Here is a 1153433-nt window from a genome sequence, read left to right as displayed (position 1 = left end):
GGAATGGAAAAAGAAAGTCGACTACGCCAACAGGGTCATATAGTCACCATTGTGCATACCACATTATCCAAGAATCAGTTCTGACATGGCCATAATCACCTTTTAATGTAACCTGAATCCTGTCATAGTAGATTCATCTCATCCTCTAGACTTTTAACGGTTTTCTTGTCCTCTAAATAACACAAATTAACATGGGCAATTAATTATTTATAGTATAGCCATGATGCCCAATCCTAATATCCTCACCACATTATGTCCAAACCTAAAAACAACACTATCCCAAATTGGGAGATAGCATTAGAAATCATCTCTCTCTAGACTCACCAATTGTAAATATCACCATCATTTCCCATAAGTCATCAGGAATTTAGCATATGAAATGGCTCCCAACTGTATGTGGAGAAGTAAGTATTTATGATAAGAGATTAATAGGGTTGACCATCAGATTCAATACTGATTCGTAAGGTATTGCAATTATTGTACTCTTTATTGTACAACCTTACCAATTTATTATCCTAAAGTATGTTGGACGTCACGTAACACAGTAATTAGAATTCCTAAGATATCTGTAAACAATAAAATAAATGAAAGGAGGGGCAAGTAATATAACGCAAATGATTAACCAAATGCTCGCACCAGAGTCAACTGACTATAAATAGCCAACTTACCTCAGGCTCCAAGATTGATCATAAGAGCCCTGAGGATTAATAAATATAGGGAGAGATATCAATTTAACCCTAAAAGAATTTTCGAATGTCATTGCTATCTAAATAAATAATAATTTGGAAACACGACTCACCCACTATTCCCGTATACGTAGTCACTCTGTCAAATTATCGTCAAGTAAACAAAATAAGGAGTGGGGAAGACAAAAAGCACAGCGTACATTAGTACGTATATAAAGTTGTTTAAAGATCGCAAGTATAGTCATATCGATGGTCCTCACTCACCAATTTAACGTGAAGTCTCTTCTATATCAATTCCGGCGTGCTGCACCGTCGCCATGTTGAAATGTCTTTATATACCGGTATATGTGTGGGCGCCATATTGTAGTGTGCAAATAACTCCGTGAAAATAAAATTCTTACCTCAACTGATTTCCTATTTGATTATGAGATTAGAGATCTGCTATATTAGCAAACCGGTCTGTACAGAAGCGATATTAAACAGAAAAAACCCTCCTCTGTTCTGCTCGTAATCAACCCAATCTCTTCTACTCAACCTAAAAATTATAACTTGAGTACGGGGACTTGACCAAATATCAATGTTATCAATTATTCTTTAACGATCGGTGTTACAACTTACTTATAGTATAAAGAATATTTTTCTACATTAAAAATATAATGGATAAATCTAGTCTCGAACCATGTTTCAAAAACGTTGGTTTAACAGGCTCTTAGACCGAGTGCTACCGATAGTTACATCAGATGATACAGAATATTAACCATATTCATTTCTCCTATCGAGTTAACATTACTAGTGCAATAATGTGATGAGGAATGGGACAGACAATTTAGGTTAGAGTCAAGAAAATACGAAATATGTTAATAATCCTTAGAGTAAGAGAAAAATGTTGCGTCTTATATCCTGTGTCAACCCTCAGAACCAGACAGAAAAGAGAGTATTGCCAAAGAGAGAGGAAGAGTATTCACAGATAGACATAATTTGTCCCTAGTTATACACAATAAGTACAGTATCTATATTGAAGTGATACAATTGTACATCAATACAATCATGTTCTTATTCTCAAAATTCACTGTATGAATATCCACAGTTACCAATATCAACTGGACCACAGATTACTTACAATATGGGCTTAAGTACATCCAAAGTTAATTGTTTCATTCGTATACAATAAATGTCTTAAGATATCCTTTACATATGTATATAACTATCTTCATCTCTTAGACCACAGAAAACATACAATACAGATCCAATATACATATAACTGCAATAACCATTGTGTATATATATCCATATTATGGTATAATACATCGCCTAACATATTCAATGGCCCAAGTAGTATTGTAACTCAGAATCTAAATTTAGGCCATCTTCGACGGCTCTAAGTTTCATGATCCACAGACATTCCCTTCATCGTAACCGTAGGGTTCTGTCCCCATCTCTCTTGTCTGCATTCACTACATCAATGCCATGGTAAAGGAACTGATGTTTGATCTTGTCATTCTGGGTCCTGATAAAATGTGCTGCTATAGGATATCTTGTATCTCCATTTTTTAATGCTCTAAAGTGTTCCACCATCCTATCTCGTAAACTTCCAGTAGTACTACCGACATAGATCTTTGCACATGAACATACAATCACATAAACCACATGTGTGGTTTCACAGGTAATGAAGGAGTTAATTTTAAAAGTCCCCATTTGGTTATAATTGAACTCCTTAATCTTGCCAACGGCCCATCTGCAAGAGCTGCAGTTCCCGCAGTGAAAAAAACCTGATGGTTGGCGTGTAAGCCAATTCGATTTATCAGGTACACTGTAGTAACTGGGGCAAAGTTTGTTAGATAGTGTCGTCCCTTTCTTATATGTGATGTTAGGTCTATCATTTAGCATCACCTTAATATCAGACTCACTCAATAATAGATGCCAGTATTTCTTAAGGATCCCATATAACCAATGGGATCCTTCCCCGTAACTGGTCACCAGTCTCACCAACTCTTTGGTATCTTTCGCATTTCTAGGACTCGATTTGGCTCTCAGTGTATCTGATCGTTTAATACTCTTCACTCTTCTAGTAGCCATATTAATCACTTTATCTGAGTAACCTCGAGCTTTAAACCTCTTATTCATATCAGTCAAATTAGTTTCAAAATCTACATCCTCTGAGCAATTTTTACGTGCTCTCAACATTTCTCCATATGGGATGGAATTAACTTGACATGAGGGGTGGCAACTGTCCGCTGACAGTATTGAGTTACAACTTGTAGTTTTGCGAAACATCCTGCTGCACAACTTGCCATCTTTAATAAATAGTTCTACGTCAAGAAAAGTCAACCTCTCATAGCTGTATTCTGTTGTAAATTTCATAAATACATGATTGTTGTTAAGATGTTCAAAGAATTCATGTAACTCTTCTATGGTACCTCTCCATATCATCAAACAATCATATATGAACCGACCCCAATAGTACAGGTGGTCGATCCATTTGCTACCCCTTGGGCCCCAGATCCACTCCACCTCGAACCAACCCATAAATAGGTTGGCAAAAGACGGAGCGGACCTGGAACCCATCGCCGTACCAAGTCTCTGTTTGTACCATTTATCTTTAAATAAAAAATAGTTATTCTCAAGAACTAGTCTCGTCATGTCTAGTAACATCATGGTGTGATCATATTGTTCAGTTGGACGTTTTCTCAGGAAGGTTTCAATATCTGCTATCCCCAAATTATGGTCGATATTGCTATATAAAGAGACAACATCTAGTGTCACTAAAATCATACCACTTTCCCACATAACGTCATTCATAAGATTAAGGACATGTCTAGTGTCCTCAATGTGTGAGGGTAAATTGTGCACAAAAGGACGTAAGTAAATATCTATGTATTGTGATAGTTTCTCAGTTGGTCCATCAATACCTGAGATAATAGGCCTCCCAGGTGGTTTCTCTCTGTTCTTATGAATTTTGGGTAGGCAATATAAACAGGGGGAACGTGGTGTGTAATTTTCAAATACATATATTCATTATAATCCAGCAAAGATCTATCATACCAGAATTTCAGTTTGTCATTAATCAAGGGTACTATTATTTGTAGCGGATTAGAAGCCACCTTCTCATAGTACTGTATATCATTAAGTTGGGAAAAACGTCATTTTCATAGTCTACAGTATTCTGAATAACTATATTTCCTCCTTTATCAGCCATTTTTATGACTATATCAGGATTTGAAATTAAAGTTTTCAGCGCTAAGCGTTCTTGGCTAGTCAAGTTGTTGGATTTGGGGTACCTCTTGTTATGTCTAATGTCTTTATTGATTTGTCTGTCTATATCCAGATTAACTGCTTTAAAAAAAGCATCTATTACATTTCCCGAGGATAACTGTGGAGTCCAACGTGACTTATTCTTCAAACCACTCTCTACAGTGGTTTGATTAATCACTAAATCCATAAGAAGCTGTGACATGGTAAGTGGATCTTCTTCGCTCTTTGTAAGAGACAAAAGAAGTTTAGTCTCTTGTACCTCTTGAATTGACAGGTTACTCACTTCTGGCCTGATCACAGTACTAGGTAGCTTAGGGTGGTTTGCAAAGTACTTCTTTATTTTCAACATCCTAGTAAATTTATACACATCAATTTTAGCTAAATTCCAATCAAGTTTGTTAGATGGACAAAAATTCAGACCTTGTTTGAGCAAAGATACCATGTCAACAGTTAAGTTCAATGAAGAAAGTTTCACAATTTCAATTGCATTCATGTCATGTACATTTTCTACTGATTCTTCCAGGACCGAGTCCTCATGCCATGCCTTATCCTTGTTTCTCCCTTTGCCTCTGGTTCCTCTCCTTGTCTTACAGTTCCTATATCTCGTCTGTTTCCAATCCTTCTCCGACGTACCTCTTCTAAAAAACTATTACCAACTGTTGTTGCACCTGTAGTGTCTACAGAGTCTTCATTCTCACTTGTTGAGATATTGCTGGAAGAGGAATAGGGGTCACTAGTGCTCGAGGTCTCTCCTTTTTTTTTTTTCTTGGACATTGGTGGCTTATTCATTAAATAATCAAATCGCCGTGCAAAGGTAAATACACGGCCTGTGCGGTAATCATTCTCATCCCTTTTAAGTTTTTTAGCTTTCCTTCTCTTAATATCAGTTTGCATTTCAATCAGAATTTCATCAAGGATCGCATAATTTTTCATGGTAGCTTCCGGAATATTAAGTACCTTTATCTCATCTTCTATAGTTTCTATTTCCATAAGTAGTTTCTTGATTTTTCTTTCGGCATTTTCTATTAAGATGTTAATGAGATTCCTCGAGCTACTGGTCAACTCCTTTTCCCAAGTATCAAGTAAATCTGGCTCAAGATCATCATAGGTAGGCATAATTTGTGACCGAAGTCCCCTAGGGATTCTGTTTAATACTAAATGCTGTTTCAAGGTGGCAGCATCCCACCATTTGTTTAATTCAGCTGTTGTCAATAGGGCAGTGATATCTGGGACATCAGGAAATTGGGGTACAACAATCTTGTTAATTTCCCGAAGATCGATCACAAAGCAATAAACGGGGGGTTGGAAAGAATCAGTACGTTTAAGAATAGGTATAACAGGACTATTGCATATATTCCCTCTAGTCTCTTCAATCATACCTTTCTGAATCAAATCATGAATAATAGCTAAAAGAGCTTTTTCACCTTCACTGGAAATCTTGTACTGGGGAATGCGTGGTAACTTAATATTGGGTTTGTGGATGACAACGTAAGGCGGAATTTGCAAGAGGTCAACATCATTAGGACCTGTAGCCCAAAGAGTAGTAGGAAGAGAATGTAATTCGCGGGGAAGTTTGTCTTTAGACAGATACACTGGGGAAATCAATTCCCTACCTAAAGTGAGGTGTACACCAGAAGGAGAACAATGTAGGGTTGCATATAATCTTTTTAGTAAATCCAGACCCAACAAATTTTCACCACAACCAGGTTTTAAAATAAGTGAAGCCGCTAGGTCGTAAGGACCTATAAAGATGGGCAAAGGTTGAGAAATTGGGGTTTTAACTGGGGCGCCAGAAAATCCTACGGAAATATTCGTTAAGCCAGAAAAAGGTGCCCCAGGGAGTTTAGAGTGAATGATAGAACTCTTAGTTGAACCAGTGTCCAATAAAAATGGCTCTGAAACACCTAGTGCAATGACTTTAACATAAGGCCCATTTTAGTCCACTGGTATTGATATGAGTCCCTCACTTTGTCTATGGCTGTCCTAGCTAGTATGAAAACCTTGACTCTCATTTTCAGTATAATAATCATCATTGTAATAATGGGCAAACTGAGCATTCTGCTAATCAAAATAATTCATGGAGTTTTGTGGGAGAAAGGGACGCTGGTCACGAGATGATGTACCTCGCCCCCTACCCCTGGGTGCTAAAAGGTAGCCACCTCGGCCTCGCGGCCCAGGCATACCACCAGTACGCTGCAACAAAACCGGGCAACTATTCTTGAAGTGACCTTCCTTCTTACAATAAGCGCATTGATTTGGAACTAACGGAGGCCGGGGAACAAAGGGCTCAGGTTTCTGAAACACCTTCTGAAACTGGGGAGTCAGCTGAAACTGGCGCTGAGCAAGACGAGGAGGATAAGCCTGTTGCAAAAGAACTTTCGTCTTTAAATCTTTAGTCTTTTTATCCAATTTGTCCTTCTCCTCCCTATCCCTATTTTCGTAATATTGGGCAGTAGCCTCTTCTTTATACTTTATTCGGTTTTTGTGATGCAAAAAATCCATAAAAGTTCATAAAATATACAATTCACATTCCAGATTATATTAAAAACACTTCAAGAGACCAAGGGCCAGATGTAGGAGCCCTAATACCGGTCGTGAATGGCCGATTTCGGCTGTTTCCGACCGGTATTAGGGTTTTCAGATGTAGGGGGCTGAAAATGACAGAATCGGTATATTTACCGATTCGGTAAAATTGCCGATTCGGTAAATTACCGAATCGGTAAATATACCGATTCTGTAATTACAAATGTATGTGGCACACTTTACAGTGCCACAGGCCCTTAAGAGTCGGTATTTTACCACACAATCCTATTGTGTGGTAAAATACCGAATTCAGGTGTGCATGCACATCTGTGCATACACACCTGTGCAATGTGACACACAGACATGCCCTTAGGGCATGTATGTGTGCCACATGTCACACAAGCCTGTACTTGGGGTGCTAGAGGGTGTCAAAGTGACACCCCCTGCACCCTTGCAAGATTCGGTATTTACAGATTCTGTAAATACAGAATCGGTATTTCCCATTGATTCCTATGGGCTTCAAAGCCCATAGGAATCAATGGGAAATACTGATTCTGTATTTACAGAATCGGTAAATACCGAATTTTACAGATTCGGTAATTCAGATTTTAAAATGACCTAAATCTGCCCCCTTCCCATTTACAGACTCTTAAATACCGAATCGGTAAAATTCGGTATTTAAGAGTCTGTAAATGGGAATTACCTACATCTAGCCCCAAGATACAGTATGGTAGGTTCCCAATCATAAAAATTCTTTTTCACTCCAAGGTTGAGACAGGATCATAGGGGTTCATGGTTAGTCATTGTTACATGTGCAGATGTTTTCCCAAAAAGTCATGGTGTATTTTATAAATCCTGCCACATAGGGTATGATTTCGGAAGAGGAGGAAAACACAGGATATTTGGATAGAAGTCATATAAATCCGAAATGGATATTGAGCCGTCTCTTATTTCAGACGGCCAAGTTTTCAAGTACGGGACAATATTTCTGTCTCTAAATCGTACAAGTACTAAGTCCCCAGGAACATCTTTGGGAAGGGAGCCCAACCAGTCCACCCTTCTGACACTCCTTATTGCTCCGTATAGATAACGAGGCAGTGGCCTATTTTTTGACAGCCAGAATTTGGTTTTATTGACTAAATCGTGTTGTCTCTCAGTTTTTCCAGGTGGGAGAGCAGGTACACCCGCAAGAATGCACACGTATGGGGCCGCTTCCGGCAGTAAATGAATAGAATTAGCTTTGTTGTGACCTACTCTAGGTGCGGTCAGCCGGGGAAGGTAAATTTTAGCGGGGTATTTAGCTATTTTTTGCCCTGATACACTAGGGCCAGCAGGTTGTGTTTGTCACCTTTTATCCTGCACGAAAGGTTTAGAGCCTAGGTGAGTAGGAGATGGCTTATGGCGGTTGGGTGTGTCACTACATTTGTCAACCATCGGGTTTGACTTGAAGGCTTTCTCTATACCAGAGAGCCTATCCCCTAACATGTTAATTTTTTCTAACAACGGAGCTAACATGGAGCTAACCAGTTGTTCGATAAGGGGTAGTATGTGCAAGTGGGGAGGAGGTGTTATGGCCTCTGGATTCTCAACAGTCGGTGGAATCATAGAGGAATTAACAGTGGATGGACTTAGACACAAATTTTGGGTTTTGGGGTCGTTTCCTCCTTGATTGACACCGTTATATTTCCTTTACACAGATGAGACCTGGGGGGGTTCAATACTTTGAGTTTTCGGACTGCAGGTTTTATCAGACAGTATGGAGGGATCTAGGCGTATAGCCTTGTCTGATAGTATACTAACGCTTTTGGGCGGAGGGGGAGTTACCGATGTGGCATAATTAGTTTTACATAGGAGATTTAACTCGTCTAACAAAGAGAACATTTGCCCATTACCTGCTACGCTAGTTAAATGGCCCCCCTTGGAGGTCATGGTGATATGGGGCGGCGATATATGATAAAGCCCACAAATATGGAGACAAATCGATAAGAGAGGGTCTTAACCTTTGTGATAGTTGACCTTCAGTGTGGCAGCCAAGGGAGGTGGCCCGTCCCGTCCTTATCCGGCCATTGAGGGCCGTAGAGGGCCCGCCCTTAGCCCGGGCTTCGCCTGGCTAGTCCCGCGCGCGTCCCGCAACGCGGAGGGAGCGTCTCAACTTTTGTAGCGCCTCCGGGCGCGATCCGTTCAGGAACCGGAAGTCCCCGCAAAGCTCTCTGGGAGCTGTAGTCTCTGGCCGCAAGATGGTGGGGGAAAACGGTGTGGAGACTACAGCGTCTGGGACCCAGGAGCTACCCCCGCAGGACAGCGTCTCTCAGGGCAGCAGCAGGTAGGGATTCCGCTCCAACAATGCCCCCCCGCTCCACCGAGGGAGCGTCTCAACTTTTGTAGCGCCTCCGGGCGCGATCCGTTCAGGAACCGGAAGTCCCCGCAAAGCTCTCTGGGAGCTGTAGTCTCTGGCCGCAAGATGGTGGGGGAAAACGGCATGGAGACTACAGCGTCTGGGACTCAGGAGCTACCCCCGCAGGACAGCGTCTCTCAGGGCAGCAGCAGGTAGGGATTCCGCTCCAACAATGCCCCCCCAATATCTGGGCTGAAGAAGAAACGGCCCATGAACTTTCAGAATTCTTCAATTTATTGCAAAGTTCAGGGAGCAAATTAAACACAAATTTATCTACAAACAATTGTTGGCCACCTTCCGTGCTCATATCCTGACCACTGTGATCAAGAAACGTTTCCTCAAATCGAGTAAAGAAGTCGGAAACGCTTTCATCTTTCTTTTGCTACAGGCAGCTAACTTATCCCAATTAACTCGCAGAGGGGGCATCATAGTTTTCATTAAGGTGATTATTTTACCAGGATGTTCTGCAACTAAATTATCGGGTTTAGCACCACCCACTTGGAGTCTATCAGCAGCAAGGATAGCAGCCCAATCACCTCCTAATTCTTGGGCGTGGTCCTCTTTCCGAATCCTAGCCCATAATGGTTGTGGGACAACATTTCCCATCAACATGTCTATATCCTCTAGATTCATAATGCATGCATCTACAGTTTGGGACAATTCTTTGTAATAACCAGCAGGATTTTTACGGGGTCTGGTAAGGATTGTTTTAGCGCCAGAACTTCAAATCTCTTCCAAGGTACATGTACCCATACATGTTGAAAATGAGCGGGTATAGCAGGATTAGCGCCCTGGACTGGAACCGCATCTCTCCAAACTGAGGGAACCTCTCTCATAGGATAGTGTTTTAGTTTTCTTCGAACAGAAGAATCGTGTTCAGGTAGAGACCGACAAGTCAACATTGTTCTAAAGGTGACAAGCGTCTGTTTTTATGGGATATGAATTCTATAATCACATATTATTGGCCTAATATATACAATATAACTGTATAACTGTATGATTAGCATTGCATCGCTTCATTGTATTAATGTAGTATGAAATGATTCACTTTAGTTTGCCTAGGCCTATTGATATGACCGAAGCCATTTTGTTTTGTTTCTCTGTGTGCAAATACTGTTTCCCTGAAATCACGTGATTAAGCTTTCCGCATGAAACCATGATGGCTGGCTTAGCTGTCTGCTTCACTTGCTAACTTGTAGCTCAGGGAAACTCAAGGTCACACCTGCCCTTCTTGTGGGATGCGCACATTCTAGCAGAGACCGTTCCTGTACTCCCCGGGCTACAGATAGACAGGGAGGCATCTTGCTGACCTGCCCCCGGAATAACTTAGGCCTAGGCTATTTGCAATCAATTGTGCCTTATATGGGTATTCCTGCTGGCTCACTGACAAGTTGTATCTTTCCTAGTAAGGCGAGTTTGTGGAGTGTGAAAACATATATATGCCTTGTATCATCTGTATGTATTCAGTCTCCTCTGTGCACCTCCGAGGGTCGTGTAGACTGAGGCTCCCCTGTCAGGGCTTGTGTTTGTTGAATAAACGATTGAACTTTCTCCATTGCCGACTGATTTCTTATTAACGACATTGGTATATGGGCTATTGGTGAGTATGGTCCATTAGAGTTAATATGTAATCCTTCAGTTGGCGACTCCGCCGGGACTCCGCGATAGGGTCGTCCCCTCCTGTAAACAGGAGTGAAGGGACAAGGAGGAGTTCTGGCCGAGTGGGTAGACGGAAAGAGGATCCTGATTTGAAACACCCGTTTGTGGTACGAAAACAAACGACTCTACTCTCGAGCCCAGTATCTCTCCCAGCTGCTGAAGACCCTACGCCGGAGTCCTACGGGCTTAACCCGAGAGAAGAACAGACTGTGTTGGTCTGTCTAGGTGTCGGCAGTGGAAAATTCGCAATCGACCTGAGTGCACCAGATGAGTGATTTTGAGATTGGATTGGATTGGATAAGGAACACTCGGAAGGAGTGTTTTCTTTAGTAACGAGGGAATTTGGGGGTCTGACGTTGCAGCGAAGTGGCTGTACGGGTAGATACCTCACGGACTTGTTTGGTGAAACTTTGAGATTACACCTGGTGCAGAAGAGGTGTGGCGCCGCGTCCAGGGCGACTGACTCCGGAAGCTGGGGATCACGGTTCGATCCCTGGCACCGGCGGCAGGTTAGCCCAGCACCATGTGACTCTGGGCAATACCTTGCTAAATCTTCCCGACGGCCGCCAGCGCCTAGAGACCCTAACGGGTGATTGTGCGCTTTACAAATGTGTATTATTATTATTATTATTAGCGGTGTATGGAGTTACTCGCTTGGCTGAATCCTCTCCGGGAAAGCCCTGGGAGCAACTGGGTGAGCTAGGGTTCTGGAGCTACGTGCTCAGACGCCCGGCCCAACCAGAACAGGGCCATGGGATGGCCTGTAAGAGGGTTAGACAGTTTCGTCTAGAAACAGATAAAAGTTATGTAGCTCGACCAGAGACAGGAGACGAGTTAGAAGATTTATTGGAAGCTCGACCACCTCACTCTTATGCCCCGCAGGGATTGTACCCAGCGGTGCCCTTGATACGAGCTGACCAATTGGGAGCCGCATCGGCCGTTAAAGCGCCGTTGGGAACAGTTGCCACGGCCCCAACAGACGGATCAGGACATAACACTTTACTTTCCCCTCCCTCTCTCCGACAAACTACCTCACCCTTGATATCCCTTCAGCCGGACGCGGCTGTCCCTTCTCCTTTGCACCCTGTATTTCTCTCCCCTCTGCTTCAGACTGCTTTAGATCTTCGAAATGCAGTTGGTTTAGACACCACACCCAAACGACCTTTATCTGACTTGAGTGATCACGAGTTTATATTCTGTCGTTGTTGGAGGGCCATAATAGTTCAGGCATCTCAGTGGATGCGGAACGCTATTTACACTTTAGAGGACATTTGGAGCACCATGAAAGATTTCGAACCAGTTGCCCAACAGCTGGCTTTAGAGAGCATGGCGATCCGACTAATTTCGCTATGGGAACAGTGTTTTGAGGAAAGACTCACTCCTCAAATACTGCCTGATATAAGGGATCGGGCTCATAAATTTTACTTGCAAACTGACGAAGTATATCAAAATGTAACTATGCTTTTGCATTATCGGGAACGGATGCACTGAAAGAGCGCTGAGTGGGGAGCACAGCACCCCATGAGAGAGGTGAATCCCCTCTTTTTCCCTGAAGTACCTGAAATAAAGGATGCTAATAATGTAGTAACTAGGGCTCGTGTGGATGCTAGGCTTCAGGAACAATGGGCTTATACCCCTTGAAAACAAAGCGATGTCCTCACTCTAAAAGCTCAGCTCCCCGACCCTCGTAAAAATCCTACTGCCTACTATAAAGAATTGACTGAGGCCGCCAATTCCGCTATTATGACCATAGCTGATATCGAATTATTTTTTGGTCTTTTGATCCCTGTAGACATCTGGAGACAGATACACAACACGGACCATGTTCCTGAATTAGGAGGAACATGCGACCAGTTGAAGAATTGGGATAAGGAAGGGAAGCCTGGTGAGAAACCTAGGGATGAAGTCTTAGCAGTACCAGATAAAATTGTTACGTTCATGAAGACTCTTCTCCCTCCTAGAAAAGTTGATTGGGATAAATTAACAGCGTGTAAACAAAAGAAAGATGAAAGTGTGTCCGATTTATTTACTAGGTTTGAAAAAGTTTTTATAGATTTTAGTGGACAGGACCTCTCCACGGAAGGGGGAATACGGTTATTTGTGAATAGATTTGTTACAAATTTGCTATCTGAAATTATGTCCCGTCTCTAATCAGCTGAGAGTACAAGGACTACGGCTGCCCCGTCTGTAATTCTCAGCATGGCCTAATATTATGAACATCGAGAAAATGAGAGCAAAGAAAAGTCACAGAAAAAGACTAAGAACTTAAAAACTAGAGTACTACTGCAGCAAGTTAGTAGAGGACAAAATTCAGGACGAGGAGCGCGAGGCTCGTATCAGAGGGGTACAGTAGCAGGAAGAGGTAGAGGAGGTCCCCCACATGTTGGGATAAATGAATGTTCCTATTGTAAGCAGGAAGGACATTGGCGGGCGGATTGCCCTCTGTTGCTGGCACGGAATGGTCCTAGTAGAGGACAGGGAAGGGGTCGGGGGAACATAGACCGAAATAGTATGAGAAGAGAGGATGCACAACACGAGGGTTCTCGGAAGAATTATTTTGATGACCCCCAGAATAGACAGTACTACAATGAGACCTATAGGGATGATGGGTATGATGGACAGGATTATGCATGAGACAGCCATGGACAGAGCGGGGGCCATATTACAGTACTAGTTGACCAGGAGGGACCTTATGTACAATGAGAGTTGTTGGGTACATCGGGCAAATTTCTAGTGGATACTGGGGTAATGAATAGTTCAGTTGCCCATACATTGGTCCCGGGGGCTGCTCTGTCTGGCCAAAATAACGTATCAGTAGGATTCTCTGGAATACCGGTGGTAAGCCCCGTTTCGAAACCCCTGCCTTTTACCATAGGCCCCATTTCCATGCATACACCTTTTCTCTTGACTTCTAACTGTGGCGAAAACTTCTTGGGTTTAGACATTCTGAAAAAGTTAAATGCACATATTTATTGTTCCCCTGATGGTATCTATTTAACTATGCAGAAACCACCTGTAACAGCAGCTCAATACTTTGCTAAAAATGAGACCCTCCCCTCTGAGTTCTCTACAATTCCCCGGACACTGGGCTACAGGAGTGTTGGAACTGGGGTCACCAGCTCCCCGAGGGTAGCATGGCACAAGCGGGTAGGCATCCGAAAGCTTACGTGTAAAGCGACCATACAGCACACGCAACCACTGAGACGGTAAAAATGGGCACGCAATGAGTGACACCACTCCAGTTAGTTTGTATAAAAATTAGATAACTTTTATATAGAGCAGAATCAGAGTAATCAAAAATGACAGTATCAATTACTTATTAGTTTTCCTTCAGAATACATATGTTTCAACACTTTGTAATAAATACTCAGAGGAATAAATATAAAATAACAGATAAATATTGAATATTAGATAATATTAAGTATAGATAACCACAGGCCTGACCGTAGCCTTGCTTCTTGTCAGCACCTGTAAGAAATACATTAAGGAGACAACCAAACGACATTGCATCTCATTGGTTCTGCAGGCATTTAACCCACTTCTCCCCAAACAAGGGTGAGCGTTTTACAGCAGAAAACATGTAAATAAATAACTGTAGGCTTCCCGTAAATACAGCACTAAGTGGGAGAAAAACATTTCATTAAGAATAAACAACCCCTTATACAGGTATAACCATCTCCTTAATCAGGAATAACCACTTTAGGAATCACTCCCAGTAGGAATAAGCCTTTCCTAGATTAGGACTACACATTTCATTAGTTATAATACATTTCTGTAGGCCAGATAGAACATTTCATCAGGTAGGAGTAAACATTTCCTTTAACCAGGGTAGCCTCTCTTCAGATAAAGATAAACAGTTCCATAGGCAGAAGTTAGGACATTCCATCAAGAATCAGGCCAGCTTTATGGAAAATAGTAACAGACCCCTATGCAGGGCTAAACATTTCAACAGGTAAGTATGAGCATAACGAGCTTGGCTTACGCATATGAAACATTTCCTCAAAGGTTGGGAACAGCTCATTATACAGAACTAACATCTTATCAGACAAGCCAACCCTTCTTTAGGTAAAAATAACCATCTCATTTAGTGAGGCAACCAGTTCATTAAGGAACAATAAACAGATCATGAAAAATCAGGCAGGGATTAACTCAGAGCCCAACTATGGCACCTCCTCAACCTGGCATTAGGCTGAAGTACAGCTCTCTGACAGTAAGGCAACTTTAGACATTTCCTTAAATAACTGAGGGCATTTCTAAAGTCATTGCACTAGGTAGGATTAAACATTTAACTTCTACATTGAGCCTATAGAACCCTTGTGCCTAGGGTTCAATAACGAGGTGGCACCTTATCATTAACCCATGAAGACCTGCCTAGGGCAGGTTGGAATTAAAAACAGTCCCCCCAATTCAGGGGTGAACTTAGCTCAAGACAATGTTCTGGCCCGGGGTAATTGGAACCTACGCAATATTACTCGATAGGGAGTAGCTCACTCTTTATTATAAACCTCTCCCTGGTAGACACGGCATCCTGTAATAGAATTGGCCCCATTCAGGACCCAACAGGCCTACAGTCACTTCCACAATCCACTCGGGCCACTGGGCCCACATACAGTTTTGTCCCCCAGGGAAGGGGTGAACTCGGGCCCTATCTGGCCTTCCACCCTCCTCCCCGGTGTTACCTTCTTCTCTTCGGCCTCTCGGGGCCCTTGCGTAGGCTTAGGGGGCTGGGGGAGGGCTCCGGCTCCTCGTGGAGCCCTATAGTGACGTCTGGCAACCGCAGGGGTTAACCAGGGTTCTTCGGCTCCTTGGGGAGCCCTTGCGGAGGTTTCAGCTGGCCTCGGGAGGGAGGGGGCCCTTCTAGGGAAGCCCGCTCTCTCCTCCTGAGGCTGGTGGGGGCTCTTGCACTCTCGCTACGCCCTCCGGCGAGGACAGGCTGTTCCCGGGCCTTCCGTAGTGCTCACGGCCCGGGAACCAATCTGGATTCGGCTCATTAGGGGCCCGGCCACAGCGGCCAATAGCGGAGCGGCTCCCGGGGGTGTGACAGCGGCAGCCATTGGCTGCGCGGCTTCAGGCGGGGGCGCGGCCTATGACGTGCCGAGCACCCCCGTCACGTGAAGCAAGTGCTTGCTTCCAAGGCCTAGCGAGGCCTGACTGAAATACGCGGCGGCCTTTTTCAAGCTCCAGGGCCGCCGCGGGAACTCTTCACCCTCAGGCAGGGCCACGGGGGTGATTCCGGCCTTTTCAGCACAGCGGCGGCCCTCTCCTGGCACCGAGGGCCGCCGGGGGTAGCCAACGGCGCTCCGGACCCAGCGCTTCCCAGGCAGTCTCCCCTGAGGTGAGTGGGGGTTTGACGTAGCACTCTGTGGGGGACACACCGTGCTCCCGCTGCACAGCGCCAGGAGCGGGGGCAAGCCCGGACAGTCCGACGCTCGGGGCACATAGGTGGCAGGCAGGCTGGCATGGAAGATTTACGGCCCTCCCAGGTTCAGGGGTCACGGAGCATAGCGCTTCTCAGGGGCACATATTAGTGCCCGGCAATTCCAGCGCTGGGTCAGTTTCAGCAATAGCGCTTCTCAGGCCATTAAAGTCTCCAGCACCTCAGCGCTTCAAAAGGGGGCACAGTAGGGGAGCGCTGGGTAGGCAGGGCCGGCACTCTTCAGGTCAAATATTTAAATCAGAGCAGATCAGACAGTGTAGGCAGTGCCAGCAGGACAGGTAGTTCAGGGTGCTAGCACTAGGGAATAAGAGCGCTTAGCCAGCAGTCAGTTTATGGAAGGTGGAATCAGATCAGCAGGTTCCACAGGACAGATCACACAACAGTGGCAAACCAGCAAAAGGGATCCCAGGTGGCGTCAGGGAGCGCGGGGAGCGACACAGCGCCAATACCTGGTTGATTTCTCAATAGTCCTGTGGTGATCTGGTTTCTTCTCGTCGCTTTGTTTCTTGCGCCCTTGTAAATAGCAGTCTCTGGGTTCTTTGAAGGGGGGGATGTTGGAGTTGATGGCTGATATCAAATCTCCTCAGCCAGTCACTTCTGGTGGACTCTGGGTTCCCCTCCCGCCGGGCCAGATCAGGGGGGTAAGTTCAGGATACCTCAACACTTGGAAGGCAACACCTAAGCCCTGTCACTCCCAGTATCATAGGTCCCTGACTAGGCCCCACTGCCTAAAACTCCTGCGTAGGTTCTCCCCCAGGTCAGTGTTCCCTCAGTCTGACAGGAAAGTTTCCCTCCCTTTCCTTATATAGTGCCAGTTGACAGTTGGCAGTGGCAGTTGGTGCCACCTCACCTGTTCCAGAAGGTTCCAGGAGGTTCTAGGAGGTTCCACCACTCTGGCTATGGGCAGGCTGGCCGGCTAGTATTGATACATTGTTTGAGGGTTCCAGCCAGCTCCTGGCCACTAGAATGCGCCTGAAAGGACCACGCTGCAGTAGCAGGGGTCAGGGGCAGCCATGTTAGGGGAAGAGGGCACCTGCACCTTATCATTAGTTTAACATTACACAGGGCATCTCCACTACACAAGGCCTATATACTTTTGTTACAATGGGGGACATCCTAAATTAAGGGGAGAAAAAAGCAAAACATTTCGGGGAAAAGGGCCAAGTCCCACACGAGACACTGATGTCGGTTTGTTAAGAATAGCCCCTGTGTCAATAACCTTGAAACCTAATGTCCAGCTGCCCCTCTTTCCTCATTATAAGATTTCACCGGAAGGTGAACAGGCCTTGTTGCACATTATTCGTGACCTCATTAACCCCTTCCACGCTCATGACGAGCTAGGCTCGTCATGGGTTGCGCCGCTCGCATGCTCATGACGAGCTCAGCTCGTCATGTAACGCGGCTTTTAGAAAAAAGCCGCACAGCGCAAAAATAACCGCCGCACGCATGCGGTTAAAAGAGGTGTAGTGGAAGAAACAGCTGCTAACGTTTGTAACAGCCCAATTTTACCGATTCTGAAACAGACCCCGATTGATGGCGCTCCAGATTATAAAGATACATATCGTTTTGTAATTAACCTTCAAGAGGTCAATAAAATAGTGGTCCCACAATACCCAGTGGTACCAGATATTACTGCTATTCTTACAATGATTCCCCCTACGGCTAAATATTTTTCAGTAATTGACTTAAAGAATGCTTTCTTTAGCATTCCGATTCATCCTGATAGCAGACATATCTTCGGATTCTCATTAGCTGGCTGAAGCTTTAGATTTACACGCACACCTCAAGGCTATACAGAAAGCCCTAGCATTTATAGCCAGGCCTAGAAGGCAGTTCTTGATTAATTCATTTTGCCAGCAGGGAATGCAATCATCCAGTATATGGATGACATTTTGGTGGCCTCCGATACAGAGGAAGGCTGTAAAGGAGCAACGGTGAAATTGTTGAAACATTTGGCTGATAAAGGAAATAAAGTCTCCCTTTCCAAATTTCAATATTGTCGACAGGAAGTGACCTACCTCGGCCACTTACTGTCGAAAGCGGGGAGACGTTTGACTCCTGAACGAATATCTGTGATTACTAACATGTCTGTACCCCGTACTCAATGTGATGTTCGTGCTTCTCATGGCATAACCTCTTACTGTCACCAATGGATCCCTAACTATTCACTCCTCTCTAAACCCTTGTTGTATTTGACGACCAAAGATGTGCATGAACCCCTACCCTGGACGGATGAATGTCAAGAAGCCTTTGATTCTTTGAAGTCTGCTCTTTGTTCTGCACCTGTTTTGGGTACTCCAGATTACCGGAAGCCTTTTTCACTCTATGTGCACGAGGTGGACGGTTGTTCGCTCTCAGTGTTAACACAGGGTTTCGGCGGAAAGCAGAGGCCCTGTGCATTCTTTTAATCAGTTTTGGATATTGTTGCACGAGCTCTCCCGAGTTGTCTGAGGGCCACTGCTGCAGTAGTGGTGGCCATCCGACAATCTGAGGGGAGAGTCCTGAACACAGACCTCACAGTCATGGTACCGCATGCTGTGGATATTCTTTTGAATAGAACTAAGACCCAGCACCTTACCAGTGCTCGACTAACGGGATATGAGTTAACCTTGTTTGCACCCCATATCACGATTAAAAGATGTGCTACTTTGAACCCAGCTACATTCTTGCCTCTCCCTTCAAATGATGGAAAGGACGATACCCATGATTGTATATTTAGAATTGAAGAAGAAACAAAAGGGCATGTAGATCTCACTGATACCCCTTTATCAGTACCCCAAGGAGAGCTCTATGTAGATGGTTCTTGTTTTAAGTTGCCAGATGGTACTGCAACAGCTGCATATGCTATTACGACATTGAAATCGGTGGTGGAAACTGCAAGGATTTCTCATCACTCAGCTCAGGCAGCTGAACTAATAGCCCTGTTAAGAGCATGCGAGTTGAGTGAGGGGTTGAAGGTGAAAATTTTTACAGACAGCCAGTACGCCTTTGGCATGGCCCATAGCTTTGGGAGACTGTCGAGGGAGAGGGGTTTCTTTACCACACATGGCCAGAAAATTCAACATGGTCCTTTAATTGATCGATTGTTATTTGCTTTGACACTCCCAGAAAAAGTAGCCATCATTAAATGTAGCGCCGATAAAAAAGTCATTGATTCTATTGGAAAGGGAAATGCTTTTGCAGATTCAGTAGCTAAAGAAACGGCTCAAACTAGAATGACTCCTACGTTTCCCAGTGCTTCGGCTCGATGGGTTGCGTAAACATCAGTGTTTGATAATACCATTGAAAGTGTGAGAGAACTACAAAAGGAGGCCACTATAGATGAGGTACGGAGATGGGAACAGGAAGTAGAAATATTAGATAAAAATTAATGTTGGATTGATCGAACTGAGAAGCAGCGATGGTTACTTCCCAATGTATTGGTATATGCTGTAGTGACCATGGCTCATGGCCCAGCTCACATAGGAGCGAAAGGTATTTGTGCCGTGTTGGACCCAGTCTGGAATAACCCAAACATTCCCAAGACTGCTGCACACGTAGTAAAATATTGTCCTGTGTGTTTACGCTACAATCCCGGGGGTAGAGAATCTGTCCTGAGTGGACATTTTGCACCGCCATCCCTGCCATTTGAAGTAATACCAATTGATTACATACAGATGGAACGAGTGAATAATTTAAAATATGTGTTGGTGGTGGTTTGCGCTTTTAGTAAATGGGTTGAAGCCTACCCCACCAAAGAAGCCACTGCAGTTGCAACTGCTAAAGCTCTAGTTAAGGAATATTTCCCCCGCTATTGTTTGCCCCGGATTATCTGGTCCGACAATGGGACACACTTCAATTCTTTGTTGGTTCAAAGTGTCTGTGATGGTCTACAGATCAAACAAAAGTTCAATGCCGCTAGACATCCCCAGTAGACTGGTCTGGTTGAAAAATATAACGGCACGTTAAAATTAAAGATGGCCAAAATGTGTGCAACTAATGGCCTGATGCACTCCCCTTAGCATTATTGTCATTAAGAACAACTCCCCACACTAGGACTGGTTTATCACCTTATGAAGTAATCTTTGGCTGTCCCGCCAATGTGTGGGGAGTCCCTTGACCCCGATTTTTAGGGATATTGATTATCCTTTGATGACAGACTATTTGTATGCTTTGACTAAAGATTTGCGTTCTATTCATCAACAGGTATCGGACACACTGCAGCCACTACCAGAGGGTCCTGGACATCGGTTGGAACCAGGCCAGTGGGTCTTGGTGAGGAACTATCAATGGAAATCGAGTTTGGAACCAAAGTGGTCCGACCCTTATCAAATAATCCTGACAATGAGGTCGGCGGTGAAAGTGCATGGGAAAAAACACTGGATCCACGTCAGTCATCGAAAACGTCTGCCGCTACCTTTGCCCTTTGATTTGCAAAACCGCGAAGGAATTCCGAGCCAAGAAGGAGAGTTGCTTAAAAGCTTCGTGCCCTTTTCAGACGCCCAGGAAAAGGGGCAGCCGAGTGAAGTGTTGCCCCCAGGTGAAAGGGCGGCGGTTCAACCAGCGGAGGTTGTTATTTCTGGTGCATCACAGGGTTCGAATGCATCAGATGCCCTTGCAGCAGAGTTATTTTCTGACCAGGAGCAGCCTGATCGCTGTAAATACGACCTGCGGCCCCGAAAACAGCACGGTACCCCAGAGTCCAATGGTAGGAGTAAGACAAAGACTTGAGTTAATGAACATCGGATAGACTTACTGGGGTACTGAGCAAGACACTGGAAACTCGTTGAGAGCTTGGAACACTGTGCTAAATAGCTCTGTTCAGAAAGAAAGACTGAGTTAAGGGCCGCGGTCGTTCCACTGGAGAATGAAAGTTGTTTTCCTTTTTATGAACGATAGAAGTCTACCTGTGAGGCTCTGAACGGACACAGGGAGAAGATCCCTTAGTGGGAAGAAGAACCCCTCTGGTGGTGTGCATGCTTTGTGGATACAAGATTAGTTTTGGACTTTTAGAGAGAGACCGAGTTAGATTTTTGGACTTTTAGAGAGTATGTTTCCTTTTGCTCGATTTGCAATGGAGGATGAAAGGCCACTTGCCCCTCGGCGGTATATTGATCATATGCAGTTATTTTCCGGATGGCCCACCAGAGTGAAGGTGGCATTCGTTGTTTTTATTGCTATAATCACAGTAATTATGATGTGTGTATTTGTGTACCTAGAATTCCATCACCCTGTACAGAAACTGCTAGGAACCACCCCTGCTCCAGAGGAACACCTCTTTTATTCCTTACCTCCACACAAGGCTAGGCATAGAGAAACATATGTGAAAACATTTTTCATTGAAATGTTGCATCAGACCCACAGCACGACAAATAGAACGAATTGTTGGGTTTGTGGGTTACTCCCGTCAGTAATGCACCAGCATGAATTGTTTATTTCCTTGCCTATGTCTCACTTGGCTAGCTGCGAAGCTTGGTTCCAATTATTGTCATTAATGTATTCCCATTATGTAGCCAATCCCAGGATATATACTGAAAAGGATTGTGAGGCGATTCTAAAGTACATAGAGCAGCATCAGGGATTTGATGCCGAAGGGAATGGAGGAGTGGGATCCTTAGACCCGAATGCATATATGAATGTATATACTGAATATAAAAATGTTTCCTGGTTAGAAGAAGAAATGCAGGATTTTGAACTGTTTAATTCCACCATGTATTTCCAACATTTTAAGGAACGGAACGTCACGGATGACGAGGCTTTGCCTATCCCCATTATAAACACTACTTCCCCCTTTCGCATCCAGGGACAAGGCCATGTTAAGGTAGGGAGCAGTAAGTGTAACTATACTTACACCCTGCAGACATATAGTACTCCCCCCGTGATCACTCCTCCTAATGTGTATTTTGTATGTGGGGAAAATGCATATACTTGGCTTCCTCGGGGATTGGCCGGACGGTGTTACCTTTCATTCCTATATCCCCCAGTTTACATCGCCCCCATCAGATTATCACAAGACACATCAGCTAGTTAAAAGAGAGATAGAATCCAACGGAAGCATTCGGAGCTTTGATACTGATAGCACTGATCAAACTGATACTTCCTTACAGCAGTTTGAAGATTTTGCCAAAGGTCTTACCCCTTTTTGGGGACCAATCTTTAATAGTCATAGTATAAGACGCCTGTCAAGAATAGTGGAAAATGTAGTGCAGACCACGACCGGGATTCTGACTAATCTTACTGTAGAGCTTCAGGCGATGAGGCTTGTTTCGCTTCAGAACCGGATGGTTCTTGACGTCATCCTCGCCGATAGGGTAGGAGCCTGTCTTGTGATCGGCAGCTCTTGCTGTGTATATATTTCTGATTCGGCCCCGACCATACATCTAGCCATTCAGAAATTACATCGGTTAGCTAGTGAAGCCCATGTCGATAATGGTACCTGGTCCCTTAGCGGATGGTTCTGGGGTCTTCTAGCTACCTGGGGTTGGAAAATATTTATGGTGCTTGCAGGAGCCTTTGGAGTCATATTTAACTGTTGCCTGTGTCTCCAATGTGGCCCAGCTTGCTGCTCTTTCTGTGCAACAAAGATAACATCTGCTCTGAACTTTTCTCGTCAAGTTAAGGTCGAAAAGCAAATGATTCAGAAGGAGGTTTCAGATCTTATGCAGATCGATGAGGGTGTATTCATAGAATAAAATCTAGTTATATTGGCTATAATAGACCAAAAGGGCCGTCTGATGGGATATGAATTCTATAATCACATATTATTGGCCTAATATATACAATATAACTGTATAACTGTATGATTAGCATTGCATCGCTTCATTGTATTAATGTAGTATGATTCACTTTTTTTTTAAATGTCTTTATTAAAGAATGCTTATCAGATCATAGCAGTGACATCACGTCATCATATTTCAACATCAAGGAGTGAAAGCATTACACGTTCTGCTATTACATCTTAAGAAAGGATAAAAATGTTTTGTAAACAACTGCCAAAACAGGCTAACGTCAGCACGAGCATGCGGTACATCTTACAAATAAGGCGGTTACAAAGAAGAATTGGTTCACTGCAACAAAGATACATGGTATACATGGTCTATACAGCCTGCAATAGAGAATGAGTACAGTTCTATGTTTGGACACGAGTGAGTGTCAATTACATGTATTAACAGTAATGGGCATGCACAGATACAACAATTGTACTTAGTGTATTGCACAGGTATCAGCGCGAAGCTAACTGCAACATGGCACACCACAGTTATACCAAGATGTCATCAGTCTCAGACGAGGGAGTCTCAGCTCTGTCTCGTGACCACTGCAAGAACGGCTTCCAAATATCACGAGGCCACGAGGCAGTGGGCATTAGGTCCCAATACGTACTCAGCTGCGTGCGGCCATAGGTCACGTCAGACAGCCAGTCAGTAAATTTAGGTTTCGTTTTGCGCCCCCACTTCATAGCCACCTGTCGCTTGGCATATAATAACAGCAAAGCATGCAATTTCCCGCCTTTAGGTTCCGTATTCGCCACCCATCCCAGTACACCAAGGAGCGGGGAGGGACGTTCCTCCCTATGTAGAATTTGATTTATAGCCGTAAATAATTCTGCCCAGTATTCAGATACAGCAGAGCAGCTCCAAGCAAAATGCAGAAAAGTAGCACCGTCAGCTCCACATTTCCAGCATTTATCATCCTCCCTGATACCCATGCGATGAAGAGCTATCGGGGTGCGATAGAACCTGTGTAGAAATTTAAAGTGGATTAACCGGAGTCTGTAATTCGGAGAGAGCTCTAGTAGCTGCCTGCAACAGAAGGACCACTGGTCATCATCCAAGGATGTCTCCAGTTCTGCATTCCATAGCTGTAAAGATTTAGGCACCACAACAGGGGACTGCTCCTGCATGGAGTTGTAAAGTCGAGAGACCAGTTTTTTCCTGGACGCCCTAGCTAGTATATTCTGGAGCGCGTCCAGGTGCGGTGGTTCCTCTGGGAAACGGTCTCCCAGTTTCTTGCATGCAGACTTAAGCTTGTGATATGTGAATGCCTCTCCAAATGACAAGGGTTGTAGTCCCTCCGCAGCCCGCCGCCCAAGAAATCTACCCCCGGATACAAATCAGCGAATGTGTGCAATTTGGACCCCGCGATGGTCACATCCCCACCGCTAGCCTCTAGGCAAGGAAGCAAGGGGTTCTGCCGGAGGGGAATCGCAGGAGCATATAGCAAGGGCAGGGCTGCGCGCCGCTGCAGCTCACGCCATGCCCAGCGAAGCATGTTAGCTGAGTCAACGTCTCCAGTTGGCCTAGGAGTTTTGCGGTATAAAGCAACACTTAAGGGCAGCGGGGCCACCAAATCCAGCTCCACCGCCACGTGCGGTTAGTATGGCGTTGGGTAAGCCCAAAAATGCAGATATTGGGCCTTTGCGCATAGCGCGTAGAGCTGCATGTCCGGAGCGCCCATGCCCCCCTGTCTCAGCGGCAGTGTCAACAGAGCCCAAGAGAGCCTAGCCTGGCTCCCAGCCCACACCAAGGACAACAAATGGGGACGTAGACAGGTGAAGAAGCATTGTGTCAGTGGAATGGGGATATTTGCGAATAGGTAAAGGAATTTTAGCAAGACAATCATCTTCGCAAGCGCAATTCTGCCAGCCAGTGATAGAGGGAGTTTCGACCAAAGTGCCACCTTACCCTCGAGCCAGGACACCGTCCTACCAAAATTCAGGGTCCAGAGATCTTGGAGATTGCGGCTGATCCAAATGCCTAAATATTTTACCTCATCAGCCTCCCATCGTAGGGGGTAGTCTGAATGCACTTCAGTAGTGTTGTCGGTCAGCGGGAACATTACCGACTTGGACCAATTTATGGTAACCCCCGATAGTCCCCCGAATCGAACAAATTCCCTCAGGAGTGGATTCAGGTTGGCAGCTGGATCGTGCACATATAGAGTAACATCGTCAGCGTATAATGAGATCAGCAGGCTGCGAGTGCTGAAACTGATACCTCTAGCTGTATGATGCTGTCTGATTCTGGCAGCTAGGGGCTCCATTGCGATAGCAAACAGTAAGGGGGACAGAGGGCACCCCTGCCTGGTACCTCTGGATATCGCGAAAGGGTCTGATAGCATTCCATTCACCCTCACCCCGGCCCTTGGAGCTGTATAAAGGAGACGGATTTGATTTATAAACAGCGGACTGAAGCCCATGCGCTCTAAAATAGTAAAGAGATAGGGCCATTCAAGAGAGTCAAATGCCTTAGTGCAATCAAGGAATATGACCGCAGCCTGTACATCAGGGTGCAAGTAGTGCAACACCGAAAAGACAGTTCTCAAGTTATGTGTTGTTGCACGGCCAGGTATGAACCCTGATTGATCCGGAAGCGCCACCATGGGGAGCAAAGGCTGTAAGCGGTCTGCTATTATTTTCGCGTAAATCTTCACGTCTATGATAATCAAGGACAAAGGTCTATATGAGTCATGGTGTGTGTCGTCCTTGTCTGGTTTGAGCAGTGTAACGACCAGAGCTTCCCGCATAGAGTCAGGCAGGGAACCCACCTCCAGTGCCTCAGCAAAGACTCCATGCAACCGTGGGGCAAGCTCCTCAACATAAGTCTTATAGAAAGCCGCCGTAAGGCCATCCGGCCCGGGGCCTTGTTGAGTGGTAGTGCTTTAATAGTTTTGGCGATGTCCTGAACTGTGACTGGGAGGTCCATGTATTGCCTATGTGCGTTATTGAACCACACCAGAGCTATGGATTCCAAATAGGATGCCATGGCGTTATGTGGGGCTGTGTGTGAAGATTGGTATAGTTTGGAGTAATAGGTAGTGAAAGCCTTTAGTATCTCACCCTGCCCTGTCATCTTGCCTCGGTCAGTGTCGATGATGGTATGTACAGTAGTGGGTGGTGTCGAAAAGTTAATCATTCTAGCTAAAGTGCGACTGGACCTGTCACCTTCCCCATAACGTCGAGCCTCAGCGTGTTTACCAAGGAACTTCAGTTCCCGCTGAGCCTCCTCAGCAAAATCTAATAGTTTAGCTTTAATCTTGGAGGCGGTGGCTGGCGTAGGGTCGGTACAGAATGCTTGTTCCAGCTGCCGGAGTTCGCCTTCTATCTCAGCTATGGTATGTCGAATGGCCTTTAGAACTCCAGCCTTACGTGCTATACACTGACCCCGAATGACCACCTTAAAGGCATCCCAAAGTGTCGCTTCAGTAGTCACAGACCCGGTGTTATTAGTAAAATAGTCTGTTATGTCTTGTCGTATCTCCTCAGTAAAAGCTGAATCTTGCAATGCGTGTGGTGGAAGTCGCCAGGTAAAGGCCTTAGTGGGGGCCCCAGGAATATCAAGTGTCAAGAGGCAAGGAGCGTGATCCGAAAGGGAGCGGGCCAAAATGGTAGCATCAGCCGTCCAGATGGCCACATCTGGAGATACTAACCAAAAATCTAATCTAGACCATGCAGCATGATGGGCAGATACGCACGTACCCATTGTAGTGTGGGCGTTGCGAGACCTCCATATATCTAGCAAGGAGCCTTCGTGTAGTATGTCCCTTAACGCCTTGCTTGCATGTGGGTGTAGCAATTGTGACGTGCCTTTTCTGTCTAGCGAATCATTTAGGACTACATTGAAGTCCCCACCCCAAATGACCGTTTGGCAATCTAGAATTGTTATCTGAGCCCACACCTCCCTGAAGAATACCGGGTCGTCCACATTGGGTCCGTACACAGCAGCGAGTATTACGTTCTTGCCCATTAGGATACCCTTCAGTATTATATATCTGCCGCCTGAATCACTCATCATCTCGTGCTCCCTCCAGTCTACACCCCTGCGAATTAATATCGTCACACCTCTCGCATAGTTAGAAAATATAGCTGAGTATGTGTGTCCCCATCTGGAATGCCTGAGTCTAGGTGAGGTAGTGGAATTGATGTGTGTTTCTTGTAGGAAACAGATGTCAATATTATGTCTCAACAGATAACTGCATCAATCTGGATTTCCTGTTGTCGTTCAAACCTCTAATGTTCCACGTCAATACCTTTGTCACACCCATCGTAGAACCTCAAGTACAGTGTATATAGACAATGATGGAACCATATTACATTGACCCACTCGTAGATAGATACATCCGATCATGTCGTGCCAACAACTCGCCAACAAACCCTGTAACCCCAACCACCCGCCACCCACAACAACCCCCCAATCAGGTTGTGTCTTGACCCCCCTAATACGCCAAAGGCGTTAAAACATTCAAAATTCTGAATTTTGGGAGACACCCCTGGGAGGCGCGGCGTCTCGAGCATACACCCCTGCTTACACAGGGTGGCTGCACTGTTTAAAGCTGTAAAAAACAAAGTATTGGTTAAAGGTATGACCCGCCCGCTAGGACCATGGCCGTCTACAACCCCACGGATAAAAAAGCAGAAACATAGGTAATTAACTTAGGCAAACGCCCGCAGAATCAACAGCAAAGTATTTAGTTTCGTAGGTGAGGTATCAGAGATGGTGGGTACAGATTATCATATCTCGGAGAGGGCGACTTTACCCAGATGGGGTGGTACGTTAGTGCACCCTAGCTTCAGTCATTGTCACTCATTGGGTGATCCCCACGTGCCTCAACAGGAGGCCCCCTCTTGGATCTAGGTCCACAAATGTGTTTCGCAAATTTAGGAGCAGACTTTGCATCAAGGAAGTGGTGGGCCGCGCCCTCATGCTGAACTCTCAGCTTAGCTGGGTATAGAAGGGAGTATGGGATCTCGGCCTGCAACAGCATACGTTTGGCTGGTAGAAACTCCTTGCGGGCCGCTTGCACCAGTGGCGTGAAATCTGGATAGAAGGAAATAGAATTACCTTTGTGAGTTATTTTCCCTTTTTCCCCTTGCCAGACGCAAAATCAGGTCTCTATCCTGGTAGTTGAGTAGTTTCACCAGGATTGGTCTCGGTGGGGCTCCTACCGGGGGCTTCTTCCCCAGTGATCTATGCGCACGTTCCACAGTGAACACCGGAGACAGGTTAGGATCGAAGAGATCATGTAGCAGCTCAGTAATGAAGACCTCCATCTTCCCCATCGCTGTAGTCTCCGGGATTCCGGTGATGCGAACGTTGCTCCTTCGGGAGCGCGCTTCCAACTCGTCCACCTTCGCACATAAACCTTCGATTTTTTTCTCCATGTTGGACATGTGTGCCTTTGTCTCTTGCTGGAATTCACTGCACTCCGTGTGCCGGTTCTCAAGACTGTCCAGCCGAGTTTCATGTGTGGCAACCTGGGAGCGCACAGTGTCCAGCTGTGCTGCCATGGCATCAAGCTTGGTGTCTATACTTTTTAAGCTAGAACGCACCTCGAGAAGAAGCGCAGCGACATCTATATCAGGAGGAGTTTCTGGCGGCGACCCCCCAGCAGTCATGAGATGTTGCTCAGCTGATTTGGGTTGCTTCTTTTGCTCGAAAGTGAGCCTCGGCTGGCGGGGGTCCCCCTTGCCCATGATACAGCCGGTAGGCACTACTCAGCCCCCTCACACTCAGCAAAGTGGACAGCGTCTAAGGACCTGAACGTGCAGAGCAGGCACTAAGTAGTGTGGGGGTCACTAAGGGGGCACCCCGTTGTAACCTCGGCGACCTCCTCTCATGTGCAAAGGGGTATACAGCACCAAGGCGGTAGCGCAGTGACAGTCTCCGCCAGCGACACCCCAGAGCATGCAAACGGGTAGATGTGTGGAAGGGGGATCCACGTGCTCGGGTAAGTGCACCTGGCCCGGTCAGTGCCAACCTGCGATAGCGGGCCTCCGACCATACAGTCCGCCTGTTGCGTGTGCCCCAGCCGCCAGCGATCACTGGGCCCGTCGAGCTGGAGGCACGACGTAGAATTATAAGGATCCCCACCAGGCTTGGGCAGCGGCAGCCGCCGTGTGTAGCGGCGGGACCCAGACAGCACGGCTCTTCGCCCAGAGGTGTCCTCGCCGCGCTCCTGCATGGATCGCGAGCACGTACCTGGAGCCCCAGTGGCGGTAGGATCAGCAGCGGTGTCAGTTTAGCCACGCTCGTCGCAGCGGCTGAGGCAAAATGGCGGCCAGTCACGTCGTCGCTCACCGCCCGTGTAGTTGTGTCATCAAAGAGAGGGACGGTGGAGAGACGTCTCCCCGCAGGGCCGCCTTAGCATATGTGGCATCCGCTCCCACCTCTCAGCACGCTGGCCCAGCCCCGTGTTTCTCCGCTCCGCCTCGCGGCCAGCAAGGCCCACTGATCCGCGGCCTCCAGTGAGTCCCGGCGGCCGGGTGCGTCCTCCAGCGTCACCGCGACCCTGCACCGGCCCAGACAATCGAAGGCTGTATCTCCTGCCACCAACGCCTCCAAGCCTCAAAACTTGGGTCGATCAGGCCACAGTCCCTGCGGAGTCAGCAGGAGTCCCCATCGGGCTTGCAGCGCCCGAAACAGCTAGGATTTAGGTAGGATTAATACAGCCGCCGGCGGAGCTCGCGAGTTAGGCGGCCATTTCACAGCTCGTTCGGCCACGCCCCGTAGTATGATTCACTTTAGTTTGCCTAGGCCTATTGATATGACCGAAGCCATTTTGTTTCCTTTCTCTGTGTGCAAATACTGTTTCCCTGAAATCACGTGATTAAGCTTTCAGCATGAAACCATGATGGCTGGCTTAGCTGTCTGCGTCACTTGCTAACTTGTAGCTCAGGGAAACTCAAGGTCACACTGCCCTTCTTGTGGGATGCGCACATTCTAGCAGAGCCCGTTCCTGTACTCCCTGGGCTACAGATAGACAGGGAGGCATCTTGCTGACCTGCCCCCGGAATAACTTAGGCCTAGGCTATTTGCAATCAATTGTGCCTTATATGGGTATACCTGCTGGCTCCCTGACAAGTTGTATCTTTCTTAGTAAGGCGACTTTGTGGGGTGTGAAAACGTATATATGCCTTGTATGATCTGTATGTATTCAGTCTCCTCTGTGCACCTCCGAGGGTCGTGTAGACGAAGGCTCCCCTGTCAGGGCATGTGTTTGTTGAATAAACGATTGAACTTTCTCCATTGCCAACTAATTTCTTATTAACGACATTGGTATATGGGCTATTGGTGAGTATGGTCCATTAGAATTCATATTAGATCCTTCAGTACAGCATCCTCAACCTCAGCACCCACAATTGTCCCTTTACCAAATTCAACCTGAACGTCTAGCAGACCCTGTGGGGCTAGTCCTAATCCTGTATCCTCCCACTCCTGAATAAGAACAACACACATGACATTAAAAACATATCTTTGTGTTGGCGCATCCCATTGCTGAAAAGTATCCATGATGTCTTGCACATCATACTGGGAACCATTCGTAATCCACCTGCGGGCAAGGAGGTCTAGTTTCTCTTGTTCTTCGGGGCCAGGAAGCTGACTACGGGTTTGCCTACAAGGAAGATCAGGAGACTTGTTGAACGACCCAAAGAAAGGGGACAAAAAAACAGAAACGGTGACAACCATCCGCTTACGAACTGAGGGGTAATTCGACATCAGGACAGGGGACAAGGTATTAGGCGGGACAGAAAAGGGGGTAGAAGAGGTGGTGACAGAAATAAAGGGAGTCTGAGGCAAAGGAGGTGGCAGGATTGGTATTACAGGAAGAGGCAAGGGCAGAGGTGCAGGGACCGGCTGGGGAATAACAAGTGGCTGAGCGGGTTGCAATAGTAGGGGTGCATTAGCACCCGGTGCATAGGGCAGGGGTAACCTCAAAAGGTGAGAAATTAGAGGATCCTTTTCGGGGTCAACATCTTTGTCTGCAGGGAAAGTTGGTAACACCGGATAACACTTATCTATTGCCATACTATGTTGTCTATCTAAAACCTCAATCGCACGATCAGTTTCATTGTCTTTAAATTGCTGGGCAGCCTGTATAACAGACATTTCTTTTTCTTTTCTATCTCTTTTCGCTTGTTTAATATCTTTCTGTTTTGATTCCTTTCGCCAAATGCGAAATGAGTCAAACATTGCCTGCCGGGCTTTTCTCCTAAATAGTCTTTCCTCTAAATTATCCAACACACAGGGCTCGAAACTTCCATCCTTCGGCCATTGTAAAATACTGTCTTTCTTAGTGTATTTTTCCCAAAGGTCGACAAAGACGATAGGACCAGTTCCATGTTTGGAATAAACTTCATATTTTTGAGTCCCTACTGAAGGCACTGGACAAGTGTCTTCTGGTTGGGAATCTCTTGAACAACAACAACAACACCATCTCTTGAACTTACTGAAACTAGGCATTGTTATTTCACTGGTCTCTTACTGACATCAAGGGGTTAACCAATTTAACACAGTACAAACATACTCACCCCTTGGCTTTGGTTATTGCAACAATCGAATCAAAGTAAAATCAAAAACAAAGATGTGGGAGCTACCCACAATTACTTACCTAAGTATTCTCTCACACCAACAGAGGCCCGTCTATCGTCTCGAGATGCCAGTCATCACTTTAATGTGAACCAAAGCAGGGCGGCGGTCAGGGCAGCAGTCATCAGCAGCCGTCGGGAAGGAGAAGCCGCGTTGTAAAGAACTTCGGTCCACGTCTGACGTGCAGGGGTCACTTATGTGGTGCGCATCCTCCGGAATTTCCTCACGTAGCTCCTCACGACCCTCGGGCTTGACCACGACCTTTGACACCGCCCTACGTTGGGCGCCACTTGAAGAACCAGGCCTTTAAGGGCCTAGCGGCGCAGGGCACGCCTAAATCTCAGAGTTCACCTAGTTCAGTTTATACATAGACACGGGACACTCTGTTAAGCGTAGACAACAGGATTTATTAGCTGCAGCTATGCACAGTGATCCTAGAAGTACACCAATGGTATGTTCTCAGGAGACTGCCCCTTTACTCCGGGGCTCACAGTCTTTTATATTCTTTTACACCTACATAAGAACACTCCCAATGCGCAAAATTTAAACCAATGAAAAAGGTATGTTTTTGAGAAAAACAAGACGTCCCATGATTAAATTATTACCTCCTAGGTCATGTTTTGACTAACCCCCAGGTGATTCAATACTGGTGTCCCTGAGTTAATTAACAGTGGTAGACATGTTTGTATATTGTGAAAAAGGCCAATTTATAAGGTAGGATAAGGCAGGAAGAATGACAGTGAAAACTAACAGATGAATTGAAACAAGGATTAGTGTGTCGAGACAAGAATACTGAAGGCCAACAGGTAGTTTGGGTAAGGATTAGTGAGTCGGACTGATTCCTGGAATCTACTTCACCTCACGGGTAGAGGGGTTATTCGATACGTGGCAGTACGAAGGGCAAGAGTTTTCTGTTTGCCGCGCTGCCTGAGTGAGGGCAACACAAAATGGCGGAGAAACACAAAATGGAGTCGGAACCGAATTTCCTCAGGGGCAGGAGAGAGTGAGACAGAAATAGAGAAAGAGTGGGAGGCCAAGACAGTGAAGGGGCAGGAGAGAGTGAGACAGAAATAGAGGAAGAGTGGAGAGGCTAAGACCGTGAAGGGGCAGGAGAGAGTGAGACAGAAATAGAGGAAGAGTGGAGAGGCCAAGACAGTGAAGGGGCAGGAGAGAGTGAGGCGGAACCTGAGGAAGAGTGGAGAGGCCAAGACAGTGAAGGGGCAGGAGAGAGCGACAGAAATAGAGGAAGAGTGGAGAGGCCAAGACAGTGAAGGGGCAGGAGAGAGTGAGACAGAAATAGAGGAAGAGTGGAGAGGCCAAGACAGTGAAGGGGCAGGAGAGAGCGACAGAAATAGAGGAAGAGTGGAGAGGCCAAGACAGTGAAGGGGCAGGAGAGAGTGAGACGAATAGAGGAAGAGTGGAGAGCCCAGGACAGTGAAGGGGCAGGAGAGAGTGAGACAGAAACAGAGAAAGAGTGGAGAGACCAAGACAGTGAAGGGGCAGGAGAGAGTGAGACAGAAATAGAGGAAGAGTGGAGAGGCCAAGACAGTGAAGGGGCAGGAGAGAGAGACAGAAATAGAGGAAGAGTGGAGAGGCCAAGACAGTGAAGGGGCAGGCGAGAGTGAGGCGAAAACTGAGGAAGAGTGGAGAGGCCAAGACAAAGAAGGGGCAGGAGAGAGTGAGACGGAAACAGAGGAAGAGTGGAGAGGCCAGGACAGGGAAGGGGCAGGAGAGAGTGAGACAGAAATAGAGGAAGAGCGGAGAGGCCAAGACAGTGAAGGGGCAGGAGAGAGTGAGACAGTGGCATATCAAGTGGCTTCTTCCCGAGTGGACAACAGGGAGGCAGAGGTCACCAGGGTGAATGTGAGAGATGAGTGGGTTGTTGGAGCAGATGAAACAAGAGAGAAGACAATGTCAATTTGGAGATTGGAGTAATAGGGAATGGAATATCAGACCATGGGTAGTTGGTGTCGAATTGCTGTGGGAAAGTCGGATGCTTTTGATACGAGAAGGGTCTTGAAGGTTTTAAAAGAAAAAAAAACAAATTTCACTGGCACAGAGATGGTTCAAGAATCTGAAATGTTTGACAAGAATATAAAGTAGAGTGCCCAGTCAGAAGGAAGAACGTCTGAAGTTAACACAGATTAGCAGAATAACAACTGCACTTAATTCCAGAGGTACAGACAAAGGCAAGAGAGAAGGACCTCCTTACAAACCCTTAGGCTATCAATAGTAGTACAGGACAAATTCAAAAGCTTAGCTCCAATGGAGGTGCAGGGGTGTAGAAATCAAGCACAATTACCGTTCAGTGGCAGCTCTCAATTTAATGGCTAGGAAAGGTAAAAGTGTCATCTAAAACAGGCAAAAACTTTTAGAAACGAAAACTGGAGCAACACAATGAAGCAGCCCTTAACCTTTTTCACTGAGGTCAGTGGCAGCTCTCAATAACATCGCAGACTATGCGGGGAGGGTGGGGTGGTAAGTAATAGAAAAACATCTACCACAAATTGGAGCAGGTCCAGAAAAAAAGGTTGGGTGAAAAGTTATCGGTGGACTATAGCGAATGCATGGGCTCAAGATTGTGATTGTAAACTGTGTTTACTCTTAAGACTCTTTTACAATGTAATATCAGGTTTCTGTCTTGAACACCCAGAATGGGAGATAATCCTGACGGGCGATTTCAACGTTAATCTTATACAGCTCCCAGAAGAGGAAGACAATATTATGGCTTCCAACGAATTCTGGGAGGTTGAAACACAGGAGATCCCGCCAGCCAAGAAGACCGACCTAGTCGGAAAACAGTTGTTGTGGGCCCTGGAAAATCAGGGGTTGCGTGTACTAAACGGAAGAGTCAAACAGGATAAACCCCCTCAATCACCCACATAGGCCCAAGCACAAGTACAATTCTGGACTATACCATCGTCTCGCTTCCTCTGTTGGGATTAATCAAAAACTTCCAAATCCAATGTTCAGTGGATAGTGACCACTCAATGCAGCATATTGAGATTAATTTGGCACAGATTAAACATCCAAAAGCCCGAGCAACAGCTGGGGAAACAACAATCTATCTGAAGCGTTTAAGATGGACGACTAATTCATTACCACAAATAGCCAAAGATGCTAAAAACTTACTTCAAACCATAACCAACGAAAGTAACCTGTGTGCAGAAACATGGACTGCCTTTTTGAAGAAACTACCAAAAACTGGAGCCAACTTGAGCAAGAAATCCAGCCAAAAGAAATATGGTCAGTCCAGCAAGACCATAATATCCTTAAGAATACGTCTGCGGAAGTCCATGAGGCAAGCCAAGGGTCGCAGTTCACACTCACCCGTTTGGCAAACAGTCAGATTAATCAGGAAACAATATAAAAAACAAATCTGGATTGAAGAAAAAACCCAAGTGACTGACTTTTGGACCAAGTTATTACATAACATTAAAAAAAAACGACTCCAGAGCATTTTGGTCACAAGTAAATTCACTAAGCAGATCAGTTCAAACAATAAACATGACTTGTGTTACGGAAAAGGCATGGACTCAACATCTACTTGATACTTTTTCAGTAAACTCATCGGTGCCATCTACAACCACAGCTCACAACACATTAAAAACAGTGGAACTGAAGACCTCTGTCCCTGTAAAATTTAACAACTGGAGTATCAATCAGCTACGTGGAGATCAGACATCCACTTCACATGCGGAATTTGATACATTGCAAATAATTAGGAAAAGCAGACAAGACTGTGCACCGGGACCAAATGGTGTCCCCCAGGCTATTTACAAGGAGGACCCTCAATTTTGGGCACGCAAGTTAAACATCCTATTCAGGTCAATAAATAACACGAGTCGTCTCCCAGAAAGCTGGAGAGGGGCGATTATAAATCCTATCTACAAAGGAGGAGACCGCAAAAACCCATGTAATTACCGTCTGATAGCACTCATCGATGCAGAAGCAAAATACTATGCATCTTTGGTGCTAATTGACCTTCTAAAATGGTCTGAGGATAATAGGAAAATTCCGGTAAACCAGACTGGGTTTCATAGGGGTACAGGCACCATGGCCAATGCCATGGCATTGAGTTTAATCGCTGAAAAAAGTATGCAAAACCATCAAGCATTGTACTCCTGCTTTGTCGACTTCAAGGCGGCTTTTGACCGCGTTAGCCATCAGTTACTCTGGAGCAAGTTAAAACAGCAGGGCCTGCCGGATACAATTTTAAATCCCATAATGGAATTATACACAGACACCTGGATGCAGGTAAAAATTGCTAATCGGATCGTCTAACACGGAGGATTAATACATATGACGAATTAAAGCAGGGTTGCGTCCTGGCCCCCCACCTTTTTAATCTGTTCATGCAGACCTAACCACAAGGTTGGATGGGATTAACGCCCACCCGCCGCGGCTAGGTACATTAAGGCTGACACATCTCTCCTATGCCGACGACGTGGTGCTCCTAAGTCAGACAAAAATAGGTCTGCAACGCCTCCTTCATGAACCGGCAGAATACACAAAATGCAATCTTCTTGAAATAAATAGCCAGAAAACAAAGATCATGATACTGATTCGTTGGCGTAAATCGCTGCCAGTCTTTGTCATAGACAATAAGAAACTGGAAGTTGTGGACAATTATAAGTATTTGGGAATACAACTGGACAGACGCCTTAACTTTTCTTTGCACTTCGATGTCATCGACAAAAAGGGAATAGCCCTGTTACATGCATTCAACAGTATTTCCAAGCAGCTAAAAGGCCCTTTTTTGAATCCCCTTCTGAGAGTCATTAAGGCTAAGTTACTCCCTACAATAGGCTACGGCAGTGTGCTGCATTATAGCAGAAGTGCACAGCTTCTTGACAAGATTCAAATTAGAGTCTATAAGCGGGTATTCAGTTCACCGTCCAATGGCTCACCTGCGCAGGTCCGACTGGAGTTTGGCCTACAATCTCAAGAACTGCAAAAAAAGTATGAGACCATCAAATTCTGGTATGACATATGGATGAACAGGGAAACAGAAATCAATCTTGCCACGTGGGAAGCAATGCTAAATAATCCCAACTCTCAGTATGCCAAGTATCTAAAACTGTCCCTCGAGACTACTGAACTTGCATGTTTGTGGCAAACTAAGCTACCGGTACCATCATTTAAGCTAGTTGTTAAAAAAGCTGCAAATAGGCACTCGCTGGTCAACGATAAGTCGATCTTCAGTCACTGAGCACATGCCTGGATGCTAATACAATCATACAGCGTGCTCAAACCCGCAGCATATCTTGGGTTTTCCTTCTCTTCATATGTCAAATCGTAATACCTCAGCTTAAGAATGGGTAATATGCCGACAAACGCAGATAAACCGGACTGGAGGAAACCTGACACCAAGGAGTGTGATCTATGTGGCAATGCAAAACAAGACTGTAGCCATCTACTTTGCATCTGTCCTGCACTGGATCAGGAACGACGGCACTGGCTTAAGGCAAGGTTTATTGAACATGGAATAACTACCTGTCGTTCCGCCGTTATGCAAGTCCTGTGTGCAACAGGTCCACAATTTATCTGCAGATCAGTTAAATTTGTCATGGAGTTTGAGAGCAAAAGGGGTGTCACTGCATAAAGCTGAAAATTAAGATCATGCCGCTAATCTGAGAGTACATAACTCCTACTTTTCACTGTCATGCAAGAAGTTGCACCCGCCATTCTTCCTTGCCAGTCAATGGATACAGTGGAGGAAGATGAGTCAAACTCACCGTTCCACAACTAGTTAATGGACATCATAAAATCAAATTGTCTAGGCACTGGACGTTCTTTGATAACATTTTGTTTATTAATGTTGCTAAGTCTAAACTATGAAAGCATATTGACTAGTTCTAAGCCGATGCTATTAATATATATATATTTTTTTAATTTTGTAATGGTTTTTACTAACTATACAATAACGTTTTTTTACGACTCTTTTATAGACACAAAGTTCTCAAGCTGGTGCATGTTACAGACATAGGCCATATGGGGTTGCGTGACCTCAGATAGCTGCATGAAATCCATTAAATGCTAGAGTCTGGTATGTGGTTACTGCTTAATATAGAAACACAAATTCCTGCCGAAATGTATGCTAAACAACCGATGGGAGTCACAGGGGAGCTAATATTCTTAATCAGTGAGGATTTATGCCATACAGAGCTACAAGATTGAATCTCAGGTAGCTGCATCATTTTCTGTATATTGCCTTATGTTAGATGCCGAAAAGACGTCCTCTGTCAAATGGTTGTTTGTGGTACTGGAAAGACTAGGATTAGACCCAAAATCGAAAGCAGGAATTTAGTTGCTGTAATTTTCACCAAAGGCTAAGGGTAAACTGAATGGAATGTTATCAAACTCTTTCCAAATAAACAAGCCGGGGTGCCAACCTTCGTGTAGCGCTGTGAGGAGGAGGGAGGGGGGAGAGAGTGCGCTGTGCATTCCAATGGCGAGGGAGGGCAGGTCCAGCGGAGACTACAGAGCAAGAGGCTGAAGGTGGGAGGGCGGGGGAGATAGCGAAAAGGTGAGAGAAGAGGCAATGCGCAGAGGGGGGCGGGGGAGAGCATTCCTTTGAAGCCTGGTGGGGGGGGGCGGGATGCGAGCGAGCGGGAGGGAACGGGCCAAGCGCGCGCTGGAGAAGTGTCACGGTTGAAAAGTTAACATGCATTGTAGGAAATCCGGCTGGTTCATGAGACTTTGATTCAGATGTAATAGGTTTCGAGTAATTAAAATTACTCGACCCACAAAGTAAAATGCTGCATTCACAAACAATGCACACAGTCCCCTGAGGTCAGGGCTCTACTATTTTATATGGGGGTTTCTGAGTCCAGCTCCCCTGTGGCTAGAGGTAGTGGTTATTCCCCAATCACAATAGGCGACATTCAGGTTAAGCCCCAACCACGGGTCTGAGTGTCAGGAGTCCCACTCCCACTCTTTATTAAAGTCAAAAGTGTTCCAGCGCCATAGCCATATATGGTAGGCAAGTTTCTCAGGGGATATCAGGGCCTTAAATTAGTCTTATGAGCACCTGCAGGACATTAACGACCAGAGGCTCTAGGTGCGCGCCCTTCGGAGGCGCTCGAGCTGCAGTATCTGCCTCTGGTAAGTTTGTCATGTAGAAGTGTAGTCACAAGTTCCTTGCATGCAGTCCTAGGGAGGCAGCAGTTAGAGGGTTCTCAATGCTCCTCTGATGCTGGTACGTTTCTTGTGAACTCCCCCACAGGAGTGGGGTGCAGCACTCCTGGTATTAGTCCTCAGTCAGGGCTTGGGGCTGCTCAGGTCACCACAGTGGTCTCCTCCTCACCATGACCAGATCATGCTCATTGCCTCGTCCCGGTGCCCCCTACCCCGGCATACGGGATCACACCTCCAGTCTCTACACGGGCTATGGCCCAATAGGTACAGTAGCAATCTTCACTGGCTCCCCACATGGCACAAGGGATCGCCAACTTCACTCCATGATTGGGCTATGTACCGATCGCTTGGCATCAATCTTCACGGCTGCCCTACCTGGCATACAGGATTACCGACTTAGCTCTCAACATGGGCTGCAGCTTCATCGGCACAGCAGCATTCTTCATGGTGGCTCCACCCAGCATACAGAGTCGCTGACATCCAACATAAACACGGGCAATAACCTGATTGATGCTGCAAGGTTCACCACTCACTTCATGGCAGCAGTGGTCACCGACTTTCCCCTGCACATGGGCAACGACCCCATTGGAGAAGTAGCCGTCTTCTCTCACCTCTCTACAAGGATTCAATCACCAGCATCTGCTTCTGGCGCTTGCGCCCTCCAAGACTCCTCCTCCTCACAGGGATCACTGGTCTTGGCAAGCAGGCAGGCACTGGTGCTTCAGGCTCCAGGGGCAGGTGGTCTCGGATTCACTGAGTTATGCCCCTCTTACCTAGCTGGGATATTGGTGGGCCTTGGCCCCCTGTCCTGGTCACAGGCAGAAGTCTTGCAGAGCTTCTCTCCTCGCGTAGCCCAACTGGCTACTTGGTTCATGACACTTTTGGGCCTCGTGCTCAACCTTCTAACGGTCCATTTCCAGACACCAGATGTGATATAGAGTCTGAGTCGTTGAAGTTTATGTTAGGGGCTGCTTCCTTTTGAAGTGCCCTCTCATCTGGCCTGCCCTTTTTCCGGAAAGCAGTCTGTCACAGCAGGAGCAACTCCAAATCTGATAGCCCCATAACACAGGCTATTGGAGTAACTAGAGGTTCACACCTGGATGTCAGCCACTGTGATACGTGTATCAAAAGATTACCCAAAACCTCAACCTACTCTTTATGATTTTTTTATGAGCCCCATCTCCTTCCTGAGATGTGTCCCATCCCAGTGACCTCTCTCTGAATCAAAGAGCACCTTTTGCAGGGTACTGAAGAGCCCTGCTCTACCTTCCTCCAGTGTGTCCCACCAAGCTCACAGGAATCCAGCAATCCTTAATTTTGTCTGTGGTGATTCCTAAACTTCCTCCTGTTCCTCCAGTTAGCTCTTGGTTTTCCAAAATGGAACCCAGAGTCTTCCATGTATGGTTCCATTCACAGGCTCACATACAACCAGCACATGCCTATAGCATACATGCATTATGTTATATCCTACATAATTATAACATGTATTCTAGCCCTGCTGCCTCTAGCTGCTCAGCCAGAGTGTGTCTTGGTTTTAGAATGTTGGTGTGCCTGTGATGCGTGGAATGCCTGGGTGTCTGAGTGGGGTGAATGTGGCAGTTGGAGATGGGCTGAGCAGCTAGGGAGGCTGCTCCTGGTGGGGCTGGTACCACACTAGGCTGGCTGGAGTCATCTAATATATAACCTGATTTGAAGACTGAATAAACTAGTCTTGAACATACTACCTGGCTCCTGGTATCTTTCCACTAAGGATACAACATAATTTCACAGCACTACTTCACTCATGCATTGTACATATCTAATCAGAGAATTTAGGCACAACGTGTGGCCAAGTGAAACTATTAATATCATATCATAGAGATTATACCAAATAATTTGCAGCATTTGCTCTACGCCATTTTCTATTGAGAAATAAAACAAAGGAGCTCTACATTTCAGGAATCAAAAAAGAAAAATTCAGGAGTCCAACATTTTTTCATTTTTTTAGTTCATTAACTAAGTTCATAGATTCAAAACTCTTCTTCTTTAGTCAGATTCTTAGATTTAAAAAACTAAAATCTACTGCTTTTTGCTTAGTTGAAATTCTTAGTTCCAAAAATTCAAAATCATCAAGATTTTAGCAAACCTTCAAGCTCGCTCTTCTTCTTCTGGCTTGTTCTTTTAAGGACACGGAGGCGAGGATTATGCTTTTCTTCCTTCGCTTTAATCCTTATATAAAACTCAAAGCAGCCAGAAAAGCAATAAAATGATTTTTTCTTACAACCATAGAAAAATACATTATTTGTTACACAAAACCAGCAAAATCAGTCCATAAACATCAACTCCCATGAGTCCCAGGTCTGACATCGTAACAGAGTCCTTCCACTCTGTCCATGACCCATAGAAAGCTCCAACATCCTGAGCAAACCTTCTCTTTCTTCGTGCACGTCACGCCTGAACGTTATTGGTCCTGCTTGGCTCCATCGTGTCCTGCAACATAAGAGAACCTCATGAGCCTACTGTATATCACTGTCACCCTAAAGACACCACAAGTTGTAACAACCTTAAGCAGGGTAACAAGGCTTGAGTCAGAAAACATTAAAACAGGTTACTTACGTAAGTACGGGTGGGTTCACACCAACGGTGCAACGGGGGGGGGGGGATAATCCTCGCCTCTGTGTCCTTAATAGAATCGAAACTCACTGTTACTAAGCTAGGCAAATTTCGATTCTATGTCCGGACCGGAGGCTCTGATTGTGCTAGTTCAAAGCTTACTAACCACTAACTGAGCAACCTCCACCACTGGTTTAAAATAAAACCTCTTGAAGGTGGAATCGGAGGACCAATCTGCAGCACGCATAAGGTCCTCCAACCAAGATCCTAAAGAAAAGCCTTGGAGGCCATGGCATCCCTAGCTGAATGTGCTCCAAACTGCTTTGTATCAATACCCGCCTCCTGCATGACCAATCTCACCCACCTAGATATCGTGGGGGAAGAGACAGCATGGTGCGGTTTCCGTAAGGCAATCAGGAGTTGCCGTTCACCCTGAGGGAGTGAAATTCAAGTGTCATTTCCTCATAGGATTTCAGACAGTTCACCACACATAGTTTGGGCACATCCGCAAAGGCCGGATACCAGATTGTCCTGGAATCTGACTTGGAAAACAGCGACCCAGAGTAAACGTCACCCCTTCTGGGGAAAAAACCCTTGCTGTTATGTCCAAGGCCCGGACGTCCGAAACCCTGCGGCAGGACACTAGACACAAAAGCATGGCCAATTTGGCCAAAAGCTCCCACAGAGTAAGGTATTTATTAGGCTGCTAGGACAAAAAGAGATTCAGGACCAAATTAACGTCCTAAAGGACTGAGTACCGAGGTTCCGGGGGCAAAGACAAACGGATCCCACGCAAGTACCTACATACGAATGGATGTTCCCCTGTTGGGGCACAGTCTACCGGACAATGAGCTGCCGAGATTGCCGATCTTATTGCATCGATAGATCTATAAGCCAAACCATCCCGTAGCCAATTCTGCTAGGAAATTCACCACCGGAATGACGCCTGCGACCACGGGATCCAAATTCTGTCGTAGACACCAACGCACTTTAGGAAAAAATTAGCATATGGCAGCGGGTTTTGTGCATATTTAACAAGGAAGAAATTAGACGTTGTACCAGTGAACTAATTAACACCATATGTATTCATGATATATTCTTCTATTTTTTTTTTTTGACAATGTTGTATTCAATTGTTATTTCATCTTTTTATCTTTTTTCTTTTTACAAACATGGAAATAAATGACTTTGCATACAAGTGTGATTATATAAATCAATAATACAATAGTGCAAACAGATTACAAAATTATATAAAACCATTCATTGAATACAGAACCGAAATCCCATTCAACGCGTTTCGGCGTATGCCTTCCTCAGGAATTCTGTATTTTTTTCCGCAATAGTAGTTACTTTAATGGAGTACAGGTGGACTAACTTTGCTGCACGGATAATGTCGAATCTATGGTTTCCGCGGCCTCTCATGCGTGGAGCTCCCAGAGGATAAGTACGTGGTAAGATAATTTGACGGACTTTTTTTTATTTCCTTCCAGTTAAAGAATGAATAGATTAGGAAAGGTACTGTAGAGGATATTCTATGCCCGCTGGTACCAAAACAGAGGGACACTGGGCTCAGTTAATTGTCGCGTTATGATGTGTGCAAGAAGTTCTTCTGAATCTCTATGAATTCGGTCATTATCCGTATGCTGATGTGTCTTCTTTTGTCACGATCTTGAGCATAAATGGGACGCCTTCCAAATGGATAAAATAGAAGAATATATCATGAATACATATGGTGTTAATTAGTTCACTGGTACAACGTCTAATTTCTTCCTTGTTAAATATGCACAAAACCCGGTGCCATATGCTCATTTTTTCCTAAAGTATAGTTTCCTTGCTAGGGTTCATCCTTTTAGGCAGGGGCCCCTTTCTTCCATATATAGTGGACACCAACGCATCCACTTAGTCCATACGGACCGGTAGCGTTTAGACGTACTGTCTGCCCAGGCCTTTGCCAAGAGGCCTTGAGCCGATCCTGAAAGGCCTGGGAGCGACCAGCCTCTCCTGAAAGCCTCCATGCCATGAGGCGGAGGGACCCCTGGAGAATGAGGTGGTGATGCTCCCCGTCCTGATTCAGCAGAAGATGCGGGAGCGGGGAGGGGGTGGGGGGGGGAGTAGGATTGGAAAATCCCAGGAAAGTTCCAGAAGAACTTGAAACCAGACTTGAGACCACCAATACGGCGTCACCACCACCACATCCCCCTTCAACAGACGGATCCGGGCCGCCGTTCGAACCACCATCGCAAACGGTGGGAATGTGTAACCCTTCTCTCGACTCCAGTCTTGGAGAAATGAGTCTGTGGCTTCCGCCAGAGGTTCAGGCCTCCAGCTAAAAAAGCGCGGAAGCTGATGATCCAGATGGGACGCAAAGAAATCCGTTGAGAACAAACCCAGAGGTTGTCCAACCACTTGAAGACCTGAAAATCCAGTTTCCACAGGCTGGAATCCCTCAGATGTCTGGAATGCCAATCCGCCACTTGATTGGCCTGGCCCGGGAGATACTCTGCCGTTACCGAGACTTGGTGTGCCAAACAGTACTCCCAAAACTCTTTCGCTAGGTCCGCCATGGCACGGGAACGAGGGCCGCCCAGACGATTGACATAACGTACTGCTGATACGTTGTCCATTTTCAACGGAACACACAAGTTCGCCTGGCGTCTGGTCCAACAACCGACGGCGAATCATCCAGCAAGAAGTTCCAAGCAATTTATATGCAACTTCTGCTCTTCTGAAGAGCAAACCCCGCCGGTGGAGAACTCTCTGCAGCGGCAGCGGGCACCCCAGCCGGACCTGCTGGCATCCGATTCTATTACCAAGTCCGGGGTCGACCCGAAGATTGCCCGACCATTCCAGGCCTCCATGTGCATCAGCCACCATGACATTTCCTCTCTGGCTTCCTTTGACAAGGGAACTGACTGATCGTATGACAGCCCCTTCCTGAGATGGTGCGCCTTCAGGTGCTGTAGAGCCTGATAATGGAGGGGGCCCAGGAAGATCGCCTGGAAGGAGGAGGAAAGGAGACCTACCACCCAAGCGATCTGGCGGAGTGACTTCTGGGGCCTGGAGATGGTCTGCCTCAAGGTGTGACGGATCTTGGCCATCTTGTGGGAAGGTAGACTCAATGAAGAATTCACGGAATCTACGACGAACATGAGAAAGAATGGACTTTGAGACGGAAATAGGATAGATTTGTCTTTGTTGATGACAAAGCCCAAGCTCTCTAAAAGGGAGACCGTCTGTTGCAGCTGGGAAATTAATTTCTGTGGGCACTGTGCTATAAGAAGGATGTCATCTAGATACACAATCATCCTCACGCCTTGGCCCCACAGAAATTCAAACACCAGGTGAAGCACCTTTGTGAAACACCATGGCGCCGAAGACAGTCCGAACGGAAGGCGGTGAATTCGTATACCTGACCCCGCCACAGAAACTGGAGGAAACGCCGATGAGGAGGATGGACCGGGACTACCAGGTATGCATTCTTGAAGTCCAACCGGACCATCCAATCTTGTGGTAAGAGGACGTCCCGTAAAAGATGGATCCCCTCCATTTTGAAATGACGGTAGATCAACCACCCGTTGAAGTCCTTGAGGTTGATCACCGGTCGGCGCCCCCTTCTGTCTTTTCCACCAGGAAGATGTTCCTGAGGAAACCGTTGGGGTGCAGAGCTGATCGACAGATGGCTCCTTTCTTGAGTAGAGCGGATACCTCCTCGTCGATCAGCTGAGCGTCGGGAACGGAGAAGGAGATGGGGCGTGTCCATTCCACCTGACGTGACTGGTCGTAAAAATCTATATGAAACCCCTTCAAAGTCTGTAGGACCCAGGCATCAGCCGTGAGAAGCGACCACGCCTCCTGAAAGTCCGCTAATCGGCCCCCAATACGCACGTGCTCTGCAGGGATAACACTTACCTCCTGACTGACCACCGCCGGTGTTATTCCTGAAGCCGCCACAGCCCCGAAAGCGTTGCCCTCTGGTGGAGTAGAAGTTGTTGAAGTTGGCAGAGGTGTTGTACTGCCCTCGCCCGGAGCCTTGTCCCCTATTATTGGTCTGTTGACCGCCAAGGCCGGGCACGCGGACCCTCCCGCGACCGGCCCCTTGGGAAAAACGAGTCTGAAATACTCTTAATGTTGGACTGTGCCTCATCTAACGAAGTAAAAGTGGCAACAAATGTTCCCAATTCTTTCACAAAGGGTTCCCCAAAGAGGCCCCCTGTGCCACAGCACCTGCTTTGGAAGACACCAGGTCGCCCAATTTTGGGTCGAGCTTAATAAGCAAAGAGCATCGGCGTTCTGTCGACAGGGAGCAGTTGATGTTCTCCATAAAGGCTATTGCCCTCTGTGACCAGTTATACAGCACGTCAGGGGAGATGACCGAGCCTGTCACCTTTGCCTCTTCAGCCATGTCCAAAATCTTTGTCATTGGGCCAATGGCGTCCAAAATGTTATCCTGACAGGAGCGGTCTATTCCCTTGCGAGGGTGTTTAATATATTTTGCAAGGAAGGTAGCCATTTTGGAATCCAATTCGGGAGTAAGGGCCACTTTCCCTTCTAATGTGGGCCGCGGACACTCCGCCCTGAGGCATCCCCTAGCTTCCTTCTCTAGAGGCTTGCGGAGACGACCCACAACAAACTTGGCCACCTTGTCCCCGGGAGCCCAGGCCGCACAACGTGGATGAATGATTTCATCCGGATCTAGCATCCCCAAGGCGTCCTGGGGCAAGGTGCCCGCAGAACTGGACGGGCGCCAAGAACGCGAAGACCCTTCATCATCGTTCGTATCAGTAGGGAAACCCCATCTTGAGACGGGGAAGGAGGCGCCATAGAGACTGCGGGTTCCTGTGGCGGGGGGGGGGGGGGAGTGGCGCAGAAGGAGGTAAATGTAAATGTATACTTGTAAAGTGCAATGTTACTCCATCACGCAGTGTCCTGGCGCTGTATACAGCTGAGGAACCCGTCCTGGCTTTCCCTGTGAGATGGTCCCTCCTGGGCACCCCCAAGGTGAAGCCAGGCATCCCCGGCGCTGATAAGGCCGTTGTGGAGATTAAGGAAGCTATTGCCCAGAGTTGCAGAGTGGGACCCATGGTTAGCTAAGGCACCCTAGGCGAGAATTATCGAGTCCGCGGACATTGACCCAAGACCCTGCCGCGATGGGAATTGAACCCTGGTCCCGGGCCGACCTCTGCTTCAGGGTCTGCCGCTTCTAACCAATGAGCCACACTTCTCCATCGGATTTGGCGCGGATTTGGCCAAAAAAGCACTCTTCAAGCGCTCAAAAGCATCCTTGTCCACCCCCTGCGCCTCCTCCGCGCCACCCTCACCACACACCTTCTTGGGCAGCGGGGCGCCCTCCTCTGGAAAGGAGGGGCAACGCATCTCTATGGGCCTGAGCCAATTTTGCGCACTCTGCCACAATGCGGTAGGTTAAGCGCTCCTCCATGGGGGCTACCACCTCATTAACACACCTGAGGATGGAGCTATCAACAGCCTCGAAGAATTCGTCATCTAATGGCATGTACTGCGTAGACTCCTCCTCCTAATAATAGCTCCCCTGCTCCATTTTACTAGATCAGTGGAATGACAACAACCAGCTCAGGCTGCCCTCAGCAGTGACAGAGGCAAAGCCTGAACACACAGTCCCAAAGACTGGCCAAGCCTGACTCAAGAATGGTAAACAGCTAAAGGAATGACCAAGAGAAAATAAAAACCTAAACAGGAAACAACCTCCCAACTTTAACCCCTTCCGTGCTCAAGGCGAGCTGAGCTCGTCATGAGTTGCGCCGCTCGCATGCTCATGACGAGCTCAGCTCGTCATGTAACGCGGTTTTTTTAAAAATGCAGCACAGCGCGTAAATAGCCGCCGCACGCATGCGGTTAAAGAGACCAGCAGAGCCTGGGTCGGGTTTTAGGGCAGAGCCAAGCTTCAGGATTTCGATGCGGGAAGAACCGCTAAGGGCGGCACACGTGCAACCCGAGCGCGCAGGCCGTCAAAGCAACTGACACGGCCAAAACCTCCACCCAGCGCGCTCACCACACGTTCGTGTACTATCTCGCCGTCGGTGAGTATGCAGGGGAGAACACCTTATACTGACCCCAGAGGGCATTCAAATATGGGAAAAGGGCACAATACCGACCCCGAAGGGCATTCTGGGATTGGTGGTAGGGGGGAAAAGCTCCGGCGGGCCCGTTTCTCTCTCAGCGCGGCTTCGCTCTGAAGTTACCGCGCTGAGGGAGCAACGAGACGTGCAAGCTCCCTCTGGCGGGCTGCGGAGCTCGCCGCAAAGGGCCGGCTGTGTCAGGAGCGATTAGCGCTCCCGCGGTCAAAACATGAAAGATAAATGGGGAATCTGCAAGAAAACAATTAAATAGGCAGTACAAACAACGCGATTCCCCTCATAGCGGCCCAAAGCCCTGAAAATAATGCAAAACAGTAAAACGAAATTGGCAGTATAGAAAACCACTTAGCTTGGCTGCGCAGCAGTGAAGAAAGAGGAGGTTTTCTCAGGATGTTGGAACTTTCTATGGCAAAACACACAAGATGATGGACGCAATGTTGCACAATGGCAAAACATTCACCCCTAGTCACAGATCTGGGTTTAATCCATCGTTATTTTACTCACCAAGCCACCCCAGGTTCCGACATGGCCATATGCAAATCAGTCTTGAACCTGTGCCTCATGGGAACAGTCCAGACCAAACTACCAAGCCATGTCTTCCCTGGAACGGACTCAAGCATCCTAGGACCGGTTTCTGGCTATCAGCCTTCATCAGCCAGGATAGCTTGACTCCAGTGGCGTAGTAAGCACGGGACCCACTTCTGGGCATACCCTTCCCACACAGGGTGAACAGCAAAACACACAAGATGATGGACGGAATGTTGCACAATGGCAAAACATTCACCCCCAGTCACAGATCTGGGTTTAATCCATCGTTATTTTACACACCAAGCCACCCCAGGTTCCGACATGGCCATATGCAAATCAGTCTTGAACCTGTGCCTCATGGGAACAGTCCAGACCAAACTACCAAGCCATGTCTTCCCTGGTCGGACTCAAGCATCCTAGGACCGGTTTCTGGCTATCAGCCTTCATCAGCCAGGATAGCTTGAATCCAGTGGCTAAGTGAGCATGGGACCCACGTCTGGGCATACCCTTCCCACTTAGGGTGAACAGCAAAACACACGAGATGATGGAAGGAATGTTGCACAAGGCAAAATCTTTCACCCCCAGTCACAGATCTGGGTTTAATCCATCATTATTTTGCTCACCAAGCCACTCCAATTCAGACATGGCCATATGTAAATCAGTCTTGACCCTGTGCCACCTTTGGGTGGCTTGGTGAGCAAAAGAACGATGGATTAAACCCAGATCTGTGATGGGGGTGAATGTTTTGCCATTGTGCAACATTCCGTCCCTCATCTTCTGTGTTTTGCTGTTCACCCTATGTGGGAAGGGTATGCCCAGACGTGGATCCCGTGCTCACTACGCAACTGGAGTCAAGCTATCCTGGCTGAAGACTGCTGATAGCCAGAAACCGGTCCTAGGATGCTTGATTCCGGTCCAGGGAAGACATGGCTTGGTAGTTCGGTCTGGACTGTTCCCATGAGGCACAGGGTCGACTGATTTGCATATGGCCATGTCTGAACTGGGGTTGCTTGGTGAGCAAAATAACTATGGATTAAACCCAGATTTGTGACTGGGGGTGAATGTTTTGCCATTGTGCAACATTCTGTCCATCATCTTATGTGTTTTGGAGCTTTCTATGGGTCATGGACAGAGTGGAAGGACTCCGTTACGATGTCAGACCTGGGACTCATGGGAGTTGATGTTTATGGACTGATTTTGCTCGTTTTGTCTAACAAATAATGTATTTTTCTATGGTTGTAAGAAAAAAACATTTTATTGCTTTTCTGGCTGCTGTGAGTTTTACATAAGGATTAAAGCGAAGTAAGAAAAGCTTAATCAGAGCCTCCGGTCCCGACATAGAATTGGCAGCAGTTTGTAGATTGTACATTTCTACAACTGACTCCTCTTTTTCTTTGGACAGACATGTTACATAGGTCCACTCAGTTGACTCAGTGTTTACTTCTTCCGGTTATTTTGACAGCTTCTGGACACTTATCTCATTGATGCCCTCTCTCGACTTATGTTTCTTCACTTTTCCTGAGCGCCCAGAATTCAAAATTGTCCAGCAATTTGAATTATCCACAATACACTGCAATCGTTCTTTTTCTTTTTTTATTCTGTTCCCAGCAATTATTCATATATAAGTATGCTCTTAGATGTAGCCTTCACACATATATTGCAACAAATAAAAATGAGTTTGATACCTACCCAGCTAGAGATTAGGAAGTAGAAATGATCATAATCCTTGTGGCAAATGTGTCTTGCAACCCACAGGGTGTTTTAAAAGAACCCTCGCTCACCAATCTAGTTGGTGACATGTTTCATCATTAAGTTTCCCCCTGGTTGCTGAATGCTTCCAGGGTGTGCTACAGTGCCTGATTACAGCAGAGCTGGTTTCTCGTGATTGTGACAGTGTATGTGGTGAATACCTCCCAGTGGTGCTCCGGATGGAGCGCCAAGAGAGGTGCTTCAGGAAAAATTTGAAAACACTTCTTTTTCCTTAGGTTGTATTAGTTTCGGTCTGGGCTGAGGTCACTGGCTGATCTTACTGCAGCGCGGGGACACACTGGCATTAGTGTAACCACAGCGCTTTATAAATGGACATATTATTATTATTATTATTATTATTCTTATAATATGTGATTTCAAAATTGGCTCAGGAACTCCGTCCACATATAGTGCTTTTAATAATGGAGCTCCTGCTCATTCATTTAAATTTTGTACATCGCACCTATATGACCCCGGTCTCCTTGCGCCGTATCTCTGACGACAGGTGGGACAACTGCCCTAGGTGTGGACTGGATGGAGCGGGATTTCTACATCTGGCCTGGGAGTGCCCGCCAGTCGCAGACTTCTGGCAACAGGTGGTGGAGCACATTCGGAATGTCACGGGTCTCCGGATCGACTTGGTCCCTCTTCATTGTTTGTTGGCCCTGGTCCCCAAGCCTAAAAAGAGAAACCTCTCCTATAAGATGTTCCAGATGCTCCTGGTGTTAGCAAGGCACAGGGTGGCGATCACTTGGATGGGATGTAGAGCCCCTGAGGTGTCGCTATGGCTTAAGGACGTCAGGGAATGGTCATTGGCGGAGGAAACACATATGCAACACGCACGCAGGGATGAGAAGCTGCAGGAGGACCTGCTTGCATGGAGGGTGATGTGTGCTGTTGGGACTTCAGGTAGCGACTCGGACGCCACCAGTGCTGAACTGTTTACCCCGGAGGGGTCGGAGTCCGAGGGAGAGGGTGGAGGGAGCGGGGATGGGGGGACTGTACTGGAATAGTGTCCTGCTAGTAACGCATGCATAATCCCTGTAGTCACTGTAATTTGCTCTGTTTCCCAAACGGATCTGCTTCTGACTTTGATACCTGTGCCCGGATAGGCCCTGTTGAGATGAACGGACTATCTACGCCTGTGTTCTTATTGATGCCAAGTTTATGGGGGGACTGTTTTGCTGTTCGTATATTACATTGAAGTTTTCATTCGATACCAATGTCAAAATGCGATGATATAATTTCGCCTCGCTGTTAAAACGGCATACATGTCGCTTCACCATGACCACGGAGTCCATGCATCTGTTACCATGCTGCCGCCCGGCCCCCGGGATGTGGGCTGAATGGCTGTGTTCTTTCTGAGTAATGTTCAGGTCCTCGAATCGAGGATGCATTGAGTTATGGTTTAATCCGATGTCTGTCTTGTCATCACAATAAAAACAAATTATATAAAAAAAAATAATGGAGCTCCTGGTCAGACTTTAAAAGCAGTGGTGGATCTTTTTGAGATATTCATTGATGCAAAATATCCTCAATGTGGTCAAAATGTTTCAGCCATCTACCTTAGTGCCTCCATGGGTCAATATGGCTTTTGTCAGAACCAAGTATCATAAACGTGTGCACACTACGGCATGCAAAATAAGGGTTTGTACTTACAGACCTTTCAGTCTTGGGGAAAGTCACTTCTTGTAACAATTCCTGTGAAAAGGAGATCATGAGAAAAACATACAATTATGTAGGTAGACATTTTCTGGGGCTGTGTTTGACCATTTGAGCCATGCAACAACTTGTGATTGTGCCGGAGACTATGTTATCAATAGATCACTATCAATTGTGCAATCTTGTTTGGTTATCTCAACTTCTAAATGTTAAGCTTAAAATTCCAGAAGATGATGTATAATTTTGCCAATAGTATATGTGTTCATAGACAAGTTTGACACACAGCATATATATAACAAGCATTTCCATAGCCAATAGGTCTCGCTTTTGGGACCTTATAAGTATTTAGTTATGCAGCACAATATCCTTAGTGCAATAACATCAACTGCGAGTCTGCTGCATTTTTTATGTCTTTGCTGGCACAAATTGTGTCTGTTCTATCTATCTATCTATCTATAAAGGAATATGGAGACAGATAGATAGATAGATAGATAGATAGATAGATAGATAGATAGATAGATAGATAGATAGATAGATAGATAGATAGATAGATAGATAGATAGATAGATAGATAGATAGATAGATAGATAGATAGATAGATAGATGGATTGATTGTTTATTGCTATGGCAAAGTGAGGAAAGGGGCCAATATTCGGGGCAGGCAAAACCTCGAGTTGATCATGGTGCCCCTCCTCGTCTCGCTTCAAAACTGTAATAAATCACATATTAGCCACTGCTCATCCGTAGGTTTGTCCTATGCCATGCGTTTTTCCCATGCAGTAGTTATAACCAAATGTATATGAAAATAACCAGAGCACAAGGTGTAAAATCCATGCTATGCATTCCAGTTGCTTTCTTGTTAAGATATTTTAGAATGGGACCCGTGGGACAATAAGCATTTTCTTCTTAAGCCGCTTACGCTGTTCTGTGTAACAAAATCGGAATTTTATCATTGCGCTATAGTAAAATAAAAGTGTTGGTATTGAACCTTTGTTTATTAGTACACTTTTCCCCAAAAGCTTGACTTACTGGGCAACATTTATATTCAATGCCATAGGTGTGCTTGCCTGTGTGTTAGAAGCAATAACTGTACACTTTCTAGCTATAGTCCATCAATACTGAAGACTCTCTGGAATGTTGACTTAGCTATAATTACCGCTCCAAGTTGATTACTAAAACATGTAGTACACGGTGTGACTCATTTACAGTCAAACCACATTGCGTCATTACCTGTGATCTTTTCTGTGATTTTTAAGCAATGTTCACCAAGCTAGGTGCCTATTTGTGTTGGGTTTTGCCATAGGTTTCACATAAAAAAAAAACCCTGGTGAGTCACATAGCGCTTCAGACAAACTTGACTTTCACACCACGGAAAAAGCCTGCTGCGCTGGAAATGTTTATTCTAGCATGATGCACAGATGTGTTGTATTTATCAGAATATAGTTTGGAGATGGAAAACCTCTCAAAACGTTAGAGTTGAAGAGATTGTCAAAATGCCTCCTAACAGCTATTATGAATCAAGGTAATAAAATATATTTGGAAGCCAGGCGAACATTTGTCATTTTATTGATCTAGTATTTTATACTTTCTCTAGATCTATTTTAAATATTCCACATGTATTATTTGTAAGGCATGGAGCAGCGTGTGCTTTGCATACCTTAAAATGTAAGCTGCTTTTGCCTTTGCCACTCTGTTACTGATTACCACCCCCGGTTCCCGCGGGGGCAAACATGTCTGTGCGCAGAATCCCATCCAATAACATAGGCTGCACCAAGCCTTGACGCAGCAGTATGCTCACCCCGGGTTCCGTTGTCATAAATCACCCAGTCACTCAAGCAGTCAATGCTCGAGGTGTTCCTAGTTGCCAAGATATATGCGGCTGAAAAAGCAACACCGGATTGTCGAATGCAATTCGGTAAAATTGCAATACGAGTGCTGAAGGCAGCCTTCCTGCAAGCCCTCAACGCCGGTGACCAAAGCATGCATGCGTCGAGGGCATTTCTCTGGAATGGGTTCGGTTCTGAAAGGGTTTGGTGCTCGCCTCCGGAGTTCGAGAAATAGCAATGCGTTAATTAATAAGTAAGTAAGTAAATTCTTTATTGTTCAGTTAATTAAAACCATTACAATATAAAGCATTCAGCGACATATAAGACAAAACTTTTGGGGCTGTGATAAGGAATAATAAATAGAAGAAGAAAGAGGGAAGGAGGTATAAAAAGCATAAAAACTATGTAGCAAAGGGTCTGTCACCAAGTTCATTAAACTATTCCAGAGCACAAGTTAATCTTACAGCAGTATTCTTAAGTCTCAATAAGGGTCGAGCCTATGGCAGCAGGCCTCGTTTTTTCACAAAACTGTCCAGAAATGTTACTGATCTACAGATCAGTTGGGGGTCCGCTGAGCATAGGATCGCGACTATCGCAGATCGGCAGGTGCGGACTCCTTGCTCGTTAAGCTTGTCCTTAAGCCAGTGCCGCCGACCCTGATACATGGCTGGACAGATGCAGACTATGTGTATCATGTCTTGTTTACCTGCACCGCAAAGGTCGCATTCCGTTGTGTCTTGTGGTCTCCATTTTGGTTGGTCTAATCTTGAGGGCAGGGTGCCCAGCCTTAGATGGAGGAACTTTTGTTTAAGTATCAACGAGAATGGAGTATCTAGGTAGGGTGCTGGGGCGGGCCTTGTATATGATTTGATAGTCATCCAGCCGTGGGTTCGGGTACTAAAGCTTATTTTGTCGTTAAGGAACGAGTGTCCTTTTAACCACCTGGTTAAACGAAGAAACTGGCAGTTTTGTTTCCCACAGTGTTCCCATCTCGGTTGCCACTAGTGAGAGCTTTAGGTACTTTGAGTACTCGGAGTTCGGGCTTGTCTGGATCGCTTCCCAGAGTGCACCGTTCATTTTATTCTCCTGTTTCCTCCAGATGTTGTGACAGAATTTAATGGCCTCGTATTTTTTCAGTAAAACTTGAGATTGTAATCCAAATTCAAGTCTGACTTGCGCTGGAGAGGAACTCTTCGATAACAAGAAAACCCGTTTATAGACTTTAGTTTGAATTTTGTCCAGGAGGGTGGCGCTTTTCCCATGGTGCAAAACGCTCCCATATGCTATTGTGGGCAGTAGTTTTGATTTCATTGCGATTAGCAAAGGGGAGACGAGAGGACCCTTTAGCTCGACTGCCAACCTGGCGAAGGCGTGCAATAAGGTGGCCCCCTTTCGTTCTATGTCTTTGAAGTGCACTAGGAAGTTTAAGCGCTTGTCTAAGTGTACCCCTAGATATTTATAGCTGTTTACGGCTTCCAGCTGATCGTTGTTTATTCGGAAGGTTGGCGGATTTTTGCGTCGACGTGTTATGAGCATTGTCTTTGTTTTCCTGATGTTTATTGTTAGGAGGTTCCTTTTTGTATAGCTGGACAGGTCATGTAGCAGGCGTTGAAGGCCAATTCTTGTCTGGCCCAACAGTACCACATCGTCCGCGTACGATAAGTGCGTTAGACGAAGGGTGCCTAACCTGGGAGGATGCGCGTTAACCTTGTCTAGGCTTTCTGCCAAATCGCTCAAAAACAAGTTAAATAGGTGTGGGGCCAAAATGCAGCCTTGCTTTAATCCATCAGCGGTGTAAATCTTCCTGGTCAGGCGGCGCCCATTATCAATTTTTACCTGCATCCAGGTTTCAGTGTGAAGATTAATAATAGGCAAGAGGATTGAGTCCGGTAGGCCGAGGTGTTTTAGTTTGGCCCACATCATTTGCCTGTTGACGCGATCAAATGCCGCTTTGAAGTCCACAAAACAGGTATAAAGGTCCTGGGAATTCTGTAGGCTTTTCTCGGCGATCAAACATAGGGCCATAGCATTCGTCATGGTTCCCATACCGTGGCGAAATCCGGTCTGGTTCAGTAGTATTTTACTGTTCGTTTCAGATCAACTAGTATCAGTGACGCATAGTATTTTGCTTCGGCGTCGAGGAGGGCGATCAGACGGTAGTTGTTCGGATCCTTGCGGTCTCCGCCTTTGTAGATTGGAGTTACGATCGCCCCTCTCCAACTCTCAGGAATGCCACCTGTTTTGTTTACCGTTCAAAACAGTAGGTTAAGTTTACTAGCCCAGTACTGTGGGTCCTCCTTGTAGATGGCTTGCGGAATGCCGTTTGGACCTGGGGCGCTGTCTTGCCTACTTTTTCCAATTATTTTTAGGATGCTTTGTTCAACATCTTGCCTGAGGCATAGTGCCGTAGTTCCATAAAGTTTCGCGCGATTCGCTTTGGGAGCTGGGTCAGTGTCTTCCCGCTCAGGGTTGACTTTTGCTTCGGTGACCAAGGTTGTAGCTGTGCTCAAGTTGTTAATTGAGAATGTGTCCGTTAAGTGTTGGAACCATTCCGACTCAGTTATACAGGCCATGCTAATTGGTTGGTCTGTCCGATTTACGGAGTTGACTTGTAACCAAAAGGCCCGCGAATCGGCTTTCTTTATGTTGTGTAGTAGTTTAGACCAGAACTCGTTTTGAAGATTTTGTTTTTCGGTCATATTAGTTTCTTGTATTGAGTCGTGGCCTTGCGTACTGCTGCCCAAGTGCTGGCGTTTTGGGTTCGCCCACGTGCTCGATGTAATAATTTTTTCAACTGCCTCTTTAATAGTAATACAGATCTATTAAAATTTGATGTTAAATTTGAAAGAGGTTCTTGAATTGTTGCTTAGATTAGACCTTTGGAGTTGCTTCAGGTAGTTATTCCAGGTGTCTGGGCTCAGGGCATTCTCTGTCAGGAACTCTTCTAGTAGATTTTTGGCGTTGTTCGCTATTCGCGGAAGGGATTCACTTGACCCGTTTCAGGTTGATGGTCGTGACATTTCCTGGTAGCGTCGGGGCTGGTGAGCATTTAGGTATATCTATCGTGATCTCAAAATGCTGTTTAGCATGGTCGCTATCCAGAGAACAGATGATGTGGAAGTCTTGTATTTGACTAAGCAGTGGTAGAGTGACAAATGTGTAGTCCAGTATGGAGCAGGAATTATGGCCTATGTAGGTCAAGGAGGGAGGGATGTCTTGATTGGATCTTCCGTTTAACGCTCTTAGACCGAGATTTTCAAGATCCCACATGAGTTGTTTACCCTTCTTATCGTTCTTCCTAACCTGAGGGACCACCTGCGGCAAGACATTCCAAGTTTCATTTTGCAGGGTAGATGTTAGCTTCGTCCTCCGGTTGGTGTAGGAGGTTTGAGTTGAAGTCGCCCGTAAGAATTATCTCCCAGTCAGAATGTTCCAAATGCATGTTTGAGACCACAGAGATGATGCATTGGAAAAGTGTTTTTTTGAGAGATTTTTTTGGGTTTGCGTATATGTTTATTAAGATTAAGGTTCTGGTTGTGGCCATTAGTGTACTCACCAATTTTAAGATTTGCATGTCCGCCGTCATTTCGGGCAGTTAAGTTATTCTGATCTTTAGGGCTGTTGAAATGTAGACGGAAAGGCCCCCACGGGCTCGCCCAAAGCGCTGTAGGCGAGTCGCACTTACATGGTAACACAAACGGCCAGGAATGTCAATTGGGTCGTTAGACCCGTTTCCTGTAAGGCTATTATCGCATACGGGTCCCAAGTGGCACCTTTGCCGTTTTTGTTCACAATGTCTTTAGCACCCGCAATGTTTCAGGAGAGGATTTTTATAACGTGGCTTACAGTGTTAATTGACTTAGCAAGCGTTCAATTAAGAAGTGGCAATTGCGGTTGGTCACAGCCTGCTGCTTCGGCTCCCCTGGCTCCTTGAAGGACCGAGCGCGTTGGTCGATTCCTTAGTGCTTGGTTTGTGCTCTTGGAGTGCCTTCTTAGAAGCGGGGACGGATACGCTGCCTTGACCATTTCCTTCAAAAGAATTCCCCATTCCTTAAATTTGGCCATTTCAGAGAGAATGTGGGTCACTATTCCTGCCTCCCTCCATATCGTGACTGTACACGTTTTGGCTCATCGTTCGTTGTTGTAAACTCGACTGACAGGAGGTCTGCTGAAGTAAGGTAGCCAAGATTAGGGATAGCTGAAGTTAGAAGAAGTATGTTCCCACGGTTTAAGTAGTCCTGCGGGCCTTGCTGCTCGTATTCAGGGATAAAAAGAAGCTTCCCCGCGTTGGGGACTTCCTCTTTTGTCAGTGGTGGGTTATCACAAATTTTGATAGTTTGGCGTTGGTTCATGTAGTTGTGGCTCCCAGAGTCTTTCACCTTGACGGTGTGGCTGTTTCCGAGGGGGAGATGAACCCCGTTCAGGGATTGCTTATATGAGGTGCTTAATGGCTTCTCTTCTTGTTCTACGCTTGTCACGTACCTCGTTGCTACTAAGCACTCATTTGCGTCAGCTAAGTTGTCCCAGCGACGTCTTCCCCTTGTTTCTCTAATTGTTTCAGAATTAACGTCCTTTCTGTCGGTTGGGAAGGTGACTTTGATGAGATTAAGTTTATCCCTGCTCACGTTTGTTGCTGGTTGTCTGCCAGGTTCTGAGGCCATACTTGAAATAGTAATTAAAATTGGGGATACTATGTCGTTGGTAGCTGTCTTTACAACAGCCTGACTGTTGGGCCTATCTTTACCAGACTTATCGTTGTTTAATTCTTTCTCAGTTGGTATGAGCTGCTTATTAGTGTTCTGCGAACTTGAGGTCTGTTTGGGGGGTAGTTCGGGTGTTCCTGATACGAGCCGGTTAATTACTAGTGGCTTGTTTGACTGACTGACGATAGTATCTTCCTGATCAGTGGTGACGTATGATCCCAATGTGTCACAGAGCTCTATGCCCGGAGAGTTCACTGTACCCAAGGCTTTTGGGGGGATAACTCCAGCTATATGAGGTGATCGGTTTGATGGGTTTTCCTGTTGTCGCTTGTTAGGGAGTTCTGTTCTCGTAGCATGTGCCTCAGTTATTACGGGCATCTTCTGACTCTTGATTTTTATGTCGTTGGCTATCGTCATCTGTGGTGAGTCGTTGGTTGCGACACTCTTGCTTTTTATTTAGCTTGTTCAAAAATGGGAAAGTTTAATGGCGGCTGCTTGCATTCAGGTTTGCTCCTAGGGCGTTGACTTCTATTTTTCCTGGCCCTTTTTTTCTGACGTTTGGTGAGTCTTATCCCACAGACAACTTCAGGGGGTCGGTCAGTGGTGAGAGGTTTAATGCTAGTCTGCAAGATCGTCGAGACTGTGTCAAGTTTTAAGTTTAACTTTTCTGGTCGATTCACAGTGGTAGTACTCGGATTGTTATGTTTATCATTTCCTTCCGCCGACTGTTGGTGCTGAGCCACCATAATGACTGCCTCTAAATTCTTAGGCTTATTTGCATTTTTTGCTTGAGTCACTTTGTGATCAAAAGAGATCAAGTCATCACTCAGTTGAGTACTGGTGGCGGTTAGGTTAGTCAGCTTACATTCCTGCAAGATGTCCTTCAATATAAATGGCAGGTCCTGGAGTTTTTCAAGTATTGGATGACAAGTGCAGGGGTGAGTTACCTTACTTGAGCAGACTTGTTCTGTTAGGATGTTAAAAGTACCAGCCATTACGTCAAGTTTGTTGTTTATGCCAGCTATATGTTCAGCTATTGAGCCCATTAGGTATATTTGTACGTCAAGTTTGTCCAACTGCATGTTTAGGGTTTTTATCGATGTATCCAATATGCATCCCAGTGCCTTGTGTAGGGTGAATATGGACTGTAAGTTGCTTTTTACATCCAGTTCAGCTTCTGGTTGTGTGCTATGGTCTTTGCTATAAGAAGTGTCCGGGTCCGGGTCAGTCTGACCGCTTGGCAGTTTTGTATGTTTGAGTTCTTGGGTTGGATTTTGTTTAATGTTGGAGTTTCTTACGGTGGGTGCGATATCTAATGTCAGGGAACTTGAGATTTCTAATACAGATACTTTCTTTAGGTTGTCCTTGCCACGGTTACTTGCATATGTAAGTAGTTCATTTTCTAGTACTGGTTTCATTCCACTGAGGCTCTTAGCCTGATTTGTGCTCGGTGGGCCTATGATTGGTGAGATGGGTAAGATTTCTGACTGTGAGTCGTGAATCGTTATTGCTAGATCCTCTAGCGCGGCAAGCAGTAATTTATCGCTTGTGTTGGGTTGTTCCATGTCACTTCCAGTTGTATTGGTGGACGGGCAATCCCTGAGCCTTGTGGTCTTATTATTATTTGTTATTGATGTTTCGGGTTCCCTAGCCAGATGTACCCACCAAGTAAAAAAGGGCCACCTGCAAATTGATGGGAGGGCCACTTTGCTGAACATGAACACCCAGCCCATTACGGGTGACAAACAGGTGGTGGTTCAATTATGATAGAGACATAATTAAGTAGTAACGTGCAGACATTATCCACCTCGGTTGAAGGGTGTTCCCACGGGCCAGATGAGAAAAACTCAAACAGATATCAGGTCAGGCTCTTGTTTACGTTCCTCAGTGGTGCTAGTGTTTTTGGACTGTGCCCCAAGGGATGTCATCGTTTAAACCCTGTTTGTGAGTCCCTAAGCTGTAGACCCACCGTTGTTTCTTTTCAAACAGTGTCTGCGGGATGTTTTTCCCAGTGCAGACTTGCTCGATGATGGTCCATTTCAGATCGTTGGTAGTGTGGTTATTTTGTAGGAAGTGGTCGCTTAACTTCGTAGTGACTTTCCTACACCTGATGTTGCTTCTATGTTCACATTTTCTCTGTTTGATTTTGCAAGTGGTCATGCCTTCATACCGCAACTGGCAGGGGCATGTGATGAAATAGACCACGTTAGTGGAATTGCAGTTCGTGTGAGTACGTTGTGTCCAGGTTTTTCCAAATTCAAGACTTAGGACCTTGGTGTTTGATGTCAGGTGGCAAACGCTGCAGTTGGAACAAGGGAAGTGGCCCGCCACTCTTGGAAGACCCCAGGTGTCAGTGACTGACCTCTAGTTTCTTCTAGGCTTCTCCTTTTAGGCTCTGACCTTTTTTGAAGGAGAACAATGATTTTGTCGAGTTTGTTGTTACTGGTGATTATCTTGCTGTTCTTGTTGATGGATTTCTTCAAGGTATTCGACAAACTACTGTAAGTTGTAACACGGGTGAGCGGGGTCTCATGGGGCTCCCGGTGTTGTCTTCTAGTAGAGCCTCCCTAGGTTGATTTCGGGCTCTTTTGTAGCTTTTGTTCAGAACTCTTGCAGGGTAGCCTCTTGCTTGAAGTTTCGAGGTGAGGTCAGAGGCTTGATCACGGAAGTCTGTCAGGTTGCTGCAGTTTCTCCTGACCCTCAGGTACTGGCCATATGGTAGATTTTCCCTGAGTGGCCTCGGATGGAAACTTGAGAATTACAATAAATTGTTTTTAGCCGTGGGTTTGTAGTGTGTTCTGGTGGTGAAATTGTTGTTGGTTATCGTTATGACCACGTCCAGGAAAACCACTTCCTGTTTACTGCTCATGTGCATGAATTTTAGGTTCCTGTCTAGGGTGTTCATCCAGTTCAGGAACTCACTCAGCAGTTCATCACTGCCCCTCTAAATGTGAAGGACGTCGTCAATATAGCTCCTCCACAGGCCTATGGAGGAGGCATATTGGCTGTCTGTGGCAGGATGTACTTTACCTCAAAGTCCTAGAAGTACAGTCCCGCCACACTGGGGGCAAAAGTGCTGCCCATGCAAGTGCCCGTGCATTGGAAAAACAAGTCTCCCTTGTATTCAAAGAAATTTTCTTTGAGGGCCTGGGTTGCACAGGTTATATTGAATTATTTGGGTGTCTGAAAGTAGTCACAAAAACGAGACCGTGGTTCCAGGAGTGAACCGATCCCCGACACAATAGGTCGTCCAAGAGGAGGAGTTTTATTTTTATGGGTCTTTGGTAGTGTGTAAAAGTATGGTATCACACCATCTCCTGCAGTCAGAAAGGCTGCGTCATGTTTCGTTATGTAGTCGTTCTCTTCTGCCTCCTTGACCAAGTCAGCAATTCGTGTTTTTAGCTCTTGAGAGGGGTCAAGTCATGAGGCAGCATCTGAGTGTCATTACAAAATGAGTATTTGGAGGCGAGGGGTTAGTGTCATGAGGCCGGGCCCGAGTGTCATTATATAATGAGTATTTGGAGATATGGAGTGAGTGTCATAAGCCACAGCCCGAGTGTCATTACATAATGAGTATTTGGAGACAAGGGGTGAGTGTCATGAGCCACGGCCCGAGTGACATTAATTAATGAGTATTTGGAGACGAGGGGTGAGTGTCATGAGCCACGGCCCGAGTGTCATTATATAATGAGTATTTGGAGACAAGGGGTGAGTGTCATCATGCAGGGCTTGAGTGTCATTACATAATGAGTATTTGGAGACAAGGGGTGAGTGTCATGAGCCACGGCCCGAGTGTCATTACATAATGAGTATTTGGAGACGATGGGTGAGTCATGAGCCACGGTCCGAGTGTCATTACAAAATGAGTATTTGGAGACGGGGAGTGAGTGTCATGAGCCACAGCCCAAGTGTCATTATATGAGTATTTGGAGGCGAGGCGTGAGTGTCATGATGCAGGGCCTGAGTGTCATTACAAAATGAGTATTTGGAGCAAAGGGGTGAGTGTCATCATGCAGGGCTTGAGTGTCATTACATAATGAGTATTTGGAGACAAGGGGTGAGTGTCATGAGCCACGGCCCGAGTGTCATTACATAATGAGTATTTGGAGACGATGGGTGAGTCATGAGCCACGGTCCGAGTGTCATTACAAAATGAGTATTTGGAGACGGGGAGTGAGTGTCATGAGCCACAGCCCAAGTGTCATTATATGAGTATTTGGAGGCGAGGCGTGAGTGTCATGATACAGGGCCTGAGTGTCATTATAAAATAAGTCATTGGAGGCGAGGGGTGAGTGTCATGAGGCCGGGCCCGAGTGTCATTGCATAATGAGTATTTGGAGACATGGAGTGAGTGTCATGAGCCATGGAGTGAGTGTCATGAGCCATGGCCCGAGTGTCATTGCATAATGAGTATTTGGAGACATGGAGTGAGTGTCATGAGCCATGGCCTGAGTGCCAATATATAATGAGGCGAGGGGTGTGTGTTAAGAGCCACTAGGCAACTGTCATTACATAATGAGTATTTGGAGACGAGGTCTGAGTGTCATGATGCAGAGCCTGAGTGTCATTACATAATGAGTATTTGGAGACAAGGGGTGAGTGTCATGAGCCACGGCCCGAGTGTCATTACAAAATGAGTATATGGAGGTGAGTGTCATGAGCAACGGCCCGAGTGTCATTACATAATGAGTATTTTGAGGCGAGGGGTGAGTGTCATGAGCCATGGCCCGAGTGTCATTATATTACATTACCTGTGTTGTGTTTTAAATGTGTGGTTTTCCCTGCCCATGATTGCCTTCATTTAGTGTGTTGAATTGTGGGATTTGCAGTCCAACCTCTGTAGTTTGTCCCTCTCATTCCTTGGTGACAAATCTTTTTTCCCTCCAAATTTCTCATTTGCTCTGTGCTTAGGCATGTGTGCTCAAACAGGGCACTCCCAGCCTCCATTTTGTGTTCACAAGCCGGTGAGGCCAGCCCCCCTGCCTCCCCCCCCCCTAACCCCCCCTCTCCCTTCCCCCCCCAGCAACAGGGATTTTCTACATCAGAGGGTGCTTCTGTGAGCTGTTGAAACTGTATTTACTGGGGCCTGTGCACTTCATTTTTCGGCCAGCAGGGGGAGTACAGCTTTATTCAAACAGTATTATTAGATTTCGAGTTAGTGAAGCCTTTACCTGCTGAAGTCCAAAGTTGTGGATTGAGCCTGTCTGTCTCCTAGGAGATTCTGAACAGGAGCAAGCAGCTTCCAACTCCCTGGCCAGCAAACCTTGTCTGAGGTTGCTGGGACCTTATATGGTGTGCTAGTGGTTGGCACATGTGTACACGGATTGGTCTTTGTATCTGGTGTTTCTATTGGGTTAGGGTTAATGTCCTCATTGGTTGGGTATTTGAGGGTTCTGATTGGTTTCTCAGTCTGTGAATCAATCATTGAGGGGTTGGGACTAGGACTAGGGTTAGGATTTCTATTGGAAGTAGGAACTAGGGCTTCCTATGTTATTGGTTGTTGGGAGTAGGGTGGGACTAGGGCTAGGGTTAGAGCTTTAATTGGAAGTAGTGGTTAGGGCTTCTGGTGTGATTGGTTGTTGGACCAGTTGTGGGACTAAGAGTAGGGTTAGGCTTTCTATTGGAAGTAGGGACTAGGGCTACCTGTACCATTGGCTGCTTTGACTTGGGTTGGAACTAGTGGTAGGGCTAAGGCCTTTATTGGACGTAGAGATCAGGGTTTTTGAACTGATTGGGTGCTTGGACTAGGGTTAAGATTGGGTGCAAGGTCCTGGTCTCCTATTGGTTCTAGATGTTAGGGCTAGTGTTGTGATTGGATAGTGTTAGGGCTGGGGTTCCCATTGGCTGAAGGGGTCACCTGATTACTAGGGCTATAAAAAAGGCCAGGCTTAGGGCGTCTCAGCTAAGGGTGTAGAGGACAAGGGTAGTTGCCTGTCTGGGCCTGTTCGAGACTGGTCGGGACTAGGGCCAGAAATGCTGCCCTTTTTCTCATTTAACAATACCCAGCCCACACCATCCACAACCACAAACAGAGCAATACACTCACACCAAATATACACCACGCACAACACTATGCACAGATTGATGTACCAGCCTGCACTTCAAACCCAACCAAACCACATCTACACACCCTACTATCCCAACTACCACACATATCCACCATCACCCACAAACAGTACACAACTCTATCCTATACCACTAACCAATACACTCATCACTAACACAACGCCAATCAACACCATAAATAACTACATCCCACTCAGACACACTCTCCCTGCTGTAATTACACCTAACAGTCCACCTTTTATCACTAACAAATATATAATGATTCTTCCATCAGTTGTCCAACAAACACCCTCCTCTCCCTTCTACCATAATAACACTAACACACAACACACACACTGCACACCACCACACTTTGTAACTCTTGAAACAAACCAGTCTAAGATAAACACTCTCACCTCTACGTCATTCCCTCCTACACACAACATACACTTTACACATAAACACATCACCACCCCCTCTACGTCACACCCTCCTCTCACAAACAATACTACACAACCAAATCAGGTGCATGAAACATATACATCAGCACCCCTTTTCACCACACCTCAAAAGCAAAACATATCGCACACACCAGCACAACCAGATCTTCAGAGCGCAACACCTCATAATACTTACCATCACAAAATACATACATATACCCACCTTTCAAAGCACACAAAGGAACAAAATCCAATGCCAAGCTTTCACTCTTCCACCACACCTAACACAGATACAGCAATACAGCACCTCTCTTCTAACCGCCTCTCATCCATTGGACAATTTAAAACATTACGACATGACCCACATGCTGCACCACCTATATATAATATAAGCAACATGCCACACCTCACAACTTTGCTTCCCCAAGTCTACCACACAACAATATTACACCACAAAAGCAACAGAGCACTCCAATTCATTCTCAAACACCATATCCAACACATACACATGCAGACCCATCAAAATGCCTTCTTAGCATGCTGGATGAGGAACACGATACAGAACAGCTACACGATTGCTATCCTAATACAGCTAATAACACACCTGCTACACACCCACACAATACTGATCACTCTTCTACAAAACAAAGTCCCACTATCACCAAAGGCCACTATCTACACTGTCTACTAATAAATGCTCGATCCCTCTCTGAAAACAAGCATCACATCTACGACCTTCTCACCGATGCAAAACCAGACATACTATTCATAACCGAATCATGGTTGGGAGAGGATATGGCTCCAGTCCTGCATGAAGCCATTCCTCTAGGCTATCAAATTATCACCCAAAATCGTATTGCCAAAAAAGGAGGTGGTCTAGCTGTTGTATTCAGGCAAACAATACATATCACTAAAGTTGACAACATCTCCATAAAGAATTGTGAGGCTCTTCTAACAAGATGCAATCCTACACCGTCTTCCACCTGTAACTTCCTGCTCCTTTACAGACCTCCACCTAGCAAGGCAACATTCCCAGACGCACTTCTAGACACAGTTTCTAATCTGATAACAATACACTCCAACCTGTCTATTCTGGGTGACCTTAACACTTGGTTTGATAAAACCAATATGACCCATCCAAAAACAATAATCACTGGCCTAGATGCATTGAACCTGCATCAGATTGTCCCCAATCCGACACACATCGCTGGACATATCCTAGATGTCATTTTTGCTAATACTGAACTAGTTACCTTTCAAACTATAACTCCAGTCACATGGTCAGACCACCACTTGCTTGCCAACATAAAACACTAAGCGACTCACCTAAAACTACCTTACATCCATCCACCTATCGGCCGTGGAACAAACTCAATTTGGAACACTTGGAAACACAACTAACATCCAGTATAAATCTGGAAACCATAAATTCTGTTCAGAATCTATATGAGTGGCTACAGGAAGCTTTTGACATCCTGATACCACTCAAAACCACACAACAGAACAAAAGGAAAAAAGCGCCTCTGAGAAACATAGAAATAAAAAACATAAAACAACAAATTAGAAAGCTGCAACGTACCTGGCTCAAAACAAATGCCAAACAAGACAAACTTCACCTACAAAAAATTAACAGATTATATAAATCGGCTATCAAAAAAGCTAAGAAAAGGTACTATTCAGACAGTATTCAAAACGCTAAATGTGCAAATTAAGAATTCTATAAAATACTCAATGAATTTCGAAAACCAAATTGCCTAGAAGGAACTCATCCTGTTACTCAAGATTTCACAGACAAACTGGCAAATCATTACAAGGACAAAGCAGACACGTTGGACTCGTACTTATAACAGAAACAAAGCACCAGCACTAACATTTGTACAAAACAACTATCCAAGAATGCTCTAATCAAGCCTCTCCGTTCCTTCCAACACATCTCACACGATAAATTTATGGATCTGGTCAAAGCAAGCAGGCCTGCCGGCAGCCCTTCTGACCCCTGTCCGCCACAAACTTACAAGACAATTCTTTTAACAACCTCTGCTGCCATTACAGTAAGAAGAATCATCAACGATTCTTTAACTACTGGAATATTTCCAGAAGAACTCAAAAAGTCATACATACGCCCTTTACTGAAGAAAACAAACTTGGACCCGCTGAACCCCGACAACTACAGACCCATTACAAATGGACCTTTCCTGGGCAAACTGATAGAAAGAGCAGCGTTCGCCCAGATGTCGCAATTCATTGAAGAGAATAACATACTTTCAGATTTCCAAACAGGATTCCGTCCGGGAAGAGGCACTGAATCTTCCCTCCTTGCCATCTGGGATGACCTAAAGAAGACAGTTGACCGCAACGGGGTTGCTGCACTACTCCTCTTGGACCTCTCAGCTGCCTTTGGCACGGTTGACCATGACACTCTGAAACAAAGACTTTATGAAGCCAGCATAGAGGGAACTGCTCTAGACTGGATCGCGTCCTACCTTCGAAACAGAACTATTGTCATCCACACCCCACCTTTCTCGTCCAAACCGTACTCCACAAAAGCAGGGGTCCCTCAAGGTTCTATCATCTCGCCCATACTTTTCAACATCTACATGAAGTCTTTACCAGTACTGATCAATAAATTTCACCTCACGTGCTACAACTATGCAGATGACACGCAAATACTCCTTCAACTGGAATGCCCTAAAGACATTGGAAAATCACCAATTTTCAGCTGACTCAGAGCCGTGGATCAGTGGATGACTTGGAGCCATCTCAAATTGAATGCTTCAAAAACTGAAATACTCACGTGTGGCGATTGGAAAAATTACAACCCGCTTGCCGCATGGCCTGATGAACTGTGATCATTGCCTAAAGTATCGAAGGAAGTAAGAAACCTCGGAATGACCATGGACTCCAAGCTGTCGATGAATGTCCAAGTAAATAAACTAGCAAGATCAAGCTTTGCTACTATAAAAACGCTGCGACGAATTTTCCCTCATTTGGGATTTCCACACAAGGTCCAAGCTACCATCTCCCTTGTTCTATCCAAACTCGATTACGCCAGCAGCCTCTACCATGGATCACCTTTAACGACCATGAAAAGACTACAACGGATTAAAAACTCGGCTGCTAGACTACTCTTGCATATCAAACCACAAGACCACATCTCCCCTGCCTTGAAAGCCCTGCATTGGTTACCGGTTGCCAGAAGATCCATGTTCAAGCTGCTTTGTATTACCCACAAAGCAATACATGGAATAGGACCACTCTTCATCAGGAATAAAATCACCAAACACATTCAACAAAGGAACCTACGCTCTAAAGGAGCCCCTCGCCTCAAAATCCCACCATACAAGAAAAAAACAATGGGTGGCACATCCTTCTCTGTTCAAGCAGCCAAACTATGGAACTCTTTACCCCCCAACATAAGATCCACCGACAACCACCTTATCTTCAGGAAACTACTCAAGATCTGGCTCTTCCCCACATAAGCACAATACGGAAATAGAAATTTACAGCATATCCCTCTGTATATAAACATTTGTTTTCACTATAGATATGTACCTATCTTTGTGTATTACTTGATAAAACATGTAAAACAATTATGTTAAGAGAAGAAAAAAATAATAATAATCATCAATAAATAAAAATCATTTTTGGTCTACATGTACATACTTCCATTGTACATCTATGTACCTTCCATGTACTTGGATCTGTGTGTCTGTTACTTTTCTCCTGAAAAAGCATATCCAATGCACTACCCTCTCTCTCATCCTGTGCCTCTATCAATATTTTTAATCTAAATATACTTAATTTTTTATGTATCTATATACTTTTAATGTACTTATGGATCTATATACCTATCTCTTTCTTCTAATGTAGCATTTCCAATGCACTAGCCTATTTCTCAGCCTATACTTCACTCAATATATCTTCTAGCCCAACCTTCTGACTCCTCTCAAACTTCTTTCTACTACTCCTTCTAATGCACTACCCTATCTCTCATCCTATAGATCTATCAATATATCCTCTACATCCACTCTCTCATTTATCCCAAACCCCATACCACTACTATGATCGCCAAAATAACCTTTTCTAGACTCTCTCCTGCTCTACCCCTCCTTGCATCATCTGACACCTCTTTTTACTACACCGATCCCCTAAAACAAACATTTCTAAACTCTCCCCTCTGATTCCTTCCCTCCAAAACTCCTTTTTACTCATCCAAAAGCCTCTTCCTACTGCTAAGAGTTTAAAAAAAAGAAAAAAAAAATCCTTCACTCTTTTATCCCTCCACTATCCTTTTTCAATAAAAATTAACAGACTAACATGTTTCACTTCTCAAATTCCATATTCCATATTCAACTATACTAATATACTGCCTAAATAACTGAATAACGTATCTACTACTCAAAATTACTTCATATTTATACTATACTAATTTTCAACACTAATCCTTCATGGGTTCCGGAGTGGCGTGCTACTCGTGCTTCAACGCCCATCAGGGGTAACAAGTGCTATATGAATGCAAATCTTGCTTCCCCTTTTATCCGTCCGCTATCCTTCTCACTCCAAGTAACAGACTAATATCCACCACTGAAATTACCTCATATTTCACCTTATTAATTCACCACTAATCCTCTATAGGCTCCCTGAATAGCATGCGTCAACAAGCGAGCGATAAATAAATACAAACCTTTGTCCTACTCTATCCTTCTGCTATCATTCCAAATCCAAATAACTGATTAACCTATCCACCACTTAAAATGTACTTGCATGTTTCACTATACTAATTCAACACTAATCCTCTGTGGGTCCCGGAGTAGCGTGCTACCCGCCGAAAAAGCGCTTCGACGCCTCGTCAGGGGTAGTAAGCGCTATATAAATGCAATTACAATACAATTACAATACAATACATAATGAGTATTTGGAGACGATGGGTGAGTGCCATGAGCCACGACGCGAGTGTCATTACAAAATGAGTATTTGGAGGCGAGGGGTGAGCGTCATGAGGCCGGGCCAGAGTGTCATTATAGGAGTATTTGGAGATATGGAGTGAGTGTCATAAGCCACAGCCCGAGTGTCATTACATAATGAGTATTTGGAGACAAGGGGTGAGTGTCATGAGCTACGGCCCGAGTGACATTAATTAATGAATATTTTGGAGATGAGGGGTGAGTGTCATGAGCCACGACCAGAGTGTCATTATATAATGAGTATTTGGAGCCAAGGGGTGAGTCATCATGCAGGGCTTGAGTGTCATTACATAATGAGTATTTGGAGACTATGGGTGAGTCATGAGCCACGGTCCGAGTGTCATTACAAAATGAGTATTTGGAGACGAGGAGTGAGTGTCATGAGGCAGCGCCTGTGTGTCATTACATAATGAGTATTTTGGAGGAGAGGGGTGAGTGTCATGAGCCACGGCTTGAGTGTCTTTACATAATGAGTATTTGGAGACGAGGAGTGAGTGTCATAAGCCACAGCCCGAGTGTCATTACATAATGAGTATTTTGGAGGAGAGGGGTGAGTGTCATGAGCCACGGCCCAAGTGTCATTATATGAGTATTTGGAGACAAGGGGTGAGTGTCATGAGCCATGGCCCGTGTGTCATTACATAATGAGTATTTGGAGACGAGGAGTGAGTGTCATGAGGCAGCGCCTGTGTGTCATTACATAATGAGTATTTGGAGGCGAGGGGTGAGTGTCATGAGCCATGGCCCGAGTGTCATTACATAATGAGTATTTGGAGACGGTGAGTGTCATGAGCCACGGCTTGAGTGTCATTACATAAGTATTTGGAGACGATGGGTGAGTGTCATGAAGTAGGGCCTGAGTGTCATTATATGAGCATTTGGAGACATGGAGTGAGTGTCATGAGGCAGCGCCCGAGTGTCATTACATAATGAGTATTTGGAGACGGTGAGTGTCATGAGCCACGGCTTGAGTGTCATTACATAAGTATTTGGAGACGATGGGTGAGTGTCATGAAGTAGGGCCTGAGTGTCAATATATGAGCATTTGGAGACATGGAGTGAGTGTCATGAGGCAGCGCCCGAGTGTCATTACATAATGAGTATTTGGAGACGAGGGGTGAGTGTCATGAGCCACGGCCCGAGAGTCATTACATAATGAGTATTTGGAGACTATGGGTGAGTCATGAGCCACGGTCCGAGTGTCATTACAAAATGAGTATTTGGAGACGAGGAGTGAGTGTCATGAGGCAGTGCCTGTGTGTCATTATATGAGTATTTGGAGGCGAGGGGTGAGTGTCATGAGCCATGGCCCGAGTATCATTACATAATGAGTATTTGGAGACGGTGAGTGTCATGAGCCACGGCTTGAGTGTCATTACATAAGTATTTGGAGACGATGGGTGAGTCATGAGCCACGGTCCGAGTGTCATTACATAATGAGTATTTGGAGACATGGAGTGAGTGTCATGATGCAGGGCCTACGTGTCATTACATAATGAGTATTTGGAGACGAGGAGTGAGTGTCATGAGGCAGCGCCTGTGTGTCATTACATAATGAGTATTTTGGAGGAGAGGGGTGAGTGTCATGAGCCACGGCTTGAGTGTCTTTACATAATGAGTATTTGGAGACGAGGAGTGAGTGTCATAAGCCACAGCCCGAGTGTCATTACATAATGAGTATTTTGGAGGAGAGGGGTGAGTGTCAAGAGCCACGGCCCAAGTGTCATTATATGAGTATTTGGAGACAAGGGGTGAGTGTCATGAGCCATGGCCCGTGTGTCATTACATAATGAGTATTTGGAGACGAGGAGTGAGTGTCATGAGGCAGCGCCTGTGTGTCATTACATAATGAGTATTTGGAGGCGAGGGGTGAGTGTCATGAGCCATGGCCCGAGTGTCATTACATAATGAGTATTTGGAGACGGTGAGTGTCATGAGCCACGGCTTGAGTGTCATTACATAAGTATTTGGAGACGATGGGTGAGTGTCATGAAGTAGGGCCTGAGTGTCATTATATGAGCATTTGGAGACATGGAGTGAGTGTCATGAGGCAGCGCCCGAGTGTCATTACATAATGAGTATTTGGAGACGGTGAGTGTCATGAGCCACGGCTTGAGTGTCATTACATAAGTATTTGGAGACGATGGGTGAGTGTCATGAAGTAGGGCCTGAGTGTCAATATATGAGCATTTGGAGACATGGAGTGAGTGTCATGAGGCAGCGCCCGAGTGTCATTACATAATGAGTATTTGGAGACGAGGGGTGAGTGTCATGAGCCACGGCCCGAGAGTCATTACATAATGAGTATTTGGAGACTATGGGTGAGTCATGAGCCACGGTCCGAGTGTCATTACAAAATGAGTATTTGGAGACGAGGAGTGAGTGTCATGAGGCAGCGCCTGTGTGTCATTATATGAGTATTTGGAGGCGAGGGGTGAGTGTCATGAGCCATGGCCCGAGTATCATTACATAATGAGTATTTGGAGACGGTGAGTGTCATGAGCCACGGCTTGAGTGTCATTACATAAGTATTTGGAGACGATGGGTGAGTGTCATGAAGTAGGGCCTGAGTGTCAATATATGAGCATTTGGAGACATGGAGTGAGTGTCATGAGGCAGCGCCCGAGTGTCATTACATAATGAGTATTTGGAGACGAGGGGTGAGTGTCATGAGCCACGGCCCGAGAGTCATTACATAATGAGTATTTGGAGACTATGGGTGAGTCATGAGCCACGGTCCGAGTGTCATTACAAAATGAGTATTTGGAGACGAGGAGTGAGTGTCATGAGGCAGTGCCTGTGTGTCATTATATGAGTATTTGGAGGCGAGGGGTGAGTGTCATGAGCCATGGCCCGAGTATCATTACATAATGAGTATTTGGAGACGGTGAGTGTCATGAGCCACGGCTTGAGTGTCATTACATAAGTATTTGGAGACGATGGGTGAGTCATGAGCCACGGTCCGAGTGTCATTACATAATGAGTATTTGGAGACATGGAGTGAGTGTCATGATGCAGGGCCTACGTGTCATTACATAATGAGTATTTGGAGACGAGGAGTGAGTGTCATGAGGCAGCGCCTGTGTGTCATTACATAATGAGTATTTTGGAGGAGAGGGGTGAGTGTCATGAGCCACGGCTTGAGTGTCTTTACATAATGAGTATTTGGAGACGAGGAGTGAGTGTCATAAGCCACAGCCCGAGTGTCATTACATAATGAGTATTTTGGAGGAGAGGGGTGAGTGTCATGAGCCACGGCCCAAGTGTCATTATATGAGTATTTGGAGACAAGGGGTGAGTGTCATGAGCCATGGCCCGTGTGTCATTACATAATGAGTATTTGGAGACGAGGAGTGAGTGTCATGAGGCAGCGCCTGTGTGTCATTACATAATGAGTATTTGGAGGCGAGGGGTGAGTGTCATGAGCCATGGCCCGAGTGTCATTACATAATGAGTATTTGGAGACGGTGAGTGTCATGAGCCACGGCTTGAGTGTCATTACATAAGTATTTGGAGACGATGGGTGAGTGTCATGAAGTAGGGCCTGAGTGTCATTATATGAGCATTTGGAGACATGGAGTGAGTGTCATGAGGCAGCGCCCGAGTGTCATTACATAATGAGTATTTGGAGACGGTGAGTGTCATGAGCCACGGCTTGAGTGTCATTACATAAGTATTTGGAGACGATGGGTGAGTGTCATGAAGTAGGGCCTGAGTGTCAATATATGAGCATTTGGAGACATGGAGTGAGTGTCATGAGGCAGCGCCCGAGTGTCATTACATAATGAGTATTTGGAGACGAGGGGTGAGTGTCATGAGCCACGGCCCGAGAGTCATTACATAATGAGTATTTGGAGACATGGAGTGAGTGTCATGAGGCAGCGCCCGAGTGTCATTACAAAATGAGTATTTGGAGACGAGGAGTGAGTGTCATGAGGCAGCGCCTGTGTGTCATTACATAATGAGTATTTGGAGGCGAGGGGTGAGTGTCATGAGCCATGGCCCGAGTGTCATTACATAATGAGTATTTGGAGACGGTGAGTGTCATGAGCCACGGCTTGAGTGTCATTACATAAGTATTTGGAGACGATGGGTGAGTGTCATGAAGTAGGGCCTGAGTGTCATTATATGAGCATTTGGAGACATGGAGTGAGTGTCATGAGGCAGCGCCCGAGTGTCATTACATAATGAGTATTTGGAGACGGTGAGTGTCATGAGCCACGGCTTGAGTGTCATTACATAAGTATTTGGAGACGATGGGTGAGTGTCATGAGGCCGGGCCTGAGTGTCAATATATGAGCATTTGGAGACATGGAGTGAGTGTCATGAGGCAGCGCCCGAGTGTCATTACATAATGAGTATTTGGAGACGAGGGGTGAGTGTCATGAGCCACGGCCCGAGAGTCATTACATAATGAGTATTTGGAGACTATGGGTGAGTCATGAGCCACGGTCCGAGTGTCATTACAAAATGAGTATTTGGAGACGAGGAGTGAGTGTCATGAGGCAGTGCCTGTGTGTCATTATATGAGTATTTGGAGGCGAGGGGTGAGTGTCATGAGCCATGGCCCGAGTATCATTACATAATGAGTATTTGGAGACGGTGAGTGTCATGAGCCACGGCTTGAGTGTCATTACATAAGTATTTGGAGACGATGGGTGAGTGTCATGAAGTAGGGCCTGAGTGTCAATATATGAGCATTTGGAGACATGGAGTGAGTGTCATGAGGCAGCGCCCGAGTGTCATTACATAATGAGTATTTGGAGACGAGGGGTGAGTGTCATGAGCCACGGCCCGAGAGTCATTACATAATGAGTATTTGGAGACATGGAGTGAGTGTCATGAGGCAGCGCCCGAGTGTCATTACAAAATGAGTATTTGGAGACGAGGAGTGAGTGTCATGAGGCAGTGCCTGTGTGTCATTATATGAGTATTTGGAGGCGAGGGGTGAGTGTCATGAGCCATGGCCCGAGTATCATTACATAATGAGTATTTGGAGACGGTGAGTGTCATGAGCCACGGCTTGAGTGTCATTACATAAGTATTTGGAGACGATGGGTGAGTCATGAGCCACGGTCCGAGTGTCATTACATAATGAGTATTTGGAGACATGGAGTGAGTGTCATGATGCAGGGCCTACGTGTCATTACATAATGAGTATTTGGAGACGAGGAGTGAGTGTCATGATGCAGGGCCTGAGTGTCATTACATAATGAGTATTTGGAGACGATGGGTGAGTGTCATGAGCCACAGCCAGAGTGTCATTATATGAGTAAATACCATTATACCTCATGAGTGCTGAGAGATGTGGATTCAGTATCTCAAGACATGGACTGGAGCGGTCAATCCTCCTGAATTGTGTAGGGGCAATTCCTTTGTTTCTGGAGATGAGAATCCCCAGTGCCAGGAGGTAGGAGAAGAAATAAAAGCCTCACTATAAGGATGGAAAGAATCCATGCTACACCAGGAGTAAAGAGCGCCCCACCATGAAGAGGTAATACCTCTACCAGGAGAAGGGAGACTGGCAGCAAAGCACAGCAGCAGCAGTAGGGCCTGAGCGAAGGTGAGCTGGTGCATGTGCATGTCTGAAGCAACAGAAGAGTGCTCCCTCGGCGCTGACATGAGAAGCAGAGGAGGCAGCATGCACATTCATCCGACCAGCTCATAGCTTTGTTAATCCAGGCTCGGATTGTACCAGAAATGCTTCCTAGGGCTTTGTTTCTTGTGTACGGCTGCAGGTGAGCTGCCCTTCAAGCAGCAGCTGCTGCAGAGGAGCATTGGAGCCCATCCTTCCTGAGGCTTCAAGCCAGTGATGCAAGGTCATATATGGCACTGCTTAACAGGATGCAGCCTAATTATCTGACCCTCGTGAGACTGAAACAGAATAGATGATCAGTGCCAGGGGAGCGGGCACCCAGTGCGCTTTAGTTCTGATGAGCCGGTGTCTCAGTACCTCTTCAGGGATGTGAGATGCAATATAAACACAACTACAGTCAGCCAGGAGAGGCCTCTGGTTACCTTGACTCACCAGCTCTCTTCCTTGCCAGCCCTGGTGAGGCGCCCAAGGTGCAGTGAAGAACTGGGCTCGCTGTCTTGTCATGGCAAAATACATCTCAAAACTCCAGCTTCAGTCAGCAACAAAGCAGCGTTTTACAATGTTTGTTGTAGAGGATTCTTAGGTGATGAAAGCCCGTGAAAAGACTGAGAACAGCCACTTTTCTATTTACTGAATGGCCCCTTTAAATTAGAAGCTGGGCGAAGAGAACAAAAATGTGTTTAGTCCTTGATCCTTTTACCAAGGGAAGTAAGATATACAAGGACCCAGAAGCACGCCCGGCCCCCCTCTGGCTGCCTTTGATGTACTGCTATCTACAGCCTGTGCACACGTGTCTGTCTGTACCTTGGCATGAAACAGATTTATATATCCCACTAAATATACAAGGTGATCCCGGAGCAGCCGTGAAATAAACGTGCACAAAAACGGTGGCAAGTGAACGCTGAACATTCTCCAACAGAAGCTCCTTGTTTGAGCCTCGAGGTCTCTGTTGGCACTATGAGGAGTGGTGGACTTGGCGCTTTTGGCAGGTTCGCCCCTGAACTTTTTTGCTTTTTAATATGACCTGATACTAGTAGTTTGTGGCCTCTGCGCACTTTAGCACTGGGGTCCAGTGTAAAGTGCGTGCGCTCTCTGAGTGTGTGTGGTGAGATTGGCCTGCCCTCCCATAGGAATGCATGGGGGATACGAGTGTCCATAGTAATTCCTGATGTGAGAGGAGTGCAGGGGAGAGTTTGGTATGTGCAAACTCGTGAGAATAAATGCTGCTCAATGGTGTGCGCAGATTTATTGTGACTAGTGGAGAAGTGCCACTTTTAGAAGTTGGCATCTCTGTGTGCAGTGTCTGCGGTATACAACGGTAACCACGCATTTTTTACAACGCGGTACCGTTACCACGCTACTTTTACCACGCAAGTCGTTTCCACGACTTGCGCTGGGGGGCGCTCCAGGATAGTAAATAGTTTAATTTACTATCCAACTCCTTTCCCTAGAGTCCACGGGGACTGGAGTTGGAATAGTAAATTAAAAAATGTACTATCCAGCGCCCCTCCACGCAAGTCGTTGTAACGACTTGCGTGGTAAAAGTAGCGTTGTAACGGTACGCGTTGTAAAAATCTAGTTTTCTTATCACACACTTATCCCTCTGGTTTTCTTATCACACACTTTGATAGGCCTGTGGGGAGGGGAGGAGGAATTGCCATCCTTTACAGGGACTCGCTAGTTTGTAAGGTTCAGGATGGAGGGATAAGAGACTGCGAGAGCTGTCAGTTCTCTCTTCGCCTGTCACCCACTGCGTCTCTGACGGGCCTTCTGATCTATCGTCCACCCGGGACCTTGGGAAATTTTCTTACCTCCTTCCTAGAATCAGCCGCGCTTCTTGCCTCTTCCACTGGCAACTTTGTAGCTTTGGGGGATCTTAACATCCACTTCGATGACCCTTCCAACTCCCTGGGAGTAGACCTGCAAGGCGATCTCAAAGCCTTTGGGATCAACTTGGCTAATTCGGGTGCTACACATAGGATGGGCCATTTGTTGGATCCTATATTTTCAAACTCTGTTTGCCTTAAAGCACTCCCAGCGCTGGCTCTGCCTTGGACAGACCACTTTATGGTGCCTGCCCAGTGGCAGTTTGATGTCCCAGTTGCATCGGCCCCCAGGGTATACACCGTGGAAAGAGCCTGGTCCAGGCTCCCAGTGGATACCTGGGCGGTACATCTGGAGGCGTCTCGGCCTCCCCTTGGGTCCAATCCGTTAGCTGCCGATGAGAAATTAAACATCTGGCTCACCAATTTGCTTGATGCTCTCCTCCCCAAGAAGAAACAACTTACCAGGGGTAAGAGAGTGGGATCTGCGCCCTGGTGCACATTGGAGCTGAGAACTTTGAGGAAGGGCTGCAAGAGGTTGGAGCGGACCTGGAGGAACGATTGGACCGAAACGAGCCGGAGAGAATATCGGGCGGCTCCTAGTACCTACAAATCTGCTATTCGGGTAGCTAAATCTGTGTTCTTTGAGGAGAGAATAGGCTCTGCGGCCAACTCTTTAAAAGAATCATTTAGGGTCATCAAAGAACTCCTTAAAACTCCCGAACCTCAGGTCATCCACGATGACCCCCGTGAGAAATGCTCCGAACTTGCCTCCTTCTTCAAAACCAAAATAGATAACATCTTGGCATCTCTCCCTCGGCTAGCCGAGGAGACCCCCTCTGGTGGTAACCCAGAGTCTCAGCCCAGGGTGCGGCCAGCGGGGTTGGTTTCCTTAGGCCCTGTCACTGTGGAAGAAGTTCTCACAGTTCTGATGACCATGAAAAGTGGTTCCCCTAAAGACCCTGCACCTATGAAATATCTTAAGCAGGTAGCCCCCACCATCGGTGGCCCAGTGACGGATTTGATAAATTTATCTTTTATCCAAGGAGTGGTGCCCCCTAGTTGGAAGGGAGCGGTTGTCAAGGCTCTATTGAAGAAGCCTAACTTGGACCCCGCTGACCTTGCCAACTTTAGGCCTATTTCCCTGCTCCCCGGCCTTAGCAAGGTGGCGGAGAAGTTGGTGAATCGTCGCCTCTCGGGCTTCCTGGAGTCCAATTCCCTTCTGGGTGACTCCCAAACGGGTTTTCGCCCCGGTCAGGGGACTGATACTGCCCTGCTGGCAGTCGTGGAGAATGCCAGGAGCATTTTGGATTCAGGGGGATCGGTGGCAGTGATCCTCCTGGACCTCAGTGCGGCATTTGACACCGTAGACCGTCAGGTGCTTCTCCAACGGCTGGCGGGGGTGGGGGTCTCTGGGACGGCCCTGAAGTGGTTTGCGTCCTTTTTGGATGGCCGGACGTTTGAGGTGTGGGAAGGCCACGAGAAATCATCATCGGTCCCTCTCCAGTGTGGTGTGCCACAGGGCTCATCGTTGAGCCCTACCTTATTTAACATTTATATGGCCCCCCTGGAGAGTGTGATACTGCCCCTGGGTATCAAGATTATCAGCTATGCTGATGATACCCAGCTGGTGGTAGGGCTTCCCCAGTCGGCTTACCATTAAGCATGGGCGTAAAATCCGCTCCGCTCGCGGATTTTTCGGATTTTCGGCAAATCCGCAATCCGCGAACGCTCGCGAATTTGTCGAAAATCCGTGAATCCGCTCGCGGCGGATTTTTTGCTTGGTTGCGGCGCGCGGCGTGGTGCACGGCGTTCACTTTCCGTCATTTTAGCGTTTGCCGAGTTGTTTTTCTTTGCGAGTGACGCGCCATTTTAGATCTTGCTGCGTGTTCCCGCGGGAGTTTGTCGCCCGCGAATACGTACTCGCGGCTTGCCACCTTGCACAGCACACCTCGCGAGAGTTCGCAATTGCGAACATGTAGTTGCGGCGGAAAGGAACAATCTCGCACTTGCGAAATAGAGATTTTGCAATTTCGCACAAGAAAATCACCAGCAAACAGGATAAACCTTCAGAAAATTATGATTTTTGTCAGAATCACTCCTCAGGTTGACATTTGCATGGCCTTTTTTTTTGCAAGGAGTCCATTTTGGGGGGGGGGGGAGGAAGGAAGTGCCCCACAGTCTCCAACTTCCTGTTCCTGTCCAGCAGGCTCCTCCCAGTGCTTTGTCCATCTCCTGGTCACTTTCATTTGGATCTGGAGCTGGAAGGATTACTTTTTGTGGGTGCTGCTGGATATTTGGATTTGAGGCCTTTTTGACTGTCTTTGGATCACTTTTGGATTAGAAATCAACTTTCACAAGTAAGTTTGTTTGGGGCATTACAGTTGCTGCAAGTACAATTTTGGAACTTTTTCAGAAAATTAAATAAATTATATTGTGGGTAGCCACAGTATCCAGTAGGACCAGGGTTGGTTATGGGTGCATGATACAACTGTTTTGTTGAATTTAAACACCATTGAGGCCATGGATGGGCTGGGATTGTGCAGATTTTATTGTTTTTTGTCGTTTTTTTGGGCCTGCTGGTGTGGCCCTTTGCCCAGGGGTGGTGAGTGTTGCATGGGCCTAGTCTTTCTGTGGGGTGTCTTCTTGAATTTAAACATAATTGAGGCCATGGATGGGCTGGGATTGTGCTTATTTTATTGTTTTTTGTCGTTTTTGGGGGGCTGCTGGTGTGGCCTTTTGCTTGCCCAGGGGTGGTGGTGGTGCATGGACTGAGTGTGCCTGTGGTGTTGTCTCACTCTCTTTGATGTAAACATCATGGATGGCATTGGATTGTGGTGATTTCTGGCTGTTTTTCTGTTTTTTGGGGGTGTACTGTTGATGTGGTCTGGCCATGTGGGTGGTGGTGGTGGCCATCTTGAGTGCTGGCTGGTACAGGCAACATGTGCTTGGGGTGTAAGGGGGCCATTTTGAGGAGAGGCAGTGTCTGAGGCCTGCACTTATTTTGCCTACTTTTCATCCCTTATGCCCAGGGGTAGTGAGTGTTGCATGGGCCTAGTGTTTCTGTGGGGTGTCTTCTTGAATTTAAACATAATTGAGGCCATGGATGGGCTGGGATTGTGCTTATTTTATTGTTTTTTGTCGTTTTTGGGGGGCTGCTGGTGTGGCCTTTTGCTTGCCCAGGGGTGGTGGTGGTGCATGGACTGAGTGTGCCTGTGGTGTTGTCTCACTCTCTTTGATGTAAACATCATGGATGGCATTGGATTGTGGTGATTTCTGGCTGTTTTTCTGTTTTTTGGGGGTGTACTGTTGATGTGGACTGGCCATGTGGGTGGTGGTGGTGGCCATCTTGAGTGCTGGCTGGTACAGGCAACATGTGCTTGGGGTGTAAGGGGGCCATTTTGAGGAGAGGCAGTGTCTGAGGCCTGCACTTATTTTGCCTACTTTTCATCCCTTATGCCCAGGGGTAGTGAGTGTTGCATGGGCCTAGTGTTTCTGTGGGGTGTCTTCTTGAATTTAAACATAATTGAGGCCATGGATGGGCTGGGATTGTGCTTATTTTATTGTTTTTTGTCGTTTTTGGGGGGCTGCTGGTGTGGCCTTTTGCTTGCCCAGGGGTGGTGGTGGTGCATGGACTGAGTGTGCCTGTGGTGTTGTCTCACTCTCTTTGATGTAAACATCATGGATGGCATTGGATTGTGGTGATTTCTGGCTGTTTTTCTGTTTTTTGGGGGTGTACTGTTGATGTGGACTGGCCATGTGGGTGGTGGTGGTGGCCATCTTGAGTGCTGGCTGGTACAGGCAGCAACATGTGCTTGGGGTGTAAGGGGGCCATTTTGAGGAGAGGCAGTGTCTGAGGCCTGCACTTATTTTGCCTACTTTTCATCCCTTATGCCCAGGGGTAGTGAGTGTTGCATGTGCCTAGTGTTTCTGAGGGGTGTCTTCTTGAATTTAAACACCATTGAGGCCATGGATGGGCTGGGATTGTGCAGATTTTATTGTTTTTTGTCGTTTTTTTGGGCCTGCTGGTGTGGCCCTTTGCCCAGGGGTGGTGAGTGTTGCATGGGCCTAGTCTTTCTGTGGGGTGTCTTCTTGAATTTAAACACCATTGAGGCCATGGATGGGCTGGGATTGTGCAGATTTTATTGTTTTTTGTCGTTTTTTTGGGCCTGCTGGTGTGGCCCTTTGCCCAGGGGTGGTGAGTGTTGCATGGGCCTAGTCTTTCTGTGGGGTGTCTTCTTGAATTTAAACATAATTGAGGCCATGGATGGGCTGGGATTGTGCTTATTTTATTGTTTTTTGTCGTTTTTGGGGGGCTGCTGGTGTGGCCTTTTGCTTGCCCAGGGGTGGTGGTGGTGCATGGACTGAGTGTGCCTGTGGTGTTGTCTCACTCTCTTTGATGTAAACATCATGGATGGCATTGGATTGTGGTGATTTCTGGCTGTTTTTCTGTTTTTTGGGGGTGTACTGTTGATGTGGACTGGCCATGTGGGTGGTGGTGGTGGCCATCTTGAGTGCTGGCTGGTACAGGCAGCAACATGTGCTTGGGGTGTAAGGGGGCCATTTTGAGGAGAGGCAGTGTCTGAGGCCTGCACTTATTTTGCCTACTTTTCATCCCTTATGCCCAGGGGTAGTGAGTGTTGCATGGGCCTAGTGTTTCTGAGGGGTGTCTTCTTGAATTTAAACACCATTGAGGCCATGGATGGGCTGGGATTGTGCAGATTTTATTGTTTTTTGTCGTTTTTTTGGGCCTGCTGGTGTGGCCCTTTGCCCAGGGGTGGTGAGTGTTGCATGGGCCTAGTCTTTCTGTGGGGTGTCTTCTTGAATTTAAACATAATTGAGGCCATGGATGGGCTGGGATTGTGCTTATTTTATTGTTTTTTGTCGTTTTTGGGGGGCTGCTGGTGTGGCCTTTTGCTTGCCCAGGGGTGGTGGTGGTGCATGGACTGAGTGTGCCTGTGGTGTTGTCTCACTCTTTTTGATGTAAACATCATGGATGGCATTGGATTGTGGTGATTTCTGGCTGTTTTTCTGTTTTTTGGGGGTGTACTGTTGATGTGGACTGGCCATGTGGGTGGTGGTGGTGGCCATCTTGAGTGCTGGCTGGTACAGGCAGCAACATGTGCTTGGGGTGTAAGGGGGCCATTTTGAGGAGAGGCAGTGTCTGAGGCCTGCACTTATTTTGCCTACTTTTCATCCCTTATGCCCAGGGGTAGTGAGTGTTGCATACTTGCATGTCCCTAGTCTTTCTGTGGGGTGTCTTCAATGTAAACATCATGGATGGCATGGGATTGTGCTCATTTTTCTGTGTTTTGTCGATTTTTTGGGGTGTATAACTGAACTGATGTTCCTCTGTCTTCCATTGCTTTTAGGTGCACAAGAAGACTCAATAGAACCACCAGTGCCAGGAAGAAGTCCTGCAGCGGTGTGTGCAGCATAACGTCACGCGACGTCACGTCTGGACACAGAACCCTCTGCAACTCGTGCAACTGCTGCCTGCTGACCTGCTCTGAAGAAGATGGCCCCAAAAAAAGTAACCCGTAGCTCCTCTAGCAAGAAAGGTGCCAGTAAGGAGCAGAAGAAGCAAGTTACCAAGGACACTGGTGTGCCGCCCGCCCCTTTTTTTGTGAGTAAAAAAAAAAGTATGCCTGCAGCAGCTGCAGCGGGATCTGCTGGGGACCAAGCTGGCAGCAGCACCCCCGCTCCATTGGGCTCAGTGCCACCACCACCACCACGCCAACTTAAGTCCAAGCCCTTGAGTGCTGCAGAGGCAGCCAGTATACTTCTTCAATCACCATCGACCAGTGATGTTGGCTCATCGCAAGAAAGCAGCAGCAATGTCCCTCAATCAACACAGGTTGTTGTAGCTCATCTGACGAGTGTTGAACAACCACAGCGGCAACAACAATCACATGTGCAAGTACAAGCCCAAGTACATGTGGAAGGAGAGGCAGCGCAAGGAGATGCGCATGCAGAGGTGCATGGAGGGTCACAACAAGTGCCCACAATAGTTGTTCCTCCCGAAGTAGGGGCACATCAGGAAATCGACAATCAAGGCGAGGTATCATTTGAGGAAGCCACTCCTCCTGATGATCCTTCATTGTCTTCCACAACCCTAGCAAGGAAGAGATCAAGGGTGGTGTCTACATCCTCTTCAAGCACACCTCCTTCTGATGATACGGATCAAACTTGGGAACCAGCACCACAGCCGTCTGAGAGTGAGGCACACCATGATCCAACAAAGGTACTTAAGCGTAAAAGGAAGCTCGTCCAAAGTCTCAGACTTATGGAGTGTGATGAGGCTCAACAAGAAGTGGCGGATACTGCTGCTGATGAAGACTCTGCCAACGACGACCCAGTCATCATAAAGGTCACTGCAGCCCCAGCGGGCATGCAGCAAACAGACATTTTGACCCTAGCCCGAAGAGCTGCTGAGCGTGATGATGATGATGATGTTGTCGATGAGGAGGCAGTGGAAACACCACAATCATTGGAGTTAAGTAGTACACCAACTCGTCCCGCTTCCATATTTCTTTCTGGCAAGAAGAGACCTCCGTCAACCTCGACCTTAATTAGTGGCGGTGAAAGTGCAAAACGTACAAAAGTTGGGCAATCCAGATCCTCCACTTCATCTGGCATTAGCTTCATGACCACCACCACCAGTATCGCCGCCTCCTCCATGTCCCACAGACACTTCAAGTCCCCCGTTTGGGACTTCTTTACTGTTTGTCCAAAAAATCCAAAGTTTGCCATTTGTACCATTTGTAAGCAAGCAGTTAGTCGTGGTAAGCCAGGTACCAACTATGGTACCGGAGGCCAGAGAGGTCATCTTAGGAGACAGCACACTGTCAAATGGTTTGCGCACCTAGATGCGATCAAGAAAGGCCAAATTCAAGGAAACGTTGATGTTTCATCTGATGATGACGAGCAGGAGGAAGACGTGTCAAACACTTCCCTTACACCCAGTACCCCTGTCAGCAGCACACCCAATGTGAGGCACACTAAGAGTGTTGGAGCGAGTGAGACACCAACGCACAAAAGTTCACCAGCGAGCAAAATTGGGTCAACGAAGTCATTATCAGCCCGTAAATGCTTGGTCCAGGGCAACATTAGAACAATGCTTACTTCAGACGTGCCATATGAACGCAACCACCCACTGACGCGTCTGTATAACACTAAGCTGGCTAAAATGCTAGCTGTGGACCTTCTACCTTTTTCTTTTGTAGAAGCGGTAGGTTTTCTTGAATTAGTTGCAACGCTCTGCCCTAAATGGAAGGTTCCGAGCCGGTTCTATTTTGCCAGAGTTGCGGTTCCAGCACTACATGAAGATGTGCTGCAGGCGATTGGGGCAGCTTTGCAGAAGAGTGCTGTTCACACAATACATCTGACAACAGACATGTGGACCAGTGGCCCAGGCGATGATTACATGTGCATCACTGCACACTGGGTCTCTTTTTCAGGTGTTATAGCAAAGCTAAACGCAGGTGTTGACCCGGACCAAGTTTTCAAAGCTGCTCGGAAACATGCAACACTAGCCATGTTTGCCTTGGAGAAAAGTCACACAGCAGAAAACCTTTTGGAAGAGTTTGACAAAAAGGTGTTGTCAATGCTATCCCCCCTAAAACGCAAGATTGGTTATGTTTCCACGGATAATGGCGCCAATGTAGTTAAGGCCATGTCACAGGGTCACCATGTTAGAGTGCCGTGTTTGGCGCACTGTATCAACCTGGTAGTTCAAAAATTCTTGAGTGATAAAGAGAGTCCAGCGTTCGAGGTAATGGCCACCTGCCGCAAAATGTGCAACCATTTCAGCCATTCTTTTAAGGCCCGGAAGCATCTGCGGAGACTGCTACTTCAACGTGGAATGCCAGTGAAAGCACTCATCCAGGAGGTGGCAACACGTTGGAACTCAACCTTCTACATGCTTGAGCGTCTGCATGAGCAGTATACGGTACTCGATCACTATTTCTTGACAGAGGCTACATCTCAGAAGGAGGACCTGCGGATGAGTAAGGCGCAATGGGCCATAGTTAAAAGCCTGACAGACATGCTTCGTCCTTTTGAGTTCTTCACGCGTGCAGTCAGCCAGGAGGACTGTAATTTGGGAAAAGCTATCCCATTGTTGTGCATACTGGAGCACCAACTGATGGCGGTTTCTTCTGAGTTTGAAAAAGATGAAAAAAAAAAAAACCATTTCATTTTGTCTGAGAAATTATTACATCGCCTACGTGGTGATGAACGTCTTAAAAACATCAACTCAGATCAGCATTACATTTGTGCTACTATTCTGGATCCACGCTACAAAAAGGCGCTGGCAGACAACGCATTCTTTCCTTTCGGTGATGCAGATGTTCAAAAGTACAAACATTGGTTAGCCTGGTCAGCCAAGAGGTTTGAAAAAGAACGGCAGGTTATTGAAGGAGAAGCCAGTACATCAGCATCAGCATCAGCAGGCCATCCGCAGTCACAAGAATCCACTTCTGCACCTGTGGCTGGGGCACAAGTGACCTCTCAGCCGTTAAAGACACCGGCAACTGGATCATCTGCACCACACACAATGACAACACTAACAGTGGCTGGGGAGGAGGATTGGCTAAGTTTGATGGGGTATGGTTCTCTAAAAAATGTCACAGGCACAGCAAAAAGTAAGCAAAGTGGAGGAACAGTTGATGACCTTGAGTCGATGGTGCAGGACTATCTGAATGACTCAACAGTGGTCTTTCTTAATGAGGAGCCATTGCAGTATTGGCATGGCAAAAAACAATTGTGGCCACAGCTCTACAACCTGGCTATAAACTATTTGTCTTGCCCACTCGCAAGTGTGTCTTCTGAACGTGTTTTCAGTGCTGCTGGTGGCATTGTAACTGCCAAACGGAGCCGCCTATCGCCCAAAAATGTGGAGCGGCTGACAATGATCAAGATGAATCAGCACCTCATACCACCAGATTACAAAGTGCGAGAAAGCACGCCACATGAAGACGATGAGGACAGCAACGTAGATGAGGGGATTTTTTCTCTGTTTGGTGCCACTGACCTCATCCAGCCTGAATTCGCAGAGTATGATGACGAAATCTTGTTCTTATTCCCTGACACCGAGCCCTGAAAATGAGACAATCAATCAAGAACTTTCTTTTTCGTCCTTATTCACTTTTATTCCTGTGTGCTTTGTGTCTCTCTTTCTTTGTTTTGCACAGTTAATTTAATTCAAACTTTAATCACCTAATCCCAAAAAGAAGACCATCATCAGTACTGTCTTCACTTGTTTGCTTATTGATTTGAAGGTGCCGCAGTCTACATTCCTCAGGTTCACAAGTTCTGAAGAACATGCTCCTCTATCCTCCTCCTCCAGACTGCGATTTCCCTCCAAGCAGAGTGCTGGATTACGCACAATGAAGAAAGACTCAGCACTTGTGGGGGTGTTGTACTTCTTTGCGGGTGAGTTGACGGTTTTGGGCCCATTGCTGTGAAGCTCTAATAATGGACAAAAGTGTTTTGGACCAAATATGAGGTGAAAATTTCTTGCCGTTTTTGCTGACTTGCTTGCCTTTGAGGTGCTCTTTGGCGGGGTTCCGGGGGTTTGTGTGTAATTTTTGGTGTCTGTCGAAGCACTGCTGCGACAGTCTAATCTTGATTGCATTTGCTTTTCAGGAAATCCGTGGTGGAAAACAGGAGTTATGATGATTGATGATGACCTAGCTGCACAGCGCGTTACTTTGGACCGAAGGCCGAGAGATATTGTAAGTATGAGATTTAGCTTTTTCGCTGTTTGGGGGTGTTGTCGGGTGTTTTTTTGCGGGTGGGTTGGCGCCGGCGGGTCTTGCCTGGGGCATTCCTGGGAAGGTCTAATACCGGATACAAGTGTTTTGGACAAAATCCATAAGGAACAGCCTTTTTTTTGCCATTTCTTCAGACATCTTGCTCAATGTAGCATTTTGGGGGGCTTCCTGCTGTTCGTGGGTGGGTTGCGGCCGGGGTCTCTGTCGAAGCACTGCTGCGACAGTCTAATCTTGATTGCATTTGCTTTTCAGGAAATCCGTGGTGGAAAACAGGAGTTATGATGATTGATGATGATGACGACCTAGCTGCACAGCGCCGCGTTTGGACCGAAGGCCGAGAGACATTGTAAGTATGAGATTTAGCTTTTTCGCTGTTTGGTGGTGTTGTGTCGCGTGTTTTTTTGCGGGTGGGTTGGCGCCGGCGGGTCTTGCCTGGGGCTTTCCTGGGAAGGTCTAATACCGGATACAAGTGTTTTGGACAAAATCCATAAGGAACAGCCTTTTTTTTGCCATTTCTTCAGACATCTTGCTCAATGTAGCATTTTGGGGGGCTTCCTGCTGTTCGTGGGTGGGTTGCGGCCGGGGTCTCTGTCGAAGCACTGCTGCGACAGTCTAATCTTGATTGCATTTGCTTTTCAGGAAATCCGTGGTGGAAAACAGGAGTTATGATGATTGATGATGATGACGACCTAGCTGCACAGCGCCGCGTTTGGACCGAAGGCCGAGAGACATTGTAAGTATGAGATTTAGCTTTTTCGCTGTTTGGTGGTGTTGTGTCGCGTGTTTTTTTGCGGGTGGGTTGGCGCCGGCGGGTCTTGCCTGGGGCTTTCCTGGGAAGGTCTAATACCGGATACAAGTGTTTTGGACAAAATCCATAAGGAACAGCCTTTTTTTTGCCATTTCTTCAGACATCTTGCTCAATGTAGCATTTTGGGGGGCTTCCTGCTGTTCGTGGGTGGGTTGCGGCCGGGGTCTCTGTCGAAGCACTGCTGCGACAGTCTAATCTTGATTGCATTTGCTTTTCAGGAAATCCGTGGTGGAAAACAGGAGTTATGATGATTGATGATGATGACGACCTAGCTGCACAGCGCCGCGTTTGGACCGAAGGCCGAGAGACATTGTAAGTATGAGATTTAGCTTTTTCGCTGTTTGGTGGTGTTGTGTCGGGTGTTTTTTTGCGGGTGGGTTGGCGGGTCTTGCCTGGGGCATTCCTGGGAAGGTCTAATACCGGCTAGAAGTTAGTTGGACAAAATCCATAAGGAAACACCAGTTTTGGCACTTTGTAAGTTAGGGTTCGTTAGGGTTAGCCCTAGCAGCAGGATTGCATGTGTTTAGGGGGGTTCTATTGCAACGCGGTTCTGTTGTTGTAGAGCACTGTTGGAGCGATGCTGGCTATGGATACTTTTGCTTGCAGGCAAGTGGTTTGAATACAATCCACGGTCTGTATTTGGGTCTACTGTTACTTTCAAAGTACGTTTTGTAACCATTTTTCTGCTAGGCATCATCAAAGTGTGACTTTTTGAACCACACAGCGTACATACCTTTTATTTATTTATCAGTGGTATTGTAATAGCACTTCCTGTTTTCCGTTCAATAATTACAGGCCGGGTTTCAGTCAACATCCGCCAGGCAGGCAGTGGACAGGGTGTCTCTTCTGTCAGTGGTCACCACCACATTGATGGACGAAGCGTCAGCTGGAATGGAGGAGTGCCGCCAATAAGAGGAATTGTTTGCTGCATGCAACTTACTTACCAATTTCAACAGGACAACTCCAACAACATACGCAATACAGATACAGTATCCATTGTTGTCTTTTATTCTATGAGTGTGACTGCATGTGCTTACCTTTACTTTGTAACCAAAGATTGTCTGTAAACTCTGTATCTTCAATTATTGTTTGTCCATGCTCTGCTTTTTTTTTCTTCTCTCAACAAAACCTACCCAAAAAGAAACCCCCATTCCCATCCATTTTACAAACCCTAACCCTCTTCCCCCGGGCTGTGTTGTTTTGCTTGATGTCTGACTAAAATGACATCAATAATTCCACACACTTGCTGGGGAGGATAAGGTGATAGCAGCAACAGGCTGGTGAAGGAATACGAGGATATCTTCTAGACTTACTCAGCTTCAGTACTATATCTTCTAGTAGTAGTAGCCAATGTCAAATAAATTCAACGCAAGTACTAGTTATACTTGCAATACTTTACCATTTGTTAGGCTACATTATGGCACTGTTCTAGTGTACTGTCACCTGCTATTTTCTCGATCGTACCGTAACCGTTGTAATGCTACAGTAAGGAGTACAAACAAGGTTTCGTTTTCTTTTTTTCCATAGGCATGCAACTGCCACTGTGTCACACCACTAGTAACACCGCAATGAGGAAATGTCACCCGCCCAGGAATGACAACGTTAATCCCCATTTCACCTGGAGCCAGCCCTGGGCCTAGCCCTAATTTCTAACACAAATTACAGGTAAGATAAGCGTTTGGTGGGAGGTAGTATAATGGAGTATTATTTCGGAGTAGACAAGAGTTTGACGGTTGTACTACTAAAGTCCTACGACTGTTCGGGAAAACAAAGTTACTGTTACACCCCCGCCCCCCACCCACCAGACTGAAAAGCAGTAAAAAACAGGTATGGTCAGATAAAGTAGTTGAAAAATATATTTATTTATCCCTAACAAAATAATCTCCCTCACCCACCCTAACCCCAACGATTGTCTCTGAAACGTCCCAAAACGATCCCAACTCCCAAATCCCACCCCCCAAAAGTCTATAAAAAAAGGGCAAGGGACACTCCACTACTGGAGGGTGCTGGTGCTGGTGCATGATGCGGCATGGGCATCATACTCCTTGCGGAGGGTGGCAAGCTCGGAGCGGAGGCCCTTAACCAAGGTCTTATACCTCAGGACCTCCTGCTCCAGGTTGGACATGCGGACTCGGAGGCGGTGTTGGCGTTCCTTGCAGCTCCTGTGGGGGGCAGCTGGTGTTTCCGGTGCTTGGCGGTGGCGGTCGGCTTTCTTAGCCCGGCTCGGTCCCGCTGGTTTAGTCACGGAGGAGGATGCAGTCGAAGATGTTGCCCCGCTCGACTGCGTGTCCTCCTCCTCCTCCAGGGCCACCAGCCGCCGATACTCGGCGACTGTGGCCTCCAGCCTCCGTTGCCGGGCCAATCTAGCCTGCTCCCTCCTTGTTGTTGATTTGGAAGAAGGAGCAACTATATGAAGAAAGAAAGACATAGTCTGTAACCAATGCTCCTTATTAATAACACAAAGTGATTGAGCCGAAAGTTGGGTCACAGAGTACAAGTAGCAAATTGAAAGCACAGTACATAACTATTGAGGACAGTATCTATGTAACCCTCCCACTTCTGCATCCTTGCTCTAACAGTAGTGGTAGTTTAATGAACTAATTCTACGACCACTATGGACTTCCATTACAGTCGACTATGACAGTACACCAGTCTTATTCTTCTTCTTCTCTCTTGTTTAGGGAAATGGGTACGTTATCTTATGCAAGCCGGCAGAATGACATGGACACAGCACAGTGAAGTTGCACCCGAGAAAAAAAGTTGCACACCATGATGATGGAGACAGACTTGCGTTACTGTACCGGTCCAGTACATGCAGGTGGTGAAGCTATTACTTTTCTATTACGGGTGGCACTGAGAATACTCTGTTACAAGGGCTACTGCTTAATTAATTTACCTTTCACCCTACAGTGCAAATGAGTACTAGAAAAGGAAACTGAAGAAGCTAACTAATTTGATTATCTATCACTTCACATGGGACGTATTTAATGACAGATGAGATGACTTTAGGTGCTTTGCTTAATATTGAGTGAACACAGTGATACACCCACACATGAATGACGTACTACAAGTAAACTAAAGTTATTAAGAGAGGTACGGAGTGTCCACCGTAATAACCAGATATATGCTGTGAATGCAAACGCAATACAAAGTACTGCTACTATTCATGGAAGTATTGGACACATTTACAATTTCTTTTCCTTGCCTTCCCTGCACTGGGACGGACGTGCGGGTGCGGTGGTACATGCTCTTCAAGGTAACACTTACTTCACCTGGCGACCATCTACTCTCTCTAGATACACATTTGCTATGTAAGAGTCAGAGAATACCATGCTCCAGGCATCCATTCATTCAAAGTATACGCACACATACAGTTTCTGTTTCACCCACCCAGGCTGCTGTCCTTCCACCCATCCTTGCTTCATCATTGACCCAGCCATGCACCATACCATATTCTTTCCTTCCCAGCCACCTCTGGGTCCAAGCAAACACATATAGTTCTTCTTTGCCAGCCATCATACAAGTTCGCGTCCCACTTACTTACACCCTTCTTTCGCTTTTCGTTCATCCCATCCATCACGTTCGTCTAAGAACTTATTGGGATTCTTCTCACCAAAAACTTCACAGCTAAGTCGAAGTACATTTCGAGGAGGCTACTACCTGGTTGATTTGTAATTGTAATACACCCGTGCAGAAAGCACACTATGCAGTCTTCAATCTCAATAAGTAAGGAATATATAGCTTACCTGTTTCCGCCACCACCGTTTGATCCCCCACAGGAACGGCCACCAGCTCTTCTACCGCCGCATCCTCCCCAGAGGCCTCCGAGTCCAAGTCCAACACATCAGCCACCTCCGCGCTGGCCCCGTCACCAGATGTTACACCTACAAAGTACATTTAAGAAAGTTAGAATACACCACTCACTACTATATAATATTTGGTCTAGGAGAAATGTTAAAAAAACAGAATACAATGTAATAATTTGTGACTGTCTACTCCATAGTAAAAATGTCCCATTTTCCAGGGAAGGCTGTTGTCTTGCTGCACTTTTATGCACAACTGATGAATGCTTGCTTTTGATTTTTAACACGCACCACTTTTTCTCCTAACAGACAGAAGCTTGACTCCTGAGTCCTAAGAACACGACCAGGATCAAGTTCAAAGTAGGTGAGAGTTCGGCTCGACCACAAGAAATGTGTCCAATTAATCGTCAGCACTAACCACTTTTCCGTTTACAGTTAAATAGTTTTATGACAAAGTAGATTTCAATAAATGTGTTTACTTTTAATAAAGCTTTTACACTTAAATAGACTCTGTGGTTTTTGTTCCTCTAGACTAGAGTGGATGAGCTAAAGGTTTTGGAATTTTTGCAAGCATGAGTGCCTCTGACACTTCTTGACTGTGCTGTGACTCCGTACTACTCTCTTGTCCTGCGTACGATAATCTAGAGATCATTGGGGATCTATAATCAGTGACTTCGGGAGCTGAATGACTCTGCCACACTATCTAGTCAGTAAGGAGACAGTGCATAGAGGTATTGCTGAATATAATGGGAGTCCAATGGAATTGCCAAATGTCCAATCTTAGTTAGCTACACAGACAGACTAATAAAAATAGTCTAGTAATACCACAGGGAGTCATCATATTCGAGGCAGGATAAGAATTTATATTCAGTCTACAAGAAGATCAAAGACGATTTAGAAAAAATCGAATGAGGAACGCTAGGAAAAAATAGGTACTGTTTAGTAAAATGTAAACTTACTGGGGCCAGCAAAGGAGCCCTCGCCTGCCCGATCCTGGCCTGCATCCTCAGCACCCTCCTCCTGTGTCCTCTTGCCCTTGGGGGGAGCTGATGTACAACATGAAAGAAAGAAAAACCATAAAACATGGATGAGATTTTTCAACCAAATCAAACATTTCAAAAGAACAATAACAACATATTTTGGAAAAATAGCAAATAGATAGACAACTATTCCACGGGATCTATCTCATGTGGTATACTACGTTATTCGTATTGCCTGATTTGCGGAACGTTGACTTAGAAAGTTCCTATGTAACTCAATAAACAGACTACTAAAGAGGTTTGCCTAGGCCTGGCACTGCAGGCAGTAGTGCACAACACGTGACAGACAAAGTCCATCCTGCTTGCAGATCAGTGAATACTCAAACTATCAATCCACCCGCCACCACCGCCACTATTTCTTCTGATAGCCATGTGACTGTCTAAAGGAAGGACACTGGACTTCAGTCTGTTGGGGCTGATTTATAAGTCCCTTGCGGAAGTTGCGGCTGATTTTCCTCCATTGTTGCGTGCCTTTTCTGACGCAGCGGCAGAACAAAAGACTCGCCATGGTGTTGGTGCGGCGTATATATTAAAAAAAAAACACATATGGGCATATGGGCGATGCATCACGTTGTAAAGCCCTGCGCCATCAGGGGGCGTTCCGGCGCAAGGGAGGGCGTACCTGCGCAGGAACGAATCCTAAAAGTGGCTGAGGGAAATCTACAAGATGTCAATCAGTCATTTTTATGACAATGATGCATGACTCAAACCCTGCGCGCTTGAAGCCGACGTACGGCTTGATGCAGCATTGGGGAGATAGGGTACCCCAGAGCATTGCTGGAGCTGCGCCATCGTTGGCACGCAACTCCAGCAATGCGCTGCCTTTACGGCACAGATGCGTAAGGCTTCTGTGACGTTTTGGGCCAATGGGTGGTGGTGGCATGGCACACAATTACTGCCGCATCCCTGCTACTTTGCAGGGATGCGCCGGTAATTGAAAATATGACCCTTACTGTCTAGCATTACGCAGTTCTTTTCTTTACAGTACACTGATACATAATTTCTCAGGCCAATGAAATGCTTCTGAACACAACATACAAAACAAAGAAGCATAGTAGCAAGCAAGGCTACTGAGAAGGAGAGCAGTGCACCTGAAAATGAAATGCATAGAAGATTTTGAAATATAATTTACCTCAATGTAATCGGCAGCATTATTGCTCTTGGTAAAGAACAAAGATTTGCAAATAACAGAGCCGGATAAAACAGAGTAGTAAATGTACTACTACTACTACTCACCAAGCCCGGGGACCTCTACGCCGAGCGCGTCCAGCAAGTCCCGCTCCCGGTCCATGACATCGGTCCAGCGGTGGGTGGCCTGATTATACGTGCGCCGGACCCCAGAGATCTTGTACATGGCCCGGCACACCTTCTCCCACCGCTGGCGGCGCTCCCGGATGCCATAGCCGGTCGCGATCTTGCCGCCTCCCAGGATCGTCTTGGGGAGGCGGCGCTGGACATGGAAGATCAGTGCCGCCACTTCCTCCGCGCTAAAGATCTCCCTCGGGACCACTTGCTCCCCCCTTAAACGCCCGCACGGGAGCCGGGCACGGGGTGCGGGACCCTTCCCCTTCTCAGGGTGCTTCCCGGCTCCCTTTACCATGGTCTGGGCAGAAATAAACTTAAATGATAAAGAAGAAATAGAATAGTGAAGAAGAAAATAAAAGAGTTTAAAAAAGTAGTTTAAAAGTAACTAAAAGCTGCAGAAAACACAAAAATATAGAGCTAGAAAAATAGAGGGTTAGATAATAAGTAAAATTAGATCAAAAAAACTTCAAACAAGCAAAGGATGGCAGAGATTGAGAGAGGATAGAGAAAGCATGCCCAGAACCATAGCAATGAATGAGAAACAAGATGGCCGCGCCCGTTCACGACCGCGTGGGTAAGTTCGCGCGAGATTTTCCTTGCGAGTACGCGCGAACTTGTACTCGCGAGCAGCACACTTTGCGAGATTACACATAGCGGGCGGAAACGGAATTACGTCACGCCAACAAGATGGCCGCGCCCGTGTACGACCGATAGGGTAACTTGGCAAACGAATAGCTAGAAGCGCCTCGCGAACACGCGCAAGATCACGCGAACATACACGTCGCAACAAAAACAATTTTGTATTCGCACGTATTCGCGGCTTCCGAAATCGATCTCGCACGGATTCGCGCCCCAAATAACGCGCGAAATTGCAAAAAAAACGATTTTAGCTAAAATGAAAGCAATGAGCAGGTGCAAAAGTTCAAACTTAACATTAGTAACATTCAAGGTAGTGCTTCCTGATGGGCCCCTCCAGAGTTTGCAACAATTCTATGACCCTGCTATGACCCAAACAGCAGGCTCATAGAATAGCACCATAAAGGTCCTGTAAAAAAAAAAAATCACTGCAACAAATAGCAAATTACAGATAAGGAAGGAAGCAGGTGCCAGCCAGACTGGAACTTTCAAAATTACTGACACATTAATGAAACACAAATTAATTGATGGCAGTTGAAGAAGGGCAGGTGTGCTAGCTTTTTTCAACCACCATAATCTACAGTAATAAATAAACCTAATAGGTGCCTGTGAGGATGTACTAGAGGGTGGCATGGGTGTCCCAGAGGGTGGCAGTGGTGAAACAGAGGGTGCTGTGAACCTGTGATGATAAACCAGACGTAGAAACAACATAGTCGCGGCCGTTGCAAGCCGAAAAGTAAGTTCGCAATTGCGAACTTGTCCCAAAATCGGCGCGAACACGCGCCAACACAAAAAACGGAAAAATCCGCAAGTCCGCTAGAGTTCGCGGATCTTCGCGGATTGCGAATCCGTAAATACGCAAGTTCGCGGATTGCCAATCCGCAAAATCCGCCCATGCTTACTTACCATCCAGACCGGCTGCACACGTGTTTGGATAAGATCTTCACGTGGATGTGTAGCTCAGCACTCAAGCTTAACGGCTCCAAAACGGAGCTGATGATGTTGGGGAATTCCCCTCCCTCCTTATCTCCGAGCAGCTGGCCTAGCTGCCTGGGAGCGGCTCCCACCCCCAAACAGGAGATCAAGGGCTTGGGGGTGTGGTTGGAGCAGGACCTTTCTTTTAAGACACACGCTAAAAAGACCGCAGGCGTGTGCTTTGGGCTGCTCCGATCAGCCCGGAAGATCCTACCTCTCCTCCCAGTGGCCTCTAGGAGGTTACTCATCCAGGGGCTTATCATCTCTTGGCTGGACTTTAGTAACGCGTTGTTTCTGGGGGCTCCAGAGTCCACCCTAAATAAATTGCAGCAAGTGCAGAATGCGGCCGCTAGGCTCCTGATGGATCTTCCCAGGCGTCAGTCTGCCCGACCTGCGCTGAAGGCGCTGCACTGGCTCCCTGTTAGGGAGAGGGTGAAATTCAAGGCACTCTGCATGGCCCATAAAATCTTGCAGGAGAAAGGTCCACCTATCCTACGGGACATGGTTCAATCATATAAGGCTTCCCGTTCCCTCCGCTCAGACCATCAACATCTGCTGCAGGTCATGAGGGTAAGGAAGGTAAGAACTAGTGGCAGAAGATTTTCCATCAACGTGGCCATCTTGTGGAACTCCCTTCCTCTGCACTTGCGCTCGGAATCAAGCTTCTTACGCTTTCGCAAGCTGTTAAAAACCCATCTGTTTCCTGCTTAATTCCTGTGTTGCGTGTCATGGCGTCTCTTTCTGGATAAGCGCGGGGATGCCCAAGGGTAACCAGGCGCGGTATAAAACTCCTTAATAATAATAATAATAATAATAATAATAATAATAATAATAATAAAAGTACGCGTGGTACCGTCATACATCCAGTGTCTGCCTGCCTGATGTGAATTGGATGTCTGGCTTGTGATTGACAGGGGCTGGCTGGTGTGCTTGGCTCCAGGAGCCAGGATGGGTCTGCCCGGTGGTGAATAGGGAGATCTGCATGTAGATGGGAGGGAGGAGTTGCACCTGGGACCTGAATAGGGCTGTGCCTTCCCTCCACAATGCTTGATACACCTCCTGTGGTGCGTCTGATGTCACTGGCCTTTCTTGTTAAAGGGGAGAGGAGCTGGGCAAAACAAAGTGCTCCTGAACCAGTTGTATCTGGTTCTCCCCTTGCCTGCACCTCTGGGACAAAGGATTTGGTGGTATAAGAAGGGGTTGTGACCCCATGTAAAATGTTCTTGTTTGTGGACTTGAATCTACCAGGGGCGTGCTGCTGCTGGGGCCTAGGGGAAGGCTTCCCTTCCTGGGCCCTGCCCTGCCCTGCCCCTGGATGCCTGGCGGACTTCTTTTTCTGGGAGCCTTTTGCCTTGCTTGCTATTTCCAGGACCTTGGAAAGACTTTGACAGCCCTTTTGCGCCCTGGAAGCGCTGTGCTGTCTTTCTTTTATTTTTCACCCAGGAAAGCGTGTTGGCTGCGCAGCGCTGATGCTGCAGCCCTTTTGGAGGGAATCCCCAGCGTAAGGATACCCCCCTCCTTGTGAGCCTAGCGGGTGCCCACCCCTTTTTGTTTATATTTAGTTGCAGGTGCCCACCCTGCATGATGGCTGCTTATTTGATGATTTCCAGTGCGCAGGTGCCCACCCTGCGTATTCGTTTTCTTTAATAAATTAATGCGGGTGTCCACCCTGCTTACGTGAGCACTAACGGGTGCCCACCCCGCATGCTACATTTATTTTTGCTCTCGAGGGAGCCTACCCCTCGTTGTGCCCTCAGAAGGTGCTGCTGCTGCCCAGCCGCGGCCACCCGGAAGTCAGGCAAGGCTGCCTCCGACGTGGGCGGGGCCTGCCGCTGGGCCGGAGAAAGCCGAAAGCAGCACGAAAAGAGCGAAGCCGCTCGGAGTCAGGAAGCTGGTGCTTGCCTGTGCGGGGCTCCCATGGCTGAGGGAGAGCCCCGCGGGCACCAGCAAGTGCAGCTTGAAGGTGGAGAGGGCTCGAGGCACAATACCAGTGCCTGCCCCCACCACGTGGAAAGAGGAGCAACCGTCCGGAGAGAGAGCCTCCCCTGCGCAGAGCCGGTAAGTGAAGAAGGCTGGGGGAGGGTAGAATTGAGGCACCACACCGGTGCCTCTCTTCAGGGCAGCCCCGCTTGAGAGAGGGTAGCCCCAGTGGTTTGTCCCTCATTTTCGGAGCCCCAATGAGTGGGGGCTCCATGTTGCCTGGTGCCCTTTGAGGCACAGTGCCATTATCCAATGTTGGGAGGCCTAGTCTTGCAGCGGGTCGCTCCACCGATCTTGGGACATCAGTTGTTTGCAGAGCCCCGTGGGGCTACCCCACTTGCCTGAGCATTTTAAGAGCCTAGGCGGCTCCCACAATTGGCTATACTTGTTTAAAGGGCCTGGGGGCCCATGTCCTTTCCCCAGTGCTTGGGGACATGCTTCTTTCTAGAGCCAGATGGCTCCGACATGGGGCATATTTGTTTAAGGGCCAGTGAGAGCCCATGCCTCATTTGGTTATGTATAGATGCTCAGCAAGTAGTGGGCAGCTGCACCGTTTAGGTTGCTCTTTCTTTTAGGGGACATGTTTTTAACTCAGGAGTGAGACTCACTCCTACGCCCCCATCTTGACCTACACAGCTGCGCAGCACTTAGTGCCAGCTGCTACGTTTAGGCCATGCATTTAAGATTCACAGCTGCCCAGCAAGTAGTGGGCAGCAGCAAAGTTTAGGTCTGCGCAGTGGTGCACCCTTGAACTTCGCTGCCTAGGCAGCAGCCCTGACTCTTTGGACATAGGGCATTTGAGCCCCCTTTTGAGATGGCCAGTTAGCCAGGGGGATGGTTACATTTATAGGGTGCCAAGCCCTAATGTGATTTATGTGCTGAATGGGATTTTGGTGCTAGGAAATGTACTGTGTGTAGTATGTTTTACGCACCCTGTTTTATACCTCTAAACTGTGGTCGTTTATGATTATGGGGTTGGTTGGTATATTATGGTTTATGCTAGTGAGATCATGTTCTCTGTGATTTATGCCCCTAATGTGAGTTATCCTTAGGAGGTTAGGGTCTAATTTATTTAGACTGGTGTGAAACTGTGCATAATGTAGTTTATGTCACAGGCTGATGCAAAGTACAATGATTATCAGTGTTTACTGGTTGTACGTCTATGATTTGTTTTACTTTTACCAAGTTCGCTTTGTGATGGTTCTGACAGTGGTCCATGTGGCCCTGTCAGGTGTGCATAATCCCTTGTAAATATTGCCCAGTGCCAGTTGGCACAGTGTACATGATGTGATTACTATTCTAATGTGTTTTGAGAATACAAAGGCTATTTTTGATATAACCTTGTGTGGAGTTCCTTTTGTAGTGTGCCTGGGATGATTTTGTTGCTGTTGTGTGAATGCGCAAATGCTTTACACATGGCCTCCGAGATAAGCCTGACTGCTCGTGCCAAGCTACCAAGGGGGTGAGCAGGGGTTATCTTTGGCGTGCAACTCCCAAGCCCTGACTAGAGTGGTGGTCTCTGCCTGGCTTAGGCACAAGCCTTAGCCAACCAGAGATCCCATTTGTAACAAAGAGTAAGGAAGCTGTTCTGTAGGCTCATTCTTACTTCAAGTTTAGTCATTGCTACCCTAGTAACATTGAGGAAAGACTATCCTGTTGGCAATGGCAGCCATATTTTGGGAAGAAGTGCAGTAAAAGTGTTCACATTGCGAGTTTTCTTTTCCAGTTACGGAACTCTGGAGAATGAGAAAAGCAGGGTAGGATTGGTAGCACGGGGACTCGAGAAATGGCGGAAGGGCCGGTAGCCGAGTTATAGCTGGGACTGTTTTTTTGGGCAGCCTGGGCTGTTAGGATGCTGCCAGCGGCCCAGTGGGTGCCTGTGTGGCCTTTCTAGAGGCAGATGGCTGGAGGTATCACTTCCTTTCTCTTGCTGGACCGGCCCATTAATGTTTGCTGATTGAGCAGGGGGCGGGAGGCCTGAGCAGTAGTGCCCTCACTTGCATTCATGTGTGGTTCAGCAGTGTGCACTAATCTGTGCATTTTTTTTTCTAAGGGAAGTTAACCTCTTCCGTGCTCGTGATGGAACCACGCCGCCATGAGACACGGGCAGCGTGTGCTCATGACGGCGTGGTTCCGTCATGCTGAGACCGCTCCACCCACGCGGCACCGATTCCCCACCTGTGCGGGCGAATTGATGAGCGGCTGTGGTCATGACAGAACCACGGCGTCATGAGCACACGCCGCCCGTGTCTCATGACGGCGCGGTTCAGTCACGAGCACGGAAGCGCCGCGCTCACCCCCACCCCCCCATGCCGCGGTGAAAGTCGTGCTGCGGCGAAGGGGTTAATAAAACATGTCCCCCACCCCATTTCTTTTCATAAAACTTCGCTGAAGCACTGTTTTGCGGAAAGGCAATACGCAAATGTGGGTAACTTTTTTGGGGTGTGCCCGGGCCGATTTTTAATCCCAATCCAACCGTGAGAAGAGGGCTCTGTATCTGGCTTGCAACATGGCTATCATTCAGTTATCTGTCAACAAAGGACTTTTGGACAGAATGTTTTTGTTCGGGTTCACTTTATTAGTGACTGTGGATCGTTGATAATTTCATTTCTATTAGCGCTTTTTCTTCTGCAAATTCTGCGGCCCATAAAGAGCTTTTTGATGAACCTGATGAATCAAACTTCAACACTGGAGTTATTTGACAAATCAATATATTCAAATGTTGTAAACCACATTTGGGTTCACAATAAAGACAGAGAATGATTAAGCTTTTAAACCATAAAGATTTTATTGAAAGTGTTATCATTTACAGAAGGCAAAATCAATCAAATTAGGGGCAATTAATCAATATATGAATCAATTCAATAAAAGTCTTTATTGCGATTGTTCATCTTAAAAGACATATATAAAATACACATTTTATCTAACACACCATAAAACATTGAATTAAGTTACATATTTGTAATAAAATATATAAATACCTATAATTACATTTTAAAAACACTCAATAAGACCGGATTAAATATATCGCGTACAAAGACTTTCCATGTAATAAGTAAGTTAAAAGGCAGAAGCTATCAATTCATAGCATGCCAATATCAGGAGTGATACTGAGCATCTAACAAAGTCCCCTTGTTTTTCTCCCGTATGGCCGAGGACCAGCTCAAGTTCAAATCAATTCAAAGTGATAACAGAAGACGGCAAACTAGCATAGAATTGCTTCAAAAGGAAAATTTAAGGAAAGGCAGTTCTCCTATTACAAGAGTCCCCTAAAATCTCCTACTCTGATCCAAACTGTTTCGGAAAGCCGACAAAATCATTCTGTAGTTTTCTGAACTGTAATCTATCCTGCACTGGCTTACACTACACAATTCTAACATTTACTACACCTCATAAAAATATCCCATCAGGTTGAAGTAAAAAGATAGAATCTTGAGCTGATTCAGTGGCTAATTTGTAAAAAAATAAGTGCTGGGACAGTCATCAGGCAACATTTCTTCAGTTAGCGATGCCTAAAACAGTGCCAATTACTAACCATGAAAGTGGGGAGAGGATGTGGCATAATGTCCATAGCTGCTGTCTCTGAAGCTAGGGCACCAGGTTCTAATCTCAGCGTCAGCTCAACATCCTGTGATTCTTGGCAAATCTCCCCATAATTTTGTATTTTTTTTATAATTTTTTTTATTGAACATAGCAATGGATAATCAATGGTACAGAACATCTTTTCATTTTGCATTTTCAATAATCATTTCAATAGTTAAAAAGGCTTGAGAAAAAAAAATATATATATATATATATCAGACATGAGACACAAAGATTAGGAAGAGGCGAAGAAATTCATCAAGCACAGAAAGGGAATACAAACAACAATTGTATCAAGAAGGGTCTGTGCAAAATCCGCAATCTATAAAGTGACACTGCAAAAAAGTGCAAAAACCTGCAATAAAGTGCTACTGCAAGTGCAAAAAGCTATAATAAAGTGAAATCTAGAAAAGTGCTAGTGCAGTCGAATGTATAAACCCTTTCCTTATCTCCATCCTTCTTTTTCAGCTCATCCCTCCTTTAATTGTTCCAAATCCCCAAAATACTTCCAATTCCTTTCAAACCTCCTAATAGAACCTACTCTGCCCGCGTATGATTTTTCAAAGAGACAGGTTCTCCTCATCTTGTTGAACCATTTTATCAGTGATGGAATTTCCCTTGATTTCCAATTTTGTAGTATTAAAGAGCGAGCGACCGCACATGATATAAATACCTCTTCAGATTTGTTAAACCTACTCCTATCCTTGCTTATGCCAAACAAGGCCGCTTCTACCATAGGCAAAAATGATTTTCCAATGGCCAATTCAATTTCCGCAAATATCTCTTTCCAGAAAGACTCCAACATCGGGCAGGCAAAAAAGATATGATACCATCCTCCCTGACCATGTGCTAGGCATCTAAAACACTTATTTTCTGTTCCAGGAAACATTCTTTCCATAGCCTCAGGCGTATAATAAGCTAGCCAACGGGACAAGAAGGCCATCCTCTTATAGTTGGCAGCGCGCAAAGATTTGTTTCCCTGTAAACAGAGAGCCTCCCAATCTTTCAAGGAGAAAAAGCACTGGGTCGAGAGACTTACTTTATTCAAATGTTTATCGATCAGTGGGGATTGACCAGAGCAGTGGAGCAATTTATACCACTGCCCTATCCCGCTGCTCTTCCTTCCGTAAAGGGTATTTAGTAAGTTATTAGGGGCATTCAACAGGCCACTTACATCCTTTTTAATAAAAATAAATAACCTGTAGATATTAAAAAAAAGACGGTCGCCTTAGAATGTTCGTTCTAGTTATCACCTCTTGCCAGCTAATAACCCTATTTTGGACTAGCAAGTCTCTCAACTCCCGAAACCCACACAATTCCCATTTTTTAATCTTAGACAAACTTAATGGAAGGCCTATTTCACTACATTCGGACAAACTTAGATACTGGGAACCATCAGAACCATGTTTTTTAAAAAGCCGCAGCAAGCGCGTTGTATATTCCTTCAACGTCTTATACCTCGATTTTTTAGGAAGCTTTGCGGTCTTTAAAAAAATTGGGATTTGGGAACCTGCTTCTTGTACCATTTTCTCCCAAAAAAATTATCTCTTGTCTGATTAACCCTCAAAAGACCTGCCACTATATCAAAAAAAGCAGCTTCGTAATATGTCTTTAGGTGGGGTAACGCTAACCCTCCCTGATCTATTGAGAGTTGTACCGCCGGGAGCTTAATTCTAGGAGTTTTATTGCCCCAGATAAATCCTCTTAACATTGTTTCTAATTCTTTAAAAAAAGACAAATACATTTTTATCGGTACATTAGTAAACAAAAATATAAGTAAAGGCAGAACTGACATTTTAACCATTGACACCCTACCAATCACTGACAATGGGAGCAAAAACCATTTATCTAACAGGTGCTTGATTTTATTTTTCATTCTGATGTAGTTCAGGTCATAAAGCCTATCATACTCTGCAGTTACAAAAATACCCAGATATCTTATTGGGTCTCTTCTTGCAGCTTGGACTTGCAAGAAACTAGGGAGAAACCCTATATCTGTATTTAAAGCAAGGACTTCAGTTTTTTTAGCATTTATCTTATATCCCCCGATCTTTTCATAAGCTTTAAACTCTTTCAATAAATTCTCAACTACCTTCTTTTCGGGAGCTAGATAAAGGATAATGTCGTCGGCAAATAATTTTAGTTTAGACATGCCGATGATAGGGGGCAAAATAGCCGCATTATCCCTAATCCTTGCCACCAAGGGCTCAATAAAAAAGGTAAAAAGCAAGGGAGATAGGGGACAGCCCTGCCTAGTGCCCCTGGTTACATTAATCCTCCCGGCCTGTTTCGCATTAATTATTACCTGAGCAGATGCTCCAGTATATATATTATGTAGCATCTTAACTATTTGCGCCGGGAATCCAAATTGGCCGAGAGAATAGAATAGGGCTTCCCAATTCACCAAGTCGAATGCCTTTTCGGCATCGACCATTAAAATGCAAGCTGGCACCAAATTGGCATTCAGATAGTCCAATGCCTGAATTAGATATTCCGTATTTGTGGCCATATAGCGTCCTGCAATAAACCCAGTCTGATCATGATGGATTACTTCCTGGGCTGCCAGAACAAATCTTTCTGCCCATATCTTCATGAAAATTTTGTAGTCTGAGTTCAAAAGGCTGATTGGCCTGTATGAATTTACATCATCCTTATTTTTATCTTTTTTTATAAAGCATATAATTGTTGATTCTTTGAAAACCCCAGGAACGTGGCCACCTAACTTAATATGATTAAATAATTTTTTTAGGGGTTGTTCTAATTCTGCAAGAAATACCTTATAAAATTCAATAGGGTACCCTTCCTGGCCACAGGCCTTGGCCCTAGCAGTTGCCTTGACGCTTTTACGAATTTCTGAAACAGTTAATTCACTACCTATTTGAGTCTTCCGAAGTTCTGAGATTTTAGGAATCTCTATATTCGCGAAATACTCGTGAATCCTTTCTTCCTCTACCTGATAGTTTGTGGAATAAATTCTCTTAAAGTGGTCCAGGAAAATCCCGGAGATCTTCTCACTTTCTACCTATTCAATCGACTCAGAGGGTCCTGAATTTTCACTATATGTGAAGATTCCTGTTTTTTTCTTGCAGAGTTGGCAAGTAATTTCCCAACCAACTGACTGTCTTCGTAAATTTTCTGCTGGAAAGTTTTCGAACTATTTATTTCTTCGAGAACAAAAAAATTCCTTAAACATGCTTTTGCTTGTTCCAATTGATTTGGCTGAAACTGAAGCTGTAATACATACTGCTCCACGACAGCAGATTGTAACTTAGCTATTTTTAGCTTCCTCTCCTTCGCCTGGGCGCTTGTGAAAGCAATTATCTTGCCCCGTGCTGCTGCTTTAAACCCGCCCCAGACTGAGAAGGGTTCAGCTGAATCTTCATTTATTTCAAAATATTCCACAATCCATGATCTAAATCCTGATACCCAGGTTTGATCTTGAAGCAAAGTACGATCCAGCTGCCATCTTGGGCGCTCCCTATCGACCCCTCCCAAAACAAGATCTAATTCGATTCTGCCATGATCGGAAAAAGGATTGCATCCAATCTGATTTTTTGAGATCTGCAGAGATCTTGATATCAAGAAAAAATCTATTCTGGATGCAGTCCGGAATCGATGAGAATAACAAGTAAACAGCTCCCTCTCTACATCCCTGGAGCGCCAAGGATCCTGTAGTTGGTATTCACATACGAATGCTTCGAGAGAGCCTTTAGTTCTGGGCTTCAACTGTTTTTTATTTTTATTTGAAGTGTCCCTTTTCAGATCTTGGATAACATTAAAATCCCCATCACAAATAATCTGTCCTGGGACACCTCTTAAAGCCTCATGAATTTCTTTCAGAGCAGAAACATCATCAAGAATAGGGCCGTAATAGTTCACAAAATTTAGAGCTTTCCCATGAAGTTTAACTGAAACCCAAAGCCACCTCCCTTTGGAGTCCCTTTTGATCTGGATAAACTCCCAGGGTAGATTCCTAGAGAACTAAATTGCTACCCCTCCCTGGGCAACCCCTGCAGATGAAAAAACACCTTGACTAAAATATCTCGGAATAAACAAATTAGGGTCGTTCGTTTTCAGATGTGGCTCTTGAAAGTAGACCACTTGAGGATTCAGTGAGATTACCCACTTCAAGAGAGCCCCATACTTTTGTTTGTTCAACATACCATTAGCATTAATTGACAGGATCTTACATACATCAAGATTCATCTTGAGAGAAATTTCTTGTCCTTGTTGAGTACCTAATGCTAAAAAAACAACTGTTACATCCATTGCCTATGTACCTTTTTACTGCATTTCCCTCCCCCTTGGCCCACCCACCCCAGGAATGTGGTAACACCCTGAACTTCCACGCAGACTACATTCCTCCCTCCCTTCCTTCTCAACTGGGTGTCTTCTTCCTACACCCTTAGTGACCCGTCTAACTGGACCCACCCTGTTTTTCACAATATTTCTTATAAAGCGCTAGTTCACCCTATACCTTTGCTCACCTTTTTTTTTTTCCTTTCCCTTCCCTCTCTCCTTTTTTTCCCCCCTTTCCTCCTTCCCTCCTCCTCTCCGCAAGATACCAAGAGAAGACATAAAAACATTGCAAAGAGAAGGGGAAAAAAGGCGAAAACACAAGGAAAAAAGTAAATTTCTTCCCCACCTTTTCACTCCCTACCCCCTGTGGAAAAGTAAATTTTGCCATGTTCTGTGTCCCTACGTGTCATCCATCATATGTTATGTGTGCATGACCAATATGCATATGTTATTCCCCATGTCTGATTAATGACGCAATTACAGTTGTGTCCACCTCTAGTATGCCAGTTTCCAGGCCTCGTGAATACTACGAATATCAGGCCTATGTAAAGCTACGTTGCCACGTTTCTCAGTGTGCACGTTATTCCATTATAAAGTCCCCGTTTCTAGGCCTCAAAAGGGCCCGGACATCAGATTCAGCTCCTGTCTCCTGAAGCCTCGCTGAGGAGCGATACAGCCCCCACCTGTATCCTCGACCTTTCACTTACTTCCTGCCTCGCAGTGCCCGGTGCAGCTTGGCTCTGCCTCTGAGTCTGCCAAAAGTATGTTATAGTTCCAGCTATCAGTTCAGTCCTCCTTCCCTGCATTCCTAAGCTACTGAACTGCATCAATAGTTTCCGTCATTGTCTAGCCTTCTCGTCTCCACGTTAGAGAAATACTGTATTCAATGGTCATTTAATATTCTTCATCACGCACTACATGTAGAATAATGCATGGTCCAGTCTTAGAATCAAGGTAGCTTTTCCCCTCATGACTTCTAGTTTATATCAACATGTTCCCTAAACATCAGATACTAGATAGGGTTTAGGTACATGTCGCTCCAACCCTCCAGACTTTAGTCTCTGCTCCTAGCACAGAGTTCATAGCCCCCAGCTTCTCCTAGTAATACATCATTGTCAGTTTGCGCGCACTACCAGGTTAGAGGTCCCGGCTCCTTAGGTAGCCTCCTCCTATGTTTCCGCCCATTCATGACATATTCTGTTACGTTTGCACCACATGTCTATGTATACGCCCAGTTACACCTACTTTTACTCTTATCTTTCGCGACTGCTACGCGTCACGCCTTCTGCTCCACCCACTGCTACGCCTACTGCAATGTAATGCTATGTGTTTGCGTTTTGTATATAAGCTCATGTATTGTTATTAAAAGTTAGCGCGCTCATCCCAGACCCAGCCCCGGCAGCTGCCGGGCCCTGTCATCCCTGTTCCTATGCAGGTCGTCCTGTTCCTGTCCTTATGCTGTAATAAACCTGCAAACTCCTACTACCTCGAATCTTGACTCTTATTTATTGAGCTATCTGTTATGATATATGCCTAGTCAAAAATAGGGTATTATTTATTTATTTACCACATAATGGCGCCCGAATAGGGACTTGCCCTTTCCCCACGCGTCGGTGAAGCCACGCCGACCCCCTGACCCTCTGCAGTCGTGACGGAACTCTTCCGTGCACTGGCAGATATTTCTGCTTCAAGTATCCCTCAGGCCCACGGAGGAGACGGAGGAGGCGGTCCAGCATCCAAACGAGACGGTGGAGGAACGCGGCGAGTCCCGACCAGAGCCCAAGCCAAGAGTCCGAGGTCCGAGGTATCCGGAGGCCCACCCGTAACTGAAGTCCGAAGTTCGTCGTCCGTCCAGTCCAGTCCGAGGCCTCCCGTTCTTGCTGCCCGGTGAGTACCATTACTGGGGTAGTATCTAGACAGGGTCAGTCTAAATTGACTCCTGGTCCGTGGGCTGGTGGTACCCAGGCCCACTAACGAAGTGTTCACCTAGGTGGATACGGGTCTTGATGCGTCCTTTTATGGGACCGGTATGTTCCGTACTGTTTCAGCAGTGCATCCAGTAACTCTAGTCTGTTACGTTCTCGAGAAATTCTGTTCTGTTTCCGTTCTTAGTATTCCAGGTAATATTCTGTCCGAACTGTTATGTTCTGATGTTGTTCAATGTATTTCCAATGTCGTGGTATGCCTGAATTGTTTTCCCAATTGTTATTGTTTTTCGTGTATTGTATTGTGTTCCGATTCAAGTTTACAATGTCTCTCTTTTCGAGACTACGTCAGTTAAAAACTAGAAAGGGTTTGTTAGAAGAAGCAGTTCCTGTTCCGCCTAGGGACAGTCCAGGTCATTTTATGTATCAGAAACATGGCATAAGCGCCATATTGTATCTAGATTTATGGGTAGATTATACCAAACAGTTAGAAGAAAAGTATAGATGGCCTGTATCGGGTACATGGGATCCCGAATGCATCATGCGAGTAGAAGAAGCATTATGGAAAAAGAAAGCCAGACAGTCACAGAAAGATGCCATCGAGTTATGGCGCAAAGAAGCTCATAAAAGAACCGAAAAAGAAATCAGAAAGTCAGAGTTAAGTAGAGAATCCCAAGAACGAGCCCAAGAAAGAGAATTAATCGAGATAGGTGAACGAGTCAAAGCCGAACAGTCAGATAGACAGAGGCATGCCCTCATTAAGGGTATGTATCCTCTTCTTGCTGAGGGCTTGCCAAAAGCGACCCCAGAGGCATCCAGTAATTTCCCGCCGCCATTAGTTCCGACCAAGCTACGTCACAAACCGACCGCAGCTGATATTTTTATTTCGTCCTATCTGGACGACACAGTCCCCGAATATGCAAATCCTGTTCGCGCTCCGCCAGTCCCTGTAAGTCAGGTAATTCCTGCTCCTCCAGACACCGGGGTGCCCTTAACAGCTCCCCCGGGTCAGCCCGCCATACAAGTCCAGCCCACGTTACAATTACCGACCCTGCCAGGTCGGAAAGCATCAGTTGATGATTCTAGTTTAGGGGCCGCAGGGGGAGGTCTTCCTCAAACCCCGCCGCCACACAAGCGTTTATCAGCACTCGAATTACATGCTCAAGCATCACAGCGTACTCCTAAAAGTAATAAGTCTGTTACAGAAATCAGGCAAACCCTTGGCGAATGTGCCTATGACCCAGTTCCAGGCGAGTTTAATATGGTTTTATACTCAGTACGCGTAAGGAGGGTGACCGAGTATCTAGTCACCTTGCCAAATATGAAAGAAGATCTAGACAGAATATATCGTTTCATCCGTACAGGGGATGATCCAGAAAGTATTAGTGATGCCATGTCTCAAAGGAAAGCCGAGATTCAGCGCATGATATTAAAGTTCTTAATTAACTGTCTAATAAGAGAACAAGATAACCCGTCTAAAGATCCAGCCGAAATGAAAACTCTGACAAAGTGGAGTGATAATATAGCCGAAGGAAAGCACAATACTATTAGTGCCATGGAAAGTATGTACAAGAAAATCCGTAGAGAGATAATAAAGATACACGAACAGCGTAAAGCAGCACAAGTAAGCGAGAAAGAAAGTACCTCTGATCCTGAAGAGGAAGACGACGAGAATCCCGCCAGAATAGCGTATGTAGGAAAATCTAGATTTCCAGATCGCCATTTACGCCTAGAACACAAGTCTATTTTCCATCATCCAGCACCAGAACAAGGTTCCCTAGAACAAGTATTTCAAGCTACCGATCACATTCTGAAATCACGAATCGGTTACAGTGAATTAAGTACCATGCACGAACAAGAAATAGCCCGATCAGCAGTCAGATGGATTACTGATTCTACCACTTTTCCAGACGAAATAGTGGCACAAATGTTTCTGAAAATGCCCCCAGCCGAGCAACGACTGGTGGGTATGTATATGATTCAGCACCTCATTACTCTGTACGAGGGTCAGCACTCTGATCCAGGTCCGTTACATGATATCCTGAACGAGTTACTCCAGTATAGATGGAGAGGTCTAGGTACCGATTTAATTAGTGTCATTCTAGAACAGCGCCACAAATATAGAACGTTTCTGAACCCGCATTTTGTTCATGTCTCACCCCCAGAAAGTAAACCATTCTACATAGACAGACAGAATCCGTTACGAGAAGTCCACCCAGTTAAAGGAACGGGTGGCGAAATGCAGCGAGTGTTTGTTTACACTCCAATTACAAAGATGGAACTCCTTGAAATGAAGAAATTAATTCCCTGTCATGACAAAGATCCAGCAGGGTTCCATAGAGAATTAAAAGACATGCTCCGTATGGGAGAATACACTTACCCAGATATCATTAAAATGTTAAAGGTCCTGTTGCCCGCAGGGGTGTATGAAAAGCTAAAGGAAAAAGAATGGGAGGTGGGAGAGAAAAAGATCGATTGGACAGTTCTAGAAACTGAAGACAAGGCACGAGTACCAGGTACCGGTCTTGGAGATAAATGTAAAGAATTACCAGAATTATTGATTCAAGTTTTACCCAGATTATTAACAACGAGAAAAGAAGACTGGGATGCAATCTCAGCCTGTAAACAGAAACAAGACGAAGATATTAGTGATTTTTATTCTAGATTTGAAAAATGTTTCAGTATCAACAGTGGTCTCAAGACAAGTAGTGAGTCATACCCTCACCTTTTCGTTACGAAATTAGTCGAGAATTCAAGTCCACCAATTAAAAATCGAGTTTTGAAAGTCGAAAGCACCTGGCAAGCTAATACTCCGTCCCAGATGTTGCAGATGCTCCAGTACCACCAGAATAGAATCAGGGAAGAGCAAGAACACGAGAGAAAACGTATGAAAGACACGAAAATGAAAGTGCTAGTTGCACAATCTGTTCCTCAAGACAGTCAGAAGAGGGGTCCGAATCAGGCCAGTCATCCTGCAGCTCCCGTTAAAGGGAACTGCAATTATTGTAAACAGCCAGGTCATTTTATAAATGAGTGTGCAGTCCTGAAACACAACATAGCTACTGGTAAGACTAAAGAAAGACCACGTCCGCCTAGACAAGAACAAGTTTCACAGACTCCTCAGCCACAGAATGCACCACAGACAGTTACAGTACCGCAGCCTATCGCTGCAACACAGCATGTTACATCGCAGATGTACCAGTATGCACAGTCTGAGTATCCAGAGTACCAGCCATATTCATGAAACAGCCTAGAGAGGGAGGTAGGCTTGCCTCTCATCGAGATACCTGTAGATCAAGAAGGTCCCTATGTTCATAGTCAAGTATTAGGGAAAGACAGAAAGTTCTTGATTGATACAGGGGCAAGTAGGACCACAATTAGTCATGCCGAAGTTCCAGGGGCTCCGCTCTCAGGCTCAAGAAATGTTTCCCTTGGATTTTCAGGAAAGCCAATAGTTAACGAGATTTCCAAGCCAGTTACTCTAGAAGTAGGTCCATTGTCCCGTACTACTGATCTGTTACTTACTAAATCATGTCCAGAAAACCTATTAGGCATTAAAACACTGAAAGAATTAGGTGCAGTTATATGCTGTTCCCCAGAGGGAATACGTCTGTTCCTACGTGACTTTAAGGGTCACTATGTATTACGAGATTTTGATTCCAGACTGTCTAATGTTCCGCAGCACTTATGGGCGCAAGGTCCAACTGATGTAGGTTACATGCAAATCACACCCTATCGTGTGACTCTCAAACCAGGTGTAGTGTTACCACGAATCAGACAGTACAGATTGCCACCCGAGGCTGTAGCAGCCTTATCCAAAATTATTGACGAGCTCATCGCTCAAGGAGTAGTTGTAGAAACAGACTCCAATGTATGTAATTCTCCGATCATTCCAGTCATGAAACGTACTGATCCTAATGCACCCCCAGTATATCGATTAGTGATTGACTTACGAGAACTTAATAAATGTATTATTCCGCAGTACCCAGTTGTCCCAGACATCTCTTCCCTATTGACAGCCATTGATTCCGAAGCCATGTTCTTCACTGTCATCGACCTCAAGAACGCATTTTTCAGTGTTCCAATTCATCCAGACAGCCAGTTTCTTTTCGGATTTTGTTTAAATGGAAGGAGCTATATGTTTACACGCGCTCCTCAAGGTTTCACAGAAAGTCCTAGTATTTACAGTCAAGCACTCAAGAGACAACTAGACAATATTCACATGCCTACTGACACTGCCCTGCTCCAGTATGTCGATGATCTACTGATCACAGCCCGTTCTGAACGTGCTTGCGAGCGGGCATCCCTTACAGTTCTGTATTTCCTAGCCGAGATGGGGCACAAGGTGTCACCTTCGAAGCTTCAATTCTGTGTCCAGCAAGTGGTATACTTAGGACACTTGCTGTCCAAGAGGGGTAGGCAGTTGACACCAGACCGTATCCAGTTAATAGCGAGTCTCCCCCAGCCTAGAACCCAGAAGGAGGTACGTGCCTTTATCGGCCTTACTTCTTATTGTAGACAATGGATTCCCCAGTATGCATTTCTAGCCAAGCCACTGATACAGTTAACGACACAGGAGGCAGCCGTATCGACTGTTCTCCCTTGGACATCTGAACATACACTTAGTTTCAACGAGTTAAAGAAAGCCTTATGCCAAGCTCCAGTTCTAGCTACACCGAACTACAGTAAGCCTTTTACACTTTTCGTTACTGAACGTGAAGGTACAGCATTATCTGTTCTTACACAAGATCAAGCAGGACAATACAAGCCCTGTGCTTATTTTTCGAGCACACTAGATCCAGTCGCCCAGGCCCTGCCTGCGTGCCTCAAGTCAGTTGCAGCCACAGCATTAGCTATTAGACAAAGTGATTCCATAGTTTTAGGACACTCCTTGACAGTACAAGTCCCACATTCAGTAGAAGTTCTTTTAAACCGAACACAAACTCAGCACTTGACAATTGCACGTTTAACAGGTTATGAATTGACACTGTTCCAGCCACACATAGATATTAGACGCTGCAACGTCCTGAATCCTGCTACACTGTTACCATCAGTTAGTTCAAATCCTGACCCACACGACTGTGTGGAAGTAGTCAACATTACGACAAAGCCAAGACAAGATTTGACAGACATTCCGTTACCAGATCCAGACCTGACACTTTATGTGGATGGTTCATGTATGAGAACTAGTACAGGAGAACTAGTCGCCGCGTATGCAGTGACTACTGACACCGAAGTTATTGAAACACACCGTATTGATACCCTGTCCGCTCAAGCAGCAGAGCTAGTTGCTCTGACACAAGCCTGTATACACGCCAAGAACCTGAAAGTTAATGTTTACACAGATTCACGTTACGCATTCGGAGTTGTACACGACTTCGGAGTGCTCTGGCAGGAGAGAGGTTTTATGACTTCTCATGGAACCAAGATTCAGCATGGTCTCCTTATTCAAGCTCTGTTAGATGCCATACATTTACCGACATCTATTGCTATCATGAAGTGCAAAGCACATACGAAAGTTACTGACATTATTTCCCAAGGTAACGATCTAGCAGATCGCACAGCCAAGCTTACAGCACAGACTCCAGACATTCCAGTTAACATGACACACACTCCAGATCCGATTACATGTATGACAGTTAAGGACCCTACACAAGATGTCATAGATATCCAGTTACACGCTACTCCCGATGAAATCAAGAAATGGTCTGAACAAGGAGGGGTCCAGACAGATCAAGGATGGTTAACAAAGGGTAGAGCCACATGGTTTCTCCCCGACTCTATGGTTCAAGTCATTATTAATACCGCACATAGTCCAGCACATTTAGGAGAAAAAGCTATGTTAGACAGTATCCAGAACATTTGGTTCAACAAGCATTTACGAGCTGCAGCCAAGCAGAAAGTCCGTACCTGTATGATATGTTGTCAGTTTAATCCAGGTAAAAGTGTCCCGGTGGAACAAGGTGGTTTCCAGCCCCCTGACCACCCTTTTGAAGTCCTCCAGATGGATTATATTCAGATGGAGCGATGTCGAGGTTTCAAGTATGTCCTTGTAGTTGTATGCGCTTTGTCCAGGTGGACAGAAGCCTATCCAGTCCCAGATTACACAGCCGCGACCACTGCCAAGCAGTTGGTTCGTGAATTCTTCCCTCGATATGGACTCCCTAGAGTCGTATATTCTGATAACGGTCAGCCATTCTCATCTGAATTAATGAAGCACGTTTCCCTGTTGTTAGGGTACCAGTGGAAGTTCCATTGTGTACGCCATCCTGAAGCAGCCGGTCTAGTCGAGAGACATAATCAGACTCTGAAAATCCGAATCGCCAAGATATGTAAAGATAAGGGTGTGGACTGGCTAGTAGCTCTGCCAGTCGCTTTGTTTTATATGCGCATGGTCGCACATTCCAGATCAGGTCTGTCCCCGTATGAGGTCGTTTTCGGCCGCCCCCCTAACATGTGGGGTACTCCTAGACCCCGAAGTATTACCGATGTTTCATGTAATATGCTGACAGATTACCTAGCTTCCTTGATGTCTGCCCTCAACTCATGTCGTTCACAGGTTGCTGCCGCATTTCCAGACAATACCGAGGTGGCACCGCACGAGATCGTTCCAGGTTCTATGGTGATGGTCCGAAATTTTGACAGATCAAGTCCACTGGAGCCACGTTGGAAGGAGCCCCGTCAGGTCCTCCTCACCACCCGTACAGCCGTGAAGTTGGAAGGCCGAAAAGGATGGATACACCTTTCTCACGTTAAACTTTTTAAAGGACTGAAACCCGTCTTTAAGAACATTTCCCAGGATTCGAAGGACTGCCAAAACATTGTTCCTAAGGACTGTCCCGCAAAAGACATTGATACAACCCCTCCCTTGGTAGAGAAAACTCCGCAGCAGGAGTATAAGTTAAAGCTCCGGTCTAGTAAAATAAGTCAGTCAGTTTGATTGTATAAGTCCTCCCCTAGGTGAAACGGTTAGACTGTTTCTGACATGTATAAAATAGACCCCCATAGTGAGAGAGTCAGTCAAAACTCAATTCAATGTATCGTTTTTCTGAGTTTCATATTATTCATCAGCATAATGATTTCCTGCACTAGTTACGCATTTTTCCTATATTTCCCAGTTCTTCATGTAAATAAGTCTGCTAATGCTACAGCAGAACACACGTTTAGTGATCTGCCTCCTCACGAATATTCATACCGCCTCGCTATGCGTAACAATTCATTCATCCGCATGTTACATTACTCACACCAGACCAGCAATGCCACTAATTGTTGGGTGTGTGGTCGACTCCCCCCTTTCCAGACACCGAAGGGAGTCCTGCCACTCTTTCCTTATCCATTCTCACATAATGGTTCGTGTGGAGCATGGTCCACGTTAACGTCATCCTCAACAGATATGTCTTTTCTTAACAGCACATGTTTTCCAGACAAGCAAGGTTTCCCCCATAGAACAGGTTTAGATCTAGAAAATGAAGTGTATAATTTAGGTAATTATTCGTCGAATTTCATGGTCCTGAATGTTCAGTCTGATACTACTCCAGACTCACCTGCTATTTCAGTACTACCAGTCAAAGGCGAATTATGTGTCCGAAATTATGGTTCCGTACATGTAGGACATAGTGAATGTACTACTATCGTCAAGTATAGTGACAGTGGGAAATCTATTTTCAAAGCTTCACGTCATTCTTATTTTGTTTGTGGTCAAACTGCATATATTCGTCTGCCCCTCGATTGGGAGGGAACCTGTTACATTGCCTTCCTACTGCCACCTGTTTTTCTAGCCCCACCTGACTACCATAGGAATTCCTTCCTAGTACATACTAGACACAAGAGAAACCTCCCGATTGTCGACTATACTGAAACCGCTGCAGAGCAATTCATTGATATAGATAAAGGTGTGTTCCCTTATTTAGGTACAGTTGTAAATAGTAAGTTAATCCGTAGGTTAACAAGAACCCTTGAAGCTGTAGTAGATGAGACTGCCTCTGCTCTAGGTAACTTAACCGAAGAGCAATCCTTTATGAGAATTGTCGTTTTACAGAATCGTCTCGTCCTTGACGTCATACTGGCCGATAGGGGCGGGGCCTGTAGAGCCATCGGATCTAGTTGCTGCATTTTCATTCCAAATAACGCGCCGTCTGTTTATTCAGCTATAACCAGACTTCATAAAATTGCCCATCTGTTACACCAAGATCCAGGCACCTGGACATGGTCCGGTTGGTTCTGGAATATAATTTCCGCCTGGGGATGGAAAGTCCTGTCCTTTCTAGGTATTGCAGTAGCGATCATATTCAGCTGCTGCCTCTGTATACAATGTGGCCCTGCGATTTGCGGCATTTGTGCTACCTCTTGTATTCCTAGTCCCAAGCCCCGTTCTAAATCTCGTTCCAAGATAATTCGAGACGAGCAAATGATACTGTATGAAATGATAGATGGTATCATGAAAATTGATGTTTCCTGATGGAAACGTAGTGACAAGGAGGGAATGTGGAAAAGTAAATTTTGCCATGTTCTGTGTCCCTACGTGTCATCCATCATATGTTATGTGTGCATGACCAATATGCATATGTTATTCCCCATGTCTGATTAATGACGCAATTACAGTTGTGTCCACCTCTAGTATGCCAGTTTCCAGGCCTCGTGAATACTACGAATATCAGGCCTATGTAAAGCTACGTTGCCACGTTTCTCAGTGTGCACGTTATTCCATTATAAAGTCCCCGTTTCTAGGCCTCAAAAGGGCCCGGACATCAGATTCAGCTCCTGTCTCCTGAAGCCTCGCTGAGGAGCGATACAGCCCCCACCTGTATCCTCGACCTTTCACTTACTTCCTGCCTCGCAGTGCCCGGTGCAGCTTGGCTCTGCCTCTGAGTCTGCCAAAAGTATGTTATAGTTCCAGCTATCAGTTCAGTCCTCCTTCCCTGCATTCCTAAGCTACTGAACTGCATCAATAGTTTCCGTCATTGTCTAGCCTTCTCGTCTCCACGTTAGAGAAATACTGTATTCAATGGTCATTTAATATTCTTCATCACGCACTACATGTAGAATAATGCATGGTCCAGTCTTAGAATCAAGGTAGCTTTTCCCCTCATGACTTCTAGTTTATATCAACATGTTCCCTAAACATCAGATACTAGATAGGGTTTAGGTACATGTCGCTCCAACCCTCCAGACTTTAGTCTCTGCTCCTAGCACAGAGTTCATAGCCCCCAGCTTCTCCTAGTAATACATCATTGTCAGTTTGCGCGCACTACCAGGTTAGAGGTCCCGGCTCCTTAGGTAGCCTCCTCCTATGTTTCCGCCCATTCATGACATATTCTGTTACGTTTGCACCACATGTCTATGTATACGCCCAGTTACACCTACTTTTACTCTTATCTTTCGCGACTGCTACGCGTCACGCCTTCTGCTCCACCCACTGCTACGCCTACTGCAATGTAATGCTATGTGTTTGCGTTTTGTATATAAGCTCATGTATTGTTATTAAAAGTTAGCGCGCTCATCCCAGACCCAGCCCCGGCAGCTGCCGGGCCCTGTCATCCCTGTTCCTATGCAGGTCGTCCTGTTCCTGTCCTTATGCTGTAATAAACCTGCAAACTCCTACTACCTCGAATCTTGACTCTTATTTATTGAGCTATCTGTTATGATATATGCCTAGTCAAAAATAGGGTATTATTTATTTATTTAATCTCCTTCAAAAGAGACTGCGCCTCATCTAGATCCGAAAATAAAAAAAACGTTCCCCTGACCAGGACTTTCAGCTTCGATTGCTGAGCTATCGAGGCTTGAGCACCGTTTGCTTTGAATAACTGCAGAAGTTTTACAAATTCTTTCCTTCTTTTTGCTGCTGCCGCGGTCATATCGGAAAAGATCCTACATTTTATAGTTTCAGTCACAGCAAATTGGCGTTGCTGATAGGCTTTTGAAAGAATCCTCTCCTTGATCCTGTAGTCTGCAAAGTTCAGTAAAATAGTTCTCGGGAATGTTGAATTTGCGAACCTCTGTGCCGGGACTCGATGGGCCCTAGTTATAGTCAGGTCTCCTTCAAACTCAGGTAGAACTGCTTTCTGGATGAAGGAGTTGACCCACTGGACAGTATCAGAGCCTTCTGTTCCTTCCGGAACCCCCACAATCCTTAAGTTCGATCTTCGTGAGTAGTTTTCAAACTCCTCCAGCTTGTTCTCCATAAAGATCCTCTTCTTTGCTGCTTCCTTAGCCTCCCCCATAGCTAGATTCATACGATCCTCGAGGACAGAGATCCTCCCCTCTGCCTCTTGAACTCTGATCGGGAGCGCCATGTATAACTCTTCCAATTTATCCATCCTGGCATGGAGAGCAGCTATCTCGGTTTGCTGGTTGTTCTTTATTTCCCGGATTTCGTTCAGGATCAGGTTTAACATCTCGCGAATATCTAACTGATATCTTACTTCTGAACTGGGTAGACTAGAATCTTCTGTCTCTTCTGCTCCAGATACTTCATTTTGTCGAGTCTCCCCTTCCATAGTTATCTCCTTTGTTGCTATGTGGGGGGTTTGCGGTGCAGATATCAATAAAGCCTCAGATCTTTGATCATCACCCTCCATTAGAGCAGAGTCTCTGAGGTCAACAATGTCCATGGAGACAACAGAAGATTGTGGAGAAGGTGGCGGGAGAGATTTCGGGGAGTTTTTTTTAGCAAATAGAGGGAAGTTCCTCAGTTCCTTTCCTCCACTATCACTCTTCCTCTTTTCCTCTGTTGCCTGAGATGGAGCTGAGACCGAGACCTGGGTAGGGGTAGGAGTGGGATTCTGCGCTTGAGCCCCTGCCTCAGGTTGATCCACAGAATCCAAACTTTTACACCCCTCTATGGCTATTTTCCTGTGCCCTTCGTCTTGCAGGGAGGGAGAGGGGGAGAAAATTCATCCTCCGAGGATGCCGGCGTAGTGTCTTCAGCTGAGTTCTCCTCTCTAATCCTGTCTTTGCTTTTCTCTTCTTTGGCTGCCTTACGTGCAGCTTTTTTGGCTTGAGCAAGTCGAGTCATTGCCTTTGAACGAGCGGCCATTTCGACTTTACTTAATTTTACTACGTCATCTCCCTCCTTCATGGGCTTACCCATTGTGGCCTCTCCTTTTTTTTTACTCTTTCACCCCCTTCTCTCCTTCACCCCCAGATTCCAAAGTTATTTCAGCTTTTATAAAAAAAAACTTTTTAAAAAAAATATCCGCACCGGGTTTTGACAAGTTCCGGGTGGCGCACCCTGGTCCTGGTCCAGCGATCTGTTGCTATAGCAGGCTCAGGGGGCGGCTAATGTCCATAACAATCCACAGTCTGCAGTCCGCAAGTAGCTGTCACCCCAAACAGCCCAAACAGCCGCTCACCTCAAGGCAAAAGAAATACGCTCGAGCTCCCCAACAGCGCGCCTGGTAGCTGATATTGCAGGCACCTCCTGTAAAACACACACTCCACTCCACAATCCGTCCACAATCCGTCCAGATACACGTGGTGACAGAAACTGCAGCAGCAGCAGCTTTCTCTGCGTTTATTCTTAACCTCCACCCGATATCCGATGCCTTTTTCCGAAGGATTACTCTGCTTAGCCTTCAGGCAGGGAGCTCCGGTCCAGAGCAGCTAGCGTCCCGCCGTCACCATTACGAGGGTGGAGTCCAGGTTCCGGGTCACGGGAGACTACGCAGAGGCGTGGTTCTCAAAATCTCCCCATAATTAATGTGTACTTAACTGGTGCTCAGGAAAAGCGCTGGTGTTATTAAGTGCCGGTGCTGAGCAACGGAAACCATCAGCCCAAATTAAGCACTGAGCTGATTAGCTTCTCAGGATCCTCTACATGACTGCCTTTCTATTCTCAGTGTCCTTCAAACTTACATTTATCTGCAACAAAACGGGATACATTGGAGCAGCCTGTACTCTAGACGTGTCGTCTTGGACTCAATACCAATTAAAGCATGGGAATGAAAGCACAAAACCAACAAAAACAACTTTAGCCATTTGAAATGCAGGCCTACATTAGCTATGGTCAATCTAAAAGTAAATTATACACAGTTTATAATGTTAATGTTGATTTATTGCAAAAATATTTAATATAAAAAAATCCCTTCGATCAGACGGATCACATCTTAAAAAAAAATACCTGTCTGTGGCCCCTTCAGATGCAGAACTGATGGAGCAAGGTGGAGAAAATAAATTTTGTGTACCCCTTGTGAAGTCACACTTCAATAACGTGTAGTCTGAACTAATGGAGGGCTGCATGGACTAATCAACTTAGAATTTTTTGTGTGTGTTAAGAGGGCCTGTTTGATCTGCATCAAGACGTAAGACTGTCTGGCATGGTGAGCACAAACTGCAGAATTCACAGCTCTCTTGCAGGGGTTTAAAATATGAGAGCGCTTAGACAGTCAACCCTAAAACAGTCTGGCGTAAACCTGACTTCAAAGCACGTAATATGTTCTCTAAAAATCCCTTTGTGTATTCTGGAGAACTTGAGTGTAGGGAGCCCTGTAGTGAGACTCTTTTCCCTCAAATTTTTTAGGTTTGACTAAGAGACAGTTTTAGCTTTCTTGCTAGCCTCATGTAATACGGCAAATTAAATAACATACATATGTACATACAAAGGGTGTCTGGGTCAATCCACATCTTCCTTTGGGCTGTTGTTCACATTTTCCTTTTGCTCACAAAGTCATACAGCATAGGGCATGGGTCAGCCTGCTTCAGTCACCGGCCCTTTTACACAGCAAACAAAAACGTTTTTTCCAGATCAAAGGCGCACATCTGCCCAAAAAGAAGTGTACTGCACGGTCAAAACTGGTGGTCAATACTCTGCTTTGCTAAGGTTGTGTCCTTCCATTTTTTAAAAATCTTTTTGAAAAAAATATATTTTGAACATCATCTATGACTTTAGGTTACAGTAAATCAAAGACACTAGGTACCTTTTCTGTGCTATTATTTGCATTAAAACTAAGATTTTCTGTACCTGTTCTAAAAATACCTGCCTGCTAGGATGTACATGTAGTGTCCTATTAAATTTATATGCTATTGTTATTGCAAGTATATGGCCTACATATTTAGGTGAAAGCATACATTTCTCTTATTTTTTTTCTTTTCTTTTTATTGAATTTTCAGACAGTTAAACGTAGGAAACATTTCGGACCTTTAAACTACTGCATTCGTCATCCCATTATGCAAAACATAGTATAATTGAAACTCATACACCACAATACCTAGAATGCATATAGAGGGTACAGCAATCATGGTTAACTTTACTTGTCAGAAGGATGTTCATTTAAATAAGTCGTGAGATATTGCCAATAGTCTTTAAGACGGGACCGCGCTGGCAACTTTTCTCCATACGTCTGCAATGTATCGCGACAATAAGCCATGTCACAAATCCATTGTTTACTGGTTGGCACCAGTTTGCTGTCCCAACATAAGGAAACTCTCTGCTGGGCAAGTAGCAGTGCTATCATACAGAATTTCCGCTTCATAGCTCGCACATTCCCTATTATACCCAATAAGCAGGTTCGAGCACCACATATAATGTCAACCCCCACCATTTCTGTCAAGAAAGAGGTGACCTCTACCCAATAAACTTGTATTTTCAAACATCTCCATGCAAGGTGCAGGAAGTACGCCATATCGGCACCACAACGCCTACAGCACGCCTAATTTCGAAGACCAAATTTATACAGTTTCACAGGCGTATAATATGTTTGGTGTAGATATTTAAAGTGCAGGATTCGGAGATTGATGTTGGGGGTTAGCATTGGAGTCAGGGCACAGGTGGTTCGCCATTCGTCCTCCGTGAGCGGGTCATCAAGGATTTTATCCCATCTTTCACGTGCCCTATCAGTCGTGTACTTCATCTCATTCTGCGCCGTAGTGTAGAGCCTTGATACCAAATGTGTAGTATTTGGTGAGGTCACAATTAGTTGCAGCGTGTCTAGTTGAGGTGGTTCAGCAGGGAAACAAGGGTAGACTTTCTTAATTGCCCCCTGCAACCTGTGGTAGGTGAATTGAAACAGCAGTGTTTGGTTTGTAATATATGTCATATCCTGCGCAGTCTTAAACATCCCATTGCTATAGAGGTTCCCCATGGTGTCTATCCCAACCTGGCGTAACCAGTTCATACCCACCTTCTCAATGGTAACAGAGTTCAGGATGATGACTTAGCGGCAAGGCCAGTGCATATAAGGTAAATTTATCTGCCAGGTGTCCCAGTTTTTGCCACGCCTTATTGGTGGCGTCTATCATGTTAATGTCTTTGGCATGTAAAGGAGGGTGGGTATGTGTTATTATAGATGACAAAGGAATTGGTAAGGCGTCTCCTTCCTCTACTGCCGTGTGTGTCAGGTATTGGATGGGATGATACCAGTATGTAGCGTATTGGGCCTGGGCAAAAAGATAATAAAGGAGAAAGTCAGGTACACACAGCCCCCCTTTGGAGTACGGTAAAGCTAAAGTACGCAGCTCTACACGGGCCTGCTTTCCCGCCCAAATCAACCGTAATACTGCCGCCGTTATTCGTTTGAACACCTGTCTTGAAGGTGGTATCGGGATATTGTTAAAATGATAGAGGAGCTTAGGAAACATTACCATCTTAACAATAGCAATCCTGTCAGCAAGTGAGAGTGGTAATTGTATCCAGCGATTGATTTTGTCATCCAGGGAAGACAATACTCTTCCATAATTCGTTCGTATAACAATTTCAGGATCTCTGCGATACCATACCCCTAAATATTTGATGTGGTCTTCTTGCCATTCGAGAGGGAATTCTGTGGTGTGTGGCAAGGTGGTGTCTGTCAGGGGGAGGATAGATGATTTTGACCAGTTTATCTGGAGTCCAGAATGCCTTCCAAATTTGATATATTCACAAAGAAGTGGGTCTAGGTTTTGTTCGGGTTCTCGCACGTAGAGCAGCAGATCGGCAGCATATAACGAGATATGTAGTGGTCTGTTAGGGAATTGTAAGGCTGAATGTTTATACTTTTGTCTGACCTTGCAGGCTAGGGGTTCCAAAGGACATTCCACCAAAGAAGTCTCGTCCTTATCAGTTAAAGCTGCTTCGAAAAGAGGTGAAAGCTCTTCTCTAAAAGCAGACTATAGAAGAGGTTCCACCCTCTCAAAGAGGAAGAGGAGTTTACTCCAGATATTTTCTTGTCCCCAAAAAAGATCAGGAGGGCAAGTTTCGACCAATCCTTGACCTTCGACTTCTGAACAAAGTCATAATCAAGGAGAAGTTTCGCATGGTGGCCCTTCACCAAATATGTCCACATCTTCAAGTAGGGGATTGGATGTGTTCGGTGGACCTCCAAGATGCGTACTTCCACATCTCCATCGCAAAACGTCATTGGAAGTACCTACGGTTTGTGGTTGGCCACAAACATTAACAGTACAAGGTCCTACCCTTTGTGCTGAAGCCCGCTCCGTAGGTCTTCACCAAATGCATGGCAGTGGTGGCATCACAGAGCCATGCAATGGCTACATCCTCTAGATATTCCATTACCTCCACCGATGTCACTGTGGTCTGCGATTTATACCACGCGCCATGTGTGTACAAACCCGTCTAAGATACCCTGCGCGTCTGAGCATATACTACCATCCTCCTTCCGTATTTGCAATACCGTTTGGGGGCTACAATTTTCGCATATTTTAGATCCCAATACTCTCCCCGCTCTACCACCCTCCCCGAAAGCTCTAGCTGTAGGTCGTTTATTATTATATTTAAGCTCGTCTGTGGCAAAAGACTGGTATTCAGTTAAAACCAGTCTGATCTCCCCCAATACAGACTGATTCAGTATATGTTCATATCGTTTCTCAAGTGACTTCAGCTGCGATTTGCAACGTGTCAGTTGCGCACGGATATCCCTGAGTATCCCAGCATTTGTGCTAAGGCACACTCCCCTTATGGTAGCTTTAAATGCCTCCCAAAGGAGACACGGATCTTGTGTAGTTGGTGCATTCAGTTGGAAGTAGTCAGTGATAGCCTTGGCTATCGTATCTGTATAGACCGTGTCAGTAAGGGTTTTAGCGATGAATCGCCAACTATATAGGGATGGGGTGTAGTGTGGTATTTGGAGGGTCAATAGTATAGGATTATGATCTGAGAGGGTCTTAGGCATATGTTTGATCGCCTCGGCCCAGAGTAGGATTTTGTCCGAGCCAATCCAATAATCGATACGGGACCAGCTGCTAAATGCAGCCGAGGAGTGTGCTGCCTCTCTAGAGGCTGGGTATTTTATCCTCCATATGTCATGTAAGTTCATGTCAGTTATGATGTCCAGCACTTTAGCTCTTGCTCTTCTATGTGGCTTTGTTGTCGGTCCTGACCGGTCTAATTTATCATTCAGCGTTAGATTTAGATCGCCCCCCCCCAAATCAATGTGCTATCTCGCACAGCATGTAGATGTTGCCACACCTCATGGTAGAAGTCCGGTGCATCCATGTTGGCGCCATACGTATTTATGATTGTTACACTCTGAGCTTCCCCGTTAAGATGAGGTATCTGCCCTGATTTTCCATTATCAAACATTCTTTGGTGAAGTTAGTGTCTTTTTTTCCCTAAATCGTGACCCCCCGTGAGTAGGAAGAATATGTGGAGTGGTATATAGACTCGGCCCATCGTTTGCCTATGTTACACTGTGTGGATGGACTTATGTGAGTTTCCAGCAATAGCGCGATGTCTATCTGCCATCTATCCAAACAAGCAAATATCTGTCTAACTTTCCTTGGGTTCGCGAAACCCCGTATGTTCCATGTTATCAGATTCAAATGTACCCTTCTAGGTACGCTATGTGGTCTAGCCATCAGTCGTAAGCAAATATGCGCACAGTAGACTTATGTTGATCCCTGCCCTCCCCAGTATTAATACAAGACACCGCAGTGCGAGAGTCTCAATTCCGTTAATGTAAATCCATTGGGTTTCAGCAATGCATCTCAAGTGATCAGGCCCTGTGAACTTAAATAACCCCCGTTCAAACTCCCCCCACCCATTTTAGCAACCCAATTTTTCCAAAGCCATACCCCAGTAAGGACAGTTTTCAAATTCAAGAACATTTTGGGGAACACCCACATGAAGGTCCGCCTAGGGCACACTACACCATCCAATCTAATGGATGTGGACAGACCATAATAACATATGTAGAACGTATCTTCTTGAACAGTACAATCAATATTGGTAGCACCATCCGTATCAGAAGCATCAACCCGGCAACCCATCCAACATTTAACAGTTACAGAGTATGTATCATCTTGCATGTGGTTTAAGATCCATGTCTCTAAAAGGAAATAGCAGTGATTCATTACTTTGAGTTCGCAGACAGCATGAGAGATTCGCCGCGCACAATACTACTATTATCGCCGTCTATGGCTCACTCTGTGCATCAAAGGATAGGAGGGATGTGGCAGGCAGTACATATAAAGTCCCTGAGATACAAAAGTCAGACTGACAAGTTTGATGGGGTAGCAATTTAACTCCAGGCCTTCTTTCTGCCGTGTGCTTGAAACTGTACCTCGAACCTGTAGCAGTGCCTTTAAGTCCTTGCATTACCACATTATGCATCACCACAGTTTGTCGCACTTACCACCCACACTTTCTCAGGTGTTCAGCCAGTGTGATCAGTGTAGTTCAGATGTTGCAAGAAAGGCACTGTATATCACCCAACTTGACATTATCAAGAGGGTCAACGTCGCACATGCCGAATATGGAATCAGTCAGAGTCTTGCTGTTGTGAAGCACGTGTCTGCTCTTTACATTTATTAACAATCTTTTTGAGGAAATCATGAGCTGCTTTAGGCGTGGATAAGATGGTTGGTTTACCCTACCAGACAGGGAAACAACCTTTACAACGCAACTATTACAACAAAATGCTATTACAACGCATTTTCAGACAGGGAAACGACCTTTACAACGCAACTATTACAACGAAATGCTATTACAACGCATTTTTTACAATGCAAAAACTATTACAACGCATGTTATTACAACGCACGTTATTACAACGCAAAAACTATTACAACGCATGTTTTTACAACGTAAAATTATTAACTTTAAAATATTAAATTATTTTATATAAATTATTAAATAATTATATATTTTTTAATAATATAATAATATAATAATATAAATTATTTTATTATTTATTTGATAAATGTATTGAGAATAAATTACAAAATATTAATACTCAGGTATTAATTGTTTTCTATATATAATATATTATAATTATTTTATTATTTATTTGATAAATGTATTGAGAATAAATTATAAAATATTAATACTCAGGTATTAATTGTTTTCTATAATAATTAAAAAAAAAAATAATAAATTATTTATTTTGTATTATATATAAAAAATAATATTATTAAATAATTATATAAATAAATATTAATGTTTTCAGAATAAATGACAAAATATTAATACTCAGGTATTAATTGTTTTCCATATATTTAATATAATATAATTAAATTATTTTATTATTTATTTGAAAAATGTTTTCAGAATAAATTACAAAAAAATAATACTAAGGTCTTAATTGTTTTTTATATATTAAATATAATATAATTTAATTATTTTATTATTTATTTGATATTAATACTCAGGTATTACAAAATATTAATACTCAGGTATTAATTGTTTTATAAAAATAATATAATATAATATAATTATTTTAATATTTATTTGATAAATGTTTTCAGAATAAATTACAAAATATTAATAATAATCAGGTATTAATTGTTTTTTATTTATTAAATATAATATAATTTAATTATTTCATTATTAATTTTTTTTTAATTATTTATAATACTGAGGTATATATTTTAATTATTAATTATTTTATTACTAAAATTTAATGTTGGTTTTGGTGTAAATGTTTACATAAATGTTAATACAATTTTAATTTACTTTATATGTATTAAATAAGTACAAAATTATTATTTAAAAGATTATTTATTTATAAAATAATTTTAGAAAATATATAGATTTTTTTTTCTTAATACACATATAAGTAATACAATGTAAACACTTTTTCCCACGGTTTTACATTGATTTCAATGGGAGGTTTAGTCCTTCGTTTATTGCAATGATCGCTCCATAGTAACCTAACGGAATGGATTAGTAAGCAAGAAAAAGAATAGAAGGAGGAGAGAGAAAAAGAAAACAAGACCAGCATACAGGTAAGTGAAGAAAAACATTATTTTTCATAGTGAATAAATCATTTAAAGAGTAAAATTAACAAAGTAAAAAAATGTAAAGACAATGACGTTTATTTCAAACTTGTTTTATTTTTACAAAAAATTTATATAAAAATTATTTCAATTTTTATTAATTTATTACATATTTTCACATTTTTATAACAACGATTAATAATTTAAAAAAAACAATATAATTTATTTAATAATGTATAAATAAATAGTCCTTTGTTTATCTTGTTACATTTTGATGACGTTTTCACGTTGACGTCGACGTTAGCGGCCATTTTGGATAGCATCGATTGCTGGAAGCAGCTGGAAGCTGATCTGCGCTCAGGTAGGAAAGTTTATAAAGTTATTTTCTAAATAAAAAATAGTATACGGACATATATATTGTAATGAAAGATTAAGGAGAGGTTGCGATAGTTATTTAATGATGTTTACAGTTTATTTTTTGCATGTCGACGAACATATTAATTGCATATGTCTACGTCGGGTTCTGTTACAAAAAATGTTATGGATACAGAGTGAAGAAAAGTATATATTTGTGTAATGTATTGAAAACATTTTGAACGTTTCATAGTTTGAATAAAGTTTGAAATCTTTATCGATTGAGATTTTGAAGCGGAAAAATAGAAAAGTTTATTTGTTTGTTTTTACCAAAATGATTGATTTGTACAAAGTGTTTGAGAAATGAAACTGTTTACATCGGGTTGTCCGAAAAAAAAGGGTCTTTTTTTTGGATTTGTGGTTTATTTTCTAACAACAGAAGGTGTTTAAGAAAAAATAATGTATATTTCAATTTGTACGAAAAAAACCGTCTTCTTTTTGGATTTGTCGTTTATTTCCCTTGAACGCAAGGTGTTTGAGAACAAAAACTGTTTATTTTGATTTGTACGAAAAAAATTCGAGTTATGTTTTTGGGATTTGTGTTTTTTTTCCTTACAACGCTTTACATATTGGAATACTGCTTTTTTCGTTTCGAGGCGGTCATTTGCTGTATTGCTTTAAAGACATTATTTGGGATTTTTTGGGGAAAATATAAGTTTTGCAATGTGATACTAGTAATTTAGATAGTGAGAAGAATAAGAGTTAGGATGTGATATATGATTAAAAGAAAATATTTGCTTTCTGATTGTGAACTATTAGAAAAATATAGTTCATCGAAAAATGTTTAAGGTTTAAGGATATGTGTAACAAAGACATAAATCTTTAGAAATACGTCATTTTTGGGTTAACATTTAAAAAAATATTATTCCATATATGTAAAACGTTAGCAAATAGAATCGAATTGTATGGGATTCGAATATTTAGATAATTATGAGATCTAAACTAATAATGCAAATTACTAAAATAAGGTAAGGTCATGATATTTACAAATATGACAAATAAAGTCATATTACTAATTAATTGATCACAGTTTGTAGGATATCAAACAATTGAATCGAAAACAATCACTTTGGAAAAAAATAAGTGGTGAGAAAGGATAGAAAATTTGAAGATTTACGTTCAAAATGTTTTCACAACATATTTGTATGACTTACAGTGCAATGAATATTATCAAAAGTTGGCGAAAATAAGGAGATAAATTATTATTAAAGAAATTAAAGGTTCTTTTGAATATGAGACATATTCAAGTTAAATTATCTTGGAACCCGAGAAATAATTTATAAAAATTTTTAAAAAATAAAGCCAATTTCATTAAAATTGAAAAAATAATTTAGGTCAAAGCAGGAAAGTACAAATGTGGAAAATGATTAGAAATGTAATATGTTAGCTACATTTTCCAGGTAGTCTAATGCCACAGTCAACGAAAATTGTTGAAGTACTCCCAATAGTCTCTCAGACATTTCCTTAGCTTGCTTAGAAGGTCGTGGATTTAGGCTACCTGTTAATGCTTGAGCAAGTCTCATTTCTTGAAAACTTTGCTCCTTCTTCAAAGTTTTCAAAAAAGAGTTGAAATTTGGATGATGTTTTCCAATTGTATGACTGAAGGAGTTATGCCATCCCTCTATGGCATTGTTTGTTTTAGCACCTCCTTCTAAGCAGGTTGAGTAGCAGTTCCACCACTCCACATGGAAACGTGGCTTCCTCCTGCGACCCGATCGGCTTAGATGCCCAATCCATGTGTCCTCAAAGTAATTTAACAAGGGAGCCAATTTTTCTTCATTTTCGACATAATATTCTGATTCAGAAATTGCAGTGTAGTACTCGTCTACACTTTCAGGAGGTACAAAACAAAGTGCTGTTAATTTTTTTAATTCAAATTGCAGTTTACTATCTGAGCAGTAATCTGTAACCAGGGATGTTTTTTGTAACTTACGCCAATATGTCTGGGAAAAATGAAAAAAACACCCCTGAATTTGGGTATCCACGTACAATTTGTTGATCACATTGATCATAGTCAATTCGAAATCAATGATGATTTTCCGAGGACTTTTGCCAGAAGTTTTGTCTTTAATCACTGTTAAAAATTCAGTGTAGGTTGCAGATTGCTTATCTGGTAGTAAACTGTATACTAAGGGTACTACATTTGAGTTAATTTGAGCATGAATGCTGTAAATTTGAGTGAATGGATGGGGTGTACATTTAAACGTTCCATCCATCATCCAAATTTCAGTATTCTCTAACTTAAAAAGGTTGCGGGGAGTACTAAAAATTAAAATACGTTTAAGAGGGTTTTCATTGTCATAGAGTAAGAAAGGTTCATTAGAGAAAGACAGAGTAAGGTCATGAGGAATAGTTATGTCAGCAAAAGTTTGAGGAGTAACTGTGTGTGTGTTACTTGCCTGCTTTTTACGTTGAATAATTCTACGCAAATTGGGTATCATAGGCATGTTACAAGCAATATGTCCAGGGACATGCTGTGCAACCTCTCTTAATATTGAACCAGGAGTTTCATTGGAGGTGGATGCAATATCTTTCATCTCATTAATTGTTTGACGTACTTCAATCTCCATTGCAGAGGCAGAGTGGTTATGGTCAGTGGTATTTACTACGATATCACCAATAGTAACCGCTCTGCCGCTGCAACGGGAAGAATAATATTTCACACACCTCCAATGTTTCCTTGGTTCACTTAATCTTTCATTACAATATATATATCCACAATGCTGCAGAAGTCTGTTTCCTTTCCTTGATTTAATATAGGATGCTGTGGCTTGGCTTGACATTATCTGTTGAAAAAAAAAAAATTTTTTTTAAAGTTTTATATATATATATATGTTTGATTTCATAGAAAAGGATACATTTGTTGTGTTTAAATGAAATTTCAGAGTTAATTTAGTAATTGGCACCCCTATAGTATCCAGCAATTATCTTACTGATGCACTTTCCTGGAGTTGGAATAGTAATTGGAACCCCTACACTATCCAGCACTTACCCTACTCATGCACTTTCCTGGAGTTAGATTATTAAGTGACACCCCTACACTATCCAGCAATTGCCCTACTGATGCACTTTCCTGGAGTTGGAATAGTAATTGGAACCCCTACACTATCCAGCACTTACCCTACTCATGCACTTTCCTGGAGTTAGATTATTAAGTGACACCCCTACACTATCCAACAATTGCCCTACTGATGCACTTTCCTGGAGTTGGAATAGTAATTGGAACCCCTACACTATCCAGCATTTATCCTACTCATGCACTTTCCTGGAGTTAGATTAGTAAGTGACACCCCTACACTATCCAGCACTTGCCCTACTGATGCACTTTCCTGGAGTTGGAATAGTAATTGGAACCCCTACACTATCCAGCACTTACCCTACTCATGCACTTTCCTGGAGTTAGATTATTAAGTGACACCCCTACACTATCCAGCACTTGCCCTACTGATGCACTTTCCTGGAGTTGGAATAGTAATTGGAACCCCTACACTATCCAGCACTTATCCTACTCATGCACTTTCCTGGAGTTAGATTATTAAGTGACACCCCTACACTATCCACCACTTGCCCTACTGATGCACTTTCCTGGAGTTGGAATAGTAATTTGAACCCCTACACTATCCAGCACTTATCCTACTCATGCATTTTACTGGAGTTAGATTATTAAGTGGCACCTCTACACTATCCAGCACTTGCCCTACTGATGCACTTTCCTAGAGTTGGAATAGTAATTGGAACCCCTACACTATCCAACACTTACTCTACTCATGCACTTTCCTGGAGTTAGATTATTAAGTGGCATCTCTACAGTATCCAGCACTTACTCTACTGATGCACTTTCCTGGAGTTGTAATAGTAAGTGGAGCCCCTACACTATCCAGAACTTACCATACTGATGCACTTTCCTGGAGTTGGAATAGTAATTGGAACCCCTATAAAATCAAGCACTTATCCTACTGATGCACTTTTATAGAGTTAGAATAGTAAGTGGCACTTTAACACTATTCAGCACTTACTAGAATCTAGCACTTTTTCTGTGTTTAATTAAAAATGTATATATCTATTTTTTGGTTATAATTATGTGATTTACAGGTGACTTTTCTGATAAATTACCTTGGGTTTTTGCTGTTTGCTTCTTGCTGCTCTTCCTGGTCTTCTACTTGTTGTTCCTTTTACTTCTTGGTTGATTTGTTTGTGTGGTTTGGATGTTCTAGGTGAATTCTAAAATACAAAATCGAGATTGTATCAAATGTTTTACACATGTTTCATGTAATTTATTATTTTTTACATTTAATGCACTTTACTGGAGTTACATTATTAAGTGGCACCTCTACACTATCCAGCACTTGCCCTACTGATGCACTTTCCTGGAGTTGGAATAGTAATTGGAACCCCTACACTATCCAGCACTTACCATACTGATGCACTTTTCTGGAGTTGGAATAGTAATTGGAACCCCTACACTATCCAGCACTTACCCTACTCATGCACTTTCCTGGAGTTAGATTATTAAGTGACACCTCTACAGTATCAAACAATTACTTTACTGATGCACTTTCCTGGAGTTGTAATAGTAAGTGGAACCCCTACACTATCCAGCACTTACCATACTGATGCACTTTTCTGGAGTTGGAATAGTAATTGGAAACCCTACACTATCCAGCACTTACCATACTGATGCACTTTCCTGGAGTTGGAATAGTAACTGACACCTCTATACTATCCAACACTTAATCTACTGATGCACTTTCCTGTACTTAGATTAATAAGTGGCACCTCTACAGTATCCAGCACTTACTCTACTGATGCACTTTCCTGGAGTTGGAATAGTAAGAGGAACCCCTATACTATCCAGCACTTACCATACTGATGCACTTTCCTGGAGTTGGAATAGTAATTGGAACCCCTACACTATCCAGCACTTACTCTACTAATGCACTTTTATTGACTTAGAATAATAAATGGCACTTCTACACTATTCAGCACTTACCAGAATTTAGCACTTTTTCTCTGTTTAATTAAAAATGTATATATATATTTTTTTGGTTCTAATTATGTGTTTAACAGGTAACTTTTATGATAAATTACCTTGGGTTTTTGCTGTTTGCTTCTTGCTGCTCTTCCTGGTCTTCTACTGTTTGTTCCTTAAACTTCTTGGTTGATTGCTTTGTGTGGTTTGGATGTTCTAGGTGAAATCTAAAATACAAATTGGAGATTGTATGAAATGTTTTCAACATGTTTATGTAATTTGATTACTTATTAAATTTAATGCAGTTTCTTAGAGTTAGAATAGTAAGTGGAATTTCTACACTTTTCAGCACTTGCACTACTGATGCACTTTCCTGGAGTTATAATAGTAACTGACACCCCTACACTATCCAGCACTTGCCCTACTGATGCACTTTCCTGGAGTTGGAATAGTAATTGGAACCCCTACACTATCCAGCATTTATCCTACTTATGCACTTTCCTGGAGTTACATTATTAAGTGACACCCCTACACTATCCAGCACTTGCCCTACTGATGCACTTTCCTGGAGTTGGAATAGTAACTGACACCCCTACACTATCCAGCACTTACTCTACTGATGCACTTTCCTGGAGTTGGAATAGTAAATAAAACCCCTACACAAAACAACACTTACCATACTGATGCACTTTCCTGGAGTTACAATAGTAAATGACACCTCTATACTATACAGCACTTACACTACTCATGCATTTTCTTCAAGTTGTAATATTAATTGGCACTCTTACACTATCAAGCACTTATCCCACATATGCACTTTCCTGGAGTTAGAATAATAAGAGGTACTGCTACACTATTCATAATTTATTAAATACATATATTTAATTGGAGTTACTATAGTAAGTGACTCACCTACACTATCTAATACTTAGCCTTGTAATGCACTTTTATAGAGTTACAATAGATTATTTAGTCTATCATGGCCTTACCTTAGTAATAATAGAAATAATTTGGATATTTCTTTGTTGGTATTGTATGTTGAGGTATATTTTCAGTTTGACTCTTTTTTCGAGGGTCTCAAAAGATAATTTTCAGTTCCTAAAATAAATGTAATATTTGTTTACTTATAAATCAGAAATATTTCAAAGATACTGAGAAGTTCATAATCGGTTTTTGCTTCCTGAAATAAATTTATATATCAAATAATTTTTAATAATTTACCTTTCAAAAATATTTGATTTTTTGTAGAAACTGGAAACGATATTTTTCGTAAACCTAGTTGGTTTATCTATGTGAAGAAAATAAAATTATAGTATTGAATTATTTTTTACAAAGGTTTGTGAAATATTTATTCTCGTTTTTAGTTACATTGTTGAAATAAATACCTTAATATCAGACGCTTTCACATATGTTCATTACTTGACAACAAGCTTTTAATGAGAAGAAGCTTATGTATGAGTGTCACTTCTTTGGAGAACTGTTAGAAAAAATAAATTAACTTTGCTTAAAAATACGTTTTCAGAATTTTTGCAAAACATTACTAGCACATGAAAATCAAATATCGTTTGTATAAAAAATTCATTTATAGTTTCATTGGTATATTGAGAGATTTTTGTTAAGAAAAACAGGTATTTTATAAAATAATGGCTAATATGGTAATATTAATCGTGTTATTAAAATTATAATTTTTAAAAGAAGGTGATTAAATGTTCTACATAAATATTCATTTATTGTATAAAAGTACTTACATGAACATTCGTGAATAAACGCTATAAAGTTGGCTACTGCTGCTATGTAGTTCAAGAGATCAGACAGTCACCAGTTCACGTCTGTTTACTCTGGGAGTTGATAATCAACTGAAAGTAAAATGGTGTCTTGCTTCTATTTATATGTTTCATAGAATAGCATCATTAATTTTTTTATTTACACCGTTACACTTCTAATTTTATACTAAGTTTTATAATGTGGAAACGTTAAATTTAAAATGATTGTTTATGAAGTGTTCTTTTCAGAATTTCGTTCCGTTCTTGGCATCCATTTTGAGAGTTGTGTTTATCTTTAAGGTTATGGAAATAGATGATGGACTTCTTTCTTGAAATAACTCATTAAAATGGCGGATGTATACAAATAATATATTAGCGTTGATATGTAATGTTTATTTGTCATTTTCATAATTAACTTTCTGTGTTTCAAGGACCGTTGTAAAAAAAAGAGAGTATTTTGTTTAGTAAAATTGGCGAATATTTATAAATGCGAGGAGTAATGTTGGCACTTGAGTATTAATTTTGTTACTCGAGTATTAATTTTTTAAGAAAGCGATATATCCTGACTATTTACGTGCACTTTACCTCTACATTGTAAAATACTTCCCCACCCAAAACCCCTAATTTCCCTGCATCCCGTGACAGATTCAATGCGTTGTTACTCGAGTATTAAAAATGTTACTCGAGTATTAATTTTAAAAAAATCGGTATTTTCTGCTCATTTCCGTGCAGTTTATCTCCACATTTTAAAACACTTCCCCACCCAAAACCCCTAATTCCCTGCATCCCGTGACATATTTTATATATGAAAAAAAATGTTTTTTTGCATTGTAAAAGTATGCGTTGTAACAGTATTCGTTGTAAAAGTACTTTTCTATTAATATATATATATTGCGCTGTAATAGTAGTCGTTGTAAAATATTGCGTTGTAGTATACATAGCGTTGTAAAAAATGCGTTGTAATAGCATGCGTTGTAATAGTATGCGTTGTAACGTCATACATCCTACCAGACAACGTTTAGCCGCGCTGGATACAACATGGCGTATTCTATCTGCACAGTCCTCAATTTCGCCTTGACATTAGTAAACTCTTTACGGGCCTGTTGTACTGTCATAGTATAGTCTGGGTAAAATTCCAGTTGATTTCCCTGGTACGTGACTTGTTTCTTCTCCTGTGCCATCCTCGGCATGTTATCGCGATCACGGTAGTTTAAAATACGAGCCACTATTGGTCTAGGAGCTGCTCCTGGTGGAGGTCATGGTGCCAGCGATCTATGCACACATTCGACTATGAAAATCGACGATAGCTGTTCCCCACCAAATGTCGCCCGACACAGTTCCTCCACATAGGTTTCCATGCGGCCTGTGTTGGTTGTTTCTGGCACACCCGCTATACGTACATTGTTTCGACGTGATCTGGCCTCCAAATCCTCCGCCTTGGCTTTGATCATCTCTAGGACTTTGTCCATACCTTTACATTTGTCAGCAGTGGTGTGTGCTTCATCTTCGACCGCCGATATACAGATTTCAGCAGCATATATTCGCTGTCCTTGCTTGTCAGTTTTGCCGCCATATTGTCCACTCTGCATGTTAGATCAAGTTTGCCATTTATATCCTGCAGGCTGGTCTGTATGGCCTTCAGAATAGCTTTCATGCTGCTCGTCGCGGCTGCGTCCCCCTCTGTTTCCGTATTTGAGCGCACTATGTTTCCGCGGTTGGTTCTGCGCGATTCAAAGGTCAGCTTCGGCTGTTTGTCAGGTTTTCCCATCATTGGTGAGTATCTGTGTGTTGTGCGAGTCAGTTCTGGGCACCATACTCCGTGGTGGTATCCGCCCCGCGGTATGAAGGGCAATTTGCCCAGGCAGGCGATCGTGGCCAACCTCCGGTGTTCACCTTCCCTTAAGCTACTCACTGTAAGTGGACTGTTGTGCAAAGTGGTGATGATGGACCATACCTGGGGTGCAGGCGAAATGTATGCGGACTTGTTGGCTCCAGTGGTGTAGTAGCCCCTGGCTCAAAGGACGATTGCAGGGCGGTAGAACTGTGGTGCGACCGCAGTGTGTGTGCCTAGGTGTATCCTGGTGGCTATCCCACCTCAGAAGTGCGGCGTCTGGCAGCCCACCAAGTCACTGCGGTCAATCTGGGTGGCAGTCGCTGAAAGAGCTGTTCCACAATATAATTACTGTGTACAATATCAGCTCCAAACGATATGGTTGCGTCCTGGGTTTGCGTTTCTCATTGCTTTCGTTTTAGCCCCGCATTCCGTCCGCGCTTGCCGTTTACAGCGCGCTCATCTTGTTCAGTACTTGTCAAGTGCACACGACCTCACATTCGTGGTTATCGTATCCTCACGGCAACGTGCTAGCACAGCTTTAGTAGTGGCGCGCCGTCCAGTATCAGCCCAGTGAGCTCCCAAGTCGTTACAGCATAGTGCGCTAGTGACAGCCCCACATGTGCTCCAGTACTGTTTACGTTAGTGCACAGCGGCGCTCTGTTTACAAGTTGGTACTCCTGCAATGTCTGCCTGCTGTCGCTACCTTCAAGAGTCACTTTATGCCCCCAGGTTGTGCAGTGCCAGCGAAATCTTCGATAATCGAGGAGCAGTTCTAATCGTAATAGCGCTTCTCGCCATATCCTTCTGTGGAGGTCGCCGTTTTAGATTATCAACAGCGCTGTGTTATGCGCTAATGTTTGTTCCCTGCATAGTGATAGCGTCTTGTTAGTGTTACACAGACCACATTCACTGTCAGTTGATGTTCCGCTGACGGGGAATCTGCGCATATCCCTCATTAGCGCCGCTGTACCTGGGTAAACGAGCCGGTCCGAGTCTGTCTCGTGGGCGCCATTTTAGGTTCAGTCAGCCGCCGCAACCCAGAGAGGTTTTCCGTCAGTATTCCGTCCGCCACCGCTTTTCTGCTTTGCACCTTGGTTGCCTGCTGCCGTCCGATGTACATTTCCGTCCTTTTACCGCATCCTGCGGTCTGCGAAATGGTAAATGATGTGCTCATTTGAGGTCTGTCCGGCAGAGCTGTCGTATTAGGCAGCCATCCCGCTGTGCGCCTTCTAGCGCCCCCCCATACATTCCTCTTATTGTTTGAAATGTTGCACCATTTACTTGTAATACAAAAATAACAAAACGTAACCATTGCACCAGGTTGCTAAGGCAAGACCAATTTGCTTTGTCAATGCTTGTTTTTACAAGTGATTCCAAGATCACACAAGTGGTGAGAGGTGGTCATTTGCTTTTCGAGTTCTTTCCATTCAATATTTTTCACTCTGGGTACACTCAGTCTGTCAAAGGCACACGGTTACAGGTTCAGGTGGACAGTGGTCTCAATATAATTGGCTAAACCTACTTTGATTTTCTGCAAACATAAGAATATCAATTTGCAGGCACCTTGCTAATCACAAAAAGTGATAAACAGCCTACCCTAACAGGTGTTCTTGAAGTAAAAGGTAACTTTCATTGTGATATCTACTATGCTTGCCAAACTGCTTGGAAAACTAAGTCCTTTGTGTTTCAAGGGAACAAAATTGATTGTCATAGTTGTATAAATCGTTGTACTAGTGCTATAATTTACTTAATGCTGTACCCATGTGAAACATGGCTAAATAGGAAAGACAGTTAGAGAGATGCGAGCATGTTTCACTGTACATAAGTCAGCCTTAAGAAAGGAGAGAATAACCTCTTTAGTTAAGCACTGCAATGAGAAAAAAACGAGCAAGATATGAGTCACTATAAAAAAAAAGATGCACACAGCAGCAGCATAACAAAGAAACGCCATGCTAGAGAGGTTTTAGATCTTTATTTTACAGACCAACATTGTAGGCCTATATAAAAAGGTCCTGTGGGAAAATGTAATACAAGTCTAATCCTTTGTCTGTAATCAGGGAAGGCCTAAGACCTTACAAGTTTGAAAACCTTTTCTGTCGGTAAATCAGAGGGTTTGAAAAATTCCCAAACCCCTTTTCAAATGTAATAAATCAATTTAACAACTTGGAAAAGGTTTTCCAAATTGCTGAATGGGTTTAGGAAGCATTAAGGAATGACTATTTGGAAGAGGGAGTTTTAAGGATGCCCCTTGCAAACACGGATTTCTTAAGGTATATATTAATGTTTTACAACCAAAATCCAGTCACAAATCAATAACAATTTACCACAACTCAAAGAGGTGTTAACCCATTCAACAAGCATTTGCAATGCAATAGGTCTCGCATTTGTGAGAGTTAGAGCTATTGGTGGTGTAAATGACAATGTTTTTTACCTATGTGTTTTCGTTTGTAGTGTACTGGATGTAAGTGGTGTGGAGTGAAATTATGTGGGTTGTATTGGAAGTGTTAGTTGTGGAATTGTGTGTTGCATAGTGTATTTTTGTGTAGTGCAGTTATGTAACATGGTGAAGAGATGGGGTGAGACCTGCAGAGAATAGGTAGAAAAGAAGACAGAAAGGGAAGGGTAGTCTGTGCACAAAATGGTGAATGAACTTGAGACAGAGGAGCATAAACAGTGTGTGAGAAAGAGAGAAGGAATGGTGGAGCAGGCCACAGATTCATAAAGAGGGAGCTTTTGTGTATGCAGAAGATACCCTAGGAAAAGAAGAAGAGCGTGAGTTTTAGAGACGGAAACTTTGAAAAGGTACGGGAAAGGAAACTGTGTTTGAATACCTGAAGTGAACCAATATGAGAGAGATGTGAAGAGTGTGTGAGAGCGAGGGAGAGGGTATGAGAGAGAAGGACGAGTGGGAGGGTCACACAGAAGGGAGAGGGAGGCGAGAGATGAACCAGTGTACATCGTGAGGAGGTATAGTTAGGTGGTATGTGTGAGTAGACAGTACAGAGAGGAGGGAGGGATAAGAGGAGCCAGTGGCATTACAAGATAAAGGTGTAGTGGTAGTGTGAGAGACATGAGAGGGGTAGTGGGTGTGGGGAAGAGATGACAGGTTTGGTAGACGTGTAAGGGAGAGATATGGTGTATTGAAATTGTTTGTTGTGAAATTGTGTGGTGTGTAATTATGTGGAAAGTAGTTAAATGGTACTTAGTTTTTTGGAATTATATAGAGTGTGAATGTGTGTTATGGACTTAAATATATATATATAATTATATTGTGTGTCGTGGAGTGACTTTTTGAGTTACTATATGTGGTGTGGTGTTACATTTTGGAGCATGATGTGGAAATCTGTGGTGTGTATCACAGGTACGTGGGGTTTTGTGGAATTGTGTTGTGTATTTGAAATGTGTGCTTTAGTGTGAAATTATGTGGTGTGCATTGTAAATGTGTGTGGTTGAATTGTGAGGTGTGGAATTGAGTGGCATTGACTGAAATTATGCCTATTTAAATTGTGTATCATGGTGTGCAGTGCATTTATATGAATTGCTGGCATGTGCCATACAGTGTGTTTATGTGAGGTGTATTTGTGTTGTATTTAGCTGTATTATGTTGAGTGTAATTATGTCGTGTGATGCAGACATGTGTGGCATTGAATTGTGTTAAATTATGTGGCATGGTTTGTAGTGGTAATATGTGGCATGGTGTGGGGTTGTATTATATGGTGTAAAATTATGTGGCATGTTGTGAAGTGGAATTTTTTTGTGAAGTGGAATTATGTGTTTTGAAATTGAGTGGATATATGTGCAGCATAAATATGTTGCATGAAAAGTAGGTTGGAGTCCAATGACGGAAGTGGGTGTTAGTAACTAGTGACGATCGACTATCAGCGAATGCACATATCTATAGAGTTTTCAAAGCTTCACCATCACCAAGGCGGCCCATCTATACCTTCTTCAAAACTAGAACTAGAACTAAAGTGCCTGGTGTAAAAAATAAACAATAAACTATATACGAACCAAAGGGATGGGCGAGCAGCACCAGTAGGAGATGTTCCATGTATTCCATGCTTGCAGCTATCTCCAAATGAAGTATATAAATTATAAAACAAACACTTTCAGCCAAAGCTAAAGGCCACCCAAACATTCCGGAGTGTTTACCTCAGAACGTTATGACCCAGGAAATCAAGGGGGTGTGCACAGGGTAGTTTTATGTGTCTGCACATGGAACAATGAAGGAAGTAGTTATTAGTAACTGGTGACGAACGACTGTCACCAACTGCACACATCCATAGCCCCTTCAAAGCTTCACCTCACCAAAGCTGCACCTTTAGAGCACCATCGAAAATGGACATAAAGCGCCTGGTGTGAAAAATAAAGACTAACCTATATAGAGACCCAAACAACGGTGGCGAGCACAGGTGGAAGATGTACAATGTATTAGATACTTCCAGCTAGCTGTAAAGCGATGCAGTATTCAAATAATCAAGCAAACACTTTCAGGCCAAAGATTAAGCCTGCCCAAACATTCCGTTGTTTTGCCTCATAACGTTATGACATCAGGGTTTCAAGGGGGTGTCTGGAGGGTACTATTATGAGTTCGCACATGGCAAAATGAAGAAAGTGGGTTTTAGCAACTGGTAACTAACGACTGACCCCGAAGCTATATACTCATAGCGCCTTCGAAGCTTCACCTAACTAATACAGCCCATCTATAGTGCCTTCAAAATTATAATAAAGTGCCTGGAGTGAAAAATCAAATTAGTTATATAAGGGCTGAAACCATTTTTGGGGTAGCACCAGTGGGAGAAGTTAAATGTATGCAATGCTTCCAGCTAGCTCTAAAACAATGCACTATATAGATTACTAGCAGCCTGTCCCGACGTTGTCCGGGTATGAATTGCTGCCGGCCGATTGTCGCGCCCATTGGCCACGCCCCCAGAACACAAAATATTGCCCAATAAAAATGACCATAACAAATGCCTAAATCCTAGTATGTGAGCGCCCTCCATAGAACGTCTGGCGGGAGGTGTGTCTAAAAGTGTATCTCGGTGCTGGCCATCAATGAGAGAGACGTGTGCATTTTTCAAATGGGTGGTGAAACAATATGAGTATGTTGCTGGAGATGTGACCCGCCGTGCTAGCAATGTCCTTACCGGGGGAGGGATAGGCCCTTTCTTGCTATTTCTGTGGAGGCGGGCCTTGTTTCCGGGTGTGCGTCGCACGAGGCCTGTGCGCAACAGAAGTGGTAAATCTCCAGTGTGCCCATCAGACGTCACCGTACGATAAGGCGAGATTAGATTTCCTGCACAATGGCCCCTGTTTGCGCTCCTTCCGGCCCTTGGGAATAGTGCCATGCCTGACCTACATACAGTAAAGCAGATGCACGGCACTGGGAGCGCGGGGCAAGCACACCCGGAGCTGGAATGTACGCTCGCTTTTTTATTTTGTAATGTTGCGCCCCGCACATGCCCACGCCCCCAGCACAGGATATGAGACATGGCATGAAGGGTGGAACGTACCACATGTTTTTGTAATGCCGTGCCCCCAGCACACGCCCACAGCACACGATATGAGACATGGCATGAAGGGCGAAACGTACCACACGCCCCCAGTGTTTTTCACACCCCCAGCACACGCCCACAGCACAACGCAGACACACCCACAAGGGACTACTTTGCTGGCACGGTTCTTTTACCTTTTAAATGTATATGGTGGGCGTCTGCATAGCCTATGTCCTTCTGCTGCAACTGCCCTTTCCAACGCTGTACAGAGCAGCACCCATGGATCACTGACATAATATCGACGTCACAAATATCGAGATACACAAATATCGAGTGAAAAATATCGAGTGACAAAATATCGACTCCCTATCTACAAACAGGTAAGTACCAAAATATCTACTCCAAAATATCGACTTACAAAAATATAGACTGTCAAAATATCGATTTTTTTAAATGTCTTAAAATTAAGTTAAAACTAATATAGTAATAAATATATTTAATATAAACTTAAAAATAATTATTTTAAAAATTGTATTTTAATAAATAATTTCTATAATTAAAAAAATTATATCACCAAAAATAATACATATATATATATATATATATATATATATATATATATATATAAAACATATTATTAAATAAACATATATAACATTTTTAGCGTAGCATAGAAAATGGTTAAAATTTATTGTAACAACTATAGTGAGTTCAAAATTAGCAAAAGTGTTGAATAGCGTAGAGGTAAAATTTACTATTCCCACTCCAGTGGGTGCAACAGTAGGGAAAGCGCTGGATAGCGTAGGGGTTAAAATTACTATTCCCACTCCAGGGATGTATGACGTTACAACGCATACTTTTACAACACCTACCATTACATCAAAACTTTTACAACACAAAAACTTTTACAACTCATACATTTACAACGCAAGATTTTACAACGCATATACCTTTACAACGCATACCATTACAACGTAAGTATTGGTAAGTATATAATATTTTTTTAAATATAAATTAATTTAAAATATTATAATATAATTTAATTTTATTTAATTTTATTTAATTAATGTAATTTAAATGTAATTTTACTTTATTTTTACAAAGTACCCCTGTACCCCAAAAACCCTAAACTGACCCTGAACCCTAAAAATACCCCTTTACCCAAAAACTGAAAACTGACCCTGAACCCTAAAAATACCCCTTTACCCAAAAACTGAAAACTGACCCTGAACCCTAAAAATACCCCTTTACCCCAAAAACTGAAAACTAACCCTGAACCCTAAAAATACCCCTTTACCCAAAAACTGAATACTGACACTGAACCCTAAAAATACCCCTTTACCCAAAAACTGAAAACGGACCCTGAACCCTAAAAATACCCCTTAACCCAAAAACTGAAAACTGACCCTGAACCCTACAAATACCCCTTTACCCAAAAACTGAAAACTGACCCTGAACCCTAAAAATACCCCTTTAACCAAAAACCGAAAACTGACCCTGAACCCTAAAAATACCCCTTTACCCCAAAAACTGAAAACTGACCCTGAACCCTAAAAATACCCCTTTACCCAAAAACTGAAAACTGACCCTGAACCCTAAAAATACCCCTTTACCCCAGAAACAGAAAACTGACCCTGAACCCTAAAAATACCCCTTTACCCAAAAACTGAAAACTGACCATGAACTCTAAAAATACCCCTTTACCCAAAAACTGAAAACTGTCCCTGAACCCTAAAAATACCCCTTTACCCAAAAACTGAAAACTGACCCTGAACCCTAAAAATACCCCTTTACCCAAAAACCCAAACATATAACACTTAAAAAATAATTATATACTTAGCAATACTTACGTTGTAATCGTATGCGTTGTAAAGGTATCTGCGTTGTAAAAACATGCTTTGTAAATGTATGCGTTGTAAAAGTTTTTGCGTTGTAAAAGTTTCGTTGTAATGGTAGTGCATAGTAAAAGTTGCGTTGTAAACGTTGCATACCCACTCCAGTGGGTGCAACAGTAGGGAAAGTGTTGTATAGCGTAGGGGTTAAAATTACTATTCCAACTTCAGAGAGTGCAATAATAGGGAAAGTAAATACTTCACAAATAGATATATATAACATAAATAGTAATACGAATTACAAATAAATAAAATATTTTACTTGTGTATAAAAAATATTAAATATTTATTTATAAATACAAAATAAAATTATTTAATTTTAAAAATTGCCTACTCATACTAATTAATTACCTATTAACAATAAATTAATTTACAATTTAAAAATTAATAAATTATTTTTAATTACCAATTATATTTTAATTAATTACCTATTAAAAATTAATTTAATGAGAATTAAATTATTTCCCACCCTATTCCCCTATAAACCCACAACCCGCTACACAAAATAAATGAATGAAATTAACATATTTATCAATTAATCAATTACAATTATTTACCAATCATATTTTTATTAATTACCAATTAATATTTAATTAACAATGTATTCCAAATAATTAAGAATAAATTAACATATTTAATTAATTATAATTAAATTACTTCCCACCCTATTCCCCTATAAACCCACAACCCGCTACAGAAAATAATTTAATAAAATTAACATATTTATCAATTAATCAATTATAATTAATTACCAATTATATTTTAATTAATTACCAATTAATACATAATTAACAATTAATTATAAATAAATATCAATAAATAATTAAAAAAAAATAATTAATTATAATTAAATTACTTCCCAAACTATTCCCCTATAAACCCACAACCCGCTACAGAAAATAAATTACTAAAATTTAAATATTTATCAATTAATCAATTATAATTATTTACCAATTATATTTTAATTAATTACCAATTAATAAATAATTAACAATTAATTCTAAATAAATATCAATAAATAAATTAACATATTTAATTAATTATAATTAAATTACTTCCCACCCTATTTCCCTATAAACCCACAACCCGCTACAGACTTATATTACACAAAAAATAAAAATTATTATTAACTTACCTTAAATTCGATATTTTTGTTGGCTATATTATGTCTAGTCGATATTATGTCCATTCTATATTTTTGATTCGATATTATGTCCATTCTATTCGATATTAATTTTCTCTAGTCGATATTTTTGTTGTCTATATTATGTCTAGTCGATATTATGTCCATTCTATATTTTTTACTCGATATTCTGTCCAGTCGAAATAAAAGACTCGATATTATGACTGCACGCCAGCACCCATGCAAGACACTATTAGTATGTGCAACTGTTACAGTGTCTTTATATTACATATGCAATAGGTTACTTGAGTCATATTATAAATATATCGTACATTTTAATAATTGCATAGTTTATAACATATCACACAGTGTCTACAAGTAGCAGCGCTATTTAAAAAACTTGCTCACTGAGCGGCAACATGGATATATGTGTTTTGCTTTTGTGTAGACATGAACTAGATAAACTTCATGCGCTACATATTGAAAATAAAAAAAACTTTTTTAAAGTAAACGAAAAACATAAAAAGCCATGTTGCCTATATAATAACGAAAGGAGTACACAACAAAGGTTACTTTTTTAAACAAGCAGGATGAGGGGCGGGAAGGGAGTCTGCAGCATACTTAAAAAGAGTAAAATGAATTTTTTCAATTTCCCGCAGCTTCGGAGCTCTCTATCGGGCCTGTTCTAAACACGTCGAAGTGACTGAATTCAAAGTATATGCACCTCACAACATAATATGTTACATAAAAAAATATTTAAACTGATCATCCTTTAAATAGCCAACACGCTTAGGGAGTACAAAATTGAGTAGAACGTGAAATATAAACAGGAACTGAACTGAAGAACGGACACAGATTCCCTTTACCTTTTTAATATTATTTGTTCAGAAATTGTGTTTCACAAATGACGTTAAGGAGATGAATATAGGGGCCGATATAGACCCGTTTCAATGGGTTTTACATTTTCACTGGGTCTGAGACACGGAGGGACCCGGGACACTGAAAGCGCTGGGTACTCAAGCAGAAAATCCACGCGCCTACTCGTCTAAGATTACTTCTGAGACATTCAGGCACTACAATCGCTATCACTCCCTGCGAGGCCTTAGCAAGTGTCATATTAAACCTTCATTTAGCTAACCTCGTGGACCCTGGTGGTGCCAGGTTACCAGCGGGCGCCAGCAGATGGAGTGCAGCAAGGCGCAAAGGCTTCTGGGAGTATACAATGCTACCAGATGAACTCCTGGGCATGACACATCATGTACTGCTGTGGGACGAGACGACCATTCTGAAGAAAGGGGAAGGGGGAGGGGGGATTTAAATCACAGTTGGAAGTGTTGTAAAAGGTTCTGAAAAAAAACCCATAACAAATGCCATAAAAATTAACATTTCCAAAAAAGCACATAAATTCACCAATATAACCCATTTTGTGCACTGATTTTTCGAAGTTGGGAAGCAATGCTGTGCACTTCTGGTAAATTCCTGCGTGGGGTGCTGCTGCAAATAATTTAATAGACACTTCTTACACATTTTTTTTGTTTGTTTCTTGAAATACCCACTTCTATTTTCTGTGCACCGACGTGGGTTCAGGGCGTCATTGTTTTATGTGTTTTTGTGAGCAGTGCGGGAGGGAGTCTTCATCTGGACCCTCGGCCCCAGTTGAGGGGCTGAATAGACAGGGGCTGGGAGAGCGGGCCGCTTCATCTTCAGAGGCCCTGCACTCGCTCGGTCTCCAGTAGCAGCAGATCAGAGGCAGAAAAACAAGTAAAGCAAACGGTGCGTTGAGGTGGCTCAACAAATAAGACATCTGACTTTAGGAGAAGGAAAACAGGGTTCAAGCCTCCATGTGGGCTGCGTGATTTAATTATGACTAAATTAAACATAAAGAAATAAACAGGGTGGGGTAAGTGTAGGAAGCTGCCAGATGTGGAAATGCCAGCAGAAAAGAAAAAAAGTAGTCCCTAAATAAAAAGCTAACAGCCAGCAGCATAAGTTAACTGTAGTTGGTCCATGCTGCTTCCTCCAGAAACTGGAGAAAAAGGAAGTGATGTTTCGGACCACAAGCGAACAATGAGCTAGATAAGAACAGCAATGCCAGATTCCACCAATGGCAAGGGACAAAACAAAGACAAATGCAATAGGTGGAGTTTAAGTAGTAATACTGATTACTTGATGCCTCGCAGAGGCAGCGCATGCGCTGCTCTATACAAGACCTAAAAAAGGGACACGTTCTCCTCTGTGAATGGTGGAACACTGTTTTACAAGTAGGCAACGGTTCCATTTAATCTTAAATATCGTTTGTGAACATTTTCATTTTCTTTTTTTAAATGCATACCGTTTTCCTTCTAAGAGAAAGAGCTGTATAAAAAAGTTTGCTTTATTTAAAGGCAATCATAGAGATGGTGCTCTGCTGACCCCAGCAGTCCACGGTGCCTCTGATTGTAGCCGAATTGCGACCCACTACAATTCTGTAATTTGTGCATCTACCTATTAAAACATAGGATGGTTTGCAAAATAAGAATGAATTCACTAAAAGTTGGCACACAAATTGTGTTTTTTTTCCCACCTTTAGCTTGATCCTATTGCACTGAGTTGCTGCACTGTTAGGTTCCCCATGACTTGTACAGCTTCCTCTTCAGCAGTCTTTCCTATGGTAGGCATCAATGCTGGCATAGATTTGCATGCCATTACGGCCCACTACACTGTCTCAGCCTCATATTTGATGGTTTAGTGCTACCATCTGCCACTGTTGAGATGACATCATTATGTTTGGCATTCTAACAAATGACCGGAGATTAGTATTTATAACCCCAGCTCTGGTAGTGGTCTATTTGCCTTCCAGTTCCCTCGAGGCACTGCCATACAATGGATTCAGTGACTGAAGTCACACTATCTATGTTCTGATTTATTTATTGACAATGTTGAGTCCAAGAAGAGCCTTGGATCTATTTCAGTGAAACTCCCAGGACTGTCATTGAACTGTTTCATTTCAGTTTTTACAAGACTGTTAGATTTATACTTTGGCATCGATTTGTTATTCATCTTAAAATCAATCAATCCATCAATCAATCATGGCATTTGTAAAGCGCACTACTCACCCGTGAGGGTCTCAAGGCGCTAGGGGGAGGGGGAAGCTGCTACTGTTCGAAAAGCCAGGTCTTGAGGAGTTTTCTGAAGGTCAGTAGGTCTTGCATCTGCCGTAGGTGGATGGGGAGGGTGTTCCATGTCTTGGCAGCAAGGTGGGAGAATGATCTGCCTCCGCCTGTCACTCTTTGGATGCGGGGGACGGTGGCGAAGGCGCGGTCGGCGGAGTGTTGCTGGCAGGTGGGGGTGTAGAAGCTGAGTCGGCTGTTTAGGTACACTTGTCTGGTGTTGTGCCTTGTGTGCGTGGGTGAGGAGCTTGAAGGTTATCCTCTGGTTGACGTGGAGCCAGTGCAGGTGTCTCAGGTGGGGTGTGATGTGGCTGCGGCGAGGGATGTCAAGGATCAGGGGTGTGGAGGCGTTCTGGATGTGCTGGAGCAGTTTCAGGAGTTTGGCCGAGGCTCCCGTGTAGAGGGCGTTTCCGTAGTTCAGTCTGCTGCGGACGAGGGCCTGGGTGACTATCCTTCTCGTTTCGGTGGGGATCCACTTGTAGATCCTTCGGAGCATGCGGTGGGTGTTGAAGCAGGAGGAAGAGACGGGTTGACCTGCTTTGTCATGGAGAGGTTGGAGTCCAGGATGACTCCTAGGTTGCGCGCGTGGTCGGTGGGTGTTGGAGCTGTTCCTACTGCGGTCGGCCACCAGGAGTCGTCCAAGGCAGAGGAGGTGGATCCGAGGATGAGGACCTCCGTCGTGTCAGAGTTCAGCTTCAATTGGCTGTTCCTCATCCATTCTGCGACGGCCTTCATTCCTTCGTGGAGGTTGGTTGTGGCTGCGTGGGGGTCCTTGGTGAGGGAGAGGATCAGCTGGGTGTCATCGACGGGGGAGATGATGTTGAGGTCATGCAGTCGGGGAGCGGTGACATGTAGATGTTGAACAGCGCTGGGCTGAGCCCTGGGGTACGCCACAGATGATCTTGGTGGCTTCGGAGCAGAAGGGGGGGAGGCGGACACTGTGTTCTGCCGGAGAGGAAGGAGGTGGTCCATTCCAGGGCCTTCTCTTGGAACCCGGCGTCGTGGAGGCGTGTTCGTAGTGTGCTGTGGCAGACCGTGTCGAAGGCAGCTGATAGGTTCAGGAGGATGAGGGCCACGGTTTCTCCGTTGTCTAGCAGGGCCCTGATGTAATCGGTTGCGTTGTTTGTTGACGGCCTTCTCGATGACCTTCACTAGGAACGGGAGCACGGAGATGGGTCGGAAGTTCTTGAGGTCCGTGGGGTCCGCCTTGGTTTTCTTGACTAAGGCACTGATCTCAGCGTGCTTCTAGCTCTCCGGGAAGGTTGCGGTTTCGAAGGAGATGTTGATGGCTTTCCGGAGATGGGGTGCGATGGTGGTGCTGGCTTTGTCGAAGATGTGGTGTGGGCATGGGTCTGACGGGGATCCGGAGTGGACGGTGTTCATGATCTTGATGGTGTCGTTGTTGTTCATGTTGGTCCAGGCAAGCAGGCGGTCGGTGCAGATGGTGGTCATGGGGGCGGAAGTCTCAGTGGTTGCCGGGGTGGTCGTGGTGTTGAAGCTGTCGTGGATGTCTGCGATCTAGCGATGGAAGAAGGTGGTCAGCTAGTCTCACAGGTCTTGCGAAGATGGGATGTCGTTGGTGTTGGAGCTGGGGGTGGAGACTTCCTTCACGATGCTGAAGAGCTCTTTGCTGTTATGTGTGTTGTTGTCTAGGCGGTCTTTGAAGGAGGCTCTTCTGGCGGATCTTCTGAGGTGGTGGTGTCTGCGGGTGGCGTTCTTGTGGGCTGCGTAGCTTTCCAGAGATAGTTCCTGGAGCCAGATCTTCTCTAGTTTTCAGCTGGTTTGCTTGGAGGCCTGGAGGTCTTCAGTGAACCAGCTGGCTTTCTGCTGGTGTGGCTGTTGGAGGGTTTCTTGAGTGGGGTGATGGTGTTGGCGCAGTCGATGATCCACTGTCTGAGGTTCCGGGTGTCGGGGTTGGTCGGGTCTGCGGGTGGGCTCAGGGAAAGTGAGCTGGAGAGCTGGTCTTTGGTGACTTTGCTCCAGCAGCAGCGCGGCATCTGTTGGGTGCGGTGGTGCGTGGTGGGTTTCTGGAAGGTGGAGTGGATGCAATGGTGGTCGGTCCAGTGGAGCTCGGAGGTGTGGGTAAAGGAGATGTGGGGGCTTGCGGAGATGATGAGGTCAAGCGGGTGGCCGGCGGAGTGGGTGGGTGTCGGGATGAGTCAAACAGGGTGGTGGAGTTGGTGGTGTTGTTGTTGTTCTCGAGGTTGAAGTTCAGGCCCCTGAGGAGGATATAGTCCGTGGAGGCGAGGGCGTGTGTGTTGATGAGGTCGGTGATGGAATTGATTAATTGTGGTCGGGGTCTGGGAGGTCTGTAGACGAGGGTTACTCTGAGGGTGGTGTTGGGATCGATGTGAATCTGGAAGTGCAGGTGTTCGGCAGTGCTGAGGGTGTTGTCGGTGTTTGTCGAGGCTTTGGGGGTGTTCCTGTGGGCAATGGTGATTCCTCCACCTACTCTGTCCTTGCGGGTGATCTCCCCGTTCTTGCGGGTGATCTTGTAGCCTTCCGGGATGGCTATGGCGATGTCAGGTGCTGAGGAGGGGTTCAGCCAGGTCTCCGTCAGGAAGGCGACGTCTGGGGTGTTGAAGTCCAGTAGGTCGCAGAGTTCTATGGCGTGTTTGCATGCAGAGCGGGTGTTGAGGAGGATGCATCTGAGGTGGTTGGGATCTTTGGATGGTGGTTTGGCAGACCGGATGCTGGTGAAGCTGCAGTTCCGTCAGGAGAAGGGTCCATGGGTGCGCTTCGGGGTGGCTAGGCAGCAGGTGTGTGATCGTCCAGCGTGGACTGCGGGGAGGTGGTATCTAGGGAAAAGTCCCTTGAACATCCAATAAAATATAATCATAGTCAAGGGATAAGGTTAAAATGAGATATGATTGACCATAAGGTATTGGAGGAAATGATTTTTAAAGCTAATTTATCGCAAGTGATGATTTGTCTGACAGTTACCTCCGAGCCAGAACTGATACTACAGAACTTTGAAGTTCTTTGTAAGAGTGTGGCTACAAATTTGCTAAACCCGGCCAGGAAGGGTAGCCCACCTGATATCAAATGGTTCAACACCGAATGTTCTTCAGCCCAAACAACTTTGAAGAAGGCTTTACATGTAGTCCCACGGGATAAAATAATGGTTACGAAAACAAGGCAAATCTATAAAAAGGCCATTGAAAAAAGGAAAGTAGAACTGAAAAAGCAGGCTTGGGATGACCTTGAGAAAGCTAGTGACTTGAGAGATAATAGGATATTTTGGGAGGTTTTAAATTGCCCGCTTTTCAGTAACGAAAATAGGACCATGGTCACGCACATAACTGGGGAGGTCTGGGAGGCCCATTACTCTAAGATATTTAACCCTAAGGGCATTTCTTTATCAAATGAGCGTGAGGACGATGTTCCTTTTAATATCCAGACTGCACAACAGCTTTGTTTATCGCTTTCGTTGGGTGAAGTGGAGGAGGCTTTGAGAAAAGGTATCTCCCTCAAGGAAACAGGGCCTGATGCTGTACCCCTGGATCTATTTAAAAATAATCCCCAAGTCTGGGCAGCCCTGCTGCTTAATGTTTTTAAGGCGACAATTGTGGGACGCATTCCATCCTCATGGAAAGAGGCGGTAGTTGTGCCTATTTTCAAAAAAGGAAATAGAAGCGACCCCTGTTGTTATAGGCCAATCTCTCTAATAGATGCTTCATGTAAACTATTGGGGAGAGTAATACTAGTACGCCTGGAGACATGGGCGAATGCCTCAGGCATTATTGTGGATAGCCAATATGCCTTTAGGAGAGGCAGGGGGACTACGGAACAGTGCCTCAACCTGGCCATGATCATGGGTAAGTACATACCGGCCAAGGGTGTCCATATCCACTTGGCCTTTATGGACTTATCCAGTGCATTTGACACTGTGTGCCGGGGAAAACTGTGGTCACTGATGGTGTCTATGGGATTTGAGGAGTCGCTTGTCACTTTGTTGCGCAGACTACATGATGCTACATCTGTAGCCATTCGATATGGTCCAGGTGGTGAAAAAACTAACCCTGGGCGAAGAACTACGCTCCGTTCGCGGAGCTTGCGGAGTTTCGGCAACTCCGCGTTCCGCGGAGAACGCGTAGCTGTCGATTATTCCGCGATCCGGTGCGTAGCGTAGTTCTCGCGCGCTGAATAACATGATCGAGTGCGCGGCAATGGCTTACCTTGGTTCTGCGTTCGCTTTTTCCCGGTCACGTGTGCCACCATGTTTGTAAACCCTCCCGCACAATCCCGTGCGACTGTGCGAACGCGATAACATCATTTGGATGCGCGATAGCGTCATAAGGACGCGCGAGGATGCTTGACGAGAAGATGAGTTCCCGAACATGTCTTGCAAAACCCGAACACGTTACTTGTGACCCGGAACAGGAAATAAGGGAACGCAAGCGGGCGGGACAAACCTCTTGGGTAACTTAGCGCGCTAGCCAGCCCGAGCATGCATGCAGCGCCCCGAACATGCGCACCGCGCTCCCGAAGACGAAAAACGGCGCGCGAACGGGTCTAGCAAGCAACTACGCATGTCCGCGGAGCTACGCGTAGGTCGCGGAGTGCAAGTGCGTCTTCGAGTAGCTCCGCGGAGTGCGGCTCCGCGAACTACGCCCGGGCCCATCGCCTCAACTGAAGGTGTCCGTCAGGGCTGTATTCTGGCCCCTTCTTTGTTTTTAGTATACACAAATGGTTTGGAACATTTTTTATTGCAACAAGGTTTAGATTTTCCTAAAATAAATGGCAAATACATACCCTTATTGTATTACGCGGACGAGACTGTGTTGATGACCTTAACAGTATGCAAAAATATCTGAATGCTTTTAACGGGTTCAGGTTAGGATTAGATCTTAAGGTTAATTTTAGTAAATCATTCACAATGGCTTATGGCTCAAATAGATCTAAAACTCGTAAATATATTGTTGATAACATGGTCATCGAGAAAGTCCCAAATTTGAGCTATTTAGGAAATCTTTTTGATAAAACACTGAATTGGGACCATTTGATAATAACCCGCCTCCAAAAGACAAGTAGATCGATAGAGGGCCTTTTCCGCTTCGCCAGTAAACTGGGTCAAAAACCAATAGCGGAGCTCAAGACCTTGTATAAATCCGAATGTTTGCCAGTAGCGACCTACGGGGCAGGGGTATGGGGATACCACAAAAGTGCACAAATACAAATTATGGAGAACTCATTTTTAAAACGTCCTATTGTTTCCAAATAGTTCTCCAAATATTGTCTGTCATTCCGAGGTGGGTTTAGACTTCGTGAGTGATAGAATCCATGTGTCTCCCCTTTTTCTATGGGGAAAAATGTGGACCTCAGAAGATTTGCTGTTTTCAAAAGAAATCTTAAAAGATTGTATGAATCTCGATGAGGCTAAGATGATACCACGGTTACATTATGTGAAGGAAACCTTTTTATAATATAGGCCTGGAAATATTTTATGAAAACCCTGATTCTAATAAACCGGACATGAAGATGGTCATCAAGAACGTATATTTTACTGCCCTAGGTTTGTCCAGACAAGATAAACACGCGTCAGACCAAGTAGTTATACTACAGCAACAGTTTTATTTGTCTTTTACAACACGTACACAATGGCGTTTTTATTTGACGAGACTTTGGTTGAATGCACTGCACTTTTTAGTGGCCTTCCCTAAGCAAGGGGGTTATTGCGAGAGGCCACCCCCTTGCCCATGCAATAATGTAGCTCAACAAGGCACAGTGCACTTTGTGATTTTTTGTTCGCTCTATAAAGTCCCAAGAGATCGCTTTATTAAACCTCTCTTAAATGATATTCCACCATGCACATATAAGGAAGGTTTTGAGTATTTGAGATCGTTATCAACTGCTGCTATATGTAGTTCTATGCTCAGTTTTATCAGATCTGCTTTTTTAATTAGGAATTGCTATGAACTCTGACTAAGTTTTACTGATTTTATGCTTTTGACATTATATATTGCGCTTTGCCTCTATACCATTGAATATGAAATACCATTTGTGATTTGTATGTATGAATTTTTTAAATTGTATACTTTTAGGATTCTTTTTTTAATCTAATAAAGTTATTTGAACTAAACTGAGTGCGTGGAGGGTGCGGGCATCGTGGCATTCACGGGGGCCAGGGGTCCTGGCACTGGGCACGGTCCAGGCGCAGACGGGCACGGACGGGCTTGCCTTAGGCGTGCCTTTGGTGCGCCAGCGGTGCGCGGTCGCTGCGTGCCCGCTGCGTGGCCTCCATATGAGGGGATGTGAGAGGGCGGAGCAGCTGGGAGGCAGGAGCGGGGCGGCAAATGGGTTTGCGTGGGCGGGGCTGCAGGGGACGCAGAGGCGGGAAAAGCGAGGCAGGGGTTTAACAAAAGGAAAACGGGGCAAAAGGGACAATAACGACAAAACAACAACGCAACTATGGAATTACAAAAACGGGCAAGACAGCAATACAAACAGTATAAATGTGATAAAAAAAGGACAAGACACAGTGAGACAGACAATATTACAGGCAGTAATGTAGCAGAATGAGCGGGGCATGAGCCAGCTTGTGATGGGCAGCAGCGGGTTCAGGACACACATGTGGGGCTGTGTGGTGGCGAGGGGAGCGACCTGCCTGGTGACAGGGTCATAGGTCCTCAATCTTTGGACCAAGCTCTGCCGTGAAGTCCATGTATATATGGGGAATGGATTTGATCCCGCTAGTTCCTGATCCCTATGCCAAGCTCTCTGAGTCTGGATTGTCTGCTAATTTAACACTGCATAAAAATATACGGCCCTCATGAAGGGGGAGCAGTTAACAAGGAGTTTCACTGAAAGGTGTGTCAACGTTTTAATTGGCCTCTGTTGATTGCCTTCAGAGGAGGGGTCGAAGACATGTTTCATTCCTCCTTTGCCATGGGGACTTTGGCTGCAAAATAGGCACCTTGTTTTCAATAACTAATGGACTATTTGGGTGATTGCTTACTCAGATTTTGGAACTTTTTGTACCAAATTTAGAACTCACAAAACTTTTATTTAACACTTATTCAATTGAATAAAGAGATTTTGTCATGCTATAACTGAATGGGGTAATGCATTTTTTGCTTCAGAATCTGTATTGAATTGTTTAATCAATGCGAGGAAGGGTTAATAACTGTGAGGAGAGTAACAAGTTAGAGCAGAAAAGGTAACCATGGCCTTCCTACAGCAATTGTGGTCCTGAGTTTCTCTGGTGGTTGATGACATGACATTTGTTCTGTAAGGGGTATCCTCAATAGTAACATATTAGCTCATCCCTCTAGAATTAGTCATAATACCGAGGACTAAGGTGTATTTCCAGGGGAGAGGAGTTGGCCTAATGGCTAGGGCAGTTGACCTCTAATCTGGGAAACCGGGTTCGAGTCTCGACAATGTTGATGAACATCTTGTGATTCTGGGTAAATCACTTAATCTCCCCGTGCCTAACAAAAATGAATGTGTCCTCATGTAAAGCAACGGGTGCTACCCAATTCGAGTCAAGTTTACGCTATATAAAACTCTGCAAAAAAAAAAGTAATCTGACCAATATTAAAATGTTCAACTGTAACACTGACATAATAACACATTGACATGACACAAATAAATCTCCAAAACAGTGGTAACTGAGTCTTCTTTCCATATGATAGTATTAAAAAAGAAATCTTCACCCTTTTTACAGCCTGCAATTTATTGTTCTGTTAGAAAAAAACATATTTGCGTAATCAACACAAAAAAGCTATTGCATTATTATTTGATATAAATTTATCAAGTGATTAGTGTAAGCATGTTCTTCAAAACAACTTATTTAAATTCCCCTAGAACAACCTAACCAGAGAATTACTAGTGTGGTAACTCAATGGGTCAAAAAGATTCCTTGATATTACCATGGAGGGAGTGTGTCCTCTTTAATAAAATAGCATAGCAGAATTCAGCTCCAAATGGTGTCCACTTTTTGCCTACCTCTAGTGATCAGACAGGCCCACCGATTGAGTTTTGACTTCCCAATGGATATTTTAACACTGAAGGGTCAGAAGTCATCCACTGGAGGGAAGCCCCTGAGGGCATTTGTTTACACTGACGTGATGTTCAAATCTGAAATCCTTTTTGTGTCTCATTTACTTGAAGAAAGATAATGGAGTTTGAGCTGTTTACTCACCCAGCATCAGCAGGTCCATCTTTTAACCGATGAAACATGCAGTGATTAACGTTGAGACTTTGCAGCAGCTTGGTTGTTCTAAGCCATTACAGGATGAGGCATCATCAACTCTACACGTAAGATTCCTGATTGGAAGTGCTTCAAGGGGATTGTCAATCAGAGTGTGACCTTCTGATGGGTGTTTCTAAGCAGTGCAAACCTCTCCTCTTCCACCAGGCTGTGTCTTAGTCCCTCCCAGGCAGGAGTTGTTCTTATGGCCACTCCTCTCACCTCAGTGTCACATCTACAATGCTTTTTAGGTATTGACTGCGCGTGTCTACAATACTGGCATTGCATCCACAATGACTGCCTGTCTGCCTCATGATGAGACATGTAAATGCCCTTGGTGGAGACCATCAGCGAGAGAGCCCAAGAGCACATCTATAAATGTCGATGAGCTAAGCCCTGATACAACATGACTGAAGGGAGCCTGGTCTGAGTTTGAAGTGTCACAACATAATCATGGGGCAGTAACAAACTCATCAACAGTGATTTGAAAAGTACAGATCGCAGACATCAGCACCTACTTTCCAGGAAGTGTTTGTGCTTTGAAAGATATTGTTAAGAATTAGGGTAGAACTCTAAGACCACGACCCAATGTACACCGAAAGACCTTGAAGAGCTGCCGGATACATAGAAGGCGGAAGTCCTCCCCTGTGGGAGCCTCTGAAGCATACCAAGTTCAGTAGTGTGCATCGAGCTTCCTTGCTACCTTCTGCATGATATCCTTCATGTTTGCGAAGAGGGGGATCTTCTGGTCCACAATCTGCCAGCGGATGGAATTAGTGGATTTGAGATCAGGAAGATTCTGCAAGACATAGAAAGAACTTTACAGTATAGAACACTGGACCCGCTCCACCCAGAACACACTTTCAACATTGTGCCAATTTTCACAAGGTATTAGATACCCACTTAAAGCAGCCAGATGCATCTATACACAATATAAAGTCAAGTGAATCAAGCCCAGCGTTCGAAACTGTCAAGATCCACCCATTGACCATACTCGCAGTCAACACATGTTAATAAATCTTTGGTGCAATCAACAACACTCTGAAGTCTACGTATGCAAAACTTTGAATTGTGGTCAACGTATGCAAAACTTTGAATTGTGGTCAACTATCAATGAGACACCCCACCAGACCAGGACAAGATCCTCTTCATTCAACCCGGAACACCGCAATCACAAGGCCATCCCATATCATCTTTTATTAAAAGAAACACAATTTTTCCTTTCAAACCTTTAGACTGGGGTCACCAATTAAATGGACATAGAACACACCAAGGGCCAGGCTCCTCCATTCAACCGACAAATTTAATAAGAGCAACCTTCTTCTCAGTGGTGGAAACCAGTGCACCATGCAAGTTCTTCTCTACAATTCACTACGGGCGATAGGAACACTCTGGATGACCCGCTATTGACAGCCCGTTAAAACCATTAATTGTGCCCTGCTATGCCAAATAGCTGTCTAAAAATGGGGGTTTCTTATCACTCTGAACAGGCATGAGTTACCATACTAGCACAAAAAACTCTTAAATTAATGGATAGATAAAAATATTAAGACGGAAATACAATGCATGGGGATTAGTCCACATTGGATAGGAAAAGGAATGGAAGTTCTCTTTCAATACTGTAAATCACTGCACTTTATCACTTTGTGCTAGCAATTAAAAAAAACTATGTTTTTGTAAATTTCCATATCGCTTTTGGGCACACTTGTTTAAATAAACAAGTGACTTCCCTTTTGCAGTCCCCTTTTTGATAGGTAATCAAACTAACAATAGATTTCTCACCTTCAAAATACATCCAGGGTCCAGATTTGATCTGGAGATTTTTTTATCAGCAATTCCTACGAGCGTCAGTAGCTGCTGTTGTGCTGCTCCGCATCAGCTTTATCCCACGACGGAAGTGACATAAGGTCACAATATAACCGTTGCTTCCACATGACAGCGTCAGTTTCTTTCTGGTATCTGTTCACGCCGTCAGACACAAAGCCCTTAGGAATCAGATCTTGCCAGTGGGTAGGTGTCTAAGTTGGAAGCTTTTTAGTATGCACAAGAGTACATTCCATAGGATGGGGAGGAGGGTGGATCAGTGAGGAATCTGTAGATAGAGATTCCATCACAAAAATGTGTTACCGAAAGTAAATAAGTTGTTCTTCTGATGGAACCACAGATTCTTTGCCTTGCGAATAGATAACAAAGCAGCACCTCCCCAGGTGGTGGGTCTGTGGAATGGCTCAGGTCAAAATGCGCCCTCTCACTGGAGTAGGCTATCCAGGCAGCAGTGTTTCGTGAACTTGGGCACGGATGCCCATGTTGCAGCCTAGCACATGTCCAAAGCAGGCATTCTGCATGATTGCGCAGTGGTAGCAGCTTTATCTCTGGTGGAATGAGCACACAGGCCTTATTGAGACTGTTTCTTGGCAATGTAATAGCAGAACATTATACAAACAACAATCCATCTGACGATCGCCCATGTCAGCACATCCCTTGCTTTCTGAGTCCCAGAGAAAGCCAGAAAGAGGTTACTGTCCACCCCGTGATCTTTAGTGTGATCAATGTAGAGAGGAAGGGCTGTCATAGGGTCTAAGCGATGGAGTCTCTCTTCCTCCTTGGATGGATGAGGAGGAGCGAAAAACGTTGGCAGGGTAACAGACTGCCCAATGTGAAAGTGTGTTAAAAATTTTGAAACAAATGCTGCCATGGTACTTAGCCCCAATTTGTCTGGGAAGATTGTGGTGTATGGTTGGTGGATAGAAAGCGCTTGCAGCTCACTAATGTGATGAGCTGACTTAATCGCAACGAGGAACACTGCCTTCAATGTGAGCAAACTCAAGCAGCAGCTGTGCATAGGCTTGAATGGAGTGCACAATAGGAATTTAAGAACCAGACCGAGGCTCCACTGGGGCATCACAAAGGGCTTTGGCTGGAACATATCGCCCAGCCCTTTCTACAATCACATCACAACAGCCGATGTGAATCAAGATAGCTGATCAAGCAACCACAGGCAAGCAGATAAACCTTTTACGGTTACCACAGCAAGGCTTTGCTGGGCTAAAGTCTAGAAAAAAAGAACAACTGGGCCTATAAGGTGTTGAATATGGCTCGAGGAACACCAAACAACAAATTTCTCTCTGTGTCCTGCATAGAGGGTTTTGGTGGAAGGACACATGGATCCCGGAATGACCTTTACCACTTTGGGAGGTATGTCAAAAGCAGTCAACTGTTGCTGTTCGATTTCCAATCATGGATGTGTAACAGGAGATCCTCCCAAAGAGGCAGCTGAATCAGAGAAAAGATGGTAATTGCCAGAAGTTCTGGGTACCACACTCCCCTGGCCCCATCAAGGAGTCACTAGGATGACTTGTGCCATGTCGTTCCTGATCTTCTTCAGAGCGTTTGGCAAGAGAGGTAGAGGGGTGAATGCGTACAAGAGTCCCAAACTCCAGTCCAACTGAAAGGCATCTCTGAGTAAGACCTTTATTGTGCAAAAGCTTGAACGCTGTGTGTTCTCGGCAGATGTGAAAAGATGAAGACACCCATTTCTGGAAGGCGTCCTGTGCCACCCCAGAATGTAGTTGTCATTTGTGATTTTCTAGACAATGCACTGTCATTTAAAGACCCTGCCAGGAGTTGTACAACCAGACAGACTCCCTGACTATTCATTCTTGGCACAGGACCCACAACCTCAACTCCCCCTGTTTGCTGCAGTACTACATTGCGATGGTGTTAGCTGTAAGAAACTGTACCTGCACCTCCTTTATGGACTGGAGGAAAGCCTGCAAGCAAATCGCCTGCAACCTCCAACAAGTTACGTGAAGGTGGGTTTCAGACAGAGACCAGAGTCCTCAGACTTCCCCCTCTACCAGATGGCTTCCACAACCTAGCAATGGTTCATCCATCATGACTGCAGTTAGTCCTGGGTGGCGTAGGGGGATGGTCTGCATCCAGACCAGTTGTGGTCCAGTACTCACTACTCCGGAGATTGTGCAGTCTCTCCAACACTTGGATAGAATTTCCCTTGGTGCTCAGCCCACTGAGACTTCAGATCCCATTGCAGAGCCTGCATATGCCATCTGGCATAATTCACTGAAGCCTCAGAGCCACTTTCACAGAGACCCAAATCAAGGATTGAAATATCAGGATTATAACTTAAATATCCTGGACTCGTTGAGGTAAAGGGAAGGCTTGAAACATCACCATGTCCAGTATGGCTCCAAAGAAAATGAGTCTCTGTGAAGGAGTCAGGTGTGACTTTGGCACATTGCTGGAAATTTTCAGAGATCTCAACTGGTCGACTGTTGTCTGCAATGGTTTACAATTATTTGAGGTGAGAACACCTTTAACAAAAAGTTGTTTAGGTGTGGGAGGACTGGTATTCACAACCTCCTCAGATGTGCAGCTATCACCATCCTTAACTTTTGTGAACATTCAAAGGGCATAAGTGAGGAAAAAGGGGGAGCACAGAGGACTGAAAGTGCTTGTGGCCTACCTGAAACAGCAGTTACCATCTGCAGGTTTTGAGGTCCGGGATGTGGAAATATGCTACGCAAACAAATGATTAACGGAATGCTGAATAAATCATACTTTCACCCTCAGTCAAGAGATTTGTGTTAAATTCATCGTTCGTTTGCTCATCATGCCATCCAGTTTAGGCCCAGCCATATGCAAATCAGTCTGGAGCCTGTGCCTCATGGGAACAATCCAGACCAAACTGCCAAGCCAGGTCCTCCCCAGACCAGAAACAAGCATCCTGGGATCGGGGTTTCTGGGTATTACCCTTCATCAGCCAGGCTAGCTTGAATCCAGTGGCACAGTGAGCAAGGGACCCATGTCTGGGCAAACCCAGCCCACTTAGGGTGAGAAATGCTACGCAAACAAATGATGGACGGAATGCTGAATAAATCAAACGTTCACCCCATTCAAGAGATCTGGGTTAAATCCATTATTCTTTTTCTCACCATGCCACCCCAATTTAGACCCAGTCATATGCAAATCAGTCTTGCCCCTGTGCCTCATGGAAACAGTCCAGACCGAACTGCCAAGCTAGATCCTCCCTGGACCAAAAACAAGCATCCTGGGAAATAGGCATCTTGCAAATCCAGTGCTACCGTTCAGGTGCCTGGATCTAGGGCAGACAGACCTTGGGTCAAGGTGAGAATCTTGAACTTGCCATTCTTGATAAAGATGATCAGGGGCAGAGGTCCTTCTTTGGCACCAGAAGGTAGTAGGAGTAGCAGCCAGTCACTATCTCTGATGGTGTTACCCTCTCTATGGCTCTCTTCTCCAGGAAAATGTTAACTTCTTGACAGAGAATAGACCAGTAGGTTGCTGGAAGCCTTTATGATATAGGCCACATGCCTGAAGGAGTGGAGAAGTAGCATGGCATTACTGATTTTAATGATTCGTCAGATGTGATGCTTTGCCACCAGTAGAGGTAAAACGTATCTGGCCTCCTATTGGGTGGGCGACAGTGTGTCACTGAGGGTAAATTAATGGTGTTTTGCAGCAGGGATATAAGGGAGTGGATAGTTTGTCGGGAGCCTGGACACTGGCAGTCATATCCCTGACCTCTTCCTTGAAAGGACTGGGAGGTCTGTGGCTGCAGAGGCAAGGTATGACATGGCATTTCTGCAACTCTCTTTCAAAGTGCTTAAAGGTGCAATATTGTTGGGTAAACAGACATAACAGGTGATTCAAAGTAAGTAGAGCATGCTATTGCTTTGCTTTCTTTGAGCACTCTAGTGAGGAGTCTTCCTTTTCTCCAAAGAGATGAGTGCCATCAGATGGTATGTCATGAGGGGCTGTCCATCGTGTCCATGTGCGATGCCGATGCACCATGCTGGTACCAGATGCCCTACGCAGACAGTCAGTAATGATGCACTTTGCTGTGTCTTGACCGTCCTGAATTATTTACTCGAGGTTGGTGCAGAGGTTGTCTGGGACTGCGTGCAAAATCTGGATCACCATGTTCTGCAGCCCATGGGAATAATGCCCAAGGAGGCAACTTGAGTTGATTTTGATGGACAAAAGGGCAATCTGGCAGAGGAGAACATTCTTTTCCTGAATGTCTTTATATATTTTCGACTCAACTAGATTCAGGTTGAGTGAGCTGGTGCAAGCCAGAATAATGCTCTCTGGTGTTAGGTGCTGCAGAAGCAAAGATGTGTCCCTTAGAGTTGGGCGGTGTCACCAGGCTGTTTGCCTGTTGGCAGGATCGCCCAAGTGCCAAAGAGGGTGTTTTCACTAAATGGGAATATTGTTTGTCAATGTCTACCCTGGCTGCATGGCCTTACTAATCACATTCATCACATTAATTTTAATCTCAACTGAGGCATCTGGAAATCGAGTACTTCTGATATTCTTCTAAATATCATGGTGAAAGAAGCATATTGCTCCATAGAGGAGCCAGGTAGGGAATTAAGTCCAGTGTCTGGAGAAGTATCAATGCCACTGACCCCCTGGAGGTTCAGAATCAGAAATAAATTCTTGTAATCATAGAGGTGTGAGTCACCATCACCAATGTTGTGCTGTGGCTCTGGGGTAGAAATTCTATGTGGCAAAGAAAGTTTGTTACAATCAAAATGCTGTGGCATGGGTGAAGGTGGGTGTGACTTTGATCAATGTCACAGTAGATTCGCTTCTGCACACAAAAGGACTATTCATTAACCTCTGGTGTCAGTTACGTTGCTGCCAGAGAGGATGCATGGGGGACTCTTTTGGTAGTCTGGGGCGGGAGAGGGGTCGGAGTAGGCAGTGTTTCCAAAGTCAAGACGGGCCTTGGAGTGGGGTTGAGAGGCACAGTCAGCTTCTGCGATGACTCTGTTGGCGTTAACCCCATTAGAGGCCCCCTTGAAACAATGGGGCTTAACGGCGCACCAGTGGAATCCAGAAGGGTACCAAAAATTAGCTGCATAACCTTTTTGAATAATTTTCTAAACTTGCTGTGATATCGCCAATGGACCGAGGAACTCATCCTAGATCAGTACTAGTGCGGGAGTCGGTTCAATAGTGACTTGAGGTACCCTGGTATCCATGCAATGGCTTCTGATGAGAGTGGCAGGAAAAAGGGAAGACATGTTTTTATGTCTTGTGTTTCTTCTTCTTTGACTTACTTAGAATGGGATAAAGATCTCTCTTGGGAGTGGCCTCAGCATCAAGAATGGATCTGTGACTTAGATTGGGACCGAGCCTTCTTACAGTGCTCAGCAACGTAAAGTTCGGCATTGTGGTTCCAGATGGTCTTCGGGATCATCTGAGATCATCTGTCACATAACGTTGAGACGTGCAAGGAACTGAGACACTGGAAACAGACCATGTGCAGGTCTGTCACTGAAATCTGGTTGTGGGAATCCCTAAAGGGTTTGAACCCAGTTGTTTTAAGGGAAGATGTGTCGCTTGCATACTGGTAAAAGTTTGTAAAATGTTTTCTGTTAAGTGACAGAAATCAATGGAACAAGTTTGGGATCCACACCATAAGGTGCAGAAAGAAAGGGACTGATGTCGTGCAGAGGTACAGTAATAGTGTGGCACTGACTTCACATTCAGGGCAGGACAGAGCTGATGAAGACGGCATGACACCACCTACCTGCATGCAGTGGAATATCTGAGAAATAAATCTGCAGATCCAGTCTGGAGATATTCACAAGGTGAGGAATCTACTGTTAGAAGCATCCAGTGGCATGAGTCGATGTCTGGTTAAACAGCAGAATGGAGAGACCAGATCCTACATATGGTAATCCAGGTGGCGAGGATGGAAGACAGCCGCCTATTGTTTTTCCTTCACCTTCTACTGGCACTTTCAATAGAAAAAGATCCCTTCTTGGAGGGTTTTACTTTGGTGAGATACTAATACTTAACCAAGATTTATCTTCGGGTGTGCCCTGTGAGAAATTGGGGCTGATAGATTCCTATATGACGCGGCCCAACCAGAGTTGCTTTGGAGAGAACAGTGTTGGGAACCCTAGTAAACTGTGGCAATTTCTAAAGATACATTTTTTGGGGGATGTTCTTTTTGCTCTGATGGGAGAAGTAGTGACTTTTGTTTCTTCTCTAGAATATATTAAACTGAAAAATTTGTGTTTTGATGTTTTTCTATTTTGAATAGTTCATCGTAATGGAAATAAATGTCAGAATTTTGGTCATTAAAGTTCTTTTGTATCCCAAAAGTTTGTTTTGCAACTGACAGATGAACAAATTACTTACCTTTGGTAGTGATCTTTCTGGTGGATACACTGTTTCACTGCAGATTTCTCTCCTTGTGAATGATCCCCAGATGTCAGTCTACTCTGGAAACCTTTAGAGCAGTTCTTCTCGATAGTATCATTCTCCTTCGCGCCCACGTCATCCAGCCACAGAAGTGAGTAGCAGAGTAGTATATAATTTGCTTTATGGGATGTAAGCATCCTGCAGGTACAATGCCACCAGCTAGTCTCAAGGGTCTATGTACCTGGGCTAGCATAAGCATCCTGAATTTGTCCTTCCACAGGAAGGCATTAAGAGGGCACAAATCTAAGATAGGATGAAGGCATCCATCCCTCTTCAAGACGTGGAATTAGCGAGAGTGACACCCAGTTCCTAACTCCGAGGCCGGAACCTTTTCAGTGGCTCCTTTGACCAAAAAAGCCTGCCCTTCCAGCAGTAAGACGGACAGATAGTCCTCTATCAATGACCCAGGGGGTCCTGGATTGTTTATGTTCTGGTTCAGTGAGGACCTGACGTGGCACTTCTGCCCAGACTGTTTCCCTTGGAGCAGGGTCAAGACTGATTTGCATACAGCTGGGTCAAACTGAGATGGCATGGTATGCAAAATATCAATGGACTTGGATGTGGACCGAGTAATTACCATGGCTGGTATTAATTCAAGTGTTCCAGCAATCACTTTTGTATTCTTTAGTTTGTCGCCCGTAGTGAGATGGGTATTCCCAGACGTGGGTCCCATGCACACTGTGTCCTGTGACCAAGCTATATCCGACTGACGAGCTCATATCAAGGATGAAACCGGTCCTGAATTGATTGTGTTCTGGTTCAGAGCGGACCTTGCTTGGCAGTTCAGGCTGGATTGTTCGTATTGGAGCAGGGTCACGACTGATGTGCATATAGCTGGGTCCAAACTGAGGTGGCACAGGGTGTAAAATAACAATTAACTGGGATGCGGCCCCAAGTAATTACCAGTGGCTGAGATTAATTCAAGCATTCCATCCGTCACTTTTGTAGATTTAGCACCTCACCCTGAGGGCAGTGGACAGTGTGGTGGGATAGAAAGGAATGGCAGGGCAGAGCCCCGGTGGATAATTTGGAGGGGCCATCTGTCTTTCGTGATGGACTATCACTGCAGCAGAAAATATCGGATTCTGCCACTGACAGGGTGTCGGTATGATGACAAGGACACACTACAGGGTGTTTGGGGATTGCGGCTGCTGGAGAGGCGGGGAACTGAGCTGTACATTGTCCCTGCTGTTGATAGAGTCACTGACAGTTTTGGCCTTTACGAAAAAAGGGCTGAAAAGCCTGATGGAGTGGAGGAGCAGTCTGGTGTTGCAAAATTAGGACACCCCTGTTGTAGCCACAGAGATTTCAAAACTGTTTCTGGCATTCCCATGGGGGATCAGAAAGAATTTAAAGACGGTCTGTGGCTCTGCCCTCGGTGAAATGGTTCAAGCACAAGCCTGCTTTGTTGCCATAAAGCAGAGAGCCATCAAACATATCCATTAAAGATGCCTGGATGTCCCCAGAGAAGCCAGTAGACTTCATCCAGGTGTGGTGCTGAAGACCACACTGGTGGTACCCATGGTACGTCCAAAGCAGTCAGTCGTGTCCAGTCCTGATCGTATCACGAATTTAGCAACATTGCGGCCTTCCTGATTTACATATTAAGGGATGCCCGGAGGTTGTCCCTAACAGCTGGTAAAACTTGAGCCACCGTGTCCTGAAGGGAATGGGAGTAACCACAGAGGAGACAGCTAGCATTTACTGATCTTAGAACAAGGAAAGCTCTTGAAGGAGAAATTTCCTTTTGACGTTACAAGGAAGGGTAAACCCAATTAATGTCGCTGAGACCTGGGTGTATACAGGTACATTAGGGAAGGGGTCCCAGTACACATTCATTCAGAATAGAGAGAATAGTAGGTGCAAATAAATAAGGAAAACAAAGAAATTAAAAAAGTCAGAAAGGTACACTGTTGTTTAATCACAATGTGCCTTTGGAAATTGCTTAATCACAAAAACATTGCATCATTTATACAATAAACATTTGTGCCCCAATAGGTGAAAGCGAGGGTATAAGTGAGGGTGTAAGTGAAATTTAGTGCAAGGAATGGGAAAAAATGCAGTGTAGGCCATGAGACCCATATCAACATAAAATGCTAGTCAATAGCTTCAACATAGAGCCGCAGTACAATGCAGCAAATGTCCACAACTTTTACAGAACCATGCTTAGATCGCCTCAGTAAGTTGCTCTTTGGGACTGCAATGCATTTGGTCAAATCCTTCAAAGTCCTGGTGAAGCTGGCCAGCTGGTTTCTTCTTGGCGGCGGTGCAGCTCTTTGAACCTGTTGCTTTCATGGAGTCCACTCCTCAAACTTTCAGAGCAAGAAAAAGTCCTTCTTTTGTTGAATCCCAAAGTGTGCAGCAGATGCAGTCTTTAAGATGTCAGTCCTCTTGGAGCAGAACAGGCGCTCAACGGGGGAGTTCTTCTTCTTGTTCCTTCCAGTCAGGGATCTGAGTTGCTTGGCACCTCTACCATATTTACCAGGTTTCTGAGTTGGCAAGAAGGGGGGTACCCCTGACTAATGACGCGCATGGTGCCCACCCTGTGTTATGACTACTTCCCCTGAAGTATGGCATTTTCTTGTCCCAGAAATGTTCAGAAAAATCTAAAATGGAGAACTCTCTCTTGGCGGGTCAGGTTTCGCTGATACAACCTACAGGTGTGGCTAACTTTCGCTAAAACTTCCCTTCCAGTCCCTCTGCCAATTCAATTACAGGGACTGCCATCTGACTGGGAGTGCAGGAAGTGGGGGTGGGCCTGGTCCTGTCCTTACTGTACTTCTTCCTTTGAAGACCAGTTTAGCTACACAACCGCCTTGCTGACTTTTGCTCTGCAGCTGCAGATCTCCTCCCACCAAATGTCTGTTTCCTTTCAAGCAACTTCACACCTCATCAGAGCAGTTTGGTTCAGCCTGTCAAAGTCTAGCCAATCAGGAGAGGCTGCTCCAGAGCTGGATTTAGGCACATCAGAAAATCAAGTTCTATAACTTCTTTTCAGTCATAGTTATAATAAATCCAACCTTGGCAAGTTGTTGGATTTATTTTATCATTTTAACACTGTTTAGCTCAAGCCTGTTAATAGTTACACTTTATTGATGTTAAAGAAAGCCTTCCCAGGTTAGCCTATGGAGCTACACTGGGGAAAAATGAATTTGGTAGCTGCAATTCCACTGTAATATTTTACAATCTATGTAATATTGTAACTTTACTATAAGGATGCTGTTCACCAGGTAATCAAGCATTATATTGATTATCACTAATGCACAAAGAATGAAGCAGGTTACATCAGCATGGCAACACACTTTTCATATTTAGATATCAATTTCTGCATTATGGGAGTGTCACTATAACATACCAAATATGAGTAAGGCCTATCTGGCTCTATGTTTTAGGTCATGGCTTGCTGCTTGTATAGTGTCAGTCTACTTAACAAGAAGGCCACTTTTTTCCCTATTTCCAAGGACGGTTGTTCTAGCGCCAACCTGATTTGTTCATCCTGGCTTAACGCTGTTCTTGCAAGCATGCACAGCTACTGTCCCATTCTTTGCTTCTAACCATATCCTTAATCTCTGCGGGTACCACTGCTCTCCTGCTCTGCCTCACATTACAAAGGCCATTCTATGAGCACAGTAGTTTTCCTATGCAAGGGCTTGTAACAGTGTATTGTGATTTTCCACTAAAACTGCACTAAGCAAAAATGGCCCAAATGGATGAAAACAAGGTTATCATACTGAAGTAAAAGGTTTCCAATTTACAGATTATCATGAGATTCAAACAAGAAAGTTCTTACCGATGTTAGTAGATCCAAATCTTCTCGGGATTCAAGGTGCACATTCACTGTGTGTATCTCAACCCATGCATTATCTGTGTTTCTGGGGTCATCCAGGTAACCTTTATACACCTGCAAGGGTCAACACAACACATAGTCTGGGGTTACATTGGCAATAACAGACTTAGGGACTGGTTCATCTGGGACCCCATCTTGTTTCCCCCCTCAACTGGCTCTTCCCACTTAATCGTCTTCTCTTCCTTCTAGTGTCAGCACAGGCTTTGCTCCATCCAGTCTACTCAAATCACCTTCTTTGCTCTCATCGCTGCATCCTGTCTGCTTAGATCACCTTTTGTGCTCTCATTGCTGCATCCGGTCTACTTAAATCACCTTCTTTGCTCTCATCGCTGCATCCTGCCTGCTTAGATCACCTTCTGTGCTCTCATTGCTGCATCCAGTCTACCTAAATCACCTTTGCTTTGCCAGCATTGTGAGGAGAACGCTTGATTCTTGGTGGAAACTGCAAGTCCCAGGGGGCGCGAGGAGAGAGCCCGCACCTGAGCCTACTTGTCTGATCTTCCTGGCGCTAAAAAGGTGCCTCGCCGCTCCCGCATTGCGGGAGCTGCTTCGCCAGCATTGTGAGGAGGACGCTTGATTCTTGGTGGAATAGGCAAGTCCCAGGGGGGGCGAGGAGAGAGCCCGCACCTGAGCCTCCTTGTCCGATCTTCCTGGCGCCTACTTAGCACCTCGCCGCTCCCACTTCGCAGGACGCACGCAGGCACACGCCGGGCAAAGCCCGGGCCAAGGGCGGGCCCGTCTGAGCCTGTCGGAGACCGGAAGAGGCCGGGCCGGGCCCCCCTCCCCTTCTAAGCCAGCTCAGCACGCAAGGTCAGTCCATTTAACCTCGTAAATCTCTGGGAGACCTCTATTGTGCTAATTCTTTATTTGGGACTAGTGATTTCACCGCTACAACAAGATGAGAAAACGTGAAGGGCAGAGATTAGGTACCGCCCAGGGGGCAGTATGACGGGGATGCTCTATCAGTTCGTATTAAGGGCCACCTCTGTCCTGGAAAAAGAGATCCAGATAACCGAGCGTCAGTTATCTTTAGACCCGCAGTTAAGCAAATGATCGTCCTTAGGATCATTAGCTTCAGTCATCTCCCCTGTTTATTCAGCAGTAAATCTGATTATATTGCCGTCTGAGAATCTGGAGAGCAACAATGCACCTTCACTCTCTGTGTCAATTGAGGACCCTGCTACTTCACCATTAATTCAAACAAACACTGTCGCCAGTATGTCCACACGAGCAACAACCAGGTCTCCGGTCAGAAATACCAGTATGTATCAACCAACTCAAGACCTGGCTGTGAAAAGGAAGCGGGGAGGTGGCCGCCAAAGACCTTGCACGGCATAAGTGCCTAGGCCAAACAAAACTTGTGGCCGTGCTTTAGCTGACGAGGGCAGTACATCCAACATCGCTCAGGTAGTCCCCGACTGTTATGGGTGGAAGCATCCCGAACTACGATCAGGAAATATGGAAGAGACTCGAGGGCACACTGAAAACCCAGCTAACTCCAATTTCGCACAGACTGAGCAGAATAGAGGAGAGACTGACCAACTATGAAACCCTGGCCAAGACTGGATTTGCTACTCTTGAGGGTCTCTTTGCACATCAAAAGCAAATTGGCTTGAATACAAAAAGCAATCAGGGGAGCTTGGTTCCCGCCTTGGATTTATCCAATACACAGTTTCCAAATACAACAAATACGAAACCAAATGTGCTAGGGATTGCAACTAATGCATCTGTAGCAGCCGCCAAAAAGTCAGACCGGGTACTTCGGTTTGACGAAGATCCAGGGAACCAATCAATCGAGTTTGCCCAAGCCATAGTGACTACCCCGCGTGATAGCAGAGACTTGACAGCATCGGCACCAAAGGGGGACATTAATTTTGAACAACGCCTAATGGACCCACAAACTATTATCTCTAATGGAACAGAGTGAACCAGAATTTGGGTTACAACTTTGCTCAAACCAATTCTCCTGTTTTTAACTAGGGGGGTAGCTGCCCCCGGCAGCTACCCCCCTAGTGGTAGTCCTAAAAAATGTTCCTCCTCTGCGGGAAACTCAGTCTGAAACTACAGTCCAATTATTATGTAAAGTATTACATTGGCTGAATAATCGTTTGGGGGAGGAGGGGTTTTGGGATGAGGATATGGACAAATATATGATCATGGCTAGATGCATACCATGGATTGGACCCACAAGGAAGGAAGGGAATGGTGACTGTGTTGTTGTTAATTTTAATAATGTGCATGTAACAAAAATTCTGCTGGATAAACTGGGCGGGGTGATGAGTAGTCATATGGACAAGGTGACTATGTTGCTATTAGAGTACTGTTATAAACCAGGGTACAACCCTACCAACGCTTCAAATCGCCTGGAGATGGGCAGGCGACCCCGGGTACCTTATGTTTATGCAAACCAACTACAGGAGGTTCCCTTGTCCACCAGATTCCCCCCACTGCCAGACCTAGACTTATGCGACTGACTACGATCATCTACCCCGTCACTGGTAGCATGTTGTTCACACCCCACCACTGAAGACCTAGATCTAGATAACGGAACCCTTCGCGTGGATGCTATGACTCAACTTGTGATTGTGCCATTAGCTCGAGCTGATTCTGGGAGCCCACTTTCTCCTGCAATTTCCGTGATTTTCTGGAATATTGCAGGCTTACTCCACAAAACTAAGTCCTCTGATTGGTCGTGTTTTATAGAGGGGTTCAATTTTATTGCCTTCCAGGAGACCTGGTCATTAGATACAATTTGTCACCCTGGGTACCTGCCCTACACTAAGGCTGCAATCGCTAATAGGAAGGGGAGACCTAGTGGGGGATTGACAAATTGGGTAAAACAACAGTCATCCGTCCAAACAAAGGAATTACCCATAGACAGCCCGGATTTCCTTCCCATAAAGATCAGCTCCGAGGGTGAGCAGGACTTGATACTAATTAATGTCTATTCAAGAGGGATACAGGGTGGGAAAACCTCACCAACCATAGCCCTCTTAGACATGTTTATGGATAGACTATCTAGCACAGGTGTTGTGGTTATAGTGGGTGACTAACTGTACATTTGAGCCCCTGGGTCTGGATGATGGTAGCCTTAGTATGGAGGAGGCTCAAAATTGGGGGATACCGTCTCTTTCATTGGCACCAATTAGCAAATGAACGGAGGCAGCGCTCCAATTGAAAAGCCTATCCCTAGGACGGGGGTTTAGAGCTACCAATGGGAGAACTCCCTCAGACATGGAAGGTCGTGCCACATTTTCTAATGGGATCAGGAGTAGTAGGATCGATTATATATTTATAAGCTTGGAGCTCTGGTCTAGATTAGAGGATATGGTGGTACTACAGAGAGGGATCATGACCCTAACTATGACTGGTTTAGATTCCCCAACGGTTGAAATTGCCTCCTCGATAGGAGAGGTTACCTTGTCCCAAGACCGCTGCCGGTTAAGATGGGCAGTGGTCTTAGAGGATGAAGATCTTTTAAAGCCGATTAGGCCAACCACGAAAGAGATTCTAGCACTGATGGGGCTGTTTATTTTATTTTATTTATTTTGAAAGTTTTATATAGCGCGAACAAGATCTTTGCAGATATCAGAGCGCTTTACAAAGCCGTGAATACCAACAGGAGAGTGAAATTAAAACATAATAAGTGGGAAGGGTAGGAACGTGAGGGAGCAAATTAATACAGGTACATCAATAATATACATATTACAGATAAATGTGTGCATAGATAGTCAGTAACGTCAATAATACAGGTGGAATACATAGTCATAGAGTTCGAGCAGAATAAAACAGATCGGTGTAGAGTCTTTACAGATCCACGCTAATAGGTCAAGTGTATTTGGCCATAAAGATAGCTTTTACTTCTTTCTTAAAAAGTGTGGTGGAGGAGATGAGCCTGGTTTCAGGAGGGAGTGAGTTCCAAATCCTGGGTGCCATTCCTGAAAAAGAGCGTTTATAGGTTTTTTCCTTCCGGAATCTTCGAGGTTTTAACAGAAGATTGTTTGTGCCTCTAGTGTTTCTAGAGCCGCCAGAAATTGACAGTTTCTGAGTGAGGTATCGGGGAGAGCCCAGGTGTAGAGCCTTGTGTGTCATGCAGGCGATTTTCAGATGTATTCTGGCTTCAAAAGGCAACCAGTCCAGTGATTTCAAGTCAGGGGAGATATGCGAGTATTTTTTTGATCCAGTGATGAGTCTCGCTGCAGCGTTTAGAGAGGCTCTTAGGGGTGCAGTAGTGGTTAACGGGAGACCGCAGAGGGCGGTGCTGCCGTATTCAATTCGCGGGATTACTAGTGCTTGTACTGCAGTTTGGAAGTCTTTGGCTGGTAGGAAGGGTTTGAGTTTCCTCAGGGTATTGATTTGGAAGTTCGCTCCCTTAGTCGCCTTGCTGATATGATGCTGCATGTTGAGATTGGAGTCGAGAGTTATACCTAGGGATTTCGCTGAATCCACTATGGTGGGTTGGACATTGAGTGCAGTTAGCTGTTTAAGCCAGGTTTGAGTGGTAGAGATCTTAGCGGGAGGCGAGATCAACAGGAATTCTGTTTTCAGAGCCTTGAGTTTGAGGTGATTGTCAGCAAGCCAGGATTGGGTGCTTCTGATCGTTGAGTTCAGGAGTAAGATGTCATTGGGGGATTGTATTTTAAGATATAGTTGAGTGTCATCTGCGTACATGTGAAAAAGTACATTGGATGCTTGTAGCAAGGTGGTGAGAGGTTCCATAACTAGGTTGAACAGAGTTGGTGATAGGGAGGATCCTTGGGGGACGCCTAACGAAACAGGTATTGGAGAGGACAACAGGTTGTTACTCTTGAATTTCTGCGACCTGTTGTGTAAAAAGGAGGTGAACCATTTGAGAACAGTCCCAGAAAGACCCATTCTTGTGTTCAAAAGATCGAGTAACTTTTCATGTTTAACAGTGTCGAATGCTGAAGAGAGATCAAGAAGGATGAGGAGGCAGGTATCACCCTGATCTAGGATTTGCAGGGCGTCGTCAATTATGTGAGTCATAGCCGTTTCAGTGCTGTGTCCTGCTCGGAAGCCTGATTGATGGGGGTTGAGGAGATCAAACCGATCAATGTGTTTAGACAGTTGTAGTTGTGCGCATTTTTCCAATAATTTGGCGAGAGTGTTTGCGACAAATGGCAATGGTCCACTAGATCTTATGAAGGCCCATGATGTTCACTATGCTGAACTTAAGCTACTACTTACAAAAGGTAGGAAGCAGTACAAGCCACCTCTTAAAAAATCAGCCAAGTGGTATAATGAGGAATGTGGAGCTGCGTTCCGGCATCTCTCAAATGTAATTAGGCTGGGAGTTCCCCAAGTTGTGAAATTAGCAAGGGCTAGCTACACGAAAGTCCAAAAAAAGGCGAAAAAAGATTTGGCGAAGATAGATGGGCTAGCCTAGCTAAAGCCAGTAATGAGAAGAACTGGACCAAATGTTGGCAGCTGGTTAAATGGGGTAATAGTCCGACTGGATCTTCACCAGTTAATAACATTCCTCCAGAACTCTGGGTCCAGCATTTTCAAGGTCAATTTGCTTGCCCCTTAGCACATGTAATGAGTATCCCGAGGTTAACGCCGAGGCAGTTTTATTATTTAGCAAAGGAGAGATTGACAGAGTGTTAGACAGGGTCTCTGCAGGGAGTGCACCTGGTCCGGACGGCATTCCGGCCGACCTCTACAAAAAGGAAAGGAAGATCTGGATAGAATATATCTTTATCATCGTAAATGCCATAGCCAGTGGGGCGCCAATACCCAAAACTTGGCGTGGGGCTGAAATGATGGAGTAGTTTCTGTTCTGTAACTCCAGTTCTGTAGTAGGGGTATCTCTGTTATAGTCATAATCTAGTGAATAGTCCCGCCCATGTGCGTGGACCCCGGCAATCAAAAATAATCTCTTAAGTTGTCAAAAAAATGCAGAACTGCAAAGACACTTAAGAGAAAATTTAAAGACAAATAATGCAGCCTATATCCACAGGCTACACTGTCCAGTACTTCAACTAGAAATTCCACCAAAAATCCACAAACAGCAAAGCCTGTCCAGATTTCCCTTGCTTTTACTGCAAAAACCCCTCAGAAATGATAGAGAGGAAGGCCTGGACAGACATGCCCCATAGGCTGCCATTATTTGGCTTAAACAGGATACTGTGCCTTTAAGGAAACCTTCTAGAACCTTCTCCCAGTATCCCAGAATGCATAGCAGGTCCCACTGACTTCAGTTCTTTTTGAAGGCGTAAAAACGCCAGACCTGTAGCATTACTTACATGAACAATTCTCCACCGGGGAGGAGGGCGGGCGCTTATGACTATAACAGAGATACCCCTACTACAGAACTGGAGTTACAGAACAGAAACTACTCCTTCTGTAGTAGGGGATCTCTGTGTATAGTCATAATCTAGTGAATAGAATGGCAAGCCCATCCCCACACCAAAGCGGCGGTGGAGAAAGAACATAACGCCACTACTGTGCGAACAAATTCCGCAGCGAAGCCTGCCCAACCTGAGCGTCTGCCCTGGCATCAGAGTCCAGGCAGTAATGCTTAGCAAAGGTATGAACCGACCTCCAAGTGGCGGCCTTGCAGATTTCTGCAATCGGCACATTACGGAGCAAGGCTGTCGTGGCAGCTTTGCCCCTGGTGGAATGAGCCTTAGGCATACCTCCTAAGGTCTTATTAGCTTTTTGGTAACACAATTGAATGCAGGACACAATCCACCTAGAAATGGACTGCTTAGAGGTAGCAAGACCCGTCCTGACTGATCCATAATTGACAAACAATTGGTCTGACCTACGAATATCTTTGGTCTTATCCAGATAAAATTTCAACACCCTCCTAACATCCAGGGAATGCAAAGATCGTTCCGCCGGAGAGGAAGGATTCTGAAAAAACGTAGGTAAAGTTATGGTCTGGTTGACATGAAAATCAGAAATAACCTTGGGAAGAAATTTAGGGTGAGTACGCATCACAACCTTAGCAGCATGAAAAACAGTATAAGGTTCAGTACAACACAACGCCTGAATTTCACTCACCCTGCGGGCCGATGTAATGGCCACGAGGAACGCCGCCTTCCAGGACAGGTGCTGCAACGAAGCCTTGTGAATGGGTTCAAAAGGCTCCTTCATCAAACTGGACAGCACCACCTTCAATTCCCATGAAGGCGAGGGAAGCCTGACAGGAGGGAACACCTTCTTCAATCCTTCCAGAAAGTCTGTGATCACAGGGATCTGGAAAAAAGAAGTCTGTGAAGGGCATTGCCTGTAGGCAGTCAATGCAGCAAGATGAACCCTAATGGAATGAACATTAAGGCCAGACTGCGCCAAATGTAAAAGGTAAGGAAGGATGACATCTTCCTTGCAGGTTGTAGGGTCATGGTTCCTAGACTGGCACCAGATACAAAACCTCTTCCACTTATAAGCATATGAAGTCCTAGTGGAAGGTCTCTTAGACTCCTTCAGTATGTCCATGCAATCGTCTGGCAGATTCAGATGCCCATACTGCACTATCTCAGGAGCCATGCCGCCAAACTCAAAGACGAGAGGCTGGGGTGTAACATCCGCCCCCCGAATTTCGTGAGAAGGTCCGGCCTGCACGGCAACCGAATGTGAGGAAGGAGCGATCGGTGAAGCAGGTCCGTGAACCACCACTGCCTGGGCCACTCCGGGGCAATGAGAATCATCCGAGCCCTGGACCGGGCCAGCTTGATGAGTACCGCCGGAATCAGGGGAATGGGTGGAAAAGCGTACCGAAAGCTGTTCGACCAGCTGATCCATAGCGCATTCCCCAGCGACCCCGGCTGGTAGTACCTGGAGGCGAAGTCTCGGCATTTGCTGTTTTCGGCGGTGGCGAACAGATCCACGTCTGGAGTTCCCCACCTTGCGAAGACCTCTCCCAGTACTTCGTCGTTTATGACCCATTCGTGGTTTTCCTGAATGAGTCTGCTGAGTTCGTCCGCCTGAACATTCTGCACACCTGGCAGATGGGTAGCCGTTATCGTCAGTCCTCTGGCCAGGAGCCAGTGCCAGATCGCCTGCGCCTCCTGTGACAGAGTGCGAGATCTCGAGCCCCCCTGCTTGTTGAGGTAGTACATCGTGGTAGTGTTGTCCGTTTGCACAAGCAGGGAGCTGGTCTGGAAGGACGGAAGAAAAGCCTTCAGTGCCAAGTGAACAGCTCTGAGTTCCAGGAAGTTGATGTGATAAGTGGCCTCCACCGGAGACCACGTTCCCTGAATCTGCAGAGTCCCGGAGTGCGCTCCCCATCCCAGGAGAGAAGCATCCGTCACGACAGTCTGCGTGGGAATGTCCTTGTGAAAGGGAACCCCTCTGAGGAGATTCTCCGCCGAACACCACCACTTCAGAGACTGAAGAGCATGCAGAGACAGTCGTATCCTGTCGTCCCAGGATCCTTTCCTCTGATCCCACTGGTCCTCCAAGCACTCCTGCAGCGGTCTCATGTGCAGACGTGCGTGCGGCGTCAGGAAGATACAAGAGGCCATCGAACCCAGTAGAGAAGACACCGTCCTCACTGTTGTAGATGGAGTCGACATAAGAGCCTGAGCCTTCCGAAGGAGAGATAATCGTCGCTCTTCCGAAGGAGACACGCTTGCTGACAGCGTATCGATGGAGGCTCCCAAGTACTGTATGCATTGGACCGGAGTCGGGACCGACTTGGCCATGTTGACGTGCAACCCCAGCTTGTCCAAGAGAACGCACGTCTTCTGGAAGTGTGCTCGCGCTTCCGAGAAGGAGGATGCCTTGATCAACCAATCGTCCAGGTACGGGTAGACAAACACCTTGTTCTTCCGCAGGTGCGCTGCCACCACCGCCATGCACTTCGAGAATGTTCTCGGCGCAGACTTCAGTCCGAATGAGAGTACTGTGTATTGATAATGATTGGTGCCGACTTGGAACCGCAGGAACTTCCTGTGTTTGCGTGCAATGGGCACATGGAAGTATGCATCCTGTAGGTCTATAGCACAGAGCCAGTCCCCCTGAGGATAAATCTGATGCAACGACAGCATGCGAAACTTTTCCCTGCGAATCCACTTGTTTGCCTGTCGCAAGTCCAGAATGGGCCTGAACTCGTTCTTGTCCTTCTTGCGAACCAGGAAGAACCGGGAGTACAGGCCTCTTCCTCTCTGGGACAGAGGCACGTCTTCTATCGCCCTTTTCCTTAACAGGGTATCGGCCTCCACCTGGAGCTCTAGCAGCTGAAACCGCGAGCTGACCGGAGGAATCGATGGAGGCGGGCTGGTGAACCGAAGACTGTATCCATTGCAAACAATATTCAGCACCCACTTGTCCTGAGTAATTTTTCTCCACTCTGCCGGAAAAAATTGGATGCTTCCCCCTACCGGAGTGGGTAACGGATCCGGGGGAAGTAAGTTCCTAGGGCCTAGACCCAGCCTGGCCCTTGGGCGCCGGAGCCGACTGCTGGCCTCCCCTGCCCCTCTGGCGCTTCTGGAACGGCTTACGAAACTGCTGTTGCTGTTGCGAATGTCCCGAAGCCTGGCCACGTCCACGGCCTTGTCCACCGGACCGCCGTTGGAAAGAGCGGTACGGCTTCTTCGTCTCCTTAGGCTTCTTGAGGCCCACCGCCGTGAGCGTCTCGGCCTCCGCTTTCATGCGGGCCATCTCGTCGTCCGCATGCTGTCCAAAAAGAGACTTGCCGGAGAACGGCAGGTTGGCCACCCTCTGCTGTGCGTACGGTTTCAGGGACGTAAGACGGAGCCAGGCGTGACGCCTCTGGTTGACCCCATGGCAAAACCCATGAGCAGCCAACAGGGAAGAGTCCGCTGCCGCACTGATGATCTGGTTGGCCACCAGCATCCCTTCACTCAGCACTTCCTGAAAATCCTCACGCTGTTCACGAGGCAAGTGCTCCGCAAAACGCTCAAGGGAGTCCCAGAGGGCGCGGGCATACCGACCCAACAGCGCCGTGGCACTCGCAGCCTTCATGGAGGTGGCGGCAGTTCCACAGACCTTTCTCCCTGCCGAATCCATCCACCTGGACTCCTTATCCGGGGGAACCATGGATGACGGAGCGGAGGCATGTTGTTTGCGTGCCGCCGTCACAATGACGGAGTCCGGAGGTGGTTCCGCTCTCAGAAAAGCCGGATCCGAATCCGGGGCCCGGTACTTCCTCAGCAACCTAGATGGCGCCGCCTTTGTCACCGCTGGGGTGAGGAAAAGGTCCATAGCTGGTTCCTCCAGGCCCGGTACCAGAGGAAGGAGAGGGCGAGACGAGTGTTTTTGGTGCAACGTCTCAAAGATCACGGACGTCTTCGGCGTGGGCACTGTCAGGGGTATGCCCAGCTTCGCATCGCCCCTCAAGAGGACATCCTGGAACGCCACCAGGTCATCAATTGGGGACACCCTCATATCCGGTGATCCCGACAGGGTAGGAGAACGATCCCTGGAGCCAGAGGATCCCGTGCGGGAGCGAGACTCGCGCCTCCTATGGCGGCGTCTCGACCGCGAGGACGATCTGTGTCGCGACCTGTCCCGTCTCCCAGAGCGAGAGCGAGAGCGAGACCTGCCAGTCCGTGGCCTCCCCACCGGTTTCCGTGGTGGAGTCCTCCTCGGAGCCTCCTTGGGCGCAGGTTTAGGGGTCCCCTTAGGAGGTACAGGCAAAAACGGCAGCGAAGTGGACCTCGGCGGAGGGACCTCCGGCTGCGGTGCCGGCCCACGCGGATGGACCGGTGGCGGCGGGTCGTCCGCTGGAAGTGGAGGCAGTGTCGGAGGATCCTCTTGAGGCAGAGGAGGAGGAGGAGTGACCGCCTTCGGAACAGGTGTATGCGTCGACCGAGGCCGAGAAGGAGTGTACACCGCAGAGTACACCGTGCCCTGTGATCCTTTAGGCGAAGAGGGCTGAGAGCCCGCCCCTTCAGCCGTAGACCGCTTCCTCTTGCGTCCCCCACTGGAAGCAGTGTGACTCCTGGGACTAGAATCCCTCTTGCGACGCTTTGGAGAGCCTGACCGACTCCTAGACGTCGACCTCCGTCTGCTCGACGTCGAGCGTCGCTTTTCCGGCGTCGAAGGGCGTTTCCTTGACTCCGGCGTCGAACGCCGCCTCCGCGACGTCGACCTCTTCTTCCTCGGCGTCGAACGCCGATCCCTCGACGTCGAACGCCGAACCCTCGACGTCGACCTCTTCCTTCTCGACGTCGCACGCCTCCGCGACGTCGAACGGTCCTTCCTCGACGACGAGCGTCGCCGTCGCCGTCTGGATGTTCTCGACGTCGAGGATCCCCTCGACGTCGACCGGCGGTGTCGCCTCGACGGCGAGCGCCGATGTCCATGACGTCGGTATGAAGCCCTCGACGTCGACGACGAAGACGACGTCGACGGCGGCTTCGTCCGCGGTGGCTTCGACGTCGAGTCGTCCCGATGTCTCGACCCGGAGCCCCGGGGAGAAGGGGAGCACACCGCCGTCATCCCTCTCGACGTCGTCGTCGACGCTATCGACGTCGACGGAGACCGGGATCGCTTGCTGGGCTTCCTGCCTCTGGGGAGCCCCCCAGAGGCCTCAGCAGAGGCAGAGGGAACCTTCCCTGACTGCCCAGACCCACCTGCAGCCTGCAGGCGCCTCTCCTCAAGGCCAGACAGCCTGATCTTCGCCCTTTCCTTCAGAGTGCGAGTTGTAAACTGCTGGCAGATGACACACTCCTCAGGGACATGATCTTCAGGGAGGCAGACGATGCAGACATCATGTGGATCACCTCTGGCCTTCTTCCTCTCACATGCTGGACACTTCACAAAGAGTCCAGGCATTTTAGAGCCCTAAAACACCTGAAGCAGCACACAGAAGAGAAGAGAAAACCAAGAAAGTAAACTGCAACACTTTTAGAATACAAAAGTGCCAAAACATGCAATAACCCCTTGAAACAAGGGAGAGCTCAATGCCAGGGTCCTGTAAGCAGGAGCCGGAAAAAAGAACTGAAGTCAGTGGGACCTGCTATGCATTCTGGGATACTGGGAGAAGGTTCTAGAAGGTTTCCTTAAAGGCACAGTATCCTGTTTAAGCCACATAATGGCAGCCTATGGGGCATGTCTGTCCAGGCCTTCCTCTCTATCATTTCTGAGGGGTTTTTGCAGTAAAAGCAAGGGAAATCTGGACAGGCTTTGCTGTTTGTGGATTTTTGGTGGAATTTCTAGTTGAAGTACTGGACAGTGTAGCCTGTGGATATAGGCTGCATTATTTGTCTTTAAATTTTCTCTTAAGTGTCTTTGCAGTTCTGCAATTTTTTGACAACTTAAGAGATTATTTTTGATTGCCGGGGTCCACGCACATGGGCGGGACTATTCACTAGATTATGACTATACACAGAGATCCCCTACTACAGAACCCCATATACAAAAAAGGAGACCGTGCAAGTCCAAGCAATTATAGGCTGATAATCCTATTAGATACCTTACAAAAGATAGCTGCAAGACTTGTGCTAGGTGGAGTTAAGGAATGGATTATAGATCAGGATGTTTTATCTACCTATCAAGTGGATGTTCGACCCCAATTCAGTACCATTGACCAAGTATTTAGATTTACGATGATTTATTGGTCCACAGTGATTTTAGCAGGGGGAACACTTTATGCAGCATTTGTTGATTTAAAATCAGCATTTGATTTAGTACCCCGCCATAAGCTGTGGGATTCGTTAAAGGCGGCAGGGATGCCAGAAGAAATTCTTGGCTTTATTATTAAACTGCATGAGGCAAACTATGCTCAAGTAAGGTGGGGTCAGCAGGGTGAAATAACCTATTCCTTCCCAGTTAATAAGGGTATGCGGCAAGGGTGTGTCCTTGCACTCACCCTATTTTCCCTATTTATAAATAAGGTCATCACATATTATTCCAGTTGTCCAACCGATGCACCCGTTCTTGCCGGTTCAAGGGTAATTACTAATGTTTACAGATGGCATGCTAATTCTTTCTAAAACTCAGCCAGGTCTGCAGCATGCCCTGCCCTGCTCGTGGTAAACGCGGACAAGACCAAGTTAATGGTATTGCATAGGCATAAATATGTCAAAAGTACTGGATAATGTACCACTGGAACAGACCGATACATTCACCTATCTATGGGTACCAATGGGTAGGAAGATGAACTGGATTTCCCAATTAGATGTCTTAGTTCTAAGGCATAATCAGTTGACTTGAGCCCTCCTAAAGGAACCTCGACTGTCCCACACAAAACCTATAGGGCCAGCAGTAGCTATTTATAATGGGAAAATTAAAGCTTCCATTATGGGGGGTTCGAAAATCTCCTACCCCTAGTACAAGCACAAAACAAGTTCATGAGATCCCTGACCACCCTCCCACAATCTACACCCATGAAGCCTTTGCTCTTAGATTTGGGTTGTATTCCCCTTGATGAGGTCGTAGGTTTCAGACCCGTAGCTTATTGGAGGAGGCTCTGGACCACCTCAGAATTGTCACTGTATGCAAGCGCAGTAATGCACATCAGTAGTATTGATTCATCCTCTAAAATTAAATGGCTGCAGAAAATTAAGTATCATTCGAAGGAAATGGGGATTGGTCTCTTGTGAGATGATCCAATAGGAAATGTTTTTCCCAGTAAAAGTGATTTCAAAGGGGTTTATCGGGATATGATCACAAGAAAGACCTTGTCGGCAGATAGTACCTTGCTCACAGGTATTTTCTTAGACCACAAGTTTGCATCTAAATTTGAACCATACTGGAATTTGATTACAAAGCACAGCGATAGGAAATTATATCATCAATTCCGTGTGGGTACTCTTCCTTTAAGATCTTTTGTTGCTAAATGGAAAAAGCCCATGAATGCCAATTGCCCAGGAAGAAACAATGCCTCATGTACTCTTCGTGTGTCGGGTTTATATAGGCCCCCGTTGTAGGTGGCTCAAGCCATTGTGTTCCAACCTTGGCACTAGATCCTGTATGATGGCCATGCGCATCTTGACAACGAATACGCGTGCAGACATTGTTATCGCCACTGCGAAATTCCTGAGTTGATCCTGGGCATTAAGGAGGAAAAAACTGAGTGTCCAGTGTAAACTGGCTCTCCCCAGAAAATAATTTAGGATTGCATTTTATCTGATTGATTTTATCTATTTCAATTATTATTGATTAGTTAGGATTTCGATAATGTTGATATCAATTTTGTACAAATGTATGTTTTTAGGGTCTTACCTTTTTAACTGACAAGTTTATGTATGTACGGTGTCTTTAATGATCGTAAATGATCGGATAAAGACTAATTGAAACTGAAATCACCTTCTTTGCTCTCATCGCTGCATCCTGCCTGCTTAGATCACCTTCTGTGCTCTCACTGGTTTCATCTAATCATTTGCCCTAATCTCACTATCCTTGCTGCTTCCATAGCCTTACTGTTCCATATAGCATGCTTCTATCTTATTTTGTGGCCTGTGTAAAGAAGCCTGCCTGCTTTACTTGTGACACGTGTTTCCATATTGCAGCATGTGTACTTCACTCATCTCTTGTTTCTATACCCTTCGGCTTTCAATAACTAACGTGTTCTTGATCTTGCCTCCTTATTTCATTTCTTGCCTCCAAACAACCGAGTGCCATCAAAAGGAATGTCCATGAGTGAGGTCTGAACATCCTCTGGAAAACCAGTGTTTCTGAGACAGGCGTGGGGCCTAAGGGCCACTTACGATGATATTGCTCTGCCCAGCTAGTCAGTTGTATAATGCACAGATTCTATGCAGGCATCCCATCAGCAATCGCATGAGAGAGTATGGCTCAGGCCTCCTCCGAGACCATGGGAAGCACTTGTGCAACCGAGTTCCAGATTGTATTGGCGTATCAGCCCAAAAGGCACGCTGTGTTCACTGACCGCTGTGACAGGCTGGCCGAAAAGAAGAAAACAAGTTACTTACCTGTAACTTTGGTTCCTCAGTATTGGTAACTTTCATAGATTCCCATGCTTTGTATCATTCCCCGTCATCAGAATGGGAGCCTTGGTAAATAAAAAATACCATAGCTATAGTTACAAAAGAGAAAATTAGGCCTAGGCCTCATCTCATTTTGTAGCTTATCCACCTCTTTTTGTAAAAGATACCAAACTTTCTGCAACAACCAATTAGAAGAGCCTCACCCCATAGAACCCTCCTGAGAGAGCCTCAGAGCCTCAGATTTTTGTAGCCGTTGTGTAACAGCAATCATCTCAGTAAAAAAGGCAGAGCTTTCCCAGGGGAGGAGGGGGGGGCGCATGGGAATCTATGAAAGTTACCAATACTGGGGAACCAAAGTTACAGGTAAGTAACTTGTTTTCTTGCCCCAGTATTGGAACTTTCATAGATTCCCATGCTTTGTATCAGAGTGGCAATCTGTAAGCAATAAAAGCATATTTTAATACAAGAATACCATTACCTCGTAACACAGTAACCCTGACAGTAAACACATTATAAATGTCACCATAGCAGGGAAAAACAACAAGTGATACAAAATGTGCAATACTGGAAGGAGGGATTGTAGGGAAAGCTCACCTCTCATTGAAAAAGATTCATCAGGACTGCCTGTCCAACAGCTGCATCATCCTTCATGGAAGAATCGAGGCAGTAGCGCTTCATGAAGGTGTGAGTACTGCTCCACGTAGCTGCTCTACAGATGTCCTTGATAGGGACTCTTGAAAATAGAGCCACAGACGATGCCACCGATCTCGTAGAATGAGTATGTACTCGTCTTTCAAGCGGTTTGCCCGCTTCCTGATGGCAAAATTGGATAGCATTGGAAAACCAACGGGAAATGGTGTGTTTTGACAGCGGAAATCACATCCGCGGAGCACTGTAAGAGACAAACAGTTGAGAAGACTTCCTGAAAGGTTTGGTGCGTTCCAGATAAAATTTCAGACACCTTTGGACATCTAAAGAATGCAAAGACCTCTGAGCTGGTGTTGAATGTCGTGGGAAAAAAGACTTTAAAATCACCGGTTCATTCAGATGGAATTCAGACGGAACTTTTGGGATGAACCTAGGATTCGTTCTCAGAATCATAACGTCCTTCTTGAATTGTAGAAAAGGTTCTACGATCGTAAGCGCTTGGAGCTCACTTATCCTCCTGGCTGATGTTAAAGCTGTATACAATTGGGGGGGTTTTACCCAAAAATAGTCACTGGGACCTGGGCTAGCTAAGTACTTAGAGGAAGGGGTCCCAATGTGAGTGAGAACACACAATAGAAATAATAGAAAAAAACCATCACATAGACAATAAATCCAACCACATTGTTTTAATCACAATGGGGATGCGTATTCAATATCTTAAATATGCAAACATTTAGCAAAAGGTGGAGCAATGCCCCTGGGGAGGGAGGGGTGTGCGTGAAATTGTGAGGAAAATGTGATGAGGAGGGAATTCAGGTGACAGAATAATCAATACTTCAAAACCAACGGATTACAATGGTTACATACTGTGTACAAGACAAGGACAGAAAATTCAAATTATACATCAAGATATGTCATACTCCACATAGTACAGTACATAGTACAGTGTATGAAGAGTTGGGGCGTGGAGTTGATATTTAAAAACAAACAGTTGTCGACGTTTCGACCCTCTGGAGTACGCAGGTATGATTAATATCCTTGCAACGGGGTCTTCTTCAGGACAGGAGAAGGGGACAGGCCACCTTGATGACGTAAGTTCTGGAGTCGTTGAGGTCGGGTACAACCTTTTGAAGTGTCCCGTCGGAATATTAACTCCGCAGAAAACAATCGGAGATCTGGGGACTGAAGTCGTTCAATTAGCAGGCGGTGATGTCGAGTCGATGGCCGAATCAATCCGGCTCTGAGTACCGCTCGAGTTCGCAAAGGTTTGGTGCGTTCCAGATAAAATTGCAGACACCTTTGGACATCTAAAGAATGCAAAGACCTCTGAGCTGGTGTTGAATGTCGTGGGAAAAAAGACTTTAAAATCACCGGTTCATTCAGATGGAATTCAGACGGAACTTTTGGGATGAACCTAGGATTCGTTCTCAGAATCATAACGTCCTTCTTGAATTGTAGAAAAGGTTCTACGATCGTAAGCGCTTGGAGCTCACTTATCCTCCTAGCTGATGTTAAAGCTAACAGAAGAGCCAGCTTCCAAGATAGAAATTTGAGGTCCGCTCTATGAATGGGTTCAAACGGTGTTCTCATCAGATGAGCCAAAACTAAATTAAGCTGCCAAACCGGTGGAGGAGGCTGGACTGGTGGAAAAACCCTGAACAGGCCCTTTAGGAATTGTTCCACAATCCTTGCCGACCAAAGCTAAGGACCCGAAGACGTCCGCCTGAATCTCGAGATGGCTGCCAGATGCACTTTGACCGAGGAGTGAGCCAAGCCTGATTTAGCCAGATGAAGAATATATGGCAAAATTTGATGCGGAGCTGAAGTGTATGGGTGAAGTTTCTACCTCTGACACCAGAGACAAAATCTTTTCCACTTAGCCCGGTAGGTCTTATTTGTACTCTGAGCTCGGGCATGAGACAGAATATCTTGACACTCCTTGGTGAGGTTCAGATCTTGAAATTCTCTGTACTCAGGAGCCACGCTGTCAATTGGAGTGAGCCCGGATCTGGATGGAGAACCTGACCCTGAGACATCCTTAGCAGAGATGGAACCGGCTGTAGGTGAATTGGCTGCTCCCGAGAAAGTAGGAGGAGTTCCGTGTACCAGAACTGTTGGGGCCACGCTGGTGCAATTAAGATCATTCTGCAGGGCTCCGCTTTGATCTTCCTGATCAGCCTCGGGATCAGGGGTATTGGAGGAAAGGCGTAGAGAAATGTGCCGCACCAGGCAATCGAAAGCGCATTCCCCAAGGAACCCAGATGGTGATCCCTGCTTGCGTAAAGCTGGCATTTGGTGTTCTCCGGGGTTGCAAATAGGTCTATTGTCGGGGTGCCCCAGACAGAGAAGACGTCATCGAGAATAGACTGGTCCAATTCCTATTTGTGACTGATTGATCTTTGGCGACTCAGCGCATCCGCCGTTATATTGAGCGAACCTGCGAGGTGCTCTGCGGTAAGAGTGATGTTGAAGGGAAGCGCCCAGTCCCAAATCTCTTGAGCTTCTCTGGACAGAAACCGGTATCTCGTTCCACCTTGTTTGTTGATATAGTGCATGGCCGTCGTGTTGTCCGTGCGGACCAGCACAGCACGATTTTGAATCCGTGGCAGAAAGGCAGAAAGACCTGCAGGGCCAAGCCAATAGCCCTGAGTTCCAATAGATTGATATGGAGCTCGCGTTGACCTGGGTCCCAATGACCGCTCACATGTAATTCCTGCAGAACAGCTCACCAACCTTCCAGTGAGGCGTCTGTGGTTAAAACCATGGGGGATGGAGGAAGCCTGAAGGTTAAACCCTTCGAGATGTTGTTCTTTACCAGCCACCAGCTGCATGCTTCTTTCATTGCTGGCGTTACCGTTATCCTGTCGTCGAACGAGCCCTCTGTCTGGCACCATTGCTTGTCCAGCTGTTCCTGCAGTGGACCCATTCGAAGTCTGCAGTGCGGAATCAATGGTATGCAGGATGAGATCAATCCTAGCATGGATTTGTAAAACCTGACCGTAAGCGATTTCCTCTTTTGCAGGAGACGAGCTGATCGCATAAGCCTGTTCTGACGTTCCTCCCTTGGAAAAGCCTTGCAGCGATTCGTGTCCAGGATAGCTCCTAGAAACTTCGCTGACCTGGATGGAAGGACTGATTTCTCTTGGTTGAGTTGAAGGCCCAGGTATCTGAAAAGTTGGATGCAACTTGACACCGCTCCGGAAGCTGCTTGGAAGGATGGCGCTTTTATAAGCCAATCGTCTAGGTAGGGAAAGACTTCTAGAGATTGCTTTCTTAGGAATGCCACTACTGGAGTAAGGACTTTGGTAAAAATCCGTGGTGCAGACTTGAGTCCAAAAGGAAGCACCTTGAATTGAAAGTGGCTCTTGCCTACTGTGAAGCGTAGACATTGCCTGTGAGCCGGATGGATCGTCACATGGAAGTATGCGTCCTCGAAGTCCAGTGTCGCCATGTAGTCCCCTGGATTTAGTTGACGTAGAATATCTTGAAGGGTGACCATCCTGAATGATAGTTTTATGAGATAGGTGTTGAGCTCCCTTAGATCTAAGATTGGACGCCATTTCTCCTCTGTCTTAAGAACCAGGAAGAACCTGGAATAGAAACCTTTCCCTCGATGGGATTGAGGAACCGGTTCTATTGCCACCCTTGATGAAGAGTTGGTGGGCTTCGAGATGCAGAAGTCGTAGATGTTTTGACTCGCTGGCGCCAGGAGCTCTGGTTGGAGGAAGTTGTTGAAACTCCAATATGTGGCCACTCCGAATTATATTCAAGACCCACTGGTCTGATGTAATGATTCTCCAGTTCTTCAGGCAATAAGAGATCCTGCCCCCCACTAATGAAATCGGAAGGGTAGGAACAGTAGAAAGAGCCAGGAGGCCGCTATTGTCGCTTAGCATTGTCTCTGCCCTGGCGACCTTGACGGGCTTTCCCTTGTTGGCGAGAGAAAGAAACAGATTGAACCTGCCTCTGAGAATACTGTGGTCGGTAGGACTGTGATGACTGGGAGTATGAGGAATAACGTTGTTGGTATCCTCCTCTGTTGCTGTAACTCTTCCCCATTGCTCCTCGAAAAGGCACCTTACAATATTGAAGAGTGCCTAAGGACTTGGCTGTTTCAGTGTCCTTTTTTATGTCCTGCAAGGCCTCATCGATATGTTTGCCGAAAAGCATATCCCCGTCAAAGGGCATATACAAAATCTTGTTCTGCACTTCAGGGCGAAACCAAGTCGCCAGAAGCCACCCCTGTTGTCTAAGGACAGCCGAACCTGCCAGGGCTCTAAAAGCCGTCGTAGCCATATCCATGGCGCAGTCTATTATTTCTGCAGAAGATCGTTCTCCTTCTTCCAAGACTTTCCGTGCCTCATTCTTAGTACCCTCTGGCAACTGGTCTACAAACGGAGCCATATCGCACCACATCTGGCGATCATATCAGCCTAAAATTGCGAGTGTGTTAGCGGCACGAACCAGGACACTCTACATTGATGAAAATCGCTTTCCCACATTGTCCAGGCGTCTACCCTCTTTGTCTGGTGTTGAGGCAAGAGGAGCTGCTGGGTTTTTAGACTTTCTTTGGGCGGCCTGGGAGATTACAGAGTCCGGTCTTGGTTGGCCAACCAGACATGCAGGACTACCATCACGGTAAAACTGGAATGACGGTTGCCGGTGATTGCATAGCTTTCACCCCCTCGGACCACACATGCTCTATGATAGGAATAGAGCAGACGGATCTTTTATATGGTTCCTTGAAATCATAAAGGAAACCGTCAGTTTGAGTCGTAGTAACTGGCAGGCCAAACCGTTTGGAAGCCCGCTCCATGAGGTTATGGAAACCACCTATGTCAGCAGGCGGCAAATCCACTGGATCCGACGAAGGAGAAGGAGGATCTGGAATTATGTACTCATTCCATTCTCTATCCGGATCAGAGACCTCTGGTAGGTTTCCTCCCTCATCCGACGAATCATCATCATCATCATCTCGACCTGCATGAACTTGACCTGATGGCTGACGGACCTCAGGTTCTTGAGGCTGTGACCGAGCTTCCAGCACCGCTGATGATGGTAAAGGCGGTGGTGGTATCTGACTGGTTTCCGGAGTTTGTGAAGGAAACCTTTTCCTGTAGTCCATGAGCATCATCTGCAGATATGCAATGAGTGAAGAAGGCATTGCCACCATGCCTTGCTGACTTTGTTCCTGAATCCTTTCACTGGGGGGTGATCGACGTACCTCCTCCTCATAGTATCCATCAGAATCAGAGTCCTGATATTTGACCTGGAGCAGTGAAGGACTGTAAGGTGCTCCATATGGACCGTCATCTTTGTCTTCGTCTTCCTCCTCTGAGTTATCCTCATCCAACAGTAAAGCAGGAGGGAAGGGTGTCACCCTCCCTGGGGACGTCATATCTGTTGTTATCTGGCGTCTTTTAATCAAAATCCGTACTTTTTCCACCGTTGACGAGGCTACCGTCGACGGGACAGTCGTCGACGGGATCACCGTTGACGGAGCCGTCAGCGACGAAAGCACCGTCGACGAAGCCATCATCGACGAAGGTGTTAGCGTCGACGACACCGTCGACGAGCTCGTCGTCAGAATCAAAGCTGTCGTCGTCATCGCCATCGTGGTCTTCGTCATCGTCGACACCATCGTCGGCATCATCCTCGTCGACGTCGAGATTATCAATCTCGTCGACGAAGCAGAGAGTCCAATCGTCAACGTTGAGGCTGCCTTCGTCGACACGGTCGTTGACGCCGTTGTCGACGGTCCCGTCGACGAGGCCAAACAAGCAGAATTAAGTCATTTCACCGTCGTCGTCGACGTACCTGTGGATGCCACCGTTGACAAGCGGGTTTTCTTCACAGCCTTTGGATCCTGAGGCAGAGATGCAGGTTTCTTAAAACCTTTTGATTTCTCTGGAGGTGGTGGTTATAGAAGGCCCTTGGGAGCCTTTCTGAGAAAAAATCACCTCAGCACTCACACCCACTTTCTCCTTTACACCTCGGAGAGGAGATTTTAGGGGATCAGAACCACCAGACCTATCAGAGATCTTTTGAGTGGATTTTGAAGGAGGCTAAGCAGAAGTAGAAGGGGATGACCTACCCCTTTTTATAGATCTCCTTGAAGAGGCAGCCGAAGAAGATTTGTCGCTGTCGCTGGAAACAATCTCCTTTCTAGACTTCATCTTTTGAAGCCAGGTTAACAGCCTCCCCTCTCGGTCTCTCAATGTTTTAGTAGAGAAGGTCCTGCAGATCTTACATTCAGTAGCCTTGTGGTCTGGGTACAAGCAATAAATGCAATCTGTGTCAGGTCTCGTCGGGGCGCCTGCAGTGTAGCGCAACGCGAGACGGATGCCTCTTTAGACTTAATACGAGGTAAGAACTACATTACCCTGAAGCCCTAGCTGAGGCTACATCAGTCAGGGCGACACGCATCCTGTTGCGTGTTATTCCGTTTCCTGGCATCCGGTTTGGAGGAAGGAGGTCGCGTCTTGCTGCTGGCGGAGGGGCTCGTCCTGGACGGTTGCTGTGTTTATTCAGCGTGTCAGGTAGGAGCGGCCCCTCGCCGGTATCTTCTCCGTCATTAAGCGGAGCGCTGTGGGGATCCACGCGTTGCCGTTTGTTCTTGGAGCGCGCAGTGAAGGAACTGCTGCGTTTGTTGTATAATTGTTATTGGACTAATCTGAGGAGCGGAGCGGAGTGGTAGGAAGCCACACGTTGCCGTGTCTTCTATCTTGTGTTTACTTTCGACCTGGGTGCTACTCCTGAAGGAGGCGGTGCGCTGAGGCGGTCGCAGCTTCAGGCAACCAGTGCAAGCGCTTGTGTGATTACTTTTGGTTTATGGGACAATCAGTATGCTCAGTACTCAAGGAGCGCTGTAGCGGTCGCAGCTGCGCGTTGCCATAGGAGCAGTTCTCCCAGGATTTTGTGTTGTGTCATATTGGAACATTTCCGCTTTCTTCTCAAGCACCCTTGCTTATTTACTTTGCTCTCTTTCTTCATTGGTATCTGGGAACTGCCTGGATGGCGGATTGACACCGCCAGCAGTGGAAGGGCGCTGAGTCGGGTCCAGGTCCAGGTTTGAAGCGACGCTATGTTTCGACACAGGGCACAGCATTGATATGTGCAGATCTACTATATGATTAAGCTACACGACGGAGCGAAATAGCGGAGCAAACTGGACATAGGAGGGCTCACCTCGAGTGATGAGTAGCGCTGCAGTACTGATGGTCACAGAGACGGAGACGGAGGCTGATGTGGAAAATACGGCTGATTAAGTGTTCTCTCCGATGCCTTTTCTCCGTCGGTGCTAGGAGTGCTGAGACACCGCAACAATCACGAGCTTCAGCAGAGTTTCGGCAGAGTTGGCAGAGTTGGAGAAGTCTGCTGGAGTGGTTCAGGCTGAGATCAGCATCAGCGACAGCAGCGATCCGCTGGCTAGGTCTGCGTTCCACCGTAGCACCGGCAGTAGCTGAGCCGGAGAGAGCGAGCGTCAGCAGCGGGATGGCGCCGAAACCTCCGACGCGGACAACGCGCAACACAACAGTGAGCGGGAGGGCAGGCGTCTCTGCGGCTTCATTGTCGGTGACTGCAGTCAGTGAGTTACTGGCAGGCAAGAAACCCAGCGAGACACCGGTAGGCAAGAAAACCACTGTGGACACAGCTCGGGGGTTGGCTCAGAGCACTGAGCGGGAGATACAGCCTGGTGTAAGCGGGGAGGTAGGAGCTGCAATGGCGCCAGTAACAGCAGGAACAGAGAGCATTGCTGAAACGCTGCAGAAGGGCTGCAAAGGTAATGCAGCAGATAAGGATGCTACCGCTGATATCATAGCTCCAACAGTGCAGGCTTCAATAGCTCAGGCAAATACTCAGGCTAATACTGAGGTACGGACTTTAGCTATAGCTTCACTGAGAAACGGAGTGGTGGCAGCGGGGGCAGTAGAGGCCACTTCCGACCAAATTCCTATGAATAGCGCTTCCATGGTTAATGACATAAGTAGCACTCTTGTCCATCATTCTGGCTCTCCGGTTCCACAGTCTCCAACATTGAATTTACCCAGCACTGACATCGATGCTAAAGCTTCCTCTTCCTCTTGCACTACTACTAATGCTACGATTGTCATTAGTCCCTCTCTCGATAAAGGCTGTGCTGCTGCTGAGATGACAGAAACTGAGGGAATTGCAAGGGATGCTAACATAGACATAGGTGAAACAGATGAAGAATATGTGGATGTTAATGAGCAGGGGAGTAACACACCTCTATGTATGATCAAAGACAAAAATAAAATGGTACCTAAAAAGCTGAAGGGGAAAAGTAAGAGCAAGATGGCTAAATTGGCGGGTAAAACGAAGAAGACAAACACCTTGACAACTTTCGCTGAGAACAGTCCTATCAGACAATGGGTGCAGGCTAAAGGCGGGGTGAAAACCATGGCACTGCGATTATCTGGTAATAGCCCTATTTATGCAATCACAGCACCCACTGCACCCACTGCACCCACTGTACCCACTGTGCCCACTGTACACATCGACAAAACAAAAGCTGGCGCTCCATCCGGTCTTACCCAACCTTTTCCTGCTGAGAAATTAAAGGCAAACGGGGCTAGCAATGGAGCTAGCACGTCCGATCAACTACTACCTAATTTTTTTGCACCCACTGCGATATCTACCGGGGACAACCCTGCTTCAACCTCCGTGGTAATGGACTGTAGCAGTACCAGCAGTAACAGTGGGAACAATGGCAATAATGGGAGTGACAGCATAGTCGTTGATGATATGGGAGATATGCTCAAAGTTACCACCCCGGAGGCTCTTAGATCCCCACTAAATGTATCCGCACAAGCAACGCTCATTGGTGACAATACATCATCCTCATCTACTGGGGCAACAGAGTGGATACCGCAGGGGGAAGTGACCGCCTCCTTCCAGACAATCTTACACCTCCTAAATGAGCAGAAACAAGAGGCCAAAACTCACTATCAGCAAATGAGGGAAGACAACAACAGAACTCAGATTTCTTTACAAGAAATGGCATGCAAACTGGGAGCGGTGTCGCAAGACATAGAAGAATTGCAGCAGAGAGTGGCTGTTACGGAAGAGAAATCGGAAAGCTCTGTGGCAGGACTGAACAGGCATGATCTACAAATAGCCCAGATGCAGGCCAAACTGGAAGATTTGGAGAATAGGAACAGAAGGCAGAACCTACGTGTCTTTGGTATTGCGGAAGGAGCAGAGGGGGCAGATCCAAGGGCATTCATTACTCATCTGTTTCAAAAGGCTTTTCCTGATCTCTCAGACTGGGACTGGGACTCACAGATCCAACGTGCGCATCGATTACCCTTATTCCAGAGAGACAATAGCAGGAAATTCCCTAGACCCATCTTGATCTACATAGGCAACTATCTGCTTCGTCAAGCCATCTCTTTAAAAGCGCGCCCCAATACCCCGGTTAATATTGAGTCAGTCACCTTTTTTGTTAGATCGGATCTAAGTAAACAATCGTTAGAGAAAAGATGGAAGCTAAAACAGTTTATAGATCCGATTAAAGAACTTGGATTTCAAGCTTATCTGCAAGAACCTGCAAAGCTAAAAGTGGTAAAAAATGGTCGTTCATATCTCTTTATGGATACTGATGAGGTCGAAAAAGCAATTTCTTCCTGGAAGACTGGGTAATGTCTGAGTTCAGGCTTAATGCTAAGTAAATGCTGGCGTAAGAGGGGTGTGATAGTCTCTTGTCAAACACAAAATTCCCGCGGGATATTAAATGTGTGCTTATATGACAATGAAGAGGTTAAATCTAAGACAGGGAGATGTGAATGTGACAATGTGAAATGGGCAATACTGTGACTGTGTCGTGTGGACTAATTATAAATACCTGGACTCGATTGGCGCTCCATTCACCCACCGACTGCCAGGTGAACGGCAGTCAACAGGAAGGGGGGATCCACAGGTAAACACGGGGTGGGGGGAGGTAGTATTAGAGTGTGGGGTGGGTTAAGGGAAGTAATGGTTTGGGGTAAAAATTGCATCAAAGGACAAAAAAATGACAAAAATGACAAAGAAAAAATTAAGATGTTTTACAAAACACCGATGGTGATTATTTTTGGCTACGTAGGTAAGGAAATACATAATTTAAAATGCATTTAATAAAATGTTTAACCTGGAATGTGTCAGGATTAAACAACAAAATTAAGCGCCGGCTTGTCTATGAGGAACTTAAGATGTATAGCCCGCAAATAGTAGTCCTAACCGAGACACATATTGCCTATAAAGACAAACAGCTGATCAAACAACTAGGATTTGATCCAATAGTTTGCACGGATTTTCATGCTTCAATTAGGGGTGTAGCGATTTTAAAGCATAAAGGATTGAAATGTGAAATAATCAAGACGATAACCGATAAAGCTGGCAGATGGGCGATAGCGCAGATAAAGCTAGGAGATTTCATTCTTACAATATGTGGAGTTTATGCTTCTAATCAAGATGAGCCTATAATTTTTGACCAAATTAATATGGAACTTTTGGGATGGGGGGGGGAGATTATTGTATTAGGAGATTTTAATTGCATAATGAATTATAAATTGGATATCACAAGAAAAAACGCTTTTCAAAGAATGAGAAAAACTAGAGCTGCTATTGTGGATCTGGCAGCAACTCATCTTTTGAAAGATGTATGGAGATCTCTAAATCCCGAGATAGCTGGATATACTTTTTATTCTGCTGCGCACAGGGTATGCTCGCGTATTGATATGATTTGGGGCTCAGGCTTGATTCTTGATAAATGCAGCTGTTCAATGGATATATATCCAAGGGTTACATCTGACCACAACCCGATTTCTATAACGTTTACACTTATAACTGAGGAAAAAACTACTCGCTCTTTCTCCTTTCCACGCTATTTATTTTCTGACGCCATGTTTATAAATCAGCTCAAAGAGCATATAAAAGAATTCATTGACATTAACAGAGAATCGAGCTTACCATGGATAGTTTGGGATTCATGTAAAGCTAGTGTACGGGGATTTACCCAACAATATATTTGGCGACAAAACAAAGAACTTCGAACTTTAAATCAACAAAAGTTAAATGAAATTAGGGATATTGAACTCCAGATATCTGATGCTATCTGTAATAATGTTCTTAACTTAGAAGATTTAAACTTCAAATTAATCGAGCTTAAAACTACAATTAAGAATCTTCTGAGGGATAAGAGCATTAATAAATTAAAAAAATACCATTTAGAACAGTATGAAAGTGGAGATAAAAGCGGGAAATTACTAGCTTATAAAGTTGCGGAAGATCGCTCCATTAATATGGTTAAAGAAATCAAGGGGGACAACAATCAATTATTCTGTGACCCAAAATCAATTCTACAACAGTTTGCTTCTTTCTATCAGACTCTTTATACACCGGAAAATGCTATCTTAGAGGACTGTATTAATAATTATATTGATGATAATAAAGTCAATAACTTAAGTCCAGATCAATCGGCTCAACTGGAAGCCGAGATCACGCCATTAGAAATTAGGGGAGCAATTAAATCCCTTGCAATGGGCAAAGCTGTCGGGGAAGATCTTATTCCTTTGGAAATGTATAAATATTGTACTGAAGAATTATCACCACTATTTGCTGATGTAGTTAGTGCTATTGGTAAAGGGCAACAAGCACCTAGGTCATGGAACCTAACTCAAATTATTTTCTTTTTGAAAAAAGGTAAAGCACCACAAGAGATGGGATCGTACAGGCCTATCTCTCTTATTAATAGTGATGCAAAAATCTTTGCCAAAATACTGGCTACTAGATTAGCCCCGTTTATGTCCCAACTCGTCTCTCCTCAACAACATGGATTCATCCCTAAGCGTGACACCACAGCACATATTAACATGGCTATATCAGCTTTCGATGCGGCACGGATTAAACACACCCCACTCGGTATGATTTTATTAGATGCCGAAAAAGCATTTGACCGGGTGGGGTGGGGTTTTTTGTGGGCCACATTACAGTCATTTGGTATTAAAGGAAAACATCTGCGATGGATCCAATCTTTATATGATAATCCGATGGGTAAGATCTCATATATGGGAAAATGCTCTTCTATGTTTCCCATCAAAAGAGGGACTAGGCAAGGGTGCCCTTTATCACCATTACTTTTTGCTCTTGCGATAGAGCCTTTCCTGATTGCTTTACAACGTCAAACACTAATCAGTCCTTTTTTTAATGGATTAAACAAGTTAGATATAACTGTATATGCTGACGATATCGCAGTTTTTTCACCAGATGCCGCTAGAACTATGAAAGGTATTTTAATAGAGGCTGACATCTATGGCTCAGTTTCTGGCTACAAACTTAACACCACCAAAACCCAAGTCGTCATGAATTACCAACCTAGCACTTCTGTCCTTGGAATTAGTAACGTAGCCACGTACTTGGGTGTTAAAATATGCTCAGATATTGACTCTATTATAGGACTAAATTATGAACCTTTATTAAAAGAAACTGCCATGCAACTTAAAAAATGGCATAAACTTCCTATTAATATGATTGGGCGAATAAATCTAATAAAAATGAAAATTTTGCCAAAATTTCTGTATCTGTTCCGAACAATTCCTTTGCGGGTCAATAACTCCTTCTTTACTAGACTAGAAGGTATTATTGGAAGCTTTGTATGGGGATATAAAAAAGCTCGGCGGGCTGTATCATTGCTTAAACTTCCTTTTAGCCAAGGAGGACTACTTTTTCCAGACTTCAAACTTTACTACTGGTCAGCATTCATGACCCGGATTTGCAGTCTGGCAGTTTTAGATAAATGCTTATACTTTCACAAATTTTTACTAGGATTAGATGTCAATATGTTTTTGTATAGGATGAATGACCCCAACTATTTTAAAAGGGTTAAATTTAAGACCATAAGGGATACTGTAAGTATCTGGCGATCTATTATGGCTAAATGCAATACATCTCTTTTTCACAGTCAAACACCTTTATGGGGCAATCCCGGCTTCCCTACTATTTTTCATGAGGCACCGTGTCAAATGTTTTTGAACTCTGGTATTTGTCTTTTGGGGGATCTATTCGATCACCTTGGCTTTATGGCATTTGATAGGATGAAACTTTGCTACAACCTATCAGAAGCAGCTAGGTTTAAATACTATCAGGTCAGAGATTACTTAGTAAAAAAAATAGAACTCTCCACAATCTCAGAATCGGAGATATGGGACTGTATCTATAGGGATACTGATAAATCTATTATAAGTCTCGGTTATAAGCTTTTCTCTGATCTCAAGACCGGTGATGCAACTATTTTAACGGAGAAGTGGAATAGGAAACTGGCAATGAGTATTCCCACAGATCTAATTACCACATCATTTAAAAGCCTAAATACATCAGTTCAATCTTCTAGTTTAAAATTGCAGATGTTTAAAACAATCTGTCAATTATATTACACTCCTGAAAGGATACTTAAATGGGCAACGAACAACATTCATTCAGATAAAACGAAATGCCCGAAATGTGATTTGAGTGGTGCGGACATCGTTCATATGTTTTTTTACCTGTCCTCACCTTAAGGAATACTGGGAAGGAATAACTAAGGTTATCACTGAGAGGTTGGAACAACCCTTTCTTCTCTCAAACATCGTTGTTTGTGTAGGCATCAACGGGGATGAAATGTCTAAAGATCTGCTGAATATTCTAATCACATGTGGAAGGTTAATTGTTGCCAGAGCATGGATCCAAAAGAACCCTCCTACAGTTTTAGAATGGTGGAGTTTAGTAAAGGAGATCCATAGTATGGAAGCCGCTATTGCAGAATCTAGGGGAATGCAGGCCAGACGAAAAATTGACAGAATATGGGGGCTATTCATGTCTTAGCAAATATTTTTCAAAAATCTTGGTTACTGATTATTACTGATTATTAAATTCTTTGTTTTGCACTGTATAAGCTTTACTATTGTAATTATGGAATTATGTTATATACCTGGTTCTCCTGTAATTTTTTTTGAAAAAATGAACTGTTTACTGACTATGTGATCCTTTGATGCAAATAAAAATTACTTAAAAAAAAAAAAAAAAAGGTATCTGGGAACTGCCTGGTGTTCAGAGGGTGCTTTTCTCGAGGGAGCGGAGTGCAGTGGTTTTTGCTTCCCACGCATTACCGTGTCCTGGATTGAGACGTGTACACAGCTGCCTAGTGCTCTGTCATTTCTTTGGTTTTCTTTTATGGTGGCGAAACTTCCACGGAATCCCTTATCCTACAGGCATAGGCTGTGTTCAAGGTATAGAAGAGGGTTCTGTTTGGGTGATAAGCGTGTTAGTGTATGGGAAATGCAATGTGTCTAATCTATGTGTATTCCTTATAGGTTTCACGTTTATATATCTAAAAAGAGAACAGCCAAAACAACCAGTAGGAAAGACCTGCCTGTTCCTCACAGGTATTCAGACTACATATCAATACCTTAGATGTTACGGTGTTGCACGACAGGTGGCCTTATCCTTGTATGTTCTGTCGTTTCAGGTACCTCCCTTCCCAGCTGTCCCCTTCCTTCCCTTCCCTGTTTGTTATTTTACTTTTCCCCTCACCTAATGGCTCAAATCCTCTGTTAACACAAAGTCAGAGTGTTTGTGACGTTTGGAGGTGGGCTTTATATTCATCACTCGGATCCTGTGGAGCGGACCTGACAATCTGTATGCTTGTCATCTACATACAGATGCTTTTTAGAGCAAGTAGCACAAGCCTTGAACATTGAGGCTCTCAGGAGGGTTCTATGGGGTGAGGCTCTTCTGATTGGTTGTTGCAGAAAGTTTGGTCTCTTTTACAAAAAGAGGTGGATAAGCTACAAAATGAGATGAGGCCTAGGCCTAATTTTCTCTTTTGTAACTATAGCTATGGTATTTATTTACCGAGGCTCCCATTCCGACGACGGGGAATGATACAAAGCATGGGAATCTATTAAAGTTGCAATACTGGTGCAATACTCTCTTCCTAAAAGTATCCAGCCTTTTGGATTTCCTGTCCATTGGAGTGGCAGGGAATGCATAGGAGTTAACTTTGGAGTTGGAGGCCTGGACCATCAAGCTCTCTGGGGTTGGGTGAGGAAACTTGGGTACCCTGGGGCAGGTCGATGGCAGTGGGCTATTGTACTACGCACATGAGCCTCTGTGCAGGGCTTGGACCAGGCCCAGAGTTGGACATCAATAAGGACTTCATTGAATGGGAGTAATGGTTCGATAGTCACAACTCCTGGCAGAAGCACATCTGTCAACACGTTTGTCTTGACCACCACTGAGGGTAGCATAAGATCTAGAACCTCAGCCGCCCTCTGCACCACCATTGCAAATGAGACATCTCCTCCGTAGCTCTGGTAGGAGGAGAGACCAGGCCAGTGTCTGGGGAGGTGTCCAGTCCACTGGCATCCCCCAGATTTCATACCAGTTGCCCTCTTGATCTTCTATATAGTATCCATAAGGGTCTGCATACCCCTCCCATTTATCTCCCAACCCAGGTCATATGAGTAAGGCACTGACTCTGTCATAGGGAGTCTGCCCCCATCGGAGATGTCGTTGGACGAAGCTATCCAACTTCATGTCGGAGTCAAGGATAGCAATGAGGATAGCACTGGAGCAGGTGCTGGGGATGGTTGAGGTAGCTCAGCAAATGTTGCTCCGGATCCATCAACAAATACAAAGGGCCTGAGGCATAGTGTGAAAAAACCTGCTGACAGAAGACCAGTAGGGCCCCCATAACCTGTGGGACCCAAAGACACTCCAGAAGGGATGGGCCATTCACATATGAGGTACATGGCTTCATAAAATTCTTGTAACTGGGCAGGGGTCACTCCAGCTTCCGAAAACTCTGGGAGGCATGGAGACAGTCCAGGCCGAGGCTCCATCACAGAGCTAAGGCTCAAGTGCCGACACTGGTCTCATCAGGCGTAATGAAGTTGAAGATTTCTTCAACTTGTTCTTCTTGTGCATGTGGTACTTACCCAATTTCCCTGGCAACCTTGATTGTGACAAGGAACGCTTGGAGTGGCTCCGCAGCCAATCTCAGTACTTTCATCTCGATTGAGATCTTTAATGCTGAGGCGTCAAAGGAGCTTGATGGACCACTCCCTCAAGGCCTTGGGGTGCATGACACGCCAGTCGATGCAGTTCTTTGCATCGTACTCATACGCCAAGCACCAGAGACATGTCAAATGTGGTCTGTCACCGACATCTGGCAATGACAGGTGCCACACGGCTTGAAAACAGCTTTCATAATGGATATCCTTGATGCACCATGAGACAAAGTCTTGAAACAATCTTGACAAAAAGTCAAAAAAGGGTCAGTCAAAAAAATCTGGGGTAGCTCTTCTCTGGATCTGCACTGACTGGCACATAAAGAAAGGAACTGAGGTCTGCATGCCAGGGTGGCGCCTACATTGGCACCACACGTCACTGCCAGTATGGAGGACACTGATAATGCCATGCGGAGCTGAATGACGCCACCTACCGGTGATCAGAGGTAATGCTCATGACAAATTTCCAGAACCAGCCTGATGCCTGGGGATTGTTTTAAGGTAAGGAATCTGTGGCTAGAAGTCTCTATTAGACAGATGATTCCTGCATGTTGAGTACATTTAGAAATAGATGAGATCATTAAGAAGTCAAAACAGTGAAATAAAGGTCCAACGACAGACAAATTAGTCTATTTTTTCTACCACAGTATCCTAACAGGTTGAGCTACTAAAAATCATTTGAGTAGCGAATGGTCACAAAGTAGAGAAGAAATTATATTAATACTCCTTTCTCACACATATTTCCCAATCCTACTTGTTTACCTGTGAAAATGTTCTTGAATAAGAAAATCCTGTAAAACAAGTGTGTGAAGTGACCTCTCCTCACTTCAGAATCCAAACAATAGTATTTTGCAAAAGTGTGGAGGAATGCCCACATCACCACTATATATCTCTACTTCTGGTACAGCTTTAGCTAAGGCTGTAGTGGTAGGCTTTTCTGGTGGAATGGGCCTGGATTCCATCAGACGGCTGTCTTTTTTGCCAGTGTGTAGAAGGTCTTCATGCATAGTGTAATCTAGCGGAAAAGAGTTCTCTTTTGAACCGCCTTACTTTTCTTGATGCCGTATCTGATAAAGAGTTGGTTGTCAGACCAGATCTTTTTGGTGTGAATGCTATAGACGCTTACTGCACACCTGGGGTCCAGCCTATGCAAGCACTTCTCCATCTTGGTAGAGTGGGGTGGAAGATAAAAAGTGGGAAAGGTGATAGACTGCTAGAGATTGAAAGGCGACACCACTTTTGGTAGTAAAGCTGCTTTAGTTCACAGTGCAAGCTTATCTGGAAAGAAGGACATTCAGAGCCTGCAGCTCTATAACTCTATGAGCTAAGGTCAGCTGAACAAAAAATAAAATCTTTAATGTGAGAAACCTCAACTGGCAACTATGCAGGAGCTCAAACAAAGCACCCAAACACATTTCAGTGGTACATTATTGTCAATTTACAGTATGCGAAAAAGTACTAGAGGAAATATTTTTGTCAAACCCTTCCAGATTCTAACCATCACCAGTGGCTTGAATAAAGAATTTTCGTCTGGGAGACATACAACAGCTGACAAGGCTGCAATATGTCCCTTGACTAAGCCAAAGATAACGAAATTGGAGGATTTAGCAAAAGTTGATTTCAAGGATTAAATATGCCTGTCTGCACACAAGAGCTACAAACTCATTCTAGTTCTTGGAATAGACTGCTTAGCGAGTGACAATTGGCTGAAAGTATCACTTCGATCACCTTTGATCAAAACTGAAAGGAATTCCGATTTCCCCTTTTAATCTCCATACATGAAGGTGTAACTCATTGAGATTGGTGTGTGGGACCTGGTACTCTGAGTAATAGAGAAGGTCTACTCAGAGTGAGATGAAGGGGAGCACACACGGAGAGGTGCCATAGGTCTATGTGACACAAATCGTCTCAACCAGTCCATGGTGATGGGAATTACTTGAGCCTGTTTCCGCTGAATCTTCCTCAGAGCCCGAGGGATCAAGTGTATGGGGGAAATGGTGTAGGAGAAACTTCCACTCCACTGAAATGTGTCTCCCAGAGCATCTTGAAACTGATACTGGAGGACACACAAAGTTGGAAAATGTGTATTGTTGTAAGTGGCTATCAGCACCACCTGAGGTGTGCCCCATAGGAAGAAGATGTCCTGAACCACCAGTGGATGGAGATGCTGCTCATGGTTGGCAAGATGACGCTGACTGAGACTGCTTGCTCTGATGTTGAGTGAGCTTGCTAGATGGTTGGCTAGCAGTCACAGCCTGTGTTGGTACACTCAAGTTCAGAGCCGCTGTGCCTCACCAGAGAAGGTGAGACCTCACTCCTGACTGTATGTTATTGTAACACATCACCAGAGTGTTGTCTATCAAGATCTGGATGGGTCATTTGTGAAGGGATGGGAAAAAGGCCTTGAGTGCCGAATTTCCTGGGTCCTCTGGGGACGGAAAGCCAGAAGCAAGCACATATTCAGCACTGCCCCAGTGAACGGAAGGCGTTGGAAAGGCTCGATGTGAGACAATGCTTGAAAATCACAATTTGAACAGCAGTAAAGCTGCCAACTGCAGGTAGTGAACATACCTTGATCAGCCAGTCATCTAGGTATGGAAAACTGGGATACCCAACCTTCTGTGAGGGGCCGCAACCACCACCCTCACCTTGGTGAAGACGTGACGTATTTAAGCCTGTCCATGGGGAAGAACCGCAAATTGGTAATGAATAGAAACCCCTGCAAAGAGCACACACGTCCTTGGTAATCTTAGGATCAGTATATTAAATACATGTCCTGAAGATGAGGTACACCATCCGGTCTTCCATATCATGTGCTTGCAAAACCTAAACAAATAACAGCATCCTGAATGTCTCCCTGCACAGGAATTAATTCAGGATCCTGAGGATTTGGATCGAATAAGAGAGCAGCCCTTCTTGGGAACCAGGAAACACTGAGAGTAGCACCTCTGCCCAGTTTCCTCCTCTAAAGTATACAAAAAAATGATGGATGCTGTACTTAAATTAATCTCAGCCACTGGTAATTCCTTGGGGCTACATCTCTATCCATTATTATTTTGCACACCATGTCACCCCAGTTTGGACCCAGCTATATGTTAATCTATTTTGACCCTCCTTCAATTGGAACAGCTCTGGACTGGTTTTGCCTTACCTATGGGCTCATTGGCTGGATCCAGCTTGGATCCAGTGACAGTGTAAATGAGATGCACATCTGGCCATATCTGTCCCACTTAGGATGACACGCCAAAGAATGTATGTTTTTGCAATTTCTTCTTCTTGTACTAACTCTACTGATCCCTTCTGCAGCAGGGCCAGCACCTCTTGGTGGAGGATCTAAAGAGCATCATCTGGAGAAAAGGAGTGTTTGGCAGCTATTGGTAAAAGGGTAGGGTATATTCCTTGTCAATGGCTTGTAAGGCCCACTGGTTTGAAGTAATGATCTGCCAAGCATGAAGAAAATAGGATGCCCATCCTCCAACCGGCATCATGCCCTCCTTCACAGAGTAACTAAGGTGGAGTGTGGAAGAGGAGGAGGAGGAGGATGAAGGCTGGACTTGATGGTCACATCCCTTGCCTCTATTTCTGTCCTGAAGGACCAGAGGATTCTGCTGTGTTTGACTGGGAGGTGCAGATTGGTTCAATCTGTTCCAAAAGGCTCTGCCAAAGGCCTTGGGTCATTAAAATGAGCAAATACTCTTCGGGTCCCAGAGAGATAACTGTGGCTCTTCCTTTATTAAAGTATTTATGCACTGCGTTTCCCTTGTGACAAAAAGCCACTCCCCATCAAACGGCATGTCCAGCAAAGTATTTGGCACATCTGTGAAGAAGCCTGTAGACCAGCATAACCAGACATGCCTTCTCAAGCTAACTTGTGGTCCTGGCAACACAGTCCATCATGTCCAAGCCTACCCTGATGATGTGGTGAGAGGCATCTTGTCCATCGCGGGCTACTTCTTCAAAGTGGTCCCTTAGGTGTTCTGCTGGGCACCAAGGATACCACGTTTAAAAGGGCAGGAGTATAGCGACCCAGGAGACAAGTGGAATTCAAAGAGCAAAATGCTAGTCTTCCTGCACAAAAGAACTTTCCCTCCCACACCTACCAATTTGTTTGACTCCCTATCCGTGGGTGGTGACATCATAAACAATTCTCGTGCCAATCATTGATGGACATCTTTCCCTATTGCAGGGCTTAAAACCTGTCTTTTAGGTGGAACCATGTCCTTAGCATTGCACCAAAAATAATCTTGAGAGCAAAATCTTTTCACCTCAGATCTGAGGAAAGAAGCCCTGGAAAATATTTATCTGATGTCAGGGTACCAGGGTGAGCACTATATGGCTCCAGTGAGGTCACCACAACTCAATTTCTGGTGTTGAGTCAGAACGCACATCGGAGATGGCAGAAGTTTCCATATCTACAGTTGTGCCTGAGATATTCAAAGATGAGGAATCTGCAGGTAGAAGTATTCATCAGAAAGGTAGTGCATGTTGCAGTAAAGAACAAACATAAGAACCACTGTGGTGTTCTCACTTTCTCTCTCCAGCAATGGACATGTTATTTATAGTTTTGACTGCTGCAGGCTTCTCCGGAGCTGCCATCATTCCAGCCCAGTGTAAGATGATATATCAGTGGATGGGGTCTTTACTATGCAATGCTGGTTTTATTCGTGCTCAAGAATGGCGCTCTGCAGTGCATCTTCGAATCCTTGCTCCTTGGTACATGTGCGGTATATTGAGCATGTCTAGAGGTGAACTATCCGCTCTCATCAAGCTCACAGTACCACCAAGCCCCCTGCGTGTGAATGGCACTTTGTTGAGTATGTGAACTTTGTCTAACCTCATGCCCTGGTGCACTAGGACCTGCATCCACCAGGGACAGCAGCTGGTAGAAACTATAGCGGAGCTGTTCATGTGACACCAGAGGTCGAGTTCTGGAGCAGAGGGTGGATGTCTGTGAGCACTAAGGTGCCCTAGAGAAAAGGCCTAAGGCTAGACTCACTGATGTTATTACAGCAAGGTGATGCCAGTAAGCACAACTATTTGTGCAAGTGATGTGGGGGATAATTGATCTTAACGGGTGTTAGACCTGCGTGTTTTTCCCCCTATATTTTTGCCTCTGCCTCCTGTATTTTTGATGCTGTGCTGGATTTCGTTTTTGCTGGTTTAGATGCTTTGGACACTCTGCCACTGCTGATCAGTGCCAGAGTGTAAGTGCTCCCTATGTAAATTATCATATTGATTGGGTATACCTGATTGGCATATTTGTATCACCATGAAGTCCCTAGTAAAGTGCACTGTGTGTGCCAGGGCTGGTGATGACAGATGCTACTAGTGGGCCTGCAGCGCTGATTGCGCCACCCACATAAGTAGCCCTAAAATGGTGTCTCAGGCCTGCCACCGCAGTGCCTGTGTGCAGTCAGTGAACTGCCATGTCATCCTGGCCAGAAACACCCTGAGAAGTTCGCCATCCCTTGCCGGGGCCGTGGAGACGGAGATCGAAGCCGCCGCGCTCCCATTGGCTAAGAGAAACGAGCCCCCTCAGTGAACGCCGCGCTGGGATTGGCCCAGCGCCGCAGCATCATCTTCGAGGCCACGCACTGATTGGCTGCCGGCTTCCGCATCATCAGGGGCTTGTCCCGGGAGCCGCACTGCCATTGGCTGACTCCCTGCAGGGGCTCGTCTGTGGAGCCGCGACCTAATTGGTCTGTCCCCCGGGAAGCCTCGTCGAAAGACGCCGGAGCCGCGCTCGAGGCGGAAGAGTGACCCGTCCTTGCCGAGGGAGCAACGTGAGTATTCATCGCCCCGGCCTGCCGTCCCAGAATCGAAGTGCCAGGTTAGCTCCCTGCCGCTCGCTGTATTGTCGAGAGCGGGCGGAGAGCTGACGGGACCGGACAGGGCTTTGTAGAAGGCTCCTCTCCCGCCGAGGTTGTCAATAAAGGAGCAAGACGGTGAGGCGCCCTAGCAGGGCTTGTGCAGGGATAGCGAAGTGCTGATTTGGGGCCTACAGCCCAGCTGAACTACTTATGTGATATTTTTGAGAGACTTGACCATTCAAATAAGTGAATACCTTCCTAGAACTAAGTGAAACCCTTAAGAATACGTGCAACCATTAAGAAGAAACACAATTACCTTGTAACTGACCTTTTTTTACCTTGCTAAACTAGATAAAGATATATTTTTTATATATACCTACCTGTGTGGCCTCAGTTTGTGGTGCGTTTTAAGATTACTGTGCAAATATTGTACACATTGCCTTGGGGATAAGTCCCTCCAGGGAGGAGTTCTGCCAGGCTCAGAAGGAGTGCCCTTCTCTCATTGGTGTGCGGCAACAGGCTGCAGACCAGGCAGCAGGCCTAGGGTACAAAGAACATTTGATTTACTGGGAGGATGACTTACTTTATAGTGAGCCTAAGTTCGCTGAGCCCGGTGCGGCCCGTGTGCTGGTGGTACCCGAGCGCTTCAGGAACTTCCTAATTGGTCTGGCTCATGACGTGCCTCTCGCAGGACATCTGGGGCAAGACAAGACCTATCACAGACTTGTCCCCCACTTTTACTGGCCCCAGATGAAGAAGCACGTCGGTGCCTTTTGTAAGTCTTGCCAAACCTGTCAGGCCAGTGGCAAAAGCGGAGGGAAGTGCCTGGCACCCCTCCAACCCTTTCCTGTGGTGAGCACCCCTTTTGAGCGGGTGGGCATCGACATCGTGGGGCCCCTGGACCCCAAGACGGCCTTGGGCAACAGGTTTATCCTGGTCTTGGTGGACCATGCCACCCGGTACCCGGAAGCAGTCCCTCTCAGGACAATCACAGCCCCCGTGGTGGGCCGTGCATTGATGGGGATCTTTTCCCGAGTGGGGTTCCCCAGAGAGATGGTCTCCAACCGGGGTACAAACTTCATCTCTAGGTACATGAAGTCTCTGTGGGAGGAGTGTGGGGTGACATACAAGTTCACCACTCCTTACCACCCTCAAGGAAATGGGTTGGTTGAAAGGTTCAACCGCACCCTAAAAGGCAGGATTATGGGCCTAGAAGAACCCATGAGACGGAAGTGGGACGTATTGTTACCATGCCTGTTGTTTGTCTACAGGGAGGTGCCTCAGAAATCCTTAGGGTTCAGTCCCTTTGAATTACTGTATGGCCACCCTGTCAGAGGACCTCTCACTTTGGTGAAGGAGGGGTGGGAGAAATCCTGTGGGAAAACCCCCCAGGATGTGTTCAGCTATGTGCTGGCCATCCACAACCAGACAAAGCGCTTCAGGAAGCTCGCTCAAGAGAACATGGAGGCTAGCCAGGAGGAAATGAAAAGATGGTACGACCAGAATACCACTCTGGTTGAGTTCCACCCTGGTCAGAAAGTGTGGGTGATGGCGCCGGTGGAGCCATGTGCGCTCCATGACAAGTGGACCGGGCCATATGAGGTGGTAGAGCGCAAGAGCGAAGTTACCTACCTGGTTAACATGAAGACTCCCAGGCAGCCCCTGAGAGTGTTACACGTGAACCGCCTCAAGCCCCACTTTGAGAGGTCTGAAGTGACTATGCTCATGGCTACAGATGCTGGAGGGGAAGAGGATAGTGATCCACACCCTGACCTCCTGGCAGCCAAGGAGCAAGATGGGTCAGTGGATGGTGTGGTCTTCTCGCCCACCCAGGCCCCAGAGCAGCAGAGGGACTGTCGCCAGGTCTTGGGTCAGTTTGCCTCCCTGTTCTCCCTGACCCCAGGTGTCACCAACTGGTGCGTCCACGATGTGGACACTGGAGATAGGCTGCCTGTAAAGCAAAAGTTTTACAGGGTGGCTGACAAGATCAGAGCCAGCATCAAGGAAGAAGTTTCCAAGATGTTGGCGCTAGGGGTAATTTAGCCCTCCAGCAGCCCCTGGGCTAGCCCAGTGGTCTTCGTGCCTAAGAAAGCTGGCCCTCCAGAACTCCGGTTCCGCGTGGACTACCGTGGGCTCAATGCGGTCACCAAAACTGACGCACACCCCATCCCCAGAGCTGATGAGCTTGTGGATCGGTTGGGAGCTGCCCAGTACCTCAGCACCTTTGATTTGACTTCAGGGTACTGGCAGATTGCCTTAACTGAGGGGGCCAAGGAGAGGTCAGCATTTTCAACGCCAGAGGGGCACTTCCAGTTCCCCGTCATGCCCTTTGGGTTGAAAAATGGCCCTGCCACATTCCAGAGACTGGTCAACCAGGTACTAGCCGGGCTGGAGCAATTCAGCGCTGCATACCTGGATGACATTGCTGTGTTCAGCTCCACTTGGGAGGAACACCTGCAACACCTCTGTGAAGTGTTGAAGGCCCTGCAGAAGGCAGGCCTCACTTTTAAGGCCAGTAAGTGCCAGATAGGGCAGGGATCAGTAGTGTACTTGGGACACCAGGTGGGGAGCGGGCAGGTGGCGCCCCTACAGGCAAAGATTGATACCATTCTGGCTTGGGAACCCCCCAAGACCCAGACAGAGGTGAGAGCCTTTCTAGACCTCACCGGGCATTACAGACGGTTCGTCAAAGGATATGGCACCATTGTTGCCCCTTTGACAGAACTAACTTCTAGAAATCAGCCCAGGAAAGTGAATTGGACCGAGGCCTATCAAACTGCTTTTGATGCCCTAAAAACTGTCATGTGCACAGCACCGGTGCTTAAGGCACCTGACTTTTCCAGTGAGTTCATAGTGCAGACAGACGCTTCAGAGCAAGGCGTGGGAGCAGTACTCTCACAGGTCAACGACAAGGGCGGAGACCAACCTGTAGCTTTCATTAGTAGGAGGCTACTCCCCAGGGAACAGAGATGGAGTGCAATTGAAAGGGAAGCTTTTTCTGTGGTCTGGGCTCTGAAGAAGCTGAGGCCCTACCTGTTTGGAACTCACTTCCGTGTTCAGACCGACCACAGACCACTCAGATGGTTAATGCAGATGAGGGGTGAGAACCCAAAAGTGTTGAGGTGGTCCATCTCCCTACAGGGAATGGACTTTACGGTGGAACACCGCCCTGGTACAGAACACGCCAACGCTGATGGTCTGTCCAGATTCTTCCGCCTTAGTGAAGAGGACTCCCAAGAGGTTGGGTAGTTCTCCCCACTTTCAGCTGGAAGGGACACGTGTTAGACCTGACACCCTTGGCGTGGTTTTTCCCCTATATTTTTACCTCTGCCTCCTGTATTTTTGATGCTGTGCTGGATTTCGTTTTTGCTGGTTTAGATGCTTTGGACACTCTGCCACTGCTGATCAGTGCCAGAGTGTAAGTGCTCCCTATGTAAATTATCATATTGATTGGGTATACCTGATTGGCATATTTGTATCACCATGAAGTCCCTAGTAAAGTGCACTGTGTGTGCCAGGGCTGGGGATGACAGATGCTACTAGTGGCCTGCAGCGCTGATTGCGCCACCCACATAAGTAGCCCTAAAATGGTGTCTCAGGCCTGCCACTGCAGTGCCTGTGTGCAGTCAGTGAACTGCCGTGTCCTCCTGGCCAGTGTCCCCACTGGCTGGGCCTAACCCTTCCCTTTATGTACACATTGGTCACCCCTATGGAAGGCTCAAGGTACCCCCCTGGGCAGGGTGCAGTGTATAGGAAAGGTAGAGCATGTACTAGTGCAGGTAACATGCTCTGGTAGTGAACAGCAGCCATTTTGTGTGCTCACTGCTGCAAGGTTATCTTGCTCCATAGACTAACATGGGGGAGGCTGGTCCCAATGGATACCAGCATATCTTCTCATAGGAACAAGATGGGACATAAGTGAGTGATATCCCTGAACTCAGGATTTAATAACACATCTTTTAGGAAAGGTTGTTTTTAAATTCTGTGTTTGAGAACAGTACTTTTAGAAAGTGGCTGTTCTCTTGTCTAACCTTTCTGTGTGCCTGGGCCTGCTTGTGGATTGACTGTCTGGTTTGAGGGTGACAGGGGCTGGGGAGCCCCCAGGAGGTTGTCTGAGTCAGCCCGTGGTTCAATGACTGCATCTGCAACTAGAGTGGTGGGAGGAGATAGCACCTCGGAGTGAATAGGGCTGTGCCTGTCTGCCACAATGCTGGCTCCACCTCCTGCTGGGCGACTGTCACCTCTGCCCCTCACACTGAAAGGAAGGAAGAAGCAAGGAAGCCCAAGTGCTCCAGCAACACCCAGAACTGGTTTAGACCGGGCTCAGGGCCCACTTGCACAAAGACTTCAAAGACTTTTTGGGGTACAAGGGAAGGGCCCCTGACAACAGATTTTCAGATTCTACAATCAAGAGGAACCTCACAGACTAACAATCACACGCTACTGAAGGCACTCCTACACCCCTCACAGACTAACAACCATACACTACCGGAAGCTGTCCTACACCCCTCACATACTAACAATCACACACTGCCGGAAGCATTCCTACACCCCTCACAGACTAACAATCACACACTGCCGGAAGCTGTCCTACACCCCTCACAGAGTAACAATCACACACTACTGAAAGCACTCTAAACACCCTTCACAGACTATCAATCACACACTACCGGAAGCATTCTTACAACCCTCACAGACTAACAATCACACACTACCGGAAGCTGTCCTACACCCCATACAATCTAGCAATCACACATAAAGCACTCCTCACAGACCAGCAATCACAATCTACCAGAAGCACTCTTACACCCCTCCCTGAACTTCAGTCATGCACTACTGGAAACATTCCTTCATCTCACACACCACCGGTCTCTCTACATACATTCCCACGCCCTTCACAGCAGTCAAACACTACAAGAAGCACTCTCACATCCCTATAGACTGGTTCCCAAGACTGACCTAAACCTGCTTGTTTGGAATGACAACACACACAAGTGTCATGCTTCTGTATTCTCAGGCAGTAGCTGTAGCCACCACCAGAGACAGAATGGAAAAACCAATAGATTTGGCTTGAGTTTTTAGATATATGCAAGAACAACTGTCCCTGACAATGCTTATTAGGTTAAACTGTATTATTCCTTTTCTTTCTTTTAAAGAAGTTAAAATTAGGTAATTGTATTCAGAACTTAGACAATTATAGAACATGTAAAGTTGTATGTAACTTGGATGTATCTCCCCACAAGGCTCATATGATGAATAAATAATTATATTTAAAAATTCCAGAAAGAAAGCTAACATATAATTAGGTTGCAGGGCTATATGGGGTGCACATCAGATTAATGTGTCTTTGTATACATATTCACCGCTCTGCCCTCCAGAAACATGCATTAAAAAGTCAACTATAAAAGCAGCACCTCAGTTCCTTTTTCTAGCAGAGCCTCGAACGTTTGCCAGAATTCCTTCTTCAGGATGTCTTTGAGTGTTGATGGCAGCTTCTCATCTGGCCGCAGTCTGCCCTGAAACACAGGATATCACGGGTGAATGGAAGTCTGAAACATTCAAAACTTGCAGTCCATGACACATCCCAGGTGATGATGGACATGGATCTTTTAAACAGAAACTTTGTAGTGAGCGTGGCACAGGTGAACATATCTTTAGAAGGAAAGAAGTGCTTGTTCTGCCAATAGCTGTTGCTGAGGCGAGTGCTATTTGATTTGTCAATGCTTGTCATGAATGTCAGTTCCAAGATTGTAGCCATCACTTCATACAAATGAAATCTAGCATGTTCTGCTGGGTCACTCAACTACCCCCTCAGTCCCTCTCCTGAAGTGCTGTGTCTCGATTCTTACACTTCATCTTCAGTCAGCAATTGGGTATTTCTCAAACCCTATAACTTTAGGGTGGTGAAATCAATGGCCTGCATCCCTGCTTTGGAAATAGTTCCAGGACAACTGGGGAGCATTTCAACAATTCTTTATTGTTACTTATTGCAGATGTCTGAATAAAATCTATTGCAGGTGTGGCTGATTGTGATTTTTGGTGGTGACAAAAGGTGTTCATCAATTTGGATTATGACACCTAAAAGGTTTGAATGGACCTCAAGCAAGCCCTGGTATCATGGACCATTTCTGGATTCACAAACATGCAACATGTTTAACAATTACAAGAAGGGAGAGAGCATGAAAGCATGTTCGAGGAACATGTACTCCATGGTCATGGACGAAAATCACTGATTGATGGCGGGGGGGGGGTCTGACCTGTGTTGTGAATTGTAATAGACTACTGTCAACAAATATGCATCGCTGCTGAGGTCACAGCAAACATTACATATATGGCGCACTTTCCCTGTTTGCGCCATGGCGCACCTATCAAAAGGTGTGGCGGGTGTAAACAGGGACAATGTGCTGTATTAGATTATTATTATGGCGAAATGCTCATTTGCAGTATTCAGCTTCAAACATACATTACCTAGTAGGCGAGCGAGAAGCTTCAGCCCCCAGAACTCGGATTTAGTGCGTGATGCCCATTATTGCTGGTGGGAGGGCGGGCAGCAGCCAACGCGGACAGTGGGAAGGGAGGGTGAGGGCAAGGAAGTACCAGTGTGGGCAAGCACCAAACCAGCGTGGGATGGGTGTGAGGGGAGATAGCCTGCAAACACAAGTGCTCTTATGGGGTGCTGAAACTTTAATTAAACAAGCATTTGCAATGCAATAGGTCTCGCATTTGCGAGAGCTTAACATTTATTTATCTGAATTGCTAACACATATATAAAAGGCAATGTCATTTACAATGCTAATAGCTTAAATGCTTGTAAATTTGAGACGTATTCAAAGAAGCAGCAGCCATTGCCCCGGGCCATAGCTGCCAAAGTTTCAGATTGCTTATGTGTGAGAATTTCAATTTTTTCACTGTAGTTATGAGTGACATTCAACTACTATTTTTATTTTTTTATTTTTTTTAATTAAACCTTCATTTATTGCTTTAGACAGAAATACAAGACATTCGTATCATTTCCAACCAAACAGCGCGTTACAGTTACGGTACATTAAGAAAGCATCGTACAGTCTCTTGGGCTAGAACATCTCATCACATCTGAGCAGTGCAGTAAGGTATGTCAGACATTAGGGTGGGTACATCATCAGTAGAATGCTCCGCACAGCACAGTTAGGGTTGCAATTTACGTGTAAGTCCCACCACTCCATCAGGCCATCCCAGCAATGCCCCAGCCAGGTACAAGTACTGCTTTAGGGAGGACGAGTACCATACCTCTCGCGGCCTTCTGCGTATACCAACCCTACCAGGTGACATTCCACGGCCCCAGTGGCGTCAGTATCCCTCGCATGCAGCATCAAGATATCCCCCCCTCTCTTCTCAGTGGGCGTACCAAACGTGAGTGCAGTGTTTAGTGTTTGATGTGAAGTGCTGCATGGTTCCCAATCCCTCAGGGGGTACCCGTATATGTGCCTATTCCCAAACCCTGCATGTAAAGAAAGAACCAGCTTGATCTCAGCAAAAGTGTAACAGGGGAGCTGTGTCACATGCCTCACAGATAACAATATCCAAACCGCATTCGTCCCACAGCCTTCTACCTCGTCTCGATAATGAACAGCCCGCCTCTCCACTAGAAGAAAGAGGGTATCACCGCCAGCCAAGGTGCTGTAGTCGTGTCAGGGCGCCGCTCGACAGTAAGTGGCTCATTACTCAGTCAGCTGCCCCTCACCCGCATAGTTGTCATTATGAGACCCCTGGGACAACCAGTATAGCTGCAGCGGGGATCAAATATCCTTGGGTCTGCAACGTGCAGGCATTAAGTCTGCATAGATGCCATGTTGGTCTTGGCAGTATGTAAGATCATCCAACCATTCTTTGAATTTTGGTGCCCTGCCCCTTCCCCACTTGCAAGCTACTCTCCTTTTAGCAAGGAGCAACGCAATGTCAACAAATCGTCGGTGCGCTTTGGGTATATCCTTGGTATACCCCAATAGCATCAGCACCGGGTCTAGTGGAAGAGGGCCTGCAATCATGACCTGAAGCGCCGCGTGTACCTGCGTCCAATATTCCTGTATCATGCCACACCCCCAGGCTAGGTGAAGGAAGCCTGCGCCCTCCGAGCGACATCTCGCGCACCTGTCGTCATCAGAAAGATGAAATCGCATCTTCTTGACTGGCGTGTAATAAAACCTCTGAAGGAATTTGTAATGGATGATTTTCAGACGGCAGCTGGACGAGACATTCGCCATGACCGAGCAGCAATAGTGCCATTGCTCTTCAGTGAGTTCATCGTCCAATTCGGAGTTCCAATCGTCCCTCGCTTTGGACCGTACAGGCGGTCGCTGCGCTCGGATGGTATTATATAACTTAGAAACCATGTGTCTCCCATCCGACACCAGCAGTACATGCAAGGGCAGTACCACCCCCGGTTCATCCGGAAAGTTGGGGAGTATGTCACGCATGCCCTGTCGAAGCCTAATATAATAAAACACCTCCATCGGTGTCGGGGCTCCTGCCTGAAACATCTGATCTTTGGTACGAAATAGCCCGTCCCTGAACAAATCTCCCCACGTATTTATGTGAATGCGCTTGCACATAGACCGAAATCCAGACTCTAATAACAATGACAGTTTCGGGTGGTACGTTAGGGGGAGTGCTGGCGAGTAGAGCATGGGAGCATCGAGCATAGTAGTCACTCTCCTCCAGGCGTCGATAGTACATGTGACTGTGGTGGCAGGCGTCTCAATATCTCCAACCACTCCCAACAGCATACCGTTAAGCGGAAGCGGATGTGCAATCCATTCCTCAGCCGCAGCCTGTGGCATAAAGGGAGCCGGATTAACCCAGTGGTACGCGTATTGCGCCTGAGCACTAAGGTAGTACGCAGCAAAATCCGGCACATCAAACCCACCTTTGTCATACGGCTGTGTCAAAGTCGCCCAACTAATCCGTGGTTGTTTGCCTCCCCAATATAAACGAAGAAGTTCAGTCCGCAGTCTCTTAAAGAAGTAGGGGCCCGGGTAGTAGGGGATATTCTGAAAAAGGTACAGGAACCTTGGGAGGATGATCATCTTAATCAGCGAGGCTCTACCCGCCATTGAAAGCGGCAGGGCCAGCCATCGAGTAACATTGTCTGACAATTGTGAGATTGCCACACCATAGTTCAGCCGAATAGTATCCTCTTTATTGAGCGATATCTCAATACCCAGGTATCGCAGTTCCGAACTACACCACTCCAGGGGGTAGTCCAATTGGAAACGGTCAACCGAGGCCGTGAGGGGGAAGAATTGAGATTTCTTCCAGTTAATGTGCACTCCAGACATGCCGCCAAAGACAATAAATTCCCTAAGGATTGGGTTAAGGTTCTGCTGCGGGTGACGCACGTACAGGGTAACGTCATCCGCGTATAGAGAAATCCCTATCTGCCGTTGGTGGCAGTTAAAGGCACTGGCCTTGTGTAGTTGCCGTACCCTGCAGGCCAGTGGCTCTATTGCTAAGGCAAAAAGCAGGGGCGATAGGGGGCATCCCTGCCTGGTGCCTCTGGTGATCGGCATTTGTGCGGAAAGCACACCATTAATGACGACCCTGGCAACCGGGGCAGTGTAAAGAAGCTTCACCCAGGAGATGAAAATCTGAGGAAAACCCATTCTGTCCAAGATAGCCATGAGGTAGCCCCATTCCACAGAATCAAACGCCTTAGTGGCGTCCAAAAACACCGCGGCAACAGGCAATTCAGGCGCGATAGTGGGAATAAGGGAGAACAGCGTGCGAAGGTTGTGTGACGTCGCTCGACCTGGCACAAAGCCAGACTGGTCCGGTAGTACCAGGGTAGTCATGAGAAGGGACAGCCTAGTCGCCAACACTTTGGCAAGGATTTTTGCGTCACAGTTCAAAAGCGAAAGGGGTCTATAAGAGTCGGTGTCTAACGGATTTTTCCCTGGCTTCAGGAGTGAGGTAATCGCCACCTCTCTCATTGAGCCCGGTAGTATCCCCACTTCAAGCGATTCTGTAAAGACTTCCCTCAGTACCGGTGCCATGATGTCAATGTAGCACTTGTAAAATTCAGCTGGAAGGCCGTCCAGCCCTGCAGCTTTGCCGTTACTAAGGGACATGATAGCTTCTCTAATCTCGTCCAGTTCAAAAGGAGACCCAAGAAAGGCCCTATGACTGTCGCCAAGCCAGCACAGCGCTATGTCATTAAGGAAATCTCCGAAGTCCACGTCGCCTTCCTGCTGCGTGGAGTACAATTGTTTGTAGTGCTGTAGGAAGGTGTCTCGTATACGCTTCGTGTCCTGAAAGGTCCCTCCTTTGCCATCAGCGATTTCCAATATATGGGTAGCATAGCGCTGATGTCGCGTGAGCGCAGCAAGCACCTTCCCCGGGCGGTCCCCCTCGCAGAATCTCCTAGCCGTCCAGTATTTGGCCCGGAACTTCACCTCCCTAGCAGCCTCTTCCTCAAAGGACGAAAGCTTAGACCTGAATTCCTGCGCTAGCGCAGGGCTAGGGTTGCGGACCATCTCCGCCTCAAGGGCTTTGAGTTCTGACTCAAGTTTATTTAGCGTACGAACTAAGTCTCTTAGTATCCCGCAGCTCTTAGCAATCGTGATACCCCTGATAGTCACCTTGAAGGCTTCCCATATCGTCTCTACACTTTCGACAGATCCCTTATTTCTAGGGAAGAAAGCCTCTATCTCCTCACCAAGTTCAAGTTTAAAGATAGGATCAAGCAGAGCTGAGGGGAATAGCCTCCACGGTGGTCGCAATCTGTGCAGGCCAGGCATCTCAATCACAGCCAAGACCGGGCAGTGGTCAGAGTAGGTCCGCGGCAGATGTTTAACTTTGATGGCACCATTGGCTAGACCCCGTGAAATGAAGCAGTAATCAAGTCTTGCCTATGCACGAGTGTGTGCCGTGAAGTGCGTGCCCTCTCTAGTCACTGGGTGCTTGAACCTTCAGCTATCAATGAGCCGTGCCTCAGTCAGTATACCTTGCAGTGTGTCTCGAGCCTTAATGTTGTAGTGGCCACTCCCATCTGACCTCTCCGCCCCGGGTATCAGCGATAGGTTGAAATCCCCCCCCCCAGACAATGTGCGCGGCTTCAACCTCCAGTACATGACCCCACAGTGTCAGGAAGAAATCAGGAGTGTCAACATTGGGCGCATAACAATTCACAATCATGATTACATCCGTACCCAATCTGCCCCACAACAGCACATACCTCCCCTCCGTATCCAACCTCGCTCCCAATTTTTGGAAGGGTAGTGCCCTGTTAATCAAGATGGTCGTACCTCTGGAATACGTGGAATATGAAGAGAATTCTCTCACATGTGCTCATCTACACGCAAATTTAGGGTCTCTTCGCGGGTCCAGGTGAGTTTCCTGAAGCAGCGCTATCTGCACATGATGTCTATCTAAATATGCAAGTACATTTCTACATTTCCTGGGATCATTAAGGCCTCGCACATTCCAGGACACAATGGAGATGTTATCCAATGCATCTTCACCCATTGCAACCGCCGTGCTCATGATGCAGAATCATGTCCAAGTTAGCAGCCCTCATACTTCCTGTACCAAATGCAGATCTTCTCTTCGCATGAAACCCTCGCATCTCCCAGTCCGTAACGCATTCAGTCACACTATCTTCAACGTCTGTATGTTTGTCATTGATAGCACCCAAACCAGTGCCTATAGTTACAGCATCCTAATCCCCAACAACCACACACACCCCCTCCCCCCGGTCGCAGCAAACCATCTCACATGCTCCCAATCCCCCCCCTCCCACTGAAGCAACCCAATCTTGCCAGTACCCCATCCCCACCCCCCCCCCCCCGACTCCCGAACTCAATAACCATCAAACAATTGTGTGGGGAATCCCCTTCTGGGGGCATCAGAGGAACGCACCAATCCACCCCGATAATCTCCTCCCGCCCCGCTCGTGTCATGCGAGACCAGTCAGAGATAGGGGGGGTGGTGCCTGGTATACATTACCCCTGCAGATTAGAACCTGTCCAACATGCCAACATCTCTCATGGTGTCCGCCCCAGATGGAGAAGCCTCTAGGGCATCCGAATGAGAGTGTCCCCTTGTCAGCTTCAACTCATACCTCCACCAGTTGTGTCATCAGTCTGTGCGCTCCAATAAAGTCCCAATCATCGGACCGCAGTTTGACCTGCAACAGCTCGGACTCAGTACGCTGACGTGGCACTGGATCAACACTTCAATCCCGCAACAAAGGCAGCCCAACAGGGGCTTGGTCAAGTTAAAGGAGACAACTCAAATTTCAGAGCGGGGACGCAAGGTCAATCAGTGAATAGCGGAGAGGCACCGTCAGTCGCCATCATTCTCCAAGGGTTCTCCGTCTCTACCGTCTCCACCTTCATCCTCTTCGTGTCGCCTGCCTCCCCTAGCAGCGCAGATTTTTTTAATATAGTCCTCCACCTGTTGCGGATTAGTAAAAAAGTATTGTTTGGCCTGATGGGTCACTCTGAGACGCGCAGGATACAAGAGTGCATAGTCCACTTGCATGGCTCTAAGCTTTTTCTTCACATCTAAGAACTTCTTCCGCTGTTCCTGTACCATAGGAGTGAAGTCCGGGTATACTGAGAAGTTCACACCATCACATGACAGGTTTTGGTTTGTCCGCGCTGCTCGTAGTGCCGCATCGCGGTCGCGGTAGTTGAGCAACCAGGCGATGATAGGCCGCGGCGGTCTCCCTGGTTCGGGCCGTGGCCCAAGAGAACGGTGTGCTCTTTCGACAATAAATTGACTGGAGAAGGCTTCCCTGCCCGCTGCAGTCGTGAGGATTCGTTCGACATATTCTTCCATACGTCCTGTGTTGGTGGATTCCGGAACTCCAACGACGCGTATGTTGTTGCGTCTACTCCTCGCCTCTAACTCCTCATTCTTTGCCGCTATCACACGCAATATATTGTCCATTCTGGATAGGCGGGTATCGTGGGACGTCGACGTGTCCTCCGCGGCCGATATGCATCGTTCTGCCTCTGACAGGCGCTCTTCATGGACCTCCAGTTTCTGCGCAACTCCGTCCATTCGCGAGGATAGTCGATCCACTTTGTCCACTATCGTGGCGAAGCCCTGCCTCATCTCCTCCATCATCATGCGCATCTCAGGGGTCAATGCCGTGGAGGGGGGTTCAGCGCCCGCCGATCCTCGGGCACCTCCAGAGTCCGCAGTGTCTCGTAGCTGTTTTCTAGTGGCCGCGGGCTCGAAAGAAAGTTTAGGCTGTTTATTGTCATTCTACCCCATTGTACGTCTCTTGTAGGGGCTAGAGGCGCTCGGAGATGTACGATTAGTGCGGTCCTCACCGCCCGCCAACGACCTGCTTTGCATCCGTATGATCAGTCCAGTGGTCACTCAGATGGCGGCCTCCTCTGCGCGAGTAGCAGCCCAACAACCCGGAAGAATGCACCCCCAGATGAGGTGACCTCCGCTCCAGCTATCGAGGTCCCCCGCATGCACTCACAAAGTGGTCAGAGGTCCCTCTCAGCCCTTGTCTTCACCGCAGCATGGAGGAGAGGTGCGCAGTCCCGTGGGCCCCCAACACGCGACACCCCCTCAGCAACACAGTGATCACGCGCCTGCGAATACCTTATGTCGTCTGCATGTACTGTGGACTGCAGTATGCTCCAAGTTCACTTGAGCAGGTCCCCTGCCTCGCAGGCATGCACTCAGGGCCGTGATGAATAGTCTCAGGGGGGAGGGGTACACGTGTTGCCGGCGGGCAGCGATCAGTTAAGGGACCGGTCCAGGATAGCGTCCCCCAGCAGGCTCCCGACGCTCCTCAATCCGCCGCTAGCAACAGCGGCGAGCCCTCGGGAGAAGAGTTGGTTCCACCGGGCAGTTGTGCACAGAAATCCGGGCCCCTGTTTAATTACCTCCCGGTGCAGGCATCAGGTCTCCGTCCCCCCCGCAGTACCAGCGGGTCCCCGCGCCTCCGCACAGTGTCTCTGCCACTGACAGCTGTCAGTGGAGGGGGAAGACTCACCGCCACAACGGGTCCGCCAGTCAGCAGCAGGGTCCGCACCCTCCAGGCGGTCCGCCCCGCGTCCAAGGCCTGTCAACCTCGTGGCGAGCCTCGGCTTCTCGTGGGCGCGCCTCCGAGCCTCTGCGCCGCCTTTCCGCAGCAGCGCACCCCGGCCAGCCTTCCCAGGTGACGAAGTCCGGCGTCCGACGTCAGATCGCCACCAAACTTATACAGGAGCTGCGGGGGATGTGAAACCACACTCGCTGAAAGTTTCAGATGATTATCCGCAGGACATAAGGAGATATGAAGGATTGTATTGACCAGGCAGCCAGAGCCTCACTACAGTGCGGCCATTAGCTAGTGCGCCCTCTAGCGCCCCCCTTTGACATTCAACGACTATGAGTGACACTTTCTTGTGAGCAAAATCACGCAATGAAGAATGTGGGAACATATAAACAACCGAAAAAACAACCATTTGAGCAACCAGAAACTTGCATTTTGCTGTACCAGCCAGTAGAAAATTAACCCTTTCACTGCGGAGCCTATTCTGCCGCAGTGCTAACGGGTGGGCGGAGGGGGCCGCGCGGCGCTCCTGCGCTTGTGACGGAACCGCTCCGTCACGGCCCTCGGGTGAGCTGTGCTTGTGACGGAACGGTTCCATCACGGCCCGACCGTTCGTTAAAACGTCAGCGCAGGCGCGGAATTCGCACCGCGCAGGCGCGGTATTCGCACCGCGCAGGCGCAGCGAGCGGGCCGTGACGGAACAAGCGTGGGAGGGGTTAAAAGAAAAAAAAAAAAATCACAAAAGCTGGTATTTTCTCCCTCATTAGAACATACTACAAACACAAGGTAGAAAGAAGAAAGCACTTTAAACGTCCTTAAGAGCTGCACATGGTGATCCAGAAAAGGTATAAAATACAGATGGCTTTGTGCGAACATGAACAAATGTTAATAGCCGGTATATTTGTTTAATGCCCTGCAATCCTACCTTGAATAGTGCGGAGCCGACAGATTGGAGCGGCGCCAGCGGCTCCATTCTGGCTTTAGGTGCCATAGATAGATACAAGCACTAGCAAAGCCAATTGGTCTTGCCAATCTGAGAGCTAATGGCATGGTCAATGACATTGTCAATGACAATGAGTTTTACCTATATGTTATGGAGTGGATTATGTAACCTACATAAAGTGGATTTATGTAGGTTGGTTTGGAATTGTGCGCCGTGGAATAGGGTTGTGCTGAGTGGAGTTATGTGTAATGGAAATATGTGGCATGGTGTGCAGTAGAAATATGTAAATAACAATTATATGTACTGAGTGTACTGGGATTATCTGAAGTGGCATTGTGGGTAATTATGTAAACTGGTATTTTGTGTTGTGGAGTGGTATGTAGTGTAGTTTAATTATGTGGTGTGCTATTGAATTCTGTGGCATGATGTGGAATTCTGTGGTGTGTATTGGATGTAAGAGGCGTATTTAATTGTGCTGTTGACTTGAATTATGTGGTTTGTTGTCGAAATGTGGTATGGAATGGATATTTGTGGAGTTTAATTATGTGGCGTGGTTCTGTTTGGCGTTGAATGAAATTAAAGAAGTTAACATGCTGCGAGATCCCATCCTTCAGAGACAGCAGCTGCATTATGACTTTAAAATGGAACCACTGAATACAGCTCAGTGCACTGCCCACTACTGAATGTGGGCATGTTCTGGCATGGCAGCAGAATAATTCATACGATGATTCATGGAGATGGTGCCCTGCTCAACATCACATGAACTAAGCAGGCTGCGGCAAAGTATCCACGGAGAGGAAGAGCAAAGCCCCGAGGGGTTTAGTGCTGTGTGCTAGAGTAATTTTATTCCTAATTTACAGGGAATGCTACTGCTTGCTAACTGGAACAGTAACTTCACATGTTAGACTATCCATGGTCAATAAAGGCTACGTCGCTAATGGACTTTTTATCTATGTGTAATAATCAATGTGGAGGGAATAAGAAGCTATGATCCATTCAACTTCCAAAGGTTAAATCAAAAAATCAAGTGGAGAATGGATCACTTGTCCTGTGAAATCAGGGTCTTAGTAGTGTTGCAACCATATAAAAACCCTCATAAAACGTACACAGGCCAGTGGTGGTATATCTTGATTCTCCGCCTTAGTGTATCATTACAGCATTATCATGGGGTTCTTAGATAGTACATATGCTGTCCTCCACCCGGACTTTTTATCTAGCCAATGCTTAAAAGCAAAGAAAAGTGTGCGGAATGGGATAAAAATCCACAATCAAAGCAGACATATTAGGCAATACAAAAAAAAGCATTTTAACACAGCAAACACTAAAGCCCACACTTACTGACAAGTTAAGGCTTTTAAAAGATCTGATAAATGATGCACAGGGGAAGTACTAAAACATTTTAAAGCTTTTGAGAGGAGTACATTAGACCTGCTCTGCCATGAATGCAACTTCTTGGCTCAACATGATTAAAAACAGGGCTTTAAGTGGGCTGGGTCCTGCCAGTGCTCAGCACCGGCAGTTTTTAAAAGCAGGCGCTGACAAAGGTCCCTATCGGGCTCTTCATTTTTACCCTAAGGGTGAAAAAAAATATGTCACTGCTTTTGATGTAACATTGAAGAGAATCGTTTTTCAGTTTTATATAGTGCAAACTTGGAGCGCTTTACATGAGCACCAGTTATTTTACACAAGGGACAAATATGTTTTTGAATCACAAGACGTCAGGCTCGAACCTGTTTTTTCAGGTCGGCTGCTCTAGCCTTACGCCACAACCTCGCACACAAGAGCAAGTAGCATTTTCAATATTATACACAAAAAAGTGATAATTGATGCTTATTTATCTTATACAACTTACAACCATTGACAAAGCCAATAAAAAGTCAGTTTTAACTAACGCCCAATTACAGCGGCCACGCCCCTATGAGAGACCCCCCCAGTTTTTTCATCTCACCTAAAGCACTGATTATTTAATAGAAAACTTACAAGACAGGCAAACAGTGTAACACAAGTGGGAAACGTGGAAGATGCAATAAATTGAAAGCTAGGACAGGCGCCGAAGCAAGCTGAGCACACACCCGAAGGAAGGTAAACAGTGTAATATGAGGTGGCAACAGATAGAAGCAGCACATTTGGGGCCAGATGTAGGTAATTCTATTTTACCGATTCATAAATACCGAATTTTACCGATTCGGTATTTATGAATCGGTAAAATAGAAGGTGGGAGATGTAGGTAAAATTTAATTTTCCATTACCGAATCGGTAACATTCGGTATTTACCGATTCGGTAAATACCGAATCGGTATTGCCCATTGATTCCTATGGGCCTTGAAGCCCATAGGAATCAATGGGCAATACCGATTCGGTATTTACCGAATCGGTAAATACCGAATCCTGCAAGGGTGCAGGGGTTGTCACTTTGACACCCTCTAGCACCCCAAATACAGGCATGTGTGCCATGTGGCACACATACATGCTCTAAGGGCATGTCTGTGTGTCACATGGCACAGGTGTGCATGCACAGATGTGCATGCACACCTGAATTTGGTATTTTACCACCCAAGTAAGCAGCTCAAAACCTTTCTTTTTAATCAATAGGGTCCCCCTGCTCTTTTTTTCCTGAAAGCATTGGCTGTAGTCATAGCGCCTGGACGCCTCAGGGCAGCTGTTAGCGCTTACTAAAAAACTGCTTTCATTTCATTTCAATAGGATTGGGTGGTAAAATACCGACTCTTAAGGGCCTGTGACACTCTCAGGAGTGTCACCTACATGTGGAATTACCGAATCGGTAAAATTACCGATTTGGTATTTTGCAGAATCAGTAAATTTTCCAATTCGGTAAATTTACCGATTCTTTAAAATGCAGGCCCCTACATGCCAAATCCTAAATACCGGTCGCTAACGGCCGAATTCGGCCGTTACCGACCAGTATTTCCTCTCCTACATCTGGCCCTTAGACAGGAAACTTAACAGACAGGTTGGGAAGCGCTCCTTCTTGGGAGCGCTTCCCAACCTGGGAAATCATCAGGCCTCAGCTCCGGCCCCTCAGCTCTTCAACTTTAATTACTAGGCCGTTCTTTTTATCAGGAAGCGCTAAGCGGCAAGTCAGGTTGCAGCTGGGAGAGCTGACTCAGCTGACAAATAACTTTAAAATACCGGCCTGGCTGTACACGTAAGTGACTTTCAATGGCATACACAGCGGGCTGCTCTGAAAGTAAAAGTGTGCATGGCATGCTGAATGTTGCAGGAAAGCATGTCACACCTTCAGTAAGAGAAACGCATTGAAGCAAATAGTGCTTACAGACTTAAAAAGGCATCCATGTAACAACTGATGTAAAAGGGCCAGAAGACCTGGCAGTACTAAGGAGGGACTAACAAGCCTATTAACGAATTAGAAGCCAGCATTTACAAAGGACAATGACACAAGCCAATGACAAATATGGGCGGAGAGTGGGTGGGGCTTCTATTCCATACTCCAATACAGCATGCCGCAGAGCAGCGCATGCGTTGCCCAGGCTCAACCTAAAAAGTGCCTCCAAAAGCATGTGACAAGTGGAAGGACAATGGGTGCTGAAAGGAAGCAGTATTTGATCCATGCTCCAAGTTTCTCCTTTTCCCTAAAAATGAATTTGTCTGCAAAAAAATCTTCAAGTTTAAGGTATTTTAAAATGTATTTTAGTCGCATTTTAAATTCTTGCTTAAGACAGGGGGATATGAGCACATTAGTTTTATCAATACTTAGTCACATTGCCTTCTACCTACGTGTCCAATTATTAGATTATATGCCACTTATTCTACCTTTGGTACCTAATGAAATTGTGTACTCAAACAATTCTATTTATTTGTTGCGGTAAAGGAATTGTGCTGTATCCCATTTCATTATTAAATTGGTGGTTATTTCTCCTTAAAGTTCCTAAATTTATTTACGGAACTCCGCACAGAACGGTTGCTGCAAGATCGAACAAAGTTTTCCTATTGTGGGCTTGATCAAATAGATTTTCATTCTCTTTTTGTATTGCGTGTATTGTGTACATAATTATCCCACATATTTGCTGTGATAAAGGAACTATAACTGTATTTTATAATCCAATTTCATTGTGATAGTTGACTTCTTTTTCAATGTTTTGTTAGTATCATTTTTACTACCTGTAGTATTTTGTATTTAATTATTGTGCTTGGTCAAATGCCGTTCTGTATAGCTATTTAAGCCCGTTCCTCTCCATTTTGCTGTTCTGGCGCGACATTTTGTGAGGGCTCAAAAAATGCTACCATGGCCAGCCTAGAGCTACAGTGCATGTGCGCGGGCGCAAGCGTAGGAGCAGAAGCGCCAAGTGGCAAACCTAGTCATGCTCATTAAGCACCCTCAAACTCTTTCGCCCGCGATCACTTTAGCAGCGTCCCTTTGATGTTCTCGTTCAAAGAACATCAAACCTCAAAGAACATGTTGTTGTGTTAATGCTTTGCTGCGTGCGTTTGACACACAATGTGCTTTCTCTTTCCACAAACTCTATGTTTGTGTCCCTTTATTTTGAGAAGCTTTCAGTATTACTGTCACACCCACAACCACACGCACACACAACCCCACACCACAACAACGACAACAACCACACACACCCACACACACCACAAAACCACACACACACAACCAAACAATCACACACACAACCACACACACAACCCCCCACACACACACAACCCCCCACACACACACAACCACACACACACACACAACCACACACACAACCACACACACACACACACAACCACACACACACAACCACACACACCCACAACCACACACACCCACACACCCACAACCACACACAGCCACACACACACAGCCACACACACAACCACACACACACAACCACACACACACAACCACAAACACACAACCACACACACAGCTGCACACACACAACTGCACACACACAACCGCACACACAACCGCACACACACAACCACACACACACAACCGCACACACAACCACACACACACAACCAAACACACACAGCCACACACCACACAAACAACCACACACACTACCACACACACTACCACACCCACCCACACAACCACACCCACCGACTCACAACCACAACTGTTCTTTTTTTCATTATTATCTCTGACACCATCATAAAAAATATTCTGCAATGAATGAGGTCACTCTTTCAAAAAATACACTTAGAAGCAAAGCTCTTCAATTAATGAGCAATCAAGATGGAACTTAAGTTGTTTCCTTCCTACAGTTCCATTTTATGTCACCCGATATATGCTGCGGCAGCCCCCATTGGATCCATCTGGGACTACTGCCCTTCTCCACCTCCTCTGTCAATCTTACCCCTGGAAGACCCCAGCGTTCTGATCCCTCACGTTTCACTGCTAGGACCTCAAGTACCTTCTTCAAGCCCTTCAGGGTAAAGGATCCATTCTTGTTTTTCTTCCAGCTGTAATGAGAATGTAGGCAGTCAACACTACAGCAAGTGAGTGAAATAACAAAATCTATTAGACTTAATGGAGTGACTTGTCTCAGCGACTGATGCCCATCATCTCATTAATAACTCTGCATTTGTAGGGCATGCCTCATATTTACAATAAAATGTACCTACTGCATCAGGTAAACAATAGGGAAGTGCTCCGAACTTACCGTGTCAACACCGGATGTAGACAATGATTGGGTCCATACCACATCAGACTTCCTAATCCTTGTATCCCTGTTCGTCCCTCTGGATTCCTGTTTAAAATACAGCAGCAAGTCATTGTGAGCATACACCTCAGAACATAATAATAATCCACATTTGTAAAGCGCGAACAATCACCCGTAACGGTCTCTAGGCGCTGGGGGCCGTCGGGAAGATTAAGCAAGCTATTGCCTAGAGTCACATGGTGCTGGGCCAACCTGTCCTGGAGCCAGGGATCGAAACGTGATCCCCAGATTCCAGCGTCAGTCGCCCTGGCCGCGGCGCCACACCTCTCCCACATGTTCAAGAACATGCTTGCTGTGACCTTAGCAGCAATGGATAGTTGTGGATAGTAGATTATTACAACTCACAACACGGGTCTGCCACGGGCATCGAACAGAAAACAGCTATCACAACGCATCAAAGTACAACATACAGATTCCCCAGTCCACGTTAGACTCCCAGTCCAAATATCAGTATTCTATGACTCACCCCAGCAACCCTCTAAATTAATCTTCCAATGCTTCACACCGAAAATGCTGTGTAAGTGATTCATAATACTGATATGTAGAAAAAAATAAATTGTTGGACTGGAAATGTCCCCTGTGCTGGGTTTCAGACTTCCTGCTTCTGGTATCCCTATTTTTAATTGTGCTACTAGCCTCACAATAATCTAGTGTGAGCACAGAGGCCAAACCCAGTCCTGTGACACGAGTGAGGCCCTGGACTTGTCTTGTGACCTGGAGGGGCACACCAAAAGTGCTCTCATTGCACTGACCAAGGACTACTGTAACTCTCATGGGTTTAGTACAGATGGTGGTGATGGAAGTGTACAGTGTTCTGTGAATTTCTGCATGTGACCATGCCTTTTTATCTGTGACACTGAGGTGGAGGCCTACTGGCCCACTCATGTAAAGTAAAGTTCCACTTTCAAGATCAAAGTTCAAAAATACTTTATTCGGATACAGCCATATCCATAAAAGCACAGTAAATATAACAATTTAAAATACACAAGTACATCATCACAATAAGAATTCATTGGCATAGGCATAAATACACAATTTTTAAAACATATATAAGAGGGGAAACTCATGTGGGAAAAATTGACTCTGGGGTTGGACATCATATTGCGGGCTCATACGGCAATCCTCAAGAAAGTGCCGACGCGGAAGGTCAGCTCTTCATCAGTCAAGGTAAGTAACCTACTGTAAGCATCTACCAGGCTAATTGGTATAGTTTTTTTTTAAAACAAGATTAACAGCCATTTAGTGTATTTTATGTAGTACCTGCAAAAGAACTAAAAGTGTAGAATAGTTTGGCTGCTCTGTCCATCGCACAGGCAGGGTTGGGAATCTAGATTTGCGTGGTAACCGAGGGGAAAGCACAGCAAAATTGTTACAGTGCCTGCCCTTAGATGGAAGAGGAGACGCTTCTCCAAGTGACTCATGGGCAGGGTAAGGTAGCTGGCCAGGGGATATGCAGTATGTCCAGTAATCATAAAATTAACGACAGAAGGTTTTTCAGATTCCCTCTCCTTCCTTTCTGTGCAAAAGGTGTATAGAGTGCATCCCTGAGGACATTTCTATTTATGGTCTCAGCTATGCTGAGGTTTAAAAAGAGGTTTCCTAAATTAATGCTGCATAGGCTCCTGTGTACTCCGGACAACCACTGAATATTCTGCCCTTTCTCGCATCCAATGCAGTCACCTATGATCTCTCTCGTGAGTGTTGCTGCTGGGTTTTTCCATGTGGAAAGCCAAAAGAGGGCAGGGTGGTCCCTTATATAGGCCTCTATATCATTTAAATTGAGTTATTTATGACAGATATACTGATCTGTGGAGATTGGTGCACCTAATAATTTCCTACAAAATCTGTTTTCTTCTAGTTGGATACAGTTCCACTTTCATGTGCTTACCTAGATCCTAGCACTAACATCTTAAGTAAATGCTGAGCTTGTTTGTGCACATGGCCTGCAAGGAATTTCCTTGGATTGTATGAGTGAGTCGGAGTAATGGAGGACTATTGCAGTTATTTCGGATACCCCAAGTTGACCTTGTGCACAGTAATCAAGTTACTTACTTTCAGTAATACTTTTTCTGGTGGATACAAAGTCTAGCTTCAGACTGCTCATATTTTAAATATCCTAGGAGCCAGTCTGGATCCAGAAGGTTTTCTCCAGTTGCTCTCCCATGCAGGTAAGGAGGGTGCCGGCTCCAAGATGACCTTGTCTGATCTTAGTTGAGTCATAAAGCACCCCCATTGGCGGGCTGACGTCAGTTACCGTCTGTTTTAAATGTAGTCTTTGAGGCTAGCAGATAATACTAAGATAGGTGCGGTTCTTTAAATTATCAGCAGAAGAATACTGTTACATATATAGAACATGAATATTGTATTTTAATATGGATATAAAGATATAAGTGCAAATAGTTACAAGCACAAAATGAAGATGACTCTTGACACAGAAAAATCTTGCTATGGCAGGAAGGTGGATCGGTGAAGAATCTGCAGGTAGACTTTGTATACACCAGAAAAAGCGTTACTGATGGTAAGCAACTTCTTATTGACAACTCTACTTGCAGATTCCTCACCTCTTGAATAGAATCCCCAAGCAGTACCTCACTTGAAGGCGGAAGCATGGATGTCTAAACCAAGAAGTACTGCAGATCTGAGCGAGTGTAGTGACCATCCCTTTTCACTTTAGAACCTACACAATAGTGTTTTGCAGAAGTGTGAAGGGAAGACCAAGTTGCTGCTTTGCATATATCTGCTGTAGGAAACCCTCTAGCTATGGCAGAATTAGGTGCTTATAGAATACCTTCAGTCAGTCCCTTCTGTGCCATTCATTGGTATGTTTTGATACACAGTAGGATCCACCTTGATAGTGTTCATTTGTGAACTGCTTTCCATCTAATTTTTCTACTGAATCCCATGAAGAATTGGCCATTGAGTCTGAATTCTCTGGTTCACTGAATATAGAAGCGGACCTCTCTTTTGGGGTCAAGTATATGTACTCTTTCATCCTTCTTCGTAGCGTGAGGAGGAGGCTAGAATGTGGAAGGGTGATGGAATTAACTAAGGCGAAAGGAGTAACTACTTTAGAAAGGAAAACAGCCCTGGTCCCTAACATCAGTTTGTCTGGAAAGGAAGTAGTAAAAGGTGGTTGTACACTCAGTGGCTGTATTTTACTGACATGTCTTGCTGTAGTGATGACAATCAGAAAAACCATGTGAAAGGACAACAACCTTAAAAGGACTACCACAAACGGGCTCAAATGGAGAATATATTAAGAAAGTGAGGACTAAATTAAGGTCCCATTGAGTAAAGGAATTGGAGGGTACCTATTTGTAAGACACTTTGGGAATCATAAAACAAATGGGGATTTAAACAGAGATGGTTGATTTGGAAACTGCAAAATAGCTGTCAAGGCAGATAAGTAATGTTTACCTGTTCCCACTGAACATGGAGGGCAGGAGCATAATATTAGATAAGTGGGTCTTGATGGGATCTATGGATCTACCAGCACAATATTTTAAGAATCTAGTGCATCTGCTAGAGGAAACTGATTTGGTGGAATTGTGTCTCAGTGAGGCAATGAAGTCCACTGATTCCGGGGTAGAAAGAATGAATTGCCTTGCTCAATCCCCATGCATGTACCTGGTGGATCTGGAGGTTGCGATGTGGAACCTGCCCCTGTGACTGAGACAGGAAGGCTACCCCAAGATCTGTATAACACACTTGTCTCAGCCAGTCAGTGGCGATTAGGATTACTTGTGCCCAGTCTAGTGGAATTTTACTCCACACTATATGAAGTAGGGGTACGAGAGGAAATGCGTACCGGAGTGAAGCGGTCCATTTGAGATTAAATATGCCTAACAATGCTTCTTGATAATGGAGGGTACACACTTTCAGACAGTGAGCGTTTTTGCGAATAGATCTATACAAGGAACAAATAATGGACCACCTCGGGTGAAGTCACCACTTGTGGTCAGCCATATGATGTCGGCTAAGACTGTCCACTCCCTAGCTTACCACTCCAGCCAGAGCCCAAAACCAGAGTCATAGAGCCTCTCTGCAGAGAGGACACAACCCCACCCCTCCATTTTTGTTGATATACTACATTTATGTTGTGTTATCCCTGAAGATCTGAATCGTGAAGGAACGGAAGGAAGCCCTTGAGAGACCTACATATCACCCGTAATTCCAATAGATTGATGTGTAAGCTCCTTTCTTACAGAGACCAGTGACCTGTGATCTCCGGTTCCTCCACATGAGCTCTCCACCCTAGGGTAGAGGCATTCGTTATCAATATAGCCACTGGTGAAGGTTGAAATTATCTCCTTTGAGAGAGGTGGTCTCTCGGTCTGCACCATTTCAGATCTGCTGCAGTGTGCCTTGGGATTTTGATGCATGCCTGCAGATCTCCTAATTGTTGGAACCACTCCCTGTGGAAGCACCACTGGAGTGCTCTCATGATCCAGCGTGCATGTGTGACTACAGAGTACAGGAGGCTAGCAGACCTAGAAGGAGTCAGACCGTCAGGACTGGAATGACAACTCCATTCAGAATAGCCTGAATATTTAGAATCTTGTAAGGAGGATAGAAGGATCGATTTGATGTGGTATCCAATACTGTCCCCTTGAACATTATGCTCTGAGAGGGCTCTAGGTAAGACCTGGGCTTCTTGATCAAAAAGCCAAGGTTGTACAACAACCAAGTTGTTTTCTGTAAGTGGTAAGAAAGCACACCTGGGGTCTTGGCCTCGAGTAGCCAACAATCCAGGTAAGGGAATGCAGAAATGTCCTTCCTACTGAGGTAAGCTGCTTCCACCACCTTTACCTTTGTGAAGACTCATGGTGCAGAAGTGAGGACAATCGGAAGAAGAGCAAACGGATAGTGATCGGTTCCAATGGTGAATCAGAAATACTTCCTGTGTGATTGAATGATAGAGGTGTGGAAATAGGCACCCAGTAGATCGACAAATACCAACCATTCTTCTGCATTCAGCGCAAGTAGTACCTGAGCTAATACAGCATTTTTTCCTTTTCCTTTCAGAGGTACCAGTTGAAAATGCTGAGATCTAGGATTGGACGTAAACTGCCATCCTTTTTGGGATCAGAAAATACCTGGAATAACATCCTGTTCTTTCTCCTGCTCTGGAACCAATTTCACTCCACTCTTGAGTAGTGGGGATTGGACTTCTTGTTGGGGTATTTCCAAATGTTTGAGCAGTAGAAACTCTAAATCAGGTAGGTAAGGAATGGAGAGGTTGTTGGAAGGGTAGCGTATGCCCACTTTATACAATTCATAAGACCCCAATGTCTGAAGGGACAGACCTCCATGTTTGTAGAAAACAGGATTCTCGTCTACCAACTGGTCAAATGCATTCTGGTATACCAGAACTAGGGTTGCTTCCCTGTTGTGACTGGGAAAGGGGAGGAAGGGCGGAGGAGAGAAGTGGAGATATAGTTTGCTCTCAGCCTCTACCCATTCCCTGTGCTGTCTGTAGAGCAGACAAAACTTTAGAAACCTGGTATTATAAATAGGATTCTAACAATTCTAAAGGGTGTAGAGAACCACAAAACTCTACAACTTTTGAGCCTCAACTCTGTACATCGTATACTTAAGTCCCCAGCACACATCAAATTATAAACTGGTTTCCCTATTGTGAAAAAAGCATTAAATTATATGCAATAAAATTCTTGAAACAATTCAGTCTGGTTCTTTTTTCGTTTTATTCCCGTATTCTTGTGCACCAGTTGAAACAGCCACAGCCAACACGTGTTTTGTCGCTTTTGGGGGTGTAGTCCCGCGACTTCCTCAAGGCTGCATACATGTAAACATAGAAGATGCGTATGTGCTTCAAAATGACATGACTTTTTGTAGGTGCAAAAGAAATTACATATTCATTGTAATAAACTACAATTATGCACATAAGGTTACGCCAATCTGATTAAACTTAAAGTGTATGTTTAGATTGGTTCTTTCACTTGTTTAGTACACAGATGTGCCACTTATAAAGAGGACGACTATAACCCAAATGTGATGGAGAAGTTAATTCAAAAACGTTTGTACATCACCTAAAGGTACAAGTGCTTCAAGAATTTTATTGCATTTAATTTAGTGCTTTTTTCACAATAGGGAAACCAGTTTATAAGTTGACGTGTGCTGGTGACCTAAGTATACTGTCTGTAGAGCAGATTAAACTGTTGCTGCTATTGTTTTTGCAGGTTCTATTGTTGTCTACCTCAAAAGGAAATTCTACTGCTAAAGCCTCTAAATCATTCGTATTGTATGCAGTCTCTTAACTGAAATTCAAGACCCTTGGATCTCACTGTTGCTTTGCTATCCTTAAATCCTTCAAGAGCAGTATCCACCTTTACTCAAAAAGATGGGAACCATCAAATGGAAGGTCCATTAAAGTGTTTGGATACCGCGTAAAAATCCTGAGTTACTGAGCCAAGCATGTTGACAAAGTTATCGATGAACCACCAGCTCTGGCTACTGAATCAACCATATCCTGCCCTGAATGGATGATGTGTTTGCCTGCAGCTTTTCCATTTGAAACCAACTCTGAAAAGTGCTCCCTAATATCTTTTGAGAGATTGGGGTGACCTTTTGGGCCACAAGCATCTTGTAGAGCATGATCTTATCTTGCTAGCAAACAAGTTGCATTGAGGGATTTTAGAGCCATGCTGCCTGCTGAGAAATTCTTCTTTGCAAAATGCTCGAACTTTTTTGATTTTCTATCCGCCTGGGTACATGAAATGGTCCTGGGATCATTTTAGAGGAGCACAAGGCCTGTGGCTGCTGGCATCAAAGGTTGTGGAGCCAGTGGAGTACACTGCAGTGCCAATGGCGTTGACTGCTGCGCCAGCGAGATTTTGGGTTCCTGTGCTAACAGAGTCAGGCTGGGCACTGAAATCGGTGGTGATGTTATCCTTGACGCCGATCTTCTAGATGGTGGAGCAAGAAGTGGATTAGCTCAAGAGACTTGCAGCAAAAGGTAGAAAGCAGTAAATGGGGAAGACCGAACCAGTGATGGCATTCCTCCAATATTTGTGAGATCGAGATGGAATGCTTGGGGGATCGCAGGTAAGCTCTAGGCAATAACAATGTTGAATAATTCCAAGCACCCATTTGTCTGGTGTTATAGACTTCCAAATGGGGAGAACTTGTTGAAGTCTTCCCCCGATAGGTGTGGTGAAATCGGGGGGTATCATGGGCAAGTCACTGTTTGTTGAGGGAAGGGGAGCTACGGGGTGTGGTGCCCTTATACCCTCCTCGAAAAAAAACCTCTGGAGGGGGAGGACTGGTTACCAAGTTGTGGTATTTTGATCTGGGGATGGGGTTTTTGACCCTCCCCTGTAAAAGGAGCAACAAAAAGAGCCTCTGTTGGATGTAGATTGGAGTGCGTCCATAGATTTAGCTACTTCAGTGTCCTTTTTCATTTTCTCTAACGCTTGGTCGATCTTAGGACCAAATAGGTGTTCCTTATCAAAGGGTGTTTTAAGGATTGATTGCTGGACCTCAGGTTTAAACCCTGAAATCCTTAACCAAACATGTCGTCTGATCAGGATGCTGATGTTAACCTCTCTGCTGAGGTGTCTGTAGCATTTAGAGCACATCGTATAGCGGAATTAGAAATGAGCTTACCTTCATTTACTGTGCCTTAGCCTTATGTTAATCTGGGAGATATTGGAGCAATTGCTCCATTTTGTCCCAGTGTGCCGTGACATACCTTGCTAAAAGGCCTTGCGTGTTTGCAATGCGCCATTGATTTGCAGCTTAAGCCAGAAGCATCAATTAATTTGGACCCTTTATCTGGAGGAGCATCTCCTGATGTCTGAGAATTAGCCCGCTTCCAAGCATTAGATACTACTAGGGACTCTAATGGCAACTGTCCCTTGATAAATTTAGGGCCTATAGGAGAGGCCTTATATTTTTTGTCCACTCTAGGAGTTGAGATGCGCGCTCTGACTGGGTCTTTAAAAATCTCATCAGCATGTCACATCATGCCTTTAAGCATGGGCAGTATCTTTGATGACCTGCGTGTGGATGCTAAAGTCTCAAACAACAAATCTTCTTATAGAGATTCTTTGTGCAGTTCTACTCCATGGTAATGTGCAGCCCTGGCAATGAGTTCTTGGTGTGCTGCATTGCCGTCTGGAGGAGCAGGTCTGGCTGGGTAAAGGTCCGGATGAGTATCACCTGGGGGATCAATTGTGTAATCTGTCCATGGATCTATTGGGAGATTCATCCCCCCCCCCCCATCATCTGCATCATCGTCATGATGAGATTGTGGGGAATCCTAAAGTGTAATCTGCAAAGGATTCTCAGGTGGAGACGGAGGTGCTGGTAGATAGAAAGGACTAGTAGCTACAGATTATTTCTTCGAGGGGATCTTGTAAGAAGTGTCCTCATTCTGAAGCTTCCGTTTTTTTAGGTGGTTTGTGTGAATATGGCCAGTCTCTGGGTTAATATGTAGCCTCTTTTGCTTCGGATCAGGTGTTAACGCAAAAGTGGACACTTTCGGATCCGAAGTGGACTCTTTGTGTTTTGGTGGCGAGGTTTTCGGTGCTGGTGTCTTCGGTGCCAACGGAGGCTGGCTTTTCGGCGTGAAGTCTTTCGGCTCCGAAGGTTGCCTCGAAGTCTTCTTGGCCTGAGTCTTCCCCTAAGATGTCCTGCGAGTCTTCAATGCTTGGACACTGCATCTCTAGACGTCGAGCCCGACAATTGCGCAGAGTCTTTTTTGATTGGAACAACCTGCAAGCATCACAATTTTCTTCCTTGTGCTTGGGAGACAAGCACAAGTTGCACACTTCATGTGAGTCCGTGCACTGATACTGCGCATGGCGGAGAGGACAGAATTTAAACAGAGCCCGATCCATCAACGGAGAGCTGACCGAGCGCGGTTAGGCCTCTAAGGCAGTCCACAAAGCTTTCCGATGGAAGGTTGATTCCAATGTCGAAACGATATGCGTAGAAGTAGGAATGTGTATGGAAACAATACAGTGAAGGGTAGATAGGATTACGCATCGAGGGGAACCAGAAGAACGGTTTCGAACCGGAGCGCAGAAATCCAGGTCTTAACCCGATGGCAAAAAAAACAAACTATCTAACAGTGGAGTCGATGACCATACGCACTATCACCGAAAGGAGGAGTCACTTTACCCAGTGACTGAGAAAGACTGCTTCGAAGAAAAACAACTTGCAAACATCCGGACCCAAGACTAAATGGCAGGAGTATGCAGAGCATGTGTATCTACAGCACACATGCCTCGAATACATACATATATATATATATATATATATATATATATATATATATTGAGGCTCCAAAGTTGCACCGGTAATCCCAGGGCACTCTTTCAGCGGGTGCAAGCTCCGCGCCGATACTCGCGCAAATTATTCCAGCTCAAGAAAACGTTTCTTTCAGGAAACGAAGAAAAGCGCACTCCGGGGGTAAAGCAGCAAGGTTTATTTTTCAGCCCACAAACACTTGTGCAACAGACGCGTTTCGGACGCCAAGTCCTTCGTCAGTGTTTACACAATCAACAGTCTGAAGGCACCATATAAGGATTACCAGCAAACTAGAAAACGGACATTATCCATACAGCGTTAATGCAGTGGCCATTTTAGAAAGGTTAAGATACCATCGTTCATATACATAAAACCAGTGTCAATCACCGCGGAAGCTTCAATTCTCCCTATTCCAACTCATACTGCCGTGTATCGGCAATTCACTGCATTTCTTACGCTTTTATTCATTGTCCGTTTATAGAAAAACAAGAGCAAGGCATGCTATTTTTTGCATATATCAAAATAGAAAAAGCTCGCATTAATCACGTCCGTGATTCCAGTCATTATTCTTGGACATGCATGCTTGTATCTTTTAATGCCTTCAATCAAGGCTGATATTAGATAAGTAACCCCAATTAAGCCGTGTATCGGCATGTCACCACTCCTTGCCAGTATCAAATATCAAATATCATTTCTGCAAAGTTACAATCATCATCTCAAAATCATTTTCAAAAAATTCTCAAAATTTAGGATTAAAATTCAGATATATCATACAGAATCACACAACTGTTTCAGAGTAGAGGACTCATCTGCACATCATCAGTATCCTATAGGTATTATTTACATAGATCAATTTCAACTCATCTATTTTCATAAAGAACATCATTCTCACAGGTAAATGTGTCATTTGCCTAGGTGAACCATAAGTTCCTCCCCACTGTTAAGCCCCATTGGTTGTTTGGTCTGCATATCAATGATATAACGAGACTCCAGTCTCCGAAGACTGAGTAGTCTATCCCCCCCTCTAGGATGTAAAGGGATGTGGTCCAGACCGAAGTACTGCAGTAGCTCTCTGTTACTTTGGTGGACCTCTGCAAAGTGTCGAGCTACGGGATATGCCAAATCTCTATTCATTATAGCTCGTTGGTGCTCAAGGATCCGCATTTTAACATTTTTTATCGTACTTCCAATATAATGGAGTCCACAGGGACAGGTAAGACAATAAACAACATAGGGGGTGGTGCATGTAATAAATTGTTTGATGGTTTTCAATTTAGACAGCCCTGGTATTTTGTAGAGTAGGACTCGTTTGCTGTTCTCACAGGCACGGCACTTCCCGCACGGGAAAAAGCCCTTCATGTCTTTAAGGGTTGCACTCACTTTAGGTTTTACTGGTGTGAGATGGCTATTGACTATTCTGTCTTTAGTGGATCTAAGTTTCCTGAATGTTACAAGGGGTTTAATCGGGACATCCTTTCCTATTACAGGATCCGTGTGAAGGATGTGCCAGTTCTTTGTCATTATCCTCCTAAGGACATTGGCCTGATCAGAGAAAGTAGTTATCATACGAAACGTATTTTTCATATTAGACGAGGAGTCTTGCTCTTTCTTATTCTCAAATAGATGTTTTCTTGGAATCTTGGCTACCTTTTTATAGATCTTATCCAGATGTATCTGGTCGTAGCCCCTTATAATAAATCTTGCAACACACTCCTCTGCTGCTTTTCTGAAATCTATGTCCTGTGTACAATTCCGCCTCAACCTTAGTAACTCCCCATAGGGGATGCTTCGGATGAGACTAGGGGGATGACTACTCGAGGCGTGCAATATGCTATTCCCCGCCGTCGGTTTCCTATATAGGGTTGTCTCTAACTTGTCTCCATTTACAAAAACTTTTAGGTCCAAATAGTGTACCTCTGATACGCTGATGTCAGCAGTGAATCTTAAGTTGAGGTTGTTCATATTCAGGTTCTCAACAAATGCTGCAGCCTGTGTGGTGGAGCCCCGCCACACAAGAAACAGGTCGTCGATGTATCGACGCCATACCACTATGTGATCTGCCCACTTCTGATTGGTCCCCGCCAGGGCCACCTGCTCCTCCCACCAGCCAACGAAGAGATTCGCGTAGCTGGGGGCGAAGCAGGTTCCCATAGCAGTCCCAAACATTCTGTTTGGAGTTTTGTCTCACAAACAATATATTCTTGTTTGGCTCCGATTTGTTTAAACAAATGTCTGGGACTGGACATAGATTTCAGAAAAGCAGCAGAGGAGTGTGTTGCAAGATTTATTATAAGGGGCTACGACCAGATACATCTGGATAAGATCTATAAAAAGGTAGCCAAGATTCCAAGAAAACATCTATTTGAGAATAAGAAAGAGCAAGACTCCTCGTCTAATATGAAAAATACGTTTCGTATGATAACTACTTTCTCTGATCAGGCCAATGTCCTTAGGAGGATAATGACAAAGAACTGGCACATCCTTCACACGGATCCTTTAATAGGAAAGGATGTCCCGATTAAACCCCTTGTAACATTCAGGAAACTTAGATCCACTAAAGACAGAATAGTCAATAGCCATCTCACACCAGTAAAACCTAAAGTGAGTGCAACCCTTAAAGACATGAAGGGCTTTTTCCCGTGCGGGAAGTGCCGTGCCTGTGAGAACAGCAAACGAGTCCTACTCTACAAAATACCAGGGCTGTCTAAATTGAAAACCATCAAACAATTTATCACATGCACCACCCCCTATGTTGTTTATTGTCTTACCTGTCCCTGTGGACTCCATTATATTGGAAGTACGATAAAAAATGTTAAAATGCGGATCCTTGAGCACCAACGAGCTATAATGAATAGAGATATGGCATATCCCGTAGCTCGACACTTTGCAGAGGTCCACCAAAGTAACAGAGAGCTACTGCAGTACTTCGGTCTGGACCACATCCCTTTACATCCTAGAGGGGGGGATAGACTACTCAGTCTTCGGAGACTGGAGTCTCGTTATATCATTGATATGCAGACCAAACAACCAATGGGGCTTAACAGTGGGGAGGAACTTATGGTTCACCTAGGCAAATGACACATTTACCTGTGAGAATGATGTTCTTTATGAAAATAGATGAGTTGAAATTGATCTATGTAAATAATACCTATAGGATACTGATGATGTGCAGATGAGTCCTCTACTCTCAAACAGTTGTGTGATTCTGTATGATATATCTGAATTTTAATCCTAAATTTTGAGAATTTTTTGAAAATGATTTTGAGATGATGATTGTAACTTTGCAGAAATGATATTTGATATTTGATACTGGCAAGGAGTGGTGACATGCCGATACACGGCTTAATTGGGGTTACTTTTCTAATATCAGCCTTGATTGAAGGCATTAAAAGATACAAGCATGCATGTCCAAGAATAATGACTGGAATCACGGACGTGATTAATGCGAGCTTTTTCTATTTTGATATATGCAAAAAATAGCATGCCTTGCTCTTGTTTTTTCTATAAACGGACAATGAATAAAAGCGTAAGAAATGCAGTGAATTGCCGATACACGGCAGTATGAGTTGGAATAGGGAGAATTGAAGCTTCCGCCGTGATTGACACTGGTTTTATGTATATGAACGATGGTATCTTAACCTTTCTAAAATGGCCACTGCATTAACGCTGTATGGATAATGTCCGTTTTCTAGTTTGCTGGTAATCCTTATATGTTGCCTTCAGACTGTTGATTGTGTAAACACTGACGAAGGACTTGGCGTCCGAAACGCGTTTGTTGCACAAGTGTTTGTGGGCTGAAAAATAAACCTTGCTGCTTTACCCCCGGAGTGCGCTTTTCTTCGTTTCCTGAAAGAAACGTTTTCTTGAGCTGGAATATATATATATATATTTATATATTCACTGAAAAAAACATAGGTTTCAGGAGTTATATAGTTAGGAATTAGTTTTTAAAAAACCTTTGAAATTCACTCAAAAAACTATAAGTTTTAGTGGTGTTATAGTTAGCTGGACATTTTACTCATACAAAACCAATGAAATTGCTCCTATATAGTTAGTTGTACTAACTATATTTCGCGCACCCGCAATCCACTGCTGATGATGTCACATATTAGATCATTCATGACATGGTCAGTGACATCACTGATGACATCTCAAATGACATCACTGATGACATCATCCATGTGACAATCACATACACCTTTCCATACACTATTACAATACAATGTTTAAATATTTAAATATATGCATGAGTGATGTAATATGTGACGTCATCAGCAGTGCATTGCAGACGTGCAAGTTATAGTGAGTCCAACTAACTATAACGTGGGAATTTCAATGGTTTTATGCGAGTAAAATTTCCAGCTAACTATAACTGGTGTGAAACCTATGGTTTTTTCAGTGAATTTCAAAGGTTTTTTAAATGCTAATTCCTAACTATAACTGGTGTGTAACCTATGGTTTTTTCAGTGAATATATATATATATATATATATATATATATATATATAAAATTTCTATGGCAAAATGAAACCCCTCACTTTGTTTCTTTTCAAATTAAATGTATTAAGTGTTACCACTTTATTCCAATCAAGATGACTTCAGGTGTGCCATACTTTTGTCATAAGTAAGACTGTTAGCGTTCTAGTTGTTCTTTAGAACACTCTGGGACAGTCTGTCATTGGGCTATAGTTGGGCTACATCTGGCTGATATTTGGGCTACATTTGGGCTCTTTTGTCTCTGGTGGCCATCTTGGGAGACTGCATATCAGAATTTTTTTAATGAAATATAAGAGGATTTGAGAAGTCACTCAAAATGTGCCCTAATTTTTCTTTCTTCAGCACTAATCATAATTTCTATGGCAAAATGAACCCCCTCATTTTGTTCCTTTGCACATTAAATGTTTTAAGTGTTAACACTTTATTCCAATCAAGATGACTTCAGGTGTGCCATACTTTTGTCATAAGTAAGACTGTTAGCGCTCTAGTTGTTCTTTAGAACACTCTGGGACATTCTGTCATTGGGCTATAGTTGGGCTACATCTGGCTGATATTTGGGCTACATTAGTTTTTTTTGTCTCTAGTGGCCATCTTTGGGCTACATTGGGCTACATTGGGCTACATTTGGGCTCTAACATATATATAGCCCAATGTAGCCCAATATATATTTTCAAAGTTAATTTTCGTAAAAACCACTGGAGCACATATCTTGAGACATAGCAAAGGCACATCGGGCTACCAGTCCCTACAATTTTGCCAAGTTTGGTGGAAAACCATTTAGCCGTTCGGGCTAAAAGTGAGTCCAACCGCCCTATGGAAATTAACATGGGGAAAACACGTTTTGGGACCCCCCTTTTATCTCGGCCCCCGCTTGACGAATCCCCCCCAAACTTTCAGGGAAAGAGCGGAGCGCCACGAGGCAAAGTTAAGGAATATTTCAGGAAGATTCCTCAACCGGCGCCAAAGTTATTCCCAATAGAATGTTGCGATTTCCCTATGGAAAACAATCCTAACTATATATACCTACTGGCTATCGCCAGTTGTAATAAAACATGTGCAATTAATCAGCCTACGTTTTCTGTTGTTCCAGCCAGTGATCAAGGGCGAGAGATGCGCCCCAAACGCGTTTGGCATGAGATGGAGGAAAGCATGGTGAGCTGCATTGTCACTACCGGCGGCAACCGAGTGTGATAACCCCCTCGAGTGTGGCCTTCCAATGGGGCAACCTTTGTGTTTGATGAAATAGGCGGCTAGTCCGGTCGCGGAAGGCCCCGCCGCTTTGACTATAGCGGATCTACATTGCTTGGAACTGTAAGCAGTGAACGGATTGAGGGGGGCCTGAGCCGCTGGTATATATTGGTGGCATAACGGCTCCTACGTCGCTGTACTCTGCCCACTGGGGCTTGATATTTTAACAACAAAAAACATTGGCAACTACTTGGGATTTGCACTTGGTCTATATCAGGAACTGCAAATACCAGAATGCTCCCTGATGACGCCTATGAGGGCGGGACTTTAACTTCATAATAAAACATGTGCAATTAATCAGTCTACGTTTCCTGTTGTTCCAGCCAGTGATCAAGGACGAGAGATGCGCCCGAAACGCGCTTGGCATGAGATGGAGGAAAGCATGGTGAGCTGCATTGTCACTACCGGCGGCAAACGAGTGTGATAACCCCCTCGAGTGTGACCTTCCAATGGGGCAACCTTTGTGTTTGATATATATATATATATATATATATATGAAAAAGAACAGGCACCGACTCCGTGGATGAAGATCAAAGGCTTTTATTCACCAATATAAAGGATCAGACGCGTTTCGGCAGACAAGTCCGCCTTGTTCACTACATCTGCTTACACCATGTTAGTGAGCCTCAATTACACTAGTGCATTGTGACATGTGGTGGATCAACCATGTGACATAGGTAACCATGTGACTATGAACATAGAAAAATAGTTTGCGCTGAAAAATGCAAGTCATGGTAAAATAAAAAAGCATAGTTATTTCTAAACAGTGTAAATACATCTTTACAATTCATAGAATAAGCTCTTGTTATAATGTTTCTGTCATTTGTGATTTCTAGCTGCTCTATGTCTTAACAGCGGAAACAATTGTGTTACAATTTGGCTTTTGCCTATTGCGTGCTGGTCTAGACATGGAAGAGTTCCTTTCTGAGGTATAGAAGCTCTCAGCTGCTCTGCGCTCTGTAACCTCGTGGGGCCCGATCGAGTCATATCATGTGTGCACGGTGTCCCTGTATGGGTATGTTCCTAATGTAAGTACGCGGCGGACTAATGTTAAGACTCGCATCCACTGATGTTGTGGGAATGTACAGATTAATGTTTGTTTGTTCACGGGCAAGGGGCTCCGTTCGGGATGTGATGCGTAGTGTTAACGCAAACGATTATCCGGTAATCTGTGATAAGCCTGCTGTGTCTGGTAATGAATGTACGCTAGGCATCCGTTTTCTCAAAATTAGTCATCGCCACCTAAATGTGGTTAGGGGGGACTGGGCAATGTGCTAGGCATGGGTGACTGCAGGGTCTAATACAGGGGGGAAAGTGTTGGGGAGATTCGGCCTTGTGGTTGTTAGCCTGTTCAACTTAAGTGCCACGGTTCAAAAGTGAGAACTGGTAGCTGGATTAAACGCAAGTGCGTGAAAATGGACGGGGATAGCCCGATGGAGGCGGGGGTTCAGCCCTAGTGGGCTTTAAAAGCGTGTCTCGTTGGAGAACTGCCTTTTTGCCTCGTGCCTGTATCTCTCTGTGACTTTCCAGGTGTTAAATGTCACGGACGGAGAGCCGCTGTTGTCGATATGATAATACCTCAGTTTGGAAATGGCTTGCAGGGTTGTGTTTAGCGCGTGGTTGATCCAGTGTTTAGTGGTTGTATGTGTGTGAAAAAAGGTGATAAAAAATAGTTGAATTAAATTAAAAAAGTGCACTGAGTGAATAAAAAGGATCGAGATATATATATATATATCTATATCTCTCAAAGGGAGGTTTCGGCTTTGCCATTACCTTAAATGGCAAAGCCAAGTTAGCAGTTTTAAACTGTCCTTCTAGGTGCTTTGGCAGATTGGGAGCCATGTTTTACCTTGTCATACTCGTGATGGCACAACTAGTGCTGCTGCCCACGAGAGACACTTTAAGACCCAAGCCGTAGGTAACCCTTGTACCATATACTAGGGACTTGGAAGTAAGTTGAGCTATGCCAATTGGAAACAGGCCCATTGAACATACACTATTTTAAGGGTCAGAGCACATGCACGGAGTCCTGATTAGCAGGGCCCAGGGCATTTCCAGAGCCTTTACAACAGTGCCTGGCAGTTAAAATGGGGGAAAAAGTGGGGGTGAACCCGCAAAAAGCCTGTTTCTTTACACATAACAGCCCTCATTGCAGGGTTTTAATAACAGTAATAAGCCTCCCAGTGCAACATGATTTATCTCTCAAATATCATCTTCAAATATGTTTTGGAGATTCAAATGTTTTTCTCCAAACAAGCTTAAGAGTTCTAAAAATACACATAGTTTCATCTTGAATGAATTATTTCCAATTTTAGGATACATGTATTCATTGGACCAAGCAATAGCCTCTAATTTAGTAGATTGGGCTGCAACTAGGAGGGCTACTTAAAGGTAGCTGAAAAGCTACCAGAAGCTCACAAGGTACTCACTGGAGAAGCCTGCATTAGACAAACATGTACTCACAGTGGAGGGTCATCCTTCAATGGGTATTCTCTTTTGTGTTGGGAGCCAGTGGACCTGTGAAAGAAAAGAAAGATGATCAGCTTTGGGTTTCTATCAAGATAGGGTGTGGGGAGAAAGAGGAACATGTGACGAACAAGAAAGATTGTGCAACAAGAAGGAGGGCAGCACAAGGTGATATCATAAACACAAACAGACAAGTAAAGTTATAAAGGAATATTTGAGGCTTTGTCCCTCAGACACGTAAACACACCTTCATGCAAATGAGCCCTTTTAAAATGCTCCTTTATTTCAGAAAACCTCTTTATAATGACTTAGAATTGGTGCTCATCCAGCTCCACCTTCAAACAGGGACATGTGAAATCCAGTATATCGTTTAGAAAGTCTTGTATGGTATTGCACTGTTTTTGCATCCATACAGTGCTCTATGCTGTTGACGAAGAACCAAAGAGCAGTAGAGCACTGGCGTACAGATTGCACCACACACCATAGGTTGTGTTTTATTGGAAGAATGTTGAATTCTAGTGTGACCTAGGAGGGGAGCATTTTCATGTTGTGCTTGATGACCAGAGTAGTGCTCTTGCTCTGGTTGCTGTTCTTGAGCCAACAGCTGAATGTGGGATAGGAGTGAGAAGTTATTTACTTTTGTGTCCGGCTGGAAAGCTGTGGGTCATCAATGGGGTCTCTCAGGGAGATGTTTTGGTCATGTGAATGAGTATTAATAGATTGCATTTCTTGAGCTACTTTAATGATGGAGCTGCACTTATGTGGAATGACGGTGACTGAGACATATGGGTTTGTGTCGCCCATCCTTGAGAGGGAAAGTACAAATTTATTGCATGGATGCCTGTGGTTGCTTGCATTCCAATTCAAAGTAGACTAATGACTTGGGATGTCTCTTTTGGAGAATGGCAGAGACTGATTGCATGACTGGTCCCTGTCTGGAATGACACTGACCAGGGACTGGCATGTAGTCTAGAGTAAGTATTAGGATTTGAGACTAATTCAATTATTCACAAATCATCAATATTTGTGGTTCTACCACTATTCGAATAAACAGAGGGCCTGATTCACATCTTCACACACTCAAGACATTGCTCAACCAGTACCACTGACTCCTAGAAGATACGAGAAGGAACGCCTCAGGCGACTGCATCGAAGCCAGCTCCAACGACAGCTAAGAACTCTTCAGCATCATTAAAGAGTTTTCCAATCCCTTGGTGACTGAAAGCACCACCACCCCCTCCCAGGAACCCTGCGACACCTTGGCAAACTTTTACCATGACAAGATCTCCACCATCTACAAACACTTCCAACCTCAGCCTGCCGCCGCCGACATCCTCGACCTCCTTGCTCCCTCAGTTCCAAACTCCAACCACCACCACCGGATCACCACCTGGGACCAGCTCATCATGCAGAACACCACTGACATCATGCTCTCCCTCCACTCAGGAGCACCTATGGATACCTGTCCCCACTGCATGTTCAACCTCGGCAGCAAGATCATCAGCGACAAGCTCACAGCCATCTTCAACACATCCATCACCTTGGCCATCTACTCAAACAAGTGGAAGCATGCTGTAGTCAAAACTTTCCTCAAAAAACTGTCCGCTGACCCAGATGAGCTCAAAAACTACTGGCCCATCTCCCCGCTCCCCTTTTCGGCCAAATTCCTCAACCGCTAACTCACAGAATACCTCGAGAATAATGTTCTTCTGGACGCATCCCAATCCGCATTCCTCATGAACCACAGCACTGAAACCTCCCGAATTGCAGCCCTTCTAGTCTGGGGAGACCCGGCTGCCCTAACCTTCCTTGACCTCTCAGCGGCCTTCAACACTATGTCCCAGCACTACCTTATCCAGAGGATGCATTACATCGTAATCCAGGAGGACACAATAATATTCCACATTTGTAAAGCACACAATCATCCGTAAGGGTCTCTAGGCGCTAGGGGCCGTCGGGAAGATTAAGCAAGCTATTGCCCAGAGTCACATAGTGCTGGGCTAATCTGCCGCCGGTGCCAGGGATCACACCATGATCCCCAGATTCCGGACCTCTTCCTGTGGTGGTCATAGGTATACCAGTGGGGAGCGTTCCTTAATGAATTTGCTTGCCTGAACTATTATAGAACATCACTGTTCTAGGCTAAAAGAGCTTGGGGTGAACAACCAGGTCCTTTACAATCTCCTTGAAATACCCAGCAACTGCAGATGCTATTTTGTCACCTGAGGCAGCTGGAGTGGGGTACAGCTGAAGTGTTAAAAGACCGCAACAAAGATCCACATCTGGACATTACTAATGAAAAGGCCATGGTTGGCCACGCACTTCTGAACTGCTCAGACTACAGCCTATCACTTGTATATCATTTGACCAGCATAGGGTGATTAGCTTAGTTGAAATACTTTTTTTAATGGTAAAGATGAGCACAAAGCAGAGTTCCCTGCTAGACTAAGGATTTACTTAGAGTTGGCATCAGTATGATCAAAACTTGAGCACTGGAGAGAACTAGCAGGAGTTTTCCCGCTTCAGCCAAGGGGTTTTGTTCTCAGCTAAGGGAGTGGACGTTGTTGTTTCAGGGAAACTCTGGGTTCTAGGTAGGGTTACCATATCCTAGGGGAGGATAAAAGGTGACTGCTGTAGAAAGCATCATATGTGACTTTGTTTTAACTTGCCATCTTGCAGGGCAGTATTTCCTAAGCTTTTACTTTCCATGGATCCCCACTTAATTCTTACTGGAATCCGGGGACCCCCACTGAATCATAATTGGAATCTGAGTGCCCCCACTGAATCATTACTGGAAGTCTGGGACCCCGGCCTAACAATTTCAGGGTCTTGAACCTCAAATTCACAAATACAATACATTGACATTTTAGTTTTATTGCAAAGGTTGACGCTTTTCTATATTCATTTGAGTACACACTTCATCCGTACTATATTCTATAGTATAAGTTGTACTGACACTGCTACCACAAATCAATGTGAGGATACCAACTTTAATTTCACATTCTTTCATGTTTACAATTTTATATTTTGCTTCCTCATTTATATATACTTTATAAGTCTGTTCATATTATTTAATGTTCCGAGTATGGGGTCCGCGGACCACAGATTAAGAACCGCTGTTGTAGGGGATTGGGCTTGATGAAATTTAAAGTGGTGTTTTGCGTGTATCCTAGTGCCCGGAGAGTGATGACTTGTTCTGAAACAGTGATCTGTGGATCTTGCTCTCCCTAAAACCGGGGCAGTGCTGGCTAGTTTTAAACCACTGGTTTATGGATCTCTTTAGGTTAAAAGTGGGGCAAGAGGGGCCTAGCACCGCCTCCAACACATTATAAAAAGAAACTACATGCTGGTTGCAGACATTAGATGATTTATTAACTATAACTAACCGTCGCCACCATGGGCAGGGGGCACCAATATAGACCCAGTGACCTCACTGTAACTAACCAAACAAACCGGTTCAGAAGACGGGGATGGCCTGGGTCACCCACCACCCAAACGTACCAATACCCTACTGACTTACAGCCAACATTCTCCCAAAACAAAAAAGAAGAGAACACAACAAGGATCCTTTAACTACACCTCACATAGTAATAATATTGGGATGAGCCTTTGGGCTGATCTCACAGATGAGCTCACGGACCTTCAGTTTCTGCCTCAGAATTCCCAAGCACCCTTTCACACACACTAACACTTTTCACTGGAGGGGGGGTGTGGTCTCACTGGCGGCAAGATGGGTGCACCGTGAGTGAGCTCTGCCGACCGGATGAGAACTATCCGGCAATATCCTGATCGCAGGCTTGCCAAAGCCGCCTGAAATACAGACTGCGACGCGGAACACGCCGCTGCTCACCCGATCTACTTGCAAGATGCGGAGCTGCCCAGAGAGGAGACTGAGGAGCGGAACTTGCTGTGGCTCGCCAGATCGTCGCTGTGGCTGGCTTGGTGGCCTGCGGTGGTGATGACTGCGATGCGGTTCTTGCTGACCAGCACCGACTTTATCTGCGCTGCCTGGGCTGGCCCCGTTAGTGCTGGTAGACGAGCGGACCCTGGGAGGCTGAAGACGGCGGCAGCACGATCCTGTGAGCGGCCTCCTACAACGAGACCCTGATTAAACATGGTGGACCCCGCCTGAGCGCGGTGAGCATAGCAATGAGCGGTTGGACAAACCCTGACTCTGCGACGCTGTGGCTGGTCTGCAACCCTGCAATCTGAGGGCCCCTACCCGCCCTCCAGAGGGGTGTCGGGCTGCCAGACATAGTGATACCCTTGGCCACCCTGCGCTGTGGATCTCTATGGCCGTCCTCCATAACGTCATTGCGGTGCGGCCTGGGGGTGGACTCCCAGGCCTGAACTGAGGTGGAAGCGCTTTCACCCCCAAAGGGATTTCCTGACGATATCGCAAAGGACTCCTGCGGCTTGCCTGCTGTGAGCACGCTGCTGCTTGCGATGCGGACCTGAGACGAGCTGCTCCGCCTGACTGAATCCCCCAAAGAGTTGTGGGCTGGGGTGGTGCTCCGGCTGCAGCCTGTCTGTCGAGTGGGGCTGTGCAGCCCCCTTAAACTGGTGCACAGTGGACTGCTTATGAGCTCTCTAGCACATTAAAACTCTGATCCCTATTAGTTGCCAGGCCTGCTGCCCGGCACCACCGAAGGGCAGAAACAATATCCTCCGGTCCTGCCCTAAGGTGGGGGATCGCCACATCTGCGTTGGGGACAGAGGAAGGAACCATAAAGTAAAACAAGAGAATACAAATATAGCAGACCGCTGCATACTCTAGGCTCAGGAGCTGAGTGGCGAACCGGAACTCCCAGCTACAGGGGAGTATGCGCTTTGGGGGGTCCCCATGATTTGATGGTAGGACGTGACCTGTGAAGAAGACCGCCCTTCAGCAAATACAATAACTGGTTCTCCCTGCAGCCTTCGGGTGGGGTGGTGGGCTTGTTGGCAGGCACACCTGCTAGCCTCCCTGGGCTGCGTAGCTGTGGACTGGGCCAAGCACTCAGCTATCTCTGCTTCTCCTTGGGCCTCCACTAGAGCCTTGATATTGTGACTTCGACGGGGTACACTGCCTGAGTTGCCTGGAACGTGGCCTCCGACCTTTGTTCGAAATGGGGAAAACTGACTAGAAACAGCCTAAATTGAATTTCGAGGGCAGACTCACTGGCCGTGGCGGCAATGCACAGCAAGATGCTGGTGATCAGGCTACCCAAATAGAGGGTCCTACTGTACAGGATGATGATACAAAGTCATTGCTTATAGAAGTCAAAACCAGCCTGAAGACCATTGACTCTAAAATTGATCACCTGGCACTGCACCTAGACCAGGTTAAACAACGCATCGACTCCCACGACAACCGAATCACGCACTTGGAGGCACGACTTTCAGATGCCGATGACTCCATTGCCAAAACTCAACAAAAACTGCTCAAAATGGACAAGGTCCTAGACCTCATATGCGCCAAAAACGAAGATCTCGAAGCGGATCACATAAGAATAACCTGCACATCACAAGCATTCCGGAGACTACGGCGATGGGTAGGATGGAGTATTACCTAAAAGCACTGTTGCGCAAACTCTTTGGCCCACCATTATCTGAATGCTTCATAGTGGAGGGAGCCCACCTTTCCCTGGGGCCCGGCCTCCTCTAGGAGCTGCGGCAAGATGAATCATCGCCCGCATCCTAAATTATCTGGACTGCGATGCCATTCTGAGGAAGGCGAGAGAGATGAAGGAAGTACAGCATCAGGGCAACACTCTAGCTTTTTATCCGGACTTCACCTAAGTGTCCCAAATGCCAGAAGAGACTTCCTTCCGGCGAAGCGGCTGTTACAGCAACTCAACATCACATATGTTCTCCTGTATCGGGGCCTACCAGTGAATTGATACAGAGGGCAAACCCCGCTACTTCAAGGACCCCAAGGTGGCTACATCCTTTGCCAAACAACTGAACAAAGACCGCTCACGTACTTTGCCGCTGGAGGGTGAGAATAACCATCTAAGTGATAATGATTAGCCTCCTTTCTTTTACTGTCCTTGCTGTCTCTGGGGGCATGAACACTGGTGTTTTTTCTGACGTTACTTGTTCCCCGCTATATTGGTATTTCATTGCATTCACAGGCGAACATGGATGGGTCTATTGGGCCTATAGCTATTATTGTACATTCTCACCTGATCACCCCGCCTTCAGACGGGGGATGGCCCAGCTGAGGCCTCGCTCCCACTTGGGATGAATCCCTCATTACCAGTTTTATTTTTTTGTTGCTTGGGGGCGGTGGGTAGAATGTATCTCAACCTGTTTGGGGGTTGGAGTGGGAGATGGGAGGGCTAGGGTAGCTGTAGACAGGGGCAGGAAATTCACCCCTCTGTTATGTGTTTATGTTCCTTGTAACTGTTCAGTTTGTCCAGTATATGGCATCCATTTATTTATTTATTTAAAAGGTTTTATATAGCGCTGGCTAGACCCGGAGATATCAGAGCGCTTTACATGAGCATCAGGTCGTAGTTACAGGTTACATTGTTACAAAGGTTACACAGTTATTAGAGCATGGCAACATAGTTACTTGTCAGGTCAAGATAAACAATAAGCACAAATACGAAAGGGGAAAAGCAAGCAAGGGGAAAGATTCAGGGGAGGGGGGAAGGAGCTGGAGAAGTAATGAAGGCGGGAAAGAGGAGGGGAGGGTGAAGGACAACGCAAGGAAAGAGGAGAGGAAGGGCGACGGGGATACAAACCGGTAGACGAGTCAGAGGAACGTCCAAAGTCCAGTAAGCTGTGATCCCAGGGGAAGTGGTATCACTTCCCTATCTCTGTTGCGGGAGGCTCCCTTTACGCAGTGGACTCTCTCAGAGGGGTCTCTGAGACTCCAAGGCCTACATACTGGATCCTTCCCCAAAAAGGAGAGAGGGAGTGCTTTGGCAAGGGGTGCCATACCATAGCTCAGCTGTAAGTGGCTCCCTTGGCGCAGTGGACTCTTTCAGTGGGTACGCTGAGACTCCAGAGTATAAATATACAACCTTTCTCCAACAAGGGGAGAAGGAGTGCTTTGTCAAAGGGCCGAAAGGACAGGGGGCTAGGCAGACTAGCAGGCAAGGTGAGAGATTCAGGAGAGAGATGATAGGAGCTAGCGAGGTGGACAAAGGGAGTACTAAATGGGAACAAATTTATTTAATGAGTTATTATATAGCGCTGGCTAGATCCGATGGAATCGGAGCGCTTTACATGAGGTACAGTAATGTTGCAAATTACATCAGTTAAAAGTTACATAAGTATCAACAAAAGCATTTAAAGAACATAGGGGAACAAGGTGAATGGAGCAGGAAGGGTAAGGGGATAGGGTAAAGGGGAAGGAGGAAGACAGGACGTAGAGACAAGGGGAAAATAGTTACAAAAGATACCAGAAAAAACGTTTTAGGAGCATAGAAGAAAAGGAAAAAGGGGTGAGGAATGGTAAGGTGAGGTCAAAAGGGGTAGTGTATAGATACAGCAGAGAGATGAAGGGAACGTTTGTCCAAGGTCCGGCTTGGCAGGTGACGGCCGAGGGGGAATCCTCGGTCCATCTCCTCTTCAACTATCAGGTAGGTCCACCGGGCATCGGTCAAATAAATCTAGGCTTATCCACGCCTACTTAGCCAGGCATAACACCGACATATGTTTCCTACAGGAAACACATCTTGCCTCCGCTAACACTGATAGGCTTAAGGCCCGCCATTGGGTGGGGGGGGAAGAGTCCTACTCGGCTGCATACTCACACTATGCCAGAGGGGTCACTATTTTAATCAGACGTGGCTTACCGTGGCATACTGATCAAACACACACCGACTCTGCTGGCAGATATGTCATACTAACAGGCATGCTCTTTTCCCAACCTCTAATACTAGCTGCCATTTATGGCCCCAATTTCAATGACCCAGACTTTTTCCTGAACTTTTGGAGATTGCTCTCCTCCTTTGGTTTATATCCTATCATATGGAGCGGCGATTTCAATATATCACCGCTCAGGTGCGCCTACCTCATTATGCCTTGCAGGACACACAGTATTTAAGGAAGAATTGTATAGCGCCATCACTGACTTCTTTGAACTCAACACCAGCTCGGTCGAATCTCCTTCAGTTCCCAGGGAATCGTTCAGGTTGTGATAAGAGGGATATGCATTGTAAAACAGGCCGGAGTCCTCCGGGCCCTTAGGAACACTCTCAGGTGCTTGGAGTCTGATCTCCAAGCTCTAGACCAGGCTTACTGTTCTAACCCCAACCCAGATATACTTGCAAATAATAGAGAATTAATAGAAGTCAGAGGCCGAACGCGAGATCAGCTGCCTTGGCCCCGAGGCAACGGCCTGCAGATACAGTGAAGGTGAGCGTCCAGGTAAAACTCTGGCTAATCTGCTGCAGAAACCTCATGCATCCACTTATTTGACAGAGCTATGCTCTGATTCGGGAAATACAATTACTGCGTCAGACAATATCATACAAACAATCTCAACTTTCTACTCTCAACTTTACACCTCGCGCTCCGAGCAGGACCCTGACTCCCTGCAAAAATATCTCGACTCGATTGAGCTCCTATGGCTCAGACTGGCCCACCACGAATATCTTGATGCTCCATTTACTCCCAGTGGACAAGGCAATCGGTACGGATGGCCTTACGTCGGCGTTTTACAAAGAGTAAGCCCCGACTTTAATACCCCACTTAGTGGAAATGTATAACGAATCCCTTGAACTCGGCCGCCTTCCCCCATTGCTCCGTGAGGCACTCATCACCCTAATACGGAAACCCAAAAAGCTGCCAACATCTTGCGACTCCTATCGCCCTATTTCGCTCATCAACACGGACAATAAAATACTGGCCAAAGTATTAGCAAACCAACTACTCCCCCTCATGCCGTTAATAATACTTCCAGACCAATCTGGCTTTATTCCAGGCCGCACCACCTCACATAACCTCAGAACCATTTTTTGGGTAATGCATCAAATTAATCCCACCCTCCCCGATGTGGCTGCGCTCCTCAATGCCACTAAAGCGTTTGACTCCCTCGAGTGGCCCTTCCTGTTCTCGCTGCTGGCCCGCCTTGGCTTCAGTGTGGGCTTCATTCGAAACATTAGATTGTTATACAACCTCCCAACCGCGAGCATACAATTAAATGGGCAGATCACCAATCCCATCACAATCACTAGAGGCACACGGCAGGGTTGCCCACTCTCACTCCTGCCTTTTGGCATTGCCATGGAGCCCCTCGCCGTATGACTACGTCAACACCACACCCACCAAGGCACGGGTTCTCCGCCGGAGTTTTGGTCACCTCTAGGTTGCAGACGACATCCGTGAGCCACACAAGAATTTGGAACTAATGACTAGAGAAGTCACACGTTTTGGGGGATACATGGGTGTCAACATTAATTGGAGTAAATCCATATTGTTGCCCCTTACTGATGCAACACAACCTTGCTCGACAGTTTCCGCTGAAATGGGCAACTGAACTGATCAGGTACCTGTATGGGAAGCCGTTCACGTCAAAATTACAGATCCCCATATACGACACCTTCTGAAATGCATATAGTGATACAAAATGATTATGACACACACCAGAAGGAATATATTATCTGTAAAGGTAAATATGATACCTGGCAGAGTGAATCTGACTTGAACCAAAGCAAATATGAAGCCTGGCAGAGTAAATATACTACTTAGTGATTAATATGAATAACACAGACTCTGAATTGAATAAGAGATATATTGAAATATACATCAATGATACTCTAATGAATATGGCCCTCACTATAAACAATATAGCAATCAGTGAAACAAATGCGATATGCATAAAAAAGAATGGGACATTCCTTAAAATGACTGACATATGCCAAGAGGAATATGACATACATTAAAATGAATATGACAGATTGAAATGAATATACGTTACTGAAATGAATATAGTATATTCTGAACAGAGTATAATGCATATTGAAATTGCAAAAGCATGCACTGAAATGAAAATAACACATGTTGCAATGAATATGATTTGATTTGAAATTAATATTACCTACATTGCAATGAATAGGAGATGATTTCAAATGGATATGGATTGTGTTGAAATAAATATATGCCCTATTGAACTGAATTTGACATGCCTTTAAACGAGTATGAACAAAGCTGAAATTCCCATGACATTTGTCAAAATTAATACAGCATTTATTGAAATTAATATGATACATATTCAAATGAATATGATATATGTTAAAATGGATAAGTTTCATCTTAAAATGAATATGCCAAACGTTCATATGAATGACATCTATTGAAATAAATATAACATTGATTGAAAAATATCTAACACATGTTAAAATAAATATGAAATGAGTTGAAATGAATATGAGGTCCATTGAAATGAATTTGACATGTTTTAAAAGGAATACGAGTAACATCAAAATGAACATGACATTTATGAAAATAAATACAACTTGTTTTGAAAGTAATTTGATATACATTGACATTATTATGATATGTGTTGAAATGGATATTAGTCATGTTAAAATTAATATACGATTTGTTATTTTGAATGAGACATCCATTGAAAGGAATATGATATGTGCTAAAATGAATAGGACATGCATTGAAATGACTATGAGCCCCATTGAAATTGATTCCAAATGGCTGAAAATAAAATGAAACGTGTCAAAATGAATATGTTATGCTTTGAAATTAATATGATTAAGATCAAAATGAATATTTCATGTTTTGAAATTAATATGACATATGTTGAAATGGATGTGACCCATATTAAAATTGATATGACAGTCGTTAAGCTGAATCTGACTTCCATTGAAATGAATATGACATTTATTGAAAGGAATATGACACATATTAGGATGAATATGAACCACTTTGAAATTAATATCACATCTGTTGAAATTAATATGGCCACATCAAAATGTATATGACATTTATTAAAATGAATATGCCATTTTTTTTAATGAATATGATATGATTTGAGATAAATGTAGCATGCTTTGAAATTAATAGGCACATATCAAAATGAACCAAGCCATGTTTAAATAAAAATAACCCATGTTCAATGAATATGGCTTGCAATGAACTAATGTTGATTTGCTTTAAAATTAATATTACATATTGAAATTAATATTACATATTCTGAAAGGATATGAAAAGGACTACATTGAATTAACTAAAATTAATATAACACACATTTAACAGAATATAAAACAGGAACCAACCTTTACCATGTATCCATTTGCAACGCAGTTAAATATTTATACATTTGTCACACCGTACTTATCACATAGGTAAGTATTTTTCTAAATAACATTTTGTTCATGTGCGTCTCTGGTCCAGGCAACACACTCCCCAGCAGCTCTGTTTGCAGCTCCTCCCTGCCTCAGTGCCAGATCCGCCCCGCCTTTTGGGTTCGCGCTGTCAGTTAGCCGCTCCCACGCTTCACCCAGCACCACCTGGTCCTCTCCTGACTTGTTAGGAGACTTGTGTTTTCGAGTTCCATTTCCGTTTAGCACTTCTTGGTCCTGACTCATTTTTACTTATTTAGCTGACTCAGTCATCTTGCTCCTGACCTGAGAATTTTGCTTCACTCCAGGCAGCCTTTCCCAGCGCTGCTGCCCCACGGCCCCTCCCACCAACACCCCTGTCCCCACCCCCATCTCCAGTCCCGCCCCTCCCCTACTTAATGGCGGCCGCTGCGGGGAAGCGTGTATAACTCCTAAAACTCCGGTCCAGGCAACACACTACCCAGCAGCTCCACTTGCAGCGCCTCCATGCCTCAGCACCAGAGCCTTCCTGTCTCCTGGGTTCGCACCAGCAGTCCGCCGCTCCCACGCTTCACCCAACCTCCTGACCTGAGGATTTTGCTTCACTTCAGGCAGCCTTTCCTGCCGCTGCTTCCCCACGGCCCCTCCCACTGAACAGCCCCGCTCCCGCCCCCCACCTCCAGTCCCGCCCACTCTCCTACCTAATGGCGGCTGCTGCGCGGTCGCGATACTGGCGCGATGAGGGCGTGCCTAAGGTATGCCCGTCTGCGTCCATCTGTGCCTGGACTGCACCCAGCACCATACCCCATGGCCCCCATGAGCGCCACGACACCCGACTCCGCTACAACTCCAAATTCCTCCACAAACTCAATGCCGGCTGATCGTCCCACTGCTTTCAGGCCACCCTGAAGCTCACCCACTGACCCTTCTCCTGCCATAGCTGCAGCTTCACCAGCTGCCGAACACCCACTGGTCCCACCCCACCCGCCAAGACAGGAAGCAACCATCTCAGATGCATGCTACTCAACATCTGCTCTGTCCACAAGCACACCATCGAACTCTGTGACCTACTCAACTCAGCCTCCCCGGACGTCGCCTTCCTGACGGAAACCTGGATGAGCCCCTCCCCAGTGCCCGACTTTGCTATAGCCATCCCGGACGGCTACAAGATCACCCAAAGGGACTGCACCTACAGACCAGGGGGAGGAATCGCCATCGTCCACAGGAATACCCTCAGTATTTCGACCAGCATTGAAGACATATCTAGTGCCGCAGAACACCTGCCCTTCCAGATTCACACTGATCTCAACACCACCCTCAGAGAAACCCTTGTTTACAGATCCCCCCGAACCCTGACTACAGTTCTGCGACTCCATCACCGGCATCGTCAGCGCTCATGCCCTTGCTTCCACAGACTACATCCTTCTCGGAGACCTGAACTTCCACTTCGAGAACGCCAACGACAGCAACTCCATCCCGCTGCTCGAAAACCTTGCCAACCTCAGACTCAAGCAGCTCGTTACAACTCCCAGCCACTCAGCCGGACACACGCTCGACCCCATCTCTTCCGCCAGCAACCACGTCACCTTCAGCCACACCACCGAACCCCACTGGACCGACCACCGCTGCGTCCACTTCACCTTCAAGAAACCCACGACGCACCACCACCTGCAACGGACCCCCTACCGCAGCTGGAACAATGTCACCGAAGAACAGCTCATCACCATTCTCACCCGAGACCCACCAACCGACACCACCAACATTGACACAGCGGCCTGCAACCTCAGACAATCAATCGAAGACTGCGCCAACACTCTCACCCCAATCAGAAAACCCTCCAACAGACGCACCGACAGAAAGGCCAGCTGGTTCACCACCGACCTCCAGGAATCCAAGCGGACTTCCCAAAGGCTCAAGAAAAAGTGGTGCCATGAACAGACACCGGACAACCAGGCTGCCCTGAAGAACACCAGCCGTAAGCACCACCAACTCATTCAAGCCACCAAAAAGACCTCCCTAAAGGAATGCATCAACAACAACGCACACAACAGCAAAGAGCTCTTCAACATCGTGAAGGAACTCTCCAACCCCAGCTCTAACAGCATCCCACCATCGCAAGACCTATGCGACTCCCTAGCCACCTTCTTTCACCTCAAGATCGCAGACATCCACGACAGCTTCAACACCCAGACCCGCCAGACAGCCACCGACAATGCAGACTCGCCACCCCCTAACCTCACCAACCTCCTGGTCTCCTGGACCCACGTCAACGACAACGACACCATCACAACCATGAACATCATCCACTCCGGATCACCTTCAGACCCCTGCCCTCACCACATCTTCAACAAGTCAAACCACATCATTGCACCCCAACTCCGGAAGATCATCAACAGCTCCTTCCCGGAAATCTGGAAGCAAGCCGAGATCAACGCCTTACTCAAGGAACGCACAGCAGACCCAAAGGACCTCAAGAACTTCCAGCCCATCTCCCTGCTCCCGTTCCCGGTGAAAGTCATCGAGAAGATCGTCAACAGGCAACTGACCTGCTTCCTCAAAGAGAACAACATCCTGGACCCATCCCAATCCGGATTTTGCAGCAACCACAGCACCAAAACTGCCCTCATCACTGCCACTGATGACATCAGGACCCTGCTGGACAACGGCGAAACTGCGGCACTCATCCTCCTGGACCACTCGGCTGCCTTCGACACCGTCTGCCACCACACCCTACGTACATGCCTCCACGACGCAGGGATCCGCGACAAAGCCCTGGAATGAATCACCTTCTTCCTTACTGACAGAACCCAGAGGGTCCGCCTCCCCCATTCGGATCCGAAGCCACCAAGATCATCTGCGGCATGCCCCAAGGATCATCCCTCAGCCCAAACCTGTTCAACGTCTATATGACACCGCTCGCCAACCTCGTCCGATCGCACAACCTCAACATCGTCTCCGACGCCGACTACACCCAGATGATCCTCTCACTCACCAAAGACCCTACACTGCCAAAACCAACCTCCATGCAAGAATGAAGGCCATCGCCGATTGCATGAGGAACAGCCGCCTAAAGCTAAACTCAGACAAGATGGAGGTCCTCATCCTCTGCTCCACCCCCTCCACCTGGGATGACTCTTGGTGGCCGACCGCTCTGGGAGCCGCTCCAACACCCACAAACCACGCACGCAACCTGGGGGTCACCCTGGACTCATCGCTCTCAATGACCCAGAAAGTTAACGACATCTCCTCCTCCTGCTTCAACACCCTCCGAATGCTTTGCAAGATCTACAGATGGATCCCCACTGGAACCAGAAGGACGGTCACCCAGACCCTCGTCAGCAGCAGATTAGACTATGTCAATGCCCTCAATGCAGGAGCCACGCCAAACTCCAGAAAAGACTACAATGCATACAGAACGCCTCCGCACGCCTTATCCACGATGTCCCCCGCCACAGCCCACCTGAGAAGCCTGCACTGGCTCTTAGTTAACAAGAGGATCACTTTTAAGCTGCTCACCCACGCTCCCAAAGCACTCCACAAAGCCGGCCCAACATACCTCAACAAACGACTCACCTTCTACACCCCAAACTGCCAGTTTCGCTCCACCGACCTCGCCCTTGCCACTGTCCCACACATCCACAAGACGACCACCGGTGGCAGATCCTTCTCCTACCTCGCTACCAAGACATGGAACACCCTCCCCACCCAACTGCGCCAGACCGAGGATCTGTTGACCTTCAGGAGAACTCTCCAGACCTGGCTGTTCGAGCAGTAGCTGCACCCCCTCTCAGCGCCTTGAGACCCTCACAGGTGATTAGTGCACTTTACAAATGATTGATTGCGCATAGAGATAAAGGGAGGTAAGGATGATTTTAGGGTATAGAGGTGGTTAGAGGTAAAGGGAGGTAAGAATAATTGTTGATTTTAGGGGTGGGTAAAGGTAAACAGAAGTTATGGTGATTTTAGGGTTTAGGAAGGGGGTAAAAGTAAAGGGAAGTAAGGAATAAAAAAGGGGTTCTCACGTGCAAAATAAAAAGAAAAAACACACACATAAATCCATATACATGGGTGTGCACACATATGTATATATCTTTATCATTTCTGGATTAGAGTACCGTCTAAATTATGCAAAAGAAGAAGCAGGGAACTCTGGGTAGTTCCCAAGTTTACATGGAGTGCAGCTAAAAACAAAGCTACAGCACAAGAAGGTTCACTCTTGCTACTCACTGCTTCTGCGCGTCCGCTCAAACATGCCGCTAAAGTAAGTCACTGTCAGCGCGGTCGAAACAATCTAAAACACAACCAATACATGTTTTGTTAAAAAATTGTTTATACGAGGCTAAAAACAAAGCTACAGCACAAGAGGCTTCACCCTTGAATTGAATGGTGATAAGTGGAGAACGGGGGCTAAGTATAGAGGTTTGATGAATGAGGGGTGATCACTGAGTCATGAGGACAAAAGAAATTGGAGATATTGATGAGTGATGAGGAATGAGGAATAAGAACAGAGGCATGTGGAGTGAGGTATTAGATTGCCCTAAAATAGACAGGATGCTGAGCATTTTAGGATATCATCATTTGTCAATTGTACTTATCACGCAAAGTGAAAAGAAAAGGTGAAATCCAAGAGCTATAGAATGAGCGATTAGGGGTAAAAGGAGAGGAAGAATGAAGGGAGCATGAGAGTAGAACGATGAGGTTCCAGAGCTTCTGGAGCCTTGGATTGTTGTTAAGGAAACACTGAACCCACAAAAGGACCTTCTTGGAAGAAGATTCAGAAGTTTGAGATCATTTGGAGCATTTTAGTCAAAAACCTTTATAACTTGACTAACCTGTCGTCGAGAGCCAAGCCGGCGACGTCAAACCGTGACTCCCCCATGTCATCGTAGTATGCCCTATCACCTCGGATAGTTCTCCTGCCCTTCCCTAATGGAGAGCATAATCAGGGAGAACCATTCCTGTCAGGGGCTAGTCACTCCACCCTATCCATGGCATCAAAACGATTGAAGGTGGGAACTGTAAAACCAATAGGCCTCATCACATGCTCAATGGGAGTCTTACAGGGCCAATGCGAAGACATTACCATTTTGTTGCAAAATTATCACATTCCCAAACACAAGATGGTTTATAAGAATACCCCAGCTCGAATACCCCAATCATAGACTCTCTTCTGAGTCAGGGAAGTAGGCCAAATAACCTCTGCACTACCTCTGGGGATCTGAAGTTTATAATTATGTAATCACTACAATGATTCTAGGATCCCGACCCCCACCGTACCACTCTCCATGTGAGCAAAATCTCATTAGCCATGTAATAGAGGAACTTCCTCTGTTGGGCCAGCAAATTTAAACATGTATTAGTCAGCTCGTCCTGACCCTCCTTCTGATTCATTGATTCACATTCAACTCAGGAACTCCTACCAAATGTACATACAGGCAAGATGCTGTGGAGAGATCGGTCACTGGTTGCCTCTGTATGGTTACTGGGGTATTTAGCATAGGTGGCTGTATCCCCACAGCTCCAGTGGTTTCTTTTTATGCAGACCTATATAGCGCGAACTCGACCTGAAGGTATTGGAGTGCTTTACGAGAGCACCAGTTACATACACAAGGACACATTTATGTTTTTGGTAGGCACAATGAGATTAAGTGATTTGCCCAGAACCACAGGATGTGGAGTCGACCCGAGGCTCGAACCTTGGTTTCCCTGCTCCAAGGTCAGCAGTCTAGCCGTGAGACCCCACCCTCTCCCCTAAAGGACAACCAGGCCTTATTAACTCCTAACGCTTTTTATGTGTGCAAAGTACCCGCAACCTCAGTCCCTTTACCATGGCTAATTACAGCATCTCTTGGTAAAGTGACTGTGGTGCTGGTGCTAGTGACCTTAACCAGTTTGAGTTGGCAGTTGGAGGTCATAACCTGGGCACCATTCTCTGCTACTGGTATTGAACATACAACTTGCTTTTGTTGGGATAAAACGCAATTGAGACCCCTTTCGCTGGCCTCCAACCCCACTGTCAATGAGGAAAGTTCTTTATGCAGATATTCTTTAATTTTCCCAATACAGGACTCCATGAGGTCCACAGTCCAAGGAAGTGTAAGCATGATTCCCTCTAGGCTGGATTATAAGGGTCAATAATGCTTGAGTCAACATATGGGTTAGCAGGGGCTAGAGGGGACTAAGATGTGTGCTGCTGTTTAGGTCGTTTGGTGACTCAAGAAGGTCGTGATGTAACTTTCAGGCATGCGCCTGTTGGTTTAGGGGCCAAATTTGGCTCCTTATCACTTGCTTGGTTGTTACCCAACCCCAAATGGTCCACTGCACTATTTGTACCAGTTGGGCTGTATGATAAAGAGCCATCCAAGCTTGAATCATTTGGGGCTCCGAGAGACAATGTACTCTCAGTCAGGGCTATTTCTGTGGAAATGATCCCCTATCCCTCTGCAACATTTTGTCGATGCTGGTAGTCTTAGAGGGAGAAAGTGCTTTCGACTCAACCTCCTGGGGTTTGCGTTTGCCCATTGGAATTTGGCGATATCAAAACCTCAAGATCACCAGAGGTAGTATCCACAGAATAGCAACCAGGATGCAACTATACCCAAACACATTAACAGATCCACAATATTCAGCTCTCCAGTACAATAATAGAGAGCACTCACCCCAGGTTCACGATGTCAGAGGGTGGTCACAGCCTCCTCTGGGCTCTGTCGGGCGTAGGACATGCCTGTCTGCTGCCCATGCTGCGGGAGTTTGGGGATTGCTTTAAGTGCTAGATAGGCTCCTCCCCTTGTCACAGATACGCGCCTCCTGGAGCGATGGCAGCTAGGATGTGGAGTCCCCAAAAAGTAAAATGGGGCCGGGATGGAGGCATTATGGGAATGTGTATACACACTGATTCCAGGACAAAAGCTCCAAATGTAATAGTATCTGAAGTGCCATCCCGGCCACGGTCCCGGTTTGATGAATGCCACTATGCTTTGGAGGTGCAGTCCTGATGTGTGAAAAAAAAATTCTGAGAAAAGAGGGATAGTGCTGGACTGTTAATCTATTAAAATATATGCTGTCCCATGTGTTAAGGTGCTGTCATTTACTTTAGGCAAGTGTACTGTTTTGTATAGAGTTGATATAACATAAAAGCGAATTTAAAAATAAATAAAAAAATTAACATTACAAAATGGTTTTAAATATAAGAACTCTTGAAATTGATATAAATAACAGTGAGGCAAATAACAGTGTTCTTGAAATGAATATGGGAATCACTGAAATCGGATATGAATCACATTGTGATGCATGGAATACTGAATGAACTGGATAAGGATGTGAATGAATTGGATATGGTGAATTGTGTGTATAACACATACTGAAAAGCACGTGACACTGACAGCCAATCACAGTCCTATCCTCTGGGGACGCTTTCTGGCGCAGGGAATGTACTTCTGGTGCGCCGTTGGACACGGGGTGAGGCGGATCCTGTTGAAGGCCTCGGGGCAGGCGCTGTGGCCCCTGCGCTCACACCATTCTGCTCGCATTTATGAACGGCAGGGAAAGCCTGGAGGCCTGGGGTGTCTGAGCATGTTATCCCCACTCGGTGCGGAGCCTTGAAGACTGCTGCCACCAGCGCCTGCAGGAGTGAGATGGGCCTGGATCTGGCTTGCTCCGTGTTTGAAGCCTCTTTGGGCCCGTCATCCTGGTGGTGGTGCGCTTTTCACTGCCCCTTTGACAGGACGCATGTCCTATAAACTGTACTGAGAACTGCACTCTCAGGTGTCCATCAGCGCCCCCACCTGCTATCTAGCTTTTCTCCCTGCTGCTTCGTAGCGAGAGCTGTTGCTGCCACCCAAAGAGGCATATTTTTGGTTGAGTGAGGCTTCGGTGGGACGGCGTCTGCGGTCAGTCGTCTCGCAGTTCTTACCTGACACGTCAGGAAGCACAAGTAGGCCTGTGTCGTAAATTGCTGCCCAACCCAGCCGTCCCCGCAACCCTTCAGAAGAAATCTCTTAAAGCAGCATTAAAAGAAAGCACGCTGTAAAATGTAATCATTCCTACAGTTAATTATTCATCTGCTTGGCTTGGTATTTCTAAATGTGATATACAGTCTGACGAGAAAGATGATCCTAATGTAACACATGTGCTAATCGCATGGCTTTAAGTGGGCCGGGTCCTGCTGGTGCTCAGCACCGTCAAAACTCTGCAGCAGTGCTATCTTTCACAGCCTTTGATGTAACTTCAAAGAGACTCGTTATGCACAGTCTCATCATTTCAGAACTGAAGAATTGTCAAAGTTATATACAACAAAGGACAAAGCCATCGTTTTTGCTGATCTATCTTATGCAACTAACAACCATTGACAAAGCCAATAGTCCTGGCTTGTTGTGTAATGTTACTTGTTGTGTCATATATCTGGATGCACTGCAGTGACAGAAAAATCAAAATACCAGTGCGGTGGCACACTATGCTCAGCAAAGATTTTTAGCTCAAGTTTTTTAAAGCCACACCCTTCATTATATCGACCACTCCCTCCCCTTTGAGAGACCCTCCAGTTTTTTCATCACACTTAAAGTCCTGGCTAATCGGATCACCGTGTTCTGGACTTTCATGTCGCAGCATTGTGCATAGAGGGAGTTTTTAGCTTGGTTCACTTGGACTAGGGGCCAGATTCAAATTCTATGCAATGTGGACCAAGGGCGCTCTCTTTTCTTAAAGTGCCTGGCATCTACCGGCTGTTACAGATGTAGGAGCTGCTGTGGCTTTTGCTGTTTGTGGGCAAACGCGTTAAACTTGTAACTCGCAGCAGAGGATTCTGGGAAATGCAGTCCAGCTATCATTAGTAATCCCAAGGTTCATCGCGCACATTAATTAGGCATGTTGGCAACATTTTAAAAAAGCAGAGGCGAAGTTACACTACTTTATAACACTATGCTTGAGTGGAATTTGCGCTATGAAAGGAAATAAATAAGACCAGGCACACAGAGTGCAGTGCTAAATGATTCGATGCCACAAGAACATAACTTTTCCAGTTCTGGACTTTTCCTCACAATTTTCAGGTGTGGTAGTGAAATTGGTTGATTTGATTTACACCAAGATTAAAATTCTCAGAAAGAATTGATAGTGTAAATACAAATGGAAATTGGAGGACTCTGAGCGGAGGAGGTCCAAGCGGTAAGTCGTGATGGGGTGACACCATGAGTTACCCGCATCGGGTGACACCAACCCTAGTGACGCCACTGATGAGGCCGGATGCACTTGCGGTGAAAACACTGTTCTACTCAGCGGGCTCCGCTCTCCCCTTATGAGCCCATGTTGGTCAGCCGGCCCATGTATGGAGGTAGCATGAGCTACCTGCCAGATGTCCACTGGCGCCCTGGAAAGTGTTGTCTGTACGAGGCTCCATTGCTACAGGACTTCCATCCCGCTCTTAGCACTGCAAGCTGTTACCACACTTTTTATAAGGCCCACAAAGTAGTGTGTGCCTGTAAATGCTGAAAGTGATAGACGCCTCGGCATCGCATCAGATCAGCGCTCTATAACCCGGTGGTGCAATTTCCATCGGGCCTGTATCCTGGCTAAACACGGGTTGCGGGCTGAATCAGCATCCTGCCAAGTGCCAGTACTCCCGATTGTTTCGGGAGACCACAGAGTTCAAGGCTAGTCTCCCGCCTCCTGATTCCTGCAGTGAAAACCCCGATTCCTCTGTGGGCTTCCCAGGACAGGCACAGTCTATATGTGACTCAAAGTATCCACTCCCAGCGCCAGTAACCTCCTCTTCTTGCAGGCCAGCGCACATTTTTGCCACGCACTCTGCTTGCCATGCCACTTTCTACGTGCAATGGGCAAAGCAAATAGGTCTGCTCTGGTGTGTACGAGTGAGTGAATTTTGCAAAAGGTAGCTAAGCAGTGTAGTCAGTCAGGGAGCGGAGAGTCTTGAAGAAACACTGATATGGGTGTAAGTTGCAGAAACAGGTGATTAGCTCTCTGTGCCTCAACAGCAACGAGGGCAAGCAGTTCTTGAGAAGCTGGACAAATGTAGACCACAAATGAGCTCAAAAACCTCGATAGTGTTTAGAGGCTAGCAGAGTCCTCTAGTTCTAATAAATCAGCAATTTTGAAGCCATGTTTAAGACCCTCTGAAGAAAATAAAAGTAGATGCTTCTGCACCAAAGCTGATAAAACCTGTATTGACATGATGCCCGAGAACTATATTTGCGGTCTGGTAGGGGAATCTTGGCAGACACTTTTGTGATGGTCCATGGAGTGATAAACATTCAATGAGATCCTAATCAGCTGTTGTCCTTATTTAGGTTTGTAAAATGTGTACCGCGGCTCAGTGTTCAGAAAAGTGATCTTTTTAAACCATACTGCTTACGTTTTTAATGCTATAAACAATAAACATTGAAACGGGTCCCTTCCAGGCAAAAACACTAATTGATTTCTGAATAATGAGTGTAAAAGGGTAAAGGTAACCATGTTGTTCCTGCTAACATTTCACATGCTTTACTTAATCTTGCATTCCCTGTGTGCTTTTTCCAGGATGGTGGTACTTTTTTTTTTCCAGGCAGCATATTACTCTTGTCTAGTGCATAATTTAAATTGAGTCGCATCCAGGTGTTTATAGCGGGGCACAATTGGGTTGTAGTTGAAGGCAGTGCGAGTTTCTCTATGGGGCAGTATGGTGTTCAGTGGGGGAGAGGATCTGGCACTATGACCAGAGCTGCCGAATTTGGAACTGAGGAACCAGGTTCAGCCTTCATGACCAGTCTACCCGACCACTCTCCTGAGGGAGCATATTCCCGTGCTAGACCACAGAAGCCCTGGTGTCTTAGCATCAGCAGGGTTAACCTAAGGGTGGCAAGTGTGGGTCAACCTTACAGGCCTGGCCATCACTATCAATACTGTAGTTCACCGCCAGTCTTGCGGGCAGGCTGAAGCAGCACACACTAGAGCAACAGTGACAGTCACTGAGGTCACAGGACCCTTGAGGCCAGTCCGCCTCACCCATTGGTACTTCCATTGACCTTGTTTCATCAGTATTACTACAACTCACCAGGGATCGGCAATGCAGGATTTGCACGCACACCAAATTACGGGGCATATTTACTAGTACCTATTGCCACCACATCGTCACTTTCAGTGATGTGATGACGATAGTGGCCTTGTCTTATTTACAAGGCAGCGTTAAGCCACTTAGGGCCAGATGTAGGTAGGCTTTTACCGGGTGGTAACGGCCGAATTCGTCCGTTACCACCCGGTAAAAGCAATTTGACATGTAGGTCCCTGTAATTTACAGACTCGGTAAATTTACCGGTAGGTAAATTTACCGAGTATGTAAAATACCGAGTCGGTATCATTACTGATTCCGGACAATTGGTATGTAGGTGGGACTCTTCTGAGTCCCACAAGCAGTACAACATCGGTATTTTACCATCAAATACTACTTGATGGTAAAATACCGTTTCTGGTGTGCATGCACATGTGTGCATGCACACCTATGCCATATGACAGGCAGACCTGCCCTTAGGGCAGGTATGCCTGCCACATGGCACCCGAGCCTCTTTTGGGGGTGCCAGAGGGTGTCAAAGTGACACCCCCTGCACCCTTGTGACAGTCGGTATTTTCCGATGTGGTAAATACCGACCGGTATATGCCCAATCAATCCTATGGGCTTCAAAGCCCATAGGAATGCATGGGCATTGACTGGTCGGTATTTACCACATCGGAAATTACCGACTGTTTCCGATTCGGTAATTGCACATCTGCAATTACCTACATCTCGGTATTTTTATTTTCCGACCTCTTAAATACCGAGTCGGTATGACTCGGTATTTAAGAGGTCGGTAAATAAAAATTACCTACATCTGGCCCTTAATGAGGCTTAATGCTGCCTTGTAAATAAGGCCCCCTTTCACGCTGCATTTAGCGTGAAAGGGGTGGGCAGTGGGTGTTGTGGAGGACATTGCACCGCAACACCCATTGATTTTGATGCTGCCCTCTATTTACAAGGATGGCATAAATAGGAGGCAACGCCAAAATTATGACCAGGGAAAACCTGGTCTTAAACAGGCGAAACGCTTTATTGCTTCTCGTTTTTACTGTTTCATTGTGTGCTGCCTTACATAGGAACAGCAAATTGCCCATGATTGTTTATGTGCAGGAAGGTACCCCTTCCTGCACATAAATAATAATTTTTAAAAAAATGACATTTATAAAAAAAAAATACATTTCATAACTTCTATGTGTGCCGCATTAAGTAGCACACATAGAAGTTACAAAACGGCATTCAAAGATTGTTTATGTGCAGGTTCCCCTTCCTGCACATAAACAATCTTGCCCTCAACACAGACACCCTTGCACTATGGTGTAAGGGATGCCTGCGTTGGCAGTAGGCAGCTTAAGTTGGCGCCAGCACAAGGGGAAACGCAGGGCTGCACCATATTCTACTAAATATGGTGCAGCCCAGCGTTTAAAATTGATAAAGCGTGTCGTTAACCTTGTTGGCTTAATGATATGCTTTGCCACTTTATTGTAAATATGCTCCTACGTTCGCAAACTTCATGGTCTCTCTGCTTCATGCACAATGTGAAATGCCAAACAAATACTAGAAATTGGGATGTTTTGCTCTTTCTGGCCGCACCTCTGACTTCGCCCACTGACCCAATCCTCAAGTTATTTCCTCCCTCTGATACCCCGCAGTTCTACTCACCACCCCTCCCACCCCCCAACTTTGACCACTGCTTAAACCCTGAACTCAGTGGCAGCTCCTCCCTGCCAGTAGTAGTGCGCTGGGAGGGGGGAGGTATAAAAAATAAATCACTTATCTGCCTGCTGCCACCTCTCCTCCCTCTTCTTCGTTCTGTTTGAACCGCAAGCAGGAAGCACCCAGGCTCCCCTAAGCCAATCACAATGCTACTGTCACAATGACAGCAGCGTGAAGATTGGCATGAGCACTGATTTGGTGCTCAGACAGGGACTGGGAGCCGGAGCTTGTTCTCCACCCAGGCTGTACAATACAGCCAGTGAAGAACATGTAAAGTGCGCATAACTGTTTGGCCAGCCCAAAACGGGCAGCCAAAATGTGGAAAAGTAAAATTTTGCCATGTTATATGTGCCTACGTGTTCCCCATCTTATGTCATATGTGCATGATCGATATGCATGTATTCCCTTCTGATCAATTAAAGACGCAATTACAGTTGTGTCCATCTCTAGTATGTCAGTTTCCAGTTCTCGTGAATACAACGAATATTAGGCCTATGTAAAGCTACGTTGCCACGTTTTACAGTGTACACGTTAATTCATTGAATTGTCCCCGTTTCTAGGCCTCAAAAGGGCCCGGACTCAGATTCAGCTCCTGTCTCCTGAACCCTCTCCGAGGAGCGATACAGCCCCCACCTGCATCCCTGACCTTTAGCTTACTTCTTCTACGCAGTGCCCGGCTCGGCCTGGCTCTGCCTCCCAGTCTGCCAAGAATATGTTATGTTTCTAGTTATCAGTCCAACCCTCCTTCTCTGCATTCCTAAGCTACTGAATCGCATCAATAGTTTCCGTCATAGTCTAGCCGTTATGTCTCCATGAAAGAGAAATACTGTATTAATGTTCATAGAATATTCCTCACACACGCACTACATATAGAATAATGCATGCACCAGTCTTAAAGTCTATTAGCCTTTGCCCTGATAACTTTTGGATTCTATCAACATGTACTATAAACACCAGATACCAGATATGCCTGAGTACATGTCACTCTGACACTCCAGACTTTAGTCTCCTCTTCTAGCGCAGAAGTCATAGCCCCCCAGTTCTCCGTAGTAACACGTCATTGCCCATTTGCGCGCACCACTAGGTTAGAGGTCCCAGCTGCTCAGGTAGCCCCCTCCATGTTTCCGCCCCTTTTATGACATATTCTGTTACGTTTGCATCACATGTCTATGTATACGCCCTGTACACGCCTTCTTGTTACATCATTTTGCCCTTATCTTTCGCGACTGTTACGAAACCCCGCCTACTGCTACGCCTACTATATTGAATGTAATGTATTCTGTTTAACTATAAATATTGTGCACTGTTATTAAAAGTTAGCCTATTCCTGCCCCCGGCAGCTGCCATCCTATTCCCGTACAGGCTGTCCTGTTCCTGTCCTTTATGCTTGATTAAAGCCTGTCAACTCCAGCTACCTCGAATCTTGACTCTTATTTATTGAGCTACCTGTTTATTGATTATAGTCAAAAATAGATCCGGTAATTAATTATTTATTTACCACAAAACAGTCATGCACACTTGGCGAGGGCCAACACTCCCCCCTTTCTTTGCTCCCCTCAAAACTGCGGAAAAATAAAATGATAATAACATTGCGCTATTATCATTTTTTTCCCTTTTTTGCAGTGCTGAAATGCTGTGGGGCGACACTGCTCCGCCTGAGCGGAGGAGCCACCCCTGCCGGAACTTCCATAGGCCTGGAATTTATAAAAGAAATGGCCAGAAGTGGTGGTGCTTTTCGGGAGCTCCCTATATTATGCACGATATACAAAAGCTCTTGGCACCGTGAAACACTTGGAAATATACAAAGCGGGACGCTAACACACCTCGAATGAGCTAAGAGTATGGAGATCTTTCAAATCCCATGCGCTTAGTAAGAAAATGCACAATAAGTATCATTGCAGTCCATTATCCAAAGCTGACTCTGGACCAGGATCACATACAAAAGAAATATACCAACAATGATACATCATTCCTAGGCCATGTACCTGGCCTTGGACAAACTTCCCTTCTCTCGACAGGTCCCAGGATTGGAGGAGGTGCAAGGGAACAAGCAGTGGCGTGAGGGAGGTGCTGGAAACGAAAAGTACAACGAAGGGAAAAGCAGTGACAGGGTTGGGGGAGGTGGTGGTGTAAAAAAATTATGTCCAAAAGTGCTTGTAAAAGCAGGAGCAATGGTTGTTTTTAAGTACTTGGTCCATGCACTGTGGGAGGGCTAAACACTAAAAGAGGCATTACAATGTATGCAAGGGACAAAAGATGGCAAAGAATATGAGACAGACAATGGAGTGAGAAAATGGGAAGCATATGGGCGGGCTGAGGCCCACATATTCAGTACAGCATTCTCTTCAAAAGAGTACGTGCACTGTCTAGCCAAGACCTTCAAAAAACCTGGTGTGTGAGCCTCAGTCGCACCAGCGATCCCTGGCCTGTCCAGAGCAGAAATGAATATACTTTACCTGTTGTAGTTTCTGCACCTGTTGAGTGCAGCTCACATCAGAGGAAGAACCTGCATGTGCTGGCTTCCGAGACTGATGAGATGCACATAAGAAATACCCTCCAAATAATAGAAGAGATGAGGGTTTACTGCTCTAGAGTAGTCATCGATTACTTGGTGAGTGTTTACCAACCTCACAGTACTTTTGACAAATTGGGAGAGTAAAAATACGGGCATGTTACATACATGCAAACATTTTAGAAAAGCAAACAGGAAGATTTTGAAAACTAAAATGGTGCAAGAGTTTTTTCCCCATTGACTTCTAATGAAGCAGGGGCAATTTCAAGATGGAGACACCTAAAATAAAGCCATTTGTGCCTTCAGAATCGGGAGTCTCTAAATCTGTTGGCATGTATGTATCAGTGCGGATTAGGAGCTTGAACAAATATGGGCCCGCAACCCTGGACATGTGGGCTTCCGTTTGTCCCTATCTATAACCATTTTGTCCTTGGGCACAAAAGAAATGTCCACTGTACTCGAGCGAGCGATAAAGTACCATAATGCCCCCTCTGTTCTTCCTGAACTACGGTGTTGCGTCGGAAACTGGTGCAGATGCTTCATGCTTCCATAGTTGCTTCTCTTTTCCCAGCTCCAAGCAGGCAGAACAACTCCAGAGGTCCAACGCAGGAACAGGCACCTCTTGGCAGGTCAGAACTCCCAGCAAGGAAGTTCAGGGGAGCTGGTGGTGAAGTCTTTGTGTCCCCGAGACTTTAAATACAGGGGGCAAGCGCTACTTCAAGCCCTTGGAGATCTTCAAGCAGATGCACAGCACACAGCAAAGTCTTGTCCTCTCCTTGGCAGAAACAGCCATTGCAGGCTAACCCCAGACAGCACACAGCAAAGGGGCAGTACTTCTCCTTCAGCTTTTCCAGTTCTTCTACTTGGCAGATGTTCCTTTTGAGTCCAGAATTAATCTAAAGTCCTGGCGTCTGGGCCCCAATATTTATGCTCCATTTCTCCTTGTTCTCTTGTGGCAGAGGGACTCTGTGCTCAGTCAAAACCAGTTCTGTCCTCTCTGGCCCAGCTTCCCGGCAGGAGTTGGAGACATCATTGTCCAAGGCAGACCAGACCTATTCAGGTACAGGGAAATCTCGTCCGACTACTCTAAATGCAACCCAGGTCTATACACCCCATACTTGACACATCCAGGAAAGGCAGGACACACCTCAACCCCCTCCCCCCCAGTGGCTGTCTGAAGAAAATGCACATCCCCAGCCTCTGTCACTCCAAACCAGACAGTCAATCCACAAACCAGCAGAGGCACACAGGATGGCTAAGCAAGAAAATACCCACTTTCTAAAAGTGGTATTTTCAAACACACAATATAAAAAACATCTTTACCAAAAGATGCATTTTTATATTCTGAGTTCAGCGATACCAAACTCCACCTTTCTATCTTGTCCCAATGGAAAGTTATACTTATAAGATATTATAAATAAACACCCATTCTATCCTATGGGACAGATAGCCTTTCAATAGTGAAAGACGAAAGTCACTGCATTTCACTATCAGGACATATCACACATATTAGTACTTGTCCTACCTTTCACCTACACTGCACCCTGCCCATAGGGATAACTTGGGCCTACCTTAGGGGTGACTCACATGTACTAGAAGGGAAGGCTAGGGCCTGGCAAATGGGTGCACTTGCCAGGTCGACTTGGCAGTAGAGACTACACACAGACGCTGCAGTGGCAGGTCTGAGACCCCTTTTGAAAGGCTGCTTGTGTGGGTGACACAATCAGTGCTGCAGGTCCACTAGCAGCAATTGACTTACAAGCCCTGGGTACACACAGTGCACTGTACTAGGGACTTAGTAGTAAGTCAAACAAGCCAATCAGGGAAACACAAATCCATATGCACAATTTACATAGGGAGCACTTGCACTTTGGTACTGATCAACAGTGGCAAAGTGCCCAAAGCATCTAGACCAGCAAAAACGAAATCCAGCACACAGCAAAAATACAGGAGGCAGGGGCAAAAAAACAGGGGAAATCCATGCCAAGGATGCCAGGTCTAACATTTTCTCCATTTATTAACTATGAAGACTGCTTTTCTAATGCCTATTACAAATTGGCCAGAAGGGTCAGCGAATTGCAGGCACTCTCTGTGCACCCTCCCTACAACATCTTCGATCCGGACAATCAAGTACTCTGGACACATGATTCCTTTTTCCTGAAGGTTGTAATTCCTTTCCATGTAGGCCAGACCATCACACTGCCTAACTTCTTTTCTCCATCTCACACTTCAAAGGAGGAGAGACTCCACCGTATGGACCCAAAGAGAGAGTTGTAGCTCTACCTTGATCGCACAAAAGAGTTCCAGGCAGATGAACAACTCTTTGTGGGGTGCCTAGGGGCTAATAAGGGAAGTCTATACTGAAATGGACCATCTCAAGAGGAATAGTGCTCTGCATAAATATCTGCTATGCATTGGCCAAGAAGCAACTCCATGAGGGCTTATGCACTTATTCCACCAGAGCCAAGGCGGCGATCACTGCGTTAGCCCAAGGAGTCCCTGACCTGAAAATCTGTCAGACAGCAACATGGGCATCTCTGCACATGCTAACCAAGCACTACGGCCTGAACAGTCAGGTCCATTGTGATGGGCACTGTGTCCGTTTGGTCCTGTGTGACATCCTGGTTTAACCGCATGCGCGCTGCGGCGATTTTCGCGCTACGCGGCTTTTTTCAAAAAGCCGCGTTACATGACGAGCTCAGCTCGTCATCAGCGTGCGAGCGGCGCAACTGATGACGAGCTGAGCTCGTCATCAGCGCCGAAGGGGTTAAATCAGCTTTGCTATCCACCTCTCTGGAGGCATTGCTTGAGTTTTTTATTCTAAGATAAGGAATCTGTGGCTAGATGTCTCTATCAGATGAACAAGTTGCTTACCTTTGGCAACGCCTTATCTGGTAGAGACTCTATTTAGCCGCAGATTCCTTACTGGCCATCCCATCCTCCACGCTCGCACAACTGATTACAGTGTGAGAGTCACCCTTCTAAGGGTCTTATAATTTCAGTCCAGTTGTCAGTCGTCATTGTGGACCTGCATTCCTGGTGTGGAAAGTTGCAAAAGAAACTGAAATCAGTGCTCTGGGGTGGCATTTATATATGCACCACACATCTCAGACACCACTGACACAAAGCTGAACGACGTCACCTACTGGCACACAGGGGTACTGCTTGAAAACTTCTGATTCTAGTCTGATGCCTTGGGAATATTGTAAAGAAAGGAATCTGTGGCTAGATAGAGTCTCTACCAGAGAAGGCATTACCAAAGGTAAGTCAATTGTTGTTCTGGTAAGGAACAGACTGCAATGGTTAGAGGGACCAGGTAAGCAATTGTACAAGTAGAGGGGTGTGACAGGGGAGAGATAGATACAGAGGCCAGGTCTCATTGGGACCAGGTGATGAAAATGGTATTATCGTGAAAAAGGAAGGTAGGAAGCATGAGAGTGTCTAGGAGTCCAGTCACAAAAACACAGCAAAGTAAGGACAAAGCATGAAAGGATATAGGGAGAAAATGGCACAAGCAAAGAATAGAGAAGGAAAGGAAAACAACAGACTGCTTGGGATACACCCAGTGTGTGCAGGAGAGTGAAAGAAAGAAATTACACAATATTAACTGGAGACCAGGAAGAGAAGTCTACTAGAGTTCATAACCTGTTGAGGTGGGTTGAAGCAGCAATACCAGGATGGGGTACACATGGGAAGGTAGAGGACTAAATACGGGGAATGGATCCAGGTAGGAATGGGATCCAAGGAAAACTGGTACATGCAAGTGTACAAGAATGCGAGGAAACGGACAAGTCAAAGTGGTCAAGGCTCTGTAGGGCAGAGGACTGAATGAAAGAGGTAGCCCATGCATACAGAATACTAACCACAACACCAGGGAAGCTGGCACAAAAGAAACAACATGTTAAATTGAATGACGGAGGCTGAAAGAACAGGATACTCCCATAGGTTCCCCTCAAAATTGTCCTCAAAGCCTATTAATTGAATTGCCTTTAGCAAAGCTGTTGGCTGTGTGCCCTTGCAAGTTGATTGAAAACAAAAATGTCATTGGACCCAACATGGATCCAGGTAGTAGGAGACAACTTCCAGTCAGCATCACACCCCACAATCCATGGTTAAAAAGGGGAAGACACAACTGTGCCACAAGATCAGCAGGCTCAGGTGTAGGGGCAAATTTTCGAACAATTGATATAACACAGTGCAGCAAGGCAAGTTTCTATGCTGTGTTTTGCGAATGGGAGAGAGCTGAGAAGGGCCATATTTAAACTATATGGCACTCTTCAGCTCTCTTCAATTGCTTGCACACTTGTTGCTGCTTAGCAACAACGCAGGCACCCTTGCATCATGCTACAAGGGTGCCTGTGTTATGGGCAGGAATGTTTTTTTGCAGGGTAGTACAAAAAACTATTCAAAGAGGATTTTTTTTATTTCTATATGTGAAAATGTGGGAAGAATTTGGTCCCAATTCTGTTTCTGTTCTCTGTAAAGCAGGAGAAAATGACATCTTCCCTTGCCCTTTGCTCTCTTTTAGCTTAATCACCTGTGGAAGAAAAGCCTGGCTCAGTTTACGATGCCAGCATCAGTGCAAACCATACCCTTATGACATTACAAGAATTACAGTTCCCCTAGCTAGCTACATACCCACTGCATAAGTAATGCAGGGCATTGGAAGAAATATGTGACTGTGTTGATGTCTATATGCAAAAAGAAAAGATTCAGAACTATGACTACTAAAGAAGTCTTTTCCGTCCCTCTCCTACCTGAAGCACATAACAGTAGACCCACAGAGAGCAAGAGAGTAGCCAACTATTGACAACCAGAGACCTTCACAGGAGTGCATTGCATCACAAATGAGGGGCATTACATCAGATAAAAGAGGGTTGTATATTTTAATATCAGGGCCGCCTCACCAAGCTGGATACACCAAGTGGATTGGCCCTCCTCAGGCCTGGAAGTAGGGAAGTTTGAAATAATTTCCAAGTCCAAACTATTTCGTTTTCTGAGGAATTTCAATCTCACACTGTGGAACTGCCACTCAAATACTTTTTGCCATCGGTCCCCTTGAAACTTTGGAGCAAAGTTCCCAAACTTCTTGTGGTGCCTGAACTACTACAGGAGGACACTTATGAGGTCCACAGGACCCCATGTGGAGTAGTTTTAGACTCTCAGGGGCAGATTTATCAATGGGTTGCATTGCCTTTAGGCCATGCAAAGGGTTGCAAGGGCGACACAACTACTAATTCAGATTTATCAAGCTATGCAAGGTCACCTTGCGTGGCTTGATAAATCTAAACTAACAAAATGCAGCACAAATTGCTGTGTTGTGTTACTCTGCCCCGGGGAGGTGGTTCATGGCTGGAGTGTGAGTTTTCCCATGCACCTCTCAAGGATTTTGGCACATTCCCAGATTGACCATTACTGGTAGACCTGGGAATGGGGCAAAATGATATGCCTTTCCAGGTTCAGGCATAACGAGGAGAAATATCTTTATTTCTCCTCTTTTGTTCCTATACAGAAAGAGGGCATGCCTCAGGGGATTGTTTTTGTGCAGAAATCTGCCTGTTCCTGCACGAAACAATCCTGTCTGCAAAGCAGGCACCGATGCACCATGGTGCAAGGATGCCTGCATTGAAGCTGGGCAGCACATTGTGCTTCAGAGGATGCAAGTACAGGAATGTGCCATATTATGTTAAATATGGTGGCTTGCTGCACTGCTCTGCATGAAATAATTATGAATCTGCCCCTAAGGGTGACTGGCAGATGGAAACAGCAAAGTCCAGTCCAGGTCCAGTTGCCACTGGTCAACTGGCATTCTTCACAGGTATGTCCTCTGCAGCTTTTATAGGTTCCTGGAGCCACCCAGAGGATAAGCCTCATGATCTTTGGAGACCTTTCTGCCCTTTTGTTTTAAAAGGAAGGGGGTCCAAACTACTCGGGTCCTTCTTGCCGGTCACAAAAGCCAAGTGCAGCAGATTCAGTCTGCCTGGCATCCTTTTGCAAATCAGCATTGTTCAGAGCAATGACTAATGATGAGGGTCCAGACTTGTACAGTTCATCAGCCTGAGCGGGGAGGACACCCTATGACACTCCTAGTTCCTCTATGACCAATGGAGTAAAGGCTCCCAGGTCGTGACAAATCTATTTTTGCCGTAGTCCTCTTTGGGTTACTCTAAAAATGCCAAAAATACAATGTGTCAGAGCAAATCCACTATGGCAAAGGTCTTTGGCACACTAAACTTGGGCTCTAGATGCTGTAGATATGAGTGGGGAATGTACCTTGGCAATCCTGTTGCCGTCCGACATCTAACACTAAAATGCAGTTTGAAGCACTCTCTGTACCCACAACAAACCCAGAGACTGAGGCCTGGTAGGTCACAACAAAGCATGGTCATTCAGTAAAAGGCATTAGATACACAAGAATTGTCTTATCATCTTGTTTTCTCTCTGTCAAGTGTTAGATATGGATCAACAGACCTGTTAAACAGGATTGGACATTACAATGTCAACAGGTTGGCCACAGGTTGCCCACAGCTTCCTCTGTGAATATTCTGTGGAGAATTCCAAGGGGTCATCTCTGCCCATTCAGGTCAGCCTCTTGCTTACTTCTTGGCTGCAGTTCACACATTTTGCACACCTATTACCAGGCTTGAGAACAGGCTGAGAGTTGGCAAAAGTGAGTGCTGTTTAGCCCTGTGACAGCTCAGGCAGATTAGTGGTAGCTTTCTATTTATTATTTCTATTTAATATAAATTCAAAATCACTCTGGTTTTATATAAAGGACAGCAAGACCTGCCAAACCAAAAATAGCTTTTAGGGATTTATTGCTTTAGGGACGTTGTCATGTTTATTTTCAACATGTGACACTTTTAAATACCATCCATCGGAGCTTGTTCGCTACAACGCCTACATAGGATTGACTTACTAATATTTAAAAGGGAGGTTTTTACCTATTAAAAAGGGTTAGTTTAACCGTTTGCTCAGCAAGCCTTACACTGCAGCAAACAGGCTACTTTGTTAGCCCTGAAGTAATGTTTCCTTGTCGTACTGAGTGGAGTGTACAATAAGTGCTGCAGCTCCGGTGAATTTTCCATTTCCATGCCTTGGGTGCCTTTTCTACATCATTCACAATGGCCTTAGCATGTCAATGAATGATTAGTCAATGACTAAAGGTTTTAAGTTTCAGAGCACATACACTGCGCTGACAGCAGTACCACGGTGAGCCATGCCATCTTAGTCAACAGGCTTTCAGAGATAGGAATCAGAGGCACAGCCCTCAAACTATTATCCTCTTTCCTTTCGGATAGGGCTCAATCGGTAGCGGTCGGAACCTTTTCCTCAGAACAATTCACAATCCTGTGTGGGGTACCACAGGGCTCGGCTTTAAGCCCTAAGCTGCTCAATCTGTATGTTTCCCCTCTGGCTAAAATCATCAGGAAGGTCGGCTTCTCAGTGGTCTCATGTGCTGATGATACACGGCTAGCCGTATCAATTTCCAGCAACATTGAAGAAACAGCCGACCATTTCAACCACTGTATAACTCAAGTCCATCAGTGGATGAGTCAGAACTGTTTGAAATTGAATGGGGGAAAAACCGAGGTTCGGACACCTCATTTTGGACACCCACATGGTGGCCGTACTGTCTGGGAAACCTTCCAATCCCGGTGCAAATGGCAAAAAATCTAGGCTTTGTTTTTGACGATCAGCTCCATCACCTCTTCAATCTTCTTCCTCTTAAAGATGATTAGGAAAATTTGCCCCTTCATTCCTTCGGAATCCCTAAAAACCCTTGTGACGGCACTAGCCTTGTCCAGGCTGGACTACGGAAATGTGATGTACGTAGGGATCCAAACGCAGCCCCTTAAAAAGCTGCAGCGTCTTCAGAATCCGGCTGCCAGACTGCTGCTGGATATCCCGAAATTTCAGCCAGTATCGCACAAGTTGAGAACTTTACACTGGTTCCCAGTGGCCAAGAGGATTACTTTCAAATCCCAATGCCTAACGTTTTACGGCACTCCATGGGTCTGGTCCTCACTATCTGAAGAGCTGACTGAACTGGTACTTGCCTCCTAGAAATCTAAGGTCTGGCCACCATAAACTGCTACAAACATCCAGGATCAAGAGAGCTCAGTGGGGTGGACGAAGTTTCCCGGTCGGGACTGTTAAAACCTGGGACATGCTCCCAGACAGGATAAAACACAGCCCTACACTTCTGGCCTTTAGAAAAGCACTAAAAACATGGCTCTTCATCAACTAACTCTCACACACCTAGTCGCAGTAGCAGCCTTGGTGTATTTCGGGGTATTAGTGCCTAGACACCTCCGGGCAGTTGTGCGCTCTATAAATGCTCAAATCAAATAGTGTTCAGAGTCTAAAACAGTAATACATTCAGCAAACAAAAGAGGTTGAGTATGTAACAATGATCAATTCCTCATCCCCACTTTATCATTTTAAACAAGAGTTTGTCTTGCAGCAAAATGAGGTTTTCATCATGTTTCAGATTTAGTTCAAAACATGCCATATTCATTACAATGGATGAACGTTCAGTTCAAAGCTTCTTGTATTCACTTAAACGTTGACCATATTAATTTTAAGGCATAACAAATTAATTTCAACTACGGTCACATTCATATCAACATATATCAGATTCAGTTCAGTGTAGTTCATTATCATTTTAACACGAGGTAGATTACTTTCAGTGCATGCCATACTCATTCAATTGTGTATCACATTCATTTAACATAGGGCAAATTGATTTTAACAATTGCCATATTCATTGCTATGCCTGACTTATCTATTATGACATGAGTAATATTTATTTCAACAGATCAAGACTATTATGACAGTTGCCCTATTCCTTTGAAAGTGTGTAATTTCAAATTCAATTAACATGTTACTTGTGTCAACATATGTCATGCATGTTTCAACATGTGTCAGAATTATTTCAAGATATGCAATAATAATTTCAATGGATGTTGTATATAATTCAAAGCTTCTCATATTCATTTAGGAGTGGGCCATATTCATTTTAAGGCATGCTAGATTAATTTCAACTGTAATCATCTTCATATGAACGTAAGTCATATTTAGTACAGTGTTAGTCATATTCATTTTGAAACTAGTCATATTTATTTCAACTTATCTTATATTCATTTGGACATGTGTCATATTCATTTGAACATGGCTTGTATTCATTGATGTATGTTTGACATTCATTTCAGGAGTGTCACAGTCATTTTAAAGAGTGATGCATTCAATTTAATATGTATCATATTCATTCCAATGGATGTTGTATTCAGTTTAAAGCGTCTCATATTCATTTAAGTGTGGGCCATATTCATTTTAATGTACATCAAATTAATTTCAACTGCAATCATATTCAAATGAACATGTTTCATATTCAGTTCAGTGTTAATCATGTTCATTTTGACACCAGTCATATTTATTTCAACGTATCTTATATTTATTTGGACATGTGTCATATTCATTTGAACATGGCTTGTATTCATTGATGTATGTCTGACATTCATTTCATGAGTGTCACAGTCATTTAAAAGAATGTAAGATTCAATGTAATATTTGCCATATTCGTTCCAATGTGGGTCATATTCATTTCAGCACCAGTCTACATCATTTCAATAAGGGTTATATTCACTGCAGGTTTTGTTGTATTCTTTTCAGCAACACCATATTCCTTTCAACATAGTTACTATACATCTCAGTATATATTTTATTCGGTTCAGAGTGTGCGTTATTTTAATTGTGTACTAGATAGTATATTCATTCTGCCATGTTTCATATTTGTTTCAAACATGTTACATTCATTCTGGTGTGTGTCAAATACATTTTGCAGCACCCCATGCATTTCAGGAGATGTCTTATATGGGGGTCTGTAATTTTGACATGAACGGCTTCCCATACCCTTCCTCCTACACGACAGTCATTATAACGACAGAAGATTAATCACATTTGCAACTTAAAACAAGCTCCTAAGAATAAGCAAATGTAAAGTGTGGCTGATGGACAGGGCTTTTAAAATGTGCCCTCCAGCAGTCATAGAGATAATAAATCATACATGGTGAATATCAGAACAGTAACCCACACCTCGTTTATGCATTGCTGCCTAACAACTTGCAACTTAGCATCAACTTTTAAACCATATCAAGGGAAAACTAACAACTACTCGCTGTACAAAATTATAATAGACTTTAAGCAGGCAATGATACAAACAATACTGAGACCATACCAACACACAGCCATGCAAGGCTATTATTACTTCAAGGAAAGCATTTGGAAACATCTGCCAAATTCTGCACTAAATGTAGAATATTATCCAACAAATGCCCAAGCATATGGGGGCGCACACACGGCAAATTCCACCAGCCAGTTCCTCTCGCCACAAGTATCACCATCGGCGCCATTGAAAGGACAGGAGCACGCAACACTGCTCCTTTAAAAAAAAGTTTTTACTATCGACCTAACACGTTTCAAAGCACTAGCTTCTTCATCAGAGGTCTCAGTGATACAAACAGTCCACAGAAAACTCCATAGGTCACATTAAGTAACCCCTGCAAACTCCGCCTTCAGTGGGACTTGCATCGTGCGCGCTTTGCATTGTGGGACATGTAGTCAAAACCGGAGCAAATTCAACCTTTAGTAGGTCCTGTGCGGCTCTATATAATAAGACTTTTTTATCACCCTAAGTGGGCCTCTGAGCAGTGTCCACAGTCTGGTTTGGTCCGAACTTGCTGTGCCGCATACCGGATTGCGGGAAAATAACGGCGTGTTAACGAAGTATTCACAACATGGAGGTACCATGCGATAGGTCTATGACAACGCGTCGAATGTCCGCGATAAAGTCAACGCAACGCCGCAAAAATGCGAAGCACGAACTCCCAAAAAGTTGCGATGAGGCAAATTGCAATACAAAAAGCAGCGAAACCCAGCGACAGGCCTGCAAATCCTACGCGTCAGGCAGGAAAATGCACCATAAAAGCAACAAAAAGAACACACCAAAAACATATCAAAGTGTGTAGCAACATGGATGCACCCGGACCGAGTGCAGTGGTCAACGTGCACCCCACAGACCACCAGCAAGGAACAACGGGGTCAGGGAAGGCCAAGGAGAAGAGGGAGAAGAAGATGGGGTGCAGTCCACAGGAAAACCAGATCAGCGTCACGGGGTGACAAAACACTACCAACAACTGACCCACAATCAGACCAACATGAATGCAGTTGGAGTGTCGAGGAGGCCAATGGAGGAGGCCAAGAGGTGCTGGCATGATGTAAAAAGCCAAGCTAAGCACAAATCCGCTGCCAACATGAAGGCCGCAATGGCAACAGGAGGTGGGAGTCCTGTGCCATAGGAGGAGCTGAATGTCAGTCAACAGTTTGGAGGATTTGGGAGCCCGGACACATCTCTGTCGGACCTGACACAACAACAACAGGGTGAGGAACGACCAGGGACTGTGGGGACTAGGGAGAAGGGCACAATGGCACACATGTGCAATGATGTGTAGAACACTGCACACCCACAATGACCCTGGATCATGTCCCTGATACCTGTGGCACACTGCAGCACACACACATAGCAAGAACAGCACATCCACATTGACGACAATGTGGTACAATGTGCAACCCCAACACTGCAGAACAGAGGACACAACTGGGTCCGCTCATGCACAGAAACAGGCCAATCACATCTAACAATGCAGGAAACCGTGAGATGGAAATGTACGCGTACAAGCTCACATCCATCATGTAGACCAAATGTCTACTGTCCCACATCAAAATCCAGAACCTCATAAACAGTCACAATGTACCTAGCATACAGGTTGCATGTAAACACAAACAATGCCCAAAATACATGTCAACACAATGTCAACATGCGTCTCCCTTTCACATTGCAGAGAGACCCACAGCACCTCCAGCAGAGCAGACCAGACAACTCATCAGTGATGCTGGAGCGGACCACCACACCTCCTTCACCGATGCCCTACAACAGCCATGGCATCCTAGGCAACCCACTCCCAGGAGCGGGGCAGCCAAGCTACATAGAGCAGAGCGCAGTCCCTGCACAAACCACACAGCAGAAAGCACCCACCACTACGCCTGACTCACAACAACTCACCGAGGCACACATGGCTTTCCAATACCAGGTGTTTGAATACCAAAAGGAGGTGACCGAAAAGGTGCGGGGGGGGTCAGAGCCCATGGAAGCCGAAATAGTACACATACGTGGGTGTCCAATTTCCATTTGGGACGACCTATACCCCACAAAGGATACCCACACTGTGACAGACACATGCATGTGCACATTTCCTGTACTGAAAAACGCCCAGAGCCCTGCTAACATCATACACACACACCCACGCTGGACCTGCTTACGACGGCCCAGTCCAATCCTCTTACGTAGTGAGTGGGTGATGACAAAGCTACATGTCCAAGGTCTTACCCGCTGCCTGCGGTGACATGGTTGTGTGTGCTGCGCACAGCACAATGTATTGTTGTGGGGCTTTCATGCATATATTATGACCACACGGACACACTCAGATAGTTTGTGGAACTGGCTACGGGCACGTGCCCCCAGCCCCTTTATTGCCAGGGTCACATATACAATGACGCCTGTACTGGATGGGTGTGGGGTGAGTGTAATCCAGCCCTCACAGAGTGCTTGGTGCTGGCAACAACTTCAACAGTGATCACTATTAAAACGTAACCAAGAACACAAGCATTACATAAACAACTGCGAAGCATGATGGTGGAAGCTGTAACAAGTCCGGAGGTCAACAATATGCAAACATAAGTGTCCGTGAGTTGCAGTGCACTGAGGTTGGGGCACTAGAGCTGAGCGTGCTCATGTGAATGAATTGTCTAGGATTGTGTTCCTTCGGAATATACCTGATGCATATGCAGTGGGGTGTGTTACACCTGAATCATCTCCCTCATCATTGTCCCAAGTCTCCCAAACTCACTAAGGTGACATTGCTGCGTAACCTCTCCACAGCACAAAACTCAATTAGTAAAGGACCATGGCTTGTGGTGCACTGAGTTAGTGGCACCTGGAGTGCTGAGCAGGGTATCAGGCAGATGATGGCATCCACTACATGTGTGAGCAACTCCGTTAGTCTGTCAGGGCCACTGTTTTGACTCTGGCAGGTGGCAGTTGGAGGTGGTCCTGGTGGTGGTGGCGTGTGCCTCCTGCGCTGATTTGAAGTCCGGGCCGGTCAGGACTCGATTTGATTTGTGAGCCCTGGTGTACTGCAGTTGAGGCAGAAGGCAGCAGACATCGCAGGGCCACAGACACATGGCGTTGATGACCCCAAAGCCATCACCCTAGAGGCCATCCAATATCTCATCAGACAGGGGCCATGATTTGAACTGCACAGAGTTAGTGGCCCAGGAGGCACTGCGGTCGGCACAGGCACACCGCCACGGGACGGTGACTTACAGTGCACTGAGGTTGGGCCACATGGACTGATCGGGTCCTCGTTGATGTCGAAGGTGAATGTAGCGGAGGGTTGCAGGGGACAGTGGAAGGTGTCCTCCAGGGCATGATGCAGAGGGCAGTAGCAATCCGGATGCAGCAAATGGAATTTGTGTGTGCTACTGCCTTGTTACGGCCACCAAGTCGGGATCAGCTACATGAGGATGAAAACAACCCACAGTCCATAGACTCAGATGCCACCAAAGTTCTACCAGAGAGTGCCCATGGATGTCGGGAAACAGACTTAGTGGCACAGGGGCTGTGAAGGGATGCAGTCTGTGATGAGGCATGTACAATGATATCAAGTCATCCATAAATAAATCAAGGCTCAGTTCCGAATGTGTGACCTACTCGACCGCAGTGTGGGCCGGAGGCAGTGGCAAGCAGGGGCCCACAACCTGTCGTTGGCTTGCGATGCACAGAGTCAGTGACACCAGAGCAGTTATTGGTAGTGTTCGATCACCTCCGTAACGATGATCCTTTTGTACTCCGGACTGAAACACGTCTTCCTCTTACACCTCTGCTTGCTTGCAATGATATGACCTATGCCATTGGGAAATCAAGGCTCAGTTCCAAATGTGTGACCTACTCGACCGCATTGTAGGCTGGAGGCGGTGGTCAGCACAGGTCAACCACTGTTCTGACCGCTCCTCCTGGTACTTTGACACACAACGTTGGAATGGCATGTGGAGATGATATGTGGTTGACGTAGGTAGAGGCACTAGAGCTGAGCGGGTATGCAGGCAGCGACAATGCCGTGTCCTGCCTGGTACAGACTGTGTTGGATTGGTGTGGGGCCCCATGTCACTCCAGCCAGTGAGAAAGCTTGAGGAAATGTAGCTTGTTACATCCCCCCGTAAGCGTGAGTAGAGTGGGTTGTGTAGGCCGAAGGCAGGAGTCAGCAAGGGCCCTCAGACATGTGTGGCTGGAATGCTCTGCACAGACTTGGAGTCACCACATCTAAGGGAGTACAGTGATATAAACTCTGCCCTATAATGTGTCCTCGGCCATTGTGTAATCAAGACTCAGTTCCAAATGTGTGACCTACTTGTCCGCTGTCTCTGCCGGGCAGAGTACGTAAATGAGAAAGGAGTACTGCAGGTCTGTGTCGCCGCGGCTGTCATGGTCTGAGGAGGCTGCCAAGGTCACGGGCCTCGTGCTTGGAGCTTGCACTGACACGTGGTTGGCCCACTTTGACACAGGCCGGTGTTGGCAGGTGAGCAGTGAGGCCTTGGATGCACAGGACGGGTCCGGAGACCAGCGGCCTGGGGTGCAGCATGTGCACAGGATCACAGGCTCTGCTGCACACGGCGACAGCCACGTGGCGGGGCGAGAGGCACCGCCCTGGCAGAGACATTGGGCATTCCAGAAGAGAACCACGCCTAGAGTTATGTGCCTTTTATTCACACCGCTACGCTGGCCTGGCGTACGCCGGGCCAGCCCACTCCGCTCACGCTTACGGGGGGTACGTAACAAGCTACATTTCCACGAGCTTCTCCACTGGCTGGGGTGACATGGTTGCATCCACTTTCCAGTACACTCCAAACACCAGCAGTGTATGTCGACATGGATATGTGTGTGGTCTGCATACTACAGTCTGTTCAGTACATCAACACCACACTGGCAATGTGTAAATTCTCATTCATTGGTCTCTTGCCTCCTCTGCACATGCCTGGTTCCGACCTCTCCCCACAATCTGCTATTGTGTGGCTGCTGTGCCATGCCGTTGATGGCTCATGTACATGGCTGCCCCAGGTTCCCACACTAAGTTGAGCTATAGTATCTGGTGGTTGGGCATGTTGTTTGGCATGTTGTATGTGAATTTGGGAAGTGTGCATTCCCGGATTTTTGAGTTGCATGATTGTGGACTTGGGGTGTGTGGTGTGTTCATTTGGTTCTTGTCAATGAGCAGAACATTTCCTTTCTTTCTTTCAAAAACTTTATTCGACAAATTGATCATAAAAGTATCACAAGCATACATTTTTCATAATACAAAATCACTTTTTTAAAAACGTTTATATAAATATTTAAAAATGTTTAAAAAGTAATTAAACACCAGAAGATTATGTCGAATGTTATTAACACAAAAGGGATGGGCGATATAGCCGATATTTATCTAATTGTCACATAGGCTAGGTTAATTTCGCCAGGGGAAGGCCCCACAACATGATAATACACATCAGCCCTTGCTACTAACAATCTTCTTTCAATCGAATTATCCATGCCCATTTTAAGAATTTTGCCATAGCAATAGCGATCGGGAGGCTAGGATCAGTGCATAGTATTCTCAATGCCTCATCATGTTTCCGTAAGCCCATTTGACAACATATTGGTTTTATCCATTTGTCACGTGCTGCTGCATATAAAGGACAAAAGAACAAGAAGTGGCTTATCGTCTCTTTCTTGTCTTTACTGTTAGGGAATTTATCTTCTGTGTTACCTGTCCACCTTGCGGTGAATGACCTTATGGGAAGGGTTCCTGCCCTGAATTGAAAGTAGAGCTTACGATCTAATGGTTTTTCAATTGCATCCCAATATGGTTCCAATGCTGGGTAGGCCTTGAATTCAAGAAAGCGCTCTGTGAGATGAGTTGACGAACTCATGGCACATTTCTCTGTTATAATCATTTCCCAATATCTCCACTTCATTTCTGCCTTAGAAGGGAGGACAGCGTTTGTTGGGTCATCCCACACTTCAATAAAACCCATTCTCCCTAAAAGGGATCTAATTGCTTTCAACCAGCTGATTTTGTGGAAGCGGTCCTTCTCTATAATTTCCTTGAGACCCCTAGCGTAGTGAGACAATTCCTCAGTTGTCCATATTCTGCGCCAGTATAAAACTGGACGCAGCATGGCTAAGTCTTGCACTGATCTTTTTCCAAGATCCCAAAACAGAGGAACTAATGGGGTACTTTGGGGAACATGGGTAGCTTTCCTCAGAAATTCATTTTCTAATAATGCCAACTGTTTAATATTTGAGAACCCCCACAGCTCAGCGCCATATAGGACAGTGCCCAAAACTTTCATCCCATAAATTTCCAGCAATGATCTCATAGGTTTAGTAAAGGAAGACTTATATCTTTTAAGAAGAATGCCCGCTTGTTGCTTGTGCCTTAATACGGTCATGTCTAACTGGGCACTCCAAGACATGTCATTCTGTAGATTGACCCCTAAGTAAGTAAAGGATTCAACCTGTTCTAGCGGGAAATTATTCATAAATACACTACCCTTAAACCGTTTCATTGACTTAGGGCGTTTAGGTTCGGTGAGGACCATAAATTTAGTTTTAGCGGTGTTTATTTCCAACCCGCGCAAGCGTCAAAAATCCGTAAAGCGCTGGAGCGCCCGTTGGAGTCCACTGGGAGTCTTCGAAATGATCAGAGTATCGTCCGCGAACATAAGGATCGGGACGCTCTCTCGAGCCATCATCGGGTCATCAGTCGGAACCAGGGAAAGGTATTCTGCCACCCCGTTCACGGAGAGCGAGATCAGGGTTGGCGCCATGACGCACCCCTGCCTCACTCCCCGCTCCACCGGGAAGGCATTTGTAACCTCACCCTGTCTGCCCCATCTGACCCTAGCATAAGTGTCCTCATGTAAGCGGACAATCAACGTCAGCAATTCCAGGGGCATACCTAGCTCCTCCAGTATTGCCAAAGTTTCCCTCGTGGGACAAGGTCGAATGCCGCCCTTAAGTCTACAAATACCGCATATAATACCCCTTTTTCTAGGACAACTACTCGCCAATATATGACAATAAATCGAAAAACCTGATCTAGAGTACTGGTCCTAGGGCGGAACCCGGCTTGAAATGGACTCAGGATCTCCCCCTCGTCCATCCAGTCCTGGGGCCTTATTTATGAAGGCCTTGCGCCGCTGGTGCGCCACTTTTAAAATGGGAATAAGTGACGCACCGGTAGCGCAAGGCCTTCATAAATAAGGCCCCTGGATCTTTCCCAGGACCAGTCGGCCCATTATTTTCTGTACGGAATCGATCAGGCTAATAGGCCTGTAATTGCCCGCTAGGGACTTTTCCCCTTTTTTATAAACCTGCACAATTTCTGCACTTTTCCATGAGTTGGGAACAGCCATCCCCTTGGCAATAGCATTAGATAAATAGCCGATGTATAATCTCCATCTGTCTTTATCGCTAAGGAATAAGTCTGCAGGTATGCAGTCCATCCCTGGAGCTCGCCCCTCGGTTACTGAGTTCAGGGCTCTATCTACATCCCCTAAGCTAAAAACAATACCTTCATAAAATTTAAAACTAGGAGCCGCAATGCTTAAATGGCCTTCTATGCTAGTATACTGGGGCTTGAAGTATTCAATCCAGGAGTTTTGGTGAACATTATTTTGCGGGCTGTCCGCACACCCACCTCCTTCCCATTTATAGGTATCCCAAAAGAGCTTTTGGTTTTTATACTGGCATGCTCCCTTGAGATCCTGCCACATCTAGTCGTCCCATTCTCTTTTTGCCCTACCAATCATTTTCCGATAGTTCCACCGGGCGACTCTTATTGTCACTGAATTCCTTGTTTTTAGTGCTAAACTCAGCTCGGCCCGAGCTTCCCAACATGATCTGTTATACCATCTTTCTACTTTTTTCCTTGCTTTTACCCCGGCAGTACTTGGTTTACAAAAGTGGGCTTCAAAATTTTCAAACAATTCAATATGAACTTCCTCAAATGGGCTATACTTGGTACCATCATTTCCATCTGATCCAATTTTACCAAGTACCATATCTAGGCTACTTTTAATGGCATGAAGTGTTTCTGGTTGGTTAATCACTTTACACCACTTAAGATGGCGCTCATCATTTGCTGAAAAGGTTTCAGGGGCGGATAGCTCTTCAGGCTTATTTACCACTCCCTCCTGGCCTAACCTAAAAATTGCTGTAAGAGGGTTATGATCACTCTCGGCACGGGACCTCACCTCCATATCCACCAAAGTGTGCCAGAGCTTCAAATGGACAAGTATGTAGTCAATTTTACTTGATCTTGTGCCATTATCATAGGTATTTCCCCTCTTCCTATCGGACAAAGTCCGACCATTTGCAGCCCTTAATTGGTTGCCAACACAAAACCCATTCAGCTGTAGTGTCGCCTCAGTCCATTTAACTGTTGACCTAACCTCCAGTTGGGGGTCACCCCATCTAGAGTCTTCCTCTTCCGACAGGTTTACATCCTCCTGCCCTAGGGGTTCAAAGGTTGTATTGAAGTCACCCACAATTAGCGGCAATACCCCATCTGGTAGGGATTCAGGGCCAGATGTAGGAGCCTAAATACCGGTCGGTAACGGCCGATTTCGGCCGTTACCGACCGGTATTTAAGAATCGGCATGTAGGGGCACATTTTTACAGAATCTGTAAATGTACCGATTCTGTAAATTTACCGATTCTGTAAAATACCGATTCGGTATTTTTACCGATTTGGTAAATCTCAGATGTAGGTGGGACTCTTCAGAGTCCCAAAGGCCCTACAAATTCGGTATTTTACCACCCAATCCAATTGGGTGTTAAAATACCGAATTCAGGTGGCATGTCTGTGTGCCACATGGCGCACATGTCAATTTTTGGGGTGCCAGAGGGTGTCAAAGTGACACCTCCTGCACCCTTGCAGAATTCTGTATTTACCGATTCGGTAATTACCGAATCGGTATTTCCCATTGATTCCTATGGGCTGTGAAGCCCATAGGAATCAATAGTAAATACTGATTCGGTATTTACCGAATCGGTAAATACCGAATATTACCGATTCGGTAATTCCACATCTGGAATTACCTACATCTCCCCCCTACATATTTACAGACTCTTAAACACCGAATCGGTAAAATTCGGTATTTAAGAGTCGGTAAAAATGATTTATCTACATCTGGCCCTCAGTCAGTAGTTCTAATGCCATTATCACCTCTGACTTTTTACCACCTGGTACACCTCTAGCATACACATTAAAGATATCAATTTTTGGACCCCCCGGAAAGCTAAACCTAACTGCCATAATGTCTCGATGTCTGACTGGTAATAATTGAATATTACAATTAAATTAGATGTTGTTTAATCCAGATCACCATTCTTCCCATTGGGCGTCCCCTTTGCCCTCTCACCGCAGGAACATAGAAGTTCAAGTAACCTGAATTAAATACCGGTTCAACAGACCAGGTCTCTTGGAAAAGACAGATGTCAAATTTGTCAATGAAACTTAGCCAGCATGGTGACGTTAATTTGGTCCCAATACCAGCCAAGTTCCATGACACCAATGAAGTCAAGCAAGCTATAGGTCGTGGTCCCCCGTTTATTACTTTCCTTGCCAAAGTGGAGCTGGAATGTGGCATCATTATAGGGGCAGTTACAGGGGGAGGGCTTTTCCTAGATACAGGAAACCAAGGGAAATGATATACACCATTTTGGAGGTTAATATCCGTTCTAAAATTTTCCCTAGGACTCATCCCACCCACAGTTAATCCTGCAGTTTCATTCTTTAGTTTCTCACTCCCGGCTACATTTACAATACATGAACTTTTAATGATCATACTATCATCCCCTTCCTTTATTTGCGGTCAGTCGCACTCCTCCAGTCCCGACAAGGCTGAGAACCTATTATGTAGTCTTAGGCTCCGTGCAACGGGGTAACTAAATTGCTCATTCCATAGGAGGATTTCTCTGCGTGGATCCTGTGCTGGGGCGTAAAAATAGGTTAGTGGGAGCGATTGGATCCGGGATCTAGGATCTATATGTTGCCAATTACAGATATGTTCTACACATCTCCTGTCCCTAAAATTAATAATAACACAATCCCCCCCAACTGTCTTTATACTCCTGCCGACCCAATTTACCCTTCTAACGGATAAAATCTCTGCCCGAACATGGGTTGGCAAAGGCCGATTAGCATTAAGCCAGAATGTGCACTTATTTTTTAATTCCATATGTGTCTCCTTCTTACCCTGATCTAATGATGGAACCCCTGCCAATGTGACCGCATAGGGGGCAGATTCAGGGGGGAGTTCTACAGTAGGTGCATTAGGTGCCACATAAGCTGAGGGGTTACTAGATGATAGGGAGGCGTGACTTGCTGTTTTACTAATTACCATGATTTTATCCCTAACTAGCTGGGCAGGTTGGCCAACCCCTCCAGCATTAGACACTGGAGCAGTAGCTCTAAGAGCCTCCGGCTTATTTACCACTATACTACTACTACCATTTGACAAACAATTCAAGGTTGCATCCACATCAGCTTGACCTTTCGGGATAGTCTGTTTACAGTTTGTCCCACTACCCCGGTTTCCCATCATCTTCTGGGCTGATGCCAGCGAGAGTTCTAGGCATACCAATTTAGTCTCAATACAGTCCAGCCTCTCATGTATCGGGTGAATTGTCTTCTCTAGGACAGATTCTATTTTTTTCCAAAACAAGGCACCCGACTCCTTTGGTAATTCACGTTCGGTATTTGACAGAGAGATTGTCTCTTTGATAGCTGTTCTCAGTGGTTTAGGGCAGTCAGTACTATTGGATAAGACACTCTCTTTCGGCACTCGTTCTTTTCCTTTCCTCCCTTTTGTGCCCGTAGCTTGTTCTCGTAGTTGCACCCCTGGCCGTTTACTTTCTGCCGTGACTCCCTTTGGTTGTTGACCCGTCCCCTTTTTTGCAATACTTGCTGACCTGGTCTTAATATTAGGAGAAGCCGTTTTTTTCTGGGGAATGCTTTGCTTAGACTTCCCTAGAGGAGCTATAAGTTGTTGTTCCGGGGATAGTGCATGTCCGTTTGTCTAAGAAATAGATCTGCTGGCTTTATCCTCTGAGGAGGATAAAATATCATCAGGGTTAGACTCATTAGGAACAGGGGACCTAGTACCAGCCAAGCTTCCCATAGATGACCGCTTGTCGAAAAGAGGTTCCAAGGATAACCTCTTTTCAGTCAGTTCAATATCTTTAGCCAAAGCTGACGACACCCGTATAAGAAAATTGTCCAGGGTGCCCATCAAAGACGCACTCGGATTTTTACCACAATTGTCCCCTGTAGTAGTTACTGTTGCCATAGTGGTCACTTTATCCTTATCTTCAGCTACTTTTTAGAAAGCAGATTTTTACAACACAAACTGTGGCTGAACAGGGACACTGACCTTTGTCTCTGGAGTAGACGTTAGAGGGGTTGCCCGTCCTGTCCTTAACCGGTCTTGAACGGGCTTAAACGGGCCCGTCCTTGGTCCAGGCTTTGCCCGGCTTGTCCCGCGCGCGTCCCGCGGGGCGGGACTGGCAGACTGATTAAGCACACCTGGTCACGGCGTGGCGGGAGGGCGTCTCACTGCCCCGCTGGATTGTGGGTGGCGTAGTCCTCCACCGGATTCGAAATCCAAGGATGAGGAGCGTGGGTCTCCTCACTCGTAGCCCCCACTGCTGCTGCTGCCAAGGATGAGGAGCGTGGTTCACCTCACTCGTAGCCCCCACTGCTGCTGCTGCTGCTAATCTCCAAGGAAACATTTCCATAGGTGCCATCCTGGAAGCGCCGGTTGATGGTGGCCTGTAGGTAGATGTAGGAATCATGCACAATGCCTGGGTAGTTGGTGACGACATTGGTGGAGAATCCCCGGTGGTCGACTATTGCCTGCACATTGCCTGCACATTGATGGAATGCATGCGCTTTCTGTTGGGAACATTGTGTGCAGTTTTGGCAGGGGGCACAAGTGGACATGTGTGCAGTCAATTGCCACCAACACATGCGGAAAGCCAGCTATGGTGTGGATGCTTTTCTTGGTACCAAGCTGAAGATGCGATCCGAGACAGTTGTGTTGAACTGTGATGGGCTGGCGGTGTGACTCATTCGACTCAGACGGTACAAAAGGGGGTGGTGATGGACGGAGCATCTGAATCAATCAAACACTCACACCCAGTCAAAAGATCTGGGTTTAATCCATCACTGTTCTTTAACCCACTCTGCCACCCCAGTTCTGACATGGCTATATGCAAATCAGTCTGACCCTGTGCCTCATGGGAACAGTCCAGCCCGAACTGCCAAGCCATGTCTTCCCTGGACCGGAAACAAGCTTCTGAGGACCGGTTTCTGGCATTCCAGCCGTCTTCAGCCCGGCTTGCTTGAATCCAGTGGCAAAGTGAGCAAGGGCCTCATGTCTGAGCATACCCTGCCACAATTATGGCAGCCAAAAGCGGTACAAAAGGGGGTGGTGATGGACGGAGCATCTGAATCAATCAAACACTCACACCCAGTCAAAAGATCTGGGTTTAATCCATCACTGTTCTTTAGCCCACTCTGCCACCCCAGTTCTGACATGGCTAAATGCAAATCAGTCTGACCCTGTGCCTCATGGGAACAGTCCAGCCCGAACTGCCAAGCCATGTCTTCCCTGGACCGGAAACAAGCTTCCGAGGACCGGTTTCTGGCACTCCAGCCGTCTTCAGCCCGGCTTGCTTGAATCCAGTGGCAAAGTGAGCAAGGGACTCACGTCTGAGCATACCCTGCCACACTTATGGCGGCCAAAAGCGGTACAAAAGGGGGTGGTGATCGACGGAGCATCTGAATCAATCAAACACTCACACCCAGTCAAAAGATCTGGGTTTAATCCATCACTGTTCTTTAGCCCACTCTGCCACCCCAGTTCTGACATGGCTATATGCAAATCAGTCTGACCTTGTGCCTCATGGGAACAGTCCAGCCCGAACTGCCAAGCCATGTCTTCCCTGGACCGAAAACAAGCTTCCGAGGACCGGTTTCTGGCACTCCAGCCGTCTTCAGCCCGGCTTGCTTGAATCCAGTGGCAAAGTGAGCAAGGGACTCACGTCTGAGCATACCCTGCCACACTTATGGTGGCCAAAAGCGGTACAAAAGGGGGTGGTGATCGACGGAGCATCTGAATCAATCAAACACTCACACCCAGTCAAAAGATCTGGGTTTAATCCATCACTTTTCTTTAGCCCACTCTGCCACCCCAGTTCTGACATGGCTATATGCAAATCAGTCTGACCTTGTGCCTCATGGGAACAGTCCAGCCCGAACTGCCAAGCCATGTCTTCCCTGGACCGGAAACAAGCTTCCGAGGACCGGTTTCTGGCATTCCAGCCGTCTTCAGCCCGGCTTACTTGAATCCAGTGGCAAAGTGAGCAAGGGACTCACGTCTGAGCATACCCTGCCACACTTATGGTGGCCAAAAGCGGTACAAAAGGGGGTGGTGATGGACGGAGCATCTGAATCAATCAAACACTCACACCCAATCAAAAGATCTGGGTTTAATCCATCACTGTTCTTTAGCCAACTCTGCCAGCCCAGTTCTTGACTCTTCAAGTCTGAAAGGAGAGACTGAGCAACATAAGTCCCGTAGATGCCAGCCCGCAGAGCCAGATGAGAGCCAGAATAAACCTTACGCAGGGAAGCGTCTACTCTCTTGTCCACAGGATCCCGCATAATAGCATCCTCGGCAAAAGAAGTGCGCCCCACCAGACTTGCCACAAAATAATCCACAGGAACAGAGTCCGGCAAATCCTTCCCCATATCCTGAAGAGGATAGAGCTTAGCCATGAAGCGAGGAAGCAGAATACGATCCGGATCCTTCCACTCCCGGTCCAAAACCTCCTTGACACAAGGGTGGACAGGCATCACCACAGGAACCGTGCACTGGAACTGGCGCAGCAAGGAACCTCCAGAAGTACCCGGGACATCATCAGCAGGGAACCCCATATTCGCCTTCACGTGGCCCAACAAGTCCGGCGACATATCCTTATCAACATATTTGCCCTTAACCACATCACTCTCCAAGCCACCATCCTCCAACCCAGAAGAAGAAGAAGAGGAAGACCGAGGCTGGGCACCACCGGACCGGGACTTAGATTTGGACTTGGACCACCTGGAACCAGGACCCCCCATCTCCAACAACGGCTCCCGAATCAGCGCCTTCAATCTGGCATCACCACCCCTGGAACGACGCCTGGACCGCGCAGGAAAAGGAGATGAGGATGAGGAAGAAGAAGAAGAGGAGGACTCCACCACATGCCTGCTCTTCTTAGTATGCTTCCCCATGACGGAAAGAGAAACCAGCTGTAACCCTGGAAGTGCGAAGAGCGAAGAGAAACCAGTTCAGGAAGCTCAACACAGGGCCGAAGAACCAACAAGCCCAGCAGGATACCCCCAGGAGCCGAACCCCAGGCAAGCCAGCAAGCAAGCCCGGCAACGAGGGACCCAGGTACAGACAGGAACACAGCACGAGCCCAAGCAGCAGCACCTCGTACACAGCCACAGCAATAACAAAATGCAGGGAAGGAAACACGAAGAAACAGCATATAAAGGGGAAAGAAAACCGCTACGCGGTACTTACAGGAAGGGCTGGCAAACACTGCCACGAAATTGCCGCCAGACGATCATCCCGAAGCCTGAATTCCTGCCCCAAACAAAGGAAGTCAGGCACACTCCGGAAGGAAGCGCCCCAGCCACACAGGTGCCGCCGCAACACCGGAGCAACAGCAAAGCACGGCCGCTCAGTCCATCAGTTAAGGAGTACCTGCAAGGTCAGGAGCCAGACTAGGGACACCCCCCGAATCCGATTGTGTCTCTCGTACCAGACATAGTGGGGAGAACTGATTCAGGGTTGAGATCGCCTCCAGCACCGTCCGGAGAGTACCATCCGGGCCCACCGTGATTCGCCCCCTGTCTGCATGGGCACGTCCTCCCTGGGGTGGACCATCCTCTCCGCGTCTCTGGCTCCGCCGTCGTCCATTCCGCCGCCTCTGCTCCTGCCAGTCCTGAGCATGGTCATGTCCCACCAGGCCTAGCACGTCCATCCAGTTGTCTGCGTCCGACGGACGATCGAAAAAATGCATTTTGTCGCCGTGCTGTATTCGAAGCCTGGCCGGGAAGAGCAAGCTATATTTTATGTTTTGACTCCGCAGTCGCCTCTTAACTGGTAGAAAGTCATTGCGGAGATCCTGGACTTTCCTTGTGTAGTCCGGGAATATATGGATGTCATGGTTCTTATATTTGGGCGGACCTGTTTTGCGAATGTGCTGAAGGATCAAGTCTCGGTCCCTAAAATTAAAGAACAGGGCAATGATGGCTCTGGATCCATTCTGGGACGTTCCGCCGCCGTGGGGCCCGGAACCGTATATTGCATTATCTTATTCGCCTGGGCTCCCCTTGTCGGCCGGCTCTTCCCCATGACGACGTGACCACCCAGGGACGTCTCAGAGGGCGGCACGCAGGGCGGGGAATGAGATCGTCCAGCGCAACCCCAGGTAGGACCACCTTGCAGGTCCCGGCCCGACCCCGGAGGCCGCTGCGCAGATTCCGTCGGCGTTGGCCACAGGGCAGCATACCCTCCATCCAGACCCCCTCTCACCCCGTCTGCAGGCCTCGCTGGTGGACATCTCAGCAACTCTCGGACGCACCCTCCTCGGATGATGGCGCCGTGCAAGAGTACACCATCCACCCCAGCGACGCACTCCACACCGCGGGGGCCCTCTGCCAGGCTCCAACGGCTCACCTCCAGGGTGGATCTTCAGCTTTCTGATCCGCCCCACCACTGAAACGGGGACCTCCGGGGGCCCGCACCACAAGGAGGAAGGCGGGGGGGCACCTCACAAACTGGGTAGTCCAACCCGCAGATGTACTCCTCTCCCCTCATACACATGAGCCGCATCGTCTGTGAATCGCGCCTCACCAATCCCGAGGGTCCAGTGCTTTCCACGCACCGCACCCCGGGAGCCAGCAGTCCAGGGTAGACTTCCACTCTCAGCGCCACCTGGAATCAACTGTCACCCAGGGGGCGAGGGGGGAGGGGGCAAGGCCCCCAGGCAGCCCGACCTCCGCAGATATCGTCTCTCTCGTGGGCCCTCCCGACTCTCACCCGCGGCCGCAGCTAGGCCGCGAGCCGGCCCCTCCGCAGCGTCCTCAAGTAGGCATGGGCACCGAGGGACCGCGGCGATCCGCCCGCTGGTCCCGGCCACTTTCACCGCTCACCAGTTTTCCCCCGCTGGGGGTTTGCACTCTGCGCTGTCTCCTCGCGCAGGGCGCCGATTAGCCGCAGGGCTCCACAGAGAGCTCCGGCTCCCCTCAGGCGCACCGTAGGACTACGGCCGCCATTTTCCGATTGAAGACTCTAGCGGGTCCGTCACAGGCCGCCGATCAAAACATCGGCAGGAGGGAGGGTTCCAGCGCCGCCGCCAGGTCACCGAGGCACAGGGGAGGCCTCACACCCCAGGGCTGTCTGGAAAAGGGTCAGAGTGCCAGGATATTGTAGGATTATGGAGTCCTTGGGCAGGAGCTAGACACAGACACGTCTAGCCGGCCATTTTGCTAAGCCACGCCCCAACAAGTACCTTGTTGTGAAACTGTTACTATATACGAGATGCCTGCCCGTAAGCCACAGCAGTTCTGATTGTTGTGAATGAGATAACTGCCATTGGAAAGTAAAGTGAGAGTTGGAATAACAGCAGGAACTGGGGTTTCTTTAGAAAAACAAGCCAAATTAGGGGCGAAATGTTACAGGCGCAGCAAAGTTTTACTTGCTTACACAGAAGGAAGTGGCTGACTGTTGAGTCACAATCCTCCCTTGTAAGGAAAACATCCTTTTCTGCACTCTATTGGAATGCGAATGGTTCATGAATGTAACTGCTCCCAAGTGGTTCATATTTACCTACAGGATAGTGTTTCATACAAGCTGTAAACTGGAAAAGGGAGACGGGTAATGAAATAACACCATAGATTAACCACACCGTGGAATCTGTTTCCGCTACAGTAAATGGTAATTGTTCAGGTTTTTCAATATGTAACATAGTGTATGTTGCGTCTTTCATAGACATCAGTTTCTGTTTATTTGTCAAATTGAAAAGTATACACAGTGCAGAGCATTCAGGTAATCACATGGTACTCTCCCATTTTTAAGTGTCTGTAAGGTCCAACCAAATTACATAACTGAACGCAGCTGATTCTGACCATGATACAAAGAAGATACCTAATTTTGAACAATATCAATAACAGATGATATAATATTATCTAAGGTGTATATATATGAGAAGACATAATATTTTTGATGTTATCAACCACGGCTAGAAATATTTCCAAATTATCCTGATCAATTTGTGTGATCCTATAGATCCTCAGGATCGGGTAGTTCCGAACACACACCTAACGTGTTTGTCAAGTCAATGAAACAGGACAGACTTGTTGGTTCACGTAAACCAGAATTTAATAATTTAGTGCACAGCTTATGGCACGTGATTGTACAGGACTGGTACAGGGTTGTTGGAACCCTGTGGAGGCGCTTGACCTTTCCGTCCAACCGTCCTCTGCACGAATGCCGGTCCCGGCATCCACAACAGAGGTCACTGTGCTAAGCAGTGGCTGACAATGCCACTCGAATAATTGTGCAAGGGTCCACTGACTCCCGAGTTCGTCCTCTGCAGTAGTGTCGGTCCCGACACTCTCCAACGGAGGGCAAAACACAGACTCTCTGGTCTGGTGACCCCTGGAATAGGGCTCCAACTGCCAACTCCAACAGGGAATGGCGTTTAACGCGCTCGATAACCCTCGAGCGGGGACTGAGCCCAATGTACAAAAGCTGGCAAGCGTCCTTCACGCTCGATAACCCTCGAGTGGGGACTGCGCACAGTATCTCCAAAGTAGTCAAAGCGTCCTTCACGCTCAATAACCCTCGAGCGGGGACTGCGCACGATGTACAATGCAGAGAGCGTCCTTCATGCTCGATAACCCTCGAGCGGGGACTGCTCACAATATCTCCAAAGTAGTCAAAGCGTCCTGAACGCTCGATAACCCTCGAGCAGAGACGGAGCCCAATGTACAATGTAGAGAGCGTCCTTCACGCTCGATAACCCTCGAGCGGGGACTGCGCCCAATGTACAATGTAGAGAGCGTCCTTGACGCTTGATAACCCTCGAGCGGGGACTGCGCCCAATGTACAATGTAGAGAGCGTCCTTCACGCTCGATAACCCTCGAGCGGGGACTGCGCCCAATGTACAATGTAGAGAGCGTCCTTCACGCTCGATAACCCTCGAGCGGGGACTGTTGTGGATTGGCTTCTACGCCTTTGGGCGGGAGCTTGCGGTTTCAAACCGCCGATAGACACGAACGGTGAGCGGAACTCGTTTCCCCTACTACTCGTCTCGCGGGCAACAAGGAAATCCAACAAGAAGCAAGGTCTCACCTTTCCGACGTCTTGGCAGTGTGTTCCGACAATGCGAACACGGAATATCCGACGCCGTCCTCTGCCTCCTGGGTCCGTTTTATGTCGGTGCGATCTGCGCATGCTCCGTGCTTTGCCCTCTGGGTAATGTAGTTCTAGGCAAGGTTGTTCTGGGTGTTGTAGTTCCGCGAACAGAACTGTCCGAGCCGTGGACTGTGTGCAGACCGGTTTGTGTCCTAACAATTTGCCGTAAGCGTACTGCTGCTTCCATTTGTGATAGCTTCCAAAATTCATTGTAGGCTGCATAAACAAAACGTTTAATGCAAGAGGATTTTGGGCCTGAAAGAAAATCTGAAATATTAATGTCACCTGACAATAGGGGAAAATGTTGCTTCACAGCAGATAGCGTGGAGTGTTCCAACAATTGTTGACATAATTTACCAACTGAATAAGTTGTAACGGTATGTGAGTGGGGGTAACAAGGATCAGGTCTATTTTAGGTAAACCACTTCGTAATATTTATGAAGCTTAAATGACAAGCTTTGGTGTCTGTGGGCCATAGTAACCAACCCTCAGGGCTAATAATAGATGAATTAAAAGTGCCATTTTGTATCAAACAAGTCAAGTCCTCAATTGTATAGTTGGTATGTGTAAGCCACGTCTCATATTGAGCCAGGGACGGAATAGAGGTAATATTACAATTTTTAGCAGCAGCTAAACCGAAACAGATTGTTTGTTGGATCGTCTGTTTTAAAAATATTAGTTGAGACGGTATTAAACAAGCACGATACAAGGACTCAATACCTTGCACTTGCCAAAATTTGGTGCCCCAAATAGACTTTAAATCAATTGTGTCCTTCCAATAATCATAACCTTTTAGGGAAAGATTTTCAAAGAAGGACAATGAATACATTAATTTAGTGTGGGTAAGCATGTATTTGTTCAAAGTGGGAACATCCAATTTGAAAAAATATGATGTTGGGTCTGATAGATTGTAACCAGTAAAGTATGTAAATTTCTTTTTCTGCAGTATTGTCATGTTCCTCATGTTCCGCATCGCTATCGCACTGGACAGGCGACAGGAGACCGGTCGTGGCGTATAGCCAAAAAAAAAACAATGGACTACAAAAACGGCACAGAGGGAACTACAAGTTCCGTGAGTCTAGGCGCCGCGCATGCGCGAACATCCGTGACGGATAAAACAGTGGCAGCGCCGGGAGAACGCATCGGATATTGACGAATGCCGAAGAAAAGACGCCAGGAAGGTAAGGGGCTCGCGTTCCCTATTCTCTGTATTCAACCGATAGCGGACCCGTTTGAGCCTTAGTTGTTCTTAGTTTTGCAGCGTTTGCACATCTAGCCCCGGAGAGGACGAAACAGACTTCGCGTTGTAAACGCACCCTATTCTCCGGGAGTAATTGACTCTGACAGTAGCGCGCTGAAACGCCTTCCGAACTAACACGCCAGTGAGAGCATAGAGCAGCAGCTCACTACCCCTGCGCAATCACGGACACCAAACCCCAGAGGGGGTTAGACTGAGTCGTGCTGTTGCTCATAGGCCTCCTCACGCAAACCAAGCTCTGGCAAGGACAAGATTTGATATAGCTAACTCTATGGGCGTAGGACGATTCTAATGCCTGAATAACGACAGTCTTGGTGCTTACTTAACCAGGACTTAATGTACCCCAAGTTGGAAGGTGCTGGGACCAGCATCACTGCGGGGGACGTTCAAGAACAACTGGCTAGTTGTTCAAGGGTCGAGTGGCATTGTCGGCCACTGCTTAGCACAGTGCCCTCCGTTGGGGAGTGTCAGGACGACACTCATGCGGAGGACGGTTCAGACTACAACCATAGTTTACATGAGTGGTGTAACTCATTGTTTTACCTGAATCTGTATTATAGCTCTATGAGAGTATATAAACCTAATCCAAATCATCCTAGCCTGCGACTGAGTTCTTCTGCTATAGCACTAGTAGTAGCGTTGCGTCACCATCCAATCCTGCGGGCAATCAGGGTTTACAAAATATCCGATCTTATTCCATAAACCGCCTCCCGGTTGGATTGTGACTCATGGCCGAGATGGATAACGTTTTAACAGCTTTGCTGGCTGTACAGAACGAATTAGCAGCGTCCAGGCTGGAAACCGCAGACATAAGAGCAAGAATGGAACATCTCCAAAGGAACCCATTCAACGCCGGGCCACCCCCGGTAACGCAACAAACCGCAGTAATGGTGGAGATGCCGGTGTCCATACCGCTAGCCACGCCGGAAAGGTACAGTGGAGATCCAAGCACCGTTCAGGTGTTCTTGACTCAAGTAGCCCTGCACTTCTCATGCAAACCCTGCTCCTTCCCCACCAACCAGGCGAGAGCCGCCTTTCTGATATCCTATCTAGCGGGAAACGCAGCCCAGTGGGCAGTACCGTTGGTAAGCAGAGATGACCCGCCTATTCATGATTGGGATACCTTCCAAGAAGAATTCATAAAGGTGTTTGACAGGAGGGCTGATTCTTACACAGCGGACAGAGAACTGCTAGAACTACGGCAAGGCAGCTCTGGATTGGTTCACTACATGAACGCCTTCCGACGATTGGTGTCGGAAACAAAGTGGCCTAACGAAAAGAGAGCGGCTCTCTTCCATCAAGGCCTCAGCGAGGAGTTAAAGGATGTGGTAGCACAGATCGACCCGCAACCGGCCACATGTGAAGACCTTATCGGCTTGGTCCTTCGCTTAGACCATAGACTGGGAGAACGCAAGGGAGACCATAAGAAAAAAGACAAACCCCTACAGGTGCAAGGACCGTCTGGGGACTCCGATGCAACGACGAACCCACGCACCGAGCCCATGGATGTAGGAGCTATCCGAGCCAGCTTAACATCCGCAGAAAAGGAATCAAGACGCAAACAAGGACTTTGCCTTTATTGCGGGAAGAAAGGACACTTCGTGAGGGAATGCCTGGCCAAACTGAAAACAAATCGTTTTCGGTCAGCGCGGTTGACAACCGCTGCCGTCGACGGAGTGGCGGAAAACTAGAGGACTCCAGGAAGAGAGAAGGGGATTCTAGGAGTCGTTGTTTTGTCCCTTCCATGCACATGAGGGTGCCTCCAACACAGAAACATTTGATCATATCCATCCTCCTCAAAGTGAGGGAAGCATGGGTCTCGGTGGATGCTATGGTGGACTCAGGGGCCACGGGGCTCTTCATAGATGTTGAGAAGGCCAAGGATCTGCGCATCGTCCTCACCCAGAAGGAGACTCCAGAGAATGTTAACGCTGTGGATGGGCGTAGTTTGGTCTCAGGGCCCATACGACAACACACCGGAGGGGTGCTGGCAAGGTACGGAAAAGGTCACGTAGAAACCATCGACTTCAACATCATACAAGCCGACCAGTACGGAGTAATCCTAGGGCTACCTTGGCTACAGAAACACAACCCATCAATAGATTGGGAAAAACAAGAGGTCAACATGAGTTCCGCCTATTGCATCGATCATTGCGGAGTGTCAATCAAGCAACCTGAAAATCCGTGGGGCGGACCATACACGGTAGCCACAGCAGCGGAAAAATATGTAACACTTCCTGAGGTATACCAGCCTTATGCCGATGTGTTCGATGACACGCAGGCCGAAGTACTGCCCCCACATCGGGTGTACGACTGTCAAATCGACCTGGTCCCGGGTACGAGCGTGCCGAGTGGACGGCTATACGCATTATCGGAACCCGAGAATTTGCACTTGCGCTCATACCTGGACAACATGCTGAGTTTAGGTTTCATTCGCCCGTCCAAATCCCCTGCAGCTTCTCCCCTGTTTTTCATCCCCAAGGCCAATGGGGAATTCCGCGCTTGTGTGGACTTCAGAGCCCTCAACGCCATCACCGTAAAGAACAGATACTCACTGCCCCTAATCAACGTATTGTTAGAGCAGGTGAAAACAGCTAAAATATACACCAAGCTTGACCTAAAAGGAGCTTACCACCTGGTGCGTATGAGGTCGGGGGACGAGTGGAAGACTGCATTTAAGACACGGTTCGGGTTATACGAATATATGGTGATGCCCTTCGGGCTCTGTAACGCCCCTGCAGCGTTACAGTTCTTCTTGAACGACGTGTTACATGAGCTCCTGGACGTCTTTGTAGTGGTCTACATAGACGACATCCTGGTGTATTCGGACAGTGAAAGAGAACATGTAAGCCATGTGTCCACCGTGTTGCATATTTTCAGAGAGAACATGCTGTATTGCAAGCTCAGCAAGTGTGACTTACATGTTACATCAGTGGTGTTTTTAGGAGTCATGTTGAGCCCGGATGGCCAGACGATGGCAGACAGAAAAATCAAGGCCATAAAGGAATGGCAGCCCCCTCGGAACGTCAAGGAAGTGCAGAGTTTCATTGGCTTTGCCAATTTCTATCGCCGTTTTATCGAGGGGTTTTCAGGACTGGTGGCCCCTATCACACATCTGCTGCGGAAATCACAGACGTTTGCTTGGACCCAAGAGGCGGGAGAAGCCTTCTCTGCCCTGAAAAGAGCGTTCGGCACCGCTCCAGTGTTGGCTCACCCGAATCCGGACTTGCCATTCGTTGTCGAAGCGGATGCATCAGACATGGCAATTGGGGCCATTCTGTCTTAGAGAGACGAGGGTACGGGAGTGCTTCATCCGGTGGCATTTATGTCCAGGAAGCTGACGGAGGCGGAGAGGAATTACCACATAGCCGAAAAGGAGCTGCTGGCGATCAAGGACGCTTTATCGGAGTGGAGGCACCTCCTGATGGGGGCTAGGCACGTGGTATCTGTGTTCACGGATCATCGAAACCTCCAATTCATGACCGCTGCAAGACACCTCTCACCGAGGCAAATGAGGTGGATGCTGCTCTTTTCGGGATTTGATTTTGTAATAACCTATAGACCCGGAGCCGAAAACCGCAAAGCGGATGCTCTCTCTAGACAAACCTCCGGCACCACAGCACCTCCTGCGCCGGTGGCCTCTATCATTCACCCTGAGAAGGTGATCGGGGCTATACAACCTGCCAGCTTCATGAAGCGGGTACAGGAGGGGCTCCACACCCATGAATGGAAAACCTAGCTTCGTCACCACCCGGAGTGGCGCGTAAAGGAGGGCATTCCTATCAAGGGGACTGCCATGTTGTTGCCTACTCTACTATTGAGGAAACAGGCGTTTCGATGGTGTCATGAATCGCCCAGTGCGGGTCACTTGGGGACGGAAAAGACAAGGGAATATATCTCGAGACAGTTCTGGTGGCCAAGTATGCGAAGAGACGTGGCGGAATGGGTCGCTTCCTGCGACGTGTGCGCTACCATGAAGTCGGATCACCGCAAACCACAGGGAATGTTGCAACCCCTTCCCACGCCTTCAAGACCATGGGAAAACAGCTCCCTGGATTTTGTGGTTGTCATCTGACCAAGGGAACACAGTGATTTTGGTAGTGGTCGACTACCTCACCAAGATGGGGCATTTCATAGCCTGCAAAGGTCTACCATCGGCAGGGAGGATGGCTTCGGTGTTACTAAGAGAGATTGTGCGACTGCATGGCCTACCCAACGTGATCGTGTCCGACAAGGGTTCACAGTTCACAGCTCAATTCTGGAAAACTTGGTGCTCTTCCTTGCACGTCAAGTCAGCCCTGTCCACGAGCTACCACCCGCAAACGGACGGCCAAACCGAGAGGCTCAACCAAACCCTAAAACAGTACTTACGTTGTTTCATCGACCAGGGTAAGGAGGAATGGGTGGAGCACCTCTGGCTTGCAGAGATCGCATACAACAATGCCTCACACAGTTCAACCAAGGTGTCGCCGTTCTATGCCAACTACGGGCACCATCCAAGATTCCTGCCTTTGGCGCACCCTGCTGGTATAAAGAATGTGCCAGAAACAACAAGGAGAACAGCGCACATCAGGGATCTGCTGGTGCGTACACAAAGGTGCCTGGTGGAGGCGAAGGCCAGGTACAAGTCCCAAGCAGATAAACACCGGAGACCAGGGCTGTTGTACAAAGCTGGGGATTTCGTGTGGGTTTCATCCCGCAACATGCGTTTCCGGAAACGCAGCCTGTTTCATCCTAAATACATCGGCCCATATCGCATCGAGAAATGCATCAGCCCGGTAACCATGAGGCTCGCGCTACCCTCAGCAATGCGGATCCATCCTGTATTCCACATATCGCTGCTGAAACCCTCTGGCTCCCGAGCACACTCATCCCGTGTTGATGTGCGGGTAGAAGCGGAACGCGACTACGAAATAGAGGGAATCCGCGATTCCAAATGGAGAAGGGGCAAACTATGGTATCTGGTAGCCTGGAAGGGGTATGGCCCCGAGGAACAGTCACGGGAGCCGGTGGCAGGCATATCGGCTTCAAGGATGCTAGAGGCATTTCACAGAAAATATCCTGCTAAGCCCAGCCCTTCTGGGAGACCGGTGTGAAGGGAGTTGTACTTTCATGTTCCTCATGTTCCGCATCGCTATCGCACTGGACAGGCGACAGGAGACCGGTCGCGGCGTATAGCCAAAAAGAAAACAATGGACTACAAAAACGGCCGCAGAGGGAACTACAAGTCCCGTGAGTCTAGGCGCTGCGCATGTGCGAACATCCGTGACGGATAAAACAGTGGCACGCCGGGAGAACGCATCGGATATTGACGAATGCCGAAGAAAAGACGCCGGGAAGGTAAGGGGCTCGCGTTCCCTATTCTCTGTATTCATCCGATAGCTGACCCGTTTGAGCCTTAGTTGTTCTTAGTTTTGCAGCGTTTGCATATCTAGCCCCGGAGAGGACGAAACAGACTTCGCGTTGTACCCGCACCCTATTCTCCGGGAGTAATTGACTCTGACAGTAGCGCGCTGAAACGCCTTCCGAACCAACACGCCAGTGAGAGCAAAGAGCAGCAGCTCACTACCCCTGCGCAATCACGGACACCAAACCCCAGAGGGGGTTAGACTGAGTCGTGCTGTTGCTCATAAGCCTCCTCACACAAACCAAGCTCTGGCAAGGACAAGATTTGATATAGCTAACTCTATGGGCGTAGGACGATTCTAATGCCTGAATAACGACAGTCTTGGTGCTTCCTTAACCAGGATTTACTGTACCCCACGTTGGAAGGTGCTGGGACCAGCATCACTGCGGGGGACGGGTCAAGAACAACTGGCTAGTTGTTCAAGGGTCGAGTGGCATTGTTGGCCACTGCTTAGCACAGTGCCCTCCGTTGGGGAGTGTCAGGACGACACTCATGCGGAGGACGGTTCAGACTACAACCATAGTTTACATGAGTGGTGTAACTCATTGTTTTACCTGAATCTGTATTATAGCTCTTTGAGAGTATATAAACCTAACCCAAATCATCCTAGCCTGCAACTGAGTTCTTCTGCTATAGCACTAGTCGTAGCATTGCGTCACCATCTAATCCTGTGGGCAATCAGGGTTTACAAGTATAGAACTCCCCTTAGATGCTGTTGAGCAATGCTCCCTTTACGTATAATTAAGATTTGTTCGATGAATATTGGTCGTGTGTAGAAAGTGATGTCAGTAATGTTGGTAGCAAAATACATCTGCATAATTTGCGGGATTTGAATATAGATCTTCAGCATTAAAAACAGTATAATACTGCAGATGTGGAAATAATGAGTAAACAGCATTGACATCCCGATCATCTGAATGTATTCCAGGCAAAACAACATCACCTAAAGACACATGGAAGGCATATGAAATTTGTAGGATCTCCTTAGGATCATATACATTAAATGTCACCTTGTCCCAAAAAATGCTATCAGTGATCAGGACTGCTGAAATATTAACAAGGGTTTAATCTCTTTTCATTTTATGCAATTAAGTATGAGTGGCCAGTACTCCGTCAGCCAGTTCTACAGCAGAGTGTTCAGGCAAGTAGTGGCATTATTCAAAAGGAAAAAGAAAGTCACAAATCTGATCCACAGGAAGAGGAACACCATTGTCAACATAATCCAGATGTAAGTCCATGGTGGGACCAGGTAAGTTCCTTTCAACCATGAGATGAAAACACAAATACGTGTAGGATGTACCACCACAGACTAAGACAACAAAGATGTATCTGAAGAAAAGTTATCTTGGTCCATATTGCAACCACTGGAACTGAGCTGAAACAATGGGGGCTGTTCTTCATTGGACGGTGAATGAATTATACTATCAGGTATACCAACTGTAAGTTAAACTGGTGGATAAGCATACTTGTTTACCACAGGTGTAGATGTAGAAGGCAAAACAGGCAATAAATCAATTGAAGACTCCATCTCCCCATCCAGTTGCCGGGGAGAATCCAGAGAAACAGAATTCATGTGATGAAGTGAAACATCCCGATGCGGAATGCTTGTAGGCATACTATTGTGTATCGGCCATATGGTATAACTTGACATGTTCAATAGATATTAATCGATTATCTTTGCGACCAGGTAGCGGAGGTTTAGACCAAGAACCGGGACCAGTGCACGGTATGTGGGACCAAATTCATTCTTGCTCGCCTCCTTTGGCGGGACCAGAACACCAACTTTAGGAAGTCAGCCAGAAACAGGAATCAGCGCTGCTGCATCCGATGGCAAGGGCAAATGGATTTTTGCTAGAGCATCTCATTTGTTTTGTATATCCTGTAACATAGCACAATGGTAATCTATCTCAAATGTGGCAGCAGCCGCCACAACGTCTAGGCCATCAATGTCTGGCACAGCATCTTAATGCCAAAGAGCATTTCGTACGGGGTACGTCGACCCAGAGATCTTCTAGGGAGATTATTTAGTGTACATTGGACTTCATAGAAATGAGTCAACCAGCCCCGGCCTGTACCTAATGCCCTAGCTGTTAAAGATTGCTTTAGGTCACGGTCCATCTGCTCCACACCAGAATTGCCCTCAGGCCAATATGGAGATGAGAAATGCACCTGCACCCCTATAGACTTAATCGCACCGTGCATAGAGGCAAATCCGAACCTTGGACTGAATGGAAGGTGCCACAGTCATATGTCCCTACTAAGACATGCAAATCTTTTATAACAGCATGAGCATCAGCACCGCATTGCGTTCAGACCTACAGGAATCTCGTGCATGAATCCACTGCAACTAAAATGTATTTGAAAGCGTTGTCCCATGTCAAAGAACCACAGTAATCCAGAGAAATACAACCAAACAGTTGATTAGAAATGAAGAGATGAGTATGTGGCAGACGGGAAACAATAGAAGGTTTAATCTGTTGACAAATGTCACAGGAAAGTACATATTTGCATGTCTTTTGGTATAAACCATGCCACCAATAACATTGCTGTAAAAGAGAAATTGTTGCTGTCACTCCCGCATGTGCGAAAGCCATTCCTTCATGGGCAGCCACAATTAATGAAAGCCTGCGGTCCTCGTTGGGAATCAATCTTTCACCAACTGAAGGAATAGTTACAAATGGATTATTATCAGTGGTTAAGTGATAGGTATAAGGCGAAGGGAAACCCTGGGGATGTAGTGTCTCCTCCTTTATTGAGGTAATAGCTGCCAAGATGTCATCATCAATTTTAGTTACGGACCTAGTAACCACCACTACGGAGCATGTGGCTACTGCAGATTTGGCTACCTCATAAGCCATAGAATTACCAATGGCGTGTGCTCCCACACGCTGATGACACAGTGTATGGATAACATGTGTGAGTGGCAAACGTTCCTTAAGAGAGGCCACTCAGACCCAAAACGTTTTATGCTTTATTGCGCTACCCTAAGAATCACGAACGTCTTTCTGTTTCCAAAAGAACAAGATGACATTAAAGGATTTGCACAGTAGAAGGAGTCGCATACAACAAGAGTTGGCACCACTGGATCAGCAAACTCAAGAGCCAAAAGCAAAGCCCGCAACTCTGCTAATTGTGCTGTACAGTCACTGAGGGATTGTGTGTAAACCAAAGACGATTTCAAATCACTGTCTACTATTGTGCCTGCCACATTAGCGCAGGCCGCTGAATAAGCATGTTTAGAAACAATGGCTGGTTCTGCAGACCCATCATTGTAAATGATACATTTGTACTGGTCAAGAGGCAGTAGGGACAAAGGAAGTGGATGCACATGTTCATATTTTAAAAACTCTTGTGTTTGCAAAGAAGAAGAAGGATCAAAGATGAAATTGACATCAGCCGATGTCAAGGAACTAGCCCATTGTATCCAACATGGATGCAGAGCTTTAGAATTCGATGCACTTGTCTTAGTGACAGCTTCCAAAGCGGGCACAGGCGAATCCATGAGGATGTGTTTGGCTTGTGCCAGGGAGCGTTCCTTTAGGATCGCCATCTTATTTAGTTTTATATAGCGCTAGCTGAACCCGAGGGTATCAGAGCGCTTTACAGCAAGTAAATTATGAGCAAGTATTCAGTACAGAGTATAGTCAAACATGTAGATCAAAAGCCGCAAATAGGATGAACAAAGGCGTAGTTGCGCGGGCAAGGAGGATGCAGTTCAAACAGGGCACCCCCCAAAGGTTGCTTTGTTCACACCGGACGAGAGTCCAGAAAGATTTTCTTGATCTGAGTCAGTGTCACTGGTCAAAATATAAGGATAGAAAGAGTGCAGGCTGGAGTGCATCCTTGGTTTCTATTGGTTTGTTCAAGAGCGGTCGAGGAAGAGTATTTTGAGCAGATTTTTTAATTTGGGAAATGAGGGGATTGTTCTGATGTGGGGGGGGTTGGAGTTCCAGATTTTGGGAGCGTTTCCGGCAAACTATTTTGTCGCGGTTTTCTGCTTACGAGATTTCAGTGTGAAGAGTAGCAGAGTGTTGGAGCTCCTGAGGTTTCTGGACTGGTCGGCCTTTTTGAGTTTGGCAGCCAGGTATTCCGATTTGTCTGTGTGCAGGGCTTTGTGGGTGAGGCAGGCTGTTATGAAGCTGGCTCTCAATTCAATTGGGAGCCATTTGAGTTATTTGAGTGCAGGGGAGATGTGATCAAATTTCTTAGTACCAGTGACCATTCTGGCTGCTGCATTTAATGTTGTTTTCAGGGGGGCGAGGTGAGATTTTGAAGTCCCAGTCAGGGTTGCAATCCCGTAATCCATTCTGGAGAGCACTAGTGCTTGGGTGGCTTGTTGAAGGTCTTTGGGTGGGAGGAAGGGTTTGATTTTGTACAGTAATTTCAGATTGAGGAAGGAACTGCGGATTTTGAGATGGTTTTTCATGCTTAGTTTCGGGTCTAAGGTGATACCTAGAGATTTTACTGACTCCACCAGGATGAGGTTGCCATTGAGGGCATTGATAGCTTTGAGGCATTCCGTAATTCGTGGGTTTTCGTCTTTATTGGAGATGAGAAGTATTTCCGATTTCTTTTGGTTAAGTTTTAGGTGATTATTTGAGAGCCAGTCTTGTACCTCCCTGAGCGTGGCTTTGAGTCTCTGGATGTCAGCAATGGAGGAGGTTTCCAGGTAGAGTTGAGTGTAATCCGCATATAGGTGAAAAGGGATGTTAGATTTCCTGAGTAGGGAGGTAAGGGGTTCGATGTAGATGTTGAAAAGCTGAGGGGAGATCACTGATCCTTGTGGAACACCCCTGTTAACATGGTGGAGGTCGGACTCGAAGTTTTGACTTTTTTATCCTTTGTGAGCGGTTGTGGAGAAAGGAAGAGAACCAGTGGAGTACTGTCTTTTCTAAACCTGCCCTTTCTTGTAAAGTCTTGATGAGCAATTTGTGATTGACTGTATCGAATACAGCTGATAGGTCTAGGAGGATGAGAAGGCAGCTTTGGTCCGAGTCCAGTGATTTGTGAAGATCGTCTATGACATTAAGGATTGCAGTGTCAGTGCTGCAGCCCTTTCTGAAGCCAGATTGGTGGGGGTATAGGAGATTGATGTTGTCCAGGTGTTGGGTTAGCTGAGGGAGTACACATCTTTCCAGGATTTTGGACAGAAGGGGTAAGTTTGATACCTATTTAAAGTTGTTAAGATCATCAGTGTCTAGCCCAGTCTTTTTCAGCAGTGGCATGACTTGGCCAACTTTGAGGCAATCCGGAACGACCCCTGAGCTCAGTGAGTTGTTGATGACCTTGCACCATAGCGGAGCTAGGACGAGCTTCATGTCCTTGGTTACTTGAGGAGGAAGTTGATCCAGGGCATGGGATGAGGGTTTAGCATTGGAAATTAGGTTGATAATCTCTGCTTCCTGAATGGGAGTGAAGGAGGACCATTGTTTTGGGGGGTTTAAGGAGGCGCAGTTGTTTGATTCAGACACCTGGGTCATGGTGGAGGGAATGAGATTTGGACAACAGAAAAAGTAAGGTATCCCTGACTCTTTAGATTAATGGGTTTGAGATAGCCCAATAAGTATTTTTTTGGACCTAATCTGGTTCTGTAGAGATAAATCTCTATGTCTACCACTATCAAACACTAGGCAAAGTGGAAATGCTCGGCTACACCTGATTATAATTAAACACACAACTGAATATACTACTCAAACAATTTTAGTCATGTTTAAAAAACATAGGATTTATTTTATTACCCTCCCACTTGGGTTACAATCTAAAAAAGCATCTATGGCATCAAAAAATGGTTAAAAACCACCTAATGTGGTCCTACAATGAAACACATTTTTTTTAAAAAACAGTCAAAGTTACAACAACAGTCGACGCGGCGTTTCGGTGCTTTGTTTTCTTTTTGACACCTTCTTCAGGACTTAAAACATTTGACTCCAATCTCTAAAAGTAAATGAGAGCATTTTAGTATTTATATTAGTTGTGTGGGTACAAATCTGTTGCCTAGTTTTACACAATTCAATCGTGGTGGATCACCTGTCTAGAGCAAACTTAGACAGTCATTGGAGTACTACAACAGCCATTAATAAGTACAGCCAAAGAAATGAGGTTATCCTTTTCAGTCAAGCAAAACCTTTTTCATTATTCAGGTTTCCTTATTTCAATACAACTTATGAATACAACCAAAGAAATCCCACATGAGGTTCTTCTTTTCAGTAAAACAAAACCTTATTCATTGTTAAGTTTTCATTTTTTCAATGCAACTTATGAGTCATACCTGTATATTTTACAGTAGATTCATTTCAAACGATTGCTACACGTGCTTTAAAAGTGCTCCGGTCTTTCATATATCCTGGAGCTATAAACAACAGTAATGCAAGAAACCTCCATTTAGTTATTCAGTCGCCTATGTGTTGAGTCTTTAAGAAATTAATCAACAAAATCAATTACCTCTCATTAGCGAAATTTTATTTTCTGGTTACACGGAGGAGCCACCGATAGTCGGGAAGGAGCTTCTGATAATGTTATTTCCTACATATAACAGAAAGAATTATGTTGCTGGCATCTATACATTTTTTGCTCATCTGTGTTCACTATATTTTTATCCTGTACTGACCTGTCCGTGAATCTGGCCAGTTACGATAATGGACACCGTTCATATATTTGGTTATTTCTTGTCGTCTGTCCAAAATGTTCTCCTTGTAGGATATTATCCTTGAGAAAATAAGACGAGAAATATGTATATCGCCATTGATTTTATAACTAGATTCTATGTTGCACTATCAGCATGTGCTAATTATATTCTATAGGGGAGTTAAAAAGCCGATAAACTTCACAAAAATATATATAGCGACGAGCATTTTTCGACACCAGGGCGCCTGACAAAACAACCGACAAAAACAGAGTAGGAGAATCTACATCTACCCCAAATAGAGAATCTCTACCTTTTTTAGGTCAACGTGGTCGGGGAAACCACCAAAACCACCACAATCACCCAAGAGGCAACGGGAGAGGGAAATTTTTCCCTCAACCTCAACAGCAAAGGAGGTATTATACGAGAAGCCAACCGAAATGGGATTAAACAAAAAAGCTGCAATTATAAATCTCTCAAATATTACCCTAACAGAAACAGAAAAAAAGGTCCTTGAGAAAGGCTTAGGTTTTGCAATTAGCACTAAAATTAATAAATACAATCTAGAGAGAGATTTACAAGGATTTTTTAGAAAGATTAGATTGGAAGATTTTTTTAGAGACAAACCACCAAGAGAAACGCCTAATAATAAATCAGGCCTCAAATGTAAATCCACATGGACACCGAACATTAGTATGGTGAGCAAACAGGTAGATCTGTTCGAGAAGGTGGTTGAAAGTAATATCTCAGAACTTCTAACTCATCCACTAACAGGTACAAATAATCTTAACGCAGCTGAAAGACTGGCTCTCAAAAATCTTGAAAATAATGATCGCCTAACTATCAAACCGGGTGACAAAGGAGGTAGTATCGTTCTAATGAATTCTGATGATTATGATAATAGAATGATGATGCTCCTAAATAATAAAGAACATTACTGCCCTTCGAATAGATCTGAGTGGAATGCGTTGATACAGAAAGTAAACACACTCCTTGACTTTGCCAAAGAAGATGAGATCATCTGCACAGATGAATATAAATTTTTTAAAAATGAAGCACCGATAATTCCTGCCCTATACGGACTTCCAAAAGTCCACAAAAACCTTTCAGACCCACCTATGAGGCCCATTGTGTCATCTATCAACTCAGTCACAGAACCATTGAGCAAATATATTGATAAATTTTTGCAACCTATCGTCACGAAGCAGAAAGCTTATATAAAAGACACCACCTGTATGATTGAGAAAATTGAAGGCTTACCGTATGATACCACCACACAATGGTTGGTCACATTAGATATAGAGGCCCTCTATACAAACATTCCACAGGATGATACCATCAAGATGTTAGAGGGTCTCTTACAAATAGGGTCAGAAGACTTAAATCAACATGCCACATTCATTGTAAACTGTGCAGAAATTATTTTAAAAAATAATATTTTTTTATTCAAAAATAATTTCTTCAAACAAACCAAGGGGACCAGCATGGGGGCTACCTGTGCCCCAAGTCTAGCTTGTCTCTACGTAGCAGCCTTCGAAGAGAGGCATATTTTTAATAATCTGGCTCCTTTCAGTGAAAACATCACACACTGGTCGCGATTTATCGACGACATTTTTTTCATTTGGTCGGGATCCCTAGATCTGCTTAATGAATTTATCCTCTGGCTTAATCTGGGCGACAAAAATTTGAAATTTACCTCCAACTACAACAAGGAAACAATAGAATTTTTGGATATTAGAATTAGAGCAAACAATGGGACACTAGGTGTCGATCTCTACACTAAGCCCACTGATCCTAACACATTGTTACACTATGAGAGCAATCACCCCCATAGTCAAAAGGACAATATACCGTTCGGACAATATTTACGCATCAGAAGAAATTGTACGAATATCCAAGATTTTAACAAACATGCTGATATCCTATCAGAGAAATTAAAACAAAGGGGATATCCCAAGAGCCTAATCAAACGGGCCTATAAACGGGCTAAATATTATAATAGAGAAACAATGTTTGGTAAAAATCAGGAAAAATCCAGTAAAGATAGAACCAATGAGAGACTAATTTTTGTAACCAACTACAGCGTTGCCAGCAATAAAATCAAGAATATCGTAAATCGGAACTGGGCGCTACTTAATGACAGACCAGGGGAGAAAATTCCTAAACCTATGTTTAGTTTCCGCAGGAATAGAACAATTAGGAATTGTTTGGTTAAAACTTTTAAGGAAAAGCCCTGCACCAATCAAAGCACCATAAATAATGCACCTCTCCCAATGGGGAATTTCCCCTGTAATATGTGTTTAAACTGCACATCATTAATGAAAACCAAGACAGTGGCATACAACGGAGTGGAACACAACATTAAAAAATTTGTGAACTGCAAAACTAAGAATTTGATCTATATGATCAAATGCCCATGCGACAGAGCCTATATTGGTGAAACGGCGAGAGAAATAAAAACTAGAATAACTGAACATAAATCCGCGATAAGAACCCAAAAGAAATCTGCCCCTCTAGTGGAACACTGGTTAACACATAACCATAAGATAGAAGACCTCAAATGGTGTGTACTAGAGGCCATTTCATACAATACCAGGGGAGGAAATATGGATAACAAAAGGAAAAAAAAGAGAACAATTTTATATGTCCCTCTTTAATACCTTCCGTACTGGTCTAAATAATAGGGAGGAGTGGGAGAGACTGATCCTATAGAATAATCAACAAGGTTGACATCAGTCAATAATCAGCTATGTTCCCAACCTGAGACCCAGAACTGCGGCCACACTGACTTCAGGCCATAGCCAGGAGAGGAGAGTTGTGTACAGATATCCTGCATTAGTAGCATGAAAATAATTTGAACTAATCCACATTGTGGAAGTGTTTAAACTATTTAAACTTAAATATCTAAATATAAACCATTGCTTTCTCTAGGGGGTTGTGTGGTAATCATGTATTCTATGGATTCCTATTTGTCTTTTATGTCCTGTATTGTATCATAATGACATTGATAGGACGGGATATTGAAAAATTGTTGACAAACTAATGAATCTAGAGGAAATGAATTGTTAAATAATGGATACCTAACAGAATTGTTGCAAAATCATGTAATACATGGGAATATTGAGTTGAACATAAGAGAGAGATGTTTGCATACTGGGATTGTTGTCAGGACAAAGGATCGATATTATAAATGATATTCCTGAATTTAAAGTCAACACTAACAGGGTTTGTTTACCAACCACTAGGGAAGCAGAGATCGCGCATCCCGTTCCAAGATGGCCACCACGGAAAGTCGGAGACTTATTTTATACATAGAAATATAGGTTATTTTAAATGTTGTTGATAACCATAGAGTAATGTCGTGGTTTATTATGTCTCAATTAAATAATATAATGTCGTTTTTTTAATTAAAAAAAATCGGCATGACTCGAGTGTACTCGCTCGCTTGTAAATTTCAAGTACAACCCTTTATATCGACCTCTACTCATAGGATTTATAAATAAGAGGCTTACGGAGTGAGCAAATTAATTATAACTAAATATATTGATTTACGGGACCAGAACCAAGGAAATCACTTCCGGTTCAGGGGGAGGGCTCAATGCTTAAAAACGCCGGTCAGGAACACGGTAGGCACTCTTCGGATTAACAGGAAGACGAAAGCACGGAGGAGCAGGGAGGCCGTATTTTAAATACAAGGTGAGGCTTGGCTCTTGGGTTCTACGAGGAAGAACTTAACAAAACTTACTTTAGAGGGAAAATTGAAATCTTTTGCGAGTACCGAAGACGCCAACTAATCTAAAAAAAACTGTCACCATACCTAGAAACTAGTCCGGTTTTGTAATATAGAATGGCTGGTAAAAGATCCAGCACCTTTAAATAGATAGCGGGGGTGAGCGTGATTGGGGCGCCCTGGTGTCGAAAAATGCTCGTCGCTATATATATTTTTGTGAAGTTTATCGGCTTTTTAAACTCCCCTATAGAATATAATTAGCACATGCTGATAGTGCAACATAGAATCTAGTTATAAAATCAATGGCGATATACATATTTCTCGTCTTATTTTCTCAAGGATAATATCCTACAAGGAGAACATTTTGGACAGACGACAAGAAATAACCAAATATATGAACGGTGTCCATTATCGTAACTGGCCAGATTCACGGACAGGTCAGTACAGGATAAAAATATAGTGAACACAGATGAGCAAAAAATGTATAGATGCCAGCAACATAATTCTTTCTGTTATATGTAGGAAATAACATTATCAGAAGCTCCTTCCCGACTATCGGTGGCTCCTCCGTGTAACCAGAAAATAAAATTTCGCTAATGAGAGGTAATTGATTTTGTTGATTAATTTCTTAAAGACTCAACACATAGGCGACTGAATAACTAAATGGAGGTTTCTTGCATTACTGTTGTTTATAGCTCCAGGATATATGAAAGACCGGAGCACTTTTAAAGCACGTGTAGCAATCGTTTGAAATGAATCTACTGTAAAATATACAGGTATGACTCATTAGTTGCATTGAAAAAATGAAAACTTAACAATGAATAAGGTTTTGTTTTACTGAAAAGAAGAACCTCATGTGGGATTTCTTTGGTTGTATTCATAAGTTGTATTGAAATAAGGAAACCTGAATAATGAAAAAGGTTTTGCTTGACTGAAAAGGATAACCTCATTTCTTTGGCTGTACTTATTAATGGCTGTTGTAGTACTCCAATGACTGTCTAAGTTTGCTCTAGACAGGTGATCCACCACGATTGAATTGTGTAAAACTAGGCTACAGATTTGTACCCACACAACTAATATAAATACTAAAATGCTCTCATTTACTTTTAGAGATTGGAGTCAAATGTTTTAAGTCCTGAAGAAGGTGTCAAAAAGAAAACAAAGCACCGAAACGCCGCGTCGACTGTTGTTGTAACTTTGACTGTTTTTTTTAAAAAATTTGTTTCATTGTAGGACCACATTAGGTGGTTTTTAACCATTTTTTGATGCCATAGATGCTTTTTTAGATTGTAACCCAAGTGGGAGGGTAATAAAATAAATCCTATGTTTTTTAAACATGACTAAAATTGTTTGAGTAGTATATTCAGTTGTGTGTTTAATTATAATCAGGTGTAGCCGAGCATTTCCACTTTGCCTAGTGTTTGATAGTGGTAGACATAGAGATTTATCTCTACAGAACCAGATTAGGTCCAAAAAAATACTTATTGGGCTATCTCAAACCCATTAATCTAAAGAGTCAGGGATACCTTACTTTTTCTGTTGTCAAGACCCCCTTCCCTGCGACTTACCACAGGGGTACCTCCTTTCTGTTTAAGATATTAAGGGGATGAGATTTGGGCCAAACGCGAGGTCGATCTTGGCAATTTTGTCGTTGGAAAAGATGGCGAAGTTTTCACAACGTTCATGGGATGCCTTAATTGAGGATGTCGCTTTCTTAGAGGTTTGATTCCAGATGATATTGAACAGTTCTTTGGGTCGTTTTTTTGCGGTGTCTAGTGCGGAGTAGAAGAAAGATGTCTTTTTCTTCTTAATGTGCCTTTTGTAGTTCCTGCGGGCTGCTTGGAGTTGGTCGCGATGAAGGATTATTCCTCCAGATTCTTTCTGAGGTTCTTAGATGTCTTCTTTCTTCATTGATGTCAGTGGAGAACCATGATCTGGATGGAATGATCATGGATTTTTTTTGTTTCATAGGCGCAAGGCTGTCTAGGGTGAGTGACATATTGGAGTGGTAAAGAGAGGTAAGTTCAATAGTTGAGAGGTGATGTGTGCTGTTGGGGAGGAGCAAGTTCATTGTTTCTTCTAGTGTCGCTCAGGGGATCTGAGCTGTGTTCTTAATCCATTTGGTGGGGTCCTGTAAGGGGAGTTGAGATTGTTCGGTTAATGCCGAAAAGGATGAGGTGATGGTCGGACCAGTCTACGGGAAGGATATGGTCAATGGTGATTGTGTTGCTTTCGGCCATGATTGCGTCTAGTGTTGCTCCTCTGTGGTGAGATTCTTCTGAGCAGTGTTGGGTCAAATTGTTTTCTAGTAGGAGGTTGTTTAGGGATTGAATGCGTGGGTTTTGAGATTTGTTCCATCTTAGATTGAGGTCACCTAGAATTATATTATTTGAGTTACAGAGAGCACAATGTGTAATTAAGTCAGAGATGTGTTCCCTGAATTTAGAGAATTTCCAGGGGGGTGGTAAAGGAGAGGGCAGATTGCTGGCCTATTTTCACATGTCTTGATATTGACTGAGAGACACTCAAAGGTGCTATATCTGCAGTTTAGGAGTATGCAGTTAATGGGGGACCCTTCTATGTTTGGATTCTTATTATACGGTGTTCTGGGAAGAGAGGTTAGGTGGGCTGGAGGTCTAAGGATTTTTGGAGGAAGATGATCTCTTCCGACTCCCATGATTACTTGGATCGAAGATTTGGGGGAGGAGTTAGGTGGAGAGTCACAGGTTGAGGCTAGGTGTGCCGCTTCTCGAAAGAAAAGTGTGTTTTTTGCTCTTCTGGGTCTATCAGAGTGATTTTCCGTGACTGATCTGTTGGTCAGAGGCCATGGTGGGGCAGGGGCCCCATTAGAGGGTGAAGCCTTGGAGTGCTCGGGATAGGGGGGAGTAGGGAGTGCTATGGGCGGCTGGGTGGGCTTTCGAATCGCGGCCAGGTTGGATAAGGTTTCTTTCAGGCCTTGGATGAGGGTTTCGAGCTGAGTTTCCAGGAGGTTAAGGCTCTGGTTCGTGATATCTACGGAGGGCAGAGGGGAGACTGAGGCAGCATTCCTGGGGGGTGAGGGGGAGGGTCGCAAACGTGCTGGCTATTGGGGGGGAAGGTGTCTGGTATGACTCTGGAAGGAGTCCCAAACAGGGGTAATACTTGCTCATCACGAGGGTTAGGCCTCCATTGGCCTGGGGGTATCGGGGTACTGAAGGGTGATTGGCTTGGGGGTGCGGCTCCCTCTTGGTTGGCAGATTGGGATGCGCAGAGGGGCAGGGGTGGGGGGTCCTTTTCCCGTGTGGAGGGGATTTATGTTCGGAGGTGCAGCATTGTGAGCGGTGTCCCGGGAGGGCGGGGATGGGGATCTCAGGGGGGGTGAGATGGTTCTGGTGGACTCGCTGGAAGGGAGGGGTGACAGGTCCGATCGCATGTTGTGCACAGGAGCCTTTTTTTGCGATAGGAAGAGGGCGTCAAAAACCTCAATGTTGTCATTGTTAGCTTGTATCAGGACTGTGCCATTTGAGTAAATGGTTAAGGAGATCTTGCTATTCAGCGTTTGGTGATTCGGGAGAGAGGACGTCAGTTTGCGGCTATGGGATGTGATGGTGGTTTTGGAGATGTGAAGATGTGTGTTGAGGATGCTGAACCAGGTGTCAGGTCTTTCAGTGTGGAAGATGAGCTCCGTTTTGATCTGCCCTTTAGATGAGCAGCTTTAAGGAGTCTACAAAAAAAAAGTGTTTCAGGGTGCTGTCTGATCAGTCTATGTTTGAAGTGTCTCTTTGCTTTGCAAGAGAGGTAGGGGGGGAAGGAGATCACAAATGAGTTCGGACCGTGGGGTGAGATGCTTCGGTGTTCGAGGGGCGATAGCCATATGTGAGGCCGGTGGCATTATGTCAGAAGGGGGTTGGAACTTTCAGAGGTATGTAAGGAGAGACTGTCGAGTGAAGGGGAGAGTACTAACTATTCTGGGGGAGTTGAGGAGCTAAAGTGTTAGCTTCTAGTGTGAAGAGACCAGGTGGGGGAGGAGGATGGGGAGCTCGAAGAGATACCCTCCGATAGGGGGACACCAGAGGGGGGAGGGGGGGGGTTGGGGTCAGGTGAAGTAGGGCTTCTCTGAGGAGCCGGTTAGGGCCACGTCGGTAGTCTGGTATCTTGGAGGCTGTTTACACTAACCTGAGAGTCTTTGTTGCGGAGTTTAGCACGTTGGAGAGGCTTTGGATCGGATCCCTCAAGCGATCGGTCATAGGCGAGAATTTTGAGGATTCGCCGAGTTAGTCATGAGAGATTAATGGGATTAGCCGAGGGTGAAAATCCTGTTGGTCATTGCTGAATCAGGCAACGATGGCTTAGGGGGTGTCAGGTCTCAGGGTTCCTCTCCCTCCTCCGGGCAGCCTAGTTGTTATTGGGAGACGCAAAATACACTGTTCTGATGACAGGAGGGTCCAGGCTGCCGGGGGACTTGGGTGTCTAAAAGCTGTCTGCATTCCTAGGGTGTAACAGAAATTGTTGGCCATTGAGGGGTCAGGCAGCAGAGGTTCCCAAAACGCTGCGTCTCGGGGGCTTAACTTTCAATTCAGTACAGCCTCATTTACATCTGGGGTCTCAGATGCCCCACTACAAGGTGCTTCAGCAGCCATTCTGGGGTCAGGCAGCCGGGGCTCCATGTATGCAGCACCCCAGGGCCCTAGATCAGATCCAGGGCACCCAGCTTAACGTAACAGATGACATGTTACAGCGGTTGCAGGTTCTTGGGGGGTTCACTGTGGTTAGTTGGGCGGTGTGTTTCCTTGTCAGCTTAGGTCGGGCATCTGAATTTGGCGGCAATTACAGGGTCAGACAGCCAGGGCTCCATGCGTGTTTCACCCCAGGGCCCTTTTTCTGAATCTGGCACCCAGCTTAATGATGTAGGTCACAGATGACCTGTTGTGTAGGCTGCAGGATCTTGGGGGAGTTAACTCTAGTCAGTTGGTCGGAGTGATTCAAGGAGAGCGTCCTTGGGTGGCGGCCATTACAGGACCAGGCAGCAGGGGCTCCAGGAGAGGAGCAGCTCCGGGCTCTGCTCTCTCTACGGGATGATCAAGGCTTCCCCGTGGGTCCCATAAGACCCGCCCAGTCCCCCACCGCCGGCCACAGGCAACCAGGGGTCCTTCGGGGGTTCCAGTGCTCAGCGCCTCCCGCTGCAATCACCCCCGGCCACCACACATGAAAGCTCCAATGCCCCCGCCCACGGCGGCGACGCCTCCAGTAATCCTCAAAATCGTGTCAGGACCCTTGCTGTGTAGAGTCCCCCACTCCGCCCGGGCTCCCCGTTTGGTTCAGCGGGTCCGGGAGAGGAGTTCACTGGTGTCTGTGAGCTGGGGGGCGCAAATGGCCACAGCACAACGTGACAGTGCGGAGGCGAGGGACTAACGCCGTGAGATCTGGCACCCCTTCCAAGTTGGCCCGGTAAGTAACTCCGGCGATCCGTCGCTTCAGGGGGGAGCTGGGGGGCTTAGTCCGGACGGAATTTACACTATTTACCTATAGTGATCCTGGCATCCGGAGCTCAGTCCTGCAGCTCCCTCCCTGCGGTGACCTTGCTTGGTATAGCCATCTGTACTGCTTTCAGTAGAAGAAAATCGCATTTCTGCAGGAGTATACAAATGTGATTTATAAACAATGGGCACCGTGTCCCCTTCAATAAAAATCACAGAGGTGAATCCTAACATGCCGGTACAATCCTTTTGACCAAATTTGTGGTATTGTCTCTAATTAATAAAAATTGAGCTGCAAGCAGATCAGACTGTAAAACGTCAGAACAGCGGTATGTTCCGGAAGCCTCTGGAAGGATGTATTAACGCGTACAGCGGTTTGATACTCTGGCCATAATCTGAAATATAGGTTTGGCCGAAATTCAAGAAACCCACCAAAGACTGTAAATTCTTGAGAGTAGTTGCAGGTTGCAATTGAGCACATTTCTACAAAAAGTGGGGCTAACCTCCTACCCTCTTTATTTAGCTCGTAACTAAGAAAAGTAACTCCCAGAAAGACAATATGTGAGTTTGCAAACTTGAATTTGTAACCTAAAGTTGCAAATCGCTGGATAATGTGACCCACACGCATGAGATGTGGATTGAGATCATCATCCGTCAAGGTAATATCATCAACGTACGAAAAGGCATCAGGGTTAATTTCATGTAAAATGGACACAATGCGTGCCGCAAAAACACCGGGTCTATTCTTATGCCCGATACACAATCTTGCATAGCGTCTCTGATTGCCGAGAGCACTGAATGCTGTCAAGTCACTGCTTTCAAGAGCCAATGCGTGACTGAAAAATCCATTTGAAATGTCTAACGAAGTTTTAAATTTCTTGTGAACAATGTTATCCACTAACGCTGAACTGTGTGTTTTCTGGACTGCAAAGGTACGAACATGTCTATTCAAATGTTTGTAGTCTAAAACTATGCCATATGAACCATCCGGTTTCAATATCGGAAAAAGAAGATTAATCATAGAAGATACACAGGGTTCAAATACTCCCTGATATTCCAATTCAGTCAAAATGTCACTAACGGACGCATTAGCATCACGTTTAATTGGATATTGCGGTTGAGGCTGAGGTGTAGATTGTAAAGGAATAACATGCACCATCGAATCCCTATCCCAACCCGATTGATTGCGATTTATAACACAAGAAATGTTTTAAGAAGACGTCAAATTGTCCCAAAATACTGCTTTTACAGTGCTTTTAATATCACCTTCAATCTGGAGTTCTATCTCATAGAGTTTATCAGGTGGAGCTACTCGTGTGTCAGCGGTTTCAACAGTTATATAAATGTCAGTTGCAGTTGCTTTCACCTCCAGACTTAGGAGGAGTGTCTGCTGAACTATGGTAACTCCTGTCTAGGAGGAGAGTTCTCATCATCTGGGGCATACTTCTCAATCAAAGCGGCAACTTTCTTTTTCTGGAAAGGGGTTCAATATTGAGGTGGTTCCTCCTGTTTGACTTTCACATCAAACTGTCACTGTGGGTCTCGGCGTGCCTGTGATCCTGTCTTCCCCCTCCGCCAAATTGCTGATCTGATGATTCCTGAAAGGAACGAGGAGAACGGGGATCAGGAACCTGAATTTTAGAGCGATCACGAAAATCATAGCTAAGATCAGAAGCGCCAGGTGGAGGCAAACCAGCATGAGACATAGGCTTCTGTTGCTGCATATTTCTGTTCCATGCCTTTTCCGGAAAGATTGGACGACCCTCCTTGTCCGGAGGGTTTTTATTTTGTACTTTGTAAATGGTCGGACTCCCAAAGTATTGCGTCCTAGGGATGTATAAATATCTGCAATAATTATCAGCAACTGTGGCTCTCGATCAGCATCCCCCACCGACGCTAGGTGTTGGGGCACCTGCAAGCTAACCGCTTCACCTTTAATGTTAGCAAGAATCCAATTGCAGACAATAGGAAACATACCCACAAGTTTCATCCCCAAATCCAGGGCTTTACCAGCCCCGTGTTCATCCTGTACACATTTTAGAACGCTTGCCAGAACTCTCATGGAGGAGGGGGCCGAAGCACAATGTATTCACTGAGGCAAACACCGTCCCCCAGGTGTTGCAGTCTGCTAAAGAAGGAATCAAACCACTCGGAAAAAAACACAGTAAGGATCATGTGCTTCTTAACAGGAGTAGAGTATGGGAACACAGCACCAAGCTGTTCAATTTTCTGGGCTATCCAAAATGGTAGGTCCTCACAGTTATGAGGATGTTTTTCCAGCCCTGTATCGGGGCCAGAGATGCGGCTCCAGCCGGAGCCACTATAAAAAGAATTAGAAATTGTATGACTCGCCTATAAAGCTGAATTACTTGACCATATAGTAAACGAAGGTCCTTTATATTAACATTGAGGTAGTTCAGATGTGGAGTGAAACCAGCTAAAACTGGTCAAGAAGCCTCATCAATACTTAAGGGGCCCATAAAAACAAATGAAACAGGGTTAGGAAAGGTGCCATTAAACCAAATAGTATGCTCCCAGGACGTCAGCGGAACTTCAATCATCACATAAGGAAGATTCGCTGCTGGAGGAGCAGCGACTGTGGAAGCATGAAAAAAATATCATTACCATCAACTGCAAGAAAGGTAACCCAGGAATAAAACACCTCAAAGCGGTATGCAGGATCCGGATCGACTACAAAAATAAAGGTAGCCCCCATGCTGCATCAAATGATGTGTAACTGCTGCCCCGGTTATGTGCTGTAATAGCGACCAGTTGCACAATGTGATATGGAAAATTTAAATCCAAATAGTTGCACAAAACAGGTCTAAAACACGTTTTAAAATTCAAGTATGAAAAACCCACAGAAACAGGTGTACCCTACACCTGCAGGAGGTTAAGCCCTCCCACCACGGATGTCTCCGGTAATCGGTAAGAGGGTATTGTGGACAAGCAGAATCACTACTCAGGGGTCTTGTGAATAAGTCCCAGACCAAACTTTGGCAGCGCCATGTTTCAGGGATTCTGCGCGAACACAGAACTATGCATAGGATTATGGGACCTTAGTATATAGGGACTGAGTCATCCTACCACCTTAGTACCTATGAGCCCGGGACCTACTAATTATTGTGTCTCACTTGCCCTCCTACTCACTCATAGAGGAACAAGTGATTAGACACCCCAGAACACAACACTCCAGACTCTCTCAGGAATCATGGTTGGAAGACACGCCCTTTCGCTCATACTGTTGTACTTGTCCACAATAAGATCTGACAGAGACCCAAACAAGTTTAAAATATTTATTTTAACAAACGTGCTCTAATATGCAGTATACATACCACAATAAGCAGAAAATGCATAACACAAATACGGTCATCATAGCAAGTAGTCTGTAAATCATACAAGGAGCTGTCATTGTAAAAGACAGCATAGACTAACCTCCCTCCCCTTGTATAGAAGCAGGATGATTATATATTAGTAGATCTCTGGGCGTTATCTGCAGACCCAGTACCTCAGTCCATAGATGGTAGATCTACATCATAGGTGCTGTCATTCTCTTCTCCTTGGAAAGGTCCCTCTCCAAGTACTTGCTAACTATCCGTGTATTCCAATAAGACCAAAGTATATATTCCCAAACAACAGCTGTATCTGTATGTTTTGTCTAGGTGCTAGGGCCTGACCAGAACAGAATAACAAGGGGGATTGTTGTTTGATCTTGTTCACAATTTTCAGACTAAATCCCAGGAACCTGCAGAGCGGTAGGTTCTTGTGTGAAATTTCAAAAGAGGCATTTGCAAAATAAACTTGTGCAGTAACGTCTGCAAAGCAGCGGACAGTCTGCACCGTGCTCATGCTAACTTAGAGAAGACAACAATGTCCCCATGCGCCATGTGACAGCCTTTGTGCGGCAGAGGAGCATTTCCAAGGATTGTTGTGGTCTCCTGTTGTCTGAGTTCCGGCCTGACTCTCATCACCATCCTGTCAGGGATGGCGGCTTGCTCTGCATCAGAATGGCTTTTGAATGAAACACACACACTGGTAGCTGGGTAGTTAGACCACTGTAAGGTATCTGAGAGAATTGCATCCACCCTATGCTCTTAAGGATAGTTAGTACTAGTTAGGAGTACAATTATGTGTACTCGCATAATCAATGCATAATGGTTGAATTATTCATAATTTTCCCGAATTTTGTAATGCTAGTTACTATGTTTTGTTTTCTTCTACTAAACATTTCAGCACCCATATTTTACACAAGAATCCAATTGCTTCAATAAAATGTTTTGAAATGACAATTTCTTTATCTTTTGTGTATCCCTTTGGGCATGCCTGAGTTAACAACAAAAGGGTAAAATCAGTTTCCATGATTTCCTTTGGTAAATTAGGGTAGTTATGTTCTGAGGTTGGAGACACCACCAGGTAACCTTATAGCTTTACTGCTTCGGATGGGGCACTGTGAGCTAACATATTCTGATGGTATGAGTGGACGTAGTCCCCCTAGTTTTGATGCTTATCCTGCCCGAATGCACAGTCTTACCAAATTAGTAGGAAAACAGACTCCCAGAAAGCAAATAATCGCTTGCCATAATGCCATCCAAGGGATCACCCAAAAGTAGATGGTCCAGTGCATTGTGGGAAACATATTCCTGACCTCCAGCAAGTTTCAGGTGGCTACTGTTTTCACTCAGACCTCCGAACGTCGAGCTTATCATCTAGCTAACCTTACCGCTACTAAAGCTTGTTGTGACCAGTCCGGTTATCACCATCTTTGCTTGACACTGCAACCTGAGGGAACTCTGCAGTACCTTCAACTGACCACAGCAGTGGCCCAGTTGATGACCTTTTGCATTTGTTTCCTCCCCAGCACAGTCTAAGCTATAAACCCAGCTTTCCCGCGGCTCCCGCATCAGCCTGAAGGACAGCCTGGACAATGCTGCACCGGGCCTCTTGGGCCGGGTAAGATTGAACTGATTGTTGTGGCTTGGTCCTGTGCCCCCCATCACCTAAACCCCCAGTGGGTTCCACATAACTCGACCTGCAAGTGACGGATTGTCAAAGTTCTACTGTAGTGAATTGCACTGATTTATTATTGCTTCTAAAATCCATACCTCTGGTTATATGCATGAGATTGTATTAGTTTAGGTGTCAACACTAATATAAAAATCTGCTTTTTGTTTCTAAATTGGTGTTGGGGTTTACTTCAAGTCAAGTCAGTTACTTACCGTCCATGTTGGCACTGAAATGCTTAAGACATGTTCCTCTAGTAAAGCCTGACTGCTGTTTGCCACACTACCAGGACTGAGCTAAGGATTTACGTGGCTGCAACGTGAGGAAGGAAGGAAAGGAAAACCCCGGACAGAAAACGAAGCCGAAGCTCGGCTAAACTGATTTGAAAGTGAAAGTGGTGGAATCAGCTAAGTGGGAAGTAGGAGGAGGACAGCAAAACGCTGGGGGCAGGTGCTCTCTAAAGCGTACAGTAGGGCTGGGCACGAGGCATCTGTAAGAGCAGACAAACAGAGGTAAGTTGGGGGGGCTGTAAGGAAGCTGCGAGGAGTGGAGGAGTGTGTTTCTTTTGCATACAATTACTTTGACTGTACTTTCATGCCTGCAAGTTCAAGGCACAGGTATAGGTGATAAACATTAAATAGCAATATATATATTATATAGTTACATCGCGAATCTGGACTACACCGCCACCCTTACTGAAGTAATCCTGAGTAATCCTGTGAGAGTATTGTGCAAAATACCTATCCCAATGCCAAGGACTGGGCTATAGGACAACTGGAAAATGCCTTATAATACTACTCCCTCCTCATAGCAGGGTGAGATAGCAGATAAGGCGGTGCCGGCAACATTTTAGCAGGGAGGAGCACCAGGAAAGCACTAGGATGGTCTCAAAAAAAGGGAAGAAGTTGACAGAACATAACCTGAGGCCACATCTGAACGCGGCGGATGCTGAAAGCATAGACTCCCTCAAGGGCACCAGTGGGAGCATAGAGCTATCACCAGCGAAAGGAAAATGAAAAGGGAAACGAAAAGGCCCAAAAAAGCCGAAAGCACAGGCTAAACCCTCTGGTAGAACAGAGGGGAGATTGTGGCCCTCATCCTCTGGACCTCCCTCAGCCTTTGACACAGTCTCTCACCGCACCCTAGTAAGCAGACTCTGTGACGTAGGGATCCGGGACAAGGCCCTGGACTGGATCCACTCATTCCTTTCTGGCAGAACGCAGCGGGTTAGACTCCCACCCTTCCTCTCGGGTTCCACACCAATCACCTGCGGAGTTCCCCAAGGTTCCTCTATCAGCCCCACCCTGTTCAACATCTACATGGCCCTGCTTGCCCCCATCATCAGATCCCATGGACTCAACATTGTATCCTATGCAGACGACACCCAACTCATCCTCTCCCTAACCAACAAACCCAATGTATCCAAACATTACTTTCAAGAAAGAATGGAAGCAGTCGCCAAGTGGATGAAGAGCAGCTGCCTATAACACTACACAGAAAAAACCAAAGTACTCATCATTGACCCACACCCCTACGCCTGGAATGACACCTGTGGCCTCTCACCCACGGCAATCCACCTACCCCCACGGACCACGAACGCAACCCCGGACTCATCCTTGACGCCGAGCTCAAGATGGACCGCCAAGTCAATGCTGTTGCATCCTCCTGTTTCCAAACACTCCGACTCCTATAAAAGACCTTCATATGGATCCCCTCATACACAGAAGGACCGTCACCCACTCCTTCATCAGCAGCAGACACGCCTATGTCAACGCTGTCTACACCAGAATCAACAAGAGCTTCACCAGTAAATTCCAGAATATTCAAAACACCTCCGCCAAACTAGTCCTCCCCTACAGCGCCACTATCACATCACCCAACACCTGCGTACACTTCATTGGCTCCCCATCGAGAGGAGAATCACCTTCAAGCTTCTAACCCACACCCACAAAACCCTCCACAACACTGGACCTGCATACTTGAACCATGCCCTCACCTTCCAAGCACCCCAAAGCTCCCTCCGCTCAGCTCAGCTCTCCCTTGCTACAGTGTCTCGCATCAAGAAGACCAGAACAGGATGATGTTCCTTCTCCTTCCTTCCGCTCCACCTCAGACATACCCCAACTTTCTCCAAGTTCACAAAAGACCTCAAGACCTGGCTCTTCGATGGATATCCTTGAACATCCTGAACCTGGGTTCCCTCCCTCCCCCCTATTTCCCCACCCCAGTACCTTGAGACCCACCTGGGTTAGTAGCTGCGCTTTACAAATCCAAGATTGATTGATTGAAGGACTATCTTTGGAGCATTTTGTGTGTAACCCTAACCAGCATCACTACCTAATATGCTGATTTCTACATTGATTGCAGTGGTGGGATCCTGAATAGCCCTGAGCGGTGAACTCTGCTCCACTCGCAGAGTTTGCAGAGTTTTCCACACTCTCTACTCCTCATAGCAGATCGGAGTTTTTTCCCTCGCTTGCGTTCGTCAACGTCAAGTTGGTGACCGCAAGCGAGGAAAATCAACCTCCCGGCGAGAGTTTTCCACATTCGCGATCGTCAACATCAAGTTGGCGAGCGCAAGCGTGGAAAATTAGCATCCCGGTGAGATTTCTCATTGCGGGGGTGTCAGGTTTCTCATTGCGAGAGGTCATGTATGCTCGCGACCTTTCGCTTTGACAACCTGCCCGTTTGTGTTGAGAAAGCTGCTGCTTGAGTAAAAGTCTACTAGAGCGGCAGAAAAGGAAAGAAGGGACTGCTTGCGCTGTGCAAGCAACTGTTTGCAATGATTGCACAGTGCGGACAAGCATCCTGCACTGTGCAATCACTGCGAACAACATTTTTCTATGGAACTCCGCCACTTGCGGAGCTCTGCGTAGTGCGACAGAGTTTTTTTGCGACTTCGCGGAGTTCCGCGCAGTGAAACTCCGTGATCTCCGTCCAGGGTTAATCCTGAACTTGGGTTTTGCAGGACCACATGTTCATAAGTGAATTTTGCATGAGGAATCCACTATTGAATTTAGACTCAAAAATATTTTCTTAGAAATATTTTCCTAAAAAATGTATTGCAATTTCAAGGTCGTTTGTAGACCTCCACTACAATAGTAAAGTAACAAAGTCCTAGAAAGTTAGGATAAAGGTTTACAAGTTTCCTAATGTTAATGTTTTTAAAAGGTTACACCTTTCAGGCACAATGGACACTGGACATAATCTCGTGTTGTCAGTCATCTCAGCTCTAAAGATCACTGATCTAAGAGTTCTGCGCAAGCAAGGGGCATTGGCCATAAGACCACAGCCAAAAAGAAGGAGCTTGAGAGAGCCATCAGCTCCTACGAGAAAGAGATGTTAGGGAGAGCGGGACACTCCTCATACAAAGGCCCTGAAGAGGGTGGAGAAGATGTCCTAGCTCAAAGTAATATTCGGCAGAAGGTGAAGACCACGCATCTCCACCCTTTCCCAGACCCCCTTCACCAATGGGAAGTGACAGAAGTCGCTCTAGCAGACCCTCTACTGGAAAAAAGGTGGTAGGAAACTTTGAGGAAGAGCTTGACCTCCTATCACTAGAGGAGAAAAAGCTTGAGCTCGAAGAAATGAGTCTCGCTCTTAAGAAAGAAGGATCGAGATAGGCTTAAGGCCTAAAGAGAATGGTGGCAGGAATTGTAATACCGAAACAGAAGGAAAGTTTGACACTAAGGTCCCCAAAGGAATTGTCCCAAAGTTTAGTGATGATATTGACAACTGATTTTCAGCCTTTGTGAGACCTTGCAATATGAGGAGGATTGGACACCAGCACTGGGGCTTGTGGGCGTTATTCTCAGTGAAGGGTAGAGATAGACAACTGGGTGCAGCTGAGTACTATCAGACTATGAAAGAGTCCTTGATAGAAGGATTTGGACTGACCACAGAATAGTACAGAGTGAAGTTTCGGGACACTCATAAAGGTTGAAAACAGAAATTGGTGGATTTTGTAGACTCCTCACTCAAAGCACTAGAGCACTGTATAAAACGGAATGAGATGGGCACTTATGATGGGCTATATGATATGATTATGAAAGAACACATTTTGTCTAATTGTACCACAGAGAAATTGCAATAGCATTTTGTGTTTTCGAAGTTGTTGTCTCCCAGAGAGCTGGGGAAGATAGCTGGCAAGAAGGTCAGAACCTGGGTGACTAAAAGGCCCATGGTGGGAGTGACCACAAAAAGGGTGCTCAAACTTCACAGTAGGGGAAGGAGTTGAACAACAATAAAGATAAAAAGAAGGAGTTCTCCGAAGGCCACAAAGTTCTTCACAGAAGGTTGGGCCCCAAGTCTCCTCCCAGTCCAAGGTTCGGGGTTATCAATTTAAGAATTGGGATCCTACAAAGACATCTGGGGCATGCTATGACTGTCATCAGTCAGGGCATACGAAAGTAGATCTAGCATGCTCCAAAACTCCCCCAATGGAGGACAATCCACGGGATTGGCTAGAATAGGAGTGGGGGTGGAAGTGTACTATGGAGAGGCAGGAGGATACACTTAAGCCACTTTAGTTTCCCTGGATGGGATGGATATTGAAGTCCTGGCAGTCCTACATCCAAGCATGGAGAAGTATAGACAAAGATCAATGGGACTGAAGTAGAGGTTCTGAGAGATATAGGTGCCATTGTCACCATGGGGGCATGCTTACCCTGACTAATTAATACCTGGTGTTAGTCACCAGGTGACTAATTCTGACAACGAGTCAGCTCCAAGAATTTGGAACTCTGTTCCACCACACATCAGAAAAATCTCCTCTATCCCTCTCTTCAAAAAGGAAACAAAAGTATTCCTGATGAGCAAATTCCTACCTTAAAGCAATACCACCACGTCACAAGATCGACAAACTCCTAACTACCTTACTCTCTGGTCCGTTTAATTAAGACCTTCATGAACCTAAACTGTGCTGTTTGGGCCCAGAACATTCTTCTCCTTGCGGCCTCGAGAACTGTTGACACACACGAACATGAATGGTCTGTTATTGTTTTTCAGAACAAGTCTTCTCAATGTTATCGCTCCTTGTTACTCATAAACTATGTTTCTTTATATGAAATGTTCCCCTTTGAAAGTTTCACCTTACTCCTCATGTAAAGCACTCTGATACCCTAGCTTGGGTCTGGTTCGCGCTCTATAAAACTCTAAAAATAAATAAATAAATAAACAGCCTTAGTAAGCTTAGAGTGGAGAGGGGTTATTGGCCCACGGAAGGTGGTTGTGTCCCCTGCCATCCTAGTGGAGTGTCTGTTAGGAAATGATCTGAAAGCATCTGCATAGGCAGAAGTGGAAAGGAGGGCTCATGCAGAAATGCTGGGCCTCCCTGAGTGGTTGCGTTTGACCACGAGAGCACAAGCAATACAACAGTGAAGTCATGGGGACTTTGGAGCATGAAACAGTGGCCTACTAGTCCCAAAGCATAGGAAAGTGCAAGAGGTCTGCCATTACAGCTTCAGGAAGGTCACAGAACCAAGACGACAGTTCTCCAGAGGGAGATGCCCTGGTGCCTGAGGAGGAAAGGGCAACTGAGGGAGCCTGACCTGGTGGAGCTCCTTAATTCAGGGGGACCCTCCAGAGAGGACCTATGCCAATGGCAAAACTCATGCCCTACTCTGTAAGGTATTAGGCAGCAAACTGCAAGACAATAAGAGGGAGATGTCCGTGTTACCCACAGGGTCTACTGGGAAGATTAATGTAGGAAACTGGCTCTCTATATTGTACTAAAATGAACTAAGCTGTGCAGAGAGACAAGTGGATCCCCAATTGGTATAAAGAAGTAAAAGCAGAAAATTCTAATGCTCTTTTTGTGGTAGTGTGGGCGAGCAGTTAGACTAATCAGAGGGTAGTGCTAAGCATTTGTTGTACTCATAGAGGCAATAAATGAGACACACACTCAAGAATAAATCAGAGACCAATTTATAAAAATAGTACAGATTTCCATATAAGTTTTAAGACCAAAAACGTTGTTCTACAGTAAGTACTTTCGAAGTTACGATTTTTCAGAGTTCAGTAAAGACATCACTTTTGTGCTCAATTATGCACCATTGAAGTCAATGGGAAAATGTGTTAAAATGCAAAGAAAATCAGGCAATGTTTTCACAAAGTTCACCTTCTCATTGTAGGTCGATAACTGGACCAGGTCCAATGTTCCAGAAGCAGAGTGCTAAAGGTGATGGTAGCTGATACGTTATGATGGCGGAGGCTACTTGAAAACATATTGCGCAGGGGTACTTAAAGGTAAGTCCAAGGGGTCTCCTTCGAGGGGAGAGGTCGCAAGGGTCTTAGAGCCACAGGAGCACAGCTGGTTCATCGTTACTGGGGCCGGTAGGACCGGGTGCAGAGTAGATAGGACAGCCTGGCATTGTGCGTCAAGAAGTCCTCGCAGTTAGGAACAGGCAACTTGGCGAGGCGATTCTGGGACTGCTGGGCCACCCTAGAAGTGGGTCTCAGGGCTCTCGATGTCCCTCGATGGGTGCTTGCTTCTGGTGTCATGGGAGTCCAGAGCGGACTATTCTTTTCATCTTTTGCAAGTGGGTTCTGGTACCCCGAATATGGGTACAGTGCAACTCTGATAGGTCTTGGTGCCTCCAAACTTGGTGGGCTGATCTGACCCTCTGGAGCTGGTGTACCGATTTTGGTGTAAATGCTTCTTCGGGACCGCCAGGGAGCAGCAGTTGACAAACCGGACTTCTCAGGATCTGTGCCTAATGTGTGCAGGGAGTGAGACCTTCACTCCAAGGGAGGTTCTTGGAACTTTTTCAAAGTCTGGAAGAGCTCTGAGGTTCTTGGAGTCTTCACAGGATGACACAGCATTTGTCAAAGTCCTAGAGGCATCAGGTAGGGGTTGGCCCCTTTTTTCTTCATTAGCAGGGCTTCAGTTATCTTGCAGCAGGTCTTCTTTGTGCTTCTCTTCTTCCTGTCCATTGAATCTAAGTTCCAGGTCTAGGGATGCCACCTACATTCTGAATTTAGAGGCGTTACAGGGGGAGACAGATAGTAGCCAGTGGGCTACACCCTCTAAGTGACCAGCTCCTGTGGGAAGAGGCACTACCCTAGCCCTGATAGATTGTTTCTCCACCATCCAAAGAATGTGTTTTTTTAGGAGAAGGATTCACATCACCTACCCCATCTTAGGGGCGGTGCTGGCTGTGTGTGCACCCTCCTTCTCATCTAACTAATTTTCCCACCTGTCCTCTCGCCAAATGTGGAGCAGGTCAGGGGGTGGCATCCCTTCTATCTGGGGAAGCCTGGGCTGAACTTCAAGGGCAGCAACACCTTTGAAGCTTCCCACTCTGAAAGGCCATTCCGGCCTGGAGGAGGTGTAAAGCACCTCAATCAAAAGCAGGCTTTCTTTCTGGCCTCTAAGAGCACAGACTCTCACCCCATGAGGACATAAACATGCCTGGTGGTAGCAGACTGGTTATGACTAGTCAGAGACCACACCAGTGCTTGGGGGGTTTTCAGGGTACCCTCTGCAGGGTCTCTTGTATGCATCTATTAATAAATCTCTCACTGACATCAATGAGGATTTATTACGGCAAGATGTTTGGTACCAAACATCTTAGGGTACAGGAAAGCCATCGTGGAGCTAGGAACTCGTAATGATAAGTATCTAGCCCATGTACTCTTTATGGCTTCCCTGTTCACTTACAATATCTAAGAAGGGCTGGTATATTGCAGGGTCATAGCTGCTCATGTAGATATGTACACACATGGAATATAATATACCCTTCCTTAGGGCTATAAGGCCTGCAGTAGTTGAGACTTTCCTATATCTCATGCAGTCTCTGTGAACCTGGCACACAGGGCTGTGTGCCATGTCAACTCGTCGCATTACTCTGCACCAAGACGCTCAGCCTGCAGTGGCAGTTTGCATGGTCTTGGTGAGGGGTCTTTGGGGTGGCATAATTCGTGTTGCAGCCCCAGTGGGCCCTCTTCAGTACCCAAACCACTGTATTGTGGTGGAAAGCACTCACGATACACCAGAAATTAGTTTATTAAATTATGCTTTATTGCAGACACAACCTGGCGTCAGCCCTCAAAAATGTATCAGCAGCAACTGACACCAATGGAATTCCCGAACCATTAAGACAGAACACATGCAAACACCAGAATGTAACTACATCACAACATATCCCTTTCCCTTCCCCTGAAAAGAAAAATCAAACAACAAAAAGGAAACTTAACAAAAGGCCCACTAAATGCTCAACATCTGTATGTCGAACCAACGGGGGTGCCTGAGTCTGGCTCACTTATCAGAAAAAGTCATCAAGATAAGCAGGTGTTCTACGAACTCTGGAACTACTTTTGACGACAGAACTACCTCTACCTGCAATGGAGGAATCAACACTGTAATTTGATCCATCACCCCTGACATCTGTGTCCTTTATATACATTGCTGCTGAACAGCCATCATCAAAGGCATGGTGGTTTGGAGCAGTTCGACTATCTACTTGCCAGACGCAGCTCGCTATAGGAAGTGCAAAGGAAGCGGACCCCCCAGCTGATGCACTGACAGAGACGCTGTCCTTTCTCTCGCTGAGAATCCAGCTCCAGTGTTTCCAAGCTCCCCTTGTGACGTATTGGGAAACTGAGTCCAAGACAAAGAGATACCAGACCTCCTTCATTCTAAAACCAAGGTACGGAGCTGATTAGACCCTAAGAGAAATCTTGGATAGATTCTTGGCAAAGAAAACTAAACCTATGCTACACCACACTTACTTCTTCCCGCGTACTAGACTTAGGTTAGGTACAATGGGGTAGGCGTATTTTAGAATTTACATTTAGTCTTTGTTATTTATGTATGTTATTTTATATGGCTTAGAAACCATACAATGCTCTTACAGTATTATTTCATATTACTGTTTACGCTGTACGCATTATACTTTGCAACCTGCATTACGATTGTAGCAGTTCATTTCTTCTGTATGAGAAAGAAGACAGTTCAATAAATCCTTTTATTGAAAACGCCCGTCTTTCTGTTTCTCTACACCTCTGGTGAAACAAAGCATGCACGATTGACTGAGTGAAATATCTATCTATTGTTTTCGCGACTCTGATGATACATTTCTTATTCTTGGGAAACAAAGTTGTCATGTTTATGCGGTTGTCAGAAACGAATCCTTTCTTGTTTATTTGAGAAAGTTTCTAGTGACCTCTGAGCTAGCTGGCACTCACTATTCAGTTTAGTATATTCAATAGAGACCTAGTCGACCTCAGTCCTACGTCACATCTATAGTATTTACTATTCCAATGCGCAGAGCCTATTGGGAATATAGGAACTACACTACATGGTGCCCAACGTTTGGTAAGTGTTGGACCCGGCCTCATGGCGTGGTCCTACCCCTCCCGCATGGCGGGCCCAGGACGATATCCGCCCTCCACCAGACCTCGGGCGGCTCCTTCGGCCCGATCCTGCACGCCCCAACACCACAGGGCCGGCTACCATCCCGGTCCACCAGCGCAGGCCTGACCCCAGCGTAGGCCCATCACGACCTCAGCACGAGGCCGTGCCCGACTCCATCTTGGACCCGCCACGTCACAACCACGTGGCCTCGGCCCCAGCCCAGGCCCCAGCGAAGCCCTGACATCGAGGCACCAAGATCCCCCCAGGTGGTCGAGTGGCCACTCGACAGATCCCGGAGGAAGGGGAGTTTCGATGGGCCTCGAGCCGTCCCCGGACGCCTGGTATCGATCGCCCTCCGGCCTCCCTGGGCGCTGGCTCCACCCCCCTGCTGGGTGTCTGGACACCATCATCCCGGCCCCTCTGACCCCCAGGCGCGAGGGTCCGGACTTCAAAGACCTCCAGACCTATATCTGGGCCAGCCCTGGATTAGGACGGCAGTTGTATCCTGGACTGGAAGCCCTGCTGACGCTGTCACGGCCGACACCAGACGAACTCATCCTCCCCGTAACCCGACGACCTTCTGAGAACCTGCTGGCGCTGCCGCGGCCTACCTTGCTGAAACATCCGAGAGCCTGCTGGCGCTGCCGCGGCCTACCTTGCTGAACCTTTTGAGAGCCTGCTGGCGCTGCCGCGGCCTACCTTGCTGAACCTTCTGAGAGCCTGCTGGCGCTGCCGCGGCCTATCTTGCTGAACCTTCTGAGAGCCTGCTGGCGCTGCCGCGGCCCACCTAGCTGAATCATCTGAGAGCCTGCTGGCACTGCCGCGGCCTCCCTTGCTGAAACATCTGAGAGCCTGCTGGCGCTGCCGCGGCCTACCTTCCTGAACCTTTTGAGAGCCTGCTGGCGCTGCCGCGGCCTATCTTGCTGAACCTTCTGAGAGCCTGCTGGCGCTGCCGCGGCCCACCTTGCTGAATCATCTGAGAGCCTGCTGGCGCTGCCGCGGCCTACCTTGCTGAAACATCTGAGAGCCTGCTGGCGCTGCCGCGGCCTACCTCGCTGAACCATCCTGCAAGCCTGCTGGCGCTGCCGCGGCTCGACCTCCCGGAACCCCCCGGCTCGAGGATTGAGAGCTGTGCGTAGGGTATCCCGTCCTCCGCCCAGAGTAAGACTGTCCCGCTACCTTACCCCCTTTACGAGACTTTACAGATCCCTCGATCTGCTTGTACATACTACCAAAAACCCGCAACCTTTTACTAGCTATAAAAGCTTAAGAACTTGACCTCTTGTGTGGTGTCCATCTGTAGTGTTGTGATTACTCTGCTGTACGATCCTAGGAGAGGACCCTCATTCAGGAGGCCTCTCAGTAAACGCTCGGCTACTTCTCGACGGAGAGGTGGACCTAGGGGTGGTCAGTCAGACATCTTCTGCCTCCCCCGGGGACGCCTTTCTAACAGTAAGGCACTAATTTAACACTAGATACTAGAGTAACTCAGTCCTGCTTTTCACAGAGACTCCTTTTTTCCGTAAAATACTCCAATAGACGTCTGGAGTGGGTGAAAGGATAAAATATCCGCCATAACTGAGTAGGAGAAAAATCCTATGTATTAGTTTTTGGTCTGAAGGATACAGTGTTCCAAAATATTGTACACCTTATCTTTTGTTTTCTTGAAACTTGCTCTGCAAACTTTCATTAAACAATGTCGCTTAACGACGACAACAACGCAACCGGTGGAGCTCCAGTAAATGCAAACCAACTGGGTTTAGACGTAACAGGTTTCCAAGAAACCGGCGCAGATGCTATAATCGTCCCGGAAAATTTAAGGAAAGCCATCACTATAAAGCTTATAACAAATGGCTATCATCGAGAGATGGTAGGGTAGTTTTTGTCATAGAGGCACATGAATATCGGCAGACAGAGGTATTCTATTCATGGATTATCTTCCCTGAAGCAAATCCAGTATCACATGTGTTTCTCTTCTACAAAATAGAGGAACCTCCAGCGGAATACACTCCTTTCGAGGATGTTGAAATTCCATTAACATACCAAGAGCATGCGCTCTGGTTTAAAGGCGCCCTACAACATCAAAATCCCATTACCAGGCTTGGTCCACTAGGTAGACCAGGAGCAACATGGCCGGTATTATCCAGCTATACATCACATCCTGCCATTGAAGAAATGTCAGGTGCAGAACTATTAGTTCAACTAAAACAACTAATCAAAATACATAGACAATTGGTTCAATATGTCATGCGGACCCTTACGTTCCAACCTCCTATAAGGATTCCACAACAAACCCCTCACCAGGGGAACACAAAAAAAATGACACCACAGACTATACAATCAGTCATTGGTAAATTGCCCGCAAACCGGGAACAAATTCCATTCTGGATAGCTCAAAAAATGACTCAAATCGAGGCAGTATTTCCTGATAGTACACCTCATGAGAAACACAGAATTCTAACAATCTGTTTACCAATGGGGATCGCACCACACCTGGAAGACTGCGACACTTGGGGTACAGTCTTTGCTGCAATCTACACAAAAACACATGGTGTTCCGTCAATGGCGGTAATACCAGACGTCCTGAAACAGATTCAAAATGAATACGGGTCAGAGCCTGCTTTAAATCTAGGTGTGAAATTACTGAAGGATTTCAAACAGGTCTCAGCTATAATATTAGCTAATATTAAAGGTGAAGCAGCATCCGTGGCGATCCGCCAGAAAATAAGAGAATTAGATATAACTGAGCAATCATATGAACTGGCCAGAATAATTGAAAAATCCTATGAAGAACTAGGTAGAGACAGTTTGGGTGGTAAACCAGTAAACCCCCAACTGACTGAAAGTCCTGAAGAGGACTTTATTAAAAACACTCTCACTACTCCTAAAAAGAAGTGGGAGAAGACTAAACAGACCCTTCCTAAAGAGAAGAGTTCTCAATCCAGAGGTAGGTCTCCTTAAAAGGAGCCCTCTGAAAAGAGGTATAACCTCAGGAACAGGGATAATTTGAGAAAACCTGATAGATATCAAGATACTGATACACGTTCCTCTCGTACCTTTCAGACTTCATCACAGAAATCCGAAAGAAGAGGACGGTCAGAACAAAAGGATGAACGTGTGAAGTCCAAAGACGAAAAACACGTTCCAAACAATAAGAAAACTCAATTCACCAAGAAAAAGGTAGCAGGTCTAAAAATTAGACATGCCGAGGATCTTGAGGACACAACTCAAGAACGGGGAGTGGGCTCAGACAATGCTGGACAGCGCAGCAGAAGTAACCGTAGCTTGCAAGATCCTGAAGGATTATCTGGAGACAGTGTACTTGAATGAGTACATTCAAGTTGAAACTGCAGACACCAGGGTTAGTGTACCCCATAAGTTATATGAAGTAACTTTCCGGATGGAGGGGGATATAACTAGGAAAATAAGAGCTCTTTTTGGGAGAAGCTCTCTAAGGGTTATGACATTCTTTTAGCTGAGAAAGACTGGCCACCAAAATTTGTCATGGAGTGCCCACATGGCGAAGACTTCATTATGCCAGCCTTCTCCAATCATATTCCGATTCATAAAAAATACACCTATGCCAGAAAATGGGCTGTAGCCCAGGCTCCAACATTATATAAAAATCATGTAGGAAGGGATGAGGATTCTCCTCACCATAAAATCCAGTTAAAACTTCAACCAACTGCTCAGAGGCAGTATCCAGTAAAGCAAGAATCTAAAAAACAGGTCAGGGAGTTCTTAGATCAACTTGAATACCAAGGGGTGATTGAAACATGCACCTCGTCCATGAACAATCCTTTGTTTCTTGTCTCCAAACCAGACAACACATATCATCTAGTTTTGGACTACAGACATTTAAACTCTTGCTGCAAAAGCTTTGCAGCACAAAATGCACACAGTGCAGCACTAATGAATAACATTGTGCGCAAAAAATATAAAACAACATTAGATATTTCGAACGGTTTCGTCTGTCAAAATATCGCTCCAGAAAGCAGGTACTTGACCGCTTTCTCAATTATGGGGACACAGTGCACTTCTATCGTCTCCCCAGGGATTCAAGAATAGTCCAGGGTTATTTTCAGCCTGAGTAACAGAGTTACTACAAACGTATGATGATGAGGCATTATCTTATGTCGATGACATCTATTTAACAGACGGTGACTTGGACAGGCACTTGAACATAGTCAATACCATAATACTTGGCTTCACATCTGAAGGGTAAAAATAAATTTTTAGGAAATCACGAATTGCTCACCTCAACGTCCTATTCTTAGGATACAAACTATCAAGTGAAGGCAAGAGCCTGGCAGCAAACTTTCTAGAGAAATGTGCGCTGCTCCAACCTCCAAAAATGCAGAAAACTTAGTTGATTCTAGGTTTCCTAAATTTCGGGAGAACTAATATTCTAAATTACGCAGAAAGGGTTAAACCTCTCTACAAATTAATCAAACCTGATTTTAAAACGGTTAATTGGACTCAAAAACACAGACATTTTGCGTTCAGTCCAAACGGACATGTTGGCAACAACATATTTACAAACTCTCGTAAATGTACGCAACCTTGTAATCTGAATCATTCCAGGAAGATGCGGATTCACGTACTTAACCTTTAATGAGGGAGAAAAAGTACCAATAGCTTATAAATCACACGTGTACACACAAGCTGAAATGAAATTCACTGCTACAGAAAAAATTCTGACAGCGGTTCAAACTGCAGTAGCAAAAGAGAGAGCCCTCACACAGGGAAAACGCATAATGGTCGTTACACCTGTACCTGCCTTAGAGGCATTGAAAAAAGCAAGCATTCTGAATGCAAAGGCTTTACATCCAAGACGGATATAATGGGTTAATTTCCTTGCTGCAACAGATGTTGAATACGTTTTTGACCATTATTTGAAAACACAAGAATTTCTACAATACGAACAAGAATGTCCTCTGCCTACTGATATTCTGCCTCTAGAACAATACAAATGTATAATTTATACAGGCGGATCAGCACAGCCTGCAATTGGGGGTAAACAGGCTTATAGTGCTGTGAGTGCGATTGTTAACCCGTTCCATGCTGGTGACGGAACTGCTCCGTCACCAGCCTCGGACGCGCTGTGCTGGTGACGAAGCGGTTCTGTCACACCTGCACTGCAGCGATTTCGCACCTGCGCAGCGCGTTCTATTGAGCGGGCGGAGCCGTTACGGAACTGCTCCGTCACAGCGCCCGAGGCTCGTGATGGAGCGTTTCCGTCATGAGCATGGGAGCGCCACGCGTCCCCCCTCCCCCTAGCGCTGTGGCGGAATTACCGAAGCAGCCAAGGGGTTAAAGGTCGCTGGCGGGATGGTAAATTCCGACCCATTGTCTCTAAAACTCAATCTCTAGGAGATTGTACAGCTCAGCGAGCTGAATTACAGGCATTCAAGATGGCGCTTGAAAATACTGATCGCGAATTCCCGACACTCATATTGTGCGATTCATATTATTGCTTCCAATCTTACAATGAATACTTGAAGAACTAGATTCAAAACGGTTTCAAAGATGCAAAAGGTAGCACAATCAAGCATAAGTTGCTTTGGTGAAGAAGTAGTTCTATTACAGAAAGAACTACAAAAGACTCACATGATCCATACACTGAGTCATCAGCTTGATGGCGTTTACGTTGCAGGGAATTCATTGGCTGATGAAGTCGCGAAGGCAGCTGTGCAAACGGCTTCCGTAGCTGCAATTACTTGCGCAAAATCAAAAATAGACAGCGAAATTATGCAGGCTGTCACCGCTTCCAATAAAGACAGCGGTAAAACATTGCCAAAAGGCTTTCCACTCAAATACTCATATATAACTGATGCGAATAATGTTCCTTTTGCTCAAATCCCTGGAGTGGGGGTGTGAGAAGTAGGCCTGGTATATGATGTTCACTATTCTAGTGAGCACCTTGCACCAGTCCAAACAACCCTTATGGTGATGGTTGTAAAGTCAACCTTATAGACCAGCTATCCTAGTGGTAGCATGGACAAAGCAGTCTTAGGCTAAACTGAAGAGGGCATGTGAAGCCAGCTGTTTTACCATATGCAATCCCTCTAATACCAAATGAAAGGACACCACACAGGTTATATATAGAAAATATATATGTATTTATACTAAATTAATCTTCTGAACCCTTTATGAGGTCAGAGGCACAAGCACATAACAAGTTACTTAATCAACATACAATAAGTTGCACAAAATACAGTAATGCCCTAGGGGCACTTCGAACCATATACTAAAATAGTGGTATAAGAACCACGTCACGAACAAAGGATAGGCCTAGGGCCGGGAGAATCACTGGGGCTACGCTGTACTATCACAGGATAGGGATCAGGAGGCCCACGGGATGCGTGTGCAGTGTCTTTACAGACAGCGAGTTACCATAGAGTTAGAATGGGAACGAAAGAGTTGGAAACTAGTTCTTTTAGGTCACTTCCGAATGGACAAGGGAAAGCTAATTGAAAGTTAGACACTAGGATAGTAAATACCCACAGGAGCACCGAAGTACTCACGTTACCTCACCCACAGGCAGCGGGTGCATAGGTGTCAAAGTGTGTCGGGCCTTGAAGAAAGATGCTGCAGGCGACCAGGAGGGAAGTGTCCGGTTGGATCCAAGGGCTGATCGAGGATGAAGAGTACCTGAAAGCAGAGGAGACAGAGTCTGAGTCACTAGCCAGTGACCAGGATGGAACCAGGAAGGAACCAGGCAATGTCGTGAAGCAATCAGGTGATGTCACAAAGCTTGTCTCTGCAGCTACATGGACCAGGAGGTGTCGACGATGACCAGGCGCTGGATACGGATTGTCCCACAAAGGATCTCGCTGACGGCGGTGTCGGCTTCTGGATTGGAGTCAACAAGCCTTGGCAAAGGCAACCCACGCAGGAATCGAAGAGGGCTTCTTAATCAGACCAGCAAGGTCTGATGGGCTTCTCCTTTTCAGGAAAGCAAGGGCCAGTCTGGAGCAACCAGACCAGTGGTGTAGATTCAAGGTTTCGTCATCACAGAGGCCACTAGCCAGCGGGCAAGTGACCGGACAGATGCTTCAAGCAGAAAAATGCAGAAGGGCCCCACGCAGAACTGGTGGAGTGTGGAGGGCTGATCTTCGGTGCAGTTGGTGCTCGGGGCTGGGGCTTCTCAATCCCCAATGCACAACTTCGAGGGTGCCTCAGAAGTTGCACGGAAGGCAATTCGCTGGCTTTTCAAGATGGCCGGTCCCACGTCTCTCGTCGCCTCCACGGGTCTCAGCTCTGCTGTGACTGTGGATCGGGCTATTGGAAGTCTGGAAGTCTGGATCTGTGCTCGGGCTCCGGCGGGAACGTCGACAAAGCAAACCATTGATCGCTTGATGGTGCCTGCTTGTGCAGGGTGGTCACTCCTTGACCACAAGGGAGATTCTTCAGTCTTCTATGTCGAGTAGAATGTCGAAGGTCCATAGTTTCATTTCAAGTTTCAGTCAGGATACAATCTAAAGTCTTGGGACTCAGCTCCTACCTATATACCAAATTTAGGGACCTGCTAGGTCCCTCCTATGGGTTGGACCCAGGAAGGGGGTGGTTACACCCCTTTCCCTTTGTCCAGTTTTGCGCCAGAGCTGGGGCTGGAGTGCCCCAGCACTGGTTTGAACTGGACTATGCATGGGACATCTTGTGTGCCCCAGGCAGTGTCTCATTTCATTTAACCCTCCCTGCCCCAATACACTATGGCCTGTCTGGGGTGGTGCTAGCACCTCCCAAGACAGGAAACCTATTGTCCAAGCCTCCCTCGCTGGAAGGACTCCCAGCAACAGGAGGTCAGACTTGTGTCTGTGGCAGCAGCATCCATTTTGTGATGCTGAGGCTCTGGTTAACTTTAACCGGGATTAGTAGGAACAACATGTCTTCTACCTCTAGAAGGGTGAAATGCTACCCCCGTCACCAGAACTGGTGAGGGGGTAGTATTCCAAAGCATATGACACCTTACACGACATGTTTTGATAAAGCCAAACCAAAGTTAGCATTTAACCGCGAGGTTCATAATGCACTTAAGAGTATATGGTATGGCAATATCCTAGAACAGCTATAAGGACATGGTTCCGAAAGCTGCAGACAGGCTCAGCTCATGCTAGAGCCTCATCTCACATAAAACCAAGCACTCTGCCTCCAGGATTGTTAATGCCTGCCATAGGAGTGACTTATAGGTGTATATGTGTCTAGATATAAGGGTAGATATAGGAATACTATATCTAAGCAAGGGGTGATTACACGACCTTGCCCCAGCTGAGTGATCAGCCAGTTTTGTCAGTTTGGATGGCCAGCCAGGGGTGGCAAGATATGCTGCAGCCCCTGGTAGGCCTTGGGTGCACCTATGCCCTGGGTACCTATGGTACACTGTACAGGGACTCATAAGAGTGACCCAATTCCCAATTGAAGATGTACCTAAAGTACATGGTGTGAATTTAGAGAGAGAACAGCAGGGCTGTGGGTCTGATTAGCAGGCCCACAGCCACATTTAAGTTGAAAACCAGCTAAACACTAGGCAAAAAATCTGGGGTAACCATAGTCAGGTATCCACCTTCCTACACAACACCCCCCACCCTCCCCCAAACGAAAGGAGATAAGGCTATCCTTGACCAGGTAAGCCTATATTGCCTAAGTGGCCATATAAGTAAGTACCTGCACTAGCATGGTTACCCCCTGTCTCATGGGCCACTAAGCAATCCCTCACCCTAGGGGTATCAGAGGGTCTCCACCATAAGGAATCTCTACCTATGGTGTGTTTTGGCAAAGTAAAAGGCTGGTGTTGAGATGGAGTACTGAAGTGAAGCTCCCCTAATGTAGGTCTCAACTTCCGCCAATCACTATCCACCATGTGTGCCTTTCTTTCCACGACTGAGTTGCACTGTGCTCTCAGGGTCAACCTCTGGCTGCCTACAGCTGGAGGCTGGGTCCCTTTTGTTGGCTTACTGGAGGGACAGGTCAGGTTTGGGGCCTTTGGGTCCCAGGTTTGGCTGTGCCCAACAGAGTCCATCTGGGGGAGGTTCCTAACTAAGAGTAAGGGAGATCCCTCAGGAGTTTTTGGAATTTTCACCTTGCTATGGCTGCTAGCTTTGGTGCCCCTAATCTGCTTATGGGGGGTTCCTGTGGACAGGGGGCCCTTTTGGGTCCACTGGCCTCCCTGACCTCTACATCCCTGAGCTGACTGAGGCAGGGTAGCGAGGGGCAGGTTACCTGCTCCAGACTGAGTCCCACCTTGGAAGGGTCCACTGACATCAGAGGCTCTGTCAGGCCAGGCCTGGCTACCTCTGGGGCAGTTTCTTCACAAGGGGTAGGGTCAGTTCCCTGAGGAGGCTGACTATCACCTAATGTCTGGTGGGAGGGAGACTTGTCTTCCTCCCCAATACACTCTGTCTGAGTGGAGTGATCCATAGTTTCAGGCTTCACAACACTAAAATCCAATTGAATTTGGGCTGTGACCATCACAGCCCTACCAACCTTCTCAGGAGGAAACTCTGTTTGTGTGTGGGCTATGACCATCACAGCCCTGCCAACCTTTTCAGGGAAGTCTGCCTGAGCTTGGGCTGTTACCATCACAGCCCCACTAACCTTTTCTGGAAGGCCTACCATTTTGGAATGGGTTTCTTGTTCTACCCCAGCCCAGGCTGAGATCTCTAGATCATTTCCCAGTAGACAATCTACAGACAATTTTGCAGACACAACCACTCTCTTTGGGCCAGTGACACCTCCCCAACTGAGATTTACTACTGCCATGGGATGATCTTTCTGCACTCCATCAATGTTGGTCACCTGATAGGTGAACTCAGGTAAAAGTTGTCCTGAGGGGACTGGACTGTCAGTCATCATAGTGATGCTAGCCCCTTTGTCTCTGTAGGCTTCAACTTTCTGGCCATTGATATGGGGCTCCTGTCTGTACTTGCCCAAAGTGTTGGGACAAGCAGTGAAGTTGGCAAACCCCATGCCATTTTCACAGACAAGAGTAGCTGAGGAAGGGGACCTGGTTAGGCCAGAGTCCACATGAGTTCGTAAAGTAAACCCAGCCAAATTCCTGGAGGCACTCCCACCACCTGGGGGATTACTACTAACAGTAACAGGAGGTCTGGGAGTATTATTTGGGAGAATGTTTTCCTTATTGTTGGCCCTTGGGCAACCGCTGTCAGTCTTCCAGTGGCCAAGCTGTTTACTGACATGACAAAAAGGTTTCTTTTGGTTAGAGGAAGTGTTTTGGGACCCACCCCCACCATTGGAGTTTTGGGGCCCTGTAGAGGACTTGTCTTTTGATTTATCCCCACCTTTCTCTTGAGGCTTGGTAGAATCTTTCTTCTGGTCACCACCCTGATTTTTAGGCCTAATCCTGGTTCTGACCCATTCGTCTGCCCTCTTACCCAATTCTTGTGGAGAGGTCAGATCTGAGTCCACCAGGTGCTGGTGTAGAAGCTGGTTTTGACAATTACTAAGGATCTGCTCCCTCATAATCATATTATACAATCCTGTTAAGTCCTGTACTTTGCTGCCTAATAACCAGCCCTCCAGAGCCTTAGTTGCACAATCTACAAAATCAGTCCAGTCCTGAGTCCGTGTCTTCTGGGTGTCTTTGAACATCAAACTGTACTGTACAGTGGTTAGGCCAAACCCATCAATCAGAGCACTCTTCAGGACTGTGTAGTTGTTAGCATCCCCATCACTAACTGTGAGGAGCTTATCTCTACCTTTTTCTGAAAAGGAGAGCCACAAGATTGCTGCCCACTGACTTTGGGGTACCTGCTGTACTTTGCAAGCCCTCTCCAAAGCAGTTATCCATTTGTGGATGTCGTCCCCATCTTTGTAAGGGGGCACAATCTTACTCAGGTGTCTATTGTCTTAGGATCTGTCTTTATCCTTAGGGATATTGCTGCCACCAGTGGAATCTAATCCACTTAACATTTGCTCCCTTGCTAAAGCAAGTTTTGTTTGGGCTAGGGCAAGTTCTTCCCTCTCTGTTCTGATTTGGACTTCCCTCATCCTAGCCTCATGTTCTCTCTTTTGAGAGGAAGTCATTCCCCTCTGAGAATCTCTAGAGGCATTGGAGTGGAGAGATTCACCTGAGTGAGATCTTTCCCTCCTATACATCTAGTTAAGTCTACTAACAAGTCTTTATGGGGCTTGCCCCTCTCCAGCCCCATGTTGGCTTAGGTTAGCCTGGCTGAGTCTCCTTACTTGGACCTGGCCCTGGCTGTCTACCTCTCCCCCAGAATCTTCCTCCTCCTCCTCCACTACCTCATCATCATCTATGACAGTAGGGTCAAGGACATCATCTTCTGTGGTGGGCAGTCCTCCTGCATTCCCTGTAGGACCTGTGCTAGAGGCCTTGAGAACATCATAACCTTCTAGGAGTTCTATCAGGTGCTGAAGGGTAGGGTTAGAACCCTGTTTCAACCTCCTTGTGGTACACAAGTGTCTCAGCTCTTGGAAGTTGAGTATTTCATATCTGGAGGGTGCCCTTGGAGGGTCACTCCCCACAGGCAGAGGCACACTTGGCTCACCTGTGGTAGACATGATCTAGTGAGGTTTGGTGTATGCACCTACCTACACTAAGTGTTTCCTACTAAACCTCTCTTGGAGATGTAGTCAGGGTATGCTAGGCCCTTTGGTCTACAACAACTAAGTTCAGTAGAACTTAAGTATTCTAAGTCTTGTTATATGTACCTATAGTACCTATGTGATCTTTCAAATGATATCTCAAAGATTACAATTGGTAAAACAGCAGCAAGCTTAAATCCCAACCGCTGCACACCAATGTGAGAAGTTGGCCTGGTATTTGATGTTCACTATTCTAGTGAGCACCTTGCACCAGTCCAAACAACCCTTATGGTGATGGTTGTAAAGTCAACCTTATAGACCAGCTATCCTAGTAGTAGCATGGACAAAGCAGTCTTAGGCTAAACTCAAGAGGGCATGTGAAGCCAGCTGTTTTACCATATGCAATCCCTCTAATACCAAATGAAAGGACACCACACAGGTTATATATAGAACATATATATGTATTTATACTAAATTCATCTTCTGAACTCTTTATGAGGTCAGAGGCACAAGCACATAACAAGTTACTTAATCAACATACAATAAGTTGCACAAAATACAGTAATGCCCTAGGGGCACTTCGAACCATATACTAAAATAGTGGTGTAAGAACCAAGTCACGAACAAAGAATAGGCCTAGGGCCAGGAGAATCACTGGGGCTACGCTGTACTACCAAAGGATAGGGAGCAGGAGGCCCACGGGTGGCGTGTGCAGTGTCTTTACACACACGCGAGTTACCATAGAGTTAGAATGGGAACGAAAGAGTTGGAAACTAGTTCTTTTAGGTCACTTCCGGATGGACAAGGAGAAAGCTACTTGAAAGTTAGACACTTAGGGCCAGATGTAGGTGTCTAACTACCGGTCGGAAACGGCCGAAAATACCGATTTTCGGCCGTTTCCGACCGGTATTTGGACATTGGTATGTAGGGCTTTGAAAAACATACAGATTCGGTAATTTTACCGAATCGGTAATTTTACAGATTCGGTAAAATTACCGATCGGTAAAATTACCGAATCTGTATTTTCTTATGTAGGTAGCACTTTAAACAGTGCTACAGGGCCTTTAGAAATCGTTATTTACCATGGAATACTATTCCATGGTAAATAACGAATTCCCGTGTACATGCACATCTGTGCATGTACACCTGTGCCATGTGGCACACAGACATGCCCTAAGGGCATGTCTGTGTGTCACATGGCACACAAGCCAGGAACAGGGATGCAACAGGGTGTCAAAGTGACACCCTGTCACCCTTGCAAATTCGGTAATTTTACCGATTCTGGAATTACAGAATCGGTATTTCCCATTGATTCCTATGGGCTTCAAAGCCCATAGGAATCAATGGGCAATACCGATTCGGTATTTACAGAATCGGTAAATACTGAATCTTAACGATTCGGTATTTACAGATTCTGAAATACCTACATCTCCCCCCTTCATATTTACCACTTCTTAAATACCGAATCGGTAAAATTCGGTATTTAAGAAGTGGTAAATAAGAATTACCTACATCGGGCCTAGGATAGTAAATACCCACAGGAGCATCGAAGTACTAGCGTTACCTCACCCACAGGAAGCGGGTGCATAGGTGTCAAAGTGTGTCGGGTTTCGTCGCTGAATCCTATGGAGCCTTGAAGAAAGATGCTGCAGGCGACCAGGAGGGAAGTGTCCGGTTGTATCCAAGGGCGGATCGAGGATGAAGAGTACCTGAAAGCAGAGGGGTCAGAGTCTGAGTCACAAGCCAGTGACCAGGATGGAACCAGGAAGGAACCAGGTGATGTCGTGAAGCTTGTCTCTGCAGCCACGTGGACCAAGAGGTGTTGACGACAACCAGGCGCTGGATACAGACTGTCCCACAAAGGCTCTCGCTGTTGGCGGTGTCGGCTTCCGGATTGGAGTCAACAAGCCTTGGCAAAGGCAACCCACGCAGGAATCAAAGATGGCTTCCTAATCAGACCAGCAAGGTCTGATGGGCTTCTCCTTTTCAGGAAAGCAAGGGCCAGTCTGGAGCAACCAGACCAGTGGTGTAGATTCAAGGTTTCATCGTCACAGAGGCCACTAGCCATCGGGCAAGTGACTGGACAGACGCATTGAGCAGAAAAATGCAGAAGGGCCCCACACAGAACTGGTGGAGTGTGGATGGCTGATCTTCGGTGCAGTTGGTGCTCGGGGCTGGGGCTTCTTAATCCCCAATGCACAAGTACGAGGGTGCCTCAGAAGTTGCATGGAAAGCAGTTCACTGGCTTTCCAAGATGGCCAGTCCCACGTCTCTTGTCGCCTACACGGGTCTCCGCTCAGCTGTGACTGTGGATCGGGCTGTTGAAAGTCTGGAAGTCTGGGTCTTGTCAGGCTCTGTGCTCGGGCTCCGGCGGGAGCGTCGACAAAGCAAACCGTTGATCTTTTTATGGTGCCTGCTTGTGCAGGGTGGTCACTCCTTGACCACAAGGGAGATTCTTCAGTCTTTTATGTCGAGTAGAATCTAGAAGGTCCAGAGTTTCATTTCAAGTTTCAATCAGGATACAATCTAAAGTCTTGCGACTCAGCTCCTACCTATATACCAAATTTAGGGGCTGGATTACCTGCTAGGTCCCTCCTATGGGTTGGACCCAGGAAGGGGGTGGTTACACCCCTTTCCCTTTGTCCAGTTTCGCGCCAGAGCTGGGGCTGGAGTGCCCCAGCACCGGTTTGAACTGGACTATGCATGGGACACCTTGTGTGCCCCAGGCAGTGTCTCATTTCATTCCACCCTCCCTGCCCCAATACACTATGGCCTGTCTGAGGTGGTGCTATCACCTCCCAAGACAGGAAACCTATTGTCCAAGCCTCCCTCGCTGGAAGGACTCCCAGCAGCAGGAGGTCAGACTTGTGTCTGTGGCAGCAGCATCCATTTTGTGATGCTGAGGCTCTGGTTAACTTTAACCGGGATTAGTAGGAACAACATGTCTTCTCCCTCTAGAAGGGTGGAATGCTACCCCCGTCGCCAGAACTGGCGAGGGGGTAGTATTCCAAAGCGTATGACACCTTACACAAAATGTTTTGATAAAGCCAAACCAAAGTTAGCATTTAACCGCAAGGTTCATAATGCACTTAAGAGTATATGGTATGGCAATATCCTAGAACAGCAAAAGGACATGGTTCCGAAAGCTGCAGACAGGCTCAGCTCATGCTAGAGCCTCATCTCACATAAAACCAAGCACGCTGCCTCCAGGATTGTTAAGGTCTGCCATAGAAGTGACTAATAGGTGTATATGTGTCTAGATATAAGGGTAGATATAGGAATACTATACCTAAGCAAGGGGTGATTACACAACCTTGCCCCAGCTGAGTGATCAGCCAGTTTTGTCAGTTTAGATGGCCAGCCAGGGGTGGCAAAAGATATGCTGCAGCCCCTGGTAGGCCTTGGGTGCACCTATGCCCTGGGTACCTATGGTACACTATACAGGGACTCATAAGAGTGACCCAATTCCCAATTGACGATGTACCTAAAGTACATGGTGTGAATTTAGAGAGAGAACAGCAGGGCTGTGGGTCTGATTAGCAGGCCCACAGCCACATCTAAGTCGAAAACCAGCTAAACACTAGGCAAAAAATCTGGGGTAACCATAGTCAGGTGTCCAGGATAGAGTAATTCCAAACATGGAACATAGATTAGGACTGATTTTAGCAGCACATGAAGGGCTCGCCTCTGCACACGCAGTTATTTCCGCCACAGTTTCGTTATTAAAACAGAGATGTTGGTGGCCACGCATGAGAAAACAAACTAGAAACTCTGTTCTAGAATGTGAAATCTGAAAAAAGATGAAGGTTTTAACAGTGAAACGTCCTGCGCAGACGCCCCTTTTAATTTCAGATAAACCATTAGCGTGTGTTTACCTGGACCACTGTCGTCCCTTGCAGAGGGATGGCAACTATAAATATATCATGGTCGCAGTGGATTCATGCTCAAGATTCATTTGGATGTGGCCTCAGCGTTCGGCTGACGCCCGAACTGTTATAAAAGATTTTCAAGTGTTTATCGGCACATACGCAATCGGCACAATACATTCTTACCAGGGTCCTGCGTTTAACTCCAAGGCTTACAAGGAGGCCATGGCCAACTTGGGCATTGCATTGCTGTACTCAAGTCAACTCCATCCTGAGGGAAATTCTGTAGTGGAAAGAAAAAAACGGGACATAAAGCAATCTATAGCAGCTAGGGTATTAGGCTCGGGTGACGGGTGGGTCAAACATCTAATAAGTGTCCAACATAGTCTTAACAATCTGCCAAGAAGTTCTCTGGGTGGAATCACTCCATACGAAATACTTTTTGGTACTAGAATGATTGTCCAATACCTCGTTTGTCGCACTTCAGTGGTAGAACAAAAACCCTTTGATATCAAAGACCGTTTGGCTGTTTTGCAGAACTTAAATGAAACAAGAAGTCTAAGCAACACAATACAGAAGCCAATGACCACTGAAGAAAAACCACCTGTCCCAGCAAGGCCTGCCTGGATTCCAAAGATTGGGGATCTAGTCAGAGAAAAGGTCGCGGATAAGGAGGAATTTGGGCCTTCTTATAGAAAACCAGTACATGTGCTACCAATCCACGGATCAAGAACAGTGTTACTGCCGCCCCTTGCTGGAAGAAAGGAGAGCAAGATCGTATCCATTGACCTGGTAAAACCACATCATGTGGCTGATAATAAGTAGTAGTCCATGTGGACTCCAAAGATGTAGCAGACGACCAAATCTAGCTACTATCCAAGAGGTTCAAACTGAGAGACTCATCACCTTTGAAGACTCTGCAGCAAAGAACAAAGGACTATGCAATAAAGCCATAGAACTTGTGCCTCTTGAGACCCAAATAACAGTTCATCAAGAAGCTCATGTCTCCAATGATATAGCATCTGACTATACTAATATGACAAGGGATCAAGCGGCTCCAGCGATTTCAAAAAATCCTGATGCAATACCTACCATTGACAGAATTGCCTCTGGCTATTTCATTAACTTTGCTGTGGCGAGGTGTCTCTGATGTTGCGTCTGTGAGCTGCGCTCCTTAAATCTTACTGTACTGCTTTCTGTGGTAAGGAGTCTCCGTTGTTGTGCCTATTAGCTGTGTTTCTTAATTTTACTGTACTATTCTGTTTTTGCTGCCCTCGCCTTTCGCCTCGTATTCTGCCCCACCTCCCCCCCTTTTTTTCTTCTGTTACCCCTGGCCGTTTCCCACCGCTGGTCCCTGTGGCCCCGCCCCCTCGCCGCCCCGCTCCTGCCTCCCAGCTGATCCTCCCTCCCTCCCCGCCTTAAATGGCGGACGCTGCATGGCAGTAGGAGCGACCCCTGACCCTGCTCGCAGGCCAGGTCGCTCCCCTACTGCCGCACAGCTCCGCCTGTGCGCCAAGTGCCTTCCACGCTGCCGCTGCCTCCCTGGCTGTGAGTTCGTGCCTTGCCACTGCCCAGTGGCGAGGTGTCTCCGATGTTGCGCCTGTGAGCTGCGCTTCTTAAATCTTACTGTACTGTTTTCTGTGGTAAGGTGTCTCCGTTGTTGTGCCTATTACCTGTGTTTCTTAATTTTACTGTACTGTTCTGTTTTTGCTGCCCTCGCCTTTCGCCTCGTATTCTGCCTCGCTCCCCCCCTTTTTAGGTATCGCATAGCATGTAGTGCGAAAGCGCTGCCATCGCTTTAAGCTCCACCCACTCTCCGCCCATCTTTTGCATTGGCTTAGATGGTAAATGCTGCCTTCTGATTGGTTTTTAGCTGCTTAGTCCCTCCTCCTGACGGCCTTGTTCTGATTTGTATCCTTCCATGGCTATCAGCCCCTTTACTATAAAGCAATTTCGTTGCTGTGGCTCACCCCTTTCCATTTCCCAGTCCATGACTTCTGGGGCCACCCCCACTCACCCCGCACTCCCGTTCATGCCTTCTTGCCCGCCCGCACTCCCGTTGTAATTGCAATAGGACTGGTGTAAATGCGAGTTCTTTTGCATTGCAAATGCTTGTTTTTAAAATAACCCCCCCCCCAAATGTCAGCAACGGTTGACTGGTTGTTTTGTTTTTCAACTTTTCATTTCTTCCTTACGAGTCTACCATGGCGCTCAACACTTTTCCTAATCAGGCGCACAATGAGGAGCGATTATCTTTTGTGCAGCATTTAAAATCCTACCCTACTAAGGACGGGCTGTTTATTCTAAAACCATGTTGTTTTTCATCATTTCAGATATCCTTTGAGTGTAATACATTATTGAATTTCGTATGTAATATTTTTCTTATACTTATTAGGCAGCATTTATATATTAATTTTTTTCATGGCACCTCCTATAGTGGTAAACACAGGGCTGGTCCCTGTGGCGTTCTAAAGAAGAGCTGAAGGGGAAGCTCGAAACATGTTGACCATCTACTAGGACCCCTGACTCATTATAACCAGGCAACCTTTTTTAATATATCAGCTAGGAGCCCGAATAAAGTTAATTTCGCCCACTAGCTAGTTATTTTTAAAATCATCCCACTCCACATACACCACTGCACTACACATAGTTCCTCACTATAGTGCCCCTACGTATTGTTGCAAGTCGCAGCACGCCTCAACCCGCAGTATGTCACCGTGGGGAAACCCTGGTGAGTGAGGGGACTCAAGAAAGGACATTTTTCCTTTCTTTTCCAGATTTTGTTCATCATACTGATGAAAATCTACCACTGCTAGGTCCTTTATCCATGATCACGGATTTTTGTAAAACTTTTCCATCATCTTAAATGAGGCAGGAGTTTTAGGTGGTGGGATAAGAATTCCTTCTCTAGTCTTAATAGGCTTATTTTTCTTAAAATATTTTTTGATTCTCTGCATAAACAAAATGTTTCTCTTTCCTCCGTACCTATTATGAGAAGGTCCTCTTATATATTCTTGTCTTGCAAAACCTAAATATCTTCTGTCTGGGTGATTCCCTATTAATGTTGGATCGTATTTCCACGTACAAACTCCACTGCCTATTACTATTACTGCTTCTATTTTGACAACCAATTAGTCTTTTTGTTTACACTCAGGTTTCTCCAATCAAATTGCAGCTTTTATACTTTTCATCCAATCAAGCTCAAGCTAACAAAATTTGCTTAGCCAATACTAGCGCGGGCCTATTGTGACATCAGTATCACTCCTCAATACTGAGGCTGAGGCCGTTCAAATCGGAGGATAAACCCTTGTTGTGTGGTGTGCCACAGGGCTCTGCCCTCAGCCCTCTATTTTTCAACGTCTATCTCGCCCCACTGGCCGCTGTTGTGGAGTCCTGTGGAGTCAGAGTGGTCTCTTATGCTGATGACACTCAGCTGATGTTTTCCTTCAGAGACCACTCGGACTCCACGTTCGCCAACTTCCGCCAGTGTCTTGACAGCATCAGTGTCTGGATGACCAACAACCATCTAAGACTCAATGCGGATAAGACAGAGGTGCTGTTTTTTAACCAGAAAAATCCCATCCCCCCCTCACGGTGGTGGCCCACGGCACTTGATCCCGCTCCCTCCCCCGTCCACTCTGCCCGCAACCTGGGATTTCAGTTCGACGACTCTCTCTCATGTAAAGCTCAAGTTAACAAAGTTACATCTGCCTGCTTCATGAAGCTGCGCATGATCAAGAAGATACTTCCCTATCTCCCCCTGGACTCCCGCCGAACAGTAACCCAGGCTCTCATTACGTCTCACCTGGACTACGCCAACAGCCTCTACGCTGGTGCTCCTCAGTATCTGATCGACCAGCTTCAGATTGTCCAGAACGCGGCAGCCAGACTGATTGGAAACATCCCCTACCGTCAGTCAGTCACCGCCTATCGCAAAGAGCTCCACTGGCTTCCCATTGCCAGCCGCATTCAGTTCAAGATCCTTACCCTTGCCTATCGAGCTATCAACGACCTTGGACCCAATTACCTTAAAAAACGAGTGTCAATATCTCATTCCATTAGATCCCTGAGATCCAACGACCTCCGCCTCCTGATCTCTCCCCGCTTTAGACGCGCTAGAATGGGCGGCAGAGGGTTCAGTGTTATCTCTGCCAAACTGTGGAACGGTCTTCCAATCGATCTCAGATTCTGCCCTTCTGAACCCATCTTTCGGGGTAGACTTAAAACTTGGCTGTTTTCCGGACTTTGATTCCCACCCTGCTGATATCCTCCCTTCTTTTCTCCCCTTGAGGCTCTGGTTCTAGCGCCGGGACACCCCTCTGGGGGTAGCTGTGCGCTCTACAAACTACATTAATAAATAAATAAATAAATAAATAAATAAACACTGACCCCTACTTTACAACTCTCCATAAATCACACGCCCGCTGTTTCAACCAATCCCTGCGTGGCACTCTGTGATGTCAGTGCAACTCCTGCAGCTTACCCACCCTTCACAAGGCAATACAAAAACGTATTTTCTTTCAACTTTTCACCAACATTTTCATTAATAAAAACATAAAAACATTTGCTACTCAGCCTGTTTCGTTTAAACTAAAGAATGATTCGATTTCTTTCTCTGAGTAAATCCTTTCTGCTTACTCTTCACTTAAGCTTAGAAGAACCTGCTACTCCTCAAATGTTACCTTTACTAGGTGATATAACACCAAAGTTTCACCAGCGAACTCCTTGCTAACAATTACTCTCACTTATTCACAATACTTAATTTCGAAACCAGAAGAATAACCTCACTGCAGTGTGGGCTCCATTTACCCCCCGCTATACACTTCCCTGGAATTTCCAGACAACATGAAACAATATACAAACGGGTTTGTTAAAACATAAGTCGATAACTAATAATCACCAAGCTAATCAATAAAAAGCATCCCTCTGCTACCAGTAAACGGATCTAGCAGGCTACCAACCTGCGGACTTCTATTACTAAATACTCATCTGGGCCCATAAACACACTCCCACAATATAGGCCGGTGAACATCGCCAGGAATCAATTTTATAGGGCTAAAATAAATTGCAGATTCATTTGCTTATCAATTCTCTTCTCTATTACTTATCCGAAGCCCTTTTTATAACTAATGGGTCTATTTTAGTTGAATAGGATTTGATGATTGTGTCATAACTTTATTTAGCTTATTATCTCATTGAATAACCACAGAATCGGGTAAGTTTAAAAGTTTATCAAATTATTCATAAGGGCAAAACAAAGGACAGTGTCAACTCCATCCTTCCAAGGAAGTAAGATCGGTTTACCAATTTAGTATTCAATTAATATTATTTCACAATAACAAGTACCTCAGGAAAAGAGGAGAGAGAGATAGAGAAGCACTTTGAGACAATACACAGTGATATATTTACCTAGGATGTTGTGAAAGTCAACCCCTCTGGGCAAGAGTTAATGGTCCCCTTGGAAAGTTCAGGTGACAAAGGAATTCAGGACCGGTTCAGGACAGGATAGATGACCTCTTCTGGATTCGATGCCTGCGTTTCACCCCTCTCTGACACTAACTTCCTCCTCGATTCTTCTGCAATCTTCTTCTAATTCTATCACCTCCTCAAGTCTTCCGTGGTCTTCTTCTAAGTTATCTAGCTTTAAAATTCTAAGTCTGCTTCTCTGGTATTCGATCAGCATTCGGACAGCATCTTAGTCTCTCAGCGTTCTTGCTGCAACTGCACTAACTAATCTAATTAACTACCCCAATTATACTTTCCGATGGGTATGTATCACCCCCAAATGTTTCAATTTTATAAAACTCCTAATTCTGATTGGACAAGCTGAGGGGATGATCATCACACCATGCTAAGTTTTAATACTTTTCTTAAGTTCATTGTTTTAAGTTTGCACCCATTAATTTGTTTCTCCCAAGCTTTATTTCCGACCCATGTTCACAAATGTATCAACAACAATGTATACAATTTCACAGTTGTCTATTGAATCTTCAGGATGTTGAGCTAGTTCCCATTAAATGTGTGGAGAACGTCTTTGGAAGAGTCCCAAGACTTGAGTTCACTGTTTCGAAGTTGTCCCTCTTTCGCATGCAGGCAAACCCACGTGGGAGTCGGACTTTAGCATTGTTCAGAGGCCCAAATACAAACTAATAGAGAGGTCAAAAAACAAATATTCATTTCAAAATAAATTGATTTCACTGTATACCATCTATCTCTACTCTAATCCCATTTACTTATAAAGACTATTTTTGCATTAGCATTTAGTATATAACTCGTTTTAGTTTCAGCAAAACAGATGCTTAGCACAAGAGCTTACAAGCGGCCATATTAGATGCTATTGCGCAGAAGCAGAATTTTCCCTCCAAGCGTTAAGATGTCATGCAGCTGACGCATGCGCAATACATTTTCCTGCATTAGCAGCCATCTTTAATCACACTTGAGTTACTTGTTAGTAAAACACATAGGCAAGCTTCCTCTATCTAGATATATATGGTGTGCCTGTCACTGAATCCTGCAGGCAAAGTGCTGCCGTAAAGTTGGCCAATAGATGAGGTGTGCCTGTCACCGACTGTGCAGGCAAAGCACTGCTTTGCTGAGGAAATATAACCGTAGGTGTGCCTGTCACCTGAAGAGCAGGTGAACTGCATTGAAACTGACTCTATCTTCCACTTAAGATGGCTGCCAGGAGCGTCCACGTGTGACGTGGTGATGAGGTCAGTCGTGCCTGACCTAAACTTCAAATCGGTCGCAAGATGGCCACTAAACGTCAACGCGATGACGAAGGCTGAGTCTTCATGTCACAGGAATAATCTTCTGCCCACCCCAATGCTGCCGTAAAATCAGGATTGCCCAAAAGCCACATTCTGGAGGGCACCAGCAACGTGGAGAGCAGCAACAGGACCCGTCGTCAAAGGTGTTCCAAGAAGCGGGCAAAAACTACTTGGATGGAAGCTCCACCTAGTTGAAGATCCACGCCAAAAATGTCTTTATGCAGTCAATGGGCTAGCGCAGGAAACATCGTTGTCAAATGTTGGTTCAATTCAAGGTGAGTTTATTCCAACATGCATGGCCAATGACGCGGCACGTTCTATCCACTAGGATCCCCGCAGAGTACCTGCTCTAACGGGAACCGCAAGAACACTTGTGCCATGAACGTAGGCAAGAATCAAATATAGACAAGACATATTAATATGACATGCATGCTGAGTGAGCCCACTCAGCACAAGGCCATTAAATAAACGCACGCATGGCGCTTACGATTTCATTACTGCAGAGTTCTGCAAAACTCTGCAAAGGGACTCAGAGCAGAGTTTTTTTCTCTCGAGCGCTTGTGAGAAAAAATCGCAACCTAGACCTCCTCCCGGCGAGAATTCTCAATGAGCCTTTAATTTGCTGATGATTCATGTGCACTCCCCATGCTCTCTGTGTGTTCTGATTGATGCTTGTTGATCGCCCGTAGCCCGCCTCCGCTTCTATGCCCGCTTCCGCTCGCCTTCAGACTCGGGGCCTCGAAGTCAGCTGCGTCCGACGAACAGAGCGCAGGGAGAAGGCTGAGAGAGGCTGAGAAAGGTCGCCGAGCAGAATCCTTATAACACTACTCCCTCCTCATAGCCGGGTGAGATAGCAGATAAGGCGGTGCCGGCAACATTTTAGAAGGGAGGAGCACCAGGAAAGCACTAGGATGGTCTCAAAAAAAGGGAAGAAGTTGACAGAACATAACCTGAGGCCACATCTGAATGCAACGGATGCTGAAAGCATAGGCTCCCTCGAGGGCACCAGTGGGAGCATAGAGCTATCACCAGCAAAAGGAAAAGGAAAAGGGAAAGGAAAAGGCCCAAAAAAGCCGAAAGCACTGGCTAAACCCCCTGGTAGAACCATAACAAACCCAATAAAGGAATTTGTCGGGAAATATTTTAAAAAAGGAGTTACGTCAGCACAAGTGCACGACCAAGAACTAGAACTGGAGCAAGAGCAAGAGCAAGTAAAGGCCATAACCAGCCTAGCATCTCTGAATGGGAGCCTAGAAGGGGGAGATGTTGTATGCGCCTCTTTACCAGTGGCGGTACACAGGTCTGACTCCCTAATTATGATAAATCACTCTCTACAGTTATTATTGGATCAAAAAGGCCTGCCATCACCTCGGCTGTCGTCATCACCGCAGGACCGCTTTTCCTATGACCTGGAGAGAGGCTCCCTGGATAGCCAGATCCTACTGAACAGTCCCGTGCCTATGGTAGGGACGGAGAGAGGAACTAAAACCCCCTTAAGCAGTAGGACAAGCGGAAAAGAGATGAAAATAAAAACTCGCCGGAAATTAGAGATACCAGCTTGAACCAGGAGGATGAATTGAACAAGACTCCGGAGCTAATCCCTGAATTAAATTGTGACCTTTCCTCGCTGTCTACTGCATCTATGCTGGACTTAATGTTGGTACTACAAAATACCTTAAAAGGACTGCTTGAAGTAACTCTGTCTAATAATGCCGTATTAAAAAATCAGAACATGTATTTAGCAAAAATAGAGGGGGAACTGCAGGGGATAAGATCCCATATGCCAGATATGGTAAGGCAAGTGCCTGACTGTGAGTCTCAATTAAAGGCACAGGGGAAGGGCAATGAAGTACTAACTGATTACATGGCAAAGATGGTAGACAAAATCTCAACCCTAGACCCGGATATTCGGGGAAAAGGGCAGCCCCTACAAGATGAACAACCCAAAGAGAGCCATCAGGTATACATATCGAAATGGCCTATGAGGGTAATTAGGAGAGTAGAGCTGACTAGACGTAGCCAAACAAGTAGAGCCAGAGGCATAGGGAAAAAAGCAGTAAGGAAAGAGAGGCAATCCACTGTGGAGGAAACGGGGGTGGAAAAGGAAAAATATCCGAAAGTTAAGGAAATAAAGGAACCTAACCCCACTAGGAGCTTACTAAGGGAAAAAACTCCAAAATGCCATGTAAAATCTGCACCCCCACCGAAGATCTTGAAAACCCAGAGGAACTTGGATAGCATTAAACCCACTGTACAGCACAATGGGGTGGGGAAACAACTGGGAGGAAATCTGCAGTCCTGGGTTACAAGGGAGGCACGACCTACTAGCCTAAACAAACAAGCAGAGAAGGCCAAGATAAATGAACCTCCGTTAGTAAGTAGGACAAGGAATGAGAAGAAAGAGAACATGGGGCTGTACTTTGAACAAATTCCAACAAGTTTGGGGGGAAGAAGTTAGGAAAAAGGCCGCCCTTAAATAGGGCACAGTTGCTACAAGGATTTGCCAAATGCCAGAACCTGAAAGCAATAGGAACAAATGACCTAAAGGTAGTGGGCTTTAGACAAGCAAGAGAAGGGAAGGAGGTCACAAGAATCACACTATACTCCAATTTGGTAAAAGATACGATTGAGAAAGCAGCGAAGGAACTCCAGAAGGAGGGAATAAGACTATTAGATGAGAATGAGGTGTTTGCAGAAGTAGAGGAGAAATGCGGGCAGGGAAGAAACTTCCTAAGATATCATGCAGGGTTAAGAAAGAGACAGGTCAGGCTTTGTGACCCCGAGGAAGAGGATGGAGCACCGCTAAGAAACATCCAAATAGTAGCAAACAACTCAAATATTGACCATTGGTGGGGAAATTGGAGTACTGGGTCTGGACAGGCAGACCCCTCAGTTAAAGTCATGGAAGGACAAAGGGGGGAAGGTTGGCTAGATGACATCGAATAGGAAAAAGGTAAACCACATAGCATAAGATTAGTCTCCTGGAACGTAAATGGGTTAGGAAATTAGGAGAAACAAAAAAGTATAAGGGAGCTGGGGGAAAATACAGAGATTATATGTATCCAGGAGACCTGGCTATGTGGTAAGACACCAACTTTCTATGGATTCTGCCAACTAAACCGCTAAGCCAAGAAGTGTAGATTTGGGCGACCTGTGGGTGGAAAAATGACCCTTGTGTCAACAAAAATAATGGAAAAAGTAATTGAATTACCCATGAAATGTAAATGACTGCTGGCCTGTAGAATACTGCTATCAGGATGTACAAATACTAACACAATCTTGGCTATAAATGTGTATATGCAATGGGCCACCACAGAGCAATATGTGGAGGAAATGGCTCTGTTTAAGATTAAATATCTTTTATTGAGCATGCCAACACAGAATAGGTACAATACAGCTGTAGGAGGACGCCAGACCGCCCGACAAATCGATGCAACAAGAGGGAGTACATTACGGTGCAGAACTTGCAAGGTTGTAATTATACACAGTAAGCCGCCTACAACCCGGTTTGGGCCGGCCGCGTTTAAAACGGGGCAATGCAAGTACACGACCAGTCCTCACTGCCGGAGCCAGCATGATGGTGGACTTAGAATGTGTAACTGTGTCATGCGGCCTGCCGTCTGCTCCACCGCCGACGTGCACTTCCCCATCGTCAAAGTGTGGCGGATTCCGCTAGAAGCGCGACGTACCTCCGTCTTCTGACACACCTGATAGACAAAATACCCACCCCCAACCCACCCTTCCCAACCAAACTTGAAGCCCAACAAACCACCTCCCTCCTCCCCCCCACGCCCCATACCCCATCAACTCCCCACCCTCCACCCGTGTCCCTCCCTGTGTGGTCCATGGTCCCCCCCTCTCTCATTTCCCAATAGCTTCCACCAACCTAACGAGTGGGTCCCTCTTCCTTCCTTCGCAGGTCAGTGTCAGTCAGTCTCAACAACCTAAGATACCTCGGGCAAGTTACTTCTACAAATTCAGACGGCAGGAGGGCTAGAAATGGCTTCCAGAGCTCAGCGTATTTGGCCCCTTCTCCTGCTTTGTGTAGGGAGAGCCTTTCCATTCCCAGGACCATCCACAAGCGGTGGAGCCAACCTTGGCGTGTAGGAAGTTGAGTAGAGCGCCAGTGCGCCAGGATATTCTGTATCGCTGACCCCAGCGCGATGGCTATCAGGCGACCCCTCTGTGACCTTAATGGATAAGTCAATTCATTAGGCAACCCTAGAATGACATACGAGGGGAAGCGTGGGATTTCTGTGTCAAAGTGGGCGTCTACCTCACCCAGGACCTGTTGCCAGTAATCCTGTAGGAGCCTACACTCCCAAAGTATGTGTGTTAATGTGCCCAATTGTCCACAACCCCTCCAGCATAATGGGTCCTTGCTACTATCCATCTCATACATGCGCTCTGGAGTATAGAACCAATAGGTCGTCACTTCGTAAGGTGTCCGTAAGCCCCATGTGATAGGCTGAGTGTTGCGCTCTATAGTATATTCCCTCCCATTCCTTATGCGTGAGAGATCTCCCCAGTTCCCGCTCCCAGCGCACCCTACTTGCGCTGTAGGTGTATCTGTGTTTGTGCATGAGTGTTTTGTAGAGATCCGAGATTAGTTGCTTGTCAGTCATACGAGAGATCAGCCAGCGTTCAAAGTCCGTTAGACGCCTATCCGCTTCAGATCTTATCGCGGGATTAAGAGCCCAGTGTCTGACTTGGAAGTACCGGAGTCTCTCGGATTCAGGAAGACCAAACTCTTGACGGAACTGTGGGAAGGGTATCGCTCCCTCAGGTCTATATATATATGGCAAAGAGCACAACAGCTAGCCGGTTTCCAACCTTCGAAAGCTTTCTTATCCATCCCCGGCTGGAAGTCGGGGTTGTCGAGGATGGGAGTGAGCGGGGACGGTATGGTGGTAAGGCCTTGCGCAACCCCCACCTGATCTCAGATCTCCAATGGGACTCGCGTGATTAACGACGCATAGAGGTTGGGTGGTCTGTGTGCCCGGTGCATGACGGGATCTCTTGCAAGGTCCTCCCGGCAATCGCCTGGTCCTGAAACAACCAGTGCTTCCCAGATTCCCAGCGGACCCATTCTGCCATAAAACGTAATTGCGTCGCTTGAAAGTATGTAGCTAGATTCGGGATCCCGATTCCTCCATGCTCCGGTGCAAGCATCGCTATCTGCGACTTTAGGCGAGGCTTTCTCCCATTCCAAATAAATTGTGAGAGTTCTGACTGCATCAGTTTAATCCAGCCTTTGGGCGGAGTGAGGGGTATAGTGCGAAAGATGTAGAGTTTCTGGGGGAGAATCGTCATTTTGACCACAGCGACCTTGCCGAGCCATGACAGCGGGTAGTATTTCCACTGCCCTAGCTCCTGTCTGATTTTCCGTCTCAGTTGGGAATAGTTAATATCGACTGTGGTCCGAAGAGAAGGGCAAGTTGTATCCCGAGGTACGGGACTGCCTCCGTGGCCCACTGCAAAGGAAACGCGTCCTGCAATGTGGCGCATGTGTTTGGTTCTAGGGACAGGTCCAGGGCCACCGACTTCGTCATGTTTACTTTGAAGCCCGACACTCAGCCAAACCTGGCAAGGTCGTCTAGGCAAGCTGGAAGAGAACTCCGGGGCTCGGCAAGGGACAACAGAACGTCATCGGCATATAGGCTTATGGTATGCACATCCCCCCCAAACTTCATCCCTTTGACCTCCGCGTCCAATGCAAATCAACTGTGCCAACGGCTCCATATAGAGGGCAAACAGTAGAGGAGATAACGGGCATCCTTGTCTGGTGCCCCGTTCAATCTTGACTCGGGGTGAAGAGTAACCGTTCACCCGGACCGTTGCAGAAGGATATTTATAGCAGTTTATTACTCTGGTTCGGAACGTGGGTCCCATACCCGCCTTTATCAACACCCTCTCCAAGTAGGGCCAGTGCACTCTATCAAATGCCTTCTCGGCGTCGATAGTCAGCATCATGTATTCACCCTGCGTTCGGGAAGCTTTCTCCAGGAGATGGAGGGCTCTTTTGGTGTTGTCGGAGGTCTGTCGCTCCGGAATAAATCCAGACCGGTCCGGATTAATTAGTCCTCCCATGCATGGGACCAATCTGGCGGCGAGAATCCCCGTATAGAGTTTGAGGTCAACGTTCAAGAGGGAGATGGGCCTATATGCTCCACACTCCGTATGATCCTTGCCAGGCTTAGGTATAACCACAATGGAGGCCTCACGGAGATCTCCAGGGATTGCTCCTTCCTCCGCAAACGAGGTAAAGAGTCTGGAGAGCAGTGGAGCCAGCTGGGCACAGAAGATTTTATAAAAGCTCGCTGGGAAGCCCTCCGGGCCAGGTGCTTTGCTTGTTTTGAGTCGGGAGATAGCTGAAATAACCTCCTCTGGGCAGGTGTCTTTCTCCAGGCCATCAATTTGGTCTTGTTTCAAGACCGGTAGTGGGACCGACGCTAAAAAGTCTAGTTCCGCCTCTGAGTCAGGTGGGGCAGCCCCATATAGCTCGGCGTAGTAATCACCGAAGGCCCCAGCTATTGCCCGATCCCCAGTGACAGGCAGACCATCTCTCCCCTTCAGTTCCTGAACCTCTCATTTCTAAGTAATTGTGCGCAACTTGTGCGCCAGGAGGCGTCCGCATCTGTCTCCCCCAGTGTAGAATGCGTGTTTGAGCCTTAAGGCCGCGTATTCCAACCCTGTCTAAATATAATGCCGCTATTTGCTGACGTGCCATCTTCAATTGACGCCATATTCTTGGGGCCCCAGTCCTCCTATGAATCTGCTCCAGTTCCCTGGTTTTCTGAGTGAGCTCGTCTCTCTTGGCTTGACGTTCTGCATTCTCCGCCGCCGAGATCGAAATAAATTCTCCCCTTAAGACCGCTTTCAGTGCCGCCCACTGAGTGGCCAGTGTGGTGTTGTCATTACTATTGTGGGACAGGTAGTCTTTTATCGCCCCTTGGATTTTGACAACTGCCTCCCCCTTATGTAGCAAGGATTCCCGTAGCCGCCACACCCTATTGGAGCGCGGTGCCACCGGCCCGGAAAGGGTGATAGAGACCGGCGCGTGGTCTGAGAGAGAGGCTGTACCAATTTCAACACTAGTGATACATGACTGCGTAGGTGTTGAGACAAGCAGATAATCTAGGCGTGCGTATGTTCTATGTGCAGCTGAAAAGTAAATGTAGTCCCTCTCCTCGGGATGGAGCTCGCGCCATGAATCTACCAACCCCAGTTCCCGCAGTCGGAGCAGGCCCGCTGTTGATAGCGCCCCTACCTGACTAGTTCGCTGGCATGACCTATCTAGCAGATTATCAAAGACTAAATTTAGGTCCCCTCCCAACAAGAGATGGCGATCCATCGTGTCAGTGGCTTCTGCGAGCGCTTTATGCAAAAACTTTTCTTGACCCTCATTGGGCCCATAGATCGAGCCAATCGTGTAGTTCAGGTCACCTATTGCAAACCTGTAAACCAGCATTCGACCTTTGATTTCAGCAATTCTACCCAATACCTTGCCCCTGAACTTGCGCGCCACCAGAATTGCCACTCCTGTCCGTTTGTCCGGACAAGAGGAGAAGAATTGAAGGGGGAACTTACTAGACTGAAGACGGTGGCAGTCCTTAGTCAGTAAGTTTGTTTCCTGCAAGAGACAAATGTCTGCCTGGAACTGTTCTAGGAGCAGCAGGACTGCTTTGCGCTTTACTGGGTTGTTCAGGCCTCTCACGTTCAAAGTGAGAACAACCACGTCACTCAGCCCTATCTATGGGAGTGATACCACCAAAGTGCCATGAAGTCGGGCCTGCGCCGTCCCTTCCATGGATCCCAGAGCCACCCCTCTGCACCAACAACCAACCCGATAGGAAAGCGAACATCCAACTCCTCTCCCTGATCATGGACCCACAACCCGCCCCCGCCTCAGATCCCCACCCACCCCCAACTCCTGTAAACCAACCCAACCCCCCCCAAAACTTTAGAAAGTTGAAAATCAACCTGACAATTGTCCACACTTGACAGTTCGGCGTGGGAAAAAAGTGGGGAAATGTGTCCGGGCCCGTTGTGTCGTCCCCCCCCCCGCCGCCTCCCGCTGTCTTCTCTCCTCATCCACGTGTAAGGAATCTCCAGGACGTCGAGTTCGGTTTTCATCCATTGTCTGTTGCCGCCAACTCCGTCGCCGCCGTCTCCACTGCTGATCGCTGACCTTCCTCGATCACGTCCGGCAAGGGGCGTCTCGGCCTACGTCTCCTCCGTTGCTGCCGCCATTGACCAGCGGCCTCGGACCCTGGGGCCCCCTCGGCGTGTGGACCTTCATCCTCCTTCGGCTCGTCGATGCCCAAGAGACGGCATGCGTCCCTGAGCGACCTAAGCTGGTACACTTTGTTGTCCCACTTGAACACCAGGCGGAAAGGATGGCCCCAGCTATACGAGATGTTGCGCCGTCTCAGCTCAGTGGTGACCGGTTTGAAGCACCTAAGCTTTTCCAAGGTGATGGCCGTCAAGTCCTGGTACAAAGCCGGGGAGTGCCCGCCAAAGGAGATGGCTCCCATTTGTCGTGCTTTGCTTAGAATCTCTTCTTTGGTGCGAAAGTCTTGAATGCAGACCAGTATGTCTGCCGGCACTTCCATGGAGGCCCTTGGGGGGCCGATCCGATGGGCCCTATCAATGCGCAGAGCCGAGTCTGCTGGCCTGCCTAGAATGTGGTTGAATAGGCCCTGTGTGAAGTGGAAAAGGTCCGCCGTGTCAGGGGAGTGCTTCACCCCACGGATTCTGATATTATGCCGCCGAGAGCGGTTTTCCAAATCCTCCACATGGGATTGCAAATCCACTTGCTGATCATGTATGCGTATGATCTCCTGCTGTAGCGCCTCAATCTCCACATCCCGGCTATCGCCTTTAGTCTCCAGTTCTGCCACTCTTGCCCCTATGGCATCAGTGTCCCGACGAAGCTCTCTGATCTCTGCTTTCAGCTCCATTTTAAGGGCCTGAATGTCCTCTCGCAGGCCACTGAAGAGAGACTCTAGAAAAGTTTTGGTAATTGGCTCATCCGTGGTCGGTGTCTCAGTGGTAGGGGTGACGGCCGCCATTTTGCTGGTTCCCGCCTTTTGTCCGGGCGAGTTGGGGTCTGCCCGCTTCCCCACCGCGGTGGGAACAACTCTTTTATGGATCTGTCTTTACGCACCCTTGTCGTGGACATGACGCCATGGCCCCGCAACGTGCAACGGGCAGCCCCGTTCGTCCCGGCGGCGCTAGTCCTCGACGTCGTGCGGGGTTCCGACTTGCCAACCTGGCTCGGCACTGCTGAATCGGTATGCCCCTTCATGGAGTCCACCGAAGCTGTCCCCCCCTCCCCGGGTTCGCTGAGTGCGGCTTCATGCACCCCACCTGGTCGTTGCTCCGCTGTCCAATCCCTCGCCTCCGGCGTCCGGTTGTAGCCTCAACCAACGGGCCCTCCTTCGCCTTCCAGGGATCAAGGGTGGATCGCCGCTGGGCCGCCGTGCAGGACCCTCACTCTGCCATGCATGCGTGTCCTCTTTCAGCGGCACATCAGGGCCAGTCCATCTCCCCACCCCGCAGTAGGCCCGCAGTGCAAGTTCCTGAAGCCCGCGGGAGACTTGGTTTCTTCCCCGGTCATGCAGCAACGTTGTTCGCTCCTCTGAGACCCATGTGGTGGGGCAATGTCGTGTCGCCATGCCTCCCAATTCTACCGGGTGCTCCACTGTGTAGCGTTCGGCAGGAAACCCTCCGCTCCTCACCTCTGTCCTCCGTCGGCTGGGCTCCGCACCCGGGCGCCGGGCAATCGGACCTCTGCTCGCGTTGCCTCACTCCGATCCGCCCGGTCTTCCTCCACAGTCCTCAAGGTCGGCGGTGGTAGGCCCGCAGCAGCCCCCGGGCAGAGAGCCCCGGGAGCCTCGCCAGAACCGCGCGGGTCAGGCCCGCCACCAAGCACCGACCTCAAGTGTCAGCAGACCGGCCGAGACGCACCAGGAACGGGTGCGCTCCGCCGCTCACCTCAGGCTCGCTCCACCTCCGCCGGGCCCCCCTAGGCCTCACCAGGCCACACAGGTCCGGGCCGATCACGGCGTTTCCCGGCTTCTGCTGCAGTCCGTCCGGGACCCCACCAACACCAGGTGCTTCAGGGCAACAAACACTCCCTAAATGAGCCCAAACGCGGACGAGGAGATGCTGTGTAGGGTGCTATGATAGTGGCCGGCGGCGGGAGCCCCGAGAAGCACGTCCGTTCACACCGCCATCTTGGCCACACCCTCGAAATGACTCTGTTTAAAGAGGATATGGACCTCCTGTGCGAGAAATATTGTGAGGACATAATTATTCTACTAGGGGATTTTAATCATAAACTGCACCCCAAGAATATAGATGGTTGTCTCCAAGATATATTAGAGGCTTATGAAATACCACAAGATACCTTCCCACCATGCATAATAGGAGCAAAGGATAAGCAATTGATGAATTACTTGGGTGCTAAAAATCTCTTTTGCTTAAACGGAAGAAGCGGGTTACACTGCCGCGCGAAAAGAACCTTTAAACTGGGTGCTCAAACTTGCCCTATTGACTACATCTATCTGACCCCTTGGAACTTCCATCAATCTACTGGGTTTAGGATTATAAATAGAGAAGGAAGTGATCATAACATGTTGGTCTTAGAGGTCCCCGGTGTTCAACTAGCACCCTGCTCTCAAGTTATGGAACAACTGATGGAGTACCCCCGGCGTTGTACAACCAGACTAACAGAAGAATATGTCTCAAGATTAATACATCTACAACAAAATCTAGACCTTGAGACGGTGAGTGGACAAACTCTCGAGTGGTACACAAGTAAAATCGAGGAGGTAGTCAAAATACTTAGTAAGAGACTAAAAGATAGAAACGGCGGAAATATTAAAACTAATCAGAGTAATAGAAAGATGGGGAAAGTAACAGGTTGGTTTACAAGGGAATGCCAGAAGAAAAAAAGAGAAATCAGGAGGATGGCACGCCGTAACCCCAGAAGCAAGGACCATGATAGTAGGAAAGCGCTAGTGGCCCCAAAAATAGAATATAATATGCTAACCAGGAGGGTTAAAAGAGAATTTAAAGGAGGGTGCTGGTTAAAGCTACTCGAGGCGATTGAAACAAAGAATCTACACCAGTTTTGGAAGCTAGTGCATTCAGCAGCAGACTGCCAGCCAGGGGCAATGAATTGTATAGTGGAGGAGGCCACCTGGGAGGAATATTTACATTACTTGTATAGCCCAGGGACAGAGCGGGAAGAGAATCTGTACACAGATTGGAGCGGTCTGGTATTAGATATGAAACCTGATTTCTCAGTCACTGAGGTTAAAAAAACGACAATGGGTTTGAACCTTACAAGAGCAGCAGGCCCTGACAACCTCCCAGCACAGATAATTAAAACGCAACCAGACTGGTGGGCTAAATTCTTCGCAAACATGTTCCAAATTATTCTAGATTCTGGGAAAGTCCCCGATACCTGGAAAGGGGCAGTAATACGACCTATACATAAGAAAGGGGATATGTACAGTCCAAAAAACTATAGACTAATTAATCTACTGGACATTGGGGAGAAGATCTTTGCTAAAATAGTGCTTGGTAAACTAAAAACCTGGGTAGAAGCCAACCAAATCATCCCGGTAGAACAGGGGGGATTTAAGGAAGGGCACTCCATGGTGGACCACTGCTATGCACTGTGGGCCCTGGCACGTAAGTCGATAGAACAAAGGGGGAGTATGTGGTGCTGCTTTTTCGACCTCCGGGCAGCCTTCGACTCTGTGGACCGGGGGTAACTTTGGGAGTGCCTGATTAAATATAATATCCCACGGAATTTATTAGAAATTTTAAAAGAACTACATAGAGGGAACTGGGCCCAGGTAATAAAAGACACCCAGGGGGGACTCACAAAGAAAATAGACATAGGAAACGGGCTAAGACAGGGCTGCGTCCTGGCCCCATTTCTCTTTTCTATCTTCTTAGCAGATTTACCAGCAGTATTGGAGGTGGAAAAAAGTGCCAGCCCTAGAATGAGTGGCAGAAAGATCTCATGCCTGCTGTATGCAGATGATCTGGTCATTACTGACCAGACCGAGTTAGGGCTACAGAGGAAATTGAACGCTTTCAATGAATACTGCAAGAATAAACTGCTAACCGTAAACATGGAAAAAACAAAGGTCATGTGCTTTGGGAAAGGGTCAAAGAGCTTTTGTTGGCATCTTGATAAAACCAAACTAGAAATAGTAAAAGAATATAAATATCTGGGCCTACTGTTCGAGTCTAGCTTAATATGGAACAAACATATGGAAAATCAGAATGCAAAAGCTTCAGCATCCATTTGTGGTTCGAAAAAATGTAATAAAAACTTTGGTGATATGTCACACAAACCCATGATGGAAGCCTTTACAGCCATGGTCCCCCCACAAGTATTATAAGGAGCAGAGATGCTCCTTTTTAGTGGAAAAGGTGACTGGGACAGGGAAGAAAGTAAGGCTTTAAAAATGCTTCTGTCCCTTCCAAAGTCAGCAATGGTGCAGGCGATTAGACTCGAAACAGGAATGATAGGGTGGAATACCCAGGCCAAAATGCTAGTGGCCAGATTCTGGAAACGCCAATCTCAGGGGGAAGCCCAAAAGGTCTCACATTGGTGTAGTGAGGAGATCCAACAAAGCAGCTTAAGATGGGCAACCAAGGCAAAAAAGAAAATAAAGGAGATAATGTGCTGCCTAAAGGTGGGGGTATCCCAAAATTCTTTAGAGGTTAATTTCACAAAAAGCTCACTAAGAGCACAAGGAAGGGAACTTTCCAGAACACAAGACCTAGTATATGTTAGAAATAAAAAATCTGTCCATAATATGATAGAGGTATGGGAAGCGGAAGTGGGGTATCCTTACCTGGAAGCCTTGCCGAACTATGGATTTAGGTGGGATATATTAAAAATGAGAATTGGCATTATCCCCTGGTGATTGGAAGGGAGAGTGATGACTGAAATGATGCACCCTGATGGTATATGTAAATGTGGACTAGGGACAAAATGCGGAATAGTGCACATATTATTGGATTGTTTTATGAGTCTAGAAATGAGGAAACGGTTTATTTATAAAGTACGATATTAGAGCAAGAGCACAAGCAATTGATTTATTGTTAATAAATGAACATCTAGAAATAGCAATTGCTCTTGGGTACTATTTGAAAGGGGTGAATGCACTGGCTAGGGAAAAGCTCAAATAAGTATAGTAAACTCCCCTGTACACTATATCTAGCAATGCCGGAAAGTTAAATCGGGGGTGACGCAAATTCAAACGGATCGAATTTTTTCAGCAATGGATAATGCATAATGAAAAGAACCCTCCACCATAACAAATTTTTACAAAGACTTGATCTTCTGTTTTAGAATGTACATAAGTTTTTACACTCTTAAAGATTTTAATGACTTTTAAAAATAAAATCAAATGTCGAATAGAATTAACTAGGCGGAATGTATAGAATGAATGGATAGATTTTAATAAGTCGGTATTTTTTGTTATTAGCTGATTTTGTATAGGGCTTTGAATTTTATCCGATTGTTTAAAGACTAAGGTCTAAATAAACAGAGTTCTTCTCTCTCAATGCAGGTGGTCGGGTCAGGTCGCGAACGCTTGCATTTAATAAATCTGTCGCTCTGGTTGAGAAAGCTGCCACTCAAATAGAATGTCTACTTGAGCGGTAAAAAAGCTGCAGCGCCCTCTGGTGCAATGTGTAGTGTCATTTGTGCTGCTTTTACAACGGCGATAAAAAATCAGTGCGAGCAGCTCGACTTGACAGACTTCGCAGCTGGCGGAACTACAAGGAGCGCGGTGGAGTTTTTCCGGCACTGTGTGGTGTTCCTCAAAGTAAAAATTTGCAAACTCTGCCCAGGCCTTCTTATGACCACTTCTTCATCTGCTGTCTTTACTCTTCTTGTGTAAGTTGCATGGATTCACTGTGGAATTCCAGCACACTTACAGAAGTGTTTGTCACAAGAACGATTTGGTGTGGCCCTTTCCATCTTCGTTTCAGACAGTTCTTGCAGAAGTGGCGTACTTCTTAATTAGGATCCAGTCACCTGGTTGCAGTTTGTGACACTGAAGGGCTTATTTACAACCCCCTTGCACCGCCGTTGTGTATCACTTTTAATATGAGAAAAAGTGACATACCTGCTGCGCAAAATTGCAAATGTAAATTGTAAATAAGCCCCTGAGTTTCTTTTGTCAATGTTGTTGCCAAAGTGACAAGATGAGAGACAGATTTCACCACATCAACCAGACCTTTGCAGTAATCCAATACGATTTTATCCGTTATCCATACAAGTGCTGCTGAGGGGACATATGGGATTCGCATAGCTCTGCTCATCAGGACTTCAAGGAGCAAAGGACCAGTCTTTTTCTTTGCAGTACTTCTGAAGCTCATCAGAATGAGAGTATCAGGCCATTTCAAATTTGTCAAGGCACACACTTTGGTAAGTTTAGACTTCAAGGTGTCATTTATCTTCTAAAAAAACCAGATGCTTGTGGTCAATAACCACAGTGAAACTTTTGTTCAATTTGCAGAGCAGTACACAACAATTTTAAGACCTAATTTTAAAAATGAGTTCCTTGGTCTGTTTCAATATAAGTAGTCAATCCAAACCATGGTATTAACTCTCATAATAGGAGAGGAGTATATATATTACACAGTGGTGGTTGCAACTCTGTAGTTATTACACCAAATTTGGCAGAAAGGTAGATTGTTTCCTAGAAAGCATGCTTTTTGTGATTTGGTGTTAATTCCTTCAGTAGTTTTGAAGTAATTAAGCTTCAGAATGTATAGAAATCTGGACCGTTGGGCTGCAATAAAAAAATTCAAGACTTTTTGATGTGCTGACAGGGCTTTCTCTGGGCTCTGATTGGCTGGAAGCATCAAGTAAAGAAAAGTTGCAGTGGCCATTGCAAAAAAAAAAATTGCTGTGGGTGTCTGTGGGGTGGATGGCCATTCACAGGGATACAAGGCCAGATCATGTGCCCAACTCCATGCTGCCACCTGCATAAAGCTAGGTGCTGCAGTGCTTTGGCAGCCCCCTGGGGGTTTGGTATGGTAATACAGGGAGGGATGCACACTTTTGTGCTACACTCCATCTACCACCGAAAAAAGAACTGCCAGTTGACCACTGTTAATTGCCAGGCTACTCTAGTTTCTATCACATATTTTTTACCATTATCAATGAGCCCAGAAGCACAAGAAAAATACACTGTCATTTGTTTGACAACAGAACTTATGAAAATGGTGCTAATTCTAATAGGTTTCGCTGCACCATATAAGAGCCATCAAGTTATTTGGCCTGTTCTGTGTGATGTGTGGGTGTATGAAATTGTTACCTAATTTTGAATTTTTAAGGACCTGTATAACACATAATATTGTGTTTCTGATTGAGATATTCCTCATGACACGTTTCATGTTTACTACTCAATAACATTCATCGCTTTTTCTCTGTAAAACATTGTTAAGGTTTTGCCCCCTTGCTTCTATGTAGTAATCTAATTACTTCTACTTTGTAAATGCACGCACAATAAGTAAATACAATAATTATACACCGGGCATTGTAAACCTTAATGACTGTAAAATAATAATAGCAAATCCAGATAAACTCTCAATAAAGCACTTTCTGATGTCTATCATTCTGCCAGGAGTTTGGTAGCCATTTCACTCTGTGTTTAAAAGTGGTCTCCAGTGGGTGCCAGGAATTTCCACAGTAATCATTAAAATAACAACACATTAATCTGACAAAAATAGAGCATGCAAAACTAAGCAAAACAAGTTTTTCTGACCACCATCTCAGCAATATAAAAGCACAAATCTTAATCATAACAGTACAAAAACACATGCTTCTATCTTCTTGTTACCAATTAATTTATTAAAGAACAATTGTACATAAATGTCCACCCAAATAAAATATTTAAGTTCCTGAGTATATCGTGACGATTGGTCACTGAATAAAGTAAAATGTTTCAAGTTGAAAGGTCTGCAGTTTTAAAAGCACAGATACATTTTTCCATGGTGCACAAACAGCATTAATCCATTGTATCATTTTTGTTCTTTGTGTGTTACAAAATGAAGCAATATAAACTGTGGCACTAGTGGTGAACAGGTAGGAGAATGATTGTGCTCAGTGAGGGGCATATTAGCAAGAACATCGTTAAAATTATCGCCGTTTTAGCAGCAGGAAACTGCCGCTAAAAAGGCGATAATGGACTTGCTAATATGCATTATAGAATTCCAATAGAAGCCCATGTTAGATGTCCTGCACATCTAACCTGGGCTTCTATTGGAATTCTATAATGCATATTAGCAAGCCCATTATTGTTGTTTTAGCTGCAGTTTCCTGCCGCTAAAACTGCGATAATTTTAACGAGGTTCTTGCTAGTATGCCCCTTTGTGTTGTTCTTTCATGAAAGTTAATGGAAAAAATACATTTCTCTTTTTTTAAATGTTGAAACTGGGGCTAAGATGGAGGCGAAATAAATCTATTTTCATCATATAAATAGCAAAGACAGTAATAGCAATTTTTTGAATTTTTTTAAGTTACTGTTATTCATGGACAAAAATGGATTTAAGTAAACTTGCATGCATTAAATATTTATTTGGAGTTAATATAAGTATTTTGCATATGTTAAGCTGTGGTTTCATTTTTCAGTTCCACTGTCAGTTATATCGACTGGAGCAAAATGTGTTTCTTCAGTTCCATATTGCACAAAGATAGTGCAAAATAGTTTTGAACTTTTTGCCACCAGTACAAGTTTCTGTTCTATGGCCGAAAATGTGCAACACTAAGGAAGTAGTTAGGTAAATAGAAAAGAAAAAGCAGTCAGAAAGGAAAATGTTACTTATCCAGTAAGCATCAATCTGTTCATAGCTTGCAGTGCTATAGATTCATCTGTTCTGCATACTCCTGCCATCTAGTATTGGACTCAGATGTTTCAAGGTTGTTTTTCTTTATAGATCTCTTTCTAGTAAAGCTATGTGACATGGAGCATCCCTTAGTGAACAATGCCCATGAGTAACAACTCCATCTTAGACTGTTTTTCTCACAGTGGGTGAGAATGTGTAGGGAGTGTTGAGTGAGTGGACAAAGGTGCTCTAAACATTTGGTGCAGTGTCAGCTAGGTAATAAAGAAGAGATCTGCCTTCAACACGAGTTTCTGGGAAGGAGGGTGAGCGCATGTGAATCTACAGCACAACATGCCACAAACAGATGCTTACATGGTAAGTAACAATTTCCACTCATAGCATGTGTGACTGTAGACACCCATGCCACTCATAGAGTGTAAAAGAGAATCCTCCATAAGCAGTGACTACAGTCAGGGCCGGACTGGGAACCAAAACCGGCCCTGGCACAGTGCTTGGCCGCCCTCCCCCCGCCCCCCGGGCGGGAGGGGGCGAGCGCTTTGCCAGGGCCGCTTTTCAGCCGATTTTGTTACAGAGCCGATTTTGCAGCTATGCTGAAAAACCGGCTCTGCAACAAAAACGGCCCCCAGGGCCCAAAAACGGCCCCCACCCTTGCGGCCGACCGGGGGATTGCCCGGTGCCCACAACGGCCAGTCCGGGCCTGACTACAGTGTGGAAGATGAAGTTGTCCGGAACAAGGTCCTCAAGACTGCCTGGCCAACCATAGCCTGCTAGTGCTTTAAAAGTTCAACACAGTAGCTTTTGGTAAAGGTGTGTGGTATTGACCAGGTGCCAGCTTTGCAGATGTTAGCATCTAACAAACAAAGTCTAAGAAAGTCATAGTTGACCCTTTCTTATGGGTGGAGTTTGCCCTGGGTGGCACTAATAGAACATGTTTGGCTTTTTGGTAGCAGGTTTGGATGCACTTGACTTCCATATTGCAATACTTGCTTTCGAGATGGGTGGCCTTTGTGAGGCTTTGCTAAGGCAACAAAGAGCTGGTTAGACTTGCCCAGGGATTGATCCTGCTGATGTAATACATAACCGTTCTTTCAATATCTAATGTGTAAGCTGTTTCTGCAATGGTGTAGACTGGGAGCTCCAGGTCTGGTTATGGTGGAAGAGTGATACTATATTGCATTGCAATTTCGGATTGTTTCTGAGAACAACCTTATCTTTGTGAACCAGAATGCAGTTCACTAAGGCACCTGTGGGAGGTAATTGCCATCAGGGAGGCCACGTTCCATGACATTAACTTTAGGGACGTGAGTGTAAAGGTGCAAAGGGTGGCCCTTTGTATTTAATGAGGAGCAGATTAAGCCTCCACACAGGGGCAGGATGCATTCTGGGAGTCATAACTGTCTTAAGACCCTCCATTAAAGCCTTGTTTACGGGAATCCTAAGAAGGGTGAATGTCCCTTGTTTTGCATGGAGGCTGCAACCGCAGCTAGGTGTAGGTACATTGATGTGTAGGTGAGGTCTGACTTCTGCAGATGAAAAAAGTAGCAGATAATGTCCTGGGTGTTAGGCTTTAGTGGGTTCAGGTCTTTGGAAATGCAGTAGTGGATAAACCTTTTCCACTTTGCAGCATAGCAGCCCTGTGTAGTGAGCCTACATGCTTCCGATAGCATGATCATGTCTTTCTGGGGAGGGGCGAGGATTGCTAGGTTGAGCTGTTTTGGGCCTGTATGTCTGATCTTGCCTTTTCCCTGCGAGAGAAGGTCTGGTCTGAGGTGGAACTTCTTACAGGAGCTGACAGATATGCCTGGCCAAGGTGGGAGCCATCAGATAAGTGTCAGGGATGTTTGTCTAATATTCCTGACCATGTACAGGAAAAATGGGAGAGGAGGAAAAAGGCAGGCAAAGATCCCTGGCCTTTTCACCCACACTCCATCAGTCAATCAATTAATCACGGTTTTTTAAAGTGCACTGCTCACCCGTGAGGGTCCCAAGGTGCTGGGGGGTGGGGGCAGCTCCGGATCTGTCGAAGAGCCAGGTCTTGAGGTCTTTCCTCAACGTGTGTAGGGTCGGGAAGGGTCTGATGTTCACAGGGAGCTTGTTCCAGGTCTTGGCTGCGATGTAGGAGAAACCTCCCCAGCCTGCTCTGTTTCTGCGGATGCGAGGGACCTCTGCCATGGCGAGGTCGGTGGAGCAGAGGTTCCTCTTGTGTACGTGGAAGGAGACTCTCTCGTTGAGGTATTTGGGTCCAATGTTGTTGAGGGATTTGTAGGTAAGCATGGGCGGATTTTGCGGATCCACGATTCGCGGATTTGCGTATTTACGGATCGTGGATCCGCAAAATCGGCGGATTTTGCAGATTTGCGGATCCGCGGATTTGGGGCGGGGCTTCCATGCGAGTGCACATGCCTCTTGTGTGGGTAAATGATGAATGAGTCACTGAATTTAAGCTTCAACTAGGGCACATGCTTAATTGATATCTGTAAGTGCTTCCGGTTGAGGTTTAATTTTTGTGCCAGGACCATCGTGCCAGAATGAACCCTGCCCTTCATATTTATTCAAGAAGACGCCACCGTTTTGTGCCATACCTCTACTCAACTGGAGTACTTTCTACTGGATAATCAGTAAGTGCTACCTCGTTGGGTAAATGTATAGTGCTTTTACTACACTACAGCTGCCTAAAGTGCCAGAGAGTTGTCTACAGCGACCAGGTGTGTGTTACTATGCAATCGCGCCGAAGGGCGCAGGGGTCCCTTGAGTGAGCTGTCCATCATAGTGGGTAAATGGCGGGAAGACGGTGCACACCACGAGTGTGTGGGCGGGGCCAAACGGACGGGGCTTCCATGCGAGTGCACATGCCTCTTGTGTGTATAAAAGGTCAGAGACCGATCAGAGCAGCAGATGAAGATACAGAAGCTCCTGGCCACAGGAACAGCACGAGGATTGCGCTCGTGAAAGTCAAGGATGCAAAGGCCTCTGTCCAGCATCACAGCTGATTTTCGATGGTATATTTGGGAAGAAGGCACATCTGCCCAGCCTTGACAACGCTCACAATTGTTTTTGGGCTGATGAATGAGTCACTGAATTTAAGCTTCAACTAGGGCACATGCTTAATTGATATCTGTAAGTGCTTCCGGTTGAGGTTTAACTTTTGTGCCTGGACCAACGTGCCAGAATGAACCCTGCCCTTCATATTTATTCAAGAAGACGCCACCGTTTTGTGCCATACCTCTACTCAACTGGAGTATTTTCTACTGGATAATCAGTAAGTGCTACCTCCTTGGGTAAATGTATAGTGCATTTACTACACTACAGCTGCCTAAAGTGCCAGAGAGTTGTCTACAGCGACCAGGTGTGTGTTACTATGCAATCGCGCCGAAGGGCACAGGGGTCCCTTGAGTGAGCTGTCCATCATAGTGGGTAAATGGCGGGAAGACGGTGCACACCGCGAGTGTGTGGGCGGGGCCAAACGGACGGGGCTTCCATGCGAGTGCACATGCCTCTTGTGTGTATAAAAGGTCAGAGACCGATCAGAGCAGCAGATGAAGATACAGAAGCTCCTGGCCACAGGAACAGCACGAGGATTGCGCTCGTGAAAGTCAAGGATGCAAAGGCCTCTCTATCCAGCATCACAGCTGATTTTCGACGGTAGATTTGGGAAGAAGGCACACCTGCCTGGCCTGTTGTAACTATTTTACGATGGCGCCGGCAAGCTGCCAGCGCCATCCTAAAATAGTTACTAAATTAGCTTCAACAGGAAGCTCTAATAGATCAAATAAAGCAGGTGCTCGAGCACCTGCTTTATTTTATCTATTAGAGCTTCCTGTTGAAGCTAACTTAGTAACTATTTTAGGATGGCGCTGGCAGCTTGCCGGCGCCATCGTAAAATAGTTACAACAGGCCAGCAAGGCTTGAACTTTTGCCCCCGGAATCCGCCGCTCGCGGATTTGCGAATTCACGGTAAATTCGCGGGAGTTCGCGGATCGCGAATTTACCGAAAATTAGCAAAATCCGCGAGCGGAACGGATTTTGCGCCCATGCTTATTTGTAGGTGTGGATGAGGAGCTTGAAGGTGACCCTATTTTTGACTGGGAGCCAGTGGAGGTCTTGTAGGTGTTGGGTCATGTGCTTGTGACGTAATGTTCAGAGGACGAGTCTTGCTGACTAGATTATCTATGGACTGTTGGTTCCTGGAAGTGAAGATTGGGCATTTTCTGATTTTGGGGGTGGTGAGCATGTCTATTTGCTGGGTATCCCAATGCTGGAAATATCTTTGTAAAACATTACAGGTGGCTTTCCCCTCTCATAAACCTGATGCATCCAGCTGAGCAGGTCTGCAAAGTTGTTGTCCAACGTCAGAAGGTGTCCCGCTTCAAGGTGTATTCCATAGCAGATCACCCAATGCCAAATCACTTGTACTAGTTATGAAAACGTGGATAGTATGTGCTGCTCTGTTTCTATAGGTAGTACGTAGTGGTTATGTTGTCTGTCTTGATGAGAACTTTTGCACCTTTTTTGCAACTTTTTGGAGAGGCACCTGTGCCTCATTTTCAAGAACACGGAGATGACTTGTGCTGAAGAAATGGCTGTGGGGGGAATGTTGGGAGAAGATGTGAGAAGATCTAGGTAAAGCCGTGGGAAACCACTGCTAAAATTCACTTGTCTAATGTGATATCTTTCCAGTGAGAGGAAATCTTGTATGCTCTCCCTGTTAGGTGGCTTGTGATTGAGGGAGAAGTTGGTCAAGTCACTGCTTACATGTGCTTGCTTTACTGGACCCACCTCTGCCCTTGCTGTTACTCTTGTCTGTACCCCTTATATAATCCATATGCCTGCTGTTGGAAGATTCCCTGTTGTCTCAAGTAAGATTGCAGCTAGGCGGGTCTAGTGGGCTTGTTTCCTCTCCTGGGTTGATACTTGAGAATGAAGCATCTAGCCGTTGGACTTTGAAGGGTTGCCATAGACTTTGCAATCTTCATATCCTTCTTTACTTTGGCTTGTTAACCTGGGAGCCAAAGAGATACTGCCCATTAAATGGGAGATTGAGGAGATGCTGCTGGACATCAGGAGATGCAAACCCAAGTGTAGAGTCTAAGGAGAATGCTAGTATTGATGCCTCTAGAAGATGTGTCCACGGCGTTGAGTGCACAACAAATGTTGATGTTCCATATGGTGTTTCATATGGTCTTGCCCTCTGACACTTTATCCTCTGCCCCTTCCTCTACCCTTTCAGAAAGTGTTTTATTGCCCCCTCCCACTGCAACTGTCATAACGGAAGAAAAGGCTAACAGAATTGCTTATGCACCGTGAGTGGCTGCCCCTAAAGCTAACCTCTTACCCACTGCATCAATATTTTTTCTTTATCAGCCAGAGGGGCATCATCTTAGGCTTGGATTGAGGCTCTGTTTGCTGCCAGTATGGACTGCCAAGAAGTCAAAAAGGCTCTGGCATTTGATATTAATAGCATTACTAGGGTTACAAGGGGATGGTTTGTATTTCCTCTCCACCCTAGGCGTTACCACCCTAGCTTTAATGGGGCAGGTTTGAGCATGCCCTTAGGCATGGGTAAGAACTGCATGAAGCGTTTAGACTTGGTGAGAATTTTCACATGGAAGTCCTCTTCCTCCGGAATGACTAGCCTGCCAAATTTAGAAATGACCATGGGTTCAGGGCTCATCTCTGTATATTGAAAGGAACTGCTGTCACAGTGGTCCCTTTCAGTGTTTCAAAAATGTTGCTGGATGGTCTCCATTGGTTTGGGCAGCCATCCACCAAACTTTTGGAAAGTTTTTTTTTATCATAATTAAACTCACAAAGCGGGAATTTGTTTCTGAAAAAGAAGAAACTAATGACCACAACAACCTAAAGGCCATCATTGTTTTTTTCCTGTTCCTGGCCAGCAAGTTTTTCCTGGTGGTGATGGACAGGTAAAAAAGACATTATTCGATAAACCCCAAATACGGTGGGCAGTGTAATGTCCTCCCTCAAATAGTCCGTACTCTCGATGTCGGAGGAAGTATTCTCTAGACTGAGCCAATGGGATCTCTACCGATAAATACTTAATCTCGGCACATCTCAAAATAGGGCAGTCAGACAGAAGGTTTTGTGGGCAAGTGACTTTTGTGTTTGCAACGGAGTACCCTGTCTGCCAAACACACATTTGGGAGTGCCTTACCAACAGTTCCTAATGAAATCTGGAACAGCATAAAACAATAGAAATAATAGTGCACTTAAATGAAAATGAAGTGCAGACCCCAGGGACCAAGAGTCACCCATGCAAGTGCATCCCGACTGGAGAAGCAGCTCTACTCTTGGGTAAAACAGGAGCACTCTTCTACCACCTTCTCTGCGTGCAACAAAAGAACAAATAGCGGTCTGGTGTGATACACAAGTGCACACAACACCATCCATCATTTGCACATGGAAAAAAAATGTAAGAAGATAACACATAACTGTGTAGCAAAGAAATCTCTTATTTGTTTTTACACCCAACGTAAAATGAGCCTGGTCTGGTGGCTCAGCGGACTAATGCCTTCACTGCAGGGGCATGTGTTCAACCTCATGGTTACATTAACAAAAAGGGAGGTAGAGGGAGAAAAGCTAGGGCTCACCCTCCAAGTATTAATAAGTCGCACAAGATGTCTGAGGACAGAGATCAAGAACCCAGACGTAGTCTATGACTTTATTCCCAAAACACACTGGTGTTGGAATAGTGTCAATAGTTCCAAGAAAGAAAAAAGGGAACAATATATTCCTCTTTTTAGGTGTCCCCTCACTCACCAGGGTTGCCCCACGGTGACATGCTTCATCATAGGGGCCATCCCAGCCCTCTATGGACTGAGGCGTGCTGCGACTTGCGGAATTACGTAGGAGCATTTACAAAGGACTATGTGTGGTGCAAGGAATGTGATGTGAAGGAGTGGATTTCATGTGATAAGTTAAAATTACCTGCCTAGTGAGTTGCAAAAACGTTATTCCGGCTCCTAGGTGGTAAAGCTAAAAGTGGGGTAGAGATGGTAGGATACCTAAATTGTGATGGGTTTAGGTGTACCTAACAACTCCTGTCTGCCAACATGTTTCGTGCGTCCCCCTAGGACTTCCTCAGGGCTACACAGGGACCAGCCCTGTGTTCGCCACTCCTTATTTAAAGCCTAATAAGCCATTAAATACAAACTGATAATATGTAATTCAATGCTGCAAATAAATGAGGCATGCATCTGGTACCTACGCAACCAAACTTAATCACGTGGTCATGAAAAAAGGCTTAACTGTGCCTCATGGAATCGGTAGGGGTACAATATCCTGGTAGATTTGCTGCCGGGATACCACAATCAGTCTCACCTAGGCAAACCATCCGGTCCAAATGTTGAACCTTCGGACCGGAGAGGTTTGCCTAGGTGAGACCGATTGTGGTATCCCGGCAGCAAATCTACCAGGATATTGTACCCCTACCGATTCCATGGGGCACAGTTAAGCCTTTTTTCATGACCACGTGATTAAGTTTGGTTGCATAGGTACCAGATGCATGCCTCATTTATTTGCAGCATTGAATTAATTATTATCAGTTTGTATTTAATGGCTTATTAGGCTTTAAATAAGGAGTGGCAAACACAGGGCTGGTCCCTATGTAGCCCTGAGGAAGTGCTAGGGGGACGCACGAAACATGTTGTCAGACAGGAGTTGTTAGGTACACCTAAACCCATCACAATTTAGGTATCCTACCATCTCTACCCCACTTTTAGCTTTACCACCTAGGAGCCGGAATAAAGTTTTTGCAACTCACTAGGCAGGTAATTTTAACTTATCACATGAATTCCACTCCTTCACATCACATTCCTTGCACCACACATAGGGCCAGATGTAGGTAGGGTTTTACCGGTCGGTAACGGCCGAATTCGGCCGTTACCGACCGGTAAAAGGAATTTGAGATGTAGGGGGCAGAATCGGTAATTTTACCGTTCTGTAATTTACCGATCTGTAATTTTACAGAATCTGTAAATATACCGGTCGGTAAATTTACAGAACGGTAAAATTACAGATTCTGTAAAATCGATATGTAGGTGGGACTCTGATGAGTCCCACAAGGCCTAAGAAATCGGTATTTTACCATCAAATTCAATTTGATGGTGAAATACCGATTCAGGTGAGCATGCAAATGTGTGCATGCACACCTGTGCCATATGACAGGCAGACCTGCCCTTAGGGCAGGTATGCCTGCCATATGGCCCCCGAACCTTTTTTGGGGGTGCTAGAGGGTGTCAAAGTGACACCCCCTGCACCCTTGCCAAAAATCTGTATTTACCGATCGGTAAATACCGACCTGTAATGCCCCATTCATTCCTATGGGCTTCAAAGCCCATAGGAATGAATGGAGCATTACAGGTCGGTATTTACCGAATCTGTAAATTCCGACTTTTAAAGATTCGGTAAATCCACATCTGGATTTACCTACATCTCGGTACATCTATTTTACCGACTCTTAAATACCGAATCGGTAAAATTCGGTATTTAAGTGTCGGTAAAATAGATTTACCTACATCTGGCCCTCAGTCCTTTGTAAGTGCTCCTACGTAATTCCGCAAGTCGCAGCACGCCCTAGTCCGTAGAGGGCTGGGATGGCCCCTATGATGAAGCATGTCACCGTGGGGCAACCCTGGTGAGTGAGGGGACACCTAAAAAGAGGAATATATTTTTCCCTTTTTTCTTTCTTGGAACTATTGACACTATTCCAACACCAGTGTGTTTTGGGAATAAAGTCATAGACTACGGCTGGGTTCTTGATCTCTGTCCTCAGAGATCTTGTGTGACTTCGACCTCATGGTCACAGGTTAAAATCTCTGCAGGTCCACTCAGCCTTTCATCCATATGAGGTCAATAAAATGAGTACCATTGAATTGGGTAACAATGAACATCTGTTATTCATCGCCAAGATACCGCTGGGTGAATGTGCGCTTTACAAATACATGTTATGTTATTACTCCCAAAATGTAAACAAACATCTCCATGCTTCCTCTGAAATTAATACTCAACTGTCCACCAATCCTAATTTCACAATTTATAAAAAAATATGTCATTTGGAACAAGCAAACTGTAAAAAAATGATTTTCCTCTTGTTATTTTTTACACTGCATAGGTAAATGTTCAAGTTACCTGCAAAGCCGAAGGTAAGAAAACACAGCTTACTGCCTCAAAGACTGCCTAGTCCAAAGACTTTACAGAGGAAAATAACTCCGCTAATGTGAGGTCTGTTCAGAGTGATTGTATCTCACTGCACGGATGTAAACATTTGTACCCTGGGTTCCTTTAAATAGCTATGTTTAGAACTACATGACATAAATTACCATTGTTTAGGGACATGTAGTGGGGGTGTTGAAAGTGCTACAGATCATCTTCCCAAATCTTACTTTGAACTTTACTTGAGCTTTAGCATGTGGCGGGGTCAGGAGTCATCCACTGGGGGCGGGCTGGGGGAGCAGCAAAGCGCTAGGAAGCAGGTGTTTACAATGATGTGGTGGTAAAATCCGAAAGCCCTTTTGTTTACTTAATGTAACACAATAGAGTTTCAACACCTTATTCACAAAGCCTGAGCATACAAATTTTGTTTCAATGATAGCATGTGCACTTATTAGCATGGAGACTCCAGAGCAGCCTCTATGTCCTTCTCCTGATTAGCATGGAGACTCCAGAGCGGCCTCTATGTCCTTCTCTTGATTAGCATGGAGACTCCAGAGCGGCCTCTATGTCCTTCTCTTGATTAGCATGGAGACTCCAGAGCAGCCTGTATGTCCTTCTCTTGATTAGCATGGAGACTCCAGAGCAGCCTCTATGTCCTTCTCTTGATTAGCATGGAGACTACAGAGCAGCCTCTATGTCCTTCTCTTGATTAGCATGGAGACTCCAGAGCGGCCTCTATGTCCTTCTCTTGATTAGCATGGAGACTTCAGAGGGCCTCTATATCCTTCTCTTGATTAGCATGGAGACTCCAGAGCAGCCTCTATGTCCTTCTCTTGATTAGCATGGAGACTCCAGAGCGGCCTCTATGTCCTTCTCCTGATTAGCATGGAGACTCCAGAGCGGCCTCTATGTCCTTCTCTTGATTAGCATGGAGACTTCAGAGCGGCCTCTATGTCCTTCTCTTGATTAGCATGGAGACTCCAGAGCAGTCTCTATGTGCTTCTCTTGATTAGCATGGAGACTCCAGAGCGGCCTCTATGTCCTTCTCTTGATAAGTATAGAGACTCCAGCGCAGATTATATGTCCTTCACTTGATTAGCATGGAGACTCCTGAGCAGCCTCTATGTCCTTCTCTTGATTAGAATGTAGACTCCAGAACAGCTTCTATGTCCTTAGCATGATTAGCAAGGGGACTCCAGAGCAGCCTGATGAGCACCGAGACTCCATAGCAAGCTCTATGTTCTTCGCCTGATTAGCATTGAGACTCCAGAGCAGCTTCAATGTTGTTCGCTTGATTAGCATGGAGACTCCAGAGCAGCTTGATTTGCATGAAGACCCCCGAGCAGCTGCTATGTCCTTTGCCTGATTTGCATTGAGACTCCAGGGCAGCTGCTATGTCTTTTGCTCCATTAGCATGGGGACTTCAGGGCAGCTTCTATATCCTTTACTTTATTAGCATGGAGACTCCAGAGCAGCTGCTATGTCCTTTGCATCATTAGCATGGAAACTCCACAGTAGCCTGCCCAGTGCCCACCCTCATCCTTTGCAGGAAGATGCAGTAGAAGCCCTATATGCAGGATGCAGAAGCGATTTGTTAGGTATCAATGGGAATGTGAGCTTTGTAGGAGCCTCACATCCCCTGCTGGGTGTGACATGACCAGGGCCTACCATGGCTCTTCCATCATGCACAGAGGAGATCTTCTTATATCCCCTCCCCTTACCGCAGAGATGGTTAGGTAGTGACCTAACTCAGCAGTCCGGAGGTGCAAATCTAATTAATGTTTGTTTGGCACGCGGTGAGAACCCTGGTGAAGTCCATCAAGTAAGAGACATGAAGATCACAACCATGAAAATAGATAAGGTAAGCAACGAGACCACATGGCTGTTTGGGGACTTCGTCTAAGCTTACGATATATCACAGTATTGGAATGAGGGAACATCAGCCCCCATCAGCGATGATTAGAACAGTAGAGATCACTGCGCCAGGGCCTTTGGCCAGATTTCAGGAATCATTTCACAGTAAGTGCTTGTGAATAAAAATAGAAAGATAAGGTTTAGGGAATGAATTAGGGGTGGTTGTCATACTGGAGGGCTCGATCTTTAAGAGCATGGTCCATGGACGGTGGATGACCTTGAAGAGATGCTGGACATATGTCAACCTAAAGTCCAGCCATGACAAGTCGTCTGAAGCATTCTGAGCCTAGATCAGTAGTGAGCATCAAAGCTCTCTGCCACACTCTGCAGGATATCTTTCATGTTCGCGAAGAGGGGGATTTTCTGATCCACGATTTGCCAGCGGATGGAAACAGTGGGCCCAACATCAAGAAGATTCTGCCAGATAGAGAGAGAGAGAAAGTTACCATCGAATACAGGACCTGTTTTGCTTGACCAGGGCAAACTACTTTTTTCAATGCAGTACGAAATTTTCCAAAAGTTACATAGTCCCTGACAACAGCTGTACAGTAAAGTCAACTGAATCAAACTCATTCATCTCTCATTGGGACACCCAATTACCACAGAGCACACACAGCCATGACTCATGTAAACCAGTACGCCAGGTACTTCTTCTTTACAAATTGCCACTGATGGCACTTTTGTGATTCCTGTGAATATTGAATAATAATAAGGAAACTCTTAAATGTATCAAATTTTCAAAACACATTCAAATAAACTTTGCTCAAAGAACAAAAATTGAAAACAATTTTAAAATAAAATAATAATTATCTTCATAGCATTGATCATAGCAATTGGTTTGTGTGATCTTGTTGCAAATGGATGATTGAATGGTGATCATTATTGGCATTTCTCTTAGTACTTTTAGAAAGTGGGCATATTTTGCCATTCTGTGCCTCTGCCTGCCTGTGAAATCCTTGTCTGTAGGAGTTGGGCAATTTGTGCATTCACTCTAGACAGTCACACAAACGGAGCTGAGGTGTACCCTGCATATCCTATTGGCCCATCACCAGGCTGATGTGTCTTCCTGAGCTAGAATGGTGGGAGGCGTTGTCATTGACACATGAATAGGGCTGTGCCTGTCCTCACCCAAAGCTGTCTCCACCCCCCTGTAGTATGTCTGGAGCCAGGTCAGGGAAATGCATGGCCTTGTGCACGATAGAGACTTTTCTTTGAAGTATGCTTGCTTCAAAGGCAGAAATTGGTATAAGTACTGAAACCATAACTTAAGAATAGTTCTGGGCCAAGGGGACATTCTGCCAAGAAGACGAGCTGGAGAAGCAGTCAGGAGGGACTACCACTTTGCTGTGTGCTTTGCTGTGTTGGCATGCTGTTTGCTTTTTTGTCTTGGGCAGTGAAAGGACTGGACTTTGCTTTCTACATTCTGCTTGCCAAAGTTCTCGAAGGGATTGTGTGAGCTTGCCTCCTCTTTTTTTTTTTTTTTAACTCTTTATTCGTGACTGTTACAGGATATCATGCCTTTCCGTACATTTTCTCATCATATCTTACATCAGTCTTTTCCGTTTTCATAACCATTACTTTGTGGGAGCAGTGCATTTCAGTTATAAGTTGTTTGTCATAGCAATCCCGGATACATCCCATATATACTCTGTAAACTCCAGAATCGTTTCTTACATAAGTATCACACCCCAACTGTCCCCCCAACCCCACCCGCCCACCCACCCTCTGTCTCCTGGTCGGTCTCACTTGCGTTCCTCCCATCCCGGGGCAGGGTGGCTCCGTCTATTTGTAATTTGGTAAAAGCTCTAGGTCTGGTCTAGCCCTTGTGAGTCGTAGTGGTGCTCGTGGTTCCCGGCCCCCCTCCGTTACCTATGTGAGTTCACCCCACCGGGTCTCCCGAACTGTCCAGGTCTGTCCCTTCTAGGTCCAACAGCGTCGAGTCCCATTCCTGAGCTATGGGATATTTGCGCAGGCCCTTGCTCTCCTCTTCTCGCAGTGCCGAGGATTCTGCTTTGCCCCATTTCAGTAAGTCGTCGCGCCATATTTCTAACTGTGGGGCCCTGGGCGACTTCCATCGCATGGTGAGCACCCTGATCGCCAGCACTAGCGCCAGATCCATAAATCTCAGTTGTGCCTTGCGTGTCGTGTGCCGTTTCCTGTTCCCCAGTAGGCACGGTGACGCACCCTCAGGGATCTGGAGTGTTGTTATGGAGTGTAGCATATGTTTGATCGTCCCCCAATAAGTGTGTATCTTCGGGCATGACCATAGCATGTGGAGAATATGTGTTTCGTCTTGGTAACATCTTGGGCAGCAGTGTGCGGTGGCAGGGAACATCCGATGTAGCCTCTGGGGTGTAAGGTAAGCTCTGTGGAGGACCATGGCCTGTATGAACTGAAACTTAACATTCCTGGACACCCGTCTATGATGGCCTAGAATAAGCTTCCATTCCCCGTCCGTTATGGTTTCGCCCGAGTCTGCAGTCCAAGTCTCCCTGAGTGTAGCAATCGGTGAAGGCACATGGTCCCTGATGCCAACATATAACCATTTCACTAAGTGTCCCCCCGTGCCCATGTAGTATAAGAGGTGTACTAACTCATGTTGTTCCGGTTTTGTACGTTGTGGGGCCCAGGCCCGTCGCACGTAGTGTGTAACCGAGGCGTGTAGTAGGTATAAGCGTGAGGGTGCTCCCGTGGCTTGTACAAACGAGGTGTGGTCCAGCATGGTGTCGTCGCCGAACAGGTCTCCCACCCTATCCACCCCAGTCTCTGTCCAGGGTCGTAATCTGCGCAGTGTTAGGGTCCCCTGTGGTGTCGGGAGCCCCAGTAGTGGTATTTTGTCCGCATACGGGGAGGTCCCAGTCGAGTATGACAGTGCTTTCTTCCAGCAAGTCAGGGCCACGTGTAGGAGGGGGTGACAGTTCCTAGGGATCCTAGCATTGGGCAAGAGAAGGGAGTGCAGGTCTCCACGCGCTATTTTGTCCGCCGTGTAAGCGATTTCATGCAGGTCCCTGCCCGCCACCCATCGGGTCAGCCATTGGAGTTGGCTGGCATAGTAGTAACTCCGCAGGTCAGGCACTCCCAGGCCGCCCTGTCTGACATTCAGTTGCAGTTTCTTAAGACTAATCCGTCTTCTCCCCGAGCCCCATATGAGGCTGACCAGTAATGTATTTAGCATGGTAAAAATCTGACGCGGGAGCAGAACCGGTAGGTTCACGAAATAATACAGTATGCGGGGAAGCAGGACCATCTTCGAGACCGCCACTCGTCCCATCACTGATAGGGGTAAGGACGTCCAGAAGCCCACGCTACCTCGCAGGCCAGTAATGGCCTTACGGATATTACCATCAATCTGGGCCTCCGGGTCCCGGTAGACCTGTATTCCGAGATATTTAAACGTGGTCGGCGACACTTGGATTTCGTGGGCCCCGAACTGTATGAGGGGGGCTGTCGGCCATCTCGAAAGAAGAAGCCCAGGGACTTCCCTGGATTTATAGCCAGTCCAGATATGACCTCAAATCGTCTAAAGGTATTTGCCAGGACCGAGTGGTCTCCTCGCAGGTTCCGGAGGAACACCAAGATGTCGTCGGCATATATTGAGATCATGTGGTCGGTGCCTTCCACCGGTATGCCGTCCTCCGCAGCTCTATTGCGAAGCGCAATAGCCAGGGGTTCCAGCGTCAGCACAAACAGTAGTGGCGACAGTGGGCATCCCTGTCGGGTGCCTCTATGGACTTCATAACTGTCCGATGTGTGTCTCCCCGTGCGTGCTCTAGCCGTCGGACCTGTGTATAATAAACAGATCCATTTTAGAAGGCCTTCCGGGAAACCAAATCGATGCAGGACTTCGAACATGAAATTCCACGTCAGGGAATCAAACGCCTGACGGAGGTCTAGTGCTATACAGCCAGCGTGCGGTAGGGTGTGGGGTGTAGTTGTCATGAGGGCGTGGAGTCGCCTCGAGTTCTGGGAGGTACTCCTCTCTGGGAGAAAGCCACATTGGTCAGTATGGATCAGGCCAGGGAGATGGTGCTGGATCCTCATGGCAATAGCTTTACTAAGGATCTTATACTCCGTGGAGAGCATGGAGAGGGGCCTGTAATTACCCACATCCTGAGTGTCCCTACCGGGTTTCGGGATAGAGATCACCATGGCCTGCATGGTGGTAGCCGGGAGATGGCCAGCCTCGTACGCCGTGATGTATATTTTCTCCAGGACAGGGGCCAGCACATCAGCATATGTTTGATAAAACTCCCCTGGTAGGCCATCCATGCCCGAGGTTTTACCCCGGTTAAGCGAGTGGATTGCTACCTTTATTTCCTGCTGTGTTATAGGTCCGGCTAGAGCCGCCTGGACTCCAGGGGCCAGCACTGGGAGCGTCAGTTCGTTCAGGAAGTCCGTCATTTCGTCCCTGTCCACCGCAGCGGGAGGTGCATAGAGGTTCTCTAGGTGAGTCTTAAATACAGTGTTGATACCCAGTTGAGTGTGTATCAAGACACCCGCCGTGTTCCGGATAGACGTTATTGTAGGGCTCTCAGGGGCATCCCGGCCAGCCGGGCAAGCAGAGCACCGGACCTGTCCGCCTCTGACTGTTGTCGTTTCAAATAGGCCCCGTAGTCCATCACTCTCAGTGTCTCCAGTATTTCAGCATGTTCGATATTACACTGCTGTAGATCAGTATGTCGGCCAGGGTCTAGCCCTACTGCATTTTCAAGGTCACGCATGCGCTTCTCCACTTTGCATAGTTTACTGTGGATCTCCTGTCTGGCTCCCACTAAGCGGCCTATAGCAGCCCCCCGTACCACAGTTTTCATTGCGTCCCACACCACTAGATTCGAGGACGCAGAGTCCCAGTTCGTATCGAAGTAGCCAGTTAAGGTATCAGCTATGTGTGATCGAAACGGGCCATCCTCGAGCAATGTAGGGTTAAGTCTCCAGGTAGGGACAGGTGAGGGCACTCTACCCCAATGCAGGTCCAGCGCTAGCGGCCGGTGGTCCGAGAACGTTTTAGCAAGGTAGTCTGATGTGTCGCATCTAGTCGCGACTGAGGTGGAGCACACAAATCTATCTAGTCTGGTATGCAGGTTGTGTACAGGGGAGTAGTACGAGTATTCTTTATATGTTGGGTGCAGTGTGCGCCAGATGTCAGCCAACCTCCAACCCCGAAGCCACGTCCCAAACAACTCAGACAGTTTATGTATTCCCGCCGCCTGAAGGGGGGGGTGCGATCTGTCAAGGGCCATATCCAAAATCATGTTCCAGTCACCTCCCAAGATCCAGGGGACGTCCACCCAGTCCGTCAACGCCCGGCCCACTGCAGCCAGGAACTTATCTTGGTCGAAATTCGGGGCATAAATGCTGCCCAACACTACCACCTCCCCGTCCAGGGTGCCCCTCACCAACACATAGCGCCCTTGTTCGTCTGTTCGTCTCTCTAGTTCTACAAATGGAGTGCCGTGGCGCACCCATATCGTGGCCCCTCTGGAGAAGGCAGAGTACGTGGTAGAGAATATAGTACCTCTCCATTTCTTCCGTAGCAGGAGTGCTTCGGAATGGGTCATGTGTGACTCCTGTAGGAACACTATCTGTGCCTTGTGTCGTAACAGGAAAGCATGCACCCTGTGTCTCTTCTGCACTGCCCCCAGCCCTCTCACATTCCAGGTGACCAGCCTATACTTGCCTCGTGTTTCAGCCATAACCCCGTATAGGTGTCTCAATGAGTGTTCTTCCCTATCCCAAACCCCAACTGTGGAGGCGCAGCCTCTGAACTCCGCTGTGCCGAACCATAAACATTGTAACGTAATTAAACAGGTAACGTTGCATACGCTAGTGGGGGGTCGGCCAAGCGCTGGCCGTGTCCATAGTGCCATGTCTGGTCAAGGTGCCGGCTCAACGGCGCCGCCGGGAGAGTTCTTTCGGGATTGTTCGGTATATGTATCCACGTCTTGTGGGAGGGGGGGGGAGGAGAGGAAGGGGCAGGGGAGGGGGGGGAAACAAGGTCAGTCCCATACTGGTACCATCAGCAAACAGCGGCCAAGTGCCGTAGGATCCCATGAGATGCAGGAGTCACAGCTCGCGGTCTCCGCATCTAAGTCTCCCTCCCCACCCATGAGTAGGCCACGTATTGGCCGCCATCAAAGAAGGGTCACATACATTTTCCAAGTAAACCTCCTCCGCCTCCCCCCCCCCCGGACCCCCCCCAGTTCACACACAAAAAGGATATCGTGGTGTACTCCAATTTCAGGTCTGGTCCATAGGAGGTATTACTCTTGGGCATTGTCTAGAAGTTCGTCCGCGGCTCTCGGTGTCACCGTCGGGAACAGGATTATACTGTTGTCCGAGTCCGAGTGGGCTGTGCTATCCTCAGTGTCTGTGTTAAGTGTCTCTCGGTTGTCTCTGAAGGAGCCCACTGCTGTCACTGCCTCCACCTGCCCCTGCTTCTGCTTCTGGGCAGTCAGTTTATGTTGTTTTGGGTGATTGCGTCGGGCGCCGTCCCCGTCCTGAGCTTGCCTCCTCTTAAGAAGTCTCAGGGCAGTCAAAGACTTAAGCTGCAGTCCCTGAACTCCTCTGCTGGGAGTTTTGACCTGACAAGTGATGCCAATTCCAGTTCGGAGCCCTTGAAGGTGGCTTTTGCTCCAAAGAACCCAAAAAATCCAACCTGTTTTTCCTGACACAGCACTGCTGTGCAGTTGAAAATCCAACTCCCTCCCTGCAATGCAGCTAAAGAATTGATGCAGTGCCTGTCGTACAGTTAAAAGATCGCCGCAGCCCGAGCACTGTCACCTACACCTGTGGCACCTGCTTCAACTCTGATGCAGGGCCTTCTGTGTGGCTGAAGAAATTAACACGTCACCTGCCCTACATCTGGAAAATCTATGCAGCGCCTGTTTCGCCGCCGCTGCGTTTTGCATTGACGTGGCACAGCAATAAGGCATCAAGGACGCATGTCTGGATTTCGACGCATCACTTCCCCTCACAGTAAAGAACCAAAGCATTACCTCCCTGACAGTAAGGAATGAATGCATCACCTCCCCTGTATTGCAGTAAGGAACCAATGCATCACGTCCCCTGGCAGTAAGGTACCGACGCACCCCCATCCCCGGAGTAAGGAACCGACGCATCAATTTGATTTTCCGTCGTCTCACCTACCCCATGTCTGTTTTTGTCTTTGATAGTGACGCATCCCAGGTACTTTGTGCTAAAAGTGATGCACCCATGAACTGAACTGTTTTGAACATTTTAAAAGTGATATCTCTACTTGTGTATGTTGGATCTTTGTAGTTTTTGTCTTGTTTGATTTAGATAAATATTAGATATTTTTCTAAACTGGTATGGTGTCCATTTGTAGTGTTTTCACTGTGTTACTGTGTGTGTTTGTACAAATGCTTTACATATTGCCTCTGAGATAAGCATGACTGCTTGTGCCAGGCTCCCAAGGGGGTGAGCAGGGGTTATCTTAGCAGTGTAATCCTCTTTCCCCGAATAGAAAAAGGGTCCCTGCTTGGATAGGGTGTAAACCCCAGCCTACTAGAGACCCCCATTTCTAACAGTCTGTTACATTATTCAAAACATAAATAAATGGTGCAGTTAGAGACAAAACATTAATTTGAAATATATCATGCTACATACAAGCCTCATTAAGCATGTTCATTTTTATTTTTTGGGGTTTTTGATAGCGCGCACACGACCCTGAGTAGGGTATCAGAGTGCTTTACAATACAGAGCAGAGTAAGTATACAATATAGATCAGAGTAAGTATAAAAACATGTTGGGAAGGTTTGGCAGATAACAAAAGTGATAATAGAGATGAATTGTTTAGTGCAGAGGGAACAAGTTCAAGTACGAGACAATCATAAAAGCGAGGGTGTCATCAGGGAAGAATAAACGGTGAGGATTGTTAAGGAGTTATGAGAGGAATTTGCTCATCAGGAATGATTTGGCTTCCCTTTTGAATAATGGTGTTGAGGAGATTTTTCCGGTGAACAGAGGTAGTGAGTTCCATATTCTTGGTGCAGCTCCGGAGAATGCTCTGTCAAAAGTTTTCTTCTTGCTGAAGCGTTAAGTTTTCAGAAGTAGATTGTCGGAGCACCTAGAATGTCTGATTCCTCCAGATATAGTAAGTTTCTGGGATAGGTATTGGGGGGCATTGTAGTGTAATGCCTTATGAGTGAAGCAGGCCATCTTTAGGTGAATTCTAGCTTCGTAGGGTAGCCAGTTGAGCGCCTTCAGGTGTGGAGAGATATGGTCAAATTTCCTAGATCCTGTTAGGAGTCTTGCTGCTGCGTTGAGACAGGCTTTTAAAGGGGCTGTTGAGATTTTGGGAAGCCCCGAGAGGGTAGTACATATGTACTCCAAATTCGATAAGACTAAAGCCTGAACTGCAGTTTTGAGGTCAGGGTTCTTAATAAATGGTTTCATTTTTCTGAGATAGCTGAGGTGAAAGCGGGCATTTTTAGCCAACAGGTTGATGTGTGTTTGCATATTAAGGTTCTTATCCTGTGTGATTCCTAGCGATTTGTTGTAGTCTATCTGAATTGGAGTGCAATTTAGAGCAATGATCAACTAGTCCATTCCTTTATCACCAGAGAGTTTTTTGGTGGGGAGATTAATAGAAATTCAATTTTTTGCAAGTTTAGCTTGAGGAAGTTGGTTGTTAGCCAGTGGACGGTCTTTCACGAGCTTGATTCATAATATTGATCTCTTGAATGGAAGTGACCTTGATGTACAGTTGAGGGTTTTACGCGTTCATGTGGAAGGAGATATTCGCCTGCTGTTGTAGTTCGGTTAGTGGCTCGACATGGAGGTTGAATAGCATGGCGGATAAAGTTGAGCCTTGTGGTACTCCTAGTAGGTTAGGGGAAGAGAGAGAGAGATTTTTATTCACCAGGAAGGTTTGCGTTCTGTTTTCCAGAAAGGATTTGAACCATTGAAGGACTGTGCCAGATAGTCCCATCCTGTTTTCCAGTCTTTATAGAATTTTGTTGTGATTGACAGTGTTGAAAGCTGATGAGAGGTCAAGCAGGACTAGTAGACACGTTTCATTATGGTCGAGAGCGAGTAGGGCATCGTCGACAATATGAAGAATAGCTGTTTCTGTGCTATGACCAGGTCTGAAACCCGATTGGCAGTCGTTTGAAATTTGTGATGTGTTGGTTTAATTGTTTCTGAACACATTTTTCCAAGATCTTGCCAAGCATGGGAATTTTTTGGGGTATAGGTCGGAAGTTATTAGGATTATAGGGGTTTTCAATTGTTTTTTTAGGATAGAGTTGACTTGACCAATTTTTAGTGAATCCGGGATATGACCTTGTGAAAGCGAAGCATTGATGATTTTGGTCCATAGAGGAGAGATGATATGGTAGATGTGGGGTAGGCAGTTTGAGGGGAGAGGGTCATTGAAATAGTTATTGGGTTTGATGATGCTAAGGTTTTAGAAATATTACTTACATCATAAAGTTTGAGGGTAGACCAGTGAGAGTTATTTTTAGGCAAAGGTAGATCAAGTTGGATAGGATTTTCGACTTGTGTGTTCATTAGGGTAGCTGAGTTGATTCCTCCCGTCAAGAGCTCGTGAAGGAGGCAGTTGGTTTTAGCTGTGAAGACTGAAGAGAATTCTTCACTACTTAGCTGCGATTTCGAGTTCATGAGTGTGGTTTTGGCCAATTTGCTTGATTGTTGTTTTAGCATTTCGAAAAGTTTCTTCGGTCTATTTTTGGCATTGTCTAGTTCCAATCTGAAGATGTCTTTTTTTGATTGTAGAATACTTTTGTTATAGGAATTTCTAGATTTTCTTAGGAGTTTGAGTTGGAGGGAGGAGGAACGCTGTCTCCTTTTCTGTTCAATTAGTCTCAGTTTACGTCTCTCTTCATTCGGGGTGCCGTTGAACCATGGGTTTTTGTCTTTGACCTGTATTCTATTGAGTTTTGGTGGGGGAACTTGGTCAAATAATTTGGTCATCATGGAGTTGTAGTGATTAGTGAGGTCACTGACGTCTGACATGTTATTGGGAGGAGTGAGTACTTTCTATCAGTGGGAATCTAGATTGTTCCAGTTGAGGTTTTTTGTGTCTCTTATCCAGTGTCTGGGCATGTATTGCTGCAAGTAAGTTTTCTTTTTAGCGGAGGGAATTTGGAAGGTGATAATGTGATGGTCTGACTGGTCACAAGGGGTGATCGAGATAGATTCAACCATTTTTTCTTCAGAGATGACCCAGTCAAGTGTATGAAATTTAAAAAAATCTAAAAGGGCAATGGGACTAGCTAGAAAGGATTTGATCCTATATTTAGGGTCACATGGTACAAAAAAAAATAAAGAGTGTGGAGTCAGTTGGGTTCCAAAACCGCCACAATTTCTTGCCACTCTCGGTTGTGCCCCTTCTTCACGCAGTAGTTATACCCTTGCAAAAATAATTCACTTATACCATGTGAAATTTTAGCACTCATAACAAAACTTCTGACATCTCAAATGACATGATCTGTGAGAATACAGTGCAAGGTAGAGGGGTAAGTTATTGTTAATGTAGTGTTGAGAGTGAGGTGACAAGACTATGCATAGAGGTGCGCCATTCACAGTAATTTGAAAGTGGTGCGTAGATTGTAAATGAAAGTTATAACTTCAATTTAGAATTTCTAATGTTTGTCTAGTTTAAATTGTGTTGATGTATATACAGAATATATCAAGTTTTCCTAACTATAGCAAGGGCCACTGGAATCATGCAGCAGGAGAGGTACACATTGTGTGGCAGGGTTTAGTAAGTTACGCAGCACAAAAACACAAATTATGCGCCATTATGTGGCACATTTTGTGATGGTTTAACTTCATTGTTTTGTCATTTTTGCTCTTGCTAACAATGAGCATTAGTTGTATTTCATTCATGCCAGTTTAACACTTAAATATAGCAATAAGCTACAGAAAGGAGACCAGTCAACTTTTGCAAAGGGCCTTTCACCGTGCTGCAACACACGTCACTGCATTTTACTAACTTTTGAACAGTGTGAGCTAGAAACAATTTTTTTGTTGCTAAAATCTGCAGATTATGTGGCAGATGATGGATTATGTGGCAAATGCGGCAAATCTTGCGTATATCGCAGCAGCCGCACAATTGCATAATTCAAGTGGCTCTGACTATAGCAAAGGTTAAACGTTTGTATTTTTAATTGATATATACATATATATATACATAGATAGATAGATAGATAGATAGATAGATAGATAGATAGATAGATAGATAGATAGATAGATAGATAGATAGACAGACAGATAGATATTCACTGAAAAATCAAAGGTTACAGGGACATTGTTGTTAGGCATATATTTCACTTGTTCAAGACCATTCAAATTCAGCTGTTATAGTTACCTAATGACATCTCAAATTACATCACTGATGACATCATCCACAGAAGAACCCAGGGCCAGAATCAAATCTAATGTTTTCCAAGAAGAGTCCCTAGTTTTGCCAAAAACGTCTACCCAACCGGAGAACTTTCATTTGGTTAATTAATACAATTAGTAAGTGCTACCTCGTTGGGTGAATTTCTTGTGCATATTCTACATTCCAGCTGCGTAGGGGACCACGAGGTGTGCATGTCATTTCGGCAAAGTGATTGTTCTTCGAGTGTCATTGTGTGATAACACAAATCCTCATCAATAGTAGGCGAAAAGAATACAAAGAGGTGAATCTCCACTAAATAGGGGTACTTCCCCTTAATTAAATGAAGTAAGTGGCTCTTTGTTTGGCGGAGATGTCCTCGTATTCCTCTGCATCAAGAACCCGTCACCAAAATCGTAGGGTAATGCGCTCGAAAGCATTTTGGAAAGCTGCTCATCAACATGGGAAAAGGTGGAAAGACCCTTATATTCTACTAAGGAAAACAGTGCGCAGCCATAAGGGCGGAGCTTCCAGATGATTTTGGGCATGTGCACACTTAGGTCAATTAAAAGAATTAAAAGAGCCTAACCAATTCCAATCTACCGCCTTAGGTGCTCCGCTACAGTCCTGATAAAGACCCCTTCCTAAGGCTGGACTCACCTAGTTTAATAATTTGGGGTCGAAATATTGACATACACGCACAAGTACAAGCAAGGACAATTGTGAAAAAAATGTTTGGTGTCCATGTTGAGCTATGTACATTTGGAACATGTGTCCTATTGTTTAGGGCGGATTGAGACCACAATGTTTATGTGATGAACACATGTCACACCACTTACTCCGTGTCCACAATGCTCACTAACCCTCAAAGACCACCCACACCCTTCCTTCCCAATACTCTACCTTGAGCACCACATTGTAAATATTTGTGCATAATCAATCAATCAATCAGGTCATTTGTAAAGCGCACTACTCACCCGTAGGGTCTCAAGGCGCTGGGAGGGGGGGGGGGTGCCGCTACTGCTCGAACAGCCAGGTCTTGAGCTTCTTCCTGAAGGAGAGGTGGTCTTGGGTCAGGCGCAGATTGGTCGGAAGTGAGTTCCAGGTCTTGGCGGCCAGGTAGGAGAAGGATCTTCCTCCTGTTGTCGCTCTTCGGATGCGGGGGACGGCGGCGAGGGCGTGGTTGGTTGATCTGAGGAGGCGCTTGGGAGTGTAGAAGTTGATCCGGTTGTTGAGGTAGCTCGGGCCTTGGTCGTGTAGGGCTTTGTGCGCGTGGGTGAGGAGCCGGAAGGTGATTCTCTTGTTGACCGGGAGCCAGTGTAGATCTCTCAGGTGTCCGGAGATGTGGCTGCGTCGGGGGATGTCGAGGATGAGTCTCGCCGAGGCGTTCTGGATCCGCTGGAGTCTCTTCTGGAGTTTGGCAGTGGTTCCGGCGTAGAGGGCGTTGCCGTAGTCCAGTCGGCTGGTGACGAGGGCTTGGGTGACCGTCTTCCTCGTCTCGGTGGGGATCCACCGGAAGATCTTACGTAGCATGCGCAGGATGTTGAAGCATGACGAGGAGACGGCGTTGACTTGTCTGGTCATGGAGAGGGAGGAGTCCAGGATGAATCCCAGGTTGCGTGCGTGGTCCGTCGGTGTGGGTGCGGTGCCCAGGGCGGGGGGCCACCAGGAGTCGTCCCAGGCGGAGGGCGTGGAGCCCAGGATGAGGACCTCCGTCTTGTCTGAGTTCAGTTTCAGGCGGCTGGTCGTCATCCATTCGGCTACGTCTCTCATCCCTTCGTGCAGGTTGGCTCTGGCGGTGGCGGGGTCGTTGGTCAGGGAGAGGATCAGCTGGGTGTCGTCGGCGTAGGAGATGATGTTCAGGTTGTGTTGGCGTGCGATGGCCGCGAGGGGGCTCATGTAGACGTTGAAGAGGGTTGGGCTCAGCGAGGATCCTTGGGGTACGCCGCAGATGACTTTGGTGGCCTCTGACTTGTACGGTGGTAGGCGGACTCTTTGTGTTCTTCCGTCGAGGAAGGAGGTGATCCATTCCAGTGCCTTCTCCTGGATTCCGATGTTGCTGAGGCGCTGTACTAGGGTGCGGTGGCAGACAGTGTCGAAAGCCGCGGAGAGGTCCAGGAGGATGAGGGCCGCTGTTTCTCCGTTGTCCATCAGAGTTCGAAGGTCGTCGGTGGCGGCGATGAGGGCGGTCTCGGTGCTGTGGTTCGCTCGGAAGCCGGACTGTGAGGGGTCGAGGGATCCATTCGTCTCGAGGAAGGCGGCCAGCTGCTTGTTGACGGTCTTCTCGATGACTTTGGCCGGGAACGGGAGGAGCGAGATGGGACGGTAGTTCTTGAGGTCGGTGGGGTCTGCTGTGGGTTTCTTGAGGAGAGCGCTGAGTTCGGCGTGCTTCCAGCTCTCGGGGAAGGTGGCGGAGTCGAAGGAGGTGTTGATGATGTCCCGCAGGTGGGGTGCGAGGACAGCGTCGGCCTTGTTGAAGACGTGGTGAGGGCAGGGGTCAGTCGGAGATCCGGAATGGATGGAGTTCATGGTGCGGATGGTGTCTTCGGTGCTGATCGGGGTCCAGGTGCGGAGGGTGGTGGATGGTGGCGTCGTTGCGGTTGTGGCTTGCGTTGGTTGGTTGTTGAAGCTGTTGTGTATGTCCGTGATCTTGTTGTGGAAGTAGGATGCGAGGGAGTTGCAGAGGTCTTGCGACGGGGTGATGTCGTTGTTTCCGGCGTTGGGGTTGGAGAGCTCTTTCACGATGTTGAAGAGTTCCTTGCAGTTGTGTGCGTTGTTGTCCAGCCGGTCCTTGTATGCATTTTTCTTGGTGGCGCGGATCAGTTGGTGGTGTCTCCGGGTGGCGAGCTTGAGGGTGGCCATGTTGTCCGTCGTTGGTTCCCTTCTCCAGGCTTTCTCGAGGGCTCGACAGTTCTTCTTGGAGCACTTGAGTTCGTCGGTGAACCATGGTGTTTTTCTGCTGCAGGATCTGCTGGGCGGGGTCCTCAGAGGGGCGAGTTCGTCCGCGCAGTTGCTGATCCACTTCGTGAGGTTGTCGGCGGCCTGGCTGGGGTTCGCTGAGTTGGCGGGCGGGTGCTGGCTCAGGGAGGCGGTGAGCTGGTCGGCTGTGATCTTGTTCCAGCTTCTTCGAGCAACCTGTTGCTGGAGGTGGTGGATCGTCGTTCTTCTGAAGGTGAAGTGGACGCAGCTGTGGTCCGTCCAGTGGAGTCCTGTTGCGTGGCTGAAGGTGACGTCTTTGCTGGATGAGAAGACGGCGTCGAGTGTGTGTCCGGCGAGGTGGGTGGGGGTGGTCACTAGTTGCTTGAGTCCGAGGTTGTCGAGGTTGTCGAGCAGGGTGATGGTGTTGCGGTCGTTGTTGTTCTCCAGGTGGAAGTTGAGGTCCCCCAGGAGGATGTAGTCGGCGGAGGGGAGAGCGTGCGGGCTGACGAAGTCGGCGATGTCCTCGCTGAATCGTGTGCGCGGTCCCGGGGGTCGGTAGATCAGGGTGCCTCTGAGGGTGGTCTTTGGGTTGGTGTGGATCTGGAAGTGCAGGTGTTCAGCGGTGGTGAGGGTGTCGTCGGTGTTGGTCGTGATGCGGATGGTGTCTCTGTGGATGATGGCGATGCCTCCTCCGGTCTGGTTGTCGCGGTCCCTCCGGGTGATCTTGTAGCCCTCCGGGATGGCGATGGCGATGTCTGGGGCTGAGGAGGCGTTCATCCAGGTCTCGGTGATGAAGGCAACGTCGGGGGCGGTGGTGTCGAGCAGGTTCCAGAGTTCTACGGCGTGTCTGTGGACGGAGCGGGTGTTGAGCAGGATGCACTTGAGGTGGGTGCTGCTGGAGTTCGGCTTGGCGGGTGCAGGGAAGGTCCGGATGCAGGTGAATTTGCAGGCGAGGCAGCTGAAGGGTCCGTGGGTGTGCTTCGGGGCGGCTCGGTGACATCCCGGGATGCGGCCGGTGTTGAGTGCGTTGAGGTCGGCGGCGCTGTAGGTTCGTCGGTTCGGCTTCCGTCGGTGGGGGCCAGGGGTCCTGGCCCTGGGCGCGGTCCAGGCGCGGACGGGCGCAGACGGGCTTACCTTTGGCGCGCCTTCGGCGCACAATCGGCGCGCCCGCTGCGCGTCAACGCTGCGCGTTCGCACGGTCGCCATTTAAGGCGAAGTGCGCGGGTGGGCGGGGCAGCTGGGAGGCGGGAGCGGGGAGGGATACAGAAGAGAAGAAAGGGGCGGGGCCAAGCGGCGGTGGCGGGAAGGGAGGGTGGAGGGCGGCGGAAAACACGAAGAAAGAATAAAACAGGCACAAATCTTCAACAAAACAAGGGGTATGGGGGGGAAAGAAATCAGGAACACAGAGAAAAACTGTACAAGCACAACTGTTAGACAAAAAACGGCAAATGAGGAAGAAAAAACGAGATGCAAGGAGTTTTTACGGAGAGAAACAGGCACAACTGTTCGTCAAAACAACCCTACTGCGGGGGCAGCCGGCAGCCGGCAAAACGAGGCAGTAGCGAGGCAGAGGGCGGGCAGGGGCACACACAGCAGCTGGTGGCCGTGCGGCGCGGGGGTGTCCCACAAGTGGGTCACACTCACCTGCGTCGCACGGTCGCCATTTAAGGCCAAGTGCGCGGGTGGGCGGGGCAGCTGGGAGGCGGGAGCGGGGAGGGATACAGAAGAGAAGAAAGGGGCGGGGCCAAGCGGCGGTGGCGGGAAGGGAGGGTGGAGGGCGGCGGAAAACACGAAGAAAGAATAAAATACTGATGAATATCTCATGAAAATCGATCCAAGAAATAGCACAATACATCTGAGATTGTATCTTCACGAATGATTTCATTTTGGATGGATTTACTATGTTTATTTACTATTATCCCTGAGCACCACATTGTAAATATTTGTGCATACTGATGAATATCTCATGAAAATTGATCCAAGAAATAGCACAATACATCTGAGATTGTATCTTTAGGAATGATTTCATTTTGGAAGGATTTACTATGTTTATTTACTATTGTCCATGCTACCTGACCACTTACCATTGTACTGGACTGCTTTGAAAGCTAGCTCCTTTTAAACTGAAATAATATGCAAATCCGACTTTGGATTTAAAGGTACTTCCAATCTATTAAACTACCTTATTTTTACATGTCAGTCACCCCTAAGTGCCACTGTTGAATTTATCATAACAAATAAAGAAAATAAGTTATAGAGCTTTATTTTCTGGGAGCCAAAATCCAGCCTTCTAGGAGCCTTTCCTCCTTGGTCAGCCTTCAACAGGCTTGGACAGACTTGGACAAACTGCTTTGATGAGGTGATAAGTGACCTGCATTGAAACAGAGGTTATCTGCTTGGGGGAGTTCTGCAGCTGCAGAGAACAGGCCAGGAAGGTGGCTGGGTGAAACAAATTGGGCATCAAAGAGAGCAGGACAGTAAGGAATGCTAGCCAGGCCTCCCCCTCTTCCTATATCCCCCAGCCAGATGGTAGCCCCAGGAATGGAATTTGCAGGACGCCTGGTAGGGTAGTGTTAAGGGAAATGAGTAACCCTGGGCGTAGTTTGTGTAGTAGTGCTGCGCATAGCTACGCGAAGTGCACTTCACACTACGCGAGCTACGCGTAGCACTACGCCAACTGCATAGTGCGTTACGAAATGCTGTTCACAATGATTGCACAGTGCCAGATGCTTGTCCGCACTGTGCAATCATTGCAAACAGCATCTTGCACAGTGCAAGCGGTCAGTTTTCTGCCGCTCGAGTAGATTTGTACTCGAGCGGCAGTTTCCTCAACGCACTGTTAGTTTCTCTTCATGAGCGGTCACAAGCATACGCTACCACTCGCAACGAGAAACCTGACCTCCCCATGTTGAGAATCTCGCCGGGAGGTGTATTTTCCACGCTCGCGATCGGAAACTTGATGTTGCTGATCACAAACGAGGAAAAAGTCTCGACGGGATGTCCTTTTGCTCTCTCGTGGTTGCCAACTAGATGTTGAGGACCACGAGCAAGCAAAAAATTACTGCTACGCTGCGCGTTTTTGCACTGTACTACATGCATTTCACGTAGCACATGGTTGCGCAAACTACGCAAGCATAGCGTAGCTTTCCGCCCAGGCCTAGAAATAAGCCACACCAGTACGTTATCGTAGCCAGTTTTATTCCCAAGGAGAGAAGTTCTCTTTCTTGAATTTTAAAGTACAGGGCTTTAAGGGGCCAAGAATATGCCACACTTTGAAGGAAAGGGTCATGCTTTTAGGTGGTATCCTGTACCCTACTGGTTAGGGGTACCCCCCAACTTGTTGACCCAGAACCCAGAAAAGTGGATAAATGTGTGAGAGCTGCATAGCAACTTACAAGGAGAAGGACTGCCTTGCTGGAACCCTGGTCTGCACACCAATGAATTGTACTCTGAAGAACGGCTCCTGCTGCACACTTGGAACTACAGTCCTGAGGATTTTGCCTTGTTTCAAAAAGGATGCTGATGTGGACTCCTTGAAAGCAACAGGTTAACAGAGCTCACCTACACCACTTCCCCAAAGAAGTCCCCAGCCTGGAGTACGTCCAGTAGACTTCAAAGGATCTGGCCAGGTGCACTGTGGGAATTGTAGTCCCAAACTTCCAAGGACCATCCCAGAGTTTTTAAGTCTTTGGATTTTGCTTTGGACACTTTTAACCCTCAAGAGTAACTTCAGGAAGAGGTTCCGGAAGTTTAGGGCAAATTTGGGAAAAAGCTTCATAAGGTGACTGACCATCAATGAGAGTCGGGCCACCACCATCGAAGCGCAACCCAGGCTAGATTTCAGGTTCATTCTGCTGAAAGCTCCGGAGCTCAAGACTTCCAGAATTTCATTGAGGCCCCACACTGAGCCAAGACGCCATTGTTTTAAAAAAAAAAAACATTTTATTAGACCAAGATGCCATTGTTGACTCCAAATTCCGGCCTGAAGAGGAGCCTCGCTCAATGACTAGAGTGAATCCTCTATAAAAGTTTTAAAGTGCGAAGATAACATTTTAACCGGGGACTCCAGCTTAGTATATTCAACTAGGGCTCTTTTGTGGTTAGCCTCAACCTTTGACTTTGATATAATATCAGGGCATGGGATCGCAAATTTATTGCTGTTTAGTTCATTGCGCAGTCAGCAGCCCATCACCTACTCCTCCTCCTCCTGCCTGCCTGACCACGCATTAAAACCGCAATAATCTTGTGGTCCCCTGCCTTGACCTAGGCACATTATGGCCTATGAGCAGGAGTTGATTTATGGATTCGTACTGGGGTGAGCATGACATAGATATGTAGAATCTATTGTATCACGACCAGGGATTGGGTATAACAGGACTTTAGATACCAATCCTAATTCAGGCGTAGGGAACATATTTTTTGGTCCTGAAGAAACGCTAGGGATCTAGTACTGGACCAACATAGCGAGAACCATGTTGACCTGAATAGTGAAACCACAATAGTTCAATGCAACACACTCACTGAGTAGTGGCGTATCATAACTTTGCGCACACTACCACATCTTAGTTTTTAACCTTACCAAAGGGTCACTGAAGAAAATTTGATCTCCTGTAGGTAATTTTAAGATCACACTTCACACATTATACCCCACACACCCGCATGCGCCATCGTGGCTGATACAAGAAAAGATCTCCGACAAAGAGCCCTCTTGCTCGGCCCGTGGGGCATTGCAGCGCCAGCCCCACAAGGAGAAAAACACCCAATGATGCAGCATGACACTCACATGGGTGTGTGAGGGCAACACTTCCAAACAAGGAAGATCCCCCAGAAACCATATATTCTGACCACACCTTTTCTTTAATGTGTTCTATACCCTCTCCACATAGGAACAAGTACCCACACTGATTAGAAAAATAAACTGACACAACCATCACATTTCCAAATACAATGATTAAAAAGGAGTCAAATATCTACTTTTCAAACAGTGACTGAAGACAGTTGCTTATGTGCTAGTCATCTCAAGGATTGATACTGGCAATGCCAGTCTGGCAGGTCTTCCAACAAATGTGGTGGTGCATTTCAAAACAATACTGGACTCCACCACACGGCTCGTCCCAGAGTCAAAGAATTTCAACTACATCTCCCAATCCTGGGAGATCTACATTAGTTTCCATTAGAGGTTTGAATACAATGTAAAATAAGCTAATCACCACCAGGTAACCCAAGACAATTAAAAGATCTACTGGCAGTCTCAGGAGGCACAAGAGATTCCAAGAGCAAAATCTCTCTGCAGTTGAGGATACCCTAACTCTGAATGACTCAAGCCCAAAACAATCCTTCTTTAGGGCAACTGCGACCATGTGAAACTCTCTACCAATCCACTTAAGAACTTCTCCAACATTTTGACATTCTGAAAAGGGCCAAATATGTGGTAAACAGGAAGAGGAGGAAATTATGCTAAAGTTCATTTAGGTGGTGAACTTCAGTCAGAAAAGACTCAAAATAAATACAGCCCCACACTATGAATGGTAATGTTATGTACCACTCATCCCTCCTGCTCTCTGTTCTTGTAGGTACTGCGAGGATATTTTCTGTCTTTTCCCTCTGCGTTGTTTCTCCCATGCTTTCCTTCAAGCAGTTCTCTCCTGACTTTTGGACTCTCTCCTTGATAACCCTCTCTTTCTATATCTTTCCGCTTCCGAACACTGACACGCATGTGCGGCACTGTGGAAGCAGGAACAATGGAATGAAAGTATGGTATTTCAAAACCCTCCCCCCTCTTTACTTACACATTGGTGGGATTGTCTCCAGATCCCCTTAGTGAAGACAAAGCTATACTAAGGAATCAGGACTGATTAGATGGAACTAGGGCAAGGTTTGTTAACCAGATTGTTTCCAACTGGCAGATTATCATGAGCTTCACAATAGTTCTTACCGATGTCAGCAGATCCAGCTGTTCTGGGGATTCAAAGTGAACGTTGACTGCACGTGTCTCCACCCATGCATTGTCTGTGTTCCTCGGGTCATCCAGGTAACCAATGTACACCTGCAAGTGTCAAATCAATAAAGTCTGGTTTTACTGAGGCAAAATAATTGCTATCAACTGGTCAGTATGGACTTTTACTACTTATCTCCCATCCCTGACTCCCACACTTTTTGTCTGTAACCTCTTCTTTCTAATGTCAGCGCAGCTTTTTCTGCATACAGTCTGCATACATCACCACTGTGCTCTTAATGTTGCCTCCACCATCTGATATATATTTACTGCTGACTTCTGCCCGCCCTCATCTAATCCTATGTTCTTTTTTCAGCATCCTGTCTACTTTTAAGACCTGCTATACCCTTATTATTGCATCCGGCATGCTTCTATCTTATCTTTAGCATCTTTCACTTGTACCATGTGATCTCCTATTGCACCATTTTATTTTGTTTTCCATGGATTATTTTATTGGCATTTACAAACAAAACACAAAATCACAGTCACTTTATCATGAGTTACACACATTTGTCATGTTAGCAGCAATCATAGAAGAGCAGCCAGGCATCAGCACCCCCTCTCCCAATACAGCTCTTCTGGGACTTCCACCCTGACTTGGATTTGAAGTCAAATGAAGCACAATACCCCTGAATTCACCAATATTTTCATGTGCTTCTGTGTGCATCCCCTCACTCTGTCGATCAGCATTTCAAAGGTGTACATTGATTCATCTCTTGTCACCAAATATCCAGTGAAGAGGGCCCCACAGCACACACGTTCTTGCATTTGTCACTTTTAGTTGTGACAGACCCAGTCCACATCACTGCAGTTTCATAGTGGTTATATGTCTATGTCAAGACTTATGTGTAATTTTTGGTCCTCATTAATCCGCACCCCAATACCTCTACCAGTGTATGGTAAATCAGTGTCACAACAGGCCTCATTTGGCCTCTGTGACAGCTTGTGTGATGTAGTCTTCTCTTTGAAATTTGTAATCCTAGGCATACCCGGGAGGGTCCCTCTGACCAAATCTCCAGAGCCTTACTCTGGTGAGGTAGGTCCAAGGTGGATTTTTTAGGTGAATAAGTCTAAAAAGCAACACAGTGGCCGACTCTTGTGGAGCCATCCTTCTTCCTGCCATTCATCGTTTGTCAGTTTACCAACATCTCTCTCCTAAGCCTGAGGTAACTGGTCTTCTGATAAGCAACACGCAGTACATTTGGATGATCTTCAATCATGGAACGCCCTCCTTATTATCTTCCCCTTAAGTGGATTGAGGATGCTCTTTGAGGTCTTTTATGTATGATGTGATCACATGACACAGTTGGAGACATTGAAAGAATTGATTCTTGTAAAGTTCATATTCTTCCTTCATGTCGGAAAAAGGATGCATATCAGCTCCCTCATGCGAGAAATCTCAATTGTGGCTTACCCACAGCAGCAGTGTGAACATAATTTTGAGCCTCTTTCCCACCCAAAATAAAGTCTCTTTAGTTAAATTATCCTTCCATTCAAAGTCTTGTCCCACACTTTGAGCAGAGGGAGAGGGGATTTAGACTTACCCCATAAAGAAGTTGTCAGATCAGAACACCTTTCATAGCCCACTGAAGAGTCGTAAAAGCGTGGTCTATCTGTATATCATGCCACTACTCAATATGATTAGGTATAATGCTCTATAGCAGTGGTTCCCAAAGTGTGCGCCACGGCACCCTGGTGCGCCGTGATGAGAAGCCCGGGGCGCCGCGCTGCAGTGCAGGATGTGGGTCATGGAAACTGCAGCCAAAAATCCTCCCCCTCCTTTGTGCTGCCAGGTCAATTGATCCCAGCCCTCGCCCTCTGCATCTGAATGGCTCCATTAAGGGCTGCGCTCATCAGCCCCAGCTCCTTACCTGCTCCTGCTGCCCCAGTGACGAGCTGCTCATTACATTGTCTGGGCAGATAAGGCCGGCCCGGGGGACGGGGGCTCGTTGATTAAAGCTAATGGGCCATCACTCCCCAGATCACGGGCGCCTCTTTATCCGGAACCCCAGGGGGGCTGGGCCAGATAGAAACATCTCTGGCCTCAGAGAAATGCACGGAAGAGTGGTTTGTGCTGTGTGTCTGCTGTGAGACAGGGAGGCTTGCTTGTTGCGCACATGCTGTATGGTTTTCGAGAAAGCAAAGCTTGCACTGTCTGTCTAATTTCCATCTGTCTTTATGAGAGGATAGCTTGCACTACTGCTGTTCTGTTGTACCTGTTCTGTGGGGAAGGTTCATGCCTACGCCTGTTGCCCAATCTGTACCTTTTATATGAAAGCAAGACAGTTGCACTGTTGATGCTGCAGTTGTATCTATTCTGTGAGGAAGAGTAGCTTGCACGGTAGCACCTGGTGTTGTACCTGTTCTCTATGTGTGAGAGAAACCCTAGTGCCATTCCTCCTGCTACTGCCAACTGCCCTTTACCTATTCCTTATTTTAGGGAAGCATATACTGCTTCCCCGCATGCTGTGCCTGTGTTGTGCATTAGAAAGATGTGGTATACATCTTTTCACTATACAAAGGCCAAACAAGCGGTATTGTTGATGCTTGGTTGAATGCATGATGTGAATGAGAGAGTGATCATCACAAAATGTAATTAAAGCCTAATTTTCGTTTTGCCCTTAACCAAGCACAGTTTTTGAAGTGGCCCAATAGTTGTGTGACATTTTATTATCTGCCATGTGCCTCTAGGTCATTTTGCAAATTGGGATGTATGAACCGATAATGTGTGTCAATGCTGAAACGTGAAAAAAATATACTCCACGATTGCGAGTAAGATTCTTCTAAACAGATCAGAGGCGTGTTCACAACTCGTGGAGTTATGTGGATCAAAGTCCAACAGTCAGTGTATACTTTTATGTTTTCAAAAACTCTGCCCTTCAAAGGAATTAGCAAAAAGAATAAATGTGATAGTATATCTGTTGTGTTTTATTGAATTGGTCACAACCGATTTAAAATAGGTTACCAGGTTAAGGTCCCTTCTGCAATATGATGGGCATTCTCCAATATGGTTTTGGCTTCTTAGAAGGGAATGCTAGTGATTTTGAGAGCTTTGGGGACCCCGATCTGTTCATTGTTCTAAAATCGCACACAAATGTTTCCACATTAGCATTGCTAATTAAGGCCACCAGTATTACCCCGCGCGTCACCTGGAAGGAAGGTACCCTTGGGAAATGCCAACTAGTCATTTTGCTGTGCCCGCAGCAGTCTTTGAGAGGATGCGGCAGTCGGTGTTGGAGGGGCTTAGACTTTCCGAGTTCATTTCATGTGCAGTGTGATCACTGCTGGCCTGGGAGAGCCTCGCCCCGATCAGGTTGGGCTCCAGCTGCAGATCTGAAGCAGCGTCTCGACTTGCCCAGTGCATGCAACTCGAGTACACCCAAGAGCATGAATGTTGTATTTGGCACCCCAAGAAAAATGGTGGGGAGCCACGGCCAACTGCCAATTAGGTCAAGGGAGCCACGGGTCAAAAAGTTTGGGAACCACTGCTCTATAGTATAGCAGGGTATCCTCAGCCCCAATTCCCCTGTCGCATTGGGACTTAAAACATTTTGTGAGAGCTATCCTGAAATCACTGAAACCACACAGAAAGCTGTGAAAACTAAGCAAGAAGTTTCTTCTCTCAAGATAAGTTGCTCAGGATCACAAATGGGAAATTCTGGAGCAAGTAGAGTATGTGCAGCAGAAATATAATTTTATAATATGGAGCTCTGCTCATTAAAGATGGAGGCGGGAGGGACAAAAGCGCTGTCAATTGTTTTTTTTGGGCCAAACGAAAGCCATATCTGTGGTAACACACATTCCATAGTACTTAAATCCCTCCTTAAAATCGATGGGCCATGCACCCAACCAGGTTACTGTGATTTTATGCCTACCAAGTATAACCAAGACTTGGCATTAATAATCTACAGACTTGTACATTTGCCTACTATATGGAGGATCCAGAGAACTTTGGGCCGACAATCACATCATCTGAATATAGGGGAACTTTGTAGGCAATGCCCGGTGCTCATTCACAGCCCCAGAGAAGGTAATCTTACCTGAATCTTCTCCACCAGTGATTCAGCTATGATGGCATCAAGGGTGTTAATGAGCAGCCCTCTTTAGTACCTCTCTTTAGAGGAAAGAGATCAGACTCTTTGTCACACACCTTGACTCCCGTGGTTAGACAAGTACATAGTAGCTGCAGCCGCAGGTCAGTGGGAGATGAGCATGTGGGAGATGAGCATGAGTGCTTGGCTGGCTGTCCCAGGCCAGCCAAACACACATGCGCACTTAAGTTGGTCCAACCTGGCAGTATTGAACAGCCAGGCTAGAGAAACAGCACAGACTCCCTGTCCTGAGCCTTGCATTAAAGCAGCTTGCTCAGGCCAATCCCTGCACTGCTCTCATGGGTGAGAGCAGTGTGGAGGTTGCATTGCACAGGGAGGTTCTGATGCTTGCCTAGGGGCTGCTGGGACCTAGGAAGCATCGGAGAACTGAGATGCGAGGCGGCAGAAGCAGCATCAGATACTTTTTTTTAAAACCAACGGTCGCCCCCCCACCCCAGCTCTTTCTCCTCCCGCACTCCCCCCTGTCCCATCTCGCTGCCCCCACCCCACCCCTGTTTACATGCTTCGGCTGCCACTGGTCTGTTACTTTTCAATCAAACTGGCATTTCCCAGAGAACATTTTGCTCTTTGTCTAATGCAAAGATTCAGCATTTGACATTTTGTGGGGTAGCCAAAAACAACAATCATGAACAATATTGTAGTTTAAGACTTATTCATGATTTCCCTTGTAAAACCTGCTTAGATGGTCCACCTGTTGATTTTGGTCACATGGTAAGTGGACTGCATGTAAAGACACATCTCAGGTTAGAGACAATAGCAAATCTTTTTTACCTCAAAACACACAAGTCGATATCTAGTATTGCCCTGTTTGTTTATTGCATCGCTGTGGTATTGTCTGTTTGAACCAAAATCCTGTCTTTGGAAATCCTTGACAACCAGAGGGACCATCCTGCCCACCAGGAATTGTATGTGATACTATGCCTTCTTCATCAACTAGAGTCCTTGTTTGATAGTCTACTCAAACAGGCACACCAGCCTATCAGAGATGAGCAGAGTTTGGACAGGAAGGTTCAGAAAGAAAGGATTGTCTTGTCACTAGGGACTGCTTTACTGTTGGGGATTAGAGACACTGGAAGTCATTTGTCTTCCCACTGGGTCCATTGATCATCCAGACAATGCTGCAGTGGTCTCATTTGCAGACTTCCATTTGTAACAATGAATCAGCGACAGGGCTGGGGCGTAAGACAGGGATGCATGTTAGATCCCTTTCTTTTTGCCTTATACAACAATGGCACTGATAACTTCTTGTCTGCCTGAGTGTTATATATGAAGACAATGATGTGTTAATGGCCCACACTGGCAATGCATTACAGTATCATCTGGATAGTTTTGTGTCTTTTATGGAGGTCCTAAGTCTTAAAGTTAACATAGGCAAAACATATGAAGTGTTTCCATTTCTTATTTCCGATAGAGCCATTGTTGAAGCAGGCTTCCATATCAGATACAGCTGTAAGGTGCTTTGCATGGTGTAACCCTTGGCAAATGAAGGTGGAGGTATTTTTTACTTTGTGAACTTTCTTTCATGAACACAATAGGAATGTGCTTTAAAATGTGAGCTCTCTGACAAATACAATAGGGGGTTTGGGGTTTACATTGGGAACTCTGATAAAGAGAACAGTAAGGGGTTTTATATTGAGAACTCTATGCCAAACACCATAGGAAGAGTCTTTAACTTGTTTAATACCAAGACTTTAAACAGATCTCTAGTTCAGGAGAGGCCCCAGGACACACCCATGGACCCTTCACCTGCCACTCCTGCAAGTTCGACTGCATCAGGACGCACACCAAATCCACTAACTCCAAACAGAGCTCCGACACTAACCATCTGAAGTGCTTCCTGCTCAACACCCGCTCGGTCCACAGTCACGCCATTGAACTCTGGAACCTACTCGACACCATATCGCCGGACGTCGCCTTTCTTACAGAAACCTGGATGAACGCCTCATCAATGCCCGACATTGCCATAGCCATCCCTGACGGCTACAAAATCATCCGAAAGGACCGCGTCAACCAAACAGGAGGAGGCATCGCCATCGTCCATAAGAACACCATCCGCATCACGACCAGTTCCGACCATAACCTCGCAGCCGCCGAACACCTTCACTTCCAGATCCACACCGACCCCAAGATCACACTCAGAGGCACCCTCATCTACAGGCCACCAGGCCCCGCACCCAATTCAGCAAAGACATCACTGACTTCATCAGCCCACACGCCCTCACCTCCGAGGACTACATTCTATTGGGAGACCTCAACTTCCACCTGGAAAAGAACAACGACAGCAACACCACCTCCCTTCTGGACAACCTTGCAAACCTCGGACTCAAACAACTTGTCGACACCCCCACCCACTATGCCGGATACACGCTCGACCCGATCTTCACCTCCAGCAAGCACATCTCCTTCAACCACACCACAACTCTCCATTGGACGGACCACAGCTGCGTTCACTTCAACTACAAAAAGATTACGACTCACAACCACCCTAAACCAATTCCCCGCAGAAACTGGAACAAAATCACCGCCGACCAACTCTTCACATCGCTTCACCTAAACCCTCCTGCCAAATCATCAAACCCAAACCAAGCAGCCACCAACCTAACACAATGGATCACCCACAGCGCTGACAAATTAGCACCCTTGAAAACCCACCAAATCAGGCAAGGTTGCAAAAAAGCCCCCTGGTTCAACGACGACCTTAAGAAATCCAAGAAGATCTGTCGCACCCTCGAGAAAGCCTGGCGTAAAAACCCAACCACTGACAACCTGGCCACCTTCAAGAATGCCACCCGCAAACATCACCAACTGATCCAATCCACCAAGAAATCAGCATTCAAGGATCGACTCTACATCAACGCCCACAACAGCAAGGAACTATTCAACATCGTTAAAGAATTTACCAACCCCACCGCCGGCACCAACGACATCACTCCCTCCCAAGACCTATGCGACTCTTTAGCATCATTCTTCCACAACAAAATCGCTGACATACATAACAGCTTTGAAGACCAGCCCGGAGACCAGTCCACCCCACCCACCTCCGAACTTAAACCCACCTCCAACAACCTTTGCGACTGGAACCCAATCACCACTGAAGATACCATCCGCCTGATGAACTCCATCCACTCAGGATCGCCAACCGACCCATGTCCTCACCACATTTTCAACAAAGCAGACCCCATTATCGCACCCCATCTCCGAGACGTAATCAACTGCTCCCTCAACTCCGCTACCTTTCCGGAAAGCTTGAAACATGCCGAACTCTGCGCCCTCCTGAAGAAACCCACAGCAGACCCCACTGAACTCAAGAACTACCGCCCCATTTCGCTCCTCCCATTCCCTGCCAAAGTCATTGAGAAAGCCGTCAACAGTCAACGCGCCGCCTTCCTCGAATCCAACAAATCCCTCGACCCTTCACAATCCGGCTTCCGAGCCAAACACAGCACCGAGACCGTCCTCATCGCAGCAACAGACTACATTCGAACTCTACTGGACAACGGAGAAACAGCTGCCCTCATCCTACTTGACCTCTCTGCAGCCTTCGATACAGTTTGTCATAGCACCCTTATACAACGCCTCAGCAAAGTCGGAATACAAGGAAAAGCTTTGGACTGGATCATCTCGTTCCTCTCTGGAAGAACACAGAGAGTCCACCTCCCCCCTTTCAGATCAGAGGTCACCGAAGTCATCTGCGGCGTGCCACAAGGATCATCACTCAGCCCCACCCTCTTCAACGTTTACATGAGTCCCCTCGCATCCATCGCGCGCCAACACAACCTCAACATCATCTCCTAAGCAGACGACACCCAGCTGATCCTCTCCCTCACCAAAGACCCAAACACCGCCAAAACCAACCTGCACGAAGGGATGAAAGAAGTAGCCGAATGGATGAAGAACAGCCGTTTAAAACTTAACTCGGACAAAACGGAAGTCCTCATCTTAGGATCAACCCCCTCCGCTTGGGACGATTCATGGTGGCCACCGGCCCTGGGAATCGCACCCACACCTACGGACCACGCACGTAACCTGGGTTTCATCCTGGACTCCTCCCTCTCGATGACCAGACAAGTCAATGCCGTCTCATCATCATGCTTCAACATCCTACGAATGCTCAAAAAAATCTTCCGTTGGATCTCCACCGAAACAAGAAAGACGGTCACCCATGCATTGGTCACAAGCCGACTGGACTACGGAAACACACTCTACGCCGGAACCACAGCCAAACTACATTAAAACTCCAACGCATCCAAAACGCCTCAGCCAGACTCATCCTAGACATCCCCCGCGAAGCTCACATATCCGGTCACCTGAGAGACCTCCACTGGCTCCCCATCAACAAGAGAATAACGTTCCGCCTCCTCACCCACGCACACAAAGCCCTCTACGACCTAGGACCCGAATGCCTCAACACGCGCCTGTCATTTTACACCCCCACCCGCCAACTACGATCGTCCAATCAAGCCCTCGCCGCAATTCCACGCATCAAAAGATCCACCATGGGGGGAAGATCCTTCTCCTACTTAGCGGCCAAGAACTGGAATTCTCTCCCCATCCACCTTCGCCTCACACAGAACCACCTCTCCTTCAGAAAACAACTTAAAACTTGGATATTCGACAAGTAATATACCTCCCCTCCCTCAAGCGCCTTGAGATCCTCTGGGTGAGTAGTGCGCTATACAAATGCTAAACTTGAACTTGAAGAGGTTTTTCATTGCGAACATTAGTGATTTTATGTTTATTATTAGAAATATGGGACTTAAAGTACCTTTCTCTTTAGAGAAATTCACTGACTGGAAATTAATATATTATATGCATGCTATTGGGTGGTGTGTGGAGTTCTAAGCTACCTCCTGGGAGCTGTCCAGGTGAGGACAGAGGCAAGGCCCCGGAGTAGAGGCACTAAGGAGTCAGGGTGTGGTTGGGGGGTTCGGAGGCCATTTGCAACGGTGTAAAGAGAGTTCAGTCTAATCCAAAAATAAGGTGGGGCACCAGAGGTAAAAGACTCCAATTGTTATAGTTGCAGCCAATTAACCCTTGGCTATCCTGGAAACCTCCTCCATGAGCCACTGAGCACATTCCCACATAACTTCAATGGTACATCCAGTGCCCCAGAAGCAACCAACCCTGCTTCCGCCCATCTCCCCAGCGCATGCTCCGGCGGCACAACAAGTTGCAACAGCTGCATGCAGGTCTCTGTTTCAAAAGCATCAACACCATGTCATGCAGTGAGAGCAGGTAATAGGGCAAGTACAACATGGCATGACATGGTCTGTATTGAGCACTTCTGGGATGGCCATATCTCCCAGCTCAATGATGTGGCAGCATATGCATCCATGTAAAAACCAAACATTGGAGCCAGACTGATCTATGCCTCTCCCCCAGCAGTGATTATGATATCTGTCAGGCTACCCACAGAGCTACCTCCCCTCCATCCCATTGTCCATTTTGGCAGTGGATGGGGTCTATGCTACACTATGCTGGTTTACCTATCACTCAAGGTGCTGTTCTGTGCAGGTACTGGTATGTGCTCTTTGCCACATGCAAAGTATAATGAACCTGCCTGATGGTGAAATAGCTACTTCAACAATTCACAGTACCTCAAATGCACCCTGCTTGTGAAAGTCACTTTGCTGCACGAACTCGTTCTGTATATGTGCTCAATGTGGAGTTCGGGTGGCTTTGGGGTTGGTGCAGTGCGGCCGGTGCAGACTAGTGCAGAGCTGCTCCTTTCAGGCTGGAGGGCGAATGTGTGAGAGCACCAAGCAGCAAGGAGGAGGTGCCAAGATTCTGTCATTGATGTAACTGGGGCTTGGTGGTGCCACTCAATACTACCAGTTCCATACATGGTGGAGGGCAGGGCCAGCCTGACAGTGGTCACTAGGCAAGGACTCTAAAAAGTAAATATATGGACAGCCTGGCTCTTTAATGCCCTCCCTCATTTGGAAAACCATTGAGGCTCCCAAGTGGAGGAACTGGACTCTGGTTAGCAACTATGACTACAGTGTTAAGAAGAAGGGGCCATCCAAGGCCTTGTCAGGGGTGGTAAGTGCTATAGAAATGGTAAGTACATTCAAATACAAGGGGAAGGGTTAAAGCCTCATGGTAGAAAAGCAAAAATCCTAACTACTTATAACACTGTCACATCCCTTACAGGCAACCACACACTACCAGAGGCACTCTCACACTCCTCTGAGAGTAGCAGTCTCACACTCCTGGGGGAAATCTTACTCTCTTCTGTTACTAGCAGTCCCCCTGTCCAAAGCTCTCCAATGCAAATCACAATATCAGTCACAAACCAAGAGAAGTGCCTTCACATCCCTCACAGTGTAGATCAAAAGCCAGGCTAATGCATGGTGAGAATGAGTGAAAGCAGGACTGTCAGATCTCCCTGGCCTCAGGCAGCCGAGGTAGCCACAGTCAACACCAGTAAAAAGCTCGGCCTTGTAATGTCAGCAATATGCTGGACATACATCTCATTGACAAGGCTTGTTGGGTTTAGTTGTATTATTCATTTTGTTTCTCTTTGAGTGTTTAAAAGATGTTTTTATGAAGTGGGACTTTACTCTGTACCATGCAAAGTTGTCCATAACTTTTACATACTTCATCACAGGATTACAAATGGTTTAAATTAAAACATTTAAACATGCAGGATAAGAAACATAAAACAATTATGATGCAGTGTTGCACAGTGGTGCACAATATATTCATGTGTCACTTAGTCGCCGGCGTGTTTTAGTAGAAACATATGTAACATGCACAAATGTGAATTGTAAGTGCTAACCTCAGTTCCTTTTTCTAGCAGAGCCTCAAGCGCTTTCCAGAATCCCTTCTTCAGGATCTCTTTCAGTTTGGATGGTAGTTTCTCACCTGGCCCCAATGTGCCCTGAAACAGAGGATAATATGGTTGAACTGGGGTCTAAAACATATATTAACATACACTTGGCCACTTATGAAGAGATGAAGAGGATAGAACAGACACAATAGACAGAATATGAAAATGCCCCTGAGGCCAGAGTATGTGTCTAAAGATAGGCAAATTGCAACAAGAAACATATAAATGGCTGTCAATTATCTGGATTGGCAATACTGAATACCACATATGGCCCATACGTGGCCAGTATTTAACAACATTGTTCTATATTATCAACAAAGTGCCACCCCACTTTCAGCCCTCTCTTCCAGCCCTGGCTAAGCCACCCTTCACATTATCACCTGCAACAAAAACCTCTTTTAGATTTCTATCACCTTCTAGTCTGGGGCCTGACAAAAGCACCAGCAAGGGCATAATCAAGCATCCCCATCTTGCTTGGGTGAAGAAGGGACACATGGTAAGAGAGAAGGAAGGAATAGTTACTTACCTGTAATCCTAGGTCTCCTCTAGCGTAATCTTCATTTTTGGCATAAGCACTGAATTATCCTGTCCGCGCCAAAGTACAGGAAATGTTTTGGAAAAGCCTACGAAAGGCTATATTGTAAAAGGATTGGCTGTTTACTTGAACAAATAATTTAAAACAACCATTGGTATAGCCAATATGTCTCGCTTATGGGACCTTATAAGTATTTAGTTATGCAGCACAATATCCTTGGTGCAATAACATCAACTGTTGCATGGCTAAACGCTTATAAGGTCCCAAAGGCGAGACCTATTGGCTGTGCCAATGCTTTTTTTTTTATAGTCACAGGGATTGGCCCAGAACCACAGGATGCTGTGTCGAGGCTCGATCCTGGTATCCCCGCTCCAAAGTCGGCAGCTCTGACCTGACCTGGTCAGAGCCGGTCGCTCCTCCCGCCGCGAGGCCCACCCCGAAGGTTCCGGTATCCGCCGCCACTGCCGCTGCCAGTTCGTCCTCTGTGCCCCTGCTAAGTATCGTTCTGCCTGATTAGTCTTGTGCCGTGATTGTATTCTTGCCTCCTGTACCCCTGAGTAGTATTGTGCCTGAATAGTTTTTGCCGTGATTGTTTGCTTGTCTCCTGTACCCCTGAGTATTATTGTGCTGTGATTGTGCCCTGATTGTTTTTCCCGTAATTGTTCGCCTGCCCTCTGCCTCCACCGCCGACACCCCCCCGCTCCCTCCAGCATCACCGCTCCCCCTCTCTCGCCACCCCGCTCCCGCCACCCAGCTGCTCCTCCCTCCCACTGGATTGAAAAAGTGGTGTCCGCGAGGCGGGGAGCTGTGACCTGACCAGAGCCGGTCGCTCCTCACGCCGCGTGGCTCACCCCGAAGGTCCCGGTATCCGCCGCCACTGCCGCTGCCAGTTTGTCCTCTGTGCCCCTGCTAAGTATCGTTCTGCCTGATTAGTCTTGTGCCGTGATTGTATTACTGCCTCCTGTACCCCTGAGTAGTATTGTGCCTGAATAGTTTTTGCCGTGATTGTTTGCTTGTCTCCTGTACCCCTGAGTATTATTGTGCCGTGATTGTGTCCTGATTGTTTTTCCCGTAATTGTTCGCCTGCCCTCTGCCTCCACCGCCGACCCACCCCGCTCCCTGCCGCTGCTCCCCCGCGGCCCCACCCCCGCTCCCTCCAGCATCACCGCTCCCCCCCCTCTCGCCACCCCGCTCCTGCCTCCCAGCTGCTCCTCCCTCACCCCTCCCCTCCCCACTCTCCACTTATGGCAGAGTGCATGCCTACGCGCAGCGGGCGCTCAGATTGCGAGCCGAAGGCACGCCAAAGGCAAGCCCGTCTGCGCCCGTCCACACCTGGACCGCGCCCAGCGCCAGGACCCCTGGCCCCTGCCGATGCAAGACTACCCGACAGACCTACAACGCCGCCGCCCTCAACGCACTCAATGCCGGCCGGAACCCCGCCTGCTACCAGGCTGCCCCGAAACGCACCACGGACCCTTCACCTGCAAAACCTGCAAGTTCATCTGCCTCCGAACCTGCACCGCACCCGCCAAGCCAAGCACCAGCAGCAACCACCTCAAGTGCATCCTCCTCAACAACCGCTCCGTCCACAGACACGCCGTCGAACTCTGGAACCTGCTCGACACAACATCACCAGACGTCGCCTTCCTGACGGAAACCTGGATGACCGCCTCCTCAGCGCCCGACATCGCCATCGCCATCGCCAATCTGGGACGGGTACAAGATCATCAGGAGGGACCGCGTCAACCAGACCGGAGGAGGCATCGCCATCGTCCACAAGAACACCATCCGCATCACGACCGACTCCAACGACAACTTCGCCGCCGCCGAGTACCTCCACTTCCAGATTCACACCGACCCAAAGATGACCCTCAGAGGCACCCTCATCTACAGACCCCCGGGACCACGCACACAATTCAGCGAAGACATCACAGACTTCATCAGCCCACACACCCTCCGCTCCGCAGACTACATCCTCCTAGGGGACCTCAACTTCCACCTGGAGAACAACAAGGAACGCAATACCGCCGCCCTGCTGGACAACCTCGCCAACCTCGGACTCAAGCAACTGGTCAACACCCCCACCCACTACGCCGGCCACACGCTTGATCCCGTCTTCTCATCCAGCAAGCACATCACCTTCAGCCACTCCACCGGACTCCACTGGACCGACCACAGCTGCGTCCACTTCAGCTTCAGAAGAACCACAACCCACCACCACCCGCAACAGGTTCCTCACAGGAGCTGGAGCAAGATCACCACTGACCAGCTCACCACCTCCCTCAGCCAGAACCCACCCGCCTACACAACGGACCCCAACGAAGCAGCCCGCAACTTCACGAAGTGGCTGACCGCCTGCGCCGACGACCTCGCACCACTGCAGGGGCATAGCTAGAGCTTGTGGCGCCCGGGGCTATCACTCAGATTGCCGCCCCTTGGGGGGGAGGGGGGGGGGGTGCTGTAGAAAAAAGGGCGGTGAGCACTTGAAAGATGTCCGAGTCTCCGAGAGATACGTAGTATTGCTGCTAATAGCTGGAGGTGCACACATACACTGATTTGTATGCATTTGTGTGGCTCATTTTTATGATCATAAGGCTCTCCTTTGTAGCTTTGTCACTAGGTCTGGGTTACATAAGAAGCATAGATGCATATTGCTTTGCAACATAGTTTTCTCACAATCAGGTCTAAAGTATCAACATGTAAGTAATTCTGCTTTATTTGTCTTCAGTGTGTGAAATAAATCTGTGCACGGGCCAGTCGAAGTCTGAAAGGGTTTATTAAAATCTCAGTTTAGGTCAACCAGGCGTCTTCCAGCAAACCATATGCGAGTGAACTCCATAAGCAAAGCATAGGCCCAAATATATGGAATTTAGTATGCAGGCCTCCAGTGAGGTCTGTGGGTCCGGGATCATGAGAAAGGAAGAAGATTATCTTAAGTTGCAATAACGGTATACACGTTTGCAGTCAGGCAAGCTAATCAACACTATCTCGCCTTGGGAGCCAAGATGTGAAAGAGGACCTGAAGTGCGTCAAAGATGGGAACTTCCCGTAGGCAGCGTAGCATGAGCAAGAAAATACAGCCACTGCAGTTACATGCTACACTATGGCAATAACTTGTATTATCAATTATTAGAAGAACAGAAGGCTGATCACGACCCGGCTAGCATACAGGTTCTAAGATCAGAGCTAGACCATTGGCTCACCTCTCGATCGTCTCTCCTTGTTAATCTATTGGCTCATCCATTAAGCTGTTCTTCATTGCATATAAATCCTTATTTGAACCTACGTTTATTTGGAGCATTTTACTACACACCTCTAGTGAGAAATATAATTGTTTGTGGTTCTTCACCTTTGGGAAACTGTCATGACCACTATCTTTGTATGCCCCAGAGACCTAGGTCACTTTCTCTTCATTAATACAGCTCTATTTAATCTTATATCGTCCAATGATGCAGCTGCGCCTCCTGATGAGATATCAAGTTTATTCTTAAATTATAATTAAACAATAATGAATTACGCACATGGCTGCATTGCATGCACAAAGCTGCCTGAGCAGATGAGAAACCTAATAAATAAAAGCTACATAACTGGAGAGAGCATGAAAGATAAACATCACATTATATATACCCAAAATATTATCTGTCTTTGTAAGAAGCTTCACTCACACAAGTATGTTTCATATCCCGAAGTTAGCCTGCTGTGACGTCAGCTTTCAGTTACATGGAGTATTGAATTACTTGACGCTTGACGTGTAGAATGCTCTCAGTGTGACGATTTACGTTCCCTCCGCTTGAACAGAGCCAGGCAGACAGGCAGAAGGAAATGATCTCCGGGACGAGTCTAAGAATCTTTTGGGACTCGTGCCTCCTGATGGGTCAGAATGCGATAACGATCTTCCCTCTTAGGAACCACATTTAATGTTGCCCATCAAAACTACATACTTTAAACGTTTTAAAATGCTAGTTTTTATCTTTCACTTAACAGCAATAGAACCTATTTCTATAGCATTACCCCCAAATGCTCTGAAGTTTAAGCAATATGAGAGCTGATCCTTTTAACTGGGGCGTGGTGGTGCTCGTGCAGTTTATTTTACAAAAAATCCCAATTATGGACGCAGTGTTGCACACTGCAGGGACTGAGAAAAATACATCTTAGTCAATCCATCCCCGTCTGGTCTATCCAACACACACACAAATATCCTCGCCCTCCTTTCCCTTATACATGTACATGCCTGCATGTACACTCCGGCCACGATATTATGGTGCGCTCCCTCCGGCCATCCGGCCGTCTTTATTGGCTCCTTTAAACTCCTCGCGCTCCAGGAGCAGGATGTGACGTCCCTGCGTCGACGTCAGGCTGCTATGATCCGTGGGATTGGATGACCATTAATAAAATATTGTAACAGTTGAGTGAGGCTGCCCGCCGCTATCAGCTTTACTTCAGCTGGGCGCCTCAAGTCTGCTGGAGCAGCCTGCGCAACCACAACCGAGTCACGGGCAAGCCACAGACTCAAAGTTTTAATCAGTGCTTGCTGTGACAGCCACCACACAGAATATGCGTGACATGTTGACAACGCACCAGTGCCCGCGGCCGCCGCCCACTAAGTAGTGCCGCCTGGGGCGGTCCGCCCCCCTCGCCGCCCCCTAGCTACGCCAGTGCACCACTGAAAAACCCTCCCAGCAGACCCAGAAGCAAGAAGGCCCCCTGGTTCACCAACAAACTCAAGGACTCCAAGAAGACCTGCCGCACCCTCGAGAAAGCCTGGCTCCTCGACCAGACCACTGACAACATGACCGCCCTCAAACACGCCACCCGCAAGCACCATCAGCTCATCCGCACCACCAAGTAGAAATCACTGAAGGAACGACTGGACAACAACGCCCACGACAGCAAGGAACTCTTCAGCATCGTCAAGGAGTTCTCCAACCCCAGCACCGGCAACAACGACATTCCTCCCTCACAAGATCTCCGCAACTCTCTCGCCTCGTTTTTCCACCGCAAGATCGCCGACATCCACAACAGCTTCGGCGCACCATCCATGCCCCCAACCGTCGAACCAACGCCCCCCACCGCCACCCTCCGCACCTGGACCACGGTGACCACCGAAGACACAGCCCGCACGATGAACACCATCCACTCCGGATCTCCAACCGACCTCTGCCCCCACCACGTCTTCAACAAGGCCGACTCCACCATCGCACCCCAACTCCGAACATCATCAACACTTCCTTCAACATCGCCACCTTCCCGGAGAGCTGGAAGCATGCCGAGCTCAGCGCCCTACTGAAGAAACCAACAGCGGACCCCACCGACCTCAAAAACTTCCGCCCCATCTCACTCCTCCCTTTTCCTGCCAAAGTCATCGAGAAGATCATCAACAGACAGCTTGCCGCCTTCCTCGAGACGAACGGATCCCTCGACCCCTCGCAGTCCGGTTTCAGAGCCAACCACAGCACCGAGACCGCCCTCATCGCAGCCACCGACGACATCCGAGCCCTGCTCGACAACGGGGAAACAGCGGCACTCATCCTCCTGGACCTCTCGGCCGCGTTCGACACTGTCTGCCACCGCACCCTAGTTCAACGCCTCAGCAACATCGGCATCCAAGAGAAGGCACTGGAGTGGATCATCTCGTTCCTCGCCGGAAGAACACAGAGAGTCCGCCTCCCTCGTTTTGATCCGAGGCCACCATAGTCATCTGCGGCGTACCGCAAGGTTCATCACTCAGCCCCACCCTCTTCAATGTCTACATGAGACCTCTCGCAGCCATCGCACGCCAACACAACCTCAACATCATCTCCTACGCCGACGACACCCAGCTGATCCTCTCCCTCACCAGAGACCTCGACACCGCCAGAACCAGCCTACACGAAGGGATGAAAGACGTCGCCGAGTGGATGAAGAACAGCCGCCTGAAACTGAACTCAGACAAGATGGAAGTCCTCATCCTGGGACCATCGCCCTCTGGCTGGGACGACTCCTGGTGGCCCCCAGCCCTGGGCACCACTCCCAAGCCAACAGACCACGCACGCAACCTGGGCTTCATCCTGGACTCCTCCCTCTCGATGACCAGACAAGTCAACGCCGTCTCCTCATCATGCTTTCACACCCTACGCATGCTTCGCAAGATCTTCCGATGGATCCCGACCGAAACCAGGAAGACGGTCACCCAGGCCCGCGTCACAGCCGACTGGACTACGGAAACACCCTCTATGCCAGAACCACAGCCAAGCTACAGAAAAGACTCCAACGAATCCAGAACGCCTCCGCCCGACTCATCCTACACATTCCCCGACGCAGCCACATCTCCGGCCACCTGAGGGACCTGCACTGGCTCCCCATCAACAAGAGGATCACGTTCAGGCTCCTCACCCACGCACACAAGTCTCTCCACGACCTGGGCCCCAAGTACCTCAACAACCGCCTGACCTTCTACACGCCCACCCGCCAGCTACGGTCTACTAGCCTCGCCCTCGCCGCCGTACCACGCATCCGAAGAGCCACCGCCGGAGGCAGATCCTTCTCCTACCTGGCGGCCAAGACACGGAACTCCCTCCCCATCCACCTTCGGCTGACCCAGGACCATCTCGCCTTCAGGAGACAACTCAAGACCTGGCTGTTTGAGCAGTAGCGGACCCCTTCCCCCAAGCGCCTTGAGACGCTTCCGGGTGAGTAGTGCGCTATACAAGTGTTATGATTGATTGATTGATTGGTTGTAAGGCCACGTCCTCTACCCAGGCTCGAGTCTTGGCAGGATGTTCAAGCATCCTGTGATTCTGGGAAAATCACTATCTCTCCTTTGCCTGAAAAATGTATGTTTCCGTCTGTACAGCAATTTTTAAGTGGTACTTTGTAGCCATGATGGTGTTTACAGACGGACGGGTATATGTGCAGTGTAAGTGAATGTTTTTATGTATTGGTGAAAACAATGTGTCTGTAATTATGTGTGTATATTTGCTCATTGTTTGTTTAACACATTGTGTTTCAACGTATGTTAGCAGTGTATGTAGGTGTCTTGGCTTACCGCCTGATTATGAAGTTCCACCTGCACTTTGAGCGGCATTTCTGTTCCTTTGATGTAGGGTCCGCCTAGTGCCGGTGTTCACAGGGCGTCCGGTGCTGGATCGGGGCTCCTCCTTCTCCCTCGGGATTTGGGATACAGGGAGCAGGCAGCGTGGGGAAGCGTCCTGTTGCCATGGCAGCCACTAACAGTGACATACTAGTCACATGATGCAGCAGGCTTCCATAGAACACGAAGGTTCCATGTTGTTGCATAGCCCTGAAGAGTGTTCTGAAAACTTCATACTTTGCCTGATGATGCTCTCACATTACAAGTTACGTTAATTATCACCATACCCATAAACGTCCTAGGGTAGCAGCAGTATGGCACTTATTTGTCTTTAACGGCGTTCCTGCACCTAAAGACCAAGTGGACGTTTTAAGTGCGATGAATGTTTAAAGCATACTTGTCCAGTTGTAAACTACCGGCGAATGTTCTAACAGACTGGATCCAGCACCGCAGAGAGATAGAGGAGAGAATGACTCGTAATACTTGCTGTAAAAACCAAACATAAGCGTTGATTCTGGCATTAGAAAACAGTAACAACTTTGCTTGACTTTAACATGTCACCCGTAGTGGCGCCAACGTCACAATGCCGGAAGTGGTGTTGATGAGCGTGATAACTGACACGCTTTCACTGGGTGGGGGGAGGGTGGTCCTGAAAGAACGAGGTGGGGATAGGCCTTGCTTCATCTGCAGTGCGCTTGCGAGTCATGGACGGGTCCTGGGGCTTAAGTGTAGGCTGTGACGTAGCAGTAGATGAAAGCGACCAGGAATTTGCTTCTCAACAGGTACAGCCTCCCTACTCCCCCTATAATTACTGGGCTACACACAGAAATACCCATGTGCTGGGCTGTGTAGTAATCACTCATTAATACACCTCCAGAGGTTTGCTGGTGTAATCTTCTTTATTGATCATACAATGTAAAGCCAAGTAATCAGGGCTTTAAGTGGGATGGAAAAACAAGACGTGCTCTGTGGTGGGGGAGAGGGAAAGGCAAAGTGCAGGCGCTGAGTGTGAGAGTGAAGTGTGGTGGGGCAGAGGGAGGGAATTAACACAAGCTGTGCCCGTCTAGTGACTGACGAGGAGGGAGGGGGAGAAGGAAGGGGGTAGTGAGAGCAGAGAGCAGGGGGTGGAGGAGCATGGAAATAAAAGTGATTCACGTGCCGTAAGGGTTGTAAGGCTTACCGAGCCACGACAGAAAGCCAGATGGCGGCTGTGCACATAACCGCGCACGTAACCGCAAGCTTGAGGCCAGCAAAAGCATGTGGTCGGACTTTTAAAAGCCCACTTACTAAATGTCTCGCTAGAGCAGGGCATGCGCTGACTCAGGTGAGACCTAAAAAACAAAGGGGGATATTCTCAAGAATGTGAGATAAGAACGTGAGATAATCATTGCCAAAATCGGTTAACGCAATCTTTCACATCGCAGTCTATCGCGGCAAAATAACTGTTGCTATTCACAACACAGCGGTAACATGCGATAGTCTCACGATAACGCGTCAAATGTCTGCGATAAAATCACCAGGACGGCAATAAAAATCTAAACAAAACACATACAACTGCGAAGCACCATGGAGGTAGCCGGAGCAAGTACAGAGGACAACCAAAACCCCACAACCCCCAAGGAGGACCAGCCTGGGACCATCACTATTAAAGTGGAAACAGAAAACTCCAACATAACACAAACAACTGCGAAGCATCATGGAGGTAGTCGGAGCAAGTATAGAGGTCACCCAATATTCAAATTTCAAGGGGCCATGACTTGTGGTGCACTGAGGTAGGGGCACCAGAACTGAGCGTGCTCATGTAAAGAAATTGTCAATGATTGCATCCCTTTGGGATAATCCTGCTGCAGCTGCAGCGGGGTGTGTTACACCTGCCTCATCTTCATCATCATTGTCCCAGGTCTTCCACACTGCCTGAGGTGACATTGTTGCGTCCGCAGTACGTAACTCAATCATAAAGGGTCCATGGGTTGTGGTGCACGGAGTCAGTGGCACCTGTGGTGCTCAGCGGGTGTGCAGCCTGCGATGATGCGTCCTCCGTGAAGGTCAGGAATGGATTGGATGTGTGTGAGCTCTGCTGGCTGCAGTGCAGGGTGGAGGCACAAGTCAGCAGGGGCCCACAGCCATATGGCGTTGACGGATGTATGACGTTACAACGCATACTTTTACATCGCATGCCTTTACAACGCGGTTTTTACATCGCATACCATTACAACGCATAATGCTTTTAGGCGCTGGATAGTGATTTATTTAATTTACTATTCCAACTCCAGTCCCCGTGGATAGTAGGGAAGGTGTTGGATAGTATATTAAATACATTCCCTATCCTAGAGCGCCCCCAGCGCTATGCGTTGTAATGGTTTGCGTTGTAAAAGTTGCGTCGTAATGGTAGTGCGTTGTAAAAGTTTTGTTGTAATGGATGTTTCCCGGCGTTGACTTGTGGTGCACAGAGTTAGTGGTACCTGAAGCTTTCAGAGGGTGCGCAGCCTGCAATGATGTAGTCTGGGTGGGCCACACTGGTAGCAATGTCTGTTGCCTACATAATTCTGCCTCAATAAGGCCACATGGCTTTGATTTGTGGTGCAGAGTTAGTGGCACCTGTGGCGCTCAGAGGGTGCGCAGCCTGCGATGAGGCGTGATCCAGGCGGGCCGCACTGGTAGCAATGTCTGTTGCCTACTGAATTCTGCCTCAATAAGGCCATGTGGCATTGACTTGTGGTGCACAGAGTTAGTGGCACCTGTGGCGCTCAGGGTGTGCACGGCCTGCAATGATGCGTGGTCCGGGCGGGCCGCACTGGTAACAATGTTTGTTACCTACTGGACTGCATCATCGGCAATCGTGACTCGATCTGAATTGTGAGCCTTGCTGACCGCAGTGTACGTCAAAGGAAGTAGTCAACGCAGACATAACTCTGCAGTGCTGTGCCACTGGGTTCGCTGGGGCCCTGTCTGGAGGAGGCCGGCGGTCACGGTGGTGGCTTCGTGGCAGGGTGAGGGCTGCCGCCCTGGCAGATGCGTTGGCCTTCCCGGAAGTGAACCAAGCCCAGAGCCCCGGCCTATTTATTCACATTCATGCGCTGGACTGGTGTACGACGGACCTTCCCACTCTGCTTACGGGGGGGGACGACACAGCTACATGACTGAGGTCTACCCCTCTGCCTGAGGTAACATGGTTGCATCCACTGTCCGCAACACTACAAGCACCAGCAGTATATGTCCACATGGACAGGTCTGTGCCCCATACTGAGGTCTGTCCAGCACATTACCACCACACTTGGCAATGTGTGCATTCTTATTCATGGGTGACTTGCCTCCTTCACACATACTTGGTTCCCACCTCTCCCCACAGTCTGCTATTGTGTGGCTGAGGGGCTATGCCATTTTCCGAACGTCTGCTGTCCTGTTCTGCGCTGCCTCGTGATAGTAGGGGGGTGGTCCGGGGGGAGGTCCTGGGGGGTGGTGGCGGTTGGTGTTGTGGCCCTCTTGGATCTCCGAGCTGCATGATCAATGTCTCCATGACATGTGTTGGTCTTCAGATGAGGCTCTGGGGTCACTTTCATACTGCAGGTAGTCGTCCTGCTTAACACCAATAAAAGGCAGGTGTTAAATCCCTGCTGCTAACGCGCCTTATCCCCTGGTTTTGGATCTCATTGTAGATCTGGCTGGTTGTTGAGAATATCGGAAAGTGGTGTTTTCGTGTTTTTTTGCACAGGAACGCCTACTCTGCATATCATTAGCATTAGTTGTCGCTCTCATCCTTGACGATGTTTTTTGCGGAAGCTATCGCTGGAAAACTGGCGATAGCGACAGTTTGCACCAGCTAGAGATTGCCATATAGGAAAGCTTCTTTCACGCCAGTGGACTTTCTTTATTCTGGGTATTTATACTTTGTTAGCTGTACTAGATTGTAAAGTAAGTGGGGGAACGTACCAGTAAAAAATGTCCTGCAAATAGAGTGGACTGTCATGATGTAGATCATTATGCGCCCAGCAAAGAGCTATGAACTGGATCCACTCCCTAATTGGAAGCCAATGAAGTACGCTAGTGGCTTTAAAAACTGAGCAGAATTTTAGTAACTTTAACAGAATTTTCGCAGCTGCATTTTGCAGAGTCTGAAGTTTATTAAGAAGACGTGCTTGACATCCTACACATAGTGCATTTCAATAATCAATCCTTGATAATACCAAGGCAATGATTACTGTTTTTCTATATTCTAACGGTAAGAATGGTTAGATCTTTTTTTTTATTTTTTACGTGAAAAAGCAGAAGGAGGTCACCTGGTTTGAATGTTCTATGAAGGTTAGTCTGTTGTCAAAAATGACACCAAGATTTCTCACCTTCTGGCTAGAGTTGGCAGCGATTCCAAATTACTTGGCCACCAGGTGGAATTCCAAAAAGCATTGTGATTGCCAAACCCTAACACCTCAGTTTTTATCAGGGTTAAGCTTACGAGAGTTCAGTTGCATCCACTGCGGAATACTATTCCTGCATGTGCTGAACTATATGGCTACTTTTTCTGGATTAGATGAAATTGCTACTCCTAGCTGTGCGTCGTCAGCATAAGAACAGATTGAGAAACCATGTGCTCTAATTAGCTGAATAAGTGGGTTGGTGTACCCATTAAAAAGAGTTGGACTTAGGAGGATCTCTATTAGTAAAAAAGGCTGAAATCAATTTCAGAGCCTCTCCTTTTATGCCTATTTTCTCAAGGTGATTGATTAACGCGAGGTGATCCACTGTGTCGAAAGGGTCTGATAGGTCTAATAAAATCAAGGCCGCATTCTCTCCCGCATCAACAATGGATCTGATCTTTTCTGTAGCTGCCAAGAGAGCTGAATCTGTGCTGTGTACAGGCCCAAAACCGTGTTGTGTGGAATCAAAAAGATTATTGGAATCTATAAAGGATATATCCTCTTTATTCATCGTGTTCTCCAAAAATGTTGCTGGTAATGGTAATCGAGAAATAGGCCTATCATTTTTCACATCGGAGGAGTCCATAGATGCTTTTTTAATTAAGGGTAAGAGAGATGCTTTCTTCCATGTTGGCGGGAAATAGCTTGAATCCAATATATTATTTATGATACTAGTGAGGTGAGCATCAACTGTATCTGAGACAGGATAGAGTACCTCTGGGGAACAGGGATCAGTCGGAGAGCCTGACTTTATTGTTTTTTAAAAAGAAAGAATTTGTGCTACCTTAAGATGAGTGAACGAGAGCAGAACCAGGGCAGGGGCAGAGCAATTTTAGTTTAACGTATCAGTATCCCTGATAGTACCTGGAATATGACCTTGACCAATAAGTTGACCTTGGAAATCTTGTAAGATTGTGTTAACTTTGTTAAAGAAAAAAGAAGAACAGGGCATCACCAGTATCCCATCGCATTTAGATGTCAGATGAGCTAGTTTGGAGGCAAAGGGTCATAGTAAATCTGACAATATTATCCTTTTGCCTTTTCTCTGGGAAGAGTGTGGGCTGCTTATAACTATAATAGGACTCCTCTCGACAAGAACAAAGATTACAGGTAAGTAACTATTCATTCTCCTACAGAGGGGATCTTCATAAAAATTACAAGCACTGAATAGAATAGCAAGTCCATCAATACAAAGGTAGAAAAAAGAAATAATTGCCAAGTCAAAAAATCAACCACAGAACGTAACCAAAAAGATTCTGCAAAGAGGCTCGTCCCACTTGGGCATCAGCCCTGGAATCTGTATCAGGACAGTAATGTCCTGTAAAAAAGTATAGAGAGTTCCACTTGGCAGCTTTACATATGTCCGTACTGGAAATGTTTCTCAGCAACGTTGCGGTAGCAGCTCTGCCTGTGGAGTGACCTGGGAAGGATTTATTAGCCTTGCTTTAACAAAGGATAATACAGGAAACAATACACCTTGAGACGGATTGATTAAACTGTGCTTAAGGGGCAATAATTTACAAACAGGTGGTCAGCCACTCAATGTCTGTGGTCTTATCTAAATAAAAATTTTAAACCCTTTTAACTTCCAAAAATGTCAAGGCCCTCTCCATTGGACAAGGGTTCTGGAAGAAAGTTGGAAGGGAAATTGCCTGATTAACATAGACATTAGATACCACCTTGGGAAGGAAACATGGGTGAGTCCCCATCTGCACTTTGTACTTATGGAACATTGTATATGGTTTCTTACATCAGAATCACTGTCCCTAAAGACGAAAGACATAGCCCACTAGAAAAGCAGTCTTTCAGTAAAGATTCTGTGGGGTGAATTTATGAATGGGTTAAATCAGATGACACAATAGTTTACATAAAACTATATTCTTTTTCCAAGGAGAAGGTCTTCTTAGGAGTATGCATTGGCAGAGTTTGCAGATTCCTGCTATGTGGGTCTCCTCGAAGTGCCGGAAAAACTCCACCGGGCTCCACAGAGTTCCGTGAGCGGTGGACTGCGGTAAGTCGTGCTGCTCAATCACTCAATCACTCAAGGGTGCTGCTTCTGTCTGCCACTCATGGCAGCTTCCTCATCGCGAGCGACAGGTTTCTCAACACGAGCGGTAGCAACCTGCGTCAACTGCCCGAATTGAGAAATCTCACTGGGAGGTTGTTTAGAGTATGATATTTTTTGCTCTCCAAAGAGGATAAACTCCAATCCACTTTGCAGAGTTTTTTGGAACTCTGCACGGAGCGCAGAGTGGGTAAAACTCTTCAAACTCTGCCGGGGCAGCAGAATTCATCGCCCACCCCTACTTAAGAGACGATAAGTCGTAAGTTCTTCTGGAAAAAAACTTTTTAGAAAGTGATTTTGAAAAAGAGGATTGTGAAGTGTATTTTCTGTAAGAGGTTAGGGCTGATAAATGACCCCCTTATTCAGGAAAACTGCAGCCCAGTTATTCCTAAGTCAAAAAGGGATGGAAGTACCACTTCCTCGTGACAACTGAAATAGTTAAGTTTCTTCCACTGGAATCAGATGCAGAACCTCTGCACTTAAAGCAATAGGATGTTCTACGGAAGGGTGCCTGGCTTCTCTCAATATGTTCATGTTATCTGGATGTTTTAAGTGGCCATACTCCAAGAGTTAAAGAGCCAAGTTTCTAACTTCCACAGTGGAAAGATAGAGTGCAGAATTTGGCTCCCGAAACCTGAATAGGAGATCTGGCCTATACAGCAGTCTCCGGTGTGGTCCTTCCAATAGGAGTAGAACCTTGGTGTACCACACTGGCTGGGTCTACTCTGGGGTAATGTGAATCAGTCACTCCTTGTCTTTCTAGGCAGAGAAAGTGCCAGAGGCGCAGGTATCACGAGAGGCGGTGAAGGAAGAGGTGACCTTCCATGTTTAGATGATTTAGTGAAGTGGAAGAATAGTCACCTCTGGGGATATCTCTCTGGTAAGAGAGTATGTCCTGGAGTAACTGGAGTCAGGCATAAGTGGAACTCTTTTTCAACTTGCGGACCAACTCTGTAGAAAGATGAAATGATCTGCTTAGAGCGGAATCCTCCAACATTGAATGTCTCCTCAGTGTTGATACAGTCTCTGACAACAACATCCTTGCCCTCAGTGTTCACTCGCCCCATCTTGAACCACATTCTTTTTGTTCTTTAGTTTTTTACCCCATGGTGGTCCTTGGAAGTGGCAGTGAGAGCAGAGGGTAGAGGGGCACGCTCTCCATGTCCCTTAAATCTTTCAGGTGTTTTGTCTCATCAACATCGGTCCTCCTGAAGGCTGTGCTGACTTATCCTCTCGCTGTCCTTTCCTCATGGGTATGCTCTGTTAGAACTTATAGGAATCTGGAGGATGAGATTAAGGAAGGCACACAATACAGACTTAATTTGTCCTTGTCACCAAGGGTATCTCTAGTCATCATTTCAATTTGCAGCAGTTGGAGCAATTTGAAGCACAACAGTGGAGGTGGCAGCGGTAGAGTCTGTTTGGGCATGCCTCATAATAGTGCCACTGCCTTGCTGCTTTGGTGAGATACACAGTGCTCCAGTCCAGGAGCGGATGTTCACTCTCTTGTAAGCCTCTGCCAGGCAGTCCCTCAGTTCCAGTGTGAGCTGCTTTTGTTCTCCCTGGTAGTCAGTACCATTTGACGGCCTGACTCCCTCTTCTCAGGCAGGTTAGCTTCCAGATGCTTCGGGAGAGGGAGACGTTCTTCCTTCCAGAATCAGATTCCAGGTAATGTTCCCTCACGACTTGGAAGCTGGTTGACAGCAGACACCAAGTCTGGTTTTACCGCAGCCCTCTTGGTATTCCACAGAGCACCCTGTTTCTTAGTCAAAGAGTAGTAAGAGTGGTAACAACATATGGGTCAACAGCTTCTCCGTTTTTGTTGTTTTTTTAAACAAATTTTTATTGATTTTACAAAGAAAAACTAGCCCATCCTCAAGGTTCCATGACAGTGAAGGAATGCATACAATAATCTGGACAATCCAAGGGACAATTGCGTACAAGTCAAAAGGGCCAACCACTTCCCCCAAACCCCTACGATACTTCTTGGGGCAGGCACATACTGCATACAATGTTTTTTCTTGTGCGGTGCACCAGCCGACCTCCGCCCGCCACTTTCCCACAGTGGGAGGGTCAGGACTCTTCCAAACAGAGGCTATGTCCCTCTTCGCCACCACCATTGCTGTTGAATAAAACAACTTTACACATCTGGACCCATCCAGCCCATCCATGATGCCCAGGATCGCATGCTTCGGGTCGTGAGGAATCTCCCACCCCAGCACCTCAGTGAGCTCCTCCGCTATGTCTCCCCAGAAGTTCGCCAAGCGCGGACATAACCACACCACATGGAAAAAGTCGGCAAGCTCAAGGCCACACCTCGCACAGGCGGGGGACAGCTGGAACCCCGCGCGGTGCAGGTGAGCCGGGGTCAAATAGGCCGCATGTAAAAAGAGCTGTATCATGCGCAGTATGGCCGAGGCCGCGATTGTCCTAGGCGCCATAAGGGCGTTGCGCCAGTCCTCTTCCTCCAGGGGGCCCACCCATTCCTCCCATTGGATCCGCAGCCGCTCCAGTGCTGTGGGGGTATTGTTAATGAGTGTCTGATAGATGCGGGAGCCGCCCCCCCCCCCCCCCCCCAGGTCCCCAAACATGATTTGTGCCTCGGACGGGCTACGGTCCGGGACGGGCGCCCCGTACATCCTCGACTGGAGGTTGGACAAGCCGAACTCACTAAGTTCCAGCCTATAAGCCGGATCAGACCAACCCCCGTTAAACCAATCATAAAGCACGAGCAAGCACGTCGCCAGGTGATACAAATATAAGTAGGTCATCCCTAGACCCCCATCAAAGGACTGTATCTGACAGATGCCCAGAGCCAATCGGGACCTGGCCTCCCCTCCTCCCCCCCAAAGGAATCTGGAAGCCATGGCGTCAAGCTCCCGCAACCATGCTCACAAGAAATTAAGGGGAGTGTTTTGAAGCATATATAGGAACCTGGGAAGAATCATCATTTTAAATAGCACAACTCTTCCCATGGCATTCAGAGGCAGTGGCTGCCATTTGGACAAGTCAGATCTGACCCGCTTTACCAGAAGGGTAATGTTAAGAGCCCAGGTGAGCTCGGGGAGTAAAGACACCCAGATCCCCAAATACTTAAATGACTGCCGGCGGAGCGGTATGGTGGATTGCCACTCAAAGCACTCCCTGTGGAGGGGGACCAAGACCGACTTACCGGGATTGAGCCGGAGGCCAGAGGCTTGCTCAAACGACCGGAGGTTCCAGAGGCAGTGGGGGCCCGAACTCGCGGGGTCCGCCAGGTAAATCAAGACGTCTTCCGCGTAGAGGGTGATTTTGTCCACTTCGGTATTGGGCCATTCCCAACCCTGCACATGTCCGCTGGAGCATATCAGGGCTGCTAGGAGCTCCATCACCAACGCACAGAGCAAGGGGGAAAGTGGGCAAACTTGCCTCTTTCCCCTGCAGATCCGGAAGGGTTCCGATAGAACCCCGTTTACCAGAACGCGAGCCCTCGGGCGAGCATACAAGATGCAGGCGAGACCACAAAAGCGGGGTCCGAAGCCCATCTATGTCAGGACGTCGTCCAGGAACCCTCAATCCACTGAATCAAAGGCTTTCTCAATATCTATCAGAAGGAGTGTGAGCAAATTGTGATGAGCCAGGGCCGAGTGGAGCCTCCGCAAACAATGACAGGTACCACGGGAAGGCATGAACCCACATTGGTCTGGGTGGACCAGCGTGTGCAAATGGGGTTTGAGGCGCTGGGCAAGTATCGTGGCATACAGTTTTAGCTCAGTGTTAATAAGCGAGATGGGACGTTAGTCCGTGCACCGAAGCGAAGGTGGTTGGGATTTAGACAGGACCACAATGGTGGCCATGTCAGTCTCCAGCGGGAGGGAACCCTTTTCCACTGCTTCGTAGAAAAGCTGGGCAAGGTTTGGAGTCAACGCCTCGTGGAACAGGGCATAGTACTCCTGGGGGAGACCATCCGGACCCGGCGTTTTGCCAGACGAGACGTGGGCAATCACCCCCCGATCTCGTGAATGGGTGGTCCAGGTCCACCTGCACTGTTAAGACAAGGTGGGGGAGCCGACCATTCCCCGCTCGCATCATGTCCGAAAGAGACCGGGAGAGAGTCCGAGCCGTGTAGAGCTGACGGTAATAACGAGCGAAGGCCTGGGCCATACCGGCAGAGGAGATGCATACGGAACCGTCGCGATCTATGATTTCAGGGATTATACGGTTCGCTCTAGGGTATGTGGCCAATCTTTGGGGGAGGGAGCCGTTCTTATCTCCCCATCCGTACACCCTAGCGATAGAAGATTGCCAGAGGAGTTTGGCCGCTTCCAACGACAATTGTTGAATCTCCACGCGCGTGTGGGCGAGGAGCCTCATATCGGAGGCGTCAGGGTTTTGGGCAACGGACCGTTCAAGATGTAAGGCCTGTGCCTCGTATGAAGTAAGCTTGTCCAACTGCGCACGCCGCTGGGCTTTGAGTTGCCCTTTGGCCACTCCGCGGATCGTGGCCTTGCCCGCTCCCCACAGAGTACCCGGCGACGACACCGACCCCTCGTTGGTTTGGAAGTAGTGTTGGAGCTCCTGCCCCACCACTTTCCGAAAGTCCCTGCCCTGGAGGAACTATGCGTTCAACCTCCTGGTTTGACGCATAGTGACGGGGGGGACCGACGGTGAGCATAACCGGGGAGTGGTCAGATATACCCCGTGGGAGGATCGCAAAATCCTGGAGCCGAAGGCAAACGGTCGAGGCGATATACATGCTGTCTATGCGCGCGTGAGCTTCTCTGTTTATACAGATACAGATCACAGGGTATGCGTATTCTTTGTCTGCACTTCCAGAACAGATTTGGGTCAGTTCTTCTTTCATGTGTCCTCTCCACGTTGTCTTCCAAGCACAACCTTTGAATAGAATAGGGATGCTCCTCACAGCAGGGTTATCTCCATGTGTGAGCACCAATAACAGAAGCACAAAGAGGTGCGAGCAATCAGCACCTGGCTATGAACAGCAACAATTAACATTGATCAGGAAGCAAGACTGGTCTCAACGAAAGGACCCTTCTCACTCTGAACAACAGAGACTACAGTTCATCCTCTCACTCCCATCTACCAAAGGGCAGCAAAATGGCCTCATCAAATTTCTAAGCACGGTCATCTTTTCTCCTGCTTCAGTGTCAGGGCCTCCTCCCTCAAGCAACAGGAATGTCAGCAATACACTGCACAATCTGGGAAGACAACCTCACCTCCAACACTCTGTTTCACTTATACTGACTACGCATACACCACGAAGGCAAACACACAAAGCAGTCTCATGTTCACATTAGCGCGTAGCCACAAACACGAGAACCGGGTGTCACAGTGGAACAGATAAAACAGTCTAATCAGAGCAACAAATTCATTGTGTCTGATGCGCGCTCAGGAGTAATTTAAGAGACAAGGACCCTCTGATTTCGGCATGGTTCTTATGATGAGTGCAAACACAATATAAAAGGCAAAAGTGTTTCCAATGGTGTGTTTCATCTATCTGAGAACGCAGCACCCTCTAAGCATCTGTTGGTTCACACAAGCTCAGCCCATCAGTGGAATGTCTTGAGATCCCAAAGAACTTCCTCAGAAATTATGTTTTACTAAATGTATCAAACCGAGTTTGAATGGACAAAGATGGCGACATGTCTATCCCTGACTCATGCCATTATCATGGAATATCTTATAGCAAAGAAATGGAAACTCATTGAAATGAATACACCTAGAAGCAAAGATGAACTTCTCTCCCACTTCAACTAATGATCTCCAAAGACATAACAGAAGCGGCTTGCTGTGTAAGCCTCTACATTACATCTCGTGCCTTCGTCAGCTGCAGCTAGTATTAGTTCCCTCTAGCACAGATGTCCTTCTCCACCACCGTTGTGAGCCTTACCCCTGGCAGACCCCAGCGTTCTGCTCCGACACGTTTCACCACCAATACCTCAAGCACCTTCTTCATGTCCTTTCTGCTAATGGAGCCATTGGTGTTTTTCTTCCAGCTGTAATAAGAAGGAAAGCAGTCAGCATGTCCGAGAGCAGGTTTTAATATCTGCAAAATGAATTCTATTACATGGAGTCACTGACAACACATCAATCACTGGTCAATATTTCAAGTATTTGCAACAGACCAGCCTCACATTCACCATGGATTTGGTCTCTTGCCTAGAGTAAAACGCCTAAACCCAAAAACAGCCATTTGCAAGAACATCTCACAATGGAAACCCACCTTTGATAAATCTGGCACAGATGGTTAAAGGATCTGAAGAACTAATAAAGGGATTTATTGAGAGTCAAGTGATCAAGGGATGAAACTAATGACGGAATAAGTACATAGTACTCTTCATAACAATATTGTACAGGGCATAACATGCCTCCCACAGTGCTCCATAGCAGAATAATTCTGAATGGCCATTAAAGCCTGGTCAAAGAGGGGTACTGAGAAGATCTCAGAACTTACCGTGTCAGCACTGGGTGTAGGCAGTGGTTCGGTCCGTTCCACCTCAGGCTTCCGACCCCTCGTAATCCTGTTCGTCCCATTGGATTCCTTTGTAAGAGACAGAGGAAAGTCACAAGGTAGGCAAGCCCAAGAATATGTGGAATTTGAGCTCAACAGCATTGAATGATTGTTGACAGTAGTTTATTAAAACTCAACTCACATCCCAAGTCTGATCTGAGAATCGACCAGATAACAGCTTCATAGTACCAGATCAACATTCTATGTTAGTTGATTACTTTTATAACACATCCTAACAACCCTCTTACATATTATCTTCCATAAATTCAAAAATACCTCAATTTTGAGAACTGAGAGAAAAAACACGTTTACGACTATCCTCTTAAATCCATTACCTCAAAAACCCTTCTGTTCCAAAGTAAATGCCTTCTTACATCCCCTCTCTCGCCCCAAAACAACTCCTTTATAAGAATCCAACCCTCTGCTCTGGCACCATTTCTCACTCACCACCGACAGCACCATCTGTGAGCGATTTCATTTATAAACTTTATTCGATCTTTTGTATACAGATCATAAAAGTACACCAAATCGGTTACGAAACGATTAAAGTATAACCAATCACAATTCTTTCATAAAAACAAGCCCCCCTTAATCAAGATTCAGGTAAATTCCATGAAAGTTAATAAACAGTAAACATATAAACGTTTCTCATGATTCAATATTGGAGCACAGATTTCCTTTTCCTCATACATGCCCAAAGGAAAGATGCTACTGCAAAACAGATAAATGTGTTCGAGAGCGATGTTAAAAAATACAGGGCAACTGGCATTGGCTACAATTATGTCTCTTTAAAATTGGAACAATAAAAACACTTTCTTTCTTTGGCATACATTCTACAGAGGAATATCAAGTGCAAATAATTTTAAGTCGCAAGGGGACATTGATAAGTCAGAGTGCCTGAAACTTCTGCCTGGGTACCCCAGCATTATTGGGATCAAATTTGAACGGAATCTCGTTAGGATAAACTTGTGGTGTGAGAATGGGACAGATATGAAAACTCACCCTCCTCAATTGGGGGAGTTATATGGTACATCTGCACCATCTGCACACCAAAGTTCTTCTCTCTACGGACGTATTGGGTCCTCGGCTTGTGAGTGAGTGATTTCAATTGCGAAACATTGACAATTAACAGGCGCTAATGAGAGGGCCACTTGGGCTTCACATCTTGATGAGATCTGAGCACTGACTTACAGAGCCTCATCACCTGATCCCAGTGACTACCGTCTCTTCCCTGTAGTATGTCTAAGGGAGGATCCAACCGAGAAGAGCAGAGAACTTGCTTCAGTATAAAAATGTAAGGAGAAAGCGGACAGAAACATGCACTTAAAACAGCAGTGGATCTAGGGATCCCGTAGAAGAGTGCGAAGAACCCAAAGCAAGAAACGATAACAAGTCAAAAAAAGTGACAACACATTTGGTAACAAAGTGGGTGAATATGGCACTGACTGTGCAGTTATAAGGCTGCTATGTGAAGGGAACAAGTGTGGGAGTTGAAGGCAAATGACCCCCTTTCTAAACATCCAGTGGTACCGGGTGAGGACTAGGCCTATTAGTGTCCACAATGGCATTCTGGCAAGCATCTGGCTGCCACGCTTTGCCAATGGTTGTTTATTTTAAAAATGGGTTGCTCGTACCACATACTCCTAAGAGAAGTAACTTTCCCCAATATCTGCCTCCCTGTAGACTTAAGGGGAATCTTTGCCGCACAAGGTTGTGGGGTAGGTTGCCCCCAAATAATTGGCTCTCTTGGCTTACCGCCTTATCCTAGAGTGGTGAGAAATGGTGCCTACTTTAAAGAGAGTAGTGACAGACCTACCATGTCCTCACCCCTAGGATGCAGCGCGACCCATGGGGAACAGACAGTATGTGTTACAGTAGGGAGCTGGAGAGAAAGAGAAAAAGACTGTAGGGCAATTTGTGGTTCAGTTTCTGACATGCAGGTGGCACAAAACATCTAGAATCCCCAGAACACAATGTACCACTCCACCTGACAGAGAAGGACCAGACTGGATGCCTTCAGCAAGAGTGTTCCCTATATGGCAGCTATGTGTAAAAGAGCAGCCAACTCTTTGGCAATTTTGGGCAGTAATGGCCACCAGAAGTGGTCGGACATAGCACCATGTCTGAAAATTTCATATCAGAAGACAGAAAACAGGAAGGCAGCGCAATAGTGCATAAAAGGGCACAAGCATCTGCATTGCTCATTGGCTCAAAGATGGAAGTCATTAATCTAGGTTTTTGACATCTAGTCGGAGAAGTAGTACTATGAAGGTAAGGTAGGCTAAGGGCAATCTTTTTTAGACCTTAGGAACAGAATAACATGTTAGACATCTCCTTTAGCAGAGAGTCATTATTTGTGAAGTACTTTGATGATGTGCCCCAAAGTGTCAAAGAAGACAAAGTCACAGCCTTGTCTCTCAGAGCCTTACAGTAGAGACGGTCTTACCACTTTCATGGAGATAGAGCCCAACTACACAGAGGCACTAATTAGTCTTATAGATATCCTTCATACCAACCACAGTGGCAATACCGCTAACACTATGGATCACATAAACAGCAACTTTATGGGCCGCCACCAGCCAAGACGTACAGCAAGCCTCCATCCAAACACCAGGCAATCATTGATGATTGCCTGACACTGGCTGCCATGCCCACACATCCCCAAGGGTTCTGACCCCGTAGGCTGCAGAATCTCGGTTTCCTACAATGACTGGGCAAAAATTACAACAGGCATTAGAAGTCATCCAATACGGATCCACCTTGGTGTTCCTTCAGTGCTTTTCTCCAAACCCTCCATCCAAGGTCAAGCACAAATATCTGCTTCTTCTGAAAACTGGGACTCTCATCAAGCTATAGATTGGACCTATCACGCCAATCCTGACAGAACATCAAAAAGTAGGCTTTTACTCACAAATCTTCTTAATAAATAAGTCATCGAAGGAACTGAAACCCATTCTAGACATACGCCTTCTTAATTATCTCTCTAAGAAAACGCTAATTCAGAGTGGAGACCTCCAAGAGATGTTGTAGACGCTCATAAAAGACAAGTGTATGTCATCACTAGATCTCAAAGATGCACACTTTCATCTACTCAGGCAGGACAAACATTGAAGATTCCTCAGATACGAAGGGGCCGATCACAGTTATCGATTCTGTGAACACCTCTTTGGCCTCAGATTAGCAGCCAGAGGATTTACAAAATGTATGCCACCAGACGCAGATCATCTTCGAAGCTTAGGGCACCAGATGTAGCTGTACATGGACAACTGGTTGGTCAAATGTTCATCTATACACTCTATAAGCCTATACCAAGCTCTTCAACAAGTTAGGACCCATACCAAACAAGGACAAGTTATTCATGACACCACCATGATTAGTCCAGGCTCTGGGTGCTCTCAGATATGAGTAAGGAAAAGGTATACCCTTTTCAGGACAGAGAAGCTTCACGCCAGGCATTAACAAAACAACGACCGAACCAATGCCAAGTCAAACTACATTTTCAGAAATGATGGCAAGTCAAACTATGCTTGCTAAAACGTTTTCTCAGCATGATGTCTTCCTCTATATGCCTAGTCCCATTCTGTATATGGAGAATGAGCCCAATTTAAAAAAGAGTTGTACGAGCAATGGGCTCAGGCAACATTCTCTTTAAGTGGCCATGTTATAGCCATGTCCAGAATGAAAGAAGCAGTTCCATGGTTATCTGCCAAAAACCTATGGGAATAGACCTATCATTTCTACCTCCTCAGTCGCACTTTGTAACACCTCAGATGCTTCAATGCAAGGGTAGGTTGCCCAACTTCAAGAAGGACACGGAGTCTAAGCAAGTGGTGCTTGGTCCACATAAGAGAAGAAAGCCCATATAAATGTGCTATAGTTAACACGTGTCCAGACAGCCCTGCAGTCGCTTCTTCCTCACACCACATCAATGTTTTACATAAACAACCAGGGAGGCACAAGATTCCAGGTTCTAGGTGCAGGAGCGCAAGGCCTTTGGTACCGGGCCATACAACAGCATAGCGTAGGAGAATGATGCAAGATTGCAACGAGTTGGAGCTGAACAACGGTGTTCAAGGAACCTATTCAGTTAATGGGGAAAACCAAAGATTACATTGCTATGCAAATAAACAAGAAAGGCGTAGGATGAAAGCAGGCATCAACAGGCAGGATCACAGGGGAATTCGTTTTTTTCATGGTTCAAGATATTTGCATACTCATTTACTCCTCTTCCTCCTATTCACAGAGAAATTGTCCAAATGAAGCGAGAGCCTTGCAGGATGATATTGATTACTCCAACATGAGTGAGACCATTATAGTTCACAGACCTTCTACTTCTAGGGGAGCAACCTCCTATTACACTGGGGTCACAGCCAGATCTCCTCTCCAAGGGGTATATTTGATAAAATGCAATGCAGCACAGCAACCACAAGTGCTGTGTTGCATTGTGCTGTGTGAGAGATCAGGTCAACACCACATCTACAGAGATATGGTGCTGTTCTGCTCTCTTCCAAGCGCTGGCGCACATTTAGGCTCTCAGCACCGCACAAATGAGTGCAAAAGTGTCTCTGCCAAGTCTAACATACTTTTTCTACTTGAAGGGTATCCTTCCAGTACAAAATACTTTGCTTAGACTAACTTTTACATTTTTCATACTTCAGTGTCCTGTACAGTGCAGCATATTTGCAAAGTCGGAAACATATGGAGAAATATTAGCACTTCTCCTCATTAATGCCAGTGTCAAAATGGTGTTACTTTTTCATAAACACCCCTTTGATGCAAAGTAATGTAAATCACTGCCCTGGAAAGTACATTTTAAATAAACATTTTGAGACAATTTCTGTCACTTTTGTGACAACAAATCTCCAGGTGCCAAAAGCAGATCTTAGGAGGTTTAGCGATTTTGGTATGGCTTCTGAATTCAATGAATTCCAAAGCTTAGACACCCCAAGGGACTGCAGAAATATCCTAGCACAAGCCAGAGCAATCTCTTCCAATAAATCCTACTCATCAAAACGGAAGAGGTTCTCTGGTTGATGCTCTTTAAAAGATCTACATCCATTCATAATTCAACCCCCTTAAATATTAACCTTATTGTTAGGGCTGGCTCACTTAACACTAGAGCACACTTCTATTAAAGTTCAACTTGCTGGCATATCAGGATGCAGACGCCCTCCAGGACAACTATCATTATGGTTACAAAGAGTTATCTAAGAAGTTTTCAAGAGTCTCCTAAGAGCTTTCCCACTGTCTGAAATCCTCCACTGAAGAGAGAGCTCAACACAGCCTTCTCCCAACCAACGAGGAGTCCATTGAGCCAATTCAGAAAGTACCTATAGAAAACCTCACATAGAAATCAGCTTTACTGTTGGCTATCACTTCATCAAGGAGAGTCAGTGAGATTCAGGAGTTTACAATTACAAACCTTACCTGCAGTTATCCAAAGATAAGGACATTTTCTAGAATAATCCACAAGTTTTATCCAAGGTCTCTGCAGATTTTCGCCTCAGCAAGCGCATAGGCCTTAAGGCTTTTTTTCAAAAAACCATTGTGATGCAGCACAAAGAATGTTCTTTCATTAGATGTATGAAGATGTCTTAAATTTTATCTGGACAGAAATAAACAGTTCAGGAATATCTAACCAATCACTAGTCTTGTTCTCCAACCCATGTAAAGGTTACCCATGATCAAATTTGGGAATTTCCAGATGGTGGCAGCAACAGTTGCTTTCTGCCATATGACGGTGGAAAGAAAGCTTAAGCTGAGTGGCCTCTCATCTCATTGGCTGGGTTTCAGGCCTTTTTGAGAGAGGTGAATGTGTTGTGGCATTGTTTTTGGGCCTTTCGGGCAGGCAGTGACTTCGATTGCTATTGTAAATTTACTCTAGGTCTCCCACCTCCGTGACACTATGAAAGATCCAATGCAGGAGAAGGTATCTCCTCTGCCCATTGCAATCTAAATTCATTTTTGAGTGTTCGATTATTAGATGCCTCCCACACCACCCCTCAACCAACTGTATTTAAAGAGCCCAACTTTAGGCATTTGCAGGAATACTATGCCCTAAAGCTATCTTTTTTCAGGAGTGACATGAATCTGGGGTTCTCAGCTAAGGGGGCTTTTGTTTTTTACCTCAGATGATTTTGTTTTAATGTGAAGTGGATTTGTTGTAACCTTAAGCAGCTATTTTTCCAGAGGAGTCTGATGATCAGCAGCTACTAGCAGTCCAGGCAGGAAGATGAAGGAAGGAAGATGTAATGCCCAGGTTCAATCCAGGAAGGCAGCTGACTCCGTGCATCAGGTCTGATGCGGGCCAGCTGTGGAGGATTGTGGAGCCCCAAAGGATGTGTTGTAAATTACTATTGTTTGCAGGCGTGTTTATGTCTACAAGCTCATGATCCTTTCTTAAACCATCAATTCCTTGAGATTATTGTGCTTGGTCATTCCTTTTCATCCACTGGTCTTCGCAAATGTCATTCATATTCTGCTTCCGCCTACCACAGCATACAGCCATGGCAATGCTTGGACTTGGCTGCAGTAACCCGCTGGACGGGTGAGCTCTTAATTAAAGTATCACTTGTTCCTTACTGTAGTATCCTCTCATTTTTATCAAATGACATGCAAGCAATGCCAATGAGGAAGACCAGATGAGTAAGCAGTTCATTATTCCTCAGCTGGTTTTTACTGAGCATGATGATGGGTGTGGGCAAAGGTTTTGACAAAATGGGATGCAGAGAAATGTGCCACTACCACTTTTCCACTGGTGGGACAGAATTCAAGAGCTTTAGGGGCTTGAATTCAGTGCTGCCAAATTCAGCCACCATCCTAGCTGTGGGTAGTGTCTTTCAGAGTCCATGCCTCCCACACCTCCCTACAACTTTACTTTTGCACACATACAGCCATAGTCTTGGCTTAATTTTCAAGTTCTTTCTTTCCCAATGGTGTCTCCCATGATGCAGACAAGGCTCACACAGGGTAGTCAATCCTTCACTGTGTAATGTTAAAATTCTCACATGAGACAGACAGTACTCATAGAGGGTACCCTGGGCTTCACTGTTTAATATTGAATGTCTCACATGAGACAATTATTGGTCATATTGGGCACGCAATCCATCACTGCGTAATTTTGAAGCTCTCGAATGAGGAAACAGTGCTCATACAAGGTACCCAAACCTTTACTGTGCAATGTTGAAACTCTCCCATGAGATGGACAGTACTTATAGGGGAATCCAAAACTTGACTGGGTACTGTTGTACAAGTGACAGAGACTACTCATAGGAGTAGCTGTTCCTTCACTGTGTAATGATGAATCTCTCACAAATAGCATACAATACCTGCAGCAGAAGTCCATCCTTCACTATGCAATGACTCAGTAGTTACAGACCAGATTCCCAACAGACGTCCATCTTTTAGCCTGCAAGGCTTGAGCATTCACATTAGACAGTACTTGTAGCAAAGTAGGAAATACTTTCACGGTTACCCCCACTTCTTACTGGTACCATTCTGTTTTCTGACTGGTCTGACTGGGATCCTGCTAATCAGGACCCCAGTCACTGTGCTCTCTCCCTAAATTTGACTATTGAAAATACTTTGGTACCTTCCTAATTGCCTACTGGTGTACGGTGATAAGTCCCTAGTTTATGGTACTAAGGTACCCAGGGCTTCGGTATACCGGGGTTCTTTCATGGGCTGCAGCATGTATTATGCCACCTGTGAGAGACCACCCAAACTGTGACTACAGACCTGCCATTGCAGCCTGTGTAAGCTGGTGCTAGCACCACTCACCACAGATATAAGTTTCCTTATATCTGAGGTCGCTGCACTTAAAACCTATAAGTCACCCCTAAGGCAGGTCTTTCAATCCTGAAGGCAGGGTGCTGAGTTATAAGTGTGATGGTGCCCTGCATGAGCAAGACACCCCCTACAAACCCAGGAGTCGATTTTTCAGGCTTTGTAAATGCGGTAAGCCATTTTATACATATAGTGGACATCAAGTCAATTACGAGATAACTAAATATTGGCTGCACCGAAACCGGTCATGCTTGGTATCAAACATGCTGGAATCCTACCCCAGCACTGATTCCAGTGTTGAATGTAGGATCCCATGTACTGAGGGCTCCCCTGGGAAACCCCTGTGTATTCCCGGTAGAAGTCTTTCAGGATCGAACAGCAAGCTAGTGCTGCTGCCGACCACAGACACAATTCTGCCCTCCTGCTGCTGAGCTGAGCTCGAGCGGGGGAAGGTAGGACAATAGGTTTCCTGTTGCAGGGAGGTGTGACCACCTCCTATAAAGGACTTAGTGCATTGGAATGGGGGTGAACCTATTGCCAGCACCAGCAGACTGCTTTGAAGGGCATATTTGGTGCACTCCTTGCATACTACAGTTTGAGCTAGCTCAGGGAGCCATTGGCTCCCGCTCTGGCATGAAATTGGACAAAGCAGATGAGAGTATCCTCCCCTCTGTCCAGCCCCTCCTCTGGGATGGACCCCTGATTCATCCCAAACTTTCCTTAGGGTACTTGAGGGATTACCTGTGGGTGGCTCTTCAGATTCGTTGTGGGGCAAGATTCAGATCAGAAACCACTTCCACTTCAATTGTCAAGGCACCTTAGACTTCGATGGACTTCGTCTGGAAACGAGACTGCAACAAGGTAGACTCCTGCAGCTCCTGGTCTTCTCGTTCTGCCAGTCTTCTGCGTTGTCGGTGCCTGTTATTCATCCAGGGTCCTCTCGAGGCCTGAGGCATCAAAGACACCCGAAGTGATCTCCCTTGAGAGAAGGAGTCACTCCCATGCCTCTGTAGGCACCACAACCAAGCTGCTTCTGAGGTCCCACAGACTCAAAAAGGCTCAGCAACACATGTGGAGGTTCTGCATCTCCATCGAGGCCAGCAATGTCTTCTCAGTAAGCTTCAGGTCTGTATTCCTTGTTGGAACAGTTGAAACAGAACCCCTGCACATAGCATCGGCTTGCTGTTGCCAACTCTTGTTGACTCTGTCTTCCAGAGATCTTCGGGCTACAAGAAGTTCCAGCCTCCAGGATCTCTTCCTGACAAGATCTTCATCCTCACAACATCCCCTGCACCGTGGGCCTGCAACCTTGGTGAGCTGTTCGAGGTCCTCTTGTGACTCCTGGACCTTTGGCGTGTGTTGTTCCTTTTGAGGGTCTTCTCTGGCTTCAGTGGGCTCTCCTGCTTGCTCGGGGACTGCTCTGCCTCCCCTGCTTCTGGTGAGTGCCCTAGCCCTTGCTGGTCCCGGCACTGCACATTCTTTTTTTACCAAGTGTGTTGTTGCTGCCAAGGCTTGTTAGTGCTCCTGCTGGACACTGACCCTCTGGTTCTCAACTTCCGATGTGGGAAAGCTTGTGAACAGCTACTGGTCTTCCACAGCATTGCTTGGTCCTCACAGCTGCAGCAACAATGTCACTGTGAACTCTCCTGCATCTTCCGTCATCAATGGTCATTACTCTTCCGTGCCACCTGGTCACCTCTGAGTGGCATGGAGTCTGTACCCTCTGCTTGCAGGTACTTCCCTCCAAGAATCCATCCTTTGATTCCACCGGACTCTTTCACCTTTTTCGCCAGCGGCATCTTCACTGGAGTCCTCCATTGTGGTCTACGGGGGTTTCCAATGTCACTTCGCACCTACACACCTGGCTTCCCTGGTGTAGGTATGCTGCTTCCTCTTGTATCCATGGATGGGGAGACTCTCGAACCTTCCATCTTCCCCGGGGTTTCTTCAGGGTCCACTGGGAAGGGCCCTTCCTCTTCAAAACTGCAACTGTGACTTCCCCATTGACTTGCATTTAGTACGTGGCTGTGTTTCCACTCTGCACATGGCCTCAGTGGGGTTTCTGGGTACTTACCTTGGATGGTTCCTTGGCTCCTGAGCACTTCTGAGTCTCTTGGGACCAGTCTCGACTTCAGTCACAGTTCTCATTCCACTACTTTAGTATGTGGTTTGGTCTCCCCATGGAGACCACTGTGTATTTCTGCTTACCTGTTTCCTTTTGAAATATTGTGTATATCGTGTTGATATCTCCGGGTAGGAAATATACCAACGTGTTAGTGAATGAGTATAATGAATATAACTATTTTTACAATTACACTCTATGGTTCTGTTTCATTTAACCTACACTATCTGATTAGTTCTGGTAAAAACAAGCATTTGCAATGCAATAGGTTTCGCATTTATGAGAGTATGAGCTATTGGCATTTTAAATGCCAATGCCTTTTATTTATGTGTTGTTTTTAAAACAAATAAATACAAGCATTTGAAATGCATTCGGTCTCGCCTTTGGGACCTTTTAAGTATTTGGCCATGCAGCATATTATCGCATATTATTGCAACATACTTTAATTACAGAAATGTCAAATTCAAATTCAAATTCAAATTTGGCTTTATTCGATTTACCTGCGAAAATCATAAAAGCATACAAGTACATTTTATACAACAAATTTTAAAAGGTATTCCCCATCAAGAAATTTATAAAACAGTTATCCATATGTAAAAAGTCACAGATAAAGATATGGCCAAAAGCCTCATGTTAAAGCGTCTAATAAAATTTAAACATGTAGGGCTTACATCATAGAATTTCTATATTTCATTACTGACATTAAAAACCGAGAAACAACAAAGATGACATACACCTCATCTAGCAAAAGTAACTTCAAATAAGCATACAGAAATGTCTCTTTATGAAGCCATGTGTGCAAAGAGAATAAGGAGACTAGGTCCTTTAAGGGCTTAGAGTTGGCATAATCAACGTGGACGCCCCTGACACAAAAACATTCATTCACTTGCTAGCTGCAATCTAATGCTAAGCTTCTGTATCTATGATAAGGACAGTCCGAGGAAGCAGACAACACGGCCAGTTGAGAGTGGATGTGGTGTAAGAGGAGAGCTGTCTGATTGGACCTGGGGTCTAGGTCCGAGCCTCGTGTGAGCTCAGAATGCTGTGATTCTGGGTACATTTCTTAAGCTCCTGTACCTACCAAAAACAAGTGCGTCCTAGTGTAATGTAACTGGTGCACATGTAAAGCGCTCTAATTCTTTCAGTTCGAGCTTGGGCTATATTACAAAAAAAGTACTTGGTGTGAGTAGCAGTGCCAATTGACAGGCGGTGCCAGCATGTACAGACTTGCTTTCGTACATGCCACTCAATACTGATGGCGCCCAGCTGAGGGCAAAGAAGGGTGCACAAGAGAGCAAACTCTTTCAGGGGCATTTTAGAGCAGGTTGTGCTCCTACAGCTGCCCAGGCTATTTGCTCTGTACTTTTGCAGAGGGCTTTATTCACTGAGTTCTTGTTACACTCCCTTGAGTAATGCCTCGCTCACTGCCCTGGTCATGGACCCGATACAAATATACATCTGTGCGGCATACTGTGATGAGTAACATGCCTCTATGCCACCAGAAGCTGATGCCAGCGAACAGCACATGCTCAAGAGAAAATGCCGGGGTTGTGGAGGGTAACAGGCCAAGCTAAAAGAACCTTACACCCACTTCAGTGGGCACGGCAACAAGGTATGTGTTGCTATGCAGTTACATGGTGGCATGACATGACTACTAAGCCTAAGTGTATGGGGTGGGTTAGGGAGGGCTAACAGTTAGAAAAATTGCAATACATGGAGAGTTCTCGCACGGCGAGCGTAAGAAACACAAATTGAGCACGGAAGGGACGAGGCCACGAATGCATAAGGCTCCCCAGCACAAACAGTTGAATTATGGGAAGGATTTAAACTGAAATCTACATTAAATGTTAATGTTAATGTTAGTGAGATTTATAGAGCGCGCGAATACCCGGAGGTGTCTTGGCGCTAGACCAGAGTAGTACCTGAGATCACGGAGAACAGTGAAATTAGTTTGAGAAAAGCCAGGTTTCTAATTGTTTCCTAAAGGAGGATAGGGAGTTCAGTCCTCTCAACGATGCAGGGAGAGCATTCCAGAGTTTTGCTGGTAACTTCTTTAAAACAAAGAGTTCTTCATTGAATTTGCTCCTAACAGCACCTACACAGGTTGCTGCAACTTAGGTTACACTCTTCGCCGTTGCCATAGTTTCTCCTTCGGGGGAGAGGGTGTGGGGGAGGGATGGGGGGTAGTTTGATGCAATGTGTTCTCCTCCCAATTAGGACACCTCAGTAAAGAAGAGACCACACAATTAAACGCAGCTCCCCTGTAGCAAACAAAAGTCAGAGGTTTGTAAAGTCTGCAGGGTGGCAGTGTTATTACAACCCCAGTAGAAGAGATGTGTCTCGGGGAGCGCAGCACTGCAAGCAGAGGCGAGGAGGATCCGTTTCCAGTACATCATTAAAGTGTGAAACGCCCCCGGGGAAGCCGCGCGCACATGCTTTAGCCCGTCAGTAAATGCACAATGTCATTTTAAGTTGTTTAAAGTTAACATCACGTTGGCTTTTAAAAAGCACAAAAGGAAGCAGGAATGGAAACATGCACAGACGAGCGGCGGCGTAAACTAACAAAACATGCGTCCCCCGCCGGGGCTCCTATGGGGTCTGCAGCAACTCTCAGCTGGCTAAAGGCTGGCTGACCCTGCGCGTCCTTGCTTGTCTGTGCTCCGTGCACCCACCAGCTGTCATGTACAGAAAGTGATGCTCTGATAAATGAGGGCGGCGAGCTGTCGCTGTTGTGCATGTGTTATGGACAGGTCAGGAAAAATAAAGTGTGAATTCACCCAGCCAATTCTATGACAAAACAAGCATTTGCAAATGCAACAGGACTCGTATTTATACGAGACCTATTGCATTTTAAACGGAAGTGGGGACGTCAACGAAGGCATGAACGGGAGTTGAGGTTAGGGGTGGTGGTGGGACGAGAATTCACAGATTGCGGGAGGGAACGGGGGGAGGCAAGGGAACTAATTTGTTTTTAAAGTAATGGGGCTGAAAGCCATGGAAGGATAAAAATGATGACATGGCCGTCAGGAGGCGGGACTATCAAGCTGAAAACCAATTACAATACAGCATTTAGTATTTAAGCCAATGAAAAAACTGCCCGGGAAGTGGGCGGAGCGTCCCCGCAACACTGTATACTGCATACGTCGCAAAGTGAACAGCGAATGCGCGCTGCAACGCTAGGCGAGACCTAATAAAGCCATTTAATGCCATTGTGAATTCCTTGAACACACATCCTGTGAAGGCCGCCTTGAATCCATTCTTTAATACTAAAGCCACACAATGTATGCATTAGACGCTCAGTTTAGGTAGGTGTGCCTGACAAGATGCTGTGCTGCTGGAGTCTTCAAAACAGTTGACCTAGAAACAAAGACAGCAAATCACGATTTTCTAAGTCACGTCCAGGTAAGTCAGAAGTTGGTGCGGGCCTGGGTTATCAGACCTGTCGAGGGACCTGTTCCAAGCTTAAAAATGTCTTGCAAGAAAAGAGAAAAAAACCACACACCCAGCTTCGGCTGCCATCTAATCTTATAAACAGGACAGCTGTGCTTGATAAAAATCGATAAACAAATGGTGAAGCATGAGCACGGGCTCTCAACATGCACGGGCCTGTAGAATAATGACTCCCCTGCGCCCCCCACGCTTCTGAAGGGCTTAGTTACCTGATATACACACATATTACAGTCCCAGCCTACTTTTCCTAAAAACTGGCGCTATTTATGCTGCTTTTCACGATCTATTTTGGGATGGGGTCGAGCGATGGTCCATTTTCAAGTTCCTTCTGCCCGTTCTGCTTTTCTCCTGATTCCTTGGAGGGGACCGTAAACACAATGTATAAGGGTGACATACATCCCTCTCCAACCCCTCTAGACATGTGCACGGGTGGGGCAAAAGAATAATTTGTAAATGTCCGTACGCGTCATGTGGAAAATGAGCCACACGTCAAGGAGCCATGTCAGAAACAATATGCTGTCATGCAAATACTGATTTGTGCACCGTCGTTTGCACAGCTGTCGAAGTATTTCTGTCATTGTTATGCCTAATCATTACGTTGCGCACACACCTGTGTTTGTGATAAGTGCAGGTGCGAATATTACATTTTCAGCAGCTGTTGCACATTAAATTAAGTTGTGTCGAACTCGGAATCTGATGAAATATTATTTTGACATATTCTCCTCTACATCAATACATCAGGCTGGGGTTTGTTTTATTGCTCTGCACCTGGCCTGTCTGTTTTCTGGGATGTGAGCTTTTGAACATCTAAAGACCTGCTATGAAGACATTTCGAGCTAAATCGAGTTACTTGCATTTTGAAACTATTTGACGCTGCATGTGCCTTTCTGTTGATTTTTTTTGTTACCTTGTAAAATGTTCCTTATATTTTCCTACTGGGCATACATTAATTAATGTTCAAAAACCCCGTGCCGCAACTGCAACTAGCAAAACGCCTTTTCACATATGGCTGAGTGGAATTTAGACAAGTGAAATGAAAACAAAATATGTGAACTTATCTGGTGAGACATGGAATGTGTGTTGTGCTAGTAAACATGGTGGTGCACCACAAAGTACATTCCTCAAGCGCACATGCTCAAATAAAGATAAATAAGAAACAATAAACGTCGAGTGCAGACTGCCTGGTTGAGAAAGGCTTGATGCCCGCTTGTTTATATGTCCGATGCTGAAACTCGCGAGAATCGTACACTTCTTAAGAACATGTTGAGACGGATGGATTATTGGCTGGGTCAGTAGCGAAGCAAGGATGCTACAGGTCCTGGTGGAAGCAAGGACACTAGCCACTTTGATTGCTGCTGGGGTAGTAAAATACAGCATTGATCAGGGTTCAAGGGGCCCCTCAAAACTATGGACCCCTGCTGCACCAATGATAGCTACACCCTTGCGTGTGTTGTATCACAGCGAAGCATTTGGGCACCATCTGTGACGTCAACTGCCACTTATTTGGTCTTTACAGGATGTATCAATCCGGCACAGAGGATGTTTGCAAGCAGAACTTAATTTGAGGTGGTGGTTGCACGTGCTCAAGGGCCTGCTGGGAGCAAACTTCTATTTTGTACATTTGCAAGAAGAGGGTGGCAGTGCCAAAAAAAGGTTCTACGTAGTGGGCATCAGGAGGGAGCATGCTGTATCCCAGGAGAGCAGTGCCTGCTTCACCAATGTGTCTGCTTACCCCCAGCTGTCAGTCACAGACAGCGTCCACTATGAGAATGCTTACTGACTTTACAAGGGCAGCCAGGAGTCTACTGGATTAATCCTACAGCACTGATACATATCCTTCAGATTTCAAGGGTAATGTAAACCCTCCTTTCCACCCCCCGTTTTCTTGCAATTCATACGTAATATGTTGACACTGTGACTCGCAAAGACATTTGCATCTTGTAGTGCCACTAAACTACATAGCAGTTTTGCACCGCATAAGTTTTGCAAGGATCATAAGCATTTAATGCAACCAAACATTATTTGTACTTTTGACACTCATGCAATATGGTGGCGTGCTTGGAAATGTGAACAATGCTGCTTTCTAAGACTATCCAGTAAACACGATAGATGGCGAAATATTTTAAAAAGTACCTTTGCCATCTCTGGATATGAACATAAAGATACAGATGCATTCAGAAAAATCTCAAATATGAATGAGATATCAAAATTAAAGTGACATACCTGCTGCATCAAACTATTATTATACTCAATGAGAAGATAATGCAATGGCCCTCATAACACACTATTCTAATAAGAAGGAATACCATCTACACCTCTGCTTAATTACCTCCACTAATTAATAAAACTAGCTGTGCTGTCACATGGTTGAACTGTGACACTTGTGGATAATAAGGATAAAAAATTCAGTCAGGAAGTCTCAGTGGGTTAAATACTCGCCACAGAGAAAGCGAGTGATCTGCAGGTCATGCGTTCAAACTTTAGCTAGGTCAACTCAGCCTTCCAGCCTGCTAAGGTCGGTAAAGTGAGTACGATTTAATTGAGTAACAGCCCCACCTGTCATTTACAACACTTAGAAACGAAGTATGAAGCGCTATATAAAGTTATTTGTAATATTACCCAGAATATGGTTCTCACTTTCGTTTTGAAATGTAATTGTCAATCAATCTGCAACCCGTATCAGGCATATTTCTTAGTCATTTAAAACAACAAGGAGGACAAAGTTCCATTTGAGCAGTTGTGTAAATTCGACAAAAGCATGTGAAATTAGCTTGCTCTGGGTTCGCCCTTGTGCAGATCTACGCCTGGTGCAACACCCACCTGCTTTATTCCGAAATGTCCTGCAAAGTTTGTTGTGTTTGTGAGCTACAGAATACTGGAAGAAAATACAGGTTAATATTCAACACGATAGACTTAATCTGGGTGAAAACGAGGCAGCAGCTCTCAATAAAGTTAGAGTCATAGAACAAAGGTGTGCCATTGCTAAGGGCACTCAGTGTGTATTCAGTGCGCTGGGGAGGTCTGGCATCTGAGGGCTCGAAACGGGTCGGTTTTAGTCAGAGATGAAAACAACCTTCAACGGCTTTGCGGCCAGAGCTGTAATGTTCATCTCCGAGAAGCGAAGGAGGGTCCCAGCGCCCCGTCCCCAGCACAGGCAAGTTCTGCCCTCTACCAAAACTTTCATGAAATTAGGGCTAAAGCAATCAACTTTACATTTAAAAACACACACTAGGGTCTTCTGACATTGACCTGCATTGACAGGAGAAACTCTTTGAAGGGACGTAGTAGGAACTCACTTTTTTGTTTGCTACTGAAAATAGTAGTATCGTGGTATTTACAGCTCCTGGAAGGGCCGACGCGTGGTATGACGCGCTACAGAAAACGCATGGTTATTTATTATTGGTATTATCATGAAGTTCGGACGCTCCATATAAGTTATCTAAGAACTACGAACCCCTCACTTTAGAGCTGAGGGGCAAATCAGCAGAGGAGCCCGACTTCGGCGACAGCGGTCACTTTCACCAATCACAGAAAAATGCTCTTAACAATGCAGCGCGAGCCAGGGAAGGGGCGTGTGGTATCCCCATATACCAAAAATAAGAAAAGTCTCGCCGTAGTAGAAACGAGGAGCCCGAAGTTTTCCTGGTATTGCTCAAAGTTTCCAGGTAGTCTGCAGAGCCCCCGGGGAGGGCGGAGGTGGTCTGCCTCCAGCCTGCAGACGAAGGAGCAGCGTCTTACCTGATGCTACAGCCCGGAGAGCAGGCTCTGGCGCTCGAGCGCTGCTGCCGCTGCCCTGGAGGAGGATGCACTGAGCGCGACCATGAACTGCAGGGAAGACCAGGGAAACAAGAGTGCGCGCGCCCGGAGACACTGCGCCGTCGCCGTGCATGTGCACGTTGGCTGTCCTGCGCAAGCTGTGATAAGAAGACACGCCGAGCCAAGTTAGTTGATGTGTGTGTGTAAACGCGGGGGGTTCTGTATGTATGAGTCTGTGTGTACCTGCGTGTGTGTGTGTACCTGCGTGTGTGTATGCGCAGCGGGGGGGGGGGTCTGTATGTGTGTGCGTGCATGTGAGTCTGCTTCCAAGGAGCCATGGGAGACAGGAAGCGCGCACGACCTGATCCCAGTTCGCAAGGTTGCGCGTGCATGTCACTTGTCTCCTGTCTCCCTTGACTCCTTGAAAGCAGAAACGATCACAATAGAGTTTCGCAGTGCGAAACCTAACAAGCTGCTTCACACTACTTCTGGTCGAAGCCTGAAGGCTGCTCTCCACAGGTACCACTTAGAGAGCTTTCTTTGGCTGTCTAAGACCACTAAAATCTCCTTAAGGGTTGTCTGGATTACTGCAGGGTGCTTCACTTAAATAAGTGAGCACCATATACTAAGCCAGACTTCTACAGTACTCATAGTAAAGGTCCGACCATCTCTGGGCAATGTGTGGGCATCACAACTAGCAGGCATTAGTATTAGGGGCTACCTCACCCTTCTCTGTTAGTGCAAACCATGACCACCAGATACAAAATTACACTACTTAAAGAAGATGTCCTCTAATCCTTTGGTATTGCCTGAGCACTCATAACACATATTGTACTCACAATGGAAGACCATCTTTGACAGTGTACTTCCCACATGCGCTCTCGAGGTTGATAAGTTTTGTTTTGGAATTGTATTCTCTTTTGGGTTCGGAGCCAGAAGTCCTGTTGAAGAGAGAAAGACAGTCAGCCATGAATTTCTTGCAAGAAAAGAAGTTGCGAGGAGAGAGAGAAACAGGTGAAGAACAAGACGAACTCTACAACAATAAGACAAAATTTAAGGAGGATGACAGCATTACACAAACACTGTCACATCCACATACACACACACAACACAGGCTTGTCACTTATTAAATATGAGCTGTAGGGACATAGTTTGCATGTCAAAGTAAAAAAAGAACAAAATTGAACAGCCCGTTTATGCATCAAGGTGGTTCAATATATCTGGTTGTAATTCTCCAACGTCTTTCTTTATTACTAAGAAGTGTGTATGTGTGTGTGAGTGTGTGTGTGGGTGTTTATGATCGTGTGTTTGTGTGTGAGTATGCACGTGCGAATGTGAGTGTCTGTGTGTGGGTGTAAATGTGAGTGTGTGAATGCGAGTGTCTGTGGGCCCGATTCACAGAACTAACTTAAGACAAAATCCTAAACTTACTACTTTTGGTATTCACAGAAGGCATTTAGTAGTAGTAAAGTTAGGATTTTTTCTTAAGTTTGACTTAAGACAAACTTAAGACAAACTTAAGACAGACTTAAGACAGACTTAAGACAGACTTAAAACAGACTTGAGACAAACTTAAGACAGACTTAAGACAGACTAAGACAGACTTAGGTTAGGATTTTGTCTTAAGTCTGTCTTAAGTCTGTCTTAAGTCTGTCTTAAGTCTGTCTTAAGTCTGTCTTAAGTTTGTCTTAAGTCAAACTTAAGACAAAATCCTAACTGTGTGAATGCAATGCGAGTGTCTGTGTGTGTGTGTGTGTGTGTGTGTGAATGTGAGTGTGTGCGTGTGAATGCAAGTGTCTGTGTGTGTGTGGGTGTGTATGCGTGTGTGTGTGAATGTGTGGGTCTGCGTGCAAGACTGACATTAATTCAAGTATTTTTAAACAAACACTGTCTTCAATTGAGATTATTAGTTGTGAAGTATAAATGTTGCTGTGGGTCTCACAGTCAATCCCTTTTACCCATTACTATGCTGGATCTCCAACCCCACTGCATAGTGGGGTTTCATGACCCTGAACCAGCCTTAAATGTCACCTCTATGGAGGTATGGTCGCCCAAGAGTAGGACAGCATGTTAATTTTGAGATGATAACAGTAATGCTAAGGCTCAGCAAATCATCTGAAGTGCAGGCCCTGCTGAATGCCCCTGTCGTCCGTGAACATCTGGGTGATAAAACAGAAATCAGGGGAGAAACAGGGAAGGGAGTAATCGGTTGGCTTTTAAATAGAAGCTAACACAGCTTATGGGCTGACGCTCTTTTGCATATGTCATTTGAACAATTATTGAGACGCTGAGATATGCAATTGTCATAATGAATGTTGTTTAAATTACGAATTATATTTTTTTCATGCAATTTATTATCATATACATGTAATTTTATGCAGGCGCTGGCCATGAGACACTAATCACTCAAGGTCCGATACAAAGAACAGGAGGTACCTTCCCTGTGTAGAACTCAATATATAGAAGAACATACACTGGATATATCAAAAAGAATGTAAGTTTTCTGTCTCATTGAATATTAGAGAGAAGACATGCTGTCTAAACCATAGGCATATAACATAGATGGGATCCATATTACTGGTTTCAGTTGTCCTATATTGGACAAATATGTGTTCTGCAATCATCTTCTCTGTTTTTATTAAAGACAGGATTGTCTTTTCTCACTCTCCTGAACTAAGAAATAGTATATTTATATATAACAGCTTTTCGACGGTTGGTGAAAAATGTTCACTAACAGAGCACTATAACCTGGCACAATATAAAGCAACATCATATATATACAACAGTGAATAACAGCTGATTTGTGCTTTGCAGTGTATTAGTATTTCTGTGATTTGGTAAATACTGTATTATTTCAATTTTTAGAGATTAGACCGGTTGAAATTATATGATGACTGACGCCAACTAGCAAACTCATTTGAACATTTAACTTTTGAGGTATGAAAATATAACATAACAATTTCCTGTAAATGTAATGGATATTTAGCACTGCAAGTATATTCATTCATGTGACTGTTACTTTCAATTTAGGGCAACCACTCTATATGTAATAGATGTAGCTCTTAATACCAAACTTTATAAAAGAAGAAGGTAGTCCTCGTAGAATGTCCCCTCCCATTCGCTTTGTCCAACTACCTAATGTACATGTTAATATACTGTTAGAATGATGACATCAACTTCCCTTTCCTTTGTACCGTATACACAGTAATAGGTATTCTAAAGCTCTGAGATAAGAGTATAAGAATTTCCTCTGGTGCTTATGATAAGACTTGATATGATAGGTGTGATATGTATGGTTTTAACTATTGTTATCTGTAGTGAAATGTTTTGTGTACTGTTTGTAATGTATTGCTTTTTTAATAAATTGCTTTTAGCCCTGAAGAAGTCACAGTGGTGACGAAACGCGTTGGCACAAGCAATTCTGTGGATTTTAACTCAGAACTTGAATAAAGAAAACTGAAAATTCTACTATCAAGTCTTTTGAAATTCTTATATGTGGGAAGATTCTGTCAGAAAGTTTATTATCACTTTGATATATTTGAACTGTACAAAACAAGTATCTATTTATAAACCTTGGTGCGGGTCAACTTTCTATGATACATGTTGCAGTGGCATTAGTCACTTACAGGGGGTGTATATGGGTCACATCCTCGACCGTGTCGCACAAGGGAATATTTGCTAAACAGGCATGTACTAATAGTGAAAATCGGTGCTGGTCAATATAGTTCTGACCCTTGTGTGTACTTGTGAGAAACAGGGAAGGGAGTAAGAGGAGTGGTCCTGGCGGGGCTGCACTCTTTAGGTGTTGTCTGTTTCAAAGGATTTATTTTATTTTATTTTATGTATACAGTTTTATATAGCGCGAATGTGACCCACGGGGGTATCAGAGCGCTTTACCATAAAAGAACATAAATGGTTGAGGTGGTATACAAACAAACAAATTTGTCAAATTGTGCAATAGCAATATAAAGTAAATACATAACAAACATAGAGGCCCCAGATTCTGCAGGACATTGTACATTAGACAGTTAATGAACGTTAGGAGATTGTGCTAGCAAACATACATATTATAACTTCTAATGATTCAAAGTTGATATATAAGAAGTAAGGATGACCAGGCGGATCCACAGCCAGCTAAGCATTAGACAACATACAATTATAGAGCAAAAAGGGCTGTGATATAAGCCTTACATACGGTAGTCTGTACTAAGCCATTTTAGATAGTTAGTGGTGATAGGATCTTAAAGATGACTCATGATGGCACCACTCTGCCTGGATGTTATGGCCATAGGTACATCTGATCGACTGGACGACAGAGGGCATATGATAGGCACAATCACACCAGATGAGCAGCTGGGAACAAATAACAACTGAAACAAGTCTTAACGGGTCCAGCAGCTGATGCTGATGAGCCATGAACTGACCAGGAATGTGGAGAAGACCTCTCTCTGCACCTTGCTGAACACACAGGTAAGACACAACAAACACATGGGACAAGTGACAGCACCAAACACTATACAATGGAGAGGAAGGAACTAACAGTAACTGAGAGGACTAGACATGGAACTAAAGTGTAGTGTAGCTCCTATTTTCCCAATAGGCTCTGCGCATTGGAATAGTACCTACAATAGTAAAGGCCTAGACCAGACGTTAACTAGGTCTACTACTGTCGATACTAGACTTAATTTTTGGGTTTGCCAGCTAAGCTCAGAGTTCGCTAGAAACTTTCTCGAATGTTCAAGGAAGGATTAACTTCCCTGATTAGACAAGAAGGGATTTAGTTTCTGACAACCATAGAACATGACAACTTTGCTCTCCCCTAATCAAGAGTCAATCTCAAGAGTCGTGTGAGCACAAGGCAATTATTTTACTCAGTCAGTACGTGCATTCTTAGTCTCATCAGAATGTAGAGAAAAGGAAGAGACGGGCGTGTTCAATAAAAGATGTTATTTATTGATCAGTCTCTTTTCTCTTACAAGAGAAATGGATCGATATTATTGCAATACTTATAGTTAAGTAAAGTGCATACATTAGAAGCAATAGTATAAAATAATACTGTAAAAACATTGATATGGTTTCTGAGCCATATGATGTTTAAAATGATTAAAATATATTTACATACACATATACATTTGACTAAACGTACTCAACTGGTGTTTCTAAATACGCCTACCCCGTGTACCTGACCTAAGTCTAATGCGTGGGCGGGAATAGAAAGTTACAGTTTAAGTTAAGTTTGTTTTTGCCAAGTGAATAACTAAAGAATTCTCTAGGAGGGGTTATTCAGTTCTGTACCTGGAATTTAGGATGAATGAGGAATGGTATCTCTTTCTCTGCTCTCGATATTCCAGGCTGCCTGCGAGGGCTGCCCAGAAGCGCCGGTGCTGGGTCTCTCGGCTTGAGATAGCAGCGCGTCTCTCAGCGCGTCAGGAAGGCGGGGCTGCTGCCTGCGGGGTCTGCTTCTGCTCTCGGCTTCGGCAAGTATGGCTGCTCCGTCTTGTCACCACGCGTGTGTTTGCATAGGGCAAGGTCGGCAATATTTATACCTTAAAGGTGCCGGGATTGACGTAAGGATGGACATAGGTACGTCAATAAAGATGTCATACGACTTGCTCGTTAGCACATTCTTTACTAAAGTTCTCTGTGAAATCAAAACAATGGCCGCACGGATTGTCCAGGTTGTCATAGGTTTGATTTGTTATGAGAACGTCGTATGCCTTATCAGGGGCTGGAGGAATGTCGCTTGTCTAATTAGATCTCAAGCGTTATGACCTAATCAGATAACACGTTCCTGTGCCGTAGTGTGACTGCGTCAGATAACGGTATCTGCATCATGGGGGATTTCTTGCCTCATGGGCTGACTGTTAGTTAACTAGCTAGTTAGTTTAACCAGAATAGGGTCAGGAATAGGGGGATCGATTCAGAACCTATAGAAATACACGACACCCACTCCACGCTAACTATGGTCATATCTACTAATCTATGCATAGTATAACATAGTACAACATACTATAGAGTATAGTGTATACCTTACCACCCCAAAATACATAAATGCATTTCGAAATTTTCAAATATACTGAAAAATTGCAGTCATATATATTGTATGCACTTAAGCTATGAATTAAATGCAAAAGTAAACACGCATTTTATGCATTATTGCTTGTTGGTATACGAGAAATACACATGAAATGGCTCTTAATATGGCTATACAGAAAGAAAAGTCGAAACCATTTCATCACATAAAATATTTTGTGAACATACCAGCGGGCAGCTAAAGTCTATAAAGTATCTAAAAATAGAAATCTTAGTTCTCTAGGAATAGTTTCTTACTTTAAGCAGAAGATCAGTGTCCCGGAAAAAAATATATAGAAAAATATTTCAAGGGGCTTGCTGAAAAAATTGCTGTCCGTGAACTGGATTGTAATTGTTCATTTGACTTTATTTTTAAAGTTGAAGGCCGAATTCAGGGAACGCCGTGTGCGAGTTTACTCAAAAGTCTCTATTTCTGTTCTGGAGAGAACATCATATCATTCAGGCTTTCGAAAAAACTGTCAACAGCTTCATGGGAAAGTTCCACTAAGTCGGAAATAGGGGTAACCATGCATTCATGCGCATGATTGTCTACATTGACATTCTGATTTGCATTGCTGACAGAAGGTCGTACCTGTTCGATGTTGCTTTCATCTTGAACTTCACTACCCTTCAATCGTAGTGGTGAAGATTCCAGGAATGCCGTCATCAGAATTGGCAGCCTTTGAGGGCAGCACAAAGCGTGAACCTTGGTAGGAACCAGCAGTGTATCTGCATCCACCGGCGCATCCGATTGTAGCGTCAGACAGGTGTCTAACACGCATTCTTCTCCGCATAGCAGACACCTTAGTACAGGTAAAACACACCTTTGCCACATTGGTCGAAATGATAGAAACCAAGTCATGTTCAGGTCTCTAAGCCGGGAGAGTCCCAGGATTTTTGATATCCGGTCCCGGTATCCAATGGCTAGGATCGTATCTTCCATTGTCGCGAGAGTTTGATCTGTGACATGGGTTGCCATAACGAAAAATAAGGACTAGGAATAGGATTCCTGCAATTAGTCCCAGGATCAGGGGAAGTCCGCCAAAAATCGAATGGACGAAATCTGGAAAAATACCCAGTATGGCTTTGAATGGTGTTAATGCCATCGAAAATACTGTCTTAAATACCTTTGAGACCCCAGTGGTATCAGAAATATTTAAGATTTCGCTTAGGATTTCCGCGAAATGTACGGGGGAATTGGTTGATAATAATGTATGTATCTCTGCAGTCGTCCTTGCGACTTGTAGATCATACGTTTCTTTTGATGACGTGAGCCTTGTAGGCGTCTGAAGAAGCACTGTTTTCATTCTGCTTAAAGTGTCTATTCGAATAGAAGTAATTTTCAAACTGGGCCATGCCCTTGCCTCCCTGTCTGGAAAGGAGCTGGGGAACAAAGAACGTCCACAGCACTTGACCTTCGCCGTCGTAGTGACGAGATAAGGAGTCCCGGGCATAAGACTACAACATCTGCGGTCTACAATAAGAATGTAACTCCCATTATAGAGTCTTTGAAAGAATGGTTCTATTTCAGTTGCAGGTGCGCCTTGCTGGTGACATGAAAGGTTGTATGAATTCCCTTCACAGGCTCCGTGCAAACTAATACCGTTACACAGAAGCGTGCCGCTTAGTGACATAGCACAATTGTTGCCACTAAGAAACACTTTCTGTCCTTTATTACTGACACATGCATGTGAACAGGGCAGGTTCCAAGTTGTTTTAAGGTACCCCTTTCCCAATTTCTCGTACATGCCAGCCTGTATATATTTTTGGCAGTATTGAAACCTGAAGGTTGAGATTGGAATATTTATTATTCCGTGGATTATCCATTCACTGACAGGTCGTTCTGACATTGTCATTGGTAATCTTTCAAGTTTTTCAATGCTCAAGATTGTATAATCAGCACCCTTTTGCGCCATACCGATTTGTCTATCAGTAAGGTTAAAGATTTGGAATAGTGACGTTGTGTTGATTAAACGCCAAGGCACATAGCCTGAACGCAGATTTTGTAACGTCCAGCCAAGCTGTACAATAGAACGCAATTGTGACTGACCATGTTGTAATAACAGTAAGTCTTGCGATAATATATCGATTGCTGAAGACACAATGCTGTCCAATGAAAATATTCTGGAGGACAGAGTCATTAACCCATTGTCCACTACAGAAAGTGATTTTTCCAAATTAATACGGTCAATTTCCCGTATTCTCTCTGCTGTCTCAATTTGAGTAACCTTCCAGGCCTCATTGTATGCTGCATATACAGAGGCTGCTATGAAACGCTTCTGACGCCGTTTGCGTGGTCCCAGTATGAAATCACGCAAGTCAGCACCATCAGTAAGTAAAGTTAGGTGTTGCTTAATTTCAGGCAGTGTGGAGGTTTGTAGCCATTGAAGGCATAATTTGCCCACACTGTAGGTTGTAATTATCCCTGGGTGATGTCTTTGGGGATATCTAGGGTCTGGCCTGGTCATTTTGAAACCCTGTGTTTTATTCAGGAATCTATCTTGACAGTGATTTGTATCTGTGGGCCAGATCAACCATTGTTTCCAATCAGGATGTGTTCTGTTTTGGTTAAGTATATGGTTTATGTCTATTTCTTCATCTGTATCAGAGTTATTGCTAAACATTGTTGGCTTTGGAATAGACAGGTTATTTAAATCTTTGATTTTGGCTAAGCCAAGACAGGTGGTTTGTTGAACAGTGTCATTTAAAAATATCATTTGTTCTGGGATCATGCAGGCTCTAAACAAAGCTTCTATACCCTGTACTTGCCATTCTTTTGTACCCCAAACACTTTTCAAATCAACATTTTTGTCCCAATAATCAAATCCAAAAGTATTCATTTGTTCAAAGAATGAATCAGAATAAATCAATTTTGTGTTGGTTATCATGGTTTTGGTCCCTGTCTTGTTTGACAATTTAAAATAAAATGTTTCAGCATTACTAGTGTTAAAACCTTGAAAGTATGAATATTTGTCATAAACGGTTCTAGAGCTCCCTTTTGGAGGTGTAGCACAATGTTCCCATTGATTATAATTTAAAACATTTCTAGGTTGTGCAGATTTATGCAAGAAATGGTTACCATAGTGGTTATAGCAATGCATACTATCATAATTTGTAGAACCCTGCAAATAATCATGTTTTGTAAATTTAGCAGACATTACTAAGTCAGACATCATATTGTTTATACTTTCAAAGTCCCAATCATCAGCAAATGAGTTTGGTTTTACAAAGTCACTCAAGGAGATCTTAATTTGGTGTGGATATTTCAGGATCTCGACCGGACCATACATTTCATAGTCAGTGTTGTCCCAGGCTACCCCACCAGGTATCGGATTTGCTGTGAAGTTGGCTGTAGAAAGTTCTGAAGAAAGTTCTCTTTTCTCGACGTGTGAAGATGTGTGTGGTTTGAGGACCAAGTTGATGTTCTGACTTGCTGTGTCCATTTTAGCATATTTTCCCTCAATGAAGCGTCCCAAAGTAAATACCATGATGAGCCAAAGTATGAGGATAAATGCACCAAAACCCACCCAAAATTCAATCCATGGAGAAATCAGATATGTTTCTTTTAGTTGTTTCAAAAGTTCCTTCGCTTTGTCTTTAAAGGATTTTGATGATGGCTGTGTCTTTGATTCACTGAAGCCGTCAGAGGAATCATCGAAGTTGATGAAGTAACCGGATGCAGTTCTGTCAATTGTTCCAATTGGTTCAGGATTTTTGTTTTTTGCATTGTCACTTGGTACTTCAGTATAGATTGGTGTGTCTCTGCTAAATGTTTTAATTTGGGTTTTCAGAGGTCTGAGTTCTATTGCATTGTTGCATAGTCCTTGTTGTTCTTCTGTAGGCGTTTCGAATGTGATGAGCCTCTTTGATAGGACCTCTGTACTGGTAGCAAACCTTGGTGTTCTGCTACTTATTGGGAGTCCACTTGGCCTACCGTTTGTTATCGGCCACATGTTGTGGTTTTACCAGGTCGATGGATACAACTCGGTTCTCCTTTTTTCCAGCAAGTGGCGGTAGTACAACTGATCTTGTCCCGTTGACAGACAAGACAGGAACTGCTTTTCTGTAAGAAGGCCCAAATTCCTTCTTTACCGCGATCTTTTCCCTGACTAGATCCCCGACTTTTGGAATCCAGACAGGTCTTGCTGGGACAGGTGGTGATTCTTCAGTGGTTGTTGGCTGTTGTTTCAACTGTATGTTGCTCAGGTCTTTTCTTGTTTTGTTTAAGTCCTGCAAAATAGCCAAACGGTCTTTGACATCAAAGCTTTTTTCTTTTACCACTGAAGTCTGACTATCAAGGTCAGAGATCAACATCCTAGTTCCGAATAATAATTCGTACGGACTGAGTCCCTTCAGAGAATTTCTTGGCAAGTTATTTAGACTACGTTGGACACTTATTAGATGTTTGACCCACCCAGCTCCCGAACCTAATACCTTTGCCGTTATAGATTGCTTTATGTCACGGTTTTTTCTTTCAACAATTCCGTTCCCCTCAGGGTGAAATGGACAAGAGTACCGCAATTGCACGCCCATGCTGACCATGGCCTCCTTATAAGCCCGAGAGCTAAAAGCAGGACCATTGTCAGAATGCAGAATGCCAATTGCGTATGTGCCGATGAAGACCCGCAAATCTTTTATAACAGTTCTGGCGTCAGCCGTTCGCTGGGGCCACATCCATATAAATCTCGTGCATGAGTCCACTGCGACCAAGATATATTTATAGTTACCATCCCTTTGTAAGGGACCGCAGTGGTCCAGATAAACACAGGCTAATGGTTTATCCGAGATTAGAAGGGGCGTCTGAGCTGGACGTTGATACTTTCATTTTTTGACATATTTCACATCCTAGAACATAGTTCCTTGTTTGTCTTCTCATTTGTGGCCACCAGTATCTCTGTTTTAATAATGATACTGTGGCTGAGACGCCAGCATGGATAGAAGCAAGCCCTTCGTGTGCCGCTGTTATTAGTCCTAACCTATGTTCCATGTTTGGAATTGCCCTATCCCCCACTCTAGGGATTCGAGCAAAAGGAACATTGTTTGCATCAGTTATGTATGAGTATTTTACTGGAAAGCCTTTAGGGAGTGGTTCTATCGAATCCTTTTCTGAAGCGCTGACAGCTTGTAATATTTCGCTGTCTATTTTTGTTTTTTACCGGGTGACGGCAACTACGGAAGCCGTTTGCACAGCTGCTTTCGCGGCCTCATCAGCCAATGAATTCCCTGCAACGTGAACGCCATCACGTTGATGACTCAGTGTATGTATCACGTGAGTCTTTGGTAGTTCTTTTTGTAAAAGAGCTACTTGTTCCCAGAGCATTTTATGCTTGATTGTGCCACCTTTCGCATCCTTGAAACCATTCTGAAGCCAGATCTGCAAGTATTCATTATAAGATTGAACGCAATAATACGAATCGCACACTATGAGCGTGGGGAATTCTTGATCGGTATTTTCAAGCGCCATCTTGAATGCTAGTAATTCAGCTCGCTGAGCTGTACAATCTCCTAGGGATTGTGTTTTAGTGAGGGTTGGTTTAAATTTCCCTTCGTGCCAACGACCTTTAACAATCGCGCACGCAGCACTGTAAGCTTGTTTACCCCCTACTGCGGGTTGTGCTGATCCGTCTGTATATATTATACAGCCGTAGTCATCTAGAGGCAGAATTTCGGTTGGCGGAGGACATTCAAATTCATATTGGAGAAATTCTTGTGTTTTTAAATAAGGATCAAATTCGTACATCACGTCTGTTGCAGCAAGAGAGTTAGCCCATTGTATCCATCTTGGATGGAGTGCTTTAGCATTTGGAATGCTTGCCTTTGTTACCGCCTCTAAGGCTGGTATTGGTGTCACGATTATTATTCGTTTACCTTGTGCCAGGGCTCGTTCTTTTGCTATAGCTGTCTGTGTTGCTGTAAGAATTTTTTCCGTTGGGCTAAATTTCATTTCAGCCTTAGTGTACAAGTGTGATTTGAATGCAATTGGTACCTTTTCTCCCTCATTAGAGGTTAGGTATGTGAATCCGCATCTCCCTGGGATGACTCGGATCACAAGGTTGCGTGTATTATCACGGGTTTCTAATTTTGTTTTAATTAGCATGTCTGTTTGTAAGGATCTCAAAATTTCTGTGTGTGTTTGAGTCCAACTGGATCTTTTAAAGTCTGGTTTAATTAGATCGTAAAGGGGTTTGACCCTTTCTGCGTAATTTGCAATGTATGTTCTTCCGAAATTTAGGAAGCCTAGAATTGACTGTAGGTTTTTTAGTGTTTTAGGAGCTTGGATTACGGCACATTTCTCTAGGAAATTGTCTGCCAGGCTTTTACCTTCACTTGATAGCTCATATCCTAAGAATAGGACCGTCAGATGGGCAATTCTGGACTTTTTGAAGTTGAATTTGTAACCCTCTGCAGCGAAACCAAGTATTATGGTGTTCACTCTTTTCAAGTGAGTCTCCAAGTCATCATCTGTTAAGTAAATGTCATCGACATAAGATAATGCTTCATCATCATATAGTTGTAGTAATTCTGTTACTCTCGCTGAGAATACCCCCGGGCTGTTCTTGTACCCCTGGGCTAACCGACAGAATTGTTTTTGAGTGCCATTTACTGAGAATGCAGTTAAATATCTGCTCTCTGGTGCTATGTTTTGACAAAAGAATCCATTGGAGATGTCCAAGGTTGTTTTGTATTTTTTGCGCACTATGTTATTCATTAGTGCAGCACTGTGTGAGTTTTGCACTGCAAAAGTTTTGCAACATGTGTTAAGGTGTCGGTAATCCAAAACTAGACGATATGAATTGTCTGGTTTGGAGACCGGAAACAAAGGATTGTTCATTTGTGAGGTGCAAGTTTCAATCACCCCCTGGTATTCTAGCTGGTCTAGTATTTCATTTACTTGTTTTTTTAGCTTCTTGCTTAATTGGGTACTGCCTTTGTGCAGTTGGTTGGGATTTTAACTGGATTTTGTGAGGAGAAGAATCCTCATCCCATCCTACATGATTTTTGTATAAAGCAGGTGCTAAGGCCACTGCCCACTTTCTAGCAAGTGTGTATTTTTTATGAATCGGTATTTGATTCGAGAAGGCAGGCATAATTACTTCTTCGCCATGAGGGCACTCCCTGACAAACTCTGGTGGCCAGTCTTTTTCAGCTAGAAGGATGTCATAGCCCTTGGAGAGGTTATCCCAAAATAGTCCCCTTATTTTCCTAGTCTTATCTCCCTCTATACGTAATGTTATCTCGTATATCTTGTGGGGCTTGCTAACTCTGGTATCTGCAGTTTCCACTTGAAGGTATTCATTCGTGTCCACTGTCTCCAGATGATTCATAAGGACTTTGCGAGCTATGCTCACCTCTGCTGCGCTGTCTAGCATTGTCTGAGCCCACTCTCCGTTTTTCAGTTGTGTCCTCAGTATTCTCGGCATTGTTAACTACCTTGATACTGGCTACCTTCTTTTTTGGAAATTGTAATTTCTTTTTCAGTTGAGCAGGTTCCTTGTCTTTGGACTTGGCGTGCTCTTCTGATCGTCCTCTTCTTTCCGATTTCTGCGAGGAAGTCTGAAAAGATTGAGAGGGACGCGTATCAATGTCTTGATATCTATCAGGTTTTTTAATATTATCCCTATTTCTAAGGTTATATCTATTCCCAGAGGGGTCACTCTGCGGTGACCTCTGTCTTTGGTTTGGAGATTTCTCTCTTCGCCTAGGAGACCTTCCTCTGGACTGGAATTTCTTTTCTTTAGGATTGGATTGTTTGTTTCCATCCCAGTTCTTTTTTGGTGAATTATTATTATTAAAAACTATTTTTTCTGGACTTGTAGTCAGTTGCGGTTTTACTGGTATTCCACCTAGACTATCTCTGCCTAGTTCCTCATAAGATTTTTCTATGATTCTGGCAATTTCAGCTGGTTGGTCTGCTATATCTGTCTCTTTTAACCTCTGGCGGATCGCCACGTTTGCTGCTTCACCTTTTATGTTGGCTAATAATATAGCCGAGACCTGCTTGAAGTCTTTCAATAATTTCATACCAAGAGTTAAAGCAGGTTCTGGACCGTATTCATCTTGAATTTGTTTTAGCACATCTGGTATCACCGAAATGGATGGGACACCGTGCGTTTTTGTATAGATGGAAGCAAAGACTGTACCCCAAGTGTCACAGTCCTCTATGTGTGGTGCGATTCCCATTGGGAGACATATAGTCAGAATTCTGTGTTTTTCTAATGGGGTGGTGTCAGGAAACACCGCCTCTATTTGGGTTATTTTCTGTGCCAACCAGAATGGTATTTGTTCCCGTTTAGCTGGAACTTTACCTAGGCAGGATTGGATGTTCTGTGGTGTAATTTTATTTGTGTTCCCCTGGTGAGGGGTCAGCTGTGGAAGTTTAATCGCTGGCTGAATTGTTGAAGTCCGCATTACATACTGAACTAATTGTCTATGAATTTTTAGCAATTGTTTTAGCTGTATTAACAGCTGTGGTGCAGGCATCTCGTCGATGTCTGGATGTGGTGTGTATCCGGCTAAGACCGGCCACGTTGCTCCTGGTCTTCCTAAAGGACCGAGCCTTGTAATGTGATTATTATGTTTTAGGGCGCCATCAAATAAGAGCAAATGCTCTTGGAATTTGAGTGGTACTTCCACCTCCTCGAAAGGAGTGTACATTTCAGGAGGTTCCTCTACTTTGTAATAGTGGAAGTACTTTGTTACAGCATTTGCTGCTGGAAAATGTATCCATGTATAGTATACCTCTGTCTGCCGATATTCGTGTGCCTCGATTACGAATATGACTGTGCCACCTCTAGGTGTCAGTCCATTTTCTATAAGTTTTAGAGTTATAGATCTCCTTTTGGCGACCTGGATGAGTATTATATCCGGGTCTGCATCGAGTGCTGTAGTGTCAGCTGCTGCTATTTCAGCTGCTAATCTAGTAGCCTCTCTTTCTTCATCGCTGTCCATTTTACTGACAGAATGGTATTATGTTTATTTGCAGATCAGGTTTCTTTATGGAAACAGAGATTAGATGCACAATATTTTGGAACTGTTTTATCCTTCAACGTTGACTAGACCAAGAACCATACATAGGAGTTCCCTCCTGCGAGGTTTTGGAGGATATAATAACCTTTCACCCACTCCAGACGTCTTTGGAGTATTTGGGAAAAGGGGTCTGAGTGAGAAAGCACGACTGAGTTACTCTAAATGTCTTACGTTAGTTTTATCGCCCTTTCCAAACGCGTTGGGCGCCATGTAGTGTAGCTCCTATTTTCCCAATAGGCTCTGCGCATTGGAATAGTACCTACAATAGTAAAGGCCTAGACCAGACGTTAACTAGGTCTACTACTGTCGATACTAGACTTAATTTTTGGGTTTGCCAGCTAAGCTCAGAGTTCGCTAGAAACTTTCTCGAATGTTCAAGGAAGGATTAACTTCCCTGATTAGACAAGAAGGGATTTAGTTTCTGACAACCATAGAACATGACAACTTTGCTCTCCCCTAATCAAGAGTCAATCTCAAGAGTCGTGTGAGCACAAGGCAATTATTTTACTCAGTCAGTACGTGCATTCTTAGTCTCATCAGAATGTAGAGAAAAGGAAGAGACGGGCGTGTTCAATAAAAGATGTTATTTATTGATCAGTCTCTTTTCTCGTACAAGAGAAATGGATCGATATTATTGCAATACTTATAGTTAAGTAAAGTGCATACATTAGAAGCAATAGTATAAAATAATACTGTAAAAACATTGATATGGTTTCTGAGCCATATGATGTTTAAAATGATTAAAATATATTTACATACACATATACATTTGACTAAACGTACTCAACTGGTGTTTCTAAATACGCCTGCCCCGTGTACCTGACCTAAGTCTAATGCGTGGGCGGTAATAGAAAGTTACAGTTTAAGTTAAGTTTGTTTTTGCCAAGTGAATAACTAAAGAATTCTCTAGGAGGGGTTATTCAGTTCTGTACCTGGAATTTAGGATGAATGAGGAATGGTATCTCTTTCTCTGCTCTCGATATTCCAGGCTGCCTGCGAGGGCTGCCCAGAAGCGCCGGTGCTGGGTCTCTCGGCTTGAGATAGCAGCGCGTCTCTCAGCGCGTCAGGAAGGCGGGGCTGCTGCCTGCGGGGTCTGCTTCTGCTCTCGGCTTCGGCAAGTATGGCTGCTCCGTCTTGTCACCACGCGTGTGTTTGCATAGGGCAAGGTCGGCAATATTTATACCTTAAAGGTGCCGGGATTGACGTAAGGATGGACATAGGTACGTCAATAAAGATGTCATACGACTTGCTCGTTAGCACATTCTTTACTAAAGTTCTCTGTGAAATCAAAACAATGGCCGCACGGATTGTCCAGGTTGTCATAGGTTTGATTTGTTATGAGAACGTCGTATGCCTTATCAGGGGCTGGAGGAATGTCGCTTGTCTAATTAGATCTCAAGCGTTATGACCTAATCAGATAACACGTTCCTGTGCCGTAGTGTGACTGCGTCAGATAACGGTATCTGCATCATGGGGGATTTCTTGCCTCATGGGCTGACTGTTAGTTAACTAGCTAGTTAGTTTAACCAGAATAGGGTCAGGAATAGGGGGATCGATTCAGAACCTATAGAAATACACGACAAAAGCAAGGACCATGCAACATATTGCACGGCTCAGCACCAAGTTCATATGGAGTATACATAAGGCCCTATCCCTCCTGATCCGGAAATGGCCCTATCCCAGGAAGTGAGTGGGTGTGAGCAACAGAGAGTTGGCAGTCCTGCCAGTCAGTGCTTCCATCGACCCCTTCTACAGCACCTCCATCCCCGCCTGTTGACCATCTAGCCGAAATCCTGGTATCATGTGCTGGTCACCTGCGTAGCATTGGGCAGCATTCCCTAATACAATGCTCAAGCACACATAGTATTTATACAACACATATGCAAAGGAATAAATGATGCTGTATTGAAAAGTGTGTCATTGGTAATGTCAAGGTTAAGATCTTCTGCAATGACACTGGAGATGCCATCTGTCACATGTGTCCTGCCCTGGGGAACTTATGCTACTAATTATCTGGTTATAGAAATTGGCACATGCAATGAAACAGAGACACCTGTGGCTCTGCGGAAACAGAGGACACACATCCTGTAAACCAGGAATCTCTCATGAGATCACAAAGTGTCTGGGCACAGTCATTAACTTCTTCTGCATCTGCTATGGGGTTGGTACCACAGCCAGATAATTCTTTTTGTGTCTTGCAAAGCTCTGAATTCAGGTGAACCTATATGCTAACAGCACACATCCAAGGGCAAAATCCTGGACTCAAAATTATAAATCCACATTCCAAATAACTGAAGTCATGAAAGGTTGTTGCTGCTAAGTATCCAGGCTGTGACAGATACAACCAGCCGCAGCTGCAGGTAGGAGCGGTGGGACCGGCTGCGGGGGATTTCAAGAGACAACCACGAGGGCTCGTGTTCGTCTCTCGAAATCCCTTCCAGACTGCCCACCCGCTTTTACCTGCAGCGGTCGTAGCTGGATACAACCCCTCTGATACATCAACTACCAAGCTAATAGAGTTCAGAAGGGCCTGTCATGTCACATCTGGACTTCTCTAGAGATAATTTACAATGCACTCCTGCTTTATAAATTAATCAAACTACATTTGTGTTTAAACATTAATCATAATATTGTGTCGAATGCTGGACCGTGCTCTGTCAAAGACACACGAGTCTTGTAATACCAATGAACCAAGCAACACCAGCTGTTTGGAAACAGCATGCATTACATCTGGACTTCGGCCACTGTCAGACAAACTCATCAGCAGAGATAAGAAATCTGTGCACAGTCCTTCCTACACTGAACAGACCAGAAGAGCCAAACGTTACTTCAAAAGCACTGCAGTGGCTATGGGAGGAGACCACAGTTACTTTCCAGATCCTCTGCACTGTGCAGATGACACCCTGAAGCATGTTCCAACATATGTGCAGGCACTACTCCCACTGCATTGGAAAAGGAAACTGATCAGCCCCTACACACAGAATCTGCCAGCTAAGTTTAAAAGTATGTAACATGTAAGATCCACATAGTAGAAGGTTTCATGCTCTGCAATGCTGTCACCCCACCACTGAGGAGACTGTCAGTCCACAGACACTAATACTGTAACCCCACTATTGAGGGGAGTGCCAGTCTACACGATCATTCATAAGGATCAAATAGACTGAGAACATTCAAGACACTAACGAATACCGGAGCTGTAGCAACCTAGCAAAGCAGAGTAGAGGACAGTCCATGCATCCTAGTCATGCTGCAGATACTTGGAATTTAGTATTCATTCACACAGCAGCTTTACCAACCCAAACATGACATCCGCGTTATGTCACACAGTGTACAAACTCTTCCTGGAACGCAATCTCATTCACTTGTTTGAAAGTAAAGCTCTACGATCACCGTCTAACCAAGCGAGCTACACTGGTGAGAAGGTGACCTATGAAGGTGGCGGCTGGAAATACCAAATTAAATATATACCAAAGCCTAATATACCGTAAGCGCCCTTGCTCAATTTTTTATCTTGTTGCCTCAAAGTGAGTCCAAGATTAGCTCCTGTTGCCCTGCCAGGTATGTGAGCTCGGATCTTCTGTGACCCTCACACTTCAATGATTGTGAATCTTTACAGAGTGTTACTAGTCACTAGGGCCATTGCTAACCAATCTTGTTGATGACGTTGAGGTGAGATTCAATTAAACCAGTAGACCCAAACAGTTTTTGGAGAATAAACAACTATTCCCAATAGTATGTTGTATCATCATCTTCATTATCTGGTAACTCAAATGTAGTTATTAAACAATATCAAATCTGTTTTTTGGTTTAATACTTCTAGTGGTTGAATGGGAGATTCTAATGTTGACTCTCTGACTGACCTCTCTTTACCCAGAAAGAAAAATCTTCCTTAGTCAAGTCACTCCAGATACCAAGATCACTGAACCGTTCATGTCTATTGTCTGTCTGCATTTTTGTCAGGGTCTTTGATATTTTGAGGTGTAGTCATCTTGTTCACATCTGTATGGTCTGCCTAAAACCAAGACGTGGATGCCCGGGACTTCTTTTTCCTGACTTGTGGCTGACTCTCTCAAGGAAGATAGACCTCTTTAGCTCCTGTGTGCTAAGATGTCAACTACTAACTATTGGTTTGGCTGAAATAGATTGACCCGCGGCCTCTTTAGTTCATTCGGGGATCCACTTGTGGGAGTCCTCAAGTTTTCAAACTATGTCTTTAAAAATAATAGAAATGACACCACCAGGCAAAGATACCCTCGAGCTGCAGAGCATACATGCATGTTCAGTGGTCTGGTATCTCCAGGACTTAACTTCCACATGCAGCAGGGCAGGCCTGCAGTAGGTGAGTGGTAGTGTAAGGGGTATCTGCTAATAGTGATATTTTGAACATGGTGGGTGTTTGTAGATGTATGCTGTGGTTTTGAAGATCACTTTTATGCTATCTTCTGCTAATGCCTTCATTTTTAGATCACTTACAAGCCATCCACATCTAACTACACATGTCATTTTGAAGTCCAGTCTACTCACTGTTTCAAAAAATATTGCTTTCCTCTGTCCCTAATGTGTCTCTTGGTTAATGGCTTCCAGTAGTTCAAGGTCTGTGTCCTAAAATCCTGTTTCTCATCAGTGGTCCTGAAAGACTGATGTGGCCATGCACTCTGGTGGCTATGCATGTGCATAGCATGGTCACCACAGCACCACAGAGCATGCACAATGGCCATGCTTGACAGGGTCAAAGAGTCCATATCTCCTGCCTAATACTCATGCCCATAGTTCCCAAAGAGTCTTCAGATATGCACTGGGGTACTGAACACATGGCAGTGCCCTTGCACTTCTTGCGCTTAGTAACCATGACCCAGTACCTGCAGTTATAGTATTCAGACATGCCCTTCAGGTAATGACTGCAGGACATAGCCTTCAGCTACATCATGTGGTGAGTGCTTTTGTTTTTAGTAAATATAAGCCAGGAATTTGGCCTGACAGAACCTTCAGCCATACCATGTGTTGTGTAGCTGTGCTTTTAGTGAATACAAGCCATGTATTTGATCATGCCATCCAGATGCTGGGACCAGGGTGAGGCCTTTGGGTGTGCTCTGTACCCATCACATGTCCCCTGCAGTATCCAAAGGGCCTGGTCTTTGATCTTCCATCATGGGTAGCAGCCTCTGTGTGTGGACTATAGCCTCAGTATCAAGGCCTCTAGGACCACAAGAGCACTGCTTTCAGCCAGTGTTTTAGTATTCTGAATTCCCAAACTTTCCATGTCAATATATAAACAAGAAAATTAGTGCCTCATAACCAATCTGCATGACATTTTACAATCGAACTTAAGTAAACACATTTTGTTTTTGGAAAGTTTGTGTACAATTGTGAAACGGTGCAAGAGTTATAAGCATTCACAAATGCTTTGTCTGTGGTCTTCTTGAAGTATCTTTACATAACAGGACATACTGGTGTAGGAACATACAAAGCTTTGAAACCACAGCCTGTAGGTAGTGAATACTGATGGAGGTTCCAGTCCATAATGATACTACATGCAGGGTTTGGGTAGCTTTCATCCAGGCTTCTCAAAGGAGTAGGTCGTGAGCTACTGGTAGCCCTCCTGCTACATGCAAAGAGCTCTCCTGTTTTTTCAGCCCAGCCTACTAAATTAGAAGCTTTTCCTTCCTCGAATTAATATATGAATACCACAATTAAGGGTATAATTAGAGCTGAAAATGTATGTAGTTTCAGAACTCATAAGCTGATGTTTAGAGAACAAATTCCCAAAAATATTTAAAGCTGATATTTGAGTGATAAATAGTGCAGCGTTTGGGAAACTTCTTACCAATATCACTACCTTGATGCCAGAGGCATTTCAGCTACAGCTGTTCTATATTGCCAATATAACGACATTTGAAATTGACAAAGTCATTGACAATGTATTTTTTTACATAACTGCTGGTTGCCCTGCCCAATGCACTGAGGTGTTCACTGCTCATTCTCTTCATAAGGCGGCCCTTGATCTTGCTTGATGTGGTCACTAGTGCAACACTATATAACACAGACAGTATTGCTCGTCAATTATAAACAGTAGATTGTCCCACATTATCGTTATAGTGCTAATAATATATATAGTGCTAATAATAATGGTGCCCCTCAAGGTAACAAAATAAAGACACCCCACTACAACAGATGTCACCACACAAAGGTTCCTAAGAGATCCTGTGCAAAACTTGACAAAACCACTATACCTCGGACCTTTGTAAATAAATATATGTTTGTGTTTTGGATTACACCTTGGCTATTGGTTGTGTACATTTTTATGAAACATTATCAACTGATAATAAATGACATTTTGCAGAAGTTTAATTGTATGGACTGGTTTCCTGTGAGTAATCACATTGTTTGTGAACTATAATTGTGTCACACTAGTGACAATTGTTATACATTTGGACAGTGCCGAGGTACAGTGGTTTTGCCAAATGCAACGCTATATATTAACAGCTCGGGATGGGATAGCTCCCATACAGACTTTAGGGCAGCACATCTGAAGACATATGATGACACCACTCCCATCCTGATGGTACTCCATCGGCTTCCCCTGCCGGCCTGCACCATCTTCAAAGCAAGCGGCATCATTTACAAAGCCATCACGACTAACACTTCCGATTACCCTGCAAACATGCTTACCATCTCTGGGAGTTCACACCCACAGCCAGGACACCATCACCCAGCAGACTAAAAAGTATAATAAAGAAAACACAAGATAGAGGGACTTTTCTATCTAGACATTGAGGATCTAGAATGACATACCTGTGTCAATCAGAACCACCTCAACGCTGCTCCAATTCAATAAAGTTCAAGAGAAACAGGGGAACCTTACTCACTAAGGAACCAGGGTAATAGTTATATAGGAAAAACAGTGGTTCCTGTGGAATGATATACTATGAGGTTATGATACATAAGCACAATCTTAATATAGAGGGTTAAAGAGCTGAAAACGCAACTCTTTAAAGAACACGACATCCCAATACATTAAATGTCAACAACCCAGCTACCTCTCCTATCACTCATTGACTCTAAGTATGTCTTTGACCGCGTAACGCACTCGGATACCTTTTGGTTAAGTTCATGCCATAGAAATATCTCCTACATTAACACTGCACATTTAGTTACTGCCAGACACAGCTACAGTTCCTCTGCTAGCAAGCAGATATCCTTTCTGACACTGCCGCATACACAGTTGAATGCAGAACCATGCTATCACCTCCTCATGAAGTATTATACATTTACAAAAACACCTCAGCAGTTATTGTTCAATCTATTCGTTTTTAGGAAACATATTTTTTGCTTCACTGACACCTTTGGCTCTGTCTTATGAATCTAATTGGAATATTCTCAAGAAATATTTGTCTCCGTAAGATAAATTTACAAATAGTCATGAGGATTTCCTGACTGGGTGGAGGGAGATATTTATGGCAAGTGTCCCAAAAGTTGATTTTCATATTCAGTATCTAATGACAAAGATTTGCTCACTGGCGTAAAATGCACTGAGCTGCCTTTGGTGTAAATTCCTGTTATGATTTTTGGAAAAAGATACAAGGTTAAAAACAATGATGTTGCAAGGATGCAATGGACCCCTGTGGAAGCAAAGAACTGGATCTAGAAGAGCAGCCACCAATAATACTAGCCCAGTGACGATGCTTAACCTCTAATGGTATTGAATCACTCATGATACTTTACCACTGATACTGAGCCACTGATGATACTCAACCACTGATACTGAGCCACTGATGATACTCAACCACTGATACTGAGCCACTGATGATACTCAACTACTGATACTGAGCCACTGATGATACTCAACCACTGATACTGAGCCGCTGATGATACTCAACTACTGGTACTGAGCCACTGATGATACTCAACTACAGAGCCACTGATGATACTCGACCACTGATACTGAGCCACTGATGATACTCAACCATTGATACTGAGACAGTGATGATACTCAACCACTGACACTGAGCCACTGATGATACTCAACCATTGATACTGAGACAGTGATGATACTCAACCACTGACACTGAGCCACTGATGATACTCAACCACTGACACTGAGCCACTGATGATACTCAACCACTGACACCTGAGCTACTGATGATACTCAACCACTGATACTGAGCCACTGATGATACTCAACCACTGATAATGAGCCATTGATGATACTCAACCACTGATACTGAGCCGCTGATGATACTCAACTACTGGTACTGAGCCACTGATGATACTCAACTACAGAGCCACTGATGATACTCGACCACTGATACTGAGCCACTGATGATACTCAACCATTGATACTGAGACAGTGATGATACTCAACCACTAACACTGAGCCACTGATGATACTCAACCACTGACACTGAGCCACTGATGATACTCAACCACTGACACCTGAGCTACTGATGATACTCAACCACTGATACTGAGCCACTGATGATACTCAACCACTGATACTGAGCCGCTGATGATACTCAACTACTGATACTGAGCCACTGATGATACTCAACTACAGAGCCACTGATGATACTCGACCATTGATAGTGAGCCACTGATGATACTCAACCATTGATACTGAGCTGCTGATGATACTCAACTACTGGTACTGAGCCACTGATGATACTCAACTACAGAGCCACTGATGATACTCGACCATTGATAGTGAGCCACTGATGATACTCAACCATTGATACTGAGACAGTGATGATACTCAACCACTGACACTGAGCCACTGATGATACTCAACCACTGACACTGAGCCACTGATGATACTCAACCACTGACACCAGAGCTACTGATGATACTCAACCACTCATACTGAGTCACTGATGATACTCAAGCACTGGTACTGAGCCACTGAGGATACTCAACTACTGAGCCACTGATGATACTCAACCACTGATACTGAGCCACTGATGATACTCAACCACTGATACTGAGCAGGTGATGATACTCAATCACTGATACTGAGCCGGTGATGATACTCAACTACTGAGTCACTGATGAAACCTCTGGTCACTCCCCACGCCGCACGGCCCCTCCTGGTTGCCCGTGACTGTCCCACTGCTGCTGCTGCCAAGGGTTTGCCGCTGGTGTGCCCCTGGGACCTGTTCGTTGGTTCTGTATCATTTTTTCTTCCCCATACTTGACTGTTTATTTTGTATTGTGTTCCTCTGTTTGCCATTCTTCCTCATACCTGGCTATTTATTTTGCATTTTTGTTCCTCTGGTTGCCGTTCCTTGTGCCCTTGCCCTCTGTGCCCCCCCGCTCCCCGCTTCCCGCCGCTGCTCCCCGCGGGTATGCAACGTTTACAATGCATTTTTTACCACGCAATACCATTACCACGCATTTTTTACAACGCAAAAACTTTTACAACGCATACTTTTACAACAGATACTATTACAACGCAAGTACTTTTACAACGCATGTATCTTACAACGCATTTTTTGGGTACAGGGGTATTTTAAGGGTTAAGGGCTAGGTTTGGGTTTTTGGGTAAAGGGGTATTTTTAGGGTTCAGGGCTAGGTTTCGGTTTTTGGTTAAACTGGTATTTTTAGGGTTCAGGGCTAGGTTTCGGTTTTTGGGTAAAGGGGTATTTTTAGGGATCAGGGCTAGGTTTGGGTTTTTGGGTAAAGGGGTATTTTTAGGGTTCAGGGCTAGGTTTGGGTTTTTGGGTAAAGGGGTATTTTTAGCGTTCAGGGCTAGGTTTGGGTTTTTAGGTAAAAGGGTATTTTTAGGGTTCAGGGCTAGGTTTGGGTTTTTGGGTAAGAGGGTATTTTTAGGGTTCAGGGATAGGTTTGGGTTTTTGGGTAAAGGGGTATTTTTAGGGTTAATGGCTAGGTTTGGGTTTTTGGGTAAAGGGGTATTTTTAGGGTTCAGGGCTAGGTTTGCGTTTTTGGGTAAAGGGGTATTTTTAGGGTTCAGGGCTAGGTTTGGGTTTTTGGGTAAAGGGGTATTTTTAGGGTTCAGGGCTAGGTTTGGGTTTTTGGGTAAAGGGGTATTTTTAGGGTTCAGAGCTAGGCTTGGGTTTTTGGGTAAAGGGGTATTTTTAGGGTTCAGGGCTAGGTTTGGGTTTTTGGGTAAAAGGGTATTTTTAGGGTTCAAGGCTAGGTTTGGGTTTTTGGGTAATGGGGTATTTTTAGGGTTCAGGGCTAGGTTTGGGTTTTTGGGTAAAGGGGTATTTTTAGGGTTCAGGGCTAGGTTTGGGTTTTTGGGTAAAAGGGTATTTTTTAGGGTTCAGGGCTAGGTTTGGGTTTTTGGGTAAAGGGGTATTTTTAGGGTTCAGGGCTAGGTTTGGGTTTTTGGGTAAAGGGGTATTTTTAGGGTTCAGGGCTAGGTTTGGGTTTTTGGGTACAGGGTAAAAATAAATTAAAATTAAAATTAAATTAAAATACATTTTATTAATTTTAATTAAGGGGTACAGGGTAAAAATAAATTACAATTAAAATTAAAATAAATAAATTATATTAATTTTAATTAATTACATTTTTAAAAATATATTATATACTTACCAATACTTACGTTGTAATGGGATGTGTTGTAAAGGTATACGCGATGTAAAAAAATGCGTTGTAATAGTACTTCGTTGTAATGGATCCTGCATTGTAAAAATTGCGTGGTAAAGGTAGGCGTTGTAAAATGATGTGTGGTAACGTCATACATCCCTCCCCGCGGCCCCACCCCCTTTTTCCTTCTGTGCCCTCGCACATTGGTCGCCCCGCTTCCGCCTCCCAGCTGCTCCTCCCTCCCTCTTCGCCTCTTATGGAGGGCGCCGTGCGGGCGCACCAAAGGCAAGCCCGTCTGCGCCCGTCCGTGCCTGGACCGCGCCCAGTGCCAGAACCCCTGGACGCCGCGCCCCCCGCAGCACCAGACTGCACTACAACTCCAGCACCTCCACGCACTCAACACCGGACGAGACCACCCCTGATACCGGGTACCACGACCACAGTTCTGCGAAACCATCGCCGACCTCGTCTGCACCCACGCCCTCGGTTCCATGGACTACATCCTCCTCAGGGACCTGAACTTCCACCTCGAGAACAACAACGACGCCAACTCCACCGCCCTGATCGACAACCTCGCCAACCTCGGACTCGACCAGCTCGTGACGACACACACCCATGCCGCTGGACACACGCTGGACCCCATCTTCTCAACAAGCCCCCACGTCTCCTTCAACCACACCATGAACCCCACTGGACCGACCACAGATGCGTCCACTTCACCTTCAGGAAACACACCACACACCACCGCACCCAACAGCTACCACATCGCTGCTGGGGCAAGATCGCCAAGGACCAACTGACTACCACCCTCGCCCCGAGACCACCCGCCGACCCCACCGACCCAGACACCGCCGTGACCAACCTCAAACAATGGATCAACGACTGCGCCAACACCCTCGCCCCTCTCAAGACCTCCACAACCAACCACACCAACAAAAAAGCCGCCTGGTTCACCGAAGACCTCCGGATCTCCAAGCGCAACTGTCGGAAGCTGGAGAAGCAATGGCTCCACGACCGAACACCAGACAGCCACACAGCCCACAAAAGCGCCACCCGCAGACACCACCAACTCATCAGGAACGCCAAGAGGACCGCCAAGAGGATCGCTTAGACAACAACGCCCACAACACCAAAGAGCTCTTCAGCAACGTGAAAGAACTCTCCAACCCCAGCTCCAACACCAACGACATCTCACCATCGCAAGACTTGTGCGACTCCCTGGCCGCCTTCTTTCACTGCAAGATCGCCGACATCCACGACAGCTTCAACTCCGACACCCCCACACCCACCACCGAGACCACCACCCCTGCGATCACCACCCGCAACAGCCGCCTGACCGCCTGGTCCCACGTCAGCGACGGAGACACCATCAAAACCATGAACTCCACCCACTCCGGATCCCCATCCGACCCCTGCCCTCACCACATCTTCAACAAAGCCAGCACAACCATCGCACCCCACCTCCGGAAAACAATCAACAGCTCCTTCGAGACAGCAACCTTCCCGGAAAGCTGGAAGCATGCCGAGATCAACGCCCTTCTGAAGAAGCCCAAGGCGGACCCCAAAGACCTCAAGAACTTCCATCCTATCTCTGCTCCCGTTCCCGGCAAAAGTGACAGAGAAGATTGTAAACAAACAGCTGACCCGCTACCTCGAAAACAACAACAACCTGGACCCTTCCCAATCCGGCTTTCGCAGCAACCACAGCACCGAGACCGCCCTCATCGCCGCCACTGATGACATCAGGATCCTGATGGACAAAGGAGAAACAGCCGCCCTCATCCTCCTAGACCTATCAGCAGCCTTTGACACGGTCTGCCACCGAACCCTTTCAGCACGCCTCCACGACGCCGGAATTCAAGAGAAGGCCCTGGCCTAGACCACATTCTTCCTCTCCGGCAGAACCCAGAGCGTCCGCCTCCCACCCTTCTTCTCAAAAACCACCGAGATCATCTGCGGCGTCCCACAGGGATCCTCCCTCAGCCCGACGCTATTCAATCCAATATCTACATGGCACTGCTCGCCCACGTCGCATGACAACACAACCTCAACATCATCTCCTACGCCAAAGACACCCAGCTGATCATATCCCTCACCGAAGACCCCCACACCGCCAAAGCCAACCTCCACAGAGGAATGAAGGCCATAGCCGACTGGAAGAAGGACAGCAGACTGAGGGTGAACTCAGACAAGACGGAGGTCCTCATTCTCGGACCCACCCCATCAGCCTGGGATGACTCTTGGTGGCCCACATCGCTAGGCGCAGCCCCGGAACCCACAGACCACGCACGCAACCTGAGGGTCATCCTCGACTCCACCCTTTCCATGACCAGGCAAGTCAACGCCGTCTCCGGGTCCTGCTTCAACACCCTCCGAATGCTCCGCAGGATCTTCAAATGTATCCCCCCTGACACGAGAAACACCGTCACCCACGCCCTCGTCACCAGCAGACTCAACTATGGGAGTGCCCTCTACTCAGGAACAACAACCAAGCTCCTGAGACGACTACAACGAATCCAGAACGCCTCAGCACAACTGATCCCCGGCGCAGCCTCATCACACCCCACCTGAGAGGCTTGCACTGGCTCCCCATCAACAAGAGGATCACCTTCAAGCTCCTCATCCACGCACAAAAGGCACTACAGAACAACGGACCTACATACCTCAACAACCGACTCAGCTTCCACACCCCCACCGGAAGCCTTCGCTCAGCCAACCTCGCCCTCGCCACAATTCCTCGCATCCAGAAAGCCACCGCCGGCGGCAGATCCTTCTCCTACCTCGCCGCCAAGACCTGGAACACTCTCCCCACCAGCCTACGACAGACCCAGGACCTGCTGGCCTTCAGAAGACTTCTCAAGACCTGGCTCTTCGATCAGTAGCAGCCAGCCCCCCCCACCACAGCGCCTTGAGACCCTCACGGGTATGTAGCGCGCTTTAGAAATGCATTGATTGATTGATTGACTGAGCCACTGATGATACTGAACCACTGATACTGAGCCACTGATGATACTCAATCACTGATACTGAGCGGGTGATGATACTCAATCACTGATACTGAGCCGCTGATGATACTCAACCACTGGGACACACTGATGATACTCAACTACTGAGCCACTGATGATACCAAACCACAGATACTGAGCAACTGATGATACTCAACCAGTAATGATACTGAGCCAGTAATGATACTTAACCACTGTTAATACTGAGCCGGTGATGAGAGTTAACCACTTATGATGCAGAGCGAGTCAGTGATAGTTCTTAACCCCTAATGATACGGTGATGATACTTAACCACTCCTGCTACTGAGATGGTGATAATACTTAACCACTAATTATTCTGAGCAACTGATGATAGTTAACCACTCATGATACTGAGACAGAGATGATACTTAACTACTAATTATACTTTGATAGCCGGTGATGATACTTAACCACTATTTATAATAAGGCACTGATTATACTTAACCACTATTTATAATGAGCCAGTGATGATACTTAACTACCGATACTGAGTGAGTAATTCTAATTAACCACTAATAACAGTGAGCCACTGATGATACTTTGACATAAAGTTCCTATGGCCGGACTCCTTCATGAGCCAGCCAAGACCCCATTTTCTTTATTTCTGCAGAATCATCTACACGTCTTCCTGGGACGCAGATGTTATCCGTGCTTATCTTTCCAAGAACCTGTGAAAGGGTCAAGTCAGTCACACAATGACATCAGTAAAAACACCCGAAGCGACATCAGTCTGGGACAAATGTCTTGTTATATCTATTTTAAGGTCAGGTTTGTTTATAAGAATGTGATTAAGACTAGCATATTAATGCACACAGTTCATGTCAGGCAGTGCTACTGTTATAGCAGAAGTTCCCATCTCAGATAAGATACAGTATAAAAGGGCTGATATTAACTCCTGGTCAGGAGAGGTCCTTCGCCCTTAAGATACTGCCAGAAGAGATCTTGTCTGCAAGAGCACCAGGATGCTGCTGCACTGTGCTTTATGCTGATTCCGAGTCAAGTTCGGAGGAGAGGAGCTGACGCAAAGTGAGTTTGTCTTTTGCAGGTTACACGGCCTCCATGACTTCTGATAACCACAGCGTTTTGCTGTAAACAGGTATGCAGTGTGCTGATTCTCTCTAAGGAACTCTAGATACAAGCTATGCTACTCCATGCTCTCCCAGTGTAGCGCAAAGAAGTGGGTTCTATGGTGTTAGGTTCTTACATGACACTTTAACTATGGTAGACATGTTCATTTTTATTCTCGTTGTTTTCTTTTGTGATGTTTAAAGATATTTTGTGTTGTTATTTTAGGAAAGTACAAACAATAGAAAAGAGAGAAAGGAAAAACGGATGATGAAGCAACCAATACCTGCCTATGACGTGGGGAACTGAAGGTAACAGACAAGTGAACCTTCGATTCAACACTTACTCTGCCCACGGGTCGTAAGTTCCTCGGCCCTCTCTCTCTGCGATGTGGAAAGGAGGGTTATAGCCCGGGAAGTCCACCTGTGGGTAACAAAAACCACATTATTACAACATAAACCCACACACAGGCGTAAACACACACTCTCTCACACACAGACACACACACTCTCACACACAGACCAATACACACAAATACAATCCGTCTGTTTTTCTATCTCTAAGTACATCCATCTTTCCTTCTAACAGGGTTCTTTCATGGTTGCCCACCTTACCTCTGCCTTTCTTTTTCTCATTCTGTTCTCCTCTCTTTCTCTCTTCCATCGTGTGTTGTCCTCTCTCTCTTCTCCACCCCCACCACCCTCCCTGTTTCTCCTTCTCTCTCATGTTTGACCTTCTCTCCTCCTTTGTCACCACAGATTCCCTTGTTCTGCTCCCCTCTTCCTCTCTGTAATGGTCTGTTACTGCTCCCCCTACTTTCCATCCCGTAAACTTGTCCACATAGTGGCAATATCGGCAACCCCCGCTTAGTAGTAATTGGTCAAGCTGCGCAAAATAATCAGTCCACAGAACTTTTGTAGGAAAACAGTTTGCTGCAGGTTTATTTCTTACAAGAAGTATACCAATGTGGTGGGTTAACTTACGAGCGATCCAATGGCAGGCAGCAGTGACTGACCTAAGCTGCACTGCCCTCCTGATGAGCCAAACTGCACAGTGGCCACACAATCGGTGCTACCATTTATGTGGAGATTGTCCCCCTTAAATACCATGGACCACCAGTCCATAAGTTTACTCACACCTTTTTAGGGGTGGAGCGTTGCAAGGCAAGTCCCCGGTTGCTCGGGCCTACAAGTGATCGGACTAGCGGGGCGCGAACGTTTCATTCTGGTTCCTGCCGTAAAGACTCCTGGAGTTTGGCATAAGGCACCCCTATTGTGCTCCTGAAAGGGTACCCCTATGTACCAATCAGTCTCCGGATCACCCTGTAACTCCGCAAATGCCCAGGATGTGGCCGCCGTCATATCTGGGTCCTCCCCCACCATGGCATGCTCCATAACCTCCTGCGGTTACCAGTCCTTCTAGCTGGACAATTCCCTAACTACCTCTGAAAAGTGTGCCCCGTCCCTATCAGGGGTACCTTGTGGTGTTTGCACTAATGAGGTCATGCCTAATTTACCAAGCCCTGCTTATTCTGTTTGATTTTGAATTAGAGTTGAACCAAGCCCTCCTGCTTGGTGGGCTTGTACATGGCTTTATTTACCTTTCCGTAGGAAAGTTTGATGGCCTCCACCGAAGTTGGACACTGCTGTTCTCTGTTTTAAACACAGCTTTATTTACCCCTCTGTAGGAATGTTCGATGGCCTCCCCGGCAGTTGGGAACTGCTGTTCTATTCTTTACCCACAGTTCCGAGTGATGTTCGTATGGTGCCCTCTGTGCCAATATGGTCCTTCTGATTAGGGGTTGTCGGTATTTACTCCTCACCACCCAGGCCCTGATTTCAGGATTCGCTGTTTCACCTCCAAGGCCATCAGTTTATTTGATAACAACTTATTGTTTGTGGCCAGCACAATATTCTTATCTCAACCTGCTGACCTCCAATTGTGTGGAAGTACAGCGCCGGCAAGAAATTTTACCCCAACGGAAATTTAAAACTACTGCTCTCTTCGTAACTAACCCTCGGCGTGCAACTTCGCTACGCCCACCAAGTGGGCGTAGTGTTGCCTACTTAGCCCTTTGCAAAGTAGGCGAAGCAGGCAACACTACGCCCACTCCTTGGGCGTAGCGAAGTTGCCTGCCACCCGCCTCCCTCCCGCCCTCCCGAACATACCTAATTTTTAAGAAATGGGCACATAAAAATAAATAAAGACACTTACCTTGTCCGCGGCGTCCCGGGGCTCCCTCTGCTCGTTCACGACGCCGTCTGCAAACCAATGCGCATGCGCGGGTGGCTGCGCATGCGCATTTCTCGCGAGAAATGCGCGGCCGCCCGCGCATGCGCATTGGTTAGCAGACGGCGGCGTGAACGGCGTGAACGAGCAGAGGGAGCCCCAGGACGCCTCGGACAAGTTAAGTGTCTTTTAATTATTTTTATGTGCCCATTTCTTAAAAATTAGGTATGTTCGGGAGGGGGGCATGCGGCGCGTATTGGGGCTACGCGAAGTGCGCAGGTGGGCGTAGTTTCTCACCCACTTTGCGTAGCTTCGCGTAGCCCCACGGCGCTCACTACGCCCAGGGTTATTCGTAACCACAGTTCTGTGTGATATAATCCTTTGTGCACTGTGTGCAAATATGTGCTTTTACATTTGGGGGGGGGTTGACTAAGCCCTTGGTTACCCTCCCTACTTGGCGAGACCCAAATTTTAGGGTTCAAACTAATAACCATATGCCGCACAAGCAAGTGAAATAGGTACCCCCTGAAGAAGTACAGTGGGTGGGGACAAGGTGGAGTCTGGTGACCGATGGCACCCCTGCCTGAGCTGGCACCATAGGCATGGCCCTCTAACCCATAGGAATCATATGACATGTATCGAATTTAAGCTGTGTCATATCCTTTCGAGGACAACCTCCCCACCTAAACCAAGACAAAGGTAGATCTAACCACAGGGGGTGAGGCCTGAGGTCCCATAGGGTACTCCTAATGTACTGCTAAATTTCATGTCTTTATTGCCTGAAACACCCATCAGTCTGACTGCGATCCTCAGATGCTGTGACGCCATGCTAGCGTCCCCACCCGAGTGTATGTAGCCCATAGCCAGCTTTTGCCATAGGTATGCCAGAGTGCCGAAAAAGATACCAATGCTTTTGGATTGAGAGTAGATGGAGTAAAACATGAGCAAATTTACCTGCACCTTCTTAAATATGCAAAATGTGTTCTGGTAATTGTCAGCATTTGTGCTCCAAACCCATATTTCTCAACACTATTGGAGTCACAGCACACTTCTTGGAATGACAAGCTAACGCCACCCACGTGGCTTCATGGCGCTGTCTTAAAAAAAAATATATTTTTAGCTTAAATGTAGGATCCTGTACCCATATTCTCATGTTTCATAGTGCATTTCAGAGTGCACAAATTCTATACAATTGGCAAAAAGGAAAAGCTACTTAAAAACCCATTCTATTTACACAGTTTTCTGCCAATGTACCCTTCTTCCCCTATATGGACAAATGTAACGCCTATAGCATTGCAAATCCCACCGCCCTACCACCTTAATGCAATACGGGGGGCCTGCACCTCTAGTATTCTGCTTCATTTCATGTCCTTATTGCCTGCAGGCCCAACACAGTCTGACTACGACATAGATGCTGTGTCTCGCTGATTCCCCACCCTAGCGTAAGTAGCCCAGTGCCTAACTTCTGCTAATGTATGCCAGAATGCAGTCAAGTGCATGGCAGAGCTTTTGGGATGGTGGGAAGAGGAGGAGAACCATATGTATAGATTACCTGCCCTTTCTTAAATTGTGGGAATGCCGAATGTTTTCTAATAACTGTGGCCTTTGTGCTCTAACCCAGTGTTTCCCAAAACTGTGGAACCACAGCATACTTTTAGGATGATAAACTTACACAACCCACTTAGCTACAATGGCAGTAAGGCAAGCAAATATTAGCTTAACTGAAGCAACCTTTAACATGGACTCGTTTAGCACATTTTCTGTTGAAATGAAAATTACATTTGCACAGACCGTTTTATTGATAAAAATATGGCAAACAAGTCAATAATGTGTCAATTTCGGTTTCAGCGAATGTTTGTCTTTTGCCCATCTGCCGGTAAGTACCTTGATTTGTTTGGCTGTGATTAAAATGTTGCTTTCTTCACACTTCAGGATTACATGAAAAGTGCTTAATCGGTATACAACCTTTACAACGCAACTCTTACCACGCAGTGCCTTTACGACGCAACTTTTACAACGCAAACCATTACAACGCATTGCGCTGGGGGGCGCTCTAGGATAGGGAATAGGTTTAATTTACAGTCCAACACCTTCCCTACTATCCACGGGGACTGGAGTTGGAATAGTAAATTAAACTATTCACTATCCAGCGCGCCAAAGCACTATGCGTTGTAATGGTATGCTTTGTAAAACTCGCGTTGTAAAAGCATGCGATGTAAAAGCATGCGTTGTAATGTCATACATCCTGCTTAATCTTTTTATTTCTAAACTGCTGCGTGTGCCCAGTCCATTCACAGATATTTCTTTACATTTTCCATTTCTGACTGCTAAATGGATGGAGATTGCAAGCACTGATCCCAGTGCAAATAAATGAAATGTCAGCATATTCTGTCATGGGGCATGGCCTCATCCTTGCCCTCTGTGGTGTGATATGAACTGCTAAGACTATGCGTCAATGAAGGCCCCAGCAAATCATGTGTACCCTGTTCCATCTTGTGATACAGCTCCACTAACTGCAATAAGTACCATGCTCCATAGCCATGGTACTTTGTCATCAATCAATGTTGTCAACAGCAGGGCCTTTGCTAGACAGTGTAAGAATATTCACATGCATGACTCTTTGACCCCACATGAGGGGGTCCCCACACTAGGTGCTAACCCGCTGTGACCCTTGTTGCTTAATCCAGCAGTTAGGCCTAGTTCACTTGATTTATCCCCGGAATTGGTGGCCCTCCACCAGAATAGAAGAACTGCTGTGTTTCGGCTTACCTTCTAGTAACTTTGTAATGAATTATATGAAACATTTTTACTCAGCTTAGACTGACAGTCTTGCATTGCCCTCATCGTCCTATGCCCTTTGAAATCACCATCTATCCTTCTTGCGCAAGGGGTAATTTGGCTGAAGCCTGGTGGGTACACCCATAGGCGTGATGGCGCTGAATAACAGATCTTTATTGATACCACACTCAATGATACTCATTTAAATGACCTCAGAAGGATGGAAGGCTGGGTGAATCCAGTGGGGTTTGATCCTATGAGGTCGAACCCAGGCCCCCGCAGTGGACGCCTTATTCCACTAAGCCACCAGACCCAGCAGATGAAGGGGTCCTGATCAGCTGCCGGTAGGGCCTGTGTTGGTTAACAGCTCACAGCAAAAGTCTGTTTCTCAGCATTTTACACTATAGAAACTCAGCTGAGGTTAGAAACATGAGGCCTTACGCATGGAAGTCTACGTTCAATTGCAATATGACCCCTATTCCATCAAGGAATTTCCCCACGTGCAGTAAATACTAAACGGATCTGCTCACAATCTTCCCAGGTTTGTTAAAATGTTTCAATGTGAGTGGTCCAATGACAATGTCAGAATCTAAGATTCCCCGTGTATGTTTTAAAGCAGCCCACCTTTTGTGGGTCTCACTGGGACCCCTCTGCCTCACTGTAAGTAACCTAGGTACTTGATACCCCTGTATGTCAGTCAAGAAAGACACCTAGCAACACTTGACGCCCCGCCGCTGGGTGAAGATTCCAGTCCATTGCACCTTGCACTAGAGAGACCTCTAGTAACATTTGGATGGCCTGAAGCCTTGATATACGTTTAAATTTAAAATGTACAGAAATTGATCATTCAAACTGAATGTGTTTACCCAGCTCTCCACACCGTACTTTGCTGTCTCAGAACTGTGTCCGGCAGATGCTAACCTGTGTGTGTTTCCTACCCTTACCGCAGAAGCAGGAAAGGTGGGCAATAGTGATCGACAGACTATGCCACACATGACATGTGCATTTGTGCGCACCTTCACCCCGAGCTCTATCCTGGTGCTGATTACAGGTGTTTATTGATACCCAACTTAACGGTACTCCTTTTATTGACCTCAAAAGGATGGAAGGCTGAGTGGGCCTGCTGGATTTGAACCTGTGACCATGAGGTCAAACACAGACCCCTACTGTGGGTGCCCTAGTCCGCTAGCCACTACACCTGTGTCTGCAGTCAAAAACTAATTTTAATCTCTGTGCGCATTCTGCGGCTCCGTACGATCGTAGGGAGCAGCAGGAAGCGCCACGCCACATGATTTGCAATACAGTGCATTGACTAAACGAACTGATATTACCAGAGAGACCAGGGTCCGGGACCTCTCAATATACTATCGACAAAGGTTATCTATATCAAAGAAAAGCAAAACAATAAGATAGGGGCTACTGTCAGCCCCTACGTCGGAATGACCCACCAGTAGCCACCACCCACTCCAACAAACAATCCTCCCATCTTGACTACATGTTCACATCTTTAAACATGTTTTGCTGGGTAACATCCTTCAGAATAGGGACGAGCGAGCTCAGCGACCACCTGCCTCAAGAGGCTGTAATAAGATCTAATTCTCAACTGGAAACTGAACCCCTTACAGGCTTCGACACAGAAGCCAGCTCAAATTTAAAGCGGCTTCGGTGCAACGCCGGCAATATTGACTCCATTAGCTCCATGGCGAAAATCCTTTTCATCCAGGCTGCCAGCTCCGCAACCAAGGTGCCGGATGTCTGGCAAAATTTCATTAAAGCCATCAGAGAGAAAATTGAAAAAACTGTGCCCAACAACTTACGTCAAGGGCAGGGGCCCTCAAATGGGAAACACTCATGTCCAGAAATGAAAACACAAAAACGATTAATAAATCAAACATTGAGATGGTTGCGTGAGGACCAAACAAACCATAGCCTGCCAGCTGCTCTACGGGAAGCAAAAAAACAGCTAAAGCGGATAAAATGGGAAAATCAGAAGCGAAGTAATGAAGACCTATGGGTAAAACAGCTCCAGATTTTGGCAAATGGTCAAAAGAATACAGAATCCTGACCATCTAGGTCAAAATTCACACATAACAGAGGAGGTATGGACAAAATACCTATTGACGCATTTCAATAACGACGAGATCACAGAAGACGCTGTTACAAAGAATCTCCGCTCAAAAGCCACAAGGCATAAAAACAGAAGGGAAATCCAACTACTACACCGGCACAAATACCCACGAAATGTGGGACCACGGGGCCACGAACCTACCTAAACTTGATAAATAAAAAACGGAAGAAAGGCCCGCAAAGGTTCTCGAGTCAGGGCTAAAGATAATTTTCCCAGCTGACATCAGACGGCAAATAACTAGGGGGAGACCCACCGGTGCTCCGGGGCCGAATGGCATACCACCTATGCTGTACAAATCAGACGTGGAATTTTGGAGTGCATCTCTAGCACCAGTATTTAATAGTATAAGGCTTACCCAGACCCTTCCCGAGTCCTGGCACGGGTCAGTTATCAGCCCGATTTATAAACACGGTAGCAAGAGGCATCCAAACAACTATCGGCTTATCGCCCTACTAGACGTGGGGGCAAAATATTTCGCAGGAATTATCTTCGAGGAATTAACATCATGGACAACTGAAAACTCCATCATCCCAATTAACCAAACGGGTTTCTGCAAAGGCCAAGGGATCACAACCAATATCATGGACGTATCCCTGCTGATGGGAGCAGCAAATGAAATTTAGTCATCTTTATTTCTCTTGTTTATCGATTATAATGCTGCATTTGACCATGTGGACCGTAATAAACTTTGGCAGAAACTGGACAATTGGGGAATACCTAAACGCCTCCTAGACGTGCTAATACTGCTCCACTCAAACACCTGGATTAAAATCAAACTTGGGGCAGGAACACACCTCTCGAAGCCCATCAGGACAACAAAAGGATTAAAACAGGGGTGCCTACTCGCACCCATTTTATTCAACCTCTTTTTGGCCGATCTACCGGGGGAACTCGACAAATGTCCCAATCATGCACCTAAATTAGGGAAAATCACCCTTTCCAACTTGTTATACGCGGACGACCTGTTGCTGATAAGTCAGACCCCAACGGGCCTCCAACACATCTTCAACGCAACTCATGCTTTCTCAGCAAAGAATGCCCTTCAAATAAACTTCAAAAAGTCAAAGGTTATGGCTGTGAATTAAAGAAAAAAAATAAATCCTCGCTGGCACTTGAACGGAGAAAAGCTCGACCGGGTAACCACATATAAGTATCTGGGAGTAATCTTGGACTCAAATAATATGTCATGGGCACAGCTCAACTCCTTATGAGGGAAGGCCACAATGACCTACTTGGCATTAAAATCATTAAAGGCCAAACTACCCGATCTTACACTCAAACCTCTCCTTGAAATCCTGCGTGCCAAACTACAACCAACTCTTACATACGGGAGCTAATCACTTCATGGAAAGGATGCCGCATTGCTGGACACACTCATAGCCAACGCACATACGGCTATTTTTAATCTTCCTAAATATGTCTCTCCTGCTCAGATTCAACTAGAATTCGGCATCCTGAAACAAACATTAGAAAGGCGGAGTGTGTATGCAGCCAGCTGGCATAAGATTCGCGATGCAGAGGCTGGCTCCTTATGTTCTAACGTATGGGAAGAGTTACTGCTGCATCGCAAATCCTTGCCGAGAGACTATTTACATGAATCACTCGAAGTTCTAGGCTTGATCGATATCTGGGAAACATCAATAGATCTCTTGTCTTTCAAAAAAGTAGCCAAAAAATCAGCACGTATTATTTCAGCGATTGAAGACAAGAAGGACCAAGCAAATAGAGCGCATGGATGGTTAGCGCTGGGTGATTACGGAAAAATACAGTCACAAGCATACCTCAACATTGGCATGAAAATAAAAGTTAAAGAAAAGTTCCTAAAACTACGCCTCGGTGTAATTCTCATACTCCCACACCTTCCTCCCTGGGAGAGAAATAACCCTTCACAACAGTGTCGCCTGTGCAAAACCGGCAAGGAGGACATTGTCTATGTGATTTGCATCTGTCCTAGTCTAAAGGACCTGAAGTACAACCTCCTACGACCATCCTTTAAACTACATGCCGTTCGGACCTGTAGGCAGGCAGTCAAACTGTGCTTCTCCACCAGCGACACCAAATTGAATTGCCAGGTCGTGAAGTTCTTCGACGTAACAAGAAAGAGACTTAACAACGTCTGACGAACATTTTAATGCTCTGAGGATAATCATGAACTGATTCTAACAAATCTCGTATTTTTAATGTCATCTAATTCGTCAAGTTCAAGTACAAATGGTTTCTTTTAACAATGTTCTTATTGGTGTTTTATACTTTTGTAAAGATTTTAATTAATCATGTACAAAAAAATGAACATTACTTACTAATTACCTACGTCGGAATGATCAGAACTTATTGTGCTGATATGTGAAATCAGAGTCCCACACATACAATAAAAAGGATGCGCACAGAGATTAAAATTAGTTTTTGACTGCAGAAACCCCAAGTAACTTTCAAGGGCTTAGGGGCTGTATTTCTCCAGCTGGAGTGTACCTATATGACAGCAAGAAGAAACAGAATCCCCATGGTTCACCTGCAAAAGAAAAAATAATAATAAAAACCAATAGGTCCTGATGAAGATGGAGACAATGGGCCCGATTCACAGAACTAACTTGAGACAAAATCCTAAACTTACTACTTTTGGTATTCACAGAAGGCCTTTTGTAGTAGTAAAGTTAGGATTTTGTCTTAAGTTTGACTTAAGACAGACTTAATACAGACTTAAGAGAGACTTAAGAGAGACTTAAGAGAGACTTAAGACGGACTTAAGAGAGATTTAAGACAGACTTAAGAGAGACTTAAGACAGACTTAAGACGGACTTAGGACGGACTTAGGACAGACTTAAGACAGACTTAAGACAGACTTAAGACAGACTTAAGACAGACTTAAGACAGACTTAAGACAAAATCCTAACTTTACTTATCCTAAATGCCTTCTGTGAATACCAAAAGTAGTAAGTTTAGGATTTTGTTTTAAGTTAGTTTTGTGAATCGGACCCATAGTGTCATGCCCATTGAAATGTAGATCGACCTGAGAGTATGATGCCCCAGACATCAGCAAAGCTTCTGAGGGTTGATGTTTCCACCCTGAGTTGTTTCCGTATGCAATGCTGTCCTGGTGAGTATGAATGTGTGTAGTATGTGTCAGTGATATGAATGTTGAGTATGTGAATGAGGTGTCAGTGTGGGGTAGACATTTTTGGTTAGTAAAATCTACGTTAGTTTCTTGAGAAGAAAGACCTAAAGAATTTGTGTACGGATTATGAGTTTTCTGCACAGATTGTGATCATTATAAGAAAATGTACTATTGAAACTTGTTGACATATTGTAAAGAAATAACAGTGTTTAAAAATAATGTGACAATATAATCTAAGATTGTTATGTGTTTGCTTTTAAATAAGTGAACAATGAAATAAAATATATCTAAAAAAGGTTTTTATGAAACTTATATCCTTCTGTGGAGAAATTATGAGTCAATGACCCGTTGCTATGCTATATATCGGCAAGTATTAAAGTATTTAAGGTCACGTGGGAGGTTGCTCATTATTTCTGGCGCAAGCCTCTCATACATAAGCCCCCAAGTACATATATGTGCTGTGTATGTGGAGTTGTGTTACATGCTAATGTGTGCTAATGCTCATTTAAAAACTGGTAGAAAACAGTGTTTGGATGCCTGGGTGCCCATCTCTGGGCTTATTGCCAGGTCGGCTCCTTACCTCCCATGGCACCAATTCATCTGGGACTGGGAAGCGATTCACATTGGATCCGGGGTACATCAGCTGGCGGGAATTGACGTGGTATTCAGATTTGGAGTTCTCAGATTTGTTCCCAGAAGTTGGATCCTCTGCTTCAATGGACCTCAGATTTACTGTGAAGAAAGAAAGACATTGCTAGACCCCAAAATCCATAAAGCACCTGTAGCCAAGGGGTTTTAAACAAGCATTGGCAAAACCAATCGGCTTGACACGCGATTGCAATGGTAACATATATTTTTATTTTGTACTGCACGCATATGGCACCAAAACAAAAAGAGGGAAGAAAAGTAGACATGCCTAAGCACAGGGTCTGTGGGCTCACAGAGCAAATCTGATATATAAATACATTAACCATCATAGCATTTTAACAGAACAGTATGGGTAAAGTAGCATTACCGGACACTTCAGTGTCTGCTCAATATCTCCTGACCTACAGCTTCTCTGCTATGACTGACCGACCAGTCACTTCCTCCTAGGCCTCCGGGTCACACTGAAGCCCTGCCTGCAGGACCAACACTGCAGCTTAACACTTCTCAAAATCCACTTTATTCACGTTTAACCCACAATAAGATGAACACACTTTTTTATCAAAACCAAATCAAAGTTCTCTCACCCCGAAAAGCGTGGTATACAACTTGTTATTTCTGATCGACACGTGTCTCTTGGTGAATCTGCCTTCCATGGTGCTCTTCGAATTGAAGTTGAGACAAAATCAAAAAGAAGTGTACTGTGCGCTGTAAATGATTCAAATAGTAACACGACTTTAGATCCAAGCGCCCCACTGGGAGATCCTCATCTCTTAAAGCATGAGAAAGAGCCTCAAATGTAATTTACTAAATAATTTATCATAGGAGACTGAATCCCAAGTATTATGTTCCTGAAATAAGTCACCTCTAAATGGATTTAGAGGAAACAGTACATAAGGCCAAGCTACATCTTGATGTCGCGTAGGCTTGTTCTCTGCCTTGAACACCTGAAGCTGACCAGTGGACCACGCAGAAGTGGGCTGGATCAGAGGCTGTGGCCTCAGGCCTTCCTCTCAGCCACATAGGCGAGGGCAGGACCTGTCTCCTTCATGAGTTCTCCAGAACTAGGCCCAAGGTCAGGCTACAGAGGCTGGACATCCACAGTCTCCATTCTCCAGGGCCCTGTTGGGCGTCCTCTCCACCACTAGCTGTTCATGCACCTGTTTTTGACATGTGTCGTCTGACCCTCCATCTGAGACCGTCCTCCTCCATGCGACGGGGAGGGTACATCGGGCCATCTCTTCCACCTGGAAACGGTGCTCTGCATCTGCTGTCCTGCCATGTGACCTCTTCCATCATGCAGGCCTGAACTTCAAGTGTCCCTTGGGCAAGACCTAACCTGTGCAGGACTCTGAGGTGCCAGTGAACACACACCAAGCATATATATGCCCAATGTCATACCAGCCATGGGGGTCCTTCACTGGCCATCACTACTTGCTTTGACCAAGACATTCACAGCACTTCCTCCACTCTCATGATCCACTTTTCCCTTCCAGCCCAAGTCCTGCTTGTGGGAGGGGTAATGAAGCTATTGGTTCATTTGTTCACTAGTGCGATTCAGCCCTGCAGGGGGTATCTTGCTCCTTCCTTCCCCTTGGAAAAATCACCATGTGGCTCTTGACTCCATCATGACCCCATGCTGGTCTCCAAAGCCTCTCCTCACGGCCACCACATTGTCCCAGGCCCCAACACCATCCCCATATCCCAGTCGTCCACGCCGTTGAACAGCTGCACTCATATCCATCGCATCGAACATCTGCACTCACATCCATTGCATTGAACAGCTACACTCACCTCCATGGCATTTAACAGCTGCACTCACATCCATCGCATTGAACAGCTACACTCACCTCCATGGCATTTAACAGCTGCACTCACATCCATCGCATTGAACAGCTGCACTCAAATCCATCGCATTGAACAGCTGCACTCACACCCATCGCATTGAGCAGCTGCACTTACAGTCTTACGTGGAGAAGTGTGGCTCAATGGTTAGAGTGGCAGACCCTGATGCAGAGGTCTAGCCCAGGACCAGGGTTCAATTCCCCGCCTTGGCGGGTCTTTGGCTCAAAATTCCACGGACCTGATAATTCTCGCCTCGGTGCCTATTCCAATCACGGAGTCCCACTCTGCAACTCTGGGCAATAGCTTGCTTAACCCCTACCGCACTACCGCCTTTTCCCGCTGTGCGCTGAAATGTCAAAAATGCGCTGTTTATGACAAAGCCAGCTCGTCATCCGCGTAGCGCAGGTAACGCCCATGACGAGCTGGCTTTGTCATTAGCGCGGAAGGGGTTAATCTCCACAACGGCCCCCACAACGCTAAGGATGCCTGGCCTCCACCTTGGGGGTGCCCAGGAGTGGACGCCTCACAGGGAAAGCCAGGATGGGTTCCACAGCGGTATTCGTACAAGCGCCTTGAGACCCTTGCGTGTGAGTAGTGTGCTATACAAGTATCAATTTACATTTACATTTACCACTCTACTTGGCGTTATGGTCTGTCTTCCTGTGATATACCTGGTTCCTGCCCTCTCGTACGTTACGCCTCTTTCTCCGCTTGGTCGCTGGCAGTTCGTCCCTCATCCACCTTTGGTGGACACCTGCTATCTGGTTTCTCCTCACCGACCCCTTTCGCCCCCTCAGATGGGACATTTCCTGCCCATCCCACATACCTGTTGTCCAGCCTACCCGACTTGCATGGGCCGCCACTGCCCTTCCAGACCTACCATGGCCTTCACAATCTCACACTTGGCTTTGCTCTTTGGCTGTGGGCTGGACTCCTGTGGCCACAAAAAGACTAAAGAAACCCACTCCAAATCAGCAGCTCTGCGAACAGAGTCGAAAACGAGACCAATCAACCAAAAACGAAGTACCTTGGAAATATTTCAATGTTAATAATTGGTTACCTAACTTACCTTACATTAACACATTTATAAAGATCATGATTTAATGAAATAAGTCAATAAAACATAACGAGTCCTCTCACCCCCGACCAAATAAAAGGCATAAAGGCAACCCATTCAGACATCGCTTGCACTACCACAATCCAGATAAAACTCACATAAATTCAGCCGCACTAGAACACTCCTGAAGTCGGTACCTTAAACAATTATAGGATCATTGTAATGGGAATTTCATTTTAATTTCTCCACGAGCCATCTATTATACTTCCGCCTTCTGCCACTGGCGCTTTTCTCTCTTGCTCTAGGTAAAAAGCTGAGGAGGAAAAATTCATGCCAGTGAATCCCCCACCTCCCCCTTGTCGCCCCCCCCCCCTCAAATTCAGCTTGGCACTCAAGCCGCACCCTACGGACGATGCACAAAAACAGGCCGAGCTGGTCTGTGGCGTTCGTGTTCCTGCTCAGACCTGTTCTGGCAGTTCCGGCTGGGCCGCTTCTATTACAGCCGTAGTAAGGCTGGTTTATATATCACTGGTCTCTGCGGAAGTGTGGGGTAAAACAATGGAATGGAATGCGAGTCGAGCGGTGCTAGAGCCTGAGACTATTTGCAACCCGGCCGAGCCTTCCTCGCTGTAAATCCATGAATATTCACTGCGCCATCCTCCCGAACTTCGGAACCCGGAATAAATCAACACATACATTCCCGAGGCTTTAAACAGCAATCGCTTCAGGCACTGCGGCAAGAAAGGCCACGTGACCCAAGATGAGGAGGCAGAGTCGCTGCTGCAGGGCACTGGTCGGACGATGGGACAGACGAGAGAGAGGCGCAGCCGAGGAGTCCTTATAAAAACAAAAAGTGTGATTTAAACCGTTGTATGGCACAATAGAGCAAAGGGAAAAGAGGCTTCTTCCCCTATGTCCTCAAAAGACTACCTCTAGTGTGTCACTCAGAATCAATACGTGAGCACTAGTTACATCAATATTTAGTTGGGTTTCGGTAACGGGAAGTTGAGTCCACATTTGTTGGTGAGTTGTTTTGTTATGCCCTTGTGTTTTTGAATGTTATATATGACTTTTGTTCACAAAGACGGGTCCCGTGGCATTTGTGTGTTTTGAAATAAATTGAATAACAGTTTTGCATAGGATAAAAAAACGAATGATATGGTAATTAAATGTTCCCTATGGTAAAATAAAAACGAGATGTTAATTCCTCCGTACCTATCTTTGTTTGCATGTGATCGTGTTCTATACCCAGGTATAGGAGGGTACTTTGGGTAAACACCTTGTGTATTGGTATATGGTGGTAAGACGGGCCTCTGAGACCCTTACTGGGCCTAAGACACACCTGGGAGCTTGTCGCGGGAATGTTTGATGACCAGGAATGGGTCGATGCTAAGATAATTCTGAGGGCCCTGGCTGTACCCTCCAGACTCTGCCTACTTTAACCCAACACTGCTTTGTGGGGAGGGGTGGGCCCAAGAACCCCCCCCCAGGCTGCTATTTCCATACACTGTGCGACCGCCCTGCAGTGGCCGGATACTGGAGCAAGAATAGGGCCATTCTGGGGTTTTGGTGGGAATGATGGAGAGATGCGGGGGCTCGCGAGCCACCCGTCCCTTTACTGCCTCCTGATAGCAGACACCTGCCATTGCCACTGGCGAGATGAAGACACCCCCACTCTGGACGAAAGGACCAGGGGCCTGGACGTCTCTGCGAACTTGGAAGAACTGGTGTGTAAGGCAGAGGCCATCCCCCCCCTAAAGAAACCACCAGAATAGGGATCCAGTTCACAAGTTGCAGCACAGCTGTCGAGAATTGATACCCTTCAAATTACCTTACAGGAATTGTGAGCTGTATTAAGCAGCTTTACGGTAATGACCCTATGTACGTTGCCTGTGCTTGTTATGTTATGTATTTGAGAACGAATAAAAAAGAAATTAAGAAAAGAAAAGGACGAGGTGTGGACTCTGCTCCAGGGAATTGGCTCTCGGGCTAAGACACCTCGGGCACATGCACAAGGAAATCATGCAGTGCGGCGCTCCGGTGCGGCGCTGTGTCATTTAGAAAACGCAGTGATGCGCAATATTTACAAGAATACGGCACACCCCTATCTTTTCCCTAGGTCTGAAAATAGCTGCCTAGGCTAACACAGACACTCTTGCACCATAGTGCAAAGGTTACTGTGTGCAAGGACGATTGTTTATGTGCAGGAAGGTGTCCATTCCTGCGAATAAACAATCAATAATGGCGATTAGGTACGTCTATGTATGTTGCATTCTGCAGCACAGATAGAAGTAGCAAATCGCCGTTATTTATTTATTATTTTATGCAGGAAGGCATACCTTCCTGCACAAAGATAATCCTTAATGGCATTTTTCTCTTTCTATGAACAAAAACAAGGAGAAATAATCATATTTATCCTCGTTGCGCCAATCTAACAACTGATTTTGCATGGCATTAGTTTTTGGCGCTCTCTGAGATTTACACATCCTTGTAAATCTTAGGCACCGTTAAAAAGAAATAGGTATTGTGGTGGAACGCCTACAGCAACACTCATCACACGCACTGTTCACGCAGATACTTGTTCGGGGCATTGGCTCTAGCTGTACTGCTGACCGTCTAATGAGCAAGGGCATTGGCTTTTGCGAAAAAACATGCCCTCTGGTAGGGGAGGAGGAAGTACTGTAATGTCTCCAGGGCATTGAGTCACGTTGTAAGACAATCCCTCAAATAGAAAATTATGAGGTATGGGTAATTCTTCAGGTCATTGGCTCTCTGCTAAGACAAGCCCTCCAATAGAAAATTATGAGGTATGGGTAATTCTTCAGGTCATTGGCTCTCTGCTAAGACAAGCCCTCAAATAGAAAATTATGAGGTATGGGTAATTCTTCAGGTCATTGGCTCTCTGCTAAGACTAGCCCTCCAATAGAAAATTATGAGGTGTGGGTAATTCTTCAGGTCATTGGCTCTCTGCTAAGACTAGCCCTCCAATAGAAAATTATGAGGTATGGGTAATTCTTCAGGTCATTGGCTCTCTGCTAAGACAAGCCCTCAAATAGAAAATTATGAGGTATGGGTAATTCTTCAGGTCATTGGCTCTCTGCTAAGACACGCCCTCCAATAGAAAATGATGAGGTATGGGTAATTCTTCAGGTCATTGGCTCTCTGCTAAGACAAGCCCTCAAATAGAAAATTATGAGGTATGGGTAATTCTTCAGGTCATTGGCTCTCTGCTAAGACTAGCCCTCCAATAGAAAATTATGAGGTATGGGTAATTCTTCAGGTCATTGGCTCTCTGCTAAGACAAGCCCTCCAATAGAAAATTATGAGGTATGGGTAATTCTTCAGGTCATTGGCTCTCTGCTAAGACAAGCCCTCAAATAGAAAATTATGAGGTATGGGTAATTCTTCAGGTCATTGGCTCTCTGCTAAGACTAGCCCTCCAATAGAAAATTATGAGGTGTGGGTAATTCTTCAGGTCATTGGCTCTCTGCTAAGACTAGCCCTCCAATAGAAAATTATGAGGTATGGGTAATTCTTCAGGTCATTGGCTCTCTGCTAAGACAAGCCCTCAAATAGAAAATTATGAGGTATGGGTAATTCTTCAGGTCATTGGCTCTCTGCTAAGACACGCCCTCCAATAGAAAATGATGAGGTATGGGTAATTCTTCAGGTCATTGGCTCTCTGCTAAGACAAGCCCTCAAATAGAAAATTATGAGGTATGGGTAATTCTTCAGGTCATTGGCTCTCTGCTACGAAATGCCCTCCAATAGAAAATGATGAGGTATGGGTAATTCTTCCGGGCATTGGCTCTCTGCTAAGACAATCCCTCAAATAGAAAATTATGCGGTATGGGTCATTCTTCAGGTCATTGGCTCTCTGCTAAGACAATCCTTCAAATAGAAAATTATGTGGTAAGGGTAATTCTTCAGGTCATTGGCTCTCTGCTAAGACAAGCCCTCCAATAGAAAATGATGAAGTATGGGTAATTCTTCAGGTCATTGGCTCTCTGCTAAGACAATCCCTCAAATAGAAAATGATAAGGTGTGGGTAATTCTTCAGGTCATTGGCTCTCTGCTAAGACAATCCCTCCAATAGAAAATTATGTGGTAAGGGTAATTCTTCAGGTCATTGGCTCTCTGCTAAGACAAGCCCTCCAATAGAAAATGATGAAGTATGGGTAATTCTTCAGGTCATTGGCTCTCTGCTAAGACAATCCCTCTAATAGAAAAATATGAGGTGTGGGTAATTCTTCAGGTCATTGGCTCTCTGCTAAGACAATCCCTCCAATAGAAAATTATGAGGTATGGGTAATTCTTCAGGTCATTGGCTCTCTGCTAAGACAAGCCCTCCAATAGAAAATTATGAGGTATGGGTAATTCTTCAGGTCATTGGCTCTCTGCTAAGACAAGCCCTCCAATAGAAAATTATGAGGTATGGGTAATTCTTCAGGTCATTGGCTCTCTGCTAAGACAAGCCCTCAAATAGAAAATTATGAGGTATGGGTAATTCTTCAGGTCATTGGCTCTCTGCTACGAAATGCCCTCCAATAGAAAATGATGAGGTATGGGTAATTCTTCCGGGCATTAGCTCTCTGCTACGACAATCCCTCAAATAGAAAATTATGAGGTGTGGGTAATTCTTCAGGTCATTGGCTCTCTGCTAAGACAATCCCTCAAATAGAAAATTATGAGGTGTGGGTAATTCTTCAGGTCATTGGCTCTCTGCTAAGACAATCCCTCAAATAGAAAATTATGAGGTATGGGTAATTCTTCAGGTCATTGGCTCTCTTCTAAGACAAGCCCTCCAATAGAAATTGATGAGGTATGGGTAATTATTCAGGTCATTGGCTCTCTGCTAAGACAATCCCTCAAATAGAAAATTATGAGGTGTGGGTAATTCTTCAGGTCATTGGCTCTCTGCTAAGACAATCCCTCAAATAGAAAATTATGAGGTATGGGTAATTCTTCAGGTCATTGGCTCTCTTCTAAGACAAGCCCTCCAATAGAAATTGATGAGGTATGGGTAATTATTCAGGTCATTGGCTCTCTGCTAAGACAATCCCTCAAATAGAAAATTATGAGGTATGGGTAATTCTTCAGGTCATTGGCTCTCTGCTAAGACAATTCCTCAAATAGAAAATTATGAGGTGTGGGTAATTCTTCGGGTCATTGGCTCTCTGCTAAGACAAGCCCTCCAATAGAAAATGATGAGGTATGGGTAATTCTTCAGGTCATTGGCTCTCTGCTAAGACAATCCCTCAAATAGAAAATTATGAGGTGTGGGTAATTCTTCCGGGCATTGGCTCTCTGCTAAGACAAGCCCTCCAATAGAAAATTATGTGGTATGGGTAATTCTTCAGGTCATTGGCTCTCTGCTAAGACAAGCCCTCCAATAGAAAATTATGAGGTGTGGGTCATTCTTCCGGGCTTTGGCTCTCTGATAAGACAAGCCCTCCAATAGAAAATGATGCAGTGTGGTTATTCCTTCAGGGCTTTATCTCTATGGTAAGACAGGCACTCTCTAATAGAAACCTATGAGGTATGGTTAATTCTCCAGGGCATTGTCTCTCGTGGTAAGACAAGCCCTCTAATAGAAAATGACGAGGTATGGTCAATTGTTCAGGGCATTGGGTCTTGCAGCAAGGCAGGCTCTTTAATAGAAAACTAGGAAGTGTGTCCTGTGCTCCAGGGTATGGAATCCTTCAAGAATGACAGACTGTGTGATAGAAAAGGAGGCGGTGCGGTCGCTGTCCCGGGGCCCTGGCTCTCACGGTAAGACAGGCCCTCTGATAGAGAAGGAGGAGGCAGAATCCTTTTTAACCCCTTAGCTGCGGCGGCTATTCCGCCGCAGCGCTAAGGTGGAGGCGGGGCCGCGCGGCGCTTCCGTACTCATGACGGAACCGCTCCGTCACGGCCCTCGGGTGAGCTGTGCTTGTGACGGAATGGTTCCGTCACGGCCCCGCCCGCTCTTTAGAACGCTCAGCGCAGGCGCGGAATTCGCGCCGCTCAGGCACGGCGAGTGGGCCGTGACGGAACTGTTCCGAGACCAGCACAGCCCACCCGAGGCCGTCACGAGAACCCAACGGGTTTAAGAAGGCTGAGCCCTTGCTAAGCCCACCCTCAGACACAGTGGAGCCGATTCACAGAACTAATCTGAGATAAACTCCTAAACATACTACTTTTGGTATTCACAGAAAGCATTTAGTAGGACTCCTAACTTTACTACTACTAAATGCCTTCTGTGAATATAAAAAGTAGTACGTTTAGGAGTTTATCTCAGATTAGTTCTGTGAATCGGCCCCAGAGAGTCGGATTCTTCAATATAAAGCCTGGGTCATTTTACAGTCACTTTGATACTTCAGCTTCTACCATCAGACAGTATCTCTGGCTTCAGGGGGCGCTGCACTGACTCAATGTTTACTCTTGCTGGCATTGAGTCTTGCTGGCAATATACATTTTTGCGTGGACAACCTGATGGTCATCCCAAACCTAGGATTTAATGAGTTATTTTCATATTCCAAGTTTGGAACAGCTGGTCCCATAGACACCTCATGTCAGTAGGCAAACCCTACACTGGGCCTGATCTCCTTCCCACCCACCCTGCAGGAGGTTCAGTCAGGTCTCGTCGGCATTTAAATGGCGCCCAGAAGCCTCTGACACAGCATCAGCCCTGCCTTCGCCCTGAGGCTTCCTTCCCATAACTGGACCAATGTGCATCCTGAGGACTGGATCAGAGGCTGGAACCAGCTTTAGACATTTGTTGTCGGATGACTGCTTCGATGCCTGTTCTGTCTGCTTGCCCTGGATGACGTGTGTTCTAGACTTGACTGCTGTGCTTAAAACTAAAATCAAGATTTTTCTATGATTAAATCAGCTCCATTATTTATCTCGATCCTCTGACTGATATTGGTTTTATATACATGGGGTGTGGGAGGCTGACATTTACAATTTACTTCTTCATTTATCGCTGCCCAGTTTGGGTTCTGGTGAATGTCCGAGACTGAGCTCTGTGATGAACATTTATAGGCTCAGAGTGCTTGTTGTGCTCTCACGAGCCCCACACGTTCCTTGATATTTTCAGTGTGTCGTTGTAAGGTAACACCATGATGATGCATCGTCGCGTGCTTCACCCCTGCTGGCTGTATTTTAATGGTCACTAGGTTTGTTGCATGGAACAGGACTGAGGGAATGTCTCCTATGTAGTTCTTCATGTTTTCCGGTGTCATTGGACAAGGGGTCCCAGCCATTCACTCACACAACACCTCTTCGTAACTCATTCCATTGGTGATCTGTGCCCTCCAGGATGACAATCAAAGCTCTTTGTGTGGTGCACTGTGCCCTCTTTGAGGGCACCATGCTGTTTATAAGGACATCTGCAGCAATGCGCACTTTTCACGCCCATGCTTCTATGTTCAGAGATCTTCTCTTCGTCGACCCTTTAGAAGGTAGCGTGCAAGGGACCGCGCCTCCACAGTGCTGCCTACATGGTTCTGAATTCGCTGCAACAGACAGTTCATTTTTATATTACTCATGTTCAGTTTTGACAGCTTGTAAAGACATTCATCTTCTCCCTGTGGTATATGTAGTGTCCTGCTGGACACGGTCTAGTTGTTCTAATGATGTCATCTATACTTTACACCCACCCACCACCGGTGTCACGAGTCAGGTGACCCAGTCAATAAATGGGGTGGAGCGGACGTGCTCTTGGCCTTTTTATCAGCCGACTATCCTGGTGTCTGTGTCTCCATTCCTGAACATAATGAGGGCCTAGGGCCCGACATCACATTGGTGATGAGGAGTGGCTGTGCCCCGGCGTGCAACAGCCAAAAGACAAGGACAGACACCGCTGCAGGCCGCACGCACTCATCACCCACATAGGGACAGACACCACTGCAGGCCACAAACACCCATCATGCACACACATCGGGGGCAGACACCGCTGCAGGCCGCACGCACTCATCACACACACACACATCGGGGGCAGACACCACTGCAGGCCACACGCACTCATCACACACACACATCGGGGGCAGACACCGCTGCAGGCCGCAGGCACTCATCACACACACACATCGGGGGCAGACACCGCTGCAGGCCGCAGGCACTCATCACACACACACATCGGGGGCAGACACCACTGCAGGCCACACGCACTCATCACACACACACATCGGGGGCAGACACCGCTGCAGGCCGCAGGCACTCATCACACACACACATCGGGGGCAGACACCGCTGCAGGCCGCAGGCACTCATCACACACACACATCGGGGGCAGACACCACTGCAGGCCGCAAGCACTTATATAATACACACACACATCGGGGGTAGACACCGCTGCAGGCCGCACGCACTCATCACACACACACACATCGGGGGCAGACACCGCTGCAGGCCGCACACACTTATATCACACACAGAGCCACACACACAAGGACAAACACCACTGCAGGCCGCACGCAGTCATCACCCACACAGGGACAGACACCACTGCAGATCACAAACACCCATCATGCACACACATCGGCTGGGATGGGGTTGATGAAATGACTCACATCCTCTAAACATGGAAGAAGTAGCTACTTTTAATGCTGCAGTTCCTGTTTGAATGTTTAAAGCATGTACTTGTAACATACTTGGCACCAGGGGCCCGATGTAGGTAATTTCGATTTACCTACTCTTAAATACCGAATCATACCGATTCGGTATTTAAGAGTAGGTAAATATGAAGTAGGCAGATGTAGGTAAATTTTCTTTTTAAATTACCGAATCTGTATGATTCGGTATTTACCGATTCGGTAAATACCGAATCAGTATTTGCCATTGATTCCTATGGGCCTTGAAGCCCATAGGAATCAATGGCAAATACCGATTCGGTAATTACCGAATCGGTAAATACAGATTCGGTAAAAATACCGAATCTGTAAATACATGCCCCCTACATTGGAAAAGGCATTTACCGGTCGGTAACGGCCGAATTCGGCCGTTACCGACCGGTAAATGCCTACCTACATCGGGCCCCAGATGTACGATAAAACTGTTTATAAAAAGTGGCGCAAATATGATTATTAGCCAACATTTTGAGTGCATCCTTTAATTTTTCAAAGCAACCTATTTACAAATAGGTTATATTGCATAATCTGCAGTCACAGGGGGAAGCAGTACGACCTGCATATTAAATATTAATTAGCAGGTCGCTAATTGGGACCGTCCGTGTTTGTCTAAAAAAAAAGGGATGGCAGTCTGCAGGGAACAGCAGATTACAATTCTTAAATTTGCAGTTCCACATCGGGGGCAGACACCGCTGTAGGCCGCACGCACTCATCACACACACACACATCGGGGGAAGACACCGCTGCAGGCCGCACGCACTCATCACACACACACATCGGGGGCAGACACCGCTGCAGGCCGCACACACTTATCTCACACACAGAGCCACACACACAAGGACAGACACCGCTGCAGGCCGCACGCACTCATCACACACACACACACATCGGGGGCAGACACCGCTGCAGGCCGCAAGCCCTCATCACACACACACACCGGGGGCAGACACCGCTGCAGGCCGCACACTCTTATCTCACACACAGAGCCACACACACAAGGACAGACACCGCTGCAGGCCGCACGCACTTATCTCACACACAGAGCCACACACAAGGACAGACACCGCTGCAGACCACACCCACTCATCACCCACATAGGGACAGACACCACTGCAGGCCACAAACACCCATCATGCACACATATCGGGGGCAGACACCGCTGCAGGCCGCACGCACTCATCACACACAGACATCGGGGGCAGACACCGCTGCAGGCCGCACGCACTCATCACACACTCACACAGGCCCGACCCGCCATCTCGAGTCTCCGCAGCTCTCCGGTGTTCACCTCGATGGCCGGCGGCATAGGTGGGCCCGGCACCAGATCGGGGCAGTAGGGCACAAGTGGTCCCTGGTCCCACAGCCCCGCCAAGATGCCCACTGCCACACCAAGAGCAAAGATCGGGGCAGAAGAAGGTGCAGGCGCCGAGGCTGGGGACATGGAGCTGCGCCAGGGAGCAGCGGGCAGCGGAGACATTGGGGCACTGAGGACAGAGCAGCTGACTGAGCCCGGGCACCATGAGCTCACCCTTCCCTCTGCTCCGGCCGCTGCGGCGCTCCGTCAGCCTGGCCCCCGCTCGCACCGTGCGCCTGGTGGTGCTGGGGCAGAGCGCAGTGGGAAAGACAGGTAACTCGCTGCCTGCCAGCTGCGTGCCTTCATTGTGTGTGTGTTGAGCCGAGGCAGCATGGCCGCTGGAGAGGGAGGGAGGGGTACAGGGAGGAGACTGGTGTTGGCCGATCTTAATTGCCTTCTGGGAGTATACAGCTGAAAGGCTTCGGTCCGGAACCTGGGTCTTATGCCATGTACTGCCTTATATGCAATGCAGAGGGCCTTAAATTTAATGCGGCTCTCAACTCTCAGCCAATGTAGCTGACGAATGCCAAGAGTGGTGGATTTGCGGTGAGGAATGTTTAGGAGGATCCTAGCAGCCGCATTCTGGATGGATTGCAGCTTAGTTATGACACGCTTCTGGGTGTGAAGAAAGAGAGCGTTCCCATAATCTATTTTAGAGAAGACTAAGGTGGAGACCAGAGTCTTCCCGGCTAAGGGGGGGAGATAAGGTAGTAGTTTCTTAATTTTTTTCAAAATAAAGAATGATGACGAGACAACCTTGTTAGTGTGGAGGTCAAAAGCCAGCTTGCTGTCAAAAATCACTCCCAGATCTCTGGCTTTTTCCACTGGGACAGGTGGATGGCCGAGCTTTTCCGGCCACCAGCTAGGGGACCATTCAGGGGAGAGTTTTCCGAAGGTCATAATCTCGGTCTTATCCGAGTTGAGCCTAAGACAATTCGAGGCCATCCAGGTACTGACCTCAAGCATAGCTCTCTGGAAGTTGGCTGCCACAGTGAGGCCGTCCCTGTGGATACCCAGAACCAGCTGGGTATCATCTGCGTAAGATGTAATCCTTACCCCATGGGCCTTTATTACCCTCGCTAAGTCCGCTACATAGATGTTGAATAGCATAGGACTTAGCGAGGAGCCTTGTGGGACTCCACAAGGGAGTGCAGAGATAGGAGAGTAGAAATCTCCCAGCCTCACTGTCTGGGTACGGTTTGCAAGGAAGGATGAAATGAGATCCCTGGCCGAACCGTTTATCCCCAGGGCTGTGACACGGTCGACTAGAGTGACATAGTCGACCGTGTCAAAGGCCGCTGACAAATCCAAAAGGATGAGGACAGCCGCCCCTCCCTGATCCATGATCGCCCTGATCTCATCAGAGGCCTTTATCAAGGCGGTCTCTGTTCCATGCCCTTTCCTAAAACCAAACTAAATTTATGATGATTGCATATTTTATGTTTTCCTCCCACAGGTTCGGATTTTGCTTTTCCTCAATTTTTATTAAAGTTTGGGAGGAATGTAGTGTCCTGCTCGACATGGTCTAGTTGTTCTAATGATGTCATCTATACTTTACACCCACCCACCACTGGTGTCACGAGTCAGGTGACCCAGTCAATAAATGGGGCGGAGCGCACGTGCTCTTGGCCTTTTTACCAGCCGACTATCCTGGTGTCTGTGTCTCCATTCCTGAACATAATGAGGGCCTAGGGCCCGACATCACAGTATACAAGTTACCTGTTTGCCCTGCTGGCACTTGTCATAGAGATTATTAGAGTGCAAGCGCTTTACCAAGACACAACTGCCCTCTCTATGATGCAGAGTGTCTGAGAGCTCTGTGGCCAGGAAGGAGAAGCCAGTGGGGGTTCTGAAGATTACAGGTGCTAGTGGAGCTGAAGACCCTTCCTCTGCCAGCAGCGGTCAAACTCTTTATGCAGGAATTGAGAAGACGTCACAGGTTTCAAAGAAGATCCCTTGGTTAACCAGCCCACCTTGTAGAAGGATGACCCATGTAGATCCACAGAGAGTGACAGCTGAGATTACACAATGCCACCTTTGGTCCGGCCATTTCTCCCTCTGAAGCTTTACCTTGGAGGGAAACAACCCTTAATGTCCTATGCAAACTCAAAGGATTTTGAAATTGCATTTTCTGCTGTAGCCATATTTAATCACTTCCACATATTTGACATTTTGCACTGAATAGCAAGATTGTGCCTTCTGCGATTTACATAAGGGAGGTTATAAGTATTCGCTTCTACTGAATCCTCCCAAATTTGGATGGTCTTTTCCTAAATATGACCGCCAGCTAGATATGAGATGAGCCTGACCATCCACGAGCAGAGGCGATGCTAGTCGCGACTGGTAGAGCACATCCTCATGGAACAAGGCTGATGTGACCTCGCCCTGATCATCCTATCTGCCATTCTAATCTCTCTTAGTCAATATTTAAACGTACAAACCATTTCTGCATTCAAACAGTATTACGAATTTGGTAGAACATGAAGCTGCACCTTTAAGCTCTGTTTCCCCAAAGTGTTTCTCCATACATTCTCAGATTTGGCTGTGGACGAGCTCATATTTGGGGGAGCTGGAACACTGCCATGCTTGGCTTTCATTGAACCCAAGTGTGACCCACACAAAGTCATAGTGGGAGACGTGAGAAAATCATTGTTGCTGTATTTCTATAAGGAAATTTCTCCTCTTATTCTGCATCTTCATCTACGATGAGTACAGATTTTACCTCTGCAACCTGTTTACTTGTCCATGTCCCAGAATGAATGGTCTGCTAGCATCCTGCTCCTTCATGACCTTTATCCCACCAAACAGCAATCACCGTGCCACACACAGGCATACCAAGTTTTGTAGCCTCAGGTTGCACCCTTCAGGGTCACCGCATACATTCCACGCACTGTGCAAAGGATGGGTCAAATCCAAATGTACATTGGCTGAAAAAGTGTTAATAAGAGACAGACCAGCCAGTAGATCTCACCCTCCAATTGCTAACCTTACCAGAGCACTAAGAAAGGCCAATCCTAGAATTTAACTCCTTGATTTTCCAATGCCTGTTTAAAGTTCTTAAAACTAATACCTTCGGGGTAAGCCACAGAGCACCACGCTGAGCCCCAGCAACCTGTTATTGAGCGAGAGGTCTGTACTTTGCCCAAGCAATATAGCCCGAGCCAGGCTCATACGAATCAAGAGGTCTCTCTTTTATCAAACTAACAAATCCGGCGTCACCCTCACTTACCCAAGACGGGAGCTTTCAACTTTACCCTACAAAAGGTTGACAGTCACCATCACTTACAAAAGAAAGAAGCCACATGACATATCCCAAACCATGCTCATATGTCCAAGACAGGAGTCCATGCCTTAACCCAAATAAGAAGCCCCAAACTATCCTCACATGCACACAACAAGACCCTGTACCTCACTCAACCAACATCTCACACACAATCTTTACGGGCCCAATTCACAGAACTAACTTAAGACAAAATACTAAACTTACTACCATTTTGGTATTCACAGAAGACACTTACTCATTTTGGGATTCACAGAAGGCACTAACTCATTTTGGGATTCACAGAAGGCATTTAGAGTCCTAAAGTTAGGAGTCCTAATGTTACTACTCCTAAACTGAGAAAAATCCTAACTTTAAGACTTTTGGTATTCACAGAAGGCATTTAAGAGTTCTAAAGTTAGGACTCCTAACTTTTGTGAATACCGAAATGAGTAAGTGCCTTCAGTGAATACCAAAATGGTAGTAAGTTTAGGATTTTGTCTTAAGTTAGTTCTGTGAATCGGGCCCTATGGGTCTACAACAGCAGCCCGCTCCTTTACCAAACCAACATATCTTGAGTCAGCCACCTTTACTCAAGACAGGAGCCCTCTCAATGACAACCAACATAACATGAGCAGCCCTTGCAGCCGTCTTCTTTACCCAACCCGGCTTATGCAAGAGAGCCGCCCTCCCTCCTTCACCCCCACACCTACCCATGACAGGAGCCTTCTCTTTGGATGCAAATCCCTTCTCCATCAAGGACTTCATGATCCAGCTCAAGGCCACTGTAGACTGGAACACCTGCAATAACAAAAACCAATACAATTTAATTATTTTTTACCATCCACGCTGGACAAAAAAAACATCCGCTAATTGGACAAGAGTACATGAACGAGCATAATCTTGAGGGATCGAATGGGAACGGAACAGACATTACTAAGGCAGGGATAGACAATGCTATCAGCAGTACTGGTCACTAGTGAATCTTATAAACTCATATGGTTAGGGAGTTTTCATTTGTTTATCCATTTCCATTGTGAAATTAAATTATTTTCTGTGTGTTTCCGTTTGTTTATCCCTTTCCATTGTTACATTAAATTATTTTCTATATAACTCAGCCTTTCAGAATTCTGACTCCGGTGCGCATTGTCTTGGGGAAACACACTGTAGATTGCCTATACATGGAATCAGGCAGCAGCAAGCCAACCCATTCCTGAAGGTTTTGAGAGCAATGCTCTGGTTATCAGTTGCTCTTTGGGTATTTGGCAAGGGCTGACACTATTTCTTGTGTGTAATATCAAATTTAAAGAGGACAATGTATTTCAACTATGTTCAAGCTGAGCTAGTAGGTGCACAGCCTAACATCCATATGTCAAACTAAAGTAGACATATACACAAAAGTGATGGACTGAATGCTTGACTGGTAAGTACTCAGTGCTGCATCCCAGGCCATCATTATCATGCACACCATGCCACCTCAGTTTGGACCCAGCCATACGCAGATCAGTCTTGACCCTCCTCTCATGTGAACAGTCCAGCCCAAACTGCCATGCCAATTTTTCTCTGAACCAGAACACAAGCAACCGAGGTGGACCGGTTTCATCCTAGTCATGGACCTATCAGCCAGGTATAGATTGGTTCCAGTGACACAGTGTGCACGGGGCCCACGTCTGGGCATACCCATCCCAGTTAGGGCGACACATTAAAATATAGAAAGAAAAGGATGGATATACTTTAGTGTGACTTCAATACCTCAGCAAAAATAGTAGGGACTGCACAGACTAAGGACAATGTAATGTCTCCACAAAATTGTCTTTCCTGATATTATGTTCTTTACTTTTAAACCATGATTAAATTGTACAACTGCAACCTGTAAGCTACTGAGCTTCCTACACCGCATTCCAAGCTCTCATTATCGCATTTTTTTTATTAGAATACAATTTAAATATATAAATTAATTCTTTACTTGCAACATTTGAACAATGTATTGTTGATTTCCTATAAAGAACTCACAAAGCACTAAAGGCCTCAAATTCACCTAAACATTCTACGATACTGTTTACTGCAATTCAAAAAATATTTCCAGTGTTAATTGTTTCGTTTGCTGTAATGTGCCACATATCAGTAGACAAGGTATATTCCTAAGGATAAACCCTATTGATAAAAACAAAAAGGTCCTTACAGAAAGAAGGAACGGTATTTAACTTTTGTAAAGCTATTTCTGGTGGAAACATAATCTTCCCCCAGATTTCTCAACTTCTTTTTTATTTTTTTTATTTTTTTATTAATCAGTTCATAACATGAAAAATAGGCAAAACAACAAAATAGGCAGACATAGGGATTGATTCATAACATACACTTGAAATTATAACTAGATAGGTAATTACGGCATGATAATAATATCATTGCAAGAGAGACGTCTAAATGTTGAAGCATAGGATGCCAAATTTTGAGTCCTAATTTTTTCATTTTCAGTGACTTTAAACAATACAAATTATATTCAAAATAAAATACATTATAGAATTTAGCTCTTCACATTTCATATGCTGGTGCCTCTGGCTTCAACCACATTGTGGCTATACACAGTCTAGCCATAAAAATAAAATAACGATTAGCGTGATTGTTCTGCGTAGATTCTAACTCACCACAAACCCCAAAGAGCAACATTTGCCGACCTATTACATAGGGCACCTTAGTTGTTTCTAGCAAAAATCGTTCAATACTTAGAAAAAGCGGATTTAATACATTACAATCAAAAAAGATATGAACAATATCCGCTTCTTCCATTTGACATCTAAAACATTTGCCGTCATATTTATTGCACTACTTCATCATTTTAACTGGTGTATGATATAGATTAAAAAGCGTTTTGTAGTGTTGTGTACGCAGGTTTGCAGACAAAATTACTTCATTTGCTAAAACAATCGAAGTTTGTACTGTAAAACCAGAGTTATCTAACCACCCCTGCCATTTGGAATCTTGGATATCTAGATCGTCTCGTTGCTTAGAGAGTAATATTTCATATAACGTCCCTATATTTGCCTTTTTATATATAGCTACAATAAACTCATTACACGAGTTAACCTGTAACCTAGCATGTTTATGTAAAAAATCACATAGCTGTAAATATTTGAAAAAATCGTTCTTGGTTATTGTATATGTTGCCATTAGATCCGAAAAAGTCATCAATACACCATCCTTATATATATCGCCCAAGCAGCAAATCCCATTATTTCGCCAATCTTTCATCTTTGAATCCCAAAAAATCCCCGGGAATAATTCCGTAGAATCCAGTGGTGTATGAAAATTTCTCCGTTTTATGGCCAGGATTTTACATAGCATTTTCCACCCCTTATATGCTGCAATCATAATTTTAAATCTAGTCCGTTTGTAATAAATTGGCTCAAAAAATTTCAGCAAAGCTAAGCGGCCCGAATCTCCTACAAGCATCTGGTAAATATCAGGAACTTCAAACGATCGAACGCCCCCCCCCCCATTAGCATATACTTTGAATTTTGAATAAGACAAGCTAAATAATATAACAGGAAATTAGGAACGCCCCACCCTCCCCGGGATAATGGAAGCACCATATATTTTGATGCCCGGCGTGCTTTTTTCCAGCCCCAGATAAACCTATCAGTAACAGACTGAAGTTGCGATAGTTGAGGCCGTGTAAGCTCTAAAGGGACTGTCCGGAAATAGTAAAGTACCTTGGGAAGAATGCACATTTTCAATACATTCCGACGCCCTACCATTGACAAATGAAGACATTCTACTTTTTCTAATTGTTTTTTAACCGATCCTACAATATCCGACCAGTTCACTTCTACTATTTCCTGAACTGACATTCTTATTTTAATCCCCAGATACTTAGCCTCCGGTGTTACACGGGGTTCGCCAGGACACAATCTAGTAGTACACACGACTTTCGTTTTAGAAGTATTTAACTTGTATCCGGCAACCTGTCCAAATCTTTGCGTTAAATTTTCTACCTCTCTTAACGCCGACGCGGGATCAGATGTCACAACTACGATGTTGTCAGCATAGGCTAAAACACGTATATTGTGCTCGCCAACTAACAATGATTGAATAAAAATGGTAGACTCCAATACCTGTAATAATGGTTCTATATAGATAGCAAAGAGCAAAGGGGAGCATGGACATCCCTGTCGTGTTCCCCTAGTTATATGTACAGACAAAGATTCAAGTCCCATAGTACATATTTTAGCACAAGGGCTCTTATACATAGTGTGTTTTGCCTGCATAAAGTCAGGTTCAACCCCCATCCTATGCATTATACCCCATAAAAAAGCCCAAGTAACACGATCAAATGCTTTTTCAGCATCAAGAAAAGTAATTTCAATATCCTTTTGTAACGTAGTTGCAAAATCTATAGCAGATATAACCCTGTGAAGATGATTGATCGTGCTTCTGCCTGGGAGAAAAACATGTTGCTGCCGAGATACAAGTAAAGGGACAACTAGTAAAAGTCGGGTTGCCAATATTTTAGAAAAGATTTTCGCATCAGCATTAATTAAAGATATAGGCCTATATGACCCGGGAGAACTAGGGGGCTTATCCTTCTTTTTAAAAATTACTATGTTAGCATCATCCCATGAAACCGGGGGGTTTCCACCTTGAGCGGTTATAAAAGTACTAAGCATATCCTCTTTAATAATTTCAAATAGTACCCGATATACCTCCAGAGGGAGTTTATCCGGACTGGCTGCTTTCCCAAGTGCCAACTCATCCATTGCTGACTGTAATTCCAACATAGAGATTGGAGCTTCCAATTTCTCCCTCTCAAGAGACCCTCGTTTAAGAAAATCGAAATCCTGGAGGTAAGCCACAATTGATTCCTCAGAGACCACATCTTGAGTACAAAGTTCTTGATAATAACTGCGGAAAACCTCCAAAATTTCCTCCATAGTTTCCACCATATCCCCGCTTGCATTTTCTAATGCCTCAATACGCTGCGCCGCCTGTCTACCCCGCATCCTTTGTGCTAAGCATCTGGCCGTAGCCTCCCCATATTCATATCTTTCATTTTTATACGCCTGATGTTGAGCAGCAATATCCTGACTCCATATCCCATTTATCCTAGCCTTACAACTAGCAACCTTAGTTTGTGCTACACGGGAATCAGAGTTAGAGCGTATTCTAGCAGTAAGCTCACATTCTGCCTTTCTAAGTTCCTCAATAAGGCCGTTTATCAAGGCTTTTTGTTATCTTTGTTTGGCCCAACCATAACTACATATTTCCCCCCCAAAGTCCCGCCTTAAACGAGTCCCAAACCATAATTTGAGAAGCGGAGCCGCGATTCAATTCTAAAAACTGCTTAGCCCATGCATTAATATGATCTATAAACTGCTGATCACAAATTAATTTTTTATTGAAAGTAAATGCGCTTGCTTCTTGCACCATATTACAGCATGTCAAGTCTAATACCACTGAGCTGTGATCAGAAGTTATTCGCGGCATTACTTGCATGTTAGCACCTACGGTGAGAAGTCGGGGAAGAAACATGTAATCTAATCTTACTAGTTTAGCATGGGGAGAAGAAAAAAAGTATATCCCGGATTGCCTGGTTGTAAAATAGCCCACCCGTCAACCAACCCATGTTGCAGTAACAGCTGCCGTAGAGCCCTGTATACCTTTGGTTTGTGACCTTTATAGTTCTGAGAAGCAAGATTCCAAGTTTTATTATCACCATGTATATTGAAATCCCCAAGTATTATCAAAGGGGTCGCCCACTGTGCCAATTCTACATTAAAAAATTCAAGCATTTCAGCCTCGTCAAGATTAGAGCCATACACTGTGCATATTGTAATCTTCTTCATTCCAATTATACACTCAGTAATTGCCCACCGCCCAAAGTTATCCACCCGCGTCCAGTCGGTTCCTATAATCCCTGACCCCCCAAAATCGCAACCCCTCTATTCATAGTAGCTTGTTTTGAAGCAGCTAGCAGCGTAAACCCCATTGAAGCTAGGATTTTGTGATTAGACCATGGAATATATGTTTCCTGCAAACAAAAAACATCAGGATTGATAAGGCGCAACTCATTAATCACTCGTTTTCTTTTCATAATATTATTAAGACCGCACACATTAAAGGAGCAGACTCGTAAATACCTAGTCACCATCAAAACTTAAGAATTGCATATCGTAAATTACTATTAACCAAGAAACTACATTAAGTCTGCGATTCTGAAAAAAATTGTTAAGAACTGACATTTTACATTTACCCCCCAACCTCGTTCCCCCACCGCTCCCCACAGCCCACTAGTGTCCCCTACCCACCCTTCACCCCGACAAACCAAACGCCCGAGCCCCCCTGAGAGCGCCCCCCCCCCATAACTAAGGCAATAGGGTATAGCACCCTTGTGATGTTCGGTGAGTGGCTCCCCTTGGGACTCGGCTCAAGTCCGTAACCATCAAACATAGAAGAGAAAAAAAAAGAAAAGAAAATAGAAGAAAAAAGGGGGGACCAGACAGAATGGAATTAGAATCACGCAAAACAATCAAGCCAGTATAAGTAGATAGTCGTTTGCTTCAGCCTCTGATGAAAAAAAGCGAGTCTTGCCCTTACAAACAATTTTTAGAGTTGCTGGCTGTAATAGAAATACTTGTGCCCCCTTTGCTTGAAATGGATTAATTAATTGTCGAAGCTTCCAGCGTTTCTCGACGGTGGAATGACAAAAGTCTGGCCTCACAAAAAACTGTACCCCCTTGCCAGTTCTCTTCCGGTCTGGTCTGGCCTTATCATACAGCACCTGTCTTGCCAAAAAATTATTCAACGATATCATAATTGCCCTTGGTTGCTGGGGTCCTGTTTGTGTACTTCTTACTGGTCGCACCCGGAAAGGAAATCTATGGGCCCGTTTGATTTCTCGTGCCCAACTCCATTCCGTCACCTCGGGAAAAGCTTCCTCAAACAGTTCAGTTACAAATTTCCGGGTATCCTGCCCCTCAAGTCCTTCCGGGACCCCTAGTATTCGTAAGTTATTCCGACGAAGTCGATTTTCCAACTAGTCGATCTTATCCTGGACGTCAGATCTATGTGCCATGATACCTGCTACATCCGCCTTTTGATATACCATCTGATCTTCCAGAGATGATATCCTGGCCTCCGCCTCTACCATGCGGTCAGTGAAATCATTGCACGTCTTAGCGAGGTGCGGAACAGTATTTTGCAGCTTCTTGCAGGCTGTATGGGTCTTAAGATGTTCAGCACGAGCCTCCAGCCGATGGTCTCTGATGGACCTATATATCTCCTCCAATGATACAGGACCAGTTGTTTGGCTGGATCCCACAGCTTCTGCCGCGCTCGCACCATGATCGGAAAGATCTAGCCGCTCCAGTAGCTGTGTACCTACGGATAAATCCGATTCAGTGACTTCAGTAGTAGTGTCAGATCCTACACTACCACCTCTATCCTGTTTCTTTCGTACCGTAGAAACTTGAACAGAAATGGACACAGAAGAGATATTCTGATGCTGTTGCCCATCTATGCTAGGAGAATTAAAAATACCATCGTCCTCCGGCAATGAGAGTTCATCTTCCATATCAGACCCTTCCGACTGCTCTGACAGTGAGTAAAATTCCCCATCCTTACTGCTTAGTGGCTCCGGTGCTTCTCCCTCACTTGCAGCAGTTTCGCCGTCCTCCTTAGCACTCAATTTATCAGCGCCTTCATCAATCTCATCGGAGATTAAAGCGGTCACAGGTATCCCAGGAGAAGACATTGCCTGTAGTGTAAGATTGTGCTCATTATGCTGGTCATTACCGGTACAAGCTTCCTCTTGGTTAGTAGTAGAATTAGGGTTAGAGCCAAGATTAGATGTACGGACAGACACACCGGCTTTCCTCCCCCCAATGAGAGACTGAAACATTTGAGGTATCCTATTTCTCAACTTCTGAATATTCCTTACAGGCTTCAGAGTGGGACAGGAACCTTTGGTCCTAGCAAGAACTCACCAACTCTACCAGGCCCAGCAGATTTTGATACAGAGAACCGTCGGTCTCCCTTGGAGAGTATACATCAGAACCCTTCGCACTGCCCTGTGGCATTCCACAAGGGTCTTCTCTGAGTCCCGCCCTCTTTAATTGTATTTATTTATAAAGTTTTATATAGCGCGAACAAGATCCCGAGGGATTGGCCAGGTTATTTCTCTCCATCGAATTTTCTACAAGTTCATGTGCAGATGATAAACAAATAGTGGCGTCAATTTCAAGTGATGTCGAAGACACCACCAAACGCCTCAACTGCATGAGCGAAGTGGTTAGATGGAGGACAGAAAACTGCTCAAGTTGAATTCAGAGAAAACTGAGGTCCTCTTGTTGGGGAAAGGGACCCCAATCTGGAACACGTCTTGGTGGCCCCAACATCTGGGCCCCCTCCCCCGGCCAGCCCATAAATTCAGGAACCTAGGAGTAATCTTCAATGTTCATTTTACATTATCAGATTAACAAGCTCACCTCCTCCTGCTTTTCTATTAAGAAAGGTTCTCCCACTCATTCCGTTTGAGCTTCAGAATCCGGTGATCATCGCCCTGGTGCTGTCCAGGTTAGATTAGTGTAATGCTCTTTATATGGGCAGCCATCAACGATCTCTGAATACATTGCAAATTTTACAGAACGCAGCAGCTTATCTCTTAATGGGAATTCCATCTGAGAGAAAGAAGCGCATCAGGTTGAGTGCCGACCCACCAATACCCATGTCATCTAGGCGCTCTACCAGCACAGTGTGAGTCGCTGTGTTGAAGGCTGTGGATAAACCCTCTGTTGTCCATGATTTGCCTGATTTCCTCTGGGGCAACTATCAAATCCAACTTAGTACTTTGGCTCCTCCTGCAACCACATGGCACACTGTGCAATACTTCATTTTTATCTGAGAAGGTTGCTAATTCAGAGTTGAGAGGTCTTTCTAAGACTCTTGCAGGCATTGGCAGACGTGAGATATGATGATCACTTTTTGCCTCGTTGGGGTTAAGAGAGGCGTATTATTTATCAATGGTGGAATGGATGCCTTTTTCCAAACATTGGGTCAATGTCCCGTAAGAATGATACCATTCAGTAAGTTGTTAAGGGGGACTGGTACCGTACCAGCGATCTTGTCGTGAATTTTCGGGGGACAGGGATCAGAAGGAGTCCCAAGACTTGATGTATTCAATTTATTTAGTCACTTTGTTTTCCTTCAGTAGATAAAATTCCCTGAGCGGACTCTTCCTGCTTCCTAAAGGTTCTGTTGTGAACGCAGCAGGAATTATATTGCAGCTAGAGTGCAATTCGTAGTACACCTCCTCTACTTTAGTTTGGAAGAATGTTGCCGGTTCATCATATAGGGATTGACTCAGAGTCATGGACTTGGTGCTCTTAGGGCTGGAGTGAGTTTTACATAAACATGAATGCAGGCTGAGTGTTTTAGAAGGAGTGGTTTGCCCGGCCAAACATTCATGCGCACTTTCCCTGTTCTCCCTCATGGGGTTGAGGCTTCTGTGAAAAAGCGATTGGAGGATGCCACTTTGATTTGGAGAATTCTTATATGTGCACGGGGGGGGGGTAGACTGCAGGGCCCTTAGCATCTGTAAAAATCAATGAAGGTGGCAAGGAGGACGCCTCAGGGAAGGCAGAGTGGCAGGACCAATTGATGAAATGCATGGCACAGATGAACACAAGGCTGCAGTACCAACCGCTTCTCTTGGATGAAGCTAGAGCGGTGTGGATAGACTTGCAGCACTGGGTTTATTAGCAATGGAACACAGCGGGTTATGATAGATCTGGAGGATACATAGCTATCCCCACCTTATGAATATCATTTTAAGCACCAAACCAGTGCTTAATTTGTGCCGCAGGTTTGTGGTGTTCGGAAGGGGCACTTAATTGTCAACACCAGCACATATGACAGCTGTCACATGATGGCGTTGTTTGTGTAATTAAGTGATGAGCAGGACAACAGTTATGTATTAATTCAATATACATTAAAAACAACTAATACCACCTGCACAAGCCTTTCTTATAGGTTTGAGTGCCGCGAACAGTCTGAATTGTCACACTGGTAGAAGTGAGATGGTTAGTAGTTGTGTAGGTACAATCACTGGCAGCGCTGGCAGAGGCAATGGTTGGTGCAAACTGCAGTGGCCTCCTGACGATGGCCCTGGCACTTATTGTTTTACGAATTAAGCACTGCCCCAAACTGAAGCTTTTTGCCAGCAGTAGCTCTCCAGCAGCACCATGTGGCAGCATGCAGTGTCAGCTGTGACTTCACCCGCCAGATGTGCTCCATCAAGGTATGAAGAGAGGAAGTGAGAATGTAACAGCAAGAACAGTGATTATAAAGACATGTCATGTGTGCACACCATAGACTCTCATCAGACACAGCAGTAGTGCGGTGAGGAATCTGCACCAATAATAAGTTTCAACCAAAAATATTGCTACCGAAGATAACTTTTTCTTGTGATGGATACAGACTTCAACAGACCCTTCCCTTTATTAATGAGCCCTAAAGCAATAACTCCCTGAGAGGAGGGACTGAGTGGTGCTGATTAACCAAGGAAGGGATGCTGCCAACTCTGGCATAGTACCTGTCACTCAGGCTTGTACTGAGGTCATACTGTTTGATACACATACTTAAGAATGATCCAATGGATGCCTTTGCAGATGTCAGCCACCAGACTGCTTCCAGTGAGAGCCATGGAAGCAACCATCTGATTGGAGTGGTCACAAAATGCCCTCCAGAGGGAATGTTTTAACCAAGGTGTAGCAGGTGTATCCTGATGAAAAGGACGACACAAGAAGAAATAGTGTGCTTGGCCCTGCTCTGTCCTTCTTAGCTTCAGCGAATCATCAACTCTGTCCTGTCGAGGGAAACAGCTCACTTGGGGTCCAGTCTCTGCAGCTCCTTCTCCTTTGTGGCATTGGGAGGATGGAAAGTTGATGAAATGGTAATGGACTGTCCCATGTGAAAGGCAGACACCACCCTAATGAATGAATGAATGAAATTTTATTTGTAACGCGCAGCTATGCCCAGTGGGCGTCAAGGCGCCTACACCAAAATGTAAAGCTGTTAGCAGACAGAAACAGAGCCTACTGGTATGCCTTAATAAAGAGCCAAGTTTTCACTGACTTCCTAAAGAGATCAAGGGAGGGAAGTCGTTTGATTTCAAGGGGGAGTGAATTCCACATCAGAGGTGCCAGTATGGAAAAAGCTTTGGACCCCCATCTGGCCTTCTTGGCTCTGGGGATTACCAGTTGGTGTTGCTCGCTGAATCGTAAACATCTGCTCGGAACATATCTGGTAAGTAATGAACCAAGGGCATCAGCCGAGCCTGCAGTTAAAGCCTTATATGTGAGGCAAAGAAGTTTGAAAGTGATCCTTGACGGAATGGGGAGCCAGTGGAGGTTCTTCCTCGCTAAGGTCATAGATGACAACCAGGGCAAAGCGAGAGCAAACCGCGCTGCAGCGTTCTGTATGACCTGTAGACGCTGGAGCAAGCCCTTGTTGGCCCCGGCGTACACTGAGTTACAGTAATCGAGCCTTGAGCCAACAAGGGCAATCACCACCTGTTTCCGCGCCTGTGGGGCCAAATAGTGCACAATCCTTTTCAGGGTCTTGATGACACCCCAACAGGTCGCCACCGTTCTATTCACCTGTAGCTCCATGGAGAGCTGGGTGTCAAAGATGACACCTAGGTTTCTAGCAGATTTGGTAGGTATAGGGCAGCTGCCTAAAGAAGGGGGCCACCAGTCATCTGACCATATGTCCTGGTCCTTGCCAAAGACCAGGACCTCTGTCTTGTCCCCGTTCAACTTTAGGGAGTTGGAGACCATCCACTCTGCAACAAGTTGCATGCAGGCCCTAAAGTTAGAAGCAGTTTCACTGACAGAGTGGGTCAGGGATACCATGATCTGCGTGTCGTCCGCATACGACACTACCTCCATCCCCTGAGATCTTACAAGTCTTGCAAGGGGGGCCACGTAGATGTTGAACAGGGTCGGACTCAATGCCGACCCCTGTGGCACCCCACATTGCAAAGACTTGGCAGGGGAGAGGTATTCACCTAGCATGACACGTTGCTCTCGATGTTGTAAAAAGGAGCTCAGGAGACTGAGCGCTGGTCCGACTACCCCTGCCTCCCTTAACCTAGATGTTAAGGTCAGGGGAGACAGGGTGTCGAAAGCTGCAGAAAGATCAAGCAGCACCAGTACGGTGGAGAGACCCAAATCTACTTTTCTGCGGATGTTATCCATGACTTTTGTCAAGGCAGACTCCGTGCTATGTAGCTTTCTAAAGCCATGTTGGGACCCATCCAAGAAGCCGGAGGCGTCGAGGAAGTTCGAGAGATGGAAATTCAGGTGGGTCTCCAACATCTTAGCAGGGGCCGGCAGCAGAGAGATGGGTCTAAAATTTTTCAGCACTCCCGGGTCTAAGGTGGTCTTCTTCAGAAGCGGCTTTACGATGGCTCTCTTCCAAAGTGATGGAAAAATGCCCTGTTCCAAGGCTCCATTCATTACCTCAAGCATCAGGGGGAGAATGATCTCTCTGCAGTTTTTAAGTACCTTGAGGGGCAATGGGTCAAGGGGAGATGAAGATTTGGTTTTATCCTATCCTATGTAATAAGAATGTAGGAAAACATGAGAGCCGGCCAGACTGAGAGGACCTAAAGTACTCAGAGCCTACAGTCCAAAGTTAATGTCACTGTCAGTACAGACTTGAAAGTGAGATGCCAAACCAGGCAAAGGGTGGTATGGGATGCCATGAGGAAAGTCAATACATGATCTAAATCCCACTGAGGAACAAGGATTGGAGTGGAAGATACACACAGAGTAGATATTTTAGAAAGGACACCTAGTGACGCTCTATATAAGGATGACTGGTTAGGGAGAGACAGGATGGGGTAGACGGCGCAAAATAACCTTCAATTCTAAGCACTGTCAGGCCTTGGTGGACAGGAGATAGAGGAAATCACAGGAAGACTTGAATTGAAAAGGATTTATGCTTTTTGACTTGAACTACTGAACAAATGTATTCCAGCTACAAGCATAAATGGATTGCATAGCTGGTTTCCTTGTAGTATAGTCAAGATGGCATTCACAACTTCATCTGGACTGCAGAAGAGTGATCGCTGGCACCGGATCTGTTTCAATGCATGAAGCCGCAGCCTTCAGGGCTTGAGGTGGAGAACCTGACCATCCTGTTGCAAGCATGTCCACTATGTGTAGGACAGGAAGAATACACAGAAAGTTGTAGCCCGACAGACTGGCATACCAGATCTCCCTGCCACAAGACCAGCTGTGTTCAATCCTAGTGCTCCTTATTCAGACCTTTTGACAGAAGCAGCATCAGTGGAAACACATACAAGGCATGATTCAGAGGAATATGTATGTACACAACTAAGGTCACTTCCTGTTCTGGGCGAAGGTGAAGAAATCCACATTTGGGTACCTCAATCTGGAGAAGATCACCTCCGTTACTTCGGATTGTAGTCCCCACATGTAGTATGCCAGCATGAGGAACTGAGCGCACCCACTCTCACGATGAAGGAACCTGCAAGGTGACCTGCTACAGGGAGAGTTCCCAATCAGTGCACCCATTTTCACAGGCAATTGCCAACCAACTCCGGGTCCACGACCACACGCGACCCTGTCTGTTAATATGAATGAAAGGTGGTGGTCTTGTCTAACTGAATCTGAATGGTTATTCCCAAGATGCTAGACAGAATTTGCTTCATGGAATATCAAGCAAGTGCATAATCTCCCCACAAACAGACCTCACCAAGAGACTAAAACAGGATGGAAATTCTGGCTTGATGGGCATTTGGCTCACATCTTAAATGTTTCTTTAAATAAGCCAACACATTTAAAACATTTTAAGTCTCTCTCTAACTAGGGCTGTCAAGTGTTCCTTAGCATGTCTGTTCCAGATTTTGGTCCACCACACCCGGATAGGGATTGCTCCTTGTGTTTCAAATGTTTGTGATACAGTGATTCTTGCAGCAAGCATTACCTGTGTAATCAATTTGCTCTGTAGAACCGAGACAGGTTATAATCCTTCATCACCCATGTAACCCATAAGGTACAGTACTTGAGCCAACTAGACATTTTTCCCCAAAAATCTCTTCGATCAGCTCTTGTATTTCCCTCAGGAAGATCAACTCCCCTGGGTAAGTCCACCGCAGATGTTTCAGCCTCCTCCTCTGTCCAGCGATGGGGAGTAGGATAGCAGTGATCTTAAGGGAGGCTTGCGGTGCACCTGTGCGGGGTCCATATCAATGAAATTTAGGGGAACTGGGTCATTTATCTGCCGCAAGGATCCGAACCTGGTTTCCCAGTTCTACAGTCACCAGCTCACGCCGTAGGGCACATCTCTCACCCCTCTCAGATGGCTGTGGGCCACAGACCACTCCAGCAAGATGGCTGACCACAAGAACTCTCTTATTGTGGTGTTTATACCCTGATAAATACTGGGCATACACAGAGTCTCAGGCTCAGTACAGCAGCAGGCTGTGAGTGGCCCACACCGGCCAGTTGTGACTCTCCTCCTTCTCAGACAGCCAAGGCCCAGTCCACGAAGCAGTCATTAAAAACACCATAACAGCCTCCCCCTCTAGATCACAATGCTTCAGTCACTCATGGGAAATCAAGCTGCATAAAGCAAGACTGTCATAGTTAGTGCTTTTGTGCTATGACTGTATGACGGCACTGCTACTAATCATGCCTGGAATATGCTGGGAGGGCTACATTAAACCTAACTTTGCCCAACCTGCCAGGAGAGTTTTTTCCCTCATTAATTAGAAAACATATTGACAATTTGTGCAGGAACTTGCACAATCTGGCAACACTGTTTAGTATATAGGTCCTCAGCGGTGAGACCTGATGATGTCAGGCACACACTGATGCATGCACTCTGGTGAGCAGGGGTGGTTGCTGTTGCCAATAAATGGGACTATTAGGTGTAGGGCTGCTACGCTTGTTGCTTCAATGGAAGCAGGCGTGTTATTACAAGACATGAGAGGCCGTCATTAGCACGTCCAGGCTAATATCTCTAATGAACTTTTAGTCTAAGATCCTAGTTAAGATTTTGCCAACCAGGGTGATCACAATATATGCCACTTATACAATGCCCTAGAAATGCCAAGTAGGATCAAAGATCCCCTTTCTGTCCACCTAACAGACTTTGAGACTAAGCGAAAGCCTTTGACTAGTCAGACTTCGAAGATCAGTTTCATATCCTTGCCATATGAACACGGGCCCTGCGGGCCCTACGTGCACTACATTCTTCCATCTGCTGTATAAAGAAGCTAAATATAAGTACGAGTGAACCGGGTACTCAACGACTATTACCGTTGGATGTGGGCACTCCAGAGCATTGCCTTCTCTCACTTCTACTTTTCTTATTTGCTATTGATCCACTGGCACAAAGGCTGAGCCAGAATAAATGGCCTGCAATGGGCCTAAGTGTTCGAGCAACACCTGCTGCTTTTGCGGACTACCTTTTCATATACTTGAGTCAATCAGGTTGACCTGCTGGACAGATATTGGACAATAGTGGGCACCCCTGTAGGGCTAAGCATGAAAAGGACAAAACCTACCCTATTGCTCTTAAGTAGAACGGGGAATTCCGGATAATGGCCCACATGCCCTGTTCTACCAGTGAACTCTGTGCTTTCATAGGCTGGAGAAAGCAATAGATCCCAGATGCTGGAGACCACCATCTCTGGTGGCCACTGCCGTTGTACTGATGGCTCCCCAGAAACTTTTATATTCTGCACTGCCTCAGTGATGAACATCACTGTTCAGAACATTGCTCTGTAACAATGGTATTTCTAATGCCTATCACAGCATACCAGAGTGGTTGCAGCATTGTGGAAATCTACCACTAAATACTTGGGATGGGACAACAATCTAACCAATGAAGCTCCCTCATGGGACAGTGATATATTGGCTCTAGTCAGGAAACTCGGGGGATTCCATGTCTGGAATCAAATTGGTATAAGCAAACCTGGCGATTAAGAGTGAAAAATGGGAATCCTATAAACATCTACGTGTTAGACATGCCCCGTTGGATCAGGTTCCGGGAGCAGCTAAAGCAGAGGAGGTCTGCTCATTAGAAGATAGGCTCATAGCTGAGTCCCTTCATAAAAAAGGTTTTTTGCTATTATATCAGAAGCTCGTTAGCAGTTCCCCCAATACACTTGTACAGCAGAGAACCAATTGGGAGAAAGATATTAAAGAAGAGGATGGGAAGAAGCAATGATATCTCCTAGAGAGGTAGCAATATGGGCAGAATTCAGCTTGTTCCAGTTGCTAAGCCTCCATAGATCTTACTACACCAGTAGCCCTCCGTCTCTGGAATATGGGGAAAAAAGAACCAGGAATGTGTATGAGAGGTTGTGGCCAAAAGGTCAAGCATGAACCAGAAATGCTACAGGTTTTTAGGAAGACCTCAGCAGGGTGGCTACTCAAGGAAATGGTACATTAGAACATAGACATAAGTTCTGATGCAACTAGGTGGGCAGACGCTGTCCTTTGCTGAGAAAGTAAGTGGCCAGTGAGGATGTGAGCTGTTAGCAGGAGAAGAATTAGACACATTTAGATTTTTTTGGAGTTTTTCCATTCCTAGTGGTGGTATTTTCCAGAGTACGGAGTTGACAGACAGGAGAGTGGTTTAAAAAACGAGTAATCACTAAGGACACAAGAGTACTGAGATTACTAAGATTATCAATATTGAAGTACAAGAGAATGTTTAGAGCACAAGTGCAGGCTTCAACTTGTACTGTTAACAATTTGTCTCCTTCACAGAGTGGGTGAACCTCTCTTGGTTGGCACCAATAACAGAGAAAGGTTAGAGCCTTGGAGAAAAAAAAAACCTCGCCGTCATTTAAAGGGACGGTGGGCAGTCACAGGATACACAAATGTGTAAGTGGCAGCTGAGCAGTCAGGGCCCACTCCTGAACACAGCGTTAGATTAACAACAGACAATCTAAGTATTGTGGCTGTTACTAAGCACATACACCAGATGTGACCTCAGGAAATTATATTTGCCGTATTTGAGTATGGCTTGTAGAGATTTTTGAAGGTTCTATTAAGGATGATGTTAGAAGGTAATAATTACTTATTGTTAGAATTGGAATTTCTGGTTGGTCGAGGTATGCACTCAGGCCTGGAAGGAATCAACACTCTAGTCAGGGTAAGCTAAGTACACACTAAGGGATAACCTGTGCTCACCCTCTGGTAAGTTGGCAAAAAGCAGTCAGGCTTCTCTAAAGAGGCAATGTGTAAAGTATCTGGCATCATACACACACAGTAACACAATGACTACACCACACAATTGCTCCAAACTGGGTTAAAATATAGATTATATTATTATGAATAAAACAAGATAAAAACAGCAAAAATCCAATAGGTGGAACCAGAGTAATTATTTTTTAAAGAATAAACTAAAAACAGTGCTTAGAAATCAATAGCACCTGAGGTTCAGGCCAACAGTGATGAAGCGTGGGTCAGATACAGTTCCAAACAGGTCCCACTGAAGTCTTCCCTTCTCAAGTTGAGCCAAGAGTTCAGTTTGTGGGGGAAGACAGTTACTGGGAGAAAGTAGTGCGCTGCTAGCGGTAATCCTGCAGGCGCGAGGAGTCAGCCATGCATCGCAGACAACAGATGGGTCCTTGCGGAAGCGGGAAACAGTGTTTGCAGTGTGAGTAGACGATCTTGTAGCGGCTCGCATTAATCCTTCGAGCGAGTGACACAGTTCTACAGCGAACAGGCCCATTTGTGGTCAGGAAGAGCCGAAAAGTTTTTATTCAGGAGCCCAAAGACCACTCACAAGGGCCCATGACTGTAAAGGCACCTCTTGGGGGTCAGGAGCGAGTTGAAGACGTGTCCAGGAGATGAGTTGGAAGTCTTTTGTGTGTCTGAGTCTGCCAAAGAACAGGAGGTAAGCCAGAAAGCCCTTGGAACACACTTAGAAGGAAGGGGCAGAGTCCAGCTCTCCTTTTATCAGAGTCAGAGAGCAGCAGACAGAAGGTCAACAAACAGAAAAGCAGGCCTTCCAGATCAGCAGTCCAGGTGACTTCTTTATGCAGCACAGCAGTCCTTCTGACAGAGTTTCAGTTCCATATCCAAAAGTGCCTGATTTGATGGGGTCAGAGACCCAGTACCTATACCCAAAAGTGCCTTTGATGTTGGGGTTGCTTCAAAACAGCCCTCCGAAATGCACATGTTTCCCTTTCAGCCCAGTTCTGTCTGCTAGGCTATCCATGGGGGGGAGGGGTGGGGGGGAGCTAAACCAGCCCTTTGTGTTGGACAGGACACTCAAGTAAAGTGTTAGCCCCTCCCTTGTATCCTGCCCAGATATGGCCATCAGGATGCAAATGTATGTATATGGGTAGTCAGACACACCTATTCTTCCTGTGTGGTTGCTGTTTAGAGGGAAAGCACAAAGTGTAGCTGTCACCCAGCCTAGACGTGTATTGGAGATAGGCTGCAAGACACACAGAGCAGTAAGAGCCGAGAAATTCCCACGTTCTAAAAGTGGCAATATTAAAAATAGCAATGTTAAATCCAATTCAACAGTAAGGAGGATTTATCAATACCATACCAAACATATGAAACGTAAAAATGCCACTACTATTTGATCAGGAATTCCAGCTTAAAAGTGTATAAAGGAATGGCATATTTTCTGGGTATGCATGAGTGACATTTCTATGTTTCCATTGTGTGTATGAGTGACATATAATGTGCGACACTTTGAGTGACACTTTGCCGAGAGTAGTTAGAATATAACATATATGGGACAACACAGTAAATCTCTCATATTTTGCGGTTCCTGGATCACCTACTCCTACTTGTCAACTGTTTTGTGTGTTTGTTTTTAAATGTGCATCTTTCCTCAAAAGGTAGGCTGGCTCTCATGGTGTTGGATTCAGTGATATTCTCCATCTGCTCATTCTGAACTCCACTTAAACCTCTGTCTTTTTGGTCACCCAAACCTCCCAGAGAGAAGCTAATGCACTATTAGCTTTAAACAATAAACTACATGTTTATATGGTAGGAAAAACAGTACTTGAGAAGAGTACTAATAGCACAACAGGATTTATATGTAAATGTGTAAAGATCTGCAGAAGCTGAACAGACCTGTCTTGCACTCTTCACTCCTTTCCCATTATTTCCAGGAGAATAAAAATACTAACACAGACAGAAAAACATCAACTTCTAACTTTGGAAGAGCGCACTCAGAATAGCACCCATTTCTTAACGGCGCCTGCAATAGTAAAAATCAACTAGTGACAGCTACGCATACAATTGAAACAACAGGGGCTGCCCAAGTTACTTCAATGTTAGTGCTAGACAGCCATTTCTGTGTATTGAGAGGTGATGGAGGAGCTTCTCTGTGTACAAATAAACACCTTTCCTGTTCGCAGTGTGATGGAACAACCGATTGTCTCTACTGCATTCTCCTCCTTCGTAACAAGACGACCAGCCCGCCCTCTTGCAGGGGCCAGGCCGGCTCTTTTGCAGGAGCCTGGCCCGCCCTCTTGCAGGGGCCAGCCCGCCCTCTTGCAGGGGCCTGGCCCGTCCTCTTGCAAGGGCCTGGCCCGTCCTCTTGCAGGGGCCAGCCCGCCCTCTTGCAGGGGCCTAGCCCACCCTCTTGCAGGGACCTGGCCCGCCTTCTTGCAGGGGCCTGGCCCGCCCTCTTGCAAGGGCCTGGCCCGCCCTCTTGCAAGGGCCTGGCCCGCCCTCCTGCAGGGGCCTGGCCCGCCCTCTTGCAAGGGCCTGGCCCGCCCTCTTGCAGGGTCCTGGCCCGCCCTTTTGCAAGGGCCTAGCCCGCCCTCTTGCAGGGGCCAGCCCGCCCTCTTGCAGGGGCCTGGCCGGCTCTCTTGCAGGGGCCTGGCCAGTCCTCTTGCAGGGGCCAGCCTGCCCTTTTGCAGGGGTCTGGCCCGCCCTCTTGCAGGGGCCTGGCCTGCCCTCTTGCAGGGGCCTGGCCCTGCCTGTTGCAGGGACCTGGCCCGCCCTCTTGCAGGGGCCTGGCCCGCCCTCTTACAGGGGCCTGGCCCGCCCTCTTACAGGGGCCTGGCCCGCCCTCTTGCAAGGGCCTGGCCCGCCCTCTTGCAAGGGCCTGGCCCGCCCTCCTGCAGGGGCCTGGCCCGCCCTCCTGCAAGGGCCTGGCCCGCCCTCTTGCAGGGGCCTGGCCCGCCCTTTTGCAAGGGCCTAGCCCGCCCTCTTGCAGGGGCCAGCCCGCCCTCTTGCAGGGGCCTGGCCGGCTCTCTTGCAGGGGCCTGGCCAGTCCTCTTGCAGGGGCCAGCCTGCCCTTTTGCAGGGGCCTGGCCCGCCCTCTTACAGGGGCCTGGCCTGCCCTCTTGCAGGGGCCTGGCCCGCCCTTTTGCAAGGGCCTAGCCCGCCCTCTTGCAGGGGCCAGCCCGCCCTCTTGCAGGGGCCTGGCCGGCTCTCTTGCAGGGGCCTGGACAGTCCTCTTGCAGGGGCCAGCCTGCCCTTTTGCAGGGGCCTGGCCCGCCCTCTTACAGGGGCCTGGCCTGCCCTCTTGCAGGGGCGTGGCCCGCCCTTTTGCAAGGGCCTAGCCCGCCCTCTTGCAGGGGCCAGCCCGCCCTCTTGCAGGGGCCTGGCCGGCTCTCTTGCAGGGGCCTGGCCAGTCCTCTTGCAGGGGCCAGCCTGCCCTTTTGCAGGGGCCTGGCCCGCCCTCTTGCAGGGGCCTGGCCTGCCCTCTTGCAGGGGCCTGGCCCTGCCTGTTGCAGGGACCTGGCCCGCCCTCTTGCAGGGGCCTGGCCCGCCCTCTTGCAGGGGCCTGGCCCGCCCTCTTACAGGGGCCTGGCCCGCCCTCTTACAGGGGCCTGGCCCGCCCTCTTGCAAGGGCCAGGCCCGCCCTCTTGCAGGGGCCTGGCCCGCCCTTTTGCAAGGGCCTAGCCCGCCCTCTTGCAGGGGCCAGCCCGCCCTCTTGCAGGGGCCTGGCCGGCTCTCTTGCAGGGGCCTGGCCAGTCCTCTTGCAGGGGCCAGCCTGCCCTTTTGCAGGGGCCTGGCCCGCCCTCTTGCAGGGGCCTGGCCTGCCCTCTTGCAGGGGCCTGGCCCTGCCTGTTGCAGGGACCTGGCCCGCCCTCTTGCAGGGGCCTGGCCCGCCCTCTTACAGGGGCCTGGCCCGCCCTCTTGCAAGGGCCAGGCCCGCCCTCTTGCAGGGGCCTGGCCCACCCTATTGCAAGGGCCTGGCCCACCCTCTTGCAGGGGCCAGCCTGCCCTCTAGCAGGGGCCAGCCTGCCCTTTTGCAGGGGCCTGGCTGGCTCTCTTCCAGGGGCCTGGGCAGTCCTCTTGCAGGGGCCAGCTTGCCCTCTTGCAGGGGCCTGGCCCACCCTCTCGCAGGGGCCAGCCCGTCCACTTGCAGGGGGCAGCCCGCCCTCTTGCAGGTGCCTGGCCTAAATTACATGTCAGTCCTGAATCACTCAGACCTGAGCAGCCGACGAGTCTTGCTGCAAGGCACCGTAACTCAGGCAGTCAGTAAACATGAGCCCTGCTTCTGAAACGACGCCTCTGTGTGACCTCTCGGGTCTCCCAAAGGTCGCGCATGATGAGGCAGGCACGCACCAAACTGGGAGGGCAGACAGCAGTGCGGCAAAGAAACATAACTGCTGCTTGCTACTGCACTCAGACTTTCTGTCGGCAAACAGGCACACTGTTACATGACTCTATGTCATGTGACGCTGCCGTGGCCTGCCCAACTGAGTGAGTCTCAGCAGCCAGCAGCACTGAACAGAGAATGAATGCAGCCAGTGCAGCTGAGCCACCAGGCCGGCACGACCCACTGCCATGACTGAACTTCAAAAATTGTAACGGGCAGCAAGCAATGCACAGTATGCAGTCAGTGCAGTGCACTCTGCCAGAATAACATGATCCATGCTGCTTGCTTGAGTGTGGATCTCCTATCTTACCTGTATCTGCCTCAGCGCCGGTGATGTCAGGAGGTGCTATAAATGTGAGGCTTATGCATTTTAGTTCAGTGATGCGGACCACCACACTACAATGCGTTGGTCTAACCCTGATGCGTGGTAATTGTCAGGGTTGGAATTCCCCATGCTCTCCTATGAGAGGAGCAGGCCTCTCAGTAGTGAAAAAAATGAATTGAGATGTTTGTCATTACCATGACATGCAACACATACAAGTACATGTCCTACTTTAAACTTATGTAGCACCCTGCCTTCAGGGCTACCTACGGCCTACCTTAGGGGTGACATATATGTAGTAAAAGGGGAGATTAAGGGTTGGCAAGTGGGTTTAAGTGCCAAGTCGAAGTGGCAGTAAACTGCACACACAGGCTCTGCAGTGGTAAGGCTGAGACATGTTCAAAGGGCTACTTGTGGAGGTGGCATAATCAGTGCCGCTGCCCACTAGTAGCATATATTTTACGGGCCCTGGGAATGTGGTATACCACTTTCCAAGGGACTTACAAGTACATTAAATATGTCAACTATGTACACACCATCGACACACATGGTTAGGGAAGAAGCCCATTCACTTTAGCACTGATTGGCAGGGGTAAAGGCCCAGAGTCCTATGACCAACAAAAAAGTTCAGCAAAAAGAGGAGGAGGAAGGCCAAAAGTTTGGGGTGACCCTTCAGAAAGGACCTATTAAATTCAGTTTTCCCTCAGACACAGTGTGAGGAACACTGACACTCACTGGTTAAAGTGCTACAGGTTTGGGACTTGGACACTAGACAGTTTACATAAAAGTCTTATCCTTGTCCACTGGTCCATATAATTTTCTAACATGGCCACTACATGCACATTTGATGCTTGCATAAATATAGGGTGCAAACTGCATAGTATGTGTTCATGTGACTCACAAACCAGTGCAAAAAAGTACATTATTAGTTCAACTCATCCCTCTCTATGAACATTTCTAGATATATTGATAAACATAAAACACAAGCACGGCATGTCACCTGTTCTTCCAGCTGCACCAGCCTCTGCTCCATCATCCTGCTCTGCTTCTCTTGTTCAAACTCCAACAGTGTGACTACTGTATCGACCCTAGACAGAAGAGGGAACGAGTAATCAGCACCTCAGGCAAAAACATGAGACCAAAAAGGAGTACAAAGACTGTAAGAGTAAGCAGTGTCATGATAACTCTGGCAACCAAATATAAAAGAACAAGGGTAGTAGTAAGCAAAGCCATACACACCTAAAGCGAATAAAGAAGGCAAGATCAAGCAGTGTCAAGCACACTCTACTTTTGAGGCTAAAGCCTCAGTTCAGTCAGCCTGAAAAGCCATGGGTACAAGACTCAAAAGGAATAAACATGATGGAGACACGATGAGGAAGAAGCTAAGGGGGAGATCAGCATATTAGAAGTGCGCTGTAAGTGCCATCCAAGGACAGAGCAAGTGGATCTGTTTGCATACCCAGAGTCAACACAATTGGATCAATGCTATTTATCATTGGAAGCCTACTGGTTCAGCCTCTCTGGGAACCCACTGAGTAGTGACCATCAATTTCATTGGACAGTGGACTATAGGAGTGATCAAGCAGCTTCCAGTTGCACTCCCGGGCATGAACTCTCACTCAGGTGATCTGATGCCTTTTTCCTGAGTCATTGAGGGTACATGGTATAAAATAGGAATCTAACGTACTAAAGTCAGAACAGTACCCCAAAAGGGGCTGCAGCCCCTTGAATGTATCAGAAATAAGATAGACACATTCACAGGTGTTTAAAGGACTCAGAAAAGGGCACCAAGGGGGGAACAGTGCAAGTGGTATTCCGCAGTGGGTACCTTTGAAACGGATAGGATAGCAGATTAAAAAAATCGAAGAGCAATACTTCTGCCGATCAACAAAAGGCATTCATGAATTACCTGTGGAAGCTCTCGAATGCTGACAGGAATCCCAAGTAAGGGACCCTAAAGATACCTGGGAGAAGCTAAAATACCAGATATGTTAAATGAAGACTAAAATACGAACCTGTACCCCAACCGCCAAACCTCCCACTTACTTTCTCGCCTAGGTCACTGACAATAAGCCCTAGGAAGACACTGGAGAGAATCTCCCAGATATAATACTCCTACCTTCTCACCAGGTAACGAAACCCTTTGGCACTTCCATATATAGACGCTACACACAAACGGCCAGATAACACATTCTGAGGTAGTGCAGCCTAACGTTGAGAGAACCTCCCAGGTGACTGTCAGGGAGATCGTGTGAGCTTCGACTCATTACCTCAGAGCCTCTAAACTAACGGCACAGGAACCAGCACTGCCATGATTTTTCAGTACTGTATGGTGGTTGTGTTGTCTATCATGACTTGGGCTGGCCTGCCTTTGATCAAAGACAGAAACGCCTTGAGGGCCAGCTGGATGGCACACAACTCTGCCAGACTAATGTGATACCACTGCCCCATCGATGGCCAGAGAGCCTTCATCTACATATCGTCCAGCCCCTCCACAGGCCTGAGGTGATGTGTCCATCACATCTATAAGCCCTAGCTGGAAAAAAGGAGAACCGTCACCTGCACAGAAGGATGGATAAGCCATTCTTTAGATGGTCTGAGGCTTGAGTTTGCGTTCCTAAGCTAGTGATGGAGATATGGTAATCCATGTAGTCCAACATGTGACTAGGTGCCTTGATCATCAACACAATCTCTGTGAATAATGATGGGATGAGGTAAGGCCAAAGGGTAAGACAATGAATTAAAAATGTTGAGATTGCACCATAATATGGAGGTACTTATAATGGAATTTAAGGGTCGGCACATGAAAGTTGGCACGCTGCCAAGCAAACCACACCACCCAGTCATCCAGATTCATGGCTAACAGGATCTGGGACAGCATCATCTTTTTGAACTTCTCATTCATGAACAAGGCATTTGTTGTATTCTACTTATTGCATATTCCTATGTATGCCTTTACCCATAGAAGGCATGAAGTGGGCTGGCTGCTCCTGGTGGGGCTTGTTCCAGGCTACTTAACAATTTACAATAAATCTTCATGAAATACCTCAACCAGTCTGGAGTCATTTACTACAGCATTCTACAGTCTGAGGTCTAAGATGTGCTCCAGTTCCCTGTCCTTCTTGTGGAACAAGAAGAGTCACTAATAACACCTATACCCTTCTCTGCCTCGGTTACCACCTCAATCGCACGTTAACAAGCAACCGATGTACATCTCTGGTGAGAGTATCAGTATGATCTGCCAATGTTTTAACAAAAAATGTGGGAACGTAGAAAACAGTACTCATGAAGGGACTGGTGTTACCAACTGACCAATATGATGAATTTGTGAACCTGCTGCAAAGACAATATGGCAGTGTGAGGGTTTACTAAAGTTGCTTGGCTGTTGCATATGCTTGGCGACCTTATTCCTAACCTTAATCAGTAGCTGGGCAGGCTGTGAGGGTTGCCTTTGGCAGAAGGTGAGGACCCTCTCGTATCCTTAAAATTTCCAACACTGCAGGTGGAACTGAAGCATCAGGGAAAGTATCCCCAGCATTAAAGCACCCTAGCATTGAATCTGCCTTTTCAGCAGACAGCCTGACTCCAACAAACTGCATGTTCATGAGAGAAGCCTAGACATCCCCTGAAAACCTGGGAGCACTTATCCAAACGTGGCTTCAGATCACAGCACTAGTGCCCATGAGTCCACACTAGTCCTCAAAATATACTGGCTGTCATGTACAGAATAGGCAAAAGAGATTTGGAAGTGCTACAGCACTATTACATTAATTTTGAATTGAAACTTTAATTAATAAAACTACATATTCATTCAAAATCAAATAATTTTTTTGCAGTTTAAAAAAATAAATTACCACATAAAGAAAAAAAATAATGTCCATACACAATTGTTAAAAAGTGGTGCATAGAATTAATATAAATTAATATCATTCTTTTTTTAATCATTAGTTTTTTTTAAATTCAAAATATATTATTGAAATATCTTAAAATTAAATAATAAATATGCACTATCTTTATATATGTTTTACATTTATTTCTATTTATTTATATTTATACCTATTTTAAATAATGTAATATAATTTAACAATATTTCCTACAGATTTAGACCCTACCTCCATTGTTTTCTATGTGTAGTGCCGGACATACTACTGCTTTTTTATTACAAAACTTTCACAGTTTGGGAATACCAAAAATCCATAATTTTTTTCTAAAGTGTAAACTTACTCAAAAGTGTAAGTTACCTTTGTGAGTCAGGCCTTAGATGTTTAAAATGTGACATGTGGCCATTTGGCAGCAATGTCTGCTCAATAAACTGCACAAACTACATTTATCACGAGCAAGGCACCATCAAAAATCTACCTTACGACAATACACACTGGCCTGAAGCAATCTATTTAAGCGAAGTGGAATACTAACATACACATGCAATGAAACTATACAGACCTGTATTTGTGAAACTAAAAGTGGAAGTGGTCAGGACCCAATCTAAACATACAGACGAGGACGAGACCCTCATAGGCTGTGGTGGGTCTGTGACCCCTCTAACCTGATACTCCTCACTCTGTGGGAGCACCGGGTTCTGGATCCACTGCATCCAGAAGACTGAAAAAGGAGGCGAGAGGTGGCACTAGCCCGTCTGCCTCCCCTGACCATGACCCTGACAGATGAGGAATGGGTGAGGAGGCGAAGTCTCGCCCTACTTCTCCGAAGCCATCTACGAGAACCAATGCCAACCTCCTGCAGCTGTGTGGTCCAAACTATCTCCCCCAGCAAGTTGTGAACACGCTAAAAGCTACATTGTGTTTGTTCTCTCATCCCTCCTTGCAGAGCCCAACTCCTCCCCCACTAACTGTCCCTTTACCCACACTGTAGAAGTATTTAAGTCTCCTTGGTTCACTACACAATTCTAGCCCCTACTGCAGGGTGGGTAAGGCACCCTCAATCCTGGCAGAGGCCTTCTGCAACAGTGCAGGAAGACTGGGACTCATCTCATTTTGTACAGTAGTACTTCATGCAATTAATGCTTACAATAACAATGCAGTTTTCAGTAAAGAGCCTCTGGTGCTCAAACTAACTGTGCTAATGGAGGCTTAGGCTGCTGTTAGCACACAGGCGCTGTGCAAAACACTGCAGCACGAAACACACAATGCAGCCTATGACGTCCAGGTCTGACACAGAAAGAAGAGCGTTTTTTGTTTTGCTAATAACATTGGGTCCATCTGACGAATCTTAAGAAAACATTCCATGCAAAAAGTTAATCCACCTTAGCTGCTTCAAGGACATTTTCGGGGTGATCCATAATCCAGGGGCTGAGAAAAAGGAGTGTCCCAGAATGCATTTTCCCCATACAAGTTCCCATAGGAATTTGAGACAGTGATACAAAACATTTGAGCAGAATTACAACACAATTGGTGGAAACCTAGATCTTAACTCAATGAGCGTGGTTTTGTTTGATTTGGTGTAAATCCATTGAGCCGCTTTTGAGAAATTGTTAAAAAAAAAGGAAACTTATGGTTGGTCGGCGAGAGTGTGACCCAAACAGAGGAAACTGAAAACAGAGGTGGCTGAATTATAAAAAACTGCACACTCTTTGTCGCTTTTGGCTGACCAGCTTGACGCCAGGGTTAAGGATGTGGATGGATGGATGCGGTGATGTAACCTGAATTTTGTGGGTCTCCCAGAGGGGATTGAGGGACGCCAAACAAACAATTCTTGGAATCCTGGATAGAAGACTCACAGATCTCTTGTAGTGCTTCATAGTTAAAATAGCACACAGAGTACTTGTTCCGCACCCTCCTCCAGGAGTTCTGCCTAGAGCACTTACCGCCAACATCCTAGACTATACAGACAGGGACATTATCCTGCAATGACTCAGGGAGCTTCCTGAAGTCACATATGAGGGGGGCAAGTATTGTGATCATCCCACACTATCCTCAGAGGTTACAATGCCTCATGTACTTTTGAGCTGATTGAACCAAAACATTTGAATTATGGCAATACAGTTTATGCTCCTTATCACCACACAACACTGTTTTCTCCAAATGGTAAATCACATTTATTCACAGCTTGGTAGCAAATCTGAGCATGACTGTAGGTGGATGAGTGCACCAGATCCCGTAGACTCACTCCGGAGGCCCTCACCTCTAGCAGACCATTGCCTTGCTCGTGTCGATCGGGTTCTCGATTCAGATAGAGGATTCTTAATGGTGCAGGATCGGGTGGAGGGTAGAAACCTTTCTTCCTGCACAATGACACAATTCAGGGTTATGGCAGGTGGCTCACAATGCCGCGAGGCCTCTTTCTGGGCAAAGCTCCAAACATATAAAGCTAAAGAAGGTTTGCTCGGTTAGGGCGGCTGGAGTGATTGTTTTCTTCTCCCTTGATTTCAGATTTCCATAGGGGTTGTGGATGTCACATTGATACTCCGGTGTTTTTTCTCTCGAGCTCTCTTAGATGGGAAGGTATTTAGTGCACATTTTATAGCTACACTTCGTGTTGAAGGAGGCATTCATTTTTGGAAGCTATATGATTGGTCACAAGCTGATCACAGTCACTGGGCCGCGTTTGCCTTAGGTGGGGGATTGGGGGCATTTTTTGGTTGAGGGATATCTTTTTGCTTAGACGTCCACAATGCAGCAAAACGTGCCATTGGGTATCCCACATTGTAACCTGGGTAGGCATTCGCGGTCTTATCATGCTCTACCCTGTTATTGGCAAGGGAGTGGTGTCATAGTTTCTCCCACAGAATAGTTATTACACACATGGGCAAACATTACAAAATACTGACGTGGAATGTCAGAGCCCTTAATACTTACACATTTTTATTTATTTATTTATAAGTTTATTAAGCGTGACAGCTACCCAAAAAGGGTTTCCCGGCACATATACAGTGCCCTCCTTCCTAAAACATAATATTATTGACAAAGTCTGTAGGCAGGAGATCCATCTCACTGATTCAGAGGCACTCAAACAGACAAAGAAATAGTGCAGACAACTCCACTCATCGATGTACTTGGCCTATGTCAGGGGGGAGTCTATTTAGGTGGGACCTGGAGGGCCCTTCAAACTGAATTACTCAGAGCCAGATATTGAGGAGTGTTATCTCCTGCTCCTATGTTAGGTTAGGCAAAAGAGTAATCAGCATACTTAATGTTTATGTCCCTAATACAGATGTTTGCCTGTTTTATTCCCATATTTAGGACCTTCTTACTGACTATGAGCACACTCCAATTATATGCGTGCAAGATTTTAATTGCACCCTGGACGGTGCTAGACAGATTCCTGTAGCATCAGGGCACAAAGCCGGGCTGACACAAGCACTCCTAGAGGCCATAGATGCCGAGGGGTGTGTTAATAAATGGAGGGAATTTCACCCTGTAGTCAAAGAGTATTCTTGTCGTTCACTGGCTCATAAACATACAGTAAATTGGATTGCATAATTGTCATGGGTGGGCTGCTCCAGCTGTGCAATTGACCCAGTAAGATGATGCCTTTTTGCTCCACGACTCTCAGTTTGGTTTCCGCCCTCGTCATTCGACGGAGTCAGCCCTTCTAATGGCGGTGGAGTCCTTGCGTCAGGGTGCGGATGAAGGCCAAACTATGGCCTTGATCCTGCTAGACCTCAGCGCTGCATTTGACACTGTAGCACACTCCATTCTGCTACAGTGTCTGGATGAAGGTGGAATTTCAGGTGCAGCGCTGGGGTGGATAGGATCCTTTCTATCTGACAGACGCTTCCAGGTCCATCTGGGCGACTGTTATTCTAGAGAGATTGGGTTGGGCCAGGGAGTGCCTCAGGGCTCGTCCCTGAGCCCCACCTTGTTCAATCTCTATGTTGCCCCTTTGGCGGGAATAGTTGAGAAATATGGTCTACGTGTTGTGTCCTATGCCGACGACACGCAGCTGCCCATCTCCCTCTCACGTACCCCTGATCTTGCGGCGGACAATTTCAGGAACTGCATGAAAGACCTAGCAGCCTGGATGTCCGCCAACTGTTTAAAGTTAAACGGAAGCAAGACCGAGGTACTGATTGTGGGTGGGACCCCGGATGCTTGGTCGTCGGCTTGGTGGCCTTCCTGCTTGGGCGAGACGCCAGTTCCTTGCCGGGAGGCAAGGAATTTAGGGGTCTGGCTGCACACTGGTCTGACCTTTGACACACATGCGGGCCGTGTGGCTGGGGTATGCTTCGGCGTTCTGAGGACCTTAAAAAAGGTGTTAGATCTTCTTCCTCTTGCAGCCCGCAGAGCGTTGGTGCATGCCCTGGTGACATCCCGTCTTGATTATGGCAACCTGCTATACTTGGGTGCCCCAAGAAAGGTCACCAGGCGCCTCCAGGTGCTGCAGAATGCGGCAGCCCGTTTGGTGCTGAGGCTCCCCAGGAGATCCCCCTCCAAGCACTTCACTGGCTCCCAGTTGCCAGTCGGGTGGAATTCAAATCTCTCTCCACATGTCATCGTATTTTGAATGGCAAGGCTCCTGCGTTGCTCAGAAGTCTGGTGACCGGGTATGAGCCCACACGCAACCTCCGCTCTTCTTGCACAGGACTCTTAACGGTACCAAGAGTAAGGAAAGCGCGTATGGGAGGTAGATCTTTTAGACACCTGGCGGCCAAGCACTGGAATGCTCTACCCTTAAGCCTGCGCTTAGAACCTTCTGAATTGATTTTTAGGAAAAGACTTAAGACCCTTTTATTTAGCAGGTAGACGGTTGGGAGGGTGGGTGGATCTTCAGTTCTCACTTATCACAGCGCGGGGACACGCCGGTGGGCGTACTTCCAGGCGCTTTACAAATGTCCAAAATGAAATGAAAAATGAAAGTACTTGGGCAGGTTCTTGTAAGACAGCACTCTGCTATTACAGGAATATACAATTAATTCATTGAGACTTCCAACAGGGCTACTCAAGGAGCCCATTGCTGTAGACACCATAGGTACTGCCAGTACACGCTACTTTGAGGGTAACTAGGGCACCAGTGATACTCAGGGCAACGAATGGGAGGTGATGAATGGGAGGCGATGAAGGCAGTAGTTTAGGGGATGCATGTAGCTTTAATTTGTGTGGTCCGAGGACACCTACAAATGACTTGAAGACTGAGGATGAGATATTAGGGGGCATATTATCAAGAATGGCATTAAAAATTAGCGCCGGTTTAGCGGCAGAAAACTGCTGCTAAAGCAATGATAATGAGCTTGATAATATGCCCTTGAGATTCCAATAGAAGTCCATATTCTGGTGTGAACACGGGCTTCTATTGGAATTCTCCAGGGCACATTATCAAGCCCATTATCGCCACTTTAGCTGCAGTTTTCTGTCGCTAAACCAGCGATATTTTTAATGCCGTCCTTGATAATATGCCCCTAGAGTAGGTACAGTGCAGATTCCCTACTTCCCCCAATACAACACAGCGCTGTCAGCGGCCAAGGGTGAGCTAAGAGAAACAAGAGGTAGGCTTGCTAGATACACACTGAGCAATCACTTTTAGTGCCTCCATAGGGTGGGGACATGCCAAGTACATACTGGCTTGGCTGATCGCTAAATAACATCAGCACCCTTCAATTTTGGTGCTCCGCTCCAGAAGGCAGGTTGGTCATGACACAGATGGCTATCAACTGAACATTGGGCCATATTAGCTAGGAATTTTATTTTATTTTGCGGGTTTGTAGAGCGCTTGAATAGACTCCCGAGGGAGTATCTCCGCGCTATTTGACTGCTGAACCTGCAGGAGATCGAATTCCAAAGCTCCAATCTAGTTCCTAAACTGTGTGGTTAGACCTGGAACAAGAACGTCTTCAGCTTTTTTCTGAAGGCCAAATGATTTTCAAGCTGCCTAAGCTGGAGAGGGAGACCATTCCATATCCTTGGTCCCTTCACAGACAGGGCCTTACCCCCTTGCCTTACCCGCTTGATCCTAGGGATCGTGAGAAGCATTTGATCACTGGACCGTAAAACACGAGAAGGAACATATGGCACAAACCTGTCTGCCAAATAGGAGGGACCCAAACCGTGAAGTCCTTTGTGGACCGTAGAACAGATCTTAAAAACAACTCTCTGACGGATGGAAAGCCAATGAAGCCTAGCAAGAAGAGGTTTTGAAGGTGTTCTCGGAGGGGCATTTAGAACCAGCCTGGCTGCGGTGTTCTGCACAACCTGTAACCTGTCCAAATCCTCCTCATTAGCTGACAGCAAGAGACCATTACAATAGTCAAGGCGACTGATAACCAACGCCTGGACCAGGGTCTTTCTGATGGTGTCTGGAAGCAATGGAAAAACTCTGCGCAGCAATCCAATGGTCCGGAAACAAGATCCAACAATGTTGGTGACATGCTGCTTCAAGCTGAGTTCTTGTTCCAGACGGACCCCTAGGTTCTTGACTGTCTGCTTAGGCTCGGGGACCGGTCCTAGATCTAAAGGCCACCAATCAGGAGCCCAGCAGATCTTTGCCTCACCGAAAAGCATAACCTCTGTCTTTGAAACATTGCACTGCAACATATTCAAAGACATCCACTGGGAGACTGCTCTCATCCCCTCCGAGAAAGAATGTAATACCTCTGGAGTAAGATGGTCAAAGGGAAAGAGCAGCTGGGTATCGTCAGCGTATGACACTGGGCAAAAACCAAAGGCTCTCAGGATATTAGCCAGGGGGGCCACATAGATGTTGAATAATGTAGGGCTCAGACAGGAGTCCTGTGGCACCCCTTTAGTAATCCTGGTCTCCTCGGATCGGAAATCGCCCATGGTGACACATTGGGTCCGATCCGAAAGAAAACTCTTTAGCCAAGCCAGTGCCATGCCCCCTAGTCCACTCCCAGTCAGACGCTCGACCAAAATCTCATGAGAGATGGTATCAAAAGCTGCCGATAAATCTAGCAGCACCAGGACAGCTGATGTTCCTTTGTCCTGGAGCATGCGTAGATCATCGGTAATTGACAGCAATGCTGTTTCCGTGCTGTATTTTGGTCTAAAGCCCGACTGAGATGGATCTAGGGCACCAGTATGTTCCAGGTGATTAGACAAATGCTTATTGACGTGCTTTTCTATGAGCTTTCCCATGAATGGTAAAAGGGAAATGGGTCTCAGATTAGTCATGTCAGCCCATGCGGTGCTGGTGTTCTTACGGATGGGTCACACTTGGGCTCTCTTCCACTCCAGTGGGACACAGCCTGTGTCCAAGGAGAGGTTGACCAAACTTTGTATTTCTGGTGCCAATATGCTCCTCACTGAAACCATCACTCTCGGTGGAAGCTGGTCCACAGGACTTCCACTCTTTATAGTTGTAATAAGTCCCTCCACTTCAGCCAAGGTGATGTTAGAAAAATTCGACATAGTGGAAGTGATGATCTTTTCACTCACTGGGACAACAGTGGAAAGAGTAACATGTCCAATGGAAGCAATGGAGGCATGAATCTTCTCATGGATGGTTTCAATCTTGTTTGTAAAGAAGCGAGAAATATCATTACAAAGTTGTTGAGATGAGGTGTCAACACTCTCACATGCTGCCGGCTTCAGGAAGGAGTTCAGTATTTGGTAAAGCATCCTCGGCGCATTTCCTACCGCCTCTAACTGTGAGGTAATATGATGTTTACGAGCTGTTCGAATAGCTTTGTGATAAGATTTTAACGCCCTCTGATATTCCAATTTATCTGACTCCAAATGAGATGTACGCCAGGTTTTCTCTAATTTCCTTGTTCTACGCTTCATGGATCTCAGGTCCTCTGAAAACCACACCTCCTGATTTTTCGTCGGGCGGGACTTAAAGGTTTTCATAGGAGCTATGTGTTCAATGGCAATAGTTACTGCCTTTTCATATCTCTCTAGTGCCACATCAATGTCATTGGTTAGGGCATAATCTTGGATAGAGAAGGCATCCCTAAAAGGTTCATTGGTTATCTTGTGCCATTGTCTCCGTTTCATGGGGATCTGAATAGATCTCTTGGGAATTGGTCCTATCTCAGGGATATAAAATTCTATAGTAAAATGGTCCGTCCATAGATTTGCAATAGGGGCAGAACACTCAACTCCCGGGAGCCTGGACAAGATGAGGTCCAGAGTATGTCCGGCCCTATAAGTGGGTCCTTTATTACGTAGAAATAAGCCCAATGAAAAAAGATCATTTAGGAGATCTTGGGTCTCTTTTTCCTCCTTTAGCTCTGCATGTATATTAAAATCACCCAATAATAAAAAGTCTTTCTCGCCATTGACATGGGGGGCCAGTAATTCCATTAAAGTGTTAGAAAAATTATTCATGGGTCCAGGAGGCCGATAGACCAAAGCACCGTTCATGAGACATTTAGGCGAGGTACTGATTTTAAAGACCAACATTTCCATCTCTGCTGAGCAATATTTCTCGAGAATGGAGACCCTGATATTGTGTTTATGCACGATGGCAAGGCCACCTCCCTTTTTTATGGGTCTGTCCTGACAAATGATTTTATATCCCACCGGTATTCCCAAGGTAATAGTTGGTGCAGTGTGGGGTTTCAACCACGTTTCAGTAAAGAAACATAGGTCAGGTTGAGCCTCCGAAATCAGATCCCATATCTGCATATGATGTTTAGGCAGTGATCTAATGTTGCATAGGAGGCATTTATTACGGGGACCGGTGTTAATAGGGGCAGGGGAAGCGGACATGGCTAATTGCTCCAGCCGGAGCGAAGCATTCAGACTCTGAAAACGACAATTTTTACATGAGAAGGGACCTTCTAAAGATTGTACTTGGTTGCACACACAGTCACCACAGATGTTGTGAGTACATGACGTAGGGCGGCAGCAGTGTATGTTATCATAACGTTATCACTTACTGATGCAGGAACCACTGTCCTGGCCCTAGGCCCCGTCCTGTCACGGACTGGCACAGACTGGCTTCTCTTTGGCGCCTCTTCGGCGCTTCCGCTGCGCGTCTCCGCTGCGCTAGAAATCAGGGGCTTTATAGATTAGGAGGGTTGGGAGACTAGACCGACACCCTGACAAGATGGCCGCCCGTCGTGGAACGACCAGGAAGTGCCAGCGCTATTCCTCCCTCCACATCAATCAGCAATAAAAGCTGCGGTGGACCGGGGAGTCAGCGCGCCTCAAAGATAAGTGCAAAGCTAACCGTTTGTAAAATCAATGTGCTTTAAAGTGCAAATGCAGACAGTGGTTTAAAAACAGCGTTTTTGTCAAAATAAACGAGTACAAAGCAAACAGGTTCAAAACCAGCTTTACAATTCAACAGTTTAAAATTTTAAGAACAGAGCTGCATACAACACGCTCCCACCACAATATTAGCAATCAATAGGGGGGCGCGAGGAGGATAGGCTCTTTAATACTCAGGGAGGGCTGGGAGACTAGACCGACACCCTGACAAGATGGCCGCCCGTCGTGGAACGACCAGGAAGTGCCAGCGCTATTCCTCCCTCCACATCAATCAGCAATAAAAGCTGCGGTGGACTGGGGAGTCAGCGCGCCTCAAAGATAAGTGCAAAGCTAACCGTTTGTAAAATCAACGTGCTTTAAAGTGCAAATGCAGACAGTGGTTTAAAAACAGCGTTTTTGTCAAAATAAACGAGTACAAAGCAAACAGGTTCAAAACCAGCTTTACAATTCAACAGTTTAAAATTTTAAGAACAGAGCTGCATACAACACGCTCCCACCACAATATTAGCAATCAATTGCGATATTTATCACAAAACGCGCTTAGCGCGTTTATTGTTATAGCTGCCTATCGCTGGATATGTTAGCGGAGAAAACATGCTATTAGCAACGTTTATCGCTAACATATCCAGCGATAACAGCAAAATACCTGAATATCACTGGAAATCCAGCCATATTCACGCATTAACGCCAATGGGGACTTAACCTGACAATCCACCTCCCATTAAAGAAACAGGTAAGTCATGCCTTTAGCAGGTAAAGTGAACAGGGTTTTCGTAGACAGGAAGTAGTGGCGCTCAGCTAGTGTTTACGTAAAGTATTAGGGTGGAAACAATTTGGTATGGTGCTGACAGGGAAGGGGAGACCCTCAAACCCCTTAATCTGTGAAGGAGAATCCAAGCACAAATACATATAGCAACAAACCCGCGCACTCATACAATGCAACAATACATAGTGTAGACGTGATTCGAAAGCAATCCAACGTTGATGTTTTTTTCTTTCTTTAATCTGTCATCAAACAAAAAACACGCAGCCAGCCGACACGTGTTTCATCAGAGAAACAGTGTTCTCCGACTTTTCAGGGCTCTGTGGCTGAATCCAAAGTCAGTGACATCCCAAAGCCGGTGATAATTCCAACCCGGTAGGATATGATGTCTTGGCGAAACAGTAACTTTTCCAGAATAAAAGTGCGAGCTAATCAATGAATAGTGTAGGTCCTGACGCCAGTACCGGTAGAAGAGGGAAAATCCTGTCACTATTACGTGTAAAGAATTAATATTCGCCCCCGACGCCAGGACGCCAGAACTTCATCGGAGTGAAAGTATCAGAAAGCACGCACACGTGCATTACCGGGATTGATCGGGGGTCGAATATTAATTCTTTTCACGTAATAGTGACAGTTGTCGAGGGGTATCGAGACATCGATTGGGTTCAGGACATCTCTTCCCTTGTCTGTCATAGGCTGGCTGGCAATTGCAAAAATAGTGGTTTTTACATTCTGTCATCACACACTGCAAAATGCAAAATTCCCTCAGCCCTATTCTTTTATCAACATTGAAAATGTTGGACAGTTTATTGTTTCCTTTTAGTGTGTGAGGAGAAGTAGGGAGACCCTAGTGCTACTGAAAAAAATATGGAGGTTGGAGGCAATGGGCTTCTGGACCTGGAAGTGCCTGAACCATAGAAAAACCAGGTGGTCCCTTTTCTATGTTTTACTATAAAGTCAATTATAGACCAGGGAACAGGCATCGGATGGCTGATGCATTATCCAGAAAAAAGGGAAAACATCAGACTATCAACAGACCCCATGCATTTTAATCACAGAGCAATTAATCTGCCACAGAAAAAGGATTGTTAGAACATCTTTTACAAAGCTATTGAAAGTTTAATGAGAAAACAATGTCAAGTCAAGTCAAGAGATACTTTATTAGTCCACTAAAAGCCATAAAAGCAAACATTTGATAAAAAATACAGTAATAAAAAGATCCCTCATATACAATTAGAAAACCAAATCTCACAAGTCAATACGCTAAAAACCAACAGTACACACAAATACAATGTGTATCACAAAAGAAAAACACAGGATGAACTATAATGGTACAACAAAAGAATATTAATCTTTGATCTTGATATCCAACATAGGTGATTAGAGAGAGGACTTGATTCCCCTATAGCTGGACATCCAGAGATGAGGAAGACTTGAGATCTGATTACCCATCACTTCTGAAGGATTAATACTGCTTTGTTAAACTGTGTTCAGTGTGTGCACAGGCCAAAATGTCTAGAATGAAAGCCGGGGGAGTCCTACACTCACTTCCTACCCTCAACAACCAGGTCCCACATTTTGATGGATTTTATCACAGATTTACTTCAGTCAGAAGTGACTCTTTTGCTTTTAGTTGTAGATAAAAAAAATTCTAAGATGGAGCATTCCATTCCCATTGATAAGAAGCCCCCTGCTCCTTCTTTAGACATTACTTATCTGAAGGAAGTAGTAAAGTTAAATGGATTACCTTCTGGTATAGTCGATAGGGGGTCCCAGTTTATTGTCAAAATCTGGAGGTCTTATTTGAGACTACATGTCAGCAAGCTATCATCAACAATATGATGGGCACACAGAGAGGCAGAATCTGGAGTTCACCCTCACATTTGGCCATCTACGTTTTGTCATATTACAGTTTCATCACAACAGACTCCCATACAGGTAATAAGTAAAGTGAAAAAACTGACATCTCGCCCCTCTTTCCACCTACACAGTTGGGAAAAGGATCCAGGGCCATATTATCAAGCAAGGGCGATACATTATCGCCGCTTTTATCGGCCGGAAACCGCCGATAATGGGCTTGATAATATGTCCTTGTGAATTCCCATAGAAGCCCATGTTAACACCACAACATGGGCTTCTATGGGAATTCTCAAGGGCATATTATCAAGCCCATTATCGTCGCTTTAGCAGCAGTTTCCTGCCGATAAAAGCGGCGATAATATTTCACCCTTGCTTGATAATATGGCCCCCTGGTATCCATGGATTACCTCTCCATCCTAGGGATATATTCTAAGTTTTTTCCCAATTTGTCAATCCGGTTCCTATCCTTAAGTTAATTAGTACAGCAGTAGTCAGGTTAGTCTTCCCTGGCCACTGGTAATTTCCTAAGGCTTTCAATGTGTTTAACTTCAAGATAGCCCTTTCTCTGGTGTCTCAAACATCCAAATATGAGCAAGATGCCATTTTGGGCTCTCAGTAGTGCTGGGTTTTACTATAATATTTGGTAACTTGGAAAGGGTATGTCTGACAGTTTATGGGAACCAGCTTAATTTGTCCCTTAATTGGTATCCAAGTTTCCTAAGAAAATCCCATCCAAATCTAAACCCCATGGAGAAGGGGGAATGGTGGAGGTGGGTTGATGATGTCAGGTCACAAAACACTTTAGAACATAGAAGCATGGGAACTTGGAAGAGATGGCTCGGAGGACTGTGGAAACTACACATTCATACACATTAAATCATATTTCCCAGACTCACAGGCACAGCCCAAGCCAATAGAGGGCCAACTAAGTTAAGGTAAAAAGTCTCATACTAGGTATCCAGACCAAACCTTTATAGAGTTCTCTTGTCTGGCAACAGAGGTTAAAGAGATTATGTGTTACTCACTTTAGTTCGCCCTGGCTTGCCCCACCGCCTTTGTTGTTTTTCACCTTTTTGGGCCCTTCGGTCCTGTAGTGTCCATATCTTTAGCTAGTGGTTGCCTGCTTTGTTACCCTCTTTTGGGTTTGTCTCCTTGCCCAGGGCTCCTCTTTCCCAGTGCAACAATGGCTGCCAGTCTTCAGCCCCTGAGTGGGACTCACAGTACGCTGGGGCTAGTCGCAACGGGAAAGTCTTGAACCCTGTTACCTTTTCGTATACCTTCTTGTTTTTTTCTGAACACCAGGCTGCAGTAGACTGTCTCTCTCTCTCTCTCTCTCTCTCTCTCTCTCTCTCTCTCTCTCTCTCGCTCTCTATCTCTCCATTGTTGCCCTATTTTCAAGTGTGGGCCAGCCTTCATTAACACCCTAGACCTTATTTAGGGGGTTGAGTCGGGGAGATAGAGGCATTGGACTAGAAATCCACAGTCTCGCATTATTATTGTGTCTATCACACTCAGACAACACCAGCCCCATGCAAATCAGCCTTAGTTTTGTTCCAATAGGCAGCTCCTATGGCAGGCAGTGGAGAATATGAGTGAGTGAGCAAGCGAGTCAGTGAAAGAGTGAGAAAGAGAGGAAGCTTATACAAACTACCACAACTAGATGAGTGCCCTTGAGAGTTAGAAGTAGGACATACCTCTATCACCATCAGAATTAGAGGTATTTGAGAGAGACACTTACTTGTCTGAGGTATCTCTTATTTTCATGTCTGAGCTTTGATTTTGCTCATCTCGCTGGTTAAGGACATAGTTTTCCTTCATATATTCCTCCCAGGATAAGAGAGTCGCTGTCTCATTCTCATCCAACCGGTGCACTGTCACAGAAATTACAGATAAATCAGAAAAAGTGCATGCAAGCTTCATCAATATCCATACATACCTCAAATAGCAGATGACATTTGTGAAACTTCACATATAATTGTAATATCTTACAACACTTTCTAGAAGTCTCATATGTTGATAATATACCCTGCACATACTGCCACCATTTATTGATATTTTTAGTAGCCATCTTTGTTTATATGTAGGAGAAAGTGTAATGTCTGATATATTCAACTAGCTGTTATGTAAACTTGAGCAACCTTGCCCACTCTCTAGGCCTCTGCAGAACCACAGACTCAAGGGTACTTGATGGTGAGCCAACTTCAGAAGCAAGAGGTCCTCTCCAAGTACTCTCTGTTATGAACATTACGAGTTAATCAAATATCATCCATCAAACTTAAAAGAGGAAGGTGGCAGATCTCTGCGCCTGATTCACAAAGGTAAACTTAGACCAATAGTCTAAGTTTACGATTTTTGGGATTTACAAAGGTAAATTACGTGAAGTATCTTTATGTCTGCACTGGGGCCCGAATCGCCGCCCCGAGTACATACATCTCAATTCGCACCCGGAGTGGGAGACTACATTCTGGGTGTGGAGTGAAAATTCCGGCCTGAGTTCGGACGTAAAGATACTACTCGTAATTTACCTTTGTGAATACTGAAAGTCGTAAACTTAGACCTTTGGTCTAAGTTTACCTTTGTGAATCGGCCCTCTCTCTTTAACCAAGCCCCATCCTTTGACACAAACTCTGACCCCTCTAACTAACCCTTTCTGGACAATCAGCTATTACTGAGCCCATTACCCTGGCTTTCTGAACTACGGCCCACTCTCAATCCACACCTCCATAGATATATGACTTGAGCCCTTGTTAATGTTTTTTTGTGGTGAACTACACCACATTAAGTTAATGAAATTTTGGGCATCCATTCCAACTGTGCATTTTGGAGGTGTCAACACCATCATAGCTAATGCACCCTCCATTATTTACTACTGAGGCCAAGCCTTGCCACAGTAAACATGCTTTCTCCTTAGGAACTACAGCCCAGATTTACAAACCTCTCACACAATGCAGCGCACTACCCAACAATGCTGTGTTGCATGAGGGGCATAGGGAAGGACAGCCCCATATGGATCACTGACATAACCTCGACAGACCGAATATCGACTGTACAAAATATCGATGAAAAATTATCGACTACAAAATTATCGATTGCCTATACTTAAACAACAAAACACAAAAATATCGAAACCACATTATCGACTAAAAAAAACAACGACTACAACAATATCGACTAACAACATTATCGATTTCTAAAACATCGATTATCACATCTTTAAATGAAAAACTGACAAAATATCGAATACAAAAATATAGATAGCAAATTTATCGTTTTTTAAAAATATCGAAATTACTACATCCTTGAATAAATCACTGTATTATCTTAAAATTTAGTCATACTATTCATATTTATTCACTAATTGATTCTAAAAAGCTATAAAACATACTATATATTTTCCTAACATTTATAACACAAAATAAATACAAACATACATTTTATAATACATAAACAATGTTTCGAACAACTAAACATTTCTTACTGCAAATTATATATATTCCTCCACTTTAAAAATATAAAGATAACATTACCTATACAAAATAAGGCCTTACACATTAAATAAACGTTAATTGGCGTCACCCATATAAGGAAAGCAATTAGCATAACAGGTTAAAAAATTCAAATCCACGAATTAAAACAGACTATCAATTTAAACAACCAATCCTACTTCAGAAACTATTAGACTAATACTATATAAACAAGATTACAGCAAACTAAAAATGCAGCCTAAATCTCCTAACTAAAGGAAGACGAAACTCTGCAGGATTTCTGAAAGAAAACGTATTGACTTCAACATAAAGACAGCTACACCTATATAAAGTAAGTACTACTACATTATTTTCCATCGAAAATGTAACTCTCAAACCTCACACCTATGTTTAAAAGCCAAATACCTAAAATATATGTTTTTTTTTTACTATTTATCCTACAGACAAAAAGAAAATACAGAAGACCTAGACAACACCTGGACATCAAAAGTTAAATATAAATAAGTAAGTATATAATTTAATTGTAACTTCGACATTTAATAGATAGGTAACTAAATAGAAACTAGCTAAAAACTTCTACCAAAATATCATAAATAGTTCTAAAATATTTGTACACATTTTCTCAACTTCCACAGGTACAAAAATATATACACAGAAAATAACAGTTTGAAGAACATCAAGACCTGAAAAGAACTACTTGAAATCATAAAAAGATTTACAGGTAAATCAGAAATGTGTTAAACTGTATTATTAGAATACAACATTATTTTATCAAAAAATGTAATGACATTCTCTTTTAATTACCTCCTAGCACTACAATACAAGCATGACTGAAGGAGCTAAATTCATTTATTCACAAAAAGGGAAAATGCTTCTTTGTTATATGGGATATGTCTACACTGAAGAGAAACAAAAAAGATTTGAAAGTTTTTTGGAAGTGTACGAAATATTATGCCAACAAATGTTATGGTAGAGCTATAACTCAGGAAACTACTGTTACTTATACTAAGGAACATAATCACCCACCCAATGTAACAGAAATAGAGATTAGACAAATGCTAGATTCCCTTAAAGAAGCTAGTACTAGTACTGATCAACCAACAACTGCTATTCTGAAACACCATTTAAGTGTACTTCCCCAACATGCTTCTAGCCAATTACCATCTATCGAATCCCTACAAAAAACTATAGCTAGACAAAAAAGAGCAACATGCACTACTCCTCCCACACCAAAAACTTTTGAAGAAGTCCAAATTCCCCCTGAACTCTGAACTCACAATAAAGATGATTTTATACTCTATGACAACAAATCTAAAGATAAAAGAATTATACTGTTTGCCACAGCAAACAACATGACTAAACTTACCCAATGCCAAACTAGGATGATGGACGGTACTTTTTCTGTATGCCCCAAACCTTTTTATCAATTATACACTATCCATGGTCATTTCCAAAATGCTAATATTCCATTCCTTTATGCCCTTATACCAAACAAACAGCAAGCTACCTATCAAGAAATACTAACTGAAGTCAAGCAACATACTACCAACTATTTTCCACAAAAAATTATCATTGACTTTGAGAAAGCAATGATAAACAGCATCCTTAAAACATACCCACACACAGCAATACAAGGTTGCTATTACCATTTTAACCAATGTATCTGGCGACATCTACAACAATCTACCTTGAGTATCCAATACGCCACTGATAGCACTTTTGCTTATCAAATAAAAAAACTCATCGCCCTAGCCTATGTTCCACTGACAGATGTAACTGAGCACTATAACTTGTTAATAGACAGCCCCTACTATAAAAGAAACAAAGAAAGACTAAGCCCTATGCTTGACTACTTCGAAGACACATGGGTAGGAAGGCTACACAGATCAGGCCATAGAAGACAACCCAAATACCAAATAGCTTGGTGGAATGTCTACCTTAGCACACTAAATAAGGAAGCAAAAACAAACAATGCAGTTGAAGGATGGCACAATGCCTTCCAAGCAACTACAGGCCGAGGAACACCTACCCTTCACAAATTAATACAATCCTTACAAAAAGAACAGAGTTACCAGGAGCTCCGAATGGAGCAATCAGTAACTTTGATCGGACCTAAACTCACCAAAGAAAGGAAAAAAATGTATAACACACTCCAAAGTCAAGTTACCCTCTATCCAACTAGCAAAGGACTAGACTATCTATCAATGATTGCAAAAACTATTCTTTAAAACATAACATAACTATACACGTTACATTAAGCATTTTTTTTTTAAATTCCTTAATTTTTACATGTAACAATTTGCAATTAAATTATCAAATACATAATATTAACATATATAAAATGTATTTAGATAATGTATTTACAAAATGTTACATACAACGTAACTAAAGCAAAAATGAAAACAGTTTCCCCACCCATAAAAAGATTTGTAAATACTGACCTTTCTGTTGCACCTTCAAACGTAATCCAATTCCAAGCAATCCATACGACACCATAGCAAAAACCCATACAATCCATGGAAGCCCAAAAAAAAAAAGCAAAAATACAAGCAAATCCATAGCGACTCCTCTCCAATGTAATACACACGATATACCATTGAAAACCTGAAAATAGTAATTTAAAAAAAAAAACGCTCCTGGGAAACGTGAAAACCAAAATATTTGTGTGCAAAAATAAGAGTATATAATACTCGTCACACAACTCTGATCGAAAAAGAAGGACCTCCTCAAAAACAGTAAAACGCGACGATAACCTGGAAAAAATAAAATACATACCCACCCACACAAAAACACCCATACATATATAAAAAGACATATTTATACACCAAACATATTATCTTTGTAACATTTAAACATATTAGCTCACGTCACACACCTACAACTAAAACGCGGTAAAAATGAAATATCGTACACTCTACCTAACACCGAAAACACAATCTTCTCTTAATAACCCTATGTACATAAACTTAAACACACCACACATACACTAACACTAACTTCATTAACTTCTAAAATACAATAAAAACAAACTTACCCTCTCGAACGCGAAGCAGCATCCAACGGCGATCTGTTGAAGCACCAAATAAGCCTAAATAACATTACGCAGTTAAAAAGTAGTCCCTGTATACAGCAAAAACCTCTTTAATTTCTATATTCCAACACTTTAAAAAAATGCACTGAGTATTATATTAAGTGTAAATAATTATTTAAATTGTAGAAAATTATTTCCTAAATATTGATTACTTTCAAATAATTATTCAACTGTTATCTGTTACTTTAAATAATATTTTATTATTTATATATACATTTTGAAAATAATCTATATGTTAACCACTTGGATGCTAAGGCTGTTTTGGATCATTAATGCAATTTCCATTGAAATCAATGGAAACTCCATGACGAGCTGGGCTCGTCATGAGCGTCGAAGGGGTTAAACAAATGTGAATATATAACCTTGTTACAAATAATTTGTTTATAAAAATAGCTCATATTAGTTTAAACATTATGTATGTATATAAAAATGTATTTGTGTGTTTATCTATGTAAAAATTAATATTATAAATATGTTAAATATTCATAATATTAATTTGTAAAAAAAAATGATTACTTTGTAAAAAACAAAAATGTTACTGTTATAAAACAAATATACATATTTATCTATGACAATATATTCATTGTCTATGTGAATAAAATAATTGTTATTAAATGAAAAGTACATATTACCAATTTGTTTCTTTAACTAATTAAATTACAATATATGTGAATAAACATATAATTATTTAAATATCATTTATTTGTTAAAAAATATATATATGCACTTCATATATTTTGTTGGATAATAAAAACTGTTTACTTACAATTTTCAATCGAAATAAAAAATACATCTCTACTTACAATTTATTTTTTATATGTTAATAAACTGTTTTCCATTTATTCCATTTAACCCTGTGTATGTTTCCTTCTTTATTATTCTATATGTATATTAATTACATATGAAATATTCTATTAAAAAATGCTTTTTAAATTTTAATAAATTTAAAAATGTATTTATCTTTTAACTACTACAAAAACAATAATTATAATTAATACAAAATTTTTCTATGTAATTTTAAAACTTTATTATAGTATCCTACCAATAATAATTATTTGTATTAAAAATGTTTTCTTATTTCCACTGCACCAATTATAAACTCACAAAACCATACTACACATTAAAACCATACAAATTACAATTCCCACTTCACCAATTGTAAACTCATGGAAGGTGCTGGACACTGAACCCATACTAATTACTATTCCCACCCCACCAAGTATAACATCAGGGAAGGTGCTGGACACTGAACCCATACAAATTACTATTCCAACTCCACCAAGTATAAACGTAATTTTTACCCTGTACCCCTGTACCTAAAAACCCCAAACTGACCCTGAACCCTAAAAATACCCCTTTACCTAAAAACTGAAAACTTACCCTGAACCCTAAAAATACCTCTTTACCCAAAAACTGAAAACTGAACCTGAACCCTAAAAATACCCCTTTACCCAAAAACTGAAAACTGACCCTGAACCCTAAAAATACCCCTTTATCCAAAAACTGAAAACTGACCCTGAACCCTAAAAATACCCTATTACCCAAAAACTGAAAACTGACCCTGAACCCTAAAAATACCCCTTTACCCAAAAACTGAAAACTGACCCTGAACCCTAAAAATACCCCTTTACCCAAAAACTGAAAACTGACCCTGAACCCTAAAAATACCCCACTACCCAAAAACTGAAAACTGACCCTGAACACTAAAAATACCCCTTTACCCAAAAACTGAAAACTGACCCTGAACCCTAAAAATACCCCTTTACCCAAAAACTGAAAACTGACCCTGAACCCTAAAAATACCCCTTTACCCAAAAACCCCAAACTGACCCTGAACCCTAAAAATACCCCTTTACCCAAAAACCCAAAACTGACCCTGAACCCTAAAAATACCCCTTTACCCAAAAACCCAAACCTATAACATTTAAAATATAATTATATACTTACAAATACTTACGTTGTAATGGTATGCGTTGTAAAAGTACCTGCGTAGTAAAAACATTCGTTGTAAATACATGCGTTATAATGGTATTTGCGTTGTAAAAGTTTCGTTGTAATGGTAGTGCGTTGTAAAAGTTGCGTGGTAAACGTTGTATACCTTTAAAAAATATTATTATTTCCTTCTTTAGTATTAAATTACTTCCCACTCTATTCCCCTATAAACACACAACCCGCTACAGGAAATAAAAAAATTATTTTAACATAATTAGCAAGTAATCAATTAAATTAAAATAATTACCAATGAAATTTTAAATAATCAACAAATATTTTTTAATTAACAAATAATTAAATATTACTAACAATTAATAAATTTACATATTTAATGAATTATAATTAAATTACTTCCCACCCTATTCCCCTATAAACCCACAACCCGCTACATGACATAAATTATGTAAATTAACATAATTACCAATTAATCAATTTAATTAAATTATTTACAAAATAAATTTTATATAATTAAAAAATATTATTTAATTAACAATTAATTAAATCTTACTACCAAATCATAAATTTACATATTTTATAAATTATAATTAAATTACTTCCCACCCTATTCACCTATAAACCCACAACCCGCTACATGACATAAATTATTTAAATTAGCATAATTAGCAATTAATCAATTACATTAAATTAATTACCAATTAAATTTTATATATTAGAAAACTATTATTTAACTAACAATTATTTAAATATTACTACCAATTAATACATTTACATATTTAATTAATTATAATTAAATTACTTCCCACCCTATTCCCCTATAAACCCACAACCCGCTACATGACATAAATTATTTTAATTAGCTTAATTAGCAATTAATCAATTAAATTACATTGATTACCAATTAAATTTTATATATTTGAAAACTATTATTTAATTTTCAATTATTTAAATATTACTACCAATTAATACATTTACATATTTAATTAATTATAATTAAATTACTTCCCACCCTATTCCCCTAAAAACCCACAACCCGCTACATGACATAAATTATTTGAATTAGCATAATTAGCAATTAATCAATTAAATTAAATTAATTAGCAATTAAATTTTATATAAATAAAAAATATTATTTAATTAACAATTAATTAAATATTACTACCAATTAATACATTTACATATTTAATTAATTATAATTAAATGACTTCCCACCCTATTCCCCTAAAAACCCACTACCCGCTCCTAGAAATTATTATACTATTTGAATTATTTTTATATTTATTAAATTTTTATAAATTTATTTTCAATATAAATAATTAAAAAAATAACATATATTTAATCATGACTGTCGATAACACAACTTTCGATATTCTTAAAACCGATATTTTGACTTTCGATATTTTTAAACTACTAGAAATAACGATATTTTTTACTATCGATATTACTTAATCGATATTTTTTCAATCGATATTTTTTAACATACATGACAATCGATAAAAAAAACATCGATATTACTTACCTCGACATTAATGCCATCTCGATATTCTGGAGTCGATATTATGTCCAGTCGAAAATAACAACTCGATATTTAGACTGCACACCGCCCCATATCTACTGAGATATGGCTCTCACCTCCCCTCTCCCTAGTGCCTGAGAACAATCAGGCCGCCAAGCACTACGCAGGCACCTTTGCACCATAGTGTCCTGCACATCTAACCTGGGCTTCTATTGGAATTCTATAATGCATATTAGCAAGCACATTATCTGCGTTTTAGCAGCAGTTTCCTGCCACTAAAACGGCAATAATTATAACGAGGTTCTTGCTAATTTGCCCCTTCATTCCCTGTAGGGAGATGGACCACCTCAACAGTTTAGGATTTTTACCTTTCATCTGCATTAGCCACCTGAGATGTGATCAGTTTAAAGTAGGAAGTGAGTACCAAACAAGGATCGTCTCAGCTTCTTCAGGGACCTAATGGCACTCCAACGCTGCTCCCTGAGGACACGTCTTCTGCTAATAAAAGCAACAAGTTGGTCATGGCCTTCATCATTGGTCTGGGATTGGACTGCTCATATCCCTAGCTCAGAGGCTTTAGTCTGCACAATGAACTGCTTGGCATAGTCTAGAGCTTTGAGAATTGGTGCTAAGCACATTTCCTCTTTCAGGGTGTCAAAAGCCTTTTGACAGCTAACTGTTCAGTTTACCTTTTTGGGCATCTTCTTGGAGCTGAGTTGTGTGAGGGGAGCCACAATGGACCCATATCCCTTCACAAACCTCCTGTAGTCCCCAGTCAAGCCAAGGAATGCCCTGACTTGGGTCTGGGTTGTTGGAGCTGCCCAGTCCAGGATAGCCTGGATCTTTCGTTGTAAGGCTTGCACTTGGCCTCCACCAACAAGTTGGCCCAAGTGCACCACAGTTCCCTGCCCTATCTGGCATTTGGATGCCTTGATAGTTAGGCCTGCTGTTTGCAAGGCATTTAAAACATCCCCAAGGTGGATGAGGTGAGCCTGTCAGGTAGTACTATAGACAGCAATATCCTCTAGATAGGCTGCACTAAATGATTCCAATCCAGCAAGTACTAGATTCGCCAACCTTTGGAAGGTGGCAGGGGCATTCTTTAAACCAAAGGGCATACCAGTAAACAGATAATACCCATCAGGTGTGGAGAATGCTGTATTTTCTTTTGCTTCTGGTGCCATGCCAATCTACCAGTACCCGGCAGTTAGGTCAAAGGTAGTTTGCCTGCACCTAGTTTGTCTATCAACTCATCTGTTCTTGGGATAGGGTGAACATCTGTCTTGGTGACAGAGTTGAGCCCTCTATAGTCCACACGCAACCTCGTTTCTCTCTTTTCACCCTGTGAATGGGTTTTGGGCACTAGAACCACTGGGCTGGCCATGGGGCTCTCAGAGGAGTCAATAACACCTAACTCCAGCATCTTGCTGACTTCAGCTCTGATGCTTTTCTTGACTTGATCAGACTGGCGATAGATTTTGTTTTTGACAGGTGAACTGACACCAGTGTCCACATCATGGTTACACCAGTTTGTCTGACCAGGGGTCAAGGAAAAGAGCTTTGCATACTAGTGCAAGACTTGCTTGCAATCAGTCAGCTGTTGGGCTGTGAGGGTGTCTGAAAAGACAACCCCATCCAATGACCTCTCTTCGGGGCTATATGAGAGGAGCTCAGGGAGAGGTTCACTCTCTGTCTCCTGATCCTCATCAGTCATCATCAGCATGGTGATGTCAGCCATATCATGGAAAAGCTTAGGGTGTTTCACATGGATCACCCTTTTGGGTGTCCTACTTGTGCCAGGACAACCAAATAGGTGACCTCACTTTTCTTTACTAAGATGGGGTAAGAGTCACTCCATCTGTCCTGGATAACCATTGGTGCCATTGGCTCCAAAACTCACACCTTTTGCCCTGGTTGAAATTCTACCAGTGCAGCTATTTGGTCATATCAGTGCTTCTGAAGCTCCAGGCTGGCATCAAGATTCTTGGATGCTTTTTCCAGGTACTCAGCCATTCTGGACCTTAGGCCCAGCACATAGTCCAAAATGTCTTCTTTTGGTTCTTGGCCTAGTGAGCCTTAAAGCAAGGTGCTGTGTGTTAAAATTGGGTACATGTACTTTTACATGTTCCAGCAGTAACAATACTAAATCATCCTTTTAATTGTGGAAAGGCTTGTAGCCTTTTGGCAAGTACAGAGTTCCAGGATGCACTTCAGCTCCGCTAACTCCTGAATGGCACTACTAAAGTTGGCACACTAAGGTATCAAAATTATTAGTGTATTAAATTAGATTTAGTGGTAAAATGTAATGTGATGTCACCGGTGGCAAAGTGCAACTTCAGAAGTTGCCACTTTAGTTGTCCAAAGTGTTTAATGCCTGATTACTGTCATACTCAGCTTTCTGTCCTCGTGGGGCGATGTACTAACTACTCACAGAATAGGAGACAATAGGGAAAGGAGGTGTCACACTTACTCCTGCAGGAAGCCACAGGGTTTTGGCCTAAAAGGTGAGCTTAAAAGCTGAATCCTCCTATGAAAGGCAAATAGGAAACACTTGGGAGAGTGGCTGCTCTACTGTTTAGGCAGGCAGGCTGGCTGTAGGGACAGGGAACAGGAAGCCAATTGTCAAACCGTTTTTTCCAGGGGCTTGTACGCCCTTGGAAGACACACCTCTGGGTTGGGCTAGGGAGCTCCAAACTAGTCGTAAATTTGTGAAAACATAAGTGCTGGGGCTTTCGTTAGCAGGCAACATGCACCAGCCAACTGAACTTATTAGAGTCACCTATAACAAAACCAACTACTAACCATGAAACCCTACATGTGGAGAGAGGATGCGGTATAATAACCAGAGTAGTCAACTTTAGAACTGGGGAACCAGGTTTGAGTCTCTGCAGTAGGCTCAACATCCTGTGATTCTGGGCAAATCACTAAATCTCCCCATGCCTACCAAACGTGAATGTGTCCTTAACTGGTGCTCATGAAAAGCGCTCCAATTTCTATGGGTCGAGTTTGTGCTATAAGCGTGAGAGTTGAGGATTAACTGCAGGTGCTGAGCACTGGAAACCACCGGCTCAAATTAAGCAAGGCTCCACATGCTGGGAGAGGGGTAATGCCACATTGGAAGTGGGCAGTATGGTGCATCCTGGGATGCCCAAATGCCACACTTCACAGAAAGTGGCAATCAGGTGCTAAGAAACCTGGTACCCCATTGGCTACAAACTGTATCCTACCCCGAGGGCATTTTCTGTATATAAATAGGGCCCCCCCTGGCACCCAGAACTCAGATCTTGACTGGAGTGGAAGAAGGACCAAAGAAGATCTGCCCTGCTGCATTGTGGAATCACCAAAGAGAGGCTGTACAGGTGTGGAGTACATCTCCTCAACCTGGTAGCATGCCAAGGAGGGGGACTGTGCCTCCTATGTTTTGCTCGAGGAGAAGTCATCTCCAGAGTCCTGCCAAAGCCAAGCGACTACAAGGGCCAACTGACTGGCCACCTGTTTTCAACACAGAGGCACAACAGCAGAAGAAGCTTGCTAGGGAAAGTCGGTAGCCCAAAGTCTCCAACCTGCTGCCAACCGCTGCAATTCAACACCAGGGACCAGGACCCAACACACAAGTTAAACACACAACATAAAGTTGCACCTGAGTTCGCTGAGCCCAGGAGTGCAGTTGGATCCTCCAGAGGACAAGTTATTGACCCAGAAAGGACTGGCCTGTGACTGTGATACTGAGCGACCGGTAGTCCAGTGGTGACTGGACCTCTGCCAGCACTGAGAAGACTTTTAGGGACTTGGCCCATGTGACCAGGACCACCTCACCCCCTTTACGGACCGAGCAGTAGTCACAGCAAGACCCCCACTGACCACATCGCATCCACAGCACCCTTTGAGAATCTTCACCATCCTTCATCCTTTGCATCAGGACCACTTCCATAGGAAAGCCCTGCAAAGGATAAAAGAGCATGAAATGGACTCAAGACTGCTTCACCTGTGAGGTAACTGTTTATGAGGATCTTACTGGTCCCTTTGACTAGCTCCCTACTGGAGTTGGTCACTTATAGTGACTCTAAATGACCAAATTACAGCTAGCCTATGTTTTAAAGTGTCAACTGTATTGGATTTGCCAATGCTTGTTCGTGGGTGAGTGAAATGCCTCGATCTAATGGACATGTAAAATCTATATCTCTGGAACACTCCTGTGGATCTTTTTCAATACAGAGTCTGAAAATATATAACACTACTGTTTCTAAAAATTGGTGTCAGGTTTCTTTAGTGTCTTGATGATTTCTTCTTCAACTGTTTTGGTGCTGTTTAAATGCTTTACACCTGTTCCCTTGAGAACACCTCGCTGCTCAGAGCCACAGCCATCCAGCATTGAGCTGAAGGCTTGACAAAGGAAGCTTAAGGCTCCTAAAGAGGTTGGTGAGTGTATGACACAGTGAGGTCGCACGCCTACACCACACAATACACCTCATTTCCTCACAACAGCTAAAAGTGGGTTCCTGGTATGGAGCTGTGGAAGGATAAAAATCATCCAATCAAATGACGGGAAAGAAGCTGTGGTCGTCTAGGAAGGGGCAACTACATGAAGAGGAAGGAAAGAAAGTCATTGAATGAGATAAATGCAACTGACACTGAGAAGAAAGCCAACCAATGAAAAGCAATGGGCTGACCCAAACCCACTGTAAGTGCTGGTATAATACACAGCTGAAAGGAGCTTGTAGGTGAGTCCTAAAATACCAGGCAACTCTGTATTATTTCCCGCTTGTGTTTCAGTGCATTCTTGGCCCCATCTCCATGAGACAATGGCCCGATCCCTGGAATTGTGCTATGAGTGATGAGGAGAGACATACCATGTTCAGTGTTGGGCCACACTCTTAAAGCTGTCTTTCATCAGAAACATATGTAGGGATCTAATCTAGAACAGGGTGCAGGCCCCCCTTCCTCTAGAGCCCTAAAGTGAGATCCTGTCTAAGTATGGGAAGGTACAACTTAAATAACTACCAACCAATTTCCAACATCCCAACTCTGGCTTAACTCCTAGAAAAATGTGTTCTTAGCCAGGTAGACAACTCCATCACCAATTTCCGCCTGCTCAATAAATTCCAATCTGGCTTCCATGCATGGCATAGTACGGAATCAGATATGACACACATTGCAGATGACGCACTAAAAATCCTAGACCAGAACGAAACCTGCCAACTTATCCTGCTTGACTTATCATCGGTCTTTGACACTCTCAAACATGATAATCTACTAGACCTCTTGAAATACAGAATGGGCTTATCAGGGTCAGTACTAAATTGGTTTACCTCTTTCCTCTGAAATAGATCCCAAAGTTTGAAGGTCAACCAATCCCTGTCCATGGCCGTCCCAGTCACATTAGGAGTCCCGCAGGGATCCTCCCTCTCACCCACCCTACCTATTCATGGAGCCGCTCACTGAGATCCTCAACTCATCAAAAATCCACTTTCACATGTACGCAGACGACACACAGCTATATTTAAAGATAAACTCTCCTGATGACATCAAATCTTTCAATCTAACTCTACAAAAAACTCAGTAATGGTTGACTGAAAACCACCTCAAACTAAACACCGTCAAAACTGAATTGCTACTAATCGCCCCCCCTAACCAACCAGCCACCATACAAGAATGGCTTAAAAGTTCAAGTTCAAGTTCAAGTTCAGACATTTATATAGCGCCCTACTCACCCAGAGGGTCTCAAGGCGCATGGGGGGGCGGGTGTTTTTACTTATCGAATATCCAAGTTTTTAGTTGCTTTCTGAAGGAGAGGTGGTTCTGAGTAAGGCGGAGGTGGGTGGGGAGAGAATTCTAGGTCTTGGCCGCTAAGTAGGAGAAGGATCTTCCCCCCATGGTGGATCTGTGGATGCGCGGAATTGCGGCGAGGGCTTGGTTGGCTGATCGTAGTTGGCGGGTGGGGGTGTAGAAGGACAGTCGCGTGTTGAGGCATTCGGGTCCTAGGTCGTAGAGGGCTTTGTGTGCGTGGGTGAGGAGACGGAACGTTATTCTCTTGTTGACGGGGAGCCAGTGGAGATCTTTCAGGTGACCGGAAATGTGAACTTGACGAGGGATGTCCAATATGAGTCTGGCTGAGGCGTTTTGGATGCGTTGAAGTTTTTTCTGTAGTTTGGCTGTGGTTCCGGCGTAAAGGGTGTTTCCGTAATCCAGTCGGCTGGTGACCAGTGTGTGGGTGACCGTCTTTTTTGTTTCTGTGGGGATCCAACGGAAGACTTTTTTGAGCAGCTTTTTTGAGCAACAACTTACAACGCTCAACTGCCAACCTCTTATAATCGATTCAGCAAAATCACTGGGAGTAACTCTGGAGAGTAACCTAAACATGCAAAAACATATTAGTGCCGCAGCTAAAGGAGCAAACTTTCAGATGAACACCCTGAGAAAATTAAAACCATTCCTCCCAGTAAATGACGTCAAACTGGCTGTCCCAGCACTAGTAATTCTTAGACTAGAGGATGGTAGTGCAACTCTCTGTGGATTCCCAAGATCTACAACGGCCCCTCTAAGAATATCACTCAACTCAGCAGCCAGGCTCATCACAGATTCCAAAAGAAATTGCCACATTTCCCCTGACTTCAAAGTGCTCAATTAGCTACCCTTCAAAGCAAGAATTCAATAAAAAATTGCCTGCATGACACACAAAGCCCTACATCACAACACCACAAGGTATCTGGCCCAGAAACGGGTGCTCTCGTGTGGAAACAGATCCTCCAGGTGCACCAGCAACCTTTTTAGGAAGCCTCTAAGATTTGCCAAGAAAAAAACATAACACCGCGCCTTCTCTGGAATTGCCCCAAGGATTTGGAATGCACTACCCCCAGAAACCAGACTTAATCCCTCAACTGCCTCCTTAAAAAAAGAAGTTAAATCTCTTCTCTTGCCGAAATTCACTTGAACCTTGTATCGGACTCCTAGAACAACCAGCTGTAACATAAGACATTACTTTGAAATACAATGTTTCTTTTGTAGATTGTCTTTTTTGTTTAAATACCTTACTTGTAAAGCGCTCTGATACCCGCAAGGGTCATATTCGCGCTATGTAAAACCTTCAAAGTAAATAAATAAATAAAATAAACAAGGAGATGCAGGAAGGGATGTGGCGCCATAAAGGCGTTAGAGAAAGAGGCAGTGGAGAAGGGATCACACCTAACATACATGGGAGGTAGGCAAAGGATCATTCATGTCACAGCTGAGGACAATGCCAGTACACTCACTGAGCAGCTTCTTGGCACGGACTGGTCTCCGCATCATAACATTATTGACCAAGAAGTAGAGGAGGCTGAAGAGGATGAAGGGCGGCGGGGCAGCAGGTCGGTTGCTGTACTCCTCAATCAGGTCGTGTCGCTGAAACTTCCAGATCTGATCAGTGTGATCTTGTACTTCAGAGAAGGTGTAGCTGGAATCAAAGATAGCAACCGAAAAGGTTAGATGAAGGTATGCATTCTAAAAAAAACAAAACCATGAAAATAAGGATGAGAATCGTGCTACATCAGCGAATTGGGAGAGCAAGCACTCAAGGTGAGGAAAAGCAAATGCCCTGGGAAGGACATGTGATTTCACAAAAATCAATTTAAGACGACAGGCAGGAATCAGGAGAGAGAAAATAACTGACAGAAAAACTAAGAGACGAAGCAAGCTGGAGAAATACAGAGCAACGCTGCAACCTATCCTATTATGAATGAACTGACCTAATCCTGAGGAATGCAAGAAGGCAGACCTTTACATTAGGGTGGATATACCATTTTAAATAGGGCTAGTTGAAGCTTTGCAACTTATTCTGGAAAGAGGTGATCAGGCTTATATACGGACAACGACAATCAGCACTGTGGGTGCAGAGAACAAGCAAGGAAATGGCTGCTTGTGATAATGGTTTTCAATAAAAGTCATGCAAGCCATTTCTTTTTCTGTCAGCTTTCTTTTGGAGAAACTTGGAAATCTCTAGTTACAGGGCCTACTGTTTTTATTTATTTATTTGTTGAATTTATAAGGTGCAAAAGCTACCCAAAAACGGTTTCCCGGCGCCTGGACGGAACTGGAAGCAGAAGAGAGGAGATAAGAAGAAGTTACTGATTAAATAACCAGGTCTTCAAAGATCTGCGGAAACAGTGATAAATGGTTTATTTATGGATGGAAAGAGGGAGAGTATTCCAAAGGGTCGGACCAAGATATGAAAAGCACCGACCACCCATCCTGGCAAGTTTGAATCTGAGCACCATGAATTTTTCAAGAGAGGCGGAGCGAAGGTGGCGGGTAGGAACATACGGGCAAGCTAGAGAATGCAGGTATTGTGGTGCTGAGCCCCATTTGATCTTAAACATGTAGCTCAGGGCTTTGAATTTTATGTGATTTTCTACCCTGAGCCAATGTAAGTCATGGAGATAGCCGGAGATGGGAGTAATTCTGAGAACTCTGCAAAAGAGTCTTGCTGCAGCGTTCTGCACCAGCTGCAGTCTACGGGTCACAGCCTTGTTTGCACCCAGAAAAAAAAAACATACTGTTGTAAATGGTATCTTTTGCTTGGAGGCTTTGGTACCGGCTGTTCTAGGAATTCTACTGTGTAGCCATACCTTACTTTGTCTAACACCCAGGGGTCAGATATAAATTGTTTCCAGGCAGGGCAATAAGCCTGAACCTTTCCTTTCATCATATTGGGAGATGTGGGGATTGGGCTGCCCAGGAAGTGATGCTCATCTTGGCTTGTCCTGCCAATTACTGGAAAACAGGCCCTTCTTTGTGGTCTTCCTCCAGATTATCATCCAGTGTAGTGATGGGTGGACTTGATAGTTTTACCCCACAGGTGCGAAAACTACTGGATGACCCTGAAATGGTTTTACACAATCTTCAAGTCTAAAAGAGTAGTCCTGCCTAGGATACTCAGGGGTTTGGTTTGTTCAATAGGAGGTGTATTACAGATGGATGGATGTATACTATCTCTTTACCCCCACCGAAAAAGGCGGTAACAGGTGTTCCAGATTTCTGGATCTTATATTGTTAGCTAATGGGTCATTGTTGTGAATTGGAGATCCCCAGATGGTCCACCCTAGTATAGATGGGAGAGGGATGTAGAGATATGGGCAGTACCCAAAGAAGTGGCCTTAAAAACTGAAGAACAGAGAGGGTTACCCCATAAACCTACAGCAGACTCATGGTTGGACTTTGTAGCAGCATTCACTGGAGTAGTAGATACCTAAGTAAAGGACCCATCATGGACTGGATGACTGAGTGCATGCAGAATGAAAAAAGGGGGGAGCACTGCCACACTTTCTGGACTAGATATGAGGGACGGCAAGTACATAAATAATATACCCTCAACACATTAACAGATTCCTAGTACTTGTAGTTTGTTTAATTTTATTACAGAGAATATATTGCAGAAGAGTAACAATTCTGCATGAAGAAATTAGTCGATCACATCTTCATAGTCTTGTCTATGCATTAAAGACCTACGGTTGCAGTAATTTACATATGGCACATTGATATCAAATAGGTGCATGGTAGGATGTCATGTGCAAATAAGATGTACGTGATTCATCTTGGCCAACTTCTTGGCTTCTTGCACTTCAAAAACCTGTTGAATGATCAGCAGTATTGTGTAATTGTTACATTAAAGTAGACACAACCAATACATAAAAGATTAGGAATGACCATTAACACTAATGGTGTTAGTGCCAGGGAGAATATACATAGGTATTGCCTTGACTTTGTCAGAATTTGAATATTTTGTCATGTTACATGGATCTGCAAGATTAATACAATATGAAGGGGCACAATAGAGAAGAAAATACTGGAGTGGACCTTGTAGACACTTGAAAAGAGAGACAAATGGAGTAGAGGTTGAAGGAAAAGAGCAGCAGAATGGAATCAGAAGAAAGACAGTGAGCAAGAATGACAGAGAGTGAATATATGTGTTTATACAGAAGAGATAAGTAAAGATCTGAAGAGCGGCAGACACAGTGTGAGTAAAGTGAAATAAGAATGAAAAAAGAAAGCTAACAAAGAAATAAAGGGAAGCAGAAGAGAGATAACAGAAGGAAGACTGGGGTTTCCTGACTCACCTGAACATGGCAATCAGCAAGTTTAGGAGCAGAATGTTGGCAAACAGCAGGTACAGACAGAGTAGGACAATTGTCAGCCACTCTGGGAAGATAGGAACTCCATTCAGGCTTTGAGCACATTTCGGTTGAGATGCAACTGACCCATCTGCGGTGCACGTGCTGTTATTAAAGTTTAATTCTGTGACAATAGTAAAGACAAAGGATTCACATTCTCAGCCCTTCATGCGGCAGTAAGCATTTTAAATCCAAAAGTTGCATACATCATGAAATAGTATACTAGAAAGCAATTAACATAAACAGTAGCAAACAGCATAAAGGTTTGCTGAAGTTTTGGATAGAATATCAGTCAGAGCAGTACACACAGTCAAGGTAGGATACTTAAAATTACAAAATACAAACATTCACTAAGCAGTGAGAGCCACATTAGCTCCGATGCAGAGGGCTGAATCGCCCTATCCCACAATGATCTTGCCTTGGGCCTCTGAACTTTCAGGATATCATACCACATGGGAGAAAAGGAAGACATGTCCCTGTAGTCACACATTCGTCAAGGATGTCATGTCACCTGTGGTACTTATTATTTGCCCATTCTACTCTCTTTTTAGCATGATATCCTGAACGTTATGATTTTATATTGTATGTGATATATTGTCCCAATCCAATAGACATTAGGTTGACTGACGCTACTAGATGGAATTACACCAGCCCATTCGATCTCATATTCCGGATGTATGACGTTTCAACGCATGCTTTTACAACGCATGCCATTACGACGCAGGTTTTACAACGCAAGTCGTTACAACGACTTGCGTTGGGGGGGCGCTGGATAGTGAATAGTTTAATTTACTATTCCAACTCCAGTCCCCGTGGATAGTAGGAAAGGTGTTGGATAGTAATTAAACTATTCCCTATCCTAGAGCGCCCCCCAGCGCAATGCATTGTAATAACTTGCATTGTAAAAGTTGCGTCGTAATGGTAGTGCGTTGTAAAAGTTGCGTTGTAAAGGATGTTCCCCCATATTCCTGATAAAATCCCTGGACCCTACAGCCTGTAATGTTGAAGGCTAAAACAGGTTGACTTTTGAGTAGGGTGTAGGCATATTATCTCCATAAGCACCACCTTTATGGAGCACCAAAAATAAAAGGATATTTAGGTGTTTCAGGGTATTTTTATTGCAAAGTGCCCAGGTGGGCATTATAGAAAGTGCTCCCTGGAATATGGTTGAGCACATCCTAGATTTTAGGGACCTGGATGAGACCTAATGATAAAGCATGACATCAATAGGGTGTGTGAGGGTCTACATAGTAAACAATTAAGATAGTGGATTTGTGAAGATTTAGCCTAGAATAGTCTAAAAAGAGGACACTATTTGGTAATGATTGATTGATGGTGGGAGGACTTATCCTATGGTTTTTCCTCTCCTCCCCTAGATAGACTGACCCTTTGGTCTTACCTTTTGCTATTACATCTCATAAACTCCTCCAGATCATAGACACTGGGGCACATAGTTGTCCCAGTTCTACCTGTAAAAGCAATGTCATCTAGGTAGGTGGTGCTGAAGCCATTCATCCCAGACAGTACTTGGTTGACCAACATTTAGAAGAAGGGAGGAGCATTCTTCAACCCAAAAAGCATCACTTTAAACTGAAAGTACCTGGGGTAGAGATTGCAGACCTCTCCCGTGAAAATACTGTTAGGGGATCCTGCCTGTACTATAAAGTTAAATCAAAAGTACTGAGAAACCTGGCATACCCAATTCGACAATGATCTCACCCACCCTAGGTATGAGATAGGGTCAGTCTTCTTGGCTGCAATCAGTACAAAACCTAAATTGTTGTCCCCCCTTCTGATCTAAGGAATGTTGGAGGGTTCGATCAAACCTAGGTCCAACATCTGGGAGCTCTCTCCCTTGCTGCTGATCCTCACCTTGTTTGACAGCCTGTATTGCTTTTCTTTTACCAGACATACTCTCATCTGTTATGGATACACCAAGCGGTGAGCCCAGGTGCCAGCAATAACAGAGACCCAAACTGCCCCAGCAGCTGACGACAGTCCCTCTTTTTTTCCTTCACTGAGCCAATCCGTCTCATGGTGTGACAAGAGATCTGGGAAGGGCTTATTCTCCTCCTCTTCTCTACCCAAAGTCAGAGGGAACATAGTAATTTCTGGCCTGTCATAGTTGGGATTCATCCTGTTGACACACAGGACCCTGAAAGTCTCCCTTCAGGTATCAAAATGTACAATGTAAGTCACCTCACTTTTCTCTCACCATGTAGGTCCACATCCTTCTGTTTGGAGCGATCGTATTCCATCATCAAAACTGTCTGAGCAGGCTGCAACTCCACCAAAGTCACCTGATTATACCACTGTTTATCAGTTCAGACTTGCCACCAGATTTTGGTAAACTTTCCTCAAGCGCTAGGCCTTAATGGACCCAACGGTCAGCAAATATTTTGCCACTTCTTGAGAAGGTTATTGAGTTGTCTCACCTATGTCTCTGAAAAGACTCAGAGGTACCTGGACAGGGTGCCCAAACAAAAGTTAAAATTTACTGAACACTACTCTCTTCTGTGCCCATTCCTGTAGGCAGACAACAGAGATTGGTGAAAAATGCCCCACTTACTCCAGGTTCTTTCATCAGGATTTGATTGTCCTTTTAGCAAGCCCATTTTTCTGCGGTAACATTGCTTGTAAATAACCACTGCTGACATGAAAGTTGACACCCTGTCAAAAAAAACCTCCTTAGGAAAGCGCCATTTGGGTCCCAACCACAAAGGCGGCATCAGGATACATGGTGGTGTGATCAACTACCACAAGAATAAACCTGTCTCCTGAAGGTGTAGGGTTCTGGAATCAAAAATCTACCCTTTCAAGGTGTCTCTACTACCAGAAAGATCCAGAGAGCCTTAGACATTTGTCCTGACATGCCACTGAATTAAATGCATGAAAATGGCAAGATGGAAGAGTGGCAGAATGTATCTAGCTTCTATTTCATCAGGGGCCAATAAATGTTGTTGACCAACTTGTCATAGGTGTTGGCTTTTTCAAGGTTTCCTGTTAAAGGGATATAAAAAGTCATTACAATAAGGCGGTCATGTTGTACTGTGAAGCACCATCACTCTGCCCGACCCGGGCTCTGCAATCTTAGGCTCACCATGGAGGACTCTACCCAGCAAGTAGATTAGGCAATTTCCAAAGGCGTCCCCTTTCTTCTGTACCTCTACTTGTTGCCAAAGACATTTCAGAATGCTTCTACTTTTTAGAAGTCAGACAGAGATGGTTCTTATGCAGCTTGCCACCCCTCTAGCTCTGGCAGGCCTCCCAGCACAGACACCTCTTTCCCTGTAAGCCAAGCTCATCCCCCTCAGCGTTAAACTCTTCTTGGACCATGAGAATTTCTGGGATTGGTTGCCATGACCATATCCTTTTGTGCAGGCACCTGGTCCTAAAATTCGGTCCCTATGACTCCCCTGACTCACAAGTGTAACCCCTGTGGTCAGAAGCACCCACTAAGGCAAACCCAAAATCTCAACATGTGATTTCAGAACACTTCCTTCCTGGCACAGTGCTCCAAATCATTGCCTAGCGGACAATCTACAGGTACATCAGGGCTGACTGCTTCTTTCCTATGACCATTGACCGCACCGCACTCCTGTGGCACCATCGCCACAGGATTGTAGCTGCCCTTATTGTCCACATTTACTACACACTGTCACATATTAGGTAGGCTCTGCTTCTGTTTAAGGAGGACCACTTCCTGTACTTTGAAATGTTACAAAGCATGTCAGCTATGCATTCAACTCCCGCTCAACCATGGAAGCTAGGGTAACCTCGGTGTAAACATCGATCACCACTGTGCCAGTTTTCACTTAACACACTACATTTGCATTCCCTGTGGACTGCCCGATGGAGGAAGGGGAGACTTTTAGGGTAGGCAGAGTCCAAATTAATGGTAAGTAACATGGCCCATTTATTTCATTGATCCGAACTGGTTATCAATAACACAATAACGAAATCCAATACACATATGTGTAAGTTACTTACCTCAGACTCCACACAGACAAGATGTGATTAACTCCTAGAATTTTTTAATTCCGGCAGGACACTACCTCCTGGTTGGAAGATTTCCCTAGCCTGGACCTGACCACCCTAACACCGCTTTTTAACAAATCAGGTTCCCCTCTGGACCTAGACCCCCTCAACAAACTCCATAGAGTAGAAGGAATTATCCTTCCGGTTTTGTTGGAGGTTTTAAAATCCTCGCTGTCCAATGGACAGGTACCCTCAAAATGAAAGCACGCTATGATAAGAGCGCTTTTGAAAAAGCCCAATTTTGATCCAGAGGTATGGAGCAATTATCGCCAGGTCTCCCTGCTCCCTGGGACAAGTAAAATACGTGAATAAAATCCTCTCAGAACATCTCAAGAAACATTCGCTGCTGCATGACACCCAGACAGGCTTCCGCCCTAATCATGGGACGGAGACAGCCGTGTTAGCTGCAGTATAAGAATCAAGGAAAATCCTCGATTAAAGAGGGACGGTGGCAGTTATCCTACTTGACCTGAGTTCTGCATTCGATACGGTCAATTATAACATCTTATTTGACAGGCTCAGAAGGAGTCTCGGGCAAGGCTGTCATGGAATAAGTCCTTCTTGAAGGACAGAGTATTCCAGGTGTTTGAGGGACATTCTACCGCTAAATGTCTGCCTCTCATTGAGCCCCGCCCTTTTTAATGTTTATCTCAGACCCCTGGCTGAGTTAGTGCTAACCTATGGAATTCAAATCATTACATACACGGACGATACACAACTGGTGGTAGCGCCAAACCATCCACGGAACACGCCAATCAATCTTGAATCCTGCATGGAGGCGTAGGCTATGTGGATGAACCGGTCTTGTCTCAGGCTTAACGGAGACAAGACTGAGGTAATGATTTAAGTTGGCCTAAACGTTTGGTGTCACCGTCTACCCGAAAAGACGAGATTAAAAGTTTGAGAGTCTGGTTAGAGAAATCCCTTAACTTTAATAATCAAGCAATTAAGTTGGCCGCATCATGCTTTGGCATCATTGGAATACTAAGGAAAGTTCTTCCACTGCTGCCGGTTCTGTCTCGAAGAGTGATAGTGCAGGCACTGGTCCTATCACGATTAGAATATGGAAACTCTCTTTACTCAGGTACCACAAAGGCCACCATAAGGAAATTACAAGTGGTTCAAAACTGTGTGGTTAGGCTGCTTTATTACACCCCCTGCCGGCAATCAGCCATGCCGGTCTTAAAAAAAACTCCACTGGCTGCCAATAAGTGAACAGATCAAGTTCAAAGCCTTATGCATAGCCCATAAAACCGCTAGGAGGGACAGGTCCCACAAAAAATCACTCCCTTCTAGCCTTTTACTACCCCACAAGATATCTTCGGTCAACTAATCAATTTCTGGCATTGATACCAATAACAAAGAGAGCAAGCTCAGGCGGTTGCATGTTCTCTCTCAACGCGGCCAAGTTATGGAATACTCTCCCCAACCAGTTGCGGTCAACCATGCACCATCTTTCCTTTGGGAGACAGTTAAAGACATGGCTCTTCAGAGCATGCCATAGTTAAGATCTTTCTCTCCTGCCCTGATTGTCGCTGATAGCGCGGCGATGCCTAAGGGTAGCCAGGAGCTCTATGAATATTTACCAACAATAATAATAATAATAATGCCTTATCTGCTAGAGATTCTATCTAGGTGCAGATTCCTTACCTTAGAATTATCGCAAGACATTAGACTGGGTCTTGAATTTTCTTGTGAGCAGTACCCCTGTATGTGGGTAGGTGGTGCTGTTCTGCTCCCCATGGCATTGTTGGTGGCGTCCGCACTGGAAGTGTCATGTGCCACCCCAGCAAGCAAACATCAGTTTCTTAGTGCACTTTTCCATGCCAGGAGCGCGGAGCCACAAAGAACACTGACCACTGGTGTGTAAAACTAGGGCCCTGAAAGGGGAACTTGTTCGCAGAGCGGCAAGGATGGGTGGGTTGGTAAGGAATCTGCTGCTAGATACAGTCTCTACCAGATATGACACCGGAGGCAGATGAGGTGCGGGCCCGTCACCAACATTTGTCAGTGACAGGCACAGCAGGGCTTGAAGCCAGCCTTTCTAGTCTAGTGGACATCGATGCCACACTAGAAGACAAGTCTCACAAAACTTCAACAAAAAAAGGAAAAAGGCAGTCAAAAAGTGATGCGCGTAGCTCTCTCCTGAGCTGACTGGCATGGAAAGAAAAGAACTGACATCAGCGCACTGGGGTGACGCCTATAAAGACAGCATGCACGTCACTTCCAGCAAGGGCGATGAAACCTACCAGCGCGCAGGGGTATTGTTCACGAAAAATATCTGGATCCAGTCTGATGCCTGGGGATAATTCAATATGCCTATTTCAGTTCGTTAAAATAATATTTCCTAATAATGTTGCACAACAAAGCTCATAAGGATATTGTGGTTTTCTCACTGATAAAATATAAACTGGTGGTATCATGAGATTGTACCTAATACAATTTAAATGTATGTTTCTTAGAGTGACTGCAGGGTTGCCACATAGACTGTTCTAAGAATCATGTTAGGATAGCCTTTGCTTCATTGATCCTTTCTCACTGGCACCGATCGAGGTGTCACATAAGTGAAATGACATCTATTTGAACACTGCACAAAGGAGCACTGGTTCCACTCACACCACTCACTACATGTAACTTGAAGAAGTTGTCCCGTCCCAGGGCGCATCCATAAAAATTCCTTCAGACACAATATAGCCTTATAGCCCGCCGTAGAGGGCTATAACTGGCTATTAAAGGCCCGCTCCCGCATTAAAGTTCCGAGCCGAATGCAAGGGACTTTAACAAGGGACGGGACTTTAATTGCCATTATAGCCCTGCTACTGCGGGCTATAAGGCTATTAGAACATTGTGCCACTAGAGGGCAGAATGTTCTGACAAATAAAACAAAGGCTTCTCGAAGCTCGAGGGGATTTAAATCCCCACGAGCTCCGAGAGACCTTTGTAAAACATTGGAATGTTGCTCTGCGGGCCTTAACCGGTCCCTAGAAGCAGGGAGCACTCCATTGTCTGCAATGGAGCTCCCAACATTCCAATGTTCTGATAAGCATTAGAGTTCCCATCCTACGTACAGGTCTACATTAATTGTGTGAATATATGTAAACAATAGCGGTTGAGCTGCCAATGGGGGGTGTCTTCCTCTGCACAATGCCACCCTTCACATGAACAGTTGCTTGGTTATTACTCCTACATTCCCACAATTCCTTCTAATTTCACACAGATGTGCCACCCTGAGAAGCTGAAAACATCAGCCCAAAGTACTCCTGACTAATCACAAGTTCCTCCGCGTGGAAGGTGATGATGACTCTGCTCAGCTAGGTCCAGGGGTATCATCATTTTACATGAGCAGTGATCATCTCAAGGGGACAAAAACAGCATTGCTGGTGGCCCAGGGGTGTGCAGGAATGGCAGAACGTGACCTTGAAACAATATGGCACGGGACAATAAAACAACATGGCTCCTTACTGTCCACATCCGTAGGTAGCTGCCCAAAGAGCGTGAGGTAAGGCTGATATATCACACTGCGGAAGATCCAGTCCAACCGCTCCTCATTCTGTATCATGATGGCCTGCTTGGAGACTCCAAATGACACCACCCACACAGACAACAGGAACAGGAAGAAGAAGATGTCCTTTATCTGGAATGAGAATGAGAAATGAGGTCCTGTAAATGCTTTAGCCAAAATATCCTACTCTTCACGCAAGCCTGTGTTAACCTCACCTGCGGGCGAGTTTGCTGGTGTTTACATCAGCGGCGGAGAACTCACTCTTCCTGACTCTTGGTCCCCAGCTCATTTGGAGAGTGCTGCTGACAGAGCCTACTCCAGTTCCATCACCAGCATACCCTGACAGCTCGATGGGGCATGAGATGTCGGAGGTGAGCCCTAGCACTTCCCACCGGTCCTCCACTTGGTCGGAGGAGCGTCGCTGCACTGCCTTCTCGCAGTGAGAGTAGCCAAAACAAAAAATGGTAATAACTTTTAGTTATTACCATTTTATGTTTGCTGTGGAGGAGTGGTTTTCCCACTCCTGAGTGCACAAAGACTGTTTGGTCGGCTCTCTCGGGCTGGCCAAACCAGTCATCCGCACTCTGCGCAATGCAGCCTGCATGGAAAACATGCCCACCCCACTATCCCCTGGCTTGGGGCCATCCCAACCAATCACAATGCTGCACGGTAGCGTTGTGATTGGCTAAGGGGAGGGATCCTGGCTGCTTGGCTGCTTGCTCCCTGTTCCTGCCGGAGGCAGGAGAGCAGGAGCCAAGAAGACACGTGACAGGTGGAAAGGTAAGTTCAATTTTAATGTTTTTTCTTCCCCCGCGACACCTCCACGATCCGCCTTCCTCCCCCGTGACACCCCCGCATATTCCCCCCACACCTCGGACCCTCCGCCTCCGCCCTGACCACCCACACCACCCATGAGTCGTGCCGGCCGCTACTGACTAAAGTCACAGGTTGGATGGCTTTTTTGGGTGTGTCGCCACCAGGTTAAACTTTGACGGGGGACAGTAAAAACAATTTCGGACCCCCCACTATGGGAGAAAACTCCCATTGCGCAGGGGGCATTAGTTTTACTTTCTTCATAAAACTAGCTCCAGCTGTGGGGGTTTCTCTTTGGAAAAAGTAAAGCTTGTTAAAGTTTGACTGACGGCTCTCTTGCTTGACGGAGGCTCCCAGCAAACCTTTTCAGGATTGACAGGAAAGGCGGCTCCAGACATTGCTTAGAGTTGTCCAAGGGGCTGAAGGACAACTCTACATGTGCCTCAGGATGAGAGGGGCATTGTCAGGATTCGCCCCTACGCGGCATCATCAGCATCATCGCATTCGCAGAGTCTAAATAAGCATTTGCAATGCACTCGGTCTCGCCTTTGCAAAATTTTGAGTTATTGGCATCGTAAATATTGACGTTTTTAATAATGTGTTAATTTTTAAAATAGTTTGGCTTTGTTAATAATAATGCTAATATCTTATCAATTTGTATTGTTATGAGAATAAACTACTATGTACCGACTGCGTAAACAAGTTTTGCACTGGAAAGTGGATCAGGGAACAGAAACCGCTCTTGTCAACGTGTTAGAAGAGGCCCGGAAGATCACCGACCAAGGAGGCACCGCAGCTATTATCCTACTTAACCTAAGTGTCGCCTTCGACACGGTCAATCACAGCATACTGCTACAACGACTCAACAATATAGGCGTTTCATCAACCTCACTCTCTTGGTTTACTTCCTTTTTAAAGGAACGATATTTCCAAGTGTTTGAGGGTGAAGCCTCTTCCATCAAGAAACCGTTAAACTGTGGGGTGCCACAGGGCTCATCCCTAAGCCCCACACTTTTTAACGTGTACATGAGCCCCCTAGCTGAAGTGGTCCGACCTTTTGGGCTATCAATTATTACCTATGCCGACGACACTCAGCTAGTGGTGGCTCTAGGCCAGGCCAACTCCTCTTCTTGCAACCTTAGGGATGGCCTGGAAGCAGTTGCCTCCTGGATGACCGCGTCCTGTCTCAAATTGAACGGAGAAAAAACGGAGCTAATGTTGGTGGGCTACACCCCCCACACAAACATCGAACATCTTTGGCCCCCATGTCTCGGTCCACCCATGGCCCCTAAAGAATCCATCAAAAGCTTGGGCGTCTGGCTAGACAGTTCCCTTAACTTTAAGCAACAAGCGGCAAAACTCTCTGCCACCTGCTTCGGCCTACTCAGGCTGATTCGAAAAATCTCCCCTCTACTTCCATTTAATGCCAGGAAAATCATGATTCAGGGCCTAATCCTATCTCGTTTGGATTTTAGCAACGCCCTATATTTGGGAGCCCCACAATCCACCCTTAACAAACTACAGGTGGTCCAAAATTGCGCCGCCCGCACTCTTCTTCTAATACCCCGTCACACTCCAGTCAAGGAAGAACTCAGGAACCTACATTGGCTCCCTGTCAGAGACCGAGTTGCATTTAAGTCCCTCTGCATTGTGCACAGAGCCTTTTAGAAAACCGGTGCCCCCATCAATCACTCATTAGTCACTCCCTACTTACCCAACAGACAACTCAGATCCACCCTTTCACACCTACTCACAGTGCCCCGTATCAAGAGGGCAAGGTGTGGCGGACGCTCCTTTGGATATAATGTGGCAAAACTGTGGAATGCCCTGCCGTTACAACTATGCAGGGAACCCAATCTTTTGTCCTTCAGGAAAAGCCTAAAAACCGAGCTTTTCAAAATCTAGCACTCGCTCACTGCACCCTCCACGTGTCTGTTCACAGCGCTAGGACGCCTCCGGGTAACTACCGCGCTTTATAAATACTCATTCCATTCCATTCCATTCCATTCCAGGGAAAAAACTCCCCACAAATGTTAGTAAATCTGTCCCAAAGGGGTATATTTACAAGAACTAACGCCTCAGCATCAGATTGCTAGCGCCTGCCGCAAATGCCCTAACGATGCCATGGATGCGCTGTATTTACAATACCGGGCTCTATGACGCAAAGATTCATAGATACGTCAGAAATTCTAACACATATGTTGGCACTAAAGTGATGCATTGCTGGAGTTAGTCGTAAGACTGATGCAACTCCAGTAATGCGTCAGAACACAGAGGTGAGTCCTATGGGCCCGATTCAAAGAACTAACTCAAGACAAAATCCTAAACTTACTACCATTTACTCATTTTGGTATTCACAGAAAGCACTTACTCATTTTGGTATTCACATTAGGCATTTACTCATCGATGAGTAAGTGCCTTCTGTGAATGCCAAAATGAGTAAGTACCTTCTGTGAATACCAAAATGGTAGTAAGTTTAGGATTTTGTCTTAAGTCAGTTCTGTGAATCGGGCCCGATGTTACAAGATCTAAGTCAATCCTTACGGTTGGCTTGAGAAGGTGTAGGGATTTTGACCAGGTCAAGTTATAGAGTGATGCAGTGAAAAGTTGTAAAATCCTATGTGCTATTTCCACATGGCTTTTAAAGTGGGAATGCAGGTATAATGTGGTGCAGGCCTTTACAAAGTGACGCTTTGGGCCCAATGCGTCAGTTTGTAAATATGGAGTAGCCTGGAGCACTGATTATGCATATGAATCCTGCAGTGTCGCTCGCTCCTTGTAAATATGCCCCGTAGTATGTATAAGACCAGGTTTAAGTTTTTAGAACCACTGTCCAAGATTATACTACTTATTGCTTTAGTGGATACTTTAATAAACTAGTTGGCGGTATTGTTAATTTTTGAGTTAGTTGTAGCACAAACTGAAAGAGTTAGAAAAGAAAGGCACCTACCCAAAGGGTGTTATGTAACTTGTGCGTTAATGTTGCCTGTGCCTAATCCTCTATGGTTCTGTATTTAAAGGCAGCCAATTTTATGTGGTTATTTTTTATAGTTTTAATTTTATTGTGAGTGATTCTTATTCAATACCAGCAACTTGTCTACCTAACTGCTTACAGTACTGCAGGTAATGTTACATAAGGGGTACAGCATGCAATCTACCAGTGCTAAACTCAAAGGAGGGTGACATTTGTTCAAAGAAGCTCAGGACCAGGTGCCTGCTTATCCTCTACCTCTATAGTTTTCCTCCACTGGTTTTCACCAAGCAGTCTAATCCTCACATTGTAGATTTTCTCCCTTCATTCCAATCTTGTGTGGTCCTTGGTGGCTAACTCCTGTAGAGATTGTCTATGTCTAAATATTGCTGCCTTCCTTGTGACTTTTAAGGGACAGAGGGCACTTTCTGCTGCATTTTAGGGAGTCGAAAAAAGAATGTGACGTGTTTGCACCTTCTTTGAGTTGACAGTGTTACACTATTGGGGGCCGATTCACAGAACTAATCTGAGATAAAATCCCAAACGTACTACTTTTGGTATTCACAGAAGGCATGTAGTAGTAGTAAAGTTAGGACTCCTAACTTTACTACAACTAAACTGAGACAAAATCCTAACTTTACGATTTTCTGTATTCACAAAATGCATTTAGTAGTAGTAAAGTTAGGATTCCTAAAGAATACCAAAAGTAGTACGTTTAGGATTTTATCTCAGATTAGTTCTGTGAATCCGCCCCTTAGTTTGTAGTATTTCATTTGACTTCAGTAAGCTGCAGTTAGGTGTGATTTCAATGGGTCCTGCCCAAAACGCGCATTCGCGATACATTAACTGGTCTTTCGCACAGTGCAGTACAACACATTTTTGCTGCAGCGCTTGTGTCAATAGTAGTGGCAGAGTGATGATCAACCGAGGACCAGGGCTTCTCACCATCCTCTGCATCATGATGATCTTGGGCCCGAGGACTTTGCTGACAGTGAAGATGCACATGAGTCGGAGGCAGAAGACGATGAAGTCCACAGCGAGGATGACCCTTCCTGCGTAGAGTGAGACTGTGATGCATCTGCAAACAGGAAGAGAAGAACAGCGGTCAGGGCCATTGTAAAGAGGTCCGGGGCACACAGGATAACATGAACCGGTTAATAGGACCATTATATGGTATCAGAGAATGGTGTACGAGTGTGCGACAAAATAGTCCCCATGTCGAAAGTGCATCTTGGGCAGGTTAAGGCATGGAGTGTAGTAGGTTACAGTGTACTAAGCATGATATGTGTTTATATATGTGAGTGTAAGTGAAAAACTGAAAATGTGTCAAAGACTGAGGGGTGCTAACACCTATTATCTTCATACTACCATACAGAGTCACAAAACTGGGTCTTCACACATCCATGTTCCCTTTCCCAGCACCCCTGCAGTGCATGATGCCTCCCTGACAATGTGCAACACACGTCAAGACAATAATACTTCAACAGTCCAACACACCAATGCCTGTAACCTTGGTGTTTGTGGTAGACCTGTTTGGGCTTGTGTGTGTGTGTGTTACCAACTACAGCAAAGGCACACCATGAAATATTCCATCACAAACCAACACAGCAACAAATTATACCACTGAGAGAATTGTTCTGGACAAATAGGGTATTGACATTACCAGGAAAGGAGAAGAAGATGATTATTTTTTTAATACCAGGTTCCAGAATGCATTCTGAGTTTTCATGGTTGTGCCACAACAGCAAGCAAGCAGGACAGGGAGTGTGATGACCACTAAGGCGGAGATCATAACATTCAACAGTACCAGGGGTATACAGGGGCTGCTGAGTTCCTGTGTTCAGCCGTCAGCGGGGTCTGTCACTCCCTCCAGTGTCTTGGTGGCATGTTGGGTTAACAAAAGACTTGCCTCCTGCAATCTCCATAATTTCCATGTGTGTCATTGTGGCACTATGGCTGTAGCAGATGGGCACAGGCTGATGCCACAGTGGTGACCATGCATGCACTGGTGACAGTGACCTGGTGGGGTGAGGTGTGGAGGGGACAGTGCACCATGTCAGGTTGCTTTGACATCACACATAGGTCTTAGCCAGAAAAGGCAATGGCCTAGGGCCTGGAGGCAATGCCATGCTATGTCACATAGATGGCCTGCTGATGCCTAAGGCCACAACATACCAACAACAGCAAAGAACATCATGCCCAAGGGGACGTAGCTGCTGAGTAAACACAAGGGCTGCGGACGCCACTGGCACCAAGCACATTAATGTAAGCATGTGGAGGCAATTTAAACATGCAAACCTGACCAAAGTTTTTTTTGTTTAATTTGGACACAGTGCAAAGACAGTTTGCTGAATTAACATCCTGGATCTGCAGAGAAGATGTCACATGTTGACTCCCACCAGGAGAACTTGGCAATCCATAATTACCTGCATCAAAAGCATTGGAGGTACCACCTTACAACAAGAACACCTGCTACCATCCGTGGGTGCCAAAGAGGAGCTACTGCAGTATGAGAGATGCAGACACAATACACACATTAACAGCAATGTGTCTGCACAGTTAGATTTGGACTTTAAATCTCTAATAAGCCCATCTATGAAAATTCAAATTAACTTCATTGCTTCTTTAATTATTTTTTTTGTAAACAAACAAATGAAAGAGAAGAAATGCTACTTTGCCTTTTTCTATTATCACAACCGCCGTGGGTAATGCCTTTGGTGTTGCCTACTTTACTGCAATAACGCCCTTTAGTTTGCATGCTAGATTGGTAGTTAAACACTGCACCTTATCTAGAACATGGCATTCACTTGGCCCAGGGCTAGATTTGGCCTGTACCGATTACTAGCACAATTAATCAAACAAGGCTGGGTAACATGTGGATTTCTGCTTTATGGACAACTGTGTCCCCCATAGACCCTTGTGGGCTCCTGATGTAAGAGACAGCAGCTGAGAGGCATGGTCCTCTCCTTGCTGGCATCAACCAGGTGGAATCTCTTGCCTGTCTCTACACAGTCGCGAGTTGATAATTCAGCAAAAAGCTAATAAAACCCTACTTGTAGCAATAAGGTCTGTAGTAGGCTGTCTCTAGAGCAGGTGAAGACAAGGTCCTATATTTTCTTCACAACTACATGAAATGACTGCACAAAACACGCCATCTTTAATGACAAGATCACATGTGGATGTCACCACAAATTGCACATACACGTGCGTCAAATGACAACCTCCATCCCAGTGGTCAGGAGAACAAACCGCTTGGGATATGGGATCCAGGAAAAAGAAAATCTGTCATCCTGTCAGTCAAACCTCCAATAAAAGCCTTTGTTAAAGCTGTCTTCAAGTGTTTGATTGCCCTATATAGCTAAGTGTCAGAGCCTAATTTAGCAGGCAATAAGACTATCTGGAGTAAGTGTTTGATGGGCGGGAACCTTTCAGACAGAGGGTTCTTTGCATAGGACTGTAAATTGCTAGCAGTAGATGTAGTGTCGTATGGTCATGTGCAAGGAGCCTTATATTCCTCAGCAGACTCCATGCAAAGTTACACAATTGGTTGGGAGGTTCTTGGGTGCGTCTGGCTGATGTACATACAGTTTACGTCGTAATGCGTTAAGTTAACAGTTGCATGCCGAAGACTAAAGATGTTTGTTACAGTGCTCCATGTGTGGTGTGGTCATTTACGTGTTCCAGAGCTGGGGAGGACGCAACAACGGGTGACGAGTAGGAGATACGTGCCCCGAAGAAATAAGACTGCTCTCCCTGAGAGTTTGCCATGGTCCAGGAAACTGCTCATGTATGCCACATGCACCCCAAAAAACAGTTTATCGTTGGCTTATGTGGAGTCAAAGCCCCGCTCTAGCTCTTAAAAGGCCCTCAAAGAAGGTGAAGGGCCCTACAGAGAAGCACAGTCAGAAAGCCAGCAACAAGCTTACTTGTAAGGCAGAAAGAAGAGATACTGGGCCAGATTCACAGAACTAACTTAAGACAAAATTCTAAACTTACTACCATTTTGGTATTCACAGAAGGCACTTACTCATTTTGGTATTCACAGAAGGCACCTACTCATTTCGATATTCACAGAAGTTAGAAGTCCTAACTTTAGTAGGTATTGATATCAAGTCAGCCTTGTGTCCAGCCTTCATACCTATTGGTCAATTCCAAATTCTATAACAGGTGATAACCCTGCCTCCTTGCTATTTGGGAGAACCATTGGGACAATGCTACCACAATGGTCCACAAGCTGAGTGATTTACACTGATGAGATTTGTGTCATGGACACTGCTCACAAAAGCAAAATGAAGACCTATGCGGATAGGTGCAGATGCGCTCGGGACATGGTTTTCGAGAAAGGAGTCCGGGTCTAAGTCAACCAAAAACGGAAACACTCCAAACTCCATTTGATGCTGACCCATTTGTAGTGTAGTTCCTATTATCCCAATAGGCTCTGCGCATTGGAATAATACCTTCAATAGTATAGGCCTAGACCAGACGTTAACTAGGTCTTCTACTGTCGATATTAGACTTAAAGTTTTGGGTTTGCCAGCTAGCTCAGAGTTCACTAGAAACTTTCTCGAATAGGCAAGGAGGAGTTGAACCTCCCTGGATAGACAAGAAGGGATTTAGTTTCTGACAACCATAGAACATGACAACTTTGCTCTCCCCTAATCAAGAGTGTATCTCTAGAGTCGTGTGAAAACAAAAGACGACTTATTTTACTCAGTCAGTACGTGCATTCTTAGTTTCACCAGATTGTAGAGAAAAGGAAGAGACGGGCGTGTTCAATAAAAGATGGTATTTATTGATCAGTCTCTTTTCTCATACAAGAGAAATGGATCGATATTATTGCAATACTTATGGTTAAGTAAAGTGCATACATTAAAAGCAGAAGTATAAAATAATACTGTAAAAACATTTATATGGTTTCTAAGCCATATGAAGGTTTAAAATGAATAAAATAGATACATACACATATACATTTGACTAATCGTACTCAACTGGTGTTTCTAACTACGCCTACCCCAATGTACCTGACCTAAGCCTAATACGTGGGCGGGAATAGAAAGTAGCAGTTTAAGTTAAGTTTGTTTTGCCAAGTGACTGACTCAAGAATTCTCTGCGAGGGGTTATTCAGTTCTGTACCTGGAATCTAGGATGAATGAGGGATGGTATCTCTTGTCTCTGGTCTCGATATGCCAGGCTGCCTGCGAGGGCTACCCGGAAGCGCCGGAGCTGGATTTCTCGGCAGGAGAAAGCAGCGTCTCGTTCTCAGCGCGTCAGGAAGGCGGGACTGCGCCAGCGGGGTCTGCTCTGCTCTGGGCTTCGGCAAGTCTGGCTGCTCCGATCTCGTCACCACCGCGTGTGTTTGCTTAAGGCAATATCGGTAATATTTATACCTTTAAGGTGCCGAGATTGACGTAAGGATGGACATAGATACGTCAATAAGGATGTCATACGAACTGGTCGTTAGCACATTCTTTTGCTGAAGTTCTCGATGAAATCAAAACAATGGCCGCAGGGTTTTTCCCAGGTTGTCATAGGTTTGATTTGTTTTGAGAACTCCGTATGCCTTATCAGGGGCTGGAGGAATATCGCTTGTCTAATTAGATAGCAAGCGTTATGACCTAATCAGATAACACGTTCCTGTGCCGTAGTGTGGCTTAATCAGATAACGGTTTCTGCATCATGGGGGTTTTCTGCATCATGGGATGGCTGCTAGTTAACTTGTTAACCAGAATAGGGTCAGGAATAGGGGGATCGATACAGAACCTATAGGAATACATCACACCCACTCCACGCTAACTATGGACATATTTACGAATCTAGGCATAGTAAAACATACTGTAGAATATCGTGTATACCTTACCACCCCAAAATACATAAATGCATTTTGAAATTATCTAATATACGAAAAAAGTCACATGTATTATATGCACTCAAGCTGTAGAATAATGCTAAAGTAATCACGCATTTGTATACATTATTGCTAATTGGTATATGAGAATTTACACATGAAATGGCTCTTAATACAGAAAAAAGGTTCGAGACCATTCCATCACAGAATAAAATATTTATGAACATACCAGCGGGCAGCTAATGTCTATAAAGTATCTAAAAATAGAAATTTTAGTTCTCTAAGAATAGTTCTTACTTTAAGCAGAAGATAAGTGTCCCGAAAAAATCGTAAAAATATTTTGGGGCTGCTGAAAAAATTGCTGTCCGTGAACTGGAGGGAAAATTGTTCATGTAATTTTATCATTGAAGTTGAAGGCCAAATTCAGGGTGTTGGGAACGCCGTGTGCTAGCTTGCTCAAAAGTCTCTATTTCTGCTCTGGTGAGAACATCATATCATTTAGACTGTCGAAAAAGCTGTCAACAGCTTCCTGGGAGAGTTCCACTAACTCGGAAAAAGGTGTAACCATGCATTCGTGTGCATGATTGTCTCCATTGACGTTTTGATTAGGATTGCTGACAGAAGGTCGTACCTGATCGATGCTGCTTTCATCTTGAACTTCACTACCCCTTAATCGTAGTGGTGAAGCTTCCACGAATGCCGTCATCAGGATTGGTAGCCGTTGAGGGCAGCACAAAGCATGAGCCTTTATTGGACTCAACAATGTTTCTGCATCCATTGGCGCATCTGATTGTAGCGTCAGACAGGTGTCCAACACGCATTCTTCTCCGCATAGCAAGCACCTTAATACAGGTAAAACACATCGATGCCACATTGGTCGAAATTATAGAAACCAAGTCATGTTCAGGTCTCTAAGCCGGGATAGTCCCAGGATTTTTGATATCCGGTCCCGGTATCCAATGGCTCGGATTGTTTCTTCCCTTGTCGCAGGTGTTTTGTCTGTGACACGGTTTGCCATAACGAAATATTAGGACCAAGAATAGGATTCCTGCAATTAGTCCCAAAATGAGGGGAAGTCCGCCAAAAATCGAATGGACGAAATCTGGAAAAATACCCAGTATGGCTTTGAATGGTGTTAATGCCATTGAAAATACTGTCTTAAATACCTTTGAGACTCCACTGGTATCAGAAATATTTAAGATTTCATTCAGGATTTCTGCGAAATGTATGGGGGAATTAGTTGATAACAAAGAGTGAATCTCTGCAGTCGTCCTTGCGACTAGGAGATCATATGTTTCTTTTGATGACGTGAGTCTGGTTGGCGTCTGAAGAAGCACTGTTTTCATTCTGCTTAAAGTATCTATTCGTATAGAAGTAATTTTCAAGTTAGGCCATGCCCTTGCCTCCCTGTCTGGAAAGGAGCTGGGGAACAATGAGCGTCCACAGCACTTGACCTTCGCAGTCGTAGTTACGAGATAAGGAGTCCCGGGCATAAGACTACAACATCTGCGATCTACAATTAGAATGTAACTCCCATTATAGAGTCTTTGAAAGAATGGTTCTATCTCTGTTGCAGGTGCGCCTAGCTGGTGACATGAAAGGTTATTTGAGTTCCCTTCACAGGCTCCATGCAAACTAATTCCATTACACAGAAGTGTACCGCTTAGTGACATCGCACAATTATTGCCACTAAGAAACACTTTCTGTCCTTTATTACTGACACATGCATGTGAATAGGGCAAGTTCCATGTTGTTTTAATGTACCCTTTCCCCAATTTTTCGTACATGCCAGCCTGTATATATTTTTGGCAGTATTGAAACCTGAAGGTAGATATTGGAATATTAATTATCCCATGTATTATCCATTCACTGACAGGTCGTTCTGACATTGTCACTGGTAATCTCTCGAGTTTCTCAATGCTCAGGATTGTATAATCAGCACCCTTCTGTGCCATACTGATTTGTTTATCAGTAAGGTTAAAGATATTGAATAGTGACGTTGTGTTGATTAAACGCCAAGGCACATAGCCTGAACGCAGATTTTGTAACGTCCAGCCAAGCTGTACAATAGAACGCAATTGAGACTGACCGTGTTGTAACAACAGTAAGTCTTGCGATAAAATGTCGATTGCTGAAGACACAATGCTGTCCAAAGAAAAAATTCTGGAGGACAGAGTCATTAACCCATTGTCCACTACAGAAAGTGATTTTTCCAAAGTAATACGGTCAATTTCCCGTATACTTTCTGCTGTTTCAATTTGAGTCACCTTCCAGGCCTCGTTGTAAGCTGCATATACAGAGGCTGCTATGAAACGCTTTTGACGCTGTTTGCGTGGTCCCATAATGAAATCACGCAAGTCAGCACCATCAGTAAGTAAAGTTAGGTGTTGCTTCATTTCTGTCAGTGTGGAAGTTTGTAGCCATTGAAGGCATAATTTGCCCACACTGTAGGTGGTTATTATCCCTGGGTGTTGTCTTTGGGAATATCTAGAGTCTGGCCTGGTCAGTTTGAACCCCTGTGTTTTGTTCAGGAATCTATCTTGACAGTTATTAGTATCTGTGGGCCAGATCAACCACTGTTTCCAATCAGGATGTGTTATGTTTTGGTTTAATACATAGTTTACGTCTATCTCTTCATCTGTAGAGCTATTGCTGTTCATTGTTGGCTTTGGAATAGACGGTTTATTTAAGTCTTTGATTTTGGCTAGGCCAAGACAGGTAGTTTGTTGAACAGTGTCATTCAAAAATATAATTTGTTCTGGGATCATGCAGGCTCTAAACAATGATTCTATACCTTGTACTTGCCATTCTTTTGTACCCCAAACACTCTTTAATTCAACATTTTTGTCCCAATAATCAAAACCAAAAGTATTCATTTGTTCAAAGAATGAGTCTGAATATATCAATTTCGTGTTTGTTAGCATGGTCTTTGTCCCTGTCTTATTTGACAATTTGAAATAAAATGTTTCAGCATTACTTGTGTTGAACCCTGAAAAGTATGAATATTTGTCATAAATGGTTCTTGAGCTTCCTTTTGGAGGGGTTGCACAATGTTCCCATTGATTATAATTTAAAACATTTCTAGGTTGTGCAGATTTATGTAGAAAATGGTTACCATAATGGTTATAACAGTACATACTATCATAATTAGTGGAACCCTGCAAATAATCATGTTTGGTAAATTTAGCAGACATCACTAAGTCAGACATCATATTATTTATACTTTCAAAGTCCCAATCATCAGCAAACGAGCTCGGTTTTACAAAGTCACTCAACGAGATCTTGATTTGGTGTGGATATTTCAGGATTTCAACCAGACCATAAATTTCGTAGTCAGTGTTGTCCCATGCTACCCCACCCGGTATAGGATTGGCTGTGAAGTTGACTGAAGAAAGTTCTCTTTTCTCGACGTGTGAAGATGTGTGTGGCTTGAGGATCAAGTTGATTTTCTGACTTGCTGTGTCCATTTTAGCATATTTTCCCTCAATGAAGCGTCCCAAAGTTAGTACCATGATGAGCCAAAGTCTGAGGATAAATGCACCAAAACCCATCCAAAATTCAATCCATGGAGAAATCAGATATGTTTCTTTCAGTTGTTTCAAAAGTTCTTTAGCTTTATCTTTAAAGGTTTTTGTTGATGGCTGTGTTTTTGATTCACTGAAGCCTTCAGAGGAATCATCGAAGTTTATGAAGTAGCCGGATGCAGTTCTGTCAATTGTTCCAATTGCTTCACGATTACTGTTTCTTGCATATTCGTTTGTTACTTCATTGTAGATTGGTGTGTCTTTACTAAATGTTTTTATTTGGGTTTTCAGAGGTTTAAGTTCCATTGCATTGTTGCATAGTCCTTGTTGTTCTTCTGTAGGCGTTTCGAATGTGATTAGCCTCTTTGTTAGGACCTCTGTATTGGTAGCAAACCTTGGTGTTCTGCTACCTATCGGGAGTCCACTTGGCCTACTATTTGTTATCGGCCACATGATTGTGGTTTTACCAGGTCGATGGATACAACTCGGTTCTCCTTTTTACCAGCAAGCGGCGGTAGTACAACTGATCTTGTCCCGTTGATAGACAAGACAGGAACTGCTTTTCTGTAAGAAGGCCCAAATTCCTTCTTTACCGCGATTTTTTCTCTGACTAGATCCCCGACTTTTGGAATCCAGACAGGTCTTGCTGGGACAGGTGGTGGTTCTTCAGTGGTTGTTGGCTGCTGTTTCAACTTTATGTTGCTCAGGTCTTTTCTTGTTTTGTTTAAGTCCTGCAAAATAGCCAAACGATCTTTGATATCAAAGCTTTTTTCCTTCACCACTGAAGTCTGACTGTCGAGATCTAAGACTAACATCCTAGTTCCAAATAATAATTCGTACGGACTGAATCCCCCCAGAGAATTTCTTGGCAGGTTATTTAGACTACGTTGGACACTTATTAGATGTTTGACCCACCCAGCTCCCGAACCTAATATCCTTTCCGTTATAGATAGCTTTCTGCCTTGGTTTTTTCTTTACACCATCCCGTATCCCTCAGGAAGGAAGTGAGAAGAATCCCGCTGTGCTATGCTCATTTGGCCATGTTTCCACACAAGCTTGAGGGCTAAAGTGAAAACATCGCTCAAACGTAGCATGTTCCTAGCGTATATGCCATTTAGACTCGCAAATCTTTGTATAACAGTCCAGACGTCAGCCGAGTGCTGGGGATCTACATTATAAGTGGAAACTAGCCTGTATATGTTAATTGGACGCTTTGTTTTTTACTGTTGATCTTTTCTGGAGTGAAACGCCACGGTAGTATACCGTTTCTTTCGCCACTGCGATCTCTGTTGCAGTCCGGGCATTTTTTTACAAAAATGTGATGCTGCAGGCTCATGCCTGGCCACCAGTACACTGATTGTAATTCTTCCAGAGAATCTTTTAGTTTGAGGTGTCCGAGACCCTCGCCCATATGTGCGTCTGCAATTAACAATGTTCTCCTGTCCATGTTTGGAATTACTCTATCCCCCACTCCAGGGATTCGAGCAAAAGGGACGGAGTTTGCATCGATTATGTATGTATAATTGAGTGGATAGTTGATCGGTAGCGCTGAGCAGTCGCCTTTTGATGACGTTTTCACCGCCAGCACTGTTTCACCGTCAATGTATTTTACTGTACGCTTTTTTCTAGCTACGGAAGCCGATTTAGTTGCTACCGCTGTGGCTGTCTCAGCCAATGAATTCCCTGCAACGTGAACGCCATCACGCTGATGACTCAGTGTATGTATCACGTGAGTCTTTGGTAGTTCTTTTTGTAACAGAACTATTTGTTCCCAAAGCAGTTTTTGCTTTATTGTTGCACCTGTGTCATCTTTGTAACCGTTTTGAATCCATGTCTGCAAATCGTTGTTATATGTTTTGACGCAGTAATATGAATCGGACACTATAAGTGTCGGGAATTCGCGATCTGCATTATCTAGCGCCATTTTCAATGCTATTATTTCAGTCTGTTGTTCTGAATTAGTTTCTACTGAGTGTGTTTTTTTTAATAGAGGTCTTAGTTTACCTCCGCGCCACACTTCTTTTGTAATCTCACATGTGGGGTTGTATGCTTGTTCTCCCCAAACGGAAGGTTGAGCATGTCCGTCTGTATAGATTACACAAGCGTATTGTCGTAAGGGCAGAATGTCGATTGGCAGAGGGAATGTTCTTTCATATTCTAGGTGTTTTAATTCCTTTAATTCTGGATCAAAATAGTAGTATACTTTGTCTGTTGTAATTGAATTCACCCATTGTATCCATTCAGGATTCAATGCTGTTGTTGGTAAATTACATGGTGTTGTTAATGCCTCAAAGGCTGATTCTGCTGTTCTGACAGTGATATGTCTACCGTCAGCTTTATCTTTTTCTCTAGCTATTGCGGTTTGAACTGTATGAACAATGTTTTCTTTAATGCTGAACTTCTTTTCAGCTTCTGTGTACAAGTGTGATTTGAATGCAATTGGTACCTTTTCTCCCTCATTAGAGGTCAGGTATGTGAATCCGCATCTTCCTGGGATGACTCGAATCACAAGGTTGCGTGTGTTATCACGTGTTTCTAATTTTGTTTTAATTAACATGTCTGTTTGTAAGGATCTCAGAATTTCTGTGTGTATTTGAGTCCAATTGGTTCTTTTAAAATCTGTTTTTTTTAGATCATAAAGGGGTTTTACCCTTTCTGCGTAATTTGCAATGTATGTTCTTCCGAAATTTAGGAAGCCTAGAATTGACTGTAGGTTTTTTAGTGTTCTAGGTGCTTGGAGTACGGCACATTTCTCTAGGAAATTGTCAGCCAGGCTTTTGCCTTCACTTGATAATTCATATCCTAAGAACAGGACTGTTAGATGGGCAATTCTAGATTTTTTAAAGTTGAATTTGTAACCCTCTGCTGCGAACCCAAGTATTATGGTGTTCACTCTCTTCAAGTGAGTATCCAAGTCATCATCTGTTAAGTATATGTCGTCGACATGAGATAATGCTTCGTCATCATAGGTTTGTAGTAATTCTGTTACTCTCGCTGAGAATACTCCTGGGCTGTTCTTGTACCCCTGGGCTAACCGACAGAATTGTTTTTGAGTGCCATTTATTGAGAACGCGGATAAATATCTGCTCTCTGGTGCTATGTTTTGACAGAAGAATCCATTAGAGATGTCTAATGTTGTTTTGTATTTTTTGCGCACTATATTATTCATTAGTGCAGCACTATGCGAGTTTTGCACTGCAAAAGTTTTGCAACATGAGTTAATGTGTCTGTAATCCAAAACTAGACGATATGAATTGTCTGGTTTGGAGACCGGAAACAAAGGGTTGTTCATTTGTGAGGTGCAAGTTTCAATCACCCCCTGGTATTCTAGTTGATCTAGGATTTCTTTTACCTGTTTTTTAGCTTCTTGCTTAATTGGGTACTGTCTTTGTGCAGTAGGTTGTGATTTTAACTGGATTTTGTGAGGAGGAGAGTCCTCATCCCATCCTACGTGATTTTTATATAAAGCAGGAGCTTGAGCTACTGCCCACTTTCTAGCAAGTGTGTATTTTTTATGAATTGGGATATGATTTGAGAAGGCAGGCATAATTATTTCTTCGCCATGAGGGCAGTCCCTGACAAACTCTGGTGGCCAGTCTTTTTCAGCTAGAAGGATGTCATAGCCCTTGGAGAGATTATCCCAAAATAGCCCCCTTATTTTTCTAGTCTTATCCCCTTCTATACGTAAAGTTATTTCATATATTTTGTGAGGTTTGCTAACTCTGGTATCTGCAGTTTCCACTTGAAGATATTCATTCGTGTCCACTGTCTCCAGATGATTCATAAGGACTTTGCGAGCTATGCTCACTTCTGCTGCGCTGTCTAGCATTGTCTGAGCCCATTCTCCGTTTTTCAGTTGTGTCCTCAGAATTCTCGGCATTGTTAACTATTTTAATACTGGCTACCTTCTTTTTTGGAAATTGTAATTTCTTTTTTAGATGAGCAGGTTCCTTGTCTTTGGACTTGACGTGCTCTTCTCTTTGTTCTGATCGTCCTCTTCTTTCCGATTTCTGCGAGGAAGTCTGAAAAGATTGAGAGGGGCGGGTATCAAAATCTTGATATCTATCAGGCTTCTTTATATTATCCCTATTTCTAAGGTTGTATTTTTTCCCAGAGGGATCACTTTGGGGTGACCTATGTCTTTGGTTCGGAGATCTTTCTCTCCGCCGAGGAGACCTTCCTCTGGACTGGAATTTCTTTTCTTTAGGATTGGATTGTTTGCTTCCATCCCAGTTCTTTTTTTGTGATGTTAAATTATTATTAAAAAATACTTTTTCAGGACTTTCAATCAGTTGTGGTTTTACTGGTATTCCACCTAGACTATCTCTACCTAGTTCCTCATAGGACTTTTCTATAATTCTGGCAATTTCAGCTGGTTGTTCTGCTATATCTATTTCTTTTAACCTCTGGCGGATCGCCACGTTTGCTGCTTCTCCCTTTATGTTGGCTAATAGTATTGCCGAGACCTGCTTGAAGTCTTTCAGTAATTTCATACCAAGAGTTAAAGCGGGTTCTGGACCGTATTCGTCTTGAATTTGTTTTAGCACATCTGGTATTACCGAAATGGATGGAACGCCATGCGTTTTTGTGTAAATGGAAGCAAAGACTGTACCCCAAGTGTCACAGTCCTCCACGTGTGGTGCGATTCCCATTGGAAGACAGATAGTCAGAATCCTGTGTTTTCTAACGGGGTGGTGTCTGGAAACACCGCCTCTATTTGGGTGATTTTTTGTGCTAACCAGAATGGTATTTGTTCCCGTTTAGCTGGTACTTTACCTAGGCAGGACTGTATGTTCTGTGGTGTAATTTTATTTGTGTTCCCCTGTTGAGGGGTCAGCTGTGGAATTTTTATTGCTGGTTGGATTGTTGAAGTCCGCATCACATATTGGACTAATTGTCTATGTAATTTTATTAATTGTTTTAGCTGTGTTAAAAGCTCTGCTGCAGACATCCCGTCGATGTCTGGATGGGGTGTGTATCCGGCTAGGACCGGCCACGTTGCTCCTGGTCTACCTAAAGGACCGAGCCTGGTGATGTGATTATTGTGTTTTAGGGCGCCATTAAATAAGAGCAGGTGCTCTTGAAATTTAAGTGGTACTTCCACCTCCTCGAAAGGAGTGTACGCATCAGGAGGTTCCTCTGTTTTGTAATAGTGGAAGACCTTTGTTACAGCGTTAGCTGCTGGAAAGTTTATCCATGTGTAGAATACCTCTGTCTGCCGATATTCGTGTGCCTCAATTACGAATATGACTGTGCCACCTCTAGGTGTCAGTCCATTTTCTATAAGTTTTAAAGTTATAGATTTTCTTATGTTGACCGGGATGATTATTATACCCGGGTCTGCTTCTTGTATAGCAGTATCAGCTGCTGCGAGTTCAGTTGCTATTCTAACTGCCTCTCTTTCTCCTTCACTGTCTGACATTGTACTGTCCAGAAGGTTATTTCGTTTGTTTGCAGATCAGGTTTCTTATGGAAACAAAGATTAGATGCACAATATTTTGGAACAGTGTATCCTTCAACGTTGACTAAACCAAGAACCATACATAGGAGTTTCCTCCTGCGAGGGCTGGCGGATATTACCTTTCACCCACTCCAGACGTCTTTGGAGTATTTTGGGAAAAAGGGGTCTGAGTGAAAAAGTACGACTGAGTTACTCTAAATGTCTTGCGTTAGTTTTATCGCCTATCCAAACATGTTGGGCGCCATGTAGTGTAGTTCCTATTATCCCAATAGGCTCTGCGCATTGGAATAATACCTTCAATAGTATAGGCCTAGACCAGACGTTAACTAGGTCTTCTACTGTCGATATTAGACTTAAAGTTTTGGGTTTGCCAGCTAGCTCAGAGTTCACTAGAAACTTTCTCGAATAGGCAAGGAGGAGTTGAACCTCCCTGGATAGACAAGAAGGGATTTAGTTTCTGACAACCATAGAACATGACAACTTTGCTCTCCCCTAATCAAGAGTGTATCTCTAGAGTCGTGTGAAAACAAAAGACGACTTATTTTACTCAGTCAGTACGTGCATTCTTAGTTTCACCAGATTGTAGAGAAAAGGAAGAGAAGGGCGTGTTCCATAAAAGATGGTAGTTATTGATCAGTCTCTTTTCTCATACAAGAGAAATGGATCGATATTATTGCAATACTTATGGTTAAGTAAAGTGCATACATTAAAAGCAGAAGTATAAAATAATACTGTAAAAACATTTATATGGTTTCTAAGCCATATGAAGGTTTAAAATGAATAAAATAGATACATACACATATACATTTGACTAATCGTACTCAACTGGTGTTTCTTACTACGCCTACCCCAATGTACCTGACCTAAGCCTAATACGTGGGCGGGAATAGAAAGTAGCAGTTTAAGTTAAGTTTGTTTTACCAAGTGACTGACTCAAGAATTCTCTGCGAGGGGTTATTCAGTTCTGTACCTGGAATCTAGGATGAATGAGGGATGGTATCTCTCGTCTCTGGTCTCGATATTCCAGGCTGCCTGCGAGGGCTACCCGGAAGCGCCGGAGCTGGATTTCTCAGCAGGAGAAAGCAGCGTCTCGTTCTCAGCGCGTCAGGAAGGCGGGGCTGCGCCAGCGAGTCTGCTCTGCTCTGGGCTTCGGCAAGTCTGGCTGCTCCGATCTCGTCACCACCGCGTGTGTTTGCTTAAGGCAATATCGGTAATATTTATACCTTTAAGGTGCCGAGATTGACGTAAGGATGGACATAGATACGTCAATAAGGATGTCATACGAACTGGTCGTTAGCACATTCTTTTGCTGAAGTTCTCGATGAAATCAAAACAATGGCCGCAGGGTTTTTCCCAGGTTGTCATAGGTTTGATTTGTTTTGAGAACTCCGTATGCCTTATCAGGGGCTGGAGGAATATCGCTTGTCTAATTAGATGGCAAGCGTTATGACCTAATCAGATAACACGTTCCTGTGCCGTAGTGTGGCTTAATCAGATAACGGTTTCTGCATCATGGGGGTTTTCTGCATCATGGGATGGCTGCTAGTTAACTTGTTAACCAGAATAGGGTCAGGAATAGGGGGATCGATACAGAACCTATAGGAATACATCACACATTGAGAGTTGTGACAAGCAAAGGTCATGGCGACTGCTCAATGTCCTGGAAGGTCCATTTCAAGAGACTCGTTCCATTTTAAGCATCTGTCTCATGTTCATCGGCTCTAAAACTCACGAGTGTGCAAGTCCACCTTAGTGCCTAAGTGCCTAAGTCAAGCATCTGAGTCTACATCTATGATGTCAGACGACAGCATCACTTCTTCACCTTGCATGACTCGATCTGGAAGACTGGTGCGCGCACCTCGACGGCTCATTGATAAAACTCTAATGCATATCTGTTGTTCGTACTTTTTATTTAACAAGAGGGAGATGCAGTTTTGTGTTATCATGTGCAGGAGGACTCTTGTGGTCCTCTGCAGACTCCTTACAAAGTTACGTAATCAGTTGGGAGGTATCAGGGTGTGTCTAAGTTAAGCTTTGGGGAGCTTGCAGAGTTTCACTCAGCAGAAATCTGCAGTTACCAAAAAACTCAGTGGGATTCCACGGAGTTCCACGAATCAGCAGTGTAAGAGGGATTCATTCATTCCAACTCAGACCCGTATGGAATGCAACATACAAAAAACAACTACAAATCAAAAGCAACACATAGCCCTGCACCAGCCCAAATGGTGACAGGACCAGGGCATGTCCAGCCAGGAAACCATGGTTCTAGTAAACTCTAGATAGAGGAGCACCCAACACTCACCCCATGCAGCTCCTGCTCCAGCGCCCCTTCTCAGCAGAATATGGAACCCCGAATTGCACACTCCACAGCGTGCATGCAAGGGTTCATGCTGCTAAGGTCAAAGTGCGTAGCTCAGGAGGAGCTCCAAGGCATTCAGGGAAGGCGCAGCGGTGCCTGCTGCATGGCATGGCACAGCGGAGCCCCGCTCATAGAGAACCATAGCCTTCTACTCATCTGACCACCACCAGCCAAACTGTGACTGTGGAAGGCCTCAGAGTAGTCCATGGCAGGGTCAGGCACAACATCACTGCCCTGCCCTCAGTGGTTGTGTAAGACGAGGGACGAGGCAGCCCGCCCGTTGTAGTGCTAGAGGCACTCTTGTGGTCTGACACCCTGTGATGACCTTTGACTACCATTATTTTAACTGACTTCAGTGTGTTATTTTATCCTAGCCTGGATGTACGATGTCCTGTCTATGCCTTGCTTCTCTTATAAGTTTCTTTCTTGTAATCTTGCAGTCTTTCAGTGGGAGCTGTCACGGAGTAGGACAGCCTTGCCAAGAATAGAACGCGTGGGATGTGCATTTGAAAGAGTGAAAGGGAGAGACACATTGTACATTGATGGTAATTATGAAGTTCTTACAATTGCCTTTGACATGGCCTCATGTTATCCTTTTTTCTGACTTTGCTTCAGCTTTTCTGCCTGCGCAGCAGTGCTTGCAAGTTTTTTGAGTTATTCACGTTCAAGGATTGTTTTTTGTTTAATGTACTCTGGAAGGCTTTGTGAGCTTCGTCAAGATAAAGGCTGGAAAAAACGGGATTTGGAGAAGGGGACATGAGAACTCCTTCCTGCCATGGGAATGCTTGCTTGGAGCCTGGCTAGTTCTGGTAAGATTCATCTGGCCCGGGGGGAGGTCTTTCTCGAACCTTCCAGTGTGTTTAAAGCTGAGGGTTGCTGACTCATAAACCGGGAGTTTGGAGTCTGAGTGGGGGCGGATGCATCTACCTCAGAGAGTGGAACTCTGGTTGCTGAGACTCTCAATCATGGCTATTTAACTTTTCTTGTCTGAGATGCAGTGTTTGCATGAGGAGATGTATTGAGTTTTGGTTATTGCCATTGTGATGTTTGGCCAGTGGCTTTGATCATTTGAGGTGTTTTCTTTGTGATGTGGGTGTGATTTGAGGTGCACATCCAAAGTATCATCTGATGTGTATATATATATATATCTTTCTGATCTCTTGCAGGACGTCCAGTATATTTGCCTGAGTCTTATTTCATATTATTTGCTGCTTTTTTATTCATCAGTATTATTAATGAATTATATTTACCAAGTGTGTTATTATTGCTTGCATATAAACTTATCTTTGTGTATTTGAATCTTGTGCATTTGGAATCTGGGAAAGCCTTTTTGTTAGAGAGCATTGTGTAAAATAAAACCCCAAGCCTTATTCTAATAGAGAGTCCTTGCATTTTGTAAAATAAAACAGTTTTCTAAAGGTGTTGTTTGTTTTGTGTTAAAGTCTTTTGCTGCTCTGGGTGTTGAGCCATTGTGTGGGAGCTGTATTTTCTGATAAGTGCAAGCAAGACACCCGTTCATCCCAGCACAACACTCGATGTCTACAAACCAGATAATACTATGGATGAGGCCTTGGGACACCACAGACCCACCCGCATGCACACCAGGCAGCCAGGCCTCTATAGGAACACTGCAGCCCCCTCTCCATGTCCCACGAGCCCTCAGTTACCTGCAATAGGGACACTTCTGCTCCAATCATGCCCCATGCCCCACCAGGCCCCTGTCATGTTTTTTGCCTCCCTTTGGTTTAGTGTGCGAGGACACCTTCCATTAAATCTCCATTAAGGACTTTGAAGCAGGCATTACCATGTGCCAGGAGAGCCACACTGCAGCTGAGATGTTTACCTTCTGTCAATAGCTCACTGAGCAGCCACCACGTCGCCCACCTCACATTTACTTTCTGTCACGCTGCCACTTGCAGATTGCTTCCTGGGGCACGGAGGTGAGACAACAATCTAAAATCCAATTTGTACGTCTTTTTTACCTTCTTGCTTGATTAGTGCCACTCCTGATAATTACTAATTAAATTTGAATAATGTCTTTAAACAAATGAGGTGGAAAGAACTACACAACTCCTGCTTCCTGCCACAGTGAGAGGTGGTGGCCACAGAGCAACCCTGTGGAGCAAGCAGAACATGTTGGGGAGCTCATGGTGGCATAGTGTCCTTTTGTGGGTCCATGCCATAATTAATTTAATGCCTATCTCTCGATGTGGACTGAAAAATGACCAGTGCCTTTTGCTGGGAAGGGATTAGGGGAGAGGAGACTGGAAAGTAAAGGACAAAGGAGTGTGCAAAACAGGAGTGTCAACAAGAGAGCTGCATTTACACTAGTTGTACCACCGCTGAAGAGATGTGCCCTTGCAGGGCTGTTTCTCTCTAGGAAGGGCTTCGCTTGCCATTACTGGCTAGTGATAAGTTCATAGCAAACACAATAAGATGATAGATGGAGTGCTGACACTTTTCTAATACTCCTCTAGTGAAGAGATCTGTGTTAGATTCATTGTTCTTTTACTCACTATGCTGCCCTTGTTGGATCCTTCAATATGCAAATCAGTCTTGACCCGGCAGTCCAGCCCGAACAGAAGGGCCAGGTCCCCCTTGGACAGGAAACAAGCAGCCTGAGACTAGTTTCAGGGGATAACCCCTCATCAGACAAGCTAACTTGAATCCAGTGGCACAGTGAACAAGGAACCCATGTCTAGGCATACACTTGACCACTTAGGGAGAACATAGCAAACACAAGATGATGGATGGAATACTGAAACTTTTCAACCACTCACCCCAGTCAAGACATCTCGGTTAAATCCATCATTCTTTTGCTCACTATGGCACCCCAATGTGGATCCAGCCTTATGCTAATCAGTCTTCACCCTGCTCCTCATTGGAATTTTCCAGTCTGAACTGCCAGGCCAGGGCCTCCCTGGACAGCAAACAAACATCCTTGGACTGGTTTCAGGGTATCACCCCTCATCAGCCAGGCTAGTTTTATTCCAGTGGCACAGCGAGCAATGAACCCATGTCTGGGCATGCTCTTGGCCACTTAGGACTAACGTAGCAAACACAAGATGATGTACGGAGTACTGAAACTTTTCAACCACTCACCCCAAGTCAAGACATGTATATGTGGTAAATGTAGTACCTCTATTCCCTTTCATTTGATGTCTAGAGCAGTATGGTTCATTTCATAAAACAAATAACAGAGGGGGGGCTGTTAGAATCTTGTACCCAGTTCTCCTATATTTTCTTTGCCCAAACAGGCCCAGGCTTCATGACTAGTCCACTTTTCTGGTCAGACCACATGGCCATTCCTTTTTTCTGTTCAAGTGCCAACCAATGCGAAAGATCCTTAACCCCACCTGGTAATGTTCAAGTGGGAGTAGCAAATGTTCATCCAGATGATTTAACCTTGAGTCTCAGACATCTTTCTTCCACTATCCTGTCTTGTGTACGGTAGGCCCTAATGACCTGCTTACAAACATATGGTCTTAGTTTCTTCAGTGCACCGACCAAAGCGAAGGCTTCTTAATCAATAGCTCTCCACCTCTGTTCTCTGGGAAGTTATCTCCTACTGTTGAAGGCTACAGGTCGGTTTAGCCCCATCTCATTTAACTGTGATACTACAGCCCTTACGCCATGCTCTGAAACATCAGTCTGCGCTATAAATTGCTGAAATAAGTCAGTAGCCTTGAGTACAGGTGCCATACACATCGTGTCCTTGAGAAATTTGCAGGCTTTCTGACATGCTTCCATCCAGGTCACCTTCTTGGGCTACTTCTTAGAAGTCAGCTCAGTTAGGGTCGATACAATGGTGCTATAGCAAATAACCAACCTCATATAATATCCAGTGAGGCCCAGGAAGGACCTCCTATGTTATCCAAGTTTGCAGCGATGAAAGGACCTCATCCTGGCTGGGAACCTGTTTGCCAACCTCTGGAAGGTGGCAGAGGCATTTATTAATCCAAAGGGCATCCCTCTAAATTGGAAGTTGCCCTCTGGGGCTGAGAATGCTGACCTCTCTTGTGCACCCTCAGTCAGAGTGATCTGCCAGTACCCTGGTGTAAGATCAAATATACTCAGCGACCTGACACATCCCAGCCTGTTAATAAGCTCATAGGTTTAGGGGATGGAGTGTGCATCAGTCTTTGTGACTGAGCTGAGCCCCCTGTAGCCCACAAAGAACCTGAGTTCTGGGGCAGTGCCAGGTGGGGCAGCTTGGGTACCAGCACTACTAGGGTGTACCAGGAACTACTGGAGTGTTCAATCATCCTCAATTCAATCATTTTAGAGAGATACTCCTTAATGCTATTCCTCACCTTGTCTGACACCTGTCAATGTTATTTTCCGTAGGCATACCCCAACAACTAGCGACAGGCTCTCTAATGGTCTGGGGCAGGGTAGGGGAGAGGTGGACACCTTCCACTGACCCCTCTTCTACCTCAGAGGATAGGAAGTCACCAGGAGCATGGTGACTTCAGACCTCTCATAGGATTGTTTGAGGCGATTTACATGGAGTAGTACCGGTAAGGGGTTCCTGAGAGTCTTGAGGTCCACCAAGTAAGTAACCTCCACCTTTTTCTCATTCACCTCATAAGACCCTGACAAATGGTCTTGGAGCACCCTGGGCTCCACTGGGTCCATTACCCACACTTTCTGTCCAGGCTGAAACCCTATCAGAGTGAACTTATGGTCATACCAGAGTTACTAAGCCTACTTCCAAAATGTTTGCATCTAGCTTTTAAGAAGCCAGCATATATCTGACTACATACTGAGGGAATTTCATTGGAGCTTGCTCTCATCCCTCTTTTACCAAACTGAAAGTTACCCTAACACAGTGAACAGAGAGGAGCTCAAAATGGCTGAACCCAACTCCCTTCCGTGGTACCTCCCTGTAGAAAAACAACAAGCATTGAGGATATCCCACTTCTGCCTATAGGGCTCAGGCCTTTGAGGGTCTTGTAGAATCTTACAACAAGCCCATTTGCTTGAGGGTGATCAGGTGTGGAGAACTTATAGGTTACCCCACATTCAATCCACATGAACTTCATGTATGCTGACAGGAAGCTAGTACCCCTGATGGACACTACTTCCTTGGGGAACCCAGCTGGGGTAAAAGTCCCTATTAGGGCCCTAGCCATTGCAGGTGCAGTCCTAGATCTCAGAGGTATGGCATCTGTGTATCTGGTGGCATGGTCCGGCAAATTCAAGATAAATCTGTTGCCTTAGACAATTGTAGGGCCCAAGGGCCCAACAGAAGTGGGTGACTAGTCTGACAATGCTCCTGCCCTTCCTCAGATGTTCTGCCAGCGGGATATCATTAGCTGGTACCAGTACAAAAGCTCTGCAGCACTGGGGGACTGCCAATGCACAAGTTGCTCCAGGCTCAGGAACCTTAGTTTGTTATATAGAAAGTCATTCTCCCAATAGATCAGGTGATCTACAGAGGTGTCACCAGCTGCCTGGGACTCAAGCCCTCCAGAGTTGGGCACTCCTTCTGTGTTTTACAGATTTCCTCCCTGGTGAGGCCACCCTTAACTTGTCCTCCAGCAAGCTCAGGCAGGTCTCCCAGAGAAGCAATATCCTCGCAGATAGGCTCCAGGGCAGTGTCCTCGTGTACCCATTCTGTCATGAAGCTGATGCCTGATGGAATGTCTTTGGCTGTGACTTGGACCTGATGCCTGATTTCCCCATTTTTGACTGCCAGAATTCTGGTCAACCCCTTCCAGTAGCCATGTTGCTGATGACACAGCTAACGCCTAAGCACTATAGTGCCTTCTGGAATCAGTTCCAAGAAGGAGGAAAGAGCCCAATGGCAAAAACCTCCCCAATTACTTAAAGACAGTGGGGGTGGTATTCAGGCTAGGAATCTGGGAAGAGGGGAACTTCAGGGAAACAATAGGATACTAAAGGAAGGACTGGAGCGCTAGGGCACACCACATGAGACTCGGAAGCTCTTCTGCAGGACCACGCATTCCGCCCTTCCATCATGGCCTCAGGTGCTTTCTCCCTGCTGGACGTCAGACCTTCATCCTGGACCGTGGGAGTTTCAGGAGCTGGTTTTCCCCGCCTCTTGGCCTTCCTGTTCTTGGCAGCTGCCTGGGCCATTTTTCTAGGCTCAAGACTGCATTGATTCCCCTCTTGGACAGCCATGGACCTTGGATTCAGACACACTCACTCAGCCAAACCTAACGTCTCCAGGTGTGACCTGAGCTCCACTTCTTTCCAGAGCATTTGCAATCAAGGTCTTTGCCTAACTAACAATCTATAGGCATATCAGGACTCACAGATGCTTTTAGAGAACCTGGGGCTCCCCACTCCAAGGGAACAGGAGCCACTGGGTAGTGACTCCCCCAGTTGTCTGCCACCACAACCTGGTGGAATGTATTGCAAATTACCTGCTCTGAGGACCCCAAATGTCAACTTACTGTAGTCATATTGGCTCCTGAGTCCCTTAGGGCCTCCACCCTCTGCCCATTGATGGTGTCCCACTGCCTGTACTTGGAAGTACTGGAAGGCCTGTTTGGTTTCTTTGCCCTCAGTTGTCAGTGTATGCCCAGATGTGGGCCCCTTGTTCACTTTGCCACTGGATTCAAGCTAGCCTGGCTGATGAGGGGTGTACCACAAAACCGGTCCCAGGATGCTTGTTTCTGGTCCACGGAGGACCTGGCTTGGCAGTTCAGGCTGGACTGTTCCCATTAGGAACCAGATCAAGACTGATTTGCATATGGCTGGTCTGAACTGGGGTGATGAAGTGAGCTAAAGGACGATGATGGATTCAACCCAGATCTGTGACTTGGGGTGAGTGTCTGAAAAGTTTCAGCGCTTCATCCATAATTTCCTTGTGTTGGCTTTGGCACAATCTCTTTGTCACCCAGGACACTAGGATAACCTCTGCTCTGCCCACTCACTATCTTGGGTAATCTCCTCCTAAAGCGCTATATTGGCCAACCCATGGGTCTGCCCCAACCCCTTCCAAAGTAGTTTGCAATCTATGAGTTAATATACATAGTGCTCTTTCATTGATTCAAAGTCATTCCAAATGTATCTTACTGCTGGAAACATTAAAAAAGATCTTCCCTTTCATCCATTATACCCTTCACATTTTGGTTGTAAATGCCTTAGTGCAATCCTGGTTGGACTATGCCAATGCTACATTCCTGGCAGTTTGAGAGAAGGTATTAAACCAGGTAAAATTGGTCCAGAATTCAGGGGCATGTCTGATCTCTAACACCGCTAGGGGTGCTCCCATTACGCCTATGATGAGATCACTGTACTGGCTGTGGGCCAGAACCAAGATTATTTTCTGAACAATGACTATTATTCATAATAGCGTATTCAGCCTAGCCACACCTCCTTCGCAAGAAATTCACTATTGCTTGTGTGGTGCAAAATCTAAGAGCAGCAAATGTGTTGCTGCTTTATGTTCCTAAAGTTTGTCCTCCCTCTTTTGGGGACCAGGCTTCCTCTGGCGTAGAAGCGAAACAATGGACCACTGACCTCAAGCTTGCTTTCTGATTTGGTTCACTTTTTTGGTATGATCTTGATTGATTTTAATACATTGCACCACAGTACTTAGCTAATGGTACAGTTTATCAAGGATATACATCGGCCGAACACCCTCTTGGCTGCCCTGATATGTCTGTGCAGTGTCCCAGTGCAGCACATTTGCTTAGTAGGATTCCTAAATGCCTCTGGTCTGGATATGAGTGGGACCCTCAATTCTTTCTTTAGAAGTTGCTCATTACAGTATATCACACTACGTATCCATGGCTTTCATGGCCTTATCCCTTTGCATATCAACTCTGTTCTTTGCAATAAGCATTGCACGTGCCATGAACTTTCTGAGCCTTGCCAGTATATCTTTTGGAGACCCAAGTAACGTCAACTTTGCAGATGTCCATGGCTTTGCCAAAATATCTTTAAGAGACCCAAGTGACGCCAACTTGGCAGATGGCCCGTGCCTTTTCAGTATATCCTTAAGAGACCCAGGAATTGCCAACTTGGCAGAAGGCTGAATGTTCAATGTTTACATTCAGACAAGCACATAGAGTACTTGTTCCCTTATGTGCACACTGTCGGGCATGGCCAGGCTAGGTTGAGGAGAGACTAGCCTCTGGGGCATTGCATTGATTTAATAACGAGTTCTCTTTAAGCCCATTTGATCGTCTCCACCATGAGTGTAGTACAGTCTATGAAGAAACTTGAGATGTGCGTGGCTAATACTTGTATTTGTGAAAAGTGCACCCAATTGTGCTCAATGCTGCCATTCTTTGTCAGAGATCTGAGGTTGCAACTCTAGGTCCTACTCATCCCTGGCTAGAGGATGGGCAATGGGTGCTTCTTCTTGTGTCCTACTAGATCTGCGTATTAACTTATCGCAAGCCCATATCGTGCATGTTAGTGCATTAATATCAATCAACCAATCAATTAGTAGATTTTTAGGGGCCCGTTCATTAGCCGAATAGACAGGTCTTCAGGGACTTTCAGAATCTCAGAGGTAGGTTGGACTGCCAGCAGGTACACTATAGTCTATAATAGTCGGACATCCGTGCTGTCCTTTTCTGGCGCTAGGTGAGGTAAGTACTGTTGAGGTGGCACCAATAATGTGTGTTGTGATTGAACACACAGTTACTAGAGTTTGGCCATGAGCATTATCAGTTGGGATAGTGTGAAAGAGTGAGGATGTGGAATTCGCTCCGCTGGCAATTTTCTCATCAGAGCATTTATTGGCATGCAGCGTTGTCGTTTTGGACAGGCTGCGGGAGAGTGAGTACAAAATTCTCTCAGCCCACTGTTCTCTTGTCTATGCTCTCAACAAGCAGTGAGTCTTCCTGAGAAAGCTAATTATTACATAAAAAATATAGTTGACAATATTTTGCAGTTGTTAACTGTTGCCCTTTAAACATCCATGAGAAATAAATGTGAATACGTTTCTTTCCCTGTAAAATAGAAAAGTAACATAAACTAAGAGCCTGATTTAGATCCTGGTGGACAGGTTACTCCATCACAACTTCAGATGGGTTACTCCATTACAACTGCGGATGGGTTACTCCATTACAACTGCGGATGGGTTACTCCATTACAACTGCGGACGGGTTACTCAATCACAACTGCAGACGGGTTACTCCATCACAACTGCGGATGGGTTACTCCATCACAACTGCGGATGGGTTACTCCATTACAACTGCGGATGGGTTACTCCATTACAACTGTGGACGGGTTACTCCATCACAACTGCAGATGGGTTACTCCATTACAACTGCGGACGGGTTACTCCATCACAACTGCGGACGGGTTACTCCATCACAACTGCTGATGGGTTACTCAATCACAACTGCGGACGTGTTACTCCATCACAACTGCGGATGGGTTACATCTTCACCTTGGAAGATGGTCTGCTACTCGTCAAGGGAACTCCGTGCCTTGCAAACATTTTCTTGTGCATGTCGATCCGTCTTTCCTGGCCGTTACAGGGGTAAACGGTTTTGCCCTGGTTGCGGTTGGTCGTCTGGTTATGCCCCCGCAGCTTCACTACGGAGAGGGGAGGATCGTGTTAAACACCTTTGCTTACTGCTCAACACGAGATCAGTAGGTAAGCATGCCCTGGAGATCTTCGATCTCCTTGTTAGGGAAAGACCACTCTGTCTTCTGCTGACCGAAACCTGGTTGGGGGAGATGTCCAATCCGGACATTATGGCGGCTATTCCATCGGACTACAACATTTTTCGGCAAGATAGAACTAAGGGCAGGGGAGGCGGGGTGGCGGTGGTAGTGAATAAGTCAGCTTCTTGCTCTATTCTCCCTCTGGACACAATCGCAGGATCTGAATCTCTTGCCTTCACTATTAGGCTGTCCCTGCAACAAGCTTTGAAAGGGCTGTTGGTATATAGACCCCCTGGACAAGTGGATTCTTTTTTCGATGACCTCCAGGTTGCCATCTCTGGACTGGCCTTGAGTGCGCGGCATTGTCTGCTGGCGGGAGATTTCAATTTCCATATGGATGTGGGTGACGACTTGGACTCGAACAAACTGTTTGACATTACGGCCCCTCTGGGCCTCGTCCCTTTTCTCGTGGGCCCCACACACGACAAGGGACATACCTTAGATCAGGTTTTTTCCTCGGTCCCTTTAGTCGATATAGAGCTTCTCCCGGTGCTCTGGACTGACCATAGGCTGGCCAGATTCTCTGTACTAGGCAGCGAGAAACTACCTAGTAGCGCCCCTAGACAGTATGGCTCTGCTCGGAGGGCTCTGTACAGAGTCACTCCCGAGTTGTTAGCGCAGGCCTCTGTGGACCATCCGTGCCCTCTCTCAGGTGATTTAGAGCAGGATGTCGAGTCCTTGCAGCTGTGGTTGCTGGAGAGGCTGAATGACCTGGCCCCCGCAATGGCCCCTCGGGATACAGCGAAGAGGGTTTCGGCACCGTGGTTCACTGAGGCATTGTGTGCGACTCGTCGCCAGTGTAAGGTGGCTGAGAGGGCATGGCGCCTCCAATATGATCTGGAGGCCAGACTGGCTTACAGGACTGTGGTCAAAGCTTACCATCATGATATTCTCCGTGAGAAAAAGGATTATCTGGCCAGGAGGATAGAGGCTGCCTCTAACTCATGCAAAGAGATCTTTTCTGTGGTGAGGGAGTTTACGGCCCCCAGATCCAACTTGCCCCAAAGAGCTCCATCTGAGCTGTGGGTCTGTGATCTTGCCAAATTCTTCACGGATAAGATCAAATCTATCCAGGATTCTTTCACAGTGAGGTCTGCTGAAGTGTGTTCCAGCTTGGTGGCCGGACCAGCTCCGTCGTCTACGCGGGGTGTGGTTCTTGCGGAGTTTCCCTCTATTTCCACCGATGCCTCCCTAGCACTTTTGGCCAATCTCAAATCGGGTTCGCCATTAGACCCCTGTCCGGTCAAATTTCTGGCTAAGATGGCGGCCGTGGTCAACCCATTGGTCAACCCACTTGTGAATATGTCTTTGAGTGAGGGGAGGGTCCCGCAGTCCTGGAAAAGGGCAATGGTGATCCCCCTCCTCAAGAAGCCTGGGTTAGACTCAGAGGTTTTGGCCAACTACAGGCCGATCTCCCTCCTCCCGGCGCTGGCTAAAATCACGGAGAAACATGTGCATGGCGTTCTCTCTAGCTTTCTAGAATCCAATGACCTGTTACACCCCTCGCAGTCCGGTTTCCGCCCTAATTTAAGTACGGAGACGGCACTCCTGGAGGTGTCAGAGATTATTAGGAAGACACTGGATTCTGGAGGCAGGACCATGCTTGTCATGCTTGATCTGTCGGCGGCCTTTGATACCGTCCCCCATGAGGCGCTCCTCGCCAGGCTCTATGACAACGGTCTGAGGGGGACGGTGTTCAACTGGTTTACATCTTTTCTTGAGGGCCGCCGACAAATGGTCTGGGCCTCCCCGAGCTCCGCCGAGATGCCGCCATTGGGAGTCGGAGTTCCGCAGGGCTCTGTGTTGAGCCAGACTCTTTTTAACATCTTTATGACCCCTCTGGCGGCACTGGTGGAGTCCTTTGGGGCCCAGATCGTGTCCTACGTGGATGACACTTAATTGCTTTTCACGTGTGGGAAAGATCAGGCTTTTGATGGAGAGAAGATTCGGGGCTGTTTGGAGATGGTTTTCAGCTGGTTTCAGCTGAACAGCCTCAAAGCCAACTCCAACAAATTGGAGGTGTTGCTCTTTGGCTGTTCCTTTGACCCTGATTGGCGGGCCTGGTGGCCTATGGATATGTGTCCCCCTGCCCAGGCATCGCTGGTGGCAAAAAATCTGGGAGTGAAGATTGATAATAATCTGACGCTGAGATCACACATTCTTGGCTTGACGGGCACCTGTTTTGGTATACTCAAGATGCTCCGGAAGTTCCTGCCTTTGCTCACAGAAGAGCACAGAAAGATCACTGTGCAAGCCTTAATTGGCTCCAGACTGGACTATGCGAACGTCCTTTATGTAGGTCTTCCGGACTATCTTGTTCAGCGGCTGCAGGTTGTGCAGAACTCTGCGGCCCGCGCCATTTTTGGCCTCCATAGGTGAGTGAGAGCCTCCGGTCTGGTGCAGTCGCTTCACTGGCTGCCCATCCGGAAGCGGATCATGTTCAAAGCACTGACCTTGGTGCATAAAGTGCTATTCTGCGCCGGAGCAAAGTACTTACAGCGTAGGCTTGCTTTCTATCGCCCGGCTAGATCGCTGCGGTCAGAATCTCTGTTTTTGGCCGTGGTCCCTCGAGTGAGGAAGGCACGCACCGGGGGGCGCTCCTTTAGTTTGAGGGCCCCTCAGTTGTGGAATACCTTGCCTCTGGCCTTGCGGCGCTCCTCTAACTTGCTCCTGTTTAGGAAGAGCCTTAAGACCTGGCTTTTTAACCTTTAGGTTGTCTTTTTCTCCCCTGTCTGGTGTCTGTTTTATGGTGTTATGTTTTTTATACTGAGCTGCCTCGATAAAGCGCCGGGACACTCCTTTGGAGTAGCCGTGCGCTATAGAAATAAAATTTAACACAACATAACATAACTCCATCACAACTGCGGATAGGTTACTCCATTACAACTGCGGATGGGTTACTCCATTACAACTGTGGACGGTTACTCCATCACAACTGCGGATGGGTTACTCCATCACAACTGCGGATGGGTTACTCCATTACAACTGCGGATGGGTTACTCCATTACAACTGTGGACGGGTTACTCCATCACAACTGTGGATGGGTTACTCCATTACAACTGCAGACGGGTTACTCCATCACAACTGCGGATGGGTTACTCAATCACAAATGCGGACGGGTTACTCCATCACAACTGCGGATGGGTTACTCCATCACAACTGCGGATGGTGTTACTCCATTACAACTGCGGATGGGTTACTCCATTACAACTGTGGATGGTTACTCCATCACAACTGCGGATGGGTTACTCCATCACAACTGCGGATGGGTTACTCCATTACAACTGCGGATGGGTTACTCCATTACAGCTGCGGACGGGTTACTCAATCACAACTGCGAACGGGTTACTCCATCACAAGTGCGGGTGGGTTACTCAATCACAACTGCGGACGGGTTACTCCATCACAACTGCGGATGGGTTACTCCGTTACAACTGTGGACGGGTTACTCCATCACAACTGCAAATGGGTTACTCCATTACAACTGCGGACGGGTTACTCCATCACAACTGCGGATGGGTTACTCCATTACAACTGCGGACGGGTTACTCAATCAAAACTGCGGACGGGTTACTCCATCACAACTGCGCATGGGTTACTCCAGCACAACTGTGGACGAGTTACTCCATCAAAACTGCGGACGGGTTACTCCCTCAAAACTGTGACTGATAACCTGTCTGCTGGAATAGTAATCCCATAGGATATAATGGGATTTATATTTCGACGGCCAGGATAGCCATCACTATCGTCACCGTTGTGATGGAGTAACCCATCTGCCAAGATGTAAATCAGGCCCTAATTTCTATCTTCTGGTCTTGCTGGCCCTTTTATCTTTCCTTAGCTAATAGGATGTAACTTTTAAAGGCTGCAACTCTGTGGCCTGCTGGCAGGAGTGAATGTTTTCATTGTCTATTATGTTATGTTATGTTTATGTTTATTAGATTTGTATTGCGCACAAATACCCGAGGGTGTCTCGGCGCAGGGGATTGTACATTGACAGAATTAATGAGAAATGATTATTGATCAAAGAGCCACGTTTTAAGTTGTTTTCGGAAAATTAAAAGGGTTGGGCTGGTCTTGATGGTGAGAGGAAGAGTATTCCAAAGCCTCGCCGTAGCTACCAAAAAGCGTCTGTCTCCCCAAGCAACTGTTCTGGTGCGAGGAAGAGGAAGAAGGTAGTTGGATGCTGAACGGAGAGACCTGCTGGGTGTATAAATTCTGAAAGCATTTATTAAAAATTGAGGACCTGAGTTGTGGATGGCTTTATATGCAATACAGAGGGCCTTGAATTTTATGCGGCTTCTGACTCTGAGCCAATGCAGTTGACATATGGCCGCCGAAACAGATTGATATTTGGGGATGGAAAGGAGTGCCTTAGCTGCCGCATTTTGGACCAATTGCAATTTGTTCACTACCTGCTGTTGGGCATTTAGCAGGAGGGCATTGCAATAGTCCAGTTTTGAGAATATTAGAGTTGTTAACAAAGTTATTCCCGCAGCTGGCGGTAGGTAGGGAAGTAATTTTTTGATTTTTCTGAGGATTAGAAAAGCAGATGAAGTCACAGTATTAACATGATGGATAAATGTTAATTTGGTGTCGAATATGACCCCAAGGTTCCTAACCTTGGAAACTGGTGCCGGTGGGGGCCGAAGTCAGTGGGCCACCAATTGTCAGACCATACCGGAGACAGGTTAACAAAGGTCATCACCTCTGTATTATCCGAGTCTAATTTTAGGCAGTTCATCGGCATCCAGGAGCCTATGGCTAGCATAGCCTCCTGGAATCTTGATGCAACTGCCCAACCATTCTTATGGACTGCCAACACCAGTTGGGTGTCGTCTGCATAGGTGGTCAGACTCAACCCATAGGCTTTTATGACCCTCGCTAAGTCTGACACATAGATGTTAAATAGTGTCGGACTTAGCGATGATCCCTGGGGAACTCCACAGGGTAAAGTGGATGTGGGCGAGTAAAAAGTACCAAGTTTCACAGATTGGGAGCGGTTGGCCAGAAAGGATGCTTTAAGGTCTCTGGCTAGATGGTTAACCCCCAGCGCTGAGACACGGTCGATTCAGGATGGAGTGATCGACCGTGTCAAAGGCGGCGGAGAGATCAAGAAATATGAGTGCAGCCGCCCCATTATGATCTAAAATAGTTCTGATCTCATCAGCCGCCTTTATCAGCGCTGTTTCTGTCCCATGGCCTTTTCTAAATCCAAATTGGGTGTCATCCAGCAAATGGTGTTGATCAATGAACTCTGAAAGCTGATGGTTCATGAGTGCTTCAAAGATTTTTGCTGGGAAAGGAAGGCAGGCTATGGGTCTGTAACTGGCAAGTTCTAAAGGATCCAGTGAAGGTTTTTTTAGCAAAGGTTTAATAATTGTTTTCTTCCATATCTGTGGAAACTCACCCGTACGAAACATTAAATTGCAAATCTCAGTGAGAGGAGGCGTAATAATCTCACTGAGGAGATTAAGTACGGACGGGGGACAAGGGTCAAGCGGGAAGCCTGAAGTGATGGTTGCTGTGTGTCTATTGAGTGTCTCGGCTAAGACAGGATGAAACAGGGAAAAAGTAGGACCAGCAACCGATGTTGAAAAAGGTTGAGGGTCAGAGCCTTTGGAATTAGTTAATGAAGAAAAAGTGGCATAGATGTTAGTGACTTTACTAATAAAATAATCGGCTAAGGAGTTACAAAAATCTTGAGATGGCTCAATTGCTGAAACAGATGGAGGAGTAGATAAAGTGTTAACTGTTTGAAAAAGTTTTCTAGAGGAGTTTTGTACGAGTTCTATTTGGGATAGATAATAAGCCCTTTTGTGAGAGATTATGGCGCGCTTGTAAATGGCTATGGCAGCTTTACAGCATTGTTTATCGTAGAGATTATAGTGTTTTCGCCAATGTCTCTCGAGGTTCCTGCAGTGCTGCCTCTGCAGTCTAAGTTCCTCTGAAAACCATCTAGCAGATTTAGTAGAACGGTTTGGAAAGATTAACTTGGTGGGTACCGCTGTGTTGAGTGCGTCCAAGAGCCAGTCGTGGTACTTGGTAGACAACTGATTAAGATTGTCAGAAATCTCAAAAGGGGGAGTTTTGAGTAGTTGAGTGAGCAAGGAACGATCTAAGTTGTTCCAGTCACGAGTACTCTGCGCAGTTTGCGATTTAGATTGTGCTGGATTGGGGTTATGCGCTTTAATACTAAAAATAACTGCCTCATGGTCTGACCAAGTCAGAGGGAGCACCTTAGTTAGTGATATAGCTGAGTTGTTGGTAAACAGCCCATCCAAGGTGTGACCAGCTTGATGGGTCAGGACTGTGACTAGTTGGTGTAGTCCTAGCGCTTCCAGATCGGCAATGAGCTGAATCGTATCTTTGTCCGTGGGAGTTTCAAGATAGAAATTGAAATCTCCCAGGACTGTATAGTCCGACGATTCTATGCATGGTTGTAGTATCTCACCAAGATTGGAGAGAAAAAGGGTGCGTGGACCTGGAGGTCGATAAAGAAAAATACCCTTAAATACTTGGTTGTTGTTAAGTATAATGGAGAACTTAAGAATCTCACTGTTCAGAGCGGGCATTGGTTCAGTTTGTAAGCGAAACCTAGCTTTATGGATTATGGCAAGTCCCCCGCCCCTACCTAATGGTCTGTCTAGTTTGGATTCAAGAAAGCCCTCAGGCGTGGCTGAGCAAAAGTCGGGTCCCGAAGCCGCATCGCCCCAAGTTTCTGTGATAAACAGAATATCCAGGTCTAAGTTTGTAATTAACTCCCGGATTTCTAAATTATGCCTAGGTAAAGATCGGGCATTAATAAGGGCGGCAGAATAAGGGGGCCTTAATTTCGAGCGAGGGTGCTGAGTAGATGAACAAAGGTCAGGGAGAGAGAAGTGACATGTGGGGCAAGGAGTGCTAGGAAGCGTAAGTGGTAACATATAAAAAATAGGAGAACAAGGGTGTGGAAAGACACTTACCTTTATCTCTTTTAATTGATCGGCAGTGTACCGAATAGGGGGGGCTTGGCGTGAAGATGTATTTCGCACAGGGGGGGTGGCCCTGTGCCCGGTCCCGGCGCGGATGGGGGCAGACGGGCTTGCCTTAAGCGCGCCTTTGGCGCGCTCTCGGCGCGCCCGCTGGGCTCGTCCGCTGCACTTCCGTGGGGGCATATAGTGTAAATAGCCGAGTAGGCGAGCAGCTGGACTGCTAACCTCTCAACCCGGAAGTCTGATGTAGCCCTTCCCAGTATGGCGGTCTATCCCTCCACAACAAGCTGAATAATCGGTGGTGGAACGGGGATCGGGCCTCTAGCAGCACCACAATGGTACACAATGAATTTAGCAATCAAATTACAGTGTGAGGAAAATTATAGTGCAAACAAGTGAAATAAAATACAAATTGTTTTTAAAACCGCTAGGAGCCCCACACGAGGAACGTCCGTCGGCGGGTTCGTTTTAAAAATGGGTAACTAGGGCAGGAGAAGCGCTAGTACCAGCATGTGGTCTGACAAAGAGTATTCGCCATTCAAGTCAAAGAAAATCCAATGCGGGAAGCTTAGCCATGAGTTTAAATAGGCGAGTAGGCGAGCAGCTAGACTGCTAACCTCTCAACCCGGAAGTCCGATGTAGCCCTTCCCAGTATGGCGGTCTATCCCTCCACAACAAGCCGAATAATCGGTGGTGGAACGGGGATCGCGACTCTAGCAGCACTACAATGGTACACAATGAATTTAGCAATCAAATTACAGTGTGAGGAAAATTATAGTGCAAACAAGTGAAATAAAATACAAATTGTTTTTAAAACCGCTAGCAGCCCCACACGAGGAACGTCCGTCGGCGGGTTCGTTTTAAAAATGGGTAACTAGGGCAGGAGGCACGCTAGTACCAGCATGTGGTCTGACAAAGAGCATTCACCAATCAAGTCAAAGATTTCTTTCAACATGATATGTGCAAGAACAACATGGGGTAGAAGCGAGTTCATACATTGTATTTTGTTGGTATTCAACTTTTCGCAGAAAAGAGTATATGAATAATGACCACGTCCACCCTTATTTATAATGTTTAATTGTATTTAATGACACAAATGTATGAATAATGTGTTTATTTATGTTTAACATCTCATTTCCTAAATCTGTTGCTGACTGAATGTTCTGTATTTCAAAATGTCACAATTTGTTTGTATAACATGCATTTTCTGAAACAGTACAAATGGACTTGAGTTATTGGCAATGTGTTCTTCTGATTTATTTGGGCGTCCTTATGCTCAGATCTCTGCTGGTCTGCAGTGCTATTTTCCATTTAGAGATATTTTTTGCTAAACGCATTTAATATTTTTGTACATTTACTCCTATATTTGCACATTTGCTTTAATATTGCTTTGGAGCTCAACTGACTGCAAGCTCACTTTAACTTTAAGTTACTTGGCACAAATTGCTCTGTTGCTATATTCAACTTAATATCAACATGCTAAACGTACAAAATTTACGAGCTCTGTCTCTGAGCACATAATGTTGTTTCCTCATGCAGAGCAATTGTTACGCATTCTAAAAGTGAGGAACGAGCAGGTAATTTGGATGGGGCTGCGGCCTCCTCACGCTCTTACATGATGTGTTGGGGTACAAATCGTCAGCTCTACAATGCTGCCGTTGCAGGGCGGTAATCAAGGGAATCTCGCAAGCAGGCCCCCACCTCGATTCAATGCGGTTGCGGGCAGCAAACCCCAGGGACTGCCATGGGTGGCCAAAGGGCTAGCTATGCCACTGGGTGTTCAAGTTTGAAGGTTGACAGTTAAGCTACTAGATTACATGTCCACCTTGCTGTTGCTAGAAAGGAAACATTAGGGAAGGGTTAGATCTTTCAACCTTTTGCCTATTTTGCCTCACTTTTTTGCTGATCTGTTTTTGCTGGTCTTGGGACTCTGGACACTTTACCACTCTTAACCAGAGCTAAAGTGCATGTGCTCACTCCCCTAAACCTGATAACAGTGTTGCACCCACAATTGACATATTTATTGTACTTATAAGTCCCTAGTAAATTACACTATATGTGCCTGTAGATTAAATGCTACTAGTGGGCCTGCAGCATTGATTGCATCACCCACTGAAGTAGCACTTTGAACATTTCTCAGGCTTGCCACTGCAGAGTCTGTATGTGCAGTCTCACTGTCATGTTAACTTGGCATCTAAAACCCTGTGCAAAGCTTTAAACTCTCCTTTTATTACACACGTCACCGTTAAGGTAGGCCCTAAGTAGCCCATAGGGTAGGGTCATGTGTAAGTTAAACACAGGACATATACCTTTTAGGTTTGCATGTCCTGGTAGTTAAAAACTCCGAAGTTTGTTTTTCACTACTGTGAGGCCTACCTCTCATAGGTTAACATTGGGGATTTCTTAATACATTTATTAAGTGTCATTCCAGGTTGAGAAAAGGGGAACTGTCATGTTAGGTACCTATGGACGTGTAATAATAAATGCTATTTAATGGTCAAGTTGGATTTATTGTTAACATTTTAAAAATTGCGCTATTACAAAAGCTGCAAAAAGAACAATTGATAGACGGAATGCTGAAACATTGTCAACTATTCTCCCTCAGTACAGAGATCTGGGCCTAAATCCATCATTTCTTTTGCACACCATGCCATTCCAGTTTAGACCCAGCCATATAAAAATCAGTCTTGATTCTGCTCCCCATGGAAACACTCCCGCCCAAACTGCTGGGCCTGGTCCTCCATTGACCGTAAACACGCATCCTGGGACCGGTTTAAGGGTATCACCCCTCATTAGCCAAGCTACCTTGACTCCAGTGGCATGGTAAGCACAGGCCCACATCTGGGCATACCATTCCCACTTAGGGCGACAAATGCATAAAGAACAATTGATGGACGGAATGCTGAAACAATGTCAAACATCCCCCCCCAGTACAGAGATCTGGGCCGAACTCCATAGTTTTTTTGCCCAGATTTTTTTACTCTGAGCTCACTGTGCCACTAGATTCAAGCTAGCCTGGCTAATGAGGGGTGATACCCCATAACCGTTCTCAGGATGCTCTTTACAGGTCCAGGGAGGACCTGGCTTGGCAGCTCAGGTTGGACTGTTATCATGAAGAGCAGGGTCAATACTGAAAGGGCGGACCTCTCTGCACTTCTAGGACCGTCTTTGAAGTCTCCCCCACTTCAAGGGCACCACTGGGTATAAGAACTGGACTTCTGACCCTACCAAATGAGTACACTTCTGGACATGTGGATACTCTTCCAGGAAGAAGGACTACCACTCTGCTGGACTTTTGCTCAGGAAAAACTGCTTTCTGCTGTTCAGATATGCCGGCTGCCCTCTCTGTCTGGGTGAGCAGGACTGGACCTACACCACTTGAACCCAGAGTGATTGCAAGGGCTTGCCTCCTGTTCTGCAGTCTCAGAGACATCAAAGACTGCCTGCAACTCTCCAACCAGCACCTGGAGTCTGCAATCTGTGAGCCCTACCCTGCCAAGTGGTGGCAATCCAGTTCTGGGCCCTTGGAAGTGGGTTTTCCTGTGTGGCAGCATAAAAATCCACTCATTGTTGACTTTGCGCTGGTCGGAAGCAACACATTCCCTTTGAAGCTGATGCATTGCCGGTTCAAGAACATCAAATCACCAAATGCGCAGCTTGACAATGAGACAACGCCTGCCTCACAAGCGTCTTCCAACTGTGTAACTTGGAACCGATGCATACCCTACAATACTAAGAATTGCCACCACCTCCAACCGCTCCTCGAAGCTTGTTCCTCGCCGTCTACACTTCCTCCGCGGAGATACTGTTTGCAACGGGCCCTGTGTGGTTCCTGTATCCGGCCTGCGCTCCATCGCGGTCGGCCTGACTTTTCAGATTTGACCCGGTCCAGCATGACTAGATCGCCCCGTTTTATGCTTCTAAGCACTAGATGTCAAAATATTCTTTAAAAATCCAGAACTCCGGTTCTACGCATTCAATTTTTGTCATTTTCATCTTGTTTTGCTCGATAAATTAAGCTCTATTTTACTAACCAAGTGTGGTTTGTTTTTGTGAGATGTTTTCACTGTTTAACTATAGTAAGTGATGCACAAATACTTTACACATTGCCTCTTGTGTTAAGCCTGCTGGCTCTGTGCCAAGCTACCAGAGGGTGAGCACAGGTGAATTTATGGTGTGCAACTGACTTACTCTGACTAGGATTGTGGTCCCTACTTGGACAGGGTACATACTTCTGACAACTACAGACCCAATTTCTAACAGGAAGACACACTGAATTTATAACTAGCACCTGCTATAAATTATAATGTGAATAAGGAAAGGAGTACCATGTTTGACATTTTAGATCATAAAATACCTCTATTGCCCTGATGACAATTTTAAACTGTGGGACACTGCACAAAGACTAATAGGGCAAGCATTAACCGGTACCCATTACTTAAGGCCTTCTTGCGTCCCACTCTCGATGCACCAAGGCCTAGCTATACCCAGGACCACAGACGCTGTACAGTACTCTGTTGCTGTTTGGCTAGGTCCTGTGCAATTAAAATATGCACTTAGGCACACCACATGTAGACCACGCTTGTGAGATGCACCGCTGGAGAAGCTGTGTGTGGTGTATCTACAGTTTACCAATGGCTGACATAGGGAAAGGTTGCTTGTAAAGTGTAATCCTGATGCCCCTGAAATGAATTGTGAAGCACACTGGCTGTTTGGTACTCGCTGCACCAGCAACATTTCTCTGAAAAACATTGTTACCCTGCAGAGAGTTCAGACAATGCTATAAAACGTAGCCCTAAATAAAATGAATGCACAATCAAGGTCAATGTTCCCGGAATTATACCTACCTGCAGGTTAGGCCAGCAGCAAAGAGAATAATCGCCACAACATCCACCATGTTCCAGAACTCGCTGATGTACATTCTGCCTTTAGCCACAAATGTCATGCCTTCGTTGTCGTAGAAGAGCTACCAAAAACAAGAACAAGGTTTTTTAATGCTTTGATGACAGTGGCATTCAAATCATTATGGGCCTGATTCAGATCTTGCCGGATGGATTACTCTGTCACAACGGTGGTGGTTGTCCTGTCGACTGAAATATAATTACCATTATATCCTATGGGATTGGTATGTCGGCAGATGAGAGATCCATCACTGTTGTGACGGAGTAACTCGTTTGCTAAGATCTAAGTCAGGCCCTATGTTACTTTGTAAAAATGGACCTTCCTTTACTGTGTAGAGCGCTCTGACAGCACTGTGGTATGTTATGTGTCTCTGTTAAGTGCACTATCACCTTCAAGGGTTTCCTGGCACTGGTCCACGATATGCTGAGCTGCTTAAAAACAAATAAATTGCTGCTCATACACTTCATGAAAACAATGCTAAGCATCACAAATCCTTCTTGAAGCAAGCCTATGACCAAGAAAGAGGTGCTGCCCCTTCCCCAATTCATAGGCAAATCTCCTTGTGTGTAAATACCCATGTCTGGCCCAGTGGGACATTGACCCAGCTCAGCATCGCTAGTTCCACTGCAGATGTTCTGGAGTCTATCAGTATTATGCTCCACCGATCCCACAGCAGATGGCTCAGAACCTAAAGGACTCTGCCACACTTTGGATAACACCCACTGACTCCTTTGGTGTGTTTGAGGAGGACACCATTGAACAGTGAACAATCTCAGATTAAGCTAAGAAAGATCAGATAGCAAACTCAGATAATCTAAATAAACATATAATTATATAAAAAATGTAAATGACAAAGCACACATGATACTAATTGCAGAACACTTCTACACGTGAACCCAATTTAGCTTAATCATTTAAACAACACCGGCGAAGACCTGTGTCACGAACATCAAACAAAGTCATCATCCTACCTAGGTTCTGCAGCTTCTCCTACATTTGTTATATCCTCTCCTGAAATGGGAAACAAGGATTGGTTTGTAGCCCACCATCAAGGAGTTTTGCGACCCCTTTCACCCCACCTCAGGATGAGTATTTAAAATGAAGCAATTGCGATGTCTGGTGAACCGATAGGAGGCATCCAAGGCGTACAAGCCTGAATTCATTGATCATATGATGCTCCAGGCTGGACCAGTGCAGACTTAAACTACTCTGTCAAATGTACTTTTCTGAAAGCCAAATTGGATTCTAACATAGACTCAAATACCGTCAGCTTTACGGGCCCCTTTTTAAAGGGACTTTATTTGATCTAAAAAAAGGAATGAAATTTGCTCTAAGAACCTGGGAGGCACCTTGAGAGGCTCGGAGGGTGTGCACAGTGGGCATCAATGGGCTGAGGGGAGATGGCGCTGACATGGGTACACCTGGGAATAGTTTCACATTTTAGAGTCTCCCGTTGGGTCATGCTCCCAGTAGGCACATCACAGTGCACCTAGCAAATGATTATGGCCCCCATGCGCAGCAGGGAGGCCTGTGACAAAACGTTCCCATGTGTTCACTCGTCATCACCATCTCCCCTCAGCCTACTGATGCCAACCAAAGACACGCACCATGCCTGTGAAGGTCTCCTAGTGAGGTGACAGTCAGTCCGGTGCCTCATGCATTTCCTCATCTTCCGTCTGGGACTGCATGAAGTAGGATCTGAATTGGTCCCAGATATTTCTGGGTCTTGCTGCGGTGATTATATGTTCTGCATACAGTTCGAGTTGTTCACTGCAGTATGTTATTGCTTGTAGCCATTGTTGAAGTTGTGGGCATCAGATCCTTACCCAATAGCAGGGAACCAGTCGCTTGGCCAGCAGCAGTGCTTGAAGTTTTTTATGGGTTGTGTGGGGTTTCTCAGTCCAACTGATCAGGGACACTCTGGGGTCCATTGGGATGTCACAGGCAAGTATTTGTTTCAGTGTAGCAATCACATCCGACCAACATGCCTACAACTTCCGGGCAAGACCACGCCAGATGTAGGAAGTCAAGGCACTATGCATTCCCATTCAAGCAAATATTGTGAAAATGCATCCCCATTCTAAGGAATCAAATGCTTTAGTGGGATCTAGAAAGACAGTTGCAGCGGCAGTAGTGGGGTCCAGGTCGTTAATTTAATGCAATTAATGCACATAGGTTGTGGGAAGTAGAGTAGCCTTGGATGAATTTAGACTAGTCTGGTCTGACCAGAAATGGTAGCAGAAGGATACGATGATTGGCAATGCAATGTGTTTGACTAATATGTTGGCATCACAATTAATAAGGGAAAGTGGTTGGTAGGACACACATTTATGAGGAGACTTAACAGGTTCAGTAAGGTAATTATGAACGCTTCTCTCATGAATGGCGGTAGTATTTTATGTATGAATGCTTGTTCATATATTTCCAGTAAAACAGGGCCCAGAATGTCTCTGTATCTTTAGTAGAATTCAGCCTGTGTTTGTCTCGCAGCCATGCTAAAGTGGTATAGGTGAGCCTGCTACTTGCATGGGGGGGTAGGGGTTTGTAAGTTGTGTAGTATCCAGTGAATGAGGCTAAAATGTGGTCAAAGCTTTGGTGGCATTCACCTGCTATTTCTTCGATCTCCATGATTTCATCTGCGGGCCAGGGACACTTCAACAAGACCATGTGTTTTGCGCAAATGATTTCCATGGTCATTTACTTTGGCATATTTTCCCCTAAATTTATGCTCTTCCTCTGCCACCCTTGGTATCCTCTGAAAGTAAATGCAGGATATGTACCTCTGCTGATATGGTCTTGGGGCTCCACAGTTTGTCCTCCTTGGTTTTGACTTTGCGTTCTAATCTGTCATGGTGTTATTTGAGTGTTTTATGTACTCCATACTGCTTTGCAATGCAGGGCCCTCTAAGTGTTGCCCTAAATACGTCCCAGACTGTGCCCCAGTGATTCACTGCACCAATGTTATGCTTTAAGTATTCAAAGATACCCACACACACATTCTCAGAGAAAACCTGGTCCATCAGGAGTTCCAGGTTGAGCTGCCATTGTCGCCCTTAATGGCAAGTAGTCGATCAGGCAAAGTTTCATCAGGACAGGCGAGTAGTCAAAGAGGGTGGTAGTCAGGTATCTCACCTTGATCACCCAGTTGTTCTCATCATGGATGACTAGCCATAGATCTAATCTTCATTACAAATTGTGGACATAGGAGTAGAATGAGCCTTTCTTTTCTAAAGGATGTTTGTAACTCCATGCTTTCAAGAGATTGTTCGCTTGCATTATGTCTCCTATTCTGTCCGATGCATCAGTTCGGGTTCTGTGTGCTGTCAAATACCTGTCCAGGTCTCTGCTAAGGATGCAATTTAAAGTTCCCGCCCCATTTCAGAAACGCTGGATAAATCTTGTTAATCCTGTCCTAGAGGGCAGTATAGAAGTCAGGGTCCCCAATATTTGGGCTACAGCAGTTCAATATTGTGATCCGTGTGAGTCCTAGTCGACCCCATAGAAGGCCATATCTGCCCTGATTATCACTCACGGAGCTGTGGAGCCCGACATTGATGTCCTTTTTTATCAGAATATTTAAAGCTCCAGCGTACGTAGAGTAGGAGGAGGCCGCTCTGTGTCTCTCCCAGCGGCTAGCGCTCTGGGGTTCAGGTGGGTTTCTTATAGCAGGGCTATATGTATGTGATGTATGTTGAGAAACTGGAGGGCATGGCGAGCCTTCCATGGGTTGTAAATTATCTCACGTGAGGCAGCCATGTACAGACTTATCTGCACTCATGGGAGCATGGGGCATGGTATCTGCGGGTATGGATGAGAGGTAGATCTGTTTCCCCCATTACATAGCGAGAACTTAGGTTAGCTGCACGGCAATCACGTGTTGTCTGTGGGTTGTTTCATGAGCCTGTAGGCTTGTCCTCAACATCTCTCCCTCCCACACACAATAGAAAATGGCACTAGGTATTCCCCATCCCTAACGGTTAATGAAACTGGAAGCAGGTAACTTACTATATAATACATAGGTAAATAAACCGTGGGGTGAAATCTGTAGGGGAAGCCAGAGGGCTGGCTTGTACTCTCGCTCTCTTTAACGAGAGAGTGCGGGTTGGGGTGTCTAGTGAAATAGCCAATAGTATTCAGATACAAATGCAAGGTGAAAAATTCCCAGCCGGAATCCACTGGGCAGGTTTCATCTGCATCCAGATGATGAGGGACCGGAAACAGAGAATGGCTAGGGGCAAGGAGTCAGAGTGTTGTCCTTGTGGGATTAATGAAGTATGTAGGTCAGTCCGAATCACTTAGTGTGGGCAAGCAGGGTGACTTGTCATTCTGCTCTTTGCTCTAGGCGCTCCTTCTGTTGTGCTTCTTGAGATAGTTTGCTGTAGGGTTTGTAATATGTGCTGTTTCCCTCCATGTGTGAACGTAAGCCAGGCTGGATATAGCATAGCAAACAGAAAAATATCTCTGATCAGCTGTTGTTTAATTGGTGCATATTTCTGAGGTGCTTCTTGCACAGCTAGTGTAAAATCCAGGAAGAGCAATATGTTGTGTCTATCAAATGACAATTTGCACTGTTCCTGTCTCAGGTGAATCGTTGTATCCAGGTCATGGAAACTGAGACGGTATGCTATGCCAGGAAGCCTTGCTGCCAAAGTCCTATGTGCTCTTTCCTCTATCAGTAGTTTTGAGAATGCCTCAGAGCCAAAATACGTTGTCAGCCTGCGCTCTACGTATTTTTCCATTTTCCCTGTGTTGGCTGTTTCTGGCACTCCAAGGATGCAGAATTTTTTTCAGCTGGAGCAGGACTCTAGATTTTCATTTTTGGCTCCAATCACTTGGAGAACATTTTTCATGGTGTGGATGGTATCACTGTGCTTTTTCAAGCCATCTTCTGATTGGTAAATTCTCAGTTCCGCTTCTTTCAGGCATCCGTCAATTTGGTCAATATTTAGTGTTATTGTGTACATACGGGTATTGAGGGTGTCGGTCTTCTGGTCAATGGATAGCAGGCTGCCCTGCATTGTCCAGAGTAGGACATGCATGTCATCCGTACCCTCCTATCCTGTTGAGGCATGATCCGGGGCACCGTTATCGCACTGGCCTCTTAGGGCCACACTTCGTTTAGAACTTTGCCACAATATGCATTTCTGATCGGGGTGCCTCTTTCCCAGTTTTTTGGTCTTTTCGTTGTAGTACAGGGTTCTAGGGTTCACCAGCTGTCACTCTTGGCTGTGTGTTTCATACTTGTACCGTGTTTCTGGAGTGATGTGACCCCTCCTTCCCAACCAGGCACAGCGCAGACCAGCTGGGGAGGCTTAAGCAGGAGCTGCTGTTTGCAATTTTCACCCCGAGTGTGCTGGGGATGCTCAGACGTGAGTCCCAGGCTCTCCACACCACTGGAGTCAAGCTATCCAGGCTGATGAAGGCTGATAGCCAGAAACCGGTCCTTGGATGCTTGATTCCGGTCTGGGAAAGACATGGCTTGGTAGTTCGGACTGGACTGTTCCCATGAGGCACAGGGTCAGAGCTGATTTACATATAGCCAGTGTCTAACCCAGGGTGGTGTGGAGTGCAAAAAAACGATGGATTTAGGCCCAGATCCTTGTACTGGGGTGAATGTATGACATTGCTCTACATTCTGTCGATCAACTGTGTTTTTTGCTGTTTGCAATGAATCACAGCCGGATAGGGCTGCCACCCATGTGCCCACTGTTTTGTCTGAGTAGTGGCTCACGATGCTTTCTTCTGGGCGCTCAGTGTTATTTTTAAAACTATGGAGGGAACACCCCTCTCCTAGAGTCGGTCTGCTGTACCACCGCTTTCAGTAGTGCACTGTTGTTTGCTGATAGGGGGCTCCCAGAGAAATATTTCCTGGGTGTGATCCAAAGCACCAGCTTTATTTTGCAGCAGCTTTTCTCTGTCCACTCTCTGCAAACCTCCAAGGAGGTCCAGACTCTGCCTTACCCCTTGCTCTGTCCTGGTGCCATGCTGTTCAGCAGGGGAGATACAAACAGGTCTCACTGGCCACAGGGGATTGTTACTGGTGGCCATGAGGTAATCTCTGCAGTCATGCGAGGGCCCTCCCCGTCCAGCTCATCAGGTAGCTCACTATGGTGCCTGTTGAGTGTGGGAAGCGCAGTCAGTCGTGGACAGTAGGCAGCATCGCCTATTATGATTTTTACTGCACTGCCAGGAGCCTTGTATTGCCGCATTGTTAATGCTTCAGGAACGCGTCCCGGCAGATCGTTCACTCAGTACAAACCAAGCATGACATGCTGCATCTATATCCAGCTGCATGGGCTGCTTCAGTCACGCCTGCTGGGGCTCTCCTCCACCAGCAATTTCGCCCGCACTCAACTCCTCCGGCTCCCACTGGTGCTGTGTTCTGTGGTGCAGTCACATCTGGGTACCAATCCATGGGCCTAGACCAGGCAGCGAGGGCTCCATCCATGATCCATCTGTTATAGGTGCAGAACCTCCATCTTAGAGCCACACGACCCATAGAGTGCCAGTGGCCGTTCTTCGCTCAATGCTGCTCGCCGCTGCTAATATGCGGCAATAACCATAGTTGGTCTGCTTCCTTGATACATCCAGTGGGAGCAGTGCAATCTATAAGGCTAGATGAGGAAGAAGAGGGCAACTTATGTATCCCCAAATATAGGAGCCTTGCTACAGTGGGGCCATTTTGCGCTCCATCTCTCTGGTGCTGATCTATTGATGTAAAACTTTAACACCCTTTGGGAAGGGTAGGAAAGGCAAGGGAAGGGAAGAAGGAAGGATGACATGGATGGAAGAAAGAAATGCAAAAAGGGAAGGCAGGAAGACAGAAAGGAAGGGAGGCAAAAGTGAAGGAAGTAAGTCAAAAAGGGAAGAAAAAAGGAAAGAAGGAAAGAAAGGAAGAGAGAAGGAAAGAAAGAAGGCAACAGAAGGCAAAAAAGAAAGAAAATGGCAAACAGGAATGAAGCAAAAAGGAAAGAATGAAAGAAAGAATGCAAAAACGAAAGAGGGAAAAAAGATAGAAAGAAAGAACGAAAAAATAAAGAAGGCAAGAAAGAAGGCAAAAAGAAGGCAAAAACGAAAAAAAGAAGGAAAGAAAAAAAGCAAAAAAGGCAAGAAAGAAAGGAAGGAAAGACAAAATATAAAGATGGACAGAAGATAAAAGAAAATGCAAAAAGAAGGAAAGAACAAGCATTTACAATGCAATGGTTTCGCCTTTGGAAAAGTTAGAGCTATTGGCATTGCTCATGAAATTCCTTTTTTTTTTTTTACTTATAAATAAATGGCATTGTTATTTACATTGCCAACAGCTCTGAGAGAGAAACATTGAACATAGGGGGGGTGTGGAAATTTTATGGGGATCACACTGGGGACAGAAGAAAAGAGCTGATAAACCTATGCACTCTCACGGAGTACAATCCGAGACAAAAAAAAGTAATCGAATAAGAAGAAAATAAATGAGATTGACAAAAAACACAACCAATGGTAAGCAATGGACAGGTTGTAGGCACACAGTAGGCCTTTTGCAATCAGACAAGTTAAACTACGTTGGCTGGACCACAAAAAGTAATGTGTTCACACTGCGGCAAACGTTACGTTACGTTACATGAGGCAATAGAGACAATTGTGCGTGTATCAAGAGCAAACAAAATACAAGAGGTGACAAACGATACGTTACACGTGGAAAAAAAGTGACCTGTGTGCATGTTACAAAAGCGTACAAAGTACAAGTAGAGGTATAAAACTGCAATAAAAGGTAGATACTCAAAAAAAAGATGTTACATGAGGCAACGGTGGCAATTGTGCATGTATCAGAGGCAAACACAATACAAGAGGTAGCAAAGGATACATTACACGAGGAAAAGTGACGTGTGCATGTCACAAAAAGTGCACAATGCAAGTAGAAGTATAACACTGCACTAAATGGCAGGCACTCAGACTACAAGAACACACTGGGAAGGCACTCCTATAGTCATGGAGAACAGAATTTCCTATAATGGGAGGACTTCCTTCAGATAATACAGAGGGCGTGAATTAAATTAGGATACTGGCCTTTGCATCGTCCCTCGTGCACGGAAACAATCGTCGCCCAGGAGCACGCGTGCACTCGCATCATGAGGCAGAAAAGCGCTGTACAAGTGATGTAAAAGTTATTAATCATAGGCGTACCTGTGTGCGGGAGATGCGGGCTCCCCTTGCTGTCCCAGCCGAGAGGCCTCCTCCTGTCCCATACCGTGCGCCATGCTCGTGCCCATCAGTGCAATCCTCAGAGAGGGGCGGCTTCAGGGCGCTTTGGACCCTCGGTGCACACTGGCAGCTCTGGGCATCTCTCGCGGCTCCCAGCGCTGCCCTCTCTGCCCGCATCTCTGCCCCTCCCCCTCCCACCGGCGGGAACGGACAGCGGGAGTGGTGGGGTCGGGGAGGCTTCCTCCTTTGTGGGGGGGGCGGCGGGAACGGACAGCGGGAGTGGTGGGGTCGGGAAGGCTTCCTACGTGGGGGGGGGGGCGCGCTGTACAAGTGATGTAAAAGTTATTAATCATAGGCGTACCTGTGTGCGGGAGATGCGGGCTCCCCTTGCTGTCCCAGCCGAGAGGCCTCCTCCTGTCCCATTCCCGTGCGCCATGCTCGTGCCCATCAGTGCAATCCTCAGAGAGGGGCGGCTTCAGGGCGCTTTGGACCCTCGGTGCACACTGGCAGCTCTGGGCATCTCTCGCTGCTCCCAGCGCTGCCCTCTCTGCCCGCATCTCTGCCCCTCCCCCTCCCACCGGCGGGAACGGACAGCGGGAGTGGTGGGGTCGGGGAGGCTTCCTCCTTTGGGGGGGGGGCGGCGGGAACGGACAGCGGGAGTGGTGGGGTCGGGAAGGCTTCCTCCGTGGGGGGGGCTCGGCGGGAACGGACACGGAGGGCGGGAGAGGACACGAACGGCGGGAGGGGGGCTGGAGAGGACACGAACGGCGGGAGGGGGGCTGGAGAGGACACGAATGGCGGGAGGGGGGCGGGAGAGGAGACGAACGGCGGGAGGGGGGCGGGAGAGGACACGAACGGCGGGAGGGGGGCGGGAGAGGACACGGACGGCGGGAGGGGGCGGGAGAGGACACGGACGGCGGGAAACGTGCACAGGACAGCGAGGGGGGGCGGGAAGGCACACAGAGGGGGCGGGAATGGACAGCGCATCTGAAATCATTTTCAGTGAAAGGGGAGGGAACGGAAAAAACGTAACTCCGCCCAGGGAAAAAATCTCGGGAACGCCCCCGAATCTGGTCCGGCCTTGACGGACAGATCCGGCACTCAATGGCTAGCCTCCATTTATGGAGCTAGCCAATGAGAGCCGGGGGACGTTCCCGAAGTCCTTATGGTCAACATAGGATTTCACCTGCGCCGAAAAGCTGCGCAGAGCGCAGCCTTCGGCAGGCGAAACCCAAAAAAGGAACAAAGGAATGAAAAATAGATAGAAGGGAAAAAAAGGAAAGAAGGGAAGAATGAAAGGAGACAAAGAATTAATGAAAGAATGAAAGAAGATGGAAAGAAGGTTCACAATATAAAACAGTGGATACTTAAACCCAAGTTACACCCCACCTTAATTTAAATAACGTATTACAAGTGCCCTGCAAATGAAACACAATGACGTTTGTTTTTCTTCCTGGGTAAAGTTCAGTAAAGTACCACTGGTGAAACCGAGGCAAGGAACACAATATTTTATGCTGTGAAATAGAAGCAGTCATATAAACAAAGGCCTCACAAAGTATTTTACAACAGCATTGGCAGGGGGCAGGAACTGATACAGTTGGAATGTGCCCTGTGGCCACATGAAGAGTGGGTAGAAAGCCTCTTGCTATCACAAAGATAGCACTAAAGTAATAATTTGAAAACTAAAACACTGGCACTGAAGGGAACTAGCTTGTGAGTGGATGTGCTCATTGTGAAAGAGCAAAATATAATTACGCCAAGTGAAATTAACCAGTTGGTTAAGTAGGTGACCCACTGCCCTGTGCTGTATGCTGTAGTGGGAAGAATCAAAATGTGAATGACACAATAACGGACCAATCATTGAAGAGATCTGGCTGAAAAGTCCCTTAAAGTAAGTAGATTATACATATTATCTCAGTAAAATCAAAAGGTCTTTGTTGACTCCAGACCTAACAAGGCTCTCTGGCTCAACTCATGCAGGTTTGTTCATTTGTCAAACACTCAGCAATCTGCAACAGCATTTGCCCCCTTCCATGTCCCAAACCCCACAGTGGATAACTTGCAGCAAGCGTGTACTGGTGACAAGGTGCCAGGCAATCAAGCGATGTCTATACAGAAACGGTGCAACTTAACATCATGGCCCGTTGCCTTGGTGTGTTTCGGTGCTTCCTCACCTCCCGTACTTCCTCACAGAATAAGCTGAAGATCCAGACGTAGAGCAGGTACTCTCTCCAGGAAGGGGTAGTCTGGAAATCTATTGTGAGGACATAGGCGAAGAGCCAGAGGAAGCCGATGTAGGAGACCACGTTGGCATAGAAGACCACCACCGGGGCAGTGAAGAAGCCAGTCAGGCGCTGCCAGCAATTCAGTTTCCGCGACTCCTTCCACCTGTTGGAGATGAGAGGTACACAGCAGTCTGGTGAGTTCACAGTGATGTTCCTTACTTTGTTCTAGAAGAGTCAACGCAACTCACGCAGCTCTCTCACAATCCCGCACTACACCAAACATAGTCCAGTTCAGAAAGAAAACCCATCTATGAAGCCTTCTAAGCACTCTTCAGAGCCTTGGGAAGTTGTCTCACGCTCACTCTACGTGACCATAGAGTAGAAACAAGGGGAGTCAAGTATGGAAAGGCAGGGCAGACCGGCAGTGCTCCAGCACTGAGTGCAGCAAGAAACTAAGAGAGCACCTCAGAGGCACTGATGCAGCACTGGGTGCCGGAGAAACAGAGCAGCACTGCTCATGCATTAAGGGCAAGGGACAGTCAGAGAGCAAGGCGGAGCTGGGAGACAGTGCTGCAGCTCTGACTGCAGTGGAACCAGACAGGCACCGCAGAAGCAGTTCATGCAAAGGAAAATAGGTGGAAGATTTACAAGCCCCTTGTGACACTTTTGCGCCACCGTAGCAACACTGTTGTGACGCAGTCGCGGCATTAACAATGTGGGCAATTTACAATGTGATGCATCTAGGGAGATGCGTCACGTTGTAAAGCCCTGCGTCATTTTATACCTGAATCAGGTATAATGTATGTAAGGTGGGCATTCCCACACAGGAAAGCCTTGTAAAAGTGATGCAATGAAATCTACAAGATTTCACTGTTCCACATCGAGGACGCCACTGTGTCAAAACCTTACGCCTGCTTGAAGCAGGAATAAGCAGTAATGCAGTGCAATAAATATAGGCCTAAACATGCTTTGTTGGATTCCAGCATTGCTTGACTTTTGGGAATAGATGCGTCAGAATTTCTGATGCATGTGTCAATCCTTGTACCATGGTGAGCTGTATTGTAAATAAATACAGCGCATCCATGGTGGTGCAAGGGTATCGCAGGATGGTGCAGGGAAACTGATGCATCTCTACATATGCGTCAGTTTCTTGTAAATCTGCTCTATAATGAGCATAAAAAGGAGGCAGTAAGTGGAAGGGGTAGTGGGAGTGCTAGGAAATAATGCGCAGGGATTGTTTCTACTTCAGAGACTGCAAAATAGCTCACAGGTGCAGACAGACACTAGTCCTGTGGGGGCACTGCGAAAGTGCCGAAGATAGAGAGCAGATGCACAGTGCTGCAGTGACTGCAAGGGTGTCTGCGTTGAGGGGACAATTGTTTATGTGCAGTAAGGTCTCCCTTCCTGAACATAAACAATCTGTTAATTACATTTTGTAACTTTTATCTGAACAGTGCACCTATGTGAGTGTGGGGTGAATAATGTGTCTATGTTAGTGCAGGGTGAGCAGTGTGTCTGTGTGAGGGTGGGGTAAGCTGTGTGAGTGCAGGGTGAACAGTGCAGCTGTGTGAGGGTGCAGTAAGCTGTGTGAGGGTGGGGTAAGCTGTGTGAGTGAGGGTGAGCAATGTGCCTATGTGAGTGCATGGTGGACAGTGTGTCTGTGTGAGGGTGGGGAATGCTGTGTGAGTGTGGGGTTAACAGAGAGACTTGGCCCTTCTGGCAGGTTCACCCCTGAACTTTTTGCCTTTTAGTATTACATAATTATAGTGATTTCTGGTCTTTGCACACTTTGACACTGTGTCCCAGTGTAAAGTGCGTGCACTCTCTGAGTGCGTGTGTGAGATTGGCCTGCCCTCCCATAGGAATGCATGGGGGATATGTGTGTCCATGGTAGTTCCTGATGTGTGGGGAGTGCAGAGTCGAGTTTGGTATGTGCGAACTCGTGTGATTAAATGCTGCGCGATGATGTGTGCAGATTTATTGTGTCTAGTGTGGAAGTGCCACTTCTAGAAGTTGGTCTGTCTGTGCAGTGAATGTGATTTGACTGTCTGGCTTGTGATTGGCTGGAGCTGGCTGGTGTGCCTGGCTCCAGGAGTCAGGATGGGTCTGCCCCGGTGGTGAATGGAGAGATCTGCATGTTGATGGCAGGGAGGAGTGCACCGGGAACCTCAATAGGGCTGGGCCTTCCCGCAACAAGTGCTGGCTCCACCCCCTGTGGTGTGTCTGACGTCCCTGGCCTGTCCTGTGAATAGGGAGAGGGACTGAGCAAAACAAAGTGCTCAGGAACCAGTTGCATCTGGTTCGACCCTTGCCTACACCTTTGGAAACAAAGGATTTGTGTGTATAAAAAGAGGTTGTGACCTCATGTAAAATGTTCTTGTTCCTGACTTGAATATACCAGGGGTGTGCTGCTGCTGGGGCCCAGGGGAAGGCTTGCCTCCCTGGGCCCTGCCCAGCCCCTGGATGCCCTGGATGCTGGAGGATTTATTTGGGACTCTTCTGCCTTGCTCTTTATGCCTGGAAAGACTTCTGGGACCCTTGGGCTGTATCTTCCTTGCCCCCAGGACTTTTTGCAAACCTTTTGCAGCATGGGAGCGCTGTGCTGCCTTTCTTTTAATTTCCCCCACTGGTGTCTGCAGGAAGCGTAGGGTTAATTGGCACCAGCTGTCTGCTCTCCCCTGTTCGTGGACGTGAAGAGACTGGGGGAGGCTTGTGCCCTGATCGCCGGCCCGTGAGCCGCGATTGCGCTTTCTTTCCGCTTATTTCGATACTCTAAAGACAGGAGCCTACCCTGCCTTATACCAGTGGATTGTGTCCTCAAATTAACGCGGGTGCCCACCCCGCTTATTTGCGCCTCTTAGCGGGTGCCACCCCGCGCGCGAACTCTATTTGTACTACGAGGGTGCCTACCCCTCGGTACTGTGGGGAAAAGAGGCCGCCGCCGCAGCCAGCGGCCATGCAGGAAGTCAGGCACCGGAGTGCCTGACGGCGGGCGGGACTTCCGGTTGCGAGAGGAAGTCCCGCGCACGCCGTCGCCGGAGTGAGCCCCGATATCTACAAACGCAGGAGGACAGGAGCCCACCCCGCCTCCCGAAGCATGGCCGCCGTGTCCCGTGCCCCGAGAGGGGGCCCGGGTGAAGAAGAAGGCGGGGCTCTCGCATGGAGAGAGAGAGAGCTGCCCACACCGCCGACCGGAGGAGCCCCCCCACCAGAGAATAGCCCGGTGAGTGTTAAAGGGCTGGGGGGAGCTCCGGTATGCCTAAAGGTGCCTGGAAGGCACGGGTACAGAGAGAGCGCTTACGAGCGACCCCGTCTTGCAGTGGGCCGCTCCAACAGTGGGGCAGGTTTTCTTTACGAGCTCGGTGTGGCTCTAACCCAGGCCATATTTGTTTAAAGGAGCCTAGGTGGCTCCCCCCGCTCCACAGAAGCCCGTGCTCAGCCCCGTGGCTCCAACCTGGGGCCCATTTGTTTCAGAGCCTAGAGGGCTCCCAAAATGCACCAGTTATTCTAGAGCCAGATAGCTCCAACCTGTGGGGGCACATTTGATCTCCAGAGCCTAAAAGGGCTCCAACGGGCGCAGCATTGGTTCCTGAGCCTAGATGGCTCACCCGCCCCAAAGCCTGTGTCCTAGAGCCTAGAGGGCTCCAAACCTGTGGCGCAGTTCTGTCCTAATGGCCAGTGAGGGCCCCTGTCGCAGTTTACTTCACAGCTGCCCAGCAAGTAGTGGGCAGCTGCACCGTTTAGTTTTTCCTTTTAGGGACATGTCTTTGGACGAAGGAGTGAGTCGCACTCCTTCGCCCCTAATTTGGCCTTCTCCAGCTGCGCAGCACTTAGTGCCAGCTGCAGCGTTTAGGCCCTGTTCTTGTCCTCAGCTGCCCAGCAAGTAGTGGGCAGCTGCTACGTTTAGGTTTTGGCGCAGTGGCGCAACCTGGACCTTGATGTGATTCATGTACTACTTTTTGGGTGTTAGGAAATGTACCGTGTGTAGTATGCTTTGCGCACCCTGTGTTTGATGCCTCTAGATAGGATGTATGCATAAGAGGTTGTGTTACCTGTTTAGGTATGTTAGGGAGATTGTACTTCCCTGTGTGATTTACGCCCCTAGTGTAAGGTTTTACTTACGTGGTGAGGGTCTAATGTAGTTAGACTGATGGGATACTGTGTATGATGGATTTCATGGAACAGACTGTTGCTAGTGCAGTGATTATCAGTGTTTATTGACTGTACGTTCTATGACCTATTTTTACTTGTATGTTTTAGTTCACTTTGTGATGCTCCTGACAGTGGTCCATGTGGCCCTGTCAGGTGTACATAATCCCTTGTAAATATTGCCCGTGCCAGTTGGCACAATGTACATCCTGTGATTCTGATTCTGATGTGTTTTGATAATACAAAGGCTATTTTTGATATAACCTTGTGTGGAGTTCCTTTTGTAGGGAGCCTGGGAGGTTGTTGCTGGAGGGTGCGTGCGCAAATGCTTTACACATTGCCTCCGGGATCCGCCTTACTGCTAGTTTAACGTTGCCAAGGGGGTGAGCAGGGGTTATCTTTAGAGTGTAACTCCCTTGCCCTAACTAGAGTGGTGGTTTCTGCCTGGCTTTGGCGCAAGCCTCAGCCAACCAGCAATCCCATTTCTAACAAGAGAGGTCTGTGTGAGGGTAGAGTAAGCTTTGTGAGTGCAGGGTGAACAGTGTGTCTGTGTGAGTGTGGGGTAAGCTGTGTGAGGGTGGGATACGCTGTATGAGTGCAGGATGAACAGTACACCTATGTGAGGGTGTGGTAAGTTGTGTGAGGGTCAGGTAAGCTGTTTCAGTGCAGGGTGAGCAGTGTGACTGTGTGAGGGTGTGGTAGGCTGTGTGAGTTCAGGGTGAACAGTGTGTCTGTGTGAGGGTGGGGTAAGCTATGTGAGTGCAGAGTGAACAGTGTGTGTATGAGTGTGGGGTAAGCTGTGTGAGTGCAGGGTGAGCAGTGTGTCTGTGAGTACAGGTTGAGTAGTGTCCTTGTGTGTCAGCAGGGAGAGCTGTGTGAGAGCAGAGTGGGCAGTGTGCCTATGTGAGTGCAAGGAGACCTGTGCGAGGGCGGGGGCAGTATGTCCGTCTGAGGACGAGGCAAATGGTGTGCATGCGTGAAAGCAGCTCAAGCAGTGTGCCTCGGTGAGTGCAATGTAAGCTGTGTGAGAGCAAGCAGAGCTGTGCGAGTGTAGGGTGACGAATGTGCCTGTGTGAGAGCAGAGAGAGCTGTGTGACAGCAGGGTGGGCAGTGTGCCCACATGTGTCAAGGCTGAGGATGAGCCTATGTGAGTACAGAGGAGTTGTCTGGCCATGTGAGTGCGGAGTGCATGAAGGATGAGCCTCTGATGGTACAGGAAGAGCTGTGAGTAGGCAGGTGGATATGCGTGTATGCATATAAAGTACGCCGTGCTTGTGGTAGTGGTGAGTGCAAGGTGAGAAGTGTGCTCAAATGCAGGGTTTCAGTGTTTAAGTGAGGCATGTGCCTATGTGACTGCAGAGAGATGTGCCTGTGTGAGATGAGGGAAAACTGCCTGGAGGGTGGGGTGTGCGGGGTTATATTAAAGGTAAACCTGTTGGCATTGCCAATGCTTGCTTGTTTTGTACACTGCTGATTTTAAGAGCGCCAATAATTTGTGATTTGTGGTTGTGTATGCGAGTGGTGTACAGCTCACTGCACACACTCGACAGACCTCGTGCTTCCTTATTCAAGACGTCGCATCTCTCAAAAGGAGGGATTCTGAAAATACCCCTTACTCTGCTGCCCCCTGGCGGATTGCTACAGAATTCTAAATGAGCCTCTGTGTTAGAATATGCCACAATCGGCTAGCTCGTGTGTTGGCTTTGCCAATAATACAATTCAACAAGCAGTGGTAAAACCAAAATATGAGCAGTGGCACAGAGGGCAATGTAGTCTACTTTCTGCACTTAGGTGACGGGTGGGGTGAGGGTCATAACAAATAAAAATAAAGGAAATAAAACCAATGCGTGTGCGGACTGCTTTATAAAGTATTCACATCTGCAATTTCCAAAAATGCCCTGGGCTGATACAAATTGCAAAAACACACAGTGCCCACACCACAATTACTCATTCAATATTCAAGAAGGGTAAGAAGCCAGTTTATTGTAACCACCCTTAGACAGCATTACTCAGTGTCTATCATTTTTTGCTTTTTTTCAAATTTTCAAAAAATCATAACAGAATAAAGGACTACGTATTGGAATATTTACAAGACTAAATACACTTTGTACATACATCAAAAAACAAACATTATTTACACAGTAAAAAACGTTTCTGCATCAAACATTACAAAAAATTATAATTACATCACAACCAACAAATATTACAATAAAAAACATGAAGAAAAATGGTTTCCAAGGGGGTATAAGCAACTTAATAGCTTGTAAACGCTTAAATACTGGACCAGCCGGTCCTAGTTTCGTGAAGTTGACAATTTATTCCACCCAAGAAAGACTGCTGATACAAAGGCAGAGCTGCCATCTTTGAACAAACTAAATTTTTTCACAAGATGAATCCCATTCAAAGGAGGCAGCCAGACCTCCACGAGCATGCTCGCCGGCCAGCAGAGGTAAACACTTGCAACTTTAATCCACTACTAAGAACACAAGCCTAGAGACAGTACATTTCCTTTATCAGGACGCTATCAGTCTTGGGTGTCTTCCATGTCTTGGTTCTTTCATGGCCATCACCCAAACTTGGGCCTGCCCACGTTTGGCCTTTTTCCAGCCTCTGGTCTCTCCTCTCTCCTGGCCCTTACCCAGCCTTAGACCTGTCCAGTCTGTTTATTTCCAGCCTTTGGCCTGTCCTCTTTCCTGCTCACCTTGCCATTGCCACTGGATTCAAGCAAGCCGGGCTGAAGACGGTTGAAATGCCAGAAACCGGTCCTCGGAAGCTTGTTTCCGGTCCAGGGAAGGCACGGCTTGGCAGTTCGGGCTGGACTGTTCCCATGAGGCACAGGGTCAGACTGATTTGCATATGGCCATGTCTGAACTGGGGTGGCAGAGTGGGCTAAAGAACGGTGATGGATTAAACCCAGATCTGTTGACTGGGTGTGAGTGTTTGATTGGTTCAGATGCTCCGTCCATCACCACCCCCTTTTGACCCACTTTGTTCGCCATAAGTTGGCAGGGTATGCTCAGACGTGAGTCCCTTGCTCACTTTGCCACGGGATTCAAGCAAGCCGGGCTGAAGAAAGCTGAAATGCCAGAAACCGGTCTTCGGAAGCTTGTTTCCGGTCCAGGGAAGGCATGGCTTGGCAGTTCGGGCTGGACTGTTCCCATGAGGCACAAGGTCAGACTGATTTGCATATGGCCATGTCTGAACTGAGGTGGCAGAGTGGGCTAAAGAACGGTGATGGATTAAACCCAGATCTGTTGACTGGGTGTGAGGGTTTGATTGGTTCAGATGCTCCGTCCATCACCACCCCCTTTTGTACCACTTTGTTCGCAATAAGTTGGCAGGGTATGCTCAGACGTGAGTCCCTTGCTCACTTTGCCACTGGATTCAAGCAAGCCGGACTGAAGACGGCTGAAATGCCAGAAACCGGTCCTCGGAAGCTTGTTTCCGGTCCAGGGAAGCCATGGCTTGGCAGTTCGGGCGGGACTGTCCCATGAGGCACAGGGTCAGGCTGATTTGCATATGGCCATGTCTGAACTGGGGTGGCAGAGTGGGCTAAAGATCGGTGATGGATTAAACCCAGATCTGTTGACTGGGTGTGAGGGTTTGATTGGTTCAGATGCTCCGTCCATCACCACCCCTTTTGTACCACTTTGTTCGCCATAAGTTGGCAGGGTATGCTGAGACGTGAGTCCCTTGCTCACTTTGCCACTGGATTCAAGCAAGCCGGACTGAAGACGGCTGAAATGCCAGAAACCGGTCCTCGGAAGCATGTTTCCGGACCAGGGTAGCCATGGCTTGGCAGTTCGGGCGGACTGTTCCCATGAGGCACAGGGTCAGGCTGATTTGCATATGGCCATGACTGAACTGGGGTGGCAGAGTGGGCTAAAGAACGGTGATGGATTAAACCCAGATCTGTTGACTGGGTGTGAGTGTTTGATTGGTTCAGATGCTCTGTCCATCACCACCTCCTTTTGTACCACTTTGTTCGCCATAAGTTGGCAGGGTATGCTGAGACGTGAGTCCCTTGCTCACTTTGCCACTGGATTCAAGCAAGCCGGGCTGAAGACGGCTGAAATGCCAGAAACCGGTCCTCGGAAGCTTGTTTCCGGTCCAGGGAAGGCATGGCTTGGCAGTTCGGGCTGGACTGGTCCCATGAGGCACAGGGTCAGACTGATTTGCATATGGCCATGCCTGAACTGGGGTGGCAGAGTGGGCTAAAGAACGGTGATGGATTAAACCCAGATCTGTTGACTGGGTGTGAGGGTTTGATTTGTTCAGATGCTCCGTCCATCACCACCCCCTTTTGAACCACTTTGTTCGCCATAAGTTGGCAGGGTATGCTCAGACGTGAGTCCCTTGCTCACTTTGCCGCTGGATTCAAGCAAGCCGGGCTGAAGATGGCTGAAATGCCAGAAACCGGTCCTCGGAAGCTTGTTTCCGGTCCAGGGAAGGCATGGCTTGGCAGTTCGAGCCAGACTGTTCCCCCCATGAGGCACAGGGTCAGACTGATTTGCATATGGCCATGTATGAACTGGGGCGGCAGAGTGGGCTAAAGAACGGTGATGGATTAAACCCAGATCTGTTGACTGGGTGTGAGTGTTTGATTGGTTCAGATGCTCCGTCCATCACCACCCCCTTTTGTACCACTTTGTTCGCCATACGTTGGCAGGGTATGCTCAGACGTGAGTCCCTTGCTCACTTTGCCACTGGATTCAAGCAAGCCGGGCTGAAGATGGCTGAAATGCCAGAACCCGGTCCTCGGAAGCTTGTTTCCGGTCCAGGGAAGGCATGGCTTGGCAGTTTGGGCTGGACTGTTCCCATGAGGCACAGGGACAGACTGATTTGCATATGGCCATGTCTGAACTGGGGTGGCAGAGTGGGCTAAAGAACGTGATGGATTAAACCCAGATCTGTTGACTGGGTGTGAGTGTTTGATTGGTTCAGATGCTCCGTCCATCACCACCCCCTTTTGTACCACTTTGTTCGCCATACGTTGGCAGGGTATGCTCAGACGTGAGTCCCTTGCTCACTTTGCCACTGGATTCAAGCAAGCCGGACTGAAGATGGCTGAAATGCCAGAACCCGGTCCTCGGAAGCTTGTTTCCGGTCCAGGGAAGGCATGGCTTGGCAGTTTGGGCTGGACTGTTCCCATGAGGCACAGGGACAGACTGATTTGCATATGGCCATGTCTGAACTGGGGTGGCAGAGTGGGCTAAAGAACGTGATGGATTAAACCCAGATCTGTTGACTGGGTGTGAGTGTTTGATTGGTTCAGATGCTCCGTCCATCACCACCCCCTTTTGTGCCACTTTGTTTGCCATAAGTTGGCAGGGTATGCTCAGACGTGAGTCCCTTGCTCACTTTGCCACTGGATTCAAGCAAGCCGGGCTGAAGATGGCTGAAATGCCAGAACCCGGTCCTCGGAAGCTTGTTTCCGGTCCAGGGAAGGCATGGCTTGGCATTTTGGGCTGGACTGTTCCCATGAGGCACAGGGTCAGACTGATTTGCATATGGCCATGTCTGAAGTGGGGTGGCAGAGTGGGCTAAAGAACGGTGATGGATTAAACCCAGTTCTGTTGACTGGGTGTGAGTGTTTGATTGGTGCAGATTCTCCGTCCATCACCACCCCCTTTTGTACCACTTTGTTCGCCATAAATTGGCAGGGTATGCTCAGACGTGAGTCCCTTGCTCACTTTGCCACTGGATTCAAGCAAGCCGGGCTGAAGACGGCTGAAATGCCAGAAACCGGTCCTCAGAAGCTTGTTTCCGGTCCAGGGAAGGCATGGCTTGGCAGTTCGGGCTGGACTGTTCCCATGAGGCACAGGGTCAGACTGATTTGCATATGGCCATGTCTGAAGTGGGGTGGCAGAGTGGGCTAAAGAACGGTGATGGATTAAACACAGATCTGTTGACTGGGTGTGAGTGTTTGATTGGTTCAGATGCTCCGTCCATCAACACCCCCTTTTGTACCACTTTTTTCGCCATAAGTTGGCAGGGTATGCTCAGACGTGAGTCCCTTGCTCACTTTGCCACTGGATTCAAGCAAGCCGGGCTGAAGACGGCTGAAATGCCACAAACCGGTCCTCGGAAGCTTGTTTCCGGTCCAGGGAAGGCATGGCTTGGCAGTTCGGGCTGGACTGGTCCCATGAGGCACAGGGTCAGACTGATATGCATATGGCCATGTCTGAACTGGGGTGGCAGAGTGGGCTAAAGAACGTGATGGATTAAACCCAGATCTGTTGACTGGGTGTGAGTGTTTGATTGGTTCAGATGCTCCGTCCATCACCACCCCCTTTTGTACCACTTTGTTCGCCATAAGTTGGCAGGGTATGCTCAGACGTGAGTCCCTTGCTCACTTTGCCACTGGATTCAAGCAAGCCGGGCTGAAGATGGCTGAAATGCCAGAAACCGGTCCTCGGAAGCTTGTTTCCGGTCCAGGGAAGGCATGGCTTGGCAGTTCGGGCTGGACTGTTCCCATGAGGCACAGGGTCAGACTGATTTGCAGATGGCCATGTCTGAACTGGGGTGGCAGAGTGGGCTAAAGAACGGTGATGGATTAAACCCAGATCTGTTGACTGGGTGTGAGTGTTTGATTGGTTCAGATGCTCCGTCCATCACCACCCCCTTTTGTACCACTGGGCTGATACAAAGGCAGAGCTGCCATCTTTGAACAAACTACATTTTTCACAAGATGAATCCTATTCAAAGGAGGCAGCCAGACCTCCACGAGCATGCTCGCCGGCCAGCGGAGGTAAACACTTGCAACTTTAATCCACTACTAAGAACACAAGCCTAGAGACAGTACATTTCCTTTATCAGGACGCTATCAGTCTTGGGTGTCTTTTCTGTCTTGGTTCTTTCATGGCCATCACCCAACCTTGGGCCTGCCCCGTCTGGCCTTTTTCCAGCCTCTGGTCTCCCCTCTCTCCTGGCCCTTACCCAGCCTTAGACCTGTCCAGTCTGTTTATTTCCAGCATTTGGCCTGTCCTCTCTCCTGCCCTTCCTCAGGTTCAGCCCTGCCCTATTAGGTCTTTTCCAGTCCTGGCTCTACCCTCTCCTGGCACTTTGCCAAATTAGGCCTACCCCCTCTCCAAGCCCTCACCAGCTTTGACCCCCCCACACCCGTTCACACCTCTAGTCAAAAGGACCTAATCTTAGAAATGCCACTTTATTGGGGCTTTGAAAGTGGCGTAACATGCAACTAATTCACAGCGGTGTCTTAAACTGATAACTTTCTATCATAATATATATGTGAAAAAGATGATACAGGTACCTATAAGCGGCTTCCAACTCACCTTTTCCAATACATTTTTTTTACCCTTAATGTTCCTTAGTTTGAAGACTTGTTTTGGTGACTAGGGGCCATATGTATGAAATGGTTTTACCCATTCTCTGTCAGTGGAAAAGATGTGTTCTTACACATTACCCTAGATGCATAGGTGCTGGAAGTAGGGGTGCAAGGGGTACTACAGCACCCCCAAAATAACCATGCTAGAATTCAGAGGGTGAATGAGTATAAACATGCCTTAAAAATGTATCTAATCATAGAAGTGAAATGTCAGGATATGTCTCCCAGTAAATTGCAGCGTATTCTTTAAACATATAGATTGTTCACTTTTTTTTCTCTGACTCCATAGTGAGAGAATTTTGTAATGTGAACTATGGGCCTCACTTAGGGGTCCATTAGGATGTCGGGCGGATTGTCCTTGCCCGACATCCTTCCCTGAATCCCCCCCCGCCATATTACAATGGCGGGGGGTACAGCAGTGGAGAAAAACACCGCCCACCACTTTTCCGCCCCGGTCGCCTTGTGGCCGGGGTGGAAAATGTTTAATATGGTGGCGGTGTCTATTAGACACCGCCAGCCATATTACAATGGGCTTTGGTAGATGCCTTTCCGTGGCGGCGATGCCGCCACGGAAAGGCATGCGGTATTCACTCTGGGGGCCCCTGTCGGCCCCCAGAGTGAAGGAGGGATGGGAATTGCACATGGGGGGGTACCTGTGGTACACACCTTCATTTACATGAACAAAGCGGCAGACACCGCGGGGTGCCTGCTGCTTTGTTTATGCAAATACTGAAAAGCATTTCTAGCATTGTGGCGGGCGGTGCAGAGAGCACCGCCCGCCACAATGCTAGAAATGCAGGATGTGCCCGCCACAGTGGTGGGCACATCCTAATGCCACCCCCGGGACCCCCGCCCTTATGGCGGACGGTCCCAAACCCCGCTAGCCCGTCATCCTAATGACCCCCTTAGAGTTTGTAAGGACAAATTATGTATGGCGGAGTGCTTTACTCCCGCCATAAAAGAGGCCCTCCATCCAAATTTTAGATATTGTCTCCAGTCCAGCAGGGTAAAACACCTTTACAACGCAACTTTCATTCCGCATACCTTCACTCCGCATACCATTACAACGAAAGTACCATTACTCCGCAATACTATTATAACGCATGCCATTACATCTTATATGCTTTTACCACACATGTTTATACAACGAAATTTGTTGTAAAAGCATGAATGGTAAAAGCATATGTTTTTAATATTTAAGTGTAAGGTAAGTATATGGCTTTAGTTTGGGGTGTTGGGGTATATGATTTAGGGATTATGGGGTATTTTGAGGGTGGATTTGGGTTATGTGATACAGGGGTATTTTTAGCGTTCAGGGATAGGTTTGGGTTTTGGGGTACAGTATTTTTAGGGTTCAGGGCTAGGTTTGGGTTTGGGGGTACAGGGGTATTTTTAGGGTTCAGGGCTAGGTTTGGGGTTTGGGGTACAGGGATATTTTTAGGGTTCAGGGCTAGGCTTGAGTTTTGGGGTACAGGGGTATTTTTAGGGTTCAGGGCTAGGTATGGGTTTTAGGGTACAAGGGTATTTTTAGGGTTCAGGGCTAGGTTTGAGTTGTGGGGTACAGGGGTATTATTAGGGTTGAGGGCTAGGTTTGGGTTTTTAGGGTACAGGGGTATTTTTAGGGTTCAGGGCTAGGTTTGGGTTTTAGGGTACATGGGTATTTTTAGGGTTTAGGGTTCAGGGTTAGGTTTGGATTTTTGGGTACAGGGGTATTTTTAAGGTTCAGGGCTAAGTTTGGGTTTTGGGGTACAGGGGTATTTTTAGGGTATTTTTAGGAATCAGGGCTAGGTTTGGGTTTTGGGGTACAGGGGTATTTTTAGAGTCCAGGGATAGGTTTGGGTTTGGGGGTACAGGGGTATTTTTAGGGTTCAGGGCTAGGTTTGGGGTTTGGGGTACAGGGATATTTTTAGGGTTCAGGGCTAGGCTTGAGTTTTGGGGTACAGGGGTATTTTTAAGGTTCAGGGCTAGGTATGGGTTTTAGGGTACAGGAGTATTTTTAGGGTTCAGGGCTAGATTTGGGTTTTAGGGTACAAGGGTATTTTTAGGGTTCAGGGCTAGGTTTGAGTTTTGGGGTACAGGGGTATTATTAGGGTTGAGGGCTAGGTTTGGGTTTTTAGGGTACAGGGGTATTTTTAGGGTTCAGGGCTAGGTTTGGGTTTTAGGGTACATGGGTATTTTTAGGGTTTAGGGTTCAGGGTTAGGTTTGGATTTTTGGGTACAGGGGTATTTTTAAGGTTCAGGGCTAAGTTTGGGTTTTGGGGTACAGGGGTATTTTTAGGGTATTTTTAGGATTCAGGGCTAGGTTTGGGTTTCGGGGTACAGGGGTATTTTTAGAGTTCAGGGATAGGTTTGGATTTTGGGGTACATGGGGATGTTTAGGGTTCAGGGTTAGGTTTGGGTTTTTGGGTACAGGGGTATTTTTAGGGTCAGGATGGGTTAGTGTTTAAGGGTGCTGGGTTATTTTAAGGAGTACGGGTGGGGTATGATTATGGGGTGCAGGGGTATTTAAAGGGATTTGGGTGGGATTAGTTTTTAGGGTGTAAAGGGTATTTAATACATAAAAAAATTAAATACATATATCTATAAAAAATATATATGTTTGATTTTAACAAGCGAAAATAATGTGTATATATATATATTACCTACTGGCGGTCGCCAGTAGGTATATATAGTTAGGATTTTTTCCCTATGGGATTTTTGAAAATTCTATGTCTAATAACTTTGGCGTTTGTGGACGGAATTGGCTGAAATTTTCAGGAAAATGGCACATTTTGTTTCTGAGCAGCCCCTGAAAATTGGGCGGGGGTTCGTCCATGGGGGGTTGAGAAAAAAGGGGGGTCCCAAAACGTGTTTTTAACATTGAGTTTTCCATAGGGCGGTTGGCCTCACTTTTAGCCCGAACGGCTGAATGGATTTGCACGAAACTTGGCAAAATTGTAGGGACTGGTAGCCCGATGTGCCTTTTGTAGGTCTCAATATATGTGCTCCAGTGGATTTTGAGAAATTAACGTGTAAAAAAAGATATATATCTGTAACAGCGGACCGGGCAGCGCCCCGGTTCGCGGACCTTACGCGTACCGGAACTTCGCGTAGCGAAGCTGATTGGCTCTCCGGTGTCTGTCAACATTCTAAACAGTCCGGAGCGGCCGCCATCTTGTCTCTCGGTAGGATTGAGAGACAAGAGGAGGCCAAAACAAAGGGGGAAATAACCATAAGGGGGCATAGTAGATCCTCCCTGACCCCCTAGGTTTAAAGTGGAGGCTTTAAAAGGGCCCCGCGGGGCAAAAAAAAATAAAAAAAATTTTTGTTTTTTTGCGTGGGTAGCGCCCGGTCCGCGAACCGGGAAGCGTTCTGGGCAGCGTACTGCAATGAAAAATGAATGATAGACTTTTCAAATACTGTACGTTAATTGATTGTTGGTTTTGTTGATTATTTTTTGATTTTAATTTTTTCTGTAAACTACTTTCCCACCTTTTTTGATGGTGCGCTTCCCAGGGAGCGACCCGGTACGCGAACTGTTGAGCGCCCCGGTTCGCGAACCTTAAGCGTTACGGGAGTCCACCATTTTGTGTTTCGGTCGAATTAAGATACAAAATGGAGGGCAAATAATGTTCAGAATGGGTAGAAGGGGGCACGGTAGACTTATCTTGACCCCCTAGGTTTTGTGAGGGTGGCTGAGGAGGCTTATATGTGCGGAAAAAAAACATTTTTTTTAAAAATTTCGCGAGGTTAGCTCCCGGTTCGCGTACCGGGTAGCGCCCCGGGGAGCGTACTTTGTTGAAAATTAGTGAAAAAAGTTAGAGTAAAATAATAATTGTGAGTGATCAGATGTAGGGTAGCTCTGAGAAGAGCTTTTGGGTTTATGGTACATTTAGGTACTTATAAGTAGGTACCAATGCACAGTCTTAAATTCAGAGTGAAAATTCTGTTGCCCTCATCTGAGAAGTGAACTCCATCTCCTCTGTAGATATCTTGCATGTAGTAACGCAAGTTATTGTTGTACATGGAGCCCATTCCATGGTCTCTCATGTAAGCTGAAACAGATTTGTTTACATGCTTCCTCGACTTCTCAATTTGTGGACAAAATAGGTTTGACCACCTCCATTTCTGTCTTTGGCATATATTTGAATATACGAAGGCAGTCTGAGGAAAAAGTGCCATCAATTGCTCAAAGGTGTCCTTTAAAAGCATTTCCAGACCTACCCCAGTCAAAGTGCCCAAATCATTACCTCCACAGTGCACAATTAACAGGTCAGGTTTGGGCAAATGCATAAAGGTTTTCACCAATGGTATCAATTGGTGACATTTTAATCCTCTGTGGCCAAACCATTTAATTTCCACATCTTGTAAATTGAGGTTAGGTAAATTTCTGTTCTCAGCATACCTGTGAGCCCAGTGGATATAACTATGTCCAACAATCCAGACAGAAAACATGGTGAGAGAAGGTTCTGCTGCAGTCAGATGAAGTGTGGCAATGAAATGGCAGTTGAAAAAATGAGAGTTTAAAATGAAAAAAACTGTGGAGTTTCTGTGTTAATGAAGCAGTAACAGTGATTGGTGGATTTTGATTGCTGAAAACAGAAAGTTAGGGTGCATGGATGAGTTCTTTGAAAGATGTATTTTGAATGGTCAATAAATAATCATTAAATGAAAGATTGCAGTGGATACGCAGGTGCACTGAGAGTTCAGAGTTCAATTGCAACATTGTTGTGTGAACTTGCAAACACCAGAGGTCTTGCAAGAGGTGGTTGCTATGCAGAAAAGGCATGAAATGGCAGAGGGGGGAAGGGTTTTCATTTGAAAAAAAGTGAGGGAAGAGTTTTGATTGGGTGACATGAGAGATATGTGTGAAGAATTACAGCATTTCTGTGCTTTTGATAGCTGCAGACTCTGGAGTGCATACCTTTTGCTCTGCTGAAGACAAATTGGTGTGTTTCTGAGACTGTTTTCAAACTCAAAGTATTTGCTAAGGTGAGAAAATATTTCTTTAATTTAGATAGAGAATAGTGTGCTTTAAGGAGAAAATTATGAAGAAAGTTGTGTTTTTCAAATGTTGCTTTGTCTCAAGTGTTTTACAAATAGATTTTGTTTCTTTGAGAAAATGTAATTGGAGAAAATGTGAAGTATTAGTACTGACAGGGTGTTTTTCTGCATAGGAGCTGTGGAGTCTTTTCAAATTATGACTTGAGAATCGTTTTTGAGGAAGATGAATGGTTATAATATTTCTGACAAGGACATAATGGTGTATGCTTCTTTATAATGCAATTGAATGTCTCTGATGTTATTTTTCCCATTTTAATGTAAGACCTTTCTCTGTGGCGCAAATTGCTTGTAAATATGCTCCCACCTGTGCATGGTAAATTTAGATTTTGAATGTTTGTGTTACATAGCCATGTTAAAAGTGATACAAACATGCTGCAAAGGCAATCAAAAAACGCTTTTATGTGTCTTAAGGACATTTTAAGTAATTTTCCCATGTGCAGTGTTTTGAAATTATGATTTGAAAATCGTTTTTGGGAAAAGGAATTGTTTTTAAATTTATGACAAGGACATAATGGTGTATGCTTTTTTATAAGGCAATTGACTGTCTCTGATGTTATTTTTCCCATTTTAATGTAAGACCTTTCTCTGTGGCGCAAATTGCTTGTAAATATGCTCCCACCTGTGCATGGCAAATTTAGATTTTGAATGTTTGTGTTAAATAGCCATGTTAAAAGTGACCCAACCATGCTGGAAAGGCAATCAAAAAACACTTTCATGTGTCTTAAGGACATTTTAAGTCATTTCCTCATGTGCAGTGTTTTCAAATTATGATTTGAAAATCGTTTTTGGGGAAAAGGAATGGTTTGTACATTTATGACAAGGATATAATGGTGTATGCTTCTTTATAAGGCATTTTTGTGTCTCTGATGTCATTTTTCCCATATTATATTAAAAGACCTTTCTCCGTGGGGCACATTCATTGTAAATATGGTCACACTTGTGCATGTTAATTTTGGTTTTTACTGTTTGAGTTACATAACCATGTTAAAAGTGACCCAAAAAAATTGCAAAGGCTTTCAAAAAACACTTTCATGTGTCTTAAGGACATTTTAAGTAATTTCCCTGTGGGCAGTGTTTTCAAATTATGAATTGAAAATCGTTTTTGAGGTAATGGAATGTTGTTAAAATTTATGTGCGCCATATGCCCCCAAATTTCTTTTTCAGGGGTGCAGCAGGGTGTTCTTGAGACACCCCTGCACCTTTGGAAAAATTCCTAATTTGCGATGAGCTAATTGCTAATCGCAAATTGCACCTTCATTCATATGGGCATCCTGGCCCATGGAAATGAATGGGTAATTTGCAATTAGCAATTTGCTCATCGCAAATTTGGAATGGTAAAGAATCGCTATTTATTCCTTAAAATTTGCTATTTTGGAAATGCGAAATAGTTATATGATACATATGCCGGTTGATGTCTAACAAGATAAGAAGCTTAGGGATACATTTATGATGACTGGCGCAATGAAGTGGACATTACTTACTTCATTGGTAGAGCTTTACATGTATTATGTCCTCTGTATTCTTCATCAAGCGTAACTTTAATCTGCAATCCTGAGTAGGCCTCACCTTAAACAAACCTCTGGATAGGCCACACCTTATCGTCATCATGAATTAATCATTTAAAATGCTAGGGACAGATTTATGATAGGTGTATGCCTCTTTTGCGCCACTTACAAAACACTGTCCACGGGGAAATGACTTAAAATGTGCTTAAGACACATGAATGTGTTTTTTTAAAGCGTTAGCAATTTTTTTGGGTCACTTTTAACATGGCTATGTGACTCAAACAGTCAAAATCTAAATTCACCATGCACAGGTGGGAGCATATTTACAAGGAATGTGCTCCATTGGGAAAGGTCTTATAATGTAATATGGGAAAAATGACATCAGAGACAGTGAAATGCCTTATAGAGAAGCATACACCATTATGTCCTTGTGTGGTAAATAAATAAATTATTACCGGATCTATTTTTGGAAATAATCAATAAACAGGTAGCTCAATAAATAAGAGTCAAGATTCGAGGTAGCTGAAGTTGACAGGCTTTAATCAAGCATAAAGGACAGGAACAGGACAGCCTGTACGGGAATAGGATGGCAGCTGCCGGGGGCAGGATCTGGGAGCATAAGGGATAACCTTTAATATGCAAGTAGAGTATATATACTTAAACAAATACATTACATTCAATACAGTAGGCGTAGCAGTAGGCGTGGTTTGTAGCAGTCGCGAAAGATAAGGGCAAAACTGATGCAACAAGAAGGCGTGTACAGGGTGTATACATAGACATGTGATACAACGTAACAGAATATGTCATAAACGGGGCGGAAACATGGAGGGGGCTACCTGAGCAGCTGGGAGCAGCTGGGACCTCTAACCTAGTGGTGCGCGCAAACTGGCAATGACGTGTTACCAGGGAGAACTGGGGGCTATGACTTCTGCGCTAGAAGTCAAGACTAAAGTCTGGAGTGTCAGAGCGACATGTACCCAGGCATATCTAGTATCTGGTGTTTAGAGTACATGTTGATAGAATACAAGAGTTATCAGAGTAAAGGCTAACAGACATTAAGACTGGTGCATACATTATTCTACATGTAGTGCGTGTGCGAGGAATATTCCATGAATATTAATACAGTATTTCTCTTACATGGAGACATAAAGGCTAGACCATGACGGGAACTATTGATGCGATTCAGTAACTTAGGAATGCAGAGAAGGAGGGCTGGACTGATAACTAGAAACATAACATACTCTTGGCAGACTGGGAGGCAGAGCCAGGCCGAGCCGGACACTGCGTGGCAAGAAGTAAGCTAAGGGTCAGGGATACAGGTGGGGGCTGTATCGCTCCTCGGAGAGGTTTCAGGAAACAGGAGCTGAATCTGAGTCCGGGCCCTTTTGAGGCCTAGAAACGGGGACAATTCAATGAATTAACGTGCACACTGTAAAATGTGGCAACGTAGGGTTACACAGGCCTAATATTCGTTGCTTTCACGAAGACTGGAAACTGGCATACTAGAGATGGACACAACTGTAATTGCGTCTTTAATCGATCAGAGGGGAATACATGCATATCGATCATGCACATATAACATAAGATGGGGAACACGTAGGCACATACAACATGGCAAAATTTACTTTTCCACATTCCCTCCTTGTGCCCTACGTTTCCATCAGGAAACATCAATATTCATGATACCATCTATCATTTCATATAGCATCATTTGCTCGTCTCGAATTGTCTTGGAACGGGATCTAGGACTAGGAATACAAGAGGTAGCGCACATGCCGCAAATCGCAGGGCCACATTGTATACAGAGGCAGCAACTGAATATGATCATTACTGCAATACCTAGGAATGACAATACTTTCCATCCCCAGGCAGATATAATACCCCAGAGCCAACCGGACCATGTCCAGGTGCCTGGATTCTGGTGTAACTGATGGGCAATTTTATGAAGTCTGGTTATAGCTGAATAAACAGACGGCGCGTTATTAGGAATGAAAATGCAACAACTAGATCCGATGACTCTACATGCTCCTCCTCTATCGGCCAGTATGACGTCAAGAACGAGACGATTTTGGAGCACGACAAATCTCATAGCAGATTGCTCTTCGGTTAAGTTACCTAGAGCAGAAGTAGTCTCATTCACTACTGCTTCAAGGGTTCTGGTTAACCTACGGATTAACTTACTATTCTGGATAGGTCCTATAAAGAAAAAGAAACCTTTATTGAAATCTGTATACTGTTCTAGAGCAGTTTCAGTTTGATCGACAATTGGGGACTCAATCTCCCTTCTAGGTCTGACGTATACTAGATGTGTGTTTCTGTGATAATCAGATGGGGCTAGAAAAACTGGTGGCAGTAGGAAGGCAATGTAACAGGTTCCATCCCAATCGAGGGGCAGACGAACATATGCGGTCTGACCACAAACAAAATAAGAATGACGTGAGGCTTTGAAAATAGATTTCCCACTGTCACTATACTCGACAGTAGTAGTACAATCACTATGTCCTACATGTGCGGAACCATTCTTTCTGACACATAATTCGCCTTTGACTGGTAATACTGAAATAGCAGGCAAGTCTGGAGTAGTATCAGACTGAACATTCAGGACCATAAAATTCGAAGAATAATTACCTAAATTATAAACTTCATTTTCTAGATCTAACCCTGTTCTATGGGGGAGACCTTGCTTGTCTGGAAAACATGTTCTATTCAGAAGGGACATATCATTTGAGGATGACGTTAACGTGGACCATGCTCCACACGAACCATTATGTGAAAATGGATAAGGAAAGAGTGGCAGAACTCCCTTCGGTGTCTGGAAAGGGGGGAGTCGACCACACACCCAACAATTAGTAGCATTGCTGGTCTGGTGTGAATAGTGTAACATTCTTATAAATGTGTTATTGCGCATAGCAAGACGATAGGATAACTCGTGAGGAGGCAGATCACTAAATGTGTGCTCTACTGTAGCATTAGAAAACTTATTTACATGTGAAATTGGAAAACATAAATGTAATGCATAACTTGTGCAGGTAACCATCAAACTTAGAAACAATATAAAACTGAGGAAAACGATACATCTTATAGAGTTTTGACTAACTCTCTCACTATGGGGGTCTATCTCATACATGTCAGATACCTGTCTAACCGTTTCACCCGAGAGGGACTTAGACAATTAAACTGGCTGACTTATTTTACTAGACCGAAGCTTCAACTTATACTCCTGTTGCGGAGTTTTCTCTAACAGAGTAACTTTCAGTTCAGGATTCAGATCAGAGTCTGGTTTCAGGCAGTCTTTAGAAATGGAACAGTCCTTTGAAAATGTTTTTCTCGAACTCCATGGAACTTCTTTATATGGCTCAGATGGACCCACCCCTTGCGGCCTTCCAACTTCACGGCCGTGCGGGTGGTCAGGAGGACAAGTCGCGGCTCTTTCCAACGAGGCTCCAGCGGACTTGAACGATCAAAGTTCCTTACTAGGACGAGGTCCCCTGGAATGACCTCATGCGGTTTCACTTCGGTATTGTCTGGAAATGCAGCGGCAACCTGGGAACGACAAGAGTGTAGGGCAGACATCAAGGAAGCTAGGTAATCTGTCAGCATATTACTGGAAACATCTGTAATACTGCGGGGTCTAGGTGTACCCCACATGTTTGGGGGGCGGCCGAATATGACCTCATAAGGGGACAGACCTGATCTGGAATGTGCAACCATCCTCATGAAGAATAAAGCAACTGGCAGGGCAACTAGCCAGTCTACACCTTTCTCTTTACATGTCTTAGCAATAAGGATTTTCAGGGTCTGGTTATGTCTCTCTACGAGACCGGCTGCTTCAGGATGGCGCACACAATGGAACTTCCACTGGTACCCTAACAAGAGGGAAACATGTTTCATTAACTCAGATGAGAATGGCTGGCCGTTATCAGAATACACGACCCTAGGGAGTCCATAGCGGGGAAAGAATTCACGAACCAACTGCCTGGCAGTGGTCGCGGCTGTGTAATCTGGAACTGGATATGCTTCTGTCCACCTGGACAAAGCGCATACAACTACGAGAACATACTTGAAACCTCGACATCGCTCCATCTGGATATAATCCATCTGGAGGACTTCAAAAGGGTGGTCAGGAGGTTGGAATCCACCTTGTTCCACCGGGACACTTTTACCTGGATTGAATTGACAACATATCATACAAGTACGGACTTTCTGCTTGGCTGCAGCTCGTAAGTGCTTGTTGAACCAAAGGTTCTGTATACTATCTAACATGGCTTTTTCTCCTAGATGTGCTGGACTATGTGCGGTATTGATAATGACTTGAACCATAGAGTCGGGGAGAAACCATGTGGCCTTTCCCTTCGTCAACCATCCCTGATCTGTCTGGACCCCTCCTTGTTCGGACCATTTCTTGATTTCTTCAGGAGTAGCATGTAACTGTATGTCTATGACATCTTGTGTAGGGTCCTTAACTGTCATACAAGTAGTCTGTTCTGGGGTGGATGTCTGTGTCTTGTTAACTGGAATGTCTGGGGTCTGAGCTGTAAGCTTGGCTGTTCGATCTGCTAGATCGTTACCTTGGGAAATGATATCAGTAACCTTCGTATGTGCCTTGCACTTCATGATAGCAATAGCTGTCGGTAAATGTATTGCATCTAACAGAGCTTGAATGAGGAGACCATGCTGAATCTTGGTTCCATGAGAAGTCATGAAACCTCTCTCCTGCCAGAGTACTCCGAAGTCGTGTACAACTCCGAATGCGTAACGTGAATCTGTATATATGTTTACTTTCAGGTTCTTGGCATGTATGCAGGCTTGGGTCAGAGCAACTAGCTCTGCTGCTTGAGCAGACAGGGTGTCAATACGGTGTGTTTCAATGACTTCAGTTTCAGTAGTCACTGCATACGCGGCTACTAGTTCTCCTGTACTTGTTCTCATACATGAACCGTCCACATAAAGTGTCAGGTCGGGATTAGGTAATGCAATGTCTGTCAGGTCTTGTCTTGGCTTGGTCATAGTGTTAACAACTTCCACACAGTCATGTGTGGTAGGATTTGAAGTAACTGACGGTAACAGTGTAGCAGGATTTAGAATGTTGCAGCGTCTGATTTCTATGTGTGGCTGGAACAGTGTCAGTTCATAACCTGTTAAACGTGCAATTGTCAAGTGTTGAGTCTGTGTTCGGTTTAAAAGAACTTCCAAGGAGTGTGGAACTTGTACTGTCAGGGAGTGTCCTAATACTATGGAATCACTTTGTCTGATTGCTAGAGCTGTGGCTGCAACTGACTTGAGGCACGCAGGCAGAGCCTGGGCTACTGGATCTAATGTGCTCGAGAAATAAGCACAGGGCTTGTACTGTCCTGCTTGATCTTGTGTGAGAACAGATAATGCAGTACCATCACGTTCTGTGACAAAAAGTGTAAAAGGCTTACTGTAGTTCGGTGTTGCTAGAACAGGTGCTTGGCATAAGGCTTTCTTTAATTCATTAAAAACAAGTGTATGTTCAGATGTCCAAGGGAGAACAGTCGATACGGCTGCCTCCTGTGTCGTTAACTGTATCAGTGGCTTGGCTAGAAATGCATACTGAGGAATCCATTGTCTGCAATAAGAAGTGAGGCCAATAAAAGCTCGTACCTCCTTCTGTGTCTTGGGCTGTGGAAGACTCGCTATCAACTGGATACGGTCTGGTGTCAACTGCCTACCCCACTTGGACAGTAAGTGGCCTAGGTAGATCACTTGCTGGACACAGAACTGAAGCTTCGAAGGGGACACCTTGTGCCCCATCTCGGCTAGGAAATACAGAACTGTAAGTGACGCACGCTCGCAGTCACGTTCAGAACGGGCTGTGATCAGTAGATCATCGACATACTGGAGCAGGGCAGTGTCAGTTGGCATGTGAATATTGTCTAGTTGTCTCTTAAGTGCTTGACTGTAAATACTAGGACTTTCTGTGAAACCTTGAGGAGCTCGTGTGAATTTATAGCTCCTTCCATTTAAACAAAAACCGAAAAGGTACTGGCTGTCTGGATGAATGGGAACACTGAAAAATGCGTTCTTGAGGTCAATAACAGTGAAAAATGTAGCTTCAGAATCAATGGCTGTCAATAGGGATGAAATATCTGGGACTACTGGATACTGGGGTATGATACATTTATTAAGTTCTCGAAGGTCAATCACTAATCGATATACTGGAGGTGCATTTGGATCAGTACGTTTCATGACTGGAATGATAGGAGAATTACATACATTGGAGTCAGTTTCTACAACCACTCCTTGAGCAATGAGCTCGTCAATAATTTTGGATAAGGCTGCTACAGCCTCAGGTGGCAATCTGTACTGTCTGATTCGTGGCAAAACTATACCTTGCTTGAGGGTCACACGATGAGGTGTGATTTGCATAAAACCTACATCAGTTGGACCTTGCGCCCATAGATGCTGCGGAACATTTAGTAACCTTGGATCAAAATCACGTAATACATAGTGACCTTTAAAGTCACGCAAAAACAATCGGATTCCTTCTGGGGAGCAGCAAATAACTGCACCTAATTCTTTCAATGTTTTAATGCCTAACAAATTTTCTGGACATGATTTCGTAAGTAACAAATCAGTAGTTCGGGACAATGGACCAACTTCTAGAGAAACTGGCTTTGAAATCTCGTTAACAATAGGCTTTCCTGAAAATCCAAGGGAAACATTTTTAGAGCCTGAGAGCGGAGCCCCTGGAACCTCGTCATGACTGATAGTAGTCCTACTTGCCCCTGTATCAATCAAAAACTTTCTGTCTTTCCCTAATACTTGACTGTGTACATAGGGACCCTCTTGATCTACAGGTATCTCGATGAGAGGCAAGCCTACCTCCCTCTCTAGGCTGTTTCATGAATACTGTTGATATTCTGGATACTCTGTCTGGGCATACTGGTACATCTGCTGTGTAACATGCTGTGTTGCAGCGATAGGCTGCGGTGCTGGAACTGTCTGTTGTGCATTCTGTGGTGCCTGAGAAGTCTGTGAAACTTGTTCTTGTCTAGGCGGACGTGGTCTTTCTTTAGTCTTACCAGTAGCTATGTTGTGTTTCAGAACTGCACACTCGTTTATAAAATGACCTGGCTGTTTACAATAATTGCATGTCCCTTTAACGGGAGCTGCAGGATGACTGGCTTGATTCGGACCCCTCTTCTGACTGTCTTGTGGAACAGATTGTGCAACTAATACTTTCATTTTCGTGTCTTTCATACGTCTCCTTTTGTGTTCTTGCTCTTCCCTGATTCTATTCTGGTGATACTGGAGCATCTGGAGCATTTGTGACGGGGTATTAGCTTGCCAACTACTTTCGACTTTCAATACTCGATTTTTAACTTGTGGACTTGAATTCTCGACTAGTTTAGAAACAAAAAGATGAGGGTATGACTCGCTACTTGTCTTCAAACCACTGTTGACAATAAAACATTTCTCAAATCTAGAATAGAAATCACTAGTATCTTCATCCTGTTTCTGTTTGCATGCTGAGATTGCATCCCAATCTTCCTTTTTCGTGGCTAGTAACCTTGGCAAAACTTGTATCAATAACTCGGGCAATTCTTTACATTTGTCCCCAAGACCGGTACCTGGTACTCGTATATTATCTTCAGCTTCTAGAGCTGTCCAATCAATCTTTTTCTCTCCCACCTCCCATTCTTTTTCCTTGAGTTTTTCATATACCCCTGCGGGCAACAGGACCTTTAGCATTTTAATAATATCTGGATACGTGTATTCTCCCATACGGAGCATGTCTTTTAATTCTCGATGGAACCCTGCTGGATCTTTGTCGTGACAGGGAATTAATTTCTTCATCTCTAAGAGTTCCATCTTTGTAATAGGGGTGTAAACAAATACTCGTTGCATTTCACCACCCGCTGTCCTAACTGGGTGTACTTCTCGTAACGGATGCTGTCTATCTATGTAAAACGGTTTACTTTCTGGAGGTGAGACATGAACAAAATGCGGATTCAGGAACGTTCTATATTTGTGGCGCTGTTCTAGAATGACACTAATTAAATCGGTACCTAGACCTTTCCATTTATACTTGAGTAACTCGTTCAGAACATCATGTAACGGACCTGGATCAGAATGTTGTCCTTCATACAGTGTAATGAGGTGCTGGATCATATACATACCCACCAGTCGCTGCTCGGCTGGGGGCAGTTTCAGAAACATTTGTGCCACTATTTCGTCTAGAAAAGTGGTAGAATCAGTAGTCCATCGGACTGCTGATCGGGCTAGTTCTTGTTCATGCATGGTGCTAAGTTCACTATAACCGATTCGTGATTTCAGAATGTGATCGGTAGCTTGAAATACTTGCTCTAGAGAACCTTGTTCTGGTACTGGAAGATGAAAAACTTTCTTGTGTTCTGGACGTGAATGTCGGTCAGGAAGTCTAGTTCTACCTACATACGCTATTCTGGTAGGACTCTCGTCGTCTACCTCTTCAGTAGGAGAGTCGTCTTCTTTCTCACTTACTTGTGCTGCTTTGCGTTTCTCGTGTAACCTTATTATTTCCTTACAAATTTTCTTGTACATACTCTCTATACAACTGAGTGTCTTGTGTCTACCCTCGGCTATATTATCACTCCACTTCGTCAGAACTCTCATTTCGATCGGATATTTAGTCGGATAATCTTGTTCCCTTATTAAACAATTAATTAGAAACTTTAAAAGCATGAGCTGGGTCTCGGCTTTCCTTTGAGACATGACTTCACCAATACTTTCTGGATCTTCTCCTGTATGGATGAAACGATATATTCTGTCTAGATCTTCTTTCATATTCGGCAGGGTGTCCAAATACTCGGTCACCCGTCTTACGCGCAATGAATATATAACCATATTATCATCGCCTGGGACTGGATCATAACGGCATTCAGTAAGAGCTCGTTTAATATCTGCAACGGACTGCTGTTTGGGCGTACGCTGTAACGCACGTTCATGTAACTCGACTAACGTTACACGTTTGTGTGGCGGCGGGGTACCAGGAGGACCTCCCCCCGCGGCTCCTAAACTGGAATCGTCAACGGGTACTGTACGGGCTGGCAGAGTGACTGATGTAGCGGGAACTTGTACTATGGGCTGGACCGGGGGTACCGTAACAGGTACTGTAACAGGTGCCCCGGTGGCTGGAGGAACAGGAATTACATTATTTACAGGAGCTGGCGGAACAGAATTTGCATATTCTGGGACTGTGTCGTCCAAGTAGGACGAGAGAAAAATATCAGCTGCGGTCGGTTTGTGACGTAGCTTAATCGGAACTAATGGCGGCGGAAAATTACATGGTGCTTCCGGGGTTGCTTTTGGCAGGCCCTCGGCAAGAAGAGGATACATACCCTTAATAAGGGCATTTCTCTGTCTGTCTGACTGTTCGGCTTTTACTCGTTCACCTACTTTGATTAATTCCCTTTCTTGGGCTCTTTCTGTGAATTCTCTGCTTAATTCTGACTTTCTGATTTCTTTTTCGGTTCTTTTATGAGATTCTTTGCGCCATAACTCGATGGCATCTTTCTGGGACTGTCTGGCTTTCTTTTTCCATAATGCTTCTTCTACTCGCATGATGCACTCGGCATCCCACGTACCTGATACGGGCCATCTATACTTCTCTTCTAATTCCTTGGTGTACTCCACCCATAAGTCTAGATATAATATGGCAGACCTTTTCTGGTTTTTAACTGACGTAACTTCGTGAACAGAGGCATAACTTAGGCTGGAGTCTGGACACAATACAATACACGATAAACACAATAATAACTTTAAGAAAACAAATCACTCATACCACGACATTGAAGACACATGAAATAACATTTAAAATAACAGTTTGGACAGAATATTACCTGAAATACTGAAAACAGAACACATGAATTTCTCGAGAACAGAACTTACTAGAACAGAAACTTTACTAGAATGACTGGATGCACTGCTAAAACAGTACGAAACTTACCGGTCCCATAAAGAGACACGTCAGGACCCGCGCCCACTTAAGTGAACACTTCGTGTTGGATCTGTGTACCCAAACCCACGGACCAGAGACAAATTAATTGACCCTGTCTAGATACTACCCCAGCAACGGTACTCACCGGGCAGCAAGAACGGAAGGCCTTGGACTGGACTGGACTGCTACGACGACGGACGGACGAACTTCGGACTTCAGTTACGGGTGGGCCTCCGGATACCTCGGACCTTGGACTCTCGGCTTGGGCTCTGGTCGGGACTCGCCGCGTTCCTCCACCGCCTCGTCTGGACGCTGGACCGCAACCTCCGTCTCCTCCGTGGGCCTGAGGGATACTTGAAGCAGAAATATCTGCACGTGCACGGTATGGTTCCGTCACGGCTGCAGAGGATCAGGGGGCCTGCGTGGCTTCTCCGGCGCGTGGGGAAAGGGCAAGTCCCTATTCGGGCGCCATTATGTGGTAAATAAATAAATTATTACCGGATCTATTTTTGGAAATAATCAATAAACAGGTAGCTCAATAAATAAGAGTCAAGATTCGAGGTAGCTGAAGTTGACAGGCTTTAATCAAGCATAAAGGACAGGAACAGGACAGCCTGTACGGGAATAGGATGGCAGCTGCCGGGGGCAGGATCTGGGAGCATAAGGGATAACCTTTAATATGCAAGTAGAGTATATATACTTAAACAAATACATTACGTTCAATACAGTAGGCGTAGCAGCAGGCGTGGTTTGTAGCAGTCGCGAAAGATAAGGGCAAAACTGATGCAACAAGAAGGCGTGTACAGGGCGTATACATAGACATGTGATACAACGTAACAGAATATGTCATAAACGGGGCGGAAACATGGAGGGGGCTACCTGAGCAGCTGGGAGCAGCTGGGACCTCTAACCTAGTGGTGCGCGCAAACTGGCAATGACGTGTTACCAGGGAGAACTGGGGGCTATGACTTCTGCGCTAGAAGAGGAGACTAAAGTCTGGAGTGTCAGAGCGACATGTACCCAGGCATATCTAGTATCTGGTGTTTAGAGTACATGTTGATAGAATACAAGAGTTATCAGAGTAAAGGCTAACAGACATTAAGACTGGTGCATACATTATTCTACATGTAGTGCGTGTGCGAGGAATATTCCATGAATATTAATACAGTATTTCTCTTACATGGAGACATAAAGGCTAGACCATGACGGGAACTATTGATGCGATTCAGTAACTTAGGAATGCAGAGAAGGAGGGCTGGACTGATAACTAGAAACATAACATACTCTTGGCAGACTGGGAGGCAGAGCCAGGCCGAGCCGGACACTGCGTGGCAAGAAGTAAGCTAAGGGTCAGGGATACAGGTGGGGGCTGTATCGCTCCTCGGGGAGGTTTCAGGAAACAGGAGCTGAATCTGAGTCCGGGCCCTTTTGAGGCCTAGAAACGGGGACAATTCAATGAATTAACGTGCACCCTGTAAAATGTGGCAACGTAGGGTTACACAGGCCTAATATTCGTTGCTTTCACGAAGACTGGAAACTGGCATACTAGAGATGGACACAACTGTAATTGCGTCTTTAATCGATCAGAGGGGAATACATGCATATCGATCATGCACATATAACATAAGATGGGGAACACGTAGGCACATACAACGTGGCAAAATTTACTTTTCCACATTTGTCATAAATTTGCAAACCATTCCTTTTCCCCAAAAACGATTTTCAAATCATAATTTGAAAACACTGCACATGTGGAAATGACTTAAAATGTCCTTAATTCAAAATTTGCTATTCCTTATTTTGCGATTGCACTGAAGGATTTGCAAATTTTGCGATTTCTTAAATGCAATGTATCAAACAAAAAATATGTAAAAAATGACATTAAGGATTTGGAAACTACCACCAACTTCTAGTTTGTGGTAATTTGCGAATTCTTTTCAAAAAGCATTTTTTTCCAAAAAACAAAAGGTGCCATATGACGCCAATGCATGTCCTTAGGGCATGTATGTGCGCCATATGCCCCCAAATTTCTTTTTCAGGGGTGCAGCAGGGTGTTCTTGAGACACCCATGCACCCTTGGAAAAATTCCTAATTTGCGATGAGCTAATTGCTAATCGCAAATTGCACCTTCATTCCTATGAGCCTCCTAGCCCATGGAAATGAATGGGTAATTTGCAATTAGCAATTTGCTCATTGCAAATTAGGAATGGTAAAGAATTGCTATTTATTCCTTAAAATTTGCTATTTTGGAAATGCAAAATAGTTATATGATACATATGCCGGTTGATGTCTAACAAGATAAGAAGCTTAGGGATACATTTATGATGACTGGCGCAATGAAGTGGACATTACTTACTTCATTGGTAGAGCTTTACATGTATTATGTCCTCTGTATTCTTCATCAAGCGTAACTTTAATCTGCAATCCTGAGTAGGCCTCACCTTAAACAAACCTCTGGATAGGCCACACCTTATCGTCATCATGAATTAATCATTTAAAATGCTAGGGACAGATTTATGATAGGTGTATGCCTCTTTTGCGCCACTTACAAAACACTGTCCACGGGGAAATGACTTAAAATGTGCTTAAGACACATGAATGTGTTTTTTTAAAGCGTTTGCAATGTTTTTGGGTCACTTTTAACATGGCTATGTGACTCAAACAGTCAAAATCTAAATTCACCATGCACAGGTGGGAGCATATTTACAAGGAATGTGCTCCATGGGGAAAGGTCTTATAATGTAATATGGGAAAAATGACATCAGAGACAGTGAAATGCCTTATAGAGAAGCATACACCATTATGTCCTTGTCATAAATTTGCAAACCATTCCTTTTCCCCAAAAACGATTTTCAAATCATAATTTGAAAACACTGCACATGTGGAAATGACTTAAAATGTCCTTAATTCAAAATTTGCTATTCCTTATTTTGCGATTGCACTGAAGGATTTGCAAATTTTGCGATTTCTTAAATGCAATGTATCAAACAAAAAATATGTAAAAAATGACATTAAGGATTTGGAAACTACCACCAACTTCTAGTTTGTGGTAATTTGCGAATTCTTTTCAAAAAACATTTTTTTCCAAAAAACAAAAGGTGCCATATGACGCCAATACATGTCCTTAGGGCATGTATGTGCGCCATATGCCCCCAAATTTCTTTTTCAGGGGTGCAGCAGTGTGTTCTTGAGATACCCCTGCACCCTTGAAAAAATTCCTAATTTGTGATGAGCTAATTGCTAATCGCAAATTGCACCTTCATTCCTATGAGCCTCCTAGCCCATGGAAATGAATGGGTAATTTGCAATTAGCAATTTGCTCATTGCAAATTAGGAATGGTAAAGAATTGCTATTTATTCCTTAAAATTCGCTATTTAGGAAATGCAAAATAGTTTGATGGTACATATGGCGGTTCATCTGTAACAAGATAAGAAGGTTAGGGATACATTTATGATGACTGGCGCAATAAAGTGGACATTACTTACTTCATTGGTAGGCCTTTACATGTATTATCTCCTCTGTATTCTTTATCAAGCGTAACTTTAATCTGCAATCCTGAGTAGGCCTCACCATAAACAAACCTCTGGATAGGCCACACCTTATTGTCATCCTGGATTAATCATTTAAAATGGTAGAGACAGATTTATGATAGGTGTATGTCTCTTTTGCGCCACTGTGCGTCACTTTTATGATGCAGTGGCGGTGCAAAAGATTTGCTATGAGGCGAGAAAATTACAAATTGATGCATTTAGGCAGATGTGTCATGGTGTAAAAAAAACGTGCCACATGAAACCGATGCAGCAGTGATGCAAAAGATGCACCATGTTGCAAGACAGGCCTCACTTGGGGTCATATGTATCAAGCTAATTACCATTCGCAAAGATCAAAATTCTGCAAATTTCAGCCTTTGCGAATGCTAATTAGACAAATGGTATGTATCAAACAAGTTTGATGCAAAATAAGGAATAGCAAAATTTGCTATTCCTTATTTTGCGATTGCACTGAAGGATTTGCAAATTTTGCGATTCCTTAAATGCAATGTATCAAACTAAAAATATGTAGAAAATGACATTAAGGATTTGGAAACTACCACCAACTTCTAGTTGGTGGTAATTTGCGAATTCTTTTCAAAAAGCATTTTTTTTAAAAAAACAAAAGGTGCCACATGACGCCAATACATGCCCTTAGGGCATGTATGTGCGCCATATGCCCCCAAATTTCTTTTTCAGGGGTGCAGCAGGGTGTTCTTGAGACACCCATGCACCCTTGGAAAAATTCCTAATTTGCGATGAGCTAATTGCTAATCGCAAATTGCACCTTCATTCCTATGAGCCTCCTAGCCCATGGAAATGAATGGGTAATTTGCAATTAGCAATTTGCTCATTGCAAATTAGGAATGGTAAAGAATTGCTATTTATTCCTTAAAATTCGCTATTTAGGAAATGCAAAATAGTTTGATGGTACATATGGCGGTTCATCTGTAACAAGATAAGAAGCTTAGGGATAGATTTATGATGACTGGCGCATCACCAGGGATGTGCCAGTCATCCTGCGCCGCTGTTCCGCCACCCATGGTGTGCTGCATTTACAATGCGGCGCAGCATGGGGCAAAAATGGCACAGATGCGTGACGTATCTGTGCTGTAAAGGTGGCGCATTGCTGGAGTTGTATCGCAAGTGCGATGCAGCTCAAGCAAGGCTCAGGGGTGCCCCATCTCCACAATGTTGCGTCAAGACCTATGCCTGCTTAAAGCAGGCGCAGGGTTTTGACGCAGCTTTCTCCTATCTGATTGTAAATACGGCACACCATGGGTGGCAGAGCAGCGGTGCACGTTAACTGGTGCATGCCTGGGGATGTGCCATTTAACATAAATCTGCCCCTTTACATTTAAGTATGTGCAGGGGACACAGAGTTGGTGAGGCTTATCCAAGGTTAAGAAGAGATGAGTCCTGTTCACTGAAAAATTAGACATAGGCTTCACCTGCTCAGCATCGCTGGACATGGCTAAATAATAGCTGCAAAATGTTACTCTTGTTAAACAATTTTACTATTATAATCTCTGAGATTTGTCTCTTACTCTGCAACATCTCATTGTTGTTATCTTTCTTTAAAGATAAAGACAACATCAACATGAGCGACAATCTGCAATCAGTTGATTTTGACCTCATCATTGAACTTGTAATTGAAACATCAGTGGATGTTGATCCCTTGGATGATTTAAATCCTGAGGATGAAGAAGAGCGTGATGAGGATGCAGATTTGTCCGAATTATATGACATAGGGTGGGAAGCTGACCTGCTTGAGCCTATGGAACTATAAACATTTATTTTTAAAATTTATAATAAATAAAAAGTAAAAGTGTAAACCGTTTAATTTAAAAATAAAGACACCTTCAAAAACAGGTTATGTGTAGTGTCTTCAATAAAATATTAAAATATGCTCATAAAATTAGATCAGATTCACATATAAAATAGCACAGGTAACATGAATATAAATTCCATTTCTTTTCTGCTATTTCTGTATTGTAAATTTGCCAAGGACTAAATAATCTTCTATTTAAAATGTCAAGTAGTGTGTTAAGTTTTTGATCACTGTTATTGATTTACTGTTTGGTAATAGTGGTTAATAACATTTTTTAATATATTTTACCACAGATTCAACTGCAGATCATTTCAACATTTCACCATGCCAACGAAAGAAAGAGAGAGAAAGGCTGCAAAACGTCAAAGACAGCAGGCCAATCAAAAGAAGCAGCAGTCCTCTAACAAAAAGATTTGTCAAGTCACGAAGAAAGCACCGGGTAAGAGTACAAAAACATTCATAAGAAATATGTGTAGTAAAAAAAATATTACTACAGAAAATGTTTCAGTCCATAAAAAGAGAAGCAATTCAAATGGAAAGGAAAGGCCAATCAAAAATGTTACTGCTAGAGCAAGAGATAACACTGTGCATGATAGTAGAAGGAAACAACAGTTTAGGGACATTCGTAAACGAATGTTCCGCAACAGGATAATTGGCAATTTGTTAAAAAATATTAAGAAAGGTCAACAGAAAGTGGTTTTTTATAAGAGAAAAAAAAAAGTTGAGAAAGTTATTGATCAGGCATTTGAAATTAAACGTAAGTTTTTTATTTTGATAATCAATAGAATTAGGAAGCTAAACAAGGCAATTTATGATTTCAAAAGAAATAGTAGATGGAAGAGAATAGTTAATCGTAGTAATTTTTGTGAAGTTTTTTCTGGAGAATGGATGCATAGTTCAAGCTCTGAGGCATTTTTTAATGAGGAGAGTTATTTCCAGGATAATGATTTGGTGCATGCAGTTGACACCAGTGGTCGTGCTTATGAAGTGAAAGATGGTTGTCCAGTTGAAAAAGAAAAACTTGTGACAACAGAGGCAGAAGAGGTGTTAGGTAATGAGGTTTTAGGAAGACGTGCTAAGGGTCCTGTGTACACCTGGAAGTGTAGTAGTATTTGTAGTGTGCGACAGGATTCCATCAATTTGCTTTGTGATTTTGTACGGTCATTTAATAAGAAAAGTTTGAAGCAGAAAATAAGGTTGTTGCAAGAATTAGATCCTTGCAGAGTGAGAGAAGTGACAGGTTTGCATGGTCATTCACTGGCTTGTCTCTCCAGGAGAGTATGCCAGAGTGTTTTTCATCATTTCAGGATGCCAGCAGTGCATCATAATAAAGTGAGGAAATTAGTTAGAATGTTGTATTATGCTAAGAGTCCAGCAATTATGCTTAAACAATTATGCGCTGCTCTTTTGCATGGTTCTGAAATAGATGTGAAGAATATATGTGAAGAAATTGAGTTTTGTTACTTTGGAAGTAAAGAGGAGAATGTTGAAATTGACCAAGAAGAAGCGGGTAATGTGGAAGATAGTGTACAGGTTTCCAGTACAGATAATTTCCAGAGGGAAATTGCGACGTTTCAGGTCAAATCAAGTGAGAGGCCAAATTTCACTTGTGTGTGTTGTCGACGCACTTATTATAAGAATCAGACTAAGTTAGTGGATTTATATGCAAAAAGTGAAAGGGAAAATAATAGTGAATGGAAGGATTTCACAACATACTTGATGGTAGAAAATTGTTTTGATTTGGGATTGGATCAACGTGTGTGTACTTATTGTTGTAACAAATTAAATCAAAACCAGATGCCTGCTAGAGCAGTTCATAATAATCTGGAATTGGTTGAGATTCCTTCTGAATTGAAGGATTTAAATACTTATGAATCTATTTTGATTCAAAGTATCCATCCCTTTCAGGCTATTGTAAGAATGGAGCCAAAGACAGGGAAATTGCCTCCATCAGATTTACAGAGAGGATTAAAGGGAAGAGTTGTTTATTTGCCTCTAGATTTGAAGAAAAACATTAACACAATTGGAGTAGAAAAAGTGGAAGAGGAACCTCTGGTTATCTTAGTTAATGGGGTTCCGACAAAGAATAAGAAAATATGGCAAGATTTAGTAGATGTTAGGAAAGTTAAAAAGGCAACATTGTATTTGAAAAAAAATAATAAATACTATAAGAATGTATATGTTGCAGAAGAGGAAGTAAGTGAGGAAGAGGATAGCGATTTGTGTGCTGGTCAAATTGAGAAAGTAGAACCCTCTACTAGTGAAGAAATATATGAACATTATAGTGTTCATCCTTTGCATTCCAAGGAAGTCATGGGGAATGCTATTGAGTTGTTTCAAATGAAACAAGCCAAAGGGAGTCCCATTAGTGTTTGGGAGGAAAGTTTGGAAGCTCGGTGTTTCCCACAGCTTTTTCCAACAGGTCAGGGAGGAAGATATGATGAGCGACCTCATCAAATTCCTGCTTCTGAATACCGGACTTTGCGATTCTATGCAGGAGATGCTAGGTTTCGACAATCCGTTCCTTATTTGTTTCATCTCCTGTTTGAAAGCGATCTGTCTGGACTGTCATATGCAGTGAACCACATCTTGAAAAGTGGTATACACATGCAAAACATCTCGGCAAGTGACTTTATGGATAAAGTCAATGTCCAAGACAGTATTTTGGATTCTCACCTGATTAATCTCATGGCGTGTCAGCGTGGTACTAATGAGTACTGGTACCGTCGTCATGGTGATTTAAAATGTATGCTGAGGAACTTAGGTACTCCCACATGGTTCCTCACTCTGAGCTGTGCCGAGTATGGCTGGGAAGACTTACTTGAATTTCTACGAGAGGCAAATGCTAACGTAGATAACATCGAATTCAAGACACCCGGAGAACTGTGCTCTTTGGATCCAGTCAATGTATGTAGGTACTTCAATCATAGATTTGAAGCTATGATGTCTTTCATGATGAATAAGAAGAATCCACCTCTTGGAGAGGTGTTGGATTTCTTCTGGAGAAAGGAGTACCAAGCAAGAGGTGCTCCTCATATACATATGTTGCTGTGGATCAAGGATGCACCTAAATTTGGAACGGATCCAGAAGACTCAGTGATGAGTTTCATCCAACAGTATTCTACGTGTGCTGTTCCAAACGCAAAGAAGAAGAAAAGCCTAAGAGAAAAAGTTCTGCGTTTCCAAAGCCATCGATGTGGAAAGTACTGCCGTCGTAAATTCCGAAACAAGGACAAGTTCTACACCAAATGTCGTTTCGGCTTTCCACGACCGGTGATTTCTAAAGGAAGAGTAAACAGTTTGATGTCTTCGCTGCGACATAATGTGATGAAGAAATCACCTAAAAACACATACAATTTGAAGAGGAACGAAGAGTCCAAGTACATCAACGACTACAACCCGGTGATTTTGTCCATGTGGAATGCTAACATGGATATACAGTTTGTGGCTGATAACTGTATGGCTGTGGCTCGGTATGTGACATCTTACATCACCAAAAAAGAGAAGACAGAATTGAAGGATATGTGGGAGGACATTTCCCATGAAAAGAGCCTCAGCAAGAAGTTGTACAGTTTCAGTCTGAAGATGTTGTCGCATCGAGAAATTGGAGCTTACGAATGCTCTGACCGGTTGTCTTCAGCAAGTCTCTATGCCAAGTCCAGGAGCATCGTTTGGGCGAGTCTTGGTCTTGCTGCAACGCGTAATCGAGTTCTGAAACCTGTCCGGGAAATTGAGTATTTGGCGGAAAAGGAGCCAAACAGTACCGACATTTTGAAGACCAACATGTTGGATACATATTATCCAAATAGAAGCAGTCACCTCGACAATGTTTGTCTGTATGAGGTTCTTCAAAATTACATATTCAAGAGGAACATCAAAGAAGATACTGAGAAAGGAGTGTATGCTGTAATAGGAAGTGAGGGATGTCTGGTCAAGCAAAGAAAATGCCACTTGGTAAACCATCGAAAATTGAGTGGCGAATCTCCTGAAAAAAAGGAGTTTTTCTATTTAGCACTTTTGCAACTTTTCAAGCCTTGGCGTGCAGAAGAGGAACTGCTTGGAGATTTCCTCTGTTACGAAGACTCTTTCAATGCTGCCAAGGAGACCATAGAATGTCCTGCTTTTCCCAAATATGTAGAAATGTTGAATGCGGAAATTGAGCAGGAAGCAACGATTGCAGCCGAGATTGCCAGAGACAGTTCTCAGGACAGTCAGAGTTCTGCTTCATTGAGTCAGGATCCACTAGGAGGACCTGTTATCGAAAATGAAGCTGCCACTGCTATGAATGAAGTGGAAAGAGCCATGGCACATGCTCAGGAGGATGCGGTTAACTTAGAAGAGTTGGAAAGACAACTCAACGTTGAGCAGAGGAAAATATATGACGAAGTTACCATGCAAATTGATCATGGATTAAGTCATGACAAGAAAGAGTGCTCATGTACGTCGTTGAAGCCTGTCCGACTGTACGTGAGTGGAGAAGCGGGAACTGGAAAAAGTTTCCTCATTAAAGCAATTTCATGCTATTTGCAGGAAAGGACAGAGTCATTGCTGTCTTGTGTTGTCACCGCTCCAAATGGACTGGCAGCACATAACATTAAAGGGATTACTTTACATCGTTTACTGATGCTGCCCGTGGAGCATGACAACAAATTACAATATCACAAGCTATCTGGAGATGCTTGTTTTGAAGTTTCAAGAATCTTGAGGAAAATGAAACTTCTTATCATTGACGAAGTAAGCATGGTTTCCAATGTCATGCTTGCCTTTGTGCATTTGAGAATGCAAGAAGTTCTCAAAACAGAGTATGATGTGTTATTTGGTGGCAAACACATCATTGTTTTCGGAGATCTTTTGCAGCTGACACCAGTGAAAGGGCAACCTGTGTTCAAAATGCTCACGCATGAAGATACCAGGAAGTGCCTAGGCAGCATTGGCAACGTCAATATATGGTTAAACTTCAATTATGCTGAACTGCATGAAAATATGCGTCAGGCGAAGGATGAAGTTTACAAGACTATTCTACAAGATGTTAGAATTGGAAAAGTGACCGAGCATGGGAAAGAAGCTTTACATGCACGATTACTGTCAAATTTATATCCAGAACAAGATGTTGTGCCTGAGAATATTTTTCAGAAAATTACTGATAAGAAATCTGGAATATGTTTGATGCCAACTCTTGCAGAATGTGCCAAATTCAACAACAAAATGTTGCATTTAGAAAAGCAAGAGATTGTGAAACTGGAAGCTATTGACAGAGTAGAGCATATGGGATCAACAATTATTTTGTCTGAGAATCTGAAAACAAAATTGGATTCATTAGAGAAGAGTATATCTAAAACTGCAGGTTTTGAAAAGACTCTGAATGTGTGCTTGAACTGCCGTATAATTTTAAGAAGGAATTTACATGTTGAAAGAGGTCTGGTAAATGGATCAATGGGTAATGTTGTTGATTTTGTAAAATACAGAAATAGAGATGGAATTGAATTTTTAAAAATTAAATTTGATGGCATTGAGGAAGTACAGCTAATTGGTCGTTGCTCTGCTAGATTTTTGCTTGTAAAAGACTTATATGTTCGCCGTAAGCAGTTTCCTGTTTGCTTGGCATATGCGGTGACAATCCATAAATCGCAAGGTTTAAGTGTAGACTGTGCATTGGTGAATATTGGCAGTTCTGTGTTCAAGGAGGGTATGGCATATGTGGCATTGTCACGAGTTAGAACTTTATCGGGATTGTACTTGATTGAGTGTGATGTCACAAACATTTGTGCGGATCTAGATTGTGTTAAGGAATACAATAGGTTAAGAAGAGAGTATGCGCCACATTTGCCTCAGTATCCTTTGTTTGAGAAACGTGTGGTAGGCCGGAAACGAAGAAATGTGACCAATACTGGGGAGGTTGTAGCAAAAAGACGAAAAGTCGATGAACCTAAAATTACAAGCAGAAACAAAAAGGATTCTGTTGAAGATGTTGTTGGTTTTCAATTTGAAAACAGTTCTGGTGTCAACTGCTATGCTAATGTAGTGGTTAATGTTTTGTTTTCTCTAGAAAATGTAAAAGAAGAGATTGTGGTCAATTCTGATCAAAGATTTTGCAGTTTGTTAAATTCTGTGTTAGAGAAATGTAGCACTGATAGAACAAACATAGAAAGTGTGTCTGAAATTCGAAATCTGTTAGACAGATGTTCAGGCCAAACACAATTCTCTCAAAATATTCAGCAAGATTGTCAGGAGTTTTTAATGTATATGCTTGATGTATTGCATGCTGAAGGTGTAGATGTAGATCAGCTGTTTGGGCTTTCTTATCAATGGCAGCATGACTGCGAGAACTGTATGGTATCAAGTACTACTAGTGTAGACTCAGAAAGATTTATATATTTAACTTTGCCAGACAGTAAATCAGTCTCCTTTAATAAGCTAGTAAAAGCAGCTGATCACAACATGGAGTGTAGCCAATGTAAATCTGAAATGATTTCCACATTATTTATACGAACATATGGCCAGTATGTCATTTTAATGTTCCAACGATGTAGGCCTGATGGAACAAAATTGACAACTTTAATTAAAAAATTTGTAGCTTCGCAGTTGTCAATATCAGGAAGGACTTTTGTAACTGCAGCAATTATATATCATGACGGCCCTTCAATAACATCAGGACATTACACAGCTTATTTAAAGTCTAGAAATGGCTGGTCATTCTGCAATGATTCTGTTTTAATTTTCAAACAAAAATTGCCGTATGACCTTAAAAACTCTTACCTGGTGTTTTTAAAACCAAAATTTTAGGGAAATAATCTCGGGATGTGCTCTGTGGAATTTCAAGAAGTTCTAATGGCTCCTACACAATTTGGCCTTGAGGATAAGTGTAGTTCAGAGACATAACTTCTAACCATAAGACTGGACGTCATGGAGAAATAAGTGCACTTTGAATGAGTTCAGAAAAACTATTTCTTTTTATAAGCTAATTGAAGCAGCCAATCAAAACATAGAGTAGAGGGAATGTAAGTCTGCAATGCTGTCTACTGTTTTACATTGCTTTGTGATTAAAAGTGATGTAGAGAATTAAATAATTGTAGTACTCAAAGAGGTAGTGTAAGTCTGCTTCATAGTAAGCAGTATCAGTGTCATAGGAAATGTAGAACATGACTGAGCAAGAAGGGGAAGATATTACTATTCCAGGATTGTGAAAATGATCTTCAACATTTTAATTCTGAAAGTTGCAGAAATGCCAAATGACGGGATTGGCTTACAAGAAATCCAAGAGTTATAAATGGCTCTGACAAGATTTGGCCTTGTGGAAACTTGTGGTAGAGAGCTGTGGTAAATAAATAATTAAATACCGGTTCTATTTTTTGACTAGATATACAATAACAGATAGCTCAATAAATAAGAGTCAGGATTCGAGGTATCTTGAGTTTTGCAGGTTTTAATACAGTATAAAGGACAGCAACAGGACAACCTGCACGGGAATAGGATGGCAGCTGCCGGGGCAGGATCTGGGCAAAAAGGGGAATAACTTTTAATAACAGTCCACAATATTTATAGTTAAACAATTGCATTACAGTTCATACAGTAGGCGTAGCAGTGGGCGTAGTTAGTAACAGTCGCGAAAGATAAGGCTGAAGTGGGTGTAACAAGAGGCGTATACATAGACATGTGATGTAAACGTAACAGAATATGTCATAAAAGGGGCGGAAACATAGAGGGGGCTGCCTAAGGAGCCGGGACCTCTAACCTAGTGGTGCGCGCAAGCTGGCAATGACGTGTTACTAGGAGGAACTGGGGGCTATGACTTCTGTGCTAGAAGAAGAGACCATAGTCTGGAGAGTCAGAGCGACATGTACCTAAGCATATCTAGTATCTAGTGTTTAGAGAACATGTTGATAGAATCCAAAAGTTATCAGGGTAAAGGCTAACAGACTCTAAGACTGGTGCATGCATTATTCTACATGGAGTGCGTGTTGAGGAATATTAAATGACCATTAATACAGTATTTCTCTTACATGGAGACGTAAAGGCTAGACCATGACGGAAACTATTGATGCGATTCAGTAGCTTAGGAATGCAGAGAAGGAGAGCTGGACTGATAACTAGAATCATAACATACTCTTGGCAAACAGAGAGGCAGAGCCAGGCCGAGCCGGGCACTGTGAGGCAGGAAGTAAGTGAAGGGTCAGGGATACAGGTGGGGGCTGTATCGCTCCTCAGCGAGGGTTCAGGAGACAGGAGCTGAATCTGAGTCCGGGCCCTTTTGAGGCCTAGAAACGGGGACTTTTACTGAATTAACGTGCACACTGTGAAACGTGGCAACGTAGCTTTACATAGGCCTGATATTCGTTGTATTCACGAATACTGGAAACTTGGCATACTAAAGTTGGACACAACTGTAATTGCGTCTTTAATCGGTCATAAGGGAATACATATGCATATTAATCATGCACACATAACATAGGATGGGGGACACGTAGGGACACAGAACATGGCAAAATTTACTTTTCCACATTCCCTCCTTGTCACTACGTTTCAATCAGGAAACATCAATATTCATGATACCATCTATCATTTCATCCAGTATCATTTGCTCGTCTCGAAGTGTCTTGGAACGGGACTTAGAGCGGGACTTGGGACTAGGAATACAAGAGGTAGCACAAATGCCGCAAATCGCAGGGCCACATTGTATACAGAGGCAGCAACTGAATATGATCGCTACTGCAATACCTAGAAATGACAATACTTTCCATCCCCAGGCAGATAGGATACTCCAGAACCAACCGGACCATGTCCAGGTGCCTGGATTTTGGTGTAACTGATGGGCAATTCTATGAAGTCTGGTTATAGCTGAATAAACAGATAGACGGCGCGTTATTAGGAATGAAAATGCAGCAACTAGATCCGATGACTCTACATGCTCCTCCTCTATCGGCCAGTATGACGTCAAGAACGAGACGATTTTGGAGCACGACAAATCTCATAGCAGATTGCTCCTCGGTTAAGTTACCTAGAGCGGAGGCAGTCTCATTCACTACTGCTTCAAGGGTTCTGGTTAATCTACGTATTAGCTTACTATTCTGGATAGGTCCTATAAAGAAAAAGAAACCTCTATTGAAATCTGTATATTGTTCTAGAGTAGTTTCAGTTTGATCGACAATTGGGGACTCGATCTCCCTTCTATGTCTAATGTGTACTAGATGTGTGTTTCTATGATAATCGGATGGGGATAGGAAAACTGGTGGCAGTAGGAAGGCAATGTAACATGTTCCATCCCAATCGAGGGGCAGACGAACATATGCGGTCTGACCACATACAAAATAAGAATGACGTGAAGCTTTGAAAACAGATTTCCCACTGTCACTATACTCGACAATAGTAGTACAATCACTATGTCCTACATGTGCGGAACCATTCTTTCGGACACATAATTCGCCTTTGACTGGTAGTACTGAGATAGCAGGTAGATCTGGAGTAGGATCAGACTGAACATTCAGGACCATAAAATTCGAAGAATAATTACCCAAATTATAAACTTCATTTTCTAGATCTAACCCTGTTCTATGGGGAAGACCTTGCTTGTCTGGAAAACATGTACTGTTCAGAAGGGACATATCATTTGAAGATGACGTTAACATGGACCATGCTCCACACGAGCCATTATGTGAAAACGGATAAGGAAACAGTGGCAGAACTCCCTTCGGTGTCTGGAAAGGGGGGAGTCGACCACACACCCAACAATTGGTGGCATTGCTGGTCTGGTGAGAATAGTGTAACATTCTTATAAATGTATTATTTCTCATAGCAAGACGATAGGACAACTCGTGAGGAGGCAGATCACTAAACGTGTGCTCTATTGTAGCATTAGAAGACTTATTTACATGAGAAATTGGAAAACATAAATGAAATGCATAACTTGTGCAAGTAACCATTAAACTTAGAAAAACGATACATCTGATAGAGTTTTGACTAACTCTCTCACTACGGGGGTCTATCTCATACATGTCAGATACCTGTCTAACCGTTTCACCCGAGGGGGACTTAGACAATTAAACTGGCTGACTTATTTTACTAGACCGGAGTTTCTTTTTATACTCCTGCTGCGGAGTTTCCTCTAACAGGGGAGGCTTGGAATCAAAGTTTGTAGCGGGACAGTCCTTGAGAATAGGGCAGTTTTTAGAATTCTGGCAGTCCTTGAAAATGTTCTCGGCAAACTCTTTTTCTCGAAGTCCATAAAATTTCTTGACGTGAGACAGGTGCACCCAGCCTTTGCGGCCTTCCAACTTCACGGCCGTACGGGTGGTCAGAAGAACTAACTTCGGCTCCTTCCAGCGAGGCTCCAGCGGACTTGAACGATCGAAATTCCTGATTAAGACCAGGTCTCCGGGAAGGACCTCGTGCGGTTTGACTTCAGTATTGTCTGGAAATGCGGCGGCAACCTGTGAACGACAAGAGTGTAGGGCAGACATCAAGGAAGCTAGGTAATCTGTCAACATATTACTGGAAACATCTGTAAGACTGCGGGGTCTAGGTGTACCCCACATGTTCGGGGGGCGGCCGAATACGACCTCATAAGGAGACAGACCTGATCTGGAATGTGCGACCATGCGCATATAGAATAGGGCGACTGGCAGAGCTACTAGCCAGTCTACACCTTTTTCTTGACAGATCTTGGCAGTACGGATTTTCAAGGTTTGATTATGTCTCTCTACGAGACCTGCTGCTTCAGGATGGCGTACACAATGGAACTTCCACTGGTACCCTAACAAAAGGGAAACATGCTTCATTAACTCAGATGAGAATGGCTGGCCGTTGTCTGAATACACGACCCTAGGGAGTCCATAACGAGGGAAAAGTTCACGAACCAGCTGCTTGGCAGTGGTCGCGGCTGTGTAATCTGGAACTGGATATGCCTCTGTCCACCTGGACAGAGCGCATACAACTACAAGGACATACTTGAAACCTCGACATCGCTCCATCTGAATATAATCCATCTGGAGGACTTCAAAAGGGTGGTCAGGGGGCTGGAATCCACCTTGTTCCACCGGGACACTTTTACCTGGATTGAACTGGCAACATATCATACAGGTACGGACTTTCTGCTTGGCTGCAGCTCGTAAATGCTTGTTGAACCAAAGGTTCTGGATACTGTCTAACATAGCTTTTTCTCCTAAATGTGCAGGACTATGTGCGGTATTAATAATGACTTGAACCATTGAGTCGGGGAGAAACCCCGTGGCTTTTCCCTTCGTCAACCATCCCTGATCTGTCTGGACCCCTCCTTGTTCGGACCATTTCTTGATTTCATCAGGAGTAGCATGTGACTGGATATCTATGATATCTTGAGTGGGGTCCTTAACTGTCATACATGTAGTCGGATCTGGAGTGTGTGTCAGTGTCGTGTTAACTGGAATGTCTGGAGTCTGAGCTGTGAGCTTGGCTGTTCGATCTGCTAGATCATTACCTTGGGAAATAATGTCAGTGACTTTCGTATGTGCTTTGCACTTCATGATAGCGATAGCTGTCGGTAAATGTATTGCATCTAACAGAGCTTGAATGAGGAGACCATGCTGAATCTTGGTTCCATGTGAAGTCATAAAACCTCTTTCTTGCCAGAGCACTCCAAAGTCGTGTACAACTCCGAATGCATAACGTGAATCTGTGTAAATATTAACTTTCAGGTTTTTGGCACGTATGCAGGCTTGGGTCAGAGCGACTAGCTCTGCTGCTTGAGCAGACAGGGTGTCAATACGGTTTGTTTCTATAACTTCAGTGTCAGTAGTCACTGCATACGCGGATACTAGTTCTCCTGTACTTGTTCTCATACATGAACCATCCACATAAAGTGTCAGGTCGGGATCAGGTAATGCAATATCTGTCAGGTCTTGTCTTGGCTTTGTCATGGTGTTAACTACTTCCACACAGTCATGTGTGGCAGGATTTGAAGTAACTGACGGTAACAGTGTAGCAGGATTTAGAACGTTGCAGCGTCTGATTTCTATGTGTGGCTGGAACAGTGTCAATTCATAACCTGTTAAACGTGCAATTGTCAAGTGCTGAGTCTGTGTTCGGTTTAAAAGAACTTCCACGGAGTGTGGAACTTGTACTGTCAGGGAATGTCCTAACACTATGGAATCACTTTGTCTGATAGCTACTGCTGTGGCTGCAACTGACTTGAGGCACGCAGGCAGAGCCTGGGCTACTGGATCTAGTGTGCTCGAAAAATAAGCACAGGGCTTGTATTGTCCTGCTTGATCTTGTGTGAGAACAGATAACGCTGTACCTTCACGTTCTGTGACAAAAAGTGTAAAAGGCTTACTGTAGTTCGGTGTTGCTAGAACAGGAGCTTGGCATAAGGCATTCTTTAATTCATTAAAAGCAAGTGTATGTTCGGATGTCCAAGGGAGGACAGTCGATACGGCTGCCTCCTGTGTCGTTAACTGTATCAGTGGCTTGGCTAGGAATGCATACTGAGGAATCCATTGTCTGCAATAGGAAGTGAGGCCAATAAAAGCTCGTACCTCCTTCTGGGTCTTGGGCTGAGGAAGACTCGCTATTAACTGGATACGGTCAGGTGTCAACTGCCTACCCCTCTTGGACAGTAAGTGGCCTAAATAGATCACTTGCTGGACACAGAATTGATGCTTCGAAGGGGACACCTTGTGCCCCATCTCGGCTAGGAAATACAGAACTGTAAGTGATGCTCGCTCGCAATCACGCTCAGAACGGGCTGTGATCAATAGATCATCGACATATTGGAGCAGGGCAGTGTCAGTTGGCATATGAATATTGTCTAGTTGTTTCTTAAGTGCTTGACTGTAAATACTAGGACTTTCTGTGAAACCTTGAGGAGCTCGTGTGAATTTATAGCTCCTTCCATTTAAACAGAATCCGAAAAGGAACTGGCTGTCTGGATGAATGGGGACACTGAAAAATGCCTTTTTGAGGTCTATGACAGTGAAAAATGTGGCTTCAGAATCAATGGCTGTCAATAGGGAAGAAATATCTGGAACAACTGGGTACTGGGGAATGATACATTTATTAAGCTCTCGAAGGTCAATCACTAATCGATATACTGGAGGTGCATTTGGATCAGTACGCTTCATGACTGGAATGATAGGAGAATTACATACATTGGAGTCAGTTTCTACAACCACTCCTTGAGCAACAAGTTCGTCAATAATTTTGGATAAGGCTGCTACAGCCTCAGGTGGCAATCTGTACTGTCTGATTCGTGGTAACACTACACCTGGTTTGAGAGTCACACGGTGGGGTGTGATTTGCATAAAACCAACATCAGTTGGACCTTGCGCCCATAGATGCTGTGGGACATTCAGTAATCTTGAATCAAAATCACGTAACACATAGTGACCCTTAAAGTCACGTAAAAACAAACGTATTCCTTCTGGGGAGCAGCAAATAACTGCACCTAATTCTTTCAGTGTCTTAATGCCTAACACATTTTCTGGACATGACTTTGTAAGTAATAAATCAGTAGTTCGGGACAATGGACCTACTTCTAGAGTAACTGGTTTGGAAATTTCGTTAACTATTGGCTTTCCTGAAAATCCAAGGGAAACATTTCTAGAGCCTGAGAGCGGAGCCCCTGGAACCTCGTCATGACTAATGGTAGTCCTACTTGCCCCTGTATCAATCAAAAATTTTCTGTCTTTCCCTAATACTTGACTATGTACATAAGGACCCTCTTGATCTACAGGAATCTCGATGAGAGGCAAGCCTACCTCCCTCTCTAGGCTGTTTCATGAGTACTGTTGATACTCTGGATACTCTGTCTGGGCATACTGGTACATCTGCTGTGTAACATGCTGTGTTGCAGCTATAGGCTGCGGTGCTGGAACTGTCTGTTGTGCATTCTGTGGTGGCTGAGAAGTCTGTGAAACCTGTTCTTGTCTAGGCGGACGTGGTCTTTCTTTAGTCTTACCAGTGGCTATATTGTGTTTCAGAACTGCACACTCGTTTATAAAATGACCTGGCTGTTTACAATAATTGCATGTCCCTTTAACGGGAGCTGCAGGATGACTGGCTTGATTCGGACCCCTCTTCTGACTGTCTTGAGGAACAGATTGTGCAACTAATACTTTCATTTTCGTGTCTTTCATACGTTTCCTTTCGTGTTCTTGCTCTTCTCTGATTCTATTCTGGTGATACTGAAGCATCTGAAGCATTTGGGACGGAGTATTAGCTTGCCAGGTACTTTCGACTTTCAAAACTCGATTTTTAACTTGTGGGCTTGAATTCTCGACTAGTTTAGTAACAAAAAGGTGAGGGTATGACTCACTACTCGTCTTCAAACCACTGTTAATACTAAAACATTTCTCGAATCTAGAATAAAAATCACTAGTATCTTCGTCTTGTTTCTGTTTACAGGCTGAGATTGCATCCCAGTCCTCCTTTTTCGTGGCTAATAACCTAGGCAAAACTTGTATTAACAGTTCGGGCAATTCTTTACATTTCTCTCCTAGACCGGTACCTGGTACACGTGTATTTTCTTCAGCTTCTAGAGCTGCCCAATCTATCTTTTTCTCTCCCACCTCCCATTCTTTTTCTTTGAGTTTTTCATATATGCCCGCAGGCAACAGGACTTTTAACATTTTAATTATATCTGGATACGTGTATTCTCCCATACGGAGCATGTCTTTTAATTCACGGTGGAACCCTGCTGGATCTTTGTCGTGACAGGGAATTAACTTTTTCATCTCTAAGAGTTCCATCTTCGTGATAGGGGTATAAACAAATACTCGTTGCATTTCACCATCTGGTGTCCTAACTGGGTGTACTTCTCGTAACGGATGCTGTCTATCTATGTAAAACGGTTTACTTTCCGGGGGTGAGACGTGAACAAAATGCGGGTTCAGAAACGTTCTATATTTGTGGCGCTGTTCTAGAATGACACTAATTAAATCGGTACCTAAACCTTTCCATTTATACTGGAGTAACTCGTTCAGGATATCATGTAACGGGCCTGGATCAGAATGTTGACCCTCATACAATGTAATGAGGTGCTGGATCATATACATACCCACCAGTCGCTGCTCGGCTGGGGGCAATTTCAGAAACATTTGTACCACTATTTCGTTGGAAAAGTGGTAGAATCAGTAATCCATCGGACTGCTGATCTGGCTAGTTCTTGTTCATGCATGGTACTTAATTCACTATAACCGATTCGCGATTTCAGAATGTGATCGGTAGTTTGAAATACCTGCTCCAGAGAACCTTGTTCCGGTGCTGGATGGTGGAAGACTTTCTTGTGTTCCGGACATAGATGTCGGTTTGAATATCTAGATTTTCCTACATACGCTATTCTAGCGGTATTCTCGTCTACTACTTCTTCGGTATCAGATTCAGTTTCTTTCTCGCTTACTTGTGCTTCTCTACGTTGTTCGTGTAACCTTATTATTTCTTTGCGTATTTTCTTGTACATACTTTCTATACTACTGATCGTCTTGTGTTTACCTTCGGCTATATTATCACTCCACCTTGTCAGAATTTTCATTTCGTTCGGATCTTTAGTCGGGGAATCTTGTTCCCTTATTAAACAATTGATCAGAAACTTTAATAACATAAGCTGGATTTCAGATTTCCTGAGAGACATGGCTTCTCCGATACTTTCTGGGTCTTCTCCTGTACCGATGAAGCGATACATTCTGTCTAGATCTTCTTTCATATTCGGTAGGGTGGCCAAATACTCGGTCACCCGTCTTACACGCAAGGAATATATAACCATATTAGCCTCGCCTGGAACTGGATCATAACAGCATTCCGTAAGAGCTTGCCTGATTTCTGCGACGGACTGATATCTGGGCGTACGCTGTAACGCACGTTCATGTAACTCGACTGACGCTAAACGTTTATTTGGCGGCGGGGTACCAGGAGGACCTCCTCCCGCGGCCCCTGAACTGGAATCGTCGACTGATACTCTTCGTGCTGGCAGAGTGACTGATGTAGTGGGTACTTGTAATGTAGGCTGGACCGGGGGTACCGCAACAGGTACTGTAACAGGTGCCCCGGTGACTGGAGGAGCAGGAACTACATTATTTATAGGAGCTGGCGGAACAGGGTTTGCATATTCTGGGACTGTGTCGTCCAAATAGGACGAGAGAAAAATATCAGCTGCGGTCGGTTTGTGACGTAGCTTGATCGGAACCAAGGGTGGCGGGAAATTACTGGATGCTTCCGGGGTTGCTTTTGGCAAGCCCTCGGCAAGAAGAGGATACATACCCTTAATAAGGGCATTCCTCTGTCGGTCTGACTGTTCGGTTTTAACTCGTTCACCTATTTCGATTAATTCCCTTTCCTGGGCTCTTTCTAAGGATTCTCTACTTAATTCTGAATTTCTGATTTCTTTCTCTGTTCTTTTATGAGATTCTTTGCGCCATAACTCGATGGCATCTTTCTGTGACTGTCTGGCTTTCTTTTTCCATAATGCTTCTTCTACTCGCATGATGCACTCGGCATCCCACGTACCTGATACGGGCCATCTATACTTTTCCTCTAACTGTTTGGTGTACTCCACCCATAAATCTAGATACAATATGGCACTTATGCCATGCTTTTGATACATAAAATGACCTGGACTGTCCCTAGGCGGGACAGGAACTGCCTCTTCTAACAGACCTTTTCTAGTTTTTAACTGACGTAACTTGGAGAACAGAGGCATGGCTGAACTGGAGTCTAGACACAATACAATACACAATGAACACGATGATTACTGAAGAACACCACATTCATACCACGACATTGAAAACACATTGAAGAACATTTAAAATAACAGTTCGGACAAAATACTACCTGGAATACTGAAAACAGAATACATGAATTTCTCGAGAACAGAACTGACTAGAACAGAAACTAGAATGACTAGATGCACTGCTAAAACAGCACGAAACTTACCGGTCCCATAAAGAGACACGTCAGGACCCGCGTCCACCTAGGTGAACACTTCGTGTTGGATCTGCGTACCCAAACCCACGGACCAGAGACAAATTAATTGACCCTGTCTAGATACTTCCCCAGCAACGGTACTCACCGGGCAGCAAGAACGGAAGGCCTCGGACTGGACTGGACTGCTACGACGACGGACGGACGAACTTCGGACTTCAGTTACGGGTGGGCCTCCGGATACCTCGGACCTTGGACTCTCGGCTTGGGCTCTGGTCGGGACTCGCCGCGTTCCTCCAACGCCTCGTCTGGATGCTGGACCGTAACCTCCGTCTCCTCCGTGGGCCTGAGGGATACTTGAGCAGAAATATCTGCCACTGGGCAGGATGGTTCCGTCACGACTGCAGAGGGTCAGGGGGCTTGCGTGGCTTCTCCGGCGCGTGGGGAAAGGGCAAGTCCCTATTCGGGCGCCATTATGTGGTAAATAAATAATTAAATACCGGTTCTATTTTTTGACTAGATATACAATAACAGATAGCTCAATAAATAAGAGTCAGGATTCGAGGTATCTTGAGTTTTGCGGGTTTTAATACAGTATAAAGGACAGCAACAGGACAACCTGCACGGGAATAGGATGGCAGCTGCCGGGGCAGGATCTGGGCAAAAAGGGGAATAACTTTTAATAACAGTCCACAATATTTATAGTTAAACAATTGCATTACAGTTCATACAGTAGGCGTAGCAGTGGGCGTAGTTAGTAACAGTCGCGAAAGATAAGGCTGAAGTGGGTGTAACAAGAGGCGTATACATAGACATGTGATGTAAACGTAACAGAATATGTCATAAAAGGGGCGGAAACATAGAGGGGGCTGCCTAAGGAGCCGGGACCTCTAACCTAGTGGTGCGCGCAAGCTGGCAATGACGTGTTACTAGGAGGAACTGGGGGCTATGACTTCTGTGCTAGAAGAAGAGACCATAGTCTGGAGAGTCAGAGCGACATGTACCTAAGCATATCTAGTATCTAGTGTTTAGAGAACATGTTGATAGAATCCAAAAGTTATCAGGGTAAAGGCTAACAGACTCTAAGACTGGTGCATGCATTATTCTACATGTAGTGCGTGTTGAGGAATATTAAATGACCATTAATACAGTATTTCTCTTACATGGAGACGTAAAGGCTAGACCATGACGGAAACTATTGATGCGATTCAGTAGCTTAGGAATGCAGAGAAGGAGAGCTGGACTGATAACTAGAATCATAACATACTCTTGGCAGACAGAGAGGCAGAGCCAGGCCGAGCCGGGCACTGTGAGGCAGGAAGTAAGTGAAGGGTCAGGGATACAGGTGGGGGCTGTATCGCTCCTCAGCGAGGGTTCAGGAGACAGGAGCTGAATCTGAGTCCGGGCCCTTTTGAGGCCTAGAAACGGGGACTTTTACTGAATTAACGTGCACACTGTGAAATGTGGCAACGTAGCTTTACATAGGCCTGATATTCGTTGTATTCACGAATACTGGAAACTTGGCATACTAAAGTTGGACACAACTGTAATTGCGTCTTTAATCGGTCATAAGGGAATACATATGCATATTAATCATGCACACATAACATAGGATGGGGGACACGTAGGGACACAGAACATGGCAAAATTTACTTTTCCACAGAGCAAGAAGTCATTTATTGCATGTAACATGTTTTTAAAAACGATGGAGATTTTCTTTCAGAAAGTGGCGGGCTGAAAGTAATAACAGCACAACAGAGTATAAGCTGTTCATAGGACATCCTTTGACGTCATGGAAAGTAAGTTAACTTTAAGGAGTTCTGAATTCTGATTTGTTATGTTGTATGGGTTTTTTAAACACAATCATTTTGATTGTGTTTTTTTTCCCCCGCTGTTATATGATGAATACCTTCAAGTCACTGTTTTTAGTGAATTTTGATACATTCTGAGAACAGCAAAAATAAACCATTTAACATGTATAATTAATTCTGTACTGTTTGCATTTATGATGTATATGTAGAACTGTGTAGGAGGCATGGAGAAGGTGAGGCTTCTGTAAGTGTCAAAGTTGTTGCATGCAGTGCTGCACTTCTGCGTATTCTTTCATATGCTGGACTACATCTGCACAATGAGATACCTAAGCAAAGGAAACACAAGTGATGTGATTGTGAAATGAGCAAAATAAATTGCACGTATTTCATTTACATCACCTGTGTTTCCTATCATTGCGAATCACATTGTGCAGATCAAGTTTAGGTCTGTCCAGGGAAACATAGGAGGTTTGGACTTTGTTCAAGAGTGCAGTGGACATGACTCACTTCATTGGTAGACCTTCACATGTATTATGTCCTCTATTCTCTTCAACAACTCGAAATTTCATCTGCAACCCTGAGTAGGCCTCACCTCAAACAAACCTCTGGATAGGACACATCTTATTGGCATCCTGAAGCAATTATTTAAATTTTTAGTGTCTTGCAACACTTTTCTGAGACAACAGCAATGCAAAAGATGCACCATGTTTTAAGATAGGCCTCACTTCATCTGCATCAAGATACTGTTAGTTTAAAATGTATATCTTTAGGACTGTGTAGGGGGCCTGGAGAAGCAGAAGCTTCTGTAAGTGTCAAAGTTGTTGAAAAACTGTTTGTCCTTCAATTTTTTCTCTTGTCTTTTGTAATTTTTAAATACATGTTTTAATATTTTTCAAATGTTTGTTCTCTCTTTCACAGATTGAAAGTATAAAAACAAAAAGTGAGTAATTTAACGACAATTATAAGGTAAATGTTTTGTACTCTTTTCGTTACATTTCTATCACATTTAACTTCTATTAGTTCCACTGCTTCATTTCTTTAACCCTCAGTTTCCTGCCTTTGCTACTTCCCTCATTCCTTTCTCTATTACCTACTTACTCAACTCCTTCCACTCTTTTTCTCAGTCCCTCTCTTCTCATAGTTCCTCACTCTTGTTCACTCACTCCGTCTCTATTACTCTTAGTGTCTTTGACTGATCACTGTATCACTATTTGTTCATAATGCTTTCTCTGTGTAGTTGAAGCACACTAAGGGGCATATTATGAACACAGCCAATAAAATTATTGCTCTTTTTATTGGCAGAAAATTGGTGCAAAAGTGGTTTTAGCAGCAGTTTTCTGCCGCAAAAGCAGCTTTAGCGACACATTTCTGCCAATAAAAGCTGCAAAACTTTCATTGCCTATGTTGATGATATGGCTCTATGTTACTTACATTTCTTTGCTGTTTCAATTAATCTTTTTCTGTTATTTTTTGTTTTCTGTTTTCTATTTTTTCTCTCTGTTATTCCTCATGTTTTAATCTTATTTTGAACATTCACTCACATTCTCCAAGAAACTCTTCTTTGTTAATGTTATACTCTCTTTTTTTTTCTTTCACTTCGTTATCTATTTTGTTTTTCACAATTATACCCTCTTCCGTCTTTTCTTCGGTAAATAGATCTATTAAACAGTATCTCTTCTTTACTCCCTATAGCTGTCTTTCTTTTAACATCACTGTCTGTTTACTTTCCTTATACTTACTCTTTTATTTTTTTTTTATTTTTTTGGTTAGCTCCCGGTCCGCGTACCGGGAAGCTAACCGGGAAGCGAACCAAAAGAAATAGAGCTTGCCAGAGTGCTAAACATTCTAGCAATTTTTTTTGAAAGGGAAGGTAGTTCTGAAAAGAACTCTTTTTTTTTATATTTTTGTTGTTTTATATTTTTTTTTAATTTTTTGAACATTTTTAGTTTTTTTTGTATTTTTTGAACGATTTTATATATTTTTTTGTTTTTTTTGGGGGGGGAAACAACAAAAAACAGGCATTGAAAAGGGCTCAACAGGAGCAAAAAAAAAATTACTGGGGGCGGTTAGGGCAATTATGATGTTCATAAGCCAGGTTGATAGCATTTATACTCATATTGCCACATGCTATCAACGCACCACAGTGCATACAAGTGTGTTTCATGTGGCCAAAATTCTCTTGTATGTTTGGCACAGTTTCCCGTGCCTCTGCTGGTGTCAATGAAATTGTTGATCTTGATCTGGCCACAGGAGTTGATGTTGGATTTTCCTGCAAATCCCGTATTTCCGCCCGGCTGTAATTGAGTGGATGCTTCCTGGTCATATGCCTATGCATAGTATAGTTCCCATAACTATATTTCTTATCCGTCCCTCTGGATAATTTTTCTTTACAGATGAGGCAGGTGACATACCTCGCATTCACTATTTTTTGGCCAGGAGGGATTGAATAAAACTGCCAGATGAAACTGGCTTTCTTATGGGAAACCCGGGGCACCTCTTCCAAGAACTGTGGTTCTTCTCCCTCCTCTTCCTCCATTTCTTCCTCTTCCTCCTCTGTGTTGGTCATGACCTGGGGAGGTGGTCCTCTCTTCCCATGAGGAGGTGGAGGTGGTGGTGGGGGTGCACCAGCTGAAGCAACTACTGAAGCCATTTCTGAAGTAGTAATAAAGGTCTTCCTCTCACAATGATGAAAGTCAGAGTGAGGAAAGAAGGAGGGGTTTTCATCATTTGGGAAAAACAATAGTTCTCAACCAATGAAAAGTGTTATTTTTAGGTCACCTGACCTAGCCTTACATCATTATGAAACCAAAAGTGAAATGAACCAATGAAAAGTTTTATTAACAAGTCACATGACCTCTCACGCTCATGTTACGCGCTGCGGAACGCGCCCCGGTTAGCTTCCGGGTCGCTGCGCTTCGCGCTTCGGTCCGCGCCCCGGGGCACTTCTGGGTGCGCTAACGCGGTACGTCACAAGACGCATTACGCGGCAACGCGATACGTCGCGCTTTCGCGACGCGTCGCGGATCGCTTCCGGGGAGCTTCGTTTCGCGCCTCGGTCCGCGCCCCGGAGCACTTCCGGGTGCGCTAACGCGGTACGTCATAAGACGCATTACGCGGCAACGCGATACCGTCACGATGTTGATTTCTTACCGGTTCGCGGACCGGGTCACGGCATCAATTTGAGCTAACGGAAAGCTTTCCGGTTCGCGGACCGGGAGCGAAACAAAAAAAATATTTAAAAAAAATTATTAATAAACATATAAAATATATTTTTGGATTTAACCCCTTCCACGCTCATGACGAGCTGGGCTCGTCATGAAGTAGCCTCCTCGCACGCTCATGACGAGCCCAGCTTGTCATGTTGTGTGGGATTTCCGATTTCTCAGCACAGCAGGGGAATATGCTGAGCATCCATGGGGTTAAAGAAGAATACATTTTACAGCTATAGATATTAGCTTTTAAAAAACCAATGAAATTCACTGAAAAAACCATAGGTTATAGACCATATATAGTTAGGAATTAGCATTTACAAAACCTTGAAAATTCACTGAAAAAACCATAGGTTATACACCATATATAGTTAGGAATTAGCATTTAAAAAACCTTATTTTACTCACACAAAACCAATGAAATTCCATATATAGTTAGTTGTACTAACTATATATCGCGCACCCGCAATCCACTGCTGATCATGTCACATATTACATCATTCATGACATGGTCAGTGACATCACTGATGACATCACTGATGACATCTCAAATGACATCACTGATGACATCACTGATGACATCTCAAATGACATCACTGATGACATCACTGATGACATCTCATTTGACATTACTGATCACATCACTGATGACATCATTCATGTGATAATACGATGAACCTCTTCAGACTCTAATATAACCTTAGATACACTCAGTGTAAACAGACACTCACAGACTGTCACTCATCCATGGAGTTACTTACACACCTAGTCAGTCATGCAAAGAATCAATCACACCTCCATTTTCACAACTATACAGTTATACACACCTTACTTATTCAAACATATACTAAAACATATTTACTCACTTATACAATCCTGGATACAAGTTCACAATGATCCATACAGCCACTCACACATTCACTGGCTCTTATGCACAGTTATTTATATATGTCAACTCTCACATGTACTGTATTTTACATATGTACTTACTTTGACATGTAGCACTGAGATATCTATTCACTCACCAATACAGTCATGCACACAGTCAACCGCCCATACAGCTGTTTCCACATGCACTTTTGAACCCATACATCTATGCACAGAGTCATACACCTCCCAGCCACCCACACACACACTCAGTGTCCCATACAAATGCTTGGGCAACCAATCAATAACCCATATAGTTACTCATATAGCTACTGATCAACACATGCAGCAGTTTACAGAAGAACAGACATAATGATGCACAAATTAAGACAGTTTAGTCACTAACCCATGCACTCAGTGAGACACATTTAACCACTCACTCATACAGTCAGTCATGCACCTACTAAATTCTTCATCCAGACACTTATACATCCACTCATTCTTAAATATGTAAGACATATTTTAACTTTACAGAAAAATACAGTCACTGGATGTTGTCATCAGTGATGTCATCAGTGATGTCATTTGAGATGTCATCAGTGATGTCATCAGTGATGTCATTTGAGATGTCATCAGTGATGTCATCAGTGATGTCACTGACCATGTCATGAATGATGTAATATGTGACATGATCAGCAGTGGATTGCGGGTGCGCGATATATAGTTAGTACAACTAACTATATATGGAATTTCATTGGTTTTGTGTGAGTAAAATAAGGTTTTTTAAATGCTAATTCCTAACTATATATGGTGTATAACCTATGGTTTTTTCAGTGAATATATATATATATATGTATATATATATATATATATTTATAAAGTACTTTTACAAAGTATATGACTTCACCACACATGCATTTGCATTGTAATGGCATGCGTGATAAAAGTCATATGCGTTGTAAAAGTTTGAGGCATTATTGCTTTGCGGAGTAATGGTACTTTTGTAGTAAAAAATGCGGAGTGATGGTATGCGGGATGAAAGAATTCGGAATGACATCATATATTCGTCCAGCAGACATGTCGTACATTTCCAAGTACTACTGTCATAATGAAGTTGTATGGCAAATTTTCATATTTTTTTTCATCAAAAACAAAATCCAGCTAAATAAAAATAGCATTGATTCTGTCGCCATGGGAGTTTTCTCCCATGGCGTGGGGGACATTTTTCAGTTTTCACTGCCCCTTACCGCCAGGTTTTGCCCACTCTAACTGGGGCGGATGGACAAACGGAAAAACGTTTTGGGCCATCGGAGCAGTATGTTGGTGGGGGAGACGGAATAAACATTGACATACTCAACATCTAAATGAGGTGGTCGGACCTTCAGTGTGGCAGAGAGGACACTCCCTTGCAACCGAGTACCCCGAGTTGCCTCTATTGACAATCTAGCTGAGTGTGGAAGGAAAGTCTTTAGAATGTAAATAAAATTCTAACACACAGCAAAAGTTGAACTGTACAAATATTTCTAAATATATCAGCACTTAGGAAAGCACAAATGAAGCACTTTCGTTTGTAATTCTGAAGTGTGATGGAAACAAATATTTGAGTATTATCAAAATAAATCAGGACACTTTACTTGGTGATGTGCAAATGATAAGTATTCACTGGAGCCCGATTTCCACACATTATCATTTGTGCACCGCATAGTGTTATCAGTGAAACTACAAAAATGTGCAAATGGCAGTGTGCTACCACACCATGCTATAGTAATATATTTGTTCCACAATACCACCACACCCATACCACTCTCTTGGTGAATGGGTGTGGCTCATTTGCGACACTTGCTCTTTGTGTGACGGTTGGATTTTTCACAATGCCTGTGACTTCAGTGATGGGACATTGCATGACAGCACCCCCGCTCTGAAAACTGTTCCAGCACCGCTGACTAACAGAATAGACTAGTTTAGTCCTTTGAAATGGAACTGTGCCACAAACCCATAAGATGTCATTGAAGCTCATATTAGACCCTCTATCATTTGATCACGTTGAAGTGCCATGAAACCGCAGCATGGTTTCTGCTTCCTGATTCAGACAGAGGGCCTGATTTAAATCTTGGTTGGATGGGTTATTCCGTCACAACGGTGAGGGGTATACCGTCCGCCGAAATATAAATTTCATTATATCCTATGGGATTATATTTTGGCAGACAATCCACCAAGATCTACCTTAGGCAGGGTTGGATTGGGACAGAAATTTGCATGGACACACCCAAAAAAATGGCCCACATTTCCTTTCCGTAAAACAGTTTTATGAAAAGAAAGGTGGTGGGGGACATGTTTTATTAACTTCACTTTGATAGAAAAAATGCACAGATGAGTTCACACTGCTGAGCCACACATGGATGCAAGTGGGACCACATCTGCTCAGGCACCCTGCCCCCGCTCAATCGGCATACATTAATGGCCCAACCCAGCAACAGACAGGGAGTGACACCTCCGCCCATCTGCTTCTAGAAAGGCCACTCAGGCACCCACTAGGCCGCTGGCGGCATTCTGGCAGCACAGACAGCCCCCAGGCTTCCCAAAAAAGTAGCCCACAGCTGGAACTCGGCTGCAGGCCCTTCGGCCATTTCCCGAGTGCCTGCATTACCAATTCTACCCTTACATTAGTCCCAGAGCCATGAAGAAACCTGCACTCACTTTAACTTTGGCTTTGAGGTTGGAGGCCTCTTGTTCCCTCCCATATGCGCCGCTGAATCCGGTCTTTTCACTTCCACTGCTTGATAGATCACTGTGGCATCATCTTTTGCGGTTTCTCTCCTGTTGAAACAGCATTCAGGTACTCATCAACATATGTTTTTTTAATGTACTTTCTTACAATCCTATTGGGATTTAATACGAAAACATTTATCACTCATCTTTAATATATCATTGAAACTTTCTTTACCTTTGATCTCATTGGGTCCTTGGCCTCAATTTCACCTTTGCCCCTTGTCCATACGGATATGCAGCTATTGGATTTACTCATATCCATTGCTGTTAAAGTTATCTCAACAGAATGGAAATCTTTTCATCTCTTATCCTATCATACTTGGTGGGCATGGGTATCTTATCTTCGTAGTGCTCAAACTTTTGTTGAGGAGAAACATTATTCCCCTAAGATTTCTAGTAAGGTATGGCGTTCACTGGATACTTATATAAATTTGTCTTCTCAGGGATTAATAACTCAATATCCTTTTGACTCTACTTCTTAGCTTGTTTTTACATTCGCAGGAGATGTTCCCACCTCTTTCTTTCTTTCTTTCTTCTCCCTTTTTCTCTCTCTTCTCGTCTTTACTTTCTCTGTCTTTTCTTTTTTCTTTCGGGTTTCTTCTCTTTCATTCTCTGCTCTTTGTTACCAGCAATTCGACTGATGTATGAATTTCATATGTTTTTATGATGGTATTTCTACTTACCCTGTATACCTGGGGTTTATGATTCTATCTGTTCAATATTATAACATATCACTTTTGTCATCTCTCTTTGTATTGTGGATTGTCTTCATTTTAAAGAGATATGTTATTACTTTTTCTACCCCAGCTCACTAATTGCCGCTATGTAATCTGTTTTTGATTTGTAATCTCTTTGTTATTATTATCTAATGCTATGTCGAATTGCATTATATTATCAATTTGTTATCTCTTTTAAAAAACAATAAACTATTTGAACACTAAAATAATGAAACAAAAATAAAATAAAAATGTGTATGAATTAGAATAGAATTAACCAAACACTATAGGAGGGAATCTGTTTGGGTAAAATGCCACAGACCAAATATTTGGGATGCAGAAGTTGGAGAACGCCCAGAGATGAGCAAGAGGTGTAGGCAGATACAGACAAGAATGAAGATGTGCATGAGTAAAGATGAATTTACTCCATACTGAAGCCGACTGGACTGAGCTACACACAGCGACCACTCACTGTGCAGGATTGTGCTGTACATGGAAGTTAAACAATGCGAATACACACAACAAAACACAAAGGAGATAGTATAGTGCCATGTTAATGACATAAGACATAGAGAAAATGGCACTATGTTAAACACATCTCCTTTCCTTTAGAAAAGTGATGCAAGTGAATTAAAGGAAAAACAAAACAGAAAAGAAAAGAAAGGAAAAACTGAGAATCCACATTGGAGGAAACCAAATCATGGAATAAAATTTAAAGGAAAGAATTGCAAGGAAATACAACAAAAAACGTACATTTAAGGAACCATTTTGAAGGAATCGTAATTTTAAAGAAACATCCAAAATAACATTACAGTTGGATTTAGGGGGAGTGAAGGGTTTTTGAGTTCTAGGATGGATGATGAGAGGCTTTATGGGTGAGAGATGGGTGAAGTTGATTTATTATCAAAAAGGTCTGTGAAATATTGTCTTGGTAACATGATTTAAATTAGTGACTATTTAAATGTGTTTTCTTTTTTAAAGAGAAAATAGGCAACATTTGAAAATTATAGCCCTATTCCAGGCTGCAAACCTGTTTAGTTCATTTTTTAATTAGGTTTTTCTACCAGGGAGTGTTCATACATATATATAAATCTATATTCACTGAAAAAAACACAATTTAAAAAATGAGTTCTATTTCTGGCTCAGCGTGTAAAGCCACTGACTTTCACCAGTTACGTTTATGAATGCACACACTACACAACATAACTTATGGTCGTCCACCATGTTGTAAGCCAGTTCATTTATGTTTTTATCAGTGCCATTGTCACACAGGTGTTTTTTGCATGGCAGTTGACCATGAGTTATGCTATAACTCAGTTTCTAACTGTGTTTTCACATAACTAACTTACGCCAAAGTCCTAAACGTACTACTTTTGGTATTCAGAGAAGGCATTTAGTAGTCGTAATTTAGGATTTTGTATTAAATTAGGATTTTGTCTTAAATTAGGATTTTGTCTTAAATTAGGATTATGTACTAAATTAGGATTTTGTCTTAAATTAGGATTTTGTCCACAGAGCCACAGATGCGGGCAACGGCTTCAACAGGCTCAGCTGCAACAAGTGACGGCACCAACAGTTTCAGAGACAAAGGCCAATGGCTCCAACTGTCACAGGTGTCTCCTTCTAGAAAACGAGGGTCACAGACTTGGAAAACAGCCTTAGTGAGATCATGATGCTGTGGCAGACTGTGCCTCTGATAAAGGGCAGTGCAGAGCAGAGAGCATGCCAAAGTAGCTGATACCCCAACCCGAATTTCAAAGGTCAGACAGTAAATCACATATGTGCCTTGAACTGTACTATAAGGGTGAAATCAGGAGTCCAACGCTTTGTTCAACAACGCTGTTCATCACAATAAAGGAGGACCAGCCAGGTTAACATGGCCGCGTCTTCCGGCTTCCACTGCCTTAAGCTCCTTATGATTGCACACGCTGAACACCCAAAGAACCATCATCCAAGCTGTGAATACGAGCAAACTGGACTTCAGAAATGCACTCCAAGTCGGCATCAATGTACAGCTCAGCGTTAGTCTCCAAGTCATTCAGAACGCAGCAGCCAGACTCAGGGTCAAAGTACCATCCCACACCTCAAAGACCTCCATTGGATCCTCGTTCACAAACACGCCCTCTTGAAGCTCCTCACTTTCACATACAAACCTCTGCACAATGAAGGCCCTTCATATCCAAGCAGCTGAATCCACTTCCACACACTGACGAGACATCGCCGCTCAGACAGCTCCCTGCTCACTTTCTCCTGCTTCTGAAGAGCCAGGGTTTTTCAAATCCCATTCCTAAGGCCTGTAAGGACCATCCCCTGCACCTCAGAGCCACCAGCTGAGCCTTAGAATTCCATACTGTAGGAAAGTAGGATCTGCTTTCATGGTCATCCCCACTTTTTGCTGGTGTCATTATGTGTTTCTGACTAGTCTGAATGGGATCCTGCTAATCAGGACCCCGGTCACTGTGAATCTTCCCTAAATTGGACTCGGTGAGTACTTAGGTACACTCCAGATTGGCTACTTGTGTACCCTTGTAAGTTCCTAGTAAATTGTACTAAGGTACCCAGGGCATAGGTACACCAGGTGACTCCCATGAGCTGCAGCATGTATTATGCCACCCATGGGGGACCAGTCGAATTGTGACTATAGGCCTGCCATTGCAGCCTGTGTAAGCGGGTGCTAGGGTATACAACCTTTACCATGCATTTTTTACCACGCACTACCATTACAACGCGGTTTTTACCACGCATACCATTACAACGCATTGCGCTGGGGGGCGCTCTAGGATAGGGAATAGGTTAATTTACTATCCAATAACCTTCCCTAGTGTCCACGGGGACTGGAGTTGGAATAGTAAATTAAACTATTCACTATCCAGCACCCCAAAGCGCTATGCGTTGTAATGGTATGCGTGGTAAAAACCGCGTTGTAATGGTATGCGTGGTAAAAGTATGCGTTGTAACGTCATACATCCGGGTGCTAGCACCACTTACGACAGATATAGGTTTCCTTATATCTGAGGTCACTGCACTTAAAACCTATTAGTTACCCCCATGCAGGCTTTTCAATCCTGAAGGCAGGGCACTTGGTTCTAAGTGTGACGGTGCCCCTGCAAACCATGTAGTCCATTCTCCCAAGTTGTAAGTGTATTAGCCATTACGATATATAGAGTGACCATGCGTCAATATGCGATGGCTAACTCTAAACTGACTGTAACGAACCCTGTCATGTTGGAATCATACCCCCACACTGTAAATGGTGTGGGAGGCATGATTCCATGCACGGTAAAGCTCCTACAAGAGGGCCTCAGTGCTCCTGGTACCAGTCTTCTAAATCCGGACAGCAAACTATGGTTGCTGCTGACCAGAGACATGATTCTGCCCTCCTGCAGCTGAGCCAAGCTCAAGCAGAGGAAGGCAGGACAACAGGCTTCCTGTCACAGGGAGGTGTGACCACCCCCCAGACAGGACTTAGTGTATTGGGACAGGGTAGGCGCGCTTGCCAGCTCCACTCAGACTGATTAAAGGGCACATTTGGTGCCCTCTTTGCATACTCCAGTTCAAACCAGTTCAGGGAGCCATTGGCTCCTGCTCTGGCATGAAACTGGACAAAGGACATGGGAGTAGCCTTCCTACTGTCTAGCCCCTCCTCTCAGAGGGACCTCTGAATCATTCCAACCCTTTCCTTAGGGTACTTAAGGTGCTTACCTGTGGGTGGATCCTAAGATTTGTCTTGGTACAAGAGTCAGATCCAACACCACTTCAACATCGACCGTCTAGATACTCTGGACATCGCTGAAGTTGGCTTTTGGGAACCGAGACTGCAACTGGGAAGAATCCTGCTGCTCCTGGTCTCATGGTCCTGCAAGTCTGCTGCAACGACTGTGCCTATGCTCCATACAGGTACTTCACAAGGCCTGTGGACATCCAAGACACCTGAAGAAATCTCCCTAGGATGAAGGAGGCACTTACTTGCAACTGCCTGCACTGCAACAAAGGTGACCGGTCTGCTGTTCCTGAGCTCCAACAGACTCCTAAAGGTTCAGCAACACAGGTGGTAGTTTTGCAACTCCCTCAAGGCCTGAACTGTCTTCCTAGCAAGTTGGATGGCAGGATCCCTCGTCAGAACTGCTGGACCAGTACCCCTGTGCATTGCATCAACTTTTTGTTACCAAGGCTTGTTGACTCTCTCCTCCAGCATCTCCTGCAGCCAAGATCTTCGCTTGCACGGCATCCTTTGCACCATGGGCCTTCATCTTTTGGTGGGCTGCTTGAGGTCCTCTTGTGACTTCTGTGCCTCCAGCCTATGGGTCGTCTTGAGGGTCGTCTTGAGGGTCTTCTTCAACTCCAGTGGGCTCCCCTGCCTACTCGGGGCCTGCCCTAGCTTGCCTGCTCGTGGTGAGTCACTTGGACCTCGCTTGGGATCGACCGTTCACCTTTTTCAACAACTGAGTATCTTGCCGCTGCCAAGGCTTGTTGGTGCCCTTGTTGGACACTGACCCCTTGACTCTCGACATCCGACGTGGGACAGCTCGTGAACGGCTCCTGGTCTTCCTCAGCATGGCCAGTTCCATACAGCTGCAACTACAAGGGCACTGCGAACTCTCCTGGATTCCCAACATCGGTGGACATTCATCTTTCGTGCCTCCTGGTCAGGTCACTCCTGGGTGGCATAGAGCTGCCCCTCCTGCCTGCAGGCACTTCTCATCTCGAATCCACCTTTGGGTTCCACCGGACACTTTCACCTTCTTTGCCAGCAGCATGAATGAATGAATGAATGAGGGGATTTGTAAAGCACAGGACTCACCCCAGCAGGGGTATCTCCGCGGTAGCAGCGAAACATAAAACTAGGCGGTGAAAAGATAGCCGGGCTAAAAAAGTTTGTTTTTCAGTAGTTTTCCGAATTTAAGCAAAACAGAACACGCACGTAGCACAATGGGGAGTTTGTCCAGAGGCGCGGGGCTACATAGGCAAAAGCTTTTCCACCTGCACGAAGCTTGTTAATCCAGGGTACCACAAGCAGAGCCTTTCCACTATCCTTTCCCTATCATCCCGACTGTCTGTTGGGATGATAGGGATCAAGACTATCGGTCATGTACCTGGGGCCATTGTCATTGAGAGTTTTTTTAATCAAACAACACATTTTAAACTTGATTTGGCTCTGAATGGGAAGCCAGTGTAGGTTTCTTAGTAATGGCCAGAAAACAGTTCTGGGTGGTTGATTTAGAGCCAATCGAGCTGCCGTACTCTGCACTACCTAAAGCCTATCTAGCATCCCCTTGTTCGCTGCACCTAGAAGTGCGCTGCAATAGTCCAGTCTGCTAATCATGAGGGCTTAGAGCATGGTCTTGTGTGCCGATAGGGGGAGAAGATCGAACACTCTTCTTAGAAGTTTTAGTAAACCTAAACAGCTACCTTACATGACAGCCACCTGCTCCTTCATAGCTAGAGAAGGGTTCAAATATACTCCTATGTTTTTTGCCTTGTGGGTAGGCACAGGAACAGGGCCTTATTATGCCGGCCACCAATCAGGAGACCAGAGAAGTTGAGCTTCGCCAAAAAGGAGGATTTCAGTTTTTTTGGCATTCAACTGGAGAAAGTACTTTGACATCCAGTTGGAGAGTGCGTGCATGCCTTCTGTGAACTTCTGTTTGGTAACATCCGAGTTGTTATCGAATGAGAACATGAGCTGCGTGTCATCGGCATATGAAAAGGGGACAAAGCTGTGATCTCTGATGATCTGTTCCAGGGGAGCCACGTATATATTAAATAACGTGGGACTAAGGCACGATCCTTGTGGCACCCCTTTGTTCAGAGGTTTGGCTCCGGAATGAAATTTCCCCAGGGTCACAGTTTGGGTGCATTGTTCTAGGAAGCTGAAAAACCACTGAAAGGCAGACCCCCACTTCACCGATTTCCGTTAATCTTTGTAGCAGTCTATGATGTGCCACAGTGTCAAAAGCTGAGGATAAATCCAGCAGCACCAAGTCTATAGCTTTGTCCTTATCTAGGGCCAGCTTAATAGCGTCTGTGACACCAAGCTAGGGCGTTTCGGTTGAGTGTTTAGGTCGAAAGTTTAATTGTGAGCGATCCAAGCATGGATGTGCTTCAATGAATTTCATGAGCTGCGCATTGATATGTCCCTCCATAAGTTTGCTCATAAGAGGAAGAAGGGAGATCGGGCGATAATTGGACAGTTCTGAAGATAAGTGAACCGATAGAAAGGGCAAGAGGCCGCACCAACAGGGCATACCATTTTACCGGCATTACATCACTGGGAGATCCTGATTTTGCTGCTTTCAGTAATTCTACTACTTTGGAGTCCTGAAGGGGAGGAAAACAGGCCAGCATGTTTCCTGCTCTGGACTGTATATGGGGTGCAGTGAGCATGTCACTGACGCCTAGCCTACTAGGGAAAGTATCATAGATTTTTTCAACCTTATCAACAAAGAACTCAAAAATATTGCTGCATAAGGTCTGGGAGGTAGGGATACTATTATTGCAGGCCTTAGGAGAAGTAAAAGATTTGAGAATAGTGAATAGCGGTTTCCCTGAGTTCTCAGCTTCAGTTAATTGTGCCAGGATATATCTCTTCCACGTCAGCTTGCTATTTTTATGATATGTATTGGAAGCTGCCTTAAAGATTTCTTTCACTGACTGGAGACGAGACTTGCGCCAGGTTCTTTCTAGTTTTTTTGCAGCCCGATTTTTCTCGTCTTAGTTTCTAGAGAGAACCACGCTGCCTCTTTTCTTTCCAGTTTGTGCTTTGATGGTTTTAGAGGCGCAATAGTATCTAAAGCAGACTCAATGACAAGATGAAGTTCATCGAGTCTACTATCAATATCTCTAGACTTAGCGTAGTCAGGAGATCTGAACGCCTGCCGAAAGCTCTCCTCTGAGATTTGGTACCATTGGCGTGATGCATTTCTTGTGTGAGTAGAGGTGACTCTGTCTGGTTTGGACAGTGTATCTGGAAGTTAAGAATGAAGTGATCTGACCAGATCATTGGTTCTGGGGGTAGGGAAAATATATTGGGTGAGTTCGTAAAAATTAGATCAAGAGTATGACCAGCTGTATGGGTTGGTCCTGTGTTGTTCATGACTAGCCCCAGCGAGGTCATGGTGGTTAGAACTGCACAGCATCAGCGTTTTCTTTAATTTCACTGTGTATATTAAGATCCCCAAGAGGAGAAAATGCTTAGAAGTAATAACATGGGGGTAATCCTTTCCATCAGTTTTAAGGAGAAATCTTTTAAGTGCCCTGGAGGGCGATATACTAGAGCGCCTTTCCAATAGTTCTCGGGAGAGAATTAAATTTTAAGAAGACAGATTTCACCAGACCTATCTTGAAATGTGTCTATCTTGGTAACTTCAATTGATAGTTTAAACACAATTGCAATGCCTCCACCTGCTTTGCCATCTCTATTTAGTTGCAGAATGCTTTACTATTCTGACAATGGCCGAGATAGAAGAGGGTTTCAACCAGGTTTCTGTTAGGAAACCTACATCTGGGGCCTGAGAGTTTAATAAATCCCAAATCTCAATGTAGTGTTTGGGTAGGGACCTAACATTTAGTAAAATTGTATTCCTAATCACGTTAGTTTCTGGAGTAGCCTTTTCCTGGGCCTCCCTTGAGGTGATAACCAACTGACTCTGGTAGTGACAGTATCTGCAGTCAAAAGGCCCCTCCAAGTCGGCAAGGCATGAATTAGCACAACATACAATAGAAGTGCCATCTCTCTCCCCTACTTGATGTATTTGTACAAGGTCTACATGAGTGTAAACAAACCTAGGTGTAAGATGGGAGTTCTCAGGGCCAGGGGTCCTGGCTCCTGGTGACGGTTGGGCGCCGACGAGCGCAGACGGGGTCACCTTAGGTGCACCCACTGTGCTGCCCGTGTCTGCTGCGTGTCTGCGTGTTACGGGGCATTAAATGGGCTTGCCAGGAAGGATTCGCACCATTGTCCCTGCCTCCCGAGGCCAGAAGTGGTAGGCCCAGAAGTGAGGGGATTATGGCTACTAGACCGCGCGCACTCTCCACACAAACTGTGTGTGCGTCAGTCACAAGATCAACTAAGGAAAAAGTTAAAATCCCCGTCAACACAAATCCCGTCAATCACACATCCCCTAACCTTCCCACCCAATGTAAAACAGCAAGTATAATTTTAAAATCTTTAAAACCACTTAAAAGTCACAAAGAGATGTGCTACTCGACTCTAAGTTTTACATTCGCCTGAAAGTCTCCATTGTGGTCTATGGCGGTTTCCGACGTCACTTTGCACCTATTCACCCAGCTGGGAAACATCGTTTACAATGCATGCGATTCATCAAATTCCATTACAATGCAAGTTGTTACAAAGACACGTTGTTACATTGCATGCCATTACAACGCAAGTCGTTACAACGACTTGCTGTAGGGGCAGAAGGTGTTGGATTTCTAGGATTTTCAATCCAACACCTTCCCTGCAGTTGCACACACTGGAGTTGGAATAGTAAATTATTCTATTCCAAACTCCAGCGCCCCCCTACAGCAAGTCGTTGTAACGATTTGCATAGTAATGGCATGCAATGTAACAACGCGCCGTTGTAATGGCATGCGTAGAAAATGCATGCGTTGTAACAAGTGCTATTCCGCCCAGCTTCCCTGGAGTTGTTATCATGGTTCCTGGGGTATCCATGGGTGGGGTGACTCTACAATCTTCCATGGGGTTTCTACAGGGTCTGCTGTGAAGAGTCCTTCTTCTTTAAAATTGCAACCAAGACTTACCAATAGATTTCCATTGAGTACAAGGTCATGTTCCCACTCTGCACATAGCCTCGGTGGGGTTCCTACATAGTCACTGTGGGTGGTTTCTTGGGTCCCCAACTCCTCTACGTCTTCTGGGTCCACTCTTGACTTAAGTCGTGGTTCACATTCCTCGGGGCAGATCTACAAGAAAGTGCCGCAGCGCGGCACCGCAATACCTTTGGCTGCGCCACGCTACAGCACTTTCAGAGCACAGGAATGCGACATATCTACAATGATATGTCGCATTCCTGTGCTCTCCCCTGCGCAGGCGCAGAAACAGCTTCCATGCGCTGGCGCAGGCACCCTTGCACCATGGTGCAAGGATGCCTGCGCCATGGGGAGATTGCTTTTGTGAAGGAAGGGGCCCCTTCCTGCACAAAACCAATCACTGCAGGCATTTTCCTCTTTCAATGCGTGCTGTAGAAGGCAGCACACATTGAAAGTGGGAAAAAACGAGGAGAAATGAAAACATTTCTCCTAATTTTGCTTGGCTAAGCCACCCCTATGGTGGTGCAGCAAACTGACGCATTTCCAGGTTTACGATTTCTCGTAAATCTGGAAATGCATCAGTGGACATGGGTGTTGCGTGGGAACACCCACAGCAACACCCATGTCCCGCCCCTAAAACGCAAAGTGTTGCATGAACAGCGGCGATATGTACAAGCACAGGTTAAATCACCCAGGGTGACTTTACCTAAGCTTGTAAATATCCTTTAGCAGGCTGTCCAACCGGTGCGTCACGCAATGTGATGCACCGGCGGCGCATTGGGGCTTGTAAATCTGGCCCCTCTATTTTACTATATCGTTTGGTCTCCTCCTGGAGACCACTGTGTATTCTGTGGTATTTATGTATTTTATTGACAAAGTATTGTGTGTATTGTGTTTATATCTCTAGGTAGGAGATAATACATTGTGTTAGGGAGAGTTGATAGTAAATATCTATTTTTTATAACTACACTGTGTGGTTCTTTTCCACTTAACTCATACCCTAATATTAAGAGCTGGTAAAACAAGCTGCTTTACACTCCTTCTGGACTAAGCCTGAGGGCTGCTGTCCACAGCTACCACTTAGAGAGCTTACTAAGGTTGTCAAAGACCACTAAAATCACCAGAAGGGTTGTCTGAATTAGTGCAGGATGCTACACTTGTTTAAGTGAGCACCATACACTAAGCCAGCCTCCTACACATATGAAATGTAAAACCTGGGTAGTCCAATAGGTTTATGTAACTGCAGCACACTCCTTTTCTAGAAGCCAGGATACCCTCCAGAGTGAAAACGCAAAAACACCATAGAAATTTCACATAACATAACATCAGAAATCTTGTGAACTACTCTGTATGGCCCACATCATTTGTCCTTCAAAGTTCTCGAGCTAACAGGCTTCAGCACAAACACTTCCTGACCTTCCCGATACCCAGTCAGCATAGCTTTCTGGTCAATTCAGACCATCATAAGCCCTTGGCCTGCCGACGTTTTTCCTTCACCTGATTCATGTATTGTGCCATCAACGTCCTGGGGCAAAACACACAGTCCACCGTATCCTTCAGTGGAGACTCTGAGGTTCCTTCTCACCCTGCTGTCACTAGAGTGAATGGAGCCCTCACCAGGTGTCCATACAGAAAGAAGTTGAACTCTACCCCCTTCTGCAGAATCTCACATGAGGCGGACATGAGACCTGGTAGGAGGTCCCTCTCCCTACTTAGGTTCTCTGGCAGACCTCCCATCATGCTTGTCAGTGTGTTACTGAGCTACTCCATTAAACCATTAGTTTTTGGGTGGTATGCCATTAAAAAGAGGTAGGTTACAGCACCATGCTCTCACATCTCTCTTATGTATGAGGAGGTTTCCCAGTCTGACATTACCATTCTTGGAAATCTGACCATAGAAAAGATACCCAGATGAGCTCTTGCTACCACTTGTGCAGTCATGCTCCTGATGGGTCACTGGGTACTTAGTGCCATGATCCACTACAACCACGACAAGCTTGTTGTCTGACTGTGGGGGGAGGACAAATAGAGCCCCAATGTCTATTCTCATCTTCTCAAAGGGAACACCCACAATTGAAGGAGGCCCTAGCAGTGCCTTCGTGTTCCCTGTTGACTTACCACTCACTTGGCAAGCACAACAGGTTCTACAGAATCTCTCTGTGTCTCTGTGCATTCCTGGCCGGTAGCAGAGAGAGTCTAACTTATCCTGGGTTTTTCTAAAACAAAGTATCCTCACAAGGGCATGTCCTGGGCCAGTGACAACATGAAGCTCCTGTGCACTTACAGACCCACTGGCCTGTTGCTAGAACCTGTCTCAGGATTTACCAGCTCACTATAAAGAAGGCCATCCTCCCAGCCAACTCGGTGCGGATTTATACAGCTTTTGCGTTGAGTTCCATTACTTTTTTTACACAGACCCAATGTAAAATATTTTTGAGGTTTGATAAACCGAAGCATATTGGTATTTGAGTTTTTCACAAGAAAAAGTAACACAAACCAGTGCACAGCCCTGCATTGCTTTATTATGTGTCAAGGAGGCATGCCATTGGTGATACATGGGCGTTCCCATGCTACCACTCATGGGGTTTGGCCCAACGTTCTATCTACCAATAATAGCTTACAGGGTTTCGCACCAAATATTAACGCCACTTGAAAGAAGGCATTAAAAGGGGTAATGCTTTCATTTCTCTTTTCTTTTTCGACTTTACATGTGTGCTGCTCTGTACAGCACACACACAAAGTAGGAAAAGTTTAAAATGTAGTCTGATTATAGTATTTTGGCACAAAGGTTTGTGTGTGTGTGCCGCTCTGAGGCAAAATCTCTGCAGATGTAGCACTTTCCTTCACGCTCCCTGTCACTCAACGCAGTGCAGCAGCTTTAGGTGCTGTACTGCGTTTCTGAAGGTCTGGAAACAATCCTGACTCCAGCACCTAGTTCACTGTATAACTCTCATCCTCCTTGCTCTCTGGAGCTGCAGAAGAAGCGATGACCTCCATGGCCAATGCCTTTTCGGAGCCTACTCTTTCCCATAAACCGGCCTAATTCCTTCTGAGACTGCTGCACAGTCTGTGCTCCAGTCCACTCAGCTGATGCTAACCAAGCCATGCAGGCTTCTGGGCCTTGCACCAAGCCTGGGGCAATGTAATCACTGTGCAAGAGACAACCAGCACCTTGCCTCTCTCTCATCCAAAAACAAACCATGGCTGCCTTGCCCTTACTTTCCACAGTGACTCAGGCAAGCGAGAACTACATATCTTCATCATTGGCTAACAAACCTATATCCTTGGGACCAGTTATATTTTCTTGAGCTTGAGATACTTCCACTCCACTATAGCCCTGTAAGCTCCAGTATCCATCAGGGCAGGCACCTGCCTTCCATTGAAACTGACTTCCTGCGCAAACCCCAGTGTGTTAGGATGAATGTGCTTCAGAGAATCTGGATCCCTCTCCCAGATGTCCATAGACACTAAGTTGACCACAACAGGGTCCTCTCGGGTCCCTTCCCCCATGTGTTGCTGGTACACGATCTGCACCTGACAGTCCCTTCTGTAGCATACCATATGGTAGCACTTACTACAAGCCACCACCTTGGACTTGGAGGAACCTTGCTGTCTCATGATGGTCCGCACCGGACACATTGTTACCCTTCCCTTCACCTGGGAAGTACGCCTGGTCTTTACCATCAGGTTTGAAACCAGTCTGAGGAGAATTCCTCTCCCCTTTGGGCTTCGACTCATGCTATTGTAGCCCCTTGTGAACAGCCTATTTCTCTGGATCTGTCCGTCACATCTGACAGGTCTTGCCTAAGTGGGGTAAGGCACTCCGCCATGAGTCGCTCTTTCACCATCACATGGTGTAGAGAAGAAAAATCCTTGACCTCTATCCAGGGAGAGGGAGTCTGTGCATGTTCTTCACCAGGCTCTAATGAAGCCTGGTGGGGAACATGCAAAGTGCGCATGAACTGTTTGGTCAGCCCAAGAAGTGCGCAATTAGGGAGTGCACACCACCCCTCCCCCTGCTCTGGCCAGCCCTGCCTTGTCCTTTCTCGCCATGCCCCGCAACTGACAACAATAAGAAAAATAAAATGATGATAGCAATATGTTATTATTATTTTATTTTTCCTTTTGAGAAGTGAGGCAACGCTCATTCACCTTAGTGGAGGAGCCGCCACTGCTCATTATATTGAACAACATAAAGCCTTTCACTTTTAGCAGTGGCAGAAGCCTATGATAAACATAAATGAAAGTAACACCATCACACTCTTCAACAAGTTACTAAAGCTTGCCTCCAGCACAATGGCTCAGTGATGCGGAGAACTGGTCATTTCTAACCTAAAATGTATTCCAGATGGCTTTCAAGAGGTAGACCTAAAGTTAACTCCTTGGTCAGAGATCACCTTAAACTAAGATTCCAAGGAGAGCCAAGGCACATGAGGGTAGGAATGCACCTCACAATGTGGACTCCATCAAATACCACATGGTACATGGCATAACGGGGTAGTAGTCTCACTCAACTACTCAAACATTGTTGTATCCACTGGCAGAAAAACAAAGGCATGTCAGTAAAGTATTCAGCAGGACAGGGTGGCAAAGATTTTCCAAGCCAAGCAAAGATTTTGTCTCTACATGGATCTCATGCAGGGTTCAGAGGTGAGTATTCTGGTTTACAGCACCTTTAGGAGGCCAGAGACAGCAAGTGTTTTGTAATAGGATGTTGAGCAGCATAACAATACCATTCATTTACTCACATACTCACTTATAACTCATTCACATGAGTCTTTTAACAATATTGTTACTCTTTACACATTAATCAAAAATGTTAGTCAGCAACATCCTTGAATAAATCTCAAAGATTTTACTTTGATATATGAATCTATCAAGAATGGATAGTGTTGGTTTACCACTAATGTGGAGGTCTTACCTGAAGGAAACGAGACCAGTGTAAATCAATGGGAAAAACACAATGCAGAAGATAAGCGGAATCAAGGCGTTGTCTATGGCCAGTTTCCCCCACCAGATCTTGGTCAGAAACATCTGTAATGAGAGAGAGAGTAAAATGGCAGCATTTATGGAAAGGATGAACAAAACATGAAAAGGAACGGACCAACTAAAGGCTGTCAGAGCTGCAGAGCGCTTCCCATTGTGCGTGTAACTAGGAACAGGAAGTTATGAAACAGGGCATGAAGTTTACAGGGGACAACGAGGACTTCTCTAGAAAATAAACTAGGACTAAAGTAGATTGGAGTACCTTCCTGCACATAAACTGTCCTCCGAGGCATATTTCTCTTTGTATGTCTGCCTGCAGAATGCAAAGATATTGCTTCTCAGGACACCAGCCTCTGGTATGAGAAGAGGGGTCCCAGTTAAGGAAAGATGCAACCGAGTTAATTAAATCAAATCACCAAAAATACATCTATAATGTTTAATTCACATTATAGGGAAAAAGCAACAATAATGGTTACATACAATTGTGGTTGTATAAGTGCCCCTAGGGGGAAAGGGGAACGTGCAGTTGTGAGGGTAGTGTAGGAAAGGATTGTGACAGTAAAAACACGTATATATCAAACATTAGTACCAATTCAATGAAAGATAAATAACAAAGCGGTGACAGTTCAATTCAATAATTCATGATACACATGCCCCATTGTCCGTACTGTACAGAAATAGTGGGTGGGAGGAGGCTGTGTAGTAAATCGGGGAGTATGTCGACGTTTCGACCCCAGAAGAAACAGGAATCAATGGAGTCCTTGTACATGGGTCTTCATCAGGACGGGGGGTATTGGGGCTAACAACCTGAATAAATCAGTGCTTCTGCATTGATGGTCGGGATAGGAATCGATAGGGAACATTGAATCATAGTGGGATGAATCCGGTTTCCCGATATATTGGGGGAAATATGGTCCGGACCCAGGGCATAGGAGACACCTCTACGCATCGATAAGCGTAGAAGGAAGTACCCAGTGTCCCCGAAGTAAAAAAGGAATACGTCCGCTTGAATCAGGACTTGTATCCGAACGGAAATGTATCCAGCGTCTCTGCGGGAGCCTCGAGGAGAACCAAGGCTCCCGCAGAGACGCTGGATACATTTCCGTTCGGATACAAGTCCTGATTCAAGCGGACGTATTCCTTTTTTACTTCGGGGACACTGGGTACTTCCTTCTACGCTTATCGATGCGTAGAGGTGTCTCCTATGCCCTGGGTCCGGACCATATTTCCCCCAATATATCGGGAAACCGGATTCATCCCACTATGATTCAATGTTCCCTATCGATTCCTATCCCGACCATCAATGCAGAAGCACTGATTTATTCAGGTTGTTAGCCCCAATACCCCCCGTCCTGATGAAGACCCATGTACAAGGACTCCATTGATTCCTGTTTCTTCTGGGGTCGAAACGTCGACATACTCCCCGATTTACTACACAGCCTCCTCCCACCCACTATTTCTGTACAGTACGGACAATGGGGCATGTGTATCATGAATTATTGAATTGAACTGTCACCGCTTTGTTATTTATCTTTCATTGAATTGGTACTAATGTTTGATATATACGTGTTTTTACTGTCACAATCCTTTCCTACACTACCCTCACAAATGCACGTTCCCCTTTCCCCCTAGGGGCACTTATACAACCGCAATTGTATGTAACCATTATTGTTGCTTTTTCCCTATAATGTGAATTAAACATTATAGATGTATTTTTGGTGATTTGATTTAATTAACTCGGTTGCATCTTTCCTTAACTGGGACCCCTCTTCTCATAACAATATATCACCCAGGTCCCAGTGACTTTATTGGGTTAACCCTTCTCCCTGATACCAGCCTCTGGTAGGCACACTGCTTTGCTGCAGAGACATGTTTAAAAGTCTTTGTAAATATGGCTTTGCATCAAAATACAAGGGTGAATGGATGGTCAAAATCCCATTGATAGAATGTCAGAAATTTAGCTTTATCTAACTTTGGACAAGGTAGCCTCCATTGCCCATCTTGGAAGTGACATTGCAGTAAACAAAGTGACTATTTCTGCTGTTTATTCCCTGCTTCAATAAAGAACTTTCAGACTTCGCTATAATCGACAGAGACATTCTCATCCAAGCCGTACGTAAAGTACCTTTCCAAGGACAAGCTAACTGCAGCAGGCTGAAGAACATACTATGCAACATTTCCCCTTCCATGTGCAGATGTTGTGAGCGCCCAAACCCAATGCAGTAAAAAGGGGGAGAATCAACAAATATATTCTGTAGCAAATTCTTCTTTCTATTTGCATTTCATTGATTGAAAGCTTGAGAGCCATGTACTAATAGAGTATTTTTTAAATGTATGTATTTATTTACTAATATAGGTAATGTATGGACCACTTTGTCCAAAGTCCTATAAAAGAGCAAAGAGTTATCCGTTCTTTGCTGGTAGTCCAGAGTCAACTCTCTGAGTTTCTGGAATCTAATAACCGTTTCCATGACTCTCAAACCGGCTTTAGAGCAGGATAAAGTACAGAGACCGCACTCTTGGAAGTTGCAGAGAGCGTTCGCGAAACCATAGATCTGCACAACGCAGCTATGCTGGTGCTGCTCGACCTGTGTGCAGGTTTTGAATCTATGGCACATCCGATAGTCGTGGAGAGACTTAATCATTTGGGAGTTTGGGGTACGGTTTTATCCTGGCTACAGTCTTTCCTGGAGAACCACACACAACAGGTTTATTTGCACCCCTTTGTTTTCACTCAGAAGCCTCTTGTGTGCTGGGTCCCTCAGGGTTCGGCATTGAGCCCTCTACTCTTCAACATGTACCTTACCCCACTTGCGACCTTGGTTGAAACTCTCGGAGTGAAAGTCATTCCCAGTGCTGATGACACCCAGCTGATGTTGTCTTTTAAAGAACATTCAGAGGCTGCTTTTTTTCAACTTTAGACAGTGCCTGAGAAACATCTCGGCGTGGATGACTCAAAACTGGCTAAAGTTGAACAGAGAGAAAACTGAGGTGCTTTTCTTTAATTAACCGGGTTCCGCCTCCTTCCATGCTTTGGTGGCCGCCAGAAGTGAATCCACTTCCTGTTCCAGTGGAGTTGGCAAGGAATCTGGGGGCATATTACCAACAACTAGCGATATTTATCGCTAAATGGGCCTAGCGAGTTTTTTTTATCGCCAAGCATCGCCGGATATTATCGCAGAGATAACGTGCTATTAGCAACGTTTATCTCTAAAGCGATAAAATATCCGGCGATAGCGGCGAAATGGGTCGATATCGCTGAGAATACAATGATATTCATGCATTAACACCAATAGGGTCTTAGCCATAATATCCACCTCCCAATTGGATATAATGGCTAAGAACTGGTCTGAGCAGGTGTTAGCTTTTGGAGATATTCGAGCTTAGCGTGAATATTTCCATCACTACACCTGCATTGATAATAGTCGATAGCGATGTTAACGACTGCTTACAGTCGCTAACAGGTTGGGTACGCCCAGTTTGCATGTCAGTAGCAATAAATATCGCTGACATGCAAAGCGGGCCCCAAACCGCTCGCTATCGCCTACAAGCTTAGCGACAGCTTGCTAATAGGGCGATGAAATTATCACCGCTTAGCGGCCGAAAACGGCCGCAAAAGCGGCGATAATCTATTATCGCCCGCCTTGATAATATGCCCCCTGGGTTTCAAATTCGATAATGCTGTCTCCTGTAAGGCCCTGTTCAGTCAGATCTCATCCACATGTTTCTGGAAGCTGCAAACCCTGAGGAAATTCCTCCACTTTCTCCTGTTGGATTGTAGGAGGACTGTAGTTCAAGCCTTCGTTACATCTTGCCTGGACTACTCTAACAGACTTTACTTAGGTCTCTCAGCATACTTGATCCGCAGATTACAAATGGTTCAGAATGCTGCAGCTAGATTGATCTGCAAGGTGCCTTTCCGTCATTCCATCTCTCCCCACTTGCAAAATCTTCACTGGCTGCCCATCAGTAGCAGAATTTAATTTAAGGCACTCACTATGGCACCATGGGTCGGGCCCGCAATATCTGAAATTCAGATTACAAAGCTACCGGAATGACCAGGTCCTGAGATCCAACCACTTGAATCTGCTCACTACTCCCCGCTTTTGTAAGGCCAGGATAGGCCGCAGACCCTTTGCGGTCAGAACAGCAAAGCTCTGGAATACCATGCCTTTACATATCCGTAAAACGGAAACAAAATCAGCTTTCAGGAAAGCTTTGAAGACCTGGCTATTCAACCGCACTTTGCCCTTGGTCATGTGCCATTGTGCTTCTCTGCAGCCATAGTGCCGGGACACCACCGCTGGAGGTGTTCCAAATAAGTAAATAAATGTATGTAAATCTATGCCGGATTTGTATTTTGCTAGAATTTCCACGAGTTCTTTGACTTATGCTGCTTGGTATTGAATTTGTATCCTTATTGATATTACAAATTAATGACCCAGTTTATGTATTTCTGTAACTGAAATACTTTAAGTAAATCTCTAAATTAATTTTAGCCCCTTGCCTGTCGTTCTTTAACAGATATGCTATCCACTCAATAAGCCGTGCTTCAAGATTTGATTCCTGGAGAGACGGGTCCAGTGGTGAGCTCCATAGTCTAATAGAGACAACAATGCTCCTGGTCCAGTTTCAGTGTGCACAAGAGAGCACATCTGCTGTGGATTTACATGTTGACAATGGCAACGCCTATACTCCACCCATGTAATACCTATCTGATGCAAGGTAACACAAGGCAGAGCTGTTTTTGCAAAGCCACACAAATTGGGCTTTGTAACTTTCAGAATGGATTTTGTTTCGGGCTGTGCCAAAAGAATGATGCAACCTGGATGCAAAATGTTAGTAAATCTGGGCCTTATAATATTTTGCTGCTTACAGTATTTTAACATTAAACAATATATAGACTTCAGTGGGCTTCTTGGAGTATTTCTTTTTTACCACAGAACCTAGATAAACAAGTATCACAGGTACTGGTATGCAAACCAGCTAAAAATTGTAGTCATTGTTAAAGATTTAAAGCTCCTCATATTCTTTGTTCCTGTGAAGGATGCTGTATTGATTGAAATTAAAATAAAGAAATGTAAAAAAAGTGGCAGCAGAACCAGAAGACCAGTTGGGTCAGAAGCCGCTAACTGATCCAAGAGGCATGTCTCACTGTGGCTAATGAGCCTATGAACATTGTTCAATCAATGGATTGTGGCTTTATTAAATATGGGGGAAATATACTGGTAGGACTCACGCATTAGGTAAACGTATGATTTCAAGGAGTTTACATATTAAAGGAAGGTGAATGATCAAGATCGAGGTTAGGCTTCTAGAGGAGTCGTGGGAACGGACCTGTTTTTAGGGGGAAATGGAAGATGCCTTCAAGAGCGAGGCGGGCCTCCTTTCCACCAAAGTGATTGGATTGACTTCCCAAAGAAGGGCTCATCCAGTGCTTAATTTGAGCCGGTGGTTTCCAGTGCTCAGCACCAGAACTTAATTGTCAACATCAGCACTTATGAGAGTTTGCCACTTGGTGGCGCTGTTTGTCTAATTTAGCGAAGAGCATAACTACAGTTGTTTATTAATTTAGTACTACACATTAAAAATGACTACTACCTGGCACTCAAGACATTCTTATGGCTTTGGGTGGCCTGGAATAGTTTGAATTGTCACACTTGTAGGAGTGTTATGGTTAAAACAATCAGTCAGGGTTTGTGAAGATCACTACTCACCCATGGGGGTCTCCAGGCACTGGGGGAGGGAGTGGCCCAATCTGGTGGGGTCAGTCGAAGAGACAGGTCTTAAGGTCCTTCATGGACTGGTGCAGTGTCATGCTCAGTAGGAGGTGAAGAGGGAGTTCATTCCAGGACTTGGCTGCTACGTAGGAGAGGGATCTTTCGCCTGCTCTGGTCCTTTGATAGCGTGGGACGATGGCTAGGGAGAGGTCGGCTGAGCGAAGGTTTCTACCGGGGGAGTGGAAGGAGATTTGGTCATTGAGGTATTGTGGTCTGATGTTGTGGAGGGCCTTGTAGGCGTGTGTGAGCAGCTTGAACATTATCCTTCTTTCGGCAAGGAGCCAGTGAAAGTCTCAGAGGTGTTGGGTGATGTGGTTGTGTCATGGGATTTCGAGGATTAGTCCGGCTGCGGCATTCTGGACGGTCTGGAGTTTGCGGAGGAGTTTTTTGCTGATTCGGGCGTAGAGGGTGTTGCCGTTGTCCAGTCTGCTGGTGATGAGTGCATTTGTGACGGTGAGCCAGGGAAATCCACTTGAACGTCTTGTGCAGTACTCAGAGGGTGTTGAAGAATGCATAGGATACTGTGCTGATACTGTGTTGATCTGGTGATTCATGGGGAGTGAAGAGGTGAGTATGATGTCTGGTTTGCATGCGTGGTCACACGCAGTGGGTGAGTTTCTAGGACAGGGCATCACCAGGTGTTGTCCCAGGTGGAGGGGGTGGTGCTGAGGATGAGAACTTCTGTTTTCTCTGAGTTAAACTTCTGGCAGCTGTTGCTCATTCAGGTCGTGACAGCTTGCATCCCTTCTTAGAGGTTGCACCTTGTGGTATTGGGTTCCTTGGTGAGGGAGAGGATGAGCTGGGTGTCATTGGCGTAGGAGACAATGCTTAGCCCGTGCCTTCAGATGTTGGTTGCAAAGGGGGCCTTGTAGATGTTGAAGAACTTGGGGCTGAGGGAGGACTCCGAATCTGATCTCTGTCGGTTCTGAGAGGAAGGGCGGTAGTCATATTCTCTGTGTTCTGCCTGAGAGGAAGGACCCTATCCATGCTAACGCTTTTCCTTGGATGCCAGCCTTGCGGAGTCTAGTCGCTAGTGTGCAGTGGGAGACAGTTTTGAAGGTAGTTGTGTAGTAGTTGTGCTGGTGCTTTCATTTGGAGAGTGGTTGCAGGGGGCAATGGGTAGTGCAAGCTCAGTGACCGCCTGAAGAGAGCCCTGTCGCTTATTTTATTTGACAAATTAAGCACTGGCGGCTCATCAGAACTGACAAAAATTTTGTTAAGGTGATTGATTCAGTAAGTACATGTGGCAGTGGTTGAATGAATCAGACAGTGAGCAGGTGACTGAATAAGTCAAAATTGAAGAGCGGTATGCTTTACGAGAAGTGAACAGCGGTCACAACACTTTCTCAAGAAGTCTCCGTTATCTCAGGGAAATCTCCCTCATTGGCTCCTCAGCCCTTCATAATCGAGGTGCTGCCCTAAAAGAGGCCACTCAGTGGTTTATGTGTGTGCAACTCTTTGTGGGCTTATGTGAGTGCTTCTATCTGTTGGCGTGGGGTGGAGTGGAGTGCCTGTTTCTGCGTAGAAGTGTGAGCATAGATCTGTGTGCATGTAGAGGTGGGGAAAGTTTAAAATCTTATATATGTGAAAGGGCACATTACACCCAACTACAGAGCACAATGAAGATATTCACTAATCCTTGTTGATTCCACAGCTGACAACTTGTTGGCCACAAAAACACTTGTACACAATCACAAAATGACACTAGAAGCCATATACAAAGGCTTGCACATAAACACACTTCTTATCAAATGTATGCCATGCAGAGAAAAACAAAAGTGCACAGTCTAACATTTGTACAGGAGCAGAACCGCATATAAGTTTGCACAATCACACAAAGACAAAATCGCCATACACATCAAATCACAAACACAACAGCATGCAAACGCTTAACACAGTCACACATATAACCGTTTACAAAAACTTATACACAGCTAAGGGATAATGCTCGAGAAAGTAGACAACTTACTTTTGCTCTCACATATGTAATGCCCCACATTCACCTTCTGCCTGGTGAAGGTGTCTGTCCCTCACCCTCTCTCGCCCCCCCCTGCATCTCTCTATGACCCCATCCCTTGCCCAATCCCTTTTGTATTGTATCTCCCTCCTCTCTACAGGACTTTGAGGCTTTGTAGCTAGGTTCACCCTATGCAGGTACATACAAGGGGCCACAGGTGAACCGGATGCCCTCACCCACCTGCACGCCTCCATTTGACATGAAACTCATGGCCTCAGCGTTCAGAGCCAGCTGCAGGCAGGTGGTGTTTCCCCAGGATGAGGACACTCGAGTCAGGAGCTGCTCAGCACGCGCTTCATTCTTTCTGGAGCACTCTGAGAAGACACCTGCAATCAGCATAGGGACATAACAAACTGTCAGTAATGCTGATACATGGAAAAAGCATGCATGAGGAGGCAAAGATTATAGGAATATGATTGTGGAAAATGCAATAACAAACCCAACAACCACTATCCAGAACAGAACCTGACACATCCGAAATACCCAACTCATCCCATGATCTCAGCATAACACATAATGTTGTGATATATTGTCATAGTTCTCCAAGATGCTGTTTAACAATATAGATATTATGTTGATGCTGAGTTTTTTCAAGCACAACAGCAGGCTCGGGTGGTGTTACTAGGTGTGCAGCCAATGATAACTTACTCTTGCTGTAAGTGAAGGAGGGATGCTCACAGATCTCTCAATGCCTCAACAGTCCTCACATTTGAATGTTTACAGGCAAACTTTCCCTTTATGATTCTGAAACATACATAGTCCTGCATGTGTAAATGGCCAGAAGTCATATGAGCTCCACTATCTACCATCCCTGCACCCAGAAACCTATGAGTGTTGCTTCATACTGTCTTAACTTGTATTTGCTCGGTGCACAGCTTTCACTGGTGAGGCATCATAGCACAGTTGCCGTGCCTGGCGGATTGCAAGTTGGAACTTTCATATGTGGTGCAAGGGTGGGTGAGTGACAAGTCCTATGGGAAAGAGTTAGGTGTTGTGCAATATGCTCCTAGTATGACACAACAGAGTGGACATTGCATTTAAGTGTAAAAACAGAATATTAATGTGTCTTAGATTGTATAAGCATTATGTCTTTCATGCATAACTCAGGAGGACTGGGCATTCTTTAGTTGTAGATTTAGTCTTGATGGCTTGGGTCCTTTTCCTAAGGGCCATCGTATTTGCTTAGGGTAATACTGAAACTAAGGTGTGGCTTCTCCCCAATGCAGTGTTACAACCTGATTTGGAAATATTCCCCTAAATATAGAATAAATAAAATTATGACCATAATATCGCTGTCAAAATAGAATGACTACAAAAATACTGTGGGCCAAAATAACGAAAGTAGGCACTGCTCTTTTTTTCTGTTCTACCGTAGTATCAACGTTTAAAATATGGTTTACTTTAATATAGTCTTTTATGGTGCTTTATTGTATTGTGTTATGTTTTGTGTTTTGTCATATATATTATTGTGAAATGCTTTTTACTTTAACCCTTTTGCTGCGGCGGCAATTCCGCCGCAGCACTAGGGGGTTGGGGGGGCCGCGCGGCGTCGCCATGCTCGTGACAGACCTGCTCCGTCACGAGCCTCGGGTGCGCTGTGCTGATGACAAACCGGTACCGTCACGGCCCTGCCCGCTCAATTGAACGCTCAGCGCAGGCGCGCCGAGTAGGCCGTGACAGAACCGCTCCGTCAGCACAGCGCGTCCGTGGCTGGTGACAGAGCGGTTCCGTCACCAGCATGGGAGGGGTTAAAAAAAGAATGTGATGTATATTTCTTTGGGTTGTTGAAGTTATGGAGGGTTGGGTCTGTATTGCTTTTTTATTTATAATAATGTTAGTTAATCAATGTGTTAATCATGTTATATATTTTAATTCTTATTCGTTTTAATGTTTAACACTTTATTAAATGAGGTATTGTCTATTCATTTCGGATTGTGGGGTTTATGAGGGGATCCAATGGATAGTATTTTAAATAACATGTATTAAATTGATAGAAATTGATTAATGTATTCATTATGCACATTCTAATTAGACCGTAATTGCATATTTAATTACTTTTCAAATTGAAGAATATTTGTTTATATATTTTTTTAATAAAAGTATTTTTGTTAATGTGGGAAGAAAGGGTGGAATGAGTATAGCAATTTTTCAAACAACATTCACAATTAAAAATGTAAATTTAGAAAAATAGATCTTGTTTGATTTAATACTGCAGATTGTTTAGGTTTGACTTTTTATGTGTGAATCTTAAGGATATTGTTTATCGGAAACATGCATTTACCAGTTTGAATCTTATTTAACAATTCAAGTATATTTTTAGAAATATAAAAAATAATTTTCTCCATTTTAAGATGCATTTTATAAAGTTTATATATTAATTTGTATATTATATTTTTATGTTATGTATTTTTTAAAACATCTTATTTATTTAAACAATTTTTTTAAAATGACAATATACATTTTACATTAAATACATATACTTAGAAATGCAATGTGAATGTTTTGGAACAACAAAATGTTTGTAGTTAATATTCTTTTGGATATATTTATAATTACATTTTTGCACAGCAATACTCTTCGGTCAGATTACAGAAATAACACAGGAACACTTTTCAAGCATCAAAACTCAGAATTGTGGGGAATACAGACTGATCCCCAAGAGAGGAAGGAAGGATCTCACTGGGTTGAGTAAGAAAGGGAGGAAAGAAGTGATGTGGTAAACAGGTGGAGAGAATAGGGAAACTGTAGGAAGCTCACTCTCTATATAGTTTACTAAAATTAAGTACACAGTGCAGAGAGACCTTTGAATCCCCAAATGGTACACAGAGGTAAAAGCAGATAATTCTAATGCTTCTTTTGTAGTAGTGTGGGTGAACAGTTATGCTTGTAAGAGGGTAATGCAAAGCCTTAGTTTTACTCCAAGAGGCAAAAAATGAGACACACACTGAAGTATAAATCCGAGACCAATTTATAAAAATATTATCGATTTTCTATGATTTTTAAGACCAAGAACACATTTCTAAGGAATTTTTTGAGTTAAGATTTTTCGACGTTAAGAAAATATGTCACTTTTGTGCTCAATTACCCTCAATAGGCATATACAATCAGGCAATGCTTTCATACAGTTCACTATCTTGTTTAGGTTGATGTTAGGACAAGCTCTAAAGTTCAAACAAGAAAAGTTCGGGTGCATCCTGGATCCGGCAGGAGCAGAGTGCTGAGGGTCTTGGAACCTGGTGTGCAAAGATGAAGCGGGCTACTTGAAAGTACACTACACAGGAGGACTTACAGGTAAGTCCGATGGGGCTCCATTGAGGGAGGAGTTGGATAGAATTGGACCACTGGAGCACAGCTGCTTAGTCGGTGCCAGGGCCGGTGGGGGCTGGGTGCAGAGCAAACAGGTGAGCCGGATGTCGTGCATCTTGAGGTCAACGCGGTCAGGAGCAGGCAACTTGGAGAGGTGATCTTCCGACAGCTGGGCCACACCAGAATTGGGTCTCAGGTGTCTCGAGGTTCCTTGACGGGTGCTTGCTTCTGGTGCTTTGGGAGTCCGGTGTGGACTCTTCTTCTTGGTGTTTGCCATTTTGGATCTGGTACCCTGGGTATTAGTATGCTGTGGCTCTGGTAGGTCCTGGTGTCCCCAAACTTGGTGGTGAGACAGATCGAGCCCTCCGGAGCAGATGTACCTTTTTCTTGCTTTGGTGCTGCGTCGAGGTCATCAGGGAGCAGAAAGTCGACAAAACAAACTTCATGGGATTGGGGCCTGTGGAGTGCAGGGGAGTAATACCTTCACTTCAAGAGAGCTTCCTCGCAATTTCTTGAAGTACTCTGGCGTTCTTGGAGTCCTATAACACAACAAAGAGAGGAGTACCCCCTGCAGGCGTAACAGAGAAAGTCTCTGTGCCTAAAGCTTAAGGCTTCAAGAATAGCTTGGGCCCAACCCATATGTGGGACAAAGCATGTCCTTTATGAAGACCCCTCACTCACCAACCTAGTCGGTGACATGCTTCATCATCGGGGTCCCACCCCGTAGGCCGAGTGCCAACGGGGTGTGCTTCGACACCTGATTACAGTGGAGCGGGTAATAGTTTCTTTTATATGTGCAGTGACAAAACGGTGGTAAGTGATTTAAAAAAGGGGCCAGTACTACTCACTCCAAGACTTTATTCTTGAGTGACTGGACACCTTATAAAAGAAGTGTGACACCTATGCCTAATTAGGTAGGCTTCTGTGTTCAAGACGCATCGTGTATTAAAATAGCGACGTGTGCTATGTGAATTAAAAGGTCGGTCTACATGTTTCAACCATCAAACAATTGTAGGTATTCGTCAGGACCAGTGACAGACCAGGGTGGTCCGCACACCCTAAGGTGCCTCCTGCCCTTGGTCAGTGAAAGTTGGAAACACAAAAAGTATGTTTCTTATGCTAAATTTCTCTATCCGGTCTGGAAGAAAAACCTGTGGAAAGAAGGTTCCAGAATGGTGGGTGGTTGGGACCACAAAACAAAGGACATACAATGGTATACGGAACATAAAGAGGCAGTACATAAAACTTATAAAAGAGGGAGTGCCAGCCCTCCAGTATGCGTGACAGGTATATAACACAGTCAATCTCCGCAATCCCTGTAGTGCCCTACGTACACGTGGGCATGTGGGTGAGGCGGGCACGGATTGTATGACTGTGGCGGTACACACAAGTCGGTACCTGGGTACTAGCACCGTATTCTACGATATTGCCCTCGGGAGAGTTAGCTTAATGCAGATTCGTAATAGCACTTCAAAAAGAGGATGGTGGTATTGCTCTGGATGCTGAACCGCTAGGCCTACACAGACTGTTAATCTATCGATTTTGTATGAGGGTACCTAGGTTTTTATGAAGCGCCATGCTTACTTGAATTGCGGAGAGATACCGCTTCACAGGCGTCCGGTTTCCAAGGGCGATGCTTACATCACCTGGGGAGTGACAATCAGAGTGGGCGCGAAAACGCCGTCAGTGGATACATTTCTAATCACGTAGGAAGACATAATCCAAGGGGATCGTGTCTGTTGTCGCTTACTTGTGGCTTCTGCTCCTCAGTCGGTAAACCTACTTGGTTACCACAACGGTACGCCCATGGGAATCCCTGATGCGTACTGAGACAGAGAGCTAGATAATGGGAACGCTGTCTTCCTAGAGAGGGCGTGGTTTGGCCAGGTCACGTGGGTTGGTGGAGCCAATTACGGGGCTGCGGTTCCAAAGTGAGGCTTGGAACGCGGTAACTATGGAAACCATGCACGCCCATAGCTATTACCGAGATTGGGCGGCTTGACCGAAGCTCAGTTCGACCGTTCGTTTTTACCGGGCAAAAACACGGTATCGGTGGAAAGAAAATGAAAGGGAGGTTCAGAACGGAGTGTGTTGCACCTATAGTTCTTTACTAATGACGGTAGGATGAGGCATCTCGTCTACAGGTATTAAATGGGGAAGACGAATAAAACACAGTTAGTAACCAAATCCTTATCTACAATTATAGAAATCTTGCTATGCCTATTGGCATAGACGGTAAAACCTCAGGCTCTGCGTTAAGGGGTGAAAGCAGACAATAAATGCAAATTTACACCACAATCGAACCCCACGGGATATTATCATTCAGACCTGTCCTGTGGGTGGACAGCCTATAAACCCATCTTTGCTCTTTTTCAAAAAGACGCTGTGTCAGGTTGTGACCTGGGTTTACTTGTTCAATAACTGTCCATTGAAGGTCGTCAGGTGTATGTCCTGCAGACAGATAGTGTTCTGTTAGCCTGTTCATGGACTTCTTACACCTGATCGTGCTTCTATGTTCCCCTATCCGTACTTTGACCTTCCTGTTGGTCATACCAACATAGTGTAGGTTGCAGGGGCACGTTATTCGGTAGACCACATTTTCGCTGTTGCAATTGGTGTGGCCTCGTATTGTCCAGATCTTCCCTGGTTCCAGTTGTAGGGCTTGGGTGTTCGTTGTCAAAGGGCAGACGCTGCAGTTCCCACATTTGTAGTGGCCGGTGACTTTCGGTAGTCCCCAAGCGTTCAGTACAGTTTCATTCTCCACAACTTTTGTTGCTGGTCTAGTGTTCACCACCGCATCCTTAATACTCCTCGCCTTCTTAAAAGAGAAGAGGGGTTTGTCCCAATGCATTTTGCCGGAGTTGAGGATTGACCAGTGTTTATTTACTATCCTGGTTACATCATTGGAGATCGTGTTATATGTAGTAACACATGTGCGAGGGGTGTCCTCCAAAGTTTTCTCTAGATTTTCCAACAACGCTTCCTGTGGTTGGTTGCGTGCACGCTTTTGGCTCTTATTTAGGATCTTGTCTGGATGTCCTCGGTCCTTTAATTTCAGGGTGAGGTCACTGGCTTGTTCCTTGTAGTCTTTTAATTTACTGCAATTCCTGCGAATGCGTAAATATTGTCCGTATGGAAGATTCTCTCGCAAAGGCCTAGGGTGTAAACTTTCGAACCTAAGCAGATTGTTCTTTGCTGTGGGTTTATAGTGTGTCAATGTCTGAAAACTTCCATTCTCTTTCCTGATGACGAGGTCAAGGAACACTAGAGAGCTATGGTCTTTGACATAAGTGAATTTCAAATGGTCATCACAAGTGTTCATCCAGTTGAAAAAGGAAACTAGTGAATCCTCTGAACCACTCCAGATTGCCAGCACATCATCGATGTACCGTTTCCATAATAGGATGTTGGAGCTGTAGGGGTTTCTTTCACTCAGTATAAACTTCTCTTCAAAATCATGGACGTAGAGCCCAGCCACGCTGGGGGCAAAAGTGCTCCCCATCGAGGTACCACCTGTCTGGAGGTACAGTGCACCCTCAAACTCAAAATAGTTCCTTTTCAATGCCAACCTCGCACACTCCAGAATGAAGTCTCTTGGGGTTCTGGATGTCCAATCCTCATTTGATAGAGCCTTTTCAAGTACCTTTAAGGTTGCGTCCTGAGGGATGCTAGTATACAAACTCTCAATGTCAAAACTCACCAGAATCGTGATCTCATCCACAGTGAGATCGTTGAGTAGTTGTAACAAGCTCTTCGTATCTTGGAGATAAGTACTTGTTTTCTGTACTACTTTCTTAAAAAACACATCACAGAAACATGACAGAGGTTCTAATAGGGAACCCAAACCGGAGACTATTGGACTACCATGCGGGGGAGTCTGTTTTTGTGCATCTTTGGAAGTGTGTAGAAATAAGGCGTTCTTCCTTCACTTCTGCACAAAAAATCAGCTTCCTGTTTTGAAATGAATCCTTTTGTTTCCCCATACTCTGCTATTGATTTGATCTCACCGCGTAGATCTTCCGTAGGATCCGTTGGTAGTATGCGGTAGCTGGTCTCGTCTGATAATAGCCTTAAGCATTCGGTTTGGTATGCCGATTTATCCAGAACCACCACTCCACCGCCTTTATCCGCGGATTTTATTACGATCGTTTCGCAATACTTCAGGGTTTCTAAGGCGAGTCTTTCATTCCTGGTCAGGTTAGTGAAGGTTTTCTTTGGAGTCGTCTTCTCTATTTCGTTGAAGACCGCTTGCTCCAATGTTATTATTTCCACTGGAATCGTGTGTGGCGGAGGCATAAAAGTTGATTTTAATCGGAGGCCTGTGTCATTAGGGTCAACATTGATCGCCATCTCTTCCTTTCTCTCAAAGAAAGCTTTCAATTTCAGTTTTCTAAAAAAGGACGAAAGTTCACACTGGAGTCTGAATTTGTCAAGGTTGGCCGTTGGGACAAAGCCAAGGCCTTAATTCAGTACCTTTTGTTCTTCCTTGGAAAGGGGCCTAGTCGCTAGATTAGTGACTAAGTTCATCTGTTGCTGGGCCCTGCCTGCGGTGTCTTGCTCCGTGAAGGGTTCGAGTTCGGATACTCCGATCCCCAATGTACTTGGTTGCTCTGATTGCCCGTTCTTCTTCTTCCCCTTCCCCTTCCGCGCCTGGCTAAAAAAGGCGGTCTGTACATATTTGGTGGGTAGAAGGGCTGTTGGAATGGAGGTTGGCATCCATACATTTGAAAATTTTGGGGGTGATTAAAAGGATCAGGGTAGCCTTGCATCGGTCCCGGGTTATAAGGGGGCCAGTTGCCTTGCATCTTTCCACGTCCTCTTCCTCTTTGTTTTGTTCTGCCATTGCTCGAATTGCTGCTTCCAGCGGATGCGTTACTTGAGGCATTGCTAGATGCATCAGAGTTGTCGTCCGCCTTCGAGGGTGCTACAAACTCCGGGTCAGAGTATGGATAAGCTTTTACCATAGAAAACTTTTTAAGGTCTTTTTGAAATTTTTGTACTTTCTGCTGCATCAGGTTCTCTTTATAGTCATTGATTTTCCTGTTGAGTTCATCCAGTTTTTTCTTGTAAGCGGTAATGGTGGTTTTTATGTGCCCTCCGCCAATTGGATTTCCACTTGAATTTTGTCTGAAAGTCTTACAGCCGTTTTCAAAATAAGGACTATCCAGTCATCTGTACAGTGCCACGCTATCGCAGCCCAATCTTTTCGAAAGTCGGCATCTTCTAAGAAGATGCGGGGTGCGTTAGTTACAAGTAAACCCTTTGGTGCCATACTTTTGCTCAAGTATTGTTTCAAAATAGTGCCATGGAGGATTGTTCTTATCCTACTCCGTTTCAGCTCCGTTAAGTTCTCCCAATCTGTGGTTTGCGCAATACTCTGTGCTATGTTCGCATCCGCAAACAAAGATAAATCTCCCATGATTTCTTCAACCTCCTCAAAGGTATAGGAAAGACCTTGGTTCTCTCTCATGGTGGCAGATGGTTCCTCGTAGAGGTGTGAATTAAATATGTGTTACTCTTGCAGCTGTGCGCTGCCTAAACTATTGAAAACAATACGAGAGAGTAGGGTGTTTAACAGAAATGTAGGGTGGGAACTCCTGGTCCCCTGTTCCATATAACACAACAAAGAGAGGAGTACCCTCTGCAGGCGTAACAGAGAAAGTCTCTGTGCCTAAAGCTTAAGGCTTCAAGAATAGCTCGTGCCCAACCCATATGTGGGACAAAGCATGTCCTTTATGAAGACCCTTCACTCACCAACCTAGTCGGTGACATGCTTCATCATCGGGGTCCCACCCCGTAGGCCGAGTGCCAACGGGGTGTGCTTCGACACCTGATTACAGTGGAGCGGGTAATAGTTTCTTTTATATGTGCAGTGATAAAACGGTGGTAAGTGATTTAAAAAAGGGGCCAGTACTACTCACTCCAAGACTTTATTCTTGAGTGACTGGATACCTTATAAAAGAAGTGTGACACCTATGCCTAATTAGGTAGGCTTCGGTGTTCAAGACATATCGTGTATTAAAATAGCGACGTGTGCTATGTGAATTAAAAGGTCGGTCTACATGTTTCAACCATCAAACAATTGTAGGTATTCGTCAGGACCAGTGACAGACCAGGGTGGTCCGCAGACGCTAATGTGCGTCCTGCCCTTGGTCAGTGAAAGTTGGAAACACAAAAAGTGTGTTTCTTATGCAAAATTTCTCTATCCCGGTCTGGAAGAAAAACCTGTGGAAAGAAGGTTCCAGAATGGTGGGTGGTTGGGACCACAAAACAAAGGACATACAATGGTACACGGAACATAAAGAGGCGGTACATAAAACTTATAAAAGAGGGAGTGCCAGCCCTCCAGTATGCGTGACAGGTATATAACACAGTCAATCTCCGCAATCCCTGTAGTGCCCTACGTACACGTGGGCATGTGGGTGAGGCGGGCACGGATTGTATGACTGTGGCGGTACACACAAGTCGGTACCTGGGTACTAGCACCGTATTCTACGATATTGCCCTCGGGAGAGTTAGCTTAATGCAGATTCGTAATAGCACTTCAAAAATAGGATGGTGGTATTGCTCTGGATGCTGAACCGCTAGGCCTACACAGACTGTTAATCTATCGATTTTGTATGAGGGTACCTAGGTTATTATGAAGCGCCATGCTTACTTGAATTGCGGAGAGATACTGCTTCACAGGCGTCCGGTTTCCAAGGGCGATGCTTTCATCACCTGGGGAGTGACAATCAGAGTGGGCGCGAAAACGCCGTCAGTGGATAAATTTCTAATCACGTAGGAAGACGTAATCCAAGGGGATCGTGTCTGTTGTCACTTACTTGTGGCTTCTGCTCCTCAGTCGGTAAACCTACTTGGTTACCACGACGGTACGCCCATGGGAATCCCTGATGCGTACTGAGACAGAGAGCTAGATATTGGGAACGCCGTCTTCCTGGAGAGGGCGTGGTTTGGCCAGGTCACGTGGGTTGGTGGAGCCAATTACGGGGCTGCGGTTCCAAAGTGAGGCTTGGAACGCGGTAACTATGGAAACCATGTACGCCCATAGCTATTGCCGAAATTGGGCGGCTTGACCGAAGCTCAGTTCGACCATTCGTTTTTTCCGGGCAAAAACACGTTATCGGTGGAAAGAAAATGAAAGGGATAAGCTTTTACCATAGAAAACTTTATAAGGTCTTTTTGAAATTTTTGTACTTTCTGCTGCATCCCAGGTTCTGTTTATAGTCATAGATTTCGCTGTTGAGTTCATCCAGTTTTTTCTTGTAACCGGTAATGGTGGTTTTTATGTGGCCCTCCGCCAACTGGAACCAGGGAAGATCTGGACAATACGAGGCCACACCAATTGCAACAGCGAAAATGTGGTCTACCGAATAACGTGCCCCTGCAACCTACACTATGTTGGTATGACCAACAGGAAGGTCAAAGTACGGTTAGGGGAACATAGAAGCACGATCAGGTGTAAGAAGTCCATGACTAGGCTAACAGAACACTATCTGTCTGCAGGACATACACCTGACGACCTTCAATGGACAGTTATTGAACAAGTAAACCCAGGTCACAATCTGACACAGCGTCTTTTTGAAAAAGAGCAAAGATGGGTTTATAGGCTGTCCACCCACAGGACAGGTCAGAATGATAATATCCTGTGGGGTTCGATTGTGGTGTAAATTTGCATTTATTGTCTGCTTTCACCCCTTAACGCGGAGCCTGAGGTTTTACCGTCTATGCCAATAGGTATAGCAAGATTTCTATAATTGTAGATAAGGATTTGGTTACTAACTGTGTTTTATTCGTCTTCCCCATTTAATACCTGTAGACGAGATGCGTCATCCTACCGCCATTAGTAAAGAACTATAGGTGCAACACACTCCGTTCTGAACCTCCCTTTCATTTTCTGTCCACCGATACCGTGTTTTTGCCCGGTAAAAACGATCGATCGAACTGAGCTTTGGTCAAGCCGCCAATCTCAGCAATAGCTACGGGCGTGCATAGTTTCCATAGTTACCGCGTTCCAAGACTCACTTTGGAACCGCAGCCCCATAATTGGCTCCACCAACCCACGTGACCTGGCCAAACCACGCCCTCTCCAGGAAGACGGCGTTCCCAATATCTAGCTCTCTGTCTCAGTACGCATCAGGGATTCCAATGGGCGTACCGTCGTGGTAACCAAGTAGGTTTACCGACCGAATGGAATGGAATGGAATGAGAAGCCACAAGTAAGTGACAACAGACACGATCCCCTTGGATTATGTCTTCCTACGTGATTAGAAATGTATCCACTGACGGCGTTTTCGCGCCCTCTCTGATTGTCACTCCCCAGGTGATGTAAGCATCGCCCTTGGAAACCGGACGCCTGTGAAGCGGTATCTCTCCGCAATTCAAGTAAGCATGGCGCTTCATAAAAACCTAGGTACCCTCATACAAAATCGATAGATTAACAGTCTGTGTAGGCCTAGCAGTTCAGCATCTAGAGCAATACCACCATCCTCTTTTTGAAGTGCTATTACGAATCTGCATTAAGCTAACTCTCCCGAGGGCAATATCGTAGAATACGGTGCTAGTAACCCAGGTACCGACTTGTGTGTACCGCCACAGTCATACAATCCGTGCCCGCCTCACCCACATGCCCACGTGTACGTGGGCACTACAGGGATTGCGGAGATTGACTGTGTTATATACCTGTCACGCATACTGGAGGGCTGGCACTCCCTCTTTTATAAGTTTTATGTACCGCCTCTTTATGTTCTGTGTACCATTGTATGTCCTTTGTTTTGTGGTCCCAACCACCCACCATTCTGGAACCTTCTTTCCACAGGTTTTTCTTCTAGACATGGATAGAGAAATTTTGCATAAGAAACACACTTTTTGTGTTTCCAACTTTCACTGACCAAGGGCAGGACGCACCTTAGTGTGTGCGGACCACCCTGGTCTGTCACTGGTCCTGACGAATACCTACAATTGTTTGATGGTTGAAACATGTAGATAGACCTTTTAATTCACATAGCACACGTCGCTATTTTAATACATGATACGTCTTGAACACCGAAGCCTACCTAATTAGGCATAGGTGTCACACTTCTTTTATAAGGTGTCCAGTCACTCAAGAATATAGTCTTGGAGTGAGTAGTACTGGCCCCTTTTTTAAATCACTTACCACCGTTTTATCACTGCACATATAAAATAAACTATTACCCGCTCCACTGTAATCAGGTGTCGAAGCACACCCCGTTGGCACTCGGCCTACGGGTTGGGACCCCGATGATGAAGCATGTCACCGACTAGGTTGGTGAGTGAGGGGTCTTCATAAAGGACATGCTTTGTCCCACATATGGGTTGGGCACGAGCTATTCTTGAAGCCTTAAGCTTTAGGCACAGAGACTTTCTCTGTTACGCCTGCAGAGGGTACTCCTCTCTTTGTTGTGTTATATGGAACAGGGGACCAGGAGTTCCCACCCTACATTTCTGTTAAACACCCTACTCTCTCTTATTGTTTTCAATAGTTTAGGCAGCGCACAGCTGCAAGAGTAACACATATTTAATTCACACCTCTACGAGGAACCATCTGCCACCATGAGAGAGAACCAAGGTCTTTCCTATACCTTTGAGGAGGTTGAAGAAATCATGGGAGATTTATCTTTGTTTGCGGATGCGAACATAGCACAGAGTATTGCGCAAACCACAGATTGGGAGAACTTAACGGAGCTGAAACGGAGTAGGATAAGAACAATCCTCCATGGCACTATTTTGAAACAATACTTGAGCAAAAGTATGGCACCAAAGGGTTTACTTGTAACTAACGCACCCCGCATCTTCTTAGAAGATGCCGACTTTCGAAAAGATTGGGCTGCGATAGCGTGGCACTGTACAGATGACTGGATAGTCCTTATTTTGAAAACGGCTGTAAGACTTTCAGACAAAATTCAAGTGGAAATCCAATTGGCGGAGGGCACATAAAAACCACCATTACCGGTTACAAGAAAAAACTGGATGAACTCAACAGGGAAATCAATGACTATAAAGAGAACCTGATGCAGCAGAAAGTACAAAAATTTCAAAAAGACCTTAAAAAGTTTTCTATGGTAAAAGCTTATCCATACTCTGACCCGGAGTTTGTAGCACCCTCGAAGGCGGACGACAACTCTGATGCATCTAGCAATGCCTCAAGTAACGCATCCGCTGGAATCAGCAATTCGAGCAATGGCAGAACAAAACAAAGAGGAAGAGGACGTGGAAAGATGCAAGGCAACTGGCCCCCTTATAACCCGGGACCGATGCAAGGCTACCCTGATCCTTTTAATCACATCCAAAATTTTCAAATGTATGGATGGCAACCTCCATTCCAACAGCCCTTCTACCCACCAAATATGTACAGACATCCTTTTTTAGCCAGGTGCGGAAGGGGAAGGGGAAGAAGAAGAACGGGCAATCAGAGCAACCAAGTACATTGGGGATCGGAGGATCCGAACTCGAACCCTTTAGGGAGCAAGACACCGCAGGCAGGGCCCAGCAACAGATGAACTTAGTCACTAATCTAGCGACTAGGCCCCTTTCCAAGGAAGACGAAAAGGTACTGAATAAAGGCCTTGGCTTTGTCCCAACGGCCAACCTTGAAAAATTCAGACTCCAGTGTGAACTTTCGTCCTTTTTTAGAAAACTGAAATTGAAAGCTTTCTTTGAGAGAAAGGAAGAGATGGCGATCAATGTTGACCCTAATGAGACAGGCCTCCGATTAAAATCAACTTTTATGCCTCCGCCACACACGATTCCAGTGGAAATAATAACATTGGAGCAAGCGGTCTTCAACGAAATAGAGAAGACGACTCCAAAGAAAACCTTCACTAACCTGACCAGGAATGAAAGACTCGCCTTAGAAACCCTGAAGAATTGCGAAACGATCGTAATAAAACCCGCGGATAAAGGCGGTGGAGTGGTGGTTCTGGATAAATCGGCATACCAAACCGAATGCTTAAGGCTATTATCAGACGAGACCAGCTACCGCATACTACCAACGAATCCTACAGAAGATCTACGCGGTGAGATTAAATCACTAGCAGAGTATGGGGGAAACAAAAGGATTCATTTCGAAACAGGAAGCTGATTTTTTGTGCAGAAGTGAAGGAAGAACGCCCTATTTCTACACACTTCCAAAGATGCAGAAAAACAGACTCCCCCCGCCTGGTAGACCAATAGTCTCCGGTTTGGGTTCCCTGTTAGAACCTCTGTCACGTTTCTGTGATGTGTTTTTTAAGAAACTAGTACAGAAAACAAGTACTTATCTCCAAGATACGAAGAGCTTGTTACAACTACTCAACGATCTCACTGTGGATGAGAACATGATTCTGGTGAGTTTCGACATTGAGAGTTTGTATACTAGCATCCCTCAGGACGCAACCTTAAAGGTACTTGAAAAGGCTCTATCAAATGAGGATTGGACATCCAGAACCCCAAGAGACTTCATTCTGGAGTGTGCGAGGTTGGCATTGAAAAGGAACTATTTTGAGTTTGAGGGTACACTGTACCTCCAGACGGGTGGTACCTCGATGGGGAGCACTTTTGCCCCCAGCGTGGCTGGGCTCTACGTCCATGATTTTGAAGAGAAGTTTATACTGAGTGAAAGAAACCCCTACAGCTCCAACATCCTATTATGGAAACGGTACATCGATGATGTGCTGGCAATCTGGAGTGGTTCAGAGGATTCACTAGTTTCCTTTTTCAACTGGATGAACACTTGTGATGACCATTTGAAATTCACTTATGTCAAAGACCATAGTTCTCTAGTGTTCCTTGACCTCGTCATCAGGAAAGAGAATGGAAGTTTTCAGACATTAACACACTATAAACCCACAGCAAAGAACAATCTGCTTAGGTTCGAAAGTTTCCACCCTAGGCCTTTGCGAGAGAATCTTCCATATGGACAATATTTACGCATTCGCAGGAATTGCAGTAAATTAAAAGACTACAAGGAACAAGCCAGTGACCTCACCCTGAAATTAAAGGACCGAGGATATCCAGACAAGATCCTAAAATAAGAGCCAAAAGCGTGCACGCAACCAACCACGGGAAGCGTTGTTGGAAAATCTAGAGAAACCTTTGGAGGACACCCCTCTCACATGTGTTACTACATATAACACGATCTCCAATGATGTAACCAGGATAGTAAATAAACACTGTTCAATCCTCAACTCCGGCAAAATGCATTGGGACAAACCCCTCTTCTCTTTTAAGAAGGCGAGGAGTATTAAGGATGCAGTGGTGAACACTAGACCAGCAACAAAAGTTGTGGAGAATGAAACTGTACTGAACGCTTGGGGACTACCGAAAGTCACCGGCCACTACAAATGTGGGAACTGCAGCGTCTGCACCAAAACCCTACAACTGGAACCAGGGAAGATCTGGACAATACGAGGCCACACCAACTGCAACATCGAAAATGTGGTCTACCGAATAACGTGCCCCTGCAACCTACACTATGGTGGTATGACCAACAGGAAGGTCAAAGTACGGCTAGGGGAACATAGAAGCACGATCAGGTGTAAGAAGTCCATGACCAGGCTAACAGAACACTATCTGTCTGCAGGACATACACCTGACGACCTTCAATGGACAGTTATTGAACAAGTAAACCCAGGTCACAACCGGACACAGCGTCTTTTTGAAAAATAGCAAAGATGGGTTTAAAGACTTTCCACCCACAGGACAGGTCTGAATGATAATATCCCGTGGGGTTCGATTGTGGTGTAAATTTGCATTTATTGTCTGCTTTCACCCCTTAACGCAGAGCCTGAGGTTTTACCGTCTATGCCAATAGGCATAGCAAGATTTCTATAATTGTAGATAAGGATTTGGTTACTAACTGTGTTTTATTTGTCTTCCCCATTTAATACCTGTAGACGAGATGCCTCATCCTACCGCCATTAGTAAAGAACTATAGGTGCAACACACTCCGTTCTGAACCTCCCCTTTCATTTTCTTTCCACCGATACCGTGTTATTGCCCGGTAAAAACGAACGGTCGAATTGAGCTTCGGTCAAGCCGCCCAATCTCGGCAATAGCTATGGGCGTGCATGGTTTCCATAGTTACCGCGTTCCAAGCCTCACTTTGGAACCGCAGCCCCGTAATTGGCTCCACCAACCCACGTGACCTGGCCAAACCACGCCCTCTCCAGGAAGACCGCGTTCCCAATATCTAGCTCTCTGTCTCAGTACGCATCAGTGATTCCCATGGGCGTACCGTCGTGGTAACCAAGTAGGTTTATCGACTGAAGAGCAGAAGCCACAAGTAAGTGACCACAGACACGATCCCCTTGGATTATGTCTTCCTACGTGATTAGAAATGTATCCACTGACGGCGTTTTCGCGCCCACTCTGATTGTCACTCCCCAGGTGATGTAAGCATCGCCCTTGGAAACCGGACGCCTGTGAAGCGGTATCTCTCCCTAATTCAAGTAAGCATGGCGCTTCATAAAAACCTAGGTACCCTCATACAAAATCGCTAGATTAACAGTCTGTGTAGGCCTAGCGGTTCAGCATCCAGAGCAATACCACCATCCTCTTTTTGAAGTGCTATTACGAATCTGCATTAAGCTAACTCTCCAGAGGGCAATATCGTAGAATACGGTGCTAGTACCCAAGTACCGACTTTTGTGTCCCGCCACAGTCATACAATCCGTGCACGCCTCACCCACATGCCCACGTGTACGTAGGGCACTACAGAGATTGCGGAGATTGACTGTGCTATATACCTGTCACGCATACTGGAGGGCTGGCACTCCCTGTTTTATAAGTTTTATGTACCGCCTCTTTATGTTCTGTGTACCATTGTATGTCCTTTGTTTTGTGGTCCCAACCACCCACCATTCTGGAACCTTCTTTCCACGGGTTTTTCTTCCAGACCGGGATAGAGAAATTTTGCATAAGAAGCGTACTTTTTGTGTTTCCAACTTTCACTGACCAAGGGCAGGACGCACCTTAGCGTGTGCGGACCACCCTGGTCTGTCACTGGTCCTGACGAATACCTACAATTGTTTGATGGTTGAAACATGTAGACCGACCTTTTAATTCACATAGCACACGTCGCTATTTTAATACACGATACGTCTTGAACACCGAAGCCTACCTAATTAGGCATAGGTGTCACACTTCTTTTATAAGGTGTCCAGTCACTCAAGAATAAAGTCTTGGAGTGAGTAGTACTGGCCCCTTTTTTAAATCACTTACCACCGTTTTATCACTGCACATATAAAAGAAACTATTACCCGCTCCACTGTAATCAGGTGTCGAAGCACACCCCGTTGGCACTCGGCCTACGGGGTGGTACCCCGATGATGTAGCATGTCACCGACTAGGTTGGTGAGTGAGGGGTCTTCATAAAGGACATGCTTTGTCCCACATATGGGTTGGGCACAAGCTATTCTTGAAGCCTTAGGCTTTAGGTACAGAGACTTTCTCTGTTACGCCTGCAGGGGGTACTCCTCTCTTTGTTGTGTTATATTGAACAGGGGACCGGGAGTTCCCACCCTACATTTCTGTTAAACACCCTACTCTCTCTTATTGTTTTCAATTGTTCTTGGAGTCCTCTCAGATTCAGGGTGGCACAGCAGGCAGCAATTGTCGAGTCCTTGAGGCAGCAGGCAGGGTTTGATGCCTTTTTTCTTCTGCGGAAAGGCTTCAGTTCTCATGCAGCGGGTCTTCTTTGTCCTGGTTTTTTCATGTCTATTGACACGGGGTGACAACTAAATAATACATTTAGGGGCTAAACAAGGAGAGACAAGTAGTAGCCAATGGGCTACCTAAGTTTAGGGTGTCTACACTCTCTAAGTGACCCCTTCTTGTGGTAAGGGCACTATCCTAGCCCAGATAGGTTAATTCCTCCCATGGCAAGATGGAGGAATTGGAAAAGTTATGTCCACATCACCTGTCCCACCTATGGGGCGGTGCTGGCTGAATGTGGGCACACCTCCTAATCTAACTAATTTTCCTGCTTGTCCTCCCACCAAAAGGAGTGCAGGACAGGGGGGCTCTAAAGTGGTGTCCTATGTGCATTTATTAATAAATCTAACACAGTTATCAGTGAAAATGTATTAAGAGGAGATGCTTGGTATCAAGCATCTTAGGGTATAGTGAGGCCATCACGGAGCTAGGAAACTTGTGCTGAACAGTATCCAGCCTCTGTGCTCTCTATCAACTTAGATATTGTAGGATCATATCTGTTGATGCTGATATATCCACACATCGAGTGCTTAATTTGAGCCAGTGGTGTCCGGTGCTCAGCACCGGCACTTAATTGGTTTCCGATACTAGGTACCAGCACCAAATCGCCAACTTGGCACTTATGATATCCTTACACATTGTTGTTTATGAATACAATATACATTGAAAATTAGTAATATCTGCCTCCCCAGCCATTCTTTTAGCTTTGGGGACCTGAAATAATTTGAACTGTTACACTTGCATTAGAAAGAAATGGTTAGTACTTGTTTTGGCAGTGATGTCAGGGGTGATGGGTGGTGCAAGCCGCAGTGACCTCCTGGTCAGGGCCCTGGCACTTAATATTTTACAAATTAAGCACTGCACACATGGGATATAGTGCACCCTGACAGTAGGGACAACTTACCTCATGCAGTGCGTAGGGGCATGGCACACAGGACGGTGTGCTTTGTCGAATCTTCAGTTTCTCTGCAACAAGACACACAGCCTGCAATGACAGTTTGCATAGTCTTGGTGAGGGGTCTCTGGGGTGGCAAAATTAGTGCTGCAACCCTAGATGACTCTCTTCAGTACCAATGCCCTTGGTACCAGGGGTCTCATTTACTAGGGACTTACAGGAGTTGCTGAAGTTATGCCAATCGTGGCACAGTTTTAGGAAAGAGATTTGGCACTAGGGACCTGGTTAGCAGGGACTCAGTGCACTTTCAATTCGAAATTACATCATGCATCAGGCAAAAAGTGGGGGCTAACCTTGCAAAATGAGGCACTTTCCTACACTACAGTTGGTTCTGACAAAGTACCACACATAACAGACTGATTTCAGAAGCTGTGGTATATTTTAGGGTTGGAAAAATCTGTCATTCTAGGCTAGGTCAAGAATAAGTTTTCCAAGTGGTGTGGACCTCAAAAGACTACATAGGACACATGCGCCCTAGATTGTAGGCACTGCAACGTCTGCCAGCATTGAATCTGACACCGGGCATGAAGAAAGGAGGCTGCTCATTAGTGGACTCTGATGCAACCACTGCAGGGAGAACAACTGTTGAGAAGAGATATTTAGCAAGTTTGTCATGGGGAGGGTGAGTAAAATTTAGGGACTATTGTTTGGGGCTTGATGCATGCGCCACTCAAAATGTCAATAAAAACTATAGGACTGTAAAGATGGCACCCAGATAACAGGTAGAGGGGAGCCGGGGGTCAAAGAACGCCTGGATTAGAGACAGAGTATGAAAGAGAGGGATAAAAGATGAGATTGGATTCAGAGAAGGGGAAAGAAGAAATGCTGATGACACCTGGATCCTAGTCAGAGAAGGAGAGCAAAGGGGTCAAATATGCCACCCAGGTTAGATGCACGGAAAGGGTGAAGAATCACAGACAACACTCTGATCACAGCCTGTGGGGCGACAATGATGACAAAAGAAAAATAGATGAAGGCATAAAAGACAGGCGACATGTCAACACGGGAAAATTGAATTATCTATTTTACAGCATGTTCAGAGCAGACTCCCAACAGAGGAGTGAATGTATGTGGATGCCTCAGACATTAAACAGAAAGGTACATTGGGATGTGCAAGATATATCACTAAAACGTGAAGGAGTCATGTGCAGGACAGCAGTTAATGGGCCAAGGCATTGAAGTAGGCACACATATAAACAAGTGCACGCTGTGTTAATTTTCTTTTGTGGATTTGTACTTCTCTTTTTATGCATTAGATAAAAACAAAAAAGCTCTCATAACCTGCTGCCCGCTCCTCAAACTGTTGAGCTAGAGCCAGCATTGCTTCCAAATTGTCGGTGTCCTCCTCCTCCTTGGCAAGCTCTCTCATGATCTTGCAGCACGCTAATGCCCCCACAATGCAGTCCCGGCACTAAAACAGATCAAACACAACACAAGTTTAGAAGCTGAAGACCTTTGTTGTCACAATCGCTTGCCCATGAGAGCATCTGCACCCACATGCAGGAAGTACACAAATTCAACAAAACATAACAAGAACACAAAGACTGAAAAACACAGAAGGTGGATAACGTATTCTGAAGTATTGGGATGGAATGAACACTACCAACCAGGGTGCCAAATCATGCTGGGGACATTTCCCCATCACTTATTTAGAAGGGTTCGACTGGGGTGCCAAGCTGTTAGCCTTCTTTTCCACAAAGGGTTTGTGATCTCATTTACCAAGGGGCAGCAAGAGATTCTGGCAAAAATAACACATGCAACACAAAGGAAGTCAATCCTCAATAATAAGAGCTGTCTTCTTGATAGACATCACACCAATAGAGATGCCTACATGTCCTCCATCGAGCCCGCAATCTGGGCAGTGAAACCACATACTGCTGGGCGGCTGGTGCAACACCAATTTGGACAGTCCAAAAATTATAAACAAAGGTCGTGAGGGATCCTAACAAAAGCGCACTGGTGTTGTTACAACGACAATTAGAATTTCATTTTCCCACACTCAACTCTCAGTTGCCCCACCACCCCTGAGCAACAAACATGAAGAATTCAATCTTAGTGGAAAGAAGCATGTCCAAATCTGTAGTTAAATATTTCTTGTATTTTCAATGTCTCTGATTAGGTCTTGTCATAACATAAATCTCAATGTCCAATAATTTCACATGGGTGTCTTGTCTTTCATGTCAATCTTGATGTTTATTTATTCAGTCTCATCACTAGTAGTCAACTCAGCCCAGTCAACGTGTTTCGTCCACAAGGACATCATCAGGGCTCCAGATCACAATAATGCTCAGCGGGCTCATTTCAATCTTCCCTTCAGTCTGGCAGAGTGAAGCAAGTTGTGATAGGCTTCCACATCTCATATGTTCTCAATCTTGTTATCTCCACCCTTCATTCATCAAGACCTCCTCTCCGCTTCACATCTTGTGTCAAAGTATTTCATTCAGTCCGAATGAAATACTTTTTGAGACAAACAACGTCTGTGTGTATAACTGTATTTTCCTTGTGGGGAAGCGTAAGTTGATGTGGAAAAACAAGAAGCTATGAGAGCTTGTTTTGCTCTGTAGTTTTGTAAATTGAGGTGGATGTCTGGGGATAGTGTTATGAGTGTAGCTGTTATGACATGATTTGTGTTGGAGTCTTGCCAAAGGAATTTTGAATTCCGGTGATTTATGGCTAAAATTCCCATTTTGATTTGTTTTGTGCCTTGAATGTGTAGACTTAATGATAATGGGAAAACCCTTTGCCAATGGACGCTGGTTAGTTCCGACCCCTGGCTGTCACATCAGGGGTGTCTGTTACTCTATGTCCTACATGCATAAATGGTGCATGGTGTCATTCATAGTATTCAAACGTAGTAGTAGGGCCTCATGTCCGAGGAGGTTGAGAGACTAGCTGACTTGAACCACTGGAAAGTAGTAGTCACAGCCTAGGTGTTGCCTCTTTTCTTTGTTCGGCATGAGACGTGGGGAGTGTTATGCCTTGACCTGTCACAAAATTTCTATGACTTCTATATGTTGTCTTTGTGTGTCTGTATGGGCATTGGGGAGTTTAACAGTTTGACAACAGGTTGCTTTTGGGTGAATGTGCAAAATAGACATGCTGGAGATTGAGTGATTGTGAATGGTTATCCCTGTTTTTTTATCTGCATGTGGATGGCTGTTCTTTGTTTTGTTGTTTATAAGAAAGGAAGGTGTGCTGTATCCTAAGTGCCCCATTTCCTGTACGCCTGAGCTGGTGTCCGGAATGCTGAGTGTGAATGATGCAATATAATGTTGGTGTGTGGTCTTGAAATCCCACAATTTGTAAGTTGTTGCATCTGAAACATGCTTCCATGTCCTTGTTTTTAATTCTTCTTGCTCCCAGCCATTTTTTGAAGTTTTGTCACATTCTTGGTGACCTGCTCCTGTGAATCTGAGATAAGACGTTCTGCCATATCTATTCTGGTAGTTTGTCTGCCCAGACGATTTTTCATTTGATCAACCCATACTGCTTTTTAGTGTGGTTATTTGCAATGTTTTAACACAGGCATCAGTGCTGGAATCTGATAAGATTCCACCATGTTCCTTTGGTCTGTGGGTTTCACGGTCCTCTGTTTTGGGCAGCTTTTCCTGTCTGAGAGTCAACTTAGTTTCCCTGTTGTCTGATTTTCCTGTTTTTGCAGAAGATTGGTGCCACATGCAGCGACACTGCATGATATGATGACAAAGATCTACTGTGTTAACACTGATATGTTTAGGGTTGTGTGTTCTGATGATGGTTTGTGTTTGGAAAGAGGCAATTTTTAGGTTCATCCTCCCTTTTTGCCCCTTTTCTGAACCTTTGCACTGATGTAATGGCTCTGAAATACACTAATCCCTGCTGATCAGGCCACAGTGCATGTGCTCTGACCATTTTAATAGTATATGTTTAACACACTAGACTCAGTTACCTCTACATTCTTGCTCAGACTTCTTTGAAAACCAGGCTGTTTGATCTCTAATTTTCTCATTGAACTGTGCGGATGTTCGGGCTTCAAGAGATCTCCTTGGTGATGATTTGTGCACATAACAAATCTATAATAATAATACAAATAACAATCATTGAATTATCTCCAATTGGAAAATGTTAACTTACTTGTAATTTCCTATTATATGGTACTGGAGTACATAGGGCCTGTAAGTTAAAGTGTCTCTCGTGGATGCGGCACTAGTTGTGCCACCAAGACTAATGACAAAGCACAAGCCTGACTCCCAGCTGCCACTGCTGGCCGGCAGGGAACCTTCAAACTGCTAACCTGACTTTGCCGTGTCAAGCCATGGCAAAGACCAAGCCTTCCTTTTTCATATTTATACGTCACCCCGAAAGCAGATCTACTGAACCCTAAAGGCAGAGTGTGTCATGTTAAAAGGTTGCTTCTGGACTTTCATACTTTTAAGGTCTGAACAGTAAAAACCAACATTATCATTTTTAGTGTTGGACGGGTCATAGCCCCATTGGTGAGTGCAGTCACAGGCTGACATCTCAGTCCTGCACACTTCTGAATGGGGCTACTAAGGTTAGAACTTCAAGAGATCAAAAGAATCATCCTATTAAACCTAATTTTGTTGTATAATTGAATTTAATCTCACCATTGGGCAAACAGCACAGTTAGTAAGTGTGCCCTTTTTGATCTAAAGGTTTTACAGTGCCTGTTTACGGTTACACACAAAGGTCTGTTCTGTGTAAATAACTCCCAAGAAAGCCTACAAAGAGCCTGATGGGGCAGGACATATTATCGCCCACGGCAGGAAAAGCAACACAGGGTGCGATCCCAAAGAGCAAGCCGCCATTGTAGAACAAATGACAAGCACACACGAAGAAGGGATGCTCCTTTGTTTAGGTAGACAGAAGGTGCCAGGGACAGCGAGGGGGAAAGACTGGTTAGACAGGGATTCCTGTATGTGTGTAACCCACAGATAGCCACACCCCAGGGGTGGGCTACCACACTCCACAAGCCCCACACGTCTAGAGAGTGGTTCTGCCATCATGAGAGTGGGCAGAAAACTGAATTCCGGGATAGCTGGGTGCCCCACTTCACAGGACCATGTAGGAGGGATCAAAGTAGCCCATTGAGTTGTCACTGCTACATGGCATGAGGGCACTTTCTGTGCATAAAAGTGGCCCCACATCTCAGATCACATCAGGACTGGAGAGGGGAATGAAGAAGGACTGCCCTGCTAACCCTGGAACCGTCAAAGAGAAGTTACACCAAAAACTGGACTGCACCTTCTACTCCTTGGACTAGAGAAGAGACAACGCTGCCTGTAGTGCCTGTTTTGAGGAAAAGTTGTCCTTAAGCCTCAGCGAAAGGAGATGAACTACAAGAGACAGCTGAGTTGGCATGGCCATAAAACCTGAGGAAGCCTGCCTGGTCGAGTTGGCAGCCCAGATCACCGGATCAGTGCTCCTCGACACAGCGCAGCATGGTAGACAGAGTTCAGATGCTTAGAAGCAGCACCCACGTCTGCTAGACCCTGGATAGTCATTGGAGCACAGTTTGGTCCCCCAGAGGGTAATCTATCAATAAAAGAAGGTAATTGCTGGGACTGTCATAGCTGGAGCCCAGCCGACCAGTAGCAACCAGTTTAGTGCTGGACTCCATCTGGACTTCAAGGAACGCCACCCTCTGTGGCCAGAATTGTCCCACTGTTTTAATGGACTGAGGAGTGACTTCAGGAAGACCCCTGTCAACCATAACGTAGCCTTAGCAACAGCATCGTTGAGCATCCTCATCCTCCTGCATCCCTTGCATCTTGACCACTCCATTGCAGTTCATGGCACGTTGATATTGACTGTGAAACTAAACTGGAGGCTGCACCTTTCTTGAGATAACTCTCCTGTTAGATCTAGTTGGTCCCCCTGGTCTGCTCCCTGCTGGAGTTTGTTGCCCAACTTTGATGCCAAGTTACTTGTAAGGTTTCTAAGTGGCACATTTGTGGAATTTACCAGTGCTGGTTTGCAGTTAAGTAAAAAAGCTTTGATTTATCATTTCTTTATGTACATATATATTTTCAGATCCCTCTGGTGGATCGTTTTCCTTCAGTATCATGTTGATTTCTTGTTGACTTGTGTGGGTGCAGCTAAATTCTTTTTACTTGTAACTGTCTTTAAGCCTGACCGCTGGGTTGAGCTACGGGTTCACAAACAAGCCTGACTGAACCCAAGCCCGGACAGGAGTGTATTATGCAGTGAGGTCACACAGTCACACAATATAACAGACCCCATTTCCTCACAGTCTGTTCAACAATTATAGCTGACCATTGTCCAGCATATCACATGACTGAGGTATTGCTGGACAAATGATTAGGCTGCAACTTGGGGTCAACTGCTTCTCAGGTCAGGCAAGTGTCTTTGAAATGTGAGCCAAACCAACTTGAGGAACTTGTGCTCCTAGGGGTGGTATATTGTCTTCCCCAAGCTCACACAGCACCCGGCTATGCAACAACGTTTGGTAAGCAGTGGGTGAAAACAGCAGTGGGCTGTCTACATATTGACTGAGGATGAAATCAGCACTGTTGCCTTCTATTTGTTTCTTGTCACGCTCCGTGCTTGGGACTCATAAGGGGGTGTCCAATGCTTTGCGCTCTCTGGAGCATGGTAACTCTAGTGATTGTCCGAGGTGCTTGAGAGCCTAAACGTCACACTCTCCTTACTGCTACCTATGACCTGACTTGGACTCCTCTCCCAGACTGCATGCCAGACTCCACTCCGATCTCGACCTCGCACCACTCGCATGACCGCTTTGGTGTTCCAAGTCTCCCACTCACTTCAGCACTCTTTGCAAAACTCTAATATGATGCCTCCTTCTTACCGCCAGCAGTTAACCAGTTTTGCCTCCTTCTCTGGGTTCCGCTCAGCGCCATTATGCTCTTCGGAGTGACAGTTGCGCTCTACAAATAGCCTATTACATTACATTACACTCTCAGCAGCCAGGCGGTTTCTATTCCATTGTGAGCGTGGTTTTCTACAATTGTAAGTCATGCGTCACCTTAGCCACAGAGAGGCTTCTTCTGCTGGTGTGGGCTAATGTGCATTCTTTTGTGCATCCATTTTCCAATAAAAGTTCAGTATGCATGTGATTGTGCATATTTCTGTTGCTTCCGCACTGTCAGCCTTGGTTGAAACAATGGATGGTTGTTGAGGTGCAGCCGTATGATGTACCCCCTCCTCCAGTACTACTCTACATACTACAAAATGCAGTTTGTGGATAGGCCCCTACATTTTTGCTGTCCATATTTGGGACCTCCATATTTTGAGATACAACCTCAATGATGAAGTGCTCCTTACCTCTGTCCATAGGATTTCTGCCAGCTCGCCTCGGTTCTGAAGGATGGCCCAGATAAGAAGGTCTCGGATGGGATATTCTGGATCTGGTTGGGGCTTCACAGGCGTGTGTTGACGAGTGCTCTATTGTAGATGAAAACACACAAAAGGTTCAGGTTAAACCAATGGTCTTTGGGTAGGGATACACAGATTATTAGTTCTTCTCTGAATCAAGAACCCAATTCATAAGAAGTATGAGTTAATTTAGATGCTGGAATGCAGTTCAGCAGAGAGGGAGCTCCATCTTAGAATACTGAAGCTCCCGCCCTGATGAACGTTCCAGGCGGGAAAGCTACGACAGGGAAAATAAATCATGCAAGGCAAAAACATTGATTTTCTGTTTTTCAGAAAGAAAGTCTCTGAAAGTATTTTTTTTTCACAAAAACTAAAAGAATGCGAAAGCATGCTGCTTGCTTTTCTTCCACTCCTGTCTACAGTGCATTTTCCATAGAAGCCCTGAAGGCATGGAGACCCCATCAGGCAATCAGGGATCTCTGATTCTGGCATCCAGAAGCTAAATGAGCTGCTAAGTTTCTCCTAGAATTGCTCACACTAAGCTGCAATGAAAGCAAAAGAAAATTTTAACTTCACCAATTTAGTAAAGCAACTACTCTTTGAGTCCAATAAAAATCCCAGAGCTACTCATGGAAAACTAAAAAAGATCACAGATATTCCTGCAGGCACCTGAATTAAATAGGAAGATCTGATGCAACTGTTTGAAGAAAATGAAACTGTTCTTTCCAAAAAGCAACTTTAGAACTTCTGCTTGTGGCCTTGCATCTGGATGGTGGTATTGCCCTGTTCCATGGCCACCCAGATGCCACTCTGGTCCCCTCTTTATGGGCATTCAACAAGTTTCACGAGGGCATGAGGAAAGACAACCATCTCACCCCACTCTGACAGAACTCCACTGCCTCCATTTGCCAGACTGTGCCTTCATAAAGAAGCCGCTGCATCATCTACAAAGCCATCACAACCGGTACTCCTTGGTATCTGTCTGGCAAGCTGTCTGCCTCTGGGGGCTCTTGGGAGGCTTTTCAAGTAGGACACCCTCAAACTGGAGACAAGGAGGTGCAAAGCTGAAAAGGTAAGCAACAGACCTCAAAGATCTGCAGCGGTATGACCGTACCCCTCGGAACCTCCTCTTCCCCAAATCTCCTCCCAATTAGCAAAGAGCTGATGGCACAGCTCTTTAGACAACATTTCATCAGGACAGAGTACCAGTCCACATTCACTCTCTGAACCCAGCCACCCACCAATCACCCAAAATGCCAGATTTACAAACATTTTGTGCTTAGTTTACAACCTGTCCAAAATGTTTTTTGTTGGATTCACTTTCCAATGCAAAACTTATTTGCCGCTGTAAAATGTTCCCTGAAACTAATGCAAAGCATTGCTTTGTGTTACTCTGTGTCAGATGGGCATTAGATGGGTAGTACATTGGCGTTCCGGTGTAACCATGATTTGTGACACAAAACCCTATCTATTAACAATAGTAGACGTGGTTTTGTGGCAAAAATTAGCGCCAATTTGAAAAAGGCGTTAAAAGGAGAAATACTTTTATTTCTCCTTTATTTTTTTACTTTTCATGTGTGCTGCACTGTACAGCCAGGATACAAAGTAGGAACAGTTTTGATGTTAGTATAAGCATAGTATATTGTGGTTGAAGGTTACCCTTCTAGTCAATCAGAGGGCTGACTTCTGTGGAAGTCGGACTCCAATGGGAGCAAAGTGGCCCAAGGGAAGAAAAAGCTCCCTGGGCCAATCAGAGTGCTCTATTTTTATTAATTTGGTTTGGGGGACTTTTGCAAAAGTCCCTCGAACCCAAAGTCCAGATCTACAAACCATTGTTTAACCTTCATTTATCAAGAACTACTGAGCTGATTTACACCAAATCACACAATCTGCAGACCAAGATCTAGCTTCCTGCCACATCTGGTGTAATTGTGTTCATCAGTTTTTGTGGTAACGTTTCTTAACGAAGTCAATCGAAAATGCATGTGGATTTTCAGTTTTGGGACCCAATTTCTTGGGCCCTGGCTTAACAGAACACCCCAAAACGTTCCATGCACAAACTAGTCAAAAAGTAGCACCTTTCTAGATAGAATTTTGGGGAGATTCATCAATAAGCGCCAAAGTTATTAGAAGCGCAAAAATGCTTTTCCTATGGACACCTGACTTAACTGTAACTACCCAGGGACACAGAAGTTTCCCTGACTGCACCAGCGTGGGCAGGGAAACGTGTTTGCTCCTGTCTTGCCGGAGCCTTTTCAAAACCCCTGCCAAAAGGGAGCAAACACAAAGTCTGCTCTCAGTGGGTGAGAGCTTTGAAAAGGCTCCCACCAGCTGGGAACAGACCTTTGATCTGTTTCGTTGCCCACAATCCAGTGACAAAGTGAGCAAGGGACCCACGTCTGGGCATACCCTGCCCATTTAGGGCGAACAAAGCAAACTGTATTCAAGCTAGCCTGGCTGATGAGGGCTGTTAGCCCGAAACCGATCCCAGGATGCTTGTTTCCGGTCCAGGGAAGACCTGGCTTGGCAGTTCAGGCCAGACTGTTCCCATGAGGCACAGGGTCAAGACTGATTTGCATATAGCTGTGTCTGAACTGGTGTGGCAAAGTGACCTGAAGAACGATGATTGCTTCAACCCAGATCTGTGACATGGGGTGAGTGTCTGAAAAGTTTCAGCACTCCATCTATAATCTGATTGTGTTTGCTTTAAACAATACATGTTAGTTTGCTTTTTCCAAGTGTGCTGCACAAGGCAGCACACATGGAAAAAGCAAAAACGAGGAGAAATAATGCATTTCTCCTTGTTTTGCTAACTTAAGACCAGGTTTTACCTGGTCTTAATTTTGGCGCTGCCTCCTATGTACGCCACCTTGGTACATAGGAGGCAGCATCAAAATGAATGAGTGTTGTGGTGGAACGCCCACTGCAACACCCACTGCCCGACCCTTTCATGCTAACCATAGCGTGAAAGGGGGCCTTATTTACAAGGCAGAGTTAAGCCACCTTAAGTGGCTCAACGCTCCCTTGTAAATAGGTGTGTTAATAAAGGGGGTTTTCAATCCATTCCAGCGCATTATTGTTATTTTTCCCTTGTAAATAAGGCGCAGCCCCTATCGCCACCACAAAGTCGATATAAGTGACGTTGTGGTGGCGAAAGGGGCTTGTACATATGCCCTTATGTGTCACAGCTTAGTTAATTTATAAAACCATGTTTTCTGAAGTCATTATTTCTTTAATAAATACGCTACTTACTCCACTGATTTCTTGCATTGTCAGAATGACTACCTGCGGCCAACTAGTGGAGGTTTTGAGAAAAGAACTGGCCATGACCTGAAAAGAGCATTTTTCATCAAGAGGATGTGGCCTAATGGCTAGAGCGGCCGACCTCGAAGCTGAGGAACCGTGTTCGAGTTTCTTAAATGTTCTCATTAAATTCTAATCCTTTTCACTGACATTGACCCACTCAGCTTTTTAATCATTTTCTTTATGGCAGAAATTGTATCACATATGTTTTTTTCTGAGGAAAGCCTTGCTGCTTGAGCTAGCTGCCAAAGGCGAGCTAAATATTCCTAACTAAATTCAGATTACTTTTTACGAATCATCTGACTTGGTAGGAACTCAGTCACAGCTCACAATAAGTAAGCTGGGACATTTCTGCCCCAGCTTACCGATCTGGTCACCTACAGCTACAATCCAATTCATTCAAAACAATACAGACAGGATAATAGCTTGATTCATGTGGAAGACAGTCACAATCTTTAAAAGAAATTGAGGACACTTTCTGGTTACCCAATTTAAACCCTCAAGGCCTCATATTAATTTAACTCTATAGTAGCTAGTAAGGTGTTTGAATAAGTACAATATCCTTATTACCTATCAATTAAAAATCGTAGTATGTGTTTCATTATTAATAACGTTTCAGCAGAATAGGTGATCTACCTGGAATATGATCTGGACTTCTGACAAGTTCTTCTGTGGTCCTTGCGATATCATTTTGGAGTAGAGGGGTTCTGTGAACTCGCCCAGCAAGCTTTTCAGAGCTCGCGCAACATGGTGGAGTTTGACTCCATCCTGATTCTTTTTTTGAAGAGAAAATGTTTTCCCTTCCTCCAGAATTTTCTCCAATTTCTGAAAAAAGGGGGTGGATGACTCCATATTATTATAAAGGAAGGTCAGATTTTCCCATGTCACATAATCCCGCAGGCTGACACCATGATCCAGGAAAAGCTGCACGAAATTCGGCTTATTTTCAATCAGAGCAACAGTGAGTACTGGGTACAAGTCTTCAGGCTGTAAAGATGAAACAGTCAGTTGATTAAGTTTTGGGGTGGCACTGGTGTTTGCATTTAGTTATACATTTATTGATTTAGAAAATTATCTGTTATGTTACACTTAGAACACTGTGTAGGTATGAATAACATCACTTGAGAGCAAAAATTATCTGGTCTTTATTGTAGGACAGCCTATGTGCATATTCATTATCTGCAGATTGGAGGGAACACAATTCACTGTGAAAGCCTGTTCTCCTATATGAAAATAGGGCAAAGCGCAGTAACCGCAATGTGGAGAGCGGTAATACAGGTGGATACAAAACAAAGCTTCCAAAGTTTGGAGAAGCTATTAGTAAAATGCAAAAGTTATACAAAACAGGCAGAAACTAGCCTACCTACAGATGCCTGTCCAGAAAGGAAACAGGAGGGAGGCTAGGCATTGCAAAATCAGAATCACTGTAATGTCTCCTGGACCAGGACCATAACAGAGGTCCCCTACCTGACAAGGAGACATGCAAAGCCACCCATCACACAGCACTTGCAGGTACAGGTGAAAACTTGAAGCAGTCCCTCACACGAAGATAAAACATCAATCTCACAAAAACAATAACAAATTCCTTCAGAGACAAAACACCAGTCTCGGTCTTGAGCAGAGAGTGCGCGCTTCACTGTGAAATATCAGAAGGGTTGCAAGCACAAGAAGCTTTCCGTAACTCCACACAACTACATGCACTCTTCAAAAAGAGACAGAAAGGGTGTTCTATCAAACCTGAAGCTCTCAAGCTTTCAAGAGTGAGTTTCATCATCAGAGGCCAGTGGAAAGATGGCTAACCGAGAGCGGCTATGAATACTGTAGTAGAAGACCAACTCCACCAAAGTCAATACGAGACACTTGCGATTATAAGCCCAATTGTCTGATCCTTGTCTACTCAACAGGTGACACACGAACAGAGGACTTCCCATGGCGTGACAGGACCATGAGCCACCTGCAGCATTCCATCTATTGGGACTATCCCTTGAGTTCTCAGAAAGTTCTGTCGTAATGTAACTGCTGTATTAATCCAGTGTGAGATAGTATCATGGATCCCTTGTACTCATAAATAGGCGTATTCAGTCAAAAAACTAAACATCTTCCAGGCACAGGCTGGCCCAAGGTCTCATCACAGGTGCCATTTTAACCGCTTCAGCGCGGCGCGAATTTTCGCGCTGTGCTGAACGTTCCATTGAGCTTATGGAACCATGACAGAACGGTTCCGTCATGAGCACAGCTCAACCGACGCTCATGACGGAACCGTTCCGTCATGAGCATGGAAGGGGTTAATGAAGTGAGTCCTCCAGGAGACATCTTATCTGTTGCGTGCTGTGGAATCGCACATTCCTGAAGCTCACATAAGAGCCTGACTTTTTTTATGAGTCACAAATGGTGAACAGTTCATGCACTGGAGTCAATGGAAGCCATTCTGGCCTCAGGAGGTGCTCAACCCACCAGCGGGCTGCTGGAAACACCAGTTCCTATTCAGAAGGAGATGCAGAAAGGTGGTATGGCCTCCGGGGTTCCTTCAGGCTCACCTGGAAGGAAGAGCACCTCACCAAATGCAATAAAGGAAGCTGCTCACCAGCAGGGGCTTAGCTTGGTCAGTGAGTTTGGTGGGAGGGGAGGTGCTACAGATTTCCCAACAATCACGCTGGCACACAGGGTTCTATATACTGAATTATCATGCAGCACAGCAGCCAACAATTGTGTGTTGTGCTGCACGAGAAGGAGAGAGCAGGGAAGTACTATATTTACAGAAATATGGCACTCTCCTCCCCCTCTACCTAGTGCTGGTGCACAAATGTGCTGCTGTGCACTATGCGATACAAAAGAGGATGATGGACGGAGCGCTTGAACAAATCAAACACTCACCCCCAGTCAACTGATCTGGGTTTAATTCATCACCATTCTTACAGCCTGATTCATGTACGGGCCGTTTTGCGTGTCCCTAATAGCGAATTATAGCGACTCGCTATTGAGGAAACGCAAAACGGCATTCATGTACTTTTCGGGGAAAAAATAGCGACTCGCACGCGGGCGCTAAATCCGTTAGCGACTAACTAAAAACGCAGAAAAATCGCTATTCCCGGCTACCTGCGTCGGGATTGCGACTCGCAATCTCGTGCGTTGGGGATTGCGACTCGCAATCCCGTGCGATCGGGAATGCGACTCGCATTCTCGCGCGATCGGGAAAATGGGAAGTCGCTTTCCGAGCACAGTGATGACATCACAACCAGGAAGCAGGCAGTTCCCACCCCCAAACACCACAGTGAGGCAAACCTTCGAGGGAGCAAGTCGGAAAGCAGACGCTAAACCAGCGATAGCGACTTCACAAACGACTGTAATAGCGACCTAACTGCTGCCATGTCTGAGGAACCTGTCCCTGGCCCCAGCAACAGCGCAGGACGAAAGAGAAAGCTGAAGTTCTCAGAGCAGGAGCTCGAGAACCTCATTGAAGGGGTGGTGGCCAACCATGACAGGCTCTTCGGGATCAACTCCAGGAAGGTCCCAGAGCAAGACAAACGGAGGATCTGGCTGGGAATAGCCTCCAGCGTGAACTCGGTGGGTGTGGCCGATAGGTCATTGGAGGAGCTTAAGAAGCGATGGTACGACCTCCGAGGTCGTGCCAAGGAGAGGGTGGCGGAGCGCCTTGGAGAGGCATCGGGCACTGGAGGTGGCGGACCGACAGTCCCACCCAACACACCCTTGGAGGACCAGGTCGAGAACACCCTTGAGAGGGAGGCGTGCGTTGGCGTCACCCCTCTGGACTCCTCCCGCCCCACCCAAGACACCCAAGGTAAGTGGCATGCGACTGCGACCCTGTCCCCTATGACCGTCCCTGACCAAATAGGCTCACTTATTGGCCCTTAGTCATGCCTTTGTTGCGCATCAGGGTATGCCCTGAAGCATTGTGGGAGATGTAGTATGTCCACAATGTAGTAGTACCACAATGCAGCCAGACAGGTCCCAAAGTACGCAAATCCACAGCCATCCAGGGAATGTCACCCAGCATGCATGTAACATCAGCACGTCTGGCAGTCACATGCAACTAATGAGTATCCACTTACCCTCACAGGTGGCGCAGAAAGCAGTGACAGCGAGAGGCTGCAGATAGATGAGGAGGCCCAGGAGGAGGATTCACAACCGGAAACCCAGGCACCAGCCCCTGCCGCTGCAACACCAGCAGCCAGGCCCCCCACCGTTGTGGCCCCTGCATCTGCCATCCCACCCGCAGCCAAGGCCAGGCCCCCCACCGTTGTGGCCTCTGCTCCTGCCATCCCACCCGCAGCCAAGGCCAGGCCCCCCACCGTTGTGGCCTCTGCTCCTGCCATCCCACCCGCAGCCAAGGCCAGGCCCCCCACCGTTGTGGCCTCTGCTCCTGCCATCCCACCCGCAGCCAAGGCCAGGCCCCCCACCGTTGTGGCCTCTGCTCCTGCCATCCCACCCGCAGCCAAGGCCAGGCCCCCCACCGTTGTGGCCTCTGCTCCTGCCATCCCACCCGCAGCCAGAGCCAGGCACCCCACTAATGTGCCTCCAGTCCCTGCCACACCAGCAACGCCTGCTGTGACACCACCTGCAGCTGGTGCTACGTCATCTGGGCCTGCGACAGCGGCAACACAGCGGCCAGCCACTGTGACAGGCCAGCAGAGCAGGCGTGGGAGCTCTCACGGTCACACCACAGCTCCAATCAGCAGGAGGGGCAATGGACATCTCCATGCCTGTATGAGCGTAGAGAGGCGCATGCTCAGGATCCATCAGCGCCAGTCACAGCAGCAAGGTGCCATACAGCTCCAGCTGCACAAAATTGGGCGCAATGTGGCGGGAGTGGGAGACCGCATGGACCGCATGACGGCGGCCATGGGCCGCATGACTGCAGCCATGGAGGCAAACACTGCTGCGATGAGCAAGCAGCGCAGGGCAGCAAGCCGGCGCCACCACCAGCTCATGAGCCGGCTGGCCTCCTACAGCCGGTCAAATTATGTGGCTGCAAATGCCACCTCCCAGTTGTCACGCCGGTCCCTCACACAGCAGCACCAACTAGTTCAGTGCTGTGAGGACATCACCAGGGTCCTGGAGCACCTAACCACCGCGGTGACGGCACTACACCCTCCAGCTGTACCTGCCACTGTAGGGGGTGACGATGGCAGTGAGGGGGCTTCAAGCGTCAGCAGCCAATCTGCAACACTAGTCCCGCCACTTAGGCGCAGCACCAGGGCAACGCCTGGTACAGGTGCCCCGGAGGAGGATGAGCCTCAGAGGCGGCTGGGCATAACGCGCAGGAGGCGCACTTGGCTCTGCCCGAAAAACACAGGCACAGGCTGACTATAAGCCTGCCATGTACTTGCACACTGCAGTATGGAGGAATACTGTTGGTTGTAAATAGTTGTACAGATTACCTTTTTCTTGTGAATGAAACAAATATATTTATTTTGCTGCACACATTAGCCTTGTGTGATCATTACATTTTGCATGCAATTGTGATATGTGGGGTGGGGGTAGAGGGTGGGCTAGAAATTGTTCGCTGTGATGTGGTTGCGACGTCTGTGGCCTTCAGCTGGGTTCTCCCCGCGTGCATGGTGCGCATGTGCTGGTGGCCGGTCGTCCCCTTCTGATTCACTGCCTGAGATCTCAACAGGTATCCGGCGCTTGGTTGCAATGTTATGAAGCATTGCACAGACAGCCACAATGCGGCAGCAGGCAGCAGGACTGTAATACATGGCCCCACCTGTCTTGTGCAGTATACGGAACCTGCTCTTGAGCAGGCCAAATGTCCTTTCTATACAGTTCCTTGTCTGGATGTGCGCAACATTGTAGTGCCGTTGCTGAGGTGTGGCAGGGTTGAGGTAAGGGGTCAGGAGGTATTCCCGTAGGGCATAGCCACTGTCACCTGAATGAGAGGAGCAGATGTTGATTGCCTGTGCAGCGCTGTGCCTTCATTGCAATGTGACATTGTCGACAAAGTGTACTTACCAAGTAGGTGTCCTTCCCCAAACTCTCCCCTGAGCAGTCGTGTGTGGAGTCCGCTGTGCCTGAAGATAAAGGAGTCATGGGTACTCCCAGGGTACTGGGCGACAATGTCAGTGATGATGGTCTTGGCATTGCAGACCATCTGTATGTTGAGGGAGTGGTAGGACTTCCTGTTGCGGTACATATACTCCGTGGCAGCTGGTGGGCAGATGGCGACGTGGGTACAGTCTATGCAGCCGAGGACATGGGGAAAATGGGCTACATTGTAAAATTGAAGTTTAGTCAGGTCCAATTCCTGTTGGCTCGTGGGAAATGTGATGTGGCGGTGGAGCTGGGTGAGCATGGCGTCAACGAAAGTGTGGAGGCAGCGTGACATGGTGGGCTGGGATATCCCCCCCAGCAGCCGCTACTATGCCCTGGAAACTGCCGGAGGCCAGGAGGTGCAGGCTGCACAATACCTGCACATGTGTAGGCACCGAATTGTTCCGCCTTGTTGGGTGCTGCATGAGGGGGTCAAGTTCATGTATCAGCCAGATGATCATTTCCCCATTCAGCCTGTATTTAGCATATATCTGTTCTCTGGTTTGGCCCAGCAAGGTGACCCGCTGCCGGTAAATCCTTTCCTGCCTCATGCGTCTCCTCCGTGCTGCTCGCTGTAGCCTTCGCCGCCTCACCACCATGTACATTCCTGGCATTGTGGAACGCCTAATGCTGCTGCTGAATGTCCTTATGTGTGATTGGTCAGGCCTGGACCTGTTGGTGATTGGCCAACTGTTTTTCAAATTTTTGTTAATCATGGCTTTTATGGTTACCACCTGCTTTGAGTTGTCCTTAATTTGCGCCGCGCTAAATTGCGATTTTGGGGTTTTCCGCTATTGTATATTTTTCATGAATGCCGATTGAGAATATATTGCGTTTCGCTATTCATTTCGCAGATTCCGTGGTTGGTCGCTATTTCCGTATCGCTAATGCGCGACTACCGGGACTCTGCGACTATTATAGCGTAATCGCAATTTTAATCGCTATTCTGTGTTTGCGAATTCGCTATTTTGTACTTGAATGCCGATTCCGTGTTTTGCACCCGCAATTGCATTTTCGCAGCCATTGCGGGCGCTATTTCGCTTCATGAATCAGGCTGTTAGTTCACTGAGCCACCTCAGTTCAGACATGGCTATATGCAAATCAGTCTGACCCTGTGCCTCATGGGAACAGTCCAGCCCGAACTGCCAAGCCATGTCTTCCCTGGACCGGAAACAAGCATCCTGGGACCGGTTTCGGATTCATAATCCTCATCAGCCAGGCTATCTTGAATCCAGTGGCCAAGTGAACAAGGGACTCACGTCTGAGCATACCCTGCCACACTTAGGGCGAACAAAGCGATACAAAAGAGGATGATGGACGGAGCGCTTGAACAAATCAAACACTCACCCCCAGTCAACTGATCTGGGTTTAATCCATCACCATTCTTTAGTTCACTCAGCCACCCCAGTTCATGGCATGGCTTGGCAGTTCTGGCTGGACTGTTCCCATGAGGCACAGGGTCAGACTGATGTGCATATAGCCATGTCTGAACTGGGGTGGCAGAGTGGGCTAAAGAAAGGTGATGGATTAAACCCAGATCTTTTGACTGGGTGTGAGTGTTTGATTGGTTCAGATGCTCCATCCATCACCACCCCCTTTTGTACCGCTGTGCACCATGCACACACCTTTATACCATAATGCAAGGGTGTGTCAGTGAGACTAGCATAGGTTTTGTACTGAAAGGGTACACTTCCAGTACAAAATACTATGCTTAGACTAACTTTAAAATGTTTCCCGCTTTGTACAGTGCAGCACATGTAACAATGGAAATGAAAGAAGAAATAAAAGCATTTCTTCTTCATAATGCTCATGTGAAATGGGCGTTATTTTTTTACGCAAATCCCTGTCTATTTTTTTTAGTAAATAGAGTTTTACATCAAAAACCATGAGTGATTGCATAGGAACGCCTATGCACCACCCATGGAACGCCCACTTGGAGTTAAGTAATGCAAAGCAGCGTTATACGCTTTTTAGGTCTCGCCTTCGCAATGTGCATGCGCTGCAAAGGCAAAAATACCTTTTCAGACAAGCACGTGCACGCGTTCCATTGCCTTCAATGGCAACGCGTGCACGTCAGGAGATTCCCTTGCGAGAGCACGCACCGCCATTTGGCAGCAATTATTGCTCCCGCAAGTGAATCGCGCCCTCCTCTCCCCCCCGCCGCGCGAGGTGTGCATGTTTTAGCTTGTTTATTTAGCATTGCATGCCAACTTCACTGGAAGACAATGGGCAAAGTGGCAGTGCCATCTAATTAAGCAAGTGGGTCTATAGATGACACAATCTCCACAGGGGATGTCCCACCCGCTGCTCATTTTGATTTCTTCTAAATAAGCTCACAGTGTATTAGAAATTGGGGCAGCGACGATTTCATTTGCAAACTTATTTTCTGCGTCTGCCACAACATGCCTCTCTGTTTTTCGCTCTATTTCATCATCTAACACAAGCGGATTCATTGTGCACTGCCAACTTTTCCTTTTTCTACATCTCCGCTGCATCAGTTCATTAAAATGCATTCTAAATATGTAAAGCGACTCTGAATAACATAGGTTGATTTCTTTATTGTATCAAACTAGCGTCGCATTTTAGCATTTCTTAAACTCCAATGAGAGGAGCGGGTTCTAGTCCCAATAGTATGTTCTGTCTGTCACCTCAAACAAATAACTTCTGCTTCTTGAAATTGAAGGTTTGTTATTTGCTTCCTGCCGCAATGACACATTCACTGCTAAAGCCACACAGGAGGCTGCTCACAGCATTTGCAGTGCAATACCTCTCCTATTAGTCAAAATGCCAGCTATTGACATTGCAAATGCAAATTTTTATTTCATTTCAAAGAATGCCAGTATTAGCATAAACAAAGAAATTATTTTCACAAAGAAAAGGGTGCAGTAACACAGGCTGTCCCTAGGTGTCCCTGGTCCTGCACCCTTTCCTTCGTCAAAGAAATTCCTTTGCATACTGCTGGCATACTTTGCGACCGCTGTGACCTGTGTTTTCGAGGTATATCTCAGGGTTGTCATGCATCTGTTGCACCGATGGGAGCGGCTCAGACTCCGGCACGTTCTCGCCATGCTGCCTGCCAGTTGTTTCTGAGTCAGGCTGATGCGTTGTGTGAGAGCAGACACCATCAGCAGGGGTGTAGACGCAAAGTAATCTGCAAACTTACAGCCTGATTCATGAAGGTAAATGCGCTCGCAAAAGGGCCAGATTCTCAGAATCTGGCCCTTTGCGAGTGCAATTTTTGCATTTGGGATTCATCATCCCAAATGCAAAAATCGCTAATAAAGAATTAGCAAATATGCGAGGATTAGCATTTAAGGAATCTCTATTAGAGATTCCTTAAATGCTATTCATGACACATTTAAAAATTGCGAATTAGCAATTTTGGGCCGCTATTTACCGAGAGGTCAGACCTCTCGGTAAATAGCAAAAACTTAGAAAAATGCTTTTAAAAGCATTTTTCTAAGTTGCATGTTGCACACACACATGTCCCTTGGACATGTGTGTGCGCAACACCTGTTTCAATTAGCATTTCAGGGGTGCTACAGGGTGTCCTTTGGACACCCCTGGCACCCTTAAAATCGCTATCTTATTTGCGAGTAGGTAATTGCTACTCGCAAATAAGGGATACTCCCCATTCATTCCTATGGGCCTCTTGGCCCATAGGAATGAATGGGGAGTTTTTGCGAGTAGCAAATTGCTACTCGCAAATAAAGAACATGTAGGAATCGCTATTTATTTAGCAATTCCTACATGAATACCGTTTTGCGAGTCCTGAATAGCGATTCGCTATGAATCGCTATTAGGGGCTCGCAAAACGGCCCGTTCATGAATCAGGCTGTATATCACTGTAATCTAACACACACTGCATAATTGAACGAAAGGCCCCCTCACCGGCCACAAACAGAAGCACTGGTGTAAACTGCGTCACGGACCGGGCACGCACACAGTAGCACAGCGACTCTATAATTACGTGCGTTTCATAAGTGCTCATAGTGCAGTAGCAGGTACACGCATGACGACTGACCGCCTTTTAATAAAGAGCTTTATATATAGCAGAAAATGCTTGGCGCTGCAGAACCACAGCTGTTGTATGCGTGCACACCAATCCCACTGACCAGAACATCAGGCGCAGTACCACAGGCTGTTACTAGGTGTCCCTGGTCCTGCACCGTTTCCTTCCTGAAAGAAATGTATTGGTTTATTATTTATTCTGCTGGCATAATTTGAAATGGAAACAAGCATTTGTAATGCAAAAGGTCTCGCATTTACCCTAGTTTGAGCTATTAGCATTGTAAATGACAATGCCTTTTATTTATGTTTTGGTTTTTGAAACATAAATAAAACACATTGTCATTTACAATGCCAATAGCTTAAACTTGCATAAATGCGAGACCAATTGCATTGCATTGCAAATGCTTGTTTACATTACTTTCAAGTCAATGTTTGTGACGCAAACACGGCACAAAATCTTAGTAAATATACCCCATCATGTTAAAGCACATAATACGACAAGCAGAGGGCATGAGAGGGGTCAATGGACAGTGGAAAGAGAGAGAAACCCAAATTCGTTGGGGTACTAAGTGAGAGAAAAACATTATTTTGTGAAATAACCAAGAATGTTTTCATTTTCTTTCCAAACAGAGATCTGGAGATTGTGTGCGTTTTTAGTCTGTGTGTGTGCATTTCTGGTGAAATCCAACAGACACCTCATCACACCTGACTGAAAGCAGCTCTACCCAACTATTCATAACACAATACATTGGTTAGGGGGATGTATCACTCCAATGAACCCCCAGAAGCCTCACCCCTGCTCACCAGTGGTTCTGTGAGTTTGGTGACAGTCTCCACTCAGATATGAGAGAAGGGAGGAGGAAACACTCTCAAAAGGCAGATATAGAGAGAACTGAAGAAAAGCACTCTTTGAGGAGGTGACGTTGATTTGCTTGGCCTAAGCGGAAGGAAGCTCTCTCCGCACTCTCACAGGCAGCAAACACTCACATCTTTCAAGTACTTTGTGGTTTCTGGACAGTTTTCTGCATTGCTCCAGTCTACCTCCTTCTCCACAGGTCACATCAAAAAAGGCTTCTATTGCAGTCCTGCATTCTATCCCTGGGCCCAAAGGAGTACCATTGACTGTTGCCACTGGTTTAATGCTTGCCTTTATCCTAGTGCATTGAGCTTCTGCAATGTTAAAGACAAACTGATCATCACATACAACCTCGAGTACCTGAGATTCCATGCGATGGGAGACATCCTATAATGCTTTTTAGTGACAGTGGACATAGTCCGGAGAGTCAACAACCAATCCCAAGCTGGTGCTGCACCTCTTCTCTCTGAGCTTGATACAGGCTATAGGACAAGCCCTGGGCACATCTTATTTGTTTCAGGTGTGAAAAAGTCCTTGACTTGTGTTTGCATAGTCCATCATCGTTTAAAGTACAGGCTGATCTGACAGAGCTTGCTCAAAGAGGCGTATTGAACACAACCATCTCATCACTGCTTCTGAGCTGCAATGGCATACACGCGGTGTCATGTCGAGCCTACACATACAGGTCGCTAGGTCCCGGGTGGCAACGGAAGTCTTGGGGGAGGGAACAGGAAAGAGAGGGGTTGAGGGGCTAGAAAGATTGCGGATGGGGAAACATCCTTTACAACAAAACCTTTAAAAACCCACTACCATTACGACGCAACTTTTACAACACAAACCATTACAACGCATAGCGCTGGGGGGCGCTCTAGGATAGGGAATAGGTTTAATGCACTATCCAACACCTTCCCTACTATCCACGGAGACTGGAGTTGGAATAGTAAATTAAACAACTCACTATCCAGCGCCAAAAAGCACTATGCGTTGTAATGGTATACGTTGTAAAACTTGCGATGTAAAGGTAGGCGTTGTAAAAGTATGCATTGTAACGTCATACATCCTGCGGATGGCTTATGGGGTGGGCGCAGGTAGAGCTACTGTGTCAATTAATACAAAGAAGCAACCTTCAATTTACTGTGTTGCCTAGACACTTACAATCAGACAGGGGGAGGAGGGAATTGAGAATATCAGGCAGATGGAATAAAAACGATCATGCAGGAGATCTAAAAGGAAGTGTACATAGGTTCTCAATGCCAAATCAACATCTTGAGTACAAAAAAAGAGCCCAACTTTTCATGTACTCAGAAAAGGGAGAACATTAGAGTGATCTTCATAAGGGGCTAAAAGGACCCAGTAAGGGCAGTCAGAATGTTTTTTAAGAGGAAGGTCAATTCCTCTGAGAGGTTGTAGGGAAAACGCCTGTATCCCTGGACTATGTTTAGCTGCCACCAAATCGTTAAGAGAAGGTACACCTGATGGGATCCCCTTCCCCAGCAGAGTCAATACTTTGCCGTGGTACAACTTAAAATATCATTGTGGAACATCTCTCAAGTAGGGACTGAGGACATGACTATCCTGTGCAGTAACATCTACCAGGCATGCCTGAAATTGAGAAAAACAAAAGCGAGATGGCACAGGGTACTGTACCAAGGGCCCCAGACCCTACACTTTGCTTAGCATGTGACTTTTAAAGGCCCTCTAGTCGAGTGGTCATTTATTGTGGGAATTTTTTGTCCAAGGTGACTTCTCCCTCCACATTCTGGGAAAATGTTCAATGCCTGGTCATCAGCTCACAGTTCATTCTCAGACATTGGAGGGCTAGTCAGTTCATGACAGCTGGTGAATGGCTGTCCCTAGTTTTCTGTCCAGTCTCACATTGGAGTGCCATACTTTCGCAGCATGAGCAGATGCTCTTGTTCAGTCAAATCTGGGGTCCATGCTTGGACAAAGTGTTTTGCCATAACATCTTGATATTTTGGGAACCCCACCTTCTCTCCACTCCATTGTTATGGCTCTGGGTACATGGGATGCGTATCTTGCTTCGGGTCTCGCACTAAGAGTTTGATGCATGATGAGTGGGTCATTGCATATTCAGTTGTTGTTTCTGTCTGGGGCTCTGTACTTGAGAGCTTGCCATTTCCTTTATTCTTTGGTGTTGGTGTTGGAATTGGATTGGATTTGGCACTTTCCTAGCAAAGGATTCAGAATCACTGATGTGGACCTCCCTTCAGCAGGTATTCTGAATGCTAGGGATTGATAGAAGGACAGCTTTCTTCACATATACACCACTTTCCTTTCTGTTCCTTCTCCTTTTCCTCCCTTGTCCTACTTCACAGCCCCCCCATTCCAATGCTCCTAGACACCTGATATCTCAGGATATGCTGTTACCCATGATGAAGTAACTCGTATTAGTGATACACCTTCTTCTTTGTTATACATCATCATATCTCAGTGCCACTTTTAGTTTATGCACTCAAAATAGCATTCAATAAACCAATGCTTTAATCAAATGAAACTATATGAGTAACTAAATCAATACATCCATTTAAGTGTAGATAAGCAAGACCCTAAAAAGACAATCCCACACCGACATAGGTCAGACTTCTAGAAATGCAATACACAACTCCAACGGTTCTACTGCAACTACTCCTACATGGAGTACACAGAGGGGCGGTTGGTTTCTTCTCATGTCGGGACAAACACACTGTTCTCCTTTGCCCCGCATCACCATCTTTGGCTCCTGCATCCTTGTATGAAATTGAGTATCTAAGATGTACTGTCACTCTGCAGAGACCCTGCAAGAAGCTCCATACCCACTGAACCTAGTCCAAATATATAAAAATCCACAAATATAAAAAAGACATCTGCAGTTTCTATGTGGACTGGTTTGCAGATATTCTCTTTTTTATTGAAAGATGATCTAATATTATATAATAAATCATATTGAATAACAAAATATTTAGAATTTGACATGATGCTGGCAAAATATTGTAGCTAAATTAACACAGTTCAATAGTTCATTAATCATAAGAGTTCTTTAGAAATCCAAGTAGTTGGTATAAGGATGTAATCATCACAGTGTGAATGTAAAATAAATTAATGGTTACCAAATGGTTTTCAAATGATGTAGATCCCTCGCATTTCGTAGAATTACTCATTCCATAGCACATTAAACAATAAATCGAAACCACTATTATCTCATAGCTTTGAAATTTGTAATCAGGCCAATATTATTGCACAAATATATTACCCGGTATTCTCCATAGTACTAATTCATAAAAACCTAAGATAATCAATTTAGGACTAGGAGGAATTTTAATATCTAAGTGTATGGGTAGCTTGTGGAAAACCTGTTGCCAATATACTTGGATTGGAGGATATTTCTTAAAAAATATGAGGGGTATCAGCTTAGTAAGCCTGGCATTAAACTCATCTAGAATCTGCAGGCAATCCCATCAATACAGCCGCTCGGGTGTATAATAGATATCCTGGATACATTTGTAGTGGAGGATTTTAAGACCCATTAAAAAGACACTGAAATTAACCAGTTATAGTTATTTCATTCAACTATAACTCATGCCCTCATTTCAATCATATGTCATAACACTCATGACATTTTTTATCACATTATTGATAACATTAATACGACATCTGAAACTGATGAAAATATTGTACATTGCTGGGGCGCGAGTTATAGTTTATTTGTGTTTTGACTAATGCGTCTTGCTGTTCCTTCTCAGTTGCCAGATTCTCACCTTCTCCCAGGCAGACTTGTTCAAAGTTATTTAAGATGTAGAGGTGTTGTGTTTGTATGCACATGTATATTGTACATATTGTAACAAAATATTGTTGTTCTGAGATTTTTAATCTTCAACATGTCTTTGTCAATTTTTTTAACACTTCTGTGTGATTTTGGTTTACTTACAATAACAATGATGATGCCAGCTTTAATGAATGTTTAACCTAAATACAATTTAATTCTGATCTGATTTACAGTTTCAAAGATTGGAATAAAACAAAGCCTACATCCTTTGTTTTCCACCAAGAGAAAATCTCCACTTAGGGCAGCTGAGTTAGCGCACATAGAATCATAATTCAAAGAAAAATTAAGGGTGAGTGATCAGACTACATATGCATGTGGTATTTCTATAGTGTGAACCTAGCCAAAAGGCAGCAGAGTGCTGTGCAGGGTCAAAGGCAATCATAAAGACAATGATTGATAGAAGGAGTAGCTGGGGTGTGGACGGTTCAAGCATTGGTGGGTACCGTTCTTTGAAGAAGCGAGACTTCAACTCTTTCCTAAATTACAGCAGCGCTTTGGTTATCGTTGTGGGTACAGGGATGTTGTTCCATGTTGGAAGGTGTAGAAGATTGATACAAAATTATTAGAAGCAAATAGTGGGTTTAATACACGGCTAGCAGAATGAGTCGGCTACATGATTAAAAGCTTAAGACGAAGAATACAGTACATTCTATGAAGCCGAAGAAGAAGGCACTTCCATCTAAATCCAAAATTCACCCAAAGGGGAAAATACAGAAACACCCATGACTAATGGTGAGATAAAGGCAGCAAAGCTAGCTCCAAAGTCTAGTAAAGCACCTGTAGGCTGATAATGAGGTGTTGGGGAAGTGAAGATATAAGTGAATTCATCTTTGATTCTTATGTGGCTGATTGTGGGTAGGTGGTTTCAGGGCGCTAGAGGATCAGGCAACACCAGAAAGAAGGATTTACATTTGCTACCTGAAAGAGGTTGTGCAAGAGTTGTTTTTGAATCTTGAAGAATAAAGAGGAGGAAATAGTAGAGATTAACATGGGTTTAGCACAATAAAATAGGCCAAGACATAGGCAATTAATATAAAATAGATGATTGCATATTAATGACCCAACTGAAATGGAGGAGATACCAATTGTAGATACTGGAAAAAAGGAAGAAGCCATCTTACCCATTAGTGATCCCTCAAAAAGAGAAAGGATACCAAGCGATGACACACAATCATACCTTAAGATCCATACCCTTGAAGACATCAAAGAGCTCAACACAACTCTAGGAAAAACTCAGACCTGGCTGGCAGAAAACAATCTAAAATGGAATGCCCTCAAAACCGAATTCCTCCTAATTGCTCCTCCCGCCCAAGTACCCATAATGCAAGACTGAATCAGTGTGGCGCCGCGGCCAGGGCGACTGACGCTGGAATCTGGGGACCACGGTTCGATCCCCGGCTCCGGCGGCAGGTTAGCCCAGCACCATGTGACTCTGGGCAATAGCTCGCTTAATCTTCCCGACGGCCCCCAGCGCCTAGAGACCCTTACGGGTGATTGTGCGCTTTACAAATGTGGACTTTAACACCTTACTGCACTCAACTGCCAACCTCTCCTCATTGACTCAGCGAAATCGCTGGGAATTACACTGGACAGAAACCTTAATATGCAAAAACACATCAGCAATGCAACAAAAGGAGCAAACTTTCAGATACATACTTCGAGAAAACTGAAACCTTTCCTGCCGGAAAAGGACTTCAAACTCGAAGTACAAGCTCTAGTCATCCCAAGAATTGACTACAGGAGTGTCTCTCTCTGCGGCTTGCCTAGAGCTGCAACTGCCCCTCTAAGAGCCTCAATCAACGCAGCAGCAAGACTTATCACTGGCTCCAAAAGAAGCGTCCACATATCCCCTGATCTAAAATCCTTTAATTGGCTACATTTTGAAGCCAGAATTCATCTGAAAATAGCATGTATGACACATAAAGCTATTCTTCACAACGCACCCTGCTATCTGGCACAGAAACTGATGCCCACATGTGGGGTCAGATCCTCAAGAAGTGCTAAAAACCTTCTGCTGAAACCGCAAAGATTCAACAAGAAGAAAACATATAACCGAACCTTTTCAGGGATGACACCCATGATATGGAATGCTATACCCCCAGAAACTAGACTTAATCCCTCTACCGCATCTTTCAAAAAAGAGGTGAAATCGCTTCTCATGGCTAAATTCACTATTATTATGCTACCCAATGTATCTTCCACATGGAATCTTAAAATGTATACTGTTGAGCCATGTTTCCTGGATATTGTATCTATATTCTGCTTGATATACACTGAACATTGTGTTATGTACCTTATTCCCATGTATTAATGATAGGATGTTTATACTTTCATTGATCAGCATTGAACCATATGTTATTTACTCTGTATTTTTGTAACTAAAACACTTACCTTGTAAAGCGCTCTGATACCCATAACGGTCTGGTTCGAGCTATATAAAACGTTCAAATAAATAAATAAAATGAGAACCAGACAACATAGATATGCAACACCTGAAGCGGATAACCACAACCAAGACTCGTCATCATTGACTCAAAAACAAAATAAGAGAATCCAGCAACAGCTATTGAGCAATGTCTAGCCACCAGTAACCAAAGGCAGAGATGCAATAGACACACAACAGGCACCACGTGCCATAACCAATGACCCAACTCGAAGATAACAGACCGCGGCAGCAGATAATGTACAAGATCATAACCATACCTGAGATCAATGGCCAAACACACTCACTAATGACACATTCATCAAGATTAGCCATCTTTGATCAAACAAAGAACAAGCAGCAGATACTACACAATATCATACACATGACAGCTACCAATAAGCAAACACAATGTTAGAGACATTAGCAGAAGATACTGCTCAATGACACAGTTGCAAGCTCATGGGTTAGTGGTTCCATTATGTAATCATTTCAGCACCAGGTTGCATACAAAGAAGTGACTCTGAGAGGGGTGTAGGGACAATTTAAAACTACTGAGCTCCTCTAACCTTCCAGTTACGCTCACTGTTGAAGATGTCACTCTTTGCTATATCAAGGCGGTTCCAGCTCACGGCCAGCTTGAGCTGGTAGTCCCAGTTCTCGTTGCCCTCATGATCCAAGCTTTGTGATGCTGCAAAGAAAGAGGTGGTGGAGAAGATGACATGTAAGTGACATTCTATTTTAGGTACTGACATTTGCATACAAAATTTGCACATATTCATTACATACATCTTGCCTACCAAAAAAACAGAAAACACATACTGATAAATTAACTATAAATAGGTACCATGAAATGCTGGCCAAGCATAGAGAGAGGATGTAGCAATGTGGAGGAAATCTGTCTTTTTTGCATGGTCACTCCTGTGTTTTTTCCCTTTTCAGAGCCTATTTTGCTGGTATTAGGACTCATTGCTCCATGATACTGCTATTCGGTGCCACTCTGAGGGTGCTCCAGCCATAAAATGTTACTATCCGAATCTGTTTCACCCAATTGGTTTTCCGCGAGGTCACAGGAAATTCCAAAGAACATGCATCAATGACATGGAAGTTAAATGTTATATGTGGGTTGCAGTGTGCATGTGCACAATCCACATATGCCTTTAGCAGGTAGGAAAACCTATTTTTATATATTAGAAAGCCACTCCTAAAGTGTGCCTCGTAAACCCAGAGGCCTGGGTGCCTAAAATAATTAGGCAGCACCCAGTTTGAAATAGGTGCCCTCATGGAGACTGGAGGTCCAACATATGGTTGTAGTGTCTAGGTTTAGACTAAATTCTCCAAGAACAGGATAACCAAAATTATTGTTTTACATACGACATGGGAAACTGGTAGTAAAGTGAATCAAAGCTATTTCAATCCTCAACTAATTTTTCAAAATCTCATTTAATGAAGAAATCAGAAATGTGATAACTGTGGAGCAAAAGTAACTTTATACAAATGCACTGTGTGCTGCTTGAGTAGAACCAGTCTGCCAATCATCTCACCTCCAGGAGCCAATACACATGCATGTCTGCAGTGAATGACTGTGCCTTCCAGATAACAATACCCTGTCCTTGGAACCCAAGAGGCAATGGGGTTATCAACATCTGGCCTCTTTTGGCTTTGAGATGCTAAGTAGGACAGCTCTCATTCATTCCCACATATTCCCTCTGGCAGTAACCCCAGCAGAGTGAAGAACCAGTTTGGAGAGTGAAAAAGTGGAGGGGCCTTATCTGAATAGGGGAATGCTTTTAGAGAGAGCAAGGGTTCACCAGATTCGATTTAGTTCTTGTATGAATGTTAACAGTTGTTGAGTGTGCTAACTATAATAATGAACAACTGGTTACTTCTATGAAATTTGGCAGACACTATTTGAACTAAATGTCTCCTGAGGATTTTGTGAGGCATGAGCCACCTCACTGGTTACCTTTGCAATCCTGTGAGTAAATGCTGTGCAGAATCCTCATTCCAAAACAAGTCATCCCTCAATGAACTGCACTTTGACTCAGTGAAAGAACTGACGATTACATTTATTGAATAGCCAGGCCTCTTTCTGATGGTTCGAAGATGGTCATGCATTTCTCAATCATACAAAAAGCATACAGGAAACGTGCATACCGCAGTGGGCCACCAGCACTAGGTTTTGTGCACTCCAGCGCCAAAACCCCTGTCAGTGCACTGAATGTAGCAGATATTCAGTAATCTGGTTGTTTATAGGCAAACATTAGTCTCTTCTATCCACGGGAGGAAGCTTGGACCATCAAGGATTGATGGAGCAAGGAACAGAAGCAATATTGTCTACAAGGGGGCTAGTCTAAATGTTTTGAAAAAGGTCAAGGAAGTGATTTGGAAAACTGTCTGAAAGTGTAGTGGACTATAACCCGAGCCAAGGAACTTGAGGCTCCTGTGACAAATGTCATGAGTATGTATGCAAAAATCAGTCATACCCACAGGCAGTGGCAATGTTATACTGGATGACATTGGAGTATATCACAGTTACTACCCTGCCCTGACCTGCAGTTGTGTTCTGCAAAGTCATGGAGCCGGGAATACGAGGATGCAGAGGTCGAGGTCTCTGTATTGGGGAGAAGGTCAGAAGACTTCTTTAGCAAGGACAGGTCATGAATGTTAGTGGTGTGCTTGATTGCTGATCTGTGAACGTTTTTTCAAAACCTCCAGAAAATCCTTTATCAATGGTACGGCAAGGAAAGAGTAGTCAGAAGGACTTTTTGTTGAGGCTTGGAATATATCACGTTACTACGCGTGCTATTACCACGCAGTTGGTTACACGGCGGTCGTTACAATGACCACGTTGTTACCAAGCGTGGCTTTACATCGCACTTTATTTCTACGACGTGCGCTAGGTGCCGTGCTGGACTTAGGAATAGAATAAATGACTATTCCTACTCCAGTTAGCGCAACAGAAGGGAATGTGTTGGATTTAGAATCCAACACATTCCTGGTGTTGCACGCCACCTACCGCAAGTCATTGAAACGTCTTGCGTTGTTACCTACTTGCGTGGTAATAGCAGCATTGTGAACACTGTTTCCCACTTGACGGGATATGGCAACACTATAGATGGTCTTGGTTGAGACGGACATACAATGTGTTGATCAGCTCAAGTGTGTATGTTGCATGAACTCAGGAGTCATTCTGTGAAGATAAGCGTCATGCTGGGTTGGAACAGTTGGTTCTTTAGTCTTTACGGGAGACAGTCTGCACAGCGGCCTCAAGTCTGTTCTTAAGTACATCTGAAGGAAGACCAACCTCTGTCTGAGCTGTTCTGGTGCCATTAGAATCAGTTTGGTTTTGGAATAGATTTCCTAACCAGGTCATCAAAAGAGTGTTGCCCGGAAAGTGCTTTTCTGTGTATCTGGAAGCAAAGGCTTGAAATTTCGCATTTCGAGCTATGGCAAACAAGACTTTTTAAGGAAAACCACATTTTTCAAAGATGTCAAGCAGGATGTTGTTGTTGATGACCCATTTGTGGCTTTTTACATGGTGCCTAGTTAGTACTGTTCATTACTGGCAAATGTATAGGGTTGATGGACAGGCGTTTCAACAGTAGCCGATTCAAGATTGAGTGGGCCTCCTCAGCAGGAGACCAGGGTCTGATTTCCCTCTTGACTGCTTAAGTAATGAACAGTAGTGGTATTGTTTGTCTGGATCAGAATTGTGTTTTCTCTATCAAAGACAGCAGGAAGGTCTAGAGTGTAGGATGCACTAGTCTGAGTTTTAAGTAACTGATGTGGTTGTAAGTTTTCTTCCCTAATGAGACCTTGAGCCTTCAGAAAACACAGATGGGTGTCCTAGCCTACCAAAGAAGCATATTCACCAACTGACTGGGTAGGGAAGTCTAGGAGGAAGAGAACCACTTTCAACAAGTTCTTTTGCCCCCTTTCAACATGTCCTTTGGCTTACATTACCAGCAGTGAGCCTGCTTTTCAGCCATTGTCAAGTGCAACTTGTCTTGCCATTGTAGCAGCAGCCTCATCTGGAATCTGGCATAGGAAACAAAGAAGAAAAGGGAAGCCATCTACCATAATAGATTGATATTTGCTAAGCCATAGGAAATACTTTTTTTGATTTGTGTCTGCAGTCAAAACTCGATTTGATAACAGTAGGGCTGGCTGTGATGTGATCTTGACCACGTTGACATAAAGACGTAGTCAGTTCAGAGGAGCGGTTGTGTTGTGAAAATCTTGCACACTTTTTCCGAGATGTTATCCTTCAAAAGCCAATTTTCTAGGTATGTAAATATTTTCTATTTCTTGAGATGTGCTGAATACCACTGGAGAAGGTGTACCGTGCAGACTTTGAAGCCGAACAGCAGTACCAAGAGCAGCATCATCTCCCCACCACAAGTCTTAGCTATGCCCTCTGGTTTCTGGCTACTGACATTTGGAAATGCATTCTCCCTGTTTGAGTTAAGAGAATATTTGATGAAAAGCTAGCATACAGAATTTCTCTACCGATTCAGTAGTTGACTGGCTTATAAACACTCTTTTAGGTAACTTCAATAACATCTTCATCTCTTCTGAGCAGAAGGGATCAGTTCTATGGCCCTATTCCCCTGAAGTGCAGCAGTTTCTACTTGTAATTGTTAATATCAAAATCTGTGTTTATTCTCTACAATTTCTAGCACCCATGTATTACTCATCATGCTTTGTCACTTGCTTAGATATTTGACACTGCATAGGATAGGGGGTGAAGGAATCATTGATTTGAGTCAGACTCAAATTTCCCAGCTGAGTTGGAGTGCTGAATATCTCTGCCTCTAAATGGTCTACTCTGGAACAAACTTAAGTGCTGATGTTGCAGGGCTCGATGGCATATCTCTGTAAGACTACTGTATCTTATGTGTCTCTGCCTATATTTAATCTTTTTAAATGTTCTGTTTTCGTCTAGTCAAATTGCCTTCAAAGGTCTCAGTCTCACTTTTCACCCATTGCATCTTGTCAAGTATGTGGTACACAAAGAACCACACAAAAGGACGATCCGTGCATAGTTTTCTGCTGAGCCTTGTTTCTTAGTGATGGGGTCTTCACCAGTGACCACAGCAGCAGAGTCATTCAAAGTCGTACGAGCCAGGACACTGGCAGACAGCACAGATGTTTAGGACAAGAAGACGCAAACTTTCTAAAAGCATGTCTATCATGACGCGGAGTGCTCCAGTTAAGGTAATAAGGAGCAGGAATCAATACTAATATATTAAATGCATGTGTAAGAGGTGTGGCGCCGCGGCCAGGGCAACTGACTCCGGAATCTGGGGACCACGGTTCGATCCCCGGCTCCGGTGGCAGATTAGCCCAGCACCATGTGACTCTGGGCAATAGCTTGCTTAATCTTCCCGACGGCCCCCAGCGCCTAGAGACCCTAACGGGTGATTGTGCGCTTTACAAATGTGGATATTATTATTATTATTATTAGCACATGAATCCTTCTTTCTTTTTGTTATCAGACACCACATTATTGTTCTATGTGTGTTTAGCTAATAATGGCTTCTTGTTACTTCATAAAATGTTGCCTGGTCCACCTCACACGCCTTGTGTAGGTTTGACAGTACTAAACATTGTTTATTTGTCTCACATTTCATAATGAATATGTGGTGAGTTCTGAGGTAAAGACACCCAGCAAAGAGGTTGCAGAATCATTATCATATACAAGTGTTTGGGTCTATATACATGCCAGTTTACAATAATGGATGGTGATGAATCATTGATTCCGATAAATAATTAAAGATTAAGGTGTGTGAGGAGGATTAGGACACAATTTATGAAGTAATAATAAGCCATTATTGGCTAAGCAGACACAGAACAATAACGTGGTCTCTGATAACAAAAAGAAAGAAGGATTCATGGTGTAGGGGTACACATGCATAAAAAAACTTTCTAACTTTCCCTACAATCCGATTCGCCCTCTCAGATCTACCGGAACCTATTTGATCAAGATCTCTAAAGTTAAAAAAGCTAGGCTGGGAGCTCACTCCTTCAGTTCTCTGGCCTCCAGGAACTGGAATGCACTCCCTTCTCTTCCTCCGTGCTGAACCATTGGAATTGCTTTTCTGGGTGAAACTAAAAAGCTGGCTCTTCCGAGCATAGGTTCCCTTTGTCTCTTGCTCCTTCCTTCTTTCACCTGACGAGTCTGTGCCTCAGCTTCAGGGAGACACCAGTGGGTGCAACTGCGCTTTACAAGCTCGCCTATTATTATAAATGTGGCATTTTCAGAATTGTGACTTAAAATCCGACTTCACCATTAAATAGGGTTTTGAATTACACTTCATTTGAGGTGCAAACACTATATCTCTAACTGCTCCCGGACCAAATTAAAAGGTATCACTTATTAAACGCAATAAGGCAATCCAGTGTTAGTAAGAGGGAGAGATGGGCCTTACAGGAGTGAAAAACGACTTTGGGAGTTTTCACTGCCTGGGCATGTTACTCTTGGTAAGTTACATTTTAGGTTTAAATCCCTTTTATTGATTTCAAACAAAGAAATATAGAGAAACACAAGTTTCTTCCCAATAGCCATCGGCTGGTGAGAATTAATATAAGCCAAGGATAAATGAACGAACCGGAGTAGGGGTGGGGGGTTGTAACTTGGGGAAGACAGAGGTGTCAGAGAGAGTAGAGGGGAGGGGGAGATAGCTTTACAAATCTAGCAGCCTAAATAGATAACATCAGTAATGGTGGGGAGATTGTAAGAGTGCTCATGTGTACTTTTCATCATCCTGGTGGGTCTCCGTGGTTGTGAGTTATAGTTTATGTAGGTGTGCCGGACAGAAACAATAGGAAAGTTCTGGAAAGGAACCAGATGCATGGGCCCCATGTCTTGTGAAATTAGATGAGTTTGTGGCCACTCACTGCTGAAAGTTTTTCCATGCCGAGTAAGTCCCATAGCTTTCACAGCCAGTTGGTGTGCAATGGTACAGTCTCTGTGCCACACTTGGCCAGGAGGACTTGCTTAGCTTCATTGAGTGCTAGGGTTATCGCTTTCCCTAGTCAAGGCATCAAAGTCCTACTTTTTTAATACAAGGTACCCTGCCCTACGAGCCTTCCAGGGCCTACCCTAGAGGTGACCTATAAGTATTACCAAGGAAGATGTAGGTCTGGCAAATAGGTCTATTTTGCCAGGTCTAAATGACAGTTTAAAACTCTACTACAGGCTGCAGCGCCAGGCCTGAGCCATGTTTAAAAGGCTACTTTAGTGAGTGGCACAATGAGTGCTGCCGCCCACTAGTAACGTATAATTTACACTCCTAGGTACATGTATTATCATTAGCTAAGGACTTACAAGTACATTAAATGTGCCAATTAGGTGTAGGCCAATCTTACCATGTTTGAAGGAGAGAGCAGAAGCAATTTCGCACTGGTTGGCAATGGTAAAAGGCAGTCCCAAAAGTCTACAAAACAGGGTTCAGCACCAGAAGGGAGTGAAGACAAAAGGCCTGCGGTTACCCTGCTGCGAGGGCCAGGTCCAACACCTGCATTTACTCTAGTTTGTTTGTGGAACAATATTGACTTAGTTGTGACCTTTAGAGGGGGTTATGTGAGAAGCAAAGGCTTCCTGGAATGAATAGATATTGTTAGGTTGCAGTGATATGGTTTAAAAAGAGAGATAAAGACAAGCATGAGATTTAGAGTAGACTATGTACATTTGAGGCATGCATAAATTAGAAGGGAAGGTGGTACTGTCAAAATAAATAAGGGATTGGAAACATTTAAGGTCAATTCTTCATGCAGGATTTTAAGGAATATAGCAGGTAGAGATTATTTGCAAGGGCATGCAATCTGTGGATGTTAACCTGTACAGAGAAACCATTTTACATTCTGCTTTAAAAAGGAATGTAGCTGTTGCATTCTTTTTAAAGACCCATAACCATCTAAGAGATGTATTTTCTGTTAAATGTCATTGAACATATGTAGTGTGGCAGTGAAGCCTTTGCTCACCTTTCAGGAGGGCCTGGAGAATAGCCACATCCACGTCCTGTGCACCATCCTTGTTCTCCCTGAAGACGGTGAGCAGCTGGCTCATGCGCACAATGTCTTGGATCTGGAAAATAATGTGAAATTCTCAGGAGGGTAGTGATTAATTGTTGGGGTAATCCATAATAAGCACACTTCACAGACTGAGATAACCAACCAGGAATTATAGGATGGTTTTAAAGGAGTGTTTTTTTAATGAAGAAACATCCTACTCACATCATACCAGAGGTACAAAAAATATGTCAGAGCTCACGGTCTCCCCGCTTCCACATTTTTACATAAGGGATGGTGGCACAGATGAAGGGCCCTTCCCACCTTTCTAAAGCATCAAGGTGTCCAACCATCATTTAAATGCTGAGGTGAGTGTTAGTGTGATGCTGTGGCTGGTGAGCAAAATATAATATATCATGGCATGTCAGAGAGGGCCCGATTCAAAGAATCAACTTAAGACAAAATCCTAAACTTACTACTTTTGGTATTCACAGAAGGCATTTAGTAGTAGTAAAGTTAGGATTTTGTCTTAAGTTTGACTTAAGACAAAAGTTAAAACAGACTTAAGACAGACTTAAGACAGACTTAAGACAAACTTAAGACAGACTTAAGACAGACTTAAGTTAGGATTTTGTTTGTCTGTCTTAAGTTTCTCTTAAGTTTGTCTTAAGTCAAACTTAGGACAAAATCCTAACTTTACTACTACTAAATGCCTTGTGTGAATACCAAAAGTAGTACGTTTAGGATTCTGTCTTAAGTTAGTTCTGTGAATCGGCCCCAATGTAACCAAATATTTTCAGGCAGCAAGAATCAGGGTGGTACATGAGGAACAGGTCCTGAGAGTGCCACAGACCTGGAGCTGATCACAGTCAGGGTGTTTCACCCTGGAAAGTGCCCTACAGCAATATGGTGGGATGTTGTATTATATTTCAACATTTATATAGCACTTACTACTCTGATGTGGGGTCCTGAAGCGCTTGCCTACATGGTAGAATGCTACATCATGTAGGGGGCGTGGTTGGAAGTTTGTTCTTCTTCTTTTGAGCCTGTGTGGAAGTGCTTTCATTTCGTGCATGAGGACTATAAAGTTTGATTATCTTGTTATGGGATTCAGCATTTAGAATTGTGATGGATGAAGAAATGTGAGAGACAAGCGTCTAGTTTATGGTTTATAGTAAACTGGCAGCTTTAAATATCTCTGCAGATCCCTTAACCCGTTCCATGCACGCGTCGGCCAACTACCTTTTGGGTGCTGCGCACAACCAACGGCTGACGCAGCCCCGCCCAATGCGTAGAACGCCCGCACCCGCCGCGGTAAACGGGTTAATGGTATTTCTTAGCTGGTTACTGTACTGGTATGTCCATTCTGAGGTATTTTGTTTACGGTTTTAGACCCTGAGCAGGCATAGGTTAAAAAGGAAAAATGATAATGCGATCTCCTGGAATGGACTTTGTTTATCATTTCACACAAAGTGGTTCAGTACTGTAACTTATGGCCCCACTTGTCCTATCTTAGTTAGGAAACCATTGCATTAGGTCATAAAAAGATATTTGACAAAACAGCAGTGTTTTGGGCCACAGCTAGGTGTATAGGTGGCACCATACCCTTGACCAATGTGTGACTACAGAGTAGGTGCTCCCCACACTGAACCACAAAGCCTTTAATTTAGTAAAGCAAGGGTTTACGTGCAATCAGATTCTGATTGGGAAAGTTTCTCCTTTCTTGCATGGACTGATGAAATAGTATAGCTAGAGAGTTCTATTTCCCTGATAAAGACCTTTGACCATAGTTTGGCATAAAATATAGGTCGACACATGTTGGTAGTCTGCATATTTTGACCAGTCGGATGAATCATTATATTTCATTTATTGGCCACACTTTTTGTTTTTTAATCAGTACCAATAATAAATGGAGTTCCTTGGGAATACCCCTAGGTATTTTTTATTTTTAGGACTTCACCTGGACCAGTGCAATTTTCCTAAATTAAATATATAAGAACTCCCAGGTCTATGGACTTTCGTTGAGTCCACCAGAGAGGCATTGTCCTACCGCAGTATGAGAGTTCAACCATGATGAAGCATGCCACGATATGTTGTGGGTGAGACAAACTCTCAAATCTTTTTTTACGACCCTACGCAACAGTTTCCTAACCGAGATAGGGCAAGTTGGTCCAAAAGTTTCAGTATTCAAGTAATTTGTGTGATAAGAATGTAGACAAAAGTAGGACATACTTGAGTGCATACCTCTTTACTCTCCTGTGTGGATTGATATGGACTGTGTTAATACCATCCTCTATCTAATTTGTGGGGCCCTGGGGACCTTGTGTTTTAGAAACCTTGCTCTGATGTGCCCCAGGGACACCTGGGAACTGGTTTCCACCACACTTTCCCTGTCTATTCACCATCAGGTTTTATTTTCCAGACCTTTCCATAAGAACAAAAAACAAATTCCCTGAGTTGGGAGTACACCTTATTTATTGTTGATAACACATGCTGCTGTTGACCTTGGGACATCTCTGGCAAACTCGATGGTAGGGAGAGGTCAATACCTTGTATCCAATATATTGCTTGACTCTAATATTGCGCTACTACATCGCCTACTGCTAGTCTGCAAGGTAAGTAAAAAACTACTATAATTAAATCACCAGGTGAGCATATATGGAGTTAAGACAAGTAATCAGCATAGCTTGTGATACAATAGATGTGATGTTATTGTGGGACAATAGAGTCACGTATACCATCCCTACAAAAGTGCTCTATGGGGGGATTTAGGTTGCCTGAACTAAATCATGCATCCAGCTCTCTACTAGGCCTCACCCTGAGTGACAGAACTAAAGTATGCACTAGTCCTTACACTGAGTGACTGAAATAAAGCATGCATCCAGGTATCACCTTGGCCTCAAAGAGTAAAAGAACTAAATTGTGTATCTGGTTCTTTACTAGGCCTCACTAGACGGATCTAAAGCATGCATACAGCTCTCGTACTAGGCTTCACACTGAGTGAGTGAGTGCTCATGCAACTTGGTTTGTGCTACATTTTGAGTGATGAAACTAAAACATGCAGCACTCTTTGAATAACTTTGCTTTGAGGGATGGACCTAGTGTGCATCCAGGTGCAGAGGGAGTCTCACCTTCTTAGTCCACTCGATTATCTTATTTTCGCTGAAGGAATCAAAGGTATCCTGAAAAAGACTGCGCAGCTTCTCCTTGATCAAAGCGATTGTGATTTTTGAAGGGTTCATATCAGCCACCTGAGCTATGACGTCAGCAACACGTCCAGAGCCCTCCACAATCACACACGGCGTGTTGTTCATCATCGAGCTGTGAATAGTCTGAAAAGAAGCAAAATGTGGCTATTAGGAAGTTATACACTGCAACGTGTACACAAGCCCCAAGCAACAGACATGGTTTCAGCACTTATTCTAGAACCCGAAGCCTATCATTACCAAACAGCAGAGGAAGGGCTCCCCCATTTCATCACACAAGTGCCTCGCTGCATTCCCATTCCCTGCTGCTCTAATCTCTGCTCTTCCAGGCTATGACTAACCTCCCAGTGATCTTGTTACTTCATAGTTTACCACCTATTGTGTATCCATATCAGTTTCTTCGTGGTCTACCACCTAGTGTGTACCAACACCAGTTTCTTCATAGTCTACCTCCTAGTGTCTACCGGCACCAGTTTCTTCATAGTCTACCAACTAGTGTGTACCAACACCAGTTTCTTCATAGTCTACCATCTAGTGTGTATCCACACCAGTTTCTTCATAGCCTACCAGCTAGTGTGTACCAACACCAGTTTCTTCATAGTCTGCCATCTAGTGTGTACCAACACCAGTTTATAATTAATCTACCACCTAGTGTGTACCAACATCAGTTTATACATATTCTACCACCTAGTGTGTACCAACATCAGTTTATACATAGTCTACCACCTAGTATGTATCCACACCAGTTGCTTCATAGTCTACCACCTAGTGTGTACCAACTTCAGTTTATACATAGTCTACCACCTAGTATGTATCCACACCAGTTTCTTCATAGTCTACCACCTAGTGTGTACCAACACCAGTTTATACATAGTCTACCACCTAGTATGTATCCACACCAGTTTCTTCATAGTCTACCACCTAGTGTGTTCCAACATCAGTTTATAGATAGTCTACCACCGAGTATGTATCCACACCAGTTTCTTCATAGTCTACCACCTAGTATTTATCCACACCAGTTTCTTCATAGTCTACCACCTAGTACGTACCAACATCAGTTTATACATAGTCTACCACCTAGTGTGTATCCAAACTAGTTTCTTCATAGTCTACCACCTAGTGTGTACCAACACCAGTTTATACATAATCTACCACCTAGTGTGTACCAACATCAGTTTATACATAGTCTACCACCTAGTATGTATCCACGCCAGTTTCTTCATATTCTACCACCTAGTGTGTACCAACATCAGTTTATAAATAGTCTACCACCTAGTCTTCATAGTCTACCATCTAGTGTGTATCCACACCAGTTTCTTCATAGTCTACCATCTTGTGTGTATCCACACCATTTTCTTCATAGTCCCTCACCTAGTGTGTACCATTTTCTTCATAGTCTACCACCTAGTGTCTACCGACACCAGTTTCTTCGTAGTCTACCACCTAGTGTGTACCAACACCAGTTTATACATAATCTACCACCTAGTGGTTACCAGCAGCAGTTTCTTCATAGTCTACCACCTAGTGTGTACTGAACCCGGTTTCTTCATCGTCTACCACCTATTGTGTATCCACACCAGTTTCTTCATAGTGTACTATCTATTGTGCACCAACACCAGTTTCTTCATCGTCTACCACCTAGTGTGTATCCACACCAGTTTCTTCATCGTCTACCACCTAGTGTGTATCCACACCAGTTTCTTCATAGTCTACCACCTAGTGTGTATTGAACCCGGTTTCTTCATCGTCTACCACCTAGTGTGTATTCACACCAGTTTTTTCATAGTCTACCATCTTGTGTGTACCAACACCAGTTTCTTCATAGTCTACCACCTAGTGTTCACCGACACCAGTTTCACTTTTTATTTACCTGCTTTTCCCTTTTTTTTACCTTCCTTCAACAGAATGTCTGCACAGAGACTACTTACTATTGAGGACTAATTCCTCTTCTAAGGAAGTTAGAAGAGACTGATTTGGAGTTTCTCCAATCTCAATTTGCGCAAGTTATCAACACATTCTCCTTGGTCTTATCTCTTGACTAATTTATACGATGAGCGACAAATTAATGAGATATTCTTTACAATAATTAACTCCTCATCATACACACCACTCTCAAACTGCTGGTGATCCATCAACTGATGCTGCCCTAATTAGGTGGAACTCTTTACCAATTCTCCAGCATCACTGTTTTTTTTCTTCTTTTTTTGTCTCTAAGTACTTGTGGTGTACAATTGACCAGTTAGATCTCAGTACCCATTAGCTATGATACCATTAGTAGCTTCCCATAACTTGGATAATGATAGACTATATATTAAATTACATACCTCGCTTAATTTATAATGTTCAAAAGTGTACTGTGTAGAGAAGTCAAACTAGTATAGTGAATGACTGTACAAAATCAATTATCAACATCCAAATATGAGTACATACATCTGTGAATAAAATAGTATGGTGATAACGCTACATTTTCTGTGGCCATATGTCACAGTAAATTGTAGTTCATTAGGTATTGAACATATGTTTTTAATTTCATTTTTGTCCACATGATTTTAAGGTTAAACCTTCGCACTGTTCTGATCTACATCACTGAAGAAGCTCCATGAGTAGGAACAACACTAGGCCGGTGTGAATTTTAAATTACACTGGCATCATTCACACACATTTGGGAAGATTGTTTTACTTTCCATGTGAAATTCTTAAAATGATACCATTAGACCACACAATTACATACCGTTTGGAGTATAATTTGTGCAATAATGTACAAGCAGATTATGCAAACTTCACACACCCCTAAGAGAAAAGTGTAGCCTATTTATTTTGTATGTAAAAAAATACTTTGGGCAATGGGAATAAGAGATATTTTTATGAAAATAACCATGTTCATGGTTAAATTGCATAAAGACTTTTTGATTTCTAACAATATTTAAGACTATGAATGGAAGATCGTTTCTCTTGGACTCCTCCCATAGGCAGCCTTTGGGTTCAGTTGAATATGCTTCATTGAAGTGCCTCCTGGACTAAAGGTTTATTATTGGCTCACAGGCTCCATGGTGGCTGGCTCGCGGAGTTGGGCTTGGTTTGCTAATGTACACATGCTAGACCAGAGAAGGCGGCATAGATTCCACGGTCCTCTCTGTAATCTGGTCAAACACCAGATAGTACATTATGGTCTGAAGCACTGAGCACTGCAATAGTTAGCTTTGTTGAATGCCAAGAGTGCTGAGTTATGATGATTACACTAAGCGCATGTAGACACCTCGCATTGCAAACTGGCAGGTTATCAAGATGGAACAAGGAGCTGTTAAGAGGCTAATCTGCATACTAGATGGAGCAGCATATCTTCAAATATGACAATGCTTGCACAAGACAGAGGTGATGAATGTGGCAGAGCTTTTAAGTGTGTATGTCCTGGTGCATGTAATATGTGCCTGACTGCATGCAGCATGTGTTAATATACCATGTTTTTTTCATTCACATGCTGTACATACGAGGTGCAAGAGAAGGAGAGATATTAGAATTAGATTTAGAAAGCAAACAAACTTGTTTTATTCTTCCAGCTAATACATGTGTGCTTGGATTGCAATGTTTCCATATAAGTCACACTAACAAGACAAGGAAGGACATTTTCCTTTCTCTGGAGCAAACATGTGGGCCTATTCTCAAACTGTACTTTGTAGTACGTTTAGGAGAACTACAGTAGTACTACTTACTTACTACAAAATGGTTTTCACAATTCATCTGCCAGAGTCCGCAACCCTCTTCTTTCCTTTCTATGTGGAGGCCTTTGCTGAGTGTACAGAGATCTCCGTACATGTAGGTATACCTTTTAGCAGTAAATTTGGAAGGAACATATGGGGTAGCTAAGCAACAGAGAATACTTACTAATAAATGGGAAGGTATTAGGGAAGGGTAAGACGGGGCTTTAGAAGAGGTAAGTGGAGGTTTAGGGAAATAGATGCAAATACAAACACCTACCCATAAAATAGTGATACCATTGCCATTCACAAACTGCACTTCTAAAGTCACTACAACCAAAAAGGCTGCATAAAAGCGCTGTATGTGCTCAAGCTCAGCCGTGGAATAAGTCCACCACCACACATGACCACACAGGTATTGCAAAACATACAGAAAAAAATAGTGACAGGGGGCCTGATTCACAAAAGTAATCTGAGACAAAATCCTAACTTTACGACTTTCAGCATTCACACAAGGCATTTAGGAGTAGTAAAATTAGAAATCCTAATATATATGCGTGTGAGTGTATGTGTGTATATATATTACCTACTGGCGGTCACCAGTAGGTAGTTATACGTAGGAGCTAGTTTATGTAGTAAAAGCGTTATTTCTTTTGCCAATATCTTTGGCGTCATTCAGCAAATCTATGCAAAATTTTCTAAACTAATGGGGCGGTCAGGTCAGCTGCTGTGTTGAAAGTTTTGGGGTGATTCATCAAGCGGTGGCCGAGAAAAAAGGGGGGTCCCAAAACGCATTTTCTCCATTTTAATTTCCATAGGAAACTTTAGAGACAGCTACAGCTCGAACTGCTGATCGGAATTACACCAAATTTGACAAAAAGGAAGCTCTTGGAAAAGGAAGCTCTTGGTCCAGAGTCCACTCTTTTTGTTAAATGGTGTAAATATGTTTAGTAGTTCCTGAGAAATATAAACATTTCTCAGATAAACAACTGTGGCCGCGGAGGATCCGCAAATCCTCCCGACCTTGAGACTGTAATCTGATTGGCTACAAACACTTCGAACTAGGAAGTGTTGGCAGCCATCTTGTCACTCGGGCACTCTGACACCCACTCACAGACCCACTCAGACACTTACACACTCATTCAGATACCCTCTTAGACACCCACGCACCCATTTACAGACCGGCTCAGACACTCACGCACTCACTCACACACCCATTGAAACACTTATGCAATAACTCCCAGACCCACTCACATACCCGCTGAAAGACCCACTGAGACACTCTCACATCCACTCACAGACACATTGAGACACTCATGCACTCACTCACACACTCATCATCAGGTTACAGTGGGGAAATAATATTTTTTTAAACCTTATAAATTCACAGAAAAAAACAAAAGGTTACAGAAGTGTTATAACTAGGGAATAATATTCAAAAATTGTAGAAACTCACAAAAAAAACCTAAAGGTTACCAGGACATTATAGTTAGGAAATATAATTAAAAACAACTTAGAAATTCACTTAAAAAAACAAAGGTCACATGGCGTTGGTACTTTGGAAGTAGAATTAAGAAAACCTTAGAAATTCACGGAAAAAAACTAAGGTTACAAGGATGTTATAGTCAGGCTCATATTTCAATCATATAAAACCATTGAAATTTAGCAGTTATAGTTATTCGAGCTAACTATAAATTATGTCCCCCCAATGCACTGCTTGTGACCTCACATATTACATCAACCATCACCCATGATATGGTCAGTGATATCACATGGTGACCTGGTGCGCTGCCCTCACCACTAAAGTAGTAAACATGATCTTAAGTCTTCAAGCTGGGTTTGAGGCTAAGATATAGCGTTATACTGTTTGTTAAATGTGTAGAAAGGACAAAGGGATTTTAACAAAATCTTTAAAGTTAGGGAAAAGTAATTCAGTTAATTTATGTATTTCAAAAAGTTTTTCGTAGAGTGATCTACAGTGTAATTTTATTTAGTCATATATAAAAAAACAAATCTGGAAGTGCTGCAGTACCTTCTAGGTACTTTTGCAATAATACAGCGGTACTCCGCAAACCTTTTTTTAATATATAAATTAATGTGCCTCATAACTTTTAAACTACTGAACTAATTTTGATCTACCGATAAATGGCCCCCTCTATACTTTAATGTATATTCCTTCCAATTTTTAAGAAAATGCTTCTGAATGTTTTGCCGTAACAGCTGTCTATTAGGGATATGGAAAATGCATTAGTGGGAAAACCTGTTTTGGCACCGCCCTTTTTTCTTTTGCACCCTCTTATCTAATCACCACAAAAGTTTGCATCAGCAGCCAATGTGGAAAAAGCAATAGGTCTGCAAGGCTTCGTGGAGATTCGGTAAATTGTGGCAAAGTTATTAGCAAGCAAAGATCCAAGTGATTCCTATACCTGGCAACCCTAACTATAGCTACAAAGCGGTTACCATCACCTTCTAATATATGTATATAAATATTAGAGATTATCTGACAGGTCTATCTGACTAATAACACTCTCTTATATTTTGAGTAACTCAGTGGAGGTCGGTGAGAAACACCTGCCAATTCTTCTATTCTTTAAAAATGCTGTTTCCAATTTTTTCTGGAGCTTAGGATCTACAGGATAAAAAGGAGCCAGAGTTTAGGATCTATGCCAATGATCTGTATCCTCATGGATGAAGGTTTGATTAAGTTCTGAAGTTTGTGTGATTTCCAGATACATATTCCTGTACAAGATCCAGTTGAGTGTGCAAATTATGGGTGCCCCTTAATACCTACAAAAGATAGCCATATCTACCCTCCAGGTAGTGCAACACACCCACTAAACATACTCTCCCTACAAAACAATGTGTGGCATGGATTATCTTTAGTCTTTGGTCATTTATGGGGTTAATGTGGTACCTTAACAGCCTAGAATCCAGGCAGCTGGGGCACCAAGAACTGTGGTTAAGTCAAAGGGGACACCACTAATGGAACACCACAAAAAGTTATCATACACACACAGGACAGGAACCACCCTCTTGCTATGCTCTGATTATAACTATAAGGGATAGAGAACGGACTACCACATAACGTGAAACCATGACCCAACACCATGCCACAGCTTTGTTCTTCAAAGAGGTGTTACCAGAAGATCGATGTCCTGACTGGCGTTCCCTTCCTTTAAGACTGCATTATCTTTGCATATCATTGTTTTGCACCCACCACTTCCCTGCGATACTTACATCAAGGGAGCCTGGTCCACCCTCCAACACTACGCACACAATGGGGATCTTGATAGCTGCCCCTAGTACATAAAAACTATTTGTTACAATATGAAACAAGCAGGCAGTCATACAATAAAAACACATTGTTACAGTATGAAACATACAGCTTGCCCATACAAGAAACACATTATTTCAGTATGAAACACAAACCAGTCTTACAACAGAAAAAAAACATTGGTAGTGAGCAAAACACACAGCTACTTGTAAATCAGAAAATCAAATTGTTAAGAGCATAAGACGCAATGTCACCACTGCAACAGAACAATACATTATTGAAGTATTAAATGCAAAGCCACTCCTAAAAATTGTTTTATGGAATAAATCCCAATCCATCACAACAACACAAAATTTCAAAATTATATGAAACACATTCAGTATGAAACGCAAACCCACCTGAACCACGGCGCATTTAGAATTTTAGGTGGTTTCCAGGATTGTAGCGCCACTGTAGTGTCTTGACACAGATATGATAAACACACATCTTCCAACCCCTGGACAGAGTTCCAAGAATGCACCGACATCAGGGCATAGCACACTCTGCCAGCCATCTAGAGACAGGTGCAGTGACCTACAAACCCAACTACTACTAACAGTAGGGACATTCTTTAAGCAGCTGACTTATTCCATCCTAAGTGAGAACACAGAACTCTCTCAAAAGTCCCAAACTGCAGATGTACGTCTCACTTACCACAGTCAGTACAGTTATACCTCATTTGCCACAGATAACAAGCAGAGTTATTTCCCACCTTCAGGAGATCAGTTACTCGCTCAGCTGATACATATTTCAGTGTACACAGTAACCCTATTTCTCACCTGTTTTTGACAGCAGAGAAGCCTCTTACCTGTCGGACCCAGCAGAGTTATCCTGTGTAGATACAAGGCAACAGAGCTCTCCCCTGCTCCACTAAGCTATCCCTGGATATCTGCACACCTGTTTATCTGTCTACATGTATGTTCTGTCTGTCTACGCCCATCTATTTTTTCCAGGGAGCCTGGAACTTGGAGCAATGAAGGAAAGGAACTCCTGCAGGACATGTAACTAGGAAACATGGGAGAAAAGAAGACAGTTTTGCTTACCTACAGTCCTGGTTCTGTATCATAAAAATCTTCATTGAATTCATAAACATGGATATCCTGGCTACTGGAAGCTCCTGCAGCCTTGAAAGGAATGTGTATGAAGGAGCCCTTTTCGACCTAGTCACCCCCACATTTTGCCTGGAATTTGATGTGATTTCAAGTGGAAGTGCACTGGGTTCCTGCTAACCTGGCCTCTAGTGCCGGGTCACTTTCCCAAAACTGTACAATTGATTCCCCCAATTAGCAATACCTTTAGTAACATTCTGAAATTCCATAGTAAATTGTACTCCTGATACCCAGGGCCTGAAGTACTAAATTGTGCCACCCTAAGTACCCTCTCACCAAGCGCATGCAAACTAATAGTGCAAGCAGTATGTCTTAGTGCCGACAAAATTGAAAATATGAAGCATGCGCAATTTATATCCATCAATGCATTCTAAACAAAACATATAATAAACACAAAATAATTATTGTCTTGTCTTGTGTCGTTGTGTTTTATTTCCTTTGTTAAGCCTTCTTTTGACCCCCTAAAAAAATGCATAGGCACAGACAAGAACCCTTACAGCGGCAACCTTACCTCCTTTCTCAACGGTTTGCTCTGAGATGAACTTTTCCAGTTTGGTCCTAAGGGGAATTTCGACCCCATACGCCCCCTGTGTCCCATCATCCACCAGGATGAAGTGAGAGTGGTTGTTATCCAGACAGCAGAGGCTTCCTTGATTGTCCACATCTAAATAGTACTCTGCTGGGAGACCACCCTGAAAGGAAAGAAATTTAGGAATAGATACCTATGATGGTGGAGGAGTCAGAAGACAATTCCAAGAGTATATTTTAAAATGGTGCCTGAACAGGAACAGACACATAACTTTAGAGAGTCGCAAGAAATCTTGGGTTTGAATTCAAGAAAGGTAAATAGCTCAAGGAAACTGTGAGGTCAGTTCTCTGTGGTCTGCACAACTTAAGGAGAGGTAGGCAATTTTTAAGAAAGTCATGGCGCTGTCCCTGCAAAAACGTAGACACAAGAACTCATTGATGTGTTAAGGCCTTCTCTTTAGGCCTTAGCTTTTAGGGGCTAGGAAAGTGTGACAGTCAATGCCTACTCTTGGAGGTTGGTTTGGGGTTAGAATATCTAGTTCAGGCAGCACACATAAATAGACTGTTCCAGTAGTGTTATTTAATTCACTAAATAAAAAGAAATAAGACTTTTATTAAATGAAGGAAACATGCAGTAACTTTAAAGAGTCTAAGATATTGAGTTACTTTGGGTTTTTACAGGAAATATAGTTTGATCAAATTCTATGCTAAGCAGGCGGGTATGCGTGGGGAGACCTGGGTTACAATTTTCACAATTTCCCTGGGATTCACCCAGGCACAAACTAACTTTATCTAACTGCATGGATGGGTGTGTATTACATTGATTCACATGTGCTACCAGTGGAACACTGGATGCATCCCTGTGGGCACTCAGTTGCTCCTCACTGCGAAATGAGGATTCTAAACACAGTCTTTTTCTTTCAATAGTCCGTATTTTATTTCACACAGTTTTTATGACTTTTGTCAGTTTTCAAAGGTTCAATTATTCATATGTTCATACATGCGACATCATTAATTTCAGATCCAATGCATTTCGGGCATATCTACCAGCCCTTCATCAGGGAACAACACTACAACATAAAGAAATAAATGTGATAAGCAAATGTCATGTAATGCTTGTAACCAACCTAATGCAGCTTGTGTATTAAATAACCTTTAAACTATTCTGTGTTTAACATTAAAGAAACTCCACAAGCCCAGTGTGGTTTTGAAAAAGATTTCCTATATCACCTGCTTGACCTTTATAGCCCGTGAATTACAGACTTGTTTAGAAAAAAAAACAAAAAAAAAACGTGGCACTTACATGCCGCATTCTACCGAAGTGCTTGAATTGGCACAGTCTTAAAGCTAAAAAAACGTAAGACAAACACAATGTTAGTTATAACATTCGTAGCCAACTCTCTAAACGGGCTTTGTAAGCATTGTTTCTTGCTCTAAACTAACCTTATGCCTGGTTAAACGCATTACATTGCTCATCGTCTAGTTCAAGAGTTTGAAGGTCTGAAGGAGTACGAGGTCTCTGTGGTGGTTGGGTTCACTTTTGTGTGCATATGCATGGGAACTACACATGGCAGCACACTGCTATACTCTGGTTAGCAACAACTCAAGTGGTTGCCCTCTAGCTGATTAGGCTGTACTAGACTGCAGAGGTTAGAAAGTGCAAGTAAGAAGGGGGAGGCGTGCTGGGCTCATTCACAGTCAGGGGTATTCAAGGGGAGTGGTGTCTTTTGTTCAGCGTGTGGTTCTTGCTTCGGGGATGCCAGCTCTCTGGTTCAGTTTTGTGTTGGTCTTCAGGACCTGACATCGATAGCGGGTCACCAGAGTCACGCCACTCACTAGGTCACATACAGCCAGACATCTCATGGTGTGCAGGTGCTCAACACAGTGATGAGCCACATCACACGTTGCTTTCGCAAGGTCACACATGAGCCACATGGGCTTACGGAAGTGACAGGCCACTTCTTCAGTGGTGGACACCAGGTCAAACCCTTGCCTCGTGTCTGCATGGGCTGTTCAGGTGTTCAGCTTCAAGTTGGGCTGGGCCACCCACCATTTGTTCTGGTTTTGTTTGGATTTAGCAGTACTAAACACCGCAGGTGTAGCATATACACTTAGGCTCTAGAAGTGCAGAGCAGATTATAAGCTTACCAGGAAATCCTTCCAAGTCAGGTACAGTAGTAAGGAGCCTCCCCATAGTCCTAGAAATGTGGTTCATATGGATTTAGAGCTCTGCACACTGGCACAGGCGTTTCACCATCTTGGAAGACCAGCAAAGCATGGCTTTGAGTGATTGTTTGCAGTAATGCAGACAGCAACTAATGGGTAGACTTGGGAAATATTCTGAGGTTAAGCTATGACTTTTCATCAATGACTGGCTAGCGACCAATATAAGAAAAGCTTCTAACCTGTAGCTCCTCAGACTACATCTGGAATTAGTGAAGATCAGAAGAAGAGTATCCTGCTGTGTCTGCTTTAGAGTTGGACTACACACTTTGCTTGCTACGTGTGCCTATGAAAGAAAAATGTTTCTTATGGCTTAGACTAGCTGCCTCTTGCACTTCCAGAAACATCAGAGACAGGAGAAGGCATCCTCTTGGGAGCAGACTTTGCTGCAGCCTTTGGTGGAACAAGTGGTCATGTTTGCATCCCACATTTATCTGTGATCTCAGATTTTGGGAACCATCCCTAGCAAGGTGGGGACTTGAGAGGTGACCAGGAGGAACACCTAGAAGCATGTTCTGTATGAATGGGACACAGTACCAAGGCTCTCAAAAAAAGACACATTCTCAGGATCACATTTTACAGAGTTATCGCTCCTGGAGGTTTTCTGAGCGAAGTGTATGTGTGTACTGTGGAACAGCTAGAATGAAGTATTGGACCTTGTGTAAGCCTTGTTGGCAACTTCATCCTTACCATAGTGGAAAATGTAAAGTTCCAAAAGAAGGACTTAGTCTGGAGGGAAAACTAAAGAGTGTGGAAAGAAAGTAAAGTGATCCCTGTGAGGATATGTTGACGGCTATGTTTTTCAAGTGTGGCCTGTTCTGACCTTCTGACAGCAAAACTCAAGGACAGAGAGCCTTCAAAAATCCAATATCTAACTTCCTGAAGATCTCTCCAGCTACAGAGTGCTGCCTTACAAGAGGATTTGGACTTCACCTCAACAGGATATCACGCTATACAGAGGACTAACACCACCCCGGTTGATGCAGCCGTTCTTCCAAGACAAGGGTGTTAAGAATCTGTGTGAAGGAATTATGAGAAGGAAAGGTCCCTAAATGACTAAGTAAGCTGAAAGGAATGACTCAATGCTCCAGAAGAGGAACCACTGCAGACATAAGTCTGTAATCCTATTAAAAAGTACTGTTGTGCTATGTGAAACTGCTGCCATGAGGGTGACCTCAAGGCAAAAAATCAGGAATGCTGTCAATGTCAGGACTTGAACGGCAGAGTCTGATGTCAATCAGCTTGAAAGCCCAGGGTGTAACATGGAGCAGAAGCAAACTCCAAAGGGAAAGGGGAATGGGGATGAGAGAGAAAAGAGCCAGTTGGAGCACCACAGTTTTGACTGGTGTAAGTTTCTTAAAGTCCAGGGGGACATCAAGTGTTTCCTATAAATGCGAGAAACAAACAATAACTAAAGTTTACAGTCAGAAGCAAAGCAAAAACAAAGGTGTTTTTGTTGTTATGTTTACTGGCTTCAGAATGGCTGGCTGCCATTTATCTCAGCCAATGTGAAGGAAGCCGGGACAAAGCACCTTAAACCGAGGTTAATCATAATTTTGAATCAAGTCAAACCTCAGGTCAAAAGTCAGGGAATTGAGAGAACCAAATTAGGAGTAAAAAAAAATGCGACAGTTGGGTAATACTAAAGCCAATGACCCATAGTGTTAGCGAAGGAGCCAGGTCAACACAGAAGTTGGCAGGCAACTTGCCCAGGGAAATGAGCAGTTCATAAAACAATGTTGCCACTCTAGACCTTGAAGCCCCACCCCCATGACGGTCCAGTCACCATAGGAAAGCCGATAGAATCTCACAAGGATTCTAATGCCGCTTCCATTGAGTCTCCTTCCCCCACAAGTCCCCACCTTCTCACACTGTGTGTATTCCATTGCTCCAAAAATACGCACCCGGAACCGAAACGCGAAGTCGAACGAGTCGCCGCTGAACCACTCCCGCACTACGGGGACTTACTGCTGTATAAGTCTCTACTCTTTCCGTGCTTCTAACACGCGGACCAAAAGACATTTGCGAATATTCTTACTTCAATGAGCAGTATATGTAGCAAGTTTATTCATAAAGAATCTCTACATGACCGCTGGAGAAGACTACTTTCCATACTTGTGAAATCGAATTCTGACTTACTTGATTACCCGGTCTCGAGCGGAGCCGTGTCGGAATTATCACCGGCACCGCGACCTGTGGTTACATACCGTCTACCTACAGCCCTGAGGAGTCGCGGAAACAGTGTGGTTTCTTGCGACGAAACCCGTGTCGGCTGGCTTTCTATGAACAATAAAAGAGGAACCGATACACTGGTGGAACACTTCTTCGCCCATGAATTTTGAACTTTATGTCCATTGAGACATCGTTTTGACTTGAATTTTCATATAAGTGTGCTGCAGAATTTGTTTTCAAAAATACAAAATGGCCGCCTAGTTTCCTGACCATTGAAATCAAGCTGTTTTCCTTGGCTTACAGCACCTCACAGCAGATGATCAGTTTCCCCCCAGCAGTGCTGAATGCCAGATGGCCTTTAGTCTTGTTTTCATTTCAAGAGCCTTCGTGGAGATCGCCCCACTAACGCATAAAATATACCTCCAAAATTCACTCTCAATGCAGGCGAAGTCACAAGAACATTGGAAACCAACCAGCGATCCAAAAACTCAGCACTAAGACAAGTCTTTCTTCAGTAGGATTTCACTAGAGATGGAAATCAGAGCCCAACTTGGTTAGCAATAGAGGGTCTCATTCAATTCGAGCTGGCCTCCACAAATGACAGACGTAATACCTTCTCATTGCACATTGCAACTAATAATTCTATTTTAATGTTACTCATGCTTTATCTTGAAAATACATTTTTTCCCAAATGATATGCTGAAGTGATTTGAACAATGTGGGCCCGATTCACAGAACGAACTTAAGACAAAATCCTAAACTTACTACTTTTGGTATTCACAGAAGTTAGGATTTTGTCTTAAGTTTGTCTTAAGACAGACTTAAGACAAACTTAAGACAGACTTAAGTTAGGATTTTGTCTTAAGTCTGTCTTAAGTCTGTCTTAAGACAAACTTAATTCAAAATCCTAACTTCTGTGAATACCAAAAGTAGTAAGTTCATTCTGTGAATACCAAAATAGTAGTAAGTTTAGGATTGAGTCTTAAGTTCATTCTGTGAATCGGGCCCTGTATCTTAGAATGGCTGTTAACTGAGTATTATTCATGTGCTCAGTGCACAGAGGAGGCCACGGTCCCATGATCAGCTTAAAGGAACGTTCCACAAGGACAGCTGCCCAAATTTGGTGGCACACAGCCTGCACTCCCGGTACAGATATGAGATCACCACTATAAGTTATGGTCAGGGTAGTGGCTAAAATGCTTCCACATCTTGCCCCAGGTACACAGAGTAGCAGTTCAGATAACGCACCTAGTCCTTTATCAATTACACCTTAGTTTATAGATCATATGATATGTCTGAGCCACAAAGAAGCTCTAAACGTGGCTATATTGCTTTAGAGCATCAGCCCTTAAATTTTGTTAAAAGCAGAACGAGCATCGTAGCAGTAGCGATTTGCGGTATACGGCCTCTGAGGCAAAGGGTTTTGGGATGGTCTTCTTCAGTCTTTGCTTTTTTTTGTCAGTCAGACACTGTCAATCAAAGCTTGGCTCCTCCTCACTGTCAATCAAAGTGTGGCTCCTCCTAGAGATGTATTTCTCTTACCTTCATGCTACTGGCTGACTGGTGTATCAATGTGTCCTCTAGAGAGTGCTCCCTTGGAATCCTGAATGAACTATTTTACATCTGAATTCAAGCATCATATTATTTTATCCCACTTAACCCTTTCTTCAAACATCTATAGTGTGCTCAGTCATGCAATGGTGGGTCTACCCTTTCAAACTGCTCGGTCCTCCTCCCCAAAAATGCAACAGGCTTCACTTCTTGGGTTTTGGATGTAGAAAATTTACCATGCAGCAAACAAGGTGGCTACACTACCACTGCAGAAGATTACCATTGCACCATGCAGAATATAGCAAATACACCACATGAACAGAGTAAATTAAAATTACACATACTCATTTACACCCACTTTGGGACAGCATAGTACAGAAAGACCAGATGACATAAAGTTAGACATCAAAGATCTGCAAAACATCCCGAGATGGCATAGCACATTGGTCCCTGCCAAGGCATCCTGTTATTCTTGGTAGTGAATGCCACATGCAATCTCTGGGGCACCTGAGGTAGAACTAGAAGTGAAAGACCACCAGCAGGTCATCCCCCTCCCAACCAACCTTACCCCTAAGAGGCTTCTCCAAAAGGAAGCAGCCTAGTGCCCACAAGAAACACACTGCCATTATTTGGCTGCAATCGATCACCGGGCAGAGATGTCACTGGCGCATCCCTTTATATGAGGGACCAGATTCCTGTTTAGGCACAAGGAGATTGAGTGATTTTTCCAAATTAGTTTATAGAGAGCCAATGCCAGGACTCAAACTGGAAACCCAAAGGCAGAAGCCTTGGCCAATGGGCAACATCCTCTACGTTACTAAGGGCCATGTCACGGAGGACCAAAATACAAAGGGCAGAGCAGCCCCCCAAGTAGCTAGGAACATCAAAGTGAGCTACAATTAGCTCATGCTTGCACAACTTCCACATTACAAGTGCCTTGCCTTGGCGGCCATGACACATCGGGCTTGGCAGCCGATGTATTAAAATCTTAACATGTAGCAAGGGATCGTTGAGTTAGCTAAAACTGATGATCTTAGACACCAGGATACTAATGGTGAAACTTTTCTTCATGAAAATCCAAAATATCCAACTACCACGTCCACATTTCCTCCTTGATATCTTCTCATTCAAACATGTCCTCACCAGTGATGTTTACACAGTAACAGAGTGTACCTAACCACCTTATCACATTGCCCTCCATAGAGTTCTTCTGGACAGATGCCCTTCCTATTTACATTTCACATTCCTGTGCATCACATGCATCCCTTGACCTTTTTCCAGAGTTGCTTTCACTCACCGCCTTGCTGATCAGGCTTGCCCGGTTGTAGACGATGCCCCAGGTGGCAATACCAATTGTCACAATTTCACTGTCGCCATAGCTGCTGCCGCTCATGCCGAAATCCCGCACTGCTTCACCAACAAGCTTCATCACACCGGCATGGCAGCCTCCAGTGATGATCCATGCTCCTACGTTGGTAGACAAACTCAAAGATAAGTTGGGCATGCCGTAATTAATTCAAAAATGGACTCTTCCTACTTTAATAATGTTTGTTTCAAAGGCATGCGATGGGATTCGAAGAGGTGACTAGTAGTGATGAGAGGACAGACCAGGAATGTAGAAATAGAATTACCAAAAGAAACTAATATCACAGGCGAAAAAGGAAAATCACAACCAGACATGAGGTTTCTGCTGGGCCAGATGAACAGGCAAGATGCATAACTAGGACTAACTCCTTCATGTGGTTTGTTATTGTCTCTCGTGAGTTTGGGATACAAGTCTCAATGTATCACTTAAAAAAATAATTGATGAAAACAAAAACATTTCAGAGTATAGAAAAGGGTTCAAATCTTGGATGTCATTTAGCAGGCACCAGGGGTCGCCTCTGCAGCCCCATGGCTTGGCCCTTGCTACCCCTGGCACTGCTTTTATCTCATACAAATAGTGAATAATATTATTCACTATTAGTGTAATACAAAACGGAGCACGTTAACTGGAATATCAATCTATTTGGAATCTACTGTAAGTAAAAATGCTGTTAAAAGTATGTTCTATACATGCTTGCAGGTGAGTGTGCATTAATGTGCGTGAGAGTGTGTGAATGTGTTAGTATGTGTAAGCAAGTGTGTGTGAGTTAAAGTAAAGGTCAAAAGGCGTTCAATGTTACTTCAGTTACCCTTGGCATTTTGGTAAATTGGTACCCATGGTTAAAATGCACCCAAACCTTGTGTATGCCAGCTGCCTACCTTCTAGGAAGAAAGTGGATGTCTAACATCACCAGAAGGGAGATAGCGTCTGTGCATGCAGAATTCTTAAGAATGTTTGTCTGAATTCATCTCACTAGATTGAACCCATGGTCCTCGGGGTCTCTTTATTGATGTGCGTTGAGATGTCCCTCCTCACCTGTGCTCTGAGCTGCTTTGATGAGACCCTTGCTGAAGAGGTTCTTCAGCCGGGGATTCATGCTGAAGTTCTTGGCTCCACCAGTCACAGTGATCAGCAGGTTGGGAACGCTCAGCTGCCACTGGTCGGTCATCATTTCGTAGAGGACTTTGGATGAGGTGTTGTTGGAGGCGCGCACATACTGCGGAGAAAGAGGACCACAAGAAAAATGATTTTAGATCCAGAAGATAACAGACATGTGGACCATGTTCTCATAAAACTTTAGTTTTTATCAACAGCAATCGTGCTGTGGGACATTTGATGCACGAATATAGGGATGAACTGAGAAATTATGGACCAAGACCATCCAAAACACATGATCACAGTATCTCAAAAGCTGATAAAGTCCTTTCAAGCTCCACCAAAGAGGCCAAACCTACAAAGCACTAACCTGTGGCCCAACAAAACAAACAACCCCTTTTCTATAAAAAAGTAACAAACAACCCTACCATGAGAGTAATCAACAAAATCCAAAAAATCACCACCAAGGCCCTAGAGGAAAACATAATAAATAAAAAGGAGTATGAGTTCCTCAACACATCACAAAAAAAGATAGCATGCATCTACGGGATGCCTAAAATGCATAAGGACCAACTAGATCCACCCTATCGTCCCATTGTATCCACCATAGGCACCCCCACTGAGGCCATTTCAAAATACCTAGATAATATTCTGAGACCATACGTATCATTGTCTCCATCGTACATCAAAGACACTGGAGCGATCATCACCAAGATAGAACATCTTCCCTTCAACACCAATAGTGACCTTTTAGTCACTCTTGATGTTGAAGCTCTGTATAGCAACATCCCCCAAACAGGAGCAGTAGAGGCCACCATGTGGTTCATCGACCTACATAGCATCCCATGCAATAAACAATTTATTTGTGAATGCCTCAACCTGGTACTGAAGGAAAATGTCTTCCAGTTTGGTGACCATATGTACCAGCAGACCAAGGGCGTGAGCATGGGGGCAGCCATGGCTCCGTCCATAGCAAATATATATATGGCCCTCTTTGAGGCTCACCATATATTCAATGAAATGGCCCCCTTTTATGAGTCTGTTTCCCATTGGTACCGGTTTATAGATGATATCTTTTTCATCTGGACCAATGGGGAACAGACTCTACGAGAATTCCTGCAATGGATTAACATGGCTGACAGTAACCTTCGGTTCACTGCACATGTACATGAGTCCCAGGTAGAATTTCTGGATATATATATTAGAAGTCAGTCCAACAAACTGGAGGTGGATCTATTCACGAAATCCACCGCGAGGAACACCCTCCTCCACTTCTCCAGTTATCACCCCAGGTGCCAAAAAGATGGAATCCCCTTCTCCCAATTCTTGCGTGTAAGGAGAAACTGCACCAACATTAGAGATTACGACCAACAATCTATAAAAATGAAACAAAAATTCATAGATAGGGGATACCCACGTCGTCTGGTGCGAGAAGCATACAAGAGAGCCCGGTTTTACAACCGAGAGAGTCTCCTCAAACAAAATAGACCAATACAAGAACCTAAACTGGTGTGTATTACTAAGCACTCCACATTGAATGCTACCATCAGACAAACTATCAATGCCAACTGGCACCTGTTGAACACAGATCCATCCAGACCCAAACTTGCCAAACCGATGTATGCGCATCGGCGAAATAAGAATCTGAAAGATCTGATAGTCAGATCGCGCTTTGACAGCCCAATGGCAAGAACCCCCTTTATACAGAAGTCAATAACAGGCACTGATGCCTTTAAAGGCACTTCTCGATGTGGCACATGCCTATCTTGTGATGGAATCATCCCAGGAGATACTCTAATACATAATGATTTTAAAATAACAGCAAGGGAACTTTGGACCTGTAAGACAAGCAATGTTGTCTATCTGATTTTATGTCCGTGCAACAAAGGGTATGTTGGTGAAACTGCCCGTATGATTAAAACACGATTGACGGAACATAAATCAGCGATCAAGACAAAGAAACTAACATCTCCCTTAGTGAGTCATTACATAGAATATCGCCATGCTCCAACTGACATCAGATGGCGCATTCTTGAGAAAATACACACACCCGATAATGCGGGTGGCGATAAAATAAGAAAGAAGAAAGAAGTCTTCTGGATTTTTTCGCTTAAGACATTTTCTCAAGGCCTGAATAATGATCTACCATGGTCAAATGCCATCCTCTAACAGAAATAGTAGCCTAACTACTGTCAAATGAGATGTCTAGGAGCCCAAATACTGTTTTTCATACACACTTAATGATATCTATGAGGGATTTTCGTCTTAAATCCATGCTGGATTTAAAGATGAAGTGTGTCCCCCTTCTATCTTCCAATTATACCTACTCTTTCCCCCCCCCCCCGATCCCCCCCCTCCCTCCCCCTCCACCATTCCCTACCAATGTTGATGTACACCACAATATAATCGCAATGTGGAAAAAATACTTATGTCACGACTAAATAGAAAGAAACAAATTAAGTTCCCAAGAAAACCCCTTAAGGGTTAGATAAATAACGCTATATTTGCTTCATGAGAAAATAGACTACATCTATATACATGTGTTATCGCCGCTAAGCTGTAAGTCCACGGCTAAGAACGACCGTCGCCTTGTAGAAGACGCTATATCCCTTTAAATAAAATGGATTGCATCCACCAATGGCTAGTCCGTTTATATAAAAGGCCCGGATAGGCATAAACTCAAACCTTGATCGAACGAAGGAAGACAGCATACGCGACTCACAGACCTGGGAGAACGGTAAGAGTAGGACGGCGTCAGTAGCGCTAACTATTTCCGTGTACAAATAGACTGTGAACTCTGTTCGGGTGACACCCTCTTTCCCTTGTCTTATTATACAGATAGACGTCACCGCTATCAACCTACACGCTGCACCGCTCTAGACAACCAACTAGATCTAGGAAAATTTAACCGGTAAGAATTGCCCACACGGTATACATGCCCATTAATTTTAAGGGGGTAGGCTATAGATATCACTTCTCTAAAATCAGGACTCTATCCCTATAGCTGCCGGTTTCTGCACAGAGCGTTCTTTTCATCTTATCCGCCAAGAAACGGACGAACTTCATTCCGTCAAGCCTGGCCGTCCCCCTGTCCGTCCATTGGTTATACCAAATCCTCTGAGTAGGTGTGGCTAATAAAATCAACACGGTAAGAATCGCCGTGCTTTTTAATCTGAATAAGGGGAAAAGTAAATACACGCTATAATAGTAAATGTTCTTAACTTCAGGGTCGGCAATACGAGCGTTCTACAGCGTGCCCAGCGTCCTGATATATCATAGAGTGGAAAGAGGATGTTTTAACTATTACCATAATAGCACATGCCACCAGTCACGAGTCACCGAATCCAAGGTAACATGCACCAGTGCTAAAATGTAATGCAATTGTGTCGTCCTAATTAAATTGGAACACCGTAAATGATACCCTTTGTTTTCATACCATTCCAGATATTAAGTGTCTTTATATCCCTGTGACTGGAGTACTTCGTTGGGTAACCCGCCTTTAGAAAACTAAACCAAATATATATCAACGCCATTTTTTTGACATACTAGAAGGTGAGACTCTTGTATGTGTGAGTAAAAATAATGAAGTAGAAAGCAATCACTTTATATAGGGGATAGACGAGCTGCCTTGATATATTTCTGTAGTATTTGTCCCCTAAATAGGAACAGGCCAAGACCAATATGTGTGAATCGATTTACACATGCAGAGATAGGTATACATGCATGGGTTATTCTTTCTAACACATATTCACCAATAGATCAGTGCGCATTCCTTGCAGTGCTTCGCTGGATAATCCTTCCCGCGGGATAGTGCACCGATTACGTATTCGGGTATTATTACGACTTACTCTGTACAGTCGGTAGAACTCTATCCACGACTGTGCAGACCTATACGTCCTTCCTCCATGGGTAATCCCTGCCTTTTGTTTTTGAATAGAATATATATACAGCATAGTATGTACCCATGCCATCCTGTTCTGACATAAACTTGTCTTTGAGTTTTCAACAAATTACCAGGGCAACTAGAAAATCTGGATTGTATATGAGAAATGCCAACAATGTGAAGAACTATGAAGCATATTCACGCTTTATTTTGATGATGTTGAATAACAAATGCTGATATTGCTATTAGCTTTAAAGCATGTTTATGTCCTATTTTGAAGATGCCTATGTGTATAGAGACAATAGACATAGTCAATGGGTTCACTATAGATATTTAGAGCAGTAATGAGGTACATCAATATGTATGAAAGAATGACTAGCGGTACAATGAACATGTTATAAAAGATTGAATAACTGCTTTACCAGGAAAAGAACTATAAAGTAAAAAATGTCCATAATTATTATTTTTACAGAATATCGATGGTAGTCCTGAAGAAGACACAACTTACGTGTCGAAACGCGTCGACAGGAAACCATCAGTTTTTATAATGTCTATTGAAATTTTAACCATGACAAATTATGTATAGTTACAATGAAGTTTGCATTGACTCTGAACATTGTAATGCATTTTTATCGTATGAACTTCTTATGAATATTTGAAAGAAATTAAAACCAATTTTATTGGAGAAAGCAGTTGTCTAATGTTGTTGTAGATAATTCTATCTACATGTGTACTTGCTAGTTACGTTTGTGCATGCCTGGGAATTTTTGTTTACGTATATTCTCTACCCTGACCCAGGATTGCTATTCGCACCAGGGGGCTCCTGTTATTTTACTTGGCTCCACCAGTCACAGTGATCAGCAGGTTGGGAACGCTCAGCTGCCACTGGTCGGTCATCATTTCGTAGAGGACTTTGGATGAGGTGTTGTTGGAGGCGCGCACATACTGCGGAGAAAGAGGACCACAAGAAAAATGATTTTAGATCCAGAAGATAACAACAGACATGTGGACCATGTTCTCATAAAACTTTAGTTTTTATCAACAGCAATCGTGCTGTGGGACATTTGATGCACGAATATAGGGATGAACTGAGAAATTATGGACCAAGACCATCCAAAACACATGATCACAGTATCTCAAAAGCTGATAAAGTCCTTTCAAGCTCCACCAAAGAGGCCAAACCTACAAAGCACTAACCTGTGGCCCAACAAAACAAACAAAAACAAAAAACAAAAGTGCCATAGATTGGAAAGACGCTGGAGAGCGAACTATGACACAGTGAATAAAGAAATAAAGAGATATATAAAATTGCGCTAACCCAATATAAAAATCTACTGATAACATAAAAAAGGATTTTTTTACTAGACAGATTGAGAAAGCTAAAAATACCTCTAAAGAATGGTTTGGGGTAGTAGACAAATTAGCGTCACTACCTAAGAACTAAGGAATTAATTGCAATCAAAAGTTTTGCGATATGATCACTGTAGCCTTTAAAACCAAAGTTATGGAGATCTACAACACTTTCGAAGATATGCCAGCTCACTGCCCCACCAAACCTCTTATGAGCCCGAACCCAAATGAAACATTTTTCACTGTTTCTCCCCAACTTCACCTGAGGTAGTGGAAAAATACATAAGAGAAAATAAATCTGGGTCTCGTTTCGACCCTTGCCCACCTGCTTTTCTGAAAGAGATTGCAGTGGTGGTGAGCCCTGAGCTCACAGAAATCTGTAACACTATGTTCATTTCAGGCAACTTCCCATCCATTTGGAAAGATTCCTCCATTCTCCCACTGTTAAAAAACCCAATCTGGATGTGTCTAATCCGAACAATTATTGTCACAAACAGTTATCCCAATACATCCAGGAAAACAAATAGCTTAATCACTCTCACACGAGCACAGTACGGAAACGGCTTAAAGCCATTGAGGAGATTAGGGCTGTGATGGATAGAGGGGGCACAGCCGCCCTTGTTCCCCTTGATTTATCAGACGCATTTGATACTGTTGATCACAATCTCTTGCAGCAGCGGCTGGAAATTATGGGGGTCAAGGTAGCGGCACTGACCCTGCTTTCGTCCTTTCTGAACGAAAGGAGACTAACAGTGACGTTAGACGGGTATCAATCGGAGCCATATGTCAGTCAGTCAGTCAAAAGCAATGTTTATTTAGACCTTAGTCTTTAAACTGCAATACCCAACAATATGAACATTAAAACAAAGATAAAAACATATTCAATAACACACAATAAGAAACAACAAATTCATCAATACATTATTATTCCTAGATTTGCTTTTTGATGACCAAATTCAATCTGGGGCTCACTGAGCATATACAAAAACATACTTACACTTTAAAATTCTACCCTGATGGGACTGAGAAAGTAAAATTGAATTCATATGAAGTTAAATTTATAAATACTCCTCATAAAATCACTAAAATCCAGTATAATTCTAAAACTATTACAATCTTTTGCTAAGAGCTTTTTACAGACTTCATATAATTTCCAATTGTAATAGCAATCTCGAGGTTAGGCATTTCTGTGAGTAAATCAATCGCCTGAGCACGAGACCTTATTTCATATTTTACAAAAACAGGTCTCAAATGCAATTTACGCTGAGGTATAAGCGCCATAAAATCTAACAATATATGCAGCCTATCACCCTTATTGGCTAGCAAACATTTACAATTCCCATCCGGGTGGAGCCTAATAACCTTCTCCCTCTGATTTCACAGCCAGGGATTAATGCCTATCCTTACTCTTAAAATTTCACATCTAAGCCACTTATTCGGAAGGGAGTCCAAGTAAGGGTACCAAGACTCGTGTTGCCAGGCTGCGGTCATAAATTTAACTGATGATTTCCCGCTCAACTAGCCTTGATCAATTGATCTAGACAACTCAAGGCCTTGAGTCCTGAGCTCCTTCTTGGAAAATTCAGCCTGGAGTGACTGTTTGCAGAATCTCACCTTTAAGTTCTCTGCAACCTTAAACAATTTCATTCTTATCTCCTTGGCCCATTTTAAATCACTTGATTCGATCTCTTTCCTACACCAGAGGGAGACCCTCTGCACTCCCCCTGGGTCCTGTCGACTCCACAGCCTTAATACATTTATTTGGGCCTGTACGCTCCATGATGTTTTACCTAACCCTAATCTGATTGCCTGAACCATTACTGTGCTGGGAAGTGAGAGTAGGGATTTCAGACATTTACCCTCCTCAGCATCCCAATTAACTTTGCCGCCAAGATTGAGTACTTCTGAGCCATACAGGACTTGAGGAGGGATCATTGCATTGAACGTCTGTAGCACAGATCTATGTGACACATCACCATACTCACTATTACATTTTTTCAGCCCACACACTGAGATGTAAGCCTTTGCTTTCTGGGCTGTCACATGAGCCTGCCACCTTAAGGAGTTTTCAAACCAGACCCCAAGGTATCTATATTCTTTTATTACCTCCAACTTTAAGGGGCCTAGATACCAACTAAAACCTAAATCTCCTTTCCCAAAACACAAGATTTTAGTTTTATCCACGTTTATAGTTAGGGACTTTGACAAACAGTATTCTTGGAAGGCATTTAATTTCCTTTGAAGGCCCATCGCTGTCTGATCAAAAATCACCAAGTCATCTGCATAAAGCAGACATGATAATTTTAATCCATTCATTTTTGGGCTGGCACTTTTATCAATCTCTAAGGCCTTTGGAAGATCAGCGAGGAAAATGGCAAACAAGAGAGGGGCCAGCACACAGCCTTGTCTAAGACCATTTCCAATTTGTATTTTAGGAGTTAAGGACCCTTCCTTGTCCGTAATAACCTGTGCCCAGTTCTCAGTATGTAGCTCTTAATTAAAGCAAAGAGCACTTCTGGAATTTTATACTTTCTAAGGGTTTCCCACAGGCATTTCCGGTCCACTAGGTCAAATGCAGCACGGAAGTCAACAAAGCAACAATACAGCTTCCCATGTTTCTCAATTGACTTCCGTGCACCGGCCCACAAAGCAAAACAATGATCATTTGTCGAATGGTCGTCTTTGAACCCACCTTGCTCTATAGGCACGATTGCACAGTCCTCGACCCACTCTTTTAATCTTCTAGCCATATGTCCTCCCATGCTGAGTTCCTCAGGGATGATCTCTGAGCCCATCCCTTTTTAATGTGTATGTCTGAGAACTCGCCCCTCTGATCCGAGAATTTGGTTTTAGTTTGACGTCTTATGCTGACTATACCCAGAGGATGTATGTCATTACAACGCATGCTTTTACCACGCATGCCTTTACAACGCGGTTTTTACATCGCATACCATTACAACGCATAGTGCTTCTGGGTGCTGGATAGTGAATAGTTTAATTTACTATTCCAACTCCAGTCCCCGTGGACACTAGGGAAGGTTATTGGATAGTAAATTAACCTATTCCCTATCCTATAGCGCCCCCCAGAGCAATGCGTTGTAATGGTTTGCGTTGTAATGGTTGCGTTGTAATGGTAGTGCGTTGTAAAAGTTTCGTTGTAAGTGATGTTTCCCATACCCAGATAGTAGTGGCAGCGTACATACATCAAGCATCACCGCCCTACAGTTCAGAACTGTATGAGAGAAATAAACAGATGGATGGAAACACATTGTCTTAAACTCAACTCCGAGAAGACCGAGGTCATAATCTTCGGTAACCTCCAACCCAGATGGGACAATCTCTGGTGGCCGGCGGAGATGGGTGAACCAGCACAAAAGGCAAAAAATCTGGAAGTGTAGATTTATAACAAACTAACACTCGCATACCAGACAAATGCCATTGTCTCTGTCTCCCACATTCTAATACAGAAATTAAAGAAGATCCTACCATAGATCCCTATGGACTCTAGAAAGATGGTGGTAGCAACACTTATCCAGTCAAAACTGGATTATTGCAATGGGCTCCACCTGAGCATATAGAAGCAATTTAAAAAAAAGCTTCAGACAGTTCAAAACACAGCTGCTCGGTCAAACATCCCTAAGTTCAAATAAATCAGTAACCAAGGGAATCCATAGACTCCACTGGCTCCCGGTGGCACAACAAATTAAATTAAACTCTCTATGTCTAGCATATAAAGGACTGAGCAACACAGGAGCTTCAGTTCTCAGAAATCTTTTTGTCTGGTATGAACCGTCCAGTCATTTATGCTCTACAGGGCTAAACTCATGAAAGTGCAGAGAATAAGGTCCGCAGATTGGGGCGGCCAAAGTTTCTCCTATGGCACCGCTGCTGGCTACAGCACACGCCGCAAGACAAAAAGGGGACACTGAGAAAAATATCCCTGCACTACGTGTCAGGTACTATGCGGTGCCTGTCACATGGTGAAGGGACCATAGGTGCCCCCCAGATCCCATGTCTGGGGGTGGGGGAAAAGAAGGGCCCGCTAAGGACCCCCAAAGTCCCTTTCTGCCTGCCTTTTCATGGCGGGTTACCCACCATGGAAAGGCGGGTGGAAAGGGACTTTGTAATCCGTATGGCAGTGCCTGGCAGGCACCTCCACTCTTGTAGGGAATACAACTCACTTCAACGCACCGGCAGGCCCAAGGAGCCTGTCAGATGCATGGCGGTCAGTCTTTCCATCGGATGTGTGGTGGTCAGTCTTTCCGACCGCCAACACACTGCCTGCCATCCTAATGTGGCGAGCGGTGAACTTGGTTACGATGGCGGGGAGACCGCCACCAACAGCCTGTTGATGGCAGTCTCCCAGCCATCGTAATCAGGCCCTTAGTCTTGAATACATTTGCTAACCAGTGACTTGATTTACTATATTTTTTGTTTTAATTGCCAGAGATGGACTGGCATTTAAATATGGTTCGTACCACCAAGAACCGTCCTCTTGCCGTCTTCATGCTCTGAATTTCTGTGTCAAAATGCCGCTGTGGGCCATAAGAATTCCTAGAATATGTTGGGTTTTGCAAGTTCCAGTTGGTTTGTTATGGTAGCCATTGAATCCGATGCCCCCTTTCTGCTTGTGCCCATAGGGCATTCATTTTAATTTACAGCTGCATGGGTTGTGCAAGGGACGCATCCTTAAAAAGTATTTGCTGCTCTTTTATGGCAGCTCCCCATGGGTCAGATAAATAGGCAAGCCTATACATATCTGTATTTGTTTTCAATGATTGACCCAATGAATTATAACTGGCATTCAGTGATTAAGATGTATTTTTATTTCATTTTATTTTATTTTTAGTTGGCAATTGGTTTGTGAAGATGTAAAAAATACGCTGCTTTTTTTCTGAAATTTATTGTGTTTCTGGGTTTACCAAGGGAACGTTTTTCCAAGTGGAAAATGCTGTAAGCACTTCACTTTTGGGGGATTGGAATAGTGTTACTTAGCAAAACAGACTCTTCAGTCGTGCCACTTGAATGTTGTGATCTATGTGACTTGTGTTTCCAGTAGGAGTGTTGGTATCTTAAACAATACATCATATTGCTGCTACCATCAGATTAAAAAGACTGTAAGCCTGTGGAAAGTTTATTGGCCTAGTCCTGTACAAGTGGTATCATGTGCTCACTGCATACACAAAACAAACTTTGTAATAGTGAATTGTGAGCTCAGTGCACTGTAAACAATGCATTATTCACTGAATACTATTAGTGCGGTCTGGCTTACGCCACACTCACTTTTGGTATTCCCGTTTTCTCCAAAATATGCTAAGCATAAAAAAATAATAGTATTAAAAGTATTGATAATGTAGGTAAGTGACATAATGTTCAGTAGCATTGTTGGGTCCTGTAGTTTCACTTTTCCTATTGTAAGAATGGATCTGTAAGGTCCAAAGGTAAAGCATCATAACCAGATGTCACACGCCACAACACGCAAATCTAGGCCACAAAAACACACAACTTATTTTAAAAGCTCATAGTAACATACCACACAATTCAACTACACACACTTCCTTTCCACATAATTTCACTCCGTGCCATATAATTACGAACCGATAACATGAACTCCACATAATTCATCTCCGCCCCATGCCAGTTCCTCTTTACATAATGCTACTATGCAACATAATTACACTCCACTCAAAACCATATAATTACACTTCATACAACACAATTCAACTCAAAATATTTCCAGTACACAGAATTACACTCCAAGCAACATTTCACCCCACATATTTATACTCCACATATCTCTGTAAATTCCTAAACATATAATTACACTCCACGAAATGAATTCAAATTTGCAACATGCTACATAAATCCACACCTTATAATACATCTCCACAACATGTCACATAATACCACTCCAAACCACCCCACATAATTCCTCACAACACAAAAAATCCAATGCCACACAATTTATTTACACTCCACATAACACCACTCAGCGCCTTCTGTCTGTTCCAAGAGACATGGTCACCTCTTTAGCAACATCATGCAGGGTTTTTCAAATTCTCCTTGGCTGCTACCATCTCAGGGAAGGGAAGACCCTCTGGGTGGTTGTCAATTTGGATCAAAACCACCCCAGGCTGTACATCAAAGGAGATTGATATGGGCAGTGTAGATAAACAGTGAGGCTCTCTTTTTCATCTGGTGAGGCATACTACCTATACAATGTGTATTGTAGGCATGTGGGTAAAGGCGCCAAGCTACAAGTAATTGATTCAATTGGTACTCATATGGCAGACCTTATCGCGGATTCTTTTAAAACAGTGGCAGACGATTTTAACTGTAAATTTGAGCCCCTTGGAGATGAGGACCAAGCCTGGGCTGTCCCTGGTCTCACACTCCCTCCTGTCATGAGTTGGACTGCTCTTGTGTGACAGCTAGATGTATTTACAATTAGTAATGGCCTTCAGGTGTGTAATGGAAGAACTATAACTGACAGGGAGGGGAGCCATACGTACGATCATCCACAGTGTTCAGGCCTCATTGATCATATCCTGTTGGATATTAGACTATGGCCTATTTTGGTAGTTTTGGTTGTAATCCCAAGGAAAGATAGTGATCATAAAGCTCAGAAATATTTTCAAATGGCTCCCCCTGGACACCAGTAAGACCGTCACCCAGGCTCTGATCACTCGCAGGTTAGACTATGGCAATGCCTTCTACTACGGAATCCCAGCACACCTCAAACACAAGCTCCAAACTGTCCAAAACTCCCCCGCAAGACTGATTCTCTGCTGCACCCACATCACGCCTCACCTCCAAAAACTGCTCGTTCCCTGTCTAGAAATGCTTGCATTTCGAGGTACTCACCCACACTTACAATGTGCTACATCGGAAGGGACTGGCATAGCTAAATCACCGACTGCCCTTCTACCAGCCAGCCCCGATCCTCCGATCTACCTCGCTATCACTCGCACACATCCCACATTCGCAGAAGCAGGACTGGATGCCTACCTAGCAGCAAAGACCTGGAACGCCCTCCCCTGGTACATCAGAGCAGACACCTCGCTCACAGCATTCAGCAAGAAACTGAAGCCCTGGTTCTTCGACTGATGCTCCTGGCCTCCCACACCTATGCAGCGCCTGAATACCCTTGCGGGTGATTACGTTGCACTCGACAAATACATTCATTGCATTTACATTACATTAGTCCGGAAAAAGCTCTGATTCTTTCAGCCCTCACTTGCCTTTGTAATCTTGTTTCCAAGGCCTTTGAACGTGAAGTCCCCAAAGGAATCTGTTGGCATCTCTTCGATGTTCTTCTCCGGGATCCATTCTGTGTCTTCTGGTTCCCCTTCAATGTGAATTCTTGGCACTAGCAGGTGCTGGCTCTTGGCATTTCCACAGTAACACACCTCCTTCCTGAGGGAAACAAACAGACCAGGAAGTGAAGGAGAAATCTACAGTACAGGCAAAGGTAGATTTGATCAGTCAGGTGATGACCTTCAGAGAAACACCACAGGTCAATATCCACAAAAGACACTCTTTTATCAAAGAGGGTGGTTTTCAAGGACCTACTCAGTATATCAGTGTCAATGATGTCTGTAGTGCTAAACTGGCAAAATTAAATGGAACATGAGTGAGTGGCATGTATTATTTCTGCTGATTATGATTTTTTTACCATTGGTAAAGCTCTTGGTTACACCACTGGAGCTGGGCCATTGCAGTAACTTTATGACATCAGACTGAACCATTATCTCAAACAATCACACAATAGTCTGCATTTGCACATGTGCAAATACAACATTCCTCCACAACACACATCAGAGTTTAATGAACATGTTGTCAACACACCACTCTTCAAAAATCATACACATTGCCACTGTACAGAACCCTGGTATCGCTGTGATGGTGTGTCCTATAATATCGCGGATAAATCCTTCTACTCCCTGTTGGGTACAGTTTGTTGATCCACAGGTGTTTCAGGGGAGTCAGAGCATATCAGAGGACACAGCAAGAGGGGACTCAAACCCTCTGGCTGGTCTGACACCTCTGACACACCTTGATTGTCCCCAGCACTCAGGCTCACTGGGGATGAACAACTCACAGGGCTCCCTGAGGCCTCACCACCACCACTCCTCTCCTCCGCTGGGCACTGACTGCTGGGTGCTGCCTGGACCTTTTTGAAAAATGAAAAGCTCAGCATGACTTCTTCCACCCCTCTGAAGAGCAAGATCATGGTGTCTTTTACTTTCTCCACACCCCAGGCTTTTAATCAAATGGGAGCCAAAACTTGGTCCCATGATATCTGGGTCCCAACAGGACCACATGCCCTGTTTTGAATCTGCAGCATTGCTTGTCGACGCCGGCTCACCATTTTGTTTTTGTATAGATAAAACTGGCCTCTGAGGGTTAATACAGTCAGTAGCCCAAACTGGCTGATGAGGGGACCACATCTCTCGCAGGCTGCCTCATTCGGATAGCCCCGGGGCACAGCCAGTATCATGTGAGGGGTCTGGCGGTAATCCTGGAGGAAGGACTGAATAGCCCAGTCCAAGTTGTGGTGCTGAGCATGGGCTATGCGTAGCGTTTTTGAAGCGGTATGTATGAACCTTTTGACTTCTCCAGTTGCTTGCGGCCAATGTGGGGTTATCTGTGGATACCTGATGCCCAGTGATGCAAAGTACTCTTTAGGTTCTTGCCCCTGAAATGGATGAGCACTGCCTGTTCTAATTTTCTGGATCAATCCAAGGGTCTACATAATCTTCTCTAATTTTAGGATAATTTCACTTGCCAGCATACTGGGCACAATCTCCACTTCCGGGTACTTGGATTAATCATCAATTGCCACTAGCATGTTGCGGCCATCAGGCAGACTCCCAAAATTGTCACCCGCCCAGACCCATGGACATCTCAGGGCCTCGACAACTAATCAGCGGGGATCTGGGATCCTGGCTTGTACACTACACAGAAGAATTATTCCTGCATGGGCAGGGGGACCAAAACAGACCTTGAAGAGAGAGGTGAGTGGCTGTGGTCAAAGTGTATCAATAATGTATGACCGCATAAGTATAAATGGTGAGTTAGCACTACCGATTTGTCGCTGTGAAGTTTTACAGTCTTTGCATAGAGACCTTCTATTCCCCGGAACAGGTCCTGAAATTCCTGCAGTAGACGGTCAATGCTAGCAGTGTGAATGGAGATTCTATCAGTCTCAAATCTTCTGTAGCTTGGCAGCTTAACAGCATTCCAACCCTCCCAACTTTACATATATGTGTGCTCACACCATCTTTTCATTGTGACTAATATCTGTTGAGGACATGCCGGCTAGCTGGAGGTAGCCCAGTGTCTACAGCATACACGATCACATTAGCCTTCTTGAGTGTTGTGAGATGGGTCAGTGATTTGTAAGAGTTGTGAGCCATAACAGTCATTGATTCTACAGTGTCTCTGACGGCAGCAACTGATTTGACCCCACATGCACTTCAATGGGGACTGTGCCCAGGCTGTGGGCTGGACAAAGGCATGTATGACATGCATTAACCCTTCCTCTTCATCATCACCCATATCATCGTCAGCCTGGTCAGATAAACCAGCTGTCCCTTTATTCACCACTCTTGACCCTAGAGCCTTCTGTGTTCTGGAAAACCTGCATACTTTTGCAAAGTGGTTTAATTTTCTGCATGCTAACAATTTTCTCCAAATTGCTGGGCACTCCTCAGTGTGGGAAAATGCTCCCGGGCCACATTCACAGGATGTCTCCTGCTTTAGGTTTTTCTCCCCTTATGATGTGGGGAATGACTCAATATTTTGATGTATCTGTTCTGTTTAGATGAACTTGCTGACAGTGGCTTCCATGTGTGAGGCTCGAGCCTTCACCAGTTCTTTGGATGACCCTAGTCTCAGAAAATCTTGCATCAATATTCCAGGTTCTTACAGAATCTACTCCTTAAGTTTTGCTGACGCACAGCCCTCGATGAATTCTGAGCAAATGTATTTTCATTTTGTCACACAGAGTCCAGGTTTTGGTCAATTTCTTTCTATGGACCCCTTTGGTGTCTGACATGCCTGCCTCAGGATGAACGGCTTGTATTCTGGATTGGCCAGGGGTTTAATATGACCATTCAGGGTCTTTACCATTGAGTCATCTGTGTACAGTGGTCCCACTTATGGTAAACTATGGGGCATATTTACAAAAAACTGGCAAAGCGTGTCGTTCAGTCAAGAAGGCTAAAGACATGCTTCGTCACGTTAGAAACGCATTGCTGCACCATATAACCATGGGAATGTGTAGAAATGCAACACCTTCCCAGTGAGGGGTAATGAGGTGGAAGCTGGTTGCAATTAAAATAATAAGTATTGCCTTATTTAAAAGAAATCCCAGACATAGTGTTAATTTTCATGATATGGGTTGATTTGTGACCCACTAAGAATACCTATTTTAAAATACAAATGTTCATATATTAGTGATTGCGATTCAGCAACGATTTCAATTTGGAAATCGCAGTTACTAATCTTGATACATGTATCCAAAATGTCCCATCCTACTTTTCGCAAGAACCAATCAAACCATCCATTAATTGGCCAACTTGCATTAGGACCTTCAATGCCTATTTAGGGACATTTCACTGCTAAATGAAAAGTGCTGAAAGAAAGAGAAACATGTTATAATGTCATATGGTAATTGAATGGCTAAATATATTCAATAATCTTTCACCATATGTACCTCGAATAGAAGTTGAGATGGATGAATTACAAATTGCAAGAAAACACTTAGAGAAGTACGTCGAAGGTGAAAAAAGAGCTGGTTGTATATTGATATATGTTCTTCACACAGGAAAAGGTACCCAAGGAGACAGTTATATTTTTTGCGAAAGCTTTAAAAGTGTTAGCAGAAGACTATGATTTTGAAAGTTTCACGTCACAATTGATTTTGGATCAACCAGTTGCTCAATTCAGTAGTCGAAGCGTACGTACAGGAGATGATTATGGATCAACCAGAGGCTCGATACAGTAGTTGAAGCGTACGTACAGGAGATGATTATGGATCAACCAGAGGCTCAATACAGTAGTTGAAGTGAACGTACGTACATACAGGAGATGATTATCGATCAACCAGAGGTTCGATACAGTAGTCGAACATGCAGGAGAAGCTGTTGTCTCGATTCATTCCTACCATTAGATAGAGCTGAAGATAGAGCGCAGCAGTATGGAAAAGACCCATGAAGATGCCAAGCAAATGCAGTCATGTTTGGCCAACTAAAGTGGTTGTTCTCATGTAGGGGTCTCTCCCGCAAGCTACAATGAGGGTAGTCAGATACCGCCAACTCACCCACTTCAATCTAGTAAATGTCATGTTCTTACAGTAAATCACAGAGGACCTACAATTAAATCTAGGAGGCAAAACATCCATTTCTACCATAGGTGATCTTGAATTAATGTGTGGTGGGAAAGCAATGTCTGGTCTGTATCACCACTGCCTACACGCATATATTTCAAAGTTACTTACATTTCCCGAATAGTAGGAAAAATCTAAGGGAGTCAATGACAATGGCATTAAACTTGATTGTAAGAAGGAAAGAGCTAGGGTATCCCGCTGTACCATAGGTAAGCTGGTGAGAATCAAAGACCCTTTTTATTTTTTTAAACAAGAGGGTCTGTCCAGATTCCTTAACCTTGTAGCCTGATTTAGATCCTGGAGGACGGGTTACCCCAACATAACAGTGAAGGATATCCTGTCTAATGATATATAAATCCCATAGGATATAATGAGATTACTATTTCGGCAGACGGGATATCGGTCCACATTGTACAAGAGTAAGCCGTCCCCCAGGATCTGATTCATGCCCATAGTTGGCTGTCCCTGCCAATGTGTCATATCGGAAGGAGAACAGAAAGGCAGCTAGGGTCCAAAGGACCCAACCACACGTTGCCAAGATGCAAACTGTGTCTTCACCTCAAAATCACGAAATTCAAAGATCTACTATGAGCGCCCTAACTTCAGCACCACATGACTGCTTTGTGATGAGTGACGCACCACGCCATAGCAATCAAGTGTGCCCTCCTCCACCACAAGTTTGAGGAGCACTGAGGAAGAGGAGTATAGTTAGGCATTGTAAATCTGTCTCAACCCTTTCTAAATGTTCTGTTAAATTTATCGGTGTTGCACTGCATGAGGAAGATGCTAGAGGTTAGCTGCAGTCTCATCGGGCATGGTGTTGTTACCTGTCATCTGAAAGGCTGGGGTTCTTGATAAAGTGCACACATTCCTTCTTGTTTATGTTTTTTGCGAACCAGGAGTTGAGAATGCGAATCTGCAGAAGAAAAGAGAATTAATTCACTCAAGTCTTGAAAAGAAGATTTTGTTTTTACTCAACATCTGACTGCCAGTTTGTAAAATAAAAATGTACCTCACTAACACCATTGGAGTTGTCATCTAGGACAGTTCATATAACATCAAGGGAGTGAGCACTGGGCTTGATACTTTTAACCCATGGGACTGTTAGTGTGAGATCAATTTAGACTTTGGTGGAAAGGTTTCTCGGTCTCAAAGGCGATGATGTGTCCTGTCCGTCAAATCATTGGTCCACCCACCCTTAGAATCAAGGGAACTGTCAGGTTTATGCTTACAGAGACATTAATATAAAATATTGTTTGCACACAAATACTTGAGTCCCTAAAAATCACCAGCTTTTTAAGCTCAATGCCCCACAATGCATCTGGATGTCATGCAACGTGATGCGGCATCACATGATCCTGAACATCAATCAGAAGCGTTCTTAAAACCAGGAAGTAAAACACTCGATCTCCAATATTCAGGGAGTATGGGGCAGTCCTCGAGGGTGGAGCCGACCGGTACCCTTGACAAAGTAAGACAAAACCTTATACTTACTGAATCTCTTATTCCACCAGAAGCATCTAAACTGTGAGTAAGAACATCGATCTAAATAATGATGTGTCCATTCCCCCTAATGTGTGACTATCCCTGAAATTTCCCTATGATATCGGTAAATTGACCTAGACATGTAGGTATTCCTTACTCTGTATTGCCATATTTTGTTATCAGGTGTAAAACACCACTGTCTGTCCGATGTTTTTAAATGTTGTGTGTCGGTAATGTGTATTAATACTAGGAAATATCAGTGGATACAGCACAACAACCACCTAGCACTTATTAGGAATAAAATTAAGGGAGCACATAAAAAATTTATGGACGCCTGAATTTGATTATGACTTTTTCTCGTTTCAGCAGTTGACCAAAGTTGACCATACAAGGAAAAGGTCCTCAGTGTATGGTCGGTATGTAAAGGTGCATGCTTTTCAAAAAAAATGATGTGATTTGTACATGCTAATAGGCTGTTTATTATAACTAGCAGGGAAAACACAGGTCCTGAAGAAAGCCAATTGACCTTTCTGGGCAGTTTGTGGCTGTAACATGTCGACCGATTAGACACCTGGGATCCTTATCTCCTAATTTAGTGTCACTTTTCATACTTTTAATTTAGACCCTAAACCTACGCCATTAAATAACTTTTTCGGTTTCTGATGTTATTTTAAACTCACCAAGATCCTCTGCCTTCACTTACAGTTATTACATAACTTTGCTTACAAACGCATCATGTCCACTCACGCACCTTATGTGTGTGAGTGAGGGTCCAATGATGAAGCAAGCCACAGATGGTACCTGTAGGTGAGGACCCTAATAAATATATATATATATATATATATATATATATATATATATATATATATGCCCAACACTCTTTTTTAATCTCACAAAAGTCCGCGACAAATGTAAGGTGAGCACTGATTTACCTTGGTACCCTTACTTACTCAGATAGAAAATATACATGCACTTTATGATATTCAAGATTTTTCCTCCTTTAGTTTGGTGAAGCATTTTGTTTGGGAAGATGAGGATAAATCTTCTGTAAAGACTTCTCACTCCTTTCTAAGTTTTGGTGTCGACAAACCGTTTGTCTACCCACCCTTTGAATCAGGGGAACTGTAAGGTTTATGCTGACAGAGTACAATTAAGTCCATTGCATAAACCTTCCTCTTATGGCCCAATGGAGCACAGTGTTACAGAGGTAAGGCATCTGACCATCTACAACGTTTAGAGTGGGAGGGTCATATGGCTTTTTTTTTAAACTGTATCTCACTGCCTGGAATATCCTGGCGGTGAGGGACAGTAAAAATAAAATAAATGGCCTTTCACACTATGTGGGGCTATTCGTGTTTTATTTTCAAAAATAAAGAAATGATGGGTGCACACCAAACTTTTAAATGGCTTTGTATGAACTGCCAAGGCAGTGGTTGAAAAAAGACCCTGGTGGTGAATTCTAAATCTGGCAGGCAGAGTAAAGGGCAGGGTGGTGGATTTAAGGTCCTCCACCACCATTATTACCTTTTTCTCCATCCTCCAAACACTAAATTGGGGCCCCATGTTTATTCAATAGAATGGTAAACATTTTAAGATGTGCTTGGAAATCCGGTTGTCATATAAATTTACAAATTCCCAATATCTACAATTGTGTTAAAAGTGCTTTTATGTTGACTGTCCTGGTTAAATCATTATTGTATGAGTAAGTATAGCAATTACATCTCATTATAAGTACACCAGAATCACTTTATTTCTGCTTCTATTTTTTTCCCACCGTGGCTTGGCTAGGGACAGTTTTATCTGTCTCACTTGGACAACATTGGCCATGTTTTGACAGGGAGTGAGCTTTGGGTCAGCACTTTGCTCATGAATGGATGGCTGTATCATAGTAGCTGCTCTTTATTGGGTGCTGTTTCTCCTAATTCTTCTGCCACTGGGTCATGTCTTATGTTACCATATTTTTGATTGATTAGGGTACTGAAGTCATGGAACTACTTTTTTTTCAACTTCATTTTCTATTAGTTTGTAGAGTGCATGTCCTTTCTATTCTTAGAGAGTATTTGCTCTGCTTTCCTGCTCCCAGAACCTACCTCCACCTGGTCTCTCCCTTCTCATTCTCCCTAGTATTATCCTTGTAAAAAATGTTATTATTATTTGGAATGGATGGCTGCCTACCTCAAGAAATAATCACAACCCTTGTTATGGTGAACCCTCAAAGTCACTGAATTAACCTGAGCTCAACCCCCCTGGTAGCGATGGCAGAGAGAAGACAGGTTTAACTTAGGGCAATGTGTAAAATATTTATGTGGTACCAAAACAGAAATAAAGTCAAAATGGAACACCCTCACAAGTGAGGTACCATTTCCATTGGGAGACATGGATTGTTGGCCGGTAGGAGATTTGTGCCGACCTGGTAATCCCACACCTTTCCCACACAGAAATGAGAGGAAAATAAGACATTTTAGCTATATTTGAGGTTTGCAGGGGATTCTGGGTACCAAAACATTGGGAGATCCATGCAAGCACTACCTCCCTGGACTCCCCTGTGTGTCTAGTTTTCAAAAAAGGGCTGGATTTTGTAGGTTTCTCTAGATGGTTGCTTAGCCCAGGCCCAAAATGCAGGTGCCACCCTTGCAAAACAAGGTTGTTTTGTAACAGATAATGTTGATATCTCCACAAAACATCTTGGGCCCATCCCTGTTTCGGGCACTTGGCCCACCCACACAAATAAGGTACTTTTTTTCTCTGGAGACTTGGGGTAACAGTGGGTGCTAAGAATTTTATGGTTCCATGCATATTCCCCGACTTTTCCTCACAGAAATGCAAGGCAAGTTGGATTTTTTTGACAAAGTTTGAGCTCTTCACAGGATGTTTTTCTGCGTGAAAATCACCTGGTAGGAACCACTCAAGTCACCTCATCCTGAATTTCCCTAGGTGTCTAGTTTTCAAAAATATACAGGGTTACTAGGTTTCCCTATGTGCCGGCCTAGCTGGAGTCCAAAATCCACAGCAACACACTTTGCAAGAAATGGGACTGTTTAAGTGGAAAAATGCGATTGTATCCATGTTGTGTATTGGAATGTTTCCAATTCCGGGCACCAGGCCTACCCACACAAGTAAGGTACCATTTTTATCAGAAAAAGCTGAGTGGAAGGATGTTTGAGGCTCCCTCTAGATTCCAGAACATCCCATCTCAGAAATGTGAGCAAAATGTGGTTTGTTAGTCAAAGTTTGAGGATTCCAAGGGATTCTGGGAAAAACAACCTAGTGACAGCAACGCAAGTCACCCCATCCTGGATTACCCCTAGGTCTCTAGTTTAAAAAAAACTTGATTGCTAGGTTTCCCTGGGTGCCAACTGAGCTAGGGCAAAACATCCACGGCTACACACTTTGCAAAAAAATGGTTTAGTCTTGAGTGGGAAAATGATATGCATCCATGTTGCATGTTGGGCCGTTTCTGTCCCGGGCCTAGGTCTACCCACACAAGTGAGGTACCATTTTTATCTGGAGATTTAAGGGACTACTGGGTGGATAGAAGTTTGTGGCTCTCCAAAGATTGCAGAACTTTCCATTACAAAAATGTGAGGAAATGTGCTTTTTAGTCAAAGTTTGAGGTTTCGTAGGGTTTCTGGATAAAACAACCTAGTGAGAGCCACACAAGTCACCCCATTCTGGATTTCCCTGGGTGGTTATTATTAAAAAATGTACAGGTTAGCTAGGTTTCCTTAGGTGCTGGCTGAGCTAGGGTCCAAACTCCACAGCTAGGCAAATTGCAAAAAAAGGGTCAATTTTCAGGGAAAAAATTTGATGTGCCCATGTTGTATTTTGAGGGGCAGATTTACAAGCCCCTTACGCCACATTTGCGCCGCTTTTGCGTCACTTTTGTGATGCAGCGGCGGCGCAAAGCCAGTGCCATGCTTCGGGGTATTTACAACGTGATGCATCTTGGGAGATGCGTCACGTTGTAAAGCCCTGCACCACATGTGGGCTTTCCGGCACAGGCGGGGGCGTTCCGGCGCAGGAACGACTCTCAAAAGTGTCTGACTGAAATCTACAAGATTTCACTCAGTCACTTTTACGGCCATGCTGCGTCAAAACCGTCTGACTGCTTGAAGCAGGCGTAAGGATTGGCACAGCATGTTAGGCATAAGGGCACCCCAAGCCTTGCTGGAGCTGTGACGCGCTTGCAATGCGACTCGAGCAATGTGCCGCCTTTCCGCCGGGCGATGCGACACGCATTTGCCCATCAGTGGTGGGGCACGGGTAGGCAGATGCGTCGCAACTCTTCTGGCGTATCCCTGCTGATTAGCAGAGATGCACCAAAGTTGTAAATCTGCCCGTGAGTCTTTTTTTATTGTGCATTTGTTCCCCTATTTTTACCCTATTGAATAATCTAGTTAGCCCTATTTTCCCTACTTGCTGTGCTTAGGCGATGAAAATTTCAGCTTTTGACAGTTGTTTGGATGTCAGGTGTGTGTTCTGTACTCTGTGCCTTCTACACCATGATTTATTTCTGCTGTGTGTGTTAGTGAAATTTGCTGAAACATTTTCAAAATCTAAATAAAAAAGGATTGGCTTGGGCCATCGATAGTAGCTAAGACCTGGGCACTTGTAACTGGCCAGATGGGGCTACTAGGGAGGTGGTTTGCAGACTGGACTTCTGCTCTCCTCCTGATGAGTCTGGATTGAGAGGAGCAGCCCAACACTGTCCATGCATGCACACATGGGAGAGTAAGGGCCTTTACGGTCACTCCAATCCCACATGGCGTGTTTGTGTGTGAGGTATGGTCACAGAGACACTGCAAAATCTGAAGATGTGTGAGAGCACAAGGTAAAAAAGTAATTGCGCCCTCAGCTCTGACAGGTGCTCAGCTCAGGTCCCCACTTCTTCCTCTTCTTTGCAGAGCTTCCAAGGGTCATCAAATGAGCGGAAGAGATATCTGGTTTGGGTGTGATGAATCTAGTCGCCTGCGGTTACCCTTACTGCCGCCTACCCCCTACACACCCAGTTGGTCTTCTGCAGCTCTGACTTATTGCTGTATATTCTCTGCATTACAGAGTTCAGGAGGCAGAGAGCTTCTGGCTTCAGATCCATGTCCTGAGCCCGGGGAGGAGGAAATTGGGAGATTTGTTGTCTTAGCTTGACTGTAGAGTCTGGCACTAAGAGTGCAGAAGAGCAGTGACCACACACTGTCGGTATGTGAGGCTGCGACCTTTCAACTGTCCTCCACAATGTCAGTGCACTGTGGTAAGATATTTACATCCTATTCTTTCAGATTTCTTTGGCCAATCTGGTTGGCTCACTGTGAACCTATGGGGTGGTAACTGCCAGAAGTCTTTAAAACTGTTGGCATCTGGGTTCCAACCACAGGCTCACCAGTCGGTCCGCCCCTCTGTAGAATGAACAATCCGACAACCTCTGTGTTGGAATCCGGTGCCTTCCCACACATGAGGTAGTGAGGGTGCTGATATGCTTGCATTACTTATATCCATGATTGTGCAGCACGGGAGCTCTGAGGGATTTCCTAGTCTCTCACAATTCATGATAGTTTCTTGGGTCTCAGGAGATCTTGAGTGTGGAGGTGACCGCTATCGTCTATGACTCTCCATAACAGGAGGTGGTGCTGTATTCTGGAACATCTATGGTTTATTCTATTACAAGACCTTTGTTTCACAATAATGGCATGCTCGTGGAGCAGCAATTTAAGGTGCTAGTTGAACATTTTAAGAATCTGGCCGAGTTTTCGAACATGTAAGACAAATTTGTATTTTTCATGCTCTAATATCTGAAAATTAAATGTTGAATATGGGCCCAGCATGTGGTTTGCACGAGGCTACCAATAATGTGTGTGTGAACCCAAAGGTGGTGGGGCCAGAGGCATGTGGGAAAGTGAGTAACAGAGCACTTGATGGATACTGTTGATTTACAGAATTTACAGCAAGTTGTTACAAGGTTTAACTGATCCAGAAGTAGCACATTTCTGGGTGGGAAGGATCTATCAGTGCCTTAGCATGCCGTTTCCTGGCAGGTGAAGTGCATCTTGATGGTCTTTTGAAAGCACGTGGCAAGGCAAGGTACCATCGGTGGGTGGGTGCTCAGGTCTGTCTTTTATATCTGTTGACAAACCTGGCAATCCATGCTCCACTGTGTATGTTAAGAGCTTCTCTATTTCGATAGCTCAATTTACCATGGAGGTGTGCACAAGGAGCCACCAAATGAATTAAGAGGCTGCACAGAGAGCTTTGAGGTGGCACAGATGTGCTTGGAGAGAGTGCTTATGGTGTAAAGTGAGATGGATTGGGTGAAATGGTTGGGCAGGCTTTAGTTACAATTTAGGACAAGAGTGAGGAATTTGTACAGGCATCAGATTTGGCCAGCTGGGCTTTTGCTGTAGAGTGGAGGTAGAAGCAGTTTTGTGTGGGTTTGTGTTGGGCGGAGGAATACAGTGCATCTCATGGTGGCCTTTCTCATGGAGAGGGAAGAGTGACACAGTGGAGTACTGAGTATGTTGTTACAGCAGGTGATTTTATTGGAGGCTTGAGCAGTGTTCAGGATATTGGCCAAGAAGAAAGATATAATGTAGTGGAGGAAACAAGTGGAGAATGTGGATGCAGTGATGACAGTGACAACTGCAAGCGGCGGTGAAAGTGGATCCTGAGATTGAATGCAGAGGTTGAAAGGAAGATGAGGCCAAAAGGAAACAAGTTGAGACAGGGTAAGAGCATGAGAGGTGAAAGTAGAGGATGGACATGGAGTCAAAGTCACCACATTCTGGCAGAATTGTGAGATGGTAGAGCTTAGTGGTGGGATAGCTCTGGTAGGAACATTTTATAGACATCAGCGGCTTCTTATGCATGCAGCCTGGCTGCACCTCCTCCCAGGTCAATGCCCCTCACTTGCCTTTGGGTCATCTGCCGAGAGGTACAGATTTAGCGGCACTTTCCTTTTCAGTGCAGTGACTGGCCTGCTTTTCACCAGTGGCAAGTGCAGATGTGAGATTTCCCTCAGCTGCACATGCCCATCTGCTGCATCTGGATAAACCTTGTTTTGGTCCATGGAGCCCATGGCCTCCTGCTGCTGCTGTGTTCCTCTGCTTCAGCTCCTTCAGAGGCCTCTCATGCTGCACAAATGGGATGAAGAGATTTTTAGCACGGAATGTCTAGTTACAGGCAATAGACAAATACCCATTCTTCAATACAGAAAAAAAATTGAGGGAAAGAGTTTACTTTACTTCACTTTTCACAAATCTCTTTTGCATAACCTTACTGGAGCCATAGACGAGCAAAGTCTCCAAATGGCTGCCCGCCTTCAGACGCATCATCAAAGCGCTTAACCACAGACAAAGCCAATTTTCACACACTTTCATTTATTGGAACTTATTAAGCATGTTACAGTTGGGCCACATTTGCTGCCTTGACCAATGGCTGTTATCGGTGCCCTTGATGCCCCTACCAAGCCATGCCAGTGTGTCTACACATAATCCTTCATGCCTCTCAGCCTCTATCAATCAATCAATTACGATGGATAAAGAGCAGCAAATCACCTGTTGGGTTCTCAAGCCTCCACAGCACTTGTTTCAGGGTTATCAGGCTCCTGAACTCCATCACCTCATTTCCAGAGTACCCGTTCTCCTAACACCCATCAATCCTGACCCGTAAGCCAAGGGATCATTGAGGCCATATCCTTGTCCAAGAGACCCATGTCCTCTGAGCAACGTTTGCAGAGCTCCCATGCCGGAGGGAGTCCGTACCCTCCGTACTCGGTACCCCTTGACCTATCACAATACTTTATGTGCCCAAATTCATTCTTGACTGATTGTGTACAACAAATGCTTAACACAGCTCTCTGATAAGCCTAACTGATCAACCACACTACCACAAAAGAGAGTAACATCTCTACCTTAGCCTCTGAAAAGCCTCTGGGGATCCACTGGACTCTGTGCAAATTATACCTTACTTTGCTTCCTACAATCACCCCCCACTTCTGCACTGATGCTGCTGTTTTTTCAACTTTGAAGTGCACGAGGCCCTGTTGACCAAGCCCAGTGCATATGCTCTGTGTGAGAAGTTAGCCTGGCATATGATGTCCACTATTCTAGTGGGCACCTTGCACCAGTCTAAACGACCCTTATTGATGGTGGTTGTAAAGTCAACCTTATAGACAAGCTATCCTAGTGGTAGCATGGACCAGCAATCTTAGGCTAAGACTTCAGAGAGCATGTGAAGTAAGCTGTTTTACCAATTATAATCCCTTGAATACCAGATGAAAGGACACCACACAAGGTATATATCAAATATATATTTATTTATTTCTAACACAACTCCTCTGCACTCTTTAAGAGGTCAGAAGTAAAAGTACATCACAAGTTACTCAATTAGCATACGATAAGTTGCACAAATACAGTTTTGCCCTCGGGGCCTCACAAACCATATACTAAGAAAGTGATATAAGAACCACGACAGAAACAGTGAGTGGGCCTAGGGCCTAGGGAATCGCTGGGGCTACACTAAACAACCAAAGGTTAGGAAGTAGGAGGCCCACGGGAGACGCGTCCAGTGTCTAAACACAGTCGCGAGTTACCTTTGACTTATAATGGAGAACGTAAAAATTACAAAGTTACTGTTTAAGGGCACTTCCGGATGGACTACGACAAAACCCCTTTAGACTAGGACACTTCGAGAGTCAAGACCCATGGGAGCACCGGAGTACTCATGTTACCTCACCCAGGGAAGCCGAGTGCATAGGTGTCTTTTGGTGTCGGGTTTCGTTGATGTTTTCTATGGAGATCTGCAAAGAAGTGCTGCAGGCGACCAGAGGAAAAGTGTCCGGGTGGATCCAAGTGTGGATCAAAGATATGAAGAACCTGAAAGCAGAGGGGACAGAGTCTGGGTCACTAGCCAGTGACCAGGAAGGTACCAGGAAGGAACCAGGCGATGTCGCGATGATCTCAGGTGAAGAGGAGAAGCTTGTCTCTGCAGCCACGAGGACCAGGAGGTGTCGACGATGACCAGGAGCTGGATTCGAGTTGTCCCATGAAGGATCTAGTTGACTGCGGTGTCGGTATCTGGATTGGACCCAACAAGCCTTGGCAAACGCAACCCATGCAGGAAGTGAAGATTGGCTTTGGTGCAGACCAGCAAGGTCTGAGGAGCTTCTCCTTTGCAGGGAAGCTGGAGCAAGCCTGCGGCAACCAGGAAAGCAGTTCGGTTTTAAAGTATTGTCTTCACGAGGCTCACTAGCCAATGGGCTGGCAACCGAGAAGATGCGTTGAGCTGAAATACAAGAGCGGGCCCCACCTGGCACTCGCGGAGTGTGGAGGGCTGAGCTTTGGTGCAAATGGTGCTCGGACCTAGGGCTTCTCATACCCCATTGCACAAATTCGAGTTACCTCAGGAGTCAATGCAGTTAGAAAAATGCAGGATGTCCAGGGTGTCCGGTCCCACGTCTCTCGTGTCCGCCACGGGTCTCAGCTTTGCTGGGGATGTGGATTGGAGTCAGTGAAGTCTGGAAGTCCAGTTCTTGTGTTGCTGAGTCTTCGGGTTCCATCGGGAGCATCGACAAAGCAGACCAGCAAGCATAAAAGTGGTAACTCTGGTTTTGAGGCTCAAAACAACAATGGACTCTATAAGAACAGAAGAAGGACTGCACTTGCTGAGCCTGTGGACCTCAGAAAGAAAGGCTGCTCTAGGAGCACTGCACATGCTGGACGCCCTGAGCCAAAACATGACTTCCGTAGAGAGAAACCCCCAGGCGTGAATCTACTCCGACTCATGCTAATGGCCAGTGAATGGACTCCAAGGGCTAGTTGGTTAGCTTCCTTTAAAGCTTTTGAACCCCAAAGTTAAACAGGCCCTGCACCTGCAAAGTGCCCAGCTGACCAGTTTGCCCTGGAATAGCCCGGGATTCTGCTGGTGTAGCCGAGCGATCAAGTCCTAGCCCTGAAGAGGTCCCTATCAGGAGCTGGATCCTTGGCTAATGCTACAGTGTACTCCCCAGTGAACTGCAACTGGCAAGCTGAATCCAAAGACCACAGTCTCTGAGCCTAGAGCTTGAGGCTCATATACCTACCGTTACTTGAATATTTGAGGGTAGCGCTGAATGTCGCAGAGAAATTCGCAGAACTTCGGCGTTTGCGATCGCAATTAGGCTTAATGGTGTGTATAAAAGAAATACTGCCTCTCAAAATAAGGAATCGCAAAATTTGCGATTCCTTATTTTGCGAATGCATTTAAGGAATTGCAATTTGCGATTCCTTAAACGGAATGCATGAGGCACCCACGTTGTGTGAATATGGCATAAGGAATTGCAAATTACCAAAAACTACAGGTTGGTGGTAATTTGCAATTTCTTTCACAAATGCACATTTTTTTGTATTTTTCTAAGTGGCATGTGGCGCACACACATGCCCGTAGGGCATGTATGTGCGCCACATGTGCACCCATGCTCATTTCAGGGGTGCAACAGGGTGTCCATTTGACACCCTGGCACACTTGAAATTGCAATCTCAATTTGCGATTCTCTAATTGAGAATCGCAAATTAAGAATGTCTTCCCATTCATTGCTCTGGGCCTCTAGGCCCAGAGGAATGAATGGGGAGGTATTCCTTAATTGCGAATTACAATTTGCGATTCTCATTTAAGGAATATGTAGGATTCGCAAAATTTATTGCAAATCCTACATACATAGCGTTTTGTGATTCTCAAAGATTTGCTATTTGAGAATTGCAAAACCTGACGTTGATACATATGGCCCTTAGGCTTTACTAGACCGCTGCACTTCAGCTGTCCATCAACATCGAACCTGGCACCAGACACAAGCTACAGAGGACCCTGCCAACCTCACTGTCGACAAGAAAAAGAACCAGAAATGTTTCCAAGTATGAAGGTAAAATATTGACCAGGACTAACCCAGCACCAGCATCTGACCCTGACTTCCATCGCAGCCTGACTCCAGTAGACCTGTTTTGAACCTTGACTCTGCGTGATCTATGTTTCCAGGGATTGATTGTGGGAGTGGGACAGGCAGTCTTTCCCAGGTTGAAGAAGAACTAGAGGGAACTATATGGGTTTGGGGGTGAAAGTTTGAGATTGGTTCCCTGGACTAGGCTTGTGTGCAGTTTTTCAGAGGGAAATTACTGTGAAATGTTCATTTGTAGTGTTTCTGTTTAGGACTGTTAGCGTTTTCTTTGTAAAATTGTGGATTCTTATGGAGGTCACTACTATGTTTAGTCTCTATTTCTGTGCAAATAACAAAAAACACATAGTTTAAAATTATTAATCTTTGATTTTTTGATACATTGTGCTATTTAATAGCTCTGTATGAAATTTGGCATGTTTAACTTGCTTCTGATATGTTGAGTTTCATTCACGTCTGCCTAGGTGGGCGTGGTTAAAAAGGACAGGGGCACAACTTGTTCGATTGCTAATGTATTGGACACCCTTTGAAAACTATGCATGAAATTAACCAGGACTTTACTTGTCCTAATCTCTGTTGGATTTCTATTAATCTGGCAAGTTAAGACCGGAGCAAAGCTCATGCAGATGTGACAGAGGGGACGCAAATTTAAAGTGCAGTATAAAGCTTTGATTTGCTAATTAGTTTGGCACCATTTGATGGATTTGCACGAAAGCTGGGAGACCTGAATTGGGTGGAACTTAGAGAGTGCATGCGCAGCTGGTGCTTGGCTGTTTGGTAGGTTGGTTTTCTGCAGAAACCAATGCTGCGCATGACTCAAGACTAAAGACTACAGGGCTCATTTATAAGTCCCTTGCGCCACCGGTGGGTCACTTTTTGTGACGCTCTGGTGGCGCAGGAGCCTGCTCTATATTTACCCAGCAGCACTAAGGCACATTTTTTTGCTTAATGCTGCCTTGTAAATATCGTTCCCTTTAATGCAGTTTTCTGCATTGAAGGGGCGTGGAATGGGTGTTGCTCGGGGTGTTCCCAGCAACATCCATGGCTTTTTGACACTGCCCCAGATCGTAACTCTGAGGCCAAGCCAAAAATGTACACTCCCCCCCCCTCCCCCCAAGGGAGGCGTAAGGGAGGCACAACGAGGAGAAATATCTTTGTTTCTCCCTGTTTTTTCTTTTTCTATGTGTGCTGCATTCTGCAGCACACATAGAAAAAGGAAAAAGCCTCTTATGATTGTTTTTGTGCAGGAAGGATTTCCTTCCTGCACAAAAATAATCATCCCCGCAACACAGGCATCATTGCACTATGGTGCAAAGAATCCTATGTTGGCACAGGGCAGCCCATTGTGTGCCAGCGCAGGGGAAAAGGGCAGGAATGCGCCATATCTGATAGGTACAACATATGCAAAATAAACAATTGATGGATGGAATGCTGGACAATGCAAACATTCACCCGCAGTCACAAGGATCTGAGTTTAATCCATCATTCTTTTGGTCACAACACCACCCGGTTTGGACCCAGCCATATGCAAATCAGTCTTGACCCTGTTCCTTGTGGGAACAGTCCAGCCCGAACTGCCAAGCCAGGTTCTCCCTGGACTGGAAACAAGAATCCTGGGACCGGTTTCAGGGCATCACCCTTCATCAGCCAGGCTAGCTTGAATCCAGTGGTGTAGTGAGCACTGGACCCACGTTTGGGCATACTGTTCCCACTTAGGGTGACATATGCAAAAGAAACAATTGATGGACGGAATGCTGGACAATGCAAACATTCACCCCTAGTCACAAGGATGTGAGTTTAATCCATCATTCTTTTGCTCACCACACCACCCCAGTGTGAACCCAGCCATATGCAAATCAGTCTTGACCCTGTTCCTTGTAGGAACAGTCCAGCCCGAACTGCCAAGCCAGGTTCTCCCTGGACCGGAAACAAGCATCCTGGGACCGGTTCATGGTATCACCCTTCATCAGCCAGGCTAGGTTGAATTTAGAGGTGCCGTGAGCATGGGACCCACGTCTGGGCATACCCTTCCAACTTAGGGCGACATATGCAGAAGAAACAATTGATGGACCAGATGCTGGACAATGCTAACATTCACCCCTAGTCACAAGGATCTGAGTTTAATTCATCATTCTTTTGCTCACCAAACCACCGCAGTATGCAAATCATTCGACCCTGTTCCTTGTGGGACCAGTCCAGCCCAGTCAGCAGGGTATGCCCAGACGTGGGTCCCTTGCTCACTTTGCCACTGGATTCAAGCTAACCTGGCTGATGATGGCAGTTAGCCTAAAACCGGTCCCAGGATGCTTGTTTCTGGTCCAGGGAAGACATGGCTTGGCAGTTCGGGCTGGACTGTTCCCATGAGGCACATGGTCAAGACTGATTTGCAACTAGCTGTGTCTCAACTGGGTGGTGAAGTGAGCTAAAGAACGATCATGGATTCAACCCAGATGTGTGACTGGGGGTGAGTGTCTGAAAAGTTTCAGCGCACTGTCCATCATCTCCTTGTGTTTGCTTTGTTCACCCTAAGTTGGCAGGGTATGCCCAGACATGGGTCCCTTGCTCACTTTGCCACTGGATTCAAGCTAGCCTGGCTGATGAGGGCTGTTAGACTGAAACTGGTCCCAGGATGCTTGTTTACAGTGCAGGGAAGACATGACTTGGCAGTTCGGGCTGGACTGTTCCCATGAGGCACAGGGTCAAGACTGATTTGCAAATAGCTGTGTCTGAACTGGGGTGGTGAAGTGAGCTAATGAACCATGATGGATTCAACCAAGATCTGTGGCTGGGGGTGAGTGTCTGAAAAGTTTCAGCGCTCTGTCCATCATCTAATTGTGTTTGCTTTGTTCGCCCTAAGTTGGCAGGGTATGCCCAGACATGGGTCCCTTGCTCACCTTGCCACTGAATTCAAGCTCGCCTGGCTGAAGAGGGCAGTTAGCCCGAAACAGGTCCCAGGATGCTTGTTTCCAGTCCAGAGAAGACATGATTTGGCAGTTCGGACTGGACTGTTCCCATGAGGCACAGGGTCAAGACTGATTTGCTTATAGCAAGGACTGATCTGGGGTGGCGAAGTGAGCTAAAGAACGATGATGGATTCATTCCAGATCTGTGAATGGGGGTGAGAGTCTGAAAAGTTTCAGCGCTCCGTCCATCATCTCCTTGTGTTTGCTTTGTATCCGATAGGTACAGTGCATTCCTACCCTTTTCTTTTGCCGTAGGGCATTGCAGCAAGAAGGCCTGCGGTGCTGTCCTACGCCAAAAACTGTTACATGCAATGGTTGTTAGCCACAAGGTGGGGTTAGGTAGGGCCTGGCTCAGGGACACACTCTATTCAACTGCTGCTGCATACAGCTGAAGGCTACGAGAATGCGGGTAGGCTGCCACATGATATGAAGGCACTCTCATGTACCACCCCATCTACCACACACCTTATATCTACACTAACGCCAGAAACACTTCTACCCTTCCATCTAAAAGACACAGTTAATATGTTAGTGTTGGCTTGGTCATAACAACTTAATGTAAGTTTAAAAACCCTACAAAATTTCCATAAAAGCACAAAGTGCTGTTATGGAAACAAAAAAAACCAGCTAGAAACCCTCTAAAACCCCCCAGTTATGGCTTGTTCCATAAACTATAGCTCATACATCTGCCAGGCAAAGCATAACTCACACACCAAATACATTACACACACAGCACTTTTTACATAATACAGGTTGTCTTGGATGGTTTTTTGTTTGGTATTTTACAAATCCAAAGATATAACACTGCACCTGGGATGATAAACTATCTTTGTCATGTTTTTAAACTCAGTGTGGATGGAATTCACTAATCCTAAGCTTTATGACTTTACTAAAACTGCCAAAAGTTGTGTCACTTTTCTAGCTCAGTGTGTTTCCCTCTGGACCAGTCCTCTGCTAATAAATTGTGCTAGAAAGATAGGCCTTTGAGGTGAGTAGGTGGTGATAATGATGCATTCTGGTAGATGTTGAGCTGTGGCACAGAACTATGAACTTTTCGGGCCAACCCCACTGTGAAAGTGACCATAATCCATTGGTCCTAGCTTTAGAGTGGTTTCAGCTTAAAGATGCTCAGGGCATACCAGAGCGAAGCTCCCCTAATGTAATTGCAATTGAAGGAGGCAGAAGAGTACATTGGGGAACATTTGTACAATCAATTGGAAAAATGTCTTCCATGTACGAACAAATTATTCCGTTCTTGGAAACCGCATTTGTGGTTGTCCTAACAGTGGTGGCCTTGATTCTCACTTGACGAGAGCTAAGAACCACCAAGATATGGTTTTAAAACTGTCAGAGTTCTTTTACAACAGTAAAAATCCTAAAAAATCTCTCCCCAAAACTAAAAATACCTGGTTTAACAAAGTGTGTAGGGAAGCTAAATCCGCTTTGACTCTAGGGATTAGGGAAGGGGATAGTTCATGTATCAAAGTAGCCAGGTCACATTATAAAAAAACTCTTGCTGAAGCCCAAGCGACATGGGATCTCGACAGATGGGAAGCAATTAAAAAAGCTTTCGATGATCGAGATATGAGAGGCTTTTGGAATTTAGTTAAAACAGGGATATTCGAAGGCATCTCAGCTATCAAATCTAATCTGGGAGAAGAAGCTTGGAGATCCCATTTTAAAGTTTTATATTCAAAACCCCATGATGGAGAAATTGATGGCATGGTTATAGGTTTTAATCAGATTCCAGCTAATGACACCGACACACCACTCTGCACATTGGCAGAGATATCCTTGGCGTTGGCCAAATTACTGCCAAATAAGGCACCTGGGCTGGACAGGATCCCTGGAGACCTGTTTAGAAATGACCACGTTGTATAGGCACCCTATTTATGGACCCTATTTTACGCCATCCTCCAAGGTATGGAGCTTCCTCTGACTTGGGCTGGCGCAGAAATTATCCCTATTTACAAAAAAGGCTCCCCACATAACCCGCAAAACTACCGCCCAATCAGTCTTATTGATGTCACGCAAAAGATCTTTTTTCGTGTACTCCTAGGTCTATGGCAATCATGGATGGATGAGACAAATGTATTGACTCCTTTACAAGCTGGCTTTAGATCTAAAGTCTCAACTATTGATCAGTTATTTAGATTGCAACTGATCTTTTGGAAAACTGTAATATTGGAGGGTGGCAGTCTTTTTTTAACCTTTGTGGACCTTAAATCCGCCTTTGACATGGTGCGGCGCGATCAGCTTTGGGGCTTTCTCCATGATATGGGAGTACCGTCATACTTATGCCACCAGCTGAAGCGCCTGCACAAAGGCACCTACGCAATGATAAGACATGGCAAGAATGGAGAATTAACAGTTCCATTCCCCAATGAGAAGGGGGTGAGGCAGGGTTGTGTGCTAGCACTGGCTCTGTTCTCCCTCTTTCTCAACGGCTTAATTAACACCCTTCTTGCAGTCAAGGACATAGATTCCCCAAGGTTAGCAAATTGTAAAATGCCAGCCCTAATGTTTGCTGACGACACCCTCCTTTTATCCAAGTCACCCATGGGTATGCAGCAGGTATTGGATGAATTTAGTTTATTTTGTAAGAAAGGGGATTTGGAGATAAATCTCTAGAAAACTAAATACATGGTTTTTTATGCCAATACCAGTGATTGCTGACAACCTCGAATGGAAAGCAGGCCTCTAGAGCGGGTGTCTACCTTCGATTACCTGGGTCTTACTCTAACTAACAAGATGGATTTGGGGACTTAAGTCAAGAAAGCCAACCTAAGATTAACACAGTCCATAGGAGGAATTTAAAAAGTTTATAAAAGCTGTACCCAAAAAACGGTAGGCCCACCAGCAGAAATTTTTAAGACCCAAGCGAGGCGAGTCTCACTATATGGCGCTGAACTTTGGGGTCACTGCTCGTCCAACGCCCTAACAGCGACAGAGAATACTTTTATTAGGCAGCTGCTGGGACTCCCAAAAAGTATTCCCTTAACCCCACTTAGGATGGACTTGGGAATTGGCCCCATTGCCGATTTAATCGCTGACTGTCCCCTCCTTTATTGGCGCCGCCTCTGGAGTACGCCGGAGTTATCACCCTATAAAGAGGAATTGAAGGATGTCATGTCCATTCAGGGTGCAAGGAAACTCCCTTGGTTGTCTTATATTAGGAATCTATGCCATTTACTGGGGAGGTAAAATATGTGGTTATCACCAGAAGATACTTGTCCCCGATTTCTAAAGAGTCCCTAGCTATCGCTTTCAAAGAATATAAATTCGCCCATATCTTACAGAGCACAGACTCATGCTCCCTGACCTCTAGGTTTCTTGACATTAAAGATCAATACAAGTTAGAGTCGGCCTTGGATAGTATTCAACCTTTAATGGCCAAGAAGTTATTCTTACAATTTAGACACGGGACGCTTCCGTTGCGTGCATTTACAAACAAATGGAAAGAAGCCACTAAACAAGACTGTCCCGGGTGTTCCCTAACAGAAGAAACTGAACTTCACGTTATACTTTTTTGTCCCGCTTATAAGAAGTCAAGGTCTAAGTGGGTTCTTCAGTTCTGTAGGAATGTGGGGATACATAATTACATCGAGGTCTTCAGACTACTAAGTATGAGATGCACCCATTCATTTTAGCTGTCACCTCCAAATTTTGATTTGCGATGTGGTGCATTCGTAGAGGCATTATAAAGAAAAATGAGTTGGGCAACAATGTAACTCTGGCCTGCCACTAGATACCCTACTGCCCAAATCAACATATATCTCCCACTGGGGAAACCTTCTGAAATTTTAGTTTAGCTATTTGTTCTTAATGTTTTTACTGTTAAATTATTTTTTTATCTGTACAGATCTTACATTTTCTTATTGTCTTAAATGATCGTCTTGGCTTTAGGTAACCATTATAAAATTGTAGTATAATATCGTACTTGGCCCCAATGATACTTTGTATAAACTGTTATAGTTTATAACTGTTGTCTACTGTAACTCCTGCAACACTGTGTAATGTTTTAACTAACTGTGCTTTTATGGCTGCAAAGCCGAAATAAAGTTTCTTTTGACTTGACTTGAAAAAAAATGCTGTTATGGTTACAAAAAAACCCAGCTAGAAACCCTCTAAAAATCCCCAGTTATGGTTTGTTCTGTAAACTATAGCTCACACATCTGCCATGCAAAGCAAAACTCACACATCAAATGCATTACACGCACAGCTCTTTTTACATAACACAGGTTGTCTTGGATGGTTTTTTGTTTGGTATTTTACAAATCCAAAGATATAACACTGCACTTGGGATGATAAACTGTCTTTGTCCTGTTTTTAAACTCAGTGTGGATAGAATTCACTAATCCTAAGCTGTAAGACTTTACTAAAACTGGCAAAAGTTGTGTCACTTTTCTAGCTCAGTGTGGTTCCCTCTGGACCAGTCCTCTGATTATAAATTCTGCTAGAGAGATAGGCCTTTGAGGGGAGTTGGTGGTGGTGGTGCAGATGAGCCCCATGTAGAGCGGCTCTCCAGCTAGAGACAGTCTGGGACCCACCAAGAGCTCCCTGCTTTCTTTTGCATCATTTATAAGGCACTCCAAGCCTGCAAGTGTGTGGTATGGAATACTACATATTATACAGCGGTGGCCGCCACAGTGTACATATGGTGCAGCCACGCTACCCAATTCAAAGGCATTAGTTGAATTGCCCATTACTTTGCTCTACATGAATGATCTGCATAAAATGTCAGACTCCCTCAGAGTGTGTAGGTAATGTCAAGTTTCATGCATTTCTGTCTGGGGAAAAAGAGTTACACGGGTAAAATAATATGTTTTCTCATTTTAGATCCCATAGGAAATGTCGCTCAGTGCTACAGCAAAGCCATCTGAACAGATTTACCCCAAAAGTGGCATGACTCTAAAGATTCACAAGGAAAGGGAGCTTTTTGTGGTTTGGTGTAAATCTGTTTCGTTTTTCAACAGGTGCCCGGTTGGGTTGAAAGGGTTAACACTTTGCAAATCTTGGCCATTTACAATCACACTTTCCAAAATCTCGATTTATTGTCATTCACAGTTGGATTCTTTAAGGAGTCTGATTGGCTGGTGAAGGGGATCAAAATATTTCTCCATCATCTGAAGAAATTAGATTTTGGTCAAAGTCCCAATTTTAGTATTGTGTAAATGATTGTAAATGCTGCAACCGGAACTGAGAGAAAATGACAGTAACATCCCAGCAGATATGCAATATGAGTTCAAGTGCAAACTTGGAGCAAGTACACAAAGCTTCAGTGTTTATGCTGATAGTAAAGTGCAGAGCCATCGATACAGAAACCATCCTGGTTTCCTTCCTGGACCTCTCGAGGGCATTGTGTTGCCTAAGCAGGGGCAAACTGGTGAGTCCTTGAAGAAATCTGCACAGAAGATGGCATTGTGAGTCTGCTGAAATCCATGCATATTAATCTTACAACCATGATAAGCTACAGAACCAAAGGAGAGCTCCCAGCTACAAAGCGAGCCTGGTCTTCGAAGTGACTGCTCTCTTTTTTCCTTTACATATGTGTGGTTCAAGCAATACCTTTATATCAAAACTAGGGATGGGCGGAACTCACGGAGTTTAACTCCGCGGAATTCTGCAGAGTTACAAAAGAACTGCAAAAGATTTCATGGGAATCTGCCAATAGGTGACAAATATGCAGCTTGCGCGGCTCACGTTACAATTTAGTGTGGGTAGCACGAGCAGCACTGAAAATCAGTGCGAACAGCACCAGGCATTGGGCAAGAGTGCGCAGCCACTCACTTTGATTCTGCAGCTGCTCGAGGATAAAATCTACTCGAGGGGCAGCAGATCTGCTCGAACGGCAGCCCATGTGACCACGACCACTCACAAACGCTGGCGACCGTCCAGTTTAGAAAATTGTGCAGGGGTCGCCAAATATCGCTTGAATATTCTAGAGCCTAGCAGGAGAGAAATTCCACCATGTGGTGATTGGCAGAATTTGACCAGAACTCCGTGTTAAAATGTAACTTGTAGTGCCCAAATTTCTACCAGATCCGCAGGCGGAACGGAACATTCCAAACACCTCTAATCAAGACCAGAGATGTACCTAGAGTTGAAACCATGGCAGTTTCACTCCACCTTTTTGTGAACTATGTAGTGCTACTCTTCAGAATTGGTAACAACCTCCAAAATGTAATCCATTCATATTCTACCATTAGGACCTCATTGGAACGAACAACTAAAGTCATGTGCACACACAGCAACATATTGTCAATTATGTGATTTTTTCCCCTATTTGGCTTTGACTCCAAAATAAATTGGGCTGCTCCACTGATTCAAAAAAGTGTGTGCAGTTTGTAGGGTCAAGGAGCCATTTTCTCATTGGCATTATCTTGGCATCAAAACAATTCCAGAGATGTTAACCATCTGTTGAGCACAGTGTGTGTCAGGTCAATTTATTGCATTGGTGGTTTGATTTTGCTGATGAAAGATCTCTTCAGGTAGAAGAAAAGAGATGTACCAGAAAACTTCTTGAATTGCCTCTCCACCTAATTCAAGGTTCAGAATGTACTCTACCCTACCCTAAATGGTCCTGTGCCTTAAAGGTTGAGTGTCTGGCTATCAGCAGCTACAGTGAGTGCAACAGTAGGGAAAGTGTTAGAAAGCGGAGGGGTAAAAATGACTATTCCCACTTTAGTAAGTGCAACAGTATGGAAAGCGTTGGATAGGCGAGCTGTAAAAATTACTATTCCCACTTCAATAGTGCAACAGTAGGGAAAGTGTTGGATAGCGGAGGGATAAAACTTACTATTCCCACTCCAGTCAGTGCAACAGTAGGGAAAGTGTTAGATAGCGGAGGGGTGAAAATTACTATTCCGGCTCCAATAAGTGTAACAGTAGGGAAAGTGTTCGATAGCGGAGGGGTAAAAATTACTATTCCCACCACAGTGAGTGCAACAATAGGGAAAGTGTTGGATAGCGGAGGGGTAAAAATGACTGCTCCCACTATAGTGAGTGCAACAATAGGGAAAGCTTTGGATAGCGGGAGGGTAAAAATTACTATTCCCACACCAGTGAGCGCAACAATAGGGCAAGTGTTGGATAGCGGAGGGGTAAAAATTATTATTCCCACTCCAAAAAGTGTAACAGTAGGGGAAGTGTTCTATAGCAGAGGGGTAAAAATTACTATTCCCACTACAGTGAGTGCAACAATAGGGAAAGTGTTGGGTAGCGGAGGGGTAAAAATTACTATTCCCACTCAAATAAGTGTAACAGTAGGGAAAGTATTGGATAGCGGAGCGGTAAAAATTATTATTCCCACTCCAATGAGTGCAACAGTAGGGAAAGTGTTGGATAGCGGAGGGATACAATTTACTCTTCCCACTCCAATAAGTGTAAAAGTAGAGAAAGTGTTTGAAGCAGAGGGGTTCAACTTACTATTCCCACTCCAATGAGTGCAACAGTAGGAAAAGTGTTGGAGAGTGGAGGGGTAAAATACTATTCCCACTCCAATAAGTGTAACAGTAGGGAACGTGTTCGATAGCGGAGGGGTAAAAATTACTTTTCCCACGACAGTGAGTGCAACAAAAGGGAAAGTGTTGGGTAGTGGAGGGGTAAAAATTACTATTCCCACTCCAATAAGTGTAACAGTAGGTAAAGTGTTGGATAGCTGAGCAGTAAAAATGACTATTCCCATTACAGTGAAAGCAACAATAGGGAAAGTGTTGGATAGCGGAGGGATAACAATTACTATTCCCACTCCAATAAGTGTAACAGTAGGTTAACTGTTCAATAGCAGAGGGGTAAAAATTACTATTCCCACACCAGTGAGTGCACAGTAGGGAAAGTGTTAGAGAGGGGAGGGGTATAAATGACTATTTCCACTCAAATAAGTGTAACAGTAGGGAAAGTGTTGGATAGCGGAGCGGTAAAAATTACTATTCACACTCCAATGAGTGCAACAGTAGGAAAAGTGTTGGAGAGCGGAGGGGTAAAAATTACTATTCACACTCCAGTTAGTGCAACAGCGGGGAAATTGTTGGATTGTAGAGGGGTAAAACTTACTATTCCCACTCCAATAAGAGAAACAGTAGGGAAAGTGTTAGAGAGCAGAGGGGTAAAAATTACTATTCCCACTCCAGTGCGTGCAACAGTAAGACTTCGATAGTGGCAGTAAAAAATGTACTATTCACACTCCAATCAGTGCAACAGTAGGGAAAGTGTTGGATTGCGGAGGGGTACAAATTAATATTCTCACTCCAGTCAGTTCACAGTTAAAACAAACAATATATTATCAACATAAATATCTGTGTATATATATATATATATATATATATATATATATATATATATATATATATATATATATATATATATCATGCTCCTGGGTTACTCGCCACACAGTAAGGGAGCACGCAGGCAGCTGAGAAGGTTTAAACCCATAACCTTTAATTCCTGGTATAGACGGCATGCGAAGATGGGACAAATGCAGACAGTTCCTTCATGACGCCTTACGCTTTTCGAACTCCTTTCTTCATCAGAGGCTTTGTAATGAAGGTTGCGCGCTGCTCCCAAGCGTTGCTTTATTAAACAATGACACGCCCCCAATGGGCTGTCCAAATGGAACAGTGTCCTGCAGCCTTATGGGAGTTATAGTTTTCAATCCATAGATGGAAGCACTCTTAGCTGCATCAAAGGCTCTGAATGAGTCCCTCCACCTTCGCCTCCGTCCTCATCCACTTCAGATGCCCCACAGGAGGTAAGGGTATAATGTTCCTCGTGGCCTCCAAAGTTCGTAGGGTGGTGCTCATCTCGCGGCTGGCCTGCCGCTTAAACATCATGCTCCTGGGTTACTCGCCACACAGTAAGAGAGCACGCAGGCAGCTGAGAAGGTTTAAACCCATAACCTTTAATTCCTGGTATAGACGGCATGCGAAGATGGCACAAATGCAGACAGTTCCTTCATGACGCCTTACGCGTTTCGAAATCCTTTCTTCATCAGAGGCTTTGCAATGAAGGTTGCGCGCTGCTCCCAAGCGCTGCTTTATTAAACAATGACACAGCCCCAATGGGCTGTCCAAATGGAACAGTGTCCTGCAGCCTTATGGGAGTTATAGTTTTCAATCCATAGATGGAAACACTCTTAGCTGCATCAAAGGCTCTGAATGAACCCCCCCACCTTCGCCTCCGTCCTCATCCACTTCAGATGCCCCACAGGAGGTAAGTGTATAACGTTCCTCGTGGCCCCCAAAGTTCGTAGGGTGGTGCTCATCTCGTGGCTGGCCTGCTGCTTAAACATCATGCTCCTGGGTTACTCGCCACACAGTAAGAGAACACGCAGGCAGCTGAGAAGGTTTAAACCCATAACCTTTAATTCCTGGTATAGACGGCATGCGAAGATGGAACAAATGCAGACAGTTCCTTCATGTTCATTATTTAGACGGGTTGCACACCTTTTTTCAAACTTCCTCTCCAAATTAATCAACAGTTTCTTCATGGTAGCGTGCTCACTGATTAACGTGCCAAGCCCAAAACAGCACGTAATGAACCAAACGTAATTAATAATTTAGGGCACCTTTTATGCCCCAAAACAGTGGCGACAGCTTTCTCTTCACAGTGCATATGCTTATTTATTCCTTTAAACTCGAGTGTTTTTATCCATTAGTGTTTGTATATCCATCTGAAATTATAAATCATTTCCTCCTGCGTCCGCCTGCACCGTTATGCAATTTCCATATTTTCTCATGCCTTGGTCGGCCTTACGAACCTTTCTCCCAAAACACGCACTAAGGCAAAGTTCTTTAAAAAGCAGTTTATTCAGTCCCAATGCATTTCGAACCCCACCGGGTTCTTCGTCCGGGGAAACTGTAGGTGACAATAAAACATACTTTTTTGTAACAATTTATGTTTGCACATTTTTTCTTGGTCATCTACTTAAAATAAAATATACTCCAATTAACATTTCTTAGTTAAAATTTTTCCCTCTTTTTGTTTATCAGGAATGACCCATCATACCATTCTTATGCCTTCTGTTTCGCTTCCCGCTCCCTCCCTTCTCCGACCTCCTCCCTTTCTCTCTCTGTACCCCCCCCCCCCACTGCTGCTCCAACTAAACACAAAGGCGTGTCTGCAATTTAACATTCTATCCAGGATTTTTTAAATATTTGTGTTTAGTTGGAGCAGCAGTGGGGGGGTACAGAGAGAGAAAGGTTTAGTTCCTTCATGTTGCCATACGCGTTTCGAAATCCTTTCTTCATCAGAGGCTTTGCAATGAAGGTTGCGCGCTGCTCCCAAGCGCTGCTTTATTAAACAATGACACGCCCCCAATGGGCTGTCCAAATGGAACAGTGTCCTGCAGCCTTATGGGAGTTATAGTTTTCAATCCTTAGATGGAAGCACTCTTAGCTGCATCAAAGGCTCCGAATGAGTCCCCCACCTTCGCCTCCGTCCTCATCCACTTCAGATGCCCCACAGGAGGTAAGTGTATAACGTTCCTCGTGGCCCCCAAAGTTCATAGGGTGGTGCTCATCTCGCGGCTGGCCTGCCGCTTAAACATCATGCTCCTGGGTTACTCGCCACACAGTAAGAGAGCACGCAGGAATTAAAAGTTATGGGTTTAAATATTCTCATCCGAACATCACCTATCGAAGGGCTAAAAACATAGGAGATTGGCTAGTCCATAGTCACTTCAGTGAACCACCAAACAGATCCTGGTTACAAAGAGAAGGGTTCTGGCCATGTAAGCATTGCAAGGTCTGTAAAATAGCACACCTACTAAACAACTTGAGATTGGCACAGGAAAAAAATGGACTATACATCAACATCTAACTTGCAAAAGTACTTTTGTTGTCTACATGGTGGAATGTCCCTGCCACAAGAGATACATAGGCAGCACGATATTCAAAGTGAAAAAAAGAATTCTCGAACATGCACGAGCCACCACCCACAAAGACCGCACGAATGCGATTGCCAAACACATAGAAAAATACCATGACAACAACTGGGAGACATTGCGATATTGCGCTATTGATCAAATACCTGCATCAGAAAGAGGTGGCAATCAAATCAAAACCCTCCGACAGAGGGAATCAAAACACATCATCAATTTCAGGACCTTAGACCCCAGAGGTCTTAATCAAAATGAAGAATTATATGTTCATTTATGAAAGAAATGAGTATTATAGTGAAGGACTAACAACCAATGGGAGGAGTCAGAATAAATTAAACTCACTGGCGAGTGACAAATATCCTATACAACCATCTCCATTCTGGAATAGATGCTGGATTCCACGTTTAACAACAAAAGGTGACACATACCAGGAGACATTCAATATGCTCACTAGAGAGACTGAATTGCAACAAACTCATCTATAATTGAAAAACTGGGATAAAAACAGCAAATCTGCATGTCCTTAATCAATCATTTTTATGTAAACTTGAGTTAAGCACACATTAATTGTTTAAGTATGGTTAAAATGATTAAGTGATGAAACTACATTTACCATAATGCACTAGTTGTATAGAGAGGTAATCACTGTGCACTAAAGATAAAAGAAGGCTTAACCCCAAGCACAACATCCCGTGAACAAGCCTAAGGCTGAGTGAAATGCGTTGGGCTTTGGTCATAAACTTATAAAATAAAGTCAATGAATGTTTAAAAGAAGACTCGAGTGAGTGCGTTTTTATAATGCCAAGCGAAAGATTGGTCGTTGTTTGATAATTTTTGACTTGACCCTGTCGAAAAAACGCACCACGCCAAACTAAGAGCGCTGGCGTCATAGTGGGTCACATAGGATGGATATATATAAATATTGACTGAAAAAACCATAGGTTTTATACACGTTATAGTTAGGAAGTAGCATTTACAAAACCTATGAAATTCACAAAAAAAAACATAGGTTTTACACACGTTATAGTTAGGAAGTAGCATTTACAAAACCTATGAAATTCACTGAAAAAACCATAGGTTTGACACCAGTTATAGTTAACTGGAAATTTTACTGATATAAAACCAATGAAATTCCACGTTATAGTTAGTTGGACTCACTATAACTTGCGCGTGTAATGCACTGTTGATGACATCACATATTACATCACTCACGACACCATCCAGTGAATGTGTGTCTTTCTGAAAAATAAATATTAGTGAGTAATGTTTAAATTTTTAAATATATGTATTAGTGTTTCACTTTGTGTATAAGTAGCTGCATGGGTTGGTGAGTAGGTACATGTGTATGTACATGGGTTATTAGATGTTTTATTAGTATCAGTATGAGTGTTTGTATTGTTTAGTGTGGGAATTACTTACAACATTGATGCATGAGTGACAGACTCTTTTTTTGTATGTATTTTGAAGACTACATATGTGCAGGACTGTATGGTTGAATAGTGTGTATATGTGTATGTTAGTGAGTAAATGACTGTCTCACTAGTGTTTTAAACAGTAACTACATATGTTTTAATCTAGAATATGTGAATATTGATGCACATAAGTGAGTGTATGTGAGAGTAAGAGATTGTAAGAGTTCCTGTTTACATAAGTATGTGTTTCGAAAAGTGATTGTTTAAGAGAATAAATATGTGTAATTTTCAATAGAAGTAAGGTGGTAGTGTATGTATTGCTCTGTATGCGAAAAAATGGATGTTCAATAGTTTATTTGCATGTGTGAGTATGTGTGTGAGTAACTTTTGGATGACTGTCGGTGTGTAACAGGAAGTATAGGTGTATCACTTCACATGATGAGTGAGTATATGTATGAGTGACTATATAGAACTGTTGGTGAATGAGTGGGTGTGTATATAGATGGTGGAATTACTGAATTGATTGTAACTGGTATGGATATCTCTTTTTTTTGGAAAATTTTAGTTTCTTTTTTCTTTTTTTGAATGTTTTTCAAGGGTTACATTACACTGAAAGGAGATCTGTTACTCTGTCACAAGGATGGTGTCATCAATGATGTCATGAATGATGTCACTGACCATGCCATGAGTGATGTAATATGTGATGTCATCAGCAGTGCATTACACGCGCAAGTTATAGTGAGTCCAACTAACTATAACGTGGAATTTCATTGGTTTTATATCAGTAAAATTTCCAGCTAACTATAACTGGTGTCAAACCTATGGTTTTTTCAGTGAACGTCATAGGTTTTGTAAATGCTACTTCCTAACTATAACGTGTGTAAAACCTATGTTTTTTTTTGTGAATTTCATAGGTTTTGTAAATGCTACTTCCTAACTATAACGTGTGTAAAACCTATGGTTTTTTCAGTGAATTTCATTGGTTTTTAAAATGCTAATTCAGAAATATCTCGTGTATGCAACCTATACTTTTGTCAATAAAGTTCTGACAATATTTTTTTCGGAAACAAGCCGTTTTCTTCACTGTTCAAGTTGCATAGAGACTCCTTGTAAAGCGATACAGAATTAGAAAGTATGTACCTTGCCTTTTTTTGAACGCATTAAAATTTGTCTGTAAATAAAAATAGACTTTCTAAACTTTCGTGCGCGACCCGGTGTGCGCACTCTCGGCAACAGTTCTCAATAAAATGGATAGCGCATTTCCAGGCTTTCGTGCTAGACTAAACCTAGGCTTCTTTTTTATTATGAAAATTTTCATTAAATGGAGCCGAATGTCTTTTTAAACTTTCGTGCGTGACCGAATGTACACACCTTGGTATTTTAAAAAAATAAATAAAAGGTTTTATACTTTAACAATTGTATGCTTGAATCGAGCTCAGAAGATATATTAAATCCGGATGTGTTTGGATTTACTCCTTTTCTCGTTTTGAAACTTCGCTGAATTAGACCGCTACTTCCAAATGACGTACGTGACCAGATACTGTCACCGCGTACACGTCCTGAGACGCGCATGTGAAGTCATGTGACTTGAAAACAACACTTCCAATTGGTTCTTAGTAGTTTCTATTCTGCAATTTACACGGAGCACTCCACCCACTTCCCTCACTATCTTTTGGACTCTCAAAAGAGAACAACGTTCAACATCTTTCGGAAAACTTTGCTGAAATGGCTGCCGTTCCGCATTCATCTTCCGAATCTGAAGGAAATGAGCGACTACCTTTAAAAAGAAAAAAGGAATCTTTTATTTGGCAATTTTTCACTTATCCTGAAGAACAAAAGAAAGTGAATGCGCCAAAAGTTACCTGCACGATATGCAAATCGGTTCTCTCAAGAGGAAATCCAACAAAAAAATATTTCTTTTCCATACATACCATGGTGCGGCATGTCAAACAAGTGCACCCTGTGGAATTTGCACAGGCATCGACAAGAGCCCTGGCCACGCTATTACCATCAGAGGTGGCCAGCACATCTTCTGGTGGACGACCTGTATCTCCATGGAGTGCTGTGATGGACTTGAGACCATATCTTGCACATGAAATGCAACGAGTGTGGAGAAATTCTTCTGTACGGAGAGCAGAGCCTCATTCTTATTAAACTAAAAATTGAGAGTCATAAATGCCCCGAGAAAAGATAAATAAATTCATTTCATTTTGATCCTGTGTCACACATGAAAATGTTGTAGCAAGTTTAAAAAATCAAAAACAACATAACACTTGTTTAAAAAAAAAAAAAGTTCTTTTCAGAACTAACTCATTGTACCAAAAAGAGCTCCAGGAGCATATTATAAAGGGGGTTTATCTCCGCTTTTTTGGCTTTCGTTCGTGCGCAACCGTGTGCGCGCACCCGCCTATATATTTCGTGAAAACTTTGCAATTGCAACTTATTAAATTTCTTCATAGACCCATCAAAGAACTTATACTACGTCAAAGAGACTAAACCTAGGCTTCTTTTTTATTATTATGAAAATTTTCATTAAATGGAGCGGAATGTCTTTTTAAACTTTCGTGCGTGACCGAATGTACACACCTTGGTATTTAAAAAAATAAAATAAAAGGTTTTATACTTTAACAATTGTATGCTTGAATCGAGCTCAGAAGATATATTAAATCCGCATGTGTTTGGATTTACTCCTTTTCACGTTTTGAAACTTCGCTGAATTAGACCCCTACTTCCAAATGACGTACGTGACCAGATACTGTCACCGCGTACACGTCCTGAGACGCGCATGTGAAGTCATGTGACTTGAAAACAACACTTCCAATTGAATGCAGAAATAAGGGTTTTACAAAAAACTCAGTAGACTGCAGCGCTCTTCCTCGTGTGTACGTCTTTAAGGTTATAACGATTGGTTGGATAGTGGTGCGTTAAGAGCGAGCGGAGAAGCCCCTAACCGCTCAAAGGTGAAATTCAGAGAATCCCACTGGACTGAAAAACAGCAATGCTCTCGCACACAACAAAGTAATGTTCCTAAATGGTAATCAATAAATTGAAACACAACAACAATATCAGCCAAGGATAGATGCAGAATCTCGAAAGTGTATATCAAGGTAGGTTGTATTTGATACGTCAACAATCAGCCGACACGTGTTTCGTCGTATAGGTGTAGTCCACAACGACTCTTCAGGGCTTGTGGCGTTCCTGCACGTAAGCAGGTTAGATAAGATTGGACTTTGTATAAAATAAGATCACATTTACATCAAGGGTTGGTAAGTAGAGAGGTATGGCAAGTGTGTATGCCTCCTAAAAGTTGTAGGCACTTCAAGTTGAAAGTGGTACTCGTGGGCTTGATACGTGTGTGTATGAAGCTGTCACCGGGAGGGGATCCACTAAATAATCGTATTCTTCATCATTCGGACCACTGTAGCCCACCGTTCGTGCGGTTATTGCGTGTGAGCGAGATCCCTCCTCCGAAATTTCCCGGTCGCCGTTTTCCAAAGAAAGGTCCGTTCTTTGGAAAACGGCGACCGGGAAATTTCGCCGGGGACGACACCATGCGCAAAGGCTCGTCCCCAGTACATCCAGAGGTGATGTCCGACAAGTTGTGTGGGGGGATGCCTTGCTGATGCCGCCACCCCCACCACCTTCTTGTTGCCTGATCCGGCCAGCTCAATCGATCGAGCATGAGACTCATGCACTCTGATCTCCTTGGCCTCAGTCAAACATCAATAGTAAGATTTTCATAGGTGAGTATAGGTTCATAGTTTTCCATTCACAGACTAAAAGCCTGGAGTGGGAGTGAAAAAGCCATAACTAGGTAAGAAGGAAGGCAGAGACTGTAGGAAGGACTCTGGATATGCTTGGTCCCTGACATGCTTCGATGTCACTGCCTTGCACAAATGGCATAAGTCCTGGATGTTGGGTGCCATAGTTGAGGGTTTGACCTAAAGACACGTCCTGCGGTGCCCTGGTCCAACCATCACATATACCTGCGCCAGGAGACGGTGTGGGGTGCACTGGAAGGGAGAGGCGGCGCGAACGAGCCTCCCCCACCTCCCCAGGTGGAGGTTTCTCAGCTACACCCCAGCGCTTCACTCGACAAGCTGAGTTGCGCCCGCTCCTGCGCACATTGCCTCGCTCGGCCAGCTGAATTACGCCTGCTCTTGCTATTACAGCATCTCACCATCCGGCTGAATTGCACCCACTCTTGCGATACAGCGACAGGCGGCTGCCACTGAGCTCAGGAAATGGCGGTTGGCTCAACAGACTTGGGCCTGGCCTGCAAGGATGGCTCTGGGCAACCCTGGAACTCGGACGCTTGACTGCTAGGGCATGGGCCCCATTCCCAAAAGCGTCCCCTCAGCCTTGAAGATTCTACAAGAGTCACCGGGGCCCCCGACTCCCGCAGAGTTCCGGTGGGGAGCGACTGCCATGATTGCTCGCGGAATGGCCACGACGTAGCCACGGGGTGCTCTCATGCTGACGCCAGCTTCAGTCTGAAACATCCAGAAACACTGTAGACTACCAATTCGATCAGTTCCGGTGGAGCCCCAACGACGTATCGCGTTGTTGCATAATGCGTCATATGACGCCGCGTTAGCGCACCCGGAAATGCTCCGGTGCGCGAGGCGCAAAGCGCAGCTTCCCGAAAGCAATCCGGGGCGCGGCGCGGAGCGCGTAACGTAAGCATAACAGGTCATGTGACTTGTTAATAAAACTTTTCATTGGTTCATTTCACTTTTGGGTTCCTAATGATGTAAGGCTAGGTCATGTGACCTAAAAATAACACTTTTTATTGGTTTAGAACTATTTTTTGTCCCAAATGATGAAAACCCCTCCTTGTTTCCTCTTGGCTCCTGCCCCCTCCCCAAGTCTCGCTCGGCCAGCTGAGTTTCGCCCACTCTTGCGGCCTACGACATGGATAGGCCGGGGCGTTATGGATCAGTATGGGCAAATATACACTTGGGGATTCACAAGCAACAACAAGCCTTTGTATTTGGGGCTCTAAATCAACAACAGTGACAGAGAACAGAACCGAACTAAGCACTCAGGGGCTACGTTTAAACGTAACATCATCTCCCCAGAGGTACATCACCTTACACAGACATGCACTCTGATCTCCTTGGCCTCAGTCAAGCATCAATAGTAAGATTTTCATAGGTGAGTGTAGGTTCCTGTTTTCCATCCACAGACTAAAAGCCTGGAGTGGGAGTGAAAAAACCATAACTAGGTAAGAAGGAAGGCAGAAACAGAATCTTCCTCTGCAACATCAGGCTCTGCATCGCTACTTACTTATAAATGCAGAAAAAACTCAATTAACACAAGGGCTTTTTTCAGAGCCACCTTATATCAAAGCACTCAAACTTCTGATTTATCTCCATTTTCACACTCTTGTAAATAGGTGTGCGCGCCCGAGTGCGCGCACCCCGCAACTTTAAAAAAAAATATATAAATATATTTTTGCCTTTAAGGGCCTTACTGCACACCCTGAGAAAACCTACGCAGCAAAACAATCTCTACCTTCTCCCCTTTCCATATTCCAACGCTTTGAAATGAACAATATATTTACTCGCAGTGACAAAATGGCGGTCAACACTTCCTGATTTCCTTCGAATCGAACGTTAACAGACGTCACGCAGCAAAACAAAAATTCCGCTTGCGCGCAGCCGCTTGAGTGCGCGTACCCGTCCGCGCGTATAGATATATAATTGAATTTAACTTTAATTTTCTCAGCAACTACTGAACGGATTTACAGCATTCCAAAAAAAGCGTAATCTGCGAGCCGGACTCTACAGTTTTGCCAAATTTCTTATAAATCCATTCAGCCGTTCGACCTGTAGCCGTGTCTAAACGTCCTATGGAAAATAACATGGAGAAAACACGTTTTGGGACCCCCCTTTTATCTCAGCCCCCACTTCACCAATCCCCCCCAAACTTTCAGGGAAGGAGCGCAGCGGACCGAGCCATCTTCTTTGAGAAATTCGCAAAGATTCATCCACCAGGGCCAAAGTTAATCCAAATAGAATGTTGAGGATTTCCTATGGAAACTAGGTCCTAACTATAACTACCTACTGGCGACCGCCAGTAGGTAATATATATATCTATATATATAAATATATATATATATATATATATATATATATATATATATATATATATATATATATATATATATATCTATATATATATATTAAAAATTAAAATACAAATATTTTTAATATTAAAAATAAAAAAACATTTTATAATGTTCAATACATATGACAAATACCTACAATTATTACATTAAATAAAATAAATAATTTTCAAACAAATTAATATTTTTAATTAGAAATTATTTAGAAACACAAACATTAATTAAATAACTTTATTCTTTTTTGTATTTCCTACCCTATAACACAACACAATTCACAACCCACATCTAAATGTAAAAAGAAATGTACTTCCATGATTAACATAATTATTTACCAATTAAAGAAATATTATTAATTAAAAAACAAAATAAAACTCATAAAAATTAATTAACTTCTCACACTTTACTCCTATAATCCCCAGAACCCACAGCTAAAATTAAACTGTAAAAAAATTCATTACACAATAAAAACTTCTTTTCAATTAAAAAACATACTATTTGACAACAAATTATAAAGCGAGTACAATTAATTTATTCCCCACCCTACTCCTGTAAAAGTAAAACCCACACACACAAAATATAAACAATAACCCTAATGATCATATCAATTAATTATTTAATAATAATTAACAACTAATTATTATTTAATCAAACATAAATTACTTCCCAACCCTTTACCCCTATAAATTCCACAACCGCACATAAAATTAATAACACCATTTCCATAATTAATTTAAATCAATGAATTAATATAATTTAACAACTAATTATTAACTAATTAAACATAAGTTACTTCCAACCCTTTACCCCATAAACCCCATAACCCGCACCTAAAATTAATTATGAAATGTCCATAATTAATTTTCAATCAATTAAGTAATTTAAATTAACAACTAAATATTAATTAATCAAAAATAAATTTCGTCCTATCCTTTACTCCAACAAACCCCACAACCCGCACCGAAAAGAATTACACAATTACCATAAATAATTACAAATTAATTGGGGGCGTGGCCATGCAGGCGTCCAGATGGCCGCCTGTGCTTGAAGCTCCGCTGGCCGGACTCGCCTTTTGCTCCTTTCCGCCATGAAGAGCCGGAGTTGATGTCGTGGAAAGCCCTCCATTGTCCCTATGATACGGTCTGGAATCCAGCGCTGTGTCCAGGAGGCCGCCTTGACGTCCTAAATCGGAGATTCCGGCCCCTGCTTAGCTCCACACTGTGACCCAGAACGGCGGCCTGCGGCCCTGCTGGAGGCTGAAAGGACTGGGCTGTGAGGTGAGCGGGGGCCGCCGGACGGCTCCCAATGTAACATCCGCTTTTCCCACAGTTGCGATGCTGACCCCCCCTGTCCACCCCCTTCTGGTGTGTGTTTAGCCCGTTTGTGGGTTCGGCGTGACACGTGCGCCACCTGACCCTTCACATATATCCTTGCCAATGGACCGTGTCGGGGACAGGGCCATCCGGTCTCCCTTACTCCCAGGGGGTGCTTCGGGTGTGCTGGGGTGGCCCTCTTGGCTCCAAACGCGGGCCGAGTCAACTGTTGGGCCGTCTGAGTGGCGCCTGCTCCCTCCTCCCCTTACCAGGCCCAGATGGATTCTTTTGGCTGGCTGCATGAAGGGGCCTGCAGTAAGGGCTCTGGGATCCTATTGACTCCTGCAGTCGGCCCTGAGGAGCTGTGACCACCGCGTTGCCCTGCGCCTGGCTGATGGATGGCATGGTGGGAGTGCTGCTGATGTCTCACCCCTTGCAGGCTGTCAGCAATTTCAATCAGATATGAACACTACAGAGGCTCCCCTGAGACATTCTGATTCCCAAGTGCTGCCATTTCCCCCTATTGTGGCCTTCATCATTTGGTGCTTTCACTCCTTATGAGGGTATGTGCTACTCACTTGCACGCGGCTACAGAGCTTCAGGTCACCCCACGTCTCACATGGTGTGCACAGGACTCTGACAAAACTGCTGGCCTGGAGTTGCTGATTCAGCAATAGCCTCCCATCACTTTATTTAGCTATTGGTCCTGGATGCTTTGGAGGTTACACGTGCTGTGACACTTGGGGCCCAAGAGCTTTGTGTTCACGCCGGGCGGGCTCCCACAACTGAATACCGGTACCTGATTCTGCACCGCACCTGCCTCCAGTCGATACTGGGTGGCCTGCATTCTGTGATCTCTACCCCTATATCTACTCATGACTGCACGGCATGGGGGGGTCTGATGGCCAGTCCTGGGTCCATGCTCGCACATCAACTCCGCCTGTCCCCCTCTGGTAGCGCACCTTCACTACCCTGCGGCATGGGCCATAAAGATCCCAAGCAAAGGACTTTACCCTTTGGGAAGGTGGCAGACAACACCACTGACAACGCCAGTGACATGGCGGATGGTGCCCATGTAGCCGACGATACAGAAGATCCTCAGTCGCTGTCAGCTGCTATGCTACAGGAAATGAGAGCTGGCTTTCGGGCCCTGGATGGCAGGTTTGACGCACTGGATAAAAGCCTGGCAGATATGGGTGCTAAGGTTCAGGCACATGACCGACGTTTGGATGTGGCAGAGGCTAGGATATCGGATGTGGAGGACGGCGCGGCGCAATCACAATAGAGGCTGGATAGAGTGGAGCGCATCTTGAAGGAGGTGGCGATAAAAAATGAGGACTTGGAGGCGCGCAGTCGGCGCTACAATGTGCGCATTCTTGGCATCCCGGAGATGGCCACTGCTGGCCGAATGGATGTTTTCATTTAACAGTTGCTATCAGATCTATTTGGCAGAGAGTCCTTCACCCCGGGGTTTGTAGTAGAACACGCCCACAGATCATTGTGCCCCTGCCCCAATCCTGGTCTGCCTCTTAGGCCCATTATTGCAAGAATTATGAACTTCAGAGATTGAGACTCCATTTTGCGTGCTGCCTGTGAACGTGGAGAAGTGCAGTGGCAAGGTTCTAAACTATCCTTCTTCCCAGACTTCACTGTGGTGGTACAGGAAGCACGCCACAAATTCAATGGGGTAAAGGTTGCCTTGAGAAATTTGGGCCTGCGGTATGGAATGCTGTATCCAGCGAGGCTCAAGGTCTATGTGGGAGGCCGCTCTCGCATTTTTGACACCCCAAATGAGGTACAGGAGTTCTGCCACACTTACAAAAAAGACGTCGGCGGGTCGGCAGCAGCAGCAAGAGTTTTGTCTCCTCCTCGGAGTGGCTCTGAGGCAAGCATGGACCTCTTCTCCAATTCAGGGACTGGATAATGTGACAGTACTATATGGAACTTCTGAGTCTGATACTTAAGATATATGGATCTTCTCATTCATTGAAGTTTTAACTTTATAGTCCGGTCAGCGTGGCGTTGCCACGACTCAAGGTGTACACCTGGTTTTGGTTGTTGTTTTTCTGGAAGTTGCGGTGTTGGTTTGCTATTTCTGCTTCCAGGTTTGCATACTACTGGCACCGCCAGATGTTCCGATGGGCATGGTTTTGCCTCACTTAGAGTTGGGTGAGGCTTGGTGGTGGGTGGTGGGGGGGGTTGCTCACTATGGGGTCGATCCGGTAAAAAAAACGTCCGTATGATTCGTATCCGGAGCCCTCTCCGTACGACTCGTACACACGCCGTACGACCCGACGAGTACGATCCAGACCGGGGTATCAGGACGCGATCCATACGGTCCACGTCAGCGTACATGGGGTACGGTGCGTACCGCTGAGATCATGGGAGGTACGCACCGTACCCCATATACGCTGGCTGTACGGTGCATACCCCTGTGATCATGGAGGGTACGCACCATACCGGGGGGGGGCGTTCCGTACCTGTTTCGTCACAAACTCTGCTTTTACGACTGTATCGTACTTGCTGGGTCATATAAACCAGCCGCGAACTATATGGATGTCACGTACAGCGGGTTCCGACGGAGACTCATACGGGGATTCGAGTCATACGGTTTCTGTACGTTCCGTACGGAGTCCGGCTCCTGGTATGAATCGTACTTTGTCGTACGTACGGCGGACGTTGCAGGGTACGATTCGTACAAGAAAAACGCGGTTTTTACCAGATCGGAATCAACCCCTATATGTTCACTATTTTCAGGTAACGGATGCACAAGTCATTGTCACAAGGGGTTTGGTGAGATTTATTGCACACAGGTTTCATATCCCAGTCCTCCTATGGCACAGCTAGGTAATTTGCCTGGGCCTTCCGGGCTATCTCTTATGTTGTGGAAGGTCAGGGGCTTAAATAACACCCGTAAAAGACTCCATTTGATTAACTACCTACTACTCCATAACATTGATATAGCATGCCTGCAGGAAACACACTTGTCCAAAATAGGCAGGTCCCCAGTGGCCGCCAGATGGGGTGCACACAGGTATTTCTCAAACTATAATAGCTACGCTAGGGCGGTCGCCATACTTATTCACAAAAGGATCCCCTTTTCCCCAGGTATAGGTATTGAAGATGGCGAAGGTCGCTTCTTGATCGTCACAGGCACTCTCATAGGTGATTTTATTGCAGTAATAGGTATCTATGGGCCCAATGTAGACTCCCCAGATTTTTTTTCACTCCTTACAGGTACACTTACTGACATCGACTACCTGTTTAATTATTATGGGAGGTGATTTCAATTTGTTATTAGATCCCGTTAGGGATCGCACATCCTCATCACCGGACACCAAACCTAACTCCCGCCTTGCATTACAAGACATTTGCCGAAAATTCTCTCTGGTGGACGTTGAGCGCACCCACAATTCGGTTACTACTGCGTATACACACTATTCTGGCTACCGCAACATCAGGACTAGAATTGATTATTGGTTGGTTTTATTATTGGTTGGTTTCACCTACAATAGCGGGCTGGTATCGAGGGCTTGACACACTACCACAGACCTACTCTGATCATTCCCCTGTGGTGCTGAGACTTGCTGTCTGGCGATCTGGGGGATTTGAAAGGCAGTGGAGATTCCCTAATAAGGCCAGGTGTTCCTTGAGGAAGTTCGGGTTGCAATAGAGCGAGGACTACTTTGAAATCAACACCGGATCAGTGGATACAGGGTTTTAAAGCATACATTCGTGGGGTTTGTATTGAAAAAAAATCAGGTGTCCTAAAGGACTTGCGTAATTCCCTAGCGCGCATTGAGGGGGACATACAGTGGAGTGGAGTGGTGTGGCTCACTGGTTAGAGGCGGCAGACCCGGAAGCAGAGAACGGCCCGGGACCAGGGTTCAATTCCCGTCGCTGCAGGGTCGTGGACCAGGGTCAGCGGACTCGATAATTCTCGCCTCGGTGCCTACTCTAACCAGGGATCACACTCGGCAACTCTGGGCATTAGCTTGCCTCATCTCTACAACGGCCCCCCACATTCGCCGGGGATGCCTGGGTTCACCTTGGAGATACCCAGTAGGGACCATCTCACAGGGATAGCCAGGACGGGTTCCCCAGCGGTCTACAGCGCCACGACGCCTCAGGGCAGCAGTGCGCTTTACAAGACACATACAACTACAATTACAATACAGGCACTGGACACAAAGATGACTGAGAACGCCTCGGCAGAGGTGGAAAGTAAGCGCCTGGCCCTATTGGTCGAATTCCGGGATACAGCAGATAGGGAACTATTGTACTTGGGTAAATATCACACGGCCAGGAGATATGGTGAGGGCTAACGTCCTGGTAGATTCTAGCACATATACTCCACCCCCTTTATAGTAGGGCATACATAACTGAAATCAAAACCCCAGCTGGTAAGTCTGTATATTCTACCCCAAAGATAAGTAACATATTCTCGACTCACTTTAAATCCCTATACTGTTCCAGAATAGGAGGAAATCTTAGCACGCAGGAAGACTACCTATCCGAAATTGCACTGGCTTATCTTGAGAAGCACATGCAGGACTTCCTGGCCATTCCAATATCCCAAGATAATGTTGTTGAAGCCATTGATGGATTGTGGGGTTTCTCTGCTCCGGGTCTAGATGGGTTTACGGCAGATTTTTATAAGGCATACAAAGACATTTTAGTCCCCCGATTGATAGAAGTTTACGCAGAAGTGTTGGACAAACAAGTTCTTCCTCCCACTTTTAGAGAGGCCGTCATTATTCTGCTTCCTAAACTATGTAAGGACCAATCTCAATGTGGCTCATATAGGCCCCTTTCGTTATTGAATCGGGATTACAAAATACTAGCCAAGGTTATTGCTATCAGGCTCACATTGTTAATGGAGTATATTATTTCCCCAGCACAGTCTGTATTCGTACCTCATCGCTCTACATCGCTTAATCTCCGAACCTTTTTTTCTGTTCTACACAGGATTGATCCTATGGTCCCGGCAGCGGCTGTACTGTTGGATACAGAAAAGGCTTTTGATTCCTTGGAATGGCCCTTTTTCATCTCAGTAATGCGCTGCATGGGAATGCCAAAAGGTGAGGTTAGCCCCACGGAGTTTTGTCTGCACAGTCTCCTGGTTCCTCCTCCGGAGGTACTGGTAAAAGTGTGCTGTAGTGTCAAATCGGGCTCCCCTCGTGACCCTGCCCCCCCTAAAGTTCTGATAGCCAGTTTGGAAGTACTCGAGCCCTACTTTAGGCACATCATCCAACTCTCGTTTTCCTCGGCTTCCCTCCCGGGAGAATGGACAAAGGCCATAGTGTTGCCTATAAAAAAGAAACCGAACATTAGCCAGGACATACTAGAGAACCTAAGACCCATCTCCCTCCTGCCTTTCCTTGCTAAAGTGACCGAAAAACTAGCTAACATACAGCTCATGGACCATCTTGAGGCTAACCAGGCACTTCATAGCTCCCAATCCGGCTTTCGAAAGAACTACTCGACCGAGACGGCCCTCCTGCGTGCGACCGAAACTCTGCGGATTGGTGCAGATGAAGGGCACACTATGGCTCTCATTATGCTGGACCTCAGCGCTGCATTCGACACTGTGGCTCACTCCATCTTGCTACAGTGTCTGCGCAGTGCGGGGGTCACCAAGGCGGCATTGGGCTGGCTTAAGGCCTTCCTCTCTGACCGTAGTTTTCAGGTCCAGAGAGGCTTGTTTCTCTCTGACAGCATAGCCTTAGAACAGGGGGTGCCCCAGGGCTCCGCCCTGAGCCCCACCCTGTTCAACCTGTATATGGCTCCTTTGGCAGAGGTGGTCCAATCATACGGCGTAGAATTAGTATCCTACGCCGATGATACCCAACTGCTCATTTCCCTATCACAGTCACCCACTTTAGCTGCGGCCAATTTTAAAACCTGCATGCAGGCGCTTGCAGGCTGGATGGACCAACACTGCCTGAAGCTTAATGGTTCTAAAACTGAGGTGCTTGTGATAGGGGGAAAGGATGCCAGCTGGACTCAGGATTGGTGGCCCCCCTGCCTTGGCCCTACGCCGATCCCTGGCAGGGAGGCTAAAAACCTGGGAGTTTGGGTGGATCCGAAACTGTCCTTTGAGAGCCACGTCAACAAAGTAGCAGGGAAATGCTTTGGGATAATGAAGACCCTTAACCGCACCTTGGACCTCCTGCCCTTGGAGGCCAGACGCACCATGACCCAAGCATTAGTTACCTCCCGCATGGACTATGCGAATGTACTGCTTCTGGGGACTACTGAGAAAAACATTAGGCGGCTCCAGGTGCTACAAAACACTGCAGCACGGCTAGTTCTCAGACTCCCCAAAAGAACGGCGTCAAAACCCGCTCTGTCTGCCCTTCATTGGCTTCCTATAAAAAAAAGGATCCTGTTCAAGGCACTGTTATTCTGCTACAGGATTACCGTCTCAAAAGCCCCTGATTATCTGAAGGACTTAGCCATCCCTTACCAGCCCACCAGAGCACTTCGCTCCTTGGGCATGGGCCTTCTGAAAGTACCACGCATTAAGAAGGCCAGAATGGGTGGTCGTTCCTTCCGTGTGCTGGCAGCCAATCAGTGGAATATCCTTCCCATCGACATTAGGATGGCCACGACCGAAACGGTATTTAGGAAGCTTTTAAAAACCCACTTGTTTACTCAGTAGTATCGGTTACGGCCTGCTCCGTCACTCTCTCCACAGCGCGGGGACACGCCGGGATGGCGTCACCAGTGCGCTTTACAAGCCCCTTTATTATTATTTTTATTATTATTTATTTTGTTGCCACAACTGCTCTTTTATACACTAGCCCCACTTCTAGACTGCGTGTCAATGGCACGTTGTCTCAACCCTTTCATTTGACCTGTGGTACAAGGCAAGGATGCCCTTTATCCCCATTACTGTTTATTTTAGCCATGGACCCCTTAGTAAGGCATTTCCAGGAACGTCACCTGCATCGAGGGTTACAGTTTAAAACTGGGCCGCTATTAGTATCACTTTATGCTGATGATACTATTCTATATGTTAGACAGTCACAGACTAATCTTGAACCTATTATTAGAGACATTTTGCGATTTGGCCTTTTTTCGGGTCTGGGCATAAACTGGCACAAGTCGGAAATCTTTCCCCCGACGCGCTGCACTGTTCCATGGGATTGTGGGTTTCCGCTTGAGTGGTGTCATGACACAGTCGAGTATCTTGGTATACATATCCATATGGACACATCTACTATAATTAAGCTAAATTATGGACGCGCTGTCAGCTCCTTGGAGGCACAGGTCAAGAGATGGCTTTGTCTTCCCTTGTCTATAGCGGGGAGGGTCGCCGTTATTAATATTACTATCTTTTTAATAATATTCCCATTCCCCTCACTTCTGCAGCTGCAGCAACACCCTGTTAGATTGGTTGGGCGGGGCGGGCGGCCTCGGGTTGCTTGGCAGATCTTGACTCTCCCGTATGAAAGGGGAGTCTTTGGCATTCCAGACATGTATTTATATTACTTAACAGCACAGTGTAGTTATGCTTATGCTTGGTACAACCCAGACGCCTGGATCCCCTTCCTCCGTCCGGAGACGGACCTTGTGCTACCTCAAAAACTGTCCACCGTCCTTTCCAGGGGAATCCCCAGCGACCCACTTGACATACAGACAGTGTCCACCACTAGCTGGGGCGGGCGGCCTCGGGTTGCTTGGCAGATCTTGACTCTCCCGTATGAAAGGGGAGGTTTGGCATTCCAGACATGTATTTATATTACTTAACAGCACAGTGTAGTTATGCTTATGCTTGGTACAACCCAGATGCCTGAAACCCCTTCCTCCGTCCGGAGGCGGACTTGTGCTACCTCGAAAACTGTCCACCGTCCTTCCCAGGGGAATCCCCAGCGACCCACTTGACAACTAATTACCAATTAACAATTAATTAACAATAAATTCCAAATCAATACCAATAAATAAATAAAAATGATTTACTTAATTACAATTAAATTACTTCCCATTTTTTTAAAACATATATATATATATATTAACATAATATTATTAAAAATATACAATATTTTTACCGTAGGATAGCGGGAGGGTAAAATTTAATTTAATTGTAATTAGGTAAATCATTTTTATTTATTTATTGGTATTGATTTGGAATTTATTGTTAATTAATTGTTAATTGATAATTAATTTGTATTAATAGGAAATTAATTTTAATAACTAATATGTATTTGTATTTTTAATTGATCATTATTACATAATATTAAATTGGTATTACTTTTAATTAATCTTTTATTGGTATTGATATTTAATTTATTTTTATTAATATATTAAATCTTTACTTTCCCTACTGAGTGGGAATAGTAATTTTTACCCCTACGCTATCTAACGCTTTCCCTACTGTTGCACTCTCTGGAGTGGGAATAGTAATTTTTACCCCTACGCTATCCAACACTTTCCCTACTGTTTCACTCTCTGGAGTGGGAATGGTAATTTTTACCCCTACGCTATCCAACGCTTTCCCTACTGTTGCACACTCTGGAGTGGGAATAGTAATTTTTACCCCTACGCTATCCAACGATTTCCCTACTGTTGCACTCTCTGGAGTGGGAATAATAATTTTTACCCCTACGCTATCCAACACACGCGAGCAGCACCGGTCAGACTTCAGAACCATGAGTTAACACACAGGCGAGCAGCACCGGTGAGACTTCAGAACCATGAGTTAACTCAGGAGAACAGCACCGGTCAGACTTCAGAACCCTGAGTTAACACACAGGAGAGCAGCACCGCTGAGACGTCAGAACCATGAGTTAACACACAGGAGAGCAGCACCCGTCAGACTTCAGAACCATGAGTTAACACACAGGACAGCAGCACCGGTGAGACTTCAGAACCATGAGTTAACTCAGGAGAACAGCACTGGTCAGACTTCAGAACCCTGAGTTAACACACAGGAGAGCAGCACAGGTGAGACCTCAGAACCATGAGTTAACACAGGAGAGCAGCACAGGTGAGCCTTCAGAACCATGAGTTAACTCAGGAGAACAGCACCAGTCAGACTTCAGAACCCTGAGTTAACATACAGAAGAGCAGCACCGCTGAGACTTCAGAACCATGAGTTAACACACAGGAGAGCAGCACCGGTCAGACTTCAGAACCATGAGTTAACTCAGGAGAGCAGTACCGGTGATACTTCAGAACCATGAGATAACACACAGGAGAGCAGCAACGGTCAGACTTCAGAACCATGAGTTAACACACAGGAGAGCAGCACCGGTCAGACTTCAGAACCATTAGTTAACACAGGAGACCAGCACAGGTGAGACTTCAGAACGATGAGTTAACGCAGGAAAACAGCACCGGTCAGACTTCAGAACCCTGAGTTAACACACAGGAGAGCAGCACCTCTGAGACTTCAGAACCATGAGTTAACACACAGGAGAGCAGCTTGGGTGAGACTTCAGAACCATGAGTTAACACACAGGAGAGCAGCATGGGTGAGACTTCAGAACCATGAGTTAACACACAGGAGAGTAGCATCGGTGAGACTTCAGAACCATGATTTAACACACAGGAGAGCAGCACCGGTGAGACTTCAGAACCATGAGTTAACACACAGGAGAGCAGCACCGGTCAGACTTCAGAACCATGAGCTAACTCAGGAGAGCAGCACCGGTAAGACTTCAGAACCATGAGTTAACACAGGAGAGCAACACCAGTGAGACTTCAGAACCCGGAGTTAACACACAGGAAAGCATCACCGGTGATACTTCATAACCATGAGTTAACATAGGAGAGCAGCACTGGTGAGACTTCTGAACCCTGAGTTAACACACAGGAGAGCAGCACCGCTGAGACTTCAGAACCATGAGTTCACACACAGAAGAGCAGCACCGGTCAGACTTCAGAAACATGAGTTAACTCGGGAGAGCAGCACCGGTGAGACTTCAGAACCATGAGTTAACACAGGAGAGCAACACCAGTGAGACTTCAGAACCATGAGTTAACACACAGGAGAGCAGCACCGGTGAGACTTCAGAACCATGAGTTAACACACAGGAGAGCAGCACAGGTGATACTTCAGAACCATGAGTTAACATAGGAGAGCAGCACAGGTGAGACTTCAGAACCCTTAGTAAACACACAGGAGAGCAGCACCGGTGAGACTTCAGAACCATGAGTTAACTCAGGAGAGCAGCACCGGTGATACTTCAGAGCCATGAGTTAACACACAGGAGAGAAGCACCGGTGAGACTTCAGAACCATAGGTTAACTCAGGAGAGCAGCACCGGTGACACTTCAGAACCATGAGTTAACACACAGGAGAGCAGCACCGGTGAGACTTCAGAGCCATGAGTTAACACACAGGAGAGCAGCACCGGTGAGACTTCAGAACCATGAGTTAACACACAGGAGAGCAGCACCGGTCAGACTTCAGAACCATGAGTTAACACACAGGAGAGCAGCACTAATGACACTTCAGAACCATGAGTTAACAAACAGGAGAGCAGCACGAGTGAGGCTTCAGAAACATTAGTTAACACACAGGAGAGCAGCACCTGTGAGACTTCAGAATCATGAGTTAACACAGGAGAGCAGCACCGGTGAGACTTCTGAAACATGAGTTAACACAGGAGAGCAGCACCGGTGAGACTTCAGAACCGTGAGTTAACACACAGGAGAGCAGCACGAGTGAGACTTCAGAACCATGAGTTAACACAGGAGAGCAGCACCGGTCAGACTTCAGAACCATGAGTTAACACACAGGAGAGCAGCACCGGTGAGACTTCAGAACCATGAGTTAACACAGGAGAGCAGCACCGGTGAGACTTCAGAACCATGAGTTAACACACAGGAGAGTAGCACAGGTGATACTTCAGAACCATGAGTTAACATAGGAGAGCGGCACCGATGAGACTTCAAAACCATGAGTTAACACAGGAGAGCAGCACCGGGAACACTCCAGAACCCTGAGTTAACACACAGGAGAGCAGCACGGGTAAGACTTCAGAACCATGAGTTAACACACAGGCGAGCAGCACCGGTGACACTTCAGAACCATGAGTTAACACACAGGAGAGCAGCACCGGTGAGACTTCAAAACCATGAGTTAACACACAAGAGAGTAGCACGGATCAGACTTCAGAACCATGAGTTAACACACAGGCGAGCAGCACCGGTGAGACTTCAGAACCATGAGTTAACACACAGGAGACTAGCACGTGTGAGACTTCAGAACCATAAGTTAACACACAGGCGAGCAGCACCGATGAGACTTCAGAACCATGAGTTAACACACAGGTGAGCAGCACCGGTTACACTTCAGAACCATGAGTTAACACACAGGAGAGCAGCACCGGTGACACTTCAGAACCATGAGTTAACACACAGGAGACTAGCACGTGTGAGACTTCAGAACCATGAGTTAACACACAGGAGAGCAGCACCGGTCAGACTTCAGAACCATGAGTTAACACACAGGCGAGCAGCACCGGTGATACTTCAGAACCATGAGTTAACACACAGGCGAGCAGCACCGGTGAGACTTCAGAACCATGAGTGAACACACAGGAGAGTAACACGTGTGAGACTTCAGAATCATGAGTTAACACACAGGAGAGCAGCACCAGTGAGTGAGACTTCAGAACCATGAGTTAACACACAGGAGAGTAGCATGGCTGAGACTTCAGAGCCATGAGTTAACACACAGGAGAGTAGCATTGGTTAGACTTCAGAACCATGAGTTAACACACAGGCGAGCAGCACCGGTCAGACTTCAGAACCATGCGTTAACACACAGGAGAGTAGCACGTGTGAGACTTCAGAACCATCAGTTAACACACAGGAGAGCAGCACCGGTGAGTGAGACTTCAGAACCATAAGTTAACACACAGGAGAGTAGCATGGCTGAGACTTCAGAGCCATGAGTTAACACACAGGAGAGTAGCATGGGTGAGACTTCAGAACCATTAGTTAACACACAGGAGAGTAGCATGGGTGAGACTTCAGAACCATGAGTTCACACAAAGGAGAGCAGCACCGGTCAGACTTCAGAACCATGAGTTAACACACAGGCGAGCAGCACCGGTCAGACTTCAGAACCATGAGTTAACTCACAGGCGAGCAGCACCGGTGACACTTCAGAACCATGAGTTAACACACAGGAGAGCAGCACCAGTGACACTTCAGAACCATGAGTTAACACACAGGAGAGCAGCACCGGTGAGACTTCAGAACCATGAGTTAACACACAGGAGACTAGCACGTGTGAGACATCAGAACCATGAGTTACACACAGGCGAGCAGCACCGGTGATACTTCAGAACCATGAGTTAACACACAGGCGAGCAGCACCGGTCACACTTCAGAACCATGAGTTAACACACAGGAGAGTAGCACGTGTGAGACTTCAGAACCATGAGTTAACACACAGGAGAGCAGCACCGGTGAGTGAGACTTCAGAACCATGAGTTAACACACAGGAGAGCAGCACCGGTCAGACTTCAGAACCATGAGACAACACACAGGGGAGCAGCACCGGTCAGACTTCAGAACCATGAGTTAACACACAGGCGAGCAGCACCGGTGACACTTCAGAACCATGAGTTAACACACAGGAGAGCAGCACCGGTGAGTGAGACTTCAGAACCATGAGTTAACACACAGGAGAGTAGCATGGGTGAGACTTCAGAACCATGAGTTAACACACAGGCGAGCAGCACCGGTCAGACTTCAGAACCATGCGTTAACACACAGGAGAGTAGCACGTGTGAGACTTCATAACCATCAGTTAACACACAGGAGAGCAGCACCGGTGAGTGAGACTTCAGAACCATGAGTTAACACACAGGAGAGTAGCAAGGCTGAGACTTCAGAGCCATGAGTTAACACACAGGAGAGTAGCATGGGTGAGACTTCAGAACCATGAGTAAACACAAAGGAGAGCAGCACCGGTCAGACTTCAGAACCATGAGTTAACACACAGGCGAGCAGCACCGGTCAGACTTCAGAACCATGAGTTAACTCACAGGCGAGCAGCACCGGTGACACTTCAGAACCATGTGTTAACACACAGGAGAGCAGCACCGGTGATACTTCAGAACCATGAGTTAACACACAGGAGAGCAGCACCGGTGAGACTTCAGAACCATGAGTTAACACACAGGAGACTAGCACGTGTGAGACGTCAGAACCATGAGTTACACACAGGCGAGCAGCAGCGGTGATACTTCAGAACCATGAGTTAACACACAGGCGAGCAGCACCGGTCACACTTCAGAACCATGAGTTAACACACAGGAGAGTAGCACGTGTGAGACTTCAGAACCATGAGTTAACACACAGGAGAGCAGCACCGGCGAGTGAGACTTCAGAACCATGAGTTAACACACAGGAGAGCAGCACCGGTCAGACTTCAGAACCATGAGATAACACACAGGCGAGCAGCACCGGTCAGACTTCAGAACCATGAGTTAACACACAGGCGAGCAGCACCGGTGACACTTCAGAACCATGAGTTAACACACAGGAGAGCAGCACCGGTGAGTGAGACTTCAGAACCATGAGTTAACACACAGGAGAGCAGCACCGGTCAGACTTCAGAACCATGAGTTAACACACAGGAGAGCAGCACCGGTGACACTTCAGAACCATGAGCTAACACACAGGAGAGCAGCACCGGTCAGACTTCAGAACCATGAGATAACACACAGGCGAGCAGCACCGGTCAGACTTCAGAACCATGAGTTAACACACAGGCGAGCAGCACCGGTGACACTTCAGAACCATGAGTTAACACACAGGAGAGCAGCACCGGTGAGTGAGACTTCAGAACCATGAGTTAACACACAGGAGAGCAGCACCGGTCAGACTTCAGAACCATGAGTTAACACACAGGAGAGCAGCACCGGTGACACTTCAGAACCATGAGCTAACACACAGGAGAGCAGCACCGGTCAGACTTCAGAACCATGAATTAACACACAGGCGAGCAGCACCGGTCAGACTTCAGAACCATGAGTTAACACACAGGAGAGTAGCACCGGTGACACTTCAGAACCATGAGTTAACACACAGGAGAGTAGCACCGGTGACACTTCAGAACCATGAGTTAACACACAGGAGAGTAGCACCGGTGACACTTCAGAACCATGAGTTAACACACAGGAGAGTAGCACCGGTGACACTTCAGAACCATGAGTTAACACACAGGAGAGCAGCACCGGTGAGGCTTCAGAACCATGAGTTAACACACAGGAGAGCAGCACTGGTCAGACTTCAGAACCATGAGATAACACACAGGCGAGCAGCACCGGTCAGACTTCAGAACCATGAGTTAACACACAGGCGAGCAGCACCGGTGACACTTCAGAACCATGAGTTAACACACAGGAGAGCAGCACCGGTTAGTGAGACTTCAGAACCATGAGTTAACACACAGGAGAGTAGCATGGGTGAGACTTCAGAACCATGAGTTAAGACACAGGCGAGCAGCACCGGTCAGACTTCAGAACCATGCGTTAACACACAGGAGAGTAGCACGTGTGAGACTTCAGAACCATCAGTTAACACACAGGAGAGCAGCACCGGTGAGTGAGACTTCAGAACCATGAGTTAACACACAGGAGAGTAGCATGGCTGAGACTTCAGAGCCAAGAGTTAACACACAGGAGAGTAGCATGGGTGAGACTTCAGAACCATGAGTAAACACAAAGGAGAGCAGCACCGGTCAGACTTCAGAACCATGAGTTAACACACAGGCGAGCAGCACCGGTCAGACTTCAGAACCATGAGTTACACACAGGCGAGCAGCACCGGTGATACTTCAGAACCATGAGTTACACACAGGCGAGCAGCACCGGTGATACTTCAGAACCATGAGTTAACACACAGGCGAGCAGCACCGGTCACACTTCAGAACCATGAGTTAACACACAGGAGAGTAGCACGTGTGAGACTTCAGAACCATGAGTTAACACACAGGAGAGCAGCACCGGCGAGTGAGACTTCAGAACCATGAGTTAACACACAGTAGAGCAGCACCAGTAAGACTTCAGAGCCATGAGTTAACACACAGGAGAGTAGCTCCGGGGACACTCAGAACCATGAGGTAACACACAGGAGAGCAGTACCGCTGAGACCTCAGAACCACGAGTAAACACAGGAGAGCAGCATCTACAAAACGTCAGAGCCATGTGCAGATACAGAGGAGTACAGCTCTCTTCTGGTTTCAGAGTCATGTGATATCACGGGAGCGTGACACCTTTGAGTGTAGAGTAATAAAAGAGCCCGCACTAGACGTCACCTGATAATAAAGGCAGGTTAGTGAGAGAGCAGAGGAGTGTCACCTGGGGAGGGAGACGGTGAAACAGGAGCCGTCCTGAGCACACGGAGGGGTCTGGGACCTCAAAGGATGTTTGTCCGAAGTCTGGCGGCCACAGGAGAAGACGGGAGGGTCTTCTCTCACAGGTGAAGATAGGATGCTGTTCTCTCACAGGTGTAAACAGGAGTTAGTTCCCTCACAGGTGAGGACGTGAGGCAGTTCAGTTACAGGTGAAGGCAGGAGGCTGTTCTCGCACAGGTGAGGACGTGAGGCAGTTCAGTTACAGGTGAAGGCAGGATGCAGTTCTCTCACAGGTGAGGACGTGAGGCTGGTCTCTCACAGGTGCCCGTCCACTCCCAGGTGCAGACAGGTGCCGTCTGTCTCTGCACAGGTGACAGCAGGGAAGGGAGGGAGAGAGCGCCGGCTGAGGGAAGGCATTGAAGCAGGCGCAACAAAGGCAGTTACTAGGGTCATTTTTCAGCCGTGGGGGGTGGGTGCCGAGGTGTCAGTAGGCCTCGCCCCGCTCTGCCCTGCGTGGGAGCCCGGCCGCCCCCGCTCCGTTAGAGCTCCGGGCCTAGGCTGTAATTACAGCGCCTGGCGACGGTGGCGGAAACACGCGGCGCTTCAAGAGCATAGGAAGTGTGGCAACGGTGGCGCTGAGTGCAGGGGGCGGGGCCAGACGTGTGATGGAAGAACACACTACGCTGCAACTATTACTAGGGCCTTTCCCCTTCAGGTAACACATATACAATGTAATGCACTGCACACAATCGCTCTATCTCTCACACACACACACCACATACAGCACACACACGCACAAAACTCTCGCTCGCTCTCTCTCTATGGGGACTTCATTCATGAAGGAATTACCCAGAACCCCCAGGGTGTGGACACAACTGATTCACGCTGTCAGTCTCTAGAGAAGGAGTACTTAAGACATTTTTTCCAAGGCTGAACATTTCAATAACGCAAGAGGGACAGAGAAACGGGTCGGAAGGTACCTTACTTTTTCCAAAACATCATGTGCATAATGTGGCCGATTGGCCCGCATCAGTAAACCGTACTATGTTGCATTTCGTGTGCGTCATTGCACAAAATTAATAAGCAACCCTTGGATTACTTTACACCTGGCATAGAATGTACATTTTTGGGTGAGTGTGAAATGCGCATAATTTATTACCACATAATTCCAAGAAAAATTGGGAAAATTAGGTAAATTACTCATAATTCAGTAAAATGCAAATTCATTATATAGAACTATATTGTAGGCTAAATACATCCTCGCGACAAATTATGACGCAATAATGCATTTAACGTGAAAAAAAAATGTGGAAAAAACACAACTGCTGTGAACAGCAGTAGCTCGGGTTCTGGTGGTGTGCCTTGTTTCCCTGCCCCGGCGCTATCATTTTGAAAGGAATCGCAGTGCAACTCTGCAAATTGGCATAATGAAAAAATCCAGAAATTCCGTGGATAACGCCCGCATAATAATTTAGATTCCTCCCAGGCCTAGCGCATGTACAGTGCGATGTACACGCTAGGCCTGATTAACAAAGGTAAACTGAGACGAAAGTCTAAGTTTGCGACTTTCAGGATTCACAAAGGGCATTTACAGTGCTGTGCACGCTCACTCTCCACCTTCCATTGTGTATCTGACTGACTGTTCCTGGGGGGTAGAGAGGGGAGCAGTCATCTGGGCTGGCTGAGTGCAGTGCCAGCTCTGTTAAGGGGCAGCTTCACGCCAGTGAGCCTAACACCTCTTATCATTCCATACAGATCTCGGCTACAGGCACGAACCCACTGAGCTACCTGGCTGTCTTCCATCAAACCACCCACTTACCTCCATGTGTCCCGGTGTCAGGGCTGCGGGCCCCAGAAACACCCGTGACATCATTATTCCCATCCTTAGCGCCTAGACACTAAATACAAGCAGGTGGGATGGTATCACTCATTTCTTACTGAATAAAGCGGCCTGAAGCGAAACGATAATAAATTACAAGAACCAGTGAACAATGTCTCTCCTGAGACCCCAGAAATCCTTCCGATGCCACTGGGTGGAGAGACAGGGCCGGAAGCAGAGGCGGCAGAGAGGGAGGGAGGGATAGATAGGACCAATGGAATAGACAGAGGTCAAACAGACACGCACTTCACTTTCCGGGAGGGGGCGAAGGGGTTGCACGGTGGGTCCCTGACTATTGCCCACCTTATCTGTGCCTTAAATGTCACAAACTACAGTGAGTGGTGCAGAGTTAAGAATGTAGCTACCACAGCTGTACCCTTGTATACATGTCAGGGTAGGAATGTATGGAATATATCGAGGGCGGTGACGTCACTTGAGGGCAGCTGCTCACTGTCCCTGGCTGCCTGGTATAAAAGCGCGCGCTGGGCCCCTAGGGGCCACACACTAACAGGAGTCTGTGAGGTGAGAGGCGGGGACGTCTCTGGAGGTGTAATGTGAACGCACCTCAATATAGGCAGGCAGCAGGGTGGTGGGTACAAGAACCAGCGCCCTGCATGACCTCCCGCCACTCCAGCTTCAGGGCTTGGGGGTCTGTGCCATGCAGCCAGGGGGCCCCAACCCCCCCTCTCTCCGGCCAGGTGCCGCGTGCCGGGTTGGGGAGGGTAGCTGGACATCAGCCGGACCTGCAAGACGTTCATTCCAGCCCCACAGCACGAGCCCACCTGTCTTTCTTGTGCCCTACCTCTCAGACGCCTCTTTCACACTCCCCGCTCTGGCCGACAAGGGGAGACGACAAGCAGCAGCGAGAGAGACGCACTCTCACCACAGCTTTAATGAGCCACGGAAGTGGCGGGAACCAGCAGAGGAGGAGAGATGCTGTCATCAGACCTCGCCCCAGCCCCCAGTGAGCCACTGGGACCCTCCATCACTCCCGTAGCAGTAAAAGCTGGATAAGAAGCGCCCATCACAGGCACTTTAGACAGAGACTGAAGTGCCGAGGGACTTCCGCCAAAGGAAACATGAAATTAGATCTGTTCATGACATGAATATTTTCAGTTGTTTATTTTACTTTCTTAGAAGCAGTCATTGCAGTGCGGCATAACTTGCAGAAACAGAGGTAGCATCCTGATAGAAGTTGTTGGAAGACGTTTATCAATGCATTGACAAAACATGGCAAACATATTGGTCTGAATCTAGGTGCCTTCCACCTGAACAGGAAGCGCCAAGCCAAGGGTCTGTTCCGGCTCTAAGGCCACCTGCAGGAGCCGAGTCATTAACATAGTTTGCATGTAGATTGTCAAACACACATAAAAATATAATAAAGTCGTTCAGAATTCAAAAAATGTCTATACATTTCTGTAGCATATCACGTTAACACGTCATATTGCATCACTACGTCAATCAATCAATCATAGCATTTAAAGAGCGTGCTACATACCCGTGAGGGTCTCAAGGCGCTGGAGGGGGAGGAGCTGCTACTGCTCGAAGACCAGGTCCTGAGAAGTCTCCTGAAAGTTAGAAGGTCCTCGGTCTGCCACAGGCGGATGGGGAGGGTGTTCCATGTTTTGGCGGCGAGGCGGGAGAATGATCTGCCGCCGGTGGTCACTCTTCGGATGAGGGGGACGGTGGCGAGGGCGCGGTCTGCGGACGGAGCTGGCGGGTGGGGGTGTAGAGGCTGAGTCGGCTGTTGAGGTACGCTGGTCCGGTGTTGTGGAGTGCCTTGTGTGCGTGGGTGAGGAGTTTGAAGGTTATCCTCTTGTTGATAGGGTGCCAGTGCAGGTCTCTCAGGTGGGGTGTGATGTGGCTGCGGCGAGGGATGTCAAGGATCAGGCGTGCAGGGATGTTTTGGGTGCGTTGCAGCCATCTTAGGAGTTTGACCGGGGCTCCTGCGTAGAGTGCGTTTTCGTAGTCCAGTCTACTGCTGATGAGGGCCTGGGTGACTGTCCTTCTTGTTTCGGTGGGGATCCACTTGAAGATCCTGCGAAGTATGCGGAGGGTGTTGAAGCATGAGGAGGAGACGGCATTGACCTGCTTCGTCATGGAAAGGGTGGAGTCGAGGATGATCCCTAGGTTGCGTGCGTGGTCGGTGGGTGTAGGAGGTGCTCCTAGTGCAGTCGGCCACCAGGAGTCGTCCCAGGCCGAGGGGGTGGATCCGAGGATGAGGACCTCCATCTTGTCCGAGTTCAGCTTCAGTCGGCTGTTTCTCATCCAGTCGGCAATGGCCTTCATTCCTTTGTGGTGGTTGGTTTTGGTGGTTTGGGGGTCTTCGGTGAGGGAGATGATCAGCTGGGTGTCGCCGGAGATGATGTTGAGGTCGTGCGACATGGGCGAGCGGTGACATGTAGAAGTTGGACAAAGTTGGGCTGAGGGATGAGCCTTGGGGTACGCCACAGATGATCCCGGTGGCTTCGGAGCGGAAGGAGGGGAGGCGGACGCTCTGTGTTCTGCTGGAGAGGAAGGAGTCCAGGGCCTGCTCTTGGATTCCGGCGTCCTAGAGGCGTGTTCATAGTGTGCGGTGGCAGACCGTGTCGAAGGCGGCTGACAGGTCCAGGAGGATGAGGGCCATGGTTTCTCCGTTGTCCAGCAGGGTCCTGATGTCATCGGTGGCGGTGATGTGGGAAGTTTTGGTGTTGTGGTTGCTGCGGAACCCGGACTGGGACGGGCCCAGGATGCTGTTCTCCTCGAGGAAGCTGGTCAGTTGTTTGTTGACGGCCTTTTCAATGACCTTCGCCAGAAACGGGAGCAGGGCAGGGCCGGACTGGCCATAGCGGGCACCGGGCAATCCCCCGGTGCGCCGCACGGGTGGGGGCCGGTTTTGGGCCCCTGGGGACCGTTTTTGTTACAGGGCCGTTTTTGCAGCATAGCTGCAAAATCGGCCCTGTACCAAAATCGGCCGAAAACCAGCCCCGGCAAAGAGCTCAGCGCCCCCCCCCCCACACACACCCCCACCTCAGTGGGGAGGGGGGCCAGCCGAGCACTTTGCCAGGGCCGGTTGTGGTTCCCAGTCCGGCCCTGGAGCAGGGAGATGGGTCGGAGAAGTTCTTGGGGTCCGCCTTGGGTTTCTTGAGTAAGGCTTTGATTTCTGCGTGCTTCCAGCTTTCTGGGAAGGTCGCTGTCTCAAAGGAGATGTTGATGGTTTTCTGGAGATGGGGTGCAATAGTGCTGCTGGCTTTGTTGAAGATGTGGTGTGGGCAGGGGTCTTCCGAGGATCCGGAGTGGACGGTGTTCATGATCTTGATGGTGACGTTTTTGCTAAAAGTGATAAAGGTTTTCAAATACAAACTTGGAAAATATTCACGAATAGGGTGCATTCTAGGTATAAGGTAGGACATGCCCTCGTGTGTGTGGCATGTCCTAATAGTGAATTACAGCCATTTTCGTTTTTCACCACTGCAAGGCTACCTGTTCCCCATAGGCCATAATGGGCAGATTGATTATTACATCTTGTAATATTAACTGACTAAGGGAACTAGGTAGAAATTAGAGTTTAGTATGCCTGAACTCAGAATGATAAAATACATCTTTTAGTGAAGTTGGTTTTAACATTCTGTGTTTGAAAACACCACTTTTAGAAAGTAGGTATTTTCTTGTCTAATAATCCAAGCCTGCCTCTGTTAGGGTGTGTATTCCTTGTCTGGAGTTTGAGTGACAGGGGCTGAGGGATTCCAAGAGACAGGGTGAGTCAGCAGAGGGCTGAATAGAGAGATCTGCATGAAAATGGGTTGGAGGAGTTGCACCTGGGACCTGAATAGGGCTGTGCCTTCTCTCCACAATGCTAGCTCTACCTCCTGTGGTACGTCTGATGTCCCTGCTCTGCACTGTCGAAGGAAAGAAGGAGTCATGTAAACAGAATGCTCCAGCATCATTAAAGAGAGCTCACACCAACCAACTGAGGAGAGTAGAAGCCCCACTGAATACTTCTGGGCAACTCTACTCACTACTATTCAGTTGTCGTCAACAGCACTACAGTACCAATCGGACAAACTAGACCTACAGCTGACTGTTCTACAAACTCTAGCAGAGGCTACTGTGGGGATAGAAAGAAAACTTGCAGACCTTAACGGCCTCATAAAAAGAGGACAGGAGGCAGCAAAACTAGTACAAACAGAAAGAATAAAGTGTGTCTGCTCACCAATAATTGATAAACTAGCTACACTCCCCACGATGCTGGCAAATCTTTTGGGGGATTTAAAGCTAAACATCATACCATCGCCTACAACAGAGACAATGCCCAGCAGATCAACCCCCAACAAAAGCCGATCAAGATCCAGCAACGACGCTCAAGTAACAATCACGCAAGGGCAACAACTATGCACATCAAAAGCTTCGCCAGAAGAGCCCCCCCAGAATACCTGAATCACAGAAAGGGGGGACCCATTCAGTCCAGTAAATGCGCGTGAACGCCGCAAACAATAAAGAAAGGGTAGGAATCGAAAGTCGGCAGGTGCTGACTGCACTGACGATACTGTTCAAACCACACCATGGAGCAACGAGCAGCCAGAAATAGAACACACTAAATCACCACCCGCAAACAAACACTCTTCGAATGCAAACACATTGACACATAGCAGGAACGCAAGCAAACAGACAAAGTTGAAGCCCACTTATCAAATCCATAACCCCTCACCTACCAACTCACCTCACCTGGAAAACAAAGGACAAAGAAAAAACTACCCTTCTATATGTATCGTATTGGATGCTACACTAGAACCTGTCACGGAGGCCGCAATTCAGCCACCAGAGGAGTTTGCAACAACCAGCACAAACGTCACAAGCACTGTCTCTCCCAAAACATGCATCTGCAAAAGAACCAAGATCAATGCACATGACCCCACAAGGAGCCCTAGGATAATAGGCACTACAGCAGTAGCTAGTGCACAGACTAAGGAACATGCCGAGGGAGAGCGCACATTACGCCACGCCGAAACAACCAAATTTCAAGGAGCACAGGAGGTAAGGCAAAGTGAGCCATATACACACCAACAAAGTTTACCCCCTGGGGAAAAAGAGTCTGACATACTTCTCTTTATTCCAGATTTTATTTCCGGAGGACGAGTGGACACCCTAAACAGGGGCAACATCTTAAGGCTCATCAACTCTATCGATAAATTAAAAAACATCACTACAACAGAACCGGCTTGGAATTGCATTTCTCCCCGCCATGGATCAACAAGGCAACGAAACAACAAAGACCACCTGGAAAACAAACGATATTGCAAGCACAATAATTGGGGAATCACTTCGATTCTCACAGTGGGGAATAAAGCTTGAAGCTGGAAAAAGGCCAGCCTATCCAACCCCGCTCCTTGCGGTAAGGGCCAAGAATGCCTTCAAACAACTAAGTCAATATTGAAAGGAGCACGTTGTCACTCGCCAGGAGCAGATAGCAACTGATCGCACTTACAGCACCTCATATCTGATCAATTTAGAACAAACAGAATAACAATACGGCAGACAAAACCCATAAGAGAGATCAATTGACACAGAGCAATAGCACCAACCTCCAAGAAAGCTGCCAACCACAAAATCAGTATATGTACCTGGAACATCAATTGCCTCTCAGATAAACTAGAGGACCCCGAAATATTGACCTATTTAAAATCTTTTGATTTGATCTTACTACAAGAAACTTGGGAAGAACAGGAGATCTCACTACAAGACTACACAACCTTAATCCATCCGGCAACTAGAGGCTCCAATTACGGCCACTGTTCAGTTGGCCTGGCGTCATTCGCCTCAATTCTAACCATTGGAGCAACGGAAGAAATCGCGATAAAAATCACTCCCCCCAGTGTGGTTCAGGCACTAGCTATAACAACCATAATGAATCAGTCTACTCAATCACTATTTATTATAAACACATACATACACTCAAAAAACGGTGTACAGTCATAATATCGAGTCAATTATTTCGACTGGACAGAATATCGAGTAAAAAATATAGAATGGACATATTATCGACTAGACATAATATAGACAACAAAAATATCGACTAGAGAAAATTAATATCGAATAGAATGGACATAATATCGAATCAAAAATATAGAATGGACATAATATCGACTAGACATAATATAGACAACAAAAATATCGAATTTAAGGTAAGTTAATAATAATTTTTATTTTTTGTGTAATATAAGTCTGTAGCGGGTTGTGGGTTTATAGGGGAATAGGGTGGGAAGTAATTTAATTCTAATTAATTAAATATGTTAATTTATTTATTGATATATATTTAGAATTAATTGTTAATTAATTATTAATTGGTAATTAATTAAAATATAATTGGTAATTAATTATAATTGATTAATTGATAAATATTTTAATTTTAGTAATTTATTTTCTGTAGCGGGTTGTGGGTTTATAGGGGAATAGGGTGGGAAGTAATTTAATTATAATTAATTAAATATGTTAATTTATTTATTGATAATAATTAAGAATTAATTGTTAATTAATTATTAATTGGTAATTAATTAAAATATAATTGGTAATTAATTATAATTGATTAATTGATAAATATTTTAATTTTAGTAATTTATTTTCTGTAGCGGGTTGTGGGTTTATAGGGGAATAGGGTGGGAAGTAATTTAATTATAATTAATTAAATATGTTAATTTATTTATTGATATTTTAAAAAAATTAATTGTTAATTAATTATTAATTGGTAATTAATTAAAATATTATTGGTAATTAATTATAATTGATTAATTGATAAATATTTTAATTTTAGGGTTCAGGGTCAGTTGTCAGTTTTTGGGTAAAGGGGTATTTTTAGGGTTCAGGGTCAGTTTTCAGTTTTTGGGTAAAGGGGTATTTTTAGGGTTCAGGGTCAGTTTTCAGTTTTTGGGGTAAAGGGGTATTTTTAGGGTTCAGGGTCAGTTTTCAGTTTGTAGGTAAAGGGGTATTTTTAGGGTTCAGGGTCAGTTTTCAGTTTTTGGGTAAAGGGGTATTTTTAGGGTTCAGGGTCAGTTTTCAGTTTTTGGGTAAAGGGGTATTTTTAGGGTTCAGGGTCAGTTTTCAGTTTTTGGGTAAAGGGGTATTTTTAGGGTTCAGGGTCAGTTTTCAGTTTTTGGGGTAAAGGGGTATTTTTAGGGTTCAGGGTCAGTTTTCAGTTTGTAGGTAAAGGGGTATTTTTAGGGTTCAGGGTCAGTTTTCAGTTTTTGGGTAAAGGGGTATTTTTAGGGTTCAGGGTCAGTTTTCAGTTTTTGGGGTAAAGGGGTATTTTTAGGGTTCAGGGTCAGTTTTCAGTTTGTAGGTAAAGGGGTATTTTTAGGGTTCAGGGTCAGTTTTCAGTTTTTGGGTAAAGGGGTATTTTTAGGGTTCAGGGTCAGTTTTCAGTTTTTGGGGTAAAGGGGTATTTTTAGGGTTCAGGGTCAGTTTTCAGTTTGTAGGTAAAGGGGTATTTTTAGGGTTCAGGGTCAGTTTTCAGTTTTTGGGTAAAGGGGTATTTTTAGGGTTCAGGGTCAGTTTTCAGTTTTCGGGTAAAGGGGTATTTTTAGGGTTCAGGGTCAGTTTTCAGTTTATGGGTAAAGGGGTATTTTTAGGGTTCAGGGTCAGTTTTGGGTTTTTGGGGTACAGGGGTACTTTGTAAAAATAAGGTAAAATTACATTTAAATTACATTTATTTAATAAAATTAAATTATATTAAATTATATTATAATATTTTTTATTAATTTATATTCAAAAAATTATTATATACTTACCAATACTTATGTTGTAATGGTATGCGTTGTAAAGGTATATGCGTTGTAAAATCTTGCGTTGTAAATGTATGCGTTGTAAAAGTTTTTGCGTTGTAAAAGTTTTGTTGTAATGGTAGGCGTTGTAAAAGTATGCGTTGTAACGTCATACATCCCTGGAGTGGGAATAGTAATTTTAACCTCTACGCTATCCAGCGCTTTCCCTACTGTTGCACCCACTGGAGTGGGAGTAGTAAATTTTACCTCTACGCTATCCAACACTTTTGCTAATGTTGAACTCACTATAGTTGTAACAATAAATTTTAAACATTTTCTAAAATGTTATATATGTTTATTTAATAATATGTTTAAATATATATATATATATATATATATATATATATATATATATATATATATATATATATATGTGTGTGTGTAATTTTTGGTGATATAATTTTTTTAATTATATAAATTATTTATTAAAATTATATTTTTTTAATAATTATTTCTAAGTTTATATTAAATATATTTATTACTATATTAGTTTTAACTTACTTTTAAGACATTTTAAAAAATCGATATTTTGACAGTCTATATTTTTGTAAGTCGATATTTTGGAGTCGATATTTTGGTACTTACCTGTTTGAAGATAGGGAGTCGATATTTTGTCAATCGATATTTTTGACTCGATATTTGTGTATCTCGATATTTGTGTCGTCGATATTATGTCAGTGATCCCAAAAAACAGACAACCGGCGGCAAGGGAACTTGTCAGCGAATTGGCAAGACTTATGTCGGAAAGGGAAATGGACAACATACCCTTAGCTGGCAACTTTAACCTTCATCTTTTCGGAATGAAACCAGTCGACGAGATGACAAAGACAATGGACCTCGCATGGGAGATCCTGAATCAAGTAACTCCCTTACCAAACAAACACACAAAAACCTCAAACGAGCTACTGATCGATCTCGAGCAGGTAAACTTGAGAGTTCTTAACGTTCGATTTGTAGAGGACACCCCACCAGCTCCAACATATCTGTCTTCAACCACCTCCTCTCACCTTGACTTTGCTCTCGCGACCTTACCATTGTTTGAAAAAATCAGTTCATTCAAAGTGGGAGACAGGGGCCAAAGTGACCATCTGCCGCTAGAAGTGAAACTGGCCATATCCTGTAGGAATCAAGTGTCGGAAAGAACAAACATCTGTACAGAATACATCTCAAACTACAGGCGAATAAGGTGTAAGATAGACAAAGCCGAGGACCTATCAACTAGTGCCAAAGCAATCATGCACAAAATATCTAGCGCAGATAAAAGGCCACTAGATGCCTGGGGTGAATTCATAGCGGAACTCGGAGCGAAACACGCCAAAGAACTAAAGATCGTCAAAGGTAAAACATCACGGAACATAGTCGGCAATGTAACAACACAAGAGATAAAAACCTTAAAAAGTGGAATAAGCCAGACTTTGAGACAGCTCCATAAAGACCCAAACATCGAAGGCCCTGCAAAAGACGCTGCGCATCCTCAAAGCACAGCTGAGGAAAAAAACATCGGAAAGGAAAAGGCAGCTGAACGATAACCTCTGGGCAAAAATCTTACACGTCTCTAAAGAAAAGAACAGCTCTAGATTCTGGAAACTAATTCATTCCCTCCAACACCCAGATCATAAGGGAATCAACTCAAACATCTCGGAACTAGTCTGGGCAAATACCTATCAGCTCATTTCAATACCGAAAACCTAGTGGGTTGCTCGCCCCGAGGCAAAGCCCAGAAATCTGGTCTGGATCAGGTCCCCGACTGTAGGAGAGTAGGGTCTGCAATCCTATGATCACCCAGATTTTTGCTTTTTGCTGCACTGGTTTACGACTTTCCCTGACTGTGGGCCTGCTAATCAGACCCACAGCCTAGCTGTTCTCTCTATCCAAATTGTACTCAGGTACTGAATTGGCACTGGGCCCTCTCCAAGTCCCTGTACCCAGGGCTGAGGTGCACCCAGAAGTCTCCCAGGGGCTGAAGCATGTATTATGCCACCCCTGGACTGACTAACTAAACTGACACAACTGGCTGCACGACAGCTGGGGCAAGGTGGTGTACTCACCCTTTGCTTTAGATATAGTATACCTATATCTAACCCTAAAATGGACACACAGATCTCCTATCAGTCACTCCTATGGCAGGCCTTAACAATCCTGAAGGCAGAGTGCTTGGAATCGTGTGAGATGGTGCTCTGGCATGAGCTGAGCCTGTCTACGGCTTTCGGGATCTATCCCTTAGCCGTTTCCATGATATCGCATACCATATACTCTTAAGTGCATTATAATCCTCGCGGTTATATGCCAACTCTGGTATCGCTTTATCAAAACATGTCGAGTAAGGTGTCATACGAATTGGAATACTAACCCCTCGCCAATTCTGGCGACGGGGTTAGCATTCCACCCTTCTAGAGGGACACGGCATGTATGTAACCCCTAACCCCGGTTAAAGTCAGACAGAGCCTTAGCATCCACAAAATGGATGCTGCCACCGAGACACAAGTCTGCCCTCCTGCTGCTGGGAGTCCTCCCAGAGCAGGAGATAAGGACAAAGGGTTTCCTGCCAGGGGCGGTGCCAGCACCGTCCCAGACAGGATTTTGTGTATTGTAGGTAGGCAGGGCTTCAGAGGAAGGTGACTGCACGTGGCACCCCGGTGCTCACTGTGCATAGGCTGGCTTGAACCAGTTCCAGGGACACTCCAGACCCTGTGCTGGGGAAAAGCCCGCCAAGGAAGTGGGTGTAACCACCCCCCTCCTGGTCCCACCCATAGGGCAGGACCTAGTCGCGTGCCAGCCCCCTTTTCCCAGATAAAGGTAGGGACTGGCCCCCTTCCAAATCAGATCATCTTTGAATCCTGAAACTACTTTCCACGAAAGGAACTCAAGACTTCTTCCTAAGCTTTCTCCCTTGTGACTAAGGAGTAGTCACCCTGCATCCGCAGGCACCATCTTAAGAACACTGCGGTCTGCTGCAAGTTTTTCCTCCGGAATCCGACTGCCCAGCTCAACGAGTACCGGCTTCCCTGGCACCTCTGACCTCTACCCACCTCTACAGCCCAGCTGAGAACCGTGGGTGCGACGAGACCTCGAGGGACCGGCCATCCGCAAGACTGCACGACTTCTGCACAGCAAGCCCGCCGAGTAATTTCCTGGTGAGTGCTTTGGGGTCCGAGATGCCCCGACCCTGAGCAGCTCCAGCACCGAAGAGCAGCCCCCCAGCATCTCCACGATCGGCGTGGGGCCCTTCTGCTTTCTGCTGCTCACCGCATTGTTTGGCTACTAGCCCGCTGGCTTGTGGCCTTCTGAACGACGCCCGACGACATCACTGCTGCTGGTCTGGTTGCTCCAGGCTGGCCCTTGCTCCCTTCCAGAAGAGGAGCACCCCGGACCCTCCTGGTCCACTCAAGACGCCATTTTGAGTCCACCGCGTGGGCTTGAATTAGCCAAGGCTTGTTGCCCAATCCTGGGTAACTTCGACGCCGGCAGCTTCATCCATCATGGGACAGCTCGCCTCTCCATCCTGGTCACCGACAACGCCTCCTGGTCCGTGAGATCTGTAGAGCCAGCGTCGCCCACTCACCTAGTCGAGGTGACTACCATCCGGTGCCCACTGACTACTGGCTAGTAGTCACGAACTTGGTCCCCTCTGCTTTCAGGTGTCATCCTTCTTCCAGATCCAGGCTTGGATCAACTCGAACAATCTTCACTGGTCGCCTGCCAGCATCTTTCTTCCAGGCTCCTGGTCCGGCAACGAGGATTCCCGACGTCTTTTGAGACCTATGCAGCTGCAGCCCCTGGGCTAGGTAACTTCGGCATTTCGGTGCCCCAGCATAGCCTCACTATCCAAGGGTCAGGATCCACTGTCGTTTTCTCCCTACCAGGTCGGGTTCGCCCGTGAACACTAACTTTAGCGTTACTAGCTTCCATAGACTTTGTCCCGCATCCCGCGTGAGAGTGCACACTCTGCACCCGAGTCCCCTAGGTCTCCTAGAAGTAATCTAACGATTCCCTAGTCAAGTCCTAGCGATTCCAAAGCCTATTAGTACTGTACTTACCTGCTAGTAATTTCGCATTCCAGATTTAGAGTATATGGTTTTTCGTGCCCCTCGGGCATTTGTGTATACCGTGCTAACTTAAGTATTTTCGTAAGAGTTTTTGTTGTGTGCCTAGCACCCTGTCCTCATAAAGAGTACAGGGTTGTTGTGATTCTAATAAATACACTGTTTATTTTCATAACACTTGTGTGGTGTCCTTTCACTGGGTGTTCAAGGGGTAATGTGATGGTAAAACAGCTGGCTTAACACGCCCTCTAGAGTCTTAGCCTTAGACTGCTCGTATCCATGCTACTAGGATAGCTGGTCTATAAGGTTGACTTACAACCAATCATCAATAAGGGTTGTTTGGACTGATATATAGTGATCACTAGAATAGTGAGCACTGCACATCAGGCCAACTTCTCACATTGGTGAGCAGCGGTTGGGATTTGAGCTTGCTGTTGTTTTACCACGCATATCCTAAGAATATCTTGTGAAAGATCACATAAGTACTAAAGGTACATATAACTTAGCTTAGAATACTCTGAGTTCTACTGAACCAGCTGTTGTAGCTCCTAGGGCCTAGCACACCCTAAACTACAACTCTAGCAAGGGATCAGTAGGCAAACACATAGTGTAGGTAAGTGCACACTTACACCTCACTAGAAAAGCATGTCTACCCAGGGAGAATCTACTGAGACTCCCCTGGTCAGTGTTGACCCTCCACAGGTCACTTCAAGATATGCAGCTCTCAGTTTTCAGGAGATGAGACAAGTCTGTACCTCCAGGAAACTGAAGCAGGGGTCTAACCCCACCATTCCCTTTCTGATAGGTCTCTTAGAGACATATGATGCCAGAAAGATTTCTCAGTTACATGAGAATATGCCAGCCTTAGAGGGAACCTCTGGGGATCCAGACCTCCCCAACACTGCTACTGCAGTTGAGGAGGAGGATCAGGAGGAACTCTCTGGGGATGAGGTAGACAAAGGTCGTGAGGTAGTCAGAAGGCTAACCAGGGCCAACTTAGACTTACTTGGGCTAGGATCTGGGGGACCCCCAGTACTAACCCTAAGTGGGCCTAACCTTGGAGTTAGGAGAGATAGATCTCTTTCTAGGGACTCCAATAGATCTCTGCACTCTAATGCCTCTTCCCAGAGGAGAAGGAATCCTCCACAGAGGAGATTTACTTCCCCTCAGAGAATGGAGCATGAAGCTAGGATGAGACAAGCTGAACTGAGGATTGAAAGGGAAGAACTTGCCCTAGCCAAAGAGAAGCTTGCCTTTGCTAGAGAGCAGCAGATGAGTGGGCTAGCTCCCACTGGTGGCAGCAATCTCCCAAGAGATAGAGAGAAGGGTTTAGATACTAAACACCTGACTAAGATAGTGCCCCCCTTTAAGCAAGCGGATGATATCCAGAAATGGATGGCTGCTCTGGAGAGGGCCTGCACTGTGCAGTGCATTCCCCAGAGTCAGTGGGCAGCTATACTGTGGCTCTCCTTTGATGGTAAAGGTAGAGATAAGCTCCTCACTACAAGAGTGGAGGATGCTAACAATTACCAGGTCCTGAAGAATACACTGGTTGATGGGTTTGGTTTAACCACTGAGCAGTACAGGTTGCTGTTCAGAGACACCCAGAAAACTCAGTCTCAGGACTGGTCTGACTTTGTGGATTGTGCCACTAAGGCTTTGGAGGGCTGGTTGCTGGGTAGCAAGGTTACAGATTACACAGGATTGTATAATCTAATGATGAGAGAACAGATTTTAAACAATTGTCAGAACCAGTTGTTGCACCAGCACCTTGTTGATTCAGATCTGACCTCTCCCCAAGAATTGGGAAAGAAGGCAGACAAATGGGTCAGGACAAGGATCAAGCAGAACCAGAACCAGAACCAGGGTGGTCAGAAGAAAGCAGACCAGAAGGGTAATGTTAAGAATGAACAAAATGACCAGAAGTCTTCACCAGGTCCCCAACAAACCAAAGAGGGTGGGGGTCAGGCTTCCCAGAAGAAGAAGACTCAAGAAGGCCAGTCCAAAAGGTGGTGTCAGTACTGCAAAAGTAAATCTCACTGGTTTAGTGAGTGCACCAAAAGAGGAGGACAAACTCCTGCCACTACAGCCCCTAAGGCAACTGCACCCCCTAGTACAGTCAGTAGTGGTAGTGTACCTCCCAAGGCATTAGTTGGGTTAACCTTGGGTACTGAGGGGTCTGACAACTTAGTTGCACACTCACTCAGGCTGTCCTTGTCTGTACAGGGGATATGGATATGTCCCCTGAGATAAGTCCCAATACTTTGGGCAAATACAGGCAGACACCTTTGATAAATGGCAAAATGGCTCAGGCCTATAGGGACACTTGTGCCAGTGTCACCATGGTGACACCTAACTTTGTGGACCCTGGACAGATCATGCCAGGTACTGATTTCCTGGTGACCAATGCCAGCAATGTCACTACTAGTCATAGTGTGGCAATTGTGGCTTTCTCCTGGGGTGGAGTGAAGGGACAAAAGAAAGTTGTAGTCAGTTCAGACCTCCCAGTTGATTGTTTGTTGGGCAATGATTTGGAGTCATCACAATGGTCAGAAGTGGAGCAGAGGACTCACATGGAAATGTTAGGCTTGCCAGCACATGTGCTTGCTGTGACCAGGTCACAGGCCAGAAGATGCCCCACTGAACAGGTGCTGGATCCTGAAATTATGGACCAGACACCTTCCAAGAAGAAGAGCAGTAAGGGTAAGGCTTTGCCTTCCCCCTTGCCCCAGGTTGAGGATCAAGTCTCTGAGGAGGCTGATCTGAGAGAGCTGAGGGAAACTGAGCCTAAAGAGCTTGAACTTGATCACGTTGAGTTTCTGGGCTCAGGGGGACCCTCCAGAGCAGACCTGGGGAAGGCACAGTTAGACTGCCCTTCCCTTGAACCCCTCAGACAGCAGGCTGCTGCTGAGGCTGCAGGGAATGCCACAGGTGCCCACAGGGTATACTGGGAAGATGGACTCCTGTACTCTGAGTCAAGAGACCCCAAGCCTGGTGCAACCAGGAGGCTGGTCATCCCCTTGTCTCTGAGAGGTTTCCTTCTCACCTTGGCCCATGAAATTCCCCTTGCAGGTCATTTAGGTCAGACAAAGACTTGGGACAGGCTTGTCTCACACTTTCATTGGCCCCATATGAATGAGAATACCAAGGAGTTTTGTCGCTCCTGTGTCACTTGCCAAGCCAGTGGTAAGTCAGGTGGCACAACAAAGGCCCCCTCATACCACTACCTGTGGTGGGGGTTCCCTTTGAAAGGGTGGGGATTGACATTGTTGGTCCAATGGAACCCCAGACAGCATCAGGGCACAAGTTTATACTGGTGGTGGTGGACCATGCCACCAGGTATTCTGAAGCTATTCCCCTGAGGACCACCACAGCTCCTGTGGTGGTAAGAGCCCTAGTTGGAGTGTTCTCCAGAGTGGGTTTTCCAAAGGAGGTCGTTTCTGACAGAGGTACAAACTTCATGTCAGGATATCTGACTGCAATGTGGAAGGAGTGTGGTGTGAACTACAAGTTCACCACACCCTACCACCCACAATGCAATGGGCTTGTTGAGAGATTCAACAGGACCCTCAAAGGGATGATTCATGGACTACCTGAAACTCTTAGGAGAAGATGGGATGTCCTGATCCCCTGCCTCTTGTTTGCTTACAGAGAGGTCCCACAGAAGGGGGTTGGCTACAGCCCTTTTGAGCTTCTGTATGGGCATCCTGTGAGAGGACCCCTGTGTTTGGTGAAGGAAGGATGGGAGAGACCTCTCAAAAATCCTGCAACCAACATAGTGGACTATGTACTTGGTCTCCGCTCCAGGATGGCTGAGTATATGGAAAAGGCATCTAAAAACCTTGAGGCCAGCCAAGAACTTCAAAAAGCTTGGCATGACCAAAAGGCTGTTCTGACTGTGTACCAGCCCGGACAGAAGGTGTGGGTGCTGGAGCCAGTGGCCCCAGCAGCTCTGAAAGACAAATGGTCTGGGCCCCACACCATCATTGAGCAAAAGGGAGAGGTTACCTACTTGGTGGACCTTGGAACTCCCAGGAGCCCTCTCAGAGTGCTCCATGTTAACAGGCTCAAGGCATATGTTGACAGGAAGGACATGAGCTTGCTCATGGCCACAGATGAGGGACAGGAGGAAGAGAGTGACCCTCTCCCAGACCTGCTCACTCAGAATCCTGATGATGGATCAGTTGATGGTGTTGTCTTTTGTGGCAGCCTCACTGACCATCAGCAACAGGATTGCAGGCAAGTTCTGCAATCCTTCAGACATATGTTCTCTCTGACACCCAGCCAAACTGATTGGTGTACCCATGATGTTGACACTGGAGACAGTCTGCCTGTCAAGAGTAAAATCTACAGACAGCCTGATCATGTTAGAGACTGCATCAAAACTGAAGTGCAGAAAATGTTGGAGCTGGGAGTCATTGAGCCCTCAGATAGCCCTTGGGCTAGCCCAGTAGTTCTAGTGCCAAAGCCTCACACCCAGGGTGGTAAGAGAGAGATGAGGTTTTGCGTAGACTACAGAGGCCTCAATGCAGTCACTAAGACTGATGCCCACCCAATACCAAGAGCAAATGAACTTATAGATAAATTGGCTTCTGCCAACTTCTTAAGTACATTTGATTTGACAGCTGGGTATTGGCAAATCAGGTTAGCTGAGGAGGCCAAACCTAAGACAGCATTTTCTACCCCTGGTGGGCATTATCAATTTGTGGTAATGCCCTTTGGTTTGAAAAATGCACCTGCCACCTTCCAAAGGTTGGTGAATCAAGTCCTCACTGGGCTGGATGACTTCTGTGCAGCATATCTTGATGATATTGCTGTCTTTAGCTCCACCTGGGAGGATCACCTGATCCACCTGAGGAAAGTGTTAGAGGCTCTGCAAAAGGCAGGCCTCACTATCAAGGCCACAAAGTGCCAGATAGGGCAGACACAGGTTGTATACCTGGGCCACCTTGTAGGTGGAGGCCAGGTTCAGCCACTGGAGAGTAAGATACAGGCCATCAAGGACTGGACTCCTCCAATCACCCAGACTCAAGTTCGAGCTTTCTTGGGCCTGACTGGGTACTATAGGAAGTTTGTCAGAAATTATGGGTCCATAGTGACCCCTCTTAATGACCTGACAAGCAAAAAGATGCCAAAGAAAGTTCAGTGGACAGCAAGCTGTCAGAAAGCATTCAATGACCTAAAGCAGGCCATGTGCACAGCACCTATCCTAAAGAGTCCAGATTACTCCAAGCCATTCATTGTCCAAACAGATGCTTCTGAGTTGGGTGTGGGGGCTGTTCTGTCTCAACTGAATTTTGATGGTAATGATCAGCCTATTGCTTTCATTAGTAGAAGGTTGACACCCAGAGAGAAAAATTGGTCAGCTATTGAGAGGGAGGCCTTTGCTGTGGTCTGGGCCCTGAAGAAGCTGAGGGCCTACTTGTTTGGCACTCACTTCACCATTCAGACAGACCATAAGCCCCTCTTGTGGCTAAATCAGATGAAGGGTGAAAACCCCAAACTGCTTAGGTGGTCCATTTCCCTACAGGGGATGGATTTTACAGTGGAGCATAGACCTGGTACTGATCACAGCAATGCTGATGGGCTCTCCAGGTATTTCCACTTAGAGCAAGAAGACTCACCTGGTCAAGGTTAGTTTATTGTCCCAAAGTTTGGGGGGGGGGTCATGAAGGAGAGTAGGGTCTGCAATCCTATGATCACCCAGATTTTTGCTTTTTGCTGCACTGGTTTACGACTTTCCCTGGCTGTGGGCCTGCTAATCAGACCCACAGCCTAGCTGTTCTCTCTATCCAAATTGTACTCAGGTACTGAATTGGCACTGGGCCCTCTCCAAGTCCCTGTACCCAGGGCTGAGGTGCACCCAGAAGTCTCCCAGGGGCTGAAGCATGTATTATGCCACCCCTGGACTGACTAACTAAACTGACACAACTGGCTGCACGACATCTGGGGCAAGGTGGTGTACTCACCCTTTGCTTTAGATATAGTATACCTATATCTAACCCTAAAATGGACACACAGATCTCCTATCAGTCCCTCCTATGGCAGGCCTTAACAATCCTGAAGGCAGAGTGCTTGGAATCGTGTGAGATGGTGCTCTGGCATGAGCTGAGCCTGTCTGCGGCTTTCGGGATCTATCCCTTAGCCGTTTCCATGATATCGCATACCATATACTCTTAAGTGCATTATAACCCTCGCGGTTATATGCCAACTCTGGTATCGCTTTATCAAAACATGTCGAGTAAGGTGTCATACGAATTGGAATACTAACCCCTCGCCAATTCTGGCGACGGGGTTAGCATTCCACCCTTCTAGAGGGACACGGCATGTATGTAACCCCTAACCCCGGTTAAAGTCAGACAGAGCCTTAGCATCCACAAAATGGATGCTGCCACCGAGACACAAGTCTGCCCTCCTGCTGCTGGGAGTCCTCCCAGAGCAGGAGATATGGACAAAGGGTTTCCTGCCAGGGGCGGTGCCAGCACCGTCCCAGACAGGATTTTGTGTATTGTAGGTAGGCAGGGCGTCAGAGGAAGGTGACTGCACGTGGCACCCCGGTGCTCACTGTGCATAGGCTGGCTTGAACCAGTTCCAGGGACACTCCAGACCCTGTGCTGGGGAAAAGCCCGCCAAGGAAGTGGGTGTAACCACCCCCCTCCTGGTCCCACCCATAGAGCAGGACCTAGTCGCGTGCCAGCCCCCTTTTCCCAGATAAAGGTAGGGACTGGCCCCCTTCCAAATCAGATCATCTTTGAATCCTGAAACTACTTTCCACGAAAGGAACTCAAGACTTCTTCCTAAGATTTCTCCCTTGTGACTAAGGAGTAGTCACCCTGCATCCGCAGGCACCATCTTAAGAACACTGCGGTCTGCTGCAAGTCCTTCCTCCGGAATCCGACTGCCCAGCTCGACGAGAACCGGCTTCCCTGGCACCTCTGACCTCTACCCACCTCTACAGCCCAGCTCAGAACCGTGGGTGCGACGAGACCTCGAGGGACCGGCCATCCGCAAGACTGCACGACTTCTGCACAGCAAGCCCGCCGAGTAATTTCCTGGTGAGTGCTTTGGGGTCCAAGAAGCCCCGACCCTGAGCAGCTCCAGCACCGAAGAGCAGCCCCCCAGCATCTCCACGATCGGCGTGGGGCCCTTCTGCTTTCTGCTGCTCACCGCGTTGTTTGGCTACTAGCCCGCTGGCTTGTGGCCTTCTGAACGACGCCCGACGACATCACTGCTGCTGGTCTGGTTGCTCCAGGCTGGCCCTTGCTCCCTTCCAGAAGAGGAGCACCCCGGACCCTCCTGGTCCACTCAAGACACCATTTTGAGTCCACCGCGTGGGCTTGAATTAGCCAAGGCTTGTTGCCCAATCCTGGGTAACTTTGACGCCGACAGCTTCATCCATCGTGGGACAGCTCGCCTCTCCATCCTGGTCGCCGACAACGCCTCCTGGTCCGTGAGATCTGTAGAGCCAGCGTCGCCCACTCACCTAGTCGAGGTGACTACCATCCGGTGCCCTCCTGGTGCCCACTGACTACTGGCTAGTAGTCACGAACTTGGTCCCCTCTGCTTTCAGGTGTCATCCTTCTTCCAGATCCAGGCTTGGATCAACTCGAACAATCTTCACTGGTCGCCTGCCAGCATCTTTCTTCCAGGCTCCTGGTCCGGCAACGAGGATTCCCGACGTCTTTTGAGACCTATGCAGCTGCAGCCCCTGGGCTAGGTAACTTCGGCATTTCGGTGCCCCAGCATAGCCTCACTATCCAAGGGTCAGGATCCACTGTCGTTTTCTCCCTACCAGGTCGGGTTCGCCCGTGAACACTAACTTTAGCGTTACTAGCTTCCATAGACTTTGTCCCGCATCCCGCGTGAGAGTGCACACTCTGCACCCGAGTCCCCTAGGTCTCCTAGAAGTAATCTAACGATTCCCTAGTCAAGTCCTAGCGATTCCAAAGCCTATTAGTACTGTACTTACCTGCTAGTAATTTCGCATTCCAGATTTAGAGTATATGGTTTTTCGTGCCCCTCGGGCATTTGTGTATACCGTGCTAACTTAAATATTTTCGTAAGAGTTTTTGTTGTGTGCCTAGCACCCTGTCCTCATAAAGAGTACAGGGTTGTTGTGATTCTAATAAATACACTGTTTATTTTCATAACACTTGTGTGGTGTCCTTTCACTGGGTGTTCAAGGGGTAATGTGATGGTAAAACAGCTGGCTTAACACGCCCTCTAGAGTCTTAGCCTTAGACTTCTCGTATCCATGCTACTAGGATAGCTGGTCTATAAGGTTGACTTACAACCAATCATCAATAAGGGTTGTTTGGACTGATATATAGTGATCACTAGAATAGTGAGCACTGCACATCAGGCCAACTTCTCACACCGACAAAACAGGTATAAACAACAAGGAACCAATCAATGTCCACACAAGGAAACCATCCCCACACTACATTGGTACACTGAACGAGGAAGCAATAACAAGACTGGCACCAATCACAAGCAGAGAGGAACATACATACTCGGAAATAGCGGCTAGGATCAATTCACAAATTATAAAGGGCAAACTTGAAGGTGCCCCGGGCCCTAACGGGATCCCGTCAATAATATACAAACAAGATGCTGACTTTTGGAGTAACATCATGGCACAAGTCTTCCAGGAAATAAGGGAAACAGAAATATGTCCAAAAACCTGGAAAGGCTCCATTATAAGCCCGATTTATAAAAAGGGAGAAAGGAATAACCCAAGCAGCTACCGACTAATAGCGCTAGTCGATATAGAGGCAAAGTATTACGCGGCCCTCGTTCTGGAGGATTTAACATCTTGGGCAAACAAAAACCACATCATCCCAGCTACCCAGACCGGATTCCGCAGAAGTCAGGACACAACGACCAATATCATGGCGCTAACCCTTTTGACAGATGCAGTAAAATCCACGAAGAGCTCACTATACCTATGCTACATTGACTACAGCGCCGCATTTGACCACGTAGACCGGAGCCAAGTCTGGCAGAAGCTGGAAAGATGGGGGATACCAAGCCCACTCCTACAGAAGTTGATCATGCTACATACCAACGCCTGGGTTAGGATCAAATTGGGCTCCAGAACACACATTTCAAGGCAAATCAGTACCACCAACGGTCTGAAACAAGGCTGTGTCCTAGCCCCAATGCTGTTCAACCTCTTTCTGGCAGATCTCCCGGGGGAATTAGAGAAAATCAAATCCCATGCCCTGTGATTAGGCGATACCACTCTCAAACCTTCTATATGCCGACGACCTGGTCCTTATCAGCCGGTCCCCTATTGGTCTCCAAAATCTTCTGGATACAACTAGCTTATTTTCCTCAAATAACTCACTAAACATCAACGTAAACAAAACAAAAAATATGACAATGAACCACAATAAAAAAAGGAAACCTGCCTCTTTTCTGGGCAACACCATCAGTCACCCATATAGGGCAATATTCCAACTACCCACCTACACCTCGCCCGCTCAAATTCGTCTCGAATTTGGGCTCCAGAAACAAGCGGTGGAGAGGAGGGGGGCATACATTAAAACGTGGCAAAAAATCAGAGATGCCGACCACGGATCCCTAAATGCCCATCTCTGGAGAGAATTATCCACCATAGGCAACTCACCCGCAAGGAGATACCTCCAAGACTCATTGGAGATCCTGGACCTAACAAACCTCTGGGAGTCATCAACAGATCTTAAAACCTTCAAAAAAGTGGTAACGAAAGTAACCAAGTTGATCTCATCAATAGAGGATAAAGCCACCCTGACTAAGAGGGCCCACGGATGGGCCGTGTTGAAAGACTACAGTGCCCTGAAACCACAAGAATATCTAAAAATGGGCCTCACGCAGTCAACTAAAAACAAGTTCTTAAACATGCGCCTTGGCATTATTCCCATATTACCACACCTGGCACCTTGGAAAAGGGGAAACTCAGCAAGCTGCTGCCGACTTTGCTTATCAGGGAAAGAGGACCTAATCCACATAATCTGCATTTGTTCAAAACTTATGGACATAAGACGATCCCTACTCCGGGCCCTATGGAATCAGAAGGGCATAACAAGTTGCAGGCAGGCTGTGATGCTGTGCTTTAACCCTGAGGAGACTCAGTTAAACTGTAGACTAACTAAATTCTTTGACATAGTGACCAGAAGGCTTTCGATCCAGACAACTGGCTCTCACTAAGTACTAGCCTACTCAATACTGAGCTAAGCCCCTTGGAGCACCTTGTTTCCTTAATCCCTGTGGCTTTGAACAATACGCATTATGACTTTTTATGCTCTCAACAAGCAAGCCCACTTGTTTTAATTGTAATCATGATTGCTTTTTGTACACATTTGTATGTTTTTTATATTGTGAGTTTTTATTAACTGTACAATAAACCTTACTTACTTACAGAGTGCTCCAGGACTGACCAGAACTGGTTTTAACTAGGCAAAGGCCTCTCTGCCTTCAGAGAACAATGAGAAACTGAGGAAAAAAAGGGGGACTCAGACCCCAGAACTTTAGATTACTTTTGGGAAACAAGAAGAAACCTTTGCTGAGGAGAGGAACCAGAGAGACTAAGGAGAGACTATCCCTAAGCCTGAGGGATTGGCCTGCAGTGGTTGCCTGACTGCCAAAGAGAGTAGAAAGGACTTTTGTGCTACTTTCATTCAACTTGTGAAGGATCTCCAAGCGCTTGAGATAGAGTTTGCCTCCTGAAGAAGAAGTGTTTAGCTGCCGCTGTCGCTTCACAATGCAAAAGCACCTTGCACAGGGACAACAGACTTCTCCAACCAGCTCCCCAAGAGTTCTTTTGAAGTGCCTGCTGTTGTGTTGGGCCTTCTGAGGGACTGCATGTCGCAAGGAGCTGGAAGCGTGACTCATGAAGAAGAAGTGTGTCACTGTCGCTGTCGCTTCACAGCGCGAAAGCGCCTCGCACAGGGACCACAGACTTCACCAACCAGCTCACCAAGAGTTCTTTTGAAGTGCCTGCTGTTGTGTTGGGCTTTCTGAGGGACTGCGTGTCACAAGGAGCTGGAAGCGCGACTCACGAAGAAGAAGTGTGTCGCTGCCGCTGTCGCTTCACAACGTGAAAGCGACTCGCATCGCCGGAGAAGAGGATTGATGTTTCACCAGACGCCGCCGCATAATCTGAGAAGCATGTCGCCACCGCAGCCGCTGTTGACGCATCGCCGAAGCGGCTCACATCGCCGGAGAGGAGGATCGACGTCGCATCAGACGCCGCCGCATCACCGAGAAGCGCGTCACAGGGCCTGTCGCGGCTCAAAAGAATCGTTGAGTCGCTGCACGGCCATTGGGCGTGCGTCATCGTGTCGCATCAAGAAGAAGACGCCATCTTTATTTCATTGCACCGGATCTTCATCGCATCACAACAATGCTGGTCGCATCGCCACGGAAGCGCAGTAAGAGACCGACGCATCACCTCCCCACGCCGAAAAGAACCGACACATCCCCTACGCATCAGTAGGGACCCGACGCATCACGTTCTTGCTTGTAAGGAACCGACGCATCACCTTCCCTGCAACACTTTCGTTGTATAGCGTTATGCATCTTAAAGTACATTGAACTCAAATTGTCTCATTTTACATCTTAAGAGAACTGAGCTATTTCTACCATTTTTGAAGTACAGTATTGTGCAGCCATGCATATGTTTACCCAATCCCATACATCTACCATTCATACCCCCAGCCTGAGTAAGTCAAGTGCCACACTAGATCACATACAATTTCCGATTTTTAATATAAAATATTCATTACATATATAATTTAATGGTAGTTCACTTAAACCAGTGTGGATAGGGGGCGTGGTCAGGATGCAAATGGAGTGAGACGTGCACCGCTAGGTCTCTATAGCGGCCTGCTAAAGCTTAATAGCCAGCCATCGGACATGCCAACTACCACCGAGGGGTTGACCCACTGTCGGGGCACCGACGGACGCCCATTTCCTGCTGGAGAGTCGCCCTGTGAGTCTCTGAGGCTCGATGACCGCTGAGGAGAGGGACTGCCGCTGAGCCCGTCGACACCAGCTTTGGACTTGGGAGGTGAAAGAGGATCTGCCCCCCCCCCCTGGCCTAGCACTCGGCCCCATTTGCCTGTGATTCTGCCTGGCGGTGCTCTCGGGGGCTGCTGGACCTCCGCGGGAGCACCAGGACTTTTGGCCATGGATCGAGGGCCCAGTTTGCCCGCGGCTGAGTCGGACGTGGAACTCGACTGACTCTGGCGTTGATGCTCCCCGCACCTGAGGGGCTACAATTGGGAGGCATGGCCCTCTGGAATGCACCTGGCTGGGATGGCCTTGGCAAGCGGCCCCCCTGTGTCTGAGAGAGCCCTCGGAGCTGCTTGAGCTCCTTCTGCCCCACCGCTGGGTCGGCCTGCCATGGAATAACCCCGGGGACCAAGCGGACGGAGTATGGCCTGCGCGAAGAGAAGCCTGCTCAGAATCCAGTGGGGCCTGAGCCACCTGAGGTTGATGATCAATGGCCTGAGGAGTGGTTGAAGCCTCCCATCATAGAGCTGAGACAGGAGGTGATGGCTGGGTCTCCGAGGGTGCTAGGAGGAGGACGCGGTGCAACTGTGAGGCCTTCAGCTTTACCATGAGCTCACCCGCTCTATAGACAACAAGGACTCACCCGCCTGAGTGAAAGGTAAAGCGCATTTGGTGGGGTTTGGGTGCTGGGGGCCCCCCATCTCTCCTAGTTGATGCCAGGGGCTCCCCTGCTGCTCCTGCCTGGTGCCTAGGACACCACCCCTCTAAAACTCTCTCGGACACTGCAACCTCTGCACTGACTCTGGGCCTTGACCTGCTGTGACAGACACACTACTGCGGGGGCAATAAGCTCCACCGGTGGCCCTAGTGGCCAGTGGTCACCCGCTACGAAGATAGTGCGGCAATCTGGGAGCCCCCCCCTCCCCGTTACCTCTCACCTGCTAGCCTCCTTGAAACAACTTGTATGGGATACCTACCTGGTATCCTCCTACCTTACTGAGCTCACCCTGTTCTGATCACATCACCTGGGTCCCTCTCTCTACATGGACTATATAGGGGGGTATTCTGACTTGGCCTTGGATCCTGGGCATGCTCCCAGCCTTCTCTCCACTGCCTACAGACCTCTCATAGCGCAAAAGTACGTGGATTTGTGTACATTTGAATAAGATACATATCTTGCAGCACAACTTTTTTACCGACGCAAAATCTAACCCAGGGCTGCCAGAGCATCGCCAACAAACACTCGCCAGCCATGCCAAGATCTAAAGTAAACAAGGACCCAGACCCCAACCTGCCTAGACACAATCCCGAAACCTCAATATGGAAGAAATCCAATACCCAGTCATAGCCTGTATTCGACCTCCCGGAACCTGAGACAGATGGGGATCTGCTTGGAGTCCCGATCACACAGGCCTTCATAAACTCTTTCCTTCCGGAAATCAAGGCGGAAATCTGATCGCTTAAATTTTAAGTCCGACTTATAAGACATCCCGAGGGTTGTCACGGAAATCAGAGGACAGGTGGACGATCTCGAGCGCACGGTGGACGTAAGGACGGAAGACTGCGAGAGTCTCTCGCGTCGGATGGTGGAGTTGAAAGACCAAAACATCAGTCAACAACTCAAACAAGAGGACCTTGAAAATCGAAGTTGCCGAAATAATCTACGCAATAGGGGGGTCCCTCGTGGAGCAGAAGGAGAAGACATCATGACCTTTCACAGCGCACCTCCTACAGGCGGTCCAGGAAAATGGCGACGCATCTCCGCCCGCTCTATTTAGAGCTCATCGAGTCCTTGGCCCCATAGGACGCCCAGACTTCATCCTGGACATACTTAAACGGGTCTATTTCTTTGTTGAAAAAAAGCCATCCTGAAGAAGATCCAAGGAGCTACAGCCTTGTCCTACAATGGATACTCAAACCAAATCTTCCAAGAGATAGCCCCTGCCAACCTCCGCAGACACAAAGATTTTAAATTAGTTACGGACAAACTTCAAGATGTTAAAATCAAGAACCAGTGGGGCCATTCCTTTGTGCTGATTTTCTCCTAGGAGGGCAAACGCTGAGTCCTTCACTTGCTCAGAGAACCAAAACAGCTACTTCGTCTCCCACTGGATCCTGGGAGGGGGAACCCCTTTCCCCACAAGGGCAACCTGGAAGACCTCCCCACTTGGAATGGTCTACTGTCCCACAGCCTAAGCACAGGAGGCACACCAGAGACCAGGACTCCTCTCAGGCCAAGCAAGACATCATTAATCACACCCGGACCCTAAATACTCTACCTCACAACCTCGATCTTTTGTACAAATGCAATGATTTAAATGGAAACACCCATACCTCTAATCCTAACGGTTCATTCGGGTTTCTTATATTCAGATCTGATCAAAGGGGCCCAAATACACACAACATAATCAGGTAACCCAATGCACTGGTTGGATGTGCCTTCGCTACTGTGGAAAAATGGGTGAATTTATCTCTGCAGTGGGACCACAGCCTCACCCTCGATTACTTCGACACCTGCTTTTAGCTCCTACCAAGACGTGCCGGCGGCTGGCGAACCCTACTGCATTCTGTGCAGTGGGTTGCCAGAAGCGGAGACTTTTATAAATGCTTACACCTGCCAATCCCCCCCCACGACTACAGTGTCTCATAGAAAAGCGACTTCTTCAGAATGGTGCATTCTATGAACTATGGGCTATTCCTCAAAGACATTGAACTTAGTTTGCCCTGTTGGCCGATTGCTGTTGATACTATTACTCTTAGCTCATATTCACGAATTGACTATTATTTCCTTTCCGTCCCCCTGATTCATCTTTTAACAGCTGCGGAGATGTCTGACATCTCAATCTCTGATCACACCCATGTATCAATTTCTCTTCAGCCTCCCAGCATACAGCACATTGCCCACCTCTGATGGAGACTCCCTCATCATGTCCTGCCCGACCCAGTAGGTATGGCAGACATACGGAAGGCGATTGAAGCCTTTTTCATTGCAAATTACACCTCCGACACTTCGGAATCTGTCAGATGGGATGCCTTCAAGGGAACTATCCGGGGAGTTATCTCCTCTATTGCTATAGCCCGCTCCCGGGAGGCTCGCTTCCTTGTGTCGACTCTCTCTGCTGACATCAAGGCATTAGAGCCAAAAGATCATAAACAACCCTCCCTACAAAACAAAGAGCAGCTTGCAGCACTGCGAGGCCAGCTACGCCTACACCACACCAACAAAGCAGAACGCTCAACTTTACACGGAGGGGATAAGATGGGCAAGTGCATGGCGTGACGCCTGCAGGTCCAAGCTACGAGTGCCCACATTTCCAAGCTTAAGCGAACGGACGGCTTCTGGGCCATATCGGAACTCGACAAGGGCCTAACTCTCTCAAACGTCTACAAAGACATCTATGCAAATGAACCTTGTGCCCCAGAGAATATTACCTCCTTCTTTGATTCCTACCCCTGGGAATCTGTAGCTATTTCCTGCCCGCATAACAACATCCTGACCTGTCATCATAACATTACCAGGGTAGTTCCCAGCTTTAAAGTGCGAAGGGGTCTCCGAAACTACAACTACCAGCAGCCATGGGGCGAGCCAAAGTGAGGCGAAGGGCGGTCCTGATATAAGCACCTCCTCCGCTAAGGGAAGGTGCTTGACAATCTTCTGCCGGATGGTGTGTCCCCACCGGATTTCAGCGTAAGACTACAGATTCCTGCTCGTATCGTGTGATCTCACCCTCCGGAGTTGCCCCTTTGTTTCCAGGTATCATGGAAGGAGCACGGGCTCGCCTCCTTCGTCCAACAATCCTTGTTTACTTTTGTTTAGAGCCGCGGTAACTCTAAACGTGCTGGGACGTGTTTAATAGTTATGTGACTCGTTTGTGCAGATTAAAGCGTTTAGCGTCTGCATTTTTAAAAGACGCATTCCTTCAAAAGTTCTATACGACAGTCGCTTTGGTTGTTGTGGACTTACTACGCCCTTTCAACACCCGTTTTCTTTGCCTCGCACATCTAAAGAAATGCTTTCAGTAGACAGCGGAAGCATTTCTGTATGCCTGCTCTTCTGTTTCCAGCTCAGACGCTAGTCTCCAGTGATCTTCCCTGAGCAATTCTGAACCCAGTACTTTATACAATTCTATATTTGGCTACCCCTTGATTTTCCACAGTAAGGGATTTCTCCAACTGTTCTAGTTCTTAGTGTTGTGATGACATAACAACACCAGCTACTTGGGTACTCTGTCTTCCTTTATGTTATAGAGACTTTGTTTAGTTCATTTTAAGGTGCGTTACTAACTCCAGTTTTGAGACGTAATTTTACCCTGCTCATGTTGAAGACTAATCAGTGGGGGAATCGCTCTACCCTGGAAAGTAAAGGCATATTCCTCTATTTTTGTACCTTAGCTGTATGTGTACTGGTGAGTAGGTTGGAGAGGAATTTTGCTAGAAGTAATTTTTTAAGCAAAACTGTGAATACCTCATTCTTGCTGTCTTGTCTTCCTCTCCTGCAGTATTGACATCCCTACTGTTGCCGTGCAGTCTCCCAGACCAGACCTTGAAGGGACCACAGAACTTACAGCTAGTTTGTTATTTTATCCACTTCCCTTTTCCCCTGGGCACATTTTCACGCAGTAGTATTTCTTCCTCTGTTGGAGGTTGCGTTAAAGGGAATCAGGGGGATATACATCTGTCATCGTCTCTGCGGGCCACAAGAGAAAGGTTAGTGGCGTTTCATATATTCTTGCGCTACTGACGATCGCGACAGAATCTATCAGTTCCCACCACACAAGCCATGAACCAATATCATGTAAGCTCCCAATGGGGAAACCCCACGGGCCAGATGGTCTTCCTGTTGTTTTTTATCATGTTGTTTTTTATCACACCTTCTACCCGTAGCTCCAAAATCACCTTCTTCACCTTTTTAATAATTTCACTGACACCATTGGTCTCACTCTGACTATGTCAGAAGCAGAAGTAGTGCTTGTCCCGAAACCAAGGAAAGACCTCTCTCTTTGCACATCTTATCTACTCATTGCCCTCTTAAATACCGATGTGCAGATCTATACGCGGATCGTTTTTTTGTCTTATTTACCTGGTATTATCAACCTGGACCAGGTCAGATTTATCCAACATGAGGATTATCTGGGGGTCGTCTGTGCAGCTATAATAACATAGACTGAAGGACTTGATGAGTTCTGGTAATTGGTGGGGTAAGCATTCAAGAAGAGTGGCATGATGATTGAACTTTGCAGCATTCCAAAGTTAGTGTATGTGAGACCATCACCCTTTTTGCCCTGATCATCCCCATATTATGACTGATACTGGGGGTTACCAACTCTGATTGTGCCCTGGGCTCTGTTAACCAGTTCCAGGGCCAGTGCGCTGTGTAAAAGGTTCATAGCAATTAGGTGTGATTACAACTGGTCTTAAAACATACCTGTAAGCCACTGGTATAAGATAGGGCATGTAGGTTTAGAGGCCCAGCAGAGTTAATGCACTTAAGTGAGCAGTGCTGTGTTGCCTGCTGTCATTTTAAAAGCCAGTCCTTCTTTGCAGGCTGCTTTTAAAATAAAACTTTGCCCAGATTGGATTTTGGAAGTAAAGGTTCCACCCGTGCTTTACAAACAAGATACAGAATACTGGGCGAAGGCATTGAGTCCTCTGTTCCGAGAGATAAGAACAACAGGCCATCTTCCTCCATCATGGCGGACCTCGATAATTTCACCAATTTTTAAATCAGGTGACCAGACTCAACCTAGGAACTATCGGTTAGTTGCCCTTCTGGACAATGAGGCAAAATATTTTGCCGGGACGCTGCTGGACGAACTGCAACTCTGGGCAGAAGACAACTCAATCATCCCCCTAAACCAAACCGGCTTTTCCAAATCTGTTGGGACCATAACAAATATAACAACAATGGCTCTGCTAATCGACAAGGCTGAGAATACAAGAACACCATTACACCTGTGCTTCATCGATTATCGGGCAGCTTTTGACCATGTAAACCGACATAAACTTTGGTTGAAATTGGCAGGCTGGGGCATTCCCCAGGCTCTTTTGAACCTGCTAATTAATTTGCACACTGAAACCTGGCTGCAAATAAAACTGGGTGACGGGTGAACTCTGTCAAGAAAAATTCCAACAACAAAAGGCCTTAAGCAAGGCTGCGTACTGGCCCCAACGCTATTTAATCTGTTTTTAGCCGATCTGATTCCGTTACTGAATGCAGCCAACTCGCATTCACCAAAAATTGGGAATCTAATATTACCTTGCCTACTCTACGCTGACGATCTAGTGTTGATCAGCCAAAGGAAGGTGGGTCTACAGCGTCTTCTTGACATCACATGTAAATACTCTAAGGCTAATGATCTAAATATCAACCTGGAAAAAACAAAAACCATGACAATTAAAAAGAACTTTAAGAAAACACCTGTCTGGTTTTGGGACAAGATTCAAATAGATTCAGCCAATGAGTATAAATACTTGGGGGTGATCATTGATAAAGGCGGGCACTTTGTAACCCAGAGAGAAACAATTAAAAGGAAAGGCATAGCCTTAGCAGTCTCAATGAGAAACCTCAATTCCAGACTGACGGGTCCTTCACTGGCTCCTTTGGTAGAAGTTATACGGGCACAACTTCTACCCACAATAACCTATGGGAGCGAGGCACAGAGGGGGAGGGACTCGAAGCTCTTGGATGCTGTGGTTGCAAAAGTATACAGAATAATTTTTGGTTTACCAACACGAGTCTCTCCAGTGCAAATTAGGCTTGAGTTTGGTGTGTAAAAACAGACCATTGCAAGGAAAGGTGCAACAATCATCTTCTGGGACAAAGTAAGGAAATCTGAACCTGGCACCCTAAATTGGCACCTATGGACAGAGTTACAACAGAAGGAGTCATCACCAGCGGCGAAATATTTAGCAACATGCGTGGCAACGCTGGGTCTTAAAGAACTTTGGGCAATACCCACAAGTCACAACCTCCTTAAAAAACTAACAAAGAAATCAGTGCGAAATGAATCCTGGATTGAAGATAAGGCAGCCTTAACAAGAAGGTTGCATGGTTGGATGATTCTAAGCACCTATTCCTCTCTGGGGGCTCAGAAGTATCTAGCTTTGGGTTTTGCTAAACATACAAAAATTTCATTTTTGAAATACAGACTAGGCTTGTTGCCATGCACAAAGCACTTTCCGCATTGGCTGAAAACCCAATCTAATTCCAACTGCCGCTTATGTGGGACAATGCAAGAAGATATGCTGCATCTCCTCTGTACATGTAAAGAATTAACTGAGGAAAGGAGACGGTTTTTAAAACCACTTTTTAACCAGAGAGGCATTCGCACACGGAGACAAGCTGTGTTGGCATGTTTTGCACCCGAGGACATGCAGCTTAACTGTTGCTTTGTAAAATTTTAATACAAGTAGAGAAGAAAATGTCAAAGACTGAATTACCGCACAGCAGATAGGTATAAGGACAAACGCTGCTACAATAATTGCTTGTTTTAATGCGTTGCAAATATTATTAGGTTATAATGTTTTTAATTGGTTTTAATTGGTTTTAAATCTGCAATGAGATATTTTGTAGCAACGGTTTTAAGTAACTATGCTAAATAAAAACTTACTTACTTACTTACTCATTGCCCTCTTAAATACCGATGTGCAGATCTATACGCGGATCGTTTTTTTCTCTTATTTACCTGGTATTATCGACCTGGACCAGGTCAGATTTATCCAACATGAGGATTATCGGGGGGTCGTCTGTGCAGCTATAATAACATAGACTGAAGGACTTGATGAGTTCTGGTAATTGGTGGGGTAAGCATTCAAGAAGAGTGGCATGATGATTGAACTTTGCAGCATTCCAAAGTTAGTGTATGTGAGACCATCACCCTTTTTGCCTGATCATCCCCATATTATGACTGATACTGGGGGTTACCAACTCTGATTGTGCCCTGGGCTCTGTTAACCAGTTCCAGGGCCAGTGCGCTGTGTAAAAGGTTCATAGCAATTAGGTGTGATTACAACTGGTCTTAAAACATACCTGTAAGCCACTGGTATAAGATAGGGCATGTAGGTTTAGAGGCCCAGCAGAGTTAATGCACTTAAGTGAGCAGTGCTGTGTTGCCTGCTGTCATTTTAAAAGCCAGTCCTTCTTTGCAGGCTGCTTTTAAAATAAAACTTTGCCCAGATTGGATTTTGGAAGTAAAGGTACTTCCAAAGTCTTAAACTACCTAATGTTTATTTATGCCAACCTAAGGTCTGCCCTAGGTGCCCCGGGGTAGGGTGTATAGCAGTTATAAGCAGGGACATTATAAAAGATGTTTAACATGCCCTGGTGAGGGAAAAACTACCAATTTTGTTGTTTCCTATTGTAGTACATTAGCTCCTTTAGGCTAACATCGGAAGGCCTCATTAAACGTTAATAAAGTATAACTTCTGACAAGAGTGAGCTCAAATTGTAATTCAAAGTATCAAATTATTAGTTACAATGAATCCAAAAAGTTGCCACGGTTGGATTTATTATAACTGTTGCAGAAAGGAAGTTATAGAACTTGCTTTTCTGAAGTTGCCAAATCCAGGTCTGTAGCAGCGTCCCCTGATTGGCCAGCCTTTGACAGGCTGAGCCAAGCTGGTCTGATGAGGTGTGAGGTGGCCTGAATGGAAAAAAAGATACATCTGGTGAGAGGACATCTGCTGCCTGCAGATGCCAGGACAGGAAGGGGACTGGGTAGCCAAAATGTTCTTTAAAGAGGGAAAGACAGTTGAGACAAGAACCAGGCCCATTACAATTTCCTGCACCCCCAGCCAGATGGCAACCCCTGTAATTGAATTAGCAGAGGAATTGTTAGGGATAGTTAGCCACACCTGTGGTTTGGTTTAGCCAGACCTGAGCCTCCAGGAGAGATTTTCTCCACTTTGGATTTTTGTGAACAATGCTTCCTTGGATAAACATATGCCACACTTCAGAGGTAGTGGTCATCACAGAGGTTAGCACCCTGTACACCACGGGTCAGGGTTGTCCCTAATCATGCCAGCTCAGAAGCCAAATCCAAAATTCCAATCCCTGCCTGGAAGTATCAAGAAGACGAAGGACTGCCCTGCTGATCCCCAGGTCTGCACCAAGAAGAGCTGCACTCTTAAAGACTGCACCTGCTGCACACTTTGGTCTTCTCCACAAACTGACTTTGCCTTGCTTTGAAAGTTTGCGGAGTGGACTCCCTGGAAACAATAGATATAAAATAGCTTCAAGCAGTTTCCTGCATCAACTCCACCCAGAAGAGCCCAGCTGAGCAGCGTCCAGTGGACTTTTAAGGATTTGGTCAAGTGCATAGTGGAAATTGTAGTCCTAACTCTCTAAGGAGCAACTCAGAGCTTCTGGAACGTTGGCTGGTGTTGTGGACACTTAATGACCCAAAATGATCTTCTGGAAGGAGATGCAGAAGTTTGAGATAATTTGGAGAGTTTTTGGAAAAAAGCTCTATACGTTGACCGACCTGTTGTCCAGAGTCAAGCCGCGGACATGGAACCGCAACCTTGCTGGAATATCATATTTGCCCTGTTGAAGCTCCGGAGCTTTTTGCTATTGACGAAACCTCCAGGAGTTCACTGAGGCTTCCTGCTGAAGCAAGCCTCAACTCACATCCTGGCCTGCAGAGGCATTTTGACTGGCCCAACCATCCCATTGTATCCGACTCGAGCTCCATCACGGTTGTCCTCAGACTTTGACTTGTTCCGGGTCAAGCACAACCAGGTGCCCCCGGTTGGCGCTTTAAGCTTTTAAGCTTTTGAGCACTACAAAGCACTTTTTTACATATAACCTTTTAAAATTCATATCTCCGGTTCCCTACATTGGAGTTTTATTATTTTAATCATATAAATATTTCTTATTTTTATAAATTGCTGTTGGATTTTTATTGTGTGTTGTGTCTGACTTATTTAATGTGATAGAGCGTGCGAGGTCACCCAACCAATAATTTCGCCGCTTCCGGCTTCGGGCCCATATATTTCAATTCACCATACACATTGACCGGGTGACTTCACGGGCTGCTACCAATTTGTGTGAATTCCCTACAGTTCTTATTCAGCGTACCCGACTTACCATCCACCGACACGGGTACCTATGACCACAATGGATCAGGGAGCTAGCTGTAAAAGGAAAGGCAGCAAAATACAACTCAAAATGACATTCAATACCTTTGTAAAATGACCACGGACAACTGGAAGTTTTAAAGTCTTTATCTAAAATTCGTTTTCAGTAAGCATTAGGTTTACAAGAATAAGACAATCAATAATCAAGATAATCAAAAGTACATAACTATAGAGAAATAAAGTCAGGGTAATCATGGAAATGCTAATATGGGATGCAACAGGAAACGCTATGCATTTTAGGGCAAAAGTTCTTTGGACAGTTTAAGAAAAGCCGTTCTAGACCATATCAGAAAGTGACAAACTGCAATGCAAAATATGATTTCTAACAGGTAGGGTAACATGGGAACACGTTATGAAAATATGCAAATGACTTTACGATTCAATGGTTTCGGCAAAAGCATGGAAAAATCAACATATGCAAAGGTGTGTCTTTATTGAAGCAAAAGACAGAAAAATAGAAAGGTGCAAGTATTTAGATTTTCAGAACAATATTTACCTAGACTGGTGTGGAAACCAAACCCTGGCCACGGGTTAGTTAAGGACAGGAAACCCTCAAGAAAGGATACCCCTCAATGGACAGCAGGTGCAGAATAGACACCCAGGACAGGACAGGAAACCCTCAGATTAGGAATCAGGACAGGACCTCAGGACAGGAACCCCTCAGGACAGGACCGCACCCGCAGTTTGGAAGCAACGCCTGCGCTCCACCCTCTCTGCAGCTATCGATCAAGACCCCGATTGGGTCAGCGAACTCCCAGCCAAGTGCTTCGCCAGCACTTTAAGGTTCAATAGAACCTTAGTCTATGGTCAATTTCGGACAGAGTACTCCGCAGTGCTCTGTATCTTCAGTCACCTATTGAGTGCGTTGGGTCAGTGACAGGTCAGCTAAACCAGACAAGTCGGACAATTTCCCTAGGTGAACCCAGGGTAGATATACAGTTTGGGGACGGTGTACCACCCCCCAATGTTGCAAAGTGTCAGAATCCCTCAATTTGGATTGGTCCTAAGGTAGGATTTGGGTAACACACCAATCAGAACACACTATTTCGATGCCTACTTTGCATCTCTGGGTACCGCCTAGCGAGATTGGGGTTCTCATGAGAAAGTCCAGGGAAATACAATGACAAATTAACATTGTTTCAGAATGGGGACACATGACTCCGTCCTGCTGAGTTCGCAGGTCAGTTTCTCAGGAGCATCTTGCCCATCCCTGCCAGCTGGCTGAGTTCCACCAGCCAAGGTTGACTTTCCCCAGGCGGACGGTCCTGCGCAGTAAGGACCTCCAAGATGGCTTTCGGCTCAGTCAGACCCCCATTTCCCGCGGTACATGAAAAGTAAGCGAGAACAAATTAATACATAGAAATAACGATATGAAAACACATCATTGGTTTTGTACTTTCAACTTATTACTAAAAACATACTTATGCAGTCTAAATGTTAGCTACATATACACAGGCACAAGAGCAATGGCACGAGCAGTACCACGTTATTGCCAAAGCGATGTATTACGCATGCGCATCTTTTCCCTCCAAGCCTGCAAACACGTCAGGACACGTGAGTGTGACTGACGCATGCGCAGAAGCTATTTCAAAGCAGCGGCCATTTTATGGACTCAAATTAATCGTATTAGAAATACACATATGCAAGCTTCAGTTACCTCGTTTCAAAACATGAAATAAAGGTTAGTAAGACGTACAATTTATTACTTGGTTACACATGAGCGAGGTTCATGACAAGAGCAAGTCGCAAATGCGAAGCTTTGCTTCATCAATCCCCTCTTTGATGATATTTACTATCATCACAAAATAAATGGAACCAGATGCCAACTTCTCACACCTTATACAGCTCTATCTCTTCCAGCAAACGATTCATCTTCTCTCTTTCATTTTTGGTAGGGTGAGAATTCTTCACCCTTTTGTATATCTGATTATTCATTTCCTCCAGCTCAAGCTCATCCACACTTCGTTTCACTCCTCTCGCATTCACTTGATGTTTTCTGGTGTGCTTACGGCATTTGCAACAAACAAATATGAAGAATAGGATAAGCCCTATAATTCCAATTGGCATCAGTACCTTAAACAATAAGCTTTTTCCTAAGCTAGCAAACCAATGACCTACATTTGAGAGACCATCTACCAGTCTCTTCCAGGCACTGTCAACCTCGAGTGGTTTGAGTTCTCTTTCCAAATTAGTAATGTTTTTCACGTATCTTTTGAGCTGCACACTTTTGTCCGGAATATAAGTGCAACAATGTTGCGCCTTCAACATCCGGCAGACTCCGCCCTCTTTTGCTAATAAGGTATCAAGAGCAAGTCTGTTCTGCAAAACCATTGATCTGATCGCAACCATTTCGGTATTGACCAGCAGAAATCCATGAGCTGTGTCAGTAGACAACACATCCACTATAGTGGACAATTTGCAAATTCTGTGAGTGTTCAGAACCACTCCCACTCCAGGTATCAGTGCACTGAAAATACTACCCATTATTTCACCTATGCTTTCTCTTTTACTACGCACTAAGCCATTAGTATTTTCACTGCTTCTAGCAACTTTGTTCACATGGTATATTTTCGGGAAGACAATGCCAAAGTAGCAGCTTCCATACCAGTGATCCGGCAATTTGAAATAAGCCTTGTCCCCACATATATAATAAATTCCAGGAAACACAGGCTCTGACCCATTTTTGAAACCCCAACCTCCAATTACCTTGTAATTATGTTCACATTCACTGGAACCAATGAAAATGTTATTATAGTAGCTAGTCTTCTCGCGGTGAAGACATAGCTTTCCTTTCTTTTCAAAATCCAGCAACAGAGCAGGACCCGCCCCACCATTTGAGGTGCCTTCCATGTTCTCAGCCCATTTTGGCCTTTTCTGTGTTTCGTCATCTGCCTTTCTTTTTATTTTTATTCTCCTTTTCTCTGCCATGTTCAGGAACATCTTTTCCTGCTCACGCAAAGAACAGGTCAAGTTATCTCTGTGTGCGTCACCTATGTCTATATTACCTATATTCAGAAAGTATTCGCCCATATAGCGAGTAACGTCACTTTTAGTATGTACAGGATTCAAGTTCCCACGTATAGGGAGTTCAGAAAAGATCACGTCATTGTTTGAGTAATAGTACTGTAACGGTCCTCTTTTGTAAAATAAGCTAGCTAAAATGCTACAGGAAATTCCATAGGTCAGGGGCAGGTGATGGTATGTCACGCCTTCAGCTACAGAGGTAGGTAGCTTCATGCAGACATAGCAATCTTCAATTTCCATAGTCTCTACATAGTGTATTAACAAGTTTGCGAAAACATTTAAATGCGTTCTATTCTTTACTCCATGATAATGTAGTCCTCCCTCATCTGATGCTTCTAGGTCTCGTTTTGTTTGTCTGAGTGCTCTTTCATGTATTGCTACACTTTGTGTTGTCAGTTCTTCAGTCTCAGTATTTACATTTTCAGTAGGGTCAACATTAGTATTTTTGCTCACCGCAAAAGGAATGAAAACTGTTAGTCCTATCCAGAGTAATATCACTATAACTATACTACATACACATACTTTGCAGCATGTTTTGCAACGACTGCAACTAGGTCTACCATTCACGTTTGAATCAGACATTTTGGCTCAGAAGAAGTTTCTCGACCCCTCTTTGTGTCTTTACACCAGTAGCTTACTTTGTGCAAATTCACGGTGGCTCGTCTTCTTCTTCGGCAGAGTACTCAGCGACTGGTTCTCCGTCGCTCTCGTCAGTTATATCAAGGTCTTCAAATTCCTCCAAAACGAGCGTCCATTCAGGAGACTTGTACTTTTTGTTTTGTCTTTTTATTCGATCACTCCTTCTTTTGGAAGTGTCTTCTGGTTGTTCTGCTATGCGAGCACTTCTCCTTTCTTCTGCACGTTTTTCTTCTACTGTTTTTATTCTCAGTCTCAATTTCTTTATGTATCCAGGCTCAATGTGCTTTCTTTTCTTAAGTCTTTTAGTTGGCACTGAGACTTCGTTTTCTTCTCTTGTCCTCTTGTTTTCGTTAGTCGGTGGCAATTCTGCTTCAGTTTCTCCCTCTTCTATCTGACTAGTTCCAGGGCTAGCATCTATTTCTTCTGCCTGGTTACTAATCTGGCCTTGTTCAGAACAGTCTTGCGCTTGTTTTTCAAATGTCTCTGTTTCTGTTTCCTGAACTCGTTCTTCTAATCCTATCTGATCCTGTTCAAGCACTTCGATCTCTGGATTTTCTTCTGCTCGAACTATTACGCTATGTCTAGTCTGTCCCTTCTCGACATCAGGAGTCAGTGGAGGAGTATCAATCACTTGTCCTGTCCCTGTCTGACCTTCTCCTTCCTCAGTTTTGATGTGAATCTCAAGATCCTGAGGTTCTTCGCCTGTGCCTTGCTTTTCCTCTCTAGTCCACTCTCTACCTTCACAAAGTCGCTCTCTTGTTCGAATGGGGTCTTCGGTGAGATCAATCAATGGTATCCACTCCTCTGGCCATATGCTCGGCAGCTCGTCTTCAGCTACTTCTGGCTCAGCTTCTTGGACCCCTCCAGCAGGCTGGACTCTTGGTAGTTCGTTATCAACTATTCCTGGGCCAACGTCTGCTGATCCCGCAGCTTGACTGGTACTGGGCTGTACGTCGTCAGCTACTTCTGGTCTGGCTCCTGCAGAGTCCTCTGCTGGACGCCCTTCTTCATCAAGCTCTTCGTCTGGTAATACCTTCTGGGTGTGGCTGGCGTGTATCCAATGTGGAACCCCTGCACACTTTACTGCTGTGGTGGTTACCAGGATCACCTGACGCTTCTCTCCCCACCTTGGCTCCAGGCAGCTCTTCCGAGTATGCTTCTTTATCTTGACCCAGTCCCCCGGGACCAGTTTGTGGAGAGGGGTCGTTGGATTGAGGATGGCGTCTTCTCCGATCTGGCGAGAGATAGAACGCACTTGGTCACCTAATCTCTTGCAGTATTCAAGCACCAAATCATCAGTAATACTCAACAGTTTGCTTCCTGGTACCCATGCTTGTCTCATCACTCTTCCCATCAGGATTTCATGGGGACTTAGGCCTGTCTTGCGGTCAGGAACACTTCGGAGTCCCATCAGGACCAGGGGCAGGGCCTTCACCCAGGTCATGCCAGATGCATCACACAGTTTTGCTAGTCTGTTTTTGATAGTTCCATTTATTTGTTCCACTATTCCAGAAGCCTCTGGACGGTACGCACAGTGAAGCTTTTGTGTGATTCCAAAGGCCTTACAGAGTTCGTCGATTACCTCATTCTGAAAATGTCGGCCTCTATCTGATTCAATAGTGACTGGAACCCCGAACCTAGGTATCAGTTCTTTTAATAAACACTTAGCTACTGTCAGTGCGCCATTTTGGGGCGTAGGGAAAGCTTCCACCCACTTCGAAAATAGGCAGACCATTACAAGGACATATCGCTTCCCTTCACAACGTGGCATGGTGATGAAATCAACTTGTATCCTCACAAAGGGACCCCCGGACCTCCCAATTTTCCCCAGTTCCACCGCAGTTCTTTTGCCTGCGTTCATCCTTTGACATGACAGGCACCTCTGGCAGAGGGACTCTGCTACTTTCCTGAACTTTTTACTGTACCAAGTCTGTTGGAACACTAGAATCATGGCGTCCCTACCAATGTGTGATCCTTCATGTATCAATCTCGCCATTGTGCCAAGTAAGTGTCTAGGTAACACAGGCATACCAGTTGGGCCCAAGATGACAGCATCCACACGTCTTGGTCTACACCCGTCTTCCTTCCACTTCTCTCTCTCTTGCCAAGGTGCCGCCTGCTGCCACTCTTTCACTTCATCCCATGTAGGCACTTCTTCAAACACTTGAAGTTGGCAGCTGGTTCCGGGCCCCCCTCGTTTTGGATTTATGATATATCGATCTCTGGCGCACCATTGGGCCACTCGATCAGCAAAATCATTTCCCAGTGATACAGTGTCCATGCTCTTCTTATGAGCGACACACTTTACCACTGCCAGTTCCTGTGGTAACTGGATTGCCTCTAAAAGGTCTTGAACCACTTTTCCATTTCGAATAGGGGTACCTGATGAAGTCAGGAACTCCCTCTGTAGCCACAACTGGCCAAAGTCATGCACAACCCCATAACAGTACTGACTGTCAGTATACACTGTTATGCGTAGGTTTTTCCCAATTTTGCAAGCTTTTATCATAGCTATCAATTCGGCTACTTGTGCAGACTTTACGTCAAATAGATAACCTGCTTCTTCAATTTTGGTTAAGGAGACTACCGCATAGGCGGCACTCAGGCCTCCTTGCTCATGTCTTAGACATGAACCATCCACAAATAATTCCTTGTCATGCACAGGCAATGGTGTTTCTTTAATGTCTGGGCGTGGTTTGGTGCTGAATTCTGTTAAATCAATACAATTATGCTCATCCTCCACCCCACCTTCCATATCCATTGGGTCGGGGAGCAAAGTGGCGGGGTTCAGAATACTGCACCTAACAATGTTTACATTTGCAGCACCCACAAGAATCCTCTCGTATTTAGTCAGCCGACTAGGGGTGAGGTACTGAGTTTTGGTTCTGGTCAGTAAAATTACCACTCCATGTGGAACATACACAGTTACAGGATGTCCCATGACAATGGACTCACTCTGCTCTAAACTTGCGCAGGTAGCAGCTACTGCTTTCAGACATCCTGGTAATCCAGCAGCCACTGGATCCAGGGTGGCAGAGAAATATGCCACAGGCCTTCTGGTCGTGCCATGTTCTTGTGTCAGGACTGACAACGCGCAATTATCGCGAGTGTCACGAAATAGGGCAAATTCCTTGGAATAGTCTGGCATTCCCAACGCAGGGGCTGTACACAGACAATCCCGTAGTTTTGTGAAGGCTGTTAAGCTTTCATCATCCCATTGTACAACATCCGGTGTTCCTCTCTTGGTCATTTTTATCAAGGGCCTAGCTAGGACTGCAAATCCCAGAATCCATTGCCTGCAGTATCCTATCACTCCCAGGAACATTCTGATCTCTTTCTGAGTACGGGGTAACTGCATCTTTTGAATTATTCTCACTCTTTCTGACGTTACTTTCCTGATGCCTTTCTCTATCTGGTGCCCCAGATATTTCACTGATTTTGCACAGAACTGTAATTTTTCAGGGGCCACTTTATGTCCCTTTTCACTCAGGTGATTCAGTAGGGCAATGGTGTCAATCACACAGTCCCTATGACTTTTGGACGCCACCAAGAGGTCGTCAATGTATTGCACCAAGACAGACTTTCCAGGTAAGACCAAAGTTTCCAAGCATTTTTTCAAGATCTGATTAAAGATAGAGGGGCTCTCTGTGTACCCTTGGGGGACCCTGTTCCAGACATACACGTGACTGTTGAAGGCAAATGAGAAAAGAAATTTGCTATCTGGATGCAAGGGAATGGAAAAGAATGCATGACATAGGTCTATCACAGTGAACCACTCAGCATCCCAGGGAATCTGATACAGAATCACTGCTGGGTTCGGGACAATAGGGCAGCAGGGGACCACTATCTTGTTTACTTTTCGTAGGTCCTGCACTACTCTGTACTTGCCACTAGGCTTCTTGATGCCCATAATCGGTGAGTTACATGGGCTACTCAATACTTCCTGTATGATGTTCCCTTCTAGCAATTTCTGTATTTCCATGGTAACACCTGATCTTACTTCTGCATTCATTCTGTAGGGTTTGGTATTGGGGTATACTGCATTGTCCTTTATTGCTATCTGTATGGGGTCCACGTTTTTCATTAACCCTACATCTTTCCCAGTAAAGTCCCATACTTCTGGCTTCACTGCTTCTTGGAGTTCTTTGGGCAAATCCTGCATAGTCATTCGTTTAATTTCCGAGTCAGGTCTGATTAACATTCATTTATAGATGCCATCTTCATCTGGGGTCTGAATTTCAACTCCCTTTGGTGTGCAAAAGATGGTACAGTTCATTTTGCACAGCAAATCACGTCCCAGTAAGTTCACTGGACTGGTGTCACAAACGACAAATCTATGCATTTCTTTAAAGTTTCCAATTGATATCTCCATTGGTTTGGTAACAGGAGTACTAATCAATTGATCAGATACGCCCACTACTTGGATGGCTTCTCCCGAGAGGGGTAGGTTTGGAACGTCCACTGTTCTCACAGTAGAACGGGTAGCACCAGTGTCCAACAGAAAAGTGACATCATTTCCGTCAACCTTTCCTTCAATGTATGGTCCGGACTGGTCTACCGGCAAGGAGGCGCCAAGTACGCACTCCTCGTCCTCCCCTCTCAGGCCCCGTCAGTACTGGTCATCACAAAGGAAGGTATCATTTAACAAATACTGCGAAGTTGCTGCATTTCTGTTCTCATTGCTTTCCCAGACTTCTACCTCATCACCCTCTGTGGATTTTCCCTTATATACTTGCTTTGGAGCTCGGGGCACCTGAATCATTTTTACCTGTGGTTGAGTCTTTCTTGGTCTTTCTTTCTGCGTCTGTGGAGTTAAATCAGGTGTTTTGGGGTTATCGTCAGGCAAATAAGGACACTCGTTTCGCCAGTGTCCAATTTCTCCGCACTGGTGACAGGGAAATTTCTTCATAGCCTCTTCTCTGCTCATTTTGGGCCGGGGCTTACCTCCTCCCCCACCCCCAGGACCTTGGTTCTGAGTGTTTTTGGCCATGTTACTCAATTGTTTTTCCTGCTGTTCTGCGAGCTTCACTTGAGCCCACATAACCTTCTCCTTGAGAGCCTTTTTTTTTCTGCCATCTCGTCCTCACAGTATTTTGCATACCGTAGGACCTCGTCTACCTTTTTGGTATGCCAACAGATTTTATTATCCTTTATCCACTGACAAATTTCGGGTCTTAAACCGTTTACAAACCTGTAAATAAAATGCGTCATATCCTTCATCTCGATGTTATCTATACCACTGTATGTTTTAAACACCTGCAACAGCCTTTCATAATAGGAGTGTACTGTCTCGTCTCTTTCCTGCGTCGTTCTATCTATCCTGGTCCAATCAGTTTCCTTTGCGGGCACCTTATTTTTCAAATGCTGAATTACTTGTTCATATTTTTTCATTACTTCAATCGACAGTTCCCCTGTGTTAGAGTCCCTCGGGTACTCCTCACTAGGCCAGGCTATGGCTATTTTACATTCGGTCCATAGATCTACCGGGACCACAATATCGAAAAATCCATCTAGGTCTTTCCACAGGCATTTTTGCACCTTTACGAACCTTTCCACCTGCCGGTACCAGTCAACTGGCTTTTCGCGCAATTTCGGGAAATCGTTAGTAAAGGACACAATATCCTGTCTGGACCATGGAACGTGCACATACCTCCCACCTGGTACTTCATGCATGGGGCATAACGTTTCAGGCTTGTCTACTTCTCTCACAGCGAACTCAGGGGTAGCTTGTCTGGATCGACCCTCATCTTTCTTTCGTGCCCACCTGCTTTTCCATTTTTCCACATCTCCCCATTTCTGCAAAATTGCTAACAACTCTTTAATCTGCAACTTTTTTCCTGACACATTCAAGTTCTCTATATCTTTGTCTGAGAATTCAGCTCTGTAAGGTTTTTGCAAGGGCTTGGACCTTGAAATATCTACCCCCATACTAGCTGCAGTATCTGTCAGCTTTTCGTGGAGCACTCTGGTACTTCTGGTAAGGCTTTTACACATAAACAGCAACTCTTCTTCAGAGTAGGTATTTAATCTGTCCAATCCCACATTTCCTGCCATTAATTCCTCTATTTCTACCCTCAGTTTGTAGAGGTCTAAAGGTTTCGTTTGCGGAGTCTGTTTTTCTAATTCACGACTCCAATTTTCAATTTCTTCCGGAGTTACCAGAGAGACACTCCTAGTACCTGACGTTGATTCTAATTTAATTTCTTTCGCATTAAAAGGATTATGCCTCTTCTGCATTCCCTTCCCGGTCTGTTTGTTGGGCAGGTCCAAGAACACAACTTCAGACTCGCACTCACTGGACTGATCGTCTATCAGTAGGGGCTCTTGCCTTGGTGGGGCCATGATTGGGTTAATAACTGGAGGGTTTGGACTTCCCTGATTATTCCCATATAACGGAACCACTGGTCCAATTGTTACCGGAATAGTCAAAGCCTCAGGACTGTTATTTAACTGGGAGATTTTCTGAATTATTTCTGTTCTCTGTCTAGCTAGGGCCTCTTGCTCCCTTTCATCTAGTACTCTTCCTAATGTTCGGTCAGGTATTATCTGTGGGGTCAGGTGAGGGGTAAAACTCGGGGCAGTAGGATGCGTTTCACTTGGTCCCCCACCATAATTTGGTTTTGGGAACACAGTTCCTGTACCAAACGACCTGCGCTCTTCCTCATATGGAGGCTTTAAAAAGGGCATTCCTGAACTCAACGGTTTTTCTTAGTTTTCATAAAGAGGTCCGGGGAAAAAGACTCTCTTGCTGGAATATTTTTCCTCCGGGCTCACGGGCACTCTAGGATATATATCTCTTACTTCCACGGGTCCGGGATTCTCAAAATAGGGCGGTATCTGACACCCTCCCCCCCTACTTAGGGATCTGTCCTCCTCCTTAATAGATGGACGCTGGGGATTTTCTCCTATACTGGAAGGTCGGGCTCCCTCATTATAAGGGGGCGGACTTCGCGTAAAGATGTCATCTAATAATTCATCGTCTGACTCCCCAAGAGCTCCCCAATGTTTACTCTTTTCTGTCCTTTTCTCTCCCGCAGAAGGGGTACATGCTGGCATCATGGGAAACAAACCCTCAACAATCATGCTTTGTCTCCACTGTTTCATCCTTTTATCCCTGGTCTCTTGTTTCAGCCTCGGGTACCACTTGGTCAGACCTTTGTCCATTCGGGGTTTCTCTCTTTCGAAAGCCTCAATCTCCCATTCCTCTAATGCCTCATACTGCGTTAGTCTCGGTCTGGGATGCAATTCATTCATGCGGGTTCTCAAATTAAATAAAATCCTACCATTGAAAGTACCGTCTAACGGAAAAGCCAATATTCCGTCATCTTTTGTGTACTTCACCCAATTTTCCAACCACACACAGGTATTGTACCCTCGATCAAACATCATGAAAGAGGCGGGAGTATTGGGTGGTGGAACAATAACGCCCTCTCTGGATTTAATCGGTTTGTCCGTTTTGAAGTAATTCTTTACCTTATTTACAAGGGACATTTTTCTCTTAGTTCCGTACATAATATCGTATCTATTGGCTTTCCACTGATCCCTTTCAAACCCTTGGCTTCTTGGATCGGGTCTAGTCTCTGGACAATACGAGTGCCACATACGATTTCTACGCTTAACTTTGTTTACAAAGTTACCTCCAATCAGAACGCGTCTTGCAATTCCGTGCGACCAATGGGGTGCACGCGTTCAAAATAGTTTCGACCAATGGGTGCGTGGCCCCTTCGTGAGACAGTTCTCACTCTTCGGCGCTCACCCCTCCTTCACAATTCCAGCCCCGCTACCCGCCCGCTGTTTCTACCAATCCCAGCGCGGCACGGAGTGACGTCAGAGACGCTTCGCGGCTGACTCCCTCCCTTCACAAGGTAACGGAAACTTTCTTTCTTTCTAAAGTGCTAGTGCTTGGTTATTTTACAACGAATACACATTCGCCACAGTGCTCAAGTGTCTAGACAGAGAAAGAGTTATTTTACTGCAAGTAAACTACTTCCATTTACTTTTCACACGCTGCGGGTAGATCTCTTCCGCCTACCCTTCACTCTAGCATCAGTGAACCTGTTACTTCCCTAAACTCATCCACTTCTCCGGGATATATCCGAGTCTAAGGTTTCCCAGCGGACCCCTCTGCTTTCACCCAAGCTCCGATGAACCTGCTACTCTTCCGATGTGACCCTTACTAGGTTACGCCACTATGGGAATTTTGCCAATGAACCTCGTTACTAACATTTATTCACACACGTATTCAGGAAAAATCCCTAGTTAGTGCTTCCCGGTTGTACCTAACCTGCACCTAACCTTCCTTGAGCCTGCGACCTCAAGGCAATGGATTCTATTCACCACTTGCCTTTTCAATTCCCCGGGGAGTTCTGACAACAATTAACGAGACGGTTTACAAACGCATGGATTAATACATATAACAATATAAGAACAAGAATAACAATTTCCAAACAATTCATAAATTTCAAAGCAGCGTATTCTCAAGAGAATGATCAGGTCCCTCGGAACGGCCGCTCTTATAGCAGCATTAATATACTAGCAGCTACCGACTTGACTAGACTAACTAGTCCTACCTAACCTTTTAACTAGTCCCTAACCATACCTCTGCTACCAGTAAAACTGATAGAGCGCGCGAGGTCACCCAACCAATAATTTCGCCGCTTCCGGCTTCGGGCCCATATATTTCAATTCACCATACACATTGACCGGGTGACTTCACGGGCTGCTACCAATTTGTGTGAATTCCCTACAGTTAATATTCAGCGTACCCGACTTACCATCCACCGACACGGGTACCTATGACCACAATGGATCAGGGAGCTAGCTGTAAAAGGAAAGGCAGCAAAATACAACTCAAAATGACATTCAATACCTTTGTAAAATGACCACGGACAACTGGAAGTTTTAAAGTCTTTATCTAAAGTTCGTTTTCAGTAAGCATTAGGTTTACAAGAATAAGACAATCAATAATCAAGATAATGAAAAGTACATAACTATAGAGAAATAAAGTCAGGGTAATCATGGAAATGCTAATATGGGATGCAACAGGAAACGCTATGCATTTTAGGGCAAAAGTTCTTTGGACAGTTTAAGAAAAGCCGTTCTAGACCATATCAGAAAGTGACAAACTGCAATGCAAAATATGATTTCTAACAGGTAGGGTAACATGGGAACACGTTATGAAAATATGCAAATGACTTTACGATTCAATGGTTTCGGCAAAAGCATGGAAAAATCAACATATGCAAAGGTGTGTCTTTATTGAAGCAAAAGACAGAAAAATAGAAAGGTGCAAGTATTTAGATTTTCAGAACAATATTTACCTAGACTGGTGTGGAAACCAAACCCTGGCCACGGGTTAGTTAAGGACAGGAAACCCTCAAGAAAGGATACCCCTCAATGGACAGCAGGTGCAGAATAGACACCCAGGACAGGACAGGAAACCCTCAGATTAGGAATCAGGACAGGACCTCAGGACAGGAACCCCTCAGGACAGGACCGCACCCGCAGTTTGGAAGCAACGCCTGCGCTCCACCCTCTCTGCAGCTATCGATCAAGACCCCGATTGGGTCAGCGAACTCCCAGCCAAGTGCTTCGCCAGCACTTTAAGGTTCAATAGAACCTTAGTCTATGGTCAATTTCGGACAGAGTACTCCGCAGTGCTCTGTATCTTCAGTCACCTATTGAGTGCGTTGGGTCAGTGACAGGTCAGCTAAACCAGACAAGTCGGACAATTTCCCTAGGTGAACCCAGGGTAGATATACAGTTTGGGGACGGTGTACCACCCCCCAATGTTGCAAAGTGTCAGAATCCCTCAATTTGGATTGGTCCTAAGGTAGGATTTGGGTAACACACCAATCAGGACACACTATTTCGATGCCTACTTTGCATCTCTGGGTACCGCCTAGCGAGATTGGGGTTCTCATGAGAAAGTCCAGGGAAATACAATGACAAATTAACATTGTTTCAGAATGGGGACACATGACTCCGTCCTGCTGAGTTCGCAGGTCAGTTTCTCAGGAGCATCTTGCCCATCCCTGCCAGCTGGCTGAGTTCCACCAGCCAAGGTTGACTTTTCCCAGGCGGACGGTCCTGCGCAGTAAGGACCTCCAAGATGGCTTTCGGCTCAGTCAGACCCCCATTTCCCGCGGTACATGAAAAGTAAGCGAGAACAAATTAATACATAGAAATAACGATATGAAAACACATCATTGGTTTTGTACTTTCAACTTATTACTAAAAACATACTTATGCAGTCTAAATGTTAGCTACATATACACAGGCACAAGAGCAATGGCACGAGCAGTACCACGTTATTGCCAAAGCGATGTATTACGCATGCGCATCTTTTCCGTCCAAGCCTGCAAACACGTCAGGACACGTGAGTGTGACTGACGCATGCGCAGAAGCTATTTCAAAGCAGCGGCCATTTTATGGACTCGAATTAATCGTATTAGAAATACACATATGCAAGCTTCATTTACCTCGTTTCAAAACATGAAATAAAGGTTAGCAAGACGTACAATTTATTACTTGGTTACACATGAGCGAGGTTCATGACAAGAGCAAGTCGCAAATGCGAAGCTTTGCTTCATCAAATGCATTGGTGTTTTTAAATGCTTTACACACCTGCCTCCTAAATTAAGCCTGATTGCTTTTGAGGCAAGCTCCCAAGGGTTGAGCAAGAATTAATTTATTGAGATTTGACTGGACTTTATTTAAGATTTTGGTATATTACTATGTGTAGGTACCTACCTGCCCTAAATAATAAATCACCTTCCAACAGTGCACAATAATTTAATTGCATATGGTGGGCACAGGATGATGCTTTATCTATCAGAAGGTCAGGATGAGGTTAGGTTTAAAATGAATTCTTGCATACTGAGATCTCCTAGCCCCGACAATAGGGTCTAGCAGCGGACCTATGAAAGGAGCCAGACAGGCCCAGAGGACGCATGTGGCAACTCCATTCCTATCAGCTGTGATTTTCAGGTGGATATGTGGGTGAACTATGATCCACTACCAGGACAGAAGCCAATGAAACAATAGGAGAAGTATTTTTATTCCATGAAGTTGGAGATTGGATGTATGTCTTGACAACGCGGGCGTTACCCCGCGCTGCCATTACGACGCATCCATTACAACGCAAGTCGTTACAGCGACTTGCGCTGTAGGCGCTGGATTGTGAAATAGTTTAATTTTCTATTCCAACTCCAGCCCACGTAACAGTAGGGAAGGTGTTGGAATAGAAAATAAAACTATTCCTTTACCAAGAGCGCCCTCCAGCGCAAGTCGTTGTAACGACTTGCGTTGTGATGGCAGCGTCGTAATGGCAGCGCGGTGTAACGCCTGCGTTGTCATGGCTGTCTCCTTTGGAGATTTGCCAGAATCTGCTTCATTCTTCCAGTTTGCCCTTGAGTGCTGTTCTGGAGATTGATCAGAGGCTGACTAATTCAACCAGATTGATCAGGTGTACAAGGTATTGACAGGAAGATTTCTGAGTTTTGGAGTTGTTGGTAAGGGTTTTTTGCTGGAAAGTTGGTTGAGCTATCTCTGTGGCAGTTCCTACACTTGGGTGGGGAAGAGCTTCTTCAAGGTTGTCACAACTTGTTGTACACCAGGGCAAATTGTTGTGTGCTTTGTGGACTGAGGATGGAGGTTGCTGGGTGACTTTGTCTGGGGCAGCGTTCCAGGATATCTGCTGTCAGGAAAATATAATCTGCAAGTGAATCACACAGTTCTTGGAGTAATGTGACCTTGGTGCCTGTGGGAGCCAGGTTGTGGACTTTATACAGGATGATTCAAAGTTCCTTTTAAGGCTTATACTTTGGATCTCAAGTGGGAATTGTGGTCTTTTGCCTTTTGGAACAGCAACTGTGTATGACGTTGGAAGCAGAGTGTGTCACTGCAGTCAGTTACCTGCTTCAATTGATGTTCCATAGTTATGTTATGTTTTCCTTCTCCTCCATCTTTACATTTGTATTGAGCCGCAGAGTCTTTGGTCTGTGGTTCAGGAATGAGGAGGCCGTGAGTGGCGTCTGTTGGAGTCTCTGGGTAGCTTTCTCTTCTGTTATGCACTTGTGATGCCGAGGATGCAGTCAGGTGAGAGTTGAGTGTGATGTAGCTGATCTTGTTCCAATGTCACCAGACGGTTTTGTTGCTCTTTGCTATTGTTAACGTGGTAACGGGGACAGATTAATGTTAAAGGAGATGACATGGTGGTCTCTTCAGACACCAGGAAGATGGAAGGGCAGATTTACAAGAAAGTGACGCATCTGTAGAGATGCGTCACTTTCCGTGCGCCATCATGCAAAAGCCTTGTGTCGTCATGGATGCGCCGTATTTATAACACGATGCACCATGGCGCAAGGATTGACAGATGCGTCAGAAATTCTGATGCATCTGTTGACGGAAAAGTCACGCATTGCTGGAGTCGTCTCGCAAGCACGATGCAACTCCAGCAATGCGTGTTGCGGCCTATTCTCAATATACTGCATCACTCCTTACGCCTGTTTTAAGCAGGCCTAAGGTTTTGACGCAGTGGCGTCCTAAAAGTCACACAGTGAAATCTTGTAGATTTCACTGCGTCACTTTTACGAGACTTTCCTACGTGGGAACGCCTACCCTGCAAACACTATACCTGACGCAGGTATAATGCCACACAGGGCTTTACAATGTGACACATCTCCCTAGATGTGTCACGTTGTAAATGTGCCGCAACTTTTACGCCGCTGCTGCGTCACAAAAGTGACGCATGGGGCTTGTAAATCTGCCCCTTAATGTGCAGTCACAGAGTTCTAGTGGGAAAACAATTATGCGCAGAGTTTGTGCAGCTCAGTGTTTCGTTCTGGAGACAACTTGGAAGATGGCGAGTCTCTAGCTGGACAGGAGGCATCTTGTTTGTTGGAGCTTTGGCTGGTTACACCAGATGCTCAAGTTTCTCAGGCTGCAGAGTTTCTTGTGTGATTCAGTTCCAAAGAAGAGGGTAGTTGTGTATGAGGAGATGTTTGGTCGAAGCCTCTATATCAGTAGGAATTAGCAGGAGAAGGCCAGTGTGTGTGAGGAGGGAACAAGAAGAGATTCACATTCAATAGCAGCAACCTCTTGGAAACACACAAAAAGGGCCCCTGGATTGAAGAAACTTCTTAGTCCCATGTTAATGGTAGCAGGGACTGTACAAAAACTGATAAGGTAACATCTAGTAGGGACTGGGTAAAAGCTGATTGTAGGTCTAGAATGTGCACCCTGCTAAACTCAGGGTTTGGCGTGAAGTGTGTAACAAACTTTGGGGCATATTAGCAAGGAATTACGATATTTATCGCAAAACGCGCTTAGCACGTTTATTGTTATCGCTGCCTATCGCTGGATATGTTAGCGGAGAAAACATGCTATTAGCAACGTTTATCTCCATTGTGCTAATATATCCAGCTATAGCGACGAAATGCCTAAATATTGCTGGAAATCCAGTGATATTCACGCATTAACGCCAATGGGGACTTAACCTGACAATCAACCTCCCATTGAAGAAACAGGTAAGTCATGTTTTAGCAGGCGTTAGATTCTAGTGATAATCAGGCTTAGCGTGACTTTTTTTTATCGCAAAGCCTGCGTTGCTAATGGTCGATAGCTGTGTTAGCGACTGCTTTCAGTCGCTAACAGTTTGGGTACGCCCACTTTGCATGTCATTAGCGATAAATGTCGCTGACATGCAAAGCGGGCCCCAAACCGGTCGCTATCGCCTGAAAGCTGTCGTCAACTGCTGTTAGCGACAGCTTGCTGATAGGACGATAAAAATATCGCCTCTTTAGCGGCAAAAAGTGCTGTTAAAGCGGCGTCATTGCCCTTGCTAATAAGCCCCCTTGAGGCAAAACCCTGGTACCTCCAGGTCTTACCATGGGTCTTTAGCTTAACATTTACACGAACATGGTCTAGCAGGATGCGCCTCCTATATCGACAACCAGCTTCAAGACCATTTAACCCCTTCACTGCGGCGGCTATTCCGCCGCAGTGCTAAGGGGGCGGGGCGGAAGAGCGGCGGGTGCATGCTGGTGACGGAACCGCTCCGTCACCAGCGTCAGTTGCGCTGTGCTTATGACGGAGCGGTTCCGTCATGGCCCGCCCTGCTCAATAGAACGCTAAGCGCAGGCACGGAATCCGCGCCGCGCAGGCGAGCCGGGCGGGCCATGACGGAACCGCTCCATCATCAGCACAGCGCGGCCGCGGCTGATGACGGAGCGGTTCCGTCATCAGCAGGGGAGGGGTTAACCGACAATTTGATCTCCAGTGATTCCTTGAAGCCCGCCTTTATGACAGTCAAATTATGAAGACTGGTTGTTTCTTCTAACCTAGAAGGTAAAAATAATGCTTCCCTGAATCATTATGTGTAGGATAGACAGGAGGAAACCCATAGACCGAGTTGGGATGGGTGTATGCTGTAAATAAGAACAATTCCCAACAGGTGTCAATTGGAAGACAATTTCAACAGGTGTATGCAATATGCATTACAAAAGGAAGAAACAAGGAGTCACTGCAATTTTTGAAAAAAGGCGGGTATTATTCACCACTTTTAAGAGCAAGGCGGGTCTGTTGCAAAGTTATACAGTTAAACAGCACTGTACAGATCAATTGGTGTGACAACCCTAATTGATCTGTACAGTGCTGTTTAACTGTATAACTTTGCAACAGACCCGCCTTGCTCTTAAAAGTGGTGAATAATACCCGCCTTTTTTCAAAAATTGCAGTGACTCCTTGTTTCTTCCTTTTGTAATGCATATTGCATACACCTGTTGAAATTGTCTTCCAATTGACACCTGTTGGGAATTGTTCTTATTCCCTGAATCATTAATCATTATTTTTGATGATTCTTGAAACCCAAAGCCTCTTCCTTAGAAGGTTTTTATACAACAGAGGGGGTTGGGAAACATGCATGGACTGGAATAACTACTAGTATTAATTCACGGCGTTACTGATCTAATAATTGTTTGCATCTTAAGATTCCGATGTTGTAAATACTATGGTATATCCTGCTTAGAAACTGATCACACGGAACAAATACATTAAGGCTTGAAAATGATCTGCAGATGTATTTGCTAATTTGTTCAATCCTATTTTAGGGTGCCTCAAATATATCTTTTGTTTTCGCATTCATTTACTAGTGCCGGAGAGGTAACTGGTGCAATAGATTCCACCTAGCACTGGGCATGTAAAGTTCCTACGTTACCTCTATTTTCTGAAATGCAGGTATATTATATTTTGTGTACATTTTAGTGACATTAGATGTATTTTTGAGAAATGTATAGTTTAGGACTTCTAAAAACACATTATAATAGTGCTGAAAAATGAACTTTACAGACACACAATTTTACCTATGGAATCCATGCTGTTTGACAGTGGAAAATGGGAAAGGAGGCAAAGATACGTAAAGCATGATCGGGAGAAGTTTGGTAAATACTGCATATGCCTGCTTCATTTCTCCTTTGAATGTTCCTTTCGTTTTCATCCCTGTATCTGTGCACAGGACAATATGGGGCTGATGGGAGCGACAAAGGGCAAGAGAGACACAAAAAAAGACTGAGATAGAAAGAGAGTGAAATAGAAAGAGGGACCAAAAGAGAGACATATAAAAAAGAGACCCAGAGAAAGAGAAGAAGAGAAACCCCATAGTGCTTTACAGTAAAGAAAATGGTCCTACAGTTGTCTATAGGGACTTTATTTGATAGTTTGTTTATTGTATACCTCTTTGCACCAGCATATAGCTGCCTGAAATCACTGAGGGAGGGGGGCATGGAAAGAGAACCAGGGAAGCATGAAGGCAGGACACAAGATTTAGGAAATGATGGAGGAGCCTTGTGGCTAGAGCGGGACTTCTGTACGTTGGCATCTCAGCGGGCTGTTTACAGTGCTTTACGTGTGCCCGCTCCAAGGCAACTGGCTGAAAGGTAGAGCGCAAAGGAAAAATCTGAATTGATGAGTGAAGGAGGAATCAGAAGAGAAAAAGAGGTGCATTTTCAGAGTGATGGTTGACAGTGAAAGGACTGGGCATAGCATAAAGTTAGAAAATAAGGGTGCACTGTTCATGGGATACAAGGGAAGGCCAGTGTGACCTCCTAAGAAGCAGGATCTGCCCACTTGCTTCACAGTGCCTCAAGGCGGACAGTCAATGAGACTCCCTGTAAGAGTCACATTTAGCTGAGGAGACGAGGATGAAAGTGGGAGGGAAGGATGGGTTTACTTGAGGACAGAGGCCATCATGGCTAGGGATGTCTTCAATGGTGGTTTATGGGGCAGAAAGATACGTTAGCAGGAATGTATGGCGTTACAACGCATACATTTACAATGCATGCCATTACAACACAGTTTTTGCATCGCAACATCCTTTACAACGCAATCGTTTACATCGCATGCCATTTCATTGCATTTTCAGAAACTACCTTTACAACACATTCCATTACATTGGATTTAAGGTAAGTGTTGGATAGTATGGGGTAATAATTACTGTTTCCACTCCAGTGAGTGCAACAGTAGGGAAAGCGTTGAATAGCGTAGGTGTAAAAATTACTATTCTAACTCCACTGAGTGCAACAGTAGGGTAAGTGTTGGATAGTGTAGGGGTAAAAATGACTATTCTAACTCCACTGACTGCAACAGTAGGGTAAGTGTTGGATAGTGTAGGGGTAAAAATTACTACTCTAACTCCACTGAGTGCAACAGTAGGGTAAGTGTTGGATAGTGTAAGGGTAAAAATTACTATTCTAACTCCACTGAGTGCAACAGTAGGGTAAGTGTTGGATAGTGTAGGGGTAAAAATTACTATTCTAACTCCACTGAGTGCAACAGTAGGGTAAGTGTTGGATAGTGTAGGGGTAAAAATTACTATTCTAACTCCACTGAGTGCAACAGTAGGGTAAGTGTCGGATAGTGTAAGAGTACTATGCATTGTAATGGTATGCATTGTAATGGTATGCATTGTAATGACTTGCAATGTAATGCCTGCGTTGTAGTGACATGCATTGTAATGACATGCATTGTAGTGACATGCAACGGAATGGCTGCGTTGTAATAATATGCGATGTAAAGGATGTTGCGATGTAATGACTGCTATGTGAAGGTTGTTTCCCCGATAGCAGGAGTGGTGGGGCTTAGAATGGATAATACTGCACACTGGGGTTTCTCTCTTTGGAGTTATTGCCTCCTGCTCAGAAGAGACAAAACTTTACCTATGAAAATCAAATGAGGTTGGGCTCAGGTTTTCAGGACTTACCTATTGTGCATAATCTCCTGCCTCTCATAACAGAGTCGAGACTAGTTGGTCTGCCACCCATACAATGATTGCCCCAGTGTGTCCAAAACCTTTTTTTTTAAATTGTTCTAGTTTAGCCCCATTACTCTTTTTAGACGACACTCTCATGCATCCAAATTTCTTTTTAGAATTACTTTGTCATGCTACTACTGACCTTAAACCCCATGAAGTCTCTTTTCAAGCCCCCTTTGGTTCCCACAAGAGTGCAATTAAAATATCCCCACATTGTTATCATTACACACATTACGCCATTCTTTAGGCACTGTTGTGAATTATTTTCACGAATGGTATTACTAGTTCCTAATCTGTCCTGCTTGAGTTTAAGGACATGTTTCTGGTTTGGGGGTCATGTCGGCGCGGTCTTGGCATTCATCCACTATCACGCCGGCACTGGTTGAAGTGGTCTCACCGTTTTATCCGCTGACCCTTTCTTAGCTCTACAACACCTGCTTAGCTGCTGCCCTTTGGCTAGGTGGAGGGACTGGAATCTAGTTAAAAGAAAATAAATAGGACATTTAGAGCTCTGCCTACTTTCATATCCTGCCACTGAGAGAAGGGGGACCAAGTGCATGCCAAGGGGGCCCAATGAGAAACTAGGGTGACAGCACCTAACCTTGTTGAACCCAAACTGACACCCATGTGTGAAGTGGGGCTGTCATGGATAATCATGCTTGGGTGCTGTAACAATTAATGTCCATAAATTCAGGATATAAAATTATATTTGATTTATTGAAGATTGGTATCAGGTCAAGATGATAATGAAGAAATAAGTAAGTCCAAATATAATCCCACCAAGAGCAGCTGGACTGCTGCTCAGCCTCAGATGTAACTGACTCTTATCTCAAGCATACACAACCAGCATTATATGTGACATCATAGATGTATGCTGAGCAAGTTATAACAAACACTAAAGAAGGACAGAGAAGAAAGAAAAGCAGGATGTAACAGGTGCCCAGTTTCTGTCCTTAAGGCATGGCATTGGAGCAAATCTAATCATAGATGGGCTGCGCTTCAGGCTAAATGTCTACCCAAGCATTTAAAAAAGAAGAATATTTGGTGAGAATTGTCACAAAGTACTAAAGGACATATATTCAACATTCTATGCACTGTAGCGCTAGAACATAAGGCAGCCCCCCCACCCGCCCCCCAGACAGCTACATGACAGTCTACATCACTAGAATCATACTCTGCAAAAAGCATACAGGTATTGCAAGTAAATGAAGCATGAACCGAAACTGAACTAAGAAATGTGCCTGGACTCCACTATTTGCTTCCAATCTTACAAACTTTCCTTGGGGGTTGATGCTCAAATACCTTCTAAAAGATTTTTTAAGACCTATTCGATTGATGCTATTTATTTATTTTATTTTATTTTATTCGATTTATATAGCGCGTTATAACCCAGGGGTCTCTAAGCGCTTGTCCAGTAAGCACAGCAAAAATCCTAAAGGGCCCGTCCCTGGAGTTATAGCCCACCCCAGGCCACCCCATGCTACTACCCAGTGTGTTCGGATTGAGCCATTTGCCATGGATTTTAACCTAAAATAGAATCTTGTGTTTCTTATTACACCTGGTCTAATGGTCGAATGTGCATTAAAACAGAAAATTTGTCATTCACTGTGCTAAACTTTCTTGGAGAAGAGCCTCGAAACCGGTTATGCAGAGAACAATGTTACTGACCCACTGTGCTTTAAAATACCCAATGTCCCACTTGAAGTCTCAGAGAAAGGCTGTGGTTTGTACATTGGTGAGAAAAGAGAAGGGAGCACCACACGAGTTCCCAGTCTGGCCCCTCCCTTGGAGCTTGGCGCCTGGTGCGGTGGCACTGGCCACACTGCCCTAAAGTGAATTTCCTTAAGTGAAAAATAAATATAAGCTCAAGTGATCAGCAGTCTTTTAATTATGAAAGGTTAATTGGTTAATAGGATCACCGCAGGTGTCTGTATTGGTAACCAGTCACAGAACTGAATCCTGGTTGGTGCAGTGCGTAATAGTGATTTATAGTGCTACGAGGTCCCAGTCTGCAACTGAAAGCACTGTGAATATGTAAATTGTCATTTTTAAATTGGATTACACACAGTCTAAGGCTGCAGCAAAATGTGCCTAAAGTGTTTAAGATATAACAAGTACTTTCAAAATATATATTTTCTAATAATACAATCATACTGTACCTAGTGCAAACCTATATTCATGTCCTCATTGGAAGGGAACATTCTAAGAACTTCGCTGTTAACGTAAAGAATAATTGTTTGCCAAAATGGAACCTCAACTAGCTCCATCAATTAGCTGGATCTCAAGCGTGGCTGATTAATCAATGACACACCTGTGCATTTCTTTCAGGTAGCAGGCACCCTGGACAGAAGGCTTATTTCTTCTTTTCATGTCTGCCTCTCTCTTGGCTACACAACATAGTAGACCCACCCCTGCCCGTTCAGTCAAAGGTACCTCGAGGTGGGTATTTAGGGACAGATGTACGTAGCTTTTTTGAGGTCGCTAAAGGCCTGACTTGCATCCGCAAAAAAGCACTTTTTATGTCCAAATGCCCAATTTGCGATTTGATAACCTATTACTGAATCACAAATTGGGACTGCGATTTGGTTTTAGGAAGGGACGTGTTTAGGGCGTCCCTTCCTAATAGCAACTCACAGTGGTCTGCGTGAATGATTTGCAACTGAAAAGTGGTCGCAAAACATTTTGATTTTTACCACGCCCTCTCTGCCTTTTTGCATCAGCCTGTGACGACACAGGCCTCACAGGCAGCGTCGAATTGGTAACGCGGGCATTCGGGCAGTGCCCGAGGGGCCGGTGTCCAAGTCCCTGCTGTGGGCTGCTTTTTTGAGCAGTCTGGGGCCGATTTGGGCGCTGTCTCTATTGTTCGAACAGCCAGCGTCCCAGTGGGTGTCTGAGTGGCTTTGCTATAGGCAGATGGGCGCTCCTTACCTCCTGTTTAGCAACTGGCAGAGGTATCACTCCCTTTGTCTCACGGGCCGGCCCATTAACGTGTGCACATACTGAGCGGGGGCAGGGGGGCTGAGTAGAAGTGGCCTCACTTGTTTCCAGGTGTGTTTCAGCAGTGTAAACTAACGCGTGCAGCAGTAATTTGAGGAAAGTCATTATGCAAATGTGAGGTTTTTTTTTTTGCGTGCCCGGGTCGATTTTCAATCACAATCCAACCCTGCGTAAAAGGATGAAGCGCCAAGCCCCCCCCCCCCCCTTTCAGGGGTACCAGAGCCTGTGAGGACACAGGCCAACCCTATGCAAGTGTTGGTATGTGTGTGGTGTATGAGAGTGTGCGTGTGCTTGTGGTGCCTGAGAGTGTACGTGTGTGTATGTGGTGCTTCACAGACAGTGTCTGTGTGTGTGTAAGTATGTGGTGTCTGAGAGTGTGTGTGTGCGGTGGCTTGTGTGTGTGTTGCCTGAGATTGTGTGCGTGTGTGCACGTATGTTTGGTGCCTGAATGTGTGTGTCTGTGGTGTCTAAGAGTTTGTGTGTGTGTTCTCTGAGGTTCCGACAGGTATTTCCCTCCAGGTCTCCCATAAGCCTTTTCCTGGCCTTCTAAGGGCCCTCCCCTGGCCTCCTATGCTCCCACAGGCCTTTCCCTGGCCTCCTAAACCGCAGTGATTGAGCGCCCAGGATCAGGAGGTCACCGGCCCAAATGGCCCTGGCGCTTCCGCAACAAGTCCCAGGCGAGCGTGGAGCAGGCGCTAAACCAGCTGAACTAATTCTATTGGAGGTGCAGGTGTTCAAGAATCTGCGCCGCGCTCGACTTGGGGCGTCCTGACTCCTGCGGCACAAGACGCCGCCCCTCGCCTAACTCAATCTAAACCTTGCACGGTGGTGGCTGTCCAGACAGCGCAGGGCACAGCGCCGGGGGCAGCGCAGGGCACAGCGCCGGGGGCAGCGCAGGGCACAGCGCCTGGGGCAGCGCAGGGTCCGAATGAAGTAGGCTTGCAGCGGGGAAGGACTGCCACCCCTTTGCCGATGTCTTAAACTTCCCACAGGAGACATAGCCGTGACACACGTCCGAAAGCAGGCGTGACACAGGCCGGGACACAGGCGTGACAGGTCGGTGCGACAGGCGTGAACTAATGAAGTCTGCGCCTCTTTTCTCATTTGCCTGTTGGTGAGCTATCGTCAAGAGAAAGGAACATTTACATTTCATCTTTGAAGCTTTGCAAACTTTACACACTTGACAAAGGGTGCACAATGTTGTACACTTTGCCAAAGAAGTTGATCAAGAAGAATTAACTCCCCCCAAATTTGTTTGCGAGATATATATATATATTTTTGCAGAGTTTTATATAGCGCGAACTAGACCCGAACCGAATCAGAGCGCTTTTACATATTTTCCAGTTACGTTACATGAGGACACACTTTCATTTTAGGCACGGGGAGATTACGTGATTTGCCCAGAATCACAGGAGGTTTTGGCGTCGTTACCGAGACTCGCACCCAGATCCCCAGGTCCGAGGGCGCCCTAGCCGTTAGGCCAACTCCTCTCCCCACAAGGAAAGGTGTTTTCTGGACCTCTTTTTTGTAAATGCAACGTTTCTTAGATTTTCTCACCTATTAAAAATTCCAAACGACGCGACGCTCTCAAAGTTCTGGAAAAGCTTCGGACATGTTTGCATTTGAAAAACGTTGCTACTTCTCACGCAAGTAGGGCTGTCACACTGGCTTTAAATGGCCCGAATGTGCCTCTATCACTTCTCAATCCCGGTACAAGCAGCGGCCAATAGGAAGGAAGCATTTACCTGGCCAGGCAGAGATGGCTTCCGGCGTCCGTGCAGAGGAAGTGACAGGTGGGTGCAGGCCTCACGAAAGGTGGCCCTCGCCCCGGGGCCTTGCAGGAGTTGAGGGGCCCGGAGTGGAGGCGCAGGCGGCCCCAGCATCGAAGGATGCTTCAGAAGTCACAGAACACAAGAAACCAGCCTCAAAATGAGGAAACGGGGCATGTGATCTGACATCTGACAGAGATTAGGAAGTGTGCACCCGGGGGCTTCCTGCCAGCCCTTGTGCCCCCCCCCCCCCCCCGAGGGGCTGCGGTGGAGGTGGGTGGAGGCCACGAGTCCCGAGACGAGCTCATCCGGCCTCCCTCCTTCAAGACGCAGCGAACATGTGAGAGCAACACCTGTGGCTTCAAGCTTGCATCATTTCAGACTCTGATGGCTGCTCTGAGCCCACGGCTGACACCTGCCTGTTTTTTTGCTGGCCTGGCATGCATTTCTAAGTCCAGGCTGGAAGAAATGTGAAGAAAATCAGGTGGCGTTTTCCTTGTGAATAATAAACTTAAAATGGAAAATAGAAATAGAAATCCGCAAATAATAATTGTAGTGCTGTACGGGGGGGGGGGGGGGGGGGGGGTTATGGGGGATGTCCCATTTACATAAATCATTGGTTGCTGACATGAATGTTGGGCACGGTCAGAGGGTGCGTATGCTTGGGGGGAAGGGGGGTTACAGGTTACACAAGGTGGGATGGGTCTTTTGTTAAGGGGGGGGAACGGTGTGCCCGTTATGCAGGAACTGATATGTCGTCACCGGTCAAATGTTACTGTTGTGGGCGCGGGGGGGGGGAGTGGGGGTTTGGTTCGGTTGAATTTAAAGTTTAGCATCTGTGTAACTCTGCAGACTGCAGTCCAGACATGGATTCTGCCCACGAGACTGGGAAACGGGATACCGGCTGAACTGGAGTCATGTTATACTGGTGAAGAACTGGGTTTTCAGAACCCAGCGGCGTCAGGGACACGCCCGATGTCTTCGAGTTCCCCTGTCCTGGCAAACAGAGACACGGAATACTTCTAGGTGGCGTCAGTGATCAAATTTATTAGCTGCACCTAGTAACAGTAAACCAAGCAATACAACACGGTGTACAACTCAGGAGACTGCTCAATTTTCGTAGAGCAAGACATCACCTTTTATCCCCAATTCGGCCCATTACAAATGCACACCCACTGCGGCAAATTCTGACCAATGAAAATACATTTCTATACATTATCACATTCCAAAAAGCTCACTTTACATCGTACCAACCCACAAGTTAATTATTAGGTCTGTCCCAAATTCGATTACCAAAAGCCGGACAAACTCATAATTGAAAGCACTACCCATGTAATGAAAAGTCGTAAAGAAAGAAACAATTCAGATGTTGAGTAGGATAAGATATCTGCAAGAAACTAAAAGTTAACGATATCCTGAACATTGATTGCCTATTTCAGACAATGATCAACTAAAGAAATCGGCTTTGTGGAAGGGTCAGTTTCAGGTGACGGGATCAGCATCTTACAGTTCACTCGCAAGTCGAAAAGGCCCACGTTAATGCTTACATGAACAACGAGGCCCATGCAACTTCGTTCATTCGTTTACCCCTACAGCCTACGTGAGGACAACACAAAATGGTGTCGCGAACAACGTAAACAAAATGTAGTCCGGTCCCGAAAGCCACGGAACCTCACACTGTGGTTCTGAAAATCTGGACCCTGTTGTTATCCCGATATCGAGGTCCAATACCCGTGTCACAAAACATCAACATACCATGACGAATTTAGTATCGACGAACCGATAATGACTAGGACATCATCCCTATGCATTTGCGTCATGATCGGAGGTTGCCAACACCCCTAAATCATAGTTTCCGTTCCGACCCTTTAAACTCCATTTGTAAGCAGCATCCATCTTGTACCTTGCCCTCATGATAAGTCAATTAAAGGTCGAGCTTGATCCAAAAGGACACGTCCACCTTCCCTGACTTCCCCCTGACCTGTCCCAACTGACTCCACTGCCTTCAGCCAGACCTGTTTGGGCAGCTCCTCGCCCAGTGGCCGAATACGATAGCATCAATGCATAACATTCCACAAACCATTCACTACATACAGACCATGCTTTCTGCAAACATGCACCTGTCCACGTTCCTTGTTTATGGCCAGTTTTATGACTAGGAGGTGCCCTTCTTTATTGAGGTTTCATCGATATCTGATGGGAGTTCCGGGCCTAACTGGGTAATCTATCAACGAACTGGACATCTAAAATGTGGGCTTGCTTACATGACTTCGCTCTTTGTATTATTGTAGAAATATGTGTATAGCCATATCATAAACTCAAGAATTCTTGCTCGAAGCTATTATTTCTGTATATAAGGAGAAGGCTGGTTCTGTAAAAACGAACAGTCTCCCGAGAACCTACTATCCGTGTGGTGTACTTCTGGGACACGTGTTACTTGGTAGCTACCAATAAAACTTGATCTTTGACTGCGACTAGAAGACTCCGTGTTTCTGTGGTCCGGAACAAGGGAGAACTCAGAGGTCTTCGGGTGTAATCCCCTGGCACCAACGGGTTCCTAAAAACCCGTTACCTCAGTTGGCGCCCAACTCGGGGCGATATCAAGCGGCAACGGTCCAAGCCAGATGTTCGTGAGGAGCTTCGTGTGAAAATTCCAGAGGACGGCCAGCCACTCCAGCGACCCCTGTATGTCGACGTGGTTCCGAAGGTCTTTGCTGCAAGGTTCCCCGCGTCTCGACGGCTACGAAGGACTGCTGCCCTGACTATCGCCTTGTTTTGGACCCAGTGATCCTTGGTAGAGCGAAACGATAGACGAGTCTTCTAGCGACGTCACAGATCTTCAAATACTTCAGTTAAGTATAAGTGGAGCGTCTCCCAGTCCTTAGTTTGTCCTTAGTTTTTGGTATCCTTGAGATACGCTTTGATTTGGTACTTGCAAGCCCCAAAGCCGAAGGACTCGTGTATTCACGAGAAGTATCGTAATAGATCATCCTTTGAAGTTTGAAGCTAGACTTGTGAGCGAAGATGCCTGGTTTTAGCAGACTTGGAAACTTGTTTTGTCTTGGTTGTAGTAAGGACTCCCGATTAGAGGATTCTTGTCCGGTTCCTCCAATTGGAACTCCAACATATGAGCTCTATGTAAAGCACGGCGTAGGTCCTATCACATATAATGAAGCATGGATAAAATACACACGCAAGGATGGCGTTTTAAAATGGCCCCAATATGGTAGTTTTGACCCAGAAATATTAGACAACCTAGAGGTCAAATTGTTCAAGAAAAAAGCCCGGCCGGCGATGTTTGACTCTTTTCGCTTATGGCGCAAAGAAGCCAAACAGAAAGAAATAAAATTAGCAAAAAAGAATAAAAGAGGAATGTCAATGGTACAAGCTGCCATTGCATACAGAGATAACGAGGAAGAGCAGGAAAGTGAACAAACACTTAGGAGAAAGAAACTAGCAGTAGATAAATGTTACCCGATGCTACCAAATAAGGGACAAGGTCAAGAGGAAACATCCGAGAAAGATCCATTAATGTCCCACTTATTAAATTCGCCACCACCCTATGCACAAAATGCCACAGCACCTCCGCAACCTTTAGTTGCACCTCTGGTAGCTGTTATACCGGCTCCTTCACAGCACCCACCAGCTGTTCTTCAGCTGGCTCCTGTTTCTCTGGTGCAGCCTCCTCAAGGCTCACCGATCACATCTACTTCTCCTACTGTTCCCTCTACAACTTCGCCTAGCGCACCTTCTATTTTCTCTGATACTCGTTTTACGAATGTTTCTGTTTCTGCTCTGCGTGACTCTGTTCTACCACCAGTTATTCCTCCACTTTCGCCTTCCGTCTGGCATAAAATGGCCAGCATTGTTACTAACTTTCCTTCACCACTTTTTCGGTCGCCTAAAACGACCCCTAATACGGAACGAAGACAATTACGAAGCCAAATGCCTGATTATCAGGAAAGGGAATCATTGAATAAGTTAGCACGGAATTGGGCTATGGATACAGCGAGATACGATGTAGAGTCTGTCATGAACGTCTTCCGTCAATGGGATGAACCAACGCAAAGATACGTCTTTGAGCAGATGTGTGTTTTTCTGTGTGAGGATTTGGAAGATAATGGTCAGAAGAGCAACCAGCAAGAGTTGTGTAGTGTACGATTTAAATTTGGGGAGGGTATGATCGTAGGTCCCGATGTTGAAAAAGCAGTTGAGATATTATTATCACATCGAAGTACGGGTGGTAATTCTGGGTCATCATCTGAATGTGGTACATCTAGTAGGAAAAGAGCGAGACAGTACCCCATGAGAGAGGTTCCTCCGGTTTGGAGGGAAGGCGATGCAAATGCAGTACCGCCAATTCCGCCTCATTTCCAGCGTGTATGGGTACATGTCCCCTGGAAAAGATCCGAAGTTTTAGCACTCAAGCAGACACTACCCGATCCCCGTAAAAACCCGACTGGGTATTATAAGGAGTTGTCGCAAACTGCAAGCTCATGTATAATGAATTTAGCGGATATAGACATGTTGTTTGGGAACGTTGTTCCACATCCTTTATGGAGTAAAATCCGTCATACGGATCATGACCAAGAATTAGGTGACTCGTGGGCGAACATTACAACTACAGATGCCAGACAAGTTGGTGGTTTTAAACCTGAGCCGTTAATAGCTGAACTTCCCGGTAGAATTATAGCGTACATGAAGACAATAATGCCTGAAGTACGCGTAAACTGGGACAAACTCTCTGCGTGCAAGCAAAAGAAAGATGAGAATGTGTCTGACTTTTTCACGAGATTTGAGGAAACTTTCACCGACCATAGTAGTCAGGATATGGCTACCGAGGGTGGCCAAAGATTGTTCGTAGACAAATTTGTACATAATTTGCTTCCTGAACTGTGTACTAAACTAAAAGATTCAGAAAGTGCTTGGGCTGTCTCTACGTCAGCGCAGATTTTAGCAACAGCCCAGTACTATGAAAATAGGCGCAAAGACGAGCTAGATAAGGCAGACAAAAAGACGAAAGACTTGAAAACTAAAGTTCTTCTCCAGCAGGCCTATCCGCCTCGTATGGCTAGTCAGCCCAATTATCAGCAACAACAGCAGTATTCGAGAAACGCGCAAGGAAACGAGTTTCCCCATCAGCGTGTTCCGTATGGCCCGAATCAATGTGCGTATTGCAAGGAAGAGGGTTACTTCAAAAGTAATTGTCCGGCTCTTGCGCGACGCTTGAACGGTGTTTCAGGTGTAAGGGGAAGAGGTGTTCAACATGCCCCTAGAGGTAGGGGCCGTGGAAATTTCTCCCAGAACACAGCTTCTTTTCCGCCTCAGAATTCCATGAATAGCTTTGACCAACAGAATAATGCATCATCTAAGTCAGCTCAGTACTATGTGACGACTATTACACCGAACAAGAAAATGAGGGTAACGATTGCTAGGACAGCCATGGACAAAGAGAGGGAGTTGTTTCAGTTCCAGTAGATCAGAATGGACCTTATGTCGAGGTAATTACATCAGGAGTGTCAGAGCCATTTCTGCTGGATACTGGTGCTACAAAAAGTTCTATTATGCACTCGAAACTTCCTGGCGCACCTTTGTCTGGCGAAATGAATGTCTCAGTAGGTTTCTCTGGCGCCCCTGTTAGAAATCCGATCTCTAGTCCTATATTACTTTCTGTTGGCCCATGCGAGTTGGAAGCACCCCTCATTATTACGACAGGTTGCGGTGAAAATTTGTTAGGTTTGGATTTGCTAAAAAGGTTATATGCAACTCTATACTGTTCCCCCTTGGGAGTACAACTTACTTTAGGTAAGAAAGTCATTTCTCCAATGTATTTGTCAAAGGAAAATATTCCAACTGAATTGTCATCACTCCCTGATATACTTTGGGCTAATGGTTCTAATGATGTCGGTCGTTTGGAGATAGCACCGTATGTCATAACTTTGAAAGCCAACGTTAGGTTGCCACGTATTCCCCAATACAAAATATCTAGCGAATGCGAAAAGGCGTTGTTAACGATCGTTTATGATCTGATCGATAAAGATGTTATCGAAAAAACAACAGGTAACGTTTGTAACAGTCCAGTTTTGCCAGTCTTAAAACGTACTGATCCTTCACAGCCCCCTGTGTATAGGTTTGTGATTGACCTCAGAGAAGTAAATAAGGTAGTTATCCCACAGTTTCCAGTTGTCCCCGACATTACTGCTTTATTGACAATGGTTCCAGCTTCAGCAGCTTGGTTCTCGGTGATTGACCTGAAGAACGCTTTCTTCAGCATCCCGATTGCTGAAGAGAGTAGAGACATTTTCGGCTTCAATTTAGGAGGACGAAGCTTCCGCTTCAAGTGCGCTCCTCAAGGCTACTGCGAAAGCCCATCAATATTCAGTCAGGCTCTGAAAACACAACTAGACACAATTGTGCTGCCAGATGGGTCAACTTTGATTCAGTACGTAGACGATCTGCTGATCGCTGCAGACACTGAAGAAATTTGCAAACAAGCTACGTTGTCATTATTGCATCATTTATGTGACATGAAGCACAATGTCTCTCTTTCCAAACTACAATTTTGTCGACAAGACGTAACCTACTTAGGTCACATCTTATCGAAGGAGGGAAGGAGACTGACACCAGAAAGAATACAGGCAATCGCAGAACTAAGTGCCCCAAGGACACAGAGAGAGGTTCGAGCCTTCTTGGGCATTACATCGTACTGTAGACAATGGATACCGAATTTCTCACTACTAGCTAAACCCTTGCTGGCACTACTCTGTAAAGACACGACCAATCCTATGCCCTGGTCTGAAGATTGTCAGACGAGTTTCCACGGGTTGCGGGATGCATTATGTTCGGCTCCTGTGTTGGGAAACCCCAACTACAGTAAGCCTTTTACATTATATGTCCACGAAAAGGAAGGTTGTGCATTATCAGTCTTAACGCAATACTTTGGAGACAAACAGCGCCCATGCGCGTATTTTTCGGCAACTCTAGATCCTGTGGCTAAAGCCCTTCCAAGTTGTCTGAGAGCAACCGCCGCAGCAGCTGTCTGCATTCGACAGTCTGCTGGATTAGTCATGAATAATACTCTGATCGTTATGGTTCCGCATGCAGTAGACATTTTGCTAAATAGGACAAAGACACAACACCTCACTAGCGCTCGACTATCCAGTTACGAACTTACACTGCTAGCAAGTCACATCCACATAAAGAGGTGTGATACACTCAACCCCGCTACGCTACTTCCCATCCCGACAGAAACAGACACAGACAAAATTGATAACCATGACTGCTGCTTTAGGACAGAAGAAGAGACAAAAGGGAGAGTAGACTTACAGGACACTCCCCTTCCCGAATGCAATGATACTTTATGGGTTGATGGTTCATGCTTCAAATTGCCGAATGGTGATACGACTACAGCATATGCCGTAACAACATTACACACCATTATAGAGACCACGCGTATTTCCCACAATTCTGCACAAGCCGCAGAACTTATTGCACTTACCAGAGCATGCGTGTTGGCGAAAGGAAAGCGAGTGAATGTGTACACTGACAGCCAATACGCCTTTGGTGTGGCTCACAGTTTTGGGAGATTGTGGCGTGAACGTGGGTTCCTTACGTCACATGGTGCAAAGATACAACATGGTCAGCTAGTTAATGAGCTCCTTGAGTCACTGACCTTGCCACTACAAGTTGCCATCATAAAATGCAGTGCACACAAAAAGATTCAGGATGATGTTGGCCGCGGGAATGCATTTGCAGACGAAGTTGCGAAAGAAACTGCAAGGAACACAATGAGTCGGATGTATGTTGTGGGTCCCACTAGATGGATTGCTGATGTGGGAATGTGTGAGGACACCATTGAAAACGTGAAATCGATACAAGCCGAGGCCACTGAGAACGAGGTGAATGAATGGAGAGAAAGTACAGGTAGATTAGATGCGAATGGTTGTTGGGTCGAACTATCAGAACACCAGCGATGGCTATTGCCTAATGCATACGTACTTGCAGTAGTAACGATGGCTCACGGAATTGCGCACATCAGTTCAAAAGGAATATGTAAACTATTGGCCCCAGTATGGCAGAATAGTAATATCCCAAAATATGCAGAGAATGTGGTCAGAAACTGTATGGTGTGTTTGAAGTACAATCCCGGTAGGGGAACCCCAACTCCAGCTGGTCACTTTGCGCCTCCAACGTACCCGTTCGAGGTTTTGCAGCTCGATTTCATCCACATGGAGAGGTGCAACAATCTGAAGTATGTGCTCGTCGTTGTTTGCGCCTTCTCTAGGTGGGTGGAAGCGTACCCCCTTAAGGACAATACCGCCTTGTCAACTGCCAAAGCCCTTGTCAAAGAGTCCTTCCCGAGGTTTGGTATGCCTAGAATTGTCTGGAGTGATAATGGAAGTGAATTCGTAGGATGCGTGATGAAGAGAGTGTGTGAGTGTCTAGGCATACACCAAAAATTCCACACTGCAAATCACCCCCAATCAGCTGGATTAGTAGAGTGCTACAATGGCACTTTAAAACTCAAACTAGCCAAGATCCAAGCCAGTACAGGTCTTAAATGGCCCGACGCCTTGCCTCTAGCACTCTTGTCAACCAGAATGACTGTGCATTCCAGATTAGGACTTAGCCCCCACGAGATAGTGTTTGGCCGCCCAGCCAACGTCTGGGGCGTGCCAAGACCAAAGAAACTCAGTGAAGCAGAACACCCCGTGCTGCTTGACTATTTGTGCGAATTGACAACTAAATTGCGTGTTTTACACCAACAGGTTCACAGTTCCTCTCCGCCAGCCTCTGACGATCCAGGCCACCTCATCGAACCCGGCACGTGGGTCCTGGTGCGGAACTTCCAGCGCACCAACAACGAACAACCGAGGTGGACCGGACCGCACCTGGTACTTCTTTCCACGAGATCTGCCGTTCGGGTGGAAGGCAAAAAGAACTGGGTACATGGGACCCATTGTAAACGGGTCCCTCTACCCCTTCCATACGACCGGTGGGTCAATAAAGGACTTGCCGACTTCGAGACAGAATCCGTACCTCGCTTCATCCCTTTCAGCGATGCACGTTTGAAAGAAACTAGTACCGAGAAGGAGAGTGATCATATTTTGCAAGGACTTGTGTCACCGTCTATGCAATTGGACACTACCGAACCCGAGACATTGTTTGAAGACCACACCGTACCTGGGAAACGACGGTACAACCTAAGGTCTAGACAAAGAGACTAATAAATGTGAATTTCTTTTCCCCTCAGAACTATTTTTGATTTTTCAGCTCTCTCGTCCCAGGGAACTTGCTCATTTTTGATTTTCGAACCGCCATCCGGTTCTGCTGCTAGGGTCGCGGTTGAAGTCTGGGGAGTGCAACTGGGGAAGTTTTAGGTCCACGGTTCTGGTTGGTCCACGGGAGTTACCCCGGACTGAACAGAGCGCGCTCCCTGGCAGAATCAATCTACCACCGTGGGCAGCAACTAGAGGATGGAGTTTTCTAGGGTAGAGAGACCTATCAGACTCACGAACTTTGAAAAACAGTTATGCACGATACTGTCCAAAAGAAGATTCCTGATAATATGTGTTTTAATGTCATGTAGCATAGTTGTGTTTTTGACTGGTTATACTCTATTCGCATTTAAAGTTACCTTTTTGAATGACACCCAGCCACCACCTCCTCCTACTATTTCTCCACACTACTTTCAACCTCTACCTGAACACGAGTCTGCCCGAAGACTCGAATTTGTAAATAACTCTTTCATTCAACTTCTACACCAACACCAGTCCATAATGAACACCTCGAACTGTTGGATATGCGGACTCATGCCACACACAACCGATAAGGGGATCCCATACTTCATTCTGCCATTCAGTTATTATGGCTCTCTGTGGGCTTTCCAGACCATGTTCCTATTCGCCCTAGAACCATACCCGACCCGTTCCACTGAGAGCGATTCCAGTAACAAGGCACTAATTGCAGGGATAAGAAATATGAGTAGGGATATCGACACATATCTGACAATCCCCAAAGATGAACTCAGTCCCTACACCCGTTGGAACATGATCAAACATCGGGTTTACCTGATCGAGAGCCAGGCAGCAAAGAAATCCCGCCCAGTTTGGGTAGTGCCCCACCGAGGTCATTTATGTTTACAGGGTATTGGTAGGGATCCCACGGCACAGTTAGGAAAGAGCATTTGCACAGAAACATATGTGTTCGCTTCCCGAACTTCCCCTATACTCTTAGCAGCCAAAGGCACGTATTTCGTCTGCCATGACCAAGCCTACACGTGGTTGCCCCCTGACTTCTCAGGTACATGTTTCATCTCATTTCTGCTGCCTCCCACCTACACGGCCAGAGCAGATTACCATCGGACAAGGACAGCTAGGGGTGTCGTGAGTAAAGACGACACCGCGAGTCAGGAATTCGCGGACTTTGCAAAGGGTTTTCTGCCATTTTGGGGGCCTATGGTGAACAGCAGGAATATTCGTCAGTTAGCGAGGATAGTTGAATCCACCGTGATTGGAACGGCCGGAGCCCTTGGCAATTTGACAACCGAGCTTCAGTCGGATCGACTTATGACCCTTCAGAACCGAGTTGCCCTAGATATCATACTCGCCGATCGTGGTGGTGTGTGTAGAGTCATCCAATCCAGTTGTTGTATATTCATCCCTGATAATGCGCCGACAGTGTACCAGGCCATCTCTAAACTTCATGAAATATCTGGTTCCCTTCACGTTGAGAAAGGGGATTGGTCCTTGCTGGGGTGGTTCTGGGAACTGATCACCGGCTGGGGATGGAAAACACTGATCTTCATTGGGATGATCTTAGCACTTCTGTTTATGTTCTGCCTATGTGTACAGTGCGCTCCTGCACTATGTGGCCTCTGTGCTACTTCGTGTGTACGGAAGCCTGTGTCAAGGGACGAACGGAGTAACAGAATGATGCTACAGCAGCATCTCCACGAATTTCTCCATACCGATTTCGACTCAGATTAACGTGAGTTATTGCCTTACATAAGGGCAAAAGGAGGGTCTGTGGTTCTGAAAATCTGGACCCTGTTGTTATCCCAATATCGAGGTCCAATACCCGTGTCACAAAACATCAACATACCATGACGAATTTAGTATAGACAAACCGATAATGACTAGGACATCATCCCTATGCATTTGCGTCATGATCGGAGGTTGCCAACACCCCTAAACCATAGTTTCCGTTCCGACCCTTTAAACTCCATTTTGTAAGCAGCATCCATCTTGTACCTTGCCCTCATGATAAGTCAATTAAAGGTCGAGCTTGATCCAAAAGGACACGTCCACCTTCCCTGACTTCCCCCTGACCTGTCCCAACTGACTCCACTGCCTTCAGCCAGACCTGTTTGGGCAGCTCCTCGCCCAGTGGCCGAATACGATAGCATCAATGCATAACATTCCACAAACCATTCACTACATACAGACCATGCTTTCTGCAAACATGCACCTGTCCACGTTCCTTGTTTATGGCCAGTTTTATGACTAGGAGGTGCCCTTCTTTATTGAGGTTTCATCGATATCTGATGGGAGTTCCGGGCCTAACTGGGTAATCTATCAACGAACTGGACATCTAAAATGTGGGCTTGCTTACATGACTTCGCTCTTTGTATTATTGTAGAAATATGTGTATAGCCATATCATAAACTCAAGAATTCTTGCTCGAAGCTATTATTTCTGTATATAAGGAGAAGGCTGGTTCTGTAAAAACGAACAGTCTCCCGAGAACCTACTATCCGTGTGGTGTACTTCTGGGACACGTGTTACTTGGTAGCTACCAATAAAACTTGATCTTTGACTGCGACTAGAAGACTCCGTGTTTCTGTGGTCCGGAACAAGGGAGAACTCAGAGGTCTTCGGGTGTTATCCCCTGGCACCAACGGGTTCCTAAAAACCCGTTACCTCAACACCCTCCTTTTGCCATTACGTAGGCAATGACCTAAACTCACGTCAATCTGAATCCAGGTCTATATCTATTCTCATCAGGTCATCAAGGTGTTGATGTAACATCATATTATTATCCTTCGCTTCTCTCGAAACAGGTTTTCTCACACAGATCGTAGCACAAAGGCCACAAATGGCGGGACCACACTGGATGCATAAGCAACACAAGAAAATGATCGCCAAAGCCATACCAAGAAACATCAGAATCTTCCATCCCCATTTGGACAGCAATTCCCAAACCCATCCTATCAACGACCAGTTACCTTCGTCTACATGTGTAGACTCAGCAGACTTATGCAACTTCAAGATGGCTTGGTACACTGTCGGGGCATTATCTGGTATGAAAACGCAGCAACTAGATCCGATCAATTTACATACTCCACCTCTATCTGCAAGTATAATATCTAAATAAAAGCGGTTCTGTAATGTCATAAGGCGATCCGGTTGAAGCTCAGCTGTAATATTGCTAAGAGCACCTGCAGTCTCATTTATAGTGGCCTCAACCACTCTCGTTAGCTGACGAATATCCTACTATTAGCCATAGGACCCCAAAAGGGCAGGAAACCCTTAAAGAAGTCTCCAACTTTTTGTGCGACAGTATCTTTCGCATCGATAATACCTCTACCATATCTTGCCTTATGGTAGTTAAAAGCAGCTGTGTATGTAGGGGAAAGCAAAAATGCTACATAACATGTGCCTGAAAAATCAGAAGGCAACCATGTATATGCTCTATCGTAACAAACAAAATACATGCCTTTAGCTGGCACGAATGGAGGAGATTTCTGGGACATATAAACATATGTGTGAACACACACACTTTTACCAAGCTGAGCTCTCGGATTCTGACCATTACCTTGCAGACAAAAATGACCTCAGTGGGGTACAATCTAAGCAAGGGCGTAAAATCCGTTCCGCTCGCGGAATTTGCGGATTTTCGGCAAATTCCCGATCCGCGAACTCTCGCGAATTTGCCGAAAATTCGTACATTCGCACGCAGCGGATTTTTTTTGCTTGGTCGCGCTTGACAAATACAATATTGTGGCGCGCGGCGTTCACTTACCGTCATTCAGCGTTTGAAGAGTTGTTTTTCTCCATGTTTGCGTGTGCTGCGCCATTTTGGATCATGCTGCGTGATCCCGCGGGAGTTTGTCGACCGCGATTACGTCATCGCGCCCGCCACCTTGCACAGCAAGAGTTTGTCAACGCGAGTACGTCATAAAGGCTCGTGATCACGCATCGCGGGAGTAAACAATTGCGAACACGTAGATGCGGCGGGCAGCAACAATCTCGCACTCGCGAAATTGCAAAATTTGCAATTCTGCACAAGAAATCCACCAGCAAGCAGCATAAACCTTCTGAAAATGATGATTTTTTATCAGAATAACTCCTAAGGTTGACATTTGCCTGCACTTTTTTTTGCAAGGAGTCCATTTTGGGGGGGGGGGGGTGGGAGGAAGGAAGTGCCCCACAGTCTCCAACTTCCTGTTCCTGTCCAGCAGGCTTTCTTCATGTGCTGGTCACTTTCATTTGGATCTTGACCTGGAAGGATTACTTTTTGTGGATGCTGCTGGATATTTGGATTTGAGGCCTTTTTTACTTTCTTTGGATCACTTTTGGATTAGAAATCAACTTTCACAAGTAAGTTTGTTTGGGGCATTACAGTTCCTGCAACTACAATTTTGGAACTTTTTCAGAACATTAAATAAAATATATTGTGGGTAGCCACAGTATCCAGTAGGACCAGGGTTAGTTATGGGTGCATGACTCAACTGTTTTGTTGAATTTAAACATCATTGAGGGCATGGATGGACTGGGATTGTGCTGATTTTTGTGTTTTTTTCGATTTTTGGGGCTGCTGTTGAGGCCTTTTGCCCAGGGGTAGTGAGTGGTGCATTGACTGAGTCTGTCTGTGGGGTCTCTTTAATGTAAACATCATGGAGGGCATGGATGGCATTGGATTGTGGAAGATTTGTGTGTGTTTTTCGTTTTTTTGGGGTGTACTGTGGATGGGGACTGGCCATGTGGGTGGTGGCCATTTTGAGTGCTGGTACAGGCAGGCCCTGGCCATGTGCTTGGGGTGCAAGGGGCCATTTTGAAGACAGGCTGTGTTCTGAGGCCTGCACCCATTTTGCCTAGCTTTCATCCATTATGCCCAGGGGTAGTGAGTGGTGCATGGGCCTAGTCTTTCTGTGGGGTTTCTTCTTGAATTTAAACATCATTGAGGGCATGGATGGCCTGGGATTGTGCTGATTTTTGTGTGTTTTTCGATTTTTGGGGCTGATGTTGAGGCCTTTTGCCCAGGGGTAGTGAGTGGTGCATTGACTGAGTCTGTCTGTGGGGTCTCTTTAATGTAAACACCATGGAGGGCATGGATGGCATTGGATTGTGGTGATTTTTGTGTGTTTTTCGTTTTTTGGGGTGTACTGTTGATGGGGACTGGCCATGTGGGTGGTGGCCATTTTGAGTGCTGGTACAGGCAGGCCCTGGCCATGTGCTTGGGGTGCAAGGGGCCATTTTGAAGACAGGCAGTGTTCTGAGGCCTGCACCCATTTTGCCTAGCTTTCATCCATTATGCCCAGGGGTAGTGAGTGGTGCATGGGCCTAGTCTTTCTGTGGGGTGTCTTCTTGAATTTAAACATCATTGAGGGCATGGATGGCCTGGGATTGTGCTGATTTTTGTGTGTTTTTCGATTTTTGGGGCTGCTGTTGAGGCCTTTTGCCCAGGGGTAGTGAGTGGTGCATTGACTGAGTCTGTCTGTGGGGTCTCTTTAATGTAAATATCATGGAGGGCATGGATGGCATTGGATTGTGGTGATTTTTGTGTGTTTTTTCGTTTTTTTGGGGTGTACTGTTGATGGGGACTGGCCATGTGGGTGGTGGCCATTTTGAGTGCTGGTACAGGCAGGCTCTGGCCATGTGCTTGGGGTGCAAGGGGCCATTTTGAAGACAGGCAGTGTTCTGAGGCCTGCACCCATTTTGCCTAGCTTTCATCCATTATGCCCAGGGGTAGTGAGTGGTGCATGGGCCTAGTCTTTCTGTGGGGTGTCTTCTTGAATTTAAACATCATTGAGGGCATGGATGGCCTGGGATTGTGCTGATTTTTGTGTGTTTTTCGATTTTTGGGGCTGATGTTGAGGCCTTTTGCCCAGGGGTAGTGAGTGGTGCATTGACTGAGTCTGTCTGTGAGGTCTCTTTAATGTAAACATCATGGAGGGCATGGATGGCATTGGATTGTGGTGATTTTTGTGTGTTTTCCGTTTTTTGGGGGTGTACTGTTGATGGGGACTGGCCATGTGGGTGGTGGCCATTTTGAGTGCTGGTACAGGCAGGCCCTGGCCATGTGCTTGGGGTGCAAGGGGCCATTTTGAAGACAGGCAGTGTTCTGAGGCCTGCACCCATTTTGCCTAGCTTTCATCCATTATGCTCAGGGGTAGTGAGTGGTGCATGGGCCTAGTCTTTCTGTGGGGTGTCTTCTTGAATTTAAACATCATTGAGGGCATGGATGGCCTGGGATTGTGCTGATTTTTGTGTTTTTCGATTTTTGGGGCTGCTGTTGAGGCCTTTTGCCCAGGGGTAGTGAGTGGTGCATTGACTGAGTCTGTCTGTGGGGTCTCTTTAATGTAAACATCATGGAGGGCATGGATGGCATTGGATTGTGGTGATGTTTGTGTTTTTTTCCGGTTTTTTGGGGTGTACTGTTGATGGGGACTGGCCATGTGGGTGGTGGCCATTTTGAGTGCTGGTACAGGCAGGCCCTGGCCATGTGCTTGGGGTCCAAGGGGCCATTTTGAAGACAGGCAGTGTTCTGAGGCCTGCACCCATTTTGCCTAGCTCTCATCCATTGTGCCCAGGGGTAGTGAGTGGTGCATGGGCCTAGTCTTTCTGTGGGGTGTCTTCTTGAATTTAAACATCATTGAGGGCATGGATGGCATGGGATTGTGCTGATTTTTATGTGTTTGTCGACTTTTTGGGGTGTATAACTGATGTTCCTCTGTCTTCCATTGCTTTTAGGTGCACAAGAGAACCACCAGTGCCAGGAAGAAGTCCTGCAGCGGTGTGTGTGCATCATAACGTCACGCGACATCACGTGTGGCCACTGACAAGACAACTCTGCAACTCGTGCAACTGCGGCCTGCTGTTCTGACCTCTGAAGAAGATGGCCCCAAAAAAAGTTCCCCGTAGCTCCTCTAGCAAGAAAGTTGGCAGTAAGGAGCACATTCAAGCAAGTGGCGCCACTTACCATGGAGACTGGTGTGCCGACCGCCACATTTTTGGGGAAAAAAAAGTGCGCCTGCAGCAGCAGCGGGGTCTGCTGGGGACCAAGCTGCCGGGAGCAGCACCCCCGCTCCATTGGGCTCAGTGCCACCACCACCACGCCAACTTCGGTCCAAGCCCTTGAGTGCTTTAGAGGCCACCAGTATAGTTGTTCATACACCATCGACCAGTGATGTTGGCTCATCGCAAGAAAGTAGCAGCAATGTCCCTCAGTCAACACAGGTTGTTGTAACTCATCTGACGAGTGTTCAACAAACACAGCCGCAACAACAACCACCTGTGCAAGTAGTACAAGCCCAAGTACATGTGGAAGGAGAGGCAGCGCAAGGAGATGCGCAAGCAGAGGTGCATGGAGCGGCACAAGTGCCCACAAAAGTTGTTCCTCCCGAAGTAGGGGCACATCAGGAAATGGACATTCAAGCCGAGGTATCACATGAGGAAGCCACTCCTCCTGATGATTCATTGTCTTCCAGATACCCAACAAGGAAAAGATCAAGGTTGGTGTCTACTTCTTCTTCAAGCCCCCTTCTTTCTGATGATATGGATGAAAATTGGGAACCACCAGTGCTGCCTGAGAGTGAGGCACACCATGATCTGTCAAAGGTAGCTAAACGTAAAAGGAAGGTCCCCGAAAGTCTCAGAGTTATGGAGTGTGATGATGACGCTGAAGAAGAAGTGGCGTATACTCCTGCTGATGAAGACTCTCACGACGACGACGCAGTCATCATACACATCACTCCAGCCTCAGCGGGCATGCAGCAAACAGACATTTTGACCCTAGCCCGAAAAGCTGCTGAGCGTCATGTTGTCGACGAGGAGGCAATGGGAGGAACACCATCATTGGAGTTAACTAGTACACCATCACCTACCGCTTCTATATTTTTATCTCGCCAGAAGGGACCTCCATCCACCCCCACCTCAATTAGTGGTGGTGCAAGTGCACAACGTAGTAAAGTTCGGCAACACACATCCTCCACTTCATCTGCCATTAGCAGCATGACCAGCAGTATCGCCTCCTCCGCCCCCCACAGAAATTTCAAGTCCGCAGTTTGGGAGTTCTTTAGTGTTTGCCCAAAAAGGGAAAACATAGCCATTTGTAGCATTTGTAAGTTTGCAGTTAGTCGTGGTAAGCTTGGTACCTACTATGGTACCGGAGGCCAGAGAGGTCATCTTAAGAGACAGCACCTTGTCCAATGGCTTGCGCACCTAAAGGAGATCAAGGAAGACCGAATTGGAAGTCAACAAACTGTATCCGTTGATGTTTCATCTGATGATGACGAGGAGGAAGAAGCGTCAAACATTTCTTCATCTACACCCAGTACCCCTTTCAGCAGCACACCCCCTGTGCGCCACACTAAGAGTGTGGGAGAGAGTGAGACACCAATGCAAAAAACTTCATCACCGAGCGTAACTGGGTCGAAGGCGTCATCATCTGCCCGTAAAAAAAATTTCAGCCCACCATTAGACGCATGTTGTTTTCAGATCCGCCATTTGAACGCAGCCACCCAATGGTGTGTCTGTATAACACTAAGCTGGCTAAAATGCTAGCGCTGGACCTTCTCCCTTTTTCTTTTGTGGAAGGGGTTGGTTTTCTTGAATTAGTGGCAACGCTCTGCCCTAAATGGAAGGTTCCTAGCTGGTACTATATTGCCAGAGTTGCGGTTCCAGCACTACATGCAGATGTGCTGGAGGCGATTGGGGCAGCTTTGAAGAAGAGTGCTGTTCACACTATACATCTGACAACAGACATGTGGACCAGTGGCGCAGGCACTGATTACATGTGCATCACTGGACACTGGGTCTCTTTTTCAGGAGTTACAGCAAAGCTAAGGGCAGGTGTTGACACGGACAACGTTTTTAAAGCTGCTGGGAAACATGCAACACTAGCCATGTTTGGCATGGAGACAAGTCATACAGCACAAAACATTTTGCAGGAGTTTAACACAAAGGTCTTTAAAAGGCTTACCCCCAAAAAACGCATGATTGGTTATGTTTCCACGGATAATGGCGCCAATGTAGTTAAGGCCATGGATAAGGGTCACTATTTCAGAGTGCCGTGTTTGGCGCACTGTATAAACCTGGTTGTTAAAAAATTCTTGAGTGAAGAAAGTCCAGCGTGCGAGTTACTGTCCACCTGCCGAAGAATATGCACACATTTCAGCCATTCTTTTAAGGCCCGGAAGCAGCTGAGGGGCCTGCTACATGAACGTCGACTGCCAGTGAAAGCACTCACTCAGGAGGTAGCAACACGTTGGAACTCAACCTTCTACATGCTTGAGCGTCTGTATGAGCAGTTTATGGTACTCGATCAGTATTTCCTTACACTGGGTACAGCTGCGAAGGACCTGAGGTTACATGCGGAGCAATGGGAGCTAGTTAAAAGCCTGACAGACATGCTTCGTCCTTTTGAGGTTTTCATGCGTGCAGTCAGCAGGGAGGACTGTAGTTTGGGAAAAGCTATCCCATTGTTGCGCATGCTAGAGCACCAACTGAAGGAGGTGTCTTCTACGTTTCAAAACGATGAAGAAAAGCAAGAAGCTTTTGATTTGGCGGAGAAATTATTACAGCGCCTACTTTGCGATGAACGTCTTCAAAAGATCAACACAGAACAGCATTACATTTGTGCTACTATTCTGTATCCACACTACAAAAAGGCACTGGCAGCCAGAGCATTGTTTGCTTTTGGTGACGAAGAAGTTTCAAAGTACAAACGTTGGCTAGGCTTGTCAGCCATGAGGTTTGAAAGAAAACGGCAGCAAATTGAAGGAAACGGCAGTACTTCACCATCAGAAGGCCATCCGGAGCCCAAAGAATCCACTTCTGCACCTGTGGCTGTGGCAGAAGTGACCTCTCAGCTGTTGAAGACACCAGCAACCGGATCATCTGCACCAGACACAACAGTAACATTGTGTGAAGAAGACAATTGGCTAACTCAGCTTGGGTTTGCTTCTGAAAAGGTCCCAGCAAAAAGTAAACAAAGTGGAGGAACCCTGCAGAACCTTGAGTTGATGGTGCAGGACCAGCTGAATGACCCAACAGAGGTCTATATTCATGATGACCCATTGGCGTATTGGCATAGGAAAAGAGAATTGTGGCCAGAGATCACCAACCTGGCTATAAATTACTTGTCTTGCCCACTCAAACGTGTTTTCAGTGCTGCTGGTGGCATTGTAACTTCCAAAAGGACCCGCCTCTCGTTCAAAAATGTGGAGAGGTTAACAATGATCAAGATAAATCAGCACCTCATACCACCAGATTACAAAGTACGAGAATACACGCCGGAAGAAGACGAGGAGGACACCAACTTAGATGAGGGAATTTCTTCTCTGTTAGGTGACCTACTCCCGCCTGAATTCGCAGAGTATGAGGACGAACTCTGCTTCCCTGACACCGAGCCCTGAAAATGAGCCAATGAATCAATAACTTTCTTTTTCGTCCTTATTCACTTTTATTCCTGTGTGTATGTCTTTCTTTGTTTTGCAAAGTCAATATAAATAAAAAATGTAATCACCTAATCAATCACAAAAAGAAGCCCATCAGCAGAACTGCCTTCACTTATTTGCTTATTGATTTGAAGATGCCGCAGTCTGCATTCCTCAGGTTCACAAGTTCACAAGAACATGCTCCTCTATCCTCCTCCTCCAGACTCCTATTTCCCTCAAAGCAGATGGCTGGATTACGCCCAATGAAGAAAGACTCTGCACTTGTGGGGGTGTTCTACTTCTTTGCGGGTGAGTTGACGGCTCTGGGGCCATTGCTGGGAAGGTCTAATACCGGATAAAAGTGGTTTGGAGAAAATCGGAGCAAAAAAAGTTTTTGCCTTTTTGCTCACTATCATGTTTTCGGTGGCCTGTTTGGGGGGGTTCCTGGTGTTTGTGGGTGGGTTTTGGGGTCTGGGAGTAACGCTGGCACAGTCTAATTTTGATTGCATTTGTTTTCCAAGACATCCATGGTGGAAAAGTAGAGTTATGACCTTGCTGCACAGCGCGTTTGGACAGAATTGAAAGAAGGCCGAAAAATATTCTAAGTATGAGATTTTCCATTTTTGCTTTTTGCCTGTTTGGGGGTGTTGTGTTTTTTTGCGGGTGGGTTGGCGGGTCTTGGGGCATTGCTGGGAATGTGTAATACCGGATAAAAGTGTTTTGTTGAAAATCCATGAGTAAAAGCGTTTTTGCATTTTCTGACATTTCGCTCACTACAGTGTTTTTGGGGGCCTGTTTGGGGGGCTTCCTGGTGTTTGTGGGTGGGTTTGGGGTCTGGGAGCACTGCTGGGTATGGATAGTTTTGATAGCAAGAGGTTTTAAGAAAATCCATGGAGGCAGAGGGGAGTTAGGGCCTAGCTGCAGAGCGAGCGCGGAGTGATTTTGGAAATTTCCCCAAAAATGACTAAGTCCCCATTTTTGTACTTTTGCTTTTTGGCTGTGTGGGCGTCTTCTACTTGTTTTCGCCTGGGTTGACGGCTCTGGGGCCATTGCTGGAAAGCTCTAATACCGGATAAAACTGGTTTGGACAAAATCCATGAGGAAAAAGTTTTTGCTTTTTCTGACAATTCGCTCACTGTAGCGTTTTCGGGGGCCGGTTTGGGGGACTTCCTGGTGTTTGTGGGTGGGTTTCGGGGTCTGGGAGCACTGCTGGGTATGGATAGTTTTGATAGCAAGAGGTTTGAAGAAAATCCATGGAGGCAGAGGGGAGTTAGGGCCTAGCTGCAGAGCGCGCGTGGAGTGATTTTGGAAATTTGCCTAAAAATGTCTGTCCCCATTTTTGTATATTTGCTTTTTGGCTGTTTGGGGGTCTTCTACTTGTTTTCGCCTGGGTTGACGGCTCTGGGGCCATTGTTGGGAAGCTCTAATACCGGATAAAACTGGTTTGGACAAAATCCATGAGGACATTTTTTTTGCTTTTTCTGACATTTCGCTCAATGTAGCGTTTTCGGGACCGGTTTGGGGGGCTTCCTGGTGTGTGTGGGTGGGTTTCGGGGTCTGGGTTTCCCGTTTTTTGTGTTGGCGAGCGTTCGCGCCGATTTTGGGACAATTTCGCAATTGCGAACTTACTTTTCGGCTCGCAACGGCCGCGACTATGTTGTTTCTACGTCTGGTTTATCATCACAGGTTCACAGCACCCTCTGTTTCACCACTGCCACCCTCTGGGACACCCATGCCACCCTCTGGTACATCCTCACTGCCACCCATTAGGTTTGTTTATCACTGTAGATTATGGGGGTTGAAAAAAGCAAGCACACCTGCCCTTCTTCAACTGCCATCAATTAATTTGTGGGTCATTAATGTGTCAGTAATTTTGAAATTTCCAGTCTGGCTGGCACCTGCTTCCTTCCTTATCTGTAATTTGCTTTCTGTTGCAGTGAAATTTTTTTTCACAGGACCTTTATGGTCTACTTGTAGCTATTCTATGAGCCTGCTGTTTGGGTCATAGCAGGGTCATAGAATAGTTGCAAACTCTGGAGGGGCCCCTCAGGAAGCACTACCTTGAATGTTACTAATGTTAAGTTTAACCTTTTGCACCTGCTCATTGCTTTCAGTTTAGCAAAAATCGTTTTTTCTGCAATTTCGCGCGTTTTTTGGGGCGCGAATCCGTGCGAGATCGATTTCGGAAGCCGCGAATGCGTGCGAATACAAAAAATTTTTTTTGCGACGTGTATGTTCGCGTGGTTTTGCGCGTGTTCGCGAGGCGCTTCTAGCTATACGTTTGCCAAGTTACCCTAGCGGTCGTACACGGGCGCGGCCATCTTGTTTGCGTGACGTAATTCTGTTTCCGGCCGCTATGTGTAATCTCGCAAAGTGTGCTGCTCGCTAGTACAATTTCGCGCGTGCTCGCGAGGAAAATCTCGCGCGAACTTACCCACGCGGTCGTGAACGGGCGCGGCCATCTTGTTTCTCATTCATTGCTATGGTTCTGGGCATGCTTTCTGTATCCTCTCTCAATCTCTGCCATCCTTTGCTTGTTTGAAGTTTATTTGATCTATTTTACTTATTATCTATCCCTCTATTTTTCTAGCTCTATATTTTTGTGTTTTCTGCTGCTTTTAGTTACTTTTAAACTACTTTTTTAAACTCTTTTCTTTTCTTCTTCACTATTCTATTTCTTCTTTATCATTTAACTGTATTTCTGCCCAGACCATGGTAAAGGGAGCCGGGAAGCACCCTGAGAAGGGGAAGGGTCCCGCACCCCGTGCCCGGCTCCCGTGCGGGCGTTTGAGGGGGGAGCAAGTGGTGCCACGGGAGATCTTTAGCGCGGAGGAGGTGGCCGCACTCATCTTCCACGTCCAGCGCCGCCTCCCCAAGACGATCCTGGGAGGCGGCAAGATCGCAACTGGCTATGGCATCCGGGAGCGCCGGAAGCGGTGGGAGAAGGTGTGCCGGGCCATGTATAAGCTCTCTGGGGTCCGGCGCACATATAACCAGGCCACCCACCGCTGGACAGATGTCATGGACCGGGAACGGGACTTGCTGGACGCGCTCGGCGTAGAGGTCCCCGGGCTTGGTGAGTAGTAGTAGCTATTCATCACTACTCTGTTTTATCCGGCTCTGTTATTTGCAAATCTTTGTTCTTTACCAAGAGCAATAATGCTGCCGATTACATTGTAGGTAAATTATATTTTAAAATCTTCTATGCATTTCAGGTGCACTGCTCTCCTTCTCAGTAGCCTTGCTTGCTACTATGCTTATTTGTTTTGTAAATTGTGTTCATTTCATTGGCCTGAGAAATTATGTATGAGTGTAGTGTAAAGATAAGAACTGCGTAATGCTAGACACTAAGGGTCATATTTTCAATTACCGGCGCATCCCTGCAAAGTAGCAGGGATGCACCAGTAATTGTGTGCCATGCCACCACCACCCATTGGCCCAAAACGTCACATAAGCCTTACGCATCTGTGCCGTAAAGGCAGCGCATTGCTGGAGTTGCGTGCCAACAATGGCGCAGCTCCAGCAATGCTCTGGTGTACCCTATCTCCCCAATGCTGCATCAAGCCGTACGTCGGCTTCAAGCGCTCAGGGTTTGAGTCATGCATCATTGTCCTAAAAGTGACTGATTGACATCTTGTAGATTTCCCTCAGCCACTTTTAGGATTCGTTCCTGCGCAGGTACGCCCTCCCTTGCGCCGGAACGCCCCCTGATGGCTCAGGGCTTTACAACGTGATGCATATATATGCCGCACCAACACCATGGCGAGTCTTTTGTTCTGCCGCTGCGTCACAAAAGTCATGCAACAATGGAGGAAAATGAGCCGCAAGGGACTTCTAAATCGGCCCCAACAGACTGAAGTCCAGTCCTTCCTTTAGACACATGGCTATAAGAAGAAATAGTGGCGGTGGTCGGTGGATTGATAGTTTGAGTATTCACTGATCTGCAAGCAGGATGGACTTTGTCTGTCACTTCGCGTGCTGCGGACTGCTGCCTGCCAGGCCTAGGCAAACCTCTTTAGTAGTCTGTTTATTGAGTTACATTGGAACTTTCTAAGTCAACGGTCCGCAAATCAGGCAATACGAATAACGTAGTATACCACATGAGATAGATCCCGTGGAATAGTTGTCTATCTATTTGCTATTTCTCCAAAATATTTTGTTATTGTTCTTTTGAAATGTTTGATTTGGTTGACAAATCTCATCCATGTTTTCTGGTCTTTCTTTCTTTCATGTTGTACATCAGCTCCCCCCAAGGGCAAGAAGACACAGGAGGAGGGTGCTGTTCAGGAGGATGCAGGCCAGGATCGGGCAGGCGAGGGCTCCTTTGCTGGCCCCAGTAAGTTTAAATTTTAATAAAGAGTACCTATTTTTTCCTAGCGTTCCTCATCGGATTTTTTCTAAATCGTCTTTGATCTTCTTGTAGACTGGATATAAATTCTTATCCTGGCTCGAATATGACTCCCTGTGGTATTACTAGATTATTCTTATTAGTCTGTCTGTGTAGCTAACTAAGATTGGACATTTGGCAATTCCAAAGGACTCCCATTCTATTCAGCAATAGCTCTATGCACTGTCTCCTTACTGACTAGATAGTGTGGCAGAGTCATTTAGCTCCCGAAGTCACCGATGATTGATCCCCAATGATCTCTAGATTATCGTACGCAGGACAAGAGTACGGAGTCACAGTCAAGAAGTGTCAGAGGCACTCATGCTTGCAAAAATTCCAAAGCCTTTAGCTCATCCACTCTAGTCTTGAGGACCAAAAACCACAGAGTCTATTTAAGTTTAAAAGCTTTATTAAAAGTAAACACATTTATTAAAATCTACTTTGTCATAAAACTATTTAACTGAAAACGGAAAAGTGCTTAGTGTTGACGATTAATTGGACACGTTTCTTGTGGTCGAGCCGAGCTCTCACCTGGTTTGAACTTGATCCTGGTCATGTTCTTAGAAGTCAAGCTTCTGTCTGTTAGGAGAAAAAGTGGTGCGTGTTAAAAATAAAAAGCAAGCATTCATCAGTTGTGCAGAAAAGTGCAGCAAGACAACAGCCTTCCCTTGAAAAAGGGACATTTTTACTTTAGAGTAGACAGTCACAAATTATTACATTGTATTCTGTTTTTTTAACATTTCTTTATTACTCCTAGACCAAATATTATATAGTAGTGAGTGGTGTATTCTAACATTCTTAAATGTACTTTGTAGGTGGAACATCTGGTGACGGGGCCAGCGCGGAGGTGGCGGTGTTGGGCGAGGACTCGGAGGACTCTGGGGAGGAGGCGGTGCAAGAGCCGGCGGACGGTCCTGTGGGGGTTCGCACGGTGGTGGCGGGAACAGGTAAGCTATATATTCCTTACTTATTGAGATTGAAGACTGCATAGTGTGCTTTCTGCACGGGTGTATTACAAATCAACCAGGTAGTAGCCTCCTCGAAATGTACTTCGACTTAGCTGTGAAGTTTTTGGTGAGAAGAATCCCAATAAGTTCTTAGATGAACGTGATGGATGGGATGATCGAAAAGCGAAAGAAGGGTGTAAGTAAGTGGGACGCGAAATTGTATGATGGCTGGCAAAGAAGAACGATATGTGTTTGCTTGGCCCCCGAGGTGGCTGGGAAGGAAAGAATATGGTATGGTGCATGGCTGGGTCAATGATGAAGCAAGGATGGGTGGAAGGACAGCAGCCTGGGTGGGTGAAACAGAAACTGTATGTGTGCGTATACTTTGAATGAATGGATGCCTGGAGCATGGTATTCTCTGACTCTTAGATAGCACATGTGTATCTAGAGAGAGTAGATGGTCGCTGGATGAACTAAGTCTTACCTTGAAGAGCATGTACCACCGCACCCGCACGTCCGTTCCAGTGCAGGGAAGGCAAGGAAAAGAAATTGTAAATGTGTCCAATACTACCATGAATAGTAGCAGTACTTTGTATTGCAACTGCAAGCACAGCATATATCTGGTTATTACGGTGGACACTCCGTACCTCTCTTAATAACTTTAGTTTAGTTGTAGTACGTCATTCATGTGTGGGTGTATCACTGTTCACTCAATATTAAGCAAAGCACCTAAAGTCATCCCATATGTCATCAAATACGTCCCATGTGAAGTGATAGATAATCAAATTAGTTAGCTTCTTCATTTTCCTTTTCTAGTACTCATTTGCACTGTAGGGTGAAAGGTAAATTAATTAAGCAGTAGCCCTTGTAACAGAGTATTCTCAGTGCCACCCGTAATAGAAAAGTAATAGCTTCACCACCTGCATGTACTGGACCGGTACAGTAACGCAAGTCTGTCTCACTCATCATGGTGTGCAACTGTTTTTCTCGGGTGCAAGTTCACTGTGCTGCCATTCTTCCGGCTTGCATAAGATAACGTACCAATTTTCCTAAACAATAGAGAAGAAGAAGAATAAGACTGGTGTACTGTCATAGTCGACTGTAATGGAAGTCCATAGTGGTCGTAGAATTTGTTCATTAAACTACCACTAATGTTAGAGCAAGGATGCAGAAGTGGGAGGTTACATAGATACTGTCCTCAATAGGTATGTACTGTGCTTTCAATTTGCTACTTGTACTGTGACCCAACTTTCGGCTCAATCACTTTGTGTTATTAATGCTAAGGAGCATTGGTTACAGACTATGTCTTTCTTTCTTCATATAGTTGCTCCTTCCAAATCAACATCACGGAGGGAGCAGGCTAGAATGGCCCGGCAACGGAGGCTGGATGCCACTGTCGCCGAATATCGGCGGCTGGTGGCCCTGGAGGAGGAGGAGGACACGCAGTCGACCGGTGCAACAACAACATCCTCGACTGGGACCGCTGCATCCTCCTCCGTGACCCCACGGGACGCCAGCATGCGCAGTGCTCCAGCGGGACCGAGCCGGGCTAACAAAGCCAACCGCCACCGCCAAGCAACAGAAAGACCAGCTGCCCCCCACAGGAGCTGCAAGGCACGCCAACGCCGCCTAGGAGTCTGAATGTCCTACCTGGAGCAGGAGGTCCAGAACTATAAGAACTTGGTGAAGGGCCTTCGCTCCGAGCTTGCCACCCTCCGCAAGGAGTATGATGCCCATGCCGCAAAATGCACCAGCACCCTCCAGTAGTGGAGTGTCCCTTGCCCTTTTTTTATAGACTTTTGGGGGGTGGGATTTGGGAGTTGGGATCGTTTTGGGACTTTTCAAAGACAATCGTTGGGGTTAGGGTGGGTCTTGAGGGAGATTATTTTGTTAGGGCTACATAAATATACATTTGTAAACTTTATCTGACCATACCTGTTTTTTACTGCTTTTCAGTCTGGTGGGTGGGGGACGGGGGTGTAACAGTAAGTTTGTTTTCCTGAACAGTCGTAGGACTTTAGTAGTACAACCGTCAATCTCTCGTCTAGTCCTAAATAATACTCCATTATACTACCTCCCACCAAACGCTTATCTTACCTGTAATTTGTGTTAGAAATTAGGGCTAGGCCCAAGGCTGGCTCCACGTGAAATGGGGATTAACGTTGGCAATCCTGGGCGGGTGAAATTTCCTCATTGCGGTGGTACTAGTGGTGTGACACAGTGGCAGTTGCATGCCTATGGAAAAAAAGAAAACGAAACCTTGTTTGTCCTTACTGTAGCATTACAACGGTTACGGTATGATCGAGAATATAGCAGGTGACAGTACACTAGAACAGTGCCATAATGTAGCCTAACAAATGGTAAAGTATTTGCTTGCAAGTATAACTAGTACTTGCGTTGAATTTATTTGACATTGGCTCCTACTACTAGAAGATATAGTACTGAAGCTAAGTAAGTCTAGAAGATATCCTCGTATTCCTTCACCAGCCTGTTGCTATGACCTTATCCTCCCCAGCAAGTGGGTGGAATTATTGATGTCATTTTAGTCAGACATCAAGCAAAACAACACAGCCCGGGGGAAGAGGGTTAGGGTTTGGAAAATGGATGGGAATGGGGGTTTCTTTTTGGGTAGGTTTTGTTGAGAGAAGAAAAAAAAGCACAGCATGGACAAACAATAATTGAAGATAAAGAGAATCTTTGGGTACAAACTAAAGCTAAACACATGCAGTCACACTCATAGAATAAAACAATGTATACTGTATCTGTATTGCGTATGTTGTTGGAGTTGTCCTGTTGAATTTGGTAAGTAAGTTGCATGCAGCAAACAATTCCTCTTATTGGCGGCACTCCTCCATTCCAGCTGACGCTTCGTCCATCAATGTTGGTGACCACTGACAGAAGACACCCTGTCCACTGCCTGCCTGGCGGATGTTGACTGAAACCCGGCCTGTAATTATTGAACGGAAAACAGGAAGTGCTATTACAATACCACTGATAAATAAATAAAAGGTATGTACGCTGTGTGGTGCAAAAAGTGGCACTTTGATTTCCCTAATAGACAGTACAATATTTTTGAAATTGCGTGCTCTGTCTGAGTCACCTTTTTAAGGATAAATAAGTATGGCCAAAATATTATAGCGGATCTTTCCCCTCAAGGTAGGTGTACTGTAAACTGTGTTTTAGAACAAAATTTGACCTTCCCAGCAATGCTCCCACCAAGACCCTTACTAAAGCCAGTCGCAAAAATGTAGAAGACCCCAATCAGATCTCCAAAAACGATGCCTAGCAGAAAAATGGTGACAAAACGTACTTTGAAAGTAACAGTAGGCCCAAATACAGACCGTGGATTGTATTCAAACCACTTGCAAGCAAGCAAAAGTATCGATAGCCAGCATCGCTCCAACAGTGTTCTAAAACCCCAGAACTGCGTTGCAATAGAACCCCCCGAAACACATGCAATCCTGCTGCTAGGGCTAACCCTAATGAACCCTAACTTACAAAAAGTGCCAAAACTGGTGTTTCCTTAAGGATTTTGTCCAAAACACTTCTATCCGGTATTAGACCTTCCCAGGAATGCCCCAGGCAAGACCCGCCAACCCACCCGCAAAAAACCACCCGACAACACCCCCAAACTGCGAAAAAGATAAATCTCATACTTACAATATCTCTCGGCCTTCGGTCCAAACGCGGCGCTGTGCAGCTAGGTCATCATCATCAATCATCATAACTCCTGTTTTCCACCACGGATTTCCTGAAAAGCAAATGCAATCAAGATTAGACTGTCGCAGCAGTGCTTCGACAGAGACCCCGGCCGCAACCCACCCACGAACAGCAGGAAGCCCCCCAAAACGCTACATTGAGCAAGAAAAGGCAGAAGAAATAGCAAAAAAAAGGCTGTTCCTTAAGGATTTTGTCCAAAACACTTCTATCCGGTATTAGACCTTCCCAGGAATGCCCCAGGCAAGACCCGCCAACCCAACCGCAAAAAAACACCCGACAACACCCACAAACAGCGAAAAAGCTAAATCTCATACTTACAATATCTCTCGGCCTTCGGTCCAAACGCGGCGCTGTGCAGCTAGGTCATCATCAATCATCATAACTCCTGTTTTCCACCACGGATTTCCTGAAAAGCAAATGCAATCAAGATTAGACTGTCGCAGCAGTGCTTCGACAGAGACCCCGGCCGCAACCCACCCACGAACAGCAGGAAGCCCCCCAAAACGCTACATTGAGCAAGATGTCAGAAGAAATAGCAAAAAAAAGGCTGTTCCTTAAGGATTTTGTCCAAAACACTTCTATCCGGTATTAGACCTTCCCAGGAATGCCCCAGGCAAGCCCCGCCAACCCACCCGCAAAAAAACACCCGACAACACCCCCAAACAGCGAAAAAGCTAAATCTCATACTTACAATATCTCTCGGCCTTCGGTCCAAACGCGGCGCTGTGCAGCTAGGTCATCATCAATCATCATAACTCCTGTTTTCCACCACGGATTTCCTGAAAAGCAAATGCAATCAAGATTAGACTGTCGCAGCAGTGCTTCGACAGAGACCCCGGCCGTAACCCACCCACGAACAGCAGGAAGCCCCCCAAAATGCTACATTGAGCAAGATGTCAGAAGAAATAGCAAAAAAAAGGCTGTTCCTTAAGGATTTTGTCCAAAACACTTCTATCCGGTATTAGACCTTCCCAGGAATGCCCCAGGAAAGACCCGCCAACCCACCTGCAAAAAACCACCCGACAACACCCCCAAACAGCGAAAAAGCTAAATCTCATACTTACAATATCTCTCGGCCTTCGGTCCAAACGCGGCGCTGTGCAGCTAGGTCATCATCATCAATCATCACTCCTGTTTTCCACCACGGATTTCCTGAAAAGCAAATGCAATCAAGACTAGACTGTCGCAGCAGTGCTCCCAGACACCAAAAATCACCCACAAACACCCTGAACCCCGCCAAAGAGCACCTCAAAGGCAAGCAAGTCAGCAAAAACGGCAAGAAATTTCCACCTCATATTTGGTCCAAAACACTTTTGTCCATTATTAGAGCTTCACAGCAATGGGCCCAAATCCGTCAACTCACCCGCAAAGAAGTACAACACCCCCACAAGTGCTGAGTCTTTCTTCATTGGGCGTAATCCAGCACTCTGCTTTGAGGGAAATCGCAGTCTGGAGGAGGAGGATAGAGGAGCATGTTCTTCAGAACTTGTGAACCTGAGGAATGTAGACTGCGGCACCTTCAAATCAATAAGCAAACAAGTGAAGACAGTTCTGCTGATGGTCTTGTTTTTGGGATTAGGTGATTAAAGTTTGAATTAAATTAACTGTGCAAAACAAAGAAAGAGAGACACACAGGAATAAAAGTGAATAAGGACGAAAAAGAAAGTTCTTGATTCATTGTCTCATTTTCAGGGCTCGGTGTCAGGGAATAAGAAGAAGATTTCGTCATCATACTCTGCGAATTCAGGCAGGATGAGGTCAGTGCCACCGAACAGAGAACAAATCCCCTCATCTACGTTGCAGTCCTCCTCGTCTTCATGCGGCGTGCTTTCTCGTACTCTGTAATCTGGTGGTATGAGGTGCTGATTCATCTTGATCATTGTCAGCCGCTCCACATTTTTGGGCGAGAGGCGGCTCCGTTTGGGAGTTACAATGCCACCAGCAGCACTGAAAACACGTTCAGAAGACACACTTGCGAGTGGGCAAGACAAATAGTTTATAGCCAGGTTGGAGAGCTGTGGCCACAATTGTTTTTTGCCATGCCAATACTGCAATGGCTCATCATTAAGAAAGACCTCTGTTGAGTCATTCAGATAGTCCTGCACCATCGACTCAAGGTCATCAACGGTTCCTCCACTTTGCTTACTTTTTGCTGTGCCTGTGACATTTTTTCGAGAACCATACCCAAGCAAACTTAGCCAATCCTCTACAGCAGCCACTGTTACTGTTGTGTGTGGTGCAGATGATCCAGTTGCCGGTGTCTTTAACGGCTGAGAGGTCACTTGTGCCCCAGCCACAGGTGCAGAAGTGGATTCTTGTGACTGGGGATGGCCTGCTGATGCTGATGCTGATGTACTGTCTTCTCCTTCAATAACCTGCCGTTCTTTTTCAAACCTCTTGGCTGACCAGGCTAACCAATGTTTGTACTTTTGAACATCTGCATCAGCAAAAGGAAAGAATGCTTCGCCTGCCAGCGCCTTTTTGTAGCGTGGATCCAGAATAGTAGCACAAATGTAATGCTGATCTGACTTCATCTTTTGAAGACGTTCATCACCACGTAGGCGCTCTAATAATTTCTCAGACAAAATAAAATGGTCTTTTTTTTGTACATCTTTTTCAAACTCAGAAGACACCGCCATCAGTTGGTGCTCCAGCATGCACAACAATGGGATAGCTTTTCCCAAATTACAGTCCTCCTGGCTGACTGCACGCGAGAAGAACTCAAAAGGACGAAGCATGTCTGTCAGGCTTTTAACTATGTCCCATTGCGCCGCACCCATCCGCAGGTCCTCCTTCTGAGTTGTACCCTCTGTTAAGAAATAGTGATCGAGTACCGTATACTGCTCATACAGACGCTCAAGCATGTAGAAGGTTGAGTTCCAACGTGTTGCCACCTCCTGGATGAGTGCTTTCACTGGTATTCGACTTTGAAGTAGCAGCCTCCTCAGATGCTTCCGGGCCTTAAAAGAATGGCTGAAATGGTTGCACATTTTGCGGCAGGTGGCCATTACCGCGAACGCTGCACTGTCTCTATCACTCAAGAATTTTTGAACGACCAGGTTGATACAGTGCGCCAAACACGGCACTCTAACATAGTTACCCAGCGACATGGCCTTAACTACATTGGCGCCATTATCCGTGGAAACATAACCAATCTTGCGTTTTATTGGAGATAGCATTTTCAAGACCTTTTTGTCAAACTCTTCCAAAATGTTTTCTGCTGTGTGACTTTTCTCCAAGCCAAACATGGCTAGTGTTGCATGTTTCCGAGCAGCTTTGAAAACTTTGTCCGGGTCAACACCTGCGTTTAGCTTTGCTTTAACACCTGAAAAAGAGACCCAGTGTGCAGTGATGCACATGTAATCAGCGCCTGCGCCACTGGTCCACATGTCTGTTGTCAGATGTATTGTGTGAACAGCACTCTTCTGCAAAGCTGCCCCAATCGCCTCCAGCACATCTTCATGTAGTGCTGGAACCGCAACTCTGGCAAAATAGAACCGGCTAGGAACCTTCCATTTAGGGCAGAGCGTTGCCACTAATTCTAGAAAACCTACCGCTTCTACAAAAGAAAAAGGGAGAAGGTCCACAGCTAGCATTTTAGCCAGCTTAGTGTTATACAGACGCGTCAGTGGGTGGTTGCGTTCATATGGCACGTCTGAAGTAAGCATTGTTCTAATGTTGCCCTGGACCAAGCATTTACGGGCTGATAATGACTTCGTTGACCCAATTTTGCTCGCTGGTGAACTTTTGTGCGTTGGTGTCTCACTCGCTCCAACACTCTTAGTGTGCCTCACATTGGGTGTGCTGCTGACAGGGGTACTGGGTGTAAGGGAAGTGTTTGACACATCTTCTTCCTCCTCGTCATCATCAGATGCAACATCAACGTTTCCTTGAATTCGGCCTTTCTTGATCGCATCTAGGTGCGCAAACCATTGGACAGTGTGCTGTCTCCTAAGAGGACCTCTCTGGCCTCCGGTACCATAGTTGGTACCTGGCTTACCACGACTAACTGCAACCTTACAAAGGGTACAAATGGCAAACTTTGGATTTTTTTGACAAACAGTAAAGAAGTCCCAAACTGGGGACTTGAAGTGTCTGTGGGACCTGGAGGAGGCGGCGATACTGGTGGTGGTGGTCATGAAGCTAATGCCAGATGAAGTGGAGGATCTGGATGCCCAACTTTTGTACGTTGTGCACTTTCACCGCCACTAATTAAGGTCGAGGTGGATGGAGGTCTCTTCTTGCCAGAAAGAAATATGGAAGCGGGACGAGTTGGTGTACTACTTAACTCCAATGATTGTGGTGTTTCCACTGCCTCCTCATCGACAACATCATCATCATCACCCTCAGCAGCTCTTCGGGCTAGGGTCAAAATGTCTGTTTGCTGCATGCCCGCTGGGGCTGCAGTGACCTTTATGATGACTGGGTCGTCGTTGGCAGAGTCTTCATCAGCAGCAGTATCCGCCACTTCTTGTTGAGCCTCATCACACTCCATAACTCTGAGACTTTGGACGAGCTTCCTTTTACGCTTAACTACCTTTGTCGGATCATGGTGTGCCTCACTCTCAGACGGCAGTGGTGCTGGTTCCCAAGTTTGATCCGTATCATCAGAAGGAGGTGTGCTTGAAGAAGATGTAGACACCACCCTTGATCTCTTCCTTGCTAGGGGTGTGGAAGACAATGAAGGATCATCAGGAGGAGTGGCTTCCTCAAATGATACCTCGCCTTGATTGTCGATTTCCTGATGTGCCCCTACTTGGGGAGGAACAACTATTGTGGGCACTTGTTGTGACCCTCCATGCACCTCTGCTTGCGCATCTCCTTGCGCTGCCTCTCCTTCCACATGTACTTGGGCTTGTACTTGCACATGTGATTGTTGTTGCGGCTGTGGTTGTTCAACACTCGTCAGATGAGCTACAACAACCTGTGTTGATTGAGGGACATTGCTGCTGCTTTCTTGCGATGAGCCAACATCACTGGTCGATGGTGATTCAAGAACTATACTGGCTGCCTCTGCAGCACTCAAGGGCTTGGACTTAAGTTGGCGTGGTGGTGGTGGTGGCACTGAGCCCAATGGAGCGGGGGTGCTGCTGCCAGCTTGGTCCCCAGCAGATCCCGCTGCTGCTGCAGGCATACTTTTTTTTTTACTCCCAAAAAAAGGGGCGGGCGGCACACCAGTCTCCTTGGTAACTTGCTTCTTCTGCTCCTTACTGGCACCTTTCTTGCTAGAGGAGCTACGGGTAACTTTTTTTGGGGCCATCTTCTTCAGAGCAGGTCAGAACAGCAGGCAGCAGTTGCACGAGTTGCAGAGTTGTCTGTGTCCAGACGTGACGTCGCGTGACGTTATGCTGCACACACACACCGCTGCAGGACTTCTTCCTGGCACTGGTGGTTCTCTTGAGTCTTGTGCACCTAAAAGCAATGGAAGACAGAGGAACATCAGTTCAGTTATACACCCCAAAAAATCGACAAAACACAGAAAAATGAGCACAATCCCATGCCATCCATGATGTTTACATTGAAGACACCCCACAGAAAGACTAGGGACATGCAAGTATGCAACACTCACTACCCCTGGGCATAATGGATGAAAAGTAGGCAAAATAAGTGCATGCCTCAGACACTGCCTCTCTTCAAAATGGCCCCTTACACCCCAAGCACATGTTGCCTGTACCAGCCAGCAGCACTCAAGATGGCCACCACCACCACCCACATGGCCAGTCCACATCAACAGTACACCCCCAAAAAACAGAAAAACAGCCAGAAATCACCACAATCCAATGCCATCCATGATGTTTACATTAAAGAGAGTGAGACCACACTACAGGCACACTCAGTCCATGCACCACTACCCCTGGGCAAAGGGCCCCACCAGCAGCCCCAAAAAAACGACAAAAAAACAATAAAATCAGCACAATCCCAGCCCATCCATGGCCTCAATGGTGTTTAAATTCAAGAAGACACCCCTCAGAAACACTAGGCCCATGCAACACTCACTACCCCTGGGCATAATGGATGAAAAGTAGGCAAAATAAGTGCAGGCCTCAGACACTGCCTCTCCTCAAAATGGCCCCTTACACCCCAAGCACATGTTGCCTGTACCAGCCAGCACTCAAGATGGCCACCACCACCACCCACATGGCCAGTCCACATCAACAGTACACCCCCAAAAAACAGAAAAACAGCCAGAAATCACCACAATCCAATGCCATCCATGATGTTTACATTAAAGAGAGTGAGACCACACTACAGGCACACTCAGTCCATGCACCACTACCCCTGGGCAAAGGGCCCCACCAGCAGCCCCAAAAAAACGACAAAAAACAATAAAATCAGCACAATCCCAGCCCATCCATGGCCTCAATGGTGTTTAAATTCAAGAAGACACCCCTCAGAAACACTAGGCCCATGCAACACTCACTACCCCTGGGCATAATGGATGAAAAGTAGGCAAAATAAGTGCAGGCCTCAGACACTGCCTCTCCTCAAAATGGCCCCTTACACCCCAAGCACATGTTGCCTGTACCAGCCAGCACTCAAGATGGCCACCACCACCACCCACATGGCCAGTCCACATCAACAGTACACCCCCAAAAAACAGAAAAACAGCCAGAAATCACCACAATCCAATGCCATCCATGATGTTTACATTAAAGAGAGTGAGACCACACCACAGGCACACTCAGTCCATGCACCACCACCCCTGGGCAAAAGGCCACACCAGCAGCCCCCAAAAAACGACAAAAAACAATAAAATAAGCACAATCCCAGCCCATCCATGGCCTCAATTATGTTTAAATTCAAGAAGACACCCCACAGAAAGACTAGGCCCATGCAACACTCACCACCCCTGGGCAAAGGGCCACACCAGCAGGCCCAAAAAAACGACAAAAATCAGCACAATCCCAGCCCATCCATGGCCTCAATGGTGTTTAAATTCAACAAAACAGTTGTATCATGCACCCCTAACCAACCCTGGTCCTACTGGATACTGTGGCTACCCACAATATAATTTATTTAATGTTCTGAAAAAGTTCCAAAATTGTACTTGCAGCAACTAATGCCCCAAACAAACTTACTTCTGAAAGTTGATTTCTAATCCAAAAGTGATCCAAAGACAGTCAAAAAGGCCTCAAATCCAAATATCCAGCAGCACCCACAAAAAGTAATCCTTCCAGCTCCAGATCCAAATGAAAGTGACCACGAGATGGACAAAGCACTGTGAGGAGCCTGCTGGACAGGAACAGGAAGTTGGAGACTGTGGGGCACTTCCTTCCCCCCCCCCCAAAAATGGACTCCTTGCAAAAAAAAAGGCCATGCAAATGTCAACCTGAGGAGTGATTCTGATAAAAATCATAATTTTCTGAAGGTTTATCCTGTTCGCTGGTGATTTTCTTGTGCAGAATTGCAAAATCTCTATTTCGCGAGTGCGAGATTGTTCCCTTCCGCCGCAACTACGTGTTCGCAATTGCTAACTCTCGCGAGGTGTGCTGTGCAAGGTGGCAAGCCGCGATTACGTATTCGCGGGCGCCAAACTCCCGCGGGATCACGCAGCAAGATCCAAAATGGCGCGGCACTCGCAAAGAAAAACAACTCGGCAAACGCTAAATGACGGAAAGTGAACGCCGTGCACCACGCCGCGCGCCGCAACCAAGCAAAAAATCCGCCGCGAGAGGATTCACGGATTTTCGACAAATTCGCGAGAGTTCGCGGATTGCGAATTTGCCGAAAATCCGAAAAATCCGCGATCGGAGCGGATTTTACGCCCATGCTTAGTTGTAATGTCTAATCATTTGAACATAATCCATGGTGGGAAAGGGGGGTTTTGGCCATACTTTCTGAGTGCGTTTTGACACGATTTGAAATTAGGCCTCTGTGAGGTAGCAGCAGTATTCTGCACGTTTTTGGGAGGGTAATGGGGGGTGTTCTAGATTTTGGGGATTGTCATCTCTGAAAGTGACAGTATAATTTTTGCACTACACAGCGTGCCTTACATATTTGTTTCTCCGAGGGGTCTTTAACACTTACTGTTGTATTTTTCCATCATCAATTACAGGCAGGCTTTTACCCTGTGCCATCGATGTACTACTCAGGCGTACAATTAGCGATCCGCAAATCCGCATCAGGCAGGCAGTGGACAGTGTGTCTGGTCACCAAGATTGATCAACGGAGCATCTGATGGAATGAAGGAGTACCGCGAGTAAGAGGAATGGCTGGATGCATCGACTTCACAAATTCAACAGGACCACTACAAAAAACAGTAACAGTATCCAAAATTCTCCTTATCTTTTCAATGATATTCTTGTGAACTTGAACTTACTTCTACGAGTGCGACTCTGTGCGTTTGTTTGATCTCTGCTTCAAATTCATCCCTCCAGCTATTTGATACGTCTTTGCTATGTTTAACACTAATTTAATGTTCTAAGTGTTTATTGTCTGAGGGCAGAGAGGCAAGTAAAATTGCGTAATGACTGCAGCGCTGTACTGCCAAGTTTGCCAACTTGTTCCTTCGTAGTTACTAGTAAGTTGCAGTAAGTAGTAGTACTACTTTTCAGTAAGCTAACCATCCATTTACCAACAAACAACTTCTCGCATGCAGTAGTGCACTTTCTTTATGTCCCTTTAAAGGTTTATCGATATCTTCAAATCCAAAGATTTGTTTCTCTTCATTTGTTGTTTTACTGACCATGTTGTGTTTTTTTTCCTCTCTACCAAACTTTCCCCCCCAAAAAACCCCATTCCCATCCAATTTTCAAACCCTAACCCTCTTCCCCCGGGCTGTGTGGTATTTCATAGATGTGTGACTGACAACAACAATAATTTCTACACACTTGCTGGGGAGGATAAGGTCAAAGCAACCAGAAGTTCATGTGCGCCATCCTGGATTGATAATAAGAACATCCTCCTCCTACACGACGTGAACAATCTAATGCTTAATGCTTACCTTACGTCGGCACTGCTTAGGCTACAATTTAGGGCACTGTTCTGTACCGTACTATCTATTGTACTGTTTCTAATGCTACGCTCAGGCCACTCAATGTTTAATTTCCTCTTTTTTTCATATGGTGAGACTGCCAGTGTGTACCACTACTAGCACAACAATGATATTGCATCCGTCGAGGATTCAAGTCAACAACCAACCTTATTCACCAACCGTGATTCGCAAATCACAGGTAAGATAAGCATATTGGGGAGGTAGTAGAATAATGGGCTAGGACTAAGTTTGGAGGAGAGCAGAGACTAACAGTACTACTAGTAAAGTACAGTAGTAGGGCTACTGAATTGACTAACTCGGTTACTTGCATTTTGGTACATTTAGGACAAGATGTTTCATTCATGCTGGTAAGTTTGAAAAACCAAACGTCCAGTAACGGGTGGCAGCCTTGAACCAGAGGGGGACAGTGCTGATCCAGAGGGTGGCAGTGGCAAACCAGAGGGTGGCAGTGATGGACCAAAGGGTGGCAGGGAGGAACCAGAGGATGGCAGCAATCAACCAGAGGGTGGCATTGATGAACCAGAGGGTGGCAGTGATTAACCAGAGGGTGGCAGGGATGAACCAGAGGGTGCTGTGATAAACCAGAGGGGGACAGTGATGATCCAGAGGGTGGCAGTGGCAAACAAGAGGGTGGCAGTGATGAACCAGAGGGTGGCAGGGATGAACCAGAGAAAGGCAGTGATCAACCAGAGGGTGGTAGTGATGAACCAGAGGGTGCTGTGATAAACCAGAGGGGGACGGTGATGATCCAGAGGGTGGCAGTGGCAAACAAGAGGGTGGCAGTGATGAACCAGAGGGTGGCAGGGATGAACCAGAGGGTGGCAGGGATGAACCAGAGGATGGCAGTGATGAACCAGAGGGTGGCAGCCTTGAACCAGAGGGGGACAGTGATGATCCAGAGGGTGGCAGTGGCAAACCAGAGGGTGGCAGTGATGAACCAGAGGGTGGCAGGGATGAACCAGAGGGTGCTGTGATAAACCAGAGGGGGACAGTGATGATCCAGAGGGTGGCAGTGGCAAACGAGAGGGTGGCAGTGATGAACCAGAGGGTGGCAGGGATGAACCAGAGGATGGCAGTGATCAACCAGAGGGTGGCAGTGATGAACCAGAGGGTGCTGTGCCTGTGATAAACCAGAGGGGGACAGTGATTCCCGAGGGTGGCAGTGGCAAACCAGAGGGTGGCAGTGATGAACCAGAGGGTGGCAGGGATGAACCAGAGGGTGCTGTGATAAACCAGAGGGGGACAGTGATGATCCAGAGGGTGGCAGTGGCAACTGAGAGGGTGTCAGTGATGAACCAGAGGGTGGCAGGGATAAACAAGAGGATGGCAGTGATCAACCAGAGGGTGGCAGTGATAAACCAGAGGGTGCTGTGATAAACCAGAGGGGGACAGTGATGATCCAGAGGGTGGCAGTGGTAAACGAGATGGTGGCAGTGATGAACCAGAGGGTGGCAGCCTTGAACCAGAGGGGGACAGTGATGAGCCAGAGGGTGGCAGTGGCAAACCAGAGGGTGGCAGTGATGAACCAGAGGGTGGCAGGGATGAACCAGAGGGTGCTGTGATAAACCAGAGGGGGACAGTGATGATCCAGAGGGTGGCAGTGGCAAACGAGAGGGTGGCAGTGATGAACCAGAGGGTGGCAGGGATGAACCAGAGGATGGCAGTGATGAACCAGAGGGTGGCAGTGATGAACCAGATGGTGCTGTGATAAACCAGAGGGGAACAGTGATGATCCAGAGGGTGTCAGTGGCAAATGAGAGGGTGGCAGTGATGAACCAGAGGGTGGCAGGGATGAACCAGAGGGTGGCAGGGATGAACCAGAGGATGGCAGGGATGAACCAGAGGATGGCAGTGATGAACCAGAGGATGGCAGTGATGAACCAGAGGGTGGCAGCCTTGAAACAGAGGGGGACAGTGATGATCCAGAGGGTGGCAGTGGCAAACCAGAGGGTGGCAGTGATGAACCAGAGGGTGGCAGGGATGTACCAGAGGGTGCTGTGATAAACCAGAGGGGGACAGTGATGATCCAGAGGGTGGCAGTGGCAAACGAGAGGGTGGCAGTGATGAACCAGAGGGTGGCAGGGATGAACCAGAGGATGGCAGTGATGAACCAGAGGGTGGCAGTGATGAACCAGAGGGTGCTGTGATAAACCAGAGGGGAACAGTGATGATCCAGAGGGTGTCAGTGGCAAACGAGAGGGTGGCAGTGATGAACCAGAGGGTGGCAGGGATGAACCAGAGGGTGGCAGGGATGAACCAGAGGATGGCAGTGATGAACCAGAGGGTGGCAGCCTTGAACCAGAGGGGGACAGTGATGATCCAGATGGTGGCAGTGGCAAACCAGACGGTGGCAGTGATGAACCAGAGGGTGGCAGGGATGAACCAGAGGGTGCTGTGATAAACCAGAGGGGGACAGTGATGATCCAGAGGGTGGCAGTGGCAAACGAGAGGGTGGCAGTGATGAACCAGAGGGTGGCAGGGATGAACCAGAGGATGACAGTGATCAACCAGAGGGTGGCAGTGATCAACCAGAGGGTGCTGTGATAAACCAGAGGGGGACAGTGATGATCCAGAGGGTGGCATTGGAGAACCAGAGGGTGGCAGTGATGAACCGGAGGGTGGCCGCGATGAAGCACAGGGCCGCTAACAGGCTGGACATGTAGAAACAACATGGTCCCGACCGTTGCGACCACACAAGTATGTTCGCGTTCCCGAACTTGTACAAAACCCTCGCGAACTGGCAAAAACAGCAAATTCGTAAATTCGCACGAATTCGCGAATTTTGCGGATCGCGAGTTCGCAAATTCGCGGACCGCGAGTTCGCAAAATTCGCCCATGCTTAGTACAATCCAAATAGGAGGAGACCTTCTCTGTCTCTCTTTCTCTATCAGACTAATACTATATCTCGTCTTGTTCCAACCAACATATGCTCGTACCTCATCTTTAGGGATGGCGTTATACGCATCGATATCTCTAATCATATCTACTATTCCCTGTATCAAGGCATTATTACTCGCATTGTCTTTGACAGAACGTACAGGAGAGGCTTCATTCGCATAGATGAACATTGCTTGGAGTGCCCAAACTGACCCGTTAGGCGAAAAAGGCAACACCAAATATGGCATTCCCTTATCTGTCGTATGTGGCATAAGACCACAAACCCAACAATTCATGGTATTTACAACTAACTGATGCTGATGCAACATCTGTATAAACAAATTGTTCACAAATTCTGATCTTCGTGTCTGTTCATGTTCAGGCAACGTATGAAACTCATGTGAAGAAACAGTAGGAAAAGAAAGAGTAGGTTGGGAGGTAGATGCAAGCGTCTGTTGTGTAACATAGAAAATCCAACCCACACAAGCTAACGTAATATTCAAAAGCATTAGAAAACACAGTATTAAAAAACATTTGCTACAAACCAACGTACACACTTTCATTTTAGAATTACCTGTCTTAACACCCTTATCAGACTAAAAAAACTCCATCCTCTAACGTGCTGCTCACGGCTATTACCTTCTTCACTTAAGTGTGCGCCAAGATCACACTAACGACCCTGAACCACAGACCTTATGCCAATACGCGGCTCACCCCTTAAGGCTGTACTGCGACCCTGCAGCTGAGTCCGGATGGTGACTCAAAAAAGTAAAAAGTAAAAAAAAAGTCTCTTGATCTGACAAGGTGTAATTCACTATATAAAAAATTCAGATTTTATTTATCCATGTGTACAGACTTTCTTGGTCTCAAATCGTAGCGTTCTTTACCAGGCACAGTTTGGTCCTTAAACAACAGCTCCGGATTTGTAGTGTCAAGCTTCAGATGAGAAGGCACAGCAGCTTGCAGAACATCATCATCCTCGCGTTCTGACCGAGTGCATGTCAAATGAGCATTACTAAAAGGCACAAATCTAGGAACTCTTTCACACTCGGAGTCAGCTATACCATCCCTCACCCACTTATCACACAGTACGGGCACAGGGACCCTTTTGCAATGGGTAGCATGTACCCAGTTTTTTTACCAGCTACTCTAACAGCAGTTCTAGTTGTCAAAAGAACCAAATAAGGACCAGTCCATCTTGGCTCCAAATTCTTGGTTCGCTGAAAGTTCTTCGTCAATACGTATTGTCCAGGTTGAATCGTATGACCTGGATCTGCAGTAGCTGTCGGCAAACTGTCATAGACCTGTTGGTGGAGAACACGTAATTTAGCAGTCAAGTCATGTAAGTAATCCACCAACATAGGGTACTCAATCCCGCTATATTTCTTGGGACGAGGCACACCCCAAACAATTGCGAACACGTAGATGCGGCGGGCAGCAACAATCTCGCACTCGCGAAATTGCAAAATTTGCAATTCTGCACAAGAAATCCACCAGCAAGCAGCATAAACCTTCTGAAAATGATGATTTTTTATCAGAATAACTCCTAAGGTTGACATTTGCCTGCACTTTTTTTTGCAAGGAGTCCATTTTTGGGGGGGGGGGTGGGAGGAAGGAAGTGCCCCACAGTCTCCAACTTCCTGTTCCTGTCCAGCAGGCTCCTCCCAGTGCTTTCTTCATGTGCTGGTCACTTTCATTTGGATCTTGACCTGGAAGGATTACTTTTTGTGGATGCTGCTGGATATTTGGATTTGAGGCCTTTTTGACTTTCTTTGGATCACTTTTGGATTAGAAATCAACTTTCATAAATGTAAGTTTGTTTGGGGCATTACAGTTCCTGCAACTACAATTTTGGAACTTTTTCAGAACATTAAATAAAATATATTGTGGGTAGCCACAGTATCCAGTAGGACCAGGGTTAGTTATGGGTGCATGATACAACTGTTTTGTTGAATTTAAACATCATTGAGGGCATGGATGGACTGGGATTGTGCTGATTTTTGTGTTTTTTTTATTTTTGGGGCTGCTGTTGAGGCCTTTTGCCCAGGGGTAGTGAGTGGTGCATTGACTGAGTCTGTCTGTGGGGTCTCTTTAATGTAAACATCATGGAGGGCATGGATGGCATTGGATTGTGGAAGATGTTTGTGTGTTTTTCGTTTTTTTGGGTGTACTGTTGATGGGGACTGGCCATGTGGGTGGTGGCCATTTTGAGTGCTGGTACAGGCAGGCCCTGGCCATGTGCTTGGGGTGCAAGGGGCCATTTTGAAGACAGGCAGTGTTCTGAGGCCTGCACCCATTTTGCCTAGCTTTCATCCATTATGCCCAGGGGTAGTGAGTGGTGCATGGACCTAGTCTTTCTGTGGGGTGTCTTCTTGAATTTAAACATCATTGAGGGCATGGATGGCCTGGGATTGTGCTGATTTTTGTGTGTTTTTCGATTTTTGGGGCTGATGTTGAGGCCTTTTGCCCAGGGGTAGTGAGTGGTGCATTGACTGAGTCTGTCTGTGGGGTCTCTTTAATGTAAACATCATGGAGGGCATGGATGGCATTGGATTGTGGTGATTTTTGTGTGTTTTTTCGTTTTTTTGGGGTGTACTGTTGATGGGGACTGGCCATGTGGGTGGTGGCCATTTTGAGTGCTGGTACAGGCAGGCTCTGGCCATGTGCTTGGGGTGCAAGGGGCCATTTTGAAGACAGGCAGTGTTCTGAGGCCTGCACCCATTTTGCCTAGCTTTCATCCATTATGCCCAGGGGTAGTGAGTGGTGCATGGGCCTAGTCTTTCTGTGGGGTGTCTTCTTGAATTTAAACATCATTGAGGGCATGGATGGCCTGGGATTGTGCTGATTTTTGTGTGTTTTTCGATTTTTGGGGCTGCTGTTGAGGCCTTTTGCCCAGGGGTAGTGAGTGGTGCATTGACTGAGTCTGTCTGTGGGGTCTCTTTAATGTAAACATCATGGAGGGCATGGATGGCATTGGATTGTGGTGATTGTTGTGTGTTTTGTCGTTTTTTTGGGGTGTACTGTTGATGGGGACTGGCCATGTGGGTGGTGGCCATTTTGAGTGCTGGTACAGGCAGGCTCTGGCCATGTGCTTGGGGTGCAAGGGGCCATTTTGAAGACAGGCAGTGTTCTGAGGCCTGCACCCATTTTGCCTAGCTTTCATCCATTATGCCCATGGGTAGTGAGTGGTGCATGGGCCTAGTCTTTCTGTGGGGTGTCTTCTTGAATTTAAACTTCATTGAGGGCATGGATGGCCTGGGATTGTGCTGATTTTTGTGTGTTTTTCGATTTTTGGGGCTGATGTTGAGGCCTTTTGCCCAGGGGTAGTGAGTGGTGCAAAGACTGAGTCTGTCTGTGAGGTCTCTTTAATGTAAACATCATGGAGGGCATGGATGGCATTGGATTGTGGTGATTTTTGTGTGTTTTGCGTTTTTTTGGGGTGTACTGTTGATGGGGACTGGCCATGTGGGTGGTGGCCATTTTGAGTGCTGGTACAGGCAGGCCCTGGCCATGTGCTTGGGGTACAAGGGGCCATTTTGAAGACAGGCAGTGTTCTGAGGCCTGCACCCATTTTGCCTAGCTTTCATCCATTATGCCCAGGGGTAGTGAGTGGTGCATGGGCCTAGTCTTTCTGTGGGATGTCTTCTTGAATTTAAACATCATTGAGGGCATGGATGGCCTGGGATTGTGCTGAGTTTTGTGTTTTTCGATTTTTGGGGCTGCTGTTGAGGCCTTTTGCCCAGGGGTAGTGAGTGGTGCATTGACTGAGTCTGTCTGTGGGGTCTCTTTAATGTAAACATCATGGAGGGCATGGATGGCATTGGATTGTGGTGATTTTTGTGTTTTTTTTCGTTTTTTTGGGGTGTACTGTTGATGGGGACTGGCCATGTGGGTGATGGCCATTTTGAATGCTGGTACAGGCAGGCCCTGGCCATGTGCTTGGGGTCCAAGGGGCCATTTTGAAGACAGGCAGTGTTCTGAGGCCTGCACCCATTTTGCCTAGCTCTCATCCATTGTGCCCAGGGGTAGTGAGTGGTGCATGGGCCTAGTCTTTCTGTGGGGTGTCTTCTTGAATTTAAACATCATTGAGGGCATGGATGGCATGGGATTGTGCTGATTTTTATGTGTTTGTTGAGTTTATGGGGTGTATAACTGATGTTCCTCTGTCTTCCATTGCTTTTAGGTGCACAAGAGAACCACCAGTGCCAGGAAGAAGTCCTGCAGCGGTGTGTGTGCAGCATAACAACACGCGACGTCACGTGTGGCCACTGACAAGACAACTCTGCAACTCGTGCAACTGCGGCCTGCTGTTCTGACCTCTGAAGAAGATGGCCCCAAAAAAAGTTCCCCGTAGCTCCTCTAGCAAGAAAGTTGGCAGTAAGGAGCAGTGGCGCCACTTACCAAGGAGACTGGTGTGCCGACCGCCACATTTTTGGGGAAAAAAAAGTGCGCCTGCAGCAGCAGCGGGGTCTGCTGGGGACCAAGCTGCCGGGAGTAGCACCCCCGCTCCATTGGGCTCAGTGCCACCACCACCACGCCAACTTCGGTCCAAGCCCTTGAGTGCTTTAGAGGCCGCCAGTATAGTTGTTCAATCACCATCGACCAGTGATGTTGGCTCATCGCAAGAAAGTAGCAGCAATGTCCCTCAGTCAACACAGGTTGTTGTAACTCATCTGACGAGTGTTCAACAAACACAGCCGCAACAACAACCACCTGTGCAAGTAGTACAAGCCCAAGTACATGTGGAAGGAGAGGCAGCGCAAGGAGATGCACAAGCAGAGGTGCATGGAGCGGCACAAGTGCCCACAATAGTTGTTCCTCCCGAAGTAGGGGCACATCAGGAAATGGACATTCAAGCCGAGGTATCACATGAGGAAGCCACTCCTCCTGATGATTCATTGTCTTCCAGATACCCAACAAGGAAAAAATCAAGGATGGTGTCTACTTCTTCTTCAAGCCCCCTTCTTTCTGATGATATGGATGAAAATTGGGAACCACCAGTGCTGCCTGAGAGTGAGGCACACCATGATCTGACAAAGGTAGCTAAGCGTAAAAGGAAGGTCCCCGAAAGTCTCAGAGTTATGGAGTGTGATGATGACGCTGAAGAAGAAGTGGCGTATACTCCTGCTGATGAAGACTCTCACGACGACAACGCAGTCATCATACACATCACTCCAGCCTCAGCGGGCATGCAGCAAACAGACATTTTGACCCTAGCCCGAAAAGCTGCTGAGCGTCATGTTGTCGACGAGGAGGTAATGGGAGGAACACCATCATTGGAGTTAACTAGTACACCATCACCTACCGCTTCTATATTTTTATCTCGCCAGAAGGGACCTCCATCCACCCCCACCTCAATTAGTGGTGGTGCAAGTGCACAACGTAGTAAAGTTCGGCAACACACATCCTCCACTTCATCTGCCATTAGCAGCATGACCAGCAGTATCGCCTCCTCCGCCCCCCACAGAAATTTCAAGTCCGCAGTTTGGGAGTTCTTTAGTGTTTGCCCAAAAAGGGAAAACATAGCCATTTGTAGCATTTGTAAGTTTGCAGTTAGTCGTGGTAAGCTTGGTACCAACTATGGTACCGGAGGCCAGAGAGGTCATCTTAAGAGACAGCACCTTGTCCAATGGGTTGCGCACCTAAAGGAGATCAAGGAAGCCTGAATTGGAAGTCAACAAACTGTATCCGTTGATGTTTCATCTGATGATGACAAGGAGGAAGAAGCGTCAAACATTTCTTCACCTACACCCAGTACCCCTGTCAGCAGCACACCCCCTGTGCGCCACACTAAGAGTGTGGGAGAGAGTGAGACACCAATGCGAAAAACTTCATCACCGAGCGTAACTGGGTCGAAGGCGTCATCATCTGCCCGTAAAAAAATGTCCAGCCCACCATTAGAAGCATGTTGTTTTCAGATCCGCCATTTGAACGCAACCACCCAATGGTGCGTCTGTATAACACTAAGCTGGCTAAAATGCTAGCGCTGGACCTTCTCCCTTTTTCTTTTGTGGAAGGGGTTGGTTTTCTTGAATTAGTGGCAACGCTCCGCCCTAAATGGAAGGTTCCTAGCCGGTACTATATTGCCAGAGTTGCGGTTCCAGCACTACATGCAGATGTGCTGGAGGCGATTGGGGCAGCTTTGAAGAAGAGTGAGGTTCACACTATACATCTGACAACAGACATGTGGACCAGTGGTGCAGGCACTGATTACATGTGCATCACTGGACACTGGGTCTCTTTTTCAGGAGTTACAGCAAAGCTAAGGGCAGGTGTTGACACGGACAACGTTTTTAAAGCTGCTCGGAAACATGCAACACTAGCCATGTTTGGCATGGAGACAAGTCATACAGCACAAAACAAAACATTTTGCAGGAGTTTAACACAAAGGTCTTTAAAAGGCTTACCCCCAAAAAACGCATGATTGGTTATGTTTCCACGGATAATGGCGCCAATGTAGTTAAGGCCATGGATAAGGGTCACTATTTCAGAGTGCCGTGTTTGGCGCACTGTATAAACCTGGTTGTTAAAAAATTCTTGAGTGAAGAAAGTCCAGCGTGCGAGTTACTGTCCACCTGCCGAAGAATATGCACACATTTCAGCCATTCTTTTAAGGCCCGGAAGCATCTGAGGGGCCTGCTACATGAACGTCGACTGCCAGTGAAAGCACTCATCCAGGAGGTAGCAACACGTTGGAACTCAACCTTCTACATGCTTGAGCGTCTGTATGAGCAGTTTATGGTACTCGATCAGTATTTCCTTACACTGGGTACAGCTGCGAAGGACCTGAGGTTGCATGCGGAGCAATGGGAGCTAGTTAAAAGCCTGACAGACATGCTTCGTCCTTTTGAGGTCTTCACGCGTGCAGTCAGCAGGGAGGACTGTAGTTTGGGAAAAGCTATCCCATTGTTGCGCATGCTAGAGCACCAACTGAAGGAGGTGTCTTCTATGTTTCAAAACGATGAAGAAAAGCAAGAAGCTTTTGATTTGGCGGAGAAATTATTACAGCGCCTACTTTGCGATGAACGTCTTCAAAAGATCAACACAGAACAGCATTACATTTGTGCTACTATTCTGTATCCACACTACAAAAAGGCACTGGCAGCCAGAGCATTGTTTGCTTTTGGTGACGAAGAAGTTTCAAAGTACAAACGTTGGCTAGGCTTGTCAGCCATGAGGTTTGAAAGAGAACGGCAGCAAATTGAAGGAAACGACAGTACATCACCATCAGAAGGCCATCCGGAGCCCAAAGAATCCACTTCTGCACCTGTGGCTGTGGCAGAAGTGACCTCTCAGCCGTTAAAGACACCAGCAACCGGATCATCTGCACCAGACACAACAGTAACTTTGTGTGAAGAAGACAATTGGCTAACTCAGCTTGGGTTTGCTTCAGAAAAGGTCCCAGCAAAAAGTAAACAAAGTGGAGGAACCCTGCAGAACCTTGAGTCGATGGTGCAGGACCAGCTGAATGACCCAACAGAGGTCTATATTCATGATGACCCATTGGCGTATTGGCATGGGAAAAGAGAATTGTGGCCAGAGATCACCAACCTGGCTATACATTACTTGTCTTGCCCACTCAAACGTGTTTTCAGTGCTGCTGGTGGCATTGTAACTTCCAAAAGGACCCGCCTCTCGTTCAAAAATGTGGAGAGGTTAACAATGATCAAGATAAATCAGCACCTCATACCACCAGATTACAAAGTACGAGAATACACGCCAGAAGAAGACGAGGAGGACACCAACTTAGATGAGGGAATTTCTTCTCTGTTAGGTGACCTACTCCCGCCTGAATTCGCAGAGTATGAGGACGAACTCTGCTTCCCTGACACCGAGCCCTGAAAATGAGCCAATGAATCAATAACTTTATTTTTCGTCCTTATTCACTTTTATTCCTGTGTGTATGTCTTTCTTTGTTTTGCAAAGTCAATATAAATAAAAAATGTAATCACCTAATCAATCACAAAAAGAAGCCCATCAGCAGAACTGTCTTCACTTATTTGCTTATTGATTTGAAGATGCCGCAGTCTGCATTCCTCAGGTTCACAAGTTCACAAGAACATGCTCCTCTATCCTCCTCCTCCAGACTCCTATTTCCCTCAAAGCAGATGGCTGGATTACGCCCAATGAAGAAAGACTCTGCACTTGTGGGGGTGTTCTACTTCTTTGCGGGTGAGTTGACGGCTCTGGGGCCATTGCTGGGAAGGTCTAATACCGGATAAAAGTGGTTTGGAGAAAATCGGAGCAAAAAAAGTTTTTGCCTTTTTGCTCACTATCATGTTTTCGGTGGCCTGTTTGGGGGGGGGTCCTGGTGTTTGTGGGTGGGTTTTGGGGTCTGGGAGTAACGCTGGCACAGTCTAATTTTGATTGCATTTGTTTTCCAAGACATCCATGGTGGAAAAGTAGAGTTATGACCTTGCTGCACAGCGCATTTGGACAGAATTGAAAGAAGGCCGAAAAATATTTTAAGTATGAGATTTTCCATTTTTGCTTTTTGCCTGTTTGGGGGTGTTGTGCTTTTTTGCGGGTGGGTTGGCGGGTCTTGGGGCATTGCTGGGAAGGTGTAATGCCGGATAAAAGTGTTTTGTAGAAAATCCATGAGGAAAAGCGTTTTTGCATTTTCTGACATTTCGCTCACTACAGCATTTTTGGGGGCCTGTTTGGGGGGCTTCCTGGTGTTTGTGGGTGGGTTTCGGGGTCTGGGAGCACTGCTGGGTATGGATAGTTTTGATAGCAAGAGGTTTGAAGAAAATCCATGGAGGCAGAGGGGAGTTAGGGCCTAGCTGCAGAGCGCGCGCGGAGTGATTTTGGAAATTTCCCCAAAAATGACTGTCCCCATTTTTGTACTTTTGCTTTTTGGCTGTTTGGGCGTCTTCTACTTGTTTTCGCCTGGGTTGACGGCTCTGGGGCCATTGCTGGGAAGCTCTAATACCGGATAAAACTGGTTTGTACAAAATCCATAAGGAAAAAGTTTTTGCTTTTTCTGACATTTCGCTCAATGTAGCGTTTTAGGGGGCCGGTTTGGGGGGCTTCCTGGTGTTTGTGGGTGGGTTTCGGGGTCTGGGAGCACTGCTGGGTATGGATAGTTTTGATAGCAAGAGGTTTGAAGAAAATCCATGGAGACAGAGGGGAGTTAGGGCCTAGCTGCAGAGCGCGCGCGGAGTGATTTTGGACATTTCCCCAAAAATGACTAAGTCCCCATTTTTGTACTTTTGCTTTTTGGCTGTTTGGGGGTCTTCTACTTGTTTTCGCCTGGGTTGACCGCTCTGGGGCCATTGCTGGGAAGCTCAAATACCGGTTAAAACTGGTTTGGACAAAATCCATGAGGAAAAAGTTTTTGCTTTTTCTGACATTTCGTTCAATGTAGCGTTTTCGGGGGCCGGTTTGGGGGGCTTCCTGGTGTTTGTGGGTGGGTTTCGGGGTCTGGGAGCACTGCTGGGTATGAATAGTTTTGATAGCAAGAGGTTTGAAGAAAATCCATGGAGGCAGAGGGGAGTTAGGGCCTAGCTGCAGAGCGAGCGCGGACTGATTTTGGAAATTTCCCCAAAAATGACTGTCCCCATTTTTATACTTTTGCTTTTTGGCTGTTTGGGGGTCTTCTACTTGTTTTCGCCTTGGTTGACGGCTCTGGGGCCATTGCTTGGAAGCTCTAATACCGGATAAAACTGGTTTGGACAAAATCCATGAGGACTTTTTTTTGCTTTTTCTGACATTTCGCTCAATGTAGCGTTTTCGGGGCCGGTTTGGGGGGCTTCCTGGTGTGTGTGGGTGGGTTTCGGGGTCTGGAAGCACTGCTGGGTATGGATAGTTTTGGATAGCAAGAGGTTTAAAGAAAATCCATGGAGGCAGAGGTGAGTTAGGGCCTAGCTGCAGAGCGCGCGCGGAGTGATTTGGGAAATTTCCCCAAAAATTACTAAGTCCCCATTTTTGTACTTTTGCTTTTTGGCTGTTTGGGGGTCTTCTACTTGTTTTCGCCTGGGTTGACGGCTCTGGGGCCATTGCTGGGAAGCTCTAATACCGGATAAAACTGGTTTGGACAAAATCGGGGGCAAAAACTTTTTTGCGTTTTTGAATTTGAATTTGAATTTAAAATTTGAATTTAAAAACATTTATATAGCGCACTTTTACCATGCGGTTTCTTGGCGCTGTTAGGTTGCGAGGAAGCAGGCAGGAGCGGAGGGGGATTTAAGCATTGTAGGCTTGGGAAAAGAGAAAAGTTTTGAGGCCCTTCCTGAACTCAATATAGGAGGGGGACATACGGTGTTCCAAGGGAAGGGAATTCCAAAACGCAGGAGCAAGCACTGCGAATTTCGTGCCACCAGTCTTTTTCTTGCTGAAGCGGGGAATGGTTAACAGAGCCTGATGAGTGGACCTAAGCTCACGTCCAGGTATGTAAGGGGTGATGGCAGAACAGATGAATTCCGGAGCAGTGCCCATTTTAGCCTGAAAAGTGGTGCAGCCAAGCTTGAACAGGGCACGCTCTTTCACCGGCAGCCAGTGCAAGGCCTGCAATAGGGGGGTGACTCGATGGTATTTGGGCAGGCCGTGAATCAGGCGGGCTGCCTGGTTCTGCACCAGCTGCAAACGGCGAATGGCGTAAGCTGGAGCGCCGTTATAAATGATGTTCCCATAATCGAGGCGCGAAAGCACCATGGCCATCACTATAATTTTTAGGGCGGGTAGAGAAAAAAAACGAGAGATCTTCCTGATGGTTCGGAGGGCAACCGAACTAACCTGAGAGTGAACAGAAAGTGAGGGATCCAGGAAGATGCCGAGGGTCTTGACCTTGGGGACTGGGAGCGGGGGAACACCAAGTGAGGAGGGCCAGTGAGAAGAGGACCAGGGACTGCAACCACCTCTGGTCAAGACTAACTCCGTCTTGTCCGGGTTGAGTTTGAGGTGGTTGCAGTTCATCCAGTCTTGAATGAGCAGCATAACCGATTGGACATTTGAGGCAGAGGAAGAAGAGTGGGAAAGGGTAAAAATTAGCTGGAGGTCATCGGCGTAATTGAACACCGTGACTTCGAGCTGCTGTAACATAAAAATAAGGGGGTAAATGTATAAATTAAACAAAAGAGGGGAGAGGGAGGAGCCTTGGGGGACTCCACATACTACCTTACGAGAGGCAGCGGTGAAACCGGCAAGATGGACAGCCTGAGCCCTATCACTCAGGAAGGACTTAAGCCACGCGAGGGCCGGACTCTCTATACCCGCCGCCTTGACACGGGTGAGGAGGATGGAGTGGTCCACCGTGTCAAAAGCGGCGGATAGATCTAAAAGAATGAGGGCCTGGGGGAGGTTGGTATCAATGCCCTCGCGTAGGCTGTCCATCACTGAGATCACTACCTTCTCCGTGGAGTGGAGGGGGCGAAAGCCCGCCTGCCGGGGGGAGAGGCAGTGGTTGGTTTCCACGTAGGTACTCAGGATGCCGGTTACATAGGTCTCAAGAACCTTGGCCAGGTAAGGTAGAAGGGAGATGGGGCGGTAATTGGAAGGGGTAGAGGGGTCGGCGCCGGGTTTTTTAAGGATAGGGATGACTGCCGCAAATTTATGGGCAGTGGGAACCACTCCAGATTTGAGTGAGTCATTTAACAGTGTGAGGGGAGGGGTAGGGCAGTGTAGGAAGACTTCTCGCAAAATGCGGGCAGGGGCAAAGTCAAGGGGGGAACCTGACTTTACCTTTTGGAGCAGGGGAAAAAGTGTAATAGTGTTCAGAGGGGGAAAGGAGGTAAGCTTGGAAGTGGTGGCAGGAGGGGAGGGAAGTTTTTGCTGACTTGCTTGTCTTTGAGGTGCTCTTTGGGGGCGTTCCGGGTGTTTGTGGGTGGGTTTTGTGGTCTGGGAGCACTGCTGGCACAGTCTAATTTTGATTGCATTTGTTTTTCAGGAAATCCATGGTGGAAAACGGGAGTTATGGCCTAGCTGCACAGCGCGTTTGGAAAGAATTGAAAGAAGGCCAAAAAATATTGTAAGTATGAGATTTGCCATTTTTGCTTTTTGCCTGTTTGGGGGTGTTGTGCTTTTTGCGGCTGGGTTGGCGGGTCTTGGGGCATTGCTGGAAGGTCTAATACCGGTTAAAAGTGGTTTGGACAAAATCCATGCTGAAAAGCCTTTTGCATTTTTTGTAACTTAGGGTTAGCACTAGCAGCAGTATTCCATGTGTTTTGGGGTGTTCTAGATTTTTGCAACTGGGTTCTGGGGTCTTACAGCACTCGTGGGAATGTGTAATCTTGGTTGCAAGTTGTTTGAAGAAAATCCATGGTGGCATTTTTATAACTTAGGGTTCGTTAGGGTTAGCACTAGCAGCAGTATTCCATGTGTTTGGGGGTGTTCTAGATTTTTGCAACTGGGTTCTGGGGTCTTACAGAACTCGTGGGAATGTGTAATCTTGGTTGCAACTAGTGGTTTGAAGAAAATCCATGGTGGGAAAGGGTGGATTTTGCCTAGTGAAAGAAAGCGTTTGCCACTATTCTTAACTTAGGACTCGTTAGGGTTAGCAGTATTGTATTGCATGTGTTTGGGCGGGGGTTGTTTTACGACTGGGTGGGGTCTTGGAAAACTTGTTGTAATGTCTAATCGTTTGAACATAATCCATGGTGGGAAAGGGGGGTTTTGGCCATACTTTCTGAGTGCGTTTTGACACGATTTGAAATTAGGCCTCTGTGAGGTAGCAGCAGTATTCTGCACGTTTTTGGGAGGGTAATGGGGGGTGTTCTAGATTTTGGGGATTGTCATCTCTGAAAGTGACAGTATAATTTTTGCACTACACAGCGTGCCTTACATATTTGTTTCTCCGAGGGGTCTTTAACACTTACTGTTGTATTTTTCCATCATCAATTACAGGCAGGCTTTTACCCTGTGCCATCGATGTACTACTCAGACGTACAATTAGTGATCCGCAAATCCGCATCAGGCAGGCAGTGGACAGTGTGTCTGGTCACCAAGATTGATCGACGGAGCATCCGATGGAATGAAGGAGTACCGCGAGTAAGAGGAATGGCTGGATGCATCGACTTCACAAATTCAACAGGACCACTACAAAAAACAGTAACAGTATCCAAAATTCTCCTTATCTTTTCAATGATATTCTTGTGAACTTGAACTTACTTCTACGAGTGCGACTCTGTGCGTTTGTTTGATCTCTGCTTCAAATTAATCCCTCCAGCTATTTGATACGTCTTTGCTATGTTTAACACTAATTTAATGTTCTAAGTGTTTATTGTCTGAGGGCAGAGAGGCAAGTGAAATTGCGTAATGACTGCAGCGCTGTACTGCCAAGTTTGCCAACTTGTTCCTTCGTAGTTACTAGTAAGTTGCAGTAAGTAGTAGTACTACTTTTCAGTAAGCTAACCATCCATTTACCAACAAACAACTTCTCGCATGCAGTAGTGCACTTTCTTTATGTCCCTTTAAAGGTTTATCGATATCTTCAAATCCAAAGATTTGTTTCTCTTCATTTGTTGTTTTACTGACCATGTTGTGTTTTTTTCCTCTCTACCATACTTTCCCCCCCAAAAAACCCCATTCCCATCCAATTTTCAAACCCTAACCCTCTTCCCCCGGGCTGTGTGGTATTTCATAGATGTGTGACTGACAACAACAATAATTTCTACACACTTGCTGTGGAGGATAAGGTCAAAGCAACCAGAAGTTCATGTGCGCCATCCTGGATTGATAATAAGAACATCCTCCTCCTACACGACGTGAACAATCTAATGCTTAATGCTTACCTTACGTCGGCACTGCTTAGGCTACAATTTAGGGCACTGTTCTGTACCGTACTATCTATTGTACTGTTTCTAATGCTACGCTCAGGCCACTCAATGTTTAATTTCCTCTTTTTTTCATATGGTGAGACTGCCAGTGTGTACCACTACTAGCACAACAATGATATTGCATCCGTCGAGGATTCAAGTCAACAACCAACCTTATTCACCAACCGTGATTCGCAAATCACAGGTAAGATAAGCATATTGGGGAGGTAGTAGAATAATGGGCTAGGACTAAGTTTAGAGGAGGGCAGAGACTAACAGTACTACTGGTAAAGTACAGTAGTAGGGCTACTGAATTGACTAACTCGGTTACTTGCATTTTGGTACATTTAGGACAAGATGCTTCATTCATGCTGGTAAGTTTGAAAAACCAAACGTCCAGTAACCACCGCCAACCCCGACACAAAATAATATGAGCACGTATACTGTGTTCTTGAATGAAAAATATAATTATTGAGAAATATAAATTATGGATGTTGTTGTCGTCACAAAAATAGAATTACCCCAACTCACCCCCCTCCCTAACCAAACCAATGTCCAAAAATCAAAAAGTACCCTTTCCCAAAAACCCATGCTCCCGAGCCCACAACCGTCGATACTCGACACAAATAGCCTCCAGCTTACGGGCCCTGGCCCGGACAGCCATCTCCTTACGGGTGAGCTTTTTGGGAGTAGCATCTATGAAAAAAGAAAGAAAAATACTGTAGCCAATAGTCTTTAACATAAAGTCAAAATAATTCAACAGAAAGTTGACACTCAGTAACACCAGCATAAGTAACACCAGCAAGTAGCAAACACAGTATAACATTTTTAAGATAACGGACCAGGTTTTCTTTGATTGTCGATCCACAACTGGCGCCTCCCGTATGTGACGTTATTTATAATTTCTAACCACTATTTTGAGGGTGCCTCAGATAGGAGGAAGAACCTAAACCTCCAATTAGGACCAAGATCCAAACATAATTAATAGAGCAGGTATCTGTGCACACGTCGCCTTTTACAGAGTAAATGCTGTTGGTAATCAAACAACACAACCAGACAAAAATGTGGAAGTAGTCTTGATAGAAGTTTTTCTTCAATTCAGATTTTATCCACCACGCCCAGCCAACACGTGTTTCGTCAGGGCTAGTAGCCTGCGACTACTTCATCAGGGCTCCCGCGGGCAGCGGTTCCAAAGCTATTGCCACAATGGCTAGGTGCTCTCAGCCGGTTCTAATTCCGACCCGGCTACCGGGTACTGTTGAGGTTCTAGCTGATTCGTCTCAGCCGTCCGTGTGATGGTTAATACCAAAGATGCGACACACCATAGGAGTATCCGTGTGAGCGGCAGGTTAAGATGTACTGCTTTCCAGCGTCTCGGCGTGTAAATGCGGAAGTCATTTACAGTTTACACGCGGAGACGCTGTAAAGCTGAGACGGCTGAGACGAATCAGCGAGAACCTCGACACTACCCGGTAGCCAGGTCGGACTTGGAAGCGGTTGAGAGCACCTAGCCATTGTGGCAATAGCTTTGGAACAGCTGCCCGCGGGAGCCCTGATGAAGTCGCGGGCTACTAGCCCTGACGAAACACGTGTTGGCTGGGCTTGGTGGATAAAATCTGAATTGAAGAAACACTTCTATCAAGACTACTTCCACATTGTTTGTCTATTGGTTGTGTTGTTTGATTACCTACAGCATTTACTCTGTAAAAGGCGACGTGTGCACAGATACCTGTTGTAACAGTATAACATTTTGGCATGTATCTTTCCGCCGTCTTTGTAAGCCTGTGACATTACTGGGAGTTTCAGGAATTCCACTAGCAGCACTATGGGTGGACTCACTACTACTTACATAGTCAGAGAGTACTAAAAAAAGGCCTTTTTTAACTTTTTTTCTCTTGGGTTGCAAAAGAAATCACTGGTACGTGAACTTGTGCTCGCCGCCATAATGGCAGCTCACTCTGCTTTCACCCAAGAAAAACAGACACAGGCCATGATGATGCAGGCTCGCAGTACTTTAAGCAGTACATGCAAGTGGGGATCTGAATGTCTTACTTTTCTTTAGGGGTGGCACTGCCACTGGCCATACTTCTTCCACTCAGCGTCTGCTCTACTACATCATACACCTCTGCTATCGACGAGGAGGATAAAGAAGATAACATCCAGGCTTCGAAAGTACGTCTATGATTCTTCTTGATGTCTCAAATGTACCAAAATTTATTTTTTTCAAAAACCAACTAACACCCTTTTCATTATATTTTGGAAAGCGCTGTCTTCTTATGTTGAATTGTATTCAACAAAACCATTCTTTACAGTCATAAATATTAAGACTCGCTCGTCCTTCGTTTCACCCTTCTTTAACTTTTCGTTCTTCACATCCCTAAACTTCATCTGATATGACTTAGCTTCACAAGTCACAATAAAAATTGGCCAGCTGAGTTGAAGTGAAATAGAGGGGGCCATTGGTTACCAGAGAAGTACCGCAGCTAATGCTATTAACAGTCAAGGTTGACTGTCTTCTACGTGATAGTCCAAAAAGTAGTTCTAAATTAGTAAATGTTCTTGACAGTACAGTGTACTTATACTAGTGTACTGTGTACTACTGTACAGTACATCATACACTCCTTTGCGAGGCTACTCAAAAATATTTCAATAAGTAAGGAGCATAATAACTTACCACCGTCCGCCGCCGCTGAGTCTTCCCCCCCAGCTCCTCCTGATGGTGCCGCCCCATCCTGAGTGGACCCCTCCGCACTGCTGCCCCGGCACTGGTTGTCATCTGTGCCGCGTCAGATGTTGTGACATCTAGGAAAAACATGTCATATTTTCAGATGCCATACACAACCCCCTATTTTGTCTCGTAACGGAAGAAAATGTTACATAACACATTTTTTTTATAACTGGGATTGAAAAAAGGTAACGGTTATGGGGAGGGTGTTAACCTTTTATATGCTTATTCCATTAAATGCTACACTTGTTCTTATGACAACTGATGAATGCTTGCTTAACGGGCACCATTTTTCTCATTACAGAAAGAAGATTACATTGCCCTTCTGCCAGACAATTCTCCAACTACTAGTAAGTCATCACCAGCAGTACTGTGTTTTCATTTCTTATTTGAAAATAAAACTTTAAAACTAACAAACACTGTGTGGTTTTTGTTTAAGAGTGAGTGAGCGGAAAGGTTTGAACTACTGCACTTGGCAGTCATGTTTCAGTGACTCAGATGGGCCGGGACTCTGAGGTAGTCTTCTTCTGTTCTTCTGGGTCGTAAAAATCATTGGTCAGACATTCTAGATAGTCGGTCAGGGGATTGGGGGTTCAACTTCTGTTCAGACTGAGGTGTGTCGAAAGACGAACTGCACCTTGTCCATACTTCTTTGTGATGGGATGTGCTCCTCTCAAATCAAAAAGGACACTGCTACCTTTTACTTGGTGTAAACAATTACATTTTGTTGTTGCAAATTGTCAAAGCACTTACATTAAGAAGACTGGAATAGACAGCAAGGGCAACCCAGAGGACTACACTCAGTGCCTAGAGCTATTGCTGTATCAGAGTTTTGTTTCACACCGTTTGCCGAATGGGCAAGCTTAGCTACCTACACAGACCGACTCATAATTGTAAATAGTAGTAGCACAGAGAGTGATGGTAGAGGCAGGATAAGAATGTAGAAAGTAGTCTACATTAGAAGAAGATGCAAGACTATTTTGTAAAACATAGAATTATTATTTATTAGGAACCAGTTTATAATAAATAGGGGCTGTAAAAGTTAGGGAAGTATAAGTATTAAGATAACAATAAGACAACTTACTGGGGCCAGCAGAAGAGCCTGGAAGGGACTGCTCCTGTCCAACTTCTGCCACCGGTGTCTCTGTCGCCGTCGCCTTGCCCCTGGGAGTTTCTGCTGGTGATCATGAAATAAAGAAACACAACATGGATGATTATTTTTTGGGAAATATTTGATTTCTTTGTACTAAATCTAAAATTATGTCGGGGAAACAAATTAACATCAATTGCATCTGATCTGGTCAACTAAGAGGATAGTAGTACAGTATTGCAGGATTCGCAGACCGTCTAATAGGAAAGTTATGTAATTCACTAACTACATCAACAACAAAAAGGTTCTACTACGACTGCCATCACTCAGCAGCACGAGACATCGCGTGACAGACACAGTCCGTCATCATGATTGCACACCACTAACAAATGTCTTAGAACAAGTAATAAATAGTATACACAACGTATCAATCCACCACTATCTCTTCAAAGTGGCAGCTGCAGGAGTACAAAGAAGGACTAGACTTGAGTCTACTGTCTCTAGCATTACGTAGTAATGCTCTCAAATTACTAAAAAGTTGCAAACAAGTAAGCATAGTAGCAACGCCAATAACCAGGCGAGCACCTGCAATAACAGAAGCTATTTAAAGATTAATTTACCTGCAATGTAATCTAATCAGCAACATTCGTACTCTTCAGGAAAAAAAATAGATTAGCAATATAACAGAGCAGAAGGAAAAAAAGTAGTTATTAAATAGCTACTTACCAAGCTCAGGGATCTCCACACCAGCAGGTCGACGAGGTCATGCTCCCGGTCCAAGATCTCACTCCACCGGTGCGTCACTTGGTGGTAGGTGCGCCGGACCCCAGACTCCTTATGCATGCGCCGGTACACCGTGTCCCACAGCTGGCGACGCTCCCGGAGGCCGTAACCGGAAGCAATCCGCCCACCTGCTGCCACGGTCTTAGGGAGGTGGACCTGGACAAAAACCAGCAAGGCGGCCACCTCCACCGCAGAAAAGATCTCCCTGGGCTGCACTTCCTCCCCCCTCCAACGCCCGCAAGGGAGCCGGGTACGTGGGGCTGGGCCCTTCCCCTTGCCCTTGTTGCCTCCCTTAGCCATGGTCCTGGGCACAAGAAGAAGGAAAGAAGAATAGGTGTGAAAAAAAATAAGAGAGAGAGCAAAAGAAATAAAGTAGGTAATAAAGTAACAAAAAGTTAAAAAAAAACACAAAATATAGATGTAGGAAATTGAAGAGAGAGATAATAAGCAAAAAAAAAACAAAAAAAGTTCAGAAAAACATAGGATTGCAAAGATGTAAGATGGATAGAGAGGTTGCATGCCCAAAACCATAGCAGTGAATGAAAAACAAGATGGCCGCGCCCATAGAGGACCGCGTGGGTAAGTTCGCGCGATATTTCCCCCGCGAGCATGCAAAAACGTTCACGAATACGTAATCGCGCGCCGCATACGACGCAAACTCACAACGAGCGGGCGGAAACGGAAACACGTCACCCAAACAAGATGTCCGTGCCCGTACATGACCTCATGGGCAACCTCGGAGTCGTTGCGCTGCAAGCGGCCCGCGAAGAAGCAAAAAACCGCCCGAACACGCAAAAAAAAAGAAAAAACGCCCGAACATGCAAAAAAAAAGAGAAATCAGCAAATTCGCACGAATTTGCAGATTGCAAGTTCGATTTCGCGTCCCGCAAAGCTCGCGAAATGGAAGAAAAACAAATTTTGGAAAACTCTAAGCACTTAGCAGGTGCAAAAGTTCAAACTAATTTGTAACCATTCCCTGTAGTGCTTCCTGAGGGGCCCCTCCAGAGTTCAGTTGCCTACTTTCAACTATTCTCTGACCCTGCTCTGACCCTCAAAGCAGGGTCAGAGAATAGTTACAAGTATGGCACATTGCTCCTGTAAACAAAATAACTGCAACAGGAAGGTCTTACAGCTAAGGAAGCAGGTGCCAGACTTGAAGCACAAATTCAGTGACACATTAACCAGCCCCAAATTAATTCATCTCAGTTGAGGCTGGGAAGGTGTGCTTTGCTTTCCCCCCATAATCTACAGTGGTGAACAAGAGGATGGCAGTGGCAAACCAGAGGGTGGCAGTGATGAACCATAGGGTGGCAGCCTTGAACCAGAGGGGGACAGTGCGGATCCAGAGGGTGGCAGTGGCAAACCAGAGGGTGGCAGTGATGAACCAAAGGGTGGCAGGGAGGAACCAGAGGATGGCAGCAATCAACCAGAGGGTGGCATTGATGAACCAGAGGGTGGCAGTGATTAACCAGAGGGTGGCAGGGATGAACCAGAGGGTGCTGTGATAAACCAGAGGGGGACAGTGATGATCCAGAGGGTGGCAGTGGCAAACGAGAGGGTGGCAGTGATGAACCAGAGGGTGGCAGAGATGAACCAGAGAAAGGCAGTGATCAACCAGAGGGTGGCAGTGATGAACCAGAGGGTGCTGTGATAAACCAGAGGGGGACGTGATGACCCAGAGGGTGGCAGTGGCAAACGAGAGGGTGGCAGTGATGAACCAGAGGGTGGCAGGGATGAACCAGAGGGTGGCAGGGATGAACCAGAGGATGGAAGTGATGAACCAGAGGGTGGCAGCCTTGAACCAGAGGGGGACAGTGATGATCCAGAGGGTGGCAGTGGCAAACCAGAGGGTGGCAGTGATGAACCAGAGGGTGGCAGGGATGAACCAGAGGGTGCTGTGATAAACCAGAGGGGGACAGTGATGATCCAGAGGGTGGCAGTGGCAAACGAGAGGGTGGCAGTGATCAATCAATCAATCAATCAGTGACACTTATAAAGCGCGCTACATACCCGTAGGGTCTCAAGGCGCTGGGGGGGGGGGGGGTGCCGCTACTGCTCGAACAGCCAGGTCTTCAGCTTCTTCCTGAAGGAGAGGTGGTCTTGGGTCAGGCGCAGGTCGGTCGGGAGGGAGTTCCAGGTCTTGGCGGCCAGGTAGGAGAAGGACCTTCCTCCTGTAGTCGTTTTTCGGATGCGGGGGACGGCGGCGAGGGCGTGGTTGGCTGATCGGAGGTGGCGTTTGGGAGCGTAGAAGTTGACTCGGCTGTTGAGGTAGCTCGGGCCTTGGTCGTGTAGGGCTTTGTGTGCGTGGGTGAGGAGGCGGAAGGTGATTCTTTTGTTGACGGGGAGCCAGTGAAGGTCTCTCAGATGTCCGGAGATGTGGCTGGTTCGCGGGATGTCGAGGATGAGTCTGGCTGAGGCGTTCTGGATCCGCTGGAGTCTCTTCTGGAGCTTGGCGGTGGTACCGGCGTAGAGGGCGTTGCCGTAGTCCAGTCGGCTGGTGACGAGGGCCTGGGTGACGGTCTTCCTGGTCTCGGTGGGGATCCACCAGAAGATCTTCCGTAGCATGCGTAGGATGTTGAAGCACGCCGAGGAGACGTTGTTGACTTGCCTGGTCATGGAGAGGGAGGGGTCCAGGATGAAGCCCAGGTTGCGTGCATGGTCTGTCGGTTTGGGTGCGGTGCCCAGGGCGGGAGGCCACCAGGAGTCGTCCCAGGCGGAGGGTGAGGAGCCCAGGATGAGGACCTCCGTCTTGTCCGAGTTCAGTTTCAGGCGGCTGGTCGTCATCCACTCGGCTACCTCTTTCATCCCTTCGTGTAGGTTGGCTCTGGCGGCGGCGGGGTCGTTGGTCAGGGAGAGGATCAGCTGGGTGTCGTCGGCGTAGGAGATTATGCTGAGGTTGTGTTTGCGTACGATGGCCGCGAGGGGGCTCATGTAGACGTTGAAGAGGGTGGGACTCAGAGATGATCCTTGGGGGACGCCGCAGATGACTTTGGAGGCCTCTGACTTGTACGGTGGTAGGCGGACTCTCTGTGTTCTTCCGTCGAGGAAGGAGATGATCCATTCCAGCGCCTTGTCCTGGATTCCGATGTTGCTGAGGCGCCGTACTAGGGTGCGGTGGCAGACCGTGTCGAATGCCGCGGAGAGGTCTAGGAGGATGAGGGCCGCTGTTTCTCCATTGTCCATCAGGGCTCGGATGTCATCGGTGGCGGCGATGAGGGCGGTCTCGGTGCTGTGGTTGGCTCAGAAGCCGGACTGTGAGGGGTCGAGGGATCCGTTCGTCTCGAGGAAGGCGGCCATCTGCTTGTTGACGGTCTTCTTGATGACTTTGGCTGGAAACGGGAGGAGCGAGATGGGGCGGTAATTCTTGAGGTCAGTGGGGTCCGCTGTTGGTTTCTTGAGTAGAGCGCTGAGTTCGGCGTGTTTCCAGCTCTCAGGGAAGATGGTGGTGTCGAAGGATGTGTTGATGATGTCTCGCAGGTGGGGTGCGATGACAGCGTCGGCCTTGTTGAAGACGTGGTGAGGGCAGGGGTCGGTTGGTGATCCGGAGTGGATGGAGTTCATCGTGCGGATGGTGTCTTCGGTGCTGATCGGGGTCCAGGCGTGGAGGGTGGTGGTGGGGGGTGGTTGCTCGGTCATGGTGTGCGTTGGTTGGTTGTTGAAGCTGTTGTGTATGTCCGCGATCTTGTTGTGGAAGTATGAAGCGAGGGAGTTGCAGAGGTCTTGCGATGGGGTGATGTCGTTGTTTCCTGCGCTGGGGTTGGAGAGCTCTTTCACGATGTTGAAGAGTTCCTTGCAGTTGTGTGCGTTGTTGTCCAGCCGGTCCTTGAATGCTGTTTTCTTGGCGGCGCGGATCAGCTGGTGGTGTTTCCGGGTGGCAAGTTTGAAGGAGGTCCTGTTGTCCGGTGTCGGTTCCCTTCTCCAGATTTTCTCGAGGGCTCGGCAATTCTTCTTGGAGCTCTTGAGTTCGTCGGTGAACCATGGGGCCTTCTTGCTGCCGGGTCTGCTAAGCGGGGTCCTCAGTGGGGCGAGTTCGTCCGCGCAGTTGCTGATCCACTTCGTGAGGTTGTCGGCGGCCTGGCTGGGGTTCGCTGAGCTGGCAGGGGGGTGCTGGCTCAGGGAGGTGGCGAGCTGGTCTGCTGTGATCTTGTTCCAGCTTCTGCGGGCGGCCTGTTGCTGGTGTTGGTGGCTCGTCGTTCTCTTGAAGGTGAAGTGGACGCAGCTGTGGTCCGTCCATTGAAGCTCTGTGGCGTGGCTGAAGTCGATGTCTGGGCTGGAGGAGAAGACTGCGTCGAGTGTGTGTCCGGCGAGGTGGGTGGGGGTGGACACCAGTTGCTTGAGTCCCAGGTTGGCGAGGTTGTCGAGCAGGGTGCTGGTGTTGCGGTCGCTGTTGTTCTCCAGATGGAAGTTGAGGTCTCCCAGGAGGATGTAGTCAGCGGAGGGGAGGGCATGCGGGCTGACGAAGTCGGCGATGTCCTCGCTGAATTGCGTGCGTGGTCCAGAGGGTCGGTAGATCAGGGTGCCTCTGAGGGTGGTGTTCGGGTTGGTGTGGATCTGGAAATGCAGGTGTTCGGCGCTGGTCAGGGTGTTGTCGGTGCTGGTCGTGAGACGGATGGTGCTCCTGTGGACGATGGCGATGCCTCCTCCCATCTGGTTGGCGTTTCGGTCCCTCCGGACGACCTTGTAGCCCTCTGGGATAGCGATGGCGATGTCGGGAGCTGAAGAGGCGTTCATCCAGGTCTCCGTGAGGAAGGCAACGTCCGGGGCTGTGGCGTCTAGGAGGTTCCAGAGTTCGATGGCGTGTCTGTGGACGGAGCGGGTGTTGAGCAGGATGCACTTGAGGTGGGTGCTGCTGGTGTTCGACTTGGCGGGTGCTGGTGCGAGGCTGGTCCGGATGCAGGTGAACTTGCAGGCGTGGCAGCTGAAAGGTCCGTGGGTACGTCGTGGAGTGGCTTGTTGGCATTCTGGGAGTCGGCCGGTGTTGAGAGCGGTGAGGGTGGCGGCGGAGTACGACAGGCGGGTCGGTCGGGGTCTTCGTGGGCCAGGGGTCCTGGCGCTGGTCACGATCCGGTCGCGGACGGGCGCAGACGGTCTTACCTTTGGCGCGCCTTCGGCGCACAATCGGCGCGCCCGCTGCGCGTGGCCGCTGCGGGTTCGCACGGTCGCCATTTAAGGCGAAGTGCGCGGGTGGGCGGAGCAGCTGGGAGGCGGGAGCGGGGAGGGTACAGAATAGAAAAAGGGCGGGGAAAAGCGGCGGTGGCGGGAAGGGAGGGCGGAGGGCGGCGAGGTAGGCGGACAACAAGGAAGGAAAACCAAAACACGGGCAAAAAGAAATTGACCACGACAGGCACAAAGTATTGACAAAACAAGGGAAAATGAAATTAAACAAAACAGGCACAAATTATCGACAAAACAAGGCAAAAACAATCTCTGCAGCGGAGGCAGCCGGCAACCGGCAAACGAGGCAGCAGCGAGGCAGAGGGCAGGCAAGGGGCACACGCAGCAGCTGGTGGCCGTGCGGCGCGGGGGTGTCCCACAAGTGGGTCACACTTGTGATGAACCAGAGGATGGCAGGGATGAACCAGAGGATGGCAGTGATCAACCAGAGGGTGGCAGTGATGAACCAGAGGGTGCTGTGCCTGTGATAAACCAGAGGGGGACAGTGATGATCCAGAGGGTGGCAGTGGCAAACGAGAGGGTGTCAGTGATGAACCAGAGGGTGGCAGGGATAAACCAGAGGATGGCAGTGATCAACCAGAGGGTGGCAGTGATGAACCAGAGGGTGCTGTGATAAACCAGAGGGGGACAGTGATGATCCAGAGGGTGGCAGTGGTAAACAAGATGGTGGCAGTGATGAACCAGAGGGTGGCCGGGATGAACCAGAGGGTGGCAGGGATGAACCAGAGGATGGCAGTGATGAACCAGAGGGTGGCAGCCTTGAACCAGAGGGGGACAGTGATGATCCAGAGGGTGGCAGTGGCAAACCAGAGGGTGGCAGTGATGAACCAGAGGGTGGCAGGGATGAACCAGAGGGTGCTGTGATAAACCAGAGGGGGACAGTGATGATCCAGAGGGTGTCAGTGGCAAACGAGAGGGTGGCAGTGATGAACCAGAGGGTGGCAGGGATGAACCAGAGGGTGGCAGGGATGAACCAGAGGATGGCAGTGATGAACCAGAGGGTGGCAGCCTTGAACCAGAGGGGGACAGTGATGATCCAGATGGTGGCAGTGGCAAACCAGAGGGTGACAGTGATGAACCAGAGGGTGGCAGGGATGAACCGGAGGGTGCTGTGATAAACCAGAGGGGGATAGTGATGATCCAGAGGGTGGCAGTGGCAAACGAGAGGGTGGCAGTGATGAACCAGAGGGTGGCAGGGATGAACCAGAGGATGACAGTGATCAACCAGAGGGTGGCAGTGATCAACCAGAGGGTGCTGTGAGAAACCAGAGGGGTTGTAGAACAAGTGGTGCGGGCAATGCACAGCGTTGTTAAGTACAGTGGTTTAATATAGTTTTAGCTTGGATTTTTTTGTTTAGAGGTGCTCCTGCTGGTGGCGTAACCGTCCGTTTGCGCCGATATGTCGAAATCAATAATGTGGGCACACAGTTTGTGTGCACATCCCAGCGTGTGGGCACTCCCTCTGGTTCGTCAAATATGAATCGACTCCTCTCAGGTTAACAAATTTGTTTTAATTAAGTTCCAGATTGAATTTCATGAACATAGATTCTTTTCATCACATTCATTAAAGTTTTCAATGATTCAAATCAATACTGCTCCAATGCATTTCGGGCGGAATGCCCTTTCTCAAGGAGCTCTGAAAATAAGAACGATCATCATTTGCATCATGAATCCTCAAGATATAACAATTCATGCATTCTAATAGATAACCAAGGTTAACATTGTTGGGGTAATATTGTTGGGGTAATGGTGAGTTTAAAGCGAAGCTGTAGTGATGCTATTTAGTGTGCTCAATAGCGGGTGAAATTGGTGCAAAGGCGGGTTTACATAATGTAAGTGCTTAAATAATGAACTCAGGGTGAGTGAAAAACATTCGTGGTCATGCCGGCAAAAAAAGTGAAACGTTGGAACTGTAAGAAGGGATGCTCACGTGTTCTCGCAGAATTTCAGAACGCTGAAAAAACATAAATGGGTCGCGTTAAAAAGTACCCGTGTAATGAGAGTCATATCTATCAACAATAGCGGGCTGGTCGCGCACAAGCTTACCGAAAAAAGATTCAGGCCGGGTACGAAAAAGTCTCCATGAGTACTGCTGGGCTCAGTTGGCAGTGCTCGTGCGCATGATTACGTGTGGAGAATGTGTGGACATCGGTGTAGGACTAGGGTTCACCGAGTGCGCGTTGGAAATAAATGACGGACAATTGAAATAAATGTGGATTCGGCCATCTTAACTTTGGAAACATGGGTGGTGACAATGAAGAGTGACAATTTGAAGGCATGAAAATGACGCGACATAAGAGGGGTGGCGGAGGTCATGCGTATAAATCATGTTACACATAAAATCATATGTTGATGTCTTGATCTGGTTACACCAAGAATAGTATTATTACATAAACAACAGAATAGTGTTATTACATAAACAATGTTGTGCAGAAAATATAATATAGGTCAGACTGTAAGTTCGCACAGGAGTAATGTGTCTTTGAGTACCACGTGGGTACTTACAGAAAGCAACTCAGTTCAATGCGGTCATTGAGACCGAATGGTTTATATGATTGTAAGCAATAAATCCAGGCTGTTTCTTTTTGTAAAAGGAACTTATTATTGTCTCCTCCTTCTCTTTTTTCAAAGGTTTCCAACACCATGAATTTTAATTGTGCCACATTGTGGTTATGTTCCATAAAATGCATGGCCAGGCTTGACGTGGAATGTCAGTGAGCATACCTTCAAATTGTCACTCTTCATTGTCACCACCCAGCAGTACTCATAGAGACTTTTTCGTACCCGGCCTGAACCTTTTTTTGGTAAGCTTGTGCGCGACCAGCCCGCTATTGTTGATAGATATGACTCTCATTACACGGGTACTTTTTAACGCGACCCATTTATGTTTTTTCAGCGTTCTGAAATTCTGCGAGAACACGTGAGCATCCCTTGAAAACTTTAATGAATGTGATGAAAAGAATCTATGTTCATGAAATTCAATATGGAACTTAATTAAAACAAATTTGTTAACCTGAGAGGAGTCGATTCATATTTGACGAACCAGAGGGAGTGCCCACACGCTGGGATGTGCACACAAACTGTGTGCCCACATTATTGATTTCGATAAACTAGAGGGGGACAGTGATGATCCAGAGGGTGGCATTGGAGAACCAGAGGGTGGCAGTGATGAACCAGAGGGTGGCCGCAATGAAGCACAGGGTCGCTAACAGGCTGGACATGTAGAAACAACATGGTCCCGACCGTTGCGACCACACAAGTATGTTCGCGTTCCCGAACTTGTACAAAGCCCTCGCGAACTGGCAAAAACAGCAAATTCGTAAATTCGCACGAATTTGCGAATTTTGCGGATCGCGAGTTCGCAAATTCGCAAATTCGCGGACCGCGAGTTCGCAAAATTCGCCCATGCTTAGTACAATCCAAATAGGAGGAGACCTTCTCTGTCTCTCTTTCTCTATCAGACTAATACTATATCTCGTCTTGTTCCAACCAACATATGCTCGTACCTCATCTTTAGGGATGGAGTTATACGCATCGATATCTCTAATCATATCTACTATTCCCTGTATCAAGGCATTATTACTCGCATTGTCTTTGACAGAACGTACAGGAGAGGCTTCATTCGCATAGATGAACATTGCTTGGAGTGCCCAAACTGACCCGTTAGGCGAAAAAGGCAACACCAAATATGGCATTCCCTTATCTGTCGTATGTGGCATAAGACCACAAACCCAACAATTCATGGTATTTACAACTAACTGATGCTGATGCAACATCTGTATAAACAAATTGTTCACAAATTCTGATCTTCGTGTCTGTTCATGTTCAGGCAACGTATGAAACTCATGTGAAGAAACAGTAGGAAAAGTAAGAGTAGGTTGGGAGGTAGATGCAAGCGTCTGTTGTGTAACATAGAAAATCCAACCCACACAAGCTAAAGTAATATTCAAAAGCATTAGAAAACACAGTATTAAAAAACATTTGCTACAAACCAACGTACACACTTTCATTTTAGAATTACCTGTCTTAATACCCTTATCAGACTAAAAAAACTCCATCCTCTCACGTGCTGCTCACGGCTATTACCTTCTTCACTTAAGTTTGCGCCAAGATCACACTAACGACCCTGAACCACAGACCTTATGCCAATACGCGGCTCACCCCTTAAGGCTGTACTGCGACCCTGCAGCTGAGTCCGGATGGTGACTCAAAAAAGTAAAAAGTAAAAAAAAAAGTCTCTTGATCTGACAAGGTGTAATTCACTATATAAAAAATTCAGATTTTATTTGTCCATGTGTACAGACTTTCTTCGTCTCAAATCGTAGCGTTCTTTACCAGGCACAGTTTGGTCCTTAAACAAGAGCTCCGGATTTGTAGTGTCAAGCTTCAGATGAGAAGGCACAGCAGCTTGCATAACATCATCATCCTCGCGTTCTGACCGAGTGCATGTCAAATGAGCATCACTAAAAGGCACAAATCTAGGAACTCTTTCACACTCAGAGTCAGCTATACCATCCCTCACCCACTTATCACACAGTACGGGCACAGGGACCCTTTTGCAATGGGTAGCATGTACCCAGTTTTTTTTACCAGCTACTCTAACAGCAGTTCTAGTTGTCAAAAGAACCAAATAAGGACCAGTCCATCTTGGCTCCAAATTCTTGGTTCGCTGAAAGTTCTTCGTCAATACGTATTGTCCAGGTTGAATCGTATGACCTGGATCTGCAGTAGCTGTCGGCAAACTGTCATAGACCTGTTGGTGGAGAACACGTAATTTAGCAGTCAAGTCATGTAAGTAATCCACCAACATAGGGTACTCAATCCCGCTATATTTCTTGGGACGAGGCACACCCCAAACATTCGCCGGACGACCAAAAACTATTTCGTATGGGCTAAGTCCCACACGAGAATGCACTTTCGTCCTTGTTGACAAAAGAGCCAACGGCAAGGCATCCGGCCATGTAAGACCAGTGTTCCCTTGTACCTTAGCTATCTTCAGCTTCAAGGTACCATTATAAACTCGACAAGTCCAGCAGACTGGGGGTGATTCGCAGCGTGAAACTTCTGGTTAATACCCAAACCAGAACACACTTTCTTCACGATTTGACCCACAAATTCACTCCCATTGTCGCTCCATGCAATTCTCGGCAAACCATACCTAGTGAAATACTCTTTGAGCAAAACCTTGGCTGTAGACAAGGCAGTATTATCCTTTAGGGGGTAGGCCTCTATCCATCTGGAAAAGGCGCAAAAAACCACAAGGACATACTTTCGATTATTGCATCTCTCCATGTGAATGTAATCTAGCTGTATCACCTCAAACGGATACGTCGGAGGAGCAAAATGACCAGCTGGAGTTGGAGTTCCCTTACCAGGATTATACTTCAGACAAACCATGCAATGCTTCATCACATTCTCAGCACATTTCGGAATTCCAGCATTCTGCCAAACTGGAGCCAACAACTTGTATATCCCCTTCAAACTGATATGAGCCATTCCATGAGCCATTGTAACCACTGGGAGCACATACGCATCTGGCAACAACCATCGCTGGTGTTCTGACAACTCAACCGAACAACCCGTCGGATCCAACATACCCGTAGTTTCTCTCCAAACACTCACTTCTTTCTCCGTAGCTTCAGCTTGAATCATCTTCACACTTTCTATTGTCTCTTCACACATTCCACCAGCCATAACCCAATTAGCTGTGCCTGCAACATACATACGGCTCATCATATCTTTCGCCGTTTCCTTTGCAACTTCATCCGCATACGCATTCCCTCGACCTACATCATCCACAACTTTCTTATATGCACTACACTTCACAATTGCATTCAGCTTTGGGAAATTAAGTGATTCCAAAAGTTCATTCACCAACTGCCCATGCTGTATTTTTGTACCATGGGAAGTAAGAAATCCTCTCTCTCTCCACAAACGTCCAAAACAATGGGCAACACCAAATGCATACTGGCTATCAGTGTAAACATTCACTCATTTTCCCTCTGACAACACACACGCTCTAGTCAATGCAATCAACTATGCTGCTGGCGCAGAATTCTGTGCTATGCGTGCTGTCTCAACAACTGTATGTAAAGTTGTGATAGCATACGCTGCAGTCGTTTCACCATTCGGAAGCTTGAAACACGAACCATCTACCCATAGGGTACCATCAATATTCGTAAGAGGAGTATCTTTTAAATCAACTCTAGCCTTCGTTTCTTCCTCTGTACGAAGAAAGCAATCATGCTGTTCTTGAGCATCTGTCTCTACAGAGATCGGCAACAAGGTAGCTGGATTCAACACATCTCTTGATGTGCACATGGCTAGCCAACAATGTCAACTCATAACCTGAAAGACGTGCACTAGTAAGGTGCTGTGTCTTGGTCCTGTTCAAGAAAGTATCCACTGCATGTGGGACCATCACAATCAACATATTATCCAATACCAAACCCGCAGATTGTCGGATAGAAACAGCCGCTGCCGCTGTAGCTCTCAAACAACTCGGCAACGCCTTAGCAACCGGATCTAACGTCGCAGAAAAATACGCACATGGACTCTTCTTGTCTCCGAATTGTTGCGTCAATACTGACAACGCACAACCTTCTCTCTTGTGAACATACAACGTGAAAGGCTTACTATAGTCTGGAGTACCCAACACAGGAGCCGAACACAATGCATCACGTAATTCAGAAAAACTTTTCTGACATTCGTCAGACCAGGGAAGAGGATGCGGAGTATCTTTAAGAGTCAATGCTAACAAAGGTTTCGCCAATAGTGAGAAGTTCGGGATCCACTGTCTACAATATGACTTGATACCTAAAAACTGTGCAACAACAAAGGTTTTGGATCCTACATCTATCCAGCCCGGACCTCAACAATAAAGTAAACAGAACAGAATGGCTGGAAAGGAAAAATTGATATCGTGAGTATCAGTCGCGCAGTCAATATGTACTACGTAACCACGGTCTTCTGTACCAAAACCAATTTATTTCATTTTTGTCTGTTTTTTTCAAATTTTTCAAAACACATGGGCAAACCAAAAACTCTCACGTCAGTGAATACAAGAATACAATATTTACATTTATACACACATACCAATGTACATTATTTACAAGGTGAAAGAAACACAATTAAATAAAGGCAATTGAAAAATGACACACCAAAGAAACGATAACGTTATTCAATACTCAAACATAAATTGCATTTATATACAATGAAACAATTTTTACAAAACACAAGGGTATACCCAGTCCATGGGGACTTGAAACCAAGGGACAAGCGGAGACAGATGGAATGATACGCCTGCCTGCCTGACAACACTGTGGTTTAATAATTGTATTGGGTTGCACCACTAGGGTCCCTGATGGTACATATGTTCTCTTCCTAGGTGCACCCTTTTAAGTGACCACAGGGTGGGAATGTCGACGCGTTTCGAACCGGATGGTTGACGGTTCTCTTCAGGACGGGGACTGGGAACAATAAGTCTGCACGTGGCAAAGAATGTGCCTTGGTGTCGGTAAATCGCCGGGGGGAAGGGAATTGTTTCTGTGGTTAGCCGAGTCGGATTCTTAAACAATCGATTGTCCGCCGCGCGGTACACACACGTGGGCGGGACTGTTTACATATTGAATATGTTTCGTTTTGCCAGCTGAGTAGGTGGCTTTTGAAGCATGTGGCGTTAGCGGCCAGAAGTCACTTCAGGGCTGGTAAATAATTCAGCCGCGACTTGGTCTGTGGGATTCAATCTCTCCGGGTATCTCAAGCTGGAACGCGCACAGTGTCGGTCGAAACGAAACATATTCAATATGTAAACAGTCCCGCCCACGTGTGTGTACCGCGCGGCGGACAATCGATTGTTTAAGAATCCAACTCGGCTAACCACAGAAACAATTCCCTTCCCCCCGGCGATTTACCGACACCAAGGCACATTCTTTGCCACGTGCAGACTTATTGTTCCCAGTCCCCGTCCTGAAGAGAACCGTCAACCATCCGGTTCGAAACGCGTCGACATTCCCACCCTGTGGTCACTTAAAAGGGTGCACCTAGGAAGAGAACATATGTACCATCAGGGACCCTAGTGGTGCAACCCAATACAATTATTAAACCACAGTGTTGTCAGGCAGGCAGGCGTATCATTCCATCTGTCTCCGCTTGTCCCTTGGTTTCAAGTCCCCATGGACTGGGTATACCCTTGTGTTTTGTAAAAATTGTTTCATTGTATATAAATGCAATTTATGTTTGAGTATTGAATAACGTTATCGTTTCTTTGGTGTGTCATTTTTCAATTGCCTTTATTTAATTGTGTTTCTTTCACCTTGTAAATAATGTACATTGGTATGTGTGTATAAATGTAAATATTGTATTCTTGTATTCACTGACGTGAGAGTTTTTGGTTTGCCCATGTGTTTTGAAAAATTTGAAAAAAACAGACAAAAATGAAATAAATTGGTTTTGGTACAGAAGACCGTGGTTACGTAGTACATATTGACTGCGCGACTGATACTCACGATATCAATTTTTCCTTTCCAGCCATTCTGTTCTGTTTGATACCTAAAAAGGCACGCACTTCTCTCTGTGTGGATGGCACACTCATTTGCGCAATCGCTTGAATTCGTTCTGGGGTCAATCTCCTTCCCTCCTTCGACAAGAGATGACCTAAGTAGGTTACTTCTTGGCGGCAATACTGTAACTTTGAAGTTGACACTTTATGATGAAGGTCAGACAAATATCGCAACAAAGAAAGAGTAGCCTCTTTACAAATCTTTTCATCATCCGCAGTAATCAGCAAATCATCACCATACTGAATAAGAGTAGCACCAGCAGGCAACACAAGACCATCAAGCTGAGTTTTCAACGCCTGACTATAGATGCAGGGACTTTCACAATAACCTTGAGGAGCACGTTTAAACCGGAAGCTTCGGCCTCCTAATGAGAAGCCAAAAATATCTCTACTCTCCCCAGCAATAGGAATACTGAAGAAAGCATCCTTCAAGTCAATGACAGAAAACCAGGCTGCCGAAGCAGGAATCAGAGTCAACAAAGCAGTGATATCAGGGACAACAGGAAACCGTGGCACAACAATTTTATTCACTTCTCGAAGATCAATCACAAACCGGTACACAGGTGGCTGAGAAGCATCAGTACGCTTAAGAACAGGCAAAACAGGACTGTTACACACATTACCTCTCGTTTCCTCAACTACACCCTTCTCAACCAGATCATAAACAATCGCTAAAAGAGCTCTCTCACCATCGCTCGATATTTTATATAGCGGAATACGAGGTAGCCTAGCATTCGATTTGAGGGTAACAACATACGGTGGAATCTGCAAAAGGCCAACATCATTTGGACCCGTAGCCCAAAGCGTATCAGGAAGCGAACGCAATTCCAGTGGAAGACAATCTTTAGACAAATACATTGGAGAAATCACTTTCTTACCAAGGGTAAGTTGTACTCCCGAAGGAGAGCAATGTAATGTCGCATACAATCTTTTCAGCAAGTCCAAACCCAACAGATTCTCACCACAACCAGTCGTTAGAATAAGTGGAGCTTCCAATTCACAACGGCCAATAGAAAGGGACAAAGGACTAGAAACCGGATTACGAACTGGGGCGCCTGAAAATCCTACTGAAACATTGGTCAAGCCAGACAAAGGTGCGCCAGGAAGTTTAGAGTGCATAATAGAACTCTTCGTCGCACCAGTATCCAAAAGAAAAGGTTCCACCACACCTGATGTAATCACTTCAACATAAGGTCCACTCTGATCTACTGGAACTGACACTACTCCCTCACTTTGTCCTTGGCTGTCCTAGTTATCATTATAACCAACACTCTCACCTTCAACACAGTAATCCTCAACATAGTACTGGGCAGACTGACCACTCGGAACATTCTGTCTGTCAAAATAATTCACAGAATTCTGTAGGGAAGAGGAACGCTCATTCTGGGGGATCACACCACGTCCCCTACCCCTAGGAGCTTGCTGAAAACCACCACGACCTCTCTGACTAGATACGCCATTCGCGTGCTGTAGCAAAGCCGGGCAACTATTCTTATAATGACCTTCCTCTCTACAGTAAGCACACTGATTAGGTCCAGGAAAGAATCGCTGAGAGAAAGGTTCAGACTTCTGTAACAATCTCTGAAACTGTGGAGGTTGCTGAAACTGAGGCTGATTCTGACGAGGTGGATAAGTTTGCTGCAAAATAACTTTCGTCTTAAAATCTTTAGTTTTCTTCTCAGCTTTATCCTTCTCATCTTTATCCCTATTCTCGTAATATTGTGCAGTAGCCAATATCTGGGCTGACGAAGAAACAGCCCATGAACTCTTGGAGTCCTTCAACTTATTAGAAAGCTCTGGAAGTAAATTAAAGACAAATTTATCCACAAACAATCTTTGACCACCTTCAGTACTCATGTCCTGAACACTATGATCGATAAACGTCTCTTCAAACCTAGTGAAGAAATCAGACACACTCTCGTCTTTCTTTTGCTTACATGCTGCTAACTTATCCCAATTCACTCGAAAAGGAGGCATCCTAGTTTTCATCAAATTAATAATTCTACAGGGTAAGTCTGCAACTAAGGGTTCAGGTTTAGCACCTCCTACCTGTCGACCATCCGCAGCAACAATATTCGCCCAAGTATCGCCTAATTCTGCAGCATGATTCTCATGGCGAATCTTCGCCCACAAAGGTTCCGGAACTGCATTACCCATCAACATATCGATGTCAGCTAAATTCATAATACATACCTCAACTGTCTGGGACAACTCCTTATAATAACCAGCATGATTCTTACGAGGGTCAGGTAAGGTCTGCTTAAGAGCCAAGACCTCTGCTCTCTTCCAAGGGACATGTCCCCAAACTCGCTGAAAATGAGCCGGTACACCCTGAATACCCTGATTGACATTAGCAACAACTTCATCTCTCCATACAGGAGGAACTTCTCTCATGGGATACTGCTTCACTTTCCTCCTAACAGAGGAATCAGGTTCATACAGTGTCTGAGGCGGAAGTCTAGATCTGAAAACAAGTATCGTCTCTACGCCATCTGCAACATCAGATTCCACTATCGTCCCTTTAGCAAATTCAGACTGAACATCAAGGACTTCCTGCGGAATTAGACCCAACTCATTATTTTCCCATTCCTGACGCAAAAACATACACATTACATCAAAAACATACCTTTGCTTAGGCGGTTCCCACTGAAAGAAAACATCCATAATCGCTTGCAAATTATACCTAGAAACATTCGAAATCCATCTACGAGTCAACAAATCCAACACTGCCCGTTCCTCGGAACTGGGAAGCTGACTACAACACTGCTTACGTTCCGAAACAGGGGTCATATTCAATGACCCAAACAATGGAGACAACAAATTAGTAACAGTCTCTGTCATTCGTTTTCGAGCAGAAGGAGAAGAAGCAGACATAAGAACAGGAGAATAAGTATTTTGAGGCAAAGAAGGTGTAGGGACAAGAACAGTAGGAGTCGAAGATGCAGAAGTAGAAGGCAAAGGAGTTTGAGGCAAAGCTGGTAGCAAAGCTGGCGACCCTAGAGCGGGTTGCGCAGGAGGAAGCAAATCCATCTGTGGAGCACCGGGTGGCTGAACAACAGCAGGAGATGAACAACAAAGGGTGGAACAACCGGGGGTATTGGAGGCGCAGTAGCACCCTGCAAAAAAGGGAGGTGGCAATATCAGTAAATGAGAGATCAAAGGATCTTTTTCAAGGTCTTCAATCACTTTTGGAGGAGAAGACGGCAAGGCCGGATAACATTTATCTATGGCCATGCAATGCTGTCTCTCTGAAACTTCACTCACTCGCTCTTCTCCATCATCCCTATACTGCCTAGCAGCTTGTAGTACTGACATATTCTTATCTTTCCTATCTCTTTTTGCTTGTTTAATTTCTCTCTGTTTGGCTTCCTTTCGCCAAAGGCGGAAAGAGTCAAACATTGCCGGCCGGGCTTTCTTCTTAAATAGCGCAACTTCCAGATTATCTAAAATATTTAATTAAAAAATACCATGTTGGGGCCATCGTAAAACACCATCTTTCCTCGTATAGTGGACCCACACTTCATTATAAGTAATAGGACCCACTCCGTGTTTTGAATAGAGCTCATAAGTCGGAGTTCCGACCGGAGGTATCGGACACGAATCCTCCAATCGGGAATCTCTGTTACAACCACAACTAAACCATTTCCTAATTTTGCTAAGACCAGGCATCTCATAGCTCACTAATCTAGCTTCAAACTTCAAGGGGTTATCAACTTTCGATACACTCGTAAATATACGAGCCCCTCGGCTTCGATTGTTGCAGCAACCGAATCAAACAAAACCAAGAACCAAAACAAAGTCGTGGGAGCGACCCACTTATACTTAACCAAAATATCTGTCACGCCACCAGAAGACCGTCTTTCGTCTCGCTCTACAAAGAATCAACCGAGGGTCCAAGACAGGGCGACAGTCAGGGCAGCAGTCCTTCGTAGCCCTCGGAAAGCGGGAAGCCTCGCAGAAAACACCTTCGGTCCACGTCGACATCCAGGGTTCCATGAAGTGGCGGCCTTCCTCCAGAATTTCCTCACGTGGCTCCTCACGATCCTCAGGCTTGGACCCGTACCGCTGAAGTCGCCCCACGCTGGGCGCCAACTGAAGAACCGGGTTTTCAGAACCCAGCGGCGTCAGGGACATGCCTGATGTCTTCGAGTTCCCCTGTCCTGGCAAACAGAGACACGGAATACCTCTAGGTGGTGTCAGAGATCAAATTTATTAGCTGCAGCTAGTAACAGTAAACCAAGCAATACAACACGGTGTACAACTCAGGAGACTGCTCAATTTTCGTAGAGCAAGACATCACCTTTTATCCCCAATTCGGCCCATTACAAATGCACACCCACTGCGGCAAATTCTGACCAATGAAAATACATTTCTATACATTATCACATTCCAAAAAGCTCACTTTACATCGGACCAACCCACAAGTTAATTATTAGGTCTGTCCCAAATTCGATTACCAAAAGCCGGACAAACCCATAATTGAAAGCACTACCAATGTAATGAAAAGTTGTAAAGAAAGAAACAATTCAGATGTTGAGAAGGATAAGATATGTGCAAGAAACTAAAAGTTAACGATATCCTGAACATTGATTGCCTATTTCAGACAACGATCAACTAAAGAAATCGGCTTCGTGGAAGGGTCAGTTTCAGGTGACGGGTCAGCATCTTACAGTTCACTCGCAAGTCGAAAAGGCCCACGTTAATGCTCACATGAACGACGAGGCCCATGCAACTTCGTTCGTTTGTTTACCCCTACAGCCTTGGTGAGGGCAACACAATATGGCGTCGCTAACAATGTAAACAAAATGGAGTCCGGTCCCGAAACCCACGGAACCTCACTGGGAATGGGACATTCATACAGGAGATACATACTGTAAATGGGTGTGTACTGTCCAATTGTCTTGTGTAACTTGGCCTCAGAGAATGTTGGAAAAATGAAAATGAATAAACAGATTTAAACAAAAAAATAATGATTGTAGTGCTGTGTAAATCATCTCAGAATGATTATTATAACAAAAAGAGGGATATTGGTCATTTTACAAAAGAATTCTGGCAAATTTAGACATTATTTTTCACCCAGCAGCTCTTGGGTGTTCCACTCTAGCAAGACAGACATACATAGCCTTATGCTTTCTATGAAAGGCATCCTATCGGAGTCTGCAATGACAAAGAACCAACGGTGAACCACACTAGCCGCACCTCTCTGCTTCCTTCCCTTTGTGACTGTTGACGGTAGCAGTTGAAGGTGGTGTGCACAAGCCGCTCCTGCACCAGCCGTTGCAAGGTGCAAACTGCCAAGCAGATTGGAACACTGTGTAGATCTGGAGCAGTGCACTCCCAAATGGTGTCTTTATCAATGACAAAGACTGATCAGTTCCTTTGTATAAATCAATTCTTTATTTTAAATTCCATCAAAACACATGAGCTCCAGCCAACGCGTTTCGTTCAACAGAGTGAACTTCGTCAGGGCATGAAAGTATGATGGGAGCTATCAGAGATCCTTTGGACCCTTTGGATCTTGAAGTGAGGAAGGAGCCCTCCCGACAGCCTGCAGTAGGCTCACACACCGGGCTCTTATCATGGAGGCCCACGTATGATTTTGAGTCATCAATTGAGTTGTGACGTCTCTGATACAATTTATCATTGTTGTATCTTGTGCATCATCTTCAATCCATTAATTGGGGAACCATCCACCTTGGATCTCCGATAGCTCCCATCATACTTTTATGCCCTGATGAAGTTAACTCTGTTGAACGAAACGCGTTGGCTGGAGCTCATGTGTTTTGATGATATTTAAAATAAAGAATTGATTTATACAAAGGAACTGACCAGTCTCTGTCATTGACAAAGACACCTATCAGAGTCTGTCTGAGAATTATTCCAGCCAATGCCTCTTTACTCTCTGTGCCACTTCAGGCTGGTCCCAAAAGTATGCACACCCGCCCAGACCCGGGTACGTTGGGAGCAGTGTGGCATAAAGTGCCCCCTTCTGCATGGCAACTGCAGCATCGCTTGGCATCATCAGTGAGTTGTATCAGTCGCATGCAGTGGTCGAAGTGGGGGGGGGAAGGAGCACCATGAGTGGAGAATCAGAGGGCAGAAATAACCCGAGGATTAGATCAGTGGGCAGAGTTAGAGGTGACGGCAGAATGAACAAAACATCCCAATTTTTAGTATTTGTTTGGCATTTCACTGACCAGTTACAGTTTATTATGTCATTTAATTCAACCAATGGATACACTTGATTATTTTAGGGTTAATATGCGTTATTGACACTAAAATACATTCACAAAGTGGGATATATATTTTCCATCACACAATGTCCCAAATATGCTTAAAAGTGGAATCGCAAGCCATTTGTCTCCGAGCCAGAGTTTCTGTCATCAGCACTTCTCAGAAAATATACTGCAGCCTTTTTTTTTCTGCATAATTTAGTCAACACTCAAGCATAATGTTGTCCTCCTTTGCTGCATAATTCCAGTGCACCCAAAGCAGTCAGCACACATTAAAAGTGCTTGTGCTTGTGCATGAAGCAGATAGACTGTGAAGTTTGCGAACTTAGGGGCCGATTACGATGGCGGACGGACCCTCCACCATGGCAGTCGGATGTTGCATTTTAACATTGTGGCGGGTGCTGCTGACAGCAGCACCCACAGCGATGTTAAAATAGCATGTTGTGCATTTCACTGCACTACGTGGCAGGCACCACACAGTGCCTGCCACTTGGTGCTGTGAAATGTAGGGGGTACCATGGGTATCCCCCCAGTGCACCCACACCTACTCCCAACGCAAAGGGGGGCCCGCAACAGGTCCCCAAAACCAATCTCCACCAGCCTTTCAATGGCGGTTGAACAGCCATGGAAAGGCTGGCTGAAGAGCACATTGTAATTTGGCGGGCGGTACCTGCTACGCACCACCACCATTTTACGGATGCAGACCGATCTGCCAGGCAATCAGAATGATTGCCTGTGGCGGTTCCGTGGCGGACAGTCTTTGCGTCCGCCGCGGTCTGAAAGCAATTCCCACTGCCATCGTAATGGCTGGCGGTGGCGGTCCTTCTGCAATCGCAATCAGCCTCTTAGTTTGGTGTGCATACAAACCCTGCATGGACCTCCATAATTGGTACATTTCCCTTCATAGAAAAAGAGAAAACGAAAGTCGAGCTTCACTGGCAAACTCTGTAAAGTAACACTACCATGTTTGAGTGTGAATATAATCAATCTGGCCACTTTATGATCACTCTATCTTGCCCTATTTATTATTATTATTATTATTTATTTACTTGTTAAGCGCGGCTGCCACCCCAAGGGTATCCTGACGCTGAGACTGCGTCTATCCTGCAGGCATACTATCACTACATTTGGTTATTTTTTTTATTTTTCACATTTTGAACATTTTCTTCCAGAGGCTACACTTTAGAATAGAAAAATGACAGAAAAAGCCATTTCCAGCAAAAGTGTTTTTACTTTTTTGGATCCATTTTACAGGGTAACAAATAAACCAAAGGAGGAAAGAGAGGGTGAGAACCGTTTCTTGCACTTACGGTTTTCGGTAAGTGAGGAGGAGCTAGAGAGAAAGAGAGGGAATAAGATGAAGAAAGAGAGGAGGGAGCAGCTTAAAGCGGCAGAGAAGAAGTGGACACTGTCCTTGTCTTCTCTGGACAAGAAGGAAGAGACAGGGAGCCTCATTTACGAGAAGTGGCACATTGCTGCGTGAAAGCAGCGATGCGCCACTTCTCAGTGCGCCCTCCTTGCGACACCGATGATGCGTCATATTTACAATATGACGCATCATGACGCATCATGTCGCAAGGAAGCATAGATACGTCAGTATAACTGACGTATCTGTTAGCGCAAAAAGTGACGCATTGCTGGAGTTGTGTCGGAAGCCTGACGCAACTCCAGCAATGTTCCTTTCACATGGGGTAAGCCCCATGTGAAAGGGCCTGCTTCACCCTTACGCCTGCCATGAGGCAGATGTAAGGTTTTGACGCATGGGCGTCCTAGAAGTGGTGCAGCGAAATCTCATAGTTTAACTGCGCAAAACTTCAATGACCCTTACTTGCGTCAGAACGCCCACCCTGTATACATTATACCTGGCGCAGTTATAATGTAGCGCTGGGGTTTACGAAGTGACGCATCTACCTAGATGCGTCACTTCGTAAATATGGCGCAACATGGCGCATTTTTTACGCCACTGGTGCGTCACAAAAAGTGACGCACCGGTGGCGCATAAGTGATGCAGGGGCAGATAAATAAGCCCCAGAGTCCTTTTCCATCTCTCATAACGGTGATGAACGCCGAGCGTTAACTATAGGCTTTGGCTATTTCTACCACCTGGGATGCATAAAAAAAAAAAAGTAGGGAAACAGAATCTTTGAAATGAAAGAAGTAGGAGCACTACGGCCCTGCCAATTCCATGCACTTTGACCACTGGTCGTGTGACACAGCAAGCCTGGACGCACATCTGGCCAGACCCACCACACTACATCTCAGTGAGAAAAATACAAAAAAGTGATGAGTGGACCGCTTGAAGTCATCTCAACCACTGGTAATATTTCAGAGCCGCATTCGGGACGATTGCCTCTTTGCTCACCTTACCACTTCAGACAGGGACCAACTTTATGCAAATGAGCATTGATCCTGCTCTAATAGGAGCAGTCCAGAAAAAAGTGTTGTCGCAACTCCAGAATGGGAACAAATACAACTCTAGACCCATGTCAAGATTTGTTGGGGTTCATCATCGAGATACAGGTTGAGTCCTATGGTACGGGGAACACAAAGCCGATGTCCAGAACTAACCTACACATGTACTGTGCATCTCAACTAGAAAGCAATGTCCTGGGTCAAGGTTCAAACCAGTCTTAGCCACTGGTAATGTCTGGCTCTTATTCCACTACATTACGGGGCATATTATCAAGAAAACTATTGCCACTTTTTCAGCACATACCGCCAAAAAAGCAGCAATTTTTTCTTCGCACAACCTACAAGAACATGCTAATATGCTTTAGCGCTTGTTTTCTTGAGATAGCTGCTTTTTTTCCTGCTTTGCATGGCAGCAATATTTGTCGCTAATGAAATGCAAAGTAGGCGTCTCCTCATCAATACTACCTGGAAACAGTCGCAAACCAAATATCGCACTATTTACATTCCTGCCCTGGACATGCAAAGCGATATGCAAAGCTGCACTAACCGCGGTTATCGCAGGAATCTAACACCTGTTTGAAAGATGACCTAACTACCTTTTGCATGGGAGGTGGATTGTCTGGTTAGGTTCACACGCATAAGAGGTGTGGCGCCGCGGCCAGGGCGACTGACTCCGGAATCTGGGGATCACGGTTCGATCCCTGGCACCGGCGGCAGATTAGCCCAGCACCATGTGACACTAGGCAATAGCTTGCTTAATCTTCCCGACGGCCCCCAGCGCCTAGAGACCCTTACGGGTGATTGTGCGCTTTACAAATGTGGATTATTATATTAGCAAGCATTTCATTAGCGCTGAGAAATCATCGCATGATTTCTCACGCTGTTGCTGCTTATCGCCGTATATCACTGGTTTTGCCATCGCCTCTGAGCAAGGCGTTGCTAATACGCCGCTAACACGGCGATGTCAACCAGCGATAGACGGCAATACAGGAAGATGCGCTAAGCGCGATTTGCGATTATTATCGCATTCCGTTACTAACATGCCCCTGTGGGGCATATTAGCAAGAACCTTGTTAAAATTATCGCTGTTTTAGCGGCAGGAAACCCCCGCTAAAATGGCGATAATGGGCTTGCTAATATGCGTTATAGAATTCCAATAGAAGCCCAGGTTAGATGTGCAGGACATCTAACCTGGGCTTCTATTGGACTATTATAATGCATATTAGCAACATTATCGCCATTTTAGTGGCAGTTTCCTGCCGCTAAAACGGCAATAATTTTAACGAGGTTCTTGCTAATATGCCCCTATGTTTTTTTGGCTCTCTGTGCCATTCATGTTAGGAACCAATCCTTGTCGTATCACCCTTCGTCCCGCTGCATTAGGCCTGCTCCCGCCGCAGCCCTTTCTTGGTGCACGTCAGTGAGGTGTGCGTGGGTGGTGTGGCACAGTCAGGGGGCTCAGTTCTGGCCATACGCGTTGTACTTAGGGCATCAAAAAACAAAGCAATGGATGGGATGCATGAGTTAGGGGCATGTGACTCAGAATTATGCAGCAGGTCTGAAGTGGGGTTCAGTCATTGAAGGAGGATGATGGACGATGCAGAGACCCATGGGGGTGGGGGGAGACGGAGTGTCACTTCAACTACCCTTTCAGTCCACGAGCTTCCGTACCCTCCTGGTGACCCGCTCCCACACAAGCGCTCCATCCCCTGAGGGGAGACCCGCGTTACCCAGTTGGGACAAACACACAGACATCTGTGGCCTGAGCCATCATCCTCGGCTGGCCAGTGAGTGCCTGAGCAACACCTCAGCTCTTTAAGAGGCAGTCAAGAGTCTGTCAGAATTGTAATTGTATAGCGCTTACTACCCCATAGGAGGTATTGAAGTACTTTTCGGCGAGTAGACGCAACTCCAGAACTCAAAAAGGATAAGTGGTGGATTAGTATTGGAAAATATGAGTTAATATGAGCTGTGGAGATGTGAGTCTGTTAGTTGGATTGAAAAGGATATGGAGGGATAGAAGAGGGAAGGGACGAGAAAGTGTTATTTGGGAGATCATAGTAGTAGGAGAAAGCTTGGGATGAGTAAAGAAGAAATGGAGGCGGCAAGAGTCTCTAGAAAGGGATTAGGGAGATAGTAGTAAGAGGAAGTTTGGCATCAGTCAAAGAAGGGATACACGAGGAAAGAATTTAGAAAGGGTTGTTTGGGAGATCATAGTAGTAAAGTGAGGTTTGGGGAGAGCCGGGAGGCGAGGAGGGAAGAGTCTAGACAGGGTTACTCTTGCTTAATGATGAGCAGGTTGACATGGGGACACCGTGATTTACGACCCTTCTGTCAGAAGAAGAACTGGACCACATGATGTGAATTAAGGTGCGAGTATGTAAGCTGTAAAGTCACTATTCCTTCACCATACTCTGATCCAATGAGAGGTTGTTGTTCCAGGAGCTTGTTTTTATACATTAAGACCTTACTGTCGGATCTGAAGCCAATGGTGTCCTTGTGAGAGAGGCATGCAATTAGGGAACCCTGAAGTTTCAATGCAGGCGCATTCTTGTATTGTGGGGTTTCAGTAAAAACAAAAAAATAACGAAAACAACGTTTTTTAAAAAGTTGCATTCTAAAAATATAGTTTGTAGGAACAAAGTCAAAGAGACAAAAATTTGCATTTTAAAAAGGGAACAACATTCAGAGATGTTGCCGCACATGTGATAGGTGAGGGCCGTGGGGGTTGTGGGGGGCCAGAGGCACCATGGCATGCTCAAGTTAGGTTTCTCTTCCAGTGCACCATTAGACAATATTTGGATTTGGAAGATATTCAGTGAAAGCTGGTGATCTTTGAAAATGGTGGGGCATAATGCTTGCATTGAATTCCAGAGCACACTCCCCTTCCTATGGAAGAGTTTGGGGTGAGAGGGACTGAGGCAAGGGGTGATGCTCCCCTGAAAACATTTAAGAAGAAATGGGGTCAAATGGTGCATTTCAAAGCTCAAGAATCACTTAAAGCCACATGTCCCCACTCATTAAATATTGAAGCACTTCCATGGTGTGTCAAGCCATTGAGACTGGACGGTCCCCCGGAGTGGAGTACATTTTTAATTAAGTGTGCAGGGGATGCCCACACTCCACTGCGCCTGGGACTACGTTTTCCTCATGGATGTCCCTAGTAGGCTGTGCGTGCCAACGTGTGCCAAGAATGACATATAGTTTGCCATGACACTGCCATTGGCTGCATTGGTATACCATGGTTGACCCATATGCCAAAAATGACCTCTGGTATGTCAGGGCCAACTTTCTGTCACAACCCCACCACCCCCCCCCCAGGTCATGAGTGCTCCATTATGACAAAAATGACAGACAAAAATGTCAGTGTCAGAACTGTGACATCGTCTACATCCATATATGTTGGGTGGCTTTAGTGTCAACAATTCCCTCTATTCCCAAAGGCCATACTAATGGTATTCAGTGCCAGTATTTACTCATGATTGCTGCTTCTCTCCTGCCCAGTGTGCCATGGTTGCCCCCTAATGCCAAGAATTATCTTCAGTATGTTAACACCGGCATTTTGCCAGAGGTATCCCATGTGAGAAGAATTATCTCTAGCGTGCCAGTGCCATCGGTTCGCTGTTGGCGCCCCAAGATTTACGCCCATGATACAGGAGCCAGCATGGGTGCCGCTTATCCCTAGAATTATGTACAGTGTACCAGCACCCGCATTTTGCCGCAGTTATGCTAAGAACTACCCCCAATGTGCCACGGCCAACATTTTGCCCTTGGTGTCCTGTATGCCAAAATTGACCCCCAATATGCCAGTGATAGGATTTTGCCAAGGGTTGTCCTCATGGCAAGAATTAAATTCCGTATGTGGGCACCAACATTTTGAAATGGATGTCAGATAGGCCAAGAATTACATTGAATGGGCCAGTATTTGTCCTGGGTACCCTGTATGCCAAGAATGATCTCCCACACCCTTATGCATTCTCACTCAGTCACTTTCAGCCACACTCTCACTCATTTGCACTCAATTGTGTACATTCTGTAATTGTATTTAAGTCTCACTTTGTCTCCTTCTCACTTGTTCTCACTTAGTTACATTGTCATTTACTCACTCCCACTGTTACTCACACACACACCCAAACACAGACACATACCTGCAGCTTTCTGAGTTTTTCTTATTCACTCATTTCACACCTCCTGCCCTGCTACACTTCAGCTGCCGTTGTGGGGTAGACCCTCAGTCAAAAAAACAGCTACCTCCAGCCCCTAGAACTGAAGCAGCAGCTAACACACCCAATCACTGCTGATTGCTTTGATTTACTTGCAAAAAAATGTCACTCATAGTGTCACACATTGACTGCACAGTGTCACTCATCCGCACACAGAAACCATAGAAATGTCACACTTAAGATGTCTGAAAGCTTGGCAGCTATGTACCCCTATCCCATGTCTTCCTAGCAAGAGAGGAAGTGTTAATTGAGCACTCTGTGAAGGAGGCAGGCCTAGGCCAGGCGGAGAGCAGGACAGGCTCACTGCACACTGTACCTGCCCCTCGGGCTCATTGTCGTCATTCAGTACAGGACAATGAGCCGCCCGGTGCTTAATTTATAAAATATTAAGTGCCAGGGCTCTGACCAGGAGGCCACTGCAGCTTGCACCACCCATCGCCCTTGTCATCGCTGCCAAAGCAACTACCAACAATCTCTCTTGTGTGTAAATGTGACAGTTCAGATTATTGCAGGTCCCCAGAGATAAAGGAATGGCTGGGGAGGCAGGCATTAGCACTATTTTAATGTATATCGTATTCCTAAACAACCATTGTTCTGCTCATCTCTAAATCTGATGAGCAGCGCCACCATGTGGTAGACCGTTCTAAGTATGGTGTTGACAATTAGGTGCTGGTGCCGAGCACTGAAAACCAATTAAGTGCCGGTGTTGAGCACCGGAAAGCCCCGGCTCAAATTAAGCACTGGAGCCGCCTCTCTCAACGGCGCCACAAGCAATGTAAATTGTTTCTTTTGGTAAAGCCATCTCTCCCTGGACTGGCTCAGTCACAGCCTAATTGAATTGTCCCAAACAGATTGTACTGCACAAAGTAAACAATTAAAATAGGTCTACATAAAAAAAACAAAATGGCCGACAACCAGCTCCTTTCGGTGACCTTTTGAATCCCAGTCTAAAGAATGAACTGCCATCTGACCCTGGATACCCATCATGCTCAGGGTTGGTACATGAACCGCGTCAGAAGAGGGATTGTCGGTTCTGGAAAGAAGCAAAATGCGATACTGATAATTTTAAAATGTTCTAAAAATGTGAAATTTGAGGCAAAGAAATTCAGTTGGTATTCTCAAATTGATTTGTGAGAGCAGTGCAGGTGCATCAGACACGTCAAGGCGGTTGGCATGTATTTAGAGTGGAAGGGTGGGAAAAATATGGGTTGTATTAAAATAATTTTTTTGAAAAAAGAACTTACCTTCCTGACTTTGCCACTCGACATCCTCCTCGCTGTGTCTTTGCTGGAAGCTCCGGACCCAGGAAACCTCACTCACCAATCCTGGCGCATCTCTCCGCATGAGAGACGAGTAAGATGTGGAGGGAGCGGCCTGTCGCAGCGCTCTTAAGAGCACTGGAGGCTTGCGCTTTCTCGAACCCAGCTGTCTTAGTCAGCTAGGTTAGGGAAGTGTAAAATGCGCGTGTCTGGCTGGCCATCGCTAGACTGCCGGCCATTGGGACATGCACACTTTAAACATACCTGCACAGCTCCCTGCTGCTGCCACTCAGCAGCAATTGCCCCACCTTGTCCTGACACTCTGTTAAGGGTGGGTTGCTGAAAAATAAAATGGTAGCAAACAAACTTTATTACCATTTTATTTTTCAGCTGTTCTGGGGTATTTTTTTAGTGGGCGACACTCCTTTGCTCTTGTAGGAGGAGCCACCCCAGATCAGACACAATATAGTATGGATAAAGTGTAACCGTGAGCCAATTTGGAAAAGTTCCAACCTTCCAAATGAAATAAAATAACTTTTTACATTTCTTTGTGAATTGTGTAAAATATGTCAGCATTTGTGTTTGATGGATGCTTCTTTCCGAATTGTGTATTATTTTCAGGTTCAAATCCTCAAAATTGCTTTGATTGGGGTCCCTGGAATCCTATAATGACTTAGTAGGGGTGCCCAGATCTCAATAATGACCCAGCGGGGGTCCCCATTTCCAGAAATTATTAAATGGGGGTCCACAGAAGTCAAAAGTTTAATCAATCACTCAGCACTTGTTAAGCCCAGCTCCTCACCAGTGAGGATCTGAAGGCTCTTGGGGTGGTGGGAGGGAGGGGGTTGTAGGTCTGAATGGGTGTTGTCACTCATTTGAAGAGCCAGGCCCTGAGATCCTTCCTGAATTGTATCAGAGACGGGAGACCCCGAGGTGAAGAAGCATGGCATGGCGGCGAGGTAGGAGAAGGATCTTCCTCCAGTCCTAGTCTTGCGGACCAGAGGGATGGGGGGAGAGCCAGTTGGGCGGAGCAGAGGTGTCTGGGGGGTACGTGGAATGGGAGGTGGTGTTTCAGATATGTTGGTCCAGTGTTGTGGGGGGCTTTGTAGGCGTGTGTGAGGAGATTCAAGGTGACTCTTTTGTTGACTGGGATCCACTGGAATTCTCGTAGGTGTTCGAAGATGTGGCTCCGGAGGGGAGGTTAAAGACCAGTCTGGCTGCGGCGTTCTGAACATTCTGTAGTTTCCTGACGTGTTTCTGGGTGGCTCCTGTGTAGAGTGCTTTGCCGTAGTCGAGTCTGCTGCTGATGAGTGCATGGGTGACTGTGTTCCTGGCCTCAGTGGGGATTCATCTTGTGGTCTTCTGAAACAGGCGAAGAACAACTGACCTAGAGCAGAGGACATTAGAAGCATAAAGACAAGTGCCTTCCCTTTCTTTACTTGTGCCCGATTGTTAGATTGTACGGAATGATTAACAGAAGGAGAATTTGTGATTTTGTGAGGAGAGTTAGCAGCATTTTGTAGAAATAGTGCAGAGAGTGAGACAGACGTGTGAAACAGAGTAGGCTGCACTCAAACACAATAAGGCGTGCATTGGATGGAGGTAAAGAGAGGACCATTCCACGTAATAGAAAGGAATCAGAGAGAAAAGTGAGTAGACACAATTTAGGGTCAATTTTTAATGAAGGGTTTTAGGATTATCTTGTGAGAGCAGGAGGTTTTTGGAGACAGCATGCAATCTGAGGCCGCGGCTCTCACAAATGTAGACATACGGGCAGATGGTTGTCGCCCTTGTGCAGGGGTTGTTTGTTTTCACATCATTGGTTGCTCCATTGGCAGTTTATGTTCTTGATCAGTTTGTCCTTGGAAGGGTAACTTCAATAATGAGGATTATTTGGATTCTTTGCACCTTCGCCCGCGGCTCTTTTTAAAAATGCGGTTCTGTGTTATGTGGTGTCTCTGATGGTATGCACCTGTTACAACGCATTCGTTACTCCGCACTACCATTACAACGCGACTTTTATAAAGCATACCATTACAACGCATTGCGCTGGGGGGCGCTATAGGATAGGGAATGGTATAATTTACTATCCAACACCTTCCCTAGGGTCCACGGGGACTGGAGTTAGAATAGTAAATTATACTTACCACTATCCAGCACCCCAAAGCGCTATGCGTTGTAATGGTATGCGTTGTAATGGTCGCGTTGTAATGGTAGGTAGTTGTAACGGTATGCGGAGTAACGTCATACATCCGTCTCTGATACCTGGGCTTTAAGCCCATCAGCCAGATGTGGAGGAGGGGCCAGCTCTGCACTTTGCGTTGTTTGTAGATGGATTGAGTTGATTGGTTCTCCCTTGGTCCTAGAGGGTCCTGCAACGGATGCAATGTAAGGACTGTTTCCCATCACCTATGGTTGCACCTGTGGCAGGAAGGTGATTATTCTGGATGTGAAGTCTGGGTAACACTGTATTCTGGGGATCATGGACACACAGGTACGGTCGGATTGGTAAGGAGGGCTCACGGTCAATGACCGAGGGGCCGGTATCGAAGTTCCAGCTCTGGGCTGCTTTTCTGGCAGCCGGGGGAGGCGATTTGGGCTGTGTCCGCTGTGCTCAGATGTCACCAACGGCCCAGCGGGGCCCTGAGAGGCCTTTCAGGAGCCAGACGGGCGTCCATCACTGAAGGAAGGTCCAGTAACTCTCAAGGCACTCAGGAAGGGTTCACTGCAGGCGTCCTCCGGCTCTCAGGGAGTGTTAGTGGAGAAGCCGGCAGACCCAAGGATCACAACCCCTCCACAGAGCGTCTTCGAGAGGAAGCCTCACAACTGAGACTCTCTGACACTCAGAGGGTGCCTCCGGAAAACAGCAACAGAATTCACAAGTGCCAGAAGGCACTGCTGGGAGAAGGTGGAAAGTTCACACCGATGGGATAGTCTAGAGTCCCAATAGGGCACTGCTGGGAGAAGGTGGAACCACACTCTGATGGAGTCCTCTAGGAACGAGAAGGCACTGCTGGGAGAAGTGGAAAGTTCACACCGATGGGATAGTCTAGAGTACCAATAAGGCACTGCTGGGAGAAGGTGGAACCACACTCTGATGGAGTCCTCTAGGAACGAGAAGGCACTGCTGGGAGAAGTGGAAAGTTCACACCGATGGGATAGTCTAGAGTCCCAATAAGGCACTGCTGGGAGAAGGTGGAACCACACTCTGATGGAGTCCTCTAGGAACGAGAAGGCACTGCTGGGAGAAGTGGAAAGTTCACACCGATGGGATAGTCTAGAGTCCCAATAAGGCACTGCTGGGAGAAGGTGGAACCACACTCTGATGGAGTCCTCTAGGAACGAGAAGGCACTGCTGAGAGAAGTGGAAAGTTCACACCGATGGGATAGTCTAGAGTACCAATAAGGCACTGCTGGGAGAAGGTGGAGCCTCACTCTGGTGGGATGGTCAAATGTTGAGAAGGCACAGCTGGGAGAAGTGGAAAACTCACACCGATGGAATTGTCTAGAAATAATAAGGTACTGCTGGGAGAAGGTGGAAGCTCACACTGGTGGAATGACTGAGTGCCAGGAGGCACTGCTGGGAGAAGGTGGAAGCTGACACTGGTGGAATGACTGAGTGCCAGAAGGCCCTGCTGGGAGAAGGTGGAAGCTGACACTGGTGGAATGACTGAGTGCCAGAAGGCCCTGCTGGGAGAAGGTGGAAGCTGACACTGGTGGAATGACTGAGTGCCAGGAGGCCCTGCTGGGAGAAGGTGGAAGCTGACACTGGTGGAATGACTGAGTGCCAGAAGGCACTGCTGGGAGAAGGTAGAAGCTCACTCTGGTGGAATGACTGAGTGCCAGGAGGCACTGCTGGGAGAAGGTGGAAGCTCACTCTGGTGGAATGACTGAGTGCCAGACGGCACTGCTGGGAGAAGGTGGAAGCTCACACTGGTGGAATGACTGAGTGCCAGAAGGCACTGCTGGGAGAAGGTGGAAGCTCACACTGGTGGAATGACTGAGTGCCAGAAGGCACTGCTGGGAGAAGGTGGAAGCTCACACTGGTGGAATGACTGAGTGCCAGAAGGCACTGCTGGGAGAAGGTAGAAGCTCACTCTGGTGGAATGACTGAGTGCCAGAAGGCACTGCTGGGAGAAGGTGGAAGCTCACTCTGGTGGAATGACTGAGTGCCAGAAGGCACTGGTGGGAGAAGTGCTGGGACGAGGAAGGGCGCGCATGAAGAGAGAAGAGAAGGTGACATCCTTGAATGGACGGTGGTCGGCAGGAGTGAAGACCTGTATGTGCACACAGGCATCTTTCTGAATCTCGCTCTATTTGTTGACTAAGCATTGGCGTGAGCACTCTGCCCTTCCACACACTGAGGAGGCAGAAGGCTTCGTCACAGGAAAGGAGCACTGAACCCTTCATCTCTGCCACGGTTAAAGAGCTGGGCCAGCCGGATCCTGCCGCCTTTGACCATGGCAGGCAGAGGGCTGCCACTGAAGCTTTACAGGAAAGCGTTTCACTGGAAATGAGTGACCCGCAATTCTTGGCATCTATAAAGTAAACGAGAATACACAGCACTGTGACACAGCACAGAGTACAATAACAGCACAGAACACATCACCGAGCAAAACACGACAAAACAAAACATCAAATGATAAAATAATGCAGCACAAATTTAGAACAGCACTAACAAAACAACACACCACCACAACAACAAAATGAAACACAATGAATATTCCTATTATTCCAGTTATACAATAGGACATACACACATGTGCTTGTAAATACGGTGGTGAAGGAAGTTGCAGGAGCACTGCCTTGTTTACCACCGAGAGCATGTTTTACGGTCCAACCCCAGAGATCCTGTAATTGCCTCTGGTGGAAGGGAGGGGTCACCCTGGCAACCTCGGTTTGTTGAAAGTCAGGTTGAAGGACAACTTCCACACAATGGAGCCCCGTGGCCGCACCCTGAGGTGCGGCCACGGGGCTCCATTGTGTGGAAGTTGTCCTTCAACCTGACTTTCAACAAAACCCACGAGAGCTTGGTATGGGGTGGGCGGTGACTGCGTGCAGCAGTCAGATGTGCTGATGATGCTGGTGGGACCCCAGAGTCCCAGTTTGTCACAGCCCGCCTTCTGTGCATGGGTGGGAGCGTGCACGTGTGTGGTGTGACCGGTGTGGCACGCGCTGTGGTGTGTGAGGGACAGACCCTTGCTGCTGACTTGTGGTGCGTGTGCTATGGGATTGCAGAGTCACTCATAGCTCATCTGGGGTCTCTGGGCTTGTGGTGCTCTGGGGCAGACCCTCACCCTCCATGAAGGAAGGGACGCACCGTGTGTGGTGCATTCTGTGAGCCGCGTCTTACGGCGGGTCCCTGCGGCCTTTCCTATAGGGGATGTGGGAGAGGTACAGCGTTTGGCAGTCATTGCTGGAGAGGAGGTCACAACAACAAGGACTTTCTGTGGCAAGCCCCTTGTGCCTCCTTGTGCGGCCATTACATCACTTTTTTGATGCAACGGCAGCGCAAAAAATGCAGATAATTTACAACATGGCGTATTAGGGAGATGCGTCATGTTGTAAACCTCTGCGTCACATTATACCTGCGTCAGGTGTAACGCATGCTGGCTAGGCGTTCCAGCGCAAAAAGCCTGATAGAACTGATGCAGTGAAATTTACATTTCACTGCGTCACTCTACACCTTCACTGCATCAGAATCGCTCCGCACATTTCTAGAGTTGCGTCTCTTTCAAGAGTAACTCCAGCAATGCGTCACTTTTGTGCCAACTGATAGGTCAGAATTTCTGACGCTTCTGTTGATCCTTGCGCCATGAAGCACTGTCTGTATTGTAAATACAGCGCAGCCATGCTGACGCAAGGACATTCGGCGCTGACGCAAGGAAACTGACGCATCTATGCAGAGGTGTCAGTTCCTTGTAAATCTGCCCCTCTGTCCTTGGAGATGATCAGAAGAAATCCACACCTCAGACATCTAGAATGTCTTACGTACCAGAGGGAGGAGATGCAGGGTGGAGTCCAATGGGTCAGAAGTAGAGGAGCCTCAGTTCATTTCTTAGACCTCAATGAGGAGCCCAAAATGAGCCCAGGATATCTCAGAAAAGATCAATATGAGGCTTCCTCCAAAGAGGGCAACAAACCAGCAGAAGAAAACAGCAGTAATGACAAGGAGACCCCAAGTGAGCAGCCATCAGGACTAGAGTCAGAGAGACCCCAGCTTACAATAGACTTAGAGACCTCACAAATAAATATCTCAATTTATATAAACTTCAATGCAAAGCCATTATTACTATATAAACCTCCTTGTCCTCTTAGCTACCCCACTACTATTTAGGAATTGGCCATTATTTTGAATTTGCAATATTTGCCTTAAAATAATTTCAGATCCAAACATTCGTCCTGTCACTACTTTCAGATGAACTTTATTTCGGATGTCTAATAATTTTTAATTCATAAAGATAAGTATAATCCGGTGGTGGTTAACACTGGGTAGTTATAGGGGATGTATGGCATTACAACGCAAGTATTACAACGCAGTCCATTACAACGCATAGTGCTTTGGGGTGCTGGATAGTGAATAGTTTAATTTACTATTCCAACTCCAGTCCCCGTGGACACTAGGGAACTTTATTGGATAGTAAATTAACCTATTCCCTAACCTAGAGCGCCCCCCAGAGCAATGCGTTGTAATAGTTTGCGCTGTAATGGTTGCGTTGTAAAGGCTCTGCGATGTAAAAGTTGCGTTGTAAAGGTTGTTTACCAGTTATAGGTGATCGGCTTTTCCATTGACAGAGCCCTTTTTCTTTTGCAAATAACTTTGGCGCAGTTTGACGAATCGTCAGGAAACGTTAAGAAAAAAAAGTTCATCCACCTCAGTCAGCTCTTTCCTGGAAAGATTTGAGGTGATCCATCAAGCAGGGGAAGATAAAAAAACGGGAACCCAAAACACAACATCCCCGTCCATATTCCATACACATTTTTAGACAGCACAACACCAATTTTTACAGGAAGCTAGATCATGATCGACAAAGCGTGCTTTTTGTGATTTGGTGTTTATTTGTTCAGTATTATTTTAGAAATTAAGGTCTAAAAACATTTGTATATTTGGACGTTTGGGTATGAGGGACACTCGCGAGACTCCCTTGAACCCAATCAAAAATAAAAAAGAGTGTTCTGATTCGCCCAGGGAGCTTTTTCTCTCTTGGGTCAATTCACTACCACAGAAGTCAGGCTCCCTCGGGAGCGAGCACTCTGACTGGCTGCCACCAACATGAAGAAAAATACAATTGTGAATTGGGATCTTAGACGTTAGATTTAAAGTTAGACTTCAGGTCTCAGCTTAAACTTCAGGTCAAAGTTTGCCTTTGTGAATTGGGCCCTAAGTGTCTGAGGACTCGAGCCTGATTCAGGCTCGCCATTGCATCCATTCCCATGAAAATTGTAAAAATGTCGTCTTACCTCTTACCTTTTATTGTATTGCCCAAGCCTCCAAGGGTACATTGGGTTTCCCAAACTATTGATTGATGATGCATTGGAGGCACGCCCCCCAGATATGATGCAACGGAGGCACCTCCCAGACATGATGCAGTGGAGGCACACCCACAGACATGACGCAATCGAGGCACACCCTAGAGACAGGATGTAACAGAGAGACACACTCCAGACATGATGCAACAGAGGCACCCCCCCAGACATGACGCAATGGAGGGACAGACCCCAGACATGACTCAATGGAGGGACAGACCCCAGACATGACTCACCGGAGGCACCCCGCAGACCTGATGCAATGTAGGCACCCCCCAGACCTGATGCAACAGAGGCACCCCCCAGAGATGACGCAATGGAGGCCCACCCAAGACATGACGCAATGGAGGGACAAACCCCAGACACGAGACAACAGAGGCACTCCCCAAACATGACGCAATGGAGCAACACCCCCCAGACATGACGCAATGGTGGCACACCCCCCAGACATGATGCAATGGAGGCACCCCCCTCAGACAGAACACAACAGAGGGACACACCTCAGACATGACACAAAAGAAGACACAGACCCCAAACATGACACGACAGAAGCACATCTCCCAGACATGATGCAACGGAGACACTCCCCAGACATGATGCAATGGAGGCACACCCACAGACATGACGCAATGGAGGCACACACCCCCAGACAGAGCGCAGCAGATGGAACACACCTCAGACATGACACAACAGAGGCACAAACCCCAGACATGATGCGACAGAGGCACACATACCAGACATGACGCAACGAAGACACACCTCCCAGACATGACGCAACAGAGGCACTCCCCAGACATGATGCGACAGAGGCACAGACCCCAGACATGAAGCAAATGAGGCACCCCTCCAGACATGACGCAATGGAGGCACTCCCCAGACATGACGCAATGGAGGCACATTCCTCAGACATGACGCAATGGAGGCACACCCCCCCAGACATGACGCAATGGAGGCATATCCCCCAGACATGACGCAATGGAGGCACTCCCCAGACATGACACAATGGAAGCACATCCCCCAGACATGACGCAATGGAGGCACTCCCCAGACATGACGCAATGGAGGCACATCCCCCAGACATGACGCAATGGAGGAACTCCCCAGACATGACGCAATGGAGGCACATCCCCAGACATGACGCAATGGAGGAACTCCCCAGACATGACGCAATGGAGGCACTCCCCAGACATGACGCAATGGAGGCACACCCCCCAGACATGACGCAATGGAGGCCCACCCAAGACATGACGCAATGGAGGCACATCCCCCAGACATGAAGCAATGGAGGCCCACCCAAGACATGACACAATGGAGGCACACACCCCCAGACAGAACGCAACAGAGACACACCTCAGACATGATGCAACAGAAGCACAGACCCCAGACATGACGCAATGGAGGCACACCCCCCAGACATGAAGCAATGGAGGCCCACCCAAGACATGACGCAATGGAGGCACATCCCCCAGACATGAAGCAATGGAGGCCCACCCAAGACATGACACAATGGAGGCACACACCCCCAGACAGAACGCAACAGAGACACACCTCAGACATGATGCAACAGAAGCACAGACCCCAGACATGACGCAATGGAGGCACACCCCCCAGACATGATGCAATGGAGGCCCACCCAAGACATGACGCAATGGAGGCACATCCCCCAGACATGAAGCAATGGAGGCCCACCCAAGACATGACGCAATGGAGTCACATCCCCCAGACATGAAGCAATGGAGGCCCACCCAAGACATGACGCAATGGAGGCACACCCCCCAGACATGACGCAATGGTGGCACACCCCCCAGACATGATGCAATGGAGGCACCCCCCTCAGACAGAACACAACAGAGGGACACACCTCAGACATGACACAAAAGAAGACACAGACCCCAGACATGACACGACAGAAGCACACCTCCCAGACATGATGCAACGGAGACACTCCCCAGACATGATGCAATGGAGGCACACCCACAGACATGACGCAATGGAGGCACACACCCCCAGACAGAGCGCAGCAGATGGAACACACCTCAGACATGACACAACAGAGGCACAAACCCCAGACATGACGCGACAGAGGCACACATACCAGACATGACGCAACGAAGACACACCTCCCAGACATGACGCAACAGAGGCACTCCCCAGACATGATGCGACAGAGGCACAGACCCCAGACATGAAGCAAATGAGGCACCCCTCCAGACATGACGCAATGGAGGCACTCCCCAGACATGACGCAATGGAGGCACATTCCTCAGACATGACGCAATGGAGGCACACCCCCCCAGACATGACGCAATGGAGGCATATCCCCCAGACATGATGCAATGGAGGCACTCCCCAGACATGACGCAATGGAAGCACATCCCCCAGACATGACGCAATGGAGGCACTCCCCAGACATGACGCAATGGCGGCACATCCCCCAGACATGACGCAATGGAGGAACTCCCCAGACATGACGCAATGGAGGCACATCCCCAGACATGACGCAATGGAGGAACTCCCCAGACATGACGCAATGGAGGCACTCCCCAGACATGACGCAATGGAGGCACACCCCCCAGACATGACGCAATGGAGGCCCACCCAAGACATGACGCAATGGAGGCACATCCCCCAGACATGAAGCAATGGAGGCCCACCCAAGACATGACACAATGGAGGCACACACCCCCAGACAGAACGCAACAGAGACACACCTCAGACATGATGCAACAGAAGCACAGACCCCAGACATGACGCAATGGAGGCACACCCCCCAGACATGACGCAATGGAGGCCCACCCAAGACATGACGCAATGGAGGCACATCCCCCAGACATGAAGCAATGGAGGCCCACCCAAGACATGACGCAATGGAGTCACATCCCCCAGACATGAAGCAATGGAGGCCCACCCAAGACATGACGCAATGGAGGCACACCCCCCAGACATGACGCAATGGTGGCACACCCCCCAGACATGATGCAATGGAGGCACCCCCCTCAGACAGAACACAACAGAGGGACACACCTCAGACATGACACAAAAGAAGACACAGACCCCAGTCATGACACAACAGAAGCACACCTCCCAGACATGATGCAACGGAGACACTCCCCAGACATGATGCAATGGAGGCACACCCACAGACATGACGCAATGGAGGCACACACCCCCAGACAGAGCGCAGCAGATGGAACACACCTCAGACATGACACAACAGAGGCACAAACCCCAGACATGACGCGACAGAGGCACACATACCAGACATGACGCAACGAAGACACACCTCCCAGACATGACGCAACAGAGGCACTCCCCAGACATGATGCGACAGAGGCACAGACCCCAGACATGAAGCAAATGAGGCACCCCTCCAGACATGACGCAATGGAGGCACTCCCCAGACATGACGCAATGGAGGCACATTCCTCAGACATGACGCAATGGAGGCACACCCCCCCAGACATGACGCAATGGAGGCATATCCCCCAGACATGATGCAATGGAGGCACTCCCCAGACATGACGCAATGGAAGCACATCCCCCAGACATGACGCAATGGAGGCACTCCCCAGACATGACGCAATGGCGGCACATCCCCCAGACATGACGCAATGGAGGAACTCCCCAGACATGACGCAATGGAGGCACATCCCCAGACATGACGCAATGGAGGAACTCCCCAGACATGACGCAATGGCGGCACTCCCCAGACATGACGCAATGGAGGCACACCCCCCAGACATGACGCAATGGAGGCCCACCCAAGACATGACGCAATGGAGGCACATCCCCCAGACATGAAGCAATGGAGGCCCACCCAAGACATGACACAATGGAGGCACACACCCCCAGACAGAACGCAACAGAGACACACCTCAGACATGATGCAACAGAAGCACAGACCCCAGACATGACGCAATGGAGGCACACCCCCCAGACATGACGCAATGGAGGCCCACCCAAGACATGATGCAATGGAGGCACATCCCCCAGACATGAAGCAATGGAGGCCCACCCAAGACATGACGCAATGGAGTCACATCCCCCAGACATGAAGCAATGGAGGCCCACCCAAGACATGACACAATGGAGGCACACACCCCCAGACAGAACGCAACAGAGACACACCTCAGACATGATGCAACAGAAGCACAGACCCCAGACATGACGCAATGGAGGCACACCCCCCAGACATGACGCAATGGAGGCCCACCCAAGACATGATGCAATGGAGGCACATCCCCCAGACATGAAGCAATGGAGGCACACCCCCCAGACATGACGCAATGGAGGCACCCCCAGACATGACGCAATGGAGGCACACCCCCAGACATGACGCAATGGAGGCACTCCCCAGACATGACGCAATGGAGGCACACCCCCCAGACATGACGCAATGGAGGCACACCCCCCAGACATGACGCAATGGAGGCACACACCCCCAGACATGACACAATGGAGGCACCCCCCCGACATGGTGCAATAGAGGCACACCCCCAAACAGAACGCAACAGAGGCACAGACCTCATACATGGCACGAAAGAGGCACAGACCCCAGACATGATGCAATGGAGGCACCCCCCTACGACAGAACACAACAGAGGGACACACCTCAGACATGACACAAAAGAAGACACAGACCCCAGACATGACACGACAGAAGCACACCTCCCAGACATGATGCAACGGAGACACTCCCCAGACATGATGCAATGGAGGCACACCCACAGACATGACACAATGGAGGCACACACCCCCAGACAGAGCGCAGCAGATGGAACACACCTCAGACATGACGCAACAGAGGCACAAACCCCAGACATGACGCGACAGAGGCACACATACCAGACATGACGCAACGAAGGCACACCTCCCAGACATGACGCAACAGAGGCACTCCCCAGACATGATGCGACAGAGGCACAGACCCCAGACATGAAGCAAATGAGGCACCCCTCCAGACATGACGCAATGGAGGCACATCCCCCAGACATGACGCAATGGAGGCACACCCCCCCCAGACATGACGCAATGGAGGCATATCCCCCAGACATGACGCAATGGAGGCACTCCCCAGACATGACGCAATGGAAGCACATCCCCCAGACATGACACAATGGAGGCACTCCCCAGACATGACGCAATGGAGGCACATCCTCCAGACATGACGCAATGGAGGAACTCCCCAGACATGACGCAATGGAGGCACATCCCCAGACATGACGCAATGGAGGAACTCCCCAGACATGACGCAATGGAGGCACTCCCCAGACATGACGCAATGGAGGCACACCCCCCAGACATGACGCAATGGAGGCCCACCCAAGACATGACGCAATGGGGGCACATCCCCCAGACATGAAGCAATGGAGGCCCACCCAAGACATGACACAATGGAGGCACACACCCCCAGACAGAACGCAACAGAGACACACCTCAGACAGGATGCAACAGAAGCACAGACCCCAGACATGACGCAATGGAGGCACACCCCCCAGACATGACGCAATGGAGGCCCACCCAAGACATGACGCAATGGAGGCACATCCCCCAGACATGAAGCAATGGAGGCCCACCCAAGACATGACGCAATGGAGGCACATCCCCCAGACATGAAGCAATGGAGGCCCACCCAAGACATGACACAATGGAGGCACACACCCCCAGACAGAACGCAACAGAGACACACCTCAGACATGATGCAACAGAAGCACAGACCCCAGACATGACGCAATGGAGGCACACCCCCCAGACATGATGCAATGGAGGCCCCCCCAGACATGACGCAATGGAGGCACACCCCCAGACATGACGCAATGGAGGCACTCCCCAGACATGACGCAATGGAGGCACACCCCCCAGACATGACGCAATGGAGGCACACCCCCCAGACATGACGCAATGGAGGCACACCCCCCAGACATGACGCAATGGAGGCACCCCCAGACATGACGCAATGGAGGCACACCCCCAGACATGACGCAATGGAGGCACTCCCCAGACATGACGCAATGGAGGCACACCCCCCAGACATGACGCAATGGAGGCACCCCCCGACATGGTGCAATAGAGGCACACCCCCAAACAGAACGCAACAGAGGCACAGACCTCATACATGGCACGAAAGAGGCACAGACCCCAGACATGATGCAATGGAGGCACACCCCCCCCCAGACAGAACACAACAGAGGGACACACCCCAGACATGATGCAGAGGAGGCACACCTCCCAGATATGACGCAACGGAAGCACACCCCACAGACATGACGCAACGGAGGCACTCCCCAGGCATAAGGCAATGGAGGCACACCCAAAGACATGGTGGTGCCGTCATACAGGAAGGGCTGGATTCAAATTTGATTCCGAAAGGCCACCTTTGCGCATTGTTAAGACGTACAAAGACCCAGGTCGACTACATTTTGCAAATGTTGATACAACGAAATCCAATGTTGTTGTGTTCTGGATGCACACCTGGCTCGTCTATGAAGGGTCTCTGATGAATTTGGCAACTCCAGACTGATAGCCCAGGCTCATGCACTGGTGGACATCTGCAGACTGGTGCACCCAGAGACTCCATGCTTGTCTCTTGTGTCCATTGTACCTGCACTCACAATGACTACTTTCCTGCAGTTATTTACAGCAAAAACCTGACACCGGGGCACTAGAGCACTTTACAACAGCGCCAGACTATGTTACACATCTATTTTTCTTTTTTAAGCAAGGGAGGTGGGGGCGGGGGGGCTGACAAGTGATTTGCCCCAAATCACAGGATGCTGAGCTAACGCCAGGATTCAAACCTGGGGCCTCATTTATGAAAAGTGACGCATCGCTGCGTGAAAACAGCAATGCGTCACTTTTCACTGTGCCCTCCTTACGACACCAATGATGCCTCATATTTACAGTATGACGCATCATTGCGCAAGGAGTTACAGATACATCAGTATTTCTGATGTATCTGTATGGTGCAAAAGTGACGCATTGCTGGAGTGTGTCACAAAAGTGACGCAACTCCAGCAATGTGTCCTTTCACATGGGGCAAGCCCCATGTGAAAGGGCCTGCGTCAGTCTTACGCCTGCTGTGAGGCAGGCGTAAGAAATTGACGCATTTGTGTCCTAGAAGTGATGCAGTGAAATCTCATAGATTTCACTGCGTCACTTCTTCGACCCTTTCTTGCGTCAATATGCCCCATTGCATACATTACACCTGGCGCAGGTATAATGTGGCGCAGGGGTTTACAAAGTGACGCATCTACCTAGATGCCTCACTTTGTAAATATGACGCAACCAGGCGCATTTTTACCCCACTGGTGTGTCACAAAAAGTGACGCACCAGCGGCGTAAAAGTGACGCACGGCCTCATAAATGAGGCTCCTGGTTTCCCATGATGCAAGGCTGGCAGTTCTAGCCAAGGTTTCCTTCCCAGTATTTAGCCTCCCACCCCACACTACTGGACTTTGTGTGCTGTGACCTTTTAAAGGGTGATTTCACTATTCATGCACTGGTGGTTTTGGTCTCTTTCTTGGACTACTGGCCCCTCTGGTACACCTCTGGAGCAGGCACAGATGCAGACAGGGAGCAGGGAAGTCCTTGATCCAGGGGTAATGATGAGAGACTGCTGTGTGAAAGAAACAGAGCAGGGCAAACATGTGGCTCTTGAAGATGGAAAGACTTCATAGGGAGGTACAACGGATGACGTTATCATGCTACAAAAAGAACATGCGCTGGCACAGATCGTAAGGTGGAGAAAGTGAAAAAAGTCCCTAACGGCCAATATTTGGAGTTTTCGTGGAAAAAAAGGGGGCACACAATTTCAGGTTAGCAATTAGGCAAAAAAACTAGTTCACATGACCCAAAGATCAGCTATATATATATAAACAGTTAAACCAACAACTGATAATAATAAAAGCAAATTTACTAACAGATAAAAACTTAGAAATACATTTTATTACAACATTTCATTATAAAAACAATACAGAGTTTCAAAGATAAAAGCAATAATTATTTTTATTTCTAAAAACATATGCCAATAACAAAATCACAAGTTGATGTCATTGTAGTTCTCAATTTTTTAGAAAACATAGGTCGACGCTGTGTTTCGGAGATTTGTTTATAATTTTCACCTTCTTCAGGACTGTTTTCTATGTTGGCTAAATGGCCAAACGAAGTATCCGTTATCAATATCGATATGTATTCACACAGATTAACATCAATATATGCAATAAAATTGTAAGTATGGGTCCAATTAAAATTATCGCCGCTTTAGCAGCAGAAAACTGCCGCTAAAGCGGCGATAAGGGGCTTGATAATAGGCCCTTGGGAATTCCAATAGAAGCCCAGGTTCTGGTGTGAACACGGGCTCCTATTGGAATTCTCAAGGGCACATTATCAAGCCCATTATCGCCGCTTGAGCGGCAATTTTCTGCCCCTAAAGCGGCGATAATTTTAACGCCATCCTTGATAATATGCCCCTAGGTTCCCTGGAAGGGACTATTGTTGAGGGGGGAGATACAGAAAGCAGTCTTGGAATGCTCGCCCCGAAATCTCCTGGTGGTGCTGGACTGGCCTCCTGTGGACCTCTACAAAATGAACAAAAACAGAATGGGAGGGGCTGAGAGATGTTTAAGGATCCGGATTGTGCAGGGGCGCTCCGTCCACAACTCAACAGGGACGTTTTTACCCAATTTCATTGCTCAACTTGGATGCTAACCCCTGTCCAAGGTGCTGATGACGCTTAAGAAGCTAATACCAGATTTAATATATCTTCTGTAAGCAGGGTTTGTGCGGGGAGCTCCTCGAGGGATAACATGCATCCACATTGCATTTATGTGTGGATGGCATCATTCTCATGCTATCAAAGCGCCGCACTGGTTTTCCTTTCCTTCCTTGGTGATGAAAGAGAAGGGTCCGGAAACAGAGGATCCATCTGGGGGGTTGTGTCCCCTCCCTGCACCTCAGAAGTAAGTAAACAACCGTTACAACGCAACTTTTACAACAGACTACTTTTACAACGCACCTTTTACAACGCAGGATCCATTACAACGAAGTACCATTACAACGCATTTTTTTACATCGCAGATACCTTTACAACGCATGCCATTACAACGTAAGTATTGGTAAGTATATAATTATAGTAAAAATGTTATAGGTTTGGGTTTTTGGGTAAATGGGTATTTTTAGGGTTCAGGGCTAGGTTTGGGTTTTTGGGTAAAGGGGTATTTTTAGGGTTCAGGGCTAGGTTTGGGTTTTTGGGTAAAGCGGTATTTTTAGGGTTCAGGGCTAGGTTTGGGTTTTTGGGTAAAGGGGTATTTTTAGGGTTCAGGGCTAGGTTTGGGTTTTTGGGTAAAGGGGTATTTTTAGGGTTCAGGGCTAGGTTTGGGTTTTTGGGTAAAGGGGTATTTTTAGGGTTCAAGGCTAGGTTTGGGTTTTTGGGTAAAGGGGTATTTTTAGGGTTCAGGGCTAGGTTTGGGTTTTTGGGTAAATGGGTATTTTTAGGGTTCAGGGCTAGGTTTGGGTTTTTGGGTAAAGGGGTATTTTTAGGGTTCAGGGCTAGGTTTGGGTTTTTGGGTAAAGGGGTATTTTTAGGGTTAGGTGGTAGGTTTGGGTTTAAAAAAAATTTTAATTAAAATTTTATTAAATTAAATTATATTAAATGTAATAACTTACATTTTTAAAAATATTATATACTTACCAATACTTACGTTGTAATGGTATGCGTTGTAAAGGTATTTGCGTTGTAAAAAAATGCGTTGTAATGGTAGTTCGTTGTAATGGATCCTGCGTTGTAAAAATTGCGTTGTAAAGGTGTGCGTGCTAAAAGTATGCGTGGTAACGTCATACATCCCAATCCTCAGCAGAAGGCCCGGGATGATAATCAGATATTCTGATTTCAGAAACTTAGTACATTTAATTTTTATTAGCAACCTTTAAATCTGCAGCTAGCCAAGACCTTTTGAGTTTACTAAAATTATATGTATAATATACATATTTGAAGGGGATTTTCGCCATCTCACTTTATCCACTGGTTTACTGTTGTGTAATTCACATTTTGCGTCCACCCTCTACAGCATAAAGCATTGGGAAATTAATTTAGCTTTTTCACATGGAGCACATCTGCACACAGGGTAGTTCCCCTCAGAGCCATTATTTTTGTTTTTACTTTATTGTTACTTGAGGTTTGTGTTTGTGTTTAGAGCCTGGATTGATAGCCGAACATGTTCTTACAGCTCGTATGCAGCTTTATTTGTCCCTATCTCCTGCTAATCCTGCTGTAAATTCCTTTTGAAATGGCCTTTGTTTGTATGTGTACTGATATTTCACAGCATCCCACAGTGTGGCCATGTGAAACTGTTTTTTATAAAGTTATCCTCTTTGTTTAGAATGTCCCTAATAAATGGCCTTTATAACTCCACTTCTGCATGTCATGCTGGTGTACATTTAAGTTACAGGACTACAAACATATTTGTAAACCAATGTAGTCTGTATGTCCTTTATGGATTTATTAAAGTGAAGGCTAGCTTGCTAAACTGCCTGCTAGACTCAGGTACGCACTACTATAATTGATTTACAAATCGTTCAGTAAAGGTTAAACAAAGTTCATTCACTTCAATTTCTTTTTCACAAAATGAATTTACGTTGTAGGTATTCAATTTCCATTAACCAATCATAGATACATACAGTATTATATTTGAACAAAAATCCGAATTACAATGACTTTCTTCAATCAATATAGATGTTGATGGCCCAATGCATTTCGGACGTTGTCATAGTCCCTTCGTCAGGGGAAACACTGTAAATCAAAGCATATTAACAAACATATAAATCAGCACTTTTAAGAGGATACGTAAGTATGATCTTGCTTAATCGAACAATGTCAAAATTGCTTAACTATCTATCTATCTATCTATCTATCTATCTATCTATCTATCTATCTATCTATCTATCTATCTATCTATCTATCTATCTATCTATCTGTCTGTCTGTATTTGTAAGCCTCTCTATCTATCGGTGTTTGTGAGTCTCTGCATCTATTGGTATATACATTTTAAAAAATCATTGGTAAAGGGAAGAAGCTGATAGCCAATGGCAGAGCAAGTGGCTTTTTTTAGGCCTGGTGTTAGCCAATACCTTTCAAGTTTACAAAAAGTAAGTGTATAACATTGTTACTTATAGGAGTTTTCAGCCAGACTTCATCCATTAGTCTGTTGTTGTGTCATTCACATGCTTCTTCCACTGACTCCAGCATGGACCATGAGGCAGCGGGTCAGCCCACTACTGGCTATCCTCACTGTGAATTACAGTATGTTTCCATTTCACAAGGAGCACATCCACCGAAAAGGTAGTTCCCTTCAGTGTCTTGGACTAATATGGTAATGTCTGCTTTTTGAGACAAAAATAATGCTTTTGTCACTATCCAATATTCTTTTAAATTCTTGGGGCCCCACAGTTTCACCCATAATATGGTTGTGCAAAATCCACGACAGAACAAAACAAGAACTGCCAGAGCTGAAAGGCTGGCGGCCACCAACAGACCTATTGGCTTTGTTATTTGCATTTTTGGTTGATAATTACACACAAACCCCACATAAGACTAATAACGTCCCATGTCCATTATTGCTACCCCAGGGCTGAACACACCCTTCTGGATTAACATTCAATTCACCATCGTGCCATTCTTTGTGTCAATGGTCAGTGCTAGTTAATTGTTGTATTTCTCCCTCACCTCAGGTTGTTGTAGTCCCTCTGTATTGGGTCCAGCTATCTCAGTCTTGACCGTGTTTTTGGGAGCATCTTCCTGCTTTGTTTGTTGGTTTCTTGAGTATACAGCTCAGGCCCATGCTGGTCTCCATCTGGTCACCGTCAGGGGTTCGGGCTTTTTCCACATCTGAGCAATGTTCCTTTCACAAGTGGTCAGTCCCAGCCTTTGGAGACCTTTCAGAGGGAGAGAAGCCTTAGTCTTCCACAATATCACGCACTGCCATTGTGCGGGTTGGGTTTTAGGGTGACCCCATACCGTCTATAGGGTGTCTTGCACAGCAGACCAAAAAGGCGGAAGGAGTCTACGTGACTAGAATGTCTATGTCAAATGTTGGGAGCGGTTGGAGTGCATTCCTGGGTTGCAGGTATTGCATGATTTTGGCAGTCAGCGTGTGTACAAGATGAGATATACCCAGGTAGTCCTAATCCCCGACTCCCCGAAAATTGTTAATCTGGGGCAGACAAGTGCCCACCCAGAGAGGGGGCTCTACTGTGAGTTATCTGACCCAATTGATTGATTTAAGTGAAGTATTCTAGACCTCAATGACAGTCCAGGTGTCTGGGGGAGGCCATTCCACAGGATGCAACCTTTCAGGTAGTGTATTGGGGACTTACCCTCTGTAGCCCCTAGTACAATATGATATCTTGGGTCTTCCACATCGCTGTATACCCTGTCAACTATAAGCAAATGCGTCACCTGACAGTCGGATCCAGGATCCATCTCGCCCAGTCCCCCGTCGAAGGTGGACTTGCAGAATGAAGTGAAAGCCACCCTAAGGCGCTTACCAGTGGCGGCTCATTAACATGGGCATTGAAGAGCCATCCTCTCTGTATTTCCTGCCTTCTTTATTTTATTGAAATGATCACAACATCAAGATAGTCTGTTCACTCTGACCCCCACCCGGCACAAGGATCAGGCTGTCAGGTCCTTGAGAGAGGCGCATGCACTAGCATGCAGGTGTCTACCATCACCGGTGTAGCAGGGTTACATGCTTTCAGCCCTGGACTCTGTTGCCAGCAGTGCTTTGCAATTGTATTATAGGAATGGCTATGGCAGATTTATGTAGCGGCCTGGCAGATTTCTAGGATAGGGACTTCACATGTGAATGCAGTGGTAGCAACCATTGCCCTGGTGGAATGAGCCCACAGCCCTTCTGGAGGCTACTTCTTCGCCACTGCATAGCAGATCTTGATTTAAAGCACAATCCAGCCTGAGCTGGTATGCTTCTACAATGCCTTGCCTTTTTTCACTCCAGCGAACCCCACAAAGAGCTCATCATCCTCCCGGTGTTCTTTGATACAATCTATGTAGAAGCTGAGAGCCATCTTGGGTACCAAGCAGTGGAGTCTCTCCTCCTCCTTAGATGAGTGAGCTCGAGCATAGAACACCGGCAGCGTGAGGGCTTAACCAACATGGAACAGTGTCACAACGTTCGGGAGGACGGATGCCCTAGTTCTCAGAACCAACTTATCTGGGAACAAGGTTATGCATGGTAGATGAACACACAGAGCCTGGAGCTCACACACACTGTGCTGAGGTGATGGCAAAAAAGGAACTCAGTTTTGATGGTAAGGAGCCGTAGGGAACTGCTGTGGAGGGGCTCGAATGGAGTACAATTAAATAAGTAAGGACAAGATTGAGGTCCCATTGGGGCATCGCAGAAGGAGAAGGGAGGAACAAACATTGCAGAGATATCAAAATCTCATCACAACTGATGATTTAAACAGTGAAGACATATCAGGCAACCGTAAGAAGGTTGAAGGGGTTGAAAGATAACCTTTACCCATGCTCAAAGCAAGGCTTTGCTGGGCAAGAGATAAAACAAATAACAGGACCCAAGACAGTTTGGATTGGAGGTGGTCAATCAGGTGTGAACCGCACCAAACAACAAACTTGTCTCAACATTTGGCATATAAAATCCTTGCCAATGGATGCCTGGCTGCCAGGAAAATGTCAATTACCTCCAGAGGAAGGTCAAAGGTGTTAAGGGTGATGATTGTCAATCTCCATGAATAAAGGTGTAGTTTGTGAAGGCCAGGGTGCCGATCCCACCCAACTTTCCTGCCATGACCAGTGTTCCCTGTAACCTGCGCGTCTGGGCGCCCGCGCACCTCGGTGACCCCGAGCGCGCAATGTCCCTAGTCAAGCGCGCACACATCCCGGGAGAGCATTCGTGAAAAACTGTAATTTTAGGTTCCAGGGTCGAGTTCTAAAGCAAGTGTCTCCTGCACTTGCTACTTTTCTTTCTTAATGGGCCAAGGCTGAGGGCTGATTGTGGGCCATTGTGAAAATATTCCAGTTAATTGCAGCGCAGTAGGGTGCTGCAATTAACAGGAATACATTCACAAGTGCCCACAATCAGCCCGCAGCCGCGCTCTATTAAGATAAGGCATGCATCAAATTCAAAATCACGTAGTGTAAAGCGCACGTCATGCTTTTGGGCTTGCTGCATTTCTTCTCTTAATGGAGCGTGGCTGAGGGCTGAGTGTGGGCACTTGTGAATGTATTCCTGTTAATTGCAGCACCTTACTGCACTGCAATTAACAAGAATATTTTCACAATGGCCCACAATCAGCCCTTAGCCTTGCTCTGTTTGGCGCTTCAGTGAGTGCCACCACAGAGGCTGCTAGACAGTCTCAGTTTGGTGGTGCCTGCTGCCTGTTATGACCTGTGTGTTGTATGTAGCACAATGGTCTTTCTTCCTCTGTTGGTTCCTCCTGCCCACCCCCACATCTGTGGAATTGGATTGAAGATCATACTAGTTAACCTACTTAATACATAGATACATTTTGGGAGTTTGTTTTAAAACCAGGACATATACATATGAGCATGTTGGGTTTTAAATACATTGGATTACTGTATTTTTTTTTTGGGTCGGTGACGGAGGATGTATAGACACAGCACTGTGCACTGCCCGAGGCACAGAGACAGATAGAGACAAAAATAGACATATAGGGACAGAGACAGACAGGGACAGGCAGATACAGATAGAGGCAGAGACAGATAGAGACAGGGGCAGACAGAGCTAGATAGAGGCAGAGACAGGGACAGACGGACAGAGGCAGAGACCGATAGAGGTAGAGACAGAGGAAGAGACAGATAGAGGTAGAGACACACGGAGGTAGAGAGCGATAGAGACAGAGAGAGAGACAGAGCTAGAGACAGAGATAGAGGCAGGGACAGATAGAGGCATAGACAGACAGACAGGTTCAGGCAGAGACAGACAGAGATAGAGACATAGACAGACATAGATAGAAACAGAGACAGGGACAGAGAGATGGAGAGGGAGACAGAGAGAGGGAGACAGAGACAGGAACAGACAGAGACAGGGACAGACAGAGATAGGGACAGACACAGACAGAGGCTGAGACAGACAGAGACAGAGACAGAGACAGACGGAGGCAGAGACAGACAGAGATAGAGAGGCAGAGAGACAGAGAGAAGGAGACCTTGTGGTGAACTGTGCACTATATAAGAATGTATGACTATGACTATGAGACGGAGAGGAGGACGGAGGGAGACAGAGGGAGGGAGAGGGAGGGAGAGGGAGGGAGACAGAGGAAGGGAGACGGAGGGTGACAGAGAGAGGGAGACAGATAGAGACGGAGACAGAGGGGGGCAGAGGGAGTCAAGGGAGACAGACGGAGGGAGAGGGAGATAGAGGGAGGGAGATAGAAGGAGGTAGACAGAGGGAGGGAGACAGAGGGAGGGAGACAGAGGGAGGGAGACAGAGACAGAGACAGACAGAGGGAGACAGAGAGAAGGAGACAGAGAGAGAGGGAGACAGAGGGAGGGAGAAAGAGGGAGACAGAGGAAGGGAAAAAGAGGGAGGCAGAGGAAGGGAGACAGAGGGTGACAGAGAGAGGGAGACAGAGAGAGATGGAGACAGAGGGAGGGAGAAATAGGGAGCCAGAGGAATGGAGACAGAGGGTGACAGGGAGAGGGAGGGAGACAGAGAGAGAGAGGGAGACAGAGAGAGGCAGAGGGAGTCAAGGGAGACAGAGGGAGACAGAGAGAGAGAGAGAGACAGACAGAGGGAGAAAGAAAGAGGTAGATAGAGGGAAGGAGATAGAAGGAGGGAGATAGAGGGAGGGAGACAGAGAGATGGGGACAGAGGGAGGGGGACAGAGGGAGATGGGGACAGAGGGAGAGGGGGACAGAGAGAGGGAGACAGAGGGAGGCAGAGGGAGGCGGAGGGAGGCAGATGGAGGGAGTCAGGGGAGACAGAGGGAGGATGAGGGGGACAGACGGAGACAGACGGAGATAGAGGGAGGGAGATAGAGGGAAGGAGACAGAGAGAGAGGGAGACAGAGGGAGGGAGAGGGAGACTGACATAGGGAGATAGAGGGAGGGAGATAGAATGAGGGAGCTAGAGGGAGAGAGACAGAGGGAGGGAGACAGAGGGAGACAGAGGGAGACAGAGAGAGAGACAGAGGGAGGGAGACAGACAGAGGTAGACAGAGAGAGGGGAACAGAGGAAGAGGTACAGAGGGAGAGGGGGCAGAGGGGAGGGACACAGAGGGAGGGAGACAGAGGGAGGGAGTCAGGGGGGACAGAGGGAGGGTGAGGGGGACAGACAGGGAGACAGACAGACGAGATAGAGGGAGGGAGACAGAGGGAGGGAAACAGAGGGAGAGGGGGACAGAGAGAGGGAGACAGAGGGAGACAGTGAGAGGGAGACAAAGGGAGGCAGAGGGAGACAGAGGAAGCAGAGGGAGACAGAGGGAGGGAGTCAGGGGAGACAGAGGGATGGTGAGGGAGAGAGACAGAGGGAGACAGATAGACAGAGATAGAGGGAGGGAGACAGAGAGAGAGGGAGACAGGGAGAGAGGGAGCCAGACAGAGGGAGACAGGCAGAGGGAGAGACAGACGGAGGAGGACAGAGGGCAACAGACAGAGGGAGGTAAACAGAGGGAGGGAGACAGACAGAGGGAGGGAGACAGACAGAGGGAAACAGAGGGAGCCAGACAGAGGAAGGAGGGCAACAGACCGAGGGAGCCAGAGGGAGAGAGACAGATAGAGGCAGACAGAGGGAGGGAGACAGATAGACAGAGACATATGGAGGGAGACAGAGGGGGGAAACAGATAGTGGGAGACAGATAGACAGAGACAGACAGAGGGAGTCAGAGGGATGGAGACAGAGGAAGGGAGAGGGATAGAGATAGGGAGGGAGAGAGAGAGAGAGAGAGAGAGAGAGAGAGAGAGAGAGAGAGAGAGAGAGAGAGAGAGAGAGAGAGAGAGAGAGAGAGAGAGAGAGAGATGTGTGTAGGCCGGGTCTGGTGGCTCAGTAGATGAAGGTGTCCACTGCAGGGGCCTGGGGTCACAGGTTTTCTTTTGCCATAGCCGGCCCCCTTCCCCCACTGACCCCACCCCCACCGGTGTAGCCCTCAGCCACAAACAACACTGTAAATTTATCACGAGAGAAACTTAGTGAGTACCCGTGATCTACACTAAATAAAACCAGTTTTGTTTTCTGGCCTTCCCCCTTACTTGCTTGCAGCTCCATAATACTATTATTTGATCTAGTTTCACTTTGGGCCCACCTACTCACTAGACATGCGACTCATCTGATCTCCCCACCCTGGAGTCACTCACCACATAACCACCCCCAAGACTGCAGCCCTGCTTCCGTGTTTTTTGGCACTGAAGGCAGAATGTTAAAAAAGGAGAAGGTTGCCATTGCAATGAGTAAACTCCTACTCTGTCTCTAAAAAGTGAAAAAAAAACTTTCTTTGCAGCTGGGTGTCTGTTGTTTAACACTGCAGGAAGCCGGCATCAAATCTCCCCTCCAGCTAGCTAACTATGCATTTAAAACAGCAATTTAAAAATGAAAAAACACACAATCTCCACAAAATGATTAACAGAAAGAAATTCATTTTTGTTTTGTTTTTTTTGCCACTGCTACTACAAATAGTTTGCAACTTACTGCTTTTGATACGTTTGATACCACATCCGTTTCATGCCACAGTAAAACAGACTAGCCACCTGACATAACCACGTGTTTTCTGGGGGCATTAACAAACCATTTGAACGTCCACTTGTATTTTTGGTAATTAAACATTTCCCAACCAATGGAAACTACACATTTTTATCCATGTTGTGTTGTGGTGCTACAAGCCATCGCAGGATTTTGGTGACGGGCAAACTACTCCTCCTTGGGGCTCCGTAATTTACTATCCTGTCACTACAACCCTTCACTGTCTTTAAAGGAAGATGATAATACCCAATAAAGTTTACACGTTTTTCTTCGTTACATGTGCCCAGTGGTTAATTTGAGCCGGTGGTCTCACCCTCACTCGTTTTTTGGGTACTGGCATTTAGTTTTTCCTCATCTCGAATTGACCGCCAGCAAGAGAGAGAGAAACACACCAACCGGAAAGAAGAAGGAAGAGAAAGACAGGAAAACAGGCACAAAAGGAGAAATAAGAGACAGGCAAGAGTGGAAAGGGGTATTTTGCTTCATCTTGTTGTCTCTGCATCCAGATTTATAATACAACAAGTAACATTACACCTACAGCAGTAAAATCTTATGATGGTACCACCATTGGAGTCTTGTGATTTTCAAAACTCGAATTGTGCTTGCATGTGTCACCAATTCATGTCATGGTGTGTGTATCCAAATTGCAAACCTGCCTTAAGACCCTTACGTGGTGCTGTATTTGTGGAAATGCACTGTCTTTTCACTTTTTCAAGCAAAAGTTTGGAGCGTTATTTGGCGCTGAACCCACACATGCGGTCTGGTTCCTGGTGCACATAGCCATGGTTGCAGCGCACACAGACCCTACACTGCCGCACACAAAGGAAAAAAATTAGAGGGAACATTGGCTATGACACCAGTTCCTCCCATAGTGGCAGCCTGATCGTAGGGCAGATGCTCAAAACTAGAAGTTCTGGATACCATACTCTCTGTTGCCAATTTGGAGCTACTGCAATAATTGAACCCGGTTGGTCCTAATCATCCTGAGAACTTGGGCAGTAGTGGATTCGGTGAAAAGGCATGTAGGAGTCCTGAGTTCCATTACAGGGGAAACACGTGTCAGAGCAAGGAAACTCCAACGTGCCGAAGTGCGGACATTGAGCTTTTACAGAGGTGGGGAGCAGATTGTGCCAAGGTTCTCCTCATTTGCGGAAGAGACCTTGCGCCGCCTCCAGGGTAACTGCCACGTATGATCTTCAAGGTGTTGACAGCTGCGTTTGTCTAATCTCTCCTTCAAGGAGCTGGGCAGGTGGTTCACCACCGGGACCATACCTTGGCGGTCCAGCCAATTCCAGAGACACAAGCCCTCCTGACCCAGGTCTATGACCTCACCTTATCCTGTTTGGCAGTGATGTTGTCCATGAGCACCTGTACCAGGCTCCCTTTGATGAACAATAGAAAGGCTTTCAATGCCAAGCGGAGGGCACTCAGATCCAAAAGTTTGATATTGAGTTCGGCCTCCACTGGTGTTCATAGACCTCTTATCTCCACCTCTCCCAGTTGGCCCCCGCAGCCCAGAAATGACACATCGGTCACATCGGTTACCACTCTCAGCTCTTGGTGGGAAAAGAGAAGGGTCTGCCACTAACCCAATCATGGTTCCGTGACCACCACTGCAGATCTTTTCTAGTCTATTCTGACATCTAGACCAGTTTGGAGATGTTCCCTTGATGTTGGGCCCACTAGAACTTCGTATCCCACTGCAGAACCTACAAATGCCACTTGGCGTGCTCGACAAGCAGGAGACCAGCAGAAGGCCATCAGTCCCAGCAGCGTCAGAGTCAACCTTACTGAAATTCAGGACCAAGGCTGAAAGATTGGGATCATACCCTGCAAGTCCTGGAATCTCTCTCCCAGAGGAAAGCCACAAAACCGAACTGTGTCCATAATGGCTCTGATGAAGGCGGGCATCTGAGAAGGAGTCAGATAGTGAAATCTCAGAACAGCATGAGATATGAAGTAGTCTAAAGGTGGTTGATGACTCCTTGGGATGAGGCCACCTACAACAGCCAATAGGGAAAGACTGGCACCTCTGACCTCCGACTGTGTGCTGCCACCACCGTTATCACTTTTGTGAACACTCCTAGGGTGCTGGTGAAAGAAGAACACAGCAAACTGAAAATGGCCCTCTCCCACCAAAAATTGCATGTAGAGCCAAAAGGCCGACGGGAGAGGAATGTAGAATTAAGTGTCCTGCAAACCCAACACCACCATCTAGGCTGAAGCAGAGACCTCTGCCCTTCATGTGCACCAGAAAGTAGTAGAAATAACAGCTACGTACTACTTCTGGTGTTGGGACCCTCTTGATAGCCCCATTGGCCAAAAGGATCTACACTTTCTGGCACAAAATTGAGCGAAGGTCCTCCGTCAGTCATTGGGCGGACAATTGAAGAAAAGTAAGGCATAACCTTTGTGGACAGTTTGCAGGACCCACCTCTCAGACATGATCGCGTGCCAGCCCAGATAGAATCAGTGTATTCTGCCTTCGATTGGTGGATGTTCCCGTGCATGGGCTCACTAAACATGTTTGGCAGGAGGGGCTGCAGAGTGATGGTGGTCTGGGCAGGTTGCTGACCTTGGTTCCCTGCTGGGACTGGACAAGCTGGTTGTAGATGCCTCAGCCAAAGCCATGCAAGGAATGGAGAAATTGCTGAGGCTGGTGAGATGGACAGAAAGTCCCAGAGAGGAAGTGGTAGCCCCACTCTCTTTGAAACATTCAAAGGCAGAATCAGCCTTGTGCCCCATCAGGCGAGTCCCATCAAAGGGTGTGCCCATCAGGGAGGCCTGAACATCGCCCAGAACCCAGTCAATCGCAGCCCACATGGCGGCAAATGGCAAGGCTCATGCCCATAGTCACCTGATGGAGTTGGTGGCCACAACAAACTGTGAACTTGGCTGTACCACAATAATCTTGAATCATCTATGAAAGGACAGGATGAATGTCTTCTGGCACACCAGGGAGGACTTGTGCCACCAAACCCAAAGGGCATGATTTTAATGGCCCAACGCACAGTGTCCGCAGGTCTTGGAGTTGTGGCCTGACACCACAGGCATACCTAGTGGGGTCCGTCACAGAATCTGATCACTACAGTCCCTTTAGGGCTTCAAACCTGTCATCTTAGGGGAGGCATCCCTTGCACATTGCAGTCTTTTGAGGAGAAAATCAAGGTAAGGGTCTCTGAGAGCTGAGAGGAAGCTCAGGAGCCGCGTCCGGTGACAATGGACAGAAAGGAACTGACGTCAGCATGCTGGCATGGCGCTTATATAGGCGCGCATGTCACTTCTGGAGCAGAACAGTGTCCATGCGGAGCCACACAGCGTCACCTTCCGGCACCCAGAGTACTAAAAATAAGAATACATTCTATTGCATATATATTATACATTATCAGCTACAATCATAAAAAAACAATAAAAACAATAAAATCGGCATGACTACTAATAGTAAGAAATTACAACTTTAAGTTCAAATATATAGACTATTTGAAGCAATAATACGCAAGATCCAGAAATTTTACAAGTTTCCCAATAATTTGCATTTCATTAGTAGAAAAACAGTATCTAACTGCTTCATGAATTGTTCTACAGTTTGCTTTTGCAAAAGCAAGCTTCAAATATTTTGTCCTTGTAGGCAGTAGAAGTGGGCGGGACACACAATGTGTTCTAAAGACTCACCTTGTAGCCACAGAGGCGCCACGATCTAAGTGGGTGACACTTCTTGTTCCACAAGACTTCAAATTGAGCAATAGAGATATAAACAAGTTGAAAACTCAAATACTTAGGTTTACAAACTGAATTTAAAGTGCAAGAAAAATATCTCAGAGATGTTTCCAAATAAGTAGCAAAGGTATAATCTGAGGACTTTTAAACCCGTGGGTGGGCTAAATCTATATTTCATGAGATGGCTTTGTAAGACCTTCCTGAGGCAACCGCGGCATTCGGCAAAGCTTCGGTAGAGGATTCTGATTTGGAATGTTACTGAGACCTGCACTGCTCAAAGTTAAACTGGAGTCCACAGTTGGCTCAAGTGGTTAGAGCGGCAGACCCTGATGCAGAGGTCTGGTCCGGGACCAGGGTTCAATACCCGCCTCAGTGGGTCTCGGGCTCAATTTCCTCGGACCTGATAATTCTCGCCTCGGTGCCCATTCTAATCATGGGGTCCCACGCTGCAACTCTGGTCAATAGCTTGCTTAATCTCTACAACGGCCCCAACAGCGCTGGGATGCCTGGCTTCACCTTGGGGGTGCCCAGGAGTGGACATTTCACAGGGAAAAGCCAGGAAGGGTTCCTCAGCGGTATATGGACTGCGCCGGGACACTTCCGTTGGAGGTAGCTGTGCGCTTTACAAATGCTGGCATTTACATATATGATGTTTCAACGGATCTTCCTTAGCGTTAATGCAGTTGCATACTTAGAGCATACTTAGGGGCTTATTTACAAGCCCCTTGCACCACTTTTGCGTCATTTTCCCCATGTTAAAAATTACGCAAAAGTGACGCAAGGGGCTTGTAAAGAAGCCTTTTAGTACATAGTGGCTTATTAACGAGGCCCCTGTGCCACTCGAGCGGCACTTTTTGTGATGCTCCGGCGGCACAGATTACAAACTCATATCTTTGGGACCACACAAAACCACTATGTCTGGCTTTGAAAGGCCTCATAGATAAGGAGTAAGGCAAAAGAGTAAGGCAAAGCGGCACAAATCGACGCTTCCTCAGATTTACAAGCGAATATAAACCCCTCACGCCTCCCGAGGTGAGGAGTAACGAGGAGAAATGCCTTTATTTTACCTTGGTATTTCCTATTTCTATGTGGGCTGCAGAATGCCTCATAGCTTTGTTTCTGTGCAGGTAGGTTCCTCTTCCTGCACAAAAGCAATCCTGCCGACAACACAGGCACCCTTACATCATGGTGGAAGGGAGAATGCAATGGCGTTAGACTGCCGAAATGGCGCCAGTGTAGGGATAAACTACAGGAATGCTCCGTATTGTATAAATACAGTGTATTTCTTCCCTTTCACTTTGGTGTTGGGCAGCGCAACTTTTTATTTTTTATTTTTATTTTAGGAGTTTTATATAGCGCTAGCTGGACCCGAGGGCGCTTTACATCAAGTAAATAATGTGCAAATAGGCAGTACAGAGTATAGTCAACAATGTAACTTGCTGCGCTGCCCTATGCCAAAATCCCATAAATGAGAGCTATAGTTTATAATTACTCCCTTATGTTTTAAGCTTAATAAGGTTAATGAAAACTGCAACCGAAATTTTGATGTGAAGGGTTGAAGTGCGGAGGCGAAGTAATAACTTAATTCTATTAATATCAAGTTTATCCAGCTCAGCTATCGTTTTAGCATTAGAAATGATAGAAGCATGCACGAGAGTTAATATAGGTTTACTATTAAGTGCTATAATTGATGGAGAAATAATCTGCCCACCCTAAGTTTGAAAATATTTTTTCAGCGATCAAGTACTAAGCTGGGTATTTATCCTCTTATTAGCCAGGTGGTCAACCCAAGTTAGATTCTTATCAATTGTTACAGCCCAAAAATTATAATGTCCCACTTCTTCTAAAGGATTACCAGCAAGTGTGAGACCTGGAGAAACTCCTTTGCACAAGGAAGACACTATTTTTGTTGTACCACAGCTGACCTGGAGACCGGTCAATTGGTTAAACTGTGGTATATAAATAAATAATACCGGATCTATTTTTGGATGAATAAATGAATAACAGATAGCTCAATAAAATAAGAGTCAAGATTCGAGGTAGTAGGAGTTTCTGCAGGTTTATTACAGCATAAGGACAGGATCAGGACAACCTGCATAGAACGGGGGTAACAGGGCCCAGCAGGACAACTGGGGCCCAGCAGCTGCCGGGGCTTGATCTGGGATGAGCGCGCTAACTTTTAATAACAATACATCGACTTATATACATAGCGCAAACACATAGCATTACATTGCAGTAGGCGTAGCAGTGGGTGGAGCAGAAGGCGTGACGCATAGCAGTCGCGAAAGATAACAGTAGAAAGAGGTGTAACTGGGAGTATATTTAGACATGTGATGCAAACGTAACAGAATATGTCTTGAATGGGCGGAAACATTGGAGGGGGCTACCTAAGGAGCCGGGACCTCTAACCTAATGGTGCGCGAAAACTGGCAATGACGTGTTACTAGGAGAAGCTGGGGGCTACGGACTCTGTGCTAGGAGCAGAGACTAGAGTCTGGAGGGTCGGAGCGACATGTACCTAAACCCTATCTGGTATCTGATGTTTAGGGAACATGTTGATATAAACTAGAAGTCATGAGGGGAAAAGCTAACTTGATTCTAAGACTGGACCATGCATTATTCTACATGTAGTGCGTGATGAAGAATATTAAATGACCATTAATACAGTATTTCTCTAACGTGGAGCCGAGAAGGCTAGACAATGACGGAAACTATTGATGCAGTTCAGTAGCTTAGGAATGCAGAAAAGGAGGACTGAACTGATAACTGGAACTATAACATACTTTTGGCAGACTCAGAGGCAGAGCCAAGCTGCACCGGGCACTGCGAGGCAGGAAGTAAGTGAAGGGTCGAGGATACAGGTGGGGGCTGTATCGCTCCTCAGCGAGGCTTTCAGGAGACAGGAGCTGAATCTGATGTCCGGGCCCTTTTGAGGCCTAGAAACGGGGACTTTATAATGGAATAACGTGCACACTGAGAAACGTGGCAATATAACTTTACATAGGCCTGATATTCGTAGTATTCACGAGGACTGGAAACTGACATACCAGAGGTGGACACAACTGTAATTGCGTCATTAATCAGACACGGGGAATAACATATGCATATTGGTCATGCACACATAACATATGATGGATGAGGCGTAGGGACACAGAACATGGCAAAATTTACTTTTCCACATTCCCTCCTTGTCACTACGTTTCCATCAGGAAACATCAATATTCATGATACCATCTATCATTTCATACAGTACCATTTGCTCGTCTCGAATTGTCTTGGAACGGGATTTAGAACGGGGCTTGGGACTAGGAATACAAGAGGTAGCACACATGCTGCAAATCGCAGGGCCACATTGTATACAGAGGCAGCAGCTAAATATGATCGTTACTGCAATACCTAAAAAGGACAGGACTTTCCATCCCCATGCGGAAATTATATTCCAGAACCAACCGGACCATGTCCAGGTGCCTGGATCTTGGTGTAACAGATGGGCAATTTTATGGAGTCTGGTTATAGCTGAATAAACAGACGGCGCGTTATTTGGAATGAAAATGCAGCAACTAGATCCAATGACTCTACAGGCCCCGCCCCTATCGGCCAGTATGATGTCAAGGACGAGACGATTTTGCAAAACGACAAATCTCATAGCAGATTGTTCTTCGGTTAGGTTACCTAGAGCAGAGGCAGTCTCATTTACTACAGCTTCAAGGGTTCTTGTTAACCTACGGATCAGTTTACTATTCTGGACAGGTCCTACAAAGAAGAAGAAACCTTTATTGAAATCTGTATACTGTTCTAGAGTAGTTTCAGTATAATCGACAATTGGGGACTCCCTTCTATGTCTAATGTGTACTAAATGTGTGTTTCTGTGATAATCAGATGGGGCTAGGAAAACAGGTGGCAGTAGGAAGGCAATGTAACAGGTTCCCTCCCAATCGAGGGGCAGACGGACATATGCGGTTTGACCACAAATAAAATAAGAATGACGTGAAGCTTTGAAAACAGATTTCCCACTGTCACTATACTGGATAACAGTAGTACATTCACTATGACCTACATGTACAGAACCATAACTACGGACACATAATTCGCCTTTGACAGGTAGTACTGAAATAGCAGGTAAGTCTGGAGTAGTATCAGACTGAACATTCAGGACCATAAAATTCGACGAATAATTACCTAAATTATATACTTCATTTTCTAGATCTAAACCTGTTCTGTGGGGGAGACCTTGCTTGTCTGGAAAACATGTACTGTTAAGAAAAGACATATCTGTTGAGGATGACGTTAACGTGGACCATGCTCCACACGAACCATTATGTGAGAATGGATAAGGAAAAAGTGGCAGAACTCCCTTTGATGTCTGAAAAGGGGGGAGTCGACCACACACCCAACAATTAGTGGCATTGCTGGTCTGGTGTGAATAATGTAACATACGGATAAATGTGTTGTTGCGCATAGCGAGGCGGTATGAATATTCGTGAGGAGGCAGATCACTAAACGTGTGCTCTACTGTAGCATTAGCAGACATATTTACATGAGGAACTGGGAAATACAGATAGAATGCATAGCTGGTGCAGGAAATCATTATGCTGATGAATAATACGAAACTCAGAAAAACGATACATTGAATTGAGTTATTACTGACTCTCTCACTATGGGGGTCTATTTTATACATGTCAGAAACAGTCTAACCGTTTCACCTAGGGGAGGACTTATACAATCAAACTGACTGACTTATTTTACTAGACCTGAGCTTTAACTTATACTCCTGTTGCGGAGTTTTCTCTAACAAGGGAGGGGTTGTAATAATGTCTTGTGCGGGATAGTCCTTAAGAGCAATGTTCTGGCAATCTTTCGAATCCTGGGAAATGTTTTTAGAAACGGATTTCAATCCTTTAAAAAGTTTTACATGAGAAAGGTGGATCCATCCTTTTCTGCCTTCCTACTTGACGGCAGTACGGGTGGTCAAGAGGACCTGACGTGGCTCCTTCCAACGTGGTTCCAGCGGACTTGATCTGTCAAAATTTCTGATCATCACCAAGGAGCCTGGAACGATCTCGTGCGGTGCCACCTCGGTATTGTCTGGAAATGCGGCGGCAACCTGTGAACGACATGAGTTGAGGGCAGACATCAAGGAAGCTAGGTAATCTGTCAGCATATTACATGAAACATCGGTAATACTTCGGGGTCTAGGAGTACCCCACATGTTAGGGGGGCGGCCGAATACGACCTCATACGGGGACAGACCTGATCTGGAATGTGCGACCATGCGCATATAAAACAGAGCAACTGGCAGAGCTACTAGCCAGTCCACACCTTTTTCTTTACAGACTTTGGCAATACGGATTTTCAGGGTCTGATTATGTCTCTCGACCAGACCGGCTGCTTCAGGATGGCGTACACAATGAAACTTCCACTGGTACCCTAACAACAGGGAAACATGCTTCATGAGTTCGGATGAGAATGGCTGACCGTTATCAGAATATACGACTCTAGGGAGTCCGTATCTAGGGAAGAATTCACGAACCAACTGCTTGGCAGTGGTCGCGGCTGTGTAATCTGGGACTGGATATGCTTCTGTCCACCTGGACAAAGCGCATACTACTACAAGGACATACTTGAAACCTCGACATCGCTCCATCTGAATATAATCCATCTGGAGGACCTCAAAAGGGTGGTCAGGGGGCTGGAAACCACCTTGTTCCACCGGGACACTTTTACCTGGATTAAACTGACAACATATCATACAGGTACGGACTTTCTGCTTGGCTGCAGCTCGTAAATGCTTGTTGAACCAAATGTTCTGAATACTGTCTAACATAGCTTTTTCTCCTAAATGTGCTGGACTATGTGCGGTATTAATAATGACTTGAACCATAGAGTCGGGGAGAAACCATGTGGCTCTACCCTTCGTTAACCATCCTTGATCTGTCTGGACCCCTCCTTGTTCAGACCATTTCTTGATTTCATCGGGAGTAGCATGTAACTGTATATCTATGACGTCTTGTGTAGGGTCCTTAACTGTCATGCATGTAATCGGATCTGGAGTATGTGTCATGTTAACTGGAATGTCTGGAGTCTGTGCTGTAAGCTTGGCTGTGCGGTCTGCTAGATCATTACCTTGGGAAATAATGTCAGTGACTTTCGTATGTGCTTTGCATTTCATGATAGCAATGGATGTCGGTAAATGTATGGCTTCTAACAGGGCTTGAATAAGGAGACCATGCTGAATCTTGGTTCCATGAGAAGTCATGAAACCTCTCTCCTGCCAGAGCACTCCGAAGTCGTGTACAACTCCGAATGCGTAACGTGAGTCTGTGTAAACATTAACTTTCAGGTTCTTGGCATGTATACAAGCTTGTGTCAGAGCGACTAGCTCTGCTGCTTGAGCGGACAGGGTATCAATACGGTGTGTTTCAATAACTTCGGTGTCAGTAGTTACTGCATACGCGGCGACTAGTTCTCCTGTACTAGTTCTCATACATGAACCATCCACATAAAGTGTCAGGTCAGGATCTGGTAACAGAATGTCTGTCAGGTCTTGTCTTGGCTTTGTCGTAATGTTAACTACTTCCACACAGTCATGTGTGTCTGGATTTGAATTAACTGATGGTAACAGTGTAGCAGGATTCAGAACGTTGCAGCGTCTAATTTCTATGTGTGGCTGGAACAGTGTCAATTCATAACCTGTTAAACGTGCAATTGTCAAGTGCTGAGTTTGTGTTCGGTTTAAAAGAACTTCTACTGAATGTGGGACTTGTACTGTCAGGGAATGCCCCAAAACTATGGAATCACTTTGTCTGATAGCTAGTGCTGTGGCTGCAACTGACTTGAGGCACGCAGGCAACGCCTGGGCGACTGGATCTAATGTGCTCGAAAAATAAGCACAGGGCTTGTATTGTCCTGCTTGATCTTGTGTGAGAACAGATAATGCTGTACCTTCGCGTTCAGTAACGAAAAGTGTAAAAGGCTTACTGTAGTTCGGTGTAGCTAGAACTGGAGCTTGACATAGGGCTTTCTTTAACTCATTGAAACTAAGTGTATGGTCAGATGTCCAAGGGAGGACAGTCGATACGGCTGCCACCTGTGTCGTTAACTGTATCAGTGGCTTGACTAGAAATGCATACTGGGGAATCCATTGTCTACAATAAGAAGTAAGGCCGATAAAGGCACGTACCTCCTTCTGGGTTCTGGGCTGGGGAAGACTCGCTATTAACTGGATACGGTCTGGTGTCAACTGCCTACCCCTCTTGGACAGCAAGTGTCCTAAGTATACCACTTGCTGGACACAGAATTGAAGCTTCGAAGGTGACACCTTGTGCCCCATCTCGGCTAGAAAATACAAAACTGTCAGTGACGCTCGCTCGCAGTCACGTTCAGAACGGGCTGTGATCAGTAGATCATCGACATACTGGAGCAGGGCAGTGTCAGTTGGCATGTGAATATTGTCTAGTTGTCTCTTGAGTGCTTGACTGTAAATACTAGGACTTTCTGTGAAACCTTGAGGAGCGCGTGTAAACATATAGCTCCTTCCATTTAAACAAAATCCGAAAAGAAACTGGCTGTCTGGATGAATGGGAACACTGAAAAATGCATTCTTGAGGTCAATGACAGTGAAAAACATGGCTTCGGAATCAATAGCAGTTAACAGGGAAGAAATGTCTGGGACAACTGGGTACTGAGGAATAATACATTTATTAAGCTCTCGTAAATCAATCACTAATCGATATACTGGGGGTGCATTCGGATCAGTACGTTTCATGACTGGAATGATCGGAGAATTGCATACATTGGAGTCAGTTTCTACAACTACTCCTTGAGCCATGAGCTCGTCAATAATTTTGGATAAGGCTGCTACAGCCTCAGGTGGCAATCTGTACTGTCTGATTCGGGGTAACACTACACCTGGTTTGAGAGTCACACGATGGGGTGTGATTTGCATGTAACCTACATCAGTTGGACCTTGCGCCCATAAATGCTGTGGAACATTAGACAATCTTGAATCAAAATCTCGTAATACATAGTGACCCTTAAAGTCACGTAGGAACAGACGTATTCCCTCTGGGGAACAGCATATGACTGCACCTAACTCTTTCAGTGTTTTAATGCCTAATAGGTTTTCTGGACATGACTTAGTAAGTAACAGATCAGTAGTACGGGACAATGGACCTACTTCTAGTGTAACTGGCTTAGATATCTCATTAACTATTGGCTTTCCTGAAAATTCAAGGGAAACATTTCTTGAGCCTGAGAGCGGAGCCCCTGGAACTTCGGCATGACTAATTGTGGTCCTACTTGCCCCTGTATCGATCAAAAACTTTCTGTCTTTCCCTAATACTTGACTGTGAACATAGGGACCTTCTTGATCTACAGGTATCTCGATGAGAGGCAAGCCTACCTCCCTCTCTAGGCTGTTTCATGAATATGGCTGGTACTCTGGATACTCAGACTGTGCATACTGGTACATCTGTGATGTGACATGCTGTGTTGCAGCGATAGGCTGCGGTGCGGTAACTGTCTGTTGTGCATTCTGTGGCTGAGAAGTCTGTGAAACTTGTTCTTGTCTAGGCGGACGTGGTCTTTCTTTAGTTTTACCAGTAGCTATATTATGTTTCAGAACTGCACACTCGTTTATAAAATGACCTGGCTGTTTACAATAATTGCAGTTCCCTCTAACGGGAGCTGCAGGATGACTGGCTTGATTCGGACCCCTCTTCTGACTGTCTTGAGGAACGGATTGTGCAACTAGTACTTTCATTTTCGTGTCTTTCATACGTTTTCTTTCGTGTTCTTGCTCTTCCCTGATTCTATTCTGGTGATACTGGAGCATCTGGAGCATCTGGGACGGAGTATTTGCTTGCCAGGTGCTTTCGACTTTCAAAACTCGGTTTTTAATTTGTGGGCTTGAATTTTCGACTAATTTGGTAACGAAAAGGTGAGGGTATGACTCACTACTTGTCTTGAGACCACTGTTGATACTGAAACATTTTTCAAATCTAGAATAAAAATCACTAATATCTTCATCTTGTTTCTGTTTACAGGCTGAGATTGCATCCCAGTCTTCTTTTCTCGTTGTCAATAATCTGGGTAAAACTTGAATCAATAATTCTGGTAATTCTTTACATTTATCTCCAAGACCGGTACCTGGTACTCGTGCCTTGTCTTCAGCTTCTAGAGCTGTCCAATCGATCTTTTTCTCTCCCACCTCCCATTCTTTTTCCTTTAGCTTTTCATATACCCCTGCGGGCAGCAGGACCTTTAACATTTTAATGATATCTGGGTAAGTGTATTCTCCCATACGGAGCATGTCTTTTAATTCTCTATGGAACCCTGCTGGATCTTTGTCATGACAGGGAATTAATTTCTTCATTTCAAGAAGTTCCATCTTTGAAATCGGAGTGTATACAAACACTCGTTGCATTACGCCACCCGCCCCTTGGACTGGGTGGACCTCTCGTAACGGATTCTGTCTGTCTATGTAGAATGGTTTACTTTCTGGGGGTGAGACATGAACAAAATGCGGGTTCAGGAACGTTCTATATTTGTGGCGCTGTTCTAGAATGACACTAATTAAATCGGTACCTAGACCTCTCCATCTATACTGGAGTAACTCGTTCAGGATATCGTGTAACGGGCCTGGATCAGAATGTTGACCCTCATACAGAGTAATGAGGTACTGGATCATATACATACCCACCAGTCGCTGCTCGGCTGGGGGCAGTTTCAGAAACATTTGTGCCACTATTTCGTCTGGAAAAGTGGTAGAATCAGTAATCCATCGGACTGCTGATCGGGCTAGTTCTTGTTCATGCATAGTACTTAATTCACTGTAACCGACTCGTGATTTCAGAATGTGATCGGTAGCTTGAAATACTTGTTCTAGAGAACCTTGTTCTGGTGCTTGATGATGGAAAATAGACTTGCGTTCTAGGCGTAAATGGCGATCTGGAAATCTAGATTTTCCTACATACGCTATTCTGGCGGGATTCTCGTCTTCCTCTTCAGGATCAGAGATACTTTCTTTCTCGCTTACTTGTGCTGCTTTACGCTGTTCGTGTATCTTTATTATTTCTTTACGAATTTTCTTGTACATACTCTCCATAGCACCGACGGTCTTGTGCTTACCCTCGGCTATATTATCACTCCACCTTGTCAGGATCCTCATTTCGGCAGAATCTTTAGACGGGTAATCTTGTTCTCTTATTAGACAATTGATCAGGAACTTTAATATCATGAGCTGGATCTCGGCTTTCCTTTGAGACATAATCTCGCCAATACTTTCTGGATCATCCCCTGTACGGATGAAACGATATATTCTGTCTAGATCTTCTTTCATATTCGGCAAGGTGACTAGATACTCGGTCACTCTCCTTACACGTAAGGAATATAAAACCATATTATATTCGCCTGGAACTGGATCATAGACACATTCGGTAAGGGTTTGCCTGATTTCTGTAACAGACTGATGTTTAGGCGTGCGCTGTAACGCTTGAGCATGTAATTCGAGTAATGTTAAACGCTTGTGTGGCGGCGGGGTTTGAGGAGGACCTCCTCCTACGGCCCCTAGACTAGAATCGTCGATTGACATTCTTCGTCCTGGCAGGGTCGGTAATTGTAACGTGGGCTGGACTTGTATGGCAGGCTGACCCGGGGGAGCTGTTAAGGGCACCCCGGTGTCTGGAGGAGCGGGAAGTGCCTGATTTACAGGGACTGGCGGAGCGCGAACAGGATTTGCATATTCTGGGACTGTGTCGTCCAAGTAGGACGAAATAAAAATATCAGCTGCGGTCTGTTTGTGACGTAGCTTGGTCGGAACTAATGGTGGCGGGAAATTACTGGATGCCTCTGGGGTCGCTTTTGGCAAACCTTCGGCAAGAAGAGGATACATACCCTTAATGAGGGCATGCCTCTGTCTGTCTGACTGTTCGGCTTTGACTTGTTCACCTATCTCGATTAATTCTCTTTCTTGGGCTCGTTCCTGGGATTCTCTACTTAACTCTGACTTTCTGACTTCCTTTTCCGTTCTTCTATGAGCTTCTTTACGCCATAACTCGATGGCATCTTTCTGTGACTGTCTGGCTTTCTTTTTCCATAATGCTTCTTCTACTCGCATGATACATTCGGCATCCCATGTACCCGATACGGGCCATCTATACTTTTCTTCTAACTGTTTGGTATACTCTACCCATAAATCTAGATACATTATGGCGCTTATGCCATGTTTCTGATACATAAAATGACCTGGACTGTCCCTGGGCGGGACAGGAACTGCTTCCTCTAATAAACCCTTTCTAGTTTTTAACTGACGTAACTTGGAAAAGAGCGGCATTGTAAACTTGAATCGGAACACAATACAATACACGAAAAACAATAACAATTAGGAAAACAATTCAGGCATACCACGACATTGGAAAGACATTAAACAACATTATAAATGACAGTTCGAACAGAATATTACCTGGAATACTGAGAACAGAAACAGAACAGAATTTCTCGAGAACGGAACAGACTAGAATTACTGGATGCACTGCTGTAACAGTACGGAACATACCGGTCCCATAAAGGGACGCATCAAGACCCGTATCCACCTAGGTGAACACTTCGTTTGTGAGTCTGGGCACCACCAACCCACGGACCAGGAGTCAATTTAGATTGGTCCTGTCTAGATACTACCCCAGCAATGGTACTCACCGGGCAGCACGGAACGGAAGGCCTCGGACGGGACTGGACTGCTACGACGACGAACTTCGGACTTCGGACTTCAGTTACGGGTGGGCCTCCGGATACCTCGGACCTTGGACTCTCGGCTTGGGCTCTGGTCGGGACTCGCCGCGTTCCTCCACCGTCTCGTTCGGATGCTGGACCGCCTCCTCCGTCTCCTCCGTGGGCCTGAGGGATACTTGAAGCAGAAATATCTGCACGTGGCCGGTATGGTTCCGTCACGGCTGCAGAGGGTCAGGGGGTCGGCGTGGCTTCACCGACGCGTGGGGAAAGGGCAAGTCCCTATTCGGGCGCCATTATGTGGTATATAAATAAATAATTCCGGATCTATTTTTGGATGAATAAATGAATAACAGATAGCTCAATAAAATAAGAGTCAAGATTCGAGGTAGTAGGAGTTTCTGCAGGTTTATTACAGCATAAGGACAGGATCAGGACAACCTGCATAGAACGGGGGTAACAGGGCCCAGCAGGACAACTGGGGCCCAGCAGCTGCCGGGGCTTGATCTGGGATGAGCGCGCTAACTTTTAATAACAATACATCGACTTATATACATAGCGCAAACACATAGCATTACATTGCAGTAGGCGTAGCAGTGGGTGGAGCAGAAGGCGTGACGCATAGCAGTCGCGAAAGATAACAGTAGAAAGAGGTGTAACTGGGAGTATATTTAGACATGTGATGCAAACGTAACAGAATATGTCTTGAATGGGCGGAAACATTGGAGGGGGCTACCTAAGGAGCCGGGACCTCTAACCTAATGGTGCGCGAAAACTGGCAATGACGTGTTACTAGGAGAAGCTGGGGGCTACGGACTCTGTGCTAGGAGCAGAGACTAGAGTCTGGAGGGTCGGAGCGACATGTACCTAAACCCTATCTGGTATCTGATGTTTAGGGAACATGTTGATATAAACTAGAAGTCATGAGGGGAAAAGCTAACTTGATTCTAAGACTGGACCATGCATTATTCTACATGTAGTGCGTGATGAAGAATATTAAATGACCATTAATACAGTATTTCTCTAACGTGGAGCCGAGAAGGCTAGACAATGACGGAAACTATTGATGCAGTTCAGTAGCTTAGGAATGCAGAAAAGGAGGACTGAACTGATAACTGGAACTATAACATACTTTTGGCAGACTCAGAGGCAGAGCCAAGCTGCACCGGGCACTGCGAGGCAGGAAGTAAGTGAAGGGTCGAGGATACAGGTGGGGGCTGTATCGCTCCTCAGCGAGGCTTTCAGGAGACAGGAGCTGAATCTGATGTCCGGGCCCTTTTGAGGCCTAGAAACGGGGACTTTATAATGGAATAACGTGCACACTGAGAAACGTGGCAATATAACTTTACATAGGCCTGATATTCGTAGTATTCACGAGGACTGGAAACTGACATACCAGAGGTGGACACAACTGTAATTGCGTCATTAATCAGACACGGGGAATAACATATGCATATTGGTCATGCACACATAACATATGATGGATGAGGCGTAGGGACACAGAACATGGCAAAATTTACTTTTCCACAAAACTCGAATGGCCTCGTCTGTAGGAATTGAAGCTCTTTTGGGTTAATGATAAAGGGCAGTATCATCTGCATAAACAGGGTAACTAATGGGCTTATTGTCTAATTTGGGGCAAGGCCATTTGGGTGATCCAAACACAGGGACAGGTCTGCCAAATATAATTATAAAGTAAATAGCAGGGGCGCTAAAACTCCCCCTTAATTTAGACCGTTCATGGTCCATGATCTCGAAGTCAGGACACCCCATGCAAGCTTTATTTGCATCCAGGTGTCATCATGCAATGCCAATGAAAAATATAAGAAGGTTTGATCAAGGCCTCAATTCGCTAATTTACCCCACAATTTGTTACAATTAACTTTATTGAAAACCTGTGAGCAATCAACATTTATATAATGATGTGTCCTTTCAGCGTCTTATTCACTACCACAATCTATGTAAAAGCTGTGATATTATCACTAATAGAGCAGCCTGAACTAAAGCCCATTTGATTAACAGGAATGCGCTTGTTGTCAAACACCCAATCATGCAGGTCGGATAATAACATAAAAATGCAAAAATCTTCCCTTCTGAGTCCAGTAGGGCAATAAGAGGATAGTTCTTCAGATCACCCTTCCGACCTTTTTTTTTATAAATTGGATGGATTAATGCAACTTTCCAGGATAACAGAATTTGACTTAACTGTAAGATAAACAAAAACAATCTATGTTTTTTTTTTAGTCTTTAGTTCGATAAAAATCATAAAAGACACATTAACATGACAATTTGCATTGATGACAAGTTTAAAACAATATCCAGCAGCAAAGGGCATCCAAAAAGCAGTAGTACATACACATAGTCAATCTCCATCGTTAAAACTATAAATAATTCAATTAATAAAATAGTTATATTAATCTATGTAAAATTTCTGTCCAGGAACCAGGGTCAGCTTTAAATATATCAATGGGCATTCCGTTGGGCCGTGCGGTCTTAGATGACGCGATTTCGCTATTAACCCCGTAATATTCTTGATGGTAGCTGTGAAATGCTGTTTGCAACATACAGGCACTGGGTATATCACCTAATTTTAATAGCATATGTGTCAACAATGAACAGCTCTCATTTATCAAAGGGGATAAAGTGACCCCTGGCAGGGTGATTAGTCCCAAGCCCATGGCCGACCTAAGACTAAAAGCGCTTGAAGTTGTCGATTTTATTGAGGGATGTAAGTGGGCCCAAGCAGCAGCTTCTTGGGCATAACGACATTCCTGAACTTTCTTCCTATAACCTCATTTTTAACTCTTTTATATGTAAGTCTTAAAGTCAAAGAAGGTTGTTCCATTGGAATCCGGTGTAATTGCCTCCTGAGAGCTGTACCAGGATCGTTATTATGAGGCTTTTGATTTGGTGTCATGCGCTCTGGGGTTGATGAGATAAAGTGCATGATTTGGATTAAAAGGTGTTCCCAGTCACTTAGCCAATTGGGAGGATAATTCTCGTTATTGTTATTTCAATCTTGAAATCCTGTGTTCCAAGTGCTTTTACCGTGACATTTTTTTTAAAATTTCTTTATTGCAGTTTTATGGTATACTTTACATGTTTAAATAGTTACATCTCACGGACCACCTGAACAATAGGCAATACAATACCCGGTCGGAAGCTATTGATCCAATGTGGGTTGCCACTGAAGTATTTACCAAGCCGACAATTAGTATGAACATTAGCATTAGTAATCACAGTAACTTGTAACTGAATGCCCACCCTCCCAGTCCCCCCACCCCACCGGGACCACCCACCTATAGGTCCATCTAACAGCAGTTCAATCAGGGGTATCCTTGCATCCCTATCCTTGTCGGGGGGTTTCAATTCCCATGAGACTATCCCCAGGCGACACCGTCTGTGTAGAACTAGGGGAGCTTCTCCCTATCTCCTGGACCATTAGCCCCCACTCCTGCAATACTTCCAGGAGTTTGGCATCCCTTCTGGTACTACGTATGTGCCCCTCCTCCGCCAATGCCCATTCCTTCAGGTCCGCTTTCCTGTTCACTATCAGCGGCCCATGTTGTGCCAGCCAGTGAATCGCTATTCGCCGCCTAGCTGTCACAAGCTTTTAGCTTGACATTGAGTGCCTCGATCCATCTGATTGTACGCTGGTTAATAGATACTAAAGTATTTTTTATACATGAACCAGCTGTGGCCCAGGGTCTAGAGGAAATTGTAAGTTAATATTTGTGGGTCGTGATCACTTTCTTGTCTTGAAAGAATGCCATAACTCTTGCAGATAGAAAAAATATAGTAGTGTGTAGTCGATTATACTTTTTGCACAATGCAATGTGAACATGGGTCTAGCAGGTTGGTCAGTAGGGAATCTTCCATTTGGCACCCGGAAACCCAAGTCAAATTAGAATCCAAATTAGAATCTAGACAAACAGTGACAAACAGTGACTTCTAGTGTGTGTCCACCAATTATAGGTGATGAAACATCAAAGAATGAGTCTGGTGGCTCCTAAGGCGATATCCTATTTCCATAGTTTGATAACACGTTATTATTGAAGTCACTTGTGATCAACATCTTTGCAGTCGAAAACAGGTCTAAGATGTATTCAATTTCAACCAAAACACTAGGGTCCTAATTACGAGTCTGGAGGTTCAAGGACCTCCAGACACTTGGTGGTGTGGCGGTCCAGCCACTGTCGCACCAGCAGGCTGACCGCCCCATTACGAGTTGGGGCCACCGCTGCCAGGAAACCGCCATTCCCTGGTGGTGGTGCAGCGGTCTTGATACCGCAGTATGCTTGAAAGGATCGCCACAGTCCCATCAAGCATATTACGAGTTTCCTCGTGGAATCAGCATGAAACCCGCAGCAGAGAGGAAACAGAGGGGGCCCTACAGACCCTACTGGTGACTCAGGCCATGTGGATGCATGCTGGGCGGCACAACATGTGCTCCCCTGTATGCATGCACCCCAGTTCCAGCATGGCATGGACTTTACAGTCTATGCTGTGCAGGAACTGTTTATGACATTCCTATTGCAGTGCCAATTTTCAGAGGCACCGCTGTGGGAACACCAAAAAACAGCCTGCCGCACAGGAGGAAACTCCTAATCTAGCAGGCGGCCCGGCCAAGGCTTTGGCGCAGCGGGAGAGTGGCGGTGGTGAACTCCCCGCTCCCCCTGCACCAAAAGTCATAATCAGGGCCTAAATGTTTTGATTTATCTTTTATCAACATTGGCAGAAAGTATATGTTCAATATCAGTAACAGATGCTGGCTTTTATGGCCCAGCAGCACTGGTAACACGAAGTCTGTTCTTGGTTTCCGGATTGTGGTTTTTTGGTGCTAAGCAATTTTTAATCAGGGTCATCAGTCCTCCAGCTGGTTTGTCCATCTTCCTGTAAGATGCACTAACTTCATGTGTGGTAGTCAGGTAAAGAGGTACAATGTAAACGTTTCCCAGATCCAGTCTGACACCTGGAAAATATTCAAAAGGTGAGGAATCTGATGCTAGAAGTCTCTATCAAATAGGTTTCATTACTAATTATCTCAAATTTCTTCTGGTACAGCTCACTAATGAAAGTGACTCACAGCGCTGGATTTATAGAAGTGGTATGACAGAGAATATGCCAAAAAACAACAAACATCCCACCTATAGCTTCACAGGTTGCAAGGAGGGATGAGCTGCACAGGTTTCAAGGAGGGATGAGCTGCGCAGGTTGCAGGCAGTGAGGAGGGATGAGCTGCGCAGGCTGGAGGCAGTGAGGAGGGATGAGCTGCGCAGGTTGGAGGCAGTGAGGAGGGATGAGCTGCGCAGGTTGGAGGCAGTGAGGAGGGATGAGCTGCACAGGTTGCAGGCAGTGAGGAGGGATGAGCTGCACAGGTTGCAGGCAGTGAGAATAAATGAACTGCACAGGTTAAAAGCAGTGAGGAGGGATGAGCGGCACAGGTTGCAGGCAGTGAGGAGGGATGAACTGCACTGGTTGCAGGCAGTGAGGAGGGATGAGCGGCACAGGTTGCAGGCAGTGAGGAGGGATGAACTGCACTGGTTGCAGGCAGCGAGGAGGGATGAGCTGCACAGGTTGCAAGCATTGAGGAGGGATGAGCGGCACAGGTTGCAGGAAGTGAGAAGGGATGAACTGCACATGTTGCAGGCAGTGAGGAGGGACGAGCTGTACAGGTTGCAGGCAGTGAGAAGGGATGAGCTGCACAGGTTGCAGGCAGTGAGAAGGGATGAGCTGCACAGGTTGCAGGCAGTGAGGAGGGATGAGCTGCACAGGGTGCAGGCAGTGGAAAGGGATGAACTGCACAGGTTGCAGGCAGTGAGAAGAGATGATCTGCACAGGTTGAAGGCAGTGAGGAGGGATGAGCTGCAAGGGTTGCAGGCAGTGAGGAGGGGTGAACTGCACAGGTTGCAGGCAGTGAGGATGGATGAACTGCACAGGTTGTAGGCTGCTAAGGGATGAGCTGCACAGGTTGCAGGCAGTAAGGAGGGATGAGCTGCACAGGTTTCAGGCAGTGAAAATCGATGAGCTACATACGTTGCAGGCAGTGAGCAGGGATGAGCTGCACAGGTTGCAGGCAGTGAGCAGGGATGAGCTGCACAGGTTGCAGGCAGTGAGCAGGGATGAGCTGCACAGGTTGCAGTCAGTGTGCAGGGATGAGCTGCACAGGTTGCAGGCAGTGAGGAGGGATGAGCTGGACAAGTTGCAGGGAGTGAGGAGGAATGAGCTGCACAGGTTGCAGGCAGGAAGGAGGGAAGAGCTCCACAGCTTGTAGAATGCAAGAGACATGAGGTGCACAGGTTGAAGGCAGTGAGGAGGGACGAGTTGCACAGGTTATTGGCTGCAAAGGAGATAAGCTGCACAAGTTGCAGGCAGGGAGGAGGGATGAGTTGCACAGGTTGGAGGCAGTGAGGAGGGAAGAGCTCCACAGCTTGTAGACTGCAAGAGACATGAGGTGCACAGGTTGAAGGCAGTGAGAATGGATGAATTGCACAGGTTGCAGGCAGTGAGGAGGGAAGAGCTCCACAGCTTGTAGAATGCAAGAGGGGTGAGGTGCACAGGTTGAAGGCAGTGAGGAGGGACGAGTTGCACAGGTTGCAGGCAGTGAGGAGGGATGAGCTGCACACGTTGCAGGCAGGGAAGAGGGATGAGTTGCACAGGTTGTAGACTGCAATGGGATGAGCTCGACAGGTTGCAGGCAGTGAGGAGGGATGAACTGCTTCTAGGGCAGCTCATTCTGGAGTCTTCTGGTACCTCCCCGACGGCGGTGCTGTTTCCTAGGGAGTCCTGCAGTACCTGTGGCACGATTGTCTTGTTTTATTTTTGTCCTCTATGGGGTCCCTTGGCCCCCAACCCAGAAGTGCTTAGGGATCAGGGGTTCCCTACCCTGCATCTTTGTATATATTTTTTTGTAAAGAAGATTCGGACACGGGAACCGAGCCCTGTTGTCCAGGAATATTTTCAAGGTACTTAAATGTGGAGTTAAAAATAGCAAATCAATATTCACTTATACGGACACTTACCGTCTCAGTATTTTGTTAATGATAATTTGGTAGCACAATCTTTCTGTGGTCGATATTTTGACATATAATGGTTATTCCCTGCCGCACTGATTTGTATATGATTCCCTTGCCGTGCCTGTGAGTGGCCATGTGTGGTGTGTGACTTACTCCAATGGTAGCTGGAGTACACTTGAGCCTCTTTGGCTTTAATTTGTGTGGCATAGATGTGGCTGTAAACCTTTGGTACCACCAGTGGCTTATTCAGGATTATCAGTGAAATCTCACTTCTACAAGCCTTTTCTGTGCTGGGACGCCCACCGTGCATACATTATACTTATCGCAGGGGTTACAAAGTGATGCATCTGCCTAGATGTGTCATTTTGTAAATATGGGCAATGTGGCACATTTTTTCTTTATGCCACCACAGTGCCACAAAAAATAATGCAATGGAGGCATAAGGGCCTCATAAATCAGGCATAATATGTATTAGTACCTCAGGTTGCTGTCAGGAGTCTAGAGGTCAATTAACACCCTAGTTGTTCCTGTTGCCTCCACCAACTGGCGACTTTCCAGTAGCCCCTGTTCTCCTCCTGGGTTTCCAGTGAGGCCTGGGCAACACACAGAGGCAAACATGATCTATTTCAAGCCATCACCCATGATGTCACCCTGATGTTTAAGACATTTTCCATGTTTGGACGCGCATCCTCCCACGCTGTCGTTAGTGGAGATGTGTGGGTTGAAATCCTCTTAAGTGCAGCCACAGGGCTCCATTGTGTGGAAGTTGTCATCTGTCAACAAATTGTAGCTGCCATGGTGCTCTTCAGATCCTTCCACCGGAAACAACTCAACCTCTTGAATGTGTGATAGGGCGAAGTGGTGATTACATGGTGAAAGCATTACAAAGTGGTGATTACGCGCAGTACGCATTGCGAAGTGGTGATTACACGCAGTACACATTGTGAACTGTGGCATCCACATTAAAGCATCTGGGTCTCGCTTTGCAGGTGGCTGCTAGGTTTAGAGCTATTTAACAATTTTTATAGTTTTTTATTATATTGTTTAATATGTTTGAATATTTGTGTAGGTTTCTCTACTGTTTAATACTACATAGCTACATTTTACATTTTTACGTTAACTAGTCTATATTTTTGCTTCTTTAATTTCTGCACGGTCATGTATAAGGGTGTGTGGAATGCTGAAATGTATATGACTATCTATACTGAAGTATTAAATACCCATAAGGACTTGTCCCGCTCATCCCTCCTCACTACCCACAACGTGTGAAGCTCATCCCTCCTCCCTGCTGCAACCTTTGCAGCTCATCTCCCCTGCAGCCTACAACCTGTGCAGTTCATCCATCCTCACTGCCTACAACCTGCGCAGCTCATCCCTCCTGTTAGAACCAGGAGTCTCTGGTTGGCAGAGGTAAGTACCTTAGCCCAAGTAGGGACCCCTGGTTCCGGTCAGGGCGACGGAATAACCCTCTGAGATAACCCCTGCTCACCCTCTAGGTAGCATGGCGCGAGCAGTCTAGGCTAAACAGAGGCAATGTGGATAACATTTGCACTTAACACAACAATAATCCCCAATCCACCACAAACTGAGACCACACAGGTAAGTATATTTTATAAAAATATATAGCTTTATCTAGTTTCAGCATGTAAATGAAGCAGTTGCATGATAATCACTTCTTTAGACAACTTAGCATTTTATCTTACAGGTTGCACTTAATTTCTAGGATGGTACTTGTAAATAGGCAGTTCTTGTCATTTAAAACAATAGTCTCAGGTCTCTCAAATCAGGGGTCTAAAAATAATGCCCCTGGTTTCTCTTCGATCCGCTCTAAAAACGAGCAATAAACACAATGCCCCCTTTGGCCCCCACCTCGGGGCTTCAAGCGCTGTCAATGCGCTTCTGCGCGAGGCTCGGGGACTCTTTCTCGTCCCAGGTGCAGCCTCGCGCCTCCTTGAAACTCAGGCGCGCCGGCCGTGCAGATTGCACGCGTCCCCGCCCCGGCCGGTCCCCTTTCCTCTCCCGCCCGCTCTCGACAATCCAACGAGCGTCAGGGGAGGCGGTGAGGCTCACCTGGTGGGGGGACGGCTGGCCAGGGGTGCGGGACGCTTCCAAGTCCCTCGGTCAGATCTCTTCCCCGGTCCCGGCGGTGATCTCCCGGCTCCTCGGCAGCTTCAGTCGAGGCAGCCAATACCGTCGCGGCTCTCCAGACGAGACCCTCTGAGCGCGAGGCCGCCAACCAATGGCAGCGCGGCCTCGCCGATGACGCTACGCTCCGCGGGCCAATCACGGCCCGATCCTGCTGATGACGCTGCGCCGCACGGGCCAATCCCGTCGCGGCGTTAGTGAGGGGGCTCGGCTCCCTCCACCAATGGGAGCACGGCGGCTTCGTTCTTCGCCGCGGCAGCTCCTGGATCTCGGAGCAAGTTGCGGGGGGGTTTCCTGGCCCCGGGCCGCGGTGGTGATTTGGCGGCAAAGGGTTTTCAAGGGCGCTGGTCTCGACTAGACCCCCCTCTCGACCTTGCCACCACCTGGGAGCGGATTTCATGAGGGGAGGCTCCCCAAGCCTCCGACCCTCACGGTTAATGTGCCGATGAGCACACCGATCCCTTCCTCACGCTCCGCAGTCCAGCACCACGCGTCTCGGGTCCCAACAGCACGATTTTTCAGCCGTTTTCTGGGATAGCTTTAGGAACCTTTAGTCCTGGGTTCCCAACAGGAGGCCAGCTCTTCTCAGGCCCTTGGAGATTCAGTTGTAGACATAGCACACAGCAGAGTCTTGGCAGTTTCAAGTAGGCAGGGTCACAGCACACAGCAAAGCCCCTTTCTTCTCCTTAGCTTCCAGTCAGACAACAGAACAGGTCAGCCCTTAGAGCACACAGCAAGGCAATCTTCCTTTGGTTCTCTAGCCGTCCTCCTTCCAGCCGAGGTTCCTTCTTGGTTGCAGAATTTCAGAATCTAATCTTCTGTAGTCAGGGGTCCTTTCCTTATACCCCTCAATGTCTTTGAAGTCCTTTGAAGTCTTTGTGCATGGAGGCCCTGGGTCCAGTCTAAACCAGTTCTGGGGGTTGCGGAGCACTGAGGTGTCTCTGGTTTTCTTCTCCCTGTCAGCTTCAGGGCCAGAGGTGTCAGTTGACCACCAGGAGGGAGCTAGCATGGGGGAGGTAGGCCGGCACAGCCCAGTACTTATCAGGCATTCCTTCCTCCCACCTCCCAGGCAGGCAGATGTGCCCTTTCATCCCCGGGCTGGCTCCGACCCTCTCCTCCGGGGCTCTGCAGCCCCCCCTGTCACATCCAGACCAGGCAGGCATTCCACAAACCCAGGCACACAGAAAGGTTTAGACAAGAGAACAGCCACTTTCTAAAAGTGCTATTCTCCAACACAGGATTTAAAAACACCCTTCACTAAAAGATGTGTCATTAAATTCTGAGTTCAGGGATATCCTTCACTTATGTCCCATCTTGTTCCTATGGGAAGATAGGCTGGTATCACATGGGCCCAGCCTCCTCCATGTTACTCTATGGAGCAAGATAGCCTTTCAGCAGTGAGCACATAACATGGCTGCAGCCCACTACCAGAGCATACTACCTGCACTAGTACATGCTCTACCTTATCCATACACTGCACCCTGCCCAGGGGGGTACCTTGAGCCTTCCATAGGGGTGACTGATGTGCACAGACAGGGAAGGGTTAGGCCTAGCCAGTGGGGACACTGGCCAGGCTGACATGGCAGTCAATGACTGCACACAGGCTCTGCGCTGGCAGGCCTGAGTCACCATTTTAAAGCTACTCACGTGGGTGGCGCAATCTGCGCTGCAGGCCCACTAGTAGCATTTGTCATCACCAGCCCTGGCACACACAGTGCACTTTACTAGGGACTTCGTGGTGATACAAATATGCCAATCAGGTATATTCCATCAATATCACAATTTACAGAGGGAGCACTTACACTCTGACACTGATCAGCAGTGGCAGAGTGTCCAAAGCATCTTAATCAGCAAAAACGAAATCCAGCACAGCATCACAACACATGAGTCAGAGGCAAAAAGATGGGGGAAGAACCACGCCAAAAGGTGTCAGGTCTAACACGTGTCCCCTCCAGCTGAAAGTGGGGAGAACTACCCAACCTCTTGGGAGTCCTCATCACTAAGGCGGAAGAATCTGGACAGACCGTCAGCATTGGCGTGTTCTGTACCAGGGCGGTGCTCCACCGTAAAGTCCATCCCCTGTAGGGAAATGGACCACCTCAACAATTTTGGATTCTCACCCCTCATCTGCATTAACCATCTGAGGGGCCTGTGGTCGGTCTGAACACGGAAGTGAGTCCCAAACAGGTAGGGCCTCAGCTTCTTCAGAGCCCAGACCACAGCGAAAGCTTCTCTTTCGATGGCACTCCATTTCTGTTCCCTGGGGATTAGCCTTTGGACATGAAAGCCACTGGTTGGTCTCCGCCCTCATCATTAATCTGTGAGAGCACTGCTCCCACGCCTTGCTCTGAAGCGTCAGTTTGCACAATTAACTCACTGGAAAAGTCAGGTGCCTTAAGCACCGGTGCTGTGCACATGGCAGTTTTGAGGGTGTCAAAAGCAGTTTGACAGGCCTCAGTCCAATTCACTTTCCTGGGCTGATTCCTAGATGTCAGCTCTGTCAAAGGGGCTACAATGGTGCCATAACCTTTGACAAACCGTCTGTAATACCCGGTGAGACCTAAAAAGGCTCTCACCTCAGTCTGGGTCTTGGGGGGTTCCCAAGCCAGAATGGTATCAATTTTTGCCTGTAGGGGTGCCACCTTGCCGCTCCCCACCTGGTGTCCCAAGTACACCACAGATCCCTGCCCTATCTGGCATTTACTGGCCTTGATAGTGAGGCCTGCCTTCTGCAGAGCCTTCAACACTTCAGTGAGGTGTTGCAGGTGTTCCTCCCAAGTGGAGCTGAACACAGCAATGTCATCCAGGTAGGCTGCGCTGAATTGCTCCAGCCCTGCCAGTACCTGGTTGACTAATCTCTGAAATGTGGCGGGAGCATTTTTCAACCCAAAGGGCATGACACGGAACTGGAAGTGTCCCTCTGGTGTGGAAAATGCTGACCTCTCCTTTGCCCCGTCAGTTAAGGCAATCTGCCAGTACCCTGAAGTCAAATCAAAAGTACTCAGGTACTGGGCAGCTCCCAACCGATCCACCAGCTCATCAGCTCTGGGGATGGGGTACGCGTCAGTCTTGGTGACCGCATTGAGCCCACGGTAGTCCACGCAGAACCGAAGTTCTGGGGTGCCACCGGGGGTAGCAGCTTTCTTAGGCACTAAGACCACTGGGCTAGCCCAGGGGCTGCTGGAGGGCTCAATAACCCCAAGCGCCAACATCTTGGAAACTTCTTCCTTGATGCTAGCTCGGACCTTGTCAGCCACCCTGTAAAACTTCTGTTTCACAGGCATGCTGTCTCCAGTGTCCACGTCGTGGACGCACCACTTGGTGACACCTGGGGTCAGGGAGAACAGTGGGGCGAACTGACCCAAGACTTGGCGACAGTCCTCCTGCTGTTCTGGGGTCAGGGTGGGGGAGAGGACCACACCATCCACTGACCCATCTTGCTCCTCGACTGCCAGGAGGTCAGGGAGAGGATCACTATCCTCCTCCCCTCCAGCATCTGTAGCCATGAGCATCGTCACTTCAGTCCTCTCAAAGTGGAGTTTGAGGCGGTTCACATGCAGCACTCTCAGGGGCTGCCTGGGAGTCTTCAGGTTAACCAAATAGGTAACCTCGCTCTTGCGCTCCACCACCTCATATGGCCCAGACCACTTGTCGCGGAGCGCACAAGGCTCCACTGGCGCCATTACCCACACTTTCTGACCAGGTTGGAACTCAACCAAAGAAGTGTTCTGGTCATACCACCTCTTCATTTCCTCCTGGCTAGCCTCCAGGTTCTCTTGAGCGAGCTTCCTGAAGCGCCTGGTCTGGTTGCGAATGGCCAGCACATAGCTGAACACGTCCTGAGGGGTTTTCCCACGGGATTTCTCCCACCCCTCTTTCACCAGAGTCAGAGGCCCTCTGACAGGGTGGCCATACAGCAACTCAAAGGGACTGAACCCTAAGGATTTCTGAGGCACCTCCCTGTAGGCAAACAACAGGCATGGCAACAAGACATCCCATTTCCGCCTCATGGGCTCTTCCAGGCCCATAATCATGCCCTTCAATGTGCGGTTGAATCTCTCAACCAAACCATTTCCTTGAGGGTGGTAAGGAGTGGTGAATTTGTATGTCACCCCACACTCACTCCACAGGGACTTCATATACTTAGAAATGAAGTTTGTCCCGCGGTCTGAGACGACCTCCCTGGGAAATCCCACCCGGGAAAAGATCCCCATCAGGGCAGTGCCCACCAATGCTGCGGTGACTGTCCTGAGCGGGAGGGCTTCCGGGTACCGAGTGGTAGGTGATAATGGGGTAAACCCTAAGTACACCGACCTGGGTCAGTATGTAGTTGCAAAAAGGAGTGGTCGGTTACAAAACAGTGTTCATTACATTTGTTTCATCAATGAGTAATTAGAAAGGTACACATCTGTTATATCAGATTGAGACTGAATTTAATTCAGGTATAAACAGTGGTATACAAACACAGTTATTAAGTATTTTAATTCATACATTGCATAACGGTGAGTATTACTCATTATTCAAAATAGTGCTCTGTGGGTGACAAAAGGAGGGATTCCAGATTCAGTAGGGTAGGGGGTGGTTGGAATAGATAGAGGGACAAAGAAAAGGAATTGTGTCCTGTAGACAATTCAAATTTAATAACGAAGCATTTCCTTTCTGTGAATAGATCACATAGTTCCCTGTACAATCACTACACGAAAACCATTTAGGCAGATTCTAGAGTAACGTGTATGTTGGAGAAAAAATGTCGACGTTTCGACCCCGATATGTAAGGGCGGGTGTTTCCTCAGTTTAGGGTCTTCATCAGGACAGTGAAGATAGTGTTAAGGAGCACCTACGGAAATAGATATGAATGTCACTTAGTGGGTGAGTTTGAAAGGAAAAATTGAAAATTATTTAAAAAAAAACCTATGGGATCAGTGAATGGTCCCGAAATTCGTGTACCTACATGGATTCCGGCGTATCAGGTAGTCCCACCTCGGTTGAAGACTTGCGCCGTAGTGATTGTTCTGTGAAAGAACGAATTACATTAAGGAAGGTATGAGAAGGGCAGGTCAGGAAGGAAACCTCCCAGGCATGAGAAGGCCCTACTTACTAAGAAAGTAGGTGCTCCTTAACACTATCTTCTGCCTAAATGGTGAATTGATGAAACAAATGTAATGAACACTGTTTTGTAACCGACCACTCCTTTTTGCAACTACATCCGGGTACCGAGTGGCATGGTCCACCAAGACCAGGATAAACCTGTTGCCAAGGGCTGTCTTGGGATCCAGGGGCCCCACGATGTCAATGCCCACCCGCTCAAAAGGGGTGCTCACCACGGGAAAGGGTTGGAGGGGGGCCACCCGCTTCCCTCCACTCTTGCCACTGGCCTGACAAGCCTGGCAAGATTTACAAAAGGCAGAGACGTGTGTCTTCATCTGGGGCCAGTAGAAATGGGTGACAAGCCTGTGATAGGTCGTGTCTTGCCCCAGATGTCCTGCGAGAGGCACGTCATGAGCCAGACCCAGTAGGAAGTTCCTGAAGCGCTCCGGTACCACCAGCACACGGGCTGCACCGGGCTCAGCGAACTTAGGCTCACTATAAAGTAAGTCATCCTCCCAGTAGATCAAATGCTCCTGGGACCCCAGGCCTGCGGCCTGGTCTGCAGCCTGCTGCCGCACACCAATGAGAGAAGGGCACTCCTTCTGAGCCTGGCAGAATTCCTCCCTGGAGGGACCACCCTCTTGCTGCCACTGGGACAGCTCAGGCAATTCCCCTAGTTCGGCCACCTGCCCCCCTGTAGGTTCCAGGGCATCGCCCTCGGGGTCTGCCTCCTCCTGGACCGTGGGAACAGTGGGGGCCGGTTTCCCGCGCCCTCTACCCCTTCCTCTCTTGGCAGGTCCCTGGGCCATTGTTCCAGGCTCCAGTTCTGCTAGACCGCCCTCTCTGGCTGTCATTGCACGGGTGGACACACAGATCCACGCAGGCAAACCCAACATCTCCAAGTGAGTCCTGTGCTCTACCTCTTTCCATGGGGAGCTCTCCAGGTCGTTACCTAATAGACAATCTACAGGCAAGGCATCACTTACAACAATTTCCAAAATACCGGAGACTCCTCCCCATTCAAATGGAACTTTCGCCAACTTGCAGTAGTGCACTGAACTGTCAGCTGCCACCACAGGCCGGAGTACCTGGGGAATAATTTGCTCTTCCGACACCCACCGACACCTAACAGATGTCACGCTGGTCCCTGTGTCTCTCAGAGCCTCCACCACCTGTCCATTGATGGTCACCTTCTGCCCGTATTTCTTAGTATTGTGGGGCAGCAAGGTTTCCTGGGCCATCTCTTGGTCTCCTAGAGAGACAAGGGTCATCAAAGCTAACCCCTCCTCCCCACTAGAAATCAAATCCCCTCCCAAAGCTACACTGGCTAGCGCCGGAGCTGGAGCGGGAGCACCAGTGGGTGCTGATTTCTTCTTTGGACAGCTTGGAGCAATGTGCCCCACCTCCCTGCATGAATAGCAAGTAAGGGTCTTTTTGTCCTGCGGGCCCTTATGGGGCCAGGACTTCTTAGGCTTGGGGGGTTGAGACACCTTCTCCTGGGAACTACTTTGGGGCCCTTTAGAAGACTCCTTTTGATTACCCGTGTCCCCCCCTCTCTTCTGCTGGGGACCCTGTCCACCTTTGGCTGGGGTACTTACCACCCCCTTGTGGACCCTGGTGCTCGTCCACCGGTCCGCCTCTTTAGCAAGCTCACTGGGATCAGTTAACTTACTATCCAAAAGATGCTGGCGCAGCTCTGGGACACATAAACTACTTAAGTGCTCCCTACTAATCAAGTGACACAACCCCACATAATCAGTAACCTTGCTGCCCTTCATCCAACCTTCCAGTGCACGCGTGTACATGCTCACACACTCCACCCAAGTACTTGAATCAAGCTTCTTGAAGTTCCTAAACTTCTGGCGGTACTGTTCAGCAGTGAGCCCATACCTGAGGCACAAAGCCTCCTTCATGGCGGAGTAGGATAAAGCATCTTTTGCTTCTAAGGGTGCCAAAACATCCCTCCCTGAGGCCTCAAAATGCTTCCACAATCCTGCTCCCCAATTCTTCTTAGGCACCTCATTCATCTTTAAGGCAAGTTCATACGCTCTGAACCACGCATAAATATCCTCACCCCTCTGATAATTCTGTACCAGATCCTTTGGTATGTATACCTTACCCGCCTGTACTGGTTGTGCGCTGCCACCATTAGAACTGGACACCCTCTCTTTATATTTGAAGTCCAACTCCTTCATGCTCCTCTCATGAGCCAATTGGAGCTTCTTTTCCTCCAAAGCGAGAGTATGTCTTCTCTCCTGCGCCGCTCTCTCCTGCGCCTCTTTCTCAACTTCCAGGCGCAGTCTCTTCTCATCGGCTTCCGCTCTGAGCTTCAAAAGCTCAATCTCATGGGCCCTAACTCGCTGATTCTCCTCTATTTCCTCTGGAGACATACCCCTACTGGAGTGGTCGCTGCCGGTCCTAGACCCTGGCTTCCTCACTGGCAATTCACTGGGCAAAAACCCATTCTCCTGTGTGTCTCCCTCTCCAGTAGCAGCTTCCGGGGCACCATGTTTGGCCTCCCACCAGGCCCTCAGAGCTGTCCGTAGCTCTTCCTTATTTGCGCCGCCCCTTACTGGGCATTCAAGCTGTTTGCAGACTTTCCTCAGTTGCTCCTTGTTATAGGTTAACAACTCTCGGATTTCAAATTCCACTTCCACGTCTCCATTCACGCTTGGCGCTTTCCGAGACATGATGCTTCCTAATCTTTTCAACTAAAAAGGTTTCACCAAAAAGAAAAAAAATCTTGTGCAACCTGTGCCGCTAAACTAGACTAGTGATGTACAAGAGATCACTGCCGGTCAAGTGCAATTATTAGTTCAAAAATCCCACCGCTGCCACCAATGTTAGAACCGGGAGTCTCTGGTTGGCAGAGGTAAGTACCTTAGCCCAAGTAGGGACCCTGGTTCCGGTCAGGGCGACGGAATAACCCTCTGAGATAACCCCTGCTCACCCTCTAGGTAGCATGGCGCGAGCAGTCTAGGCTAAACAGAGGCAATGTGGATAACATTTGCACTTAACACAACAATAATCCCCAATCCACCACAAACTGAGACCACACAGGTAAGTATATTTTATAAAAATATATAGCTTTATCTAGTTTCAGCATGTAAATGAAGCAGTTGCATGATAATCACTTCTTTAGACAACTTAGCATTTTATCTTATAGGTTGCACTTAATTTCTAGGATGGTACTTGTAAATAGGCAGTTCTTGTCATTTAAAACAATAGTCTCAGGTCTCTCAAATCAGGGGTCTAAAAATAATGCCCCTGGTTTCTCTTCGATCCGCTCTAAAAACGAGCAATAAACACAATGCCCCCTTTGGCCCCCACCTCGGGGCTTCAAGCGCTGTCAATGCGCTTCTGCGCGAGGCTCGGGGACTCTTTCTCGTCCCAGGTGCAGCCTCGCGCCTCCTTGAAACTCAGGCGCGCCGGCCGTGCAGATTGCACGCGTCCCCACCCCGGCCGGTCCCCTTTCCTCTCCCGCCCGCTCTCGACAATTCAACGAGCGGCGGGGGAGGCGGTGAGGCTTACCTGGTGGGGGGACGGCTGGCCAGGGGTGCGGGACGCTTCCAAGTCCCTCGGCGGGGTCAGATCTCTTCCCCGGTCCCGGCGGTGATCTCCCGGCTCCTCGGCAGCTTCAGTCGAGGCAGCCAATACCGTCGCGGCTCTCCAGACGAGCCCCTCTGAGCGCGAGGCCGCCAACCAATGGCAGCGCGGCCTCGCCGATGACGCTACGCTCCGCGGGCCAATCACGGCCCGATCCTGCTGATGACGCTGCGCCGCACGGGCCAATCCCGTCGCGGCGTTAGTGAGGGGGCTCGGCTCCCTCCACCAATGGGAGCGCGGCGGCTTCGTTCTTCGCCGCGGCAGCTCCTGGATCTCGGAGCAAGTTGGGGGGGGGTTTTCCTGGCCCCGGGCCGCGGTGGTGATTTGGCGGCAAAGGGTTTTCAAGGGCGCTGGTCTCGACTAGACCCCCCTCTCGACCTTGCCACCACCTGGGAGCGGATTTCATGAGGGGAGGCTCCCCAAGCCTCCGACCCTCACGGTTAATGTGCCGATGAGCACACCGATCCCTTCCTCACGCTCCGCAGTCCAGCACCACGCGTCTCGGGTCCCAACAGCACGATTTTTCAGCCGTTTTCTGGGATAGCTTTAGGAACCTTTAGTCCTGGGTTCCCAACAGGAGGCCAGCTCTTCTCAGGCCCTTGGAGATTCAGTTGTAGACACAGCACACAGCAGAGTCTTGGCAGTTTCAAGTAGGCAGGGTCACAGCACACAGCAAAGCCCCTTTCTTCTCCTTAGCTTCCAGTCAGACAACAGAACAGGTCAGCCCTTAGAGCACACAGCAAGGCAATCTTCCTTTGGTTCTCTAGCCGTCCTCCTTCCAGCCGAGGTTCCTTCTTGGTTGCAGAATTTCAGAATCTAATCTTCTGTAGTCAGGGGTCCTTTCCTTATACCCCTCAATGTCTTTGAAGTCCTTTGAAGTCTTTGTGCATGGAGGCCCTGGGTCCAGTCTAAACCAGTTCTGGGGGTTGCGGAGCACTGAGGTGTCTCTGGTTTTCTTCTCCCTGTCAGCTTCAGGGCCAGAGGTGTCAGTTGACCACCAGGAGGGAGCTAGCATGGGGGAGGTAGGCCGGCACAGCCCAGTACTTATCAGGCATTCCTTCCTCCCACCTCCCAGGCAGGCAGATGTGCCCTTTCATCCCCGGGCTGGCTCCGACCCTCTCCTCCGGGGCTCTGCAGCCCCCCCTGTCACATCCAGACCAGGCAGGCCTTCCACAAACCCAGGCACACAGAAAGGTTTAGACAAGAGAACAGCCACTTTCTAAAAGTGCTATTCTCCAACACAGGATTTAAAAACACCCTTCACTAAAAGATGTGTCATTAAATTCTGAGTTCAGGGATATCCTTCACTTATGTCCCATCGTGTTCCTATGGGAAGATAGGCTGGTATCACAGGGGCCCAGCCTCCTCCATGTTACTTTATGGAGCAAGATAGCCTTTCAGCAGTGAGCACATAACATGGCTGCAGCCCACTACCAGAGCATACTACCTGCACTAGTACATGCTCTACCTTATCCATACACTGCACCCTGCCCAGGGGGGTACCTTGAGCCTTCCATTGGGGTGACTGATGTGCACAGACAGGGAAGGGTTAGGCCTAGCCAGTGGGGACGGTATACACCCGTTACAACGGATCTTTTACTCCGCACTACCATTACAACGCGACTTTGACTCCGCATACCATTACAACGCATTGCGCTGGGGGGCGCTCTAGGATAGGGAATAAGTATAATTTACTATCCAACACCTTCCCTAGGGTCCACGGGGACTGGAGTTAGAATAGTAAATTATACTTACCACTATCCAGCGCCCCAAGGCGCTATGCGTTGTAACGGTATGCGGAGTAAAAGTCGCGTTGTAATGGTCTGCGGAGTAATAGTATGCGTTATAACGTCATACATCCGTGGGGACACTGGCCAGGCTGACATGGCAGTCAATGACTGCACACAGGCTCTGCGCTGGCAGGCCTGAGTCACCATTTTAAAGCTACTCACGTGGGTGGCGCAATCTGCGCTGCAGGCCCACTAGTAGCATTTGTCATCACCAGCCCTGGCACACACAGTGCACTTTACTAGGGACTTCGTGGTGATACAAATATGCCAATCAGGTATATTCCATCAATATCACAATTTACAGAGGGAGCACTTACACTCTGACACTGATCAGCAGTGGCAGAGTGTCCAAAGCATCTTAATCAGCAAAAACGAAATCCAGCACAGCATCACAACACATGAGTCAGAGGCAAAAAGATGGGGGAAGAACCACGCCAAAAGGTGTCAGGTCTAACACCTCCTCACTGCCTGCAACGTGTGCAGCTCATCCCTCCTCACTGCCTGCAACGTGTGCAGCTCATCCCTCCTCACTGCCTACAACCTGTGCAGCTCATCCCTCCTCCCTGTCTGCAACGGGTGCAGCTCATCCCTCCTCACTGCCTGCAACCTGTGCAGCTCATCCCACCTCCCTGCCTGCAACGTGTGCATCTCATCCCTCCTCACTGCCTGCAACCTGTGCAGTTCCTCCCTCTACCCTGCCAGCAACCTGTGCAGCTCATCCCTCCTCTCTGCTGCAACCTGTGCAGCTCATCTCCCTTGCAGCCTACAACCTGTGCAGTTCATCAATTCTCACTGCCTACAACCTGTGCAGCTCATCCCTACTCCATGCCTGTAACCTCTGCAGCTCATCTTCCTTGCAGCCTACAACCTGTGCAGTTCATCCATCCTCACCACCTGCAACCGGTGCAGCTCATCTCCCTTGCAGCCAACAACCTATGCAGTTTATCTATCCTCACTGCCTGCAACTTGTGCAGATAGTCCCTCCTCCCTGCCTGAAACCTGTGCAGCTCCCCTCCCTTGCAGCCTACAACCTGTGCAGTTCATCCATCCTCACTACCTACAACGTGTGCAGCTCATCTCTTCTCACTGCCTGCAACCTGTGCAGCTCCTCTCCCTTCCAGCCTACAACCTGTGCAGTTCATCCATCCTCACTGCCTGCAACCTGTGCAGATTGTTCCTTCTCCTTACCTGCAACCTGTGCAGTTCATCGATTTTCACTGCCTGCAACCTGTGTAGGTCATCCCTCCTCACTGCCTGCAACCTGTGCAGCTCATCACTTCTCACTGCCTGCAACCTGTGAACCTCTCCCCTCTTGCAGTCTACAAGCTCTGGAGCTCTTCCCTGCTCACTGTCTGCAACCGGGGCCGCTCATCCGCATCACAGCTTACAAACTGTGCAGCTCATCCCCCGCGGGTTCGCATAACCTTTAATAAGTGAAACGTGCATGGTCGCGCAGTACCATGTAGGCAAAGTTTGTGTGGCGGTACCATGCGAGTACTGTTTAACTGTGAAAATATTTTTGGAGATTGAATGGGAAAAATTTGGGGTGCACAGTGTGGTTTGGCTGCCTGTGGAGTGTGGGCATGGGGCCTGGCAGTAGCCCACTCGTACACACAGCCAAATGCTTTGGTCAGCGAGGGTGTCAGGCCAAAATGCTAAAAAAAATAAATTCACTGAATAAACCAAGGGTTAAAGTAACGTCACAGTTAGGTATGGTAATAAGATCATGACTTATGTTAAAACAAGTTCGGAAATTCACTGGAAAAAACAAAGGCTGAAGTGACATTATAGCTAGGTACGGTAATATGATTTTAGCTTAATACAAGGCCTAAACTTAAATACATTCATTCAAAAACTATTATTTAGAAACCCAAAAAAATCACTCTGTTTTCAATCCATTTTATAATGCAATGGTTTTAAGTAACTATGCCAAATAAAGATTACTTACTTACACTGGAATTCCTCTGTTATAGTTTATTGATCAATTATAACTGGCGTCCCGCCATGCATTACTTATGACTTCATATATTACATCACTCATAACATGTTAACTAAAAGGTCTCTTTAACTTTTTTTTCAGTAAATTTCAAGTTTTTTTAACGTAAATTCATATTTTATTTCCACACCTAACTAGGCCCACCCTGCGCTGCGCATGACTGAAAGCTGTTCATCGAGTGGGATTGGCCGTAGGGCCTGGCCTATAACCAGGCACTCCCCCCAACCCCCTGCGACCGGCCAACCTCCCTCCATGCACGACCTTTGGCCATGCGCAGTGTAGGGCTGGCCGTAGGACCTCCAAATCCCCCATTGCTGAGATATTCTATGGTATGTAGAACAACTTTGCGTGATATACACCTAAAATATTCTTTGAGGGGATACTATTTGTAACTTTATGGATTTATTTTGAGTAGTACTTGACCTACCCCTCAAGCAATGGAACGGGATAATGTACTTCTATTAATGGGGATAAATCTCCATCCAGCGTGCGTGAAATGTATCTCGGTGGAGATTTACACCTATTCATAAGGATACGCCTGCTGGTGCAAAGATTTCTGCACATCGATTTACCTTTGAATTGAACCTAGAAGCAGTGGCGGCTCCTCCGCTAAGGCAGAGGAGCTTCGCCCCACTGGTTTGAAGCAGTAAAAAAAAGCGAAAAATAAAATGATAACAACAAACGTTATTATCATTTTATGTTGTCCTTCTGCTGAGGCAACTTTGCGTGAGGTGGAGGGGCGGGATTGCAGAGCAAGGGAGGAGTGGTAGAACACTCCTAAGTGCACAATAACTGCTTGGCCAGTCCTCTTGGGATGCCCAAAACAGTCATGCGCACTTTTCCTGTTCTCCATGTAGGCTGCATTACAGCCTGCATGGAGAATATGCCCAGGCTCCGGGTCCCTGGCTGAGCACCGAACCACGGCACTCAGACCAATCACAATGCTGCATTATAGTGTTGTGATTGGTCAGGGGAGCCTGGGTGCTTATAAATTACAACTCTGCACTTCAGCGTTGTGGTTGGTCAGGGGAGCCTGGCTGTGTTTTCTGGAGCCCGAGACAGAGGAGAGCAGAAGCGGAGACGCGGAGCGGCAATGTAAGTGTTTTTTTTGTTTTAATTGAACATTGTGCCCCGCGCCCCCCCACCCTGCCCGCCTACCACCCATGAGCCATGCCAGCCGCCACTGCCTAGAAGTAAGGAAAGAGTTGGCCCCGAGTGCTCCTGAAATTCAAGAGTAAGCCAGGAGCAATAGAAGAGTAGGTCACATATACACACAGCAAATTCCTTGTGAATTTGGCCCATTATGTGTAACCCACCTGGCAAGTGCGCCCGTATATCAGCAGGTACCAGGTACCATGACTGACGTGCCAGGAGGAACACTGTCAATATGCATGTTTTGGGATGGCAAGGCGGGTTGGTGAATGAAAAACACATCAGGCTGTTTGACATCCTTGCCAGCCAGGTGTCTGCTGTAATTAAAACACAGTTCCTCATGGCCATCCTTGAGGTGCTACAAGCTGTGTCCAGCTGCCACAGCAGCTCTGGTGTGCATCAGCAACATACGTGATCTGGTACATGAAGGCTGCAGTGCTGAAGGTCCCACTCCTGGTCTAGTAGCCATGTGCCACCCTGCTCCTCATTTCATCATTCTGACCTACCAGCATGTTTTCCTATAAAGATGGCCTGTACCTCGAATGTCATGGCAGGGATTGTACATGATTTTTAAGTTGCTCCCATGCAGAGCCTTGAAGGACCAAGCAAGGTGGAAATCCTAGTCACATGGGTGACAATCAATCATACCCAGGACAGTGTATGACTCCACTACTGGTCAGTGGTAGGTGAACCTTAGTCCTTTTACTTGCTCCCTCATATGTGGAGGTTCACAGGCTCCTCCTGATAAAATCTGTGCTTTATGTAGTGATTGAACTCCTATGTCAGGGCTGGAGGATCCAATTATGCTTCTCTTGCTTTACTCTTTAAAAACAGCAGCTAATCATAATAAAACTTTCAAAACACTACATTTCCCATTGTTCCACCACAGTCACCTGATCAACCATAGAGTACCAGCCCTATATAACCCTCTTGTAGGAACCTGGCTTCCTCTTTCTTTGCTGCTTCACTGCCAGTTTAGTGAATTCCTCATATTTCAGATGTTAATGTTGTTTGATCGCATTTAACGTTATTGTGTGCCTTGTTAACTCGCGTGTCTTTACTAGAATATGCTACATCGCTTGCATGGCTGTATATTTTGTTTCTGTACTTTCGTTACAGCGCGTTGCACTTATGAGTGCCCGCAGTGCTACTCGCGGGTTGTGTGTCAGTTACGGGACCATTTCCCTCCCAACAGGGTGTCTTTCTGCCCTCATCTTATTGTGTGGAGTGGGAGAAGGGAAGCGAGGAAGCGCTATTGCCTGTCGCACAATCCTCTTTCAGTTTCTACTTTGGTCAGCCAATGCACATGCGCGGCAGTCATATTGTTTGCCTACTGCACTAGGGGATTGCATTGTATACTAGGATAATATCCACGAAAGGTAACCGGATGGTATGCTAACTAGAATGTAAATAAGGGTGTGGAATAATAAAAAAAAGGCAATTGCTTTTTAAAGACAAGAACCCTCACTCACCCGAAGGTGACATGCTTCATCATTGGGTTCACTCTTGCACACTGCCCGGAAGGTGCACAGTGTGGGCTACAACTCTCCCTGAGGAGAGGATCGTGAGGTGTTTTATACTCTAATGTTTATGTGAGTGAGGGGCAGAGTGCAAAAAAATTATTTCTAAAGTGAGTTAAAACTATCTCATATGGAGGAAATTATTTTAAGGAGTATCCCCTATGAATAGAGTTAAAAAACTGTGTGCTCAATAGGAACATGGATGTTTCCTATCAGACTAGGTCAACATGTTTCTGCCTTGATGACCAGAGGTTCGTGGCATTCTTCAGGACCAATGTCATGTCACTCTTCTAACAATGTGAAAAAAGAAAAACAATACCAGGCCTCAGTTAGCAGAGTGATTTTTGGCTGTTCTCCGGAGATAGTGATTGAGTCCTATGCCAGCCGATGGGGGTCTCGTTGTGGTCTAATTCGATGGGAGGTTGTTGGTCCCAGGAGGAACTGACCCTCCGCGTCAGCTGCTTGGTACTTCTGCCAGGTTCATTTGCAATCCGCAGACTTTCTCCTGAGAGGTTAGCATGGAGAGATTTAGGGGTAGATGGAGTCTCCTGGGGCTTTCGCAGGAGGCTAATTCTTTTATCAGCCAATCGTAGTCCTTGGGCACTCACAAGCGATACTCTTCTGCTTGGAGATGCTGGAGTGGCTGGTGCCTTGAAAGGGGTGCAGATCCAGTTAGAGTGGATTGCAGTTTGGTCACACATTTTTTTTCCTGTTTGGCTTCTGCTGACTTGGCATATAGGTCTGTTAATTTTAGGTTCGCCATTTCCGCATGTCATGACGCCCTTGGGCTAAGTTGCGCTTTACAAATCTCAACTCGACTCAACTCATTTGCCCGTTGATGGTAAATCAGTGGGGGAACACCCGATAGTGTGTAAATTGTTGAGAGGCATCCATATGGTTAAGCCCCCTTCTTCCTAAATATTCTGTTTTATGAGATGCACCATAGGCCTGAGATTTTTGGGCTCTTGACCGAACAACAAATATCTTTCAAGAAAACAATTGTCAGCCAAATTGACTATGCTCTTATGTCTCATCTCTTGTAAACTGAAGTCTGACGTACGGGCTCTAGATTTCACATAAAGGATTTTTTCTCCTGAAGGGGTTACTTTCTTGGTCACACGAAATTTAATTCACATTTATTTCCTATCTAGCATTTCCAGATAATCCTACATTTTGCATTGTGCAATTATTTGAAGCTTATGAGGTGAGAACAGCTGAGTTTTGTACTGACGTGAATTAACAATCTTTGATTGCTTTGTAGATGCCTTTTCACTCAGTGGCCTCGGCCACTCTTTCCAGATCGATACGATGGCTTGTGAGGGAAGCCGGTATTGATACCTCCATGTTTGGAGCTCACTTTGCTCATGGGGTGACAGCTTCCAAATCATTTGCTTTAGGTTCTAGTTTAGCTGACATTCTTAAGGCAGCCGATTGGTCAGCAGAATCTACGTTTAAAACCTTTTACTATAAACCTATCATTGATGTTGCTTCTGTGGTGGTGTCTCAGCTTTAAACAAACATAATCGTAGCCTCTGGTCCTGACATAGAATTCACAATTTTTCAGCATTCCCGACAAGAATTTTCAATTCTATTAAGGACACAGAGGCAAGGGTTATCCCACCCATTGCGATGTATTTATCTGCATACAATGAAATGCATATTTGCCTATTGTAATGGATTCAGTATGTTTTCCATTTTTCCCCCTCCCTGATGGCATTGTACTGAGTATGTTATGTCTTTGGTGTGGCCTTTGTTTACGGCTTTGATGTTTTACTTCCTTACTAGGAACTAGAAACAAGTGATTTGCTGGATCGACAACGTTCCGAGGTTGTGGAAGTTCACTGGTTCTTCTAGAGTCTATTTCCAGTGGAGACACCATTCACAAAGGGCATTTAGGAGTAGTAAAGTTAGGAATCCTATTTTTACTACTCCTAAATGCCCTTTGCGAATACCGAACGTCGTAAAGTTAGGCTTTTGTCTCAGATTACTTTTGTGAATTGGGCCCATGAAAGGTGAAGTGATAGGGATATTTCAATGTAAACGTGAAAAAATGAATGTTGCACTACGAGTGATTAGACTAAAACGTTAACGTGTAGGATTCGCACATGTAGCTAATGAGCATTACACAATTGATATGCTTTTATAATGTGTTTCTCTGGGTGTGCTTAGTAATAATGTTCATTTTATATTTGTGCTTTCATGAAGTTAAGTGCGCTTTCTTATGTTGACCGATTTCTTTACCATTAAAATCAATGGGGTCACCCTGTATCCTTCCGAACCTGGGTTAATAGTTATAAAGCTACAAGGGGATCAGTAGGGTAAGTACCACGAGGTACTGGTTCAGAACCTGATTATTTCTTACACAATCAATAGTGAACCTATATAAATGTACCACACCTCAGTAAGTTTTTATCAAAAATATATATTTATTAAATTATTTGTTCTGTTTTTCTATTTTTCTCTCCAATTGTATAAACAGTTTTATACCGAAAGATAATACTAATGGGGGCTGTCTGACAAAGAAAAAAAATAATAAATACACAGACCATTCAATGGATGACTGTGGAAACATATAGTGCAAATGGATGAACTTTCAAATTCAAGCAATAAGAATCTTATCTCATGTCCTGGCTCACTATAGCAATTAATTTAAGAAATAGGACTAGCTAAAGTGAAAGACCTGAAAAGGACTGAGAATTTCTGTTATTGTCTTGTTTATTGTTTGAATTTGAAAGGTCACCCATTTGCACTATATGTCACCACAGTTACCTGTGCATGCTGCACCATCTTCATTTCACAGGTTTGGCTTTGTATTAGTTCCAATGTATTTCTACACCCTTGTCTTGTGGTGTTTGTATGTCCAACTGTTTTTGGCCTTGTAATAAATTTACTAAACTAGATTTGGAGTCCGTGATTCTTCTGAGTCATAGTACATTGGAATGGTAATGATTGATTGGCTAACGATTTTTCTCCGCTCCACACTTTCATACAGAGAAGAAAAGAGGCATCGGCCTTGGGTTCCAGAGTAAATCTTTAGCTCACTCCACCACCCCAGTTCAGACATGACCATATGCAAATCAGTCTGACCCTGTGCCTCATGGGAACACTCCAGCCCGAACTGGGGCTGAGTGTTTGATTTGCTCCAACGCTCCATCCATCATCCCCTTTGGTATCGCTTTGTTCGCCCTAAGTTGGCAGGGTATGACCAGACGTGGGTCCCCTGTTCACTTTGCCACTGGATTCAAGCTAGCCTGGCTGATGATGGCTGATTAGCCAGATACCGGTCCTAGGATGCTTGTTTCCGGTCCAGGGAAGACATGGCTTGGCAGTTCGGGCTGGACTGTTCCCATGAAGCACAGGGTCAGACTTATTCTCGCAGGGTCAGACTCGCTTACTCTCCCCTGAGGCGAAAAGCCGGGGGTCCTACTTACTATCCCTTTCTGAAAGCGCGCTGATATTGCACAGACTTTTTTAGCACTGATATTGCACAGACTTTTTAAGAATTGTAAAATATTTTAATTGATGCAATTTTAAGCTGGTGTAATTATAGTTGGCTCGAGTGCAGGATTAATTTAGCACCGAGGCGTGCTTCACTCACCCCCCCATCCCGGCGTGGCCGATTGCGGGCTGACGACGCGGGACAGGGGCGCCATCTTGGAGGGAGGAAGGGTTGGCGGTCCAGTGGCAGGACGCCTCCCGCCCTCCCGGATACTTAAGGAGCAGCATTTGTAAGGCTCGCTGTACTCGCTTACTCTCCCCTGAGGCGAAAAGCCGGGGGTCCTACTTACTATCCCTTTCTGAAAGCGCGCTGATATTGCACAGACTTTTTTAGCACTTCTATTGCACAGACTTTTTAAGAATTGTAAAATATTTTAATTGATGCAATTTTAAGCTGGTGTAATTATAGTTGGCTCGAGTGCAGGATTAATTTAGCACCGAGGCGTGCTTCACTCACCCCCCCATCCCGGCGTGGCCGATTGCGGGCTGACGACGCGGGACAGGGGCGCCATCTTGGAGGGAGGAAGGGTTGGCGGTCCAGTGGCAGGACGCCTCCCACCCTCCTCGGCAGGATATAAAATAATGGGGTCATTCCGTCCGCGCAGCGGGCGGGCGCAGCGGGCGCACCGGCGGCGCGCCAAAGGCGGGCCCGTCTGCGCCCGTCCGCGCCAGATACGGGCCTAGGGCCACCCCCCCTGGTCAAAATGCCCGCGCAAGCCTCATCTCATACCCGTGCTCAGCATTGACCGATTTACGCCCGCAAATCTCGGAACATTGCATAAGGTACAGTCCTGATTCCCTGCTATCTAAAACCGTATTGCACTGTAAACATTGTCAAATGTCTACTCCTCTATTAAATAAAAGAGCAGGTAGCGAAAGCGTGAAACAAACAAACCAAATTTTTATGATAGCCCTGATTAACGTGCGTTCATTACCCAAACACAGGCAAGAGGTAGCCGATGTACTCACCGATAGGAACATAGACATAATGTTCCTGACAGAGACATGGCTGGATAAAGCCTCTGACCCAGACCTCGTAATAGCCGTTCCACAGGGATACAAATGCCACAGACTAGATAGAATTGGCAAAAGAGGTGGTGGGGTTGCAAGAATTGCCCGTGACTTTTTTAAAATTCGCACCACAGCCATACCTTCAAAGGCATGTGAAGCACTTCAATTTGACATTTATCTCTCCCCCTCATACAATTTTAAAGGTATATTACTTTATAGAAGACCAGAAACCCGGGTGGACTTCTTGACAGAAATACTCACCATCCTAGAAACTTCAGGCACTGACAATTCGATAACTCTGTTAGGTGATTTTAATTTCCATTTAGAACGTGGCGAAGATAAGGACACCATATCATTGCAATCTGAAATGGAGGTCTTTGGTCTATCTCAGCTGGTGAAAGGACCCACTCATAATGCAGGCCATACCTTAGATGGTATTTTCACCAACTTGGAAAATATATCAGTGTCTGATGTCTTGCCTATGGCTTGGTCAGATCATTATCTGGTTTTGGCAACCATTCAAATTAACAAAACCACAACCGCCTTTATATCTCCCTCACGAGAATTGTTCAAGGTCTGGAAAGACATCAGTATCCCCTGCTTTAAGGAGGCGCTATTGAACTCCACTCCCAAATGGGCAACTGATCCAGATACTGCTATTGAACAGTATCACACATGGGTAGGCCAGGCGGCTAACAAACTGGTACCTGAAAAAAGAATGTCCAGAAACAGAAGTTCCCCCTCAGCCCCTTGGTATACTGAAGAGCTTAGAAAAGTGAAACAGCAATGCAGAAATAAAGAAAGAATCTGGAGGAAAAAATATGATAACGAGGACAAGATAGTGTACAAGGAACTCTTAACTCAATATAAACTTCTAATTATAGAGACTAAAAAGAAGTTTTATACAGAGCAAATCGAAAACGCAAAAAACTCGAATAAAAAGCTTTTCGAAATAACTAAATATCTCGCGGGATGTGCCCCAGATCTTAATCCTCCTTGCTCACAAGAGTTCTGCAACTCATTAGCAGCATTTTTCTTCGCCAAAGTAAATGATATATTTTCAGCTTTTAACCAAGGCGAAGATCAATGGATCAGGAAAACAAATATCCCTTCTCCAAGTAATACCCTCTCTTGCTTCGCAGAGGTAACAGATGACAATATTCAGGACATTGTGAAAACAATTAAATCCGGATCAGCTTTGGATCCTTGCCCCTTAAACACTCTTCGGTCATTAATAGACGTCGTAATCCCTGCAATTACTCAAATGATCAATCTCATGTTTCGCACAGGAATCTTTCCTAACCAATTGAAAAAAACCTTACTCAAACCACTTCTGAAGAAAGCAGGCTTGGATAAAGCAGAACTTAAAAATTATAGGCCAATAGCGAACCTACCCTTTATCGCTAAGGTAATTGAAAAAGCCATGAATATTCAACTTGCGGGATTCATCGAGCAACACCATCTGCTCGATGAAACACAATTTGGTTTCCGTAAGTTTCATGGGACGGAAACAGCCCTCATTAAGGCAGCGGATGACATCCGATTAATCAGAGACCAAGGTGGAACTGCATTACTGGTGCTCTTAGATTTATCAGCTGCCTTCGACACGGTTGACCATAAGATCTTAGTCAACCGTGTCGAAATGATGGGCGTGCAAGGCCTAGCAAAAGACTTAATAGCATCTTTTCTAGCAGAGAGATCCCAGGCAGTCATACTGGGCCAATATGAATCTGCTGAACTATCACTACCATGTGGGGTACCTCAAGGTTCATCCCTTAGTCCGACACTATTTAATATCTATGTGTCGGACCTCGCTAACACCATCAAAGCGCATGGGATGAACCTTACCTCATATGCGGATGATACTCAGTTGATACTGGCTGTCAGAAATGATGGGGAAAAAGTAGCGGAAAATTTCAAGACAGGTATGCTGGCCATTGGAAAATGGATGTCAGCAAACTGCTTGAAATTAAACTCCGACAAAACCGAGGTGGTCACCTTTGGCCACCTCAGCCCTAGTTGGTCCCCTACTTGGTGGCCATCATCTTTCGGAGCTGTACCTGAACCAGTTACGAAAGTGAGAAACTTGGGTGTCATCTTCGATGATAACCTAAATTTCATGGCTCATGCCAATCAGACGGCCTCCAAAGCCTTCTACAAACTTCGACTGGTAAGGAAGATTATTCCTTTTCTTCCTACCAATGTGGGAAAGACATTGGTTAGTGCAATGGTCCTATCAGCGCTGGATTACTGCAATGGCTTGTTTGCAAATGCCCAAGTTAAGACAATTAAGAAACTGCAAACAATCCAAAATGCAGCAGCCAGACTTCTCCTCAACATTCCTAAATTTAAACCTATATCCGAATCCTTGAGGAGTCTCCACTGGCTACCTGTTAGGAACCGAATCAAATTTAAGACGATATGTATCGTCTACAAGGCACTACACCATCAAGCGCCTCAATTCCTGTGCGACCACCTTGTTCCGTACATTCCCACCCGAATGCTACGATCTGCAGGACAGAATGACCTAGTAGTGCCACGGACTAGATTGGTCAATTGGGGAGACAGACGTTTTTTAGCTGCCGCCCCAAGATTATGGAATACGCTTCCACAAACAATAAGATCAAGCCCAAATCTATTGTCCTTTAGGAAGAAATTGAAAACCTGGCTATTCAACCTCTGAAAAACTGCATAAATCATAAAGGAGGGTAAAACAGTATAGCGCCGAGACGCCTGCGGGCAATTGTTCGCGCTTAATAAATGCCAAAAATAAATAAATAAATAAAATAAAAATTTGCATATGGCCATGTCTGAACTGGGGTGGTGGAGTGAGCTAAAGAATGATGATGGGATTAAACCCAGATCAGTTGACTGGGTCTTTTGTCAAATCTGACAGACGGAGCTGTGGCTGAAGCCATATAACGCCATCCATCCATCTATCGGGAAAAAGGTTCCAATCTATTCTGATGCCTGGAGAATATTCGTAAGGGGAGGGACTGAACAAGATGTATTTATCAAAAATGACACTCTTGAGAAAGGTGTTGTGAGTAATGGGCTAAGCTTGAGCAATGTAGCTTATTTTATAGAAGCCGCTGCTATTTCTGGTTAGCATCCCTGCTCTGTTGGAGGCAGGTTACCATAGTTACCAATTGGTGGGTAGCAAAAGGGACCATCATGTCCTCTTCTCAACAGTGCATGTTTGATCTGGGTGAGGTCTTATCTGCAGGCTTTTAGGCCTGATGTCAGTGATGGATTATCAGGTCTGAGCAACGTCTCAGTGATGGGCTTTTAGGTTTCGGTCAGGTGTCAACGATTCTCTATTAACATTCTTTAAAGGGCTGCATGTTGGGCAGCAAATAAACGTATTTGCATAATGGTAGCCTCTGTATGTCTTTAATGAAATCAAGATTCTCTCTGCATGAAATTGGAGAATCGTCATTCTCTGTTGGATCTGTCAAAGATGTGCTGTTAGATTTGGGTCAGATATAATGATATTTTATTAGGCCTGTGTCAGGTCTCCATAATCTTTTGTTAGGTCTGGGTAAGGTCTCAATGATCCTATGTTAGGTCTGGGTCAGGTCTCAGTGATCCATTGTTAGGTCTATGTAAGGTCTCAGTGATCCATTGCTAGGTCTGGGTAAGGTCTCAATGATCCTTTGTTAGGCCTGGGTAAGGTCTCAGTGATCTATTGTTAGGTCTGGGTAAGGTCTCAGTGATCCTTTGTTAGGTCTGGATAAGGTCTCAGTGATCCATTGTTAGGTCTGGGTAAGGTTTCAGTGATCCATTGTTAGGCCTGGGTAAGGTCTCAGTGATCCATTGTTAGGTCTGGGTAAGGTCTCAATGATCCTTTGTTAGGCCTGGGTAAGGTCTCAGTGATCCATTGTTAGGTCTGGGTAAGGTCTCAGTGATCCATTGTTAGGTCTGGGTAAGGTCTCAGTGATCCATTGTTAGGCCTGGGTAAGGTGTCAGTGATCCATTGTAGGTCTGGGTAAGGTCTCAATGATCTTTTGTTTGGCCTGGGTAAGGTCTCAATGAGCCTTTGTTAGGTCTGGGTAAGGTCTCAGTGATCCATTGTTAGGCCTGGGTAAGGTCTCAGTGATCCATTGTTAGGTCTGGGTAAGGTCTCAATGATCCTTTGTTAGGCCTGGGTAAAGTCTCAGTGATCCATTGTTAGGTCTGGGTAAGGTCTCAATGATCCTTTGTTAGGCCTGGGTAAGGTCTCAGTGATCCATTGTTAGGTCTGGGTAAGGTCTCAGTGATCCATTGTTAGGTCTCAATGATCCTTTGTTAGGTCTGGGTAAGGTCTCAGTGATCCATTGTTAGGCCTGGGTAAGGTCTCAAAGTTCCTTTGTTTGGTCCTGATAAGTTATCAAAGATCCGTTGTTAGGACTGGGTGAGGTCTCAATGAACCTTTGTTAGGTCTGGATAAGGTCGCAATGAACTTTTGTTACGTCTTGGGAAAAATATCTTAGGGGTGCACATATCCATTTAAGGGACCCAGAAACAACCAAACGGACCCGGGACTCTCTTCGTGGGGTGCAGAATGAGCCTGGGGCATGGAGTACATTGGAGTTAACGGGTCTTTCGGAAGTGCCGGCGCCCTGAAGCCAGCAGGCCGAGGCGGAGGCGCTGTGCTGAGAGAGAGCCGTGGGTGTGAATCCTTGTAAGGCCCGCCGTGTATCCGCCCCTACGCGTGCCACCGAACACTCCCTGCTTCGGAAGCGCCTGGAGGCACAACTGCCGGCAACAATAGCGCCTTGCTTTTTCCATCACACAGCAGGCCTGCTCTGGTTACAGCCGCGCCCGGACCCGTCCCGGGATTATTTACCCGTGAGTGACAAATGTGGCCCGTGTTATTAGAGGCCGGGCTGTGACCCATGACGGCGGAGCCCGGGGGATCACCGCCGGGCAAACAAGGCGCTAGAAAGGTTTCCTAGAAATGCGCGCCGGGTCCGGAGGAGCGGCCTGGCACTGCCGCTGAACAGAGGCCATGCGGGCACAGGGGCACACTGGGCCCTCTCAGACTGCCTTACACCATCAACATGCCAAGAGCGCTAGAATGTACCTTGTTTGATGACGTCTGGTTGGCAGTGACGTAATATAAAACGATGCCCCACCCCCCCCTGTGTTACGCCCCTGTTGGTTGATGTTAGACTTGTAACACCATTCGGTAGGTAGCGCCTTGAAGGACTCAGCTGAGGCTGCCTCTGATCCCCTGTAAACCCTGGCTGCTTTGCTGGTCATTGTCATCAAACGCATTCAAGTCACCTTTGCCTTCATTGTGAGTGCCCCGTTAATCCGAATAGACACAGAGTAACAGGCACACACTCATTCACACACCATCACTGAATCAGACACACTAAATTACTCATAGATGAAGACTCACACACAGAGGTACTAACAGGGACATGCATTCCCACTCTGTCACTGACTCAGGCAACCACTCATGTACACATAGACACAGAGTAACAGGCCCACACTCATTCACACACCATTAGTGATTTAGACACACACACTTACTCATATATGCAGACACACACAGAGGTACTAACAGGGACATGCATTCCAACTCTGTCACTGACTCAGGCAACCACTCATGTACACATAGACACAGAGTAACAGGCACACACTCATTCACACACCATCACTGACTCAGACACACTCACTTACTCATACATGCAGACTCACACACAGAGGTACTAATAGGGACATGCATTTCCACTCTGTGACTGACTCAGGCAACCACTCATGTACTCATAGACACAGAGTAACAGGCACACACTCATCCACATACCATTAGGTACTCAGACACACAAACACTTACTCATAGATGCAGACACACACAGAGGTACTAACATGGACATGCATTCCCACTCTGTCACTGACTCAGGCAACCAGTCATGTACTCATAGACACAGAGTAACAGGCAAACACTCATTCACACACCATCACTGACTCAGACACACTCACTTACTCATACATGCAGACTCACACACAGAGGTACTAATAGGGACATGCATTTCCACTCTGTCACTGACTCAGGCAACCACTCATGTACTCATAGACACAGAGTAACAGGCCCACACTCATCCACATACCATTAGTGACTCAGACACACACACTTACTCATAGATGCAGACACACACAGAGGTACTAACAGGGACATGCATTCCAACTCTGTCACTGACTCAGGCAACCACTCATGTACACATAGACACAGAGTAACAGGCACACACTCATTCACACACCATTAGTGAATCAGAAACACTCAATTACTCATAGATGAAGACTCACACACAGAGGTACTAACAGGGACATGCATTCCAACTCTGTCACTGACTCAGGCAACCACTCATGTACACATAGACACAGAGTAACATGCCCACACTCCTTCACACACCATTAGTGATTTAGACACACACACTTACTCATAGATGCAGACACACACAGAGGTACTAACAGGGACATGCATTCCAACTCTGTCACTGACTCAGGCAACCAGTCATGTACTCATAGACACAGAGTAACAGGCACACACTCATTCACACACCATCACTGACTCAGACACACTCACTTACTCATACATGCAGACTCACACACAGAGGTACTAATAGGGACATGCATTTCCACTCTGTCACTGACTCAGGCAACCACTCATGTACTCATAGACACAGAATAACAGGCACACACTCATTCATACACCATCAGTGACTCAGACACACTCACTTACTCGTAGATGCAGACTCACACACCGAGGTACTAACAGGGACATGCATTCCCACTCTGTCACTGACTCAGGCAACCACTCATGTACTCATAGACACAGAGTAACAGGCACACACTCATTCATACACCATCAGTGACCCAGACACACTCACTTACTCATAGATGCAGACTCACACACAAAGGTACTAACAGGGACATGCATTCCAACTCTGTCACTGACTCAGGCAACCACTCATGTAAACATAGAGACAGAGTAACAGGCCCACACTCATTCACACACCATCACTGACTCAGACACACTCACTTACTCATATATGCAGACTCACACACAGAGGTACTAACAGGGAAATGCATTCCCACTCTGTCACTGACTAAGGCAACCACTCATGTACTCATAGACACAGAGTTACAGGCACACACTCATTCATACACTATCAGTGACTCAGACACACTCACTTACTCGTAGATGTAGACTCACACACTGAGGTACTAACAGGGACATGCATTCCCACTCTGTCACTGACTCAGGCAACCACTCATGTACTCATAGACACAGATAAACAGGCACACACTCATTCATACACCATCAGGGACTCAGACACACTCACTTACTCATAGATGCAGACTCACACACTGAGGTACTAACTGGGACATGCATTTTCACTCTGTCACTGACTCAGGCAACCACTCATGTACTCATAGACACAGGGTAACCGGCACACACTCATTTACACACCATTAGTGACTCAGACACACACACTTACTCATAGATGCAGACTCACACACAGAGGTACTAACAGGGACATGCATTTCCACTCTGTCACTGACTCAGGCAACCACTCATGTACTCATAGACACAGAGTAACAGGCACCCACTCATTCACACACCATCACTGACTCAGACACACTCACTTACTCATAGACGCAGACTCACACACAGATGTACTAAGAGGGACATGCCTTCCCACTCTGTGACTGACTCAGGCAAGTACTCATAGATACAGAGTAACAGGCACACACTTATTCATACACTATCAGTGACTCAGACACACTCACTTACTCATAGATGCAGACTCACACACAGAGGTACTAACAGGGACATGCATTCCCACTCTGTCACTGACTCAGGGAACCACTCATGTACTCATAGACACAGAGTAACAGGCACACACTCTTTCATAAACCATCAGTGACTCAGACACACTCACTTACTCGTAGATGCAGAGTCACACACAGAGGTTCTAACAGGGACATGCATTCCCACTCTGTCACTGACCCAGGCAACCACTCATGTACTCATAGACACAGAGTAACAGGCACACACTCATTCACACACCATCAATGACTCAGACACACTCACTTACTCATAGATGCAGACACACACAGAGGTACTAACAGGGACATGCATTTGCACTCTGTCACTGACTCAGGCAACCACTCATGTACTCATAGACACAGAGTAACAGGCACACACTCATTCACACACCATTAGTGACTCAGACACACACACACTTACTCATAGATGTAGACACACACAGAGGTACTAACAGGGACATGCATTCCCACTCTGTCACTGACTCAGGCAACCACTCATGTACTCATAGACACAGAGTAACAGGCACACACTCATTCACACACCATCAGTGACTCAGACACACTCACTTACTCATAGATGCAGACTCACACACAGAGGTACTAACAGGGACATGCATTCCCACTCTGTCACTGACTCAGGCAACCACTCATGTACTCATAGACACAGAGTAACCGGCACACACTCATTCATACACCATCAGTGACTCAGACACACTCACTTACTCATAGATGCAGACTCACACACAGAGGTACTAACTGGGACATGCATTCCCACTCTGTCACTGACTCAGGCAACCATTCATGTACTCATAGACACAGAGTAACAGGCACACACTCATTCACACACCATCACTGACTCAGACACACTCACTTACTCATAGATGCAGACTCACACACAGAGGTACTAACAGGGACATGCATTCCCACTCTGTCACTGACTCAGGCAACTACTCATGTACTCATAGACACAGAGTAACAGGCAACCACTCATTCACACACCATCACTGACTCAGACACACTCACTTACTCATAGATGCAGACTCACACACAGATGTACTAAGAGGTACATGCCTTCCCACTCTGTGACTGACTCAGGCAACCACTCATGTACTCATAGACACAGAGTAACAGACACACACTTATTCATACACTATCAGTGACTCAGACACACTCACTTACTCATAGATGCAGACTCACACACAGAGGTACTGACAGGAACATGCATTCCCACTCTGTAACTGACTCAGGCAACCACTCATGTACCTATAGACACAGTGTAACAGGCACACACTCTTTCATAAACCATCAGTGACTCAGACACACTCACTTACTCGTAGATGCAGACTCACACACAGAGGTACTAACAGGGACATGCATTCCCACTCTGTCACTGACTCAGGCAACCACTCATGTACTCATAGACACAGAGTAACAAGCACCCACTCATTCACACACCATCACTGACTCAGACACACTCACTTACTCATAGATGCAGACTCACACACAGATGTATTAAGAGGTACATGCCTTCCCACTCTGTGACTGACTCAGGCAACCACTCATGTACTCATAGACACAGAGTAACAGGCACACACTTATTCATACACTATCAGTGACTCAGACACACTCACTTACTCATAGATGCAGACTCACACACAGAGGTACTGACAGGAACATGCATTCCACTCTGTTACTGACTCAGGCACCCACTCATGTACCTATAGACACAGTGTAACAGGCACACACTATTTCATAAACCATCAGTGACTCAGACACACTCACTTACTCGTAGATGCAGAGTAACATACAGAGGTACTAACAGGGACATGCATTCCCACTCTGTCACTGTTAGAAAGGCGATCCCAGGGGGGACAGAAGATGTCTGACTGACCACCCCGATACCCACCTCTCCTTATGGAATTGGCCGAGCGCCGTCGAGAGGCCTCCTTTGCGAGGCTCCTCTCCTACAATCGTAACAGCCGAGCAATCACACCACTACAAAGGGACACCACACGGGCGTAGATTCTTTAGAGTCTTTATGTAAGGAATAAAGGCAGGTTCTCGCAGCAATATGTACAGGGGGATCGAGGGATCCCTAAAGTCTCGGTATCAGGGGAAGGGGGTAGCGGGACAGTCTTGGTACCCACTGGTACGAGGATATCCGGCGCACAGCTCTCAATCCTCGAGCTGGGGGCCGTAAGGAGCCGCGACGTCGTCAGCAGGGCTCTGAGGATGGTTCAGCGATGTCGGGCCGCGACAGCGTCAGCAGGGCTCCGAAGGTGGTTCAGCGATGTCGGGCCGCGACAGCGTCAGCAGGGCTCCGAGGATGGTTCAGCGATGTCGGGCCGCGACAGCGTCAGCAGGGCTCCGAGGTTCCAGGTTCCAAGTACGAGAGTTCTTTATCAGGATCAGCCGTGACGAGGTCAGCAGGGCTTTGACTCCACGATACAACTCGAGTCCTAATCCAGGGCTGGCCCAGATATAGGACTGGAGTCCTTTGATGTCCGGACCCTCGCGCCAGGGGGTCAGAGGGGCCGGGATGAGAGTGTCCAGACACGCAGCAGGGGGGTGGAGCCAGCGCCCAGGGAGGCCGGAGGGCGATCGGTACCAGGCGTTCGGGGATGGCTGGAGGGCCATCGAAACTCCCCTCCTCCTTGATCCGTCAAGTGGCCACTCTACCAGCTGGGTGGATCTTGGTGCCTCGATGTCGGGGCTTCGCTGGGGCCGCGGCCGGGGTCGGGCCGAGGCCACGTGCTCGGGACGTGATGGGCGCAAGATGGAGTCGGGCCTGAAATGGTGGCCCGGAGTGGTAGCCGGACCTGCAGAGTTGGGGCGAGCAGGGTTCGCCGGGTTCCAAGGGGGAGAGCCGTGGGTTGCCAGGGGGGCTGCTCTCGTCGAGAGTTCGTGGAGGGTAGTGTCCGGGGGGCGACAGCGGGTCGATGGAGGGCCAATGTCGTCCTGGGCCCGCCATGCGGGAGGGGTAGGACCACGCCACGAGGCCGGGTTCAACAGTCACTGACTCAGGCAACCACTCATGTACTCATAGACACAGAGTAACAGGCACACACTCATTCATACACCATCAGTGACTCAGACACACCACACTTACTTACTCATAGATGCAGACTCACACACAGAGGTACTAACAGGGATATGCATTTCCACTCTGTCACTCACTCGGGCAACCACTCATGTACTCATAGACACAGAGTAACAGGCACACACTCATTCACACACCATTAGTGACTCAGACACACACACTTACTCATAGATGCAGACACACACAGAGGTACTAACTGGGACATGCATTCCCACTCTGTCACTGTCGCAGGCAACCAAGCATGTGCTCATAGACACAGAGTAACCGGCACACACTCATTCATACACCATCAGTGACTCAGACACACTCACTTACTCATAGATGCAGACTCACACACAGAGGTACTAACAGGGACATGCATTTCCACCCTGTCACTGACTCAGGCAACCAGTCATGTACTCATACACACAGAGTAACAGGCACACACTCATTCACACACCATTGGTGACTCAGAAACACTCACTTACTCATAGATGAAGACTCACTCACAGAAGTACTAACAGGGACATGCATTCCCACTCTGTCACTGACTCAGGCACCCCTCATGTACTCATAGACACAGAGTAACAGGCACACACTCATTCACATACCATTAGTGACTCAGACACACTCACGTACTCATAGATGAAGACTCACTCACAGAGGTACTAACAGGGACATGCATTCCCACTCTGTGACTGGCTCAGGCACCCCTCATGTACTCTTAGACACGGACTAGCAGGCACACAATCACCATTAGTGACTCAGACACACACACTTACTCATAGATGCAGACTCACACACTGAGGCACTAACGGGGACTAGCATTCCCACTCTGTCACTGACTCAGGCACCCCTCATGTACTCATAGACAAGGAGTAACAGGCACACACTCATTCACACACCATTAGTGACTCAGACACACGGACTTACTCATAGATGAAGACTCACACACAGAGGCACTAATGGGGACTAGCATTCCCACTCTGTCACTGACTCAGGCACCCCTCATGTACTCATAGACAAGGAGTAACAGGCACACACTCATTCACACACCATTAGTGACTCAGACACACTCACTTACTCATAGATGCAGTCTCACACACAGAGGTTGGTTGAGGGACGTGCCTCTGGTCCATTACTGATGTACTCATAGATGCAGACACACACGCCAAGGTAGACTCAGGGACACGCATTCACACACCGAGCTTGACTCAAACGCATAATTACTTATATTGCAGACTCACGCACAGAGACACATTCAGGGGCATAAATTCACACTCTTGGGCAGATTGATCAAGCAATTGCATCACCTTTGCACCACACAATGGGGCGCAAGAAGCAACCACTAACTAAGATTTATCAAGCCGTGCAAGGACACCTTGCGTGGCCTGATAAATCTAGAGTAACGCAAATCAGCATAAATTGCTGCGTTGCATTACTCTGCCTGAGGGAGGCATTCCATAAGTGGAGCATGGGTGTACCCACACATCCACCTATGGATTTTTGGACATTCCTAGATATATTATTAGTGGTAGACCTGGTAATGCATCAAAATGCTACGCCTCTCCAAGTGAGGCCAAATGAGGAAAAATATATTTATTTCTCCTCATTTCTTCCTCTTTCTTTGTGTGCTGCATTCTACTTGGATTTGAATTGCATTCTGCAGCACACAAAGAAGGAGGAAAATGCCTCAGAGGATTGTTGTAATGCAGGAAGGTGCCCCTACCTGCACAAAAACAATCCTGTTAGCAAAGCAGGCACCCTTGCACCACGATGCAAGGGTGTCTGTGTTGGCGCTACGTAGCAGTTTGTGCGACAGTGCAAGGAAAGGACAGGAATGAGCCGTATAATGTTAAATATGGCACATTCCTGCCCTTTCAATTTAATGCAGCGCAGGTAGGTGGCTTCCTACACTGCATGAAAGTTTGATGAATGAGGCATGTGTAACTGAATCAGACACACAAACCCATGCTCACAGATGTAGACACACATAGAGGCAGATATAGGGGCACACATTCACACAGTGCCACTGACTCAGACAAATGGTCATACACTCATCAGCAAAGAGTCACACTTATGGGCATGCATTTGCACACCTTACTCAGACACACACTCACTCAGAGGCACACACAAAGACACACGTTCACACACTGCCACTGACTCAGACACATACTTACATACTCATAGACACAGGCTCGTACACAGAGGCATGCACAGGCTCAAAAGTTCACACACTGCCACTGACCCAGTCAGACACTCACAAACTAATTGACACAGACTCACGCACAGGGGGACACCCAGGAACACCCATTCACCCACTGCCACTGACTCAGACAGACACTTACATACTCATAGACACAGATTCACACACAGGGACACACGTGAACACACTGCCACTGTGTCAGACAGACACTCACATACTCGTAGACACAGGTTGATCCAGCAGCCGCAAGAAAGCAGACAGAGTAGAAAGATAACCCTTGAGAGTATCCAATGCAGAGCCCTGCAGGGCAAGGGTGAGAATGAAAGGAGGAATACTACAATATTTTACAAACATTTGCCGATGGCAGGCGTATACCGTTTTAGTGGAGGGCCTGACAAAATAACTTCACATACTTCAGGAAGAAGGTCGAAAGCTATCAACTGTCGCCGCTCAATCTCCCAGCATGGAGGCATAGAGTTGACAGGTTTGAGTGGAGGATCCACCTTTTGCTGCTTCAACAGAAGATCCTCCTGAAGGAGCAGCGTGATCCGAGGATCGATGCTCATTTTGAGAAGCTCTGGATACCAGACTCTCCTTGCTCAGTTCGGAGCCACAAGAAGGACTTGGGCCCGGTCTTTCTTGATCTTCTTGAGAATCCTGGACAGAAATACGTACAGTAGGCCTGAGCTCCACTTGCGAAGAAAAGCGGCGACAAGCGATAGCCACCTTGGAAAATCCAGCGCACAAAACTGCTGACATTGCGCATTCACTTCACAGCGAACAGATCTAACCAAGGCTCTCCCCACTGCTGAAAGAGGCCTTGCGCCACCTCTGACTGGAGGCGCCATTCCTGATCCGCTATGCATTGACAGCTGAGTTCATCCACCCTGGCATTCAGAGAACCTGCCGGGTGTTGAACCACCAGAGTTATGCCCTGCTGTTCCAGCCATATCCAGGGACGCAGGGAGTACCACATGACAGTGGTGTTGTCTGCGAACACCTGCACCAACTTCCCCTTGGCAGATGCAAGAAATGCTTTCAATGCCAACCGGTTCACCAGGAGGTCCAACAAATTGATGTGGAGCCACCAACTCTGCCGGAGAGCAGAACCTCTGATCTCCACCTCTCCCATGTGGCCGCCCCATTACAGGAGTGACGCATTTGTCATTACTGTGAAGTCAGGTTAGGGAAGGGATAGCGGTTTGCCTCTGACCCAATTGTGATTCGACAACCACCACTGCAGGTCTTTCGCAATTCTCTCCGAGATCTGGACTATGTCGGAGAGAGTCCCCTGATGCTGCGCCCACTAGAACTTCAGGTCCCACTGAAGAGCCCGCATACACCATCTGCAACACTTTACCAACAGTATGCAGGAGGCCAGAAGGTCAAGCAGCCTCAGAGTCAGTCTCATCGAAATCCAGGCTTGAAGCTGAAACATTGGTATCCTAACCTGAATATCATGGACTCACTGCTACGGAGAATAAGTCAGAAACTGGACTGTGTCCAGAACAGTTCTGATGAAAGGGAGCGTCTGATAAGGAGTCAGGTTTAAAGGGAACCCCAGCAAATGCAGAAGGTCTGCTTTAGTCTGAAGTTGGGAGATGATAGACTGGAGCAAAGACGCTTCGACAGCCTGTCATCAGGCTAGCTCAAAACAGAAACCCCTAACCCCTAACCTGAGCAGATGAGCTGCGACCACCGCCATCACCTTGGTGAACACCCGAGGGGTGCTAGTAAGGCCAAAAGGCAGCAAAGTAAACTGAAAGTGCTTGTGGCCTACCTTGAGCCGCAAGTAACATATGTGACCCTTCAGAATGGGGATGTGAAAATACGCATCCTGCAGGTCCAACACTAACATAGAGTCTTCTTGTTCTAGGGCTGACAAGACCTGAGCTAAAGTAAGCATCTTGAACTTCTCCTTCTTGAGGAGGAGATTGATGATTCGAAGATTTTAAATGGGCCTTAACCCTTTGTTTTTCTTCTGAATCAGAAAGTAACGGAAATAGCAACCACTGCCTACTTCTGAGACTGCAAACCTCTCCATAGCCCCCTTGGCCAGGAGAGCTGTTACTGTCTCGTGGAGTAAAGTTGGATGGTCCTCTGCCAGCCGTTCTTGAAGTGGCAGAATAGGGGGAAGAAAACAAAAGAAAGGGAGAGAATAGACCTCTTGAATGATCTGCAAGGCCCACTTGTCCGATGTTATGGACCTCCAGTGGAGGAGATGATGATGGATTCTCCCTCCAACCGGAGTAGCAAGGTCAAGGAGGCTGCGGCTGCTGAGGACTAGGTGGCAGATGACTTCTGGCTTTCATCCCAAGGTCGGAATGAGCCGAGTCCACATCCGCGCACAACTTGGGAAGTCTGTGCAGGCCGGTGGCTGGGATATGTTTGGCGTGGAGCAAAAGAATGATGGATTCAACCCAGATCTCTTGACTGGGGGGTGAGTGGTTGAAAAGTTTCAGCAATCCTTCCATCATCTTGTTGTACATGCTATATCAAATTAGCCTGGATATTGCCCAAGATGCCAGATGTTCTTAGCCAGAAGTGGCGCAGTAAGGCCACTGTCAATTAAACTGCTCTGCCCATGAGTCTGTGTCAAGACAACACCTAATGGTGAATTTTGCTGCATCTCTCCCATCTTCAATGCGGGGGAGAGTACAGCCCGGGCTTCCTCCGGGACCTGTGGCAGCACTTGTGCAACAATCGCCCAAAGGAAGTTGGATGAATGGCCCAATAAGCATGCAGTATTCACCGACCACAATGCTCGGCTGGCAGAAAAAACATCTTCTTCCTAAGTGCTTTCAACCTATTGGATTCCCTGGCTGTGGGGAGGGAATGTGCCAGGGGGGTTTGAAGCCTGCACCACCAAGCTCTCAGTGGTGGGGTGTTGGCTGAGGAACCGTGAGTCGCCTGTAGCCGGGTGATGGCGACGTGTAATTGTCATGGAGCTCCGGTGCTAGGCTTGGACCAAGTACCTAGGAGAACATCAGTTAGTGCCTCATTAGAGGGGAATAGGGGTTCAGAGGTGGATGCCCCAGGATGAAGCACTTTGGTCAGAAGATTAGTCCTGACCTGCACAGAGGGCAACTCCAGTTCAAGGACCTCAGCTGCCCTCCTTACCACCAAGGCATTAGAAGCCCCCTCCTCCATAGCCACAATTGGCGGAGACAGCATGCCAGTATCTGGGGATGTGTCCAGTCTACTGGCCATCCCAAGTTCCTCATACCAGTCCATCTGTTCCATATATACATCGTGGTGTTCTAAAGGGTCCATAGACCCTTCCCAGTCCTCTCCAATGCCTGGTGACACATACAACCTCTGCATTCTACTGGCACCGGAGTTGTCATGGAGCAATGCTGATCTGACTCTGAATCTTCAGAGATAAGGATGGGGCTGGCGCCTGCGGCACCGAGGGCACGGATTTCAGGTTCAATGCTAGGGAAGGTCGCGTAGGCACAACCAGCGCTGTGCCGGATCTGAAATCGGAACCTTGAGGTCTCACTGGTACCGTAGCCTGAGTTGATGCGTTAAATTCAATGGGGCACCTTACCCCGCGGGGCCAGTAGGGTCTATAGAGGGGTCGGCCCACTCAAATACGATGCACATAGCCTCGTGAAATTATTTTACTGGAGCGGGGGTCGCTTTGGCTCCCGGAATTGGAGGGAGGCTCAGCGTCTACTCTGGTTTCAGCTCCGCATAACCATCCTAGAGCGTCGCTGCTATTTACCTCATTCATCAATGGACGATAGTCAAGGCAAAGATGAAGTCCACTTAGACTTCTTTTTTTTCTTGTGCCTCTTCCCCGAGTGTCCCGAAGACCTTGAGTGGGAGGAAGAGGACTTGGGGCTCAAGGAGCGGTCCAGCGACCTCCTCCTCTTTGATTGGGACTAGGATTTCTGCATAGTCTCGCTGGCCGGTGTCGACTGCAGGGCCGCAAGGAGCTTCATAGCCATTGCAAAGCCTTCGGAGCTGATAGTCCAAGCACGACTTCGACTCATGGTCGCGTTTGAGACACCAAAGTCATACGAGGAGAGGGTCAGTCACCGAAATGGCACTGTAACAGGTGTCACATGGTTTAAACCCCATCTTCCTAGAAGACATTCCTTGAAATACATAGAGAAAAAAGTTTTGGTCAATAAAAATGAAAACAAAACTGCCAAAAAGTGACAGAGCGTACCTCTTCTCGGATCGGCGCTTAACTGGTTTAGAAAGAAAAGGACTGATGTCTGCGCACCTTGGTGGCACATATATACATGACCGCAATGTCATAACCTACTCTAACAATGCCAATTACGTCACGAATGGAGCCACCCGACGGCGTGCACAAGGAGCACTGTTCACGCAAACGTTTTCGGATCCCGCCTGATGCTTGGGGAATTCAAAGGTAATAAATCTGCAGCTAGAAGTCTGTATCAGATCATTTTCAAAAAGTTTTAGCCATGCTGAACAGCAGCTGTGCTACTATACAACATGGCTAAAAGACATTGACATTGGCAATGCCAATATCTCTAGCACTGCCGAGACCTATTGGCTTTGCCAGTGCTTCTTAAACATCTGCAGTGTGCAGTAGATGGGTGTCGTAGGGGGCGCGAGGGCTGGATGGATGCACTGACTGAAAGTTGCAAGGTAGTATACACAGGAGCAAAGGTGCCAAAGTGCAATACAATGACTGGCCTGCTCTTTGAGTGAGAAGTTGATATGGTGTGGCTTCGCAGTTGTGTCTTATTTAAGGGAGGACCCTTCCCACAGCCTCCTTCCTCTCTTTCTCTCATTTGCTTGCTCAGGAGGATAGACAGTTTTGTTCTGATGCTGTGTAGTAAAGCTCTCCGGCCTCAGTGCTAGACACAACATTGTGCGATTCTGGGCAAATAACTTACTCTCCCTATGCCTAAATGTGTGTAAAATGTGTTTGTCTAGTCTTTACTGTATGTACATCATCTATGATCGTCTCAGAACATCTCATCTAATGTACAGCCTCCGTTCCTCCACAGCTACGTTTGCATTGTATAAATACTAATAAAATCTGTACACCATTGAAGGGAATGAGAAGCAACGGTGTAGGGTGCCCTCGGTTTCCTAATATGCAGACATTCTATCGAAAGAGAGGGCTCTCCTGTGTTTTCTTCATGCCAAAAGGATTCAGGTGTTAGGTGATGGGGACCCTAGAATCCCTTATTATATAAAGGATCCTCACCCACTGGTACCACGAGTGGCATGCTTCATCATCGGATCCTCACCCACTGGTACCACGAGTGGCATGCTTCATCATCGAATCCTCACCCACTGGTACCATGAGTGGCATGCTTCATCATCGTATCCTCACCCACAGGTACCACGAGTAGCATGCTTCATCATCGGATCCTCACCCACTGGTACCACGAGTGGCATGCTTCATCATTGGATCCTCACCCACTGGTACCACGAGTGGCATGCTTCATCATCGGCTCCTCACCCACAGGTACCACGAGTGGCATTCTTCATCATCGGATCCTCACCCACTGGTACCACGAGTGGCATGCTTCATCATCGGCTCCTCACCCACAGGTACCACGAGTGCCATGCTTCATCATCGGCTCCTCACCCACAGGTACCACGAGTGGCATGCTTCATCATCGGATCCTCATCCACAGGTACCACGAGTGGCATGCTTCATCATCGGATCCTCACCCACAAGTACCACGAGTGGCTTGCTTTATCATCGGATCCTCACCCACTGGTACCACGAGTGGCATGCTTCATCATCGGCTCCTCGCCCACAGGTACCACGAGTGGCATGCTTCATCATCGGCTCCTCACCTACAGGTACCACGAGTGGCATTCTTCATCATCGGATCCTCACCCACTGGTACCACGAGTGGCATGCTTCATCATCGGATCCTCACCCACTGGTACCACGAGTGGCATGCTTCATCATCGGCTCCTCACCCACAGGTACCACAAGTGGCATTCTTCATCATCGGATCCTCACCCACTGGTACCACGAGTGGCATGCTTCATCATCGGATCCTCACCCACAGGTACCACGAGTGGCATGCTTCATCATCGGCTCCTCACCCACAGGTACCACGAGTGGCATGCTTCATCATCGGATCCTCACCCACAGGTACCACGAGTGGCATGCTTCATCATCGGCTCCTCACCCACAGGTACCACGAGTGGCATGCTTCATCATCGGATCCTCACCCACAGGTACCACGAGTGGCATGCTTCATCATCGGCTGCTCACCCACAGGTACCACGAGTGGCATTCTTCATCATCGGCTCCTCACCCACAGGTACCACGAGTGCCATTCTTCATCATCGGATCCTCACCCACTGGTACCACGAGTGGCATGCTTCATCATCGGATCCTCACCCACTGGTACCACGAGTGGCATGCTTCATCATCGGATCCTCACCCACAAGTACCACGAGTGGCTTGCTTCATCATTGGATCCTCACCTACTGGTACCACGAATGGCATGCTTCATCATCGGATCCTCACCCACTACACCTCACGTGAGTGGGTGAGATTGATGCAATTTGTAAGCAGAGCTCTTATTGTTGCAGGATCTAAATTAAAATTGACTGCAGGTTTCTTAAATCCAGATAGGATAATAGTTTACTATAGATACCTTCGGCAAGGTTAAAACAATTATGAGTGGATGTTCCTAGGGTATACTATGACCCAAACATCTAACGGCAACATGTTTCAGCCTTTTCAACTTCCTGGAAGCGTCAACAGACTTTCTTCAGGACAGAGTTCCCTTTAGTTCCCTAGATTCTGAGTGATGACTTATCCCAACTAGAATATGTTATTACGATGCGACAATCTCATACATTTATTTATCAGAAAAGTTTTATATAGCGCTGGCATACAAGTACATATATTCATGGCTCAGAGGACCTGACAAGGTATTCAAATGGGTGAGAACTCTTGATGAATGTGTAACTACAGAGTCTGCCTACCCGAGAGGCCCTATGGAGGGATGAACTACGTGTAGGCAGTATATAAACAAGGTAATTCCTGCTTGATGGTTTGAACTAGTATGCATGTTTTGCTATGGTTGAGAGTGTCACACCCTAATAACATATTCTACTAGTGATAAGTCATCGCTCAGAAGCTAGGGATCTAGAGGGAATTCGGTCCCGAAGAATCATCCTTCTCATCATTTGGCAAATATTACCCCAAATGGCTGATGGAATTTGCTTCTCTGTAGTGAGGATGGCTTAAAAGTACAAGAAAATTACTGACTTCATCTACCTCCTCTTTGATGCAACAAGTTGCTGAGGTGAAGTGTTAAGCCACAAGTTGGTTTTCAACCTGAAGACGTTGACATCTGGGCACTGGGTCAGCTCAAAGACCCGGACTGAGCCGGAGTGGCAGGTGTTGATCTGTGAATGCCCCAGAACAATGTAATATTTGGCAACATGCAACAGACAAGGATGGCAATGCATACTACATCTAAGGAGTAAAGCAGCACCCCCCATGTGATGCAGATATCTGAAGAATGACTTGTAAGATACTTCATGTCAGTGTGTGCTCGGTCATTCCTCTGTTGACGCACAGTTGCTGGACATGTGAAGAGGGTGGGAGACTGAGAGAGAGACAATACACATCACCTGCAACCAAAGTAATCCTAACTGGATTACAGTTCACCTTCACTAACAGTTCTTTACTCACATATGTATTCACAACTTTCAGCAGGGCTTATGCAGGAAACACTGTTGCGAGATGGGCAAATTATTATGTTGTTGCACCAGGAAAGGTGTCATATACATGAGTAAAGCGGCTACTGGCATGACAAACTAATTGCACAGTATTGGAGTGCCAGTCCAGTGGTGTGCCCTCTCCTGTGGTAAAAGTGCCACAATGGGCAGTTCAAGTCTCCTAGGACATGGAGTAGGGCCTAGAACTGCCATGCTATGTGTTGCCTGTTGTGCAATGACTGTGGCACTGTGATAAACTGCTGCACTCAAGTGGTTACACAGGGCAAATACAACACTGGTCAGCTTAATGTACTTGTCTTCTGGAAATCAACGGACACCATGATTTACGGAAAACTAATCCATTGGACAAAGAGGCAGAGCTCCAGCTGACTTGGGAAAAGAGCAATTTCAATGGTTCAGGATGATGAGTTTCCCAGGTTTTACTTCTGCTGCAGTCAGCTGGGAATTTATTCCAGGACATCAAGAAACCTCTGATGGAAAATGGTGTGAAATATTCTATGTGGATTCTGGTGAGCTAAGTAAGGGTTTCATTATTAGGGAAAATGCTCAATTTCAGTGGAGGTGAGGATACTGAGAAAGCTATTGACCAGAAGTATCTAATTCAGAGGGTCCTGGAAGCAGCCAGAGAAACAAAGCCAGAATGCAGAAGATGCCACTGAGAGTTCTCATGATGAAGCTTAAACGATGCACATTATCATGGTTTGGTAAAACTAAAGTATCGCCCATTCTCAATGGGCACTGCTCAAGTATTGTTTTGATACTCCAGATAAGGATCACGGCTGGTGGCTGATCAGCGGGCTCGAGGACGCGCATACCCATTAGGATGGCGGCATACCCATCTGAAGTAAGGAACAGGGGAGGTGGGAAAGAAGCCTGCATAAGATACCCTGATGGCAAGTCCACATTGTAAAGGTACACTGGAATGTGTATACATATTGATTTCTATCCAAAGTGGTCAGTTAATATTACACCCAGAGTCTAATCACATCTGTTGCTGGCATCTTTGAGGAGGGAGAACTTGTGTTGGGTGTACCTCTGATGGTTGAAATGTTTTTAGTGTCAGGGCGGTTAGGGAATTCAAGCTATAATTGTGGCACCAGGACAGGAAATACTACCCCGAGACAAACTGGGCAGAACAACTGTGTGTGGGATGGTACTGGCAGCTATTCCAGTTCAGGGAAACTGATGGGAGATACTGCACTGACTGTATTAGATCCCATCCTTTCATTGAACATCAGTGAGCTCAACTATAAATCTACATTTAAAGGAACTAGGTCCAAATCCTCTGAAATTCCAAATAGATTTTTAAAATTACCGGAAAACAACAACAACTTGTAAAGATAACGAGCTGTTATAGAATCACAGTCTTATACACTGCTTTTATTAAGAGCTGTTTTTTTCTTTTTTAACTGACATTTTATTTATTGTCTATCGAATGTAGAACAAGCATTAATTTCTTTAATGATTTTTATTAGGATGTTTCTATGCTGTACAACATGTTGCTTTGGTGCAATGGTTTTTCAAAAGACTGAACACTTGAATAAATTGAAAATTGAACAGTGCGCTCAACGACCATGCCGCGGCTACAAAGGTGCTGTCCTCCCAGGAGCATCTAGACGGGCTACCTGAGAGTCCCTTTTCGCATCTCAGTCATGTTCCTTTGGCGAGGAAATGGGGGTGCCAGGGCACTTCTTCTCCTTCAGCACCCTAATCTTTCACTCCATGGGATTTAGATGAGCAAAAGCCATTGTCAACATAGCAAGTAGATGAGTGGTTGCACACGTCATGATAGCTGAGAGACAACAGACTCTAGTGAATATACATGACCCTAACTTACATGACCCGTGTCCTTCAAGGACCTTCAAAGTGCATACTTTGAATTTCAGGTATTCTTGTTCCTCTGTGCAGATGTCTTTAACACTATTGGGCAAGGAACGATCCATGGATTATTCTTGGCACCAAGGACTACTCCAAAAGCGGTGGTGGGGGTTACTCAACTATGCTCATATTCTAATGGAACAATAAAAACAAAAGAAAGATGTGTTATCCAAAATTGGGAACCAAATGTTCTCCTATCTCTTAGTGGCCCAATCTAATTTTAAGATCATGGTTGCCACACTAACCATCATGCGTCTTTCAATATCAGTTAAAACAGTCATTAATACCGTATACACTTTTACGCATCCTCCTTACTCAACAGCACTCAATGTCCATCACCCCAAAAGAGGCAAAATATATCTCAAGAGTCTGTGATCAGCCAAATTGTCAGCCATTATTCCTGGACTAAGACATAATAGAATGTATGCACCATTACAAAGGGTAGGGGCAGACAACCATCCATCATGACCATTCACAGAACAATTTCATCTCATGATCTGTTCCCTGTTCCTCACTTACGGAGCTTGGCCGGTTGACATGTGGCTCTCGCCATGCCACTGTGGGATGGGGTTAGCAAGGAGCATAACACAGCACAGCTCGTTAATTGTTTCTACATTAGTGAGTCGTGCATACATAAGGGCAGCGTCCATGTGACATGGATTGGCTGGAAGTCCAGGCTGGCCTGTTGATCACAGCTGCATCTTGTAGCCCACATTAGTGTGATGAGGATGACATGGATAATATAGCTGCACAGATCGAGCAGTTCATGGTGTTTACATTCAAATATCAACACAGTAGTCATCTTGAAGCGCTGTTTTGGGGCAAACCGAAAATGGCTCTGACCTTACCCTCATCAAAGTAGTAGAGTACCTGTCCACCTATTATCCACCACATGATATGTAGTTATAAATATGTGAATGGATGTCTCTTAATCAGATTATAAATACAAAATCTTAAAATGTACTGTAGCTAGAATCATCTTCGATGGTTCACTGTCACATTAGATTTACATGTTTAAACCAGCCCTCATAATTCCAGCTTATCATTTAGACCCACAACATGGTTTGAGAGCGAGAAAATGCATTTCTGTTCCTGTATGAAGTACAATGTAATAGTCTTTGGAAACAAACCCTGTTAGAACTGGGGTCACCAATTCTGACACAGTAGCTTGGCGAGAGGCACAATGGCACCCGAAGGCAATGTGTAAAGCGGTGGTGCAGCACACACTCACCCTGACTCAAGAATACCCACGCAATAACATGACACCACACCAGGTTGCTGTTTAAACCAAGACTCTTTATCTGCTTTTAGTTCAAACAGGTAGCATTCCTTACGGATTAAGCTAATGTAGGTAACATCTCTTAGGCATCAATTCAATAAGGTAACACTTCTGCTAGTCAGGGACATCATAGGCAACAACATTTCTTGTAAACATGTCATCATTGTAGCACTTCAGGGGCATGCATATAACATCAACACATTTCCCATCCATGGGGAACTTTCAAGTATCGGCTCTTAGGCCCAGGTATCATAGAAGAAACATGCACAAAATTTCTTAGGCAGGTGTAGTCTAGGCCGAATCGTGGATCAGTGAAATATTATCGACGGTCACATTATCGACTTGCTAAAATATCGTTGATTAATTATCGACTACAAAAATATCGACTTTCTATACTTATTACAACAACTACAAAAATATCGAGTACAAAATATCGAGTATTTAGAATATCGAGTACTTAAATATCGCCTTAATAAATATCGACTACAAATATATCGTTGTTCATGAAATTACCCCTAACACTACAAAAATATCGACTACTAAAATATAGAGTGCTAAAATATCGTTTCAAAATAAATATCGAGTTCTTTTTTGTACCCTTTCATGTCTAAAATACCATATTAATAGTCTATAAAAGTCATTGTTCTATACAAAAAACATTTTACATATAATACCTGTTACTTTTATAACGTTCCTATTTATCTACATTTATCATACATTCTATTAAATGCGTTATATCATTTGAAAAATAATCTTTACATGTAAATAACATGTTAAATATTTTTTTCCACTTACACATCTATTTTATTTAACAACTAACCTGCTTAAATGCGGAAATCACCACATACCACCATTCTCACATCAACAAACACACCAATTAAATTTAAAAAAATTCAAACTAGCCTATACAATCATTTCTTTCATCCTGCAACCAATCAAATCAAAGCACACAAAATACACATACTATAAAAGGGATACATGCATTATACCATTTGCTGCTGCTAACTCTATAGAAAGAAGATGCCAACACTCAGAAGATTTTTTTCCTGAACAAACATCTTTAAAGATCCAGTTTACTAGCTAATTATTCAAGTAAGTTACAATGCATTATTTAGAAATCTAAATTAGTAGTGTACTATTTTACTTATATCTCCTAACTCTTGCAATTATTTAATTTTTTTCTCCTCCTACTTTTCTGATAGAAACTACTACAAATAAATTCCTAATACATGCTCCTATTTCTTCACCTAGAAAATGAGATAGTAAGTATATATTAATGCTCGGTTATACACCAACTGCTGTTTTTAAGCACGATTTCACAAGATTCATACTTTTTTTAAACATTTTTTTGACAGATAATCAGCGATTTTCCTATTTCAACACTACAAATGTATAAAACTACACTAATTAAACATGTAAGTATATATGTTTTTGTTAGTAAACACCCAATATTAAAAATGCTATTTTCTAAACAACATATCTTGCATATTACATCTTCCCTACAGATCCAATAAAATCATCCAACATCAACTATACCAAAAGACAAGACTACCCTTGTAAAAAATGTAAGTATACTTCTAATTTGTCTTTTTACTTCCGAAAAAAACGAGAACTATATTCTTAACACCATGTTATGAATTTTATATTTCCTCTACAGATATTGTGAATACATCATACATCTATTCTACCTACAGCAAACAAAACTACTTATTTAGAAGTTAGTATACTTTTAAAGATTTCCACTTTCCCAACGGTTCCAAATAATTTTTATATTATTTAACATTCATTTATTCTATCTTCTCTACAGATCTGAACTTTACTACCTTGATGTACTCCACCAAATACTACAACTCAACTATTTAAACAAGTAAGTATATGTAATGTTCACATCAAATGTACTACTAAGCAAAATTAAAAAGTACTTTTTCCTTGGAAAAACGTTTGTTATTTGTAAACATTAACTTAGCATTTCTATATTTTTATACCAACAGACAATAAAGATATACATACAAGACAATCCTTCAAAATACAGTTCTGCATTTGTGATTACTACTTCTAGTAACTGTAAGTATAAATACAACATTAATTAAGTTTGCACCACAAAGTGAAATATATGTTTTTTGATTTTGTTTCTTTCTACTCTTTCCTAGAACAAGTAAAACAAAATGACAGAAGGTGCAGATTTTGTGATGTCACAGAAAAATAAATTACTGTTATGTTATATGGGTTATGTTTATAATCAAGAAAGACAAAGTGGTAGAAAAGTTTTTTGGAAATGTACAAAATATTACTCAAACAAATGTTATGGAAGGGCTACGACTGAGGAAACTAATGTGTTATTTACCAGGGAACACAATCATCCCCCCAATGTCACAGAAATTGAAATAAGAGATGCTTTAGAAAGTATTAAAACTGCTAGCACACAAAGTGATAAACCAAAAACACAAATCCTTAAAGAGGAACTGTTAAAAGTCCCAGCACATGCTTCAGGTCAACTACCCTCTATTGAGTCCCTAAAACGCACAATTGCATACACTAAAAGACGCACTTCCACAACCCCACCCAACCCTACTACTTTTGAGGAAATTATTATTTCACCAGAAATGTCCCTCACACACAATAAAGACAAATGTATCCTTTTTGATAATGAAAGCAGTACAAACAGAATCATAGGGGTCGATTCCGATCCGGTAAAATAATCCGGCGTACGAATCGTATCCGGAGCCGTTTCCGTACGACTCGTACAGACGTCGTACGACCGGACGATTCCGATCCCGATCGGCCGACCCGTACGCGATTCGTACGGTACACGTCGATTCGTACGGAAAAGCGCACGATCACCTACACACCGTACGGCGCGTACCCCCCATGATCGCAAGGGGACGCGGCGTACCCCTCTGGTCATGCGGGGTACGTGCCGTACACCCAGCGTACATGGGGTACGTGCCGTACACCCACTGTACATGGGGTACGGTGCGTACCCCATGTACGCTGGGTGTACGGCACGTACCCCGCATGACCAGAGGGGTACGCCGCGTACCCCTGCGATCATGGGGGGTACGTGCCGTACCCGGGGGGGGCGTTCCGTACCTGTTTCGGCGCGAACTCTGCATTTACGACTGTTTTCGGCTCCCGTAGGAAAAGGGTCGTACGGCGCGTACCCGACACGGATCGTACTTGCTGGGTCGTAAAAACGTGTCGCGATGTCGCGCACTGCGGGTTCCGAGTGAGATTCGTACGGAGATTTGAGTCGTACGGAGTCCTGTACGACTCGTACGGAGTTCGGCACCTAGTACGGATCGTACTTCATCGTACGTACGGGACGTCTACGGATACGATTCGTACGGGGAAAAAACTCTCCGTACGACCATTCGGAGCGCATTTTACCGGATCGGAATCGACACCATAATGTTTGCAACTGCAAGTAATTTAGGAAAAATCCAACAGTGTCCCCAATGGATGATGGATGGAACATTTAAACCATGCCCAAAACCTTTTTATCAACTATATTCCATCCACGGGTTATACCATAACTATAACATCCCTTTCATTTACTGCTTGCTACCAAACAAACAGCAAAACACTTACACAGAAATATTAAATGTTCTCAAAAATTAAATGAATAATTATTTTCCAGAAAAAATAATTATTGATTTCGAATTAGCTATGATTAATAGCATTTTGAAAACATTTCCCCACACAGCAATCCAGGGTTGCTACTATCATTTCAATCAGAGCATATGGAGACATCTCCAGAAATCAACTTTAAGTATTTTGTACTCAACAGATAGCACCTTTGCCTATCAAATAAAAAAATTTATAGCACTGGCCTACGTTCCTGTTACCGATGTAGCAGAACACTATAATTTATTAAATGACAGCACATATTACAAGAGAAATGAAGATAAACTAACACCATTACTGGACTATTTCGAAGATACTTGGGTGGGAAGGTTGCACAGATCTGGACATCGACGCCAACCCAAATTCCAAATACCTTGGTGGAATGTCTATCTTAGTACTTTAAACCAAGAGGCTAAAACAAACAACAGTGTAGAAGGCTGGCATAATGCTTTCCAAACTACCACAAGCAGAACCAGACCCACATTCCATAACCTACTAGATGCTTTGATAAAAGAACAAAGCTATCAAGAACTAAGAATGGAACAATCTGTGACCCAAATTGGTCCAAAACTAAGTAAACAAACTAAACAAATGTTCCGACTACTGCAAAGTCAAGTCACACTCTATCCTACAACTAGAGGATTAGAATACCTGTCATTAATAGCTAAAACCCTACTATAAAAATGTCTACAAAATATACTAATGTCTGCTTACAATAATGGTACACATAAAAATAATAAACATTTGTAAACAATTATAAGTAATACATATTTGTTTTACAAACTTATCATAATTTTGGACATTATTTCTGAACAAATATGCAATATTTATAATTACATCACACATACACATTACATAAAGATCGACATTTCCCACCCAATAAAAAAAAGATTTTAAATGCTTACAATTTTTGTAGATGGAAAAGACGTAATGAAGCAAAATACAATCCATTACAATGTAGGACAATTCCAATATGGGAAACCATCAAAAACCCGAAAAATATGTAAAAATAAAATAAACGCTCCAGGAAATCCCGAAAACAGTAGTGTGGACACTTTAGTATTTAAAGTGATATACACACAACTTTAAAAAAACGGTCACGCATATCAATGTATCAATCCAATACGAAACCCTCCAAAAACCAGAAAAAAGGTAAAAAAAATTAAAATCCGCTCCTGGCAAACACGAAAAATAGGAGATACACGTCAAAATATAACCATAATAAGTCATACATTAGTATCTCCGAAAAAAAACACGCTTCCTTCCATGTAGTTTTCATGCGAGGAACCGGAACCTGTAAAAAAACATAGATAACGAAACCCACCAACAAATAACCCATAACATATGTAAATACACTCACAATTAACATTAACCATGTAAAAAGACATTTCCCAACACTTAAATTAACACTAGAACTAAAACATACACGACGCATCTATAACGACGACATTACACCTAAACTCTACATCAGGGGTACTCATAGTACGGCCCGCGGGCCGCTGGCGGCCCGGCAAGCCTTCCATGGCGGCCCGCGGACCTTTCAGAGATCGTACCCGAGTTTTTTTTTTTTTTAAAGGCTGTCTGCAACCAGAGCTCGACTCAGAGACTCTGCTGCCTGTGGGGGCCGGGCGATTTCCGCCGTAGTCCGAGTGGGGCTGCAGGGGCGCTGAGAGGTGAAAATAGCCTCATTAACATGCTAATGGTCTTTTAAAGACCTGTGAAATGCTTGGGTGCGGCTGTGTGCGCACGCCTGGAAGCTGTCTCAGCCCGGGTGGGGGGGCAGCCCATCTTGCCCAGCTGCCTATTTCCTGCGACCCGGGGCCGCGCAGGTTTCAGACACGCACCACTAAGACTTACACTGTCAATTACCGACGGGTGGGATGCCCTCAGGAGTGGTTGTTACTGGCTGTGGCACACCATGGGGGGCCCAGGATTATTATCCGAATGTGGCTGTAGTGCCTCGGTTCACTGGAGGAAGAGGAAGTGAGATAAGGTCACTCAAAAGCGGCGGGGGACTCAATCAGGGAGAGTCGAGTCCGTACGATGCTGACTGTCTGCGCAATAAAATCCCCAGCGTTGCTTGACCGGTGGGAGGCCAGTTTGACCAGTGACTGATTTATTAGTCACTCTCCGACAGGATAGTCATGGCCACCGCGGATCACAGGCATCGTCGACATCGAGGTGATCACGGGCGGCGGGGCAAAACGCGCGGACGGGGGACGAGTCAGTCTGGATTGGAATTACACTGCAGAGCATCATGCAGTGTACTGTTTGATTTGTTGGTCCCTGTGCGGCTCACGCTGCGGCCGCCGCACGGACCGGGATGCAAAGACAGCATTCTGAACTCAACTCAAGTTCAGTAAGTTCTTTGGCCAACGAGGTGTGCGCCAGGCAAAGCGGTGTCTAACTTTAGTGAACACAGTTTATATTGTAACTTGTGTCCGCGAGTTTTGGTGCAGCATTAATGGAGTAAAAGCCCTGGGCTGCAGAGCTTCTCACACCGGCCGAACAGTACGTATCCACTGAGGGCTCGGCACGCCGTGTCAGGGAGGTGAGAGATCATAGACTCTCTTGTGTTGTGATGGGGAGGCCCTCCTTCCCGTTCTGCCCTTTCCCCAGCACAGACTGCATCCTCACACCGCTGCGTTACTGTGCCGCTGACGCCCTGTTGTTAAGGGGGCCCTGGGTGCAGTGCACAGACTATGTGATAATGTGGGGCCTTCCACTTCGGTAGTAGATACCGGCACCGCCAGCTACCTAGGCCAGCAGTGTTTACTATCAGTCACAAAGGCATCAGCTGCACTTCCTGCTGGCGTCTCTCCGAGCATCAGAACTCCTCCATAGGCTCTCTTCTTCCCGTTGTAGATCACCGTCATGTTGAATGAAGCAGATTCAATGTGTTGTCTGAGGGGTGTGCATCTGCTGAAGAGCGTTAGTTCAAGTGGATCGATCCTGCTTCAACTTTCATACTCTGCCAAATACGAGTTTCTCAACGGGTCCTCTGGTTAGATCCGACTTTAATCAGTTGCAATATTGTGTGTGCTGCAGTCATTTATTTCACTGCAAACTTTAAGGTAGAACCCTGCCTCCTTATTTTACATGGCCTATAGTTCACTAGTAATGGTAGCTACATAACACCTCAACCCCATACCCTAACCGCAATGTTTGGCTGTGCTGTCGGTTTCCACAGAAACTATGTCTCCTCTTGTCTTAGCAATTGTCCAGTATCGTGATAAGGACAGTTACACGCTATGCATATGAAACTGGCTGCACAGGACATGCACAGCCCTGCCCAGTGCTACTTGTTAGACTCAAAGGGGCAGATTTACAATAACTGGCGCATCCCCAGGGATGCGCCAGTTATTGTGCGCCAGAGCTCCTGTGCCGTGAAGGCGGCGCATTGCTGGAGTTGCGTCGCAAGCGCGACGCAGCTCCAACAATGCTCTGGGTGGCCCTATCTGTCCAATGCTGCGTCAAGCCTTACGCCTGCTTCAAGCAGGCGCAGGGTTTTGACGCAGCATTGGCCTAAAAGTGCCTGCGTGAAATCTTGTAGATTTCACGCAGGCACTTTTGCGAGGCGCACATGTCCCGGAACGCCCACCCTGCGCCGGAACGCCCACATGTGGCGCAGGGCTTTACAACATGACGCATCTGCCTAGATGCGTCACGTTGTAAATGGGTTGCAGGGATGCGCCACGTTTACGCCGCCGTTGCGTGACGCAACGGCGGCGTAAACGTGGCGCAAGTCCGACATCAATCTGCCCCAGAGTACCTTTTGGAATATAACATTACAGAGCTCTGGCTGCCAACTATAACCTATGTGGGACTGTGTGCCCCTCGATCCAAGGCTTGCCCAGTGCCCGAGCTTGTCTGCGAGTCAGCTGACGGTGTTTGGCTCTTAATTAGGCAGCTGAGAAGAGATGTAAATGTTGGGGCCTCACATCCATCTGTTGTGGGCCTGGTCCCCTTGTGACAGAAAGGTCCTAGAGCCCCCACTGATGCTCGGCATCCTGATCTGATTCATTGATTGATGCTGGCAGAAGGTAGGATCCCGGTGACCCAGTGTGGGCAAAGGCTGGTAAAGGCCTCTGTGTATTAATAGCTCACTTAACTTGCTATGGATGTTATTAATAAATTAAATGAATGCTTCATTCTGAGCTGCCTGTAGTGTACTGAGTGCGAGAAATGTGCACTCTCGCAGTATGACTCTGCTCTGTTTACAGCTGCCTGCTGTTAGTGGATTTTAGTTCAATTACTTTTTAGAGTTTCTTGTTGCTCAAATGGGTGTCATATTTCTGATATTTATATGTTTCTCTTGTCTTCATTGCTTGACTTTGCTTGCGAGAAAGTGTCACTCATATTTATTGAAATGTCACTCAAAATTGCACTGAAATTATAAAAATGTCACACATAGCATTCTGAAACCTTGGCAGCTATGCTCTCAGCGCCCCTGCAGCCCCACTCTGACTAAGGCGGAAATCGCCCGACCCCCACGGGCAGCAGAGTCTCTTAGTCAAGCTCTGGTTGTAGACAGCCTTTAAAAAAAAAAAAGGAGTGAGACAGAGGGAGGGAGGGAGGGAAAGCAAGGGAGGGAGGGAGAGCGAGGGAGGGAAGGAGAGCGAGGGAGGGAAGGAGAGCGAGGGAGGGAGGGAATGCGAGGGAGGGAAAGCGAGGGAGGGAAAGGAAGGCAGACAGAGGGAGGGAGACAGAGGGAGGAAAAGGGAGGGAGAGGGAGGCAGGGAGGGAGAGCGAGAGGGAGGGAAAGAGAGGGAAAGTGAGGGAGGGAAAGGGAGGGAGAGCGAGGGGGAGCGAGGGAGCGGGAGGTAGAGCGAGGGAGGGATGGAAAGGGAGGCAGACGGAGGGAGACAGAGGGAGGGAGACAGAGAGAGGGAGGGAGACAGAGAGAGGGAGGGAGACAGAGAGGTAGGGAGCCAGAGGGAGGGAGGGAGACAGAGGAAGGGAGACAGAGGGAGGGAGGAAGACAGAGGGAGGGAGGGAGACAGAGGAAGGGAGGGAGACGGAGGGAGGGAGACAGAGGGAGGGAGGGAGACAGAGAGAGGGAGGGAGACAGAGGGAGGGAGGGAGACAGAGAGAGGGAGGGAGACAGAGAGAGGGAGGGAGACAGAGAGAGGGAGGGAGACAGAGAGGCAGAGGGAAGGAGGGAGACAGAGGGAGGGAGGGAGACAGAGAGGGAGGGAGACAGAGAGAGGGAGGGAGACAGAGAGAGGGAGGGAGACAGAGAGAGGGAGGGAGACAGGGGGAGGGAGAGAGGGAGGGTGACAGAGAGAGGGAGGGAGAGAGAGGGAGGGAGGGAGACAGAGGGAGGGAGAGAGGGAGGGTGACAGAGAGAGGGAGGGAGAGAGAGGGAGGGAGACAGAGAGAGGGAGGCAGACAGGGAGACAGAGGGAGGGAGGGAGGCAGAGGGAGGGAGGGAGACTGAGAGAGGTAGGAAGACAGAGGGAGGGAGGGAGACAGAGGGAGGGAGACAGAGAGAGGGAGGGAGACAGAGAGAGGGAGGGAGACAGAGGGAGGGAGGGAGACAGAGGGAGGGAGAGAGGGAGGGTGACAGAGAGAGGGAGGGTGACAGAGAGAGGGAGGGAGAGAGAGGGAGGGAGACAGAGAGAGGGAGGCAGAGGGAGGGAGGGAGACAGAGAGAGGTAGGAAGACAGAGGGAGGGCGGGAGACAGAGGGAGGGAGGGAGACAGAGAGAGGGAGGGGGACAGAGAGAGGGAGGGGGACAGAGAGAGGGAGGGAGACAGAGAGAGGGAAGGAGACAGAGAGAGGGAGGGAGACAGAGAGAGGGAGGGAGACAGAGAGAGGGAGGGAGACAGAGAGAGGGAGGGAGACAGGGAGACGGAGGGAGACAGGGAGACAGAGGGAGAGAGGGAAACAGAGGGAGGGAGGGAGACAGAGGGAGGGAGGGAGACAGAGGGAGGGAGAGAGTCAGAGTGAGTGAGACAGAGGAAGAGAGGGACTGAGAGAGTCAGAGTGAGTGAGACAGAGGGAGAAATGGAGACAGAGGGAGAGATGGAGAGAGGGAGAGAGAGGGAGTCAGAGGGAGTGAGAGAGTCAGAGAGTGACAGAGAGTCAGAGAGTCAGAGGGAGACAGAGAGACAGAGAGATGGAGAGGGAGAGAGAGAGGGAGAGAGAGAGGGGGAGAGAGGGGAAGAGAGGGGAAGAGAGGGGAAGAGAGGGGAAGAGAGGAAGAGAGGGAGAGGGGGAGAGATGTGTGTCTGGTGGCTCAGTGGACGAAGGCGTCCGCTGCAGGGACCTATGATCAACCTCATGGTCACAGTTTCTTTTGTTGTGCTAGCCTCGCCCCTTCCCCACTGACCCCGCCCCCACCAGTGCGGCCCTCGGACACAAACCACACTGTAAATTTGGCCCCCGAGAGAAAGTTTGTGAGTACCCATGCTCTACATAAACAATTCATACATACACACAAAAACACTACACAGTTCGAATATACCCTCAAACATTACCCTTGACTTATAAATTGTATGTAAAATTAACCTTACCTCTCTTCACACGAAGCAACTCCCAACCGCGAGCTTCTCCAGTCCTGAATGGAGCGCAATAACCTTACGCGGTAAAAAAGTAGTCCCCTTAACCCAATTTTGAAAAGGTATCATAGAAAACACAATGTTATAGTATAAAAATATAATACATACACATTGTTATTGTAACAAATTAATACACTAGACTCATAATAATTTAAAGTGTTGAAAAAATATAAATTTCTTTAATATTAATTAATATATAGTAATTAATATATATTAATAATATTAAAAAAAATGTATGTAACACTTGAAATAATATATGTAAATATTTTCTTATTGTGTATATTTATAGGAATAACTTTGTGTTTGTTTAGAACTAAAGATTATTATTTTTTTATGTAAATAATTAATAATAATAAATAATATAACTTATTTATTGTTATTAATAAAAAAATATAACCATTTACTATATAAATAATGCCCTTAAATAATGTGTATTTTTTTCTCTGAATGTATGTATTTCTGAAAAGAAAAGATAAATGTTTAAGTTTATTAATTAATAATAATAATAATAATAAATATATTTGTTATTATTTTTATTAATTATTACAAAATGTTTTTTAATAATTTCTTAAGTATTATAAAAGTATATAATTGCATAAATAATCTTTTACCAATACCAGATATTATTATGAAACATATTATTCCCATTTACAGTTATAAAGTTAACAACATAATATATTCATATGTTTAATTTAAAAACAACATTGTCAGAAATATGTGCCAAAAATTGTCATAATTATTATTTCCATAGTTTGAGCAAATATAATAATTGTCAGGTTACTTTATAAAAATTTAAATTTAAAAAGTAAATATTTAATAATATTAATATATAATATTAACATTATTAAATATAAATGTAAGAAACAGAAAAGTAACTGTTATGTTATGTATTTCAATATAAATACTTGTTACTCAAAGTTGATGATAATAAATATTGTTATTTATAGAAAAATGTTGTTAAATAATTTTGTGTGACAAATTACAACATGTACATAAATGATAATGTGTTATTCTGCAAATACTACATTTCCAAAAATTTTCACGTATTTTTTGATTGTGATTGTATTGTAGTATACATTAAAAAAATAAAAAATTGGGGGGGCGTGGCCAAGGCGGCGATGTGAACAGACACATCTCGGGCGAGCTCCGTCGCCCCGCTGCCCCAACTAGCCATCATAAGCGGAACCCGGGGGGCTTTCAGGGGAAATCTGCCTGCCAACTGCTCCCTGGACAAGGGGTGACCTCCGGGGAAATCGCCCCGGTGCGAGAGACCCAGCGGGGGCCAGCCAGTGCCCAGAACGATTACCGGCCAGGGTGCTCCCGCCATTTTGCCGCCGAGCCCGGCGACTGGCGCCCTGAGCGCGCCTTCATAGCAGGCGTCCCCTTGAGCTGCAGAGGTACCTGGAGGAGCGAGCGGTCTCCGGAGGCGGATCCCCCAGCTGCCGACTACACGTCGGGAGACCAGAGACCGGAGGGAAAGCTGCAGCCGATTTAGAGGCGGCCCCCTGGCGGGGGTGTTGCTGGAGCCCGGCTGCGGCCATCACGCGAGACCCCGGCTTCTGCGGAGGCGCAAGGCCGCGACTGGCGCGGGGAGACGGCCGACAGAACTGCTGCTGCGACGCCCTGCTGCGGGACCACGATCGGTTGCTGAGGAATCCTGGAGTGCAGTTCCCGTTGTGCCCGCCGCCTGCCTGCTGACGGCTGAGCCCTGGTCCCTTGAGCCGCGACCGGGCTCCTTCAAGGTACTGTCCGCCATCTTGCCTCCCCTACCGGCCCCCGCCGCCCGGGTGCCTGCCCTCCCGCGCTCCCGGCTGGACACTGCTGGACACCTACGCTCACTCCCCCCTGCCCTCCCGCGACCTGGCTGGACACTGCGGGCCCCGTCGGGTGGTGCCCGCCTGCTAGAGCGGGGCCGGGCGCTGTGGAGAAGGCCCTCCCTGCACCGCGCTGCCACTGGGGTTGAGGGAACCGGCCTTTGCTTTGTGAGCCACAGCGGGTCCCTGTCCCGCCTTTGAATAGCCAGCGGAGCGGGGTGGTGGAGCTGCGGGTGGCGGCGCGCTCCCCGGACTGAGGCGGAGTGACTACACGGCCGCCGGTCCTACTCCGGGACCCGGCTTCAGTGAAGGGGTGAGGCCGCTCTGGGTGCGGGACGACTGCCGGCTCCCCTGGTGGGGTATCGTCTCGCTCCCCCTGACCCTTGCTGGACTGTCCTTGGCGCCCCCCTCCTGACCTGCGGACTGCTGCTCTGCCGGCGCTCTGGGCTGAGGCGCTGAGACCGATCACGCTGATTACCTTCCCGGCCGGCTTGCCTCCATATCCTGGAACTGAGCCGCCATTTTGGGCCCCTGCATCAGTGCCTCTGCTTGACTCCGCTACCCTTGGGGACCCTCTGGGAGGCGTTAGAGAGGGTCGGGCCCCACTGGTCAAGCTCCGGTGCCCGCGCTGGACCCTCATCTGCACTTCTGCCCCACGGCACCTGGGGGGGGCTTTGGGCTGACCGGCTGCCTGGAGCTATGGCGGCGCCTGGAGCTGCCGCGCAGTGACTGAGAGCGCCGGAGGAGCTGCCCGCTATCCTGGACAGGCCTTGGAGTGCTGTTGCTTGCCACCTCGACTGCACAAGCGACCCCACAGCGTACTGGACCCCTGCTGCCCGGGCGAGCCTCACCTGCCACCAACGGGCCGGGACTGCCCTACCTCGGGCTTGTGGAAGTTGTCCCGCGCCGCCTCCTGATCCCCGGCCTTGAACCCCTGATCGCAGGACCAGGGCTGCTCGACCACCGGGGCGCTGGTGCGACCTCCCTTGATCTTTTCCTCACCACGACCCGGAGGATCCACGCAACAGCCTGCCCTGCTTCTCACTATCCTTGGTCACTCCGAGTTGGTCATGACTCGGGGCAGAGGGACCAAGCCGGACCCCCCCCCAGCGACGACCAGGGGCACATCCGTGGCTTCCATGTGGGGTAAGGCGGGTTCGTCGCCATCTTCTGGGGGTCCCCCGCCAACGGGGGAGAAGCCTCTACCGCCGGCCGACTCCCCTCCGGTGACTCAGGCCTTCATGTCCTCCTTCATGGCAGATCTTAAGTCCGAAATTGGGTCCCTCAGGACGGAGGTCCACACGTGCGTCAAGGAACTACGCAAGGAGGTCACCGACCTCGGCGACCGGGTAGATGGCCTGGAGAAGACGGTCGACTCCCGCACCGACGACCTCGAGCAGCTCTGGCAGAGAGTGGCGACCCTCGAAGAGCAGCACATCCAGCTCCAGATCAAGCAGGAGGATTTGGAAAACAGGGGGCGCCGCAACAACCTCCGCATACGGGGTGTGCCACTCGGAGAAGAGGGGACTAACACCATGGCCTATGTGGCGCTACTCCTGCAAGCGGTGTGGGGCGAAGAGGATGCTCCCCCACCGCGTCTTGACCGCGCACACCGAGTCTTTGGAGCGGGGGGCAAAGCTGGCCTCCTCCCAGACATTGTCGTCAGACTTCATTACTTCACGGAGAAGGAGGCCATACTCAAGGCGGCTAGGGATGCCCCGGACCTGCGGTACGAAGGCCACAGAATCCAGATCTTTCAGGACCTGGCCCCCACCACGCTCCACAGGAGGAGGGTCTTCCGACCGATCACGGAGAAGCTCCGGACCCTCAACATTTCTTATCAATGGGGCCACCCTTTTGCTCTCATCTTTAAGTGGGAGGGCAAGCGAAGGGCCCTCCGGTCCTACCAGGAAGCGGCGCAATTGCTTGAAATGCCGGGGTCCCCGGATCACAGCCCGGCCCGCTCTCACCACACAGAGAAGGCTCCTCCGCGCCCCGACTGGTCCACTGTACGTAAACGTCGCCGGTCCCCCCCTGTGGACGCCCTCTCTGCCTCACAGACCAAGCAGGACATTATTGCCCACATCCGCTCCCTCGAGGGCGACCGCGGGGAGCAGGACTCACAGCTTCCCGCTTCTGGCGCTGAGGGCGGGGACCATCCTACGACACCGGAAGGCCACTGATTGTGACCACTGAGACCCGAGCTGCCTTCTGCCTCCACTCGCCCATCGGACACACGGACTTATCCTATCGTGTCACGGCGGCCTGTTCCTACTGCTCTTGGAGGGGGACCTCCCCCATCTCTCTAGCGGGTCGCCCCTGCGGCTTCCCCCCCTGTGGGGATCGGGAACATCTGACTCTGGCCGACACCTCTCCTGGGTCCTGCTCCACTCCACTGAGCTTCGATGCCCTGTTGGCGACTGGTCCGCGCATGCGGACCCATGACTCACCCCCGGACTACCTAGCGGCAGCGGGGTGGACGAGCTGCGAGACGACTGGATTCCACTTCATCTACCTAGATCTCCGCTCCCCCCCTTTGTCCCATAGGAAGTGACATTCCTGAGTTCATCCAAACCCTTGGGTAAAGGATGTCTGGTACCTGGGACAATGTACACTGGCCCTGTTGGCCTGTTTTGGTTATATCTCTTCTTTGCGCCCTTTATATTTCTTCTCTCTCATCTCTTCCTCCTTTTCTCTTGCTCTGCCTTCTCTTACTGCTCTCTCCCCGCGCCTGCGGAGGGGTGGCGTGGTGGGTCCTACAGGGGTTGACACGCTGGAGGCGAGTTGAGGCTGCCGCTGCCCTGGCTGAGGGGAGATTTGCTACACTGGGTCTTGCGCTGCTCCACTCCCCCTTGGTACTATGACAGCGAACGTCCCTACACCCTTGAAGGTCCTCTCACTCAATGTCAAGGGGCTCAACTCCCCCAACAAGAGAAATCAGATATGGCGCTACCTCCTACACCACTCCCCTGACATTATCCTCCTCCAGGAGACGCACCTTCTCAGGGGAGACACCACACGCATGGCGCACCCTAGATACCCCACACAGTTCTGGGCATCCTCCGACACCAAGACAGCGGGGGTGGCAATCCTCTGCAGGGCTGGCATTAGGCGGGGACCCACGAAACCCTTCAAGAGTGCTGACGGGCGTTTCCTCCGAGCCACGGTGCAGGTGGGTCGTATACAGCTCACCCTCGGATGTGTATATGCGCCCAACCAGTCGCAGGACAAATACCTCCAGACACTCCTGCGGGATCAGTTCCCATCGGGTGACCCTAACGTGATCCTGGGTGGGGACTTCAACCTTGTCTGGGACCCTGAGCTGGATCGTGCGGGGGCCTCCTTCAATGGCACGGGAGCGATGTCCGCTACCCTTAGAACGCAGCTTACAGACCTGGGACTCGTGGATGTGTGGCGCTACCACAACCCGGGGACCCGGGACTACTCCTTTTATTCACACTCCCATCGGACATACTCCCGAATCGACTATCTCTTCACATCCCTTTCATTGGCCCGAGACTCCTTGGCTGCCGCTATATCCGACATCTCCCTGTCAGACCACGCCCACGTGGAACTTTTGCTGCAGGACCCCCTGGCCCACGCCACTCGTGAACGCCGATGGGTGCTCCCGCCGAGAGTCCTTCGGGACCCGGAGGACGTCGCCAGCATCCGTGACGCCATAGACTCGTATTTCGCTGTCAACGACACCCCTGACTTGCCCTTTCATACGATCTGGGATGCCTTTAAGGCCACCATTCGGGGCCATATCACCTCCCTGGCGGTGGCGCGGAGGAAGGAGGAGTTCAAGATGGAAACCGACCTGGCTAACGAGATCAAACAAGCGGAGGCCCGGGACCGGGACTCCCCTTCACGGGCGTCAAAGAGAACTCTCGCCAACCTCAGGGGGCAACTCCGCGCTCTGCGCACCAACAAGGCGGAACACTCCCTACTGGCGCTCAAACAACGCTACTACGAGGGCGGGGACAAAGTTGGCCGCCTGCTGGCCGGCAGGCTGCGGGCACGTGCCGCTAGGGCCCACATCGCCAACGTCAAGCGGCCGGACGGCACCTGCGCCACCACTGAGAAAGCCAAGCAGGCCGCATTTGTCGCTTACTACACTTCTCTATATGCTGAGGAGCCTACCTCCGCGGAGGCGCGGGAGGCCGTTCTTGCGGATTTCGAGGGGTCTCCACTGTCTCCGGCGTGTGCAGCTACACTAGAGGGCCCCCTGCAGGAGGAGGAAGTAACGGAAGCTGTTAAAGACCTTCCCACTGGAAAGACCCCGGGGCCGGACGGCCTGCCGTTGGCCTTCTATCGCCTATTCCTGACCCAGCTCCGCCCGCACCTGCTGCGGCTATACGGTTCCTTCTCGGACACCACCGGCCCGTCCCCTGACATGGGCCTGGCGGAAATCGCCCTGATCCCCAAGCCGGGGAAGGACCCCACCTTATGTGCCTCCTACCGCCCCATTGCCCTCCTGAACACTGACCTTAAGATCTACACTAAGATCCTGGCCAAACGGCTGGACCCGTACATGCCGGGATTGGTAAACCCGGATCAGGTGGGTTTTATACGGGACCGTCAGGGGGCCGACAATGTTCGCAGGTTGGCACATTTGGTGGGGAAGGTGCAGCATTGGGATATCCCGGCTTGCCTCCTTTCACTAGACGCGGAAAAGGCCTTCGACCGGGTGGATTGGTCCTTCCTGCGGGCGGTCCTCCGGAAACTAGGCCTAGGCCCTACCATGATTTCTAGGTGCATGGCCCCGTACCTCGGGCCGCAGGCCAGAATTCGGGTCAACGGCCAACTGACATCGCCACTCTCGATCCACAGGGGCACGAGGCAAGGATGCCCGCTTTCCCCGCTCCTGTTCGCCCTAGCGGTGGAACCCCTGGCGGAGCTGATTAGGCGCACTCCTGACATTCACGGGATCCCCCACGGGGGGCGCTCCAACAAGGTAGCACTGTTCGCGGACGATCTGATCCTTACTCTTACGCACCCTCGGGACTCTCTCCCAGCGGTGCATAACGCCCTCACACTGTTTGAACAAGCGTCCGGCCTTAAGATTAACCACACCAAATCTTGGGCTCTGAACCTTACCATCCCCGAGGAGGAGGTCTCTTTCCTGAAGGGGGTCGCGCCCTATCGTTGGGCGGAAGACCACATTAAATACCTGGGCCTGGACCTCACGCCCCACCTCGACTCGTGGTCCACGAGGAACTGGGCCTCCTGCCGCAAGGAGGTTCTGGCGGACCTGCGGAAATGGAAGCCCTTGATGATTTCTTGGCTGGGGCGATTGAATGCGGTCAAGATGTCGGTCCTCCCCCGTATTCTATATGTTTTCCAGTGCCTACCCACCCCGATCCCGCTCCACTGCATCAGGAATCTCCAACGTGACCTCACGTCCTTCATATGGGGTGGCAAGCGACCCCGGTTCTCGCAGAAGGTTCTCATGGAACCGAGAGACAGGGGCGGTCTCGCCTGCCCAAATCTCCTCCACTACTACTGGGCGGCGCATCTTCGGTTCGTGATAGAATGGGGTGCACGCGAAAGCGACAAGCACTGGTTCCACATGGACCGAGTAGTCACGGGGCGCACCATATGGGATCTCCCTTGGCTGCCGCGTGTGGCGCGCTCCAGAAGTGCTTACATGGCGGTACCAACGAAGACGGTTCTTGACGTGTGGGACAGAGTGGCAGTGCCCAAGGGACTAACGACGTTCCCCTCACCACACACCCCCATTGCAGGTAATCCGCACTTCCCTCCTGCCGCCCGGACCCGGGCTTTTGAGAGCTGGACACAGGGAGACTGCAGGGTTGTGGGGGACCTCTTTCTTGGGGGGTCGCCTAAATCGTGGCCAGACTGCAGGGACGAATTTAACCTCCCCTTAACCGCCAGCTTACAATATGCGCAGCTGCGCCACTGGACTTCGGGAGACGACATGTTTCGGGCTGCTACCAGGGCATACACTCCATTCGAGAAGTTGGCACGCTCCCTAGGGGGACTGAAGCGGCTCATCTCCCAGATCTACAACATCCTGCAACACCCCACCAATCCGCCCGCACACCCCTACCAAAGGCAATGGCAGTCGGAGACTGGCGCCGATATCACACCTTCTCAGTGGGCTAGGCTGTGGACTGACATTCCCAAAACCTATCGCAGCATTCCGCAGAGGGAAAACGCATACAAGATGCTTACGCAATGGTACTACACCCCCCTGCGACTCAGCAAAATGTTCCCCACCTCCTCCCCACTGTGCTGGAGGTGTGGCACTGCGACTGGCGACTTCGTACACATCTGGTGGTCGTGCTCTACCCTGGCTGTCTTCTGGAAAGAGGTCCTTAGTCACATCAAGAAGGTGTTGGGTTTCCCCCTCCCCGAGGAGGTATGCACACTCCTGCTGGGCATTCGACCCCCCACACTCAGGGCCCTCACGCGCAGCGACTGGATCCTCACCCTTCACATGTTAGGCGCTGCCAAACAACTCATTGCTCTGTACTGGAAGCGGGCCGAGGCACCGCCGATAGCGTCCTGGTTCGTGCGCCTCTGGCAGGTCCTGACTATGGAGCTGCTCACGGCGCGGATACAATCGAAGGGGGTACGCTTCAAGGCGGTGTGGGAACCTCTTGTGCGCCATCTGTGCTCCATCAGCTATGCCCGCCATATGCCTCCCAGACTTCGCGCCCTGCAGTTATTTGAGGACGCCCTCATCCCTGCTGACCCGAGCAGACTAGGCTCTTAGTCGCTTCCCCCGGTGCAGGCTTGCGTCTCCTATCCCCGACCGGCGACTGCAGTTTCTCCCCCTAGACCCCTCTCCGCCTCGCTACTGCTCAGTCCTCTTCCGACTTTTTCTTCTTTCCTACTTGCCTCTCTGGCTTCCGCCCCTCTTTGGGGCAGTTTGGGCCCCGTTGGGCCTTTTGAAAATGTGACATCACTGCTCCCTCTCCTATACGCGCCTCCCCCGCACAACGATGCATCGCCAGCGTATGGTTGCCTCCTGCCGCCATTGCCCCTAAAGCCACGCAGCCGGCCCCCTCCAGGGGTTGTAGGCAGGGCGCTGTGTTAATGCTCCATCCTCCCCTGGCAACGTGAGTTTACACACTCCTTTTTTGCGCGGCCGGCCCCGACTTGGGGTTGTAGGCTTATCGCTGTGTTCACAATAAAACAGTTTTGAACAAAAAAAAAAAAAAAAAAAAAAATTGTAATAAAGTTTTGTGAAAACATCCATTTTGCATTAATTTTTTATATAATAACACGCTAATGTACAATTATATGCAAATGTTTTGGACACTGACCAATTAATAATTGCTATTCCTACTCCTGTCAAGCTATTATCAGAGAAGTTGCAGGACACTGACCAATTATTATTTACTATTCCTACTCAAGTGAAACTAATATCTGGAAAGGTGCTGGACACTGACCATGTATAAATTAGAATAGCTAATTTAGTATAATTTTATTGTATAAAATATTGTCAAATAATCATATATATTATAATAATATTATGTACATATATTTAGAGTATATTTTTAGCTGAGTAGTACCCCAAAAAAAATTTTGCCTAAAAATTAGCAACTTTTAGTCACTAAAATGTTTTGAATATATTTAAATATTTTTATTATTTTGTAGCACACTTTATATACACAAAACTGACCCTGAACCCTAAAAATATTCCTTTATCCAAGAACTTAAAATTGACCCTGAACTATAAAAAATACCCCTTTATCCAAAAACCCATAACTGACCCTGAACCCTAAAAATACCCCTTTAGCCAAAAACTTAAAACTGACCCTGAACCCAAAAAATAACCCTTTACCCAAGAACTGAAAACTGACCCTGAACCCTACAAAATACCCCTTTATCCAAAAACCCAAATCTGACCCTGAACCCTAAAAATACCCCTTTATCCAAAAACTGAAAACTGACCCTGAATCCAAATAATACCCCTTTACCCAAGAACTGAAAACTGACCCTGAACCCAAATAATACACCTTTGCCCAAGAACAGAAAACTGACCCTGAACCCTAAAAAACTCCTTAACCCAAGAACAGAAAACTGACCCTGAACCTTAAAAAAACCCTTTACCCAAAAACTGAAAACTGACCCTGAACCCTATAAATACCCCTTTACCCAAAAACACAAAACTGACCCTGACCTCTACAAATACCCCTTTATCCAAAAACTGAAAACTGACCCTGAACCCAAATAATACACCTTTGCCCAAGAACTGAAAACTGACCCTGAACCCCAAAAAACTCCTTCACCCAAGAACTGAAAACTGACCCTGAACCCAAATAATACACCTTTGGGCAAGAACAGAAAACTGACCCTGAGCCCAAAAAAACTCCTTAACCCAAGAACTGAAAACTGACCCTGAACCTTAAAAAAAACCCTTTACCCTAAAACTGAAAACTGACCCTGAACCCTATAAATACCCCTTTACCCAAAAACACAAAACTGACCCAGAACCCTACTAATACTCCTTGACCCAAAAATATTGATTATTATTTAATTATCAATTAATTATTAATGAACATTAACAAAGAAGTGAATATATGAGCACATTAGCTGTAATTAATTTAATGTAATAATTATTATATATTTTCAAAATTAATTAATTAACAATAACAAAATAAATAAAGAAATATGTCTCTAAATAATATAATAAACAAAAATATATTACATAATTAACAATTAATTACTATAAAAAATATGTAAGAAATATATTAAATAATTAATGTAATAATATTAATTATAGATTTAATTAACTAATTAATAATAATTATTTACCAAATAATTAATAATTATAAATCTTTATATACATATATTATTTAAATAATTATTTTAAATTACTCCCCACCCTTATCCCCTATTAACCCAACATCCCGCTCCTAAACACTAATTACAATTTATAACAATACCTAAAATATTTATATAGTAGCACAATACCTGTAAATAATTAAATTAAATAATTATTATGATTTGTTCCAAATAAATTACGTCACAATAACAAAATATACTATATATAAAAAGTAACTCTAAATAATGTAATTTAGTTATTTTTTTTAATTAATTGTAAATTAATTTAACGTAATTTTTAAACACATTATATTAATTAATTAACTAAATTATATTAATTAGTTAATTAATTAACTAATTAATATTAATTAGTTACCAAATAATTAATAATTTAAAATATGTAGAATAATTATAATAATTAATTAACTAATTAATATAAATTAGTAAATGTATTAATTAATTAATAATTATTATTTACCAAATAATTAATAATTTAAAATATGTACAATAATTATAATAATTAATGAACTAATTAATATAAATTAGTAAATTTATTAATTAATTAATAATAACTATTTACCAAATAATTAATAATTTAAAATATGTACAATAATTATAATAATTACTTAATTAATTAATATTAATTAGTAAATGTATTAAGTAATTAATAATAATTATTTACCAATTAATTAATGTTAACAAAAATTACAAACATATAGTAATTAATTATTTATTTTAAATTACTCCCCACCCTTATCCCCTATTAACCCAACATCCCCCTCCTAAACATTAACTACTTTTTATATTAATTAGTTAATTAATTAACTAATTGATAATAATTAGTTACCAAATAATTAATAATTTAAAATATGTACAATAATTATAATAAATAATTAACTAATTAATATACATTAGTAAATTTATTAATTAATTAATAATAATTATTTACCTAATAATTAATAATTTAAAATATGTACAATAATTATAATATTTAATTAACTAATTAATATTAATTAGTTAATTTATTAAGTAATTAATAATAATTATTTACCAATTAATTAATGTCAAAAAAATTTACAAACATATAGTAATTAATTATTTATTTTAAATTACTCCCCACCCTTATCCCCTATTAACCCAACATCCCGCTCCTAAACATTAACTACTATTTATATTACTATTACTAAAAAATTAACATTTATTACCTTTTTTCTACATATTATCGATATTTTATACTTTGACTATATATCGATATTTTGTCTTGTCGATATTTTTGAGTCGATATTTTTGTACTCGATATTTTTTTAACATTATTTCATCCGATATTTTTCCCAACGATATTTTTGTTTTCGATATTTTATTATAATCGATATTTTTTACTCGATATTTTAACCATTCGATATTGTGGAGTCGATATTATGTCTAGTTACCCCGAATCGTCCCTATGCAAGGGTTAACTCACGGGTAAATCAATCAATTTAAGCTTATAAAGCGCCTGGTTGCACAAACCGTGCGTCCCTGTGCTGCAACAAGGTCCCATACCAGGGAAAGAGAGACAGAGAAGAGTCAGACAATGGAATTGTCCGATGGAAAGAGCCATGTCTTAAGCTGTTTCCGAAAGACCGTCTCAGCCGATTCCAGTCGGAGCTACACCGGGAGCTTGTTCCAGTAAGATGCTGCAAGGAACCTGAAAGAACGTCCGCCCATCCTGGCTCTTCTGATAGCAGGTATGCGTAATTGCCTCGTACCACTGGATCTTAAACCTCGCATGGGACATACGGGATAAGGGGATTGTGTAAGTAAGAAGGGCCTTTCTTCTGCAAGATCTGGTGACTAATGCACAATTGCCTTAAACAGAACACATTTCCTCATCGGAAGCCAGTGTAAGGATTCGAGAACCTTGCTGGATGACGCTCTCTTAGGGAGCATTAAAACCAGACAAGCAGCCGCGTTCTGAATGTGCTGAAGTCTCTGAACGCACTTGGCGTTAGCCCCCAGGTACAGAAAATTCCCAAAGTCCAGCCGGGATGTCACAAGGGCATGGACCATCGACTTTCTTGCTGACACTGGGAGAACATCTAGGGTCTTGCGAAGAGTGTGTAAGACCCCCACACAGTTACCCATCACTCGCCTGGTGTGAGTCTCAAAGGACACTTTAGGGTTTAACCATATCCCCAGGTTCTTCACCTGATCTTTTGGGGAAGGGGTCTGTCCCAAGGTGGATGGTCACCAGGCAGATGACCAAATCGAGGGGGTCTTGCCTATAATTGGAACCTCTGTTTTATTAGCGTTTAGCTTCAAACAATTCGAGGCCATCCAGGTCGCCAACTCCTGAAGACATAGTGTGAAATTCTGAGTGGACTCTGTCGACTCTTGAGTCAGGGTTACCACAAGTTGTGTGTCGTCAGCATATGACACCCCACTTACTCCAAACTTGTCCACCATCTCTGCCAGAGGGGTGATGTACAGATTGAAGAGGGTGGGACTAAGAATTGAGCCTTGCGGAACCCCCTGATCAAGCTTGACTCTTTCCAAAAGGAAAGATTTTTGTGACACCTGAAAGCAGTGGTCGCTTAAAAAGGATCGCAACCATTCCATAGCCTTACCACCCACACCGCCCTCATGCAAATGCCGCAATAGAGTACATTATTAGCCAGAGCAGTCCCACATTCAACTCAGGGAGAGCCCTTAAGACTAATGGCAGTTCTATGTTCTAGTGAGGCCCAGCCCAGCATTACTCCGAGCAGTTCTGCGCTTACTTTAGGCCCCAGGGGCAGACAGGACCAGAAGAGGGTTAAATGGGGCCTTCAGGGCCTGGTTGCAGTCTCCTGAGGGGAGGGGCGGTCACGGGGCTGCCACTCTGATTCGAATTGGCTCCTTGGCAGCCCCGCTAACCCACCGGTGTCTCCACCCTCCCCCAGGGATGTTACCTGGTGCTTTAGGCCTCGGTTAGGCCCTCGCTGCTCTGTCCTGGCCTGGGGGAAGATCAGGGGCTCCCACTCTCCTTGGAACCCCATTGCCGGTGTTCTGGTTCGGCTCCGGGCCTTCCGGGTCTCGATCCGGCTTGGGAGCCAATGACGACGAAGCACTAGGGGGCGCGGCCGCACCCGCCAATGGGTGCGCGTCTTCCAGCGGGGCACGGCCGATGACGCGCCCGCGCCCCAGCCACGTGGTGACACCCATGCTGACTTGGCAGGCCCAGCGCGGCATTCTCCACTACCGCAGCGGCCCTCCTCAGGCTTCGGGGGCCGCGGCGAGGACTTCTGTTTCAGAGCAGGTTCTTCCTACGAGGAGCCGGGGCCGCGGCGGTGATTTTCGGGCCCATGGCCCGTTCAACGGCAGCGCCCCAATCAAAGGCCCACATGGGCTCGAGGTGCAGGCAGCGCCTCAGACTTCACGGCGCCCGGGCCGCAGCTGTGATCCTCATCAATTAGCGCTTTCACCAGCACAGCGCTAGTCCACAGCTACCGGGGCTGCGGCAGTGATTGGGGGCCTACAGCGTTTAGAGCTCGCAGCGCTTGGGGGTCATAACAGGCAGGGGCACAGCAGCAGTTCCTTCAAGTCCTGGGCTGAGGCGGTGACTTTGGCAAATAGTGCTTAAGGGACACAGCAACAGCAGGTTATTACAGTCTAGAGCTTAAGGGGCACAGTTCTATCAATATAGCACTTGGTTGGCACAGCGCTTTACCTGGTGGTCCCCCAGTAGAAACAGCACTCACAGGGTCCCCAGCGCTTGGAGACGATGGCAGGTCTCAGGTTCACAGCGCTAGTTGACAGCAGGACTTTAGTTGCAGTTACTTGGGGGAAGGGTCCCCTGGGTTTCCCCCTCACTGGGCAAGGTCAGCAGGCATGTGGAGTCCCTCAGCTATCTTGGGTACAGCAGGGCCTAAGCTCAGTCAGTCTCAGTAGTGTAGGTTCCCTCCTAGGCCCAACCACCTATACTCCGGCAGAGGTTCCCCCAGGTCCAGTCAGGTTACCCTCCTTTCCTCTTAAACCCCTAGGTCAGGTGACCCTCCTGTAAAGGCGGCAAAGCGTAACTCCTCCCTGGGCTGGAAGGTTCCAGGGGCTTCCACATGTTGGTCTATGGGACAAAAAGGCGGGACCGCAAGGATACAGTATCAGTATGTCCCAGCCTGCTCCTAACCACTGGTGCATGTATGTTCAATGGCCACTCCGCAGTAGCAGGGGCCTGTGGCAGCCATTTTATTAGGAGAGAGCACCTGCACCTCAGCACTGTTTGGCAGTTGTAAGGCGCCCAGAGGCCTAGGTCCAACAAAAAGATGGTGGCAAAAATGAAGCAAAAAGGGCAATACAACGGGGTAAGACCAACCTAGGGCTGACAGGTCTAACAAACCCCTTCTGTACAATGAACCATTTTCACTTGTCTGGAGTGTGTGTCTATTGTGATAAATGTGTAACTAATTTTGCAGAATATGTAATGTGTCTGTCTATGCATCTAGGTTCTTGAATTCTCAGTTGACCATTCATGCCAATGTATCTTAAACAGTGGGCTTTAAAATCATGTATATGGCATTTTCAGGTTAGCAACTAGTGAGTAGTCTGATTCCCCAAGATCTGTCTTCATCTACAGCCCTTCACTAGGGTTAAGTTAATCAGCTGCGGACCAAAAAACCCCTTATGATAGTGCCAAATTTAATCATGAACCATGGTGGTGTCATAGAGAGATCTCCCACTTCACTTTCAGGATTTTCCAATTCTTTTGTCCTTGTTTCTCACAGTAACAATGTTCTCTGAGTTGATCTTAAAGGTCTGCGTCTTGTCTGGGATCACTGACAGAATTTCAGAACTAAAAATAGTGTATGGAGAGAATATTGTGTCAAAAATATCGAGGACCAAAATATCAAAAAGATAAATGCACAGAGATAAGTATAAGTTTATTATTGTTAACTTGACATCTACGTACCTTGAAAATATATATTGTCAAGGTACATATATGTGGAGTTAGATACAGTAAAAATGTGCTTACCTATAGAAATGCGCCTTTACTATTTTTTTGTCCTCAGTATTCTTCAGACGATATTTAGCCTCACAATATTTATGGTTCCGATATTCTTTTAAAACACTGCTTGTCTGATATATTCAGTCGGAGTACTACAGTTTCTTTTGAACATCATGAACTGTCCTACAGGGACAATGATTGATCAGACAGCAGGGCCTTTCTGTCTGGAGGTTTCGGAAATGTGATAGGTTACAACTGCCAATTCTCGGTCTGATCCTCAAATCCAAAATAATCCCTTCCTCCTTGCTGTGAGACCACTTAAAAAAGTAAATGGGGTATCTTGGTGGTTAATCTAAGCTAGCAAATCATCCAGGTCTGTTACTGCACCCGTGCAAATGAACAGGACATCATAAATATATAATTTCCATAGTTGTTTTCTTTCTGGGTACGGATTGATACTCCTGTAAATGCAGCTAGACTCAAACGGTTGACATCAATATCAAGGAAACTGGGTGCAAAAGTTGAGCTCAAAGAAGTCCCACCACTTGCCAGTACAATTGGCTTTTGGTTAGAGCTTCAATTCATTGCATAACAAAATAGATTGGAGCATCATAAAACTATTCTGTTTGTCTTAAGGCTCTCTCAACAGCTCCTACGCTAGCTTTCTGGGGGATGATAGTGCAGAAATCCTAAAAATGCCAATGTCACCATTATTTTGTTCTTTGGATCACATTCCAGGTCCTTGATTATAAAGTGCATTACATTGAGTCTCTCACATATGATGTCATACTGAGTACCCCCTCTTGAAGGAAGAAATCACTGCATTTATATAGGCGCACAAGAATAGACCCTATACCTGATACGATTGGTCATCCCAGTCGAGAGCACCTTTATATGTAGTTTTAACATGATGTAATACGTCGTTGTATGAGATGAGGGTTGATCAGAAACGTAACTTCCTTGGTATTGATCCGCAAGTTTGCGTTGGCATTTTGAGCAATAGGGAGGATACATTTTTGGCTTTCCTCTATGGGTCATGTGCACAAACCTGATATCAATGGTGGTTATGTAGTAATCTCATTCTGTCTGGACCTCCATGTTTATCAACCAGCTTGATCACTTTGTCTAGATTGACACTTTTCCAGTGTTCCACCTCTTTCGGTTTTTAAGAGGTATGATGTTAGATTGAAGCTGTAAATCAGTTGTTAAGGGTACTACTTCTCAGAGATTCTTGGTGAAAAAGTTTTTCGTCATAATTTGACTCATGATCTAGACCTGGTGAATGGATCTGGAATGCTGGTTGGCACAAACCCCATGCCCCCTTGTAGTACTTACTTTTCATCTTCTATCGGAGTATGTTGAGATAAATTCAGGAATTGGGATACTGTTGAATGACTCCATTGCCTCTGCTTTTGGTGCTCAGAGGGTTGTTTTGTTCTAATTATCATCCCTTTTTCTTCTTCTCTTTCAAGATCTCTGCCTAAGAAACATAATAACCTTAGTTGAAGGATCATTTGCATGGTTCCCCTGCGAAATAGACTCTTCATTGTACTGTCTTAAGATCTGTAGGAAGTTCCTGAAAAGGTCCATGTGGGTGGCATGCATCTTTTATTCTGTCTGCTTTTGTATTGGAGCTGAGTTTCCTGTTCTGATGTGGCCTCCTCATAATAGTTGTAAGTCACATAACTATGGATATGTAGCCTCATCCTTAAATCTGACCACAATTTTTGTAGCATGGCTACATTTTGAGAAAAATTTATCTGCACTAGTATCTCCTGAGTCAGTTTGTCAGTTTGTCAGTTTATTTCCTGTACTGAGTAATAGGCAGTCCTACCTTCAGTTTCTCTACACTCTCTGGGTTTTCCTTTAAGATAGCCCCAGGGAGTTTCCTAGCAGTATTGGTAATTAGTACCAACCAATCAATTTTACTTTTACTTGCAATATGATTCAATACTCTCTGAACCTCTGGATCATCTATAAGTATTTTTGGTTCTAAACGGATTATAAGACCTGTAGAGGCAGCTTCCGCTCTCAGATATTCCATCGTAAGCACTACACAGAGCTCAACCGTTTGAAGATTGACAATTTCTCCCAGTCTTCCACCAAGGATAATGAAACTTTAATCTAATTTCCTGAGTTTAACCTAGGTGTTAACATTTCTGCAATTTGATAATCTGTAAATGAAAGACAGTCCCTGTACAGTGCATCCCAACTAGAAGTTGGCAAGAAAGTGTACGTGGAGGGTGGGAAATATGTGTAATAGTAAGGAAATTAGGCACGCCTTTGTCAGAATTATACCTCCAAAGCTAACCTGCTGTGCTTTACTATAAAATGGGAGGTGAAGGTTAATGAACGAGGCTAATAACCCTGTCAAACAATATAAACAAAAGAAAGTGTTGCTGTACCAAATTGAAGACCTAAAAGTTATCTGGTTTCTGAAATATTTAATACCACAACATTTAACTGTTTAATAAACAGTTAATGCTTAAAACGAAACCTAGAGTCACCCCACTGCAAATGTTCTAATTAGATACAAACTATTATCTAGCAATGTAATATAAAAAGGTCCATAAACCTCATTCAGGCATGTCTCCTAAGTGCCACACTGGTGGCAATTGCCTGGCCCACCAACCAACAGTAAATCATAAATAGCCTGTGTAAGTGTGGGGTGCAAGTCCTTCGGAAGAGGTGGCAGTACCAATGCAACGGAATACAAAAGACATGTGTAGCTTCCCAATGGGCAGGTGGTGTAGACAGATCATAATGTACGGCTATTGGAGGTGAACGGGTTTGCCATAGGTTTCAAGGTGCTTGGCATCTCTATTTGGTAGGGTAGTAGGTAAGGTATTAGGGCGGACCTTGCTCGTGGATGCTTGACTACTGAGGTTTCTGGAGTCAGATGATGCATTAGGAAACCAGGTCACTTGGTGCCTCACTATTTGCCGGCAGTCCAGAATATGGCTTTGTGCATATAACAAGAAGGGTGTATTTGTAAGCCTCATTAAAAGACAACAGAGGCTCAGTAGTTGCTTGGCCGGGCTGGAGGACTTCAGTGAGAACATTTGTTTTCCCCTCCAATATGGGGAAGTGGAGGCTAAGCATGTTAGCCGCCCTCCGAATCGCCACTGGGAAGGAGGAACTTTCTTTAGAGGCTGGCCCAGGTGGAAAGACCAGAACTCAGTTTAAGTCCACAGGTTCTTTATTAGGAACACCCCATCCACACAGCTATCCATTTGTGGAACAGGCTCAACTGACACAGAATAGAACTCCCAGTCAGATCCTCACCAACTTGAAATGCTCACACTAACATGCTACAAATCTACATTCTACAGATAACTATAATGGTTCCCACACATTCCCCCCTTTGTGGACAATGAACTAAAAAAACAAAATAAAAAACAATAAAACATAAAGACATCATCAAAATAAAGAGTTCAAGATGAAGCAGAGAAGTTCAGAGTAAAACATTTGGGTACTCAGTAAAACATTCACGATACATAACCTTTGTAGGACACAACTCCATTGAGAGTCCATAATTTCCAGTCATCCACCTAGTTCACATTAAGAAACACTTTTACAACCTTATCTGGTCCAGAGAACTTAGATCTATTTCTCGTTCTTACAGAACAATTCAGTTTGACCATGTCTCCTAAACTGAAATTATTATGTGCATCAGCCTTTCGCAAATCATAAGTCAACTAATAATTTGCAGCACATCTCAATTCTCTGGAAAAACATTTTCAGATACCCATTGGATTAACTCAAAAGGTTATTACCCTATTCTAGAATGTGGAGAAAATGTGTAGGCATACATGAACGTCTTCAAACCTTTTTTCAAATTCTTCCAGCACACACTTCCATTTGCACACACTCCTTTATTACCCTATTGAACCTCTCCACAAATCAGTTGCTTTCAGGATGGTACAAGAATGCCCTCCTATGATTTATACATTTTTGAATGAGAAAGTCTTTCATTTCCTTTGAAACATACTGTGGTCCTTTATCTGTGAAAACAGAATTTGGTAAACCTTCCCTATTAAATATCTACCTCAAAAAAGTCTGTTTTTCTCTTTGTCTCAATCCCTACTACATTTCCACTTTCAGCCCAAGGGGAAAAACGACCTACAAGAACCAGAAGACAATTACATGAACCTCTACAATGTGAAAGCCCAACAATGTACAAGGTGATAATCTTTCAAGGTTTACTGGGTATATCTCATCATAGGAGGACACCTCACTTTATAAACCTTATCACTCCCTACACAGTCAAGACACTCTCTTACTAACCTCTCCATCTGAATATCCATTTCTGACTACAATAATTCATTCCAACTCTCACCTTTGTTTTGCCTATACTTTGTTGCCCTTCTTGTCCAAGCTTCATAATTCTATCCCTAAGAACAATAGGCAAAATCAATCTTTTTTTTCACCAAAACAATCCCACTAGCTCAAGACAACTCATGTCTCACCTTAAAGTACCCATCCAGTTCAGAAAATGTTTTCTTCTCTGAACTCCAACCATTTTGCATTGCTTCACATACCTTCTGTAATACAGCATCATTACAAGCAACATCCAACCATTCTTTCTTCCTGTGAAATGGTTTCTTCAGTAAAACAACATATTTTCACATTCTTATTGGTATCATTCTCTTCCTCCTCAACAACCAAGCTGAGCTTTGAGAGACAATCTGCAACCGTGTTACGGGAACCAGGAACACAGAAATTCTAAATACATTATTCTTGCAGACCTACTATCCACCTGCTAATATGCATGAACACAGCATCAAGACCCTTTTACTCAAAACCTCAACCAAAGGTGTGTGATCCATCATTATAGCAAAAGCTTTTCCCCACACAAAATTACAAAATTTCCGTATGGCCCTCAAAACACTCAAATCTTTCTCTTTCTGTAGTTGAACAATTAGCTCCTGTCACAACAAATGATCTGGAGATTTGTATTATAATCTTAAATTCATGTTCATCATTATCTTAACACAGCACCCAGTCCTACTCCACTTGAATCAATCAGTATAAAGCAATGCTTAGAGGAATCAAACATTGCAACTAACTTACACACTCAAGATTTCTTTTCACATCAATATATTATTTCTCATATTCATCGCCCCATAAGAATTCACTTTTCTTCTTGAGAACCTGCCTCATAATAATCGTTTTTGGACTTAACTTTGGAATATATTTTGCCTATTTTCTACCATACCTAGAAAAGGCATTAACTCATCTTTTTGCGATGGACTACGTGAAGACACAATATTACAGCCCCATGCAACATGGCCACCATCTTGGTAATATTCAGATAAATCACCACACATTTGTTCAAAGGTCTGAAATTCACGCATAATTTAATCTCCCCCGATTTTTTACGTTCCACAACTATGAGATCTACTCATTCCAAGCTCTCCACAAGCTCTATGATACCATCATCACATAATCATTTCAACTCCATTTCTACAGAATAAGTATGCACCTGACTTTGTTATCTATGGATGTGGGACCCTTAGTCAACCTTATTTGATGTATGTAACCTTTCAAACATACAATTATTTTCCGAAAAGCGTCAGAAAATGTGTCTACAAATTTGGCCATAGCATCAGTCTTTGCCTTTACAATTTCTAAACTTTGTACATTGGTCATTGGATTTCCATTTTTTAGTCTTACGGGAGAAGAAGTATTTGGATACAATAGAATTCCAAGACCCCTCTGGTGCAGCCAACTCAGAATACTATCCCCTATGATAGGAGCATCAATTTTACTATGAACTTCGTGAATTTGCAATTCAATCTCAGCTTCAAATAAACCCTCTTACTCTATGGTCCGACCACCATACCCACCAGGAATAATATTAGGATCTTTCAATTCTATTTTATAACAAACCTCCTTATCAAATAATTTATTGGACATCGAGGTAAGCCAAGCTATGGAATCTATTAAAGCTTCAATATGGAAACCATCTATTGAACTAAAATCTTGAGGATGTTTTTGTTACCATCTCAGTACTGACAGACAAGATACAACCATCAATAACTTTGACAGACTCAGAAGATAACTCCACGATCTACCCGCTGCCTTTACATGAAAGGCAACATTTAGCAAAATGCCCCTTTTTGTTGTAGGGTTTGCACATTACATTCAGAATAGGGCATTTTTTTAAAGGAGGCAATGTGTCCTACATTTACACATCTAAAATACACACCTTTAAACTCAGTATGAAAGGTTTGAGCTATTTTACTTTTGCTTCCCTCATCCTTCAATTTCAATTTAACTATCTGCAAGGTTTTTTTTATACAATTCTGCAACATAAGCTAAAGAATACTCAACTTGTTTGGCTATAGAAATAACTTAATTTAACATAGGATCATTCTTCAAACAGAGCTCTGTCTCACTTTATCTGATCGACATTCGAGCATTAAATTATCCCTTGTACGTCCCTATAAAGTAGCCCCAAATTTGCAAGAGGAAACTAACTTTTTAAGATGATCAAATATTCCTCTACACATCCTCCATATCTTTGTTCCCTCAGGCCAAAATGATATTTTCCAGTATAGTACTGATTTTTGGAAGATAATGCAAATCCACTTTGTTGATACAAGTGTCAAATTCATTAAAATCTTCGTCTTCCTTATCCTTCTCCAGAGTAGGTATACTTTCAAATATTTGCTGTCCTTCAAAGCCAAAACAGTGCATAAGAAGAGACGTTTTTCTCTCAGGTGTGAGATTAGAACAACACAGTCTGGCATTGTGACCAAACGTTTTCTTCCAATTTGACCATTTAAAGAACGATATCCTGCTGAGGGGAGAAAAAGTGGCAGGGGTGCTATATTCTGCATTTCGGATTCCTCTGAATAAAAGGGTTTAATACCACAACATACACAAATAAAAGAACACAAAACAAATGAAAGAAAGGAGAAAGTAGAAGAAGAAGAGAGAAAGAAAGAAAATAAAACAAATGTGCACAATGCAACTCAACAGATTGTATATTCTAGTGTTGTTTTGGCTTATTTTATATATCTATGCAACTTCCTGAGTTTTCAAAGTTCAAAGACACTGTACTGAGGTTGGTGGTCTAGATGTAAGCTCCTGAAAGCCACGTGATGAACAACAGGAAACAGGATGCTCACGTGACGAACACGATGAACCTCTGGCAAATTCCGGAAACCACAGTTCAAGAGGAAACAGCAGTAGAATTGCAGCAGAAACAGGAAGCAGAAGAAATACAAAATAAATCCCAATGAGAAGAGATCTGTGGTAAATGCATTGTAGAGTAATTCCCATGAGATCAATTGGTCTTGTGTAGTAGTGCATGACCCAATTTTGAAACCCTCTGGCGTGCACACTCTACAGCCTGCACTCAAGGCGTATCTATTGTGATAGAGGGTCACTAGCACTGTGGCCCGCGATGCATGTTTTGGCAGATCATAAGTACTGGAACCTGCTCACAAGGTCTATTGAAGTGTGTAATTGGGGTTTCCAACGCGGAGGCAAGAGAATGCATAACCGAGAAGACAACTAGCTCTGTTGCTCGCTTAAACACAGCACAAGCAGTGGAGTCACAAGCTTTTGGATTTCAGAGCATGATATAATAAGGTAGAAAGCTGAAGAGCCACAATATGGCCGATATGCCATCAAAACAATCTTGGAAGCCACAGCACCAGTCTACTCTCCATGGGTCTGTTAATAAGCTCTAGTCACAGTGTTCAGGTGCTCCTGTTGAGTCGTCGTCACTGTAAAGATACACAAAGGCTCAGTTTAGGTCCACAGGTTCTTTATTAAATGCACCCCATCCACGCATCTATGCATTCCTGGACCAAGCTTAACTGACACAGAATAGATCTCCCCGTCTGATCATCGCTAACCTGGTATGCTCACACTAACATTCTACAAGCTATATTCTACAGACAACTATAATGGTTGTCAAACAGTCATTATGGAAATTTGTGCCAGAAAGGTGATGTGGGCACTTCATTGAGGTTTGGTTAAAGTGGAAGAGTCCAATGGCTTGCTGGAATGGTGAGGACCAGTGAGATTAGGGTGCAGCTTTGGTCAAAGTTGAAGTGGAGTCAGCTCGTAGTCAGAGAGCACTATTAGTTGTGCATGGTCATCCGAGTCGGCAGGACCCGACAGCATGCTAAAAAGACGCACTAGTTAGCATTACGAGCCATCCAAAATGGAATCACTTTCTGGGCACTTTGCTTATGAGAGCATTAATAGTTTAAGAATGTATTGCCTGCAGTGTGGGAAGCACTTTTTGTGCAGGACCAAGAGCAAACCCCCAACTATCAGTTGAAACATTATGCAAAAGTCCACTATAGATAGCCCCTAACTGGTTTAGTAAGTGTTTTATTTCTGGGCATGTCAGAATTACCACATCAGAATATGGTGTATAAGCAGCTAATATCATCCAGATAACCCCTTCATTACTCAAGGGACCCATTCTAACAAACCATGCTTGATGTTCTTTATATCCTAACTAGACTAGACAATAGGTTTAGAAATTAGCAAGAATAGCATCTGCTCTGTGTGTATGAACATTTCTGTATTGTGATCTACAGCAACAAACTCCACCCAAGAATAGAATATTTTAAAAAGATAAGGAGCATGTGCATTTTTAACAAAAATTCCCCAGAGTTTTTGGGATGGGAAACCCGCTAGACCAGAGGTTTTATGTGCAGGGTGCTCAGAAATTTACTCCAGGAATAAGCTGCTGCACAATTATAAAACAGAGCCAAAACTGCAAAAAGAATTGGGAGTAATCTTTTATAAGTCAAGCGCCTAGCAACCCCACAGCAGAGAGGGAGGACCCATCCAAACTGAAGGAGGAAACCAATAGTACAACGGATATTTCCGCTATAAGTAACAAGTGGTATATTCTTGAGTGTATCACCCAAGATTTTTCAAAGATCGAGAAGAAACACCCACATTGCAGACACATATGGGTTGTTATAGTTAGGACCTTGCTTCTATAGGAAATTGATTTGTTTTGGTTTACTAATAACTTTGGGGCATTTTAATGAATCTTCATGAACCATTTTAAAAACAAAGATCTTGTCCACCTCAGATGAAAGATTTCGGGGTGATTCGGAGTTGGGAGACAAGAAAAAATGAGGGTGGCCGTAAAACACGTATTGCAAATGCAAATTACATAGAGGATTTTAGACAGCGATATATATATATATATATATATATCCAAGATGCTGCTTGAAAAGAATCGGATGCCGCACGTTGTCCTCCAGCATACAACGAAGAAGCAGACACAAACCCAGAGTAAGTGCAAAGAGTAGCGTTTATTCTCTCGCTAGTCAGCCATAACGCGTTTCACCACAGGAGTGGCTTGATCACATATATATATATATATTACCTACTGGCGGTCGCCAGTAGATATATATAGTTAGGATTTTTTCTCTATGGGATTTTTGAAAATTCTATGTCTAATAACTTTGGCGTTTGTGGATGGAATTGGCTGAAATGTTCTGGAAAATGGAACATTTTGTTTCTGAGCAGCCCCTGAAAATTTTGGGGGGGTTCGTCAAGGGGGAGCCGAGAAAAAAGGGGGGTCCCAAAACACGTTTTTCCCATGTTAATTTCCATAGGGCGGTTGGCCTCACTTTTAGCCCGAACGGCTGAATGGATTTGCACGAAACTTGGCAAAATTGTAGGGACTGGTAGCCCGATGTGCCTTTTGTAGGTCTCAATATATGTGCTCCAGTGGATTTTGAGAAATTAACGTTTAAAAAAAGATATATATCTGTAACAGCGGACCGGGCAGCGTTCCAGGACACGTACTTTTCGCGCAACGGAGCTTTGTGAAGCGAAGCTGATTGGTTCTCCGGCGTCTGTCAACATTCCAAACAGTCCGTAGTGGCCGCCATCTTGTCTCTCGGTAGGATCGAGAGACAAGAGGAGGCCAAAGCGAAGGGGCAAATGACCATAAGGGGGCATAGTACATTGTCGCTGACCCCCTAGGTTTGATGTGGAGGTTTTAAAAGGGCCCCGCGGGGCAAAAAAAAATAAAATAATAATAATCGAACGGCTGAATGGATTTGCACGAAACTTGGCAAAATTGTAGGGACTGGTAGCCCGATGTGCCTTTGCTAGGTCTCAATATATGTGCTCCAGTGGATTTTGAGAAATTAACGTTCAAAAAAAGATATATATCTGTAACAGCGCTCCGCTTCGCGTACTTTTCGCGTTACGGAGGTTTGCAAAGCTGATTGGTTTTTCGGCGTCTGTAAACATTCCAAACAGTCCGTAGCGGCCGCCATCTTGTCTCTCGGTAGGATCGAGAGACAAGAGGAGGCCAAAGCGAAGGGGCAAATGACCATAAGGGGGCATAGTAGATCGTCCCTGACCCCCTAGGTTTGATGTGGAGGCTTTGAAAGGGTCTCGCAGGGCAAAAAAAAAATATACCGTTTTTTTTGTTTTTTTGCGTGGAGTGCGCCCGGTTCACGAACCGGGAAGCGTTCTGGGGAGCGTACTTTCTTGAAAATTAGTGAAAAAAGTAAGAGTAAAATAATAATTGTGAGTGATCAGATGTAGGGTAGCTCTGAGAAGAGCTTTTGGGTTTATGGTACATTTAGGTACTTATAAGTAGGTACCAATGCACATTCTTAAATTCAGAGTGAAAACTCTGTTGCCCTCATCTGAGAAGTGAACTCCATCTCCTCTGTAGATATCTTGCATGTAGTAACGCAAGTTATTGTTGTACAGGGAGCCCATTCCATGGTCTCTCATGTAAGCTGAAACAGATTTGTTTACATGCTTCCTCGATTTCTCAATTTGTGGACAAAATTGGTTCGACCACCTCCATTTCTGTCTTTGGCATATATTTGAATATACCAAGGCAGTCTGAGGAAAAAGTGCCATCAATTGCTCAAAGGTGTCCTTTAAAAGCATTTCCAGACCTACCCCAGTCAAAGTGCCCAAATCATGACCTCCACAGTGCACAATTAACAGGTCAGGTTTTGGCAAATGCATAAAGGTTTTCACCAATGGTATCAATTGGTGACATTTTAATCCTCTGTGGCCAAACCACTTAATTTCCACATCTTGTAAATTGAGGTTAGGTAAATTCCTGTTTTCAACGTACCTTTGAGCCCAATAGATATAACTATGTCCAACAATCCAGACAGAAAACATGGTGAGAGAAGGTTCTGCTGCAGTCAGATGAAGTGTGGCAATGAAATGGCAGTTGAAAAAATGAGAGTGTAAAATGAAAAAAACTGAGGAGTTTGTGTTAATGAAGCAGTAAGAGTGATTGGTGGATTTTGATTGCTGAAAACAGAAAGTTAGTGTGCATGGATGAGTTCGTTGAAAGATGTATTTTGAGTGGCGAAGAAAAAATCATTAAATGAAAGAATGCTCTGGATATGCAGGTGCACTGAGAGTTCAGAGTTCAATTGCAACATTGTTGTGTGAGAGGTCTTGCAAGAGGTGGTTGCTATGCAGAAAAAGCAGAGAGGGGGCAGAGGGGGGAAGGGTTTTGCTTTGAAAAAAAGTGAGGGAAGAGTTTTGATTGGGTGACATGAGAGATATGTGTGAGGAATTACAGCATTTCTGTGCTTTTGATAGCTGCAGACTCTGGAGTGCATACCTTTTGCTCTGCTGAAGACAAATTGGTGTGTTTCTGAGACTGTTTTGAAACTCAAAGTATTTGCTAAGGTGAGAAAAGATTTCTTTAATTTAGATAGAAAATAGTGTGCTTTAAGGAGAAAATTATGAAGAAAGTTGTGTTTTTCAAATGTTGCTTTGTCTCAAGTGTTTCACAAATAGATTTTGTTTCTTTGAGAAATTGTAATTGGAGAAAATGTGAAGTATTAGTACTGACAGGGCTTTTATGTGCATAGGAGCTGTGGAGTGTTTTCAAATTATGACTTGTAAATCGTTTTTGAGAAAAAGTAATAGTTTTAATATTGATGAGAAGGATATAATGGTGTCTGCTTCTTTATAAGGTAATTGAGAGTCTCTGATGTTATTTTTCCCATTTCAATGTAAGAAGTTTGTCTGTGGAGCAAATTGCTTGTAAATATGCTTCCACCTGTGCATGGCAAATTTAGATTTTGAATGTTTCCGTTACATAGGCATGTTAAAGGTGATTGAAACATGCTGCAAAGGCAATCAAAAAATGCTTTTATGTGTCTTAAGGACATTTTAAGTTATTTCCCCATGTGCAGTGTTTTCAAATTATGAGTTGAAAATCGTTTTTGAGGTAAAGGAATGTTTTCAAAATTTATGTGCGCCATATGACCCCAAATTTCTTTTTCAGGGGTGCAGTAGGGTGTTCTTGAGACACCCCTGCACCGTCGGAAAAATTCGTAATTTGCGATGAGGTAATTGCTAATCGCAAATAGCACCTTCATTCTTATGGGCCTCCTGCTGCATGGAAATGAATGGGTAATTTGTAATTAGCAAATAGGTCATCGCAAACTAGGAATGGTAAAGAATCGCTATTTATTCCTTAAAGTTCGCTATTTAGGAAATGCAAAAAACTTTGATGATACATATGGCGGTTCATCTCTAACAAGATAAGAAGCATAGGGATAGATTTATGATGACTGGCGCATCACCAGGGATGTGTTAGTCATTCTGTGCCGCTGTTCCGTCACCTATGGTGTGCTGCATTTACAATGCGGCGCATCATGGGGCAAAAACAGCACAGATGCGTGACGTATTTGTGCCGTAAAGTTGGCGCATTGCTGGAGTTGTATCGTAAGTGTGATGAAGCTCCAGTAAGGCTGAGGGGTGCCCCTGTCGCAGGGTTTCTGTTCTCACACAGAACTGTGGACAGAGGATTGGAACCTCGGCGAATTAGGGTGTCCCAAAACTCACCTTAGTAATCAAAACCCCTTAGCAAGCTAGGTACAGTGTCACATTGGATATAACAAACTCTCAATGTTTAGACAATCCAGAATATGAACTTATAGTACCTCAGGATACGTGGAACTCATGAACAGTCGGTCGTTATATATTTCTTAGAAACCAGAACATGGAGTTAAGAAGAAGACATGTGTATTTGAAATGTTTATTTACTAATGCCGTCTTCTCAGGCGTAGTATCTTAGATTATACAAGTACACATATTATCAGTAGCAAAATTACCAGCATAGTCAGTAGTACATAAAAAGCGAATGGTGACAGTATGTTAACATGCTGTAAATGAATAAGAGTTAGTAACACTTATAAGCAGCCGCGGGCCGTGGAGGGAGTTACGGTGGGGCAGGGAGGCGGGGAGGGGGAGGGGGAGGGGCAGGGTGGAGAGGGCTCCACCCTGCCCCTCCCCCTCCCCGCCTCCCTGTCCCACCGTAAGTCCCTCCACGGCCCGCGGCTGCTTATATGTCACCCTCCCTAATACACATAATATATTATTTGCTAAGAAGGTCTCTTTGTGTTGGTTTAGGGCGTGCCGATACTTTAGTGTCTTAGATTTGAAGGAATCACATCAGCATACACCAGCTCTCTGTTCATGTGAACCGCATCAAGTGTTGTGTATGTGTGTTCGGCAAAGCAATATAAAACCCGCCTCATGCCCAGAATTGGGAGAAGCTGCACTTATGTTATGAGTATGAAGTCGTGGAGATCAGACCTCATAACAATTCTGTATCGTGTTGTTCTTGAAACTTCAGCACTCGCTGTACAGATATAGTTTAAGAAGCAAAGCAGATAGTAGAGCAATAACATATTATTCTCATGTAAATCACGATGAACTATTAGGTTGAAAGCTAAAGCAACAACTAAGTGTCGTGTGCAGAAGTTGCAAAAAAGGAAAAAATGGCGTTTAAACCGGTAATGAGTCCATGCTAACTTAACACGGTGTAAAGATATCCAGGACCTAGATGACACCTCCCCATGATCCGGAAACGAACTGAATAAGATAATAGAAGTGTCATCTCATGAGAGCAGATTGCAACTTTATATGTGGACGGTTCGCAAGGTAAAACATTAAAAACTAGGAAAATTTAATGCTAAAGAAAAATAAAACAGCCAAGTACTTTATCGAGTCTTAAGCCAATAGGCAAGCTAAATAATAAAAACTTGACAAATAAGTCAATGAATTGTCAATGAAATGCTAGTACTCAGCATATCAAACATGAAAAAGGTCTATGACATAACTGTGTATGCAAAATAAGCTGCAACAGCCTCCAATAGGAAGTCACCGTCTTCATCCGAAAAGAGTTCAGCCATCCAATTTAAAAGCGGAAAAGAACATAAGTGCTCTCCCAGCACCGGATCCTCTATCAACATCAGAGGACAGCTCGGTGGGTTTTCAAGAAAGCTCTGTTCCAAGAAAGACTGTGTTGCCGCCAGTAAATTCCAGGGACCAATTAGTCCATGCATCAATGCCACAGTCATAATCCTTTCGCCAGGACAAACCAACTCGTGAGTAGTGATAGGAGTCATCAGCTGATTAAAGTCGACGTCAGGAGAAACCGGTCCGCAGAGACACAAATCAATGACCCAATCGAAATCACAGGTCAGGCAGTGAAATACAGGATGGACACAGGTGAAGTAGGAGAATCGAAAAGATAATCCATATGCCGTGCTTAATATCGCCAACGGCATTGTGCCATAATATTGTAGCATGCGATTGCGGAACAGTGTCAGCAGCTGCAGGGCGGGAGCTTGCACAGGAGGGACATCCATATTTAAAAATGTAAAAAAGCACAAGAGCGTCCGCTAGTAATGCAAGTAAAAATGGGAATCCACGAAGCAGAGTGGAAAAAATAGAATGAAAGAAAGCAGGGATGACTCCAAAGATTTTCTCAAATGAAGTCACGAGACCACTGGTAACAACTTTAAAAAAGTGCGCCAGGCCCTTTGTGGAGGACGCGTTAGAGATAGTCCGAACCATCTTGCTGAAATGGAAAGGCGAATCTGTATTTAAAAGGGTCTGCACCTCTGTACGGGTGTTCGCTATGTGAAGCACGAAAGTTTCACGGGTCGAACTCAAGGCCACCTCTGTCTGAGATAAAAGAGCTCTTATTCTTGCCATGCCGTTGAAATGTGCTCCCAAGGTTGGTATTTGTGGCCAGATTGAAAACTCCCTATGTTCATGTGTGGGAGGAAATAGAACATTTCTGCAGCAAATAACCCGTTCATTTACTGTTACGATAAAATGAATACTTTTAATTAACCCAGAACAATCTTCATTATTGAGCATCAAATAACTACCATTTTCCAAGAACTTGAACGTGGGGATGATAGCAGGAACTGGTGTGCCTTGCAACACGCAAGCCATATTTGGTCGGTGTTTGTTGCATGAACCGTGTAACTGTATGTGCCTACACATTAGTGAATGATCTGGCGTCTCAGTGCATTCCTCTCCATTCAGATAAAGTTCTTGATCATCTTTGAAAATCTGTATGTGTATGGAAGCGACCAGACCTCATGAAGAAAACCACTACTTAAAGGTTAATAACGACCTATTGGTATATATTTCATACAATTTGAAAACTTATATAAAGGAAAAGGCAGCGTTATTAAACCGTGGATAAGGCACGTTGCCAAAGCAGTCAACCTTTTGGATTTATACTGGAAATGTTAAAGGAAGAATTACGGAGTAGGGCCTGTAAATCTTTAATGGACAACGAGTAAAATTACTCCAACCATCATATTCCTCTAACTCCGGGATAGTAGGGGTGTTTAATTTTTTAGAAGTAGCCAATCCAAAGCATTTGGTCTGGGAAATTGTTTCATTCACAAACAACATATGATTTGGGATGAGACATGCACGGTGGAAAGCCTCAGTGCCTTGTACCTGCCAGGTTCGTGAACCCCAAACTGATGTAGATCCTGGATATTTTTACTCTGTGTTACGTTAGCATGGTCTCATTACTGGTTTAAACGCCATTTTTCCTTTTTTGTAACTTCTGCACACGACACTTAGTTGTTGCTTTAGCTTTCAGCCTACCTGCGTCAAGATCTATGCCTGCTTCAAGCAGGCGCAGGGTTTTGATGTAGCTTTGTCCTATCTGATTGTAAATGCGGCACACCGTGGGTGGCAGAGCAGCGGTGCACGTTAACTGGTGCATCCCTGAGGATGTGCTAGTTAATATAAATCTGCCCCTTTACATTTAATTATGTGCAGGGGACACAGAGTAGGTGAGGTTTATCCAAGGTTAAGAAGAGATGAGTCCTGTTCAGTGAAAAATTGGAGATAGGCTTCAGTATATTATATACTTAAGTAGTGTGTTAAGTTTTTGATGACTGTTATTAATTTACTGTTGGGTAATAGTGGTTAATAACATTTTTTATTATATTTTACCACAGATTCAACTGCAGATTATTTCAAGATTTTAGGATGCCTAGCAAAGAAAGAGTGAGAAAGGCTGCAAAACGTCAAAGACAGCAGGACCATGGAATAATGCAGCAGTCCTCTAACAAAAAGATTTGTCAAGTCACGAAGAAAGCACCGGGTAAGAGTCCAAAAACAGTCATAAGAAATATGTGTAGTAAAAAAAATATTACTACAGAAAATGTTTCAGTCCAGAAAAGGATAAACAATTCAAATGGTAAGGAAAGGCCAATGAGAAATGTTACTGCTAGAGTAAGAGATAACTCTATGCATGAAAGTAGAAGGAAACAACAGTTTACGGATATTCGTAAACGAATGTTCCGCAACAGGATAATTGGGAATTTGTTAAAAAATATTAAGAAAGGTCAACAGAAAGTGGTTTTTTATAAGAGAAAAAAAATAGTTAAGAAAGTTATTGATCAGGCATTTGAAATTAAACGTAAGTTATTTATTTTGACAATCAATAGAATTAGGAAGCTAAACAAGGTAATTTATGATTTCAAAAGAAATAGTAGATGGAAGAGAATAGTTAATCGTAGTAATTTTTGTGAAGTTTTTTCTGGAGAATGGATGCATAGTTCAAGCTCTGAGGCATTTTTTAATGAGGAGAGTTATTTCCAGGATAATGATTTGGTGCATGCAGTTGACACCAGTGGTCGAGCTTATGAAGTGAAAGATGGTTGTCCAGTTGAAAAAGAAAAAGTTGTGAGAACAGAGATAGAAGAGGTGTTAGGTAATGAGGTTTTAGGGAGACGTCCTAAGGGTCCTGTGTACACCTGGAAGTGTAGTAGTATTTGCAGTGTACGACAGGATTCCATCAATTTGCTTTGTGATTTTATACGGTCATTTAATAAGAAAAGTTTGAAGCAGAAAATGAAGTTCTTGCAAGAATTAGATCCTTGCAGAGTGAGAGAAGTGATAGGTTTGCATGGTCATTCACTGGCTTGTCTTTCCAGGCGAGTATGCCAGAGTGTTTTTCATCATTTCAGGATGCTAGCAGTGCATCATAATAAAGTGAGGAAATTAGTTAGAATGTTGTATTATGCTAAGAGTCCAGCAATTATGCTTAAACAATTATGCGCTGCTCTTTTGCATGGTTCTGAAATAGATGTGAAGAATATATGTGAAGAAATTGAGTTTTGTTACTTTGGAAGTAAAGAGGAGAATGTTGAAATTGACCAAGAAGAAGAGAGTAATGTGGAAGATAGTGTACAGGTTTCCAGTACAGATAATTTCCAGAGGGAAATTGCGACGTTTGAGATGAAATCAAGTGAGAGGCCAAATTTCACTTGTGTGTGTTGTCGACACACTTATTATAAGAATCAGGCTAAGTTAGTGGATTTATATGGAAAAAGTGAAAGGGAAAATAATAGTGAATGGAAGGATTTTACAACATACTTGATGGTAGAAAATTGTTTTGATTTGGGATTGGATCAACGTGTGTGTACTTATTGTTGTAACAAATTAAATCAAAACCAGATGCCTGCTAGAGCAGTTCATAATAATCTGGAATTGGTTGAGATTCCTTCTGAATTGAAGGATTTAAATACTTATGAATCTATTTTGATTCAAAGTATCCATCCCTTTCAGGCTATTGTAAGAATGGAGCCAAAGACAGGGAAATTGCCTCCATCAGATTTACAGAGAGGATTAAAGGGAAGAGTTGTTTATTTGCCTCTAGATTTGAAGAAAAACATTAACACAATTGGAGTAGAAAAAGTGGAAGAGGAACCTCTTGTTATCTTAGTTAATGGGGTTCCGACAAAGAATAAGAAAATATGGCAAGATTTAGTAGATGTTAGGAAAGTCAAAAGGGCAACATTGTATTTGAAAAAAAATAATAAATACTATAAAAATGTATATGTTGCAGAAGAGGAAGTAAGTGAGGAAGAGGATAGCGATTTGTGTGCTGGTCAAATTGAGAAAGTAGAACCCTGTACTAGTGAAGAAATATATGAACATTATAGTGTTCATCCTTTGCATTCCAAGGAAGTCATGGGGAATGCTATTGAGTTGTTTCAAATGAAACAAGCGAAAGGGAGTCCCATTAGTGTTTGGGAGGAAAGTTTGGAAGCTCGGTGTTTCCCACAGCTTTTTCCAACAGGTCAGGGAGGAAGATATGATGAGCGACCTCATCAAATTCCTGCTTCTGAATACCGGACTTTGCGATTGTATGCAGGAGATCCTAGGTTTCGACAATGCATTCCTTATTTGTTTCATCTCCTGTTTGAAAGCGATCTGTCTGGACTGTCATATGCAGTGAACCACATCTTGAAAAGTGGTATACACATGCAAAACATCTCGGCAAGTGACTTTATGGATAAAGTCAATGTCCAAGACAGTATTTTGGATTCTCACCTGATTAATCTCATGGCGTGTCAGCGTGGTACTAATGAGTACTGGTACCGTCGTCATGGTGATTTAAAATGTATGCTGAGGAACTTAGGAACTCCCACATGGTTCCTCACTTTGAGCTGTGCTGAGTATGGCTGGGAAGACTTACTTGAATTTCTACGAGAGGCAAATGCTAACGTAGAAAACATCGAATTCAAGACACCCGGAGAACTGTGCTCTTTGGATCCAGTCAATGTATGTAGGTACTTCAATCATAGATTTGAAGGTATGATGTCTTTCATCATGAATAAGAAGAATCCACCTCTTGGAGAGGTGTTGGATTTCTTCTGGAGGAAGGAGTACCAAGCAAGAGGTGCTCCTCATATACATATGTTGCTGTGGATCAAGGATGCACCTAAATTTGGAACGGATGCAGACGACTCAGTGATGAGTTTCATAGAACAGTATTCTACGTGTGCTGTTCCAAACGCAAAGGAGAAAAAAAGCCTAAGAGAAAAAGTTCTACGTTTCCAAAGCCATCGATGTGGAAAGTACTGTTGTCGTAAATTCCGGAACAAAGACAAGTTCTACACCAAATGTCGTTTCGGCTTTCCACGATCGGTGATTTCTAAAGGAAGAGTGAACAGTTTGATGTCTTCGCTGCGACATAATGTGATGAAGAAATCACCTAAAAACACATACAATTTGAAGAGGAACGAAGAGTCTAAGTACATTAACGACTACAACCCGGTGATTTTGTCCATGTGGAATGCTAACATGGATATACAGTTTGTGGCTGATAACTGTATGGCTGTGGCTCGGTATGTGACATCTTACATCACCAAAAAAGAGAAGACAGAATTGAAGGATATGTGGGAGGACATTTCCCATGAAAAGAGCCTCAGCAAGAAGTTGTACAGTTTCAGTCTGAAGATGTTGTCGCATCGAGAAATCGGAGCTTACGAATGTTCTGACCGGTTGTCTTCAGCAAGTCTCTATGCCAAGTCCAGGAGTATCGTTTGGGCGAGTGTTGGTCTTGCTGCAACGCGTAATCGAGTTCTGAAACCTGTGCGGGAAATTGAGTATTTGGCGGAAAAGGAGCCAAACAGTACCGACATTTTGAAGAGCAACATGTTGGATACATATTATCCAAATCGAAGCAGTCATCTCGAGAATGTTTGTCTGTATGAGGTTCTGCAAAATTACATATTCAAGAGGAACATCAAAGAAGATACTGAGAAAGGAGTGTATGCTGTAATAGGAAGTGAGGGATGTCTGGTCAAGCAAAGAAAATGCCACTTGATAAACCATCGAAAATTGAGTGGCGAATCTCCTGAAAAAAAGGAGTTTTTCTATTTAGCACTTTTGCAACTTTTTAAGCCTTGGCGTGCAGAAGAGGAACTGCTTGGAGATTTCCTTTGTTATGAAGACTCATTCAATGCTGCCAAGGAGACCATAGAATGTCCTGCTTTTCCTAAATATGTAGAAATGTTGAATGTGGAAATTGAGCAGGAAGCAACAATTGCAGCCGAGATTGCCAGAGACAGTTCTCAGGACAGTCAGAGTTCTGCTTCATTGAGTCAGGATCCACTAGGAGGACCTCTTATCGAAAATGAAGCTGCCACTGCTATGAATGAAGTGGAAAGAGCCATGGCACATGCTCAGGAGGATGCGGTTAACTTAGAAGAGTTGGAAAGACAACTCAACATTGAGCAGAGGAAAATATATGACGAACTTACCATGCAAATTGATCATGGATTACGTCATGACAAGAAAGAGTGCTCATGTACGTCGTTGAAGCCTGTCCGACTGTACGTGAGTGGAGTAGCGGGAACTGGAAAAAGTTTCCTTATTAAAGCAATTTCGTGTTATTTGCAGGAAAGGACAGAGTCATCGCTGTCTTGTGTTGTCACCGCTCCAACTGGACTGGCAGCACATAACATTAAAGGGATTACTTTACATCGTTTACTGATGCTGCCAGTGGAGCATGACAACAAATTAGAATATCACAAGCTATCTGGAGATGCTTGTTTTGAAGTTTCAAGAGTCTTGAGGAAAATGAAACTTCTTATCATTGATGAAGTAAGCATGGTTTCCAATGTCATGCTTGCCTTTGTGCATTTGAGAATGCAAGAAGTTCTCAAAACAGAGTATGATGTGTTATTTGGTGGCAAACACATCATTGTTTTCGGAGATCTTCTGCAGCTGACACCAGTGAAAGGGCAACCTGTGTTCAAAATGCTCACGCATGAAGATACCAGGAAGTGCTTAGGGAGCATTGGCAACGTCAATATATGGTTAAACTTCAATTATGCTGAACTGCATGAAAATATGCGTCAGGCAAAGGATGAAGTTTACAAGACTATTCTACAAGATGTTAGAATTGGAAAAGTGACCGAGCATGGGAAAGAAGCTTTACATGCACGATTACTGACAAACTTATATCCAGACGAAGATGTTGTGCCTGAGAATATTTTTCAGAAACTTACTGAGAAAAAATCTGGAATATGTTTGATGCCAACTCTGGCAGAATGTGCCAAATTCAACAACAAAATGTTGCATTTAGAAAAGCAAGAGATTGTGAAACTGGAAGCTATTGACAGAGTAGAGCATATGGGATCAACAATTATTTTGTCTGAGAATCTGAAAACAAAATTGGATTCATTAGAGAAGAGTATATCTAAAACTGCGGGTTTTGAAAAGACTCTGAATGTGTGCTTGAACTGCCGTATAATTTTAAGAAGGAATTTACATGTTGAAAGAGGTCTGGTAAATGGATCAATGGGTAATGTTGTTGATTTTGTGAAATACAGAAATAGAGATGGAATTGAATTTTTAAAAATTAAATTTGATGGCATTGAGGAAGTACAGCTAATTGCTCGTTGTTCTGCTAGATTTTTGCTTGTAAAAGACTTATATGTTCGTCGTAAGCAGTTTCCTGTTTGCTTGGCATATGCGGTGACAATCCATAAATCGCAAGGTTTAAGTGTAGACTGTGCATTGGTGAATATTGGCAGTTCTGTGTTCAAGGAGGGTATGGCATATGTGGCATTGTCACGAGTTAGGACTTTATCGGGATTGTACTTGATTGAGTGTGATGTCACAAACATTTGTGCGGATCTAGATTGTGTTAAGGAATACAATAGGTTGAGAAGAGAGTATGCGCCACATTTGCCTCAGTATCCTTTGTTTGAGAAACGTGTGGTAGGCCGGAAACGAAGAAATGTGACCAATACTGGGGAGGTTGTAGCAAAAAGACGAAAAGTCGATGAACCTGAAATTATAAGCAGAAACAAAAAGGATTCTGTTGAAGATGTTGTTGGTTTTCAATTTGAAAACAGTTCTGGTGTCAACTGCTATGCTAATGTAGTGGTTAATGTTTTGTTTTCTCTAGAAAATGTAAAAGAAGAGATTGTGGTCAATTCTGATCAAAGATTTTGCAGTTTGTTAAATTCTGTGTTAGAGAAATGTAGCACTGATAGAACAAACATAGAAAGTGTGTCTGAAATTCGAAATCTGTTAGACAGATGTTCAGGCCAAACACAATTCTCTCAAAATAGTCAGCAAGATTGTCAGGAGTTTTTAATGTATATGCTTGATGTATTGCATGATGAAGGTGTAGATGTAGATCACCTGTTTGGGCTTTCTTATCAATGGCAGCATGATTGCGAGAACTGTAGGGTATCAAGTACTACTAGTGTAGACTCAGAAAGATTTATATATTTAACTTTGCCAGACAGTAAATCAGTCTCTTTTAATAAGCTAGTAAAAGCAGCTGATCACAACATGGAGTGTAGCCAATGTAAATCTGAAATGATGTCCACATTATTTATACGAACATATGGCCAGTATGTCATTTTAATGTTCCAACGATGTAGGCCTGATGGAACAAAATTGACAACTTTAATTAAAAATTTTGTGGCTTCACAGTTGTCAATATCAGGAAGGACTTTTGTAACTGTAGCAATTATATATCATGATGGTCCTTCAATAACATCAGGACATTATACAGCTTATTTAAAGTGTAGAAATGGCTGGTCATTCTGCAATGATTCTGTTTTAATTTTCAAAAAAAAATTGCCGTATGACCTTAAAAACTCTTACCTGGTGTTTTTAAAACCAAAATTTTAGGGAAAGAATCTCGGGATGTGCTCTGAGGAATTTCAAGAAGTTCTCATGGCTCCTACACGATTTGGCCTTGAGGATAAGTGTAGTACAGAGACATAACTTCTTACCATAACACTGGACGTTATGGAGAAATACGTGCACTTTGAATGAGTTCAGAAAAACTGTTTCTTTTTATAAGCTAATTGAAGCAGCCAATCAAAACATGGAGTAGAGGGAATGTAAGTCTGCAATGCTGTCTACTGTTTTACATTGCTTTGTGATTAAAAGTGATGTAGAGAATTAAATAATTGTACTAGTCATAAAGGTAGTGTAAGTCTGCTTCATAGTAAGCAGTATCAGTGTGATAGGAAATGTAGAACATGATTGAGCAAGAAGGGGAAGATATTACTAGTCCAGGATTGTGTAAATGATCTTCAACATTTTAATTCTGAAAGTTGCGGAAATGCGAAAAGACGGGATTGGCTAACAAGAAATCCAAGAGTTATACATGGCTCTGACAAGATTTGGCCTTGTGGAAACTTGTGGTAGAGAGCAAGAAGTCATTTATTGTATGTAACATGTTTTTGAAAACGATGGAGGTTTTCTTTCAGAAAGTGGCGGGTTGAAAGTAATAACAGCACAACAGAGTGTAAGCTGTTCATAGGACATCCTTGGCCGTCATGGAAAGTAAGTTAACTTTAAGGAGTTCTGAATTCTGATTTGTAATGTTGTATGGGTTTTTTAAACACAATCATTTTGATTGTGTTTTTTTTTCCCCGCTGTTATATGATGAATACCTTCAAGTCACTGTTTTAGTGAAATTTGATACATTCTGAGAACAGCAAAAATAAACCATTTAACATGTATAATTAATTCTGTTCTGTTTGCATTTATGATGTACATGTAGAACTGTGTAGGAGGCATGGAGAAGGTGAGGCTTCTGTAAGTGTCAAAGTTGTTGCATACAGTGCTCATATTCTACGTAGTCTTTTATATTTCATTACTTTCACTGTTTCTGACTGATCTAAAATTTTTTTTTTAAAAAGAACAGTAAGTATAAGGGAAGGAAACAGACAGTTATGTTAAAAGAAACACAGCTATAGGGAATAAACTAGGGATACTGTTACCCGCAATCCTCTGCTGATGATGTCACTGAGCATGTCATGAATGATGTAATATGTGACATCATCAGCAGTGGATTACGGGTAATAGTATCTCTAGTTTACTCCCCTATAGCTGTCTTTCTTTTAACATAACTGTCTGTTTCCTTCCCTTATACTTACTGTTCTTTTTAAAAAAAAAAATTTTTGGTTCGCTTCCGGTTCGCGTACCGGGGAGCAAACTGGGAAGCGAACTAAGAGAAATAGAGGTTGGCACAGTTGCAAATATTGTACCAATTTTTTAATAACGGGGAGGTAGTTCTGAAAAGAACTTTTTTTTTAATTGTTTTTGTTGTTTTATATTTTTTTAATTATTTTTCTGAACATTTTTTTACTTTTTTTGAATTTTTCTGAACAGTTTTATATTTTTTTTGTTTTTTTTTCGGAGGGGGCAACGAAAACGATTCATTGTAAAGGGCTCAACAGGAGCAAGAAAACAAAAAAAAAGTATTTATTGTTTGGGGAGTTTCGGACAAACATGAGCATGATTGTCAATAGCTCTGTTGATCAGAGTGATGCTACTTTCTCCGTAGCAAATGAATCCACTGCAATGTACGCAGACTTGTTTTACTTCACGAAATCTCGTTTGTATATTTGGCACCATCTCCCTGCCCTCTGGTCCCGTTACTTCCGGTACAACAGATCTTCTGGCCATAATAGGGAGATTATCTAGGTCGTCCTGTTCCTCTTCTTCCTCTTCTTGCTGAATTATAACTTTAGCAGGTGGTCCACTCTTCCTTGGATGTGGTGGAGGTGGTGGGGAAGCACCAGCTGAAGCTAGTAAAGAAGCCATTGCTCACTGGTAACAAAGGCTCTTTCTCTCACAATGATGAAAGTCAGAGTGAGGAAAGAAGGAGGGATTTTCACCATTTGGGAAAAAGAATAGTTCTCAACCAATGAAAAGTGTTCATTTTAGATCATATGACCTAGTCTTACATCATTAGGAAACCGAAAGTGAAATGAACCAATGAAAAGTGTTATTACCAAGTCACATGACCTGCTGTGTTTACGTTACGCGCTTTGCAGGGCCTCCCGGTTTGCTTCCAGAAACCTGTGCTTTGCGACTCGGTAAGCGTACGAGTTCGCTAACGTAGCACGTCATATGACGTATCACGCGACAACGCGAAACGTCATGCGGACGGGAGGCGTCACGATGTTGTTTTCTAACGCGGCAGTTGCGGTAAAGAAACGTTTACCGGCTCGCGGTCTATTTCGCGGCATCAAGGTCAGCTAACGGGAAGCTTCCCGATTCGCGAAGCGGGAACGAAGAAAAAAAATATTTAAAAAAAAAGTTATTAATAAACATATAAAATATATTTTTGGATTTAAAGAAGAATACATTTTACAGCGACAGATATTAGCTGTTAAAAAACCAATGAAATTCACTGAAAAAACCATAGGTTATAGACCATATATAGTTAGGAATTAGCATTTACAAAACCTTGAAAATTCACTGAAAAAACCATAGGTTATAGACCATATATAGTTAGGAATTAGCATTTACAAAACCTTATTTTACTCACACAAAACCATTGAAATTCCATATATAGTTAGTTGCACTAACTATATATCGCGCACCCGCAATCCACTGCTGATGATGTCACATATTACATCATTCATGACATGGTCAGTGACATCACTGATGACATCTCAAATGACATCACTGATGACATCACTGATGACATCTCAAATGACATCACTGATGACATCATGACACACCAATACCAGTTACTACATACGCACTCACTGATTCCTACGTCTACACACACATTCACTCATTCACCCATACAATCACTCATACATACAGTCACTCATTATTACAACACTATCATATGCACTCATACACCTATGCAGACAGTCACACACTGCCACTCATCCATGGAGTTACTCACACACCAAGTCAGTCCTGTAAAGAATCAATCACACTTCCATTTCTTCATCTATACAGTTAAACACAGAACACCATACTTCAGTGACATCACTGATGACATCACTAATGACATCTGAAATGACATCACTGATGACATCTCAAATGACATTACTGATGACATCATGACACACCAATACCAGTTACTACATACGCACTCACTGATTCGTACGTCTACACACACATTCACTCATTCACCCATACAATTACTCATACATACAGTCACTTATTATTAGAACACTATCATATGCACTCATACACCTAGTCAGTCCTGTGAAGAATCAATCACACTTCGATTTCCTCATCTATAGTTAAACACAGAACACCATACTTTTCACACATATACTAACACATACTTACTCTCCTATACAATCACTGATACAAGTACACATTGATATGCACAGAGTCACACACCTCCCAGCCAGCCACACACACACTCAGTCTTCCATACATCCAGTCATTCTTCAATATGTAAAACGTATTTAAACTTTACAAAAACACACAGACACTAGATGATGTCATCAGTGATGTCATTTGAGATGTCATCAGTGATGTCATCAGTGATGTCACTGACCATGTCATGAATGATGTAATATGTGACATCATCAGCAGTGGATTGCGGGTGCGCGATATATAGTTAGTGCAACTAACTATATATGGAATTTCAATGGTTTTGTGTGAGTAAAATAAGGTTTTGTAAATGCTAATTCCTAACTATATATGGTCTATAACCTATGGTTTTTTCAGGGAATTTTCAAGGTTTTGTAAATGCTAATTCCTAACTATATATGGTCTATAACCTATGGTTTTTTCAGTGAATATATATATATATCTATTAACAGCTGAATTGAATTACACATTTGTCGGAAAGCCAGTTCTTTAGTCAAAGTAAAAGTGAGCAGTCTGTGATTTGATGTACATCCGTACAGTAATTTTTTAGTACATTAATGTTCAAAATGTATAGATATTTGGGAGTGGCCAAGTGAATTGATTGATGGGCAGCAACCTATTTGGCTACTAATTTTGCCATCATTCGAATCAACCTCAGCTCCTTCTTTAAACATTTTGGGGTGATCCATCGAGCAGGGTCCAAGGTAAAGGAGGGGGGGGGTCTAAAAAGCAATTTCTGCATTTGCAACTTGCCTAGGGATTTTTAGAAAGCGCTACAGCCACATTGGCTGAAAGGAATGACTCAAAATTTAGTCGAAAGCTAGATCTTTGCCCATAAAGTGGACCTTTTGTGATGTGGTGCAAATCTGTCCAATAGGTTTTGAGAAATTAAGGTTCAAAATGTATAGATAGCTGGACGGGTATTCAGACAAAATATAGAGTTAGAAATGTCAACTTACACAAATATCGAGTTGTAAATATCGTGACAGAAATATTGACACAAAGAATATCGTGGTCAAGAATATCAATTTCAAGGTAAGAAATATAGAAGTCATTAATATTTTTTCAAAAAAATATAGTTATTTAATATATCGATGTTTTAATTAGTTGTATGTATTTTAGAATATATTTTAAATGTATGTGATGTATTTTTTTGTATAAGTATTGTTTATCTTTTTTTAAATATATGTTTAAATTTGAGTAGGTATCAATTTTATTTTAATTACATTTTGCATTTTGTAGTTTCGTAGCAGGTTGTGGGTTTACAGGGAAATAGGGTGGGAAGTAATTTCATTATAATTATTTAATCACTATTTGTTATTTATTAATATTTATTTAATTGAGATTTTATAGTGTTAACTGTGGCAAGTAATTTATTGTTAATTAATTATTAATTGGTTGTTAATTAATAATAATTAATTAGTTGGTAATTAATTATGGTAATTGTGTACTTTTTTAGGTACAGGTTGTGAGGTTTATAGGGGTAAAGAGAGGGAAGTAATTTATGTGTAATTAATTAATAATTATTTGTTATTTAATATTAAATAATGAATTGGAAATTACATATGGAAATTGTGTAATGAATCTTAGGTGTGGGTTGTGGGGTTTGTAGGGGTAAAGGGTGGGGAGTAATTTATGTTTACCTTATTAATAATGTTGATCATTCATATTAATTCATGGATAATAATTAGGGTCTTTGGTTATTTTTTTGGTGTGTGGGTTTTGGTTTTATAGGGGTTATGGGTCGGGAGTAAATTCATTTTATTTACTTTATAATTAGTTGATAAATACTATTAGTTAATTAACAGAAAATACATTTTTAAATTTTTTTTTTTTAGAGTTTTATATAGCGCGAACTAGACCCGAACCGAATCAGGTATCAGAGCGCTTTACATAGCACCAGTTACGTTATATGAGGATACACTTTCATTTTAGGCATGGGGAGATTAAGTGATTTGCCCAGAATCACAGGAGGTTTTATGGCGTCGTTACCGAGACTCGAACCCAGATCCCCAGGGCCGTGGTCGAGCGCCTTAGCCGTTAGGCCAACCCCTCTCCCCAATTTAATTGTGTAATTAATTTATTTACATTTTAATTTTAGCTCAGCCTACCCCAACAACTGCATCCTTTTTCACACCACACTCAGATCACTCCACACAGCGACTCTACTCCTTGACCACGTCCCATACATTTGTCAGGCCAGAGATGGAGGTATGCCTTCTTGTACGTTGCCCTTAAAGTGTAGAATTAATTCCCAAACATGCAAAAATGAGTGACAAAGTGGATGTATGACCTATTCAGTTCTTAACCTCATCAGGGACTAATGAGCCACTTAACATTTGTAAGTCAGACCTGTCGGCATTGCCAATACTTGTTATCCCCCATTAAGTGATAGCTTCTCGATGTGCCTCGTTGCATATCTCATCAGTCGGTTACACACATCAGCAAGAAAAGCATGCATGCACACTCCATTGCCGCACACGAAGAAGAAGAGTTAGAGATGATATTGGATGTGATTCTGCTGTTAGTGCTTTAATCCAGAATACAGTTCTATAATTCTATCATGATTGCTGTGAGCTGCTGTCAGTGCCCTGGTGCTGCAGTCTTTCCCATGATGCTGATAAGTTCTAACACTTGACAATGATGTCCACATGAAATGGCCTTAGGAGTATAGGCTTTGAGATGGATTTTAGCCCTTCATGACTGGACTTACTCAGGTGATAACTTGGGTGCTGCCTTTCTGGAGGAACATAAAGCCACTTGTGTAGGTACACATAGGCTTCGCTCTCACATCCCTGCTAATTAACATGTGTGTCCAGCCTCAGGTGCATTGCTGAGGGGGACTGCAGCTCCCACTTGCATCAGTCCCTTAGATTAACATAGACCCTGCCAAGGACCAGATTCAAATGATCTCACATTCCTCCCATTCACTGAGTGCAGGAGCCTCCAAATATCACATTGTCACACACCTACATTTGCCTTCCACAGTCCAGAACTCCTCCAAGTAGTGTGTACCCATAAGCCTAACCCCATTTATTTGTGCGTCCGACGGACTTCTCGTGGAGCCTATCGCCACATCCCCATATTGGTCTTCTTACAAGAACCCCTGAAGCACATATCCCCAATAGTCCACCCCCCTGTCCCAGGAGCCCCTCAAGCAGCATTTTGTTATTAGTGGTGTAACAATAGTCTCGCAGACCCCATGGTGCGGGGGCCCGAGCTCTAGGGAGCCCCCTCCGGAACTCTGCACAGGTGGAAGGCTGGGTCCAGAGCATGGGGGGGCTTCTGTGTTCTTTCAATGGGGGTCCCCTCAAATTTCGTTACGCCACTGTTCTTTATATTACATTCCTCTTACATTCAGTGGAGGAGCCCACACAGACATCCTGTAGTTAGTACATCACATACTTCCAGCTCGGCACAGAAGCCCCTCAAACCCATATCACCGGAATCCTGCATTTCTTCTACTCAATCGAAATGAGGATACTTTATATCAGACCAACCTCAAGTACTCAAAGCGGGTATCCATTCCTTGTCCAGAATGGCGCCTCCAAGATTTTCCTCACTTCTACAACAAGCAAGCCCTAGTGCGCACCCAGAATATCACCTCCAGAATCCCGATGGGACACAATATCAAGGGCAAAATATTGAAAAAAATATCAACAGGTAAGTAAGTCTAGATTCTTTGGGGCAGATTTACAAGCTCCTTGCGCCACTTTTGCGCCATTTTCCCCATGTTAAAAATGACGCAAAAGTGGCGCAAGGGGCTTGTAAATCTGCCCCTTTGTATCTACTTCCACATCTATGTACCTACACAGTACATATCCATCGAAGGTACATAGATATGACTTAAGGATAATAAATCTATACTTCACTTTATGCACAAACCTCTACCGCTTGATATTCTGTCCTCGATGTTCTCGTACGACGATATTGTGGGGAGGGGGGTCAATAATCAGCAGTATAATTATGAACCATGAAAGTAACAACTTCAAAAGACAAACACCCACTAGAGTACTTACCTTCACCCTTACCTCCTTATAATCAGGATACTTGCACGCTGTCACAGCTTACGACAAATCATAGGAGCCTCTTTAGATCCAAACCCCTTTTCTGCCATTGCAGCCTTGATCCAGGTCAAGCCCTCAGACACCTGGGACATCTGTAAAGGAGTTCAACAAAAACAATGTATCAGCACATCACACCTACAAGCAAAGGATGACTTTAGTGGTGCAATGACGTGCAAGAATGAGTATGAGGTGATGGGTGATGCCACATGGAGAGGAAGGCCCTCAGATGGACACACCTGCACAGCCCTGTTACTCATGATGCTCTGCAAGAGATTGAACTAAATATATTTGGGGATTTTCCACCATCAATTTCTTTTCATTTACAACAAGGGTGTAAGCTCAAAAGAGAGATGAGGACCAGGGAAGAAAGAGAAACCCCTGATACAACTACTCTGACCTAATTAGATCTAGGACGCAAGCTTGATTATGGGCTTAGGGGTCTATGTTTGTTAGATATCTGATGGTTCACAAGCTACTCCAGTGAGGTGGTCATGGCTAGACCAACTGAGAGGTGTAAATATATTGAAATCAAGACATGTGTGAGATCTTTGGGGGAAGAGGTGATTTATACAACAAAAAACACAAAGGATCAGATGCTTGCCACAACCCCTTCACTCAAAGCAAATGGGCCATCACCTGGTCCTCCAGCACTGCCAGGCGTTGCTCCACCGTCCGCAAAGGCTCTTCAGGATAAGTCTCAAGCAGGGTCAGCACCTTGTCCACCCTAAGAAGGTAAGAGAAGAGCCACATATCTCACTTCACCAGATGGTAACAATGCTAGTCTTCAAAGGAGCAGTCAATGAAGAGCACCTTCCATCCATCGAACGCTAGTCATCCCAACAGTGTATGCTCACTTCTACAAGGCTAGCCCCACCCGCACACAGCCTTAGCACTGGGTCACTTAGGTATGGACTAGCTTCCTTGGTCTCAGGCATGTGGAGGGGGTTACTAAAGACTTCAGGCCTCTGCCAAGGGAGGCAGAGACATTTCACTGAAGACCAAGAAACCAGACCTCAAGCTATCTGAGTGTCATGGCTTTGCATGGTTTCAGCTGCACACTGAAACTCTTAACTATATAGGAGCAAAACTGCTGACATTTGTAAAAGGGTCACAGGTCACATGTGTATGAGCTTTTTTATAAACTTTTTTATTTGTTTTTGACAGTTTCCAAACAAAGCACAATGTACACATAGGTTGAAGAAAGAATATACAAGAGCATAAATTCGACTTAAGGCAACAACATTTATTCAAGCAAGGTCAACGATGAGCGGAAAGTTGGTTTTGAGCATAAAATCCATCATAAAGGTATTTTTTTAATACGCTAGATTAAAAATACATCTGGCAACCTCGGCAAATAATTCAAGCAAAATTCAGTTATCAAGAGTGATTTACGATAATTAGTCATCACGGACTAGGTTAATATTATTGCTGTGTACCACCAGACTCTTAAAAGGAATAAAAGACATCCATTGAGGCAATTTGAGAATTAAATATATTTAACCGTAAAAATATAAAAGAGACAATAGCCAGTAAATTGGATAATAGAATGTATATTTTATAAATCAAACTTATGAGGGAAAAGATGAGTGGAAGTTCAGGAGCCAGAGTTTCAGGCAGGTCTCTCAATTCAACACATGGAGCCAATTCACAAAGGCATTTACAGTTTCTCCATGAGGGCGGGGCAACGTTACCCATCAACCCACTGCAAACCATGTGTGAAAAAATAAAATGGCAATTACATTATTTCATTTCCATTTTATTTTTTATCGATATGCGCTCCACAGTGCCCCCGAGCCAACAGACATGCGGGGTGTGTCTTCTGCTGCTGATTGACAGCATGGAGGACTGGAGCCTTGCCTGGTAGGATGGTCCAAAGTGCGCATGTCAGTTTGGTCGGCTATCTCGCGACAGACAACCTGGCATGCACGCTTTGAAGTTCTCCATGCAGAGCTGTCTTAGACAGCTAGGTGGACAGCAAACACAGGCCTCCAGGGCCTGAAAGATTGTCCGGCTAACCTGTTCCAACCAATCCTGGTGCTACTCTCATGCTGGTTAATGGCATGAGATTGGTTAGGGGAGCTTCACAGTAGACTGCCGTTTCTGAACACTGAGGAGGACATGCAGCTGTGGGTGAGTACCATTTAATTTAATTTCATTTATTTTAAATGTTAGGGTAATTTTATTTTAGGCTTTTGAAGAGAGGGGTTGTTTTATTATAGGCTTTTGGAAGGAGGAGGTGTTTTATTTTGGGCTTTTGGAGGGAGGTGGTGTTTTATTATGGGTTTTGGAGGGAGGGATGTTTTATTTTGGTGTTTTTAGAAGCGGTAGGCACTTTTCTTGCCACACCACTTTCAAATGTTACCAGCTGCCCCTGTTCACGTTCTCCTAAATGCCTTTATCAATTAAAACACTTCACATGATGAAGCCCAGTCAACCACCATGATTTAAATCTCCCACATGGAATGGTGCCAGGAAATGTGTAATGTTGCATATGGTTCACACCTTGCTTCCAAAGCCAATTTTACAGCGGTCAGACCCAGTTCAGAGTATCGGGGCACCAAGCGGTTCCTGGGCCTCAACCGTGGGATTGGGTCAGTTTATCAAGGTCTCCCTTAGAATAGGCTAGCTAGCTTAAGACTCTAATAACTGAGTACAGCACTTTCACTCTTGACTCTCATGGGAGTGAGGTGAGAAGTCCAAGGCTTCCTCAAGGAGGCTGTGTGGTGTTACCACATCACAATTAAACAATCACCACAATATTCCTCACTAAAAGAACATCCTGTTGATGCTTTGACTTAATAAAAAGATAAAATGCCTTAATAACCACCTACTCAACATAGCTCAAACATATGGTCAGGACGCACATCATTCACTATGCTAAACTACTACTGAACAGGTGCAAAATCATAGGGTGAGGAGTGAACACCATCCTCCTTGTTTATTTTATTTCTTAGAAATGTATATAGCACATACTCAACCCAAAGGTATCAAAGCACTTTACATGAGCACCAATTAGGTTAACACAAGGACACATTCATTTCTTGGTAAGCACGGGAAGAATAAGTGATTTGCCCAGAATCACAGGATGTGGAGCGCCCCTGCCGAGACTCGAATCCGGTTTCCCAGCTTCAAGATTGACCGTTCTAGCCACTAGGCCACTTCCTCTCCCCCTTCATCTTATCTCCATCTTTTGGGACCCATACGTCAGTTTTACCATGTGCATCCTGATGTAGTAGCTTGGGATCCATGGAGGTCAGGCCCGCTGTGTTACTGGATCCGTAGCAGCAGGACCCGGATCGAAGTTCTTCGACATGGAGTCTGCCTCTAGCGCTGCCTTCCTCCAGATGAGAATGGCTTTTCCTGACATGCCACGGTTGTCAAAGTAGTCAAGCGCTTCTCAAAGCGGGTCAGACTAAACCCACCACCCCACACCCAACAAAGTCGCAAGGACCACCCATGGATCTTGAAGCAAGTTGACTGGAGTTTGTAAGGGGACTGAAAGTTGATCTAGTCCCCCTCTGGGTTCCCCAGAGAAGGTTGAGTGAAATGTCACATAGTACACAGAGTAGCACAGCAACAACTGTGGTTGGCGATTTGTTGTATCCTTTTGGTGCTACACACTACTTGTAAAACATCAAACCTCTCTAAGATTACAAGTTGACAGCATTAAACAGAAAACAATCATCTCCTCTTGCCAAACAATATGAGCTGCTTGAATAC

At 45.6% G+C, this 1153433-nt stretch overlaps 1 protein-coding gene across 1 annotated transcript; it reads right to left on the bottom strand.

The window, feature by feature from the left end:
- Positions 1 to 382177: 382177 nt before the first annotated feature.
- On the bottom strand, positions 382178 to 913470 carry LOC144773615 (transient receptor potential cation channel subfamily M member 2-like). Its single transcript, XM_078658758.1, has 34 exons — positions 913351 to 913470; positions 809756 to 809975; positions 802197 to 802285; positions 797219 to 797393; positions 784685 to 784865; positions 783581 to 783750; positions 776321 to 776501; positions 774625 to 774686; positions 767618 to 767818; positions 764460 to 764562; positions 757040 to 757161; positions 739944 to 740294; positions 735954 to 736073; positions 729930 to 730059; positions 709856 to 710001; positions 701814 to 701926; positions 687336 to 687455; positions 628467 to 628680; positions 618057 to 618175; positions 580330 to 580462; positions 575561 to 575732; positions 568007 to 568184; positions 565166 to 565347; positions 549612 to 549744; positions 533121 to 533208; positions 510888 to 510975; positions 493983 to 494134; positions 483502 to 483578; positions 454260 to 454361; positions 436251 to 436337; positions 435687 to 435792; positions 415665 to 415766; positions 404712 to 404822; positions 382178 to 384909 (listed from the first exon to the last, which is right to left on the bottom strand). Exons 2-34 carry the CDS (start codon positions 809918 to 809920, stop codon positions 384784 to 384786), a joined length of 4599 nt encoding a protein of 1532 aa, XP_078514884.1. The 5' UTR covers positions 809921 to 809975; positions 913351 to 913470; the 3' UTR covers positions 382178 to 384783.
- Positions 913471 to 1153433: the final 239963 nt, after the last annotated feature.

The sequence above is a fragment of the Lissotriton helveticus genome, chromosome 8, assembly GCF_964261635.1.
Source record: "Lissotriton helveticus chromosome 8, aLisHel1.1, whole genome shotgun sequence".
NCBI classification, from domain to species: domain Eukaryota; kingdom Metazoa; phylum Chordata; class Amphibia; order Caudata; family Salamandridae; genus Lissotriton; species Lissotriton helveticus.
Note: the sequence above shows the minus strand (reverse complement) of the source record. Positions and strands in the feature narration are given on the sequence as shown.

Excerpts from the sequence above, each read along its gene's own strand:
- LOC144773615 (XM_078658758.1), bottom strand. The coding sequence starts at position 809,920 with ATGGGCTCCATGGACCAAAACAAGGTTTATCCAGATGCAGCAGATGGG. Across the intron at positions 797,394-802,196 it reads CCCAGCCTTTCAGATGACAG|GAAGGAGGTGTGTTACTGTG; the intron begins GTAACAACACCA and ends TGTTTCCCTCAG. Across the intron at positions 575,733-580,329 it reads TCATCATGATGCAGAGGATG|ATAAAGGACATCTTCTTCTT; the intron begins GTGAGAAGCCCT and ends TTCTCATTCCAG.